Raw genomic sequence first — 1,153,433 nt, 5'->3', positions numbered from 1 at the left:
AGTACGTGGACACCTTGGTAAACGTCTCAGTGAGGCCGGTATGGTACGCGGAGTGTCGTGCCCGGTGTGCGATCTGGTCCCATTCCTTGTGGCTGAGTGTTCTGCCCAGCTCCCTGTGCCATCGTTCCCTCCCCGGATTATAATAGTGGAACGGCGGGGGTTGTAAATGCTTGTAAAGATCAGTGATCAATTTGGCATCGGAGGTGCGGGTTACCAGCCACTGCTCATACGGTGTAATTTGACGGTCGGCGGTGTCCCGCACCTGGGGCTGGAGGGCCCAATGCCGGACCTGCATGTAACGCAGCCTATCCAACTTCGTCAGGCCGAAGTCGTGCCGCAGCTGCTGAAAGGGAACCACGCCGTCAGACCCGTAAACCTGAAAGAGCGCCCTGCAGCCCGCCGTTCTCCAATGGGAGAAAGCACCGGGCTCCATCCCTGGGGAGAAATCAGGATTACCCACTATGGGTGTAAACGGTGAGGGGAAGGAGGAAAGGCCCCGAGCCTCACAAACTGCATCCCACACCCTCAGGGGGACCCGCGTGACAAAGGAAGCGTATAAGTTGGGGGGACGATGAGCACGGCGTAAAAATGGAACCTCCTACAGAGTGCGGCCAGCCACCGCCTGGTCCTGAAAGAGCCAGTGCTTGTCGGACTCCCACCTGCTCCACTCTACAAGGTATCGTAGCTGCGCCGCCTGAAAGTACCTACGGAGGTCCGGAATGCCGAGGCCTCCTGCTTCCGGGGCAAGCGTGGAGAGGACCCTCTTCATCCGCGGCTTGCGGCCTTGCCAAACAAAGCGGGAGATGTCGGCCTGCGTTTGTCGAATCCAGCCCACTGGAGGCTGGAGAGGGAGGGCACGAAAAAGATATAATATCTGAGGCAAGACCGTCATCTTAACCGCCGCTATCCGTCCTAGCCAGGACAGCAGGCCCTTACTCCAGCGGCCAAGCTCCTCCCTGATCTTCTTACTAAGAGAAGTGTAATTGGCCGCCACCATCTCCGGCAACGTGGGTGCTAGTAGGATCCCTAGATATGGTACCAGGGACGAAGACCACTGCATGGGGAATAGTCGCTGAAGGTCCCTCCTAGTGTCTGCAGCCAAAGACACATCTAGAGCCACCGATTTGCTCATGTTCATTTTAAAGCCGGCCACCCGTGCAAAGGCATCCAACTCCTGGATGCAGGCTGGTAAGGACCTCCTGGGGTCGTCCAGGGTCAGCAGGACATCGTCCACATAGAGGCTGACAGTGTGGACGTACTGGCCCATCCTAATCCCAATAGCATCCGGGTTGAGGCGGATCCTTTGGGCGAACGGCTCCATGTAGAGAGCGAACAAAAGCGGAGAGAGGGGACAGCCCTGCCTCGTGCCGCGCTCGATAGCGAAACCACGGGAGCTACACCCGTTGACTCGCACAGACGCCGAAGGGTACTTATAGCAGTTGAAGACCATAGTGCGGAATTTATCACCAATTCCCAGTTTCCTGAGAACTAGCTCGAGATACGGCCAATGAACCCTATCAAAGGCCTTCTCCGCATCAACTGCCAGCAACATCCGCTCCCCGGGGATCCGCGAGGCCTTCTCCAAAACGTGCGTCACCCTCTTGGTGTTGTCGACCGTCTGCCTGCCGGGCACAAAGCCAGCCTGGTCCACCTCAACCAGACCGGGGAGGTGCAGGGCCAGCCTGGACGCCAAAATCCCCGTGTACAGCTTGAGGTCGACATTCAAGAGCGAGATAGGCCTATACGAGCCGCATAGAGCCCGGTCTTTTCCAGGTTTCGGGATCACCGATACCGTCGCCCTCAAGAGATCCGGTGGGATAGCTCCCGGGTCGGCGAAGGAATTAAATAGCCGAGTTAAGACAGGGGCTACAATCGGGCAAAAGGTCTTATAGAACAAGGACGTGTAGCCGTCCGGGCCCGGAGCCTTCCCGTGCTTTAGCCGAGCTATAGCGGAAATCACCTTCTCAACGTGAATATCCCGCTCCAGGTATTCCGCCTGAGCGGGGTCCAGTGCCGGAAGGGGCACCGACTCCAGATAGTCCTCGGCGACCCGTGGCGAGGAGGGCTCCGCAGCGTACAGCGTTTCGTAGAAGCTGCAGAAAGTTTCCGCCACCTCCGCGTCCCCGGAAACCGCCACTCCGTCTGTACTCACAAGTTCCTTCACGACGTTACGCTGTTGCGCGACCCGAAGTCGATTCGCCAGGAGCTTGCCGCACCTGTCCCCCCCAGTGTAGTAGGCATGTTTCAAGCGCAGGGCGGCGTATTCGGCTCTATCCAGGTCCAACGCCGACAGGAGCTTCCTAGCCGCTTTCAGCTGCCTCCAAACCCTCGGAGCACCCGTACGGCGGTGGACCTGCTCAAGCTCCCGGACCTGTACAGTCAGCTCATCCCTCTTCCGTTGCCGCTCTCTATTTTCCGCCGAGGAGATGGAGATGAACTCCCCCCGAAGAACCGCCTTCAATGCAGCCCACTGTGTCGCTAGTGAAGTGTCGGTATTGCTATTGTGTGTCTGAAAATCCCGTATGACCTCTTCTATACGTTTCACGACCGTCTTCTTGTGTAGAAGGGTGTCCCTAAGGCGCCACATCCCCCGAGAGGGGGAGGCCGCCGGCCAAGCAAACGCGCCTGAAACCGGCGCATGGTCGGACAGTGATAGGACCCCAATGTCCGCTGTCGTAGCGGCGGTACGCATCGGCCCACTAACCAGAAGATAATCCAACCGTGCATAGGTTCGGTGTGCTTGCGAAAAGTAGGAGTAGTCCCTGTCTGTGGGGTGCATGGAGCGCCAGAGGTCGTGTAAGTCCATATCCGCAATTCGGGCCTTCACAGCCTGGGAAAGTTCTCCAGTCTGCGGAAACCGCTGTGCTGACCTATCCAGTATCGAATCAAAGACGATATTAAGGTCCCCCCTTAGAATAACATGGCGATCGGGAGAGGCAGTGACATCCACCAGTACCGAGTCCAAAAAACGTTCCTGATGGTCATTTGGGCTATAAACGGAGCCAACCGTAAACGCTATGCCTCCCAAACGGAGGCGATAGGCCAAAAGCCTCCCCTTCTGCTCAGCATATTTATACAGCACCTCCCCCCTAAAGGAGCTCGCTATGAGGATGGCCACCCCTGCGGTCTTGGTCGCTGCAGAGGAAAAAAACTGGGTAGGGAACTTAGCAGAACGCAATCTATGGCAGTCGCGGGACAACAAGTGGGTCTCCTGCAAAAGGCAAATGTCAGCCTGCGTCCCCTCAAGCAGGGACAAAATCGCCCTGCGCTTAACAGGATTATTCAGTCCCTTAACATTAAGGGTCACCACCTTCAGGGACGACATGACTCCCAGGGACCAGGAACGCTCTGCCGCGGGCAAGGAACCAGAGGGCGGGGGCGCGGGGCGGCAGCGCGGGACAGGCCAGAGCAGGCCAAGCGCGGACAAGGATAGCATTGGACGGGACTCCCTCAACTTCAAAACAACACTCAACCCCACCCAAAACACACCCATGGCAACTAGCCAAATGTAAACTCAAACAATCCATTGTCTCAGTCAAGCCCCAAAACGGGCAAGTCCGTAGAAAATAGAAAAGTGGACGTCCAGCCACTCACCTCGACCCGCCCCCTCCCATCCCCCCCCAGCCCCAAACCTGGCATCGAAGAAGCTATGTTCATCTCCCCCCGGAGTGAGTCTAGGCCGTCAAGGCCACGCCGTTGGAGTCGGCCAAGTTCTCGGCTGCCGCCCTCAGGGCACCGGCCATGTCCGCCCTGATAGTAGGGGAGTCAGGACGCCCAGCGCTCGCTGTCGATCTTCTCCTCGCCGATCTCCGCTGGCCCCTTCTCTCTGATCGCCTCCACGACGGTGTAGCTCCATCCTCCTCCGTAGCCGTGAGTCCCAGGACACCGCAAACGTCTTGCAAGGAGCGCAGTTGATGCAGCACTCCGTTCCAGCGAAAGATCAAGCGGAAGGGGTGCCCCCAGGAGTATGGTGTCTCCTGGTCACGCAAGAAGTCGGTAGCAATCCTGAAAGACCTGCGTTTCTGCAGTGTGATGGCGGACAGGTCCTGGTAGAGCGCAACAGGCCGTTACCGGAAAGTGAGCGGCTGTTTCCTGCGGGCTTCAGACATGATGCGCTCCTTCAGCGGGAAGTCGGGCAAAAAAGCTAAGATGTCCGGCGGGGGCGCCGATGACTGGCATTGACGGCCAACTCTATGGGCCCTATCGATGCGAATAGGAAAGTCTGCGGCCTCCCCCAGGATCTCCCGGAACAGGTCCTGCAGATAGCCCACCAAATCAGTCCCTTCGTCTGCAGATGGCACGCCCCGCACTCGAATGTTGTTCCTCCTGGACCTGTTCTCAAGGTTCTCGGAGTGAGCCTGGAGCTCAACGCACTGCTCCCGGAGGCGGAGAACGTCCTGTTGCAAGTGGACAATCTCATCGTCCCGGCGTTGAGAGGCCGTCTCCACCGTCTCAACCCGTTTACCAAGGCCCTCCACCTCTCTGCGGACCTCCCGGACCTCGCTAGCCACTTCCCGCTTCAGCGTCTGGAAGTCTTCTTTGAGGGAATTGAACAGCTCCTCCATGAAGGATCTCGTGACAGGGGGTTCTCCTCCAGACGCGTCCGCCGAGGCCCTGGAAGACCCCGGCGACGGCTGTGTCCTGTTCCGTAGCTGCTGGGCCCTGCCGAGCATGTCCGGCAGGGTACGGTCCCCCTTTCTCGAGCCCCCTCTTCCAGTCATTCCTGGGGCTCTAACTGCAAAGTTGGCACAGGCCCGCCGCTCCGGGGAATGCTCAGTCACCAGCGAGCACTCGATGTGGGGAGCTCCCGTCGGGTCCGGGGGACTGCGTCACAGACGACAAAATGGCGGGCCAGTCCGTGCGCTACCAGCCGTGGGCGCCCAGTCGGGACGGTGGCCGGAATCTGAACTGGGGGGCCTCGACCAACACACACCACAGGGAAAGAGCTGTGCAGGGGCGGTGGGCGCAGAAATCCGCCTTCGAGAGGCTCCGGGGAAGGACAACGACACCGACTCCTCGGGGACAAAATGGCGGCAGGGTGGGGCCAAGCAGATCACCCGAGCCCGGTGACAATACCGGGGCACCCCAGAAAGCAGGCAACCGGAAAAGTAACACAGCCAAGGCCACACTGTCACTCAGAAAGGTCCGGAGATCGGGTCCCCCAGTAGGCAGGGCGCCACCACCTCAAGTCCAAGCGCCAAGTCGCGCAGCCAAAGTCCTCCGCGTAGCGTAGTGGATCCTCCAGTCCGCAGCTCTCTTTCGACTCCGCCGAGCTCCGGGACTGCCGCTGGTCAGATCGCCAACTTTCAGCACTAGGCCCAGCCGAGGCGCATGGACAGCACTCCGATACGCTCCACCTCCCGGGCGCTCCGTCGTCCCTCGATCTTCGATCGGTCTTTTGAGGCGCTTCCACCGAAGCGATTAGGGTCAAAGCGGCATCAATGTGTGCGCCCGGTGCTTCGCCAAACTCCTCTCGTCCGCTGAGCCTCAGCGGGGGGAGAAAAGCAGAAGTAAAGGGCTCGAGCCTAGTTGGGCCGGAGGAGCTGCGGGAGGAAGCGTCCGCTCACCCCGCCATCTTGGCCACGCCCCTCAGAAGCGTCTTTTTAAAGGCAAATAGGACCACTATCTATTAATTATTACATTATACATGTCAGTTTAGACTGTATAAATGATATAAGTATAGAAAATCAACAGTGGCCTTTTTGCAGAATTGACTGGATTTTTTACAGTTTTTTGTTCTCCAAACTCATTTTCAATAACCTTTTATCACTTTTCTGTTGAGGCTTACACCCCTTTTCTTTCAATCACCATTTCTTCCTTTTCTGACACTTTCTTTACAGAAGCATTTTGCTTTCCTTTTTACCGTTAGTATTGAAGATGGACAAATATGTATATAATGAACCTTATTGTGGTGGAGTAATATATTAAAACTCCTTTTGAATAAATTTATGTTTGTCAGGTAGTTGCTTTTTCCATGTATAAATTGTTTTCCACTGATTAATTCTATAGGGTAGAGCAATTGAATACCCATTTAAAAATGAACAATGAGTAACTAAGAGCTCATCATTTGTTGATAAAAAACTACTTCGGTTTGGACCACTGTTCTTTTGACATTATTGATTACCCAGGTCCACGAACCGTTTTGGGTTACCCCATTCTTGTAATGGCCATCTAGATGGTCTTGAGCAGCCCAGCATATTTTGATTTCATTAAGGAGACCATTAATCTACCACTGGTCTCGTGCCTTTTACCTCCTTCTATCTCTGTCATTGGTACGTGGCGCACACAATTGTGGCACACTATGTTGCATTAAGCTAGTCTAGTGCACATCCTCTGAACTCTCCATTTTCATTTCTGTCATAGGTCTTGATATGGAGCAGCACAATGGCATGCCCTGACAAGCATTATGGGTACTTACTTTTATTTTTATTTATGTCTTCATGTGCACTTCACTATATATATTTTTTAATCCTGGTCCTGAAGAAGTGCCAATGACCTCTATGGCAGCAGACACGCAAAACATGTTGATCACGTTACATTATTTAGGTACATTGTGCCTTTTGGGATTATACCCTTTCTATGGGCTTGTGTTATGTGAAGGGGGTTACCAGATGGAACTACCTTTTTAGGCCACCTTCACAATTTTTAAACCACTATGCACATATCTGGTTACCCTTATAAAGATCCAAACCTTCCCGCCACACACACACACCCGCATGCACCATCCGGCATACCTTAAAAGCACTCTGGTAAAGAGACCCTTCGGGGGACCCGTTGGGAACTGCGGAATTCCAATTTCCGAAAATAGGCGCTTTTTAAAAAGAATTTGCACTGTTTTCATTTTAAATAAAGTAGCTAAGATTTCCTCAACAAACTCTTGCCTTCTTCCTGAAATAATTGCATTTGTCTCTCGAAATAACATTTTCATTTTTGGTAGATAAATGTTTCATTCCCAAACATGTTTTGACATTGCCATCAAACACTCAAATGCACTGCTCTGACACTGCTGTGACATATGGAACGTTCATTACATGTCAGCGATTTCATGATATTGCCAGATGTAGGCAAAATTGTAGCACGATATGCCAGAATAGCTCAAGAATGACAATCAAGACGCAAATGGCATGCAGAAGCGCACGGCGGGCAGCAAAGGAAGATGGCAGCTCGCTAGACTATCTCGGACGCACCGGAGATTTCATGCGCTCGGAGGAGGTATTTTCTTCAGGGTGCCAGCATCTTGTCACGGCGGTGAGTGGCGGAGGCCATCAGGAGCGGTAGGGTACGTCTATAGACCTTGTAATGGTCTGTTTGCCCTAATTTAGGTGCTCATTAGGATGGCGGACGGACCTGCGTCCGTCCACCACCCCAGAGTAGCAGGGGCCGTCCGCAGGGGCATCGGCGGTCCCTCCGTGCAGATTAGGATGTGACTGCCACCCTGGCGGTCACATCCTCAATATTTAACATTGTGGCAGGTGCTGCTTGAAGCAGCACCCGCCGCAAGGTTAAATATGCATGCATCGCATTTGCATGCACAAAGCGTCAGGCACCGCGATGTGCCTGCTGCTTTGTGCACGCAAATGCAGGGGGTACTATGGTACCCCCATGTGCACCTCCCACACCCCCATCACCCTGGGGGCCCGCAACGGGCCCCCAAAGAAATCTCCATATCCCTTTCCACGGCGGAGAAGCCGCCGCGGAAAGGCATCAGTGTTCCCCCATCCTAATATGGCAGGCGGTGTCTGTTAGACACCGCCTCCATATTAGAGCTTTTCCGCCGTGGTTGTAAGGCGACCGCGGTGGAAAAGCGGCGGACGGTCTTCCTGACCCCCCCAGCCATCCTAATCTGGCGGGGGGGTCTTTGAAGTCTCCGCAGCGGTTTTTCCGCATCCTCCGGGCCGGCGGACACTTCTGCCGGCCCGGAGGATGCGGAAAAACCGCAATCCTAATGAGGGCCTTAGTCTTTTCCCTTGCCACCCCCAGTGCGCCCTGTCTTCCACCCGCCATTTTGAGAGCTTTCATCCAAATTTCCTCAGATGCTGGTGCCCCTACGGTCTTCCTCCTCACTCAATCATCACTGGAGACTGAAAACTAATGGGAACATTTCCCGATTTGAGGAGTTTGCTTTGCCTCTCTCCCCTCACGGTCTAAGCACTTGGTGGGTATTGTACACGGGCTGAATAGCTGTATTAGATTGTACAGTCGCATTCTGTGGTCCTAACAGGAACATATTCTTTTAAACAGCCATATTGGTGAGGGGCTCTTACAACTTCTTCCTGTCATCTTATTGGTCTGCCTCACTATTTTTTCAACTGAAGTCCTTATTTTTCTGTCTTCGTGAATCTTGAAGGAATATATACGCCGTCTCACCAGCGCTCTGCAGCTCACTAAAGTATGGAGATGGCGCAATTACCTAAATCTCCTCCTATCGGCAATTCTAATACTTATACCCACAAAGAACTTGGAGGAAACGCGATAAAAATAGGAAAAAAAGATCCAATCTCTCCTAACAAATCACCTTTGCCTTTGACTCTGGAAGACATTACGGACAAATTGGAAAACATAAATCCTTTTATGGCAGATACTCATGTGGCACTTCAGAGAATTGAAAATAAATGGTCTCATTTGGATTCTCGGCTTACAGAGGTTGAACAAAGGGTTTGTGATGGCCAAGATGTGACTACAAAGGTAGATACCCAATCCAAAGAAGTGACTCAATTAAAGAAATTAACTGAGGATCTCAAGAACCGAAATCGGCGCAATAATCTACGTATCTATGGCATATACGTAGGGTTCCGAAGGTTCTGACATGATCATCTTCTTAAAGATCCACATATCAAAAATAGTTGGTATACTGACTCCTGATGACCTTAACATCCAAAAGGCTCACAGGATTGGTCCAATGGGAGCTTTAACCTCACAAAGACCACGAGGGATCATTGCCTTTTTTCTTCAATATACAGATTTTATGTCAATTCTATCTGTGGCTAAACAACGCAAACAAATGCTGTAGTTCGGCCAAATACATTTCTTCAGTCAGGATGATTCTTGAGCAAAGGCACAAAGTCACAAGGAATTCTTGGATCTCAGACGCACGTTGAGATCCATGAATGCACGCTACGGTCTTATTCATCCTTGTTTTTTCAGGATCAACTAAAAGGACAGGATCATCACTTTCGCAGATCCCACAGAACTAAAAAAAAAAATTCATACATATGCACAATTCATCAAATTTAGTAATCCCTGAAATGCTACCTCTCAAACTCTTTTCTCTTTCGCAGGTCCCTGGATCCTTCTTCTTTTATGATTGGTATCTGTGTTTAATATTGATAATTAGTCTGCTGTCTGCGTCCTATTTAGTTATGCAGTTTAACCTACTGTTCGGTAAGTCACAGTGGCACTGTGATTGTCTTGTTCGTCTTATATATTTTCCCTCCTCACTGGGTGACATTATGTTTACCTAATGCTGGTGTTTTCTTCTCTTTGAGTGGTATCTTTCTTCCCTTTGGTTCCCCCCTCAGTCTCATTTAGGCTTATTTTTTTATTTTAAATAATTTTTATGCTTTTTCCCATGAGTAACTTAAGTATTGTGACATGGAACCTTAAAGGTCTTCGTAATCCGGTTAAAAAACAAAGGGTTTTGTCTCATTTATCAAAATTGAAATATAAAATAGCTTTATTACAAGAAACTCATCATAAAGAACAAGACTTAAATTATGTTATAAATGTGTAAATGTACAGGAATTTATATAGCGCAAAACACCGAGCGGTTTCTAAGCGCTTGCTTAGGGAACCCGTCCTGGTATTCCCCTGTGAGATAACCCCGGCAGGGTATCCGCAAGGTGAAAGCCAGGCATCCCGCCGCGAGGGGCAGTTGTGGAGATTAAGCAAGCTATTGCCCAGAGTCGCAGAGTGTGAACCCGTGAATCGAGTAGGCACCGGAGCGAGAATTGTCGAGTCCATGGACATTTTAGGACTCAAGACCCCGCCAAGCCGGGAATTGAACCCTGGTCCCGGGCTGACTTCTGCTTCCAGGTCTGCCTCCTCTAACCAGTGAGCCACACTTCTCCATAAGCAACAGGTAGGAAATGTTTTCAGTTCCCCTGTGGTAAATAACAAAAATGGTGTGCTTCTATTGTTTCATAAGTAGTTAAACGTTCAATTCTTAAATGAATTTAAGGATGATGCCGGAAGATGGCTTTTAATAGATGTTAAGATTCTTAATACACAATTTTCAATTTGTAATGTGTATGGTCCAAATGGGGTGGATTTTTATTCTGGAAAAAAAATTCTACTATGTTATCCTCACATTCCTCTGAAAACCTTTTTGGACCGCAGATCCCAAACCAGATTCATTCCCATCAAAATGCAAAGAACCTTTCAGAAAGCCATATCTGCTAGAGGATTGGTTAATGTTTTGGAATTCACCTTTTTTCTCCTGTTCATAGTTCCCATTCTAGATTAGGTTATGTACTTTTACTCAACACGGAAATAGGTTCAATTCCTATTTCGGATCACGCTCCCGTTATTGCAGACCTCGATTATCCCAGCTCTACTTCTCCCACTTGTAGAAGGAGATTTAATAATTTTCTTCTATTGGATCAACAATTCACAGAACAATTTTCATTTTTCCTACAAGAGTTTTTCACAATTAATCTTCCCTCAGATTCACAGATGAATATTGTTTGGGATGCTTTTAAAGCAACCGCAAGAGGATTTATGATTAACTTTGTAGCTAAAAAAAGAAAAGGGCTCTTAAAAATTCCTCACAGCTCTTAGATCAGATTGAGACTTTGGAACAAAAATACTTCTCTTCTAAAGGTAACGACACGTTAACTAAACGTATTAATGCCAAGTTGCAATACAAAAAGCAATCCTGGGACAATGCTTGTGATACCTTACTTCATTTTAATGCAAACATGTATAAGGGTCGAAACAAAGCTGGTAGATCTTTGGCAACCTACCTTAAAATAAAAAAAACAGAAATCCAAGATTGTTGCCATAACAGATTCAACTGGGGTTCACCATGTTAGCAACTCAAAAATCTTACAATGCTTTTCGGAATATTACACCAATCTATATACTCCTGAAACATCTCCCCCTACAGATCAACTGGATAATTTTTTTCAATCAATCCCTAAAAACCCCAACAATATTGTTGACTTATCCTCCCTAGATACTCCTATATCTGAACAAAAATTGTTAACTGCTATTAATCAACTTCCCAAAGATAAAACTCCTGGGCCTGATGGCTTTATTGAACGCTTTTATTTACATTTTAGACAGCTTTTAATTCCCAAATTACTGCTTCTTGTTGGTCATTTTATGAACTCAGGACAGACTCAAGCTGCGTTCTCCCAGGCCATGCTTTGTTTACTCCCTAAGAAAGATAAGGACATCTCTCAATGTAACAAATCCAGGCCTATTTCTTCCATTAACACTGATTGCAAGATCTTTGCTAAATTACCAGCTCTTCGTATTAATTTGATTATTCCTGATTTAGTTGATATGCATCAATCAGGTTTTGTGAATTGAAGATCTATTTCAGATAACTCCAGAACTTTCCTTAACATCATTCAATTAGTTGCTAAACTGACTTTTCCCCTAGTTGCCATAACGCTCGATGCCGAGAAGGTTTTAATTGAGTGAATTGGGAATTAATGTTCGGTGCACTGAAGTGGCACGGTTTTAGCCCCCATTTTATTCAATATATTAAGCTATTATACTTTGAACCCTCTACCTCTATTTGAGTTAATGGCAAACAATCCCATTACTTCTCCATACATAGAGGTACTAGGCAGGGTTGCCCTTTATCACCATTCTATTCATCTAAGCATTAGAACCCATCCTGGAAACAATTTGCTGATCCCCTATTTTTTCTGGTTTTCAAATAAAAAATCTGAATATTAAATATACAGCATATGCTGATGATATTTTATTATATATCTCCAATCCCTCTAAATCTTTACCAGAGTTGTTCTCACTATTAAACACATATTCAGCTGTTTCAGGTTATAAACTTAATATAGATAAATCGGAAGTTTTACAATTGAATAAATACTGTCTTCCTGATATGTTCAAAGCTTCTGGTTTCAAATGGAACTCAAAGGGTCATCTATTACAACAACATTAAAGAAATTATTGAAATAAATCCTAAAGCGATTATGACTAAAGTTAATGCACTTATAGAAAGCTGGTCTCCTTTATTTTTGTCCTGGTGGGGCAGAATGGCTACAATTGAAATGATGTTGTTCCCAATTGTTAATTTTTATTTGTCAATGCTTCCAATATCCCTTCCTCACACTTTCTTTAAAACCATTAATCGTGCGTTGAGTCAATATTTATGGAACAAACGTAAACCCAGAATTGCTTTGACACTCCTTCAACAACCCAAAGATTCAAGTGGGATGAATTTCCCTAACCTCAGAGCATAGCATTCAGCTTTCACATTAAAACATATTTGGGTCTCCATTTCCGATGCTCATACAGACTCATCAACAGTCTGGGGGCAACTTGAACATGCACAATTTTTACCCTATGCCTTCAAGGATGCGAACCTTATCACCCAACCTCCAAAAGGTTTTATATCTCCTATACTCACCCATTCGAAAGCTATGTAAATGTGTTGTATTTGTATAGCGCGAACAGTAACCCGTAAGCATCCCGGCGCTTGTACTCCTACCACAAGGGAACCCCTCCTGGCTTTTCCTTGTGAGGTGTCCACTCCTGGGCATCCCATGGTGAAACCAGGCATCCCTTGTGTATCGGGGGCCACTGTGAAGACTAAGCAAGCTATTGCCCAGAGTTGCAGCGTGGGACCCATGCTTAGATTCGGCACTGAGGCGAGAATATCCGGTCAGAGGAATTTAAGCCCGATCCCGCCGAGGCGGGAATCGAACCCTGGTCCCTGGCCAGCGCTCTGCATCAAGGTCTGCCGCTCTAACCATTGAGCCACACTTCTCCACTATCTCCAAACCGCTGATTATTTTCCCCCAACTTCCCTTCTGAAAACATTTGACAAACTCTAATTTGTTATACCTCACACATTAAATTAAATAATAGAATTCTTGTTTGGAAAAAATGGATCAATAAGGGTATTATAGTTGTTATACAGTTATTCTCTAAAGCAGGGGTCTCCAACCGGTCGATCGCGAGCTACCGGTAGCTCGCCGAGACCCTGCGAGTAGCTCGCGCTGCCTGGTGCTCAATTTAGTATCCCTTTAGTGTTATTTGAGCAATTAGGTCGTTTTCAGGGTCCGATTCCCGCCCTCACCCAATCCAGCTGCTCAGATTGGCTCGAGCTTAGCTGGGGAGGGGCGGGCCGAAGAGGATGACGTTCCTCTAAACACTGCCCAGCTTGATGTACAGATACACTGGCTGGCTGTAGACACGGCACTGCATGTAGCACTCAGTGCACCCGGACAGAAAAACAGGCTGTAAAGCAACAGTGACTTGATTATACCACACCGTGCTTGGGTAGACAGTCAAGCTCTACAATGGACTGCTTATCTCCCGTGCTTAGAAAAGGGAGACACACAGCAGCCATGGAAGAGACCTATAGCTCAGGATTTACTGTTGTGCGAAATGTTTCCTTTCAGAGGCCCTGAGAGGCGCTTGTTCTGGGATTATCAATGAAGACGGTGGGCAGAGAGGGGCGGCCTGCCATGGAGGAGAGCCCATTCAGCTCCCTGGGGCCCCCGGCCAGGCCAAGGACAGAGGTACTGAAGCTGCTTTTATGCGGCGTCAGGGACGGGGCTCTGGGCGCTGCGTGTAACAATATGCGCTTTATGCGGCGTGGGGAGGAGGATACCTTTGCAGACACTTGTCCCTCTGGCTGGAAGCCCAAGACCATGGCGCTGAAGGTCAGGCCGGGTCTGGACGGGACAGCAACCCACCCCAGCGTGCAATGGAAGAAGCCTCTGAGTGACGCATCTGCCACTTGCAAGGAGCCCTAACACCATAGCACCTCCAGTGAGGGTGGGGCAGATTCGTAACGATGGCCCACGGAGCCAGGCCCGGACCCTCTTTTTATTCTATCGTGTATTCTGTTTCCCCGCTGGTCTGGAGCCCTTGGTGGCCGGTGTTGAAGGCACAGGGCCTCTCTGGTGCCTCTGTCACCTTTCCCTGCTTTCCGAGATGAACTGCAGCAGGCAGAGGAGGCTTCAAGAGAGACAGCAAGAGAGGGAGGGAGGTGGAGAGAAAGCTATCAGAGAGGGATAGAGGAGAAAATAAGAGAGGGAGAGCGGATGGATGGTTGGAAAGTGGGAGGTTGCACAGTAAAACGAAGGGAACCAGGCAGGTTTGAGCATTTTTGCCAGGGCTGTTTTTGTTTCCCCCACTTTGGCCCTGCATGCAGCCCCCACGATGCAACGGGAAGTCCAGCCTCCAGAGCCCCCAAACGCGTGGGGTGGGGGGGGGAGGAGCAGTTAGTTGAAGGCCATTGAACCTAAGCCTCTCATCACATTCTGTGGGGGGACATAATTTTACACGGTTACCCCAGTGGGACAGGGGCTTCCCTCCTGCACGAGGACACTCCCTGCATGAAGTGAAGGAAGCCATCACTCTATAAGAAAATACCTTCCTGGAAGCTGCAACGCCGCAACCCCGTGTCTTAAGTGAACGGTACGTTTTCTCTGCCCCTTTCACAGAAAATCAAGCGCCTTCTTTCTCATGTTTTACTGGTCCTGCTTTGCCTGGGTCTATCTCTCCCTATCTCGCATGCCTGGCAGTAGTCTGGGCCTGTCCCAGCTTATCGTGCATGTCTAACTGTGCTCTTGGGCTTTCCCAGACCACCTGCCCTGATTAGATGTGATCTGGGGCTCTCTCCGCTCAAGTCGCTTATCTGTGCTCTGGGCGGTTTCAGGCGATCTCCCATGCCAGACAGTAGTCTAGGGCGCTTTCAGTCCGTCTCACCTGCGTGGCTCTGCCCTGGGGCCTTTTCAGCCCACGCAGCTTGTCTCTGACTGGCTCATCACATGCCCCTCGGTGTGGTCTCCCTGCCTCTCCCACCCTTCTCGAGCACCTCACTTTAATATTAGAGCGCCGCTTCAGCCCATCTTATCTCTCAGTGGTCGGCGCTGTCTTGGACCGTCTCATGTGCCTCATTATGGACTTCTTGCCGCCTCCATTTCTCTCGAGCACCCCACATTGTTAAGAGCGCTACCTTAGCCCGTTTCCTCTCTCTGTGGAATCAGCGCTGCCCCTGTGGCACCGATGTGCTTGGAGGGGTCTGTTTCTCTCGTGGCGCTCAGTTGTGTATGAAATTACTTTTAGGTCTAGCTAGGACGAGGCCTGATATTCCATAATCTAATGTTAAGGCAAGAAGAAAGGACTAAAAAAAAGGACCACTCACGTGACTGGAAGCCCTGTGCCTAACAAAGGCCTGACTGTTCCAGAGGACACCAGGGGGTGCCCCCCGCCCATTTCTGATCATTATGACAAATGTGTTGTAATCTTTTATGGAAGGTAACTGTAAAGAAGCAAAGTGTGATGTACGTCTGTGCAATCTTGAGATCTGGCTTGGGTGCAGAGTTGCCTTCACATTATTGCCTTGTGGCAGGCAATCACCATACCCTCAATTAGGCTAAAACCTCCTGGAAGTCACTCTGATTATCCATCTTCCCATCAAAACCACCAAAGGCTAGAGTAGACTAGGAGGCCATCATTTTCTTCAGTGTCTCTTTCTTAAGCTTTTACGCTCCAGTAATGAAATGTTCAAACTCTTCGAATGACATTTTGCTGCGGTCTCCTTCCTTGCCAGCGTATGGCTGAAAAGTGGTGATCGGGTATTCCATGTAGCGCTCCATTTCTGAAGCTCCATTCGGATCTGTACACATCTGTGCCATTGTGAAAGTCTGGAAAGGGCTGGCCATTTGTGTCCGAACTGTCTCTGGACTAGGAGCAACGAGCATCAGGCAAGCAGAAAGCTTTCCAGCTTTATTGAGCCACACAGCCAACCTACATCTACCTCTGATGACCTCGAGGCAGGTCCAGAGCGATTCAGGCGGTATTCCTCCTCCCCAAAACCTGTCCTCTGGTGTCTACAAAAAGTGTGCCTACACAAGCATACTCAGTAGTTATGCATGGACTCTGGAGTTTATCAGCACAGACCTGAGGGACTCAGGAGGTACTGGCACTTGCTGCAAGACTGTGTGACACACCAGCCGGGCGAGGCCTCTGTTTGGTAAGGCAAACTTAGCCTTCAACCTTCCTGAAGTTGATAAAAGGGTAACGCAGAGTTCTGACATATTAGCAGTACAAAGCCACTGTACAGTACCAGTAAGAACTATAAAAACATAATATTTGGGAACTCTCTAGTATTGTGTTCAAACCACAGTATGGGCTCTGAAGAAATTAGGTTTAACACCAATGAAATGGGGCGCGGGAGGTCTCTCGGAAAAATGCGCGAGTTGCTTGGGGTTTAGTAGCTCACGACAATTTTCACTGACCAGAAGTAGCTCTCACTACATAGAAGGTTGGAGACCCCTGCTCTAAAGGCTCTCTGTCATATTTCACTGAGATACAAGGAAAATATAATATATATATATTAAATATGCCTCTCATGTTCAGCAACTCAAACCTCTTCTTCTCTCCTACATATCTCAACAATCTGATATATCTCCAAACATGCAAACTCCTTCCTTGATGGATTTTTTTTCACAAATAAAAGCTTTTAGCATATACAGATTATTGCTTGGTGCATCTAAATTAACCACCAAATCTAAAAATAGAGCTCTTGTGGGAATCTGATTTACATCAGGAATTTTCAACTCACACTTGGAAATTAACATGGGCTAAAATTCATACTTTGTCTTGTTTGGCAAGCACAACACAAACACTATATTATTTCGACTGCAGATTATATATCATTCCAAGGAATTTATATAGGTTTAAATTCTCTCCTAATACTAAGGGGGTCATTAGGATGTAGGGCGGATCGCCACCACCCGCATGGCGGTGGTGATCCGCCCTATATTCTTCCCCGCCCGCCACCCATTTATCCCCACCATATTAGTATGGCGGGGGTACCACGGCGGACGGGAAGACTGTCCGCCGCTTTTCCACCCGGTCGACAAGTTGACCAGGCGGAAAAGGGCTTAATATGGTGGCGGTGTCTGTTAGACACCACCATCCATATTAGTATGGGGGTGGAAACATGCCTTTCCGTGGCGGCGTTGCCGCCAAGGATAGGCATGCGGATTCTGCTTTGGGGGGCCCATTTAGGGCCCCTAGGGTATTGGGGGGTGGGGGGTGCACATGGGGGGTACCTATGGTACCCCCTGCATTGTCATTGACATTGTGGTAGGCACCCCGCTGTGCCTGTCAATGCACGCAGTGCATTCCCAGCATTGTGGCGGGCGGTGCTGTGAGCACTGCCCACCACAATGCTGGGTATGGAAGATGCCACCGCCATTGTGGCGGTGGCATCCTAATCGCCGGGGCAGGACCGCCGCACCACTGGCGGCCGGTCCCAGCAACGCTAGGGTGGCGAGCAGGCGGAAGTCCGCCCGACATCCTAATGGACCCCTAAGTGTTGGTCCTGTGCTCATGATAACAGTGATCTTATACATATGTTTTTCAACTGTCCTCTTATCCAAAAATTCGGGACACATGTATGGGATAAACTGACCAAAATATGTCCACAAATTTTACTTTTGATGTTGTGCACATTTTCTTGGGGGGTGTTTCCCTCTGTGGATTTCTCAGCGTATGGTTAGGAAATTTGTTGATTTGATGTTTGCTTTAGTATTTCAAATAATCACATCTAATTGGAAAATCTCAAATTTGGCATAGTGGAATTTGTTGTGCCATCATCACCGTCTGAATCAAGTGCATGCTATTTCTCTTCCTTCAAAGATTAAAAAAGATTTATTTTGATCATCTCTTACAACATTCTTATCTGGAGACATGGCTCGACCCGTATCTATGGTCCGCATTACATTATTTCTATCCCATTCTTTCCTACTTCTCAATTTTCTTTATCTTTGCTTTGTCTCTTTCCTTACCTACTTTCCTTTACTGTTTCTTCTCTCTCATTCTCAAAAATTGCTTAAAATGCACTTGTTTTTCTGCATTACAGTTATGTATCTCAGTGCAACTTTATTTGGTTTATAATCTATCACTATTGCATTCAATTAAAAATTTTCAGTATCTTGTTTATTTTTGTTTTTACAATCTTTTATTAAAAGATATTGAATTTTCTTTATTGCTTGGACTCACCTTACGATGTTTATCTTTATCCACTTTAATTGCCTTTTGTTTTCTATTTCTTTAATAAAGCATTTTTAAACTTTAAGATGCATATGCCACAATTATGCAATGAAAAGCTACAAGAATGCCCAAAATATCTCAAGGATATGATATGCTAAGTATAACTCAAAATGCAGTGAAGAAGGTACACAATTCCATGAATGGATCACTTATAAGCACAATATATTCAGTCAGATTGTCACTGAGACAATCAATATGCCAATGATGGGCCACCATTATTTGAGGGATAACCACAATGTCACCAGGAAGTGCCACATGATATGAAGGACGGGCAAATAATATGACAGAGATAGTCAGAACACCATCAAGAAATTCTGGCCATAAGTCAAATATGTATCAGTAAAATGCCAGGGATAGCCCCAAGGACATCACAAATGCCATCAGTATTTCAGGGATGGGTCACAATTACTCCACATATACCATCAAGAATGTCTACAGTATTCTAAGGATTGATCCCTAGCATACCAGGGTGTGTGGTTGGGCGCCTTTTAGGCGCAACATTAAAGGTTTTCCAGAGGTCCAGATTTAAAGAACAGTGAAAAGAGCTCTTTCAACATGGTTGATGTCAAAGAATAACAAGGTTATGAAAGGTACGGCAAGGGTGGTTAGCGCCATGTATGTTTAGGGTAATACAAGAATAGGATACAGACTTCCAGAATCTCCCAGTACAAGAAGGAACTTTGGAAAAAAGTCAATGTCTGGCAATTGTGTTTGTTTGCCAATGTTTCCCATTGACTATTGATGAAGTGAAATATTTTAAAACATCTTACTTGACACTTTTACTGATTTTGACACAAAAACCTGAATGTGCACATTGCACAAGATGAACTAAAACTACATTAATAGAGGAAAAGTAAGGTATGCAGGTGGTGTTTAGATAGTGTTAGAAGCACCTAATCCATTTCTCACACCGAGCATCCTTCATTTGAGAGTCAGAGAAATCAAAGAGCAGAGGGCGCTGGAAAATCGAAATCTGTATTGTATTCTCATTGCGTTTGTCAGTCATGACAGTCGTAAGTGGTTCTCAAGCACATGCTGCAGTGTGTAGTGCTTGTTGCTGATATGCTTGTTGATATCCTTGAAGAAAAGTGCAAAGCAGTGCCACTTAACGTATTATTTGTAATACTGCAAATCAGCTTCAGTATTAATCGTGGTGCCTGACTTTAAAATGGTCGTTGGGTCTCCTGCAAAGCACATAGGCCTATTTGCCTGACCTCAAGATTGCCGTCGAGGTGGTCAAGCTCTTGTGAGATCTCGCAATGCAGTGAGATCACCCCACGGCAGGCTAGAACAAAGCAAGGAGTGCTGCACGGCTTGCCGCATGGATCCAGCAGTGGGCTCACTCAAACGTGGTCAGGGTGGGCTCCTGAGGCCACGCTTTGTAGTAGTCTGTGACACGCGACCAGGGTGGGCTCCCGGCGTTGTAGTAGCCGAGCAGCTGCAATTCACTCTGGGCCATAGGGCACTAGGGTGATCTCCTGGCACCGCTCAGATGCAGATGAAAGTCGCAGAACACAGGAATCGTTGTCACTTGGGTCCAGTTACCACCTTCATCACCAGATGACGGGTCTCATAGCCCAAGTCCTGAAATAATGATACTGCAAGGTTGGCAAGTGAGTGTGGGGGTTTCTTTATACGGGGCTCATGCAGCCACTTCTTCCCTACCCATGTTCGACCCTGTGTGTGTGTAGCTGCTGCCTCTCTCCTTTCTTGAACTGAAGCGGCGTCTGGTGTTCAGTCCCCTGCAGGCATGTTTTTTTCTCTGCTCTCTTTTGTAATATAGTATGTCTCTTTCTTTCTCCTTCTCTCTCACTCTAGTTCTTTTTTTCACTCTTTATTTCTTTTTATCTGCCAGTCTCTTCATTTTTACCCTAGCAGCTTCTCATCATTACATTTTACCCTTTAACTACAAGCCTTGATTGAACTCTGTTATAAAAAAAGCATCCTTAGAGCAGATTCAGGGAAATATCTAAACAAGAATTATGCATGACTTTGTCAGTTAATGTACAATATTTGGCAGGATATCTTGGCATTTTTATTGATTATTTATCTGGCTGTTTAACTCCTTTTAAGAGACATGGGTGTCTAACGCCTGAATGTACCTTATTGTTTCCACTGTAGTCCAGCTGGCACATCAATTGTGCAATATATTGCCTCTCTACTTTTCAAATGTATTGTAAGTAATGGCGATCTTCTGTAAGAATGCCAAGCAGTGAGACAGTAGTATCAATATTTAAATAAATTGAGAAATGCTTCAGTAATTGAAATGGCAAATAGAAGTAGATGCTGTATGAGGGTTCTTCCTCCAAGAAGATGAAAGGTTTGGACTGCTTCCCAGCCTCGTCAAAAGAAATATAAACACTGCTGCTGCAGTACAGCAGGCAGTGACTGCCATATTCTTTGCTACCCAGAGCCCTGGTACATCATGGCCTATCTCGGACCAGTAAAGGGAGTCCAATGACGAAAGGAGTATGACTTATGAGTAACTTGTGCCAATGCTGTCGTCTGGGCTGTCAAGAATGTCCCCCTGAAGTGGTTCCCAGTTGAAGCCAAGTGGCTCAGGAAAGATCCAGGCAGGGGCGACTATCACATCTCTAAGCCACACATTCCTCCTTTCGAGTTTCCCATTAATTCCAAAGGAGATAACGGTGCTGGAATTACCGTTTCTAATGGGTAACCCCAGGAAGTTAACAAAGATCACAAATTAAACTCATCAGAACATCTGGAACAATCAAGTCCTTTAGTGCAGGCTATCGCCATTTAAGGGCAGTTTAGCTCTGGTGTTTACCACCTGCGCTGAACATGTGGTAAATATCTGAGGAAGCTGGTGCAGGTCAGAGGATATACAGGGAGGAGCTGTGTACTCTTTGGGAGGGGCATTGTTTGCTTCCAACCTGGTGGTACAGGGTGCCAGCCCCGGCCCCTCTCCTACAATGGATTTATCAGGTGTGGATCAGGACTCTGTAAAATAGGGTCCGTTGTTTCCAGACAAGTTAATTTTGGGTCCAGAATCACTGGACCACTTTTAGTTGCCTTTAACAGTATTCTGTAACACCCCCATCCAATACAACTCTTCCCATCTTGTAACAGGAGTCATAGAGTCCACTTACACCTCACTAGTTGCAACTGAAAAAGTTGTCCAAAAGTGTTTTGGCTTAGTTGGAACTTTCTTCAGGGGAAGTAGCCTTTTGTGGGTGCTTAGCTGTAGCTTTTTGTGGGTGCTTAACTCTGAACCTCTGCAATGGAGTCCCTGAGGATGACAGAAGAGTATGGCACCTCTGCAGAGTGAGGCATCAGAGTCCAGCGCTCCATTGGAGACAGGAACTGACAGCCCAGACCCTCCCCTTCCTTTTCACAATGGGATGTGTCTTTGCCCATGTGTACTATTATTGGGATTGAACAGCTGCTGTTTTTACTGTATGAAGACAGAATAGGCCAGATGAGGCATTTAGACGTTGGGACAATTGAAAGAGGCGGACAGTCAAAATTTCCCACCCCTTGCCCTGATGAGAGCCATTGACGTTTACCTAAATGGCCAAACACATGTTTTTGACAAGAGCAATAGAAATCACAAAATGGTAATTTGATGCCAAGACATTTTATACAGCCATACCAGGTTTTTATACTTGTCACATCACCTCACCTTTTACTGCACATGACATAAAATTGTGTGTCATACGGTGGCATCAGCAAGTATGCTTGCTTACAGATATCCTCATCTAAAACTCTAAATAAGAAAAAAATATTTCAATATAAAAACCACTTTGTATAACTGAAAACAGTGCATGGTTCCAATTTTCCCCTTTTCTGCTCCTCTATCACCAAGTGACTGTGGTGTGGTATTTTGAATAGGATTCTATGCAATTGTGCAGTCATAATGATAATGACATGATCATGAATGAAATAATAATACCTAACTAAATTAGAGGCATATCAACAAGGGCATTATCGCCGCTTTAGCGGCACTTTTTGCCACTAAAGCGGCAATATTCCTATCCCCCTATAAACAAGGCGGCGCTAACATGCATTAGCGCATGTTAGCTGCCGAATTCCCAACGCATGGCATCTCAGCGATAAACATAGCTAATTAGATGCAAAGTAGACGTGGCTGGGTAAACAAAATGGGAAATTATCGCTAAGGCAGCTTTGCGATATCAGTAAAGAGCCTTAACGATAATAATCATCACGTTAACTATGCCTTAACGCAGGAATTTAACGTCTGTTAAAATCCTGACTGAGGCATACCTAACAAGGGAGGTGGATTATGGTGATACAACCACAGGGTCGAATCACCAAGGATATCTCTGTTTTGAGGACAACATCACTGGTTTTCCAGCATTTTGGCCCATTTACCAGAATATAACTGGAATATTCTCGCCCTGGAGGAAAGCGTTGTTGATAACGCGCTAACAGGGCAAAAAAATTCCAGCGATAGACGACAATAAATATGAAAGCGCTAAGCGCGCTTTGTGATATTTATCGCCGTCTGTTGCTGATATGCCCCTTATTTCTTGGGGAACCACTGTTATATTTTCCTGTAGAGAAGGGCAGCATATCAGCCTGGCATCTCTGGTGATGGGCTGCAACAGAGCCTATGGCTGTAGGAGATAGGCAGTACATGGCTTCCCGGAGAAGCGACAGTAGATAATTTGCACCCCTATTGACGAAGATAGCTGAGCATGGCGGCACAGTGAAGGGCAGTGCAGCCAGTCAATTAATAATGTTGGTTGTTTTGAACCGAATACCTATGGCACATAATTTAGGGAATTAAATCAATTTTCAACTCCAGATGTTTTCACATTTAATACATTCTGCATTCAAATCAAAATCATCACACAGTGACGTTCTTTTGGCAGGACCACCTTTTTACTGACTTTGTGCAATTTTTTATTACAATTGATTCTACCATTTTTTTATTCTGTATAACTGCTTAATTTTCTATGAACTGAAATACATTTTGATTGGGAGAATACATGTTCTTGTTAAGACTTTTTCGTTTTAGTCAGGATCACTTGCTAACCAGCCATACATGCCTTCTTCCTCCTGAGAAATCCTTAAGAGCAGAACTTCCCTTTATTTTACTGTGTGGTCAGGTTGGTAGCAGAGCCTGAGAGTGTATAAGACAGGGGGAAGTAGAGCTGTCATCCAAGACTAAGGCAACTGATTCGAAAAACTCTATTGAAAAGAGTATGTAGACACTACCACTCAGTATTACATGTACATCAGGGTCTGAGGCTCTAATGGACAAGCGCAATAAAGGCTACTGCATTCAGGGAGAGAGGCAGTGAACTACCACTCAAGATCATAGAAGCAGTAGACTATGAAATATTTAGTGCAAGGGAACAGTAGAACCTGCCACCCAGGTATGAAGGTATGCAGTCATAATATCGATTTTTTATTATCGACCTACAGTAATATCGAGTTTTAAATATCGTAGGGACAGAATATCGAAGTACAGAATATCGGTGACCAGAATATCGGCCTTAAGGTAAGTAATATTGTTTGTTTTATATTAAAGTAAGTAATATCGAAGTAAGTAATTTTGTTAGCAAAAATATCGTTGTTAATAATATCGATATTCATATTAGTGTTATGTATTCTAGCATGTATTTTATATATATGTGTTTAAAAAATGTTGTACTATTTTTAATTTATTTTTAAATATATGTGTTAAATGTTAAGAAATTAGTAAAAGAAATGTAAGTAAATTTTGCGTTTTAGTATCAGAGCGGGTTGTGGGTTTCTAGGGGAATAGGGTGGGAAGTAATTTAATTATAATTAATATATTTGTATTTAATTTCATTGAATAATAATTTATTGTTAATTAAATAATAATTGGTAATTAATTTGTATTTATTGATTAATTGATAATTAAATTAAATGTTTTATTTTTTATGTGTAGCGGTTTGTAAGTTTATAGGGGATTAGGGTGGGAAGTAATTTATTATAATTAAGTACATTTTTTATTTTTATTCATTTGTATTGATTATTATTGTTTTGTTATTTAATCATGAATTGGTCATTTATTTGTATTAATTGATTAATTAATAATGTAATTATTTATGTTATTTATTATGTGTAGCGGGTTGTGCATTTATAGGGGAATAGGGTGGGAAGTAATTTAAGGTTATTTGAGTAAATATTTGTTTATTTGGATTGGTATTTATTATTAATATTTGTGTTAATGAATTATTAATATGTTATTTTTTAACGAAAGGTATTTAATTAATACGTTTGTTCATTTCACCCCTATGCTATCCTGCATTTTCCACACTGTTATACTCACTGGAGTTGAAATAGTAATTTTAAACCTAACGCTATCCAACACTTTCCCTACTGATGCACTCACTGGAGTGGGAATAGTAATTTGTACCCTAGAGAGACATGTTAATAAGATCTTAGTGGATTATTTAGAGTCCAATAATCTACTTCGTGTCTCCCAGACGGGGTTTCGCCCTCAGCATGGCACTGAAACTGCCCTTCTGGCAGTGACGGAGGCAGCTAAAGCAATAATGGACCAGGGAGGAAAAACAGCCATTATACTTCTCGATCTCAGTGCCGCGTTCGACACAGTTAACCATGCCACATTATTACATCGCCTGAAGGGCATGGGTGTGTCGGGCGCGGCCTTGGCTTAGCTGACTTCCTTCCTGGATGAGCGATTCTTCCAGGTGTTGAGGGCGAGGTTGTATCATCTAAGCATCCGCTCAGCTGTGGGGTTCCTCAGGGCTCCTTCCTGAGCCCAACCCTTTTTAACGTTTATATGCAACCTCTGGAGAAGATAGTCCTCCCTTTTGGTGTGCGGATTGTCACCTACGCAGACGATACCCAATTGGTGGTCTCCCTGGACCATGCTGAGGGTTCGTCTAACACCTTGGGCCCTTGTCTAGAGGCTGTTGCTAAGTGGATGCAATCCTCCCACCTCAAACTTAACGGGGAGAAGACCAAGATCATGTTATTGGGCAACCCCTCCTTGACCACCTTGGTTTCTATCTGGCCTCCATGTCTAGGTGCCCCCCCCCCCCTAAAGTTCAGATAAAGAGTTTGGGAATTTGGCTTGACAAAGCGCTGGATTTTTCAGTCCAAGCCACCAAAACCGCCTCCACATGCGTTGGGCTAATGAAAATGCTCCGCAAAGTGCTCCCTCTGCTTCCATTCCAGGCGAGAAGGGTCATGGTGCAAGCCCTGATACTCTCTCGCCTGGATTATGGAAATGTTCTATATCTAGGAGCCCCGGCGGCAGTGACTAACAGGCTCCAAGTCACTCAAAATTGTGCCGCCCGATTATTATTCAACATCCCTCGCTGGCAATCAGCAAGGAATGCTCTAAAAGAACTCCACTGGCTCCCTGTGGCTGCCAGAACGCAGTTTAAGGCCATGTGCATTTTGCACAAATCCTTCCATCGAACAGGCCCGGCAGTTCTGTACCCCCTAGTGTTACCTTATACACCGTCCAGAGCTCTTCGCTCCGCTACACTGCATCTGGCAACCACGTCAAAAATCAATAAAGCCCGATGGGGTGGTCGCTCTTTTACTCACACAGCGGCAAGGCTCTGGAACTCTCTGCCTCTAACCCTCAGACAAAATAACAACCGAATGTCATTCAGGAAAGCTCTGAAAACTTACTTGTTTAGAAAAGCGTGTTACGGTACCCGGTAGCCCGACACAGTAATCAGTCTAGAGCGCTGCGAGGCCTCCGGGTAGTTATGCGCTATACAAGTGCAATTTTTCATTTCATTTCATTTCATTTCTAATGCTATCCAACACTTTCCCTACTGTTGCACTTACTGGAGTGGGAAGAGTCATTTTTACCCCTATGCTATCCAACACTTTCTCTACTGTTGCACTCACTGGAGTGAGAATAGTAAAGTTTACTTCTACACTATCCAACACTTTCCCTACTGTTGCACTCAGTGGAGTGGGAATAGTCATTTTTACCCCTAGGCTATCCAACACTTTCCCTACTGTTGCACTCACTGGAATAGTAATTTTTACCCCTACGCTATCCAACACTTTCCCTACTGTTGCACTCACTGGAGTGGGAATAGTAGTTTTTACCCCTACGCTATCCAACACTTTCCCTACTGTTGTACTCACTGGAGTGGAAATAGTATTTCTTTACACCTACGCTATCCAGCACTTTCCCTACAGTTGCACTCATTGGAGTGGGAACAGTAATTTTTACTCCCACGCTATCCAACATTTCCTCTACTGTTGCACTGTTTGGAGTTGGAATAGTAATTTTATTCCCTCCGCTATCTAATATTTTTTGTATTATTTTAGTTAATGTAGTATATAATTATTTTTTAAAATGTTAGAAATAATTGTAATGTTTTAAATTTGGTATATATTTTTATTTAATGTTATTTATGTTATTGTTTTATGTGTAGAGTTGTAGTTGTAATTTATAAGATATTTTTTAACAATGCATAAGTTATTAAAATAATTAATAAAAATTATTATTAAGTAAGTATATATATATATATTATATATTATATGTATATGTTTAATTAAGTTTTACATTGTATATATTAGTTATACATTTTAAACATTTTAAACTATTTTTAACAATTTTAATTATATGTGATATTTACTTTATTTGACATTATTTTTGTAAGTAAAAAAAAACGATATTTTTAACAACAATATTTTTGACATCGATATTATTTTTCCGATATTTTTGTTCTTTACATAATGTAAATAGAATGTTGATATTCTTGATTTCGATATTTTTGCGTCAATATTTCTGTAGGTCAATTTTCTGTCTCTCGATATTCTGTCAGTAAATTGGCGTGAAGAGAAAGAGGGGCAATAGAGAATGTTGCTTGTAAGGAGATGGGCATTAGTGCCTGTCACTCAGGAATAGAGGTTTAACAGAGGTTGGTGCCCACAGAGGGGGAGTATAGACTGCCATTCAAGGGTAGAGAAGCAGTAGAATTTGCCGCACTGCAGGAGAGGAATAGGGGCTGAGCTTGGCACCCAGGGCATAGGGAGATGCCACTGGGGGAGCCTTGAAGTCTATGCAGAATTTTCTGATAGACATAAAAAGGGCAATACCTTTCTAATCTCAAACTGGGATGTCTTTAATCAACAGTGGGAGGGGAATGCATTGCTCTGTCTACAAAAGCTCAACGGAAAAGGCGGCTAGTTGAGGAACAACTAGCTATTACATTATCTACAGCAAGCCGAAAAGAACAACCACTTGTAAAGACAGAGACTCATTATTTCTGCTAGGAAACAATAAGGCTGACATTGCATTGCTGAAACTTCAAGTTTTCATGAGAAAGGGCAGATAAGCTACTGTCACTGAAACTAAGGGGAAGGCATTTCAAGGCCTGTGTCTCTTGAGGCATGTTCAGGGGAGCTGTTACGTCTTTTGAACGAGGTCCACAATGCTTCTGAATTACTGAGCATAGGCATATGCCTCTCTGGATTGGGAGGGTCAATGAGGTTGAATTCTTCTAGGAGTTGAGTGAGTTGCTTGTAGATCACTTTCTCAAGGGCTTTTGCTGGGATGGGAGCAAAAAGATCGGCCGGTAGTTCTTCAAATTGTCTGGGTCGGTGGATGGAGTTTGTAGGAGGGGCCTCACTTCAGCATGTTTCCAGTCATCATGGAAGAAGGCCACAGAGATGGTGGTGTTCAGGACCTTCCTGAGCTAGTTGCCGATTGACTTGCTTCAGAGGTTGAAGACATGGTGGGGGCATGGGTCCGTGGGTGTGTCAGGGTGCACGGAGTTCATGATGGAGATAGTGTCTTGCATGGCGAGGAGTTCCCAGTAGGTGTGAAAGTGTTTGGGATTTGTGTTCATGGGTGTGAGCTGGTTGATGCTATCTGTTGCTCAAGGTTGATGTTCTAAGTTTTCGTAGATGGTTGAGATCTTATTGTGGAAGAAGTCCACCAGGTTGTCGCACAGCTTGTGTGATTAGTGATGTCATTATCGAAGGCTGCGGGATTGGTGAACTTCTTAATGATGACAAAGAGTTCTTTACTGTGGTTTGCGCTGGCTTTGATGTAGTCTGCTAGGGTGTTCTTCTTGGTTTCTTTCAGGAGGCAAAAGTACTGGTTGAGAGTGGTCCTGTAGGTGGTCCGGTCTTCTGTTTTTTTTGCTGATGTGCCACTTCCTTTCAATTTGTAGGCAGTTGCATTTGATGGAGTGCAGTTTCTTGGTGAACCAGCTTGCTCTTTTGCTTTGTTCTTTGACCTTGGCTGTCTTGGCGGGGGTGACTGCGTCAGTGCATTTTGTGATCCACTGGGTGAAGTTCTAAGCTGCTTCTTCGGGGTTGTGTGTAGAGTCTGGGAGGTGGGAGCAGAGCTTGTTATTCCACTGGTCGTATGGTACCTTTTTCCAGTCTCTTCGCATGGATTAGATGGAACCCACCCCGAGGTAGTTGGGTCCAGAGATGTTGACATGTACGCTGTGGTGGTCTGACCAGGTGAGTGGTGTAGTGTGGATGTACCTGAGTCCTTCGCTGGAGGTGAAGATATTGTCGAGCATGTGTCCTGCGGTGTGGATGGGGTTGGTGACAAGCTACTTGAGTCTGATGTTGCTCATGCTTTCCAGAAGGTTGACAGAGTTGGTGTCACTGGGGTCGTCGAGGTGGAATTTGAGGTCCCCTAGTAAGATGTGCTCAGAATCGAGTGCAAGCGGAACAATGATTGCCAGCTAAGAGTTGCAGAAGCTGGGGCGTGGTCCTGGTGGTCTGTAGGCAAGGGTACCTTTGATGGTTCTTTTCCCGTCTGTATGGAGTTGGAAGATGAGGTGTTTTTTATTACCAGTGTTGAGTCCTCGGGGGATGTTGTGCAGCGCATGGTGTCCCTGTAGATGATAGCGGTTTCGCCACCATGCTGTTGGTTCAGTCCCGGTTCGTTAACTTGTAACCTTTGGGGATGGTGGTGGTGATGTCTGGTGCCTAGGCAGGGTAAAGCCAGACTTCTGTGAAGAATATGACGTGAAAAATATGTACATAACATTTTTGTCAAGGATGGATAATATGCCCTGTGTTCTCACAATTGCAGGAGAAAGAGAGGAGATAGGTTTTCCTTCACACTAATTTAGAATCCAACCCATCCAGATTTATTTGGGGGCAGGGGAAATCATAATATGCTCTATGTTTCTGTACCTTTATTTCACAATATTCCATCGTATAATTCGAAAATTGTGAGTCAGAATATTGTATGCATATCCTGTAAAAATATTGTAGCAAGAATGTTGACTACCACAATATAGTGAAGACACATATATATGTAGGTAAGTATAGATTTACATTTCTTTAACTCCACATCTATGTACCTTGAAAATAAATAGTGTTGTGTGCTACATATATGTGAAATTATGGATAGCAAATGTATACTTATTCTTAAGTACTTAACCTTATGATGTTGCGATAGTAGAAATTTAAGAAACAATATTTTAGTAGAATAACTAATTCTAATGTAAAGGTTGCTTTTCTCATGTTACTGGTATATGTTATGGTGAGATAGGTAATAAAATGACTTTAAAAATACGAGTCATCTTTCTTTACTTTTTTTCCATTATGTCCTTCCAAGTAGATTCTCTGTTATATGTTGCTAATGAGATCCTGGGGAAAGGGCTCGGTAGACAAATCAAGAGATATACATACCTGACTATCAATAATCGTTGGCAGCAGAGCTAGACAAATCTTACAGGTTCCTCTAGCAACACTACTGCTTACTAGCAAAGAATTTACAGGTACCTATGTTAGAAAGGTTACAACAAACCTATATCCTTAGGCCCCAAAGAGCAGTAGCTTTAATATCATAAATAGCTGATAATTAAATGCCTCATAGAATTTATGTAAGAAGAAACATAAAAATAAATAGAAACAATAACATTTCCAAAATCAGCTTTCATTTTCACTCAAATATCAGCTTTAAATATATGTAAAAATACAGTCATTTAGTCATACACTTCATTGTGCCGATTTCCAAAATAGGCGCTTTTTAAAAGGAATTTCAAAGTTTTCATTTTGAATAAATTAGCTACGATTTCCACAACAGACTCTTGCTATTTTCCTGAAAAAAATTACATATGTCTCATGAAATAACTTTTTTCATTTTTGATAGATAAATGTGTCATCCCCAAACATGATGCTGATATCTCCACCAAGCACTCAAATGCACCATTGTGACATATGGAGCTCCATTACATGTCAGGTGTAGGCAATGTTGTAGCAAGATATGCCAGAATAGCTCAAGAATGATAATCAAGACGCTAATGCCACAATTATGTAATGGATAGCTACAAGAACGCCCTCAATATCTAAAGGATATCATATGCTAAGTATAACTAGAAATGTAGTTCCATGGATGGATCACTAATATACACAATATGCTTATTCAGATTGTTACTGAGACAGCTAAAATGCCAGTGATGGGCCACTATTATGCCAATGATAACCACAATGTCATCAGGAAGTACCATGATCCAGCGCTCCAACAAAAATTCTTTATAAATGATGTCACAATCCACTACCACACTTACCAATCAATACCAGGCCCATAAGAAACAACAGAGCAGCTGAATCATGAGGCAAATGGATCTAATATGTTGATTTGATGCTAACTACAATAAACAAGACCAGCTTGTCATTTTAAAAGTTTATTTAAAATTCATAATTGGATAATCTTTATTAACTCTCTTTATTAGAATCAAACATTTAGTTTTATTAATTCAGTTTAATGCATTAAACATTGGCTCAAAGATAACTGTCAATTCAGCATTGCTCAAAATAATGAATCAAGAAAAACATAAATCTTATTCCCTAAGTTAGCTTTCTGACCTGAAAGGGAAACAAATTAATAAACAGTTGGAATGCTTACAATCCAAAGGAAATCGGACAGCACTTCGCCCTCAGGAAACAGTCAGCCCCAATCCCTTCAAGAGGGCCAATTTTTTATATCATTTTTGCTCTCAAATTTAACTAAATGTATTTCTTTTTAAAAGTTCAACACTCTGATTGGTTGATGGCTGTCTGACCACCAAAATCACTCCTTCCAGGGAGAAAACGTCAATGCATTATTGTTCATTCTCATGGAGTGACAACAACTTCCGAGCGAATCGCAACATTTTAAAAGTTGCCTTTCTGACTTCCACCAAAACTCGGCAAAATCATGCCTGTCACTTCCTCGGCCTTGTAAAAAGAACATCAGAGCAGTTCGTGAATAAGTCTCTTTTGTTAGAGCCACAGTCTTTTTCAAAGGTTATGCAAAAGCAAAGTTCCATGGAAAGTTTCCAAGATGACTGCACTTGGCTCCAACTCTGCTCACGTACAGGCCGACCAACTTTTCTTCAGAAACAGAGGCTAGGGCTAATATTTAAACAAACACAAAAAGAGTGATTAATTCAGGTAAAGCAAACCCTTCTGTACCACCCAACCCTTACTAATTATTAATTAACCCACTTATAAAAAACATCTAGCAAAAGCAAACAAATAAAGCAACACATAAAATATCTACCATTCTTCATGTAATCCAGCTTTATGTTTCTGAAAGAGTAAAAAGATGATTAAATAATACACAGACAGACAAACACAACATAGGACAAACATGTAAGCACATATAAAAAGCACATGCCATGAATAATCTTCCGCATATTAATAGTGACAAAGACAAAAGGACAAACATGACAAACAAAACAATATTAATCCTGTGTTACAAAACAGACTTGCAAATGCAACAAGAGCACATGTTATTATTTCCCGCGTGTTCATGTGTGCTGCAAACTTAATCTAGGTTGAATTAATTAAACAAATCATGCAACAATTCATTAATTAATTCGTTCATGTTATGGGAGATTAAATCCACGAGTCAGAATAAAATATTTTCTGAAGCTCGCTTCATCAACTCCCTCATCTGGTGATTTTAAAATCACCAAACAATACCCAAAAATTTCAGAATTTTTCACCCATTTTGGAGACAACACACACTGGATTCTCTCGATATTAGTCTCCCTAAACCCCTGTTTCAGCTGTCTGATCATCTCTTTCAAACTGAACCCTTCGCATTTCCTCTAACTCATATTCCTTTTCTTGTTCCTTTCTGAGTTTATAAATCCTTCTTTCTTTCTGATGCTTCCTCCTCTTGTCGATCAAACAACTAATTTTTAGCAGCATTATCACTATAATAATGACAATTACTGGATAGAGCACTTTGCCAATAATTGAACTACTGAGTTCAGAAAACCATTCTTTGATAGCCTCCATTCTCTTTCCAATTTTTTCGGTAAAACTTTCTTCCTCCATGGGTTCTATTTCTTCATGAAAATGTGTAATGTTTTTAACAAGTAACTCTATATCCCGACTTTTGTCAGGTATATAAGTACAGCAATGTTGGACATGCAAGACCCCACAGACTCCACCCTCTTTTGCAAGCAGAATGTCTAATGCAAGACGATTCTGCATAACCATACTTATGGTAGCAACAAGTTCTGTGCTAACCAATTGAAAACCACTTGCAGTATCAGTTGACAACCTATCTACAATTGTGGAAACTTTTCTGATTTTAATTGAATTCATTGTAATTCCCACCATAAGAATAACAGCACCAAAGATGTCTCCCAAAATTTCTGAGAAACTTTCTCTTTTGTACCTGTTCAGATTCAAATGTTCACCAAATTCAAAAGTACCCTTTTCATTTCTATCAACATGAAAAAATTTTGGAAAGACTAGGCCGAGATAACATGTCCCGTACCAGTGGTCTGGAAGGCTAAAATATGCTTTATTGACACAGATAAAATAAATCCCAGGAAAAATTGGATCCTTCCCACCTTTAAATCCCCATCCCCCTATGATACGATATGTATCCTCACATTGACTAGCACCTACAAAAAAGTTATCACATAAAGTATTATCTCTCCTGATACAAAATTTACCACTAACTGGTTCATCAATATGAATAGCTGCATTAGTATTAACACCATTTAGTTTTGCATCCTCCATCTGCCAGTATTTGGATTTAGCATGTTTAAGCATTTCATTTCTCTTGTACACAGCCCTTCTCTCCTCAACCATGTTTAGGAAAGTCTTTTCTTCAGCTCTCATTTTGCACGTTAAATTATAGCTATAAGCGTACTTGTAATTGAGTTCATTAGTAACTAAAAAGAATTCCCTCATCTGCTTCGCAGGCCTAACTTTGTTTAAGCTATTTACAACTTTGAGATTTGCAAAAACCTCATCAAAGTCTGAGTAATAATACTCCAGACGACCAGTTTCATAAAACAGGCTAGCAATCACACTACAAGTAATGCCATATGTGAGAGGTCACATATTATAAGTCACCCCCTCTGAAACAGAAGCAGGTAATTTTACGCAGACATAGCAATCCTTAACATTCATTACTTTGACATATTCAGACAAAAGCCTTGAAAATGAATTGCTTGAGAAATCTCAAATAGATCTATCTTGATGAGACTCTGGATCATGATTAATAACTCTGCTAGTCTTGCCAGCATGTTTCTCATGTTTAGGCTCTACTTTACTTGTTATATTAGTCTTGGATTTTTGCTTATTAACATCAAAAGGATAGACCACAGCTAAAATTAACCAAAGTAAAATTAATAATATCACACAAATAGAAGTCATTTTACAGCATCTCTTAAAAATGGAACACCTAGAAGTATCTGATCTAGGCATTTCTAAATTCAAAAACAAAAAATGTAAATTCAAGTGTAAATAACTAACTAACAAAAATTATATCCCCCCTTTTAAAATTTTTTTTTTTTTTAGAATAAAACCCTAAACAACTTTTCTTCGACCTTGTGTCACATAAATATGTGCTCTCCAACTAAACACAATTTCTTCGACCTAAAGTCACCTAACAATTTTTCTTCAGCCTTATGCCAGGAAACAAAAAGTTACCTGACAAATTTTCTTCAGCCTTATGCCAGGAAATAAATCCTCATCTAATTTCTAACAATTTCAATCCTTGTCACTGATTTCTAAATCTTCCTGATTGCTACTTTCCACCTCAACAATTGGTGGAATAATGATATAGGTCCACTCTGGGGACTTATATTTCTGATTTGGCCTAATTACTCTTTTTGTCTTTCGAGAGATAACCTCTATTTTCTTGTTTTCGTTCTCGTTTTTCTTTTCAAGTTCACTTCCCTGACTAGAAACCTCGTTGATTTGATCTTTTGATTTCTTCACTAGTTTGAATTTCAAATTGTCTTCAGGCCAAATGTCTCCTTTTCTCAAGACTTTTTTCTTTGGCACACATTCATTACATTCAGATTTCCAAGCTCTTTTTCTGAATTTTCTTATTTCAGATTCTTCATCACTTTCATCAGTATATGTATCAGAGACTTCAAATCTGTACCTAGGAATTTCTTTACTCGGCAGCTTCACTCCATTTGAAACAATACCTTTACTGGTACTTGGTAATTCTTCTTCTTCTTCAGGAATCACCTTCAGCTTCCCAGTCTCAGGCTTTTTGCCCTTGATCACAGAGTTACTTTTTTGCCTTTCAATACTCTGGCTCAGATTTTCGTCTCGCTCAGAATTTTCTGCTTCTTCTGAATCTCTCTTTTCTTTTAGAGACTCTTCTTCAAGCAGATCATCATCATCAACACCTCGATCTCCAGTTTCGATATTCAGATCTTCTTCATTCAAGTTCTGATTCTCATCTAGATTCTCTTGATGTTGATTTTCTTGTTGATTATCAGAATCAGGATCTTCTGGGTCTCCTTCTGAATCTGAATCAGCTGTTGTGTCACTGTCTTCATCAGGATTTTCAGGAGGTGGCACACAAATTGTGTGGCTTGGATGAATTCACCTTTTCAGCCCTTTGCATTTGATTGCATTTGTTGTAACTAAAATAACTTGTCTTGCTTTCTGCCACCTTGGGACTAAACAGTTTCTTCTTCGATGAACTTTGCTTCTTACCCAGTCTCCAGGTAACAAATCATGGGCTTGTACTTTCTCCTTTGAGATTACATCTGTCCCCACCTGATGAAATACAGAATTCACTACATCAGACAGGTTTTGGCAATATTCAATGATTGCACTATCATTAATACTCATTAGTTTGACAACTGGAACAAATGCTTGTCTCATTACTCTACCCATCACAATATCGTGTGGGCTAAGACCTGTCTTTTTGTCTGGAATGCTTCTCATTGACATTAGAACAAGTGGAAGTGCATCTGTCCACTTTACTCCTGTAGCATCACACATTTTTGAAATTCTATTTTTAATAGTTCCATTTATTTGTTCAACAACACCTGATGCTTCTGGTCGGTATGCACAATGCAGCTTCTGTTGAATATTCAAAGCCTCACAAACCAATTTCATCAATCTCTTTTCAAAATGAGTTCCACGATCACTTTCAATGGTGACTGGAAATCTGTACCTAGGTATGATCTCCCTAAGAAGTAATTTTGCCACAGTAACTGAGTCACTGTGACGAGTTGGGAAAGCTTCCACCCATCTTGAAAACAGACAAACAAATACCAAAACATATCTTAGTCTGTTGTGCATTGGCATCTCAATGAAATCCATTTGTAATCTGGTAAAAGGACCACCCTCCCGTCCTATGGTTCCCAGGCTTACAACAATTTTTCTGTTGGGATTCATCTGTTGGCAGGTCAAGCATCTTTGGCAAAGTGACTCCGCAATTGTTCTAAACTTTGTATTAAACCATGTTTCTCTGAATAATCTAATCATGGAATCTCTTCCTAAATGTCCTGGACCATGACACATCCGTGCCCAGCAATCATGCTGTCCGGCATTACAGGCCTTCCATCTTTGTGAACCCAAATTCCATCTTCCTCTCTTTGTCTGCAATCATTTTTTAACCATGTGTTTTTCTCTTCCTCACTTGCCTCATCTTGTAAGTCTTTTACTTCCTGCCATGTTTCAACTACAGAAATTAGCATGAGAGAATTCATTGTGTGACTTTCATCTTTTTCCCGATTGATTGAGTAATTGTTTTTAGCACAGTACTTTGCCATCTCATCTGCGTATGCGTTTCCTTTGGTGATGTAATCATCACCTTTTTTATGAGCTGCACACTTTACTACAGCAATTTGTTCTGGTAGCTGAATGCCATCAATCAATCTCTTGATCAATTTCGCATTTCTGATCGGTGTTCCTGCAGAAGTCAAATAACCTCTTTGGGACCACAGTTGTCCATAATCATGAACAACACCATAACCATATTGACTATCAGTCACTATGGTTACTCTTTTGCCTGATGCTTTTTCACATGCTCGAATTAAGCCAATCAGCTCTGCAATTTGTGCAGAACGAATTCCATTCAGAGGTGAACCTTCAACAACATCTGAGACTGTGCACACTGAGTATGCTGCTCTCAGAATCCCTTCATCATTTCTCAAACAAGATCCATCCACAAAATCGCTTATGTCTGATTCAGGTAAAGGAACATCTTTTATGTCCTGTCTTGGTTTTGTGCAGTAATCTACAACATCCAGGCATTCATGATCAATGTCATTTTCATTACTTACCTCAGTAATAACTCCATCAGGTAATAATGTGGGAGGGTTTAAGTTCACACACCTTACAATTGACACATTGTCTGAACCCAGAATTGTTTTTTCATATTTTGTCAGTCTGCTACTTGTCAGATGTTGAGTCCTGCTTCTGGTAAGGAGAATCTCAACTGAATGAGGTACATATACTTTTACAGGAAATCCCATAATGATACCCTCACTTTGCTCAAGACTTACACTTGTTGCGGCCACTGCTTTTAAGCAACCTGGCAAAGCTTTTGCAACAGGATCCAAAACAGCTGAGAAATATGCAATTGGTTTTCTCAACTTCCCATGCCTCTGAATTAGCACTGACAATGCACAACCTTTTCTTTCACTGCAGTAGAGTTCAAATTCTTTCTCATAATCTGGCATTCCCAGAGCAGGAGCTTCACATAAGCTCTTTTTTAACTGCTCAAAAGCTTCCAGTTCAATTTTTGACAGATTAATTGGATCTTTTATGTCTGCTTTTGTTAGTCTCTGAAGTGGTTTTGCAATTACTGAAAACCCACTAATCCATTGTCGACAGTAACCAACCATTCCCAGAAACATTCTCACCTGTCTTTGTGTTGTCGGTGGTTGTATTGCTCGAATCATTTTGATTCTCTCAACTGTCACTTTTCTCGTTCCCTTTGCAATTCTGTGACCAAGATATTTCACTTCTTGTTTACAAAACAGCAATTTTGCTGGTGACACTTTATGTCCCTCATCTGCCAAACGATTTAACAGGGTAATGGTATCAGTAACACAATTTTCTCGTGTTTTGGCTGCCACAAGCAAATCGTCAATTTACTGCACCAATGTGGAATTACCAGGCAATACTAGATCTTCCAGGGATTTCTTTAACAATTGATTAAAGATAGATGGACTCCCAGTATACCCTGGAGGGATACGACACCATGCTAGGATCCTATTTTGGAACCTGAAAGCAAAAATTTGCTGGCTTTCTGGGTGTAAGGGAACAGTAAAGAAGGCGTTGCACAGGTCTATGACCGTGTACCATTCTGCATCATGTGGAATCTGGTCAAGAATTACTGCAGGGTTTGGAACAATGGGACAACATGGAACAACAATCTGGTTAATTTTTTTCAAATCCTGAACAATTCTGTATGTTCCATTCGGCTTTTTAATACCCATAATCGGTGAATTACATGGGCTGCTTTCAATTTCCTTTAACACACCTTGACTTATGATTTTTTCAATCACCGGAATGACACCCTCAATTGTCTCAGCTTTCATTTTATATTGAGGAACATTTGGAAAATCTATTCCTTGCTTAACAGTGATTTTTACTGGATCTATGTTTTTCATGAGACCCATATCATTACCTGTTAGGTCCCAAATTGCTGGATTAACTGGCTTTTTGAGTTCTTCTGGCATGTCATTTTTATCAAACACCGGAAACAGTAATGTTTTTTCCTCATCAACCATTAGCATAGTAAATTTATAAAGCCCATCTTCTTCTGCAGTTTGCATTTCAATGCCATCTCGTGAGCAATATATCTTGCAATTCATTTTGCACAGTATATCACGACCCAACAGATTTACAGGACTGCTGTCACAAACTAGAAATCTGTGTTTATCTTTGTAGTTGCCAATTTCTACTTTTACTGGTTCTGTTAAACTTGTTTTAATTTGCTGGTTAGCTACACCTACAACTTGGATGGACTCACCAGAGAGAGGAAGGTTTACTATTTCTGCTGATCTAACAGTAGAACGGGTAGCACCTGTATCCACAAGGAAGGTAACATCTACATCATTAACTTTACCATTCACAAATGGACCAGACTGATCTACCTCAAGAGTGGGTCCAAGCACACACTCTTCTTCCTCTCTCAGGCACCGTCATGAGTAATCCTCTGATGAATCACTCTCCTCTTTGTCTTTTAACCAAAATTGAGAAGCATTTGACATGTTAACTTTTGACACATTTTTAACCGAATTACTTCCACAGAAACCCGTTTCAGGAGAAAATCTCTGTGTGTTAGCACTACCAGGGAATGGTGCTTGAGGTATCTGACTCTGCTGAATTTGATTCTGCTGTACCTGATTCTGCTGCTGAAACTGGCTTTGCTGTGTCTGGCTCTGCTGATTCGCTATCTGTCGCTGTAGCTGTTGCTGCTGACTTAACTCATTCAGCTGCTGTTGTAGCTGTTGCTGTTGCTGCGGATTTAACTCACACTGCACCTGTGGATTCAATGAATTATTTTTAAAATTTCTGGACGGGTTTTTACACTCTCGTTTCCAGTGTCCAATTTCGCCGCAATTAAAACATGGGAGATTTTGTTTCAGCTCTTCAACATTTACATTAAATTTTGGCTTATTGTTATTAAAATTACCCTTGAACTTTCACTGTTGCATAGAGGCTAACTGTTGTTGTTGTTGCTGCTCAGCTACTTTCACTTGTGCCCACATCGCTTCTCCTTGAGATTCTTTTGCCTTGTGTCTATCTCATCACTGCAATATTTTGCTTTTCTCAGGATGTCATCAACTGAAAGTGCTTGCCAACAAACAATTCCATTTCTAATCATGTCACCAATTTCAGGTCTCAGGCCATATACAAATCTGTATATAAAATGACTCATGTCTTTTTCACTTAATTTTTCATAGCCACTGTACTGTTTAAAAACTAACAGTAACCTTTCATAAAATTAATGAACTGATTCTTTTGGTTCCTGGTTTGTTCTGTCTATTTTAACCAAGTCCACTTCTTTTGGGGGAATTTTTGCTTTCAGCCAATAAATTACTTTATTATAAATGTCCATGACATCTTTTGCTGGGGCACCTGTAACCGGGTCTCGGGGAGGTTCTTCTTTAGGCCAATCTATAGAAATTTTGCATTCTGTCCAAAGATCTGATGGGACAACAATGTCAAAGAATCCATCCAAATCAATCCACAGAACTTTTGACACTTTTATAAATCTGTCTACCTGTCGATACCACTCAACTGGTTTTTCCCTCAAACGTGGAAAATCATTAGTAAACAGGAGAATATCCTGTCTGGACCAAGGAACATGCACATACCCTCCTCCAGCTATTTCTCTCATTGGAAATTCAGAAACTACATCATTTCTTAGTCTTTTATCCTGTTCTTTCTTTGACCATTTTATTCTCCATTTACCTAATTCACCTAATTTTCTGAGAAAACTTATTAATTCTTTTATATGTGTCATTCTTCCAGCAGCATTCAAATTGTCAATGTCCTTCTCAGAGAAATTCACCCTGTAATGTTTCTGTAAATGTTTCTGTTTGCTCAAATCAATTTCTAACTCAGCAGCCATTTCTTCCAGTTGTTCATACCTGTTTTTAGTTTTCCATTGAATACTTTTGCAAATAAATAGCAATTCATCATCCTGATACAATTTCAAATTGTCAGTACCAATTGTGCCAATGATTAATTTCTCCAGGTCAGCTTTTAATTTAGCTACATCAAGCTTTTTATAATCAGGAGCTTCAGGGGACAATCCATTTTGAGATAATTCTGTTCTGTTTAAGCTTTTCTCTGACAAACCTGAATCTGAATCTGCCACAGTTGGTGTTTGCGAACTCGACAAACTTCCATTTAATGTTACATTTGGCATCATAGATTTTTCTCTATGAACCTCTGAAAGTTCTGAATAAAATTTTTCAGCAACCTTTTGAATTTCTGCATTTAATGGAACTGTTAAAGCTGTTGGTCTATTATCTCCTTGATCAAAAACTGGTACAACAGGACCAATAGTTACCGGTACTGTCACTGCTTCCATACCTTTTGTCAATTGTTGAATTAAATCTTGCTTTGCTTTATTGTAACTAGAAATTTCTTGATCAGCAGGTAATCTTTCTTGATTTCTCACAAAATTATTTTCTTGTTGAGGATCTCTGCTTTCTCTAGGTGTACTACAATTATTTACTGAGCCTACTCTTTCAGGTAATTTCAAAAATCTAGGAGAACCTTCTTCAGCTTCTCTAGGAGGTGCACTTGGAGAAGAAGTTCCTGTAGAAACTCTCGGGATAGACTGAGAACCTGCTTGATAAGGTGGCGGTTTGCGTTTAGTTGCATAAATGTCTTCTAAAACTGCATCATCTAATTCCTCATCAATTCTCCTACCAGCTGTCTTTTGTTCTAAATCCTCAGTAATCATTATTCTTACTGGATACAGACCATCATACATGTTTGCCTTTCTCCAGCGTTTTACCTTTTCCTCATGTGTTTCTTTATTTACAACATATTTTGAATATTTAGGTGCTGAACACTTGCTTTCGCGTTCAAGTTCTATCATCTCAATCTCCCATTCAACTAAAGCTTCAAATTGTGTAGGTCTTGGCCTTGGCACAAGATCCATCATTTTTCCTCTCAGATTTTGTAAAACTTTCAAATTAAATGACCCATCTTCTGGCCAGGCTAGTACGCCATCATTTCTGGTATAATGCATCCAGTTATCAAACCAAATTACAGTATGATAACCATATTTGCCTTCCATATAGGCTGCAGGTGTTTTGTACTTATGAAGTAATTTACCACCACGCGTTTCAATTTTCTTGTCAGGTTTAAAATAATTTTTCACTTTCTGAAACCATGAAGGCTTTTTCTCATAATCATTCCAATAACTCATGTTTGTGATACAATGCTGTTGAGGATACTTTGGTAGCCTTTCTTTCTAGTGTACAGTGCGGGTTGATGCTATGACTGTTGTTGCTGCTATAACTTTATCTTTATTTGCAGTTCTAATGGCAGCTGCTAGTTATCTGCTTTTACCCAGTATTTTAATAGCCAAACCAGTATTCTTGTCACCTTTGCTGTTGTTGTCCTAACCAGGGTGGCTGCTGTGATATTCACTAACTTTACAGCAAGTCCCAACTTCCCAATATCGTGGTCAATTTCAAAACGAAGCTCTGGGCACTAGCGCTCGGAAAATCAAAGCCCTAATACTCTCGGCAGAAGTAAACAACACCTCGGCCAATCACAGCGTCACAAATGCCTCAGCCAATCAGAGTACGGCGCTCCAACCAATCAGAGCGCTGCTTTCGCGAGCTTAGCCAATCACAGCTCCGTTGTGACACTACGGCCCTTCAACCAATCAGTGCGCGACCCTTCTATGATGCTGCGGCACCCTGACCAATGAGAGCGCGGCGGCTGTGACGTAGACAGCCGCTGCAGCTGCCAGCTCTCCCCTCGCGCTTCAAGCAGCACAATGCTCGTTACACGCATTAGCTATAACACGCTTCGTTTTGAAACATTAGCGCACTTAGCAATTAAACCAAAATGGGGACATTCACAACTATAACCTGACGAGCTCACAACACTTTATTTTAAGATAGTGCAACGCTCGCTGGCTAGTATACACAAATCGGCTGTGACATGAAATTAATCAGCTGTGTAACGCGCATCAGTCAATTACTGCGCGACCACTTCTAACCTAATGAAACACTACCAGCGAATCACAGCGCGGCTTTGCCGCGACGCCCCAAACACCTCAGCCAATCAGAGCGCGGCAGCTCTGACGTATACAGCCGCTGCGGCTGCAGGCTCTCCTCACACTCTCTCGCTCCTAAAAATAGCCCCTCCTTCACAATATTCGATCGGGCACTTTAAAATTTTTTAAACAGCGCGCAATGCTTTCAAATGGATTTAAATAGCGCGGAGCACTTTACAATACTTTAAAATAGCGCATTCTTTACCCTGAAGGTTCCAAAAACGCTTTCCAATTACTTTTTAAACGCAATTAATAACTACATTAAACAAACCATTTGCCTGCTTCTCTAAACAAAGAGATAGTTTAACACATTCATTCAAGTATTCTCAGCGTGGAATAGACGACACTATTCTCATAGAATAGTCTCAATGGCCAATAGAGCAATTCTTACCCTACCCTTCTAACAGGTAATAACCAATCGTGTCTCTAATTGAATGCAAATACATTTAGCAATTCAAAATTTAACCCAATTGATATTACAAATCATTCACACACTTTCAAACAGAAAACCCTGATCATACCCACACGAATTCTTGGCAGGACTTGAACCAACCACAGAAAACGTCAAGCGTTGATAAGAATAGACAACACTATCTCACCCTTCTCTCAAGCTTGGATAAATCCCACTACTCTCTTCACAGAAAGTTTTAAAACAGGCTCACCCGGTCCCTCTGCTTAATGCTACAATTTCATAGGCAATCCTCACTTTACATTCAACCATGCACATCTAAGGTCCCTAAACTTGTGTTGTACGTCCACAACACGTGATATATTCTATACCACAATTTTGAAACAGACAAATGCACTGTGTAACTCTTCTAGTCACACTACCTTGCCGGCAATTAACCAGGAATTTTTTACACTGCTGGAAAAAAAATCCTTTAGACTACATATAACAATCTGACAAAAATCAAAAACTCAACATTTGTTAAACATCAATCCTATGACTATACCAGCATATATGTAACATACATGTCAAAAACAACATATAACCGTACGAATGCTACCAAAAATTGATCCAGCGCTCCAACTAAAATTCTTTATAAATGATGTCACAATCCACTACCACACTTACCAATCAATACCAGGCCCATAAGAAACAACAGAACAGCTGAATCATGAGGCAAATGGATCTAATATGTTGATTTGATGCTAACTACAATAAACAAGACCAGCTTGTCATTTTAAAAGTTTATTTAAAATTCATAATTGGATAATCTTTATTAACTCTCTTTATTAGAATCAAACATTTAGTTTTATTAATTCAGTTTAATGCATTAAACATTGGCTCAAAGATAACTGTCAATTCAGCATTGCTCAAAATAATGAATCAAGAAAAACATAAATCTTATTCCCTAAGTTAGCTTTCTGACCTGAAAGGGAAACAAATTAATAAACAGTTGGAATGCTTACAATCCAAAGGAAATCGGACAGCACTTCGCCCTCAGGAAACAGTCAGCCCCAATCCCTTCAAGAGGGCCAATTTTTATATCATTTTTGCTCTCAAATTTAACTAAATGTATTTCTTTTTAAAAGTTCAGCACTCTGATTGGTTGATGGCTGTCTGACCACCAAAATCACTCCTTCCAGGGAGAAAACGTCAATGCATTATTGTTCATTCTCATGGAGTGACAACAACTTCCGAGCGAATCGCAACATTTTAAAAGTTGCCTTTCTGACTTCCACCAAAGCTCGGCAAAATCATGCCTGTCACTTCCTCGGCCTTGTAAAAAGAACATCCAGAGCAGTTCGTGAATAAGTCTCTTTTGTTAGAGCCACAGTCTTTTTCAAAGGTTATGCAAAAGCAAAGTTCCATGGAAAGTTTCCAAGATGACTGCACTTGGCTCCAACTCTGCTCACGTACAGGCCGACCAACTTTTCTTCAGAAACAGAGGCTAGGCCTCAAACCACTCTTGGGCTAATATTTAAACAAACACAAAAAGAGTGATTAATTCAGGTAAAGCAAACCCTTCTGTACCACCCAACCCTTACTAATTATTAATTAACCCACTAATAAAAAACATCTAGCAAAAGCAAACAAATAAAGCAACACATAAAATATCTACCATTCTTCATGTAATCCAGCTTTATGTTTCTGAAAGAGTAAAAAGATGATTAAATAATACACAGACAGACAAACACAACATAGGACAAACATGTAAGCACATATAAAAAGCACATGCCATGAATAATCTGCCACATATTAATAGTGACAAAGATAAAAGGACAAACATGACAAACAAAACAATATTAATCATGTGTTACAAAACAGACTTGCAAATGCAACAAGAGCACATGTTATTATTTCCCGCGTGTTCATGTGTGGTGCAAACTTAATCTAGGTTGAATTAATTAAACAAATCATGCAACAATTCATTAATTAATTAGTTCATGTTATGGGAGATTAAATCCACAAGTCAGAATAAAATATTTTCTGAAGCTCGCTTCATCAGCCACATTATAGCAAGGATGGGCAAATATTATCACAGAGATAGTCAGAACACCATCAAGGAATTCTGGCAATATGTCAAATATTAATAAGTAATATGCCAGGGATAGCCCCAAGGACATCACAAATCCCATCAGTAGTTCAAGGATGGGCCACTATTACTCCAAATATGTCACCAAGAATGTCTACAGTATTTTAAGGATTGATCCCTTGCATACCAGGGTGTGTGGCTGGGCACCATTTAGGCACAACATGAAAGGGTTTCCTGAGGTCCAGATTTGCAGGACAGTGAAAAGAGCCATTTCCTCATGGCTGATGTCTATGGATAACAGGGTTATGAAAGGTGCGACATGGGTGGGTAGTGCCATGTATGTTTAGGGTAATACAAGAATAGGATACACACTTCCAGGATCTTCCTATACAAGAAGGAACTTTGGGAAAATGTCAATGCCTGGCAACTGTGTTTATTTGCTGATGATTTCCATTGACTGTTGATGAAGTGAAATATTTTAAAACATCTTACTAGACACTTTTCCTGCTTAAGACACAAAAGAATGAACGTGCACATTGCACAAGATGAACTAAATAATACAGGAATAGCGACAAATTTAGTAAACAGCACAGTAAAAGTGTGCTTGAAAGAGTTAGAAAAGGAGAAAATACATTTCTGAATGGTTATAACACTTATTATTATATTTTCATAACAAGAACACTCGTGAAATTATGTTTCACTATTCATGTACTGATGAAAATTAATTAATCTAATGATGAGGTCTAACAGATCTATTGCCTTGCATTGCAAACGTATTCGGAATAGATTGAGGTGCAACTATGCAATATAGTTAGTTAGGAATTGAAACCTACAGTTGTGATAGTAGATATCCTAATCATTATAACAATTAAGAAACAATTTTATTAAAGTGGTTTTTAAGAATATTTTACATGTATGGTTGTTAGAAATTTGTCGCGGTAGGCCATAGCTAACACTTATCCATTTGGCACTATAATACATTGGTGACACATTTATTATAATTTATTTAATATGAAATAATGATTTGATGCAATATATTTTATGCTGATTAAGTTGAATTCATTTAATTCTGATGTGTGCATTTTAAGGTTTAAACATGGTCTTTCTTGAGCTGCAATTTTCCCTTTGAAGCAAAATAGTTCATTGGCAATTCTGCAAGTGTTGCACCATTTGTTATGGGCATATTTCATTTTTACATATAAATGACATTCTTTCGAAATTCATTGTGAGATTACTCAGTGGAAAGTCAACTCCAACACAATGCCAGAGACTGTTACATTGTATATTTCTTACAGTTGACAAACCTGTGAGGCATGGGAAGCCAAGTCATTCACATGAATTGCTTGGGAAAGAATGCATGAGTAACTTAATGTATTTGGGGACTACATACGTAAACTAATCATATGATGGACTAGTGGAGTGACACCACATCATTAAGGTGTCATAAGGATAGTATAAGAAGAAACGCCAAAGGAGGGGTGACACCATTATTTTTATTTTCCTCTTAATGAGAGGATGCCCGCATCACAATGCAAATGCTAACTTTTCTTTCTATGGGCCACAAATTATCCCACTTTTGATTTTATCCTCTTATTGCAATGCCCTAATTGTCCCTATCTTGGACCGCCTTTTTGCGAATGCTGCTGCCTTTATGCAGTAGACATGGATTCCTTCTTTGCCCAACTAATTGAATTTTGCCTCATATTTCCATTTTGCAAATGCTCATAGTTTCACCCTTAGAGGACTTCAAAATTGATTTGTTTACCCTTTTGCTTTAAATCTTTAGATGCTGCTAAAAGGGAATGAACTACCCTTCTGCCTTTAACAATAATAGAATTCTATAACCTCGTAACTGGTGTTTGTTTTAAACCATCCTCTTTGGATTTGGACCTCTGGCTAAATGTGTAGTTTTGCACTACCTGCTTTAATTCTTGACTGAAATTTTTAAGAAATTGCTTATCTGTATCGATTTTGGAATATTAATACAATAACTAAACTATCTAAAGTTGCCTGGGTCTATTATTGCATCCTGATTTTCTTTATTTGTAACTGAGCTATTTTTCTTTTTTGATCTAATTTGTTGCTGGGAGAATCTGCAAATCTTTTCAGAAGATCAAGTTCTCCATAGGTTGTGTAATACATTTGTACTTTTTCTTTGCATTTTTCAAACCCTTAACAGAGAAGAGAGCTAGAACCTACAAAGTACTTCAGTAGTTACAGAAATTATTTTACAAACATGAAAAAATGTAAATACACTTATGTACACTATATTAGTACAATGTAGTGTAATACAGTTTATTTATAATTTTTTAACAAATATATTTAAAAAAATATTTTTAAGTACCACAGTAAAAAAAAAAACAAGCTTTATTCGGTTAGTAAACAACCATAAAAGCATTCTATAAAACATCAAGTATAAAAACGTTAAAACATTCATCATAAATCATCACAATGGGATTTAAATAATTTATCACGGTGGGAAATAGTAAAAATTAATGTAAAGTTCAATTACAAGCTAGGTTATCATTATACATAAAGTGCTAAGTGCATTTTGAGGAGAAGACAATATTTATCTTTGAAGCCAAAAAGAGAAAAAAAAATCGCCTGGGAATTTAAAACACTAATTATTCTAAGAACATTATAATTTCCATAGACTAAAATCATTTCATTTCCCTACCCGATTCAATTAATACATTCCATATCGTGTCCTAATACCCAGTGCTACTTTCATGAAACTCATCATTACAGAACAAACAGTAGAATTTTCCAATAGTTGCAAACACTCATATCCCTCTAGGTATGTACATGGAGAGACGTGTTTTAGTATTCGTCTCAAAAACCTCCTTCTCGGATCATCATAGAGTGTGCAAAAGAGTGTAAGGTGCATAGTGCTCTGTGGAGTACTGTTATCACAGGGACAGCAACTAAGGGTTTCCACCCACCCGGTTTGTCTAGGAAAAGCAAGCAAAAAGTGCAATGTGCCAAGGCGAAATCTGGGTAAATAAAAACGCATCTGACAATTTGTAGAAAAGGATAGATAATACTGCTGGTTAGATAAAAAGGCACATTTTGGGCCACGCGCCTCTTGCTTCAAATGTTGCACATGTGCCCAGTCCCGGTATCGCTTCTTGAATATGCCTTTGGCATTTACAGGGATATGTGTCGGGTTTTCATACAACTGACCCAACCCAATATCATAAAAACTTTCCTTCACATACCGAAACCAGGGAATAGTCATCACCTTATCAAGGTTAGGGCAGTCTTCCATCATGTCCCTAGTAAACTGTAGTTCTTCTGTCATCCAAATTTTAGACCATAAAAGCAAAGGGGCAGAGCTAATACGATCCTCCTGGTAATCCAACCCTATCTCTTGATGAGAGGAAGAGGTGGCCTTACTTATTGGGATCATCAATAAACATTTTATGAATTTATTTTCTACCACTTGTAACAAGAGGCTTTTTTGATGACCCCAAACCCCTGCCCCGTATGATCCCACCAATGCACATTTTGCATTATACAGAGTAACAAGCTGTGCCACTGGTCTATGACCTAGCTTACGAGCAAACCTAAAAAAAAACTCCACAACTCTATTAGTTTGTTGGGCCCTCTTTTGTAATTAAAAAGTCCCATTTAAGATCCCCTCTGAACGTATTACCTAAATATGTAAAGTTTTCCACCCTTTCCACCGGTTTGCCTCTGACATTACAAAAACCTGGATTTTTCATGTTTTGGACGGTAAACAGACAAAATATTGACTACAAAATATCGAATGGACATAATATCTAGTTCAAAATATAGGCTGGACAGAATATCGAATAGACAGAATATAGACATCAAAAATATCCTCCGGGAGTCGAATCTAGCGCGGTACAAACCTGCAAATAAATAAATAAATAAGTAATGTAATATCGAAATTTAAAATATAGATAGTCAAAATATCGAAGTACATAATATAGGTTAATAAAAATATCGAAAATTTAATAATATCAAATTTTTTATAGTGTATTTTATGTGTTAAAAGTGTTTATTTATGTTATAATGTATTTTAATTAATGAATTAAATGTTATTTAAATTTTGCGTAATTTAATTCTGTAGCGGGTTGTGGGTTTATAGGGGAATAGGGTGGGAAGTAATTTATTTATAATTAATTAAATATGTAAATTTATTTATTGGTATTTGTTTATAATTAATTGTTAATTTTTATTTTGTAATTAATTACATTTTAATTGCCAATTAATTGTATTTAATTGATTAATTGATAATTATGGTAATTTAATTAATGTAATTTTTGTAGCGGTGTGGGTTTATAGGGAAATAGGGTGGGAAGTAATTTAATTATAAATAATTAAATATATACATTTATTTATTGGTATTTGTTTATAATTAATTGTTAATTAATTTTTATTTTGTAATTAGTTACATTTTAATTGTCAATTAATTTTATTTAATTGATTAATTGATAATTATGTTAATTTAATTAATGTCATTTTTGTAGCGGGTTGTGGGTTTATAGGGGAATAGGGTGGGAAGTAATTTAATTATAATTAATTAAATATGTACATTTATTGGTATTTGTTTATAATTAATTGTTAATTAATTTTTATTTTGTAATTAATTACATTTAATTGCCAATTAATTTTATTTAATTGATTAATTGATAATTATGTTAATTTAATTAATTTTATTTTTGTGGCGGGTTGTGGGTTTATAGGGGAGTAGGGTGGGAAGTAATTTAATTATAATTAATCAAAATATGTAAATGTATTTATTGGTATTTGTTGCACTCTTTCGAGTGGGAATAGTAATTTTAACCCTACGCTATCCAACGCTTTCCCTACTGTTGCACTCTCTGGAGTGGGAATAGTAATTTTTACCCATACGGTATCCAACGTTTTCCCTACTGTTGCACTCTCTGGAGTGGGAATAGTAATTTTTACCCCTACGCTATCCAACCCTTTCCCTACTGTTGCACTCTCTGGAGTGGGAATAGTAATTTTTACCCCTACGCTATCCAATGCCTTATCTACTGTTGCACTCTTTGGAGTGGGAATAGTAATTTTACACTTCCGCTATCCTACAGTAATAATATTGGATATTTTTTTAATTATATTATGTTACTATATATGTATGTTTTAACAAATATGATTGTACAATTTTTTTTTATAACTTTCATTAATTATTTAATTATTATAAGTTAATTTAAGTATTTTTAAGTATATTTTAGAAAATAATTTTTAATATTAATTTAATTTAACATTGTTTTTACTAAAGTCGATATTTTTACAAACTGTATTTTAGTAAACGATATTTTTTACTCAATATTTTTGTACTTACCTGTTTGTAGATACAAAGTCGATATTCTGTCTGTCGATATTTTGTCGCCGATATTTTAGGTAGTCGATATTCAGGGGCAGTGGGTGACATTTGAAAGCGGTGGGGCGCAAAGTGATTTGCATACAACACGTAGCGAGCGAGCGCAGCGAGCGATCCCGAAACCCCAAAGGGGGGTTGGGGGCACATGTTGAAAAAAAAGAAGAAAAATCGTGCATTTTCAAGCAAATTTGAGAAAGCAGGAAGGTTAATAAAGCAATTGTGAAAGTGCAGTTATTAAATTAATAGATGGCATAACATAGGTAGCTGCCACTGGTTGCTTAATAGAGTCATATAGTGTGCCCATAAATCAAAACAGTGTGTGGTGCTGATATACAGGACCACAGGGGATTAAGAGTCATCTGTAAGAGATTCACTGTCAGCAATGAAGATTAAGGTGAAGCCCGACATATTATTTCCATGAAAAACAGCCATCCTGTGCGTGTCATGGTTCCAAAAAATGATCTTATAGTCTGGAGGGCTTGCTTTATATAAGATTGGGTGGGTTGTCGTCTATCAGACAGACTTTTCTCAACTTTTCTATCAGGTTAACTAGTCGGTTCAAGCCATAGATAACTGAAGTAAATGTTAAAAGCAGGAGCAATGGTCAGTCTGGCCCATACACACAATGAGCGCAGTGGATTCCAAAATGACTTTTCAATACACCAATCTACATTTACAATACAAATAATTTCTGTTTCAATATCTTGTTTTGAGTCTTGAGGTATTACTAATATTATCTTGCAAATAAACTGAAGTTGCACTGTATTGTAACCGAATACTGCCATTTAAATCCCTGATGATTTTGCAAAGAAACCAGAATGTATTATATCATTTCACGGGCTTCCCAGCTGTTCCATTAGATGGGTTTTGCAAGCACTCTCAATTCATAAATAACTTTTTTTTATTTAACATACAGTTCATCATCACACTCTAAACTGCAATTCCAAGCTCTGAGAAACCAATACTTCAAGAGCAACAGTGCATCTTTCTTCATCCATATTTAGAAAAGTATTAAGGGGCACATTATGATGGCGGACGGAAGTGCGACCGCAGCCCTGGAGTATGCGGAAAAAGCTGTTTCTGTGTCCGCCTGCCGTGGTCACTCAGTCCGCCATATCAGGATAGGAAAGAGTGTCAAAATTCCGTCCGCGACGGAAGAGCACGCACCGCCGCCCACCTACACCCGACCACGCGGCGGACGTAACCAATCCATAGACTCCGCCGTACGGACTGACGTCTACGACCGTCCCCCAAATCAAGATGGCGGAAAATACACATAAACCCGCTGCGGAAAAACAACCTGCCTGAACACTGCGGATTCCCCACAGCGAAGATACCATACATAGCAGAGATACCCACCACAAGCTGCTCGCCGTCATGGACCCAGCGCTACACGCTTACCCGATACTCTTCGCGATCCACCACGTCCAAGTCTTGGCCCACTATCGACGACGACGCAGGTACGCTACAAACCATTCGCTGTCTGGAGGGGAGTACCTGCAAGGGTCGTGACGTTGGGAGGGGGAGTGTCATGTTTCAGAACCCACTGATTTGAAGCAAATACAAATACACAACTTTAGCACACAAGCAGGAATGACTACGACAAACCACAACACATGATTGACTTGCTTTATTACACATAATCGGGGTATAATCACAGTGTATGCTTGAGCATGGGCATTGTGGGCACCACAGCAGGTATATCAGAGGCAGCACATGAGGTCAGACAGCAGTATCAGAACAGCAACAGGGCATTGTGGCCAACAGAGCAGGGACATCAGAGGCAGCACATGAGAGGGGCTAAGTGCATCAACAGTCCATTGCATCGAACAGGTATATCAGAGGCAGCACATGAGAGGGGCCAAGTGCATCAACAGTCTATTGCACTGAACAGGTACATCAGAGGCAGCACATGAGGTCAGACAGCAGTATCAGAACAGCAACAGGGCAGTGTACGTAACAGAGCAGGTACATCAGAGGCAGCACATTAGAGGGGCCAAGTGCATCAACAGTCCATTGCACTGAACAGGTACATCAGAGGCAGCACATGAGGTCTGACAGCAGTATCAGAACAGCAACAGGGCGTTGTGGCCAACAGAGCAGGGACATCAGAGGCAGCACATGAGAGGGCACAATGCAGTATCAGAACAGCAAAAGGGCAGTGTTCGTAACAGAGCAGGGACATCAGAGGCAGCACATGAGAGGGGCCAAGTGCATCAACAGTCCATTGCACTGAACAGGTACATCAGAGGCAGCACATGAGGTCAGACAGCAGTATCAGAACAGCAACAGGGCATTGTGGCCAACAGAGCAGGGACATCAGATGCAGCACATGAGAGGGCACAATGCAGTATCAGAACAGCAACAGGGCAGTGTTCGTAACAGAGCAGGGACATCAGAGGCAGCACATGAGAGGAGCTAAATGCATCAAAAGTCCATTGCATTGCACAGGTACATCAGATGCAGCACATGAGAGGGGCCAAGTGCATCAACAGTCCATTGCACTGAACAGGTACATCAGAGGCAGCACATGAGGTCAGACAGCAGTATCAGAACAGCAACAGGGCATTGTGGCCAACAGAGCAGGGACATCAGAGGCAGCACATGAGAGGGGCTAAGTGCATCAACCGTCCATTGCATCGAACAGGTACATCAGAGGCAGCACATGAGAGGGGCCAAGTGCATCAACAGTCGATTGCACTGAACAGGTACATCAGAGGCAGCACATGAGAGGACACAATGCAGTATCAGAACAGCAACAGGGCATTGTGGCCAACAGAGCAGGGACATCAGAGTCAGCACATGAGAGGGGCCAAGTGCATCAACAGTCCATTGCACTGAATAGGTACATCAGAGGCAGCACATGAGGTCAGACAGCAGTATCAGAACAGCAACAGGGCATTGTGGCCAACAGAGCAGGGACATCAGAGGCAGCACATAAGAGGCACAATGCAGTATCAGAACAGCAACAGGGCAGTTTTCGTAACAGAGCAGGTACATCAGAGGCAGCACATGAGAGGGGCCAAGTGCATCAACAGTCCATTGCACTGAACAGGTACATCAGAGGCAGCACATGAGGTCAGACAGCAGTATCAGAACAGCAACAGGGCAGTGTACGTAACGGAGCAGGTACATCAGAGGCAGCACATGAGAGGGGCCAAGTGTATCAACAGTCCATTGCACTGAACAGGTACATCAGAGGCAGCACATGAGAGGGCACAATGCAGTATCAGAACAGCAACAGGGCATTTTGGCCAACAGAGCAGGGACATCAGAGGCAGCACATGAGAGGGCACAATGCAGTATCAGAACAGCAACAGGGCAGTGTTCGTAACAGAGCAGGGACATCATAGGCAGCACATGAGAGGGGCTAAGTGCATCAACAGTCCATTGCATCGAACAGGTACTTCAGAGGCAGCACATGAGAGGGGCCAAGTGCATCAACAGTCCATTGCACTGAACAGGTACATCAGAGGCAGCACATGACGTCAGACAGCAGTATCAGAACAGCAACAGGGCATTGTGGCCAACAGAGCAGGGACATCAGAGGCAGCACATGAGAGAGGCTAAGTGCATCAACAGTCCATGGCATCCAACAGGTACATTAGAGGCCGCACAAGTACGTGGTGCAAGGTACCCCTCACAAGGACAAGGACAATGCCAAAGTCTTTTACATGGACACTATACACACCAACTCCAAATAGATGTGAGTGAAGGTAAACACACCGCACATCACGGAGCACTGCCTGAAGTACCTGCCCCTGAGACACTGGTAGCACCAGAAACTGGAGTGTGAGACACAGCCACAGCCCTAGTGACTGACACATGAGCCGCAGACCCAGACACAATGCCAGCACCAGAACCAGGAGTGTGACACACAGCCACAGATGTAGTGACTGACACATGAGCCATAGACCCAGACAGACTGCCAGCACCAGACATAGGAGTGTGTGACACAGCCACAGCTCTAGTGACTGACCCATGTGCCATCGACCCAGACAGACTGCCAGCACCAGAACCAGGAGTGTGACACACAGCCCCAGCTCTAGTGACTGACACATGTACCACAGACCCAGACACACTGCCAGCACCAGAAACAGGAGAGGGCACAACTGAGACAGTGCCACAACATGATGCATGACAGCAGACAACAGAAACAGTGCCACTATCTGACAACTGAGAATGAACCTCTGATGCGCCACTGAGAACACCGGATTGATGAGCCACAGGGCTGTACGGGCCAGGTGGCAGGGTGGCTCTGGGAGCTGGGGATAGCTGGACTTGAGCCACGTCGGTGTGGTCATGTGTCAATGGTGTGTGTCTACGTTTCTTTGGGATATGTGAGGGCACCCTGGACATGACAGGACTGGCAAGTGGTGCGGACTCCAATGAAACATCACCCACCAAAGGTGGAGCGTCTGCTGCTGGGGCTCTGCTCTCTGGGGACGCGCTGGACCCTGCTTGTCGTTTGCTGTGTGCCTGCTGCCTGGACTCAGCATCATGTGTAATGGGGGATGCAGCAACAGGTGACTCCTTCCTCAGCTTCTGACGGGCCAGGATGGGAGTGGAGGTATGGGGGTACTCCGCCGCGGAGACATCTGTTTTCCTTTCCTTCAACAACATCAGCCTCAGTGCAGCCAGGGGTGATGTATGCCTTTCCTTGATTGCGCCAGTGTCTATGTGAGAAGCCTTGTCCCCTGGATGTGCCTTGTCCGTAGGAGGAGTGTTGTCTCTGTACTTTCCCTGTTCCCTGTACGGTGCCCTGTTCTTGGCAGCAGACTTGTCGTCTGTGGTGTACCTGTCTCCAGAACACACCTTCTCCCTGTGTGCGTTCCTGCCCTTGGGAGTGGCCCCTTCCTTAGTACTGTGCCTGTCCTTGGGAGTGTCCCTGCTCTTTTGCTGTGCCTTTGTCTTTGGACAGTCCTTGTCCCTGCCCTTGGGATTGGCCCCTTCCTTAGTACTGTCCCTGTCCTTGGGAGTGTCCCTGCTCTTTTGCTGTGCCTTTGTCTTTGGAATGTCCTTGTCCCTGCCCTTGGGAGTGGCCCCTTCCTTAGTACTGTCCCTGCCCTTGGGAGTGGCCCCTTCCTTAGTAGTGTCCCTGTCCTTGTGAGTGTCCCTGCTCTTTTGCTGTGCCTTTGTCTTTGGACTGTCCTTGTCCCTGCCCTTGGGAGTGGCCCCTTCCTTAGTACTGTCCCTGTCCTTGGGAGTGTCCCTGCTCTTCAGAGGTGTCTTCGTCTTTGGACTGACCTTGTCCAAGGGAGTGTCCATGGACTTGTGAGTATCACTTGCCTTGGGAGTACCTTTTGTGTGGGATGCCTGTGTAGCATGTGAAGGCATTTCCCTCAACACCACTTGTGGATCCTGTGTTTGAACTCCAGTGTATGTGACGTTGTCTTTGTGAACAGATTTTGCTGACCTAGGGGATGGTGTCTGTGCCCTCCGTGCCCTGACGTGCTGTCTGTGGCTGCTTCTAGTGCAATAACCTGTATTAGAGTCCTGGTCAGAATATTCACTCCCCCCTGAGACATCCAGTGGTGTAGATGTGGGAACAGAAGTAGCACCCTGTCCATGCGACTGTACAATGGCAGACGACACACTGCTTGCCAATGACTGAACTGTCCTGTGTAGACCAGCAACATTGCCATGCATCCCTTCCATGAATGCCACCACCTGCCCCAACTTCCTATCGTGGTCTCCGAAAGCATTGATCATATTGATCTGACCCACACACAGCTGTCGCAGCAGATCAACAGCCTCATCACAAAGTGCATTTTGGGTCACCGGGGCAGGGGCAGCGGTGCCTGCACCGAAGGCCACTCTGCTCCCCCTACTTCTGCGTGCACGAGCAGTACTTGGTACAGGTGGCGGCAGTGTGGGCCCTGTGTGCTGTATCCCGACCGAAGGTGTTGATTGCCCACTCCCAGTCTGTGACAACAGTGCTGACTCACCGACACTGTCGGAAGATGAGAACGATGGTGTCTCGACATGCGAGTCCTCAGGGACGGTCCTGTCCCCCTGTCCGGGGCTGCCCTCTTCTGTGTCAGTCTGCGTATGCGTGAAGTCAGATCCGGATGCATTGCCACCACTTATCTCCGCCGTCTGTGGCTGAGTGCCCTCTGCCAAAGCTGAAATGCACAGAAAAGAGGTGTAAGTCATGGCCACACTCACGTACAGAAGGACAAGAAATCCCTAATTCCATTGGTGACAGAACACATCTAGCCATCATCCTGCACACGGCCCACCCCTACCAGTCATCCTCACATGAAATTACTGGTGGTGGCCGTGAAACAAGTACAGCATGCGGACAGAGCAGGAGCATGTAGTTATGCACACATGTCTTCCCATGGGGCCACAGACCTCTACGGCATGTGCTTCAGCACTCAACTACTAAGCAAGTGGCGTGTCAACATGCCGGACCTGGATGTCAAATTACACTCCGCCAATGGCACCAACATGGCATTGCTGCGATACATACGCACCACGGAAGTCACTACTGTGTCTGAGCACCAATACATGCATTGCACTCCCAAGTAACATACACAGACAGTTTGCTTACCGCTAGTTTGCTTTTGATCAACACTCAGCCGGTCGGACAGGTCAGGATGCGTCACAGCAATGATACGGTGCATGAGAGGGGTCATGGAGCGTCGGGCCAGACGTGGCGTTCTTGGAATCATCCCCAGTGTCATCTCCGCTACATTCTTGCTCAGCCTGGAAATGTTGTCCCAGCGTTTGTGGCAGTGTGTGTGTCGTCTATTGCACACCCCCACTGCCCGTACATCACGTGTAGGCTGTCCGGAATTCGGTTAAAACTGAATGTACTCGAAAATACCCTACCGGCTAAAAATCAGCTGACCCGGTTTAAACCGAGTGTCACTGATTTTCTTATTTGTTGCACAATTTGTTGAACCTTTTGGCCACTTGGTGGCGCCAAAGCAGTACAATGGCCGCCCGATTGAAGTTCACATGGCCGCAGCAGTGGAGTTATGTGCAGGGGAGGAGGTAACGACGTGTGATAATGGTAGGGCGGAACTGTTGTCTGGGGCTGGCTTGATGGGGGTTATAAATGGGCAGAGAAGTGGGAAGGGCACAGCGGGGATTCAAGTGCCATTCATAGGTGTGGGATGGGTACTTAGGTCCTAACAAGCTGCAACACGTAAGATATAAAGGGAGAGCAGAGGATACGGATAATTCAAAGTGGTGAATTGCTCGTGGATAGCTGGGCGGGGGAGGGACGTCCAGGCACTAATATGGATATGGTGGGGGAGCGGGGGGGGGGGGGGTAATGGTCGGTACTTAATACGGCAGGGGGGCGAGAAACGCTTGGGGTAGGTGTAACGCTCGTGAGGGCGAATATTTCTCTGGAAGCTTAGTGCAGATCAATGGGGCCCACAGGACAACAGCAGGCAATAGCGGAGTGTAAGATTAGGAGACTGGTAGTTTAAGTAAAATAAGATTTATTGGTCTCCGTGTTGACCAAGGGGAAAAGCGATGCGGCCCTATGCGCAGAGCGGCTCAACATAGTGATCCTGGGTAGATAGGTTAATGTCCTCAGGCGATCGCAAACGAGGTCTTTGGCCTGGGGGTCAAGCACTGACTGGTGGGGGGAGAGCTTCAGTGTGGAGTCGATTTACAATTTCGGTATCGAATTGATGGGCTGACAGAGCGGGTGCGAATGAGAGCAGCGAGAGGGGATGCAGGAGGTCCATTTAAGGAGTTGTGCACATCGTAATTGGGCGCAGGAGCACAAGGTTGTTACGCAAGGCAATAGTTGTAAATGAAGGAGGCGAGGGGGGCCGGGGCTCGGACCTGCTGACTCAGGAGCAGGTGAATTAAGTTTGAATCTCGATGTAGCTCAACATCCTGTGAGCCTGGGGGGATGATATATGTCCCAGAATACTGCAAAGAATGTATTTGCAATGGGGTGACGCAACAGGGGCAGCAAAACACTTCAATATCAGAGGCGGGTTGGAGGGAGACAAAGCGTGTACGTGGGGTTGGCGAGAAGGGAGGTGCATAGGGGGCTCTCGTTTCACCAGGGTAAGACAGGGCAGATAGGGGTCTAATTACTAAGTTAATGCAGGGAACCAGGCTGCCACGGGGAGGTTTTTGTAAGGTAAGAATGGAGTCTGGCCGGTTCGGATCCATTACACGTACAATGAGCCAGGGCTATTGGCTTAGTCAAATGGTTGTCAGTAGCAAAAGATAAATAAGCAGCAACCACGGCTTTGTTTATATAATATTGAAAATGCTTCCATGCTAAATTGATGAGACACTGAAGTTACATTAAATGCTTTGAGCAGTGGCACTGCTGCAGAGATAAAAAAAATCGCCATGAGGGTGAGAGCCCAATAGAGAGGCGTCTGAGCACCTGCTTTAAGAATTGCCTGTGCCCTCTGGATGTAGCCCTCTGGCAGTGTTATCTACTTGCAGGGCATTGGGAGGTCATGGGGAGGTCATAAATTGCCATGTTGAAAGCAATGAAGTGCAAACTTCCCACATTGCTCTTCACTGTGCGTTAAAGCTGATTTGTAGGGCAGATTGAGTGCTTGGGTGTTTTTTCTCAGATTTCCAAAAAATGTTATCACTGAGAAGAGAAGATAGGCTCCTGTTTTCAAATAAAAAGGGCATGTCGTGCTGACATGGCCATTCAGAATATATCTCGAAGGAGCTGCGCAATCCTCTCACGCTGGCCACAGCTGTGCTTGCATACCTGCTAAGGAAGGTAAAGGTGAGCATGTACCCATGGCCTTTTTCTTTGTTACTCCAGATTTTCTGGGAATTCACTTTACAAAAATATCAAATATCCCCCATCGTTTTCAAACTCGGAAAGGTAAAAAATACTTTTCAGGGTGCATTTATTTTTGTTCCAGAAGAATTAGATTACATTTTTAACCACACTCCTGACAGGAGCAGATTTCTCAATTAATCGCCAAAGGCCACCTATATAGGGCAAGGTTGTCTGTTCTCCGCCCTCGAATCTAATGCTGGGCTGGCTCCAACTTGGATGCAGGGTGGATTCAAGGAGCCACTGGTTTCCTTGGATAGCGGTTTCGGGCCCAGTCTTTATTCCCCAGCTTTCATCCTTCTGAGACTAATTATATAAGTTACAACTCGTTGCCAATAACCACAGTGCCTACGGTGGTGCTCAAGGGGACTTGTCTGGGGTGGGATGAAGGGGCGCACTACAGGGAGAAATGCAAGGGAGGCTGTAAGTAGTTTGCGCAGGTGGTGGGGGAGCGGGTGATCACCTTCATGAAAGGGGGGGTCTCATGGCACGAGGCAGTAAGGACACAGGGGGATGATGCTGGAGATGGAAGGAACAGTCGGTGGTACGCTGGTGGGCACACAGGTGGCGGAGCGTGCAATAATTTGAGTGTCTGGCATGGCAGCAGCAAAAAGATTACAGATGGCTAATTGTGTCCCCTCTGTTGACAGACAAGGAGCAAGGAAGATTGTCTGGGTGGTGCCAGTGCTACACTGGGATGGTGGGGGTGTAATGTTGGGCTGCATAAGAGGCTAATTTGGCCTATTGGTGGCACCAATCATTGGGGGTACACGTACGAGGACACCAGCAGTTAGGTCAGGGTCCACGATAACGTAGATAGTTCTCCTCCCGCAATAAATCAAAGGTTGCACACACCCCAAAAAAAATATATATGCTGCAAAAAGCAACTGTTAAACCTTACTCTGGTTATGCAGAAGTTGCCTTAATGAAGCGCCAAAGTGTTAGACATTCCAAATTATATTTGATATTTTATAAAATATTTGAACTCTAAACATTTCTGCTCTAGTGTCAACCCCAATCCCCATGCGTTTTCAAATGCAGCAGGCTGCTAATACATGTAGGACTACTGTGGTGGTTTTGTTAGACCTGCATTTGTTAGGTAAAATGCACCTCATCACCGTTGTTGATGGGAAAACAAGTAGCTTCTGGACTCCTTGTTGTGGCAGAAATTGTATGATCACATTTTTCAATTCAGTTTGCTCTTGTCTTTCATTATTGTGAATCGTCTGTTTTCCAAAGATTGACTGAAGAAGTATTGCATAGTGTACTACAATAAGTTCGACTTATAAAAATATATTTGAGCCTCATATACACTGTACGTACACTGTCTACATACCATGCATCAGTGAAGAAAGCAAGCAATAATAAAAGCAAAGCGTTCCATAAACACCGGTAAAACACTGTTTCTGCTGTTTTTTATGGCGCGAAAATGGGTAACCACTGAAAAGCACTGTTTTTGAAAGGTATTGAAATCACTGGAAAACACTGAAAAAACACCACCAGAATTTGCCAAAAATAGAAACTGAAAACAGGAAAGCCTAATCACGTGCTATGCTCCTCCACACGGCCTTGCGAAGGTGCGGCTTCACCTACCATGATGGGAGACAAAAGGATAACGTTAGTGGACAGTATGACATGCACATACTATGTAGATAGACATATCTACATCCAGCCATGCCCAGCACAACACATGTTAAGGTCCCAGAACACACCGGCAGCCCGACAGAAGACAGGAGCCACTGACCACCTCAGGGCCAACGACATGTACACCACTGCACTTACCACCTGTCCGTGTGCACCGTACAGCTGTTCTTCAGCACTCAACTACTAAGCAAGTGGCGTGTCAACATGCCGGACCTGGATGTCAAATTACACTCCGCCAATGGCACCAACATGGCATTGCTGCGATACATACGCACCACGGAAGTCACTACTGTGTCTGAGCACCAATACATGCATTGCACTCCCAAGTAACATACACAGACAGTTTGCTTACCGCTAGTTTGCTTTTGATCAACACTCAGCCGGTCGGACAGGTCAGGATGCGTCACAGCAATGATACGGTGCATGAGAGGGGTCATGGAGCGTCGGGCCAGACGTGGCGTTCTTGGAATCATCCCCAGTGTCATCTCCGCTACATTCTTGCTCAGCCTGGAAATGTCGTCCCAGCGTTTGTGGCAGTGTGTGTGTCGTCTATTGCACACCCCCACTGCCCGTACATCACGTGTAGGCTGTCCGGAATTCGGTTAAAACTGAATGTACTCGAAAATACCCTACCGGCTAAAAATCAGCTGACCCGGTTTAAACCGAGTGTCACTGATTTTCTTATTTGTTGCACAATTTGTTGAACCTTTTGGCCACTTGGTGGCGCCAAAGCAGTACAATGGCCGCCCGATTGAAGTTCACATGGCCGCAGCAGTGGAGTTATGTGCAGGGGAGGAGGTAACGACGTGTGATAATGGTAGGGCGGAACTGTTGTCTGGGGCTGGCTTGATGGGGGTTATAAATGGGCAGAGAAGTGGGAAGGGCACAGCGGGGATTCAAGTGCCATTCATAGGTGTGGGATGGGTACTTAGGTCCTAACAAGCTGCAACACGTAAGATATAAAGGGAGAGCAGAGGATACGGATAATTCAAAGTGGTGAATTGCTCGTGGATAGCTGGGCGGGGGAGGGACGTCCAGGCACTAATATGGATATGGTGGGGGAGCGGGGGGGGGGGGTAATGGTCGGTACTTAATACGGCAGGGGGGCGAGAAACGCTTGGGGTAGGTGTAACGCTCGTGAGGGCGAATATTTCTCTGGAAGCTTAGTGCAGATCAATGGGGCCCGCTGGACAACAGCAGGCAATAGCGGAGTGTAAGATTAGGAGACTGGTAGTTTAAGTAAAATAAGATTTATTGGTCTCCGTGTTGACCAACGGGAAAAGCGATGCGGCCCTATGCGCAGAGCGGCTCAACATAGTGATCCTGGGTAGATAGGTTAATGTCCTCAGGCGATCGCAAACGAGGTCTTTGGCCTGGGGGTCAAGCACTGACTGGTGGGGGGAGAGCTTCAGTGTGGAGTCGATTTACAATTTCGGTATCGAATTGATGGGCTGACAGAGCGGGTGCGAATGAGAGCAGCGAGAGGGGATGCAGGAGGTCCATTTAAGGAGTTGTGCACATTGTAATTGGGCGCAGGAGCACAAGGTTGTTACGCAAGGCAATAGTTGTAAATGAAGGAGGCGAGGGGGGCCGGGGCTCGGACCTGCTGACTCAGGAGCAGGTGAATTAAGTTTGAATCTCGATGTAGCTCAACATCCTGTGAGCCTGGGGGGATGATATATGTCCCAGAATACTGCAAAGAATGTATTTGCAATGGGGTGACGCAACAGGGGCAGCAAAACACTTCAATATCAGAGGCGGGTTGGAGGGAGACAAAGCGTGTACGTGGGGTTGGCGAGAAGGGAGGTGCATAGGGGGCTCTCGTTTCACCAGGGTAAGACAGGGCAGATAGGGGTCTAATTACTAAGTTAATGCAGGGAACCAGGCTGCCACGGGGAGGTTTTTGTAAGGTAAGAATGGAGTCTGGCCGGTTCGGATCCATTACACGTACAATGAGCCAGGGCTATTGGCTTAGTCAAATGGTTGTCAGTAGCAAAAGATAAATAAGCAGCAACCACGGCTTTGTTTATATAATATTGAAAATGCTTCCATGCTAAATTGATGAGACACTGAAGTTACATTAAATGCTTTGAGCAGTGGCACTGCTGCAGAGATAAAAAAAATCGCCATGAGGGTGAGAGCCCAATAGAGAGGCGTCTGAGCACCTGCTTTAAGAATTGCCTGTGCCCTCTGGATGTAGCCCTCTGGCAGTGTTATCTACTTGCAGGGCATTGGGAGGTCATGGGGAGGTCATAAATTGCCATGTTGAAAGCAATGAAGTGCAAACTTCCCACATTGCTCTTCACTGTGCGTTAAAGCTGATTTGTAGGGCAGATTGAGTGCTTGGGTGTTTTTTCTCAGATTTCCAAAAAATGTTATCACTGAGAAGAGAAGATAGGCTCCTGTTTTCAAATAAAAAGGGCATGTCGTGCTGACATGGCCATTCAGAATATATCTCGAAGGAGCTGCGCAATCCTCTCACGCTGGCCACAGCTGTGCTTGCATACCTGCTAAGGAAGGTAAAGGTGAGCATGTACCCATGGCCTTTTTCTTTGTTACTCCAGATTTTCTGGGAATTCACTTTACAAAAATATCAAATATCCCCCATCGTTTTCAAACTCGGAAAGGTAAAAAATACTTTTCAGGGTGCATTTATTTTTGTTCCAGAAGAATTAGATTACATTTTTAACCACACTCCTGACAGGAGCAGATTTCTCAATTAATCGCCAAAGGCCACCTATATAGGGCAAGGTTGTCTGTTCTCCGCCCTCGAATCTAATGCTGGGCTGGCTCCAACTTGGATGCAGGGTGGATTCAAGGAGCCACTGGTTTCCTTGGATAGCGGTTTCGGGCCCAGTCTTTATTCCCCAGCTTTCATCCTTCTGAGACTAATTATATAAGTTACAACTCGTTGCCAATAACCACAGTGCCTACGGTGGTGCTCAAGGGGACTTGTCTGGGGTGGGATGAAGGGGCGCACTACAGGGAGAAATGCAAGGGAGGCTGTAAGTAGTTTGCGCAGGTGGTGGGGGAGCGGGTGATCACCTTCATGAAAGGGGGGGTCTCATGGCACGAGGCAGTAAGGACACAGGGGGATGATGCTGGAGATGGAAGGAACAGTCGGTGGTACGCTGGTGGGCACACAGGTGGCGGAGCGTGCAATAATTTGAGTGTCTGGCATGGCAGCAGCAAAAAGATTACAGATGGCTAATTGTGTCCCCTCTGTTGACAGACAAGGAGCAAGGAAGATTGTCTGGGTGGTGCCAGTGCTACACTGGGATGGTGGGGGTGTAATGTTGGGCTGCATAAGAGGCTAATTTGGCCTATTGGTGGCACCAATCATTGGGGGTACACGTACGAGGACACCAGCAGTTAGGTCAGGGTCCACGATAACGTAGATAGTTCTCCTCCCGCAATAAATCAAAGGTTGCACACACCCCAAAAAAAATATATATGCTGCAAAAAGCAACTGTTAAACCTTACTCTGGTTATGCAGAAGTTGCCTTAATGAAGCGCCAAAGTGTTAGACATTCCAAATTATATTTGATATTTTATAAAATATTTGAACTCTAAACATTTCTGCTCTAGTGTCAACCCCAATCCCCATGCGTTTTCAAATGCAGCAGGCTGCTAATACATGTAGGACTACTGTGGTGGTTTTGTTAGACCTGCATTTGTTAGGTAAAATGCACCTCATCACCGTTGTTGATGGGAAAACAAGTAGCTTCTGGACTCCTTGTTGTGGCAGAAATTGTATGATCACATTTTTCAATTCAGTTTGCTCTTGTCTTTCATTATTGTGAATCGTCTGTTTTCCAAAGATTGACTGAAGAAGTATTGCATAGTGTACTACAATAAGTTCGACTTATAAAAATATATTTGAGCCTCATATACACTGTACGTACACTGTCTACATACCATGCATCAGTGAAGAAAGCAAGCAATAATAAAAGCAAAGCGTTCCATAAACACCGGTAAAACACTGTTTCTGCTGTTTTTTATGGCGCGAAAATGGGTAACCACTGAAAAGCACTGTTTTTGAAAGGTATTGAAATCACTGGAAAACACTGAAAAAACACCACCAGAATTTGCCAAAAATAGAAACTGAAAACAGGAAAGCCTAATCACGTGCTATGCTCCTCCACACGGCCTTGCGAAGGTGCGGCTTCACCTACCATGATGGGAGACAAAAGGATAACGTTAGTGGACAGTACGACATGCACATACTATGTAGATAGACATATCTACATCCAGCCATGCCCAGCACAACACATGTTAAGGTCCCAGAACACACCGGCAGCCCGACAGAAGACAGGAGCCACTGACCACCTCAGGGCCAACGACATGTACACCACTGCACTTACCACCTGTCCGGGTGCACCGTACAGCTGTTCGTAGTGGCTGAGCACACCGCCCACGAGAACATCTAGTTCTGTGGTGGTGAAGGGAGGAGACCGCATCTCTCGCACTCTCTGCATGGCAAGGTCCTGGACTGTGGCACTACAGCAGCAGTCGGTGGTCAGCTCAGCAGCAGGAGGTCGAGGTGATGGTCACAGGCAGCAGTTGGTGGTCAGCTCAGCAGCAGGAGGTCGAGGTGATGGTCACAGGCAGCAGTCGGTAGTCAGCTCAGCAGCAGGAGGTCGAGGTGATGGTCACAGGCAGCAGTCGGTGGTCAGCTCAGCAGCAGGAGGACGAGATGATGGTCACAGGCAGCAGTCGGTGGTCAGCTCAGCAGCAGGAGGTCGAGGTGATGGTCACAGGCAGCACTGGTTCACAGCGTTGAATGTGTCCTTTTGGAAATCACACATATATAGGGCCCTGAGCCCATGTCAGTGGCATACGTCGGCAGCAATTGGTCACCCCTGGATGCGTGTTTGTAAAAGGGCCAATGACTGGCCCTGGTGTTGCGGTGCACTGCTTCCGCTACTTTCGATTCGGCATACGCGGGCCGCGTTCCCACTTCCCATTGGCTGCATGTGCACGGACCGTCACGGTCACACGTCGGCAACCACATGTGCAAGCTTCCGGGACGGATGCTTCTTTTGCAACAAGGTTCAATCACTGGCGCCACCATGGCGGTGCACGTATTCCGCGGGGGAGGTGCAGGCCAACACATCCTTCAGATGATGTCAATGGACATGGCAGTTCATGACCCCCCTTACAGTCACATTGCATCATCCACCGTACACCGGCCGGCCAAGCCCGGCCCAGAATCGCCGTGCCAGACCCCGTCCACAACCGCCAGTCCAGGACCGCCGTGCCAGGCCCGGTCCAGGACCGCGGTGCCAAGCATGTCACCCACGGCCTGCACAGCCCCGTCCACAACCGCCGGTCCAGGACCGCCGTGCCAGGCCCGGTCCAGGACCAACGGTCCGGCCATGTCAACCACCGCCGTGCCAGGCGAGTTAACACCCGTCGGTGGGTGACATGCCTGGCACGCCGGTCCTGGACCCGGCCTGGCACGGCGGTTGTGGACGTGGCCTGGCACGGCGGACCTGGACCGGGCTGGGCCGGCCGGTGTACGGTGGATGATGCAATGTGACTATAAGGGGGGTCATGAACTGTCATTTCCATTGACATCATCTGAAAGATGTGTTGGCCTGCACCTCCCCCGCGGAATACGTGCACCGCCATGGTGGCGCCAGTGATTGAACATTGTTGCAAAAGGAGCATCCGTCCCGGAAGCTTGCACATGCGGTTGCCGATGTGTGACCGTGATCGCCCGTGCACATGCAGACAATGGGAAGAGGGAACGCGGCCCGCGTATGCCAATTAAAAAATAGCGGAAGCAGTGCACCGCCATGGCGGCGCCAATGATTGTATATTTTCAGACGCTGCACAGTGGTGTGTAGTCTGCAGTTGCGTCATGAGGGTTGTGAGCATGATAGCAAAACTTCATATGTCATGCTCTATTTCATGTGTGTTCATACGATGCCCATCGGTGTGCACACAATGTGCAACACATATGCATGTCGACGTGTTGACGTCGGGTATTTCCATACAGACATTTCTACTTCGTCACATCTACACTGTACATCACAGCTGTCTCCCCACATTCTGCATCTGTTGTCAGTGTGTGGTTAATGTGTGGTAATAACAATGGTGGGGGTACACATGCATTCCGTGTATGTGTGTAGCCTGTAGTGTCACCATGCATGTAATGTCCGTATGCTCACCATTTTTGGAGTTGTCATTGGTGCATGATGACATGGTGTGTGTGTATCATTATCGTTTGTGTGCTTGCACGTGCATGTGTGTCTGTTATGAGGCTTCTACACATGTGGGTCATGACACATGTCATGTTGGCAGTCATGTTGGCATGAGACTAAGTTGCATTGCACATGTTGACACACATCATGTTGTTAGTGGCTGCACGTTGTTCATACGGCACTCCGTGTTGTTGTGACAATCAGAGATGTCACACATATGACAATTGACAACAACAATGTTCAAGTTGGTAGAGTTGGATGACATGTGATTGAGTTGCTATGCCATGCGTTGTTTGTGAATTGACTTCCATTTCATCTACTCCCACACAGGAGAGCTCCAAATGTCCATCGCCCATACACTGTGCTGGAAGATATGGTTGACGAGGAGGTGATCAGGAAATTCCGGCTGGATCGACGTCGATTGATGGAGCTTGTAGACCAATTGTCTCCTCACCTGCAGCCACAAAGAACCTATCCAGGTTCCATTTCACCCACAGCAAAGGTGATGGCGGCACTACACTTCTTTGCAACTGGCACCTTTCAGTACACAGTTGGACATGCCGGGGGATGTCACAGTCCATGTTCAGCATGGTACTTCAGGATGTTCCAAAAGCCATGATGCTGTACAAGGATGACTACATCCATTTCCCACGGCCGGCAGAGTTGGCAGCAGTCAAAGCAGACTTCTATGCACTGGGCCAGATACCACACGTAGTGGGTTACATTGATGGCACACATATCGCTCTCATTCCACCACGGGCACGTAAGCAGGTGTATAGGAATCGAAAGCACTTCCATTCCCTCAACGTGCAGGTAGTGTGCCTGGCCGACAACATCATATCCCATGTGTGTGCAAGGTTTCCAGGCTCTGCACATGACTCCAACATCATGCGGAGCAGCATTGTCCCCCAACTGATGGCAAATCTGCGTCCAGAACGTGTGTGGCTTGTTGGTGAGTATGCTGTGGGGACAGTTGTGATATCTGTGTGGCATGGGGTACCCACCAATTCTGGTTGTGATATTTCTGTCTCTCATCCCACTACATAGGCGACTCGGCTTACCCAAACAGGCCTTGGCTGCTGAGTCCCATACGTAATCCAACTACAGCGGGTGAAATGCGATACAATGATGCCCTTGGAAGGACACGTAGAGTGGTTGAACGTACTTTTGGACTGCTGAAGTCTAGGTTTCGGTGCCTGGATAAGACCGGAGGGGCCCTGCCTTACTCACCAGGCAAAGTATGCAGGATCGTGATTGCCTGTTGCATGCTCCACAACCTGGCCTTGCGCAATAACATTGAACTGCTCTTGGACCCTGAAGACCAACAAGTTCCTCGGCCTCCCATCCCACCCATGTCGACTGATGAGGATAGTGGTGAGGAGGAAGGTGTGGACCAGAGGCGCCAGCTCATTGATCGCTACTTCCCTTGAATGTGAGTGACTACCTCTTGTGCCGGTTGACAATGCCTTATGTATGTTTGCTGGTCTTGTGTGGATGTGGTGTGCATCAGCTGGGTGTTGTGCTATGTGATGTTTGCATGTGTGTGTGTTTATTTCTTTGGACATGCAAGTCTCCATGATGTGTGTCCTCTCATCCAATTATTTCATGATGAGTGTGGTTTGTTTAATGTTGCACTGCAGTGTGTTGTAATGGGTGTGATTCAGTTTGCTGACGTGTATTTGCTGTCTCTGATTTATCCTAGGTCACTCCCACAGCGGCACGATTATGTACGACTTGGATCCATGCACCTGGTAACGTCTGTTTCTGAGACAATCATGTGAATAAACATGGAGGCAACACATCATTGAGTGTGTAAGTGCTATTTATTTACAGGTTGTGCATTGGTGCTGGTGAATATTTACAAGTAAGTGTGGGGTGGGGGGATTGTGAGTTGAAGGTCATGGCAGATGAAAAGTCCGTGCTGACACCACATTGGTGATGTCCGGCTAGTCCAGCAGACCTGTGCCAATGATTAGCTATGTGGGACAGTATAGTTGGCAGGGTAAATGGCTGGCTCAGGCAGTGTCAGAGTAATTGTCGGCCCCTCTTGGAGCGGGTGGATGGAGCATCCCCACTGCTCTCGCCCACTTCCAGCCTTGGACGGCCCCTCCGTCTTGGAGCCGGAACGGAGTCAGCTTGTGGGGCAGGTTTCTCAGGGGCCACATCCGTCACCAGGGGCACAGGTGGCGGTGGCAGTGGTGTTGCTGCCCGTGGCGTCTGGACACTTGGTTGAGGGGGGTGGGGGTGTTGCGGGCTATCCATTCCCTCCACATAGTTGTCTGCTGGCCCATGATGTCCACTATTTGGGCAAGGCGGCTGTCAATTGCCCGCAACATGTTTGTGTTGTCCACCGAGTCCTGGTGGGCACGATCTGCCTGTTCCTGGCCACGCTCGTAGGAAGCTTGGACCCTGGCTAGGGCTTCCAGTGACTCAGCGAAGGATGGGGTGGGTGTCCTTTCCCTGCCCGACGGTGTGTGGAACTCCTGCTTGGCTGATGTGGCCTTGGCACACTCCTGTCACGCCCACTCTCCCTGCTTGGCTGTGATGTCGATGGCCCTGCGTCGCGCGGTGGGTTAGGCAGGGTGGCACAGGCAGGAGTGGTGGTACTGGTGGTGGTGGAGGTGGTGGTGGTGGCTCTGCAGCTCACTGTGGCCGGTGTTGCAGGAGTTACACAGGCGACGGTTGTCGGGGCTGGGATTTCCTGTGAGCCAAATGGCCCTGGCTGACTGCTTGGGCCGGCTCCATCCTCCGCACCGGAGCTGGCTGTGGCATCGCCCCCAGAGAGTCCTGGATGTGTGTGAGGCGAGTCTTGCGGCCCGTTGCTGGTTTCACCAGTCAGATTACGATCACCTGAGGGACAAGATTGTGCTGATCAGTACTGTGGACATTACATGTTTATTTCACAAAGATAACATTTCAGTGTCCTGTCGTACACACCCCACCCACCTCTCGACACACACCAACACCACCGCCCTCCCTGTGGACATGGGGGCCTGTTGGGAGTTGTAGTAGTGACCTCTCACACACCCCACCCACCACCACCGCCCTCCCTGTGGACATGGGGGCCTGTTGGGAGTTGTAGTAGTGTCCTCCCACACACCACCACCGCCCTCCCTGTGGACATGGGGGCCTGTTGGGAGTTGTAGTAGTGACCTCTCACACACCACCACCGCCCTCCCTGTGGACATGGGGGCCTGTTGGGAGTTGTAGTAGGGACCTCTCACACACCCCACCACCCTCCCTGTGGACATGGGGGCCTGTTGGGAGTTGTAGTAGTGACCTCTCACACATCCCACCCACTACCACCGCCCTCCCTGTGGACATGGGGTCCTGTTGGGAGTTGTAGTAGTGACCTCTCACACACCCCACCCACCACCACCGCCCTCCCTGTGGACATGGGGGCCTGTTCGGAGTTGTAGTAGTGACCTCCCACCCACCACCACCGCCCTCCCTGTGGACATGGGGGCCTGTTGGGAGTTGTAGTAGTGACCTCTCACACACCACCACCGCCCTCCCTGTGGACATGGGGGCCTGTTGGGAGTTGTAGTAGTGACCTCTCACACACCCCACCACCCTCCCTGTGGACATGGGGGCCTGTTGGGAGTTGTAGTAGTGACCTCTCACACATCCCACCCACTACCACCGCCCTCCCTGTGGACATGGGGGCCTGTTGGGAGTTGTAGTAGTGACCTCCCACCCACCACCACCGCCCTCCCTGTGGACATGGGGGCCTGTTGAGAGTTGTAGTAGTGACCTCTCACACACCCCACCCACCACCGCCCTCCCTGTGGACATGGGGGCCTGTTGGGAGTTCTAGTAGTGTCCTCCCACACACCACCACCGCCCTCCCTGTGGACATGGGGGCCTGTTGGGAGTTGTAGTAGTGACCTCTCACACACCACCACCGCCCTCCCTGTGGACATGGGGGCCTGTTGGGAGTTGTAGTAGTGTCCTCCCACACACCACCACCGCCCTCCCTGTGGACATGGGGGCCTGTTGGGAGTTGTAGTAGTGACCTCTCACACACCCCACCCACCACCACCGCCCTCCCTGTGGACATGGGGGCCTGTTGAGAGCTGTAGTAGTGACCTCTCACACACCCCACCCACCACCACCGCCCTCCCTGTGGACATGGGGGCCTGTTGGGAGTTGTAGTAGTGACCTCTCACACACCCCACCCACCACCACCGCCCTCCCTGTGGACATGGGGAGTCGTTTACATTTTGGTGAGTATGTGGACCACATGCATGGGTTGGGGCCTGGGAGATGTGTCTTCAGAGTTGTGTGAGGCAGACCATGTCAGTGTGCTGGTGGTGCTTGGTTTGTACTTACCAGCCTCTTCTCCGTCCTCAATTCCTTCCAGGCTCTCTGGGTGCAGTATGCCCAACACCTTTTCCTCCCAATCAGTGTAGGGTATGGGCTCCGGGGGTGTGCCGCCGCCAGTGTGCTGTGCTCGTAGATGGTTTTTGGCACGGATCCCTTTGACCCGGGTTTTCAGGTCATGCCACCGCCTCTGTATCTCGTGCTTTGTCCTTGGCACGGTCCCTGACGCATTCACCCTACTTACGATCCTGTCCCACATGTGATTTTTGTGAGCCACGGTGGTCTGCTGGACTAGTGCCCCGAATATGTAGGGTTCAACACGGATGATTTCATCTACCATTACCTTCAACTCGGTCTCCGTGAATTTTGGGTTTTTCCTGGGTGCCATGGTGTGTGGTGCTCAGGGTGTGGGTTGAGTGAGTTGGGAGGTGCAGGTGTGTGGTGTGTAGGAATGGTATGGTGGGTGTTTGTGTGGTGGGTGTGTTTGGGTGGTGGTTGTATGTCTTCAATTGGTGTGTGCTGTCGGTCATCTTGGGCCTCTTGCTAGCAGCTATGTTGTGATGCAAAGGATTGTGGTAGTGGGTGGGAGTCATTTTATAGTCTGTGTCGTGGTCGTGTCCCAATGGTTGATGGCAGTCAGGTGCTAGGTGGGTGTGTTGACTAGTGTGCATTAGTAGGTACTTGGGGGGGTGTCATTGTGGCTTGTGATTGGTGTTGGTGTTTCAGGTGGGTGGTAGTCCTGTTTCGTGTGTTTGCTATTTACTTCCGTGACACTTTTTGTCATTGGTTTGACGGTAGGGATGTTGTTCGTGTTGGCCTTCCGCTGAGATGCACCGTTTCTCGTTGCATTGTTTCCGCAGCGGCCGTGGATTGTGGTGCATACCGGGGTACAGGCGGCGTTATCCTAATCCCGGACACGGAGCCTCCGCAGGTATAGCGGTAGATGTGGCTGTTCCCGCGGTCATGTGCGTCCGCGGCGGGCGGTGTTTCATCGGTTCCGTCCGCGTGCGGCGGTCTCAAGTGTACTCCGTTCGCCGCGGACGGTGTTTGCTGAGGTCCGTCCGCTGCGGTCGTACTTTCGTCCCATTTGTATCCTAATTGCAACTGAAGTTTATCCGCGGTGCAGTCTGGAATAACTTGGCCGCTTCCTTGGCGGACGAAACACATTTCCGTCCGCGATCCTAATCGGCTCCCAAATATTGAGCCTGGCAGGCTCAGCAGATTTCCTCAGGAACATCTTATGTACATACCCTGTAAGAGTAGCCAATTTGGATTGGAGCACAAACTTGGCATTGTATAAAATCTCACAGAGATTTGTGTCCTCCCCCACTACCACCTGACCAAGCACACAGCACGGATGATGATGCTTAGGTCATATTGGTAGACTCATCACAAAATAGGAGGTCCGTCCATGGCCAGAAATAGACCAACCATGTAACACACTTTCTGCTCATATAAGGCCACCAAAATCCATGGGCCTCATTTATGAAAAGTGACGCATCCTTGCGGAAACGCAAGGGTGCATCACTTTTCCGTACGACACGCTACGTCAGAAACTTGCGGCGCGGATGCGTCATATCTACGGAATGACGCACCGTGCCGCAAGCGGAGGCGCAAGGCGGGGAAAAGTCACGCAGACGCGGCCGTCCTGACATAGCGAAAAGACACGCAAGTGCGGTAAAAATGCCGTAAGTCGCATTTGCGGAACGGCGCACGTGTACGCATCGCTGCGTCACTATTACGTTGCGTCAGAATCCGGAAAACGCCAAAAACACGCGCATCTATCACCTAATTCTCCCGCAAATGGAAAAAATTGCCACCATGGAGCCTGAAGGACAGAGCAGCAGCCAAGGAAACCTGCCACATGGCAGCCAGGATGCCCAGCCTGCAACACAGGGAGAAACTCTTGGAAAGAGGAAGCGCAAAACAAATTTCAGTGCTGAGGAGAACGATACACTGATAAGTGAGGTAACAGACCACCAGCACCAGCTGTTTGCCAGTTCCAAATTGCCACTAGCCAAAAAAGAGGCCATTTGGCTGGACATATTGACCGAGGTGAACAGTGTGGGCCAATCTAGGCGGACAGTCATTGACCTAAAAAAACGGTGGAATGATATCAAGCGCCGCACTAAAGAAAAAATGGCCAAAAACCGGAAAGACTCTGGGCTTACAGGAGGAGGCAGCCCATCACAACAAGAAGAGCTGGATGACCTTGAGGAGCGTGTTGCAGCGGTCATCCCAGAGGAGTTGGTCGTTGGAATCCCAGGGCAGGACAGTGCACTGCATGAGGAACTGGAAGAGACACAGGAAGACACACAGGGTAAGTCCCTACAAGGGGAAATGTGCAAATAAGGTAATGTTGTGCTGTGCAGAAAGTAAGGTGGGTGGTTCAATTACTGACGTGTTGTGGAAAGCAGGGTCTACAAAATGTATTGTACCACGGACATGCACATGTTACATTTGGGAAACAGCTACCCCTGTGCAAGTAAACATATATGTCCAAAGTGAAGTCCCAGCCCACTGCTGCACCTGACAAGTGCCACACGCAGGTGCAAAGATATAACTACCCTCCTGAAAAGAAAATCACACAACATCCTGCAACAGACCGAGTGTCACACTTGTATGACTTGGACTGCTACCACTGTGCTGGCAGGATGTAATTTTGTTCATGTAGTGGTGCCACAATGTGCCACACCCACAATAATAGGCCACAGACAGCCATCTAACATAGTACAACATATCATGTCATTGCATCATTCCCACATTAAAGTGTCAGAAAGCGCACTTCCAGGGCTGTTGCTGAGGGTATACCCAGAAACATCTATGTCCAATTGACAATGTACAATAGGAACATCAAAATGTAACTATCATGCTGCGCAACAAAGATATGCATACACAGGGTCTGTGTAAGGCATGCAAACCTGAATTAAAACGTAATCTCCCCTCCATGATAAAACCAACATATCTCTTTTGCATTCAAGTGGACACATAGAAAGGTTAAAAATCTGTTCATGACTGCATCATGCACAAATGTGTCCTTTCCATGCACACAAACACTGATCCCCTGCAGAGCTGGACCCCCTGCAACATGGTGCAAGTCTGCCTGGGTTGGCGCATGCCAAGCATTGTGTACCTGTGTTGTTGTGAAGGACAGGTGTGCTGCTGAGTATGGCCATGGGCCTGGTCACGATAATGTAGTTGTCGTAGTACATGGTCAACCTTGGCACATTAGAGTGCCTGCTCATTCTGAGTGTACCAGTGTATGGGTTAACAATGCCTCTTTGATGATTGTCGTGCTGCCACATGCAGGTGACACAGAAGTTGTCAGTGACAGTGATGGTGATGTCTGTAGCAGAGTTATGTCCTGGCAGGTGAGGTGGCATACAGGGTTGAAGGTGAGGAGGTACCTGACATTGTATACTTGCAGTGTTCAAGAGGAATAAACCTTTGTTCACAGTGTGTACCTGAGGCAGTCAAATGCAAACAGCGTACAGTATGGTAGCCGTTGTGTCATGCGATGACCATTTCAATGTATGCTGCACAATGTCAACTATGCAATGCATGTGTTCAAAAATAATATATACAAATTCTACTTCTTTGTGACACAATTATGTTGTGATTGAAGTCATACATGTGGTAATGTGTGTCACTATGTGAAAAAAATAAATATTTACAAATGTGAAAGAGTAATAAAAATGTTGTGCATTTATGTGTCAAACAATAACAATTGGTAGTGTCATGGGGGATATATGTCTGAACTATTATTTGGATAGGTGTACATCATGAGAAATATGGGGTAACATCACGGATTATGAACCAATGCTGTGTACTTAATTTTTGGCTATGATAAATGGTGTGTGCAGCACTCACAAATCTGACTCCATTGTGTGTGTTGTGGTTGTTCATAAAGGTATTGAATGCTTCAGGTCTGGGTGTGTGGTGACAAGGAAACTCAATCCATGTACTCACTGAACTTTGAACAGTGTATTTAAAGTCTCCGCTGTGAAACACCTACTCTACAGTTGCAACATGCCAAGTATGAACAATGAATGAAATGGAATGTCATGACACGGCATGTTTTGGTATAATGTATGTGCCTTTTTGTACAAGAGTGTCACACCTGTTGTCCATGGGGGCACAATGTCAAACATTGGCAATTGTGGAGGGAGAGCTGTGAGTTAACAAATGCAGGACAGAACAATCAATGTCTCATGGTTGCAGGGATGTGTGTGTGAGTGTGTGCAGCAAAACATATAGAGGCCCATTCACAGAATGAACTTAAGACTCAATTCTAATCTTACTACTATATAGTAATTCACAGCATGCACTTACTACTTTTTCACATTCACACAATGAACTTAATACTTTTGGCATTCACAGAAGTAACGATTTTGCCTAAAGTGTCTCTGAAGACAGACTTAAGATAGAGTAAAGGCAAAATCCTAACTCCTGTGAATACCAAAAGTACTAAGTTCATTATGTGAATGCCCAAAGTACTAAGGGCCTTATTTATGAAGGCCTTGCGCCGCCGGTGCGTCACTTTTTCCCATGTTAAAAGTGACGCACCGGCGGCGCAAGGCCTTCATAAATAAGGCCCTAAGTGTATTCTATCAACACCAAAAAAGTATCAAGTTTACTATTGAGTTTCAAGTTTGTTTTGCAAATCTGGAACACATTGAGGGAAGTCACACCTCAAAGATGTGTCCCAGTTCTCTGCAGCCTATGCAACCCTGCCTTTGTGTCACGTGAAAGGAATCCGCCAGCCAGGCTCACTACTCTGAGTCAATCACAATGCTGTGAAGTGTTGGTGTCACTTGTAATAGTAAGTGGGACAATACATGCTGGAATGTTGGCCATGTTTGCCATGGATCCAGAAATGCAGCCTGTATACCTAACATGGAAGTGGGTATTACTGCTCTGGTCATCATGGGTGGTACCTGAGTCACCTTGGCAATATGCACATGAGCCACATTATGTACGATGGCCCCTACCCACCCTCCCATGCCATGATGACACATAGCATTATCACATCAGTCACTCATCCCTTCGGTCTCCATAATAAGTCATTTCAGTTCTCTCATCTGAGCCCACAATCCACATATGGTCTATGAACTACCACTAAGGCCACCACCCCTGTGTTCATGTGTTCCGTCATCACTGAATATTGTAAGTCGCAATTAGCCTACTCCATGTCAGCCGCTGTGCAAGCCCACAGCAGACGGATGTACATGGTGTGCTGAAGCCACGCCTATGGGAAGTCCAAATGTGCCCATCTGGGTCTCAAATGCAATCATTTCCAGCAGCAACTGATATACAGTCATTCACTGATGCAGCTCAGCCAGCCTCCATGCACTCATACATGGAAAACATTTGAGAATGACAACAGGCCTTTCCAAACATGACCCACAGACATTGCACATGCCTACACTGCTGACAAACCTCTAACACCACCCTGGTGTCAAACACAGCCTACACCAACGTTACTGCAAGTGAAAGTCACACCTGGATACACAACTGTGCATACCACACCTCCACACTCTGCAAGCCTAACAAACAGCACTACAGGGACACGGCATGATAGAGCACTGATCTCTAAGAAGCAAGAGGCACCAGCAGATACCTTTGGAAGAAATGTATAAACACCAAGACACCTGGGGCCTTATTTATGAAGGACTTGCGCCGCCGGTGCGTCACTTTTAACATGGGAAAAAGTGACGCATCGGCGGCGCAAGTCCTTCATGAATAAGGCCCCTGAAATGTAAAACACATACATGGCCCCAATGAGGGAGAACCACAAAAAAACAATCCTACATAATGGAAATTCCTGCCAACTAGGCAAGGTCCTGCATTTATACAAGAACCTATGCTGCAAAGCCACAGACATCACCCTGGCACTACAGACCTGTGATAAGTGTCCAACAAAGTTCACCATAAACAACAACAATTTCACTACAATAACTTTCCCGTACACATGAGATGCCACAGGCAGCACCACCCACACCTCTCACAACACAACAGCCATACTACCATACCCACCGGGACACCAGTCACAGCTCAATGCACACCCTCAAACATGAGATACAGCCACCTGTGGGATCAGTACAGCCCTGTCCTCATTATATCAACAACAGCACCAAGATCACCATATTCACAGCCACAGGTGACATCTCCACCCTCCGGGACCAGGAGCTGTGAGTGTGCTCCAACACAGACTAACAGCACACAGATTTGCCACACTACATGATGCAGGATTCTAAGGAACATTGCTTAACTGGGTCACTCACCCCACCAAGAGTTTCAAGGATCAGACTGACAACCTTCGCCTTCAAATGCACTTAATTCCAATGCTGAATGCAAGAGGGACCATCTATGTGTCTGACCCCTGTCAACATCAACAGGGCTGCCTCAGCACCATTTGAAACCAAACACAGCCTCAACATTGTATCCATTGCTGATGACAGACTACTCATACTCTCTCACACCTAAGACTACACCAACTAAACACATGAAAAACAGTGAGGAATGCAGTACGTCCCAGTCTGCATCAACCACAGCTGCATGTAATCAAAATCAGAGAATACCGAATTCTGTGTACTTGGAACAACTCCTTCAGCATGTGAAAACACATGTTGCATCTACCACTCTGATGGGAAGGGGCTGCCACTAACACTCAAAGAGATACGTCTTGATGAGTCCTCTGAATGGGAGTAGGTCCTGGGTGTGCCGTAGATGGCCTGGGAGTGCAAGGTCTTGGCGGTGAGGTAGGACAGGGAACTGCTGCTGGAGGTTGGTCATCAGATGCGGTGGACAGCGGTGAGGGGGAGGCTGGTGGAGTGGACGTGGCGTGTGGGGGTGTAGAAGGTGAGTCTGCTGCACATGTAGGGTTGCCCGGCCTAATGGAGTGCATTGTGTGTCTGGTTGTGGAGCTTCAAGCTGATCTACTTGCTGATGGGGAACCAGTGTAGGTCTCACATTTGGGGGATGATGTTGCTGCGGTGGGGGACGTTGACAATCAATGAGCCGTAAGTGCATTGGATGTGTTGCAGTAGTAGTAGGTCTATTTCAGGGAATCCTGCCTACAGTGCATTGCAGTAGTCCAGTCTGCTGGTGCTCAGGGCCTGTGTCACAGTTATTTTTGTCTGGGGTGGGGATCCACTTGTGGATCCTGCATAGCATGTGGAGGCAGTTGTAGCATGAGGGGAAGATGGCGTTGACCTGCTCAGACATGGAGAGGGAGGAGTACTGGAAGTATTGTAAGTTGCGTGTATGGTCAGTGAGTGTTGTTGCTGTTCCCAGTGTGGTTGCCCGACAGGAGTAGTCCCAGGCTCAGGGTGTGGGTCCGAGGATGATGACCTGTGTCATCTCCAAGTACAGTTTCACACTGCTGCTCCTCATCCAGTTGGTGAGGGACTTCATTTCCACGTGGAGGTTTGTTCATGGTGTGTGTGGGTCCCTGGTGATGGAGTGCAAAATGCCACATGCACTTCCTACTGTGCTGGAATGTGTCCCCAATACACACCAACTAAACAGACATCAGGACATGCACTCAAGTAGAATGTTGCAAGTGTGCAAGCACTGTCTGCCCATGTGCCATGTTTTTTTGTAAAGTTCGTATCCATCAAATGATTAATGCCATGTCACTTTTTGTACACATGAGTGATGATGTGTCGCTTGAGCTTTGACATGTTGAAACACAGCAAAGTCAAAAATGGTAGATGACTCTAAATTGTGCATTTGTACACCACATGTCAGACATGATCATAAACCTACATCTATTTTTGATTTCAGGCCATGGTACACCTAATCTGGAGCTGGAAGCCATGTTTGAAACGGACAATGAGGGTGGTGAAAGTGTAACAAGTATGGGCCCAGAAATCATCCAGGACATAATACAATCACTACAAACTCCCCCTCCACCCACAAGAAGGCAAAGCAGCCCAGTGGGATCTCCGGTTGGCCAACAGGGAAGCACTCCTATGCCACCTCCCACAACATCTGTGCCTCACCAGTCGCCAAACACACTAAATACATTTGAACAGCGTGTAGTGGATGTGCAGAGTCAGTTGGCACAGGAGGTGCGTAAGGGCATTGAGAGCATGGCAGGGACCCTAGAGGGAGTGCTCCGGTGCCTAACCTCAAATCCTGCCAGTGCGGAAACTGGTAGCACCACTGAAGCACCACCACGCACTTTGTTTGACGCCATGACAGAAATTTCTGAAGTCATGCAGCAGAGACACAGACTAATGCCCACCACAAGTGCCAGCTCTGAGGTGGCCAACACTCTGAAGGAAATACAGGACACCCTCAAACAAATGACAGCCAAACAGGATGAATACCTCACTAAATTGGCTGACTATCAACGAGATGTGACAGCTGTGCTTGAGAGCCAGCAAATAATGCTGAATGCATTTATGCGGTACCTGATGGGCATTGAACATGTTCCAGGTCCAACACCATCAACATCTGCAGTCCATGAAGTGGCTATGCCTACTGTGTTGACTGCCCCACTGGTCACACCATCAGCTGTGACAAACCCATCTGATGAAGATGAATCTGAAGATTTCCCAGTCCTCCGCAGAACAATGCGTTAGAAGCACATATTGTCAGTGTTATATCTTTGTAATGATGTAATGTTCTATGGTCTCTGTGCTCACAGGATTCCAGAGTGTGGAATCCAGGGGGCAGTACACAGATAAACAGTTACTGTGAGAGTTGGTCCTTGGATCTCCCTGTGGTTGTTACTTTGAATAAACTACATTTTCTTCTACAATCCACTGTACTTCAAGTCATTACAGTCAGGAGTCGGATTTTCCTTCACGAGCAATTGTTGTCATCACAAACTACATGTTCCACAAACCCTGTGATCTGGGTGGAGTACATAAGGGTGGAACCTACGGAGAAAGACGTAGGATTAATTTTGTACCTGACCCGTAGGTGGAGTAGGAGGTTCATCCTTGGGAGTGCGTGTTCCTTGTGTTTCCTTGTCTTGGTCCTCTCTCCTGCTCCATGACAAACAGCATCAAGAGGTCCCTCCTAGACGCCACAGCAAAATCCACACAATCCTCAAAGTCGGTCACACTGCCAATCCATAGACAATATACATTGCTTCATTTCCAGAAACAATGTTCCACAACACACTAGCTGCCACACTCCACTATGGCATGCGGCAAGGTAATACACCACACTGGATTGTCTCCTCCCTTGCAGACCAGAGCAGATGATTCTGCATAACACATTTCACTGTACAACACACAGAGTACTGATGCTGAGTCCCTCAGTGACTGTCCATCAGTACCTTTGTCTACTATGTGTACATGGCCCCACTTGCTGAGAACATCAGTGGACATGGACTCTGCATATTACCCTACGCCTAATACACCCAGCTCTGCCTCTCCCTCACCAAGGTACACAACATCACAGGACACAACTAACCACAATGGATGCAAGATGTGCCAACAAGTATGTGCCTCAGCTGGACAAATCTCCATTTGTTGTCAAAAGAGGACATCACCCTCACAACAACCACTACCACATGGGACTATACCTGGGGGTACCCTGGGCTGGATAAACAGTTCACCACTCATATGTCTAACACAAACTATACATTGTACAGAACACATCCCTCACCCTGTCAGTACGGATAATAGTAGTATCCTCACCATAGTACTTCACCCTCTGCAAACTGTGCAAGAGCATCAAAATTATTTTCAACTGATGCATTGATTAGACCTGCCACACATCCATCTTCATCATCCGGTTCTATGTTAATGGCCTCAATATCAGTATCAAAAATACCCTCCGGACAAAATTGATTAACGTCCAGACAACCGTAGGTAGACGTTCCCAGTGGCTCCCATGATTATACCACTACCGCCAGCACATACAGGAGCACTACTGCATCCACACCCATACAGATATACTGACACTAAAGGAGTTCACACACGCCTACACAGTCAGCCACAACCCTGGGCAAGCAAACCTCTACCAATGAATCTGCTTCTAGGCCCACAAGACATACGTCTGCAATACAGACCTAGCCATGGTCACATTTCCCTGCATCTACATAGCCAGCTTGTTAACCAGCTTTCTTTTCCACTTGCAGGAAAGACGTGGGTCATACTGGCCCTCAGCATTGTGAAACACTGCAAACATTGAGCTACAGTCTCAATACCAGGTGGCCCAATTAATGACGGCCATTGTGCCATCTGACCCTCACTTGTTGTGACGTTGTGTGACGCCTAACCCTGCCTAATAGTCATCATCCATCACCAAGGCACATGGTCATGCGATAATGCAGCATGCATCAAATCTGACCCTTACACGCCTTGTTCTGCGTTACAGGCACGTGCAATGGGTGTTGCTGGGTGCCTTGCCAACAACATCCATTTGCTGTTCACACTGGCCCAGATGTAATAGGAACATGAAATGGTAAGCTTTGTCCAGAAATACACTGACCCAAGGCAGGCTTGACGAAGGCTCAATGTTGAGAATTATGAAGAAGTCTACTTGTCTCACCTTTATCACACAATGCAGTACATATTGTAAGAGGAGGAGCCCGTTGTGATGATTGATTAACTGAGAGGTGTCCGTTCATGTACAAGTCTGATGGTCCCCGCAAGGCAGACACACTTGCCCCATTGTGCAAAGGTGACTGCGTTAGCGAAGAACAGGACATTGTACAACAGTGATGGTGAGAACAACAGGACTGCGCTGTATCTTGCAGACATGGCACGGTCCTGCCCTCCCTCCTGCAAAAGGGTAGCGCAACTGGAAGGGCTGCTGTGCTCCACTATGGCGAAACGTAATGAAAGACGTCCCACAATCTTTACACATGATTGTTGTTCACATGGGCTCACCTGAGACGCATTAGCTAAAGTCCCTCAAGGGTGAGTATTGGCCTGTATGAATTAGTGATAGTGTAAGAACAACTGGCTTAGAATAGCCAACACGTAATGGTAATCTCAGATATGAGATCATTGTTGACATTCCTTGTCCAGCAAGGATAACGCTCACCCAGAACTTATTTCACAACTTCATATGCCTACAAGTCAGAGTCATTGTGAAAGATAAATATGATTTATTTGCAAAAAAAGTTCACACTAAATAAAATCTATGCTAAACTACACTACACTTATCAAAACTATAAATCACATCCTAAACTAAGCTAATCTAAGGCGCTAACATCTACACTTATCTTGTCTAACTTATCCTATACCTACCTCACACATACTACACAGCACACAGATGACCCCCCACCCCCTATTCAACAATCACACATCAGGCACACATACACTTAATCTAAACACATACTAATTAACCTATCTAACTAAACAAATATATATTTTTCTTTTTATTTTTTTAATTTTTTTAAACATTTAACATACACTATACATCAACCCCCCACCCACTCCTAATAACTTAACACTTATCCTAACACTATTCCTAAGTACTAAAACTATCCTAAAAAATATCTGACTACTTTAACATTTAAACAAGAACAAGGTCCGTAACTTGACAGGTGGTACACCATGTCATCAACAACCACAGTTCTGCAATGTCGTTATTCCTGCTCGTCCATTTGAGCAATGGTGGCCTTCAGGTCAGCAACCATGGACAGCAGGGTGGCCAGCTGCAGCTGCATGCCCGCAACCTGCAAAGTCAACTCCTTTTGGCCCTTTTCAAAAGTGTCCATCTTGGCCTCTATTTTGTCTATCTTGGCCATCAGGAGCACACCGTCAATATCAGCCTGCGCACAAGCCTGTTTAGGTGGGGCTACTGCAGCTCCACCTGTCATTGTCCCAAGGGCCTGTGCAATGTTGGTTCCTGATTTAGGATGAGTGCTTGTCACTGGGCTCAGATTAGAGGCATGTCCAGATGTGGAACAACCTGCTGATCCTGCAGATTGACTGTCCATTTGGGGGTCTACATCTACATGTGAGCCAGTTGCTGGTCCAGACTCAATGTGTGACCTTTTCCCCTTTAGCTTCCTGCTCCGCATTTTGCATGGGGAAGTGGGAGTTGGTGATCTCCAGGCCCCTTCAGCACGTAAAGCATCATGTCGGCGTCCCATCTGTCGGAATGCACGACCAACATTGCGTATGTGTCTGTATCTTTCCAGACGGATGCGATACAGCCTCTCCTCATCTTGTGACATGTTGTCTGTAATGGAGCAATGACATCCACATCAGTCTGCACTTACACATTGACACCTGTACACATGCACATTATGCGATCTTCAGAACATTTTGGCAAGGGCCTATCGTTAACAGGGCATCTATTTCAAAGCATGGGGTCATCATCATCGATTGTCATACACAGGGATGCTAAGTGATGTTGCGTAATACCTAAGATGATAATCACTGTAGATGACATGTAAGGCATCAATACATATGAGATGGTACATTCAAATGCATTTGTCCTGGGCATGAACCCAATGCCCCCCATTCACATATGCAAGCTCCTTCTCAACATGATGCAAGAGCATCTGTGTGCAGGCAAGTTATCTCTCGGCATTGTAATTTGACACTTCATACGCAGATACAAAGCAAGGTATAGGGACCATCAGCCCTGTATGCTGCACAAGGCAACACACATGTGAAAAGCACCATGTAAACAAAACATGGGCACATTAGCATTGTATTGGAAGGAGAAACACAGGTGTGCACTGCAATAGATTTGGGGACTGACTCCTATCATGTGACTCTTGTACATGGGGTGCTGCTTGGGAGTAAATATGTGGTGTGTTTTCACACAAGGCAACACACACTGCACAACACTTCCATGGTAGACGCTTCTTGACAGGGGACAACATATAGACAGCATCAAGGGCTGGTATGTGGATTGACTATGCATGATCATTGATGCAATGCACATTTAAGCACATGTACATCATACCATATCAACTACTGATGTCAATAGGGAATTGTGCCGGTGACCCTTTCAGTAGCATAGGTAAGTGCATGACTGTTGTGCTAATTAATGATGGACTTGCAGCACTGTTCCATCCCTATTACAATGGCAAGTACTGACACACGTGGGGCACAAGCAAGTTGAACTTGTAGGAGGAATATCTATGTACTACTACAATGAGCATGTCTCATGTAGCCATGGTATGAATACACTGACTGTCACGTACCCCAAGGGTCCTTGCTCAGCACAACAGTCTTCGACATCTCCATAAGCACACTTGCCACCATTGCATGCACACACCACCACAACATAATATCCAATGCCAATGACACCCATCTGGTACTGTGCCTCACCCAAGACCCAGCCACAACCAAACACAACCAACATGAAGGAAAGATAGCCACTGCAGAATGGAAGAAGGTCAGTCAGCAGATACTGTAGACACACAATACAGAGGTTCTCAGCCTTGGCTAATCAACTAGCGCCAGGGACGCCGCCTATTGGTCCACAACAATGGTCACTGCAACAACACCCACGGACCATACACCCCACTTGGGATTTTTCCAGGTCTACTCACTCACAACTAACAAACAAGTGGACATCATGTCATCCTTCTGAATTTTCACCCTGCGCATGGTCCAATAGATATTCAGGTGGATCACCATGGGAACGTGTGAGACGGTCACCCAGGCCATCATCGACACCCAACTGTACAAGGGGAATGCCCCATACACAGGAATCAATGCCAGACTTCACTTAGAACTACTACCCATAGTGAAAGCATCGGCACAACTCTTCTACGACATCCTTCATCACTGCAGCATTTCTACAGGCCAAAATGACCAACACTGGATCACCGTCAACACAAGGATCACGTTGAGGCTCCTCACCCACACACACACACACACACACACATGACATGGGCCCAGAATGATTCCTCAAGGGGCTCTTGTTCTCTGATCCTACCGGCCACCTCTGCTCCACCAGCCTCCCACTAGCCACCATACCAAGGATTGACTGCTCCACCACTGGAGGTAGATCACCCTCCTACCTGGCCACAAAGACATGAAACACCCTTGGGGCACAACTACGACAGACCAGGACCATCTTACCTTCATTTAATAACTGAAGACCTAACTATTTCATGAGTAGCAGCACACCCCCTCCCTTCAGTGACTTGAGACCCTCACACCTGAGTATGGTGCTCTATGGAGGGCTAGATGTATTTTTTGAATGTGGTCTATTTTTGTGTGATGTATACTTACAGCAGCACAATTAGTGTTACTGTGTACCATGCACACTGTAACACCTCATACATGTGACCCTAATATTTGTGTTCATGCATTTCCACATGGTGCCATTGAGTCATTGACACTTCCATGCACATGTGATGTGTAAACAGGATGCATGCAAGAATGATGCATTTCGACTGTCTGCATACATGTCATGCATGAGGAGACATTGTAAGCATACAGACAAAGATAGTAATGATTTCACACTCACCAGTGGCCTTAGGATCCTTGAAGGACTCCACCTCTTCCCTTGTGTATGGTGGTGGCCCACCTACAAGTGAAAGACAATATACCAGAATGTCAGCGTATGCAGCATATTTCCACACAGTACAGACATTACATGAGAGTCAGTTGTATCCTCAAGATTGGTTTACGTGCGTCCCATGAGTCAACGTAAATCAGACAACAGTCTATGGCTAACTGCTTCACATGTGAAGCACACTCTTGCACTGCATGTATTACACACATGTGATCCCTTGTTTGTGTTGTCACATTGAGATGGCATTTGCTAAAAATCTGCACACTAGGTCCATTGAGAAAATATGTCATTGTCATGTAGATGTATGTGATTGTGCTTTGAAGAATGTATTTCAACCGTATGGGATACCTTCCTGTACGTCAATGGTCAAACTGCATACACATGTGTTGTTGTGTGCTGCACAATGCAGCTGCACACAGGGAAATATGACATACATGGATACATTTATACTTCACTCCCTGTGGCGCCTCACTTACACCTCCCCAGGGCAGGCATGTGCTTTTTGCGCTGCCTCACACTCGTACATCTCTGGCCTTATCTTCATAGGTCTTGCGCCGCCAGAGCGTTACTTTGACACATGTTAATGAGTGTTGCTGCGGCGCCAGAAGGCCTTCATTACAGAGGGCCCTGGTGCATTGACTAAGGTCCATGGATGTTGGTGTGAAGATGGCAAAGAACACACATTGCACGCCCTTTTGACACATAACAATGCATTGAAAGTGCTGACCTTTATCATGCATCATTATGCCTCAATGAGCGGCATAGTCCAGCATGGTGAAGATCAATCTTGCTTGTGCGTTACCACTACGTCAGTAGAGGCCATGTGTATCATGACTTTTGTGAATTGCTAAGTCTGACAATTGCAGGATTTTGCCGTTGGAGCATTTCAAACTGACTACGTCCATGGCTTAGGATGTATGACCCATTTTGCATTTACGGAATTTGAACATTTTTGTGAACAACAATTTGCCATAGCATGTTGGTACTTGCAAATTTGCTATTAGTTAAGTGCTATGGGCCTCATTTATGACTTTTTGCCGTAGGGAAGCGTAGCAGGCCTTCCAGCTGCGCTTCCCTATGGCAAAAGAAAAGGGCAGAAATGCGCCATATCTATTAGATACGGCGCATTCCTGTCCTTTTTCCCTGCGCTGGTGCACAATGTGCTGCCTGCGCCAGCACAGGCAACCTTGCACAATGGTGCAAGGGTGGCTGCGTTGCGGGGAAGATCATTTTTGTACAGGAAGGTAAACCTTTCAGTACAAAAATAAGCACAAGAGCCTTTTCCTCTTTCTATGTGTGCTGCAGAATGCAGCACACATGGAAAAAGGAAATACGAGGAGAAATAATGACATTTCTCCCAGTTGCGCATCCCTTACGCCTCCCCTGGGGAGGCGTAAGCTTTTGGCACTGCTTCAGAGTTACGATTTCTGGTACATGTGGGGCAGTGTCAAAAGGGCATGGTTGTTGCTGGGAACGCCCCCAGCAACACCCATTGCACGCCCCTTTAACGCAGAACACTGCGTTACAGGGACTGATATTTATCAGGCAGCAGTACGCCACCAAGACTGGCGTACTGCTGCCTGATAAATACCACGCAGGCTTCTGCGCCACAGAACATCATGAAAAGTGATTTTTCGATGGCGCAAGGGGCCGCATTAATGATGGCCTATGTATGTGTTATTTTTGTGTATCAAATCATGTTTCAGATGTCGCTAATTGACAACAACCTGTATTTGATGGTAAGTAGCTATTTTAGGTAAATATGCTCCATTGCACATTTTTGAAGGTGCCAGGTGATGCACACACATGGCCATAGTGCATGTATGTGCACCATATGCACACACATCATTATGATGGGTCCAGCAGGGTTTTTTTGAGAAACACCTGCACCCTTTGGAGAAATCACAATGGCTGATTTGCTATTACAGTATTTATTGAAAAGTGATTCCTATGTCCCTCCTGGGCCATGGGAATGAATTTTGATTGATCCCTTACTTACATATTAGACAATGCAAAGTAGCAACTATGGGAGATTATCGTATTCCTACAAAGTAGTGATTTTTCTTTATACATACCATTTTGCAAAGAAAAAAAAGCAATTACATTAGAACCTACATTTATTTGTTTAGAAAGGGTTTGTTGATAGATATGGCCCTATGTCTGACTTTACAGGGGCACAAGGGGATCATCAGTGAGGCCCCTGTGGTTTGACATTTGGTTTGCTTTACCTTAGGATACCGTTGTGAATACATGAAATAAATATATATTGACTTACCAATTGTTCCATCAACCTCAATGCCAAGGTGGTCCAGGAGATCCTGCTCACGGTTTATGAGGTCTGCCCACCGGTGTTTGTACTGTCTGAGGGTCCGGTCCACTCCAAACATTCTCAACATCTGGTACCGGACCCTCTCCCACCTGAGCTTCCTTTCTTGGGTTGGGTAACCCTGCACTACCCTGCCTCCACTCCCAATCATATTTGGGAGGTAGTGGAGTATCAGCCACAGTAGCCCCCCATACTCCTTCTCACTGAGGTTCCTAGACCTGGGTGGCATTGTGACAAAGCACAAGCCACGCTGTGTAAATGCCACAAATAAAATTTTGCTGGCACAGAAATACAAAAAATACACAATTTCTCCACTTAACAGTACACTACTCCCCCTATTCCTAACTATGTAACAACCCCTAAACAGAACAGTAATCCCCCTATGAAAAAAGTTTTAAAACCCCTAAACAGACAGACACCCCTTGACACACAAGACACAGTTAGACAATACACAACACTACAGCCACTATTTGGACACACTTACCAAGACACACACTGTAAAACAACTGCAGGACAGGACAAAACTCTCAAGCACTTTCCAAACACACTCCTACACCTCTCAGAGACTACAAAGGAGTGAAATAGAAAGTGAAAGTATCATATAACTTCCTGTTTGTGAGCAGGGCAGGCTGGGAGGCTAGGTACATCATTTCCTGTTGCGATGCGACTCGTTTCCGCAAATGCGACATTTTTTGACATGCGAACATTACCGATTTCTGTTGCATCGTTATTTTAAGCATGGTACACTGATAATACATTTTCCCTTACGGTGCGACCTGTTATCGTGGGAGCGTCATTATTGTGATGCGACCAAATCATTATTGTGTCGCATCGTTATTTGAAGCATGGGTGACTGATGCCATATATTTCCATTACGGTGCGACCTGTTATCGTGGGAGCGTCATTATTGTGATGCGACCAAATCATTATTGTGTCGCATAGTTATTTGAAGCATGGGTGACTGATGCCATATATTTCCATGAAGGTGCGACCAGTTGCAGTAGAAGCGTCACTATTGGCATGCGACTGAAACCTATTTATGTCGCATCGCTGATTAGACGCCGGGTACACTGATGACATATTTTCCATTACGGTGCGACCTGTTATCGTGGGAGCGTCATTATTGTGATGCGACCAAATCATTATTGTGTCGCATCGTTATTTGAAGCATGGGTGACTGATGCCATATATTTCCATTACGGTGCGACCTGTTATCGTGGGAGCGTCATTATTGTGATGCGACCAAATCATTATTGTGTCGCATCGTTATTTGAAGCATGGGTGACTGATGCCATATATTTCCATGAAGGTGCGACCAGTTGCAGTAGAAGCGTCACTATTGGCATGCGACTGAAACCTATTTATGTCGCATCGCTGATTAGACGCCGGGTACACTGATGACATTTTCCATTACGGTGCGACCTGTTATCGTGGGAGCGTCATTATTGTGATGCGACCAAATCATTATTGTGTCGCATCGTTATTTGAAGCATGGGTGACTGATGCCATATATTTCCATTACGGTGCGACCTGTTATCGTGGGAGCGTCATTATTGTGATGCGACCAAATCATTATTGTGTCGCATAGTTATTTGAAGCATGGGTGACTGATGCCATATATTTCCATGAAGGTGCGACCAGTTGCAGTAGAAGCGTCACTATTGGCATGCGACTGAAACCTATTTATGTCGCATCGCTGATTAGACGCCGGGTACACTGATGACATATTTTCCATTACGGTGCGACCTGTTATCGTGGGAGCGTCATTATTGTGATGCGACCAAATCATTATTGTGTCGCATCGTTATTTGAAGCATGGGTGACTGATGCCATATATTTCCATTACGGTGCGACCTGTTATCGTGGGAGCGTCATTATTGTGATGCGACCAAATCATTATTGTGTCGCATCGTTATTTGAAGCATGGGTGACTGATGCCATATATTTCCATGAAGGTGCGACCAGTTGCAGTAGAAGCGTCACTATTGGCATGCGACTGAAACCTATTTATGTCGCATCGCTGATTAGACGCCGGGTACACTGATGACATTTTCCATTACGGTGCGACCTGTTATCGTGGGAGCGTCATTATTGTGATGCGACCAAATCATTATTGTGTCGCATCGTTATTTGAAGCATGGGTGACTGATGCCATATATTTCCATTACGGTGCGACCTGTTATCGTGGGAGCGTCATTATTGTGATGCGACCAAATCATTATTGTGTCGCATAGTTATTTGAAGCATGGGTGACTGATGCCATATATTTCCATGAAGGTGCGACCAGTTGCAGTAGAAGCGTCACTATTGGCATGCGACTGAAACCTATTTATGTCGCATCGCTGATTAGACGCCGGGTACACTGATGACATATTTTCCATTACGGTGCGACCGGTTATCGTGGGAGCGTCATTATTGTGATGCGACCAAATCATTATTGTGTCGCATCGTTATTTGAAGCATGGGTGACTGATGCCATATATTTCCATTACGGTGCGACCTGTTATCGTGGGAGCGTCATTATTGTGATGCGACCAAATCATTATTGTGTCGCATCGTTATTTGAAGCATGGGTGACTGATGCCATATATTTCCATGAAGGTGCGACCAGTTGCAGTAGAAGCGTCACTATTGGCATGCGACTGAAACCTATTTATGTCGCATCGCTGATTAGACGCCGGGTACACTGATGACATATTTTCCATTACGGTGCGACCTGTTATCGTGGGAGCGTCATTATTGTGATGCGACCAAATCATTATTGTGTCGCATCGTTATTTGAAGCATGGGTGACTGATGCCATATATTTCCATTACGGTGCGACCTGTTATCGTGGGAGCGTCATTATTGTGATGCGACCAAATCATTATTGTGTCGCATCGTTATTTGAAGCATGGGTGACTGATGCCATATATTTCCATGAAGGTGCGACCAGTTGCAGTAGAAGCGTCACTATTGGCATGCGACTGAAACCTATTTATGTCGCATCGCTGATTAGACGCCGGGTACACTGATGACATATTTTCCATTACTGTGCGACCTGTTATCGTCAAAGCCGCATTATTGTCATGAGACCAAATCATTATTACGTGGCATTGTAAATTTGAAGCATGGCTGAGTGATGATATATTTTCTCCTCAAGGTGTGACCACTTTGACTAGATGCAACATTATTGTCATGTGTCACAATATTCAGTAATGGGGCATTGAATTTTTTAATCTGTCAATGTTGTTGCATATATTAGCTGCTGTTTTTTTGATGTTGGGCAAAAGATGCATGTTTACGCTTAGCATGGAAGTGTCTCAACAGGGACAAACCATGTTAGCCTGCAGAAAATGTGTGTTTCAATATTTAGCTGAGTCAGACTAAGACATATATTGACCATAGTCACTTTTGGGCCTTGTGTTATGTCACTTTTGTGCCTAGAGTCAGCAAAGCATGGGTCAGTTTCAGACTTATGCAGACCTAACGTCTCCCATCTCCCTCCTTTCTCAACATTAATGTAGGATCATGTTACCCGATGTCTATCACACTACATCGAATCCTCCTGTCACATGGAGCCCAATCAATGCGGCTTCAGACCTGCCCACTCAACAGAAGCAGTTATCTTGCCACTCTTGTACACACTCAGGGGCAACGCAGACGCAGGGTCCCCCCAAGCCCTCTTACTCCTGGACCTGTCGTCCGCATTCAACACGGTGGACCATTACATCCTTCTCCACCTTGGAAGACATGCAGGCATCCAGGGACCCACTCTTGAGTGTGTCGAGTCCTTCCTAACTGGAAGGACTGAAATGGTCCGCCTGGGACCCTATAGTGTAACAAATACCCCCACGTCCTGTGGAGTCCCACAGGGCTCCTCCCATTCAACACTCCAGTTCAATCTATACCTTTGGGCGCTGATCCATTCTGTACAGAAATGGGACCTTATTGTGTATTACTACGCTGACGACTTACAGATCATCCTCCCGCTCAATTCACCTCCTGCCATCAAGACGTTCCACGCTGTCATGATCCACATCCAATTATGGATGTACCAGTACCTATTGCAGCTTGACCCCGTTAAGACAGAGCTCCTCCTCCGTGGACTCAGTCATGGCCACTGTGGCCCTCAGTTCTGACCTCAGAGCTAGGTTCCCCCCCAGCCCTGGTAAAATCAGTCAAGGGTCTGGGAGTCATCATTGAGGCTGAACTCTCCCTCAGGCCACAAGTGGGTGCTCTACTTTCTTCCTCTATGTACCAGGTCTGGCAGATCGTTACAGTCAGTCACTTACTCCCTCCCACCGCACTTACCCAAGTGGTGTTCTCACTCATGCTCTCACGCCTGGACTTCTGTGAGTCCATCATGTACGGTCTCCCACGATCCCTGCCACACCGCCTCCAAGTTGTCCAGATTCAAGCAGGCCGTCTAATTCACATTACACCCAGATGGCAATCAGCCAAACCTCTACTCCACAGTCTTCACTGGCTCACAATAGATCAGAGGGCATCTTTTAAGGTGACGTGTCTCACATTCTAAGCCCTCCAGTGGTCCCGCTCCACGTTTCTCAATTATCTTATCTGCCCTCACTGCACAACACAAACACTCATATCAGCTCACCGTCATCTGGTAGTCACGCCCAATACCAAAACCCAGAATTTTGGTGGTTGCACATTTTGTCATCTGCCTCCTGGGCTTTGGGATCTCCTTTCTCTCTCCTTCAAATCCTCCCCTTCCCTTCTGGACTTGTGGTAATCGCTTCCAACACACATTTTCCCTTCCATGTGCTAACTCTCGGCCACTCACGCTTCCTTCCTCACTCACTCTGTCTTATGGCGGCAGCAAGCCTATGGTCTCTGTGCACTCTATGAATTTCACCTATGAGAAGGTTACATCAGATAACGTTGCTTTTCTGCTTTGAGTCAGGAATGCATGTCTCAGATTCTGACGTTGTCAGACCTATCGTCACTTATGTGCGTGGAGTCAGGAATGCATGGGTCAGATACTGAGGTAGGCAGACCCAACGTCACTTTTGTGTGTTGAATCATGAATGAGGTTCTGAAGTATGATACACTAACTTCATTTATGTGCCTACCACATTTGTTTATTTGTGCAAACTGGTGTGAGCACTGAAGGCTACTTTTTGATGGATGGTCAGATTGTGACGCACACCCACTGTGTAACATGTTGATGATAGAAATTTTTAACATATTACTTATTTACTTTCATCATGACTTTACAACATACAAGTTCTTTGTTGTTATTTTTCCTGCTGTGTGATTTCATTATGTGGACTCCTCTTCACCAGTGCTTTATTAAATGTCTGCACCACAACATATGGATGCTAAATGTTGCTTTTTGACAATTGTGAATGTACAACCTAATTTATGACGTATTAGCGTATAATATTACTGCATGCATTCCTGCGGCACTTCCCTACAGCAAGCAAATAGGGTGTGAAGGTGGTGTGTCTATGACATATGGGAGATTCATGTGCTTTTGATGTGTGCTGACGCGCAATGGGCGGCCTGCATACCTGCAGTATGTTTGCTGTGTTGCATGGAGGAATACTTTTGTACAGGAAGGGTCACCTTCATACACATGTGCATTCATACCCTGCACACCGAGACACATGCACTATGGTGCCAGGGTACCTGTGTCAGCCAGACACTGGTGAGTGTCCACATTGCAGGTGAAATTGCAAGCCAGTACAATGTAAATGGATGTGTGGGCTGATGTATGTCTGATGTCAGCCTCCAGACATGAGAGTTAGTGTAATGTATGAACTCCACATATGAGATTGTCATGCAAATTGCAGTGTGAATTATTGTCAAATAATCATGCACAAGGTACATAAGGTTGTGTGAAGTATTTTTATTTGTGCAAACACAAATGTAGATGCATGATGCGGATGTTATTAGTGACATTCTTAGAAAAAATTGCGCACTATCTGAGCACGTCTCCGGATGCCTGCTGCTGTGCTTGTATTTACAGGAGCATGGCCATCCTCCTGGTCATCCTGTGGCATTTCTGCATTCAAATCTGGATCATCGTCCCAGGGAACATGTGTGAGTACACAAATATTGTGCAGTATTGCACAGGCCAAAATAATTTTGCACACTGTCTCTGGTGAATAGAGCATGCGTCCACCAGACTTGTCCAGGCGCCGAAACCTGGCCTTGAGCAGGCCAAATGTTCTTTCCACAATGTTCCTGGTCCGGCTATGTGCTTGATTGTATGCAACTTCCTGTGGTGTCTGCGGATTTCCATACGGTGTCATCACCCACGGCTGAATGCCATACCCCTGGTCAGCTGTAATAAAATAAATGAGAAGGTACAATGAAAAGTTTGATATGGTTGGGGTAAAGTAGAGGCCATATGTTGTGGGTAATATTTCATTTGTCAGTGTCCATTGGGCATGGATGTTGCAGATAACACACCCAGGGACTCACATGCAAGACACCTTTGCAACATAGTTCTGCTGTGCAATGGACACATATTTGGAATTGACAGGTAGTGTAGGCAAACCACTGATTTTAACTGCATATCATTCCATAACATATATTTATTTATTGAAGTAGATGAGTATGTAGTCCTCCTATGCATTTTGGCCAGGAGGCCCTTTGTCATGGAGCGTTCATATCCACGCATTGCAAGGACCGTTACGCGGCTGTTCTGAGACCGGTGTTCTGTTATGCTGGTCTTGGAACAGCCAAGTAGCAGTCCTAGCTACGCGTTGCTATGAACGCTCCTTGACAAAGAGGCTTGTAGAAAAGTATTTTTGCTATGGATTGATATGCTGTTGATATCATCGATAACCCAATCACTTGAATACTTGTGAATTAAAAACAGAACTTGTATTACAACTTCTTTGATTTTTTTTCATGATCATGTACGGAGTGCCTCGCCAAGGGAATGTATTTGCAGTGGTTTGTGTACACTGCCTGTCTTGCACTTTTGTTGCTTTGACGGAAGCACCACCCTTGGGAGCACCCTCAGCTGAACAAGATTCTATATACTTCTTTTACTACCGCTGTGCACCACCCACATCCTTTTGTATTTTCTCAAATTTGGAAGGACATGCATTGACTCCCTATTTGCCTCTACATGACCGTGGGCCTCATTTATGAGGGACTTGCACCACTGGTGCGTGACCTTTTGCCATTTTGGTTTTGAGGCACCAGCAGTGCATGACCGTCATTAATTATGGCCCTTCTATTAATGTCTATGTATATGCTATTACATGGGTACTCACAAACTTTATATCGGGGCCAAATTTACAGTGTGGCTTGTGGCCGAGGGCCGCAGTGGTGGGGCCGGGGTCAGTGGGGGAGTGGCCGGGGCTAGAGCCACAAATACAAACTGACCATGAGGTTGGACACAGGCCGCAGCGACAGACGCCTTTGTCTACTGAGTGACCAGACCTGGCATACACATCTCTCACACTCACTCTCTCCCACTCTGTCTGTCTGTCTGTCTCCCTCCCTCCTCTCTCTCCATCTGTCTCACTGTCTGTCTCTCTCCCTCCCTCTCTCGACCTCTGTGTCTCTCCCTCTGTCTGCCTCCCTCTCTGTCACTCTCCCTCTCTGTCTCTCTCTGTCTCCTTCCCTTTCTGTCTCCCTCCCTCTATGTCTCTCTCTGTCTCATCCTCTCTGTCTCCTTCTCTCTGTCTGTCCCTGTCTGTGTCTGGGCCTGTCTCTGTCTGGCCCTCCTCCCCCTCCCTCTGTCTCTCTGTCCTTGTGTCTATCTCTGTCTGTCTCTGCCGCTATCTGTCTATGTATGTCTGTTTCTTCCCCCATATGTCTCTGCCCCCATCTGTCTCTGCCCCCTTCTGTCTCTGCCCCCTTCTGTCTCTGCCCCAATATGTCTCTGCACCCATGTGTCTCTGCACCCATGTGTCTCTGCCCCCATGTGTCTCTGCCCCTATCTGTCTCTGCCCCTATCTGTCTCTGCCTCTGTCAGTCTGTCCCTGTCTCTGCCTTTCTCTAGCCCTGCCCTTATCTGTCTCTCACACTATCTGTCTCTGACACTCTGCCCCTATCTGCCCCTCCCTCTATCTGCCTCTGCCTCTATCTGTCTCTGACACTCTGCCCCTGTCTGCCCCTGTCTGCCCCTGCCCCTGTCTGCCCCTGCCCCTGTCTGCCTCTGCCCCTGTCTGTCTCTGCCCCTTCTGTCTCTCGGGTAGTGCACACATACTGTGTGTACACGTCCCCGTCACCAGCCCAGAGACAGCCTCCCCCCCTGTAATGTACAAGCCAGCTAGTTTTCTTTCAGAATTTGCTGCTTTGTAGGGTCTGTGTCCCACCACTTGTCACATCATGGCACCCCCAGCAGTGAGGCCAACGCCCCCTTGGCGCCAGTCAGCGGAGTATTTCACGGCTCTTTGCAAGACCATTTAATTGTTAATGAGGCCTTGTTGATTTTGATCTCTTCTTAGCGCCCCTGCATCTCCACCCTATGCCTGAAATCACCCGGCCCCCATAAATCAACAACCGGTGGTGTTTGCAGACACTTTTGAATGAATTTAAATTTAACAGAGGTACATGTCTGCAAGGTCCGCGGGCCGCACAGGAAGGCTTGCCGGACCGCAGTGAAAGGCTTGCTGGGCTGCTGACGGCCCGCCGGCCGTACTATGGGTACCTGTGTGCTAGTACAACATTATTACATCCTGAACCTCATTTATGCATCATTACAGCAATATTAGCAGCATGGTAGCATGGATGGTGCATTGTATCATAGTCTTTTGCTTACCTACAAGTAGTCCATTTCCATACTGGCCATTCTTGAAACGATCATTTATGATGCAGTTCCTGAAGATGAACGCATCATGGACACTGCCAGGGTATTTTGCCAGCACATTAGTAAATAGTCCACGGTGATCCACGATGGCCTGTACATTAATTGAATAGGTGTGTTTCCGATTGATGTACAAATGTGAAGTTGCTGCCGGGGGAACTAATTGCACATGCGTACAGTCCATGGCACCCAGCACATGGGGTAAGCCTGCTATGGCATAAAATCCTTGCTTTATCTCCATCTGCTCTTGTGCATTGTTGGGAAAATGGAGGTAGCGGGGTGTGAGATGGATGATGGCATCCAGGACAGTTGGCAGGAATGATGAAAAAGCTGGCTGGGATATTCCTGCCAGTTTGGCGACTGTTGTCTGAAAGGAGCCCGACGCCAGCATGTGCAACACAGCCAGGAGCTTTGCCTGTGGCGGTATGTTTGTAGGCCTGTTGCTTCCTACCTCTAGCCTTGGTCCAATGAGTCCCAGTAGATGCTCAATGGTCTCCTTCTTCAGGCGGAATAGAGTAATGACCTCCTCATCCCTGATGCCTCTCAGGACGCTCCTTGGACGGAATAACCGCTCCTTTCTGCGGCGTTGCCTTGGGGGTGGATTTTGTGGTGCAGGGGGTTGTGGTGGTATTCCTGCAGCTAGTTGTCTCCGTCTGGCAGCTACTCTCAGCATAACGACCTCCATGGTGTGGGTATGGTTGCAGCAAAGTTCAATGGCCTCCTCTCCTCTCTCCTCTCCTCTCGCTATGTGCCGATGCGTCATTTCCTGCGCGTCCGTTTTGTAGGCGCACCAATTCCGACGCATCCGCAACGCTGCGCCATTTCCGTCGCGGATGCGTCATAAGCGGGAAAGTTAGTACATGCGGATGCGTCACTTTTGCGCAAACTTTTCCGCGGTTACGCCCACATTGCATACATTATTTTTTGCGCGTCGCAGGGCATTCTGACGCAGTGGGGTTTGTGGCGCAGTGAGGTAAAAGTGACGCATCGCTGGAGATGCGTCACTTCATTAATATGGCGCATGCGGTGCGCCGAAGATGCGTCATTATTTTTGACGCATCTTCGGCGCAAGCTGTTCATAAATAAGGGCCCATGTACTAATTTTTGACACACCTTTTGGTCAATGTCCTTCCATTCCCAACTACCATAGGCCACATTTCCCCAAAAATGTATTCCAGAAATAAGGTGAATATTGAGTCTCAGTCCACCATTAAAGTAATGTCCCTGACATTAATGCAGAAGTCTGACTTGGGCAGTTCCTTCCTCATTATGCCCCAACTCATCCCTCAGACATAGTACCCATTTGGGGCTATTGTCTACATCCTCAACTGAACTCACTCTGCTCTTGCCACCATCTTGCAATCCTGCTCCTGCACATAAAAGTGCACTAAGCAAATGACGGAATAAGGCAGTCCCAAGCACCCTGAAGCATGTGCTCCACAAAGACAGGTTCATGCCTCCTGTAGTCAGTACTGCATAAGCACATACCCATCCATCCTGAAGTAATTAGTGCACAAGGGTAGGCCCACATAGCTTGATCCAAGACTTAGGCCCCGTTTATGAGTGGCCCAAAGTTTTTCAGCCCTTGGAAGTTGTAAAGAGTTTACTGCATCCGGCAATTACTGGGACAATGAAGTCAGCACTCTTTGTTACATTCCCATATTTCAAACCTACCGGAATTTTCCAGGGGAAAATATTACAGTATTTACAGTGATGTCTTTTTGGAGCAGTAATAGCCAATAGCTTAATATTTTCCGGAACAATTTGGAATAGAAACAGTTTAATCTATTACCCTAATACTATAGGCTATTTGGGTAAATCCTTCCACCTCCACTCACGAGCTTGCATTAAACTGCATGAAGGACTACTGTACAACTATTGCCTTCTCTGTCCACTCCTGGGGCATGCCTAATGTACGTACCATGTCGCCATTAGCCCATTAAATCCAGCTCTATAGGTTTACCTATGCTTGTTTACAATACAACCTCCTATTTTTGTGGGTTGGCTTCAGGCACTGTTTACCCTCACCTCCAATCTCCCCATCAGCCTCCACACGCTAACTGTATGGTGATGAGAAGGAGTTCCTCTCACCACAATCACTGTAGGGTACATGTTGATGTGCCAGAGCATAGGTCAACACTCGTGTAGCTCCAGCTCTGTTCAATGGCTTCATGGAATAAAAAAACTGAAAACGCACCTTAACCCTGACCGAAATCTCATGCATGTATTTGGATCCACACACAACTTGGCAGACGCACTTACATTTTCACTTGAATATTCCAATTATTCAATTTCTTGGATCCAAACAATTTTGATGCTTGTCATCCTAAGAGCATCCCTTGATTTCTTCCTATGAAGACTTAGACACTGCTTTACCAACACATCCTACTCTTGACATTCAGTATTTGCTGTTGCAGAATAGGGACCTATACACACACAACTCTCCAAGGCGCCTCGGGTGTGACTTACACTGACGCCTTTATTCACTGGATCTTACATCTCTGCTAAAGCTCCCAACCCTGACCTGCATTACCTTATGACGTACCCCACTTTATTTCAGTTCTATCAATATCTCATTCCCCCTATTCTCTTCCAGTACTGAGGCTGCTACTGGGACCCGCAAACAGCCCTTGCAAGGCCCCTCAACCATAACTTAGAGCACCTCTGACTTTCCAGTACTGAGATGAGGACACAGAAGGTGTACTGATGCATCTCGGGGTTATGATATTCAACCTCCAATGGAAATCTTTACGTCCAAATAGCTGTTCCATAGCACCCCAGCCCTCATCTGGTTGCAACAGAAGTGTTATTAAACAGCAGTGAGTGCACACACCTCTACCCACTTACCGCAGTGGGTGCAAGCACTTGGGTCGGTTCACACAGTGCAACTCGTACCTTAAACACAGCCTATTCCACTCTACAGCTGGAAATCACTCACCCATGGCAGGCAGCTAAGTCCTGGTCTCTGCTTTCACTTGGGCCACATATGGCACTGACAATGTGCCTCAGCTCTGGCCTGTCGTATCCACGACTTTTAGTTCTGGCACAGACACAATGTAGTCACAATTCCAGTCAATGCAAGGAAAATCAATATCGACCTGCAGCCACCCCTGCCATTCCAGGAGTGAGACCCACACACAGCAAAGTCTCTCTGACGGTTGTGTTTCTTAAAGCTTTTTCCTGTTAATTGCACAATGTATGGTGATAGCCAGACCCTAAAAGTACATCACAAAAGTATTGAAACCCATTCAATATTGTGCTTAGTAAGGGTCCCAGGATGTTTGTTTCCAGACCAGGAAGGACCTAACTTGGTAGTTCGGACTGGGCTGCTCCCATGGAGAATAAGGTCAAGACTGATTTGCATATGGCTGGTTCCAAACTGCGGTGATGTGGCGAGCAAAAGAATAATGGATTACACCCAGATAAGTGACTGGGATGAGTGTTTGAAAAGTTTCAACACTCTTTTCAACATTTTATTTTGTGATGTTGCTTACAAATGCAATATATAGCACAATACATTAAATTAAGTACATTGAGGCGTCAAGAATAATGCAAGGAGTTATTTCATGCGTTGTGAGGTACTGGTGATTATCCAAAAGCTGTGAAGTGTTTTTTTTTTTTTTTACCCGACGAGTGTAACGAACCGTAAGTACTGAGTCACACATCATTATGCCGTGTCACATGCGACATGCAGCCTAGCCCCAGTCAGTGGTGGTGTGTCGGGCACCGGGGTAGTTAGTAGGTGCGGCAGTCCGGCTCCATTCGATGACACACTGTTCCTGACCTTGCCCCGGCCCATGGTACACACACATGTATTTAATCCATCATTTATTTCACACAGTTTTTGACGATGATGCATGCTCCTGATTCCTGCCTGGGTTCAGCTCGGCTGGCTTGGCCAAGTAGCGGCCGCTGGCGGTACGTACATCTTATAGCCACGGCCGCCGACGGTACGCATACGCATTCATTCATATATCACAATAGGGCCGTCGCCAGCCGGGGTTCCATTTTTAAAGAAGGCCCTGCCTGCTCCAGCTCCAAGTATCTTCAGCATTCGATGTATGCACTGCACTCTGCCTGAGCTGGCCTGCTTTGGCTTAGTTGCTGCTGCCACAGACCCCGTAGTCAGGTCCACTGACCACATTATCACGATCGGGCCGGGCCAGGCAGGCCGGTGTTAAAGTTCAATCCCTGCCCTGCCTTTGAAGTGAGTAGTATCCGCCGCGCCTCCCTTCCTAAACACTTTACTGACTGCTCAACAGTGATTTCGTCCGTAGTCAGTGGCTATCTCGGGGCGGAGCCGGCGCAGAGAGTGGTTCTGGCCTGGATCTCCTGAGTCCCTGCGGCAACAGCTGTGCTTTCCAAGCAGCAAAAACACATATCGATACAAAGTATTATCAATCATCAATAGTTTCCAAGTGCCAGTGGTCCTGTTAATGTCAGCTTACCTTGAGAGGCTCCTCACAAGCACGCTCCGCCTCCGGAGGCCCTTGGTGGTATCCCTGTGTGGTGACCGGGGCCCTCTGCGGCTGCCTGTGTGCACGTGTGGAGAGTCACTCTAGAAGTGCTGTGCGAGTCCAACACCAGGACAACGTCACGGCCCACGCGCCGTCCAGAATGACCAATCACTGCATGGCTTCACAATGAAGTCACACAGTGATTGGCCATGCAGTGCTGAGCCTGAGCCAGTGTGCCACCAGCCAATCCTGGCATTGCATGCAGCGCCAGGATTGGCTAGGGGGGCACACTGACTCCTCGCCCTGGCGCCTTCCATACCACGGGCCCGGCTACAGCAGCACTCCTCCCCCGGCCCCTTCATTCCCAGCGAGCATCTCTGGCCAGCGCGCATGCTCGGGCTAGGTGCAGCCCCAAGTTTCATATGCGCACACCGTACTGCTGCTGGCCTGCTGACGTCTGCACTCTGCAGACTGTCACTCAGCAGACCAGCCAGCCCCACCCCCTGCGCACTGACTCCCTATTCAATCGGGTGGGTCCCGCCAAAACCCGATTGAAGCGCTGCTCAAAATTAAATTCAATATTAATTTATTTGTGTATGCTATGCGGTGCGTCCAGGCTTAGTGGGGCTACACCCCTACGCCCCTATGGACGCACCGCGGCTGTCGATATTATGTCCATCGATATTATGTCAGTGATCCGTTTTGGACCACAGACCAATATATAAGACTTCAATTTTTCAATTCATCAGCTTTATTCGAGTTGTATAAACAAGTTCATAAAAGCGTACAAGGATAAAAACAGAACAATAAAAACCATTTCACGTTTTAAAAGTTCAATAGAATTAAAAACAAGATAAAAACAATACAGTACTCGAGAGACCTGCTCATAAGGAAAGAATAGCCAATATGAGACAAATAATAGCATTTGCTGCTCCAGTTATCTAACATTTATGCTAGAGCTGCATCAAGGCCCTAAGCCTAACAACTGCTACAAGGTAAGTTGATACAGTTTTAGTCGCTAAAGGATTTTCTAAAGTTTTCAATCTATTGAAGGCTGCTCTACGGTACCTATACCCCACGATCTCAATAGGGGTTTCAAAAAGCTTTCCCTCGGGTGCCCATAAAACTTGCAGAATAATAAACAATGGATGTTAGACTGGGGGGAGATGTTATTACATGGGCAATTCGCCAAATTTCTAGACCAGTTATTGGGATTAAGGAAAGTTACTAGTCTATAGAATGTATCAGTTCGAAATCGGGTCAAGAGCATGCGGGTATAGGGGAAGGTTCTATAGTTAAGTATCGTTGTATCCCTTCGCTGTTAGTGATCCCTTGATGTTCTGTAACCATACTCTTGCCCATTTCTACAGAGCGTCTTTGACTGTCCAGGTGCCGGAACACCATTTTTCTAAGAGTGACTCTGGGCAAGGTGTTCATGTTTTCTGGTTTGCTGAAAAGTTCTGGGTGCCCAATGTAATTCAGCATATTTCTGACGTATTTTAGCCACCTGATGTTATCTGCGCTGGCCAGACCAAGACAGTCTCTTATGACTTCCCTATTCAAACTGGTATCCTGTTTTGCCCAAACATTGTGCCACAGTAAGATAGGTGCAGTGTAGATGGTGTCCAAGATATAAGTAAGGCCTAATTCGCTGTGGAGCACAAATATAAGACTTTGAAAAGGTAACCTTTAAGTCTAACGTGGCCATATAATTTGTAAAAGTGTCCAGGGAAATTTGTAAGCTGTTTGCTGTCAGCGACATAAGAACCGTGTCATCTACGTACGAAAGTAATGCAGCCGGTTGCCCCTTGACTTGGGGTAAATCAATTTTCTGCCTGAACAGGAAATCCTCCAAACCATTTGTGTATACTAAAAAGAGAAAAGGGGCTAAAATGCACCCTTGGCGCACTCCTTCTGTTGAAGCAATAGGTTTTGTTCTTTCCCCGTGAGTGCCAAATCTTTTTTGAGACAGAGGTGTTCAAATGTAATCTTTTTAAGAGCTGAATTAATGTTATATGTTATAAAGGTATTTATATATCGCGCACTGCTACTCGAGAGTGTCCTGGCGCGTAGGGGAAACAGTAGACATGGGAGGCAGGAGGGACTAAATGGACTGTTTAAACAGATGAGTTTTTAGCCTTTTTTTAAATGTAGACAGTTCCTTGATATGCGAAGATCAACAGGGAGCGCATTCCAGAGAGTGGAGGCCTTGACTGTAAAGGACATCCCCCCAGACGAGCTCTCCTAAATCTAGGGACCACCAGCCGTCTTTGCATAGCTGAACGCAGGGGATGATAGGGAATGTAGAGGGAGAGCCTGGAACTGATATAGGCAGGGCCCTGACCATGAAGTGCCTTATGAGTCATAGTAAGTGCTTTAAAATGCACACGCTGGGCAACAGGTAACCAGTGCAGATTGCTCAGCTGTTTACGCACGCTAAGGCATCTGGGGATGTTAAAAACAAGCCTAACTGCCGCGTTCTGGATGACCTGTAATTTTCCCAGACGGTACCCTGGAATGCCAAGGTAAAGGGCATTGGCATAATCCAGGCGTGCCAGTACTAGTGCCCTGACCACCGTCTCCCTGGCAGCGCGGGGAAGCAAGGGAAAAAATCTTCTCAGGTCTTTCAGTGTGCCAAAGCACACCCCTGACAGACGCATGATTTGTTCATGGAAGCCTAAGTCGCCCCCAAACCAAATTCCCAGGTTTTTTGCTACACCGCAATCTCCTGAGGGGCAAGGAAATCCGGGAGGCCAGAGAGACTCTCTAAAAGCAGGTGGAAAATGACCATAGAGGAGCACCTCTGATTTCTCTTCATTACATTTCAGGCAGGCCTGGGCCAGCCATGAAAAGACCGCTGACAAGCAGCGATGGGCCACCTCCGTTTGCAGATCATCCCCCTTCCAGGTAAAGAGAAGCTGGGTGTCGTCAGCATAAGCCATAATTTTGGCACCCAGCTTCTCCGCCAGACCGATCAGGGGGGTAAGGTAGACATTGAACAAAAGGGGGCTCAATGTAGACCCTTGAGGGACACCTGTGGCTACCATGGTATCTGATGAAGAGAAAGGTGGCATCCACACCTGTTGGGAGCGGTTATCCAAAAAGGATCTAACACATTCCCTGGCCGTGCCATTAATACCGATGTCAGACAGGCGGGAGAGGAGCTGGAGGTGAGGTACCGTATCGAAGGCGGCAGAGAGGTCGAGTAAGATCAGAGCCGCCCTGCCGCCTGCATCCAGACACTCCCTAATAGCCTACGAAATTTCCACAAGAGCAGTTTCTGTGCTGAATGCTGTTCTAAATCCGGATTGAGCCGGATGTAAAGCTCCTGTGGACTCCACAAATCTCTCCAGTTGTTTAAAGGCCACCTTCTCGCACACCTTAGCTAAGGCTGGAAGGAGGGAAATGGGGCGATAATTAGAGAGAAGTGAGGGATCGGCAGAAGGTTTCTTAAGGAGGGGGAGGAGTTTAGCATGTTTCCATTGCATAGGCACCCTTCCAGATTAAAGTGAGTTATTCACCAGCTTCACAACCTCTGGAGCGACTGTCTCTGCCACCCCACTCAGGACCCTAGCATGACAGGGGTCTGCCGGCGAGCCTGATTTTAATGATTTGAGTATGGCTAGGACGTCTTTCTCCTCGGCAATGGTAAAATGCGAAAAGAGTTGGTTGGGTACAGTAGGACAGTCAAGTCAAGTCAAGTCATAAAATTTGTATAGCGCACTACATACCCAGAGGGTTTCAAGGCGCTTAGGAAGAGGAGGAGGATTATTTGTCAAATATCCACGTTTTAAGCTGCTTTCTGAACGCTAGGTGGTTCTGGGTGAGGCGGAGGTAAGCGGGGAGTGAGTTCCATGTTTTAGCAGCCAGGTAAGAAAAGGATCTGCCTCCCATGGTGGTCTTGTTGATGCGAGGTACAGTGGCTAGGGCTTGGTCGGAAGAGCGTAGTTGGCGGGAGGGGGTGTAGAAGGACAGTCGGGAGTTGAGGCAGTCTGGTCCGATGTCGTAAAGTGATTTGTGTGCGTGGGTGAGCAGTCGGAAAGTGATCCTCTTATTGATGGGTAGCCAGTGTAGGTCTTTAAGGTGACCAGAGATGTGTTCGTTGCGTGGGATGTCTAATATGAGCCTGGCTGAGGCGTTTTGGATTCGTTGGAGTTTCTTCTGGAGTTTAGCGGTAGTGCCTGCGTAGAGGGTGTTTCCGTAGTCCAGTCGGCTCGTGACCAGGGCGTGGGTGACTGTTTTCCTAGTTTCGGAGGGGATCCAGCGGAATGTTTTTCTGAGCATGTGAAGAATGTTGAAGCAGGAAGAGGATACGGCGCTGACTTGTTTGTTCATTGAGAGTGAAGAGTCCAGAATGACGCCAAGGTTCCGTGCGTGGTCTGTCGGGATGGGTGCTTTTCCGAGGGCTTCCGGCCACCAGGAGTCGTCCCAAGCAGAGGGGGATGTGCCTAGGATGAGGACTTCTGTTTTGTCTGAGTTCAGTTTCAGACTGCTTTGTTTCATCCATTCGGCGACTTCTTTCATTCCTTCGTGCAGGTTAGCTTTGGCGGCGCCGGGGTCATTGGTGAGAGAAAGGATCAGTTGAGTGTCGTCCGCGTAAGAGATGATGTTGAGGTTGTGTTGGCGTGCGATGGCCGCGAGGGGGCTCATGTATACGTTGAAGAGGGTGGGACTGAGTGAGGATCCTTGAGGTACGCCGCAGATGACTTCGGAGGCCTCGGACTTGAATGGAGGAAGGCGGAATGGATAGAGGAGACAGCCCTAATGGGATAGTCCTTAGGCTGTCTTGTATTTTTTGTATCTTGACGGTGAAAAAGTTAGATAGGTCCTCATACCTTTGGAGTGAATTCAGAGAGGGGGGGAGTTCCGCAGTGGGGGATAGAAAGCTGCGGACGATGGCGAAAATTTCCTTGCCTTTGGCTTCTTTGATAGCAGCATAGTACTCCCTCTGAGCGGCAAATCCCATCTCTGCCATCAGCACCCACAGTTTTCCTCTGTTGACAGTGTCAAAGGCACTTGACAAGTCCATGAAGGCAAGGTGAACAGAGCCACTCTTTGCCTTCATGTACTTGCCCGTGATCAAGGACAAATTCAGACACTCCTCTGTAGTTCCCAATCCTTTACGAAATCCATATTGCGTTTTGGACACAGTAATTTGTATGTATTACCAACGTACTCCAAAGACTTTTTGTAAAGAATTAAATATGTAAGAAATACACAGTAGAACACTATATTTGTAAAATATAGTGTAGTAGATTGTATGTTTCATTTACAATTTCAAGTACAGCTGTATTTCCTAAGAGGTACCGTGGTACTATGCACATTTTTTTTTAAAGTATATGGAAAATGTATAAATAATTTTCCCTTCTTATTACCACTTTAATACATTCCAAAACCCATTCCCTGCCTTGGAGCGTAACACTCTGCCCACTGCCATGCCCCTGGGGCACAATGTCCATGCACACTCCTGCCTGGAACAGGACAAAGGAAAAGGAGGGAAAGGTGCATTACCTAATGGAGGAAGGTTCTGGCCTACTCCCTCTCCGTCTGAGAGGTAGAATGGTGACACGAGAAGGCTAACTGGCTACATACCCCCCCCCCCCCCCCCGGCTTCTACTACGCCCTCCCTATGCTATTGTTCATGTTCCAGGCGTATTTCACTGGCTTCGCTGCCACTCTCTGGGTCGACCAACAACCTACCTCAATCATTTTATGCAGGTGAATGACAGCTTCCTGCAGTCCTCGCCTGATAACATCTACTGGAAATTGAAAATGTTCAGCTGAGACAAAGATATCACCCTTGCGTCAGGTCTGATTCTACAACGAGCCAGAGATAGGGAAGCTGTGTGCAGGAAAAGAACGATATAACATAGTACTGCATGAAATATAGCAGGGGTAAGTTACTGAGCCATATTATGAAGAAATTAGTCTTTGGGTCTTCCTAATGCTTATTGTTTCCTATTGCATCTATTTCATAGTTTAAATTTGTTTCATACACATAAAAACGTTTTAACAGAAATCCCGATAATCTAGTCATGTGTCTGCTTATCTCACTTGCATTTCCATTGTAATTTTTAGTTGATGCAGGCTGTATTATATTTATATGTGGCTTCAAAGGCTGACTTTATTTCTTAAATGTCATTTAGATGAGCACAAAATCTATGCTTGACTGAGATAATTGATAGATTTTTCAAAACATTCACACCTCAGTGCTCTAAGATTCTTCCAATGCCACTCGCCTAAAGCATTTCAGAAGGCTACTTTACGTGAAATAGAAAGAGTACTTTTTTACAGTATCTCAACAGTGCTTTGTGCTGTTTACTATGTTACACAGTAGCCACAAGTATTCTGGATTTAAGGCATGCATCTTTAATGTAGCGAATACTTTTACTGAGTGCTGATTTGAAGGAGCTCTATGTAGGGAGTAGATCAAACTCGACCTCACTGTAAAAAGGACACCCCATTCCAAAAGCCACTCTTCCTGTCACAAAAAATAATACAGGTAACAGACGAATGCCCCTCGAAAATAGGGCCAGAAATATTCAGGAGGATAAATCTACTAAAGGAATTAAAACATTCTGAGTGTTGTTTCATTTCAATCACTTAGAGGATGATTACAAATATGGCGGTCCATTGGACCGACGTACTCGCAGTAGCAGTCCACCCATCACCACCACTGCAGAACCGCTCACAGTATTATGAGTGTGGTGGTCGGACCACCACAAGGCTGATGCGTCTGCCGGGATCCAGGATCCTGCAGCTATGGCGCAGTGGTCAGGAGCAGGAATATGCTGGCAGTGCTGCTGCAGCAACGCTAAGCATGTACTGAGTTGCCCATTTTGGTCACCCTGCCATGAAAAGGGTGTTGGGGAGGCAACTAAGGGAGCCCTAACAGAGCCCTCTGCTGTTCCAGGGAGTGTGCAGGGGGGCACATATTGTGCCCCCTTGGAATTGCACCCCTGTTCCTGCACAATGTGGCATGCACAACATGCTGCATGCCACATCCTGCAGTAACGTGCTGCAGGCGCTCTCATGGCAGAGGTTTGCATGTTAGTCTCTCCTATGAGCCTAACAGACCACCTCCATAAAACCGCCACAGCACTGCCCACCTGACCTGGATTCCAGTTGTAATCTGGTGGGCGGGCGCACTACAGGCTTGATGGCCCTCTTGCCTGCGTGGGACTTAGTTCTTAGGGTTATCGCTTCAGACAGAAATTTGCAAGTCAGGCGTAACCACCGGAGCTGGAGATGGAGTGGTAGTCACTGACTGAAAGGTGTGGCCTCGAATGCAAAGCGAATAATGAACCAAAATCGAAGGCCTCAAAAAAGCAATATAACTAAAAACTCCTCCACAATGCTTCAAGTAGTAAAAAGAAAGGAGAACGGGCATGCTGTTTAGAACTGCCATGATATGCAGGGGTTGCTCCTTTCAAAGAACCTCACTTATTTCCAATACCGACTGGGGATAATTGCAGGAGCTTTTTGAGGAAACAATTACACTCTATGCCCAAATGCTTCTTTGACAAAACTGGATCTTGCCAGCAGTCCCAAGTACTGCTGCCTCTACCACCAGTGCCAGTGGCCCAAATATGGACAACCAGAACACCCAGCTAATTGGTCGCAGTGAAAAACAACGCTCCAGAAAACAACACAAGGACCCAGCGAAGAAAAACAAATTCTGTCTGGCTGAGGTTATTCCCAGTGTGTCTTGGCTGCATTTTTGGTGTGTGCAAGCTACAAAGTGAATGATTGGAGAACACACAGTTAACTACTGGATTGTGATTGAGCTTGTGCATTCAGATCCCCTTTTTTATATTTTCTCTACAGGTGCATGCATGCGTGTGACGTATGTGCATAAGTGCCAGGTGGCACATTACATCACTTCCTATTTTAGATCAAAACTGGACCAGCATGACCAATAACCAAAAATTAAAAACATTATTCTCTGCTTGCCATCCATAGTCCTTCAATCCATGAGATGGCTGAAGTTGAGGTAGTAGGTGATAGTGGCTAACCCCTCACCGAAGAACATAGTTGTCTGGGGACTTTGTTAGATCTCCCGATTACGATAGTTCTCTGGCAAAATTCTTTGACAGAGGAGATAAAAGGTTAATAGGCTGTTGGTTCATGGCTTCCCCCCACTCATTGGCTTATTCCTTATTTTGGTTGCTTGTGTTCTTGGTCATTTGTGTGTCATCATTCTCTTGACTACCTAATCATAATCTTTTGAAACACTTATTCACCTTCCTCAGGATATGGTATGCTTCCCTGGTAAATGTGATCATGGTGGACAAATATTAGACGCCATTCATGACCCACATTCAAACAAGGTTCCGATTTGTTGTCCTGGATGCCTATCCCCGATAATGAGCTAGTCTCCAACTTGCACCTCCACTGGTTTTGCTGTACTTGTTTTATTGGCATTATCCTGAGATTGTTGGCACTGACTTGCCTGTTCATCCAAAATAAGTGGTTCTATCTAGGTGCAACCAGTGTAGTGTCTTTGAGTATTCTACCAGACATCAACAATGCAGTACGGGTACAGTGTGGGGTGTGATAAGATCTATTGCGATAGATGTGTGGAAATTATGAACAGCCCATTCCATCACTCGCTGGTAGCTCTCGATTGTGACAGTGTCCAGAGTGTACATCTCCAGGTTTGACACACATTCCTCACATGGTGCTACGGTCTCAAAGGTACTTGTAGTCGGCTGCAACCTGGTTGTTTCCTTTAAACGGCTGGCCACTCCAACACTTCCACTTACGGGTATTTTTTATTTCAAGCCCATTGAGCATGTTGTCTCTCTTGTTCTGGACAGGCTATGAATATGTACATACCATACAATTACATCTCCGGGTCTTGTCATAAAATGGAGATTTTCCAAGCTTGTACCGTGGAAATCATATTTTAACTAAAAACTAGGAGGTAGAAATGATATCCTGCCCATCCACCCTGGAATTTTTCCTTCAGTGCTTTCTGGTGTTATGGCCTTTCCTTCTTTAACATGCAACCTTGCAGGTGGTACTTCATTCTATCGTGCTATGTAATACCTTTCCTTACAGTTTTTGGTGTCTATGCTGTTTTATGCCTTTTGCCCATATGCTACTTATTGGTCCCCTTATCTTTTTTCCTTGGGCTCCTAACATAAAAACACTTAGAGCATTAATATGTTTTTAGCTTACCTTCCTCTAGATGCTGCTGTCTCAAAGTGGACAGGGGTGTCCCAAGAGTCGTGGGAGAGTGGGTTACACAGGAATGGCTAGCAGGAGGGAGAAATCACAAGGGCCTGAGTGGAGCGAGGAATAGAACCAATAAGAGAACATGTGTAAAGGAGGAATAGTGAGGAGGCCTGAGTGCATGAGGGGAAATAAGGCAGTTAGAAAAGGTAAGATAGAGGCTATCAAGTGTGCTCTGGTGACCAGGGGAAAAAGCTGTAATGACGCTTCCCCTGCCAGCAGAGGGATTCCTTTTTTTTTTAACAGTCGGGTTTATTGGTATTTTCCAAGTATGATACGTTGAAAAATGCTTTGAACCCGTAATATCAAGGCATCTATCACAAGCATGCCATTGGTATTTGTGGGTCTGATTCACAAAGGTAAATGTACACTTTTGTGTAAGTTTAATATTTTTTGGGTAGTCTCAAAAGTAAGTCTACGACCTGCAGGATGGAGAACTTCACAGTCATAACTTTACTATTAACTCCTACTTTCTGAGTAGCAGCCCTCCCAAAACCTAAAGGAAACAAGAAAGCACCGTTCATAATTAAACATTGATTTTAAAACCTCTAGCATCACATCACAGATGTACAAAGACAAATGTTTACCAAACAAGCATGCCTGGGGTATATACTGGTGTTCCTCTTATGCTTACACCCTCACATATTCTTGAGCAATTTTCAGATTCAATAATTAAATATTTTTAGGGAATCAAACATGTAGGGCAAGAGGCCATGGGAATCCCCTGGAATAGAAATTCCAAAAAGGCCTGCCAGATCATTTCAGCATTATCATAAGGAGCACTGAGTGCACTCGTGAGCCTTTTCTATTAGCCAGCATGTTACACAGTAGTAAATACCAAAATGCTATACGGAACGCCACAGGCAGGCTTGTCCTCGACCTTCCAAGATGAACCTGCAGCACCCCCACCTCAGGGAACTCCACTGACTCCCTATTCAGAAAAGACACCAGTTCAAGCTCCTGGCTCAAGCATTCAAGGGGTCACACAACTGCAGACCCACTTACATGAACCACCACTTTAATTTTTACCAGACCACCAGTCACCTCTGCTCTGACTCCCTCTCACTAGTCCACACGCCCCACAGCCGACAAAGCAGGAGTGGAGGATGCTCCATCTCCTATTAGGCAACAAAGACAGGGAAAGAATAGCCCTACATCTCCGGACCTCTCCATCTCTTCCAGAGTTCCAGAAGGCTCTGAAGACCTGGCTCTTCAGCTGATCACCTGAACCCTGCCAGCGCCTGGATACCCTCATGGGTGACAAGCTGCGCTCTACAAATAGACTGATTGATTGATTGATTATAGGTGGAGTCTCTGTTGTCTTCCAACAATTTGCTGATGTGACTGTAATACATTAACATCTGATCAGTCTTGATCAGATATGTTACTGCAGATGATCTCAAGCCTAGTGTGGTTTTTATCGCAGCCAAAGTCTCGACCCAGAGGGGTTTATTCCATGGGTAATCCTACCCTGTGTTCTTACCATATCTTGGCCCTCCTCATCCCCTCCAGCAAATGTCTTTATTTTGCTGGCAGTATTTATGTAATTTGGTCAGGTAGAGGTGCCAGTCAAATACCACTTTACAGTAGGCTTCCCTCCCAAGAGAACAGTGTCCTGTTTCAAATATATCTTGCTACAAAGTCTCCCTCTATGTGCCAACTATCTTAGACCAGTGGATCCTATGTGGCTGAGGTGCCAGTGCAGAAACAAATATTAGTATAATATAAACCTGGTAATTCATCTTTCAGTTTCCCCAGTTAATTTTACGAATTTGTCCTGTATGGTTAGTTACGGGTAGCTGCTATCTTAACATATGGGCGCATAAACCAGTATTTCAATTGTGCATAATCAAAGCGCTCACACTTGGCAAGGAGGTGCAACTTCTGTTTGCATGGCTGGAAGGATAATATGTATTGCCTAGTAAAATTAATCTGATGTGGTGAAGCCTTCTCCCAGTTTTCACATCTCAATGCAGCCAGGGTGCAAATCCGGCATGAATATTGGGTTGTAGTGGATTGCCATGTGAGAAGTCGAAGTGGTATTTGTATGGTTAGTAAGAAAGTTCCAAACCCCCAGGGAAGTGTGTATATTGGTACTGCAGTAACATTTAAGGAACCGTATACTTTTGGCTTCCGCACCAAGTCCCAGATTGTCCTGCCTACTATGGCTCTTTCCATATTTACCTAATGTTTATCAGTTACTCTAAGGGACCAGGTAGCTATCACCCAGAGTTGAGCTGCTCTGTAGTATACTAGAAAATTGGGTAGAGCCAAGCCCCTATTTCACATTGGCAGCCACATCAATCTGCACCCTATTCAAAACCTTAGCATTGCTGATTTGTGTTCATGAATGAATTTCTGAGCACTGTAATGGGAGTCTTGAAATAAGTACACAGCATGTGGTAGACTATATTACAATCGTATTGATCCTCCCGCACATGACAGAAAGTGCAGGGGCCATCTATGAAAGTCTTCATGTAATGATTTTAATAGCTGTGAGTAACTAACTTCATAGAGGTCCTCAGAGTTTGTTATGATATGAGTATGGAGGTATTTTATAGACCTACAAATTTGGTGGAATGGGTTTGGGCTGACAAAGTTGTTCACCACCATTGGAGACAGCATGAGTTTTAATGTATATGATTTATTGATATTAATGTTGACCAGAAACTGCTTCAAAATCTCTGAGTTGATTGTGTAACTGTTTGAGAAAGGTGACCGATTATGTCGATGGCAATAAAATATCGTCAGTAAAGTGGGTGATTTTAAGCTCCGGCCAGGCCAAAGTTATGCCCTTTATCCCTCCATCTGTCCTTACCCTAGTTGCAAAGGGTACTATGCTAGGAGCAAAGATCAGCGCGGATGAGAGGGTACCCTGTATAGACCTATCCTCAGAGAAAATGTTTATAAGAGTGTACCAGTTACATTGATTTTAGACGTATTGGACTGATAATCTGCCTTCACCATTTTAATGAAGATGAGGTAGCACCCAAAGTGTTACAAGGTCTTTCTGAGGTAACCCAGTCCACCCGGTCAGAAGCCTTTTCTGTGTCAAGGGTGGGTAGGGGCACATGCTTTGGATTATGCTTATGGTGTAGATTTCTGCTTATCTTTCTCAGACAACTAGACTGGCCTCCTGATATTATCACTTGTCTGCCTGCCCAATGTAAATCCAGATTGATTTGGAGAAATAAGCATGGGAAGCAGAGGTTCCAGCCCAAGTGCCAGTATTTCGGTACACAGTTTAGCAGCTACCTTAAGTAGTGCTATCGTTATATAGGCAATACGCTGCATCAATAGTTTCCTTCTTTTAATATACAGGCTTCTGAAAAGGAGGGAGTCAGCTTCCTCTCCTGCCTTATGGAGTTAACCAGGTCACTCATATGAGATGCAAGCATGCTTGGAATGCTTTCTAGAAATTGGCTGTATAGCCTCCTCAACCGGAGGCTTTATGAAGGTAGAACAATTGGAAGGCGCCAACCCCCATCGGGGAATGGCGTCGTTAGTGGCAGCCAAAGGGCCGACCCGGAGCCGGGTCACTTCCGGTTTGCGTGACCCGGAAGTGAGCGTCGCGTCAGGACCAATGGGAACAAAGGACGAGGTACGCCCCGGAAGTGTTAGTAGGGCGCGAGGCTTAAAAGCCCGCGACCAGCCTGGAGGCCCCCTCTTTGTCCGCTGATCATCCAGGAGTCGGACGTCTCCAAGAGAAGACATCGTGGGAGCATCGCGTTGGAAGTATACAGCGAGAGTTACCCCGACTCGTGGTTTAGGTTAGCGGGCCTTGCAGTGTGTGCTAGATTTCCTTACTTTTACAGCGTTTCGTGCTTAGTTCTGGATTTAAATGTTGTTGGCAGGGGGGGGGGGGTTTGCCGCGGTAAATCCTCGTGTCCGGTGTGGAGGGCGAGCGTTGGCGCTCGATCATCCGATTGCCTGGGGCCCGGGCCCATCCGTGGCGCGGTGGGCCTAAAAAGCCGTTTGCGTCTCTCGATAAGTTTTAACGTTGTTTTCTTTAAGTGCAGGATGCCGTCGAAGAAGGTACCAAAGGGTAAACAACCCGCAGCCAAGAAGGAGGAATTCCTTGCCTTTACGGAGCTGCTGGAGTTCACAAGAGAGAAGGGCATGGATTGGGTACTTAAGAATATGAGAGATGGGGCTAAAGCAGATGCGAACTCTCAGGAGGAGAGGGGGAGAAGCAAAAGAACGAAGCAGACCCCAGAAAAGCTTAGAAGCTCGACAAGAGGCAAGCGGTCTAGGCCAACGGAGTCACGACCAGTATCACCAGGTGAGGAGGAGGCGCCAGAGACAATTGATTCGAACTCAGGCGCAGAAAACGACCCAGATGACGCCGATGGGCAGTACGAGGCAACTAGGCCTACGCTGATAGGAGGGTTCCCCGTCACTTCTGTGGGGGGGTCCGGTCCGCACGGTATGTTACCGCCAGTAGTGGCACAGCCGGGTAGCGGAGTGTCGCAAGTTTGGGTTCAGCCCGGGGGGGTCGCTCAGTTACCAGGGATGCAATTATATGGGTCGCATGGTCAGGCGATAGGTAACAGCCCGGTAAGCTCAATGATCCCTGCTTACTCAGCTCACGGGTCCCCCTTAGCGATGACCGCTTTCTCTAATCTAGGGTGTCCAAGTCAGGGCTCAAGGGTGAATGCAGTGGGGGAGGTTGCGGGTCCCTTTAATGGCCAGATGCATGGAGTGTTTGGGGGGCAGCCAGCTGGTTCCCCATTATTAGCTTTCAGCCCTCTAATGTTTGGTTCTTCCTCGATGACCTTATCGCCATCCGCGGGGATAACTTGGCATGTACCAGCAGATATGAAGGACAGGATACTCAGAGGCGAATACATAGAAGTGTTCGACCTTATCAACGCGGGGGTGGCGGCCGGAAAGCCCAAAGCCGGAAAGGAGGGAGATTACAATCAGAAGAAATCATGGGTAGAATGGTCCATGAAGAATTGGATCACGGGATTTGCAATATATGCCGCTGTTATGCTTGAGAAATATCCTGTTTTAGGCCCACAAATGATGAGTTATATATCATTGATACATGGAGCGGCAACGGAGTTTCCAGGCCAGGGGTGGCTGAAATACGATAAAATGTTCAGGCAGATGAAGGCAGTGCACCCGGGTATAGCATGGGACCAACGGGAGATTAATTTGTGACATACAGTCTTTTATTCCACCCCTTCAACGCCTACCCCAGTGCCCTCAACTCAGAGCCAGTCCTTTCGGACTGACAAAGGGGTCGGTGAGAAAAAACAGGCCTGCTGGCAGTTTAATAGAAATGAGTGTACCAGGGGGGTCTCGTGTAAATTCAAACACTGCTGTTCCTACTGCGGGGGTACCTCTCATCCCGAGATTAGGTGTTTTAAGAAAACCGGTAACCCCAAAGAACAAGCCAGCCACAGTGCCCCAAAAGGAAAGCCAGCTAAGACCTCTGACAAAACTACCAACTCCAATTAAACGGCATGTCCTGACACACCTCCTCATTAAATATGATAATCTTGGGGAGGCTCAATTCCTACGGCAGGGTTTTACAATTGGCTTTCGCATCCCGTCTTCAGCCCCACCTTCCAATGTCCCACCTCGCAATCAGAGCTCAGTGTTACAGAATATGGAGGCAGCCCGAGAAAAGATCATGAAGGAGGTAGCGTTGGGGCGGGTTGGGGGTCCTTTCACAGAACCACCTACCCATAATCTGGTTTGCTCCCCTTTGGGTCTAGTTCCGAAAAAGGAGGAGGGTAAATTCCGTCTGATCCATAATCTGTCGAGTCCCCCAGGGCTTTCAGTCAACGATAAGTTAGACCCGGATCTGTGCTCAGTGAAGTATACCAAATTCGACACGGCTGTTGAGAAATTGCAGGCATTAGGGGAGGGAGCTCTAATGGCTAAAGCCGATATTGAATCAGCCTTTCGATTACTGCCCGTGCACCCGGACGACACCAGGTTCTTGGGCTTCACATTTGACGGTAACTATTTTCTGGATTTGTGCATGCCTATGGGGTGTTCTATTGCCTGTGCAGTTTTTGAAACTTTCGCAAGGTTCCTAGAATGGGCGGTCGAGCAGTTTCTGGCCTCAGACAACTCACATGCTGTAGTCCACTACCTGGACGATTTTCTGTTCATGGGTCCCGAGGGTTCCCAGTCGTGCAGGAAGGCCCTGCTGGGCTTCCAGCGCTTGGCTGAGGCGCTCGGAGTACCTTTGGCGGCGGAAAAAACCGAAGGCCCGACCACGTGTTTGACCTTCCTGGGCATAGAGATTGATACGACAGCAGGAGTGTGCAGGCTGCCAAAAGTCAAGGTCGATGCCTTTAGGGCCGCTATTGATGGCTGCCTGGGGGCAAGGAAGGTAACCTTACATCAGCTACAAGTTCTTCTGGGTCAACTAAACTTTGCTCTGCGGGTCATTCCTATGGGCAGGGCCTTCTCCAGGAGTATAGCGAGGGCGATGTCTGGATTGCGGGCCAAACACCACAGAGTGAGGCTCTCAGCCACAGTTAGAGAGGATCTTATGATTTGGAGAAGTTTTTTGAGGGACTTCAATGGCACGGTATTGTGGCGAGCAGCCTGTTCTTCTAATACGGATCTTGAGCTGTTCACCGACGCTGCAGGTAGTATTGGTTTCGGAGCTATGTTCGGTCAAAAATGGTGTATGCAGTGCTGGCCAGATGACTGGATTGAGCGAGGCTTGACTACTAACATTTCCTTCCTTGAACTTTTCCCCATAGTGGTGGCTTTGCACTTGTGGGGAGATCTGCTGGCAAACAAAAGTATAGTGTTCTGGTCAGACAATATGTCCGTAGTCATGGTGATTAATAGCCAGAGGGCCACCTGTACTTGGGTACTCAGGTTGTTGAAGGAATTGGTTTTGCAATGATTGAGCCATAATGTCCAATTCACTGCTAAACATGTTCCAGGTGTCGAAAACAAAGCGGCTGATGCATTGTCTCGTTTTAAGTTAACAGAGTTCCGGGAGCTTTGGCCCCAGGCGGAGACGTCAATGTCAGCCTTCCCAGCGGAGCTATGGAAGTTTGGTGCCCCACAGCCCCCGAGTTGATATCTGCATCCTTGGCTCCAAGGACTATGAGTATGTATCAGAGGTCATGGGAGTCGTATATGGCATACCTGAGGGGTGGGGGTGTAGCGGACATCTTTGCCCCCCAGAGTGTATTAGGCTTCATCGTGCAGCAGAAAGAGCAAGCGAAGTCGGTAGCATTCATGAAAAGGCAGTTGTCGGCTTTAGCATTTTATGCAGGTCTACGGGGGGGGGTCGGATCCGACTAAAGACCAGAGAGTTAGAAGAGCAATGAGAGGTTGGGAGCGCCTAGCGCCCGGGGAGAAAGATTGTAGGAGGCCGATAGACGTAGAAAAACTGATAAAAATCTTAGGAGCTCTCCCTTTCGTTTGTTTCTCCCAGTATGAGACACAATTGTTCCGGGTGGCCTATACCTTAGCCTTTTGTGGGGCGCTGCGAATTTCAGAATTACTCCCGGCGTCTAAATCAGATAGGGAAGGGGGTCTGAGGTGCTCTGATATAATCGAGTCCAAAGGCGTCCTACGGCTAAGGGTGCGGAGATCGAAGACGGATCCGCTGGGTAGAGGTACCTGGTTACAACTGGGTAGAGTAGAGGGTGAGCCCTTCTGTCCGGTCAATTTGCTGAGGGTATTTCTCCAAGTCAGGCCCCAGGGAACTGATGATAGACTCTTGATTCATGAGAATGGGTTACCCCTTACCAGGTTCCAGTTCACTCGGGTAGTAAAAATGGCCTTGGCACGGATCGGAGTGGATCCGGCCGAATTTACATCACATTCATTTAGAATTGGAGCAGCGACAACGGCTGCTGGCCTCGGCCTACCCGAACAGGTAATCAAAAGGTTGGGTCGCTGGAAATCATCTTGTTATGAACGTTATATCCGCCCGCAACTAGTCTGACGTATCTTTCGTTTGCGTTCCTTTTTGTGAGAATCGACTGCCTGTATCTCTTCACATTTACTCTTCATACTTTAGGTACCTCCTCTAAGAGAACCCAAATCTGTTGGTGCGGCCACTCCTTCATTCGCAGGGCCGGGGCGCACTTCGAAAAGACACTCAGGGACAGGGTGACTATGATGCGAGGTTGTGACCATCATTGGGTGGGAATAGGCGGGCAGCGCCTAGCGGACGTCCCGAGGGATGTAAAAGCGGCTCTGGCAAAAGGCATGCCTTCGCCAGACGTATTCGTGTTGCACTGCGGAGGCAACAACATGATTCCAGGCGGGAGGAGAGAAGTGAAGGAATCCCTATTCTCTACCCTAGCAGCAATCAAAAACATTTTCCCAGAAGCTATAGTACTGTGGTCGGAAGTCATCCCGAGACTCGCGTGGGCTCGGGGCGCACCCATGAAGGCAATAAACAGATCTGTCAAAAGACTGAACCAATCGGTGGCGGAAATCCTGAAACAATCGAGTATTAAAGCGATTCGCCATAAATTAATTCAGGCAGAAAGGCCGGAGTTATATGCAAAGGACGGAGTCCACCTGTCGGAGACGGGTATGGAGATATTTATAGAAACAGTCCTAGGAGCCGTCTCCGAAGCTCTTGAGCGCAGGGGGGGGAGGTCGAGTCCGCCAGTAAGCTCCTCGTCCTGTGGCGGGGTTCCGGACAAGAATACCACGGGAACTTCTTGTCTAGAGACAGTTAACTGAACAGGTTTGCTAAATCAGTATGGACTCTGGGCTGGCGGGAGAGTTGGAGCCGACCTGCTGGTGGCCTTGGCTTTTCAGCCCTACCCCAGAGGCCGCTGGTTGCCCAAGTGGGCGCTTTCCTCACCTGCGGCTCTGTTGACCAGAAGGGGGTTAACGTTATGGGGCAGGTGATCTGGATTGTGGCCTGCTGGCGCAACCCTGAAGTCAAATAAAAGGCCCAGTGGAATGGGCGGTGAATGTATATATTGTATTATAAGTGCAAGTTTATGCTTAAATACTGTTTTGGAATATGTACGAATAAATAAAGAGATTGGTGGGTCAATGAGGTAATTGACCAGAGAACTTAATTTTTAATAAACAAGCAGCACACTGCAGAAAATCAAGTACGACTCCAGAGTTTGATGTGGGGTTGGGTCCTTGTAAAGCATGCAGTGTGGCGGGGGGAGAATGCACTTTGTCTGCCATCTATGGAAGGCGCCAACCCCCATCGGGGAATGGCGTCGTTAGTGGCAGCCAAAGGGCCGACCCGGAGCCGGGTCACTTCCGGTTTGCGTGACCCGGAAGTGAGCGTCGCGTCAGGACCAATGGGAACAAAGGACGAGGTACGCCCCGGAAGTGTTAGTAGGGCGCGAGGCTTAAAAGCCCGCGACCAGCCTGGAGGCCCCCTCTTTGTCCGCTGATCATCCAGGAGTCGGACGTCTCCAAGAGAAGACACCCACCCACCCATCCCTATTAATAAGGATTCGATTAGGGCAATAGCGGGGTTCCGGACAAGAATACCACGGGAACTTCTTGTCTAGAGACAGTTAACTGAACAGGTTTGCTAAATCAGTATGGACTCTGGGCTGGCGGGAGAGTTGGGGCCGACCTGCTGGTGGCCTTGGCTTTTCAGCCCTACCCCAGAGGCCGCTGGTTGCCCAAGTGGGCGCTTTCCTCACCTGCGGCTCTGTTGACCAGAAGGGGGTTAACGTTATGGGGCAGGTGATCTGGATTGTGGCCTGCTGGCGCAACCCTGAAGTCAAATAAAAGGCCCAGTGGAATGGGCGGTGAATGTATATATTGTATTATAAGTGCAAGTTTATGCTTAAATACTGTTTTGGAATATGTACGAATAAATAAAGAGATTGGTGGGTCAATGAGGTAATTGACCAGAGAACTTAATTTTTAATAAACAAGCAGCACACTGCAGAAAATCAAGTACGACTCCAGAGTTTGATGTGGGGTTGGGTCCTTGTAAAGCATGCAGTGTGGCGGGGGGAGAATGCACTTTGTCTGCCATCTATTACTATCCAACATCACCTCATCGCACACGCCCACCGTGACTCATGACAGCCGGGGCCGTCAGGAGCACGGAAGAGGTTAAAAGTAAAAACAACAGACGGAAAAATAAACAATTACCCAAAATACATATCAAATACTTAATAATAATTAACAATTATAAATTAATTATTTAACTGCAAATTAATTCCCACCCTTTACTCCTATAAACACCAAAACATACACCTAAAATTAATTACACAATTTCCATAATTAATTACCAATTAATAAATTAAAATGTATTAACTTCCAATTATTAATCAATCAATTAAAAATATATTTCTTCCAACCCTTAACACCTATAAACACCACAACACACCTAAAATTAATTACACAATTACCATAATTAATTCCCAATGAATTAATTTGAATTAATTAACAACCAATCAATAATTAATTAATAATACATTATTTTACACATTTAACACTATAAAATCTCAATTAAACAAATATTATTAAATTTAAAAAAATCAATGAATTAATATAACTAAATTACTTTCCACCCTATTCCCCTATAAACCCACCTCCCACTACAGAACGAAAAACGCTAAATTAAAATAAAATAAAAATTCACAACTACTAAAAATGTTTTCACATATATTAAAAATACAACCAATTCTTATACAAAAAACATACAACACATACATATCAAATATATATACAAAAATACATAACAGTAATAAACGATATTTTAACAATAATATTTTCACAAATGATATTAAACACTTTGATATTTTTAAAAAACAATATTACTTACCTTCAGTCGATATTCTTGACCACAATAGTCTTGCTGTTGTGTGCAACTCAAAATTTGTGATTCGATATTCTGTCTCTGCACCAAATTCATCTTGGTCAGTATTTGGAGACTGCAACATATCTGCCCTCTTGATCTGCCTTAAGGTAATGTTATTTAAATTCAATGACCCCGTTATGTTTAGTTAATTGCTGGGGAATAAAATTCCAATGCAATGTTCATCTAGTTTCTTTAGATGTGTTTCCTGAAGAGCTAAACTGTCATAGCAGCCCTCAGGTAAGAATTGCCATAATTTAGTTCTCTTATGCGCAGAACTGAGCCATTTACCATTCAAGGATATTATCCTTATTGTCATGTCACCCTACAATAAAGTTCTTCAATATGCTTGTGGGGATGCCTCATGCACATTACCCCTTATCATAGGAAGTCCTTCTGAATACTTGTAACGTTGTTGTTGATGCATTCAACCTTCCTCCATTGATAACCCCAACTAACATATAGAATCTTAAGAACTAAACGTATTACACTATGTAATGATATGTGTTCAGGAAGTGAAAAGCAGTGCTTTGGGAAGGATATGCCACCAGGAGTCCGGGGTCATAGGCTAAAATAAATACGCCTTTATGTCCCAATGCTGGTCATGCTGTTCCCTAGGGACCACCAGGGCCCGATATTTAATGTGGCATGGAGGTCCTCCCATGGGCTTTAGAGTGTAAGAGCTATATATTTGGCCTTAACAGCTCTTCTTTTCTTCTGGCACCAGTCTGTGCGCTCTCTCTATTCCGATTTAGATTTTCATCACATCATCCAAATTGTATGAGAACAGGCATGCAAGAAAGGGCTCAAGGTTAGTGCATTTTGCCCTTTCTTTAGGTCTTTCACCCCAATGCTATCTTGCTTTGACTTCTTTTGAAGGTTTTTGCACTTCAAACTCACATCCTCCAGTTGAGTATTCAATAGAGAGATTACAGATCCCACATTGCTTTTTGTGCTCCACCAATCTCCACAAAGCACTTACGTAGACAATAATGTTCCACCACATTTAGGGGCCGATTATGATGGCGGACGGACCTGAGTCCGTCCGCCACCATAGAGTAGGAGGGACCGTCCTCAGGGGCTGCGGAGGTTCCTCCATGCAGATTAGGATGTGACCACCAGAGTGGCGGTCACATCCTCAATCTTTAACATTGCGGCGGGTGCAGCTTCAAGCTGCACCCGCCACAATGTTAAAAATGCATGCAAGGCATTTGCGTGCACAAAGCAGCAGGCACCGCGCGGTGCCTGCCGCTTTGCCCATGCAAATGCAGGGGGGTACCATAGGTACCTCCCATGTGCACCCCCACATGGGAGGTACATGTGGGGGTGCACACATGTACCCCCACATGTACATGTGTGCACCCCCACACACCACAGGTCAGGAAAAACAAGAGAGGAAGAAGCAAAAAGTTTGGGGATAACCCTGCAAAATGGGCCATTTTCAACACAACCCCCTTCCAGCCTAAAGCCAGGGTAGACCAAATGATACCTCGATGGGATTCCCTGCCTAAGGCTATAGAAAACAGACTGGCCCAAACAGCAGGGCACTATTCCTGTTCTACTCCGTCCTGAACCCAGTTGGATCACTCTATCCATACTCTAAAGGTCCACCACGCCAATCCATGTGGAACCCTTCTCCTCACCTGTGGACACCATCTGTGCAGCACCTAAACTTAACTTCCTCACAGGTGAGTCCCAATAGACAGACAGCAAGCCACAGTGGCCACCGACAGTGGTCAGGGATGAGACCCATGCCTTATGCCTCTCAGGGCTCCCAAACCCCTGTGGTGTCAGAGGATGGGGGCAGTAGCCCCAGGTGCTTGGCACCCTTTGTCCACTCTCCCTCCTGTCAGGTCAGGTCTGACATCCTGGCACTGACCCACCAGTCCCGGACCTGTATTCGGCGGTTGGACAGGAGGCTGGGGTGGGCTTCCCCACGCCCGGTCCTCCTCTTCCTTGGGGCTCTGAACCCTCCCACCTGGAGCGGTACCCCCTTCGAGAATAGTCAGGGCACCTGTAGCAGGTGTCCTGCACATTCACCCACCAGTTCAGGGGTTCTATCCTGCAACTGGGATTCCAGGTCAGGGGGGACACCCCGGGCCTGGCCCTCAAACCTAGGCTCCAAAGCCTCCAGGTCAGGCAACACCTGAATTTGGCTTCCCCACCCAGGGACCAACCCCTGCAGTGGAACACTTGCCTGACACCCCAGGACTTCACTCACAGATGTGCCCACACTGGTAGACAGTACCCACCTGGCCAACACAACCGTGTGGCCCCGTCCACCCCCAGGGTGAGACTCCTGCCCACCTTCCAGGGGCAGCCCTGTCTACCAGGACAACCAGCCACAGGGGCCACTGACAGCGGTTAGTGATGAGAGCGAGGCCACATGCCTGTCAGGCCTCTCTAACCTCTGTGGCGTCAGGGAGTGGGGGCAGTAGCCCCAGGTGCCTGGCACCTTTACTCCATTCTCCCTCTTGCCAAGTCAGGTAGGGCACCCTGACACTGACCCGCCAGCCCTGGGCCTGTACCCTCAGACTGACCAGAGGTCACAGGCGAGGTTCTCCTCCCCCTACCTCTCCTTCTGGGGTCCTGCCTGCTCCTCCCAGGAGAGTCACCCCAGAACACAAATCTCCCACCATTTCAGGACATCTCTCGAGCAACTGGTCTCCCAACCTAGGGTCTAAACCCTCGGGTTGCACCTGGTCAGAGGCGAGGACTCCCTCCCTCGGCACCCCCTTCCAGAGCGATGTACCCTCCCTACTGCAGGGGAAGCCAAACTGGTCAGGACACTGGTTACAGTTGTCCTTCCTTCCAGGTCTGGCATATTCTGAACCTGGTCTCCCAACCCAGGGACCAATACCTGGGGTTGTGCACTTGCCTGGCATGCCAGGACTTTTAGGGCCTCACATAGTACCCCCCTGAGGGTGACACATGACTCATGTGTCCTGTGACAGTCTGCCTGGTGCAGATCTCCCAACCCCTGTCCACCTGACAGTGCGTGAAGATCCCCCAGGACAGAAGTGGTGTTACCATGGTCACTTCTGGGGGACTCAGCCCTTCTAGCTGGCCCCTGGCCCACTTGTTCTCCCACTGGGGACTCCTTCCCCCTCTCACCCCTCAGTCTGGACTTTTGCACCCTCCCAACTGGAGTGGCACTGCCAGACACCAGAACTGATGGAGGCCTGGTTACAGGCACTCCCCATTCACCAGACACTAAGAGATCCTCCTCAAATGGCCTACTAGCACCTTGTAGGCCTCCAACCCGGTGTTCCCTTAAGGAACCCTCCAGGCCCTAAGACTGGGTTTCGCGCACTGTGAGACACACCTTCCCACACTCAATCCTTCTCCACTGAGACCGGACATGAGCCCCTACACCCCTCCCACTACACTTGGACCTAACTGGGTTACACTGAACCTCTTCCACCTCACAGGTCTGGACAATATCTGTGCCACTCCTTTTGGGCTCACTCCCAAATGCCTCCTCAGACTCTATGGAATCCACCAAGAGGTCTGCCTCCAAAGCAAGCTCTCTGGGATCAGAGAACTCCCACTCCACTGGGTGTTGTCATTGCTCTGGCAAACAGGGACTTAAAATATGCTCTCCAACAAATGAATCACACAGCCCTCCACAGTTGTTAACCAAGCTACCCTTTGCCTCACCCTCCAGTGCCTCACACAAGTACCCCATACCACTCTCCTGAGATTGGCAAGACAGTGTACTACTGTCTCTGTCACACAACCCACACTCTTCTGGCTGGTCTTCACACTCACACACCAAGGTTTCTACCATGGGGAACCCCTCTCCCTGCACCTCCCATCTAGAGTCAGTAGAGTGTCCCTCCCACCTCTAGGAATATGGTCCCTTGTGCCAGTCCCCCAATCTACTTCAGGGACACTGCACTCCACTGGAACTACATCATAAACCTGAACCCCTTGGTGTATGTTAACCCCCTCCCTCAAGTCAGGCGCCACTTCCCTGGGTGTTTGTACCTTTCTCTCAGCACTGGAAACTATAATCTTGCTGCCACCATCTCAGCTGGACTCCACCTCCAACTCAGCAAAGCTCACCTCTGGAGCTGCCAATGTTTCTTCATCAGCTGAGATACTCATGCCCTCAAGCCTCTCTAGCTCCAAATCAAGCTCCCTCATTCTCAATTCATGGGCCAAGGTCAATTTCAATTCTTCCAGGGCACGGTCATTTTTGCTCTCCTCCGCCACCCTTTCTCTCTCTTCCTCTATTTGCCTCATCTTCAATTCAAGCCTTAACATTTCTAACTTATGATCTCTAGCCCTTTGTTTTTCCTCCAGCTCCTCTGGGGAAAACATTCAGCTGAATGGTTGCTGCCAGCCCTAGAGGCTGCTCTGGACACAAGCAGATCCTGTGACCTGTAACCATCCCTTTCTGTATCCTCCTCCACTTCTGCACCATCTGTCTCCCCAGCCTCTTTGGTCTCCCACTAGGCCCTTACGGCCTTCTGTAGCTCCTCCTTCTTGGAGTGATGCTTCATGGGGCATCCAAAGTTCCTGCAGAACTGCTTGAGTTGACCTACTTTGTAATCACATAACATTTCAATATCAAACTCCAGTCCTGCAACCTCACTTGCTGATTTACCATTCTGAGACATGATGCTTGGATTATTTCAGGGTTACGATAAAAAATAGAACCAACAAAAAAACTCAACCGTAGTATGCGGTGACATAGTGGTCTGCACTCACTAGTGATGTACACCAGTCACTGTGGGTCTAGTACAAATACAAGTTCAAGATCCCACCGCTGCCCACCAATGTTAGAACTGGGGGTCTCTAGTTGGCAGAAGTGGGTACCACTGTCCAAATAGGGACACTTGCTTCTAGTCAGGGTAAGAAAGATACACTCTTCAGATAACCCCTGCTCAGCCCCTTAGTAGCTTGGCACGAGCAGTCAGGCTTACTGAAGGCAATGTGCAAAGTATTTGTACCAACACTCACAGTAATGCAGTGTAAACACCACAAACTGATTCCACAACAGTTTAGAAAAATAAAGGTATTTAATCTAAACTACACAAGACCAAAACAACAAAAATCCAACATACACAGTTCAAGAATATGGTTTCAAAAGTGTTCTTAAGGTTGCGTTAAGATAATCTATAGTTGGGTCATGTTTTAGCGAACAGTACCTTTAGATGGGACAAAAGTTCCAAGTGAAAGCTGTAGCATTGAAAAGCAAGCGATGCGTCACTCTTGAGACCCTGGGGAGGCGATGCGACAACCCGGCTGGACGTAGCGGGCGTGTTGCGGGGACTCCTGTCTGTATGGGGAGGGATGCAATACCTTGCGTGGATTCCGGTGCACAGGTTTCGGTGGAAGCGGCTCCCAAAAGGTACGATGCGACGATCTTTAGGACGGCGACGATCTCAGGTGCGGCGGCGATGCGCGGCGAAGCGTCGATCTTCTCCTCTCGCGGCCCCTTGATGCGATGGCTCTGCGACGACACTCGCAGCGATGTGATGCGGTCCGCAAGCAAGCGGTGCGACAATCTCACCCAGTGACGACAGGCTCTGCGAGGATACTCACAGCGATGGTAATCTTCCCGCACCGGACTGGTGCGTCCCGCAAGCGAAAAATGCGACGACTCTGGCAGCGGCAACAGGCGCTGCAATGATCTCAACCTTCGAGGCGGCTGGTATTTCCTCGCACTGATGGGGATGCGCTCCGCAAGCAAGCAATGCATTAAAACTTGCAGAAAGTCTTTAAAATCTTGGTTTCCAGCTTCCCAACACAGGTAGAACTTCCAGAGGCACCACAACTGGCCCAAGCACTCTAGGAAGGACAGAACTCTCTCAGCAGAGCTCAGGGAAGCTGGGGGTGAAGTCCTTTTTTTATCCGGGGACTTCTTAACAGAGAGCCAGCTCTTCTCAGGCCCTTGGAGATTCCTTCAAGCAAGTGGACACAGCGCAAAGCAAAGTCCTTCCCCTCTCCTTTGCAGTAAAGCAACTGCAGGTCAGCCCAGCAAAGCAACAGCAGGACAATCTTCCTTCTTCAGTCTTCCAGCTTTCTCCTTGACAGAGGTTCCTTCTTGATTCCAGGATGATCTAAAGTTCAGTGGTCTGGGGTCCTGTACTTATACCCCTAAAAGTCTGTGTTCCCTTTGTGCAGGAGGGCCCTGAGCCTGGTCTGAACCAGTTCTGGGTGTTCCCTGAGCACTTTGTTTTCCTGGCTTCTCTTTTCCTTTCAGAGAGAGGGGCAGGGTCGTCAGCCACCCAGCAGGAGGTGGAGCCAGCATTGTGGGAGGCAGGCAGGCACAGCCCTATTCAGGACCAGGTGCTATCCCCTCCCACCACTCAAGATGCAGATGCAGTCATTCAGCCTAGGGCTGACCCAGCCAGCCTCCTGGGGGCTCGCCAGCCCCTGTCACTCTCAAACCTGACAGTCAATTCACAAACAGGCCAAGGCACACAGAAAGGTCAGACAAGAGAACAGCAACTTTCTAAAAAGTGCTGTTCTCAAACACAGGATATAAAAACCACATTTCCTAAAAGCTGTGTTATTCAATTCTGAGTTCAGGGATACCAGACGTTTATATCCTACCTTGCTCCTATGGGAAGATATGCTGCTAGCCACTGTAGCTACCATTCCCCGTGATAGCCTAAGGGCAAGGTAGCCTTATAATAGTGAAAAACGAAAATGGCTGTCATTCAGTACCAGAGCATGTCACCAGCACTAGTGCATGCTCTACCTTTTACATACACTGTACCCTGCCCAAGGGGGTACCTTGGACCTTCCATGGGGGGTGACTAATGGGCACAGAAAGGGAAGGGTTAGGTCTGGTCAGTGGGGACACTGACCAGGAGGACATGGCAGTTCACAGACTGCACACAGGCACTGCGGTAGCAGGCCCGAGGCACCATTTTAGGGCTACCCTTGTGGGTGGCACAATCAGTGCTGCAGGCCCACTAGTAGCATTTGTATCACCAGCCCTTGCACACTCAGTGCACTTTACTAGGGACTTCTTGGTGATACAAATATGCCAATCATGAACAACCAATTATAATAACAATTTACAAAGAGAGCATATGCACTTTAGCACTGATCAGCAGTGGTAAAGTGCCCAGAGTCCTATTGCCAACAACCACAGGTCAGGAAAAACAAGGGAGGAAGAAGCAAAAAGTTTGGGGATAACCCTGCAAAAAGGGCCATTTCCAACACTCATACCCTCCAACAGCTTCTAAATAAGTTTAAAAACCCTCTCACCAATCTTCCCATGGCATAATAGGGTTACTTGGAGTGGCAAGGAATGTAGGTGGAGGTGAAATTGATTGCATGGAAGTGTATCAGCACAGTAAAAATAATCTAATAATCTGGAACAAGTAATAGTACCAACCAACAAGAAGAGTACCAATTCTTCTCTAAAACAGTAAAGTTCTAGTACATAACATAAAAGATTAACAAAATAAAAGTAGTCACCGTTGTCTGGAGATATAAAATAATACACTCATATAGGAAAAGTAGTCACTGATGTCCGATTGCAACTCCAACAGTATTAACCGATTAACATGAATTAAACTTCTTCGAATCAGATTGCATCAAGTGAACCAATAACCATGTGCAATGTTTGTTCTCCATTCAGGTTTCTATATCTATCACATGGTGTATTAATTGACGAGGGTGATGAAGACCATCCAAGGTAACACTTGTTGTCTTAAACATTTGCACCCAAAGTGTACATCAATGTTCTTTCTCTGCTGGTATTCAGCGTGCGGTGCAACTTGTAGAATCAAGTGCATGCTCGTTTCTTGACGTTGTGCTCTGTCTCTGTTCAGTGTGCGGTGCAGAAATCAGATGTGCGCCCCAAATAACTACCGCTTTAAATACTTGAGTTCTCTGTCCGTCAATCACACCACCTAATATAAGATCCAAAAAGATCCCGGGTACATGCAGACATTCTTGTATAAACAAAGAGATTCTATCAAAGTGTGATGGTTTTTTATTTTATTTTAATGTATTTCAGTGGGAAAACTCTCTCTTATACAGTGGAAAGATGAGAGCATTTATGTGCTTTTTAAAATACCCCTCACACACTAAAAAAATCCAATAGTGTCATGCTTCATCATGGGGGTCTTCCCATCCCTCTACGGGGCGGGGCGTGCTACGACCTACGGACTACGCGGGAGCACTAGATATTAGTGACAAAGGCTATGTGATAGTGCAGAAGTGTCAGTGAAGTGTAGGGACCTAACTAGTGAAAAGAGATAAAAAAGAAACATTAAAAAGAAAAATTAAAAATTCCCTGGCTAGTAGAAAAAATAATTTATTCACTTCTCTGGCTGGGAATATTAAGAAGGGGGTTTTTGTGGTAGAGCAATTAGCTTGCTAACTGGTCAACATGTTTCATAGGCAGTCCCCTACGGCCTACTCATCAGGACCTTCTAATGGTCCCTACTGGAAAATGCTCGGTTGTAAATTGGTAAGCCTATTGTCCTACAAACAGGCAGCAAAAATAGGCTGCTAGTTTGGACTATGGGGCATGAGCTGGCCCCGTTGAAAACATAGTAGTTTCTCAATTTTAGTCAAAAATATTAGTAAAAAATATTGACCTATAGCGGTCTCTGTAAAAGAAAATGGAAAAAGAAACAAAGCACAGTGAATACACTTGTATTGGATACGTATGCACATGATTTAGTATCCAAAATGCCACTATTTGTTGGCAAAATTACACATAGGAAGCACGCACTACAGGCTTCATATGTGAGGGGGTGGAATAATGTCACTCCCCTGATTCTTCAGGTCGTTAGCCTCATTGATATGAGGGCTATGTCATCTCCAAATACACACACACACGTCACTCAATGCAGACAGGTAGCATCCTTAAAAAGGAAAGGGTCCTATGAAACCGAATACACTCTCAGTTAAAAAACATCTTAGCTTTGTGCAACATCACCCGGCTAAAGTAAAGATGTTAATACATACTCGTTGAACACAATTTTCGTCCCCATGAGTCGGCAGACAAAGGGTTTTTCTTTCGGTGAACTGAAAAAGAAAACCGCACCCTTTCGTGAAGCACCGATCCCTACGTAAATAGTTTGTTGCCTCCAAGACCAAACTTGTTAGAGACTCGTGGTCAGAGTCTATTACTTACATATACCGCCCGAGTTCAATGCCTCGTTCCTACCCTTGTGCCGCTCCGTGGATTACTGCCATCTCACTGTCCGCGGTTTTTGTAAAACCAAACAATTAGTGTTGTCATCCGGTGTGTCTCGTGTCAGCAAGACGCTGAACCGCTAACCCAAGATGGCCGCCGTCTTCCCCTTTTGTTTTGGAACATGCAGACATTCACCAGATGTCCCCTAAGCCTTTGCGTGGTTCCACATGTACTCTCAGGCCACCACGCAACTTCAGTCGCGCACGCAGTCATGTGAAAGTACACACTTGTTTGAAATGTACTGCTAAAAGTAGTACCTTGAATTTACTTCATGCAGATTTTGAACAAGCTAGTGCTGAATGAAGTTACTCATACTTTCTTTGATCCTGGATCATGTGAGATAGATGTATCCCCACAAATCAACATAAAGTCTCGTCTACGAGGTGTTCGAGTAGGGTCGCGGTCTTCGCTCATCACCACTGCCAAATTGTCAAACTCCCACACACAACGTAGTTTATAAAAGCAAAACGTTATTGAATATTCAGGGTAAAGACCAGCCCGGGCAGCCGCATTCAACAATTGGCATAGAAACATTCCTACCAGTACAAAAGATTTCCATTCTAAAATAAAACTGCTACCTGGATAAATACAACAATCTAAACCCTCTTCAAAATCTACATAATTTCTACTTTAGAGCCAATTTCTGCTTTGAGATTTGCCAAGCTTTTCACTATATACATCTTGTGTTCTTCCCTTAGTTCACCTTTGAAGGATTGGAGGTTTTTTGAAAGGCTTTCTTCTATAAGCAGATCTGTACTTCCCTGCATGGTGGGTGGGCAAAGTTGCTTTATGGAAGGGATGCATTCTCTTCAACAGGAGTATGGGCCCAGCACAGCTATGACATTTCTGATCAGAGGTAGAGAGGAGTCTCAGTCAGATCTATTGATTCAGTTAGCTGTTTTCAAGGAATGGCATACATCCCAAATAATTCTTTACACTCCATCATTGCCGTTCGCCAAGCATGGCAACAGAGCAATGCATGCTGGTCGAGCAATATTTCTCTGTGACAGGGGCTATGCTGGTGACCAGGGAGCATTGCAGCTGGGCCCTGTATGGGGATGTGCCTCTTTTCACCCCCTCCCCCCATCTTCCCACCTTCCCCACTCCTGCTTCCTGATTGATCAAACGGCAGCTCTCTGTGATACTTACGGGATGTTCCACTTCCATTTTTTCAGGAATACACCTGGGTCGATGTGCAATAGGGTGTTAAACTTAAATGCTCAGCTTGGGTACAGAAACCCGCCTTGGAGGCAACTTCCTCAAGAAGCCAATTTTTCTGCTGTTACTATATCAGTCTTCAATTTATGCTGCCACATGCCCCAGGTCCCAGCATAAGTGGCCCTGGAGCATCCCATAGGTCCTGGCAGGTACATGTGCCGCCACATAGTTCTTTGTCCTGTCTCAGATCTTAGAGTCGTGGGCATCTCCCCAAGCCCCGCAACCTCAACCGCTGGCCCAGGTGAAGCCTACCCCCAATGCAACCCAAGGTGAGCCAGCCTCCTCTTGGTGTCCACGAACACTTGATTCTGCCGATTGTTGAGCTCTGTGGCTCTGGGTCCGGGGAGTGCTTGCGCGAAATTAAGGGACAGCCTCGGGTGGTGCCTTGTGGCTCTTTCAGCAGCTTCTCTCTTCCCACAGCATCTGTTGGCGCCTTTTATTTCTCTGATCACACAAATACTCAGCAGAAGGCTGCACTTGCTAATGCTGTGTCCTTGGTGGTAAATGTATCATCAGCGGGGTCTCATTGTCGCTGGATTTGGTTGATACTGTTGAGGCGCAGCTCCAGGACAGCACATCTTACATGGCCACCCCACTCAGGGATTTATTATTTTAGGGGTTGAGCCCCTTGCTAGAAAGACCACTAGGGGAACTCTTTATTTTCTTATTTTGCATTGCAGCTGAAAAGCATCTTCCACCTGTTTTTACCTTGGCAGGGTGCGAGAAGTCATTCTTGGAAAACAGCCACAATAGATTTGCCCCAAATCCCACCAGGAGGCACCATTAAGGTGAAATAAAACACACATACCTGGCTTCCTGATACCCTTTCCCATCATTCCCTGCCCTCTCCATTCTCCAATAACTGTGACATCACACAAGGAAGAAATTGGCTTAGTTACTCTTTAGTGTGACTTCCTCACAACGGACAACAGCTGCAGAAATGTGCTGTTTGATGTAAAAACTTTCTATAGGAGCATTAAGGAACAGGTCAATATTTCTTTAGAGAAATAAAAGCCATATCAGAGCAACGTTGCTCTGTCTCCAGCAGCGTTTGAGTAAAGCCAGAAAAATGTAATCTAGCAGCTGCTCTATAATCATTTTCTGAGCAAGCTAATTATTTGAAATGCAATTTTAATCATATCAAAAGCAATTTGCTGCATGGAGTTCATTGCTTAAAGCCTTAAAAGACCTTTAATAAAGTAAATACGAGAGACATTGGCGCTAGGAATAATACTCCAGGGACTTTATATTTGTACATCTTTCATGCTTACATGAGAACAGCCAATATTATCACAAAAATATGCGATGTGTTAAATGTCATAATTTCTGCTGCAATAATCTAGGAGCAACTGGCCTGCAGAAAACGACATCACTAGGGATGCAGACGTTTAGTGAGGATGCAAATTGTTCGAAAGATGCATTTATGATGAAGGCCGCGAAAAAAGGAGCGTGTGGAATTAATTCTGTGGCATTATGGCAACTATATTTTAAAGATTACAAAGGATAAAAATAATAATGCATATATATTACTGAAAACGCATAAGTGGGAGAGTCGCGCTTAGATTTTGTCCTTCAATTCACGGATTTCAGAAAGAAATTTGTAAACGCTGACATCAACTTTAGGAAACAGGTTGGTACATGTATGCCAAGTGACAAATCTACCATTGTCTGATTAGAGATTGCAGCGGGTGGTGGTGGCTTAAACTGATGAGCATAATTCAAATTATAACTCTTCATTCATGCAGTATTCATTGAATGGAGCTCAGTGAAGTCACTGTGAGAGCTACCTGTCAAAAACAGTGTTACAGTTTTCTGAGAACATTGTTGGTCCTATCGGTAATTCAAGGAAAGAGGAGGGTTGTACGATTCACCTTCAATAGATACATTTTTTTTTGTGTATATTTTTATTAGCAAAACATAAAAAGGGGAGCAGTAATACATACAGATGAAATAATATGCATTGTATGGACCATGAGAGCAAAGCAGGCTTATCCGTTATACAAGTTATCTATACAGAAGCACAATTCAATACATATATAGTGTGACAAGGTCGACGACGTTTCGAACCTATAACTTATTAAAGGTTCATCTTCAGGACATCAGATATATGCCTTCTTTTTTGAGAAAAGTCACAATTAACTATTGAATTGTGCTATTTGATTCCAGCAATAGTGTGCAATCAATATTGTCTGACTGTGAATTGTACTACACAGACTGTTCAAATTGCCTCCAAACTCTTTGTTTGTCCCCTTTCTAAGTGTGTTAGTTGGACATCGGCTGGTGTCCTGCTGTTATCACACTAGATTTTTTTGTAAAAATTGTTTATCAGAAAATAAAACTGTCCGGCTGGACAAAGAATTTACGGTGACATGCATCAATAAAACGTTTTGCGATTCCTTATTAGCGATTTTTAAGGAATCGCAAATAAGGAATCGCAAAACGGGATGCATGATTTAAATTGCATAATATTTGCGTATCGGCAAAAATCGCAATTTTTACCGAATCGCAAATATTATGCGAATTTCAATTTGCGATTTCGTAATTCCCATTGATTCCTATGGGCCAAAAGGCCCATAGGAATCAATGGGAATTGCGAATTCGCAAATTGGAATTCGCAAACTGTTGATGCATTCCATGGGTGCAGGGGAGGGGTCCTTTGGACCCCCCCTGCACCCCTGAAATGTATTTTGGAGTGCATGTTTCAAACATACATGTCCTAAGGACATGTGTGTCTGTAACATGACAGTGTTTTTAAATGCAAATTAGAGCATTTTAACACATTTTCGCAAATTACCACGAGGTTCAACCTCGTGGTAATTTGCACCCCCTATTTGCGAATTCGCAATTTTAAAATTAATCATGCATTGCTTTTAAGGAATCGCAAATTTGCGATTCCTTAAAAGCAATCGCATTTTTGGAATTCGCTAAAAATAGCGATTTTCCCAAAAATGCATGATGCATCTCAAAACATGATTTTGCATTCGCAAACGGCCGATTTTAGCGAATCGCACCGTTTGCGCATGCAAAAATCGTTGATGCATGTGCCCAATAGTGCCTATTTAGTCTATATTTATCTTCTAAAAATTCCTTTTGCCTAGGGACCACTGTCCTGTATAAAGATACAATTCCCTAAGGTCCCTAGCATATTGCTTCCTTGGGTTCCCTTGTGTAACAAAAATGATCATTTTGTATAGCGCCGCCTTACCCAGAAGTGTAAGAGGGAGAGTCCGCCATACCTTAACGTCACGCTTAAAGCGCTCTAACTGGGGACAAAGATTTAAAGCCAAAAATTTGTTTGGGTCTGATGTAATATAGATACCCAGGTATTTAAATGCCGTCGTGGTAGTGCGCAGGAGGCAACTCGCGGGTAGAATGGGAGGAGGGCCGGTCAGGACATGGAGAACGGACTTGGACCAATTGATTGATAACCAGACACACTTCCAAACTTCTCACACACGTTCAGTAATTCTAGGATGGATTTCTTTGGGGAGGGGAGGTATAGCAAGATATCATCCGCATATAGGGATATGCGGTCTTCCCACGTGCTGGTCCAGGAAAGGCCCTTGATGGAGGGTTCCCATCTGATCCAAATTGCAAGTGGCTCCAGAATCAGCGCGAAGAGCAGCGGGGACAACGGGCATCCCTGCTTCGTACACCTGCCAAGAGGAAAGTCACAGGAGACATGTCCATTGGCCGGAACATGTGCCAAGGGCTTATTGTAAAGAAGGCGAACCCAGGCACAGAATTTTGGACCGAAGCCCATGTGGCGAAGCACGGCAAACAAGTAAGGCCATTCCACAGTATCAATCGCCATAGTGGCGTCCAAGGAGAGAATGACCGCAGGTTCCCAGATATACGACTGACGTGCCAGGACCGCGTAGATCCTGCGCAAATTAAGTGCCGTGCTTCGGTGTGGGATAAAGCCAGACTGGTCCGGGTGCACTAAAGAGGAGAGGTGAGGCGTCAGCCGTAGTGCCAGAAGTTTGGCCAGGATCTTTGGTTCTGCGTTTATCAGGGAGATGGGGCGATAGGACGTACAGTCCGTCACTGGTCTGCCAGGTTTATGGATCGCGACGATTGTGGCGAGTCGCTGGTCTCTCGGCAGTTTTCCTGTTTCGAGACTGTCAAGAAACATCTCAAGCAAGAAGGGAGCAGAGGTCTGTGCTGTCTTTTTATACAGTTCCACTGGGAACTGCCTTCCCAGACGCGAGTGGAAAGGGTGCAGCCTGTAACTCCTCTGTGGTGATGTCTGCCTCTAACAGGAGTATTGCCTCAGGGGAAAGTCGGGGAATAGATAGATCTTTGATATAGTCATATGCCTCCTCAGACGTGAAGGACGCCCAGGGGCTTATAATTGCTCATAATGATCGACCAGTATGTCCACTATACCATCTGGCTCAGAGGTCACGGAACCAGTGGGGGAAAGCAGTTGCGCTATGACCCTGTTCCCTCTTTCCTTCCTATCCAGCCAAGCCAGCATCTTTCCCGCTTTATCTCCCAGTTCGTATACCCTATGTCTAGTTGCTTGGAGGTGAGCCATCACATTCTCCCTTTGATACGCCACACACGCCGCCTGTTTAAGTTGAACCTCAAGGGTGGCTGCAAGGGACGGGTGCGTCGCCTGCTCTGTCATTGCTGCGGCTAATTCCTCCTCAAGGTTGTCTAACTCCGCCCTCTGCGCCCGCTTGTGACCTGTAATTGAGGCTATTGCTTGCCCACGCAGGACTACCTTATAGGCCTCCCAGAGCGTGCTAGGGGAGTCCACTGTGCCCGCATTCTCTTGAAAGAATAGTTTGGTAGTGGCTATGAGGTGCTTCATAATGGGGCGCACATGTAGAAATCCTGCATAAATCGGGAACATACGCTTTCTGGGAGCTTGATGATGTGTGTACTTGAGCAGCAACGGGAGTGGTCCGATATACCCCTTGGGCGAATAAGTACCTCTTCTATTCCCGGCAGGCCGTCAGCTGAGGCTAGGAAATAGTCAATGCGGGTGTGGCAGTTGTGGACCCCGGAGTAAAAAGTGTACTGCCGCTCGCCAGGGTGTTTGTATCGCCAACTATCCGTAAGTCCCATAGCTTCCGTGAAACCAAGGAGACGTCGTCCACCCTGTTTCCCTGATCTAGTGGGAAATCTGTCCATCGTATCATCCATTATATCATTAAAGTCGCCCCCTATGAGCAGTGTTGCAGCTGGTAGTGCTAGTAGGAATGTTGTGAGGGCAGAGTGGGCTTGTGCGTGTAGGGCTGGAGGGATATAGACAGAGACCAAATTAAATAAACGCCCTGCCCATTGACATGTCAGTGCTGCGAAGCGGCCCAGGTCGTCAGTTCGCTTCTGTTGTATTATCAGCGGGAAATTATTTCTGATAAGTATCCCCGTACCTCTAGAACCCGAGGAAAACTCAGCATGCGCCACCATTTGGTATCCCCATCTATCCATGGCCTTGACAGACGAACCCATTAAGTGCGTTTCTTGTAGGAGCGCCACTGCGGGGCCACAACGCTTCAAATGCTGGAGTACCAAATCCCTCTTCACTTTGTCTCCTAACCCTCGGACATTCCATGACATTACCGTTAAGGCTGATTGGGGAGACTTAGACTCCTGTGAAACATGTTCCGCCATCAGTCGTTTCAAAGTGTGTCAAGTATGTAAAGCCACATATGCTACACATAGATCCATCATGAAAGTATTGCCCCAAAAACATTGCATTTAACCAAAAACAAAACATGTGTTCCCTTACCCAAACTCCCACTTCCCCTCCCTGCCTCCCTGCCTAGCAAGCCTAGAACTGCCCGCCACCCCAACTCAGCAGAGTGCTTTGACCCACCCAAAACTGCAATACTTGCGTATCAGGGGTAATGAGTTCTGTAAGGCTCCAGCCCTTCTAAGACTCAAGGCCTGCCTCAGTCCATAACCCTAGAATGGCGCAGTCCGGAAAAGGTCACAGTGCCACCCAATGTGGCCTGGAATGCCGGTGCATCTGCAGAGTCTATTCTTCCTCCAGTGGTGTCACGTGGCTCGATCCACGGCTACTGGGACCTTGTTTCTCCGAATCTTCTTCCTCTTCTCTGCGGCGACGGGAGCCATTTCCTCGCTCCGCATGGCCCACTGGACGCCACCCCTCGATCCAGTCCATAGTCACCTCTGGCGTATCAAAGAACTAGGTACGGTCTCCAGCCACCACTCTGAGCTTTGCAGGGAAAAGCATTAAATATGGTAGTTCTTTTTCACAAAGAAGTTTTTTGACGTCAAAGAAGCTTCGCCTACACCTTGAAACAGCTGCAGTGTAATCAGGGAAGAAGTTAACAGTAGAGTTCAAAATGCGCATTGGAGGTGAAATGCGTGCCGCTTGTAAAATTGTGTCTCTGTCTCTAAAATTGAAGAGCCTGGCCAGTACCGGCCGAGGGGTTGCCCCCGGCTTTGGTCTTCCTCCCGGTACCCTGTGGGCACGCTCCACTGAGAAGAAATGTGAGAGTCCCTTAGGTTGTAGTTTAGATTTAATCAGCTCCTCTACGTATAAGTCCATCGCCTGGGCGCCTTCCGATTCTAGAATACCTATAATTCGGATGTTGTTCCGTCTTACGCGTCCTTCTTGATCATCGAGATTGTCAGCGAGCAGTTTGTTCTCTTTTTCAAGGTGAGCAACCGCAACCTGGAGCTCTGAAGTATCCACTACCAACGATTTAGCCACCACCTCTACCTCTTTCACCCTATCTGCCATTTTGTGGAGGTCCGCACGTAACAGGGATGCATCGGTGGATATTGTGCCAACAGTAGTCTGGACGTTTGCAAGAGCTCGCATGACGTCCTCGAGCGTGATTTTTGAGGTTCCCTCTGTATCTGGCGTCTTATGTTGTGTGGAGCGTCCCTCCGGCGTGGTGGGGGAGTTCTTACCATATGCATATTTGTCCAATTTTTGTTGCGCGGTCTGGTTTTTGGGACCCCTTCCCGCCATGGCTCAATCGATCGGGGGTAGTTCCTGGGGCCCAAGACCGCCCGCAGTGGGAGGTGCAGGTGGGCTGCTTCCAAGGTGACCAGTGGGCCGGAGGGAATTAAAGGAGGACGTATCGTCCTGTAAAAGTATGGCGATGTGGCTTTGCGCCCCTCCTCAGGAAACAAAAGCTGGTAAGGGTATGGCGTTGTTAAGGGATTGTACGCTGAAGATGGCAGTGTGGCAGCAGAGCCCCGTCCCCTGCCAGCGTAACTAAGACCCTCCTGGATAGGTCCCTGAGCAGCGTCAGTTCATGTAAGGGACCGAGTACTCCGAGTCAGCACCCACTTAGGCCCTTGCGCCAAAGATGGGGGGAGGGGGGCGCAAGTCCACTAAGACCCAATCCACGGTAGAAACGGGGAGTAGAATATGGCACTGCACCTCCCCAAGTTGTCTGGCCGAAACTGTGGGGGCACAAGGTAAGGCGGAGCCGCTGTGGGGCAGCGCGATCAATTCCTCGGCATTTGGTGGCGTTATTCCGAGAAGCGTGCAGCAGCTGCGACCTGGTCCGGCTCTCAAAATGGCTCCTTTCCGGCTGGTAGCTAAGTCGGGTGGCCCCAGGCAGCAGGGGCATCGCGGATTGTAGGGCCCGTGAAGAGGACCTAGAGGCGGGATGTCTTTAGGGGGAACAGGAGGTGTGTCCAGAGTTCATAGTGCGGGTTTGTGCTCGGATCGCAGCCGCGCACCGCAGCGCGTCACGGTGATCTCCGCGCCGTACGCCCGCAGCACTACAGTCCCCGGTCTGGCCGCCGTACTCAGGCCGCTCCTCTTCAAATGGCGATTTCAGCCGCTGGCAAGAACGGATTTTCACGAGAGTGCTTCCGGGCGCCGCCGCTCAGGCTCGGACATCAGCTGTAGCCGTCGGAGCCCTGCAATTGCTGGATATGTATGCGGATTGCTGTGAAGGGCAAGGATAACCCCGGAGCTCTAAAACTAAGCGGCCATCAAATCGGCCGTCAGTCACGCCCCCCCAATAGATACATTTTCATGCATTAAAGTTACCTGGAACACCATGTATGTGTGTGTGTGTGTGTGTGTGAGAGAGTGAGAGAGTGTGTGTGTGTGCGTGTGTGTGTGTGTGCGGGTGCATGCGTGCATGTGTGTGTGCGTGTGTGTGATATGCCTCAGTGTTCGTCTGTGTGTGTGTGTTTGCTGCAGAGTTACCACTATGTAGGGATAGCCTAGACCAGGTTTCCTTTGGAAAAATGATTATTTGGTTTACTAATAACCTTTCCACCGTTTGATGAACCTTCACAAAACTTTCCACAAAAAAAGGTTTATCCACCTGTTAGAACTGGGAGTCTCTAGTTGGCAGAGGTGGGTACCATTGTCCAAATAGCGACCCTTGTTTCTAGTCGGGGCAGTGGCGTAACGAAATTTGAGGGGGCCCCCCTTCAAAGTACACGGAGGGGGCCCAACCCCTACCACTTTTGCTGAGGGGGCCACCTGGCGCTCTGCACCCCCGCACTGCGGGGGTTATGCAACATCTCTGCTGAAGAAAAATAATCACTGAAGTATTGCCTAATGTACATACAAACGTTGTAGAAAAAAGAAATAGGGGCATGCACAATTAACTCCGAATGTGTGGATGCGAAGCACGATTGGGAGTTTTCAACACAATGAAAAATTAACATAACCATATTAACAGAACACCGCTCCTCCAGAGGAAGCATGGGATTTAAGACATTTGGGCCTTGCCGTTTCTCTACTTTCATAGTTCCCAGCAGGCTGTAAAAGAGAATAGCTGTTGAATAAGCCATTTGTCAAGTTTTCATGTGCGGCACCCCATATGGAGACACAGGAACCTCCAATAAAGAAGTATCAATAAATCAAATACCCTTGCAGGGCCGCAGGCTGACATCTGCAAAATTTCGCGAAAGTAAGGCTTATTTTATGATGGGTGTAGGCTCGTGGTGGCTAGAGTCTCCCTAAATAAAAGCAGACTCAACTTCAGATAATTGAAGAGAGAACATAACTGAACTCAACCAGTGGTAAAAGTGGGGGTAAAAAAGTTGGGGAACTGTGGGCGGAGAATCAGAGGGTGGGGATAACCCGTGGATTGGATCAGTGGGCGGAGTCAGAGGTGTGGCCTGAAAGAGGACATCCCAATTTCTAGTATTTATTTAGCATTTCACTGACCAGTTACAGCTTATTACATATTATATTTCAACTAATGGATGCAAGTTTATTAAACGTTTAATATGAGTTACTGACATTAAAATACATTCACAAAGTGGGATACATTTCCAATTACAGAATGTCCCACATATGCTCAAAAGTGGAATCACAAACTATCTGTCTCCGACCCATGCAGTTTCTGTCATCAGAACTTCTCTTGCCCTTTTCCACAAGAGCAGTTCAAACACAAATGGCGAAATATCCTAGTTTGCAAATGTATTCCACATAATTATGGCTCTGCCATGTTGGTCACCTAATACATCATCTGCTGTATAATTTGACGACTATAACTAATACATTGTTTGTAGCTCAAACGATCAAAGGTTACTAAAAATTGTGACTTGTGTTGCTGCAAAGTGGAGGGACCTTTGCAAAGGTTGACTTGTCACCTTTCTCACTGCTTCATTTGTATGTTACACTGGTACTAATGTGGCAAAATCTTTTCAAAGACAGTATGTGTAAAAGTCAAAATAATAAAGTATCATAAAATATACGGCATTACCCTGCAGCCGTTTTTTTGCTGCATAATTTAGTAAACACTGCAGCATAATTTTGTCCCCATAGCTGTATAATTCCAATGGCCCCAAAGCAGACAGCACATGGTAAAAGTGCTCATGCATGCAGCAGAGAGACAGTTAAGTTTGCAAACTAAGTTTAATGTGTGTGCAAACCCTGCATTGCCGATCCTGGTGAGTTGCACTACTACTGCTGTAACAAAGCCAATGGAGGTACCAATGCGTGAGGCGGACTGATTTCAAGGGTCCTGTGACCTCAGTGACAGAGTCACTGTCGCTCTAGGGGGCCCTGCTTTGTAGGCCTGCCTGCAAGACTGAAGGTGAACTTCAGTATGGATTGTGGTGGATAGGCCTTCAAAGTTAACACACACTTGTCAGCACTAGGGTCGACCTGCTGGTGCTAAGACACCAGGGCTTCTAAGGTCTTGTGGTGCCTCCTTAGGTCTAGCGTGGAAATGTGCTCCCTCCGGAGAGTGATCTGGTGTACTGATCATGAAGGCTGTACCTGGTTCCCCAGTGCCATAATCGGCAGCTGTGGCCATAGTGCCACGTCCTCTCCCCCAATGAATCAATCAATCAGGGTCCGGTAAAGCGCGCCACTCGCCCGTGAGGGTTTCAAAACGCTAGGGGCGGGGGGCGGGGCAGCTCCGGATCAGTGGAAAAGCCAGGTCTTGAGCTCCTTTCTGAATATGTGCAGGGTCGGGGAGCATCTGATGTTCACCGGGAGCTCGTTCCAGGTCCTGGCTGCGATGTGGGAAAAGGCTTTCCCACCTGTTCCTATTTCTGTGGATGCGGGGGACCTCTGCCAGGGCAAGGTCAGCGAAGTCTGAACACCAGACTGCTCCACTGAGAAAAACTTGCACTGTCTCCGCGACAACCAAATCGTGCCATGCTATAATCACCTAGATGCGACTCAATTCGAATAATGCACTAGACAATAGTAATATGCTGCCTGAAAAAAAAAGTAACAACATCCTGGTTCGTCATCACTAGGGCTGATACCTCTGCACTCCGAAACAGCAACTCTAAAGTCGCCTACGCCTGCGGTGACATGAAATCCACGTGAACCTATTAGAGCCCGCCACTTCGGCACCTTCCGTGGGCCCATTTTGTATTGAAATGAGGTTTTAGTGCCATAAGAGGAAATCTGTTTGTGTTTAGCTAAGAGCCAACGGTCACATAGGCACCACTCCCAGTTCTTCGGTCAACCTATGCTGTCTCTCTCATCAGCTAGGTAGCCCTGTCAGCAGTGCTTTAAATGGAAAAAAATAAGTGCAGGTACTCCCCAAAAGGAGCAGTGGGCGGAGTTTAGGGCGGGGCAAAGGGGAACAAGGGGCGGGGTTAGCTTTTTGACCGTGCCAAGGTTGTATGTACGAAATCTGCATGCATTTTATCAACCGCCTAAGGATTACATGCTGCTTCAGCCTGCCTTAAATTGAACCGGTGGCCTACAACCCACTGAGCCATCTTTCCAGTACTGGTACTCTTTTGTAACATGCACACGTCACTTTTCTCTTGTAACATACTGTTTGCTACCTCTTACATTTTGTTTGCTTTAGATACTTGCGCAAGTGCCACCATTGCCTCATGTAACGTTTGTTCTTGTGCTGGAGTGTCTGCCATTTATTGCAGTACTATACCTCTACTTGTACTTTGTATGCTTTTGTAACCTGCACACATATCACTTTTTCCTCCTGTAATGTATCGTTTGCTACCTCTTGTATTTTGTTTGCTCACAATAGTCACTTTTGCCTCATGTAACTTAACGTTTGCTTTTGTAATTTGTTCACTTGTAATTTTCTCCTCATGTATCATTACTGTTCCTATTGTGAAGCGCTCTGACACCTTCGGGTAAAGTCAGCGCTATATAAAACGCATAAAATAAATAAACAAGTCTCTCCTGGAACATTTGTAAACCGGAGTTAGGGTCAGAGCTGACAACGTCTGTACTTTGGAACCAGGTGCCAATCTTCACATTTTTGATTGGTCTTAAGGTCTGTCCAAGGTCGATGAAATAGGAATCAGCAAGTGTGGAAGTGGAAGTGTGCAAGAAAGCTATTCAGATGCGTGGCGACTGTAAAAGCCTTCCCATACATTCTTTTGTTATGTATCATCTGTCATCAGTACTTGTGGCGCCCCTGAATCCCACTTGAAGGTCTGACAAGATGTTATTATCCTCGACCCAATTTTGGGTCCTAGTCAAGATTATTTTGCAGACATTTTTTTGAGCGACATCTATAAGGCTGATCGTTCTATAATTGCAGGGCAACCCTTTATCTCCCTTTTTGTGATTGGGAATAATCGCGGCACCTCTCCAGGTTGCCGGGATTTCGCCACCTGAAAAGAAGGCGTTAAAAACTGCTTGTAATAGGGGGCCCCAGATTAAGGGTTCAGCCTTGTACAGGTCTCCTGGAAGCTTGTCTAGGCCCGGGCTTTCCCTCTCTGTAGTGCATTTATAGCTGTGATGGTTTCCTCTACAGTGATGACTGTCTCCTCAGTTAAAACTGTGTTTGGTAATTCGAGTTGCGAGCCCAGATCAGTGGCAGCATCCTGTCCTGCATATAACTCTTGAAATACTCCTCCCACACTTGGGGCTGAATATGAAAATCAGTTTCTATTTTTGAGTTTGAGGAACCTTTGGCAAGAAGATGCCCAAACAGCTGGCTATTCTTTAGCTTTGCTGCCTCAATGAGCTTGGCCCAGTATCCTGCCTCCCATTCTTTTTTGGCCTTGGCTTGGACCGATTTATATAGCTTCCTGCATCTCTTTACTTCTATGGGAAGTTTTGATTTAACTGCCATGATTAATTCAGCTTTGGCTTTGCCACATGCCATATTATACCAAGGGGCTATGTTCTGTTTTGCATGTTGGCTGTTCTGTAATTTGCAAAAGACTGGTCCAATTACGGCAGTCAAATGAAGGAATAAAACCAGGGTGTCATTTATGCTCGTAGCAGTGGTACTCAGCTCAACAAGAGTCTGTTCAAGAGCAGAATATATTTTGGAAAGGGTAGTTGGATCAGCCTGTATCATTGGCCATTTGACTCTTTTGTTGTTATTACTAGTAATTACCGGGCCACTTTTGGTTCCGGAGATGCCAATCAGTAGAGCTGAGCCCATGAGTGTAAGGGCGAAGGCATTATGATCGCTATCTTCCCGTATTAATGCGGCCAAAACTTTTACACTAGACCAAAATTCAATATCAACCAGGATGTCATCAATCCTGGTTTTGGTTATCCCCCTCTTAAACGTGTGGCATGCTTCTCTATCAGAGTCAGTCCTACCGTTGCAAGCACGAAGCCCATGGGAGATGGTAAAAGATAAAACCTGTTGCCCTACCCTAGTGTGTTTCTTAATCAGAGGTATCTGGAGCTTGGCAATCCCTTTAGCTTTGTCACCATCTAGTATTAGTTCTTGTACATAGACTACAGGTTCGAAAGTTGTGTTAAAATCGCCTGCAACTATGAGTCGATGATTCCCTTTGGCAGTCTCAAGGTAATTAGTTAGTGTTGTTAGTGGTCCAGATGGTTTGTGAGGAGTCTTAAAGCGATTGTAGATATTAAATAACCTGACTTGAGTATTCCCTTTAAGAGAGGAGAGTTTTATCCCAAGTATTTCATCAGAGCTAAGATTGAGAGCCTTGATTTTACAGGTCAAGGTATTTTTGACCCAGATTAGATGGCCACCAGCTGGACGACCAACATTAGACTACTTAGCTTCAATGCTGAAAGTTGTAAAACCTACCCTGTGGATGCGTTTAACTGCCCATGTTTCCTGTAATAGGCATAGGTGGCAGTCGTCCACTAGCTGACACCAATCAGGGTCCAGTAGCTTGGACCTTATGCCTGCCACATTCCAGGATAAAAGTTTAATTTCCTGGAGTTCAATTATTGATTCCTGGGAGAGGCCTGTAATAATAGAAACCCCATTGTCCTCGATTTGTTGGTGAGGATGGCTACTCACATTGGCTTGGCTACATGGGGCGAAATTATTGTTGAGGATCACTAGGGAGTCATCCGGCTGTGAGATGGAAATTTACTCAGTAACGCTTTTTAGGGGAGGAGCAAATACAGGTAGTCAATCTTGGGAGTCTAAGCCACTTAAGGTTTGGAATCTATTTCTAGTTTCCAAGGGTGTACCTTCCAAATATATAGAGTGTGGCCTACGGGTGGCCCATTGGCTGATGGATTCCCCCCTCTGTTATCTAGGTGCCTATAAAAGTACCCAAGTGGTAGGATATCAATCACCTGGGACAACCTCTGGTTACCTAAAGAAAAGTCCCCATTGAGCAACTGACTAGCTAAGGTTGGAGATTTGCAATGAATCACAATACAATCACCAGTGTGGGATTTGGATAGAGGGCCCACCCAACTTACCCTCCTAAGAAACAGAATCTCATGGTAATGTCTGTTTGTAAAGTTTGTGTTTTTTAGCAACCAGTAACATACTTTATGTTTTAGCTGTGTCTGTGATTCATATTGGGGGAACATTAGTGAGAATTGCCACATAAGGGCAACACTCTGGTGGAAGGTGGAGAATCACCCTATCATCTCGATTTGCTTGTATAGCTAATTCATTTGTACGCGGCGGATTAGGTGAGGTTTGTGGTTGCTTGGAGCCTACCTGGGTCGTCTTGGTGGATGCAGGGGGTGGACTGGGCCTAATCTTACTGGGGGTTGAGCATGCTAAGCCCCAGTGCCTGGGGCTCGAGGACCCCAGTTGTTTTTGTTGTGCCACTCCATCAGTATTTTTGGGGTAGATATTAGCAGCGGGACAAGATGATGAATTGGCACACTGAGAAGAATTACCCTCTTCAGGCTTAGTATTCCCCGCATAAGTAGCCCCCCTGTCCCGCTCTTTCCCTTTCACTCCAACCCTTTTAATCAGATCAGTGAGCAATGTGTGCATTTGAGTCACTGTGGTTCTAGTTTGTCCAGTCTTTCCATGATAGGTAAAATGCTCTTTAAAATTATTTCCTCAAGGAGGGGTGCAAAAGCCGCCATAGTTTGTGGGAGATTAGCATCAGGATGGGCCGGCAGGATAGAGTTTGGGCCATCCGGGGTGGAGGGACTTCGTGAAGGTTCAGCTTGGTGTATTGAATTCGGAGGCAGAGGTTTTTTCCTGGATCTAGTTTGCATATGTTGCGTGGGTTCTAAGTGTTTGGTCTTTTTCCTCCTTTTACTTGCCAAATCTCCTACTGAAGGGTCTTGGGGTGTTTTGTCATGTATTGGGGCCGGTGAAAAGGTTCCAATAGATACACAATTTACTTGACTATTGTCATCAATTTCAATATTTAGGGCCGCATGAGCGGTGTTTGCGACAGAAGGATCGCCCCCCCGCCCCACAGAGAGCCGTCGTTACGCTACTTGGATCTCCATATCAATGGCCTTAGCTGCCCGGAGAAGGAAGTAATCAAGTGTAGAGTTGGACATAGTTTTAGGAGTTGCCACCTTACCCCCTCGTGTTTTTGTTGCAGTCGCCATACTAGTGTTAATCATGATGTATATATAAAACAACTTACTTGGGCAGAAGGAAGGAACCAGCAATGTTCGTTTACTTGTCTTCGGTGTCTCAGGGTCAAGGGACCTGGCCCCGCCCCACTTCTGCCTGCCGCTGACGGGCGCAGACTGGCCCGTCCTTGGCCCGGGCTTGGCCCGCGCGCATCCCGAGCTGCGGGAGCCCTGCTGGAATTTAAAGCGCCTCCAGGTGCGTGATGTGGGCATCGGCGGCGGATTCGGCCACAGGGGAGCCTGGGACCTGCAGTCCTGTCCCACTCCTGCTCTCCCCCCTTGGTTAGCGCTGTTGCTGGCAAAAAGGGCATCCCAGCTAGGTAGCTTTGTGGGTTGAACACTTGCTGTCCTCTGCCCAGTTCAATTTCATCCGCCCCTTCGCAGTGAGGTGTAGCGCCAAGTGTGTTGAGCTTTCCATAGAGATGCTGCGGACCTCAGGGCTTAAGAGCCATCACCTGCAGCCTGGGAGGGAGCGTTCTGGCATGTGGTCCGCGGCTCCGACACGGGAACTGCGGCTTCGGCCTGAGGGGAGGGGGCCTCAGTCTAGTCGGGTGGAGGCTCAAGTTTGGGAAGGGTTAGTTTACCCCTTCGCCGCAGGGCTAATTACCCCACGCCGCTGAGAGGAGGGGGGCACGCGCAGCGCCACGGTGCTTGTGACGAGCTCGGCTCATCACGCTGCACGGTGGAGCTGTGCTCATGACGAGCTGAGCTCAAGTAAGCAATTGACTGAGCTCGTCATGACCATGCCCGTTTCCGTGGAACGCTCAGCACAAAAGGGGAATTAGCCCCGCGTGCGAGCGCCGCGGTGGTCATGACGAGCTCAGCTCGTCATGAGCACAGCGCCACCGTGCCTCATGACAAGCTGAGGTCGTCATGAACACACAAGGTGTTAAAAATGACTAACAGCTGCCGCTCAAAGTATTCTAATAGTTTGTTGGCCTAGACTTTATACACTTGTAAGTGTGTGATGGTTATTAGTTGTGTTGGTACTGTCACTTGCAGCGCTAGTAAGGGCAATTGGTGGTGCAAGCTGCAGTGGCCTGGAACTTCTTTTTTTACAAATTAAGCACTGTAAAAACCGTTAATGATGATGGGGTTGTTGTGATCTGCCATGCAGCAAAGCCACCCAGCTAGGAATGTAGAAGAACAGCCAGATGTAAGTGGGTGTCTTGATAATGCTATCTGCACTTCTTTACACTTAGCCATTATTTTATTTAAAAGCAATTTAATCAACGTTTTATAAAATATTATATAACTTATCAATTAAACCTTTCATAAGCAAAATTAGGTTATCATCTGCATCTTTAAATTATGTTTATTCTCCGTGTTTTTAAATGTTCCATTCCAGGATTTAACAACACTTTCCTAAAAGAAACACTGCCATGATTTTGCATCAGTTTTCTTGTATCGTTTATGTGTATTCATTTGTTCCTTGTAAACAAATAAATATTCATTATGAACTCCAATATATGTATGGCAATTAAAAAGAAAAGAAAGTGTATACCTCTTTAGGTTAGGGCGTAGCATTTACCTGCATGACTTAGGACCTGATAACGAGTTTGGGAAGAAACTGGATGCATTAATACCAGAGCCTGAATTATTCATTTGTTCTATGCGTGGCAGTATTGGAAATACCGGGCCACATCAAAGCACCAGTTTCTTTGTACAGACAATTTTAAGGTAGTGCTATTGGCTGGTATTACTGTCCGATAATTCCACACCCACACAGTGCCATTGATTTATCCGCAAATGACAAAAAAAGGAAATATGTGACTGATGTCACCACCTCCCGGCTATATTCCTCATTTCAGGAAGCCCCCTTCGTGGAACAGACTATTTATTGACAGCATATGTTTTTGTCAAACTTTCTTTATAGGGTTTTGCCAGCGATTAATTTGAGTCGGTGGTTTCAGGTGCTCAGCACCAACACCAGCGCTTTTCATGAGCACCAGTTGAGGACACATTCATTTATGGTAGGCACAGGAAGATTAAGGGCCAGATGTAGGTAAATCCGATTTACCGACTCTTAAATACCGACTCATACCGATTCGGTATTTAAGAGTCGGTAAATTGGAAGGAGGCAGATGTAGGTAAATAATTACCGATTCTGTAAGAGTCGGTATTCACCGAATCGGTAAATACTGATTCTGTATTTCCCATTGATTCCTATGGGCTTTGAAGCCCATAGGAATCAATGGGAAATGCAGAATCAGTATTTACCGATTCGGTAAATACCGATTCCTGCAAGGGTGCAGGGGGTGTCACTTTGACACCCTCTAGCACCCCAATTCCGGACTTGTGTGCCATGTGGCACACAGACATGCCCTAAGGGCATGTCTGTGTGTCACATTGCACAGGTGTGCATGCACAGATGTGCATGCACACCTGAATTCGGTATTTTACCACCCACTAGGACTGGGTGGTAAAATACCGATTCTGAAGGGCCTGTGGCACTCTTAGGAGTGCCACCTATATGTCGATATTCCGATTCGGTAAATATACCGATTCGGTATTTTACTGATTCTGTAAATTTACCGATTCAGTAAATTTACAGAATCGGTAAAATATAGGCCCCCTACATCTAGAAACCCTAATACTGGTCGGTAACGGCCGAATTCAGCCGTTACCGCCCGGTATTAGGGCTCCTACATCTGGCACTAAGTGATTTACCCAGAATCAGAGGCTGTTGAGCAGACGCGGAGGCTAGGTTCCCCAGCCCTGAAGTCAGCAGCTCTGGCCATTATGCCACACCCTCTCCCCACTCACAAAGTAAGAAGTTGGTTCTGTTTTAGACAGCGCTAACAGGAGAAATGGGCTTGTGCAAGCTGCATCCTGATGAGAGCTCTGACACTTATGTTTTTTTTACAAATTAACCACTGATCAGAGGTCACCTTTCTTAGATGAAGAATAAAGAGTAGTTTTGATACTGACATTACATGATAATCCTGTGGTTGAAGCATGAAAAGGTATTATAAATTAAGAAATGCTATGAGCTTGTCTTTCGCTTCTGTCTTGCTTTCGATCTAATTGATTAAGTAAGCAATTGACTAGCTTGATCAATCACAGATGCAGTCTATTCTTTGCACAGTTGTTTCTCATGCATTGATTTGGTATGTAAATACTCTGCGCAGCTGATGATGCAGTGTGAGCAAATGTATCTTTGGAGACAGTGCTAGGGAGGGCAGGCTCTAAATTTCCTGCAATGGTCAGGAGCCATTTTAGTTAGAGCAGACGTCGCTATTATTTCTGTTTTATGATCCATCATAAATCGCATAATTCAATAGACCTTTCTCCGAATAAGATGTTTTCTGCTGCAGGGCATGCTAATGGCCAGCTAGCGTCTAAATCTTATCAGTTAATATACAGCATCTTGCATCTACAGTAGACACCCCTGTTGTAATCTCATTTAAGTGTATCTATACTTCAGATACTTCCAACAAGAATAGCTGCCGGCAGGGGTTATGTTACACACAGGATCTGGCCTCCTCCTTCAGTGCATGTACTCACTGGTCCTCATTTTCAGTTCCCCCTTCTGCAAGGTAATCTGCAGTTCTTGCTTCTGCCTCCAATGTCAGGCGAACATCAGCTGATTCAGCATCTGTGGTTTCACACTTGGGTGTTTCTAGTGAAAGCCCTCCTGTAGCCTCGCGCAGGAGCATGGGAAGGATGCTGGTTCAGTCTCGGTCCTAAACTCTCGTATAAGTGAGATCATGAAGTATTGCATATAGTGAAAACACAGCTCAGAGGCAACGCTGTGCTCTACGAATTTCCATTAGCCACATTTGGGCAGGATGACGCCTCCTTGTCTGAGTCTACACCAAAAATATCCGTCCTGGAATATGGCAGAAGTTGGCGAAGGTCTTATCCTCTCTCTCACACATACTATCTCTTTTTTCGCTGAGAATCACAACCTCAAAAAAACATGGCGGAGCTACAACTCAGGGTTCCCCTCTAGTTTGTAAGGCTGCTATTCAAACTTTAATCTCAGTACCCTGTCTACTCTCACGGCCTCTCGGTCTTCTGCACATTCTGTGCCTTAGAAACAGCGAACTCATCCCTTCTTAGTACACTTCGCAGGGGCCGTTCTCTCAGCTTCCACACCCAATGTCAGCAGTGGTCGCCACCTAGTCTTGGTTTCCTCATTCTGCGGCACCCACCCTCTTGGGTGGCTCGCTTGAGCGGAGTTAAATATACCTGATTTCTCCATCAAATAGGACTCAGTCAAATGGAGTGGTTATCAAGATTCAGGAACCCTAAGCACAGGTACTGTCTCTATCGTCATTAGAAAGTCACACACAGATGCCTGTATGCCATAGTCATAGGTATGTTTAGAGTACATTATTGGTGCACGTCGCTGAAGGGCGTAATCAGTTTCAACGGTGTACCAAAGCCATCCAGAACAGTTGTGCCGATCTGTAATTGCTTCTCATCCCACTCTAGAAAACAGATAGCACACACATACACACACAAACCACACAATCACGCTCTCTCTCTTTCTCTCTCATATATTTCTGGCCTTACCGGCTCATTTACTTCCATACATGCTGAGGTATGTTGGCAGCTCGCCATCACTAGGGCTGATACCTCTGCACTCCGTAACAGCAACTCTTGAAGTCGCCTACACCTGCAAACACCTTAAATCCACCTGAACCTATTAGAATCCACCACTGCCGCACCTCCTTAGGCCCCTTTTCTGTTGAAAGGAGGTTTTAGTGCCATAAGAAGAAACTAGTTTGTGTATAGCTAAGAGCCAATGGTAACGCAGACACCACTCCCTCGCCTGGAGTGCTTCGGTTAAACCCACGCTGTCTCTCTCATCGAGTAGGTAGTAGCCCTGTCAATGGGGATCAGCAGCATGTCTCTACTCTCTTCCACTTGTCTATGTCTCCTCCGCCTCATACCTTTTGAGCATAGGCTTAGGACCATGATGCCTCTCGGGAATCCTGCACTCCCATGCCTCAGACCACACAGGCGGATTCCCCAGGAATCTCGAGACCTGGGCTTCCCCTCAGGGGACCCTCTCTCTACTGCCCTCATGCCTGGGCTGAAGGGCCAACTGGACATCACTCACTTTAAAGAGAAACTAAATCTATTTCTGGAGTCCTTCCCTATACATATCACACATACACTGCATTGTTGGGACAATTCCAGGATGTTCATTGCAGGAAATGTCAGCCACCCAGACTCAGCCCTGGAAACCGAGCTACTGCTTTCTTCCACACCTGACCTTGCTACATTGTTCAGGCATTCCTGGGCTCACACACTGCGCCTGCGCAGAGGCGGGCGAAACACTGCACCTGCTACAAACTCGCCTTCTTGACGCATATCGCATGACCCAGCGCCCTACATCTATATGACCATTGGCTTCAAAGCAAGATAGTTTACCATCAAATCATAAAACCCAGATGGGATTGACGGGAGGGGTCGTCCACGAGCTCCATGCTGCAACCAAACAAACATTCTTCTGAGCAGAAATATTACGGAAGCTGCCAAGCGAGCACAGAGCAGCTTCAAAAGAACAAACATAAAAATGTGATGAGAACAAAATGCAAAAATGTGCTCATAAAAGCATTCACGAGGCAGCCACACCAAGACATCTAAACCACACTTCCATACAAAAAGAGAAATGCTGTCCTGCCTTGGTGCATGAAATATGAGCTAAAGTGCTGTTATTGTACAAAATAAAGACAAGTCACCACGGAGTTCAGAGGTCATACAGAGGCTCGAGCCTGCATATGTTACCATACTAGTTTGTGGAACTTAAAGGTGACTTATAATAGTCTCATTACATACAGTTAGGGAGATATTTCCATTGAACTACATGATCGCTCAAATATAACATACTTAAATACAAAAAGCAATAAAACATGGAATTTCCTTGTCTGCAATTCTCTTAGAAACCCTAACATAACATTTGTACAAATGTGCTCGGATTTTGTGGACACCATTTAACATGTCGCTGATGAAGTTGGAACAATTTCAAAATGGAACACCTTTCATCTTCCAACCAAAGTGACCATTACAATCTCAGGTCACATTCAAACTGTGGAGTTCTTTTAAAGATTTAAAAGGCAGAAGCATAGCCGTTCGTTTTCCATGTTTATACACTGGACTTGGGGAGGCCACTTTCATTCAAATCTTGTAGGAACAGATTGAAAATAGGCAGCTAGCCCTGACACCACCCCCTCTGCTCTTTAATGTGTTAGAGAATGACCTTGTAGTTCTGAGGTGTCATTTACAAATATATGTAGGGCAGGTTCAAGGTGCCGGGGTGCTGCAGGAGAGGGTCGCTGAGCATGACAAAGTGTGCACATTACAATATTTTTTTTTTCTGTGTCAAAGACTTCAAGATGAAACATTGCTTAGGCCCTGATTGTAAACTGTGAGGAATTCTATACAGAAATTACGGGCGGCCAGAATTTCTGATACTGGCCAAAATATCAGCATACAATTCTTGGAATTATGAGTAATACCCTTCAAAATTAGGTATAACAATGTGGGCCCAGAATTCCGTATGGAATTTCCCACTACAGGACATTTACGCAAGCATTTACCACCTGCAGTTGGCATAATTAAAAGTATGCAGGAGTCCGTGCGGGTGGGCACAGCAAATGGGGAAAAGCAGAGAATGTCGCCTTGCATGGGGCCTTGTGATTTTGCTGTAGGTTGAGCGGCGGCCACTGAACACCTCCGAGTTGCAATGCAGTGCTTTTCTTATGCAATTTTGCTGACTGGAATTCCTGGCCTGTAAAAACTGGGTCTGATGTTCCCACGTGTGGAAAATCCAGGTGTTAGCATACAGGACCACTTACAATTGTGCAGAACCGAATTCTTCTTAAAAAAAACTCGCAATCAGGGTCTTACTCTCGGGGGAAAAGACAGTAAATGCATCCGTTTTTGCTGTGTGCCTTTTCACTTCCAGTATGCGAGGTCAGGAGATTGAAGGAGCTGTATGCAGAACGTGCCTGTAGGGGGCAATGTGGCAACACTAATCACCTATATTAAATGTTTATGGGGTCAAGTGTTGTTTTTGGCGTGGACGGACGTTTGTGGCACTAGGGCAAAATGTTTTGCCATTGGAATGGACCAAGTAGATTTCGACTATGAGATGTATACATTTTCTGAGGGTGGCTATGCTAGTTGGCCTTTGTGTACAAAGATGGCGCACAACCACTTCCGTAAGAAGCCCGAAGTATCCTCACTGTGATTGCCTACTATACTTCTCTCAAATAAACAGCTGTGTTGGGAATAACACTTATAATGTCAGGATCAGCATAAACCATTTCCTGAAATTATTTTAATCCACATTTGTAGTGAGCATCGAGAGAGCATGTGGCACAGAGATGCTCACAAAAGTCAGTTAATTGGAATATTTTGCTACTGGTTGATATTAGCATCCAAGCATTATCCTGTGTGACGCCATTATTGTGGAAAGTCTTCTAAGAAGATGTCAGCTTCCCAACATCTTCTCATAACTTTTATAAAGGCCATGAAAACTCATCCCTCTGAGTTACACCGTGTATATGCTCAAGCACTGTAGATTACAACCTTCCCCTGTCCTCCCCTGACGAACCATTATATTTCCCTGGTGCTGGTCCTTTCTGTCCGCTGGTGCTCTACCATTCAAATCTCATTCTGTTTCTAAGATGATCCTCACAAGACTTTTGACATCTATGGTGCTGAAATGCAGACATCATTTGCTAACCCTGAGCACTATATGAGACCCACACGTAGTCCTATACAATCCATTAAGGAAAAGGTTCTGGGGGTCACCAAAAGGGCCAAAAATGATGGTTTCCTCAGCCAAAAGGATTTGGATTTCTAAATCAGGAACATACTAGGGTACATGTTCTAAATACACTCTCCACAGTTCATAAGAACCTAGAGCACATCCCCCCTCCCTGACCCCTCCCTCTAGCAGTCCTATATTATTAGGGTGCGGGTCCATTTGGTCAGTACATTACTGTCTTCATCAAGGATGTGGTCCCAACTTTAGAGATTAATGTCAGAGACAGTACCTATATGATAAACCTGATAGAGGGCTTGACATTTGATTCAAACACCAAATTATTGGTGAAATTACTTCATTATACATTAATATACCACAGCAAAAGAGTATCTTTATCTTTGAGCAGATACTTGAAGCATGTCCTAGACCATTCACAATTCCAACTGAATAAATCACTCTGATAAGCGTGGCTCAAATCCACCCGAGTGACCTACCGCACTCACCTATAGTAACTATATAGAAAGTCAGCCGGACAGTGGAGAAGAATAAACAAGAGTCTTTATTAGGCCAAACAACACTCATATGAGAGGGCCCTGTCCGACCTCACTCCTAGGAGTGCGAACGAGAGGACTGACTCTCTGCATCACAGCAATACATTATAATGCAACACAGTTCATTGGGGTACGCCCCTTCTGGAAAATTACTGAAACCCAGACCAGCGAACAATGTCATCATACAGCAGGCATCTGCACCTGCAAAAGATACATCGCTATCTCTACTCAAGGCCACGGAGCTAGGCTTCAGCGTCTCTGGCGCATGAGAACATTACTGATAAAGAGACTTGTTAGTTTCGGCCACAGCAAGCCGAGAAACGAAAACTGCTGTCTTAGAGAAATTCTCTATTCCTGCGGGAGGGGCAGATGAGCGAGTGAGGCTCGCGGACACAGAGGGATACACAAAATGGTGGCACACAGGCTAAGCTAAGGAACTAATATAGTCACACGTGCATTTGAATAATAAAGTAGCAAGCGAAATAATTCAACATAGGTGCATATACGAACTTCATCAGTTAGCCATATGATGCTAACTTACATACGAGAAGGGGTAGTTGGGGCATCAAAAGTGAATTCTATCAGACCCTCTTTTTAGCATCATTGGCTAACTGTGGCCACATTTATTTGCCAAAAGGTAGTGCCGGCATATCCATTCTAGGGGCAGAACACATTTATTTTTTAATCTAAAACGTCCTCTGAAATAAACATCAACCAACTTGCATCAGCAGGAATTTCAGTAATCATTGAAGTAGCATATTGCCCCGACACCTTCTTTTGTGGACGCAAATTCGTAGCACACATTGAGCAGCATGGAGGGAGGCAATATACACAAAGGCAACATGTCAGTATTACGCTCACCACACCAACCAAACCCATCAATATTTTCCAACCCCAGGAGGAGAAGGCACCCCAGAGCCACCCCTGTAAAGACCATGTCCCATTATCCTGATGTAGTTCAGTCGCTAATCTATGTAATTTCTGTACTGCCAAGTTAACAGTCGGAGCTGAGTCTGGAATATACACACAACAAGACGTCCCGATGACGCGACAGGCCCCGCCCCAATCTGCCAGGATGACGTCAAGCACCATCCTATTTTGAATCGTGAATAATCTCATAGCCTGAATCTCAACGGACATGTTAGTCGCAATGTCAGCTTCAGTAAGGACTACCTTTTCCATTACCCTGGACAGTCGTTGAATGGCCCTACTGTTAAATATCGGACCCCAGAAAGGTAGCAAACCCTTAGAAAAATCAGTCCATTGCTGGTACGAGGTGTCTGTCTGGTCAACGTCATCTACCTGAAGCTCCCTCCTTTTACGCTGCTCTTGTGGGCTGGGAAATCTACGATGAGTTCTGTGGTAATCAGAAGGTGCCACATATACAGGAGGAATCATATAGGCTAAATAACACACCCCACCCCAACCCTCGGGCAACCATAAGTATCCATTATCTCCACACACAAAATAGATGCTTGGGGGTGTAACCAAAGAGGGGCTGAGAGGCAAACGTATCGATGCAGTCACATTACAGGAGCTATTACCAACCTTGATGGGGCCCCTTCCCTCTATACAGAAAAATGGTGAAGGACCCACCACAGCCAGGGGTATCAGAGTCTTGACACTGTTATTTCCTTTTGGGGGGTGTCTGTAAGATAGTGAGGAATTCAATTTCAGGAAACTTTCCCTAACTTTGTCAGTATCATTTGGTATCAGAAACCGGCCCAACTTTTTCTCACACGTCTCTATAAAAGTCTGGTCAAAACGCCCGTCAGTATATATACGTCCAAGGGAAGATGGAGGCAGAGGTCGCACTCGCATTATCATTGTTGACCCCCTATTCTGTAGTCTAGGAGTCAGAAAATCTGGCTGCTGAAAATACTTAACAAGACCTATGAGAGTATACCACCCCACGCAACTGTTCACAGGAGTCAGAGGAAGTGCTAGGAATCTATTTTTCTTGTAGGCAGCAGAAGGGAGGAGCCCACAGACCCAGCAATCAGTCAGATTGGTGGTGGCATGTGCATGGTGCAAAGTCTTAATAAAAACATTTTCTTTATAAACCTTCCTCAACATTCTTTCACCATAATCCACAGTAATCATGTTATGTTCAGGAACGGCAGTAGGTGTGGGTGCAAAAACATGAACGGGGTAGGCTTTATCCAGGAAAAACAATATACCAAGAGTCACTATAAAAGCAATTAGGACAACAATGATGACCACAATTTTTCCTTTCCAAGGAAGGGCCAACCAGGGGGAATCAGGCACAGGTCTCGGAGGAGCCGCAAAAGGCTGCTCCTCATCAGGGATGGGGCGGCCAAAAGGATGCATTCTCAAGAGCGTTCAAAATATATATCAAAAATGTAAAAAAGAAAAAACACTTCTACTAAAAAATAGTCCCAGACAATCCGCAAAACCGGCCAGAGGGGTTCTTCAACCCTAAAAAGGGATCTTCTCCCTGTGTCCTTCAAAGCCTCACAGGCAGGCTTTTACCGTCCATACCTTACTCCAACGTCGCTTAACACACAGCAATTGAAAACAGAGGAGCACTTAATCTGGGCCCGCACCACTCTATAGTCTCATAGAACACAATCTTCGGCTAAACACCAGGGCTCTTACAAGTCCATCCCTACCACTAAATCTTCGTATTCAGAAAGTCCACTAAGCCCTTCTTCCAGTGTTTAGTCCATCACATTTGTCACTCTTATTTTTTTTTTTTTCCGGGGCCGCAGATTGTAGCGAGTGCTCCCTGGCACTTCGGGATCAATGAACAAAACGGGTGTATCTATGGCAGATGCTGGGCTCTCTGATGGCTCTTCACTAGTAGCAACAGGAGTAGCAGAGCTCACTGAATTCTCTATTTCCCTTTGCTCTTCTCCAATCAGTGAAGCATCCGAGAAGGGAACATATCTGGGTATTTGCTCATGTTCCTCGTCAGCAATGCCTTCCTTTATCCATTGGTCATAGGGCAACGTCAGCGGGACTTTCTTCACGTGTGAGGCGTGGGTCCACGCCTTCCTGCCTTCCACACGAAGCGCCGTGCGCGTTGTTAGGAGCACCTGACGCGGCTCCGACCACCTGGGCTCCAGACAGGACTTCCGCTGATATCTTCGGACGACGACCCAGTCCCCTGGGTTGATGGAGTGTCCAGGCCCCTCCGGCAACGGCTTCAGGGTGTCTGCTACCTGCTGATGAATAGAACGGAGATCTTTAGTCAAGGCATACAGATAGTCTGTCAACAAAGGATACAGTATTTCTGAGAAGCACTTAGGCCTGGGCACTCCCCAGATATTGGCCGGGCGGCCGAATATCACTTCATAGGGGGAGAGGCCCGTTTTCGAATTCACTGTTACTCTCGTAGAAAGTAAGGCTAAAGGAAGGGCGTCTGGCCAACGGAGACCTGTACTCTCCTGTATTTTGGCCATCTTCAGTTTGAGCGTTCCATTAAACCGCTCCACAAGTCCCGCTGCCTGAGGGTGCAGGGCCGAGTGGAATTTTTGGGAAATCTGTAAGCCTTTACATATTTGCTTGACTAATTCTGCATTAAAGGACGTACCGTTATCACTCCAGATCACCCTAGGTAATCCAAAGCGAGAAAAATACTCCTTAATCAACATTTTTGCAGTAGAAATGGCCGTGCAGTCTTTAGTTGGAAAAGCCTCCACCCACCTGCTAAAAGCACATACAACCACGAGAACATATTTTAAGTTGTTGACCCTCTCCATCTCAATATAGTCCATCTGAATCACCTCAAAAGGGAAAGAGGGAGGTGCAAAATTTCCAGCTGGGACAGGGGTACCCTTTCCAGGATTGTGCCTCAAACACACCATGCACTGTCGGACCAAGTGAGTCGCTACTTTGGAGATATTCTTATTGCTCCACACTGGGTCCAACAATTTGCATATTCCTTTCGCACTAATATGTGCGGGCCCATGAGCCATCGTCACTACTGGAAGAACATATGCATTTGGAAGTAACCATCGTCTCTTATCGGTCACATCTGTCCAACATTCATCCGCATCCAATCGCCCCTGCCCATCCTTCCATGCCCTCAATTCATCTTCAGTCACTTTTCCTTGTATATTTTTCACACTCTGTACAGTATCTGAGAACATATTAACATCTGGGACCCATCTAGCTGGTCCTGCCACAAACATCCGTGGTAATTTTGTCCGAGCAGTCTCTTTTGCTGTTTCGTCCGCGAAGGCGTTGCCTTGTCCCACATCGTCCACTATTGTCTTATGTGCGCTACACTTTATCACAGCCAACCTTTTAGGTAACGTCAGTGCCGCTAGCAGTCGTAATATCAGTGGACCATGCTGTATGCGTTGTCCATGTGAAGTCAGAAATCCCCGTTCTGCCCACAGTCGCCCATAATTATGAGCCATGCCAAAGGCGTATTGGCTGTCAGTATAAATGTTCACGTCTAGCCCCTCACTCAATTCACATGCTCTCAGTAAGGCTATTATCTCAGCAGCTTGGGCCGAATTGTAAGGTATCCTAGAGGTCTCCACTACCGTCTGTAATGTCGTTATTGCATATGCTGCTGTCGATGTACCATCTGGCAGCTTGAAACAAGACCCATCCACATACAACTCCCCGTCCGGTCCGTCCAAGGGCCTGTCTGTCAGATCCACCCTCCCCTTTGTCTCCTCTTCTGTCCTGAACAGACAGTCATGTATGTCATCGTCCTTTGTATCTGTGGGGATAGGTAACAATGTGGCAGGATTCAGTGTAGCACACCTTTTGATCGTCACATGAGGTGCAAAGAGAGTCATCTCGTAACCGGTAAGACGAGCACTAGTTAAGTGCTGCGTCTGTGTTCTGTTGAGCAAAATGTCCACAGCATGCGGTACCATTACTGTGAGATCTGACCCCAATACGAGCCCTGCCGATTGTCTTATAGAGACCGCAGCAGCCGCAGTGGCTCTCAGACAACTCGGCAGTGCTCTTGCCACATTGTCGAGCATTGCAGAAAAATAGGCGCAGGGCCTCTGTTTCCCCCCAAAACACTGAGTTAGAACAGACAACGCGCAACCTTCCGCCTCATGTACGTAAAGAACAAAAGGCTTCTGGTAATCATGTGTTCCAAGAACAGGCGCAGAACATAAAGCATCTTTTAGTAAATTAAACGCTTCTTGACATGCAGGGGTCCAGGGTAGGGGTTTGCGCACTTCTTTGGTAGTCAGATACAATAGGGGTTTTGTTAGTAACGCATAGTTAGGTATCCACTGGCGACAATACGATGTTATGCCCAGAAATGCGCGCACCTCTCGCTGCGTGTTAGGTACCTTCATGTTAGTAATAGCCTTTATGCGCTCTGGCGTCAATCTCCTCCCCACTTTCGAAAGGAGGTGACCGAGGTCGGTTACCTCCGTTCGACAGTATTGAAACTTTGGAAGGGACACTTTATGCCCCCTTTTTGCCAAATGGTGCAGTAATTTGACAGTAGCATCCCGACAACCCGTCTCGTCGTCCGACGCTATTAGGATATCATCCACATACTGCAACATGACGTTGCCTGGTGGAAGTTCCAATTCATCCAATTGTGCCTTCAGAGCCTGACTATATATGCTCGGACTTTCAGTGTACCCCTGGGGAATTCTCTTAAACCGGAAGCTTCGGCCAGCCAATGAGAATCCGAATAGATAACGGCTGTCTTCATGTACAGGAATACTGAAGAAAGCATTTTTCAAATCCAGGACAGAAAAATATTTAGCAGAAGGGGGGATCATCGTCAATATCGTAGTGATGTCCGAGACCACTGGGTATTGTGGCTCCACTACTCTATTCACGTGGCGCAGATCGATCACAAACCTATAGACATCAGGAGTATTATCAGTAGCTTTGGGTGACCTTCTTTTAAGGATAGGTAAAATAGGGCTGTTACATATTTTCGAATCCGTCTCTTCCACTACACCAGACCGAATCAAATCTTGTATTATTTGTAACAGGGCCTTTTCTCCCTCCCTAGGAATCCTGTACTGTGGGACCTGGGGCAATTTCGCTCCCACCTTCACCCTTATTGCCACCGGGGCGATATCCATTTTACCTACATCTGTATCATTGACAGCCCACAAACTGTCGGGAATCCCTTGAAATTCAGGTGGTAATGGGTCATCCTTAGAAAAACACTGTAATGGGCGAGCGACATTCGGGCCCAACGTAAGGTACACGCCAGCCGGGGAACAATAAATGGTGGCGTGCAACCTTTTCAATAAATCTAAGCCCAACAAATTTTCTCCACAATTCGATGTTAATAAGAACGGTGAATCAACAGTGAAAGGACCAATCGTCAACGTGAGGGGTTTAGAAATGGGGCTAATCACCGGGGTACCTGCAAAACCCACAGAGATGTTATTCTTGCCAGACAGAGCCGCCCCAGGGACCCGGGAATGAGCCACTGAAGTTTTCATTGCACCCGTATCCACTAGAAATTTTTGTTGAGAACCCAATAAGTCTGCCTCGACATAGGGTCCCCTTTGATCAACTTCCACAGGCACTGGTCCCTCGCTCTGTCCTACGCTGTCCTAGTTGTGGGAGAACCCTGTCAGATCGTCCACTGAATAATCATCATTATAGTACTGACCACCGCCCCTCTGCAACTGTTGCCTGTCCGCACTGTTGTCAAAGTAATTACCTCCCGGTCTCCCGCCTCCTTCTGACCGTGCAGCCTGTCTCCCAAAATCACCACTACCTCGTCCACGTCCTCGCCCTGGACCGGCATTCGACTGAAGCAGTGGGCAATCCCTCCACCAATGCCCCTCCTGCTTGCACCTCGCGCACTGGTTCGGTCCCAGTCTTTCCCTGCTTTCACCTCTCCCAAAACCGCCACCACGACCCGGCGCCGTACCTCTTCCCCTGCCCCTAGACACTTGCTGCAACAAAACCCTAGTCTTCAAATCCTTAGCCTTCTTTTTCTGCTTGTCCTTACTCTCATTTTCTCTGTGCTCATAATACTGTGCCATACTGAGGATACCAGAAGGAGAGGACGTTGTCCACGTGCTCTCCGATGCTTGCAATCTCGCTGAAATTTCGGGCAATAAGTTCATGACAAACCTATTGACAAAAAGTTGCAACCCTCCGTCCTGTGACACATCTTGCCCACTAAAATCTATGAACGTTTCTTCGAACCTCGTAAAGAAGTCCGAGACTGCCTCATCCTTCTTCTGCTTACAAGCCGTCAACTTATCCCAATCTACCTTCTTCGGGGGAATGAGTGAATGCATGTATTTTATTATGCGCCCCGGCAAGGCCAAAATCTCAGCTTTCGGCTTCTCTCCTGGCTTACGTTCTTTATCCCAATCCTGCAACTCCTGCCACGTACCTCCTAACTCTTCCGAATGATCTGTACCTTTTACTTGCCGCCACACATCAACTGGGACCAAAAGCCCAAAAAACAATTCAACATCAGCCAAAGTCATTACAGTGGAAGACGCCGCTTCCGTTAGCTCTTTGTAGTAGGCAGTCGGGTTCTTCCTAGAATCTGGGAGCTGAGCCTTCAATGATAATACCTCACTTCTCTTCCATGGCGTATACACCCATTGCTCCTGAAAATGTGCATCTATCCTGTTCCTGGTGACAGCGTTCGTGACTGGATCTATCATTTCTGTGACCTCGGGATGGAAAATAGGGTGCACTTCACGCATTGGATGTATACCGGGAAAATGGGGCATACCTGCAGAGGGCAATTCATTTCTATACTGTAATAGAGCACGTAAACTACGCATCACCTCCTTCACCCCAGTATTCGTTCTGAAAGCTCCGCTCTGTATATCTCGCAAAGTCGCCGGAGCCATACCTCCATACCCCTGTTCCCATAGCGGTATCAATACATTCGTCATATGCCACAAAGCGTGCTGTTGCATCAAGGGCTCAAAATCTTTCATGGTGGACCAAATATCTTCGAACGAGTAAATATTATTCCTTGCCCACTGGCATGCCTGATTAGCCACTATACTCTTCTCATCCAAACCAACTGTAGAACGCGTAAGCAACTTCCGTACTTGTGTGAGTAGTCCGCTCCCTGCGCCTCGGCTCGGCGTTAACATCTCCTGACTGGGGGTGGTACTGGCTGAAACAGTAGGGAGTGCTAAAGAGAATTGAGAGGGTGCAGGTGAAGTGGGCTGGAGTAAAGAAACGAGTTGTGTCTGGGATTGTTGGGGAGCACTGGCTGATGGACCCGGAACCCCACTACTGGAGTCCGGAACTGGCAAGGAGGGGTACAAGGGCTGCGGGGCATAAGGGGGAGGGGGTCGGGTATTCAAAATATCTTCCATCTCATCTGGGTCATCCTCTCGTACTACATAACTTTTATTTTCTTTCAACCTGCAAAGCCTATCTGTGCGCTCCAAACGCAGCGCGTTTTCATTCCCAATATGTTCTCTCGCTTTCTGTGCCATAGTCTGCGCGGACTTTTTAAAAGCCTCTTTCTCTTCTCTCAACTTACGCTTCCGGGCTTCTTTCTGCCACACTCTTAAGGAATCAAACATGCTTTGACGGCTACGCCTGGCAAACAATTTGTCCTGCAAATAATCCAATTTATCTTCATCGAAAGAACCCGTCAAGGGCCATTGTAAATCCACATTGTCAGCGGCGAACCGGTGCCACAAAGTACCAAACAAAATCGGGGTCAATCCATGCTTGACGTACATATCAAAGCTTGGAGTGCCCTCAGGGGGTGCGGGTTGGCTCTCGGACAGTCTAGTATCTGAGGGTCGACAACAACATCCAAAACATCGTAACTTACTAAAACACGGCATTTTCAAAACACTTCTCTGTCAACAAACTTCGTTACATTGAATCACTAGCTCGAGCTCATTCGCACACACATATAATTATACGTTGGGAAATCACACCTACACATATACAATACCTCCGAACACGTGTTACCAAATGGGACAAGGCCCGTCGACCAAGTCCTGGGGAACCTGGACCCTACCGCAGACCGAACAGTACACTAACTGTTCTGAGGCGGGGGTACAAATCCGCTCCCCGTGCGGCACTACGGATCACTGCGCACTTTACCACGGGAGACCCAGGACTCACCTCCACTGAACCGCCACTCTAGGAGTTCAGGGTAAGTACCGGAGTCCACCCGCGATGAGCCACGCCTTCACCACAGTACCACCCGGTCGGATCACTACAAACAATATATCTAGACGTTCCCCCCCAACCTCGTCAAGTCTGTCAGAGTGCCTGCTCGCACTCTGAGTTCCCCGGAGCACACTAGCCCCAGGAGCACACCGGCTCCTCAAACCACTGGAGACACCCTAGTCTCCCGGAACACTCCAGTTCCTGAAACAATCATAGGTGGACCACTCACCTTCCGTAGGCGGCACCGACCTCTACCGTTCTCCACCTCCGGCTGCCAGGACCAACACGGTCAGCTTCAAGTTCCGCCTTCTGGACCCCGGCGTAAGATCCGAACCGGGACCTCTCCCGATCAGCAGGGTGGGGCAGCGCTGCGAGAACCAAGCTCGGCATCAGATGGGTACCCGGGCCCACCGTGCCGACCAGCGGGTCCCCGGTCTTCTGCTACCCACTTACGGGTGAGAAAGATCTGTATCGCGGGGTCCCTATTCGGGCGCCATCTGATAAGCGTGGCTCAAATCCACCCGAGTGACCTACCGCACTCACCTATAGTAACTATATAGAAAGTCAGCCGGACAGTGGAGAAGAATAAACAAGAGTCTTTATTAGGCCAAACAACACTCATATGAGAGGGCCCTGTCCGACCTCACTCCTAGGAGTGCGAACGAGAGGGCTGACTCTCTGCATCACAGCAATACATTATAATGCAACACAGTTCATTGGGGTACGCCCCTTCTGGAAAATTACTGAAACCCAGACCAGCGAACAATGCCATCATACAGCAGGCATCTGCACCTGCAAAAGATACATCGCTATCTCTACTCAAGGCCACGGAGCTAGGCTTCAGCGTCTCTGGCGCATGAGAACATTACTGATAAAGAGACTTGTTAGTTTCGGCCACAGCAAGCCAAGAAACGAAAACTGCTGTCTTAGGGAAATTCTCTATTCCTGCGGGAGGGGCAGATGAGCGAGTGAGGCTCGCGGACACAGAGGGATACACAAAATGGTGGCACACAGGCTAAGCTAAGGAACTAATATAGTCACACGTGCATTTGAATAATAAAGTAGCAAGCGAAATAATTCAACATAGGTGCATATACGAACTTCATCAGTTAGCCATATGATGCTAACTTACATACGAGAAGGGGTAGTTGGGGCATCAAAAGTGAATTCTATCAACAGACAATTGCCTTGACCATGACATACTTTAAATATGGAAATCATTATTACCAACAATGTAGCGGCACTGATATGGGGGCTGTTTTCACCCCTGAATTTGGCAAATATTGATGTAGAAGTCTTTGAATATCAGTTTGTACTAGTAGATTTTAATCCTTTCAGAATCTCTATAAGAAAATGGAAGAGGTATATTGGTGATATCTTTATAGTCTTGAGTGATTCAGTATCAAGGGTAGAGGAATTTGTAATATACCTCAATCAAGCAGAAGCCAATCTTCAGTTTACGTCTAACTGGGATAATCAGCTGATTAATTTCCTAGATTTACTGATTAGGAATGATGATGGGAAATTGATAAGATGCCTCTATTATCGGATAGCCATTGACAGGAATACATTGTTAGCATACAAACGCTTCCACCCATGGCGCCGGAGAAATGACCTTCCATACGGAGGTTTGCATTGTAATTGTACCCACAAATTTGACTGTTTCAGGGAAGCACACACGCTCTAAAAAGACTGTTGGATATATCCGAGATATCTTGCTGTTTCTACTGGGGGCATTCGGTTATATGCTACTCCAGGCTAGTTCTAATATCACGGCCTTAGGACACTGGACTGTGTTTTTGACTGTATGTGTACAGCCTTGCGATTTCCCCCTACTGGGGGATCTGGTCACATACCACTCCAGGTTAGCTCAAACACTACCTTGGCCACGGCATGATGGCACTTTGCATGCACAACCGTCCCACAGTATATCCACATGGATATCGCTTCAGGCTATCTACTTATTGTCAGACTGCACCTTCCAGGATATGTGTGAGTCATTTCTCCCCATTCCTCTCCTGTGCTTAATCTTGTGACTGCTAACATCATGGACTGACATAAAATAGGCCTCTCCATTGCCTCTAAACATTTAGCACTGCTCACAGTTTCTTACATGTTGAGCCAATATCACACAGTTCGTTGGTTATTTCAGCTTTTCTTTGTACTGTTGCCTATTACAATACCTTATCTCCCTGTGCAATCATTTTTATCTGGTTTGCAACTAGATCATTCAACAGTTATTTGCTCCCCACCTGAAGCATGTATATTCAACTTCTGTTCAACAGTATTTTTATGTATAAGTATGACTGCACACCACTGTCAACTTTTTTTGCCCCCTCCTAATACAGGGTTTGGAAGCCACCTCGAGTGTGTGCGCCGAGGGTGAGGCGCCACTAGCTCCCTGAAAAAAACGGGTAAACATCACAAATTGACTATTTGTGATAACTGCGTAGCCACGTTTATACTGAGATTATATACATGTGGAACGTTTCTCAAGTAGTGCATGCGGAATGTGTAAAACTCCATGTTTTTAACACTTGTCCCTTTTCAGGGACGACGCTGACCAGCTGACCATTTAAATTGATTCAATAATCTACTAGCTGGCTGTATCCTTTTAAACCAACTACCAGATCTGGCATTGTGGTTAAACACACTTTATTTTTACACTTTACTGGTCCTGAAGAAAGCCATGTCACCTCTATGGAGGCCTTCAAGGCTGAAACATGTCGACCATCTAGAGACCATGACAGGTTGAATCTTCCTGCCATAGCCCCCACTCTTTTTAATCCTAACCCCTGGATATCCCACTAAAGATTGTTCTTGACATACCAGGTAGCTAGTTTAAACCTCACTTTCACTTCCCCACACACTTCCTCCATGCCTGGCTCATTTGAAGGTTTTAGAATACCTCTCAACGTGACAAATCATCCCTGAGCTCCTCCTCAGTGAGGGAGCTGTAGCCCGCACTGCGACTAGGTTCACAGTGCATGGAGGTTCCTGATGATGAAGCCTGCCACCCACGGGTGGGTGAGGGAAACCGTCCTTTAAAGAGGGACTCCCCCGCACTCCCCCTCTTCACTTCAGACCCAGGGGTGCTTGTTTGTGTTGCCATATTTAATACAAGGGGAGTCGCCCCCTGATGGTCTTTAAACCCCCTCAGGCCTCTTTTGTGTGTATTGAGGAATACATTGTTAGCATACAAAAGCTTCCTTCCATGGAGCTGGAGAAATTACCTTCCATACGCCAGTATACATTGTAATTGTACCCACAAATTTGACTGTTTCAGGGAAGCACACGCACTCCAAAAAGACTATTGGATATAGGCTATCCCACTTAAGATTGTAAGATCTCCATTGAAGAGAGCTTGGTACTGTAACAAAGAGGAGCTATTACAGACTAAACCCATGAGAGGTTTAAACAAATAGTTCGCATGACCATCTTTGGTCCCCACACAAACAAGATTGAAGCATCGATTAAAAAAGCACCGGCACATTATGCAGAACATAGATCCAACATTGGATTTGCGATTGTTTTCATATAAAAGAGGCAGAAATATGAAAGACAACTTAGTGCACTCAGCAGGATGCCGTAAATCTCCTTACAATACCTTACAAGACTTGTGGGGAGTCCCTCTAGTGAAAGGACACTATAAGTGTGGGGATTGTGTTGTAGACCAATTCACAGACAATGCAAAGAATTTTGAGCATGGGTCTATCAATATGGAACTGATACATTTCTCAAATTGCAATATGGTAAATGTTGTATATTGTATTCGGTGTCTATGTCCTTTGATTTATATAGACCAGAATGGAATGCAAATGGATTATTATACATGAATCCATTGAAAAGGGACTGAACTCTAATGAAGAGTTCCATGTGCTTGATTCTCTTCTCCAGGAATAAGCTTATGAGCAACATGATGAACTATGGGGCTGATTACAATTGCGAAAGGCCATATACCCCCAGCCATGCGGTGGCGGTCCTACCGTAATTGGACCGTGATGTTCCCCCGCCACATTACAATGACGGAGGGAATCGTGCTCGGACTGTGGCGGGCGCAAAGACCGTCCGCCACAGGACTGCCACAAGTAATCATACTGGCGGACGGTCCAGATAGCCTAAAATGGTGGCGGTGCCTAGCAGGCACCGTCCACCAAATTAGGATGCTGGCTACAGCCAGCCTTTCCATGGTGGCGATACGGCCATGGAAAGGAAAGTGGGGATTTGTTACGGGGCCCGTTGCAGGCCCCCCTTGTGTTGGTGGGAGGTTTGGGTGCACTGGGGGGTACCCATGGTACCCCCTACATTTCACAGACCTACGTGGCAGGCACTGTGCGGTGCCTGCCAAGTAGTGCAGTGAAATGCACATCCTGCCTTTTTGGCATCGCAGCAGGTCCTGCAGTCAGCAGCATCCGCCGCAATGTTAAATGGTGAAATGCGCATCCTGATATGATGTGCGGGACCGCCGCATGCATGGTGGACGGTCCCTGTCACCACCAGGATGGCGGACGGACTCCAGTCCATCCGCCTCCAGTCTTTAAAAGTGAAGTTAACATTAAAATAAATGCACTTCCATATTTAACATAATTGATGATCAATTAAAGACATTTTATTATTAAAAACAAATTAAAACACATACAAATTAATTACCTTCCCACCCTTTACTCATATAATCCCCACTACACACAGCTAAATTTAAACTGAAAATAAATTAATTACACTATTATAATTTATTTTCAAGTAAAAAAAAACTAATAGTATTTAACAACTAATTCTAAAGTAAGTAAAATCTATTTACTCCCCAACCTTTACCCATATAAAACCAACATCCAAACACAAACAAATTGAACAATTACCCAAATTAAGTATCAATTAATAGATATTAATCTTCAACTAATTAAAAATTAATTAAACATAAATTACTTCTCAAACTTTACCCCTATAAACCCCACAGCCCACACCTAAAATAATTGCACAGTTTCCATCTTTAATTTTTAATTAATTACTTAATATTATTTAACAACTAATTATTAATTAATTAAAAATAAATTGCTTCCCACACTCTACCCCTGTCAACCCCACAACCCGCACCTAAAACTAATTACACAATTTCCATATTTAATTTTCAATTAATGAATTAATATTATTTAACAAATAATTATTAAATAATTAAAAATAAATTACTTGCCACCTTTTACCCCTATAAACCCCACAACCCAAACCTAAAAATAACAATTTCCATATTTAATTTTCAATTAGTTTATTAATATTAATTAACAACTAATTAATAATTAGTTAAAAAATAAATTACTTCCCACAATTAACACTATAAAATCTCAATTAAATAAATAGTAATAAATAAAAAATAATCATTATTTTTATAATTAAATTACTTCCCACCTGATTCTCCTATAAACCCACAACCCACTATGGAACTAAACAATGCTAAAATTAATTAAAATAATATTGATAACTAATAAAAATGTAACACATATATTAAAAAACATTAACAATACTTGTACAAAAAACTACATCACAAACATTTAAAATATATACTAAAATACATAACACTAATTAAAAAATCGATATTTTAAAGAACTATATTCCTGCAAACGATATTAATGACTGCTATAGTTTTTAAAATTATATTTCTTATCTTATAATCGATATTCTTGACCACGATATTCTTGCTATCGATATTTCTGTGTCACGATATTTACAACTCAATATTTGTGTAAGTCAATCTTTTTTCTGAATACCATTCACCACATACATTAATCCAAACAATAGAAACTATTCATTGTTTGGACTATTCACCTGCACACATCCAGTCATCCATCCACATGCATGTATAAATTCAATACATATAGCCATGCCTCCATCCATCACCCAGACCCATGTGTTTATCCGTCCATTCACCTTTGTGTGACAATGTGTTTATTCTTAAACTGTGTGTGTTTGTTTAGGTGATAGTCAGACAAACGCCATGGATGTGAAGACTACGGTGCTATGTATACTGGTCCATGTAAAAAAATAAAAGCGCAGGAATATTTACTTTGGTCCACTTTATTACATATATCAGTATCAAAGCGTGCGTGGAGTTAGAACAGTAAATGCACACTTCATTATGGTCATTTGCTGGGTTGCATTTTTTTCACTTATGCCTATATGTTTCTGAATGTGTAATATATATTCAAAAGGAATCAAATTTGTCACTGCTTGTTTTCCTTTCATTCCTCTTCACTGCTGGCTTGTTTTTATTAGAACTAATGCTCCAGGTGACTGTTACCTTATCTCATACTCCTAGACTAGAAAGTGTCCAAGAGCCTCCAGCAGCCAGTTAATAGCACCTGATAAGCAAGCACTCTCATCCATAATGCATACTTCTGAATTCAAGATGGCTTCGCTTGGCAAGAACGATTTTCATCTTGTGTCAACGCACAACAACCCCAGATTCTCTCCTAGTTTTATTTTCTTAAGGACTGTGCTGGCTCAGCACCAAAAAGAAGGAAACAGAATTACCAGTGTTCTAAAATTAGGAAAGGTTACTGCTAAAGTAAAATTTAACATTCCTGTTCAAAGAGTCGTTTAATTAAGTGTTAGTCCATTCCAAAAATTAAACAATTATAGAGATGGTATAAGTTGTCCTGGAATGACCCAAAATTTTAACACTGTGAGGACTCGAAAGATTTTCAGTTTAGGCAATGTGTTTGTTTAGTCTCTCAAAATGTATCAAAAACCTGCAATTCTTGGTTTGTGTGATACGCCTTATACACAGTGGCATCAAGTTGCTGTGATGTGAGAGAGTGAATGAGTGAGTGAGAAAGAGTGACTGAACAATTGTATGAGTGAGTTAATGTTAAAATGTGAGCCTGAATACGTGTGAGCAACTGAGTAAAACATTTATTAGTGAACATTTATTTTAATAGATGAGTAAGTGGCAGAGTAGAAATGTGTATGAGTGGACGTTTGCGAGTGAACGTGTGAGTGATTGTGATTGGTAACGTGTAACACTAATGTTATATCCTGCTCTTCCTCTCTCTTTGTCCCTCCTTAGTGTTAGTGTCTGCTTGTCTATGTCATGTCTCTGTGATGTCATCCAGGATTCTACCTGTTGCTGTTCAAGGGATTTATCAGTTACCTGGAGGCTGAGCAGGAAGCTATCTGCTCCCGGTGGGGTTTCTTACCATATTACATTCCTACCTGAATGCTGTACCTTCTATCTAATCTCAAGAATAAATATACTACATGTACATTACAACAAGGACCCTTCATCTTAATTTTATTGAATTTAACACTGGCGACGAGGTAAAAAAGGACCCATTTAAAAGGAAAAGGACTACATTGAATTTAAAAAGGACATCATTGCAACCAAAGACAAGAAGAGAAACGTTTAAAGTTACTTTCCTGCGTCTGGGTGCCCCACCGGTGTCTGGTTCCAACGGACAGTCTCAACCCAGAGCATTGGAATAACCTTTGCTGAAGTAATACTACTACTATATCATCTGGCACTAGAGCAAACTTAAAGGACTCCCTGTTTTCATCTAGTGAGTCAGCGTTTTACGAATCTGCTGTTTGAAAGATTGCCAGCTCACTTTGTGACTTCAGTTTATTGCCTGCGCAACTTGTGCCAACCTGCTGTTTAAAGGTCTCCTGTTTACAAAAGCGCTACTTACTGGGACCGTTACAACCTGCAATTAAAATTAAAGTCTGCCTGCATCAATCTGTGTTAACTCCATGTTTCGGTACCTTGGAGGATGTGCACTGGCAGTTTGAGTGAAGAGACAGCTATACTTTTTTATTTGGCTTGCCGTGTGGCCTACGCTGAGACCTGATGCCTATTTCTTGCCAACCACGTCCTGCGCATACTCTGCAGCAGTACTGCGTGTACTTCTGGTGTGTACTTTTGTCAACTTCTCTGTCATGCAGCACTACAGCGTTTTCTTCTTTAACTTCCAATCTTCGATATTTATGCACTGTCGTCTGGAATTCACATGCCAGCGCTTGGCTCTACACCATTTAGGAGTCTGTCTACATTCCTGACTTCGAGAATTGTAACTTGATCTGCACACCATTAACTTCTGATATTACAATATGTTTGGATCTACAACTCGGGTGAGAGATCGCTCACCGGTGTTTGCTGCTTCATGATTTATTTATTTATTTTCCTTGAAAAAAAAGGGTGTTCTCCAGCAAGGTACTGTTTGATATTCTATACATTTTCCCATGGAGATTTCTACAGAGCTGTTTGTGTCTCCCTTCATTCAAATGACAACGGTGACTACTTTTATTATTTTGATTTGTTATGTTTAAGATGTAAACAATTTAGCATATTTCCTAAGTTATGCAATGTGTTGTTTGCGCTGTAATTTATCCTTGAGTGCATTATTCAAGTACTTTGCATGAAGGATTTGCCTGCTTTATTATTATTGTTTTAATTTACAGTGCGTGTGTCAGTCATGATGTTTCTTTTAAGTACTGTGTTGTGCTAAATATCGATTATATGCTCTATGCTTATAATTCTGGTTCTAGGTTACATATGATGTCCTCCATCCTTTAGCTGCTAGCGCCATGAGACCTTGCGGTGAACTGCGCGCTATATAAGAACGTATGACTATATGTATGCTGTTACATGTTCTTTTCTGTGTGGATTTGCAAGTGATACATTTTGAGATAATTTATTCTATTATTGCCTGCTTTACTGGAGCCACGTTTGTGCTCAACCTTTGTTGAGGTGCTCATTTGCTTTCATTTTGGTGATGATTTGTAGGCCTTATGCTTATTGGGGTCATTTATGTGCTCAACTATGTTGAGGTGCTCCAATTTGTTTTCATTCTTAGTGATGATGAGCTAGAGTGATGCTCAATTTTGATGTTTATTTCTGTTATGAACCACTTTATAGTGCTCTATTGTTAGAGGTGTTCATGCGCTTGCTATTAGAAGCCATAGGGGCTCAATTTTATTGTCATTTCAGATGAACCACTTATAGTGCTCTATGGTTAGAGGAGTTCATCTATTTACTGTCAGGAGCCGCAGGGCTCAGTTTTATTGCTGATTTTCTGTTACTTACTGTGAGGAGCTGCATGGGCTCAGTTTTATTGCTGATTTTCTGTTACCTACTGTGAGGAGCTGCAGGGTCTCAGTTTTATTCTATTGATAGAGAAGTCGTGCATTTTCTGTGAAGAGCCGTTTTGTCATGAACCACTTTTACTGTGCTCTATGTTTAGAGGAGTTTATGTATTTACTTTGAGGAGTTGGGCTCATTTTATTGTACTTTATTTTGGAGGAATCGAAAATATTCGAATTTTAGGAGTTGATATTTCATTTTCTATCTACGGTACTGAGACATACTGTACCTTTACTCATTTGTATTGAGATGTTCAGTTTTCATTTAAGCTTACATTCTTTTGTTAGCTTACGGTGCTTGTACAACCTTTGTGCCTGCGCCCCTTTGATATTACCTCTTCTTTCCATCTGTTGAAGAGGGTGTTTATTTCTGGTGCATATATGTTCTTTCTTCTGCCTTTCTGCTTCTGCCATCTGTTTCATCTTATCCATTTTTTTCAATCAAAGGAGGGAGGTGTGTTATATCCTGCTCTTCCTCTCTCTTTGTCCCTCCTTAGTGTTAGTGTCTGCTTGTCTATGTCATGTCTCTGTGATGTCATCCAGGATTCTACCTGTTGCTGTTCAAGGGATTTATCAGTTACCTGGAGGCTGAGCAGGAAGCTATCTGCTCCCGGTGGGGTTTCTTACCATATTACATTCCTACCTGAATGCTGTACCTTCTATCTAATCTCAAGAATAAATATACTACATGTACATTACAACAAGGACCCTTCATCTTAATTTTATTGAATTTAACAACTAATTTTCCACATTTCTTGTGAGCTATGTAAATAAATTAAGTATATTGCGCCAGTCCCTTCTACTATGTATTTTTGAAGTACTATATTTTGCAAAAGCTAACATAACTGAAATTGTGAATGGGGCTATACTGGCTAACTTCTAGATTTTTAACAACTGATGCAGAATCTCCCCATACAGTAACAAAGCAGAAAAGTACCCACTCAGCCCAGAATGTTGTAATAAAATACAAAAAATTGAATTATTAAATGCCTGCTGTTACCTTGCAGCGATTATTCATGCCATTCACCAAGAATCAGGTAAAGTAAATGTAGATAACAACCATTGCGTAAAAAACAACTACTGTGTTGCTTAACCCCTTGCATGCTTGTGGCGGCCGGGAGCCATCACGCGTCACACTGGGCATGTGCGGAGGACTGCACCCGGCCGTCCGAATCCCGCCCACTAATTAAAATGCCTGCACAGCGCGAAAATTCACGCCGCATGCAAGGGGTTAAGTAGTTCCCAGCAAAAAATTAAAAACACTATCAAAGATTAAGGAAGCACAAAATTACATTTCTAATGCGGACACTATGAGGTTTGCTGTCTGTATGCACACAGAGCACAATCCACAACAAATGTGTGCCTAAATGTTGAATATATTAACTATATCATTTGAATTTCCTACTCATTCTCAGAATCAGGAGTTGTAGATTTTTTTGTTTACTTTGCAATTCAGCATTAGAAATATTGGCCGACCAAATAATCCCTGTTTGCCACACACTAGCCTTAGAACATAAACTGAAAAGAAGGCTCTAATCATTGTACTGGCAATTTAAAAAAAGTATATTCTTGCCAACTTCTAAACACATTGCTCGAAAAAGTTGATACAACTGACAGTTAATTGGAAAAAAGAGCATTGCATTAATACCGCCTATCTTTTTCGGGAATCCCAGGGTGCGGATATTTGGTCATAATAACAAAACTCTTTCTCCATGCATCTGAGGACACAAACGGGGTAAGTGTATCACGTCTCTCAATTTATAATCACAAAGATGGCCACAATGTGGACACCAGCCAACTGTGGGGTGGATTTTTCTCAGCAGAAAGTGCATGTTTGGTGTGGAAAAAAGGGTGTTCTTAGGGTCAAGGGCATGAGTGCGGAAAAGTTTTAAATATTCGCAAAATTAGAATACAGTTTATATTCATAAACATTTTAAATGACAATTGCCATTCTGAAAATGCACGAAAAGTGTGTTTGCAGGTTGTGAAAGGGTACAGTATACCCCTTTATTAAATGGAGGTGCATCTGGTAAAACAACTTCCAAGAGAAAACGTGAAGGTGTGTGTGCAGACTCCTGTGGAGTGACCCACTCTTTTCATCTGAAAAATCATAGAGAATGCAGTCACCACCCAACCACAGCACAGTATCATCAAGAACAACCTATTATAGGTATACTATACATGCTGAACGAGGCAGCGACTACCCACGTAGTTGATGATTACCTTTACTGAACAACAACAATGACCCCAGTTCCTAATCCTGTGCAATTAAGCTGGTTTGAAAAAGTCCATCATCTACCACCAATCACCACCCTGGAAAAACATATGGATTTCTTTGACACAATGCTGCAACTGTTCACCTTTCGTCTCACCAACCATCCTCAGGTCACCAAGATGGGAACCATAAGAACCCAGAAACTCTTTGTTTCAGGTAGTATTCCACAGGCATTCATTCATCCCCCAATCATCTTCAATCTTCACATGAAACCCAAAGATTCACTATACACCAGTAGCAATATCAAACTTCATCAATATACCAACGACACCTAGCTCTGGGGCAGATTACGATCTCATAAGGAAGGCCTATAGACAGGTTCCGGAATGAGCAAATCCAATTCAGAGCCTATGTTTCTGACTGAATCTTCCCCCGTTTCAAACAACCAAGTACGATGCCAAGATCTCATCTGCATCAACCGATTCGTTTCCGAACCCGATCCTGTCAGTCCGACTCGTTCGCAGCTGAACCGAGTCCGTCACCATTCGGGTGCATCGGGAGCGCAAGTCTCTAGGAAAGCCGACTGGATCTGAGTCGTATGGAGGGCTTTCCTAGCGAGATCATACTTGGGCCCTATGTCTAAAACCTTTCTGTTGATGACTGTCAGAACCCATTCAGGAGACCACCAGGCAGACAAGGGCTACTGGGCCACAGCTGTGCTAGCGGGATCATTTGCCTCTGGTGTCCTGGAGACCTTCCTATTATTGCTCTGCAAACTGAGTCAAGTTCATCCTTTCCACACTTGACTGCATGGCACGCCAAAGGCAAGCCCATCTGTGCCCCTTCCGCGGATGGCCGGGGCCAGGGGCCAGTTATTATGCCCCTTTCTTCTCTTATTAAAGGAAAGACCTGATGGCTTTGAACCGGGTGACTCAAACTATACCTAGCATACTTACGATATCTCTAAAGGAAGAAGGGCTATTGATACAGCCCAGAAAGGGAGTCCAAGAGGGTGGTTGCCAGGTCAGCCCTCACCCAGATAATTTAATTACCAGTCTCATTCCTTCAGTGGAAGAGGGTGGTCTGGCCGATATTCAGGTTATTGATCTGAATACGCGCTCTTTGGCAAAGCACCAAGATGAAATTTTCCACCTCAGTCGACAAATTTGTTGCTATTAACAGAGATGTGGCTCACGGAGGACTTTTCCCCTGATATACTGTCAGCACTCCCTAGTGAGTTTTTTATATTGGCAGCTAATAGGGCAACAGGGAAGAAAGGGGGGGAGGTGTCGCAGCTATAATTAAAAAGACCCTCCGGTTTACTAAGCTGTCTCCGCTGGATTTATCAGTGGTGGAAACGTTAGTTATTCATTTGAAATCCGCAACCTCAGCCCTTGTGTGCATTCTTGTATATAGACCTCCTTATTATATGCAGGAGTTTGTTCCGGCCCTTGCTGAGGCCATTGCACTTCTAAGGGTAGATTATGCTAATGTTCTCCTGATTGGGGATTTAAACTATTTGGCAAATGATGAAAACAGGGGCCACCAACCCTCTGACCTCACAGCCGCCTTAATCAACATAAACCTGGAACAATTAGTGAATCTCCCGACCGACATCAAAGCCCACATATTGGATCAAATCTGGACTTTGAAATTCCCTGTGCGGAATATGAGTATAGTCCTTTGTGGGTAGTCAGACCATCATCTGATATCCTTTCTGTAGTTTGGCCAAGGGAGACAGGCTCACCCAGTGGCCCGGGTACTTCATCTAGGAACTGGGCACGGGCAACCTCATGGATTTCTGTGGGGATCCAGGGAAATCCTTACCTGTTCCAGAGGAGGACATTGAAGGTTACAAGCACAATGTCTCAAATTGCCTGAAAAGGGTCAGTAATGTCCAAGCACTCAGCCACAGTACCAGCAAAACGAGAAGCCATGAGGCCAATAAATGGTTCTCTGAAGATCTGAAAATGGCAAAACTCAACCTCCGAAGTACAGAAAAAAAATGGCGGTTGGAATATTTGCCAGATTTGAAAACCAGATATCTCCAACGACTCAAAGTATAAGTCTCTTGTAAGGCAAACTAAAGTAAACTACTTCAGGGGCAAAATCTTGAAGGCCCCAAATAAATCCAAGGAGATTTTCAAGAGCATTAATGAACTATCCAATCTAGACACGGTGCCTCTTCCGGTCACACCCTCACAGATTCTGTGTGATGCTCTCAATGCCTTTTTTGTGAACAAGATTGAGGCTATAAAAAAGAGCATTCCTGTTAGTCCCTCCGCTATTAATCCATCAGCAGGTGACATGAACAGCCACACAATCATGTGCTCCCCTAATATTTCCCAAGACAATCTAACGGAGTTGATGGCGAAAGTCAAGTCAGGATCACCCAACGATACTTGCCCCCCTAAGGTCCTAAGAGTGTTAGCTTCTTCTTGTGGAGACAGTCTTCTACAATTTCACAGCTACTCCATTGACTCAGGCCTGGTAGCCTGTACTATATTTTGCAAAGAGTAACATAACAGAAATTGTGAATGGGGCTATACTGGCTAACTTCTAGATTTTTAACAACTGATGCAGAATCTCCCCATACAGTAACAAAGCATAAAAGTACCCATACAACCCGGCATGTTGTAATAAAATACAATAAAATTTCATTATTAAATGCCTGCCGTCACCTTGCAGAGATTATTCATGCCATTCACCAAGAATCAGGTAAAGTAAATGTAGATAACCACCAATGCTTTAACAACCACTGTGTTGCTTAACCCCTTGCATGCTTGTGGCGGCCGGGAGCCATCACGCGTCACACTGGGCATGTGCGGAGAACGGCACCCGGCCGTCCGAATCCCGCCCACTAATTAAAATGCCTGCACAGCGCAAAAATTCACGCCGCATGCAAGGGGTTAAGTAGTTCCCAGCAAAAAATGAAAACACTATCAAAGATTAAGGCAGCACAAAATTACATTTCTAATGCGGACACTATGAGGTTTGCTGTCTGTATGCAAACAGAGCACAATCCACAACAAATGTGTGCCTAAATGTTGAATATATTAACTATATCATTTGAATTTCCTACACATTCTCAGAATCAGGAGTTGCAGATTTTTTTGTTTACTTTGCAATTCAGCATTAGAAACATTGGCCGTCCAAATAATCACTGTTTGCCACACACTAGCCTTAGAACATAAACGGAAAAGAAGGCTCTAATCATTGTACTGGCAATTTAAAAAAAGTATATTCTTGCCAACTTCTAAACACATTGCTCGAAAAAGTTGATACAACTGACAGTTAATTGGAAAAAAGAGCATTGTATTAATACCGCCTATCTTTTTCGGGAATCCCAGGGTGCGGATATTTGGTCATAATAACAAAACTCTTTCTCCATGCATCTGAGGACACAAACGGGGTAAGTGTATCACGTCTCTCAATTTATAATCACAAAGATGGCCACAATGTGGACATCAGCAGCCAACTGTGGGGTGGATTTTTCTCAGCAGAAAGTGCATGTTTGGAGTGGAAAAAAGGGTGTTCTTAGGGTAAAGGGCATGAGTGCGGAAAAGTTTTAAATATTCACAAAGTTACAATACAGTTTATATTCATAAACATTTTAAATGACAATTGCCATTTTGAAAATGCACGAAAAGTGTGCTTGCAGGTTGTGAAAGGGTACAGTATACCCCTTTATTAAATGGAGGTGCAGCTGGTAAAACAACTTCCAAGAGAAAACGTGAAGGTGTGTGTGCAGACCCCTGTGGATTGACCCACTCTTTTAATCTGAAAAATCATAGAGAATGCAGTCACCACCCAACCACAGCACAGTATCATCAAGAACAACCTATTATAGGTATACTATACATGCTGAACGAGGCAGCGACTACCCACGTAGTTGATGATTACCTTTACTGAACAACAACAATGACCCCAGTTCCTAATCCTGTGCAATTAAGCTGGTTTGAAGAAGTCCATCATCTACCACCAATCACCACCCTGGAAAAACATATGGATTTCTTTGACACAGTGCTGCAACTGTTCACCTATCGTCTCACCAACCATCCTCAGGTCACCGAGATGGGAACCATAAGAACCCAGAAACTCTTTGTTTCAGGTAGTATTCCACAGGCATTCATTCATCCCCCAATCATCTTCAATCTTCACATGAAACCCAAAGATTCACTATACACCAGCAGCAATATCAAGCTTCATCAATATACCAATGACACCTAGCTCTGGGGCAGATTACGATCTCATTAGGAAGGCCTATAGACAGGTTCCGGAATGAGCAAATACAATTCAGAGCCTATGTTTCTAACTGAATCTTCCCCCGTTTCAAACAACCAAGTACGATGCCAAGATGTCATCTGCATCAACCGATTTGTTTCCGAACCCGATCCTGTCAGTCCGACTCGTTCAAGCTGAACCGAGTCCGTCACCATTCGGGTGCGTCGGGAGCGCAAGTCTCTAGGAAAGCCCACTGGATCTGAGTCGTATGGAGGGCTTTCCTAGCAAGATCATACTTGGGCCCTATGTCTAAAACTTTTCTGTTGATGACTGTCAGAACCCATTCAAGAGACCACCAGGCAGACAAGGGCTACTGGGCCACAGCTGTGCTAGCAGGATCATTTGCCTCTGGTGTCCTGGAGACCTTCCTATTATTGCTCTGCAAACTGAGTCAAGTTCGTCCTTTCCACACTTGACTGCATGGCACGCCAAAGGCAAGCCCATCTGTGCGCCTTCCGCGGATGGCCGGGGCCAGGGGCCAGTTATTATGCCCCTTTCTTCTCTTATTAAAGGAAAGACCTGATGGCTTTGAACTGGGTGACTCAAACTATACCTAGCATACTTACGATATCTCTAAAGGAAGAAGGGCTATTGATACAGCCCAGAAAGGGAGTCCAAGAGGGTGGTTGCCAGGTCAGCCCTCACCCAGATAATTTAATTACCAGTCTCATCCCTTCAGTGGAAGAGGGTGGTCTGGCTGATATTCAGGTTATTGATCTGAATACGCGCTCTTTGGCAAAGCACCAAGATGAAATTTTCCACCTCAGTCGACAAATTTGTTGCTATTAACAGAGATGTGGCTCACGGAGGACTCTTCCCCTGATATACTGTCAGCACTCCCTAGTGAGTTTTTTATATTGGCAGCTAATAGGGCAACAGGGAAGAAAGGGGGGGAGGTGTCGCAGCTATAATTAAAAAGACCCTCCGGTTTACTAAGCTGTCTCTGTTGGATTTATCAGTGGTGGAAACTTTAGTTATTCATTTGAAATCCGCAACCTCAGCCCTTGTGTGCATTCTTGTATATAGACCTCCTTATTATATGCAGGAGTTTGTTCAGACCCTTGCTGAGGCCATAGCACTTCTAGGGGTAGATTATGCTAATGTTCTCCTGATTGGGGATTTAAACTATTTGGCAAATGATGAAAACAGGGGTCACCAACCCTCTGACCTCACAGCCGCCTTAATCAACATAAACCTGGAACAATTAGTGAATCTCCCGACCGACATCAAAGCCCACATATTGGATCAAATCTGGACTTTGAAATTCCCTGTGCGGAATATGAGTATAGTCCTTTGTGGGTAGTCAGACCATCATCTGATATCCTTTCTGTAGTTTGGCCAAGGGAGACAGGCTCACCCAGTGGCCCGGGTACTTCATCTAGGAACTGGGCACGGGCAACCTCATGGATTTCTGTGGGGATCCAGGGAAATCCTTACCTGTTCCAGAGGAGGACATTGAAGGTTACAAGCACAATGTCTCAAATTGCCTGAAAAGGGTCAGTAATGTCCAAGCACTCAGCCACAGTACCAGCAAAACGAGAAGCCATGAGGCCAATAAATGGTTCTCTGAAGATCTGAAAATGGCAAAACTCAACCTCCGAAGTACAGAAAAAAAATGGCGGTTGGAATATTTGCCAGATTTGAAAACCAGATATCTCCAACGACTCAAAGTATAAGTCTCTCGTAAGGCAAACTAAAGTAAACTACTTCAGGGGCAAAATCTTGAAGGCCCCAAATAAATCCAAGGAGATTTTCAAGAGCATTAATGAACTATCCAATCTAGACACGGTGCCTCTTCCGGTCACACCCTCACAGATTCTGTGTGATGCTCTCAATGCCTTTTTTGTGAACAAGATTGAGGCTATAAAAAAGAGCATTCCTGTTAGTCCCTCCACTATTAATCCATCAGCAGGTGACATGAACAGCCACACAATCATGTGCTCCCCTAATATTTCCCAAATCAATCTAACGGAGTTGATGGCGAAAGTCAAGTCAGGATCACCCAACGATACTTGCCCCCCTAAGGTCCTAAGAGTGTTAGCTTCTTCTTGTGGAGACAGTCTTCTACAATTTCACAGCTACTCCATTGACTCAGGCCTGGTAGCCTGTACTATATTTTGCAAAGAGTAACATAACAGAAATTGTGAATGGGGCTATACTGGCTAACTTCTAGATTTTTAACAACTGATGCAGAATCTCCCCATACAGTAAAAGTACCCATACAACCCGGCATGTTGTAATAAAATACAATAAAATTTCATTATTAAATGCCTGCCGTCACCTTGCAGAGATTATTCATGCCATTCACCAAGAATCAGGTAAAGTAAATGTAGATAACCACCAGTGCTTTAACAACCACTGTGTTGCTTAACCCCTTGCATGCTTGTGGCGGCCGGGAGCCATCACGCGTCACAGTGGGCATGTGCGGAGAACGGCACCCGGCCGTCCGAATCCCGCCCACTAATTAAAATGCCTGCACAGCGCGAAAATTCACGCCGCATGCAAGGGGTTAAGTAGTTCCCAGCAAAAAATTAAAAACACTATCAAAGATTAAGGAAGCACAAAATTACATTTCTAATGCGGACACTATGAGGTTTGCTGTCTGTATGCACACAGAGCACAATCCACAACAAATGTGTGCCTAAATGTTGAATATATTAACTATATCATTTGAATTTCCTACTCATTGTCAGAATCAGGAGTTGTAGATTTTTTTGTTTACTTTGCAATTCAGCATTAGAAACATTGGCCGTCCAAATAATCACTGTTTGCCACACACTAGCCTTAGAACATAAACGGAAAAGAAGGCTCTAATCATTGTACTGGCGATTTAAGAAAAGTATATTCTTGCCAACTTCTAAACACATTGCTCGAAAAAGTTGATATAACTGACAGTTAATTGGAAAAATGAGCATTGTATTAATACCGCCTATCTTTTTCGGGAATCCCAGGGTGCGGATATTTGGTCATAATAACAAAACTCTTTCTCCATGCATCTGAGGACACAAACGGGGTAAGTGTATCACGTCTCTCAATTTACAATCACAAAGATGGCCACAATGTGGACACCAGCCAACTGTGGGGTGGATTTTTCTCAGCAGAAAGTGCATGTTTGGTGTGGAAAAAAGGTTGTTCTTAGGGTCAAGGGCATGAGTGCGGAAAAGTTTTAAATATTCACAAAGTTAGAATACAGTTTATATTCATAAACATTTTAAATGACAATGGCCATTCTGAAAATGCACGAAAAGTGTGTTTGCAGGTTGTGAAAGGGTACAGTATACCCCTTTATTGAATGGAGGTGCAGCTGGTAAAACAACTTCCAAGAGAAAACGTGAAGGTGTGTGTGTAGACTCCTGTGGAGTGACCCACTCTTTTAATCTGAAAAATCATAGAGAAAGCAGTCACCACCCAACCACAGCACAGTATCATCAAGAACAACCTATTATAGGTCTACTATACATGCTGAAGTATTGAGGCAGCGACTACCCACGCAGTTGATGATTCCCTTTACTGAACAACAACAATGATCCCACTTCCTAATCCTGTGCAATTAAGCTGGTTTGAAAAAGTCCATCATCTATCACCAATCACCACCCTGGAAAAACATATGGATTTCTTTGACACAGTCCTGCAACTGTTCACCTTTCGTCTCACCAACCATCCTCAGGTCACCGAGATGGGAACCCTAAGATCCCAGAAACTCTTTGTTTCAGGTAGTATTCCACAGGCATTCATTCATCCCCCAATCATCTTCAATCTCCACATGAAACCCAAAGATTCACTATACACCAGCAGCAATATCAAGCTTCATCAATATACCAATGACACCTAGCTCTGGGGCAGATTACGATCTCATTAGGAAGGCCTATAGACAGGTTTCGGAATGAGAAAATCCAATTCAGAGCCTATGTTTCTGACTGAATCTTCCACCGTTCCGAACAACCAAGTACGATGCCAAGATCTCATCTGCATCAACCGATTTGTTTCCGAACCTGATCCTGTCAGTTCCGACTCGTTCGCAGCTGAACCGAGTCCGTCACCATTCGGATGCATCGGAATCGATCCCTCGGACTCATGGAGCGCAAGTCACTAGGAAAGCCCACTGGGCTCACTGGATCTGAGTCGTTTGGAGGGCTTTCATAGCGAGATCATACTTGGGCCCTATGTCTAAAACCTTTCTGTTGATGACTGTCAGAACCCATTCAGGAGACCACCAGGCAGACAAGGGCTACTGGGCCACAGCTGGTCTAGCAGGATCATTTGCCTCTGGTGTCCTGGAGACCTTCCTATTATTGCTCTGCAAACTGAGTCAAGTTCATCCTTTCCACACTTGACTGCATGGCACGCCAAAGGCAAGCCCATCTGTGCCCCTTCCGCGGATGGCCGGGGCCAGGGGCCAGTTATTATGCCCCTTTCTTCTCTTATTAAAGGAAAGACCTGATGGCTTTGAACCGGGTGACTCAAACTATACCTAGCATACTTACGATATCTCTAAAGGAAGAAGGGCTATTGATACAGCCCAGAAAGGGAGTCCAAGAGGGTGGTTGCCAGGTCAGCCCTCACCCAGATAATTTAATTACCAGTCTCATTCCTTCAGTGGAAGAGGGTGGTCTGGCCGATATTCAGGTTATTGATCTGAATACGCGCTCTTTGGCAAAGCACCAAGATGAAATTTTCCACCTCAGTCGACAAATTTGTTGCTATTAACAGAGATGTGGCTCACGGAGGACTTTTCCCCTGATATACTGTCAGCACTCCCTAGTGAGTTTTTTATATTGGCAGCTAATAGGGCAACAGGGAAGAAAGGGGGGGAGGTGTCGCAGCTATAATTAAAAAGACCCTCCGGTTTACTAAGCTGTCTCCGCTGGATTTATCAGTGGTGGAAACGTTAGTTATTCATTTGAAATCCGCAACCTCAGCCCTTGTGTGCATTCTTGTATATAGACCTCCTTATTATATGCAGGAGTTTGTTCCGGCCCTTGCTGAGGCCATTGCACTTCTAAGGGTAGATTATGCTAATGTTCTCCTGATTGGGGATTTAAACTATTTGGCAAATGATGAAAACAGGGGGCACCAACCCTCTGACCTCACAGCCGCCTTAATCAACATAAACCTGGAACAATTAGTGAATCTCCCGACCGACATCAAAGCCCACATATTGGATCAAATATGGACTTTGAAATTCCCTGTGCGGAATTTGAGTATAGTCCTTTGTGGGTAGTCAGACCATCATCTGATATCCTTTTCTGTAGTTTGGCCAAGGGAGACAGGCCCACCCAGTGGCCCGGGTACTTCATCTAGGAACTGGGCACGGGCAACCTCATGGATTTCTGTGGGGATCCAGGGAAATCCTTACCTGTTCCAGAGGAGGACATTGAAGGTTACAAGCACAATGTCTCAAATTGCCTGAAGGGGGTCAGTAATGTCCAAGCACTCAGCCACAGTACCAGCAAAACGAGAAGCCATGAGGCCAATAAATGGTTCTCCGAAGATCTGAAAATGGCGAAACTCAACCTCCGAAGTACAGAAAGAAAATGGCGGTTGGAATATTTGCCAGATTTGAAAACCAGATATCTCCAACGACTCAAATTATAAGTCTCTCGTAAGGCAAACTAAAGTATGCTACTTCAGGGGCCAAATCTTGAATGCCCCAAATAAATCCAAGGAGATTTTCAAGAGCATTAATGAACTATCCAATCTAGACAGGGTGACTCTTCCGGTCACACCCTCACAGATTCTGTGTGATGCTCTCAATGCCTTTTTTTGTGAACAAGATTGAGGCTATAAAAAAGAGCATTCCTGTTAGTCCCTCCGCTATTAATCCATCAGCAGGTGACATGAACAGCCACACAATCATGTGCTCCCCTAATATTTCCCAAGACAATCTAACGGAGTTGATGGCGAAAGTCAAGTCAGGATCACCCAACGATACTTGCCCCCTAAGGTCCTAAGAGTGGTAGCTACTTCTTGTGGAGACAGTCTTCTACAATTTCACAGCTACTCCATTGACTCTGGCCTGGTAGCCTGTACTATATTTTGCAAAGAGTAACATAACAGAAATTGTGAATGGGGCTATACTGGCTAACTTCTAGATTTTTAACAACTGATGCAGAATCTCCCCATACAGTAACAAAGCAGAAAAGTACCCATACAACCCAGCATGTTGTAATAAAATACAAAAAAAAAAATTATTAAATGCCTGCGGTCACCTTGCAGAGATTATTCATGCCATTCACCAAGAATCAGGTAAAGTAAATGTAGATAACCACCAGTGCTTTAACAACCACTGTGTTGCTTAACCCCTTGCATGCTTGTGGCGGCCGGGAGCCATCACGCGTCACACTGGGCATGTGCGGAGGACGGCACCCGGCCGTCCGAATCCCGCCCACTAATTAAAATGCCTGCACAGCGCGAAAATTCACGCCGCATGCAAGGGGTTAAGTAGTTCCCAGCAAAAAATTAAAAACACTATCAAAGATTAAGGAAGCACAAAATTACATTTCTAATGCGGACACTATGAGGTTTGCTGTCTGTATGCACACAGAGCACAATCCACAACAAATGTGTGCCTAAATGTTGAATATATTAACTATATCATTTGAATTTCCTACACATTCTCAGAATCAGGAGTTGCAGATTTTTTTGTTTACTTTGCAATTCAGCATTAGAAACATTGGCCGTCCAAATAATCACTGTTTGCCACACACTAGCCTTAGAACATAAACGGAAAAGAAGGCTCTAATCATTGTACTGGCGATTTAAGAAAAGTATATTCTTGCCAACTTCTAAACACATTGCTCGAAAAAGTTGATACAACTGACAGTTAATTGGAAAAAAGAGCATTGCATTAATACCGCCTATCTTTTTCGGGAATCCCAGGGTGGGGATATTTGGTCATAATAACAAAACTCTTTCTCCATGCATCTGAGGACACAAACGGGGTAAGTGTATCACGTCTCTCAATTTATAATCACAAAGATGGCCACAATGTGGACATCAGCCAACTGTGGGGTGCATTTTTCTCAGCAGAAAGTGCATGTTTGGAGTGGAAAAAAGGGTGTTCTTAGGGTAAAGGGTATGAGTGCGGAAAAGTTTTAAATATTCACAAAGTTACAATACAGTTTATATTCATAAACATTTTAAATGACAATTGCCATTTTGAAAATGCACGAAAAGTGTGCTTGCAGGTTGTGAAAGGGTACAGTATACCCCTTTATTAAATGGAGGTGCAGCTGGTAAAACAACTTCCAAGAGAAAACGTGAAGGTGTGTGTGCAGACTCCTGTGGAGTGACCCACTCTTTTCATCTGAAAAATCATAGAGAATGCAGTCACCACCCAACCACAGCACAGTATCATCAAGAACAACCTATTATAGGTATACTATACATGCTGAACGAGGCAGCGACTACCCACGTAGTTGATGATTACCTTTACTGAGCAACAACAATGACCCCAGTTCCTAATCCTGTGCAATTAAGCTGGTTTGAATAAGTCCATCATCTACCACCAATCACCGCCCTGGAAAAACATATGGATTTCTTTCACACAGTGCTGCAACTGTTCACCTTTCGTCTCACCAACCATCCTCAGGTCACCGAGACACAGTGGCGGGAACATCCTGCATTTTTATCATTGTGGCGGGCGGTGCTCTCAGCACCGACCAGCACAATGCTAAAAATGCATAAATGCATTTGCATAAACAAAACGGCAGGCACCGCGCGGTGCCTGCCGCTTTGTTTATGCAAATGCAGGGGGGTACCACAGGTACCCCCGTGTGCATCCCCCACCTCTCCTTCACTCTGGGGGCCCGCAGAGTGAAGACCGCATGCCTTTCCGTGCATCACCGCCGCGGAAAGGCATCTAAAGAAGCCTATCCTAATATGGCTGGCGGTGTCTATTAGACGCCGCCACCATATTAAACATTTTCCGTCCGCCGCGGTGCCCCCCGCCATCGTAATATGGGGGAGGGGAATTCAGGTGTGGATGGCGGGTGGATTGCCCCCGCCAGGCTAATTGGCCCCTTTGTTTTGAATTTTCTCAGTGGTGTTTTAGTGAAGTTTAATCTGTGATATATAAAAGAAAACATGTTGTAGTTCTAGTTAAATAGTTTTATTTTAAGCTTATTTTCTTTGTTTAGTTACAAAGTTTTGTTCTTACCTTTAATGAGAGTTTTTTAAATAGTTGATTGTGTAGTTCTTTTTCGTTCCTTTTTCTGTATCATAACGTTTTGTGCTGAGTGTTTGTCCATTTCAGGATACATTGTATGTTAATTAATTGATAGCTTTTATAGTGTTTATTTAATTAGTTAGAGTTTTCTTTTGGTTGGTGTTGGTGTACTTTAAATTTATTGGTCGAGATAGCTTTTGTGAATTTTTGGCAGTTACCATTTAGTTTGTTTAATATTAAATATGTTTTTTTAATGTTTGCTTTTATTTTGTTTATTTTTGTTATTAAAATATATGTGTAAAAAAGTTATATTGTTCATATATGAGATATATTTATGCTTGTTATATTTATTTAAGTTTATTGTTTATTTATCTGCCTTTGGGTTTTTAGTGTATTTGTTTTTTTTATTTTATTAATTTTGTAAATGGTTACATTTTTTTTATAATGTTTGGAATATGTTATTTAATTTTATTATTAAAAACAGTTTCTTTTTATGTTTAAATGTTATTTTTCGGTATAGTTTATATGTATTTTATCAATGTTTTTGTAGTGTTATATTTTTTTATGTTAGTGCTATTTTTGTGCTCTTTTTTTGTTGTCGATATTTTTTTATCAATTTATTTTATCAATGTTTGTGTTATTTTTGTGTTGTGTATTGGGTGTCGATATTTTTGTATACGATATTGGTAACTCAATATTTTTGTAGTTTGATGTTGTATCAGTGATCCTAAATACATACCACAATATTTTTCCCCAAAAAAAACCCACAACCAATTAAATACATAATCTAACAGTTTTACAGACAATCTAACTTTTTTTAAGCTGTGTATCACTTTCTGTGCAGGAACCAAATTAGATCCCTCAGATGATACATTATGATCTAATCCTCCTGATACAGAAGTACTGTCACTAAGATATGTTTCTAAAGAATCTGTGTGCACAGATTTGTGTATGCAAGAAGACTATGGCAAAACATCATCAACATGAGAATTATCAACAATTTATGACAGGATTTAGGGCCAGATTATGATCTCGTTAGTAAGGCCTCCTGATGGGTACTGGAACCTAATCCGGTCCGACGACACTTTCGCAGACGAATCGTGCCGCCCAATGGAGCCGGATTCCGACCGAGCGAGTACGATGCATGATTTGTTCAGCTGTATCGCCTCAGTCTCAGCGAGATGAAACGGCTGTCGGAATTGGACTTCGGGGCAGGAGCAGACCCTCTTCACACAGAGTCCTTTGAATCGTTCACGGGGGGTGCCCCTGGGTTCCCCGATCAATGCATGCACAGTGTGGCGGGCAACATGGGGTGCAATCCACAGGGTGTATGCTTTTCCCAACCCATCCCTTTTTGCTATGGGAGCCTGGTACACGGGCTCCTGTAGGGTTCAATGGGAGTCTGAGCGAACCGAGTCAGTCAGCACACAGCTGCATCATACTCATTCGGTCAGACTTGCACAGCACGATTCGCTAGGAAAGCCCTCCGGATCCGAGTCTTACGGAGAGCTTTCCTAACGAGATCGTAATCTGGCCCTGAGTATGTAATACCAGAGTTCTCCTCACTGGAAGTGACACAGGTGTGATGATAAATCTGAGCTTGTACATCTGAAAAGGGTATAAGAGTATTTTTATTCCAAATGCCTTTACCATGCAACAAAATGGAAACGTTACTTACTTTGTCAATCTTCTCCGGTTGAGTGAACTTGGAGTGGAACTTGAACCTTTGAGCAGTGGCGGCTCCTTAAGGGAGTGCTGCGGGGCGATAGGGCATGGAGGGGCAGGGTAGGGGATAGTAAACTCCGGCATATGGCCGGACGGAGTTAAGTAAATAAATAAATAAATAAAACAAATTATATTGCGTGCACTGCAATGCCAAATGGTGATGCAGCGCATTCAAATGTAATTCGTTTTATTTATTTATTTACTTAACTCAGTTCGGCCGTATGCTCGAGTTTACTACCCCCCGCCCTGCCCCTCCCCAGCCTCGCCCCGCAGCACACCGTCGAGGAGCCGCCACTGCCTTTGAGGATTTCCTAACCACCAATCTGCTCCTTGGTGGCTATCCTGCTCTCGAAATTCTGTTTCTGTTGTTTATCCCTCAATCAATCAAGAATGCAATAAGCATGGTCGTGCTTCACACTATGAGATCGATTTAAAGAATCTAAACAATGTGGTAGAATTCTAGACCTGGATTACTTACCCCTTAACAATTGAGGGCCTGATTCTGATGCGGTTAGGAAAGCTTTCCCACTTAGGGCCTGATTCTGATGCGGTTAGGAAGGCCTCCTAATGGCATTTGCTCCTTCCAAATCGGATCGGGAATGTGTCTTCCCGACCCAGGGCCCGAATATGATGTGGTTAGGAACATATGCTCCCATTGAAGTCAATGGGAGTCCAACCAAATTGTACCTGGAAGCATCCAGATGCATCGTACTCCATCGGTCTGACTCTCCCAATCCCAGTGGGTCAGAAACCATTTCTAAACCGATTCGGTCGGGAAGCTTTCCAACTCACATCAGAATCAGGCCTTTAAAAGGTGACACCCCAGTGATAGAATAGGGTATATTATGGTAAGCTCCAAGTTTCTGTTTGAGATAACTTCTAACATCCAAACCCGAAGAAAGAACAGTGTGAACACCCTTCTCTAGGAAACGGTTGGCTCTTTCACCTAAACCATTAGCAGAGGGACTACAGGGAAAGCTGAGGAATGTTATCAAAAACATTCTGCCCTGTATCCTTATTTCTCACTTGGGCTGCCAAAGGGAAACAGCGTGCAGGCCAATTAGAAGAGTGCTCGTCTTTTGCAGTTGTGGCTTCCAGGCCGTGGGAAGGCTTTCCACTTTTGACTGCGAAGATTGCTCCTCGTGGGAATGTTCCACAAGACAGCAGTGGCAGAAACATTACTTTGGGCATTCCACAGGGATGCCGGATGGCAGCACTGTTGTTTGCCATAAAGTTTTGGAAGACTGGAAAGCCCCTCAAAACTTAAATCAGTACAGGCGTTGATCCCATTGGCAGCTGGGCTTCTTCTACTGGAAAGTCTCTCCTCTTGCAGGGGCAGACAATCTGCTTCCCTCACTGAGTAGGCAGACAGACTTCTAGATGCTGGTCAGAGCCAAAGTTTGTCAAGCAATCTGTGCAAACAACAGGTAATGTCTTTTCAACTTTGGGTGATTGGTCGTCATGCAGACACCATCATGGGTGTCACAGCAACTCTTCAAGTATTCTACAGAGTACTCCTTTTCTTTAACAAGAAGAAATTGGAACCGGAACAAAGTGGGATAGTTTGGCTACCACCATTATACTCATTTTCGATACAGGGGATGTGGATCCACAGTTTAAGGTTCTGGAAAAAGTTTGTTCCAGGGGTGGTTTCCTTGAAAATTTCATTTTCTGGCTGCAGTGCAGACGCAGCCTTTGTACAAAGTGGTGACTCTCACAGCGGGTAGCCATGATTTTTGCTCTAAGCACAACACAATCAATTGCAAAGTCTCTGCACCTGGCTGCCTTCAGTCTTCCTGGAGCAGCACTGAGGGACAAACAAAAGGCCAGGCTCTGCCTTCAAACTTGTTCACCTTTAACAACTGAATCTTCTGTCTCACCCCCTTCCCATGCCATCCCCCAAATATCAATGTTCAGGAATTACTAATCAAGAACCATGTACTAAAAGGTCCACACAGACGTTCTAAGGGTAGTCCTTTCACCGTCAACTTCACTTCAGTGTCTGGATCGCCACCTTCATACACAGGTAATACACGCACCGTACACAGGTAATAAACGTCCATTGTCTGGGCGAGCTACATTCACCTAGCAACTTCTGCCATGATATACCAGAGACCATCCAGAATTGATCCAACTGGTCCCAGCAAACATGCTCACAGTGTCCAGAGTCTCACTATTTTTTTTGTCACAAAATCAACAAATTGCATGTGACATATATACACAGAATGTCAGCACAAGGATCCGGGTGTCGAATCGAAGCACAACTTTTATCCAAGTTGGGCTGGTATGCCACAGCCCTTTATGACATAGAAAAAAAGGTCTGTTCAGGAGTATTAATTTCACAAAAACCAATATGCTGCCCCAATCACCTAATGTGAGCAGCCCAGTACATTGAGAGTAGTTCTGTGTCGACAAAAGAGGCCATGCTTGGCACCATTCCCGCCCCCCCCCCCCTACAGATCACACAACCAGATCAGGACTTTGGGATTACCATGGACAGGTTGAAGCCATTGGGCACGACCTATAGTAGCATGTTAGCAATGTCAGGATGCCAGTTTCACATGCACATGGGTCAGCCAGGGCAGGGTGCATGCCAGTATGTCATTCTGAGGACATTCCTATCATAAAAATGACAGTAAGGAATGTTATACCTGCCTCAAGGAATTTCAGACCTAGATATCAAGCATTAACTTGAAAAACAACCTGATTCAAATGGAGGTCTTCTTCTTCTCCAATGGCACCAAACAACACAGATTCAAACATGTCAAGTCACAATGACTCTCTGCTCCCCAACCACCAGCTCACAGCAAATGTACTTTTGGATTCACCCAATTACAGGCCTTTTCTTCAAGGAACACATCAATAAGAAAACAAAGAGGGCATAGTATCAAAAGAACTTATTGAAAAGTTAAAATCTCCTTCCTCAAACGGACTACAGATCAACAGTACAACAGTGGTCCTCACACACTCTATTTTGACACTCCTGACATGTATTCTACATGGTGTGACTGTTTCCTATTAATGGCTTGAGATAACTCAACCACATCATGCCAATACTGAAGGAACTGCGCTTGCTTCTCCTACTAGCTTGAATCATCTTCAAAACCAGGAGCATCACATACAAAGCCCTCAGAAACAGCAACCCTGCATGTGCCGCTAAGAAACTTACCACTACGCAAGGGGCCAAGGCATCACTAAACTCAAAACTAAAGACTGTAGTTAAAAAAAGACTAAATGAAAACTGCCTCAGTCTACACGCCAAGGATCTGGAACATTATCATTTTTATTATAACTGTGCCTATTATCCTGCATTTTGGAAAGGAACTGAAGACTCCTCTCTGAGCACTTTCACCACACCTTTTAGGTTACTCACCACTCTCTCCTCTGTGTAAATGTTCTTGCAACTTCCATAGGCTCTCTCCTCTCTGTGCATGCTCTACAGTTCCATAGCTAAATGTGCACTTTACAAGTTCCCTTCCATGTTCAAGTTCAAGTTCAGAGATTTATATAGCGCGCTACTCACCCAGAGGGTCTCAAGGCGCTTGAGGGAGGGGGGGTGCTTTACTTATCGAATATCCAAGTTTTTAGTTGCTTTCTGAAGGAGAGATGGTTCTGTGTAAGGCGATGTGGGTGGGGAGAGAATTCCAGGTTTTGGCCGCTAGGTAGGAGAAGGATCTTTCCCCCATGGTGGATCTATGGATGCGCGGAATTGTGGCGAGGGCTTGATTGGACGATCGTAATTGGCGGGTAGGGGTGTAGAAGGACAGTCGCGTGTTGAGGCATTCGGGTCCTAGGTCGTAGAGGGCTTTGTGTGCGTGGGTGAGGAGACGGAACGTTATTCTCTTGTTGACGGGGAGCCAGTGGAGGTCTTTTAGGTGATCGGAGATGTGAGCTTGACGGGGGATGTCCAGTATGAGTCTGGCTGAGGCGTTTTGGATGCGTTGGAGTTTTTTCTGTAGTTTGGCTGTGGTTCCGGCGTAAAGGGTGTTTCAGTAATCTAGTCGGCTTGTAACCAGTGCGTGGGTGACCGTCTTCCTTGTTTTGGTGGAAATCCAACGGAAGATTTTTTTGAGCATGCGTAGGATGTTGAAGCATGATGATGAAACGGCGTTGACTTGTCTGGTCATCGAGAGGGAGGAGTCCAGGATGAAGCCCAAGTTGCCTGCGTGATCCGTAGGTATGGGTGCGGTTCCCAGGGCTGGAGGCCACCGTGAGTCGTCCCAGGCAGAGGGGGATGAACCTAAGATGAGGACTTCCGTTTTGTCCAAGTTTAGTTTTAAGCGGCTGTTCTTCATCCACTTGGCTACTTCTTTCATTCCTTCGTGTAAGTTGGTTTTGGCGGTGTTTGGGTCTTTGGTGAGGGAGAGGATCAGCTGGGTGTCATCAGCGTAGGAGATGATGTTAAGGTTGTGTTGGCGCGCAATGGATGCGAGGGGACTCATGTATATGTTGAAGAGGGTGGGACTGAGTGATGATCCTTGTGGTACGCCGCAGATGACTTCGGTGGCCTCTGATCTAAAAGGGGGGAGGCGGACTCTCTGAGTTCTTCCGGCGAGGAACGAGATGATCCAGTTCAATGCTTTTCCTTGTATTCCGACGTTGCTGAGGCGTTGTATGAGTGTGTTATGGCAGACTGTGTCAAAGGCTGCAGAGAGGTCAAGTAGGATGAGGGCCGCTGTTTCTCCGTTGTCTAGTAGAGTCCGAATGTCGTCTGTTGCTGCGATGAGGGCGGTTTCGGTGCTGTGTTTGGCTCGGTAGCCGGACTGTGAGGGGTCGAGGGATTTGTTGGATTCAAGGAAGGCGGCGAGCTGACTGTTGACGGCTTTCTCAATGACTTTGGCAGGGAATGGGAGGAGCGAGATGGGGAGGTAGTTCTTAAGTTCAGTGGGGTCTGCTGTGGGCTTCTTCAGAAGGGCGCTCAGTTCGGCATGTTTCCAGCTGTCCAGGAAGGTCGCAGAGTTGAAGGAGCAGTTGATGACGTCGTGTAGATGGGGTGCGATAATGGAGTCTGCTTTGTTGAAAATGTGGTGGGGACATGGGTCGGTTGGCGATCCTGAGTGGATGGAGTTCATCAGGTGGATGGTGTCTTCAGTGGTGATTGGGTTCCAGCCGCAAAGGTTGTTAGAGTGCGGTTTTGGTTCGAAGGTGGGTGGAGTGGACTGGTCTTCGGACTGGTTTTTAAAGCTGTTATGGATGTTGGCGATTTTGTTGTGGAAGAAAGAGGATAGAGAGTCGCAGAGGTCTTGGGAGGGAGTGATGTCGTTGGTGCCGGAGGTGGGGTTGGTAAATTCTTTGACGATGTTGAATAGTTCCTTGCTGTTTTGGGCGTTGTTGTCAAGGCGATCCTTGAATGCTGATTTCTTGGTGGATCGGATCAGTTGGTGGTGTTTGCGAATGGCGTTTTTGAAAGTGGCCAGGTTGTCCGTGGTTGGGTTTTTTCTCCAGGCTTTCTCAAGGGTACGACAGAGCTTCTTGGATTTCTTAAGGTCATCGTTGAACCAGGGGGCTTTTTTGCTACCTTGCTTGATTTGATGGTTTTTCAAGGGTGCTAGTTCGTCAGCGCTGTGGGTGATCCATTGTGTGAGGTTGGTGGCTGCTTGGTTTGGGTCCGAAGATTTGGTGGGAGGGTTTTGGTGAAGCGATGTGAAGAGCTGGTCGGTGGTAATTTTGTTCCAAATTGGTGACGAAATAGGACATTGAATATTTCTGTTTGAGCAATTATTTTCCCAGGAAGCAAAAACAACTTGCACTCACACACTTGTACAGACATTTTTGCATGCAATATTGTTCACATTGCAAAACTACACATGTGGAGAGCCTTTTGAAAAACCTATTGTAATTCTGTAGGGTTTTCCAGGAGTACTTTTGAAACCTGGGCACTGTTGTTAGTTTGCAGACCTACTCCTGAACCCCTTTCAGAATTCCCCAAATTCAGAAATCCGCACTCAAACTATGTAGTAAATCTGGATCACTGACATAATATCAACTACAAAAATATAGGCATTTAAAATATCGACTCCAAAATATCGACTACCAAAATATCGAAGTCCTATCTACAAACAGGTACGTACAAAAATATCGAATCAAAAATATAGTTTAAAAATATGTGCTTTGTAAAAATATTGAATTTATTAAAATTAATGTAAATTTAAAAAAAATAAAAAAATAAATAACTAAAATATACTTAAAAATACTTAAATAACCTTAAAATTATTAAATAATTAATTTAAGTTATAAAACAAAATACAATTTTATTTGTTAAAACATATATATATATAATAACATAATATTATAACTAAATATACAATATTATTACCGTAGCATAGCAAGAGTGTTAAAATTACTATTCCCACTCCAATGAGTGCAACAGTAGGGAAAGCGTTGGATAGCGTAGCGGTAAAAATTACTATTCCGATTCCAAAGAGTTCAACAGTAGGTAAAGCGTTGGATAGCGTAGGGGTAAAAATTACTATTCCCACTCCAAAGAGTGCAACAGTAGGGAAAGCGTTGGATAGCGTAGGGGTAAAAATTACTATTCCAACTCCAAAGAGTGCAACAGTATGGAAAGCGTTGGATAGCGTAGGGGTTACAATTACTATTCCCACTCCAAAGAGTGCAACAGTAGGGAAAGCGTGTATAGCGTAGGGGTAAAAATTACTATTCCCACTCCAGTGGGTGCAACAGTAGGTAAAGCGTTGGATAGCGTAGGGGTAAAAATTACTATTCCCACTCCAGTGAGTGCAACAGTAGGGAAAGCGTTGGATAGCGTAGAGGTAAAAATTACTATTCCCACTCCAGTGGGTGCAACAGTAGGGAAAGCGTTGGATAGCGTAGGGGTAAAAATTACTATTCCCACTCCAGTGAGTGCAACTGTAGGGAAAGCGTTGGATAGCGTAGGGGTTACAATTACTAATCCCACTCCAAAGAGTGCAACAGTAGGGAAAGCGTTGGATAGCGTAGGGTTAAGAATTACTATTCCCACTCCAGTGGGTGCAACAGTAGGGAAAGCGTTGGATAGCGTAGGGGTAAAAATTACTATTCCCACTCCAGTGAGTGCAACAGTAGGAAAAACGTTGGATAGCGTAGAGGTAAAAATTACTATTCCCACTCCAGTGGGTGCAACAGTAGGGAAAGTGTTGGATAGCGTAGTGGTAAAAATTACTATTCCCACTCCAGTGAGTGCAACAGTAGGGAAAGCTTTGGATAGCGTAGGGGTTAAAATTACTATTCCCACTCCAAAGAGTGCAACAGTAGGGAAAACATTGGATAGCGTAGGGGTTAAAATTACTATTCCCACTCCAAAGAGTGCAACAGTAGGGAACGCGTTGGCTAGCGTAGGGGTCAAAATTACTATTCCCACTCCAGAGAGTGCAACAGTAGGGAAAGTCAATACTTCATATATTATTTAAAAATATCTAAATTAATATATATAAAAAATTAATTAAAAGTAATTACCAATTTAATATAATATATTAATTAATCAATTAAAATTACAAATTCAAAATAATTATTACAATTAGTTACCTGTTAATACAAATTAATTACAAATTAACAATTAATTAATTAACAATTAAAAATTAATTAGCAATTAATTCAAAATAAATACAATTAAATACATTTATTTATTTAATTAATCATAAATAAATTACTTCTCACCCTATTCCCCTATTAACCCACAACCCGCTACAGAAAATAAATTAATAAAATGAATGTAATTAGCAATTAATCAATTAAATAACATTAATTGGCAATTAAAATTTTATGAATTACCCATGGAAAATTAATTAACAATTAATTCTAAATAAATACCAATAAATAATTTTACATATTAAATTATTTATAAATAAATTACTTCCCACCCAATTCCTCTATAAACCCACAACCCGCTACAGAAAATAAATTAGTAAAATCTACATAATTAGCAATTAATCAAGTAATTAAAATTAATTGCCAATTAAAATGTTATTAATTACCAAATATAAATTAATTAACTATTAATTAAAAATGAATACCAAAAAATAAATGTACATATTTAATTAATTATAATTAAATTACTTCCCACCCTATTCCCCTATAAACCCACAACCCGCTACAAAATTAAATTACGCAAAAATTAAAAAAACAAAATTCATCAATTAAAATAAATTATAACATAAATACACACTTTTCACACACATATAATAACATAAAAAACACTATAAAAAATTCGATATTAATAAAAATTCGATAATTTTAACAACCTATATTATATACTTCGATATTTTAACTTTCTATATTTTTAACATTCGATATTACATTACTTACCTTAAAAACGATATTTATGATGTCTATATTCTGTCCATTCAATATTTTGTCCATTCTATATTTTAAACTCGATATTATGTACATTCGATATTTTTTACTCGATATTTTGACTGTTTACTAGTAAATCTGCAGGGCCCTTTTTGTGAATTGGATACTATATGTAAATTTCTGGCTTTGAAAAAAATCTTCCTGAATCTGCATCTCAGGACTTAGATTCCCAACATTTCTCCTTGCTGACTTGACTCAAACCCTGAATCTTAGTTTTAGAGGAGTAAGCAACCAGAGGAAGAAAATTCTCTCTTTATCCTCATGTAAGTTGATTAAGAGTTACCAGATGTATCAGCTAGTATATTTGAATTGACCCTTGGTGCTACTGGCACTACTCTTCCTACCTGGTCTCAGGTGTCATGACTTAGCACCAGAAGAAGGAAATACATAGGGTTTCTCAAGTCCTCTTTGCTTTGTGTAGTTTCGACTTGTAGTGTAGTTCCTATTTTCCCTATAGGCCCTGCGCATTGGAATAACATAAACAGCAGTGTAGACGTAGGACTGCGGTCTTCTAGGTCTCTACTGACTATGTTAGACTTAATTTAGGTTTGCACCAGCTAGCTCAGAGGTCACTGGAAACTTTCTTGACTGAATAGGAAATGATCAGCTCCCTGGCTCAGACAAGAAGGGATTCAGCTTCCGACAACCGCATAAACATGACAACTTTGCTCCTCAGAATAAGAGTCAATCTCTAGAGTCGTGTGAAACAATAGACAGCTATTTCACTCAGTCAGTTGTGCAAATTTACTTTCACCAGAGTGCAGAGAATAGAGAGACGGGCGTTTTCAATAAAAGATATTATTTATTGAGCAGTCTTCCTTCTCATGCAAGAGAAATGAATTGCCACAATTGCAAGACTTGTTATTATGAAAAGTGCGTACAGTAAAAGGAGTATTACGAAATAATACTGTAAAAGCATTGATATGGTTTCTTAGCCATAAGATAGTTAAAATGAATAAAATATATACATTCATATATACATTGGCTAACGACCTCAACTGGTGCTTCTAACTACGCCTACTCCGGTGTACCTGACCTAAGCCTAATACATTGGAGCGAGTAAGTAAGTAGCAGGTTAAGTTAAGTTGGTTTTGCCAAGAGTTTGTTTCAAGAATTCTCTCTAAGGGTTTAGTCAGCACCGTACCTCTGGAATAGAATGCAGGAGGTCTGGTATCTCCTTCTTAGGACTCGATATCCCAGTCACCCGCAAGGGTAGGCTGGAAACGCCGGAGCTGGATTTTCTCGGCAGGAGAAAAGACAGCGTCTTTCTCAGCGCATCAAGGAGGAGGGGCAGCGTCCGTGGGCTTCTCGCATCTGCTGGGCTCTCTGCAAGGGGACAGCTGTTCGTCTCCAGTATTCACCACCACCGTGTGTTTGCTTAAGGCAACGTTGGTATATTTATACCTGAAAGGTGCCGAGTTTGACGTAAGTTTTTGGACATAAGACGTCAATCAAGATGTCACTAAGAACTGGTCGTTCTTACAGTGCTCGCAGGAGTTCCATTACTAATCAAAACAAAGCAAGCAGGGCTTTCCCAGGTTGCTGGGGGTTTGGTATGTCGAAAGAACTCGGTGTGCTATCTAGGAATCTAAGGAAGTGGCTTGTGCTGTGTCATGGATTGTCATGGACTGCAGAGGCGAGTTACTGAAATATGGCTCTGATTATTATGCCGTTTATAGGGATATGTATTGATTATAGCCGTATAAGGGCATGAGGTCACAATATTGATCGGGGTCCTAGGTAAAACACATCACCCACTTCACAAATTTATGTCCATCAAATTACTAAAAACTAAAGCAATAAGAAGCACGTGTATTCCTACCCACCCCAAAATACATTTTGCATTTGAAATGGTGTACATGAAATACTTGAAAAATGAATAGGTACTGTATGTCATCAAGCATAGTAATCATTCAAAAAATATTGCATATGCATTCAGTTGAACGATTTTGTGAAGAATTACACATGAAAAGTCAGTAAATACAGAAAAGAAGGGCAAGACTATTTCATCACATAGTAAATACAGTTGCTGTAAAATGTGCTAGAGGCTGAGGTAATATTTTATCTCTAGATCTACTAAAAATAGAAGCTCTGTTCTTTATGAATAGTTCTACTTTAAGCAAAGTACGTGTGCCAGAAAAAAGGTAAATATTTTGGAAATTTTGCAAAAAATAATTTCATGGTGAGCGGGGAAAAAATAGTTCAAATCGCTTTTCAGTAGCTTTTGTTTATTAAAGCTGAAGGCCGAATTCAGAGTTCATGGAAACGCTGTGTGTCGGATTGGTTTCCAAAAGTTATTGTTTCTGTTCAGGGGAGAACATCATTTCAGACAGGCTCGCAAAGAATTGGTCTACATATTCAGGTGACAGTTCGACCAAGTTCGATAATGCTGTAACTTGGCAGTTGTGAGAATGATTGCTATCATCGATTTCAGGATCAGCAATGCTCACAGAAGGTCGTACCTGGGTGATGTTGCTTTCATTTCTAGCTTCACTGCCACCACCTAGTCATAGCGCAGGAGTATCAACGAATGCCGTCATCAGGATTGGTAACCGCTGGGGACAACACGATGCGTGAGCCGTTACTGGACTTAGCAAAGTATTGACGTCCATTGGTATTGCTGATGGTAGTGCAAGACAGGTGTCTAACACGCATTCCTCTCCGCATAGCATACATCGAAGCACAGGTAAGATGCAGGTCTGCCATATAGGTCTGAATGAAAGAAACCAGGTCATATTCAGATCTCGTAGCCGGGCTATCCCAAGGACTTTAGTTATGCGGTCCCGGTAGCGTATTGCTAGGATTGTTTCTTCCATCCGTGCCGGAGTCATGTCAGCGTTTTGGTTTGCCATATCGGAGCAGGAGGATCAAAAATAAAATACCTGCTACAAGTCCCAAAAGTAGTGGTAGGCAGCCAAAGATCGAATGGACAAAATTTAGAAAGATACCCAGGACTGCTTCAAATGGTGTTAACAGTCCCGAAAAAATTGTCTTAAATACACTCAAGATACCACTGGCATTCAACATATTTAGGATTTGCCTGAGCATTTCTGTGAAATGCACCGGGCAATTTGTTGATAAAAGTGTATGTATCTCTGCCGCCGTCCTTGCAACTTGGACATCATACGTCTCTTTTGATGACGAGATGGGCACTGTTGTCTGCAAAAGCACAGACTTCATTCTGCTTAAAGTATCAATTCGTATAGAAGAGATATTCAAACTAAACTAGGCCAAATCGGAGCCACTGAGTCTCCAGGGCCATTTGGATACAATGCTTGCATACAGCAAGTGACCATGGAACTCACGCTTAAGAGATATGCTTTCCCTGGCACCAAGCCACAACAGCTGTGATCCGTTATTAGAACGTAACTCCCGTTAGAAAGTTGCCTAAAGAATGGCTCTATTTGTGCTGCAGGTGTGCCATGCTGGTGGCATGAAATGTTATTTGAAGTACCCTCACAGGCCCCATGTAAGTTTATACCTTGGCACAAAAGTATACCGCTTAGTGAATGTTTACACTCATTACCACTAAGAAATATATTTTTGTTGTTGTCACTATAACATGTGTGTGTATAAGGTAATTTCCATGATGACTTAATGTATCCTTTACCCAACTTTTCATACTGGTCTGCCGGTATATACTCAAGGCAATTTTTAAACTGGAAAGTCGTTATCGGAATTGTGATAATCCCGTGTATTATCCATTCAATGACAGGTCTTTCTGACATTGTCAATGGTAATCTCTCAAGTTTTTCGATGCTCAGGATTGTATAGTCTGCTCCTTTCTGTGCCAAACTGATTTGTTTATCAGTAAGGTTAAAGATGGAAAACAATGACGTTGTGTTGATTAAACGCCATGGCACATAGCCTGAATGAAGATTTTGCAACGTCCAGCCTAGCTGTACAATAGAACGTAATTGGGACTGGCCATGTTGTAACATTAACAAGTACTGGTCTATTATATCAATTGCAGATGATACAATACTGTTCGGTGAATATATTCTGGAGGACAGAGTCATTAACCCATAGTCCACAACAGAAAGTGATTTTTCCAAATTAATACGATCAATTTCTCGTATTTTCTCAGCTGTTTCAATTTGAGTTTCTTTCCATGCCTCGTTGTATGCAGCATATATGCTGGCCGCTATGAAACGTTTTTGACGCTGTTTGCGTGGTCCCATAATGAAATCTCGCAAGTCAGCACCATCTTTAAGTAAAGACAAGTGTTGCTTACTTTGTGCCAGTGTGGATGTTTGTAGCCATTCAAGACATAGTTTCCCAACACTGTACATTGTTACTATCCCTGTATGTTATCTCTGGGAGTATCTAGGGTCTGGTCTGGACATTTTTAACCCCTGTAATTTGTTCAGGAATCTATCTTGACAGTTATTCGTGTCTGTAGGCCAAATTAACCACTTTTTCCAATCAGGATGTGTTCTGTTTTCATTTATAATTTTGGATACGCCTATTTCAATATCTGTGGTTGCATTATCAGGTATTGGCTTTGGAATAGACGGTTTGTTAAGGTCTTTAATCTTGGCTAGGCCAAGACAGGTTGTTTGTTGAATTGTGTCATTCAAGAACATTATTTGTTCTGGGATCATGCAGGCTCGAAATAATGCTTCTAGGCCTTGTACCTGCCAATCTTTTGTACCCCAGATGTTTTTGTTTCAATTTTATTTTTCCAGAAATCAAAACCAAATGTAATCATTTTTTCATAAAATGCTTCTGAATATATCAATTTAGTATTTGTCAGCATGGTTTTTGTCCCTGTTTTATACAACAGTTTACAATAAAATGTTTCTGCATTACTTGTGTTAAACTCTGAGAAGTATTGGAATTTCTCATAGAATGTTTTTGAACTGCTTTTAGGTGGAGTAGCACAATGTTCCCATTGGTTATATTTAAAAACATTTCTAGGTTGAGCAGATTTATGTAAATAGTGGTCTGCGTAATGTGTAAAACAGTACATCTGTTCATAATTAGATGAACCTTGTAAATAATCATGTTCTGTAAATTTTGCTGACAACACTAAATCCGACATCATATCATTTATACTTTTAAAGTCCCAATCATCAGAGAATGTACTTGGTTTTACAAAGTCACTTAATGAAACCTTAAATTGGTGAGGATATTTCAAGAGCTCGACCGGGCCATATATTTCATAGTCTGTCTTGTCCCAAACTACTCCGCCGGGTATTGGAATGGCTGTGACATTTACTGATGATAGTTCTCTTTTCTCGATGTGAGATGATTTGTGAGGCTTCAGAACTAAGTTGATGTTCTGACTTGCTGTGTCCATTGAACTGTATTTTCCCTCAATGAATTTTCCCAAACAAAGTACCATGATGAGCCAAAGCAGGAGGAAAAATACACCTAGCCCAATCCAAAATTCTAACCATGGAGAAATAAGATAGGTTTCTTTGAGTTGATGAAAGAGTTCTGTTGCTTTTTCTTTAAAAGTCTTTGTTTCTGGCGTCACTTCAGGGTCGCTTTGATCTTCAGAAAAGTTGTTGAAATTGATGAAGTAGCCAGATGCAGTTCTGTCGATTGTTGGAATTGTTTTCTCAATTTGCCTTTCATTATCACATTCTAATGCTACATCATTGTAGACTGTTGTTTCATGACGAACTGTTTCAATTTGTGTTTCAAGAGGCACAAGTTCCATGGCATTTCTGCATAGTCCTTTTTTATTCACTGCAGGTTTATCAAATGTGATTAGTCTTTCAGTTTGAACCTCTTGGATACTAGCAAATTTGGGTATTCTGTTACTTCTTGGGAGTCAACTGGGCCTGCTATTGATTATAGGCCACATGATTGTGGTTTTACCAGGTCGATGGATACAACTCTGTTCTCCTTTTTACCAGCAAGGGGCGGTAGTATTACTGATCTTGTTCCGTTGATCGCTAAGACAGGTACTGCTTTTCTGTAAGAAGGCCCAAATTCCTTCTTCACCGCTATTTTCTCTCTGACCAGATCCCCAATCTTTGGAATCCAGACAGGTCTTGCTGGGACAGGTGGTGTGTCTTCAGTGGTGGTTGGCTGTTGTTTTAACTTTATGTTGCTCAGGGCTTTTCTTGTTTCATTTAAGTCCTGTAAAACAGCCAAACGATCTTTGATGTCAAAGTCTTTTTTCTTATCTTCTACCACTGAAGCAAGACTATCTAAGTCCTGAACATACATTCTAGTTCCGAACAATAGTTCGTACGGGCTGAAACCATTTAGAGAATTTCTTGGCAAGTTGTTAAGACTACGTTGGACACTTATTAAATGCTTGACCCACCCATCACCCGAACCTAATACCTTTACTGTTATAGATTGCTTTATGTCTCGGTTTTTTCTTTCCACCACCCCGTTTCCCTCAGGATGGAAGGGACAAGAGAATCGCAATCCAATGCCCATGCTGGTCATGGCCTCCTTATAAGCTCGAGAGCTAAAAGCAGGACCCTGATCAGAATGAAGCATGGCTATTGCGTATGTGCCGATAAAGACTCGCAAATCTTTTCTAACAGTTCTGGCGTCAGCCGAGCGCTGGGGCCACATTTTTTAAGTGAATGAAGTCTCAAACAATTAATAGGACGCTGGATTGCATGTGTAGATAGCTCTATGCTACATTCAGAAATGACCATGGCATTACTCCGCTTGACTCATTACTGCGGTCTCTGTCGCAGTCTGGACAGTTCTTTACAAATTTATAATGGTGCAGGCTCATCCCCGGCCACCAGTATGCTGATTGTAATTCAGTCAGAGATTCCTTCATCTGTTTGTGCTTTGGACCTTCACCCATGTGTCTGCTATTAATAAGAATCTCCGATTCGTGTTTGGAATTACCCTATCCCCCACTCCAGGGATTCGAGCAAAATGAATGGAGTTTGCATCAATTACGTACGTATAATTGAGTGGATAGTTCACAGGTAGTGCTGCACAGTTGCCTTTTGAAGAAGTTTTTACCGCCAGCATGGTTTCCCCGTCTATATATTTGTCTGAACGCTTTTTGTGGCTACGGAAGCCGGTTTAGTTGCTTCCGCTGTGGCTGAACTACCAATGAATTCCCTGCGACGTGAACGCCATCACGTTGATGACTCAGAGTGTGTATCCTGTGAGTCTTCTGTAGTTCTTTCTGAAAAAGAACTATGTGTTTCCAGAGCATTTTATGCTTGATTGTGGCACCTGTGTCGTCTTTGTAATCATTTTGAACCCAGTTCTGCAAATCATTATTGTAAGAATTGACGCAAAAATGCGAATCGCACACGATTAGTGTCGGGAATTCACGTTCGGCATTTTCAAGCGCCATCTTTAAAGATCTGATTTCAGCTCGTTGAGCCGAACATTTTCTCAGTGATTCAGTTTTTGTTATTTTCGGTCTGAATTTACCGCAGAGCCAGCGACCTTTAATAATCGCGCAGGCTGCATCGTAGGATTTATCTTCTACATTGTAATGCTGTACAAATCTGTCTTTATAGATTATACAGGAGTACTGTTCTAGAGGGAGAATTTCGATTGGCAGAGGACATTCTTTTTCATATTTTAAATCATTCAGTTTTTTCATGTGCGGGGCGAAATAGTATTTCACGTCTTCTGCAGCAAGAGAGTTTTCCCACTGTATCCATTTCGGATCTAGTGACACTGTAGGCAGGTTTACTGGGCTGAATAGTGCCTCGAAGGCTGATTCTGCTGTGAGAACAGTGATTCTTTTGCCTTGTGCTAGTGCTCGTTCTCTCGCTATAGCAGTTTGCACTGCTTTTACAGTATTTTCTGTGAGACTGAATGTTTTTTCTGCTTGTGTGTACAAATGTGATTTGTAAGCTATTGGTACCCTTTCTCCCTCATTAGAGGTCAGGTACGTGAATCCGCATCTTCCTGGGATGACCCGGATTACAAGGTTGCGTGTATTGTCACGTGTTTCTAATTTTGTTTTAGCTAACATGTCTGTTTGCAGTGATCTCAAAATTTCTGTGTGTTTTTGAGTCCAGTTGATTGGTTTAAAATCAGGTTTTATTAATTCGTAGAGAGGTTTAATCCTTTCTGCATAGTTTAAAATGTAAGTTCTTCCGAAATTCAGGAAGCCTAGAATCGATTGTAAGTTCTTCAGCATTTTCGGTGCTTGGAGTACAGCGCACTTCTCTAAGAAGTTGTCCGCTAGGCTTTTTCCTTCACTTGATAATTCGTATCCTAAGAATAAGACTGTCAGATGGGCAATTCTTGACTTTTTAAAGTTGAATTTGTAACCCTCTGCTGCGAACCCAAGTATTATGGTGTTCACTCTTTTCAAGTGAGTATCCAAGTCGTCGTCTGTGAGATAGATGTCATCGACATAAGATAATGCCTCATCATCATATATTTATAGTAACTCTGTTACTCTGGCTGAGAATAGTCCTGGGCTGTTCTTGAATCCCTGTGGGAGCCTACAGAAATGTTTCTGTGACCCCATTATTGAGAAAGCGGTCAAGTACCTGCTTTCTGGTGCAATATTTTGGCAAAAGAACCCATTAGATATGTCTAATGTTGTTTTGTACTTTTTACGAACTATGTTATTCATTAGTGCAGCACTATGCGAATTTTGTACTGCAAATGTTTTGCAACATGAGTTAAGGTGTCTGTAGTCCAAGACTAGACGGTATGATTCGTCCGGTTTGGAGACAGGAAACAAAGGATTGTTCATTTGAGAGGTGCATGTTTCAATTACCCCTTGGTATTCAAGTTGATCTAAAATCTCCCTGACTTGTTTTTTTGCTTCTTGCTTAATTGGGTACTGCCTTTGTGCAGTTGGTTGACTTTTTAACTGGATTTTGTGAGTAGGAGAGTCCTCATCCCATCCTACATGATTCTTATATAATGCTGGTGCCTGGGCTACTGCCCATTTCCTTGCATATATATATTTAGTGTGAATTGGAATGTGATTTGAGAAGGCAGGCATAATCATTTCTTCGCCGTGAGGGCACTCCCTGACAAACTCTGGGGGCCAATCTTTCTCAGCTAACAGGATGTCATAGCATTTTGAGAGGTTATCCCAAAATAGACCCCTTATTTTTCTAGTCTTATCTCCCTCTATACGCAGTGTTATTTTGTATATCTTATGAGGTGCGCTAACTCTGGTGTCTGCAGTTTCTACCTGAATGTATTCATTCGTGTCTACTGTCTCCAGCTGACTCATCAGGATCTTGCGAGTTATGCTGATTTCTGCTGTACTGTCTAGCATTGTCTGTGCCCACTCTCCGTTTTACAGCTGTGTCCTCAGTATTCTCAGCATGTTCGATTACTCTAATACTGGCTACCTTCTTTCTTGGAAATTGTAATTTTTTACTTTGAGCAGGTTCCTTGTCTTTGGACTTGGTGTGCTCTTCCCTTGGGTCTGACCATCCTCTTCTTTCCGATTTCTGCGAAAAAGATCGAGAGGGACGTGTATCAATACTTTGATATCTATCAGGCTTTTTCAAGTTATCCCTATTTCTAAGGTTATATATTTTCTCAGAGTGCTCCCTCTGGGGAGACTGGTGTTCTCGAGTCGGAGTTCTTTCCCTCCGCCGAGGAGACCTTCCTCTGGACTGGAAAACTTTTTCTTTGGGAGTGGATTGTTTGTTTCCATCGCAGCTATTTTTAGGAGTGTTTAGATTATTTTTAATAAATAATTTTTCTGGATTTTCAAGTAGTTGGGGTTTTACTGGTTTCCCACCCAAACTATCTCTACCTAATTCTTCATAGCATTTTTCTATTATTCTGGCAAGCTCAATTGGTTGATCTGTTATATCTGTTTCTTTCAATTTCTGTCGGATCGCCACAGATGCTGCTTCTCCTTTTATGTTGGCTAGTAATATAGCCGAGACCTGCTTGAAGTTGTTCAGTAATTTCATACCAAGAGTTAAAGCAGGTTCTGGACCGTATTCATTCTGAATTTGTTTGAACACATCTGGTATTACCGCCATGGACGGAACACCATGTGTTTTTGTGTAAACGGAAGCAAAGACTGTACCCCAAGTGTCACAGTCCTCCACATGTGGTGCGACCCCCATTGGAAGGCAGATAGTCAGAATTCTGTGTTTCTCAATAGGGGTAGTATTCGGGAATACTGCCTCTATTTGAGTTATTTTCTGTGCTAACCAGAAAGGAATTTGTTCCCGTTTTGCGGGAGTTTTTCCAAGACATGATTGTATGTTCTGTGGTGTAATTTTATTTGTGTTCCCCTGATGAGGGGTCAGCTGTGGAATATTAATAGCTGTTTGGACTGTTGCAGTCCGCATTACATATTGGACTAACTGTCTGTGTATTTTAATTAGTAATTTTAGCTGTGCTAAAAGTTCTTCTTTTGACATTTTATCAATGTCTGGATGTGGTGTGTAGCTGGCTAGAACCGGCCACGTTGCTTCTGGTCTACCTAGTGGACCGAGCCTGGTAATGTGATCAGTATGTTTTAGGGCACCTTTAAACCAGAGCAGGTGTTCTTGGTATTTTAATGGGATTTCAATCTCCTCGAAAGGAGCGTACTCTTCCGGTGGTTCCTCTATTTTGTAATAGTGGAACTCGTGTGTTGTAGCGTTTGCTGCTGGAAAGTTTATCCAAGAAAAGAATACCTCTGTCTGCCGATATTCGTGTGCCTCTATCACGAAAATGACTGTACCACCTCGCGATGTCAGTCCGTTTTCTATAAGTTTTGAAGTTATAGATTTTCTTATGTTTGCCGGGATGATAATCGCACCTGGTTCATTAATCCCTGTAATATCGGGACCCTGTTGATTCGCGTCTACTGCGACTTCATTGGTTCCATTGTTATTGCCATTTACTGACATTGTGTTAATGAAGGTTTGCAGAGCAGGTTTCCAAGGAAACAAAGATTAGGTGCACAATATTTTGGAACACTGTATCCTTCAACGTTGACTAAACCAATAACTCTACATAGGAATTTTTTCCTACTAAGTTCCGGCGGATTTTAACCTTTCAACCACTCCAGACGTCTATTGGAGTATTTATGGGAGAAAGGGTCTGTGTGAAAAAGGACGACTGAGTTACTCTAACGTCTTGCGTTAGTTTTATCGCCTTACCAAACGTTGGGCGCCATGTAGTGTAGTTCTTATTTTCCCTATAGGCCCTGCGCATTGGAATAACATAAACAGCAGTGTAGACGTAGACTGCGGTCTTCTAGGTCTCTACTGACTATGTTAGACTTAATTTAGGTTTGTGCCAGCTAGCTCAGAGGTCTCTGGAAACTTTCTTGACTGAATAGGAAGTGATCAGCTTCCCTGGCTCAGACAAGAAGAGATTCAGCTTCCGACAACCGCATAAACATGACAACTTTGCTCCTCAGAATAAGAGTCAATCTCTAGAGTCGTGTGAAACAATAGACAGCTATTTCACTCAGTCAGTTGTGCAAATTTACTTTCACCAGAGTGCAGAGAATAGAGAGATGGGCGTTTTCAATAAAAGATATTATTTATTGAGCAGTCTTCCTTCTCATGCAAGAGAAATGAATTGCCACAATTGCAAGACATGGTATTATGAAAAGTGCGTACAGTAAAAGGAGTATTACGAAATAATACTGTAAAAGCATTGATATGGTTTCTTAGCCATAAGATAGTTAAAATGAATAAAATATATACATTCATATATACATTGGCTAACAACCTCAACTGGTGCTTCTAACTACGCCTACCCCGGTGTACCCGACCTAAGCCTAATACATGGGAGGGAGTAAGTAAGTAGCAGGTTAAGTTAAGTTGGTTTTGCCAAGAGTTTGTTTCAAGAATTCTCTCTAAGGGTTTAGTCAGCACCGTACCTCTGGAATAGAATGCAGGAGGTCTGGTATCTCCCTCTTAGGACCCGATATCCCAGTCACCCGCAAGGGTAGGCTGGATTTTCTCGGCAGGAGAAAAGACAGCGTCTTTCTCAGCGCGTCAAGGGGGAGGGGCAGCGTCCGTGGGCTTCTCGCATCTGTTGGGCTCTCTGCAAGGGGACAGCTGTTCGTCTCCAGTATTCACCACCACCGTGTGTTTGCTTAAGGCAACGTCGGTATATTTATACCTGAAAGGTGCTGAGTTTGACGTAAGTTTTTGGACATAAGACGTCAATAAAGATGTCACTAAGAACTGGTCGTTCTTACAGTGCTCGCAGGAGTTCTATTACTAATCAAAACAAAGCAAGCGGGGCTTTCCCAGGTTGCTGGGGGTTTGGTATGTCGAAAAAACTCGGTGTGCTATCTAGGAATCTGATTATTATGCCGTTTATAGGGATATGTATTGATTATAGCCGTATAGGGGCATGAGGTCACAATATTGATCGGGGTCCTAGATAAAACACATCAGACTCCTTCACCTTTCTTTATCTCCAGAGCAGCGAATAGGAGTCAGAAGGGAGGCTAATATTGGGACATGGATCCTCGGGGTCATAGATTAAACATGCTTGGCCTGGCCCTGCCTACGTCAATTCCCTATGCTCTGTCCTCCAACCAGGCCTAGCGCTTTTGAACCCAGCTCCATCAATGTAGCCAGGCGCCCAGCTTTGCTCCTTCTGGTACTTCTCTTGATTCTTCTTCAACCCTTTACTCTCTCTCTCTCTCTCACTGGTATCCCTGCTTTCTCAATTGTTCTCTACTGTCCCCACTTTCTTTCCCTTTGATCTTATTTCCCTTGACTTTATCGCTCACCCTCGCTCTATCTTTGCTTCCTTGACATTTTGTCCTCTCACTCGTGCTTTGCCTCTTTGCCACGTGACCTTTTTGCTTTCTCACTCATTCTTTTCACTCTTTGCCACTTTTGACCTTTTGCTCTTTCACTCACTTTTGTTGCCACTTTGAGCTTTTGCCATATTTTAGGTGCTTTTACCTTTCTTTATCTGCTTTTTCCTTTCTCTAGTCATGTGCCTCTGACTTGCCTGCTTTTGATTTTTGCAGCCCCTACTACCTCATTCTTTTTTTCTACCTTCTCTTGTGCCTTGACTTGCAAGCCTTCTTTAGCTGCTTTTTTCCCACTCTTTCTCCCCCTTTGCACCCTCCCCCACCAATGGTAGCCTTTCCCACCTCTTCTCCTGTGCTTTGCTCGTTCTTGCTTCCCGTTTCTGTCTCCTACTTAATGGCGGCCATAGCAAGCCCATCTGCGGCCATCCATGCACCCCCTCACCCAGTACCATTATCCCAGGTCCTCCCCTATCCTGTCGCTCCTACAGATGCTACTGCACCACAGCCCTCTTCACCCTGAATGCCAGGCACACCTCCCAGCACTGCCCGACAACACCAAAAGTTCTTTCTCCTGCTCCATCTGCCACTTCATCTGTACCCCTCAATGACCCTGCATGTACCCACCACTCTGTCAACATCCTATTTACGCAACACACATGAGTGAGCTCACCCCCATGCCACCGGCCCATTCTACCGTCATCCTTCCTGTCGGCAATTCTCCTCAATGCACTTGCCCTTGCCACACATGCCACAGAAGTCCAAGACCTCCTGCACAACCTCTCATTGGACCTACTTTTAGTGACTGGCCCAACTTTGGCCTCCAACATCACCATGGATAGTGAACTGCCCCACCCATGCCACCGGACATCTACTGGGCCCTCATCTTCACGAACGTCAACATCACAGTGAACAAACGCACACCCCTCCCCTGGACCGATCACACCTTCTTCCTCTTCAACATATTCATCTCTAAAATTCTTAAAGACCTCAGGACCAGAAAAGCTGGTACCTCAGTGGTAGCCTCCACGACCTTATGCGACGAATCGGCAAATTCTTTTGTCAATAAGGTGTGCTCTATTTACCTATCTTTTCCTGCGTCTGCACCCTCAACCTATGTTAGACCCACAGTGGAACCTAGGGTCTCCCTGACATCCATCCCGCCCCTTTCGGAGAATGAACTCACCCGGCTTAGTGGACAAATTAAGTCAGGCTCCTCCTTAGACCCCTTACAACCATCTCAATTTAAGAACTCCCTTTCAGTCTTCAAGGGGCCTCTCTGTAACATAATAACAGTTCCCTATCAACTGGAACTGTACCGACCCCCTGGAAGCATGCTTGGGTGTCTCCAATTCTAAAAAAAAACAATGCAGACCCCAACAAACCGGAAAATTTCCGACCGATATCCCTTCTGCCCTGGGTGGCAAAGATTACGGAGGCTCATGTTAACAATGTACTGACCCAATTTGTGAATAAAAACTATATCCTAGACCCTTCTAAGAATGGATTCCGAACGGGTCATAGTACAGAAACGGCCCTTCTGGCCACTACGGAGCTGATCAGGTCTCTTGTGGACAAAGGTCACAGTGCAGCGCTGATTTTATTAGATCTCAGCGCCGCCTTTGACACGGTGTCCCACGAGATTTTACTCCAGAGACTCGAGGAAACAGGGATTTAAGGCTTAGCCTTAGACTGGCTTCGCTCATTCCTGACTAATAGATCATTCCGAGTCTCATTACCCCCATATACATCTCAGACCCATGCCATTGGTCAAGGGGTACCCCAGGGCTCGGCCTTGAGCCCACTGCTCTTCAACATATACGTCCAGCCTCTAGCTGCGGTCGCCAAGCTGTGGGACCTTACGATCGTCTCTTATGCCGACAATATGCAGCTAGTGGTCACCTTGGCGGACGATGCCTCAACCTCGGCCTCCAAATTCAAAGACGGCATGACGGCAGTGGCCAATTGGATGGCAGCCAATTTTCTACAGCTAAATGCCGGGAAAACGGAGGTTCTGTTGGTGGGTAAGAACGTCAATCTAACGAACCATCAGTGGTGGCCGGCAGCCCTGGGATCAATTCCCACCCCAAAAAACGTAGTGAAGAACCTGGGGGTTATGATGGACTCTTCACTTTCCTTTCAGGCCCATAACAAGCAATTAGCCGCATCGTGTTTTGGCATCTTGCGAAGCTTAAGACCCATTCTAAAATATTTTGCCCCCTCAGTCCGCAACTCATCGTGCAAGCTACCATCATCTCACGTCTGGACTATTCAAACTCTCTTCTCCTGGGGGTCAACAAAGTAGAAATAACAAGAATGCAACGCATTCAAAATGCGGCGGCCAGAGCCTTGGTGGGTCTGCCACGTTTCTGCGCAGCTTCCAGCACTATCCGTAGATTGCATTGGCTCCCCATTGACAGACGCATTCACTATAAAACACTTTGCATCTCTGTTAAAATTCTGAAAAGCGCTAGCCCAGCTCTGCTGAGCAACTTGATCTCGCACTATGTTCCTTCGCGCCCCCTTCGCTCAGCAGTGCTACACTTAGCAACAGTGCCTAGAATTAAGCTTTCCAGGACAGGTGGTCGGGTTTTCTGATATCTTGCGCCCAAGTTATGGAATTCTCTTCCGGTTCACATCCGCGCTATTGACTGTTTGACATCCTTCAGAAAGGCTATCAAGACCTTTTTGTTCCCATCACCTTAGTCTCTTCTGGTAATTCCTTTAGGCTGGCCCTCACTGTTATCATTTCCTCTTGTGCTAGCGCCAGGACGCCCCTTAGCTGGGGCAGCTGTGCGCTTTACAAAACGGATAGCACAGCATAGCATAGCATAACCGCTGCAGAACTGCTCCCTCAAAATCAGCACAGTGAAACTGAAATAGGATTCCAGAAGAAACTTGGTTCTCGGAGCTCCTAGCCCAACCACGAAACCATGAGGACCTCTCAAAATCTATCACCAACTTTGATGACAGATCAACTCCTGCATTTTACATCTTAGCCCCACTCAAGGCCAACAAGGCCATGAGGGCTAGGCTACAAGCAAGGTGGTATATAAAAGAAGTCAAACTCACAAAACACCACTGCAATCAACTGAAATGCACATTGAGGCAAAACCATGATGACACAGACAAAAGCACTACAGGTCATTCCTAATACTGTACCATAAACAAATTAGAGCCACCAAATGTTCAGCTCTCATCCAATGCACCAAAAACAGCACAAAGAGTACTAAGGAAATCTTTGCCATCATGAAGTATTTTGCCACTCCCACTGCTAACTCCATTAGCATCATGCCATCACAGGACGCACCTAGCTCTCCCTTTTTTCAGGAGCAAGATCAGCAATATGTATATTTTCCTGCCCCAGCAGGACCCATCCCCTGTTGCAGCCCTCCTACTCATCGGGACAAAACCCTCTGAAATGGACCATGACTTCTTTGCTAACCATCACCACACAGGAACTGCAACAACCATATCTACCATGCATCCTTGAGCATGTTTGGTCCCCTGCCCTCACCACATCTTCATGAAAGGACTGAGCCCCATCAGCTCAGCCCTAGCCTCAATACTGAACAACACCATCTGCATAGCCACCATACCAGATGCCTGGAGGTATGCCAAGATACTCCCTTTCCTAAAAAGATCTCTCAGCAGATGTGGATGCTGTACAACAATTGCCTGATATCCCCGCTACCCTGGCCAGCCTTAGTCCTGGAGAACATCATCAGCAAGTGTTTCATCACCCTCTTCAATGACAAACACCTCCTTGACCCCACTCAATGCAGATTAACCCATTCCTCGCAGGGCTAATTCCCCCGTGGTGCGGGGCGGGGAGCATGGCGCCGCGGTGCCCGTGACGAGCTGAGCTCCTCACGCTGCACTGTGGAGCTGTGCTCATGACGAGCTGAGCTCGTCATGACTCAACCCACTCAATGGAATGCCCCGCACAGGAGGGGAATGATCCCCGCATGGGCGTTCCGTGGCTGTTATGACGAGCTCAGCTCGTCATGAGTACAGCTCCACATTGCCTCATGACGAGCTGACCTCGTCATGAGAGTTGAATGGGTTAAGGCCCAACCACAGCACTGAGGCCACACTCATCACCACCACAGAATACATCCGATTGATCATGGACAGAGAAGGTACTACATCCCTCATCATTCTATTTGCTGCCTTCGACACTATCTCCCAACCCATCCTCACTCAATGCCTCTGCAAAGCCGGCATACAAGGGCCTACACTCTGCTGGATCTGCTCCTTCCTCACAGACCGCACCAAGTCAGTCAGCCTCGCTCTCTACACCTCATCCACCACCAACCTCATCTGCGGAATACCCCCGGGATCTCCTCTCAGGCCCACACTTTTCAGCACCTACCGGGTCCCATTCACAAACACCTTCCAAATTCACAGAATCAACATAATTTCGTGCAACAGCGACATCCAACTCATCCTCTCCTCCGGCGAAACATTGAGCACCCAGACCAGCATCTCCTCCTGCATGTCCAAACAAACCAGGTGGATCAAACTCAACTGTCTAAAACTCAACACAGATAAAACAGAAGTGGTACTCTTCAGCAGAGATACCTTACAATAGAACTCCACCAAGTGGGCTGCATATCTCGGATTCACATTGTGTCTGACATCCCCAGCCAAGAACCTTTGAAGAGTGGAGGACAATTACCCCAGCCAAGTCAATGCAGCTGTGGCCGCCTGCTTCCACACCCTTAAAATCCTCAAGAAAAGCTTCAAATGCACCCTGGTCAACACATGCACAGCCATCACCTAAAAACTGGATTACAGAAATGCACTGTATATCGGCATCACCGCCCAACTGACCAGGAGGCTTCATGTCATGCAAAACACAGCAGTCAGACTCAAACTCACACTTCTTCCCCTCACTCACATCACCCAACACTGAATACCCATCCACAAACATGCACTTTTCAAATTCCTCTCACACACATACAAAGCCCTGCAAACCCTTGGCGCTGCCTTCCTCACTGGGCACATCAACTTCCACAAACCAACCAGACACCTCTGCTCGTCCGAACTCCTGCTCGCACAGATAGCCTCCATACGCAGCACAAGAACCAGCAGTCGTGCCTTCTCCTACCTCACTCCCAAAGCCTGAAATGACCTGACCCTACAGATTGGAGCCTCTTACACAGTACTTGGGTTGGAAACTGAAGACCTGGCTCTTCACCTAGCTCTGCCCTGCTCTTCTGTGCCAGGATACACTCATTTCCATGCTCCCTGGTAAATTTCTCAATCTACATTCAACTATTCCCTGTCTCCCTGCCTCTGGAAGACCTGTGTTAGCTATAAAGCTCCTAATTCTACCAGCAATCATGCACAAAATGATTGGTCCTGCAAGACATTTGTATTTTGTTTTTTTACTGAAAGAACCTGATTAAAAAAGCTACTGCCGGATATGATGTTTCCTTCAGCCACTGTCCTCCTTCCTGGTCCCTTTCTCAAGTCTATTCTAGGCTCCCTCCCAGCGCCCACACATTAATCAAACTACTGGCAGCTCAGTATGTTTATGCGTTTTTATTTTATCGCTCAATATTCTCGTTGAAGAATAAAAAATATCCAGAGTGCACAATGAGCTCCTAAGTAGCTGTAAGAAAGCTGGAGCAGTGTCATGTCCATGTTTCACAGGTGCAGTTTTTCCCTGTTAGGTAAGGACGCTGTGCAAGTCAACTGAGAAAGTAGCCAATTTACTTTGAATTGCAGCAGCCATATGATGTGGAAAATATATCCGCGCAGTAATATTGGATTTGTCGTCTGAGCGAACTGGTACTTGCATTGCCTGTAACTCCAGTCGAGAGGCAGCATGAGTGACAGCCATGGTACTGAGAGGCAGGCCTTGTTTTCAGTGAGTAGAGGCAGGCGGGCTCATTGACAGATGTGTTTTGTTTGCGAATAGAAAAGAAAGTTCTTGATGCCCCGGTATGCCTCCAACATTTAAATCCGTAATGCGTGAAACTGAGGGCCATATGTATCAAGCAAAATTACATTCGCAAACTCCAAAATTCGCAGAAATTCGGCGTTTGCGAATGCAATTTTGCCAAATGGTATGTATTGAGGCAAAATAAGGAATCGCAAAATTTGCGATTCCTTATTTTGCGATTGCATTTAAGGAATCGCAAATTTTGCGATTTAAATGCAATGTAAGAAGCATTAAAAAAAATGAAAATTGGCCTTAAGGAATCGCAAATTACCACCAACTTCAAGTTGGTGGTAATTTGCGAATTCCTTGAAAAATTCACTTTTTTGCATTTTTCAAAGTGCAATGTGAAGCACATACATGCCCTTAGGGCATGTATGTTTGCCACATGTGCACCCATGCTAATTTCAGGGGTGTAACAGGGTGTCCTATAGACACCCCTGCACCCTTGAAATTATTCTCAATTTGCTATTCTCAAATTGCGAATCGCACATTGAGAATAACTTCCCATTCATTTCTAAGGGCCTCCTGGCCCATAGAAATGAATGGGAAAGTATTCCTTGATTGCGATTCGCAATTTGCTAATCGCAATAAAGGAATACTAAGAAATCGCCAAAAAATTGCGATTTTGTACGTACATCCCTATTTGCAATTCTCAAATAGCGATTTCTTAAAAATCGCTATTTGAGAATCGCAAATCAGGTTGTTGATACATATGGCCCTGAGTGACTCTTACTGTAGGATTGGTTCAGAATTGGGAAAAAGAAAACCTGGGAGGAAAGGTATAGAAAGAAAAATACTTCTCTGTATTTTATTTAACTGCTTGCAGGATCAGAGTTGTATCTAATCAGTTCTATAGAAGAATAGTGTTACTTCAAGGATAGATTGTGCGAATAGCTAAACTGCACACCTGGCCTGCATATCACAGTATTGTGCTTTTAAAAATAGGCCACGTAAAGACACTCTGCATGTCTTTTCATGACCTTGTAAATAAAGTGTGAGGTGTTCCATGGGTGTTACAGTGGATGTTGCCATGTAACCCCCATGGAATTTGACACTTTCCCAGATTTACAACGTTCTGTAAACATGAGAATGCTTCAAAAGCCTACACTTCCCCATGAGAGGCGTACTGGAGGTGCAACGAGGAGAAATAGCTTTATTTCTCCCCATTTTTTCCACTTTCAATGTGTGCTGCATTCAGCAGCACACATAGAAGAAGCAAATCACCTCCATTGATTGTTTTTTGTGCAGGAAGGGGTCGCTTCCTGCACAAAAACAATCATTACCACAAGGCAAACACCTTGCACCATTGCACCATGACATTCCTCATGGCAGCCAATTGTGCACCAGCACTGGGAAAGAGTCCACGAATGCACCATATCTGATAGATACAGCACTTCATGTCCTTTTCTTTTGCCATAGGAGGAAGGCTTGCACCCCTGCCCTACGACAAAAGTTTGTAAATGAGGCCCTTTGTCTTTAAGAAACAAACATTCATAAATACAACAGATTTGACATTTTAAAATCTATATCTTTAAGAATAACCACCATCCTGCCAGAGTCAGCATTATGCCAGCAGTAGGCTTCATAATGTCATTGAACATTACAATATGTGAAAGAAAGTCATCAAAATCCCATGTGTGGGCTCCATCTTGGCAACAATGCAACAATATGCTAAGAAGAACCATCATCATTCTAGGAGTGAGACCCAAAAAGCACGAGACTGGCTTTGTACAGTGGTGATGGGCCACTAGATATTATCTGTAGCCCAAAATGCCAGTATTCAGATGATTGCCATGAAGGGACACAGAGCGACATGTGGTTTATCACACCAGAGACAATATCATTCCTGACCAAAGACGGCGATATTGCGAGGAGTATAAGTTTACTACAATTCCCAATCAGATATATACACACACAAATGCATCCCCTGTGTCCCTTTCCACCTCCTCAGCTCCAGCAGTTCCAGATTAATAGATATTGTTGACTTTAAGAAATAAAAACATCCAACAACATAAAAGTCTGCATCTTATCAAACTGTCTGGACACTTCCATGAGGCCTTTCACTCGTGTTGTCACCAACTTGATCAACCTCCTCATCTCTGATGGATAAGACCCAACCAGGACAGCTCATCTTTCAGCAGGAATTGGATCCAGAACCTTAGAGGAATGCTTCTACCCCACCATGTTTGGCTGTGAATTTTACAAAACTACCCAATATGATATGCTGACCTCCAATCATTTGAGGAGAAAAGTCTTCCACCATTCATCCTTCTCATCCTGGGTGTCTTTGTGCTGTGGTGTAACATGTTGGTGCTACCGAAAACATAAGTAATTTATTCACAAGCTCTCTTCAAAACAATAGTATTAATTATTCCTCAGCTGGAGAAGACCAGAGCAATGAAACCACTACTGAGGCAGCATCCATCAGGTCCTACACATGAAGCGATTCATAGGTAGTTGCCGCCTGCTTGGTCAGCAAACATCACAGTTGATGCTGAAGCCTATTCATCCTGAACACCACTCCTGGCCTCACCTGAAACCTGGTCCGGATAAACATTGACATCTGAGATTGTTTTCCAGATGATCAAGAAGCCCTTCTAAACCAGAGTCCCAACCTCCCAGGAGTCTAGTTCTGCCTTGTATAAGAAAGGGGTGCCAATTAACCAGTCATCCAGATCTACATCTTGTCCATCTTCGACAAGCCTAGTGCTGGTGTGAATACCTTGATAAATATTCAAGAAGATGACTAAAGCTTGAAAAGTGAAACAGGACTGGCACTGGCAATGTGTGACTACAAAAATCAAGAAATGCTCTTTGGCTGGGTGAATAGGGATGTGCCAGTAAGCATCCTGTGAATCCAGAGCAGCGAACAATCACCAGCAATGATAAAATGTAGTTAGAATTGCAAAGTCACTGCCCTTGGAAAGAAAGTATTTCACAAACCTGTTGATTTGCTTCACAGCCAGCCAAGGTCTTTATTTTCCAGAAGGATTTGGAATCTAGACTAAGCATAAACATCGTGGGCTCATTTATGAGCTTGTGACGCAGCGCAGTGCAGCGCAGCGCAGCGCGTCTCCTTGCTGCACTGCACTGCGTGAGATGGAAAGGGCAGGAATGCACTGTATTTAATGGAATACAGCGCATTCCTGTCCTTTCCCATGCACTGGCGCACAATGGGCTGCCAAGCACCAACGCAGGCATCCTTGCACCATGGTGCAAGGGTGAATGCATTGTAAACAGGACTGTTTCTATGCCGGAACAGACACAATCCTGTACAAAAACAATCCTGGGAGGCATATTCCTCTTCCTATGTATGCTGTAGAATGCAGCACACATAGAAAGAGGAAGAAACATGAAGAAACAGAGACATTTCTCAGTGGTACGCCTCCACTAGGAAGGTGTAAGATTTGGACGCATGCCCAAGTTCTTGTAAATCTCGGTATGGGTCAAAATCAGTAGGAGTTTCATGGGAACACCGATGCAACTCCCATAGAACGCCTTCCCATGGCAGAGTAATGCAACACAGCATTTTGCACTGAATTCAGTTAGTTCATATTTTTAAAGCCACTAAAAACCACACAAAGTGGCTTTGCGTGGCTTCAAAAAACCTGCTTACGTTTTAATTTACTCTTGCACCATGTTGCGTGATGTAAGAGCGACACAAAACGGGTCATAAATAAGCCCCCAAGTCGATTTTGAGCAGTGAACTCAACACTAAGGCTTGAATGTCATTGTGCACGCATGCTGCATGGTTAATCACCTTAATTGTAGTTGGGGATAAAACCGGGTTTAACTGGAAGAGAAAGACTCCTTAGTATAACCATTGTGGGGTGTTCAACCAAAATGTCGACCTGCACTTAAATGGACTCCACAGTATGGACAACCATCATATCATACCAAAGTAAGTACATGTGGATTTAAGAATAGTAAATCGATTGTTTGCTCATTTGCTTTCATCGACTATAAGTTGGTAGTCGAGATTTTACAGTCAATACATTTGCAGTCCAATATTTTATTGACCTTGATGTTTTTACATACAACCTACTGTGCATAAGTCGTAGTAATGATGCTTGAAAATAATACCATGAATAAGGACCACCTTATACCATCAATCATAAAATGTATTTCTGAAAGAAAAACACAGGTTAGTTGTGGTTCCCTCTCAATACAAAGCATTTACTCTGAATAACTGATGCATGACAAAAAATGGGTTCTTACCTTCAGTGTTTTGAACAGTTTTCTTCCAGAAGGGAAATTGGGTGTTTTGCAGAGTTAAGTACAAAAGAAAAAAAAGAAAACAATGTAAAAAAAACAACAATAATCCGTTGTTCCAATATTAAACCATCACAGTCGGACATTAAAACATATGTAACAAATTTCAGTGACACACAAACATTCTCAGCCTTTCAATATTTAATAACATGTATATAGTAATGTGAACGCATAGTACCTTGACTGCATACACCCATTTGCTAGTATTTGCATTTACATCTGGTGCAATACCCTATACAATTCATACAAGTATTTCCAACATCTTCCCACCACTCAGTTAGCGTTACAGGTACTACTTGAAGTTCTCAGCGGTTAAAGTATTTGCAGTGACTTTCGACCCTTATTCAACCTTATTGCGGACATGTCCTCAGGACAGGTGTCCCAATGGGGGCAATGGACTTGGAATTTCTTGTTAGTGATTATCACATGTCTGTGTGAAATATCTGTAGCAGGCCACTGTGGAAGTGAGCAATGGAAAGCAGTGGAAAGTATATGTGATAATGTTCAAACATGGTGACACATCTGGATGCATCATGGGCATGCTGATGTTTGTTACCTAGAACAAACTTCCTGTGGGTCTTTTAGGAAGTTTGTAATATTTTATTCATTGTGCTGCATGTTTCACGTCACTGACAGATATAACATGGGAAATATGGCTTTAAATCAGAGCTTCAGTAGATGAAAAGGGTTTTCTTAGTCCACCACTTCTTATACAAAAGTGAGGGGTGAATACTCAATAATTTCTTCTTGATCGTGGATGAGGTTCCTTACAAAAGATTATATTCATTGGTATGACATATAACATGATGGTACAAGCTTCCCTGGCGTCTGCCTGTTGATTCAAATTGTAGTGCATACATCTAAGCAAAGTAGTTCAGTAGTAGAGTAGAACACTTTGATGCAACTTCAGTGCAGGTCAGCAGTGAGACAAATCAGATAGTGAGGAGGGCTTCCATAGCTTCCTGCTGCCTACAGCTTCAGTAAATCGTGATGTTGAAACAATTAGCCAAGTTTAAGAGACACAACGCACATCCACTTGATTCTCTAGTGAATCAGCATGTGATGATGGCAGATGTCTCCAGTATGCTGGAAGTGGCAATTCAGCTCATCCTAGCTCCTGGAAATTTAATTAGGTGCCTATTCCTGGTATAATAATTGGATTTGTTAGCCCACTGGGCCCACCTAGATGTGGTGACTAAGGACCTCATTTGGAGTTTGGCAGACAGATAATGCCTGTCAGGGTGTTGGAGTACTTTACTTCCTCGCCCTGATGGACACCCCATTCGCCAAATTTAGATATGTCAGCAGACCCCAGGACATCTCTTTACAATGAAATGAACAGCCATCCTAGTGGTTCCTGTCAATGTAGGAACATTTTGACTGATGGCACTGTCAGCCATTACGACGGGTAGTGAAACCTTTCAAAAGATTTTTGTTGGGAGTGGGAGTTAGTTTGTGAAAAACAAAAAAAATGAATGCCCACACACACCCTGGGAGCTTTCTCCCAGAGCGTGGAGGTCATCATTGATTTTTTTTGTGTCCCTCACCACCAGATCTTTACTGGTGATCATGTACAAAAACAAAAAGGCATTACATCACCCTTCCTAAATAGGGCCGGCAGTCTAATGTTCTTCCTCTGATGACCCGTGCTCCATCGGGCCTTCGGAGAAAGTATTGCATGGTCAGAGTCAACGGGGGTTCCATCAACAAAATGCTTAAAGGCAGGCCCCCTCTAATGAGGCAGGCAGGCGGAGGTTCTGGTGGGCGGGGTACAGGGTACATACACTCTCGCTTTTGCAATGGAATACCCTGTCCAACAAACTCTAAATCACACCCTACATGGAAAATTTCCAGCAATGACTGCAACGCCTTATTCAAAACTCCACTTGGGCTAGTTACTATGACATCAAGGATTGTGACTATGCAGTAAAAGCCTGAAGGGATTGACGCATCTTATTTACGTTTATGGTATGCGCACTGAGGTAATTCAATGTGACTCAAAAATCTTGGACCTAGGAACAGGCAGCCGCGGTGCGTCCATTGGGGCGTAGGGGCGTAGCCCCAATAAGCCCTGGACGCACCATGGCACTGCAGCTGAGTTACACCAGGAATTCTGTAATTCTTCAACAGCGCAGCGCGGGACTCGGGAGTGAAACGGATCGTGATTATTCATGTCAGGTCGGAGTGCGCAGGGGGTGGGGGGAGCGGGGCTGCTGGTCTGCTGCAGCTGCTTGATTGACAGTCTGCAGCAGGCCAGCACTGTGCCCATGAGACTGCCGGGGCTGAGACTTGCCCGCGCACGCGCCGATGCCAGCAAAACACTTTCGGCATGGAGATGGGGCCGGGGGTGCGGCTTCAGCTGGGCCGGGTTTGAAAGGCTGCCCAGGGCGAGTACACAGTGTGCCCCCCTAGCCAATTCTGGTGCTGCATGCAGCGCCAGGATTGGCTGGTCCACCGCGCAACATCCATTATTGGATGCCGCGCGTGGGTGGGCGGGGGCAGAGTGGTGCGACCCCGGGCAGGAGCCAGGAGGAGAAGCAAGCAGAAGCAGTCTGTCAGCAGACCCCTACTAGAGACCCCCAGGCCCGGTGTGTGACCCTCCCCCCCCGCAGTCTCCCGGTGCCAGTCGTCCCTGGAGGGGCTGCGAGAGGAGCAGCAGGAGCCGCTGGCAGAAGTTGTGGAAAGTTTACGATGCCGAAGAAAGACCGTGAGTGCCCTCGGCCTCTGTGATGTTTTACATAAAACTCTCGTTAGGGTAACTCGGTGCCGCATCCGCACAGAGAGCAAAGATCACACGTGTGCCGGCCCTAGCTGGAGTGGTGGGGGTGCAAGGAGCTGGCTGCACAATGCACGCCACTCTGCTGCCTAGTAAACTCCTACTGCCTGGCCGTTTCTGCATTTCTCAATCCTGCTAAAACCTGCCAAACAAATTGGTGACTATTGACTAAGCAGGCAACAGTTCACTTAGCACTGTGTCACGGAGATCTGACTAGGGCCTAGTCAGGGTGATAAATGTCATTTTGGCTACTTCAGCAACACTTGGCTAACTGTACTGAGCGCGCCTCCGCTGGGGAGATTCTGGGCTACCTCTGATGTGTATCCTGGAACGTCATGACGTAATTTTCAGCCTGTAAAAATGCGAAAAAGCCACCGCCCGGCTTGAAAAACAGACAACACTTTCATGCAGAAGGGCTACAGAGTTTACATAAAGCGCCAGAAGAAAAGCCAAGCAAAGTCACCTGGGAGAAACTAGGTAAATGGCAGTGACGTCAATCAGGGCCTCAGGCCTCTTCTTTGAGGGAGGGGTACTGCCGGGGGGCGGAGAGTTCGTTCATCATGACTGGCATTGATATGTGTCGCAATATGGCGGTGCCTCCTCGCCGCGCTAGAGAGCCTGGCAACCACATGCACGTGGTATGCTTCCCGTGTGGGTTCTCTATTGCGTGCTGCCCTGGCACTGCCAGGTGTTCAGTTTGGGCAAATAGCTCCCCGGAGGATGGTGTAATATAATATTCACGCGGGCAATTGACACGGCATGCAAACCTGAAGGACCTGGAGTGAGAAAAATGCAGTTCTCACCACACCACACAGGTTTGGGCGCAGCAAGTTGGAGTCAGTGAGCGAAAATAAAGTGCTAAAAATCAAGAGGATGGCTGTGATGAAGGTAGCACAGAAAGTGTTTGCTTGCAAGTCCCTTGGCAGTAGAGACAGAGCAGTTTCATATTTAAGTCGTACTGGGTAGACTAGTGCAAGAAATTGAAAGTCTGCGTCTGGAGGTGCCAGTGAAAGACACATTCCTTTCACAAAAGCATTTGTGGTTAATTCTGTAAACGTATTGCTAAATGTAATGACAAGTACCTGGAAACCGATGGCAGCACAGATTTTTAATGCTATCACTTTAAAGTAAATGGAGTTGGGGTTCTTGCAGACGTTTTCAAAACCCTCGTTTCCTTAAAGGCTTTAGGTTTTTGGACTGTTTTACAAACGGCTGCCTTGACTTTATTTTTTCTAAGATTATCTTTACTAGTTTCTAGATGTAGGTCGAGTTGGGACAGTTCATTTATTGCTGCGAAGAATTTAGCAAAGTGAAACTACAAATTGAATTGTACATTTTAAATGTTTTTAAAGCACAATAGAGACCCAACGATGGCAGACAGGTACTACATTGGCAGCTGTGCTGTGGTGTGGCCAGAAACAGCCAACTGAGGGGGCAACACATGTCTTTTTGCTAGGGGAGGTGGGTCCCCCATATGGTTGTTGCAATGGAAGGCATCAGAGCACTATACACGAGAAAAGTGACACTATATCATCCAGATTACATGTCATGCAGAGTGGTACTCCTGGGTAGGGATCCGCACTGCAAGATCTCCAGTTGTAGAAACGCTATCCCGATGTTTCCAGATTGCTTAAAATATGTGCAGGTTGAGCAGCTGATCTAACCCAGTCCCCAGGCTCTCCAGACCCCCTGCTGCGGCACAGAGCAACATGCTATGCTCTCCTCTTCCAGGCCAGGCTGGAATGGGACCCACCTCTTTGCCAATGGAGGGGTGTCCAACCAACAACCTTACTCGCCCACCACATCGGTACCGGAACAAGTGGTGACTTGCGGAAAGTGGTCCACTCACTGCCACTAAACGTTGTTCAGCTGGGCTTAGTTGAACTCTGCTTCATCTTCTGTACTTGCATACTTCCAGAAGATGCACTGTGGAAGAGGATGGTCCAAGGGAATCTGCCCATTGGTTGCTTGACACTTGCCTTGTGCTAGCCTGCACCCTGCTGTAATGCCCACTGCACTGCTGCAGACTGCTCCACTGGCCAGATGCAGCCCACACTGCTCTGATGCTGTGATTCTTGCTCCTTGTTCACAGCTTCCCCCCCAGTCTTCTGAGGTGTAGTGATATCACAGGAGTGCTGTTGAGAGCTCATCCCAGTGATGCTGGTGGCATCCACAGTGCTGGTGTTTGTAGGTGTTAGGGAAGTTTGGACTGTGGCTCTTCTTTGTACTGCACCTGCTTGTGAGGGAATCCGGTTCTATGAATACCTGCACCTGTGTGTGAGAGACGCTTTCTCAGCAGACGCCTGAATTGTATCTGCTGTGAGCGTTATGGCACCTTTTACTGTAATTTTTTAAGTATTATAAACAGTCTGATAACTGGAATCATCCCATCCGGGCCCGGTTCTGTGTGTGGGAAGCTTGCAGTGCAGATCTGTATCTCGTGGAAACAAATAATTAGTGTGTGTGTGTGTGTGTGTGCGTGTGTACGTGTGTGTGTGTGCGTGTGTGTGTGTGTGCGTGTGTACGTGTGTGTGAGGAAATCTTACGAATGCTCCTGCTTTTTGTGTTAGGGCAGCTTGCGCTACTGGTCCCTTAGCTGTTCCTGCTGTGTGTGTGTGTGTGTGTGAGAAGCTCGAAGTGCCAGCTTCTTGCCCTCTGTGTGTGCTACAGGGAGCTTGCACTGTGGATGAGTGTATTTGTCCTACTCTTGCTATGAGGAAAGTGGCAATGGTATACAAAGTGTATACAGTGGTGTACATAATATGATATCTTGAAGCAGGTCTTTTTTGTGGCTGATTCACCTAAGGACAAGAATCTGTTTCCTGTATCTGTGTGGAGAGAAACATGTTTGCATAGCCAGTCAGTGTGCTAGGGATGCTTACATCATGGATGCCTTTCGTATGCCGGCTGTACGTTTGAGGGAAGCCCGAAGTACGGATGCCTGTACTGTACCTGCTCTGGGTGGAAAGAACACTTGCACTGACTAAAATATACTCAAATTGTCACGCATAGTGATTGTGTCTGCCCAGGCCCTGTGAATTGTACTCCTTCTTAGGTATTTTGTGAAAGTGTTTTATTTTTTTAATAGCGCATACTACCTATATTGAGTCTTTTTGAAGCTGCCTACATATTTCAATACAACTCGAACATGGCGGTAGTAGATCTATCTACTACCACCATGTTCTAGATAGTGAGACCTTTTCTTTTGGACCTGGGACATTAGGTGGTTACTGGGCACTATATGTGGTGGGCACTGCTAAGGACGGCAGGACGGCACTGTTCAGGACGGCATTTGTTTTAGCACTTTGTGAAAGCTGATAATCTAAATCATTGCAACTGACATGCCTTTATTTAATTGCCTCAAGCTGTGCATGGTGCGAGTGTGAGCCACACTGTTAAAACATGGTATTTCAAGCTGGTATTTATTTAAAGTCTTATAGTCTGAATTCAGCACCTGAGCATAATAGGACGGAATGTATGAAGCTCTGTGGTTATACTGAATAAGCAGCTACCTATGTTATGCCATCTATTAATGTAATAACTGCACTTTCACAATTGCTTTATTAACCTTCCTGCTTTCTCAAATTTGCTTGGAAATGCACGATTTTTCTTCTTTTTTTTCAAAATTTTCTTGGGGGGGGGTAATCCGCCCGAAACCCCCTTTTGGAGTTCGGGCTCACTCGCTGCGCTCGCTTGCTACGGGGCTGTATGCAAATCACTTTGCGCCCCACCACTTTCAAATGTCACCCACCGCCCCTGGGAACAGGAGATAGGTCTGTAAGGCCATCAGTTTCACCAATATCTTTATCCATAGGCGTCTTCTAGCTGCAAATAATGCAGGAAAAGCTAAAGACTGATCCACATTGGCGGTATTGAAAACAATACCAATAAGTCTGTGTTATCCTCACCTCTTTGCAAAGTATTAAAGGGGTTTAGAAGTCATTTACCAATGATTTGTTACCAGGTGGTGTTTATGTACTCGCCTTAAAGATGGCCATAAAGTTAACAATGAGGTGGAACCTGTCATCCTAGTCAGTACGGAAATCCCCGTGTTCCTCTGGTAAAACTCTACTTCAAAGGTTTCTAGTAGACAACAGGTTAGCAGGAGACTAAGGAAACACATCTTGTCCGCTGTCTTTTACTGGTTCAACAAAATGTCGTCTAGCGCTTAGTGCAGCAGAAATCCTTCTTCTCTTTCATGTGGGGTATACGTTCCACCAGCCGGGCCACCTGTGCATATCTTAGACAATAAGACCGCAGCACCCACAAGAGGATCCTGGTCACCAGCCACAACTAAGCATTTTGCCAATGGTTTGTTCATCTGCAGCAGTGAAGCCTCTATTCGAAAAGAAAGAGCGGCTGACCAAGGTTATGCACAAAGAATTTCAAGGTATGATGCGTAAGTCCATATATTGTACACAATACGTCCAGAGTATGCCGCACCAATACTCTCCTGTGAAGCAGATCCCAAAGTTCATGTAAATAAGGACGGTGCACAAAAGGGAGTGCTCGAAAGCTCCAATTCTTATTTCAAAATTCCTTTATTCAATTCCAATTAAAACAAACTCCTCAGCCAACGCGTTTAGTTCACAATGAACTTCGTCAGGGCTATCGGGCGAAGGGAGTATCAAGTAGATTTTAACTCATCGCCGGGATGTAATGAAAGTGTGACACACAATAAATCCACGGGGGACCAATAAGATAGTTAGCCACTGGACAAACGATATAATAGTCGTTCGTTCTAAATAAAGTTGCCGATTACGTTCCCGCGGTATGATAACGTTGGGATGGTCCGACCTAGATCTTGGCCGCCAGTTCGGGTGGTCAGCAGTGTTGCAAGTGAGTTTTTTTTTGGGACTAACTCATAGAAGTGAGTATTTGGCTGAACAATGATTCATTGCTGCTGCTGCATGCATTTTGAGTTGTGAACCCGTGTTCACTACCATGTATCCCCCTTCCCCTGAGGAAGCCTTGGGCTGCTCAACAACGTTACAACTGAGAGTCAAGTGCAGAAGGGGAACTTCACCCAGTTGTTCATGATCCATAGTAGGTTGGGCCCCGGGACATCAGGAGTAAAAGGCTTTCACTCCCACGGTTGGGCCCAGTAGCTCCTGCATGCCCCATGGCCCTCTGAAAGAGATATAAAAGTGTTAAATTGGGTTTGCTCTGTGGTAAAACACACTCCATAGAGCAATGACATCTTTAAAATAGGTAAATCTGGCCCTTGTAGTCTTGCTAGCCTATTCATTTTTAGGTGTCGGCCTGATCCAGCGCATGCGCTGGTCTGGCCGAGACATTTAGTAGCTAGCTTTTGAAAATGCTGCCAGAGGCCACCAGCGTGCGGTTAAGCACGTGTGCGAGAGCCGCCATCTGTCTTTCCTCCGTCGTCACGGGTCATTAAAACGCGGTGCTCTCACTTTGCCACGGCGCACTCACTTTCGCCAAGGCGGGAGCTCGCGTGTGCACCACTTTTGAGGTCGGGCTTGTTGCACATGTTACAACACTGATAGGCTGCTGGGGGCAGTCAGCTGCTTGTGAGATGTCCGTGTGATCTTGCACACCAAAAGTGTCAGGAGCTGCAGCAGTCATTCTCACAGCAGCACTGCTGCTGGTGTGTCCTGAAAATGCAGCCCGCCTCTGTGTGCTGCTGAAAGATGACACCGAGCCCTCCTCGCTGTGGCTGGGTAAAGTGAAGTTTTCTTATCTGTCCAAAGCCCTTAATAGCTTGCATTTATGGTATGTTCGGTGATAAAGGCATGCCCCCACCTCTGTTTCATCTGCGCATGTGCTTAAGTAGCAGAGGAGTCTTTGGAGGCGGCTCTGTCTAGCAATGCATGCCTTTTGTGCAAATCATACACTGTTGGTGAACAATAAGTCGTTTATTTCAAATGTCATGTTAACTACAATTAAGTCACCGTGACACCGCCCAGGAAATGCCATACTAGAAAACAAAAGTCAGCTGAATGAAACAGGTAGGGGATGTAGCTCAGTGGTAGAGTGCAAGCTTTGCATTTATGAGACCCCGGGTTCAATCCCTGGCATCTCCACTCTTTTTGTTTTGTATTTATTTTGTGTGTGTTGCTTTCTAAAATAACACCACATATACAATGTTTCCTTTCTCTGGATTTTATCGACTTTTTTTCAATATAGAATCCCATGGCATTAACACAAATAAACATATTTATAGGTGTGTGAATAGCTCAGATCCTTGCAAAACTCTTCCATAAACAAACAGACGCCCTGAGGGCAGGAGCAGAAACATACACATAAAATAGATTTTACTGAGAGCATCGTGAGACATAAATCGGCATGTAATGGTCTGCATTCTATGCAGACTGATATAGTCTTTCTCCAAGTTCTATCTTCCTGGGTAGACAGGTAATAATGCTTTTCTTAAATCTGTATCAGGCAGGAAACTCATTGGGTACCTTATCACACTTCACTCTTTTCAGCCTCATGGCTTACCTTCGGTGTACTTTAAATTAATTGGAATCATTTTATTTCCAAACAATGAATTACAAATATATGACATATTCATGAGACATTCATGACAAGTGTATATAAACCAAGCATTGGCATAGCCAATAGGTCTCGCATTTGGGAACTTATAAGTGTTTAGCCATGCAACAGGTGGTGTTGTTGCACCAAGGATATTGTGCTGGATAACTAAACACTTATAAGGTCCCAAAGGAGAGACCTATTGGCTATGCCAATGCTTGTTTAAGTGTTGACATTGCTGAGAATGTAAAGACCCTGCAGTGTCTCCTTATTTCACAAGCTCTCATGACCTCATGTCATTTATTTAAGAAGCAAAGGGTGATTTTTTGTGAGATTTAAGTCTGCTGTAGGTCTTTCATTAATGGTACAACAGAGCCCTAACACTCAGTATGAGCAAGCCACCACTGGATTTTACAGAGGAAGAAAATCGACATCTAAAGAAATACATTGAGAAGAATGTACATAACAAATGTGTTCACAATTCAAAATAACTGGATCACACTTTTCTAACACTCAAAAGAATCCTCCTGCGTGAGTGCCTCTAAGAGAAGATCCAATCTTTCTCTCTACTGTCCTGTCCTCAATATTCAGGATTCAATTTCTGTATTTTGCTATGCATCCGGAATATTGTAGTCAATGGTTTATGACTAAAATTCTGGTAACAAACTATTGATACAGAGATCAAGAATCGCAATTTAGAAGAAATACCCCCTTCACATCCCTCCCAAATTGTGATTCAGTATCAGTTGCAGAACCACTTTTAGGAGTAGGAAAACATATTTGGATTTACAAAATTGGTTTTGTAATTAAAGAAAGGAATTTTGTGGTTGCAACCCCAGTTATTTTGTATTTTTGTTTCTTTTTTTCTTTAGTGCAAACATTTTCTCCTCATATATAAACCCTTTCTCCTAGACCACCACCCATGTTGTGCATCAAGGGGGGTTCCTTTCCCCTTCACAACCTGAAAATAAAGTTACTTGTGGTTTTGACAGGAGTAAATCTCCAACCATTTCTAGACTGGAAAGGGGTAAGAGAGAAGTGTTTGAATACCCACACATTTGCCTCTGTGTGGTTGTTCACAAACTTTAAAGTCAAACTATGCCTTGGAATGCCAGCTCCCCACCCCTTCGGTGAGATTTACTCAAATCAATCAATCAAATATACTTTATTCGGCTTTTGAGATACAAAACCATAAAAGTTCATAATAAATACAATTTACAATTCAGATATTAATAAAAACATTTTAAGAGACCAAGATACAGTAAGGTAGGGTCCCAGACGTAGAAATTATTTTCCACTCCAAGGTTAATGCAGTATCAGATGAGTTTGTGGTTAGTCGTATGAATTCATAGTTGGTCATTGTTACATGTCCAGATATTCAGGGAGGAAAAGACGGGATTATGGGGTAGAAGTAATGTAAGTCCCATATTGATATTGGGCCGTCTCTTACTTGGGGCGGCCAAGTTTTTAAATAGGGGACAATATTTCGGTCTCTAAATCTCACGAGTACCAGGTCCCCCGCAACATCTTTGGGAAGAGAGCCAAACCAACCCACCCTTATAACGCTCCTTATTGCTCCGTATAGATTACGAGGCAGTGGCCTATTTTTTGACAGCCAGAATTTGGTTTTATTAAGTAAGTCATATTGTCTCTCAATTTTTCCAGATGGAAGGGCAGGTACACCCGCAAGGATGCATACGTATGGAGCCGCTTCCGGAGGTAAATGAATAGAATTAACTTTATTAAGACCTACTCTAGCTGCGGTCGGCTGGGGAAGGGAAACTTTAGCAGGGTATTTAGCTGTTTTATGCCCTAGAGCACTAGGGCCAGCAAGTTGTGTTTGACGCCTTTTATCCTGTACAAGTGGTTTTGAGCCTAGGTGGGTAGGAGGTGACTTAGGGCAATTGGATGTGTCACTGCATTTGTCAACCAGCGAGGTGGCTTTCTCTATCCCAGAAAGCCTATCCCCTAACATATTAATTTTTTCTAACAATGGAGCTATCATAGAGCTAACCAATTGTTCGATAAGGGGTAGTATGTACAAGTGGGGAGGGGGTGTTATGGCTTCTGGAAACTCAGCAATCAGTGGGATCATTGGGGAATTAGCAGTGGATGGGCTTCGGCACAATTTTGGGGTTTTGGGGTTATTTCCACCTTGATTAACATCGTTATGTTTCCTTTTCGCAGATGGGACCTGAGGGAGTTCAATACTTAGTGTGTTCGGGCTGCAGGTTTTGTTAAAAAATATGGGGGAATCTAAAAGAGTAGCCTTGTCTGAAAGTGTACTAACACTTTTGGGCAGGGGGGAGTTTCCAATGTAGCGTATTTGGTTTTGCATAGAAGGTTTAACTCTTCTAGCAGGGAGAACGTTTGCCCAATACCAGCTTCGCTGGTTGAATGGTCCCCCTTGGAGGTCATGGCGGGAAAGGGATATAGGGCCGTGATATATGAAAGAGTCCACAAATATGGAAACAGAACAATTAGGGGGGTCTTTACCTTCTATATAGTAGGCCTTCAATATGTCAGCCAAAGGGGGTGGCCCGTCCCGTCCTTATCCGGCCTTTGAGGGCTGTAGAGGGCCCGCCCTTTGCCCGGGCTATGTCCCGTGCTCGGCCCGCGTCGCGGGATTAGGAGCGAGATTTAAACACTGCAGCCGGGGGGGGGGCGGGAACGCCGAGGAAAGAGGCAGCAGCTGGGGAGCAGAGAGCCTGCTGGTCCTCGCAGTCCCTCGGCGTCTGGTGCAGTCTCAGTCCTTTCCCCTCAGCTCGCCCCACACAGAGTCATAAGCGCTAGCAAAGCGCACGGGTCCCACGTCGTCCTTCCCAGCCAGCAACACACCATGAGCGGCACCCGCGGAGCGGGGGCCTCAATAAGTTAATATAATGTCCAGGCGGAGGGGTGGGAACGCCGAGGGAAGAGGCAGCAGCTGGGAAGCAGAGAGCCTGCTGGGCCTCGCAGTCCCTCGGCGTCTGGTGCAGTCTCAGTCCTTTCCCCTCAGCTTGCCCCACACAGAGTCATAAGCGCTAGCAAAGCGCACGGGTCCCACGTCGTCCTTCCCGGCCAGTAACACACCATGAGCGGCTCCCGCGGAGCGGGGGCCGCGATAAGTTAATATAATGTCCAGGCGGGGGGGCGGGAACGCCGAGGGAAGAGGCAGCAGCTGGGGAGCAGAGAGCCTGCTGGTCCTCGCAGTCCCTCGGCATCTGGTGCAGTCTCAGTCCTTTCCCCTCAGCTCGCCCCACACAGAGTCATAAGCGCTAGCAAAGCGCACGGGTCCCACGTCGTCCTTCCCGGCCAGCAACACACCATGAGCGGCTCCCGCGGAGCGGGGGCCGCGATAAGTTAATATAATGTCCAGGCGGGGGGGCGGGAACGCCGAGGGAAGAGGCAGCAGCTGGGGAGCAGAGAGCCTGCTGGTCCTCGCAGTCCCTCGGCGTCTGGTGCAGTCTCAGTCCTTTCCCCTCAGCTCGCCCCACACAGAGTCATAAGCGCTAGCAAAGCGCACGGGTCCCACGTCGTCCTTCCCAGCCAGCAACACACCATGAGCGGCTCTCGCGGAGCGGGGGCCGCGCTAAGTTAATATAATGTCCAGGCGGGGGGCGGGAACGCCGAGGGAAGAGGCAGCAGCTGGGAAGCAGAGAGCCTGCTGGTCCTCACAGTCCCTCGGCGTCTGGTGCAGTCTCAGTCCTTTCCCCTCAGCTCGCCCCACACAGAGTCATAAGCGCTAGCAAAGCGCACGGGTCCCACGTCGTCCTTCCCGGCCAGCAACACACCATGAGCGGCTCCCGCGGAGCGGGGGCCGCGATAAGTTAATATAATGTCCAGGTGGGGGGGGCGGGAACGCCGAGGGAAGAGGCAGCAGCTGGGGAGCAGAGAGCCTGCTGGTCCTCGCAGTCCCTCGGCGTCTGGTGCAGTCTCAGTCCTTTCCCCTCAGCTCGCCCCACACAGAGTCATAAGCGCTAGCAAAGCGCACGGGTCCCACGTCGTCCTTCCCGGCCAGCAACACACCATGAGCGGCTCCCGCGGAGCGGGGGTCGCGATAAGTTAATATAATGTCCAGGCGGGGGGGCGGGAATGCCGAGGGAAGAGGCAGCAGCTGGGGAGCAGAGAGCCTGCTGGTCCTCACAGTCCCTCGGCGTCTGGTGCAGTCTCAGTCCTTTCCCCTCAGCTCGCCCCACACAGAGTCATAAGCGCTAGCAAAGCGCACGGGTCCCACGTCGTCCTTCCCGGCCAGCAACACACCATGAGCGGCTCCCGTGGAGCGGGGGCCGTGATAAGTTAATATAATGTCCAGGCGGGGGGGCAGGAACGCCGAGGGAAGAGGCAGCAGCTGGGGAGCAGAGAGCCTGCTGGTCCTCGCAGTCCCTCGGCGTCTGGTGCAGTCTCAGTCCTTTCCCCTCAGCTCGCCCCACACAGAGTCATAAGCGCTAGCAAAGCGCACGGGTCCCACGTCGTCCTTCCCGGCCAGCAACACACCATGAGCGGCACCATGAGATTTACTCATGCACAATATTACAACATCCCATGAAAATATTGCGCTTGAGAAAATTGATTTATGATTGTAGGGCACATTTACAGACTTCCTTGCAGTTGTAAATAGAGTCGCTTACACTGTTAAGTTAGGCTTGCACGTTCGAATGTCTTAGTAAATTGGGCTGTCAAGTTAGTTTTTCTAGCAAGTAAACCGTGGGGTCTGACAGCAATCCAATTCCATCTGTTTTCATGTTTCCTTCCTTTCAGTCAGACCTCTAGCTGACATTAATCATGCTGCCAGATCCACTAGATGTGGCAAGCTCAGGATTTCGCTGCAAGGAGCTGTCTGAGCAAGGTAAAACAACAATGTATCTGTAGCATGGTCAGCCGAAGAATGCTTTCTGAAATAAGCAGGCTCAGCCTGTGGTCACCACACTGGATGTGCAATGGCGTTGGTGGGAGGTGGAGTCAGAAGGCTATAACGACCAGTGCCGTCTTAATGCATGGGCACGCTGAGCAGTTGCCCGGGCGCCCTAATAGCACAGGGCCCCATGCAGACCAGAATTTAACACAAATTTTCCATTAAACATTTTTATTCCTGTGAGTGGTTGTGTAGGCAGGGCCCAGTTCACTGCTTTGCCCGGGGGCCTATAATGCTGTTAAGATGGCCCTGCTAAGGACTATCTGGTATTCACAACAGAAGCTTCCAATGAAAGCCATACACAACAAATTAATGAAGTGCGATAAAATATACTTTAGTATAAATTGCTTACAACAGGAGAATGATTTTTAGATAGAGTGCCATTTTTTTCTTTAGTTTGCCAATAGGAGAAATACATATTTTTTCTTTCTTTAAATGCCTACTTATCGCATCAACATGTTTCATTTTCATATTATTTTTAAATTTCTTGAGGAAAAAAAGATACACAACACGTGATTCACACTGGATATTTTCTAGCTTGACAGAGCCTCAATTCTTCTTCATTTTGGATATGCACTTTAAATAGTTGAGTGGCATACAGTGTCGGAATGGGACACAAAATAGGAGGGTATCAAAATAAAAGTGGCCTCCATTAGCAAAAAAAATAATAACAAAGTGGTCCACATTTGACAATCAGGGCAGTTTTTAGCTTGTAAGTATGACTGTGTGCGTCTATCCTTACTGCAGACAATGTTTGTGAATGTATCAGGGAAATCATTAGTGAAAATAGTCCACCCGATCACAAAACAGGCCACAATCAGTCAAATAAACAGCCTAACTACTGACCTGTCAGACTAGTGTTTATGCCAGGTAGCCCTCTCCTTCCTATTTGCAGGTATAATAGGCTCGTAGGCAATTCTGAAATATTGTTTCTATTGTTTCATTGAATGTCCACTCTCAGAGCCTCTAGAGTATTTCTTCGCTTTTTGTTGTTGCTCTGCTTGCAGACAATGTCATGCATGTCCATAAATATCCCTTAGAATCTAAGAAAGCTCTTCCAAGAGAGATACAGATTCAGCCTTTGCTGTAAAGGGAGCTTTACAAATGCTTTTCATTTCATCACATTTCTAGTCCCAGGGTGTGCTTTCAAAAGCTTTTTTCTTTATTTATGCTATCAATTTCATTATCAATACTTTGACTGCTATTCTCACACTTTCTCGGTACGTTTTCTTCTTTTGTCACTTTATTATGGTAGATTTCAAGGAAATGTAATGTGAATTCTTAATTATTTCCATAACGCTCGATATTTATATCAGTTGCTTTGATCATATATTCCACTCCTAATCTTTAAATGTTTGGTAAAATACGTGTTTTAATTTAAGTTTGGTAAAATACGTGTTTTAATTTAACTATAGGACTTAAATGCACTTTTTGTTGGATGTAATAGAGTTAAGCTGTCTGTGGCAATGGGATTTCAGTGTGCAGCCGTCTCTAGCCAATGTGTCAATTAGTAATTCAGCAATATTGCAATTTCTGGACACCTTGCCAGACCTCCCTCATGGATATAGCCGTGACCTCCTCTTTATGTTTCCTCCTTGTAGTCTCTTCCTAATTTTTAGGTCTCGCCTGTCGATGCGCATGCGCATCGAGCTTGCGAGACTATGGGGGCTTATCCACTCTTTAACCAACTTGCAAGGAATCGTGGCGATTCCTTGCAGTGCACGAGAAATTTAAGCTCAATGCGCATGCGCATTGAGCTTAAAAGCGCGTGCACATGCCCCCAGCCGCCTGCCTTGCCTACTCTCTCTCTCACAGCCTCCCCCAGCTCCGCCCCCTCACTTCTTGATTGCACGGCCGCTAGGCCGTGCCTCCCCTACTCTCCTCCCCCCTCCTCCTCCTACTCTCTTCCCCCCTCCTCCTCCTACTCTCCCCCCCTGCCTGCCGTGTCGCACCTCTCAAAGAAGAAACATGAACATTCGGGAAGTTAGAGCAAAATGAAAATTTGGGCCCATTTAAATACTCCGGTATTTTATTTTCTACGTATTGAGATGTAGTCATTACCTCGTAGGTCATTCTTATTTGAAGCAGCCCAGCCGTAGATTAAGTAACAATAGCCTACACAGGGCACAGGCAGACAGTCGCCAACCTTCGTCAAAATGTATTTGATTGCACACGCACGAGGTGCTGATCGACCCAGCCAAGGTGCTGATCGACCCAGCCAAAGTGCTGTACATGTTTAAAATGTTGAGGGCTGCCAGTGATCTGTAGCGTATACAATCGGGTTTGGCATGCGTGCTTCTTTAGTCACGGGAATACACCATGACAGTCTTGCTTCTACGAACAGTCACCCAGCAACACCTCACCGCACGCTCGTACGTAGCCTCTTTTCAGCGACTATAAAATTTACCTTTAGTAAGATGGCCGCTCCAGCTGCCGGGAAACCGCTGACCCTCCCCTTCTCCCATCTGCCCCCGAGCTGCTCTGATTGGCGGCACCGCTCTGGCACTTCCGGTGTGCTCGCTGGTTGCAGTTGGGAAGGTCCAGAAGTTTCCTGGCAGTAGAGATGGCAGACGAGGCTTCCAGGTCAGTGTAAGCCAAGTACTTCCCAGATGGACCTTCTTTCTGTTCCCCCAAGAGACACCATCTCAGGCCCCGTAGCGTCGCTTACGTAATATACGGGTGTCGGTGAAACCTGCATCTCATGCTAGCTAGCAGTCAACTTGACCACTAACTAACCCCAGCACCATGTATGTGCATTAAGTAGCACTTAACTAACAAAAGATGCCGGTGAGTAGTCCCCATTATCTAAATAAAAAAGTTAGCACAAACGAAACAGCATCGCAAGCAGAAGCATTGCCAGGCTCCCGTTGCTATCCTTTCCTAGCAACAAACAGCCCACTGTTGACAGCACCAGCAACGTACCACATTTCCTCGTCAACAAGCCATTAGAATTTGTGTGTTATGCATGCTTTGGGCATATTTGTCGTGCCAACCACCACTGTTGTTGAAAATGAATTGTTGTTTCACTTTTGTTATTTAATTATGTATATCTATGAGAATATCGATATTTTAACACACAATTAACTGATGTTTTATCAACACATATTGCATTACAAATGCTATAGGTGTCACATTTGCTAAAGTTAAAACTATTGACATTGTAACTGACAAAGCTATTAATTTTGCTACTTTCAAAACCAACACATAAATAAAAAAAGTGTCATTTACAATACCAATAGCTCAAACTTTCCTAATGCGAGACCTATTGCATTTCCAATGCTTGTTTGTTTTGTGTTTACCACTACCCACTAATGCAGTCATGTTCATCATATGGCCTGCGGGGCGACACGCGACCCACAGACACCTTTCACCCAGGCCAAGTCCACCACCCATGTGCCCAGACACTGCCACAGTCAGCAGCAGTCAACAGAATTGCTGCTACTTCAAAATTACTGGCTCGTAAGATGGATGAGCCAGACTGTGGGTGCCAATGCATCATGCAAAAACTGTGGGTATCGCATATTTGTTAGATTGGGTCACAGTCAATGGTGGCTCCTCCGCAATGGTGGAGGAGCGTCGCCCCACTGCCTGGCTTAGAGCCAGCAAACGTAAAATAAAACAATGCTCTAGCATCGTTTTATTTTACATTTGCCGGCTCTGCCAGTGGCGTTAGGAGGGGCGAAGCCAAGGCATGGGAGCGGGAAGGAGGAGTGCTACCAGAACTCCACTACCTAAGTGCTCATGTGTGTTCGACCGGCCATCTCAGGGTGATGAAAACACACATGCACACTTAGCTTTTCTCCTGCCCAGCTGCATTGAGCAGCCAGGCTGGAGAAACCCCACAGACTACCTGGTCTGAGCTAGGCATCTTTCCTGCCCGCTCAGACCAATTGGACAGGGAGTCTGTCCTAGGGCTGCTGGGACCAAGCAGGAAGAGGAGAGGCGGCGCGACGAGACGTGATGCTGGAGCGGGCAGTGGTAAAAGGTACAGTTAAAAAAAATATATCGCATTTCTACCGCCTCCGTGCAATGCCTCCCGCATGACCTCACCCACCCCACCACCCTTTGTTTATGGCGACAACCAGCGACAGCCCTTGTAGGGCATTACACCGGGCGGTGACGTGGGGCTGGGGAGGGGCAGGGTGGGGGGGTGTAAAATATGGGAAACGGACGATTACAGGTAAGTAACGTAAAAAATAAATAAAACAAATTTTGTTGCGTGCGCTGCATTGCATTTGGCGATGCAGCGCGCGCAACAAAATTCGTTTTATTTATTTTTTACGTTACTTACCTGTAATCGTCCGTTTTCCATATTTTACACCCCCCCCCCCCACCCTGCCTCTCCCCCGCCCCACGTCACCGCCCGGTGTAACGCCCTACACGAGCCGTCGCTGGCGACAACCACTGGTCACTGTAACCACTGCTGTGGAACATGCCAAGCCCTGTACTCTGAATCATGCTCCAGTATTGCATGCTGCACCTCTGACTGACTGAGCCTGGGTGTGCTCTGGCCCGCATGGAAATTATGGGAAGTAGTTTCCCAGAATTCTCATCAGCAACCATGTGCTCACTTGCACCTCTAAAGACTCTCTTGCCTTGCACGATTCCGAGCACCAATTGAGAAGCAATAAACATTTGCTGGCATCGTGGCAGTGACCAGGGCGACTGCCCAAGTAGCCAATACAATTGTAGCAAGCAATTCTGTGGCTACACGTGTCCCTTAAATAAAAAATATGACATTGCCATGTGGGGTTCCCCAAGGCTCATCGCTTGGGCCCTTATTGTTCAATGCATATGTGTCTGATCTTGCGAAATTGATATAGCAGTTTGGTTTTAGTCTGACATCCTACGTTGACGACACTCAGATTGTCATCGGAGCATACAAAAATATGCAGGCCCCGATACTGCAATTTCAGCACTGTATGAGGGAAATTAGTCTTTGGATGGGAAGACACTCTCTAAAGCTAAACTCGGATAAAACCGGTTATAATCTTTGGTAACCTCCAACCCAACTGGGACAGACTGTGGTGGCCAACTGAACTAGGACAGACTCCTGAACCAGTAATAAAGGCCAAAAACCTTGGAGTGCTGATAGATAACAAACTTAACTATGCACAACAAACTAATGCTACAGTCTCAGCCTCTTTCTATTTACTGAAGAAACTTAAAAAGGTCTTACCATATATTCCAGATGATCTTAGGAAAACAATTGTGACTACCTTGGTGCTGCCCAAACTTGATTACTGTAAGAGCTTATACATCGGTTTACAGAAGCAACACCTAAGGAAATTGCAGATGGTGCAAAATGCAGCGGCAAGGCTCCTACTGAATATATCAAGGCATCAATCTGTTACTGAAGTAATCCGTAAGCTACATTGGCTGCCTGTGGTGCAACGTGTTAAATTTAAGGTACTCTGTCTTGCCTATAAATCTTGAATGGGACAGGACAGGTACCATTGAAACAATTTTTTTCATGGTATCGCCCAAGCAGACAATTAAGGTCTACAAATACCAAACTTATGTCAATCCCCAGAATTCGAACTGTTTGCTGGGGAGGTCGAAGCACCACTCATTGTGCTGCTAAACTATGGAATACTCTCCCCGCTGACATGAGAGATGCTAATTCTCTACTTGCTATTAGAAAAAAGCTAAAGACCTGGGGCCATATGTAGGTAGCGAAATACCGGTCGGTAACGGCCGATTTCGGCCGTTACCGACCGGTATTTGTACTTCCAGATGTAGGGGGGCAGAAAATTACCGATTCTGTATATTTACCGAATCGGTAATTTTACCGAATCGGTAAATTACCGAATCGGAAAATGTACAGAATCGGTAATTTGGGATGTAGGTGGCACTGGAAACAGCGCCACAGGCCCTTAGAAATTCGTTATTTACCATGAAATACAATGGCATGGTAAATAACGAATTTCTGTGTACATGCACATATGTGCATGTACACCTGTGCCATGTGGCACACTTACATGCCCTAAGGGCAAGTATGTGTGCCACATGGCACACAAGCCAGAATCAGGGGTGCAACAGGGTGTCAAAGTGACACCCTGTCCCCCTTGACAAATCGGTAAATTTACCGAATCGGTAATTACCGATTCAGTAATTGGCATTGTTTCCTATGGGCCTCAAGGCCCATAGGAATCAATGGTAATTACCGAATCAGTAAATACCGATTCGGTAATTACCGAATATTGCCGATTCGGTAATTGTTAAGGAATATTTACCTACATGGCATTTACCGAATTGTAAATACCGAATCGGTAAAATTCGGTATTTACGATTCGGTAAATGCCATTTACCTACATATGGCCCCTGGTTGTTTTCATGATAATTTCCTCCTTCTCTACGTTCAATAGGTCTTGCTACAGTTCAGCGCCAAGACACCGTAAGGTATTCGTGCGCTTTAAACGTTTTTTTAACATTAACATTAACATATTCCTAAACTATGAACTTTGCAATCACTGTAAAGTATTTGCATCATAATGTTCAATTACTTGAACACTGAGCCACATAGAGTTGCCCCTATTTATAACCAATATGCATCATATATTTAGGTTTGCTGCCTGGAACATTATGGATTACAGTGCCTTTTTTAGTAAAATACACTGGCCATTTTTTTCATGTTTTGAGATCAATTGATTTTGATTCTGGATCTGTAATTTGGAGATCGGCAAACAAGTAAGTTAATATGTAGTGCAGAGCCAAATCTCTGGTTTGGTCCTAAACCACAACACGTGTCAAGTCATTCAAATATTTAATGAGTAAATTGTGCTATGAATGAAATGTAAAATGTGATAAACACGCTTCCAAATTAAAAAAAGTGTATTTGGAGTGTATTTGGAATTGTTTCAGCTTAGTACATTAGATTATAGCACATCATTAGTGACCATTTATTTAAAGTCATAGGCCTCATCAGGTGCCAGATGTAGGAGCCCACATACCGGTCGGTAACGGCCGATTTCGGCCGTTATTCGGCCGTTACCGACCGGTATTTGGTGATTGGGATGTAGGGGCATCATTGTACAGATTCAGTAAATTTACCGAATCGGTAAATTTACCGATTCTGTAAAATACTGAATCAGTAATTTTACCGATTCGGTAAAAACCCAGATGTAGGTGGGACTCTTCTGAGTCCCAAAGGCCTTTCAGATTCGGTATTTTACCACCCAATCCAATTGGGTGGTAAAATACCGAATTCTGGTGTGCATGCACATGTGTGCATGCACACCTATGCCATGTGACACACATGCCTGTATTTGGGGTGCTAGAGGGTGTCAAAGTGGCACCCCCTGCACCCTTGCTGGAATCAGTATTTACCAAATGAGTAAATACCGATTCGGTAATGCCCATTGATTCCTATGCGCTTCAATGCCCATAGGAATCAATGGGCATTACCGAATTGGTATTTACAGAATCGGTAAATACCGAATCTTAACGATTCGGTATTTACAGAATCTGCAATACCTACATCCCCCCCCCCCTCTATTTTACCACTTCTTAAATAACGAATCGGTAAAATTCGGTATTTAAGAAGTGGTAAAATAGAATTACCTACATCTAGGCCTTAGAGTTTTGCAGATAGAGTATGTACCATCAGCATGGTGGAGTACTTTACTCCCATCATTCCAGTGTACTCTGCCTAGTGAATGTATTGATCTCTGCAAGCACAGATGACGTCACTTGTATTGGCAGGAACTGCCGTCATGGCGGTGACAGACAATGAATACTGGCTATTTGACTGGCCACTCTAAATCAGGTGGGCTGTCAAATGGGCAAACCTCCGATGGCCCTTACTTTGTTGGGCCATCTTAGGTGGAGACGTAGAAGACTCTCAATCTGACATTCTTCAGTTCTGCCTCAACTCTAAATGAGGGAGACAGAACTTCACTTTGACAGAGATGGTACTCCTTTGCAACAGAGTACCTCCCTGCCAAACTCTAAATCAGGCCCACAGTTTGTTAACCTGAATAAACATTATCTCTTGCTTGCTCATGTTGATGAGAGACATATGCTTCTCAAATAGTCTAACCCTCACTTGCATAGAGTTGTTTCCCTCTCTTGGTGTATTATTATTTGGGCTCATTGTCACCCTCCAGTCAAATGAGATCTGCCTCTCATGTGCTTGAAAGGGCTCACCTGCCCACAAACCCTTGCTCAACCTCCATATTTTTTCATCTCCATTGGTATCAGGCTCATCATCCAAAACCACCATCTTTAGAGACACAAAATATTAAGGGTATGTGATGCGGTGGAATAGTTGCCTACAAGCGCTTGTTTTTCCCACTTGTGCTTTGTTTAGGTTGAGGTGCTGGCCAAACCATCATTCAATGAAGAGTGGAGATTTTCATTCATACAGATCATCTTTACATGGTCAGTGATTTTGAATTGCATTTTGCATGCAACTCCGTTGCATGTGATATTGAAGTGTCATATATTTATTAGGTAGTAGGCTTACTTGAAAATTGAGCCACTGCAAATGACAATGATTCGCGATCTGGGAGGGGCGTCCGTTGAGCTGGGAATGACACCTGCTTGGTGCATTGTCAAGTTCCCTTGCCCTGGGTGCCCAGCTGCATGTATCTGGTATCCTGGTATTTGAAGCTGAAACTGATGTCACATTAAGCTAGCATGCATGTAGAGTCCTAGGCCTGTTCAATGACATGATCAGGGCCCTGGACTTCTCCTGTGACCTGAAGGACAAGTCCAGGACTGTGACCTGGAGGGCTGCCTGAAGCAACTGACTGACAGAGGACTACTCACTCTGTCATGAATTTATCACATAGAGAGGCAGTGGCATCATACCATGTTTTGTGAATCAATAGTCGTGGCCATAACGTTTTATCCATGTCAGTGTAGTTCCACTTAAATACACTTTCCCATTTCCTAGCACCGGCAATCTAAGTGTATGATGTACATGTTTGTGTATGTAGCTGGTGTGGAAGATGTGGTGTGTATGTGAGTTAGCCTGAGGAATAGAAGCCCGTGGGATCAATTTAGGATACCCCTGACAAGGCCAATGCCCAAGATGGAGGTGAGATTGTTTTCCCACACAGTGGAAGCGTATTTTTGACATTCCTGAAGTTGAATGGAGGAGATCTAGATAGTAAAGTGTGAGGAGTTGAGGCAGAGCTCCTTTTAGAAATTCGATTAGTGCACTTGATAGCAAAGAGCTTCTGATTGCCTTTCCTGAATACTGTGGAAGGGTGAGATTTCGATCAATACCTTATCACTATCGATCTAAAACCCCGGTCTGGTCGACTGAACCTTTATTGCCTGTCTTTGAGGAAAGAAAGTGCATCTCTTACCAAGTTAGTTCTCCCAATAAAGGACTCTGCTCAAAGGATCACAAACAACTTCTAGCTTTCAAAGGTTTATTATAAAGTCAAGATAAGTTGCAGATACAAGCATCTCAAAATGAGATTAACCAGATACACAGGCCCAACTACGTACATGTGTTCTCTGAAAGCCCTCAGACGAACAACGGAAACTACCAATACCAGTTCTAAAAACAATAGTGCTATTAGCATAGACACATATTGAAATCTATCGGTCATTACAGGCGGAGGGAAAATACAGGTTAGGCTGACCCTACCCTGCTCTAGATGGTATCCCTACTTAACCAGGTCTCAACCTATCAAAGGTGTCAGCAGTGAATGACTCCCGAGGGAAGTCACCCACCCTCAATTCTTGGTGAAAACCTAAAGTCCTCCAGTCATGGCCCCTCTCTGCCTACCCATCCGCTCTCTAAAGGGTCCTCAGGCTTCTGCTCTAACTCCACCCAGGGGTGCTGTCCCTAATACAAAAATCCAACAACATTTAGGACGCCCCTCGTGAGACGCCCCTCACGTGGTGTAGCTTCTGGCTTTTTCCATGATGAGGCCTTGTGGTTAGAGTCGACCTTGCTTCTCAGACTCTTCTCCGGCCCGCTGATACCCCTTAAACATTCCGGAACCCTCCTCCATGTCTGGTCCATTTCTTGAACAGGCTTCTATTCATTATATTAATAATTGAATACCCCCTTTCTCTTCCAGACAGACATTTGGAGCCAAATCCCGATTCTCATGGCTTTCCAACCGCGTTGCAACATTCCCCGGCCCAAACTAATATGTGTAAATCAACGTTTAAGGCTTTCCAGCTCTACAACAATTTTATAGTATTCAACTTCTTCTTTAATTATTAGCATGTTAATACTCTTATTCTACTGATTTAGTAAACACATCTATAAATCAAACCTACTCATTATTACTAAACATTTAGTGCAATCCATATTGTGCAATTTAATCTTCGTCCCCCTCCCTCCTAGCTCTGGCCCTGAGGCCTACCACGTTCAACGTTTCCGTATGCCATCTTACATTTTAGCAGCTACACAACATGGATTCAGGAATAATCACGTTTAATAAACCTTATTACTTCACACATTTCTGTATTAGTTCCACTTCTATTTAAACTTCTTTATTAACTACACATCAGAATATAACTGTGGCTACTATCAGCACTCATGGCATTTCTCTTCATGATTTGTGCTTACTATGGGTAAGTGTGATGCATTTCTACATTTTGGTCAGTTTGCGCTCTCTCAGTTCCCCCCTTTGATGACCTCTCGGGGTCATCACTAAATATTTAAACTGCGGTGATTGCTAGCATAACTCGTTTCTGTGTTTCCAGAGCCCTCAGACTCCGGTACTGACTATCTTGTATGGCAGCCAATCTCTGCAGCTGTTTTCTCTGAGCCCTCGCTGACCTTCTGGCTCTGTTCCATTTGAATACCCTCACCAAACCCCATAACACGATCCCACAGATCAATATTATGATGATAGGTTTTAGTATTTTCCACACAAAGCTTTTGCCTAAGGCGGTGAGCCAACTTCCAGCTTCACTCATTCCTTGGCCCACCTTTTCCCAGACATTTTCTCTGCTCAGGTCTTCGATCTCTTTGTGAATATCAGTTATGTTTCTAATAACTTTCTCCAGGGGCTTCGAATTGTCTGGAATGTATGTGCAACATTCTTGGACCTTCAAAGCCTTACAGACTCCGCCCTCTTTTGCTAATAGGACATCTAACGCAAGGCGGTTTTGAAGAACCATAGCCCTTATCGATTGCATCTCTCCTTCTACTAGCATTAAGGACTGAGCAGTGCTGGCAGACAACCTGTCTACGACTGTTGCTAGTCGTCTAATTTTAACATCATTAAGAGCTAATCCCAGAAGTGGGAACACAGCTCCAAAGACATCTCCAACCATTTCTGCACCCACATCTCTCCTTCCCCTCGATGATGTCTTGCCCTCAATGATCTCTAAGTCTTGGGCATGATATATTTTAGGGAAGATAATTGCCAAGTAACATGAGCCATACCAATTATCGGGTAGCCTCACGTAGGCATTTCTCCCACATACAAAATATACGTTAGGAATCACTTGCATTCCCTTCAGGAAGTCTTTGGTGTAGTACTCTAAATTGAAAGCATGTTCACAGCTAACCTCTCCCACGTATACATTTTCATAATACGTTTTGGCTCTATGAAGACATAACTTTCCTCTCTGCGTTCTATCTAAAGCTATTGGACCACTACTACCCTTTCTCTTGTGTGCCTTTTCTTCCTCGGTCCAATCTGTTTTCCATTGTCCTGAATTTTTCAAAATCCTTTGTCTCCTATTTCGATCATCCACCTGCCCTATGAACTTTTTCTCGACTTCTGACACCTTGCATGTCAGGTTATTTCTGCGGGCATGTGAAGTATCTAAAGTAATCCACGGAATGAAAAACTTTGCCAACCTGTCTTCACTCTTCCAGTAGTCCCATTTATTCATTTGTTTATAATTTGGGACTTCTGGTAACACTGCATCATAATTGGAGAAATAATAGTCAAAACTATCTCTCCCATAAAATATACTAAGCAACAAGCTACATGTAATGCCATAGGTCAGCGGGAGGTGATGATATCGAATGCCTTCATCTACCGACGCCGGCAACTGCATGCAGACGTAACAGTCCTTGACCTCCATGGCATCCACGTATTCATATAATAATTTGGCATAAGCATTTGACCTAAAGTCGCCTTGGGACTCATCCACGTGTAACCTGCGGGCTTCTGCAGCCAATAACGCTTTCTCGTGTGTGTCTTCCCTTTTCTCACCAGTAATGGTGGGTGTAAGCGCCTCTACAGATGCCACATCAGTTACCTTTGCCTCTTCCTCACGTCCCTTTACATAAGAGACTGTCACTACTAAAGCTATTAGTATTATCACTCCTACTATTAGTGTACCTATTATACATTTCGCTCTGCGGTTCTGGGTACCGGCCTCCATTTCATCAGATAGTGTGGCTCTCTCGTAACTCAGCACAAAGTTCCTTTCTTTTTTGTTCCTTTACAGTCTCTTTTACTCCTCTGGTCTTGAGAACCACGCAACTGGAAGCTGACAACCCTTTCCGCAAAAGTTCTTTTTAGTTCGAATACAGACAACCCTAGCCCTTCTCCATCAACTCAGGGAAAAGTCCCTAAAATTCTCTGCTTCCTAGGCGCTAGGTAATCTTCTTTTCTTCACGCTTATTTACAAAGTCTTTTAAGCATCCACTATCAGGCGCTCGCCTGCAGCTTCGATAGCAAAATTCAATATTTCCATACGAAGATTGTGCTCTTCTGCGGCTGATATCTTTGTACCAAAATCGGGGAATTGCAATTCTGTGAAAAACATGTCCTTTATCTTGCTGAGGCGGGGAGGACGGGGGAGCATAAATGTCAGTGACCCTTCTTGTTCGACACCGGGTACTAACAGTCGTATCTCCACTGTTACGATGGGCTCAGAACTGGACACTACCACCGCTCGGATCCTCCCTGTCACTGGCTTCGAAGCCATCTGTCGCCAGATATGTCCACTCAGGGGTGGAGTATCTTCTGTTAGGCACACGCACTCTTCTTGACCTCCTCAACTCCGGTGCTTCAGCGCCCTGAGCACCTTCTTCTGGGTCTGAGTCTTCTGATATCGGAGGAAGGGTTCTCTCCGGAGTTGACCTTAGGCTAGAGCTCCTTCTTTGCGGCCAATCAGCTTCTCCACGTACCCTTCTACTCCGTCTTCTTCTTGTTCTTTCACGCTCTCTGTCAGACCTGTCAGCGTCTGACTCGTACTCCCAGCTACTTTCTCCTTCAGTAGCGTCGTCTGTCTCGCTGCTGTACTGACCGTCCTCAGCTTGGTCAGACTCGTTCCTTGCTTCCGCTGGCACCTCTACAGCTTGGCTAGCCCCCTCTATGGCTTCTCGGTCCGCAGCCGGACGTCTATCCGAGAGAGGAGCTGTTTCTTCCAGAGGTGCTGGAACCCTTCGCGTGTGCGACGCGTGGATCCAGTTGGGCAGGCTTCCCACCTTCACTGCCGTATTGGTGGTCAGGATGATCTGGAAAGGCCCACGCCAACGAACATCCAGGCAGCTGTTTCTCACGTGCTTTTTCACCAGGACCCAGTCCCCAGGAAGCAAGTCGTGACAAGGGTCCTGGCACGATGGTACCTCGGCAGCCTGCACCTGAAGGGACACAGAATGAATGGCGTCAGACAGCCCCTTACAATAGTCCAGGATCATATCATCTGTGATGCTAATCAGTGCAGCAGTTGGGACAGAAGGTAACCTCATTGCTCTCCCCATTAACACCTCATGTGGTGACAGCCCCGTTCTTCTGTCTGGGGTACTACGGAGGCTCATAAGAACCAATGGCAACGCATCGGGCCAACTCAAGGATGTTGATGAACACACCTTTGCAATTCTGGCCTTGATGGTGCCATTTATTTGCTCCACAATTCCTGAAGCTTCTGGTCGATAACTGCAATGTAGTTTTTGGTCTATATTCAAAGCGGCACAAATCATTTTCACAAGCGAGCTGTTGAAATGCGTTCCCCTATCTGATTCCAAAGAGGCCGGCACCCCGAAGCGCGGTATAAGCTCCCTAAGCAGTAACTTAGCCACTGTGAGGGTGTCGCACCTGCGTGTAGGATATGCCTCAACCCATCTGGAGAAAACGCAGACAACCACCAGGATATAACGGAGGCTGCTGCACCTTGGCATTTCGATAAAATCTATCTGCATTCTATTGAATGGACCTCCTGACCTCCCTATGTGGCTCAGTGCAACTGGTGTCTTCTTCCCTACATTCAACTGCTGGCACGTCACACAACGCTGGCACACTGCTTCGGCTGCTACTCTGAACTTGGGGTTGTACCAGGTCTGTCTAAACACTCTCAGCATAGCATCTCTTCCTAAGTGGACAGGACCATGTATGTGTCGGGCCATTGGGCTCACCATCTCATTGGGCAACACTGCTCTGCCATCTGCTGAGACCCAGAAATGGGCCTCACCCACCACACATCCTGCCTTTTGCCATGTTTCTTTTTCACAGTCAGGAGCATTCTCTTGCATCTCCTTCAGTTCGTCCCAAGTATCAACAGTTTCCAATATCATAGCTAATTCAGTCCTTACATTTATTCCACCCACTTCCACCTCTGTGAAAGAGTATCCTGTTTCCGCACAATACCGTGCGACTTCGTCGGCATATCTATTGCCTTGTGACACAAAGTCCATATTTCTGGTATGTGCGGTACACTTCACAACTGCGATACCTGCTGGACATTGCAACGCCTCTAACAACAGGCGCACAAACTCTCCATTGCGAATGGGAGAGCCTGAAGAGGTCATGAAACCTCTTTGAGACCATAACTGCCCGTAATCATGAACTACCCCGTAACCATATTGACTATCAGTGTATATGGTGACTCGGATTTGATTGCTTGCCAGGCAGGCACGCGTCAGGGCAATAATCTCGGCTACCTGAGCGGAGTGTACTCCTTCCAGGCATCCAGCTTCCACTACTCCAGTAATTGTACAAACAGCGTAAGCTGCTCTCAACTGCCCAACTTCGTCTCTTACACATGAGCCATCGACAAAGAAAATTTCATCTGGGTCGGTCAGTGGCTCATCTACGATGTCGGGTCTTGGTTTGGTGCATAGTTCAGTCACATCGAGGCAGTCATGGTCTGTACATTCATCACCATCTTCAATATCGTTTGGAAGTGGCATCAAGGTAGCAGGATTTAAAACAGAGCATCTCCTGAGGGTCACGTTCTCTGCAGCAAGAATGACTTGCTCATAGCGCGTGAGCCTGCTGTTTGTCAGATGCTGTGTTTTGGTCCTGGTCATCAACAATTCAACAGAGTGGGGCACATGTACCTCTAACGGGTGCCCCATAACAATATTCTCACATCTCTCAATGCTGACACCTGTTGCGGCAACGGATTTGAGACATCCGGGCAACGCTGCGGCTACTGGGTCTAAAGTAGCCGAGAAATATGCGACTGGTCTACGGGCATTCCCATGGATTTGGACTAACACAGACAGCGCGCATCCCTCTCTCTCACAGCAGTAGAGCAAGAATGGTTTATCGTAATCTGGCATTCCCAGAGCCGGAGCACGACACAAGTCCTCTCTCAGCTGCAGGAACGCCATCAAACAGTCTTTGTCCCATGGTACCGGATCACTCACTTCCTTGTGCGTCAGTTTTTGCAAGGGCTTTGCTTTCAGTGAAAAGTTTGCAATCCACTGTCGGCAATATCCCACCATTCCTAGGAACATTCTAACTTCTCTCTGTGTTTTAGGCGCATTCATTTTCATGATGGCCTCTATCCTGTCTGGTGACACCTTTCGCTTACCTTTCTCAATTCTGTGTCCCAAGTACTGTACCTCTGTCAGGCAGTACTGCAATTTCCCCGGGGACACCTTATGCCCATTTTCAGCTAGGTGATTTAACAAAGCAATAGAGTCTTCCCTGCAAGCTTCTTCTGTTTCTGACGCCACAAGGAGGTCGTCTATGTACTGGACCAGAACTGACCTCTGGGGCAGCACTAGACTTTCAAGATTTTTCTTTAGGAGCTGGTTGAAGATCGATGGGCTTTCTGTATACCCCTGAGGAATACGACACCATGTTAGGACGCGACCTTCCAGCTTAAATGCGAAAAGAAAATGGCTTTCTTCGTCCAAAGGGATCGAAAAGAAAGCCTGGCAAAGATCAATCACAGTGAACCATTCTGCTTGGAACGGTATCTGAAACAGTATCACTGATGGATTCGGTACCACTGGACAACACGAAACGACTATGTTATTAATCTTTCTGAGGTCCTGCACTATCCGAAATTTCCCATTTGGTTTCTGCAAACCCATAATCGGGGAGTTGCATGGACTACCCACGATTTCCTTCAGTATTCCCTGCTTAATCATGGACTCAATCACGGGTTTTATGCCTGCAATCGTTTCTGGAGTCAATTTATACTGAGGGGTTCTTGGGAACTCAGCATGTGGTTTCACTACAATTTTCACTGGGTCCACCCCTTTCACCAACCCAATCTCTTCCCCAGTGAAATCCCACACTTCTGGAGCAACTGTCTCTCTCAAATCCCAGGGGAGCTCGTCTACCGTCAGAGTGGGATACAGTTCCACACATATTCTGGAATTCGCGACTTTAAAGTCTGCATCATCATCATTTGTCAGTACCTCCACTCCTTGCGGTGTACAGTATATAGTGCAGTTCAATTTGCACAAAAGGTCTCTTCCTAGCAGACATACAGGACTAGAATCGCAAACCACAAACTGGTGCTCCTCACTGTACTTCCCTATTTTCACCTGCACGGGCTCAGTCAAAGGACTGGTCATTCTCTTGTTAGCGACCCCCACCACTTGTATGGTCTCCCCCGACATGGGCAGGCCTGGAACTGCGGCTGATCTGATCGTGGATCGAGTGGCTCCTGTGTCCACTAGAAATGTCGTGGGGAACCCTGCCACTTCGGCCTCAACATAGGGTCCCCTTTGGTCTACCTCCAGAGCTGCCCCGAGGATGCAGTCATCTCTTTCCACTCTCTGTCCAGTTAGTGGGTCCACATAATAGCATTCCTCTCCTCCTACAAACAGGGGCATCTGTCTATACGTCTTACCCATAGTCCCTACTCTGGGTGCCTGCGGGAACTGGGCTCGGGGAGGAGGCCCCCCTTTGAGCACCTTTCCCTGGTATTGCGTCATCCCTCTTGTAGGCGCACTCTGGGTCTCTTCCTCTTCTACTTCTTGGTCTCCTATCTCAACATTATAGGGACACTCGCGTTTCCAATGCCCCACCTCGCTACACTGGTGGCACCTAGTTGTTTTCTTTAAGGCAGCTATATCTATCCTGGGTCTAAAGGTGGAGTTCTCCTCATTGCCCTTGTTCTGGCTGTACTGTTTCTTTCCTCCAGTACCTGTTCCTTGTTGCTGTTGCTGCTGTCCCCCCTTCCCTGCTGCCTGCATCTGTACCACCATCAGCTTCTCCTTTAGTTTCTTAGCTTTAGAATCTATCTCATCACAGCAGTACCTGGCATACCTCAGTATTTCGTCTAGGGGTTTATTTTGCCAACAAATCAAGTGTTGCTGAATCATTAAACTAATATCCGGTCTCAGGCCTAGGACAAATTTGGACACAAATTGCCCTATGTCCCTCGGATCCATGACATCCAGACCGCTATACTGTTTAAACGCCTTCAGCAATCTCTCATAGTATTCGTGTACTGTCTCTTTGGGTTCCTGTCTCGTTCTGTCAATTTTTACCCAATCTATGTCTTGCATTGGCACTTTCTCTTTCAGCCACGTCATTACTCTTTCGAATTTTGCCATCACACTCTCGGACGGCCCATTAGTCCTAGCATCTCTCTCGGGCTCTATGGTGGGCCACTCAGCGCTAACCTTGCATGCAGTCCACAAATCTCCTGGCACCACTATGTCAAACAGCGTGTTCAAATCTATCCATAGGACCTTTGAGATTTTTACGAATCTCTCAACTTGCTTATACCACTCCACAGGGTTTTCCCGCAGTTTGGGGAAAGAGTTGGTAAAAGCAGCTAAATCCCCCCTACTCCAAGGGACGTGGACATAGGTCCCATTTGCGACTTCCCTCAAAGGGTACGTCTCTACTCCCTGCTGTCCTCCCGGTGTCATCCCAAGTGTACTTCTCCTAACGGTCCCTCTCTTTGACCACCTCTCTTCCCACTTATCTAGGGCCCTCCATGTCCTTATTCCAGTGATCAGTTCCCTTATGTGTGTTTTCAATCCGATGGTTCTCCTCTCATCTAGATCTCGGTCTGTGTAATGTAGCCTGTGGTTGCCCTGTAACGCTTTGGTTCTTGACAAGTCTACCCTATATTTGCCTGCTAGTTCGACTAATTTCTCATGGATTGCTCTCGCCTTTCGAGTTACGTCCTTTGCCATGAACAGAATTTCATCCTGCTCATACATGTCCATTCTTTCTAAGGGCAGGGTACCGTCTACCATGTCATCCAGATCTGACTTTAAGCTGTAGACATCGAGTCTTTTGGCTTTTATTTCTGCTCGCAATAACTCCTTCGAGGGAGGTTCACAGGTTTCTCTCCCATCCCAACTCCGGGCCCTACGTTTGGGTTCGGGAGAGTTGGGGAGTGCTCTCTCTTGCTCCCATCTCTCCAGATCCCATGCTCGGCCATCCGATCTTGGAAGGTGGTGGAACACGGGCCTGTTACCCCCCATCTCACCTTGCCCATTCTCTCCTCTCTTCCCACAGTAGGTCTCTCTGCTATTCTCCCTTCGGTCTCCATTCCCCCTTGGCCTCGTATCACTCAGTATCTGATACGATCCTTCCTGGTTTCCCGTATTCCCTGGGCTGCGCTCATGTCCGTCGTCACAAAGACTATGGTGTGGTCTCACGCAACCCCCACTCTGTTCTCTCCTGCCGGGCACACAGTGGATACACTTAAAGCTGTCCCTGTACTCCCGAGCCCTCCTGTCTTCTTCATTATGTATCGGGCGAGACACCCCCCCGTTCTCTGGGCCCCCATTTTCCAGGTCTGATCTATCTCCACTCCGGGCCCAATGGGTGAATCTCCTACTGTCCTTCTCCCTCCCGTCCCACTCCGGACTGCTCTCTTCAGCCCCGCAGTGAGTCCGGGCTCTGCTGTCCTGACTTTCCCTTTCGGCTTCTGCCACTATGATGCTCTTTTGAGCCTCGACTGCCTCATCCCATTTCTTCATGTACTCGTTGAACTCTTGAAAAGATTTCCGTCCTGGTCCCCTCATATCCTCTGGCATTCTAATGTCCCCCAGATCTCCTGTTGTGTGTACTGGGGTGCTCCAATCTCTTGGTATCGGCAACTGACTTGGGGAGTTGATCGTATCTTTCCTTCTTGCCATCTCTGCTCTTTCTCTGTCCCTTCGTACCCGTTCTTCCCCTCTAGCCCTGTCTGGGTCATATACCGACACTATAGGACCTATGGTAACAGGTACCTGTAGTGCATCAGGTAATGCGTATGATGTGGCACACGCCGTTTCTGGCGCTCTTTGCACCACAAACCTCCCGACCACCTGTTGCACTTGGCTAGGCTGGGACAGTTCTTTCTTTGCAGCGGGATCCCAATCGGAACTGGGAAGCGGCCCATGCTCTCCTGCATTGCCCCCCCCTTTCTCGCCGTTCTCGGCATCTCCCCCTGCTCTGTTATACGGAGGTGGCCTGTCTGTCAATAATCTGTTTATCAGGCTGTCCTCTGTCTCGCTCTCGTCATCCTCTTCTAGGGGGCTTTTGTTCCCGGGCATCTCTAACACTGGATATAATTTATTTACTTCCATGTTATGCACCCTCCATCTTTTAGCATCCTCATCCCACTTGGCATCCTGTACTGCCCTTACCGAACGTTTCACTCTTTCTTGCCGTCTGTTCATGTTCTTTTCATGCGCTGCCCTAATCCATGCATTAAGGGCTTCAAACTGAGTTGGTCTAGGCAAGGGTCTAGTTGCGGTCATAATTGCTTTTAATCTGTGTAACACCTCTAATCTGAACGTCCCGTATTTCGGGAACGTGAGTTCCTCATTTCCATCTGTCATCCTACTCCACTCTGAGATCCACAGAATCGTGTGCAGCCCAACATTTGTCCCCATGAAACGCGCTGGCGTACCCTCCGGCTGGGCTTCTTCCCCTTCATACGATCCCCTTCGCTCTCTTTTAAACAGCGCTCTTAACCATTTAAAACACTTCATAATTATGCGCAAAATTTCCAGCTTGAATACTTTGTTTACTTCCTGATGACAATCCACCAATCCTAGCGCGGCTTTGCTAGCTGGCCTATCGCAGCGCGGTCTTTCGCCGGCCGGCCAATCCCAGCGCGGCACTTCCTGACGTCACTAGTCTCCGCTTCGCAGCAGCACCCCTCCTTTCTCAGCTCTCCTCGCGGTCATGCATGCGTCCCAATCATACACCGAAAAATGACTACTTCCGACCAAGCGGTCACTTCCCTCGACTGTACGTCCACAGTCTATCTGTAATTGTCAACACAACTGACGAGATGTCTATCGTCTCTCTGATAGGTTTCTTTACACACACAGTAACTTCCGACCAGCGTCCGTTACTCACGCACTCACTCTTACGTTCCCCCTATCTGATTTTTCGGGTGATCAATGGTACCTCATGACCCCCTTCACACTAGTTAACAATTACTCTGGGTGTCCGATACACCCGAACCACTTAAGCTCTCTTTGAACTTAAGATTTCCTCCGGTTGCGCGCGCTCACAACCTGTTCCTCAGTCACTCTACAGGCATTCAACTCCGCCAGACATTACAACATAGATACAATACAAAACACCGCAATCTTAACACGCATGACCCTTTATACTCACTCTCGACCGATACTGCTGCTTTTCTGTCTCACGTCATCCGGTCCTTCTTCCGCGGGCGGTTCTTCCGATCATCGATCTCTAGGGGCCTGGGGGTAATCTAACCTGGCCTAGATCACCTTCCTCAAGAAGGCAACCATCCTCTGCTACCAACTGGAAGGGTGAGATTTCGATCAATACCTTATCACTATCGATCTAAAACCCCGGTCTGGTCGACTGAACCTTTATTGCCTGTCTTTGAGGAAAGAAAGTGCATCTCTTACCAAGTTAGTTCTCCCAATAAAGGACTCTGCTCAAAGGATCACAAACAACTTCTAGCTTTCAAAGGTTTATTATAAAGTCAAGATAAGTTGCAGATACAAGCATCTCAAAATGAGATTAACCAGATACACAGGCCCAACTACGTACATGTGTTCTCTGAAAGCCCTCAGACGAACAACGGAAACTACCAATACCAGTTCTAAAAACAATAGTGCTATTAGCATAGACACATATTGAAATCTATCGGTCATTACAGGCGGAGGGAAAATACAGGTTAGGCTGACCCTACCCTGCTCTAGATGGTATCCCTACTTAACCAGGTCTCAACCTATCAAAGGTGTCAGCAGTGAATGACTCCCGAGGGAAGTCACCCACCCTCAATTCTTGGTGAAAACCTAAAGTCCTCCAGTCATAGCCCCTCTCTGCCTACCCATCCGCTCTCTAAAGGGTCCTCAGGCTTCTGCTCTAACTCCACCCAGGGGTGCTGTCCCTAATACAAAAATCCAACAACATTTAGGACGCCCCTCGTGAGACGCCCCTCACGTGGTGTAGCTTCTGGCTTTTTCCATGATGAGGCCTTGTGGTTAGAGTCGACCTTGCTTCTCAGACTCTTCTCCGGCCCGCTGATACCCCTTAAACATTCCGGAACCCTCCTCCATGTCTGGTCCATTTCTTGAACAGGCTTCTATTCATTATATTAATAATTGAATACCCCCTTTCTCTTCCAGACAGACATTTGGAGCCAAATCCCGATTCTCATGGCTTTCCAACCGCGTTGCAACATTCCCCGGCCCAAACTAATATGTGTAAATCAACGTTTAAGGCTTTCCAGCTCTACAACAATTTTATAGTATTCAACTTCTTCTTTAATTATTAGCATGTTAATACTCTTATTCTACTGATTTAGTAAACACATCTATAAATCAAACCTACTCATTATTACTAAACATTTAGTGCAATCCATATTGTGCAATTTAATCTTCGTCCCCCTCCCTCCTAGCTCTGGCCCTGAGGCCTACCACGTTCAACGTTTCCGTATGCCATCTTACATTTTAGCAGCTACACAACATGGATTCAGGAATAATCACGTTTAATAAACCTTATTACTTCACACATTTCTGTATTAGTTCCACTTCTATTTAAACTTCTTTATTAACTACACATCAGAATATAACTGTGGCTACTATCAGCACTCATGGCATTTCTCTTCATGATTTGTGCTTACTATGGGTAAGTGTGATGCATTTCTACATTTTGGTCAGTTTGCGCTCTCTCAACTGCCATTAGGTATATGGTAGGAGAGTGGGTGGGATTGTTGTCTCTTTTGTGCAGAGGTGAGGAAACCTTAAGGTAAGACTTGTCCTTTTGCCTTTCTGTGATTACTCCTTCAGTTGGCTCATGATAGCAGCTTCAGAAACCTCACACCTCTTCGTGCCTCTGTTGTGAGTGTCCCAGGTTGGAGACTGCCCTGCTGTGAAAAGTATCACTCTACGCAAAGGCTGTGTCTGGAAAGCAGCTCAGAAAGTACACTTGAAAGGAGAACCATCCCAAACTGTTTCTACAGTTGTAGACATTTGGAAACGTGACCCTCATTTGCTTGGTATTCCCCCAGATTTGTGTCTGTACTGTTTTTATTGACTTTGGAAGTCTGCGCATGCAGTGCTTTAATTGGAAAATAATATGTGCTGGCGCTCAAAGCACTGCTCAGACACCCTCAGCTGGCGCTATAAAATGTAAGAATGTGAATAGCAAGGGTCCTGAATCCACCTCAGGCATCTTTAATTCACTGCCAGTCATTCCCTGCCACATTATCTCACTTCTAAAAGTGTCTGCTTTCTATCTTGGCAACAGAGGTTGTGTGTTTCTTTTCCTCTGTCTTTTCATGTTGTTTGTTTTTTCCTCTGCTGGCCACAGGAAATCTCTGTGGCTAAATAAGTGCTGGTCCCCAAAAATAAGTGCTGGTGCCCCCACCAGCAACCACCGGCCCAAATTAAGCACTGTGCTCATGTTACTGATGATAACTAGTAGTAAAGTGCCATGCTCTGCCTTAAAATGCGCTGAAATTGGCATACACATGCTTGGTACATTTACTTTACTTGCAAGTCCTCAGTACATGGTACTACATGTACCCTTGGCCGGAAAATTAAAGCTACTAGTGGGCTGAACCACACATTGTGCCACCCACAACGTAGCACTATAAAGCATGTCTTAAGGCCTGCCATTGCAGCCTCACTGTGCTGTTTTTAAACGGACAATTCGACCTGTCAAAATCGCCCTTTTGATATGCCTGAACCTACATTGAAATATTTATAAGTCACACCTAAGGTAGGCCTTATTGCTCAATAAGGCAGAGTGACTGGTGTTTAAAAGTAGGACATTTAGAAATTAGCAGTATACATGTCCTGACAGTGAAAAGGACCCACAAATCTCTTTCACACCGGCAAGGTGAGCTGCCCCATAGGAAAACACTGGATTAAATTATAAATCATAATGATGGGTTTGAGACAGCTAAATACTTAATTCAAGGACTCCTTTTAATAGTTAATTGAAATCCAGCGTAATTGTAAAATTGAATTTTGACTATGTTGAAAAAAAGGTAATTTTAGAAAACTTTCTTTTCACTGCCTAAACCTCTATAGGCCTTTTTGCCAGTATTTAACTGTCACCTGACTGCTGATGGCTCCCTTGTGGCGAGATGAGGATTGCTCCCAGCCAGAGGACAAAGGCATTGGGTGTGGGGATGTGTTGGCCTTCCCTTGACACCCAGCAGCACCCCATAGACCACTTCTCCAGACTCGATGTCTTGCAGCACCCAATGGAAGGTTATACCAGACTCGACACTGAGCAGCATTTGGGCAACGCTAAAAACCTTCATCGACCGCTTCAACAAGCCTGACGCCGAGCAGCCTCCAATCAACTCTGTGACTGTGTGCATTTGCTACCTGTCGTCATTGAGACCTCTCTAAGTCATTTGCCTGGTCCCGTGGCAGACCTTTTACCTCCATAAGAGTTTCTAAGTGAGAAGGTAAATTAGTGCCCGGGAAGAACCTGATCCTTGTATCAAATCCACACTCCATCACTGTTGGCCTTAAATCTTACAAAACAAATTAGGGTATCCCACCAAAAAGCACTAAGCGACAACTAGTAGCACTAGACTGGCACAAGCCTAACAGTTAGCCTTTCTTCAAACAACTGTATGGGAGGCCGTGTGATGGGGAGAACATTTGAAGGGATCTTTTTTGCATGTTCATTTTCTGAACTCAAGCACAGTTGTTCTGGGGGTGCTAGAGCACACACCTGCATCCCTGTTTCCAGCCCAAGTCATGCATACATGACTTGGGAATGGAACTGTGAGGTAACACTCATAAACGCCAAACTCAGACATGAGATGTGTAATGTAAGAAATCAGAGTATTAGTTGAGGGTATGAACCCCATTCAAAATATCGTGAGAGTGAATCACAAAAGTCACTAAATAAACCTGTGCTCAACCCCCTGATAGCGATGGAAGAGAGTGGCCAGGCTTATTTTAGCGGAAATGTGTAAAGAATGTATGCAGCACTCAAACAGTAATAAATGAAAACACAATACAAGAAAAATCACAGACCAATTTTGAAAACTAGAGAATATTTTGATAAATGAAATGACACCAAACAACAACAATTCAATTGGTAGACCCAAAGTATGAATTTTTAAGGTTTGTATTTAAAAATAGCACCTACTGCAGTAAATGGTACCGCTTGACCGGGACAAGGGTACGATTTAAGGCCTTTTTCAAATAAGGGTATGGGAGACTATGGACAATGTCAAGGATTATACTGTGATTGGCAGACTGCTGGATGAATTCAAGCAAGGATTTGCAGATTTCAGGAAGCGCATTCCTGAGCTGAATTTATTGCCATGTTTATCTGGAAGGGATGTTGCTGATGTGCCTGACATTTTCCAAATGGAATTAATCGACCTCTAAGGTAACTCTCCCATGAAGAGAGCATTTGCAGAGAATGGTCTATTACCACTTCATAGACAATATGTTGCATCACATTTTCCAAGTATTTCAAAACATACACTTTGGTCAATTATGCTGTTTGGCCGCAGGCATTGCCTTGAACAGCTTTTTTCAAGAAAGGAGAATATCAAAGCGAAATTGCAATAATTTTAACAGATGGCCATATCACCAATATACTCCACATTGCCACATCAAGTTCTCGACTAGACATTAACAAAATGTGAAAGGGAGGGAGAAGCCAAGCTCAACAATGAGATGGCCGCACGTTAGCTCGGCTCCGCCGTCCTACATGCCTAAACTCCAATATCCTGTCGCTCATCCTGCCCAAAACGGACAACAACTTATATGCAGAGCTTTGCAGTCACTTCACATCCATCCTTGTGGGTCCGGTGCTCGGTGGATCCACAGCGGCGTCCTTCCGGAAAGTGCGGCCTCCCCGGGGTTGAGACCGGGGCCTCGCCCTTAGCAAGTTGCCGGCGAGACGGTGTTGGCGGCGGCCTCGGGTGGTGGTTTGGGGCCGGCCGAAAGAAGCCGATGTGCGAAGAGCCCGGAGGCAAATGAACGAGCCTGTGACAACCGTCCGGTGCTCCAGAGGTGGTGTGCGGCAAGTTGTGGGTTGGGGACGCCGAGTTTGGTGGCTCCCCCTTTGTTGCCCCCCGGCCGTACCGGGCTCCTTTGCTCGGTGGCGAAGAGGGATTTTGGCGGAGTGGTGTCGCCGGCGGGTCCCCCTCTTTTGTGGTTACCATTTCAGTGCTGTGGGTGCTGCTTGTGCGCTTGAGGGGGGTCCCGCCGGGGTTCTGCTGTTGAGCTCACCCCTGGAGATGAGTCCGGAGAGACGGCGCAATTGTCGCAAAATAGCGGCTGTTGCCATGTCCTGTGCGGGGTCCCGGGATGCCGATTTCTTGCCCTTGTGCCCCGCTTGGGCCTACACTGGTGAGCTCGAACCCACGATTGGGGACGTCCTGCAAGCTTTGAAGACCTGGAGGTCGACCATGGTCCGGGACTCCTGTGCGCAGGGGGACATGATGGCCGCCATTGCTCCCAGGCCCGCTCTTGAGGACGCGGATTGGCCCGGTGAGGTCGTTGATTGTTCCCCGCTTTCTGGTTGGGGTAGCAATGATCCGATACAAGAGCGGGTGGAAACGCTTGTGTTCATTGACACTGGTATACATGGATGCTGTGAACAGTTTCTGCATTGCCCTCGGGAGAGGGGGTTCTATTGTCTGCTTTTGTTGAAAGTCCAGCAACTTTTCCACGGCCTTTCTTCATCGCCATGTCCTATGCCCACTGGATCTATGCACATTGCGACGTTGTCGAAGAAAGGACTAGGATGAACCCGTTTCTTACTTCGGAGGACAACTAATCGGTGAATGGAGTTGTGGACTGCCCTACATTGTGATACTTTGTTGATTCTTTCGTATTTACGTATAACTGAACACTTGCTAGTTTCGTTTTGGGCCACACTCATGGCATGTGTGGGCGGGGGGCGGGGGCCGTACCATTGGCTAAATGGTTCCTCTCCCCAGGCTTTTCCTTTTTCTCTCTTCTTTTTCTGTTTCTCTATATTATCTTTCCTATATTTCGGGTTCATAATTAGGGCGACAGGCACGCTGCTGGGGGGGTAGGCCATAGTCTTCTGCAGGGGTGCAGGGTGGGATGGGTGGTTTAGGGTCTATTAGGTAGTTCTTTGTTTCTATGGCTCTTTTGTGTCCTTTTCTTGGATCTCCACGACTGTGCGTAACCCAGCGGGGTGAGTTACTGTGAGGGGAGGGATAGGTGTTTTGGGTAGTATGGTGCCCATAGTACTGTTTCTCCTGAATTGCTCGATCCGCCCCCAAGCACGTTCGCTAGTTGTACTGTTGCTCGCTATTACTACTGGGGGGCGGGTACAGTAACGTGGAGTCCCCCCTACTTCCCTTTCTCTTTAGTATTCTTGTTTTCTTACTTCTTGGGTTGGGATGTATAATGATAGCAACTTATCAGTCTCCCTGATGGTTTTTATTACTGCGGAATCGCTGTTCAGTTTGTTTCTGGGTACATGTGGTCGGGCGTGGATACTACCACTGAGGAACTATAAGCGAACCTATGTTTTGCATGCTATGGACCTTTCTGATTATTGCTTTTTGTCTGTACTGCAATGAACCAGTTGGATTATTCCCCGCCACGTACACCATGTTGCTACCTATACAACCGATCCTTTCTTCTTTAATATATAAAATTAACCTCCTTTGATCCTATGTCGAGTGGTTCCAGTTAGTTAATAACATTGACTTACAGCTATAGGTAATATCATCTAACCACTCCGTGCCTTTAATTGATGATGGTGCTTTCCAGTTTTGTTCCGTGGCCGGACCCCGGGTTGTAGGCCCGTATTTGTATGCATCCATTTCCTCAAATAAAGGTTTTCACCAAAAAAAAAAAAAAAAAAAAATGTGAAAGGACAAACACCACACATCTCATTACATATTTCATGTTTTAATGGGTTATTAGCAGTAGTGGTAGGAGAATTCTTTAGGACACTATTTTTTTTAATATTTGAACTTTGTGACACATTTTGCTCTCACTTAGGGGGTATGTACAATAGAAGTGGTGGAGCATGTCCTTAACCTCTTGGGCTTAACGACACACTCTGCCACTTCGGTAACGCAAAGCTGCACCATATTTACAAGAATGTGGTGCAGCCTTGTTTCCCCCTGCGATAGCGCTAATTTTCACAATTTAGCACCAACGCAGCCTTGCACCTTGCACCAGAGTGCAAGGGTGTCTGTGTGCAGGGGAGGATTGGTTATGTGTAGGAAGGCGTCCCTTCAGCTCATAAACTATCCTAAAATGCCATTTTGTAACTTTCATGTGTGCTGCTTCATACAGCACACATGAAAGTTACAAAATGGCATTTTTTTAAAAAGGTTTGCTCATGTACAGGAAGGGACACCTTTTCTGTACATAAACAAATCATGGCATTTTGCTTTTTCCATGTGTGCTGCACAAGGCAGCACACATGGAAAAAGCAAAAACGAGGAGAAATAATGCATTTCTCTCCGTTTTGCCAACTTAAGACCAGGGTTTTCCTAGTCTTAATTTTTGCGCTGCCTCCTATGTACGCCACCCTTGTACATAGGGGGCAGCATCAAATAGAATGGGTGTTTCGGTGGAACCCCTTCACAACACCCACTGCACGCCCCTTTTACGCTAAATATAGTGTGAAAGGGTGCCTTATGTACAAGGCAGCGTTAAGCCACGTTAATTGGCTTAACGCTGCCTTGTACATAAGGCAAGGCCCCTATCGCCATGGGAACATCACAAAAAGTGACGTTCCCGTGGCGATAGGGGCTTGTACATATGCCTCTTAGTGTGATGTCATTTCTTGTAACAACACTTACTGTTATGTTCTGTCCAGCCTGGTAGCTGATAAACGTTTTTTACTTGGCCCATAAAACGTTTGCGCCCCCAACTCTGAACTGACTTTTGTTCTTTCTCTCTCTTTAGATTTAATAATGTTGATAATATTCTTCCAAGCTGAAAAATCCCCTAGTCTGATTTTGTAAAGCATAAACTATACTATAACAATGGCCAATAGAATCATTCACCTATGTAGGACCAAAAAATATTGTATGTTTAGCTAAGTTTTGTGAGACAAAAAGGTAAATTATGGGGCATAATGTAGCACCCTCTGTGGCAATATTATTTCACTATTTTGTCATTGTAGCACATCAATACAGTCTGGGTAAAAGGTTTTCCTTATCAAGACTAGTTTAATACCTGAATACAGCAATAAATGAATAAAAGAAAATGAACCACTTAGCCTTTGCGAAGGGTCAGCCACTGCAGCACCACAAGTGGTATATTTTTGGATACTTTTTTTCTAGAGAATAATATTGTATTAAAATCTGCACATTATGCAACAGATTGTGGATTATCTGTCAAGTGTAACCTCTGAGTCCCAACATTTGAGTGGCCCTCACTACAACCAGGGTCACTGAAATTATGTGGCAGGATAGGGTCAAATTGTGCAGCAGGGTTGAGTAAATTATGCGTCAAGGTAAGGCGGACAATGTGGCATAATGTGCCACATTTGGTAATAGTATTGATTCATTACTTTGTAATTGAAATTTTGTAACACCAAAATATAGCAAGAAACAATGGAAAGGTGACCAGTCCAGATGTGTAATATGCCTTCCTCTGCGCAGCAACACGTGTCTGCATTCTTAGTAACTTTTGAACCGTTTGAGATTTTTTGGGTAAAATCTTCAGAATATGTGGCAGATGATGGATTATCTGGCAAATGCAGCAAATCTATATTAATGCGAAAATCACCACACAATCGCATAGTTCCAGTGGCCCTGACTATAACTCTCATAACGCTGCAACAATGGTTTGACCTATTTTTTCACAGACCCCATACGTCTGCCATGAAATACTGTTATAGTATGTGTACACATTTTATCACTTCACAGCCAATATCATGGGTTTAAATATGTTATTGCTTCACATCTAGATTCACAGTATCACATGGCAAATATGGATGACATTCCAGCAAAACATTCTGAAGCAAAGCTCTTAGTGACTCTGGAAATCATCAAGAACAATGCTCTGAGTGACTCTGGGAATCATCAACAACAAAGCTAAGAGTGACTCTAGGAATCATCAAGAACAAAGCTGTTAGTGACTCTGGAAATCATCAACAACAAAGCTAGCTTTGAGTGACTCTGGAAATCATCAAAAACAAAGCTATGAGTGACTCTAGGAATCATCAAGAACAAAGCTCTGAGTGACCCTGGAAATCAAACAAAGCTCTGAGTGGCTCTGGAAATCATCAAAAACAAAGCTATGAGTGACTTTAGGAATCATTAAGAACAAAGCTCTGAGTGACTCTGGAAAGGTAAAACTCCTTCATTCCGCATTTTTTACTCCGCATACCTTTACTCCTTATACTATTATAACGCAGGTACCGTTGCTTGCCAAAATTTTACAACGCATGCCATTATATATTATATGCTTTTACCACGCATGCTTTTACAACGAAATTCGTTGAAAAAGCATGAAAGGTAAAAGCATATGTTTTTTATATTTAAGTGTAAGGTAAGTGTATTGTTTTAGTTTGGGGGTGTTGGAGTATATGTTTTAGGGATTCAGGGGTATTTTAAGGGTGGGTTGGGGTTATGGGGTACAGGGGTATTTAAGGGTTAAGGGATAGGTTTGGGTATTGGGGTATAAGGGTATTTTTAGGCTTCAGGGCTATGTTTGGGTTTTGGGGTATAGGGGTATTTTTAGGGTTTAGAGCTAGGTTTGGGTTTTGGGGTACAGGGGTATTTTTAGGGTTTAGAGCTAGGTTTGGGTTTGGGGTACAGGGGTATTTTAGGGTTCAGGGGTATTTGGGGGTTTTGGGGTACAGGGGTATTTTTAGGGTTCAGGGCTAGGTTTGGGTTTTGGGGTACAGGGGTATTTTTAGGGTTCAGGGGTAGGTTTGGGTTTTGGGTTATAGGGGTATTTTTAGGGTTCAGGGGTAGGTTTGGGTTTTGGGGTACAGGGGTATTTTTAGGGTTCAGGGCTAGGTTTGGGTTTTGGGGTACAGGGGTATTTTAGGGTTCAGGGGTAGGTTTGGATTTTGGGGTATAGGGGTATTTTTAGGGTTCAGGGGTAGGTTTTGGGGTTTGGGGTACAGGGGTATTTTTAGGGTTCAGGGGTAGGTTTGGGTTTTGGGGTACAGGGGTATTTTTAGGGTTCAGGGCTAGGTTTGGGTTTTGGGGTACAGGGGTATTTTTAGGGTTCAGGGCTAGGTTTGGGTTTTGGGGTACAGGGGTATTTTTAAGGTTCAGGGCTAGGTTTGGGTTTTGGGGTACAGCAGTATTTTTAGGGTTCAGGGCTAGGTTTGGGTTTTGGGGTACATGGGTATTTTTAAGGTTCCGGGTAGGTTTGGGTTTTGGGGTACAGGGGTATTTTTAGGGTTCAGGGCTAGGTTTGGGTTTTTGGGTACAGGGGTAATTTTAGGGTTCAGGTCTAGGTTTGGGTTTTGGGGCACGGGTATATTTATAGGGTTAAGATGAGTTAGTGTTTAAGGTTGTTGGGGTATTTTAAGGAGTAAGGGTGGGTTCGGATTTTGGGGTGCTGGGGTATTTTAAGGGAGCAGGGTGGTATTAGTTTTTAGGGTGTTAAGTGTATTTTTTTTTAAATTATATATATATATATATTTTTTTTTTTAATTATTTAAAAAAATATATAAATGTAAAATAAATATATATTTATATACATATGCATTATTTGATATATATATATATATATATATTTATATATATTTGTATGTATATAGATATATATATGTATACACTATATATATATATATATATATATATATATATATATATATATATATATATATATATATATATATTTCGCCTCTCAAGTAGTAAAACCACAGGTGACGAGACTGTGTGTTGACCATAGAATTTTATTTCATACAGCCCTAGATGGCTGTATGAAATACAATTCTATGGTCAGCACACAGTCTCATCACCTGTGGTTTTACTACTTGAGAGGTGAAGTGTTGTCAGGACCCGACTTCGGAGGTCCTTTTCTTTGACGAGACACCCGCTGTTCAGGCAGGCGGCAGTTCCATTCTGAAGTGAGGAGGAGTAGAATATATATATATATATATATATATATATATATATATATATATATATATATATATATATATATATATATATATATATTACCTACTGGCGGTCGCCAGTAGGTAGTTATAGTTAGGATTATTTTCAATACAAAATCTCAACATTCTATTGTGAATAACTTTGGCGCCGGTTGAGGAATCTGCCTGAAAAGTTCCTCAAATTTGCCTCGTGGTGCCCCGGTCCTTCCCTGGAAGTTTGGGGGGGATTCGCGAAGCGGGGGCCGAGATAAAAGGGGAGTCCCAAAACGTGTTTTCCCCATGTTAATTTCCATAGGGCGGTCGACCTCACTTTTAGCCCGAACGGCTGAATGGATTTCCACCAAACTTGGCAAAATTGTAGGGACTGGTAGCCCGATGTGCCTTTGCTATGTCTCAAGATATGTGCTCCAGTGGATTTTGAGTAATTTAGGTTAAAAAAAAAATATATATCTATAAGCGCTCCCCGGTACACGCACCGGGGCGCTAACCAGCGCGCTACGCGAGTTCGCACGCGGAAAGCTGATTGGCTCTCGGGTGTCTGTCAACGTTCCAAACAGTCCGGAGCGGCCGCCATCTTGTGTCTCGGTAGGATCGAGACACAAGAGGTGGCAAAAACAAAGGGGGAAATTGCCATAAGGGGGCACAGTAGACCCCCCTTGACCCCCTAGGTTTGATGTGGGGGCTATAAAAGGGCCCGCGAGTAAAAAAAAAATGTTTTGGTTTTTTTGATTTGCGCGGGGGGAGCGCCCGGTACGCGCACCGCGGAGCGTACCGGGAAGCGTTCCATGGGGAAAAAAGAATGATAGAGTTTTTGAAAAATGTAGCCTTTTTTTATAAATTGGAGGTAGTTCTAAAAAGAACTGTTTTTTTTCTTCTTTTTGTTGTTTTATATTTTTTTAATGTTTTTTGAACATTTTGTACTTTTTTTGGCTTTTATGAACTATTTTATATATTTTTTGTTATTTTTATGGGGAGAAACAAAAAACAGGGAATTGAAAATGGCTCAACTGGAGCAAAAAAAAATCAGGAAAAAATTAGGGTTTTTTGGGGCAATTGTGGTTGTCACCAGCAAGGAGGGTGAGCTTTATGCTCTGATCACCATAGGAGATGGTCTTACCACAAAAAATACATGTGATCCTGAATGCACCAAACCGTAGTTGTATGCAAGGGATCGTCTCCCTTGTCTCTGGTCCCGATGGAGTGGGTTGCTTTCTTTTGGAGGTGCTGGTTGAAGATTGGGGAGGGTTACTGGCCAGTTCTCTCACCTCTGCAGCAGCAAAGTTGTTCGGATGCTTGCGCTGCATGTGCCTAATCATGGTATTACTACCAATTGAATATTTTTTGTTAGGGTTCCCCCTTGAAAGTTCAATGCCACAGATTTGGCAAGTCACCTTGGGCGCATTGACTTTCTTCTTGCCCTCTGGGATAGAAAAAAACTCCCATACAATGTGCTGCCTTGGCCTGTATGGGGTATTGTCTTCTGGCAGCCACCTTCTCCCCTCCTCCTCCTCCTCCTCCTCCTCCTCCTCCTCTTCTTCTTGACCACCAATGTGATGTTGTGGTGGTCCTCTTGGTGGTGGTGGTGGTGGTGCAGATGCTCCAGCTGCTGCTGCTACTGTAGCCATTTTAAAGTACAAAATATTTCTCTTATACCTCCAAACAGGTCCTTCTCAGTCAAAGGACAAAGTCAGAATAAGGAAATAAGGTGGGGGCTTTCATCATTTGGAAAAAAAAACTGTCCTGAACCAATGAAAAGTGTTATTTTCAGGTCACATGGCCCGGGCTTTCATCATTTGGAAACCAAAACTGTTCTGCACCAATAAAAAGTGTTATTTTCAGGTCACATGACCCGACGTGCTTACGCGACGCGCCCCCGGGCGCGCACCGGGAGCGCACCAGGGCAAAAAAAAAAAAAAAAGAATAAAAAAAAAAATTCTTTTATAAATATACAATATTGGATTCATTATAAAAAATATTACATTTCATAGGTTTGAGGCCTTATATATAGTTAGGAATAAGCATTTAAAAAACCTATGAAATTCACTGAAAAAACCATAGGTTTCACACCAGTTATAGTTAGGAATTAGAATTTAAAAAAACCTATTAAATTCACTTAAAAAAACCATAGGTTTCACACCAGTTATAGTTAGCTGGAAATTTTACTGACATAAAACCATAGAAATTCCAACGTTATAGTCAGTTGAACTCACTATAACAAGCGCGCCTGCAATGCACTGCTGATGACGTTACATATTACATCACTCATGACATCGTCAGTGACATCACTCATGACATCACTTATGACACCATCCTTGTGACAGAGTGACAGACCTCCTTTTAGTGTAATGTAACCCTTGAAATAAATATTCAAAAATAGAAACTAACATTTTCAAAAAAATTGAGATACCCATACCAGTTACAACAACCAATTCAGTAATTCCACCATCTATATACACATCCACTCATTTACCAACAGTTCTATATAGTCACTCATACATATACTCACTCATCATATGTAGTGATACATCTATACATCCTGTTATACACCGACAGTCATCCAAAAGTTACTCACACACATACTCACACATGCAAATAAATTATTGAACATCCATTTATTTGCATATAAAACTATACACACACTACCTCTTTACTTCTAAGGAAACTTACACATACTTACTCTCTTAAGCAATCATTTATATAAACATATACTTATTTAAACAGGAACTCTTACAATCTCTTAGTCTCACATATACTCACTTATATACATCAAAACTCACATACACTAGAATAAAAATGTATGTCGTTACTAAAAGACACAATAGTGAGACAGTCATTCACTCACTAACACACACATATACACACTCATCCACCCATACAGTCCTGCACATATGCTGTCTTCAAAACACATACAAACAGTGAGTCAGTCACCAAACCATGCAGCTACTTATACACAAAGTGAAACACTGACACATATATTTCAATATTTAAAAGTTACTCGCTAATATATCTATTCAATAAAATACACTTAATAAAGCAGTTAACCAATCTTTTTTTTTAAAGAACATCCATTTACACACTTATTTAACCATTTATTCTTCCATCAACCTTTACAAATACAAATATTAAACATATTAATTTTAAAGAAAGACACACATTCACTGGCTGGTGTAATCAGTGATGTCATGAGTGATGTCACTGACGATGTCATGAGTGATGTAATATGTGACGTCATCAGCAGTGCATTGCAGGCGCGCTTGTTATAGTGAGTCCAACTAACTATAACGTTGACATTTCTATGGTTTTATGTCAGTAAAATTTCCAGCTAACTATAACTGGTGGTACTGTTTTTTTCAGTGAATTTAATAGGTTTTTTAAATGCTAATTTCTAACTATAACTGGTGTGAAACCTATGGTTTTTTCAGTGAATATATATATATATATATACATATTTATATATAGTGTACGTACATTTTCTAAGTTTACCCCACATATAACTTCACCACACATGCCTTTTTGTTGTAAAGGCATGCGTTGTAAAGTTATATGCGGGGTTACATTTTGCGGAGTGATTGTACTGCGGAGTAATGGCTCAACGTTGTAATTATTCGCGGAGTCATGGTATGCGGGATTTTTGCATGCGGAATTTTGTCACATATTCCTCCGGAAATCATCAAGAACAAAGATATGAATCAGTTTGTCTGCTTTAATAAGCTCTAAACAAACAAAAGCATCGTTTTCACATATTTTTAAGAAGATCCTGAATGGATGTGCCTTGATGGATGAGCTGCAGAATAGCATGTCCTTGACTGACAGTGCGAAAACTGATAGCAGGGACAGTGACAACATTATTTGCTGTTAGAGACATCACTGATTTCAGTAGATTGAAACAATTGCTGCAAGAGGCTGTGTTTTTCACAAATATTGATATAGATGCACAGATCACACTTTAAGTCCTTTCGAAGATAATAGAGTCAGTACCAATCAACTTAAGCTACATTATTCAAATCACCAAGAGACAATTCAGTTTGTTTTGTGAGGCCTACGAAGGATGAATAAACCTCACTTCTTTTCCACTGACTAAATTAACCGGATGCTTAGGTCTGCAGGCAACCTGAAGGTCACAGGTTCCAGTAAGGGAGGAAAGTACTCAGTATCTCTTCCTTCTCTGTAGAATAAATGGACAACGACGAGTTTGGAAGTATCAGTACCTACTGTGCAAAGAGCCAAGGGGCAATTCATTATTTTTCTGATGTGTGATTTATGAAAGGTAAACGCGTCGCCAAGCCAAGCCTATGACTGTCTGTAGATAACATAGTTCACCAGATTAAATGGTTTATAGCAAAGAAAACTGATGTGACTGCAAGTCACAGTTCGAACCTAGGCAAGACCAGATCACACTTTCATCCTTCGAAAGTAGACGCAGATGTAGCAGTCAGATAGTACCTCTTATTATTACAAGCAGTGACTTACAATGAGGTTGGCCTATTGACAGGCAAACATATGCAGGTAACACATACATGTATGTAGTGTCTGTTCCACCCATACAACTATCTCAAAGGCTTCACTTTTTTGCAAAGTAAAAGTAAAGGATAAGCTTCTTGGACAGAATTGTGAGCAGACAAGAATAGGTAAGTTTACTATGACTTTCTTCCAAGCCCTGAAACTGAAACCATGTTTCTTTTGGTAGCTTTAAGGCAGGGAGGCAGTAGGCTCACAAACATTTCTAGAGTTCCAAGTCACAGGTTCCCAGTGGTTTATTCTGAAACCTTTATGAAACTGATTGATCTACTGAATATCAAAGATATGAATACTGTGATATAAAAATAACGTGGATAAAATATTGAAGGACAAATTATTCTAAGGTAAGTGCATAAAGAGGAAGTATAGATTTACTATTTCTAACTCCACATCTACATACCCTGAAGATATATATTGTCCTGGTGCATATATGTGTAGCTAGGTATGGAGAATCTATAATTACTTGTGTTCCAATATTTTGGATTCAATATTTTGTCCTCATTATTCTGATACATCACTATTCCATCTACAATCTCGTAGGTCCCCCCACCCCCTTATACGTATTTTCTTTTACGCATGTGTGAATTACTCAATCATGGATTAATCAGCACTATTTCTATCTCAACTGGAGATTTGTTCATTACCCCCAGGTCCCTTATGTCCTCGTCCCATTCATAACTATGTGGAGATAACTATCTCCCGACAGAAAAAAAGATCAAAAGAATGCTGGGACACTAACCCCGCCCCTCCCACCGGGAGTACATAAGGGGTACTTACCCAGCAGTCTCCCTGTTCTTTTTTTCTGTCTGTCGACAGTTTGGTCTGGATGCTGGTGCTGCTCTTGCTCCTGCTGAGCTGGGGTGGCGTGCACTTCTTCTCATCTCCCCCCTGCCTGGCTGCCTGGCTTCGCGGGCGGGGGGGGGGGGGTTAGTTGGTCTGCCACCTGGCCTGACGGGCTTGCTGGGTGTCAGGCCTGTTCCTGGCTGGAAATCCTGTTGGCCGGCCCTTTGCGGCTGGTGCGCCGCCTCCTGAGGGCTCCTTCCGGGTCGCTGTGTGCGTCTTCCTGTGGCCTGGCCGAGTGGAAGACACGCTGCGCTTTCTCTCTTGGATTTCCGGAGCGGGATGATTGGAATGAGGGCCTTGTTCCTGGGGGTGTTCCGGCCCCGCTCCAGGTGAGTCCCGCGTAGCGGAGGTTTTGTGGTCTCCCTGCCTGTATTTGTCCTGCTGCCTGCCTTGTTTTTGTCCTCTTGCAGCTCGGACGTGTGTTCCTCTGCCTCCACCGACGCCCCTGTTGGGTGTCTGAGGTCCCTGTGCCTTCACTCCTCTGGGACGGCGAGAGGCCTTCGCATGCAGGTTCACAGGCCCTTGTTAGGTCCGCCTCTCTGGCAGCGCTGACTGGTTGTGGCTTATGGGATGGTATGGCAGAATCTCGAGCCGAAGCGGAGAGCTGGAACGATGCGTTTCACATGCTAACTGCAAAATCCGAAATGCATTACCTTTCCACGCCATTGGTGTTTTATATTAAACTCCTACATGCAGAGTGTAATGGCTGATCAGTTACCTCACGATGCTGCTTGTACAGTTTGAGTGGCTGAGAAAATGATTTTTTTCACGCGTTTCACCTTCACCGTGCTTATTTATCACTTTGTGGGGTGCCCGGTTCATGTCAGGCGGAAGGCTCATTCGTCTTGTGGTTTTGGGCTCTCTCGTCTGGTGCGGGCTTCAAGCGGCTTGTCCCTGTGTTCTACCACGTAAGGGGGGTCTCCTCCTGTTATGGTACTTGTTCCTGTCTTCTGATACTTGACTTGTGCTACTGGGAGCTTGCTGCTGCTGAGGCATACTGCGTGTCGGGGGGGCCTCGGATCTTACCTGCAGTTGGGTGTCTGTCGTACACTTTGGGGCTTCACAGTGGCGCTGGTGGTCGGCGCTCTTCGGTTTGTGCGAGTGGATGGGCTCTGCACTGGGGGTTCGCAGGCTCCATTGCTGTTTTTCTTTGCTGCCTTTGTTTTTGGCAGTATTCTGGCTCGGGTTACTGGTGCAGGTTCGGTCTCCCGCTGCTGCTCTCTGCTTTTTGTGCCTCTTTGTGGTATGTGCGTGGTATTGGTCTTGGGTGCCGGGGCTTGGCCCCGGGGTCTCCTGGGTGCCTTTCCTGCTCTAGGCTGGTGCTGCACTTACGACGTGGCCTCATGTGCGGCTTTGTTGTCGCTGTGTTCTGGCCGCTCCGTTGGGGTTGTAGTTCTTGTTGTTGTCGGTTTTTGGTGCTTGGAGTCCCTTGTTGTTCTCCCCGCCTTTGCAATGGTCGTCTCTTGTGTTTCTGCCTTGCGGTATGGTGTGCTGTGTCTTCCTGTGCTCCCTTCCGATGATGGCTCCCACTTTTGCTCCGTTGCGCTCTTCAGTGCTTCTTGGGTGCCGTGTGTGCTGGCCTGGTGGATTGCACTTTTGGTGCGGACTCTCTTGGTTCCCTGGTCGTGTTTGCGACTCTGGTCCTGGTTTCTGCCTTCATTGTGCCTTTTTGCCTGGGGTACTGTTGCTTGGTGGATTTGCAATGCGATCTTCTCCTCGTGCTTCGGGGCTGTGCTCTTTCTTCTCGGCTCTGGCGCTGCCTTCTTGGCTGCCTGGGGCTGTCTGTCGGGTGGGGGTCTTGTTCTTGGTGGTGGCCCATCCTGCCCTCTGGGTTTCGGGGGCTGTGGCCTTCTTGCTCCGGTGGGTGCTGCTCTGTATTTCCCCCTTTGCTGGATTGTGGGGCCTGGAGCGGCGGTGCCAGGTTGTTGTTTTGGTCTTCCTGCTGCTGTTCTGCCTCTTCTGGTCCCTTTCCATGTTGTCTTGCCTGCGCATCTGCGTGGTGCTTCCAGTGACGCTTGTTTGTGCTGCTTTTTGCCCTGTTTGTCCTCTGGCCCTGTCGTTCGGGCTTGGTGCGGGTGCTCCTTGGCCTTGCCCTGGGCCTGGTAGTGCAGTCCTGGCTTCCGGGGGTTTGTTGCCTTTGGCCTTTCCTCCCTGTGGTTGGCATATTTCCTCTGTGGGGTCTCCCACTTGGACTTCCGGTTGGACTTGTTCCTTCCCCGGGCTCCTCTGGCCCTGCATTGCTGTTCTGGCCTCCTTTCGAGGTCTGTCTCCCTTGCTGGTGTGCTGGTGCGCTCCTCTCTGATCCTCGCTGCTGCGTGGTGTTCTGGGGGGCTCGTCTGCTCTGGTGCCTTGGTGGATTTTGGCTTCCTCTGGGGTGTCTTGTGTTGGCTTCTTGGCTTTTGGCTGGGCTTCTGCCTGTGGCCTTTCCTCCCTGCTTCTTCGGGTCTCGTCTGGGGTCCGTGTTGCTGCTGGGTGGGCCTTGTTTGCTGCCTGGTTGGATTCCCCTGGTTCAGTTGGCCTCCGCTGGGTCTCTTTGGCCTGGGGTGTTTTTTTCTCTGGCTTGTCTCACTGTGCTTGGGGCGGGTGTTGTCCCTTCCCTTTCTGGTGGTCCTTTTTGCCGGAGTTGTGCCTCCGTTTTCCCTGTAGTCCTGTTCCGGGGGCCGTGTTTCGGTCTTCCTGGTCTGCGGGCTTGCGGTTGCTTCTGCTCCCTGTTGGCTCTTGTTCTTGGCTGGTCTGCGGGGAGGCCTGCTTGGGGTTGCCTGGTTGCGCTTTCTGCTGTCCTGGCCTACCTGTCTGGCCTTCGGGTCCTTCGGGTCCTGCGGGTTGCTTGGTCTTGGCATTGGCTTCTGGGCTGTGTCCTGGGTTGCCGTTTTTTGCCCTGGGGGTTAGTCCCCTGCACGTGCCCTGCCTTGGGTCCTGCTGGGCTTCCTCGCTGGCTTTGGTTTGCTTCTGTGTTCCCTCTCCTCTGTTGAGTTGGGGTTCCGTGCTGTGCTGTTTGGCCCTGTCCCGCTCCTTTGGGACCTCTGGGGGTTGTTGGCCCTCAGTCTCGCTGCCCTCTGTGTTTTTTGCCCCGGCCCTCTGCTTCGGCTGTTTGGAATCTCCTCTGCCTGCTCTGTCTTTTGTTGGGCTTGGCTGTGGTTGGTGTTGGCCCCCTTTGGGTTCCCTTGCTTGGTCTTGGGTTCACTGGGTCTTTTGTCTGTGTGGTTGCTCCCCTTCTCTATTGTTCGGGGTGTGCCTTCTTCGGGCTGTTGCTTCTTGCTCCTGTTTCCTCCGGTTTGGCTGGTTCTGTGTTCTGGGGTTCCTGTGGTTCCTCCTGTTCGCGTTTCCTCCTTGGTGTTCCGGGTCTCTTCGTCCTGGTTGGTTGCCCTTGTTGTTTTTTGCTGCTCGGGTTCCCTGGGGGTGCTGGGTCCTTTGAGGCCTTGGGTTTGTCTCTTTTCCTGTCCGTGGGCTCTGTCTCGCCTTCCCGGTTGGTTGCTGGTGGTCTGGCTGCTGTTGCTGTCCCTTTTCGGTTCGGCCTGCTGCTCTTTGGGAGTTTCCGTTTTCTTTTTCCTCTGGTCTCTCTGGGGTCGTGTCTTGTGCTTCCCTTCTCTTCTGGTTTGGTCCTTCCCTTGGTGGGCTTCTCGGCCCCCTCTTTCCCGGGCCGACTTTGTTGTTGTTGGTTGGGTCTTTGCGTTCCTCTGGCCCTCTTGTCCCCTGGGTGTTTCTTTTTCTTTCCGGGGCCGGGTTTTAGCTGGCTTGGGCTCTCTGTGCCTGGGTTTGGCTTCTGTTGCCTGGTTCTGGCTTCCTGGCCTGGTGGTTCTTGGCCTGTTTCTTCTTTGGGTGGCCTCCTCGCTGTTGTTTCTTCTTGCTTCGGATGGCTGGTGTGTCCGTCCTCTCCCCTTCTCTGGTTGGTGGTGGGGTGTTCCTGCTTGGCCTGGTTACCCTCTGTGGTGGTAGTTCTGGTTCTCTGGTTGCTCCTCCGTTGTTTTAGTTGGGTGCATCCTGGTTTGGTGGGGCTCCTCCTTGTCGGGGGCCCTGCTTGAGTTTTCTCCTGTTCTGCCTCTTGCTTCCTGCGGTTGATGCCATGGGGTGTTTTCCTGAGTTGGCTTCTGTTTGGTTTGGGAAGGCCGGCTTTTCTGCTTTGGTATTCTCCACATAGTTATGAATAGGACGAGAACATAAGGGACCTGGGGGTAATGCTCTATTAGTTACCGGTAATCTTCATTACTCAGGGTCCCGTTGTCCTCGTCCCATTCACACGCCCCGCCCTCCCTCCCGAACGGCCGGCCTTCCTGTTTTGGGCTTGGTTATTCAAGGAGACTCCTGGGTAAGTACCCGTTATGTACTGCTGGTGGGAGAGGCGGGTTAGTGTCCCAGCATTCTTTTGATTTTTTTTTTGTTGGTAGATTGTTATCTCCACATAGTTATGAATGGGACGAGGACAACGGGACACGGAGTAATGAAGATTACCGGTAAGTAATAGAGCATTTGCATGCTGTGATCTCAACTGGAGGTTTGTTCATTTACTTTTTGCTGTAGTCAGAAACTGGGCCCATCTTGTGGATATTATGTAAAAATGCACAGCAGCAAAATGATTTTATGCAGGTTGATTTATATAAAATAATAAAATGATGGTGGCTCTAAAACCACGCCTGCCCCCTTTCAATTGCATTGACCTGGCAACGTTTGTAATGCTCCTTTATTTATGATAAATTATCCTCTGCTGGAATTTTCGTTGTGTTGTAAAATGTCTCCCAGGCTTAAATTATTGTAAGTACTTGCATAGGTGCCAACGGTCTAAAATTGCAACAGCGGTTGTTTTCAGACGCCAGTGTGGAGATATGTCACAGCAGATATATTAAGAAAAGTGGCACCAGTAATTGAATGGAAACAAAGAAGCCGAAAGCCAGGAAGTCAGACATTAAGATTGTCAGACAACAGCCACAATTGAGAAGATACACGATCGTAACCAGAGGGCAACTGATTTCTGCTCTTGATAGAAATGCTAGAGAAAGGCAATTATATTTTATATTCTAAAGTGCACACAAGAAATGAGTGGGTACTTAAGTATTCTTCAAAGGTAACCATTGTTATTTCTCTTTAAAAAATTAAAATATATTTTCAAGTTTTAGTCAGTATAAACTTTGCTAAAAATGGCTGTAAACACACGTGAGGGACAAGTGAGCTGCAATAAAAGGGTTGGATTTTGGGTTGCATTTCCCAAATTCAGATTCACAATATGAGTATATCAGTGATTTTCTTACACTAAATCCTACTTATGACTGCTGTAAACCAGCCAGTGTGACCGTTTCTCCTCTAGCAACACCTCAACTTCAAAGGTGGGAACTAGGAAAAGGCAGGGATTTGTGGGTTGAAAATGTGGAGAGCGCTCGCAAAGTCGTAACTCTGTGGGTATTCACAAACATTTAGAAATATTTTTTACACCCAGTATCCGCACTTAACTGTAGCACTAAAACCTTTGAAGGGAGGCCCTCCTTCTGATTTGTATGGTAATTTCATATTCGGGTTCAAAGGGTGGGATTGCAGGTTGTGCTGTAACTTTGCACACCACAGTTTTGCTCCACACAGATTTCTACAGGTGAGGTGTTACCTGGAGGAATTTGCAGTAGAAAATGGTTGCAAACAGGGAAAATCTGTGGAACGGGAATGTGGTAAATCCGATTCGTCGTGATATTCCTCACTCTAACCTGGAACACTGATAATGGGGCAGTGATATTGGCCTGGGGAAAAAAACACGAAGTGAGTTGACTTTTTTACCCTGAGGCTATTTTACAGCCTAGTGATGCTGAATTACTTGACCTACGGCCTTCAAGCCAAGTAACCTGGAATTAGTGAACAGTAAAATACATCATTAAGATAAAGAGGAAATTAATTGGGCAGGAGGCAGCATTGCGGTGACCTATGAGGTTGACCACCATTTTCAACTTTTCAGGCTGCCTCCATACATCCACATGGAGACAAGCATGTCAAGTAGCAGGAGCACACCAACATAGTGAATGCCATGGGGTTGGTAATACCAGTGCTTCAATTTGCAAAAAAATAAAATGTGCCGGAGCTCTCCTCAGAAGTCTACTGCAGCTTGCACCACATATTGCCCCTGTCATGCTGCCAATGATAGAAACAGCACAATTACTAACCATCAGACTCCCACAAATGTAACAATTCGGACTATTTCAGGCCCCTAAAACTATAAGACTGGCTTGGGAGGTAGGTACTAGTATTTTTTTTAAGTATATTGAAGTAATCATTAACTGTTGTTGTGTTCATCTCTGAATTAGTCAGACAGCGCCACTTTCTGGCAGACTATCACAAACACTGATGTTGACAATTAAGACCCAGTGCTGAGCGCCGGAAACCACCTGCTCAAATTAAGCACTGGGTAATACACATATTTAGAGAGAACAATAAGAATTGGGAGAACAACAATGAGCATATGAAGGATAAGTACATCAAGATACAGGCTGCAGTTTAAATGTCTGGTGATGGACCTGGAGCATGTCTCTGATTAATCACAGCAGAGCAACGCATTCTCAAAATTATGCGCCCTCACCAGTTGCATGACCTGTTTGTTCCAGAGACCACAGTCACCAGGTAAGGTAAGGAGCTCAAAATAAATGCATGGCTTCACATATTCCTGCCTAGCATCTCTGACACATCATCTAAGCAGTGTGTCTCTTCATCAGACACAATAGTCAAGTGACACTCACACACCTCAACAGATGTAATTGTATAAAGGTAGTTTGAAGACTCTTTGTAAAGGCACACAATGACACACATGACCAACACCAAGACCTCTCCAATTGTGTCATTGAATTTTCCAGGCCTATTATGAGCACCGTGACCAACCACAACACCAGGCAACATCATTGGTGAGGCAAAGTTACAACAAACTGAAAGCACATCCCTCTCTTGTTGCCGAGCCTGGGAGGTGTGCAGGATTCATGGCATTAGTCAAACTCCATAGACCAGTGGCGGCTCCTCCGCTAAGGAGGAGGAACGTCCACCACTTCTCAAAAGGAAAAATAAAATGCTAATAACGTATCATTATTAGCATTTTATTTTTCCTATTAAAGTGAGTGGCTCTCGGGTCAGGGCGGGCAGGGCTGGCCAGAGCAGGGAGAGAAGTGGTTTGCACACCTTAAGAGCGCATGAGTGAATTTAGCAAAAAAGTGAAGGGTACAGGCAAATTGTGTGGGGGTGACAATGCAGAGGAGCTGGTCTAACAATGAGATACATTTTATTATTATTGGTTGTGTTTTAAATAACCTGCTAGCTACACATACAAACATTCATTCACGCAAAAGCATACACAAAGTATCACAGAATCATATTGTAGTACTTGTGAGCACAGTAAGAAATCACATGGAGTTTTACTGAAATGAATAATAATTGTTTTTTTTTAAAACCTTTATTTTTGGTCTTTCAACACATATGAAACAATACCCCTCCAAATTTGGCATCAATCATCAGAAATGAATAATAATTAACATAGCCACATCTACTGAATACATTTACACTTTAATGATGATCGTTCGATTTGCTAATGATTTATAATACTGTAATGTGTTTAAATTTCGATTCTTGAGTTTATTTAGCTTGATGTTAGGCCTTAGTTGAGCATTGCACACTTTAAACTACCAGTACAGTGTTTTCTCTCCTCTGCAGGTGTTTTATTGGGTTCCTCATTAGTTAGGGAGAAAGTTTGTTGTTATGTATTAGACTGATAGTGAGGCATGAGAATGGAAAGTTGGCAGAAGGCATGTAGGGATGACAGTGAAAGAAGCCTCCTGTTTTCAGTATGCTGAGAATATGCAACTCTCAAGAACAAGCAGATGAGTACCTAACTGGCTGATGATGGGAAGTTAGGGGATTTACCGACTTCCAGCAAATGCCACCATGGGATTGGTTCAGGATTGTGGGAGCGAGATATGGATGTTCTGGAACCTTCGAGGTTGCTTTTAATTAGTGTTCCATAGTTAGTTAGAGCATACTTTTACCCTGGTTTGGTGGGAAGCAATTCGCTCTGCTGGGTTTACCCTGAGTGGAAAGCCTTGTGCTAGACACTCTTTAGTTTCCTTTGAACTTCTATTGAGGTTTGCTTTATGCTGACACCTTCTTTCCTTCTCGTTAGAAATCCCCGACTTTCTTTCATTTCTTAATTTAGACAGGTAAAGTTTCTTTATGGAATTTTTAATTTGGATTTTTTGCATCCTTTAAGTATGAATCGTTATTGTTCTGTTTTTCATAATACTTAAATACAGAGTACTTCAGCATCTCAATATTTTTACAATGTTGATATATTTCCTTAATCATTGCAAATTTCGTTGATTGTGATTTGACAAATAATTGGGTAATAAACTTTCTAGATGAATGCCATCCTCTCTGTCGTTATTGGGAAGCCACATTGGTTTTACAGAAATTGAAATGTATTTTCAATGTTATTTCCCGCTCAATGCTTCAAGTCGACAATCAAAGGTCCATACAACCAGTGGGGGATTCTGTTTGATGATTTTAACAAGAGAGTGAGATTTAATTATCCCCTCTTCATTAAGATGTTAACATTAGAGCTCCTACACAGACGCCCAAGGGTGCTATGCCAACGCCCGCCTCCACCGGACAGGGTACTGACATAACGATATACACCAGAATATGTTAACGAGTCACACCATTGTTTGACACAACCCTGCTGTTCTCATGTATTAAAGCGCTGCAACATCAGCAAATTCTTTGTAGCACCCTCCATTTTCTGAACTTTTGCTATCAATTTTCATTATAGTTTTTGCTAACCCAGCAGATAGTGTCAGATTGTCCAATAATGTTCTTTGAAATACTTTCTTCAACTGATGGCGGTATAAATGATTCAATTCAATGAATTAAAGGTTCAAGTCTTGCCTGTGCTGGCCTTCGAGCCATAGATGTCTTTACAATCAATCAGGAAGAACCATTGTTCATTCAAAACTGTATAGATGAGAAACCTCAGCTCAGTCAAAAGTGTACACTTCAGCAGCTGGCACTTGCACAAAATGATCCACTGTCCCATGCCAAGTGTAGTTCTTCAGATCCTCATACAGCGGAACATAAAAACTACCATTATCATAATCCAAAGAAAGAAACAGGGTTGGCTGAGGCATCCGCTCTTGACATTGCTCATTGTATGAAATGTTAAAGTCTAGGAGATGGGGCTTTGTTAAGCCTGCAAAAACTATGGGGAGGTTGGCTTGACGTCTAACTTTTAACGGTGCAGTAACCTGAGCCACATTTCATGAATAGAAAAGCTGAGATCCGATGGAAACAAAAAGAGGCAAACATGAGTGAGGAGGGTGTTTTTTTTACTCTGTAGACAAATTACTGGTCATTTAAAAATATATTCTGTTTCAGTGGTACACATTTTACTCTAGATTTATCTTTGAGAATTATTTTTTTGCCATACATTCTGTGTTTTTATGACTCTTCCAGATTTGATACGCTTTCTTTTGGATTTTTGATTGTTACTGGGTTTTGTTTTATTCAGAATTTTTCATTATACCAATTTATTCTTCACTCCAGATTTCCACTTAATGCTTTGTACAGTGTTTTGAAATACCATAAGGACAACGTCATGTATTATAAAACTTCATAAGTACATAGATAAACAGGCAAATACATAAATAAACAGTGTATGGGTGAACTTCGTGTCTCAACCTATCAAACATCTCCGGGGAATTAGTAGGCATTGGTCATTAGACTACTGTCTCTTGTTAACCAATGTTTGCATGGTGGCCACCAGCCAACACAAAATGCTATGCTACTATGTTTAAAAAACAATAGTCCTGTTTGAGACACTCTGTGGTGATCACCCACATCAACTGCCCATGAAATCAAGTGTGGCTAGAGGGTATTTGAGTCCTTTGGTTTGCAATGGCGGTAGCCTAAAGGAAAGCTTTTGGCTTTAAGCTTTCTTTGCTTGTTTGTTGGCCTTTTCATCTGGCTATGAACTATATGCAGGTGTTTCATGTCCCTGTTAAATGCCACGATCTGTGCTCTATCGGAACTTTCAATTTTCCGGATTTCATGCCACAGCAGTTCATTAAATCCAGGTTTTCAAGTACATTCCGGAACTTGCAACATTCAGAGTGAGTGAAGGAAAGAGGAATACATGTGTCCCTATCTAACGACACATTGACTGGCAAAACTTGAGAGCTATGGTATACTTTATGGGGTTGGTTACTAGGTCCCAAATATTCTAAATAGAGCAGGTAATAAGTTTACTAACCGTACCAGGAGTTTCAATACCACTGGTAAAGCAATCTATACCTGGCACCAGAAGCTGTTAACAACTTTGGGGATGTGTCTGGTCTGTGGATTAGCTAGTCTGAGCTCATATGTTTGCCATGCCAAACTAGATACACTGCCCCAATCAATCTTCATTCATTGTTAGTCCTATTTGAGAGGAAAATAGACAGATGGATTAGGCCCTGCTGATAGCTTCCAGGATTCCTCTTTTCAAGACGAATGTTGTACTAAACTTCCTTTACGCCTTCTGCAATGTTTTACTTAATCCCAAAAAGGAAAGAAACCAAAATGCCATGGGCAGGGTTTAATCCCATGATGGGTATGGGGGCAAGTGGTGGAGGCAGGTTTTGAAGGTGTGGGGGGGGGGGGCTAACGTTTCCTTATGCTGCACCGGTTTAGCCCTTCTGTTTGACAAATGTATATATTTATATAAATATATAAATGAAAACCTTGATGAAGGCTTGTGTGAGAGCTGAAGTTAGTAGATCTTTGCAGTTTGACAAATTAATCAATGCAGATAACCTGGATGGCCTGTCTCCTTTGCTTCACCACTATGTAGTCATAGTTAGTTTAGAGTTTCCATAGGAAGAGTTTTTTTTGTTTTACTAATAACTTTGGCGCCATTTGAAGAACCTGCACAAAAGTTTCCAAAAGAAAAGTTCATCTACCTCAGCTCCTTCCTGGAAAGTTCGCACCATTCGGTCAAGTGGTGGGCTGAGAAAATGGGTGGTCCCAAAACATTGATTTCCCATGTTAATTTCCATAGGAAAATTTGCTCTCCAGTAGAGAAAAAATGGCAGAATTGAACACATTAGGCAAAACGTTGAACCATTATTCAGAAAGCGTTTTCCATCAACACATCTTTCAGAACAATTGGAAAAATGTTGAAAAAGTACATTCAAATGTAGGTAATGATAACAATGAAGACAGAGGATCTCAAGGCAAACATCAACTCCTTAGGCTTGCAAGTTAAAACCATTCTCGATGCCTTCATAGAAGACAAAAATTACGAAAAGTTTTCAGCTACATTGGTACCACATGCTGAAGACATTGGATGGCCTTGGGTATTGACTTGGTTCCAGAACACTACAAAAAATTATTAGAGGAAGTCAGTGAGCTAAAACAACACATCTCAGAATCCATATCTGCACTCATAAATTTGAAATAACATTGTTGAATTTAATCGCTTAGAGCTGGAAAATAAAGCGTATAAAGTCAAGAATCAAGAAAGACATCCAGAATTATAAAATCGAATGAACCTATTGTTATCTCATTCAGGATTATTACGTAACCAGCACTCTATCAGTCACTAATTATAACTAGGTATGTTACAACAAGCAATACAAATGTGCTACATTTTCTGAAACACTATAGGACTCAAGTGGCAGCACTGATGTAGGTGAAGCAAATAGTGGGTCCTCCATATTAAGTGGACAACAAGAGTTTTTAGACAGAGGCCAAACACAACAGCCCAGAAGAGCCAAAGCACAGGGAAGTAACAGAGGTGGTACAGCAACACCACAGGAAACAGTCAATCAGCTACCAAGTATTACCAATTGGGAAAACTGCAGAAATAGAACATCCACAACCCATCCAGACCTTCTTTAACCTCTCCTGGCATGTGGCATCATTTACTGTGACCATATTGTCGAGTTGCAGACCAAACACGTTCAATTGTTTGGAAAAATCCAACTAAGAAGTTTTTTTGTCAAATATCTTTATCCCCAGTTCGGACGTCAATGGATAAGGTCCACCTTCACCCACCATATTAGTAGCATTCCCACACTTTTAAAATATTGGTACTCAAAAAGATTAACGCACAGTAACAAAAAATAGGTTTAAACCATATAATAGCACTCTACAAGAATACTTGCCATTAAACCATTCAAAAGAAAACAAATCTCTTAATATCAAACTTGCTGACGAAATTGGAGGGATATATCTAAAAGAGAGAGGCACATACAAATCTGGAATTGACCGACAACTATCCAATCATGAGCACTATGTGAAAATTAACAGGGGTACGACAAGGGAGATTCAAGCAGAAATTGTAAAACGTCCCTTTTGAAGCCAAAGATACAGGTTTTCTGAGTAAAAATAAGTGCAGATGCCTCATTGGTAAGAACCGAAGAAACCCAGTCATATATACAATCCCCCTAAATCCATAAAAACACAAGACCCCACCAGGGTCACCGATTGTATCTGGACCCAGGTCCATTCCTGAATCCATAGGACAGTAGGTAGATTTCTTCATTGAAACCATTCCCCACACAGACACAATGGGGCACATGCATCATTGTAAGAATTTGCATTTCCTAAATTGCGAAAATTAAGGAATCGCAATTTAGGAATTGCAAAATCCTATGCATCAAGAAATCCTAAATAATTTTAGGATTTCTTAATTTTCGGAATTTGCGATTCCTTAATTGCGAATCGCAATTAAGGAATGGCATTACATTGATTCCTATGGGCCTAGAGGCCCATAGGAATCAATGCCGTTTTGCATTTCTTTTTTTTGAAATTCGCAATTTGTTGATGCATTGCAAGGGTGCAGAGGGGGGTCCAAAGGACCCCCCCCCTGCACCCCTGAAATGTATTTTAAAGTGCATGTTTCACACACACATGTCCTAAGGACATGTGTGTGTGTAACATGACACTTTCCAAAATGCATTTTTGTGCTTTTTTAAAGAATTTGGCAAATTAACACGAGGGTCAACCTCGTGTTAATTTGCACTTCCTATTCAAAATTTGCATTTTTCTTTTAATTGATGCATTGCATTTAAGGAATCGCACAAATGTGATTCCTTAAATGCATTCGCATTTTTAGGAAATGCAAAAAAAAGTGAATTTTGAAAAATTGTTTCATGCATCCCAAAAACGTATTTAGGAAGCGCAAACGGCCGAATTTACCGATTCGCACCGTTCGCACTTCCTAAATAGGTTGATGCATGTGCCCCTAAGTTACATACAAGATGCTTCATAAACTTAATTAAGAACATCCCTTTTGATCAGTCCACATGTTTACTCTGCAAATTTGATGCTGAAGCACCCTACAACTGCATCTCAAATTTTATTTATTTATTTTATTTATTTATTTATGCAATTTTATATAGCGCAGACTTTACCCGAAGGCGTCAGAGCGCTTCACAATAGGAACAGAAATGATACAAACTGAGAACATTACACGAACAACAGATTGCAAAAACAAACGTTACGTTACATACGGTAAAGTGATAATTGTGAGCAAACAAAAATACATGAGGTAGTAAAAAGTGCACAGGAGGAAAAAGTGACAAGTGTGCAGGCTACAGGAGAAAATAGAGTATAATTTGAGGTATAATACTGCAATATATGCTAGACACTCAGGCACAAGAACAAACGTTACGTAGGCAAAGGTGGCACTTGTGCAAGTATCAAAGGTAAAAAACATGTGAGAGGAAGCAAACCGAGTGTTACAGGGGCAAAGTGGTGAGTGCAAGTTGCAAGAGGGTACCAAACCCAAGTACATGGATAATACTGCAATAAAAGGCAAACACTCTAACCACAAGAACACACTGGGAAGGCACTTCCATGGTCATGGAAAGTAGAAATTTTCAGTAGTGGGAGGTCTTCCTTCAGATAAAAGAGAGGACGTGAGTTACTTTTGGAGGTGTCTCTGGAGGAGGAGAACTTTGAGGTCCCTTTTAAAGGCATGGGAGGAGGCGGTGGTCTGAAGCTGAGGCGGGAATGAGTTCCAGATTCTCACTGCGTTGCCTGAAAAGGATTGGGCCATCGTTCTTTCCTTCTTGAAAGTGGGAGGTTCAAGCAGTAGATTCTCCGCATTGCGTGAAGGTCTAGAGCCTCCATAGAGTTTCAGTTTATTCGCCAGGTAGCGAGGAGAGGAGGAGTGCAGGGCTTTGTGGGTGATACAAGCGGTCTTGTAGATAGCTCTAGCCTCAAAGCGAAGCCAGCGGAGGGTAGATAACATCGGTGTGATGTGATCGCTTCTTTTGGCCCCATAAATGAAACGAGCTGCTGAGTGGAAAACAGACTTAAGTGGGGACAAGTGGGATTTGGGGAGGCCAGTAAGAAGAGAATTGCAGTAGTCGAGTCTGGAGAGGACCAGTGCTTGCACCAGGGTTATAAGGTCCCGCTCCGGGAAGAAGCGACGGATTCCCCAAAGAAGGTGCAGTTGGTATCGAGCAGGTTTTGCAATGGAATTGATGTGGGGAATTAGATTGAGTTTTATGTCTAGTATGACACCAAGGGATTTGGCGCTGTCGACAATGATAAGGTTTATTGTTTAGTAGATTCATCTGATCCATCCATGATTGAACCGGGGGAGGAGAGAGTGAGGAGGAGAAGAGGAGGAATTCGGTTTTGGAGGGATTCAGAATCAGTTGATGAGTTGACATCCAGTTTTGAATGGAGTCAAGAGTGGAGCTTAGGATGGAGAGATCGTGAGTAGAGGCAATCTTGAGGTAGAGTTGAGTGTCGTCAGCATAGAGATGATAGTGAATCCCGGATTTACTTAGGAGATTTCCCAGTGGTTCTAAATAGAGATTGAACAATGTGGGAGCAAGTATCGAGCCTTGGGGAACACCTTGACCTACCGCCACAAGAGGTGAAAGACTGTTCGCTATTTTGATCATTTGGGATCTGCCAGAAAGGAAGGATGCAAACCATTTAAGCACAGTGCCCTCCATGCCCATTCTCTGTTGAAGAATATTGAGGAGGGTGTTGTGATTGACAGTGTCAAAGGCTGCGGAAAGGTCAAGGAGAATTAGAAGACAGGACCCCCCTGAATCGAGTATCCTCAACGCGTCAAAGACTGATAGCACTACTGGGATCCATGATCTCTTGAACATTAGGCTCAGGTCCCATCAAGTACCCACCTTGTTTATTGTTTCGTTACAGAACTTAGCACTGACTAAAATTTTCTTATGTTTCAGGAGTTACTTTTTTACTCCGAACCAAAGGGACATCAGTGGGAGCCAGTTTTGCCCTTGCCCCCAATTTCGCCATGTTGTACATGGACTGCCTTGAGACCTCTGCCATCTTGGCACATTTAACTCCCTTCAGGGACTGGAACTATTTTTGGAAACAGTTAACAAAAGCAACGGGTTTTAAGTATACAAGAATTCTTGGCGCTCAAGCTATATTGACGTAATATTTAGTGCTTAATGACTAAATCAGATTGTGGTGCTAGCAGGCGAGGGGAGACACTTAAAACCCCTCGAATTTCGTGTGACACTAGTCACACACACAAGTAAAACACAAACTCCTGCGCACTCAAGACAAAATATACACATGATGTGTTAAGTAAATGCAAAAAGAATAGGTCCCACGTAGGTTCTGGAGTTAGTTTGCTCCTTTTTAATAGGTCATGAAGGTGAGAGATAATACACAGCCAGCCGACACGTGTTTCGTTGTAGACATACAAAGGTTTTCCTACAACTCTTCAGGGCTCAATGGCTGAATCCAAGGTGCGTAAGGCCCAGTTCCGGTGATAATTCCAACTCGGAAGGGTAACCAAGTTCAGTTTCAGTGATAGGTAAAAGAATGTAGGTAGAGGCCCAATATAAGACCGATAGGTGCTATCTACTATAATCGTAGGGGAACGCCAGATAATATGAGCAATTAGGAAAGGCGAGGGTATCGTGCCTGTGCCTTACGTATCGTATAGAAAGGAGTCGAATGAAAATCCGGGGGGTATCCGGAAAAGACACGGGTGCATGTCAATTTTAAATTCAGCGGCTGAATCGCCCTCGCTGCTCTGGCGTTCTGGTCCGGAACCACTCTAATACCCCCCATATTAATGAGATAATTTTGTTGGGGAGGTGACCCCAGCTTTCTTTAAAGGTACTTGCTATTGCACCCTATTTTTCATTACTTCTGGTAACATTGGGATATTTGTCTCATGCTTTCCTTTTTTGAATAATAAGTTATACCCCTGCCACCCTCTGGATTCATTCCTTATATACTGTCTGGCCCTTTCCTTGTTGAGCCTTTTAACATCTCTATGCTTTAATCTCTTCTACACCTTGGAGCACAGCATTATATGCAGTCAACTTTCAAGGGCCTATGTAATACTATAAATCATGTTCATGCTGTATAATTTGTATCATGTCTATGTTCTAGTTTTTCTCTTTTCCTAACTTTAAATTTTTAGCTGTGTCCTCTTATTCTAGCTCCTCCATGGGCACCTCATATTAAGAGTCCTGATGATGATCCCAAATTTTGCACGGAATCAAAATACCGTTGGGCTATAGCACGGACCATATATTCATTGCTCAGAATAAAATAAAGCACCAAGGTCAGTACAGTAGTGATTTATGTTTCTATACCTATGTGAGCAGCAAATAACTGTCTATGGTGTTTTTCATATCCTGGCACGTATTGCATATACATGTATAGTGTATATACATATACTAACAAAACATATATACAACAGTTATTCTAATGATTGAGGGTCCAATTTACATGTCAGGGAGAGGGAATTCCGTCACAATGGCGACAGAGTCCACGCCCCACCAACACAGTGGTCTGCCCACCCAATTTAAATGCAGGTGAAACACAGGTTTGGCTACGGCAGTGACAGCACCATCACCGCCATAGCCAAACTTTGCAGACAGACCACTGGAGTAAGGGCTGTCAGAGAATTCGCTATATGTACATCCGCAAAATTAGAATGGATATACAGATAGTAGCTTTTTTACTGCCTGTCACCGCCAGGCATACCCTGGTGGTAAGGGACTGTAAAAAACAAAAAATGCTCCCCTTGCCAAGGGAGATCATTCCCAAATTGTGGGGGGGGGGGGGCATTATCATTTTTATTTTTGCAAAAGAAAATCCTGCTACAGGATTTTCTTTTTGAAAATACAGAGGAAAAAATGTGGTTGTACCAAACTGGGCAATGTTGGTGGTTCCTGGCAATGCTTTAGAAATGACCACCTGCATGATGGTCATTTCTAAATGTGCCTGGTGGCACCCCCATTAGGGCAATGGAATTATTTACACCGTGCCAGAGAAACAGCCAACCCAGCTGAATATAAATCTGGCCCCTTAGTTGCCTTATTTCACACATAGTTGGTGAAAGCTCCACATTTATCGGAATATTAATGTCCTCTTAGATAAACAATTCATAGAGGGTAACAGTGTAAGTGTGATAAATACCTGTGTTTACGTTGAAGATAATTAATTGATGAAGTGGTTCAATACATTGCTGCTAATAACAAGCGTTGAAAATGCAATAGTTCTTGCTTTTGATTAAGTTAAAGCCATTTGTTTTGCTAATGGTATTGTATAGCAAAGCAAATGGCTTTAACTTAATGAAAGGCAAGACCTATTGCATTTTTAATGTTTGTTTTAAATTCCATTGAATGGAATAAAGGAAAATATAATTTGGTAGGAGAAGATAAGAGGATCAGATGTAACACCAAATAAAGGTCGATCCAGAGAAGGCAAAAGTAATTTTGGGTAGGGGGTGCCCCTTTTCCTGTAGGCAAGGCTCTGTTTGCCCTGCCTGCACTGTTTCTTTCTACATGCATCAGATATACAAGAATCCACACTTCACGTGTGCATGACTAGGAGAGAAAAACATGTTTTCTCCGTCGGAATGTCAGCCAGGCCCCCGCCTTGTTTGATTCTAAGTGCAGTGTGGCCAGCGGTGCCCACCCGGCAGGCGTGCCCAGCAGAGAAAAAGGCACAAGCTCTTACCTCTGCTTCTCTTGATAAGATCATGTTTACTCTAAAGCATTTTCCCAAAAATGGAGAGAAAGCGAGGAGGCTAAAATCCTGTATCATCATCCCTACTAAATTTGGCTTTCATTGTTCTCTTTCCAAATCTCCGAAGAAAAAAAGGATGACTAAAAATAAAGGGAACGAAGCAGAAAAATTTAATGGACACGGTGTATTCCAAAGGCTTGTGCACGCAGAGCTGGTTAATCCACGCTTAGTTTACCCCAGAGGCCAGGGGGTTTAGCCCTTTGCTTCCTGTAGAAGACTTGGGATGATTAAGAGAAGTGAAAATTTACTTATTTTTTATGCTGACACAGAGTGTTTTTACAGACTCGGACATATTGTCAAATTCCTACCATTGTAATATGTGACAGTTGGAAATTAATATGCCATAAATGGTAATGGCAGCAAAAGACACACAATTGTTCTTTTTGCAGTAAACAGTAATGGCGGTGCAAGTTACCATTACCACCGCTGAGCTGAGGGGCGAGCATGTGCACAAACGCTTTTCACAGCATCAGTAAATAAAGTGTTTCAAACACTCTTCAATTGCATGGACGGCTCACTAGTACCACGTTCAAAGTACCCGCCCTTGAATCAAGTGTAATCCAACACCGTACGTGCACATCTTCTGTCCGTCCATGTGCACGCTTTGGAATCCGTATTGATTCCAAAAGGCCCTCGCATGGCGAGGGCAGCGCATACGCGCTGCTAATGCCAGGCAAGACCTAAAAAAAGAGACATTTACGTCAGAACTGCCATACTATCCAGAAAATGAGCAAACAATGCACATTACGTTGGAACAAAGTTTATGTTTTATCTGCACATTGTTTTTATGAACTATGGGCCTGATTTAGAGGTTGACCAAACGTGAGAGAAATTCTGTCTTCCATATTACAAGTGCTTTAGAATATACAAGACTTGCAATACAAGGACAGGATATCTGTCACGTTTGTGACGGAGTACTCCGTCTGTCAAACTCTAAATCAGACCTCATGTGATTTACAGGCATTTACCATACAGTAGAGTCTTTTTAGAATGGTTGTCATAATAAGCTTTAAGCTTATGGTTAAATCCTTTGTCCACTTTCTTCAATCACCTCACGAAAAAGAAATGAAATAAATACATTCTGAGACCACAACCATACCAACAAAACTCACGTTGTCTGACAACTGTACATCTATAATCTGATATTGATAAACATTAAATGAATGAATCAACAACCTACCTGGGCCATGATGTTGGCTGCATCTGACCTGTAGGATACTTTCCTACACATGCTCTGGAAGTAAGGTTCCGCTGGGGGTGGGGAGAGGGGGGTTGCAGCCCTTTAAAAAAATAACATGCTGGAGCTCAGATGGTGAATGAGCAAAAAAAACCTTCTTGTCATTTATGTCAAATGCCAGACTCTGTCTTCTGACAAATTGTTGCTTGTTCTTGTAACATGGAGATTGGTTGTATCTAAGACCACAAAGTGAGAAGATTTTGTAATCAGTATATGACCATAAAATACAAGTATAGTGAAACAAAAATAAATACAATACAATATATCATCATAAATGTAAAATACATTAACATGATTTACTAAAAACACGTAGCAAGTAGTAAAAAGTAGCACCTATCTAAATTCCAGTAAACATTGAGCATTTGCATTCGTAGACTTTAATGCTAGACTAGGGTATCTAGGCATTTTAAGTAAAAATAGAAGCTAATTCATTAATAAAATGCAAGAGCCTATAGCAACAACAAAATTACTTGTGATGAACCAGTGTACAGAGCATTTATATATATATATATATATATATATATATATATATATATATATATATATATATATATATATATATATATATATATATATATATATATATTCACAGAAAAAACCATAGGTTATAGTGGATATATAGTTAGGAATTTGCATTTACAAAACCTTGAAAATTCAATGAAAAAACCATTGGTTTTAGGCCATATAGAGTTAGGGATTTGCATTTAGAAAACCTTATTTTACTCGCATAAAACCATTGAAATTCCATATATAGTTAGAAGCGCTAACTATATATCGCGCACCCGCAATCCACTGCTGATGATGTCACATATTACATCATTCATGACATGGTTAGTGACATCACTGATGACATCACTGATGACATCACTGATTACAACATCCAGTGACTGTATGTTTCTGTAAAGTTAAAATATGTTTTACATATTGAAGAATGAGTGGATATATAAGTGTCTGGATGAAGGATTTACTAGGTGCATGACTGACTGATTGAGTGAGTGATTAAATGTGTCTCACTGAGTGCATGGGTTAGTGACTAAACTGTTTTAATTTGTGCATCATTATATCTGTTGTTCTACAAACTGCTGCATATGTTGATCAGTAGCTATATGAGTAACTGTATGGGTTATTGATTGGTTGTCCAAGTATTTGTATGGGAAACTGAGTGTGTGTGTATGGGTGGCTGGGAGGTGTGTGACTCTGTACATAGATGTGTGAGTAGTTGATTCACTATATGTATGGATTCAAAAGTGCATGTGGAAACAGCTGTATGGGCGGTTGACTGTGCATGAGTGTATTAGTGAGTGAATGGATATCTCAGTGCTACATGTCAAATTAAGTACATATGTAAAACACAGTACATGTGAGAGTTGACATCTATAAATAACTGTGCATAAGAGCCAGTGAATGTGTGAGTGGCTGTATGGATCATTGTGAACATGTATCAGAGATTGTATAAGAGAGTAAAGTAAATATGTGTTAGTATATGTTTGAATAAGTAAGGTGTGTATAACTGTATAGTTGAGAAAATGGAGGTGTGATTGATTTTTGGCATAACTGACTAGGTGTGTGAGTAACTCCATGGATGAGTGACAGTCTGTGACTGTCTGTTTACACTGATTGTATCTAAGGTTATATTAGAGTCTGAAGAGGTTCATGGTATTATCACATGAATGATATCATCAGTGATGTGATCAGTCATGTCAAATGAGATGTTATCAGTGATTTTATCAGTGATGTCATTTGAGATGTCATCAGTGATGTCACTAACCATGTCATGAATGATGTAATATGTGACATCATCAGCAGTGGATTGCGGGTGCGCGATATATAGTTAGCGCTTCTAACTATATATGGAATTTCAATGGTTTTATGCGAGTAAAATAAGGTTTTCTAAATGCAAATCCCTAACTATATATGGCCTAAAACCAATGGTTTTTTCATTGAATTTTCAAGGTTTTGTAAATGCAAATTCCTAACTATATATCCACTATAACCTATGGTTTTTTCTGTGAATTTCATTGGTTTTTTAATAGCAAATATGAAAAGCTTTAAAATGTCAAGTACGTGATAGATAAAAACATTTTCGTATTTATGCACGCTGATGTGCTTTGAACGCTGCACCCCCCCCTCCCCTCTTTTCTCTTAGTAGTACTCTCTCTTTGCAGATAGTGAACGGTAGTTAACGCAGGCCTTTGCCCCCGTTGTAATCCGTCGTGCCTGCTTGTCTCTCCATTTGATTGATTGTTATCCAAGCATTTACTGTTTTAGAATTGGTTCTCTTTGGTTCATTCTCTATTTACAAACAAGCACAAAGTCGCAATACTCTGTTTAGTCTTTGCAGATAGTGAAAAATCGTGTAAAAAAATAAAAGTAATCGAGCAAAATCAGTAGGCCACTAATTGGATCTCTTTTTGACCTCGCTAAAATAGAAATATTAGGAACAACCCTTCATGAGAAATACGAAAATAGTGAGATGAACTGAGCTCCACACCATGAGGGCTGCAAGACAGCTCGACTCCGTCACCCACCCCGCCCAAAATAACGACAAACCCTATGCAAATATTAAAAATATAGACAACACACCAGCAAAGAAACAGGGTAAAACATTTTATTAAATAACTATTTACATAACTATTTTATACTTTTTATTGCCCGATCCGGCTAGCTCAATCGATCGAGCATGAAACTCATGCACTCTGATAGCAAGCGTTGCTGCTGATGCTATGCAGACCAAAACTGGTTTTCAGTTTGTACATTTTTCTAGATTTTTCAATCCAAGGTTGGTTGACTTTGTAGAACGATGGCTTCAGATTTTCAACATACGGTGTGGTGGCGCGGACTGGGAGGGGGCGCTTCGCTCCTGCCCCCTCCCCAAGTAAGATTTTCATACGTGAAAGTACGTTAATGGTTTTGGTCCCTGAGTTGCTTCAATGTCACTGCCATTCTCAAATGGCATAAGTTCTGGATGTTGGGTGCCATAGTTAAGAGTTCTGAGCAGTGCTTGTAACACTGTCTGAAGCTTATTTCCACCTACTGCAGCTTCACTATTCTCAAAGTAAGTGAGTGTTGTTTGTGGACCTGACTGCATTAGAAAACAATGTGATATGTTACCTTCCTAAACAGCTTGACGGAGGCCCCTGAGGGGCGGTGTGATGGCCATGGACTCGGAGAAGACGCTTGGCTCCGACACCCTCCCCAAGTCTTATAGCACTGGTGTAGCCTGAGATCGCCCCCGACATAGGCGGCCGGCTCCCGGGGTCCGGCGGAACTTTTTGCCTTTTGATGACTCTTCAATTCTGGACCTTGTCCCACAATCCGTTTGACCTGAAGACACGCTGTAGTGGGGCGCCCCTTTACCGTTTCAGTTGCCATTCCGCCCGCTTTTGCTACACTGTGCCTCTTCCACCATTCAGCTGTTTACCGCCCGCTCTTGCGACTACAGCGTCTCGCTCATCATGTAGTTCAGTTGCTCCCGCTCTTGCGGTGCAGCGATAGGCGGCTGCCACAGGACTCTCAAAATGGCAGCCGGCTCTTCAGTTTTGGGCCTGGTCCACTAAAATGGCCCTGGGACACCTTGGAACTCGGACGCTTCCCTGATAGGGCTTGGGTCCCATTCTCGAAAGCGTCCCCTCAGCCTTGAAGATTCTACAAAAGTCTTGGGGGCCTCCGACTCCCGCAGGCTTCTGGTGGGGAGCGGCTGCCATGATTGCTCGTGGAATGGCCACGACGGAGCTACGAGATGGTAGTGCTCTCATGCTGACGCCAGCTTTAGTCTGAAACATCCAGAAACACTGTAGACTACCAATTCGATCAGTTCCGGTAGCGCCCCAACATGACCCGGAAGAGAAGAACTTGCCCTCCCCTCTTTGACTGATGGTTCTTGTTGCCTGTCCCCTCTGTTGTCATTTAACAGAACTTTTTGGACTGCTGAAAGGGGTTGTGTTCCGAACGCTGGTTGGTGGAGACATTTTGACTATATTCTTGACCTACGTTGTCGCGTAATGCGTTATATGACACGCCGCGTTAGCGCACCCGGAAGTGATCCGAGGCGCGGCGCGCAGCGCGTAACGTAAGCATAACAGGTCATGTGACTTGTTAATAAAACTTTTCATTGGTTCATTTTACTTTTGTTATTTTAATGATGAAAAGCTTGGTCATATGACCTAAAAATTACGCTTTTTATTGTTTTCGAACATTATTTTTTTTTAAACATATGTTATAATATTCCAGGCTAATGTACTTTCCCGGAAAATTTACAACTGTCCTGCAAGTAAAATATATTCCTTTTTCGAGAAAAAGGGCGTTTCTTCCTTCCATGACGGAGCCGTTGAGTAAAAGAGATTCGGCCTGCTGTCTTAGTCGCCGATACGCCTGATTATCAGATTCTTATCGATCACTTTATGTTGCAGAAATGAAAAACACAACTGCCCTTGACCATTTATCTTTACTGCGTTCCTACATATTATACCTTTTATCCGTCATGTAATTGGACTGCTTTATTTCACTTGCCTTTTACTGATTCGAAAACAGTGACTAAAAGTAAAAACTTTACCAATGTAAATACTACTACCGTGTTTTGTTTTAAAAACCTTTATTGTGAAAATGTCAGTATACAAATACGGGCCTATAACCACGTGGGCCGGCCACGGAGCAAACTGAAATCGTATATGATGAGGAGACATTTACACTGTAGAGGAACGTAACGAGCGGGCCATTAGGTTGCAAGAACAAAGGTGTCTAACAGTTGCGGAATCGGTGGACGTACATTTTGTAATTAAAATAAGACAGGGCCACTTACAATAACATTTTCTAGATATACATTTGCGGGCAAGGAGTTACGAGTCCCATTTATACCGGCGCCATTTTGGGCGAGGCCGGGCAGGTCCAAGATATAGTCAAAATGTCTCCACCAACCATCGGCCAGACCAGAACCCCTTTCGGCCCTTTATGCTACAAGATGGTGTCTTCCATTCAGAAAATATTGTTGGCAGCATTTTGAAAGGAAACAGAAACAGCCATTCTCCTAGTGAGTTTCACATTGTTACATTTAGGAAGAATGTTGAAGAGTAGTATGTGGAAAATCTGAAGCCATTTTTCTACAAACACTCAATCAGACTTGGATGGAAAAAAAAATCCTGAAGAATGTACAAACTGAAAACCAATTTTTGTCTGTATAGCATCAACAGCAACGCTTGAGTCAGCTTTGTGTCAAGCCGCCATTTTCATTCAATCAATAGCGTCCCCCTGCACACATTCAGGAATCTGGTCGTGTCTTCAGATGAAACGGATTGTAGGAAAAGAAGCAGAAAGGAAAAGGAAAAAAGTTCCGCCGGACCTCGGGAGCCGGCCGCCTATGTCATGTGCGACCTTTGGCCACACCAGAGCAATAGTGAAGCTGCAGCAGGTGCAAATAAGCTTCAGACAGTCTTACAAGCACTGCTCAGAACTCTCAACTGAGGCACTCAACATCCAGGACTTGCCATTCGGATCTTGGCGCCTTGTGCTGGTTCCGACCTATTCACACATCGGTCCACTACTGACATCACCTCATAAGCCAACGGGGCACCCCACGCCGACTTTCGGCGCAGCATTGTAGGATGGCCACACCAGTGCGGCAACTTGCTGGACACCACCTCGGTGCCATCCGGATCTCGGCGTGTTCGAGTCACTGTGCCGGAAGAGTGACCGGAACTCAGCTGAACACGCCGTCTTTCGGCGCAGCATTGTAGGATGGCCACACCAGTGCGGCAATTTGCTGGACACCACCTCGGTGCCATCCGGATCTCGTCGCGTTCGAGTCACTGTACCACAAGAGTGACCGCAACTCAGCTGGACACGCCGTCTTTCGGCGCAGCATTGTAGGATGGCCACACCAGTGCGGCAATTTGCTGGACACCACCTCGGTGCCATCCGGATCTCGGCGCGTTCGAGTCACTGTACCGCAAGAGTGACCGCAACTCAGCTGGACACGCTGTCTTTCGGCGCAGCATTGTAGGATGGCCACACCAGTGCGGCAATTTGCTGGACACCACCTCGGTGCCATCCGGATCTCGGTGCGTTGTGCTGCCTTCGGCCTATTCGCACATCGGTCCGCTACTGACGCCGCCTCACGTGCCAACGGATTTTTTACGCTTTTTGTAGCCCTATGCCGCATAACAGGTCATGTGACTTGTTTATAAAACTTTTCATTGGTTCATTTTACTTTTGGTTTCCTAAAGATGGAAGGCTTGGTCATATGACCTAAAAATAACACTTTTCATTGGTTTAGAACATTTTTTTTTCCCAAACGATGAAAGCCCCACCTTGTTTCTGGATCATTCAGACTGAAGCTGGCGTCAGCATGAGAGCACCACCATCTCGTGGCTCCGTCGTGGTCATTCCGCGAGCAATCATGGCAGCCGCTCCCCACCGGAAGCCTGCGGGAGTCGGGGGCCCCCAAGACTTTTGTAGAATCTTCACGGCTGAGGGGACGCTTTTCAAGAATGGAGCCCAAGCCCTAGCAGGCAAGCGTCCGAGTTCCAAGGTGTCCCAGGGCCATTTTAGTGGACCAGGCCCAAAACCGAAGAGCCGGCCGCCATTTTAAGAGTCCTGTGGCAGCCGCCTATCGCTGCACTGCAAGAGTGGGAGCAACTCAACAACATGGTGAGCGAGACGCTGTAGCCGCAAGAGCGGGCGCAACTCAGCTGGATGGCCGCCACCTGGGGAGGCCCGTTCACGCCGCCTCCCCCACGCCCCCCCCCCCCCCCCCCCGGGCCGCCGCACGCCAATTTTCGGAGCAGCATTGTAGGATACCAAAACCAGTGCGGCAGTTTACTGGACATCACCTGGGTGCCATCAACATCTCAGCGCGTTCTGCTGCCTTGGGACTATTCGCACAACAGACCGCTACTGACGAGGCCTCCCCCTGCACCACCCGGGACGCCCCACGCCAATTTTCGGAGCAGCATTGTAGGATCCCAAAACCAGTGCGGCACCCAGGCGACATCACCTGGGTGCCGTCCAGAACTCTGCACGTTGTGCTGTCTTGGGACTATTCGCACAAAAGACAGCTTCTGACCATTGTTGCTTTTTTGGGTGAAAAATGTTTAAATGTTTTTACAGTTTTTGTTCAGTTCATTATAGTTAAAAGTTAATAAAGTTTTAAAATCTAACTTTGTTGGAGTGCTATATATGTTTAAAAAATCGGGTGAATGGGGCCTTGAATCGGGTTATTGTCATGTGTGGGCTTTGCAAGTGTACTGCTACAAGATCGGACATTTCAAACTCAAATGCACGTTCTTTTTCTTACCTTTCCGAAGCATGGAACGCAATAGCAGGCAGAGAAAGGGCGATGCACGTGTTGAACACTGCCTGGCCTGGCAAGTTGCTGGCAGTGCCCCCCCCGCCCGCTCCTGAAAGAGGGCACACACACACCGCCGCCCAGAGTACTTCACAAATCTTTAAAAGACCATGCGCTTGTTCATTCTAGAACCCCTGCATCGACCCTCTGACGTTTCCTGGAAGAATTAGCACGTAACACAATACCAAGCCCTGTCAGCTAAAACCCCCGAGAAATCATGGGGCATATTATCAAGGGGGTTTATTTCCGCTTTTTTGGCTTTAAAAGCCAAAAAAAAAGAGATAAAATTATCTCCCTATTACCAAGCTGTCGCTAACACCAGTTAGTGACAGCTAAAAGGAGATAGTGACCATCTTGGGCCCCGCTTTGCATATCAATGATATTTATCACTAATGACATGCAAAGTGGGCGTGCCAAGATTTTAGCGACTGGAAACAGTCCCTAACCATCGCTATCTCCTATTACCAACTTTTGGAGATATTCGCGCTAAGCGCGAATATCTCCAAAACCTAACACCTGCCCTGAGCAGTTTTAGCCATGTTATCCAATAGGAAGTGGATAACATGGCTAAGAGCATTTGCTGGATAATGCATGAATATCGCTGACTTTTCAACGATATTCATGCATTGCGGCCGTTTTTTATCGCATTTGCGATACACCTTGCTAATAGCAAGGTTTATGTGCGATAAAATTCGCCGATGTGCGGCGATAATTTTTGTCTCTAAACAAGTTAGAGACAAAAAGTATCGCTAGTTGTTGGTAATATGCCCCCGGGTTTTTCCTTGCAGGAATCGGGAAGCGAAAGACTAGCACTGAAATCAGTAGTCTCACGCCTGAATCGGGAGGGTTGGCATGTCTGGATACTCTACAGCTGGGGCCATAAACTACATCCGCAGGGCTAGGTGATAGCCTAGGTCCGGCCTGGACAATCGGACACAGAGGAAGAGGAGTGTCAGAGGGTGCGGTAGTGAATAGGGTGAAAGGGAGGTGTCGGGCGGGCACAAGGTGTGATTCTCAGAGAAGAGCAGCGCAGATGGGGGGAAGTATATGGCCCATGCATGAGAGAAAGAGCGGGGGTGACCAGTGCGTGGGGGAGATGCTTGCGAGGGTGGGGAGCCATGCTGAGGATCGGCGGCGTGCAGAGAGTGGCCCTGGTCAAGGCATCTAAAATGGCTGCCGTGCACGACAAAATTGTGGCATTGGACAAAAACGCAAGATGGCGCAGACAATGTTTATCAATAAGGATTCATTTATAACAAAATATTTACTCGCAGTGACAAAATGGTGGTCAACACTTCCTGATTTCCATCGAATCGAACGTTAACAAACGTCACGCAGCAAAAAAAAAAAAAAAAGCTCACGCACAGAGCAGTTTTTAGCCATGTTATCCAATGGGAGGTGGATAACATGGCTAAGAGCATTTGCTCGATAATACATGAATATCGCTGACTTTTCTGCGATAATAGCAAGGTTTATCTGCGATAAAAATCGCCGATGTGCGGCGATAATTTTTGTCTCTAAACAAGTTAGAGACAAAAATTATCGCTAGTTGTTCGTAATATGCCCCCGGGTTTTTGCTTGCAGAAATCGGGAGGCGGGAGACTAGCACTGAAATCAGTAGTCTCACGCCTGAATCGGGAGGGTTGGCATGTCTGAATTCTCTACAGCTGGGGCCATAAACTACATCCGCAGGGGTAGGTGATAGCCTGGGACCAGCCTGGCATCTAAAATGGCTGCCGTGCACGACAAAATTGTGGCATTGGAAAAAAGGCAAGATGGCGCAGCCGCTGGAAGAGATGTATCAACATATATGAGCCTCCTCAGCCACCCTCAGGAAACATAGGGGATTAGGATACGTCTCCCGCACCCCCTTATACCTAGTAATTTAATTACCGAAGCACAAAATGGCGAATTCCCGTTTCGCTACCAGTTTGCGGCCCAGTTCGCGGCCCGTGAAGCGCTTCTACCGTGAAAAATCATTTTTTTTTTATTTTCCCCACGGGACCCTTTAATAACCCCAACAACATTCCTAGGGGTCAAGAGGGGTATACCTTGCCCCCTTTCATTAAATTCCCCCTTCGTTTTTCACCTCTTCTTCTCTCTCGATCCTACCGAGAGATAAGATGGCGGCCGCTCCGGACTGTCACGCAGCAAAAAAAAAAAAAGCTCACGCACAGCCGCTGGAAGAGATGTATCAACATATATGAGCCTCCTCAGCCACCCTCAGGAAACATAGGGGATTAGGATACGTCTCCCGCACCCCCTTATACCTAGTAATTTAATTAACGAAGCACAAAATGGCGAATTCCCGTTTCGCTACCAGTTTGCGGCCCAGTTCGCGGCCCGTGAAGCGCTTCTACCGTGAAAAATCATTTTTTTTTTATTTTCCCCACGGGACCCTTTAATAACCCCAACAACATTCCTAGGGGGTCAAGAAGGGTATACCTTGCCCCCTTTCAATAAATTCCCCCTTCGTTTTTCACCTCTTCTTCTCTCTCGATCCTACCGAGAGATAAGATGGCGGCCGCTCCGGACTGTTTAGAATGTTGACAGACACCGGGGAGCCAATCAGCTTTCTGCGCGCAAAGTTCCGTTTCGCGAAAAGTAAGCGGACCGGATCGCTGCCCGGAGCGCTGTTACAGATATATATCTTGTTTTGAACGTTAATTTCTCAAAAACTACTGGAGCACATATATTGAGACCTAGCAAAGGCACATCGGGCTAACAGTCCCTACAATTTTGCCAAGTTTCGTGCAAATCCATTCAGCCGTTCGAGCTAAAAGTGAGTCCAACCGCCCTATGGAAAAATGAATGGGAAAAACGCGTTTTGGGACCCCCCTTTTTTCTCGCCCCCCCCTTGACGAAACCCCCCCAAATTTTCAGGGGCTGCTCAGAAACAAAATGTGCCATTTTCCTGAAAATTTCAGCCGATTCCGTCCACAAACGCCAAAGTTATTAGACATAGAATTTTCAAAAATCCCATAGACAGATAATCCTAACTATATATACCTACTGGCGATAGCCAGTAGGTAATATATATATATATATATATATATATATGACACAACCACTGTCTCCTCCCGCAATCGCTCTCACCACGATCACGCTGTGCACACAGACACGGACCAAAATTTCGGATGCTGGTTAGATTTTATTCAGCTGTCGCCATAACGTTTCGGCACAGAGCCTTGATCACATGACAGCGTAACCACATTTTTCGGGAATTTTTAAAGTGCACAGTGCTGCTTCATGATTGGCCAATTACAAACATGAAAATAAAGGAAAGACTCATTGTTGTTTCCAGGCATATCGTTCCCTAAATTGCAGGTACGAGTTACTAATACATATAAAAACATTGTTATAGTACATAGTTATGCCATAATACGTTATTGTATATACATTTGTGATAAAAAATCATGGGTTAAATCCCGGTACGATTTTCCAACATATTAATAGAAATTCAAAATTGTGGGTATATATATATATATATACACCCCAATCCACCCAATGGGGTTTAACATTGTTTCCACGGACTTTCAAAGGCATCCACTTGGGTTTTGATTTATTGCACTACCGAGTTCAGGACAGTGGACTACGAAGACCAAAATGCTACTTTGCCCACGCCCACTGGGGAGGAACTTATCTATTGTGAATAAATTTGTGCAAGTAACTAAGCCTTTGTGATTCGTCGCCAGCCAGTGATCAAGGGCGGGAAGCCGCCCGGAACGCGTTTGGCAGCTAAGAGAGAGGAGCGTGCAAGACCGGAAAGCTGCTACCGGTGACGGTTGTGTGTTTATCTCCTTGCGTGTGGCACACCCTAGAGAGCAATTCTTGTGGCGATATATATATATACATATATATAAAATCAAACAGCAAGTTAAAAAAATTGGGTTTTATCTGTGTTTTGCAGCTAATGCACCAGGCATTTATTAAGTACCTGAACTTACAGAAATATAATATATAAAAATACATCTTCATGAAAATGATTAAGTTATCAGATATTGGGAAAAAGCCATAACAGCTAGAATAATTGCAACTATCTACATGTCCACAACCATTGGACAACATTTTTATAATAAGCCTTTTGGAATGTATTAATCAGTAAAGTCCAAGTGGGTACTGCAGCAATCTAGATTTAACTTAAGTGAACCAGCATACAAAACACATATGAATAAAACCAGTTTGTATTGTAAGATATTAGATTGCATCCAATATTAAACATCAAATGCACTATACATATATTAAATACCTTGCCACTGAGAAAATGACCCACTAAGTATCTTCAAAGCTTAAGATACGGATAACCTCTGTTCGTCATGATATCGAGAGTAATCGGTAAACTGGAACTATCCATCTCCTCCTAGTTTTCACATAGAGAGGGCAAAGGAACATAAAGTGCTCCACAGACTCAGAACTAGCTTTACCCGTCGGACAAAAAGATGTAGTAGGGCTCAGATTCCACTTGCTTTTTTACTGGCATGATCTCCTATCTGAATTTTAAAACCACAGATCTTGCTAATGGGGGTTCTGTTTGATCCATATATGATTCAACGGACAAAGTGCAGTTGATATCAATAAAATGATTTGCTTAAGTGCCACATGCTTTTAGAAATACTCAATTGCCCAAGATATTATCCCAATCTCTCATCTTCATTTGCCTACCATTCCTTTATTCACTTTTTCTGGATTATACCATACTTTTTTTAGGCCAAATGTATACAGCCGCATCTTAAAATTCGAAAACCAAGGGCTTAGGCCCAATTTATCCAGCGCATTGGCCACTGACACAGCTTGATGCATGGGAATCTGGAACTTACCCGTCCAAAGCTTAATCTAAAAAGACAGGGTTTTAAATGCTGCAAGATGTGTTACATCTTAATTCCTAGGTCGAGGAGTATCGGTACAAGTGGGGTTCTCTGTGGTATAACCAATATTACTCTGATAATCTTATTCTCTATATTTTCCAACACTTTTGTCTGGTCAAAGCCCCACAATTCTGCTCCATAGAGGGCAGCACCAAATCCCATAGTTAAGTATATTTCTTATGCGAGGGAGATTGGTCGGAAATTGGATCTATTTAGTTTCCTTACAATTGCCAACTCAATATGTTGTAGGATCATTTGACTTTTAAGAACCTGGGCAGACCAAGATACATTACATGTCACCCTTTCTCCTAAAAATGTCCCGGGTTCCTGGATCCAAGCAACAATTTCCCTTTAAAAGACTTATATGGACAAAAAGTCATAAATTTCGTTTTGATGCCATTCTCTTCTAATCCAAAAATATCACAGACCTCTGAGAAGCGGTTCAGGATGTTTTGTAGACCCACCCGTGATATGAGCCATGTATCTTCAGCAAAGAGGAGGGTAGGGATGTGCTCGCCTGCTAATTTCGGAGGCGTCACCCATCGTAAATCATAACGCATGTTTGTTTGCCCATTCATATATAGTGTAAACAATGTTGGGGCTAGGACGCAACCCTGGTGGACACCATGGGAAACTTCAATACGTTCAGTAAGTTTGCCCTTCCTGCCCCACCTCACTTGAGCATAGTTCCCATTAAGCTGGCGAATTATTAGATGTAGTAGTTCCATTGGCATCCCCATCTCATTTAATGCAGCTCACAATTTCTCCAGGGGGATTAAGTCAAAAGCAGATTTTAGGTCCACAGACCTACATATAACTGCCCCTTGCTAATCAAAACCCATTTCCATAAAATCAGTAAAAAAACAAAATACCCGATCTATATTGCTCGTGTGAACCCTGAAACCTGCCTGTTAATGAGATAAAACCTGTTTCTTCTCTATCCAGGTATGTATCTTCAGCTGTACCTGTTTATTGAAGATTTTTTGGGCTTTCTCCATCAGGCTAATAGGCCTGGTGTTGCAGTCGAGGCTTGTGCATTTACGCGCTGTGGGGCAGCACGGGAGTGGGGGGCTGTCAGTGACAAACGACGGAACAACAACAAAATAATGAAATAAATAAATAATAGCACTTACCTTGCGCACGCTCAGACTCAGCGATGTGATGAGCGCAAGGTAAGGGGTTTTATTTATTTATAGGTAAGGGGTTTTATTTATTTATTTATTTAATCAAGATATTTTCACTATTCTGTTGTTTGTCCCTTCCACCCCCCCCCCACGCGCTTACCTCCATGAGCTGCGACTGTGTAGTTTTCTGGATCCTATTGCTCCCTTTTTTATATATAGGGACAATTTCAGCCCCTTTCCATGTGCCCGGGATTTCTGCCTCCCTTGCTATAACATTGGATATTCTATTTGATACATAGCCCCACATAATTGGCTCTGAGCTGTACAGTTCACCCGGTTTTTTATCCAATTCTGGCGCATTCCCCTTTTTCATACTTTGAATCACTTAAATGGTTTCCACCATAGTAAAGGGGACAGGCAGACATGTACCTCAGTCTTGGGCTTCAGTTTGACCATTCCATCTAATCTATTGAGTTCGACACATTTGTAAACAGAATAGAGTTTGGAGAAGTGCTGTTCCCATAGGTGTGGCTATATGAAGAAATCATCTTCATTTACAATGTACTCCCCTTTCGCAAAAAGGTTCCAAAAAGACCAACTGTCTTTCAATGTGGCAACCCTAACCAGTCCTTGCCAGTTTTCCTCAACTCACCTTTCTTAGCTAGTGCCTATGGTTTATTATATAGCCTCCTCCCTTCTACTATAGCCGTCCTATTTCAGTCTTTCACTGCAGACACCAACTTCACTTTAGCTAACTTGCAATCCTCATTGACCCATTCTGTTATGTTATGTTATGAGGTATTTGTAAAGCGTGCAGCTACTCCAAGGAGTGTTCCAGCGCTGCCTCCTGTATTCTATTAAAGAACTTCCTAACCGAGGTAAACGGGTTGTTGAGTATTTGCATAACAGCTGGCTCATGTTGCACTCGGTTCCCAAGAAAATTTGGGCATGTGTGACTTCAGTATATAAACACGCAAGCATATCTTTATTCAATTGAACTTGAGGCCATTTTACCCTCCTTCCCTCATTAGAAGTTACAATTGGTAAATCTAACATACTCTGGTTTTTATTATAGGGTAAGTCCAGGGTATTCTTCAACTCAAGGACCTAAGTGTTGTGGTCACTATCATTTCTATTAATGACCACCAAGCCCTGCAAGTTAGACCACAGGTCTAAGTCAATTAATATATAATTAGGGCTCCCAGTTTTATGGTATTTCTTTTTTTGCCATTTCCCTCTGTATTTATCCATTTTTATTTTTTGCTACTTTTATCTGTATTTATCAATATTTATTTTGGGTTTTGTGGAAAAATTAAGCTTAAATTAGTACATTTCCACATTTATTTAACCAACAAATATGCACTCATGCTTGACTGCCTGCCAGGTTTCAGTGCTGTGAACACCCGCAGATGATAAATCGTGCACTTATATGAAAATATGCAAATTTCAGTATCAACCTTGTGCATATCTACTCTTGTTAAAGCATCTTTACTAAAAATTTCCTTTCTTTTTTAACCCCCTTATCTATCAATCCACACATCCATTGGTCTGGCAGTCATGGAAGACAGTATTTAAAATTACTCAAAAAGCAACCAAATTACATCCACATTTAAAAATAAATACAGAGAAGAAAAGTAATGTTTTATGTCTGTATTTATCTGTAAAAACCAGTCAAAATGGAAAACAGGGAGCCTTATATATAATCTATTCTGCTTCTGCTTTGCCCTTTTAAAGGTATACTTTGCTCCTCTATCCAGAAATTTTTGGTCTGTTGTCAGGTCAGTCCGTTTTTCCCTCAATAATAATGGGTTCTACTTTATCAATGAAGTTATTGATCTTATCTATCATGCACTTTCATGAAGCATGTTAGGCAGCACTTTTGCTCTTTTTACAGTACCCTTTCCAATAGTTCCACAAGCTCGGCAAAAAAAAGAGAGCGGGATAGAGCCTGCGGTGGAGAGCAATTTAAGAAGGGGACTGGATCGAGGAATACCACTCAGCACCAGCACCAGCCACTAGGCCCACACTCTCCCATAACCTCCCAATGAATCCAGTGCTTAGTTCAAGAGGCACAGAATCCTCTCTTCTCACAGGCCCAGGATAGGAAAGAGAAATAATGTTAGAAAGTTCGCGCAAGCAACTAAGGGCTAGGTGTAGGTAATTTGGATTTACCAATTCATAAATACCGAATTTTACCGATTCGGTATTTATGAATCGGTAAATCCAATGTAGGTAATAATTGGGTAAAAAATACCGAATCGGTAGGATTCGGTATTTACCGAATCGCTATTTACCGATTCGGTATTTGCCATTGATTCCTATGGGCCTGGAGGCCCATAGGAATGAATGTCAATTACCGAATCGGTAATTACCGATTCGGTAAATACCGAAAAATTCAAGGGTGGCATGGTGTCACTTTGACAACCTGTTGCACCCCTGATTAGTGCTTGTGTGCAATGTGGCACACATACATGCCCTAAGGGCATGTATGTGTGCCACATGGCACAGGTGTAAATGCACATATTTGAATTTACATAGGAATTTGGTATTTACCACCAACTAATAGTTGGTGGTAAATAACGAATCCTTAAATCCCTGTAGCACTGTTTACAGTGCTACCTACATTACAAAATACAGATTCGGTAATTTTACCGAATCTGTAAAATTACTGATTCGGTAAAATTACCAGTTCAGTGAAATTACCGATTCTGTATTTTTTCATTCACTACATCTCAGTATCCAAATACCGGTCGGTAATGGCCGAAAATCAGTATTTTCGGCCGTTACCGACCGGTATTTGGATACCTACATCTGGCCCTAAGTGCTCTTACCAAAGGTGTCAGAACAAATCTGACGGTGGAGCCAAAGAGGGTGGCCCTGCCTCTTCCTGTCTCTGATGGGCCAGTCCTTGGCCTGACCTTTGCCTGGAGCGGTCCGTGCCGCAGTAGCGCAGTGAAATCGCCGGCAGCCCCTCCTCCTTTGGTAGCAATGGGCTCAGAGGCAGTAAGTCCCCCGGGGCAAAAACAACAGCAGCCGAACACCAAACGTCCCAGGTGAGGCAGTAGATATCCTTCTCGGGTTCAACTTTTTAGTGTTTTCAGTTTGTGTCTTTAAGGGATGCTGGGACCTGAATTAGACCCACGGAGGAACAATTATATTGTTTTTGTGATAGGGAGGTTATCTTGCTAGAATTGGAGAAACGTGGTTAATTTGAAAACAGTTTGAGATGCCATGACCAATCCCTCCAGTGTTTTTAGGCAAACTGGGATAAATGATATCCAACTGTTTGGGGGAAAAAAACTTAAAAGGTTGTGGTTGATAGCACCTAAGTTTGGCGGATACAATGTTGTCATTATTTCCTCTCTAACTTTGAGTATTTTATCGAAGAGAACATTGGTTAGTTTGGTTCACCTTTCATTTGGTTATATAGATTTGTTCTATATGGAAGATGTTGGACTTGACAAAAGTCAATATTGGTTTTCACTTTTTGCTAATTTTATATGGTCTTCTAGAAATATGGATTTTGGTTTTGTGAGCTTAATTTACAGTTTTCACTGATTCTCTTCAAGGCATCTAGGTAGGCAATCAGATGGAGATTTTCTCACAGCTGTACAAAGGAATGTAGGCTTTGTCTCTCACAGTCTAAGCTAAGAGAGAAACGTTTTTTGGGAGTTTTTGCTTTGATTCTCTTATTTACGTGGTGCAGTCATCCAAAATGGTGGACAGTGTATCTTTGTAGGAATCACCAACTTAGGTCATGTTATTAGGTATATTTTCCATTTCCATGTCTGAAGAGATCATGATTTGGAGAGAAGTGTGGGCATATGTGGGTTAAGCCCGGGTTTTGAGTGACATTGTCTAGATGTGTGACGTAGAATGGGATGATGAGGTATTTTGACCAGCTGGTGGAAATGCTTCTTAAATGTCATATGATGAGTATGTGCAATGATAACATGAAGTGAGGAAATATTTGCAACAAGTCACTCCTGCTTTTGACAGTAAAAATGACTTTGATGGTGTTGTCATTATTGCTCCAGTTCAGGTTGACATCACCTAGCTATAGGATATCTTTGGATGACATGTAATCGAGTTGGTCTTTCATAAATGCTTGATCCTTATCAGAACGGTAGATGAGGATAGTATCACGAAGCGATTTTTGGATGATTGCATGTTAGCTCGTGGCACTGAAAGGGGAGTGTTTCTATGCCTTCTGTTTGGTTATAATCGACAAGATCTTTTTGTCAGCTACTGCCTCTGGACCACCAGTTCTATTTCTCCCCTCCTCCCATGTGAAACAATGACCTAGAGGTACCACAATACCCACAAGAGGATAAGCAGAGTGGGAGCACCACCTTACCATTAGGGACATCATCTTTGGCCTGAATTCAAATAATGTTGTAGCAAGTGAGGAAACATTGGCTGCCTTTGATTGCCAATTGGTTAGAAAACATTTTAGATTATAAGTGTTAGGGTTCTATACTTTAGCATATACATCATAAAGGTGGATGGGGTAAAGTTCCTTAATCAGACTGCCCTGGATCTGGGGATTACAGTTAGTGAGTTTTTGGGAGGGTAGGCAGTAGGGCTACAGTCAGGGCCGGACTGGCTGTAGCAGGCATCGGCCATTTTTCCTGGGGGCTGGTTTGCAGCAATGGGGGTCATTTGTGTTGTTATTGGGGGCCAGTTTTGCTGCAGTGCTGCAATATCATCCCCAAAAGCAGCAGTGCTTCACATTTGCACCCCCCTCGCCAAGGGGCTGGTCCTACAAAATTACCAGGGCTGCTTTGGGTTCTCAGTCCAGCCCTGCCTACAGCTGTGCATCTAACACTTGCCCCTTTTTACAAGTAGTTTTACTGGGTAAATTCCAAGTGCAGGAACATCATGCCACTCAAAACCTTCCAGAGTAGTATCACCCATGGCACTACCGCTGCAGCCAACTCGTTCCAAGTGCCTGGTTGAGCTTTCTCCCCTGCTCCTATCTCTCTCTTGCTTGAAACCTGGTGCACTATTTTGCTCATTACTTCAAAGGTCCATACGTAAAATCTGTAAAGTGCATTTAGTGGAGCGAGGAGAGCCTTGTTGTAGTCACACCATGAAAACAAATAGCCAGACCTCTATCCAAGATCAGTATCGGACTGGTCTTTAGGGCAATCCAATGGCGTACCAAAACTTGAATGGGCTCCCCTGCAAGGTACTTGGAGGGGCCCCCCTCCAGCCTCAGTCAGGAGCTCTGGTGCCGGCGACTGTGCGGTGGCCTATGTTAAACCACTGGGGCAATCAGGCAGTGCCCGAAAGGCTGGTCTGTCAGATTAATATCTTTGCTGTTTTTTTAGCAGTTTATGGGTCTGTTTAATGGACAGGTGGGACATGTTTTCAATGTTGATTTCCCTCATATTACCACACGCATTGCCAGCAGAAAACACAAATGCATGCAAATTCACATGCCTTCCAAGATACCCTTACAGTGTGTCTTTACAATTACAAGCTCAAAACTGGCCTAATCTTCAACTGTAGGCTGCTTTTTCGGCTATCTCGTTCGCTAATGGGGGCCACTTTTATTTCTGTGCCGGGGCCTATTTTGTCCAGTCCGACCCTGTCCAAGATGGCAGGTCCTTGGGTTTTGCCAGTGAGCCCTGGTCTCAGTCCACAATGGCCACTAAGGAACGAGCAAGATCAGACTCCGGTGTGGCTGCCTGGATTTTTTCTTTTCCTGACACACAAAGAACCTAGGGGCTTATTATCAAGAACAGGCGATAAAATTATCGCCGCTTTATCGGCAGGAAACTGCCGCTAAAGCTGCGATAATGGGCTTGATAATATGCCTTTTTGAATTCCCATAGCAGCCTAGGTTAACACCAGAACTTGGGCTGCTATGGGAATTCACAAGGACATATTATCAAGCCCTTATCGCCGCTTTAGCGGCAGTTTCCTGCCGATAAAGCGGCGATAATTTTATCGCCTGTTCTTGATAATTTGCCCCCTACTTTCCTCTCTCCCTTTTGCCTCTTTTATAAATCAAATAATATAATTGCATGATTTTCTTTACTCGTAGAAATGCTTTCCAACTAATTTACAAGATATTCTCCCGGAAAAAAAGGCTGTGTAATTTAGAAAGCTTAATCATTGTACCACATTAGCATTTTGTTCTGAGTTCATCTTAAAAAGCAGCTCGATTCCAAGCCACAATGATCATTTTCCATTAGGCAGCTTCCTTTACTCTCAACAAGCCAATTTTAAAGGCAGCCAGTTGAGACATGGTGCACTCTAGTGGTAATTTGTCCTTACGCTGGAAGGTAGCTGACTACGGTCACCGTAATGTATCACAGCTCTGAAAATATGCACTGTGAAATAATGGATTTATAAAGAATTCCAGGAGTATCGTGGTAATAACTGACGGATGCGGAGTCTCAGGAGTACTCACATGCATAATACTGCGTCGCTTTTTTATTCTCCCCGGAGAAAAAAAATCCCCACTTTGAAACTTTCCTTACTCTATCAATTTTAGGTGTTCATGACGTAAAAAAAAAAGATCCACTTGACAGGAGTTAATCATAAAATATTTTTAGGGTAAAAAACTTGTGGTGGCTGCCACGAATATGGGGTGGTGGAGCAGTAGGGGTAGCACGGGAGGGGTCGCATGGGAGGGGGGAGGTGGATAGGGAGGGGGGTTTAGAAATAATATATTATTTTAAAAATAAAATCTTACCTTCAGCCACCAGGTGCCTCCAACATTGCGCTGCTTCTCCTTTGCTTCCTGGGTTCCAGTAGCCACTTGGATTGACTCCCATCCAATTCCCGTGCTGCAGAGCAGGAATTGGCCTGTGAAATTAAGTTAGTGTCCTAAGGTTAATTAGTGGGAGCAGTGCATAAACATTAAACAGAATATAGTACAGATGGCCGGTGGGCTCAATAGAATTCGGAAAAGCTCTAACCTTTCCATTAAAATTAAAATTTAGATTTTTATTTTATATATGTTTGGGTATTATATAAAATATTTCACCAATTGTGTATTTGTTTGATGAATGCTTGGTTCTGTATTTTGGTGTATTGTTTTGCGCTTCAAATCATCAAAATTGCTTAGGCTGGGGTCCGTGACTCAGTGGGGGTCCCCGGATTCCAATAATTAGGCAGTGAATTTCATCAGAATCCAGTAATGATTAAGTGGGGATCCGGAGAAGTCAAAAGGTTAAGAATCCCTGGTCTAATCAGGGCTTTAAGTGGGCCGGGTTCGCCGGTGTTCAGCACCGGTTCTAAGAAGCAGGTGTAGAGACGGGTCCCTATCAGGCTCTCCATTTTTGCCCTCACCCGTAGGGTTCTTAATATAAAAACCTGACAGTGCCCATATGAAGGTCTGCCTGCTGCCTCCTGGTATTAACATAAAAAAATCACCTATCAGAATGCAGAAATTGTGATTCAAGCTAATAAAAAATAAGGCTGGAAAGTGGGCAGAGCTTCCCCCACTATACTGTATACACCATCTCTCAACGAGACAGTGCACGCGCTGCCTAGTCGACTCGAGACCTAAAAAGAGAACAGACAGCATTCCAAAATACGTGTTTATATAGTGATGAGAGGTTTATTCCAGTTGCAACAACCGAAGACTCATGTGTACGAATTGTGAAATGACGGGGGAATAGATATAAATGTAGAGCTCATGTGTATAATCATACACTTTCAATGACATAAAAAATGGCGTTTTTACAAAGATTCTTGCCCTACAAAGTGGTTTTTGCTCATGGAAATACTGAAATTCCAGATTTACGTGGTTAGAGAAGAAAAGGGAGCAAGGCTCCACGCACACGTGCGTAGTACAATTTAATAAAATAATATAACAGTCTGAGAAATATATGTGAATATCTATGACCATCAATAAGGAATATTAGAATTGACACAAAAGAAAATGCATTGAAATGATAATGTCCATTTTACATCATGTTCGTGACGAGTTAAAAAAGAAGCATATAGGTAAATAATATTACATCACAAGACAACTTTTCATGGCGCATCTCCAAGCTGTATTTCGGGTTCAATCTCCTGATGCAGTATGCTTTATATTCATTTATTTTGGGCATTTAAAAGACGCAGAGCTTGTTGTCAGGTGGCCACTTTAGAGAGTGAGCATTTTAATGTTAATTGTTGTATTATATATCTGGATGCAATGACTGAAACAGCAAAATACCAGCCGGGCGGCAAACTATGCTAAGCACAGATTTTACGTTTATGTGTTTTTAAGCCCCGCCCTTAATTCCATCGGCCACGCCCCTTTATTATTATTATGTTTCTTATATAGCGCCAGAATCGACCCCCGAAGGGGTATCTCCGCGCTTGCCTTGGGAACCCGTCCTGGCTTTTCCCTGTGAGATAGCCCCTACAGGGCATCCCCAAGGTGAAAGCCAGGCATCCTGCTGCGGGGGGGGGCCGCTGTGGAGATTAAGCAAGCTTAATGTCCAGAGTTGCAGAGTGTGAACCCATGATTAGGTCAGGCACCGAAGCGAGAATTATCGAGTCCATGGACATTTGAGCTCAAGACCCTACCGCGTCGGGAATTGAACCCTGGTCCCGGGTCTGACCTCTGCTTCAGGGTCTGCCTGCTCTAACCAGTGAGCCACACTTCTTCACTTCTTTGAGAGACCCAGCAGTTTTTTAATCTCACTTAAATTCCCAGGGTCTAATATATATTTAATGATTTTTGTTTACTTAGTTTATAGTCTGCCTGACCTCTGTCGATATAATGGCTTGGCTTTGCATGCCTATACGAGGCTATTACGCCACCACTACAATATTTTTATAATCTGTTCCTGAGTGCAATGCTGCGCCAATTTTTCACATCTCTACTCTTTTGCTTTTTGCACAATATTAGTTTGCAATTATTCATGTTACAAAGTTGAGAGACCATTTCCTTCTAGACGTTAATCAGGTCCGCTGCAAATGACAGAACGAAACGGATTCGATTCTCAATGTTATACTCTGAATAACAGATCCAAATGTTTTTTTTTACGAATGCCAAATTAACTTTACAATTTTCTTACGATGGTTTATACCTGCAAAAAGATTTATGTACTCAAGGTTTCCCTTTGAGTAAATCTACGAGCAGAGATGGGGTTGGTTGGGCAGTGGGTGGTATAGGGTAGAAATGCCCTCTAGGTTTGTGAACACACATTACCTCCTCGTCTGTGGATATTCACAGCTGAGCCCTTTCCACCCTGGTAAAGTTCAGACATTTACTCTTTTAGTGGAAGGGGGTTCTCCACCTGAAAAGATACCAAGCGCACGCACATTCCCTCAGGCTGCCTCATATGGCATGGGGTGATTTTTCAGGAGTAGGCCTAAATCTATACCCGGTATTTCTAAAGCGCGAACTACTCACCCCTAAGGGTCTCAAGGGCGCTAGGGGCCGTCTGGGATTTTAAGGGGCTTATGTACAAGCCCCTTGACATGCTGGTGCATCACAGTTTCCCATATTAAAAGTGACGCACATGCGGCGCAAGGGGCTTGTAAATAAGTGAGCTACATGCAAAGAGTCACATGATGCTGAGATTAGCTACTGCCAGCGCCAGGGAGTCATTCATGAGCCCTGCGGTCAGCCGTACTGGCCACTGCGCCACATCTCTCTCACTAGGCCTAGAAACCCATAACTGTTTCAGGTTTCTCTGTGTTTCTGGAAACCTTTGAGGATTCAATAAAGCAAAAAATCTGCACCCATGCGAAGTTTTAATGACCCGATTTACATTTCTCACTAACTTTTGGGAACAGCCAAGTGCCAAAGAACTCAGGAGAGCACATGAGCCAGGAATATCCTTAAATAAGGCCACTTAATAGTTGTCTCTGCTCCAGATTTTCAGACGCTGCAGCAGGATATAACTCTTCTGATATATCTGGGGAATTTGAAAGGAGTATAAAAAAGCCACCGCTCCTGAATAAGTGCCTTTACTGTTAAAAATAAGTGCCCATAAAAGCCAGTGATGGTCTCAGATATTGGCATCCCTTGTCTGACTAGTAGACCTACTTTCCTCTCTGCACTTTCAGGATAGATCATTTTTCGAAACAGCAATTTTAGGGGTCTGAGAAAAAAATCCTTTCCGTTTGCAACCTTTTTCTTGCTTTAATGAACGGGATGCAGAGAATGAAGCTCTGAGGCATGTAGCTGGGTCAGGAAGTCGCTCAGTCAGAGGAAGCTAGGCGGTAGCAGGGCTGGGACATAAAGACAGACAAAAAATAAAGAATATTTTTTTTCCCGGAATTTTATATAGCACGAACTTGACTCGAAGGTATCAGAGCGCTTTACATGACCACCAGTTGCGTTACACAAGGACACATTCATTTTTGTTAGGCACGGGGATATTACGTTATTTGCCCAGACCGTCCTCTGCTCTCGGGTCTGCCGCCTCTAACCGGTGAGCCACACTCTTCTGATATATCTGGGGAATTTGAAAGGAGTATAAAAAAGCCACCGCTCCTGAATAAGTGCCTTTACTGTTAAAAATAAGTGCCCATAAAAGAGACTTGAACCCGGTTCCCCACATTTGAGATCGACCGCCCTAGCCGTTAGGCCATATCCTCTACCCTATATTTCCTGGAGAGGCTACCAAACCATAACTAAAAAAAGAACAGGGATTTGACACTGAACAGTAAATTGAACAAATACAAGGAAAGGACCATAATAAGTCTTATTACAGAAGCCGCAAGCCATGAAAGATAGCAGGGCCGCACTGGGGATGCTGAAACCAGCTGCCTCCCTTCATCTCATTGCACAATCTCTCTCTTTCCATCCATCCATTCTCTCTCTCTCTCCTTCTCCCCTTTCCTTCTCTGATTGCTTTTGCTCTGCTTCTCCACCCTCCTCCTCTATCTTTCTCTCTCTCTTGAAGTCTCCTGTGCCTGCTTCAATTAACCACAGGTTGCTGGGGAAAGTGAAAGAGACCCCCTGCCCTATAAACCTGCCTCCAAGTGCTCCAGCCCACTAGGAAAATGCCCAGTGGAAGAAAAGGCCTGTCCAGCCCTGAAGGGCATCTCAGTGCGGATGTACCATGTTACAACGCATACCATTACAACTACCTACCATTACAACGCGACCATTACAACGCATACCATTACAACGCATAGCGCTTAGAGGTGCTGGATAGTGGTAAGTATAATTTACTATTCCAACTCCAGTCCCCGTGGACACTAGGGAAGGTGTTGGATAGTAAATTAAACTTATTCCCTATCCTAGAGCGCCCCCCAGCGCAATGCGTTGTAATGGTATGCGTTGTAAAAGTTGCGTTGTAATAGTAGGTAGTTGTAAAAGTTGCGTTGTAACAGGTGTATACCCTCAGTGCAGGCCAGAAGCAGTAGAAGTGTAGCTGAAGGGAGAGAGAGGTTGAGAATGAATGCCAGATTAAAACAAAGCAGGGATTCTATTATATGGTAAGCCTGGGAGACAGAGAGACAGAACAGAGTGGGGGAGAGAGAGAGAGGGGCAATGGGAAAGGGAGACAGACCAAGAGTAAGAGGGAAGAAATAGGTAAAAGTAAGGGAGAACATGCATAACAGAGAGCGAGAGATAGAGGGAGAAGGGAGGCAAGAAGAAAAGAGTGAGTAAGTGTGGGTGCATGAGAGAGACGTGACAGAGAGAGAAAAAGTGGACGGAGAGAGAGAGAGCCAGAGAGAGAGATGAGATAATGAGGGAGAGTGTAGAGTTGAAAGTCCATGCGCATTTGGGCAGCTGTACTGCCCCCACCATTTTAACATTTGTACTTAAGTTCTCCTACAGGTTTTATTTTTTACAACAAGATCATGAGGAAAATCTGGAGCTATGGCGTGACTCAGGGACAAACTTGGTTTGCTCAGAGACTTTCCATTAGTCTCTGCATTTTTTGCACAATCCCTAGCTCTGAGATCCAGTGGCTGCACCGAGGCCTGAGGCCTGAGGCCTTCTGGACTCCACTTCTGTATTACATCCAGTGGCCGGGGACAGATAAGTGCAACTTCTTGTTAATTTACAAATTTTTGTATGAGTGGAAATATTTGCTAACATTATGTGCATGAGGTTTTTCATGATGATTTGAATACTGGAAAGAGTGTACATTTGCAATGCATGTTTTGTTTATGAGGGGTGATTGGCAGATTGGGGATGAATGATGACCACAGGTATCTTCTGTTTCTCCTTTTCCTTTGTCTGCAGGACCGGTCTGGAAGGGGGGTAGGTGGAGTGGGCGGGACACACACGTTTTTGCACTAGGGCAGATCTCCTAAAAGTTGTACATGTCCACGTGTATGTAAGCATTGGCCAAATTTGTGTATTCTAGGAGTAGGGAGAGGGTTGCCTTTCGCAGAGGTTACTCTGAGGAGGGAATTAAGCTAACTTGGTTGGCTGGATTTCTGACATGTGAGTGATGTATTAAATTTAAGTGGCAGGGGATTGTTGTCCAATCTTGGAGGATTTGGACATGTAAGCTGGAATGCCATTTCATCTTACCGACCACCTTCTTTGAGACAGACCTGCATGCACCCTGTTTCCAAAATATGGATCTGATGCTTTAATTTCTTTAACTCTAGGTGACTGCTGACCAGTCCTATTGCTGCTGCTGACCTCAACTGTGTTATAGTCCCTTTCTACCCAGAAGCTTAGAGACTCAGACACAGCGCCTGAAAGCTATTGGGAGATGAGGAGGGCTGCCTCAAGAATCAAAGGCTACAAGTACAGCAGAGATAAGCAACCATCCCACCTTATGGAATGGAGGGTAGATTCCTAATTTAGATTAGAACATTAGAATGTTGAGCGCTCCATTGAAAACCATTGAGTGTTCCGAGCTTCTAATGGTTGGTCGAAGCCCAGGGCATCAAAATTGCCTTACTGGCCTTAGGATCGGGCCTTTAATGCTGGAGCGGGCCTTTAAAGGCCTGTAGAGGCCACTCCGGTGGGCTCTAAGGCTATATTAGAACATTCAGTGCAGTTGGTGTCCTGGCAGCATACGAGCTGGTTATGATGTTGGGATTCTGCCAATAAAGTCTTATCCTCACTAATTGTGTGGACATTCCCTACAGTTATAAGTACCTTGGAAGGAGCGTGAAGACCACCTGAGGCACCAGCTCCTGGTAATCATACTTGTCAGGAGGCATAAAGGACATTTTTCCAGCTTGGACTTAACTTTGAATTCAGCAATGTTCAATCAATGCGGTCAAGAATAGACTAGGGAAAAGTGTGAGGAAAGTTACTCTGACAACAATTCCACAATGAGCATACACAACTTTTACTCTCAACAGCCCGTAGCCATTTCTTGCCTCACTTGTAGCACCCTCAATGGGATGGAAAGAATGGAGCATTTTTTTAATCGCATAACTATATGTGAAGATGAGGTGTTTAGTCCAGAGAAAAAATGTGAGGGTACTACTGCATTACCTTGGCACCGAGGGCCAACTAATTTAAAGACCAATTTCGAAAGGAGAAAGAGTAAAAGGAGACAGGAATGTTTTTTTAATTCTATTTTTGGTTTAATACTGAGAGACATTTTTCCACCAGAAACTCGGTTTAGGGGTTATCTTTTGATGACTTTGTAACTGGTGTACAGAAGTTGTCTTTATACTGTAGCTTTGGCAACTTAAATGAGAAATGTATCCCTCATTTAAGACTTTGGGCCTCATTTAGATTTTGGTGGACGGGTTACTCCATCACAATGGATAACCTGTCTGCCAAAATATAAATCTCATAACATCCTACAGGATTTATATTTATGCGAACAAGACATCTGTCACCGTTGTGACAGAGTAACCCGTCCGCCGAAATCCGAAGTATGAGATTGTTATTCTCTCACCTGCACTTTCCTGCCCTGTCCTGCCAACTGCACCCCAGTCCACCACGAGTTTTCCCGATTGTTGTGGAGGGTGCAGGCTGACACAGGCAGCAGTACCTTTTCCGTGGCAGTTGAGGGTGGAGCTCCGCGACTAGCTCTGGGCTCGCAGCCTATATCTCCCTATGTGCTACCCGTCGCGCAGCGGACGCGCGCAGCGGGCGCGTCGCTGGCGCGCCGAAGGCGCACCAAAGACATGCCCGTCTGAGCCCGTCCGCTACCGGCCGGGGCCAGGGGCCACGCACCCTGCCCAAATCCCCTGCCATTATTCTCGAGCCAAGCTACTCTCACTTTGGTCCTCCCAGACCATCCCCCCTGACACCAGGAAAGCCCTGCTGGAACATGGGATACTATCGCCTAAAACCACGGTTGGGGAAACCACCCCCTTCCACTGGATCTCTCCTCACGCCTCAAGCCCCGCAGGGATACCCCCCTCACTCCCCTCCTCTTTGAGAACACAGACCCATAACAGCTTGTCCATCTGTTACCTTAATACCCGATCAATGGTCAAGCATCAATTAGAGATCTTCTATCTTTTAGACACCCATAAGCCCGACATCCTGCTCCTTACCGAAACTTGGTTGGCTGAGGAATCATCCCCAGATATGTTGGCAGCCATTCCAAATAACTACTACGCTCTTCAGGACAATAGATCTGAATCGAAGGCAGGAGGGTGGAGTGGGCGCCATCATTTCACAACCCCACGAATTTACCTCCCTCTCTACCTCTAAACTCCCTTTGGTAGACTGCCTTCTCTGTAAACTTGACTCCTCCGCCTCCCCTCTGGTGTGTGCGTTAGTCTATAGACCTCCCAGTCATTTGCCCACTTTTCCCCAAGTCAGGGGTGTAGCTAGAGCTTGTAGCGCCCGGGGCTATCTTTCAGATTGCCGCCCCCCTCGGGGGGTGCTGGGAAAAAGGACGGCGAGCACCTGAAAGAGGTCCGAGAGACATGTATTATCATCGCTAATAGTTACCTCGATCATGCAAGTTACATACACATACATGACACGGTCCAGGGCTAAGGTACGACTATTGACACTGGTATGATTGTGCAAGAGTGAGACTAACAAAAGACTATCAACTGTAGCTGATTAAGTCCTATCAGCCCACCCAATGGCGGAACCTCATCATGTAGGACTCCAATACCGAGGTAAGTATGCAGTCGCCCAGTTGTGTTTTAGCGACGCAGTACTAAACCATGGTATGGTCACCACAGTTGTTAGACTGGAGAGTGAGGCTGATATGTGCAGTGCAAGAAAATAAAATAAAGTGATGTGTGCTAAAATGGCTATCAAGGCAAACAAAGACCTTTATTAGCGTTTGCCTGGACGTCAGGTTAAAAATAGTGAAAAAACAGTGTGAAAAAATCACTGTTTGACTTGCTTGGAAGAAAACTAAGTAAGATATAAGAGGGCCAACATGTTTCTGCCTTAAATGTGAAGGATCACTGGCATTCGTCAGGGCCGAATTAATATCTGCTACTGCAAGGCACTATGATATGTGCTGGACAAAACAAAGTATGAAGAAGTGAACAAAACAAAACCATCCTACCACATCTTCTCAGTGTTGTTCTGGTGATGCGGTAGGTCTTTCCTGTAAAGGCACAAGAAGATGAGGGAGAACAATGTAAACATTGCATTCCGACCTTGCTCGAAAAATTACATGTACACCAACTATGCTCTGGTGGATGATGTACCATGCCAAACCCAGTGACAACTCTCATGCCTCAGACAAGGACCATCACTCGTTAGTAATAGTCACGTATAAAGTGCATTATAATACGTCACCCAATAGTTGAAAATAATGTACACAAATTTTAACACTTACCCAGCTGTGTGTGGGAAGTGGACCTCACCTCACCCGGCAACTGCTCGGACGGATAAGGCACCGCTCTAAATATACAAAGACAATGTCTATGAAAGATACATGTCTAGAGGATACGACCTCTGTATATTATTCATAAAACCCACATACTCTCTCAACTGTCTGTCACATGTCCCCCACCAGTGTCTAAGGTGGCCACATCTAACGACTGAGTCAACTGTTCCTCCAGTGTATTCAAGGGGATGCTCAACAGTTGCACTAATGCAACTGTTATTGGATAATAAGGTTTAATGCTACTGCTTATAACCAGTGGGGAAATATCCCCCTCAACTTTACCTACACAAATTCTTCTCAACAGCATAGTAATGGTGTTAATTAATGCTGTTCTGGACTTAGTAAAAAGTAAGCTCTCCTGTTCTTCTCTATTAACTGAGTGAAGGAATCAGAAATGATACTGAGCTCCTTGATGTACCCAGTGTAAGTAACCCAGTCCCTGCTTACCTGTCCGTCGGTACCTTGAGGCTGAATGGCGAGCCGAAGGGGAGGCACCGAACGGACAGGCTAACGTCTATTTATAGCGCTACTCAATTAATCATTAGGTTCAGCTGAGTAACGATGTGTTCGCGCTGCCATTGCGCGATACACATCTCACTTAACCCGCGCGCATGCGCACACCAACGTAAACAGATCACGCGCATGCGCGAGCCCAAGTACGCTTATTAATGTGTACCGCGCATGCGCGAACACAATCACGCTTGTTCATGCGTCCCGCGCATGCGCGTTGGTGAAGCGCTGCCTCGATCTATCACGGCGAAGTAGCGAGACGCTGATTACAAGCAGCCGTCTCGCGCTTGCATTTTTGCGGCCCCTAACCAGCTCTATTTATAGCGTGTTTGTAAGAAAAAAGTGGGGAGGGGATTATGCTACAAGAAATACCACGTCTCGTCATTTAACCTAGCGGACGGGAGCCAGTTAAAAGGATCTTGATAAGCCATGTTACAAGTTTAAGGCCTCATTGGTTGATAGCTTCGCCCATGGAGCATAATTGAGCGTTGTTTTGCTAGACAATGGCACTAATGTGTATGACTGAGGGATTAGCAAATTACTGGGCCAACTTACTAGGAGACCTAACCCTACCAGTGAACATCCTTTCTTGATGGGTGTAGGTTGATGGTGAATGTATAGTTAGGGGTCTATTAAAAAAGTACAAACAGTAGACCAGAAAACTGCATTAAACTTCAGAACCTGAAAATGGTCAACGAAGAGCCAGGTGTCATTAACGCCACAAATAAGTAGTGGTTGATCGCACTGAACACGGCTCGTTGTGACCATCAAGAGCACAAAAGGCAAGTGGTCCATTCAGATGGATAACCATGGAATATTGTTGTTCAATCCATTCACATCAGATTGCAATCTGTGAATCCACCGTTGCTCCTTCACAAAAAGAAAATGGGAGACATTGGTGATGTGTGGTGGGATGTATGGTTGTTCCAGCACTAACCAACTCATATCTTCAGGTTTATGTTTCGCTTCCAAGAAGTGATTGGTAAGGCCTGTGGATTGCTTCCTGCACCGGATAGTGCTTTTGTGTTCGCTAATGCGAGCCTTAATCATCCGCGTAGTATGGCCCACATATTGTTTTTTGCATGGGCAGATGATCAAATAAATCAGTTTTTCGGAATTGCAGTTAGTGTGCCTTGTCAATTTCCAGGGTCTGTTGGTTCCAATATCTACTGTTAAGGTTTTGCGCGTCTGTGGGCAGGCAGCACAATTCCCGCACGGGTAATGGCCTTGAACTGGATTGCTGTTCCAGATGGTATTGATGGTTTGTCTCGTCTCGGTACGAGGTCTGGTATGTACCAGGTTATCCCGAATTGAGGGCCCTCTTCTGAACACAAACAAGGGGCGAGGTATTGTACCTGTTGCTGTATTCAGGATCTTCCAATGTTTGAGTATGGTTTTCTTCACCTGGTTGGAAGATGTGGTGAAGGTTTGGACCATGGTCATCTGGTCTCTTGTGGACTCTGGCCTCTTGTGTTGCAGAAGTGCCTCTCGATTGTTGTTGAAGGCTCTCTTACGAGCACGGCGTATTAGATGATCTGGATAGTGCCGGTTTTTTAGATTAAGCGCTAGTTCCTTCGCATGTTGTTCGTATAGGGTGTTAGACGAACAGTTCCTTCTCACCCTGAGAAATTGTCCTACAGGTAAGTTCTCGCGAAGAGACTGGGGGTGAAAACTCTGATAGGACAAAAGCGAGTTCCGTGCCATTGGTTTCTTAAAGAGCTCACTCTGTAGACCTCCTTCTGCCGGAAAAATCTGGAGATCCAGATACGCCAATTTCTCTTTGCTGCTCTCCATGGTAAACTTAAGGAACGGATTCCTGGAATTCAACCATGCATGAAAGGACGAAACCTCCTTTGACGTCCCTCTCCAAATCACCAAAATATCGTCGATATAGCGTTTCCACAGTACCACCTGGTGGATAAAGGGGTTACTGTGGTTTAATACATGATCTTGTTCGAATTGATGCATGTATAGGTTTGCCAGGCTCGGCGCAAATACACTACCCATTGAAGTCCCTGAGACCTGGATGTAGAGATCATTTTGGTATTGGAAAAAATTCTCCATCATGGCGATTCTCGCGCATTCCATAATGAAAGGGACGGGTGTGATCGTGTCCATTTGTTTCGACTCTAAGAGGTTCCTAATGCAGTCCAAAGTTTCTTGTTGAGGGATTGACGTGTACAACGATTCGACGTCGAAGCTCACCAGTAGATCTGTCTCAACATTGAATTCAACATCGGCCAGGAGTCTAAGCACATCACCAGTGTCTTGGAGATATGTGGGTGTTTCCTGCACCATCGGTTTTAGGAAGAAGTCTACAAACGTAGATAGAGGCTCGAGTAACGAACCTTTACCCGAAATAATGGGCCTCCCAGGAGGCGGTCTTTGTGCCTTATGAATTTTAGGAAGGCAGTAAAAATAGGGAGTGACCGGATGCGTAGTAATTAGATATCTTGCTTCATGAGAAGTGATCCAGCCTTCTGCCATTCCTTCCTCTACCAGACTCTTGATTTCATTGGAGATTCTCGGGGTTGGATCTTCATCGAGGAGACGGTAGGATTTAGTGTCATCAAGTTGTCGCTGACATTCTTGTTGGTAAGTTGTTGTGTCCTGTAACACTATCGCTCCGCCCTTATCAGCCGGCTTGATTGTAAGGGATCTGTCATTTGACAGAGTAGCCAGTGCTGTTTTCTCCAAATTGGACATGTTGTGAAAGGTCTTGCGTCGTTGTTCCATGTTCATGACGTCATGAGTCACTGCTTGTTCAAAAGCTAGGACATTCGCTGGTATTTGTTGGTTCAAAGGAGTGAACGTTGACTTAGGTCTAAGGCCCGTGTTCCGTTCACCTTGGTCAGTCATGTTAGGCTCGTTCAGATTGGAACTGGATGACTTGAAAAAGAAATGCAGGCGTATTTTCCTATAAAAACTTTCAAGCTCGCATCTCAATTTGAACAGGTCACCTGTATTTGTAGGGACAAAACCTAGCCCTTTGTTGAGGACAATATTTTCAATTGGTGTAATGGTCCTCGAACTCAGGTTTACAACTAGGTCGCCGCTCCTGTTGTTGGGCCTGTCTTGTTGGATTGTGGAGCCCAGTTCACAGTCTGTTGGTTTCTCCTTTTGCCGCGGTTCCTGCCTCGGCCCTGCCATAAAAAAGACTGGTCATAATAAAATGACGGATTTGGAGGGTACATCGGCATGGGGTGACCCATTGGTGGGGGGCCCATTGCCCCTGGATTGTAGTTCCATGGGCCCGGAGGCCACCACTGTCCTGGGTTAGAGTACTGTTGTCCACCCCGACCTCTGTAGGGTCTACGCTGGAAACCTCCACCTCGTGAGCCGGTGTTAGGGCCTGTGTTGGAGTTCCCTTGGTCACTGGAGCCAGAATCTGATCCCGACGATGAGTAATTTGGACAGTGGTGGCCTCCGGGCCATGGAACTACAATCCAGGGGCAATGGGCCCCCCACCAATGGGTCACCCCATGCCGATGTACCCTCCAAATCCGTCATTTTATTATGACCAGTCTTTTTTATGGCAGGGCCGAGGCAGGAACCGCGGCAAAAGGAGAAACCAACAGACTGTGAACTGGGCTCCACAATCCAACAAGACAGGCCCAACAACAGGAGCGGCGACCTAGTTGTAAACCTGAGTTCGAGGACCATTACACCAATTGAAAATATTGTCCTCAACAAAGGGCTAGGTTTTGTCCCTACAAATACAGGTGACCTGTTCAAATTGAGATGCGAGCTTGAAAGTTTTTATAGGAAAATACGCCTGCATTTCTTTTTCAAGTCATCCAGTTCCAATCTGAACGAGCCTAACATGACTGACCAAGGTGAACGGAACACGGGCCTTAGACCTAAGTCAACGTTCACTCCTTTGAACCAACAAATACCAGCGAATGTCCTAGCTTTTGAACAAGCAGTGACTCATGACGTCATGAACATGGAACAACGACGCAAGACCTTTCACAACATGTCCAATTTGGAGAAAACAGCACTGGCTACTCTGTCAAATGACAGATCCCTTACAATCAAGCCGGCTGATAAGGGCGGAGCGATAGTGTTACAGGACACAACAACTTACCAACAAGAATGTCAGCGACAACTTGATGACACTAAATCCTACCGTCTCCTCGATGAAGATCCAACCCCGAGAATCTCCAATGAAATCAAGAGTCTGGTAGAGGAAGGAATGGCAGAAGGCTGGATCACTTCTCATGAAGCAAGATATCTAATTACTACGCATCCGGTCACTCCCTATTTTTACTGCCTTCCTAAAATTCATAAGGCACAAAGACCGCCTCCTGGGAGGCCCATTATTTCGGGTATAGGTTCGTTACTCGAGCCTCTATCTACGTTTGTAGACTTCTTCCTAAAACCGATGGTGCGGGAAACACCCACATATCTCCAAGACACTGGTGATGTGCTTAGACTCCTGGCCGATGTTGAATTCAATGTTGAGACAGATCTACTGGTGAGCTTCGACGTCGAATCGTTGTACACGTCAATCCCTCAACAAGAAACTTTGGACTGCATTAGGAACCTCTTAGAGTCGAAACAAATGGACACGATCACACCCGTCCCTTTCATTATGGAATGCGCGAGAATCGCCATGATGGAGAATTTTTTCCAATACCAAAATGATCTCTACATCCAGGTCTCAGGGACTTCAATGGGTAGTGTATTTGCGCCGAGCCTGGCAAACCTATACATGCATCAATTCGAACAAGATCATGTATTAAACCACAGTAACCCCTTTATCCACCAGGTGGTACTGTGGAAACGCTATATCGACGATATTTTGGTGATTTGGAGAGGGACGTCAACGGAGGTTTCGTCCTTTCATGCATGGTTGAATTCCAGGAATCCGTTCCTTAAGTTTACCATGGAGAGCAGCAAAGAGAAATTGGCGTATCTGGATCTCCAGATTTTTCCGGCAGAAGGAGGTCTACAGAGTGAGCTCTTTAAGAAACCAATGGCACGGAACTCGCTTTTGTCCTATCAGAGTTTTCACCCCCAGTCTCTTCGCGAGAACTTACCTGTAGGACAATTTCTCAGGGTGAGAAGGAACTGTTCGTCTAACACCCTATACGAACAACATGCGAAGGAACTAGCGCTTAATCTAAAAAACCGGCACTATCCAGATCATCTAATACGCCGTGCTCGTAAGAGAGCCTTCAACAACAATCGAGAGGCACTTCTGCAACACAAGAGGCCAGAGTCCACAAGAGACCAGATGACCATGGTCCAAACCTTCACCACATCTTCCAACCAGGTGAAGAAAACCATACTCAAACATTGGAAGATCCTGAATACAGCAACAGGTACAATACCTCGCCCCTTGTTTGCGTTCAGAAGAGGGCCCTCAATTCGGGATAACCTGGTACATACCAGACCTCGTACCGAGACGAGACAAACCATCAATACCATCTGGAACAGCAATCCAGTTCAAGGCCATTACCCGTGCGGGAATTGTGCTGCCTGCCCACAGACGCGCAAAACCTTAACAGTAGATATTGGAACCAACAGACCCTGGAAATTGACAAGGCACACTAACTGCAATTCCGAAAAACTGATTTATTTGATCATCTGCCCATGCAAAAAACAATATGTGGGCCATACTACGCGGATGATTAAGGCTCGCATTAGCGAACACAAAAACACTATCCGGTGCAGGAAGCAATCCACAGGCCTTACCAATCACTTCTTGGAAGCGAAACATAAACCTGAAGATATGAGTTGGTTAGTGCTGGAACAACCATACATCCCACCACACATCACCAATGTCTCCCATTTTCTTTTTGTGAAGGAGCAACGGTGGATTCACAGATTGCAATCTGATGTGAATGGATTGAACGACAATATTCCATGGTTATCCATCTGAATGGACCACTTGCCTTTTGTGCTCTTGATGGTCACAACGAGCCGTGTTCAGTGCGATCAACCACTACTTATTTGTGGCGTTAATGACACCTGGCTCTTCGTTGACCATTTTCAGGTTCTGAAGTTTAATGCAGTTTTCTGGTCTACTGTTTGTACTTTTTTAATAGACCCCTAACTATACATTCACCATCAACCTACACCCATCAAGAAAGGATGTTCACTGGTAGGGTTAGGTCTCCTAGTAAGTTGGCCCAGTAATTTGCTAATCCCTCAGTCATACACATTAGTGCCATTGTCTAGCAAAACAACGCTCAATTATGCTCCATGGGCGAAGCTATCAACCAATGAGGCCTTAAACTTGTAACATGGCTTATCAAGATCCTTTTAACTGGCTCCCGTCCGCTAGGTTAAATGACGAGACGTGGTATTTCTTGTAGCATAATCCCCTCCCCACTTTTTTCTTACAAACACGCTATAAATAGAGCTGGTTAGGGGCCGCAAAAACGCAAGCGCGAGACGGCTGCTTGTAATCAGCGTCTCGCTACTTCGCCGTGATAGATCGAGGCAGCGCTTCACCAACGCGCATGCGCGGGACGCATGAACAAGCGTGATTGTGTTCGCGCATGCGCGGTACACATTAATAAGCGTACTTGGGCTCGCGCATGCGCGTGATCTGTTTACGTTGGTGTGCGCATGCGCGCGGGTTAAGTGAGATGTGTATCGCGCAATGGCAGCGCGAACACATCGTTACTCAGCTGAACCTAATGATTAATTGAGTAGCGCTATAAATAGACGTTAGCCTGTCCGTTCGGTGCCTCCCCTTCGGCTCGCCATTCAGCCTCAAGGTACCGACGGACAGGTAAGCAGGGACTGGGTTACTTACACTGGGTACATCAAGGAGCTCAGTATCATTTCTGATTCCTTCACTCAGTTAATAGAGAAGAACAGGAGAGCTTACTTTTTACTAAGTCCAGAACAGCATTAATTAACACCATTACTATGCTGTTGAGAAGAATTTGTGTAGGTAAAGTTGAGGGGGATATTTCCCCACTGGTTATAAGCAGTAGCATTAAACCTTATTATCCAATAACAGTTGCATTAGTGCAACTGTTGAGCATCCCCTTGAATACACTGGAGGAACAGTTGACTCAGTCGTTAGATGTGGCCACCTTAGACACTGGTGCGGGACATGTGACAGACAGTTGAGAGAGTATGTGGGTTTTATGAATAATATACAGAGGTCGTATCCTCTAGACATGTATCTTTCATAGACATTGTCTTTGTATATTTAGAGCGGTGCCTTATCCGTCCGAGCAGTTGCCGGGTGAGGTGAGGTCCACTTCCCACACACAGCTGGGTAAGTGTTAAAATTTGTGTACATTATTTTCAACCATTGGGTGACGTATTATAATGCACTTTATACGTGACTATTACTAACGAGTGATGGTCCTTGTCTGAGGCATGAGAGTTGTCACTGGGTTTGGCATGGTACATCATCCACCAGAGCATAGTTGGTGTACATGTAATTTTTCGAGCAAGGTCGGAATGCAATGTTTACATTGTTCTCCCTCATCTTCTTGTGCCTTTACAGGAAAGACCTACCGCATCACCAGAACAACACTGAGAAGATGTGGTAGGATGGTTTTGTTTTGTTCACTTCTTCATACTTTGTTTTGTCCAGCACATATCATAGTGCCTTGCAGTAGCAGATATTAATTCGGCCCTGACAAATGCCAGTGATCCTTCACATTTAAGGCAGAAACATGTTGTCCCTCTTATATCTTACTTAGTTTTCTTCCAAGCAAGTCAAACAGTGATTTTTTCACACTGTTTTTTCACTATTTTTAACCTGACGTCCAGGCAAACGCTAATAAAGGTCTTTGTTTGCCTTGATAGCCATTTTAGCACACATCACTTTATTTTATTTTCTTGCACTGCACATATCAGCCTCACTCTCCAGTCTAACAACTGTGGTGACCATACCATGGTTTAGTACTGCGTCGCTAAAACACAACTGGGCGACTGCATACTTACCTCGGTATTGGAGTCCTACATGATGAGGTTCCGCCATTGGGTGGGCTGATAGGACTTAATCAGCTACAGTTGATAGTCTTTTGTTAGTCTCACTCTTGCACAATCATACCAGTGTCAATAGTCGTACCTCAGCACCATTTTGACTTACAGGCTTTGTTGTTATTTAGGTAGTCTTACAGGGGGTAATAGCCTGGTTTGTCATTAAACACTTCCCTCGGACCCTCTCTTACGATTTGTTTAGGTACGGTCCAGGGCTAGACAGCGCCCGTCCCCAACCAAAATAGTGCTGCCTGGGGCAGACCGCCCCCACCTAACTACGCTGCTGAAGGAAAAGCAAACGGAAACCCAAAACTTACATCAGTTCTACATACCCATCACACCACCAAAGCTGACTCGAACCCGAGCTGCTTTGTCGGGTTGTAGACAGCAGGCACATTCTCTCTGTCTCCTTGGGAGTGCAAATTGAGGGTGCTGAGGCCAATCCTGACGCTGTGAGAGCAGCATAGGGATTGGCGGCAGTGCAGTCTGGGAGCCTGTGCCTGTAGTAGAGACAGAAGAGCGGTAATGGGGAGGGATTCAGGTACTTTAAAAAAAATGGTATTGTTCCCCTCCTGCCTGCTACTTTGCCCAGACACCAGCACCCGACTAAGTGATTTGGACAGGCAGAGATTTGGGGGGGTGGGGGTAGGGACAGGTATCGCTAGAGCAGTGCCTAATTTGTAAAAATAAAAAGTCAGTAGCATGGCCCTTCACGGGGGGCCCTGCAGCTTGCACCACCCATTGCCCCACCAGTGCTGCCAGTGACAGCACCAGTGACAGTACCAGCACAACAAATAACCCTCTCACTTCTACAAGCGTGAAAATTCTGAATATGCCAGGCCACCCAAAGGTATACGAATGGCACTAGTGGCAGACATTATCCATTTTCAATATATGTTCAACTATTAAACACTGTTTGCTTATCTCAAAATTTGATAAACAGCACCACCACTGTCAGAGCCAGTATTGAGAATAAAGTGTGGTGCAGTGCGCTGGAAATCTCCATCTCAAATTAAGCACTGTGGTAGACAAGAATGAATGACGGGCAGAGGGGAGAAACAGGGATGGTGAGGTGGGGGTGGAGGAGGAGGAGCAGACAGGCAGGGAAACAGGGAGAATGAGGCATACAGATATGGGGAGAGGGACAGAGATGGGGAGAGACAGATGGAGGTTGAAAGACAGACATTAGAAAAGAAAAGCAAAGAGGGTGCAGACTGGCAGGGAGAGGCAAACAGTGGAATCAGATAAAGTCGGATAGAGGTGGAAGATATATACCGGGGACATGTACAGATAAACTGAGAGGCAGGCAGAGTAGATAAAGACAGACAGGTGGAAGACAGAAAGAGTGGGCAGAGTGGAGGCAAAGAGAGTGAAGCGAACGACAGACAGAGGGGAAGAGGCAGAGAGAGATTAGGAAGTCAGGTTTAAGTTCAAGTAGGAAGATAGAAATAAAAGGCAGATAGAAAGACAAAAGAAGAACTCAGGCATAAACAGGGAGAGAAAAATAAAAAGTGTTAAAGAAAGTAAGACAGGCTGTAGAGGAGACACAGACAAAGAAAGGTAGAGAAAAGACAGTGAGGGATAGAGGCAGTCAGCTATGGGGAGAGATAGATGGAGGGAGAGAAACACGATGGTGCAGATGGGGCAACACATGCAGACATGGAGAATGGTGGAGTGGACAGGCAGAGAGACAGACAAAGAAGACTGACAGTGCGAATGAGAATGGAATGAAAGACAGAAAGAGATAAACACATTTAGAGGAAAAGAGATGGACAGAAAGACAATCAGAGACAGTGACAGACAGAACTAGAGAGGGGGAGACAGGCAGAAAGGAAGTCAAAAACAAAGGGGCAGAAACAAAGACAGATAGGGAGTCAGACAGGTAGAAAGTAAGCAGAAAGAGGGAAAGAGATAGGCAGGTACTTATATCAGCGGAGATGGCAGACACAGGCAGTCAACAGTAGAAGAAGAAGAAAGGCAACTAGGAAAAAATTACAAAGAGTGAGACAGAGATGAAAGATAGACAGAAAGGGGGGGAAGGGAGAAGCATAGAGGTGGGCTGGCATCAAGACAGAAAAAGATAGCTTGGGACAGATGTCAAGGGATAGGCAGGTGGGAAATGATGCTGTCAGGAGAGATACACATACTTGCCAACCATACTGATTTAGGAGGCATGCCACTGCCCTCAATTCAACTACAGCCTGCTTGCTTGTTGGAGCCATTTTATATAGCTTTTGGGGAATCTGTAAATTACACCCCACGAAGGCAAAACAGGCTGCCAGTGCCAAGAAAAGAAAATGATTTGCAAGTTTCGGAATATAGGGCTTGGGAATGTAAGCAGAATGACTGGGGTTACTGATTGATAACATCACACCACTTTGACATGCTTGTGAGTGATTTGTATTAAAGAGATCAGTGTTGGCGCTGTTTTTAAAAAAAGCCAATCTTTTATTCCTCGTAATATTCTCTGGTCTAGATGACCGTACTGCCAGTCATGCTGATCGTGGTCCAGGATCACGTGATGATGTCATTTTGGGCCTACAATCTTATAAACATCATTAATTTACCTCCATGGTCTTCGGAATCCAGTTTGCCCCTGCCCGCGCTCCTTTCACAGTCACACACACCCTACATTTTCCACAGCTTTGACCTCCGGTTCTGACGTTCTGCTTCCTGCAGTGATCCCACCCCCTCTGTTTCCTGGAAGACAATAATGAAAGCCACAGCCTGTCCTGGCAATGCTTCAGATCATGATGGTAGGCATGCACTTCAAACGGGCGGGCGGCCGCGCTGCACTGATCTGTTGCTGCGGCCTTTATATTTTATTTGGGTACACTGACTGACAGTAGTGTCAGTGAGTGGCCCCAAATAAATTATAAAGGCCGCAGCAACGGGCTAGTGCAGCGCGGCAGCCGCCCGCAACATCGTGCCGCCTGGGGCGGACCGCCCCCCCCCCCCCTAGCTACGCGGGTGCCCCAAGTTTTTGGTAACACGATCGCAGAACTTGCCATAAATCATGCCTGATTACTAGTCATTGGCGACTTCAATTACTGGCCAGGTGATGCACGCGAGTGCCCTTCCTCAGTGGCCTTTACGGAGCTATTGATCGGGATGAACCACACACAACACATCAAGGTAGCCACTCACATCAAAGGGCACACGCTAGACCAGGTATGGTCATCCAATCAGGAGATCTTAGATATACAGATCACCCCTTGTACCTGGTCAGATCACCATCTCATTTCCTTTTCCCTCCTGATCCCCTCCCCTGTGAAAACCCTTCTCCCAGGGACCGGTCAGGCAAGGAACTGGAGCAGGGTTGACATTGCCGAGCTCTGCTCCCTCTTAGCTACCTCTAAGCCTCCCAGCCCCTCGCCCAATGATTCCCAACCATCCCTCCATTACCAGGCAGACAACATCAATGCCTGGCTGGCCGCAGGCAGAGATAGACTGGCTCCACTCAAGAAGATAAACTGTAGGAGACCACATGACGCTCAACGCTGGTTCACAAACAACCTAAAAGAGATAAAACTGACCCTGCGTCAATCAGAGCGCAAGTGGAGACAGAGTTATTGCCCCATAAAAAAATCCTTGTTTATGATGGCTCTTCAGGAATACAAAGCTGCCATTCTGAAAGCTAAATCAAATTATTTCTCATTAAAAGTCCTTAACTCAGACAACAAAGCGAAATACATTTTTTCAATCGTCGACAAGCTCGTCAAGCCTGACCAGATCAACACCAAACCAGTCCCTTCACAAAAGCTCTCTCAACTCTTACTTTGACAAAATTGCCACAATCAAAGCCAGCATTCCCAAGAACGTATCTCCCACGGAATCTGTTCAGACATATCAGAATCCGTCCCTATTTGAATTCTTTCCACCCATCACGCAAGATACTTTCTTCTCCCTCCTCAAAAAAGTCAGTTCCGGTTCCCCCACAGATAGCTGCCCCCCTCACATTGCCCGTGAGATCTTTCTCCAGCTCCCCGAAATTCCATTGTCCCTCCACAACAACTCCCTGTCCACAGGCATTGTTCCTAACTGTTTTAAAATGGTAGAAGTAAGACCCATTCTCAAAAAAGCAGGGGCCGACCCTACTGTACCCAGCAATTTCCGACCCATCTTGCTTTTACCCTTCCTGGGGAAAATCCTGGAAACTTACGTCACAATATGCCTTAGTGCATTTGTGGAACACTCGCACTACTTGGACCCACACCAAGCGGGTTTCAGACCCGAACACTCCACCGAATCCATCATGTTGGCAGTACATGATGAACTAAGAAAGGGGGCGTACCAAAATATCTCGCATGCTCTCGTTCTCCTGGATTTGTCAGCGGCCTTCGACACAGTCGACCACAAGCTCTTGGTTGAACGAGTCGAGGGCGCCGGCATCCAGGGCATCCCCCTAAAATGGATCAACTCTTTTCTTAGCAACCGCCACCAAGCCGTCCGCCTCTTTGACTTCACCTCGGAGAAAAAGAAACTCCCTTGTGGGGTCCCCCAGGGCTCTTCCCTCTCCCCGCTTCTATTCAATCTGTATATCCTGCCACTGATAGCAGATTTTCGGAGGAGAGATATAGCTATTTTTAATTACGCCAACGACATCCAGCTCGTCTTTACCATTGATCCCTCCCCATCTTTAATTGAAACCTTACAGTCCACGATGACGTCCATCAGAAATTGGATGAACATAAGCCAACTAAAATTAAACCCAGACAAGACGGAGCTGGTACTCACTAGGCCCTCACTTAATCCTTGGAATCATAACTTTTGACCACCTGCCCTGGGCCCTCCACCCGTCCCAGTCAGTGCGGTCAAAAGTCTTGGGGTCACAATCAGTAGCGATCTCTCTCTAAAGACCCCGGTTAACTCTGTGGTTTCTTCCTGCTTCTTCCACTTATGCATGGTTTGAAAAATCAGTAGATTTCTTTCCTTTGAGGCCCTTGTCCAGGTCATTCTGGCCTTAGTCATGTCACGAATAGACTATTCCAACTCCCTATATGCCGGTATCCCTGCCTATCAGCTACAGCGGCTTCAACTGGTGCAGAACCAAGTGGCCAGACTCGTACCCGGCCAATTTAGGTCACACCACGTAAAACCCCTTCTGAAAGTCTTCACTGGCTTCCAGTTGCCCAACGCTGCCTCTTTCAACTAGGCTGTCTGATCCACAGAGCTCTCACATCCCATGGGCAAGTCTTTATAGCTAACAGAATTCAGCGCTACATCCCCCGCCGCACCCTTCGCTCTGCCAGCTCCAATCTCCTGATTCCCCAGTCCTTCAAGCGTAAGAAACACAGTGGACTTTGATTCACGTTCCTGGCACCTCAGTTCTGGAACACACTACCACCTGCACTACGTCAAATCGAGTCTTACCCTATGTTCAGGAAAGCTCTTAAAACATGGCTGTTCTCCCAGGCCTACGACCAATAACTTACACGCTCTGCCTGTCCACGCTTCCCCATACTTAGCGCCAAAAAACCGTTGGTGAACGAGCGCTCTATAAAATCCTATTATCATATCATTATGGTAGTGGTTCTTAGAGTAGAAATGATAGGGAGGTATGAAGGTGGATATTCAAAAGAATTACAGTCGGGTGTTGGTAAAATTAATTGTAGTAGTAAAGAAAAGAAACGACATGATAAATGGTAAAAGGACAAAAAAGGGACGGAATGGAAAACAACACAGAAAAATGAGCAGGTGAAATGCCACAGATGTAAATAGTCAGACACATGGCCTTTTATATAAATTTACCCAGCAAACAAGTGGAAATGTAATACTTGTGGTATTTCTGGCAGACAAGGCCCATGCAGGTTAGAGCAGTGGGGCAGTAGGGCTGTGTGTGGGGGATTTCGATAGATGACAAGGGAAAATTAATTATTCATTCAATTTTCACTCATGGTTGTCTGTTCAATCCCCACCCAACCCGGCCTCACCGCCCCACCGCTCTTACCTGCATGGGCTGCGGGTGATTTCTGGTAATTTCGTATAAACATTTAATGGGTTAATATGTTTTAAATACAAAGAGGAGAGAGAAAATGGTAGTGGAAACTGTGAAGAGGAAGATATTGTCCTTAACATGACTAGCAAAAATAATGTGAGTAATCCATTTTGTTTCATGACTATTGTGGCTGAAAGAGTTACAGTAACAGACTAAGGATTTATGTACACCATCATAGCAGAGAGTATGTGGAAAGGCAAATGTGTGCAGAAACAGGATAAAATGTTGGAACCCGGATGATTATGGAGGACAACCAACGGCCATCACTGGGATTTACACATTGACTTTTAAATTTAAGAATATGGTCATGTTGGTGAAATTGACTGTGGTAAAAAAAAGTTCCCTGTTTTAGTATTGAGAGATCAGAAGCGACAGAATATTATACTGGACATCAATAGGGAGAAACTGGTACTTTGCTAAAGAGAGCAAGCGGGGAAAGTCTTGCATTAGGAATTTTCAGCTGCAACATTGGTAAATTAAAATAATTCCATCATAAAATACATCTGAAGGAAAATGCAGTAGCAAAAGTCACAAGGTGAGGTACATACTTATAGTGGTTAGAGAAGAAGAGTCTGCAGAGTGAAGGAGGTTGAATTATCTTGGCAGTATTGTGCCAATTGAGTCTGCAGAATGGTTGGAAACCTTGGTGGTGATGTGATGTGACAGTGGCCTGGTGAGTTAATGTGCTGACCTGAGTGACTTGAGTAAAAATATTCTCATCAACAGATTTCTTCCCAATATTGGGGAAATGTGGAGATTGATCAATTGAGCTAGCTCGTTTAGCAAATTTCTGTAGCGTACCAGCTTCAAAAACAAACTAAATCGCTAACTTAATTTATCAAATGAAAGGGTATTTTTCGAATTTGGAGGATGACGTTTGGAATGCCTTCACTTCTAGCTGCATTTCAGCGCTTAATATAAAAGCTGTTCTCTACTTTTAATATGGCATTCTAATTTGTAAAAAAAAAATTAAAAAAAACATGATTTTTGCTTGAAGAAAGTGCAGAGATTTTTGGCAAAGACAGAGTGATTGTGGTCCACTGCACATGAACGTTTGTGGAGTCATGGTCAGAAAATCAGCAAAGGAGGGGAGTCAACTCAGAGGAGAAATTGTTGCACATGGTCAGAGATGCTCTTCCACCATTAAACAAAGTGGTTCTAAAATATGCTTGATTTTTAATGATAAATGTGAAGTTGCCTTTCGAGGTATAAACAGAGCTTGTGGTTTTGTGACTTGATGGAGGAAAATACATTAATGCACACACAACCTAACACTATGCACACAACTACACATTTTTAAAAGATGAGAGCTGGAATTACAATTTGGAACCCATCAAAAAAGGGGCTATACACAATAAACAGGGGGCAAATCTCATACTCTAGAGATATCACATGGGGCAAATTAATTTAACTCTTAGGGGGTGATTAGGATGGCATAACAATCGCCACCGCCGTGCCAGCGGTGGCGACCGTCACGCCATTGTACCCTGATTTACCCACCGCCAGATTACAATGGCGGTTTTTCCGCCGGTCGTCAATCGTTACAATTGCTGGCCGGGCGGAGCTGGGGCACATATATGGTAGCAGGCACCGCCATCCATATTATGATGTGTGGTGTTCCAGGCCTTTCCATGGGGGCGATGCCGCCATGGAAAGTCTGGCGGGGATTTGCTTTGGGGGCCTGTTGCGGGCCCCCGGGACGGGCTGCACTTGGGGGTACCTCTGGTAACCCCTACATTGCCATGCACAAGGTGGCAGGCACTGCGCAATGCCTGCCACGTTGTTCATGGCAATGCACAACATGGCATTTTACCATTGGGGCGGGTGCTGGAGTCAGCAGCACCTGCCGCAATGTTAAAATGCCGGTGGCGGTCACATCATAATTGGGGTGGTGGGACCACCGCATGGCACCACCGCCGCATGTCGCCATCCTAATCACCCCTTAGTCATTTGCCATCCTCTGAATCAGCAAAGTAATACCTGATTAAAAAATCCTTCAACGCCTCGATATAGACCTACTTCAGGCATAAAGCTTCTTATAATCAAATCGGTTACACCTGCATGCCTTGTTAAGTCATTAACCATGTAACTGCCTTTGTCACTAGATTTAATAATCAATGAAGCAAGCCTATTGACTTAAACATGAACAGTGCAACATGGCCTTTGCCTAGAAAACCAATCAATCATTGTAGGCTGACCCAAAGAATACATTTGCATGAACATTATTTCTCCTCTTAAACATCATTCACCGTTGCAAGACTGAAAAAGGGACTATTCTATTTGGCACAACGTTCACCATGTAAAACCCATGTTATTGTATTTGTCAGACAGTCTAGATCATGTAAAGCCCCATTGTATACTGTTTGTCAGAGAGTTCACAAAGTAATACCCATTCCTATTTTATTTGTCAGAGAGTTTATAATGGAAGGTCCCTTTCTATGGTGTTTGTCATGAAATTCACAAAACAGAACCGGTTTACATTGTATTGTAAGAAAGTCCACAATATACAAGGTTCCTATTATATCTGCCAGAGTTAAATATGTAAAAGTCTTTCCTACTGCATTTGTAAGAGAGTTCACACTGTAAAACTCCTTCTTTGTTTAATTGTCAGACATTTCACAATCTGAAACCTCTTGCAGTTATATATTTTCTAGGAGTTCTCCACTTAAAGCCCATTCTTGTGGGTTTTGGCAAGGATTTCAAAATGTACAACACCTTCCTATTGTATTTGTCAGACAATTTCCATAAGAAAACCCATTCCTATTGTATGTGAAAACCTGGTTCAGGATGTGTCAGGGTAGTTATAAGTTAATGGACCTCAATTGTGCCAATAGAGGTCTTTAACCTATGGTGTCCTGGCACCTTCGTATCCCAGACCCTGAAGCTTGAGATAAGGTACTCATTTTAGCACATGATTCTCAAGGTTACAAGGTAGGACATCTTAAAACTGACCCATGGACCTAATAAATGCATACATGTTATCAAACCTACATGGTATGTTGCAGAAGTCCAGAAAGGGTTTATGGTCTGTGCTCTTCTTTTCCAGGCTGCTGTTTGCTGCAATGTCTCTGTATCTATTGTCCTTTCTGAAAAGTCTTGGGAGTGATTTACAGTAGCTAGACTAACGTTGTAACGCTACAGGCGAGATATTGTTGCATAATGCTTATCTCTGAAACCAGAAGCATTGCTGCATTCGTTTTATTATAAACCTGAATGTTTACTGATAAGCAGAGCCGCCATTCTGTTCTTTGGAGCAAGAGCGGACAGGTCCCTTTGTAGAGCGATGTTTCCGTGAAGAGTAAAAAGCTTACATCTAAAATGGTGCTGGCGGTCAGCCAGTACCTAGTTTGAGCTCTTGGTAGCAGGTGGTGCTCACCCGCACTCACTTTTGGGGGCTGGAACATTTTGTTTCTGCTCAGACTTTGACCCAGAGCAAGAGAGAGAAAAACACAAAAGGGAGAAAGGAGGAGGGCATGGGGTGTCTGGTGGTGGATTAGAGACATGAGGTGGAAATAAGACTATGCAGCCTTGGTATTCAGCATCCCTGGCATTCAATAGCTCCAGCCGTGGGCTTCTAAGCAAAACTATGGGCACCAGAACGTATTGCTTTATAAAAAAGCACCGCAGTCGGTTATGTGTTCAGATAATGCTCTATGAATGATGGCATGCTAAGAGCAACGGCTCAGGGGATGGTTTTTAGTCTCAAATCAATCCATGTTTTACACATATCTTTCTATGAAGGAACATACTCTCTGGCAAGCTTTTCAGCTTCACCTAAATTCATCAGGTCAAGCTAGACACTTCCTGCTGTTTACCCTCCTGTGTCGTTGATTAAAACATTTCAAAGTGAATTGTCGCACAGTCCTGTGGCCTCAAATATGACTAGGCCTCCAAACTTGGTCTTTGCAGTGTCACAGATACATAGGAGAAGCTGGTATTGTTTGGCAATTGATGAAGAAAATTCATATAGGTGGAGTATTAATGATTCTCAGGCAGAGGCTGTGTAGCCGCAAATGTATTTTCAACAGCCCAGGGCTCCCAGCTTCTTAGCAATTTAGACATTAACTGTCTTTACATTACCAAACCATATCTTTCACAAGTAAACATTCTAAGATCATACAGCATACAGAAGCTTAGGTGAACAGACATTTCACAACTAAGGTACAAACTATAAATTTCTAGGTCCTTTATCACAATAGAAACAATATCAGTACAAATGAATACTGTGAGAAATGGGGTTATTGGTTGACTGGGGTGGAAGCCCTGGTCAAGCAACAGCCAGAATTCCTGGCAAGGTGAACCACAAAAAGCCACTAAATTAACCTGTGCTTAATCCTGGGTAGCTTGGCAAAAAACAGTAAGGGTTAACTTGGAGGCAATGTGTAGACCGACCATGATGGAGCATGGACCAGATACAGAGACAAGGTTGGTTTTCATAAAGAATTCCATTTGAGGCGGAAGGGGCAATGAGAGGTAGGGAGAGCATCCCGAATGACGTCTGAAGTAGCACAAAGAGCAGGCTAGGTGTCACAAAGATCCTGTTGGCCTCACAGGTTGCGGCTTGGCGAGCTAGGCATTTGCGGTTTCCACACTCAGATGATGCTGTAGCACAAAGAGCTGTTTTGACAGTACTTCATGTTGGTGTTTAGGCTCAGGTGCCAAGGTTTTGACGCCAACTGGCCCATTTGCGTTCGCAAAGAGTGTGAATACTTAGCGAACCGAAATGAGGCCACACCAAGGGTAAATAACCAGAGGGACACCACTTGGGTGTCAGGAACTCACTTCAGTTGGGTGCAGGCTCTGGGTCAGGATGGTTGGAGCCTGTTATGTCCTCGTGGCTCAGAACAGGAGACCAGCAAACTAGCACTAAGAGTCACTCTGGTGGTCCTGTGTTCAGTAGAAGATGCAGGGGTCAAACAGCAGGGCCAGCCTCTGAGGGTACAAGGCAAGCACCAAGCAGCATACCAGTCCTTCAAGTTGCAGCAAGGTAGTCTTGTGGAGTACACAGCAGGCCACAGCCGCAGGAAGTTCTCTGAGAGTCCTTCTACAAGTCCAGAAGTGAGCTGAAGAGTGGGTCTTAGGAATTTTTTTTCATAGCTGGTGCCTCCTTTTAAGTTGGGGGAAGTTTCTTGAGGTTTCTCTTTGAAGTGCTTGGAATTTCCTGAACTCTGCCCTGGCTCTAAGCTAGCTACAGAGACTATGTGGAGGTGACTATCACTTTGTGTGAAGGGAGAGCATAGCCTATTCAGTTGCAAGTGGGACTGGGAATATTAGCAAAAATCAATAAAGGCACTGAAAGGTATCATTTCACACGGCATTAACAATGTATTGGGCTAATAGCCCTTAGAAATAAATGCTACAGTCCGCTATTAAAAAATCCGCCCACCTCACTATTTATATTCATTTTTATCAAATTTGTTCATAATGATCAGGGCCAGTTATCTTATCTGGGTCGAAACGTCGTTGACTCATTAAAACAAACAAGCATATGATAACGATTGGCCCTGTAATGGCAAATTTACTTTTTTATAACATGTGTTTGATTGCTAAAGGAAATCCATGTTTACTAGTAGGATATATATGTTGGTGGTACTTCAATCCACTGGGGACACAGTGTACAATCTTTCATTTCCTATGAAATGACAAAAAAATAATGTTGTTGATCATTACGGACAAATTTGATAAAAATGAATACAAATAGTACGGTGGTCATTTATTGCTGAGAGCTATTAGCCCAATACATTGTTATTGTGTGAAATTATACCTTTGGTTGCCATTGTTTATTTGTGCAACTTTCTGGCCTGTTCAAAATTGTAATTTTAAATCCAACATTACCATTAAAGCAGATTTTCCAATACCAATTTCATAGATACCAAACATGAAAAGCCTAATTGGTCCCATTAAAAAATGAGTACCTATTAAATGTAACAAGGCAACCCAATGTTATCCTATGGGACAGGTGGGCCTCACAGTAGTGAAAAACAAATGTAGGAGTTTTTCACTACCAGGACAGATAAAACTTAAAAGTGCATATCCAACATTTAAATTGAAATGCACCCTGCCCTTTGAGGTGACTAGGAACTAACTTGGAGGATGATTATATGCAATACAAATGGAGTGGCAAGCCTGTTATATTGGCAAGTCGAATTGCAAGTTTAAAACTGTATTTAGGCTGTATTGGCAGACCTGGGGCAAGTTTTGAGGGGCTACTTAAGTGGGTGGCACAATATGTGCAGCAGACCCACTAGTAGCATTTAATTTACAGGCCCTGGGTATATGGTATAACAATCTACAATGGGCTTAAATATAAATAAAATATGCCAATCAGATGTAAACCAATTTAATCATGTTTTATAAGGTGAGCACAATTACTTTAGCACTGGTCAGCAGTGCACAGAGTCCTAATGTCAACAAAAACAAATTTCAGCAGAACAATGGACGTAAGTAGGCAAAAGTTTGGGGGGAGACTACCCTAATGCAGTCATGTCTAACACGTGTCCCCCCCTAGCTGAAAGTGGGGAGATCTACATACCCTCTTGCGAGTCTCATCACTAAGGTGGAAGAAACTGGATAGACCATCAGCATTGGAGTGGTCTGACCCAGGATGGTGTTCCACCGTAAAGTAGAACTAGGAAAGTGCTTACCTGTGCACACCCTATTCAATGCTAAATAAACTGTGTTTAGTACCGTTTAACAAAGCGTGCGTGCTGTTTGGTGGAATGGCAGCCAGCCTAATTCAATGAGCAACAGCTAGTGGAAAAACCACTGGTATACCAAACGCACTGCATAAATCATTTAAGAGTATAACAATGAAATCACGTAAAACTAAGATTGTTGATCACACATTAACCAATGAAAAGAATCAAATTTAGATCATGAATAAATCAATTTCTGTATTCATTTTCATTGTTGTAAATTGCACAAAGAAAAATATTTTTGATTTGCGGAAACATTTCCTTGTGTTGTGAAAAACACTATACATTCTACAACTATTAACAAAACAGTGTAAACATTGCTGTCAATAATGCAAAAAACAAGTAATTATGAACTCATTATTTTGACTACACAACCAAAACCAAATTTGTGAAGGCCCAATGCATTTCGGGTAGATCCCTTCTTTAGGGGCACTGAAAGAAATGACATACGAGAACAAAGTAAATCAACAATAGACATCTTGTCAGAGATACGTATATGCTTACTGTTACATGAAAGTTTAGAAGATGCAAGTAATTCAATATCCAGAAAGTGTTACAGCTATGTTCAGCAGTGAAAGCCTTATGTATCAATTCAAGGTCAAAAAATCAAGATGAAGAAATGAGTAAGGAAACTGCCACCAAGGGTATCTGCATGCATAAAAGTGTTCTATAACTGTGCGCCTGTGTTCAGCTCAATTCTAATAAGTAACATAATCATGAGATGTGACTGGCATCACCACCACCGACCCATCCTAATCATATGAAACTCACTGCGTGTTCTAGTTGTGTAAAGCTCGTCTATTCTGGAAGCCTCACGGAATGTATAAATTGCCATGTTCTGAATGAATGACAGGATAAAAATTGTGAATATAATGTGATGCTAAAATAACTGGACAAAGAGAAACGTCTGATACTGTCCCGTGTAGTACACTCGTACTGCCACTTACTGTAGTATATGATGCATCAGCTATCTTCTTGATGGAAAATGAAACAGCTATCCCAGGGTACTGCGTTACGTCAAAGATCTACAACGGGTCAAGAAAACACATCTTCCCTCAGTCTAATGTCATGCAGCAATGACCTGAACCTATACTAAGCCTTTGTGACACACATGTGGTGCGCCACATTGAAGAGAACTCACCAGATACAATAATGCCCGCAAGTGTAGAGGCCGAGACGCTGAAAATGAAGCACAGCCTGCGGGTAAAAGAGGTGGTCCTCCCGGTAAGCAGCACTTAAGCCTCCATACCAGCCAAGACCTGATAGAGCCTCTGGGGTAGAAAAGGTCAACCTCTCTGTAGCCTTCTCAGGGCAATCTCCAGTACCCTAAAGTCAAATCAAATGTACTTGGGAACTTGGCAGGCCCCAATCTGTCAATGAGCTCATCAGCTGTGGTGAATGGGTAAGCAACCAGAGTTATTCATTTTTAAAGATTGAACTGAAAATAGCTCCAAAAAGAACAAACCACCATTCGGGGCTATCTGGTTGTGTGAGACTGGGTAAAAGTCGCAAGTTCAGGCCGACCATGATGGAGCTCGGGCCGGATACAGAGACCAGGTTAGTCCTGCAGAAAGAGTTACCTTCACAGCCCAGCACAAAGAGTCTTGTTCGTGGTGGAAGGGGCACAATGAGCAGTGAGAGTGTTGTGGATGGCCTTCGAAGTGGCGCAAAGAGCAGGCCAGGTCATTGCTGTAGTATGAAGAGCCTGTTGGGGTCATGGATAGTTGTGGTTGGAGCGTCCCTTTGGCAGTCACCGTGAGCAGATGATGCTCTAGTGCAAAGACGTGGTTAGCCGGAACTTTGGTAATTGTCGCAAGAGGCTAGGGTTTGGCACCAGTGGGCCCGTTTGCATTTAGGATGAGCCCAGACCTAAAACATTAGGAGACCTCAACTTAGGCCGCACTAAGGGTCCAGGACCTGAAGGGCACCACTTGGGGGAGGCGGCACGAACCCACTCTAGCTGGGTCCGGGTTCTTGTTCAAGCTGGTTGAAGCCTGTTATGTCTCTGTAGCTCAGAACAGGAGGCCAGCAAACTAGCCCTTGGAGTCACTCTGGCAGTGCTGGGTTCAGGTGAAGATGCAGGGTGCAACTAGATGGACTGGCCTCTAAGGGTTCAAGGCAGGCTCCAGGAAGCGAATCAGTCCTCCCATGTGCAGCAAGGCGGTCTTGAGGAGTTCACAGCAAACTATAGCAGCAGGCAGTCCTCTGAGCGTCCTTCCGCATGTCCAGAAAGTTAACTGAAGAGTGGGTCTCAGGGACCTATTTTTATACCTGGTGCCTCCTTTGAAGTGTGGAGATGTTTCTATAGGTTTCTCTTTGAAGTGCTTGGAATTTCCTGACTCCCCTGCCCTGACCCCAAGCTGGCTGCAGAGATAATGTGGAGGTGACAAGCTCTTTGTGTGAAGGCAGAGCACAGCCAATTCAGTTGCAATTGGGGCTGCGTATATCCACACTCCCCCCCATCCTGCAAGCAGATGCCCATTTGGGCACACCTAAACCCTCTATTGTGTGACTATCTAGGAGGAATTCTCAAAGTCGAGCTGTCAGTTACACCCAGTTATGTGACCTTAGACAAGCTGCTGACACCAAGAGGTTAAGGGCAGGCGGAAAATGACAACTCTTCAAAAGTAGAAAAACAAACAATATCCCAACAGGTAATATTTCTTAGGCAATTAAGTATGTATGCAGTAAGCATTACAAGAACAGAAAATAAGGAGACCACTTTTCAATGGATTTAAGAATGTTATTCATCTAATATTTATATCAAAAACATTCTTTCATGGTCAAGTATATACAGTTATTGCAGCACTGTATAGAAGAAATCATGTGACAACCAAAAAGCACTTGGTACACAAGTACGTGTGAGTGAGGAACGTGGCGATGCAAGTGACTGGGTGAACAGCGTGGACGGCGCACAGTGAACAATAGTGCAAAAAATATACAGGGAGTGGCTCAAGAATAGTGACAAAATGACATGACTGTATAGGATAATTTTGCAATTTGAATTGAGCCACAGTATAGAAATGCGCCTAGTATCGCTCTGTAGAGTTGACGGCGTTTCGATCCTCTTGAATTGGGATCGTCTTCAGGACAGGGTTGTCAGAATTGTGAAGTGCTGGCAGGAAAGGCGAAATGAATCGTCTCACGAAGACGGCGGAGCGTCTTCAAGGATGGCCGTGTCTGCTTGTAAAAACCGGGACAGGAATGAACTTACGGGAAGTTCATTCCTGTCCCGGTTACCGCTGCCACCAGTCAGCCCTTGGATTCACTCCCTCGTAGTTTCCTGGATTTACACAGGATCTACAGTGCCCCGATCGAGACGTCCTTCCGTGATCTCCCTTTTTACAAGCAGACATGGCCATCCTTGAAGAGGCTCCGCTGTCTTCGTGAGACGATTAATTTCGCCTTTCCTGCCAGCACTTCACAATTCAGACCAGCCTGTCTTGAAGAGGGTCCCAATTCAAGAGGATCGAAACGCCGTCGAATCTACAGCGCGATACTAGGCGCATTTGTATACCGTGGCTCAACACAAATTGCAAAATTATCCTATACAGTCATGAAGGTGTTACTAGACCATGATAATTTTATGCAAGTAACGGGCGCACCAGCCCATCTATATCTCTTGCATGCAGCATTGCTGCAATATGTCCGATAGTATTGGGCCCCACAACGGCAAGAGCCCCCCACTAATGACCTGGTGAAGACACTGTATTATATGGGTAGGGGCCGACATCTCATTAGGTGGTTGTATGTAGGGCTGCGCTCCCACACACAAGTTGACCTGACACCACTATGTAATACCTGGGAGGGGGACATAGACAGGGCCCCTGGGGACAAGGAGTGGGAGAAAGTGGTGGAACACCCTAAAAAGGTATCACGGAATACCTGTTTTAAGCATATCCAAACTATGATCTTACGTAAGGCGTACCTTACACCACGTAAGCTAGATAAGATGTACCCTGCAGCCCGACACCACTGCCCCAGATGCAAATTGGAGGGAGCGGACCTAGTCCATATGATATGGTCTTATCAGTAGATCCGAGAGTACTGGGACTCGGTCAGAAGACACAGAGCGGATATCACAAGCAGAGAGATACCTGTTACAGTTGAGGGCTGTATCCTAGGGCTACGAAAAGGAGCTTCCAAATATAAGGTGCAATGTAGATTTGAGAATCTGGCGCTCCTACTAGCAGTACGGGCGATCACCATGCGGTGGAAGTCAAAAACACCGCCCACCACACATGCATGGCACAGCGAACTGGTGCGATGGGGGGAATAGAAAGTGATGCATTGAGGCGGGAAGAGGCGCAAGGGTTACGAAAGACCCCGATCGCGATGGAAACGTGTAGCTCCTTGGACATAGCCTTTGATACTATTGCTAACAGCACACAAGGAGGTGATTAAAGCCACGGCCCGGAATGGCATGCATCTAGGCATAAGCAAAATTGCATGGTGTAGGATGTAGAAAGCAATTATGTCTGTGCCACTGTACGAATTTGGAGAAGCGGATGTATTTACGCAGGATCTTAGGGAGAGGGGAGGGAAAAGTACAGTTGTGGGTTTGTATATCATTTGTTGTGGGGAGACAGTAATTTAACCGCATACAGGGGCATGGTAAAGATGTGGAACAGATAACATGATGCAGCTGCATTGGTGATTTGAGCTGTCAGTAGTTCGGTTGCGGAGGAATGGAGAAACAGTGATAACATGGAAAAGACAATCACATTGTTCCTTGCAGAACATCACATATGCACTGTTATAACGTTACCTGCACTGTCTCAAGTTAAATATTGAACAGCTATGTATTGCTATGCCACTGTATGTTACAAAGAAAATTTGAAAATCAATAAAATTATGTTTTTAAAAAAAAGGCTGCAATGGCAGGCCTTGGACATATTTTAAGGGGCTTCTTAAGTGGGTGGCACAATATGCAAAACAGGCCCACTAGTAGCATTTAAAGACCCTGGGTATATGGTATACCCCTTTAGAAGGGGCTTATAAGTAAATCAAATTTGTCAATCCGATGTAAACCAATTTAGCCCATGTTTAAGGGAATGAGCACAAGTACTTTAGCACTGGTCAGCAGTGGCAATGTGCATAGAGTCCTATGGCCAACAAAAACGAATTTCAGCAGAAACATGGAGGTAAGTAGGCAAAACGTTTGAGGTTAGACCACTCTAAGGCTGACAGGTCTAACAAATACCCAACAAATTTTAAATACATCACATCTTTCTTTCGCTATATCATTGTTAACCCTCAAACTGCACTCTATTTGACCTGATAGCTGAGTTTGAGTTTACTATGAATGTACCCTTGAAGACTCTGTAAAACTCAACTTGATTCTAGCTCTCTTCAAAACAAAAAATCAAAGGTCAGAGGTTCGCAGGCTGGAAAATCAAGTATGTGAAATGAAGCAACCGTTTTAGGCCATGAACAAATATTAGATTCTGCTAATTTTTTGGGGACCCAACATGGATTCATTGGTACATGAATGTGCATTAGAGTTCACCAATACTGACAGACATCCCACATGAGTCCAAAAGTTCATTAGTCCATGGACTCAGCTCGAAGTTTGCTAACTTTGAGGTGAGCTTGCAAACATTTTGCACTGTCAGTGTTTGCAAACTCTGAGCAGAGCTTGCAAACACAACAACTCTAACCAAATAAATAAAACTGCACGCCTAATGATCAGGGTGTGCTAGATGTGCTCACGCTGCCTCCTTGTGTGGCTTTTCATTTTATTTTCAGTACATATTCTGTGTCCTGTAATGGTAGGTATAACTGAATAACTAATTCCATCTCAATTCATGGTACAGTTAATGGAAGATGTCGTCGGGAACACATTGGTGTGAATCATGTGTTAACCTGAAAAAACTGCCCCCTACCCACTCTGCATTAAGCAGTGAACACAAAATCTGATTTGGTATTTGTTGAAAACAAAGAGAGCATATTGTGTAACAAAAATTCTAAAATATAGAAAGAATGAATATTTCCACCATTCTGCCAAAATATCAATTGTGGTGGTTCTGGAAATCAACATGAGACTTTCATTTTGGGTCTATTCAGCAACCTGCATATCTAGTTGACAGCCACAAAGAGAATTTGGAGTGACCCACACTGGCCAATAACTTCAGCATAAGGTCATAATTCAGGCTTTTGAAATGAGCTGTGCCCTAAAAGTTTCCTTTTTTTATGTCGAGCCTAGGCAGCAATTGAGTGGTCTCTACGAGACATGCTGTATTCAATCTGTGGGCTTGCAGCCCGCCCATTGCCTAATTATTCGGCCCTTTCAAAAATGCTTGCTTGCTAGTGGTTAATCCTTCCTCTTTATCCCTCCTTTTTAGGACAAGCTGAGACAGCACCTGTCCTGTTTTTTATAGACATGCTGTTTTCACTCTGTGGGTTAAAAGCCCACCCATTGCCTTTTTATTTGTCCCTTCGATTGTCGTTTGCTTGCTAGTGGTTAATCCTTCCTCTTTGTCCCTCCTTTTTGTGTTTGGTTTCCTCCCACAGAGCATTGCCCAATTACTGTTAACAGTACACTTCTGTGTTTATGTGTTCAATAGGGGGACTATGTTTTCTTTGTTTCCTGCTTCTGTCACTATTTGCCCGTTTGTAGATCTTGGGGTCTCTAGTTGGCAATGGTATTCACCTTTGTCCAAATAGGGACCCTTACTTCTAAGTCAGGATAAGGGGATTACACTCCTTAATAACCCCTGCTCACCCCCTTGGTAGCTTGGCAGTTCATTAAGCATTTGTAAATATACAAGTAATACAGTGAAAACACTACAGAAGGACACAACACAGGTTTTATAAAAATAAGTATTCTTTATATAGACTTAACACAATACCAAAATCCACAATACTATACTAAAAGTTGACTTAAAGATGATAAACGTTGCTTAGTTCAAGTTGATGGTAAATGCGACAAAGTTCTCAACAAAGTACCTGGATGCGTAACGCAAAGTAAACAAAAGGCTCACAAAAGGGGAGATGTGTCAGTTCCGTGAGCCGGGGGAATGGTTGCGTCCTGCCTCAATGCTTGCGCAGAGTAGGGGACTCATCGTGAGCCTTACTGATGCGGAGGTGATGCTTAGATTCTTGGCCTGCGGGCCCGTTGCGGTGAGCAAGATGGTGTTTTGATGCGATGCGATGATCCGGTTGGGATGCGAGAAGATGGCGCCCTTGACGCATCGATGCAATGGCACCCTGGCAGCCCTGCGACGACTCTGTACTTTGGAGCCGCGACAGGCCCTGCGACACGATTCTCCGGTGATGCGATGGCGACTCTCACGATGGCGTCACCCTTTTCCGGTGATGCGACAGCAGGTAGCTTCGATGAACACTTCCAGGGAGATGCGGCAAAGGCTCGCTTCTCCGGCGATGTGACGATTTCAGCTGAGGTGGCGACACGCTTCTTCTCGATGCGTCGCGCTTCCAGCTCCCAGCGGCAAGCAAGTGTCTGGAGTCAGAATTCCCAGCAAGGAAATTCAGGGGGGAGCTGGAGGTGAAGTCTTTTGTCCCTGAGACTTCAGCAGGAGGCAAGCACAGTTCAAGCCCTTGGAGAATATTCTGTAGATGAAAGTCCTTACAAAGTTCCTTCTCCTTTCCCTTGGCAATAAAGCAACCACTTCAGGCCAACCCGGCAAACAGCACAGTGGCAGAGGGGGCAGTCCAAACTCCTGCAGCTTCCTTGGTTCTTCTGCTTGGCAGAAAGGTTTCTTGTTCCAGAAGTGATCTAATTTCTTGGGATCAGGGTCCCAATATTTATACCCCAAAATCCTTTGTTCTCTGAAGGCAGAGAGGCCTCTGCCTAGTCCAAACCAGTTCCTGAGCACTTTGTTTACATGACTCTCTTCTTCCTTTCACTGTGCAGGGCAGAGACATCAGCCGCCCCACAGGAGGTGGAGGCAGCACAGGGGAGGGAAGATACAGCTCTGGAGCCCTTTGTTGACAAGATTCCTTCTCTCCTTTCACAGTGCAGGGCAGAGACATCAGGCAAGCCACGGGGGGGAGCCAGTATTGTAGAGGGAAGGCCCAGCCCTATTCAGGTCCCAGGTGCAACTCCTCCCTCCCATCTAGATGCAGATCTCTCTATTCACCCCTGGGCTGCCCCAGTCTGTCTCCTGGAATCCCCCAGCCCTGTCCCTCACAAACCCAGACAAGGAATACACAACCCAGCAGAGGCAGGCCTGGACAGTTATGCAAGAAAATACCTACTTTCTAAAAGTGGTATTTTCAAACACAGAATATTAAAACAAACTTTACCAAAAGAGGTATTTTATTATTCTGAGTTCAGGCATACTAAATTTGAATTTCTACCATTTTCCCTGAGTCAGTTAGGATTATAAGAATGTAATAATCTAACTGCTCATTCTGGCCTATGGAGAACAGGTAGCCTTCAATAGTGAAAAAATAAAAAAGGCTGGTATTCACTATTAGGACATGCTACACACATCAGGGCATATCCTACCTTATACTTACATTGCACCCTGCCCTTGGGCCTACCATAGAGGTGTCTAATATAAAGCAAAGGGAAGGTTTAGGGACTGGCAAGTGGGTGCACTGGCGAAGTCGACATGGCAGTCACAGACTGAACACAGGCCTTGCAATGGCAGGCCTGAGACACACTTTACAAGCTGCTTCTGTTGGTGGAACAACCGGTACTGCAAGCCCACCAGCAGCATTTGACTCACAAGCCCTGGGCACACATGGTGCACTGTACTAGGGTCTGACAGCAAACCAAATAACCCAATCATGGAATCACTAATTAGTACATCAATTTAACATAGGGAGCACTTGCACTGTGGCACTGATTAGCAATGGCCCAGTGCCCAAAACATATAACCAGCAAAAAAATATCAAAACAGAGGAGGTAATCCGTCCAAAAGTGGAAGGGAGATTCACACCAATGATGTCAGGTGTAACACCCGTCTTCAGTCGTTCAGCTTCGGCACCCATCACTTAATCCCAGCCCCATTCAAATACGGAGATGAAGTGTCAGTTGCTTCAGACACTGTTTTCAAAATCGCCTCTATCATTTTCTCTGACTTCAAAGTGCAAGGATTTTCCCCAAACCCCTGCCACTTTGCTGTGTTGATTTAGCAAGCCTTTGGTCGCTGGACCTTCAGCAGCCCAAACTTGCAGCACAGTTAAGGGCAAGGTCTGGGCAACTCCCGTTGCATTTTCTCAGATGCTTATTTATGTAATGTGAATTCAAGCAACCCAGAGGTATAGGAGAACTTTACATAAGCACTAGTTACATTACACAATGTCAGATTAATTTTGGGGGGCATTTTTATAAAGCGTGAAGTCGACTGACCCACAGATATTGAAGTACTTTACAAAAGCACCAGTTACATTACACACAGTCAGGTTAATTTATTTGGTTTTAGGTATCCGGAGATTAAGTGATGCCAACACCACCTCTGTTTATTCATTATTTCTCCTCTACCTGACAAATGGGAGCAGCATTCATCCCTCCCAGATCACTGCATATCCTGCCACTGCCTTTTCCTATTGTCCTCCTCCTCTCAGAGCTCTAATTTCAAAGGCTATTCACAGCAGCTTCCCAGGGACTGAGAGACATTTTTTATTATATAATGTGAACTCAAGTGACCTGAAGGTGTTGAAGCGCTTTACATGAGCACTAGTTACATTACACAATGTCAGAATAATTTTGGGGGGCATTTTTATAGAGTGCGAACTCTATTCACCAGAAGGTATTGGAGCACTTTACAAAAGTGCCATTTACAATATACAAGGTCAGGTTAATTGTTTGTTTTTATGTGTGCGGAGATTAAGTGATGCTGACGTCGTCCCTATTAGTTCATTATTTACAACTCCCTACCTGACAAATGGAGAGAATTTTGTTGCTGTTTCTATGTCTAGTGCTCTTATACCCAGGGGTCTGAGAAAGATGGTGGGCCGGGGGCTTGCTGGTAAACGAATGCTGCGAGCAATGTTTTCAATAGAAAACTCAGGAGAAGGGTGCCTGGAAAATAGAGGCATAGGGAAGGAGGGATGTGACATCTCTACCACTGGAAAGTACTTCACTGCTTTTTTCATAGGCTGTTCAATACACTACTAATGCAGTTGCATACAGAATGTTATAGTGCTGTTGACTTGCATCGAGGCACTTTCTTTCTGACTGTCTGCGTTAGAAAAGCATTGGATTGTGTCCATACATGTTTCCTGAGGCAAGCATGTATTCCTGAATCACACTTCATAACCCAGTATGTAGTAATTGCATAGATCTTCAATCCCTGGATGCACAGCACCCAGGATAATGTGCTGCATGGCTAAACACTTATAAGGTCCCAAAGGTGAGACCTATTGGCTTTGCTAATGCGTGTTGTATTTAGTTAAACACTGCAAAACCTTACCACATCCTTTTTTTAGAGTTAGTGAATTTGAGATGTCAAAATTCTTCAAAGGAACATGATATGTTTTTGAAAACTGTCCCCTGACAGAATAAGGATTTTAAAAAATACTGAGGCCAAAGCAAATGCTGTAAATCCAGTGAACAAGCTTGGTGTTCATTACCATGCAGTAAAACGTGTAATAAATCTGCAATTGTATCCCTAAGCCAAAAACCGTCTGCCTAGCATTTGCTCTAACTGTCCTTAAACGGCGTAAGACTGATTGACATTTTCAAAGGTAGTGAGAACATGAGACAATTCCAATAGAAACAAAATTATGTTTTATGGGCTCGGTTTAACCCGTTAAGCGTGCCGAAAATTCCGCCCCAGTGGGGACGTTCGATTGCGCTAACGGGATCGGAACGTTCAGCGGACGTGCGCAGCACTAGCGAGGTAGTGCACGCGACGACCACTAAACGTTCCCCGCACTTAAGGGGTTAAATAGTGTCGTACAGCATCAGACACAGCAAGTTCTTCATTAAAGTTTCAGTCCTGTAAGCACATGTCAATGTGGATCAGTCACAGAAATGTGAAATGAACACATCCGCAAATAACAGTACAGCCTTTGGGCACCATTTACAATATTTTGATGCACTGGCGCGCTGCAAGCCTTCCTGCTGCGCTGCTGTGCGTCAAAATAAAAGGGCAGTTATGCACTGTATCTAAAAGATACGGTGCATTCCTGTCCTTCTCCCCTGCACCAGCGCACAAACAAGGTTGTATGACAAAACAACGCAGGGAAAAACTCTGCAAGTCTTTGCCAGGCATTTACTATCCCGCATTTTTTAGAACGCATATGCTTTTACAACGTATGCCTTTACCACGCATTGCTTATATATATATACATTTATATATATAAATAATGTTGTAAGGGGTGACCCCCCACACCCCTGTACTTACCCTAAATGCGTGGTAAAGGCATACTTTGTAAAAGCCTATGCATTCTAAAAACATGCGTGGTAAAGTTACAATGTGATAAAAACCTCTTAAAGGCTGCTTCCGACAAACAGCAGCTGTGCACCAGCACCAACACCTTTGCATCATTTTGCAAGGGTGCCTGCACTGAGGGGATGATTTTTTTTGTGCAGGAAGGGACCCCCTTCCTGCACATAAACAGTCATTAAAGGCATTTTCCTACAGCAGGCATAGCAAGAGGAAAAAAAAGAGGAGAAATTAAAGCATTTCTCCTCGTTGCTCCTCATAACGCCTCCCAAGAAAAGCATATGATTCTGACACATTCTCAGGTTTACAAAATGTTGTAAATCTGGGAATATGTCGGCGGGGCGTGGCTTGCGCGCCGCTGCAGCATGGCGTGTTGCGCTTGAGCTCCGAGGCGAGAGTGTCCCGTAGGATTAATTTCTCCGCTTCCTGACTGCCCCGGTGTGTGGAAACGGCATACTTCAGCAGCGGAATATGCAGTGAATGGTTTGACGACGTTTTTGGAATTTCTGCCATCAGCTGAATGCCTCTTCTGTCGGACGCCTGTTCAGCTCGCTTCCCTCACGGGCGGCCGCCATTTTCCCGCTCCTGACGCACCTGGCATTTCTCTTCAGAAGTGCCGCCTTGGATACTTTATTGCTGATTGGGGTGGCTGTCCGGGTCATTTCTTCTACGATGGCTAATGTTGGTAACATTTCTTTCTTTTTTCTACGATTTGTTTGTTGCTTGGCTGGATATTAAGTTGCTATTGCGCTGTTTTTGTTTCTCAGTGCAGCTATTTTTATTGATGTACGTCTTTTTAGTACAAAGTCATTGCTGAGCCCTTCTGCTATATTTGAGACGCTATCATTACTTTGGTACCTGCCTGCCTGCATATAAGTCCGCCGATATTATTTCATTTGCGCCCATTGTGCTCAGTGAGTTGTATCTCTCCTTTTGGTGTCACACAGCGCAGTTTTTGCTCTCTACTTTTCCTCAAGTGTCTGTGTTTTTTTCTTGAGGGCTGTTCCTTCATGGCTGCAAATATGGGTCGTTCCTCGAACAACAAGGACTCAAAAGATGTTGGCACTTCGCTTAAGAGACTTAAGTCTTTGTCTCCTACGCCTGACTCTGCTCAGTCAGACACTAATTCCACTCTTGACACAATCTTAACGCGCCTTAATGAGGTACATGATATTGCGCAGTCAACAAAAACTAATACAGACTTATTGCAAGTGGAGGTGTCTGCTATCAGAAATGACTTTAAAGCCCTCTCTCTTCGTGTGTCTGCTACAGAATCACAAATTAGTTGTGCAGAGGATGGTATGCAGAAACAATCTAGGTCCCTCACCCACTTGGAGCGCTCAATGGCGGCATTGCGTAGAGATCTCACTGAGCAGGAGGACCGTAATCGTAGATCTAATCTACGCATTTTTGGTCTTCCGGAAGATACAGAGAAGTCAGCCTCATCTATGATTGAGTTCTTATCTCATTGGCTTCCGGATACCTTGCAAATCTCATTCCAGAGAGAATTTGAGATAGAAAGAGCACATCGTGTTCCAACGTTTCGGTCAAAATCAGCAACCCAGCCAAGAGCAATCATTTTTAAGCCACTGCGACACCAACATACCGAACAGATTCTTTCTCACATGCGCAAAGCTAAACAGGTTGTTTGGGAAGGTCACCGAATCTCAATTTCTCAAGACTTTGCCAGAGATACGGTCATCAGAAGAAAGGGCTTCCTTAATCTTCGGAAACGTCTTTCTGATATGAACATTCCTTTTTCGTTTTCTGGTCCGTCGAAGTTCCGCATTACTTACAAAGGACGTTCCAGAATTTTCGATGAGCCGGCTGACTTAGCTACGTTCCTGGACAATCAGTTGGAGATAGAGATGGAGATTCAAAGAGCGGCGTCACAAGAACCTGGTGCCTCGGGCACTTCAACTGTCTCCTTGGGTTTTCTTGATTGAGTTTTTCTACATGCCTGTTTCTCTCCTGTCTCCTGGTGAACTTATATTTCGGTCTTAACCTGTAACTCAGATACTGGAATTGCTCTATTCTCCTGGTGTCCGCACTGCATTCTTTTCGTATCCTTCTTTCTTGGATTTATCCTTTCTAGATCTCTCTCTGTTTCTCTTTCCATTGTCATCCTGTTTTTTTCTCTATAGTTTTCCTGACCTTTTATTGTACTCCTCTTCTTACCATTTCTCTTTCCTCTAGTCTTTCTTTCTTTCAAACTCATGTCGCTTACTTTATTTCTACATGTCATTTTCTTTTCTCTTTTTCTTGTCTCCAGTCCTTGTAGTATATGTTTCGTGTCTAGGCGTATTTCAAGTAAGTTTCTATTTTCTGGTTTCTTCTCTATTATTACTAGTTACCTTGTTTTCTCTGTTATGAGTCCTGTCTATACTTCTTCTTTCTTTCTATCCTTCTTCCTTTCTTTTCTTTATGTTCATATGTTCCTCCATTTTTAATTTCAATTATATACTGCTAATTGTATACTGTTCTGGGTTGTTCTTTAAATACATATTTATTTCTAGGATGTACATAATTATCTTCATGCATTCGTCTTTTGCTCATGCTCTACCACATAGTTTGGTTTCTTTATCAGAATGTTGAGCTTTGTTACTTAGTATAGATATAACTTTTTAATATTGCAATATTAATGCGTTGTGACTGTATGAATTTCTTGCTTAGATTATGATTATTTATATTATTACGCTGTTTTCGATGCTACTTTTGATTATTCTCAGTTTTTATTTTACTGCCATCAGCTAGTTATATTTTTTGGGGCTATTGATTCCGATTATTTGTCCTCCTCGTACGGGTCCCTTGCTCGCCTTTCCACGTTCTCCCTAGTATGAATTTGGTCTTTTTTAGGCCTTCCCTTCTGATTCCTCTCTCCCTTCTTTCTCTTCTCCTCTCTTTTTTTCTTTCTTTCTTTCTATTTCGGATTCCCCACATTGATTCTCCCTATTCGTTTCCTCTGTTTCCTGGTTGGTTCCTTGTCTCTGTGAGGTTGGTTGTTTCTATGTCATTCATGGTGTCTTTTTTCTTTTTTTATGTACTTCCATGTCAGGTTTAAATGTATTGTCCCTTAATGTTAAGGGTTTGAATCACCCAGTGAAGAGGTCAAAAATTTTAGATTATTGTAAGTCTTTGTCTTCTGACCTGGTCCTTTTTCAGGAAACGAACGTCACTGCCCGAGAGGCGTTGTTTTTGAAGAAAGAGTGGGTTTCGGATGTATGTTGTTCTGATGCCTCTGGCAAGCGAAATGGGGTTGTGACAAATAATTTCGAAGAATTCTGGTTTGTCTATACTTTCTTCTGAGCATGATTCTGAGATGTTCCCTTTGAATGCCTATTGTTTCCCTTCTCATATGGGCTCTGCGGGCTTTAAGTGGCAGTCTACACACTTGAAATACTTAGGGATTTATTTCTGCTCTACTCTGTTTGCCACCACTGCCTATAATGAATCCCAGACTCTCCTTAATGTGCGTCGTCTATTAGATACATGGTCTCCGAAACACATTTCTTGGTGGGGGCGCCTTCAGACTCTCAAAATGATGATCACACCGATTATTAATTTTGTTTCCTCCATGCTTCCGGTTAAACTGTCAGATTCCTTTTTTCGCGAAATTGATGTGCTGACATCTAAATTCCTGTGGAATGACAAACGTGCTAGGATTGCCTACAAATTTTTGCGCCGTCCTTGCGATATGGGAGGTTGTCATTTTCCTGATTGGGAAAAATACCAAACTGCCTTTTTGGCCTCTCAAGGTGCTTTGTGGTTTTCTCCCCCGTCTCTGCATGTTCCTTCTTGGTTACTCATAGAGCAGGACTTAGCATCTCCTTTGCCTACTGCTTCTTTTTGCACTGCATCCACTTTGCATATCCTGTTTTCTCGTTCTATAATCCTTGACACAATTGCTGCGGTCAGGAAAATAGATAAAAAAGTGGCAATTCCTTTACATAAAACTAGGTGGGTGTCTATTTGGCGAAATTCTAAAATTAAACTCAACATTACTCCCACCCTCATGTCATATTGGGCAACTAAAGGAATCTCTCTTGTTAAGCACCTTTATGGTGCTGCGGATGAACCCTTACCTTTTTCCACCTTGGCTCAGAAACATTCTTTAACAAATCTTGATTTTTATACTTTTCTTAAAATTAAAGTGGCCCTCGCTAAGGTACGTCTTCATCCTACCTCTTCTACCATCTCCCTTTTTCATATTTGGATTAAATCTGGTCACGTGGCTTCCAAAATTTATAAATTTTTATCGTCTGCCTCACTACCGACACAGACGGTTGCTCAACAAAAATGGTTACAACATTTTGATCATGACATTACGGATCACATTTCCTCAGATACTTGGCAACTAATTGGTAAACTCTCTCTCCGCAACAAAATTGCCCCATCTTTAATGCAGTCTAAATTCTTCTCTATTAATCTCCTTCATTGGACGCCTGTTCGCCTGCATTCGCTCAATCTTAAAGATGACAATCTATGTTGGAGTTGTGGATTGGAGGTGGGTGATTTTCAACATATGTTTTTTGGTTGGTCCCTGCTTCAGCCTTTTTGGAACCTCATACATAAACATCTCACACTTATCTTTGATATTGAGTTCCAACTCTCTTTCCCCTTAATTTTATTGGGTCCACTGGCTGCCCCTACTCCTCTCCCTTTAGATCCAATGGAAATGAATCTAACGGACCTTCTTCTGTCTGTTGCGGTGAAAATCATTCTTATGGAGTGGAAATCCTTCTCTTCGGTTTCCTACCATACATGGTGGGCTTGGGTCTCCTTTCTGCGCAGCGCTCACACTTCAATTGACCAGGCTCATCTCTCTCCTTCTATTTCTAGTGGAGTTTGGAAACCTTTGGATGATTATATGGATTTGTCTTCAAAAGGGTTGGTTGCTCAGTTTCCTTTTGATTTGTCTGTATAATTGGTGTCTTATGTATTCTTTTTGGCTTTATTTGGGATTAGTCATGTGGGAATCCTTCTGTTTCCTTCTTCTTTTCTCTTCATCTTTTTTCTCTTTCCTGTCCTCTATCCCCTTTTCCTCTTTCCTATCGCTCTCTCTTTCTTTCCTCTTTCTTTACTCTATTTCCTCCCCTACCCTTACCTCAAATTTGATAGTGATACTTTTGTTTTACTGCTTTGTTGGTAGCCCTCAACAAATCGGATTCTGTAATCTATAATAGGCTACTCTTTACTTGTATATGCATTTCTTTTACTTACCCCGCTATTTTAGCCCCTGATGGTATATTGATCCTGTTGCAATTGTATCACTTCTATTGTATTTTGTTCCTAACATTCTTTGTAATTTCTTCTAAATAAAAATCTTTTTGAAATCAAAAAATCTGGGAATATGTCAAGTTCCATGGATGTTGCGTGGAAACACCCACAGCAACACCCATGGAACGCCCCTTTCATGAAGAGTTATGCGTGAAAGGAAAACATATTTACAAGACCATGAAAAGTCATGGAGGGTGACTTTACATGGCCTTGTAAATATGGGGAAGCTCATTGAGCTGCAAGTGCATCAATTAAACAGACGCACCTGCGGCGCATTAGGCTTTTAAATAGGCCTCCTAATTTGTAGCTTAGAGAGGTATAGTCAACCTTTGGCCTCAAACCCTCTCACTAGCTGTGGCGTTATATGGAATAATTTAGTATAGGAAAACTTATCAAACGATGGAAGATCCCAAAGCTAAACCGGATCAGAACAAATCTATTGTAACCGCTTAAAATGATTTTTAGATATGGCTGAATGCCAAAGGTGGTCAGTATCATTTGATTCGATTGTACCGATGATCTTGATGCCTCCACAACAAATCTAATTGCATTGAGATGCATCATACAATTTATTTTAAAATCCTTTCTTGAGATGGAGTTTATGGAACCTGGGTCATCGTAGTATTCAGGGTAGAAGAGATCGTTCCTAAAGTTTTTTTATGTATTTTAGCCAAGGGGTCTCAAGTGCCCGGTCCAGCTTGAGGCTGTCTTTTATGATATGGCGATTAAAAGTAATTTTTGTGGAAGTCCAAACCCTGTGCCACAGAAGGACAGGTTGGGCTTTTATTAAGTCTGAAATAAACGAAATCCCCAGTTCAGCAAGGCAGATGTAGGTGAAAGTGCTCCCTGGAACTGCAAGAAGAAATTTTAAAAAGGCATTCTCAACCTGCTGTATGGATTTAGTGTCACAATAGTCCCACACACCTGCGCCATATATGGCCATGCTGACGCATTTTGCCTGGTATATGTGCAGTAGCTCGACTGGAGGCCTTCTGCCTAGTTTCTTTGCAAAGTTAGCTAAAGCTGCAGTGGCTTTCATGAAAAGTAATTTCCTAGTTTTAACCGCCTGGGACAATGTCCCCTTTTGGTCAAATTGAATGTATAAGTATGGAAATGTCTTAGTGGTTTCCACCTTTTTGTTATCTGAAAATATCCCTACATTTCTCACTGCTTTTCCCACACTTCATAATGAACCTTTTTTGTGGTCTTCACTCTCAGGCCCAAGTAATCCATATCATCAGTATAAATTGTAAAAGCCTTTTGTAATCCCAATTGCGTTCTGGCCATCAACACAGCATCGTCCGCGTATTTGAGGGCAGGTAGTGGGTAGTTGTTTGTTTGTGGCATGTCCTGGCACTTCTTCACCATTGCTTGTCCCAGGCCATTGGTGTAGAGTGTAAATAAAAATGGTGCCAGGACACAGCCCTGTCTAACCCCGCTCTCCACGTTGAATGGTGCCGTGCATTCGCCCTTGACTCCGTACCAAACCTTTGCTTTCGTGTTACTATAGAGCTGCCTCAAAAACTGAATTAGTGAAGCTTCCACCCCCATCTCTGGTAGAATATTCCATAATTTCCCATGAACTACACCGTTGAAGGCTGCCGTAAGATCCACAAATGCCAAATATAGTTTTCCTTGTTTAGACTGTGTGTACTTCCCCAATAAAATGTTAAGATTTAGTCCTTCTTCCACAGTGCCTAATCCCTGCCAGAAACAAAATTGTAAATCTGATATGATGTTCTCATCTTCTGCCCAATCCTGGAAACAGTTGAACACGATCAGGCGTGCCACCTTAATCAACGAGTCCAGCAATGATACTGGGCAGTCACACGCTGTATTCTGTTGGTCACCTTTTTTATATATTAGTAGCAGTATTGAATCCGACCATGTCTCAATGAATCCAGTAGAGGAACAGGCTGCTAGTACCTGTGTTAGAAGGGGATCCCATTAAGATAAATTAGACTTAAAAAGATCTACTGGGTCACCGTCTGGGCCAGGCGACTTCCCTCCCTTGCTCTCCCTTATTGCACTATTGATTTCGTCTAGTGTAAAACGGAGATCTATAGGGAATTTTACTGGTGAAGTTATACCCTGCGGCGTATATGCGTCATTTATGATGCTCACTTCCAGTGTATGTTTGTATACTTTTGAGAAATAATCTACCCATTGATGTTCCTCTATGGCAATCTCTAGGGTTGGCATGTCTTGAGCTATAAGAAATGGGGCCTTTACCGCTCGCCAAAATGCTGTACTATCTCTATTCAGAGTAACTTCATGGAGACTAGCACATACATTGTCTTTTAGTTTGACCTTGCGGGCTTTCAGGGCTTGATTATATTCCTTTCTACACTCCTTTATTTTGTTGCTATTTTTTACTGGTTTATGTGGTACGTGTTTTAATTTTGTGTAAGCTTTTGTGCATGTAGAGTCAAACCACCCTTGGATATTCACATGTACTTTTTTACTCTCAACCCTCAGGATGTTTTTTATTTTGCAAGTAATCTGTGCATAGGATTCTAAAATGTAGGCATGGGGGGTTGACTCATCAAGACAAATTAAAAGTGAGTTATAACAATTTGCCACAATTTTCTAAGTAAACTCGATTAGTTCTACCTTGGACCACCGTAAAGAGTAACCATTTATTTTGTCCACAGCTATATCTTGTACTGAGTGAGGTGGATTACACCAGGGGTTGTGCACATTGTTATGTAGGGATAAGGTCACACTCAATGGGAAGTGATCGCCCAAGGCATTCTTATGTAAACTGTCATTTTTGAGTCTTGTTGAATACCTATTGGGTAAAACTATGAAGTCAATAATTGAATTCATACCTCTTCTATTAAACGTCTGTCTAAAGGGAACTGGAGGAGAGCATAAATTGTTAGCGAATCCTAAGTCAAATGAGAATAGAAGAACCTTTCTTCCTAGAGAGGTTGAAGACGTCACAGTCCAACCAGCAACCACAGTTCAACAGCAGGGTAGCAAGGAGGGACATTTTGATGGCAGTTCACACAGGGGGAATCCACTGTCCAGGCTGGTGTAAAGAAGGCCAACTCACGGAATGAGAGACACAGGAGCAGCGCCCATCTCGAAATTAATTAACACCTTTGTGCTCATGACGAGCTCAGCTGAAGCACAGTGGCACTGTGCTCATGACGAGCTCAGCTCGTCATGACCACTGCGGCGCTCCCACACAGGGATAATTCCCCTGCTGTGCTTAGCGTTCTATGGAAATGGGCATGGTCCTGACGAGCTCAGCTCGTCATGAGCACAGCGCCACCGTGCAGCGTGATGAGCCGAGCTCGTCACAAGCACCGCAGCGCCGCGCGCCACCCCCTACCCCCGCACCGCGGGGGAATTAGCCCCACGGCGAAGGGGTTAAGACAATCCAACTTGAGGCTAACAAGAAAAAATGAAGCACCTTTTTATTGAGGTTCAGAAATGACTGCTGAACACAGGCTGAATCTCACTGCATCTTGACAGCAACCACCTACATTCACCTTTCTTCAAAAGCGGTATCTCCAGAAGTGGCACTTGTCGTTCACTCATGAGTTAACTGATATTGATTGGATAGGGAGGTCTACTCCAGAAGAAACATGAGCACACCCACAACTAAATGAAAACAAACCGTAAGAAAGACACAAGCACCTAGGGATTAAAGGCGGAACATAGAAGTAGACATCAAAAGTAGCACACCACCTTTGATTACATTTTAGAAAACAAGGTCTGAAATGTAGTAATGTCAAATAAAATCCATAAAATAAGTGGTTTTGCACACAATCAATTTAAAGAATGGCTTGGATAACAATAAAGTATTAAATCTATTTAAACTTCAATGTGATCTATATTAATAATGTAATACACACAACAACAATGAAGACTGCAATGATTTATAGTATCAGCTTTATTTTAAATGTATGGTTCGGTATAATACTATAATTTTAAGATTTGCACTCATCAGTGGATATTTGTGGTAACATCTTCATCAATTGTACAGAATGACAGTAAAGAACAATACATTCTTTAGAAACATAGTCCATGTAACATGTATGTGTATGTTAATTTTAGACCATACATACAAACATGATGTATTGTTGAAGTATTTTGATTGAGTTGGTTCGGGGCAGATCAATATATTTTACATGGCATCAGCACATTATTAAGAAAGACATATCAAAAGTATCTCATTCTTATAAGACAACAGTGCCTTTTGTAGAATGGTTGAATGTTATGTTTTTGAGACTTAGGAAAATATAAATTCATGGAAAATGGAAATCATTAACCTCATAGCTGCGTCGAACGTTCAGCGCCCAGTGCTGAACGTTCGAAGAACGAATGCTGGCCCGTTGGCCAACGGTCGTGCGCAGCACTGGCAAGGTAGTGCTCGTGACGACCGTTGGCCGACGGCAGCACTTAAGGGGTTAATCCGACAACAGCCGTAGGAGTCGAGGGACTTAAAGGCCACGATTACAAATGCAAAGGAGCTCGAGACAACATGGTCACCACGTGGATGGTTCCTGTGTAAAATTACCACTCCAGATCTATAACAAGACATGATGCTTAGACTGCTGATTACCTGATGCTTCGGCTGGCAGCCATTAAGGCTGTCACTTGAAGGTATGCAACTCCAGGTATTGTTGGGTTAACACTGGGGGTTGCTGACACTGGTAGTTTGCATGCATTCAGTATTAAACTTTATTAAAGCATGGCATGATTTTGGTGAGCTCGCAAGTTTTCATCAGGGGTGGCTCCTCTGCTAAGGCGAAAAATAAGGAAAAACTAAAATGATAATAACAAGGTTATTTATTATTCTATTTTTCATTGCTGTGGGGCTGAGTTAGGGCGGGGCAGGGCTGGTAGCACAGGAAGGAGGAGTGGTTCATGCACACTAAGGCACTAATTAGGATGTCGGTTGGTAAGGCTCCGACCGACACAGCCTAGTGAGGAACATGCACAGGTTCCCTGTCCCCATCTGAGCACCAAACTACGACACTCAGACTAACCACAACATTGCAATGCAGCAATGTGATTGTCTTAGGGGAGCCTGTGTTCTTCCAGGACTCATCAGCAACAACGGAGGAGAGACGGAGGCGACCGTGAGGAGGTGTTTTAAAAAAAAATATTTTGTTCCCCCTTACTCCCGCCCCCTTCCCTGCCAGCGCCACTGGTTTTGATGTTTACAATTTTCTATTTTTGGTTGTTCACCATCACCGTTCTAATTGAGACGGTCACCAGTGGTTTTTAAGTGGTCTAGTTGGTTGCTTTTTACTTGCTTGATGTTTAAGATACCATACTATTCATGCCCGTTGTATTATCAGACACATACGTTTCATACACATGGTTCCATACACTGCACCGGATTAATTTGTCAAGTGCATCGTATTGCGTTGATTGTCATGAAGGGGTGTATACCGGTTCTCATTATGTTTCTGTACTGAAGATAGCATGTATCACTTTGTTTGCAATTTACCCCTGAAGAATGGTTCTACAACCCGAAACGCAGGAAGCTTAGTAAAAGAGGAATCATGCTCTTGATGGTTAGGATCATGATAAGGTTTAGATTGTTTTGAATCCATAAGAATTAGAATATTCAAAAACCTGGCGGAAAGTTTGGTATTAAATTGATCATTCAGTGACAAATTGTTTGAGCCCTCAGGTCCACTGAATTTGTGCATCTTGTGACTGACCAGGGAGGTGGCTCACTGAGAGCAAGTTTCTCGTTGCTTTTGATGTAATTCAGGACAGGGCATACACCCAGACAGCACCACGATTGTGATTAATCTTATCTTGAATATTACTCCAGATTATTCATTTGATGACATTCAATGGTTTATTTTTCATTGAACCATCAGTACACTTAACATCTATACAGGAAATAACATCAGCAAAACATATTCACTAAAAAACACAGGTTATAGTGGTTAGTTTTGGTTATTACCCATCAACATGTGTTTAAAACATCTCAGAAATTCCCATAAAAACACAGTTAAAGTGCAGTTAAGTGTGCGAGTAATGGTTTGCAAAGGTGATGTATAAGTTATTGCTTGTGCTTTTAATCTTGACCTGGGTATTTCGTGGTTTATCCAGTTTTAATTTGTAATCATAAATGCACTTTAACTGTATTTGTAGGTTAATATCAGTTCTTTTAAACAAACGAAGGTGACCATAATTTCACATTAACCTTTGGTTTTTTTTCCAGTGATGTTTTAAATCTTGTTCGACATCGAATGCAAGGCCCATTACCAACCATGCATGGCAGCCTTCAGCCATGCATATCAGGATGGTTGCAAGGCCTGGCCACCAGGCTATGCGCCCAACCCTCCTCAGGCGGGCAACCCATACAGCTCATAGCCTTCAGCCGTAAGGCCTGAACGCCAACCAGGCCCTTCACCCAACCATCAGGCCTTCTGTTGTGTGCAGTGGGGGTTTGCCTGAACTGCAAACAGGTTCTGCTCCCACACAGCAGCATGCAGCAAACCCTCACATGTGGCCATTGGTCAAGTGCAGTAATAGGGCACTGAAAACTGTTTTCCAGTATAATTTCCAGGATCTGCAAATTCATGCTGGATTCCTAAAGAATCAAGACAGAAGACCCAACATTTAGCAAATTCAGAAAAGGATGCGCCAAACCCATGATAAGAAAAAAAAATGATAACGGTTTCATTGCAGAGGGTTTCTTGGCACCCTTCCCTCCACATGAGTCTGGAGGTCAGGGAACATTCACCATACTTGAGTATGTCTTTTCTTTAATTTCTCCCAAAACAATGCTCAATGCTCTGTGTAATGGTGATTGTAACACAAAATTGCCTGTGGTGGTCAGCCAATCAGAGCATGGAGGGTTTGCAAATGTGCAGCCAAATGTGTGAACCTGCAATGCACAATGGTGGAGAATGCTCCTTGGTCCAATAGTGTGACTTTATTTGTTGAATCTGCAGTGGAACTGCAGCCAAACGGTCCTGATAGCTCTAAACTTTAACCTTTGTATGCCCAGATTAGCACACTTTGCAAATGCTCATTTCTTAGAAACTAATGAATTTGTATTTTTTAGCCCCACGCTTGACACATCTGCATTAAACTTCCCACGAAGATCCAATGATGTGTGTTGAATACTATGCTTTTAGGGTTTTTCAGAGTTTGTTTTCGCTGACCCATTACTAAGCTCTGTTTGTTCAGTAAATTTCATGTTTTTTAATGATGTGCCTCATTCACATGCCATGTACCCATTCTGTAACCTAGTATACATTCAGAATGACATATGAAATGTTTGTGCTTTCTAATGGACTCTGGTGCAGGGGAAAATGAGGGGTCTCATATGCTATATGTTATATGGGGTTTTATAGCCCGCTCAATTACTACTGGATTATCCTGGCTCGAAGGTAAGAAAGGGGGAAAGAGGTAATCCTTCTAAACTCCAGTAGTATTTCAGATCTCTGGAATAGTTCTTGATCAGATAGTAGGCACTTTCGATGGGTCTCCACCAACTTAATATTCCTCTGCTCTTTATTCAGATTTAGATAAAATAATACCCCAGATTTCTTCAAACACTTCCATCCGATCTGTGATTTTGTATATGACTTATTTACAGTATGTAGTCTTCGTCAGTTCAGTGAGCAATTTATCTACTGTGTGTACTTTAATCTCCCCATTGGATCGACATGAAATCTTTAATACCTGCACTGGGTGAAACTTGCTAACTGCCTGCCACATTTAATGCAGATTTATCAGAAAGGGTAAAGCTACAAGCAAAGTAGAATTTTATTGCCTCTGTCCCACTTTAACTTTGCACCCTCTTGATGGAGTGGCACAACCAATAGAAAACCAACCCTTCCAAACATTTGTCAAATGTTGTGCAAAATTGTCAGTGCCAATGTTACTAGAAAAGGAACACTGCCCCCCTTATCTGCCCTCCACAGTGGATCTGCACAGTTTTGAAAATACCATGAATAAGATAAAAGTCTCTGTCAAATTGCTTGCAGGCCCATCAAACCGTGCCAATGGTAGCAAATGAAAATTGTTATGACCCCTCTTTAGCTTTGCCCCACACTGGATTTCCGTGAAACATAAGATGCCTACACTGGTTGCAAAGTAACTTGAAAACTGCCTGCCATGTTTTGTGCAGTTCTTTACAAGCCTCCACCCGTTAGATAAAGGAGTGGAAACTATTATGACTAAAATTACAATAGTAAAGTTACTACTGGTAACTTTACAACTGGAGTTTAGGCATACACCTGTACTGGAGATCTACTCAGCAGAGATCTACACTATGGCCTCCAGCTGAGTGTGAAGGGTCGGTCAACCTCTCCTGAAGGCCTTCTTTGAAGTGGGGATAGGCTGGGCTGCCGCATGGAAGGCTGCGAAGACACCGCCATCCTCTGCCTTCAGCCTTACCCAACACCAGAAGTTCTCTCAGTAGGCATGTCACTCTCCGGCTCTTCAAGTGTGAAGATCCACTGCACTGCAGTGGTTGGAGGTGCCCTGTCAGATCTCATTCAGACGTCTTTTGCCCAGTTAGGTGTGAGGTTCCCCGTAGAGCTCGGATATTTCTGGAGGTCACCTTCCCTGATAATCTCCAATTTCTCATGAGAGAACCTGACGGCACTCTCTTCCCAATTCTCAGCCTTGTGGGGGATGTCCAGATCAAAAGGAGGACTGTTTGGTGGTCCTTGAATGATGCAAGAATGGATTGCTTCCTGTATGTTATATACTATTTGTTGGGGTTGGTGGAATACTCCACCTAAGCTATTTAGTTCTCCATCTCTGCCATGGAGTTTTCCACCTACATAGCAGATGCATCGACATCTTTCACATAGGTGGAATACACAGGTATGTAAAGAAAGTAAAGAGGAAATCATGTCTAAAGTTCTAAAGGTCTCTCTAATGGGAAAGCAATCTAGGTCAAATATTTTGGTATATAGAAGTAGATGAATGTGAATATTAACATATGTGGCCATGCTCCTACAGGAGTTCTGTTTATTCTCCACACACTATATGTGTTTGATGTAATATTGTGAGTTGAAATCACATGTGTGAGTGACACATTTATGTAGTTTTAAAAACGAATATTTGGACTATTTCTGTAATTCTGTATTTGACTGAGGGCCTCATCAGGATGTCTGGCAGACCGCCACTGACATTGGCCATTGGCGTTGCTCCACCTGACATCCAGTGAAACGGTCCAACCCCGAGATTAAGATACCAGCAGTTGGAGCAAACGGGGGAAAACCATGTCACCTCCCACAGGCTCAAGGAGACTGTCGGGGTGGCGATCGTACAGGATTGTAATCCCGACAATGAAGGCGGTGCCTGCGCAGTCACCGGCGTAGAGATTACGTTGTCCATTTCCCACAGCCTTTTCATGATGGTCCCACCACCATGGAAAGGCTGTTGGAAATGGATTTGGGGGGCCTGTAGCAGGGCCCCCCGTGGGCCTCCACTATATGGCATGGGGGGCATTTGTGGTGCCCCCCAAACATCCATGGCTGGCACATGGTGCATGGATGTTTAAAAACATGCCTTTTACTACTATGGCTTGTGCTGACGCCCTATTCCAGGACACTTGCAAAAACAACAAGTGATGGACTGAATGTGGATCAATGTCACACACTCCCCCAGTCAAAAGATCTGGCCCCAAATCCATCGTTTTTTTGCACTCCACACCACCCTGGGTTAGACAATGGCGATATGCAAATCAGCTCTGACCCTGTTGCCCCATGGGAACAGTCCAGTCCGAACTACAAAAGCCATGTCCTTCCCAGAACGGAATCAAGCATCCGAGGACCGGACCGGTTTCGAGGTAACACCTCTCATCAGCCCGGCTAGCTTGACTCCAAGTGGTGTGGAGTGCCTGGGACCCACGTCTGGGCATCCCCAGCGCACTTAGGGCGGCAATTGCAAAAACAACAAGTGATGGACTGAATGTGGATCAATGTCACACACTCCCCCAGTCAAAAGATCTGGGCCCAAATCCATCGTTTTTTTGCACTCCACACCACCCTGGGTTAGACAATGGCGATATGCAAATCAGCTCTGACCCTGTTGCCCCATGGGAACAGTCCAGTCCGAACTACAAAAGCCATGTCCTTCCCAGGACAGAATCAAGCATCCGAGGACCGGACCGGTTTCGAGGTAACACCTCTCATCAGCCCGGCTAGCTTGACTCCAAGTGGTGTGGAGTGCCTGGGACCCACGTCTGGGCATCCCCAGCGCACTTAGGGCGGCAATTGCAAAAACAACAAGTGATGGACTGAATGTGGATCAATGTCACACACTCCCCCAGTCAAAAGATCTGGGCCCAAATCCATCGTTTTTTTGCACTCCACACCACCCTGGGTTAGACAATGGCGATATGCAAATCAGCTCTGACCCTGTTGCCCCATGGGAACAGTCCAGTCCGAACTACAAAAGCCATGTCCTTCCCAGAACGGAATCAAGCATCCGAGGACCGGACCGGTTTCGAGGTAACACCTCTCATCAGCCCGGCTAGCTTGACTCCAAGTGGTGTGGAGTGCCTGGGACCCACGTCTGGGCATCCCCAGCGCACTTAGGGCGGCAATTGCAAAAACAACAAGTGATGGACTGAATGTGGATCAATGTCACACACTCCCCCAGTCAAAAGATCTGGGCCCAAATCCATCGTTTTTTTGCACTCCACACCACCCTGGGTTAGACAATGGCGATATGCAAATCAGCTCTGACCCTGTTGCCCCATGGGAACAGTCCAGTCCGAACTACAAAAGCCATGTCCTTCCCAGAACGGAATCAAGCATCCGAGGACCGGACCGGTTTCGAGGTAACACCTCTCATCAGGCAATGGTGTGTGTTGTGTGTCTTGTCGATAGTCACATTAAGTTCTGTGTCTTCTGTGTGAAATCACTAAACCACTTTATTCACAGTTCTTTTATTTTGCACACCGGTTTGAAAACCAGCACGCACCAATATGGTGCCCAGGGCACACTCACGCCCTAGATGAAGTGAGCTACGTGTGTGATCCCCTCCTTCTTGAAGGGGGATGTTTGCCACTAATCAATGTCTTTCTCTTTTACAGAAATACGAGTAGAATACAAATCGTATGTATATGAAAAACGCATGTTTTATTATTAACAGCGTATAGCATAACAACTACTATCTTTTTTATAAAACCTATTTATTAGAATATAGGAGTGGAAATACAGGGCTGGACCCTGTATGGTCCTGATGAAAAGCTTAGGGGAGCTTGAAACATGTCGACCAGAACACTGATCTAGCTCAATTTTAAAGTTAGAACACAGTGTTACCCCTTTTTTAAATTATACCACACTAGGAGCAAAATAAATTGTTGAGGCCCACTAGCACGGTATTTTTAATTACACACCCACTCCACCATCACTACACTTTACACCACACATAGCCATTTCACAAACAAGTGCTCCTGCGTAGTCCGCTTGTCGCAGCACGCCCCTTTTCGTAGAGAACTGGGATGGCCCCAATGATGAAGCATGTCACCGTGGGGCAACCCCGGTGAGTGAGGGGACTCTAGAAAGAAATTTTTCTTTCTCACATTTTTGGTACACACTGACTAAATTAGCAGTAACCATAAAACACCAACTAGGTCTCTGAACCCTACACAGGGGGTTCCTGTATTTCCTACCTTTGAAAACATATATATAATATAATTAATAAAAATATTCACCTTAAATTATATTACTGTCGGGGGCATGGCTTACCGTGCCAAGATGGTGGACGCACCTTCAGTGTGCTCTTGGACCCTTCCGCCATCCGCTCAAAATCCTCTCGTCCTGCGGGCCATCCTGCCCTGAAATCCATCGCCCCCTCAGCGCAGCACCTCTGACTATATCCACGGTTGTGAGGAGTCCCGCACTTCAATGCCCCACTGCTGTTGATCGTCCGTCCGGGACCCGTGGCTAAAATCGTGGCTCCCTTGCCCTGATCTGCGGTGCCTACAGCCTTTGGACTGCATTGCCTGGCCTCTTGCCTGCATGTCTGAAGGGGCCGAGAGGCCCTCCTGCAGCGGGAATATCCAGGGGAGAATCGTGGGCTCCGGGGAGGTGCCTGTGTCTTTCCACCCTCGCCTGGCTGGGTTCAAGCGAGCGTGGCCACGATTTCCTGGTTCCACCCGCCGGTACTGGAGGGAGCGAGCCCAGTGCGCGGCAGTCCAGCTGCTCGTGTCTGCAGTGACAGCTGTGGCTGCGCCCCGACCACACCCAGCGGCGCTCCTGCGGCATCGGCTGCCATATTGGGCGGCGGGGGCTGGAGGTCGGCGGCGATTGATCCCCGCCTGCCGTGAGGCGACTCCTGGGACTCTGGGGCTAACACCTGTTGGGCCTTCGGACGGGAGAGTCCCGGCGGCAGAGGGGGTCCAGGGATATCTGTCGGGGGGCCCCCGCGCGTGTAGGAGGCCGACTGGTGTGGGGGACCGGCCGCGGGTGGTATCACCAGTCGTTTGGCCCAGCTGAGTCCCCTCCCCTCCTGAACTCTGCAGCTTCTGGGCCTGCTCTCCTGGGCCCTGGCGGCATTTTGTGGTGGCGTCCTGAGGCCGGTATTGAACTCCTGGCTCGGGTAGCCTGATGGGTGGTACTGGCTGCATACATTGAGCGGCGAGGAGCCCATGGCTGGGGCCCTCAGCCGCTGCACTGCCCCCCCAGTCTATTACCGCCTGCCTTGAGGCGGACACTGGAGCTGTTGTGGAGGTGATCCCCCTGGTTTGGCCCTAGAGCCTTAGCTCCATCCCACCATCTCCGGAGACAGGGACAATGGCAGCGGGGGCGCTCGGTTGCACTCACCGAGCGGCATCCAGATCCAATTGAAGACCTCCCTCATTGGCCCCTCATCTTCTGCGTCTGCTGGGTCTCCGGGCCCGTCTTGCTGCGGCTGGGACTGGGGTTCTAGATTGGCCTCCCCCCAATTGCCTCTCATTGAGGTTGAGGCCTGAGGGGGGAGAACTGGCCACAGGTCTCGAGCGGCAGTGAACCTCACTACAGCCCTGGTCTGGAGCTCTCCCCATCTGCCATTGGGGACCATCCTGCCTGAGGTAGTGGAGTCGGCCGCACATCTCGAGCGGTGGTGGGTATGAGTGGGCCTCCTCCTTTGCTCTGGCTGCCCCCCTTTTTATCTATTCCCATCCAGGGAGGATCACTGGCCCCCTGCTGCAAAACCCTTCTGAGGCAGACTCTCATCGTCCACTGCCCTGTGGAGCGCTACCATGGGCAGAACGTACAGACTGACCAAGACCCCTGCCACCCAGACCAAAATGGACCATTTCACCACCACTGAATTGGGGACGACCGGGGGTACCACGGACACGGAACCTCCACCACCCGCAGACCTGTCCACCATCCTACAGGCCATCACACTTCAAAATACTTGGTGTAGGGCAAGATCGCGGAGGTGTGAGTGGATATGACCCTCATCCGAAATGCCACGGCCCAGATCAAAGAGACTGGATCCCGAATTTCCACCATGGAGGACGACGCCCAGCAACTTAAGGGGCAAGTGGCTCATCTCCAACCGCACACCCAGGAGTTGCACTGACGGGCGGAGGATGCGGAGAACAGGTCCCGGCGCAACATTCTCCGCCTGGTGGGCTTTCCGGAGGGAGAGGAAAAGGGCCGAACGGTGGACTTTCTGGAGAGGTGGCTGTGATCATGTGTCCCTGAGGGCTCTCTCTCCCCATGGTTCACAATCAAGCGGGCCCACTGTTCTCTTGCCCCTAAACCACCTCGGGGTGCGGCCCCCGACCGGTCATAATGCGGGTGCTCAATTTTAAGGACCGCAACTCTATCCTGGCTGAAGCCCGCAAACAGCAAAGGCTCCACTATGAAAATCATACAATCATGATCTTCCTGGACTATACTCGTGAGGTCCATGGTCAGCGCGGATCGTTAGGCGAAGTCCAACAAAAGCTAAGAGCACTCAACAGCCAATATAGGCTCTTCTTTCCGGCATGCCTGCGAGTGGTGTTCGCTAACAAGACTCTGTTCTATGACACTCCTACTGAGGTTGGGCAACGAAGAAGCATCCTCTATGAACTAGCGACCGGAATCTACCACCTGGGGAGGTGGATGGCGGGCCCGTCCAACCCGCGCCTTCCGCCCCCCCGGCTTCAGCTCAACCGCTCCCCCTAGCGATGTGGCCAGAGACAAGCCCGGTCAGACTCCCTGTTGGGCCCCTCTCGACAGCCAGCATTGCTTTCTGAAGACTCCTTGGTGATCCGGCCACCTGGGCCACGGGGGTACCTCGCCCCGGCCCTCATTGCTGTACCTCCCAGTCACGGGCCTTTCCGATAGCCCGACGCTTCTGGGGGACCCTGCTTGAACTTGTCTCTGCCTGCCGGAGACTGTGCTTTGACTCACATTGTTTCTTTCCCAACGGACTTGACTAAGTACATCCTGTCATGAGGAGGGGTCCTCCACGCTTCCCCATTCCCAAGCGTTCTAGTTTGGGCTTTATTTAAATTTGTTTATGGTTAGGGCAACAGATGCTTCCATTTCTGAAGTGTAGGGTGGGGGATGGGATAGGGTGGGGGACCGTTGTCCTGAGTACTATTTTTTGTTTGTTTTTGTAGTTTCTCAGTTTTGTTGCACCAGCACTCACATGGCAACCTGTTCCATACCCGGTGGGACGCAATGACTCCTCTTTGGACACCTAACCAGTCCTTCAGGCGACCCAGCTCAACCCCAGGCCTCCCTTTGGGATTTTGCCTCCTCACTGAAACCACCTGCCACTATGCACCTACACACCTTTGCTAGGGGCCTCCCTGCGCATCATGTCCTGGGCCATCAATGGCCTCCTGGACCGTTTCAAGCGCATGGCTGCATTACGTTACTCACAAAGCCTTGGGGTAGAAGTCCTACTGCTATAAGAGACGCACTTGTTGGGTAACCACTGCCCCTTTTTAGCATGCTACAGTTACGATAGGATTTAGTGATCCTGGTGAAAGGTTCTCTTCCGCTTGTGACTGCGTGTGTCATTTACGATGCCCAGGGCACCTTCGTGGCCCTTAGTGGCACACTGAACGGTAGCCCCCTCAATCTTGTGTCGCTCTACTCTCCTCCTTCAATGTTAACAACAACCCTAGCCAAATCCGCCAACCTCCGACCTCCTAGCGTCCCTGCCTTTGGGTCCCATTTTCCTCAGGCGACTTTACCGTGGCCTCCTCACCTGCCTTAGACACGACCGGCCCCCTTCCCCTGGTAGACTTGCGCAGACAAAACAGCTGATGACTTGGTCCGAATCGCTGGGTTTATGCGATGCGTGGTGTAATTGGCACCCACACTCTAGACAGTTCACGCACACCTCTCACACAATAAAAGTCCAACACCAATTTAAAAAAAATAGAAAATAATTTCATCTTTAAAATGACACCAAAATTAAAAGAATCCAATGTTGGAAGCTGATGATATGAATTTTTAAAGCTTTAGCACTATATAACACAAAGAAACCTAAAGTGCCTATTGGGACATCTGGTCGTGCTAGACTGGGACGAAGTCAAAGGTTGAGGCCAACCACAATGAAGCCCTTCACAGCTACATATCGCTGTAGGTCTCGGTCAAAGTTTTTACATTCTGACTTACAAACGATTCTGGAGCTTTTTCTCCCGGGGTCCCTCGAAGCTCTCCACAAGTCCAGATTCGGTGAGGGTTCGCGGCTTGCCTTGCGAGAAACTCCCGGTCAAACCTATAGAAGTTAGACTTCCGGAGCTTTTGAGTGGGACAAACAAGAGATCACAGTTGAAGGTGGGCTGCTTAACTTTCGCAGTTGGTCCCGGTCAAATCTTTTATCTTTGACTTTTACAATGTTTTTTCTTGCTGGGTCCCTCAATGCTCCTTACCAGGCCGGATTCGGTGTAGGTTCGCCGGTTTGGGTTTCGTCCAGCTCCCGGTCAAACTCTGGAAGTGAAACCTCTGGAGCTTTTCTGCAGGATGAACCTGGAGGGCGGGCCGGCTCGTGGTTGAGGGTCGCCAGCTTGGCTGGCCAGGTCGAGTCGATCTACTTATGGAGCTTTTTTTCAAAGTTGCTCCAAACTTCTTCAAACTTCTGGAACTTCTTCCTGAAGTTCCTTTGAGAGTCCCAAAGTGTTCAAAATGTAATCCAAGGCTCTGGAAGCTCCAAGATGGTGTTGAAAATTTGGGACTTCAATTCCCATAATCCACTGGGACAAAACCCTTACAAATCCACTGGAGTCACTCCAGGGAAGGGATTCTTGGTGGTGATGGTCTAGGTGAGCACTGATAAACTGTAGCTTACAGGGAGTTCTCTTGAAGCAGGATTGATCCACAGGACTGTAGTTCCAGATTGTGCAGCAGGCGCAGTCAGTCACAGTGCAGGGCCTGGTTAGTGCAAATCAAACTTCCAGCATAGACCCACCTTCGTCTGTAGTTTCAAGCATCAGATCTGAGAGGCTCTGCCCCTCTCAGATACTTATTCAGTGTTCTTTAGGGTCACACATGAAGGCACTCCTGTCCAATGAGGCGCAGGACAACCCCCCAGAGTATGACTATTTTCTCCAAAGTGTGCCACAATGGTCTCCTAAAAGGCACTATTTCTCAAAAATTCAATATGCCTGAAGTCTCAGCAGAAAGGCAAGAGATGGCTAAACCACCCTCCAGAATGGTTCATCTCCACAGTCTCCCTCCTCTGGCATCTGCAAATTCCTTCCTTATGCCTGCCATCTGGCTGGGTCCCTAGGGGTTGGGCAAGATGGACCTGGCTTTCTCTGGCTGTGCCCTTGGGCCTTTGAAGCTCATGGTTTATGACCCCCTCCCCCTTGCTCTGGCATGCCTATGCAGCAGAACCCTCTCCTCTCAGAATGGCTCTTCACCCCAGGTACCACTTATCACTTCATCAAAGCAGCCTGGCTAATATGCTTATCTCTGACCAATCAAATCAGACCACTAGTCGGCTGAATTATGCCTTACAGACAAGAACGTTTTATAACTTCTTTTCTGTACATTTTACGACAAACTCAACAATAGTATGTTGTTGGGTTTATCAATACCATTCTACTAAGTCCTTGATCAAGATTTTTCAACAACCCCTTGCATTAGTTATGAATTAATACCTGGATTCCATGTTAACATATGTGGCTTGGGATCTACCATGGGGAAATGAACTGGGCAATTCCTCCAACACCAGGGTTTATAAAACATATTTTATAAGGACCGTGACTATATCTACAAGACCCCCCACCCATGGAACACATAGGAGAGACTGTAGGGGTTCTGAATATGTAAAAATATTGCAGATCCTCATTCCACAGTGCTCCTAGCACAAAAGTCGATTTTAGGAAGCACTTTACTACACTTAGGGAATTGAAATGTGTAATTCCACTATCCCCAGGGCATAGAAAACCTATTTCATAAGGGTTGTACTTATGAGTACCCGACCTCTCACCCCAGGGACACCTAGGGGAGACCCTGGGGTTACCTAATATGCCAAAATGTTGTAGGTTATCAATTTATGTCAAGTTTGGGCACACTTTACATTTTAAAATGAGTCCTGCAACACAGGGTTGCTTTTAAACTGACCTCAGGTCTCAGCAGTGCACACATGCAAGTGCAGAAAGGGCTGCTGGCCACTAAACGGCCATGGCCTCTTATATACTAGGGAGTTAAAGGTATTTTTAATCCCCCTGCCGTATTACGTACTAGGGCCTTATAGAGGAGGTCATGCCAATCATAGGGGTACCCTACCCATAGTGTACCCTAGGGTATGTAGGTGTTTTCTCTGTATTTGAAATGTGTTTTCGGTAGAGCACTGGCCCTGGACCTGGTTAAGCAGAGCTAATGGACAGTCAGAGTCAGTTACCACCAGTACTAGTCAGCACAAAATGGGGGTGCCCGGGGCACAAGGATGACTTTGCAACAGCAAGCAAATAGATATCAGATGAAGATGCATGAAAGATGTCCCAGGGCATCATCTGTGGGTCTAAGTTGAAGGTTGGTGATTTAGTACAGGTGAAAATGGGTGGTGTATCTAATAGGAAGGTGGCCAAATAGTTGGACCCAGTGGAAGTTTTGAAAATATTTAGTAAAGCAGTGAGAGTAGAGGGTGGTAAAATAGAGAGCCAGTGCCAGCTTGGTGGAGGTTAAGCTGTCTTTCTACTGTATGAATAAATCTTCTGGAATCACCTGCGTTCTGTGTGGATTTCCCACATAGTGCAAACAACATACTGTACTAGATTAAACATATGTTTTTGCTAGAGAAAAGGACTGCTTTCCTTGCCCCCCTCTTTTAATACTCCCCTTTTCTCATTTCAAATCGCTCTCTCATTTATCAGATTTCTGTGTTGCATTTTTCTCTGCACTGCTCTACCTTCTCTCTTGTCCTGTCTTTGTTCTTTCCCTTGCTTACTATCTCATATTACCTCGCTCTATGGCCCTCTCTTCCTCTTTACCACCATTCTTCTCTTCACTCCTTCGTGTTGTTATCTTTCTGCTCACACTTTTGTAAATCATTTGAATCTTTCACCTCTCTACTTGTAAATGTAAATGTAATTTGTACTTGTAAAGCGCACTAATACCCCAACTGGGGTGTCCCGGCGCTGTAACGCATACCACTGGGAACCCTTCCTGGCTTTTCCCTGTGAAATGTCCACTCCTGGACACACCCAAGGTGAAGCCAGGCATCCCAGTGCTGTTGGGGCCGTTGTGGAGATTAAGCAAGCTATTGCCCAGAGTTGCAGAGTGGGACCATGATTAGAATAGGCACTGAGGCGAGAATTATCAGGTCCGAGGAAATTGAGCCCAAAACCCGCCGAGGCAGGAAATGAACCCTGGTCCCAGGCCAGACCTCTGCATCAGGGTCTGCCGCTCTAACCATTGAGCCACACTTCTCCACATGTCTTTCCCACCAGTTGCTGAATCTTTATCATCTATCCATTTTGTATCTGTCAGTCCCTATTTGGCATATGTTTCTCACCTCTCTGGCTCTTCAACTCCGATATGTCTCCACAGCCGTCTCAGCTAAATTCTTACTTACCTCTTCTTACGTTCACCTGTTTCCCACTTTTCTACTCACCTTTTGCTTTTCAACATCTCTGTATCACTTCTTTATGTCTCACCTGTTCTTCCTTCCCACCTCCCTTTCTCATCTGTTGCAGTATACCGTCTGATTCTCTTTATACCCTGTCCCACACCTATCTAATCCTTTCTGTTTCTTTTTCTCCTGTCTCTTATCTATCTGTCTCTTTATGTATCCCTATTAACTGCCTCCACCTATCTCCACAGTCTATTGTCTATCTTGCCCACCATTCCAGTCTCCCCAACCCTCTCAACCGTCTCTTTTTAGTCTTTCTCTTTTTCATTAGTCTCTCTCTCTCTCTTTTTCTGTATCCTCACCTCACTCTGAAGTGTGTCCCAACAGCCTGCTTCATTGTCACCTCTCTCTCTTGGCCTTGATAGATCAGAGATGTCTCCTAATAAATGTGTGACCACCAAGAGAAAACGATTTTGACAATACTTTACATAAAATGATGACAATAATGGGTGAGGTTTTCACATTTCTGGAAATGCCTCAAAGTGCATCTCTGATTCAGATACATCACCGTAAAAGCATGCAGAATGCTAGAATAAGCTCATGTTAAATGTTATGCTTACTTTAACAGATTAGGAATTTTAACACATTTAATGACATTGTTCTTATAGTTTGAATAAAGTGATATTAATAATAACAAAGAGATTCCATATGCAAAATTAATGTTTCATGTGTTAGAAAAAGCTAATTATTCCATGTTGCACTGAAATTGACAAAAAAGTAGATTCTGCACAGGTTTTAGACAAAGCTAGTTTGTGAAACTTACTCCAATGCACCTTTTTCATGTGCCTTAATAACATATGTAAATGTATATGTATTCATCCTATCTATATATGTGTAGCAGAAATATTTTCAAAAATGTTATGAGTACCCTATACTTACATGAATTAATTATGGCTTGATTGAAGTGTTCTTTACCGCATTATTTGTGAGATTTACATTAACTGTTATGCAAAACGAGATATATATTTCAGTATAATTCATCGTGAATGAGCTGCATTTCATTTAGGCCTAAAATCTTGTTTCTTTTCCAAATGTGAACTCATGAATTGCATAGTCTGAAGTCTGTGGGAACTTTTGGTAAGGTTACCACTTGTAGCCTAACTATTAATTGTTTCCTTTGACATCTCCAACACAGTTTAGCTGTATTTGCAACATAATCTGTTACATACTAGAACAGATGCTTGAGAAAGAACTGTTGACAATTCAAGAGCATGTTTCACTTACTCTCTGAATATCTCATTGTTCATATGACTGAACTTACAATGGTTTAAGGAAACTATGTAACTTGAATTACCTAATTCTTACAGATTGTGGGGTTTATCTATGATAATTGTTGCATCATCGCGACAAAACAGCAATGTACAGTTTTCACAGCGCCCTCCTTCCGAATCTATGGATGCGCCGTAATTATCTACGCCGCTCCAGGTCCCTATGAAAGACAGATAAGTCAGGAATCCTAACGTATCTGTCAGTGCAGAGGTCACGCATTGCTGGAGTTGTGTCGCAAGCATGACACAACTCCAAAAATGCGTGGGGGAGGCCTATCTTTAATGCACTGTATCACCCTTACGCCTGCTTTGAGGCAGGCTTAAGGTTTTGATGCAATGGCGTCCGAGAAGTAGCACACTGAAATCTTATAGAGGCTTTGATGCAGCGGAATGCCCACCCTGCATACATTATACCTGGTGCAGGTATATTGTGGCGCAGGGGTTTACAAAGTGACGAATCTGCCTAGGTATGTCATCTTGTAAATATTGCACAACGTGGCACATTGTTAACGCCGCCGCTGTGTTACAAAAAGTGATGCAACAGCGGCGCAAAAGTGTTGCGAGGAGCTCATAAATATACCCCTGTATACTTTTCTACCTAATAGATCATCCGCATCCTATTGAACACAACCAATGGGACAGAGTGGTTTGAAATTCCTACTGATGTCAAGGGGTGTCACCCAGGAATTTATGGAGTATAATTGCTTAGATTTTGAAACTGAATTTGGCTCACCCATTTTGCAGCATTGAGACGGACAGCTTAGATGTCTGAGGACAATACGAACTGTGGCGTAATAATGTGATCTGCTGCTGATTGGTATGTTAGCACAGTGGAACTTTTCGGCTGAAGAGTTCGCATCATGCAGCTGTGACTTTAGTAGTGCAGTGACAGATTAAGACAGATTATGCTTCTTGAGAAGTGCACACACTTCTGTGGATAGGGCTTATCTCACTCCCACTATTTCTTTTATCGTATGGAGAACTTTAGATAATTATATGGATTTGGCCTCAAGGGAGTTGTTGACCAATATCCCTTTGTGACGTCTGACTGACTGTTGTTTGTAGTGTTTTGTTTTGTTGCGCCATCAAGAGAGATCCTTCCTTTTCCTCTTTCTTCTTTCTTCTTTTCTTTTTCCTTCTGTCTTCTCTTCTGTCCTGTTCCCTTTTCTCTTTTTCTCCTATCTTTCTGTTTTGTAAATAATGATGCCGTTCATGGGTTCATATGATTTACTACTGCCACTCTGTTCCTTGACTTTTATTTTGTTTCAAGGTATGAGTTGTGGCAATTTATCTATTATTAATTATATATTCTGCCGAACTTGTGGATCTTTAATTATCTTTCATTTTGGTATCATTATGTACTGTACCTGACTGTTTTTATCTTTTTGAAATCCTAATAAAATTATTGAACTAAAAAAAAAGACAGATTACTATTTTAACAAACTGGTCACTTGGAACTTACTAACCTTTTCTAAGGGGTTGTATGAGGCTCAACTTACTTCCTATTGATCCATATGCTATAGATGTCCATAACCTCCCTCGGCTGAGGAAGATCTTTTTTCCTTCCTGTCATCCTTGAATCTCACAGAGATTGATATTACTTTATTAAACCTAGTATTAGTTTAATTCTTGGATTGTATGCTGTTTCATTTAATGTCCATTACTTCTTAATGAATAATTAAACTTTGAACTTAAATGAAGCTCTGCTGGTTCTGACTCATCATTTCCTTGTGGTAAATCGTTTAAATGTTCCTTTCCAAATGGTACATTTAGTTTCTAGACATTATGAATGTAGCAATTATCTTATTCCTGGTCATTTGATAATTGCTCATCCTCCGAATACCCAGTCCCTTTCAGCACAGAACAAGATCCATCGGAGGACCAATCAAGTTTCTTGACTACTCAGAGGGTAGATGAAATAATTAAATACAGATATAAAGTTTGGGCCCAGAACAAATGCTATATCAGCCTCCATCACCTCTGAATTGTCTTAACCTTTTCCCTGTTTTCCTGTCTCTTTCCCACTCGGTGTTGCTGTTACCCCTCTTATCTGTCTCACTTCTGTCATACATATCTTTCTCCCAAGTGTCTTCTGTCTGTATTATCTTTTACTCTCTCAAGCACACACAGATTCTTTGTCTTTTTGTCTACCATCTCCTCCTTTTTAGTGTCCTCGTTTTCTCTTCTCTTCTTTCAGTTGTCCCATTCTCCATCTCTGCTATTTTCTACAATTTCCTTTCCCTTCCGGTAACCAGGGACAGCCAGAGACATGTAAACGCCTGTTTGCCATTTTGTTACTTTTGGTTTTTATGTGTTTTTAATGTCTTAATGCACAGGCTGCAAATTAATCTGTAGGGTACCTCATAAGGAAGCCGCCAGGTCACAAGGTGTAAGATGGCAGCATTTTGTTTTAGTATATAAGCTTAATGCTATTACATTATTTTGAGAAACATAGATGTGCCCAAGTTCCCTGTGGGCTACAGAAAGTAAGCGAAGCTCACAGTGCCCTGTATAATTTCTGCTCCTTACAGTGCCTTTGTTACCTTTGAGACCAGGGGTCACAAAGGCAATGTTGGGGGTCACAAGGGCCCGCTGGCTCCCCATGAGGCACAGGGTCAGAGCTGATTTGCATATAGCCAGTGTCTAACCCAGGGTGGTGTGGAGTGCAAAAAAACGATGGATTTAGGCCCAGATCCTTGTACTGGGGTGAATGTATGACATTGTTCTACATTCTGTCCATCCACTGTGTTTTTTGCAATTTTCACCCCGAGTGTGCTGGGTATACTCAGACGTGAGTCCCAGGCTCTCCACACCACTGGAGTCAAGCTATCAAGGCTGATGAAGGCTGATAGCCAGAAACCGGTCCTTGGATGCTTGATTCCGGTCTGGGAAAGACATGGCTTGGTAGTTCGGACTGGACTGTTCCCATGAGGCACAGGGTCAGAGCTGATTTGCATATAGCCAGTGTCTAACCCAGGGTGGTGTGGAGTGCAAAAAAACGATGGATTTAGGCCCAGATCCTGGTACTGGGGTGAATGTATGACATTGTTCTACATTCTGTCCATCCACTGTGTTGTTTGCAATTTTCACCCCGAGTGTGCTGGGTATACTCAGACGTGAGTCCCAGGCTCTCCACACCACTGGAGTCAAGCTATCCAGGCTGATGAAGGCTGATAGCCAGAAACCGGTCCTTGGATGCTTTTGATTCCGGTCTGGGAAAGACATGGCTTGGTAGTTCGGACTGGACTGTTCCCATGAGGCACAGGGTCAGAGCTGATTTGCATATAGCCAGTGTCTAACCCAGGGTGGTGTGGAGTGCAAAAAAACGATGGATTTAGGCCCAGATCCTTGTACTGGGGTGAATGTATGACATTGTTCCACATTCTGTCCATCCACTGTGGTTTTTGCAATTTTCACCCCGAGTATGCTGGGTATACTCAGACGTGAGTCCCAGGCTCTCCACACCACTGGAGTCAAGCTATCCAGGCTGATGAAGGCTGATAGCCAGAAACCGGTCCTTGGATGCTTGATTCCGGTCTGGGAAAGACATGGCTTGGTAGTTCGGACTGGACTGTTCCCATGAGACACAGGGTCAGAGCTGATTTGCATATAGCCAGTGTCTAACCCAGGGTGGTGTAGAGTGCAAAAAAACATGGATTTAGGCCCAGATCCTTGTACTGGGGTGAATGTATGACATTGTTCTACATTATGTCCATCAACTGTGTTTTTTGCAATTTTCACCCCGAGTGTGCTGGGTATACTCAGACGTGAGTCCCAGGCTCTCCACACCACTGGAGTCAAGCTATCCAGACTGATGAAGGCTGATAGCCAGAAACCGGTCCTTGGATGCTTGATTCCGGTCTGGGAAAGACATGGCTTGGTAGTTCGGACTGGACTGTTCCCATGAGGCACAGTGTCAGAGCTGATTTGCATATAGCCAGTGTCTAACCCAGGGTGGTGTGGAGTGCAAAAAAACGATGGATTTAGGCCCAGATCCTTGTACTGGGGTGAATGTATGACATTGTTCTACATTCTGTCCATCAACTGTGTTTTTTGCAATTTTCACCCCAAGTGTGCTGGGTATACTCAGATGTGAGTCCCAGGCTCTCCACACCACTGGAGTCAAGCTATCCAGGCTGATGAAGGCTGATAGCCAGAAACCGGTCCTTGGATGCTTGATTCTGGTCTGGGAAAGGCATGGCTTGGTAGTTCGGACTGGACTGTTCCCATGAGGCACAGGGTCAGAGCTGATTTGCATATAGCCAGTGTCTAACCCAGGGTGGTGTGGAGTGCAAAAAAACATTGGATTAGGCCCAGATCCTTGTACTGGGGTAAATGTATGACATTGTTCTACATTCTGTCCATCAACTGTGTTTTTTGCAATTTTCACCCCGAGTGTGCTGGGTATACTCAGACGTGAGTCCCAGGCTCTCCACACCACTGGAGTCAAGCTATCCAGGCTGATGAAGGCTGATAGCCAGAAACCGGTCCTTGGATGCTTGATTCCGGTCTGGGAAAGACATGGCTTGGTAGTTCGGACTGGACTGTTCCCATGAGGCACAGGGTCAGAGCTGATTTGCATATAGCCAGTGTCTAACCCAGGGTGGTGTGGAGTGCAAAAAAACGATGGATTTAGGCCCAGATCCTTGTACTGGGGTGAATGTATGACATTGTTCTACATTCTGTCCATCAACTGTGTTTTTTGCAATTTTCACCCCAAGTGTGCTGGGTATACTCAGACGTGAGTCCCAGGCTCTCCACACCACTGTTCCCATCATGCACTGGGACAGGAACAGACTAATTTGCATACAGCCAGGTTCTGAAACTGGGATGGTGCAGTGAGCTAAAAAACAGTGTTGGATCTAGCCCTGATCTTTTGACTGGGTGAGAGCTTTCTGCTTAATTCAGAGACTCTGTCCCTCACCACCCCTTTTTGTAAATATTTTTGTCCACCCTAAGCGTGGAAGGGTATTCTCAGATGTGAGACCCTTGCTCATTGCACCATCAGGATTCAAGCAAACCGGGCCGAAGACGGCTGTAATGCCAGAAACCGGTCCCCGGGAGCTTGTTTCCTTCCCAGTGTAAGAATTGGCTTCTGTAGTTTGGTTTGTCCTGTTCCCATCATGCACTGGGACAGGAACAGACTAATTTGCATACAGCCAGGTTCTGAAACTGGGATGGTGCAGGGAGCTAAAAAACGGTGTTGGATCTAGCCCTGATCTTTTGACTGGGTGAGAGCTTTCTGCTTAATTCAGAGACTCTGTCCCTCACCACCCCTTTTTGTAAATATTTTTGTCCACCCTAAGCGTGGAAGGGTATTCTCAGATGTGAGACCCTTGCTCATTGCACCATCAGGATTCAAGCAAACCGGGCCGAAGACGGCTGTAATGCCAGAAACCGGTCCCCGGGAGCTTGTTTCCTTCCCAGTGTAAGAATTGGCTTCTGTAGTTTGGTTTGTCCTGTTCCCATCATGCACTGGGACAGGAACAGACTAATTTGCATACAGCCAGGTTCTGAAACTGGGATGGTGCAGTGAGCTAAAAAACGGTGTTGGATCTAGCCCTGATCTTTTGACTGGGTGAGAGCTTTCTGCTTAATTCAGAGACTCTGTCCCTCACCACCCCTTTTTGTAAATATTTTTGTCCACCCTAAGCGTGGAAGGGTATTCTCAGATGTGAGACCCTTGCTCATTGCACCATCAGGATTCAAGCAAACCGGGCCGAAGACGGCTGTAATGCCAGAAACCGGTCCCCGGGAGCTTGTTTCCTTCCCAGTGTAAGAATTGGCTTCTGTAGTTTGGTTTGTCCTGTTCCCATCATGCACTGGGACAGGAACAGACTAATTTGCATACAGCCAGGTTCTGAAACTGGGATGGTGCAGTGAGCTAAAAAACGGTGTTGGATCTAGCCCTGATCTTTTGACTGGGTGAGAGCTTTCTGCTTAATTCAGAGACTCTGTCCCTCACCACCCCTTTTTGTAAATATTTTTGTCCACCCTAAGCGTGGAAGGGTATTCTCAGATGTGAGACCCTTGCTCATTGCACCATCAGGATTCAAGCAAACCGGGCCGAAGACGGCTGTAATGCCAGAAACCGGTCCCCGGGAGCTTGTTTCCTTCCCAGTGTAAGAATTGGCTTCTGTAGTTTGGTTTGTCCTGTTCCCATCATGCACTGGGACAGGAACAGACTAATTTGCATACAGCCAGGTTCTGAAACTGGGATGGTGCAGTGAGCTAAAAAACGGTGTTGGATCTAGCCCTGATCTTTTGACTGGGTGAGAGCTTTCTGCTTAATTCAGAGACTCTGTCCCTCACCACCCCTTTTTGTAAATATTTTTGTCCACCCTAAGCGTGGAAGGGTATTCTCAGATGTGAGACCCTTGCTCATTGCACCATCAGGATTCAAGCAAACCGGGCCGAAGACGGCTGTAATGCCAGAAACCGGTCCCCGGGAGCTTGTTTCCTTCCCAGTGTAAGAATTGGCTTCTGTAGTTTGGTTTGTCCTGTTCCCATCATGCACTGGGACAGGAACAGACTAATTTGCATACAGCCAGGTTCTGAAACTGGGATGGTGCAGTGAGCTAAAAAACGGTGTTGGATCTAGCCCTGATCTTTTGACTGGGTGAGAGCTTTCTGCTTAATTCAGAGACTCTGTCCCTCACCACCCCTTTTTGTAAATATTTTTGTCCACCCTAAGCGTGGAAGGGTATTCTCAGATGTGAGACCCTTGCTCATTGCACCATCAGGATTCAAGCAAACCGGGCCGAAGACGGCTGTAATGCCAGAAACCGGTCCCCGGGAGCTTGTTTCCTTCCCAGTGTAAGAATTGGCTTCTGTAGTTTGGTTTGTCCTGTTCCCATCATGCACTGGGACAGGAACACACTAATTTGCATACAGCCAGGTTCTGAAACTGGGATGGTGCAGTGAGCTAAAAAACGGTGTTGGGTCTAGCCCTGATCTTTTGACTGGGTGAGAGCTTTCTGCTTAATTCAGAGACTCTGTCCCTCACCACCCCTTTTTGTAAATATTTTTGTCCACCCTAAGCGTGGAAGGGTATTCTCAGATGTGAGACCCTTGCTCATTGCACCATCAGGATTCAAGCAAACCGGGCCGAAGACGGCTGTAATGCCAGAAACCGGTCCCCGGGAGCTTGTTTCCTTCCCAGTGTAAGAATTGGCTTCTGTAGTTTGGTTTGTCCTGTTCCCATCATGCACTGGGACAGGAACAGACTAATTTGCATACAGCCAGGTTCTGAAACTGGGATGGTGCAGTGAGCTAAAAAACGGTGTTGGATCTAGCCCTGATCTTTTGACTGGGTGAGAGCTTTCTGCTTAATTCAGAGACTCTGTCCCTCACCACCCCTTTTTGTAAATATTTTTGTCCACCCTAAGCGTGGAAGGGTATTCTCAGATGTGAGACCCTTGCTCATTGCACCATCAGGATTCAAGCAAACCGGGCCGAAGACGGCTGTAATGCCAGAAACCGGTCCCCGGGAGCTTGTTTCCTTCCCAGTGTAAGAATTGGCTTCTGTAGTTTGGTTTGTCCTGTTCCCATCATGCACTGGGACAGGAACAGACTAATTTGCATACAGCCAGGTTCTGAAACTGGGATGGTGCAGTGAGCTAAAAAACGGTGTTGGATCTAGCCCTGATCTTTTGACTGGGTGAGAGCTTTCTGCTTAATTCAGAGACTCTGTCCCTCACCACCCCTTTTTGTAAATATTTTTGTCCACCCTAAGCGTGGAAGGGTATTCTCAGATGTGAGACCCTTGCTCATTGCACCATCAGGATTCAAGCAAACCGGGCCGAAGACGGCTGTAATGCCAGAAACCGGTCCCCGGGAGCTTGTTTCCTTCCCAGTGTAAGAATTGGCTTCTGTAGTTTGGTTTGTCCTGTTCCCATCATGCACTGGGACAGGAACAGACTAATTTGCATACAGCCAGGTTCTGAAACTGGGATGGTGCAGTGAGCTAAAAAACGGTGTTGGATCTAGCCCTGATCTTTTGACTGGGTGAGAGCTTTCTGCTTAATTCAGAGACTCTGTCCCTCACCACCCCTTTTTGTAAATATTTTTGTCCACCCTAAGCGTGGAAGGGTATTCTCAGATGTGAGACCCTTGCTCATTGCACCATCAGGATTCAAGCAAACCGGGCCGAAGACGGCTGTAATGCCAGAAACCGGTCCCCGGGAGCTTGTTTCCTTCCCAGTGTAAGAATTGGCTTCTGTAGTTTGGTTTGTCCTGTTCCCATCATGCACTGGGACAGGAACAGACTAATTTGCATACAGCCAGGTTCTGAAACTGGGATGGTGCAGTGAGCTAAAAAACGGTGTTGGATCTAGCCCTGATCTTTTGACTGGGAGAGAGCTTTCTGCTTAATTCAGAGACTCTGTCCCTCACCACCCCTTTTTGTAAATATACCCATGAGGCACATGGTCAGAGCTGATTTGCATATTGCCAGTGTCTAACCCAGGGTGGTGTGGAGTGCAAAAAAACGATGGATTTAGGCCCAGATCCTTGTACTGGGGTGAATGTATGACATTGTTCTACATTCTGTCCATCAACTGTGTTTTTTGCATTTTTCACCTCAAGTGTGCTGGGTATACTCAGATGTGAGTCCCAGGCTCTCCACAGCACTGGAGTCAAGCTATCCAGGCTGATGAAGGCTGATAGCCAGAAACCGGTCCTTGGATGCTTGATTCCGGTCTGGGAAAGACATGGCTTGGTAGTTCGGACTGGACTGTTCCCATGAGGCACAGGGTCAGAGCTGATTTGCATATAGCCAGTGTCTAACCCAGGGTGGTGTGGAGTGCAAAAAAACGATGGATTTGGGCCCAGATCCTTGTACTGGTGTGAATGTATGACATTGTTCTACATTCTGTCCATCAACTGTGTTTTTTGCAATTTTCACCCCGAGTGTGCTGGGTATACTCAGACGTGAGTCCCAGGCTCTCCACACCACTGGAGTCAAGCTATCCAGGCTGATGAAGACTGATAGCCAGAAACCGGTCCTTGGATGCTTGATTCCGGTCTGGGAAAGACATGGCTTGGTAGTTCGGACTGGACTGTTCCCATGAGGCACAGGGTCAGAGCTGATTTGCATATAGCCAGTGTCTAACCCAGGGTGGTGTGGAGTGCAAAAAAACGATGGATTTGGGCCCAGATCCTTGTACTGGGGTGAATGTATGACATTGTTCTACATTCTGTCCATCAAATGTGTTTTTTGCAATTTTCACCCATAAATGATGTCTATGTTTACAAAGAATAATAAGTGAACAGTCATACAGTCCAAGACCCTTGTTAACTGTTCTCCACACCAGCCTCTCTGCATTCCCACTCATATTTGACTTTTATATACTCTTTTCTCCAGCTACCCTTGACTTTTTCCTGCATGTCTGTCTTTTGTTCAATCTGATGAATTCAGTCTTCCTTGAATATTGTCTCTAATTTTTGTCTTCTACCATGAATCCACCCATTTGCTTTTCTTCCACTCTATCCACCTGTCCACCTTTAGTTCAAGCATCCATCTAGTTTTTTAATTCTTCCTCCATTCCCTCTTCAACTACTTTCCTCCCTTGTCTTTTGAGTACTTTTTTCAAATGCCCACCTCAACTCTCTCCCCTAGTCCTCCTGAACTGTCAATGTACATTGCTTTCTTCCCTCCACCTTTAAAACTCTCCCCTAGTGTGAAGTTTTCCTTCTCCTCAGCCCCTTTTAACTCTGTCCGGGTGATTGAGTCTTTTCTCTCTCCTCTCCAGCTTTCCTTGACACTCCCCACCCATGGCTTTTTGTTTCCTATACCCTTAAGCCCTCCTCATCTCACCCCCTCACACTTTTCGTCTACACTCATTTAAGCTCACCTGCCTGAAGGGTTGCTTGAGTGGACAGTAGAACCAGAAGCAGAGTACCTGAGGCACACAGTGTGATAACTCTGCTGTCCCACAAAGGATGACGCTGCAGAACATTTCATGAATTACACTGAGACTCGTCCTCATACTGAGCACCAAGTGCTGAGGTGATACTTGGAAGCAGGGACAGAACACTGCACTCCATTTATATACTACCAGCCTCTTCTACATAGTGCCTGTAACACAACACCCTAGAAACTAAGCTTAGGCAGAGTTATAGAAGTGATGAAAAATCATAATATCAATGTAATCATTAGTTAGGGAGAACTCTGAAATAAACCTAATGTGTTTGCATAAAATGATATTTTGTTATTTTGAATACTAAATGAAAATTAGTTCTGTTTGATATGAAGATGGTTATTTGGCTCAATATTCTTTCAGTTTATGTAACAATCTATATTTGTCTCTGTGCGTGGTAGACCCAGACAAATTTTGGGTCATATTATCGAGAACGGCGATAACAATATTGCCGCTTTAGCGGCAGGAAACTGACTCTAAAGCGGCGATAAGGGGCTTTATAATATGCCCTTGAGAATTCCCATAGAAGCCCAGGTTCTGGTGTGAAGGACATCAAACCATGGCTTCTATGGGAATTCTCAAGGGCATATTATCAAGCCCCTTATTGCTGCTTTAGAGGCAGTTACCTGCAGCTAAAGCGGCGATAATGTTATCGACGTTCTTGATAATATGGCCCTAAGTTCCTCCAGCACTACAGCAAAGGCCTTTCCTGAGGCCATTTTGCTGCAGTCTGCCTCCCTCTTGTACCTTTTGATGGTGCTGCTCTAAAACAGCTGCCTGTAGCGACCTCAGTGAATCACTGACCCTGTCTAGACCTCAGGTTCCATAACATCCAGATGGAGCTATGACAAACAGAGGAAAAGCAAGTGCTCAGGAAGGAACCCTTGCGCCTTCTCCCACAGATACCCTAACCAAGCGCAAGGCTTAAGCCTGCAAAAGATCCTGCAGGTTTCTAGAAACAGCAACAACTGAATGTCTGATGTTACAACGTATACATTAACAATGCATGCCTTTACAACATAGTTTTTACATCGCAACATCCTTTACAACGCATTCTTTTACATAGCATGCCAAACATCTCTTTTTCAGAAACTACCTTTACAACGCATTCCAATTCATCACATTATACCTTTACAACTTATACCATTACAATGCATACAATTACATTGCATTTAAGGTAAGTGTTGGATAGTATAGGGGTACAAATTACTATTCTAACTCCAGGGAGTGCAACAGTAGGGTAAGTGTCGGATAGTGTAAGGGTACTATGCTTTGTAATGGTATGCGTTGTACTGACTTGCGATGTAACGCCTGCGTTGTAGTGACATGCAATGTAATGGCTGCGCTGTAATGACATGTGATGTAGAGGATGTTGTGATGTAATGACTGCTATGTAAAGGTAGGGCAATGTAATGACTGCGTTGCAAAGGTTGTTTCCCGCAACAACCTCAATACAATCCATTTAAGAGATGATGGGCGAGCCCCTCAGAAGGAGACTCGTTGGTCACAGTAACGGCTATGTTGTCACTTTGCAGAGTAGTGAAGAGAGTGGGTCTGGCTCTGACTACTGCTGTAGTCAGTCGGATCACCTGCACAACTCCTTGTCTGTCTTCATGAGCACCTCTGATCCTCAAAGTTCCTAGCCTGACTCTGGCATAATCAGTAGGATTCTTTGTTTCGTTTTACAAAAGTTCCACCGGGTAGATCCTGCCCCAAGCTCTACTTCTCTACAGCCCTGAGCATGCCAGGCTGGCTTGGGAAACTAGGAGTTTTCTGAATTATTTTCAGTCTTTCTTTTTATCTTGAACTGTGGCTCACCGATGATTAGAGCATATTTAAAGTATGAGTTATTTCAATAGACTCTTTCTTTAGGCCCTGAGTCCATCAACCTCTTACAGCAAAGTGGAAGTTGATGGTCAGATGGCTTTGGATCTTCTATGTTATATCTTGGGTAATCAAAATAGTTGTCCAGTGCCTTTCTAAGGCAGAAATATTTGCATGAGCAGTTACAGTAATCCCACTCACCAACCTGGCACCTTATTCTTAATTCCCTGCAGACAAAATACATGATCTCACTTGATCTCTCGGAGAGCACAGGACGTAGTTTGTTGGGTAATCAATCAATATTCTTCAAATTAGTGCTGAATAGAAATCCCAACAGATCAATAGCCTAGATCTGGAACAGTAACCAAGTGGGTGAATAATATAATACGTTCCTCCTTCCAATGCCACTTCAGTCCAAATACAATCATCAGAAACAGGTCCTACAATACCCCACATCATATACCATTCTCTAGGAGATACTTTAATATTCATCGAACTGCCTAGGAATGTATAGCAGAAAGGACCAGTTGTGCCTCAAATAGCAATTTTGGGGAGGACACCAGTCTTCATTGGGGAGACACAGATAACACAGTGGTACCACAACTGTCTCTGTTTTGACTCAGTCACAAACTTCAACAACTTTGTTCAACATCCACCGATGTTAGGGGCGCAACTGTTGATATTGTAATTTCCACTTTTGTTTGTGGTACGATAGCCTGGTGAGGTCCTCTCAGGATTCAGTCTGAGTCTTGTGTCGTATCACTGACACAGCACACACCAAAGTTATAATTGTACCCAGCACTGCGCTTAGGGCCTGAATATGAGTATGGACACCCCTACCCAAGGTGGCGGTCCAACAATTGATATTCTGGAGGACGGCCAGCAGTATTACGACTGTGGCAGTCGAACTGCCACAAGACCACTGGCTCCGCTGGATTCAAGGATCCTGCTGAGCTGGCGGTTTTTCACCTGCAGGAAGATGCTGGTGGTGCTGCAACCGGCACTGCGAGCATATTCTGAGTTGCCATTTTGATGCCCTTTTCATGAACCCGCCATGAAAAGCATGATGGAATGGCAACAAAGGGGGCCCTAACAGGACCCCCTGATGAATTTATGCCTGGGGTGCCTGTGGAGGGGGCACATATAGTGCCTCCCTGGATTTGCACCCCTCTTCCTGCACAGTGTGGCATAAAGCTACACATGCAGGAAGGTGCAGTTGGCGCTCTGACTGCAGTGCTCTGCATGATAGGCTCTTCAGTGAGCCTAGTGGACTGCCGCCATCAGACTGTCGCAGGACACCGTCCGCCAGACAAGGATTTGATCTCGAATCTGGCAGAGCGTTACACCAGGGCTTAGGTAGTTCTCCAGTGGACAGCGCTGTAGGACCGCCAATGTTGTAATAAGGCACTTGCAGCCACATGCATCAAGCAAAAAACTGCTTGCAAAAATAGCAAATAGCTATTTGCAAGCGCTTTTGAGCATTTTCCAATGCATCAACCAAAAAACCCAAAATCGCAAAATACTGAGTCGCAAAAATAGGGAAACAAGAAATTGCGATTCCATAATAGCGAGAAAACAAAAATGCGATAGCAAATAAGGTATCACTAAAATAAATCGAAATACTATGCATGAAAAATCGTAAATAGCAATTTCCCTGAAAATCGCTATTTAGCAAGTGCAGATTAAGGAGAATCACAATCAGGTGGTAAAAAAAAAACTTTACTCAGCTGCAAATCATCAGAAGGCTATTTAAACTGACCCATGAGGCCATAGAGGCCTTTCACAATGGCAGCACTCTACGTGTTTGCGAGGAGGATGAGGATCCATGCAGCAGGCCAGGCCAGAAGGAGAATATGGGAGAGGATATTCTGACTGTGCATCACTTTGTTGGGACAAACAGCAGAGCAAATATATGATAAGTACAGGCTGAATGCTACAATGATTCATTTCTTAATAGCTGAATTGGAACCACTAATGCAGCGCCAGACACTTAGGACCCATGCCATCCCAACTCATGTCCAGGTGCTATGTTGCCTGCTCCTGCTTGCGTCAGGCAGTTTCCAGGTGGTAGTGGCAGAAGCAGGAGGGGTATCACAAAGTTCCCTTTCACAGTTCTTCAAATCCTTCCTGGCCGCCATGATGGCTATGATCCACAACCACATCACCTTCCCCACAACCCAACAGGAATTGACCCAAACGAAACTCGACTTCTACCAAGTTGCACAGTTTCCACATGTGATCGGATGCATAGATTGCACCCATGTAGCCATATGTCCCCCAGCAGACTATGAGTATATCTTCCTGAACCGGAAATCGTATCACTCCATCAATGTTCAAGCAGTGTGCAATGTGAAAAACATCATAACTGACATTGTAGCTCAATACCCTGGGAGCACCCATGATTCATACATCTTTCGACGTAGTGGCATTCATACATGTCTGCTATGGGGAGAATTTGGCGAAGGACACCTGCTAGGTAACATTAAATACATATACTCATTACTGAAGTATGAAATGGCAATGCATACCTGACACTAACACTTTGCTTAATACCCTGTAGGTGACAGTGCATACACCGTGAGGAACTATATCATTACTCCATACTTGAACCCAGCCACCCCACAAGAACAGAGGTACAACGCAGCTCACATCAGGACACGTTATGTAATCAAACGGACATTTGGATTGCTCAAAAGTCGCTTCTGCATCATGCATAAAACTGGAGGAGCAATGCTGTACCAGCCAGAAATATGCTGTAGGATAGTGGCTGCATATGCAGCGTTGCACAACATAGCAACAAGGAGACGTATCCCCATAGAGGTGCCCATCACTGAGGACAACCAGCCCCTGGCACATCCACGACGGGCGCATTTGGCTGGTTCAGAGGAGGGGCAAAGGAAACGTACAGACATCACCCAGCATTATTATTTCTGAGGTATGTAATGTTGAGACACAACACTTAACTTCAGGAAAGGAAAAGTATTTACTAGTACGTGAACCGGTAGTGGTGTTTAGATAAATATAGCTGGTGGCTATAAGCACAATAACTGCATGCACTAAATGACAAATGAGACACACAATGGACTTTATACTCAGCCACAATGAATGTCTTGGACCTGGTTACGTCAACATGGTAAAATCCAGGAGTCTAGATCTGTTTAGCGTTTCCTCCCTCGCACACCCAAACGTCTTTCACCTGCATCTGCATCATCACTCCTGGATGCAGCGGTAGGTGTTGATCTATGGGTACTGCACCTCCTGCCAGTGCTGACTTGTGCAGACATGCTGCTAAGGCTGGATGCCTCACTACCCTCTTCCCCTGTAATAGTGCTGGGCTCACCAGTACCTGCCTGCATTAGTTCTACGGCAGTGGTTATTTGGCCAAGTGCTTTGGCCACATCCCTACAACAATGGCCCATATCTATTTGCATTGCCACCGACCTACGTGACAGCAGTGCAATGCTGTTGCATATCTTCTTGTTAAATCTGGTATAGCCAGCCGTGCACATCATGAACTGGCGATGCCTCCTTCTCTGTGTGTTGTGTCCCTCCTGAATCACACGACCCAGCTCCTGCAGTGTGTTGTTTGTCTGTCTGTTTCCTTCGACAACTGCTGTAGTCAGTTCCCTCACACACTCGGCCATGACTGATATGTTCTTATTCATTTTTGTCATTTGCAGATTGATGGCTCCCATATGCCTCGCTTGCAGGCGCTGCACCCTCATAATCTGTGTTACCACATTTTCCACCCGCAGCAATGACATCAAGAAAATCATCAATAAACATTGGCGGCTAGTAGCAGATGACATTGGACAACAAGCACCACCATTACATTCCTTTAAAAGAGCGCGCAGTATCAGGGACCAGGTTGTACAATCATTCCTTTCGGTACCAACGAATCCTACCATTCAATCACTATGGCATCTTCCTCCCATTGCTGGACACACTAGGTGTGGGTCATGCACAGCATGTGCAACTACAATTCAGACCAAAGATTTGACATATAGAGGAAAAACCTACACACTGAAATCACACACCAACTGCAACACCTCGAATGTAATTTACTGGATCAAGTGTCCTTGTGACTTAGCATATGTAGGCCAGACCCAGCAAAAGGTCAAAGCCTGTATTCTACAACATGGCAGTAGAATAAGATGCAGAGTACAAGGTGCCCCTCTAGTAGATCACTGCACTTTGAAAGGCCACACCCCAGAAACCTTACAATGGCTGGTACTAGAGAAAATCAATCTGGGCCCCAGGGGTGGGGACATTGCTCGAATCCTAACCTTAAGAGAATCCAAATGGATGACAATCCTGGATACGATTCAAAATGGGTTAAATGAGTCAGAGAGCAGTCATGCCCAGTTAGCCAGCTTTGGTCGCTGACGTGCCCGATCTGTACTGTCATATCTGATATCTGGAGTTTACTAACATGCTATCGTTCACGAAATGGCACTTTAGAAGACAGCAGTAATAACTCGCTTTTGACCCTCCTGCGAGAGAGGTCCTGAGCCAAGGATAATCACACTTTTAAAATGTTTTAATATATAAGGTATCGAATTTGAGTACTATAGAATGTTAACAGATGATAACAGTTGTTGATTGTCCCCCTGTGTGAAAAGGCACCTATATCTCAAATTTTAGACCTTTCCACATGTATGCATTGAAAGAGATTTTCACCCTCATGTCTGAGAGGTGCATCGATTCATGAATGCTTATTGTTATTTGTACTGAGAATACAATGAATCTGTATGCTACCACATAACTCCCTCCCTTCTAATACCTTGGCCGTTGTGCTCATGCAATACCCTATCCGAACAAATGCAACGCCCCTCTCCGCGGCGTTGCGGAGGTTTACCAGTATTGTTCTGACTAACCCGGAAAAGACCTTAGAGCGTCAGGTTGCCAACAGCAACGATCCGGATTCGTTGTCCTTCCTCAGTTTTCATATACTCCCCAACATTACACGCCCACTTGCCGGCATTCAGCAAGCTTGAGAAGGCTGCCACCCAGAGCTCCGTGTATTTCACAGTGAAGGTAAGAGCTGACTCCCCAACGGTGCCCCCGCACGCACTCGTGGCATCTATGTGGTTTTAATGACAACTTCTCACCATTCATAGATGAGGCGCGATTCATGCGACCCTCGGCGATGCACCGCCGTTTGACCGAAGTGTGCTAAATACGAGGTATCAAGATTTAAGAAACTGGATACAGCTATCCCACACAGGTTGTTTAGGTAAGCCCTAATCCATAAACGATGTCTGAACCCTTGTCTTTATAAATCGTGTCGGTTTAATTAACACCCGTCCCCCTGCCCACAGATACAGGCTCTGGACAAACGGGACTAAATTGAACACAGTCACGCACCTCTGGTATTTAGGTGTTTTTTCACAACTTCGACCCAAGTGTGTAGAAACGAGGTACTAGGACTAAAAGAAATTGGATACAGCCAATCCAGACGGGCTGTTTAGGTAAGCCCGAACTCACACACGATGTCAAAATTTTTTGTTAAAATCGTGGTTATGTTACTAATACTCGTCCCCCTGCCCACAGATACAGTCTTTTGGATACACGTGGATACAGTCACGCACCCCGGGCATCTAGGTGGTTTTAATTACAACCTCGATCAAAGTGTGTAAAAACGAGGTATTTAGAACCAAGAAATTGGATACAGCCAACCCAGACGGGTTGCTTAGGTAAGCCCGAACCCCCACACGATGTCTGAATTGTTGATTTAAAATCAGGTTTATTCAATTATTATTCGTCCCCCCACCCATGTATATAGCCTTCTGGACACACGAGACTGTTCTGGATACAGTCATGCCCTTTGCTCCTTCTGAGTAGGTATGCGCTGTCTGTTACAATTTAGTTAGAGATTCATCCTTTAGAAAAGTAGGGCCACCCTTCTTGGTCTACATCTAATCTAATTCAATCTATATACCATACAGTTGTTTTTTTTGTAAATTCCCTCTAGTTTTTTGCCAATCGTTTCGATATGTTATTTCAAATAAAGCATCCCCTCAAAGGTCAACTTCTCATTGGCTTTCTACTAAATAAGTATTGGACCGCTTGGTTTCCCCTGGCCGAGTCAGGTATCTGGCGTTTGTGTTTGTCAGCTTAGATACGACAAAGTGAGATACCAATTATAGGTAGCGTGTAAATTGTTAGAAATTGTTCAATTTGTACCAATGTCTTGATTTATCTCTCTGGTTTAAAGGTGTAATACTTATGATAGGCACACGATTTGCATTTTTGCCTCTAAGCAGCCATGGTAACAGTAATAGTAATGTGGTTACCGCTCACTACGGTAACTTGACATTTATTGTTTGTCCCTTAATTTATACTCTAATGTTTTTACATTTTTAGATACTGTAGTGCACCCCTGTTTGTTTACCCTGTCCTGATGAAGACCCCGATGTAAGGCAACAAATACGCCTACCAATGTAGGGTGGGGTCGAAACGTCGACGGCTACTTCATTTCTTGTTCAGTTGACACGCCCACATTAAGTTGAATACTTCTGTGTCAACAGAAATTGTTTAAAAATATTTGGGATATGTTATGATCCTTTGTTTCGGCTCAGGGACCTGAAGCCTTGAAACTATACGTCATTTGGAATTGATTTCGAAATATATAAGTTGTCACCAACTTTATTCCCTCACTGTCCTTTTCCTTCACAGCATCACGCTATCCCACTCCCATTTCCTTTCTTGGGGCACTTTGATTTACCAAATACTATGGTTCATTCATTGTGATTAATTGACAGTGTTTGTGTATATACTAATTTGGTTTTTTCTATAATAAAATCAGCAAACTTATAAAATTCCACAGGGACCCTTCTTTTTATACACCATGCATTAGTTCTACGGCAGTGGTTATTTGGCCAAGTGCTTTGGCCACATCCCTACAACAATGGCCCATATCTATTTGCATTGCCACCGACCTACGTGACAGCAGTGCAATGCTGTTGCATATCTTCTTGTTAAATCTGGTATAGCCAGCCGTGCACATCATGAACTGGCGATGCCTCCTTCTCTGTGTGTTGTGTCCCTCCTGAATCACACGACCCAGCTCCTGCAGTGTGTTGTTTGTCTGTCTGTTTCCTTCGACAACTGCTGTAGTCAGTTCCCTCACACACTCGGCCATGACTGATATGTTCTTATTCATTTTTGTCATTTGCAGATTGATGGCTCCCATATGCCTCGCTTGCAGGCGCTGCACCCTCATAATCTGTGTTACCACATTTTCCACCCGCAGCAATGACATCAAGAAAATCATCAATAAACATTGGCGGCTAGTAGCAGATGACATTGGACAACAAGCACCACCATTACATTCCTTTAAAAGAGCGCGCAGTATCAGGGACCAGGTTGTACAATCATTCCTTTCGGTACCAACGAATCCTACCATTCAATCACTATGGCATCTTCCTCCCATTGCTGGACACACTAGGTGTGGGTCATGCACAGCATGTGCAACTACAATTCAGACCAAAGATTTGACATATAGAGGAAAAACCTACACACTGAAATCACACACCAACTGCAACACCTCGAATGTAATTTACTGGATCAAGTGTCCTTGTGACTTAGCATATGTAGGCCAGACCCAGCAAAAGGTCAAAGCCTGTATTCTACAACATGGCAGTAGAATAAGATGCAGAGTACAAGGTGCCCCTCTAGTAGATCACTGCACTTTGAAAGGCCACACCCCAGAAACCTTACAATGGCTGGTACTAGAGAAAATCAATCTGGGCCCCAGGGGTGGGGACATTGCTCGAATCCTAACCTTAAGAGAATCCAAATGGATGACAATCCTGGATACGATTCAAAATGGGTTAAATGAGTCAGAGAGCAGTCATGCCCAGTTAGCCAGCTTTGGTCGCTGACGTGCCCGATCTGTACTGTCATATCTGATATCTGGAGTTTACTAACATGCTATCGTTCACGAAATGGCACTTTAGAAGACAGCAGTAATAACTCGCTTTTGACCCTCCTGCGAGAGAGGTCCTGAGCCAAGGATAATCACACTTTTAAAATGTTTTAATATATAAGGTATCGAATTTGAGTACTATAGAATGTTAACAGATGATAACAGTTGTTGATTGTCCCCCTGTGTGAAAAGGCACCTATATCTCAAATTTTAGACCTTTCCACATGTATGCATTGAAAGAGATTTTCACCCTCATGTCTGAGAGGTGCATCGATTCATGAATGCTTATTGTTATTTGTACTGAGAATACAATGAATCTGTATGCTACCACATAACTCCCTCCCTTCTAATACCTTGGCCGTTGTGCTCATGCAATACCCTATCCGAACAAATGCAACGCCCCTCTCCGCGGCGTTGCGGAGGTTTACCAGTATTGTTCTGACTAACCCGGAAAAGACCTTAGAGCGTCAGGTTGCCAACAGCAACGATCCGGATTCGTTGTCCTTCCTCAGTTTTCATATACTCCCCAACATTACACGCCCACTTGCCGGCATTCAGCAAGCTTGAGAAGGCTGCCACCCAGAGCTCCGTGTATTTCACAGTGAAGGTAAGAGCTGACTCCCCAACGGTGCCCCCGCACGCACTCGTGGCATCTATGTGGTTTTAATGACAACTTCTCACCATTCATAGATGAGGCGCGATTCATGCGACCCTCGGCGATGCACCGCCGTTTGACCGAAGTGTGCTAAATACGAGGTATCAAGATTTAAGAAACTGGATACAGCTATCCCACACAGGTTGTTTAGGTAAGCCCTAATCCATAAACGATGTCTGAACCCTTGTCTTTATAAATCGTGTCGGTTTAATTAACACCCGTCCCCCTGCCCACAGATACAGGCTCTGGACAAACGGGACTAAATTGAACACAGTCACGCACCTCTGGTATTTAGGTGTTTTTTCACAACTTCGACCCAAGTGTGTAGAAACGAGGTACTAGGACTAAAAGAAATTGGATACAGCCAATCCAGACGGGCTGTTTAGGTAAGCCCGAACTCACACACGATGTCAAAATTTTTTGTTAAAATCGTGGTTATGTTACTAATACTCGTCCCCCTGCCCACAGATACAGTCTTTTGGATACACGTGGATACAGTCACGCACCCCGGGCATCTAGGTGGTTTTAATTACAACCTCGATCAAAGTGTGTAAAAACGAGGTATTTAGAACCAAGAAATTGGATACAGCCAACCCAGACGGGTTGCTTAGGTAAGCCCGAACCCCCACACGATGTCTGAATTGTTGATTTAAAATCAGGTTTATTCAATTATTATTCATCCCCCCACCCATGTATATAGCCTTCTGGACACACGAGACTGTTCTGGATACAGTCATGCCCTTTGCTCCTTCTGAGTAGGTATGCGCTGTCTGTTACAATTTAGTTAGAGATTCATCCTTTAGAAAAGTAGGGCCACCCTTCTTGGTCTACATCTAATCTAATTCAATCTATATACCATACAGTTGTTTTTTTTGTAAATTCCCTCTAGTTTTTTGCCAATCGTTTCGATATGTTATTTCAAATAAAGCATCCCCTCAAAGGTCAACTTCTCATTGGCTTTCTACTAAATAAGTATTGGACCGCTTGGTTTCCCCTGGCCGAGTCAGGTATCTGGCGTTTGTGTTTGTCAGCTTAGATACGACAAAGTGAGATACCAATTATAGGTAGCGTGTAAATTGTTAGAAATTGTTCAATTTGTACCAATGTCTTGATTTATCTCTCTGGTTTAAAGGTGTAATACTTATGATAGGCACACGATTTGCATTTTTGCCTCTAAGCAGCCATGGTAACAGTAATAGTAATGTGGTTACCGCTCACTACGGTAACTTGACATTTATTGTTTGTCCCTTAATTTATACTCTAATGTTTTTACATTTTTAGATACTGTAGTGCACCCCTGTTTGTTTACCCTGTCCTGATGAAGACCCCGATGTAAGGCAACAAATACGCCTACCAATGTAGGGTGGGGTCGAAACGTCGACGGCTACTTCATTTCTTGTTCAGTTGACACGCCCACATTAAGTTGAATACTTCTGTGTCAACAGAAATTGTTTAAAAATATTTGGGATATGTTATGATCCTTTGTTTCGGCTCAGGGACCTGAAGCCTTGAAACTATACGTCATTTGGAATTGATTTCGAAATATATAAGTTGTCACCAACTTTATTCCCTCACTGTCCTTTTCCTTCACAGCATCACGCTATCCCACTCCCATTTCCTTTCTTGGGGCACTTTGATTTACCAAATACTATGGTTCATTCATTGTGATTAATTGACAGTGTTTGTGTATATACTAATTTGGTTTTTTCTATAATAAAATCAGCAAACTTATAAAATTCCACAGGGACCCTTCTTTTTATACACCATGCATTAGTTCTACGGCAGTGGTTATTTGGCCAAGTGCTTTGGCCACATCCCTACAACAATGGCCCATATCTATTTGCATTGCCACCGACCTACGTGACAGCAGTGCAATGCTGTTGCATATCTTCTTGTTAAATCTGGTATAGCCAGCCGTGCACATCATGAACTGGCGATGCCTCCTTCTCTGTGTGTTGTGTCCCTCCTGAATCACACGACCCAGCTCCTGCAGTGTGTTGTTTGTCTGTCTGTTTCCTTCGACAACCGCTGTAGTCAGTTCCCTCACACACTCGGCCATGACTGATATGTTCTTATTCATTTTTGTCATTTGCAGATTGATGGCTCCCATATGCCTCGCTTGCAGGCGCTGCACCCTCATCATCTGGGACTCCTCGCCACCCCACACATTGGGAGTTTCTGCCCCCTGTGCCCCGATGCGGACCCTTCAACTCATCCGGACATGTGCCTGAGGTGTAGCTGTGGGGCTCACACTAGGCTAGCTTCTCTCAGGAGCTGTTTCATGATCCTGATCTGTCTCCATTGGCTGCAGAGGTTTGACTGTGACCCTGCGTCTTGTCAGTGGCTGGGGTATGGTTTGAGGTGTCACAGGTGTCGACACGGCAGCCTCTTCGGTAGCCTGTGTGCTGTCTCCACATTCACTGTCATCAGTGTCTACTTCTGCAGCATCTGTGATGTGAAACAGTGCAAAATTATTTTGTGTTGGTGCTAATGCTGTGCCACATTAAATTACTTTACATTTAAGCTCTCACTGTCTCTAATCACTGACTGTAATGCCTTTTTGTGGCATTTAGGCTTACAATGTTGTATTTTGACTAACGATTTAGTTCTGCAGCCTACAAGTCCCATAATGCATTTGGGTCCCTATGTAAAATGTGGACTGGACTTTATTACTGTGATTTTGGTGGTAAATTACAGATTGGGCTCAATTAGTATGTACATTGATATGTTAATTTTCATGCATCTTACCTTGTGTACTACTGGCCGCCCCGGATGTATCCAGCTGCGTTACTCCCACCACTGCTTCTGGCTGGATTGTGCCCTCAACCAGGTCCTCCAGGGTTGTGTTGTCTGGGACTGTTGAAGTTCCTCCTCCGGTCCCCTTAGCCTCCTTCAGCCTTTGGGCAAGCCGGTCCTTGGCACGGCTGCGCAGGCCATACCATCTTTTCTTTAAGTCTTCTATGCTGCGGTGTGTCACCCCCACAGCATTAACCTTGTTCTTGATCCTGTTCCATATTCTTCGTTTTTCTGCTTCAGGTACTTTTAGTGAGAGCTTCCCAAGAGCTTATCATGGCTCTTTGTCACCTCCTCAATGAGGTACTCAAATTCCCTCTCACTGAACTTTAACTTTCACTTCCTGGCTGTATTCAGCTGTTTGCAAACCACAGTTTGTATTTTTCACTCTCTCCCCCAGCACTCTGCTTCTGGCTCTCACTTCCTCTGTGCACAGAAAGCAGCATGGGCTGATTGACTTCCTGGTTGTGACGTCAACAGCCTGCTCCCAATGCGACTCTGTAGTTTTGCGATCTCGCAATTAGCGATCTAACAATTTGGGATCTCGTAATTAGCGATCTCGCAATTTGCGAATTCGCTAATTGCGATAATATTGTTTTTTTACATTTGCGGTTCTTTATTTCAGAATTGCTAATGTATTTAGCGATTTTTCGCTTTCTGCATCATGCATAGGTAATAGTGAGTCCTTATTTGCGATTCCCTAAAAATCGCAAATAAGGATTCTCCATTTCTTTGCTTGATGCATATGCCTGTAGGTATTGATTTCTCAACTCATCCAAAACATGTGAGTGCCATTAGCCACTCATATTGAGTCAAACAGCTTTAAAGTGTGATATCTGCTAACTGCACTCACCAGCAACCACAACGTGCACTGACTGACTGTACATGGACCAACATCTAAAATGAATCGTGGTACTGCGTATACATAACTCCACCTAAAGTGGATTAAGTCACTTAGCTTAACCCTTAGGATTAGGCAAATGTCTGAAGCATCAAGAACAGATACTAACCATATGATAGTGTTTGCTGTGTCTAAACTTCTCCATGAAGCTTGGTTTATTAGATCAAAACAGCCTAGCATCAAGATTGATCTGTACTTTTCAATTAACATCTGCATTAGTCACCTTATTTATTTGCCTACTTGTTTGGCCAAGCTGCTAGTATGTATCCAAAGCTTTGAGGAATTCTCTGAGAAAATTGAATGCAAATGTTTTTAATCTCTTGATTTAATTGTTTTAACATTTTTTATCTTTGTTACGTCTTTAGTGTGTTTTATATATTGTTGATGAATTTAATGAATTCGGACTGACAAATAAATAAAAATAATGAATTTTGGTACTCAGCACCAGTAAAAAACAGCAGAAATTAAGCACTGCTTGGGATTCTCCACATGTATGTGCACTGATACAGCAAAAATAAACAAGCACTGAAAAGTCGAAAGGTCTTGCCTACATGTTGAGTCACGACTAAGGTCCCGAATTAGCGCTAGGCAGACTGGGTCCTTTGTTGCAAATATGATGGAGTACTCTATCCACCAAACACTTGGTCTACCAGCCTCATTTAGAGATGGGTAGACCTTAAATAGTCTGTTACTGGAGTCCCCGCTGGCCCCTTTGACAGAATACATCTTCACATGCCCCCATTGACTAGAGGTTGTCGGAGGAAGACAGTTCACCATCCGCCCTATTTTGGGTGGACAGTGAAATGCTTTTTTGTCCTGTATGTCACCGCCATGAATAACCTAGCGGTGAAGGACAGTTAAAAAGCAGTCTTGTACCCCAATCTTCGGAAGAAAACTCCCAAGGTGTGGGCGTCATCAGTTTTAAATTTTTCAGAAAAAAACACCGCTTTGGGAGGTTTTTTTTCTGAAAAAAATAAACGTCAAAAGTTTAGAGGACGTCTATAAACACTAGCCACAGCTGTCTACCAAACTTTTAGTACATTGAAAGGAACCACTGTGATAGCTTTGTTCCCTTCAATGCATGAAGATGACCGTTGGGCCAGCGGTCATCTCTAAATTTGCCAGGCAGTGCACTGTCAAGATGGCAGAGATTATGTCCTCCACCATCCGATTGACACTACTCAGTCTGTCAAACTTTAAATCAAGACCTAAAACCTGTTGCAGTGAAACACAAAAACAAAACTCATTGCTCTATCAATACAGCAGATTTATGAACTAAATTCAGTGTACTTTTAGGATGTAAAACAACCCCTCATGTATTAGAGTGCAATCAAGCCATAAGAGGAGAATTGATAGACCAAAGAGTCAACAGCATGTAAAATTTGAATAATTGGTAACAATAGTACTAAAGACAGCTGTGCTGCCAAGCCAAAAATAGTACTAAAGACAGCTGTGCTGCCAAGCCATGCTTAAAAAGAACTCAAGGTCACTCTTACCTTGCAGCCTGATAGTGACTGACTGCAGCCATTGTGGGTTTACTGTTACAGCAGGCTTCAGGCTTATGGAACACTATCATTTGACTGTACATATGTGTATATGGTCAAAAAAACAAAAGTTTGAGTCCTCATCAAGGGCCAATAATCATGGACAAAGAAAATAAGTGTGGCATGCATTTTGGGTCCTTACTAATTAATAAAAAAGTCTGCTGCAGTGAAAAACATTACAATGATTATTTTAGATATGAGATAAAGAATTTTATGTGCAATAATTCAGTTTTCTTTTGTGTCGTAAAATAGTCCTACGATGCAATGCAAGCAGTCCACATGAGGCGAAATAATACACTGACGAGCCAAAAGCCTGAGGTGAGGGAACTACTTCCCCCTCATGGGTTTAAAGCCTACCCTGTTTATATTTTAGCAACTTGGTAATGTCTGTGGACAGCTGCATTGTTAAGTGAGGCGTAAAATTGGTATTGCCAGGGTTAACGTGTCTGGGTACAGCTGGGCAGGTGAGGTTCCTAATCATAGACAGATTTTGGCTATTAGTCATTGATTCGCCAAAAGCTCTGAGACGTTTTGGTAAACATAGAAATACTAGGAGGCAGATTTAGTAGTTCTGACGCATCTCTGCAAATCAGCAGGGATGCGTCAGAAAAGATGGGACATGCAAATCCCTCCCTGCGCCACCACGAACGCGTCACATTTACAATGCGGTGAACCGTGGCGCAAGGAGAGGGCGTTGCATGTCTCATCTCATACTGTGGCATAAGGGCGGCGCATTGCTAGAGTCGTGTCGCAAGCGTGACGCGGCTCCAGCAATGCTCTGGGGTGCCCTATGCCTAACATGCTGCGTCATTCCTTAAGCCTGCTTCAAGCAGGTGCAGGGTTTTGACATAGCATGGACGTAAAATTGACTCAGTGAAATCTTGTAGAATTCAATGCATCACTTTTACGAGGCATTCCTGCAATGGAACGCCCACCCTGCACCGGAACTCCCACATAAAACCTAACGCAGGTTTCAAGTGGCGCAGGGTTTTACAACGTGACGGTTCTCCCTAGATGTGTCACATTGTAAATAAGGCACAACGTGGCACATGGTTTGCGCCGCTGCTGCGTCACAGAAGTGACGCAACGGTGGCGTAAATGTGGCGCCTGGAGCTTGTAAATCTGCCCCTAGGTAAGGTGGTAAAATGCAATCTGCAGACGAACAATAATTCACCTGCTTATACAGAGGCACCTGCAGACCGCAACATAGATCCCTTGCTGCCTACAACAATATAAATGCTAATGCAATTTTAACGCGAAGCATTGCTTAAGGCCATGCTGCAGGATAACCTAAGAGCATGAATCCAATGTTTATAGAGGCTCTGCTGAGCCACCGTGCAGTTGTTTACTCTTGCTAAGGATACTTGGAAAATGCTGTGCGTTTTAAAAGTCTCCTTTCTTAGCAGGAAATGTTCAAGGTCGTGTTGGTGCCATTTTGCCTGATAGGACCACGATTATAAAGCGGGTAATATTTAAGTAAATATTTAAGTATATAAACACATAATATTATGAATGTTAATAGCAATACAAATTGATATTATTATTATTCATAACTTCTCAATGGGGTTCAGAGATGATCTTGCGAAATTACTGTTGGTTCTGCCGTTGCAGAATACCTAGGGTGTCCAGTCTGGATTGCATTTCAGACCTGCCTTCCTCCACTGCACACTTTCTGTCTCTTCAACAGAGTCTTACGGGTTCTTTTTGTTCCTGACGTCTTCTTTTGTCATTTTTCTTTCTTTCTTTCTTTCTTTCTTTCTTTCTTTCTTTCTTTCTTTCTTTCTTTCTTTCTTTCCTTCTTTCTTTCTTTCTTTCTTTCTCCTTTTTTCTGCCTTTGTCTCTCACGCTTGCTGTGGGTCTAATGATGAAGTCACAGTCCCCAAACAGAGCTGTGACCCACCAAATGCAATCACCAGCACAAATGAAGCCCTGGAGGCGTAATGTTCTACAGTCAACTGTCTGGCTGCAGGGCTGAAATATTAATGCAGTTTTTCTGCGTTCTAAACTAAAATACATTTCTCCACATCTGCTGCAACACTGCAGCGAATTGCCTTGAGTACAGGGGCGTAGGGAACACCCCGCTTTGGGAGCTTAAGCGGGGGCTCCCACTGGGCCTCATAAGCTGGTGTCCACATACACATTAATTACTTATGAGCCCTTATGGCTGCAGGTTTGCAGACAAAATGCTGATAAATAACCCTCCTACCAAATACCATGATAGAGGATTGTGAGCTGTCAGCTGGCATGCACAGGGATGGAAACACATAAAGAAAAAAGTTAAAAAATAGAAAACGCAGAGAGAGGAATAATTAGAAAACTATGAGTGATATGAGTGGTAAGATATGAAAAAAGTAAGTATGACAGGAAAAGATGGGTAGACACAACAGGAAAAAAGAACGGAAGGAAAAAGAAGGGGTGACAGGAAGGAAGGAAGCGTGAAGTGAAAGATGGAAGAAAATTAGGATGAAAGGGTGAATGAATGACTTGATGGAAGAGGGAAAGGATTGACTGGTGGAAGTGTGAATGGATGGGAGTATAGGAGAGTGATTTGGAATTCGTTCAGTGTAGCGCACTCCGTAGTTTTATACACAGATGGCTATTAATGGTAATTCGGTAGGTGGTGCAGTCAGGTTGATCCTCCTGAGTATGAGGATAAAATCTAGAATGTGGGTTAATGCAGATCTCTGTCCCAGAGGTGCGTGCGTACCTTTATGCACTCAATAACATTGTAAATCATGTAAATACTCTTTAATCCGTTTGTTCAGAAAATTCTTTCTTTATTCAGTAGTTCAATTTCTCAATCCTTTTGGTAACTTTCATCCAATGGATGAATCCTATGTTATTGCATCATAACACTAATCATTCATGACTGAACATTTGACTCTGCCCAATGCATTTCGGGCTGGTGGCCCTTCATCAGGGGCTCCGTAGTATAGAAGAATGCACAGACGAAGAAGAAAGAATGAATGGATGGGTAAAAGATTGATGGATACATGAACCTATTGATGGGTGGGTGGTTGAAAAGATGGATGGGGCACTGGGTAGATATCTGTAAAGGTGAAAGTAGGAACAGATGGTTGGATGAATAGATGGAAGGATAAATGGATGGATAAATGAAAAGAGAGTGAAACAAACTCTTGTTAAGAAGCATGCATTTGTTCGCTATGCACGCTCAGTCTGATCAGAGGTATGTGTCAAGTTGGGGGTATTTTAATTTTCTGGCTAGTCCCTTCTTTGACCATGTTCAATGAACTCTTTCTTCCCCTGGCATACTTTTGCGATTTCTGTGAGTGCAGCTTGCATATCTTATGCGGCTATAGAAAGTGGGCCAATGGTGGTGGTAGGAGACCTCAGCGGGGGTTGGGTGAGTTAGGGAGAGCGCAAAACTGGTTCTCAGGTGTATGCCATTGATTGAGATTTTGTCTGGTTTGCTGCCTGGGTGCAGGCAACATGGCGGGAAATTATTTAAATCATAATTAGTGTTATTTTGAGGCGCTGTCGTGAGGCAAGTTAACTAGTCTTTAATGCTTTGCAGGAAAGGGATAACGTATCCATTTAATGCTTTCTTAATGACTTCGGGCCCATTTTCATGCTAAAATGCGTTCTGAGTCGCTGTTCCAATTTACTGTACTGCCCTAGGTTAATCAGAAGAAATACAAGGAGTTCATCCTAATTATGAGTTTATAATGACCCTAAAACAGTACAATTAGCAATGATACATTTTTGATCACAAGCATTCTGTCAAAACTTTATAGGTCCTGAAGCCACGCAATGTTTAGCTTTGAGAAACCCTTGTATTAATCTTGCTGACACTGCAGTTCTATCCCCTTTTCCTTGATTGAACAGTAGCAAAGGAATTTGTCATCGCTGTCGTTACACTTGCTTAAAGAAGCTTTTTATGTTTTGCCTACAGTGATAAAAACTATACTTAACAAGGAAAAGTTAAAACCCCAACAGTGCACCTGCACTGTCAGCAAAAGCTATTCTTAACCAAAAAATCTTAGAAACGGGCTTAGAGCTAGCCCATTACTTACCATTACTTACTACTGGTTGGCTTCCACGTCAATCTTGTTTCCTTGCTTCTTACTGGTCACACCTTCTGTTTTCTGCTGGCTGCTGCTCACCTCCTCCTGCATCTTCCAGGGGTGTCTGCGCCTCGCCATGGAGCATGGACCTATCACAGCTTCCTGTTTTCTGAAAGTGTTCTCCCACTAGCTGCGCGCTGATCCAGGTTCTTTTCTTTTTTACTTTTTGTCATGCACTCTTTAAGAGTGCATAGCACTGTATGGTCTCCTTTCCACAGCAGCTGTTCACCTCATAAGGGCACAAGACGGCAGGGGTGGCTATATTATTCTCACACACAGTATGAGGCTCAATTGGCCCCAAACTGATGGAACTTAAAGGCCGTCTCCTGGTTTACCAAATACAGCTGGGTTCACAGGCGCTAACACTAGGCACCCTCTAAGCACCTAACGAAGGGCAGGAGCGCTTTATGCGGGAGGCTTTAGCGGGGACCTTAACATCGCAGGACCGAATGGTCCTGATAGGGGGTGACCTTAATATAGTCCTTGATAAGAATAAGGGCCGCTCTGTACATAGGGAGGGGGGAACCGGGTCACTGTCAACGGACGGCCACGCCTGGTTTAAGGAGGACGTGCTAATAGACTTGTGGAGAGCATCCCACCCCGGCACCCGGGACTTTACATTTTTCTCACATGCTCGTAAATCTTACACCCGCTTAGAATATTTTCTGGGTACCCAAGACTTACGCCAACTCCTCCGAACGGTCGAGATCGAGCCGAGAGCCCTGTCCGAACACTCTGCGCTGTTGCTGGAGATACACAATCCCCAACAGCAGTATGTTTTTTTTTTTAATGCAGATTTATGTAGTGCAAACTCGACCCGAAAGTATTGGAGCACTTTACATGAGCACTGGTCACCTTACACAAGGAAACATTCAGGCACGGGGAGATTTAGTGACATGAATAGAATTATAGGATGTGGATGCGACCCGAGGCTCGAACCTTGGTTTCCAGCACCAAAGTCGTCAGACCACATCCTCTCCCCAATGTGCGACGAAACTGGTAGCTCAGGGAGTCGCTGCTGCAGAAACCTGAGGTGATAGCCGGGCATAAGAAGACTAATGGTGACTACTTGGAAGCTACTGACATTCTGGAAGTGCCGCTTCCGGTCATTTGGGACGCACTAAAGGTGGTGGTAAGAGGGGGGGTTGGTATCCCTTTCGGCCACCAAGAATAGATGGAGGAGGCTTAAGCGGGCCAAGCTGCAGGATAAGGTTAGGGAGCTGGAGTTTATTCACCACCATACCAGTGCCCCCAGGGTCTGGTGCCAAAACCCACAGGTGATGGACAGAATGCAGAACAATGTCATACATTCACCCCAGTACAGAGATCTGGGCTTAAATCCATCGTTTCTTTGCACTCCACACCACCCCAGTTCAGACATGGCCATATGCAAATCAGTCTGACCCTGTGCCTCATGGGAACAGTCCAGCCCGAACTGCCAAGCCATGCCTTCCCTGGACCGGAAACAAGCTTCCGAGGACTGGTTTCTGGCATTCCAGCCGTCTTCAGCCCGGCTTGCTTGAATCCAGTGGTGTGGAGTGCATCAGACTCACGTCTGAGCATACCCATCCCACTCGGGGTGGAGGCTGCTCAGAAACAACTGGCTGGCCTGGACCTTGACAGAACCGAATTCGCCCTGTTGCGCCTCAAACACTCATTTGTCCTGAATGGGAACAAGAGCGGCAGACTCTTGGGCACGAAGCTCAAAGCCCAACGACAAGCCAATACAGTCCATTACCTCCTGACAGAGAATGGAGAGGAAGTGGTAGGCGACACTTCCATAGCAGCCCGGTGTAAGGACTTATGCTCTAATCGGATCAACCCGTCACCCCTGAGGCCATAGTGCACAGCTTTCTCATGACCAAACTGACTGACTCCCAAGCGTCCTCCCTTGATGAGCCAATACGAGTGAATGAAGTTATCTCCTCCATCTTGAGGCAGAAGCCGTTGAAGGCCCCCCTGCCCAGGCGGCTTTTCCTCTGGGTTCTACAAAGCCTTCTGTGAGGAGCTTGTCCCAGTCTTCACCCAGCTGTTTAACCCTATTGAGGACTCGGGCTCTCTCCCGGCTTCTATGCTTGAGGCGACCGTCGTTTTCATCCCTAAGCCTGGAAAGGACAAGCGGTCCTGCGCCCCATATCGCAATTAAATGCACACTCGAAATTTTTCACAGGTATCCTCGTAGCTCGCCTCAACCCCTTGATGCTAGGTTTTATTCACCCCTATCAAACAGGATTTGTTCCACAGAGGCAATGCGCAAACAACACCAAAAGACTCCTGCACATTATAGACAAGGCACATCGCAGGTATGGCTCCAGCATGTTACTCTCAGTGGACGCCGAGAAAGCCTTCGATCTGGTCCACTGGCCCTTCCTTCAGGCGACACTGGCGCATTTTGGATTCAGGGAGAAATTTTGATCTTGGGTTTACAGTGGCTGCGGGGCTTTGTCGGCTTCGGTGAGAGTCAATGGGTTGGGCTCAGAGAGCTTCCCCACACGCAGAGGCACGGGATTGGGCTGCGCACTTTCCCCTCTTTTATTTGCTCCTGAAATGGAGCCTTTTTCCTAGCGGGTGCAAAACCATTCCCTAATTAGTGGGATTCCCTTGGGAGGGGAAGAACACTGTATTAGCCTGTATGCAGACGATATTATGGTTATGCTAGACAACCCAGTGAGGAGCCTGCCCCCCTTTCTAACTGAATTAACAGAGTTCGGACAGGTGTCCGAATTCCACATGAACCTCCACAAGTCTCAGGCCCTCAACCTCACATTCCCCCATCTTGAGTTGGAGACACTAATGTGAGCACACGCGATCTGTCCAGCTATGCCAGACATTAGAGAAGACAAACGTCCTAAATTATGGAGCATTGACAGGTCGAATTAGAACTGAACTGGAACAAAGGCGACACTACCCGCTTCCTCTATTGCGCCATGTTGCAGCCTTAAAAATTACTACTCTCCCCAGGATCCTCTTTTTATTTCAGGCCCTACCACTGGCCCCCACGGTGGGTACGATTACAACCCTTCAGACAGCACTGAGCCACTTCATATGGGCGGGTTAACGGCCCAGAATGAGTAGAAAGCGGAGCTGGCTCCTACCGGCGGAGGGGGGCCTAAGGGCGCCTTGCCTTCTTTGGTATTACCAGACCGCCCAGCTTTGATATTTAGTGGAATGGGCCAGGGCTGAGTCCGAGATTCACTGGCTATTTATGGACAGAGCCCTGGCCAGAACATCACTGGCGAAGGTCCTGTTTCTGCCACAAGACCAACGAGCTCCTAGAGGGAAACATCATTAACAACGAAGGCATTACTACGCGTAACGTTTACTACGGGGCACTTACCACGTCAATGTCTTTTCCACGCGTATGCCTTCCACAATCGTCTTTACCACGCAATAATCATTCCGGTCGGGAAAATAAAAAAAAAGGGCAGGATTAAAAAAGGGGGGTTGGGGGGGTCTCCCCCCCATAAAAAAACGAACCTGCTGTGACGAAGAAATCAGTGTCGTTAGAGAGGAAGCTGGAATAAACTTCCGCTTCCTCTTTATGACGTACGAGCGACGTGGTAAAGGTGATGCGGGGAAAACGAATTCCGTTGTAACGCATGCGTGGAAAAGGCATGCGTTGCAACGGAATACGTAGTAACGACATACAACCGTTCCTAGACTATACATCTCCCTGATAACTCATTCTCTACTACAGGTGTGGGACGGATGTGTGCGCAAAGGGAGGCTGACCTCCCTGCCGTCCCCCTTGACTCCAATTGCTGACAACCTTGACTTTACAACTGGATTGGGAGCATCATTCTAGGTATGGTGGGAGGCGCCCTGTAGGGCAATAAGCCATTTTTTTGATCACTAAGCGCTGGTCCCATTTGACACCCTAAGAACAGATTGTGCTTTCCCCGAATCTGAAGGCTTTCAATACTTCCAAATAAGACACTGGGTAGCACATCTGTTGATACATCAGGGAGCAGTGAAGATGCTGACACCTTACGAGAAATGGCTCCTGGGCAAACATACGGACAAATGCTTCATTTCGGAGTTATATGTTTTGCTCCAGCCCACTCTGACCGAAGACAAATCCCCTTCCCAGAAGCGTTGGGTATCTGAAATAGGCTGCCCACTCTCCCCTAAGGAATGGGGCGACATATACCACCGATCCAGACACACCACCTACAACATAGCAAGCACCTAAACGTCCATTAAACTTACCTCCTATTGGTATTGTACTCCGGTGCGACTTCATAGGGGGAATCCGGCCCGCTGTGACGCATGCTGGCGTGTGGGGCAAAAGGCACACTCACTCATATTCTTTGGGATTGCCTGGGGTCACAGCGTTCTGGGCCTCAGTATTAGATGACATTGACACTCACTTCTCTACTCAGCTTCCCAGATTTCCATCATACACACTGCTAGGCCTCCCTAACCCTCTCTCATCCCATAGAGGGTGCCATATTAGCATAACCCTGGGGGCCGCCCATCAGACTATCCTGGCCCTATGGGGCACTCCTACTGCTCCGACCCACGTGGCTTGACTCAGACGCCCATGGGACATATTGGGGATGGAAAAACTCACCCTTACATTGACATCACGGTGCGAGACACATAGAACCGTTTGGCACCCTTTCTTGCTTCACTAACTAAGGAATTTAGAGAAATGACCTGCCCCCATTATTTGCGGCTACTGCGTCTGTCCGACATAGAGGTAACCTAGATCACGGAGAACACACATGAACATCTTTCAACTCCCCTTACAGCTAGTGGTACTGGGGTTGGGTGGGGGGAGGTACAAGGGTGGGCTGGGTGGGGGATTGGAGTTTTGTTCTTTTGCTCTTTCTGTCCTTCCCTCTTTTCTCCTTAAAGGGATTTCAAAGTTGCATTATTATTCTGTGATGCGGAGACACCTTTCTCTCGAAGTGTACTGTTATCTTGGCATGACAAACAATGCGACAATAAAACAGATTTAAACCTAAAGGTAATAAGTGGGTTCTGACTCATTTTTTCACAGGTCAATAAAATGTGATTTCCTCTTGGGTACTGTTTCAGCGTACACAGCTCCTACAAAACGTTTTTGGAAGCAGCCTGTTAGACGGACCGGGAGGGTCGGCCGAGAATAAGGGGAGAGGTCTCCGGGGAGAGCCGTCTCCAGCGATCGTACAGACGAGTAACTTCCCCCCCACAGATGTACACCACACAAGGATAAGGTTTAACGTTCTTTATAAGCAATTCTTTAAGTACGGTGAAATGGTACAAGGAGGTCTGGACTCAGGGGTCCCCTCGGTTCTAGTCTCTTGATTGGGAAAAGGGTAGCGGGACAGTCTTGTTACCAATCTGGTAGATGAAATAGCTCGCAATCCTCGAGCTCGGCATTCTAGATGATCGGGCCGCGGCGGAGCCAGCAGGTCCCGGGATGGTTGAAGGTAGCGACGGTCCGCGGCGGAGCCAGCAGGTCCCGATGAAGGTGGTGGTTACAAACGGTCCGCGGCCACGCCAGCAGGTCCCGACGATGATGAAGGTTTCAGAAGGTTGCGGCAGCGCCAGCAGGCAGGACGATAGTTCGCAAGGCAGGACTACGGCAGCGCCAGTAGTCCGTCAAGGATGAGTTCTTCACTGCGTCTCTCGACTCCAGGATACAACTGCCTTCCTGCTCTGGAGCTGCCCCAGTTATAGGTCTGGTCCCCTTTGATGTCCGGACCCTCGCACTTGGAGGTCAGGAGGTCCGGGATGAGGGAGTCCAGACACCCAGCAGGGGGGTGGAGCCAGTGCCCGGGGGAGCCGGGGGCGATCGGCACCTGGCGGGGGAGAGCCATCGACACCTCTTTCTCCCATTGACCTGCCAAGTAGTCCGCTCACCTCCTGGGTGGATGGTGGTGCCGGGATGTCGGGGCCTGGCCAGGCCCAGGGTTATGGTCGATCGGAGGCCACGCGGCCTTGTGGTGCTGTGTCCAAGATGGCACCCAAGCTGGGCGAGGGGGCCGGTAGTGATTCGGGTCCATGATGTGGAGATGTCCAGGGGCAGGGGTCCCATATGAGACGGGAAACGGGTGGTTGTTGCGTGTCACACCTGAGGAGCCTGGCTCGGTCGTGCGGGGAGGGAGCAAGCCCTTCACGTGGCCTGTCCAACATGCGTCCCCCCCAGCTGAAGGCGGGGAGAGTCACCCATCCTCTTGGGGACTCCCCTCGTCGAGGCGGAAAAAGCGGGACAGGCCATCTGCGTTGGCGTGATCCTGTCCGGGCCGATGTTCCACGGTGAAGTCCATCCCCTGCAGGGAGATGGACCAACGCAATAGTTTTGGGTTTTCCCCCGCATCTGCATTAGCCATTGCAGGGGCCGATGATCGGTTTGTACCCGGAAGTGGGTACCGAAGAGATAAGGCCGGAGCTTTTTGAGGGCCCACACCACTGCGAAGGCCTCCCTCTCGATGGTGCTCCAGCGTTGCTCTCGGGCCAGGAGACGTCTGCTGATGAAGGCCACTGGTTGGTCAAGTCCTTCGGTGTTCAGCTGGGACAGGACTGCCCCAATGCCATGGTCGGAGGCGTCCGTTTTGGGGACCAGTACCACTGGGCTGGCCCAGGGGCTGTCTGAGGGCTCGATGACCCCGAGCGTGAGCATCTTGGACACCTCCTCTTGGATGCAGGCCCGTACCCGATCTGGTACGCGGTTGTCCCGATGTCGGATAGGGGGACTGTCTCCAGTGTCTACATCGTGTGAGCACCAGGGGGTGACCCCTGGGGTGAGGGAGAACAGAGCGGCGAACTGCAGTAGGAGGTCTCGGCAGCCTTGACGCTGTTCCAGGGTGAGGGCCTCCGAGAGTCGGACCCCGTCCACGGAGCCGTCCTTCTCTCGAGTCCGTAGGAGATCAGGGAGGGGCTCGGACTCCTCTTCGGCTCCGCTGTCTGTTGCCATCAGGAGGCTGAGCTCCGAGCGCACAAAGTGGGGCTTTAGTCTATTGGCGTGGAGGACCCGGAGGGGGTTCCGTGAAGATTCCATATCGATGAGATAGGTGACAGGGCTCTTGCGCTCGACCACTTTGAAGGGCCCTGTCCATTTGTCTTGCAGGGCGCATGGTTCGGTGGGAGACATCACCCATACCTGTTGGCCGGGTTCAAATTCGATGGAGGAGGCATTTTGATCGTACCACCTTTTCATGTCTTCCTGACTGGCCTCCAAGTTTGCTTTAGCCATTTCTCTGAACCGTCTGGTCTGGTTGCGTAGGGTCAGGAGATACTTGAAGGCATCTGGAGGGTTCTTCAGAGGGGGCATTTCCCAACCTTCTTTGACTAGGCTGAGCGGCCCTCGCACCAGGTGTCCATATAAGAGTTCGAACGGGCTGAAGCCGAGGGACTTCTGGGGGACTTCTCGATAGGCAAAGAGGAGGCACGGTAGTAGCACATCCCACTGGCGACGGAGGGGCTCTTCCAACCCCCCAATCAACCCTTTGAGCGTGCGGTTGAACCGCTCAACTAGTCCATTTCCTTGAGGGTGATAGGGGGTCGTGAATCGGTAGGTGACCCCACACTGTTGCCAGAGGGATTTCATGTATTTTGAAATAAAGTTTGTGCCTCTGTCGCTGACGACTTCTCGGGGGAAGCCCACCCGGGAGAAGATCCCCATCAAGGCCCGGCCAACCACCGGGGCTGTCACAGTTCGCAGGGGAACAGCCTCGGGGTAGCGGGTGGCGTGGTCCACCAGTACCAGGATGAACCGATGTCCTTGTGCTGTACGGGGGTCCAGGGGCCCCACAATGTCTATTCCCACCCTCTCGAACGGGGTGGTGACCACTGGGAAAGGTTGCAGAGGTGCTTTAAGCTTGCGGCCGCTCTTCCCGCTAGCCTGGCACGTGGGGCAAGACCGGCAGTGCTGGAGTACGTCGTTCCTCATCTTGGGCCAGAAAAAGTGGGTCACCAGGCGACTGTAGGTTTTGTCCTGACCCAGGTGACCAGCCAGGGGGACATCGTGGGCCAGGTTTAGCAAAAAGTCTCTAAAGCGGAGGGGCACCACTAGCACTCGACTGGCCCCTAACTCCGCGATTCTCTGTTCGCTGTACAACAGGTCATTGTCCCAATAGACCCAATGGGTTCCGGCGGTATCCCCTGCGCTCTGGGCGAGGGCTTGTTGGCGGAGTCCCTCGAGGGAGGGACAGGTCTTCTGCTCTTGACGAAACTGTTCTTGGGTGGGCCCCCCTTCCTGACGCCACTGAGCCAGGTCGGGAAGGTCCTGGAGCTGGGCGAGCCCTTCGGGGGTTTGCTCTGGGGGGTCGGCACGGTCGGTGTCTTCTACTGGAGCGACCGGGGGAGGAGGTGCCGGCCATTCAGGTTCTTCGGGTCGGGGGATGGCACGGGCGGCCATGGACCGGGTGGTTACGCACGCCCAGTCCGGGAGGCCCAACATCCCCAGGTGCTGTCTTCTCTCTACGGCGGCCCATGGGGAACTCTCCAGATCATTTCCCAGGAGACAGTCTACGGGGGCATCATCTCGGACCGTCACCTTCAACATGCCGGAGACTCCTCCCCACTCGAAGGGGACGCAGGCCATCCAACATAGACTCTCTGAATTGTCGGCTGAACGGACAGGGCAGAGAACGTTCGGCAGGATCTGTTCTGGGGTCACCAGGTGACAGCGGACGGCTGTCACACTGGCCCCGGTGTCACATAGGGCTTCGGCCCTGCGTCCATTAATGTTCACCCACTGACTGTACTTCCGGGTGTTGGCGGGTAGGGGGGCCCGCGGGACCATGTCTTTTCCCCCTAGGCACGCTAGAACCATGGCGGCTGGTTCCCATTCTTGGTGTTCTTGCTCACGTTCCTCGTGTTCTTCGGAGATTTGTTCTTCCCCCAGGGCGGCGGCAGCCATCTGGCGGGGTCTCGGAGTCTGGCTCTGTGGACAATTCGGGTCATTTGCGTAGTGGCCGACTCGCTGGCATCGGTGACACGTGACATTGGCTCTGTACCCCGGGCGCGCCGGGGTGTTGCCCCGGTTGGCCGGGGGTGGTGTGTTGGCAGCGGAAGCGGCCGGGGCGTTGTCTCTTCCTCGTCCCTGGCCCCCTCCTCCTCCTCGGGGACGGTGCTGACCTGGGTGGTTCCGGTTCTGTTCCTGCAACCCATTTCGGCCCACTCGGGTGATTTCCCACCGGTCAGCCTCGGCGGCGAGCTGTCGTGGATCAGTCAATTTACTGTCGAGGAGGTGCTGCCTGAGCTCGACGAAGCAGTTGTTAGATAGATGCTCCCATACCATGAGATTGAAGAGTTGCTCGTAGGTCGTTACATTGCTCCCCTTGATCCAACCCTCGAAGGCTCGGCTGAAATAGTTCACGTACTCCACCCAAGTTGTACCCGGGATCCGGGTGCAGTCTCGGAACCTCTGGCGGTACATTTCGGGTGTGAGCCCATAGCGGGTGAGGAGGGTAGCTTTCATGTGGTCATAGGAGGTCATCAGATGGTCTGGGAGCTGTAACAGGGCATCGCGGCCCTCATTGACGAACCTCCCCCATAGACCGGCTCCCCAGTCGCTTCGATCGATCCGGTGGGAGGTCATAGCGATCTCGTAGGCCTTGAACCACTGCTGTATGTCGTCATCTCGGAAATATTCTCGAACGACATCCTTGGGGATGTGTACTTTCTTTTCTGTTGCTCCCGGGGTGCGCGGTTGCTCGGGCACCCCTAATTCTTTGTTCTGCTTACGTAATTCTATCTCTGCTAGTTTGCGCTCGTGTTCATACGCCAGTCTCTTCTCTTCGAGCTCTCTTTGTCTCTGTTTTTCTTCCCTTTCTTCTCGGAGCCGTAGATGTTCTAGGTTCAGTTTTTGTTCGGCTAATTTGAGTTCGCCATCCATTTTGAGCCGGGCCATTTCTAGTTCATGTAGTCTGTTTCTCTCTCGTTCTTGGATTTCGTTTTGCGAAAGACCCGTCTTCGCTCCTCGGGAGCCGTGGTGTTTTTCTCTGCTGCTGCGACATTTTGGTCCGGGGGTCTGACGGCCCCGGTTTCCGCCCATGACTCAATGGCGTGCTTGAAATCGTACTTAGTACTCAGACCGGTGGTAGCGATACCTAGTTCAATGCAGAATTGTTTCAACTCACGATGGCTGTACTCTTCCAATTTCTCCATCTGGAATTTCTCGGTGGATCCGCTCTCTTTGGTTGTCATTGTGGTTCCGTCGTGGGGTGAGCTACTCTCTGTACGATTACGCGTTGATTCGGATCGCGCCGCTGGCCACCAATGTTAGACGGACCGGGAGGGTCGGCCGAGAATAAGGGGGGAGGTCTCCGGGGAGAGCCGTCTCCAGCGATCGTACAGACGAGTAACTTCCCCCCCACAGATGTACACCACACAAGGATAAGGTTTAACGTTCTTTATAAGCAATTCTTTAAGTACGGGGAAATGGTACAAGGAGGTCTGGACTCAGGGGTCCCCTCGGTTCTAGTCTCTTGATTGGGAAAAGGGTAGCGGGACAGTCTTGTTACCAATCTGGTAGATGAAATAGCTCGCAATCCTCGAGCTCGGCGTTCTAGATGATCGGGCCGCGGCGGAGCCAGCAGGTCCCGGGATGGTTGAAGGTAGCGACGGTCCGCGGCGGAGCCAGCAGGTCCCGATGAAGGTGGTGGTTACAAACGGTCCGCGGCCACGCCAGCAGGTCCCGACGATGATGAAGGTTTCAGAAGGTTGCGGCAGCGCCAGCAGGCAGGACGATAGTTCGCAAGGCAGGACTACGGCAGCGCCAGTAGTCCGTCAAGGATGAGTTCTTCACTGCGTCTCTCGACTCCAGGATACAACTGCCTTCCTGCTCTGGAGCTGCCCCAGTTATAGGTCTGGTCCCCTTTGATGTCTGGACCCTCGCACTTGGAGGTCGGGAGGTCCGGGATGAGGGAGTCCAGACACCCAGCAGGGGGGTGGAGCCAGTGCCCGGGGGAGCCGGGGGCGATCGGCACCTGGCGGAGGAGAGCCATCGACACCTCTTTCTCCCATTGACCTGCCAAGTAGTCCGCTCACCTCCTGGGTGGATGGTGGTGCCGGGATGTCGGGGCCTGGCCAGGCCCAGGGTTAGGGTCGATCGGAGGCCACGCGGCCTTGTGGTGCTGTGTCCAAGATGGCACCCAAGCTGGGCGAGGGGGCCGGTAGTGATTCGGGTCCATGATGTGGAGATGTCCAGGGGCAGGGGTCCCATATGAGACGGGAAACGGGTGGTTGTTGCGTGTCACACCTGAGGAGCCGGGCTCGGGCTCGGTCGTGCGGGGAGGGAGCAAGCCCTTCACGTGGCCTGTCCAACACAGCCTTTCCGTTGCACAGCAGTTTTGGAACTATGAGGCAAAATGTGAGTGTCCTGTGTCCATGTCGAAAGTTGTATATTTTTCAAATTGTTTGAAAACTCATTGATCACAGACAGTAAGAACGTAATGCACAACCACAGCACTCCCGTCTTTTCCTCTCAATATTCACAAACACTGAGTGGGAAAAAAGAAAATAAGGAAATCAAAAAGGAAGCAGCATGGTGGGAGAGGAGAGGCTGCACTACTGTCAGTCAGTCAAGCAAGCTTTATTCGACAAATGTCATAAAAGCATAAAACAAATAAAATTCATCCTTGGAGTTAAAAAAAGCATGAAATTCATAGAAAAGAAAATGAAAATACAATTTATCTCAACTATTAAAAAGGACTAAAATTCATGACCAAAGTAATTATAATACACTATATACAACAGGTTATCACAAATACACGTACGGATAAATCACCCCTTCATTACTTTGCTCCTAATATTCCAGGACCATCCTAGGAACTTAGCCACTGCGATGTATACAGGAGGGTTAGTACTTGTAGGAATAATTCTAGTAGCTACCACTCCACTCCTTGTGCCCAATAATTTGCACATTGGGCGAAGCCAGACTCTGCGCGGAGCAGAGTACGCAGGGCACCCAAATAGCACATGACTAATTGTTTCCAAGGGGGCCGAACAACAGGGACATGAGGCGTTTCCACCACTTGACCACCTGGATGTGAATGCTCTTATGGGTAAACGACCAATTCTTAGTTGAAAATAGAGCTATCCATCTAGTGGCTTTGTTATGTCGTCCCAGAATGTCTCAAAGAAAATCTCATCTTTGAATTCCAGGAAGACCCCAGTGAGTGAAAGTGGAGCTGTAGTTCTAAAAACTCTTGAAGCTACCATCCCCCAGTATAAGCCTTTTAGTGCCTTTTTTGATGGGAACGTAGCGTTGAGTGGGTCCTCCCATAACTCTAACAATCCCAACTCTGTGAGAATCCCACCAATGCCAGAAATCCATTTGATTCTGTGGAAGGTGTCACTTTTAATTATATCCAGGAGTCCTGAGGCAAATATTTTTAGTTCGGGAGTTGACCATAAGCACCTCCAATACAATACAGGTTGCAAATTAACAATATGAAGATCAATTGGTCTCATACCCAAATCATAAAAAACAGGAACCATAGGGGTGCTCTGGGGTAAGTTAACAAGATTGCGTAGAAACCTATTTTCAGATCCTACCATCTTACTTAGGTTCCCAAACCCCCAGATCTCTAGACCATAGAGTGCTGCGCTCACTGCCTTTGCGTTATAAACGCAAAGGGCCGGGGCCAATGGTTTTGTCAGTGACTTGGCGTGCTCTTTGCTCAATGCCCCAGCCAATTGCCTAGGCTTGAGCGTTGCCAAATCTATCTGTTCATTCCATCGCAAATCATGTTGTATGGTAACACCCACGTAGCAAAATGATTTAACTTGCTCCAGGGGTAGTTCATTCATAAATATATTGCCCTTGTATGATTTGTGTTGATTAAAAGACAAGAATTTAGATTTTAAAACATTTACTTCCAGACCACGGTTGGTGCAAAAATCATCAAAAATACCTAATGCTTTTTGCAATCCACTTGGGGATAATAAGACAATCGTCGGCGAACATTAAAATAGGTACTTTCGCACCTGCTAGGGTTGGGGCATCAACGATTGCTTCAATCAGTACTTTGGCGCCATAATTGATATATAAAGAAAACAGGGTCAGGCTAGCATGCAGCCTTGTCGTACCCCTCTTTCTACTGGAAACTGGCTGGTAACACTTCCAGGTGAACCCCATCTAATATGAGCAAAGTTATCTTCATGGAGTTTCATAATTAGTGAAAGGAGGGCAGAAGGCATACCCATATTATTTAAAACAAACCACACGTTCGAGCGTGGAATAAGATCAAAAGCTGCCCTCAAATCAATAAAGGCAGCATATAAACTACCCCCTCCTAATTTGCACAGTCTTCCAGTAAAGCATAGCAAAATTTAGTACTTGGTCGACTGTGCTAATACAAGCTCTAAATCCTGCTTGAAGGTGTGATGGAATATTCATTTTACGCTCCCAGTCCTGTACTTTGTTTAAAACCAGTCTGCCAAAGATCTTCTGAATGGTGTCAATCAGACTGATTTGGTGGTAATTACCAGGGAGTGACTTATCGCCCTTCTTAAAAACTGATATAATTTCCGCACCATTCCACGATTCGGGTATAGGTGCTCCTTTTGCTATTATGTTTGCCAACAAGAGTATGTACCTCCACCAGGATTCTCTATCGTACAAAAAGATATCTGCTGGAATGCCATCTATACCTGGCGCCCTCCCAGTTATTACAGAATCTAGGGCACATTTTACATCCCCAATATTAAACGCATCTTCCAAGCAGGGGGTATATATAACCTCTACTCTGGGTTCTATACTTAGTTCCATGCTTTTAGCGTATTGGGGCTTGAAATAAGCCACCCATTCATCTTGAGCTACCCAGTTTTGCGGCTTTTCATGCTGGCCCTCGCATCCCCATCTGGGTATCTTCCAAAAACGTTTAGAATTCTTTGCGGCACTAGAATATTTGAGCTCGTGCCACCTCTTCTCATCCCAAACACGAGTTGAGTTTGATATTACAGATTTGTAGGCTACCCTTGCAAGGCGTACAGTGATGCTAGATCCAGATTTTATGAAAAACCAAAGGAAATGATGGACGGAGCGTTGACAATACAAACACTCACCCCCAGTCAACTGATCTGGGTTTAATCCATCACCGTTCTTTAGCCCACTCTGCCACCCCAGTTCAGACATGGCCATATGCAAATCAGTCTGACCCTGTGCCTCATGGGAACAGTCCAGCCCGAACTGCCAAGCCATGCCTTCCCTGGACCGGAAACAAGCTTCCGAGGACCAGTTTCTGGCATTTCAGCCTTCTTCAGCCCGGCTTGCTTGAATCCAGTGGCAAAGTGAGCAAGGGATCACGCCTGAGCACACCCTGCCAACTTATGGCGAACAAAGAAAAACCAAAGGAAATGATGGACGGAGCGTTGACAATACAAGCACTCACCCCCGTCAACTGATCTGGGTTTAATACATCACCGTTCTTTAGCCCACTCTGCCACCCCAGTTCAGACATGGCCATATGCAAATCAGTCTGACCCTATGCCTCATGGGAACAGTCCAGCCCGAACTGTCAAGCCATGCCTTCCCTGGTCCGGAAACAAGCAACAGAGGACCGGTCTGGCATTTCAGCCTTCTTCAGCCCGGCTTGCTTGAATCCAGTGGCAAAGTGAGCAAGGGACTTACGTCTGAGCATACCCTGCCAACTTATGGCTAACAAAGAAAAACCAAAGGAAATGATGGACGGAGCATTGACAATACAAGCACTCACCCCCAGTCAACTGATCTGGGTTTAATCCATCACTTTTCTTTAGCCCACTCTGCCACCCCAGTTCAGACATGGCCATATGCAAATCAGTCTGACGCTGTGCCTCATGGGAACAGTCCAGCCCGAACTGCCAAGCCATGCCTTCCCTGGACCGGAAACAAGCTACCGAGGACCGGTTTCTGGCATTTCAGCCTTCTTCAGCCCGGCTTGCTTGAATCCAGTGGCAAAGTGAGCAAGGGATCACGTCTGAGCACACCCTGCCAACTTATGGCGAACAAAGAAAAACCAAAGGAAATGATGGACAGAGCGTTGACAATACAAGCACTCACCCCCGTCAACTGATCTGGGTTTAATACATCACCGTTCTTTAGCCCACTCTGCCACCCCAGTTCAGACATGGCCATATGCAAATCAGTCTGACCCTATGCCTCATGGGAACAGTCCAGCCCGAACTGCCAAGCCATGCCTTCCCTGGACCGGAAACAAGCAACAGAGGACCGGTTTCTGGCATTTCAGCCTTCTTCAGCCCGGCTTGCTTGAATCCAGTGGCAAAGTGAGCAAGGGACTCACGTCTGAGCATACCCTGCCAACTTATGGCAAACAAAGAAAAACCAAAGGAAATGATGGACGGAGCATTGAAAATACAAGCACTCACCCCCAGTCAACTGATCTGGGTTTAATCCATCACCTTTCTTTAGCCCACTCTGCCACCCCAGTTCAGACATGGCCATATGCAAATCAGTCTGACCCTGTGCCTCATGGGAACAGTCCAGCCCAAACTGCCAAGCCATGCCTTCCCTGGACCGGAAACAAGGTACAGAGGACCGGTTTCTGGCATTTCAGCCTTCTTCAGCCCGGCTTGCTTGAATCAAGTGGTAAAGTGAGCAAGGGACTCACGTCTGAGCATACCCTGCCAACTTATGACCAACAAAGAAAAACCAAAGGAAATGATGGGCGGAGCGTTGACAATACAAGCACTCACCCCCAGTCAACTGATCTGGGTTTAATCATTCACCGTTCTTTAGCCCACTCTGCCACCCCAGTTCAGACATGGCCATATGCAAATCAGTCTGACCCCGTGCCTCATGGGAACAGTCCAGCCCGAACTGCCAAGCCATGCCTTCCCTGGACCGGAAACAAGCTACCGAGGACCGGTTTCTGGCATTTCAGCCTTCTTCAGCCCGGCTTGCTTGAATCCAGTGGCAAAGTGAGCAAGGGACTCACGTCTGAGCAAACCCTGCCAACTTATGGCGAACAAAGAAAAACCAAAGGAAATGATGGACGGAGCGTTGACAATACAAGCACTCACCCCCAGTCAACTGATCTGGGTTTAATCCATCACGTTCCTTAGCCCACTCTGCCACCCCAGTTCAGATATGGCCATATGCAAATCAGTCTGACCCTGTGCCTGAAGTGAGAAAGGGACTCACGTCTGAGCATACCCTGCCAACTTATGGCGAACAAAGAAAAACCAAAGGAAATGATGCACGGAGCACAGGGTCAAGGCTGATTTGCATATGGCCATGTCTGAACTGGGGTGGTGTAGAGTGCAAAAAAACGATGGATTTAGGCCCAGATCTCTGTACTGGGGTGAATGTATGACATTGTTCTGCATTCTGTCCATCAATTGTTGTTTTTGCATTTGTCACCCGGAGTGGGATGGGTATGCTCAGACGTGAGTCCCGTGCTCTCTACACCACTGGAGTCAAGCTATCCTGGCTGAAGACGGCTGATAGCCAGAAACCGTTCCTAGGATACATGATTCCCGTCCAGGAAAGACATGGCTTGGCAGTTCGGGCTGGACTGTTCCCATGAGGCACAGGGTCAAGGCTGATTTGCACATGGCCATGTCTGAACTGGGGTGGTGTAGAGTGCAAAAAAACGATGGATTTAGGCCCAGATCTCTGAACTGGGTGAATGTATGACATTGTTCTGCATTCTGTCCATCAATTGTTGTTTTTGCATTTGTCACCCCGAGTGGGATGGGTATGCTCAGACGTGAGTCCCATGCTCTCTACACCACTGGAGCCAAGCTATCCTGGCTGAAGACGGCTGATAGCCAGAAACCGGTCCTGGGATGCATGATTCCGGTCCAGGAAAGACATGGCTTGGCAGTTTGGGCTGGACTGTTCCCATGAGGCACAGGGTCAAGGCTGATTTGCATATGGCCATGTCTGAACTGGGGTGGTGTAGAGTGCAAAAAAACAATGGATTTAGGCCCAGATCTCTGTACTGGGGTGAATGTATGACATTGTTCTGCATTCTGTCCATCAATTGTTGTTTTTGCATTTGTCACCCCGAGTGGGATGGGTATGCTCAGACGTGAGTCCCATGCTCTCTACACCACTGGAGTCAAGCTATCCTGGCTGAAGACGGCTGATAGCCAGAAACCGGTCCTAGGATGCATGATTCCGGTCCAGGAAAGACATGGCTTGGCAGTTCGGGCTGGACTGTTCCCATGAGGCACAGGGTCAAGGCTGATTTGCATATGGCCATGTCTGAACTGGGGTGGTGTAGAGTGCAAAAAAACGATGGATTTAGGCCCAGATCTCTGTACTGGGGTGAATGTATGACATTTTTCTGCATTCTGTCCATCAATTGTTGTTTTTGCATTTGTCAGCCCGAGTGGGATGGGTATGCTCAGACGTGAGTCCCATGCTCTCTACACCACTGGAGTCAAGTTATCCAGACTGAAGATAGCTGATAGCCAGAAACCGGTCCTAGGATGCATGATTCCGGTCCAAGAAAGACATGGCGTGGCAGTTTGGGCTGGACTGTTCCCATGAGGCACAGGGTCAAGGCTAATTTGCATATGGCCATGTCTGAACTGGGGTGGTGTAGAGTGCAAAAAAACGATGGATTTAGGCCCAGATCTCTGTACTGGGGTGAATGTATGACATTGTTCTGCATTCTGTCCATCAATTGTTGTTTCTGCATTTGTCACCCCGAGTGGGATGGGTATGCTCAGACGTGAGTCCCATGCTCTCTACACCACTGGAGTCAAGCTATCCTGGCTGAAGACGGCTGATAGCGGTCCAGGAAAGACATGCTTGGCAGTTCGGGAGAGTCTGAAAATTCCTCCTAAATCCCCCCCATCCGGCTGTGGGGCAGGGTAGAGAGGTGTAAATGAAAGTGATTTCTCTAGCTTGCCTCCTCCGTCCCTTGAAGAGCATTATTTACTACCCCTCCCCCTGGTTCTGGCATTCCCATGCCCAGCAACCTTTGCTTCCCGAAAGGCTTCCTAACTCCTGGGGTCATTTATCACCTCTTCAAACAGCCAGGCAACTCCACTTACCTCTGACCAATCAAGGCAGAGCACTAGAGGGCTGATTTGTGGCTTATAGACAAGAAAGTCTTATAACTTCTTGTCTGTACATTTTCGAATACATTCAACAATACCACATTGCTGCATTTATCATTAACATTCTTTGGAGTCCTTTAATCCTAGTTTTATGGCTTTCCTTTCTCCAGCTATTCATTAATAACCTCTTGCAATGTTCACCTGTGGGCTGGGGATCTGCAATGGAAAAATGAACTGGCCAATTTCTCCAATACCAGGGCTGTATAAGGACCCTGCTTATCGCTACAGTACCCCCACCCCTGGAATACCCAGGAAAGACTTTAGGGGTTCTGATTATATCAAAATATTGCAGATCCTCACTTCACAGTGCTCCTAGCAAAAACATCGATTTTGGGAAGCACTTTACTACAATGTAGGACGTGAAATGTGCAATTTCACTAAACCCAGGGACATAAAACTCATTTTATAAGGTTCCGCCTTGTAGATACCTCAGCCCACACCCCTGGGACACCGAGGGGAAACCCTGGGGATACCTAATATGCCCCAACATTATAGTTTATCAATTTGTAAGTGCCCCAAACCCAAAGTCAAGTTTGAGCACAATTTGCATTTTAATAGCAGTCCTGGAACACAGGCCTGCTTTTAAACTGACCTCAGGCTTCAGCAGTGCACACATGCAAGTGCAGGAAGGGATGCTGGCCTCTAAACTGCCATGCCCTAATATATACTAGGGACTTAAAGGTAGTTTCAGTCCCCATGCCCTATTATGTACTAGGGCCTTATAGGAGTGGTCATACAAATCATAGGGGAACCCTAACCCATAGTGCACCTCAGTGTATGTAGGTGTTTTCACTGTATTTTTAAGTGTCTCTTTCAGCATAGCACTGGCCCTGTGTAGAAAAAGGGTAGGGCCGATGTCGACCAAGAACCTTCTTCAGTATTGCCCGGCGCTAACCGCCTCTCATACCACTCGAATCTATCAAACAAAGAGGCAGGCGCTGGAGACTGGAAGGCAGGAAACATGAGTTTATTCCGACGGAGCAGAACACATCAAATCAGAAAACAGGGTATCTTCTCGAGGTGCTCTCTCCGCATCTCTGAGGCCTTGCCTCTTATACAATGGTTTATGATCTTTATTACAGTAACACATTCCTGCAAACACTTTGAAGTAAGGAAAAGGCATCCTCGGTATCCCTGCTTCATGCCCGTTCTCACACACATTTACAGTAGAAGTCCCCACCCCGGTCTCAACAGGTGATGACTGTCGCGCAGCTGGACATTCCGCCGATTCCCGGAATGTGTTCGGCTGATCGGATCTCATGGGGTGGGGGCTTTGATCGGTTGCGGATCCTTTGATGAGAGAAGCTTCCTACTGTATGGGGGCAATAAACTGCATCCGCAGGGCCAAGTGGCGGCCTGGGAATGAGCAGGACAATCAGGCACAGAGGAAAGTGGGGTTTATCAAAGGATACAAGATCATGAAAGGGATGGAGGGAGGTGTTTAGCTGGGAACGGGATGTGGCTCCGAGGCAGGGTTGCGCTGAAGGGGAGTTTATGGCCCAAGCATGTGAGAGCGGGGGCTGTCAGCGTGCGGGGGATGCTTGCGAGGTTAGAGGGAGAGAGAGAGAGACGCGCTGGCTATCGGCAGTGGGTAGAGGAGCCATGGCCTTCAAAATGGCTGCTACTTACGCGCACATATGAGCCTGAAAAGGGACAAGATGATGCCGATAATGTTGATGTCGCAAACTTGATTTTAACAGTCCTCCCTTTTCAACATATCTAGCCAGCTTGTTAGTCAATGTCTATTCTCATTATATTTCTAACCTCGACATCGTACAATGCTTTCATGCGTTCGGTTTCAAAGTCCAAAGTCTTAGGGCAGATACAGTTTGCACATAGTGAATACAGAGGTGGCAAGCATTGGATACCCAGGCAGAATCCACATATTACGACAATCGGTATCAGTATGATCATAAATAACCTCCACCCCCAGTTCTTCACGGTACTCCAGAACCAACCACCAAGCGACCATTCTTCTTGTTCCTGGTGAACTTCTGAGGAAAGTCTGTGGAGGTGTTCGATGGCTTTGTACACTGAGGGTGAATTGTCCGGTATGTAGGTGCAACAGCTGGACCCAATGATACGGCATGCTCCTCCACGACCTGCTAATACCACATATAGAACAAGGCGGTTCTGAAGAGCCACCAGGCGCACCGCCTGAAGCTCGGCTGTATTGTTCGTGAGGATGCCAGCTGTAATGTTCATTGCCGTTTCAACTGCCTGGGTCAAATGTCGGATGGCACGGCTGTTCGCCAGAGTGGAACAAGTCCCTTCATTGCGTCCAGGAACTGTGCTCCGGTGGAGTCGGCTTGCTCAATGTCTTTTGCTCGCCTTTGTCAGTGATGGTTTGCTGGAGCCACATAGGTCGGAGGAAGGATGAAGGCAATGTAACAGGTACCCCCCCAGCCTTTGGGGAGCCAGGTGTAAGCTTTTGTACCACAAACAAAGTACATATTAGGAGAAGTGACAAAAGAGGGTGGATCTGTTGAGTCCAAAGTTCTGGTGATGCGGCAAGCGCTGTGGCCTACCAGCTGTGTCCCCAGCCCTTCGATGCACATAAGGCCTGAGACATTGACGACAGATAGGGCCACAGTCAGGGTGGCAGCTGTTCATTTCCGGAGGTAGGAGAAGGTGGGTCTGGTTGGGTTGTTGAACACCTGCATTTCAATCCGTTCTTTGACAGGGATGTCCATATGAACAGAGTCGTTGGATGTCAGAGGGCAAAAGTGTGCAGCAGTTCTCCCTGTTTTGTTCTGCCAGACCCCATAAAAGAAATGTGTCATAGTTCTGCTGGAAGTGGTATTATCCCTGTAGCTTTCTTGCAAGAGGATCAGCCAAGCAAGGCAGGAGCCGTGAACCGAGAAAGGTGAAGGGATGAAGGGGATGGAATGTCCAGTGGCGTGGGGTAACAACTCACAGATCCAGCAGTTGGTGGCATTGGTGGCAAGATTGTGCTGGTGCAGCAATTGCACGAAGGAGTTGTTCCAAAACTTTCTCGGAGTTGAGGTGAAAGAGAGACAAGGTAATGTTCTTTCATTGTGGTAGGCTGTGCAGTGGTCAGGAATGTCTTATGAGCTGGTGCGCTCTCTTCCACGATCCAGAGGGTGGTCATGAGGAGGAGGCAAAAGAGAAGGGTGATAAAGAGAGCAATAGTCTTTGAGCTGTGGATTTTGTCAGTCTTTGGGTTTCTGTAGTGTGTTTTCGGATATCTGGTTGCTTCCATCATCTTCGTGTCGGGGGCTTCCATCATCTTCATAACGGGCGCTTCCATCATCTTCAAGGGGCTCGGTAGCGGGCAGAACCACAAACTTTGTTTGGCTTCTTTCCTGGCAGCCTTAGTATTTTTTTTTTTTTTTTATTTAGTCTTTATTTCTGCTCTTTTTGGCCATAAAAGATACATTATAACACAATACATTATACATAGTGAATACACATATCAATTGGAAGTAGAAACTATACATTCCAACAATTAAAACTTGAAAAATCATCCCCGTTAAAATAGGCATAGTAATTAAAAATCAAGTATATTTACAGTTTTCATCTCCAGCATATCTTATGGCAACCTAGCCTGCATCTAATGTACACATGTATGCTATCTATAGATCAAGAGCCATGTTTTTCCGTGTATACCCAACATTCAATAGGAATCTGCTAACGCAAAACACTATAAGGCGTCTAGTGTCGGTTTTAACAATCCTATATGCTTCCTGGTATGAGCGAATACCTAAGGCTTTACACAGGGGTTTGATCTATCTTTTCCTAGCATGTTCATAGGCAGTACAAAAAAACAATATGTGAGTATCATTTTCTCTTAAATTTAAATCACAACATGTACAGTTTGTACTTTTTGATTGCCCTAGGATCTTATCTCATTTCGCTAGTACTACTTTTGTTTTAATATACCATATCTAAATTTTAAGTACAGGCTTTTTGCTAAGGCTGGTTGTATCTCATTTAAAAATTCCTCAAACAGTGGAACATCCTTAAATTCAAGAAAATTGCGTGTAATGGACCCACATGGATGATTATTTTGGTAATTGTGTGTTGTATAAAACCAAAATCGATTCTTAACTGAATCTTACATCTTTGTGTCAAACATGCTGGGTCATCCCAGTAATGAGCAAGGCCTATTCGATGCAACCAATTATTAACATGTTTAAGCCAGGGGTTTGTATTATAAACATCCAGACTCTTGACTTCTGTGATACCTTGTCTATAGTCTGTGAGTTCTGGAGTACTCCAGAGTCTGACCCAAAACAACAGTGGCCTAAGTAGTGCAATATGATCCGTTCTTTTCATGTTTAAATCCAAAAACATTAGTACAAGTGGGGTACATTTGGGCATTTTCAATAGCCTTCTAAAAAAATTATTTTCACAAGTCGTAAAGATGTTACATGCTTTTATGCCCCAGATTTCTGCTCCATATAAAGCACCAGATTGAGCCTTAAATTTGTAAACTTCTAGTGCTTGTGAAATGGACTTACTTAAACTTCCCCCATGGTGCTTTATAATTGGTAAAGAGCCCTGATTATATATAGTTTTACTCTTTTCGATTTGTGTACTCCATGAGGTTTTTGAATCTAGGGAAACACCCAAATACGAAAAATTTGTGACCAGATCAAGCCTTTGATTATTTAAAAAGAATTGCCCATTAAAGGTTTTATGTGGATTTATAGACATACATTTGTTTTTTTTCGCATTTATTTCAAGACCTTTTGAGTCACAGTATGTTTTAAAAGTGTTCAAAAGGGTTTGGAGGCCCATGGGCGTTTGCGAGATCAGGATTGTATCGTCCGCAAATAAAAGGGATGGGACCCTCACACCATTCAGTTTTGGGGAGTCATTACCACACCTGTCTAAAATTTCTGGCAGCCTTAGTAGTGTTAGGGCACCGCTCTGTGAATTGTAACTTAGTCAGTGGTCTGCTTAGCCGAAGCTCCCTCCTTTCGTCGCAGGTTATACCCTTCTCTGGATGGCACAGTGGGATCGGGAAATTCTGTCAGCTCAAGCGTCTCTTTATCAGGGTAACAGCTCAGGGATGGTCGATCTTTGTTCAGGAGTTCTTCCTGAGTGTTCACGTCTTCGGTCGTTGTCAGGGTTGAGGAGATCTTTTTGCAGTGGTGTGCGTGCAGCCAGTTGCGCTTCCCCTCCACTCGAAGAGCTGTTCGGGTGGTGATCAAGACTTGCCAGGGGCCCGTCCACCGAGGTTCCAGACTCTTTGCACGCTGGAAATTGCGGACCAGCACAAAGTCGCCGGGTTGGATGTTGTGTCCGGAGCCCCTGGAAGCATCAGGAATGGCATGCAGCACCTGTTGATGGATAACAGACAGTGTCTTCGTCAGGTTATACAAGTAATCAGACATTAGGACGTCCAGGACGTCGTGAATGGAAGTCGGTTTTGGTGCAGACCAGATGCTCATGGCCCGGCCGAAAACGACCTCGTAAGGTGTCAAATGGTGTTTGGTGGGGGTGGAACACATTGAAAGCAATGCCAGTGGGAGGGCGTCTGGCCATTTCAGTCCTGTGGTAGCCACTATCTTAGCAAGTTTGAGCTTCAGTGTGGCATTATGCCGCTCAACTAGTCCAGCAGATTGGGGGTGGAAGACTGCGTGGAATTTTTGTTTTACACCCAACCCCTTCAAGATGAGTTGGATAACTTCGGCTACGAAGTGGGGGCCATTGTCGCTCCACAAAATTCGACAAAGGCCATAACGAGGGAAGAATTCTTTCAGTAGTACCTTTGCAGTGGCAATGGCAGTGTTGTCGCGAGTTGGATAGGCTTCCACCCACTTGCTAAATGCGCACACGACAACAAGCACATACTTCAGACCTTGGCATCTTTCTAGTTGGATGTAGTCCATCTGCAGGACTTCAAATGGATGATTGGGAACCCCAAACCCTCCCCGGGGTACTACAGTTCCTTTCCCAGGGTTATGTTGCAGGCATATCAGACATTGTTGGACCAGACGTTTAGCAGAGTCTGCGATTTTGTCATTGTGCCAAACTTTGGAGACAAGTTCCGTCATAGGGGCAGATCCTATGTGTACAGGAGAGTGTGCCATGGTCAGTATGGGGATCAGGTATGAATTGGGTAGCAACCATTTGTTTGTGTCTTTTGTCCGCCAGCAGCCTTCATCATCTTTCAATCCCACCCGTGCCCATTCAGTCAATTCGTGTTGCGAGCTGGCCATTTGGATGTCTCTAATAGTTTCCCTAGCGTCCGTCCATTTTTCTGCTTGTGACCTGGTCACGTACATGCACGTCGTTGTCTGATTTTCAGCTGTGGTTCGGGCAGTGATGTCGGCCAGTGCATTTCCCTGCCCAATGATGTCTGTCACCTTTTTGTGTGCCTGGCATTTGATTACTGCAAGTTGTTTGGGAAGCAGGACTGCTTCAGTCAGAGCAGAGACTAGATCTCCGTGTAAGATCGGTGTGCTGTGCGAGGTCAGGAATCTCCTCCCTTCCATAGGAGCCCAAAATGATGAACCACCCCGAAGGCATACTGGCTGTCGGTGTTAATGTTTGCTGTGGTTCCTGCTGCTAGGATACATGCTCGTGTGAAAGCAATCAGTTCTGCTGCCTGTGCAGATCGTTGTGTGATGTGGGCTGTCTCTACTACAGTTCGGGCGGTGGTAACTGCATAAGCAGCTGAGGTGGTGCCGTCGGGGAGTTTGATGCAAGAGCCATCCACCCACAGCTCTCCGTCAGGGTCTGGGAAGGCTGTGTCTCTGAGGTCAACCCTACTCCTAGTCTGTTCGTCCGTGAGGGTCACACAGTCATGTACAGGGGATACATTGGGGTCGTTCTCAGGTAGGGGCAACAAAGTTGTCGGATTCAGTGTGGTGCATCTTTTCAGGGTGATGTGGGGGCAAGCAGAGTCAGTTCGTACCCAGTCAGTCGTGCACTAGTCAGGTGTTGCGTCTTAGTCTGGTTCAGGAGGGTGTCGACCGGATGGGGTACTAACACCGTGAGGGAGTTCGAGAGCACGATCCCCTCACTCTGTCAGATGGAGATAGCAGCGGCAGCTACAGTTCGAAGGCAGGCAGGCAAAGCTCTGGCTACGGGGTCAAGAGTGGCAGAGAAGTAGGCACATGGGCGTTGTTTTGGGCCAATGGACTGGGTCAAGACAGACAAAGCGCATCCCTCCCTTTCATGGGTGTAGAGGGAGAAGGGTTTCGTGTAATCGGGGGTTCCTAGGACAGGGGCTGAGCAAAGGGCGTCTCGTAGTTCTATGAATGAGGACTGGCACTCAGGGGTCCAAGGGAGTGGGAAGGGGACATCTTTAGCCAGCAGGGAAAGCAGTGGTTTCACAATGAGGCTGAAATTTGGCAACCAGTGTCGGCAGAAAGAGGTGAGGCCTAGCAGGGAGCGGACTTGTTTCTGGGTTTTAGGGACAGGGGTCTCTAGAATGGTCTGAATCCGGTCGGGGGTAAGCTTTCTCCCATCTTTGGACAAGAGGTGGCCTAGGTAAGTGACCTGGGGTTGGCAGAATTGCAACTTCTTCTTGGAGACCTTGTGGCCATTTTCCGCAAGGAAGTGCAGGAGTTGGATGGTGGCTGTGACTGCAAGTGGAGTGGTGTCGGCCGCCAAAAGGATATCATCAACGTACTGTATCAACACCACTCCATCGGGTAACTGGACTGTGTCTAGTTGTCTCTTGAGGGCCTGGCTGTAGATGCTGGGACTTTCAGTGTAGCCTTGGGGTGCTCGACAGAATCTATACGAGCGGGCTTTTAGGGTGAAGCCGAAGAGGTATCGGCTGTCTGGGTGGATGGGGATAGAGAAGAAAGCGTTCTTGAGGTCAATGACAGTGAAGGTGGTGGCAGTGGAAGGAATCAGAGTCAGAATAGTGGTGATATCTGAGACTACGGTGTAATGAGGTACAACTACTTTGTTAACCTCTCGTAGGTCGATGATGAAGCGGTACGCTTTCTCATCTCCTCCACCTTGCTTCTTTTTAATGGGTAGGATAGGGCTGTTGCAAACATTGCTAACTACTTCCTCTACCACTCCTGCATCTATCAGGGACTGGATAATCTTTACCAATGCCTTCTCGCCCTCGGGCGATATCCGATATTGTTGAAGTTTTGGGAGTATTGCGTCCTGTCGAACAGTTATATGCACTGGATCGATCATCATGCGTCCTACATCCGAGACAGTCTTGGCCCACAGATATGGAGGTAGAGTGTCAAGTAGGGACGAGTCAGCGTCAGAGATGGAAAACATGCGTCGGGAAGGACAAAGTCTGAGCAGAGCCGGGTTATCGTACAGAAAGACCCGAACTCCATCTTGTGAACACCTAATGGTAGCTCGGAAATGTTTCAATAAGTCAAGTCCCATAATGGCATCAGGGGTGTTGGATGAAAGCAAAAACGTTGTGTCAGTGATGTTATTTTCTAAGTCAAAGGAGATCGGTGTGGACAAGGGGTTAGTGGAGGGCGTTCCATCGAAATCTATCGATGTTACAAGTGAGCCAGACAAGGGTGCCCTTGGAATCAGTCGTTTAGATAATGCACTACGTGTTGCGCCAGTGTCTACCAAAGATGGAGACTTCGTACCCAGGACCTTAGCGGTGACATAAGGACCTTGCTGGTCAACATAGAGCTCGACTGGATCCCTCCCTTGCCCTAGGCAGTCCTATGCGAAGTCGTGGGCGTCGTCGCAGTCAGACTGTTGGTACTGATTCTGTCGGGGACGGTCAAATGTGTTCAGTCTGCTTGGTCTGTCGTTATTTGTGTCATTCGTGGACCCTCGTCCCTGTCCTCTATTTCTTGGTCCACCTGCTACATCTCTGGTGTCCCTATTCTTATTCATCTCTAACAGGACCGGACACTGGGATTTCGAATGGCCGAATCCCTTGCAAAATGCACACTGGTCCTTACCAATATCTTTTCGTCCAACATAGGGTGCGGGTGAACATTCTTTAGGGGGTGGGTTTCTAGGGGTATTCGGCTGGTAATTTCCCTTGTACTGCTCTCGTCCTATAGTCACCCCTTGCAACTGTGCGATCATCACCCTTTCCTTCAGGTCCTTTTTCTTTTTCTCTGTCGCTCTATCGTTTTCATTCTTCTGATGCTCGTAATACTGGGCCATCTGAAGGATAGCTGCAGGCTTGGAGGCCGCCCAACTACTCTCGCTAGCCTGTAGTTTCTGAGAGACCTCCTGTGACAGACCTTTAACATAGTTCTGGACGAACAGATGATGTCCGGTTGCAGTGGTCATGTCCTGGCCGCTGTAATCGGAAAACACCGTTTCGAACCGGGAGAAGTATTCTGACACGTCTTCCTGGGGTTTCTGGCGGCAGGCCGTCACTATCGACCAGTCCACCTTCTTTTCTGGGATCAGGGTTTTCAGTTTCTGCACAATTTTGTCTGGGAGTTCTAAAATGGATTTCAAAGGTTTCTGTCCAGGTTCTCGTTGTCTATCTTTGCCATTGAGTAGGGACCAAGTATGTCCGAACAGCTCAAGGTGGTCGACTTTCCGGATTTGCTTCCACACATCAGCTGGCAGACATAACCCGAAAAACAAATCGATGTCAGCTAAGGTCATAATCGTTGAACCTAAGGCTGTACCTAGTCTATACTACTATTATAAAGAGAGAACTTGCACCTTTTGGCAAGGTAATCTCAGGAACCACAGCGCCAATCTACACACCCGATACATCTTTGAAAATGTCAGGGTGTGTAGATGGACATAGGCTATATACATTTTTAAAAAAAAGCAAAATAAAAAAATTAATTTACAAAACAAAGTAGTCCCCTGAAAGTAGCGCCGGCCGGGACCTAGCGATGGCCGCGACGCGACATGCGTCATGACGAAGGAGGAGCGGCAGCGTCATGGAGGAGAGGCGGCTTCATGGAGGAGCGGCGGGGCGGTGGTGCAGTGGGTAGCAGCGGCGACGACATGAAGAGGCGGCGGTGCAGTGGTGGCGACATGAAGAGGAGGAGCGGCGGGTCAGGTATGAAAAGTAAATAGTCGGGGTGGGAGGGAGTCGGACGGTACTCGGGAGGTTGGAGGCGGGGGGGTGGGAGGCTGGAGGCGGGGGGGCAGGAGGGAGTCGGCGGGTGCACCGCTCGACAACATGCTGCCCCAGCCACCTTCTGGCCCCGGTCTAAAAATGCAGCCTCCAGCCCCCTTCTGCCCCAGGCAACGCTGGGGCGGGCTGCTAGTTCAGTATAAAAGGCAGTGGGGTTTTTCCGTAGATCGGGCAGGGATTTTCAGAACGTCAGAATATCTTGCCGATCCCATGGTTGGTAGACCCAGTTATACACTACCCTCCCTTTCGCATCTTGATGGTTAACATCATCGTGTGTTCCCTGACCTCGTGGGGGAACCCAGTAGGGAGCAGCCTCCCTTATAGGCATCATGGTGTCAGCTTGTTCTATTCGAGGTTCGGTCGCTACAGGAGTCGTAGGTTTAGCTTCCAACCCCTGTTCAGTGAGGTGGAGGTAAACTTCAAGCGTACGAGTGAGGAGGTCCGTCACGTCACACTCGCCCTCATACCCGATGTCAACCCTTCTATATAGAGTCGTTAGGCTCTCGGGACCTTTGTCTCGGTATCGGTCCTCATAAGCATTTAGAGCATGGTAGCATAATCATACAACAAAGTGCCGTCTATGGCTCCCAGCATATGAGTTGAACATATCCATTATGTACTCCTCACTCTCCTTCCGTTCCACTAGTGTCTTTACTATCTTGTCGATCCCTGCTCGCTCATCCTTGCTCAACCTGTTTATTCTAGTGGAATCTTTCTTCCAGGTCTCAGGGTTGTCTAATGCTGCTGCGGGGGGTTTGGCCGGCGCGGAGGCCGTGAGGATCGAGGCCCTGGCACTATTCTCATCTGTGGTTAGGGGCTGCGGATGCTGTGCTAAGGGTCGGGAAGGGGCATATGGAGGAGGCATGTAGATGATCGGAGGACCTAGTAATAGATCATCGTTTGCTCGCTGTTTCATGGGTAGCTCGGGGTAGAGCATAGAGGGTGTTCTGACGGGACACTGACTCGATGTTTCGGACTCTTGCTTCTGTTTGGTTTCCTCTCTCTCCTTTATCTCTTCCTCTAACTTTCTGGCAGCTAGGTGAGCTGCTTTTCGCAGTTCTTTCTCTAATCTGACTTTGTTTCTCTTTTTACGTTGTTCTGTTTCTTTGCGCCACATGCCGAGACTATCAAGCATAGTGGGCGTTGTCTTATTGTTACGAAGGGCTGTTTCCAGCGCGTTTATTTTATCTTCATCAAAGGATCCTATCAGTGGCCACTGACTTTCCTGATCCTTTCTTGTATATTTATGCCATAGCTTGCGATAGGCTATAGCGATTAGTCCATGCTTCATGAACATGTCCTTATTAGGGGTGCCTTCCAGTGGTGCTGGATGGTTCATCTCTAATAAGCGGTCCGGGCTGAACCAACTACCAATCAGTGGGGAGAAGATAGTCATGACAGATTACAACGGGGGACAAAGGTCCGCACTACCTATCCTTCACTACTTGCAAAGACTGGACAGAATATTTCTATTCTACGTTATTTGCAAACAGAGAATACCTCAAAGAACCAACTTCGAACAGTCAGTGTTCGGACAATCAATCAAATCAATCAGTGGGGAGAAAAAAATAGGCACGACAGATTACAACGGGGGACAAAGGTCCGCGTTACCTACCCCTCACTATCTGCAAAGGAAGAGAGAATATTTCTATTCTTCCCCGTTTGCGGACAGAGAGTATCTCAAAAGGACAAACTTTGAACAATCAATGTTCGGACAATCAATCAATCAGTGGGGAGAAAGATAGGCACGACGGATTACAACGGGGACAAAAGTCTGCGTTACCTATCCTTCACTATCTGCAAAGGAAGAGAGAATATTTCTATTCTTCCCCGTTTGCAGACAGAGAATATCTCAAAAGAACAAACAACCGAAGAGTAATACTAGTATTTTCCAAATAATCAAACAATCGTTTCGCAATTTGTCGTGTTACACGACCTTACCCGGACCGCATGGACAGTTTCTCGTCTTCCGCATCCAGCGACCGATCGTCCTCTATTCTCCGTAACTGTCGCGGCACTACTGATGGTTCCCAGTCAGGACCGTAGATAACTCGAGAGAGGTCTGTTCGGAACCGCTGATGTTCGGATGATCGGCTGTCAGACGAGGGTCTATCGGACAGGAGCTCTCCCGATCGTTGCAGTCGTTCACTCAGTCGTCAGGACCTCTCCCACTGGATCCACGTGTCACTGATGGGCCCCACGTTTGGGACGCCAATTGTAGAAAAAGGGTAGGGCCGATGTGGACCAAGAACCTTCTTCAGTATTGCCCGGCGCTAACCGCCTCTCATACCACTCGAATCTATCAAACAAAGAGGCAGGCGCTGGAGACTGGAAGGCAGGAAACAGGAGTTTATTCCGACGGAGCAGAACACATCAAATCAGACAACAGGGTATCTTCTCGAGGTGCTCTCTCCGCATCTCTGAGGCCTTGCCTCTTATACACTGGTTTATGATCTTTATTACAGTAACACATTCCTGCAAACACTTTGAAGTACGGAAAAGGCATCCTAGGAATCCCCGCTTCATGCCCGTTCTCACACACATTTACAGTAGAAGTCCCCACCCCGGTCTCAACAGGTGATGACTGTCGCGCAGCTGGACATTCCGCCGATTCCCGGAATGTGTGTGGCTGATCGGATCTCATGGGGTGGGGGCTTTGATCGGTTGCGGATCCATTGATGAGAGAAGCTTCATACTGTATGGGGGCAATAAAATGCATCCGCAGGGCCAGGTGGCGGCCTGGGAACGAGCAGGACAATCGGGCGCAGAGGAAAGTGGGGTTTATCAAAGGATACAAGATCATGAAAGGGATGGAGGGAGGTGTTTAGCTGGGAACGGGATGTGGCTCTGAGGCAGGGTTGCGCTGAAGGGGGGTTTATGGCCCAAGCATGTGAGAGGGGGGGCTGTCAGCGTGTGGGGGATGCTTGCGAGGTTAGAGGGAGAGAGAGAGAGACGCGCTGGCTATCGGCAGTGGGCAGAGGAGCCATGGCTTCAAAATGGCTGCTACTTACGCGCACATATGAGCCTGAAAAGGGACAAGATGGCGCTGATAATGTTGATGTCGCAAACTAGATTTTAACACCTGGGCCTGGTTAGGCAGAGCCCAGGGTCAGTCAGAGTCGGGTACCACCAGTACCAGTCTGCAAAAAGTTGGGGAGTGCCCAGGGCATAGGATAGCTTTGCAACACTAGAGAAGCACAGACTCAGAATGTAAAACATTACACCATGGTTGGGGGTTCTCTTTAATAATCAGAATTGATTTCCATCCTAATTAACCAATTTTCCAAAATTAGGATAATGAAAGACTGGGGAAAAATCATAACGTTCTAATCTATACTTTGCAGTTTTCATGCAGCTGTTTGATGACGGTTAATAGCTCACTGTTCAATGTTAGGATTTTAACTTATAAACTGCAAATAGCAAAAGAATCTCTCAGAAAAAAGCAGTAACTCACTGACCTATTTACATAATATGCATTTTGTGATCTGCGTGGTACACGTTTTTTGCAGCAGACATATTAACACACTGTGGCCACCTTACCATGAGTCAAAACTTCCACTAGTCAAACCTCTGATCTCTCTCAATAAAGAACATTAATCCCCGAAGTTATCTTCACATTTTTATTGTTGCCTTAAAATGGCTGATGACTAAAAATGCAGCAGCAGGTACTTTTCAAACCATAATGCACTTGCAAACACAACACCCTCACCCGAAGTCAGCCATCTTTGTTTGCTTGGTGCATGAAGATGCAAGATTCATATACATGTTTTCTCAACATTTGGTCTGATTACTATGTGAATATAAATAACAATAAAGCATAAATGCAAACTGTGACTACATGCCTGCTTTTCTCAATATTTCACTTCAAAACTATGCCATTGTATTTGTTTAATGGGCGTTGATTTGTATAGGGTCCCTGTCCCCCCCAGAATTTTTGTGTCTCCTACGCCCCTGATGACAGATGCAGATTCAGATGCTGATCCCTTGTATTGAAGGAAAAATATTGATGCGTGCAGATGACAGATGCGCATTGAACACTTGCATTGTATTACAATTATTATGATGGGCATTATGACTGATGCAAGATGCGTGTGCTGCGATGACATGGGAGATGGAATATGACATTATGCGGTGACGTCATACCATGCCCACCGGCCAGAGGGATGATATCTTAGCAAAGGCTGGCTAATGTGTGCAGATGACAGATGCGAATTATGACTGATGCAAGATGGGGGGGAGGGGCAGGAACACGGGAGATTACAGACGCACATATGGTTACACTATGAAACAAGCATTGGAAATGCAATAGGTCTCGCATTAGAAAAGTTTGATCTATTGGTGTTGTGGAAATGTAATTATTGTTTGAGTTATGTTTATGTTTTTCCAATAATAAAGGTATTAATTTTGTTATTTGAAATGGCAATAGTTATAAAAGTAGCAAATGTGACACCTATAGCATTAGTAAAAGTACAAGTTTAGTTTTTCCCTGTCTTACATGTATTGATCTGACAATTCCCAATGGCGTAGAATTTTTCTAAATAATTAATACTGACATAATATTTGTTGTAATTTATAATGGTACTAGATTTAACGTGACTATCAACGGCAGAAAGGGGCGTCGAAAGATGGGAAGGGGAGTTGGTATCCTTGGTTTGCTTGTGCTGGACGGTAGGGGTCAGACATGGTGCGATTGGGGGTTGGTTCTGGGCAGTCGAGGTGCGGGGGTGGGTTGAATGGTGGTGCAGTCTGAGAAGAGAGGGCTGCTGATACAGGTTGTGTGGTGGGGTGGGGTGGGGTGTCAGCCACATGGGCCGCTCTGGAGCATAGCGTTGTAATATAGAACGTTACGGCCATTAAGGGGCTCCCGATGGCTCTGGGGATGGTGCAGTGCAAGGCGAGCAAGAGGTGGGCGAGGTAAAGGGGAGTGGGGGGATTGTGGCACCAACGCAGTGCCCTCTTGCGCAGGACGTGGGGGGGTTGGCAGGCATCCAGGGGTGAGTGAAAATAAATGATTAAATAAAGTTTTCCATGTCACAGAACAGGCGGGTTGCAGGCGGTGCTGAGATGGGGTGGGCGGAGATCGGAATTAAGTGAGGAGATGGACGGGGCAGCGGGGGCGACTCTAGGAGAGTCAAAGGGCTGCGTCTGGGGGGGGGCATGTGGTGTGTCCATTGGTGGGTGGTTGGAGTTGCAGTTCAGCTTTGGGAGGGGCAGTGCTAAGGGAGCAAGTTGGAGGGAGGCAAAGGGCGCCACGTGAGCACCAACACAGGGCAGCCAAGGTGGAAATGCACAACTCGCTGTGAAGTATGTCAATGGTTTCATTGTACTGAACCACTGCTCCCTTATGTGGTGGGAAGAAACAAAATGAAATGTGAATGACACTTTAGCATGCCATAGGATGACGATGCAGACGAAAAGCATATATTATGCGTTGGAAACCTGTTGAAGCTTGTGAGAAATCTAAAGCCATCTGTAGACGAGACCTAAAATAGCCTTTGTGGACAGAGATGATTTTAACAACTTTCGTTTTATATTGCGACTCCCTGTCCTCTTTATGGTCTTAGAGAAACAAGCGTGCCCATCGAATCCAAGAAATACCCCTTATGAAAACCTTCGGAATAACCTGTAATCTGAGATCATAACAGTTTTCAGAAAAGAGATGTGGGTGTACATGTTTTTATTGCATGGCTCAGCTTTGGGCTGGCCTTAGGATCAAGTAAAAACAAGTAAAGCTGGTGGCAATGAAGCAGGGGCGGGGCAGCAGAACCCTTTGATGTAGCTCCCGTGAAAGTGCAAGCAATTAGGGAGAGGAGAAGTGAGGCACAGATGGCTGGCTTTCATGTGCATGCGCTTTTTAGTTTTCACGGGCACAGCATGAAATCGTCCGATGGTTAAGCTCTCGTTAAGCCCCAATATCTCTCGCAAGCTCAATGCGCAAGCGCATTGACAGACGAGACCTAAAAAACGTTAGTTTTGAACACGGGAGAGGACGGATGCCTGCAATGATCAGGAGAGGTGAGGGATGCCTGCAATGATCAGTTGTATTGGATATGATTTATTTTACACACATATGGTTACACTTTGAGAAAAAAGTTACTTTTAAACTAAAGATAATTATTACTTGCTCAAATAAAAACGCGTTCTTAATGGAGGCTGATGCAAGATGACATGGCAGATTGAAAATAAAATTTCTTGGGGTCACGAACACTCAGAAGCTTGGATATTTTATGCTATGCTGCAACAGAGGCGGCTCTAGGCTCATGGCGGCCCTGGGCAGGGAGCGTAGGTAGGGGGCCCCGGAAGAGGGCATCCAGGCGGGGCGGAGCGCGGAGGCCAATGAAGAGGGGGGGTCAGGGTGTTTTGAAGTGGAACAGGGGCCGCAGGCCGCCAAATCCCTGGCAGGGGCCACCACGCAAATATGTATCCATCCTCAGAGGATTAATGTAGTAAGCATAGTAAGCATATATATTGGCGTGGTGGCCCCTGGGGTTTGGTGGCACTGTGCAGGTGCACAGCTTGCACATGCCTAAGGCCGCCCCTGGCTGCAACATGATCTCATAACGTAGCCACGGAAGCTGACAGATGCAACGAAAAGTTGACGATCCAACACGTGCTGCGGTGACAGATGGCATGGACAAAGAGCAGGTCACGTCCTGGTAGGTCAATACAAATCGCCCCAGATACTATAATAAACAGTTTCGGAAAAAACGATTTTATAGCATGCGATGTGATGAACTGCGATGTATTTGCATAAAGCGGCAGACACACTACAATAGCGTGGTGACAGCATGCGCACTGAATGCGTGCGATGTGATGCCTTTTGCGATGTAAAAACGGCGTGGTCATTGCTGGCATTGTGGCGGTTAGCGATGTATCGTCATACATCCTCCTAAATTGACCCTTTTGCATTTGCATAATTTAATGCATTTTTACACCGATTTGAATTTGACCAATTAACTACTGTTTGCCTTCTTTAATGATTCTTACATTTGAATAAACCACTATGGATTTGGCTATGAATTTTGTCCCATGATGGTTTCTTTTATTTGCACAAGAGCTCTGTTCTGAATCACAACCCTTTTAATTTATTAATTAAAAGTGTTTACAGGTGTTTTGGTGTTCCACTGAGAAGTGCGTTATTTGTTTTAAGTTTTTTTCTGGTGGATTTTTGGATGATGTGAATTGTCTATTCTCTTTATGGCAAGTCCTTCCTATCAATGTGGCATTCTTTATTCTGGAGTAGTGCACCAGTTTTCAATGCTTGTCACCTTTGTGTTGAGGGTTATTGTGGAAATCGAGAAGTCAAAGGACTCTGATAGTGGTTGCCATCCTTATCACATTAACTGATCGGTGGCATAATGGTAGGTGGTGGCAGTCATGGTGTTTTTTTCTCCAGTGCTGGAGTTGATGGTGCAGGAAGCTATTTGACCGGTAGCCTACATTCTGGTGCAAAGTTTTCACTTGATTGCGTTTCCACTCTAATGAAAGATGTTTAGGTAGGGTGTGGTTTTCTTGTGTTGCAACTTGTTGGTTTGTTTTTCACGTTATAGTGCCATTGGTTATTTGGCCTTTTCATTGTAGATTAAAGTGGGATATGTTAATTGTGTGGTTGGTATGTTCCTTTTGTGTTATGGCGAATAGGCGGTCTGGGCATGTGTTCATTTGTCAATTGTTGAGAGCCTGCCCAATACAGTATGTTTGTTGATCTTTTGCCTATTGATGTTCGACTAGAGGGAGGGGATGTGGCCTAACGGCTAGAGAGGTCGACCTCGAAGCTGGGGAACCGGGTTCGAGTCTCGGCAGGGATGCTCAACATCTTATGATACTGGACAAATCACTTAATCTTCCTGTGCCTAAAAAAATTAATGTGTCCATCTGTAACGCAACTGGCGCTCATTTAAAGCACTCGGAAACCTTTGGGTCGAGTTTGCGCTATATAAAAATCACCCCAAAAAAAATCTGTTCATGTTTTATAAAGTTGTGTAGTGTTCTTACCAGGTCTATCTTGCATGTTATCAAATGTTCTCTTGCAATGCCCTGTTTGTGTCTATGGGATCAAGGATTCTATTGCTGAGTTTCTTCTGCTGACAGTATGGTCCAGATGTGTCAGTAGGGCTGCAAATATATGTTAAACCTACAGAAAAAATATTGCTGTCTTAACATGCCCGCCTACAGTATCCCATCTATGTGACTTAGAGACTTCATAATGCACTCAACCTTGAGTTTGGATCAAGAGTTCATGCTTCTGAAGAAAATATCAGAAGGAGACGGATGAAAGGTGAAGGAACGCCAAACTGCAAACCTTGAAGGCATTACATTGGGTGGATTTTTGCACCCTAGCAAAAGCCGACAGTCTAATGCTTGGGGCAGTTCGTACCCAAAGAAATCATTGTACAGTCAGAGAGGAGCCCAGTGAACAGAAAGAAGATCCAAAGCATGTTTGACTCCTGTTCCCAGTATGTATCCATGGACATCACGTATGGTCTCTCCGGGGGACCTTTTTTAAAACTTGTTGTATTGATGTTTAATTTTTAGTGAGCTAGCCATTGATTCTTGATTCCATCCTCTTCGGCTGAGGTTTTACACCACCTTTGTTGATTCTGAATATTAGATCAATGCAAAAAGTTAAATCAGTTGACAACATAAAAACAATATCATGTTCCAGATTTAATCAGGAATAAACTAGAATTATCTTCATGGCTGCTTATTTCACATCTAAAAAGAAATGCACAAAAACTGCACGCACAAGAAACCATTTGAAGCTAGTCAGCTGCCATTTCCTGCACCTCTGGAAAATTTGATATTTCAGCTAGTCTACAGAAAAAAAAGATGATTTCCAATTGTAACAAGCATTTACAATGCAATGGTTTCGCCTTTGGAAAAGTTAGAGTTATTGGCATTGTAAATGACAAAATTTGTATTTATGTGTTGGTTTTGAAAACAGATAAATAAATGGCATTGTCATTTACATTGCCATAAGCTTAATCTCTGCAGTCACTCTGCACTCTCTAGCACTCCCTAGAACTCCATACTAACTCTGCACTCTCTAGCACTCCCTAGCACTCCCTACTCACTCTGCACTCCCTAGCACTCCCTACTAACTCTGCACTCTCTATGCACTCTGCACTCCCTATACACTCCCTATGCACTCTGCACTCCCTATGCACTCTGCACTCCCTATGCACTCTGCACTCCCTATGCACTCTGCACACCCTATGCGCTCTGCGCTCCCTATGCACTCTGCACTCCCTATGTACTCTGCACTCCCTATGCACTTTGCACTCTGCACTCCCTATGCACTCTGCACTCCCTATGCACTCTGCACTCCCTATGCACTCTGCACTCCCTATGCACTCTGCACTCCCTATGCAGTCTGCACTCCCTATGCACTCTGCACTCCCTATGCACTCTGCACTCCCTATGCACTCTGCACTCCCTATGCACTCTACACTCCCTATGCACTCTGCACTCCCTATGCACTCTGCACTCCCTATGCCCTATGCACTCTGCACTCCCTATGCACTCTGCACTCCCTATGCACTCTGCACTCCCTATGCACTCTGCACTCCCTATGCACTCTGCACTCCCTATGCACTCTGCATCTGAACTCCCTATGCACTCTGCACTCCCTATGCACTCTGCACTCCATATGCACTCTGCACTCCCTATGCACTCTGCACTCCCTATGCACTCTGCACTCCCTATGCACTCTGCACTCCCTATGCACTCTGCATCTGAACTCCCTATGCACTCTGCACTCCCTATGCACTCTGCACTCCCTATGCACTCACTCTGCACTCCCTATGCACTCTGCACTCCCTATGCACTCTGCACTCCCTATGCCCTATGCACTCTGCACTCCCTATGCACTCTGAACTCCCTATGCACTCTGCACTCCCTATGCACTCTGCACTCCCTATGCACTCTGCACTCCCTATGCACTCTGCACTCCCTATGCACTCTGCACTCCCTAGTCACTCTGCACTCCCTAGCACTCTCTAGTCACTCTGCACTCCCTAGCACTCTGCAGTCACTCTACACTCCCTAGTCACTCTGCACTCCCTAGCACTCTGCAGTCATTCTACACTCCCTAGTCACTCTGCACTCCCTAGCACTCTACACTCCCTAGTCACTCTGCACTCCCTAGCACTCTGCAGTCACTCTACACTCCCTCGTCACTCTGCACTCCCTAGCACTCTGCAGTCACTCTACACTCCCTAGTCACTCTGCACTCACTACTCTGCACTCACCACTCTGCACTCTCTACTCTGCACATTCACTACTCTGCACACTCACTTTGCACTCTGCACTCACACTCTGCACTCACTAGTCTGCACATTCACTACTGTGCACTCACTAGTCTGCACACTCACTACTGTGCACTCACTACTCTGCACACTCACTACTCTCCACTCTGCACTCACTACTCTGCACTCTGCCCTCACTACTCTGCACACTCACCCTATGCACTCTGCACTCCCTATGCACTCTGCACTCCCTATGCACTCTGCACTCTGCACTCCCTATGCACTCTGCACTCTGCACTCCCTATACACTCTGCACTCCCTATGCACTCTGCACTCCCTATGCACTCTGCACTCCCTATGCACTCTGCACTCCCTATGCACTCTGCACTCCCTATGCACTCTCTGCACTCCCTATGCACTCTGCACTCCCTATGCACTCTGCACTCCCTATGCACTCTGCACTCCCTATGCACTCTGCACTCCCTATGCACTCTGCACTCCCTATGCACTCTGCACTCCCTATGCACTCTGCACTCCCTATGCACTTTGCACTCTGCACTCCCTATGCACTCTGCACTCCCTATGCACTCTGCACTCCCTATGCACACTGCACTCCCAATGCACTCTGCACTCCTTATGCACTCTGCACTCCCTATGCACACTGCACTCCCAATGCACTCTGCACTCCCTATGCACTCTGCACTCCCTATGCACTCTGCACTCCCTATGCACTCTGCACTCCCTATGCCCTATGCACTCTGAACTCCCTATGCACTCTGCACTCCCTATGCACTCTGCACTCCCTATGCACTCTGCACTCCCTATGCACTCTGCACTCCCTGTGCACTCTGCACTCCCTGTGCACTCTGCACTCCCTATGCACTCTGCACTCCCTATGCACTCCCTAGCACTCCCTAGTCACTCTGCACTCCCTAGCACTCTCTAGTCACTCTGCACTCCCTAGCACTCTGCAGTCACTCTACACTCCCTAGTCACTCTGCACTCCCTAGCACTCTGCAGTCATTCTACACTCCCTAGTCACTCTGCACTCCCTAGCACTCCCTAGCACTCTGCAGTCACTCTACACTCCCTAGTCACTCTGCACTCCCTAGCACTCTGCAGTCACTCTACACTCCCTCGTCACTCTGCACTCCCTAGCACTCTGCAGTCTCTCTACACTCCCTAGTCACTCTGCACTCACTACTCTGCACTCTGCACTCACCACTCTGCACTCTCTACTCTGCACACTCACTACTCTGCACACTCACTACTCTGCACACTCACTAGTCTGCACATTCACTACTGTGCACTCACTAGTCTGCACACTCACTACTGTGCACTCACTACTCTGCACACTCACTACTCTGCACTCTGCACTCACTACTCTGCACTCTGCCCTCACTACTCTGCACACTCACTCTACACACTCACTCTGCACTCTGCACTCACTACTCTGCACACTCACTCTGCACTCACACTCTGCACATTCACTCTGCACTCTGCACACTCACTCTGCACTCACACTCTACACACTCACTCTGCACACTCACTCTGCATAATATCACTAACTGGCTGTCCGCGGTTAACATTTTTTAAATTACACTAAATGTCATTTAATCTTATTTTTCCACCCTGCCTGTGAATGAAACATTACTTCTGAGTCCATCAAGTAACTGATTATCGTTTACTTTTCATTGCACTTCACAAACTCATGTATAATCCCTGGAGAACCACTGGTAGCAACATAAAGACTATTTGACCCGAATTTCTAGCAAGAGTGCTCCCTTGCAGAGGCTCGGTGGGTTGAGAGCGCGCTTCGGAGGGCAGTGTGCAATCCTCAGAGCACAGAATCGTGGCCCAGCAGGGCCGATGCTGCCGTTCATCCTTCTAAGGGTTAAAGAAAGGCGTTGCACAGCCGATAGAAAATATCTATAACTTAGTGTCATACTGGCATTTCTGCTAAAACAAAACATTCAGATAAAAAGGAAGTTGAGTGTTTGAAAAAGCCTTTCCACTGAGCACTCATTCCGGCAAGTGCAGAGCATTAATATCACGATATCTGTAAAAAAACGGAAAGACATGGTGCATATTTAAAATATCAGTAGATTTAAAGGATATAGAATTTGTAACCCCCCCCCACACACAAAAATAAACAAAACGGTACCCGCAAATACTGCATTATATGCGCAGTGGCTTTTCCAAACCCTGTAATGACGCTTGCACCGATAAAGATCGGGCACTGGTTGTGGCGCAGCGACCAGAGCTGCCGTCTCAGGAGCCGGGTCCCGGTTCGAATCTCGCAACGGCCTGAGAGTCATGTACCGCGCCTGGGTGCCCTCACTGGGGTTAAGCTGCGCTGTATAAATCTTCAAATTAAAATAGCTCATGTCCTTAAACCCAGCCTCGATGGTGTCTGACACGCTGCGGAGGAATGCCAGCTAATCACGGGGTGTTAATTGGGGCCAGCCAGACACTTGGCTTCCCATTAAACCCCGCCAGCAGTTTCTGCAGGGAGCAGGCTGCGGGGTTTTAAAGACAGATAAATACCAGTTCAGGCGGGGTCTTCGGAAGATGCGAAGGATGGACACACCTTGTCAGAAACTGACAAAGAAATACACATTTCACGCTTTTTGCCAGGAAACAGCATGGCTAACGAGGGGTCATGTTGTATGATTAGATTTTGACAACTATGCCACAAAAAGACCAAACATAACCAGTATTTTCACCGATTGCTCCACATTGTTTTGATTAAGCTTGTTAGTGGAAAAATATAGCGCCTAAAAAAAAAGCACGACTTTTAAGAGCTATGGGTGGCGGGCAGGCACACGGACAGCGGGAGGGGGGCGGGCAGGCACACGGACAGTGGGAGGGGGGCGGGAACAGGGACACGACCAGCGGGAGGGGGGGGGGCCTGTATGAGTGATGTACGTTCCTCTCAGTGCAGACAAGTTGTCTTGCAAACTGTGCATCCAGTGGCATTCGGTGCAGGCGGCCAGGGCCCGTAGAATACACGCTAATGTGCGCTCTGAGAGCCCTTCAGGCTCCGTCTGTATTGATCCTCCTGGCCGCAGAAAAAACATGAAGCACACGGACAGGGGGGGGGCGGGAACGGACAGCGGGAGGGGGGTCGGGAAGGCTTCCTCCGTTGGCGGTCAGCCGCAGAACGGGCAAAACAAACCTGAACAACAACAAAAAATAAACCCCGCCCACGGCCGCAATGACGATGCGAAAAGGGTGGAGGGGGAAGAAATCGCGGGAACGCTCACGAATCTGGTCCGGCCATGACGGACAGATCTCTGTTCAAATGGCTAGCCTCCATTTATGGAGCTAGAAAATGGAACAGAGGGCGTATTCACAAGCCACACTGTTCTAACATTAGATTTCGCCTGCGCCGAAAATCTGCGCAGTGCGCAGCTCTCGACGAGGCGAAACCTAAAAACCGGAGATATCCTTGATGTAATCAATAAAATGCATTGCAAAAATCATTTTCAAAAAAGCATGCATAAATGATTGCTCTCTTCTTTATATAATAAGAAAATGTGGAGTATTTAAACAGCACAGGAGCCTGATGTTGGAGTGTAGGGGTGCTGCAGCACCCCTAAAATAACCATTCTGGAGTTCAGGAAGTGAATGAACAATAAACATGCCTGTAAATGTTGTTTTTATCTTGTTTCATTAGCTGTGGTTCAAAGACAGAGGTCGCATGTCAGGCTACTTCATCTGACAAAATGCTGCTTATTGTTTTAGCAAAGAGATGGTATTTACTCGTTGACAGCAAAGTGAGCGGATTTTGTCAACTAGTGTCAATCTTGCTGATGCACAAGGAGTATGGAATGAAAGGCTGTACAATGTCATTTTTTAACACACACCAAAATGTAAGTACCTTTAACAGAGCTGTACAAATATTCCAAAATATATTGGCAGTTAGAAAGTCACAAATCAAAGGCATTTTTAATCCTCAAGTGTGATGGAAGCAAAGATTTTAATAGGATCAAAACAAACCAATACATTTTACTTGGTAATGTGCAAATGATACGTATTTGCTGAAACTCCGTTTCCATTCATTATAGTTTGTATATACATTTACCGACAAAAATGTATGTTAGTGCAAATTGAGAGGCCATTTCAATGGACAATGAGCTTTTTGTAAATGACAGTGCGATAGCACATCCTGTTTTAGTAACATATTTGCTAACAGTGCGCTCCAAAATGCACCACCAACTGCATACTACAACCTTATAACTCTTGCTGAATGGGCATGGCTGATTTGCTGCACTTTGTGTAACACTTGGATTATTCACAATCTCTGTGACTTTAGTGGTGCAATAATTATGGAAGCACCCCCACTCTGAAAATGGTTTCAGCACCACTGCTCAAGACGTTGGCAGATTTAGAATGTGGTTTATACTGATTTGTGTTGTCAATGCTAGCAAGAACTGTGTAGCTGACTAGGTTGTTTCCCCTGTTAAGTAAGCATTTAGGATGGGGAAAACCTCAGTCTCTTAGAACAAAGGCTTTTGTGTAATTGTGTTTGTTTTAAAGGAAGACGACATGTTGTGATCGATTTACAATGTTTAAGTCTGTTAGTTTGTCTTTTTATTTGGCTGTTCTTTCGTTTGGGCTCACGACTCTCTTTCTGGCTTGTGCTCCTTGATTGTGCCTCTCTCAGCATTCTTTCCGCTGTTTTATTGCTGCTTTATTTGTATCCGCGTCCATTACTGACAGCTGAAATGAAGTCTGTGCCTGCCGCACCATCGCTTCTCCGCATGACGAGCTTCACATCCACTCTTCAAATAATTTAATTAAGTTTAACCAGCTGAGCATAAAACATAGTCACGATGCAAAAAGGTCTAAAGGTTTACCAGGTTCCAAAAAAAACTCAGAATTTTCAGCATATCCTCATGGCATATATTTTACCCATTCAACAAACAATCTGTATCAGAAGTCAAGCCTGCAGATATAGCTAACTCAGGGCCTCAGCAGCCCTTATGGGATACCATCTTGCAGTGGTTAATTTGTATTAAAAAATACGTGCTGGGTCTCTCGTCAGGAGGCAGCTTGCATAGCCCATTTCTCCTGTTAGCGACTAAAACAGAACCAACTACTAACCATGAAAGTGGGGAGAGTATGTGGCGCAATGGCCAGAGCTATCTACTTCGGAACTGGGAAACCAGGTTCGAGTCTCAGGGTGGGCACAACATCCTGTGATTCTGGGAAAATCACCTAATCTCCCTGTGCCTACCATAGATGAATGTGTCCTTAGCGGGTGCTCATTAAAAAGTGCCTGTGTTGGTGCTGTCACCGGGAACCACCGGCTCAAATTAAGCACTGACTGAAAGCATAGTTGCAGGAGGGGTAAAGAAGGTGGTGGCGGTTGGTTAACGTAAGGTATTTGTTCACATTTGGGACAGGGAGGAAACATCTTTTTATGTATGGCTCACCCATTAGTCCGTGCCGCAGCCTAGCAGTTATAAGCAGAGGCAGATGATTTGATGGGCAAATGTGAGTTACAGGAATGTTTTTCACGTTGTGGTTATGAGTGCCATTGTTGTCTATTTGATGTCACTCAGAACCCTTCGGTAAAAAAAATCCACATAAAATACAGTTACCCATCTATAATTGTCTATATGTACTATAACTTTCATACTAGTTCCAGTCAGGATGGTTCATGCCGCAGTTCTTGGTATTTTGTTTCTTGAGGGATTCACATAAGGCAGTTCACCCGGTTCTTCTTTCTGATTTGTTTTTTTATGTATTTTGTTTATGTTGGAATTGCATATTATTGTAGCTCCGAGAGGTCTTGTATACTTCTCATATGAGTTTACTTAACACCTTTGTTTTGGTGCAGCTTCTCATCATCCCACGACTCTTTATGTCTGTACTTCCTATATTGCCTTTGAAACTGAGACTGGTCCATCAGGTTACTCTTTGTTATATACATACCAGACCTTTTACAAATAGCACATCTTCCATGCTTTCAATTTGCCAAAACATAATCCTGGAGGTCAAACCTCTGGCTGATATTTTTGTTCAGTGGTATACTCACCTGTTGATGTTACATTCACCAGTGGCACACTTTAAGGAATGGTAAGTCATTCAACGATACTATTACAATCTTTCTTACTTTCATTACCGAAGGATCTATACATAAGTAAATAACATACATACCTATTTACTTTGCTATTTTTTTACACCAATGTTCAATCTCTGGGATTTCTTATTTAACTCATTCCCCCTCTTATCACGTTTCTTAATGCAAGGTTCAACAAGCATGCAGCCCCATATGTTGCCTAACAAATACATTTCAGAATGTACTTCATAAATTTCCTCCAATATCATCACATCTCTTTTGCATCAACATTGCGTATAGTATTTAATGTGTTTAATACATTATATTAGATGTTCCAAAAGAAAATTGAAATGTGGCCTTGGATAATTTATTTATTTATTTATTTTTGCATATTCATCACTTTGCACTATATTATAGAGTAAAGTGTGTCCTTGAATCAATTTTTTTTTTAATTTATTTTTTATTGATTTTCACAAAGTCGGAGTCTTAACACATTACAAAAGAAAGATAATTCATGACCCCCCCCCACCCGCCTCCCACCTTCCATCTTCGTTACAAACCAGTGGCACAGATACTTATAAACAAAGATGAGAAAAAAAAATAGGATAAAGCTAGAAAAAATGTGACAAGAGAATATGTCTGTAAAAGAAAGAAAAACAAAAAGAAGAAGGAAAGAAGACAAAAAAGAAGTAAAAGGAAACAAGGTTTTGTGGATTTCTGGTGGCCCTTCTATGTCTCTATATCCGCCTGCCCTTGTTGTTCAATCCATTTGGAGAATGCCCCCCAAACTTCAATACCCATCTTCCTTTTTCTTCGTCCCTTCTTAGCATATACAGATTTTTCAAGATGGTATGTGGCAACTAATCTAGCCAACCATTGTGCATAGGAGGGGGACTCTGGGTCTAACCATCCAGAAGAAATGCATATCCTCCATACTGCCATTGCAACAAATATCAGCCCTTCTTCTTTAACTCTCAAGGAGTCAGATTGTGTTCCCAAGAGAATAGTAGTAGGGTTCAGAAGGATTGATTGATTTGTTATTTTACTCAGTAAGTTCTGTATTCTGAGTAGGGTGGAACTAATAATTGGGCATGTTGCAAATATATGTATAGAGTCAGCCCCTATCTCAGAGCAGCGTGGGCATAATGTTCCTCTCCCAGATCCCCATTTAATGATTTTGCTAGGTGTCATATACAAAAAAAATATAGTTTTAAAATGTTGTGCTTGTAGTTTAGCCGAAATAAGGATTTGCTGTGATAAACACAGGGAGTTGAAAAATATGCTTTGAGGGGAATCAAGTTTAGTGTGCCATTTGGAAGCAATAATTTCTAGATCATCAGGGGTTTCCTTGTTGATTAATTGGTATATACTTCCAATGCGAGTAGAGGTGATATTCCGGAGAGTGTTCATAAGCTCAACCTCGGCAAATCCGTTGGCTCCTCCCACTTTCCTGGCAAGGTAATCGTAATTAGCCGTATATTTAAATAGGTCTTGACTTTTTAATTTGAATCTAGTCTGCAAAGTTGAGAAGGTCTCAATTCCCCTAGTTGTTATATGGTCCCCTAATTTTGTAACCCCTGCTCTATGCCATTCGGATAGATAAGATGAACTAAATATAGCAGGTAGGTTGTTGTTATTAATTATAGGGGAATAATAATTATATCTACCCATTCCAAACGTTTTCCGAACATGGCGAAAAACTTTATAAGAATTCATTAGCGTCTTAAATTTAACGCGATTGTAATATCCATAGGCTGTTTCTCGGACTAAACAGCCCCATTGTTGTTCCCCTAGCAAGGACCGGAAGGGTGAGGGCAAAGACGGATCAACTCCACAGGAGGATTCTCTTAACAAAACTGAGCTGTATTGAAGGACTGCCGCCCAGTAATATAGGATGATGTTGGGAAAAGCCCATCCCCCTCTGTCTTTCGGTAACGTAAGATGTTTTAATGCACGTCTAGGTTGAGCGTATGACCAAATGAACTGGGTAAAAATTTGTTGAAATTTAAGTAGATCTTATTTGCTAAACTCAAGAGGGATACAGCGAAAAAAGTAAAGTAATTTAGGAAAATAGGTCATTTTAATGACATTGCACCTACCAACCAGCGTTAGATGTAGATTATCTATTTGTTTTAGTGCCTTCTTAGTCTGAACAGCAAGGGGAGCCAGATTAGCTGCAACTATTTCCTCCAGTCTAGGTGTTACTAGTACGCCCAGGTATTTGGCCTTTAGTACCACTCTAGCATCGGCCCAGATGATTTTGTTATTTACTAATATCTGTGTTTTGCTTTTGTTTAAGGCATACCCAGATAATATCCCAAATTTGTGGGCCTCCCTTTCTAGTGCCTGTATAGAATTGGCAGGGTCTGGAGTAGTGATGGCGAGATCGTCAGCATAGGCCAGGATTTTACAGCTGTTGTAAAAATATGTTACTGGAGAAATGTTGTGATTCTTCTCTATTTGTTTAATGAGAGGGTCTAAGTAGAGCGCAAACAGTAACGGGGAGCAGGGGCAGCCCTGCCTGGTACCTCGTGAGATTTTAAAGGGCTGCGTCAGATGTCCATTTATGACGACGCTAGCGGTTGGGTTGTGATAGAGTGCCTGCGCCGCCTGTATGAACCTACCCCCGAATCCCATGCTGTCCATTACTCTCCAAAGAAATTGCCAAGAGACCCGGTCAAAGGCCTTTTCGGCGTCGAGTAGTATTAATGACATCGGATCTCCAGCGACTTTCTTGGAGATCTTTGACCTGGGCTTTTTCTGCTCTATTTTTTTGAACTGAGAACCTAAGGGTCTCACCTCTAATCCCTGCCTTTAAAGTGTCCCATACTGTCATCTGGGAGGCGGAGCCAGTATTAATCCCCAGGAACTCTGGGATCCATCCTCGCATATGATTGATGTAACTTGGATCATAAAGTAACGCTTTCTCAAAGCTCCATCTAGAAGCCTCTCTAGGTTGCCCAAACTCTCTTATAGTAAGAATAATGGGATTATGATCGTACATAAATCGGGGTGCTATATCTATAGTAAAACTAGTAGCTAATGATGCGGAAACAAAAAAATAGTTCAACCTAACCAATACTTGGTGCGGAGCCGAATAAAAGGTATATCCAGGTAGTGAAGGATTTTTGCTCGCCCAACTGTCTATCAGTCCATGAGTTTGTAAAAGGTTGGTTAGGGCTTGGAAGACTTGGGGTTTCCTTCCTTTGTATTTCCAGGTTGTGTTGACATCCCAATTACCTGGTAGGTGTATGTTAAAATCCCCGCATAACACTATTGGGGTGGGCCAGTGTGCTAATTAGTTTGAGACCTGAATACTAACCCCGGGATCATCAGCATTGCTCCCGTATAGTGAGCAAAGAGTAAAAGAGATATTATTAGGGAGTTGAATCTGGGTGATAGCCCACCTTCCTGATGGATCTGATTTAGTTCGTGGGTTGCTAATAGCAAATTTTCTATCGGTTAAGATTCCAACCCCCTTTGTTTTAGCTCCTTGTGTGGTGGCGCCCACTACTTTGAACCCTAATGTGTTTAGCAGATGTTTTTGGGATTGTTCTACATGGGTTTCCTGTAAACATATTATATTTCCCCCAAGTGTTCGCAAACCCATAGCCACCTTTTGTCTCTTTGATGTATCATTCAGGCCACAGACATTGACTGAGACAATTCGTAGTGGATCTAACCTAGCCATCTAAAGGGTGTTGGAATGGTCATCTGGATTCCATAAAAAATTTGGTGTGTGTATGTGTGTGTACAGTGAGTATCTCTGTGTGCCTGCAACAACCCTACCCTCCCCTCCCACCCCACCCCCCAAGGACCCCCTCCACCCACCCACCCTCCCTCTTATGTGAGCAATCAGGCTGAGCCTGAATGATGGAGGTCAGTCATGAACCATGGCCGCCAGCCACGCCAATCACCTGCGAAAAAGTGGCCAATGCTAGACAAAATACTCAAGTGATCCATCCTTTAAAGTTACAGTCATCCCCAGTTCCTTTCGTCCTCTTCTTCCCGCCCTTTCCCCATCAAAGGAGGAGTCAGGTTCTAGGAAAAGATATGGGGTACGAGAGAGAAGAAAAAAAAAAACAAAGGAGAAGAAATAAACTAATCTAAGGGGAAAAAGGAAAAAGTAGTATTGTTATGTACATAGAGTATATGCGTACGCAGTCCAGAATGTATGTCAATATTTTTCTTTTCTATTCTATCCCTCTATAGAGTGGGAGATAGCGTCAGGTTAACATCAAGTAGCCAATTAGGTCGTTTGTTAGTTTGCCTCTTTTTGTCCTTTCTTTCGTTTAATCTCTTCCAGATACTCTTTGGCTTTGATCTCTGATGTAAAGACCTTGGTAGTACCATACAGGATAACTTTCAGTCTTGCCGGGTTCATAAGGTATACCTCTGCACCTAATTGTTGTAAGGGAGAGATCAGCTGTCGCAGGTGCCATCTACGCTCAACAGTCTGATGGCAAAAATCCGGCTTAGAGAAGAAGGTAATCCCATGAGCTCCTTTTTTTGAATTGGGTCGAGCCTTGTCGTATACCAATTGTCTCAGGAGAAAGTTGCCAAAGTATACAATGAATACCCGGGGCTGACCTTCAGTCACATTACCATTCTTATATTGCTTCTTCAAAAAAAAGGGGAACCTATGTGCTCGCTGCACTTCACGGTCCCAGTCCCATTCTGAGTGTTCTGGGAATGAATCTTGCAGCAGTTTGACAATGAACAGTCTGGGGTCTTCCCCCTCCTTTCCTTCAGGAATCCCCAGCAGGCGCAGGTTGTTCCGGCGTTGCCTATTTTCATTTTCTTCCATTTCCACCATTAGATCTGTAAGACAAGCAGAGTTGGAATCAGTGACTTGTTTGGTTGCCACTGCTTCTGTCTCCAAGTGTTCAGTCCTAGCCTCGACCATGCCCACTCTCTCGCTGATGTCTATGCAGGTCTTGTTCAGCCGTCTGAGACCACCCTGTAGTTTCTTCGCTGCTTTTTTGGCTGCCCGATTTTCACCTCTCACCTCTTCCTGGAAATCTTTGATCGAGGTAAGTATGGGGCGAGTGAGGGTTCCGGTACCTCATTTGTTTTAGCTTGTAATCTTCTCGGGCTACGCCCCTGTAATAGTGAGTGTGATGTGGTCGGCTCATCTTCTTCTAGGTGATAAGACATCTGTGAGTCAGAGTAATCCTATTTGAGCTGACTCCTTCGTTTAATCTTATTCCTTGGTTTTTTGGGACGGACGATTGTACCAGTGTTGTCACGGGAGGCCTCGCTTTCCTCTTCACTGGTACTGTTAGTATTGCCTTCGCTTTCTTCTTCTGTCTCGCTTTCCCCTGACGAGCTCGGAGTGCTGTCTGATACTGAATAAAAGGCCTCCTGACCAATTTCTGGGGTCCATGGGGCAGCAGAGCCAGGAGGAACTTCCAAGCTTCAAATAACAGTTTCCGTCTTTGTGGGGTGATCTTTGGTGTTCAGTTTCTCAAAGGGAGTACAAAGGGAGTTAGCATTATTTCCTTCGTCTAGCTCTGGATGTTCACCTTCCGTTGGAAGTGGGGTTAAGAGGGGATCAGGCTGATTAAGGGGACCAAGTGTATGATCATGTTCTTCAGTTGAGGGTTGCAGTGATAGAGAGGTTTGCTGAATGTCAATCAGATTGGGGAGGACTTCTAGGTTTGAAGAGGCGTTATTGTAGTCCAACCTGACAGCAGGTGTTTGATCAATATCACCATGATCGCTATTCTGGTTAGAGGAGTCATCAATTCTGATGGGGCACTGCGTATTTTTTATGCTACTTTTAGTCGTGGTAGCCTGGTTTTTAGCCGCTAGAAATATTTTAGCTGGGGGAGGAGAGGGATGCGCCAAACTGGCATCTTTATTGTCTCTGAGGTCTCTGCTAGTAGCCCCAGCCCCTACCCCTGCCAGGCCAGCATTCTTTTTTGTTCCAATAGCCCCACTGACCTGTTTGGACTTATTCTTGCCAGTGTCGTCTCCCGTTAAAGACTCCTTCCCTGCAATAGGTGTCTTCGCCTTTAAGCTTTTTTTGCTCCCACGAGAGTTCATCTTTCTGGCTTTGTTGGCTTTGTTGTCAAAATCTGCTCCCTCCAATGCTCTGATCTGCCCCCAAGATCAGGCCCGACTGTGCACCGGGACTGTTGACTGCGGTTCCACTGTGAACCTGAGGAGCCTAATTACTCGGCATCCTGGCCAAGACCCTCTCTTAGGCGAGCAGACTATCTACCCCGACATCGGCTAATTAACCGGTTGTATCCCTGACCCACCAATTGTCTTCTTGGGTTAAGACCTAAAATTAGACGTATACTGCAGACATCAACCACTGCCCGCAAATATCCTTCCTACCCTTATCTCCAGTCGGGACATTCTCCAGGCTTTCTACATTCAGGCTAACATTGGAAGTCCTGATGATGGTCCATTAATACAATTGGATCAAAACGCCGTCGACACAATATGTGGGTTAAACAATAAGTGTACTATTATGTGCCAAAAATGTATGTTTCCCGCATATGTGAAGCAAATGTACGCTAAATACTCTCTTTGCTCACGCCCTCTAATTGCCTGAAATACCACTGTTATTGTATGTTTTGAATGTATGTGTAGCATCGAGGAAGCAGGACTGTGTCCCACTGCTTTATTGTTTGTTCGTCTGATTAAGCACATTTTCAATACATTGAATTAAATTCTAAGTCCGGCTGGACTTTCTTCTTGTTATAGAGTTCATTGTGGCCTATAATTATTACAAAGTCATATTCCCTGTTGTCAAGGACCAATTGTTCATAGTTTAAGTCAGTCCTCCTCAAAGCAGCTCCATCGGAACAGCAGGTCGACCCTGTCCCTTCGTCTCCCTTGGCCCTCGTTTCCTGTGCCACAACATCCACGTCAAACACCCAAGACCACAGCACAGGATCTGCGGCACCGCCCCTGCCCCATTCTCGGAAGGCGCAAAGCCCATGAATGCTGCAGTAACAAAAGATACCTCCCTATGGCTGGCCCAAGTCCACAAGCACCTGCGCTCTGAATCAGGAGAGCACCAGGAAGGCCACCAGTCCCGACCACACTCCTATTGCCCCAGGATTCCCCAAAGTAATCCAATATACCCAGCAGTATCACCTTTGGGGTCAGTTGGATTGCAGTATTAAGGATGGCTGAGAGGGTGGCGCTAATCCGAGATCAATACCGAGTAACCGCCTGGCTCTGCCAAAACCATGTGAAAGAAATTAGCTGTCGGAGATTGACAGCAGGCACATCTGGGGTCTGAAAGGATACCTGCATAACCCAGTCATTTGGGAGTCATGTGGTTCTGTTGTAGGTAATGTAATTGGATTAAACTTATGTGGAATGAAATCGCTAGCTCTTTAGGAGCGATACACACTTCCTCCAGTTGCCCGATCCATCCTCCAATTTCTGCCCAAGCTGTTCCAGTTTCTCCTGGGTGTTTACTATAAGGGCACGAAATATTTGGGATGTACCCCCTCATCCCAGTTTCCCCATCAGTGTTCTAGCCTCTGGCGGGCTAAATTCTGGGAGTTCTTGTAGGCGTTCGTTGTAGCATCCTAGGGCATGACGCACCTGTATGTATTTATGGAATTGGGGACGAGAGAGAAAACTGGGTTTGAAGATCGACAACGGAGTACATGGTGGATCCATGCCCCACATCAGCCAGTGAGGTAACCATTTTGAATAATGCACTGCTGCCATCCGCCCCCTGTCTTGACGACAATGACGTTACTAAACAAAGAGGTAAGCTAAGTGTCATGTGCACCCTATATGTTAACGAGATTCTTATTACTATAGGTAGCAGTGAAGGCTGGCTTGTACCAAGGGTAGTGGAGTGGGGGGCACAAAAAAATTATTTAAATTGTCTTACCTTGGTGACTTGCAGCTCGATGTCTTTCTCCCTCGAGTGTCTTCACAAGAAGCTTCGACGCAGGTACCGGCACTACCAAATCCTGGTGCTGCTTTCACAGCACTGGAGGCCTCCGAGTTCTCTAACACAGCTGTCTAAAACAGCTGGGTTAGAGAATATTAAAATGCGTGTCTGACTGGCCGGCCAAAGATGGCCGCCCAAAAAGACATGCGCATTTTGAAGCGCATAGCTTTCTGCTGCTGCCATTCGGCAGCGCTGGTGCCGCCCCGCCAGACACTTGCTGACATTTTTTTTTAAATCCGCTCTGGGGTTCCTGCGCTCAAATGGAGGAGCTGCTTCTGATAGGTTGAGAAACATTATAGTCTATTAAATCAAACACAAGAGGTTTTTTGACAACACACATCCATCGTGAACTCACATATTGGAAGGTGCTTTCGTATGTGGTTATGAAGAAAAAGCAGTCTGATGAAATAATATATTTTCCTAAGATCATGCAATTTTAAAAAACCCGGTAAGCTGGGATTGATGTTATGTTTTTTACTTTTACTTTGTGTAATTCAGCCACCAAATAATAATATCTTTCTCTTTCATTTTGAAATCAAACGATAGGGTGTTTTTCTTTAATTCTTGGTACATGATGTTAGAGCGTGGAAGGCTGGAAGAAGCCACAAGATTACCTTGAACTGAGCCAGAGCCAAGCATCTCAGGCGTTTCAAGGCTGGGATGTGCAACACGGAAGTGAGAAGCATTAAATCACCTAAACCTCATTTTTTTTGTTTTCTTAAACGCATTGTGCCCAATTAGGCCATAACCTCTTCTATGTTTTCCCTATTGTCTTGTGTTTCCGGACAGTGGGACAGGCTGGTCTGGGACTCTTTGTAACCCTTAGTCCACATCAAGTATTTTTCAAACTGTGAAGGACTATTATCCACAGTTCCCACATGCTAATTTTTGTTTTATTTAAATTGGGCTTTGGTTTAAAGGTTCATAACAGTCCAATTAAAACCTTCAACCTTTCCCAGAGGTTAAAAGAACTCAAATATATTTAGACTCTATTTTAAGAGATTTCTCATACACACCTGTAGGACACTACCCAAGTTCATCCGCTCCCAGCAAATTTACATTAATAGAAATGCAACAAAGGATTGAGAAAAGACAAAAAAATAACATACTATTAAAGTTAGAGACAAGATCACACGAATTAGGGCCACATATAGCGAGAATGCAATCGGACGCGTTTCAATTTCCTTAGAAAAACAATCTGTGTGATGGTGCAATGTTTAATGTTTAAAATGTGATCTGTAGAGCTGCTTACCAGTCCATCATGTTTTTCCACTGTGCCACACTACACAGAGACCAGTCGTACAAATAGTCCATACTGCTGCACCAATAGACACCGTCTAGCCCAAACTGCCATTCCAGGTTTACAGTTTACTGCACACCTTAAAACAACTCCAGACAGGTTATAGAACAACCAATTAAGTTCGGTGATACTTGTTGAACAGCCCCCAGGCAGAAGTGGAGGGTGGACACAAGGGAGTTCATGCAGTGCTCACAACCTGCAGTAACTTGGAATTTGAAGACCCACCAATGGTCTACCCAGTGTTTTAAGCACAATTGAGGGATATGAGGCGTGCAAAGAATAGAAACAATGTAGCGTCAACCATATTGGTTAAGTGCGACCTGGAATGAGACGTGGAAACAATTGGGACTATAACAGTAAAAATTCCCTCTGAATGTGCACCACTCCCTATATTTTCAATGTGGACCAGAGCACAGACCACAAGGAGGGTAAAGTTGAACCTACCAAAGAGTTTCAGCAAATTGTGACAAGTGACTGACCGATTTTAGCCACAAAACCCAAATGTTGTACAATTTCTGGAATCCTGACACAGCGCTGGAGTTACTGAAACCATGTTTCAAAGAAAATCAATCAAACAAACATAGGGGAGGAAAGTCATGATGTGGTGAAAGAGAGGGAGAAAGAATCAGGGGAAGAGAGAGTAGTGTTATCTCCAGGTTTGGTTTTGGTCTGCTGCCCTTCGCGGCACTGTGATGATAGGACAGTCAAAGAAACTCAATATCCACAACTTCAGTACAAGCGGCTTTAGACATACTGGATCCGGAATCCAAAAAGCCCACAAATAATGAACGGGGAACCAAGCCTTCCTCACCCATATGACGAGATTGTGTAATGTCGCCCCATACAATTTAGACTCCCTTTTGAAGGCATAGGGTTAACTGATATGGGCAAGTTTATGTATTTGGTTCATAGCCCTAGTAATTAGGGGAATTGAGACGAGAAATAATAGCATGGTGTCAAAGGTATGCTTAAGGGGGATACGAGAAGCATAGATACCCCCTCTGACAGCACAAAATTGGTTTACTGAGGTAGAGATAAGAGAGATGGTAAAATGGAAAGAAAGAGAAGAGATGGAGGGAGAGAGAGAGAGAGAGATGAGAAACAAAGAGAGAGTGTGGCAGAGTGCATAGCAGTAATGCACAAGCAAGAGTCATATTTTCTACAAAACTGAAACTAGCTGCAACGCATCCAAATAACAGAAATTAAATGTAGCGAAAATCAGTGGTACATTATCCGTCAGAGAAAGGGCACTTGGAGAGTAGACAGGCAATACAAGAATGGCTTCAAGTGATTTATAGAAATAGGCGTTTTATTTGCTGCTCTGCCTTGATCTGATTATATTGATTTACTTGATCTGGTTATATTGATTTATTCTGTGTGCAGAAAATTATTTGTTTAAGATTAATTGTACTGATTTGAGTTTGTAACTGCTAATTTGCTCATAAACCTTTAGCGGTTGTAAATGTACTCCTCTCTGTCATTCTAGGGGGGGAGGGGGCTTTACTATTACTGATATGTCATTGACATACCAGGGTCTACTCCTTTAACTCATATCCGCACGGCATACATGTCCGCATAGATCATTTGGTTGGCACTCCAGACATTATTCCTCTCATAATTCACGTTGATTACTTGGTGCGCACCCACTCAGACCACAAAGCTAAGCCCTTACAGCTGAACTGGGATGACGTCCCCCTCCCCCATCCCAACATGGAGGCTGCAGCCAGCACCATTGGATGACCCTCCATTTCGCCCCTCGCTGTGGACCTACATTGCAGATTACTTTGATATTAATGCCAATGCAGCCTCGACCCGCCTGAGTGACCTGCTAGGCTACAAATGCAAAAAGAACAATTGATGGACAGAATGCAGAACAATGTCATACATTCACCCCAGTACAGAGATCTGGGCCTAAATCCATCGTTTTATTGCTCACCATGCCATTCCAGTTTGGACCCAGCCATATGCAAATCAGTCCTGACCCTCCGCCCAATGGGAACAGTCCAGCCCGAACTGCCAGGCCAGGTCTTCCCTGAACTGGAAACAAGCATCCTAGGACCAGTTTCAGGCTTTTAGCCCTCATTAGCCAGGATAGCTTGACTCCAGTGGCATGGAGAGCATGGGACCCACGTCTGGGCATACCTGTCCCACTCAAGGTTACAAAAGAAAAAAGAACAATTGATGGACAGATTGCAGAAACAATGTCATACATTCACCTCAGTACAGAGAATTGGGCCTAAATCCATCATTTTTTTGCTCACCATGCCATTCCAGTTTGGACCCAGCCATATGTAAATCAGTCTTGTCCCTGCGCCCAATGGGAACAGTCCAGCCCGAACTCCCAGGATGCTTGTTTACTGTCCAGGGAGGATCTGACTCTGCAGTTCGGGCAGGACTGTTCCCACAAGGAACTGGGTCAAGACTGATTTGCATATGGCTGGGTCCAAACTGGGGTGGGGTAAAGCAAAGCCTATCCTCCGCTTCTAGACCCTCATTTGCAGACAATATACAATAAGGCCCGATAGGCTGCCTGTTTACCGAACACAATCAGCGAGGCACTGCTTGTCTCCCTTCCCAAACCGGACCGTGACACTACTGCCCTGGAGTCATATTGGGCACTGGCACTTCTACAGACTATAATATTCTGGCCAAGATCCTCGCCACATGCCTGGCCCCTTTGGTTCTGGCACTGGTACACCCAGACCAAAATGGCTTAGTCCCTGCCTGCAATACCTCTCTTAAGTAGCAGAGATTGTTCAGGGTCCTAGAACAGCCCCCCAACCTAGCCAAGAGCAGGCCGTCGCTTGCTGGATCTGCAAAAGGCCTTTGACTCTTTGGAGTGGGCCTTCCTCTTCTTGGTCATCTCCCACTATGGACTAGGGAGTGGATTCCTTCTGCTGGCCAGAGAAAAAACAGGTGCCCTCATAGAGGTACCCGTAAGGGATGCCCGCTGTCTCCTTTGCTCTTCTCCGCCACTATCAAGCCTCTGGCAGCGCCACCCTCCGAATACATGGGCGGACCTTGGGGATTCCACTTGGCGATAGCTAACACTCAGTCCACTTTACGCGGATGACCTACTCCTGTACCTTAGGGATGTGCATGCAATACCCTGGTGTAGCATATTTTTTACAAATTTGCAACGTTTTCAGGCCTCATGGTCAATTTGGCAAAGTCGTGCTTATTTTCCTTTAGTGACATGACACCTAACCCTGCCTACAATCTCAATGTTGTCGAGCTGGCGTGGGAGCCTCCGACGTTCCATTACTTGGGCATTCCTGTCTATCACAAACCTGCCAACCTGTTTAACAGAAATCTCACCAGAGCAGTGTCCTCTCTACAGGCACAGATGAAGTTGTGGAGATCGCTCCCTCTCTTAGTGGCAGGATGGATAGCACTTAGCAAGATGGTAAGCCACCCTGCCTGTTATATTATTTTACTAATCTCCCTCTGTATGTAACAAAATCCTTTTTTCATTCACTTGAGAAGCTCAGGAGGGAGCGCTTTGGCATAATACAAGCTCCAGGGAGGTGCTACATAAACTATACCAACCAGCAACCGCTGGCAGGTTTGCTGTCCCAAACTTGGAGCTTTATTACCAGTTGAAATGGGTGGCCCATGGGTGGCGGGCCTTTCGACCGCGATATTGCCACGATCTCCCCCACTTAGAGTCTACCTCGCATATTGCACCTTTCACCCTGGCTCTAGAGCACCGTCACCCAGCCCCAATCTGTTGTGCATAGCTCACCTCTCCTATAAAAGGAGCCTAGTGACTAGCCATATGCTCCGGATATACCACTCCTGGACACGCCCCGGGGTGGACGAGCTACCTTCTTGGTGGAGCTAGGCCTTTGGCACGTGGAAAGTCTGCACACCGTGGGAGATCTTTACCGCAATGGCTCCCTCATCCCCCTTGAGTCTTTGGTTGAGGACAGGGGTTTTCCCCTTGGCCACTTCTTGCTTTATAACTCTCTCCTTGGGGTGTTGGTTGGGAACTGGTGGGATAGGCACCAGGAACACCCAATGAACCACACACTTTAATATATTCAAAATATGGTGGTGGGACGCCATCTGACATGCTGGCTCGCTAAATCTTTGTGCACACATACAGCGATCCAGCTTACCCCTTTGTACCGACACTGGGAGACGATTTGGGCCACCAGTGCACAGACCAGGAATGGGCTGCCATACAGGAATACCCAGCTCTCATCTCACGCAATGCCTGCTTTCACCTTATTCAATCTTATATACTTCATAGAGCTCATCTCACCCCAGATAAGATAAACCGATATTACCACTGCACAGATGCCACCTGTCTCCGCTGTAGCCTGCCAGATGCCAATATTCTACATATGCTTTGGGCATGCCCGTCCCTTCACCGTTACTGGCTATGCGTGACCACACACTTGTCAAATTGCACAAGGCACCCCACTCTACACACATGGGCGGTGTGTCTCCTAGGCCTGTGCCACAGGGATAAGATTCACAAAGCCACTTCCCGCTTCATTGCTCTGGGACTCCTCCTAGTCAAATGCTTGCTCACCCATAGATGGAAGTCGCCTAGCCCTCTTGCGGTCACTACCTGGGAACATTCCATGAGAGTGTGGCCTCAGGCAGAAGGCACTGCCTTGCACAGGGAATATACAGGGGGTTTACACAAATACCCACTTGCAGCATGTTTGGAAACCATCCTAGTTGACTTCCAAACTGCCCTGCTACCAGGAGGACCATTACAAAAATAGATGTGCAAAACACCAGTCACTCATCTTCCGTCGGATACCTCGCCATGACTGCTTCTCTCCGCACTAAATTTGTTATTCCAAAGTCTGTTACTCTGTGGCTATGCATATTCTCATGATACAGGAACTTTTACCAAGTTTGGAGTTTAAGGTTTTATTTTATACACTGGCTGAATCTAAAGCAAGATCTTCTAACATTACAGTTGGCAACATGTGCACGTCATGTACAATCATATGCAAGTCCTGTACAATCTGTACAATTTGGAAAATGCTCAATAAACAGGTTCAAACAAAAAAATTGAGCATGTCATAGAACATGTCATGACTAATGTAATATGTGAGTTCATAAGCAGTGCATGGCGGGGGCGCAAGTTACAGTTAGCTCTGCTAACAATAACTGGTGAATTTCAGTAGATTTTTTAAAAAAATCTAAACGTTAAGATTGTCACTGACCTATTCACCTAAATATAATGTTAGACCTAGCTGTCCACCCGCTCACCTGCCACAAATTCTTAAGGATTTAGAGAGCCAACGTTTGGCCTATAGAGGTAAATTGGACCAAAAAATCAAAGCTCAATGGGCAGTCCATAAAATGGAAAATTACGAATATGGCGAAAAGGCAGGAACCACTTTGGCATGGAAGATTAAAACCGACAGAGTGAGGAACAACATCAATAAGTTGAGGGTAGATGAGACTGGCACAACTTCGTGTGACCAGGAGGATATGCAGAGGCGCCTCTTGTCTCTGTTCTCAAAGCTTTTTAAAGAAGAGAGGATACCTTCTACTGATTTAATTCAAGACTGGCTAAAAAGTAAAGCTTTACCTAGTCTGTCAAGAGAGGGCTGGGACTTACTAGAAGGCCCCATCTCAGTAGAAGAAATTAGAAGCAGTTTAAAAAAGATAAAAAATAACAAAGCTGCAGGGGCGGATGCCCTTCTGGGCGAGGTGTAAAAGCGCTTGAAAGACGTCATAGTGCCGAGACTCAGTGAGCTGTTTAACTTTATCTACAGCCCTGAAGGCAGGATCCCTCCTTCATGGAAGGAAGCAATGATAGTGCTAATCTTGAAGCCTGGAAAAGACCCGCTTAGTGCTGACTCTTATAGACCAATCTCCCTGTTGAATGCGGATTATAAGATCTTTAATAGCATTCTGGCAGGGAGGTTGGTCAGGGTTGCTCCCCAACTGATTAATGAAGACCAAAAGGGTTTTCTGCCGGGGAGATACATTCTGGAGCAAATCTTACAACTAGATGGATGTATTGACCTGGCAGTGGCACGGTCGGAACCATTGGCGGTGGCCGCTTATGACGCCACCAAGGCATTTGATCGGGACAACTCGACATATCTTTGGGAGACCTTAAAGGTAATGGGGTTTGGTCCATCATTTGTAGGTACCCTTACTAGGTGCTATGAGGGGGCGTCTGCCGTCATTCTACTCAATGGTTTATTGACATCGAGCTTTAGTATTCAAAGGGGAACACGACAGGGGTGTCCTATTTCACCCCTGTTATTTAATATCTACATCGAACCCCTGGCTCAAGCCCTGAGACTTGATGCGCTGATTACACCATTTCAGGTATCTGATTACAATTGTAAGCTGGCCCTGTATGCAGATGACCTGCTGGTATATACCAACAACCCAGCAGAGGTGCTACCCAGGGTGGAGGATACTGTGGACGAGTTTGGCCTGTACTCTGGATACTCAGTCAATTCCTCCAAGACTGAAGTAATGTGCTGGGTGTCAAGGGGTGGACCGGGAGGTGCTGTGGGGAGTTCAGGTATCTGGGGATTACCATAACACAAGACAGAGGATATCCCCATGATTAACCTGGGGAAAGTGTCCAAGGAAATTGACCATCTTTTCTTGAAATGGGAGAACTTTTCCCTTACCATTTTTGGCAGGGTAAACCTGGTTAAAATGGTTATCCTGCTGAAGCTGACGTACTTGTTTGGTGCTGTTCCTCTAGGTTTCCCTGGGAATATCTTGGGTAAAATCCAAAGCAAAATAGGGAGTTTCATATGGGCTAATAAAAACTCCAGGTTATTCTGGAAGAAGCTAAAACGGAGGCTACTAAAGGGAGGCCTCGCCCTTCCAGATATATTTCTGTACTCCCTCGCCTTTGTTTAAAAACATCCGTAGCTTACTCTCTAGCCCTGTTAGATCCAACTGGGGAAAGATTTTGAACGCCATGGCCCATCTCGAGGGAGGTGAAACTGGGTTTTTATACAAATTTGGGGCTCCCAGATTTTTTAAAAAGGTATGATTAAAAGTAATAAGGTCTGCTCTCAATGTATGGCAAAGCATTAAAGCGAGATGGGGAATACGATATTATTCTGATTTTGCCCCAATTTGGGACTCTCCGGGGCTTCCCGTCTGCCTAAATGATAACCTGGCTACTTCTATTAAGAGGGCGGGAATTTCTATCTGGTCGGACTTAATATCTCCAGATGGAGTCCATCCGTGGGATGTGCTAAGGGCTAAAATAGGTGAATCCTTCTCTCACGTTAAATTTTTACAAATATGTTCTTGGTATGCGTCTGAGAAGGACATTATAGGCGGAAACTGGGAGATTGAAAACACACTTCAAAACGTAAACCCCAGAAAGAAGGAGGTAGGGCTATGGTATAGGTATCTTCTCGATGCGGAGGATGCAGCTCTCCCTCCCCCATATATTGAATGGAATTCTTCAGTCCTGGAAGATGCATCAGTTGATTGTTACTTTCTTTCCCTTCAAAACCTATACAAGTATGTCAAGTCAGCCTCTTCAAAGAAGAACCACTTCTTTGTTTTAAATAGGTTATATTATACGCCTACAAAAATTGCAAGGTTTGCCCCAAACTCCTCTCCTAAGTGCCCAAGATGTGGAGTAGTGGAGGTTGACGACCTACATACTTTTGATTGTGTTCACTTGTTTTTTTGGGGGGAGAATGTGGAGAGGGCATTGAAGGGAATTTTTAAAATCAAATTAAATCTTAATTTTTCATTGGTTTTTTTCAGTACCGACAACAACCTTACAAACCTCCTACCTAATAAATTAATGGGTTTATTCCTTTGTTTGATATTAATGGCCCGTAGAGAGATCTGTAGGTTGTGGAAACACCCCAGACCACCGCAGTACGAGAGCTGGTTGGGAGCAGCATTAAGCATTGCGAGATTGGACCAAGGGGGGGGGGGGGGGGGGGGGGGAGGGGGGGGGAATATTTGGTTACCATTAATCACCTGCGGTACAGAAATGAGGTTGGTCTAAGCTCCCTATGGTCCAATGATTACACCAAGCCTCGCACAAAAGAAGCTGGCCTGGTGGACCTAAAAGCGAATGCAAGAGCATGGACCCAGGGCGCCCAGGAATAGGGTCTTCAATGCGAAAATTGTAGACGCCTATGGTGAAATGAGGACAAAAAAATAAATTAATAAAGATTGTGACTGTATGTGTTTTAGTATCACCCTGACAACTTGAGCACTTACTCGCACTCACCAGGGACTTTCATCAATCACCTGAGGGTTGTTCTCGCTCTGTTTGAAGGCAACCGGCACTCCAGCCAATCGCGGTTGTGGAGGGCGGGACAGGGGCGGCACCTTACGGAGCGTCGAGCGGTCAACGCTCTAGACCTCCGCTTCCTGGAGGGTATTTAGCCACTCGTCGGCCCCAGCGCGCAGCGATGGCGCGCAGGGTAGGCGCCTCTGACTGCGCCAAAGACGAGCCTAAGACCAGCCCGTCTGTGCCCGTCCAGGCCAAGCCGGGTCACGGGGCAGGAAACGCTGCTACAGGTATGATCTCTGCGGATCAGCTAAGGGCTCTTCGCCCTAGTAGCAACGGGAAATGTTCCGTCTTAAAACCTTCCCTAACGGGTACACAAGCATGTCCCCAATGTGATTTTACCTTATCTAATGTTCAGCCCCATCCAGAGGTTACACGTATTCGCAAGCTACCTACTCAATCCTCTGATCAAAACCCCTGTGTTTTCACTTTTTATACCGTTAATTGTAGATCTTTACCCCAGCATAAATCAGATATTTTCCATCTCTTAGCCGAGGAAAAACCATGTGCGGTGTTTTTAACGGAGACCTGGCTGCATGAAAGTGCAGGTCCCGATGTAGCCGCCGCCTTGCCCTCTACCTATGCCATTGCTAGAGTAGATAGAGTGAGACATGTTGGAGGTGGTATTGCCATGATTTTCGAACAGGGAGTTTAAATGTGACCTTGAAATGGTTAATATTCCTGGATGTGAAGCAGCATTTTTTAAAATTTCACTAAACCCAATTTTTATGTTCTCTGGTTTTTTAATTTATCGCCCACCTGGAAATAGTAATGCTTGGGCTGCGAACTTGGCTAACTTCATTTCGCCTTATTTTCTTAACGCCCAAAACCTAACTATACTGGGTGATTTAAATCTCCACTTGGAGGACAAGTCAAATAGTATAGCTATGAACCTCCTGGAGGATTTTACTGCTCTGAATATGACACTGCGAAATGAGGGCCCTACCCACAAAGCAGGACATTTGTTGGACCCCATTATATCAAACATACAGGAGTTAAAATGGCTTAAAACTGACCCCATTTGTTGGTCTGACCATTTTCTAACTCTCTTTAGTATTACCCTTAGAGAACCCACGCAGCTATGCTCCACCCGGCCTCCGATCCTCATGAGAAATTGGAAAAGGCTGGACCTGACCGAGCTGCAGAATGCACTGAAGAAATCCCCCCTGTCTTGGGTTGTGATATGGATAAAAACGCGTTGGAAACCCATACATGGTTGGAAAGGGCAGTTGACACTTGTCTACCTATTGTCAGGTGTAGAGGGAATGTACATCGCCTACCGGCTCCCTGGTACACTGAGGATCTTAAATTAGAAAAGACTAAGTGTAAGGCACTTGAACGGAAATGGCGCAAACACTATGACCCTCTAAAAAAAGAGATCTACCGTAAGGCCAGAAACCTTTATCACTCGGCTTGTACGAGAGCCAAAGCCTGTTATGTAACAGAGACCATTAACACTGCTGCTAATAAAGCACGGACTCTCTTTAATACAGTTAAAGAACTAGCTGGAGCAAATTCTATGGCTGCTGCATGCCCCCTCACCACCCAAAAATGTCAAGACCTTGCCACCTATTTTGTGGAAAAGATTGAGACCATCATTGCCAATATCAACCCTCCTTTGAGGGACGGCAGAGAAGATCCGCCTCCAGTTAGGTCAGTAGGATGCCGGCTTGATTCCTGGCCACCCATTACTTTGGAAACTTTGAAATCCCTAGCTACCTCTATTAAGTCAGGCTCTCCTTGTGACCCTCTCCCTATTAGCATTTTAAGCCAACTGGATGACTCTGCTCTGAAGATCATTTCTGAGACATTAAATGCCTCTATTCATCTGGCAAAAGTTCCAGCGTCCTGGAAACACGCCATGGTTAGCCCTCTGCTGAAGAAGCCTTCTGCTGATCCTGGGGTGTTGGCCAACTACCGCCCCATCTCCCTGCTGCCTGCTTTTTCAAAAATTCTGGAGAAACACATTCACGGTGTACTTACCACATTTACGGAGAATAACAACCTGCTCCATTTCTCCCAGTCAGGTTTCAGGGCTGGCCATTCCACCGAATCCGCCCTCCTGGGAGTCACCGAGAAGATTAGGGGGGTCATGGACGATGGGCAAACGGTTGCGCTTTTCCTGCTCGATCTAAGTGCAGCCTTCGACACCATCTCACACGACAGACTGCTTACCAGGCTGAGTGAGGATGGTGTCGGAGGGGCAGCGCTGGACTGGATTGAATCCTATTTGTGCAACCGGACGTTTCAGATCTCGTCTTCACAGGCCCAGTCAGACACCTTTTGTTCGCCCCATGGCGTGCCTCAGGGCTCAATTTTGAGTCCGCTATTTTTTAATCTGTATCTCCGCCCTCTCGCCGATCTAGCGGAGCGAGTTGGTCTAGAACTAATGACCTATGCAGACGATTCGCAGATTATTTTTTCTCTCACCAATTCGGATCCTTCATCCCCTTCTGCGCTGAAACTAGGTCTTCATGAAGTCTTCAGCTGGATGTCAACGAACCAGCTGAAGCTCAATGGGGAGAAGACGGAGATCCTTCTCTTAGGTAAAAACAGAGACCTTTGGCAGGATACTCACTGGCCGCCATCCCTGGGCGCTTTCCCTATTCCAGCTACCCAGGTCAGAAACTTAGGGGTGCACATCGATGGCACACTATCGATGAAACTACAGGTCAACAAAGTGGCCGGTACTTGCTTTACTATCCTCAAATGGCTGCAGAAGATTATCTGGATGTTGCCTGTTGATACCCAGAAGACCGTAGTCAATGCCCTCATTACATCACGGCTTGACTACGGTAACATCCTTTACCTGGGTTCCAACTTAGCCGTGATCAGACGGCTTCAGCTTGTCCAGAACTCCGCAGCCAGGTTGCTGTGTAAAATCCCCAGGACAGCGAGGATTTCTAAGTACCTTAAGGACCTGCATTGGCTCAGGGTGGAGAACCGGGTTCGGTTCAAAGCCCTGAGCTATATGTTTAAAATAAAGGCAGGAACTGCACCAAAGTATCTGGAAAAATTAGTTAGGCCCTACTTTCCTGCACGTAATCTCCGCTCTTTAAATGCAGCAAACTTTGTGGTACCCAGATTTAAACTGGCCAGAATGGGAGGGAGATCCTTTTCCTATCTGGGACCAGTCCTCTGGAACTCCCTTCCCCCAGCTTTACGAAAGGAGGAAAACTTTGCCTGCTTTAAGAAAAGCGTTAAAACCTGGCTTTTCAATAAATAATTGTGGTCTCTGGCCGTCTTGATTTCTGTGCTGTTGGGTTCTTAGTCCTGGCGCCGGGAAACCCTTTGTGGGTATCTGCGCGCATTACAAATGCAAAAATAAATAAATAAATAAAATATAAATTGTCACTGACCTATTCACCTAAATATAATGTTACTTTAACCACTGGATCCAGAGAGCAAAGTTAGTACTTTCTGATACTTTTCCCATTAATCATGATCAGAGCAACCATTTGTGTAGGGCCAGGGACCAAGTGAGCTGTTAGGAATAGACGGGGAAACAGTCAGAAAGCAAGAAGGGAAAGTTAGCAGAGGATGGACACTGATGACCATGTGGAAAGGGTAAGCATATGAGGAGAGGAGAGCAATAATGAAGAGCAATTACAATGTGAAGGGAAATTAAGTGAGGAGAGGGGCAGGGACAATAACGAGGAGCACTTATGCTGCAGAGACGGAAAGCAAGTGCGGATGATGCAGGCAAAATAATAGTAAGGGAGCAATGACATTGTGGCAAGGGAAAGTAAGTGAAGTAAAGGGGAGACAGGAGTTATGAGGATGCCGAGAGATAAACGAAAAAGTGACGGACTAGATGCCTTAATTAATCTCTGGTAATTACTCGGGCCACATCCCAGTCCATCATTACTTTGCACACAATGTCCCCTCAGATTAGGCCCTGCCATATGCCAACCAGTCTCCATCCTGCTGCAACAGGAACAGTCTGGTCTGAACTGCCAAGCCAGGTCCTCTGTGAACTGGAAGTTAAGTAAGCCAAGACCAGTTTCACCCTACTTTGGGTTCTTCATTTGGGTGCTACTGGGTTCCAGTGGCACAGTGAGCATGGGTCTGGGCATATCCATCTCACTTAGGAGATCAATAGGAGTAAACAAAAAGGTGATGGGTGGGATGCAAATACAATAAGATTATGGATGGAAATCTGAAACTTTTTAGACACCACGAGTCACTATTGTCTCTGGGTTGAATCCATTATCGTTCTTTTGCTCACTGCACCATCCCAGTTCAGACCCAGCCATATGGAAATCAATCTTGACCCTGTACCTCATGGGAACAGTCCAGCTCGAACTGCCAAGCCAGGTTTTCCCTGCACCGCAAACAAGCTTCCTAGGACTGGTTTCGGGGTTACACCCCTCATCAGCAGGCTAGCTTGAATCCAGTGGCATAGTGACCAAGAGATCCATGTCTGGGCATACCCTACCAACTTAGGACCATCAAAGCAAACACAATAAGATGATGGATGGAGCGCTCAAACTTTACAGACACTCACCGACCGTCACTATTAGATCTGGGTTGAATCCATCATTGTTCTTTTGCTCACTTCACCACCCCAGTTCAGACCCCGCCATATGCAATTCAATCTCGAACCTGTTCCCCATGGGAACAGTCCAGCCCAAACTGCCAAGCTAGGTCTTCCCTGGACCAAAAACAATAATCCTGGGACGAACTGGGATGACTCCAGTGAGTACTGTGAGCAGGGGAACTCCATATTGGCATACCCATCGCATTTAGGGCATTACACTGAAGTAAACCAAAGAGTGATGGTTCAGAAAGTATCTGGGCTGGCAGTTTGGGGTAGAGCAGGGTCAAGACAGATTTGTATATGATTGGATCTGCGCTGAGGCGCCATAATACGCAAAATAACAAACAACTGGGATTTGCTTTCGTGTAAATACCAATGTCTGAGATTAAGTCAAGCATTCCACCTACCACTTTTATGAATACCTCAATATGATGCCCTAAGTGCGACGAGTATGGCCAGACATTGGTCCTATGCTCACTGTTCCATTGGAATGGGGCTTCAGCTGACTGAGAGCCCCAACCAGGGGTAACCAATCTGGGGTTACTTGTGTTCCGGTTCAAGGAGGTCCTCATCAGGCAGTCTGGGCTGCATTCTTCCTGTTCGAGCAGAGTCGAGAAAGATTTTGCATATTACTGGGTCCATGGTGAGGTGGTATAGTGTGCGAAATGGCGATGGACTGGGATGCAGCCCAAATAATTACCAGTGCCTGAAATTACTTTAAACATTTTATGACATGAAGTCTCTCAGACTGCTAAACCTGTCTGTAGTGAGACCTGAAATACAAACAGCTTTCAACGCAGCAAAATCAACAAAAATTCACAATGCCAATAGGTCTGGCTATAAAGGAATGTTGTATGGTAATGTGCAGCATTACAAGTAAATCGTATGGGAATGGATATGTGCTTATATGGAAGCAAAGAAATGCAAAATTATATTGATGTAGGTTGAAAGGTCAGTTGACAGTTTCACTGTCATGCAAGACCTAAAAATTCATATAAGTTAATGACTGTCTTTGTCCCGTCTGTGCTACTACCAGAGTCAAGCATTTACAGTGCAACGGTCTCGCCTTTGCAAAAGTTAGAGCTATTGGCATTGTAAATGACAAACTTTTTATTTATGTGTTGGTTTTGAAAACAGAGAAATAAATGGCATTATCATTTACAATGGCAATAGCTTAATTTCTTGCAAATGCGAGACCTATTGCATTTGCACACACACACACACACAGAGCCACACACACACACACACACACACAGAGCCACACACACACACACACACACAGAGCCACACACACACAGAGACACACATACACAGAGCCACACACACATACACAGAGCCACACATACATACACAGAGCCACACACACACACAGAGCCACAAACCACGCGGCTCTTGGTGTGTCCTATCTGCGTTGGCAATTATCACCCCGCTCTCGGTATTCTTCCCCCGGGTGTTGTTTACTTTGCAGCAAGTTCGGAAGTAGACGCAGGAAGTGACTGTAGCCCTTATACTCCTCTTCACTTCCCTCGTACATATGTGCAGCTACTTTTACCACGTTTGGAACACCCCTCTAAACCTCTCATAACACCAAAAGTCTTCCCTCATAGACCACTGCCTAGAATAAAGTGGCCTCCTACTCGTTCTACCAAAAGTGCTTTGAGGTCATGCTGGGGTATGAGGTGCTATGCAAATGTTACAATTCAATACATCATACCAAACGAGAAGGGTTACACAGAAGAAGATATAATGAAGAGGGGATGAACAGTGAAGGATAAAAGCAAGAAAGTACAAAATGGAGCGAGATAAGTAAGGATGGTGAGAAACAAGGACAGGAACCACGGGTGCAGACAAAAAAGTAAGAAATCGAGAAAAAAAGTGAGAAAGAAAAATAAACACTCGAAAGATATATTGAAGAGGGTTGGGTAATTTTTTAAAAAAAAGTCGTGATCAGGGTGATAGAGGAGCTGAGAGGCCGCAGAGTGGGATTAAGGAAGGGAGCTGGGGCAGCTGTATAAAGCTTGGGCATGATGGTGGAGTCAGGATCATTTCATCTCAACTAAGCAGTCACAACGGTAGGGTCCAAGTTGTTCACTCGCCTAGTTTGAAAATAGGGAAACAGCCTTCCGAGTCTTCTCTGCGCTCTATCTCTGTCACTCTCTGGATTTATTGGTACTGAATAAAAGACATATCTTAGTTTCCTTGCAGCCTGTGGGGAGGCTGAGCCTGTAGTTACTATTACATCGCATTACAAAGGACAACCCCCCCCTCCCCCTCTGGGAATCCTGGTAACAGATCTCCTGGCACTGCAGAGGGCAAGTAGCGCTTCAAGGCTACTCCGTGGTTCTTCAATGAAAGCAGGGCACTGCACGTGCTCCCCAAGATTGAAATACGAGTTCTCTTCCGTGTAATCTTTATGCTGATAGTTTGAGGTCGGTGGATGCTTTGATAAGCAGTTACAGAGGCTGCGGTGATGTTTCTATGAAGGGGAAGTTCCCACAGATTGAATCATACATGCACGTGTATCCCTCCAATCAAGTAGTGCCTTACCTCTTACTGGAGTGCTGCCAATGCTTATTTAAAGCTCCTGTTAATGCTGCAAGAGGCTCAGCACTGATATTTTTTATCGTATTAGCGGCGCTCTAAAATCGGTCTGGACCCGGAAGCTTTCTTCTCTGCTTTGTTACATGATTAGCAAGGATTGTTCAAGAAGAGCAAGTATGCGTCCCTTCCTTCCGGTTAAGTGTGGTGTACTTAACTTTCTTTCCCAGTCGCTCAGTGATCTTTCTTACAGTTGTGCTAAAGATAGGCCGACTTCACCGTATCCCTGCTTCACTCTGAACTTGAGGTGCATTGGCAGATGGCATCAGCAATGTGACTGGTCTAATGTCCGCATTCCACAGAAAGTGCTAATAAAGCATTTAAGCTCTCTGTAAAGTTGAATGAAAGCCCGTCCTTCCACGGCAGCAGAGCCTGCTAACCCATATGGAAAATTATGTACTGAGCACCGCGACCTGGTGCGAAAGCGAACTGAGGACACGAATAAAATGTTATCTCTAAGTTAACCACAGCACTGAAGCTGTACTGTACACAAACTATGAAAGGACTCGCCACTACTATTTTCACTGCAAATAGTAGGGTAGTAGTAATGCGGAGTCTTTCACATACTGTACAGAAGCAACCCTAAACACCTCGAGACCATATTCTTATTAAATGAGCAGCAGCACAGCACCCTTGAGAACCGTAAAGGAACACGGGCGGTGATGGGGCCAAGCAACCACAGCTGCCGATTTTGGGGGACCGAGTTAGAGTCTCAACATTGGCTCAGCATCCTGTGATTCTGGGCAAATCCCTTAATCTCCCTGTGCCTAAAAAACGTACACAGAAAACGAATCTGGTCGTGTGTAATGAATATGGTGTTCATGTAAGGCTCTCTAATACCTTCGGACCACGTTTACGCTATATATTAAAAGAAATGTTTTCCTAATCCTACCTCTCATCCCTAGCCCTTGGATCTGCTCTCGAGGGCAAGGTGCAAACCTAGCGGTGCAAGATTAATAATTAGACTGCTCGTGGCCCTATATTGCTTCTATTTCTTCTAGGTTGTTTTTTTTTTTTTATCTTTGGGTTTGTTTTTCAGCACCAAGACGCCTATTGGTACTTTTTGAGCTTTATAAGCAGTGAAATAAAAATTAAATTGCTGAGTAGAGACCCATATTAGAGCACTACAAAAGTGACCGGTTTCTAATAGTAAAGCAGTACTGAAGCCACTATCTCCTTTCTAAAGCGATACTGACTTCCAGCTGACCCACCGACAGCAACACTGAACTCTGTCTAGTCAGCGCTTTGGAAAGGCAAGGCATGGCACAAGTGCTATACGCGTGAACAGGGCAACCCCTGAAAAAAGTCAGTTCTACACTCGCACGGTACTAGGAGAAACCATCACGCAAGCCTTCGATTCATGCTCTGCGGCGCTTCTAAAGCACCAAAATTAGCGGCGAATGAAACATTGTAGTAACATCAGAATTTGAGTCCATGAAGCAGCCCACGTCTCCAATCGGTTCTTACCCTGTTCTGTGATCAAATCATTTCTAGATTGGCGAGCGCGAGAGCATTTTCTTCCACTTTTCTTCTAGATTTACAGTCTTGAACTGTGGTTCGTGAACAGGTGTTTAATATTTTGACGCAGTGTGGTGTATATGCATTTCTCCTCTTTAAATACAGCCGTTTTCGTTAGCTGTATATGATTAAAAAACAGGCATGCAGAAGGGGTGCGCTTGCATTCGACTTACTCTTTTCGAAATTGGATGAGCCAAACATTTTAACAATACTGGTTACCGTGTTGCTGGAGCTGCGCGAATGATTGCAGCTTGTGCAAGATACCTAGTAATACACTGTGTTACTACTAATCACCTGTATTATACGTGATTAAGTAACATGCTCACTGACAATCGCCTTAGTGTACTCCGAGACGCCTTGCTATTCCAGAGATGCACGGATTGTGTACATAGCTCCGTAGACCGGCTCTCCTAATGCCGTGAGTGGAGTTCTTGCTTCTGTGTGCCGCTGGGATCTGATGTCTGATGTTTGCCCCTGTTTGTGGCTACGGGAGGCACCGGGAGAGAGCACGCCAACCACGACCTGTTCTATACTGGCTGCATGGCTGTATCGCATTAATGTACGCACAGCTCCTACATATGAAAATGGGCTCGAGGGGGAGGGAGCCATGCCTTGCTGTGCGTGGACACTGCAGCTGTGCGGCCCTCGAGCTTCCAGGAAGCCCTCGCAGCGCTGCTGCAGCTGGGGAGCCTCAGACGAACCTGGTCCAGAAAGAAGCCGCAAACAAACACGTTCCTCAGACCGACGGCGTGCAGCTGTTAGATAAAATGTGTGGGTTCTGCCTGAAACTTTTCCATTACATAGTGAGTTGTAGTAGTGACACCTTACAAGATTATGTGGCAGTTGTTTGGACACGAAGCTTTAGCTGAATATAGTTTAAGGACTCTTGCACACACGCATGCACACTTAGTTATTCCCACGCAGCGAAACTGAAAACCTGGTTTACAGCTGGCAGAGAAAGTGAGCAAGAAATGCTACGAGCTCACGAAACTGCTCGGCTCATTACTGCCGTCGCGTATCAAACATGTCTAACAAATACTTGTTTTTTAGGGTTGTGGCAACCCAATTGCTGTAGGCAACCCAGTGTTGTAAAAACAAGTGCTCGCCATTTGTCTCTAAGCCCCGTCCTTTAGACTGAGCGCCCGGACTGCTGACTTAAAACGTTCTTATCTTCTTTATGGGGCCATCTGGATCCATAAAGAAGATAAGAAACCTTTTACTTCAGCAGTAAGTCAAGGAACCCAATCTGAAAAGGACGGCGCTTAGAGAGAAAGAAGAACGTCACTAGGACCTCTTCTCCAATGGCTGGCCACCGTTTAGGAGGCCAGCCAATGGAGAAGAGGGGCAGGGCTTAACCCTTGCTTGTGAAGTTCACTCTGAGATATATAATCTCGCGAGCTCGACTGCGCCTGTGCGCAGTACGCCACGCGAGACCTAAATTATTTAGCTACCTAAGACGCTTTAATACCATTACAATGTCAAATGTGTGACCCTAGAACTTCAAGCTCGCGCAGAACAATAAACAAAATGATTCCATCTGCGTGAAAGGCAAAAACTTTTTTATGGAAACACACAACTTCTGCCCAATAAAACCATGTACTCCTGCCTCCCAGCATGTGGACTCAGCCATAGCTCCTCTCCTGGTGATTCTCACGTTTGCCTGGCGGCAGCTGTGTGGTCAAACCAGAGCACAAAAACTGGAACGACAAATCTGCTTTTATGATTCAGCCAACAATGGGACAGAACACAGCACTGTCAACAATTGCACCTTCACTTGGTCAAGATGGGCAGGGCTGAGTTACCATTGTGCCCCAAGGGGTGTGGTCAGGAGGGTAAATATTTCCACATGCTGTGGGACTGCCCGGTACTTCAGGCATACTGGGTTGCAGTGGCATCCTTCATTATGGAGATATGTGGAGGGGACATGGCGGCTTCGGCAAAGTGGTGCCTTTTGAATGTGTGAGAGGCAACAGACCTAACAACTACAAATAGGCTCTGGGTTACACTAGGCTTTATCATGGCCAAACGATACATAGCTAAGATGTGGAGGGCGGTTGGGGCAATGGAAGGCAGATATCAATTGGTGCATGCAGGCAGAAAGGGTGGTGTATGAGGGCAGAAGATGTCCACACAAATGGACGAAAGTCTGGGGAAGGTGGAATAAAAGCAGGGGAATGTTGTGCACACCTGCCACTAGAGTTGCTCCGAGTGAACTGGATTGAGGGCTGCTACACAGAGGGTCCTGCCAATGTGGTATTGGTGCAGAGGCCAGATAAATTGAATTGTATGAGTAATGTATAGAACTCGTCTACTTGTATAATGTATTTTAACATCTTATATAATAAAAGACGCTTAATCGCTGTTATATGGTTATTCACTGCAATAGAGTTGTGTAAAAAAAAATTAAAAATTGTACCTTTACTGACCTAGCTTTAGAAGTGCAGATGTTTAATTCCAGACACCTCAAATAGTTATCTTCAAACATGAACACCCAAGTTAGCGTTTAAAATTAACCCATTTTTTGTGGTTGAGAGTCCTGTAATGCATCCTTGAAAATGAATTCGCTTGAAAGCAGGGGCCTCAGTTTTCTTCCCTACTGGGCATGTTTTGCATTATTTGCAATGAAACAAACTGGTTTCTGAACTATGAAACCTTTCCCCTAACTTGCTTCATTCCACTTCTCTCGTTGCCACAAACCTCTGCAACCCTTGGATCTAGCCAGCTGTGAAATGGAGTAAGAAAAAATGAAAGAGCGAGAAATGAAAGATTTGATGCCTGCAGTTTGAAATGGCGCTGCTTCCTTTTTGTGTGCAACCATGTTGATGCTGGTAAATTGAATGCAAAAACCACAGCTGATGGACAGAATGCAGAACAATGTCATACATTCACCCCAGTACAGAGATCTGGGCCTAAATCCATTGTTTTTTTTGCACTCCACACCACCCCAGTTCAGACATGGCGATATGCAAATCAGTCTGACCCTGTGCCTCATGGGAACAGTCCAGCCCAAACTGCCAAGCCATGCCTTCCCTGGACCGGAAACAAGCTTCCGAGGACCGGTTTCTGGCATTCCAGCCATCTTCAGCCCACCTTGCTTGAATCCAGTGGTGTGGAGAGCATGGGACTCACGTCTGAGCATACCCATCCCATTGTCTGACCCAGGGTGGTGTGGAGTGCAAAAAAACGATGGATTTAGGCCCAGATCTTTGTACTTGGGTGAATGTAAGACATTGTTCTGCATTCTGTTCATCAACTGTGTTTTTTGCAATTTTCACCCTGAGTGGGCTGGGTATGCTCAGACTTGAGTCCCAGGCTCTCCACATCACTGGAGTCAAGCTATCCAGGCTGAAGAAGGCTGATAGCCAGAAACCAGTCCTTTGATGCTTTATTCCGGTCTAGGAAAGACATGGCTTGGTAGTTCGAGCTGGACTGTTCCCATGAGGCACAGGGTCAAGGCTGATTTGCATATAGCCATTGTCTGACCTAGGGTGGTGTGGAGTGCAAAAAAACGATGGATTTAGGCCCAGATCATTGTACTGGGGTGAATGTAAGACATTGTTCTGCATTCTGTCCATCAACTGTGTTTTTTGCAATTTTCACCCCGAGTGGGCTGGGTATGCTCAGACGTGAGTCCCAGGCTCTCCACATCACTGGAGTCAAGCTATCCAGGCTGAAGAAGGCTGATGGCCAGAAACCGGTCCTTGGATGCTTGATTCCGGTCTAGGAAAGACATGGCTTGGTAGTTCGGGCTGGACTGTTCCCATGAGGCACAGGGTCAAGGCTGATTTGCATATAGCCATTGTCTGACCTAGGGTGGTGTGGAGTGCAAAAAAACGATGGATTTAGGCCCAGATCTTTGTACTGGGGTGAATGTAAGACATTGTTCTGCATTCTGTCCATCAACTGTGTTTTTTGCAATTTTCACCCCGAGTGAGCTGGGTATGCTCAGACGTGAGTCCCAGGCTCTCCACATCACTGGAGTCAAGCTATCCAGGCTGAAGAAGGCTGATAGCCAGAAACCAGTCCTTGGATGCTTGATTCCGGTCTAGGAAAGACATGGCTTGGTATTTCGGGCTGGACTGTTCCCAAGAGGCACAGGGTCAAGGCTGATTTGCATATAGCCATTGTCTGACCTAGGGTGGTGTGGAGTGCAAAAAAAACGATGGATTTAGGCCCAGATCTTTGTACTGGGGTGAATGTAAGACATTGTTCTGCATTCTGTCCATAAACTGTGTTTTTTGCAATTTTCACCCCGAGTGGGCTGGGTATGCTCAGACGTGAGTCCCAGGCTCTCCACATCACTGGAGTCAAGCTATCCAGGCTGAAGAAGGCTGATAGACAGAAACCGGTCCTTGGATGCTTGATTCCGGTCTAGGAAAGACATGGCTTGGTAGTTCGGGCTGGACTGTTCCCATGAGGCACAGGGTCAAGGCTGATTTGCATATAGCCATTGTCTGACCTAGCGTGGTGTGGAGTGCAAAAAAACGATGGATTTAGGCCCAGATCTTTGTACTGGGGTGAATGTAAGACATTGTTCTGCATTCTGTCCATCAACTGTGTTTTTTGCTGGTAAATTGAAGGCAGCGACAGAATGATAACAGGAACTGAGGGCCCTGAATCTGGCAAGTCTTGTAAGCACTTATATCTGAATGATGTGTACCACCTAGAAGTACCCAGGGGCATATTATCAAGAATGGCGTTAAGAATTATTGCCGGTTTAGCGGCAGAAAACTGCTGCTAAAGCAGCGATAATAGGCTTGATAATATGCCCTTGAGAATTCCAATAGAAGTCCATGTTCTGGTGTGAACATGGACTTCTATTGGAATTCTCCAGGGTATATTATCAAGCCCATTATCGCCGTTTTTGCGCCAGCAATAATTTTAACGCGTTCTTGATAATATGCCCCCAGTTAATAAAAGTGTGTTGCCAATAACAATGGAAGGGATGGTAAAAGGACAGAATATGCACCCCTATTGGACAGTCAATATCCATCACATATCTTCATGCATTTACAGACACCTGTTTTCCCCATAATCTAAGGGAGACTTTTTTAGTCAATAAATGAAAACAAGTTTCATGCACACACAGTTGTCACGATCTGAAATACAACTATGGCCAGGGTGACCTCCAAGAGAAATACATTATGGGTGCTGAATACACTTAGGGATCTGCCTAATTCTGAGAAACTTACACTGTGAATAGCAGCATGATTTGCAAAAAAGGATCTCAAACCTGTGTTCAGTTGATTTATTTTTGTATTTTTTGTCTTTATGCCTGCACAGTTATTGCATATCTGTGAGCCATAGCCTCCCCCCCATTCCTTGGCTCTCAAACTGCTAGAAGATACATAGGTTTCTCTGGGACCCTTCTTCCAGGGCATTCCAGCTACTGTGTTCAAGTAAAAGGCAGCGGGATTAACCGTATATTGCATCGCCATCTTACGACACGGCTTGGAATGACCTAGGGCCAGATTCCTTGCCTCTCCATGATCACCACTGATTACCTTGTAAGAAGTGTTACCCCACACCTCTCCAGTATGCCTGGCTCCTTAGTCACTTAAGTCTCTTGGTGGGTTTTGAAAGTAGTGCCTTTCGGAGGCGAACCTTAGTTACTTCCGGATGGCTCCTTAGTCTTTTACATTTCACATGCCTCTCCCGCCCAGCCAGACAAAAGCTTTGCATCTCATCTTAGCGCCCCTGACACAATAGACAATCCTGCGACAGTTGTTTTTCACCCATCTTCCTAAACACACTAAAAACGGGTGCATCCCTGCACTTACAAGAGATACTACACCTTTGACTATAACAGACCTGCTTTCCTCAACCTTCACACCTCTTACACTCTCCAATTTCAGCCAGAGCTCGTATGCTTCCTTCTGGTCGGTCTCCCACAATAACAAGACTCCCTCCGTCTTTCCACCCTCTTCCAATTGTTTACCCTTCTTTAATACCCATTACTAGCCTCTGCCCTCCTCCGCATACATTCACATGTTGCACCCTAACCATTGTGAACCACTCCTCCTTTTCCCTCTGCCTCATCTCCCTTACCTGACCAACCTATCTCTTCCACCCGCCCTTTGCATCCAACACCGTTGCTCTCCTCCTTATCCTCACACCTATCACTGGTCTCCTTCCTAATTCTCAACCTCAAACACATGGTCTCATCCCACCTTTCCGTCTGCCACATCTGCCTCCCATCTCGTACCTCATCCCCACCTCTCAGCCTTTAACACTCTTCCTCCCTACACTACCTCTCTTTACTTGCATCCTTCTCATACTATACACCCTAACGCCTTTCTGCTGTTCTATAACCCAATCACTACACCTTCTCTCCTGCCTCCTCACCACCTCTTAGTCTCGAACACCCTAGTCTCTACCCTGCCCACATCTGCTCTTATCAATCTGTTCTACTCCTGGACCAACTATCAACTTAACAACACGTCAATTTACTATCAATGTCTATATACCCTATCATGTTCCTCCTATCATCTCATCTTGTCCACAATCACGCATCATCTACTTTATTGTCACAATCTGCTTTCGCCTAAACCTTTCACAATCTCTTACTCCACCTCTCAATGTCTAACAACATTTCTCAATATAAAACAGAGATTCCCTTGAACAAGGTCATGTACATAAGCACCAAAAGTGGAAAAAAGCAATAACTATAACAAGTAAATCTAGAGTAAAAAACTGACAAATTTATTGGTCAGAACCCCATTTCCCTTGACTTCAGTTAAGGGGTACCTCTCCTTTTTCACTAACAACATTTCTCTCCTCCTGCCCAAGTCCCCTCTAATCGATCTGTCTTGTCTAACCCCGGATCCTCTAGCACATAACACCCTAGACTATTGTCACTTTCTACCTTAACATGTTCCTCCTACCCCTTCATCAGAGACAACTCCTCTCCTGCCTTATCCACATGTCTCAGCTCCTGGCACTGTGCCTACCCACCTAAAACCAGGCCCCCCAAATCAAGGAACATCTTTGAGGAGGAATACGTGCCCATCACTGCCTCTTCTTCAACCCCAACCTCCACTTACTGCTAGCTACCAGCTATTCCAATCACAGTCATGCCAGTCCTATTTCCCGTTATCTACACTAGTTGCACAAGTTACTACTTGTGTAACGATATATCTGTAAGAGACATTAGTTAGTGATAGATTTCTTACCTTAGAATAGCCCCAGGCGTCAGACTGGATCCGGAAACTTTTGCGTAGCAATACCCCTGCGCGTCGGTAGGCGTCGTCCGCGGCTCCGCGTCCGTCGTCGGAGTCGATTGCGCCGGAATGACGTCGCCAGAGTACTTAGACATCGCCCTCGCGCGCTGACGTCAGTTCTTTTACACAGCTTTTCCGCGCCAGATACGCAGAGCCATGATAGAACCAACACTGGTGCCATGAAACTAGGGCCCTGAAAGGGGGTGACCTTAACCCTAGATATCGGTTCGCAGAACGCGGAGGATGGGTGGGGCGGTAAGGAATCTAATACTAACTACTGTTTCTTACAGATATATCGTTACCGAAGGTAAGTAACTAGTGCATCTGAAAGAAACAGGTTAGAATTACATTCTTTACCTTAGAATAGATACCCCAGCTATACCAACCCCGGTAGTGGGCCTGCGAACCAATGATCACACCAGAAATTCCTGGAGAATGGAACGGCCAAAAAAGCCATCTCTCCGGACTTGGCTGTCCAGGCAGCAGTGTCTTGCGAACGTGTGCAGCGAGGCCCACATAGCTGCCTGACAGATGTCCTGCAAGGGGACTCCCCGACCCAGGGCAGCAGTAGCCGCCATGGCCCGAGTGGAATGGGCATGTAGCCCCACAGGAGGCTCCTTTTTATCCAGTGAATAACAAGCCTTGATGCACAAGAAGACCCAATGGGAAATGGTCCGTTTGTGCATCGCCCGTCCCTTCTTAGCGCCCACGTAACCAACAAAAAGTTGGTAATTCACCCGGAACTGGCGCGTGCGATCCAGATAGTATCAGAGCGCACGTTTTGGGTCCAGACGGTGGAGCCTCTCTTCCTCTTTCGAGGGATGCGGAGGCGGAAAGAAGGTGGGCAAGGTGATGGACTGCCCGATGTGGAAGGCTGTGACTACCTTGGGCAGGAAAGAGGGTCGTGTCCACAACACAACTTTGTCCGGATGGACAGAAAGGAAAGGAGGTTGTCAAGAAAGGGCCTGGAGCTCACTCACTCTCCTGGCAGAGGTGATGGCAAACAGGAATGCAGTCTTAAGGGTAAGAAGACGAAGAGGACAGTTATGAAGTGGCTCAAGGGGAGCGCACTTCAGATAAGTCAAAACAAGGTTCAAGTCCCACTGAGGCATCACGAAAGGAACAGGGGGAAACATATGAGTGATGCCCTTCAAGAACCTATTTACAACTGGGGACTTGACCAAAGAGGGCTGATCAGGGAGCCTTAAGAAGGCGGAAATGGCAGAGCGGTAGCCCTTGATAGTGCCCTGAGCAGAGCCCTGCTGGGCAAGAGAAAGAAGAAAGAGGAGCACCTCAGAAAGAGGGGCAGAGAGTGGATCCACAGCCTTTGCTGTGCACCATGCCACAAATTTGTTCCACCTGCAGGCGTATACCGATTTTGTGGAGGGACGTCTGGCTGCCAGAATAACATTACAGACTTCAGGAGGCAAGTCTAATGGCCTCAGCTGACGCCGCTCAATCTCCACGCAAGGAGGTGGAGACTGGACAGTTTCGGGTGGAGGACCGTTCTCTGCTGCTGCGACAAAAGGTCCTCCTGAAGAGGCAGACGAATCCGGGGATCAACTGACATGCTGAGTAGCTCGAGATACCAGTATCTTCGTGCCCAGTCCGGAGTCACAAGGATGACTTGGGCCCGGTCGCGTCTGATCCTCTTCAGCACTCTGGGCAGAAGTGGTATAGGCGTCTCCGAGCGAGTGCCGCCTTGGAAATTCCAATGCGCAGAACTGATGACATTGCGCGTTCTCTTCGGTGGCGAATAGATCTAACCAAGGCTCTCCCCACTGCTGAAACAGACCTTGCGCCACGTCCAAGTTCAGATGCCATTTGTGATTCATCATGCACAGACGGCTGAGTTCGTCCGCCCTGGCCTTCAGGGAACCTGCCAGGTGTTGAACCACCAGGGTCACACCCTGATGTTCCAGCCACTGCCAGAGGCCCAGAGCCTCCTTGCATAGGGTCCACAACCCCACCACGCCCTGTTTGTTGGAGTACCACATGGCGGTGGTGTTGTCCGTGAACACCTGCACTACACTCCCCCGGACAGAGGGGAGGAATGCCTTCAGTGCAAGCCGGATCGCCCGCAGCTCCAGAAGGTTAATGTGGAGCTGGGACTCCGCCGGAGACCAGAGGCCTCTGATCTCCGCCTCTCCCATATGGCCCCCCCCAGCCCTGGAGGGACGCGTCCGTCACAACTACATGCTCGGTTGGGGTAGGGAGAGGGATCTGCCGCTGACCCAATCGCGGTCCGCGAGCCACCACTGCAACTGTCTTGCAGTGCCCTCCGAGATCAAGACATGGTCGGACAAGTTGCCCTGATGCTGGGCCCACTGAAACTTCAGATCCCATTGCAGAGCCCGCATCCGTCACCTGGCGTGATGCACCAGAAGGATGCAGGAGGCCATCAGCCCCAGCGCCAACCTGACCGAGACTCTGGATAACGGCTGAGAGATCGGAATGAGAGCCTGAATATCCCGAACCCGCTGTTCGGGAGGATAAACCCAAAACTGTGCCGAGTCTAGAACGGCTCCGATGAAAAGGAGCTTCTGAGAGGGACAGAGGTGCGACTTCGAAACATTGATGGAGAACCCCAGCAGGTGCAGGAGGTCGGCCGTAGTCTGGAGGTGGCTGACGACTGTCTGGGGCGAGCCCGCCTTCAACAACCAGTCGTCGAGGTAGGGGAAGACTGAAACCCCTAACCTGCGCAGATGAGCAGCGACCACCGCCATCACTTTCGTGAACACCCTGAGGTTCCGTGACGATCGTAAGTGGTGTTTTTGACTCGCACGAATATGGTCGAGTCTGGTATCTATGAACCGCAAATGACGAGTTTAGTGGGTGTAAGCGTTTTCGCGGTGCTAGCCTAAACCGTTCGTTTGTTTCGTGGGTTTCTACATCCGAGCCCACGGGTTCCATCTTAGATGCGGCATCCATTTTGTCTCTTGCCCTCAAGGAGCCAGCGAACGGACGCTGTCCGCTTCGCGACCCTGGGATTCCCAAGACTTTTGCGGAAGACACGTTTCCTTTGAAAGTGTCTTTATGATGAGGAGGATGACACTGTAAGGCAGATGGCCCCGCTAGAGGTTCATCTTGCCGCTCCGGTCTATTGTCTTAGTTGTGCATCTCATTAGGCACGTCCCTTTGATGCCTGCAGCTCGTGTTTCCCGATACCACCCCTTTTACACCCTTTCCGATCTCCCCACTGTTTCTGTCTTCCTCTGCACCTGTTTCTGTTCCTTCTTCGATCTGTTTACTGCTGATTGGAATGTACTAATGGTGGGAAGATGGGTTTTTACAGTTGGGAACCACCAAACGTTTCCGTACTTATGTTCCGGGCCTTGAATACATGAAAGCAACCCCTTATGGTTTTTATGATGGGAACCAAGTCGTAAACCTTTGTGTACCATGTTAACCTATGAGGAAAAACTGTATAAGAAGGAGCGACCCACAGTAGCAATTCGAATCAGACTCCACGACTTACACATGTTGTACTTCTTGTGACTTCTGTGTTCCCTGCAGTAATAAACCTCGAATCTTTGACGCCGAAGGAAGTGTCCTGTGTCTCTGTTATTTGTACGCCGGAACAGGTTACCCACGAAGGTTTTAGGTGTTATCCCTGGCACCGCTGGGTCTTAGCAGAACCCAGTCCTTCAGTTGGCGCCCAACGTGGGACTGCATCAGTGGTACCGGTCCAAGCCCGACGATCGTGAGGAACTTCGTGTGAAATCTCCTAGGGAAGGTGCACCCCGCTTCATCGATCCTGTTGTCGAACCAAGTGGCCCGACGACTTTTCCCGCGAAGATTCCCGCCTCCTGACGGCTGCGACGGACTGCTGCCCTGACTGTAGACCTGTTTTGGCGCCAGGCGTAGACCTTGGTACAGCGAGACGATAGACGGGCCTTCCTGGTGACGCCATCGATCTTTGAGTTAAGTGTTTGTCGGTCGCTCCCAGAGTCCTTAGTTGTGGGTGCTTAGTTGTTGCATGGTTCCATTGCATTTGTGGTTCTTAGTACTTGGTTCTTTGTTGTGATATTTGACGTCTGCAGTCGCCAAAAACCGAGGGTTTTTGCTCTTTGCAGGGACATTGTTAATCCTATAACCCTTGAAGTTTGTGAAACTCGGTTAGTGTGCAGGATGCCTAGCCGTAGTACTTTGTTCAGTTGCTTTGGTCGTTGTGGTGCGGATTCCCGATTGGAGGACTCGCGTCCGATACCTCCGATTGGAACTCCAAATTATGAATTGTATAGCAAGCACGGGTTAGGTACGATTACATTCAATGAGTGTTGGGTTCGCTATACTAAAAAGGATGGTGAGCTTAGTTGGCCACCTCATGGTAGTTTTGAGACCCCGATTCTAGATAATCTTGAAGCCAAATTGTTTCAGAAAAAATCAAGGCCGGCCATGTTTGATTCCTTTCGGTTGTGGCGTAAAGAAGCCAAACAGAAAGAAATCAAAGAAATTAAACGTAATAAGAGAGAAGGAATTATTACTACGGTAAGAAACGCAGAGCAGTTTCAGCGAGATAAGGACCGTCTACTGGACGACGTGTCCCTTCTGTTGCTGCTAACTTCTTCAATTCTCTTGGACCGATTCTTGAGACCGCTGGTACCGATGGTCCTCAGAGACGAAGTCAGCTTCCCGGTAGTCGGGAACGTGACTGTCTATACGATATGGCGATGGCTTGGATGAAATATCCCCTTAGGAATCCTCCACGTGTGGTACTTGATACGTTCTCTCAGTTCAACGTACCGACACAGAGGTTCGTGTTTGAGGAGATGTGCAAGGTTTTGCGTGACCAAATATCGGTCGATGCGTCTGATGATACATTGACTGCTCTAACTAATCTTCAGCTTCAGTTTGCGAACGGAATGATAGTGGGTAGCAATGTTCGACGTGCTGTCGAGCAGTTGCTGTCTTTTCGTCCTTCTATCATGCCTAGAGCATTGTTCGTAGAAGATATTGAGGGGTCGTCAGCAGTGCCTGGTCAGTATCCCATGCGCGAGGTTCCACCAGTGTGGATGCCAGGTAACCCTGGTGCTAACCCTCCAATCTTACCATTCTTTCAGAGAGTGTGGATACACCTCCCATGGAAACGATCGGAAGTTTTACAGGTAAAACAATCTTTGCCTGACCCTCGCAAAAATCCTGCAGGGTATTATAAAGAATTATCGCAGCTTGTGGATGCTACGGTAATGAATCTTGCCGATATCGATATGCTGTTTGGTAATGTCGTACCGCAGCCGGTATGGGCAAAGATCAGTCAAGAAAACCATGTGGCAGAATTAGGTGGTGATTGGGCTGCTCTTATAGCGGCTGATGCCTTACAAGTTGGTGGGGCTAAACCTGAGCAGCTAATTACAGCTTTGCCTCAGAGAATTATCACTCTTATGAAAACGCTTATGCCAGCCATGAAGGTGAATTGGGACAAACTGTCCGCTTGCAAACAAAAGAAGGACGAGAGTGTCTCCGACTTCTTTACGAGATTTGAAGAGGCATTCATTGATCATAGTGGTCAAGATATGGGTACTGAGGGTGGTCAGCGATTGTTTGTGGATAAGTTTGTTTCAAATTTGCTGCCTGACTTAAGCAACAAATTGCGTAATTCTGAAAGTGCGTGGGCTGTTTCTACTTCTGCTCAAATATTGGCTACAGCACAATATTATGAGAACCGAGAGAAAGAAGAGAATGATCGTGCTGATAAGAAAACGAAAGAACTCAAAACGAAAGTGCTGTTGCAGCAAGCGTATACTCCACGTTCGAATCAGAACGATTCGCAACAGCGGAATAGATCGCAGTCTCAGTCGAATAGATCGCAATCTCGAAATGACTCCTCTTTTGACAGATCTTCATTGGGGTACAATCAGTGTGCCTATTGTAGGAACGAGGGTCATCTGAAATTCGATTGTCCAGTCTTGCGCGATCGAAACAGCGGTAATTCATCTAGAGGAGGTCGTAGCGGCCCCCAACAAGCATCACACGGTAGAGGCCGTGGTGTTCAGACTGATCGTTCCAATAATTCTTCCGATTCTAACAACTGTTTTGATCAGCGTGGATCATCACAAAGCAGATCTGCTCAGTATAATGTAGACGATTATTACATTGATCAGAACACTGACGATGGTAATTACTAGGACAGCCATGGACAAAGAGAGGGAGTAGTATCAGTTCCGGTCGATCAGAGTGGGCCTTACGTCGCAGTTGCCACCTCGGGCGTCGTTGAGCCTTTTCTGTTGGACACTGGTGCAGCGAAAAGTTCCATCATGCATTCGAAACTCCCTGGCGCACCTTTGTCTGGCTTAACAAATGTTTCCGTTGGATTCTCTGGCCCCCCTGTTAGTAATCCGGTTTCGTGCCCTTTGCCCCTTACAATTGGGCCTCGTGAGCTGAAAGCTCCTTTGATTTTGACTACTGGTTGTGGTGAGAATCTTTTGGGCCTGGATTTGCTGAAACGTCTGTATGCGACTTTGTATTGTTCTCCTGCGGGAGTAAAGCTTACATTGGGGGAGAGAGTCATCTCTCCTATGTACTTATCCATCGATAAGCTTCCACCGGAATGGAGTTCTCTTCCTGCATCTTTGTGGGCAACAGGTCCCAATGACGTGGGCCTGCTTGACATATCCCCTAATGTTGTTCATCTGAAATCTAATGTGCGTTTGCCACGTATTCCCCAGTATCGTATCTCCCTTGATGGCGAGCGAGCACTGTTAGCTATCATCTACGATTTGATCGAGAAAGACGTTATCGAAGAGACTCGGGGAAATGTGTGCAATAGCCCTGTGCTGCCCATTCTGAAACGCACTGATCCATCGAAACCCCCTGTTTATCGTTTTGTTATCGATTTACGGGAGGTGAATAAAATTGTGATTCCTCAGTTCCCTGTGGTGCCTGACATTACGGCTCTACTAACTCTGATTCCAGCCTCTGCATCTTGGTTCTCAGTGATCGATCTGAAAAATGTGTTTTTCAGTATTCCGATTGCTGAAGAGAGTAGGGACCTTTTTGGTTTCTCTCTTGGTGGCCGCAGTTTCAGGTTTAAACGTGCTCCTCAGGGCTACTGTGAGAGTCCATCGATATACAGCCAAGCCTTGAAGAGTCAACTTGATGCGTTTATGTTGCCGGCTGGTGCGGCCTTAATCCAATATGTCGATGACTTATTGGTGGCTGCAGACACTCAGGACATTTGCAGAATCGCTACGGTATCGTTGTTGCAACATCTCTGTGACTTACATCACAAGGTGTCTCCTTCTAAACTTCAATATTGTTGTCAAGAAGTAACCTATCTAGGTCACTTATTGTCAAAGGAGGGAAGAAGGTTGACCCCAGAGAGAATTGCAGCGATTGCTCGTATGACTGTGCCAACAACTCAGAAAGATGTGCGTGCCTTTTTAGGTATCACGTCGTACTGCAGGCAATGGATTCCAAATTTTTCATTGCTAGCGAAACCATTGGTGGCTCTTACATGCAAGGATGTTCCAACTCCTTTGCCATGGACGGAAGAATGTCAGAAAAGTTTTTCTGAACTGCGTGACGCGTTGTGTTCGGCTCCTGTGTTAGGTACCCCTGACTACAGTAAGCCGTTTACACTATACGTTCACGAGAGGGAAGGTTGTGCGTTGAGTGTTTTGACGCAACAATTCGGCGGTAAGCAGCGTCCATGTGCATATTTTTCCTCGACCTTGGACCCAGTAGCAAGAGCATTGCCGAGTTGTCTGAGGGCAACAGCGGCAGCTGCGGTGTCCATTCGACAATCTGCAGGATTGGTCATGGATAATATGCTTACGGTGATGGTTCCGCATGCAGTTGACACTCTCTTGAATCGTACGAAAACTCAGCACTTGACGAGTGCAAGGTTGTCCGGTTATGAGTTGACGCTTTTGGCAAGTCACATTCAAATAAAACGCTGTAATGTCCTGAAACCGGCGACTTTGTTGCCAATCAGTATGGAATCAGATGAAGTAGCACCTCATGACTGTTACTTACGAACTGAGGAGGAAACGAAGGGTCGTGTGGACCTGAAAAATACTCCTTTGAAAAATCCTGACGGGACTCTGTATGTGGATGGGTCGTGTTTTAAGTTGCCGAATGGTGATGTAACGACTGCGTATGCTGTAGTGACATTGAGTACGGTTGTGGAAGCTGCGAGATTGAATCAGAATTCTGCCCAGGCGGCAGAACTGATTGCCTTGACTAGAGCGTGTGTGTTGTCAAAAGGGAAACGGGTGAATGTGTTTACCGACAGCCAATATGCTTTTGGCGTCGCCCATAGTTTTGGACGATTGTGGCGAGAGAGAGGTTTTATGACGTCGCATGGCACTAAGATTCAGCATGGACAGCTTGTGAATGATCTTTTGGATGCCCTTACTTTGCCTAAGCAGGTGGCGATTGTTAAATGTAGTGCGCACCAAAAGGTGATAGATGATGTTGGTCGTGGGAATGCGTTTGCGGACGAGACTGCCCGGAACCTTAGCACGAGAATGTATGTGACGAGTACGGTAAGGTGGCCTGCAGAAACTGGTATGTGTGAGGACACTATTGAGAGTGTGAGAGCGATACAGAACGAGGCCACTGAGACTGAAAAGACGAAGTGGAAAGAGAGTACGGGAAAGTTGGATGCGAATGGTTGTTGGATTGATTTGTCGGAGCATAAGAGATGGATGTTGCCGGATGCGTATGTGCTGGCTGTTGTGACGATGGCACACGGCTTGGCACATATCAGTGCGAAAGGTATCTGCAAGTTGTTGTCCCCTGTATGGAAGAATGACGGTATTACTAAATGTGCTGAGAGATTGGTTAAGAATTGTATGATATGTATGATGTACAACCCTGGAAAAGGAACCCCTACACCTCCTGGCCATTTTGCTCCCCCTTCATGTCCCTTTGAAGTAATTCAGCTAGACTTCATCCATATGGAGCGATGCAATAACCTGAAGTACGTTTTAGTTGTGGTTTGCGCATTCTCCCGATGGATTGAAGCCTACCCTCTCAAAGATAACACTGCTTTGTCCACTGCGAAAATCCTACTGAAGGAATACTTTCCTCGGTATGGAATGCCACGGATTGTATGGTCTGATAACGGAAGTGAGTTTGTGGGGAATGTGATGAAGAGTGTGTGTAAGGGCCTTGGAATTACTCAAAAATTCCACAGCGCCAATCATCCTCGGTCAGCGGGTTTGGTTGAAGGGTACAATGGCACGCTCAAATTGAAGTTGGCGAAGATTCAGGCTACGACTGGTCTTTCGTGGCCTGACGCTTTGCCTCTAGCTCTTCTGTCAACTAGGGCGACTGTACACTCCCGAGTAGGGCTCAGCCCCTACGAAATAGTGTTCGGCCGTCCTGCAAATGTTTGGGGGGTCCCTAGACTGAGTGTGTTTTCTGATCTTGAGTACCCAATGTTGATCGATTATCTTCATGATCTGACTGCTAAACTGAGGTTAATTCATCAACAGGTCTTTGAAGCACTGCCGACGCAGACGGAGGGTCCAGGCCACCAGCTCCAGCCCGGAGATTGGGTGGTAACCCGAAATTTCGGAAGAAAACGAAATCTTGAACCTCGCTTTACTGGACCCTACCAGGTATTACTCGCCACGAGGACTGCTGTTCGTTTGGAAGGTCGTAAGCATTGGGTGCATGCCACCCACACCAAAAAGGTACCTATACCTTTATCAGCAGACTCGTGGGTGAGGAAAGGCATTGCTTCATCGGAAACAGAAACGACACAGACATTTGTCCCTTTCAGCGACGCCCGGCCTGTTGGAGAGCCCTCAGTGCAGCAGAACGACATTGTTGAACCCTTACCATCGAGAAACTCAAGAACTGAACAATTGACTGATCAGCAGAACTCTGTCCCACCATCGGATCAGTTGTTTGATGAACAGACACGTCCCGGGAGAAGCCGATACTTTTTGAGATCCAATCCCAAGGACTAATAAAAGAAAGCTTTTGCTTTCCCCCTTTTGACATCCGCATTACCCCATTGATACCATTCAGTCTGAAAACACTCGTATGATTTTGGTTTTTGTAAATATTGTGAGTTTGTTTCCACATACGTGTTTTGCTTCCACAGCTAGGAGATTTCGTATATATTTGTAAATAAATACCTTACATCCGGGTGAACCGTAAGGCCGCGCGTGTACTTCCTTCTGGTTAGTAGGTCTTGACACTAGGTCGAAGGCCGTCGGTTCCTGGGAACTCCTGGGGATTGACTACTGCTACACAGAACGAAGTGCGTCAAGAGACGTTGCGGACGGTTTTAGAGGATGCCGTTCTCTAAGCTAGTGGATTTGGAAAAAGCTCAGGCGCAAAGATTCAAGTTGCAGCAAATTACTCGTACCAAATGCTTCATGTTTCAAGTGTTCCTTCTGTTCCTAACTGTTTCTTCGCTATTGGTGGGTGGGGTGTATTATCTGATATTGACGTTCTTGCCTTCTACCTCACCTACCCCTTCTCCCGAACCTAAAACTACCTCCACTGTTTCTCCTCATTCCTTCCACATCTTACCCCAACACGAGCAGGTTAGACGTGCGGAATTTATGAACAATTCCTTCATTCAGCTCCTTCATCAACATCAGTTGGTGGTTAACACTACCAATTGTTGGGTGTGTGGGTTGATGCCACATACCACCGATAAGGGAATTCCGTACTTGGTCCTTCCTTATAGTTCCCAGGGTTCAGCTCGAGCATTCCAAACAATGTTTCGAAGTGCACTAGATTCCTACCCCAATCGAGAGCCACGTCCACCGCACTTTGGTCCCGGTCCGTACCACAAGCCTTTGGCTATAGCGATCGCTGATTTAGATAGGGATATCTATGAGCCGTCGCTCATCCCAGAGGACGAGGTGCGAGCCTATAGGGATCTGAGTGAGGCTGAGTATAGTGCGCTCGTGGGTGAAAGACAGCTTAAAAGCTCGTCTCCAATATGGATCGTACCCCACCTTGGTAATTTCTGTCTGAAAGGTCGTGGCCGAAGTCCGAGAGCACATCTTGGAGAGAGTGCTTGCTCCGAGACGTATGTCTTGCCGATGCTCTCTTCCCCTGTGTTTCTGACTGCCAAGGGTACGTACTTTGTTTGTCATGATCGTGCATATACGTGGTTGCCCTCTGACTTTGCGGGCACATGTTACATTGCAAATTTGTTGCCCCCGACTTTTACAGTCGCCTCCGATTACCACAAGACTCGAATTGTGAGGGGCGTGATTAGCGAAGAGGACACTGCCGGTCAAGAGGCAGGAGACTTTTTCAAGGGTTTCTTTCCGTTTTGGGGACCTATGGTCAATAGTAGGAACCTGAGACAGTTGACCCGAGTAGTGGAATCGACAGCTAATATCACTGCCAGTGCCCTTGGTAACATTACAGCAGAACTTCAGGCGGATAGGCTTATGACGTTACAAAACCGTATGGTTTTAGACGTTGTCTTAGCAGATCGAGGTGGAGTATGTAAGGTGATCCATTCGAGCTGCTGTATTTTCATTCCAGATAACGCTCCGACTGTCTATCAAGCCATTTCAAAGTTGCATAAGATCTCCGAGTCCATACACGTGGACGTAGGGGATTGGACGCTACTTGGGTGGTTTTGGGGCCTAATGTCGACTTGGGGTTGGAAAATTCTGATGATCATCGGGGCTGTTGTGGCATTCCTGTTCACGTGTTGTCTTTGTGTGCAGTGTGGTCCTGCCTTATGTGGCCTCTGTGCTACGACGTGTATAAGACAGCCGCCTGTTACCAAAGGAACTCTGATGGATAGAATTATGTTACAGCAGCATCTGGATGGTCTGATGAATATCGAGTATGATTCCGACTAGTGCTTGCCTACATGAGGGCAAAAGGAGCGTCTGAGGTTCCGTGACGATCGTAAGTGGTGTTTTTGACTCGCACGAATATGGTCGAGTCTGGTATCTATGAACCGCAAATGACGAGTTTAGTGGGTGTACGCGTTTTCGCTGTGCTAGCCTAAACCGTTCGTTTGTTTCGTGGGTTTCTACATCCGAGCCCACGGGTTCCATCTTAGATGCGGCATCCATTTTGTCTCTTGCCCTCAAGTAGCCAGCGAACGGACGCTGTCCGCTTCGCGACCCTGGGATTCCCAAGACTTTTGCGGAAGACACGTTTCCTTTGAAAGTGTCTTTATGATGAGGAGGATGACACTGTAAGGCAGATGGCCCCGCTCGAGGCTCATCTTGCCGTGCCGGTCTATTGTCTTAGTTGTGCATCTCATTAGGCACGTCCCTTTGATGCCTGCAGCTCGTGTTTCCCGATACCACCCCTTTTACACCCTTTCCGATCTCCCCACTGTTTCTGTCTTCCTCTGCACCTGTTTCTGTTCCTTCTTCGATCTGTTTACTGCTGATTGGAATGTACTAATGGTGGGAAGATGGGTTTTTACAGTTGGGAACCACCAAACGTTTCCGTACTTATGTTCCGGGCCTTGAATACATGAAAGCAACCCCTTATGGTTTTTATGATGGGAACCAAGTCGTAAACCTTTGTGTACCATGTTAACCTATGAGGAAAAACTGTATAAGAAGGAGCGACCCACAGTAGCAATTCGAATCAGACTCCACGACTTACACATGTTGTACTTCTTGTGACTTCTGTGTTCCCTGCAGTAATAAACCTCGAATCTTTGACGCCGAAGGAAGTGTCCCGTGTCTCTGTTATTTGTACGCCGGAACAGGTTACCCACGAAGGTTTTAGGTGTTATCCCTGGCACCGCTGGGTCTTAGCAGAACCCAGTCCTTCAACCCGTGGGGGGCTGGTAAGGCCGAAGGGGAGCACGGTAATCTGAAAGGGCTTGTGGCCTACCGTGAACCGCAGGTAGCGCCGGTGGGCTGGCAGGACAGGAATGTGAAAATAGGTGTCCTGCAAGTCCAACGCTACCATCCACTCTCCCAGGTCTAGGGCAGCTAAGACCTGAGCCACAGTCAGCATCTTGAACTTCTCCTTCCGGAGGAAGCCGTTGACATTCCGCAGGTCCAAGATCGGCCGTAGGCCCCCTTTGCCCTTTTTGGAAACCAGAAAGTAGTGGGAGTAACAACCACACCCTACTTCTGGCCCAGGAAGACGCTCGATGGCCCCTTTGGCCAAGAGGGCCGTAACTTCCTCTTGCAGAAGTTGCAAGTGATCCCCCGACACAAGGTGGTACTGCGGTGGCATGGCTGGAGGGGTCGCCTCGAAGGGGAGGGAGTAGCCCCTTCGGATGATTTGCAGCACCCATCCGTCCGATGTGATGAAGCACCAGTGGAGGAGGTGATGGCGAACCCTGCCCCCCACTGGCATCAAATGGGCCTGAAAGCTCGGACTAGGAAGGCTTTGAGGCGGATGCTGCGGGGTAGATGTGGACTGGCGGTGCCGTTGTCTCCTGTTACCGCCGCGACGGTAACCACGCCCGCCACAGCGCTGGATGTTAGTCTGCGGCCCGTGGCTGGCAGGACATATGGGGGCGCCCCTTCCGTGGCCACGAAAGGAGTGCTGGGCAGAATTTTGCTGGTGCGGGCCGACAGGCCCAAGGACTTGGCCGTAGCAATGGAGTCCTTAAAGCGTTCCAGCACACTATCCGCCTTGCCACCGAAGAGGTGGCAGCCATCGAACAGCATGTCCATAAGGGTGTTCTGGACATCGGCCGAGAAGTTGGCGGACCTCAGCCAGGCGTGGCGGCGAACCGTCACAGACGTGGAAATCGCTCTTCCCAGCGAGTCTGTGGTGTCCAGTCCACATCGTATTTAATACCGCCCTGCGTCTCTTCCCTCCGCGATGGCTTGAGCGAGCTTCACCCGGGCTCCCTCCGCGCACTCAGGCAGCACTTCCGCGACCGTATCCCACAGAGAGTGGGTGTAACGGCCCAAGAGGGACACGGTGTTGACGGATCGCAATCCCAAACTAAGGGAGGAGAACATCTTCTTGCCGAATTGTTCATACTTCTTGGATTCCCGATCTGGTAGTGCAGTCGGGAATGCGGACTGGGAAGTAGAGGCCTGGATAACCAGGCTCTCAGGGGTGGAATGGGTGGACAAGAAACTAGGGTCGCCCGGAGCAGGGCGGTGGCGCCTAGCGACATTCCTATCTACAGGGGGACCTGTAGCGGGCTTGGACCAGGTGCCCACAGGACATCCGTGAGAGCCTCATTAAACGGCAGCAGAGGCTCTGGGGAGCTTATCTGCGTTTTAAGGACCTCTGTGAGGATGTTAGACCTCACCTTTGCGACGAGGAGCTCAAGAGCCAAGGCCTTGGCCGCCCTCGTCAGCACCACACTATAAGCAGCCCCCTCCTCCGTAGCCATGGTAGGAGGGGAGACAAAACCAGAGTCTGGGGAGGTATCCAGGCCACTGGCTTCCCCTAGTTCCTGTGTCCAGTCCTGATATCACTGGCACTCACGTGCAAGAGGGTTCTCAGACCCCCCCCGCAGTCTTCCTCGTCGTCCATGTCCTGAAATTCAGGGGTAAAGGATGGACCCAGATCCGCGAAGAATTCCTCTTCGGCCGGCGCCGAGCGAAGCCGCTCCGACGCCGGGTCTGGACCGAGGCGTGGACAAGTGACGGCATCGTGTGGGGACGACGCCGGGGATGACACCCTAGGGCCCGACGCCGGCGGGGTCGTAAGGTCGACCAGCGGCGACCCGGAAGTCGCCGGGCCTAAGCACCCGACGCGCCGAAGCACCCGGCCCGCTTGGACTCCCAGTCGGGGCCGCTTGGCCCGAAGGCGCCGCGGAACCCGACGGAGGAGAGAGCGACCTCATGGCCACGAGGAAGGCTTCGCTCTCCTCCGGCGTCGCGTTCTGCCCAGGGACCAGCGGGTATGGAGCAGGCCGCGACGCTTGCAGCTCAGTCGGAGCCGCGTGGGCGGTGTCACCCGAACCCCTGGCTGCGTCGCGCGAGCGTCGGGGGGAGTCGGAAGTCAGTCTGCCTGCAATGATTACAGCCAACAGACTGACCGAGAATCGCTCACTCGCCTTCTCGAGTGAACCCGGCTGGGTTCACTGTGAGTAACCTTCCCTTCTCCGCACAGTTTGCACACCACACACATATGTGCTGCGATTTTTGAAGTCAGATGTCCCGAATACCATAGGTCTTGAGGAGACCCAACATTTCAAGTGGGTCGAAACGCCGTCGACACGATTGATGAAAGCGAACCACTTATACAGCACTTATCATTGAATAAAGTTGCTGTTTATATTGTACACCAAAAATCTAGAACGGTCGCTTTCCTGGAGATATCACCTTTGAAACCTTGTATATATGGTCACCACATGTCACTCAACTGTTCAGTTCATATTACACTTGGGACACCGAGCGCTGCTAGAAATTACATTTTTGTATAATATGTATGATATGTTTTCATGATTAATACAAACCGTATATGTCAAACAACCCATGGTGTTTCTGTCTCTCTCTCTCTTTGCCATCCCTCCAACCCTTACAAAATATTGTGATTAAGCTTTTTTGTGACTAATGCATTCCATAGTATTACTCAACTGTAACCATTATTTTCTTGTATAAATTACGTACCCTGGTTCCTCAGTGAGTAGGGTTCCCTTGTTCTCCCCTCCCGATCCCTCACACAATGACCTAGCTGGGGAAACCTGAATACATGCACGGATAGACGTCCTCAGGGGCCTGATCCATGCCAGATAATTTGGGTACCATAAAGGATTATATTTTGATTATTTTTTGTAGACAGATTCCTCATGGGTAGCCACAATATTTAGGCCTCGTTGGCCTTTAATGATCCCTCATGCCATAGGGGAATCTTGGTTTTATTGGGTGGCCTCAATTCGCCATTTCCTACTTAGCAGGATGAAGGAGCATCGCCGATTCTTAAAAAAAGAGCTCGCCTCTAAGAAGGGAAATCCCCGAAACACAACCTTTCCCTTTAGGATGTAGACGTAGAAACAGGAACAAAAGTCCACTGTTTAAATTGTTTTAGGGTTAGCCTTACAGTGACTTAGTGCTGATCCACTTACTGTACAAGAACATGAATCAGAAATACAAGTGTCTTAAATCAACTTCTGCAAACCCAAATAAGCATGATCATTTTAGTTATGAATGATTTAATCAGAAATTTGCTAAAGGAAATCCGATCCTGATATCTACTTTTTTATACGAAATTGTAGGCGAGTTAAAGGGGAGAAGTCATAAGTTACAGGAGCACACTTGACCCCTGTGCTATCAGCCAGTATCCACTCCCACATAGCTGCTGACAGCAACTGTCGTGTGGAATCAAAACACAGAACATTGCATATTGGGCACACCTCTAGGTGAAGAGCTTGAGATGCAGTATGAGGCCCACAATGAGTAATAAAAACATATTCAATACATTCTAAATGATGATACAATATCAGATTATACCTACCCTCCCACAACAAAATAAAACCATAAACCACAATAACTTGCACTTTATAAACTATTTTTTTTTAAAATCAGGCGATCTTACGACTTCTGGTACAAGTAACTCTTACAACATTGGCATCATTGTTATCACAAACAGCAGAATTCACTCAGGGTATTTTCAGCAAGCTCTTTGTGAGAGCCCGAAATATGAAAAGAAAGTTGATAGCTTCATTCCTCACATCACCTGAACCAACATCTTTCACTGCAACCTCAACCTCAACACAAACAACATATGACTTCATTCATAGAGCTCTATTCTAAAGCTCTTCTTTGAAAGTCTCTCAACACCACAAAGTTGCGAATAGCTCCCCACCAACAGCCAAATCTGTCGACAACTAAAGGTATCATGAAAATGAACTCTGACTTGCGAGCATGTCCTCCCACTGTCTCTAACATGACCCAGGATCCACACTTCTTTTTACATTGTCACACAACACACCTTTTGCCAAACTTCTTCATCCACTTTCAAAGAGGAATACCTTCTTCCATCCCAGCTGGTAAACCCACAATTTCTTTCTCAAAGAAGTCTCTACATCCACACAAAGTCTAAACGACTTCCTTCAAAATACGATTAGAGCATTCAACTGCACCACTTTCCTAGGGACTACACAAAGCTGTGGTGAAATTCCTGATACCTCGCTCCTTTAAAAATGCTGTCATTTCTTCAAAACCAAGTTGTTTTTCTATTGTCTCTTACCATTTCTTCAGGCACACCTTGTAGTGGCAACAGTCTCTCCAGGAATTCAATAGCCACTTTAGTACCAATATTATACCGACTGTGAAAAGTTAAGACTATTGAACGTCTTCGGTCTAGCCTCATATCTCTAAGTGGGTCAGAAACATCCAAAGCTATTTTACTCCACACTTTCTCGAAATTGTGCAGGAATCAAATGTGTATCCTTCAACTTCATGCCACATCTCGCCAAAAACGTATCTAACGGACCATTCTCTCGTATCAGTGAAACGATGTTTGCAAAATATTCTTGGTAGCATTACAACCCTTGTTTCCCTCATGTGCTACACTAATGTTTCTGTTCCTAAAATCATCGTGTGGAACAAACTTCCCATTCCGGAGCAACAAATCAGACTTCATGTACAACTCAGGGATAATCTGTCCAAAACTATGCAAATGGTCACTTGCATTTGATCCATAGGTCATCCATCTTATAAATACTTCCAAACGTCTGTATCGTCCCATCCCCCTCGAAATCTTCTCTATATTTATTTTGACTGATAACACCCTCACAACACTCTTCCATGTCCACAGCAGCTATCATACATTCTTCCTCTATGATATCTTTCTCCTGGGCACACAAAGGATGTCTTGACACACAATCTGCTCCGACATTCACTCCACGACCTGAACGGCTTTTAACAACCAAACATATTGTTGGTATTGGTGCCTAGCTTGAACAAGAACCAGTGTAGCATAGGTCACTAGCCTACCCTTTGAGTATTTTCGCACTAAGCAAAAAGGAACCTCCAATAGACCTATCAGCAGGTGAAAAACAGGGCTCACAACGACAGATTTGTTTGAGGAAAGTATGCTGAGACCATTTGATGAAATCAGACCTTTGAAATGTATCAATTTGACATCAATTATGGAAACATGTCAGGCGTCAAAGTAAATTGGAAGTCATGCTGAGGAAAGTGAGAATGGTAGTCTGGAGACAGTGACAGACACAGAATCGGAAACGGAAAGTTCAGGTGGCGAAACAGTGAGTACTGATATGGAAGGTAAAGAGGTTGAATTAGGGACTGATTCCGAAACCACCTCAATCTCTGTCAATAGCGATACAGAACTTATGGTGTCAGCCCAAGAAATAGTACAAAAGAACGCCTCCACAAGGTCCAAAACAAACACTGAGGGCAGTATTAAAGCTGTGGAAAATGTCAAAGCCAAGAGTAAAAAGAAATCAAGTAAACGGAATAGTAAATCTAGACAAAGAGACTGTTAAAGGAGCGCAGAGGTAACACGAAAACAGTGGTAAAAAGGCTAAATTGGGATAACGTGACGGAGAATTCTGCACTGCCTATGGAGGAGCTTGAAAATGGTGAAACAGGTCTTCTTGATTCTACATCTCGGGGATCAGACGGAGGCACATCTAATTTTGAAGTTTTATTTACAACTTTAAAACAAATACAGAGTGAGGCTCGCATCGAGAGCCAAAGGGCAAAGAGGAGGGCCAAACGTGCGAATAAGAAAATGCAATCTTCTCTGCACAAGATCGGCAAGCTGTATGAAGAGATGGTTGGGAGAGTTTCTGAAGTGGAGACTAGAACGGGGAAATTGGAAGATGATATGGTTAAAGTACAGGATGCCAGGAAAGAACAAGATAAGACAACAGATGACATGTTATGGAAGTTAGAGGAATTTGAAAATAGACAAAGACGCAACAATGTACGATTGATTGGAATACAGGAAGGGAAAGAGGGGAGTGATGTTCGGGGGTATGTCGTTGAACTATTAAAGTGTGCCCTTCCAGAGCTGTCTTCATGGGACCTGGATCATGAGGTACAAAGGGCACATCGTTTTCCTATGACTCGGAAGGCAACACAGGGTAAACCTCGTGCAATACTTCTGTATGTTGGGAACTTCCTATTACGGGAAGAGATAATCAGTAAGGCAAAGCCCCAATCCAAATGCAAGTACAATGATGTAGAGTTTTTCGCACGCCCCGATTTTTGCCACACCACTGTGGAAAGAAGGTGGAGAATGAGGCAGCTCATTACTCCCTTTCAGACCATAGGCTGTGAGGCATACCTCTTGTTCCCTGCACGCTTGAAGATTGGACTAAATGGGAACTTTAAAAATTTTTACTCCGAGATACTTGCACAAGAATACCTTAACTATTTGAAGGAAAACAGGGATCAACAAAAAACACGCCACATGGAGAATGTAGAATATGACGATCGTACAGTTGCCCTTAGGGATATTTCCCGTAAGAAACAATGATAAATACAAATGTAAAAGAGAGACTGTATATATTAATACTTGGGGATGAAATGTTACATACGAGGATTTATCGAAAGTAAGAGATGAAAAAATGCTTCTCCAATGTTTATGATTTTTTCTCTCATTTTCCGTTTACTTAGGGTTATGTTTTGAAGATATGTTGCTTTCTTAGTAATTGATTGGTATTAGCATATTAAGAATAGCGGTAGAGGTTGGGCACAAAACAAGGGTGGAATATGGTGGAATATGGTGGGCACATACTGAGCACAAGAAGTTGGGAGGGAAAGTCAGGGGGGTTGATGGGCTCGGCATCCTGGAGGCATAAGACGGCCAGACATAGGTCCCTTGGACCTATTTGCCTGTAGGGGGGTAGGGAGTCTGAGGGTGGGCAGTCTGGGGTGGGGGAGGGCAGGGAAATGGACAGGGCACAAGGGGACTAGAAGCTTAATTGGACCTGATCAATATAATTTGAACCAATTGTATGACGTGGTTGGCGATTCTGAAGATATTGAAGATATTATGGAAATTAATAGAGAAACTTATTCAGTTAGTGTGCTAGAATTAGTGATGTATAAATCTTTGAGAGCGATAAACAAAAGCAAGCAGATAGCGGGGGAAAAGGGGGGAAAAGGAAACAAAAAATGTCTCTTAGATTAGTGACATGGAATGTGTGCGGCCTAAATGATGCTCAGAAAAGACAGAAGATAGGAACTCGGTTACAACAAATGAATGTAGATTTTGTGTTTCTTCAAGAGACACATATAATGAGTACTCAGGAGCTATGTCTCAATCAGCTGGGGTTTCATTTAATAGTTAGTTCTAAACAAGGAGTAAAACAAAGAGGAGTAGCCATTTTATCAAGGGATAAAAATGTAGTAATAAGAAGAAAGTTAGAAGATAAATGGGGGAGATGGGCTATGGTCGAGGTCCTATTAGAAGGAGTGTGGACAACACTGGTTGCGGTGTATGGCTCTACCCAGGATGATCCAGAAATTCTACACTTTCTGGATTCTGAGTTGGCGGATTGGGCCCCTCGGGTCATTATAGGAGGAGATCTAAATATCAATGGAGCAGAAGGTCTGGGATCAGGCACAATTAGACAGTATAATGGTAGGAAGAAAAAGGTTTATAAGGCCCTTATTGATCTTTTAGAAAACAACACACTGCGAGATGTCTGGGGGACAATTAGACCAGAGCAATTGGGTTATACATACTATTCTGCACCGCACCAGGTATGCGTTAGGCTGGATTATTTCTTGATATCCAATGATTTAATTAACATAGTAGAAATTGACAGACTCCCCCGGATACTTAGTGACCACAACCCCCTAATCCTAACGATAAAGCAAGGTGTGAACTATAACAAGGAGGGAGTGGACATTTGAAAGGGGACTGCTTCTAGATGATGACTATATAAAACATATGTCTAAATGGATTAATGAATTCTTTGAATATAATAGAGGAAGCGCAGCAGTTGGTATAGTATGGGATGCCTTTAAGGCAGGAGCTCGAGGTGAAACATGTAGCTATAGTGCCTATAAGAGGAAAACAGAACGATTGCGATATAGAGAGAGAGAGGAAAAAGTATTGGAGGCAGAAGAACAGCTTATTAAATGTGTAATAAGGGGAGAACCGACTGAACAATTTGTAATAGATCTAATGAAAGTGAAAAGTGAAGCAGAGGAAGAACTCGCAAATAGAGCAGCAAAGCAATATACAGTCAGAAGGGAGAGATGTTATGAGTTCAGTGAGGAAGTAGGTCGGGTTCTCGCTATACGTACTAGGCAGATAGCGGCGATAGGGATGATTAAGGAAATAAAGGATGAAAAAGGACATCTACATTCAGATCCGGAAGAAATTCGGGAAGTATTCAGGACGTTTTATCAGTCTTTATATGATGAGAAAAATCCCAGCAGCAACGAAAGAATAAACGAATATCTCCAGAATATTGAGGTTAACACCTTAGCTGCGTGTAAACATTTCTCCCCAGTGCTGCGCTGTCCATTAGAACTAGTGCTGAATGGACGTTCAATGGTCGTGCGCAGCACTGGGGAGGTAGCGCTGCTGACGACCATTGGCCGTCAGCAGCACTTAAGGGGTTAAAACTATCTCTCCTGAAGATGCAGATGATTTAGAGACTGTGTTGGATGGCATAGAGATTAAAGAGGCTATGTCTGCTTTACCCTCAGGCAAGGCTGCTGGCCCTGATCAGCTACCGATTGAGTTTTATAAAACTTTTTGGGGATGCTTAGGACGTGATTTAATTCAAACGTTTCAAGCTGCACAGACTGGCGAGTCCATTCCCAAATCCTGGAGCGGTGCGGATATAGTGTTAATCTTAAAAAAAGAGAAATCCCCGACTGAACCAGGGTCATATCGCCCAATAACCTTGATGAACAACGACACCAACATTTACTCAAAGGCACTGGCTGTAAGATTTGCTAGAATAATAAGTACCCTGGTTAGCGATAATCAACATGGTTTTATTCCCGGTAGAGGGACGACTCACCATATCAGAAAAGTGATAACTCTATTTGATGCGGCCGAGGTAACAGGAGACCCGATGGCAGTAATGCTTTTGGATGCGGAAAAGGCATTTGATCGGGTCTCCTGGTACTATTTGTGGCAGATTTTAGTCAGAGTTGGGATTGGGGGAGGTTATTTGAAAGCACTTCAGACTCTGTATAAGGAACCGGTTGCAGCATTAAGGATAAACGGGGGTATTACAGGACAATTTAAAATCAAGAGAGGAACTCGGCAGGGCTGCCCATGCTCTCCCCTGTTATTCGCCATGTATATGGATCCATTAATACGCAAGATATAATCAGCACCAGAGATCACCCCATTTTGTACAGCTCTTGGGCCATGTAAGATATTAGCTTATGCTGATGATGTTGCGGTGATAACACCTTGCCCTACGGAAGCAACTACATTTGTAGAGGCTGAGGCCTTAAGATTTGGTCAAGTCTCAGGGTACTCATTGAATGCGTCTAAAACTCAAATTATTAAAAATTCGTGGACATTCTGTGATGATAGCCGAGTGGTATCGACAGGGAAGTATTTGGGAATTAATATTATGTCTAATTTAGTTTAGAAAAAGGGCAACGGTGGAGGATTCCCAACAGAACAGCACCTAGTCAAGTATTCTCCCAAAATTACTTTAGACCCACACTATAATACATGGGACAATGTGTGTGCACACTTCAAACTGCCGGTACCTGACGGAGGAGGACGTTGTATTGCAAGCTGAAGTAGGAACCAGGGGATGCTTTTACTTACTTTATCAAGAATGCCCAAGTAGGAGGATTAAAATATATCTCACCTACAACAAGCAAATAATAATAGATAGACAGAACCGTCATTCCATGCTTAATACCCTGGTTCCAGCACTTTTTGGACTATCATCCTTTCTTTGATGAAACTTGTATGCACAATTTTGAAATTCCTTTCAATTCACCGCCTTTTAACAAGAACGGCACTGCCACAACAGATTCCTCCATTGAGAATTGTTTGTTAAACAGGATGCCCCGTTCATTACAATAGAACGTCACGGATATACCTACGCACACAATTACCACGGGATAAGACCTAAGAACATTACCTTATGATCAATTTTGCCCTGAAGAAGTCCCAAGAGGACGAAACGCGTCGGCTGTAGCTCCTGTATATACCTTTCACTTTCAACAGAACTGAATAAAAGAACTCTTAAAGAACACAAGTAATAGCTGATGTGATTATTTTTTGTTAACTCTATCAAAGTTAACATCCTCTGCAAACATTGAAGTGGTGCACCTTGACCTTGTTTAAAATTATGTCTAATTTAGATAGTTTGGTGGAGAATAATATTGTCCCAGTAATCGATAAAGCAAGAAAAGATTTGGATTGTTATGAGAACTTACATTTGTCACTAGTTGGACGAGTCAATATTATTAAAATGATGATTTTACCCAAATTAATATATCTCTTTAGGGCAATAACACTTTTTATTGATAATAAATGGTTTAAAACTTGCGAACACATGATCAATCGGTTTATCTGGGCAAGAGGTAAAACTCGGAGGGCATTGAGGTATATGTCGCTACCCAGGGAGAAAGGGGGGTGGTCACTGCCGGACCTAAAGTTACATTATTGGGCTGCAGCATTGCAAGGAATGGTTGGACTAATTGGAGGGGCAGAAAAGGATGGATGGGATAAGACAGGTTCGCTTGCTATATATGGATTAGTCTTGGGCACAAATGCTGAAAATATTTTTTTGAGATTCACCGATGGAAGTTACTTTAAAAGAACACGTTTTAAGATAATTATGGCGGCCTACAGTATATGGAAAGGATTTTCCAAAAAGGTTGGAATAGGGAAATACAACGCATACACTAGATTTAAAAATAACCCTTCACTACCTAGGGCAGTGTTTTCAGGAATGGTATATCAAGAGTGGGAAGGTCGAGGGATAGGTATGATCGGGGACATGTTGGATGACAATGGTATGATACAATTTATAGATTTGAAAAATAAGTATATGTTAAATACAAATCACTTTTTTAAATATCTTCAAATAAGGAGTTGCATACTAAATAAAAGAGGGGGAGCACTAGGTTTTGGGAGGAGTATAATGATGGATCTCATACAAAAAGGCCATGATTGTACTATAAAGAGATTTTATTCAGAAATGACAAAGTTAAAAAAAGATGACCTTGAGAAATGGATACTCAAATGGTCTTCAGATTTAGATATAGACAGAGAAAGGGATGTTTTTTCTGAATCACTTGAGATGGGAAGTAAACTATTGTGTTCATCGTCCCTTCAGGCTCAGCATTACAAGACTTTGTATCATCTGTATTACACGCCATGGAAAATTGCTCAATGGGGGGGCCTATCCGGCACTACGTGTTTTAGATGTGGCAGTATGGAGGCTAATTTGATACATGTTTTTTCTACCTGTCCACACCTAGACAAGATAAAATATGATATTGGGAATTTTTTCCGAAGTGCCTTAGACACAACAATAGAATTAGATCCAGTAACCATCTTACTGGGAGTATCCCCCAATGGGCAAATAAATTGTAAATACTTTGTGTTTGTAGCTATGGCGATTTTTAGATTACTAGTGGCCTCAGCTTGGCTTGATCCAAATCCTCCTACGTACCATCAATTGCTTGGTAAAACCCTATCAATACAAAAATTGGAAACAGCTATTTATGCTAGGAAGGGAAGAAAGGGTAAAAAGCTGGGCACGCAAATCTGGGGTCCCCCGATTAAGTGGAAGTGTGGAACTGAATAGGGCAACGGGAAGAATATATGTATTATTGAAAGTCGACATATATGATTTTGTATGTATATGTTATGATAGGATCTGTATGTATTAAGTATATTGTAATATTTTTTCCCTTTTCCTTTTTTATATGGTTGCTTTATGTAACTTATTGTGCCTTGTCCATGTAAATCCAAGGGGAAAGGGGGGGGGGGGTCTGGGGGGGAATGAGGGAATTTTTTTTTCTCCAATAAAAATATTAAAAAAAAAAAAAAAAAGGAAGTCATGCCTCTACCCACCGCATCCAATTAACTAGACAAGGAGATACAACTCCCCAAATCTCACCCCCAATGGGATACAGAGTCATTTAAATACCTGGTAGTACAGGTTTATAACGCTAGTGTAAAAAACAATGGATCGAAACATCTGCAAAACAGAGAGAGAGCTGCTTCCTTCTATTTTAATGTTCCTACGTGTTTCAAGCAAACGCCACTCCATTTATCTCATATCTGCCACAATGAGTAATATTAATGTGATTTTTAACACTATTTACAGATCCAAGAGCTGGTAATCCTGGTGGAATGATGTTCTTGGGTAGGCATCTGTCTGGCAGTAAAGTTAGAAAATAAGGGCTGATCTCAGGGATCTGCTGTATGTGCCACCAATGAATGTGACAATGAGTAAAAGGGGTCTCCTGAAACAAGCCTGTATAACCTAAATACCAAAGTTATGATTTTTAAAAGCATGTGGATTAAATGAGCATCTTGAAAGTCATGTATGGGTTGCACATGAATATTTCGTATATCTCTCAATTTTATCATAGAAGCATATGCATCTGTCTGCAATGTGTGGCTCTTTTGAGGGTCAACTATTTTGTTCCCTTCAAGTTTATTCAGTCTCTTTGCTTGTTGATCCTTAATTAATGCCCAGGCAGAATGCTTTCAATAGCTTCAGCATCGCAAATCTCATATGCAGTGCTATAAAATCCTTGACATTGCCAGCTGTCTTGATGGCATAGTAACTACAGTTGTCAGTGCTGAAGCTCTCCCTGCAACAGGAGGGCAGGCAGATTAGGCCTTAAACGTCTGCTTAGAATTCAGGTAAAGGAAAATTCTCAATTTTCTGGAGGAGAATCCATCACCTGAATTCCTTCACCATACTATCCTGACAGAAGAAATTAGACTGGTCGAGTTGCCTCTACATTTAGCATCACCTCTAAAACTGGTGGAATTTACATTAGTATCAGCCTCTGAATATGGCTCCAAATCTTGGAAAGCACACCTGTCTGGCAGCACTAAACTATTAAAAGCCCCAGATTGTTGTATAAAATGTACTGTTAAAGGTCAAAGAGGTTTTTAAGAAGCCATTTTCTACTGCATTTTAAATTTCGTTCCAAATCGTCAGTGCTAAAGACAGTGAAATCTACACCTTTTATGGTACTGCCAGTGTTGTTAAACAAGCAGTTTCAATAACGGTATCCTTCTCCAGCCCAATGCCAGCACCTCGTCTTCCAGGTGAGTTGACCAAGGATTCCCAGAGCTGGTGCCAGAGCCACAAACGGGTTGGAGGAATATATTTTTTTTCCTTAGATTATAAGTGTTCTTGTTGTGATTCTTCACCTGTGGTTCTGTCCATTAGTGGGAATCTAAAACCCATGAGAATAGGGAACACAGCAGTTCCCAAAAGATATTCAGACTTTTGCGACTGTTGGGATGATTGCCTGACTTTGCAACGGGAATAAGAGTCCCAACCCCTATGGCGCAGAGGAGATTGAAATGCAGCAAATAAAGAAGGCCACACTTCTAGGCAATCTTCATTTACACTTCTTTGTTGAGGCATTTGCGCCCACCCCTGGAAAAGCAGTCACAGACCCCCAGGCAGGCGTGCCCCACAGTTTGAAGACCTTTTCTCTAGGGCCTCGCTACCTGTAACACGCATTTTAAACCAGGTGCCTAGCCTCGATTTGTGTGGGTGTGCAGTACACCTACAAGATGGCCACAAGATGTCCTTGTTTCCCAAAAGTTGGGAATATAAGGGACAACAAATCTGTAAATGTTTTCACGGGCCTTTGTCAGCCTCGGGGACAACAAATCTTATCAGATCGCATGTTCTCCAAATTTCGCGAGCAGTTTTGTAAAAAGCGCTGCCTTTTTACAAAACTGCTGATTTCGTGTTTTTTTTGTTGCAAATCTCAAAATTGCAAAATCCTGTAGGGTCTGACCTATGAAAAGTTTGGCAGCAGAGTTCACGGTAGCCTGTAAAGGGGCCAGTCTAGCTTTGAGAAGGCCAGCCAGGGTCACAATTCCTTAATCTAAGTGGGAGATAACAATGGACTGGAATGCTAGCTGCACGTCGTCAGGAGGCAGGAACGGGCTGATTTTCCTTAGTGTTAAGTTGGTGATTGGCTCCACTAGTTGCATTGATGTGGTCTTACATGCTCAGGTGCTTGTCCAGCGTTACACCTAATGATCTCATAGAATCCACAAGTGGAGCGCTATTGAAGGCCATTAGTTGTTTGAGCCAATCTTGAATGGTGGTAGGATGATTGTGGAGAGCAATCAGGAGGAATTCCTTTTTTAGGGTATTTAGCATAAGGTGATTGCGCGTTAGCTAATGTTGAGTTTTCACAAGTGCAGAGTTAAGAGTTTTGATATCGTCAGGTAAAGAGATTTTTAGGTACATTTGAGTGTCATCTGCATACGTGTGAATGTATGTTCGAGCGGTTCAGAATTTTGATGAGCGGTTCCATGAACAAGTTGAAGAGCGAGGGTGATAGTGCCGATCCTTGAGGCACCCCAATTGAGACCAGGTGTTAGAAAGAGAATAGTTGCCTTCGATTTTCTATGATCCATTGCGCAGAAACGAGGCAAACCAATTTGAAACAGGGTCTAATAACCCCATCCTTTTTTCGAGAAGATCAATCAGGCTATCATGTTTGACAGTGTCGAACGTGAAGAAAAATCAAGGAGAATAAGTAGGCAGCTTTTATTCTGGTCAAGTAGTCTCAGAGCATCATCAACAATGTGTGTCAGAGCAGATTCAGTACTATGACCCACTCAGAAGCCTGAATGGAATTGGTCAAGGAGTTGAAACAGATCGATGTGTTTACACAGTTGCGTGTGCATGCATTTCTCAAGTAGTTTGGCTAAAGTCATGATAGAGGAAAAAGGTCTGACGTTGTTAGGATCATTTAAGTCTGCATTTGGTTTTTTAGGTATGGGGGTGACTTGACCAGTCTTGAGGCAGTCAGGAATCATGCCTTGAAGGAGGGATTCATGGACAATCTTAGATCAGCGTGGGAGTATGGAGGGTATAAGTTCTTTGAAAAGCTTGGCAGGCAGAGGATCCTTGAAATGATTTGAAGGTTTTAATGAGTTTATAGTTTTGAGTAGATCGGCACCGTCTGGTAGACTAAAGGAATTCCACAATGCCTGATTTTTTGGCGAGTAAACCATGGAGCCAGAAAGAGAGGAACGGCAGGCAATGGACTGGGTCAAGCAAAGTGTATTTGGTGAGGTGCGCTGTAATTCTCGTTCGATCTTTCTTGTCTTTTCAAAGTGTGCAGAAAAAAATCTTCATTGCTAGGGATTAAGTCATTGAGTGTAGAGTGTTGATTAGTTGAGTGATTAGCTTGTTGTTTGACAATTTCAAACAGTTTTTTCCGCCTGTTATTGACGTGGTCGAGCGGAGACCTGAAGTGAGCAGTTTTGCCACTACGGATGTTTGTTATAGGTGCTTCTTAACGTCCTACGCTGCTTAAAGTTTGTTATTGAGGGAGAGTTTCTATATAACCTCCCCGCCAACCTAAGTTTGCGTCTTTCCTCATTAATGGAGAAGTTGAACCAGGGTTTGGAGGGTTTGCTTCGTATTCTTTTGAGTTGCTTCGGAGCAAATGAGTCAGTATATCATTCATGGATTCATCCAGATCTGTCAAGTTAGGGGACGGGGTAAGTAGATTATTTCTAATGGTGGTTAGATCATAAATATTGATGTTCCTTAAGTTTCGTGACCATTGTTTGGCCTTACAAGGGTGTCCTTGTCTGGTCAGCACCCTTTCCAAGATGAGAAATGAGATTAGGTAATGATCCGACCAGTCACATAGAGTAATGGCATCCATTTTAATGACTTTGTCTTTAGCAATGATTAGGTTGAGGGTGAATCCATTGATGTGGGTAGGTTCATTGCAGGCCTGTGTGTGGTTTTGCAAGATCTTGCAAGATTATGAGGTTGGCTATATCCGCAGCATGCCTTACCGCTGAACTGCAATTCAGAAGCACCGACTTGATGTAGGATTTGGTAACTACAGATTCTTGGAGAGATGTGGTGACCAGTAGTAAATTATCAATGTTCATACTTTTGAGTGTGACACTGGATTCTCTAAACAGGTTAGAGGAAATAGTTTGCATATTGGATAATGAGTGAAGATTTATTACGGGTGACATGGAGATAAAGTAGAAGGGAGTGAATGTCAGCATCCAACATACGATCAGTGATCCTATGTAGTCTGGTGTGATGGTCAACAAGAGGTCTTGATATCCAGGTAAATTTTGCCTTGTTTTCGAAGGATGAGCCTTTACCTTGGCAGTGTTAGGCTGTAGTGGAGTGGCTCGATTGATTGGTCTTGAAGGACAGGTAGAGATCTCAGCGTTTCTCCATCATCGTAGAGAGGTGTAGTAGGTTCAGAAGTCCCTCTTTAACTAGTTGGAGGTCATGCTCGATGTCTTTCAGTTCATCCTCAATAATGGGGGTATAAGGAGTGGTTAGTTGGTCTGGGGGTAGATAGAGAGAGATGCCTCCTCGAGAAGGGAGCAGTGGTAGGCAATGTAGGTTCCTCATAGTTTTGGGTGTAAGTAGATGTGGGGGTTTTAGGAGGTTGGGGGCTAGTGATTGATGTCCTGGAGGTGGCACAATGAAGATAGGAGTGAAGTGGTTTTCTACACATTTCGTCAACGGGTCTTTTATGCTGTTGGGCAGTTGAGTGCCAGGTGCTGGACAACACAGTGGGTGAGTGGAGTGCTCCTTGAAGTGAGGGTGATGTAGAGGAGGGGTGGTTAGTAGACGTCGTTATCTACAATGCTGTTATTTATTGTTACAGGGGGGTGAGCACAGTGTAACTATGATATCTGAGTAGCAGGAGAAGGCAAGTTTACTCCTAGGTGAAAGGGTAGTCATCAATGGGCTTCCTGTGTTGAGGGGCAGTAGAGCTCCAATGGTTAGGGGGCATGGTGGATGGGTTGGGTGCCCCACAAGGCGAGGGTGGGGAGGAAGGATAGCGAGTGTAACTCAGGATCGCTACATTGTTAATGCTGGACGTTTTACAGGGGTGAGGATTAGGTATTAGTGACATGGGGGTATTAGTTGAGCGCAGGTCCATTACATGGGAATTAGGGCAGACTTTTATTGAGGTCCAAGGCCTAGGCCCGTCTACACTGGTTTCATTGTTAGTGCTAGGGGACTGGTCATTTTGAGTCCAAAGTAAGTGAGATAGAGGTGGAGGAGGTGGTGGGTGAGGCAAGGGATTTCTGCGTGGTTGAGTGACTCTGATTTGTTGGGGCGAGTGATCTAGTGTTAGCCAAATTACTTTTTTTATTCATAAAGAGTTTGTAAAATTGATCCAGAATTTGGTCCGAAGCTTGTAAGAGGATATTCCGGTTGTTGTAAATAGAAACTGAGAAATCAGCATTTATGTCTGATGAGGGAATTATGGTTATTCTGCAGCTGTGTGTTTTTTTCTTACCGGATTGGAGCAGACCATGTTAGTTAGGACTCTCCTCCTCAGGCTCTTCTGTTAGTATAGAAGATTAGGTTGTTAACCACAATGCCTTTAGAGGTGCAAAGTAGGCATCAGAGACAAGTGTTTTGGGGTAGCGATTGAGAATATAATGTTTGAAGTTCTTAGCCGAGTATCTGGATAGGTTAGGAGGTTAAACAGTCTTGAATAAGTAATGACCGCTAGTGACAACCTGTAGTCGTTGGGGAGGGTGTTCTTTGGAAACATGGAGGCAGGGAAGCAAAGGTGAGAAGGGTGTAGGTTTTTAAGTAGGGAAGAGGGAGGATTGAAATGGGACAAATAATTGTGTGTAAATATATACGTAGCCTTGCTAGTCAGATTTCCATTCAGCATCAATATGTAATTGACGTCCTGTTACGAACAGAGAGCACTACTAATCCAAGGAGTGGACAAGTTGGAATAGGACCTGATAGTCATGCACATCTTCAAGGAGACAGTACAGGATCGGAGAAACTTACTAGTCAATGTTAGGCAACACAGAAAACAACATTACAATATGGCCGTTCATTCGGAGGATCCAAAAAGAATAATCCTACCTTTCTTTTAATGCAGTATCAGGTTGGACAGTGAAAAGTCCAGCCTTTCTTTTGACTGCCATGTGAGGATGCACAAAGTCCTCCTTTCCTTTCAATGCAGGACTAGATCCATAGTCTTATGTCAGTATCAGTTAATCTGCGAGATGGGCACCATACTTCAGAGGTCTTCAAGGTAGGCATGGAACGAGAGAGCCTTAAGATGGAGGATGGCTCTTGTTAAGCTAAGCCACCACACTTGAAAACGGCAAACAAAAGGACAAATCAGCCAGAGTTACAGTCCTCAAGCGCTGACATCAACCGTATGAGCACACACGTAATAACATGATAAAATCAACCAACTGTTGGGGGCACAGACCTTTCAATCAGGAAAATATTCCTTTTGAGTGTTGTGGTCAACATGCCTTAAAACATTGCACAGATCTGGGAGGCCGTTTCCAAAGGGGGTCAAAGCAAGAGAAGGAAACAGACTCACCCTTTGATCCGTGGCAAGGGTTCTGCAATAATGCTTCTCCGTGAGCAGCAGACAAGAGTCCCACAGTGCTCCTCGCAATCGTAGGCAAAGAGCAATCCGACAATGGCGGGGCTCCACCACAAAGGCGGACGGGCAGGACAGCAGAAATGCTGCCACTTTGTTCCACGGGAGCCCGATCAATCCGTCGACACCCAGCAGACTGGAAGTGCGCGGCTGATACTGCGGCCCTCGCTAACTGCTGCACCCAAAGGGACGTCCAAAAGGATCCAGACTATCTCTGTCAGGCAGCTGCAGCGCAACTGGGTTCACAAGAAACTGTGCGAAACGCTCCAGCCACGCACAGAAACTCCGGGAATGCACAAGACCAGTGCGTTTGTTGTAGTGCCCAGCAATGTAGCAGGTGATGGCTATTATTAGGTAAAAATCACTTTTAGAAAGTTATCCTTTACCTTCTTGAACTGCAAAAAAGGTTCAATGGCATACGCCCCTGCCAGCTTTCAACCTGTGTCCAATGCCAGACACAGGCGTGAAAGAGGTAAGAAATGCCCCCCCAGGAGCAAACAATACGCTGACCTGAATGGGCAGAAAGGACTCGTTGGAACGCCACTGAATATTCAGAGTGGTGGTTGCGGACATCCTTTTTGCCACTACAGTGTCAAATACTATTCGACTGGTCTGTTGAGCCAAATGTAACACCTGGGGTGCACTTAAAAAAGACAGAAAAGCATGCCAAGAATATTCTTGGGTAGTCTATGTATGGTTGCTGAAGCACCCAGTGTTGGGGCAACCTGACTTCTATCTCTGGGTCTGTTATGAGTACAGTGCCTGTTTTAAAAGAAGCACAACTGATAGTGCTGGGATGACCCTGGTGATCTCTTATATTACTATCACTCACATCCCCAGCCCTAACAGCCCAAGTTTAGTGTGGTCGAAGACTTTTGCCAATGTGAAAACAGCCTGGCACATGGTCATTTTGGGCCACTTTGCAGTAAGGCAAACAGAAACCATTTAAAAAGTGGCTAGCGTTGCCACTGGCAACTTTTACCGTATTGGGTAGGGAGTGCCCAGGAGTCACCCCCACCCACCCAACCATAAATGTGGCACCCCAAAGCACCTTCAAAAGGACACTGCTGGACTTGCAAAAGTACACCAGGCAGACTAAACCTTCATCGCTTTGCAGCTATAACCGGTGAGAAGGATGTGAGGACATTGGAACCCTTCCACTTGAAATTCAAGGTCAGAAAGATCTCCATGGATCATAAGGCTGATCCTCTGGATGGCTCCAGGAACATAAAAAGTCTGAAGACATAATTTTTAAATCCCAGCAGAACAGTAGTAACTGGATGTGGACTGTCACCCCCTGCCTGACACCCTGAGAGTCTCTAAGTACTTCCTCTGAGATCTAGAGGCCTTAGAAGTTTACTCCTGTGGTTGTGCACCTTCAGAAGTTGGGGAACGTTTTAAAAAACGTTTAGTCCTGAGTTTCAAGGGGACTAACCATGAAAAGTATCTGGATGGTGTGATACTGAATTTCAGGTTTGTCCCACGTGGACAAAGGTTTCTCCTCAGAAATATGACATAGTCCCCTTTCAAATTTAGACTTAAAACTTTTTTTTCAACTTCCTTACTTCCAGGCTCTAAAGGGGCTAATCAACTTGTTATATTCAACCCATGCTCCATCACGGTCCTGGTCTACCGCAACCATTGACTACCATAGGCGGTTTTTGTTTTTTTAGCTATTTTCACTTGTCATTTTGTTAATTTAATTTTACTCTTTTTTATAAATTGGAGGAGATTTTTATCATGTTGTGTTTTTGACTTGTTTCTTCTAAATATTTTACACGTTTTCGTTATGTTAAGCCGGACTGTGCCACAGCTACTAGTGATTGAGCTTAGGTTTAAAGTACTGAAACTGTTGACTGTACCCAACAGAAGAGTGACTATTACTTAAGGTGAACACCATTCTATCTCAACTAATAAACCATATTTTCACTGGGACACAAGAGGGATTTTCACTAATGCATTTATGAACATATTGGACATCAAAGCAGTTCAAGTACTAGGGCATTGCAGATTCCAGTGGATTTAATGCTAGAAAAACATATAAAGTCAACATAAGTATAAAACACTTTGGATTTCTACTTTCTATTTATGATGGAAAACAATTAAGTAAAACGAAAATGCACAGCAGATTATACATCTTTTTAACTGGTTCCATTATCCATATCAATAAGTGACTTTGAAGTGATCTATATGAAAATGACAAATACCATAATAAAGAATATTCCAACTACCCATTAGTCAAGAAACTACAGCAACAATTGTTCGATTTTATATTAGGTTAATCTAAAACTTGTCTGATGTAAACTCCTAGTTTTAACCATTGCTTATTTCCAGATCCGCAATTCCATCTCTAGCCCTAATTCTACCTCTTTTCCTAACCTTTACACTATTCATAATTTACCTGTAAAGTCCTTTATGATCAATGTTGAATTGCTCTAGTGATAAAAAATGCCAAATTATATTAACTTTATATTCTATTATTTTCTTCAATATTACCTTTGTTCATTTGGGATTCATGTTTACGGATATCAGAGAAAAACTAGGCTAGATTCATTAATAAAGCCTATTACTAGCATTTCTCGATTCTTTAAACTACCAACTACCAACATTACCTTTCTACAAATTCAATTCAGGATAACATCTTGGAAATATTAAGATTTCAAAAGGGTGGATAAGGCTGTTAAACAATGACACCTGAGCACATATCCCAACAAGAAACATTATTTGAAGGGAACACAAGAGAGCTAAACCAAGCTTGGAATGGTGTAATGCCAACAATGTTTGTATTTCACAAGTATAGGAAAGACTAAAACTAAGAAAACAACGCTTGCTCATTAACCAAAGAATAATTGTAGATCATACATGAGAACAATTAATGTGTACACACTAAAAAGTGCGAAAAAATAAAATGTGCATACATTCTGTCCACAGCCTTGATATCCAACTTGTCTAGAACCTCTTTTTGTGCCAAACAAGGGTCCCCTTTCTATGTACCCTCAGGGACAGCATATGAAGCTCCGATTCAAGAGGATTTCAGATTTTTCAATAAGTCTGTTTTGATCCTACATCAAATACTATAGAAAGCATAGGCATGAAAAATCCACAGAGAAAGAACCTTAAGACTGGCTGTGTAGCATTGTACAAAGTATCACAATCTCTTTGTTTAGCGTGGTACTAATAGAGTATGCTTTTAAAGTGACATAAATGAGAGAGCGAGAAATAAAAAAAATGCCAGATTTTTTCTTTTGTTTGTCTTTGGTCAGAGTGGGAGAGCACAGTGTAGAAGTAAATAAGAAACCTCAAAGTAAAATGGATGGGTTAGAAAGCTCCATATTGGGAAAGGAATGATGATGATTGCAAATCAATTTTCAGCTCTCATTTGTCGGCTAGATGGACACGTAACTTGACTTCACTAGGCATTTGAAGTATTACAAAAATGAAAGCAATCCTGTTTTTAAAAGTCACATCATACATAAACAGTTTATGAATGAACCACAATGTGGCAACTGCTCTGATTTCAAGGCTTTGGATACCTTTTCATGCTTTCGTTATATTTGTACAACACTCAAATGTGGTATTTGTTGGGGGGCATGCATGTCATACACCATTATAAAATAAAAAGTAAACAAAATGCTAAGAAGAAATGTGTTCCAATACAAAAATGTAGGCATGCACATTTTCATTTAAGGTTCTGGAAAGTGTCTTTAGAAATGGAGCTGATAATATGCACGTCAAAAAACATTAAAAAAAATAAAAGGATAATGGTGTTTTAAACAGTGTAACACAAATTGGTCCAAATAGTGATTGCAAAAGAGGGCCCAGTATTCACCTGACAGCAAGATACAATGACAAGAGTGCAAGGATGACCAGAATGTGGTGGGGCAGGACATTGAGTGTAGTGGGAAAATAGTACCAACCATGTACTTCTTTCCGTAATGAACAATGTCTTAAAAAATGAGTTTACAAAACTACCATAAAGTGTACACTATCCACAAGTGAGTTCGTTTTCTGATATTTATCATCCTTTCATTTTGTGTGTGTACCAATGCAGGTTGTGCTATACAGTATATGTTACAAAAAATGATACAATTTAAAAAAAAGCATAACAAAAACTATATTTATAGGAAAAAGGTAGCATACACATTGCTTATTAAGTTCCAGAAATTTTATTTAGAAATGGAGCTGAAAATGCACGTAACAAAAGAAACGTATAAAACAAAATATAACAAAAATAAATAAAGGATAATAATGTTTTCATATAAAACAAAGAGGGCATAACATAAATGCAAAATGTTTATTCTACAACACGTGTATGAAATCGAGAACAAACATTTATTTTCATAACTTCTGAATGTCAAATCCCAGTGGCAGAGAAATACCTCAAATCAATGCAAAAGGAGTTTTTTTAATTTTAATAATGCTATTCATTTTCTAACAAATCGACTTTTTATTTAACAAACTTTTTATTTTTTTGCTTAGTGAGCTTTTAAAGCTCATATTAACAACAACTCCTCCAAGTGGCACATTTCAGGTTTCTGGTGCTCAAGTAGTGAGCATTTTTTAAGACTTCTCATTACATTTTATTTAACTTTCAGCAAAAATAAGATCCATAATACATTTTTCTTTACAGCATTTATTAACTGGTCAAAGTTATAAAATTAAATATGTTCAATGACTTCTGAAATTCTGTACAGTTTAAACATTGAAAAAAGATGCTGAAAACAAAATAATTATAGGATTATTGCTGAACCTTTACAGAAAGTAACATATGCCAAATTGTATTTCTCTCCTCTAAGACAGACAATGAAAAAAGGAAAATTCCAGTTTATTGTTATATATTAAACACAAATACATTTCCTCCATATTACAATGCTTTAGTAACAAGAGGTCATTTGCTAGTCTTGCTTGTTCAGCATCTAACTTTTTCTTATCCGGGATAATACATGAGGATTAGTTAGTGTACTCTAGAATAAATCACTTATCAGAGTCTTTATCGCATAACTTAGAGGAAGGGGGCTTTAGTATACAAGGTCCAAAAAATTTACATAAATTACTCCTTTGCTTGGGAGTGTTACTTTTTTGCCACCATCAAATCACTTTACAGCATGACTAATACACCCAATTATCTGAATGACCGTTCCCAAATCAACTACTAATTAGCTCAGGAAAGTGTTTTTAACGGTATATGCAAATAAATTGCAGATATAATCTTGGTGTAGGAATTATGAAACTTGGGTTTATGTTTGTTTACTACATCTATACAGTGTCCCATGACCCTGCAAGGAAATAATTTTATTTTACATTTTAACAAATATTTGAACACAGAATATTTATGTATGTATAAACAGCAACACAGTTATGAACCTAACTTAGGCATCATTGAAACATTCAAAAGTGTTTTTTTATCTTAAAACAAGTTTAACTGATACTATCTTATGTACATGAAATGATTGTTAGCTTGTTAATCATGTACAGGTATGCTTGTCTATTGTACCAATCATGGCAAGAGTTTAGTGCAAACATAGCTCATACTTGGTAACCCCCATGCCAACCTACCGCACAACAACTTTATATAATTTACAGAAGAGATCTTAAATGTTAACAAACATGACTGAGTTGTTAATGAAGACTATCTAACCTTGTATATTAAGTGTCAATGCACCTCCAAGGAGACCTGTCCGCAAAATACAACAGATAAATGGCTAAGACAAAAACACCAGCAAATATTTTCCTAGATCTATACAAATGTGTGTTACATAGGTACATATTAGAGCACGTAGTGTGGGAACATCTGATTTCTTTTTTTTGGAGAAAAATTGGGATCATAAATGGCTACTACAAGGTTGTCTACAAAGCAGAACATTCCTGCTTAGAAAATCTGTAAAGTGTCAATTCTGCAAAGGACACTGTAAGCATTTGCATCCATATATAACTTTTAAAAGATCAAAGTTATGAATCAACAGGAAATGTTTGTGAATTAGAAATATGAAACCAGTGTTCATTAGTTTGACATTTTCCATTTCAAATAAAACATCAAAAATATATTATACACCAGACCACAGATGTGTAAATTTACCTGTATTGTTAGTCTGTCCCAGCTTTCATTTGTAATTTCTTTTGTCATCAGTCATTTATTTTTAAATAACATTTTGAGACGTGGAGATCACATGAGAGGCAGTCACAATTAGATGAATTCACAGGGAGACAGCCTTGATTTTCCATTATATGTGTTATTCAAGAACACAAGGAAGATACATAAATTATTTGAAAATTGTTAACTGTCAAAATATATATTTTTTTCCAGCTGAGCTATTGGCTCTTATCGTTTTACATGTTATAAGCTCTTAAAAACAAGGCAAGAAGATGAACGACATAGCTGCAGTGGACCAAGTGGTAGTAGTACCCATGGGGTCAACACTGGTGTATGAGTTATTCACAACCATTAGGTAATAAAAGTTCTACAGATATATTTAATATTATCCATGTAAAGTGGTATCCTCTTCCTCCCCATCAGGGTTAAATCGATTGAAGTGAATGCTGAAGTCAGTTTCAGATTCAATACTTCCAAATTCCGATGACGTGGATATCATGGCAGGCCGGATAACTGTGGTTTCTGTTTGACAGTGAGTTTGTGCTGGTGCACGGACAGAATGAGCTTTAGGACTGGACCGCTGCTTAGGCTGGCATGGAAGAATAGAGCTGCTAAATCCCAAACTGTTCAGAGCGTCCAATGTACCATCAGGGTCAATCATTGCATTGATCACTTAAAAAAAAATGGATATACTGATTATGATTCAAAGTTGCAATTCAACATGCTTGAGTTATAAAGAAGAATGCATTTAGTTGTAAAGAACCAAATACTAAAAACAGCAAACACTGACAAGTGTGGACAGCAAGCCAAGAAGTGTTGAAATATGATTTTGCCTTTGCAAAACATTACGTCTTATACGTATGTATATGGTGCTTCTAACTTCTACCGATAATTACAACATAGGCACATCATCAAAAACATGTACTTTTTGAGAATTCATTTATTTTTTGTACAGTGTCAGGTTAGCTTCAAAGTATGTTTGACTGTTAATTGCTTAGTGTTTTATCAATTTAAAATTAAATTACTTATTTTTTTCAAAATATATCTATTAGGGTCCAATATAGGTGCATAAACAATTGAGATTAACGGCCAAAGAAGCTTGAAGACTGTATACTATTTTGAAACTGCATTTAAAAAAAAAACTACAACTACTTGGCTATATCAAACAATCCTAGGCACAAAAGTATGTTTTATTGAAAAGAAACACACTGAGGATTGAGAGGTAGTGAAAAAGAAACAGACACAACCACAAAATATAAGCTGATACACTTAATGGCTAACAACAAGTTATCAAATTTCTCATTGCATTTCATCTTTTGATAGACCAATTTCATCTTTTAAGATCACATTAATGTGTACAATCCTATCATTTACATTACCTAACTTCCAAGCCATCACGATTACTTACTTCCAATCACTAATGCATGAGCAGGCATATTTTATGATTAAAAGGAAACTCTATGAATGTTATTCATATAAATAAATATGGCCATGAGTAGTAACCTTTTCAGTTTGAGCAAATAATCTAAATACAATGAAACACTTCATTACAAAATGCGAACACGTTCCTGCACCCCCAAAACATGTGACCTGTAACCTGGTATGAACTCATTTCTTGCTACAGACATTACACCTAATTTAAACCCTTAAATGTCTATGTTCTTTTCTTTATACATCACATCATCATATTGAATGATTTATAAACGTAAATTGTGGTGATCACAGTATTCATGTTAGACTGTCTCCACATCCTTTCAGTGCACAAAACAGACATTGTGTTATAATCCTATCACAAACACAAAACTGTATGAGGGAGATGAAAACCATATCAAAGCATCAGCTGCTAAGGGGTGAGTGTATTTCCACTCTGCTCGTTCTACCACTCATACTGGCTTCATCTCAATATAGTAATAGTAAACTTTGAAGAACTACTCATAGAAATCTGGCATTATCTGATGAACAAGTTACTTACCTTCAGTAATGCCTTATCTGGTAGAGACTATATCTAGCCGTACATTCCTTACCTTAGATTAATCCACAGGCATCAGACTGGATCTGGAAATGTTTTGTGAACAGTACCCCTGCGTGCCGGTAGTTGGTATCATTTGGCTCTGCATGGCATCATCCTTGACAGAAGGGACGCGCACGGTGCCTATATAGGCGCCACCCCAGGCCGCTGACGTCAGTTTTTTGCGGCCTTCCATGCCTGGAGCGTGGTGTTACGCAAAACACTGACCACTGGAGTGTGAAACTAGGGCCCTGAAAAGAAAACAGCCCTGTACCTAAAATTCTGTTTGCAGAGCAGGGATGATGGGTGGGTTGGTAAGGAATATGTAGCTAGAAAGAGTATTAGTCAGTTGTGTGATAATGTTATCACTAAGGGCGCGCTCCTTTAACATGAAACTAGATGGTTTCTTCACTGGCTTTTCAAGAGTGAATTCAACAATCATCAGGGTCAACCATTTAGTGTTTGAATCATTCTTTCCTTATTCGATTGGTTGGAATTCACCAATTCAAAGATTTACGTTATTCATTCAAATCATGAATTCTTAAAGGGCGTTTCATTATACCCAATACATTTCGGGTTAACCAACTAACCCTTCGTCAGGGGTCTGTAGGAAAAAACATACAGGACCTTAGCATTCAGATCATCACATATAAATATTATACGTAGCTGCAGTGAGTTTAACTGAAAACAGTATAATTCTTATGGGTCCAATACATGACATGTCTAGTCATATTGTAGCAAAATCAGTTCATAATATATCTAGTCATATTGCAGCAAAATCGAAAGTTCTATTGAATGTGCACACGTGATATGATGGTCTACATAAGTGAAATGCTGTGTCTGATGTTGGCGTCTATTCGCAAGTGATGTGAATGGGTACACGGAGATAGTCTTGGACGATGGCGTTTTAACGAGTGAGCGTAAGGTTAAAGTGAGGACAGTAGGAGAAAAGTAAAGTCAAGCCTCAGTCGAAATTAGATGCTCACAGGGGTTTCTTACATCAATCGCCAGTTTAAACCAAGTTAAAAACGGAGCAACACAAGGGAAACTTACTTTGTGAAACGCGCTGGTCGCTTCCGGGTATGAAATCAGCTGCTTTAACGAGAAGCCTATGGCGATGCTTCTTCTAGAGTGATCAGAAGTCACGTGATACGGCGGCATGCAATGGGATTAGAAATATATGCGGGATCGGGACCCTGTTCATCTATATAGGCACATATAAAGTGAGCGTTAAAGGCTTGAAACAATATTTGCGATGCAAGTATATTGCATCGTAACGTAGTGATATAAAACTCTGCAAGCGATGCTGGCAAGCTGCGTTACCTCGGTTACTAAAACGCCTCGTTGTGATTGGTTAAAGGTGTTGGGGCTCCGATCACGTGATGTCGCGTGTCGGTAGCCGGTGGAATAATAAAGATTTCAACACGATCTATCTCAGATAAGGTCCCATCTGTGGGGGCTCATGTGACTCTGCAAAATGCGATGAATTGTATATAGTGAGGCATGTGTGTGTTCACATTGCGAGTTCTGGCAACCATTCAACAGTTGCAACAAATGATAATACGAGCATCAAATGGTGAAAGCTAAACAATAAAAGTAAATCATACATGATATAAAAAATGATATAAAAAAGATAATATCATGTTCTCAGTCTCTTGAGTAGATCCAACAGTTTGTGTGCTGTGCCAAGAAGGGCCTGTGGCCTTAGCTGTGCTGAATTGTGGTGTATTTTTTAATCATAGGAAACATGAAAATTCAATACGATCGTTCATCCATTTGAAGCTCGTATTATCATTTGTTGCATCTGTTGAATGGTTGCCAGAACTCGCGATGTGAACACACACATGCCTCACTATATACAATTCATCGCATTTTGCAGAGTCACATGAGCCCCCCACAGATGGGACCTTATCTGAGCTAGATTGTGTTGAAATCTTTATTATTCCACCGGCTACCAACACGCGACATCACGTGATGGGAGCCCCAACACCTTTAACCAATCAGAATGAGGCTTTTTAGTAACCGGGGTAACACAGCTTGCCAGCATCGCTTGCCGAGTTTTATATCACTACGTTACGATGCACTATACTTGCATCGCAAATATTGTTTCAAGCCTTTAACGCTCACTTTTTTATGTGCCTATATAGAGGAACAGGGTCCCGAACCTGCATATATTTCTCATCTCATTGCATGCCACCGCATCATGTGACTTCTGATCACTCTAGAAGAAGCATCGCCATAGGCTTCTCGTTAAACCAGCTGATTTCATACCCGGAAGCGACCAGTGAGTTTCACAAAGTAAGTTTCCCTTGTGTTGCTCCGTTTTTAACTTGATTTAAACTGCCGATTGATGTAAGAAACCCCTGTGAGCATCTAATTTCGACTGAGGCTTGACTTTACTTTTCTCCTACAGTCCTCACTTTAACCTTACGCTCACTCGTTAAAACGCCATCGTCCAAGACTATCTCCGTGTACCCATTCACATCACTCGCGAATAGACGCCAACATCAGACGCAGCATTTCACTTATGTAGACCATCATATCACGTGTGCAGATTCAATAGAACTTTCGATTTTGCTGCAATATGACTAGATATATTATGAACTGATTTTGCCACAATATGACTAGACATGTCATGTATTGAACCCATAAGAATTATATTGTTTTCAGTTAAACTCACTGCAGCTATGTATAATATTTATATGTGATGATATGAATGCTAAGGTCCTGTATGTTTTTTCCTACAGACCCCTGACGAAGGGTTAGTTGGTTAACCCGAAATGCATTGGGTATAATGAAACGCCCTTTAAGAATTCATGATTTGAATGAATAACGTAAATCTTTGAATTGGTGAATTCCAACCAATCGAATAAAGAAAGAATGATTCAAACACTAAATGGTTGACCCTGATGATTGTTGAATTCCCTCTTGAAAAGCAAGTGAAGAAACCATCTAGTTTCATGTTAAAGGAGCGCGCCCTTAGTGATAACATTATCACGCAACTGACTACTCGAAGGCACTGAGAGACACAGTGCGTCAAGGACAGCGCCACAAGTAACTGATCACCATACCGCCAAGCTAAAATCAGGTGTGCACGGAGACAACAAATTCATGTACATAGAAAGAGTCTATACCAGATAAGGTAAAACCGAAGGTAAGTATCTTGTTCATCTGATGGACACTTCTAGATGCAGATTCCTTACCTTAGTCTAGACACCCCAGCAATATTCCCCAGTAGGTGGGTCTGCGAACCTGCTTTAGACTAGCAAGTCCTGCAGGACCGATGGGGCAAAGTGCCCATCCAGATGGATGTGACTGTCCAGGCAGTAGTCATTGGTGAACATGAGCAACGAAGCCCACGTTGCAGCCTGACAGATGTCCATGACCAAAACTCTGCATGCTAATGCGGTGGTTGCAGCCTTTGTTCTGGTCGAATGAGCACGCAAGCCCTCCGGGGGTTGCTTCTTGGCCAATGGTTAATAGATCTTAATGCAGAACACAATCAATTGGGAGATGTTTTTTTTCTGCACGCCAATCCCTTTTTTAGCTTCGACATATCCCATGAAATGTTGATTGTCCAGAACAACAACACTCTTTTTGGGTCCAGCCGGAGAGGGGTGTGGCGGAGCATAAAAGGTAGGCATGGTGATGGACTGGTAATTGTGGAACGAGTTGACTACCTTTGGCAAGAAGGGTGCCCAAGTCCGAAGGACCAGTTTGTCTGGGTAAAAATAAATTTACGGAGGCAGAAATGACAGCACTTGCAGTCCACTGACCCTTCGGGCAGATGTAACTGCCACCAGAAGGTCCATATTGATGGTGAAGAGCTTAAGAAGACAGTAATGAAGTGTCTCAAAGGGCGCGTGCACATCAGAAAAATAAGAACCAAAGTTTGGCCTCATTGAGGCATAACGAAGGGAGCTGGAGGAAACATGTGCTGAAGACCTTTAAAGTACCTATTACAAAAGGTGACTTGAAAAGGGAAGGCTGATCTAGCAGCTTCAGAAAAGCGGAGATAGAAGACAAATAAACCTTTAAAGTCCCAATGCAGAGCCATGCTGGGCCAGGGTAAGAATAAACAAAGGAACTTGGGAAAGGGGTACAGATAAAGGGTCAACCTGTTTGTCTGTGCACCATGCCACAAACTTGCTCCAGCAGGCGGAGTATACCGTCTTGGTGAAGGAATGCAGAGCTGTCAAAATAAAATTACAGACTTCAGGTGGAAGGTCAAAAGCTGTCAACTCTCCCAGCTCAATCTCCACAAAAGAAGCGCTGACAGGTAGGTTGGAGAACCCCCCTCTGCTGCTGCGACAGGAAAGCTTCTTAAAGTGGCAGCCTGGGATACCAGAGCCTCCAAGCCTAGTCCAGAGCCCCATGGATGGCTTGGGCCCTGGTTGTGTCTGAGAACTCTGGCAGGAGTTGTACTGGTGGAAAGGCATACAGGTGGCCGGAAAACCACTTGAGAAGAAAAGCGTCTCTGAGTGAGAGCCGCCTTAGAAACTCCAGAACGCCGAACTGCTGACATTGCGCGTTCGCAGCATTGGGGAATAGATCTAACCAAGGCTCTCCCCACTGCTGAAAGAGACCTTGCACCATGTCTGGGTGGAGACGCAATGCGTGACTTGCTAGTCAACTTTGGTTGAGTCGTCTACTATGGCGTTCAGAGAGCCTGCCAGGAGTTAAACCACCAAGAAAATGCCCTGATGCTCCAGCCATGTACAAAGGTACAACCCCACCCGCCTTGTTTGCTGCATTTTGACATGGCAGTGGTGTTGTCCGTGAACACCTGTTCTAGCTTTTCCCTAATGGACGGTAGAAAGGCTTTCAGGCTGAAACATCGGTATCAAGTCTGAATATCCTGGACTCGTTGGTCAAGAGTGTAACCCCTACACTGCAAAATGTCTATACAAGCTCCGGATCAGATGTGACTTCAGCACATTGTTCGTGAACCCCAGCGAGTGCAAAAGGTTTGCTGTAGTCTGGAGGTGGTAGACCCGTCTTCAACAGCCAGTCGTCGAGAAAGGGGAAAACTGGAATCCATAATCTCCGCAGATGAGCTGCAATCACCGCTATCACCTTGGTGAACAACAAAGAGGTACTGGTAAGGCCAAAAGGAAGCATGGCAAACAAAGTGCTTGTGGACCACCGTGAACTGCACATAATGTCTGTGGACAGGCAGAACAGGAATATGGAAGTAAGAGTCCTGCAAGTCCAATGCTACTATCCAGTCTCACTGGTACAGGGCAGACAGGACTTGAACAAGCATGAGCATTTTGAATTTTTTCTTTTTCAGAAAGAAATTGAGAGAGCGTAAGTCTAGGATAGGAGGAAGGGCTCTGTTCTTTTTGAGCATGAGACAGTAGTGAGAATAACAACCACAACCTATTTCTGATATGCCGGCACCCTCTCTATGGCTCCCTTGGCCAAGAGAGTCTGCACTTCCTAGCGCAGTATTGAGATGTGGTCCTCCATTAGTCTGTCGCAAGTAGGTTACATGGGTGGAGGGGTAATCACAAAGGGGAGGATTCACCTTTGGACAATGTAGAGAACCCAGCGGTCGGATGTTATCGACCTCCAGTAGTGTAGGTGATGGCATATCCTGCCTATCACAGGGTGCCAATGATGGATAAGTAGCAATCTAAAGGGACTTGGAGGCTGCCAGGTGGGGAGACTGGAAATACCACTCGCTCTCTGACCCACGAGGCCTGTGGGTGCTACGTCCTCGTCCACGCAAAATATGTGAAGTCTGCTGGCTGTGGTGGCTGAGCTGGGAGATGTGGCTGGAAGCCCCTTCCATGGCTACGAAAGGAGTGGAAGGCGGACAGTGGTTGGCGAGGGTCCAAGGAAAGGCCCAAGGACCTGGCTGTAGCCCTTCTGTCCTTGTGGCACTCCAGCACTAAGTCTGCCTCGTCTCTAAACAGACAGGAGTCATCAAAGGGCATGTCAATGAGTGAAGCCAGGACAACCCTAGGAAAGGCAGTCGTCCTCAGCCAGACATGACGTTGTTAAGTCCACGATGATTAAATCATTCTGCCTAGTGAGTATGTCTCAGGCTTCCTCAGAGACCATAGGCAGCACCTGTACAACAGAGTCCCAGAGTAAGTAGGAGCGTCAAACTAAAGGCATGTGGTGTTCACCCGCAATGCCAGGATGACGGAAGAGTACGTCATCTATCCCAAAGTATCCATCCTCTTGGATTACCTGTCCGGGGGATTGAAAGGGAATGTACCAGGATTTAATTTGGAAGTGAAGGCTTCGACTAACAAGCTCTCCAGCGTGGGGTGTGTTATGAGGAAACAGGTGTTCCTCGGGGTGGAGCGATTACCTATTCACAGAAGCTTGTGTGCAGGACTTGGACCAAACCCTGAGTAGGACCTCCATGAAGGCTTTATTAAACGGGAGAAGCAGTTTGGATGGGGTGACTGCAGGCTGAAGCACTTAACTCAAAACATTTGTCTTGACAGCCACAGTGGGTAGCTGAAGGTCTAGCACGTTAGCCGCCCTCCTCACAACCACGGTCAATGAGGCTTCTTTTTCCGTAGCCATGGTAGTAGGAGATACCAAGCCAGTATCTGGGGAAGTAACCAGTCCACTGGCATCTGCCAAATCCTCACACCAGGTATCTTCAATGGCATCTAGAGGATGGTATTCATCAGGGTCCAGTGGCCCTTCCCAATCATCCTCCAGTGCTAACCCAAAGGAATAGGGCACGGACGCCGGCCTGGGTGGTGTGCCATGTCAGAGCCGGCGTCGGACGACACCCATCCGGCTCTGCATTGGAGTCAGGGATGCAGGAATGATTAAAGGGATTGTGACGCCAGTGGGCACCAGGGACATCGGCAGTCGAGCCGGCGCCAGTGAAAGTCAAGGTGGCTCGACCAGTGCTGATCCGAATCCATCCATGGATCCAAAAGGCCCGACTGGTGCCGGGGGAGAACCCACCAGAGGAAGACCAGTAGGGGCCCCACTTGAGCCCACAGGGTTTAAAGGCACTCCAGCCGGAACAGGCCACCCAAATATGAGGTGCATGGCCTCATAACATTTCCAAAGTTGGGTGGGGATCGCGTCAGCCCTTGGAAACTCGTGGAGATGCGGAGATAGTTTAGGCACAAGCTCAACCACGGAGCCAGGCATCGAATGCTGATGCTCCCTCATCTTGTTGGGTGACTTCAACAGACTGGGGGACGTCGAAGGCCTGTTTAACTCCTTGCTCTTCTTCTGTTGACTGGTGACTTTGACTGTGGCAACGAGCACTTGGAGTGGCTCTGCAACCAAACCCGGGACCTTACTCTCCAACAGGATCGAGACCGTCGTGGTGTCGCACATTGAGCACCAAGGAGTTTGAGGGACCGCTCCCTCAAGGCCTTGAGGTACATGGCGTGACAATCAAAGCAGGTCTTGGCTCAAGGCACCATAGACAGACAAGGTGTGGATCCGTTACCAATATTTGTCGGTGATAGCAGCAAGAGAGATGAAACCAGCCTTCCTTATGAACATTCCTGCCACACCAGGCAGGCCTTTGACATAAGGGTCAAAAAGTGACTGAGGGTAGCTCTTCCCTGGATCTGCGCTGGCTGGCGCGAAAAAAAAGAATCCACATCAGCGCGTCGGGGTGGTGCCTATACAGGCACATCACTTCCGGCACGATGACGCCACATGGAGCTGAACAACGCCACCTACCTTGCTTAGGGGTACTACTCACAAATACAATCTGACACCTGGGCATTATTGTAAGATAAGGAATCTGCAGCTAGAAGGCTTTATCAGATATGAAAATCGATACTTTGTGTCAGATTAACAAAGATACGGAATTGGGTGTGAGAACTATTTCATATGACTACATATCTGTATAGTTTATAACGGTCTTAACTATTCACCTATATGACTGCTATGCTTGAGCGAAGTTCTCATGGTATAATATACTTGGATCCTTCCGTATAAAGCACATGAAATTCATGACTTTCATAATATTCAAACTCAACCTACACGCATTATATACACTCTGTAAAATATGCATGGATGGGGTCAAAATTTGTCTCTTACCTTTACAGCATTTTCTGTGTATAAATAACTTTTTTTCCTTTACATTTTTCAACTTTATAATTAAGAAATAAAGTAGAATTCTATGTGTGCATTATATACAGAAGGGCAATGTACACGTTCACACCTGTTTTCACATACATGGTCAAACTTTACATCTTTTTTTATCATGTGCGATGTGGGAATACATACACAAACTAAGATTAACTTTATTAAATTCATGCTTCTTTGGAGAACCAGCTCAAGGTAAATAAACATCTGGCCCAGCTCTGAATCAATATAGATGTGTCAACACAGGGTTTCTAGAACCATACAAGCCTTATTGCTACTAGCTTTCTTGACCAACACAATGCCAGGACATCAGAAGAGATAACAAAAAACAGACCAAATGAATCCAACATTTCTAGTAAATACTGACCACGACCTCACGTGGAGTAGAACTGAGAACAAAGATTACCTCCTACAGAATGCTGCAGCATCATTTACTCTCAGGGATGCTCTATCTTGTGACAGATTTTTATTGAATAATGGCACACAAATAAATGCACAGTAAATTGTGCTTTGGAGCTAAAGATTACACAAACAAAGCATATTTCCATCAAAGCTAAGAATCAACAATTTCCCTGACACCCAGCTCGTTGCTATGATATGCTACAAAGTATTGGTGTTGTCTTTAGGAAGTAACTGAGAAAAGGTATGCAGTGAGGAAAACTAGTCTTGTTGAAGTGTCCAATAGGTTCCATTTTTAATTATTATTGAAAAAAGTACAGTCCTCAATCTGAGATGTTTAATTGCTAAATTGGAGCTAAATTCCCTTACTGTTCGTAAGGTTAAGCAAACTAATGTTTTATTCGTTTTTTCACGACCGCGCATTCTTTTATTTGAATGCCAATATATGCACCAATGTATTCTTTGTGGACCAAACCGGTAATGTCTGTAATATTTTAGAGAATTATTCGAGTCCTATTTTTTATTCTTGTGCTGTGATTCGGAGTAGAGTTTATTGGAGGAATTCCAATATTGGAAAAGTCTTCTGGGTCGCATTCAATCCAATACAAATTGTTTTAAATAGTTTGTCATATCCTTTGATTTATTTTTGCCTCTGAGGTCTCAATCTGTATTTGCATGTGTGAAAATATTAGGTTACGGTATCACATATTTTATAATCCATAATTACGGATTTTTATTTTGTTTATATGCATTTATTGCGTATAGGAATAGTTACTTATAGTTCGGCTGTGTGTATTTAAATTATGTTATATGTATTCATGAACAGTTTTAGATTGTGAGACGAAATTCCTACACTTTATTCACACCCTGCATCATATATCACAGGATTATATTTTCACAAATTCATCTTGAAAACATTTATATAAAGCCACTTCAAGAGGTTCTCGTAGAGAGAGGAGTTTCAGACCTCCCAGAAGGAGAATCTAGGACAACAAGTCTGCTAAAGTCGCATTGCTTGCTATCTAGTTCTCTTGAGAACAGCAAGAAAACAGAGACGAAGCCTGGCCTTGCCTACGGGCAGTCAAGAAACTGGAAAACGTGAATATGGTGAGTAGGTAAGACCTTTGGGTCCAACACATAGTGGATACATTCGCGATAAAACCATTGGAGCTCCAGGCCACGATGACAACAACAACACCTGAAACTACAAGAACTAGGGTTAAGGAAACCAAATCCTCCTCCAGTCCCAGAGCCATATCTAATGGCAAGGAGGGCTTGGACCAACCAATCTGGTTAATTGATGATCAACAAATATGCTCTATAATAAAGAAAGGCAAGCAAGAGAGTGCACCGGGGCCAAATGGCATCCCGCAGGCGATCTATAAAGAGGATCCTGAATTCTGGGCACGGAAATTTAATCTTCTATTCCAGTCCATTTGCAACTCTGGTCGGGTGCCTGAAAGTTGGAGGGGTGCCATCATCAACCCCATCTATAAAAGCGGAGATCGCAAAAATCCATCAAACTACCGCTTAATTGCCCTGATTGATGCAGAGGCAAAATACTATGGATCCCTGGTGCTAGCCGATCTGGTACAGTGGTCTGATACGAATAGCAAGGTCCCGTTAAACCAGACAGGGTTTCGTCGCGGAACTGGCACAATGGCAAATGCAATGGCGCTGTGCATGATTGGCGAAAGCAGTCTACTTAACCATTGGGAACTATATACCTGCTTTGTCGACTTTAAAGCGGCATTCGACCGTGTTAATAGGAATTTGCTATGGGCCAAACTGAAAAAGCAGGGCCTGCCGGAGTCAATCCTAACGCCGATTATTGACCTGTATAGCAACACCTGGATGCAGGTAAAAATCAACAATGGGCAAAGGCTAACCAGGAAGATACACACCTTTGATGGGTTGAAGCAAGGTTGTGTGTTGGCTCCCCACCTCTTCAATTTATTTATGGCTGATTTAACACCAAGGCTCGATTTGGTCAATGCCCACCCCCCTCGGCTGGGGACGCTTTGTGTAACTCACCTATCTTACGCCGATGATGTGGTCCTGTTAAGCCAGACTCGAATAGGCCTGCATCGGCTACTACTTGAGCTGACCCGCTACACAAAACAGAATATGATAGAAATAAACTGCGCGAAAACAAAAATCATGGTCATAACCCGACGCCACAAACCGCCACAAACATTTACTATAGACAATGTCAAACTTGAATCGGTGGGAAGTTACAAGTATCTCGGGATACTGCTGGATAAGCGTCTTAACTTCCAGGCACAATCCAACAGCATGGAAAAGAAGGGCATGGCCCTAATGCACGCCTTCACGAGCTTAGCTACCGAACTCAAAGGTCCTTTGGTCTCGCCATTGCTAACAATAATGAAAGCTAAACTTATTCCAACGATAGCTTACGGGAGCATATTGCACCATGGCAAGAGTGCACAACTTTTGGATAATGTGCAAATGAGAATTTACAAACGCATCTTTGCGCTACCAAGTAAAGCATCCCCGGCCCAGGTAAGACTGGAACTGGGCCTAAAATCTCAAGTGCTACTGAGGAAGTATGATACCATAAAATTCTGGTATAATGTCTGGATGCACCAAAAGATCATGCTCTATCGTGCTATGTGGGAAACCATCATCAAATGTCCAAATTCAAACTATGCCAAGTACCTCAAAATCTCATTGGAATCAACAAATCTGGTTGGACTCTGGGAAACCAAGCTCCAAGTACCTTTATTCAAACAGGTGGTCAGGAAGGCAGCCATCAAACACTCATTTTTGGATGACAAAATAGCTTTCAGTCTCAGGTCACATGCTTGGATGACTATCCAATCATACAAAAAACTAGTGCCGGCGCACTACCTGGACCTGACCTTTTCGCCTTATATCAAACATAAATATCTTAATATAAGGCTGGGTAGCTTGCCAACCAACACTGAGCGTCCGAAGTGGAAGCCCCAAGAAAGTGAAGGGTGCGGGCTATGTGGTGCGGCAAGGCAAGATTTTACCCACCTGATTTGCATCTGCCCGGCTCTCATACAGGAACGTCGGAATTGGTTGAAAGCCAAGTTCAAGCAGTTTGGAACACGTACCTGTAGGTCTGCGATTATACAAACATTATGTACCACAGACCCCCAATTCATTTGCAGATCAATCAAATTTATCGAACATTTTGAGAAAAAGCAAAGATTATTGGCAAAATCTTGACCATGGACATTGTTTTACCCCAGAAAGACATTTGTTTTTTTACTACCAATTTTAAATTCTATTACTCTCACATCAGTGTGTTTTTAGTATATTATCATACCTGTATTTTTGTAATGGTTTTAATTAACTATACAATAAAGTTTCTTCATGTCATGTTGTAAGAGTGTTCTATTTAGGAAAGCCCTACTTTTGACAAGATTTTTATGCTAATGTAGACATTATCTAGGACTAGGGAATAAGGTATTCCTTCAAAACTGTTAACTAATATGCTGTCAATTTTCATTATTATTTACCTGATTGATCTTCATTTTACTCACAGTTTTGCTTATATTTGCAATTACACCTTTTCATACATTCTGCGCTAAACCAGGCTTAACTACATTACAAAAGGCTTTTAAATTAACGGTGTAGATTTCCTGTGTGCGCAATGTTTGTTTGAAATAATACCAGAAACACATTATTTTAAAATGTATTCATTACAGTTTGTGGCAGGATCTGTTAGTTGCCCAATAGCCATTATATATAGCAGTAAGCCATGGGAGATGCATGGGTCTCAACCAGTTTTTCCAGCTCAAGCTGGTAAATTGGTACAAACCTCTAGCCGCCTGGGGCCCAAGGAGAATCTACTGGGCTGTGGTTACAACAGAAGCTGCAAAAAGTATTAAGTTTCATGAGGTCTGTTTACAGATAGGCTATGCGGGAGCAGCAGTAGTAGAATTTAGGGCTTCTGGGAGTTCTTTTACTACTCTTGGGCCAGGTTCAGATGGGGGTGATTTTAAAAACATTCTGCCCTGCTGTACTGAAGATTAAAGGATTATGCAAGCTGGAGCGGAGATACATTTTGACATTCTGTGGCTAAGGGGCACATTAGGATGGCGGGCGGGCACCCTAGCGGAACTCGGGACCGCCCGCCTGAAGGGCGGGTGTCCCGACATTGCCAATAGGATGCGCCCGCCACTGTGGCGGGCGCATTCCTCAATTTAACATTGTGGCGGGCGGTGCTCACTGCTCCGCCCGCCACAATGTTAAAAACAGAAGCACGCATTTGCATATTCGAAGCGGCAGGCACCGCGCGGTGCCTGCCTCTTCGAGTACCCCCCCGTGTGCCACCCCCCTTTGGCCTTCACTCTGGGGGCCCACAGGGGGCCCCCAGAGTGAACACGGCATGCCTTTCCGTGGCGGCATTGCGCCACGGAAAGGCATTGACAAATGCCTATTCTAATATGGCTGGCGGTGTCTGATAGACACCGCCACCATGTTCTCCCTTTTCCGCCCCAGCCGCTATGCGACCGGGCGGAAAACAGGCGGGCGGTCTTTCTCACCGCTGCGGTCCCCTTCGCCATCGTAATATGGCGGGGGGAATGCAGGGAAGGATGGCGGTCGGATGGCCACCGCCACCCTGGCGGAGGCAATCTGCCCGCCATCCTAATGGGCCCCTTAGTCTGTAAAAGTGATAAGTGTTCCTCTACAGTGGTAATTTTTATTCTTAAACTATATAGAAAGGGTCAACCTTGTTTCAATAAAATTACATTAGCTATCCACTAGGGTAGAGAACGTTCCCACCTCATAAACCTTAACTTCATTTGGAGAAAAATAACAATAAATAGCCAAATTTCATTCTCCCTCAGGTCATCAAAAAAGTAAAACCCCAAGGCGTGAAAATAATTCACTTGAGGTAAAATATATTCCTTCGACTAACTGCCCACCAGATTACCTTCAAAGAGCATTTCTCATCAATGAACATTTTACTATTAAACCAATTCAGTAGGCCCAGGTTCCAGAAGATTGTATAATGACCCTATGCACCACAGTACACACTTTAAAACAATTCTATCGTTTTCATGGCTCCAAGGACTCAGGATCTAAAGTTGGAGCCTGCCAATCGAGTTTGCCCTATATTTTCTTTTACCTGAATAAGAGATTACTAAGTTTAAATTCTCTTCCCTCAGTTTTGGGTATTTAGTAGATTAAGGCCCCTATTTACAAGATGGGTTGATTTATATATGTGAGGATACAGTGTGGTCGGAAATAAAATGTTTCTGAAGGGTATTTGTGCACATAAATATGGCGTTCACAAGTATTTGCCCCTAAAAAGGGGAATAACATGTGGACGGATATTTACTGGGTTCAAATCCGAATGCAGAGTCACTATTCCAGAGACAAATACACTACAGCAGGTGGACTAAGGTGAGTGGCAAGTGGTAGTAATAGAGAAGGCACCAAGGCACAAGACGGGATGTGGCTGGTGAAGGGGATTTGAGCGCTCTATGCTCCTCATGTAATGGAAGCATCTAACAGGGGCAGGACCTGGCTGTGTTTGCAGCAAAACCTCAAGTGATTTTAATTGCAGGATTTCCTGACTGGTAAAAAAATGACGACTGGAGTAGGTGTGTGCACACCTGGACAGTTGCAATTGACTACAGCTGTATCCTAACCGGAAACACTGTTCCACTCAACTTATAATTAGGCCCTATGTGAGGCCTCCGCTCTCATTATTAAGCATGTTGACAGAACTACTCTTCCTTTTTCAGAAGGCTGCTACCTTGGCAATAGGGAGCCGGGTAATTCCTGGGATAACGCAGCAGTGCGAAGATCTGCCTAGATATATAGGATTTGTTCACAATTTCAAGATGGCAACTTCATGTAGTGGAGAGGCATGGTGCAGCTGGCTTTGGAGCACAGGGCTCACGTTTGATCCCCGGCTCTGGCGGCAGCTCAGCTCAGCACCATGTGACTCTGGGCAATAGCTCACTTGGGGCTCGATGCAGGTAAATCATATTTACCGACTCTTAAATACCGAATTTTACCGATTCGGTATTTAAGAGTCGGTAAATATGAAGGGGGGAGATGTAGGTAATTCGATTTTCAGAATTACCGAATCGGTAGGATTCGGTATTTACCGATTCGGTAAATACCAAATCGGTATTGCCCATTGATTCCTATGGGCCATGAACCCCATAGGAATCAATGGCCAATACCGATTCGGTATTTACCGAATCGGTAAATACCGAATCCTGCAAGGGTGCAGGGGGTGTCACTTTGACACCCTCTAGCACCCAAATTCCGGACTTGTGTGCCATGTGGCACACAGACATGCCCTAAGGGCATGTCTGTGTGTCACATTGCACAGGTGTGCATGCACATATGTGCATGCACACCTGAATTCGGTATTTTACCACCCAATTGGATTGGGTGGTAAAATACCGATTCTTAAGGGCCTGTGACACTCTTAAGAGTGTCACCTACATGTGAATTTACCGAATCGGTAAAAAAAACGATTCAGTATTTTACAGAATCGGTAAATGTACCGAATCGGTAAATTTACCCGATTCTGTAAAATGATGGCCCCTACATGCCAAATCCTAAATACCGGTCGGTAACGGCCGAAATCGGCCGTTACCGACCGGTATTTTCTCTCCTACATCTGGCCCTTAATTTCCACAACGGCCCCCAGCGCTTTGAGACCCGTAAGGGTGAGTAGTTCGCGCATTACAAATACGGATTTACATTTACATTTTATGTCAGAAAAGGCAAGGCCACCTAATTTGGCACCATATTGTATTGTTGCTCAAGGCTGTGAATGCAGTTGAGGAGCAGGAAATACATGGCCTGTGACCCAGTTAGCAAGGTTCGACACTGTCACAAGAACTTCTAGTTCAAATGACCGAATCAACAACATAAAGATAAATGAACAGCTGCCAGATAATCATAGAACTTGCACAACTCATTGAAAACACATCCTGATGGGTCCTTTTTATGTCTAGTCTTTATATTGTCATACACAATGTAAATACCTTTATAGCTGTCAAAGGGCAAATGCCAAGGCTCTCAACTACTAAAGCCAAAAATAAATTACAAGGTCTTAGTATCTTCAAAGATGTGGTCTTAATTACATGTGGAAGCAAACATTCTGAGGTCAAGAGTGCACAACAAAAGATTTAAAAACCTGAGGAATAAACATAATTTGTCAAACAGTGGATACTAAAAGAGAACAGACAAAAGTAACTTTAAGGGTGGGTACAATGTAGCAAAGGAAAAAAACATGCATAGCCAGTCTGCCACAGTACTGTGCTGTAAAAAAACACGATAATAAAAAAAAGAAAAATCAACAGGCATAGAACTCATTTTCCAAAAGCAAAAATAAGCCAAGACTACATGCTTTGGAAGAGGCTGCTGTAGAGTAATACCTTTCATAAGATCGTCCCCTTTCACCCCGCGCTGGAAGGAGGCAGAGCGTCTGAGTTGTGAACTTTCACCAGGAAGTCATGCAGGACAGGGCTAGCAAAACGGCCTTACCCATAGACGTAATTGTTGAAACGGTAATCTAGGAAGGAATGATGGTGTGAATAGATGCCCATGTTGCAACCTGTAGGTAATCTAACACCGGGACACCTCTAGAAAATGGCATTGTGGCAGCCTTGGCCATGGTGGAATTAGTCCCAAAGCTGTCTGGAGGCTTCTATCTAGCCACAGCATAGCATGCCTTTGTACACAGGATGATCTACCTGGGTAAGGTTTGCTTTTGGACTGCCTTTCACTTCTTAGCACCGGAAGAACCAATAAAAATAGCTGATCATCCACCCAGTGCTGTTTTGTGCACTGAATGTTATAACAGTATAACCATAAGGGATGTTTGCATGTCACTGGAAAATCTGCATCCAGGCATGACAGGTAATCAGGACACTGGTGACAATGGCTCGACTCACACAGTCCGCCATGCCCAGGCTGGCTCTCAGGGCATATGTAGCTGTGTCCTGTCTGTCTTGGATGGTCAGACCTAAGGCTCCTGAATTTGTCAAGATGGTCACTAACATCTCACTGACCATATCCCACAAGGCATGTGTAGCTTCCTAAAAGGCAGGCGGGATTCAGGGTCCTCAGCGCCAAACTGGTGGAAGAAAAGTCTCTTGCCGAGCACATCAAAGAGCTTCGATTCGGTCTAGATGCCTGCTGGGATCTACATTGCTGGGGGAGGCTTGAGCCAACAAGCTCTTGGGATGCCTAGTGACCAGACGGCTTACAAGGGGTGCTGAGCACGATTTGGGCGAGGCTGCCATCAATGTGTCTTTCAAAGTCTCATTAAAGGGCAGCAAAGGTTCTTAGGCCAGGAAGCAAAACTTTTGTCAGCAGGTTTTCCATAGTCTCTGTAGTACTCAACTGAAGATGCAAATCCTCAGCTACTCCAGTCCTCGGACTACTGCCACAAAGAAGGCACTCTATTTGGGGGGTCCCCGTAGACAGGGCAGAACGCACTAGAGAAAGTCCAATTGGAGGCCAATGCTCGAGAGAGAGCCAGAGTAATTCTAAAACGTTACAGCATAGTCTCTCTGAAAGCCTCCACCTGTTGTGGCATTAAAGGCAGCCAGTGAAACTGACAGCACATCTTCTGGATGGATTTTAAATCAGATATTGGAAGCTTAGTTGGGTCCTCTGAGTGTCGACAACACATGATTTTTTTTCAGAGTAGGAGTGATGAGATGGGGACAAGTCTCTCTTGGACTTCTTGCATTTGTGGCAAGACTTGTCCTTTGACTTACCCGGGGACAGCATCTTCGAGCAGGAGTGGGAGTGGATCCATGGCTTGGAGTGGGAGCATGTTCACTGCTTGATATGGGACCTATCCCCTTTCTTATACTTGGCGATGTATAGCTTGCCTGCATATTCCCGGTGGCCTTTGGGTCAATCAGGGAACATTTGTTGCACAACTTATAGAGGTGCCTAGACCTTAGACACCACAGACAACGGTTTGAATCTGTTACATACATCTACTTCCTGCAGTGATGGCACAGCTTGAAGCCCCTGGTCTTCTGGGGAAGATATTTTCCCCTGCACACTGTCTTTGGAATCCACATTCTTAAATCAATAGACACCGACAATGTAGGGAGCAGAGCTTGGGATCACCTTCAAAAAGCACAGAAAGAAAGGAACTTACATAAGTGTGCCAGTATGGTACCTACATACCACACTTCCTGGTGCAAGCCGAAGTCACAGCAGAGACAATGGTGTCAGCATGTAGTAGCCACGGCTATGAAAAGTTACAGATCCAGTCCAGTGCCTGGGTGAATTCAAAAGAACAGGAGTCTGTGGTTAGAGGTATCCATCAGATCTACTGATGTAATGAAACCGCATTCTACATTTATTTTTGTATTCCCCTGTTTTTAATTCTCAGGTCTGAATTTTTGGCTAACACCTCTCATGAAATACCTTGAAGTATACCACTTTGAGCCAATGGCAATATTTCAACATCGTTTTTTACTTGAAGAGAAATTAATGCCAGGACAGTACTGGAAACTAAAAGGAGCACTGCCAAAAATGTCCAAACCTGCCCTCCATCCCTTCCACCTCTCTCCATCTCCCTTTATCTCCCCTGACTCTTGCCTTCTCTAATTATCTGGAAGCGCTGGAACAAATGGCACAGGCACCAGTATGGGCCTTCTAAAACTGGCCCCCAGTGGCTCCAGCCCACTGGGGAAATGCCTGGTGGAATAAAAGGGCAGTCCGGACCTGATTAATGCCGACTGAAGATGTTCCAGGTGATGAAGGCTTGACTTCATAGGTTTCATGGCAGATGGGAAAGGTTTCAGTCTCAGAGCGCAGTAATTCTTCACCGTTGAGATCCCAAGTGTTGCTTGTGATGTCTTTCCACTCAGCCATGTGTTGTGGGAAGTTATTGCCTATTGGAGTGTGTAACGGCAAACGTAGAGTAGGGAAATAGGGAGTAGACAAGTCATTGACTTGTGTTTCACTGGGACCATCCTATCTCTGCTGAGGGCTGTTGATTTCCTACCTTGCAACGGTCTTCTCTGTGTATACTCGGAGCACCCATGGATTCTCTTTGTCTTTAGGACTGGATGCCCAGCTGGTGTTAGGACCATTGAACTCAATAATATCAGTGTATCTGTAACAACAGCAATAATTTATTTTCTTTTTTTTTCATGCCCTACTGCCTTCAGGGTATTCTTCTCTGCTTTCATGTTGTGCATCTCATCGTCATGTGAGATCTAAAAAGAGATTACCTACAGAAAGGTAGACTGATAATCTTGTGCTGGGCAACTGATTGAAGACTAATTAGCCTCATCATGAGGCACACCTCATATACAGCCCATAACAATATTTGTTCGCCACAAGATAAGCCACATGAAACAAAGCAAAACATGGCTTGACACAGGTTTCCCTTTATTCACTACTTCCTGGAATTCATACTGGTGGTCTATCTGCAAACTTATTTTTTTATACAACAACTATCTTATCTTCTCAGATAAGCCTGCTCCCTTAAGAGTTGTAGCGGACATTCTACAAATCTTCTTGCCAGCTGTTTTCATAAGGCATCTTTATCTGGTGAAGATTTAGCACACAACATATTGTGAAATCTTTTCTGCAAATATCACATGACTCTGGAACTGGCACAGAAAGAGTGGGTCCTGATCCACAGTCATATTATTCTCAGCACTCTTTGCATTCCGGTTTAGACATGTATGGAGTCTCAAAGATTACTGAAGAGTTAGTGTGTAGACTCATATATGGGACACTCAGCTTTGTGGCACGGCTTGCCACTACTTGATGGAATGTAAGGAATGCCATTCAAAAGAGACTGTTTAGAGATGTGGGAGCGGTACAGGAACATCTTCAACTCTGAAAAGTATAGTCAGAATTGGATCAATGCTAATGTGAGTGCCTTGTAGATTTAGATCTGTGGCTCTTACTTTTGCTATCCTCTCTATGCCTTGCAAAAGGTGAAAAGCTTTAGGCCTTCTTATCGGAATATCAGTTCAAGGAGCTTCTTGAAGAGGTTTGCACTTGAATGGTCAAAGACAAGCATAAAGTGAACAAATAAGAAGAAAGGAGGCAGGGTTGTTGACCGTTAAAGTATTGTGATATAGTGTTCTTTAAAGAGGGGAGTGTTCAACTCTTTCTTAACGTGGAGCGGTGTAGGGGTGGTTCTGATGGATGTGGGGGATGTTGTTCTAGATCTTGGATGCATTGAGGGAAAAGGCCTGCCATCTTGTTTTTTCTTTTTTACATTTCTTGGTCTGCAGTCTGATAATATCCTGGCTACGAATGTGACAAGATCCACCAGAAATGGTGAGCTTGTCCGCAAGATAGCCGTGATAGCTTTCTAAATTATGCAGCCGATTTTGAAGGCTAGTAGAGCCAAGGCAGTTCCATAAGGAGGAAGGTGATGAGATCTAATATCTTCATGGTGGAGATGTACTGTAAATGTACGATACCCCTTAGGGTGCCAGTGTGGGTATGGGTGGCCTTGGAGTAGGGCATTACCACCATCCAGATGCAAAAATATGAGGGCTTGTGGGACGCAGCCAAAGCTGTTATAAGATGAGAACTGACTGACAAGACATTGAAAACAAGCTGTTGCAGGCAGAAACACGCCACACGCAGAATGGTTCAAATGCCATCATGAGGGAGCTTTGTAATCTCAGAGATGCACTAGAACAGTTAGAAACCTAAAATCCTGCCAAAAATCTCCTATACCTCAAACAAACATACGAGCAGGAGGAAAAAGCTGATAAGTTACTGGCCTATACGCTACCTTTAGTCAGTACCACAAACTACAATCCACGTATTACAGATAGTCACGGTCACACAACATTCGAAACACCTGAGACCCTAGCCATTTTCTATCAATACTACTTATCCTTATTCAATCATCAACACGATGATGAAGCAGTACAAGATACTAACCTACATGACTAGTCCCCTCAAACCTAGAGGACAACCTGGACTTCATAGAGGATGATATCACTACAGATGAGGTGCGCAAGACATTTGGCAGCCTTCCTCTCCGGAAATCCCCAGGACCTGGATGGCTTTTCAGCTTCTTTCTATAACACCTACACATCCCAAGTAGTCGAGACCAACACCAAAGTGTTTAATTACTTCTTGAATTTTCGCATAGTCACTGAAACTATGTTAGAATCTCATATTACACTGCATCTTACAAAGATTCAACGCTGTGCACATCATATTGCCCTATTGCTTTATTCAATTGTGGTCAAATTGTTCACATCCAGATTGGTCTGGAAACTCCATAATATTTGACCATCATTAATCTCCCCCCAACAATCTAGCTGCATCAAAAAATATGCAGGTGACTAACACTAGACTAGCAGTGGCTCTGATAGAGATAGCTTAAAGAGTCTTTCTCTCACTGGATGTGGAGAAGGCCGTCAACACAGTTGATTGGCCCTATCTTACATAGATAATTGAAAAACCTGATTACGCCCCAAAATGGGAGCCTTTATCCAGGAAAACTACAAACACCCCTCAGCCAAGATCAGGATCAAAGGGACAAGGGTGCCCCCTCACCCCCTCGCTCTAGTTATAGAGCCATTAATAGCAATATTACTGAACAATCCAGATCTCAGCAAAGTGAAAGTGGGAGTGATGGAGCAGGAATTGGCTCTATTCATTGATGATATTATCAGCTTCATAACCAGCCCAGAAGGTTCCCGTCCGGACCTACTAGCAGAACTGGACCACTTTGCAGCGGTCTCTAGCTTCAGAATAAATTATTCAAACATCAAGGCTTGGGCAAAGTAGACTCCCAAAGGGAACTGTGAGATATAATCCAAATGATTTTCTTGGGCAGGGAATTCAATCCAATATTTAGAAATTCATCTTCCAGCACACACTCACTCCCTCTATGACTGTACCATTCTCCCTCCCCTAAGGATCTCATTCAAGGATCTTTGCCACTGGCAGAAGTTAGAAATCTGGGACGGCTAAATAGCTTGAAAATAAACTTCATGTCCCGCCCAGTATATACACTACAAACGCTCCCCTTGACCACTTCTAAATCAACCCTACTGCACATTTGTCAGAAAATGTTCCACTTTGTGTGGCAGAGCAAAACAGTTAAAGTAGCATGATCAATGCTCCACCGCCCGCTAAACGAAGAGGGACTAGGCTTTCCTGACAATATCATTTACACTTGGGTAGCCCAGATACGACCAGCCAAGGATTGGAACTACAATCCAGATAACAAACCGTGGTTGTAAGTAGAGCAGACCTTCTAGAAAAATCCCACTAAAATAGTTCCTTTGCATACCACCTAAATACTTTTGTGATAACTGAGCCCTTCTCCTAATTACAGCAACAATAAGAGACTATTAGAATATTCTAACATGTAAGAAGACATACCCCAGATATCCACAATCCAGATCTCACTCCAGGGGTCTCCAATCCAGGATTCACCAACTGGAATGCAGGAGACCCGTTCCATGTAAAAGATTGTTGTGATGATGGCGACAAACATCCGAGAAACACTAATAGAGAAATGGACCCTGATTGAAACTGTCTCACACAGGCATTACACTGGGTGGGAGGAAGAACACTCCACACTCAGATCTGCAGAGACTAAACACATTTGGAACTCCTTTTCAGCACCAATGTGTGCCAAAGGGTATTTCTTCTTGGTTCTATAAAAATATCCTTGACTTTAGCCCCCACCTGTAACTTATGCATGTTACACTATGAGAATGCGATTTAGGTGAAGACATCCCTAATGAAGCTTGCAGGGGGATCTGAAGAAGATCGGCAGTCCATGTGCATACACTGCAGAGCTAGCGTCTACAAGCAGCTAACTAGATAGTCCTTCACCCTCAAAAGGCTACATGCTATGTCTGGCAGTTCAGATACCAGTTGAAAGGGCTGTGGGTAACGGGGCAAGCTGATTCACACTTGGTAAACCTGTTCACACATTCAAAGCTTCTAGCGTCAAACACTAGCACAAATACAATTGATAATGCACAGTGCTCTTCCCCATGATCCTACTAGGATGGTCTTTCGCAGCTACCTGGGAGCTCAGGGAATTTACCCACTGACCTTCCCAACAGAAAAACTGATATCCCATTTTCTACTCTACTGGCCTCATGACATTGCATAGCCCAGCTGTGGAAACGCCCTCTGTCGATGTGTGGCTGGGCGAATGCAAACGAATGGCTAGCATCATTAGTTCATGACCATACAAATAAATTAGGGCAAACCTGGCACCTTTTTATTACATATGTAAAAAGAGAGCAAGCAGCGGAGGAAACCCCAGTTTCTAAGCCAATACTTAACCTTTTTGACATTTGTGAGCTCTACTGATCAGGAGACGAGAGCACCTGAATAATCTAGACATCCTTTTTTTTTTTTTAAAGTTTTTTTTTATTACAAGCCGTAGGTAAAGACAATATAATGGTACATTAAATTTCTTCACAATTAGACACACATTAGCCAAACATTTATAAAATCCAAGAGACAACCCTAGACAATAGAATACCAGAGTAAAAATAATACATATTTTAAGATTATCCAATCAATAAACAACTGGTGATAAAAGGGCAACATCAAGAATAATATTGCTATTATTATACCGAACATAGAGTGCAAATACAAAAGAGTAGAATGACCAACGCTTGAAGGTGTTATTATGTGCAACATGTAGCCATAATAAAGTGACTAATGCATTAAAGTGCCAATATATAATTACACGAAATATTTCGTTCATAAAGTGCTAATGCAAAAATAGAAGAACCGGCACTTGACAGTGCTAATGTTGTTGTGTGCAAAAAAAAAAATTCCTTTCCCCCCCCCCTTTTTTTTCTCCCTCCTTTCTCAGCCTGTATAAAGTGACTAGTGCAATAAAGTACTGATATATAGAAACAGAACTGATAACATGATAAAAGTACTTAGCAATTAGATATAGCATAGCATACGAATACTTAAATTTCCTCAGATATAAATGTAATGCCGTCTTTCAATTAGCTAGGATATGACAATCACCTTCCTTTTAATAGTTCAAGCTGGTCAAGATATTTCCAATTCCTTTTGAATCTTGCAGTTGCACCCACTCTACCTGCATAGGCTCTCTCAAAATTATAAGTTCTCTTCATTTTATTAACCCACTTAACATGGCAAGGACACACCGTGGATTTCCAATTTTGCAGAATCAGAGACCTTGCTACGACAGAGGAAATAAAGATAAACACTTCTTCTGATTCATTGAACTTACTCCTGTCTTTACTAATGCCAAAAAGGGCAACTTCCACTTCTGGAGGAAGAATTTTCCCTATTGCCATCTCCAGATCTGTGAAAATCTCCCTCCAGAAGGGTTCTAACTTTGGGCATGAGAAGAAAATGTGATGCCAGCCACCCTGTCCCCTAGTTTTGCATCTAAAACATTTATTTTCGTATTCGGGGAACATTCTTTGAAGAGCTTCCGGGGTATAATATGCCAACCAGCGACAAAGAAAAGACATCCTCTTATAATTGGCTGCTCGGAGTGCCCTATTTCCTAAGTAGCTTATTGTCTCCCAATCTTTGTCAGACACCACACACTGTATTGTGAGACTTATTTTCTCCAAATGGTTGCCTATTATATTGGTTGAACCAGGAAAAGGTAACTTTTTATACCAAAATCCAATACCCTTATGTTTCTCCCCATATAACGCTGTTAACAAAGCATTAGGTGTTCTATCAAAATTTCCTATAACTTTTTTTATAAAATAACTCAATTGTAAATATTGAAAAAACATGAGCCGGGTGCCGTGTCACGGTGGGAGGATGTCCGCAGAGCTCCACGCCTCTGCCTAGGCTCCCGTGATCCTTGACCCATGGCCCCGCCTCTGTAATGGCGAACGCAGTGCTGGAAATGCCGAGACACTGACGCTACCGCTGCTGGCGCCGGGAGCTCAAAGTGAAAAGGAGAATTAATCCTACGGGTGAAGTGAGGCGCTGAGCGGAGGAGTTCCGAAGAAACGCTGGAGTGTGCCAAGGGAGACGATGCTGCCTCGCCGCTGTAGAAGCTGCTTTCGACCTGTCAGTCAGACAGTCAGACAGGGGCCCGGGAAAGCCTGATTAACGTAAAGACACGCCGCTCATCTGCTTTCTTCCCGAGGTGAGCAAGTGCGTGTCATCAATAGCGGGCCAGTTAAGGAGTTTTTCTTCGATCCTGCTGGAACTGCATCTTTGAAGTTGTGGGGTGCAGGCTAAATACGGTCGAAATACAGGACAGCTACGGTGTAGTACTTTGATAGGCTGTGTCAGGCTGAGCTAATTCTCCACGGAGGAGTAACTACATTGAAGTACATTGAAGGGAAGTGTTTGCACACCAAAAATAAAAAACTTGCTGGGTGTTCCTGAATTCATTGGAAGCATAAAGAAACATAAAAAAAAATCTCATTTCTATCCAAAAAAAAAAAAAGGGGGAGTATACTTCCTCTTCCTCTTCCTACCTCCTCTAAAATAAAAAAGAAAAACATTAAAAAAAAATGGGCAAACTTTTAAAAGATGAGGACACGGTAAAACTCAGTAAAGTGGAAGCGGCTGCCCGTCAGAAAGCTAAGACTCGCCTCGCCCTGGCTCTTGCTAAAAAAGCTGCATGAAAAGCGGCTTGTGGAAAAAATAAAGACACCAATAGGGAGGAGGTGGGGTGCCCTATAACAGATGATACAACACCTGAATCCTCAGATAATGAGTCGCCCTCCTCTTCTACTTCCATACAGCACAACGATCAGCAAGAAGTGACAGCAGAGGGAGATAAGATGAAGGATATCATACTTGCAGATGTACTTGCACAGCCACAAGTGGAAGTAGAAATCCATCCTCTAACCCTTAATTCCACACCAGCACTGGCAACAACAGCGCCTCAGGTGGTAGAAGAGAGGAGAAACAGTGGAACGGGAGAAAAGGAGATGAGAGATTACCCTCTGTTTATGAAAAGAACTACTCCGAAATCTTCCCTCTCTAATTCATCACAGCCCTCTCTGGTCTCTCTTACTTTGGATCCCCCATCCTCTAAGGAGTTATCTAAAGGCCCTGACATGACAGCATCTCCATCTCCATCTCAAACTCAGCCTTCTTCAGTAAACGCAACAAATGGAGCGATTCAAGATGGGGGGTGTATACAAGAGATGACTCCCGGGATTGAAGAAATTCAAGGACTCGATTCTAGTCTTTTCGACAAGGAAGCGAGATCGGAGGTAAAATTCCAGCTAGATATTCGCGAGATGCTCAATTTAATCCTCGATGAGATCCGTGAAATCAAAAACAATCAGCGAACGGAACTTGCTGCTATTCACGCTAGAATAGATAAGCTGGAAGAATTAACATTGGCGCTCCCCAACAGGGTCCTGGAAGCTGAGTCAAGGATAGCAGTCCTTGAAGACCAGATGAATCTGGTTTCAGGAGATACTAAAGAGGCCGCAAAAAAAAAGGATTTCTATGGAGAACAAACTCGAGGAGTTGGAAAACCACTCCCGTCGATCTAACCTGAGGATCGTAGGGGTTCCGGAAGGAACGGAAGGATCCGATACAGTGCAATGGGTTAACTCTTTTATTCAGAAAGTAGTTCTGCCAGATTTTGAAGGAGACTTGACAATAACAAGAGCCCACAGAGTTCCGGCTCAGCGTTTTGCGAATTCTCCATTTCCTAGAACTATTCTATTAAATTTTGCGGATTTTAGAAATAATCTAGACATCCTGTTGAATGCTGTTTTTGCAATAACAGATTTGGATTAGTACATGTATGCTTTCCAGTGGTGAACATTTGAATTATATACCTTACAATATCTGCAATGCAATTTTTGAATCTAAAACCGTTGATTTTTATTTTTCTAATGCCATATAGTTCACTGGACTGTTTTTCCCACTCGTGTGTTATGTCCTTTACGTTTGTTATTTTTTCCTAATGTTTGTATTGTTTTCAGACTCTTTTTCAAAAATCTAAATAAAGTGGTAAAAGAAAGGGAGTATGAGGGCTTGAACAGAAGTTCTGAAGTTGCTTTTCAGAAAAAATGGTTTGACTTTCTTTAGAATAGAGAGCTGGAACCATACAGTCTTTCCTTTTTGGCAATGTGTTCCTTGAGAGTGAGGTTTATGTGCAGGGTGAATCTAATCTACTTGTCATTCCGAAAAAGCTGGGGGTCCAATGCGGTCAAGGTTCATGGTAATGAGTCAGGTTTGTACTGTATTATGTTGATTTTTCTAAACAAATGACAGGAATACTGTCTTGGTTGGATTGAGCTTCAGGTAGGCACTGGACATCCAGGTCTGGATGATGTGCAACTAGTGCTTGAGCCGTTGGCTGTCTGAAGCAGAGGAGGCTTTCAGGTGTACTAACAGCATATTGGTGGATCGTGATACTGTTATCTGTGAGTAGGGCATCACGCAGCTCCATGAAAAGGCTGGCAATGAGAGGAGACAGTATTAAGCCCTAGGAAAATCCACAGGTGATAAGGATTTTTTATGACCTGGAGGAGCTAATTTAAAAAATGGGTGTTAGTTGGAAAGGTAGGAGTAGAACCAGTGGAAGATATTGCCAGCGACTCGCATTCAAGACTCCAGGGTAAGTATGATGGTGGGACGCTGGACTGTGCTGAGAGCAGCTGAGAGGTCCAGCAATATCAGGAGGCAGCGGTCATCCTCATTTGTGGTCAAGAGAACATGGTCTGCCATGTGTATGTCTGTGGTCTCTGTGCTGCAGGGCAATCTGAAGTTAGACTGGTAGTTGTGCAGGAGATAGTTAACACTGTTATGATCTTGGAGCTGAACAAAGACTCCTTTTACAATGATATTGCTAATAAATGGTAGGTGAGTGATAAGCCAGTAGTTGGAGACGTCATCGGAGTATAGAGTAGGTTTCTTTAGAAGTGGGATCATCTGGCTTGACTTCAGAGACTCTGGAAAGATGCCTTGAGTGTGAGAGGCAATGACAATGGTAAGAAAGGGTAAGAGAGCATTCATATGGAAAGCTTTGATTAAGGATGATGGAAAGACATCAGAGTTTTATTGGTTCCTTATTGTTTGTTGGAATTTTTGGGGTTTGTTTTTCATGTTATTGGATTATATGTTCCAGTCCAACTGGTTGCGTGCAAAATGTATTGGGGCACTGCCCGATCCAGGTAAAGAGTCAGAGTTGCCCACTGAGGCAGAGCGTGGAAGTAGAGATAGGCAGGGTGCAAGTTAGTCCATACATGGGGTGATGGGACAATGGTGCGCAAGGATAAGCCGGCACTAGGCTTATATAGGAATTTCATGTTGTTGTGTCCTACCCAAGCATTACAATTGAAATATATAACACGCTGCTTAATATGTTACATAAGAGCTTCACTGAAACTCTGAAGTTGTAAACATTTTGTTGTGAAATTGTGGAAACAAAAACCATATGCTAATAAAAATATGGTTAAAAAAAAGGATGATGGTAAGACATTTTCATAAGAAATGGTTTTGAGATTGGTACGTCAGCATGATCTAGGAGAGCTAGGGCTTTGAAGGGTGACTATTGCAGGAGTCTACAGGAAGAGGTGGAGGAAGAAATGAAGCAGACTGGATGTTCTTGATGTGATCTCTATTTTATCACTGAAAAAGAGGTGGATCAGACTGCACTTTTCTATGGAGTGAGGAATAGGAATAGGGTTTGGCAGGGTTTTGATGCAGTGCCTGACTGCCTCGAACAGCATCTACTTCTGTTGGTGGCTTCTTTGATGATGGTATAGTACTTTGCTACATGGCTGACGGTTTGTGTGTGTGATGTAGCAGTCTGTGCGTTGAGTGGAGGGACTCCGGTTTATTGTCAGCAAGGTCCTTCGAGTAGGTGGTTGCTGAAGGCTTTGGCTTGCACTTGTGGGTCGTAACTGGGGTGTGGATTTTCACATACTTTTCCAAAAAAAAATTGAATTTATTTAGAAAGTTGTAGCTGTCGGACGTGGGGTTGAAAGGGTCAAAGAGAGGAATTAAAGGAAAACAAGTTACTTACCTTAGATATCGCCTTATCTAGTAGAGACTCCATTTAGCCGCAGATACCTTACCTTAGAATTTTCCCAGGCGTCAGACTGGATCTGCAAGATTTTTCGTGAGCAGTACCCCTGCGCACTGGTAGGTGGAGTTGATGGGCTCAGTCGTCTGCGTTGCCCGCACTGGAAATTACGTTGTAGTACCTATATAGGCACCACTCAGGCGCGCGGACATCAGTTATTTTTCACAACTTATTGCGCCAGAAGCGTGGAGTCAAGAACACTGACCATAGGTGTGTAAAAACTAGGGACCTGAAAGGGGCCATCCCTGCCATTATAAATCCGTTCATAAAGCAGGGAGGATGGGGTGGGTCGGTGAGGAATCTGAGGCTAAATATAGTCTCCACCACATAAGATGTTACCAAAGGTAAGTAACTTGTTCATCTGATAGAGACTTATAGCCGCAGATTCCTTACCTTAGAATAGATACCCAAGTAATACAATCCCCAGAGGTAGGTCTGTGAAACAATTTCAAATGCAGAAAGTCCTGCAGGACCAAACTGGCAATGTGCCCATACCCGCGGACCTGACTGTCCAGACACTAATATGTGGTGCACGTGTGCAGGGAAGCCCATATTGCTGCCTGCCAGATATCCAGGCCCGATACTTTGCATGCTAAAGCAGTGGTGGATGCTCTATCTCTGGTGGAAGGAGCCCGCAAACCTTCAGGAGATTACTTCTTGGCCAATGTGTAGCAGATTTTGATGAAGAGCACGACCCATCTGGAGATGGTTCACTTCTGCACAACCCGATCTTTCTTTGCACCAACATACCCAATGAAGCGTTGGTCGTCCACCCGGAACTCTCATGTGCGGTCAAGGTAGAACAAAAACATTATTTTATTTTTTGGGTTGAGGGAGTGGACTCGCTCCTCTTCCTTAGAGGGATGTGGAGGAGCATAAAAGGTATGCAAGGGTATTGATTGGCCTATATGATAAGAGGTGTCCACTTTTGGCAATAAGGAGGCCCTTGTGTGAAGCACCACTTTGTCAGGATAGACTGAGAGGTAAGGCGGCTTAGAATACTTACTCTTCAGTTCACTTACTCTGCTGCCAAATTGCCAGAAGGAAGGCTGTTTTCAAGGTCAGAAATCTGAGGGGACAATTGTGTGGAGGCTCAAAAGGAGGGTACAAAAAGTTACAATTAAGTTAAGGTCCCACTGAGCCATAATAAATGGTGAAGGAGGGAAGAGATTAGTAAGACACCTGAGGAATCTATGTACAGTAAGGGACTTGAACGAAGTGGGTGGATCAGGCAACCCAATAAAAGCAGAAATGACAGAGAGATAGCCCTTAAGAGCGCACAAAGCAGAGCCCTTCTGGGCAAGAGAAAGAATAAAAACCAGAACATCAGAAAGATGGGCAGAAAGGGGATCAACAGATTTTTCTGGACACCATGCCACAAACTTTTTCCAATGGCAGGCTTACACAGTCTTGGTAGAGGGACGCCTAGCGGCCAAGATGACATTACAGATTTTGGGAGGAAGGTTGAAAGCTGTCAAATGTTGCTGCTCAATCTCCATGCAAGAAGGCGGAGAGTTAACAGGTTCAGATGGAGAACGCTCCCTTGCTCCTGCGACAGAAGATACTCAAGAAGGAGCAGCCTGGTCACAAGGATGACTTGGGCCCAGTCATTCTTGATCGTCTTGAGAACTCTGGGAAGGAGTGGTATGTGCGGAAAGGGGAACTGGACGCCTGAGCTCCACTTAAGACGAATAGCATTCTCCGAGAGAGTGCAGCCTCGGAAACTTCAGTGCGCAAAACTGCTGACATTGCACAGTCTCTGCAGTGGCGAACCGATCTAACCAAGGCTCTCCTCACTGCTGTAAGAGACCTTGCACCACCTCCGGATGGAAACGCCATTTGTGGTCCGCTAAGCATCTTCAACTGAGTTAGTCCACTCTGACATTCAGAGCCCCGGCCAGATGTTGAACCACTAGAGAAATGTCCTGGTTTTCCAGCCGTGTTCAGGGGCGCAGGGCCTCTTGGCAAAGGGTCCAGAACTCCACCCTTTCTTGTTTGTTGCAGTACCACATGGCAGTGGAGTTGTCCATGAAGATTTGTACCAGCCTTGCCTTGATGGAGGCTTTCAATGCCAGTCGGTTCGCCTGGAGTTCTAGCATGTTTATGCGGCCGCTCCATCCCAAGAGTGATGCATCTGTCACAACTGAGACCTAGTTGAGGAGGGGAGAGCGGTTGGCCAATGACCCAATTGCGGTTAGTGAGACACCAATGCAGATCATTTGCATTTCCCTCCGAGATCTGCACTAGGTCAGAGATAATCCCCTGATGTTTTACCCACTGCAGAGCCCGCATATGCCATCTGGCATGGGTCACTAGCAGGATGCCATGAGGCCCAGCAGCCTCAGAGTGAGTCTCACAGAATCCCAGGATAGCGGCTGAAATATAAATATTATAGCCGGAATACCCTGGACTTGCCACTCGGGAGGATAAGCCAGAAACTGCACTGTATCTTGAAAGGATGCGTCTGCGAGGGAGTCAGGTCTGACTTTGGCATGTTGATAGTGAACCCCGGCGAATGCAGGAGTTTCATCATAGTCTGGAGGTGGGAGACAGACAGCCTAGGGCGAGCCTACATTCAGCAGCCAGTTGTCGAGTTAGAGGAAGACTGGCAACCCTGTCCTCCAAAGATGAGCCACAACCACCGCATCATCTTGATGAACACCTGAGGGGCGCTGGTAAGGCCACAAGAAAGCACAGTCAACTAAAAGTGCTTGTGGTCTACCGTAAACCGCAGATAGTGCCGGTGGGCAGACAGGATGGGAATATGAAAATAAGCATCCTGCAAGTCCAACAATACTACCATCCAGTCTCCTGGGTCCAGGGCAGACAAGACCTGAGCTAACATGAGCATTTTGAATTTCTCCTTTTTCAGGAAGAGGTTGAGAGTTAGGAGATCGAGACTAGAGCAAAGGCCCTTGTCCTTTTTGGGAACCAGAAAGTAGAAGGAATAACAACCACAGCCTACTTCTGGCACCGGAACCATCTCTATGGCTCCCTAGGCAAAGAGAACCGAGACCTCTTCGCTGAGAAGGGACAGATGATCCTCCGTCAGCCGTTCGAGAGATGGTGGCATATGGGAAGGGGAGGGAGAAGACCCTTAAGGCAATCTGCAAAACCCATCAGTCCGATGTTATGAACTGTCAGTGGGGTAGGCGATAGTGAATCCTTGCGAAAACTGGGTGCCCGTGGTGGTAAAGGGCAGACTAGGGGGGTTTGGAGGCTGTTGCAGCAGGTGGTGGCACATTGACCAGACTGCTGGCCACCTAACCCACAAGGTCTGTGAGTACTGTGCCTTCGGCCACACAGAGGCTGGGATCCTGCGCGGCGCTGTGGTTGGCAGGCATTGGCACGGCTGGGAACCCCTTCTGTAGCCACGAAAGGAGGAAAGGCAGAATGAGGTGGATGTGGGGCAGCAGAGAGGCATAAGGACTTGGACGCAACACGAGAATCCTTAAGGCACTTGAGCTCTGAATCTGCCTTCTCTCCAAAGAGACGGATACCATCGAAGGGCATGTCCATAAGGGAAGTTGGAAATCCCCTGAAAAGCCAGTCAGTCTCAGACAGGCATGGCTCCTAAGGGCTGCTGACGTGTAAACTGCTCTGCCCAGCAAGTCAGATGTGTCGAATCCACATTGAATAATGAACTTTGCCACATCTTTCCCGTCGGGGACAGCTTGAAAGAGTACAGTCTGGGCCTCCACCAGGACCTTTGCTCAACCGTTTCCCACAAAGTGTGAGAATAACGGTCCAAAAGGCATGCAGAATTCATGGACCGCAATGCCAGGCTGGCGGAAGAAAACATCTTTTTACCAAATGAATCCAGCATTTTGGATTTCTAAACCGGGGGAGCGGCAGGGAAAGCACATTGGGAGGTGAAGGCTTGGACAACCAAGCTCTCACAGGTAGGTTGTTGCGTGAGGAAGTTTAGGTACCCAGGACCGGGATGTGGCAGCAGACAATCGTCGTATTGACAGGAGGCCCAGTGCTGGGTTTGGACCAGGTACCCAACAGGACATCAGTGAGGGAGTCATTGAATGGGAGTAAGGGTTCCGACATGGAGACTCCTGGTTGCAGCACCTGCCACCGTGAGTAGCTGAAAGTTAAGGACCTTAGCACCACCATCGTGTAAGAAGTTTCCTCCTCTGTAGCCATGGTAGGGGGAGTAAGCAGGCCAGCATCTGGAGATATATCCAGGCCGCTGGCCGAACCCAGAGCCTAACACCAGTCCATACTCTGTTCTTCCTCGTAGAGCCACCACATATTCTAAAAGGTCGAGCGACCCCTCCCATTCTTCCCCCAGGCCAGGCTACTAAAAATTAGGCTCAGGCCCGATCTAGGAGGCAAGGCTCCTGCTGACGTCAGAGTCTAGCGACACCCCCTGGCTCAATGTCAGTTGGGGATGACAATGGGGATTGCTCTGCCTGGAGTATCGGCATCTGGACTGATGCCGGGGAAAGTCGAGATGGCATGACCGGGGTTGGTCCGGATCCAGGAATGGATACCTGGGGGACCCACCAGAGCCGGGTCTGGAGAAGCCAGTGAGGAACCAGATGGGACCTCTTCTGACCCCGCGGGGCCCAATGGCGCGTCGAAGTGGTTAGGTCGCCCAAATATGAGGTGCATGGTTTCATAGAACTCTTTGAATTGAGCGGGGAGTCTCTCAGGCCTTCGGATTTGGGGGCGGCACGGAGTCGGCCCAGGTGCCGGTTCCGGAGAATGAGGCCTGGATTGCCGAATCTACCTCGTCTCGTCGGCTGAAGACTTCTTGCTTCTCCTACCTGAGTGTCCCGATGACTTAGAATGGGAAGAGGAGGATTTTGGGCTCCACAAACTATTCCGAGACCTTCCCCTTGACTGGGATTTCATCTTCCGCAGAGTCTCATCCCGAGCCTCTTGCAGCTTCCGACAACGTTCCCTCAAAGACTTCAAAGCCATGTGCAAATCTGGTGCAAATATGCACCTTTGAACTTCAGCTGGAGACAGGAATTTATGTATTAGAGATACAGCCCAGCAGTTTGGGCAGGATACTCCCTTTTGGCGCCTGCCTGTAATGGTGTAACTCAGTATGCAACAAGGTGGAATACAAATGAATTACCAGTGGTTATGATTAGTTTCAGTATCTTCTTCGTTTTATGTGTTACATAAATAGTGGCTACTGCATGTGCTGATATCAGACTGGCCTGCATTGCATGTTTTTATTTAGCCATAATGGGGTAAGATTTAATTTACTGCTGTAATGTTAAGCATCTATTGTTGCAAACTGTTTCTCTTCTTCTCTAGATTTTGGTTTCTCTGGAGGGAACTGATAATTCTGTGACATGCTAAAAATGTTATTAAATGTGGAGTAGTTTTAAGGTAAACGAACAAGTTACTTACCTTCGGTAACGCTTTTTCTGGTAGATACTATATCTGCCTGTGGATTCCTCACCTTGTGCAGCAGCAGAGGAAACAACAATAAAAGGAGTAGGAGGGAACTTATTTGTGAGGCCCTTCAAAAACCTTAAAACCACAGGAGACTTAAAAAGAGAGGGCTGGTCAGGCAAACAAAGAAAAGCCGACAGCGCCGAAAGATAGCCCTTAACCGTGGCAACAGCAAGCCCTTGCTGCGCCAAAGAAAGAGCAAACCGGAGAACATCAGACAAACGGGCTCTCAAAGGGTCAATATCATTCTCACCACACCAAGAGACAAATCTCGACCATCTATATGAATAGACAGTCTTAGTGGAGTCACGCCTGGCTGACAAGATGACATCCACCACGTCAGGCGTGAGAGAAAAGGAAATCAGGTTGCCCCGCTCAATCTCCAGGCATGAAGGTGCAATGTCTGGAGGTGGGGGTGTAGAACCTGCCCCTCCATCTGAGAGAGGAGGTCTGCCCTGAGAGGGAGACGGAGCGGCGGGTGAGAGGAGAGGTGGAGTAGATCTGTATACCACACCCTTCTTGGCCAGTCCGGGGCGACCAATATAACTTGGGCCCGGTCTTGGCGAACCTTCCTCAGAACCCGAGGAATCAAGGGTATGGGAGGAAACGCGTAAAGGAGTTGATTTCCCCAACTCAACTGAAACGCGTCCCCCAAGGCTCCTTGCAACGAATACTGGAGACTGCAGAATGACGGGCAGTGAGCATTCTCGCGAGTGGCAAACAGGTCCACCCGAGGAGTCCCCCACGTCCGAAAGACGTGACGAACCACCTCCGGGTGAAGCCTCCACTCGTGGTCGGCGGAGAACTGCCGACAGACTGTCTGCACGCATGTTCAGAACTCCGGCCAGATGATTTGCCATCAGACAAATCTGGTGGCCTGAGCCCAGGACCAGAGACGCAGAGCCTCTCTGCAGAGACACTGCGACCCCACTCCTCCCTGCATGTTGATGTACCACATCGCGGTCGTGTTGTCCGTCAGGACTTGGATCGACCGACCGCGAAGGGAGGGGAGGAAGGCCTTGAGCGCCAGACGTATCGCCCGCAACTCTAGAAGGTTGATGTGAAGCAACCTTCCCTCTGGAGACCAAAGACCCTTGACCTCCAGATCCCCCAGATGAGCACCCCACCCTAGAGTGGATGCATTCGATATCACCGTGGACACCGATGGAGGTAGTTGAAAAGGCTTTCCTTGTGACAGATTGCCTTCCACGCTCCACCAAGACAGATCCGCTGCAGTTTCTCTGGAGATCCTCACTGACTCCCCGAGATCTCCGTTGTGCTGAAACCACTGCCTGCGGAGACACCACTGGAGTGCCCTCATGTGCCAGCGTGCATGGTTGACCAACAGAATGCAAGAAGCCATCAGACCGAGCAGGCGAAGGACCTTCAGGACTGGAACGACCGCTCCATTGAAAAATAAAGGAATCATTTCCTGAATGTCGCGAATCCTTTGAGGAGGAGGGAATGCACAACAAACAGTAGTGTCCAGTACAGCACCTATGAACAGGTTGCGCTGGGAGGGCACCAGGTGAGACTTGGGTACATTTATCGAAAAACCCAACCTGAACAACAACTGAGTTGTCTCTTGCAGATGATGGAGCACCTTCTCTGACGACTCCGCTTTGATCAGCCAGTCGTCCAAATAAGGGAACACAGGTATCCCCGACCTCCTGAGATGAGCTGCCACCACTGCCATCACCTTGGTGAAGACTCGAGGCGCAGTAGTAAGACCAAACGGAAGGACCGCAAACTGGTAGTGTTGCGATCCCACCGTAAAACGGAGATACTTCCTGTGCGACTTCAGGATTGGGATGTGGAAATACGCATCCTGCAAGTCGAGCGACACCATCCAGTCTCCTTCCAGCAGCGCTTGAAGAACCTGAACAAGGGTGAGCATCTTGAATTTCTCCTGCTTCAGATAGAGATTCAAGATCCTGAGATCCAGGATTGGACGTAGTCTGCCATCCTTCTTGGGAATCAGGAAATACCGGGAGTAGCATCCCTGACCCCTTTCCTGCTCTGGGACCACCTCTATCGCACCCTTTCGTAACAGAGTTAGCACCTCCTCCTGCAGAAGAGACAGATCTTCCTCGGCGCAATAGCCTTGACAAGGAGGGTAATTGGGAGGGAATTGCCGAAAGGGAAGGGCATACCCATTTTCTACAAGATTGAGAACCCAAAGATCTGATGTAACCGATTCCCAATCCTGTAGAAAATGGATAAGCCGACCCCCAACCGGACCCACATGATTCTGAACAGCGGATCAAAATAGGCCAACAGTAAAAACGCAAGCGCCAGTAAGTTCACTAAGGGTAAAGAACTAAGCTACCTATCTATCATCACAGCCACCCACTCCATACCCCGCCCACTCATATACATCAGGATGAAACCGAAAGTTATCGCGACCGGACCCTGCGAGAAAAAGAAAAAGAAAAGGGGCCATAGAACACAACAAAGGCAAGATAACAAACCCCGCTCACACCCCCCACCCTGCTGCCCCGCAATGGCTACGGCCTACCCCACTAGCAGCGCGCCTGTCGCCCAGAGGAATACCCGAAAGAGAGAAGAGAAGAAAAGAGGGGCCATAGAACAAAACAAAGGCAAAATAACAAACCCCCCCACCACCCTGCACCCCTGCAATGGCTACGGCCTAACCCACTAGCAGCGTGCCTGTCGCCCAGAAGCATCCCTAAAAGAAGGAAGCAGCGGAGGAGGAGAAACAAAAACACACACTCCCGGACTCCCCTCCCCCCCACCAGATGCGACCCCCCGGAATCAAATTCAAAAGAAAGGGCAGCGAAATACACAATCAATCCGGGGAAGTACCAAACATACCACCCGACTCCCGCAGTTCACAGGTCACAATCCCAGCAACCGATTACATTATTGTCCCGTGTCCTGAGAAGCCCCACAAGTTATCCTGGCTAGTAAGAGTGTTCACTAGAGCAATTGTAACCCAGGCCACAGCAGCAGTGAGAGCGGTAAAGCTTTCATGGAAATTCAAGTCAGTACGAACAAGCCAATGAAAGGATAAAAGTTCACAGTCTACACAAAGCAAGCGAGGAAAAGCGTGACAGGCTGATAAAACTCTCCAATAGTCACAGGTGATCTTGTTGAGGCAGTCAAGGTTGGCCACAGGGATGTTCGGCGAGATAGGGCTCAAGCAGGGAACGCTGACAATGTTCACGGGCGCGCAATCTGTATTATAGGAATCCGCAGCGCCAAAGAAATCCGGCTCCAGCACAGGGACCTCGAAGTCGGATATACGATGTTCCGTTGGTAGCACCGCTGGCTGCGATGATGGCAAAAAGCCACTGTCCGGTCTCCGGTAAAGATGGTCCATCGTTACCGAAAGTGCCCGGTAGTTGACGATGATCTGTGAGTGGAGCGCTCTAATGGCCGCCATTACGGCGTGCAGCGGTGGCGTGTCTTTTGTCCCCTCCATCTCCTCTCGCAAGCAACAGATCAGGATGCAGACCCCCGGAGGCCGGCTTCTCCGGGGTAGCAGGCAAATCTGGAGCGGACACCAACAACGGGCGCTCTCACCTCACGATGTTGCTCCTTCACCGCTGATCAGGGCTCCCGTCCGCACCCCCACGGCAAGCTTACTATGTCTCCAGGCTTCGGATACGGGGCCAGCAAACGATGTGACACGCCGTGGCGTGTGTGTTGCAGGCAGGATACGAAGTCGCCGTCAAAAACCAGGAAGATTATATCTCCGTTCGGGAGACCGGACAAAGCCCAAGGTTCCAGCCGATGTTGTTCAATTCCAGCCCGGATGGGTCGGAAATCGAGGCCCCGCCTTCAGCTACGGGGTAGGCCAAGAATGAAACACGGCATATCTCTGTCACCCGGTATGATAAAAAGTTCGGGATTGCGCCTTCAGAGTCAGCTACTCCTCACACATACGGGAGTCCGGTGTGAAATCAGGGTGACTTGCAGGATATACGAGCTGCTGGCAGAGGTCGGCGGAGCTGGGAGCTTAAGCGGCCATCTTGCTTGCTAGCGTAGCTCCTCCTCCGCATAAGTCAGTGTTTTTGGATTCAAATTGTGTCCCCAAGACAAAGTGTACATTAGAGATGGGGTGGTTCTTGAAGCTGCAGTGCACCTTGGTGTGAGAGTCTGATAATTTTTTTAAACATCTGGTTGGTTTGCTATGTAGGGCTTGGTGTCCTAACAGAACTGAAATCCATTTTAGCACTAACAGACAGTGCATATGTGATGACATGAAGAAAGAAGGCATATTGCATTAAAACCCCTTTAAACCCCCTTTTTTGAATGGCTAAACCTGTTTCACATCAAAACATGATACATCCCAGGTTTTACATGGTCATTAACAATCTAATAAATATATTGACTTTGCTATAAAAAGAACATGTTAAGTGAATTTACATACATTGAAGGCAGAGAGATCAAATGTAAAAACAATGTCTACCTTGCAATTGCTTTTCAACTCGTTTCAGCTCTTGTAAGATTGATAAAATCTCCTGAGGAAAAACAAATAATGAGTTAATTTTATTAGCATTATCGGCAAAATTGAATTTCTATTTGACGATGAAACTGGTGATGCAAACACTAAACAATCTCATTCTGCCCTCAGGCTACGTCCAATTTTGCTTAAGTACACAAAGTTATTGATTACAATAGAATAAGAATGTATATATATCACAGTATACTGTTTGTATAAATAATATATTTCACACAGACCTTTCCTATTCCATAGACACCCACAGCTAGACTTGTGCGAAACAATTTCTACTTGTGTATGATTTTAGATTTTTTACAAGCAGAAATATTCTGCTGAAGTTAATAATAATTTATTCATAAGCAAGGTCAGATCATAAATTGCAAAAGGGCCCTACAATCTACAGCTCATCCAGTGTCAATCTATTTACATACTTGATTTGAGCAATCTTTGTAAATCTATGTATGTTTTACCCATAATACAACAACGGCTTGTCTCTTAAGCCGAGTGACTATTGTTTTTAATTTTATCATTTCCCCTGTGCCCTGTGTGTCAAAATAAATTGACCCACTGATTCTGGTAGGCTTACACCCAGAGAATCCATAGATGTGTAATGTACAGAGCTCATGATCACTAAGGTAGGAAGGAACGGCCACACATATATGGTTCAACACAAGTGGCCTTGCACACGAAAAACACAAATAACCAATGTATGTTTTAATTTGATTGTAGAAGATGATATCTTTATGGAATAAAGAATAAAGATATCGTCTTCTAGAATCAAAAATAACACCTTTTTCGTCTTAGAGTTTGGGAAGTTATCCAAATACAGTTTGAATTGCTTTAAATTATGGACAATAATTCCTTTCATACATTGTTTATTTGTGTTTTTCGGGTGCAAAGCCACTTGTGTTGAATTGTATGTGGTGGTTTGCAAACCGCCTTTATGGGATGCATGTAGGTCACATCCCAGGCCTACTGCACAGAGTGATCATTACAATCCCGAAGTCACAATACGTAGCAACAACTGGTGCTGGACTGTTGGCTCGGACCTTAGATTTGTGAACTTACACATATATGGTGTCATTAACAAAATGTATCCACTGGGAGGTGCTACTCTGCTAGAACTGACCCTCCTACCCAGTTTGTATAAACATACTTGTAAATAGCAGTTTGCTAGCACTTTCCATTTGGTAGTCAAGAAAACTGGTTTATTTTGTCTTGCTATTACTTTAATGTGATACACATCAATAATTACTGCCTGCCTCTGGACATGTAATTACAAGCAATCAGCCAACACATGTTTTGTTTTAGATTTGCTTCCCTCAGCTTTTTCGAGGCGTTTCTTGGTTTTCACAGTTAGCTTTAAAACGATCTTTCATCTAAGGAGTAATCTCACAGATCGGTCATTGTTAAAGTCACTTTCGTCTTGCTGTCCCTTTTATTGTCACAATTAGATTTCCTGTCTGATCTGTGCAAGAACTGCAATTAATGGACTAATGCACATAACATAAATTAAATAAAAAAATGTATGTGCAAACAATTTAGTTCCTTAACTCTCAAAACAATGACTTGGAAGATGCATTCTCCAGTCTATTCTACATCTGGAGAAACCAAACTCTTCCCTGCACATAACAAATGTTAGATAATCAAATACAGTTATTACTAGGATGCTTTCTTTGCCACAACAAGAAACATAATGAGGATATACCCCAATAGTAACCGTGATAAATAATCACTAGTAGCTCAGAGACAAACAATGGCTAAGTGAAATCAAAGCCAAACCAAGACAATCATCTTGGTGCAGAAAGTATAGTCAATGATGGCATGCTGTATGAACCTGCTGGCCAGCACCATACCAGCAAAGTATTTAGGTTGAGGTAAGTAGAAATGGCATATGTGGCCACTAAAGCTTAAAATAATACCATGACTCATTCTTAGCACGGAAAGGCATCGTACTTAAGTGTCAATGTAAGACCTTGGGAAAATTTGGGCTCATTCACAATGGTAAACTTACACATGAGTAAAACTACATATGTAAGTTTACTCTTACACTTTTTGAGTAACTCACTACCTTTGGCTACTCACCATTTATAAGCGTAAAGTTACTGAAAAATGTAGACCTACAAGTCTCTACCTCCTCAAACAGGGGGTGGGGGAGGGCAAATTTAAGTGTGTAAGTTACTACAGCTAAAAAAGGAAAAAAGGAGCAGTGGTAAGACCAGCACAACAGATGCTAACCACTAATTCTGCTATACCCTCTCATCAAAAATTAGAAAATAATAGAGGCAGGGAGTTAAAATAGAGTGCCTTAGGAAATAATGTTAAATTAAAATAACGTAATTTGACTTTTTATGCAAATATTTATGTAAAATTGAATGTTAAAAAATTATATATTTTTAATTAGTATTGAATGAAAAACAAATGTTACTTTTTTAATTTAACAAATATTTTTTATTACAACAAAACTCAAGTATATTTTATACGTAACTTTTGAAATTTGTAATACATAATTTTAAAAAATTCAATTTATGTGGAACTTTTTAAATAAAACTTCGAAAATGATTTGTATTTAGTTTAAAATATTTATATTAATTTAATAAGTATGTAAAAGAAAGAGGTTAATAGTTTAAAATTTCTGCTAGTAACTTTTCACATGTAGGTGGAGCTCTCCATATGGTGAAGTATAAGAAAAAGTGTATATTTAATTGAAACTCTTCATGTTAAAAAATGTTATAGATTTATTTTAATTTTAGAACAATATAAAACATTTCAGCATTAGTAACAATTAAATGTAAATATAATTATTTCGAAAATATGAAATTAAATTAAAAGTATTTCTTTGAAGTTTAAATTATAAAAAAATTCCACCAATAAAAATATATTTTTATTATGCATTACAAATTATTTAAAATAATGCATCAAATTAAAAGCATTTTAATGATAATTTAATAAAATGCATGGTAAATTATTCTTTACATTTTAAAAAGGTTATTAAATTATGTTAGATTTAATATGGTGTTTGAATAATTTAACATTATTTCCTACATAGTTTTATTTTCAGTCCATACCTTCCTTATTTATGAGAGGTTGTTGCAGTATCAGTGGTAAAAATATAGGCTGTGAATAGGAATGGGCTTACTCTTTGTAGGTGTGAGGGAGGGAGTTTGATGGGACAAGGAAAGCCATTGAAGAAGAAGCAAGCACACGAGTGACAATGCTGCCAACCAATAGTAAGCAAAGGGCGTGTTATAAACCCTTGTAAGTTCTTGATAACGCCACAATAGGTCTTTTGCAACTAGACAGCTAACAATGTCTGGTAGGATTGACTTAAAAAGATATTCTCCTTCATCAACTTCTTTCCCTTTTTATGTATCTGGTAAGACTATGTAGCAACATGGGCTTGCCAGCAGCAGTGGGTGCCAGATTTCCCTTAAGATCAAAAAAATGCTTCCCTAGGGCCAAATCACCGGAGGTAAAGCATGATGAATTGGTGTAACAATGGCCGTTGAAAGATCCTTGCAGCATCGCTTCAATTTTCCCTAATCAGTCATAGTTAGAAGGAGTAAAGAACTGCTAAAAAAAAGCCCACTGCAAGAAACAAAAAAACTCCTAGGTACACTCAGAATATTAAAAACGAGTCTTGATTTAATAAAATGAACATAAAACAATGGTGATGCAAAAATTGACAGTGAAACCCTTCAGCAGCTAGCACCCAACCTATTATCCCCAAGATTATCAAAAAGAGGGAAAATACCCTAAGCTGTGTGCACACAATCTAAGCACCCACTGTCAAGGTGCAGTCCTACTGGCCCCAACAATATTCAACATAAAGACAATCGGTGCACCAACACATCAATGATATCACAATTAAGAAATTCTTATCCGAAGTTTGTTCTTTAAGTTCTCTTTTTTTATTGGAAAAACATATTTAGTAACTTGAAGGGTAGACCAGCCAACGCGTTTCATCCAATACGATGAACTTCTTCAGGGCCAAAGCGAATTCGTCTCAGAAGCAGATGACCGGAAACCGGACTGTTCAATACTTCCGATTGAAGTATAAATGAGTTACAAGCAGCTGTGACCCGGGATCAAATGCCAGGAAAATGCGGTACTTCCCGAACAGATAAAAACCTGCAATGAAATTTTGATGGAGACGGTCCAAAGCAGCAATCTCAAACAGCTGCGCACCATGTTAGGTGCCAAAGCCAAATACACGGGGAAGTCCTCTTTCTATCCTGGGTATGGAGGAAAGTGGAATCCTCAAACTTCCCAGATTATAAGGCTTGCAATTGAAAACAACGAAACAAGCAAACCGCCGTTTCCGGAGTCGATAAAAGCGGTGAAGAATAGATTTATGAAACATCTCAGCATCCTGATGCACAAGTTACTTACCTTCGGTAACGATATATCTGTAAGAAACAGTAGTTAGTATTAGATTCCTTACCTTAGAATATCCCCAGGCGTTAGACTGGATCCGGAAACTTTTGCGTAGCAGTACCCTTGCGCGTCGGTAGGCGTCGTCTGCAGCTCGCGTCCATCGTCGGCGTCGTTGGCACCGGGATGACGTCGCCGGAGTACTTAGACGCCGCCCTCACACGCTGACGTCAGTTCTTATACACAGCTTTTCCGCGCCAGAAACTCAGAGCCATGATAAAAACCAACACTGGTGCCATGAAACTAGGGCCCTGAAAGGGGATGACCTTAACCCTAGATATCGGTTCGAAGAATGGGGTATGATGGGTGGGGCGGTAAGGAATCTAATACTAACTACTGTTTCTTACTGATGGAATATGCTACTTACCAGTATGCATCTGTTCTTGGCATGTAGGGCTGCTGACATTCATATCTGGGCATAGATCGCCGCCTAGTGTTGGGTCCGGATGACTGCACATTGTTGTCCTGGAAGAGTCTTCGAAGTATCACGAGATAGGTGGCTCCTCCCCTGGACTACAGTGTGCATGGGCATGCTCTCCATCCTTAGATTGTTTTTCGCCATTGTGACAGAGATGGAGTGTTGTACAGTAAGAGATGTCCATGCAAGCAAGTGTGAGTTAGAATGAATGCTACAGCTGCGACAGGCACCGGGGAGGAGGGTGAACGATATGAATGTCAGCAGCCCTACATGCCAAGAACAGATGCATACTGGTAAGTAGCATATTCCGTTCGAGGCATGTGGGCTGCTGAATTCATATCTGTGCATAGAATGTATAGCAGTCTCTCCCTTAGCGGTGGCTACCTGTGCCAGCTGCAGCAGTCTGAAACAAAGTTTTTAGAACAGCCTGTCCTACAGCAGCTTGCTGTTTGGAATGTACATCAACACAATAGTGTTTTGTGAAAGTATGTATGGTTGTCCATGTGGCTGCTTTACATATTTCTTCTAGAGGAATGTTTCCTAGGAAAGCCATGGATGCCCCCATTTTGCGTGTAGAATGCGCTCTTGGGGGAACTGTTAAAGTGTGTTTTGCTTTAAGATAACATATTTGAATGCACTTAACTATCCATCTGGCTAGTCCAGATTTAGAAATGGGGTTTCCTTTGTGTTGTGGTGAAAAAGCAACAAACAACTGTTTTGTTTTCCTGAAATCCTTTGTCCTGTCTATGTAATATAGGAGAGCCCTCTTAACATCTAGTGTGTGTAGAGCCCTTTCAGGAACTGACTGTGGGTTTGGGAAGAACACTGGAAGTTCTATTGTTTGATTGATGTGGAAGTGGGATACCACTTTTGCCATGAATTTAGGGTTTGTCCTAAGTACGACCCTATTTGCGTGGATTTGGAAGAATGGTTCTTGAATAGTTAGGGCTTGCAGCTCGCTAACTCTTCTAAGTGAAGTAATCGCTACGAGAAAAGCCACCTTCCATGTTAAAAATTGTACCTCACAAGAGTGTAAAGGTTCAATAGGTGCTCCCATTAGTCTGGTTAAAACAACGTTTAGGTTCCAGACAGGTGAAGGTGGGTGTCTTGGGGTGATCACTCGTTTGAGCCCCTCCATGAATGCTTTAATTGCAGGCACTCTGAATAGGGAAAGGTGTTGCCTGTTTTGAAGGTAAGCTGCTATGGCAGCTAAGTGTATCCTAATGGATGTATAAGCTAGATTGCAGCGGTGCAGGTGCAAAAGATAGCATATGATATTTTGAGTTGATGCGTCTAGTGGGTTTATGTCATTGTTGTTACAGTAAATGACAAAAGGTTTCCACTTTGCTGCATAGCATGCTCTTGTGGTAGGTCTTCTTGCCTCTTTGATAATGTTCATGCAGTCAGGAGGTAAGTTTAGGTAGCCAAACTCTATGACTTCAGGAGCCAGATTGCAAGGTTCAGTTGCTGCGGATCTGGGTGCTGAATGTCTCCATGGCTCTGCGTTAAGAGACTGGGTGTTAGTTTTAGTCTTTGATGAGGCACCACAGAAAGTTCTAGGAACGTGGTGTACCACGGTTGTCTCTCCCATGTTGGAGCAACTAGGATTAGCGTCATGGAGTGCTGGCGCAGTTTGCGTGCCACTAGCGGTATCAACGGTACTGGTGGAAAAGCGTAGGCAAATTTGCCTGACCAGTTCATCCATATCGCATTGCCCTGAGACTGCAGGTGTGGGAACCTTGCGGCGAAGTACTGGCATTTTGCGTTTTCTTTTGTGGCGAACAGGTCTATCTCTGGTTGTCCCTACTGTTGGAAGTATGGTTGAAGCACTGTGGGATGAATCTCCCACTCGTGCATCTGTTGGCTGTGTCTGCTGAGCAGATCCGCTGTTTGATTGTCCTTGCCTGGGAGGTGTTCTGCCATGAGACATTTTATTTTTGAATGGCCCACTTCCACATGCTTTGAGCTAGATGTGACAGCTGTGGAGAGTGTGTTCCTCCCTGTTTCTGTATGTAGTACATAGCAGTCATGTTGTCCGTCCGGATCAACACGGTCTTGTTGCAGAGATGTACTTTGAAAGCTTTCATTGCCATAAAAATTGCCATCAGCTCCAGTAGGTTGATGCGCATTTTCTTTTGCTGCATGGTCCATAAGCCCTGCACTGTGTGGTGGAGGACATGGGCTCCCCACCCTATCAGGGATGCGTCCGTTGTTAAGACTATTTGTGGTACAGGCTCTTGGAACAGTCTTCCCTTGCAAAGGTTTTGTGGATTCCACCAATGCAGAGAGTTGTATGCACGACTGGTCACCAACACTAGGTCGCTTAATTGTCCTTGAGCCTGGTTCCACTGACGTGCTAGGCACTCCTGCAGCGGACGCATGTGTAGTCTTGCGTGAGGGACTATGAAAATGCATGAGGCCATCATGCCTATTAGTTGCATAAACACTCGGGGTGGGAGCGAGTGTTGGGGCCTGAACCTTTGGATTAGCGTCTGAATGCTGTTTATTCTGACAGAATTTGGTTGTGCCTTCCCTGCTAGAGTGTCTATAGTCTCTCCCAGGTATTGTTGTACATGGGACGGCTGGAGATGGGACTTTGGGTAGTTCAGCGAGAAACCTAAACTGTGCAGGAGGTGAATAGTGCGTGACATGTGGCTGGCACATTGCTGGGCTGACTGTGCTTGTATCAGCCAGTCGTCCAGATACGGATAGACATGAATATGCGGTCTTCTCAGATGTGCAGCTACTGTCGCTAGGCACTTGGTGAAAACTCTTGGGGCTGTTGTCACCCCAAAAGGAAGGACTTTGAATTGATAGTGCTGATTTTGTATTGTAAACCTGAGATATTTCCTGTGTGCTGGGTGTACTGGTATATGGAAATATGCGTCTATGAGGTCTAGTGTTGCGAGGAAGTCTCCATGATGCAACAGTGGTAACACCTGCTGTAGAGTGAGCATGTGGAAATGCTCTGATAAAATGTATTGGTTTAGGGGCCTGAGGTCCAGAATTGGTCTGAGAGACCCGTCCTTTTTGGGGATTAGAAAGTACAGTGAGTACACCCCTGTACCGTGGTGTTCTAAGGGTACCAGTTCTATGGCCCCTTTTTGTAGCATGCTGATGACTTCCTGCTGCAATAAGTGTAGGTGTTCTGCGGACATAGGACGGTGTCTTGGAGGTGTGTTGGGTGGTGTGGAGATTAATTCTAGGCAATAGCCCTGGTGGATAATTTGCCTCACCCACCTGTCTGTAGTTATGTTTTCCCAGACATGCACGAACTGATGTAATCTTCCCCCGACCGGTGTTACATGGTCTGGGGGTAGTGACAAGAAGTCACTGTTTGGTATTGGTAGAGGATCTGGTGGTGTTATTCCCTCGTCCTCTACCCTTGCTGTTATTGCCACGGTATCCACCTCTACTGTTCTTGTTGTAGGTGTTTTGCGTGTTCCCTTTGTTGTATGAGGTTTGCTGTGATGAGCCTGCTCTTGCAGTTCCTCTGTTGCCGGAGCGACGAAAGGAGCCACCTCTGTATTGTTGGGACTGCAAGGCTCCCATAGACTTTGCAGTCTCGGTATCCTTCTTCATTTTGTCTAGTATTGTGTCCACATTAGGGCCAAACAAATAATCAGGCTTTACAGGTTGATTGAGTAAAGTGTTCTGAACCTCATTTTTAAATCCAGATATGCGGAGCCATGCATGTCGTCTAAGCAGGACACTGGTGTTGATAGCCCTGGCTGCTGTGTCTGCCGCATCTAGCGCACACTTGATGGAGGCGTTAGATATGAGCTTTCCCTCTTGTATCAGGAATTCTGCCTGTTCCTTATAAAGGTCAGGCAGATGCTGGAGAATCTGCTCTAGTGTGTCGTAATGGGCCCTGTCATACCTGGCTAACAGGGCTTGTGTGTTAGAAATTCTCCATATGTTCGCTGCATGAGCAGCTACCCTTTTGCCCAAGGCCTCCAGAATTTTAGACTCCTTGTCTGGAGGTGGAGCCTCGCCAGTAGTTTGCGAATTTGCACGTTTGTGTGCATTTGATACTACCAAAGAGTCTAAAGGTAGCTGTCCCTTAATGTAGGTAGGGTCCACTGGTGCTGGCCTATATCTCTTTTCTATCCTGGGTTAATGACTTGTGCCCTGGTTGTTTCCTTCAATATGTCCCCTGCGTGTTTAAGCACCCCTTTTAACATTGGCAATGTTTTCACTGATCTTTCAGAGGTGTTGAAAGTATCAAAAAGGAAGTCTTCCTCAATGGGGTCTGTATGCATTTCCACGTGGTGGTTGTATGCTGCTCTTTCTAGCAATGCATTGAAACCAGCAGTGTCCTCTGTAGGCGTAGTTTTTATAGGGTATGCAGTATTGTCTTGCATGGGCTGAGAGTCTACAGCATCTACAGGGTCAGACCATCTTTGAGTTTGGTCGTCCTGGTCATTGTCCACAAATAATTATAAATTTCATTATCCTCATATTCCGCATCCTCATCTGTGTGTGTGGGAGATTAGAGGCGGCAGACCCGGAAGCTGAGATTGGCCCTGGACCAGGGTTCAATTCCCCGCCTCGGCGGGTCTTGGGCTCAAAAATTCCACGGACTCGATAATTCTCGCTCCTGTGCCTTCTCGACTCACGGGTTCACACTCTGCGACTCTGGGCAATAGCTTGCTTAATCTCCACAACGGCCCCTCGCGGCGGGATGCCTGGCTTTCACCTTGTGGATACCCTGCCGGGGTTATCTCACAGGGGAATACCAGGACGGGTTCCCTAAGCAAGCGCCGGGAAACCCTTTGTGGGTAGCTGTGCGCTATATAAGCTCAAATACATTTACATTTACATAAGTCTCTTGCACATGTGGTCTGATAGGCTCAAAGAGAGTAGGAGATGTTGAAGAGTCTCTTTTTTTCTTTAATGGTATTTTATAGGTTTCAGAGTAAGTGTCTGGTCTGATTTTCCAGTATCGGGGTCGACGTACAGTTTTGATTGTTCTTCTGTCGAGGGCTCTTGCTCTTCATAAGCCTGAGCTCCTTTACCAGTTATATCCTTTTTTGTTGGCTTCGGGTCGATTTCCTTTGTTGGTTCGACCGTTTTATGCCGTATGTGCGTTGGAAGTCCAAATTTTATCGGTCCGAGGGACTTTTGTGCCTCCACAGTCTTTTTGGGCTGGGTGAACTTCTTCGGTTCCGATATTGTTATCGATCCGACAGTTTTCTTTGGTTCGATAACCACTTTTTGGTTTTGTGTCGTCTTCGAAGCCTGCTGCTTCGGAGCGATGATTTGTTGCCTCGGCTCGACGGATCCCTTCGCTTCGATCCTTGCCTTCGGGTCGAGTGTCTTTCTTTGCACCGTCTTCGGCTTGTCGACCTGCTTCGGTTCGACAACGATCTTCTGCGGGAGTCCTTTATTGATGTTGCCTGGCGTCGACTTCGATCGGTTCGACGGCCTACAGCTTAGGCATGTCTCTGGGTGTACTGGCTCTCGGCTCGACAACCCTCATATGCGACCCAGCCGGGTCGACGGCCATTTTGTTTTTGGTCGGCGCCGATGGATCCGCACCTCTCGGTCTGAAGACTGTAAAGTCTATTAGTTTCGGGTTTTGTTTTGCTTCCTTCACTTTCTGTTTCGATATTACCAAGGAATGGTAACGTTGCAGTGATGGCTCTTGTCTTATATTCTTAGCCGGGCTGAATTGCGGGGCTATAGAATCGAAGTAAGGATCTTGGCTAAGGCCTTCCGGCGATGCCTCGACCTGAGCCTCTGAAAGCGTATCAGTAACAGTACTGGGCTCCGTACTCACGGTTGGCCCCGTGTCCTCGCTGGAGTCGTCCTCGACGGCTCCTATGCCTGGATCGTCGTCCCCTACCTCGACGATGTCGACTTCTTTGTCGAGGTAGTAGTCTGAGTCATGTTCCGATTCCTGCTCCGACTGTTGGTCTGAGTCCTCAGCTTCGACGACTTCTTCGTCGTCTTCAAAGATGTTCTCCGGCTCAGGCGCTGGCTTCTGCATAGTCTGCCTCGCTGCTCTTCGAAGCAGAAGTGTCTTCTTCAATCGAAACTGCGCACAAGCTAAGCAGTCGGCTTCATTGTGTTCCGGAGATAAACACTTGTTACACACAGGGTGTTTATCTATGTGTGGAAATTCTGAGTTACAGTTGGGGCATCTTTTGAATGGACTTCGGCCCTTTGGTGTCAAAAAGGCCACGCGGCCCGACTCGACGTTCTGAGTAGAAAGAAAGTTGTTGGTACCGATCGCAATAACAATACCGACGCCCCCGAAGGCCTTTTGGCCTTTAAGAAAAGTTTTTTATCGATTCCGAACTCCGAGTTGGAAGTCACATCCGAACCCAATGGCGGAAAAAAACAATCTAAGGATGGAGAGGATGCCCATGCGCACTGTAGTCCAGGGGAGGAGCCACCTATCTTGTGATACTTCGAAGACTCTTCCAGGACAACAATGTGCAATCATCCGGACCCAACACTAGGCGGCGATCTATGCACAGATATGAATTCAGCAGCCCACATGCCTCGAACATATCGTTACCGAAGGCAAGTAACTTGTGCATCTGAAAGAAACAGGTTAGTATTAGATTCCTTACCTTAGAATAGATACCCCAGCAATACCAACCCCGGTGGTGGGTCTGCGAACCAATGATCACACCAGAAAGTCCTGGAGAACGGAATGGCCAAAGAAGCCATCTCTCCGGACTTGGCTGTCCAGACAGTGCTGTCTTGTAAACGTGTGCAGCGAGGCCGACGTAGCTGCCTGACGGATGTCCTGCAAGGGGACTCCCCGACCCATGGCAGTAGTAGCTGCCGTGGCCCGAGTGGAATGGGCCCTCAGCCCAACAGGAGGCTCCTTTTTAGCCAAGGAGTAGCATACCTCGATGCACAACACGACCCACCGACAGATGGTCCGCTTGTGCACCGCCGGACCTTTCTTTGCGCCCATGTAATCAACAAAGAGGTGGTCATCCACCCGGAACTGGTGTGTGCGATCCAAATAGAATGAGAGCACACGTTTTGGGTCCAGACGGTGAGAGCCTCTCTTCCTCTTTCGAGGGATGCGGAGGCGGAAAGAAGGTGGGCAAGGTGATGGACTGCCCGATGTGGAAGGCTGTGACTACCTTGGGCAGGAAAGAGGGTCACGTCAGCAACACAACTTTGTCCAGATGGACAGAAAGGAAGGGAGGTTTAGAGGAAAGAGCCTGGAGCTCACTCACCCTCCTGGCAGAGGTGATGGCAACCAGGAATGCAGTCTTCAGAGTAAGGAGACGAAGAGGACAGTTATGAAGTGGCTCGAAAGGAGCGCACATCAGATAGGTCAGAACAAGATTCAAGTCCCACTGAGGCATCACGAAAGGAACAGGAGGAAACATATGAGTGATGCCCTTCAAAAACCTATTTACAACTGGGGACTTGAACAAATAGGGCTGATCAGGGAGCCTAAACAAGGCGAAAAGAGCAGAGAGGTAGCCCTTGATAGTGCCCAGAGCAGAGTCCTGCTGGGCAAGAGAGAGAAGAAAGACAAGAACCTCTGAAAGAGGGGCAGAAAGGGGATCCACAGCCTTTGCTGTGCACCATGCCACAAATTTGTTCCACCTGCAGGCGTATACAGATTTTGTGGAGGGACGCCTGGCTGCCAGAATCACATTACAGACTTCAGGAGGCCAGTCAAATGGCCTCAACTGCCGCCGCTCAATCTCCACGCATGTAAGTGGAGACTGGACAGGTTCGGGTGGAGGACCGTCCCCTGCTGCTGCGACAGAAGGTCCTCCTGAAGAGGCAGACGAATCGGGGGATCGACAGACATGCTGAGTAGCTCGGGATACCAGTATCTTCGTGCCCAGTCCGGAGCCACAAGGATAACTTGGGCCCGGTCGCGTCTGATCTTCTTCAGCACTCTGGGCAGAAGTGGTATAGGCGGAAAGGCGTACAACAGACCGCAGCTCCACTCGCGACGAAAAGCGTCTCTGAGCAAGTGCCGCCTTAGAAATTCCAGAGTGCAGAACTGATGACATTGTGCGTTCTCTTCTGTGGCGAATAGATCTAACCAAGGCTCTCCCCACTGCTGAAAGAGGCCTTGTGCCACGTCCGAGTTCAGACGCCATTCGTGATCCATCATGAACCGACGGCTGAGTTCATCCGCCCTGGCATTCAGGGAACCTGCCAGGTGTTGAACCACCAGGGTCACGCCCTGATGTTCCAGCCACTGCCAGAGGCGCAGAGCCTCCTGGCATAGGGTCCACGACCCCACCCTGCCCTGTTTGTTGCAGTACCACATGGCGGTGGTGTTGTCCGTCAACACCTGCACTACACTCCCCCGGACAGAGAGGAGGAATGCCTTCAGTGCAAGCGGGATCGCCCGCAGCTCCAGAAGGCAGATATTGAGCCGGGACTCCGCCGGAGACCAGAGGCCTCTGATCTCCGCCTCTCCCATGTGGCCCCCCCAGCCCTGGAGGAACGCGTCCATCACAACTACGTGCTCCGGTTGGGGTAGGGAGAGGGATCTGCCGCTGACCCAATCACGGTCCGTGAGCCACCACTGCAACTTTCTTGCAGTGCCCTCCGAGATCAAGACATGGTCGGATAAAGTTGCTCTGATGCTGGGCCCACTGAAACTTCAGGTCCCACTGCAGAGCCCGCATCCGCCACCGGGCGTGATGCACCAGAAGCATGCAGGAGGCCATCAGCCCCAGAAGCTGCAGCGTCAACCTGACCGAGACTCGGGATAACGGCTAAAAGATCGGAATCAGAGCCTGAATATCCCGATCCCGCTGTTCGGGAGGATTAACCCGAAACTGAGTCTAGAACCGCTCCGATGAACAGGAGCTTCTGAGAGGGACACAGGTGTGACTTCGGCACATTGATGGAGAACCCCAGCAGGTGCAGGAGGTCGGCCGTAGTCTGATGACTGTCTGGGGCGAGCCCGCCTTCAACAACCAGTCGTCGAGGTAGGGGAAGATTGAAACCCCTAACCTGCGCAGATGAGCTGCGACCACCGCCATCACTTTCATGAACACCCGTGGGGCGCTGGTATGGCCGAGGGGGAGCATGGTAAAGTGAAAGCGCTCATGGCCTACCGTGAACCGCAGGTAACGCCGGTGGGCCGGCAGGACGGGGATGTGAAAATAAGCGTCCTGCAAGTCCAACGCTACCATCCAGTCTCCCGGGTCCAGGGCAGCTAAGACCTGAGCCAAAGACAGCATCTTGAACTTCTCCTCCTGGAGGAAGCTGTTGATGTTCCGCAGGTCCAAGATAGGGCGTAGGCCCCCTTTGCCCTTCTTGGGAACCAGAAAGTAGTGGGAGTACCAACTACACCCTACTTCTGGCCCAGGAACGCGCTCGATGGCCCCCTTGGCCAAGAGGGCCGTAACTTCCTCTTGCAGAAGACTCAAGTGATACCCTGACACGCGGTGGTACTGCGGTGGCATGGCTGGAGGGGTCGCCTCGAAGGGGAGGGAGTAGCCCCTTCGGACGATGTGCAGCACCCACTTGTCCGATGTGACAGTGCGCCAGTGGAGGAGGTGATGGCGAACCCTGCCCCCACTGGCGTCACATGGGCCTGAAAGCTCGGACTAGGAGGGTTTTGAGGCGGATGCTGCAGGGGTAGGTGTGGACTAACCTCGCCGTTGTCCCCGACCGCCACCATGGCGGTTACTACATCCGCCACCGCGCTGGATGTTAGTCTGCGGGCCGTGGCTGGCAGGACGTGTGGGGGCTCCCCTTCCTTGGCCACGAAAGGAGCGAAAGGCAACAGTTTGCTGGTGCGGGGCAGAGGGGCCCAAGGACTTGGCCGTAGCCCTGGAGTCCTTAAAGAGCTCAAGCGCACTGTCTGCCTTGTAGCCAAAGAGGCGACGGCCATCAAACAGCATGTCCATAAGGGTGCTTTGGACATCAGCCGAAAAGTTGGCGGACCTCAGCCAGGCGTGGCGACGAATCGCCACCGTCGTTGCCATCGCCCGGTCCAGCGAGTCTGTGGTATCCAGCCCACACCAGATGGAATACCGTGCCGCATCTCGACCCTCCACAAGGGCTTGGGTGAGTTTAGTCCGGACCCACTCCGGACATTGTGGCAGCACGTCCGCGACCGTGTCCCACAGAGAGTGGGTGTAACGGCCCAAGAGGCACGCAGTGTTGACTGACCGCAACCCCAAACTAAGTGAGGAGAACATCTTTTTACCATACTGTTCGTACCTCTTGGATTCCCGATTGGGGGGGAGCAGTCAGGAATGCGGTCAGGGAGTTAGAGGCCTGGATGACCAGGCTCTCGGGGGTGGGGTGGGTGGACAGGAAAGAAGGGTCGTCCGGAGCCGGGCGGTGGCGCCTGGCCACGTTCCTATTTACAGACGGACCTGTAGTGGGCTTGGACCAAGTGCCCAGAAGAACGTCTGACAAGGCCTCATTAAACGGTAGCAGATGCTCAGCCGAGCTTGCCTGCGGTTTAAGGACCTCAGTGAGGAGGATAGTCCTCACGGCCGCGATGGGGAGCTCATGGCCGAAGGCCTTGGCAGCCCGCGTCAGCACCACACTATAGGCAGCCCCCTCCTCCTTAGCCACAGTAGGAGGGGAGACAAAACCAGCGTCGGGCGAAGTGTCCAGACCACTGGCCTCCCCTAGCTCACCTGCCCAGTCCTGAGAAGACTGGCACTCACATACCAGAGGGTCCTCGGACCCCTCCCAATCCTCCTCGCCACCCATCGCCTGGTACTCAGGTTCAAAGGATGGGGCCGGGTCGTAGAAGTAGAAATCTCCTAGGTGCATCTAATACGACGCCAGACCCGAATCAAGGGTAGGATGGGGATGGCGTCGTCCTTGGACGGAGCCGGGGGTGACTTCTGGGGGCCGGCGCCGGCGAGGTAATGAGGTCGACCGGCAACGACCCGGATCAGGAGCCGGATCCGGCAGGGCCCTGCGGCGTCGGGACCTAAGTCGCCGACGGCGCCGGGGCCGTAGCACCCGATGGTGCCGGGGTCGAAGCACCCGATGGCGCCCGGGCCGAAGCACCCGGCCCGCTTGGGGACCCAGTCGGGGCCGCTTGGCCCGAAGGCGCAGCGGAACCCGAAGGAGGAGTGAGCGACCTCATGGTCATGAGGAAGGCCTCGATCTCCTCCGGCGTCGCGTTCTGCCCAGGGACCGGCTGGTATGGAGCAGGCCGCGACGCCTGCGGCTCCGGCGGAGCCGCGGGGGCGGTGTCTCCCGAACACCTGGCCACATCGCGCGAGAGTCGGGGGGAGTCAGAAGAGCGATGTTGCCTCTTCGACTTCTTGTGCCTCTTACCTGAGGACTTTGAGCCCGAAAACTGATGACGATTCCCGGAACTGTGGTGACTCCGGCCCTGCGACCAGTCCCTCGACCTCCTTCCGGACCTGGACCTCGAGCGGCGCGGGGCTGACTGCCGGAGCTCGAGTCACTTGCGGGACCGCTTTGGACGTCAGGGCAAGGCAGTCGGAGCAGCACTTGTCGTCGTGGTCGAGGCCCAGACAGTGAAGGCACCGGCGATGAGGGTTGGTAACCGACTTCAGTCGGCTACAATCGACGCAGGGTTTGAACCCGGGCATCCCTACCGGCACCGTCGGAGTCGAGAGACTTCGAAAGATGATCAAAAAGGATCGAAAAAGTTAGTCAAAAATTGACTAAGGGTACAAATTTTCCGGATCTGCGCTTGCTGGCCGCGGAAAAAAGAAGAACTGACGTCAGCGCACGAGGGTGGCGTCTAAGTACTCCGGCGACGTCATCCCGGCGCCAACGATCGCCGGAGTCGCACAAGGGTACTGCTAAGCAAACGTTTCCGGATCCAGTCTGACGCCTGGGGATATTTTAAGGTAAGGAATCTAATACTAACCTGTTTCTTTCAGATAAGCACTGCAGCCAAAGGTACACAGAAATCTAACACTCCTCCAAACACAGGACGGAGAATTGATTCTGTGTACCTTTGGCTGCAGCGCTTATCAGGGTACTGAGCTGTTTGATATATGACGTATAAAATCAGCAAAAGAAAAATCGGTGACTGCAGTAAAAGTATAACTAGCAGTGTAGGAAATTGGTAACGATGTATGTATAAAGACAATAAAAAAATGTTTATCCACCATATCATTTGCAAAACACATGTGTGAATACAATCAAATTAATAAGCAAAGCAACAAATTGAGATTTTGCAGCATTTCTAGCAAAGCTGCATCTTGTAGTCAGTCATCAGTAAATGCTGTTAATTTTAGTGCATATAAACTATGAAACATTTTTTTTAACCGTAAGGAATTTTAACAACAGAAGCCGTTCTTGCCAGCATTTTGTAAATACTTTTTAAGAAATAAAATGTTTGGCTTGAAATATGTCCTCATACCATGCTTGATGTTTTTAGAACAGGAATTTCGCTTTCTGCTCGCAGTTTGTTTTCAATTTCATCCCAATTTCGGTCTTGGTCCTTAAATAATATTCTACCAAAGTAAAACAAATACATTTCATTATAATACAATACTATACACTTGAATACTTTTCTTAGCCAATGCACAATAAATACAAAACCCCGTAAAACTCCCAGAAGATAATCAGAAATTTAACTTTAGCATATTAAACTTCACTCAGCAGCAGAAGCAAGACGTGTCACATATCTCTTTCATAGCTAAACTGTGTGTTGCGCTTCCACCGTGAGTGCAGGCCTGCCAAAAGGTCTGTGATCCCTAAATGAAAATGTACTATGTGTTCCAGTGTGACTACTGTGACGTCCCCATGCTCAATGGCATTTTGGGCCAGATGTACAAAGCTTTTTAGTGGCGGCAAACCCTGTGATTTGCATAATTAGTAGCTTTGCAACCTTCAAAATGATTTTGCCTATGTACTAAATCAGTTTACCGAATAGCAAAACTATTTCTCAGTCAGTAAAAGGGTATACTAATCACTACTAGGAAGGGGCTTGTTGTGGGAATCCCTTCCAAATAGCAATTTGTTACCTTGTGAACCATTGGTTTGCAATAGCAATTCCGGTCGCAAACTATAAACGAGTGATGTGGTGGTGTCCCTGAGTGATGTGGTTGTGTCCCCGAGTGATGTGGTGGTGTCCCCGAGTGATGTGCTGGTGTCCCCGAGTGATGTGCTGGTGTCCCCGAGTGATGTGCTGGTGTCCCCGAGTGATGTGCTGGTGTCCCCGAGTGATGTGCTGGTGTCCCCGAGTGATGTGCTGGTGTCCCCGAGTGATGTGGTGGTGTCCCCGAGTGATGTGGTGGTGCCCCCGAGTGATGTGGTGGTGCCCCCGAGTGATGTGGTGGTGCCCCCGAGTGATGTGGTGGTGCCCCCGAGTGATGTGGTGGTGCCCCCGAGTGATGTGGTGGTGCCCCGAGTGATGTGGTGGTGCCCCCGAGTGATGTGGTGGTGCCCCCGAGTGATGTGGTGGTGCCCCTGAGTGATGTGCTGGTGTCCCCGAGTGATGTGGTGGTGTCCCCGAGTGATGTGGTGGTGTCCCCGAGTGATGTGGTGGTGTCCCCGAGTGATGTGGTGGTGTCCCCGAGTGATGTGGTGGTGTCCCCGAGTGATGTGGTGGTGTCCCCGAGTGATGTGGTGGTGCCCCCGAGTGATGTGGTGGTGCCCCCGAGTGATGTGGTGGTGCCCCCGAGTGATGTGGTGGTGCCCCCGAGTGATGTGGTGGTGCCCCCGAGTGATGTGGTGGTGCCCCCGAGTGATGTGGTGGTGCTCCCGAGTGATGTGGTGGTGCTCCCGAGTGATGTGGTGGTGCTCCCGAGTGATGTGGTGGTGCTCCCGAGTGATGTGGTGGTGTTCCTGAGTGATGTGGTGGTGTTCTTGAGTTATGTGGTGGTGTCCCCGAGTGATGTGGTGGTGTCCCGAGTGATGTGGTGGTGTCCCCAAGTGATGTGGTGGTGTCCCGAGTGATGTGGTGGTGTCCCCGAGTGATGTGGTAGTGTCCCCGAGTGATGTGGTAGTGTCCCCGAGTGATGTGGTAGTGTCCCCGAGTGATGTGGTGGTGTCCCCGAGTGATGTGGTGGTGTCCCCGAGTGATGTGGTGGTGTCCCCGAGTGATGTGGTGGTGTCCCTGAGTGATGTGGTGGTGTTCCTGAGTGATGTGGTGGTGCCCCTGAGTGATGTGGTGGTGTCCCTGAGTGATGTGGTGGTGTCCCTGAGTGATGTGGTGGTGTCCCTGAGTGATGTGGTGGTGTTCCTGAGTGATGTGGTGTGTGAGGGTGAGGGTGTGAGGGGGTGAGGGTGCGTAAGGGTGAGAGGGTGGTGAGGTGTTTGAGGGTGTGAGGGTGAGGGAGGGTGAGGGTGATGGGGTGAGGGTGTGTGATGGTGAGGAGGTGTGAGGGTGAGAGTGAGGGGGTGTGAGGGTGAGGAGGTGTGAGGGTGAGTGTCCGAACTAAATGGTGGCAGGGCAGACATCATAAGACAGAGAGAAGAGACTGCGTGGTGACTGCGTTGGTCAGTTTCAGAATCAGGAGGGGCCGAGTCAGCACAGTCTGCGAGGGATCTACGTGTCTAAAGGCAAAGCATAGCGGATGTAGCATTGCAGCTAGCAAGTCAAGTGTTTTCAAGCTGAGTGTCCATAGAGAGATGGCAACACAGCAACAGCATTTGAGGAGCAAGGCTACTGTAAACAAGCACGGTAGGCTTTCACTTTCGTCAAGAAACAAGTTCTCGGCATTGCTGTGGCAGGGGGGTGGGCGGGGGAGCGGCAGCCTTTGAAGTCTGATGCAGAGGCACAGACAAATGGTGGTGTGTTATGTGGCTGGCATTATGTGTGCACGCGCATAGATCACATGAACTGTATGCGATACGCAGCCGTTTTGGTAGACTGTTCTTTACCGCTTACTATAATCTCGCCGGAGCAATGCGCAAGCGCATTGGATCAGGCGAGACCTAAAAAGTTACCACCCACTTGAAAGGAAGTGTTAATTCATTTGCAAACGCCTCCTTTGTGAATGTTTAAAAAAGGACTGTTGGGGAGTAGGAAGTGGTCCACAGGACCAAGCTGTAACAAAAACAAGCATTGGCATAGCCAATAGGTCTCGCTTTTGAGACCTTATAAGTGATTAGCCATGCAACACTTGATGTTGTTTAATCAACGATATAGTGCTGGCTAACTAAACACTTATAATGTCCCAAAGGCAAGACCTATTGGCTGTGCATTGAGGGGCCTTATAAGTCTTTAGGTAGAGCTATTGACTGTGCTAATGTTTCTAAGCTGTGCTGTAGAGAAGTGTGGCTGCTGTGCAGCATGCTGAGAAGTTGTAATTAAAAAGTGTAAGAAGCACTGAGTGATGCTGTGGTGTTGGTGAGTGATGCTGTGCTGGCCTGAGTGATGCTGTGCTGGCCCGAGTGATGCTGTGGTGGCCCAGAGTGATGCTGTGGTGGCCCGAGTCATGCTGTGGTGGCCCCGAGTGATGCTGTGGTGGCCCCGAGTGATGCTGTGGTGGCCCGAGTGATGCTGTGGTGATGCTGATTGAGGCTGTTGCGCTGCAGAGTGATGCTGTGGTAGCGCATAGTGATGCTGTGGTGGTTCTGAGTGATGTTGTGGTGTTCCTGAGTGATGCTGTGGTGAAGGTGAGTGATCCTGTGGTGGCCCTCAGTGATGCTGTGGTGGTGCTGAGTGATGCTGTGGTGGTGCTGAGTGATGATATGGTGGTGCTGAGTGATGCTGTGGGGGTGTTGAATGATGCTGTGGGGGTGCTGAGTGAGGCTGTGGTGGTGCTGAGTGAGGCTGTGGTGGTGCTGAGTGAGGCTGTGGTGGTGCTGAGTGATGCTTTGGTGGTTCTGACTGATGCTGTGGTGGCGTTGAGTGATCCTGTGCTGGCCCTGAGTGATGCTGCTGTGGTGTTCCCAAGTGATGATGCTGCGGTGTTCCCGAGTGATGATGCTGTGGTGTTCCCGAGTGATGATGCTGTGGTGTTCCCGAGTGATGATGCTGTGGTGTTCCAGAGTGATGATGCTGTGGTTTTCCCGAGTGATGATGCTGTGGTGTTCCTGAGTGATAATGCTGTGGTGTTCCCGAGTGATGATGCTGTGGTGGTCCCGAGTGATGTTGCGGTGGTGCTGAGTGATGTTGCGGTGGTGCTGAGTGATGTGGTGAAGGTGAGTGATGCTGTGGTTGTGCTGAGTGATGATGTGGTGGTGCTGACTGAGGCTGTGGTGGTGCTAAGCGATGCTGTGCTACCCTGAGTGATGCTGTGGTGGTGCTGAGCGACACTGTGGTGGTGCTGAGTGATGTTGTGATGGTGCTGAGTGTTGTTGCTGAATGATGCTGTGGTGGTGCTGAGTGATCTTGTGGTGTTGTTGAGTGATGCAGTGTTGGCCCGAGTGATGATGTGGTGTCGCTGAGTGATGCTGTGGTTTTGCTGAGTGATGCTGTGGAGGTGCTGAGTGTTGCTGGGGTTGAGTAGAGCGATGCTGTGGTTGAGTAGAGCAATGCTGTAGTAGCGCTGAGAGATGCTGTGGTGGCGCTGAGTGATGCTGTGGTGGCGCTGAGTGATGCTGTGGTGGCGCTGAGTGATGCTGTGGTGGCGCTGAGTGATGCTGTGTTGGCTCTGATTGATGCTCTGGTTGCACTGAGTGATGCCGTGCTGATGCTGAGTGATGCTGTGGGTTTGCTAGTTACAGTGGTAAATAACTCCCTCCAAATGTGCACGGGTGAACAATTAATGCAGATATTTAATTTGAAAGTGTTTTAGCAATACGTAAATAGCAACACAATACTAGTAACACCATAAATTGAACTTGATACAGGCTTATATGAATAATAGCTTTTGTAGTAGTAGTAGAAAACATATTTGAATAGCAAATATACAAGATACACTGTGCCAACTGGCACTGGGTACTTTTTACAGGTTGCAAGACTCAGTTACTTATGTATATATATAGTTATTGCAAGTTATTGGATTTAGTAGGAGAGTGAGTTATTGAGTTAGATAGATATGGAGATAGTAAAGCGCTATTGTGTGGTAATGGGGTTAAAACTATATTACCAAGAATAAAAAAAAGTGTGAAAAGTGTCTGAGGTGTAAGAGAGTAAGGCCCGATGTTATACTGATAGGAATGAATTTGTAAAAAAAAAAAAAAAAGGACTCGCATTTATGTGTTTAGCTTGCAAAAACTGTATCGTGAGAAAATGCTAAATAGCATGGACTGTTTTATTAAAAGCATTATGTAAAGTGTAGTAAGGTCTGAGCAAATTTGTAGTATATTACGTATTGGAGGAATGGTGTGTTAGTACGTTGTTTGTGACACCTTTAACAAAACTGCAAAATGTGTATTTTTTAAGATTGGCTTGAAACCACTACGGCATTTGTGTGAATGCAAAACATCAAATGGAACAGGCAGATGCACCGAAGGTGCCTTTGTCTGTTTTTTTTTTTTCTGTTTGCAATTGTAAAGAAAGCTTTTAATGGAACGGGTAAAAGCGTAAAATGTGGTATATGAACCACAACAAGCTGCTTTTATTGGGTAATTGACAACGCAGAATAGATGGTGAGGTAGATTAGGTTAAGGAAGTGGGCTCCTAATATGTATAATTAAGGGTAAAAGGGCTGTACTAGGAACAGGCTGTTTGAGGGGAAGAATTGAGCAAGTGCGTAGATGAAACGTGTGGTGGGGGCGATAACATTTCAAAATGGAGCTGGCTGAATTTATTATGCAGATTATTCCAACTGGAGACGTGGTCGAGAAGAAGGTGTGTTGTGGGGGGGAATAGTTTTTGTGAAGGGAACAACATGAGAAGAGGAGGAGCCGTGAGCACCAAGGAGAGGCGGCGCCTGAGATAATGAAGCTTAAATCAAAGACGCGCTCTGTGGTGGTGGAGGGGGAAGAACGTAGAAGCGCGCGAGAATAAAAGCCAGATGGCGCCTGATAGAGCGATGCGGGGAATGCGTATTACTGTGCGCCTAACCGCACGCTCTAGGCACACAAAAAGCTGTATTCAGCTTTTTAAAGCCCACTCACTAAATGTCTCGCCAGGGCAGTACATGCGCTGGCTCAGGCGAGACCTAAAAAGGTACTTTTTTCTCTCAGGTGACCACCCCAAATCAGGAGGGACACTCCGGTCACCACCATCAACTCGGGGTGGGGAAGGATTGCAGTCGAGCAGCCACCGCTACATAGGCCAGGGGTGAGTAGCCGTAACCAAGGCAACGGATTACCAAGGCTTGAACCAAGGTTTTCCTTGAGGAAAGTGGTAAAAGAGGGGAGACTTTTCTCAAAAGACGTAGCATATGGAAGCAGGACCCTGAGGTGACCGAAGTGTGTTCTTTCATAGAAATAGACTTATCTACGCAGACTCCAAGGTTTTTTACTAGCAAATTTTTCTACTAATTGGGTGAAGTCATCGAGTAGTGAAAAACTGATATCCGCAACCTCCAAAGGTGCAACTCAACATTCACCATCACTTTCGGGAACACCAGAGTGGTGCTGGTAAGCCCAAAGGGGAGCACTGTAAATTGAAAATGCACATTAACTACTTTGAAATTCAGGTAGCATCTGTGGGACTGCATGATGGGGACATGAAAATATGCATCCTACAGGTCCATGGCAACAATCATGTCGCCTGGATAAACAGTGGTCAAACCGAAGTGTCGGTGAAATACGTTAAACCAGTATGGCAATATTTCCGTGTGGCACAACAGCGTCTGATTCTGTAGGATACCGGCCCACAATCCTCCTTATTAGATGGGAAATATAGACCCCTCAAAATATATAACCAAATAATAACAAGCCAGTGGCGCGGCAGGTCAATTTTTATCACAGTCAGCGTAAGGTTCAAATTCAGAGTACCAGACGCTATTGTGCCACACGGAAATATTGCCATACTGGTTCATCGTATTTCAATGACACTTCGGTTTGACCACTGTTTATCAATTGCGGAAGTTTGTGGGAGGCAAACTTTAGACCATAAGACACGATTTTGCCCAGGGGGTCTACTGCTGCAACATCACAGCTACTGATGCCCACTGAGAATCCGGGCAGATCGTGACTTGGACTTTCTTGCACAGGACCACTTTTAGACCTATATTGAGACTATTTAGCCCTGACGAAGTTCCAATGAAACGAAACGCGTTGGCTGTGGTTGGATTTTAAAAGATTGAAAAAAAATAAAGAATTCATGTGGATATATTGGAAGCTCTTTTGATATTATTTTTTGGTGCACAGTCTTTGTCTTCAACAATTTTGGTATCTGATCCTCAGTGGAGCGAAAGTGCGGCGAGCTCCGGACGTGTTTGCATAGACTAAGGACTTATATTTTACTTTGAAATTGAGGTGCTGAACCATGGTCAGCCGCAATGTTAGTCTTTGACAACAGATATGAATTAATTTTGGTCTCTTTCAACAATAAACATAGGTACAAAAATGTTGGCGAAACTAGCAGCCAGCAGACCCCTACCCTTGCTTCCTATAATTGTCCGGTCAGACCAGTTTGGCTATATCACAGGTCGGTCCACATTTCATAACCTATGCACCATTTCTGCATTGCTACGTAAATTTAATCCAGATTTGAACATTGCAGCAGTTGTTTGGGATGCAGCTAAAGCATTCGATTTAGTCCAGTGGGAAAATCTATTTTCAATACTGTGCATTATGGGGAATCCCATGATACTTCTTGGCCTGGATTAAATTACTGTACATGGACTCTACTGCTAGGATTTGTCTGAATCGTTAGGTTTCAGACCCCAAACATATCACCAGGGGTACTTGCCAAGGATGCCCCAATCCCCTATTTTATTTGAACTGACGACTGAGCCACTAGCAACTGTAACCTAGGGCAACAACGCTCAAACAGAGGTTTGTATTTTAGAAAGCGAGGAATTCTAATATCTTTATATTCAGATGACATGGTTCTCTTAGTCAACAGGCATGTCTATTAGGGATGCATGCACATCCCCAGAATAGCCAGTGGATTTCATTCATGCATGGCAACAGAGCACCATGCTAATGCCAGTCATATGTCCCAAGCACTCAGTAGTGCCCAGGCCAACCCAGGTGACATATTTGGCAACGTCCTAGGCACTCTGAAAGGTATGAGACTTGGAACTCCAGAGGAACTACCAGCAATGTCTCACTGGCCTTGAGCCAAAGGGTGAGAGTTGTAGGCAGACTGCATTGACTCAAATCAAGGCCAAACTTTCAAAAGAACATCCATTCTCCAAACCCTTCTGTCCTTTTCAACTGTGTTAAATGGAAGTAAGGGCTCAGATGAAAACGCTGTCAGGTGCAAACCTTAAGTTAGTACATAGGTAGGTCCAGGACTTCCGCCTTCAAAAAGGAAGCAAAAATGTTTCTCATCAACAAATTAACATCCTAAACCTTTAACTCTCTGAAGCCTACTTGCCACCGCTTTTAATCAAACAGCAATGTCTACCTCATTTGTATTATATGCGATTCCCGATTGTATGTATAACATGTGATAATTATGTACTATAAAGCGCTCTGATAGCCCTGTGGGTCATGTCCGCGCTATATAAAACTTTATAAATAAATGAAATAAATAAATAGTAAAAGATGCAGTCTCTTCCATTGGGGGTCCAAGAGGCGACAGCAACCCTGTGTTAAAGGCAGTATCCAGCACATTGGCCTCTTGCAAGTCTATGTACATGTTATCATCATCATAGTGGAGGTTTATCATTCCCATCATCTTTGCCAGGTTGATCAGGATCTAATACAAAAAGATGATGAAACCTCTGGGGCTGGCTTCTCTGAAGAGTTTGGTCTGAATCTGAGGGTGCTGTGACCAGATGCACTGGAGTGGACCTTAGTCGAGGTCAAAGAGGATTCAGCTCTAGGTAAGATACCAGTGGTGAAAGAGACTCAACCTTCGGTGCCAGAGAGGTGGGAATGAACATCAGTGGAGAAGGACCCAGTGGAACCTTGGAGCCAGAGTGGAAGGCGAGAGTGGACCAGCTGGCAGTAACCGGACTAGAGGCTCCCAAGGAACCTAAGGGCTAGAAGAAGCACCAGAGGGAGCCAGAAGAGTGCCAAAAAATATGAAACATGGCCTCTTTTAGGGTCTGGACTTCTTGTGGTGTCACCAACGGCCCAGAGAAGTTGGCGCAACATGACCACAAGATTAATTGGCACCTTGCCGCTCTCTGATTTCTCTTTGGACAGAGAGTGGCAGAAAGGGGTTAAGTTCTGTTTCTTCTTTGACATTCCCAACTACCTTGACCATAAAGAAGATCTGTCAGAGGTGCAGCCTCAAGTATGAGTAAACAGCCTCGATTTTGGGCGAGAGCAGAATTTATGCAAGGTCTGAGACCTCTTTCAATGTTCAGGGATGTCCAGCTTAGCTTCATGTCCCAGATCGCTTTCAGGTGCATAAGGGCACATTCTTTGCACGTCTTGGAGTCGTTTCCTGAACCTAAGCTCCAAAGGCTGACCTCGAGCAGGTCAGTCTTTCTCATCTGTATCCAACAATCACAACATGGTTTGAACCCTGTAATCTACAGTGGAGACGAACAAGTTACTTACCTTCGGTAACGCTTTTTCTGGTGGATACAGTATCTGCATGTGGATTCTTCACCTTGTGAATATCCCCCTGCGTCAGCAACGTTCAGAAAATTCTTTTGTAGCAGGCCGGCTTGGACGACGTCACAGATGCACGGCATCGCGAGCGACTGACTGACGTCACCGACTCCTTATTAGGCCTACGTCGGCGTGATGACATCAGTTCCGCCCTTTTTTCCGTGCCTTCGAGGCACCCGGATGGACCAATGACAGTAGACATATACATATACAATGTACCCAGCACAAAATATTCAAAAATACACACTAAGGGGCTCATTATGATCGCGGACGGACTTGAGTCCGTCCGCGACCATAGAGGAGGAGGGAACCTCCGCATGGCCTGCGGAGTTCCCTCCTGTCAAATTAGGATGTGACCGCCACCCTGGCGGTCACATCCTCTATATTTACCATTGCTGCGGGTGCGGCTTCAAGCTGCACCCGCCGCAATGGTAAAATGCATACATTTCATTTGTATGCAGAAAGCGGCAGGCACCGTGCGGTGCCTGCCGATTACTGCATACAAATGCAGGGGGGTACCATAGGCACCCCCCATGTGCACCCCCCACCGCCCCTTCACCAAGGGGGCCCGCAACGGGCCCCCACAGTGAAGTTACACATGCTTTTCCACGGCGGAAAAGCCGCCGTGGAAAGGCATCTGTTTTACACCACCCTAATGTGGCTGGCGGTGTCTGATAGACACCGCCAGCCACGTTACAGCTTTTCCGCCGCGGTTGTAAGTCAACCACGGCAGAAATGCGGCGGACTGAAACCAGGACCCACCAGCCATCCTAATGTGGCGGTGGGTCTTTGGTGGGTCCGCAGAGGATTTTCCGCATCCTCCGGGCCGGCGGTGGCTTCAAACCCGCCCGGAGGATGCGGAAAATCGTCCATCATAATCAGCCCCATAGTGTGTAGACCATGCATGAAAAATACCATATATAACAAATATAAATATATATAAACACATAAATGCATTTAAATATTGTTATAAACTCAGGTATAGAAGAGTGGACAACGGGGTAGCGGGTGGGCATGTGAGGAATCCACAGGCAGATACTGTATCCACCAGAAAAAGCGTTACCGAAGGTAAGTAACTTGTTCTTCTGATGGATACATCTGCCAGTGGATTCCTCACCTTGTGAATAGATTTCCACAGCAGTCCCCACTCCCGGAGGAGGGTGTCCACTCTTCTATACCAGAAAATCTTAAAGGACAGAGCGCGAAAATGGCCGTCCCTCCTCATCTCGCTATCCAAGCAGTAATGCTTTGCAAAAGTGTGGAGGGAGGCCCATGTCGTTGCTTTACAAATGTCCTCTACAGGAACACCCCTAGACAAAGCAGATGTTGAAGACTTTGCTCTAGTAGAGTGAGCTCTTATACCTTCTGGAGGCTCCTTACCCGCAAGGGAGTAGCAGATCTTGATGCATAGTATAATCCATCTTGAAAGTGTGCGCTTGTGCACAGCTCTTCCTTTCTTGCAGCCAGCAAATCCAACGAAGAGCTGGTCATCCACTCGATAGTCTTGTTCTATCAAGATAAAAGCTCACCGCTCTCTTTGGGTCCAGACGGTGAAGACGCTCCTCCTCCTTGGAAGGTTGAGGGGGAGGATAGAAGGTAGGAAGGGTAATGGACTGTCCTAAATGGAATGGAGTAACCACCTTCGGCAGAAAAGCAGCTCTGGTCCTAAGAACCATTTGTTCAGCATGAATGGTCAAGAATGGGGGCTTTGGGCTAAGAGCTTGAAGCTCACTTAACAGTCTTAAAAGACAAAAGTTTCAAAGGACACCTGTGCAAAGGTTCAAATGGAGAACCCATTAAATATGTAAGAACTAGGTTCAAGTCCCATTGAGGTAAAATAAAGGGAGTAGGAGGAAACTTATTTGTTAAACCCTTTAAAATTCTCAATACAACAGGAGATTTAAACAAAGATGGTTGATCCGGTAAACAGATAAAAGCCGATAAAGCTGATAGATAACCTTTTACCATAGCTACAGCAAAACCTTGCTGCGCCAATCGAGCTCTCAAAGGATCAACAGAATTCTCCCCACACCAGGGTACAAATTTAGACCACCTAGATGGATAGATGGACTTGGTGGAGTCACGCCTGGCTGATTAAATGACATCCAACACATCAGGTGGGAGAGAAAAGGAATTCAGGTTGCCACGTTCAATCTCCAGGCATGAAGGTGCAAGGTCTGGAGGTGGGGGTGTAGAACCTGCCCCTCCATCTGAGAGAGGAGGTCTGCCCTGAGAGGGAGACGGAGCGGAGGGCACGAGGAGAGGTGGAGAAGATCTGTGTACCACACCCTTCTTAGCCAATCCGGGGTGATTAATATGAATTGTGCCCGGTCTTGACGTATCTTCTTCAAAACCCGAGGAATCAAGGGTATGGGAGGAAATGCGTAAAAGAGTTGTGAACCCCAACTCAACTGAAACGCATCCCCCAATGCTCCTTGCATCGGAAACGGGAGACTGCAAAATGACGGGCAGTGAGCATTCTCGTGAGGGGCAAACAGGTCCATCTGAGGAGTTCCCCATGTCCGAAAGACATGATGAACTACCTCTGGATGAAGCCTCCACTCGTGGACGGCTGAGAACTGCCGACAGACTGTCTGCACGAACGTTCAGTACTCCGGCCAGATGATTTGCCACTAAACAAATCTGATGGTCCTGAACCCAGGACCAGAGACGCAGAGCCTCTCTGCAGAGACACTGCGACCCCACTCCTCCCTGTTTGTTGACATAGCACATCGCGGTGGTGTTGTCCGTCAGGACCTGAACCGACCGACCGCCAAGGGAGGGGAGGAAAGCCTTGAGCGCCAGACGTATTGCCCGCAATTCCAAAAGGTTTATGTGAAGAGACCTTTCCTCTGGAGACCAAAGACCCTTGACCTCCAGATCCCCCAGATGAGCACCCCACCCTAGAGTGGATGCATCCGTTATCACTGTGGCCACCGATGGAGGAGTTTGAAAAGGCTTTCCTTGAGACAGATTGCCTTCCACTCCCCACCAAGACAGATCCGCCGCAGCTTCTCTGGAGACCCTCACTGACTCCCTGAGATCCCCTTGGTGTTGATACCACTGCCTGCGGAGGCACCACTGGAGTGCTCTCATGTGCCAGCGTGCATGGCTGACCAACAGAATGCAAGAAGCCATCAGACCGAGCAGACAAATGACCTTCAGGACTGGAACGATCGCTCCATTGTAAAATAAAGGAATCATTTCCTGTATGTCGTGAATCCTTTGAGGTGGAGGGAATGCACGACACACAGTTGTGTCCAGTACCGCACCTATGAACAGGCTGCACTGGAAGGGCACCAGGTGAGATTTGGGTACATTTATCGAAAAACCCAACCTGTGCAACAACTGAGTTGTCTCTTGAGGATGATGGAGTACTATCTCTGGAGATTCTGCTTTGATCAGCCAATCGTCTAGATAAGGGAATACTGGAATCCCTGACCTTCTGAGATGTGCTGCCACCACAGCCATCACCTTGGTGAAGACTAGAGGCGCAGTAGTAAGACCAAACAGTAGGACCGCAAACTGGTAGTGCTGCGATCCCACCGTTGTCCTACCCCAGCCGAGAAGGTCAGAAACCTCGGATTCTTACTGGACAAAAACCTCTCCTGCACAGCGCAGGTGAACCAAGTCACTTCAGCTTGTTTTCATATGATGAAGGTACTTAGAAAGATCTTGCCCTTTGTTCCGCCCACCTTAAAAAAGACTGTCATTGCTGCCCTTGTAATGTCTCGGGTTGATTATTGCAACTCTCTCTATCTTGGTACGGGAGAGAAGCAATTGATCAAGCTGCAGGCTATCCAGAACGCGGCCGGCAGGGTTCTCCTGAACCTGCCAAAGCGTCACCCAACCTCCCAGGCCATTCGAGAGCTGCACTGGCTGCCAATTAAGCGCAGAGTCCAGTTTAAAGCCCTCTGCTTGGCCCACAAAGCCGTTCACGGAAAAGGATCAGATGATCTGGCCAAACTCCTCCCGCGCTATGAGCCCAACCGAACTCTAAGATCGGCCAATCAAGACCTGGTCTGCGGGCCTAGAATCCGGAAAGTGCGTTGGGGTGGAAAATCATTTTCTAATCAGGCCTCCAAACTCTGGAACTCATTGCCTGTCGAACTTCGCTCACAAGCCTCCAAACTGAGATTCAGAAAATCCCTGAAAACATGGCTGTTCTCCCTGCGGTGATCTGTCTCACATCACCTTCTATTCTACAGCGCCAAGACGCCGCGGCATTCGAGCGCTTAATAAAAACTTCAGTCAGTCAGTCAGTCAGTCAGTGAAGCGGAGATACTTTCTGTGCGACTTCAGAATGGGTATATGGAAATGAGCATACTGTAAGTCGATCGACACCATCCAGTCTTCTTCCATCAGCGCTTGAAGAACCTGCGCAAGAGTGAGCATCTTGAACTTCTCCTGATTTAGGTAAAAGTTCAAGATCCTGAGATCCAGGATCAGACGAAGTCTGCCATCCTTCTTGGGGATCAGGAAATACCGGGAGTAGCACCCCTGACCCCTCTCCTGCTCCGGAACCACCTCTATCGCACCCTTTTTGAACAGTGCCTTAACTTCTTCCTGAAGGAGCAACATGTGGTCCTCCGAGCAAAAACATTAGCAAGGAGGGTAATTTGGGGGAAACTCCCGAAAGGGAAGAGCATACCCATTCTCTACGAGATTGAGAATCCAAAGATCTGATGTAACCGATTCCCAATCTCGTAGAAAATAAGCAAGCCGACCCCCCCACAGGACCCGCATGATCCGGAATGGCGGATATAGGGCTGCTTTGCTGGTGTAGGTGGGGAGTGGGTAGTAGAGGAGGAAGTGGAGGAGGAGGAGGAGGCTTGACGTCCACGAGAACGACCCCTTTGTCTGCCTCTGTAGGACCTGTATAAAGGATTCTGTTGCTGCTGGGTCTGCTTAAAGGAACGAAAAGTAGACCTTCCAAAACCCTTGTACCTTTTGGAGACAGAGCCTCTAGTCTGCAAACTCAAAGATCTTGCCGTTGCTCTGCTATCCTTAAACCTTTCCAAAGCAGCATCAGCTTTCTTTCCAAAAAGGCCAGAGTCATCAAAAGGCAAATCCATCAGAGCAGCTTGAACATCCGCAGAAAACTCGGAAGTCTTTAGCCAAGCAGCTCTTCTAGTGGCGATCGAAGACCCCATGATCCTAGCCACCGAATCTGCTGTGTCCATACCACTTTGTATGACCTGCCGAGCTGCCGCCTGCGTGTCAGATATTACTTCATTAAAGTTCTTTCTATCCTCCTAAGGAAGCTTAGGCAATAGCTGCTTCAATGTATCCATCAAAGCATGGACATATCTGCCTAGCAAACAAGTAGCATTAGTAGACTTTAGGGCCATACTGCCCGACGAAAACACCTTCTTAGCATTCTGATCCTGCTTCTTCAAGTCTTTATCTCCAGGAACCTGGGGAAAAGCATCTGCAGATCTTTTCGAGCAAGCAGCCTGAACCATCAAACTCTCTGGAAAAGGATGAGTGGACAAGAATTCAGGATCTCCAGGCGCCACTCTATAACGCCTTGCTACTGTCTTTGACACTGCAGGAGCAGTAAGTGGTCTACTCCATACCTCCAATATGGGATCAGTAAGAGCCTCAGTAAATGGAAGAGTTGGCTCAACCACAGAGGATGGAGAATGAAGAACTTCAGTAAGGATGTTCGACTTGTGGATGGCAAAGTCAAATTCAAGAGCTCCGCAGCCTTCTTAATTACCACATGGTAAGGCGTCACATCCTTAAAAGGAGCATCAGATACCGTGGGCAACTCCCATTCTGGTGAAAGTTCCAGTCCACTTGCATCATGCAACTCCTCAAAATAATCCTCCTGATCCTGAAGCTCGCCTTCTTCAATCTCAGCTTCTCCAAAATTTCTTTCCTCCAAAAGGCGCTGCGCTCTACGCCTCGACCACTCTATTCGAACCGGCGTCGTCGGTTCCGGTAACTACTTCGATGGAGCCGGAGCCGGCGTCGAATGAGGAGCCTGAGCCGCCTTCGAATGAGAAGCTGGAACCGGCGTCTAACTTCGAATTGGATCACGAGGTCGCTCCGGAGCCAGTGAAGCCGTGTACGGAGTCGATGACCTCGGTGGCGCAGAGAGATGCCATGGTGGAGTCGGCGTCGGCATAAACGGCAGGAAAGGAGCCGGAGCATATGTCTGTGGCACACCTAGATTATAAGCCAATGGACCCATGGGACCAGCAGGTGCACCAGAGGGGAACATTGCTCTCGCATAAACGCCATACACAGCGTTTAGAAAATGCGATGGGTCCTGACCAGGACCAGGAAATTGAGGGTACGAACCTACCGTCTGCTCCCGAGGAGGCTGCACCGGATTCGACTCCTGTTCCACTTGTTCCTCGGGACGTCGTACCGGAGTCATCGATCCCTGAGGAACTTCTTCACCTTCATCATGCGCCGAAGACTGATATGGAGACAGATTCAATACCGGAGCCGGTGTAGGCTCCCGAGACTGTAAAGGCGCGGCCTCACCTTCAGGAGTACGAACTGGAGAGGGAGATATCATGTCCTTATGATGTCTTTGAGAAGATGACTTCTTTTTCGAGTCAGACTCCCTGCCGGAATGGTGTCTCGAACTGTGCTTATTTCTCTTGTGCTTCTTTTTAGATGAACCAGAAGCATGACCCGAAGCTGACTTTGACGCCGACCTCGATCTGGACCTCGACCTCGAACGTCTCGATCTTGACCTCAAAGTCCTCTTGGTGTCCTTACCCTTCATTTTGGCAACTAGAAGTTTCGCCTCCCGTTCCCGAATAGCCTTTCGGTTCATTTATGAACAGGATCGACAACCCTTGACGTCGTGATACGAACCCAGGCACCATAGACAGTCACCATGAGGATCGGTGATGGACATCATCCTCCCACATGAATCGCATAGTTTAAATCGTTGACATCTCCACGGAAGACAGCTAAACCAAACAGATACAAAACAAAAATCCACAATAGTAACAAAGTAACAATCCGTAAAACAGAAGATCCCAAGAAACCGTTAGCGTCGACGACGCGGAAAAAAGGGAACTGATGTCATCATGCTGACGTAGGCCTAATAAGGAGTCGGTGACGTCAGTCGGAGTCGAGCGCGATGACGTGCTCCTGTGACGTCGTCCACGCCGGCGTGCTACAAAAGAATTTTCTGAACGTTGCGGACGCAGGGGGATATTCACAAGGTGAGGAATCCACTGGCAGATGTATCCATCAGAAATTACTCCTCTGTACACTGGAATGAACGGTTGATGAATTTGTTAACAGAGGAAAGGGAGTGGTGTTCCAGATCCACATACAAAGGCACAGAAAGAAAAGGACTGGACTCATCAAACAGGGATGGCGTTTGTATACAGCTCTGGCACATCATTTCCAGAATGGAAACCAATCAATGTGGAGCTGCCCAGCGCCACCTAGAAGCACATGGGAGCACTGCTATGAACATTTTTTCAATCTAGTTTGGTGCCTGGGGAACATTCTTAAGGTCAGGAATCTGTGGTTAGAAGTATCCATCAGAAATATGTTTCACACTGTCACATTTATGTAGTCTGACAAAGTCAAGCTCTCTATGCCTGAGTCTGTAAGGCTTCTGAAACCTGAGCTTCAGCCCTTTTATTTAAAAGCCAAAGCCTGCAAGATCTAAGGGATACTGGGCCACAACAAAAGTGTTATGGAGTTCAGGAGGGCCTGCACACAAGTCTCCAGTTTAAACTACACGTTTATACTGGACATATTTTTCTAATGGGGACTTTTTGACGTGCCTTGCACTTATACAATAATATACTTAGAAATTATATTGCATGCAGCACATTTCTTAGTCAGCATTTTATCATGTTGCCTGTACTCTCTCTCCAAGGATAGGAACAATTAAAAGGAAGCCCTTGCATTTAGTTGTCGAGTTGGAGACAGCTATGTGTCTCAAGACAAACAATCACATTGGCACTGCACCTTTGACAAAGTGCGATTGGAAAAGTGCTTTTATTATATAAACCGCCTCTCAGACAAATTTGTCAGAGGAGCACTGCTGCGGATTATCTTGGAACACTGAGCTCTTTGACTGAGATGCAGCACTGCTGACTCTAGCCTTCATCCTGCAAAGGATGGAAGCCTGCTTTACCCCAGATTGACTTCCTGACACATCATACATAGGTATGGTGTTGCCCCAAGAGATTTAGCAGAGGGTACTCCGAATGCATTCTTGTTAGTGTCAGTAGTATTAGATAGGAGTATAAGCTTAAATATAATTATATAATCACGCAACAATGTTATAATGGTTGAACTGTCAATCTTTTTCACCATTCTTGTAATGCTGGTTACAATGCTAAGTTTCATTCTCCTAATAATTACAGCTCGTGCTTTTTACACAAGAATACAATTGTTTCAATAAATGTTTGAAAATCCAGTTTGTATCATCTTTGTGTCTCCTGGGCATGCCTGAGTAACAACAAACGGGTAGATCTGCTTCCACGATTTCCTTGGGGAATTATAGTGGTCATGTTCTAAGGTTGCAGACACCATCAGGCACCCTGGAAGGGTAGGGGTTCAGATGGCGCACTGTGAGCTAACTAGGAATTAGGCCAACATACTGTGATGGGAGAGGTGTGGCGCAGTGGCCAGAGTGGCTAACTCCGGAGCATTGGGCTCACGGTTCGATCCCCGGTGGCAGCTCAGTTCAGCACCATGAAACTCTCTCTGGGCAACAGCTTACTTAATCTCCCCGACGGCCCCCAGCGTCTTAATACCTTAAGGGGTGATATGTTTGCACTTTACAAATATGGATTATTATTACGATGTTTGGTGACTCAGTCCCCTTATTCCGACGGTTACGTTGTTCAGATACAGTTTCTACGAATTAAGTAGGACTGTGTATGACAAAGGCTGCTGAGGCCATTTACCTCTGCTGTCTTGCAACCAGAAACACTATGACAGTGAAAACTTTCAGAAACCTATTTACAAAAAGGAAGCAGTGCCATTTCAAACTGCAGGCATCAAATCTTTAATTTCTCAATCTTTCATTTTTTCTTATTCCATTTCACAGCTCGCTAGAGCCAAGGGTTGCAGAGGGTTGTGGCGACGAGAGGCAGAATAAAGCAAGATAGGAGGAAGGTTTCATAGTTCAGAAACCATTTTGTTTCCTAGCAAAACATGACAGTAGGGAAGAAAACTGAGGCCCCTGCTTTCAAGCAAATTCATTTTCAAGGATGCATTACAGGACTCTCAACCTCAAAAAATGGGTCAACTTTAAATGCCAACTTGGGTGTTCTTCACGTTAGAAGATAACTATTTGAGGTGCCTGGAATTTTACATCCACACTTCTAAAACTAGGTCAGTGAAGGAACCATTGTTGTTGTTTTTTTACACAACTCTTTATTGCAGTGATTAACCATATAACAGAGATGAAGCGTCTTTTATTATACAAGATGAACAAGTTACTTACCTTCGGTAACGATATATCTGTAAGAAACATTAGTTAGTGTTAGATTCCTTACCTTAGAATATCCCCAGGCGTCAGTCTGGATCCGGAAACTTTTGCGTAGCAGTACCCCTGCGCGTCGGTAGGCGTCGTCTGCAGGCGTCCCCTGCGGCTCCGCGTCCGTCGTCGGCGTCGTGCGCCGTGATGACGTCGCTGGAGTATATAGACGCCACCTCCGCGCGCTGACGTCAGTTCTTTGTACACAGCTTTTCCGCGCCAGAAAACGCAGAGCCATGAGAGAACCAACACTGGTGCCATTTGAAACTAGGGCCCTGAAAGGGATGTCCTTAACCCTAGGTATCAGTTCGCAGAACGGGGAGGATGGGTGGGTTCAGTAAGGAATCTAACACTAACTAATGTTTCTTACAGATATATCGTTACCGAAGGTAAGTAACTTGTTCATCTGAAAGAAACACGTTAGTGTTAGATTCCTTACCTTAGAATAGATACCCCAGCAATACCAACCCCGGTGGTGGGTCTGCGAACAGATACATTCCTACACCAGAAAGTCCTGGAGGACAGAACGGCCAAAGAAGCCATCCCTCCGGACTTGACTGTCCAGGCAGTAGTGCCTCGCAAAGGTGTGCAGCGAGGCCCACGTAGCTGCCTGGCAAATGTTCTGCAAAGGGACTCCCCGGCCCAGGGTAGTAGTAGCTGCCGTGGCCCGAGTGGAATGGTCAAACAGTTGGTCATCCACCCGGAACTGGCGTGTGCGATCCATATAAAATGAAAGCGCACGTTTTGGGTCCAGCCGATGGAGCCGCTCTTCATCCTTTGAGGGATGCGGAGGCGGGAAGAAGGAGGGGAGGGTGATGGACTGCCCGATGTGAAAAGCAGAAACTACTTTGGGCAGGAAAGAAGGTCTAGTCCTGAGAACCACCTTGTCAGGATGAATAGACAGGAAAGGAGGTTGGACAGAAAGAGCCTGGAGCTCACTTACTCTCCTGGCAGAGGTGATGGCAACCAGGAAAGCCGTCTTTAAAGTCAGGAGACGGAGAGGACAAGAATGAAGGGGCTCAAAGGGAGCACACATCAAAAAGGTCAGAACCAGGTTCAAGTCCCACTGAGGCATCACAAACGGAACAGGCGGATACATGTGTGTGATGCCCGTCAAGAATCTGGTCACAATGGGGGACTTGAACAAAGAAGGCTGATCAGGAAGCCATAGAAAGGCAGAAAGGGCCGAAAGGTAGCCCTTGATAGTGCACAGAGCAGAGCCCTGCTGGGCAAGAGAGAGAAGAAACAGAAGAACCTCGGAAAGAGGGGCAGAAAGAGGATCCACAGCCTTTGCTGTGCACCATGCCACAAATCTGTTCCACCGACAGGCGTATACCGACTTTGTGGAGGGACGCCTGGCTGCCAGAATTACATCACAGACTTCAGGAGGCAAGTCAAATGGCCTCAACTGCCGCCGCTCAATCTCCAAGCATGGAGGTGGAGACTGGACAGGTTCGGGTGGAGGACCGTCCCCTGCTGCTGCGACAGAAGGTCCTCCTGAAGGGGCAGGCGGATCGGGGGACCGACTGACATGCTGAGTAGCTCGGGATACCAGTACCTTCGAGCCCAGTCCGGAGCCACAAGGATAACTTGGGCCCGGTCGCGCCTGATCTTCTTCAGCACTCTGGGCAGAAGTGGTATAGGCGGAAAGGCGTATAACAGACCGCAACTCCACTCGCGCCGAAAGGCGTCGCCGTGCGAGTGCCGTCTTGGAAACTCCAACGCCCAGAACTGATGACATTGTGCGTTCTCTTCTGTGGCGAATAGATCTAACCAAGGCTCTCCCCATCGCAGAAAGAGGCCTTGCGCCACGTCCGAGTTCAGACGCCATTCGTGATCCATCGAGCACCGACGGCTGAGTTCGTCCGCCCTGGCGTTCAGAGAACCTGCCAGGTGTTGAACCGTCAAAGTCACGCCCTGACGTTCCAGCCACTGCCAGAGGCGCAGAGCCTCCTGACAAAGGGTCCACGACCCCACTCCGCCCTGTTTGTTGCAGTACCACATGGCGGTAGTGTTGTCGGTGAACACCTGCACCACACTCCCGTTGACAAAGGGGAGGAATGCCTTCAGTGCTAGACGAATCGCCCGTAGCTCCAACAGGTTGATATGGAGCCGGGACTCCGCCGGAGACCAGATGCCTCTGATCTCTGCCTCTCCCAAGTGGCCACCCCAGCCCTGGAGGGACGCGTCCGTCACGACAACGTGCTCCGGTTGGGGAAGGGAGAGGGATCTGCCACTGACCCAATCGCGGTCCGTAAGCCACCACTGCAGTTGTCTCGCAGTGCCCTCCGAGATCAAGACGTGGTCGGACAAGTTGCCCTGATGCTGGGCCCACTGAAACTTCAGGTCCCACTGCAGAGCCCGCATCCGCCACCGGGCGTGATGCACCAGAAGGATGCAGGAAGCCATCAGCCCCAGTAGCCGCAGCGTCAACCTGACCGAAACCCGGGATAGCGGCTGAAAGATGGGAATCAAAGCCTGTATATCCCGGACCCGCCGTTCCGGAGGATAAACCCGAAACTGCGCCGAATCCAGAACCGCTCCGATGAAAAGGAGCTTTTGAGAGGGACACAGGTGTGATTTCGGCACATTGATGGAGAACCCCAGGTCGTGCAAGAGGTCTGCCGTCATCTGAAGGTGGTGGACGACTGTCTGGGGCGAGCCCGCCTTCAACAACCAGTCGTCTAGGTAGGGGAAGACTGAAACCCCTAACCTGCGCAGATGGGCTGCGACCACCGCCATCACCTTTGTGAACACCCGTGGGGCGCTGGTAAGGCCGAAGGGGAGCACGATAAACTGAAAGTGCTCCTGGCCTACCGTGAACCGCAGGTAACGCCGGTGGGCCGGCAGGACGGGGATGTGAAAATACGCATCCTGCAAGTCCAACGCTACGATCCAGTCTTGCGGGTCCAGAGCAGCCAAGAGCTGAGCCAATGTCAACAACTTGAACTTCTCCTTCCGGAGGAAGCCGTTGACGTTCCGTAGATCCAAGATAGGACGTAGGCCCCCCTTGTCCTTCTTGGGTACCAGAAAGTAGTGGGAATAGCAACCACGCCCTACTTCTGGCCCAGGAACGCGCTCGATGGCCCCCTTTGCCAAGAGGGCCGTAACTTCCTCCTGCAGAAGTGTCAAGTGGTCCCCCGACACACGGTGGTTCTGCGGTGGCATGGCTGGAGGAGTGGTCTCGAAGGGGAGGGAGTAGCCCCTTCGGACGAGCTGCAGCACCCACCTGTCCGACGTAATTGTGCGCCAGTGAGCGTGGTGATGGCGAACCCTGCCACCCACTGGCGTCACATGGGGCCGTAAGCACGAACTAGGAGGATTTGGAGGCAGATGCTGCGGGGGGAGATGTGGCCTGACCCCGCCGTTGACCCCGACCGCCGCCACAGCGGTTTCCACGGCCGCCACCGCGTTGAAAGGATTGTTGCGGCGCGTGGCTGGCAGCACGTGTGGGGATCGCCCCTTCCTTGGCCATGAAAGGAGCGAAACGAACCCGTCTGCTGGCGCTGGGTCGAGAGACCCAAGGACTTGGCCGTGACCCTGGAGTCCTTGAAGCGTTCCAGCGCGTGGTCCGCCTTGTCACCAAAGAGGCGACAGCCATCGAACGTCATGTCCATCAGAGCATTTTGGACATCTGCCGAAAAGTTGGCGGATCTCAGCCAGGCGTGGCGACGAATCGCCACCGTCGTTGACATAGCTCTGCCCAGCGAGTCGGTCGTATCAAGACCACACCTTATGGAATATTTAGCTGCGTCTCGGCCCTCAGCCACAGCCTTGCTGAGCTTCGCCCGCACCTCCATGGGGCCTTCTGGCAGCAGGTCCGCGACCGTGTCCCACACAGAGTGGGTGTAGCGGCCCAAGAGGCATGCGGTGTTGCAAGACCGCAGTCCCAGACTCAGGGACGAGAAGACCTTCTTACCATACTGGTCATACCTCTTGGATTCCCGATCGGGCGGGGCCGACGGGAATGCGGTCTGGGAGGTAGAGGCCTGGATCACCAGACTCTCGGGGGTGGGATGGGTGGACAGGAATTTGGGGTCGTCCGGACAAGGACGGTGGCGTCTGGCCACGTTCCGATCAACAGGCGAACCTGAAGCGGGCCTGGACCACGTGCCCAACAGAACGTCTGACAAGGCTTTGTTAAACGGCAGCAGAGGCTCCTGTGGGCATGACTGCGGTTTGAAGACCTCAGTGAGGATGTTAGGCCTCACGGCCGCGACGGGGAGCTCAAGGTGTAAGGCCTTGGCAGCCCTCATCAGCACCACTGAATATGCAGCTCCCTCCTCCTACGCCACGGAAGGAGGAGAGACAAAGCCAGGGTTAGGAGAGTCGTCCAGACCACTGGCGTCCCCCAAATCACCTGTCCAGTCCGGGTCATACTGGCACTCACGTGACAGAGGGTCCTCAGACCCCTCCCAACCTTCCCCGTACTCTTCATCTTCTCCATACTCGGAGTCAACGATGTAGACCGGCTCCTCGGGGTTCACAGGTCCCATCGGCGTCGAGCCCGGCGTCGATCGACGTCGGTCCGACTCTGCGTCCGGATTCGGGGAGGGTATGGGGACGACGCCGCCCGGAGCCGGCGCCGGCCGAAGCCGGCACCGGAGAACCGGCGCCGCGCAGGGACGGCGTCGGGGGTAACCCCGATGGAATCGGCGCCGGACCGGCCGGCAGGCCAGCCGGCGCCGACCCCGAAGGCCCATGCGGCGCCGGGGTCGGAGCCGTCGGCGGCACCGGGGCCGGAGCACCCGATGGCGTCGAGTCAGGGACACCCGACCCGCTAGGACCCCCAGACGGAAGCACTGGGCCCGAAGGCGCCGTAGGCTTCGTCGGAGGACTGAGCGCCCTCATGGCCATGAGGAACGCCTCAACCTCCTCAGGCGTCGCACCGTGCCCAGGGACCAGAGGGTATGGGGCAGGCCGCGCCGGCGACTCTCGCGGAGCCGCGGGGTTGGGGTCACCCGAACCCCCGGCCGCGCGTCGGGGGGAGTCGGGGGTACGATGACGACGCCCCGACTTCTTGTGTTTCTTACCTGAAGAGCCCGACGAATGATGACGACTTCCGGAGAGCTCGGCGCGGCTCCGCGACCGCTCCCTCGAACGCTCCCTGGACCTCCGGCCGGACCGGGACCGCTCCCGACGTGGGGCCGACACCAGGAGCTCAAGCAGCTTGCGGGACCGCTCCCGTCTAGCCTTGTTAGTGAGGGCCCGGCAGTCGACGCAGGCGTCCACGTCGTGGTCGGGGCCCAGACACCGGAGACAGAGTCGGTGATGGTCCGTCACAATTCTTGAAACCGGGCATCCTACCAGGCACCAAAAAGAGATAGAAAGTTGAACAAAGTTGGTCAAAAGACCGGAGTACTGCTCTTCGGATCTGCGCTTACTGGCGCGGAAAAAAGAAGAACTGACGTCAGCGCGCGGAGGCGGCGTCTATATACTCCAGCGACGTCATCACGGCGCACAACGCCGACGACGGACGCGGAGCCGCAGGGGACGCCTGCAGACGACGCCTACCGACGCGCAGGGGTACTGCTACGCAAAAGTTTCCGGATCCAGACTGACGCCTGGGGATATTCTAAGGTAAGGAATCTAACACTAACGTGTTTCTTTCAGATGTTAAAATACATTATACAAGTAGACAAGTTCTATATATGACTCATACTGTAGTGTAGTTCCTATTTCCCTTATAGGATCTGCGCATTGGAATAATATACACTATAGTTTTAGCATAGGACTGAGGTCAGTATGCTCCTATCTAGTATATTAAACTTAATTACTTGTGTGTGCCAGCTAACTCAGAGGTCACTAGAAACTTCTTGAATGAACAAGAAGTGATTTGTTTCTGACAACCGCATAAACATGACGACTTTGTTTTCCTGTAGAATCGGAACAGTTCTCAGAATCGTGGTAACAATAGATAACAGTTTCACTCAGTCAACCATGCATGCTTCGTTTCTGCAGAGTTACACAGAAAGAATAGACGGGCGTTTCAATAAAAGGAGTTATTGAACAGTCTTATTTCTCGTGCAAGAGATATAAGATGTTACAATCGTTAGACAGTATGCAAGATATAAAATGTACAGAGTGAGCAGTACGAAGAAATAATAAAGCAATAGCATGGTCTTTTAGCTATGACATATTCATATACATACACATACACATAAATAACACCGGCTAAAATGTGAATACTCGTCGGGTGCTTCTAAATAGTTCTACCCCAGTGTACCTAACTTAAGTGTAGTACGAGGTAAGAAGTAGGTGCTGTTTTCTATAGTAGGGTATGCTATAGTTATTATGCCAAGAGTCCCTCTAGGTTCTAGTCAGCTACGTACCTTAGAATGAGAGAGGTGGGAATCTCTTTCCGGATCTCAGACTCAAACATCCTGCGAAGGGAGTCAGAACACAGGAAGCTGGAATCTCTGCGAGCAGGGAGGACAGCCTCTGGTCAGTGTGTTAGGCAGGGACTTGAATTCCTTCCGAACTTGCAGTGGTGAGCCGCGTCGTGCAAGTATGCAGCCGGTAGTTAGCCGTGCAGCCGAGCCATGGTTTGCCATGGTAAGTGAAGGTATATTTATACCTGGAAGGTGCTTAGGAATGCTAGCATTGACGTAACGTCGGGCAGAGGAAGACGTCATGAATGAACCCTTAGGGTATAGCAGATCATGCATAATAAATGAGTTCTTGGAGAAATCAATAATCCAAGCAGGGAATGTCCCAATGACTTAAGGGTCTGGTTTTCTAAGAACTCATTCTGACGTGGGATGACGGATGTAGGTGACCATGCCTGTATTGGATTGCATGGCCAATGCCTAAATAAGGACTGGGATTCTATGCCTAAATAAGGGCAATGCGAATTGTGCCTATATAAGGACATGATTAGGGAAACCTATGTACGGGTATGTAAATCGACACACAACAATACAATTCAATTTGTCCGGCCTCTGCACCAATACCACGTTGGCAGGACCCTCTGTGTAGCAGCCCTCAATCCAGTTCACTCGGAGCGACTCTAGTGGCAGGTGTGTACAACATTCCCTGCTTTTATTCCACCTTCCCCAGACTTTCGTCCATTTGTGTGGACATCTTCTGCCCTCATAGACACCCATTCTGCGTGCATGCACCAATCCATATCTGCTTTCCATTCTCCCAACAGTCCTCCACATCTTAGCTATGTTACGTTTGGCCACGCTAAAGCCTAGTGTAACCCAGAGCCTATTTGTAGTTGTTAGGTCAGTTGCCTCCCACACGTTCAACAGGCACCACTTTGCCGATGCCGCCATGTCCCCTCCACATATCTCCATAATGAAGGATGCCACTGCAACCAAGTATGCCTGTAGTACCAGGCAGTCCCACGGCCTGTGGAAATATTTACCCTCCTGATCACACCCCTAGGGGCACAATGGTAACTCAGCCCTGCCCATATTGACCAAGTGAAGGTGCAATTGTTGACAGTGTTGCGTTCTGTCCCATTGTTGGCTGAATCATAAAAGCCAGGCAAACGTGAGATTCACCAGGAGAGGAGCTATGGCTGCGTCCACATACTGGAAGGCAGGAGTACATGTTTTTATTGGGCAGAAGTTGTGTGTTTCCATAAAAAGGTTTTTGCCTTTCAAGCAGATGGGATCATTTTGTTCATTTATTGATCTGCGTGAGCTTTAAGTTCTAGGGTCTCACATTTGACATTGTAATGGTATTAAAGCGTCTTAGGTAGCTAGATAATTTATTTTGTTTTTCTCTGGTAGTAGCACAGACGGAACAAGGGCAGTCATGAACTTATATGGAATTTTAGGTCTAGCATGACAGTGAAACTGCCAACTGACCTTTCAACCTACATCAATATAATTTTGCTTTTCCTTACTTCCACATAAGCACATATCCACTCGCATATGATTTACTTGTAATGCTTTACATTTCCATACAACATTTCTTTATAGCCAGACCTATTGGCATTGTGAATTTTTGTTGATTTTGTTGCTTTGAAAGCTGTTTGTATTTCAGGTCTCACTACAGACAGGTTTAGCAGAGAAACATCATGTCATGAAATGCTTGAATTAATTTCAGGCACTGGTAATTATTTGGGCTGCGTCCAGAAGGACGAGGCCCTCTAGGCCACGCGGGTTCTTAACCATCCATGCAAGCATATCCATAGAATTCTGAAGTACAAGAGCCTCATTTTTATTCTTCACCTGAGCTTTAACGCATGCATGTGAGGCATAAAAGAGTATAAGAATATAAACAGAAGCATGATGCTAGGAAACTCTTGGCTTTATTTTTTAAGATTGATATGACATTTAATCCTGTCAAAAGAAGGTATGGTTTATGAATGAAGAGTAACAGATGGGAGTAGGGTGTATGGAGTAGCTATGTTTTGTCCAAAATTCCAAATGCATACTAGCAAAAAAATCATCACCACAGTGGAAACCTGCGTAGGTTTTTTCCATTAACAGCCGCGTTGCTTGTTTTTCTTTCCTGCAGATGCCACCGCAAACACTGCATTTACTTCACTTTTTTTTTTAAGATTTCCAATAGAAAATCATGCAAGAATAATCCATCAAATAATGACTCACTTTTAATTTACAAATGTTAATCAAAATACTATATCTTTACAGTATATGAAGGCCAAGTTATAAAAATGATTGCCTTACTCTGCAAAACCCATCAAAACCTTGGCAAGGAGCCCGTCATCCATTACTTTACTATACAAGAAAAAGATTTACAATTTGAATGCTACAGCTGAATTTGATGAAGGTCCATCCAGTGGTTAAATACATTATAAATTGTGTATCGAAGATTCTGAAGCAAAGGATCGAATAAAAACTTCGGCACACGGTTACATATCTGTGACTCTTCTTACATCAATTCTAAACAGAATATAATACTTCATCGTTAGTAGGAAATGAACACGAAGCATTCTGTCAATTTAGCTATCTGCAAAATATATTTTCAAAACAAAAATGGGATAGAAATATGGAATATTTACATTCATTCAGAACAAAACAGGTTGCCTTTATCTAAATATTAAACAAACTCATTAAATTTATCCCAGCAAAATGTACTCCTGCCCTTAAGCCAACTGTCATGTTTAAGTATGGTGGAAGAGGAGTATGAATGTGAATCTACGATTTGCAAAGATATCAATGATTACCTCCGGAAATTTTAGTCAATCTCTTAAAAAACACAGAAACCAATGCAAAGGGGGAATAGGAAAACACAATCTGTAGATTTTTCAGACTTTAAAAAAGGTGTGTGAATGAACCCCTTGATAACCGGGGCGTCATTCAAACAAGCATTCCGGTAGACTATGCTCAAGAGACTGGATACTTTTTTTTTTTTTACAATCGGCATATTGTTATCCTTTATGCTCTTGGCAATGTGGTTACAGAAAACTCGCTGATCTCTCAAAATTGAGTTATAAGCTGAATAAAACAGTGCTTCATTCTAGTTTCACCAGAAGTGCAACAGCTAGGGCGTCTCAAGACATAATGCTCAATGTCACAAACAAAAATTGGAAGATCTGATTTATACCCAGAGAAATCTCATGTTACTAGAAAGAGTTGACGCAGATTGGTACACAAGATAGAAAGGGTAGGTATGTAAGTAGCAGTAAAACGTCTTCTCTGGTTAGGTGTGTAGAATCACAACCTGTAACACTGGGTTTGCAGATTGTACCGCTCTAGATCATATGCTGTGGAAGATCATATGCTGCACACACTCCTGCCATCTAGTGTTACGCTCTGAACATTACAAGCTTTTTATTTCGAGGAAAGTGTTTCGGTTTCAAGGTGACTCATTGTACATCCCTGAAACCCACAATGCATAAGGAGACATAACACATCTAAGATTGCCTCCCCCCCCCCTACGTTTAAGTGTATACGTGGTGAAGCAAAATTAAATCTAATCTATGGACTAGAGAAAGAATTATAAATAGTATCATGAATGTGCATTTAGAATATATCCAGAAGTGTTATGTTATATTCTCACCAGGAAGGTGAGTAGAGTGTGTGTGAGCCTACAGTACTACAAGTGACAAACAGAGTTTTACAGGTAATGTTTTTTGTTTGCAGCATGGGTATCTCAAGATCTCTGCATAGACTAAAATGGAGTAACCAAACCTCTAAGTTTGTGGCTTATAAGCAGACATGTAAAAACCGTGGAAGAGAGATTTTAGTACAGCGTTGTCCAACTAAACCTTCTTGCCCGGTGTAAATAACCAAATATTAGTGCTTAGTAAATTTGTGAATACCAGACAATGTGGCAGCTTTACAAATACCTGCCAATTAAATATTTCATAGGAATACCATTGTGGGCTGAATGTGCACAGAACAGAATTTCTGAATTGTGTGTGTTCGGTTGGTTTTCTTGGGTGACAGTGGACCATGGGCCCAAAATACTGCAGCTACCCACATCTCCAGAATCAGTCAATTTGTAAGGCAACATTTTGATGTCTCCATGTTGTGCTTTGGGGCTTTTCCTATTACAGGCACTAGGCCTAGCCACACAGGTGAGATTCTGTTTTTATCTAGAGAAGTGGGGGAACAAAAAATTGTCTAATATTAGCAATTAGCAGTTGAAAGTGCATACTGGCATAAGCCAGTATGCAAGAAAGAACACACTTTACACAATGCCCTCTGGAACACATGATAGGAAGTTTTACTCCAAATTCAGAGTAATACCAATAATCACTATTCATAAACTCACAATCGTGGGTACATTTAAAACATGCCAGAGTTTCCTTTATGGACATTTTTCATTCTTTAGATTTTACCATATAAATTGATGCATGGTCGATACACAATGAAAAAGCTGTATAAGCATCAGCTCAGCTCTTGGCTCTGGGTATCGCATTCTTTTGAGCAATTAACGAACAGGCGACCAGAAGGGTCTGATTGAAGTAACTGTATATTACTTTTGTAAATTGGCCTTTGGGCAAAGAAGCACAGATAAAAGTTTTCACCTATTTCTATTTCTTGATTTCAATGATTAGCTCCTTCAGGAAATCCTTGAGCGTTTCACATAATAAACACCCTTGCTGAATACCGAATTTTGCCTACTTTTCAGAAATGTGTAACTTTCCGTATTTACCCTTGGGTTTCACACCTGTTTCCACCGCAAACTAAGTTAAAAAAAAGCTTTTTTTAAACAACTTTATCAGTACGCTGGAAATGTGGGATCTTAGCACAGCAAATCTTTTGTTGCTTACATTCTTGGAAAAAGAAACCTTACTAATTATTGCTTAGCTAATTTCTAGGTTCTCTCAAGGATAATTCAAAAATCCTTAGAATCCTCAACATGTGTAGAAAATAATGATGCAAATTTGGCCTGAATACCTTTTACGGAAAATCGTTATGAAGGGTTAAGTGTGAAATGTCCCCAAAACATATACAAGACAAGCAGTGAAGGGGTTAAAAATGCATGATTGTATTGCATTTTGAAAGTAAACATTCTTGGGGTTACTTCTCCCATCTCTTTAACAAATATTACCTGTTGTGATAATTATTCTTGATTAGATCTTATAGTAAACAAATGTAGGCCTCGGGTGTGAACTGAACAAAATTCTGTAAGCATCACACTGAACCAGATCAAACCATTTTGAAAATTTCCCATGATTTGCCTCAGCCCCTCAAATTAGTGTTTGTAAAAGTTTGCTTTTGACCCCCCCCCCCCCCCCCCCCCCCCCCCACAGCAAGGGTTCTAATGAGGGAACAACTCAATTGATTTGCCAGTATTAAAAGTCAGTCACTTGCCTCTGATCTTTAAGAGAGATAATGTGGAAAACTAGCTCACCATTCAAACAGAATGTCCAAGTGCTTATAAGTAGGTACAGGTTTGATTTTCTTCCTATAATATTTATGTACTACAAACCAGAATCTAAAAAATCCTTTGTACCGTAACCACCACCTCAGTTTTGTGTAAGGTTATTTCCATATAGTTATTTGAACAACTGAGTTCTAGAACATAGATGAGTTTCTGAAAGATAACCAAAGATTTGCTAAGTAAGACTATATCATCAGCATATTGAAGAGATTCATTAGTTTGCCTCCGATTTTAGTGGCATGAGAAATTACATTATTGATACCGTTATTTAAGTCTTCTTTATACAAGTTAAATTCACGTACAATTTAGATACAAGAATATCGAATTACATTTTGAGAAATTCCAAATTTCTCGAGCGAACTTTGACAATTGGGTAGAACATGTTCTTCAGTTTCAGAAGATAACAATACATTGTAATTGTACTGTCTGTGTAAATTAGGACAATTTTCTGTTGACTTAGTGTTAGAAAGGCTGGAAGCTAGTTCCTCTGCCATGAGCTCCGACACTACATGAGGTCTCCAAATGTTGAGTGGTAATGGGCTCCAAAAGTAGATCTTCCCATTTACCAGTAATCTGTGACCATTTTCGGGCTAGACATTCTTATAAATGCCTCCTATACAACCTTATATTGGATACTAGTGCAAATTGTGATGTTAACTTACAGCAATTTCATCATCATTCTCATTGTCAGACGACATGACGTTAAATGTCAAGTAGGGTTTAAAATGCCATCACTCTCTCTTTGCAGGTGTAAGCTTTATCTATGGCTGAATTGAGTACTGCTCCCAGAAAATCTTGGGCCTGCTCCAGGCAGAGGAGGGTTTTATGTGGTACTGACTGTGAAGCCCTATCACCCCTGCATGAGAATACATTAATTTTGTTGCCCCTCAAGTGAGCCAGAAACACACTAAGCTATTTGTACATGCTCTTGGATCTGTTGTTACTCTGAATGGTAGAACAGTGCCAGGAATCTCCTGCAGGTAAAAGTGTGCTTTACAAATACACATAACATAAAATAAAGTAGAATATGCAATATGTGTTCCACTTACTACAACCTTAGGGGCTGCGGGTGCGACTAATGATAAGGAGGAGGAAGTATCTGTGTTTTAGAGAGGGTTGGAACACAGTTCTCATTGTTATTAGGAGAGGATGTCTTGCAGAGTATCTTGAAATGTTTATGCAGTGACTAAGTAATTTCAAATCAAAGATTTCTCCTAATCCATTCAGGGGATTGGGAAGTACAAAGAGTCGAATCCTTGCTCTTGCTGACAAGACAGCACCATTTCAATAGCCACTTTTTGAAGAAGTGCCAGCATCTCTTTTATTAACCGTATGAGATGATCCTGGTTTATTTTGTGTGGGCATGTGGGCATGATGGTATGAAACTCTAAACAGTAACAGGGTTATCGTGGATGCTACCAACTAATTGGACGTTATGTCCTTCTAATTTGAGAGGCTTACAACCATACTCCCAACAAGTGTTAAATGAACGGGAGAATGCAGGGAAGGTAACTGCCCGGTGGCACAGATGCCTCTTCCTTTGCACCACTTGCCCTAGTTCATCCATTGCCACAAAATACTCTTCATGTCTAACTTGCTGCTACGTTTCTGGAAAAGACTGGGATGATTGTCTGCTCCAGTCTTTTCCAGCTTTTGCTGTAGGGAATGTTTGTGCTTTCCGAAAATATGCCCTATGCTAGTTATGTTAAAGGATGCCCACTGCTTTAGTTGTGTCAATGTCTTTTTTTTAATCTTCTCTAACAGTTCATCGATTGGAGGGCCAAAGAATATTGTATTTCGAACGACTGACCAATTAAGTCCTGTTGGACCTCTGGGCAGAACCCTGAAATTCTAAGCCAGGCACATCTACTCCCAGGTTTCTGGTATTCACTTACTTTGAGGATGAGTCTGCTGCATACCTATTTGCTGTCTTTATCAGAGGAGTCAGCCAACACATATCCCAGGATATACGAATTTTGTGCCATAGGTTTAAATTATTCTCCATTATTAGAGTCACAACTATAGCCTTCACAGATTCTTTATCAGCGAAGCACTCTTAAATAGTGACTGATTCACATAAGTTTACCTCTTGTAGTTTTTCATAAACTCCAAGTGTAAATTACTACCAAACAATAACATTAATTGTTACATTATTTTTTTTTAAGTTAAAATTAGGTTATTGAATTATGTTAGAGAGGCTATTTTTTTGTAATGGTAACTTACAATCGCGGTTAGTGAATACCAAAAAGTAATAAACTTACTCAAAAGTATTTGCAACCTTTGTAAATCAGGCCCATGGTCTTTAAGGAGTAGTTTCTTTTCTGTAACTCCAGTTCTGTAGTAGGGGTATCTCTGTTATAGTCATAATCTAGTGAATAGTCCCGCCCATGTGCGTGGACCCCGGAGCAATCAAAAATAATATCTTAAAGTGTCGAAAAAATGCAGAACTGCATAGACACTGAAGAGAGAATTTAAAGACATATAATGCAGCCTATAAACCGGCTACACTGTCCAGTACTTCAACTAGAAATTCCAACAAAAATCCACAAACCAGCAAAGCCTGTCCAGATTTCCCTTGCCTTCAGCAAAAAAAACCCTCTGGAATGATAGAGAGGAGACATGGACAGACAAGCCCCATAGGCTGCCATTATGTGGCTCAGAACAGGATACTGTGCCTTTAAGAGAACTTTCCAGAACCTCACAGTATCCCAGAATGCCCTGCAGGTCCCTCTTACTTTCAGTTCTTTTTGAAGGCGTAACACGCCAGACCTGTAGCATTCCTTACATGAATATCTCTCCACTGGGGAGGAGGGCGGGCGCTTATGACTATAACAGAGATACCCCTACTACAGAACTGGAGTTACAGAAAAGAAACTACTCCTTCTGTAGTAGGGGATCTCTGTGTATAGTCATAATCTAGTGAATAGAATGGCAAGCCCATCCCCACACCAAAGCGGCGGTGGAGAAAAGAAATCAACACCACTATTGTGCGAACAAATTCCGCAGCGAAGCCTGTCCAACCTGAGCATCCGCCCTGGCATCAGTGTCCAGTAATGCTTAGCAAAGGTATGAACCGACTTCCAAGTGGCGGCCTTGCAAATTTCTGCAATCGGCACATTACGGAGCAAGGCTGTCGTGGCAGCCTTGCCCCTGGTGGAATGAGCCTTAGGCTTACCTCCTAAGGTCTTATTAGCTTTCTGGTAACACAGTTGTATGCAGGATACAATCCACCTAGAGATGGACTGCTTAGAGGTCGCAAGACCCGTCCTGACCGATCCATAATTGATAAACAATTGGTCTGACCTACGAATACCTTTGGTCTTATCCAGATGAAATTTCAACACCCTCCTAACATCCAGGGAATGTAAAGACCTCTCCGCTGGAGATGAAGGGTTCTGAAAAAACGTAGGCAAAGTTATAGTCTGGTTGACATGAAAATCAGAAATAACCTTGGGAAGAAATTTAGGGTGAGTAGGCATAACAACCTTAGCAGCATGAAATACAGTATAAGGTTCATTACAACACAACGCCTGAATTTCACTCACCCTGCGGGCCGATGTAATGGCCACGAGGAACGCCGCTTTCCAGGACAGGTGCTGCAATGAAGCCTTATGAATGGGTTCAAAAGGCTCCTTCATCAAACTGGACAGAACCACATTCAATTCCCATGAAGGCGAAGGAAGCCTGACAGGAGGGAACACTTTCTTCAAGCCTTCCAAAAAGTCTTTGATCACAGGGATCTGGAAGAAGGAAGTCTGTGAAGGGCTTTTCCTGGGCAGTCAATGCAGCGAGATGAACCTTAATGGAATGAACATTAAGGCCAGACCGCGCCAAATGCAGAAGGTAAGGAAGGATGACATCTTCCTTGCACGTCGTTGGGTCAAAGTTCCTGGACACACACCAGATACAAAACCTCTTCCACTTGTAAGCATAAGAAGTCCGAGTGGAAGGTCTCTTAGACTCCTTCAGTATGTCCATGCAATCGTCGGGCAGATTCAAATGGCCATATTGCACTATCTCAGGAGCCATGCCGCCAAACTCAAGGACGAGAGGTTGGGGTGCAACATCTGCCCCCCGAACTTCGTGAGAAGGTCCGGCCTGCACGGCAGCCGTATGTGTGGAAGGAGAGACCGGTGTAGAAGGTCCGTGAACCACCACTGTCTGGGCCAATACGGGGCAATCAGGATCATCCGTGCCCTGGACCGGGACAGCTTGATGAGCACCGCTGGAATCAGGGTAATGGGCGGAAAAGCGTAAACAAAGCTGTTCGACCAGTTGATCCAGAGTGCATTCCCCAGCGTCCCTTGCTGGTAGTACCTGGAGGCGAAGTCTCGGCATTTGCTGTTTTCGGCGGTGGCGAACAGATCTACGTCTGGAGTCCCCCACCTTTCGAAGACTTCTCCTAGTACGTCGTTGTTTATGACCCATTCGTGCTTTTCCTGAATCAGTCTGCTCAGTGCATCTGCCTGAACATTCTGCACACCTGGTAGATGGGTAGCCGTTATCGTCAATCCTCTGGCCAGAAGCCAGTGCCAGATCGTCTGCGCCTCCCGAGACAGGGTGCGCGATCTCGACCCCCCCCTGCTTGTTGAAGTAATACATTGTGGTCGTATTGTCCGTCTGTACAAGCAGAGAGTTGGTCTGGAAGGACGGATGAAAGGCTTTCAATGCCAAGTGAACAGCTCTGAGTTCCAGGAAATTGATGTGATGCGTGGACTCCATCTGAGACCACGTTCCCTGAATCTGTAAGTCCCCCGAATGCGCTCCCCAGCCTTGGAGAGAAGCATCCGTCACGATCGTCTGAGTAGGAATGTCCTTGTGGAAGGGAACCCCTCTGAGGAGATTCTCAGCTGAACACCACCACTTCAGAGACTGAAGAGCATGCAGAGACAGTCGTATCTTGTCGTACCAAGATCCTTTCCTCTGGTCCCATTGGTCCTCCAAGCACTCCTGCAGAGGTCTCATGTGTAGTCGTGCATGAGGAGTGAGGAAGATACAAGAGGCCATCAACCCCAGTAGAGAAGACACCGTCCTCACTGTTGTAGATGGAGCGGTCATAAGAGCCTGAGCCTTCCGAAGGATCGATCGGCTCCCAAGTATTGAATGCACTGGACCGGGATCGGGACAGACTTGGACATGTTGATGTGCAACCCCAACTTGTTCAAGAGAACGCACGTCTTCTGGAAGTCTGCCTGAGCTTCCGAGAAGGAGGAGGCCTTGATCAACCAATCGTCCAGGTACGGGTAGACAAACACCTTGTTCTTCCTGAGGTGTGCCGCTACCACTGCCATGCACTTCGAGAATGTCCTGGGCGCAGATTTCAACCCGAATGGCAGCACTGTGTATTGATAATGGTTGGTGCCGACTTGAAATCGCAGAAACTTCCTGTGTTTGTACGCGATGGGCACGTGGAAGTACGCATCCTGTAGGTCTATGGCACAAAGCCAGTCCCCCTGTTGCAACTGAGGAAAAATCTGATGCAACGACAGCATGCAAAACTTTTCTCTGCGAATCCACTTGTTTGCCTGCCGCAAGTCCAGAATGGGCCTGAACTCGTTCTTGTCCTTCTTGCGAACCAGGAAGAACCGGGAGTACAGACCTCTTCCTCTTTGAGACAGAGGTACGTCTTCTATCGCCCTTTTCCTTAACAGGATATCGGCCTCCGCCTGGAGCTCGCGCAGTTGATACTGCGAGCTGACCAGAGGGATCGCTGGAGGAGGGCTGATGAACCGAAGACTGTATCCATTGCAAACAATATTCAGCACCCACTTGTCCGGAGTAATTTTTCTCCACTCTGCCAGAAAAAAGTGAACGCTTCCCCCCACCGGAGCGGGTAACGGATGAAGGGGAAGTAACCGCTCAGGGTCGAGACCCGGCCGGGCCCTTCTTCGCGGTAGAGGACTGTTGACCCCCTCTACCCTTCTGACGTTTCTGAAAGGGTCTCCGGAACTGCTGCTGTTGTTGCTGCTGCTGTCCCGAAGACTGCCCCCGTCCTCTTCCTTGTGCGCCGTAGTGCCTCTGGAAAGGCCTGAAGGATTTCTTCTCTTTGGGCTTCCCCAAGCCCACGGCCGTCAGGGTCTCCGCCTCCGCCTTCATGCGGGCCATCTCATCATCTGGGTGTTTTCCGAATAGGGTCTCCCCGGAAAAGGGCAGATTGGCCACCCACTGCTGGGCCTCCGGCTTGAGGGACGTGAGCCGTAGCCACGCATGCCGCCGCTGATTGATTCCATGGCAGTAACCATGTGCGGCCAACAGGGAGGCGTCCGCCGCTGCACTGATCACCTGGTTTGATACCAGCATCCCTTCCTTGAGGATCTCCTGGAAGTCCTCCCTCTTGTCTCTCGGTAGCAGTTCCACGAACTGTTGTAGGGAGTCCCACAGCGCCCGGTCGTAACGGCCCAGCAGAGCTGTATCGCTGGCAGCCTTCATGGCTGCTGAAGCGGTCCCACACGCTTTCCTACCCGCCGAGTCGATCCATCGACTCTCTTTATCTGGCGGCACTGTGGATGACGGGGAGGTAGAATGCAATTTTTTGGCCGCCGTCACTATCACTAAATCCGGTACCGGATCCACTCTCAGAAAGGCAGGGTCCGAGTCCGGGGCCCTGTACTTCTTTAGAAGCCAGGACGGAGCGGCCTTCACCACCGCTGGCGTGAGGAACAGCTCCTCCACAGGTTCCTTCAATCCAGGTACCAGAGGCAGAAGAGGGCGAGACAAGTGCTTCTTGTGAAGCGTCTCGAATATCACGGACGTCGTAGGTGTTGGAGCCGTCACCGTGATACCTAGCTTCGCAGCTCCCCTCAGGAGAACGTCCTGGAATGTGGCAATGATGTCCACTGGAGAGATCCTGGTCTCAGGAGAGTCCGATAAGGTCGGCGAGTAGGAATGGGTCCTGTAAGAGTCCATGCGGGACCTAGACTCCCGCCTTCTATGGCGACGCCTTAATCTGGTGGAGGATCTATGTCGACTCCTTGATCTTCCTCTCCATCCGGAGCGTGAACGGGACCTCCTTGGCTGACATGGGTTTGGACGGAGCCTTCGATCTAGGTGTACCCTTGGGAGGCGTCGGAAACTTAGGCAACGAAGTCGACATCGGTGGAACCGGAGGTGACTTCTCAGGCAACCCTGACCCAGGTTGCGGTGGAGGCAACGGAGGCGGAGTAGGCGTCCTCGGAGGGGACCCTTCGGTAACGGAGGAGGGGGAGTCACCTTCCCCGACGGGGTATACACCTCGGAATACACCGAGTGCGGCGAATCCCCTTCCCCAGCCTGGGACGTAGGTGAACCTCCCACGGCGTCAGGTCTCCTTCCACCTCTCTTCGGCGTCGAAGAACGGCGACCATACGGCGAGCTTCGGCCCCTGGACGTCGAGCGTCTTTTCCTCGGCGTCGAACGCCTCCTGCGCTTCGACGGCGACCTTCTGTGCCTCGAAGACGACCTTTTGCGCCTCGACAGCGAACCTCGGTGCCTCGAAGGCGATCCTCGGCGCCTCGACGGCGACCTCCTGTGCCTCGACGGTGACCTCCTGTGCCTCGACGGCGACCTTGGCGGCGAGGACCTCAACGACGACGTCCGCCTCCTCTTCGCCGATGGCGAACGGCGGTATCGCCTCGATGGCGAGCGCCGACGCCTGGCTCGTCGACGTCGATCGCTCGACGTCGACGAGGATGACGATGAAACAGTCACCGGAGACTTCGAAGGTCTAAGGATATCCCTCGACGTCGAGCCTCGACGTCGTTTCGCCTCCGACCATGGGGAACAGACCGCAGTCATTCCTCTCGACGCCGTAGTGGGCGCAATGGACCCAGGCGGAGAATGGTGACGCTTGCCGGTCTTCCTGCCCCTGGGGAGCCCCCCAGGGGCCTCAGCATGGGCAGAAGAAGCCCCTTCAGACCCACCTTGAGCCTTCAGTCTTCTTTCTTCGAGACCCTGAAGTCTGATCTTCTTCCTTTCCCTCAGGGTCCTTCCAGAGAAGCCTTGGCAGATAACACATTCCTCTGGAACATGAGAAGCTGGAAGGCAGAGGATACACACCTCATGGTGGTCCGACCTGGCCTTTTTCCTGGAGCACTCCGGGCATTTGTTGAATAATGCAGGCATATTCGACAAAAAACAGAGTGAGAAACCAAGAAGAGAAGCCCCACAGCACAATAAAGAACTAAAACTTCGAAAATTAGTGAAAAAACACCAAATAAGTCTGAAAAAAGGGAGAGCTCAATGCTCCAGGGTCCTGCTAGCAGGAGCCGGAAAAAAGAACTGAAAGTAAGAGGGACCTGCAGGGCATTCTGGGATACTGTGAGGTTCTGGAAAGTTCTCTTAAAGGCACAGTATCCTGTTCTGAGCCACATAATGGCAGCCTATGGGGCTTGTCTGTCCATGTCTCCTCTCTATCATTCCAGAGTTTTTTTTTGCTGAAGGCAAGGGAAATCTGGACAGGCTTTGCTGTTTTGTGGATTTTTGGTGGAATTTCTAGTTGAAGTACTGGACAGTGTAGCCGGTTTATAGGCTGCATTATATGTCTTTAAATTCTCTCTTCAGTGTCTATGCAGTTCTGCATTTTTTCGACACTTTAAGAGATTATTTTTGATTGGTCCGGGGTCCACGCACATGGGCGGGACTATTCACTAGATTATGACTATACACAGAGATCCCCTACTACAGAACATACGTATTACCTGGATGGTCTATAGATAGGTTTATAAACATCTCGATGAGGAAGTCATCATCTGCCTCTCTACATCTATGGGAAAGTAGTGGTGCGCTGCTGCCCCTCAGATAAAGCATTATAGTAGAGATGTCATTTAGGAGACGCCCTAAATGGATATGGATATATATGTGCAAGGTTGTACTATCTTGACTGTCTACCCTGTAGTCATTCAATGCATCAGTCTGTTGCATTAGGGTGATTATCAAAACGAAGCCCCTCATCAGCAGCTGAAAGTATGAACCGAAGTGGCACAGGTGGAGCTAAGGCAGTTGCAGTATCTGCATTCCTTTTGTTCAAGACTGGAAAACATCTGATCTCTGAAATGGACTCTTCAAATGTGAGACTGAGCTTTTACAGAAAGGCAGGTGTGTATTGCAGTTGCCATGCAACAAGATCGTCTGTGCCTGGATCAATGTATATATTTTTCTCTCTTTCTTTTACATCTGACATTTCAGACACTTCCCTTTAACGATGAGGGTTGGACGCCTTTGACGTGCTTGACTTTGAGGAGTTCCACACCCAACTCAGCTTCGATAATCTCTTCAGCTTAGACATTCTTCTTCTGGAGGTCAGACTTCCTCCAGCATTAAGGGTTCTTTTCAAGACCAACTGGTCTCTAGCAGAGTAAGCAGCACAGACTATTGAACCATCTTCAGAACTTGTTCTTTGCTCAAGAAAAGGCACTCTCAGGGCTTGGAGTTGAGAGTTTTTCAAGGTCAATCCACAGAGGGAGGATTTTGAGGGTGTTGAGACCAGTCCTTGGAGTGACACACAAGGTGTGGTCTTAGTCCTGGATTTGAGTTTGGGGGGAGGAGGTCATGGAAGATTTGGAGAGTCAGCTTCTCTGAAATCAGAGTCTTCCAGCAATACAAAAATGGTACTTTGTTCCTAAGATGTAGCGTATGGTTTTCCCTATTGTCCTCAGATTCGAAGGTATCAAAGTTCTGGGATAATTCTCCAGAAGTGGACTCAATAGAGTTCAGGAACTGGATCTCAGAATAGAGTACCCAATGCCTGTCCCATCAGTGCTGGGTAGTTTTCTTGGACCATAAAGTGATACACACAACAGGCAGTTGCACTATAGTAACTCGGAAAGAAGCGGTTATAGACCCTTCTTTAAGATGAATAACTTGCGATTGCAAGAGAGGCAGAACCTAAATGGAAAAAATGTATTATCTATATCTTTTCCTTAAATTAGTCATTTTGTTACAATTTGCTCTTTGGTGTTCCGCTAGACAAATATCATGTGTTTTTTCTCCTCTGACACTGTCAGTCTTACTTTTCGGAGTAGTCTGGCATCAAATTCTGTCAGTTTTTGATCACAATGGTGACAAAGCACTCAAAGCAGGTCAAAGACCGATGGTGGACGCCATAACTTATATCTTTGTTTTTCCTGTTACTATTGGGTATTGTGGCTCATGCTATTGACACTCGCTTTTCTTTCTTCTCCCACTTGCTACATGAGCACTGCTCTGACTTAACGTTTTATCAATAATGTGCAAAATGTTAATAAAAACGATTTAAACAAAGACCGATGGTGGAAAAAACTATTTGAGGTGCGGGTTGCATCCTGGTGCATTTTAGGTTTCGGATGATGTACCATAAGTCACCTCGAAATTGAGACACCCTTTTCAAAGAAAAACAACTTGCAACTTTCTGAGCCCAACACTAAAGAGTCTACGCAGCACGTGATCTACAGCTACATAAGTTGCAAATAGACTTTACCAATGTTTATGGATAGTCCTGAAATTTAGCCCTACATTTTTTTTTCCAGTTATGACTATACACAATTATAGCTGACTGGGCAGTTTTCTAATAGTGAAGTCGTTTTAAATTATTTAATTCCAGAGAGGAGAAACCCATTTGAGGCATTAGGGTGCAACACAAACTACACAAATAATACACTGTAAGAATATTGCAATTAAAGACCATTTAACTGGAACAGTTACATATACATACAAACATGTTTGAATGTTCCTAACACAAAAAAATTAACAACTATGTCTCAATTCAACATCATAGCCACTTGGTATTTGGTTCCTTTCTCAAAGTAAAAAATTGCCTTCAGACCACAGCTATTTTTCAAATAGAAACTGAAATGCATGAAAATGTATATGGTATAAAATATATATATATATATATATATATATATATATATATATATATATATATATATATATATATATATATATATATATATATTTAACCCCTTACCTGATTTTACCAGCTGTTTTGTCTATGGCTTGCCTAATCTTCCGAGAGAACTGGAAAACTGACGACAGCAACAAGGTGTCTCCCATCGCCTAGGAAAATATTAACAGTTGTTAATAAACGTAAGACAGAAATATTCATGGGGCAACTTTCATACCTTCTTACCTAAAGTTAACAATACTAAGGTGGTGTAACCACCAAGCAATTAAAACAATGCCTCCATGCTTATTTTTGAGGAATTATTTCAACAAGCTTTTATATCACTAAGAGAGGAAGTCCCCTTTACAGATTTACAAAGCTTGTAGACACGAGAAAGAAGAGCCTAAGTCAAAAGTTGGAACAGTTTCTTCAACAAATATTGGAAACCTTAAGCTGTCTGCCGATTTCACATGCATTATATAAAGAGTATGCCCCAATGTTAACCCCTTCCGTGCGGGGCGTATTTTCCGCCTGTGCTGACTCCGCCTTGCGCGGGCGGAGTCATGACGGAACGGTTCCGTCATCAGCACAGCTCAACCGATGCTGATGACGGAACCGTTCTGTCATCAGCATGGAAGGGGTTAAGATTGAAATGCCCTTCAATTTATATATTGCTGATATGTCTAAGCTCCTTGACGAAGAAAACTGTGACCCACACAAACTGGGAGGTCAACAATTGACCCACCTGCTATGTGCAGACAGCCTCATGCTCCTCAGCCAGACATGCCTTGATAAGCATGCAAGGTGGTATAAGCATGCAAGATTGATAGTTGCCTTCAGCGGCAACTATCAATCTTGCATGCTTATACCACCAGAAATGGGCTGTAAATCAATCAAAGAAAAACTTTGATCGTTACATTTGAACCTAAACCAATCGGACATGGCAGGTGACAGCTCAATGGAGTCTGGCTCCACGATAGCAACTACTACAAATATTTGGGCGTTTATCGCAACATTAAAGGGACATTCAGATCTCACTTTAGTTATATGAACGGCAAAGGCTCTAGCTTAATGTTTGCTCTTACAGCTATTGCTCAGAACATGCTAGGACCAAGTCTTGACCCCCTTCTCCAGGTGATAAAAGCATAGGTCGTTAACTTACAAAAGCGAAATTGCCCTGGCCAGGGAGGCTACCATGACAGATAAACTCATCATCAGAATTTACAAAGCGGTTCTCCACATACCAAAAAGAGCATCACCAGCGCAAATAAGACTGGAGTTCAGCATAAAAAAACAGCACTAGGTCAGAGGCAGTGACTTTCTAAACTTCTGTCACTGGCTTAGGCCTACACAGCAAGACTCCATGCATGGCCTTATCTGGCGCGAATTAGAGGATGCCGGTCCAACTTCGTCCAACATGCAACACCTCAAAGTCAAACTAAAAGAATTTTCACTTATCACCAGGTCTTTAAAAAACGAATGGCAACCACAGCAAAAAAAACGTTTCAAACAGGAGGACATGGTGGCACTGAGCAAGCGCTCCCACTCATGGTCAGTAATCAATTCTACTATCTAATTCTAATCTACTCTAGTCTACAACGTATCAAATCTTCTGCACCACCAGTACCCCCAGAGTACTTTTATTTCAAATGATTCTTGCACTCACAATCTAAGAACCGACACCCTTGCTATTAGGCCAAGACTAAGGGACTCATTTAAAGAAGGATGGGCAGCTTTAAAGCCTGGGGAAGGCCCTTCCACTTCGGCCCACTATATTTAGAAATCCAAAAGCAAGACAGGAGAGATTATTTTGCAAAAATGGTTTTATTCAAAACTCTAAAGCTGGCCAGTCACAACATCATGGCAGCTGGCATGTTGTTTTGTTTTGCAGAAACAAATCCCCAGAATGGGTGTATGGGTCTGTAAAACAAAGTACCAATGTTCTTGACAAGTAGGGACTTTTCCTCCTGCACGTTGGGCCATTGATCATTTTTCTCCTAGTACAACGCTCTATCAGAGCAGCAGCCAACAGAGAAAGGTGGGAGATTTACCAACAACCTAGCAGCCACTGCTTGTTGCCCCTGTCCCCCACCCGACCCCTACAAAAGCAATACAGCTTATTTTTTCTGATGGAGCGAGAAAACAGTAGGTGTCACACGGGAGCCAGGAGGGGAGCTTGCATTGTAGACATATTCTACCGTTTATGACTCCCTGAAAAAAACTCATTATGGAGAAAGTCAAGTTCCTGTTTAGTCCAGGAGGTGATGCCACATTGCTTAACAGAGTATGAAGTCATAAGATGGAAGTAGACGACAAGACATTGCTATACAACAATAGAATGTAGCGGTGACTATGCCTGTTTGAGACATATGCCCCATTTTCTTGTCAAGACTATACTATTTTTTCAGTTCTATGGCAAATTAGTGGGAAGAAACACACCTTCAAAGAAAACTCTGAAAAGGAACACACATGATTCTATGATATACCAAAGTTCTAAACCCAGATGAAGCTACACACACTAGTAGGGCACCTGTGCAAGAGGTCATACTGACAGTCTGTTATGCCTTCATAAGGATTCAGAGAGGAAGCAGTCACTCAAATGTGTTTGATCATGCCATACTTGTTGTGGCGGAATGCACAAAGGCTAGACGGGGAAGGAAAATAGATGCAATGAAGTGCAAAGAAGTATGGGTGACTAGCTCCAATCGGACTGGGCTGCTATTGTGCAACGTGCATGAGAGTAATGGAGCTGGTGTACTCAACATTTCCCATCAGACTTCTCCCCTCTTTTAACCGGGAGCCTTTCTACTTCAGTCTCTGTTCAATTCCCTGAACCACATGAATGCAGGCGAAATGAATACATTAGATGGGGGCTCGACATACACCAATCTGGGTACACTTTGTGCTGTGCTTCACCTCTTGAAACTCATCCAAACCCATGGACATAGCTGCCTCGAAATATTGTCAATTAACACCTCTATATCCAAGCCAGTAGCTCTATTAATGTGATTTCTACACTTGAGTATCCTCTATTTTTGTCGGGATACTCAAATGTGTATCCCCTGCAAAAGGGAGTATCCCCTTTTCTGTAAAGTCATCTTTATTTTTTAATGAAAGAAAACCTACCCAGTTGTTTAATAACTTCAATTAGAGGCTATTATAAAACTAATTTGCCAATTGTAACATCAAAAATGCCCACGCTGCAATTCTTTATGGTCTGTACTTACTTCATCCCTGCTCCATGTTTTCCTCCTAGTGATAGTTTGGGGTGGGTCAGGCGTCTCTTTTGTCTGAGGTTTCACATCACCCACCCGTCCATTAGCCTCTGGTGGTTTGGCGTGTACCACTGGAGGGATTTTTCTGAAGTTCAGACTCTCATCAAATACACGCTCAACCAGCTGCAGGGTAAAAAAAAATGAGAGAATTGCAGGTAGGGTAAAAATGGGGTTTGAAATTTAGACAAAGAATTTTACCCCTAAGCCACTGGCATTAAATTTCTCACAGAACACGTTAAACATTTAATTTCATATATTGCACCACTGTAGCAGAACTTTAGAGACTGTGAAGGAAAGTTAATTTTCACGTATGCATACACTCGCTCCTAGCAGCTTACTTCAAACGTTAGTCCAACTCAATTAATTCAGGTAAACATTTAGACATTTATTTTTTAAAGCCTTGTTAAAGCATTGCGACTTTGGTCTGACATTGTGATAGTTTCAGCTAGAAGTACAGTTTTTCGTCTCAAAGGAGATTTCAGCAAGCTCTAGCACTCAGAATAATCATTTGGGATTTTAAATCATTGGAAAGAATCAATATATACACCACAGGATGAACAGTGTAAAGTGGCAAAATATTCCTGTACCACTAAAGTCAACGTCTGCTATATTTGTGGTGGTGGAACACTTTAGTAACAAGAGACTTTAAGAAAAGCGATATTGTGTACTCTTGCTGATTGTGGATTTTATGACCCTATCACAATGCCAGTGAAGTTACCGTTAGTGATGATAGGCATACACAGGTAATACATCTGGAAGTAATGGGTCAATCTTTGCCCTTCATTCTAGATGAAGACATTACATTACGCGTGCTGAAATTACCTAAACTGTCTTCACTTCACCAAGAGCTTAGGTTTAGCGAGCGGACATTGTGCCAGGGGTACGAAGGCAAATGTGGTTAAAAAAAAGGAATTTTTTTTAGTAGCTATCAAAACACTACACAAAGAGTACCACTTAAGGCATGTGTTGATACCAGAACTTAATTTCTAAAGACATAAGTGCCAGGGCCCTTGTCAGGGGACCACAGCAGCTTGCACCACAAAGACAATTCAGACTTTTTATACATTAAAAATGACTAATACCTGCCACCAAGCTATTTTTACAGTTCCGACTGAGAGGTATTACTTATTTTGTATGTGCATTGAATTATTAAACAAATGTTGCAAACATGTGCCTGGCTGTCATACGACAATTAAGTGCCGGTGCCAAGCACTGGAAACCACCGGCTCTAATTAAGCATTGGTTGATTCGAATTAAAGTGCGAAAAAAACAGGGCTCAGGACTTGAGCACGACTGGTGTAGGTTTAAGCAACCCTGAACACACTTCAAAAAGAAGAAAAAAAACATTTGGTCTTTCATATTCTAACATACATGGTAAGTAGCAGAGTAAATATTTAATAGGTAATGTCAAACAAAAATTCAAGTAAGCATTTTTATTTTATTTCCATAAAAAGCAGGAGGCCAATTCATGTACATGATTGAGGAAAGTTCAAGTTATGAGTAAAAAATTTAATTTAAATGACCTCCTCATTCCACTTCCAACATTTAGAGGTCAGACCAACTCACAAGACATGCTTTCGGTTACTAAGTTAAACTTCCATAACAGTCTTTCCCTTTATCAAGGCCCACTTTAAATCAGGGAGTACGTATGTAGGAAGATTTCCCTCACTCCTTTCTGCGTACCTACAACAGCACATCAAGAGACTAGGACAAGGAAGAGCGATGCCAGGCGTGAACAAGAAAGCGTCTCCGTGAATTGCTACTGTGCCTGGGGACTCAATGGGCTGATCCCTCTCACAAATGGGGGCCTGCACTGTGATCACCGACTGCCGATAGGGGGCAGAGCGGCCCCCGCTGCATGCTATAAATAAAGAGCCTCTACTGAGACTTGGAGTTGACGAGAGAGCTCAGACGAGACCTCCCTACCCCTGCCACAAGGAAACTAACCGAAGCATTGTAATATCGACACTCCCGGCTGGCAGGACCTTGACTGAGGGACCCCCTGCAGGAGCATAGGGAGGCCATCTGAAACCCAGGGGGGGAGCTAGTCACACATCCAGAGAACATCTAGGAAGCTTTTGCCTTGTACTATGAGTCCCTCTACTTTGCCTCAAGCTTGGTTAATCACAAGAGGAAGGACAGTTTCTTCAATTCCCTTGATTTACACTTTCGAAAGGTCTTGCTTTCCTACACAGCGAGATCACACCAGAGGAGATGAGTGAAGCTATTTCCAATATGCCCACTTGTAAATCCCTGGGCAGGGACAGATTTTCTGGAGAATTTTATAAAACCTGTAAGCCCCTGAAAGTTCTGATGCTCCACGTGGCCTTCAAGGAAGCAGGAAACTCCCTGGGCACATTTCCAAAATGGCCATTATTATTGTGCTGCCGACGAAAAAGACCCACTAGATTGTGGGAGTAACAGGCCCATATCTGTTATCAATATGGAAGTCAAAGTCCTGGCAAACAGTTTTGCAACAAAGCTGGGCAAGGTCATTTGGACCCTTATACGTCCCTCACAGGTCAAGCTTGTACCAGAGCGCTCAACAAGGTATCACTGTAGTTCTCTTGCACACCCACTATGGGCCTCAGTCGAATCAAATCAAGAGAACCTAGCCATCTCCTTGGTATGGAGTAAGTCTACGACGGCATGGAGTGGTCGTTTTTCTTTAATGGGCTCCATAGGTTCGGCCTGGGGCAACAGTACATCAAAATGGTCAGGTGGTTATACCAAACACCTGAGGTGCAACTAAATTGTGGTGGTTTTCGTTTGAGTAGCTTCCCAGTTAGAAGAGGAACACAACAGGGATGCACCATGTCTCTGCTGCTGTTTTTGTGAGGCCTAAAAGCACTGGCCCTAAAAATTAGAAGCTTGCAACCGATCAATGGTGTCACTGTTTGCAGTACCACATTAAAGGCACTCCTCTATGCAGACAACATTCTTATGACCGTTACATGTCTGGGACATACACTCCATGATCTCATCCACCTTTTGGACACCTTCTCTCAGTTCTCTGGTTACAAAGTTAAGTGGGGCAAGTGTGAGGTGATGCCTGTGTCTCTAGAGCTAGAGCTTGCACTGAAGGATACCATTTCTGATGTGTGCCAAAGGGAAGAAATACCCCAGGGTGTGCATTAACAAGGGCCTGTCTCATATGGTAGAGGACAATTTGTCCCTACTCGCCAAATCCCAAACCAACTGTGGCAGATTGACCAACACCAACATTTTTTCTGGGGATAGGTACAGACCGAGAAAATGGTCATAGCCCCCCCATTCAACTATGTGTTTGGAATGCTCCCCTTCCTAATCCCCAAAGCTCTATTACAGCCGATTGATTGGTATATAGGTTTTAGGGAACAGCAGTATTAATCGGTAGATAGGGTTTCTAGGATTTGTGATGGGTAGCATTAAAGAAAATTTAGGATTCAGGGAAGGGTACAACTTAGGGTAGTTAGGGGTTTTTAGGGTTTGGGGAAGCATTAAGCAGTAGGAATGTGTTTTTAAGTGTTCAGGGATGGATATCATTAAGCAGTAATAAGTGTTTTTAGGGTTTCGTGATTGGTAACATTAAGGGTTAGTAAGTCTTATTATGGTTCAGGGACAGTTAAGCGTTATGGGGTAGTATAGCCCGAAGGAAATCTCCAAATTTGGTTGTTTGGACCACTGCCAGGAATATGGAGTAATTTACTCCTTCTTGCTGGCAGAGACCAGCCCGACTGGCAACTTATAAATCAGACCATTTGCATCAATATACGTGGGTTTACATGAACGCCAAAGTAAAAGCAGAAATGTCTCATGGAGGTACACGTGAACACTTCACATTAAAGGGTAATACATTCATTAAAAAAATGAACATACTGTAAGCTATGGCTTCTAGCTTTATGCTATATTCAGATGGTAGCCTTCGTAAAACAAGTGTTTTACTGGTGATTAAATGGGACTAAGGAATAATGGAAAATGTAAAGCTAATATTGCAGTTTCACGGCCAGGCTAAAGATGCACCCAGAAGACATTTTCTTGTTAGATTCACAAACCGTCAACTGTGGAATGGTACCCAAAAGCATAAACACTTTGCAGAGCAAGACTTCATCACAATGTCTTTATTTTCTGATTGGCCGTAGTACAACAAATTAATGATGCCACTGGCCCCTAAAAATTCAGGTTATCTAGAGAGCAGGAACCACATCATCGAGGGAGAGTATTTTAATTTGGAACGTTTTATACCCCCAAAACAGGCCAACTTGGGTTTCTCACCTAATTCATATTTCCGTTTTCAAGCTCTTTTAAAACATCCCACTATATCCTCAAACAGTTCATTTTTTGTAAATAGAATTAAGAATTTGAGAGAATTTGTGCTACAACCACCATGCCTGTTCCATAAGCTACTTGTGACATGCCTGCTGGGAAGTAGTGATTGATTCAGACATTGTTAATGACAGAAATGAAAGTAATCATTTACATTGATGGATATGCTATGGAAAACGTCATGCAAGCCTGTCAGAAAACAAACTAAATGAGCAACGTAAAAAATAAGGAAAAGAAAGAACCTTATTCACTTCTCCGTGAAGATCTCCTACCTCTTCTTTTGTGTCAATGGCAGAACCAGGGGTGGTGGCCGCAGTGCTTACTGTGGTACTTGGTGCAGTCCCCGATGAAGTCACTGAATCAATTTCCCCCGCAACGTCATTGATCTCCCGTGCAATGAGGGCCAAGTCTTGGCTTATCCTGACAAAAGATAAAACAGAGCACTTCAGTCTGTAGGGGGTAAAAAGAGCACAATTACCTACCACTGGTGCAGGATCTCCATCACAGAACTTTGGCATCGTCTATTCCTTCCACAATCTGTCGATGAGCTCAAGAAATTTGGCAATCATCACATAATAGCTCAGCAGAGTATGCGTTACCTCAAACTCCAAAAGATTAAAAATATGTTCCAGCTTAATGAACTTTAAACCTCACCTCACATGGTCTAACGCCCTCCAAGTTTCTGCACCCGAATCATAAAGTAAAGCATTTGCTTGCTCGGATTTAAGCAATTTTTAGATTTGTGTACTTATTATTGGAAATTTTGGGAGTAATGTATTCATAAGTTATATACAAAGTAACAATATGGGATGGGATGGGATGGAATGGAATGGTAGTTACAAAGAAGTTGGATATTTAAACAATCTGAGTGATAGGACATGTGTGATGAAACAAGTACAGTTCAAGCATACAAGTTTACATTTGCATGTTATTGGAGCTAGGTATCCAGATGTTGTGAAAGAAGAAGGGCGAGTCTATTCAGCAGATCACTTTTTCGAGACTTTGAATGTAGCTCTTTAGCACCAGATTATTCTCTGGAAGGAAGCAGGGAGCTCAGGGTGGACCAGAGTGAACATTATATAAAAAGGAAACGGGTAGGAATTTGCAGCGTGGCTTTGGGATGAGGAGAGTGTTTTGGTGAATGATGGGGCTAGGGATCTGGTGTGGTGTGGTGTGGTGTACTAAAATCTCAGGAATTTAAGAGCAAGAAGTACCATTCAACATTTTGATTACAACAGTGAGTACTTTGTACTGGGCTCTGTGCTTCACTAACAGATAGCCTACTTGAATATTGAACAGTGAAGTGATTGCATATTTAGGGAGAGTGAATAGTGCTCTTGTGAACAACTGGATGATTAAGTCAAGGGGGAGAACTTCAACGTGAGTCAAAATGCAACACTGCTACAGTACTCCAGCTTAGTCGTGTTTTTTGAGAAATGCACCAACGTTTCGACACCTGTGGCAGACTAGGCCGTGGTCATCTTTCTCCTAATGATTGGACCATCAAACAATTTACTGATGCATAGTAAAGCATAGGCTCTGTCCAGTATGTTGGAAAGCCATTTTATACTTGTATCAACTGTTTTTACACAATATCGACTGTAATGGGCACTGCCCTGTTCACTTTATTTAGTACAGTGGCACCTTATCTTGCCAGTCATATTTACTAACGATATATGTATTGCATGTTTATTTTTTTAAAAAGCATACATTAATTACCATACATACAGTGGTCACTAAATTGAAGTGTCTCTTGTATTATACATACTCATTATCGATTGGTATCAAATCTCTCAATACTTCGTCAATTACCGTATTTGTGTATGGTAGGGTCCTGAAGGAACCACTGTTCTTTTCATTCCGATTAAGGTTGCTATCAGTGCAGAATTGCATCCACTTAAACCTTTAGAATTGCTAATTAACAACTGTAGACCCACTTGCACCTTTTTTTTTTTTAAACTTTATTTTCAGTTTTGCAAAAGAACACAAGAAACAATCCCCTCCCTCCCTCCCCCCAGCAAGACATCATATACGACTTTTGTACACAGGTCGACGGACTCATTATGGCACCTAATGGAGTAGAAGAGCATCTGAAAGCTCATCCGGTCTCGATACAACGAGGATAGCCCTTTACATTTACATGGAATACCGTGAAGAAAGATAACCCCCCCCCTGTCCAACCCTACTACATTCACATGTCAAGGACCCATAAGTTGGCCCCTCCCCTTCCCTGATCCGATTCATCCGCAGAGTACAACTCACCGCTCGTCCCTTCAGAGTCACTGGGTGACGAGCCTCCCTCCACTGCCAAGCCCGCCATACACATGGCTCGCCACGCTAGCAAGTCCTCCTCCAATTTCTCATCCCTCCTATTCTGTTGCATGTGTGTTTCCTCAGCGAGTGTCCATTCCCGCACATCCCTGAGCCATGCATCCACATCCGGAGCCCGCTGTCCCATCCATGTAATGGCGACCCTGCGCCTAGCCAGCACTAGCATCACTTGCAACAATTTATAGGACAACTTCCGTTTCCGAGGCGGCAGGACCAATGCCAACAAGCAATGCACTGGTGTGAGCTTGATCCGAAGGCTCGTGGTAGCCTTCATCCGGGCCACAACTAAGGACCAAAAATGTCCCACCAATGGGCACTCCCAGGCCAGGTGTAAGAACCCCGCACCCCCTGCATTTCACCTGGGGCAAGTACCTCCGCCACTCCCTGAGAACCGGCTGATCGACTTCGGTGTAAGGTAGGTGCGATGCAAGAAATTAAAATGTATAAGCTTAAAGCGTGCATTACAGGAAACCCTTCGCGAGAGGGCCCCTATACACGTCCGCTGACTATGATCCAGCAGCACCCCCAGATCCGTCTCCCAGGCCGCCCACGCCGGCAGCACTAGAGGAACCGAATCCTGTCTCATAGCTGTATACAGCAAAGTTATCAACCTACGTCCTCTGCCACAGGACAGTATGATATGTAGGGTGTGTGTCATTGGGGGGATTTCCAGGCACCTAGGCCAGACCGATCGTACCACAGACCGCAGACCCTGATAATGTATATATTGACCACCGCTAAGGCCAAAGGACTCCACTGCTTGTTCGTATGACAAAGCAATCCAAGGGAAATAGATCCGCAAAAACTTCACAGCCCCCAGCTCTCCACTCCCGGAAGGACATCTGAGTATCCAGCTCCACCATTGGGGCCAGGATCCAGAGCGGCAATTCTCTGTGGAAGGGGGCCGACCGTAGGACCCTTTCTATAAAACGTTGCCAGACGCCCACCGTGTGCCTGACTACATAGGACAGCGCGGCAGCAGCTCCAGCCCCGCGCATCAGTGCCCAAGCGAAGCTCTTGTACCATTGCCCTCCCAGCTAGCAACCGCGTCTCCCATACATCCGCATCAGCGAACCATCGGGCCACCGGAAGGAGCTGCGCCGCATAATAACAAAGATCGAAATGTGGGGCCTCCAGACCCCCCTCCTCAAAAGTGCGCACCAGAGTACGGAGGGCCACTCTGCTCCGCCGCCCTGTCCAGAGCAGAGACGTAAGGAGCAAGTTGAGAGTCCTAAAGACCCTAGGCGGAAGTGGGCACAACGTGTTCTGCAGGACGTATAGCGTCCTTGGCAGCATCACCATCTTCGATATGGCCAGCCTCCCCATCAAGGACAGCGGAAGAGTATTCCAGAAGGACACAGAGTGTTTGAGCGACGTAATCACTCGGTCTATGTTCACTTTCACCTTTAGAAATTTTAAATATGAACCATTCAACCTATCAAGCACTGGACATATTGTTACTGAAGATTTCCTCATGTAGACTGATAAGTGCTAATGCAGCATACATTTCAATCAAAAACCGAAATGAATGGTGCAGCTGCACACACAAAAATACCTAGAAATCAATCTAGCATCCCTATCCATTGTTATTACCATGTGGGCACACTGTTCCTGTCTGTTGCACTGGTATGCACCATTATTGAGTGTCCAGTGATGTTTGGCTGAGCAACAGGGCAGACTAGCAATGTACAGAAAACCCAGAAAAAAGTGCGCAGATTTGTGGCCATAGGCTTGTTGCTAGCTAAACGAGAATTGACGCTGCGGTGGGGCAGTAGACTGATCCCAACAACTGAAACTTGGATGAATAGCCTTATATATTGCAACACCAACTCCCTGATTTGTTTGCTACCATGTCGGACCCGACGGCTAAGCCTAAAGATATATGGTGTCCATTAAATAATTATTTGCTGGGGAAAACCCTAGCTGAATCCTCACAGTCACACGAGGTGATTGTCCCTACCGGAGACGTATGAATGATTATGATATTAAGTATGTACTTGGGAACATGTGCAGGTTGTGTGGTTCGTTGGACTTTGTATCAGGATGTTTCCCTAGATGTGTGCCTTCTCGCTGACTGGGCATGCAGATTTTATATGACTGCTCTTAACGAATGCTGTATAAGTGTAAGATCGCCTTTCTACCTTGTAATGACGGTACTGCTACATTGAGTGACTGTTGTGTGTGTACGTTTTACGAAATTTGAAAATGGTTAATAAAGTTTTAAAAAAAAGAGCAATCCTTCCAACAGACATTTCTTAAGAGAAAAGCCTGTGCAAAACAGGCCAAACTTCGTGAAATTTCCAGATCACCAGCTGAGACGCATGACAAAGATAACAAAATCACACTGTTACTTAAAAGTTTTTTTTTTTCAATTTTAAGACAATATTTAATTCCGACCAAAACACAATTTAATTGCAAACCCCCGAATTCAACGGGTGTCAAACACAGGTGAAACCAAAAACGGGATATTAATATTTCATGAGAATATAGTTTTCTTATACAAAGCCTGGGAAACCAAAGCAGTAAAAAATACTGTATTGGAAGGAGTATCTATGGTTGCAAAAAAAGACAATTGCATTACAGGAGAAACAGGGCCATCTAGTGGTAGTTTAAGGAATAGCAACTGTTCTGCTTTAATGCTGTAAAAGTAAATCACGCTGGGAGGTTACGAGTGGCTAAAGAAACATTTACAATATAGGAACAATATTATATATTTGATAAAAAGGTAGAAAAAACATTGTCCACTTATGATGGAAAATATAAACGACCCAACATTAGAAATGGTCAGAACCGAAACTGAGAAGATAATCCTGACCACGTTTAAAAAAAAAAATATTTGGGGTAATAGGTTCTATAGTACTTATTCAGATTATTTTACGGAACACGGCTGCTGGGGAGGGAAGGTATATTTGCTAAATAATTCTTGAGCGACAGAAGTAAAGCTTAAGATTTGCATGGCCAAAACATGAAATTAATTTCATTCTGAATCCAGGCAGTAAAAATTCGCAAAGCCGATTGTGAGCTGTCCGAAATCTATTGGCAACGGTCCATCAATTTCAAATAATTCGGACACCAACATGGGCATCAATTAAAAAAAAAAAAACGAAATGGGTAATAGTGGGGATAATTAAGTGATGAATGTACCTGCAAGAAACTTACCAGTTCTCCATTTTAATGGGCAATCTAATAAGAAGTCACTTTCAGGGTCAACATTTTGTAAAGAAAAATACAAACCCCTCCTCATCCCACCTATAGTTTTTGGGCCACCATTGAATCCCAGTTTAGACCCAGCCATATGCAAATCAGTCTTAACGCTGCTCCTCATGAGAACAATCCAGCCCGAACTGCCAAGCCTGATCCTCCAGGAAAGCCAGGCCAGATCCTACCTGAACCGAAACACAAGCAACCGAAGACCAGTTTCACCCTAGTTAGGGCTCATAAGCCAGGTAAGCTTGGTTCCAGTGGCAAAAACGTTGGACCCGTGCACAGTCTGTCACTGAACTAAGCTGTACCCGACTGATGAGTGAATAACTAGGGTGTAACCGGTCCTGGGTTGCTTGTGGAAGGACCTGTTTTGGCAGTTTGGGCTGGACTTTTCCCAATGGAGCAGGGTCAAAAGTTATTTGCATATAGAGAGGTCCAAGCTAAGGTGACAGTGAGCAAAATAACGATGGATTGGGATGCAGCCCTGAATAATTACCAGTGGCCGAGAATAATTAAAGCATTCCATTCATAATTGTTTTGTGCACTTTATGTGTTGCTCCTACTGGGACCGGTAAGCCCAGATATGGGTCCCATGCACAGTGTCTCACTGGAACCAAGCTGTACCTGGCTGATGAGCCCACAACTAGGGCGAAAACGGTCCTGGGTTCAGGGAGAACTTGGCTTGGCAGTCCAGGCTGGACTGTTCCCATTGGAGCAGGATCAAGACTGATTTGCATATAGCTGGGTCCGAAATGAAGTGACACGGTGTGCAAATAAAGGAGGATTGGCTGAGATTAATTCAAGCATTCCATCTATCACTTTTTGTGCACTTTTTGTAACAGTTGATTCAAGAATTTCTTTGAATCAGGTAAGGTTGTACAGGTGGCCTACTGCAGTGCAAAGGAAACCACACTCTTTACTGGAGGCCTTGCCTTCTTTTACTTTTGAGGCTGGGTCTGGTGGCTCAGTGAACTAATGCATCCACTGTAGGGGTCTGTGATCGACCTCATGGTCACAGGTTCTAATCTCAGTGGGCCACTCAGCCTTACATACTTTGGAGGTCAATAAAATAAGTACCATTGAGTTGTGTAACAAACATCTGTTATTCAGCGCCAGGATACCCTTAGGTGAATGTGCGCTTTACAAATACAAGTTATGTTTTGCTGGTAGTGCAATGCAGGGAACTTAACACATGCTCTTGAGGCCGCTGCAGCATGCACAGACGCAACCCTTTGGGGGGCGCTCATTTAGTCGAAGGGCAAGAAATATCTGTGAGATATGGGAGACTCTGGGCACTCATCACATTCTGTGGGGGGAGGGGAGCATCATTTTGCAGTACGCCACTGATGCAATGGTAGTAGGTGCTCCTACTTTTCTGACGCCATCAGTCTTGCTTGCGGCTCTCTTCTGCTTTGGCCTTCGTGAGATAGTGACATCACTAGTCATGGCATCTGCAGTTATAGTTCACCTTTCAGCTGTACAGTGAACACATGCAATGCAATGGAGGGACTGTTTCTGCTTTTTTCAGCTCTTTGGTTCCAGGTATGGTGTTGGAAAGCAAGTAGGTTGAAGCAATGAAGAACCGGTCATGGCGCATACAGCTCTTGGCCGAGCTCCTAGTCCTAGTCCTCAGGTGTCTTGCTGATCACAACGCAGTTGCCACTAAAGTGCTTACACACATCAGCACTCCGGTTCTGGTAAAGGCCCAAAAATACTGAACAGTTTCCAAGTGCTTCACTCACCACCATTTCTCTGCAATGGCTGCTCACGGGACCATCCTGCTCGTCTACATTTCTTCTGGTCACAGAGTCTGCTATACGTAGTGGGGATTAGTGACTTATGATACGTATCTGAACATGCGCTAGTGATTGATGAGTGATGGTGCACATCCGTACAAGCACCAAAGAATACTAAAGGATGAGGCAAATCCAGGCATGCACTATGAATTTTTGAGTAATGCTCCTAATTCTAACAAGCTTTAAGGTTTAGTGAGGGATGCTGCAATCTGAACATGCAATGAGGTTCACTGAGTGATGGGTGAAACCAAACATGCATTTATCATTAGTGGGTTTAGTACAAATGCAAAAGTTACTTACTCGTAACCATAGTTGTCCAGGGAGGGTATCCTCCACCAATTCATAACCTTAGAATAATTCCCAGCTGCCAGGCAGGACCTGTGAAACACTCACATTTTACTTTTAAATCCCATTTCTTTAGCAAATATGTTTTCCCTTTCACCTTTTGGGGGAATACTTTTGAATATGATAAATGAATCAAAAAATAGTTATGAAAATTGAGGCACCGTTAGAAAAGAAGATATTGCTGCTTTTTTGCTTTGGCTCAGCAGTCCATGGAACCTTGCTCTTCAAAATAGAGAACTCTTCTTGTTAGAGGCTGTTTTACGCAGTTAATTTTTCTGATTCTAACAGACGGGACTGTGGAAAACTATTTTCTTACAATATTTTTGTTTTTTAGCCATTCTTGTCCTACACCTCTGAGTCCGGTTTGGCGCCTCAACTAAGTCCTCACTTTTGTGAATAATTTTTTCAAATATACTTTTTATTTTTTCTCACATAAGACCGTTTTCTTATTGCACTTTCCATGTGGGTACCAAACGTTTTTTTTTTTTTTTTATACTAAACAGACAGAAATAGGCTGCAATGATTTTTGTTTCTTTCTATGGTAGACTGGCTTTTTTTTGTGGTTTAAAAAAAAAAAACTTTGTGGATGCCACAATTTTCAGTCCCGTAGTACGTTATATGACTATGTTCTTTCTGTGGGTTCTATGAGAAATTCGGACTAGACAAACAGAAAGCAAAATCGGAACAGGTGCACAAGAAATGGACTTAAAAACAATTAGACACTGGGTGTGTCAGATCCAGCCTGGTACCCAAAAACATCCTAAGATTAAGAATATGGGGAGGATCCTTTGATGGAAAACTGAACATCACATGCACAAATGGATATTGAGTGATGGTGCAAAGCACACTCTGGGCTGCAAGGGGGAATCAAAAGACAACTGACTCACCTAGCAATTCACTCATTTAGGCACTTAAACATTCATCCAGCCGGTCGATAACTCAAGCAGCATTCATTCATGTCTTCATCCCCTTCCCTTCTTCCATTCATTCAGCCATCCATCCAAGCAACTGACCATTCTTATATCCATTCACTCACTCGTCTTTCCAGCCATGAGTCCTCCATTCAGCCATCCAAGTGTCTGTATACACAAACTTGCCAATCAATGAAGAATCACTTTTGCTTATTCAATATATACGAATTGACTGTGTAGATGCATGCTTTGATAGTAACTCACTCCAAGTCTGAAAGCAAACGATTATTTGTTCCAGATGCAAGTTGTTGTCTTATACGTTTCTCTTGCCGTGACACTGATATGTAGGAGGCAAACCCTGTTCTCCATCATGTCAGACAGTTATGCACTACTCTATAAAAGATGCTGTCACTGTAAATTTACTGGCGAAAAACCCAGTGAAAGTATTCATCTAAATATGCTGCAGTGAGCACATCACACGTAACCACTCCTGGTGCACCAAGTGACATTTTGGAGCTCGAAAACCAAGGCCTGGCGAGAGGCTCTAGGCCAACTCAGAGCGTTAGGACTAGGATACATTTGCACTCTACTTTGAGACGGCAAGGTGGGGCAACTAAGAGAAAGGGTTGAGCTCAACAGAACAGAGTGTATAAAGTGTCTTAGATAAAGAGAGCATTTATGGTGGTTTTCCTCTGGCAGTAGCACAGATGGAATGAGGGCTGTCAATGTGGGGAGAGGATGTGACCTTAAGGCTAGGGTGGTCGACCTCAAAGCTGAGGAACCGGGTTTGAGTCTCAGCAGGGACGCTCAACATCCTGTGATTCTGGGCAAATTAATTAATCACCCCATGCCCAACAAAAATGAATGTGTCCATCTGTGATGCAACTGATGCTCATGTAAAGTACGCTGATACTTTCAGGTCAAGTTTGCGCTATATAAAATTCAGAAAGAAAGAGAGGAAAAAATCAAACCCCCGAGATAAGTCCCTGATAAGCCCTCAGGGTCCAACTCCAGCTGAAGCAAAGAAGGCCCCTATAAAGCAATGGCGTTGGAGGTGCTAGTTGGAATTTGGGATTACAGGGCAGCACGAATTGGGGCAAGTTTCCTGAACTGGTGAACAAAACCTACAAGAGAGTTCTGTTGGATCCCAACCATCAACAAAACAGTGCAGTACAGGTCCTTGCACAATGCACAAATGGAAAAAGCAGTCAGCCCAGTGGTGGTGGAGAGCAGATCAAATGTACTAAGACGCTCATGCTAGATCAGTGAGACACTGCAACTCAAAAGTACTGAGCCACATTGGCATGTGGACACAAGCTGAGGCTCCTTCACTTGGATTGAGAAACAGTAAGCCTGGCAAACACACATGGGGGAGATTGGCAGAGCAAGCAGAAAATCTTGGGCGCAACAGTCCTAGGAGGAAGACTTGGAGTCTTTCTCCTAGGAGACTTGGAGGGCGCCCCCAAGCACACAGATGAGTGGGTGAAAAAGAGGCGGGGACACCCTACAACATTGCAGAAGAAGCCAAGATTGGCCATCGAGGCACACAGCATGAAAGTAGCGGAAGTGAACAATTTACTTACCTTCAGTAATGCCTTATCTGGTAAAGACTCTATCTAGCCACAGATTCCTTACTGTAGAATTATCCTCCAGCGTCAGACTGGATCCGGCAATTTATCATGGGCAATACCCCTGCATGACTAAGGGGCATCATTCAGCCTCCGCATGGCATCATCGGCAGCGTCCGCACTGGAAGTGACACGTGCAGTGCCTATATAGGTACTACCCCAGGGTGCTGACATCAGTTTCTTTTTGTGACTTTCCATGCCAGGAGCATGGAGCCACGAAGAATACTGGCCAGTGGTGTATAAATCTAGGGCCCTGAAACAGGAACAGCCCTGTCACTAGAAATTCATTCACAGAGAGAGAAGGCTAGGTGGGTCAGTAAGTGAATTGTTCATCAGATAGAGACTTCTAGCCCCAAGATTCTGTACCTTGGACTATATATCCAAGCAATACCTACCCGGAGGTGTGTTTGCAAAACAATTTCACACCAAAAAGTCCTGCAGGATCAAACGGGCAAAGTGCCTGTCACCCGACTTTCCAGGCAGCAGTGCTTTGTGAATGTGTGCAGAGAGGCCCCAGCTGCTGCCTGCCAAATGTCCAGTACCGGGACTCTACGTGGTAATGCAGTGGTCGCAGCCTTTGCTCTTGTCGAATGAACACACAAACCTTTTGTGGGTTGCTTCTTGGCCAATGCATAGCAGATTTTAATGCAGAGCATGATCCATCGGGAGATGGTCCATTTCTACACGGCCTTCCCTTTCTTGGCCCCAACATACCTTAGAAAGAGTTGATTGTCCATCCGGAAAAGTTTAGTGCAGTCAAGGTAGAACGACAAAGCTCTTTTTAGGTCCAGCCGGTGAAGTCTCTCCTCTTCCTTAGAAGAATGAGGAGGATCGTAAAAGGTATCAAAGTGAAGGACTCACCTATGACTACCTTCAGCAAGAAGGATGTTCATGTCAGAAGGAACAGCTTGTCGAGGAAAAACACAATTTAAGAAGGCTGAGAGGCCAGTGCCTGTAGACCCTGACCCTCCAAGCAGATGTACGTACCACCAGAAAGGCAGTCTTCATGGTGAGGAGCCTAAGAGGTCAAGAATGAAGTGTCTCAAAGAAAGTGCCCATTAAGAAAGTAAGAACCAAGTAAAGTCTCCATTGAGGCATAACAAATGGAGCTGGGGACACATGTGCTGTAGACCTTTAAGGAACCAATTTACAATAGAGGACTTGATGAAAAAAAGCGAATTTGGCAGATTAATAACCCCTCAAAGTGCCCAATGTAGAACCCTGCAGAGTCAGGTTTAGGATAAACAAAAGAACCTGGGAAGGGGAAGCAGATAAGGAATCAACCAGTTTCCCAAACACCATGCCACAAATGTATTCCAATGTCTGGCGTTTGCAGTGGAGGGATGTTGAGGTGCCAAGATAACATAATAGACTTCGGGCAGAAGGTCGAAAGCTGTCAACTTTTGCTGCTCAATCTCCGGGCGTGAAGGCGGAGAGTTGACAGGTTTGGGTCGAGAATCCTCTCCTGTTACTGCGCACAAGATCCTCCTGAAGGGGCAATCTGATCAGAAAATTGACTGCCATGCTCAACAGCTCAGGAAACCAAACTCTCAGAGCCCAGTCCAAAGACACAAGGATAACTTGGGCCCAGTCGCTCCTAATCTTCTTGAGAACTCTAGGCAGAAGTAGTATGGGTGGAAAAGTGTACAGGAGGCCTGAAATCCACTCCGAGAAGAAAGCCGCCTTGGACAGACATTGCACGTTCTCGGATTTGGCGAACAGAGTGAACCAAGGCTCTCCCAACTGCTGAAAGAGACCTTGCACCACCTCCGAGTGGAGATGCCATTCGTGATCTGCTAGACATCTGCGGCTGAGTTTGTCTACCCTAGCGTGCGGAGAGCCCGCCAGGTGTTGAACCACCAGGGATATGCCCTGATATTCCAGATGTGCCCAGAGGCGCAGGGTCTCCTGACAAAAGGTCCATGACCCCGCCCAGTTTGTTGCAGTACCACATGGCGGTATTGTCCTTGAACACCTGCACTAGCCTTCCCTTGATGAAGGATAGAAAGCTTTCAATGACAGCTGGATCGCACGGAGTTCCAATAGGTTGATGTGGAGTCTGAATTCCACAAGATACCAGAAGCCTCAGATCTCTACCTCTCCCAGATGGCTACCCCATCCCAGGAGTGACACTTCTGTCCTTACTGTCAGAGCTGGTTGGAGAAAAGAGCGAGGTCTGCAACTGACCCAAACGCAGTTTGTTAACCAACTTTGAAGATCTTTTACAGTGCCCTCCGAGATCTTGACCACGTGGGAGAGATCTCCCGATTTTGCAGCCACTGGAATTTCAGGCCCCACTTCAGAACCCACATATGCCAGTGGGTATGCGTCTCAAGCAGAATGCAGGAGGCCTTGATGCCCAGCAGCCTCAGAGTCAGTCTCACCAAAATCCAGATTGGAGGCTGAAACATCGGTATCATAGTCTTACTATCCTGGACGCGCCCTTCAGGAGGATAAGCCCAAAACCGCATTGAGTCCAGAACAGCTCTGATGAAAGTGAGGGTCTTAGAAGGGGTCAGGTGTGACTTCGGCAAATTTATACTGATTCCCAGTGAGCACAGGAAGTCTGCCGTAGTCTTGAGGTGGGAGACGACCACCTGGGACAAACACGCCTTCAACAGCCAGTCATCGAGACAGAGGAATATCAGCACCCCTGCTCTCTATAGATGATCTGCAACCACAGTCATCACCTGCACACCTGAGAGGCGCTGGTAAGGCCAAAGGTGAGATTGGTAAACTGAAAGTGCCTGTGAGCTACTGTGAAAAGCAGGTAAAGTCTGTGGGCAGGCAGGACAGCAATGTGGAAATATGCGTCCTGCAAGTCCAACGCTACCATCCAGCCTCCCGGGTCCTGGGAGGACAGGACTTGTGCGAGTTTGAGCAGTTTGAATTTCTCTTCTTTCTGGAAAAAACTGAGGGTGCAAGTCTAGGATAGGACGAAAACCTTTGCCCTTCATAGCCACCACAAAGCAGTGGCAATAGCAACCACAAGACCTACTCCTGCTGCTGATGCACTATTTGGCTCTCTTGGCCACGCCACCTGTCACTTTCTGGCAGAGTAAGAAAAGATGGTCTTCCGTCAGCCTGTTGCAAGTGGGTTGCATGAATGGCGGTGCGGTCATTAAGGCGAGGAGGAATCCCCTGGACAATCTGGAGAACCTGGCGTTTGGATGTTAGTGACCTCTAGTGGTGCAGGTGAAGGCGTATCCTGCCTCCGAAGATGGCCACAGGGAAAACTAAAGAGGATTCAAAGCTGCACCAGCCAGGGGAGTGCTGGAGTGGCATGACCTCTTGCTGCCTGACCCACAAGGTCTGTGGGCAGTGCATCCTCTGCCACATAGGGGCTGAGAAGCCAGCGTGGCATTGTGGCTAGGCGGGTAGAGATGCGGCTATAAGCCACTTCCGTGGCAATAAAAGGAGCAAAAGGGATACTGTGGTTCGCGAGGGGCCTTGAAAAGGCCTAAGGATGGCCTGCAGCTCTGCTATCTTCAAAGCGCTACGGCTGCGAGTCCACCTTGTTTCCGAAGAGATGGGAGCCATCAAAGGGCATGTCTATAAACCAAGAGAGTATAAAGGTTATTAAGATATTAACTCCTTCCGCGCGGATGACAAAGCCAGCTCGTCATGGGTGTTACCTGCGCTACGCGCATGACGAGCTGGCTTTGTCACGTAACCCGCGATTTTTGAAAATCGAGCGCACAGCGGGAAAACGCGGTAGCGCGGAAGCGGTTAAAGGTATGTTCATTTTATCCATACATGGGGGCAAATAAATGTAACGTAGGATCTGTAGAACTCCTTTAAGAAATATAAAGGTGCAATGTGTATTAATTATTAGAACACTGAAGATATTAAAAATTATGGAAGTATTAGAAATATGATATGATAACATTAGTTATGGTAAATTTTTGTTAAGTATTGTATAATTCTGTAACTAGCCTCATTGATGTATTCTTCTCTTCTGTGTTTATCCATTTTAAAGAGATACAGGATAGCAATAGAGCAGGTCCCCTTCTATGGCGGGGTTTTCTTTCACACTAGTTCCTATAGTCATTTTATTCTGTGATTTTGGATTTAATGTGTTGCGATTATTGTCTTTTCATATACTATTTTACGTTATGATCTTTTTACTGTATGACTTGTTTGCTTTTACAAGTATTGTACTGTATTGTTGGTTGTACAAATTTATGTTAGTGTGTGGTTTCTTATTTGTGTTCTTTGTATATTATTTACAGCCCTGACGAACTTCAAATGGTTGTTTAAACGAAACGCATTGGCTTGATGCCTGTTTAAATGGGAATATTATAAGTATGAAATGAAGGAAAAATAAAAAAAATATTTTTAAAACACAACTCAGGATTTGTGGACTGCTATATTTCCGGGTGCACCACTCCACTTCTTTGTAAAGACAAAATAGATTATTCTCCAGTCATAATGGCTGCAATAGCTAGATCTGCATCCAGTCTGCTTTTTGGCTTGCCAGCAGGTGCCATGATCTTTACACCTTGAGGTGTGGATCATCAGAACAGCTGCCTTCAGGAATAGTGTTTTTCAGCGTAGATTTGGTTTTACAGGAGAAAGGCACTTAGCGACGTTAGGGTACATTTGAAAACCGATTGCATCTTGTTGGCCTCTAGTTAGAAACCGCAAAGACTTAAATTGCTCTACAAAGCCCCATAAAAGGTGGGGTGCAAACTTGTCAGCAGGGCTATTTGTAAAGATAAACTATCTACATAAAATAGCCCAAGTGTCAGAGGATAGCAAAAATGAGTAGATACTACTAGGACTCAAATTCTGGGTGTTTTGTATGCTCAATACATTCTTACTGTCTACGAAAGGGTGGCCTCAAACTCCAGTGCAAAGCATGCAAACAATGTGTTTCCCAATAATATTTCTGTGGGGTGAAATCCCAGTACAAAGATGCTTAGGAAACCTTTCACATATACTGTGACTCCATGTTTTTTAGGTCACTTTTTACACTTGATAACCAAAGTTTTATAGAGATGAGCCGTTTGTAGCATTGGTAGGTAAACTGGAGGGCTCCAGATTTCATAGCATTTGAATCAGTGGTTCATTGCCTATGAAGAGATAAATATGACTGACCAGGGACATTCTATCTTTTATGAAGCTCTGAAATAATCTGTTGAAGACATAAGTGAGCTCACAAGTGGATTTAAAAAAACATGAATAGCATGAAACTTGTCATTGCTTCAGCCAAGTGACATGCACCATAAGACCTATTTTAAGAACACACATTTGCAAAGCCAATCGGTATGTCTTTTGAATAGCGGACACCCACACAAAAAGGACAAGCACGCATTGAATACATGAATGAATGGGTTGACAAATCAACACACGTATACGCATACACGTATTAGCATAGATACAGGCGCACGGTCTCACAAAATACCAAGCATAGTGACACTGATGCAGATGATGGCCGCCATGCACAACACACAGACCAACAATCATGCAGGAACATATCATTCCTGCAAGAATGTAGCACATGCAGCCAAACAAGCACACAGACCAACAGGAAGCCATAAACATGCCAGAAACATACACACATCAATAGACACCTACGAACACAGACAACTGGCAAAATGACAACCAGGCATACAGACCAATTGTATAAAGACACCTCATGCACACAGATCACTGGGATGGTGGAACGAGGAAAGTGCATCTAAGGGAAGAAGTGGGATGAATGGAAGGAGGTTGTGAGGCAACGTGGGATCAACAGTTTAGAAAACACTCACTTAGTCAGGGTTACTGTTCTAAAAAAAAAATTAAAAACATACATTTGGTGTTCGTGTGGTTGTTAAATTGCTTCGTCAAACTTGACAAAATATATAACGAACTAAAGTAAACTGTTTATGTCTTTTCTGTGCTCTAAATTCCTCATGTGTGTTCACTCTCGTTTGAAAGTATGCAACAGTGCAAACATTCTTTACATGGTCTTTCAAACACTATCGGACAAAAAAAAATCGACAGCCTAGGAGACAACCAGTAAACCACTTTGAAATAAACTTCTGCAGTGATGGTAAATACCTGAAACCAGTGTGAAACTCCAAGCATCATGCATTTCATTTTTGGACAAATAGCAATGACAAGGCCTGTAATCTAATATTCCAGCACCAACATCTTTCTTTTTGATTAAACAAGGCATTTAGCACTATCGGTCCCATTAAAATTAAACTATGCAGAAAGACTCCTTGTATTGTATGTAATTTGCAGAGGTATTAAAAAAAAGGCACGTGAGAGAAAACACCCCATGCAATGCTCTGTTTGTGCTCTCACAATAGACAAGAGCACAGACAGGATAGAAAACGTGCTACTTAAAGTATACATATTTTATACATTATGCTTGTAATATATACCTTGCTATTTCTTCGCGATGAGCAGTCCAGTCCCGAATGTAATCTTCTTGCTCCTTCATGCGATGTTTGAGGGCTGCGGCTGGTGGGTTGACAGGGGTGGCTAGTTTGGTTGTCACTGGGCTGGGCGTGCTCTGCAACCGAGGGCTTTTCACAGCTGGTGACGTTCGTAGGCGTGCATGTTTTGGGGAGTTACGATTAGAAGCAAATTCATCTTCTGAAGTGGAAGCACACTCGGAAGGTAGGCGTCGCCATCTTGAGTTTGCTATACATGTATTGAAAAGGGAAACATATACGCAATTAGCCCTTCAAAGAAAATAATCTTTATACAAAAATGACAAGCAGCTTATTTCCTTAAGGTGTTTCTTATTGTTACCATCTTCCTTCAGATTAGGACTTTAAAAACATCCACAGGTGTCAAATGAGAGTGGAAAACAAACAATGCAGGCATCATCAACTAACACGACTTCGCTGCATAGTCCACTAATTTAGGTTTTTTGGTCACCCATGCAACTGCGCATGCGCCACTTGTGCTCTCACTTGCGAGAAATATTGTATACAAGGGGCTTGCTGCCCGTGCACTGCTTAACATTCATTAGCTTCATTGCCACTCTTATTTGCTACCTTCTAATTCGCCAGTGCATGCTTGTTTCACTTCTGCTTCTTTAGGCTGGAGCGCGGACCAAGTACTGATTGCTTCAGCCTGATTGCTGTCCCGACACTTCAAGCGCTATGATTGAGGTACTACTTTTATTTTTTTACTTGTTCCCTGCCACCCTTGTTAAAGCACTTGACATTTGCAGCTATGTTATCTATGCCACACACACCTCAAAAGAGCATATTTTTCCTTTGAAATAGATGTTTAGTGTGACAACAGATGTTATCTTCTTCTAATTTTTTTCCCTACATTTGCAAGACTAGGGCACAATTGCATTTTTTATGTGACAAGATTTTTTGCCAACTGTCATATTTCCTTTCTTTTTCACGCATGTTGAGATTAACTAATTGGCTCTGAATCACAGGAGTGTTGTGCGAAGACCTAATAAGCATTGGCAAAGCCAACAGATAATGCTTTTAGGGTTATTAGCTTAGCCAGTGCCTTTTTTTTCTTGCAATACAGCATGTGCACTGCTGACTTTGACAACAAATTGTAGCCCTGCTCTATAGCAGAGTGGCTATAAATAATAAAAAAATGGACAATGATACATCCAGAGCTACCAAACATAAAAAAGCGTATTAGCCCTGGCTGCGTCATAGCACTTATTAAAATTAATTTTTGTTACACTGTAAAGAATCCATGCTGGTGTACCATGGCTACAAAACATGCCCAAAGCCAAAAGCTCTTATAGGCAAGACCTACTGGCTTTGCTAATGCGTGTTACTGAATGAGTTAGTATCAGGGAAGAAACTACCACAAAAAGTCTAAACATAGAGGATCCCAGATCCAGTGCAACACTGACTGTCGCCCAAGATGTAGTGCGCAGACCTGATTTTGTGGTGAAGCCATGTCTCCAGTCAGTCTATCCTCACAAAAGGGTTGGATCAGGGCAAAAAAGAAAGCACTTACTTTTTTTTATTTATTAAATCGAGGGAAGCAACAGGGCGTTAGTAGGTGGGAAGGAACACAGGGGGTGAGGGGTTAAAGCAACGTGAAGGTGGGTTTTTAAAGCAAATAGAAGAAGGGAGGTCTCCTTATTGATCCACTTCGGGACAAGGAGAATAGCAATGAAGAACTTAACAAATGATTTCCGGATTGAGATTTCGAGGAGCGGTGAGGGGTGCAGGGAGGCCGATTCAAGATATCCAGGTCAATTGAATGAGAGACTGAAAATACAGCACTGGTAGAAGTTAAAAGAATCCAGTCACGCTGCTTTGAAGGCTCCATATCCCTGTTTCAGGTGATATATTCTAAAAAATACGGTGGCCCCCCTCCGGTCCTATCCTCACTACAGAGTTCCTGAAACTTACAGAAAGGAACCTCGCACATTAATTGTCAGAACAGAGCCCTTATCCCTTGAGGCATCACGAACAAACAACCTCCAATTAAAACGAAAGGCAGAATAAATTATCGTAGATTTTTTTGTCCTGATGAAGGTGATATCGCAATAACACCGAAACGCTGCGTCGACAACTTTGAGCTTTGTAATTTTAATATGTCTTTCATGTGTATTGGCACATTTTTTAAATTTACACAATTTTAAATGTATGGCACCGTACTGATGTTATTTAACATCTATTTAAATGATTTGTAATAAATTGTTAAATTTTTTTTTTTAAAACACACTTTTTTTGTGCATTCATTGTTTTTATTGTATGCTTACAATTGTATATCTTTCTTTGTGGTTGGTATTTTGAGTTATGAGGGGTATATGCAAGAGTGCTTTTCGGGTTTTTAAAGCAGCTATCGGAAGAAACATGGGGGCGAAAGTAAGAAAGGGGCTGTGGGTAGTAGCAACACAGGGACAAAGCAGAAACAACACGGGGCAAGATTGGGGAAGTAACAGGGTGAAATGGGTGAGAGGATCAAATGGGTGAAACAGAGCTGGTGGGGAGAAAGCACATCGGCAAGAAAACAAAGCAGGGTAGTGGGGAAGAAGCACACAGGGGGCAAGCAAGTGGAACGTAGAGCAGCAGAGGGGTTAAAAAGCACATAATGGAACCCACGGGAAAATACTAACGCAATTGTAGAGTACTTAAACAAGAAGAAAAAGTAGCATCTGAAAAAGCGAGCAGTAGAAGGTCATAGTAATGGGTCCTTGCTCCAAGGTGGGAAAAACACAAGAAGAGAAGTAAAATCCACACAGCTAACAAATAAGAAGCAATTGAGAGGGACAATGAAGCCATGGAAAGCAATGGATGGGATTTGAGTCCGCTGCAAGATAACAACATGTCTTGCACCAGACAGTGTATATGCTGTCTTAGGCGAGACCTAAAAAGTTGCAGTGTCTGTGAGCCTGGAACACCCCTATTTGGAGCAAACAGTAATCATTTTGCTACAGTCGTTGCTGTGAAAATTAAAAAGTGTATCCTTAAAACAGAGAGGCATCCAGCCATAATCCTAAATTGTGAACCTGGGTTGATTACTTATCCACAAACAAGTGAATTTCCCTCAAAAACCCTATGCAGAATATTCTGAGCACATGCCTAGTATATGAGAGTTGTAGCCATGAAATTACATTTTTATCCTACCATCCATTTATGAACTTACTAAACCATTGAATGTATTGATATAAAGGCACATTTACAAAAGCTGATTTTTAGGAAGGTTACCAGAAGAAGCCTCAAATGAAAGTGCACAATTTTGAAAATAACCTCTTGAATTCCTTTAAGCAACTCTATTAGGAAGAGTTATCAAGCAAGAGGAACAGAATACGTCCATTCCTGGTTACCTATTTAAAGAAGGTGCATGCTCTCTTGTGAATATTCTCGGTTATCAGATGGCAATCCATTTATTGTCACAAAAATTAGTTTGATATGCCTCTTCCATTGCTTCAATACAATAACTGCTTATTGAGAAGAGCTCTCTTAAATAATGGATCTCAACCCTACTAATATATTTCATTTTCTAGAAAAATTCTAAACCAACTTGGGCAACAAAGTTTGGTGTGAAGGCAGGCTAACATCTTTACATGTAATGGCATCATTTAGATATGGCAGTAATGGACTGGCTGCCATATATTGTAAGTGGTCCTATATGTCCATCTCTCACAAGCCTCACTTCATTTAGAGTGCGGCACACAGGGGATTCCTAGAAAATAGAAAAAAGCCTGAAGCGTAATGGAAAACCCATTGTGGTGGACCCAACACTGGCACAAATGGCATAACCGGTTTCTACTCTTTTTATGGCAGCCACTCTAACAAAGTACCCTGGCACACATTGGATATTGCCTGAACCAAAGGCCTTCTTTTGAGGAGTCTGTCTTCAGAAAAAAGAAAGGTGCTAAAAGATCAGCCATGCTTCCGTAAACCTACCGGCATTGTTACACCCTCCCCAACCAGACCACTAAAGTGGCCCCAACCAATAGACTAAAGCCTCTTTAAAGAAAAAGGGACCCTATTTGAAGATTTTGTGTAGATTTTTGTGCCAGTGTTAATGCAAACTAAAGACCAATATGATTTACACCAGGTAACAACAACCTTATGCTTCTTCTATTCACTGTTAAACTTTAGTTGAATAAGAAGAAGTTGATAATCCCACATTGAAATCTATTGAAATAGAATAAGTATGTTTAAAGGGCTAAATACCTAGTAAAGGTTTTACATATCTCCAGCAGTGGACCATCATGATCTGCTGTACTATTATTCCCACAGTTGGATACTACCCGATTTGCCTCTATTCTCAATTAGTGCCCCCAATAGGCTTTATTCTTAATACATTCATGTTTCAAAGATGTATGCTTATTTGTATAGCATGAACTAAAGGTGTAGAGAATCTCCATAACCTCTTTTACAAGTGAATGTGTTTGGGATCAATTGTAGTAATCAATGTCAAAGTTGTATATTTTGCAGTTGTATTGTTATGCCTGTAAAAGCCAGTGCAACTTTAGTCCCAACAAGTATAGCCTTTCTCTATTATGAATGCCAATGATTAATTCTTAGACTAGGCCATGGCCATTGCACACTCTGAAGAACACTTTGCCCGCCTTAATATCGGCCACATGAATCATCCACACATCACTCAGAATTTCCTGTACCGCCTTATGGAGGCATTAACACCAAGAGGCAGTGGATTAGGGATACCCTATTTGTAAGGCTCAGATATTTTCCAGGCTCCAAGCAGTTGGTCTTTCCCACTTGGAGGGTGATACAACTAGACGTGGAAGTAGTAATAACGAGCAACAGTTACTTTATCTGTGAGGCAAGCAATTCTATGTCAGGACCCGAGGCGAGGATTATGCTTTTCTCTCTTCACTTTAATCAATAACATATAACACTGCAACCATTAAAGCCAGCAAAAACGAATTTTCCCAGAACACTTAGGGAAAGGCCTAACATTGCTCATGTTCGCCCAGCTGTCTCGGCTTACACTCAGCAGAGTGCTGAGTCAGTGTCACTCTGCCCCGTTTTTCCGCAGCTTTGCTGTGTGAAGCCCTGTGGGGTCGGTTGTGGTGCAGTGCACAGTGTAAACTCCCTGTCAGGCCAGTATTGGTTTTTATGATTCAGAAAAGGGGGTGGTGATGAACAGAGTGTCTGAATTAATCAGACCACTCTTACCCAGTCCAAAGATCAGGGCTTGATCCATCACCGTTTTTTAGCTCACTGCACCATCCCAGCTCAGAACTTGGCTATATGCAAGTATTGGTTTTTAGGCCTAAGAGGCCTTAATGGACACCCGCGCAGGACAACCTTTTACCCTCTGGAACTAAAGGTGTTTTTGGTGTCCCTGGGCAAGCGCCCTTTGAATTGTGCGTCCTCCTGGAGCACCCATACCTGCCTGGGTTTCCCTCCGCTTTTCATCTAGTCACGCTTGTGTGCAGTAACTCCCCAACACATTAGTGGGGACTTATTGCCAGCATTAATGGGTCATAAGCTTTATTATCAGTCCATCCCTGCCTGGAATACTATTTACAAGTGTTCCTCATAACAGCATAAAATGGCGCAAGAAAACTAAAAGGAGGAGGACTCCCTGGCCTACCACCAATGGGACAAAGACTTTTATGAGGTAATTGGCACCTCCATCTACAGGACAGTCACTGATGTAATGGCCCCCATGGAAGGAAGGTTGTCAGAGAGGATTGCGCAAGACCGTGCACAGTTTGCCCAGGCCCCAGTTCCCAGTTGCACCCCCAGCAGGACGCATCCAGAGACACCCCAAGGAAGGTTCCCCCCCCCCCCCTGAAGAAGAAGTGTGAGGAAGGGTCAATAAGGACGCCTTTGCACGCCTCAAACAAGCGTTTTTGGCCAAGACCTCCCTGCCTGAGGGTTCTGAGGGCCCATCCGATGCCCCTCCTCCCCCCAGCATCAACAGCTGGCTCAGACATCTAACGCCCCCAGGAGGGAGACTCCCCGGAATAGTCAGACGATGAAGCAAGCTCTACTAAATTGTGGCGCCCATCCTCTACTTCCACCCCAGCTCAGGGGGACGTTTCCAATATACTGGACCCGGATGACATTATTCATCCTTAGGTGGCAGCTCGCCTCACTAAGCCGTTGGAGAACAAGGCCCGCAGCCGTCTGAGAGCGAAGTGCTCCTGGCCCACCCTCGATGGGAAGGTAGCCCTAACACCTGATTTTGATGCGAAGATGGCAACGTTTCTGGCCAAGATTGTTAAAGATCCTAAATAGGGGATTGATAGATCTTGGCGCTCCTGTCAAGATAAGCTCTTGGATGCCATTGACCCGATCACCAAGATCTTAGATATGGCAGAGGAGGCCAAGGTTTTCGGGCTGTCTCATTGATCCTGATGTCCTGGGCATTACGCGCAGTTTGCTTTATGGGGAATGCCAACTGCCCCTAGTCTACAGAGCGTCGCCACTCCTTGCTCATCATGGTCGACCAGAAGCTGGGGGACATGGTCTCCTCTGAGGCAGGTGCGGTGGCACGAGGCAGCTTGTTGGCGAGGCGTTCGTTAAAGAGTTGGGGAAGCTTGTGGTGACCTTCACATCACTAGACAGGGCCCAAATTAATATAAAGCGTTTTTACAGCCGGGTTTTCCACGGGGCTCGTCATGGGAGGAGCTGATTTACCAGCCCCATCTCCTCTTCGTCCTCATCTAGGGGACAAGGCTCCAGGCGTGGGCAATATCAGGCCAATCCGCGCTTTAACAACTTCTACCCCACCAGAGGGCAGCAGTTCCGGGGCCGCGGAGGATACAAAGGAGGCAACAACAATACAAACAGTGAGTGTTTACACTTCTGCCCTGCTGAAGGTGGTAGGATGGCTAGCACACTTCCTCCCATCTTAGGCCGCCATTACCTCAGACGCATGGGTTCTCCAGACAGTGCAGGTGTTCCAAAAAGAATTTTACAGTCCCCCTCCCAAGATGTGCATCCGCGCTCCATCTGTTTTTCCACCCACAACAGAGCTCTGATGGACCATGAGGTGGTAACCCTACTTCGGAAGGGAGCGATCTGTTGTTCAGCGTTACACCCCGAGGCTTTTCATCAGAAACCTGTTCCTGGTCCACAAAGCAGACGGGGCACAGGCCAGTTATAAATCTCAAAGATTTCAACGAGTGGTTGGTATATCGCCACTTCAAGATGGAGGGTATTCACCTCCTCAGAGACGTGTTACTCCAGCTCGATTGGATGGTCCGCCTGGACCTGAAGAATGTGTATCTGGCGGTTCTGATTTTTTCGCCACATCTTTGCTTCCTTCAGTACATGTGGAGCTCCCAGACTTTGCCACTTTCCTGTTCATGTGGGGCTCCCAGACTTTTCTCACCTTGCCCTTCAGTCTCACGTCCACAGCTTGGTGTTTCACCAAGGTGCTTAAACCCGCAGTGGCGTTCCTGTGAGCTCAGGAGATTCAGCGGCACCGACAACATCTCCGCTAAGACCACACCACAGATTCACGACCCCAACCACCTACAATGCATCCTTCTCAACACCCGTTCCATCCACAGGCACGCCATTGACCTATGGAATCTACTAGACACCATTTCCCCGGACATCGCCTTCCTTACGGAAACATGGATGAACGCCTCCTCCGCACCAGACATCACCATTGCCATCCCTGAAGACTATAAGATCACCCGCAAAGACCGTACCAGCCACACAGGAGGAGGAATCGCTATCGTCCATAAGAAATCTATCCACATCTCAACCAGCTCTGACGCCAACCTCGCCAACTCCGAACACCTTCACTTCCAGATCCACATCGACCCCAAAACAACACTCAGAGGCACCCTCCTCTACAGACCACCAGGACCCCGCGCTAAATTCAGTGAAGACATCACGGACTTCATCTCTCCACACGCGCTCCCCTCCATAGACTACATCCTTCTGGGAGACCTCAACTTTCACCTTGAAAAGATAAACGACCACAACACCGCCACCCTCTTGGACAACCTCGCCAACCTCGGACTTAAACAACTAGTCACTTCCCCCACCCACATCGCAGGTCACACACTCGACCCCATCTTCACATCCAGCAACCACGTATCCTTCAGCCACACTACGGACCTCCTCTGGACCGACCACAGCTGCGTTCACTTCACCTACAACAAGCCGAAACCCATCAACCACTCCCAACCTACCCTGCAAAGAAACTGGAACAAAATCACCACGGACCAAATCTCCGCATCGCTCCTTCGAAACTCCCCAGCCCTCTCTTCTAACGCCAACGAAGCCGCCGCCAACCTCACCCTATGGTTATCCAACACCGCCGACACATTAGCACCACTGAAAAAACGTCAAAGCAAACCTGGCAGCAAGAAAGCCTCATGGTTCAACGATGATCTCAAGAAGTCCAAGAAACTCTGCCGCTCCCTTGAAAAGGCCTGGAAAAAAGACCCAACCACCAGCACCAAGGACGCCTTCAAAAACGCCACCCGCACTCACCACCAACTGATCCGAAAAGCCAAGAAAACAGCATTCAAGGATCGACTTGACAACAACGCCCACAACAGCAAGGAACTTTTCAACATCGTCAGGGAATTTTCCAATCCCTCGGCCAACTCCAACGACATCACCCCCTCTCAAACCCTCTGCGACTCCCTAGCCTCTTTTTTCCACAACAAGATTGCAGACATCCACAACAGCTTTGACAACCAACCCGGAAACCAACCCAACCTACCACCCGCTGACCATCCTCCCCCCGTGAACACCCTTAACGCCTGGAACCCAATCTCCACCGAGGACACCATCCGCCTGATGAATTCCATCCACTCAGGATCCCCCACAGACCCATGCCCTCACCACATCTTCAACAAAGCAGACTCCGTCATAGCACCGCACCTCCGAGACGTCATCAACTGCTCCCTCAACTCCGCTACATTCCCAGAAGACTGGAAACACGCTGAACTCACCGCCCTTCTGAAAAAACCAACAGCGGACCCCACCGAACTCAAAAATTACCGCCCCATCTCGCTTCTTCCATTCCCGGCCAAAGTCATCGAGAAAGCCGTCAACAACCAGCTCGCCGCCTTCCTCGAAGCCAACAAATCCCTCGACCCCTCACAATCTGGCTTCCGAGCAAAACACAGCACTGAGACCGCCCTCATCGCAGCAACAGACGACATTCGAACTCTACTGGACAATGGAGACACAGTCGCCCTCATCCTCCTCGACCTCTCTGCAGCATTCGATACAGTCTGCCACAGCACCCTTCTACAACGCCTCAATAACATCGGAATCCAAGGAAAAGCACTTGAATGGATCACCTCGTTCCTCACCGGAAGAACCCAGAGAGTCCGCCTTCCTCCATTCAAGTCCGAGGCCTCTGAAGTCATCTGCGGCGTACCTCAAGGATCCTCACTCAGTCCCACCCTCTTCAACGTATACATGAGCCCCCTCGCGGCCATCGCACGCCAACATAACCTCAACATCATCTCTTACGCGGACGACACTCAACTGATCCTTTCTCTCACCAATGACCCCAGCACCGCCAAAACTAACCTTCACGAAGGAATGAAAGAAGTTGCCGAATGGATGAAACAAAGCCGTCTGAAACTGAACTCAGACAAAACAGAAGTCCTCATCTTAGGTACCTCCCCCTCTGCATGGGACGACTCCTGGTGGCCGGAAGCCCTCGGAAAAGCACCCATCCCGACAGACCACGCACGGAACCTAGGCGTTATCCTGGATTCTTCACTTTCAATGAACAAACAAGTCAGCGCCGTTTCCTCTTCTTGCTTCAACATTCTTCGCATGCTCAGAAAAACATTTCGCTGGATCCCCTCCGAAACAAGGAAAACAGTCACCCACGCTCTGGTCACGAGCCGACTGGACTACGGAAACACCCTCTACGCGGGTACTACCGCAAAACTCCAGAAGAAACTCCAACGAATCCAAAACGCCTCAGCCAGGCTCATATTAGACATCCCACGCAACGAACACATCTCTGGTCACCTTAAAGACCTCCACTGGCTACCCGTCAATAAGAGGATCACTTTCCGACTGCTTACCCACGCACACAAATCACTCTACGACATCGGACCAGATTGCCTCAACTCCCGACTGTCCTTCTACACCCCCTCCCGCCAACTACGTTCTTCCAGCCAAGCCCTCGCCACTGTACCTCGCATCAACAAGACCACCATGGGAGGCAGATCCTTTTCATACCTAGCTGCTAAAACATGGAACTCACTCCCCGCTTACCTTCGCCTCACCCAGAACCACCTAGCGTTCAGAAAACAGCTTAAGACGTGGATATTTGACAAATAATCCCCCTCCCCTTCCTAAGCGCCTTGAAACCCTCTGGGTATGTAGTGCGCTATACAAATCTTATGACTTGACTTGACTTGACCGGTCGTCTATCTGGACGATATCCTCATCATGGCGCAATGCCCCAAGAGACTAATGGCGCATCTCCAGTCAGTAGTAACTCTGTTGCAGGGGCTGTGGTTCGTGATAAACGAGACAAAGTCTTTCCTGATGCCAACACAAAAGGCGGTTTCATGGGTTTTGTCATAGACTCCACCTCTTCTTCTCGGAGTCTTCTCTCCAGGAAGGTTGAGAAAATAAGACACAAGCTCTGCCAGACGCTAGCCAAACGATACACATCGCTCAGACACTTGGTAGACCTCCTCTCCTCTTCGATTCAAGCGATTTTTCCAGGCCTGTTGCACTACTGGGCCTCATCACATCTCAAGGTGTTCCATCTCAAAAAAGGCCTCACCTATTCGCAGGTAGTTCCCCTGACTGACTAGGTCAGGGAGGAGATGGAGTGGTGGCTCTCCCACATGGAGGCTTGGAACAGAAGAGCTATCTTCATTCCCGTCCCGCCCTGGTAATAGAGTCGGACGCCAGCAGGTGAGGGTGAGGCGCACGCTGTGGAGATTTCTCCACAGGCGGAAGTTGGTTACTTCTAAAACAATATTTGCACATAAACTGCCTGGAGCTCCAGCGGGTTCGTTCACGGTCCGCTGCTGGACGAAGGATCGAGTCCAATACTCAGTCCTATTAAAGCTGGACAATGTCTAAGCAGTAAGATACATAAATCACTTGGGGGGCACCAGGTCTCGAACCCTCGCCAATTTGGCAAAAGAGTTTTGAAACATCTGCCTGGACAATCAGGTATTTGTGACAGCAGAGTATCTTCCAGGTCGGGAGAATTAGGTGGCGGACTGGCACTCCCGATACCTGAGGACTCCAGAGTTTGGAAGCTGGACCCTCCGATTTCTTGGCATCTGTCCAACCGGTAGGGTACGATCTCAGTGGATCTCTTTGCTTGCCGCCTCGACCACCAGCTGGAGACTAGACCCCCTGGCAGAGGCAACGGACACGTTTCTCCAGGATTGGAGTCAGGAGAAGGGTTATGCTTTTCCCCCTTCTCCATGATCACCAGGACAGCAGCTAAGGTGCGCAGTCAGGAAGTCCTGATAACACCTGTCTGGAGATTTCAAGTTTGGTTTTCAGTTCTTCTGGAACTTTCTTGGGCTTCCCCAATGAGACTCCCCCACTTTCCTCTAATTGGGCGGAATCCAGACAACGAACCACATTGACTGGTGGCGGAATGTTTGTTACATCTCATTGCGTGGCGTATTACAGGCAAAGATGGTCGCACCCGGGCCTTTTGAGCCACGCTGAATTCCTCTTATCCAGAGAATGGCCAGACAGCACAGCTAAGCATTACTGCTCAGCCTGGTCGAGCTTGGTACGTTGGTGTCTGCGAAGGTAAGTGGATCCTGTGGGAGCTGATGTAATCCATATTCTCAATTTTCTTTCGAGCTTGCCGGAGGAAGTGATGGCATATCAGTCAATCAATGCCATCCGCTCTGCTGTGGCGTCAGGCCACGCCCCTATAGATGGAGCACCGGTCGGCGAACATCCGTTTGTTTGTAGGCTGCTTAGGGGGATTCGGTTATCCCTTCCCCCAGAACACCACTATGCGGCACTCTTGGATGTTAATTTGGTTTTCAACCTCTTTTTGACATGGCAACAGAATCGATTCTTGTTCCGGAAGGAGATTTCTGCAAAATTAGCAATGATGTTGTGCCTTATTTCATGCTGAAGGGTCTCTGATGGGTGGGCTTTGGACACAGCGGCCAGGGTTTTTTCCCCTGACGGGGAAATTTTTACCCTGAGTAGGGGTACCAAGTCAAACACTCACACAATTTCATATCCTGCCTTCATGGACTCTCCCAAGTTATGTGTGGTGAAATGTCTTTAAGCATACGAGGCGATGACAGAGGAAGTCCGTCCCCGGCTGAAAGTAAGCTCCTTATTGCTCTCAGGAAACCGTATGGCTGTTTATTCTCCCACAATAGCCGGCTGGGTTAGATGGGTGATGCAAGAGGCAGGTATTGATTAACAGTTTTTTGTAAGCACATTAAACTAGAGGGGCAATGGACTCTAAGGCTTTTAGCCTTGGAGCACGCCTGGAGGATCTTCTACGTGCAGCCAAATGGTTGTTGGAATCGACATTTAAGAGATTTTACTTCAAACCTGTAGTGAACGTGTCTCAGGTGGTGGTGAGTAAGCTTTGAAATAGCATAATCCTCGCCTCCAGTCCTGATCGAGAATGAAAATTTACCTAGCTTCAGTGAAGGTGAGTTTCAATTCTATTAAGGGCACAGAGGCGAGGATTATCCCACCTGCCACTTGAATCAGTTGCAAGCCCGCCCGCACTGGTGTAAGTAGTCTGTTTTACATTCTATATGCATGGTGATGATATGACATTATTTGATCTGTCTTATTTGGTCAAACGGTTAGCCTACTATGATTGTCTGAGTATATTTGTTGGTCAGACATTGGATGGTTTGGTTTTTACGCAATGTGTCTTTTCAGGGGCAAAACGAGACGAATAAAGAAACCGGTGGGCGTGATTCGTGCGAAGAAAGAGGCTGAACAGACAATGACAGAGGACTTTGTGGAGCATGATCAAGGAAACTGTAAAAGGGCTATGGATTTGTTCTCTGGTGTCGTTTTTTCCATAAGTGTTCTGTGAAAAGTTGTTTTTTTGGCTTTAATGGTTGCTGTGTTATATATGGTATTGATTAAAGCAAAGAAAGAAAAGCATAATCCTCGCCTCCATGTTCATAATGTCCATAATAGAATTGAAACTCACATTCACTTAAGCTAGGCAAATTTTTATTCACCCAGAGTTAACAACGCCTTCAAATGCCTTTAAAGCCTTCTTGGGCACAGAACTTAGCTTGGAGGAAAGCACTGACTTCTATAGATACACTGACAAACCTTCTTTCTGAATCATGCCTCAAGCACAATTGGAACTTTTCGTCCATGAAAAGGCATTGACTCGAACATGAAGCCTAGTTAAGTGCTTTTCTTCGAGACAGGTAAAGGAACAGCTTCAATATCACCACAGGATACTCCAGAAACTACTGGACTATCTGAGATACAAATGGAAACCATGAATCTGGAGTAGGTTCTACAGAAGGCAGCGTATCCAGCATCCCATAAAGATCTAGAGAAACTGCACAAGAAGGGTGGTATCTTCCAAGTGACCTAATCTGAGCAGAGCACAAACACCAGAGACCCCTGTAATTTCACCCACAGCTGTGGCAGATCCTTCTCCAAGGGGTATGCAAAATGATCAGAATAAAATGGAAACAGAAGGACCAAGAGACACTGTCTCAGCAGACCTGAAACGGGATGATGATAAACCTTTCTGGCTCCAGCCCTGCATCTCAGGGATTGATTCATCCAGTAGGAAGTTAGTGTCAACAGAATAATTAGGCATACAATTAAAAGAATTACATCTCAAAATCCTTTCAGTGGCAGACGAAAAAAACTGCGACTGCAATCTCAAAAGACTGCTCTAGGAAAAGGCTGATCCTTCTCTGGCACAGATTTAATACCTGGTGAGGACTTTGCAGTCCGAAATTAAGGACGTACACAAAGTGAGTCCAAACAATCATTGCAATCACACAAGAATAAAATGTGGTTGATGTTCTTGAGACTTCCAGAGTTGACTGATTGAGTGTCAATATAAGGATAGATGAGATACTGAAGCCCTAACGATTAGTTAAATCTTTCGCCAAATAGATCATATTATCTACTAAATTGTGTTGACAGAAACAAAGTGATTGAAGAGGACTGTAAATGCTGCTGCAAGTTATGACAGTCTGAAGCAGAAACCTCAGACTTCACTGTGCCCTTATTTTCAATACTCGTAACAAAAACATGTTTACCTGCTGTGAGAACCACCAGCACTATGTACAAAAGGCCATGTCAGAGGAACAGCAAGAAATGCCATTTGTAGGAGAACCAAGCTAGGCCAGTGCTGAAGCCTTACACAGTGGAACCACATCCTGTGTCTGAAAAATGCATATGCAATGGGATTAAAACCACACCACTTTGTTCCAGGTTCGACTTGGCTACAGAAAGCAGTGCTCCACAGAGCACTTGAGAACCTTGTTACCTGCTGAGAGAGAGGAAAGTCGAATCCCTGGCCCTGGAGAAGGAGTGAGTGATCAAGAGAAGCCCAGCGTGTTCGCGGCATGAGGAACACCCTAGAGAAAGCAGACCACTACAGAGAGGAGCGACTTGCACTGTGTGTGGGGTCACCAGTCTATTTGAGCAGTTTGCATGTAAAATACACCAAGCGTTTTAAAAAGCAAGCATCACTGACAATGTGCTGTGAGACTGAGAACCTGAGTGATGTGAGCCTGAGAGTCAGGAAGAGGAACTGTGCAACAGCTGAAGAAGCCAACCCGATTGGCCTGGAGGCTGCAACAACCAAAGACACACCATCTCAAAGAATACGCCTGAAGTTCATAACTGCAGTCCCCAAGTACCTGTATCCACCTGGAAAGCGAGGTGGCCACTGCTAAAAAAATAGAGTGCCACTTTGCAGGCCTGTTGTGCTTACTCTGTCCAGCAGTCCCTGTATCAAGACAAGATCACCATCAAGGTACCAACAGTAGTGAAACTGCTACAGCAAGAGAAGATACACGAAACACACCTTCCACACAATTAGAAGACCAACCAGCAGGTAAAAGTGGGACTTCATCTACAACCAAAATGAGGGACTTGAAAACGAAGAAGAGTTTGCCACATGGGCTTCAGACTTTGTGCCAGAGTGAAAACAAAAGGATGAAAGACAATAAACACAGCAGATCATTTGATCAGTAGGATTACTGAAAAGATCTGCATCTGTGTCCAATTAATGATTTGGTCTAAAATGCAGTGGTAATCTGAACAGAAAGAGGATCCCAGAAGGGATGTTTAGCACCTTACTGAAAATCTTAACTGAGAATATAGCCCTGGAACTAAAAGTGCTAATGAACTAAAATATAAGCACTGGGTTGAAGAATGGATTATTGTGCCTACTGGTTGACTCTTGACTTCTGAGCTCTTCTGTGCCCCACACTCTAGCCTTTAACTGCTGCACTCGCTACCCGTATGAGTTAGATGCAGAAATAGTTGTACTGGCTGAGATTGCAAAGCCATAGTAGGACAGGCCACAGAACGCCAGTAGCAAATGACAATGGTGGTGGGGCAGTACCCATGTCTGGCCTGTGCCAAACGGTGGTCTAACACTGGTACTTGGGTTGTACAGAATGCCTGTATTTCTGCATATACAGCTTCAACTTAGTTCCCATGCGTTCACCCAAGATACAAAGGATGGTGTAGCACACCAATCTCAGGAGTCTGAACTTTATAGTCTTGTTTTAAACTTCCAGAAGTATGGGCATCAAAATTTTCCGCAAGGCTTTAAGGATGTACTAACAAAGACGGAAAGTCTTCTACCAGACAAATCCATGCATTGAAAGTTAAGTGGATATCCCTACCTAATGTACGAGAAAGAGGGCTGTCTCTCTCTATCCTTCGTACCAAAAAGAAAACAAGTTACTTACCTGTAACTTTGGTTCCCCAGTATTGGCACTTTCATAGATTCCTATGCTTTGTATCATTCCCCGTCGTCGGAATGGGAGCCTCGGTAAAAATAAAATACCATAGCAGTAAGTACAAAAGAGAAACCTAGGCCTAGGCCTCATCTCATTTTGTAGCCTATCCACCTCTTTTTGTAAAAGAGACCAAAAAAGTTGCAACAACCAATCAGAATAGCCTCACCCCATAGTACCCTCCTGAGAGAGCCTCAGATTTTCGTAGCCGTTGTGTAACAGTAACCACTTTTGCTGAAGGCTGAGCTTTCCCAGGGGAGAAGGGTAGGTGCATGGGAATCTATGAACGTACCAATACTGGGGAACCAAAGTTACAGGTAAGTAACTTGTTTTCTTGCCCCAGTATTGGACTTTCATAGATTCCCATGCTTTGTATCAGAGTAGCTAGCAGTAAACAACAAATGCACATGTTGTCCTATGCATACCAGCATAAAACAGTACAAGTATTCTCATAGATAGTCAAAACTCTTTGCAACAATAGATAGGCAATATTATCAAATACAAAATGTGCAATAAAGGAAGGAGGGATAGAAGGGAAAGCTCACCGCTCACTGGAATAAATTCCTCAGGACCGCTTGTCCGACTACTGTGTCACTCTTCGTGGAAGAATCCAAACAGTAGTGTTTCGTTAATGAATGGGCACTGCTCCACGTCGCTGCCCTACAAATGTCCTTGATAGGGACACCAGAGACAGAGCCGTAGATGACGACACTGATCTCGTAGAATGAGCTTTGATCCGTCCTTTCAGCAGCTTCCCTGCCTCTTGATGACAGAAAAGAATTGTGCTGGCAATCCAACGTGATATCCCCTGCTTTGACAGGCGCAAACCTTTTCTTGGGGCGCCAAAAGTGACAAAAAGCTGCGATGTCTTCCTGAATTTTTTTGCACGTTGAAGATAGAACTTTAAGCATCTTTGGACATCCAAAGTGTGGAGAGATCTCTCCGCCAGAGATGAAGGTCGAGGAAAGTAAGACTTTAGCACTATAGGCTTGTTTAGATGAAAATCCGAAGGGACTTATGGGATACATTTTGGGTTTGTCCGTAAAATCAAAGTTTCCTTTTTGAACTGTAAGAAAGGTTCAACAATCGTGAGAGCTTGAAGTTCCCCAACCCTTCTAGCTGAGGTTATCGCCAGAAGAAAAGCAATTTTCTATGACACAAACTTCATGTCAGCTTTATGGATTGGTTCAAATGGAGCCCTCATGAGGTGGGCTAGGACCAGGTTGAGTTGCCAAATCGGAGGAGGAGCTCCCACCGGAGGAAAAGCTCTGAATAGACCTTTCAGGAATTGCTTGATCACTCTCGCTGACCAAAGAGAAGGACCAGAGGTTGTTCGTCTCAACCTCGAGATCGCTGCCAGATGCACTTTAATGGAAGAGTGTTGAATACCTGACTTGGCCAAAGACAATATGCACGGTAAGATCATATGAGGAGCCGAAGTAAAAGGGTGAAGATTTTCCTTTTGGCACCATGTACAAAAAGCGCTTCCATTTTGCTCGATAAGTCCGGTTTGTACTAGGAGCCTGAGCTTGGGCTAAAATGTCCTTGCAATCTTGAGGAATATCTAAAGCACTGAACTCCCGGTGTTCAGGAGCCAAGCTGTCAATTGCAGAGAGCTCGGGTCCGGATGCATCACTTGGCCCTGGGACATCGTCAGGAGGGTAGGAATGGGACGTAGGAGAACCTGCTGACCTTGAAACAGAAGGAGGAGCTCTGTGAACCAAAATTGGCGGGGCCAAGCTGGGGCTATTAAAATCACGGTGCAGGGTTCTGTCTTGAGTTTCCTCAGTATCCTTGGTATCAAAGGAATCGGTGGAAAGGCGTAAAGAAATGCGCCTGACCAGGCTATCAAAAGGGCATTCCCCAATGACCCTCGATGGAGATACCTGCTTGCGTAGAGTTGGCATTTCTTGTTCTCTGGGTTCGCGAACAGGTCTATAAGAGGAGTGCCCCAACGAGAGAATATCTTTTCGAGAGTTCTCTGATCCAATTCCCATTCGTTGGAGACCGACCTTAGGCGGCTCAATGAATCAGCTTCCACATTGAGGGAACCTGGAAGATGTTCTGCTGAGAGAGAAATCTGGTGACTGATAGCCCATTCCCAGATTTCCTGCGCCTCCCTTGAAAGAAGTTTGGATTTTGTTCCGCCCTGCTTGTTCACATAGTGCATGGACCTTGTGTTGTCTGTACGCACCAGGACTGTAGAACCCCGAATCTTTGGAAGGAAAGCTTGTAGAGCCAAACGAATTGCTCGCAGCTGCAGTAGGTTGATGTGAAATATGCAAAGCTCTGGAGACCAGTGATCGCTCACTTGAAGATCCTGTAATGTCGCTCCCCAGCCTTCCAGAGAGGCGTCTGTGGTAAGAACTAACGGAGAGGGAGGAACCGTGAAGGAGAGACCTTCCTCGATATTGCTTGCTATAGTCCACCACCTGACTGCTTTCTTCATGATAGGAGTAATCTTTATCCTGTCTTCAAAGGACCCCTCTGCTTGACACCATTGCATGTCCAGTTGCTCCTGCAGAGGACGCATGTGAAGCCTGCAGTGCGGAATCAATGCAATGCAAGATGACATCGACCCTAGAAGGGACTTGTACTGACGGACTGAAATAATTCGTTTCCTTTGAAATCGGTTGGCAGAAAGTATCAGTTTGTTCTTTCTCTCTGAAGGGAAAGCTTTGCAATGAGTAGTATCCAGAATGACACCCAGAAATCTTGCCGACTTGGACGGACGAAGGACAGACTTGCTTCTGTTTAGACCTAGACCCAGATGATTGAAAAGTTTAATACAATCCTCGACTGCTTTTGAAGCTGTTTGAGAGGATGGAGCTTTTATCAGCCAGTCGTCCAGGTAGGGAAACACCTGCAGAGACTGTCTTCTGAGAAAAGCTGTCACTGGTGCCAATACCTTTGTAAATATCCGCAGTGCAGATCTTAGTCCGAAAGGTAGGACTCTGAACTGAAAATGGCTCTTGGCTACTGTGAAGCGAAGATACCTCCTGTAGGCTGGATGAACAGGAACTCAAGGTCCAGAGTTGCCATATAATCGCCAGGATTTAGGAGACGCAATATATCCTGGAGAGAAACCAGCCGAAAAGACAGTTTTATGAGGTAGGTGTTGAGCTCTCTCAGGTCTAGAATTGGGCGGCACTTTTCTTCTATCTTGCGGACCAGGAAAAACTTGGAATAGAATCCTTTCCCGTGTTGGGTCTGAGGAACGGATTCTATTGCTCCTTTGATGAGCAGTTGTTGAACTTCGAAATGTAGAAGATTTAGATGTTTTGTCTCTGTGGCGCGAGGAGCTCTTATTGGTGGCAATTTCTGAAACTCCAGTGTGTGGCCGAATTGAATGATACTGAGGACCCACCGATCTGATGTAATAATTTTCCAGTTGTGGAGATAATCTGATATCCTGCCCCCCACTGAGGTTACTAGAGGGGAAGGAACAGTAGACCGAGCCATGAAGCCGCTATTGTCTTTTAGAAGTATCTCTTCCCTGACGTCCCTGTCGCCCTCTTGATGGTTGGCAAGAGAAAGACGCCGATTGACCTTGGCGCTGTGAGTATTGGGGCTTGTATGACAGAGGACTGTGAGTACGAAGAGAAGCGTTGTTGATTGCCACCTCTGTACGATGAAAAACCTCTCCCTTTCGCACACCTGAAAGGAACTGTTCGGTAATGCAATGTCCCCAAGGACCTTGCCGTGTCCGTGCCCTTCTTGATGTCCTGAAGGGCATCATCTATATGCTTTCCAAAACGCATTTCTCCGTCATAAGGTAAGTCCAAGATCTTATTTTGAACCTCTTGGCGAAACCAGGTTGCCCGAAGCCAGCCTTCATGCCTTAAAACTGCTGAACCCGCTAGAGCTCAGAAAGCGGTAGTTGCTATGTCCAAAGCACAATTTATGACCTCTGAAGATGAACGACCTCCTTCCACCAGTATCTTTCTGGCCTCTTCTCTTGCACTATCCGGAAGTTGGTCAACAAACGGGGATACATCGCACCACATCTGGCGATCATATCCACCCAAGATAGCAAGAGCATTAGCAGCTCGAACCAGAAGGCTAGACATAGAGGAGAACCTTTTCCCCACATTGTCCAGGCGTCCCCCTTTTTTGTCTGGTGGTGTTGTAAGGGGCGCTGATGGATTTTTGGACTTACTTTGCACTGCCTGGGAAATAACTGAGTCCGGCTTCGGTTGACCAGTCAGGCAAGCGAGACTGCTTTCTGGCGCTTTATATTTCTTCTCCAGCCGAGGAAGAACAGGGATGACTGTAGCTGGATTCTGCATCACCTTAGTACCTTCCAACCACACATGTTCAATTATTGGTATTGAACGGATAGATTTTCTATAAGGTTCCTTGAAATCGTAAAGGAAACAGTCTGACTGCACCGTTGTAATAGGCAGGCCAAACCTCCTGGACGCCCTCTCCATAAGATTATGGAAACCTCCAATGTCTGCTGGAGGGGAGGTAGCAGTATCCGGCACTGGTGAAGCTGGATCTTGAATAACATCCTCGTCCCAATATTTATCCAGGTCATGGGACGGATCCACTTGAGGATCTTCATCAGATGAGTCATTATCATCCTGGATAGTCACAACCTCCTGATTGCTTTCTCTTGGTTCTGGATCTGAAACTCGAGAAATCTGAGGTGTCACTGCAACTGGAAAAGTAGAAGAAATAGATGGTGGAGGAGGCTGCTCTTGCTTGTCCGAAGCTTGTGACGGAAACCTTTACCAGTAGTCTTGTAGCATCATCTGCAAGTCCGTTATAAGAGAGGACGGCATTGCCACCATATCCTGACGAGATTGTTGTGGAGGCCTCTCTTGCTGAACAAAATGGCTTTCTTCCGTATAGTATTCATCAGAGTCTGAATCCTGATATTTCACTTGGAGTTCGGAGGGGCTGTAAGCATCCCCATTAGGACCATCCTCATCATCATCAGATTCCTCCTCAAGAAGCAAAGTTGGAGGTAAGGGTGTTACACTGCGAGGGGATGTCATCTCTGGAGTGATTTGCTGCCTCTTTATAGAGATGCGGACCCTTTGAATCGTCGTCAAGGACGGACTCGTCGTCGACGGAAATGTCGTCGAAATCGTCGTCGACGAGCTCGTCATCAGAATCATCATAGCTGTCGTCAACGACGTAGTCGTCCTCGTCGCTGCCGTCGACGCTATCTTCGATGTCATTATCGTCGACGTCGAAGATGTAAACACCATCGTCGACGAGCAGGGAACAGGTACCTTAAACGTCGATGAAGATATCAATGCAGCCGCTGTCGACGAAGCTGCCCTCGACGGAGCTGTAACTGAACCCAAGTCCTTTTTAGGTCGAAGGCCTAAAAGGCTGCGCTTGCGCAGTCTTAGGCCGGAGATTTAATGAGTCTGAGTAGCGGGGAATGTCCCGCCTCCGTGCCCCCTCTCTCCTTCATTGGCTGGCTTCCTAAACGGAGGCCAGCCATTGGAGGAGAGATGCGTCACTCCAAACAAGCTCCGTCCTTTTCGGATTTGGGGGCGTAATTTTTGATGTTCTTTAGACAGTGACGTTGTCCGTCACTCAGAACATCAAAACCACGCCCCCAAATCAGAAAAAATCTCGGAGCTTGTGTCCGCCATTTTCGATCCTTCGCAGTGAAGGTAAGATCGTGGCTGTTTCCCTCCGTGCCTTCTTCCCCCTGTCTGGTCTGTTTCCCGCCCCCCTCCCGCTCTCCGTGTATTTTCGCTGTCCGTGTGTGTGTTTCCCGCCCCCTGTTTGTTTCCCGCCCCCTCCCGCTCTCCGTGTATTTTTGCTGTCCGTGTGTGTGTGTTTCCCGCCCCCTCCCGCTCGTGTGTGCATTTCAGAGCGTCTGTTACCCCCCCCCCCTCCCGCTCGCCGTGTATTGTCGCTGTCCGTGTGTGTGTTTCCCGCCCCCTGTTTGTTTCCCGCCCCCTCCCGCTCTCCGTGTATTTTTGCTGTCCGTGTGTGTGTTTCCCGCCCCCTCCCGCTCGTGTGTGCATTTCAGAGCGAGATTACAAAGCTGCTGCGTTTCTACCGTAAGAGTCAATATAGCAATCCATACCCCCACCTCCGAAACCTCCTTCGGCTCTCCATGTCACTGCAGCCAATCGCAGCGAGAGGCACATTCGAAAAATCCCTCAAGGTCTTACATCCGTAACCTCTGCCATTCGCAGCGCCATTGGATAATAGTAGCGTCCACAGGAGGAAATAGCAGCCGTTGGTGCCTTCCACTTGAAGCGCCCGGAACTACGGTGTGATTACACAGCAGCACAGCTTTCGCAGGCTAAGAAGCCATGAAGGTGCAGCGGCTCCGTTCTCCGTATCACTGAAGCATGTTGGGTGCACCATGCAACACTAGACGTAAAAGCTAGGGACATTCAGTTTCGGAAAAGAAAAAAACCCCAGAGACTTTTGGTAAGTTGTATTTTATATACCTGTCGTGCTGAATTGGAAGTTGTATCTTCAGGTTCCACCTCCGTGTATGTACCCACCTGACTAGATGTGCCCGGGCTTCCACAGGCGTGACCAACAGCGCAGAGATTCCCCGAAATGAAAATCTGGGACAGACCATAATCCTAGAGGTAGGACTAGACATAAGCAGTGATCGCAGTCCACAGAAGTCCACTCGTTAACAGAAACGGGTGAAGGAGACTAATGTTCTAACATGGGAGCTTGTGTGGTAAATAAAGTCTCCCCTGGAGTGGGATTGTTTCCATGGCATAGAGCACCCGGGAGCTGCACTGCAGAACCCCGAATAGAGGCGCCTTTAAAATGTAGGGTCGAACCATTCTGAACGTGTGTTGCGGTGAACCCGGTGGAATTGAGAGCTGAACCCACACTCCAAATACTCGAGTATCACTCTTAATGTGTGAGACTTGAGGTCTGCGTTTCTCTGGTGTACCCCAGCACCCGTCACACTGTTTTTAAAGAGCCATGCCGCCACCATCTGCGAGAGGGATCGATGCAGAAGCCTTATATATATACTATACTATAGTGAATACTGTTTCAAAACTCTGTGGAAATAAAACAGGACACATATATAATTAGCGGGATTTCCCGGTTCTGACGTCTATGATTCGGACTCCTAAATGACCGTTTACCGAACATTACGTTTGTAAAGGGAAACTATTCGGATTTAGACTCATTTGCACCTCTTGTGCCGAGTTGTTACTATTTTTTTCTGTTTCACGCCATAATTTAGGTGTGCAGAAAACTAACCCTGAGTTTCCAGTTCTGCAAACATTTACATTTTCAAAGTCACTATTTCATCCGACTTGCTCGCTCGCTCTTGTGGCCTTTAAAGAAAGGCACCTGCTGGACACCGGAAAAAAACCTCGCTTTTTAATCATTCGTCAATACACCCATATTTCTTGAGCAGCATGACGTATTTATTGTGCTTTACTACACAGCCAAACTCCGCTACAACCTTATTGCTGCGCCCAGGGTCGGCTAAAAATAAAGCAAACCAGCCCCGCACTGCCGAACGCTGTGACTAGAAATTCACACTGGCGGAATTGTTGGCTTATTTCAGCCCCTATCTTGTTGCCTCTAACTTAGCCAGCAGCCTACGAGGACCCCCTGAACCCCCCCTATTTGAGTTAGCCTCCGTAACCCAGGGAACCTGGAGCTTGAGCGTTTTTAATTCGATTCAGAGATATTCGTCTGCCTTGTCGTATTTTCATTTAATCCTACTTGACATTTGTGCTACTTCTTCGAGGTATTTGTGGCTGTTTTTGTGACGTAACGCTGTTAAAGTTTCGCCGCTTTTGGGAAAAGGAATAGTTCAGTCAGTTTAATTGTGTTTTTAAAACTGACAACGCAACATTTTCTCGTACTCTAGAGGGGTAACTTGACTGTCTACTACACCTTCTGATTCAGTCATTAATTAACTCCAAATGTGCCTGTGGAGTGGATACAAATAGTTCAAGGTAATTTAGTTCAATTCTGTTTATTCACTGACTTGCTCCTTGTATTTAGGTTCTTTTGTGCCCCGTGACTGCACTTTTTCCACATCCAGTATTTCTGATTCATCACCGGTGCGCTGGAATAAAAGAATGGGATGCAACCTTTCTTGTATCTCACATTTGTAAATTCAGTCTCATACCTTTACCATTAGCAGTGCCCCCACAAACTGAAGTGTAAAATGGCATCGACTTTTTAGGTCTGGTATTAGTCAAGGCCTTTTAATTTTTCTAAATTGTGTAGTATACTTATAGGGGGCTTTCAGCCAGCCTTCTTCATCCATTGGTCTGTTATTGTCATTCTGATTTTTCTGCTGCCCAACCCAGCATTCAGTAGTGCGGCTCTGTGTGGGTGTAAATGCAATAGGTCATGCACATGTGAGCGATTAAGCTATTGGCATTGTAAATGACACTGCCATTTAACGATGAAACTATTGGCAATGTAAATGACTATGCTATTTATTTATGATTTAAAAAAAAAATGTCATAAGCAATGCCAATAGCTCTACCTTTAATGATGCCGAGACCATTGCATTGTAAATGCTTGTTAGAAGTTGTTGTCGACGTACCAGATGTTTTCGCCGTCGACGGACGTGGTTTCTTGTCCGATTTTCCTTCCTGAGGGACAGCAGAAGGATTCTTGAATCCCTTCTCCTTTTCAGAAGGTGGGGAAGCAATAGAAAGGCTTTTCTGAACCTTCATAGACGACTGTGTCTCCTCAGTCTGTCCCAGCCTCTCCTTTACACCTTGGTGAGGAGATTGTTTGGGACTGGGCCTTTCAGACCTATCAGAGGTCTTTTGTAAGGCTTTAACAGGGGGCTCAGTAGATGTTGGTGGGGAGGACCTACCCCTTTTCTTGGATCTTCTGGAGGACGCAGCTGAGGAAGAATCCTCACTGTCGGATGACAGAACCTCCTTACGTGATTTCATTTTCGGCAACCAAGTCAACAAGCGGTCTTCCCTGTCTCTCAAGGTCTTCGTAGAGAATGTTCTGCAGATCTTACAATCTGTGCCCTTGTGATCTGGGTACAAGCAGTAAATACAGTCTTTATGCTTGTCCTCAACAAACAGCCTCTTCTTTGACAGGTAGCACAAGCTCTAAATAACGCCTTCTTCTCCTCATCAGACATAGTAGAGTTGAAGAAATGGAAAAAATTCCAAAACTGAAGAGAAATCTGAGCAGAGCTCAGTGGATACTCCCCAAGCACAACGTGCGGTAGAAAATCAGAGGCTCTGAGGCTCTCAAAGGAGGCTTCTATGGGGTGAGGCTATTCTGATTGGTTGTTGCAACTTTTTTGGTCTCTTTTACAAAAAGAGGCGGATAGGCTACAAAATGAGATGAGGCCTAGGCTTCTCTTTTGTACCTACTGGTATGGTATTTTCTTTTTACCGAGGCTCCCATTCTGACGACGGGGAATGATACAAAGCATGGGAATCTATGAAAGTCCAATAATGGGGCAAGATTGTCTTGCCAATTATTTGCGAAATCTAGCAGAGACAGATTTATCCCGTCCTTAATTGAGGGCTTATTCAAGGATCTAGAGAGCTGCAAGCCTTCTCTTTAATTCTGGATAGGTTGGCCGGACAGCAAACTCAAGCATCATCTGTAAGGTGGTCCGAAACTTCCACGTAAAACTGTTTGTCAATTTACAAATGTACTTGCCTAATTTGAAAACTTCAGCCAACATAGTCTACGGTTTGCATATATGCAGACCCTTTTCAAATGTTATTTGGTTTAAAAAATATATATAAAATACATTTGGTTGATGAAACAAAATAGCTCTGTAAAGGGTGAGCACCTAAATGGATTTCCATGGCCCAAATATCTCACCAAAGGTCAGAAAAAGTAGTTGCCTGCTCTCCATCAGAGAAAACGGAGTTACAGCAGACTGAGCGGTAATTTGCCGCTTGCTGATATTTATGGGGCTGATGCGTGGAGAGAAATGCTAATTTTTTTTGAAAGCATAATTACCTAGTTCAGATGTATGATTTAATATAAGATTTGAAGCAAAGTTTATGGACATCAGTTCCTGTGGAAAAACTCCACACCACAATTAAGGTACCTAAAATATTCCCTGTGCGTAAAGTAATGGTGGTACACGGGGGTGTTGAACGAAAACCAATAATATTTATTTTAATTTTGCAGAGCCAAAATAGCAAGTCCAAGTCCTGAAGAGAATCCCGGATTTGTTAGGGATTCGAAACGCGTTGGCTTTGAGTATGGGGGCTGTTGATGGGGTGCTATGAGGAATGTTACATAATATTTCCCTCAGCAGCTTTTGACAACACCCACCAGTAGGTTAGGTATCCCCATCCTCGCACAGGCAGGCCAGGAAACATGTGTTGCGAAAATGAGTAACTGTTCATCTGGTGTTAATTTGAATGTAAGACTGGTTTAATTTCAGGCTGGCATACATGAGTTATTTCTGTTTTTCTTGTGATTATTGATTTGTTGTTATATGTTTGCAAAAACATTCCATATATTTTTTCTCACTATGTAAATGTTGTATATAGTTCTATTTCAAAAGTTTTTGAATTGTGCGATTTACTAATGTTTTTTTTTAGAGGACATGCTCTATTGATTTATGAACGTCTTTGTTGAAATATCAAAAATAAGCGAAATAAAGCTTGAAAACTCTGGAATTAATGGTCTAAGGTTTATCACAACTCTAATCAAAATAACCCCCCCAGACATCCTGTTTGCTTATTTCAACTTTCTAAAAGTGCCATTTTCAGAATTGCAATTTATTGACCAACTTTCACTATGAGTTGTGTTTTTAAATTGTGAGTCCAGAGACACCAAATTTGGGGTTCCCCTCTCTTCTGAACTGGAAACTATAACATGAATAAGGAAATCCTAGTGTTATACTATGGGAGGGATAGGCTTTGCAGTAGTGGAAAACAAATGTAAGAGTATTTCAATGCCAGGACATGTACATTTTTATGTTAAAAATGTTAATGTTAAAAATGATTTGTAGAGCGCACTTACACCGATTGGTTTCATGGTGCTGAATACACTGCACCCTGCCATGGGTTGTCCAGGGCCTACCTTAGGGGTGACCTATATGTAATAAATAAAAGAAGGTTTGGGCCTGACAAGTAGGTTAACTTCTTAGGTCGACATGGCAGTTTAAAATGGCACATGAAGGCTCTGCAGTGGCCGGCCTGATATATGTTTAAAGGGCTTCTTCAGGGTATGGCACAATCAGTGTTGCAGGCCCACTAGTAGCATTTGATTTATATGCCCTGGGTACATTTAGCACACTTTACTAGGGACTTAGAAGTAAATCAAATATGCCAATTGTGGATAAACCAATGTTGCAATGTTTCACGTAAAGAGCAGATGCACTTTAGCACTGGTTAGCAGAGTGCCCAGCTTCCTAAGGCCAGCAGAAACAAAATCAGCAAAAAAAGTCAGAAGGTGAAAAGTCACGGGAAACCATGCTAAGGATGCCAGGTACAACACTCTTAGATCAAGAATGCAGTATAATACAGCTTCCTGGAGATGGAAAAAGAAATTGGTATGACAACACTGCTTTCACTGGTTACAAATGATACTGCTTAGAATACAGGAAAAGAAAATCAAGAGACTGCTCACATAAAGGTAATGCAATGACAGTTATCCATAGTTCGACAATATTATAAGTTGGCTTTCAAAAATGGATGCTCATGTTGTGCAAAATCATGTTGCAGAAATCATTTGAAAGGAAACTGAAGTACTGAAGAACACTAACCTGGAGGAGAGCTGTGAGTGGAGATTACATTTTTTGTTTTTGAGTCAGACAAGCGAGAAATGCTGTTTGCTCTGGCTCTCGGAGTATACTTCATATCAGCTGGTGGTGCTGTTCGAAGACCACTTCTAAGAAGAGATTCTTGTATTCGAGCGGCTGTAGAGCTTCTTGTTATTATTGCTTCAGAGTCACTACGTGCTGATATAGATCCAAGTCGAGTTCTGCGTGGCTGTGCAAGTAAATCAAGTCTTGAGATCACTTTCTTTCCTAAGGGTGGTTTTGATGTTGAGCTGGTGGTGGATACTTCAGATGCCACAGATCCTTTGTCAACATCAGTAGGTTCAGTATCTGAGGTTTCACCAAGGCGTGCTCTTCGTAAGAGTGAAGTCCTGGTAGGTCGAGGCCTTGGAAGGGTGACCGACTTACTGGCCGTCCCTGATTGACCCGGACCTGTTTTTACCCTGGCAGATTTGCCATTATCTAATTGGGAATGTGTTACTTGATCGGTTGACGAAAATGGCGCCCTTCCATGTGGTCTGCCAGAATAGGTTTCCTGATCAGATGATAAAATATCAGAAATTGCAGAATGCGGTACACTAGATGTTTGGTCGTCATCTGTTAAATCCAGTGACGGTTGCCGTATTCTTGCACTCGTAGTCAATGTCTTGCGGGTCTCGGTTCTTGTGCTACCATCAGAGCCTCGACTTTTGACTTTTTTTTCCACTCTGTCTCTGGTACTTGATGCTGAAGACTTTGCTACATCTTTGGATTGGGAACCTGTGGTTGATCTTTCTTTGTAGAGACTTGTGAAACTCTTTTTTTTTTGGCAAGATTTCCGGTCACCATCACCAGTTACTAAACTGATTGTGCTGGCTGTGTCCACATCAGATTCAGGAGAGATTGAATTATCTTGGGTATAGCTGGGAGTTTTCGGCCCATCATCCCCTCTGTTCTCCTCCCTCAATTTAGCTTCAAGGAATGCCATCACTGCTTCAGTATCCTTTAAAAGGAGTGTTGTGTCCATGCAAGAATCTGCTTCAAGTGAATCCCTTCTCTCTCGCACCCGATTGGTGGATGTAGAAGTGAATGATGGAGAGGATGATCCAGTCTTTTTGTCAATATGAGGAATGAGTTCTATAGGTACATTAGTGCTTGGTTTGTCTATCGTAAAACTACCTTGTCTTACTAAGGGTTTTGATGGTTCTTTCTTCTCTGTTTCAACTATTTTTGGAAACTGGCCAGCATGTGTGTCTTCACCTTTTTTCCTTTTTTCATCTTTTAATTCTGCTTTCTTTTTAGAATGCCCTGTAGTTGTTTCTTGAGGTTTCTGTGAAAAACCTGGTCCAGACTTAGGAGTTTGTTCCCTAACTTTGTTGGTTTGATTTGTAGCCTGCTTGGCAGAAGACAATTTGGAGGATGTCCACTGTGATTTCTCTTTATGGTCTTGCTGCTGTATTTTGGATAAAGCTTGTTTTACTGTTGAACTTTCCCTGACAATGTCTCCTATTTCATTTCCACTAGCATAACTGCTATTTGAGTGAGAAAACTGAGTGCCAGCCACGCCAACTTTTAAAGTATGGCCTGGAGCATGCCTGCTTGTTTTTGCAGCATCTTTTGAGTCCTGCTGTATATGCCTTTCTCTTTTGGGTCCAGATGTTGGTGTTTCTTTTTCCTGCAATTCAGTATCCTGCTTTTCTCCAATTTCTGATCTAGTTTTAAGCTTTGAAATTGACTCGGCAGCTGTCTTTTCCTCTGTTGGAAGTTGTGGAAGAGTTCTCCTCTTTCTTTCACTTTGGCTAGCCACAGACGCAGTCGATCCACTACTTTTAACTGAAATACCAGATTCACTGATGTCTGCATCTGAAAAAAAGGATAGATAATTTGAGACCTTAAAAGGGTGATATGAATACTAGGCTATTCTAAATCACAATGGAAATTGGGGAAAGCTCTTCATAACTGCACAACTGGAGAAATTTCTGTCTCTCCATTTTCATAACGGGACCAAAAGGAACGAGGGAGGTATCTTTGGTTCTATGTGGCAATTCTAGTGATTGAGATTTCGTTAAGACCGCAATAATAAAAACCTTGACTTCTATTAATCTTTTTTGTTCTTAAATAACAAGAAAAACACTTTTAACTGGTGAAAACCATACAAATAAATTACCTCCTCAGATTGGAAAATTGACGGTTATGATATTGAAGGAATGTGTGCTTTGATATAACACAAAAGGGACCTGAAACAAAGTTTGAAATATGAATATTTGCTGAATATTTGATTAAGTTAAAAAATATACAAATAAATAGCAGCTCACATAAAATACCTTTAAAGATATTGGTTCGTCATAGTCATCCCCTAGCGTTGTATAGCGTTTTAGAATCCTAGCGTAATTTACCGATTCATGCCCTAATATAGGTATAATTCGCCTTGCCCTTATATTGGCATAGAAATCATAACCATATTTAGACATAGCCCAAATACAGCCATGGCTACTTCCACTGGTTCCAAAAAGCCACAACGATTTCTTGAAAAACTCAGTTACAGCAGTCAGGCGCATCCCCTTTCTTGAATATTGATTTGTCCTATAAATCATGGCGTTTTCAAAGAACTACCATTCCCTTGGGGTTCTTTGGTGACGTTATTACGTACCGACTTTACATCAAACCAGGCACCTTCAAGGTATAAATATGCCTACACTTGCCCTAGCAAGGACACAGTGGTTTGGAGTAGCTCGACTATCTACTTGCCCGACGCAGGTCGCTACAGCAAGTGTCGAAGGAAGCCGACCCTCCAACTGACGCTCTGACAAAGAGGCTGCCTTTCTCTCGCTGAGAATCCAGCTCCAGTGTTTCCAAGCTCCCCTTGCGGGGTGTTGGGAAATCGAGTCCGAGACAGAGATACCAGACCTCCTTCATTCTAAAACCAAGTTACGGAGCTGATTAGACCCTAAGAGAAATCTTTGATAGATTCTTGGCAAATAAACTAAACCTATGCTACACAACACTTACTTCTTCCCTCGTACTAGACTTAGGTTAGGTACATTGGGGTAGGCGTATTTTAGAAGCACCATTTGAGTATTTTTAGTCTTTGTTATTTATGTATGTATTTTATGGCTTAGAAACCAAACCATGCTTTTACAGTATTATTTTATAATACTCTTCTTGCTGTACGCATTATACTTATACCAGTATACCAGTATTACGATTGTAGCAGTTCATTTCTTTTGCATGAGAAAGAAGACTGTTCAATAAATACTTTTATTGAAAACGCCCATCTCTCTATTTCTCTGCACCTCTGTAGAAACGAAGCATGCACTATTGACTGAGTAAAATATCTATCTATTGTTTCCACAACTCTGAAGATACGGTTTTATTCTTGGGGAAACAAAGTTGTCACGTGTATGCAGTTGTCAGAAACTAATCCCTTCTTGTGAATGCGAGAAAGTTTCTAGTGACCTCTGAGCTAGTTGGCACTCACAATTAAGTCTAATATATTCGATAGAGACCTAGTCGACCTTGGCCCTACGTCAAACCTATAGGATATATTATTCAAATGCGCAAAGCCTATTGGGAATATAGGATCTACACTACATGGCGCCCAACGTTTGGTAAGGCACTAATTTAACGCTAGATACTAGAGTAACTCAGCCGTGCTTTTCACAGAGACCCCTTTTTCCCGCAAAATACTCCAATAGACGTCTGGAGTGGGTAAAAGGATAAAATATCCGCCATTACTGAGTAGGACGAAAAATCCTATGTATTTTATTTTTTGATTAGTTCAACGTTGAAGGATACAGTGTTCCAAAATATTGGGCACCTTATCTTTGTTTCCTTGAAACTTGCTCTACAAACTTTCAGTCAACAAAATGACTGAGAACGAGAGCGGTGGGGCTGCAGCCCGACCGGGCTTTGACATTACACGTTTTAACCCCTTGCGTCCGGAAGCGATTCTGTGCCTGTGCGGCGCTTTTAAAGAGTGGGCGGGTTCATGACGGCCTCCAGCCGTCATCAGCACACGAGCACCGTGCTGCATGACGGACGGGGGCCATCATCAGCATACAAGGGGTTAATGAAGACGACGCGGATGCTATAATCCCGGAAAATTTAAGGAAAACCATCACTATAAAGCTTAGAACAAATGGCCTATCATCGAGAGGTGGTAGGGTAATTTTTGTGATAGAGGCACACGAATATCAGCTGACAGAGGCATTCTATTCATGGATTATCTTCCCAGAAGCAAATCCATTAACACATGTGTTCCACTTCTACAAAGAAGAGGAACCTCCAGCGGATACACTCCTTTAGAGGATATTGAAATTCCATTAACATACCAAGAGCATGCGCTCTGGTTTAAAGGCGCCCTTCAACATCAAAATTACATTACCAGGCTCGGTCCACTAGGTAAACCAGGAGCAACATGGCCAGTATTAGCCAGCTATACACCACATCCTGCCACTGAAGGAATGACCGGTCCAGAACTATTAGTTCAACTAAAACAATTAATCAAAATACATAGACAATTGGTTCAATATGTCATGCGGACTCTAACAGCCCAACCTACTATAAGGATTCCACAGCACACCCCTCACCAGGGGAACACAAATAAAATCACACCACAGACTATACAATCAGTCACTGGTAAATTGCCTGCAAAAAGGGAACAAATTCCATTCTGGATAGCTCAGAAAATCACTCAAATAGAGGCAGTATTTCCAGATAGTACACCTCATGAGAAGCATAGGATTCTAACAATCTGCTTACGAATGGGGATCGCACCACACCTGGAGGACTGAGACACTTTGGGTACAGTCTTTGCTGAAACCTACACAAAAAAACATAGTGTTCCGTCTATGGCGGTAATACCAGATGTCCTGAAACAGATTCAAAATTAATACGGGGCAGAGCCTGCTTAAAATCTGGGTATGGAATTACTTACAGAGTTCAAACAGGTCTCAGCTATAATATTAGCTAATATTAAAGGTGAAGCAGCATCCGTGACGATCTGCCAAAAACTAAAAGAACTTGATGTAACTGAGCAACCATATGAACTGGCCAGAATAATAGAAAAATCCTATGAAGAACTAGGTTCTTGGGTGGGAAACCAGTCAAGCCCCAACTAACAGAAAGTCCTGAAAAGGTCTTTATTAAAAACAATCTCACTACTCCTAAAAAGAAGTGGGAGAATACTAAACAGTCCCTTCCTAAAGAGAAACGTTCTCAATCCAGAGGTAGGTCTCCTCAAAAGGAGCCCTCTGAAACGAGGTATAACCTGAGGAACAGGGATAATTTGAGAAAACCTGATAGATATCAAGATACTGATACACGTTCCTCTCGTACCTTTCAGACTTCCTCACAGAAATCGGAAAGAAGAGGCCGATCAGAACACAAGGAAGAACGCGTGAAGTCCAAAGACGATCAACACGTTCCAGATAATAAGTAAACCCAATTCACCAAGAAGAAGGTAGCAGGTCTAAAAATCAGACATGCCGAGGATCTTGAGGCCACAACTCAAGAAAGAGGAGTGGGCTCAGACAATGCTGGATAGCGCAGCAGACGTCACCATAGCTCGCAAGATCTTGAAGGATCATCTGGAGACAATGGACATGAATGAGTACATTCAAGTTGAAACAGCCGATACAGGGTTAGTGTACCCCATAAGAATAACAATAACAATAGAAGGAGTTTGTTGTACCTTCTTTGATAGTTTTACCTTCGCAATGTGTCCCTCCCTCTCCTTTACACCTCGGTAAGGAGATTTTTTGGGACTGGGCCTTTCAGACCTATCAGAGGTCTTTTGAGAGGCTTTCACAGGGGGTTCAGATGAAGTTTAAAACCAACCCCTTTTCCTGGATCTCCTGGAGGACGTAGCTGAGGAAGAATCCTCACTGTCAGATGGTAGAACCTCCTTCCGAGACTTCATCTTCTGCAACCAGGTTAACAAACGACCTTCCCTGTCTCTCAAAGTCTTGGTGGAGAAGGTCCTGGAGATCTTACAATCCGTGGCCTTATGATCAGGGTACAAGCTGAGTATACAGTCTTTATGCTTGTCCTCAATGTAAAAATATTTACAACAAGGGGTGGTGAGGGACAGAGTCTCTGAATTAAGCAGAAAGCTCTCACCCAGTCAAGAGATCAGGGCTAGATCCAACACCGTTTTTTAGCTCACTGCACCATCCCAGTTTCAGAACCTGGCTGTATGCAAATTAGTCTGTTCCTGTCCCAGTGCATGATGGGAACAGGGCAAACCAAACTACAAAAGCCAATTCTTACACTGGGAAGGAAACAAGCTCCCGGGGACCGGTTACTGGGTAAGAGTGGTCTGCTCAATTCAGACACTCTGTTCATCACCACCCCCTTTTGTAAATCGATTTTGTCCTCAATGTAAAGCCTTTTCTTTGAACAAGTAGCACAGGCTTTAAATAAAGCTTTCTTCTCCTTATCAGAAATTGTAGAGTAGAAAAAGAAAAAGAAAAAATCCAAAGCTGAAGAGAAAAACTGATCAGAGCTCAGAGGAGACTCCCTTAGCACAACGTGCGGTAGAAAATCTGAGGGTCTGAGGCTCTCTCAGGAGGGTTCTATGGGGTGAGGCCTCTCCTCACCATAAAATCCAGTTAAAAAATCAACTGACTGCTCAGAGGCAGTATCCAGTTAAGCAAGAAGCTAAAACACAGGTCAGGGAGATCTTAGATCAACTTGAATACCAAGGGGTGATTGAAACATGCACCTCGTCCATTAACAATCCTTTGTTTCCTGTCTCCAAACCAGACAATACATATCGTCTAGTTTTGGACTATAGACATTTAAACTCTTGTTGCAAAATATTTGCAGTACAAAATGCACACAGTGCAGCACTGATGAATAATGTGCGTAAAAAATATAAAAAGACATTAGATATTTCTAACGGTTTCTTCTGTCGAAACATTGCACCTGAAAGCAGGAATTTGACCGCTTTCTAAATCATGGGGACCCAGCATCACTTCTGTCGTCTCCCTAAAGGATTCAAGAATAGTCTGGGGTTATTTTCAGCCAGAGTAACAGAGTTACTACAAAAGTATGATGATGCAGCATTATCTTATGTCGATGACATATATCTAACAGACGATGACTTGAACAGGAACTTGAACAGAGTGAATACCATAATACTTGGCTTTGCATCTGAAGGGTATCAATTGAACTTTGAGAAATCACGAATTACCCACCTCAACGTCCTTTTTCTAGGATATGAGTTATCAAGTGAAGGCAAAAGCCTGGCAGCCAACTTTTTAGAAAGTGTGCGCTGCTCCAACCTCCAAAAACGCTGAAAAGCATAGTCAATTCTAGGTTTCCTAAATTTCAGAAGAACTTACATTCTAAATTACGCGGAAAGGGTTAAACCTCTCTACGAATTAATCAAACCTGATTTCAAAACTACTAATTGGACTCAAACACACACAGAAATTTTGAGTTCAGTGCAAACAGACATGTTAGCAACATCACATTTACAGACACAAATAAACGTACGCAACCTTGTAATCAGAATAATCACAGGAAGATGCAGATTTACGCACTTAACCTTTAATGAAGGTGAAAAAGTACCAATTGCTTATAAATCTCACTTTTACACACAAGCTGAAATGAAATTCACTTCAACAGAAAAAAGTCTGACAGCGGTTCAAACTGCAGAAGCAAAAGAGAGCCCTCGCACAGGGAAAACGCATAATGGTCGTTACTCCTGTACCTGCCCTAGAGGCAGTGACGAAAGCAAGCATTCCAAATGCAAAGGCTTTACATAAGAGATGGATACAATGGGTTCATTCTCTTGCTGCAACAGACGCTGAATACGTTTTTGACCCATACTTGAAAACACAAGAATTTCTCCAATACGAACAAAAATGTCCTCTGCCCACTGGGATTCTGCTTCTAGAACAATACAAATGTATAATATGTACAGACGGATCAGCACAACCCGCAATTGGGGGTAAAGAACAAGTTACTTACCTTCGGTAATGATATATCTGTAAGAAAGAGTAGTTAGTATTAGATTCCTTACCTTAGAATACCCCCAGGCGTCAGACTGGATCCGGAAACTTTTCCATAGCAGTACCCTTGCGCGTCTGTAGGCGTCGCCTGAGGCTCCGCGTCCGTCGTCGGCGCCGGGATGACGTCGCCAGAGTACTTATACGCCGCCCTCGCGCGCTGACGTCAGTTATTATACACAGCTTTTCCGCGCCAAAAACGCAGAGCCATGCTAAAAACCAACACTGGTGCCATTGAAACTAGGGCCCTGAAAGGGGATGACCTTAACCCTAGATATCGGTTCGCAGAACGGGGAGGATGGGTGGGGCGGTAAGGAATCTAACACTAACTACTGTTTCTTACAGATATATCGTTACCGAAGGTAAGTAACCTGTTCATCTGAAAGAAACAGGTTAGTATTAGATTCCTTACCTTAGAATAGATACCCCAGCAATACCAACCCCGGTGGTGGGTCTCCGAACCAATAATCACACCAGAAAGTCCGGGAGGACGGAACAGCCAAAGAAGCCATCCCTCTGGACTTTGCTGTCTAGTTAGTAGTGTCTTGCGAACGTGTGCAGCGAGGCCAACGTAATTGCCTGACAGATGTCCTGCAAAGGGACTCCCTGGCCGAGGGCAGTGGTAGCCGCCGTGGCCAGAGTGGAATGGGCCCTCAGCCCAACATGAGGCTCCTTCTTCGCCAAGGAGTAACAAGCCTTGATACACAAGACGGACCCACCGAGAGATGGTCCGCTTGTGCACCGCCCATCCCTTCTTAGCGTCCACGTAACCAACAAAGAGTTGGTCATCAACCCGGAACTGGCGTGTGCGATCTAGATAGAAGGAAAGCGCACGATTTGGGTCCAGACGGTGTAGCCGCTCTTCCTCTTTTGAGGGATGCGGTGGCGGAAAGAAGGTGGGCAAGGTGATAGACTGCCCGATGTGGAAGGCCGTGACAACCTTGGGCAGGAAAGAGGGCCTATCCGCAACACAATATTGTCCGGATGGACAGAAAGGAAAGGAGGTTTGGATGAAAGAGCCTGGAGCTCATTCACTCTCCTGGCAGAAGTGATGGCAACCAGGAAAGCAGTCTTCAGAGTAAGAAGGCGGAGAGGACAGTTGTGAAGTGGCTCAAAGGGAGAGCACATCAGATAGGTAAGAACAAGGTTCAAGTCCCACTGAGGCATCACAAACGGAACAGGGGGAAACATATGTGTAATGCCTTTCAGAAACCGAGTTACAATGGGGGACTTGGACAAAGACGGTTGATCAGGCAGCCATAGAAAGGCTGAAAGGGCAGAAAGGTAGCCTTTGATAGTGCCCAGAGCAAAGCCCTGCTGGGCAAGAGAAAGAAGGAAGAGAAGAGCCTCAGAAAGAGGGGCAGAGAGAGAGGATCCACAGCCTTTGCTGTGCACCATGCCACAAATCTGTTCCACCTGCAGGCGTATACCGACTTTGTGGAGGGTCGCCTGGCTGCCAGAATTACATTACAGACTTCAGGAGGCAAGTCAAATGGCCTCAACTGTCGCAGCTCAATCTCCAAGCATGGAGGTGGAGACTGGACAGGTTCGGGTGGAGGACCGTCCCCTGCTGCTGCGACAGAAGGTCCTCCTGAAGAGGCTGACGAACCGGCGGATCGACTGACATACTGAGTAGCTCAGGATACCAGTACCTTCGTGCCCAGTCCGGAGCCACAAGGATGACTTGGGCCCGGTCGCGTTTGATCTTCTTCAGCACTCTGGGCATAAGTGGTATAGGCGGAAAGGCGTACAACAGACCGCAAATCCACTCGCGACGAAAAGTGTCTCCGAGCGAGTGCCGCCTTGATAATTCAAACGTGCAGAAGTGATGACATTGCGCGTTCTCTTCGGTGGCAAATAGATCTAACCAAGGCTCTCCCCACTGCAGAGAGAGACCTTGCGCCACGTCAGAGTTCAGACGCCATTCGTGATCCATCATGCAACGTCGGCTGACCTCATCCGCCCTGGCGTTCAGAGAACCTGCCAGGTGTTGAACCACCAGGGTCACGCCCTGATGTCCCAGCCCCTGCCAGAGGCGCAGAGCCTCCTGGCAGAGGGTCCACGACCCCACCCTGCCCTGTTTGTTGCAGTACCACATGGCGGTGGTGTTGTCCGTAAACACCTGCACTACACTCCCCCGAACAGAGGGGAGGAATGCCTTCAGTGCTAGACGAATCGCCCGCAGCTCCAAAAGGTTGATATGGAGCCGGGACTCCGCCAGAGACCAGAGGCCTCTGATCTCCGCCTCTCCCATGTGGCCACCCCAGCCCTGGAGGGACGCGTCCGTCACAACGACGTGCTCCGGCTGGGGAAGGGAGAGGGATCTGCCGCTGACCCAATGGCGGTCCGTGAGCCACCACTGCAACTGTCTTGCAGTGTCCTCCGAGATCAGGACATGGTCGGACAGGTTGCCCTGATGCTGGGCCCACTGAAACTTTAGGTCCCACTGCAGAACCCACATCCGCCATCCGGCGTGATGCACCAGAAGGATGCAGGAGGCCATCAGCCCCAGAAGGTGCAGCGTCAACCTGACCGAGACTCGGGATAAAGGCTGAAAGATCGGAATCAGAGCCTGAATATCCCGAACCCGGTGTTCGGGAGAATAAACCCAAAACTGCGCCGAGTCGAGAACCGCTCCATTGAAGAGGAGCTTCTGGGAGGGGCACGGGTGTGACTTTGGCACATTGATGGAGAACCCCAGCTGGTGCAGGAGGTCTGCCGTCTTCTGGAGGTGGCTGACGACTGTCTGGGGCGAGCCCGCCTTCAACAACCAGTCGTCGAGGTAGGGAAAGACTGAAACCCCTAACCTGCGGAGATGAGCTGCAACCACCGCCATCACCTTCGTGAATACCCGTGGGGCGCTGGTAAGGCCGAAGGGGAGCACGATAATCTGAAAGTGCTCGTGGCCTACCGTGAACCGCAGGTAGCGCCGGTGGGCCGGCAGGACGGGAATGTAGAAATAAGCGTCCTGCAAGTCCAACGCTACCAGCCAGTCTCCTGGGTCCAGGGCAGCTAAGACCTGAGCTAGTGTCAGCATTTTGAACTTCTCCTTCCGGAGGAAGCCGTTGACGTTCCGTAGATCCAAGATATGGTGTAGGCCCCCTTTGCCCTTCTCGGGTACCAGAAAGTAGTGGGAGTAGAAACCACACCCTACTTCTGGCCCAGGAACGCGCTCGATGGCCCCCTTGGCCAAGAGGGCCGTAACATCCTCTTGCAGAAGTCGCAAGTGATCCCCCGACACACGGTGGTATTGCGGTGGCATGGCTGAAGGGGTCACCTCGAAGGGGAGGAAGTAGCCCCTTCGGACGATTTGCAGCACCCACCTGTCCGAAGTGACAGTGCGCCAGTGGAAGTGTTGATGGCGAACCCTGCACCCCACTGGCGTCACGTGGGCCTGAAAGCACGGACTAGGAGGCTTTAGAGGCAGATGCTGCGGGAGAAGGTGTGGACTGACCTCGCCGTTGTCCCCGACCGCCGCCACGGCGGTTTCCACGGCCACCACCGTGTTGGAAATTACTCTGCGGTGCGTGGTTGACAGCACGTGTGGGGGCGCCCCTTCCTTGGCCACGAAAGGAGCGAAAGGCACCCGTTTCCTGGCGCGGGCCGAAAGGCCCAAGGACTTGGCCGCAGCCCTGGAGTCCTTAACACCTTGGCTGCTAAGGGGTTTTCCCGCTGGGTGCTGGATTTTCAGATTTACCATTGTTCATGACGAGGTCAACTCGTCATAAGCACAGGGCAGGTAAAACCCATGACGAGTTGACCTTGTCATGAACATGGAAGTGGTTAAAGCGCTCAAGCGCATGGTTTGCCTTGTCGCCAAAAAGGCGACGGCCATCAAACGGCATGTCCATGAGTGTATTCTGGACATCGGCCGAAAAGTTGGCGACCTCAACTAGGCGTGGTGACGAATCGCCACCGTTGTTGCCATCGCTCTATTCAGTGAGTCGGTGGTATCCAGCCCACACCGGATGGAAAAACGTGCTGCATCTCGACCCTCCGCAAGGGCTTGGGTGAGTTTAGCCCTGACCTACGCCGGGCATTATGGCAGCACGTCCGCGACCGTGTCCCACAGAAAGTGGGTGTAGCCGCCCAAGAAGCATGCGGTGTTGGAAGACCGCAGTCCCAAACTCAGGGAGGAGAATACCTTCTTGCCGTATTGCTCGTACCTCTTGGATTCCCGATCGGGGGGAGCCGCCGGGAATGCGGTCTGGGAGTTGGAGGCCTGGATGACCAGGCTCTCGGGGGTGGGATGGGTGGACAGGAAACAAGGGTCGCCCGGGGCCGGGTAGTGGCGTCTGGCCACGTTCCTATCTACAGGCGGACCTGTAGCGGGCCTGGACCAAGTGCCCAAAAAAACGTCAGTCAAGGCCTCATTAAACGGCAGCAGAGGCTCAGCCGAGCTTGACTGCGGTTTAAGGACCTCAGTGAGGAGGTTAGTCCTCACGGCCGCGATGGGGAGCTCAAGGCCCAAGGCCTTTGCCGTCCGCGTCGGCACCACACTGTAGTTGCCCCCTCCTCCGAAGCCACGGTAGGAGGTGAGACAAATCCAGTGTCCAGCAAAGTGTCCAGACCACTGGCATCCCCAAGCTCCCCTGTCCAGTCCTGCTGGGACTGACAATCACGTGTCAGAGAGTCCTCAGCCCCCTCCCAATACACCTCATCACCCATCTCCTGATAATCAGGGTTGTCAAAGAATGGGGCCGGTTCGTTGAAGTAAAAATCTCCAATCAGCGTCGAATATGGCGCCGCTCCGACGCCGGAACCGGATCGAAGGAGGCATCGGGGACGGCGTCGCCCGAAGGCGGTGTCGGAGGTGACACCATAGGGATCAGCGCCGGTGAGGTCATCAGGTCAACCAGCGATGACCCGGATCCAGAAGCGAATCCAGCGGGGCCCTGTGGCGCCGAAGCACCCGACCCGCTGGGGCCCCCAGACGAGTCCGCTGGGCCCGAAGGCGCTGTGGAGCCCATCGGAGGAGAGAGCGACCTGATGGCCATGATGAAACTCTCGATCTCCTCCGGCGTCGCGTCCTGCCCAGGGACCGGAGGGTATGAAGCAGGCCGCGACGCCCGCGACTCCGACGGAGCGGCGTGGGCAGTGTCACCCGAACCCCCGGCCGCGTCGTGCGAGCGTCGGGGGGAGTCGGAAGAGCGATGACGTCTCTTCGACTTCTTGTGCTGACCTGACGACTACGAGCCCGAAGACCGATGGTCACTCCCGGAGCTATGATTGCTCCGATCCCACGACTGGTCCCTCGACCTCCGTCCGGACCGGGACCTCTCGCGGCGCGGGCCGACTGCCGGAGCTCGAGCCGCTTGCGGGACCACTCCCGCCTAGCTTTCGACGTCAGGGCTCGGCAGTCTGGGCAGGCCTTGTCGTCGTGGTTGAAACCGAGACAGTGAAGGCACCGGCAGTGAGGGTCGGTAATCCCTACCGGCACCGTTCGGAGTCGAGAAGACTTCGAAAAATGATCAAAAAGGATCAAAAAAGTTAGTCAAAAATTGACTATGGGTACCACTTTTTCCGGATCTGCGCTGCTGGCGCGGAAAAAAGAAGAACTGACGTCAGTGCGCAAGGGCGGCGTCTAAGTACTCCGGCGACGTCATCCCGGCGCCAACGACGGACGCAGAGCCGCAGACGATGCCTACCGACGCGCAAGGGTACTGCTACGCAAAAGTTTTCGGATCCAGTCTGACGCCTGGGGATATTCTAAGGTAAGGAATCTAATACTAACCTGTTGCTTTCAGATCAAGCTTATAGTGCGCGTTTGTTAAAGGTCGCTGGCGCGATGGCAAATTCCGATCTATGGTCACAAAAACACAATCTCTCAGAGACTGTACAGCTCAGTGAGCTGAACTACAGGCTTTCAAGATGTTGCTTGAAAATACAGATCGTGAATTCCCCACACTCATTGTGTGCCATTCGTATTACTGTGTTTAATCTTACAATGCATACTTGCAGAACTGGGTTCAAAACGGTTTCAAAGACGCAAAAGGTGGCACAATCAAGCATAAGTTGCTTTGGGAATAAGTAGTTCAATTACAGAAAGAACTACAAAAGACTCACGTGACCCATACACTGAGTCATCAGCGTGATGGCGTTCACGTTGCAGGGAATTCATTGGCTGATGAAGCGGCTAAGGCAGCTGTGCAAACTGCTTCCGTAACTGCAATCACTCGTTCTAAAACAAAAATAGACTGCAAAATAATGCTAGCTGTCATTGCCACAAGCAAAGGCAGAGATGCAGCGTTACCTCTAAAATATCCACGCGAATATTCATACATAATTGACGCCAACCCCGTTCCTTTTGCTCTAATGCCTGGAGTGGGGGATAGGGTAATTCCAAACAGGAGACGGAGAGGTGCTTTGATACAAGAAGGACATATGGGAGAAGGTCTGATACATCAAGGGATCTCTAAATCTATTCTAGAATTAAAAGAGACGTACTGGTGGCCAGGGATGAATGCCCACATTCACAATTTGCAATTAATTGCCCTGACTGCAACAGAGATCGCAGCAAAGAATGCCGCCAGATATCTGACTACAGTGTAGCCAGTCCAGTACAGACACCATTGTTAGATAGCATTAGACTATCTATACGCAGACGTCCCTATAGACTAATGCGGTCCCACAACTATTAGGAAAGATTCATTTGGATGTGGCCTCATCACTCAGCTGACGCCCGAACTGTTAATAAAGATTTGCGAGTCTTTATCGGCACATACGCAATCAGCACGCTAAATTCTGACCAGGGTCCTGCGTTTAGCTCTCGAGCTTACAAGGAGGCCTTGGCCAATCTGTGCGTTGCATTGCGGTATTCAAGTCCATTTCATCCTGAGGGAAATCCTGTAGTGGAAAGAAAAAACCGGGACATAAAGCAATCTATAACAGCTAGGGTATTAGGTTCGGGTGACTGGTGGGTCAAACATCTAATAAGTGTCCAACGTAGTTTAAACAATCTGCCAAGAAATTCTCTGGGTTGAATCATTCCACATGAAATCCTTTTTGGTACTAGAATGCTTATCGAGGACCTCGATCATCACACTTCAGTGGTAGAACAAAAACCCTTTGATATCAAAGACTGTTTGGCTGTTTTGCAGGACTTAAATGAAACAAGAAGAAGTCTAAGCAGCACATTGCAGAAGCCAACGACCACTGAAGAAAAAACACCTGTCCCAGCAAGGCCTGTCTGGATTCCAAAGATTGGGAATCTAGTCAGAGAAAAGATCGCAGATAAGAAGGAATTTGGGCCTTCTTACAGAAAACCAGTACCAGTGCTAGCAATCCACAGATCAAGAACAGTGTTACTGCCGCCCCTTGCTGGAAGAAAGGAGAACCGGCTCGTGTCCATCGATCTGGTAAAACCACATCATGTGGCCAATAATAAGTAGTAGGTCCAGTGGACTCCAAAGATGTAGCAGACAACCAAATCTTGCTACTATCCAAGAGGTCCAAACTGAGAGACTCATCACCTTTGAAGAATCTGCAGTAAGAAAAGAAGGACTATGCAACAAAGCCATAGAACTTGTGCCTCTTGAAACCCAAATAACAGTTTGTCAAGACACTCCTTTCTACAATGATACAGCATCTGACTATACTAATATGACAAGGGATCAAGTAGCTCCAGCGATTTCAAATAATCCTGATGCTATACCAACAATTGACAGAACTGCCTCTGGCTATTTCATCAACTTTGATACGTTTTCTGAGGATCCCAGTGAGCCCGAAACAACGCCAGCAAATAAAACTTTTAAAGACCAAGGGCCAGATGTAGGTAATCCCAGTTTACCTACTCTTAAATACCGAATCATACCGATTCAGTATTTAAGAACAGGTAAATGGGATGTAGGTAATTTTTCTGTAAAAATTACCGAATCGGTAAGTGTCGGTAATTACTGAATCGGTATTTACCGATTCGGTAATTGCCATTCATTCCTATGGGCCTGGAGGAGGCCCATCAGAATGAATGTCAATTACCGAATCTGTAAATACCGATTCGGTAAAAGGGGGAAACATTGAAGGGTGGCAGGGTGTCACTTTGACACCCTGTTGCACCCCTCAATTGGGCATGGGTGCACATGTTGCAGACATACATGCCCTAAGGGCATGTATGTCTGCAACATGGCACTGTTGGAAAAGCAAAAAAATGCTTTTTCAAAGGTTTTCATTATTTACCACCAACTTCTAGTTGGTGGTAAATAACGAATACTTAACTGAGGAATGCACTAACATGAGTGCTCCCTACATCCTCGATTTGGTAATTTACCGAATCGGTATGTTAAGAATTCGGTATTTTACCGAATCCTTAAATTACAGATTCAGTAAAATACTGAATGCTTAAAAAATGCCACCTACATCTAAAAAGCCCAATACCGGTCGGTAACGGCCGAAATACAGTAGTTTTGGCCTTTATCGACCGGTATTGGACGACCTAGATCTGGCCCTAAATAACAGAACTTTTTCAGCAACTTGAAAAGGCTTATCTTATTTCACCATGGGTTGAATTTTGTATTGTGCTAGGCATACATTTTCTCCTAGTTTGGCTAATCCTTGTATTATCTTTGGGAATGCTGATAAATGGAAGATAAAGTAAAATGGACATAGCAAATAAGAACATCAACTTGCTCCTGAAGCCACACAAATCATCTCATCGTGAACGAAGAGACTTGACATCAGTGAACATCACAGCCATTCCTATATCTGGTGGTATAGCATGGGACAGAACTGATTATGACATTTATGGTCCGGCAGAGCTGTTGAAGATTCCACATCAATTCAAGGCTTCCTTGAGTGACTTTGTTTCACCCAGCACATTTTCTGATGATTGGGTCTTTAAGACTGTTAATAATATGATGTCAGATTTAGAGATGTCTGCAAAATTTACAAAACATGAATACTTAGAAGGTTCCTTGGAAACACTGAAGAATTATTGGATAGATGCACAGCTGATGTTGTTATGATACTTGTAGAAGAGTTTGACTCTTGTTTTTATTTTTTGGTGCTCCTAAAGGTGACGTCGAGGGTCCAACGGCGTCTTGGAACATAGGGTGAAAGTGAAACTAGAGGCCCTCTAGCTTCACTTTCACCCTACTTAGAAGGTTCATCAGATTATGAACAAATGTACTGTTATTATTATGGTCACCATTATTTGCACAAATCAGCAAACCCTAGAAATGTTTATACTTTAAATCAATGGGAACATTGTCCAACGCCACCAAAGGGTAGCTCAAAAACATTCTATGAAAAATGTCCATACTTTTCAGATTTTAATGTCTCAAATGCCGAAACATTTTACTTTAGAAATGTTAATAAGACAGGAATGAAAAGTATGTTAACTAATACAAAGCAAATGTATTCTGCGGCCTTTTATGCTCAGTTGTCTACTTTAGGCTTTGACTTTTGGAAAAACAACATTGAGACAAAAACTGTCTGGGGCACAAAAGACTGGCAGGTGCAGGTAATAGAAGCTTTATTTAGAGCATGCATCATCCCTGAACAAATAATATTTTTGAACGACACTGTGCAACAGACATCCTGCCTTGGCCAAGCCAAGATAAAAGATTTAAACAAAAATACCATACCTACACCTACACCTACACCGGATAGTAAAAACACTTCAGAGGGAGGGGTCGACGTAAAATCACTTTTACTTAAAAACAGAACTGATTCTGATTGGAAAAATGGTTAATCTGGCCCACAGACACAAACAACTGTCAAGATAGATTCCTGAACAGGACACAAGGGTTTACAGTAATTAGGCCAGACCCAAGATATGTCCAGATACAACATCCAGGGATAGTAACAACATACAGTGTAGGAAAACTGTGCCTTGAGTGGCTGCAAAAATCTACACTTACAGAAGTAAAACAACACTTATCTTTACTTAAAGATGGTGTTGATTTAAGGGACTTCTTACAAGGTCCTGCAAAACAATGTTATAAACGTTTCATATACGCAGGTATTTGTGCCATTTATAATGAAGCTTGGAAAGCGACACAAGCAGAGACTGCAGAACAAATACAAGAAATTGATTGTATTAATTTAGAGAAAACTCTCTGTAGTTGACAATGGGTTAACGACTCTGTCATCCAGAATTTATTCTTTGGACAGCATTGTATCCTCTGCAATTGACATAATGGACCAGGACTTGCTCATGTTACAACATGGACAGTCACAATTGCGTTCAATAATTCTTTTAGGATGGACGTTACAAAATCTTAGTTCTGGATACGTGCCATGGCGTCTAATCAACCCCACGTCATTTGTTCTGTATTTAACTTTACAGATAAACAAATCACTCTGGCTCAAAAAGGAGCAGTCTATACGGTGCTAAGCATTGAAAAACTGGAAAGATTACTATTGACTCTTTCTGAGAAACTGGCAACGGAATGGATAATACATGGGCCAATCACTCTGCCTGTCACGATTTTCCACTTTTCATATTGTTTGCAACACTTACCAGTGGGCGTGTATGAAAGGTTGGGTAAGGAATACATAAAGTCGACCTGCGAATTACCATACACACACAAATGTTGGAGTGGGGGAAAAGAAGTATTTCTCAGTGGTACACACTGCAAAAGCGCACTGAGCGGTACACTTTAATGTCAGGGTATTAATTTACATAGAGCCTGCAATGGTTCTTCACCCAACTTATCCTGCCACGTGCAAGGTTCGCCGGCAGCGGTGATAGATCAAATTTTTAGGCAGCTTTCCAATGGGAGCTACATAATGTTGAATGATCACAGCTGTTGTGGAATGAAGCCAGGAATAGCCTATCTCGTAACTGTCAGCCAGGGTCCCTTGTTGTATTCAAGTATTGTTTCCTAACGCTAAGACAGACAGGGAGTCGCCGCTATGGCCTTCACTGAACATCTCTCATATTCAAATTGATACTTTAAGCAGAATGAAAGCCATTCTTTTACAAAAAACTGTGCCACTGACCTCGTACAAAGAGACGTATGATCTGCAAGTCGCAAGGTCCTCTGCAGAGATACATGCCCTTTTATACACAAACTGTCCAATACATTTCGCAGAAATGTTAGGTTGTATCTTAAACATGTCTGATACCAGTGGTATTGTACATGTATTTAAGATGATTTTTTCAGGAGTGTTAGCACCCTTTGAAACAGTCCTAGGCATTTTTCCAAACTCCGTGCACCCTGTGTTTGGCGGCCTGCCTCTCATTTTGGGACTCGTAGCAGGAATACTATTCTTGTTTCTTCTGCTCCGATATGGCAAGTCCAGTCACCAGCGACGCCCAGATTACCGTAGAGAACACTCTTCCGGCAATGACGTGTTGTGAGCACATGATACAGATTCTTGGCTTGGCTCGTTTGAGAGATCTGAATACCACTTGGTTCCTATCATTCAGACCAATCTGGCAAAATTATATCTTACCTGTTCTACGATGCCTGCTATGTGAAGAAGAATGCGTGCTAGACATCTGTCTAACACTTCCATCAGCACTGCCAACGGATGTTGATACTTTGCTTGGTTCGGAAAGGGCTCATGCATTGTGTTGTTCCCAACGGCTACCAATACTGATGAAGGCATTCATTGAGGTCTCACAGACGCAATCAGCGGTCGGTGAGATACATGGATCAACAGGCACACAGGTACCATCACCATCTACTGCGAACATTGCTAACGCAGCTGACACTGGCGGCGATGCTTCACATTTTTGTGCAATCGATTTACTTGAGTAGTCCAACTTTCACCTACTGTGGTAGACAATTTCTTTGCCAGCTTAGAAGATTTGATGTTTTCTCCAAACAACGAGAATGACTTTTGAAGTATGCACACAGCGTTCCACTGGACTTTGTATTCGACCTTCACTTATCGAAACAAAAACCTCCGACTTAACAACTCTATTTTTATGAGATTTGACTTTTTCCAAATTTGGGGGGGGGGGGGGGGGTGGTACAAAGTAATCTGCTTAAAGTAGAACTATTCTTAGAGAACAAGAATTCTTTGAAACACTTCTAAATGACAATATTTGACCTTGTCCACAACCTAAACAGTATATATATTCGGTCATGGAATGGTCTCGATGGGGGCGTGGCTACGCGCGCAGCGAGACTGGCTGCACCCTAGCGGAGCTCCAGCGTGATCCCACACTCAGGGGTCAATTTATCCGTGAAATTCACCGCCTGGCCGGCCAGGACTTGCAGCGAGTGACCAAAGGGTGCCCACGCAGCGTTGGTCCGAGAATCGGAGTTCGGCGAGCTCCGAGACCGCATCGGCGCCAGCGAGGCCGGCGCAGCCGAAGAGGCGACCACGGCGCCGGCGAGACCCAACAGGAAAGTCCGGTGCTGCAACCGGAAGTGAGGGCCACACGAACGGGTCCCTTGGGAGACGCGACCAAACGGCAGCGACGCCAGGACACACAGTCGGTGATTGACCCCCCCGACAAGCCACAGAAGACGGAGGCGTACTGACGGAGAAGTGCTGCAGAGGGACCGTGACCGCCGTCCGGGCTGCCGTGATCGGCCGGGGAGCGGAGAGGTGCCCATCCCCCATCGCCCACTGTCACAGGTGCGGACCGGCGTTGGAGACAGCGGACCCGGGTGCGCTCGGACTCCCGAGGGGCTGCACCCCCCTGGCTCCGACAGGGCAGTGACCAGAAGCCCCGAACACCCCCCAGGTTAGAGGCCAGCCCAGCACGCAGAGATCACAGCGCCCGCCTGAGCGCAGATCCGCCACTCACGGCAGCGCGGAGCACACGGACCTGATCCCGTGCGGCGCCACAAACCGGGCCCAGAGACCAGGCAGCAGCGAAACGTCCAGGGGGGGCACCGCAGGCAGTACCAGAAGCCCCGAACACCCCCCCAGGTTAGAGGCCAGCCCAGCACGCAGAGAACACAGCGCCCGCCTGGGCGCAGATCCGCCACTCACGGCAGCGCGGAACACACGGACCTGATCCCGTGCGGCGCCACAAACCGGGCCCAGTGACCAGGCAGCAGCGAAACACCCAGGGGGGGCACCGCAGGCAGTCTCTACAGCACGCACCGCGAGACACTGGTGGAGCGGAGCCGGCGGAAGCCGCGGACCACTTGGGAGACCTGGGACCCGACAGCCCACCCCACCCGCCATTGCTAACGGCAGCCAGGCCACGTGCACGGGTCCACAGGGACTATCAGGGGTGGCGGACGCCACAGGAGGACACTACCTACTGCACACCACACGCGCTACAGCTGAACGTCACAGAATCTCGGCGCCCTCTAGGCCGCGACATAGCGAGACGCCCACCATAACGAGGAGTCGGCGAGGAGCTTAAATTACGTTTCGCCACAGGAGCGACAAGGAGCTGCACGCTGCCTGGGCAGGAATCCGATCCGCGCAGTCCAACCTCACGGGAGACTCCAAGGTGGACATACCCTGCACTCCCTGACCTAGGACCATTGCCGGAACCCCAGCCAGCGGCTCTGGCAAGTACCGCGACCACAAACCGACACCTCGCTGGGGTCCCCCGAGGGCCAGCGCCCGCCCATGTCCGGGGGTGCCGGAAAGCGCACAGGAACGGGGACCACGTCCCAAAAGGGCAAAATGGATAAGACGCAGAAGCATACGGACGCGGATCCGGTGGCAACTAAACTGGACTCGGTGCTGGCAGCCATGGAACGATTGGAAAGCTCCATCCAGTCTACCCGGACGTCCCTGGAGGCGAAAATAGACGGAGTCGCCATTGACCTAACGCACCTGAAGGAAGATCACAAGAAACTGGCTGAACGCACCAAAACCCTGGAAACCACGGTGACGGGCATAGAACCTCGGGTCGCCCAGTCAGACAAGCAGATTAAAGATCTCCTCAATAGGGTGGAGTTCCTGGAGGACAGGGCGGAGGATGCAGAAGGGCGGGCGAGACGCAACAACGTCCGCATCGTGGGTTTGCCCGAAAAATGGGAAGGCAAGGATCCGACCACCCACGTAGAAGAATGGTTACGCACCCTGCTGCCGGAAGGCACCCTCTCACCGCACTTCGTGGTGGAACGGGCGCACAGAGTCCCGTCAAGGCCACTACACACCGGCTCCAACCCGCGCCCATTCCTACTCCGTATCCTGAATTACAGGGACCGGGATGCTGTCCTGCGAGAGACTCGGAAACTGGGCACCATACAGGTCGAGAACGCGAATATAATGTTCTTCCCGGACTACACGATCCAGGTGCAACGCCAACGACAATCATTCCTAATGGTGAAGCGGAGACTACGACAGCTGGGACTTACGTACTCCCTCCTCTTCCCAGCAAAACTCAGGGTGGTAGCGAACGAGAAAACGCACTTCTTTGACTCCTCGGAAGATGTGGAAGCCTGGCTCGACAATGGGACGGATAAGAACACTGGAAGGTCGGGACGCCCGGACAGGCCAAGGAAACGCAGGAGGTCTAACAGGAGACGTGGAGCACGGTCACCCTCTCCAGCGGCCAGCAGCACCCAACACAGTGCGAGCCCACCAGAGGAGGAGGTGCGCAGGGAACAACAGGAAGCTCTGCGAATGGTCTCGGAGCTCAGCGGCTCCCCTTCACAACGCTCCCCGCCCGCCCACAGCCCCAGAGCATCGCCAAGCGACGATGAAGCGATCTATGGACTCCCGGACTCGCAGCTCTCGAATGGGCTGCCCGACATCACCCCACAGACATCGGACCTGTTTGGCTAATGGAGGAGTGCCATGCCACGGAGCCACCAGTGATAGAGGTAAAGACACAACGAGGCCTGGTGGTGACGGACACGGAACACGCAGTAAGTTGAGACAATGTCATATTTGCAGTAACTTGTTACGGAGCAACTGCCCGGTGGCACCCTTGCCACGAGGGCCGCTCATTAGCGGGGTCCCTATAGGTGGGCGATAGTTAACGTCTCCAGGCTCAGCCGGGGCAGACACCCCATGACTTTCTGGACATGTTACTACCCAGGCAGTGGGCCGGCCTGATGGCCGATCGGGCCTACACTACACACCCCCCTGGGAGGGCACTCACGCTCAACGAACTCTCACTGGGCACTTGGACTGCGCGATGGGCAGCAACCCCCCAGCATGGACTGTTCGTACTTGTTGCGAAAAGTTTGGACGGCTGCCCGTTTGGCAACCGACCCGATGGTATTCCCCCCAGTTAATGTTTACCCCCCCTTTCCCTACTGTGCAACGCTGCATACATGACCTATGGGGGTGCTCACTGGGTTCTCCTGGGTGCTGCTCGAAAAAAGCTGGAGATGCTCTGACGCTGGGTGGTGGGGGGCCCCTTGGGGAGGTGCTTGGTGTGGGGGGGAGAGTGGGTGTGACTGACTTGTTATATGCTGATGGCTGAAGTAGTAATGTGTACCTGGAATGTACGCGGAATACACACACCTGCACGCAGATACATGATTTACTCCTACTTAAAGAGACACAAGGTACAGATAGCGCTCCTCCAGGAGACACACCTAACAGCCCCTGAGGTACACACCCTGCGCAGGCGATGGCGCGGACAGGTTTACGCCACTGGGTTCTCCTCTTACGCTAGGGGGGCACTGATATGGATCAGGCCGGGGCTCCCGTTTGAGGTAGAGGACTCCCACATAGACAAGGAGGGGAGGTTTGTGGCAGTGAAGGGGCGCTTAGACGGGCGACCGCTGGTGGTGGCGTCGCTCTATGCCCCTAACACGGACCAACAGGGCTTCCTCGAGACGGTCTCCGCGACATTGGCACATTGGCATGGGGTCCCCTGGGTGCTGGGAGGGGATTATAATAGTGTACTGGACACCACACTGGACCGCTCATTCCCACCACTACCCAATGCGCCGGCAGTGGGCGCCATGAAAGCTCTTATAGCCTGGGCCTCACACTGGAACTTGCATGATGTGTGGCGCCATCGAAACCCCACGGCCAGGGTATACTCGTACTACTCGGGAGCCCACACTCTACACACCCGATTGGACAGATTCATGCTCACGGATGATCTACTCCCGCTAGCGACGGACGCGCATTACATGGGTAGGACACACTCGGACCACAACCCACATATGTTAACCATCACTAGGGAGAGTGCCCGCCCCCCTGTCCCCACTTGGAAGCTGCAACCAGACCTCCTGCTAGACGCGCCCTTCCGGGATTCACTGTTTGCACATATAGTACATTACTTTGAGGATAACGCAGGCTCAGCCACCTCTCTGCAAATGGAATGGGAGGCGTTTAAGGTGGTCATTAGGGGGCAGTGTTTAGGTGCACAGGGGAATCTCAAACGTCAGGTGGAGAGGGACCTACAGAGGGTGGAGGAGGAACTGAGTCGACATGAGCGGGACTCGACGGGAGGAAATATCGCTGGCCTTCGACATGCGCAGGCGACCTATGAACGACTATTGGAGAGGCTCCGATGCCTGAATTTCGCGGCTCATGCGGCACACACACATGATAGGGGGGATAAGCCCGGAAAGTTGCTGTCGTGGCTCATCGCCAGTGAAGACCGAACGAAACCGGTCACAAAGGTGCTAGATGCGACTGGGACGCCCCTACACACACAGTCAGGGATTCATAGAGCATTCACCACACATTACGGAGCACTGTATCGCTCTTGCCTGCCCACACCCGCCCCAGACACGGAGGAGTATCTCCGTCGGTTGACGTTGCCGACACTCACCGACGCCCAACGAGCTATCCTCGCGGCACCCATCGCCCCTGAGGAGCTCCGGGAGACCATAGCGGCGCTCTCAAACGGCAAGTCCCCTGGCCCCGACGGACTCCCAGCGGAGTTTTATAAAGCCTACCAGGATCTCCTGATTCCTGAACTCGTTAAATTGTATGAGACGGCTCTAGAAGATTCCTCCCTGCCCCCTTCACTGAGCGAAGCTACACTGATCTCCCTCTTGAAACCGGGCAAGGAGGGGACGCTTATGGGCTCATACAGGCCACTCGCCCTCCTAAACACAGACTATAAAATACTAGCCTCCACTCTAGCGAGGAGACTGGCCCAATATACGCCCCTACTGGTCCACCCTGACCAGAACGGGTTCGTACCCACACGCAGCACATCGCTCAATATCCGCCGGTTATTCAGGGTGCAGGAGTACGCGAGAGACCCCTGGCCACGGTCGGGTTGCATAGTATTAGACCTGGAAAAGGCGTTTGATTCAGTGGAGTGGCCGTACCTTAGAACGGTTATGCAAAAATTTGGTCTGGGAGACGACTATCTAGAAATGGTGGGACTACTATACCAGACGCCCACCGTCCGGGTCCGGATAGGGAGCCTGATTTCGGATGCTATACAGGTGCGGCGGGGCACGCGACAAGGCTGCCCGTTATCGCCCCTACTCTTCTCACTGGCCATGGAACCGCTGGCAGAGATACTGAGGATGCAGGGCGCCCAGTGGGGCATCCCATTGACAGACGGGGAGCACGCGGTTTCCTTGTATGCCGATGATTTACTCCTCTACGTCCGGGACCTGACACGGATACCCCCGGAACTCACCGGTGCCCTCAGCGAATTCGCGACGCACTCGGGTCTAAGGGTCAACTGGGGTAAGTCTGGGGTCTTCCCCTTTCACCCAGACATGCAAGAATGCGTAGTACGGCTCGGGGACACGACGCTGACGTGGTATGCCGGCACCTTTAGGTACCTGGGCATACACATTTACAGGAACGCGGCGGATATACTGGATGGCAACCTGGTTCGAGTCATAAACTCCTTGCGGGCACAAATCCGATTCTGGGGCACGCTCCCGCTTAATGTCCCGGCCAGGATCACCCTGTCCAAAATGATAGTCTTGCCCAGACTTCTGTACTACTATTCGAACCTGCCGGTATATGTCCCAGCCCGGGTCTTCAAAGACCTGGAGGCCTTAATGCGAACCCTCATATGGAACACGGGGAGACCGAGGGTGGCCCTGAACAAACTATATGCCCCGACGACCTCGGGGGGACTAGCGGTCCCGAACCACGAGCATTACTACCTCGCCACACAGCTTCAATGGGTGGTGGCATGGCTCGCGGGCAGAAACTTAAGCGATACGGCCTCAACAACCCCAGCACTGACCCATGCGGAGGCTCTCGCACTGTTCCACCCCCTCAGAGGCGTGACACGTGAGACGCAACTACATGTAGCGGTGGCACTGAGATGCTACAAGCGTGCACTGACATTAACCAGGGAAACTACACCCTACGCCCCAGCATTACCGCTGGAGGGGCTACCCAGACCGGGAGGAGTGGTGACGGCAGCGCGCCTGCAAGACTGGGCACAGGTGGGACTTGAAACGATGGCGGACCTCTATAACGACGGGGCCCTGATGCAGTTCGAGGGGCTAGTGGAGAACCCCGGACTGCCAGCGGGTCAATTCCTGACGCATGCATCAATGATACGGGTCCTAACGGAACATTGGGGAGACATGTCGGCGGAACCTGAGACACACCTCTTAATACAGTACCTGCACGTAATGGGGACGGGCACGCACGTCGTACACTGGCTAACGCAGGCGCTGAGGTCCCACACTACATGCTCCCTGCGGTCGCTCAGGGACAGGTGGACCACTGACAGGGGGGAGGACTGGTCGGATAAGGAATGGGAAAGGATTTTAGAGGGACCACAACACATTCCCCGCAATTCGAGATTCAGAATCATACAGTTCTACATAACACACAGGGCATATCTGTCCCCGGACAAGATTAATCGTTACTTTGGCCTGGACACGTCCAAATGCCCACGTTGCGCGCTACTGAACGCGGATCTCCTACACATGCTATGGGCATGTCCCAAGCTACAGACGTATTGGCACGATGTCACCACGCTGTTGGCGAAAGGGACGGGGCTCGGCGCTCGACACGACTGGGACACCTGTGTATTGGGCCTTCTCACCAGGACGAAGCACAACAAACCGCACATGAGGTTCTGGGATTTAGGGCTGATAACCGCCAAAAGACTCATAACCCGCCACTGGAAAGCAGCAACACCACCGCTGACAAAACACTGGAGTGCCTCCCTCACCTACTGGGCGACTGCAGAGGGCACGGTACTAAGCAGGGAGGAGACAGCGGGGCGGAGGGCCATACCGATAGCCCAGATGTGGGAGGGTTTCCTTCGAGCTTTCGCCAGGGCCTGCCATGATAAAGGGGTGATGTAGAGAGAGAATAGTGGGAAAGGGGAGTAATGAAGGCTGCGCGCAGATGAATGAGAAACGCCGCCCCCGTGATCCACCGCCCTCCCCCTTCCGCCCCCCCCCCCGCGCCCGACCCCTCCCACCCCCCTGGTCCCCCCCCTCCCCCGCTTCCCCGCCCGCTCCGCCCCTTGCGCCCCCCCCCACCCCCCCTTGCCTGTCAGTGGGAGCTACACACACTGGCGACTACGCTAATGCACTCCCACCCCGGAATTCAGAGTTATCACACACCACTTGTAATACCCTCCCGCGAGCACCACGGGGCAGCACCCTATGAAGCTACTCGCCCGAAACCAACGAGACAAGGCCCACACTGCAGCACCCCCCCCCCAAGCTTAGGTTCGTTGCACCCACACCTTCTTTCCTGTTCTCCCCTAGATCGGAATAGCGACACCCACGGCAGAGGTCGCCCCCCAGTTGACCGCACCAGACCTGCCTTTCCTACTTGCACCCTCACTACTAGCATACAGAGACTACACACAGGAGTGCAGCACATAGGCAAGCCACTGCCGAGACCTTCCACCCCACGGTGCCGACATCCTGACCAATCTGGTCGCCCACAGTACTCGTACATGCCGCCCGGAGTCGGGCCTGGATGACTACTCATACTGAAGGGAGTCACCACACTTCACTACCGACCAAAAGGCTGCGAACACCGGGGGGACGGCTGATCACCAAGCTACCCATCTGGGCGGGCAAGACTGGTTGTCCTGGTGGGAACGGCACTGCGAGACACATCGGGACAAGACAATGGAATGAATGGTCTGATGCATGCAGTGCCCACCCATGAGGCGATAAGTGGTGATTTCTATATATATGTGCATTTATTGGACCTTCAACCATCGACTGTATTTGCTTTGATACTGTACGAACCACTCCGATTGTTGATTCCCCTTTGAATTATGCACCTAACGAACTGTACTTGTATACCAAGAGTTTCAATAAAACAGATTTAAAAAAAAAATAATGGAATGGTCTCGATTTTTTTTCTTCTGCATTTAAGTGCCATTTCATTAATGTTATTTCAGGACTCATTCTGATAGGCATTGTTTTCTACGTTTCACAATACATGCTTTAAATGAAAATATTGCTTTTAAAATGCGTACAGCACAAATGCTCATTTTTGTGTACAACCATTTCGAATGCATTTTATGTATTTTGGGAGGGATTTTTTTCCACATCATGCTTTAGATATGTTTTAAATACTTAGAAATTAAGTAATATCGAACATAATAAAGTGGAGTGGATGTTGTATAGCGTTTTAGAAATATCTATCTATTGTTTACACGACTCTGAAGATACGTTTTTATTCTTGGGGAAACAAAGATGTCATGTTTATGCGGCAGTCAGAAACTAATCCCTTCTTGTGAATTCGAGAAAGTTTCTAGTGACCTCTGAGCTAGATGGCACTCACAATTAAGTCTAATATATTCAATAGAGACCTAGTCGACCTCAGTCCTACGTCAAACGTATAGGATATATTATTCCAATGCGCAGAGCCTATTGGGAATATAGGAACTACACTACACTAGATCACAGTTGCTTAGATCAAAGTTAGCGATCAAAACAAGCTGCAACTGAGGGTTGAATAGTAAATTAGCTTACTTTTAATCATGATGCTAAGTCAAAGCAAGAGCACTATTAGAAGTAAAATTGGGGAAAATACGAACAAAAGTATGAGTTACTTACCTTCTGTAACAATGTATCTGGTAGAGACAATTATAGCCACAGATTCCTGCACATAGAATTATCCCCAGGCGCGAGACTGGATCCCGAAAACGTTTTGCCACAGCATCCCTGCGCGCCGCGGGACGACATCACGCGACTCCGCGTACGTGACGTCAGCGAGGTCATATAAGTCCCACCCCGGCACGCCTACGTCAGTTTTCTTCGAAGAACTTTACCGCGCCACAACACGGAGCCAGCAGAGAAATTGTCGAAGCATGAGAACAGTGTGCAAAAAAGAAAAAGGGAAAGGAATGGTGATGAAGAACACCATAAGGAGCAGCGCCAACACGGTAGTACTCAAAAGCAGGGAAAGGAGAAAGAACAGAGCACAGCCCGGCGCAGCCACCCTGCCAGTCATGAAAACAGTACCCCCCTTAAGACAAGGAACATATGCAAAATGTCATGACAACAGGCATCGGGACTACAACCCCAACCAAGACCCATGAAGGTAAACCAGTTCCAAGACAAACAGGGAATGACAGACCTCCCAGGCAACCCTAGCACAGACTGCGACACCACCCCCCCCAAGGGAGCCAGGGCAGGACACGGCCCAATGACCCAAGCCCAGAGGAGCCAGGACCTTCAGAAACAAGAGGGAGGGAAAAGGGAGGGACAAGGGAAGGTCAGCCGCAATCCTGGAGCAATCAGAGCAAAGGAGCCCAGGAGTACCTATAGATCCAGCCTCAACAGTGCCAAAGAAGAGGAAGGAACAAAAAACAAGACAACGTCTCGCCAGAGAGCGAAAAAATACATGCACTCAACAAGCCATCCACCAGAAGGCGAATGCAGAAGGGCAAGCCAAAGGGTCCTCGCAGAACGGGGAGGAAGGGCGGGCCGTGAAAGAATCTGCGGCTAGAATCATCTCTACCAGATACATTGTTACCGAAGTAAGTAACACGTACATCTGATAGAGACTACTAGCCGCAGATTCCTTCAAGTAGAATAGATACCCTAGCCATACCCACGGGGAAGGAGGGCCTGCAGAAGGACCCCACCAGCCTCGACATAACAGGGAGGCCCACAGGGGACTAGTCCAATGGACAGGGCAAAGAGCCCCGTCCCCCAGACAAGGGGGGGACCCCCACAAGCAGAACACCACCGACCCCCAAAGGGGTGTGGGAAGAAGAAAGGAGTTGAAGGAGCCCGTTCACTCACAACAGAGGAACAAGGACAAGGGCAGGGAGGCCGAAGCATCCCACACCCTTACAAGGCAACAGAGCTTCCATCCAATTACAGGATAAGGAAAAGGAAGAAGAAAGCCTAGAGGGCCCAAGGAAACAAGGGAAAAAAGGCTAGCCCACCATAGACGTAAGGCAACAGAACAGATAGAGCTGCACCGGCAGCAATAAACCGCCAGAAGCAAAAAGACAAAGCAGGCGACGCCTGACAAAGGGAAAAACACACAGAATCATCCCAGCCTCCAGGACAAGAGCAGGGAGGCGAGAAAGTGCCCAGACACACTACTAGGAGGTGTATGCGCACACGACCTAAAGAATCAGTAGCAACATACATAAACGCCATAGAGAGCAGGGGCCCGAAGGCGACCAGAACTCCCTAGCAGAGCGCAAGCTATATAACAGTCCTAGCCAACACACATAAGGTGTTAAGGACCTGCAGGGCAGCGCTGGTCGAGGCAAAAATGTTGCGTCACCAAGAGTCCAGCCAGCGGGCCTCGAGGGACGGTGGAGACAGCAGTGGCGACAGGGAGGGAAAAGCAGTCCGTAAAAGTGGACTGGGGGTGGAGGGAAAGACACGACGGGTCATGCGGTGTGGGAAGGTGCAGGTGCAGAAGGTGCTGATGCACAGGATCCCCTCAGGCGGGGCTCCTCCAAGCCCCCATCAGGGAAGAAAGTAGCGAACCCTCAAAGGGAAGCAATAGCTCCCTCCCACCAGAGCCCTGGTGGAGAACCTCCAAAAGATGGTCCGCCTGGAAATGAGCAACCGAGTCACCCATGCGCAGAATACCCACAGCCGTGGACACTGCGTGAGCGAAGGCCGCACCTGCCTCCATAGGGCCCTGCGGTGGAGAAAGCAGCTCCTCTGTGGGCGACGGCTGTAAACTAAGGCGGCCGTCCCCAAAGTCTAGTGGGGCGGGCAAAGGCCAGACCTGGAAATTCAAAGGAACCGAAGAGTGGGGGACCTGTTGCTCTTCCAGCGAACACCTTGTCTTTGGGAATGACGGGTAGCCGTCCTTCGATGGCGCTGGTGAAAAAGCCACCACGTGGCGGCCTGTCTTCGGGGAGGATGACGCCAGTAGGCACCCAACCTCCGGAGAAGAGGGAGCGTCCGAAGACGAATCTGCGACTCGGCGCCTGTCTGGTGCCGTAGAGTCCGCCGGCCGATGCAGGGCGTCATCACCATCCAGCACCGAAGGAGACGCTGGATAGGGCTCCTCCAAGTCACACCGTGCCGGGGGACCGGAGCCGAAGTGGCCAAGGGGCGCTGCCGAAACGGCGCCGACTCTACCTCAGACGAGGCAGCCGCCTGCGTGGAGGAACGAGAGGGACCAGGGGAGTAACACAAAGCCCTCCACCAGCCTCGGCCCAAAATGTGACGGAGTTGGCCTGCCTACCCATGTGGTGCCGCCAGGGCCGATTCAACCTCCAACTCACCCTCTGACGAGGCAGCCGCCTTCGCGGAGGGATGAGATGGGCCCGGAGGAGGACGAGGGGTCCCTGTCCAGCCTCGACCCATAGCAGGACGAGGAGGGGTCACCGACCCCTGTGGCACCGCCCGGTCCAGCAGGTGCCGGCGCCGTGACGGTATCAGCTCAAACCTGGACAAGGCAGCCGCCTGTCCAGAGGGCCCAGCGGGGCTCGGGGATGCAACCCGAGCCCCGGCGACCTCCCGCAACACCACAGGGATTCCCGCGGAGTTTCGCCGATGCAGAGGCGCCGTGGTCCGAAGGAGGGACCCCCCAAAGGGCTGCCCCCTAACAGCACCTCAGTCGGCGCCGACCGGCCGGCAACGCCAAGGAGGGCCCCGCGCAATGCAAGGAATCCGCTGGCGCCCCAGGAGGTGAATGAGGAGGAGGAGATGCCAGCGAGGCCTGCAAAGCCACTGCGTACGTCTCCATCTGGACTCTCGACGCCCTTTCACCGGGAAACAGTGGATAGAAGGACGACACGTGGGGCTGCATCACCAACGGAGAGCCCACGCCCCCGGCAGGCCGAACACCAGCCGCCGTGGACAACTGTGACTCTTACCAACCGGGGAGCGACGCTCTCGCAACATCGGAGAGGGATGAGGATGCCGACGACGGGTGCTTCTGAAACCGTCTGCCGAGGCTGATCGAGGGGATAAAGCCGACCTTGAAAGACGCTCCGAGAGCAGTTACCTCCGGCGTTCCCGCCACGACTTTGGCTTCAGCTGTTGGCACGCCTCACAATCAGTGGTGCTGTGATCATCCCCCAAACACCACATGCAAATGAGGTGAGGGTCCGTCGTCGACATAATACGCCCACACGACGTGCAAGTCTTGAAGCCAGAAGGCATTTGCACACTGTTCTGCCAAATATATCACAATGAGGAAAGAAAAAGGGGGCCCCAAACAGGCCCGAACAGAGACCGGATCCGCATGGAACGCGGAAAAGGAAAAAACTGACGTAGGCGCGCCGGGGTGGGACTTATGTGATCTCATTGACGTCACGTTCGCGGACGATGCTTGGGCGGAGTCGCATGATGCAGTCCCCCCTGCGCGCAGGGATGTTGTGGCAAAAAGTTTTCCAGATCCAGTCTCGCGCCTGGGGATAATTCTACGTGGAGGAATCTGCGGTTAGTAGTCTCTATCAGATCAATATTTATAAAAAGAGAGGGGCAGTAACCTTGGCAAAAACAGATGTCAGCACATTTTCTTAAATGCAAAGGTCCTTAGTTACTTTCTGATGCTTAAAGTTGGCTGCTCTCAAAAAGAGAGTTAAAGCAAGAAAGTACGAAAGCTGCTGGAATGTGTCTGCAGCCCTGCCCTTAAGAACAATAAGGAAAAACAAAACAGGAATACACATTGTATGAAGATAATAGAAAATTAAAACCACATGTTCCTCTTTTTTTCCAAGCAGCAAGCCTTTCTAGTGGTTTTTGAGACTAACGTGGAGAAGTGTGGCTCAATGGTTAGAGCGGCAGACCCTGATGCAGAGGTCTAGCCCGGGACCAGGGTTCAATTCCCCGCTTCGGCGGGTCTTGGGCTCAAAATTCCACGGACCTGATAATTCTCACCTCGGTGCCTATTCCAATCATGGAGTCCCACTCTGCAACTGTGGGCAATAGCTTGCTTAATCTCCACAACGGCCCCCACAACGCTAAGGATGCCTGGCCTCCACCTTGGGGGTGCCCAGGAGTGGACGCCTCACAGGGAAAGCCAGGATGGGTTCCACAGCGGTATTCGTACAAGCGCCTTGAGACCCTTGCGGGTGAGTAGTGCGCTATACAAGTATCAATTTACATTTACAACGTGTCATTTATATATGGATTTGTCAACTTTTTCGAATTTTCCGACCAAAGTATTCGATCACAGTGATTTTCAAATAACTTAGTTTGATTTATTCATCTACATTCAGAAAAGCTACTACACAGAATTATTTACCAGCCTACTGTCCAGCTTGTAGGTACTAGCATAGCTACTTAGTTCAAATTGAACTTTGATGATTAGCCACAAGCACAATTGCCCCATGACAAGTCCAAACCAAAGCTATATCTGTACTTTGACTTCTAACTTTTCACTCTAGCATATCATACTCCTGAAGATATGAGAACTATGAGGTAAGCACAAGTGTATGGCCGCTTGCAACACAGCACAGGACTATGCGCCAAAAGCTACACTGAGAGGAATAAAGGTTCACAAGTATTGCATACCATTATATTAGACCCGTTTACTTCTCAGGTACAGGCATAATTCTACAAAGCCACCACATCTCTTGCAACAAAGCCAGCTCGTTTCAGACTGGCCCATAGCAGAGTCTGTTCTTCTTGCTGTTCAAGGTGACCCGAGATTAAAGAGGATCTTGGCAAAACCGGAATTCCATCAATTAGATGAATTTACATAATGAAGAAAGTCAGCCTGATGAAATCAGACCAAAGCAATTTCTATAAGGAGATAAGTAAAAATTACAAAAATACCTTTCCATGAAAATAGTATGCTTTCAAGGAAGAGGAATATGTCTATCTGAATAAAGAAGAGTGGAAAGCACTAGTGGTAGACAGGTAAGTGGGTAAAGGAAACAGGTGGGAAGAGGAGTGGTTAGGAGTGGTTTATGGGGGTAGAAGTGGGTCTTCCTTGAAAGAGAGAGAACATTAAACATGAAAAACATATGTTGCTTAAAAAACTGTTTTCTTCAGGTTGGTTTCACCAAACTGACTAAAAACATTCAGAAAGAAAAATCTGCAGTTACGTTTTTCACAACCATTTTCTTCTTGTTTCCGTTTCGTCTAAAACACATACATCCAGTAAAACCAACGTCGTAATCCAGTCTGATCTATTGGCAAAATTCAAAACAGAATATCCTACGCCATCCTACTGCAACAGGTACTGAAAGTATTGCCTTCAAATAGTTCAAATCCTTTTTAAGTGACTGATGTGAATTTGTCAGGTTACCTCCTTTAACAGCCGAAAATCTAATAAAATAAAGCCTGCAGATCATTGAGAATAATGCAGCATTCTTGACACCTGGAGCTTCTGGAATGGGGTGGGGCCGAAACTTCTTCTCATTGCTGCCAGGGAACAGGGGAAGCAAGCAGACGGGGTAAGGGGCAGTTGAGAATGCTCATACAGCATATAATACGGTTCCTTCATCCGCTTAAGACCCTTAAGCAGGTGTCACCAATGTTTCCCAACTTCATTGGTTTCCAATAAAAGAGCAGGAAAAATTCAAGATGTTAAGCGATGTACATCGATTTCCACACAGCTGGGCCTTGCCGTAGACTTGAAAAGTACTTGCAATCTGTGGTATTGATTCGTATGTGTCGTGTTTTGCGCGTGGATCGTCTCGTGTGTATGATAGTGTATGATAGCGCGTGTCTGTGTGTGGAGTGTGTAGAATGCATGGGTTGTGAGAATGTTGATGTCGTAGGGAAGGCAGTTGCTGAAAGAGGAGGGTTGGAGGTTGGAGTCGTGTTCGGTGCCGCTGTGTTTATACTTCATGAAATAAAGAAGTAAGGCATTGGATTTGACTACGTTCTTCCTTTCAACACATGGCGACGAGCGGGATTCAGCGGCACTGAGCATATTTTCCTTGTGGATTTATTTTTTTTTCAAAATTTTTTTTTACCACTTTCGATTGAATAATACTGATTATATACTGCAAATCTGCAAACTCTGCTATTTCCTTAAGGCGCTCCTTAAGGTTCAACTTTAAAGAAACTCTGAAGTGGCAAAATTTTGCTCGGAACCTTTACCTTCAGTAACGTGTTCGCTTTGCCGTTACATCTTGCATTTTTTCAAGAGGCCGACTTGACTTCTTCAACGCGTGAGTAGATTGTCATCAAGGATGCGTGAGCGTACTATGACGCACGTTCATATTACATCCTAGCAACTGGATGATGCGAAGGACACACCGGCTTCCGTAGACTGTCATCAACGTCGTGCATCACCACGCACTACTACGCAACGTGGCGGCCATTTTAAGTTTTGTTTAAAGGTATCCTAGCAACAAGTGCCGAGCGTCGAGCATTTTATTAACTTTCACATCGTGCGTAGTAAGGAGCTTTTATCATCTAGTGCTTAGTATATGGAAGTACGCGCTTATTTTTTTTTATTGACTTTTCCTTGACTATTGAACACAACGTTTAATACTATTGGATTATTTGGATCTACAAGCAATTTTTTTGGGGGAAGGTTTGAAATAAAAACTGTGGTGAACTTTTTGCCCAAGTTGATGTAGAACAAAGAATATAACTGGAACTTTGGTGAACTTTTTGGGCAAGATTTGGATTTTTTTTTTCTTTTTTTAAAATATTTATTTTGAAGCATTTACATTGCATTTCTTTTACGTATTTAAGATGTCTTCGATTCATCAACTGCCATTTTTTTTAGCAGAATCTGGTGAACCTCCTATTGCGTGGGATTTATGGGTTGACATGTTTGAAGCTTATGTAGAGGTTTTAGATGAATGTTCACAGGGAAGGAAAGTGTCTTTACTTAAACACAGACTAGGTGCAGTGGGTTTAAGGGAGATTAAGAATTTACCTAAAATTGAGAATGCTGGCGATATGGGTGTTTATCAATGCGCAGTTAAACTTACATCTTCTGTTGGTGGGTCCTCTTGGTTTTCCAAGATAGATTTGACAAGTGCGTATCACCAAATTGATTTAGATGAAGACTATAAGCATTGTACTGCATTCATTACCACAGAGGGAATGTTTAGATACAAACGTATGCCGTTTGGCCTTGCAAGCGCGTCTGCAGTATTTCAAAGAGAAATGTGTAGAATATTGCAAGGGATTAAAAATGCAAAGGTATTTCAAGATGATATCTTAATATATGGAAGGAATAAGGAATGTCATGATGAAAGTTTATATGCTGTCCTAGAAGCATTGAGGAGTAGTGGATTAACTATCAAAAATGAAAAGTGTGTTTTTGGAAAACCGGAAGTGGAGTATTTAGGACATGTCATATCCAAGGATGGTATTCGACCAAAAATTGGTCATGTGGATGCAATTCTAGCTGTTCCTGAGCCTACAAATAAGGAACAATTAATGTCGTTCTTAGGATTAACAGAGTTTTACTCACGTTTTATTGAAAATTATGCATCTAAAGTTGAACCATTAAGGTTATTGTTAACAAGGGGTGTAGCATTTGCATGGGAAGAGCAACAAAAAATGTGTTTTGAAAGGGTGAAGAAAGAGATTCTTACAATACCGTGTTTGAAACCCTTCTTGCCAACTGCTGAATGTGTATTGTCTGTGGATGCGTCTGGGTATGGCATTGGTGCTGTGTTCTCTCAGCATATTAAATCAGAGAAGTGGGTAGTTGCGTATGCTTCACGCACGTTAACAAACTCAGAACGCAATTATTCTGTAATAGAGAAGGAGTTGTTGGCTGCTTCATGGGCTGCTGAGAGATTTAGGATGTATGTGTGGGGGAGGAAGTTCAAAATTTGTACTGATCATAAACCCTTGGTGAATATTTTCAGACCTGAAGGTGGGAAGAATTTAACTCCTAGGTTAGGTCGTTTAGCTTCAAAGTTGCAAATGTTCAGTTTTGACATAGAATATATTCCTGGTAAGGATAACGTGGTTGCGGATGGTCTTTCAAGATTACCAAATGTAGATTCGACAGGAACTGAAATCAACAGTGATTGCGAAATAGCTTTTACCATCAAGGATATATTTTTGATTGATGAAAAGGATGTTTATAACATGTTATCCGAAGCGTCATGGATGTGCGAGATGGACAAGGATATTGTTTTGAAAGAGGTTAAACAATTCATAACAAATGGTTGGCCAAGAGAGTCTAACTTACGGGGTGAATGTGCTGCGTTTTGGAAAGTTAAAGAGGAATTGTGTGTTGTTAAAGATATTGTTTTAAGAGGGGACAGAATTGTGCCTCCATTTAGTTTAAGAGAGAATATTGTTGAGAAGAGTCACATGGGGCATGGTGGTATGTCCAGTACAAAAAGGAAAATTAAAGAGTGGTTTTGGTGGCCAGGAGTTGATTCTATGGTGGATCGTTTGGTGAGAAATTGTAAAGTTTGTTGTACCAGCGATAAGGTGGCGAAGCCGTTGAGTGTGCCTTTAACTATGGTGGAGTTACCTGAGTAGCCATGGCAGAAGGTTGCTATTGATTTTATGGGTCCATTTTCAGCTTTATCGGTAAAGGATTGTTATGCCATTGTATTAGTCGATTATTATTCGAAGTGGCCTGAGGTGAGAATGGTAAATGGGATGACTACTGATGTGGTCATTGAGTTTTTAGAAGATGTGTTTTCAAGGGAAGGAGTTCCGGAAGTTCTTGTTTCGAATAATGGGCCTCAGTTTGTGTCACAAAAAATGGAAGAATTTTTAATGGTGATGGGCATCAAGCACATTAAATCATCACTATATCATCCCGAGGGTAATGGTCAAGTTGAGCGCGTCAATAGGGTGGTCAAGGAAGTGATTGAATTAGCATTGAGTGCAGGGTTACCCTGGAGGAAAGCTCTACAAGAAAGGTTGACAGCATACCGTGTCACCCCGCATTCTGCCACAGGAAAAACACCTTTTGAGGTTTTGAGAGGTAGAAAACCATTCACTGGGTTAGTTCCATGGTGGTTGAGGAAAAGGAATGGTAAAGTGCAGTGCAATAACAACAATATAGATAAAGAAATTAGGTCTGAGGTCAAGAAGTATCAGGATCGTAGTCAGCTGTATCATGGAGGTAGGTGTAGTTGGCCGTTGGTTAAGATAGGTCAAATGGTTCGGGTAAAGAATCCTAGAATTGTGTTGAAGGGTGAAAGTCTATGGTCGAAACCCCTGAAAGTAATGAAGGGGTTTGGTAGTGCTGTAGAGTTGGAGGATGGTAGGAGATGGAATTTTCGCCAATTGAGTCTTTGCAATGGGAAGGATGGCGGGTTAGGTACACGTTCTGGTTATGATGAAGGAGTGTGTAGCGGATATATGTTAGGTGATGATTTTGGACTAATGAAGGAAGTGGTGTCAACTGGAAGTACGGGTAGTGGTAGTGTCGGATGTGACACGTCTGGTCGTGATGAAATCAGGAGTAGGAGTGGTGTTAGTGATGTTATTGAATCTGGTTCCACTTGTACTAATATTGGTGTTGAAGGTGAGGCTTTACGCCGTGGTAATAGAACGAGGAAGTTGCCTGTCCGGTTTACTGATTTTAAGTTAGGGTAACTTTTTAGTTAGTGTCTTGTAAGTTGTGGAGGAGGAGGGTGTGTGGAATTGGTTCGTATGTGTCGTGTTGTGCGCGTGGATCGTCTCGTGTGTATGATAGTGTATGATAGCGCGTGTCTGTGTGTGCACGTGTGGAGTGTGTGGAATGCATTGGTTGTGAGAATGTTAATGTCGTAGGGAAGGCAGTTGCTGAAGGAGGAGGGTTGGAGGTTGGAGTCGTGTTCGGTGCCGCTGTGTTCATACTTCATGAAATAAAGAAGTAAGGAATTGGATTTGCCTATGTTCTTCCTTTCAACACAATCTCTATGATCCAGTACGGCAAACCTGCTAAAGGTCCCTTAATTTTACAAAGTAAGAAAGGAAGCCATAATGTTTTAATTCACTCAGCTAAACTTTGGAATTCCATGTCTAACAAATGTTGTGTCATAACCATCTTAAGCCAGATTGGACGAATACAAAAGATTTGTCTTTTCGCTGAACTATTATACATTGTCCGAATTTAGCACAAAAAACCATTGATGATAATGCACTGTAACAGTACACATAACATAACAGACACGAACTGTGAAACTTGAGTCAGCCACTGTGAAAGGACGGAGAACAGATATGCATGTAAAGAGATCACTGGTGTGTTCACTGATTGTAATGCTGTGGTGTCCTTGCTTTAGGCAAGTGAACTGTTACAATGCATCCAGTCGATGCACACCTGGCAGCTACTCGAGGGAAACATGCCCAAAATTAACTTCACATAGAGTAAGGCGTATATCATAAAAGGTATGAACTCTAGAGACTAACCTCCCCAGCAGAGTAAAATAAAGAACAAAACAGCTATGCAGATGCAAATACCATCCAGTGATCAAACATAGTCAAAACCGGAGGTAAACTCTCTCCCAAAAGCAAAGTAATAGTGATTAACAGTTCAACATCACAAGCACAACAACAGCTGAGGCAGGAAGGAATATGCTACTTACCAGTATGCATCTGTTCTTGGCATGAAGGGCTGCTGACATTCATATCTGTGCATAGATCGCCGCCTAGTGTTGGGTCCGGATGATTGCACATTGTTGTCCTGGAAGAGTCTTCGAAATATCACGAGATAGGTGGCTCCTACCCTGGACTACAGTGCGCATGGGCATCCTCTCCATCCCCAGATTGTTTTTCGCCATTGTGGCAGAGATGGAGTGTAATACTGAAAGTGATGACCATGCCTGAAAATGATTCTGAGAGCTGCAGCTGCGACAGGGAGGAGGGCGGGCGATATGAATGTCAGCAGCCCTTCATGCCAAGAACAGATGCATACTGGTAAGTAGCATATTCCGTTCGAGGCATGAGGGCTGTTGAATTCATATCTGTGCATAGAATAAATAGCAGTTTCCTCCTTACCGGCGGGTGCCCATGCCAGCTGCAGCAGTCTGAAAGAGAGTTCTGAGAACAGCCTGTCCGACAGCAGCTTGCTGCTTGGAGTGTACATCTACGCAGTAGTGTTTGGTAAATGTATGTATGGTGGTCCATGTGGCTGCTCTACATATGTCCTCTAGAGGAATATTACCCAGGAAAGCCATGGAGGACCCCAACTTGCGTGTGGAATGCGCTCTAGGGGGAACTGTTAATGTGCGCTTAGCTTTCTGATAACAGACCTGGATACATTTAACAATCCACCTGGCTATACCTGACTTGGAGATAGGGTTGCCTTTATGTTGTGGAGAGAATGCAACGAACAGCTGTTTAGTCTTTCGAAAGTCTTTTGTCCTGTCGATGTAATACAGGAGAGCTCTTTTGACATCTAAGGTGTGCAGTGCTCTGTCTGCCACTGAATCTGGGTTAGGAAAGAAAACTGGCAGTTCTATATTCTGGTGGAACTGCGAAACTACCTTTGGCATGAATTTAGGGTTGGTGCGAAGCACCACTCTATTCGCATGGATTTGCAGGTAGGGTTCCTGAATTGTGAGGGCTTGCAGTTTACTGACCCTCCGCAGCGATGTAATAGCTATTAGGAAGGCTACCTTCCAGGTGAGGAACTGTATTTCACAGGAATGGAGTGGCTCAAAGGGCGGCCCCATGAGTCTGGTGAGAACGATATTTAAGTTCCAGACTGGTGAAGGGGGGTGTCTGGGAGGGATTACTCTCTTAAGTCCTTCTAAAAAGGCTTTAATGGCAGGTACCCTGAAAACGGAAAGGTGCTGCCTGTTTTGAAGGTAAGCGGCTATGGCCGCCAGATGGATCCTGATGGAACTGTATGCCAGGTTGCATTGGTACAGATGCAATAAGTAACATATGATGTTTTGCGTAGATGCGTCCAACGGATTAATGTTATTGTTGTAGCAGTAAATAACAAACCGCTTCCATTTGGCTGCATAGCAGGCCATGGTAGTCGGTCGTCTTGCCTCCTTGATGATGTTCATGCACTCAGGAGGCAAGTTCAGGTATCCAAACTCTATGACCTCAGGAGCCAAATCGCAAGGTTCAACTGTTGGGGATCTGGGTGCTGAATGTCGCCATGGCTCTGAGTGAGGAGGCTGGGAGTGAGGCGCAGCCGTTGGTGAGGCACCACTGAAAGTTCCAGGAACGTGGTGTACCAAGCTTGCCGTGCCCACATTGGGGCAACCAGGATGAGTGTCATGGAGTGCTGTCGCAGTTTGCGCGCCACCAGAGGTATGAGGGGGGCTGGCGGAAAAGCGTACGCAAATCTGCCTGACCAGTTCATCCATATCGCATTGCCCTGAGACTGCGGGTGTGGGAACCTGGCGGCGAAGTTTGGGCATTTTGCGTTCTCGCTTGTGGCGAAGAGGTCGATGTCTGGATGACCCCACTGTTGGAAGTACGGATGGAGAACCGACGGGTGGATCTCCCACTCGTGCATCTGATGACTGTGCCTGCTGAGCAGGTCCGCCATTTGGTTGTCGACACCCGGGAGATGCTCCGCCATGAGGAAGATGTTCCTCTGAATGGCCCACTTCCACATGCTCTGGGCTAGGTGAGACAGCTGCGGGGAGTGCGTGCCTCCCTGCTTCTGGATGTAATACATGGCGGTCATGTTGTCCATCCGGACTAACACGACCTTGTTGCACAGGTGCAACTTGAATGCCTTCAGTGCCATGAAGATCGCCATCAGTTCCAACACATTGATATGCATCCTCTGCTGTTGTGCTGTCCATATTCCCTGCACTGTGTAGTGGAGGACATGCGCTCCCCAACCCTGGAGAGATGCGTCCGTCGTTAGCACTATCTGTGGGACAGGCTCTTGGAACGGTCGTCCCCTGCAAAGGTTTTGTGGGTTCCACCAATGCAGAGAGTTGTAAGCACGACCGGTCACCAACACTAGGTCTTTTAGATGGCCATGAGCCTGGTTCCACTGACGGGCTAAGCATTCTTGAAGGGGTCGCATGTGCAGCCTCGCGTGCGGGACTATGAATATGCAGGATGCCATCATGCCGATCAGTTGCATGAAAACCTGCGCTGGGAGGGATCGCTGAGGTTGGAACCTCCGGATGAGCGCTTGCATGCTGTTGACCCTGGCTGGGTTCGGCTGCACCGTGGCCGACTGGGTGTTTAGTGTTGCCCCCAGGTACTGTTGCACATGGGCTGGCTGCAGGTGAGACTTTGCGTAGTTGAGAGAGAACCCCAGACTGTGAAGGAGGTGAATGGTCCGCGACATGTCGCGGCCGCACTGCATGGCAGATTTGGCCTGCACGAGCCAGTCGTCCAGGTAGGGATACACGTGAACACCTTCCATGCGAAGGTGCGCTGCCACAGTCGCCAAGCACTTGGTGAAAACCCTGGGAGCAGTAGTGACCCCGAACGGCAGAACCTTGAATTGGTAATGCTGACTGTTGATTGTGAACCTGAGATATTTTTTGTGACTTGGGTGAATGGGAATGTGGAAATACGCATCCTTGAGGTCCAGGGTGGCTAGGAAGTCGCCCTGACGGAGCAGCGGCAGGACTTGTTGTAAGGTTAGCATGTGAAAGTGCTCCGAAAGGATGTATTGGTTGAGGGGTCTGAGGTCTAGAATGGGCCGCAGGGACACGTCCTTTTTTGGAATCAAGAAGTACAGGGAGTACACCCCTGCACCCCTTTCTTCGGCAGGCACGAGTTCTATGGCTCCTTTTTGCAGCATGGAGAGTACTTCTTGCTGCAATAAGAGCGAGTGCTCTGAGGACATAGGACGGTTTCTTGGGGGTATGTTGGGGGGGGTGGAGATTAGTTCTAGACAATAGCCGTAACGGATAAGTTGTCTCACCCACCTGTCTGTTGTGATGTTTTCCCAGAGTGGCAGGAACTGCTGGAGTCTCCCCCCGACAGGTGTTAGATGGTCGGGGGGCAGTGACAAGAAGTCACTGTTTGTTGGGAGTGGAGGACCTGGCGTTGTTATTGCCGCGGCCTCTCCCTTTGGCGCTGTTCCCACGGTATCCACCTCTGGTGTTTTTAGTGTAGGCAGATTGCCTGTTGCCCTTGGCGTACTGGGAATGCTGTGGAGCCTGTCCTCTTGTTGCTCCCCTGTTACCGGAGCGACGAAAGGAACTGCCCCGAAACTGCTGTGACTGGAGAGCTCCCATGGATTTCGCTGTCTCAGTGTCTTTTTTCATTTTCTCAAGTGTTGTGTCAACTTCGGGTCCAAACAGGAAGTCCGGATTAACCGGCTGATTGAGAAGAGTAGTTTGGATCTCGGATTTAAACCCTGAGATGCGCAGCCATGCATGGCGTCACAGCATCACGCTAGTATTGACTGCCCTCGCTGCAGTGTCTGCTGCATCCAGTGCGCATTTGATTGACGCATTGGAGATCAGTTTTCCCTCTTGTATAACCATTTCCGCTGTCTCTCTGTACATATCAGGCATGTGCTGCATTAATTGTTCTAGGGTGTCGTAGTGCGCCCTGTCGTAACTAGCCAACAGGGCCTGTGTATTGGCTATTCTCCAAATGTTAGCGGCTTGCGCTGCCACACGCTTCCCAGACGCTTCAAAGATTTTGGACTCTTTGTCCGGAGGGGGAGCGTCACCAGTTGATTGAGAGTTAGCCCTTTTGCGTGCATTAGCCACCACGAGGGAGTCCAAGGGGAGCTGGCCTTTGATATAGGTGGGGTCCACTGGAGCAGGCCTGTATTTCTTGTCGATCCGGGGATTGATAACCCTGGCTTTGGTTGGTTCCTTGAAAATGGCTGTGGCATGCTTGAGGACCCCCTTAAGCATGGGCAGAGTCTTGGTGGAGCGTTCAGATGTGGAGTAGGTGTCAAATAAGAAATCTTCATCCACTGGCTCAGCATGCATTTCGACGTCATGGTTGAGGGCTGCCCGCTCTATTAATGCATTGAATGCTGCAGTGTCCTCAGTTGGAGATGGTTTCACATTGTAGGACTGAGAGTCTGGAGCGGTATGGGGGTTATCAGGGTCATCGCCTTGATCTCCTGCTCCTGACCATTGATTTGAGACAACCTGATCAGTGTCAGTATTGTAAGAGAAGGCCATTTGGCCATAGTCCGCATTCAAGTCCTCCTCACTCTGTGTTGGAGAATGAACAGTATGGTGCGAGTATTCCTGAAGAGGTTCAACAAGAACCGGAGAGGTGGTGGAGACCATCTTCTTTTTGAGGGGAATCCTGTAACCTTCCAAAGGATGTTCAGGCGCGATCTTCCGCTTCTGGACAGTAAGCCTGCCCGACTCCGAGTCAATAAACAGTTTTGCCTGGTTGTCGTAAGAAGGCTCATGATAGACGACCTGTGCATGTAAGGACACTTTCGCCATCTTAGAAGCCTCGAGATGCTTTGGACGTGCCGTGGGCGGAAGGCCAAACTTAAGTGGCGTCGATTCCGCATGCTTCGAACCTGAAGCGCCTGTTTCGGGTTTCTTCGACGCTTGGGTAGGCCGCTCGCTTGACCGCGTCGAATCGAGCTCCCGGCGCGGTGCGCCTCCATCCTTGGACGTAGACGACAATTTTGGGGCGTCCTTGGCCGTGGCTTCGACCCTCTTCGCCAGCCCAGCCTTGAGTCCTGAGAGGGGTGGCTGGAGACCTTTTCCCAACGGAAGTCCTTTGCCCTTCTCGCCATGTTTGGTCGTCGACGCAGGCACTGACGCCGAGGCCTTCGAGGCGACGTTCTTGGTGGCCGAGCCCTGCTTCGAAGTCCCAGTCTTAGCGCCGACGGGTATCTTCGGCGTCGAAGGATCGTCGACAACCTTCGAGGTGGTCGTCGACGTCGAACCGACCACCATCTTGAGTAGTTTCGGTTTCGATTTCGGCTCCGTCTGTTTCGGTTTCGATTTCGCAGAATCGACCGATGGCTCCTTTGAAAGGGTCTTAGCCTGGCTATGTCGCGGGGCTGTAGACCGAGAGGATGGATCTTGGCTAAGGCCTTTCGGCGATGCCTCGACCGGAGCCGGAGAGGGCTGAATGTTAATGATAGGGCCCGGAACTGCGGGCAGACTCGGTTCTCCACCGGAGTCGTCATCAACGGCCGCAAGGGCCTGATCGTTGTCCCCTACCTCGACGACGTCTTGGTCGTGGACGAACTCCTGATCTGGCTCGTCCACCTCGAAATTGGAGTCCTGCTCCGACGCCGGTTCCGACATTTCTTCGGGAACGTCTTCTTCCGCCTCTTCCTCATCTTGGAAGAGTTCCTCGTCCCCGGCATCGAAGATGTTTGCAGGTGCTGGAGCCGACTGCTGGGCCGACTGCCTCGCTGCGCGTCGAAGTTTAATAGTCTTCTTTGAGCGGAACCTTGAGCAGGCGAAACATTTTGACTCGTCGTGGTCGGGGGACAAACAGGTATTGCACACTGGGTGCACATCTAAGTTCGAATATTTTGAATTACACACGGGGCACCGCTTAAACGGGGTCCGTTCCATCGTCGATGTAGTCTGGGCCTGTGTTGTCGAGAGAATCTTCTTTCGACGCCGATCGAAGAACCGAAAGGGCCAGGCACCGAACGATACAATACCGACGCTATGAAGGCCTTTTGGCCTTAGGAATAGAAAGAGTACAAGTTATTTAACTGGAGTTGAGATTAGACATCCGAACCCAATGGCGGAAAAAAACAATCTGGGGATGGAGAGGATGCCCATGCGCACTGTAGTCCAGGGGAGGAGCCACCTATCTCGTGATACTTCGAAGACTCTTCCAGGACAACAATGTGCAATCATCCGGACCCAACACTAGGCGGCGATCTATGCACAGATATGAATTCAGCAGCCCTCATGCCTCGAACATAAAACTTTACCCAACTCAAATATCCACGACCAGGGCTGTAAAAAAAGGAAGCAAAAGACCCGGAAGGGCCATATTAGAAGTGCATCAATGGTCATACCGATCTGAACAGACTTGAGGAAACTCAACCCCCGAAACAAGGCGTGTCCGTATAGAGCTGCAAAACAAGACATTGCCCACCACTTGTATCGGTGGCGTACAAATCATACATACTAAGTCCACTCAGGCAAAAAGGAGGGAAGCTCGCAGAATCAGGTACCCCCATCCACACAAATTAAATAAGGGAAGGAGGAGACAAGCTAAGGATCTGACCCCCCTAGATTAGCTTGAAACCTGCGTTAAGCCACATCCGCGGGGGTCCAAAGAGATTAGCCCTATCAAATGGCATGTCGATCAGGAACGACTGGACTGGACAGCTTCTGAAAATCCATACCCGGGGCCATGTGTGCCGGCGCAATGCTACAGCAGATTCCATGGCCTATCCAATGGAGTCAGTAGAATCCATTCCATACTTGATGAGCAGTCTGGCTGCAGGACGGCCATCTGAAGTCAACTGATGCAACTCACCCCTATAAGCTTCAGGAAACAAGGGTAAAAGTTGGCTCAAAAACTCCCACAAAGGAAGCATCCGAGAACACACACTGTATTAGTGGAGCGTAAAGCCGCACTAGTTGAGGAAAATATCCGCCTCACACAAGAATCCTGTACCCTGGACTCCTTATCAAGGGGGGGGATGAGGGAGGTCCCCCATTTCAGGGGACGGGGTAATGGTCTGGACCACGAAGCTGAGGTGGGTCGGCTGTCTAACAAGGCAATCGGGGTCCCCAGGGGCAGGGTGGTATGTGTGGGCAATGATGCTGTCCACTGGCACACTCGATTAAGGTTTTGCTCATGCCCCCAACAAAATGTCAGTAAGAGCCTCACAAAAAGGGAGGACCGACTCAATCCCCGATTTGCCAGAATGACGGACCTCAATAAGAGGATCTATAGCCTTTTCCACAGTAGGTAGTGTAAAATGCAAGACATCAGCCACTCTCCTCAAAACCTCTGTCAAAGAGGAACTGCCTATCGAGGCAAGGCCAGACGGTGATAAAAGGGAAGAAGGAGGGGACAAATCTAGCCCACTCGCTTCACCCAGCTCCGCAATCCAGCTGTCCAATCCAGAAGGGGCCACTGGCTGCTCCAAGGGGGTCATCTCCTCACAACCTTCCCTTAACAGGCCTTGTGGATCCTCCCAAGAAATGACCGGAGCCACTAACATCTTCATAAACTATGTCGAGCGGAGTAGAGACGATGTCCAACTGCGTCAACACCGACGGAGATTTCTGTGTGATGTCGACGGAGACTGGGAACATTACAGTTGATCACGGGGTGAAGAGCGATGCTCCTGGGAACAACCTCTGGGCCGAGAGGAAGACCGACAACGTGAGGTGGAAGTCCTCGACAACCACGCCATCAGAAGCTTCATGTGTTGTTCCCCCAGAGCTTTTGGCTTCATCCATTAACAGGCATCACACTCAGTGGCATTGCGGTGCTCGCTCAGGCACCACAAACAGATAAGAGTGTGGGTCCGTACCAGACATTGTGCGAGCACAGGACCCACAAGACTTGAACCCAGAGGGCATAGATCACACTGTTCCAGCCGAAAAAAGATTGTCACCGCCAGCCACAGATATGCTTCTCTGGATCAGCATTGCAACACGGAAATGAAGAAACTTAAGTCGGCGTGCCGGAGGGGACTAATATGGCTCTATTGACGCCTTCCCCCAGCGTGCAGAGATACTGCTGAAAAATGTACGGATCCAGACTGGAGCCTGGGGAGAATTCAAAAGTTAAGGAAAATGCAGCTAGATGTCTCATAATAAAAATAAAAACGAAAGAAATCTCTCAAAAGATCAGATTGGATCTAAAAATGGTTTAGGCAGTACCTTTCACAAGAATTGGGCAGCACAAGAGTCACTTTGACCATGGAGTGAAATACTCCACAGAGCTAATGCACAAGGTAATGAGGTCAGCATAAAACTATTTTCCATTCCAGTCCACAGACACCAGGACAAAAACAAGCAAAAAGAAAGTTATCAAAAAATAAAATCCTTCTCAGAAGAGAAGTGGTTACAATGCAATGAGTAATATGTGCAAAGTTCAATAGGCATTAGAAGAAATGGTGAATTACTTAGTCCTGCATGAAAAAGTTACTTACCTTCAGTAATGTTCTTTCTGATGGATACTTTCTCTATTCACAGGTTCCTCGCCGAATTCCCACAGGCACACCACAGGGTATGGAACCGTTTCCAGTGTGGCCTGTACATTTAGCTGCCACCACTGTGTGATTAAGTCAATTACTAAGCGAAACAAAAGGGAATGATGGACGGAGCGTTTGAGCAAATCAAACACTCACCCCCAGTCAACTTATCTGGGTTTAATCCATCACCATTCTTTAGCTCACTCAGCCACCCCAGTTCAGACATGGCCATATGCAAATCAGTCTGACCCTGTGCCTCATGGGAACAGTCCAGCCCGAACTGCCAAGCCATGTCTTCCCTGGACCGGAAACAAGCATCCTGGGACCGGTTTTGGATTCATAATCCTCATCAGCCAGGCTATCTTGAATCCAGTGGCCAAGTGAGCAAGGGACTCACGTCTGAGCATACCCTGCCAACTTAGGGCGAACCAAGCGAAACAAAAGGGGATGATGAACGGAGCGTTTGAGCAAATCAAACACTCACCCCCAGTCAACTGATCTGGGTTTAATCCATCACCATTCTTTAGCTCACTCAGCCACCCCAGTTCAGACATGGCCATATGCAAATCAGTCTGACCCTGTGCCTCATGGGAACAGTCCAGCCCGAATTGCCAAGCCATGTCTTCCCTGGACCAATTACTAAAACATTCCACACCCTTAAAGGCAGAGCATCAGTAACAGATTGCAAACTGTGACAATAAACAAACTATATCAACGAATATTTCTAAAACCTAGAAATACACTCAATAGAACGAGGAGGAGGAAGGGTGGCAAGGAGTCTGCAGTAGAAAGAGTATCCACCAGAAAGAGTGTTAATGAAGGTACATAACTTGTTCATCTTATAAAAACTTCTAGCTGCAGATTCCTCCCCTTCGCCATAGATATCAAATCAGTGCCTACCAAAAGCTATAGGGTCCGAGGAGTGGACGTCACACCAGGAAACTCTGCAAGACCAAGCAGGCAAAATGGCCCTTGATGCAGACCTGTGAATCGAGGTAGGAATGCCTGGTGAACGTGTGAACAAACAACCTTCTAGTCGTCTGGCAGATGTGCAGCAGTCCAGCACTCCTAAGCCCAAAGTGGCGGACTAAGCTCTAGTAGAATGAGCTTAAACACCTTGAGGAGGCCTCTTCTTGGTCAAGGCATAGCACATTTTAATGCAGAGAACAATCCACCTGAATAAGGTCCATTTCTGGCCTGCCCATCTTCGCACCAGATAACCCGTCCACAAACAGCGGGTCTTCCATTTGGTGCTCCTTAGTTGAAGAGAGCTAAGGGCTCTTTTAGAGTCCAACCCTCAAAGCCTCTCTTTTTCCTTAGAGGGATGTGACAGACAGAACAAAGCGGGGAGCATAAAAGAAGACTGCGTCACACATAAGAATGACACCAGCTTTGGTAGAAAGAATGATCTAGTCCGAAGCACCAACTTCTCTAGAAAGAAGGTGGTATTTGGTGGTTGTACTGAGAGCGCCTGCGGAAGCAATTGCAATTAGTTTTAAGGTTCTGAGGTCTCAATGAACAGCTGTAAATAGACTTAAAAGGTTGTACAGTGGCACAACAAAAGGCGCAGGAGCCACATATATAAGCCCTAACAAAATTAATCATCACAACTGGTGACTTAAACAGGAAGAACTGACCAGGGAAATGTAAAATGGCTGACAAATACATTTTAAAAGTGCCCAAGGCAAGGCCTTGCTGGCCCAATGATACAACAAACAGAAGTATGTCAGAAAGGCTAGCCTACAATGGATCGCCTTGATAGTCTTCGTACCAGGACATAAATTGCCTAACGTCCAGAGAACATCGACTCTACGGACAGATAGTGCCTCCCTACAGTAACATGGACCAGGTCAAAACCACTCAACTGCCTCCGTTTGATCTCCCTACTTGGAAGTGTAGGTTGTGCAGTTTCAGATGAAAACCCTGCCCTGTTGCTGGTAGAGCAAGGTATCCGACAGAGGTAGACGGATGAGGAGCACCACACTCTCCAAGCCAGTCTAGGGCTACCAGAATGATCTGATACCATCTCTTCTGACATTTTTCAGAACTCAATGACGTTGCGACAAAACTGTGAAAGTGTAGAGGAGACCAGAGTCCAACTGAAGGTAAAACGTGTCTTCCAGGGAGCCTTGAGGTGGAAAATGCTCAACAGTGATTGTTCCTTGATTAAAGGTAGAAAGGCAACGGAGATAGCCTGCTGGCACGCAGTTCCTGAAGAATGGTGTGGGGCAGCTGCCTCAACAGAGATCAGAGGCTCTCATCTTCACCGCAGCCAGTTGACCTCCCCAGCCCAGAGTCAATGCATTAGTCACCAACATGATTTATTCTCCTCTGCCTCAGACCAAAGATTTGGAAGTGCTCTTCCAGGTTCAGACCAGCAGGTCCCCTGTAGTTCCAGGGACATGCATGACAGCATGCCAGTGAAAAGTATGATGGCAGCTGGAGCTCTGCCTGAAGGGTGTAGGGGACGCTCGCTCCTGCACACTGGTCTTCTGGAAGCTGTACCTTGCAGTTTAGGACCTTAAGTAGTGAGCAAGAGCAACTAAGAGAAAAGGGCAGAGAAGTCTAATTCTCCTGAAATGTGTGACCTGGGTTTACCATAGGAGCACTTGGAGTTTAGGAGAATCTGAATGCGCCATCCTGCAAGTAAGATGACCCTGCATCTATTTTCCAAAACATGTGGTATGCTAAGTAAAAGGTGAAAGCGGATGAAATAAATACAAAGCATCCCTTTTAAGGGCTTCTGTTAAAAAAAAAACAGTTACGGGCACATTGTTCTTGTTGCTCCCAACTGCCTACCCGATTTTGTGTGTGCTCTTCTAAATGGCAATCTGGACTCATAGTAGGGAGCGCATTGCCTTCCTAGATCCTTTTCTATTATTCAGAACTTGAATCACGTACAAAGGTACGGCAGTGCTTTCTAGTAAAAGATGTGAATGACTAAAGAATGAAAGCTTTACATTAACATTCCAGTGCACCAGTATGTTTGTGCAAATCCTGCATGCGCAAGACACAATTACTGATTTAGCAGTAGGGATAAATAATGCATAACCGACCTTTGAAACCAACAGATCTATTACCGGCTATGGTTTCAGATGAAGGTTATTTTAGGTCCTGCTTGCTCCATCAAATATTGAATCCTGCTAATAGAATTTGTAAGCCAACTCTGTGGTTACAAATTCTTCATTACCTTTGTTGTGTTTAAAAGAAGAGGTAACAGCTAAAATAATGATTTTAATGACCCCAAAACATAAGTGAATGATTACAGGTTAACTACCATTTTCTAGGGAAGTCGGCATACGGAACTCCATTCTGTCATCATCCTCTTCATGACTGGTATGGTTAGCAGCCAAACTGGCCCACTGCGACACCCAACGTTTACTGCCAGAAGTTGCAGAACTTTCCTACAAGAAACAAAAACAGGTGTTTTCAGAAGAAAGTAAACTTGACAACATACAAATGTAAAATAGTGCTATGTTAAAACCATTGCCAATGACCCTTATACACCTGGTATTCAAACCCCAAATTATGCCCAAATCCCTTTTTCATCTACTTGCACTTTTGCCTTCGATTAAATGATGAAGTATGATTGTGATAACCAAAACGCTTTTGGCTAAAAAATTTTAACTGGATCTAACTTTTTTTGTATGGGGACCTACTAAAGGATGTACTTACACAAGAATGTTTTTTTCTTCCTTACCTAAGTATCCTGATATTTTCTCCTGAACGGGGTCCCTCCCTGTTGTAATCAATAACTGGTAAAATCACATAACTCCAAGATTACAAAGAAACAGCCTTCAAAAAACCTAATATGTCTGGCTTTTTACTATATACATGTGGAATGGCATAACAGTACACAGTGTTTTTTAAGAGGGGACTTACACTAGTTGGACTCTCACCAGAGAGAGCAACAAATTGAGGCATGGTGCTGAAACGTCTTCTGGTTGCTGCCAGGTAACAGGGGAAACGAGCAGGCAGGGTAAGAGGCAGTTGAGAATGCTTATAAGGCACATAATATAGTTCCTTCATCAGCTTAAGGCCTTTAAACAGGTGTCACCACGTGCAGGGACCCATTCTTTTGCCACACAATGCAAGACCCGCTTTTGCGTAGGGAGATGCATAAAACCACTAATGACATGTAGTAATTCCCTCAAACACCTACGAAAAAAGATACACTCATCTTTGTTAAAATGTAACAGTCATTTAGCCCTCCTGAGACCTTTTTGTGCACTGCGGTTCCTCTGGTTCAGAGCACCCCACCTACGTTTGCTCACTGTACCCTGCAGATGCTGAACAGATGTTCAATGATTATAGAAGACTCCTAGCTCCTTGTGAGGATGCCTTTCCCTATGGAAGAACGCCTTAATCTCTTGGGTGTTATTAACGTGACCTCAAGATCAATAATGCTCAAAACTGGGTGCTATTGATGGGGAGGTCACATCAAAAAGCCTGGCACTAGAGCAGATGTTGTGCAGTTCCGGTGCCCTGCTCCCTTAACGCAACCCTGGGTCGGAGCAGGAGATTCTCTCGCCCCAGGTGGGTGGGACAGTCCTGTAACCAACACTATTGCATCACAATGATGCAATCATGCCTGTTGCAGGACGAGAAAGCTTCCTGGCTTCACTGCGAGCACAGAGGGGCTACAAACAGACCCTTAGCCTGACCAGGAAGGGAACTATGCCAAAAGAGAATTATTGCTGGAAAGCTGAGAAACTGTGTTCCAGGAATACCTCTCATAAGAACCAGCCAGTCACATTAGAATGCTATTACCTGGCAGTTCCACTAGACAACACCAATTTTCTAACTGAGAGAGCAGCCCTTGGGGAAGGGCCCGCACTCCACACATGCCCTGGAATTTTCAGACTTTCTGACCACGAGAAATGGAAGGGGAGGTTTAAAACTAACACATTTTTCTTACTTAAATAGCCACATAAAACCTTCCTTACGTCCACTGGGTGTATAGAACGTTCAGCTGGAGTATATGGATTGCTTGGGAAAAAAGGACTGGAAGTGTGATGTTTTATCGAATGTGAAATTCTGAAACCATATTAAGAAGAAAGGAAAGATGGGTTCTCATCACTAGTACATCCACAGTCCCAAAGTTAGTCCGTCCGTATGTCCGGCCAAACTCCAATTGAAGTTTGGCCGGACATACGGACTAACGGTGTCCCACATACAGGCATTATCATACCTCTGAAAACGCCAACGGTCTCCAGCGCAATATACTGGAGAAAATTACTAATGAGCCTCCATACTTCATGACATACACTGATGAAATTATAAGCCCTGATGAAGTTCCCCTAGAGGGAATGAAACGCTTTGGCTGAGCGTTGTTTGCTATTTGATCTTTTGAAAAAGTATTTGAAATAAAGGATTTTTTTGATACTACACTAAGTCTACTGGACTTCATTGCCTGACGCAACCCCACTTGTATTTATGGGTTCTCATCCCTACCCTTTTTGTAAGGCAGTTGGTTTGAGGTTTAACAGCAGAAACACACTCGGGGTGCTAAAGTAATAGCAACTAAAATGCTGTCTCCGAGGACAGACATTGCAATGAAGCCTTGTGGATAGGTTCAAATGGAGGAATCCTTAAATTTGAAAGTACTAAATTTACCTTCCAAAAAGGTGAAGGTGTTTTAAAAAGAGGAAAGATTTTCTTGATGCTTTCCAGGATGCCTTTAACAACAGTATTATACTTAAAGAAAGCTGATCAGGACATTTTCTGTGAACATATTTCCAGCAAGATTCACTTTGAGGAGAACTGTAACTTAGAATGAGCAAGATGTAGCAAGTATAGAAGGATTACTTTCTCTGAAACATGTTGCTGCTGGCACCACAAGAAGCATCTTTTCCATTTACAGGGGTAAGCAGTCCTAGTTGAAGGCCGCTGTGCCTCCTTTTTTGTAATGCCAATGTATGAATGAGGCTAGCTTAAATGACCATACTGACTAATTTCTGGAGCCATCCTGCCAAACTTAACAACATGTAGTTCAGGTAGAAGAGCCGGCCTTGTAATCTAAAAAGCAGGTTCAGTTTGATGTTGGTGTTATTTCGCTCATGAAACTGGTCTCTAGTTTTCTAAATTGGTTTATGAATGTTACTGGGCTCTTTACTTTAATCTGTGGTACTGCTTGAATCTAGAATGCACACTTCACTAAGGATTGCCTGCTGCTTGTGCCCTAACTACTAGCTTTTGACCTAACTACCAGGCGTTGAACATAGAGTCATTGTTTTGACCTAATTAGAGTGGAATTATGAAGTTGATAGGGGTACCACCCTCCTAAATTATTAACTCCATTCCTGGCATTCTCCTTTGAGTGAATGGTCCTCTAGACATTGCTGTAGGGGTCTTATGTAGAGTCTTGCTTTTGGATCTATCACATGGCATAATGGGCAAGAACATACAAGACACACAATAGCCCTAATGTAAAATAAAAGGGAATACAACTACTTTAGTTCCTTTTCCAACATGGTTGACACACTACTGCCGGTGAAGGCTCTATTTGCATACTGCACGATATGCCTGCTGGAAAACAAGTTAAAGGAGATATGTTACTCCTAACTGGACTTGACATTTTTCAACAGTTTCTGCCCTGAATCCAAAGGGAAAGCCTCCTCTTGCAGAGCACCACTAACGCAATAGCAGTTAGAAAACCTAAATCCCATCCAAACTCCAACTCCCCTCAGATCTTAAGTTAAAACGTGAATTTTCTGATGCCACGAAGAGTGAGTTAGGAAAAGTGTGACAAAGCTGGAATGAAAACCTTATGAATAAACAATAACTATTGAGTATTTTGAACACACTCAGCACTTGTGTTTTGCAGGACGTTTCAGTCATTTTTAAAGCGCAAAATTACAGAGCTACCCACTGGATGCTAGATGCTTATCCTGTTGCATTCACAGGGGTCTTACCACTCAAAAGTCGTTTATCTTCTATTTTGTTTATGACTGTATTGTATTGTCTTTGCATTTATATAGCGCTTACTAACCCTGACGAGGCATTATAGTGCTTTTTCAGCGAGTAGCACGCTACTCCAGAATCCATAAAGGATTAGTGTTAAAATAGTGCAGTGAAATATGCAAGTAATTTGAGTAGTGGAGAGCGTAGTCAGTTATTTGGATTCAGAAGGATAGCTGAGGGGTAGAAGAGGGTAAAAAGGTTTCCATTTATGTAGCGCTTCTTGCCGCTGATAGGGTGTTAAGCGCTTTTTTGGCGAGCATCATGCTATTCCGGAACCCATAAAGGATTAGTGTTGAATTAGTATAGTGAAATATGAAAGTAATTTGAGTGGTGGATAGGTTAGTCAGTTATTTGGATTCAGAAGGATAGTGGAGGGGTAGAAGAGGGAAAAAGGTTTGCATTTATATAGTGCGTGTTACCCCTGATGGGGTGTTGAGGCACTGTTTTTGGCAAGTAGCACGCTACTCCTGAACCCATAAAGAAATAGTGTTGAATTAGTAAAGTGAAATATGAAAGTAACTTGAGTGGTGGATATTAGTCAGTTATTTGGATTGAGAAGGATAGCGGACGGATAAAAGAGGGAAAAAAGGTCTGCCTTTATATAGCGCTTGTTGCCTCTGATGAGGGGTGTTGTGCTGCTTGTTTGGCAAGTAGCACGCTACTCTGGGACCCATAGAGGATTAGTGGCGAATTAGTATAGTCAAATATGAAATTTGAGAAGTGGACATGTTAATCTCTTATTTTGATTGAAAAGGATAGTGGAGGGTTAGAAGAGTGAAGGATTTAGTTTTTTTTTTTTTGGGAGGTCATAGTGGTAGGAGGAGGCTTGTGATGAGTAAAAAGGGATGTGGAGGGGAAGAGCCAGAGGGAAGAGTTTAGAAAGGCTTATTTTGGGGATCAGTATAGAAAAAAGAGGTGTCAAATGATGCAAAGAGGGGTAGAGTAAGGGAGAGTCTAGAAAGGGTTATTTTGGGGATCACAGAAGCGATATGGGGTTTGGGATGGTGACAGAGTGGATTTAGAAGATATATTGATAGAGGTATATGGTGAGAAATAGGGTAGTGCATTGGAAAAAGAAGTAGAAAGAGGTTTGAGATGTGTCAGAGTTGAGGTAGAAGATATATTGAGAGAGGTATAGAGTGAGAATAGGTTAGTGCATTGAATATGCTGAATTAGAAGAAAGTAATAAATATATAGACTCATAAGTACATTGAAAGTATATGGATGCATAGAGGAAGGTGTATATGTAGATTAAAGATACTGATAGAGGTATAGGGTGAGAAATAGTGTAGTGCATTGCAAAGAGTAGTAGATAAAGGTTTGAGATGAGTCGGAGAGTTAAGGTAGAGGATTTACTGAGAGAGGTACAGGGTGAGAAATAGGGTATCACATTGTATGCTTTTTTCAGGAGAAAGGAAATAAAAATATAGATCCACATACACTGAAAGTGTATAGGTGCATAAAGTAGGTAAGTATATGTAGCTTAAAGATGCATTAGATAAACTCTGGTTTTCAAGTGTTGTACTTCAATTTCCCTTTTAAAAAAAAAATTATTCAACATGTTTATACAAAGCAATACACATATATAGGTACATATCTATAATACAATTAAATGCTTATATACAGAGTGATATGTTGTGTATTTCTGTTTGTGTATGGTACTTATGTGGGGAAGAGCCAATTCTTTAGTAGTTTCTGAAGATAAGGTGGTTGTCTGTGGATCTTAGGTTGGGGGGTAAAGAGTTCCATAGTTAGGCTGCTTGAAAAGAAGAGGATAAGCCACCCATGGATTTTTTCTTGTATCTTGGGATTTTGAGGCGAGGTGCCACTCTAGATTGGAGGTTTCTTTGTTGAATGTGTTTGGTGATTTTATTCCTGATGAAGAGCGGCCCCATTCCATGTATCGCTTAGAGATTGATACAAAGCAGCTTGAAAGTGGATCTTCTGGCAACCAAAAACCAATGCAGGGCTTTCAAGGCAGGGGAGACGTGGTCTCGAAGATTGATATGCAAGAGTAGTCTGGCTGCTGAGTTCTGAATCCGTTGTAGGATTGAACAGGGTCACAGAAGTATTTGAAAAGAAAACCCACCGAAGTACTACCATCAAGGACAGGAACAGAAAAAGTCACAGAATACTACTGCCAGATGTATGGCAACTAGCACAAATGTATTAACCATACATTGAGGATATTGAAACCTACAGCACAAAGGCCATCTTTAAGCTCAACCATTTGCCATAAAATGTTCATGTTTCAGTTAATCTAAGAGTATGCCCTCTCTGTCTGAAGGCATACACTTTTTGACCAGGTGGTGTGCCCACATCAAGCGATCCAGCACAAATGTCCAAGGTCCTTAGTCACTGAACACATCCAGTTGCTGCTATTTAAAAAGAGCACTGTAAACAGCAATCCTTTGGAAATGAAACTAACAGAACTAAGAAAAGCTGTTGAACGTGTTAAAACAAAAGAGCTAAGACATCTGCCGAAATCAACAATGCAACAGTAAGGCGGCATTTGAAAGCCAAGTAGAAACATCCCACTCTGCAATTTTCAATAAACAGTGGAAGCTGGTGGAATTGTTAAGGTTTTGTTTTCAAACAGAAGCAAGGATGTAAACCCACATTAAACACTTGTCTCAATTCCATGCTCATTTACATTAAACACGTGTCTCAATCCCAATGCTCAATCAGTGAATAATTATGAAGACAGACCGTTCAAATGCCCGTTCCGACTGACCCACAAAGCCCAATTCAGCTAATGAACAAGTTACTTACCTTCAGTAACGCCTTACCTGGTGGAAACTATCTAGCAGCAGATTCCTTACTTTAGAATTATCCTTAGGCGTCATACTGGATCTGGAAACATTTTCGTGAGCAGAACGCCTGTGCGCGCTTAAGTGGTGGTGTTCGGCTCAACGTGGCATTGTTCGCGCTGGTAGTGATGTGCGTGGTACTGGTATAGTCACCACCACGGCGCGCTGACATGAGTTTCTTGTCTTAAGTTTCCACGCCAGATGCGTGGAACCACAAAGAAATCTGACCACTGGTGTGTGAAAACTAGGGCTCTGATAGGGGGGAAAAACCCAAGTCTATAAATTTGTTTGCAGAACAGGGAGGATGGATGGGACGGTAAGGAATCCGCAGCTAGATAGATTATCTAGCAGATAGAAGTTAATGAAGAAAATTAACTTGTCAACCTGTTTTTCTGCACACCATACCACAATCTTGCACAAATGGTTGGCTTATACCAGCTTGGATGAGGGATGCCTGGCGGCCAAGAGGACATTACAGACTTCAGGAGGGAGGTCCAAAGATGTCAACTGTTACTGCTCTATCCCCATGAATGAAGGGAGAGCGTTGACATGTTTGGGTGGAGAACCCTCCCCTGCTCCTGGGACAGAAGATTTTCCCAAAGGGAAAACCTGATCAGCGGAACAATGCCATTCTCAACAGTTTGGGATACCAGGCTCTCCAAGCCCAGTCCATAGCAATGAGGATGACTTGGGCCCGGTCACTCCTGATCGTCTTGAGAACTCTGGACAGAAGTGATATGCGCAGAAAGGCATAAAGGAGACCTGAGCTCCACTCGAGTTGAAAATGGGCTCCGAGCAAGAGCTGCGTTGGAAACACCAGTGTGCAGAACTGTTGACATTGCGCGTTCTTGGCAGTGGTTTACAGCTCTAACCAAGGTCCTCCCCACTGCTGAAAGAGACCTTACACCTCCTCCGGATGGACATACCATGCATGATCCACTAGGCCCTTTGGACGAATTTGTTTGCTCTGGCGTTACGAGATCCTGCCAGGTGTTGAACAGCCAGGTAAACGCCCTAGCCATGTCCAGAGACGCAGGGCCTCTTGACAAAGGTTCAATGACCCCACCTGCTCTTTTTTTTCATTACCACATGGATATGGTGTTATCCATGAACACCTGCACTCGCCTTCCATTGAGTAAGGGTAAAAGGAGTTCAATGCTAATCTAATTGCTCGGAGCTCTAACAGGTTTATGTGGAGTCTGGAATTCGCCAGAGACCAGAGTACTCCGATTTCCACCTCTCCCAGATGGCCACTCCAGCCTAGGAGTGTCACATCTATTACTGCTGTTAGCTCTGGTTGTGGAAGAGAGGGGGGTCTGCCGCTGACCCAATTGTAGTTTGTTAACCATCACTGAAGATCTTTTGCAGTGCCATCTGAGATCTGGACCATGTCTGAGAGATTCCCCTGACGCTGCGCCCACTGGAATTTCACGTCCTATTGCAGAGCCCTCATATGACAGCAGGCATGTGTCACAAGCAGGATGCAAGAGGCCAGAGGCTCAGAGTCGGGCTCACGAAATCTAGGCTAGAGGCTGAAACATAAGTAACATAACCTGAATATCCTGGACTGCCATTCTGGAGAATAGGCCCGAAACTGCACTGTGTCCAGAACAGCTCCAATCAAAGGGAGAATCTGAGACGGGGTCAGGTATGATCTGGCACATTGATGGTGAACCCCAGTGACTGCATGAGGCCCGCCGTAGTATAAAGGTGCACAAGAGTGTCTGGTCCAAGCCCGCCTTTAACAGGTAGTAGTCGTCATAGGGGAAAAGTTGCACCCCTGTTCCCAGCAGATGAGCTGCAACCACTGCCATCTACTTTGTAAACACCTGAGGGGTGCCGGTAAGGCCAAAGGGGAGCATGGGAGACAAAGTTCTCGTGACCTGCCGTGAACCGCAGTTAATGTCTGTGGGCAGGCAGGACGGGGAAGTATGCGTTTTGCAAGTGCAACGCTACCATGCAGTCTCCTGGGTCCAGGGCAGACACACCTTGAGCATGGGTGATATAATAAAGGTCTCCTTTTTCAGGACGAAATTCAGATGGCGCAGGCCTCCGTCCTTCTTGGGCACCAGAAAGTAGCAATCACAACCTACTTCTGATGCCGGCAGACTCTATATGGCTCCCTTGGCCAAAAGATCCGCCCCTTCCTGGCAGAGTATGGAGATATGATCTTTATCAGCCTGTCGTAAGTGGGAGGAGGAATAATCATGAAGGGAAGAGAGTAGTCCCTTTGGACAATCTGGAGAATCAAAAGTTTGGATGTTATCGACCTCCTGTGGCACAAGTGGTGGCATATCCTGACTCCCACTGGGTGCCCATGATGGTCAGAGGGAAAACAAAAGAGGCTTTATTGTCACTGACATTTGGGTGAGTGGTGGACTGGCCCGACCACTGGCTTCTTGAACCACAGTGTCTGTGGGTACCACGTCTTCGGCCACGCAGGGACTGGGTAGCTTGTTTGCTGTGGTGGCTGGGCAGGTAGAGACGCGGCTGGAAGATTCTTCTGTGGTCACGAATGGAGCAAAAGGCAGACTGGGGTTGCCAGAGACCATGGAAAGTCCCAAGGACCTGGCTGTAGCTATGCTGTCCACCTTGTCTCCGAAGAGACGGAAGCTATCAAAGGGCATGTCCATGAACGAGAACTGGACATCCTCCTAAAATCCAGACGTTCTTAAGTAGGAGTGGTGCCTAAGGACCACCGACAATGAAACTGCTCTGCCTAGTGAGTTAGTTGTATCCAGGCCACAGCATATGGTAACCTAGCAACAGCTTGGGAGAGTATGGCTCGAGCTACTACGAGACCATAGGCAGAACTTGCCCAACAGAGTCCTCAGCGAGTGGACGTATCGGCCCAAAAGTTACGTGGTGTTAAACGACCAAAATGCCAGGGTGGTGGAAGAAAACTTCTTCATTCCCAAGGTATATAGCCTCTTGCATTCCCAGGCCAGTGGAGTGGTAGGGAAGGCGCCAGGATTTAATTTGGAAGTGGAGGCTTGCCAACAAAGCTCTCCAGGTTGGGGTGAGGAAGTTGGGGTGCACTGGGATGGGGCGATGGCAGCGGGTAATTGTCAATGGGCAATTGTCTAATTTACAGGAGCCCCTGTGCAGGGCTTGGACCAGGACCCAAGTAGGACGTCCGTGAGGGCTACCTTAAAAAGGAGAAGCCGTTCGGAAGGGGTGACTACCGGCTGAAGCACCTCAGTCAAGACGTTCATCTTGACAGCAATGGAGGGAAGCTAAAGGTCCAAGACCTCGGCCAGCCTCCTCACCATCATTGCAAGTGAGGCTGCTCCCTCCTCAGTAACTGTGGTAAGAGAAGAGACCAAGTCTGTATCTGGGGAGAAGACCAGTTCACTGGCATCTGCCAAATCCTCACACAAGTTGTCCCCATTGGGGTCTGAGGGCTTGTATTCTAAAGGTTATAGGGACCCCTACCCCGTTGGAATAGGTCTCAAGCTCTGGTATGGATGGAATGCCTCCAGTCGGTGCTGGTGATGGCGTCAGATGACGCTAGGGACTCAGGCAGTGGGGCCGGTGCCAAGAAAGGTTGAGGTGTCCACGGATCCAAGGGGCCCAACTAGTACCAACACCGAATATGCAGGCGGAAAACCGTGTGGCCCTCTCCGAAACCTGCAGGGCCCAAGGGCATGCCAGCGGGGACAGGCCACCTAAATTCAGGGATGCGTAGAGACAGCTTAGACGCAGGGTCAACCGCTAAGCCAGGCCGCGAACACTGACGTTCCCTCGGCTCGTCGGATGACTTTGTCTGGCGGGGCGAAGTTGAAGACCTCTTCGCTTTCTTCTTGTTTTTTGTGGGCCTGACCCGGACGGCTTCGACTGAGACTATGATCGATGGCTCATTGACCAATCCCAAGACCTTCTTCTTGAGCGGGATTGAGACCATCTTGATGGTGAAAGTCGACCAGCATGTAGCTTGAGGGACAGCTTACTCAAGGCTTTGGGGTGTATGGCACAACATTCAACACAGGCCTTGCTGTTGTGGTCGCGTTCGAGACACCAGAGGCAGATACGGTGTTTATACGTCATCAACATTTGCCAATGACAGGCGCTTGAGGGCTTAAAATGGGCCCCCCTTGCAGACTTCTCTGCCACGTCAGGAGACACGGTCTTAAAAAAATCTTCAACAAAAGATCGAAAATGGTCAGTCAAAAAGTGATCTGCGCTGACTGGCATGGAAAGAAAAGAACTGACGTCAGCATGGGTTGGCGCCTATATAGGCACTGCGCACGTCATTTCCGGGGTCGGCGACTCCAGGTAGAGCCAAATGATGTCACCTATCGGCGTGCAGGGGTACTGCTCATGAAAACATTTCAGGATCCAGTCTGATGCCTGGGAATAATTCTAGGGTAAGGAATCTGCAGCTAGAAGTCTTTATCAGATATCAGAAGTTACCAGGCAAACTGAGATTACAAATAATGCAGAAATAGCACACCAGCGCCATTTTGTCCCTCCATCCAGACATTTCAGTTAAAAATGTTGTCAAAATGTGGAAAATTTGCTGAAAAAGAATAAAAAAGTGTAGCGCATTAAGACCAATTCCTTTGGTTATTCCCCATTCCACAACTTGCATTAGCTCTGTATTTCTGCATTCTGCAATTACTAATACCCCTATAGTAATCAGTAAATTCTGGGTGCCAAATTACCACATTGGTAAAACCTGATGCGTGTGTAACGAGTAATTACTGTTTTCGTCTTTAAAGGAATCTACTCGCAACAGCAAGAACTATAAAAGCGAGCATCTAGGTTCAGTGGGGAAAATCAAAAGTTGAGAAACTATGCAAACCAGCACTGCTAAAGGAAACAGGTTTGATATTCCTCTAGTGCAAACACTCATCTAGGCACACATTCAAATTGATCACACACTTAAACATGCGCAAATTCATACAGATCATGTGCTCAGTTTAGCACAGCAATAGACACCCATTGCACAGACTCCCAGACATATCTCCATTCATGTACAAAGAGCATCAGATTTACAAATACATACTTCAAAAGCAGAACAAGGCTCAAAGCTATAGAGTTGCCTAAGCATTTGCCACATTTGGCAACAACACATCCATGTCATAGTATTCACATATCTTGCTCTACAACAAAACACTAGGCAACTCTGACACCTTCATGCATACAAAAAGCATCCAAGCCTTATAGTGGGCAGCGCTAGTTACCTCGAAGGTATATTCAATCAGGTTAGACAACAAATTCCGCCGTACACACCACCCAGATATAGTGGTCTTTCCCGCTTAGCAACAGTTATAAACTATCAGCACTCGAAATATCAGCTACCATTAAGTTAATCCAAATGTATCTCAATCATATGTGTCAAAAAAGACTTCCACATAATGGGAAAATATGACTCGAAACATAACAGCGATCTGTAGCAGAGCAATGGATAACCGCATAACCCAGAAAAATGAAACAAAAGGCAAGTAATGTGGCACACACATCTATAACCATAATGCTCCAACACATCTATATCAAGATCTATCTGGCCACAATACAATATAATCCATCAATAAACAATACATTAATCTAGTCTAACCTCATCAACACATATTCAATACCACTGCTCTCTAAACAATAGGAAACACGCCTGGAATGCAACATGTATCTCAGAATCATAATAGGAGCCCTGATACTAATAGCACTGAGGGCCTATTTAAGAAAAAGCATTTGCAATGCAATTGGTCTAGCATTTGAGAGAATCAGAGCTAAAAGCGTTTTAAATCTCATTGTCTTTTACCCACTTGTTTTGATTTGGAATGGAGTGGATGTATGTGGTTTAGAGTGGAATTAAGTGGGCTGATTTAGAATTGTTAGTAGTGGAATTGTGTAGTGTATTTGTGTAGTGTAATTATGTGGCATGGTGAACAGATAAGAGTGATAGCTGCACAGAATGGGTGGAAAGGAAGATAGAGAGGGATAGGTCATTTGTGCACAAAGTGGTGAATGAACTACGGGCAGATCATCAAACAGAGTGTGTGAGAAAGAGGAGGAGAGTAGGATACAGATACATAAAGACTATGTATGCAGAAGACACCCCAAAAATTGGAGCATGCGTTTGAGGGACAGAATCTTGAAAAAGCACAAGAAAAAAACTTTGCTGGAAGAGTTGAAGTGAACCAATATGAGAGAGGTGAGAGGAGTGCTTCAGAAAGCAAGATAGGGGTGTGAGAGAGAATGCGACAGAGAGAGGAACGAGTGGGAGGGACACCCAGACGAGTGGGGAAGAGGCGAGAGGTGAAACCGTGCATAGTTTGAGAAGGCACAGGAAGGTAGCAGTATAGCAGGCAATATAGATAGGAGAAAGTGAGTGTGAGGAAGGATGAGAGAGGGCAGTGGAAGTGCAAGTTGAACGGGAGCAGTGGGAGTGTGAGGGAGAAATGAGGAGAGCAGTGGGTGTGTGGGAAAGAGTTGATAGGGCTAGTGGAAGTGCGATGCAGAGATGGGTTGCATTGGAATTGTTTATTGTGTCGTGTGGAGTTGTGTAGTGGAAATATGTGAAATGATGTTATGTGGAATTATGTGAAAAGTAATTAAATGGTATTAATTGTAGTGGAATTATGTAGAGTGAGATTGTATGTTATGGAGTTAATTATTGTGTGTTGTGGAGTGGCATGTTGTGGAGTTGAATATTGTGGTGTGCAGTGAAATTTTGTAGCATGTTTTTGAGATCTGTGGTGTGTATTGGAGGTATTTGGTGTGTTGCGGAATTGTGTTGCGCAGTTGAAATATGCAGTTTAGTGTAGAATTATGTGGTGTGTATTGGATTGCCTCTGTGATTCATTGTTCCTTCTCCTTAAACATAAATTGTGTTGAAAGGGCCGCATTTTACATTACAGCCCCTTGTTTGTGCGGAAGAACAAATTAAAAGAATGCATTTATTGCCAGCCATATTTGCGCGTACCTTGTTTCTAAAGGTAGTTGCTTCAACTTTCCAGAGCCAAGCTTGAAATTAGGCTTTTTTTGTTTTTGGTTTTATGCCTTTCTCGTAATATGTTTCCACGGGTGAAGTGGTTGCTTTCGTTGATGAGTGCATGTGGTATATGTGCATGTGGGATTTGTTTTTGGATGTGTGGTATGTGGTCAGTTGGTGTGGTAACTTTGTGTACAGTGGATGGTGGTGAGGGATTTAGTACATTATAAGTATGGAGAGTGATGTGCCGCAGATAGGGGAGGATGCCCCAGTGTGCCAGTCTGTGTTTGTGGTGGATCTGTGCACTTTCCTGTGGTTGGTGTTTTGAGGGTTGGCAAAGATCAGAGTGTAGTACTGTATGTTAGACAGTTTATTGACTATCCCATGAGAGGAGAACCCATAGAGTGAGGGCTCCCAGTCCCCCTAAGAACTAGGCCAGCCTCTGAGGCCCAAGGAGGGTAGGCTAGGGGGCTGGTCCCTCGTATATTACCTTGTCCCCTTATGGAGCTCTTGTCATTCACTCCTCCTGCCTTTCATGGCCCTTGTCACAAGCTAAAGCATGAAATGATCAGAGGAGTTGTACGGGGTCAGGACAGGCTTTGATGTGGTAATGGCGCAGCTGATGACACATCTGTGAGAGACGATGGACCTTAAAGAGCTGTTCACAGCCCATTAAATGCTTGTTTGTTGGTCACGAGCAGTATGTGGAAACGGGCAGCTGGTTTCTGCCCATCTTGTGCTACCACACCTCCAGACCAATCTGCTCCTTTTGTTTGCCTCCTGCCTGAAAGATGACAGGTGGGAGGTTTACATGAGCGCCGGGGATATTACAGCCATTTCCCTTCCTGTCCTCCCTGCTGGTAGTGCTGCTGCACCACCAGCGCTATCCAGACTCCCCACTGTCCCCCTTTCTTCCCCTTGAGACAGGCCTCAGCACATAGAGCACCAAGAAACACCATAAAGGGGCAAAAAGGCAAAAGGAACAATCAATGCCACATAATGGCGTCATTAACAGCCAATTCATAGCACAGAGCTTTATTGGCATGACAAATCTAAACTTTAATGTCTGGGACAACAGCGAAGCACTCTTGCTGCTTGTCTGCATAGGTCCAGTTGGGCACATGCTGCTGCAGTGCCAAAGGACGAAATGAGGCCTAATGGTCAGAAGCTCGGTCTCTGGAATGGAGAGATCTGGGCTGTAATCGGGACGTCCTCACTAATAGAACATGTGATTCTGGGTAGATCCATTTATCTACCTGTACTTTATTTCCCCTACCTAGTAAACTGAGTCAGATCTGTTAACTAGTGACATATTAATCCCCTGTATAAACAATCCTCTCCATTCCCTTCTGCATTGCCTGTCTTTCTAAAGAAGCCAACAAGATACCTCAGTGAGTTAAGTGCTTGCTCATTAGATCTGCGTGTGCTGTACAATCACCTGCTCAATATTCAACAGGTATGGCTCAGCCTATAGTCATTCAGAGCATGATATACCGAATGCCATTTATACGTGCAATTCAATCACTTGATAGTTACAGTACTGTGACACTGTTAACTGAAGTGTAGAGCTCTAATTATAACAAAATCAATGTTGTAAGGTGCACTTTCTCTCATTCATTTTCAAACACACACAATGTCAAATAAAATGTATAGAACTGACCTACAGGCACGGTTGGCAGAGTTGAGGCCTCTGTGTGGCTGAAGCAGGGCTGGGAAGCAGGCTCTGCCCCGAAGTTCGCTTCAGGCAAGAGGCCGTCTACTCCCTCCCACTCTGCCAAGATTGACAGCCCTGTTTACAAGGCATCTAAAAACAAGAGCTTGTCAGTCTGGAAGTTAGCGCAGTAATAAAATGCACTCTCCTGGAGTCCTCAGTAGGGGGGATGTGGGGTAACATATAGAGCTGCCAACTTGGGGAACTGGGGAAAAGGGTTAGAGTTCAGACCGTCTCTCCGGTGTCTACTATATATAAAAAAGTAGCAATAGTGATTTGAAACAGAATTCAACAAAATTTCAAATATCTAAATGCTGATCCAGCAATGGTTGAACTCCTTTCAAATTACGTGTACAGGAAGTGTACAGGATCGGGTGAATGTACCATCGGTGAAAAGAAAAGCCCACATTAAAAAACAAGCATGGCAAATGAAGTGACCGGGAACCTTTCAGCATGCAACAAATCAACAAAACTCGAACAAGCAGAGGCAGGCCGAGAAACAGTGCTCAAAGTACCCTTAAAATAACATGAAGAGTAAGAGCACATGTAACAGGGGCAGTTCTCATGGAAGGTTACAAGAGTAGAAAAGGAAGGACTACTATGCATATTAACCAGCAAAAGCAGTCGTTTAGGAAGGACAGTAAAAGGAGCCCATTAAAAATAGGGGTGGTGCTTAACCTCTTCAGTGCGGCGCGAATTTTCGCGCTGTGCTGAAGGTTCTATTGAGCGGGCGGGGCCATGACGGAGTGGTTCCGTCATTAGCACAGCTCAACCGGCGTTCATGACGGAACCACTCCGTCATGAGCACCGAAGGGGTTAAGGGCCATCTTTTAGATACAGCAGTCTCGAAGAGACAGAGCATGCGCTGCCTAGGGAGACCTAAAAACATTGGAAGTGTTACATAAATGGCCAAAACATACCATTTCACAGGCACAAGGAGTCTCATGAAATACGTTTTTCAATGATTCATCAAGAAGAAATTATGAACTTTACTGAAACGTAATACTTGCTGCAGTTAGTCAGTGAATAAAACTGAAATGCACTAAGACTTCCATGGGTTAAGGTCTTACTTCAATGATTTTGTCAGGGTGCTATTTCTACCATCACCACCAATAAAAACAGCAGATGCACATCAGTTTGGTTACTTATCTAAAGACAAGATCTGAATGTCTTCCAAGTGCCTCAGAAGTCACAGGGTTTGCGGTCTTTCGGATGAATAAAACATCTTCCACTTTGAAGGGAAAAAAGTTAAAGTGAACCATACTCTAATATAGAAATCCCACACTATTAGTGTTACTCATATGCATCGAAATATGCAATTTTAACACATTAAAAAAGGACTTCATGTCAATCTCTGAAATGAGTACCTTTGTGAAAGTCAATTTTACTTTTCACAATGGGCCTACAGTCACTTCAACTATTCCTTAGCGGTTACAGAAGATTTCACCAGCTGACCTGGAATGGTACCAAAAATGCTGATTGGGATGACACTTCGACTTGAACACAGGCACAATATCTTGAAGTATAATTCTCAGTTATGATAACTTGTAGAAATTCCATCAGTCAGAGTAAGAACGGCGTTTGTATGTTTTGCCCACTACTCAGAATTCATGAAACACAGACAACCACAAGTGTCATTTCTCAGGACTAGGATTTTTCTGTTCATCCCAAATAAATGAGTTTCTAAGCAATTTAAGGAAAAGAACACAGGTTTTAGTGCTACGCAAACCATATAGACTGACAAAGTCAAAACAAAAAGGCCAAACATTTCTATAACCACTTGAAACAAATCTCTCTCGTCATGATTTTTCTATTCAGATGCACTACAGTCAACCAACAAATAGTCAGGCTACCAAAACTATCAACAAACTAACAGAAGTACAATCTTTCAAAACACCATTGGCATCACCTTAAAGCTTTTGGCCCTCAAAACACTTGCGATTGTGGCATATGCCATGGAGATAAAGAATACTCAACTTGATTATAAGTTTGCGTAAATATTGACGAGTTATGTAAACCCATGTTTAAATGTTTTTCAAATGTTTGTTATGTGCTCAGCTCGTATGCCGTCTGCTTTCAAACAAAAAAAGTTGTAATTTTTGGGAAAGATGACAACTTCAGGATGTTTATTTTGCTAAGTTTATTGCCTATCAAACAGCTGATTTAGAAACAAAGTTTTTTCAGACTGGCCCCATTAATGTGGACCTTGTTAGGATGACAATGTTCACAATTAAATGACTGTCTTTGAAGAGACTGCTGTTTCCAGCCAGCAGTTTGTTTTAGACTAGGGGTCCTGCAATACCACTTTCTATAGAAAAATCATGCATAGGTTCAATATAGTGTGTGAGATAAAAGTATTCTCCTCCTCTTTGACATGCTTTCTTCCAACCCATCGGAGCTGTTCATTTGGCAGCAATGCACCAAGATTCAAGCGTCCCATCACAATTTAGGAGTTGCCGTTAATTTAAAGAAGACTGTATGCGGCACTGGTTAAGAGGTTTGCATTTTCTCTTGTTTAATAAGAGTGGAAGATGAAGGAGTCAAATGACATAGCATTACAGAAAATATTACCTAGGTTTTAAGAGCAAACACAATAGTCCTTAACACGAATGATCACTTAAGACTTAAATATGTGTTTGGTTTGTGAGCATTCAACACACAGAAAAACACAATTTTATATATAGTGCTTAAGAGAAATCTGTACTGTACTTCAGTGATACTGTAAGAGAAACAGAACTTGTGTTTTCGTTTTGAGGTCTGATCAGACAAAGCAACATCCCCACTCTTCAACTCGCATTTTTGTCACTATAGACACACCATCCACTAATTTATATCAGAAGCTATCAACTTAGATGCATGTCTCTAATAAGGTCAAATGGAAACCTCCTCAATTTACTGAACAGATAGGATCAGCTTTATTTAAAATAAACAGGAGTTTATTAGGCTAGGTAAGTCTCGTAGACGCAGAGGTTCATCATTGGTTTTTTCATAATAAAAATAAAACATTATATCCATCAAATAAAGTCTACCTCTGAGTCAAGATATCCAGCTGTACCCTGCTGTAGCCTGTCCCCTTCAAACAATGCTGAAGAGGAATTTACAGTCCAATCTTTAAACACTTGGTTTTGATCTTCCTTCATAACAGGATTACAATAATTGCGGCTGCTGTCCACGCCAAAGACCTGAAAACATAGCAAATCATCATAAAAATTAACCTGATTCCTTCCAGGAAAAAATATCATTCATGTAATAATTTGAAGCATCTGCACTATCAAAATACTACAAAAAGACAGCCCCATGTAGCTTTCTCCAAGTGGTCTCAATCAGGGCACCACTTTGTCTAATACATTATGGTTTTTGCAAAGTACCCTTTAAGTAGTAAATACAACTGAGGACAGTTTAGAAAACCATTTAAGAATTTCTCTGAAATCTAAACCAGAGAACTGATCATTTACAAAGTTTTAATTAAGGCCATTAATACGTGAGCCTTGAGATTAATAAAATCTGAAACTGTTGTAATTCCAGGAATCGGTGCAGGTGCCAAGTTCAGGCATGCTTTTCCCAGGAATGCCCCATTTCACAAAAATGGCAGGCTATCTGTGGACATAAATGCACTTTGCAGGGTAAAATCCTACGAATCCTTAGTCTGTGAATCAGTGTGTGAAATCTTCATTGCAAACTGTGTTATGTGAACCTGAGGTACCAAAAACTTCGTGAATCAGATATTCTAAAATGTTTACTCTAACTCTCATGCAAAATGAAATTTTGTTGCACCCTGCAACGGACAGATAAACTAATGAGCTAATAATGTGACAAATTATACTGTAATTTAAAGAAAATAATCACAACCGTAATAATAAATCCATCCAGCCACACACCCTGCATAAATAGAAAAGTTATTTTTTTTATAGCTGGCTTTGGTAGAGACAGGTTAGAACCAGCTTTTTCATATAGTACACATCTCACAATATAGTGATTTATTACCTTCCATAAGAAGAGAATAGACCAAAATTAAAGATATTAAATAAAAATATTTACTATCATTACAGCAGCATACACCTAACAAAATAAAAACAAAATTCGACCTTGTTGTGACTTTACTTAAAAAACGTTTGGCAGTAGAGTTCCTAAAACCAGGTATGTAAAGTTTTCATGTCTGATCATTTGTGACAAAGACTTCCTCTTCTGTGGTAGACGACTTCAACTATTCACTTCATAAGTCAATCACTATTTAATACACTATTAGAATCTTTTTCTATGAATATTTTATGTGGAAATGTAACTGACCGGGTTATGGATTCAGCTACTATGTTGTTATTTTAGTGGACATTATTGTGCTGCATTGGCTATAGAGAGGCAAGATTTTTAGATTGTGTGCTGTGATAAACAATATAATGTTTACTTTCTATAAGTTACGAGAGCATGAAACCAGACAAATTACTGGTCACTTAAATTACCTTCTTTCTAATGGATTTACAGCTCTACCTAGAAATACAACAGTTTTACAATGATACCAATAATGTTGCAACCGATTGCAAATACTGATATTATTCATATCAAGTACAGTTTCAAAGACCAAGTAACCATGTACATTCAACTCGATTTAAACTAAATTAGTACTTTATAAATCAAACTGTGATTAAGGATGTCTCTTGCAGGCACTTTCTTTACTTTACTGATATTAATGTAACTCTCTTCCCTAGTGCTCTCAGTTGGTTCAGCCCATCTCTTCTGTCTCATACACTCTATTTCAGTGACACCCTTATCAGTTTGTCATAACACCTTTACAGGGATGTGGAATTCCTATAGCCCGACGCCCAGGACATATTGTTTGGGGTCAAGGGCAACACACTTTTATGTGCATTTTGTCCTTGGGACAAGAAGGCTCAACCCCCTGCAGCACAAACCCTTGGCTGTCAGTTTGCAGTACCATTATGGATTAGGGAAGGGCACTGTCTACAGTTAATGTAATGTTTTTGTTCATATGTTAATGCTGTTCAAACCTGTATTTATGGTTCATTAATTGACAGCCTTTATTATTAGGGTGAGCGCTCTAAATAAACATTGTAAGCTCTCACTGCACTACTGACAGTGGTTCAGGTATAAAAATGCGTTCACATGTTTTCAAAGTTTGGCACTATGAGGCTATGTAGAATGCTTGCAGAATGCTCTCTGATTTGATGCAATAATTTGCGGAAGCTTGAAAGCAAGATTCCCCTAGGGGATTATATTTCACAAACATGTGCTGATGGTTTTCTAAGACGGGTTCGTATAGCCTCTTGCACACCAAGCACAACCGATTTACATATCAAGCACATACAGTGGAACCACACGTATATTCACATAAAGCAAGACAAGAGAGATAAAAATATTGACTACTTGAGGTAATAGACAATGTATCATAAAGGCTAGTGACTGGTAGGGGCAAATTGGTACTCTAAGATCAATCCACTCTTTAGTATCCAAGACAGCAAATCTACTCTCATGAGTTTTATACTCAATTCCAAGAAAGCATGAACAGAAGCTAATCATCTGAACAAAGAGAAGCTCTTACTGATATCAGGTTAATTATTGTGCATTTTTATACACTTCTGGTTAAAATTGTAAAGGCCACGCCAGTGATGAATTTGCTTCTTAACGGGAAGCCCATGGGTGCTTCTACGATATCCAGATTGGTACTTCTGAAGGAGATATAAATATTCTTCACTTTCTGTATTCGGTCTAATATTTGTTAGGAGATGAATTTATACAACGCATTACTAAATCAAGCCCTGAAATAACCACCACATGGCAGCTTTCCTTAGATAAGAAATATAACACCTTTTTTATAGAGTTGCCTCTGAAACAGAGGCAATTTTAAAATAGGACCAAACCATGGGTTCAAACTCATTTAGAAACAAAAACACACACACAAGATCCAAAGGCATTTTTACCTACTTTTCTTCAGGTAAGTAGAACCAAAATAACGGGAGCCAAAGAAGTGAAACAAGTGAAGTCAGAAGAAATCACATATGAATGTTAAAAAAAGAGCAACAATGAACAATAATGGGAAAACCCCTCTTCGGCTTAGTAATCTTCACCTTTCAACTTTTTGTATTAATTTAGCTATGCTAAAAGAGAAGCATTTACGACAAGCATTAACAAATATAATGGGTAAGGTTGCATTATACTTCTGTACTTTAGAGCCGCAAGTTTGTGGTAAGCCTGTGAGAACAACTGACAGCAAGAATACATTTACTGTGGAAATCAGGATACACATGTTGCACTGTGGATTTATAATACTTCTGACGCACTGTTGAGCAGTATTGGTACAGTACTGATGCTTTGATCTGGTAGCCACAGGTGGTGTAGGACTGTAGTATAATAGTACTAAATTGTAACTAGGGCAGTGTTGTGATATGGCTTGGGTTCTATACCGCAAAATGTGTCAATTCGAACTGATAGTATTTTATTTGTAGCGTTGTTGCAATGTCATATCGTAAATGTAGTTTTGTTGTTGTGGTGTTTGATCATGATGTAGTAGTGTTTGAGTTGTGAAGTTGTCAAAGTGTAAATTTTGTAGTTGCAATACTATTGTAATAGAGTTACAGCGGTGTAGAGTTTTCGTGGTGCAGTTTCAGTATTGTTGCATCATTGATTTAGTGTAGTTGCATTTTTTTAATATATATATTTTTATTTGCATTTTTAACCAATAAAAAAACAACTGGCATGTCACAAGTAGTCATCCACGCGCCCGAATACGCCCACCCCCCCACCCACAACCCACATTATCATCTCCATGTCAAACAACCAAACGAAATCCAGCTCTGTCATAAGTGAGGCTTTTGATAGTCCTCTTTCTCCCCTGCAGAAGCTCCCCCATGGTCTAAGGCACATGTCCACCCACACACCATCACGGAGCACCGCATAATTCAAGAGGACCCACATTGTGTTAATCAGTTCCCAGACCCCCATCCAGACCATGGTACCTTCTCCATTTCCCCCATACTCTACGGAATTTCCGGGGGCACCCTCTCGCTTTGTATGTAACCCTTTCTGCCGCCCTCTACATATCCATAACCCTCTTCCATTCTCCTAATTGAGGGGGAGATGACGCCCCCCGCCCGTGCCACGTCTCTCTTTGCTACCCTTAAGGCCAACAGTGCGAAGATCAGGTGTGGGTGGCTCAGGTCTATATCATTGGTTATCCCCAGTAGTATGAATTTAGTTTCCAGAGGAAGTGTGGCCTCTAGCACCTTACTCATCTCTCCCAATACTTGTGTCCAGTAAGTGTGGATGGTGGGGCAGTCCCAGATGATATGATAGAAGTCCCCCTGCGGGTGTCTACAACGGAGACAATTTGAATCACTGGCCCGGCCCATTCGGTGTAGTGAAACCCTATCACAACACATCCTGTGTAGTATCTTGTATCGGATGATTCGGAGGCGGGATTTAATCGCCACTTCTCTATGGTGCATCAGGGCAGCCTCCCAATCTACTGTGTCCATCGTGCCCAGGTTCTGTTCCCAAGTTTCTCTCAGTTTCTTAAGTCTATCTGGCATGTTATTGTTCAGATTCCTATACGTAAAAGATACTATGAATAAATGAATGAAATTATTTGTAGAGCGCACGATGGCCAAAACGGCTTCCTGGCGCTGAGAGCTCTAAAGAACAGAACAGACAGGGCCAGGAGGATTAGCGGGGGTAGGCCAGGGCAAACAGAAAAGTTTTGAGCGCTTTATGGAAGTGTGAAAAAATAGGGATGGAACGCATAGAGAGAGGAAGGGAGTTCCAGAACCGGGGTGCAAGAACAGCGATAGACAGAGGTTGCACACCTCGTGTAGGTCCTTGTGTGGGAACTTAGCACCACACTTTGGACATTTTTTGAATGGAGTCCTTTCCATGGACCCCGGGCTTGACTGCGTCGAAAAAGGCCTCCTGTTCTTCGACGTAGATTCAAGTTTTTCTCTTCGATCTTTTATTTGCAACGCGTCGGAATGGAAAATGAACGCGTTCGATAACAATACCGTCGAATTGGAAAGGGAATACGCGTCGATAAATCACTTTCTTCTGAAGTTGATCTGGAGCATCTCGATCCTCATCCGAACCCGATGGCGGAAAAAAACAATCTAAGGATGGAGCCGATGCCCATGCGCACTACCAACCAAGGGAGGAGTCACCAAGATACAAAAGACTCTCCAAGAGAAAAACAAAGTGCAATCATCCGAGCCCAACACCAGATGGCGATCTATTCATAATGTACCATCTGCAGCCCATATGCCTCGAACATCTAGTTCCACCAGTGCGAGATTTGTGGAAACGGGGGACAGTGAAGAGGGCCGAAGAAGATGAACGGAGAGTGCGGGCAGGGGTGTGAAGGGAAATCAGAGAATTGATAAAAGCTGGTGCAGAGTGATCAAGGGCCCGATAAACAAGGCACCCTAGCTTGAACAAAGATCTCTGCAAAATGGGTAACCAGTGGAGGGATTTGAGGACAGGAGTGATGTGATGAGTTTTGGGCAAGTGAAAAATGAGACGGGCAGCCTGATTTTGGATAGCTTGAAGGCGGCGGGTTTCGTAGGCAGGAATGCCTGCGAACAAGCTATTGCCATAATCAAGGCGGGAAGTGATGAGGGCAGAAATAATGATTTTGAGAGAGTCAAGAGAAAAGAAGCGGGAGATTTTCCGGATCATCCGGAGGGAAAGGAAGCAGGAGGACACCACGGCACTGACCTGGCCGTGCATGGACAGGTCCTGACTGACCTTAATGCCCAGTGTTTTGACGGAGGGAACCGGGGTGGGAGGGGGGCCAAGAATAGGGGGCCAGAAAGCAGGGGACCAAGGGCTGGATGAGCCGCCAGTCAGGACAAGCACAGTCTTATCTGGATTGAGCTTGAGGTGGTTGGCGCTCATCCACCCAGAAATGAAGACCATGGTGGAGTGGAAGAAAGATAGGGAGTGAGAAGAGGAAGAAAGATCAAAGACGAGCTGGAGGTCATCTGCGTAGTTATACACAGAGACCCCCAGCTCAAGGAGGGAAGAGATAAGTGGATGGATGTAGAGATTGAAGAGGAGGGGAGAAAGGGAGGAACCTTGGGGAACCCCACAGGGCACCGGGAGGGTGAGAGCGGAAAAGCCAGGGAGGTGAACAGCTTGAGAACGTCCTGTCAAAAAGGACGTGATCCAAGAAAGGGCAGGGCCTCGTATGCCCGCTGCGCTGACACGGTCCAAAAGAATGTTATGGTCGACCGTGTCAAACGCAGCGGACAGGTCGAGGAGAATCAAAGCTTGGGGAGAGTTGACGTCGGCCTTGGCTTTGAGCTCGTCAAGGACGGCTAGCACCACGGTTTCGGTCGAATGACCCGAGCGGAAACCTGCTTGGTGAGAAGCAAGGAGTTGGTTCTGTTCAACATAAGCAGAGAGACAGGAGGTGACGTAAGATTCCAGAATTTTAGCAAGATAGGGAAGAAGAGAGATAGGTCTGAAGTTAGAAGGGAGAGAGGGATCAAGACCAGGTTTATTAAGAATGGGGGAAACAATAGCAGATTTAAATGAAGAAGGGACCAATCCGGTGGAAAGAGAGGCATTGAGGAAGGAAAGAGGGGTAGCAGGGCAGGAAGAAAAGAGAGTTTTAAGAATGCGGGCAGGGGCACAATCAGTGGGAGAGCCAGACTTGGTTTTAGTGAGCAGAGCTAGAAAAGAGTCCAAGGAGAGGGGCGGAAAAGAGGAAAAGGAAGATTTAGGTGCAGAGGGGACAGAGTGAGGTGGAGTAAAAGGAGTAACGGAAATGTTGGATTTAATTTTTACAATCTTCTCGATAAAGAAGTTGTTTAATGAAGAGCAGAGGGCCTGGAAGGGAGTCTTGTTAGATATCTGTTCTTGCAGTAGGCGACCCTCCAGCGGGGCATATTCTGGCAGGGGAGAGGAGAGCGAACTCTCAGCTCTCCATGCATGTCGCAATTGTGCGAATTTAAAAATTTGGGTGAGGTGCAACCCATACTCTGTTGCCAGAGTCCTAAAGGGTTTAAGATCCCCCTTCACCACCACATCCCCCAAAGTAGAGATTCCGAGTCATCCCACCTTCCAAAGACCCTGAGTTTGTGAAACTCCTTCAACTAGGTACAGCTCCATATCGGCGTCTGTTATGTTGGCTGCGTGTCCATCCCAGTACCTTTGTCGCCCTATCCCATACCTCTATGGTTATTTGCGTGGCCGAGAGTAGTCGTCTCCTACCTGTGCCTCCATATAAATAAAATAAACAGGAGCGACGTGCCATGGTGTCCCTTTCTAACCTGTAGGTGGGGTGATCAGCTGGGGCATGGAACCATTCATTTATCGGTGCCAAATGCTCTGCCCAGTAGTACGCCTCAATGTCTGGCAGGGAAATCCCTCCATTATACTGGTTTCTCTGTAACGTACTTAGGGCTATCCTTGGTTGCTTCCCCAACCACAACAGGGAGCGCACTTCTGCATCTATCACCCTAAACATCTGTCTAGGAAGAGGGAAATATTTATTTTGGAGGGCATGCAAGAAGCGGGACAATGTAATCATTTTAAACATTGCAGCACGGCCAAGTATCGTGAGAGGGAGGGCTTTCCATCGTACAGAATCAGCTGCAAAGTTTGTTATGACTCGCTGAATGTTTCTTTGGCAGGAGAGGTTTCTATCCGTGGTTAAGTAGATCCCCAAGTACGTGAATCTCGTCTGCGTTGCCTGGAGAGCCGGAGGGAGAGGGGGACACGTCTCAGTTTATGGGCTATACAGGATCGATTTATGCCAGTTTATCGCATAGCTCGAGAAGGAGCCATACCTGCCCAGAAGTCAGAACAGTGCAGGGACCATAGTAGCCCGCTGAGCAACGTATAACAGGATATCGTCCGCATAGAGCGAGATCTTTTGTTCCTTTGAGTCAGTCTGTGATATTTGGAACCTCCGTATCCTTCTGTCTGTCTGACCTCACAAACCACTATTTCAATGGTGAGGGCGAATAATAGTGGGGACAGAGGGCATCCCTGTCGGGTCTCCCTTCTAATGGGGAAGTCCTCAGATAATATCCCATCTACTTTAACCCGTGCCCTGGGGTCCGCATATAGGAGTCCCACCCATTGTCTGAATTTGGGGCCGATGCCGAACTTGACCACCAAAGTCGCCTCCAAAAGAGGCCAATGTACAGCGTCCAACGCTTTTTCGGCATCTAGGGAGAGGAACATGTGTGGGTCCTCCCGTCCCTGTACCGCCATAAGCCCGTTATGGGTCCGCCGAAGATTCTGTCTGGTCGCCCTGTCTGGTAAGAAGCCTGTCTGGTCTTGATACACCAGGCCTGAGATTACTTGGCGCAAGCGGAGGATCAATATCGTTGCCAGTAGCTTAACCTCCACATTGAGGAGAGAGATTGGGTGATAGGATGCGCAATCCTCGTGTGGCTTTCCCAGTTTGTAGATGGGAATGATCGTGGCCAGCCTAAGATCTAGCAGGAGGGTACCCTCTTGGGCCGCATCCCTAAACAGCGCTAACAAGTGCACCGTCAGGAGGTCTGCCCCTTTTTTTTTTTATTCGGCTGGGAGTCCATTCGGGCCTTGGGACTTCCCAGGGCATATTCTAGTTATTGCCTCTTTAATTTCAGTGACAGATATGTCGGCTTCAAGGGCCTCCTTATCTTCACCCGCTAAAATCGGGGTTTGAATAGTAGGGAGATAAGCCAGAATCTCCTCCGGGTCACCCAAATCCCTGGCCTCATAGAAATCCTTAAAATAGGAGGCAAATGTCTGAACTATCTGTGTGTCTCCCTTCTGCGACTGTCCCTGTTGGTTCACTATGCTTTCTATCCATCGGGTGTCCATTTCCTTACGGCTGAGCCAGGCTAAGAGTTTACCAGATGTATCTCGAACATCATATAATCTATGTAGGGTCGCCTGTGCCTGCGTTATAGCCTCGTCCGTTACTAGGGCTCGATAGCGCTGTTGTGTGTCATTCAGGCGTCGGAGGACCTGTGGGTCACGCCCCGCCAGATAGCATTGTTCTAGCTCTAACATTTTGGATTTCCAAAGCATTAAGCTCCTCTTGTGCTTTCCGCTTCTCCCACGATATTCGATTTTGGGCCCTATCACAGAGCACTGTCTTGTAAGCTTCCCACACTGTAACTCCTGATTGCACTGATCCTACATTTCCACAATATACACTGTCATGTCAGCCCTAAGACCTCGCAATATCTTGGTGTTCTGCAGGTCCCAAGCAGTCAACCTCCAGTTTCCTCCTTTCGCCCTAGGCCTCCCTCCTGACCTAACCAGAAGGGGAGAATGGTCAGAGATCCCCCGTGCCAGGTATTCGCCTCACAGTCAGTCCCTGCGGCCCGCCGCGGGAGAAAGATGTAGTCCAGTCGAGAGTGCACCTTATGTGCATCCGAATAGTAAGAATAGCTTCTGGTGTCCGGGTGAAGAAGCCGCCACACGTCCATCAGACGCAATGTGTCCATAACCCTGGCCAATTGCGTAGTTGGGGAGTGGTCAATACGGTTCCCTAAGCTGTCCATGGGGACGGACATGGCGTTGTTGAAGTCACCCCCTATAATGTTTAATGTGTCTGGTGTATCTAGCAGGATATCAGCCAGTCCATGGAGATTCCTGGCCTGTAGCTTCGGGGGAGCATAGACCGAGACTATTGTGACCCTCCGTCTACCCCATGTCCCTGACACTCCCATGTATGTCCATTGGGGGTCTGTCCATGCCCGAGTCACCTTAAAAGGGGGGGGGATTTTTTAAACAGGATAGTCACCCCCCGGGAGCCCTCTGTGTATCCCGCGTGTGCTAGTACTGTATATGGTCCTCTCGCCAGAAACCCACACTTTGTACCCTGGAGGTGGGTCTCCTGCAATAGGAAACCAGCCCTCTCTTAATTTTATCTCCTAGCCCATTTACATTTCATGTGAGTATCTTATAGGGGTCTGTTACCATTCCGTCTGTGTGGGGTCTATGTTCATTCAATGGAGCCATAAGGCCATGTGGTCTGAGTATATCCCGGGAGGGGGGCAACAGGTGAGCGCGTGTATTTGAGTGACCATGTGACCGTTATGCCAATCTAACGTAAAAAAAACCCAACTATAGAACTGTTGTAACTTCCCCAACCCCTTCCTCCCCACCCCAACTCCCTCCCCCCCATGTCTAATTCCCGGCCAGTCGCTGGGGAGTGAACCCTAGGGTGGTGGAGGTTTATCGCCCTCCCTGTCCAAACTCATACCACAAGTTCCAAATCTCGCAGCAGTCCCAAAGTCTTTGAGAAAGAATTAAAAAGAGAATAAGAAGCAGAGTGAAGAGCAAAGTAGTGTAGGTGCAATGTTGAGTTTGTTAGGTATAGTGTTGTCCTCAGCCGGGAGCAAGTACTACATCAGAGAGAGCAAAGCGAGGAGACAGCGAGTCGTTCCAAAAGATACACTTTCTCACTGCACACTTCAAGGCTGCTGCAGATGCACAGTGTCAGAGGTAACAAGAAGGCATAAGAAACCTTCCACAGCTTGTGACTTAATTACATTACCTCACATATGCACAATTACTAAATATTTTGACGAATGAAAATGAAACTAGAGGCAAACCAACAATAACAAAGCTAATCCTTTTGTCTTTTGTTCCGTGAAAGTGATTCTTTTCAGTATAACTACTATACATACAACAGTTACATTATGGGGAATAGGCCCAAGTTTTCTTCACACTCAAAACAAGCAACAGAAGTGCAGGATTTCTATTTATTTATTCATCAGCACTACGAGCATCCTTACACATAGGTAATGGGCACAGATCAAACAGTAAGGACAGGCTTCTTTTCTACACACAGCAGACACAAAAGCAACGTACTAAGAGAAGTACAGGCAAAACACCGACACACACCCCGCCTCCTCTCGACCCAATAGGTACGAACTTGCACTCCAGCTCTAACACCATATACGTACAGTGCAAACAGACTCAACAGCTCCCTGATTTCAATCCATGCTACATATGAACCTTGTTTGTTACTATATTCAGCACTCCTTCCTTTTTCCACTTCAATTACTCCCCTCTGTGTTTCTTTTTAAGCCTGCCCCTTTCCTAGTCACATCATGGCATACTGTGTATTGAGCTGTGGGAGGAGGAGAAGGGGAATGCTGTAAAAGGACTCTTTAATTGCATGCCCTACTGTACCACAACAAAAAGTGCTCAGATTTTACTAGAGACAACCCCTGCAGAAAGACATTACAGACCACCCTTACTAGACACAACAGTCTCACCTCAGCACAAAGTGCTGTGGCACTTCAGGAGAAAAGGAACTTAAATGATGCACTTCTAAATCTGAGCGTCAAAATGATAATGCTCCTTTCTTACAAAAAACATGCATGTTTGTTAGAGAAAATATAAAACATAAAATATTTTGCTTACAGAGACAGAGCAGTCGTACTGTCGTAACTAACTCACAGATCAAGCAAGTTCCATTGTGCAGCCCTTCAAGGTAGATACAACCTTCTTGGTGTCAGAGGCGAAACTTCCAAGACCTAGATCAGTGGTTCTCAACCTTTTGACTTCTGGGGACTCCCGATTAATCATTACTGGAACATCACCCCCTCCCCTATCATTATTGGAGTATGAGGAGCCCCCACTGAGTCATGACTTCTTCCTGAAGCCCCAGCTTAAACATTGTCATTGAATTAAAACGCAAAACTACACCCAAAAATACTGAAAAATACATTCGAACAAATACACAATTAATGACATTTTATTTAATTTGCTAATTTCATATAAATAAAAAAAATGTAAATTGTAACTTTAGTATTAAGGTTGGAGCCTTTCTAAATTCAATTGAGGCCACTATATTCTGATGCAAGTACACTGCTCCTACAAATCAATCTGAGGATACAAATTTAATTTTTAGTCTCCAATTTCAAATTCCTTCACATTTACAGTACATTTTACAATTTTCAATTGTACATTTAGCTTCTTTTTTTATATACACGTTATTAATCTGTTAATATTATTTAATTTTCTAGTCCTCGGTCCACAGGTTGGGAGCAACTGAGCTAGGTGGTCAATTAACACTTGTTTCTTCGCTTTCAAAAGTTCCTCTTACTTCCCATCAACACTGCCCAGCCATTGTGTCCTTCCTTCCTTTATTCACTCCTTCCCGACTCACACGTTCTGAAGCAATTGTTTTCCGATGTATGGCTGAGGGCGCTACAAACAAGGTTTCCACCTATAGCCCTTATCAGCAAGGGCTGAAAAATATCTAGCTCTGCCGCAACAGAAAGGATCTAAACAGCAAAACATCCCCAAAAATATTATTTTATGTGTCAATTCTTGAATCCATTTCCTTCTGAAAAGGATTTAATGCAGTGTAAGCGTGCTTACAAAATATTTTTATTTATTTTCTACTTCCTTGATCTCCTCTCATATTACTCCTCTAACAGTACTGGGGGCCCTAGACCATTAGACAATCAGTTCACTTTATGTCACCACAGAGGCAATAATCCTCTGATAAACCTTTCTCCACCGATAGGGATTGGGGGGGGGGGGGGTGCAGGAGTTGAATTAGGATGGCTAAAACGCACTGTTAGCGGTCCAATGAAGACAATTAATTGATAGCCACTCACAGCTTCGGTATCAAATTTATATACGCCACTCTCAAGACCATATTGTAAATATAAAGAATAGCAACCGGAAGTCACAACCTCCTAAACAAGCATTTGCAATGCAATAGGTCTCGCATTAATTACATTTGAGCTATTGGCATTGCGAAATATTGCAACACCAATTGCAACAAAAGCCTATAAATTGTAGGCCAAAAAAAAATGTGTATTTATTTTTGTAGCAATGGTGGCATGCTGCGCTTTAGATGAATGTTTAAAAGTAAAGTGTGCCATACTGCGATTGCTACAATAGTTAATTGTGGATGCATTAAAAATTGATGTGTAGGAATTGTGCCCACATGGCTGGTGGTGTGTGTGCCTGGTGGAAGTGTGCACTGCAGGCTGGTGGTGTGTGTGCCTGGTAGAAGCGTGCACTGACGGCTGGTGGTGTGTGTGCCTCGTGAAAGCGTGCACTAACGGCTGGTGGTGTGTGCCTGGTGAAAGCGTGCACTGACGGTTGGTGGTGTGTGTGTGCCTGGTGAAAGCGTTCACTGACGGCTGGTGGTGTGTGTGTGCCTGGTGAAAGAATGCACTAACGTCTGGTGGTGTGTGCCTGGTGGAACCGTGCACTGACGACTGGTGGTGTTTGTGCCCGGTGAAAGCGTGCACTTACGGCTGGTGGTGTTTGTGCCCGGTGAAAGCATGCACTGACGACTGATGGTGTCTGTGCCTGGTGAAAGTGTGCACTGACGGCCGGTGGTGTGTATGCCTGGTGAAAGTGTGCACGGATGGCTGGTGGTGTGTGTGTGCCTGTTGAAAGCGTGCACTGACGGCTGGTGGTGTGTGTGCATGGTGGCAAAGAGTGCACTGACGGCTGGTGGTGTGTGTGTCTTGAAGCGTGCACTGAAGGCTGGTGATGTGTGTGCCTGGTGGAAGGGTGCACTGACAGCTGGTGGCGTGTGTGCCTGGTGAAAGCATGCACTGATGGCTGGTGGTGTGTGTGCCTGGTGGCAAAGCGTGCACTGACGACTGGTGGTGTGTGTGTGTCTGGTGGAAAAGCGTGCACTGACATGTTTAAAAGTTAGGTGCGCCATACTGCGATTGCTACAACAGTTAATTGTGCACTGATGGCTGGTGGTGTATGTGCCTGGTGGAAGTGTGCACTGCAGGCAGGTGGTGTGTGTGCCTAGTGGAAGCGTGCACTGATGGCTGGTGGTGTGTGTGCCTGGTGGAAGCGTCCACTCACGGCTGGTGGTGTGTGCCTGTTGAAAGCGTGCACTGACAGCTGGTGGTGGGTGTGTGTGTGTGCGCCTGGTGGAAGCATGCACTGATGTCTGGTGGTGTGTGTGTGTGTGGAAGCATGCACTGACGGCTGGTGGTGTGTGTGCCTGGTAGAAGCGTGCATTAATGGCTGGTGGTGTGTGTGCCGGTTGAAAGTGTGCACTGACAGCTGGTGGTGTATGCCTGGTGAAAGCGTGCACTGACGGCTGGTGGTGGGTGTGCCTGTAGAAATTGTGCACTGATGGCTGGTGGTGTGTGTGCCTGGTGAGTGTGCACTGACGGCTGGTGGTGTGTATGCCTGGTGAAAGCGTGCACTGACGGCTGGTGCAGTTTGTGTGCCTGTTGAAAGCGTGCACTGACGGCTGGTGGTGTGTGCGCCTGGGGGCAAAGCGTGCACTGACGGCTAGTGGTGTGTGTGTCTGGAAGGGCGCACTGAAGGCTGGTGGTGTGTTTGCCTGGTGGAAAAGCGTGCACTGACATTTGTTGGAAGGCAGATATATAGACACAAACAATGCCCAATTGAGTCTCGAGGTAGGCGCATTTTATGAAGGAAACAGAGCTGAGGCTCCAATTAACGTCAGTTGCGAAGGTGCTTTCAGTGATGTGAACTTTGGTGTGCTGGTAACTGAGCTGAGACTGAGTTACTTATTCAGCACAGGACAGTGCACAGCGGTCTGCTTGGGAATGGCATCGGGTTATGAAAAATCAGAGTTTGGCTCCTTTTTCTTTAGAAACCTTTATTAAAAAGTTGCAACTAAGCCATGATTTGAACACTGCCTCAGAGGTCATGTGCCAAAATTCGCACATGCAAAACATCCTGTGATGTGAAGGAAAAAGAGCAGCAGTTGCATAGAAATATTTTGCGGACACAAATTAAAAACAGCATTTCCTTGATCACGGAATGTTTTATCTTACGCCATGGGAAGCTGCAACACAGGTAGATGCTGAGAAGCATACCTAACAACCATTGGTAAATACAATAGGTCACAAATGAAAGACGTATTGGCTTTCCCAGTGCTTGTTTGGACATGCTTTAATCAGTACTTGACTTTGGTGCATTTACTTTTTTGATTAATGTACATACAATCCTGCTGTTTCTACATACAAAAATTAAACATAAGGGCATGAAGAGGAGCATATGGTTCTATTTATACGGATTTACTTTGTATCTCATGATCTGCATTAACAAATAGCACTGGCCCGATCGATTTAGATGTTTCTTCTCCAAATAGAGAGCTAAACAGACTCTTCGCCGAGTGACATTTATTAAAATTGCATTGGAGATAATAAGCAATATAAATTAGAAAATATATTCCAAGATGTCAACCCACGTCTATAGACCAAAAGATGCAGTTCTCCACATTGTGATTTCCTTGTCTTTTCTTAAATCATTTAACACAAAAAAAGTTTTTATTTCCTTCTACAAAATATACTTATTTTCAAGCTCAGCTTATGTTTAGTGCACAGGCATTTATTACTAGATCAACCACAGAACCCACAGTGTGTCCATAAAGTAGCTAATTGCGTTTTCTAAAAACAAAACAATCAGTCAAGCTACATTTACAATTACGAATACTAGAACTTTTCAAAACATGCAAACACTGCATGGGAAGCACCTGTAATAATGTCATACCCATAGTACCACAATGTAAGAACTTTATCTGACTTTTTTTAATCATTGGATGGCATGATTGTAAATGGACACATTTTAGTTTCACTAAAAAAAAGGTGTGCCTTAGTCTCGAAAAACGACTTGATTTGTGATCCTGACAAAGATGTAAGCTATTGCACAAAGCCAAAAACATTTTCAGAAAAAAGATCTAGGTTGGGTGGTCTACATTTTACCCTCTGCATTTGTAAAACTGCCTTCTGGGGCCTTGAAGCACGCATCTTGAAGCCAAGCTAAAGACTGTCACTTGAAAGCATCCATACACTGCGCATCTGCAAACCAGGTTAATAGACGGCATCCATGTTGTCTCCTCGGCCGGCAGTGTGCATGCTTCCATGCATCTCAGATCTCACGTCACAACACAAGCTAAGCAATGGCTGCGGATTACAGTCCTTGGAGTGTTTGACAACTCATTTTCCACTTCAAAGCAACATGGCGAAGTGCAAATCAAACTTTGACTGGAACCGACTCAAGCCACTGTAGTAATGCGAAGTAAACACTCTTTGGGTACCAGAAATGCATGTCTGTATACTTGTCGTGAATGAATCAGTGTAACTTATCAAATATGGGCATTTGTTTACAGTAACGTTTTGTTTCTATACATGTTTTAAATGTTTATTTACAATAAGATTGTGCAATACATTTTTGAAAGGAATGATATCACGTGTAAGGATACAGACATAAAATGCATCTAATTGATGGTAATTCGGTCAGTGTAAGCACTGAGCTGGGACGGACATATTGGATGGAGAACATAAGTCTTTGTGCCGCTCTTGTCGCGGTGATAATTATACGGTTAAAACGACCAATGAAAAGAACGAAAAGATTCAACTATAAAATGAAAAATAAAGGGCTCTGTTAAGGACATACATTGAGGAATACTTTTAAGGGACAACCCAGAAAAATACAAGTCAGTGGAATATGCAACCACGGCAAACGGAGTAAACAAAGCGCGCTCCAAAACTGTGCTTGGCTGCGGGCTGGCCAGCCGAACTGATAGCCTTTGTTGTTGGAGCCCATAAGCTTTTTCGTGCACCGAATCAGCATTTTCCAGGTCTCTAATATTTGGCATATGGCAAATGGTGATCACTTTCACGGCCGCTTTGATGTTCTCAGTGGCCACGCAACTCACCGAGAACATCAAAGCGGCCGCAAAGGTGCTCCCAAAGGCTACAGGCGGACAAATGGTGCGCGCGCCCAGTGCACATGCACTGTACCCGATCCTCCTGCAGCCTTTGGGAGCACTTTTAAAAGACCCACTAAATATCTCGCAGAGCATCGCTTACGCGATGGCTAGGCGAGACAAAAAAGTTAGGACGTTTCAGGATTATACAATAACTCTACAGTCACTACACAAAATAAAAGAAGCAACGCCTGATGTTCTCTCACCGATTGCTGATTCTTCCTACAATGCATTTAAAGCCTTAACCACGATCAAATGATGAATCAACAAGACTTGATAATAGGCTCAGACAAATTAGAATAAAGTGATTATTGTATTAGAGATGCAAAATTCATCATAAAATTGTTTAAGTAGCTCAGTTATAAATTGACCAATTTTAATAATAGTGTTAAGCATTTAAGCGGGCATTCCTATCAACCATAGCCACAAAATTCAGTGTCCAACCACCAAATAGGCAGAAGGATAATTTGTAGATTAACATTTCAAATTCTAAGTGGATAGAAAGTGTCAATTAGAGTCTATTAAGGATGAGTCCATTAGCACTGTCAGAATTTAAGGAAATAATTAAAGTTTGGCAAAGAGGCTTAGTCCGTAAGCCGCCAACTGGAGTATAGACCAGGCAGTCCAAAGTTAGTTAAAAAAATCAAATAGCATCCAAGTCCGCAATACAATGTACAGCACTTCAAAAAGCATCTAAAAGAGTGTGAGAATGCATGTGTGCATCGGTCTTATTAGTTGTGTCTCAGTATTTGTGCGCTGCCCTGCCTTTGGGGCTTCTTTTTTTGTAAGTTCTTTGGTAAAGTCCTAGTGGCGTAGCATCACACCACCATCGATAGACCATCACATGGCTAGTGTTACATCATGTCACCTAAAATGATTGAAACATCAAGCTGGCTTCCCATGCCTATCATGAGAAACAAAACTTTGCAAGTCCACACAGGCCTACCGTTGCTAGGAAAGAAATACAAAGTTGCAGCTTACGGTCATAGCTAAAATTATATTCCCACAGAAAAATGTTGTGAACATTTGAAAAAATGATGAAATATGTCAAGAGACAGTAGTGTTCAAAACAAACAAGTTATATTACATTTTGCAACCAACAGTCCATTGTATTAAATCAGGGTAAAGGTCAACACCAGAGAAAAAACATCTAGAATAGAAGGCCTTTCCGTTTGCATTCCACAGAAATGAATAACCTCTTTAACTTTACCTCAATTATAATTAAATTAAATATTTCACATGAAATGTATAAACTTCACAAATTATGACATGGAAATAACTATTGTTAGAAATATCCTACTACCACAAATACATTTTCACATCATTCATATTAATTAATGTTTTTCCAAAAACATATTTCTATTATCTTTTTTTTGTATGTTTTGCTTGGCACTTTGTTCTTTCTTTTATCGGTGTTATATTATTTTGTCGCAGCCTTCCTTTTCCAATAAAGCGCCGGGACACTCTTTTTGAGTAGCCGTGCGCTATACAAAAGAATAAATAACATAACATAACATCTTTTGAAGGTTTTCATATACCATAATACCTCTAATATTCTGTAGAATAATGAGTTTATACTTCATTATTTACACAATTTTGCCTCGTCTTTTCTAACTGGAGCATATTAGCAAAAAGCATCAAAACACTAGGCCACTTTATTTAGCATAAACACCATTAATAAGCATATGTATCATAAGTGTAACTTTGTTTATATGCATTAATATTACCCAATATTTGTTTTCTTCATCTCACATTTTAACCCCTTGACTGCTGGGGCTATTCCCCTGCTGTGCTGGGGGGGCGCGCACAGCGCCCCCATGCTCATGACGAGCTCAGCTCATTATGAGCCACGGTGCTCCAGTGCTCATGACAAGCTCAGCTCGTCACGACCACGCCCGTTTAATGGAACGCTCAGCACAGCAGGGGAATTAGCCCAGCGTGCGTGCGTTCCACGTGCCATGACGAGCTCAGCTCGTCATGAGCACCGGAGCACTGTGGCTCATGACGAGCTAAACTCGTCATGAGCATGGGAGGGGTTAAAAACACGTACACAGTGCTTCTACAACAATTGTCTCTGTTTCATGCATCACTGCATCTGTCATGTGCAACATATACTGTCAACTGTTCGTGTTTGTTTATTATGATTTTCAAAATCTTACTGTATCAGTATTTTAGAACATTTTCATAACAATCATATAAATACCAATAGAATGCAAACCATAACACCTTAAGGAAACTAATTTCCCATGCAAAAAAGAGAATGTCAAGGGTCGACAATTTTATCACGGCGAATCTCATGCAGTGTAGTGCAACTGGAGGGCCTGCCTTTGAAGGCGTGAATGCGTGTGGCAACTCAAATGCATTTGTATTAACATATAAGCATACACCAAGCATACACCAAAATGCAATGTGGCATGCATACAGATACAGAAAATTCAATATTATAGCACTTTGGGTGAAAGGGTGAAAAGCGCTCTGATGGCAGTTGTTAGAGTATCCAGGTGATTTTTTTGAACAAGTGAGAAATCAAAAATCTAGAACAGAAACAGCAGGAAGAGCCAAAATATAGGATGCTGAAGGTACCATGGTTATCAAATGAGTCACTATAGAAAGTTTATAGGTAACTAATATCACGAACGAGGCAGTAAAGCAGCAGAGATCTAGCCACTACTGCTTTTCCACAACTGATCTGACAATAAGGGATATCTCACAATGTTGCCTTAGTATTGACGCAAAGATAAATACTGGCAATAAAAGAGGTGTAATGACTGACCAAAAGAGAAGAGGTGGACCTTCATGCTTGATTATCACGATGGACGTTTAGAGCTTGCCTAGCCTCAGTTGGGCCTCCTTCAGAACACTAAATTGAACATTATCAACCCATGGCACTTTTCGGGCAGAATAGTGACTGCCACTCAATAAAAAGATCAAATCAAGTATCCACATATACCATCATTTGAATGAGGGAAAAGGGTAGTAGCATTAAAGGTTCCAATTATTCTGGGGAGAAGGGAGTGTTTTTGGATATTTAACTAGTTCATCTACATGCCATCAACATGTCAGATATGACTTTTACCGCCCTCTGTGACATCTGTAAAAAACAGATATGAGGAACTACATCATGGTTTAAACCCAGCCTCTAAGGCAATGTCACCATTCAAAACTATATCCGTATTAGATCTTTTTAAACAAATGAACACCTATAATTAGGCACCTGGAAACAGGACAAAGGAGACAATAAAGTGGCAAGATTAAGGAAAAGCGAGTATAAGAAAAGAATCAGGAATCAGACTTATTAAAAGAAACAGAGGCAAGTGTGGTCATCCGGTTTTATCATGGTATGACTAGAGTCTTATCTAAGTTGAAAGGAATTAGAAGAAAGTAAAAGGTGAAGCAGCGCGAGTGCTCATGGTGACTAAACAACTTTAAAGAATTTGTCTTCACACTCCCATAGAGATGCAGGTCTAGATCTCTCTAGCGATTTGTTAGCCATTATAATTTTATCTGATTTACCAATATGAGTAAAGAGGCATAAAGACCCGATCTGAGCATCCTGAGCATCCTATAGTGTGTCTAGATTGTCCTATGTACTGTCATAAAACAAGTTTATGGTACCACTGGTTTGAATTTAGAGGTGGAGAAATCTAGACAAATTAGTGGCATGTCATCTGTAACAGAGGACTTTTAGCCTATTGCCCAAACACATTTTTTATTTTAGGTGAATCTTAAATTTTTAAGAACTAATAATGTGTAGGCTACTTTCCTCAGTTAATAGTATTTCCTTGATGGGTCTAACTATATTGGGCGACTCAATCAGTTTACCTTTTTATGTTTTAGCAACCCTCTGCTTCAAAAAGATATAGAATTTGCGATTCCGAATTTTAAATTCCTGCTAGATCTGTGCAAAATATTTGGTGTAAGTCATACCCCAAAAGTCTTTCGACTGCCTCAAATAATATGATTTCCCTCTAATTTGTGTTTTTTTTTGTTTACCGAAAAGAAGAGCAGTTTGGATTTTGAATAGATTTTCTAAACTGCTTTAATACCTTTCGTCATCATCATGGATTTAGATCTTTGAGAATACTACTGACTTCTGGGATTAGGGCTGTTTGAGGTGTAAAATGACAGATTTCTTGTTCGGCTACAGGGCACTAGGGTATTTCAATAAGAAGAGAGTGATCTAGAAACCTTAGCACAGTTTGTCAATTAAGAAATGAAGTTTGTTTGTTGTGGACGTCAATAAGTCTAAAACCTAGTTTTGTTCTGCAGCATTAGCTGATAAGAAATTCCAAGCTTTTACTGATTACAAATATACTGAGGGAGTGTTTGATCAAGGTTGACGAAGAACTGATCTGATGGTAGGAGGATAAACAGCTGAAGAAGGTAAACTGACACAGAGTGCCACAGTTGTCTTGATGGTCTGGCTCCTCCTCTACCAAGGTATTTATTTTGGAGATCAGTGATGTCTTTAATCACCTGGAGTATATTTTCCCATTTGTGACTCCCTTTTGTCAAGATTAATTGTGAACAGTAAACCAAAGTATTTGGTATGTTTGTTTCATCTGAGAACACCAGAATAGATTGCCATGTGTGCAGTACAATATAGATTTAAAAGTCTGATTTTGGCTCATTTAGGAGTAATCTGACACATCGGAATATTCGCTGACAGACTTTACAATTGATGGAAGGGTTTGTTATACGTTCAAAATAAAAATACTAAAATTTTCTGTCTATGCAGTCATTTTAAAGGGTATAATGACAATATGTATCTCTTCCATGTTAGTATTATTTCCTACATTAAGTAAGGAATGTTTCAGGGACAAAATAAAAAGCAAAGAGGACAAGGGGGCAACTTTGTTTAAGTCCCCAGCAACATGGAAGTAAGGAAAGATAATCCCATTCCCTCTGACTGCAGCCTTTTGAAGTTAAACACAGACTTGTAGTTTCTCAAGGGTTTTAATGTATTCTACATGGGTGTCATATTTGAAGGTGGTGGCTATCTGTTAGGTGATGACTTTAAAAAAGAAACAAACGAACACTCCCTAGAAATTAATAAAATTAATAAACAACTATTCAGTTGTCACCTGCCTGTATCTCTTACGCAGAGAGCAGTACCCTGTGCTTCTAAGAAGTATCCTGCCATTTTAAAACTTAGTTTAAGAGATTTGGCATATTTGTTTTCAAAATAGGTGTTTGTCCTCAAAATGACGATTCGATAGTCTTAAATAATGTCAAGTCAAGTCAAGTCAGAAAATTTATATAGCGCACTACATACCCAGAGGGTCTCAAGGCGCTAAGGAGGGGGGGGAGGATTACTTGTCAAATATCCACGTTTTAAGTTGCTTTCTGAAAGCTAGGTGGTTCTGGGTAAGGCGAAGGTAAGTGGGGAGTGAGTTCCATGTTTTAGCAGCCAGGTAAGCGAAGGATCTGCCTCCCATGGTGGTCTTGTTGATGCGAGGTACAGTGGCGAGGGCTTGGCTGGAGGAGCGTAGTTGGCGGGAGGGGGTGTAGAAGGACAGTCTTGAGTTGAGGCATTCCGGTCCGATGTCGTAGAGTGATTTGTGTGCGTGGGTTAGCAGTCGGAAAGTGATTCTCTTATTGACGGGTAGCCAGTGGAGGTCTTTCAGGTGACCAGAGATGTGTTCGTTGCGTGGGATGTCTAATATGATTCTGGCTGAGGCGTTTTGGATTCGTTGGAGTTTCTTTTGGAGTTTAGCGGTAGTGCCTGCGTAGAGGGTGTTTCCGTAGTCCAGTCGGCTCGTGATCAGAGCGTGGGTGACTGTTTTCCTGGTTTCGGTGGGGATCCATCGAAATGTTTTTTTGAGCATGCGAAGAATGTTGAAGCAGGATGAGGATACGGCGCTGACTTGTCTGTTCATTGAAAGTGAAGAATCCAGGATAACGCCTAGGTTCCGTGCGTGGTCTGTCGGGATGGGTGCTTTTCCAAGGGCTTCCGGCCACCAAGAGTCGTCCCATGCGGAGGGGGATGTGCCTAGGATGAGGACTTCTGTTTTATCTGAGTTCAGTTTCAGACGGCTGTGTTTCATCCATTCAGCAACTTCTTTCATTCCTTCGTGTAGGTTAGTTTTGGCGGTGCTGGGGTCCTTGGTGAGAGAAAGGATCAGTTGAGTGTCATCTGCGTAAGAGATGATGTTGAGGTTGTGTTGGCGGGCGATGGTCGCGAGGGGGCTCATGTATACGTTGAAGAGGGTGGGGCTGAGAGAGGATCCTTGTGGTACGCCACAGATGACTTCGGTGGCCTCGGACTTGAATGGTGGAAGGCGGACTCTCTGGGTTCTTCCGGTGAGGAACGAGGTGATCCATTCAAGTGCTTTTCCATGTATTCCGATGTTGCTGAGGCGTTGTAAAAGGGTGCTGTGGCAGACTGTGTCGAATGCTGCAGAGAGGTCGAGGAGGATGAGGGCGACTGTGTCTCCATTGTCCAGTAGAGTTCGAATGTCGTCTGTTGCTGCGATGAGGGCGGTCTCAGTGCTGTGTTTAGCTCGGAAGCCAGATTGTGTGGAGTCGAGGGATTTGTTGGCTTCGAGGAAAGCGGCGAGCTGGTTGTTGACAGCTTTCTCGATTACTTTGGCCGGGAATGGAAGGAGCGAGATGGGGCGGTAATTTTTGAGTTTGGTGGGGTCCGCTGTGGGTTTTTTCAGAAGGGCGGTGAGTTCAGCGTGTTTCCAGTTTTCCGGAAAGGTGGCGGAGTTGAAGGAGCAGTTGATGACGTCTCGGAGGTTGGGGTGCTATGACGGAGTCTGCTTTGTTGAAGATGTGGTGAGGGCATGGGTCTGTGGGGGATCCTGAGTGGATGGAGTTCATCAGGCGGATGGTGTCCTCAGTTGAGATTGGGTTCCAGTCGTTAAGGGTGTTCGCGGGGGAAGAGTGTTCAGCATGAGGTTGGGTGGGTTGGGCTCCGGGTTGGTTGTCAAAGCTGTTGTGGATGTCTACAATCTTGTTGTGGAAGAATGAGGCTAGGGAGTCGCAGAGGGCTTGAGAAGGGGTGATGTCGTTGGAGTTGGCCGAGGGATTGGAAAACTCCTTGACGATGTTGAAAAGTTCCTTGCTGTTGTGGGCGTTGTTGTCAAGTCGATCCTTGAATGCTGTTTTCTTGGCCTTTCGGATTAGTTGGTGGTGAGTGCGGGTGGCGATTTTGAAGGCGTCCTTGGTGCTGGTGGTTGGGTCTTTTTTCCAAGCTTTTTCCAGGGTGCGGCAGAGTTTCTTGGACTTCTTAAGATCATCGTTGAACCAAGAGGCCTTCTTGTTGCCAGGTTTGCTTTGACGTTTTTTCAGTGGTGCTAAGGTGTCGGCGGTGTTGGATAACCATAGGGTGAAGTTGGCGGTGGCTAGGTTTGGGTCCGAGGAGTGGGCTGGGGTGTTTAGAAGGAGCGATGAGGAGATCTGGTCGGTGGTGATTTTGTTCCAGTTTCTTTGCAGAGTTGGTTGGAGGTGGTTGGTGGGTTTGGGCTTGTTGTAGGTGAAGTGAACGCAGCTGTGGTCAGTCCAGAGGAGATCCGTAGTGTGGCTGAAGGAGACATGATTGCTGGAGGTGAAGATGGGGTCGAGTGTGTGACCTGCGATGTGGGTGGGGGAAGTGACCAGTTGTTTAAGTCCAAGGTTGGCGAGGTTGTCCAGGAGGGTGGTGGTGTTGCGGTCGTTGATCTTTTCAAGGTGAAAGTTGAGGTCTCCCAGAAGGATGTATTCTTTGGAGGGGAGCGCGTGTGGAGTGATGAAGTCCGTGATGTCTTCACTGAATTTTGCGCGGGGTCCTGGTGGTCTGTAGAGGAGGGTGCCTCTGAGTGTGGTTTTGGGGTCGGTGTGGATCTGGAAGTGAAGGTGTTCGGAGTTGGCGAGGTTGGCGTCCGAGCTGGTCGAGATGCGGATTGATTTCTTATGGACGATAGCGATTCCTCCTCCTGTGTGGCTGGTACGGTCTTTGCGAGTGATCTTATAGTCTTCAGGGATGGCAATGGTGATGTCTGGTGCGGAGGAAGCATTCATCCATGTTTCCGTTAGGAAGGCGATGTCTGGAGAAATGGTGTCTAGTAGATTCCATAGGTCAATGGCGTGCCTGTGGACCGAACGGGTGTTGAGAAGGATGCATTGTAGGTGGTTGGGGTCGGGAGTCAGTGGTGTGGTCGTAGCGGAGGAGTTGTCGGTGCCGCTGAATTTGCAGGAGTAGCAGGAGAAAGGTCCATGGGTTTGTCCAGGGGTGGCTTGGATGCAGGTGGGGGCGCGACCGGGGTTAAGGGCTAGGAGGGTGGCGGCAGCGTAGGTAATGCAGGAGGGCTGGGAAGCGCGAGGGGCAGGGGGTCTGGCGCTGGGCGCGGTCCAGGCGCGGACGGGCGTAGACGGGCTTACCTTTGGCGCACCTTACCTTTGGCGCACCTTCGGCGTGTACGTAGCGCGTGGACGCTGCGCGTGGGGGCATTTGGCCATAAATGGATAGTGGAGGGGGAGGGGCGAGGGCGCTTCAGCTGGGAGGCGGGGCGGGCTCAGTAAGCACAACAACAACAACAGGGACAAAATGGAGGGGGGAGCAGGGCAGGGCGCCGGGGGTATATCGCGCAGAAATGCACTTACAAAGCTGAAATGATACAGGCAGGCGAGGCAAGCACAAAATCGATAGCAGGCGACAGAATAAACAATGGCAGAGTAATAGCGCTAGTCAGCACAGTTTCTACGATACCGTGTCTCGGCAGCCTCGGCAGTGAGACAGGGGAGCGAACCACTCAGGGCAGAGGCGATGAGGGGTCACAGCGCTGCGAGGATCGAGGGCGCCGTAAATAGGTAGTGGGAGGGCGCTTCAGCTGGGAGGCGGGGCGGGCTCAGTAAGCACAACAACAACAACAGGGACAAAATGGAGGGGGGAGCAGGGCAGGGCGCCGGGGGTATATCGCGCAGAAATGCACTTACAAAGCTGAAATGATACAGGCAGGCGAGGCAAGCACAAAATCGATAGCAGGCGACAGAATAAACAATGGCAGAGTAATAGCGCTAGTCAGCACAGTTTCTACGATACCGTGTCTCGGCAGCCTCGGCAGTGAGACAGGGGAGCGAACCACTCAGGGCAGAGGCGATGAGGGGTCACAAATGGAATGGAACAAACCTACTTTCTTCAGGTATCAATCAATCAGATCACTGGTTTTAGTGAATCCGGCATAGTGACTAATAACCAATCTCTGGGTTTTAGTGAATATTGCAAAGTCGCATACTGTTGATTAAAGGTCTATAATCGAACAAATGCACATAAATTGTGAAATGAACGGTGACTGGGAACTTGGGAAAGGTTGCGACTGTAGGGTGCAATTAATAAACGTGAGCTGATTACTATTGGCTTTGAGATACAGAACGGGACACATTTCAAAAAGGCAGGTCCAGTACCAAGAATGTGTAGACTCCACTAAGTGGTCAATTAACACTTCTTTTTTCCACTTACACAAGCTCCTGTTACTTACCCTCAGCACTGCCCACCCATTGTGTCCTTTACTCATTCCTTTCCAACTCACATATTCTGAAGCAATTGTTTTCCATTGTATGACTCAGGGTGCTACAAAGGAGACTTCCGCCTACCGCCGTTATCGGCAAGGGCTGGAAAATATCCAGTTCTGCCCCAAGTAAAAGGATTAAAACAGCAACACATAAAACAAGCATTAGAAATGCAATAGGTCTCGCAGCATTAGAGTTAGTGCTTTTAGAATTGTTTATGGGTTTTTTTGTAAATCTTTAGCATGAGGTTGAGGGTGAGTGAGGGTGAGTGAGGGTGAGTGAGGGGTTGAGGGTGAGGGTGAGTGAGGGTGAGTGAGGGGTTGAGGGTGAGTGAGGGGTTGAGGGTGAGTGAGGGGTTGAGGGTGAGGGTGAGTGAGGGTGAGTGAGGGGTTGAGGGTGAGTGAGGGGTTGAGGGTGAGTGAGGGGTTGAGGGTGAGTGAGGGTGAGTGAGGGGTTGAGGGTGAGTGAGGGTGAGGGGTTGAGGGTGAGTGAGGGTGAGGGGTTGAGGGTGGGTGAGGGGTTGAGGGTGGGTGAGGGGTTGAGGGTGGGTGAGGGGTTGAGGGTGAGTGAGGGTGAGGGTGAGTGAGGGTGAGTGAGGGGTTGAGGGTGAGGGTGAGTGAGGGTGAGGGTGAGTGAGGGGTTGAGGGTGAGTGAGGGTGAGTGAGGGGTTGAGGGTGAGTGAGGGTGAGTGAGGGGTTGAGGGTGAGTGAGGGTGAGGGGTTGAGGGTGGGTGAGGAGTTGAGGGTGAGTGAGGGTGAGTGAGGGGTTGAGGGTGAGTGAGGGGTTGAGGGTGAGTGAGGGTGAGGGGTTGAGGGTGGGTGAGGGGTTGAGGGTGGGTGAGGGTGAGGGGTTGAGGGTGGGTGAGGGTGAGGGGTTGAGGGTGAGTGAGGGTGAGGGTGAGTGAGGGGTTGAGGGTGAGGGTGAGTGAGGGTGAGTGAGGGTGAGTGAGGGGTTGAGGGTGAGTGAGGGTGAGTGAGGGGTTGAGGGTGAGTGAGGGTGAGTGAGGGGTTGAGGGTGAGTGAGAGGTTGAGGGTGAGTGAGGGTGAAGGGTTGAGGGTGGGTGAGGGGTTGAGGGTGGGTGAGGGTGAGGGGTTGAGGGTGAGGGGTTGAGGGTGAGTGAGTGTGAGTGAGGGTGAGTGAGGGTGAGTGAGGGTGAGTGAGGGGTTGAGGGTCAGTGAGGGTGAGTGAGGGGTTGAGGGTGAGTGAGGGTGAGTGAGGGGTTGAGGGTGAGTGAGGGTGAGTGAGGGGTTGAGGGTGAGTGAGGGTGAGGGGTTGAGGGTGGGTGAGGGGTTGAGGGTGAGTGAGGGTGAGTGAGGGGTTGAGGGTGAGTGAGGGTGAGTGAGGGGTTGAGGGTGAGTGAGGGTGAGTGAGGGGTTGAGGGTGAGTGAGGGTGAGTGAGGGGTTGAGGGTGAGTGAGGGTGAGGGGTTGAGGGTGGGTGAGGGGTTGAGGGTGGGTGAGGGTGAGGGGTTGAGGGTGAGTGAGGGTGAGTGAGGGGTTGAGGGGGAGGGTGAGTGAGGGTGAGTGAGGGTGAGTGAGGGTGAGTGAGGGGTTGAGGGTGAGTGAGGGGTTGAGGGTGAGTGAGGGGTTGAGGGTGAGTGAGGGTGAGTGAGGGGTTGAGGGTGAGTGAGGGGTTGAGGGTGAGTGAGGGTGAGGGGTTGAGGGTGGGTGAGGGGTTGAGGGTGGGTGAGGGTGAGGGGTTGAGGGTGAGTGAGGGTGAGTGAGGGTGAGTGAGGGGCTGAGGGTGAGGGTGAGTGAGGGTGAGTGAGGGTGAGGGTGAGTGAGGGTGAGTGAGGGTGGGTGAGGGTGGGTGAGGGTGGGTGAGGGTGAGTGTGGGTGAGGGATTGAGGGTGAGGGGTTGAGGGTGAGGGGTTGAGGGTGAGTGAGGGTGAGGGGTTGAGGGTGGGTGAGGGGTTGAGGGTGGGTGAGGGTGAGGGGTTGAGGGTGGGTGAGGGGTTGAGGGTGAGTGAGGGTGAGGGTGAGTGAGGGGTTGAGGGTGAGGGTGAGTGAGGGTGAGTGAGGGTGAGTGAGGGGTTGAGGGTGAGTGAGGGTGAGTGAGGGGTTGAGGGTGAGTGAGGGTGAGTGAGGGGTTGAGGGTGAGTGAGGGGTTGAGGGTGAGTGAGGGTGAGGGGTTGAGGGTGGGTGAGGGGTTGAGGGTGGGTGAGGGTGAGGGGTTGAGGGTGAGGGGTTGAGGGTGAGTGAGTGTGAGTGAGGGTGAGTGAGGGTGAGTGAGGGTGAGTGAGGGGTTGAGGGTCAGTGAGGGTGAGTGAGGGGTTGAGGGTGAGTGAGGGTGAGTGAGGGGTTGAGGGTGAGTGAGGGTGAGTGAGGGGTTGAGGGTGAGTGAGGGTGAGGGGTTGAGGGTGGGTGAGGGGTTGAGGGTGAGTGAGGGTGAGTGAGGGGTTGAGGGTGAGTGAGGGTGAGTGAGGGGTTGAGGGTGAGTGAGGGTGAGTGAGGGGTTGAGGGTGAGTGAGGGTGAGTGAGGGGTTGAGGGTGAGTGAGGGTGAGGGGTTGAGGGTGGGTGAGGGGTTGAGGGTGGGTGAGGGTGAGGGGTTGAGGGTGAGTGAGGGTGAGTGAGGGGTTGAGGGGGAGGGTGAGTGAGGGTGAGTGAGGGTGAGTGAGGGGTTGAGGGTGAGTGAGGGGTTGAGGGTGAGTGAGGGGTTGAGGGTGAGTGAGGGTGAGTGAGGGGTTGAGGGTGAGTGAGGGGTTGAGGGTGAGTGAGGGTGAGGGGTTGAGGGTGGGTGAGGGGTTGAGGGTGGGTGAGGGTGAGGGGTTGAGGGTGAGTGAGGGTGAGTGAGGGTGAGTGAGGGTGAGTGAGGGGTTGAGGGTGAGGGTGAGTGAGGGTGAGTGAGGGTGAGGGTGAGTGAGGGTGAGTGAGGGTGGGTGAGGGTGGGTGAGGGTGAGTGTGGGTGAGGGATTGAGGGTGAGGGGTTGAGGTTCTGTCATCAGACTTTGACCCAGAGCAGGAGTCAGAAATGCAGAAAACAAAGAAAGCAAAAATGGCAAACCCTGCACGATTGAGATCGTCACAGGAGTGGAAGGAAGAGGCGTGAGGTAGAATCCAGAGTAAGCAGCCTTGGTATTAAGCAGCGATCTCTTAAGAAAAACTTTTGGAGTTACACTTTCAATTTTTATAATCGAATTAAGCACTGGGGTTAGATAGATGTGTGTGTGGGCCGAAGGGCGTTATGTTGCGATGGCCTTGCATGACGTGCAGATAAATCAGTTGTGTTTAATCATCTGTGGGCTGTCTGACGTGTTCTGGCGTTTGTTTGATGTTGGGCTGCTGATGTGTCACATGGGCGGGCAGGCCAGTGTCTCACAGTGGATTCTGCTTGTATATCCGGGTTTTCCTTTGTGTTGTTGGGGGTGGCTTTACATGGCACTGGGAGGTGTTTGCATTGAGCGGCTGCCTGGACGGACAAAAGGTGGTGCTTAGCGGGACAACGAATGCTGCCTTCTCTTTTGTTTTGGTGCTGTCATGTATGATGGGGTCCGCCTGAAATGACGTTGTTAGGGACGTGTGTACAGCATCGGTGAATCGACTACCATGGTTGAAGATCTGGAAGGCTTTCCTTCTCTGACGCTGGTTCTGGTCTCTGTGGCGGCTCCCTGTCCCTCGGAGCGAAACAAACAAGGCATCTTTGTGCTTTTTCCCTTGACCCAGTAAGCGCAGCACGGCTTATTATGGCGGACTTAAATGGCGCTCTGGATTGAGGTATTGAGAGCAGAGGGGGAGGGGCGGGGGGACCTTATGCAAGATCCGGATTCGTTGTAGGTGCAATTGGCGTTGGAAGCAGAAAGGAAAGATTGTTGATGCCTTCTGGTTAAGGGCCCCATCAGGATGTGTTTGGGTGGTGAACATGGAGGAAGTGCCGCCCGAGCATGAATACGTGTTACTGGGTATTCTGTTTACCACTGTGCCATGCCGTTCTGAATCTGTCCCTAATCTGTCGTCAAATGTTCTAACAGGGGGTTATACTGGGGGTTGAATAACAAGACGGACGGACGGAAGAGAGGGGAGGGGGGAGGAGAAATGCGACACGGAGGGAAGGGGAGGGGGCGGAGCGGGGAGGGGGCGGAGAGGGGAGAGGTGCGGGGAGGAGAAATGCGACACGGAAATGCAGAAAACAAAGAAAGCAACAAGAAGCACAGTCATGCTCTTGGAGTGGGTTGGGGGAGGGGAGACAGCCTCTCCCGGTCGCACACAGGCTCTCACCATAAGGCCATTAATCTACCCCTGTGTATTGATGCATCAGCTGCAATGAACTGTGTAAAACTTCCAGATCTTGGCAGGGTTGGCTGAGAACTTCAGCGTTTCGTTGCTGATGGGGGTGCTCGGTCTTTTAGATGGACGACAGCAGAATAGGTATCTATCTCTGATCACACACACCAAGCCGTAAAATAGTCAAACATATATGCGAAATATTAACTGCAGCAGTATTCTTGAAATAAGAGCCTGTGGCTGAATCATCGAAAGCGGGACTTGAATGTACCTAGCCAGACAGCGCTTCAAGATCATAATAATGGTAATATAGCGCTATAGTATTCTCAAGTAACATAACACCACTGAGAAGCAGATTCAGTTTGTGCAAAGCAAGCATACTACATCTGGGAAAACAAGCACAGCCTAGAGCTGTGATCTGCTGGACTCACATGACAAATATCTGCAGACAGACACAAACGCACCACATCAGAGGAAAGTAAACGCAAAGGCAGCATCGAGACAGTGAGCTTGAGGGAGAGATTTGATACAGCTTTAACGGTTAGAACCATGATCACGGTATTTCCCACGTCCTGTGAGTGCAATTAATCCAGTATGGCTTTCTATGCAATCTCCTACATTTCCTATTCCAATTAAAACTGTTTGAATCAAAGTATCAGACACACATAAACAGCAGAACCGGATGGACTTACGCCATGCAAGAAAAGCGTCAGTCTTGCTGTAGGCTGCGACACGGCGGGAAGGGGAGGGGGCGGAGCGGGTGAGCTGCGCGAGGGACGCAAACCGCGTGGAGTGTTACCGGGGGAGGGGGGGGTGGGCTTGGAGGACGGAGGGTTAGCCTTAGTGTTAGGAAAGACGAGTGATGTGACCGTTGCGGCGATGTTACACGGAAGGAAAGTTAGACGGAAGGAAGAGAGGGGAGGGGGAGGAGGTTACACGGAAGGAAGTTAGACGGAAGGAAGAGAGGGGAGGGGGAGGAGAAATGCGACACGGCGGGAAGGGGAGGGGGCGGAACGGGGGCGGAGAGGGGAGAGAGAGAGTAGGCAAGGGTAAACAAACACGGGCGTGCACGCGCCCGTGACTTTTAAGGTCAATGCGCATGCGCATAAGCTTAATGCGCATGCGCATTGACCTTAAAAGTCACGGGCACTGCAAGGAATCGCCACGATTCCTTGCAGTTAGATAAAGAGTGGATGAGCCCCTATAGTCTCGCTTGCTCGATGCGCATGCGCATCGACAGGCGAGACCTAAAAAATATATATTATTTGGGGTAGCAACTGTCTAATCCCTATGCTTCTGAAAATGTATTTTAGAACTTTCTCTTAACTGAATCATATAAATTATACCAATAGAGTGCAAAGCGTCTTCAAAATTAACCTCTGGTAATCAATACTGTGCAGCTACGGAAAAAAATCAAATGTATTAAATAGAGTGCCCCGAAATCAACCTTGGAGGCTACTGTAAAACGTCTCAGCAGACACTAGAATCATGCTTAAAATACTCTGAACAGCCTGCAAAGCCTTCTGTGACAAGGTAATTGCAAAGACCTACATCCCATTTCATAGCTAAGAAGATTTATACAGTCACATACCTAATTGCCCAAAGAGTGTTCAAATGCATCAAACACAGAGGCAGGGACCTAAACGTTCAGGGTTCCATACTGGAGAAAACACACAACCCAAGGGTTAGTGTTAAACAACATGCTATTAAGGCAGGGCCTGAACACTGACCTATTACCTACGCTTTCAAATACATTTTTTGTACATAAAGATAATGATGATTATTATTTGACTAGACCTACCAGAACTGATCGGAGACTAACTCATATTTGTTTCACTATACAGCGGTTCTATTACATACCACAGGGGAAGGTAAGGGCAAATGACAAAATGCTGGGCCTGGCATACTAGAGAAGATTTTTGAAATAAGGGCCATTATGCTATATAGACAGCACTAATTACAAAATTCTGGCATGGTACATCTTATGTAATTTTTGACTGTGGGGGCACCCGTGAAAAACTGCTGGCGCAGGCACAATGAAGGTAATTTTGTTATATTGTGGCACATATTGAAAAAAATATAGTCAACTTATAAAGAGCGCCCTGTTTCATTGGCCTGGTTCATCAAGAAAGAGCTAAATATTTCATGAGTGCACTTTCAGGGACTATTTGTGTTTTTAGTAAATTTATGTGAAAATTGTTCTTTTAATTGCACTACTTGGCTCAATTCCTTCAACATTTTCTATTGGGTGGGGGGAGAACCTCTCTCCTCCTCAAACACTTCCTAGAAAATGTTGGACACGCTGGCTACCACTTAGGGCAAGTGTCATCATGGTTAAGGTCAAGTGACATAACTTACTGGGATGTTTCGGGGTCAAAGGTCACACCATGTCACTTCTTGTGCTGCAATTAAGTTCAAAGGGTGTGTCGATGTCATTTCCACTACCCTGGCATACTGGTGAATTGACATCCATACAGAGGGTGGAGGTGGGGGGAAGGGTCATCGTTTTGCGTTTCCCCACTGATGTATAGAGTCTCTCCATCATAAAATAGCAACCCTAAGCTGTATGAAGTTCTCTATTCCTGCTTCTTAGGCCATTCACAAAAGTTTTTCTGTGTTAACACGATGCTGCTACTCGCAGATTGCCAACAGCAGATGAACATCCCAGATTCCGAGAATGCACAACTTGCCTCCTGGGTCCTAAGCAGCTTTCCTGAAATCAGTCTCTGGAGTTAAAGTATGGCCACGGAGGGCAGAGGGCTGCCAGGGAAGACTAAGGACAGGAGGGATAGGATTAATTCCCACACAGTGGTCAAGCTGCCATTCACGAGCCTCTAGTGCACAGTTGTGCACCTAAAAAAATAGTCAAATGGGTTTTACTTCTTCAGCTGCATCACAAGGAGGGGTGGCTGCTGCGTGAGGTTTATCATAGGTCTGGGAAAGGGGTCTCTGTACGTGTGAGGAAGCCTGAAGAGGAGACGGAGGGAGGGAGCAAGGGTGAGAGGTGACCAAGGAGAAAACGTCGGTATGGGGAAGCGAGTTGGATAAGGGGGAGGAGGTGAGGAAGAGAGGAAAGAGGGAGGCGGCCATAGAGAGAGTGGGAAGGAGGATATTGGGAGGGAGAGGGTAAGAGCCCGGAGTTGCCGGAAGTGTATGAGCGGACGGCAGCATGCGAAGTAAGGCGCCCGTGCCGGTGGGTGCTGGGTGAGGGGCGGGCCGGTGGGTGTTGGGTGAGGGGCGGGCCGGTGGGTGTTGGGGGAGGGGGGGCCGGTGGGTGGGCTGCAAGCATTCTTTTCTTTGAATGGATCCAGGGACGTGCTCCTCTGCTAGAGACAAGCAGCAAAACAAAACAAGTTTATTCGGAATCCTCCCCTCTTCGTCTGGACTCTCCACACTGGGGGCTTGTGTGTTGGCTGGCTGGGGGGGATTGGGGGGTAGTTCTGCTGCATAAAAAAATTCAACTTTCTTTGCTGCACATTTTTTAAAACACCGATATTGTTGAAACGTGCTTCAAATAATCTCTCTTTAATGAACTTGAAATAACATAAAACTAGACTACTGAATTTGGGACGTGCACGAGTCCTGTGTTGATAGCGCTGCAAACCAAGGAGCCTTGAAGGCTTGAAAGGTGTGGGGGTTAATCATCAGCTGTGCAGCACATCTGGTTTTACGTATGAGGTGCAAGACCTGAAAACCTAGCACGTTCCAGCTCGCATTCCAGGGCACGTGATAGGCAAATGAAGAGCACATCAGTTAATACCAACTTTCCTTTACAAACAAGTCACAGTCATGCATGGATATTTAAACAAGAAAGGGTGTACAACATGCAAGTTGTGGGAGAGTGGAAAGCTTGCGAAGAGGTGCCATCAGTTGACTGAATGAGTATTTTTCGTGTTAGGTGAATGCATCAACTTCATTGATTTGTGGGTGAGTGTGCTTGGTGTAAGCACTGTGTGTGAAATGAATGGCTACCTTTGTTTTATATTCGTTCCGTTCTTCGCATGGTTGTGCATGTATAAGTAAAACATGTTATACAAAAACCTTAGCGGAAAATGTGCGCCAGCACTGACGGACGTTGCTCATTCTTTAAAAACGCCTTTTACAGTCTGCAAGCTTCCCTTCCTCCTGGCAGCAAAGGCTTTGCATCAATGAACTAGTCCAATTATGTGCGCCATTTCCCCCGGCATGCCATTATGCCTCACAGTCATGGCGGCGGGCCTTGGCAGAACACTACGCAGGTTACACCGGGCCGCAGTGTGATGTTTTGAGCGGAACTGAATTTTTGGAAACATTCAACTCCTGCTCTGAAGTGCGGTTTTGAGTTCTCATTGGAAACGACGCGGCACACAGAAATTGTCAGAATGACTTCCGATGTTGCATAAATGAAAAAAGCGTCCACCTAACTCAAAATGCAGCATCCTGGAACTGTTCAGGCCTTTCCACAACCACGTTTTAGCACAATAAAGGGCGTACAAAATGCAAGTTGTGGGAGAGTGGAAATGAAGCATACGAGAAAGGAAACAATAAAGAGGGTGGTAGGCGAAGCACACGAGGGACACAGGGTCAAGGAGAGAAGCATACTAACAAGAGAAAACATGGAGGGGAGTAAGAGAAGCAAAAAAAACCAACAAAAAAAAGGAAAGTCATCGCGATCACGATCGCTGCGAAAGTGATCGCGATGACGCGCTAAAACACGGCAAGTGATGCGTGTGCAGCAGCGTGCGTGCGTGTGCACATTCTAGTGAGCTGGTCGCCACTTTGGGAGCATTTCCCAAAGCTGCCTTACTAAATGTCTCGCTGACAGCGCATGCACAATGGCTCAGCGAGACCTAAATAGGGCTTTAGATCACTCCTGAGTTAGTCATAGCAACCAACATATGCTTTAGATTCTGCTTTATAGGTTAGGAGTAGAAACTTATGTAGCATGGGTAGTTGAACATTTTAGTATATAAATCCTTATATCTCTTTTTTTCTTCGATTAAATAACTGCTATAGAAAAAGTTACATACCTTCAGTGACATTTATTATGATAAATACCATATACTCTCATTGTCTATTTATCTTTGGAATATCCAATCCACAAGCAAGGATCTGCAATTTATACAGCTTTAGTGGTCAGGGATAGTGATTCTTATGTTAAAAGTACCTCAATGGAGAAACTGGCAAGACGTGAAAACAGAGTAAATTCATGTAACCACGTCTCTGACCCATTCCCTTACATGAATGTGCAAGAATGTTCTAGTTCACTGGGTATCAGAAAAACTCAAAGACTGAGAGGAAAGGTTAGTGAGCAATGACAAACCTGCAGGCAAAAATACAGTATACATCAGAACCAGTGTTCCCACCAAAGCTTAGTAATGTTCGTAAAATTAATGCTGCACCCTGTGCAGATTCTTTTTCTTTAAGGATTACCCAGCAATGCATAGCATATGCAGGTAGAGAGGCCTCATTTGCAAAAACAGAAGCAAGGTTACTAGAAAATGTACGCAAGCAGCAATATTTCAAACACAGCTTCGTTACGGACATTCGAAAGAAGGAGTAGTTTCTTTTCTGTAACTCCAGTTCTGTAGTAGGGGTAACTCTGTTAAAGTCAATCTAGTGAATAGTCCCGCCCATGTGCGTGGATCCCGGAGCAATCAAAAATAATCTCTTAAGAGGTCTTCTTTGCAGTCCTGCATAGACACTTAAGAGAAAATCAAGACAAATAATGCAGCATAACACTTCCAAGGCTACCATGGCCACCATTTCATGTAAGCAATGAAAAGGATAGCCAACAATGTCAGATTTTACACATTTTACCAAGTTTTCTTCAAAGAGAAAACTCCCCTTCACCAAAATCCTTGAGATGATAGAGATGAAGAGTTGGACAGACAAGCCCCCATAGGCTGCCATTATGTGTCTGGAAAAGGGATACAGTGTTTTTAAGGAACTCTACAGAGACCCTTGGTATCCCAGGATGCACAGCCAAAGTCCTTTTACTTTCAGTTCTTTTTGAAGGTGTATAAAGCAAGGCCTGTAGCATACATTACAGTACCATTTTCTCCACCGGGGAGGAGGGCGGGCGCTTATGACTATAACAGAGATACCCCTACTACAGAACTGGAGTTACAGAAAAGAAACTACTCCTTCCTGTAGCAGGGGATCGTCATAATCTAGTGATTAGAATGGCAAGCCCATCCCAAACAACCAACCCAGCGGTGGAGAAAAAACAGACAACACCTCTATTGTTCAAATAGATTTCTCAATGAAGCCTGCCCAACCTGAGCATCTGCTCTGGCATCAGAGTCCAGACAGTAATGCTGAGCAAAGGTGTGGACCGACTTCCAAGTGGCAGGCCTTCAGATCTCTGCTATGGGAACATTATGAAGCAAAGCTGTTGTAGTGCTTTGCCTCTGGTAGAATGAGCCTTAGGCTTACCCCCTAAGGTTTTGTTGGCCTTCTGATAACATAACTGGATACAGGACACATTCCACCTCGAGATGGACTGTTTCGAGGTGGCAAGACCAGTCCTGACCGACCCATAATTGACAAACAATTGGTCTGACATACGAATGTCCTTGGTCTTATCCAAGTAAAATTTCAACACTCTCCTGACATCCAGGGAATGAAGAGACCTCTCCGCTGGAGTGTAAGGGTTCTGAAAGAACGTAGGCAACGTTATAGTCTAATTGACATGGAAATCAGAAATCACCTTAGGAAGGAACTTAGGGTGAGTACGCATCACAACCTTAGCAGCATGACATACAGTATAAGGTTCTTGGCAACACAATGCCTGAATTTCACTCACCCTGCGTGCCGATGTAATGGCCACAAGGAAGGCCGCCTTCCATGACAAGTACTGCAAAGAAGCCTTATGGATAGGTTCAAAAGCCTTCTTCATCAACCGGGACAGCACCACATTCAGCTCCCATGATGGCGAAGGACGCAGAACAGGAGGAAACACTTTCTTCAATCCTCTCAGGAGCCATGCCGCCAAACTCAACGATGAGAGGTTGGGGTGCACCATCTGTCCCCTGAACTTCGTGAGAAGGTCTGGCCGACACGGCAGCCGCAGGTGGGGCAGGAGAGATCGGTGAAGCAGGTCCGTGAACCACCACTGTCGGGGCCACTCCGGAGCAATGAGGATCATCCGTGCTCTGGACTGAGACAGATTGATGAGCACCGCCAGAATCAGGGGAATGGGTGGAAAAGCATATAGAAAGCTGTTCCATAGCGCGTTCCCCAGAGTCCCCGGTTGGTAATACCTGGAGGCGAAGTCTCGGCATTTTCTGTTTTCGGTGGTGGCGAACAGATCTACGATCGGAGTGCCCCACCTGTCGAAAATGTTTCTTAGCACTTCGTCGTTTAGAACCCACTTGTGGTTTTCTTGTACCAGCCTGCTGAGTGCGTCCGCCTGCGCATTCTGCACATCTGGCAGATGGGTAGCCGTTATCGTCAGTCCTCTGGGTAGCAGCCAGTGCCAGATCGCCTGCGCTTCTAGTGACAGTGTGCGCGATCTCGAGCCCACCCTGCTTGTTGAGGTAATACATTGTGGTCGTATTGTCCGTCTGTACAAGCACGGAGTTGGTCTGGAAGGACGGATGAAAGGCTGTCAGTGCCAAGTGGACAGCTCTGAGTTCCAGGAAATTTATGTGATATGTGGATTCTGCCGGGGACCACGTTCCTGGATCTGTAGATGGTCTGAATGCGCCTCCCAGCCTTGGAGAGAAGCATCCGTGACGATAGTTTGAACGGGAATGTCCTTGTGGAATGGAACCCCTTTGAGGAGATTCTCTGCTGAGCACCACCATTTCAGGGACTGTTGAGCGGGAAGGGACAGCCGGATCCTGTCATCCCAGCTCCCCTGCTTCTGGTCCCACTGGTCCTCCAGACATTCCTGCAGCGGCCTCATGTGGAGGCGTGCGTGTGGTGTGAGGAAGATGCAAGAGGCCATCGACCCCAGTAGAGAAGACACCGTCCTCACTGTTGTAGATGGAACCGCCATGAGAGCCTTCCAAAGGATTGATAAGCGTCGCTCTTCCGAAGGAGACACGCTTGCTGAAAGAGTATCAATGGAGGCTCCCAAGTACTGTAGGCACTGGACAGGAGTCAGAACAGACTTGGACATGTTTATGTGCAACCCCAGCTGGCTCAACAGAACGGCCGTCCTGTTGAAGTGCAATTGCGCTTCCTGGAAGGTGGAGGCTTTGATCAACCAGTCGTCCAGGTACGGGTAGCCAAACACCTTGTTCTTTCTCAGGTGAGCCGCCACCACTGCCATGCACTTTGAAAAAGTCCTGGGCGCAGACTTCAGTCCAAACGGTAGTACGGTGTACTGATAGTGATTTGTGCCGACCAGAAATCGCAGGAACTTCCAATGTTTCCGTACAATGGGCACATGGAAGTACGCATCTTGCAGATCTATTGCGCAAAACCAGTCTCCTCTTTGCAGCTGAGGATAAATCTGGTACAGAGACAGCATGCAAAACTTCTCCCTCCGAATCCATTTTTGGGTTTGTCGCAAATCCAGAATTGGCCTGAACTCGTTCTTGTCCTTCTTGAGCACCAGAAAGAACCAGGAGTAAAGACCCTTTCCCCTTTGAGACAAAGGGACGTCTTCTATCGCCCTTTTTCTTAACAGGGTATCGGCCTCCGCTTGGAACTCGAGCAGCTGGAACTGTGAGCAAACCGGTGGAATCGCTGGAGGAGGGCTGACGAAACGAAGACTGTATCCATTGCAAACAATATTCAGCACCCACTTGTCCTGAGTCATTTTTCTCCAGTCTGCCAAGTAATTCTGTATGCTTCCCCCCACCGTAGCGGGTAACGGAAGAGGGGGAAGTAGCACCTCAGGGCTTAGACCCGGCCGGGCCCTTATTCGCCAAGGAGGGCTGCGGTTCGCCTCTGCCCCTCTGACGCTTCTGGAAAGGCTGCCGCTGGTACTGCTGCTGTTGTTGCTGTTGACCATCTTGACGATCTTGCCCTCGTCTTTGAGAACCATACCGGCTCTGGAATGGGCAGAAGGACTTCCTCTGCTCTTTTGGTTTCTCCAAACCAACGGCTTTAAGTGTCTCTACCTCAGCCTTCATGCGGGCCATCTCCTCGTCCGCATGTGACCCAAAGAGTCGATCCAGAGAATGGTAAATTAGCGACTCCCTGTTGCACCTCCGGTTTGAGAGATGTAAGGTGCAACCAGGCATGTCGTCGTAAATTGATGCCATGGCAGTAACCATGAGCCGCCAGGAGAGAGGCGTGCGCCGCAGTGCTGATTAGAGACCATCATGCCCTCATTCAAAATCTCCTGGAAGTCTTCTCTCCTATCCCTCGGGAGTAGCTCCAGGAATTGCTGCAGGGACTCCCACAAGGAGCGGTCATAGCGACCCAAGAGCGCCAAGGCACTCGCCGCTTTCATGGAGGTTGCCGTCGTCCTGCAGACTTTCCGTCCAGCTGAGTCCATCTGACGACTTTCCTTATCTGGCGGCACCGTAGAAGACGGGGCAGTAGCATGTTGCTTCTTGGCCGCAGTTACGATAACAGAATCCAGTACCGGATCTCATCTCAGGAAAGCCGGATCGGACTCCGGGGTTCTGTACTTCTTCTGCAGCCGGGACGGAGCTGACTTGACTGTGGCCGGAGTCAGAAAAAGCACCATAGCCGGTTCCTCCAGTCCTGGCACCAAGGGCAACAAGGGGCAAGACAAATGCCGCTTGTGTAAGGTTTCAGATATCACCGATGTAGAAGGTGTGGTTACTATTAAAGTGATCCCCAACTTCGCTGCCCCTCTCAATAGCACCTCCTGAAATGTAACGATGTCATCCACCGGTGACAACCTCGTATGGGGAGAATCCGATAAGGTGGGAGAATATCTCCGGCCACTGGAAGAGTCCGTATGATGGGAACGTGACCTATCGTTCTGGTGACGATGACGGGACCGTGTCGAAGACCGACGGTCACTCCGTGATCGATGTCTCCCTCTGGGCCATGATCTAGACCTCCTAGGCCTCGGGCGATCCACTGCCCGTACAGGAGGCGGGAGCTGCGGAGGCAGAACCAGAGTCCTAGGCTGTGGAGACCTCGTAGGTGGGGACGGAAGGTGCAGCAGAGATGGAGGAGGCAGTTGCGGAAGCGGTGGAGGAGGCGGAGAAGTCGGAGGAGGAGGCAAATGAGTTAGCGGAGGAGGCTTCCTCAGAGGCAATGGCGGAGCCACTGGTGGAGGCGTAGGCGTCCTGGGCCTAGAAGGCGAATAAGTCCGAGAATATTCGGATTCCGAAGACCTAACCACTCTCCTCTTCTTCTGTGCAGGACTTGAAGAGGATGCCGTGGAGGCATACTTTTTTTCAGCAAAGCGCCGGTGCCGCCGCGACCGGGGACTCGTCGACGCAGAAGGCAGGCTGACTACTGAGGCAGAGGACACCGTCATGGCCCTTGAACGCCTCCTTGACGTTGACTTTTCCTTCCTCGACGTCGAACTCTTTGTCTTTCTGCTTATCGACGTCGAACCTCTTCTCTTCGACGTCGACTTGTCTTTCCTTGACGTCGAGTCGACCTCAACGGCGAACGGCGGTGTCGCCTCGACGGCGAGCGCCGGTGCCTCCTGGACTCATCTCGACGTCGATGATATGTCGACGCCGGTGAAGTCCTCGACTTCGACCTCGTCCGAGGTCTCGACGTCCTTTCCCTCAACATCGAACGTCGACGACGCTTCGACCCAGAGCCCTGGGTCGACGGGCAACAGATAGTGGTCATGCCTCTCGACGCCGAAGCCATTGACGTCGACCGGGACCGGTGCCTTTTCTGGGCCTTTTCTTGACTGGGGGGCCCCCCAGAGGCCGAAGCACGGGCAGAGGACGATGACTGAGTCACTCAATGCCCAGATTCACCTGGTTCCTGATGTCTCCTCTGCTCCAGGCCTTGGAGACGAATCTTCTCCCTGTCACGCAGGGTCCTCCTGGAGAAGGATTGACAAATCTCACAGGCTTCAGGGACATGGGAGGAAGGGAGACATAGTATGCATACTCTGTGGGGGTCAGATTTAGCCTTCTTCCTGGCACACTCAGGGCACTTGTCGAATAAAGCTGGCATATTCGACAGAAAGAGTGTGCAAAACTGGCTAAAAACACAGCAAAAGGAAGAGGAAGACCCCAGACGTTGAGTGAAACACTCAAAACACTTGAAAAGGGCCAAAAATTGAAGAAATACCCCAAAAGGGAGAGCTCAATGCTCCAGGGTCCTGCTAGCAGGAGCCGGAAAAAAGAAGTGAAAGTAAAAGGACTTTGGCTGTGCATCCTGGGATACCGAGGGTCTCTGGAGAGTTCCTTAGAGGCACGGTATCCCTTTTCCAGACACATAATGGCAGCCTATGGGGGCTTCTGTCCAACTCTTCATCTCTATCATCTCAAGGATTTTGGTGAAGGGGAGTTTTCTCTTTGAAGGAAACTTGGTAAAATGTGTAAAATCTGACATTGTTGGCTATCCTTTTCACTGTTTAGATGAAGTGGTGGCCTTGGTAGCCTTGGAAGTGTTAGGCTGCATTATTTGTCTTGATTTTCTCTTAAGTGTCTATGCAGGACTGCCAAGAAGACATCTTAAGAGTTTATTTTTGATTGCTCCGGGGTCCACGCACATGGCGGGACTATTCACTAGATTAGGACTATACATAGAGATCCCCTACTACAGACGGCAGTATTTTACAAATAATGAAGAGCACACCAAGTGGCTGCCTTGCAGATGCCCTGCACAGCTCATGGGCAATATGTGATTATTCCTGGTGGAAGAGTCAAATTATTATGGGTGATACGTCACTATGCATTGCGAAATTGCACTCTTGTTATAGCCGCATCTTTGGAAGCAAGGTGGAAAAACCTATTTTGTACGCTTCAGACCTAGACTGCTGTAACAAGAGGAATTTTAGATCTCTGTAGTCTTCTAATGAAAGTTAGAAAATGAATAAGTTAGCTAAGCTGAAATTCCACCATCATAGTATGAAAGAAATACTACTTTAGCCTCACATTTAAATTTTTTTTGGGGGGGAAATGCATATAACAATTCCACCAATCTGTAACACAGTAGCTCACATTCCTTGCTGACATTATTGACACCAAGAAAACAGTCTTAAGGCTATGGTAATCACACATCACTAGAGCGTAAAGACTCTGATTAATTGAACCAAAACCAAGTTACAGTCTCACTTTGTAGTAATGTAATGATTTCATCCAAGGTCCTGACAATCTATCCAAAGCTAAGCCAAGACCCATGTACCATAATTTTGTGGGCCAATTTACAAACACCAGGGTCAATGACACATGAACTTCCTATCTCTGATGACAAGAAGGAATCAACCAGTTTGTAGCTTCACATCTGCATCAGCACCCCTCCCCTAGAACACTAGAGAACAGAAATATTGGCACTTGATTTTCTCAAGATGATGTCCATAAACATTGAAATTTTGCGACATCTGAATTAATTTGTAAAGGACTTACTAATAACACTTAAATTTAATATTGAAGAGACAAACCCCTGAACCATCAACAAATTTACTTGGTGCAACCAGTGTTCTGGTACACCAACAGATGACCACCACCCTGATGTTGCAACCATTAAATCTCGTGAGGTACCAATAAAATGAACAATGCATAATGACATGAGGCCTATCAAGGTCAGAAGCTGAACTGTATGAGCATATTAACTTGTAAAAATGATGTAAATTATGTGACAGAATCTGACTAGCTATTGACACCCTTCAAGTAAGTATCCATCTCAGTTTCCACAAACTGAAGTCTTCAGGTTAGTAAGAGAGTTTATTTTTGGAGGTAGAAGATACATCTTAGTACAGACAATTTTAGAACTGTTAAAAATAGGGTATATGAAGCAGTGGAAGTTTCAACTCCAAATGGCACCCTAGGCCAGCTCTAAGATAATGAAACTTCGTCTCTCACATGGCTCCTGACATTGACTCCATTGCATCAGGTATATCTTCACCTTCTTATTTATAGTAGTAATCCTATGCACTGCTGCAGATCCATCCAACACCTGTACCACTGCCCCTTGGTCAATACTGTGGATCAAGCCGAGTGAGATGCTTAGAAGCAAGCTGGCCAATAAATTTGAACACAAGGCAGAATCTTGCAATTACTATAGGCTCAAACTGAACCACTGAGGGTGTCCTGACTCGCAGCAGGCCTAAATACAAGCTAATTCTCAGGTTTACTTTACAAACTTGTGCTCACATTAGTTACCAGAGTAAATCCTGGAGTCTGGAAGAAGAGGATTCACTCCAAGACCGCAAACTCTTTTTTAAACTTTTTCATAACACCACTGCTGAAAGGATACAATGTGGGTCAACGGCCTGGTTCATGTTCCTGCAGAGACTTCATTGCTGGAGTGATCTTTCCCAAGCCATAAACCTTTTTCTTAGAACAGTAGGCCTTTCAGATTGTCAAAATGGATTTATTGTTCTTTCAACGGTCAAGTATGGCAGCTTGACATTAGCTTAAAGCATTTGCATAAGCAATTGAAAGCAGAAACACTTTGCTCATGTTGAGAACAGTGAAATATAAAACAAACAAACTAGTTTAACAACTATAAACTTGCATGACCGTTAGACACAGCTCCAATTCTACTGCAGAGTCCAACATGCGAGAATAGAAAAGTGAAGCAAAGTTGCAGACAAGACAGATTCAGTAAGTATTCTGTGTCGTAACATCAGATAAGCATTGTCTGATGACACTGAAACACCTGGCCATAACTGGGCCCAACCAGCACAGTGTGTAAAATGGATTGGACATATAAAAATTAAGAGGGAATAGTACTCATTAGAACTTGTTTGAAGTTCTGGCTTAAGTGGCTGGATGTACTGTAAATCCTAACTCAGGGCTAACAAACAAAATAAAGGTCATGCTAAACGTCATGTGAAACGATCATGAGGATGATAGGGGTCACCATCATCTATCTCATAAGCACTTACCTTGCTTCAAAGCTGTGATGGAGTTGTGGACTTTTCACGTAAGTATGTAATCATAACAACATTTCAAAATAAAGGAATCCCTTCCCTATGATAAAAGGCAATATTGTGGAGGCAAGTTCCACATCTAACGACTCACTGGCGCCAATGCCACCAGCCGGCGTCAGAGAGCTATAGAAAACGTTTTTTGGGATGTAGTCTGCGACTGTGAATATTCAAAGGTGAGGAATCTGCAAGCAGAAGTGTCCTTCAGAACCTTCAAATAAAATATTACTTCATCTGTACTTTTGTATTATACTTATTTTGTCAGGATCTGGTGGCTCAGTGGACTAATGTGTCCACTACAGAGGCCTGTGTTCGACCTCATGGTCACAGGTTCAAATCTCGGCGGGTCCACTCAGCCTTTCATCCAAGTGAGGTTGATAAAATGAGTACCATTGAGTGAGTAACAACAAACATCAGTTATTCAGCACCAAGATGCCTACGGGTGAACGTGTGCTTTACAAATAAACAGGTTATCTTATGTTTAGGTAACTATGTCATAAACATGATCACCGGTACTTAACCATATTGAGATACTAGAATAAGGATTAAAAGGAAGTTGTTCAGGGAACTTAAAAGTATTCAGGGCTACTCTTACATGCAGAAACGACTGGCTCACATGAATGATTGGTGCACTTCAGGTAAAAACTGCCTATACAAAAAAGTGGAAATTTCTAACATGTATTTTCGAAATAAACGTCTTAAAGGAAGAAAGCACGCTTCTAGCAAGGACAAAGAACAATTTTCTCTATCAGAAATGATATATGTTATGCATAAATTTCCTAAATGGACCATACAAAAGGTACCTGTATGGGAAGCGGATGAAAAAACAGGAAGCTAAAGAAAATTAGGAGGCGGAGCTTGCCTGGACCAAAGATGGCCGCTCATTGAGTGAGCTCCATGAGCCGTCGGAACAATCCGTCAGCAATTAGCAGCATCCAGATGGGAAAATAAACCAACTGCATTGCAAAATTTCACTCAAAGCAAGGGCTCACCACAGAGGTATCCGGCGACCCTGTAGCGGCTCCCAGCACAAGGATCTCGGTGGGTGAGGATTCCGGCCTAGGACTGCGGAGTGATGCAGTTGGACTTGTCGAGGAGTCTGCCTAGCCTGGTACTAGGCGACTGTCATGAGCCCTTCGCTAAACAAAGCGCATCGCCTGGACCCTGTTTTGCGGAGAGGCCGGTGTGTGCTGTGGGGTCGGAGTTGAGCCGAAAGGGCTGACAGTGGGGGAATCGAGAGGCCGCTGCGGTGAAGACGGGAGCGCAGCGCAGGCGGCCTTTCATAGAGCTGTGGCCCGGCTGTGGCTGCACACTGGCAAAGTGAGCAGCTCGGTCGCCGATGGCCCCGGAGTGCGGAACAGCAAGGGTGAGTGACCTGCGGAACTGTTGGGTCCGTAGGACAAAACTATTGTCAGTGCTGTGAGGAGTGAAATACTCTGTGGCTGCATCTAGCGAGGCCTGCAACTTAACTCTCCCACAACAGTTGTGCTTTGACAGTCAGGTACCTTCAGTGTGCCTGGTCAGCTAACATTGGCACACGAGAGTGGGACACATTTTGGTGCTTCCCCCTCCACTAAAGAACATATAAAATACAGGGACTTACCCGTCCTATTAAGCTCTGAAACTACGCTATGCGATTTCATCCCCATGGAGCACTTGCAACACACGCTCAACAGAAGTGTGTAATATCCTGTCCCGTGGAAGAGTTGGAATCTTGCAGCGTACGACTGCAGCATCAGGCTGAGCCCAAGGGACACCCACATAACAACTTCATGGCTTGGATCTCGCTGACTGTGACACTATGGGTAAGGTAGACAAGTCCCAACCCAAACTTCAATTTGAACAACGTAAATCCAGACACCTTGAAGAGGGGAGTGAGATAGCGGCGGCTGGACAGGTTGAAGATACCGAATATGCGAGTGGAGATCTATGGCAAATCTTAACAGCCATGTAGAAGAGCCTCACCTCAATTGAAGGAAGATAGACTCTCTGTCCTACAGAATGGACCACATGTTGGAGCGGTTGGACAAGACCGCATAACGGCTGGATATGACAGAAAACGTGTTTCAGAAGTTGAGGATGCCCAAACAGCAACGGACACTGCTCAGAAGCAAATGGAGAGGCTCCTGACGACGCTTCAGGAGAAAGCAGAGGACCTGGAATCTAGGTCCAGGCGCAGTAATATACGCATCGTGGGCTTGCCTGAGACTACGTTGACGGAGAACATGGAGACCTTTGTGGAGAAGCTCCTGGTGACGTTAATTGGAAGGGACACTTTCTCCACAATTGTTGTAGAACGTGCGCACCTCTCTTTGGGTCCTAGACCTCCTCCTGGGACCCCTCTAGACCTGTGATAGCCAAACTACTAAACTACAGAGACAGGGATTCTGCCCCGAAAAAAGCTAGGGAGCTGGGTAGACTTAATTACAAGGGTTCAGCTATTTCACGGTTTCCGGATTTTAGCTTAAAAGTGCAAGAGGCACGACGCCAGTTTATTCCAATAAAACGTAAACTACAAGAGCAAAAGCTCGAATATGCTATGTTATACACAGCCAAACTAAGGGTTATGATAGACGGCAGAGCAAGAATCTTCACGGACCTCAAGGCACTGCAGAAGGCCCTAAAGGATCTTGCCAAGTCGAACAAACGGGACCCGCAACCAGAGTCGACAGAAAGCATCGACGGTCAAGCGGGAAGCCTAGATGAAAATTATTAATGTGATTTATAAAGGAACTTTGCCCCAGCATATCGGATAAACTTGAATTGCCATATGCAGGATATATATTTCTGACCACCAACGTATCGCTCTGAATGTGGGACTAACAGGTCTGACATGCTGTAGTGATGTAGCAAATAATGGAAACTAGCTGGTAACGTATGCTTATAACCAAATGTACTGCCATTAATCCTAGCATTCTAGAGAAGCTGTTTCGGGAATGGTGCACAAGTCTACATAACGTTGCCAGAGTGTAAGGTGGCGGCACCTCCCACTGGTCTACGATACACTTTAGACGGACGGCATGGAGGCTCTGGTCCATTAAGTAGAGCTGTTGGTAACATCCGCCCTAAGTGTTAATCACTAAACGATGGAATGCCAATCTTACTGTTTCATTGCTATAGTAACTTTGGAAGTAACAGCTTGTTCTCGTGGGTATTCCATGTACCGACTATGCCCAGAATTCACTTTATAACCTGGAATGTGAGGGGCCTAAATGACTTCCGGAAGCTGCGTAAAATTCTTGTAAACATGACAAGGCATAATGTAGATGTTGCATTGCTCCAAGAGACAAACCTGTCACCTAGTAGCAATATATTATCTTATAAGAAACTAATCAATAATTTTCATGCTACGGGGTTTCCTTCTCATGCTAGGGGGTACTAACTTGGGTTAATCCCAGATCAGGGATTTCGCCAGAAGCAAGAGAGACTAACCCTAATGGCAGATACGCACTCACTAGGTGTTTTGGTAAAGGCCTGGACCTGCTGCTAGTTAACATTCATGGCCCCAATTTTGACAATCTACAATTTTATAATTCTCTTTTCTCCAGGTTGCACAGGGACACTGCTTTGCCACAGCTATGCGGTGGCAATCTCAACGGTGTCCTAGACCCACGTCTGGACCGCTCTGGGGGCCCTACACAACGTACTTATGTGACTGCAAGAACTATATGCAACATTGCCACGCAATTAGACCTGATGGATGTTTGGTGATCCAGAGTTCCCAGCCTGGGAGAGTTCACACACTATTCAGCACAACATGATTTGCACACTAGAATCGATTACTGGCTAATTTCGCCGATGGTACTAGATGTAGGGGTTCCACCTGTGGGATCTGCTCCCTTTACATGGCGATTCCCTCCATACTCTCTTTTAGATGCAGCATTTAAGCCTGACCTGTACACAGCAATAGAGGACTTTTTCAACATAAATATAGGCTTGGATAGCTCTTTTCTACGTTGTGGGAAACATTCAAAGTGTATATAAGGGGGGTGGCCCTTCCAAACACTCAGGTGTCCTTTGCGCTATCAGAAATAGACTGTTGATGCTTGAGAAACAACTAGGTAGGCTGGAACAAGAGGCTCCGACTAGTAGAGGCGCCCAATTCGAGGAGAAACTCGAGAAAACTCTCAAGGAGTATCACGAGGTAGCAGATAGTGAGCTAAAGCATATGGGTAAATATGCGGTCACTAAAACCTATGGGGAAGGGGAGAGACCGGGATCAGTGCTTGCTGCAGTTGCTCGCTGCCAGAGAGAAGCTGGCTTAGTAACCGAAATACGATATTCAGGAGGCGTATTGCTAAAAACATCCTGAGGAGATAGCCAGCAGGTTTAGCAGATATTACTCTGACCTATACAGCTCTAAAGTGGTGTCGGATGACAGAGCTATTCAGGAATACCTGAACATATACAACTTCCGTGGCTCACCAATGGGCAAAGGAATATCTCATGAGACCGCTGGACCCCTCCAAGATACTGGCCACCCTCAACTCAATGTGAGACGGGAGCGCAACAGGACAAAATGGGCTAACAGCCGGCTTCTACAAAGCGTTTAAGGATACATCGATCCCACATTTGTGCACTCTGTTTGAAGAGATGGGGGAAGCTGGGGCAATGCCTCAATCACTGAGGGAGGCCCTAATAGTCACCTTATGGAAGCCAGGGAAGACCCCTGACCAATGCTCATCCTATAGGCCCTTATCACTCCTAAATGTGGATACTAAAAAATAAGCCACAGTTCTGGCGAATAGGCTTGCCACCCTGGTCCCAATAGCGGTGGGACCGGAGCAGGCAGGGTTTGTTCTAGGCCGAATAGTAGCATACAATTTGAGAACAGTATTTGGTACTATCCAACATGTAAAGCCCGAGATCGAGGCAGCTGCTGTCTTCTTAGACGCAGAGAAGGCATTTCACTTTGTCGAATGTGCCTTCATGATGCCGGTATTGCGATGAATCGGAGTGGGTGAGAATTTCCTCAAGCTTGTGTCGGTTCTCCATCATAGACTAGAAGCCAGGGTTCGGGTGGGGGATGTGATTACTCAACCAAGTACAATATCAAGAGGCATGCGGAAGGGCTGCAATCTGTCCCCGCTGTTGTATAACATGGTAGCAGAACCACTGGTGTGCGCGCTGCATGAATACCGTGGGGACAGAGGGATTCACTTCTCAACTACAACCTCATAGTATTTGCTTAAGCAGATGACATGCTGCTGTATGTCAGAGATGAGAGCCGCGATCTAACCTAACACCGATAATTAATGAAGTGATGAGACTTGGGGGTGTTTCTGGCCTTAAAATTAATTGGGCTAAATCTACTGTATTCCTGCTGACCAGGTCTACAAAGCAAGCCGCTCAGGACTTCCCCTTGGGGTGGTCCGCAGAACCGGGAGGGTGACCAACTGTCCGTAAATTTCACGGACCGCCCGTTATTTGGACCTCTTGTCCATTGTCGGTGAGGAATTCGTTCACAGACACCTTTTGTCCGTAATTTCGGCCATTAGAGAGGGCTGTCAACCTGCAAGCAGCTGAAGATTTCTTTAACTCTCACTGCAGGGGCCAGCTTGCGCACCCACTGTGATCTTAATGCCTGCAGCAGCCCCACCCTGAGTCGGTGCAACCAAATCTCTTCCCTCACAGCAGGGTCAGAATGGGACTCACCCTCTCTTAACTATATGTTATTTAGGTAGTACAGTGCCACATTTCAGATAATGTAGACAGGGCATTTTACGGCAGACTGGGACAGCAGAAATTAGGAAAATTGCATATAATTTTAAAAGGGATCTTTACATGAATATGAAGGTTTTTCTACCAAAGATTTTGGGACATGATTGGCAAATCGCTTGTTTTAAAACACGTTCAGCCTATATCATTGGTGAATACAAAGGAATGGCAGACAATTCAATATCAAGCTGGAGGGATGGGCATTCTCCTCCAAAACATTGGTGATAAATAGTGCATTTGAACGTACACCCGACTGTTAATTACATAAACTTGATAGGATTTAACAAGACAATTTGATAGAGGGTTGGGTAGGGCTAAGGGTTCACTTTATGCTAGAAATAAGGTAAACGTGTAATGAATAGTCCAACTTATTGGATGAATTTTGGTCCGGAATTTTGACCTTCTGTCCTGAATTTTGACCCTTTGTCCAGAATTTTTACACTCACCGTCCTGAATTTGCATCCAGGCCAGTCGGTCACCCTAGGACCCGGTGCGCTATCTTGAGATACAAATCCACACCAACTCAGAACTTGTAATCAGTGAAAATTATAGCAGATCTATTGTGAAACTGGAAAAGGATATTGACCGCTGGATCAGTCTGGGGCCTGTTCCTACATTTTTGGAATGGTCCAAAGATATGTTGTACTGCAATACACAGACTGAGTTGTAGAATAAATTGTTGCCCCCTCAGAGTTGTCCTAAGAGCTTTTGAGGACTGTATAAACAATTTCTCACTAAAAAAAAGAAGCAGGGGCATTAGAGGAGGTGCATTAAGATTCCACGCATGCTGTAGGGGGCTTGGGTCCCTGTCACCTAGAGCAGGAGTTGCACTGAAGGAGGTATACACATATACTGGAGGTATACACATATACACATGAGAACACACCTTTAATCAGATTGTGACATGTATCTTCTATGCCGCTAGTCATAGAGCTCCAGCATTGTCTCTTCCTACTACTCGATGTAGAATTCAAGAGGTTTTTTTTTTGTCTTCTTTACTACATGTGAGATCTACTCTTGTAAAGGGTATTGCTTGTTGCAAATATGTAATGTTTTACTGTGAAAAGTTTAAATAAAATAATATTAATTTTTTTTTTTTTTTTAAAAGGAAGCTAAAGCAAATTTAGAGACGAAGAAATGTGGTCTCTATATTTCAGACGACAAAGAAATCAATCTGGTGTGTTCTGCAATCTCTGACAAATCACAGCAAGATAAACAAGAGAGTTCTAGTAAAACTATTTATGTAGCATCCAGTACAACTATAATATTATACAGGGGAAATGCATTTAAGAATGAGATGTGGGAAAATAGTCTCATTCATTGCTGCAACTTTAGGAGCAAAGGAGTGACTGATGTCAAATAACACAATCAGAATCTTTTATACAGATATATAAGGAAGGCACTCTAATACGTCTGCCGGACATATTTCCTGAGAACAAGTACTAAAGAATCAAACATCTAAAATTTCAGATTTTCTCAAATTTATTTTTAGAGTACTATGTTACAACTAGGCACGCCAAGAGTGCAGGATACCAGCAATGGATTCTTTGGAAGAAAATGGACCAGGAGACAAGTGGGACCAGCAGAACTATAAAATAAGCATTGGCAAACATGATAGGCTTGGCTTGCGATTTGTGGCTTAACTAAAACAGCCTGCTGTAGTACAAAAAAAAAGGCTAAACAGAAGATTGCTTTCGGTGTACAATATATCTACAAGATCAAGTTTTTCATGTGTGATGATTCACTTAATTTAGAGTTTATTAATCAGAAATATTAGGTCAGAAAACTTCAAATGGTACAATCTAAGGATATCAGTTTGATGGGAAATTCATGTTACTCAAAGAGCGGAATACTAAGTTGTTGGTTTAACTTTTGTTTTGCGTTTGATTACACACCAAAATAGGTTTTCCTTGTCAATCATGTTGACTGCATTCTTGACCCACACACTAGTCAATATTAATCTTCTCTTACTACAATTTGTTGGGAGAGATGTAATGAAACACAATTCTAATCTAAACTATTGTCAAGGTATTTCGTTCAATACTCTTTATTCTGAGCTAAATGGGCACCATTTTTAATTATGCACTGTGTCACACAATCCAAAGATGTCAAAAGGAACTATTAAACAGATCACCTTAAAATGCAAAACAAAGAGGAAATAAGCAATGCAATGTATATGAATCAGAATAATATGCAAGTACAAAGCTTTTCTGTGTGAAAGATCACTTCAAGATAAGGCTAAACACATTTGCAGCCCATTAAAAGGATAAACTGACCAAATTACATGTATTTTTCTTCTTTAAATAAGAAACCACTTGTAGCTAAAGTCACTAACGTAAGAAAAAGTGCAGAGAAACATCTTTCACAAAAAATGCTTTATAAAGAAAAGCAGGGCAATGTACGCAGACAGGCTGCAACATATACAGACTGAAAAATTGACAATGCACCTTTAAGGAATCTCCTTCCTTCAGTATCTCATCATGCTCCGCAGGTGACAGGGTAGATAGTTTTAACCAAACGAGGGAAACCTGGGTGTGACAAATAAAGGGCTTCCTCACATTTGTCTGGGGTGGTGGTAGGAATGTTGATGACTTTGATGAGCATTCTTCGGGCAGAAAAGAGGATTGCTGGCAAGTAACTTGTCCTTCTCCTCTAAGGAGACTCGTAAATAGCCATAAACAATAGCAAGCCCATTCTACATAAAAAGCTGGAGGAATGAATGAACAAAATACTGAAAAAGCGGAATAATAAGTTGCTATATACTACTGCAATTCATAGTGAATCACAATTTGCGGCCTATCTCCTTAATTTTCATGAGGCAGGTTCAATTGCCACTGACTAGGAATAATTTTCTGCAAACTGTCCTTTTAGTACAGAGGTTGGTTAAAAAAATTACAATGAATTTGGTGAAAGTCGGTGCACGATTTCCCACCCTTTTATCAAATACTTTCTTAGTACTACTGCCCACTTCTTTGTTCATACAAGGATATACATGCATGCATATACATGCATGTGCACAATTACATTCATATCTCAGATAAATATACCTTATTTTGCTGCTAAATCATTCCCCTATGATACCCTTCGGAGTTTATTTCGCACATACGTCCTGCAGGTAATGAAGTGTAGGTTCTGTGAGCTGGCCTAATGATACCAAAGGTGTACAAGTGTGTATAGTATTAACCCCCTTTTATTCACATTATTAATACTTATGACATACAATTATTGGTCAGCAAAACCCGAAGAAGTGTATCTCAGGGGCATTAGAGGCAGCATCACATTGAGGGAGAGAATCGGGGTGACAGAACAAGTAAAACTAATTTTCTCTTCACTCCGTACACCTCGATCAGCAAACTGCGCTCATTCAATCTTCCTTTTTTATGAGTATACTCCTGAGATCAATAGGAGGCTGCAAGCCTACGTACAAATACCTTAAAAGGAAAAATTCTAGTGCATCATGTTTTATAAAGAGGGGGCTTCTCTAGTGTCACTTTCTGGAAAAGAAACAAGTCGGCTTCTTCAAGGAAAAGCTGACAGGCTATTGGATCTACTCGAGATACGGTAGAAATGTCAACAAGAATCTGTCACTGATTGCAACAGTGTTTAATATTCTCATAACCACTGTGATTTTTGCTCAGCAGGGAAACAACATCTGCATACGCCCTTCCGTAGAGACGTTAAGAGGGAGAGGTTATTTCAGAGAGTCACTGTTTGTTTCACAACTGTCTCGCATGCACCTTCTATAGCTACATCAACTGAACCACATCTGACAGCTGGCTTGCTGATGCCACTGACTAGCATTCATCGCAAGTACTCAGAGAATTTAATTCACTTTTGAAAGACATCTGTGGGAAATAGTCACCTGACCTCATACACTGAGAAATTCAGTAAATACTTTTACATTTTGTTTAACACAATAATGGAAATGTAGCAGGTAATTCAAAAAATGAGCCTACATTTCTGAATGCTCTCCTATGTCTTAATTTCTTACCTTGTCAATCATCTTTCTCGCCTTCACTTCTTCAGGATTGGGATAGTCCGATTCGATAGTGTACGTCCCTTTGTCACTTAGGTCATCATCATTGCCCTTGTCAACAACAGTGGTACGAACGTCTAGTGTTCTTTTGTCAAACCCGTTGTTTGTACTTGGTCGATGTCCAAGACTCCCAGAGCTTCTAAGCAATGATTGAGACAAGACATATGTAGAAGATGGCTCATCTGATTTTTGTTTCAGTAAATGTTTTATATGCTGTGCGTTATGCATAACTCTATTAGAAACAGGAGCAGCCTGAAAAGCAGAGGAAAGACCCTTGACTTCTCCTGAAGCAGGTTTCGCTTTCTCAGATTTTACGTGAGGACCAGGAAAAGGCGCTTCTGGACACGACACACCTGCAGTCTGAGAGAAAGAATAGGCACGTCTCTTTCGTGAGTGACCTTCATCAAAGAATTCAATCATGAAAGCAGTCTGGCTCTCTGACTCATCTTCGTTTTCCGTAGGCTTAGCCTTCAAGTGCAACACTTTTTGTTCAACGTGACGATGTCGCAAGTGCTCGTCAAGATTAGCACTCTTCATGAAACGCTTGTGACCCCCAGAATGCTCTGTATCACTTTGCGTACCATCATCATGCTTGTTCCCTGGTAAAAAAAAGATTAAAAAAGCACTGTGAGGCTGTAGAACAACACGTAAAGAGAAGACTACTACACTCAAGTCAAGAAAGCAATCTGTATTGAACCCAAGTTTTGTTAGAAACAGACCCTGAAAAATTCAATATGTATCAGCCAGCCCACTTTGCCTGAACTATCAAACAACTAAGATACTTTTTAATGTAATTCTGCAGCAAAAGTTGGCAAATTTTTTAACAATTTCAACAACCCCCTTGTGCCAAATCTTGAATGCCTATCAAACAAGCATTTGCAATGCAATAGGTCTCGCATTAGGCAAGTTTGAGCTATTGGTATTGTAAATGACACATTTTGTATTTCTGTGTTGGTTTTAAAAATAGCTAAATTAATAGCTTTGTCATTTACAATGCCAATAGTTTTAACTTTCGCAAATGTGACACCTATAGCATTTGTAATGCAATATGTGTTGTATTTACGTGACTTAGATGTATTGATATTACAAATACCAATGGCTTTTATTTTATTTTAATAATTAATACTTAAATAAAAGTTATTGTAATTTATAGTGGCAATAGCTTGAACTTTTGTAAATAACTATTGTGAAGATTAAGATCAGTGTATTTTATTGTGACGAAAATCCAAGAACAGAAGTGAAATATTAACATCTTTTTGTGACATTTGTAATAAAGCTTGAAACATTGAGAGAACATATTTGAACCAGTTGTTGTTGAATGGTTGCACAGATTGATGCTGTAGTGACGACGAGGTATGCTGTGGCGTTCAGTGATGCTCTGGTAGCGCATAGTGATGTTGTGGTGCTCCTGAGTGATGCTGCAGTGGTGCTGAGTGATGCTGCGGTGATGCGATAGACAGAGTGAGTGCGATAGATAGAGTGAGTGCGATAGATAGAGGGAGGGTGATAGATAGAGAGAGGGCGATAGATAGAGAGAGGGCGATAGATAGAGTGAGGGCGATAGATAGAGTGAGGGCGATAGATAGAGTGAGGGCGATAGATAGAGTGAGGGCGATAGATAGAGTGAGGGCGATAGATAGTGTGAGGGCGATAGATAGAGTGAGAGCGATAGCATGAGGGCGATAGCGTGAGGGCGATAGATAGATAGATAGATAGATAGATAGATAGATAGATAGATAGATAGATAGATAGATAGATAGATAGATAGATAGATAGAGTGAGGGTGATAGATAGATAGATAGAGTGGGGGTGATAGATATATAGAGACAGATAGATAGAGCGATAGATAGAGCGATAGATAGAGCGATAGATAGATAGAGTGAGGGCGATAGAAAGACAGAGCGATAGAGCGATAGATAGATAGATAGATAGATAGATAGATAGATAGATAGATAGATAGATAGATAGATAGATAGATAGATAGAGTGAGGGTGATAGATAGCTAGATAGATAGAGTGAGGGAGATAGAGTGCGGGTGATAGATAGATTGATAGAGAGGGCGATAGATAGATAGCTAGATAGAGTGAGGGGCGATAGAGTGAGGGCGATAGCTAGATAGAGTGAGGGTGATAGAGTGAGGGCGATAGAGTGAGGGCGATAGAGTGAGGGTGATAGAGTGAGGGTGATAGAGTGAGGGCGATAGAGTGAGGGCGATAGAGTGAGGGCGATAGATATATAGCTAGATAGAGTGAGGGGCGAGAGAGTGAGGGCGATCGCTAGATAGAGTGAGGGGGATAATTCGATAGATAGATATATAGTGTAATTATGTGGGATGTAATTATGTGGCACTGAGTGGTATTTGGAGTGTATGTTGCGTTGAGCGCAGTGGAAAGATGTAGCATATAAGTATGTGGCACTGAGTGGTATTTGGAGTGAATGTTGCATTGAGTGCAGTGTAATTATGTGGCATGTAATTATGTGGCACTGAGTGGTATTTGGAGTGTATGTTGCGTTGAGCACAGTGTAATTATGTAGCATATAATTATGTGGCACTGAGTGGTATTATGATGAGTGTATGTTGTATTCAGTAGAGTGTAATTGTGTGGTCTGTAATTATGTGGCACTGAGTGGTATTTGGAGTGTATTTTTCATTGAGCGCAGTGTAATTATGCATCATATAATTATGTGGCACTGAGTGTTATTGTGTGGAGTGTGTTGCATTCAGTAGAGTGTAATTATGTAGCATATAAATAGTTGGCACTGAGTGGTATTGTGTGGAGTGTGTGTTGCATTCAGTAGAGTAATTATGTGGCGTGTAATTATGTGGCACTGAGTGGTATTTGGAGTGGTGGTGGAGGTGGTTGTGGACGTGGTGGTGGAGGTGGTGGTGGGTGTGGTGGTGGATGTGGAGGTGTTGGTGGTGAACGTGGTGGTGGACGTGGTGGTGGTGGATGTGGTGGTGGACGTGGTGGTGGACGTGGTGGTGGTGGACGTGGTGGTGGTGGTGGACGTGGTGGTGGTGGTGGACGTGGTGGTGGTGGACGTGGTGGTGGTGGTGGACGTGGTGGTGGTGGTGGACGTGGTGGTGGTGGTGGACGTGGTGGTGGTGGTTGACGTGGTGGTGGTGGACGTGGTGGTGGTGGACGTGGTGGTGGTTGACGTGGTGGTGGTGGACGTGGTGGTGGTGGACGTGGTGGTGGATGTAAAGGTGGACATGGTGGTGGACGTGGTGGTGGATGTAAAGGTGGACGTGGTGTTGATGGACATGGTGGTGGTGGACGTGGTGGTAGGGGACGTAGTGGTGGTGATTGTGGTGGTGGTGGACGTGGTGGTGGTGGACGTGGTGGTGGTGGTGGTGGATGTGGTGGTGGGGGTGGTGGTGGTGGTGGTGGGGGTGGTGGATGTGGTGGTGGGTGTGGTGGTGGTGGACGTGGTGGTGGTGGACGTGGTGGTGGTGGACGTGGTGGTGGTGGACGTGGTGGTGGTGGACGTGGTGGTGGTGGACGTGGTGGTGGTGGACGTGGTGGTGGTGGACGTGGTGGTGGTGGACGTGGTGGTGGTGGTGGATGTGGTGGTGGTGGATGTGGTGGTGGTGGATGTGGAGGTGGTGGATGTGGTGATGGTGGGTGTGGTGGTGGTGGTGGGTGTGGTGGACGTGGTGGTGGGTGTGGTGGACGTGGTGGTGGGTGTGGTGGTGGTGGTGTACGTAGTGGTGGTGGACGTAGTGACGGTGGATGTAGTGGTGATTGTGAACGTGGTGATTGTGAACATGGTGGTGGTGGACGTGTTGGTGGTGGATGTTGTGGTGGTGGTGGATGTTGTGGTGGTGGTGGATGTTGTGGTGGCGGTGGATGTTGTGGTGGCGGTGGATGTTGTGGTGGCGGTGGATGTTGTGGTGGTGGTGGATGTTGTGGTGGCGGTGGATGTTGTGGTGGCGGTGGATGTTGTGGTGGCGGTGGATGTTGTGGTGGCGGTAGATGTTGTGGTGGCGGTGGACGTGGTGGTCGTGGTGGACGTGGTGGTGGTGGACGTGGTGGTGGTGGACGTGGTGGTGGTGGACGTGGTGGTGGACGGGGTGCTGGTGGACGGGGTGGTGGTGGACGTGGTGGTGGTGGACGTGGTGGTGGTGGACGTGGTGGTGGTGGACGTGGTGGTGGTGGACGTGGTGGTGGTGGACGTGGTGGTGGTGGACGTGGTGGTGGTGGACGTGGTGGTGGTGGACGTGGTGGTGGTGGACATGGTTGTTGTGGAAATGGTGGTGATGGACGTGGTGGTGATGGACATTGTTGGTGGTGGAGTGATGGACATGGTGGTAGTAGACATGGTGGTGGTGGACATGGTGTTGGTGGACGTGGTGTTGGTGGGCGTGGTGGTGGTGGTGGTGGGTGTGATGGTGGGGGTCGACATGGTGGTAGTAGATGTAGTGGTGGTGGACGTGGTGGTGGTGGACGTGGTGGTGGTGGACGTAGTGGTGGTGGTGGTGGATGGGGTGGTGGACGTGGTGGTGATGGAGGTGGGTGTGGTAGTGGTGGTGGTGGACGTGGTGGTGTTGGACGTGGTGGTGGTGGACGTGGTGGTGGTGGACGTGGTGGTGGTGGACGTAGTGGTGGTGGACGTAGTGGTGGTGGACGTAGTGGTGGTGGAGGTGTGGATGTGGAGGTGTGGATGTGGTGGTGGACGACGTGGTGGTGGTGAACGTGGTGGTGGTGGTGGTGGTGGACATGGTGGTGGTGGTGGATGTTGTGGTGGATGTTGTGGTGGTGTTGATGGACGTGGTGGTGGTGGACGTGGTGGTGGACATGGTGGTGGTGGATGTGGTGGTGATGGACGTGGTGGTGATGGACGTGGTGGTGGTGGACGTGGTGGTGATGGACATGGTGGTGGTGGACATGGTGGTGGTGGATGTGGTGGTGGATGTTGTGGTGGCGGTTGACGTGGTGGTGGTTGACGTGGTGGTGGTGGACGTGGTGGTGGTGGATGTGGTGGTGGTGGTGGACGTGGTGGTGGTGGATTTGGTGGTGGTGGTGGTGGACATGGTTGTTGTGGAAATGGTGGTGATGGACGAGGTGGTGATGGACGTGGTGGTGATGGACATTGGTGGTGATGGACATTGGTGGTGGTGGTGGATGTGATGGGACATGGTAGTGGTAGACATGGTGATGGTGGACATGGTGTTGGTGGACGTGGTGGTGGTGGACGTTGTGGTGGTAGTGGTGGTAGTGGTAGTAGTGGTGGTGGTGGTGGTGGACGTGGTGGTGGTAGTGGTGGTAGTGGTAGTAGTGGTGGTGGTGGACGTGGTGGTGGGGGGTGGGGGGCGGCGGTGGTGGTGGTGGGTGCGATGGTGGGGGTGAACATGGTGGTAGTAGATGTAGTGGTGGTGGATGTAGTGGTGGTGGACGTAGTGGTGGTGGACGTAGTGGTGGTGGACGTAGTGGTGGTGGACGTAGTGGTGGTGGACGTAGTGGTGGTGGACGTAGTGGTGGTGGACGTAGTGGTGGTGGTCGTGGATGTGGTGGTGGTGGATGTGGTGGTGGATGGGGTGGTGGATGGGGTGGTGGATGGGGTGGTGGATGGGGTGGTGGATGGGGTGGCGGACGTGGTGGTGGCGGACGTGGTGGTGGTGGACGTGGTGGTGGTGGACGTGGTGGTGGTGGACGTGGTGGTGGTGGACGTGGTGGTGGTGGACGTGGTGGTGATGGACGTGGTGGTGGTGATGGACGTGGTGGTGGTGATGGACGTGGTGGTGGTGATGGACGTGGTGGTGGTGATGGACGTGGTGGTGGTGATGGACGTGGTGGTGGTGATGGACGTGGTGGTGGTGATGGACGTGGTGGTGGTGATGGACGTGGTGGTGGTGATGGACGTGGTGGTGGTGATGGACGTGGTGGTGGTGATGGACGTGGTGGTGGTGATGAACGTGGTGGTGGTGATGGACGTGGTGGTGGTGGACGTAGTGGTGGTGGACGTAGTGGTGGTGGACGTAGTGGTGGTGGACGTAGTGGTGGTGGTGGTGGATGGGGTGGTGGATGGGGTGGTGGATGGGGTGGTGGATGGGGTGGTGGATGGGGTGGTGGATGGGGTGGTGGATGGGGTGGTGGATGGGGTGGTGGATGGGGTGGTGGATGGGGTGGTGGTGGTGGACGTGGTGGTGGTGGACGTGGTGGTGGTGGACGTGGTGGTGGTGGACGTGGTGGTGGTGGACGTGGTGGTGGTGGACGTGGTGGTGGTGGACGTGGTGGTGGTGGACGTGGTGGTGGTGGACGTGGTGGTGATGGACGTGGTGGTGGTGATGGACGTGGTGGTGGTGATGGACGTGGTGGTGGTGATGGACGTGGTGGTGGTGATGGACGTGGTGGTGGTGATGGACGTGGTGGTGGTGATGAACGTGGTGGTGGTGATGGACGTGGTGGTGGTGATGGACGTGGTGGTGGTGATGGACGTGGTGGTGGTGATGGACGTGGTGGTGGTGATGGACGTGGTGGTGGTGATGGACGTGGTGGTGGTGATGGACGTGGTGGTGGTGATGGACGTGGTGGTGGTGATGGACGTGGTGGTGGTGATGGACGTGGTGGTGGTGATGGACGTGGTGGTGGTGATGGACGTGCTGGTGGTGGACGTGGTGGTGGTGGACGTGGTGGTGGTGGACGTGGTGGTGGTGGACGTGGTGGTGGTGGACGTGGTGGTGGTGGACGTGTTGGTGGTGGACATGTTGGTGGTGGACATGTTGGTGGTGGACATGTTGGTGGTGGACATGGTGGTGGTGGACATGGTGGTGGTGGACGTGGTGGTGATGGACGTGGTGGTGGTGATGGACGTGGTGGTGGTGATGGACGTGGTGGTGGTGATGGACGTGGTGGTGGTGATGGACGTGGTGGTGGTGGTGGTGGTGGTGGACGTGGTGGTGGACGTGGTGGTGGTGGACATGGTGGTGGTGGACGTGTTGGTGGTGGACGTGTTGGTGGTGGACGTGTTGGTGGTGGACGTGTTGGTGGTGGACGTGTTGGTGGTGGACGTGTTGGTGGTGGACATGGTGGTGGTGGACATGGTGGTGGTGGACATGGTGGTGGTGGACATGGTGGTGGTGGACATGGTGGTGGTGGACATGGTGGTGGTGGACGTGGTGGTGGTGGACGTGGTGGTGGTGGACGTGGTGGTGGTGGACGTGGTGGTGGTGGACGTGGTGGTGGTGGACGTGGTGGTGATGGACGTGGTGGTGATGGACGTGGTGGTGGTGGACGTGGTGGTGGTGGACGTGGTGGTGGACGTGGTGGTGGTGGTGGACGTGGTGGTGGTGGACGTGTTGGTGGACATGGTGGTGGTGGTGGACATGGTGGTGGTGGATGTTGTGGTGGATGTTGTGGTGGTGTTGATGGACGTGGTGGTGGTGGACGTGGTGGTGGTGGACGTGGTGGTGGTGGACGTGGTGGTGATGGACGTGGTGGTGATGAACGTGGTGGTGATGAACGTGGTGGTGATGGACGTGGTGGTGGACGTGGTGGTGGTGGACGTGGTGGTGGTGGTGGACGTGGTGGTGGTGGTGGACGTGGTGGACGTGGTGGTGGTGGACGTGGTGGTGGACATGGTGGTGGTGGTGGACATGGTGGTGGTGGATGTTGTGGTGGTGTTGATGGACTTGGTGGTGGTGGACGTGGTGGTGGTGGACGTGGTGGTGGACATGGTGGTGGTGGATGTGGTGGTGGACGTGGTGGTGATGGACGTGGTGGTGGTGGACGTGGTGGTGATGGACATGGTGGTGGTGGACATGGTGGTGGTGGATGTTGTGGTGGAGGTTGACGTGGTGGTGGTGGACGTGGTGGTGGTGGATGTGGTGGTGGTGGTGGACGTGGTGGTGGTGGTGGACGTGGTGGTGGTGGTGGACATGGTTGTTGTGGAAATGGTGGTGATGGACGAGGTGGTGATGGACGTGGTGGTGATGGACATTGGTGGTGGTGGTGGTGGTGGATGTGATGGACATGGTAGTGGTAGACATGGTGGTGCTGGACATGGTGTTGGTGGACGTGGTGGTGGTGGATGTTGTGGTGGTAGTGGTGGTAGTGGTAGTAGTGGTGGTGGTGGTGGACGTGGTGGTGGGGGGCGGCGGTGGTGGTGGTGGGTGTGATGGTGGGGGTGGACATGGTGGTAGTAGATGTAGTGGTGGTGGACATGGTGGTGGTGATGGACGTGGTGGTGGTGGTGGACGTGGTGGTGGTGGTGGACGTGGTGGTGGTGGACATGGTGGTGGTGGACATGGTGGTGGTGGACATGGTGGTGGTGATGGACGTGGTGGTGGTGATGGACGTGGTGGTGGTGATGGACGTGGTGGTGGTGATGGACGTGGTGGTGGTGATGGACGTGGTGGTGGTGATGGACGTGGTGGTGGTGATGGACGTGGTGGTGGTGGACGTGGTGGTGGACGTGGTGGTGGTGGACGTGGTGGTGGTGGTGGACGTGTTGGTGGTGGACGTGGTGGTGATGGACGTGGTGGTGATGGACGTGGTGGTGATGGACGGGGTGGTGATGGACGTGGTGGTGGTGGACGTGGTGGTGGTGGGGTGGTGGACGTGGTGGTGGTGGTGGACGTGGTGGTGGTGGACGTGGTGGTGGACATGGTGGTGGTGGTGGACATGGTGGTGGTGGATGTTGTGGTGGATGTTGTGGTGGTGTTGATGGATGTGGTGGTGGTGGACGTGGTGGTGATGGACGTGGTGGTGATGGACGTGGTGGTGATGGACGTGGTGGTGATGGACGTGGTGGTGATGGACGTGGTGGTGATGGACGTGGTGGTGGACGTGGTGGTGGTGGTGGACGTGGTGGTGGTGGTGGACGTGGTGGTGGACGTGGTGGTGGTGGTGGACGTGGTGGTGGTGGACGTGGTGGTGGACATGGTGGTGGTGGTGGACATGGTGGTGGTGGATGTTGTGGTGGTGTTGATGGACTTGGTGGTGGTGGACGTGGTGGTGGACATGGTGGTGGTGGATGTGGTGGTGATGGACGTGGTGGTGGTGGACGTGGTGGTGATGAACATGGTGGTGGTGGACATGGTGGTGGTGGATGTTGTGGTGGAGGTTGACGTGGTGGTGGTGGACGTGGTGGATGTGGTGGTGGTGGACGTGGTGGTGGTGGTGGACATGGTTGTTGTGGAAATGGTGGTGATGGACGAGGTGGTGATGGACGTGGTGGTGATGGACATTGGTGGTGGTGGTGGTGGTGGATGTGATGGACATGGTAGTGGTAGACATGGTGGTGGTAGACATGGTGGTGGTGGACATATGGTTGGTGGACGTGGTGGTGGTGGATGTTGTGGTGGTAGTGGTGGTAGTGGTAGTAGTGGTGGTGGTGGTGGTGGACGTGGTGGTGGGGGGCGGTGGTGGTGGTGGGTGTGATGGTGGGGGTGGACATGGTGGTAGTAGATGTAGTGGTGGTGGACATGGTGGTGGTGGATGTAGTGGTGGTGGACGTAGTGGTGGTGGACGTAGTGGTGGTGGACGTGGTGGTGGTGGACGTGGTGGTGGTGGACGTGGTGGTGGTGGACGTGGTGGTGGTGGTGGACGTGGTGGTGGTGGTGGACGTGGTGGTGGTGGACGTGGTGGTGGTGGACATGTTGGTGGTGGACATGGTGGTGGTGGACATGGTGGTGGTGGACGTGTTGGTGGTGGACGTGGTGGTGGTGGACGTGGTGGTGGTGGACGTGGTGGTGGTGGACGTGGTGGTGGTGATGGACGTGGTGGTGGTGATGGACGTGGTGGTGGTGATGGACGTGGTGGTGGTGATGGACGTGGTAGTGGTGATGGACGTGGTGGTGGTGGACGTGGTGGTGGTGGACGTGGTGGTGGTGGACGTGGTGGTGGTGGACATGGTGGTGGTGGACGTGTTGGTGGTGGACGTGGTGGTGGTGGACGTGGTGGTGGTGGACGTGGTGGTGGTGGACGTGGTGGTGATGGACGTGGTGGTGATGGACGTGGTGGTGGTGGACGTGGTGGTGGACATGGTGGTGGTGGATGTGGTGGTGGACGTGGTGGTGATGGACATGGTGGTGGTGGATGTTGTGGTGGAGGTTGACGTGGTGGTGGTGGACGTGGTGGGGGTGGATGTGGTGGTGGTGGTGGACGTGGTGGTGGTGGTGGACATGGTTGTTGTGGAAATGGTGGTGATGGACGAGGTGGTGATGGACGTGGTGGTGATGGACATTGGTGGTGGTGGTGGTGGTGGATGTGATGGACATGGTAGTGGTAGACGTGGTGGTGGTGGACGTGGTGGTGGTGGACGTGGTGGTGGTGGACATGGTGGTGGTGGACGTGTTGGTGGTGGACGTGGTGGTGGTGGACGTGGTGGTGGTGGACGTGGTGGTGATGGACGTGGTGGTGATGGACGTGGTGGTGGTGGACGTGGTGGTGGACATGGTGGTGGTGGATGTGGTGGTGGACGTGGTGGTGATGGACATGGTGGTGGTGGATGTTGTGGTGGAGGTTGACGTGGTGGTGGTGGACGTGGTGGTGGTGGATGTTGTGGTGGTAGTGGTGGTAGTGGTAGTAGTGGTGGTGGTGGTGGACGTGGTGGTGGGGGGCGGCGGTGGTGGTGGTGGGTGTGATGGTGGGGGTGGACATGGTGGTAGTAGATGTAGTGGTGGTGGACATGGTGGTGGTGATGGACGTGGTGGTGGTGGTGGACGTGGTGGTGGTGGTGGACGTGGTGGTGGTGGACATGGTGGTGGTGGACATGGTGGTGGTGGACGTGGTGGTGGTGATGGACGTGGTGGTGGTGATGGACGTGGTGGTGGTGATGGACGTGGTGGTGGTGATGGACGTGGTGGTGGTGATGGACGTGGTGGTGGTGATGGACGTGGTGGTGGTGATGGACGTGGTGGTGGTGGACGTGGTGGTGGTGGACGTGGTGGTGGTGGTGGACGTGTTGGTGGTGGTGGACGTGGTGGTGGTGGACGTGGTGGTGGTGGACGTGGTGGTGATGGACGTGGTGGTGATGGACGTGGTGGTGGTGGACGTGGTGGTGGTGGGGTGGTGGACGTGGTGGTGGTGGTGGACGTGGTGGTGGTGGACGTGGTGGTGGACATGGTGGTGGTGGTGGACATGGTGGTGGTGGATGTTGTGGTGGATGTTGTGGTGGTGTTGATGGATGTGGTGGTGGTGGACGTGGTGGTGATGGACGTGGTGGTGATGGACGTGGTGGTGATGGACGTGGTGGTGATGGACGTGGTGGTGATGGACGTGGTGGTGATGGACGTGGTGGTGGACGTGGTGGTGGTGGTGAACGTGGTGGTGGTGGTGGACGTGGTGGTGGTGGACGTGGTGGTGGACATGGTGGTGGTGGTGGACATGGTGGTGGTGGATGTTGTGGTGGTGTTGATGGACTTGGTGGTGGTGGACGTGGTGGTGGACATGGTGGTGGTGGATGTGGTGGTGATGGACGTGGTGGTGGTGGACGTGGTGGTGATGAACATGGTGGTGGTGGACATGGTGGTGGTGGATGTTGTGGTGGAGGTTGACGTGGTGGTGGTGGACGTGGTGGATGTGGTGGTGGTGGTGGACATGGTTGTTGTGGAAATGGTGGTGATGGACGAGGTGGTGATGGACGTGGTGGTGATGGACATTGGTGGTGGTGGTGGTGGGGGATGTGATAGACATGGTAGTGGTAGACATGGTGGTGGTAGACATGGTGGTGGTGGACATATGGTTGGTGGACGTGGTGGTGGTGGATGTTGTGGTGGTAGTGGTGGTAGTGGTAGTAGTGGTGGTGGTGGTGGACGTGGTGGTGGGGGGCGGCGGTGGTGGTGGTGGGTGTGATGGTGGGGGTGGACATGGTGGTAGTAGATGTAGTGGTGGTGGACATGGTGGTGGTGGATGTAGTGGTGGTGGACGTAGTGGTGGTGGACGTAGTGGTGGTGGACGTGGTGGTGGTGGACGTGGTGGTGGTGGACGTGGTGGTGGTGGACGTGGTGGTGGTGGACATGTTGGTGGTGGACATGGTGGTGGTGGACATGGTGGTGGTGGACATGGTGGTGGTGGACGTGGTGGTGGTGATGGACGTGGTGGTGGTGATGGACGTGGTGGTGGTGATGGACGTGGTGGTGGTGATGGACGTGGTGGTGGTGATGGACGTGGTGGTGGTGATGGACGTGGTGGTGGTGATGGACGTGGTGGTGGTGATGGACGTGGTGGTGGTGATGGACGTGGTGGTGGTGATGGACGTGGTGGTGGTGGACGTGGTGGTGATGGACGTGGTGGTGATGGACGTGGTAGTGATGAACGTGGTGGTGATGAACGTGGTGGTGATGAACGTGGTAGTGATGGACGTGGTGGTGGTGGTGGACGTGGTGGTGGTGGTGGACGTGGTGGTGGTGGACGTGGTGGTGGTGGACGTGGTGGTGGTGGATGTTGTGGTGGTGTTGATGGACTTGGTGGTGGTGGACGTGGTGGTGGTGGACGTGGTGGTGGACATGGTGGTGGTGGATGTGGTGGTGGATGTGGTGGTGATGGACGTGGTGGTGGTGGACGTGGTGGTGATGGACATGGTGGTGGTGGACATGGTGGTGGTGGATGTTGTGGTGGAGGTTGACGAGGTGGTGGTGGACGTGGTGGATGTGGTGGTGGTGGACGTGGTGGTGGCGGTGGACATGGTTGTTGTGGAAATGGTGGTGATGGACGAGGTGGTGATGGACGTGGTGGTGATCGACATTGGTGGTGGTGGTGGATGTGATGGACATGGTAGTGGTAGACATGGTGGTGGTAGACATGGTGGTGGTGGACATGGTGTTGGTGGACGTGGTGGTGGTGGATGTTGTGGTGGTAGTGGTGGTAGTGGTAGTAGTGGTGGTGGTGGTGGACGTGGTGGTGGGGGGCGGCGGTGGTGGTGGTGGGTGTGATGGTGGGGGTGGACATGGTGGTAGTAGATGTAGTGGTGGTGGACATGGTGGTGGTGGATGTAGTGGTGGTGGACGTAGTGGTGGTGGACGTAGTGGTGGTGGACGTAGTGGTGGTGGACGTAGTGGTGGTGGACGTAGTGGTGGTGGACGTAGTGGTGGTGGACGTAGTGGTGGTGGTCGTGGATGTGGTGCTCGTGGATGTGGTGGTGGTGGATGTGGTGGTGGTGGATGTGGTGGTGGATGGGGTGGTGGATGGGGTGGTGGATGGGGTGGTGGATGGGGTGGTGGATGGGGTGGTGGATGTGGTGGTGATGGAGGTGGGTGTGGTAGTGGTGGTGGTGGACGTGGTGGTGGTGGACGTGGTGGTGGTGGACGTGGTGGTGGTGGACGTGGTGGTGGACGTGGTGGTGGACGTGGTGGTGGTGGACGTGGTGGTGGTGGTGGACGTGGTGGTGGTGGTGGACGTGGTGGTGGTGGTGGTGGACGTGGTGGTGGTGGTGGACGTGGTGGTGGTGGTGGACGTGGTGGTGGTGGACGTGGTGGTGATGGACGTGGTGGTGATGGACGTGGTGGTGATGGACGTGGTGGTGGTGGACGTGGTGGTGGTGGACGTGGTGGTGATGGACGTGGTGGTGATGGACGTGGTGGTGATGGACGTGGTGGTGATGGACGTGGTGGTGATGGACGTGGTGGTGATGGACGTGATGGTGATGGACGTGGTGGTGATGGACGTGGTGGTGATGGACGTGGTGGTGATGGACGTGGTGGTGATGGACGTGGTGGTGGTGATGGACGTGGTGGTGGTGATGGACGTGGTGGTGGTGGACGTGGTGGTGGTGGTGGACGTAGTGGTGGTGGACGTAGTGGTGGTGGACGTAGTGGTGGTGGACGTAGTGGTGGTGGATGTAGTGGTGGTGGACGTAGTGGTGGTGGACGTAGTAGTGGTGGTGGACGTGGTGGTGGTGGTGGACGTGGTGGTGGTGGACGTGGTGGTGGTGGACGTGGTGGTGATGGACGTGGTGGTGATGAACGTGGTGGTGATGGAGGTGGTGGTGGACGTGGTGGTGGACGTGGTGGTGGTGGAGGTGGTGATTGTGGACGTGGTGGTGGACGATGTGGTGGTGGTGGACGTGGTGGTGGATGATGTGGTGGTGGTGGACGTGGTGGTGGACGTGGTGGTGGTGGACATGGTGGTGGTGGACATGGTGGTGGTGGACATGGTGGTGGTGGACATGGTGGTGGTGGACATGGTGGTGGTGGACGTTGTGGTGGTGGACATGGTGGTGATGGACGTGGTGGTGGACATGGTGGTGATGGACGTGGTGGTGATGGACGTGGTGGTGGTGGACGTGGTGGTGGTGGATGTGGTGGTGGTGGACGTGGTGGTGGTGGACGTGGTGGTGGTGGACGTGGTGGTGGTGGTGGACGTGGTGGTGGTGGTGATGGACGTGGTGGTGGTGATGGACGTGGTGGTGGTGGTGGATGTGGTGGTGGTGGTGGTGGACGTGGTGGTGGTGGACGTGGTGGTGGTGGTGGACGTGGTGGTGGTGGACGTGGTGGTGGTGGTGGACGTGGTGGTGGTGGAGGTGGTGATTGTGGACGTGGTGGTGGACGATGTGGTGGTGGTGGACATGGTGGTGGATGATGTGGTGGTGGTGGACGTGGTGGTGGACATGGTGGTGGTGGACATGGTGGTGGTGGACATGGTGGTGGTGGACATGGTGGTGGTGGACGTTGTGGTGGTGGACGTGGTGGTGATGGACGTGGTGGTGATGGACGTGGTGGTGATGGACGTGGTGGTGATGGACGTGGTGGTGATGGACGTGGTGGTGATGGACGTGGTGGTGGTGGACGTGGTGGTGGTGGACGTGGTGGTGGTGGACGTGGTGGTGGTGGACGTGGTGGTGGTGGACGTGGTGGTGGTGGACGTGGTGGTGGTGGACGTGGTGGGGATGGACGTGGTGGTGATGGACGTGGTGGTGATGGACGTGGTGGTGGTGATGGACGTGGTGGTGGTGATGGACGTGGTGGTGGTGATGGACGTGGTGGTGGTGATGGACGTGGTGGTGGTGGTGATGGACGTGGTGGTGGTGATGGACGTGGTGGTGGTGTTGGACGTGGTGGTGGTGTTGGACGTGGTGGTGGTGTTGGACGTAGTGGTGTTGGACGTGGTGGTGGTGTTGGACGTAGTGGTGGTGGACGTAGTGGTGGTGGACGTAGTGGTGGTGGACGTGGTGGTGGTGGACGTGGTGGTGGTGGACGTGGTGGTGGTGGACGTGGTGGTGGTGGACGTGGTGGTGGTGGACGTGGTGGTGATGGACGTGGTGGTGATGGACGTGGTGGTGATGGACGTGGTGGTGATGGACGTGGTGGTGATGGACGTGGTGGTGATGGACGTGGTGGTGATGGACGTGGTGGTGATGGACGTGGTGGTGATGGACGTGGTGGTGATGGACGTGGTGGTGATGGACGTGGTGGTGGTGGACGTGGTGGTGATGGACGTGGTGGTGGTGGACATGGTGGTGGTGGACGTGGTGGTGGTGGACGTGGTGGTGGTGGACGTGGTGGTGGTGGACGTGGTGGTGATGGACGTGGTGGTGATGGACGTGGTGGTGATGGACGTGGTGGTGATGGACGTGGTGGTGATGGACGTGGTGGTGGTGATGGACGTGGTGGTGGTGGTGGACGTGGTGGTGGTGGACGTGGTGGTGGTGGACGTGGTGGTGGTGGTGGACGTGGTGGTGGTGGACGTGGTGGTGGTGGACGTGGTGGTGGTGGACGTGGTGGTGGTGGACGTGGTGGTGGTGGACGTGGTGGACATGGTGGTGGTGGACGTGGTGGACATGGTGGTGGTGGACATGGTGGTGGTGGACGTGGTGGTGATGGACGTGGTGGTGATGGAAGTGGTGGTGGTGGACTTGGTGGTGGTGGACGTGGTGGTGGATGTGGTGGACGTGGTGGTGGATGTGGTGGACGTGGTGGTGGATGTGGTGGACATGGTGGTGGTGGACGTGGTGGTGGTGAACGTGGTGGTGGTGGAGGACGTGGTGGATGTGATGGTGAAGGATGTGGTGGTGTAAGATGTGGTGGAAGATGTGGTGGTGGAGGATGGGGTGGTGGTGGTGGACGTGGTGGTGCTGTGTGTGGTGGTGGTGGACGTGGTGGTGGTGGAGGACGTGGTGGTGGATGTGGTGGTGATGATGGTGGTAGTAGTGGTGGTGGTGGTGGTGGACATGGTGGTGGTGGTGGATGGTGGACATGGTGGTGGTGGTGGATGGTGGACGTGGTGGTGGTGGAGGTGGGTGTGGTGGTAATCCTGCAGGAGTCTGCCAGCAGGCTGTGAAAAATCAGCAGCGCCTCTAGGCGTTTGTTGCAATGCACGGACTTCACACAGAATTTGGCATCACGGTAAAGTACACAATAAAACATTTCTTAGCACATAATTAAATAAGAAGCTCAAGAGAGCTCTTTCGGCATCTCTGGCAAGTGTGAATGAACAGCACCATAAACCTCTAAGAAATGAGACGAGAACGGGTAGGAATGCGTACAGTGTAGTTTCTGTAAGACTTTCCGAAAGTGGCCCTAATCAGGACATAACTAAACCTTTCATGTCTATTTTACAACATCTAGATAGCCAAAGACTGGGATCCAATGATGAAAGCGGAGGGGACACCAAAGTAGCAGGAAGCAACAATATAATTTATGGGCGCATTACCTCGGCTGTTTAATCAGGTGTGATCTTGGGTATGACAGCCTTCAGCGAGCAGAGCCAGAAACTGCGGGGGAGCGGATTCCTTTGAAGTCCGATGCTGACTGCAAGCAAACCAGCATGAGAGAGGAGAGAGGCAAATGATGTGCACGCGCCCGCACACATGCACTGTAGGCAATCCGCCTTTGGATGCATTTTTGAGAGCACTTAAGTCTCACTGAGAACGCATCCGCGTTCGCTCAGCAAGACCTAAAAATTAGCATTAGTCACATCGTCGACATCCTTAAACAGCAAGCTTCCAAACAGGTAGGACATGTTTCGTGTATGGTACAACCAAACAGTGGAATGCCCTACCCCTCCACTTAAAGACCAGTCAATCCTTTCAGTTTTTGAGAAAGAATCTTAAAACCTCGCTTTTTAATTCATAGCTCCGTAACCAGGTGTCCTAATCCCCTTTCCGTTGTGCTAACAGGGCCAAGACGCCCTTAGGCAATCGAGTACTTTACAAAACATATTTTTATTTCATTTTCATGTTATACTTCCCTAGGTTAGAAGATACACATTAGTTAGCAATTTGTAGACAAACAAGGATATACAGAAAGAATTTGCCTAAAGGGGAAAAAGGGTACTTACTTTCGGTTATACTTTTTCCGGTCCTCGTCAACATGCTGACACCAGTTTCCACCCATTTTTTCATGCCTTCGAGGCGAACGGTTGAAACCAAAATCACAAATGCAATTACAGATACTAAACTTTAAATCAACACGAAACAGGGTATCAAGGAATTAAATCCACGAGCCCACTCAATCCGGTATGCAGAAGTTAATTTTCTCGTGACAAAAGAAAACAAGTTATTTACCTGTAGCTTCGGTTCTCCAGTATTGGAAACCTTCATAGATTTTCATGCTTGTATCATTCCCCGTCGTCGGAATGGGAGTCCCCGGTATACATAAACAAGCATTTGCAATGCAATAGGTCTCGCATTATTGAAGTTTGAGCTATTGGTATTGCTAAATAATGCAACACCAATAGCTCAAACTGTAGCAGGGTTTCCGTTCTCCCACAGAACTGTGCATAGAGATCTAGAACCTCGGTGAATTTGGATGACCCAAAACCCACCTTAGTATCCAAAACCCCTTACCGAACTAGCTACAGTGTCTCATTGGTCATAACAAACTCCCAATGACTTAGACAAACCAGAACATGAACTTGGGTTACCTCAGGTATCGTGGAACACATGAACACTCTTTCGCTCTATAATCATTTCAAACCAGAACGGGGAGTAAAAGAAGACACGTGCAAGTTTGAAATATTTATTTTTCAATGCAAGGTTCTTAAACGCAGTATCTTATATAATACCAGAATACATATTATAAAAATCAGAGTTATCAGCATAGTCACTAATCCATAGTAAGCGAACAGTGATAGCATATTATAATGCAAAAATCAATAGAAATCTGTATCACCTATATTTCGCGCACCCTATTTAGCATACTATATTATATATCTAAGAAGGTCTCATTTGGGATTTAGCAGGGCGGGCCCATACCTCTAAATGTCAGTAGGAGAAGATCACATCATCAGCTACCAGCTCTCTGCATGCAAGGCACCATCAAGTGTGTTTTTGCATTCTCAGTAACTCTATCTTAAACCCGCTTAGAGCCCAATGTTGGCAGCAACTTTATTTGTGTTATGTCTAATGTGGTGCGAGGATCAGGCCTCCCAGCAACCTTGTGTTAGGTTATTCTTAGAGGGTTCAGTTCTCAGTGTGCAGACAATGTACCAAGTGTACCAAGCACAACTGATATCAGAGCAATAACATATTATTCTCAAATAAATCACATCTTTCGTCTAGGTTGAAAGCTACAATAACAATTGTGTTGTGTGCAAACTGAAGCCGAAGGAAAATATGTCGTTTAAACATTTAATAAACTCATGCTAACTTAACGCAATATATAGAAAAGCAGTAACTATAAGACACCCCCCCAATGATCCGAGGACGGTCAAAAAAACAAGCCAATACTATAATAAAGGCATAACATGAAAGCAGAGTTGAACAATATTGAGCCAAGCTAAATGTATGTAGATGTATATAAAAAATAACAATACAAAAATATGTATTAATGCCTATAGTGGCCAAACAAAATGTAATAAAAGTCTCGAACTTGAGGCCAAATATAAAATCATAGGCCTAGAACATATAAAGTCGAATGTCCGTAAGAGAAAGGGCACCATTCAGAATTACTAAAAAGTCACGTGCCAGTATAGTGAAAGTCTCCAAAGCCACTCATGGGTGGATAGAATATGCAAAATAGGTAGCCACAGCTTCCAACATGAAATCACTGTCATCATCCGAAAACAGTTCAGCCACCCAATTAAGCAATGGGAAAGAACATACGTGCTCCTCCAGCACCGGACCCTCTAGCAACATCAGAGGACAACTCGGTGGGTTCTCAAGAACGCTATGTGCCAGAAACTCATGCGCCGCTGCGGGGATGTCCCACTGACCCATTAGTCCATTCATCGCTGCCAAGGCCATAATCCTTTCGCCAGAACAAACCAACTCGTGAGCAACTACGGGGCCCATCAGGTGATTAAAATCGACTTCAGGAGATAACGGCAAGCAGAGACACAAATCAATGGCCCCGTCAAAATCGCAGCTCAGGCAACGAAACACAGGCTGGACACATGTGAAATAGGAAAATCGAAACGATAATCCAAAGGCCGTGCTTAAGGTCGCAAGCGGCAGGGTGCCATAGTAATCAAGCATCCGGTTGCGAAACAGTGTCAGAAGGGGCTGAGCGGCTTCTTGCGCAGGATGGGCATCCATGTTTTAGGAAGCAGAATAATATCAAAACGCCTGCAGCTAAAGCCAGCAAAACAGGGAATCCGCCAAACAAACTCGAAAATATTGAATGGAAGAAAGCGGGACTGACACCAAAAATCTTTTCAAATGTAGTCACGAGACCACTGCTAACCAATTTAAAAAAATGAGCTAAGCCAGACGTGGAGGAGGCATTAAAGATTTGATGAACTAATTCGCAGAAATGAAACGGCAAGTCAGTATTTAAAAGTGCCTGCAACTCTGTGCGTGTGATAGCTATGTGAAGGAAATAAGTTTCACGGGCCGAGCTCAGGGCCACTTCCTTTTGAGACAAAAGAGCCCTTATTCTGCTCATACCATTGAACTCCGCTTTCAAGGTTGGGATGCGCGGCCAGGTGGAAACATCTGAATTCCCATGCGTGGGTGGATATAACACGTTCTTGCAACACACCACACGTTCTGATACAGTAACCACATAGGCAATACCGACCATTAACCCACAACACTCCTCGTTATTCAAAAGTAAATAACTACCGTTTGTCAACAAAGTGAATGAGGGAACTATTGCAGGAACTGGTGTGCCTTTTAAAACACAGGCTAAATTAGGCCGGTCCTGATTACAAGAACCATGCAACTGGATGTGTCTGCATATCAGTGAACGGTCAGGCGACTGTGTGCATTCTTCACTATTCAGATTCACTTCCTTTCCATCCTTCAGGCATCTGTACGTGTATGGTAAAGACCATGCCTCATGGAAGAAAGCACTGCCTAGTGGTTCATATCGCCCTATTGCAATATATCGCATACAATTAGTAAACTTGTACAAAGCAAATGGTAACGTAATAACACCATGGATAAGCCATGTAGCAGCAGCTGCCTCAGCTACAGAAAAGGGCAAAGATTCTAATTTTTCAATGTGTAACATAGAAAATGATGCATCTCGCATGGAAAGCATGCGCTGCTTGTCAGTCAAAATAAATGGGGCAAATAGGGATGACACGTTCATGTAACTCCAGGGCACGCGACCCGCTTTAAGAGTCTGTAGTGTCCATGCAAACTGCATCACAGAACGCAATTGATTTTGTCCATGGTACAATACAGACACCTCATCATTCACAATGTCAACTACAGAGGAGACAATATTGTTCAACGTGTAAATTCGGGAAGAAAGCATGTTAATACTGTTATCGACAACTGCAAGCACTTTTTCCAAATTTGCTTGGTCAATCACCCTTAGGCGCTTAGCAGCCTCAATTTGCGAAAATTTCCAAATTTCATTGTAAACTGCATAAATCCACCGTTTAGACCTACCCTTAGCCGGTCCTTTTATAAAATAATTTAAATCCACATTATCAGTCAACTGAGACAGATGTAGTTTAACAGCAGCTAAAGTGGAATATTGTAACCAATTCTGACACAGTTTCCCCACAGAGTAAGTGGTGACAGTATAATCAGTCTCAAAACGGGGATCAGGTCTGACTTGTGTGAACCCTTCAGCCAAACCCAGAAAACGATGTTGGCAAGAATCAGCACTTCTTTGCCACATCAGCCAACCCTTCGGATCCAAACTGGATACATTAAAGGATGAATTGTGTAATAGAGTTTGTAACTCACGAATAGACAATTCAGTAAAATTACCCCAACCTGAATATTCTTCCAATTCGGGGATAATTGGTGTATTTAATTTTTTAGAAGTAGCCAATCCAAAGCATGTTGTTTGGGAAATAGTAGAATTTAGAAACAACATGTGATTCGGGATGAGACATGCACGGTGCAAAGCCTCAGTGCCTTGTACCTGCCAATCTTGGTTACCCCAAACCGATTTAAGGTCAATTGTTCCTTTCCAGAACTCGTAGTCATCTACAGCTAATTTGTCTAGAAAGGACTTCGAATACAGCAATTTTGTATCGGTAAGTCTAACTTTGGACATGGGCTTTTGTGTCATTTTGAAATAAAATGACTCAGGATTTGATTGATTAAAGTCTGTAAAATAAGTGTATTTTTTCAGAAATGTACTGGAGCTGCCTCCTATTGGAGCTGGGCAGTGTTCCCACTGTGTGTAATTTACAGCAACCCTCCTGGAATTCGTCTTATGCAGAAAATGATTACCATAATGTTGGAAGCAAAACAAATCACAATAATTAACAGAATCTAAATATAAATCCTCAGCATCAAAAGCTGCATAATACTTTAAATCAGAGAATAATGCTTCTACGGCCTGAATATCCCAAACATCAGAACGTATATTTTGTTTAATCACATCCCCCATGTTTACTCTAAGCACATTCGGAACATTAATCACTTCAGTGGGCCCATGTATCTGAAATCTAACCGCATCCCACACAATCCCATCAAGGACAGGCCAAGCAGTAATGTTGACTGTATTCAAGTCTCGTTTCAGTCTGTGTGCTGAATGTGAAGAGGATAGAGGGGCCAATGTTCCATTAAGGTACCGAATTCCTGTTCTTTCTTTGACATAGTGGCCATCGATCAGGCGGAAAAAATAAAACACAAAACCAATTGACATAAAAAGGTAAAATGAAAATAGAATCAACCAAATGTATGTCCAAGGGGGAATTAAAAAATGTTTTTTAAATAGAGTGGCATATTTTGCAATAGTTTAGGGTTTCTTTGAAAGTTCCGAAACAGAGTCAAAAGAGAATCTGGACTGGTCGGCCAAACGAGTCTGCAAATCTGGCATTGATAAATCAGCAGGATAGGTGTAGTTCAGCTCATCAATGTTAGTAACAGGAATAGTATTTAATAAAGGACTGGATATAGCAGGCATCTCGAGGGACACCTCCTGTTCTGCACCAGAAGTAATAGCCAGCACAGAATGCCTCACCATGGAAGGACAGGATACAGCCGGTGTCATGCTATGAAGAATCGGTGACCCTGTGTGTCTTGACATTGTCAATAGAGATAAATCTGTTTTCCTTACGACCTGGAAGTGGTGGTAATATGACTGTTCTTGTGCCCTTCACTCCAAGAACTCGAACCGGTGCACGATATGAGGGACCAAACTATTTCTTGTTATCGATCTTCTCTCGAACCAGTTCTCCAACTTGGGGTAGCCAGCCAACTACCGGGATCTGCAACGCATCATCCGATGTGGAGGGCAAATGTTCCTTTGCTAGACTGTCTCTGGTCTTTTATAGCTCCTGTAAAACATTGAAATGTTCATCTACATCAAAGGCCGCGGCCTGGGCCTTGCAGTCTAGACCGTCGAGGTCAGGGACGTACATCTTGATACCAAAGAGCATTTCATATGGGGTCCGCCCACCCAGAGACCTTCTAGGGAGGTTATTAAGCGCACGCTGCACGCCATTGAGGTGGGCTAACCAGTTTCTGCCAGTGCCTATAACTCGAGCTGTCAAAGATTGCTTTAAGTCACGGTTCATTCGTTCCACTACACTGTTTCCCTCCATGTAGCAGGGTTTCCCTCGGGTCTGTACGGAGACGAAAACTTGACTTGGACCCCCAACAAAACCATAGCATCCATTTACGCCTTAGAGGCGAAAGCCGGACCCTGATCCGAATGGAAGTTACCACAGGCAAAAATCCCTACAAAGACTCGCAAATCCTTAATGACAGTCCGTGAATCAGCGCTCCGATGTGGCCAGACCCACACAAAGCGTGTGCATGAATCAACTGCTACTAAGATGTACTTATATGCAGTATCAGAAGAAAAAGGACCACAGTGATCTAAATAAACGCACCCCAGTCGTTTATTAGAAATGTACAACTGTGTCTGAGGTGGACGCGCAGCAGTTGAAGGCTTAATTTGCTGGCAAATGTCACATTGAAGGACATAATCGCACGTCTCTTTGTACAGTCCCCGCCACCAGAACCTCTGTTGTAGCTGAGTTACAGTGGCTGAGACGCCCCCATGCGCAGACGCCACACCTTCATGAGCCGCTGTAATCAAAGAAGCTCTGCGATCCGAGTTGGGAATTAAACGTTCGCCAACATCAGGAATTTTCACATAAGGAACCTTATCGGGACTTAAGTGGTATGTGTACTTCGAAGGGAACCCCGCAGGATATTTACCTCCCTTCTCAGTGGCAGCAACAGCTGCCAAGATGTCATCATCTATCTTACTTTTGGACCTCGTGACTGCTGCAACTAAGTATTTTGATACTGCTGACTTTGCTGCTTCATCAGCAAGCGAATTACCGACAGCGTGGACTCCCACGCGCTGATGGCCAAGAGTATGAATCACAAACACGAGTGGCAACTTTTCTTTGAGTTCCGCCACTCGGACCCAGATCATTTTATGTTTTATTGTGCTACCTTTGGAATCACGAAATTCATTCTGAATCCAAAAGAACAAGTTCTCATTGTAAGACTGGACACAGTAGTAAGAGTCACTTACGATCAAAGTCGTCACACTAGGATCCGCGTACTCCAATGCAAGCATCAGAGCACGAAGCTCTGCCAATTGTGCGGTGCAGTCCCCAAGCGTCTGCGTGTGCACGACACTGGACTTGAACTCATCGTCCACCATGGCACCGACCACAATGGCGCAAGCGGAAACGTAGGCATGTTTAGAGCCATGCGCAACCTGCGCCGAACCATCAGTGTAAATGATGCAATGGAAATCCTCCAACGGCCGCATCGCTAAAGGAGCAGGATGAACAAATTCATACTGTAAGTACTCCTGCGACCGTAAAGTGGCGTCAAAAATAAACGTGACATCCTGGGATGACAAGGATGTAGCCCATTGAATCCACCGAGGGTGCAAAGCTTTAGAATTTGGTACACTGGCTTTCGTAACTGCCTCCAAGGCAGGACACGGGGTAACAACCAACATGCGTTTTCCCTGTGACAGGGCACGTTCCTTGAGAATTGCCATCTGCACAGCCGTCAAAACTTTCTCCACAGTGGAAAAGCGCATTTCAGCCAAAGTGTACAAGTGTGACTTGTAAGCCATAGGTACTGTATCTCCCTCATTAAAAGTTAGGTACGTGAAACCCAACGTCCCCGGGACAATTCTTATCACCAGGTTGGTCTGGTTATCACGAGTCTGTAAGTATTCAGAAGCGAGCAAATCAGCTTGCAAAGACTGCAGAATAGCTGAATGCTCAGGCAGCCAGCGTGATTTGGAAAAAGATGGTTGTATCAAAGCATACAAAGGCTTGATACGCTGGGCATACTCCGGAATGTATGTTCTTCCGAAATTCAAAAAGCCCAGTAAAGACTGTAATTTCTTCAGTATTGTCGGAGAGCGCAGCTGTGCGCATTTCTCCAGGAAGTGAGGAGCCAAGCCTTTTACTTCATTGGTTAGTTCATAGCCTAGAAACAACACTGTGTACTCTGCAATGTGCGATTTTGCAAAATTAAACTTGTAACCCATGTCTGCAAAGTTACAAATAATACTGTTCACTCGACACAGATGCTCCCAAAGTTCGTCGTCTGTGAGATAGATATCATCCACATAGGAACAAGCATCTGGGTCGACTCTCTCCAACAGAGAGACTATGCGGGCGGAAAATACTGCAGGACTATTCTTATAGCCCATCGGGAGACGCCAAAACATTTTTTGGACACCGCCGCATGTGAAAGAAGTCCATTGGGAACTTAGACTGTCCAATGAATGGGCATAAAAACCATTGGAAATGTCAAGCGTGGTTTTGAACCGCTTACGCACAAGACTATTTACAAGGGCTGAGCCGTGAGTTTTTTGTACTGCACAGTTACGGCAATGCGAGTTTAAATGCCGGTAATCCAAAACCAAACGGTAAGAGCCGTCAGGCTTGTTTACAGTAAAAAGGGGGTTATTCATCGGTGACACACACATTTCAATTACACCTTGATATTCCAATTGTTCAAGGATCGCTGCGACTGAAGCTTTGGCTTCACGTCGTATGGGATATTGAGGTTGAGGCTGCGGCTGAAACCGTAAAGGAATCTCGTGGTTTGGGGACAATTTATCCCAGCCACATTGATTGCGGTACACAGCCGGTGCAAGCGCCAGAGCCCACTCTTCTGCAAAGTGCAGCGCTTCCACTCTCGAAACAGTGTTCGCGAAACTGGGGAAGATTACCTCCTCCCCTCTCGGAGCTGCGAGCACAAAAGGTGGGGGCCAGTCAGCCTCCTAAAGCAAAATGTCATACGTAGACGAAAGATTTTCCCAAAATACCCCTTTAATGGTACGCTGTATGTCACCTTCAATTAACAGGACAATTTCAAAAAGTCTATCAGGGGGAGCAACTCTTGTATCAGCTGTTTCAATCACAACATAAGAGTCAGTCGCTGTCACCTTCAGTAGTGGACGGAGGGCCTCTCTCACTATGGTAATCTCCGCCGCGCTGTCCAGCAAGGTCAGAGCCCAAGTCAGATTCCGAAGCCGTGTTCTCACAATGTAAATGTAAATGTAAATGTATAGGCATTTATATAGCGCACTACTTACCCGGAGGGTCCCAAGGCGCTTCGACCGCTGCGAAACCCTTCCTGGCTTCCCTGAGAGATGGTCCCTTAATGGGTATCTCCAGGGTGAGACCAGGCATCCCCGGCGGTCTGGTGGGGCCGTTAGTGAAGATGAGGCAAGCTAATGCCCAGAGTTGCCGAGTGTGATCGCTGATCAGAGTGGGCACGGGGCATATCGATGCGCGGTTAAGGCTGCGACTTTCTTCTTGGCAAGCTGCGGTCTCTGAGGCGTAGAGCCCTCCTGCTTGTCTGCACCGTTGCGCGGGCGGGGCTGACCACGTCCTTGCTGGCCACCCCGGCCCCTGCCGCCCCCTCCACCACCGGTTGACGGAGCCGATGAGTCCTGAAAGGAACGAGGAGAGCGTTGGTCAGAAGCCTGAAAACGTTCAGGTGATTTAATCATCGCGCGGTCGCGCAAATCATAAACTCGTTCCGACTGCGCAGGCAACGGAGACGCAGGACGCGAAACCTGTGTTTGTTGTTGTTGCTGTTGCTTACCCTGATTCTGTTTTTTAGGCCAATTTTGTTTCTTGGACTTGGGTTGAACGTCAGTTTCCGAAGCTTGTCCCTGGGGCTGCTTCTTCTCCTTTGTAGAAAAAGGCTTATTACCCTTACTATTGCGACCAACTGTTTTATAAGCCGCCACAATTATCCTCGCTAACTGTCGGGGTTTCTCGGCATTGGGAACCAGAGCCAAAGCGTTAGCCACCTGAAAGTTCACAGCATCCCCCTTGACATTCGCAAGGATCAGATCGCAAACCACATCAAAGGAGCCACACAGGCGCATACCCAACTCAACAGCCGATTCCGGCCCGTGATCATCTTGAACACGTTTAAGGACCGTAGACAGATTGGACACAGACGGGGAGCCAAAGCACCTCGAATAGACAGCAGCAAAAGTCTTACCCCAGGTCTCACAGTCAACAAGTTCAGGGGCCAAATCTTTCGGCAAACTAAGCGTAAGAATCCGGTGTTTTTCACCAGGAGTCGTATTAGGAAACACCGCCTCCAGCTGGTCAAATTTCTCGGCAAGCCAAAAAGGAAAATCATCCTTATCTAGGGGCTTCTTGCCCATAACGGAATTCACCATGACAGGACTGATTTTCAAACCAGCCTGCCCTGCCGGAAGGGCCGCACCTCTGGGGGCACCCCCGTGAACATTACGACTCGTGTAATGCACAAGGGCTCTAATCACGGCAATGGCGACTACATGAAGTCGCCTAAGGTCTGCTAAGTTACAAGTGGCGTGATTAGGGTGAGGAGTAAATCCAGCCAAAGCGGGCCAATTTGTGCCCGGAATGGACAATGGACCTAAACTCGGAGCGGTTAAAGAGTGTGGTAGGGCGCCACCAAACCAAACTCCATGCTGCCAAACATCAATAGGTACTTCCTGTGCTCTGTACGGAGCATATTCAGCAGGTACAGGGGACGCAGTGTACGAGTGGAACACACCAGAATTTGCGTCCACTGCCGGAAATGTCACCCACGAATAGAACAGTTCGTACGGGTAAGCATGTTCCGCACTCACCACCAGAACCACAGCCAAGCCTTCCAAAGGTACATCATAAGTCCGCAAATGATCACGCACCGCAATGCGACTATGCTGCGGGATGTCCACGGCTTGTGCCATGACTGCACAAGAACGTGAAAAAACAAAGATTAAACTGGGTAGCAATTCAAGGAAACCGTTTTAGATAGATTCAAGCTTGAAAAGACCTATTTAAAAAATAGGTAGGTTTTTCCGACACCGCCGTTTTCCGGAAACGGGAATGAAGGGGTTAAGGTTTGAATGATATACTACTCGAGTGTCATGATATAAGGCCAACAACGTATGGGCGCCATGTAGCAGGGTTTCCGTTCTCCCACAGAACTGTGCATAGAGATCTAGAACCTCGGTGAACTAGGATGACCCAAAACCCACCTTAGTATCCAAAATCCCCTTACCGAACTAGCTACAGTGTCTCATTGGTCATAACAAACTCCCAATGACTTAGACAAACCAGAACATTAACTTGGGTTACCTCAGGTATCGTGGAACACATGAACACTCTTTCGCTCTATAATCATTTCAAACCAGAACGGGGAGTAAAAGAAGACACGTGCAAGTTTGAAATATTTATTTTTCAATGCAAGGTTCTTAAACGCAGTATCTTATATAATACCAGAATACATATTATAAAAATCAGAGTTATCAGCATAGTCACTAATCCATAGTAAGCGAACGGTGATAGCATATTATAATGCAAAAATCAATAGAAATCTGTATCACCTATATTTCGCGCACCCTATTTAGCATACTATATTATATCTAAGAAGGTCTCATTTGGGTTTTAGCAGGGCGGGCCCATACCTCTAAATGTCAGTAGGAGAAGATCACATCATCAGCTACCAGCTCTCTGCATGCGAAGCACCATCAAGTGTGTTTTTGCATTCTCAGTAACTATCTTAAACCCGCTTAGAGCCCAATGTTGGCAGCAACTTTATTTGTGTTATGTCTAATGTGGGGCGAGGATCAGGCCTCCCAGCAACGTTGTGTTAGGTTATTCGGTTCAGTTCTCAGTGTGCAGACAATGTACCAAGTGTACCAATCACAACTGATATCAGAGCAATAACATATTACTCTCAAATAAATCACATCTTTCGTCTAGGTTGAAAGCTACAATAACAATTGTGTTGTGTGCAAACTGAAGCCGAAGGAAAATATGTTGTTTAAACATTTAATAAACTCATGCTAACTTAACGCAATATATAGAAAAGCAGTAACTATATGAAGTAACTATATGACAAAACTTTAATAATGCGAGACATATTGCATTGCAAATGCTTGTTTATATATACATACACTATATGAATCGGATTATTGTTTTTAAATTTCTAAAGAGTTTCAGTCTACATGTGTGGAGGCTGCGGACCTGGGATAAGAACCGCTGCTCTGAGGTGTGTTCCGTCAGAGGGCAGACAACATTAGAACTGCTGTTGCTGTACAGCGCAGGGTTGATCCTGGCATATCAGAAGAGCCGCTGAGAGTAGCACGCGCTCTGTGCAGTACACCACAGGTCGCTGCACAGCATTCGGGCAGCTCCTGGTTAGGACTGGCGCATGGGAGCCAACGGGGCACGTGGGCAGACTAACTGACTTCTACTGTTACGTCTACTGATAGCACCCTGGGGCGATAAAACGTAAAGGGTGGGGAGGTGCAGGCGATGTGCAGAGTTCAAAAACACACAGGTACATAAACCAGCAAAAAGACCACCGACCGAGGCCAGAGAGGAGAGACTGTTCGTTTGGTACCATGCTTCCATGTATCCAGAATCGTTCAAAACACATTGGGGAAGTGGTGGCAGCACAATGATGTGCAGAAAGGGTGAACGAATGCATTCAGAGAAAGGTCGACAGGCCAAGTGAGAGAGGAAGGGGAGGGAAGAGAAGAGAAGCCGTGTGCATGGGATGGGGAAGAGAGAGCGAGAGATCGGAGCACGCGGTGAGCAATACCCAGAAAGGATTGGCAGTTAGTAAAAGGCACTGCATGACAAAAAGTGAGTGGGAGCCAACAAGAAAAGTCAGGGGAACGAGCACAAGGGATTGGCACAGGCAGATGTGGGAGATACGAACAAGCTAGAGCGATAGAAATAAACAGATAGCGGTGTGAGGAGAGGTAGAGGCGAGGATAAACGGAAGCGTGGGGAGTAAAGAGAACGTGTGAGAAATAATGTGGGGGGATGAAGGGAGAGAGAAAGAAGAGAAAATGAGAAAGGAAAATATTGGGCAAATGGGACGAATAAAAAGAGGATGCGTGAGAAACAGAGAGGGAAGAGAATGAAAAGGAGAAATAGAAGCAGAAGGAGGGTGAATAGATGAAGGGCTGGGAAAAAGAAGAAAGGGAAGAGAAATAAAACCAACAAGTTGGGGAATGAGAACAAGTGAAACGGATGAGAAAGGAATATGGAGAGAAATAAGAAGGACTGCTGAGAAAGAGAGGAGGGTGGAAGCTGAGTTAAGTGCGAGAAAATACATAGGATGAGGAAATGCACAGGAGATAAACGAAGAGAGACAGGGCTAACAAAATGCAAAGTAAAGGAGGGCGAGCAGGAAAGATGGGAGGCAGTGCTGCAAAATTGTGATAAAGAATGACAGGGAGGCAGGCAAAGGTGAGAGGTGTTCATTCAGCGGTCGCAGATCGCGCGGGCTCCGCGCCTTCTGAAGACGCTATTAATAGTCGAGAGCACTTCAAACCTCTCAGCCCATCATCCCACTCTGAACCTGTCCCCGTCTCTTACCCGTCTGGGAGGTCGCCGTCTTCTTCTGGCTGGGTCAATGGGTCGCCGTGGTTGGCGGGCAGAGGCGGGCTTGCCTGGAGGGGAAGTGCTTCCCAGGGGGTCCCTGGGTTTTTGGCCCAGGGACAGATGGGCTGCCCGGAGGAGAAGGTCTATCCGGCGGAGAAGGGCTGTCCGGAGGAGAAGGGCTGTCCGGAGGAGAAGGGCTCCGGGGGGAGGGAGGGAGGGAGGGAGGTTGGACCCCAGGCTCGGGCAGCAGCTCCATGAGGGCTCTCCAACACTGACCCTCGGCGGGAGGAGGCGCAGGCACCGCACTTCCGGGGGTTGCCACAGTATCGGAGGTAGGGATGCTGCCCCTGCGACAGAGATTTCTTCATGTGCCGGGAGGGGAGTACCTCCCAACTAGAGGGAGAGAGAGTATTGGAGGGGAGCACAAACTACGGCAGGTATACAGGGGCAACGAACCTGCGACCAGCGCATGGGAGGGGAGGGTGTGAGAGTGCACACGGAGAGAAAGAAGAGGTGAAGGGACCGAATAAACTGAGTAGGCGATGGAGTAACAGGCGAGAGACGAAAAGGAGATACGCCGATTCAGGGCAGATTAAAAGGGAAGGGTTACAAGAAATGCATAAGCAAAACAAACGAGTGATGGCCATATTGTGGTCTGGCAAAACGTCACGGTATACATCGAATTTTATGCCACTGGTGCTTTAATCATTGACAACATGACGTCCGATCACACCCGCGCCCCTAAAAACATGGACCCTGTTCGATACTGTGCTTACTTGACAAAGAGGGTCCTATTAAGGAATCAAAGTTAACTTGCGCTTCTCGCCTGACCAATATTCCTGTTACCAAGAATTGGCATTGAGGCAGGCCAGCCCGTTCTTAGTTACAAAATAGCTCCTCCTTCTCCTCAGAAACATTGTAAACATGTCATCAAGACAAGAGTACTGCGTTGATGAGAAAGGAAGGCGGCTGAGGACGGGGTTGAGTATTGTAGATATATTTCATATGATGTGCTAAGAAAATGTGTTATGTTACCTCAGTCAGCCACGCTGTTGAATTCGGCGAGACCTGACCTGTGAACCCAAAATACAAATCCCAACTGACCTGAAAAAGGAGTCTTATCAAGGACACTGATAGCCTTGGCCTTCCGTTGCATACCTAACGCATGCTGGAAGTTACTTACAATCTGGGTTCGTTTTTATGTGAACCAATTTGTTTGGAAAACTGAAAGCTCACCAGGATAGAAAGCTGGTAGAGCCTGGATCATCTGCTAATTTTACTTACGGCATATCCAGTGATTCAGTTTTAATGGCCCTACGATTTAAGGCAGTCTTTGTCATATCCTTGCCGCACTGCACATAGGCGCTCCAAAGGCATGTAAACTCCATTCAAATCAAAGTATGCATCTTCCCATCCAGTGACCGTTTAGTGAGCAACCAACCTTTCCAACTAGTGGTGGGTGCGCACCACAGAGGAGCGGGGGGAGGGAACGCGGCAGTAGCAGCAAGGCGAACGCGCGCTGCTGCGTGTGCTAGCCACCACGGGAATGGGCAGAGCAGAGGCGGGACATGCGCCCGCCTTTGCCCAATTGCGTACTGGCTTTTTTTTAAAAAAGCATGCGAAAGCCAATGGCAGCCGCAGAAAGCTGCTTACCCGCACGAACGTGAGCAGCTTTCAAAACCCCATACAAAAGGGCTCTCACTGCGCGAGCAATGCTGCACACTGCAACGCAGGGCCGAGCCCTAAAAAGCAATAGAAACCATCACTAAAAAAGAACCCAGGCCGAGGCCCATTTCTGTTTTGCATCCTAACTACCTCTTTTTGTAAAAGAGACCAAAAAAATTACCAGCCAATCAGCTTGGCCTCACCCCTTGGGACACTCCTGAGAGAAGCTCAGAATCTCAGAGTTTTCGTAGCCGTTGTGTAGCCAAACCACTGAATATGGAGAGGCTGAGCTTTCCCAGGGGAGGTGGGTGGGTCGCATGGGAATCTATAAAAGCTTCCAATACTAGAGAACCAAAGTTACAGGTAAGTAACTTGTTTTCTAACTCCAGTATTTTTCATAGATTCCCATGCTTGTATCAGTGTAGCTAGCAGTTATCAGCACATTTTTGGAACCATAACTATTATAAAATTAAGAACAAATCAATAGCATCATCACCATAAAGACATTATTAGTCAATAACATACTTAGAAAACGTACAAAAACACAACACATGAGGTTCAAAAATGTGCAAAAGCTGATAAAACAGTAACATGGAAGGAGGGATGAAAGGGAAAGCTAACCACTACTGAAAAAGGTTCTTCAGGACTGCTTGGCGACCGCTGCGTCACTCTGCGTCGTCGCATCCAGGCAGTAATGTCTCTTAAATGTATGTGTTCTGCTCCAGGTCACTGCACAGCAGATCTCTTGGGGAGGAACAGCAGCAAAGAGGGCTGTAGAAGAGGAAATCGCCCTAGTGGAATGAGCCCCACGGACTCGACCGTCCAAGGGCTTGCCCGCTGCCTTGTGACAATATTGGATAGCATTAGTAATCCAATATGCAATCCCCTGTTTGGATAGGGGAAAACCCCTACGAGGATTGCTGAAAGATACAAATAGTTGAGAAGACTTTCTGAAGTCTTTAGTCCTTTGGAGATAGAATTTTAAGCACCTCTGTACATCCAGAGAGTGAAGTGCTTTCTCTGTAGGAGTAGCCGGTTGAGGGAAAAGAGTCTTGAGAATTACCGGCTCATTGAAATTAAGTCCGAAGGAACTTTAGGTATGAATTTTGGGTTAGTCCGTAAAATTACTGTTCCTTTTTTGAACTGGAGAAAAGGTTCTTGATTGGTGAAAGCCTGCAATTCACCCACACGCCTCGCAGAAGTCAAGGCCAAAAGAAGAGCTACTTTCAAGGAGAGAAATTTCAGCTCTGCCTTGTGGATAGGTTTAAAAGGCTTCATAATCTGGGCCAGAAACAAGTTCAGATGCCACAGGGGAGGAGGAGGCTTGACCGGAGGGAAGACTCTGAAAAGTCCCTTGAGAAACTGTTTAACAATTCTTGCTGACCAGAGTGAGGGGCCTGAAGACGTGCGTCTGAAACGAGAATTCGCCACCAGGTGAACCTTGATAGAAGAGTGAGCCAGACCCGCCTTTGCTAATGACAGAATGTACGGAAGAACTTCATGTGGCTCCCAATCAAAAGGATGGAGTCCAATGCGCTAACACCAAATTCAGAAACGCTTCCATTTTAATTTGTAAGTCTTGTTTGTACTTTAGGCTCTTGCTTGGGAGAGAACTTCCCAACATTCCGCTGAGAGATTCAGCCCACGAAATGCTCGCTGCTAAGGAGCCATGCTGAGAGAATGAGGATCCGGATGTAAGACTTGGCCCTGGGACATCGTCAGCAGCGAAGGAATCGGCTGCAAATAAAGAGGAAGGTCCAGGGAGAGACGGTGAAGTTATGTGAACCAAAATTGTCTGGGCCATGCTGGAGCTATCAGAATCATCTTGCACGGTTCTGCTTTGAGCTTTCTGAGAATCCTGGGGATCAGAGGAATGGGGGGGGGGGCGTAAACAAATGCGCCTGACCAGGCCATCGAAAGCGCATTCCCCAACGATCCCGGATGGTGACCCTGCTTGCATAGAACCAGCATTTCTTGTTCTGTGGAGTGGCAAAGAGATCTATTGCAGGTGGGCCCCACCTGTGAAACACTTCCTGTAGAGTAACGTTGTCCAGTTCCCACTCGTGGCTGACAGACTTTTGTCTGCTGAGCTTGTCCACTGCTTTGTTGAGGACACCTGGAAGATGTTCCGCTCGGAGTGAAACCTCTTGCTGAATTGCCCATTCCCAGATTTCTTGGGCTTCTTGTGACAACAGACGAGATCCGATGCCTTCTTCCTTGTTTATATAATGCATGGCCGTCATGTTGTCCGTACGTATAAGGACTGAAGACTGTTGTATTCTTGGAAGAAAAGTTTGTAACACTAGGCGAATCGCCCTGAGTTCTAACAGATTGATATGCAATATCTGATGCTGAGGCCTCCATCGCCCGCTTACGTGTAGGTCCTGTAACACTGCTCCCCATCCTTCGAGAGAGGCGTCTGTAATTATAATGTGAGGAGCCCGGGATAGTCTGGAAGACAGCCCTTGAGAAATGTTTTCCTTGGTCATCCACCGAGATGCGGCGTCTCTCGTGGTCTTGGTAACTGAGATCTTGTTGTCGAAGGATCCGTCGACTTGGCGCCACTGCAAATTCAATCCTCCTGAAGAGGACGCATTCTCAGCCTGCAATACGGAATCAGGGGTATGCATGAGGAGATGGAACCCAGCAGGGACTTGTAGAGGCGAACTGAAAGTGACTTTCTTTTTAACAATAGGGAAGCCATTGACATTAGTTTATCTTGTCTCTCTAAGCAGACCCCCAGGATATTGCGGCATAGATTTGCAAACTTAGCGGCACAAAAATTTAAATTTAGCAGCACAAATATTGAAATTTAGATGCATTATTGCGGCACTTTACTTTACTCATAATCATTCTTTTTCAGTCTTAAATCAATGGAAACTGTTTTAGCAGAGTATTCCACTTTCAAATAGGCATGTTTAAAGTGTCTGAGAATATTTGTTTGCTATGCTAAGTCCCGAGACATGTAATGGCTGGCAGAATTTTTTTCCGCATCTCTTAAGTACCTGTGAAGAGATAACAAGCTGTGTTATTTTGTTTCCCCTAGGTTGTATTTGCATTTAAGTGAGGCTCCAGGCCAAGTCAAGTCAAGATTCTTGATCAAAAGGAGACGCCTGATCAGTGCTTAATTTGAGCTGGTGGTTTCCAGTGCTCGGCACCGGCACTGGCACTTAATTCCTTTTCCGGTAGTCGGCACAGCACCTAAGTTTCAACACCGCACTTATGACAGTCTGCCACATGGTGGGGCTACTCGTCTAATGTGGAGATGAGCAGAACAACGGCTGTTTATGATTGCAATATACATTAGAAATTACTAATTCCTGCCTCCCCAGCAGTTCCTTTATCTTTGGGGACCTGGAATGATCTGAACTGTCGCACTTGTAGGCGAGAGAAATGTTAGTAGTTGTTTTGGCAGCGATGGCAGGTGCGATGGGTGGTGCAAGTTGCAGTGGTCTCTTGGTCATGGCCCTGGCACTTATTATTTTACAAATTAAGCACTGCTTTGGATGGCCCCTTAAATTGGCCTTTATCCTTGACATGGCTGTAGGTGACAAAAAAACCTTGCTGCCTGCACATTGTTGCTGAGACATTGCACTGGAGGAGCTGAAGTGAAACCTAGACAGCACACTGGATCACTGCACTGGAGGAGCTGGAGTGAGGCCTAGTGAAGGCACACTGGATCACTGCACTGGAGAAGCTGGATTGAGACCTAGTGAAGACACACGTGGCTGCACTGGAAGAGCTAAAGTCAGACCTAGTGAAGGCACACTGGATCACTGCATTGGAGACTACTGTTTATTTATTTATTTGTGCGATTTTCTATAGCGCAAACTTTACCCGAAAGTGTCAGAGCGCTTTACATAAGCACCAGTTGAGAAACATAAGGACTTAGGATTACATGCGTTACAAAAAGGATACACACGGAAAAAAATTGCAAATGTACAAGATGTAAAGTCACACAAGGAGGCGATACACGTTGATATACTTTAAGATGGTATAAAGGTCTACTGTATATACTAGTGATTACTCTATATACATAGGGAAGGGATAGACATGGATATACTCTAGGAGTCACATAGAAATGGAAGAGAGCACAGCGGTCTACTGCATATACTGGTGATTAGAGTTATCTCTATATACATAGGGAGGGGATACACATGGATATACTCTAAGAGTCACATAGAAATGGAAGAGAGCACAACAGTCTACTGCATATACTAGCGATTAGAGTTATCTCTATATACATAGGGAAGGGATACACATGGATATACTCTAAGAGTCACATAGAAATGGAAGAGAGCACACCGATCTACTGCATATACTAGTAATTAGAGTTATCTCTATATACATAGGGAAGGGATATGACTGGATATACTCAAGGGTCACATAGGAACGGTAGATGGTACAAAGATCTACTGCAAATACTAGTGATAAGAGTTATCCCTATAAACAAAAATAAGCACACATAGTAGAGATCCTCAGGCAGAGTTCCCTTAAGTGGGGTTGTAGGGGGGACGAAGTCACAACACCAAGGTAGGGTGGGAGGAATCAAGGATAGGGAGAGAAGGTAATGCATAAAAGGGAGGAAACATTTGAGGAACATCAAGGGGGAAACGAGGGAAAAGGGTAAAAGACGAAGGAATGGGCAAGAAGACAAGCCGGGTACAAGAGAAAAACGGCAGAGAGCAGCAGCAAAATGGCGGGCAGGAAAAGTGAGGAGGTCCATGAGAGTCTGTGGTCCACCAATACAGTGCCTCAAGTGTTTCCCGTACCAGGGTGAGTAGTTAAGGTCATCCGACACTCCGATGCATCTTATAAGAGTGCCCCTGGCCAAAATGAAAGAGCCCTGTTCGGCCTGATGCCTGCTTGTAGACAGAGACGGTTGGTATGAAACATTGTCCCGCAAGGCTTCGATATTCCCTACCACAGTCATGGTGCAGGCATTTGGTATTCCTCAGCACGCTGTGTGGTAGGCTGGCACGCGCACACCACCATGAGCAGGTCCGTGGAAATCCAGATCAGTCTTGCGTGACCCCGGGGCAGTCTGGTGATGTCGACAGCCTCAGCGCTCCAAGTGGAGGAATCCAGCAATTCTTAAGATCAGGGGCAGCTTTTGGTGTGTGAGGGCAGTGAGAGTTGGGTTCAGAAGCTCAAAAGGGAGAGCCGATTGCCAGTTGCAGGTCGCCGCCAGCCGCCATTTTAAGGTCAGGCATGCGCCGGAAGGAATATCGTTATTAGGACTGCCTCCAGTGAAATGCCGCTAATGTAGCACCTGGGTTTTGTAAAGCTTGTGTCAGCGTCTGTGCTGCGACCTTCAACCATACCTTCTGTTTGGGATAGCAGCTGTCGGCGCTCTCGGCAAGGTTGCGACCGCCATTTTGTACGCCGCCGCCTTCTCCCCCGCACTGCAGATTTTCACCGCTCCCACGGCACCAGCAACGATCGGAGCAGCCCTGCAAGTGCCCCACACTCTCTGGTTCAGGTAGGGATTATCGGTGTCGAGGAGAATGCTCTCCAGTGGCCAGGAGCCGTGCCGGAGCAGAGCGTGGACCGGGAGCCGAGGCAGACCCCCGCCTGTTGCTCCGCCCCTCCGCTTAGCGCCCTCGCCCGCATCCCGCTCCCATCTCACTGCAGGCACCGGGTGTTCCGACGCAGAATGCAGTGCCGGGGGCCCAAATTAGAGATCGGGATTGGCAATTAGGTAGGGCAGCCGGGGAGGAGCTCCGGAGCTCCTGCTCCTCCGCGGCCAGAACCGGAAGTCGAGTTGAGCTGAAGAAAGCTGACCCACTGGATCAATGTACTGGAATCCACAGTTGAGCTGAAAAGAGCCCTAGTGAAGGCACACTGGATCACTGCATGGGAGACTACAGTTGAGCTGAAGAAAGCTGACCCATTGGATCAATGTACTGGAATCCAAAGTTGAGCTGAAGAGAGCCCTAGTGATGGCACACTGGATCACTGCCCTGGAGGGGCTGAAGTGAGACCTAGGGAAGGCAAACGAGATTCTCCTGCTCAGTCTTAATGAAAAAATTTGTCGCAGCTGGAAATCTCAACTTTCAGTTAGGAAGAGATTCATGAGTGCTGTTGAGGGTCAGGGTTAGCGAAGCAGAATGAGGGGAGAAATGTTGCCAGTTTAGCTTCAACTACCACGAAGAGAGGCACACAAAATTGGAGTCTGCAAGTCTGTATTGCCTACATGCCCAGACAGCAAAAACAATGAGGGCTTCTGGGCAGTTTCTCAGCGTAATTAAGCGCTCGTCTGACCTTGTTTTTCAAATTCTGCACACAAGTTCCAGAGGATAAAAATACAAATCAGCAATTGGTACAAGTGCGCAATTAAACAAACCATCCCATATATAGCACATTATTCAAGGAATAGGAAATAATAGGAGGGGGAGCAGACACATGTTTTGATGTATTAAGATAGTAATCCAGGTTGTTTTTCCTTATTTAGTATTCGGTATACTGTGCACATTCTTGCATATGTTTTCCTCTTCCCACAAATTCACATACTTTCTTTTATTGTGTGTGAATAACAATATTCACCTGTTCGTGCTGTCCCCAGATCCACACCCTCCAACCTCATTTGATTTTCTAGCTTTTTTAAATCCGTGGTTTTTAAATTCAGCATTGTTGAAAGGAAGGGTTTCCATTTTCTAGCATTTTACATCTCTCTGCAGTGTCAAATGGGCCATCCATCCATTCGCTGACTTTGATGGATTTGGGGAGGCAACAGAAGGCAAACAGTGAGTGGCATCTGGTTTCACCGGCGGCCGGCGGGGAAGTCCGACCTTTAACATACAGAGGAGAGGGACATAAACACTACCAGAGTAAAAAACAATGACATTTTCAATGTAATATATGTCATTTAACACCTTAATTTCTTTGCTGAATTCAGAGCTTCCTCCTCTTCTATCAAAAGCATCAGCGTTTTGTTTACATGTAAGGAAGAGGCCAGCGTTCTATTCTGACTGGCAGAATGGCTATTTTATGGCTGTACGGCAGCACAGCACATAGTGACGTGTGCGCACAGCCAATAAGAAGGCACAATCTTTTGGTGTGCACACAGCCAATAAGAAGGCACAATCTTTTGCTGTCTGCCAGAAGACCAAATTTCGCAGCCAAAACAGTAAATATTGTGGCCATCGTGGCAATCAGCTGATTTCGCGATTTTTCTGTGAATCGCGAAATACTGGAGGGTCTGTCTAAGAACAGGAAAGCCTTGTTTATTAAAGTGTCCAGAATGGCCCCTAGGTACCTGGCTGCCCTTGACGGAAGAAGAGAAGACTTCTGTTCGATGAGCGTCAGGCCAAGACAGGAAAACAGACGTGTACACCTTATGGCTGATTCTTTTGCTGCACGCTTGGTAGGAGCTTTTATCAACCAGTCGTCCAGCTAAGGGAAGACCTGGAGTTTCTGTCTACGTAGAAATGCTGCTACTGGAGCCAACACCTTTGTGAAGATCCGTGAAGCTGACCGCAGACTAAAAGGAAGAAGCTTGAATTGAAAATGGCTCTTGGCTACTGTAAAGCGAAGATACCTCCTGTGAGCTGGATGGATGGGTACGTGGAAAAAGCATCCTCTAAATCCAGAGTGGCCATGAAATCCCCTGAGTTCAGAAGACGAAAGATGTCTTGTAGAGAAACAATCCGAAAAGATTGTTTGATGAGATAGGAGTTGAGCTCCCTCAGATCTAGTATAGAGCGCCACTTTTCTAACGTCTTCCGGATTAGGAAGAACCGGGAGTAAAATCCCTTTCCCCTTTGAGAGATAGGGACCGGTTCTATAACTCCCATGACGAGCATTTGATGGACCTCTAATCGTAGCAGACTGAGATGCTTCGATACCATGGCGCGAGGGGGCTTGGATGGTGGTGGTTGTACAAACTCCAGGGTATGGGCATAAAGAATGATGTTCAATACCCACTGATTTGTTATTTGTTGCCAGTTCTGGAGGAAATGAGAAACTCTGCCTCCCACTGATGACACAGGAAGAGAGGGGGCAGTAGTCAGAGCCAGCAAGCCGCTATTGGGGCTTACTGTTGTCTCTGCCCTGGCGACCTTGTCTTCCTCGGTTGTTCGACCGAGAGAAAGACGACGAAGATTGGTTTTGCCGTTGACTGTAGTTAGGCCTTAATGATTGCGTTTGGGAACCATATGAGGAGTAAAGTTGCTGTAGATAACTTCCTCTATATGTCGAGTTACCTCTTCCTCTCGCTCCTCGGAATGGACTTGCTGTATTGCAGAGTCCCTAAGGATTTTGCGGTTTCCATATCCTTTTTGATATCTTGAAGCGCATCGTCGATATGTTTTCCAAATAGCGCTTCCCCATCAAAAGCCATATCCAAGATCTTGTTTTGGACTTCTGGTGGAACCACATGGCCCATAACAAGCCCTGTCGCCGCAAAACTGCTGCTCCATCTAAGGATCGAAAAGCTGCTGTTGCAATATCCATTGCACAATCTATGATTTCCGCTGATATAATCTCTCCTTCCTGAAGAATCCTTTTAGCCTCTTTCTTCCCTTCCTCTGGTAGCTGATCTAGATAGGGAAAGGGCCACCACATCTGGCGATCATATCGTCCAAGAATAGCCAAAGAATTAGCAGCTCTGTCTAACAGACTGGACATGCACGAAAATCTTTTACCTACATTGTTCAGACGAGTGGTAAGAGGAGCCAAAGGACTCCTAGACTTTCTTTGTGTGGCTTGCGAGATTACAGAGTCCGGCTTAGGTTGGCTGGTCAAAAAGACCAGTCTTCCCTCTGGAGCCTTACATTTTTTCTCCAGACGAGCTAGAGCTGAAATTACCGTGGCTGGATTCAGCATAACCTTTAAGCCTTCGTCCCAAACGTGGTCCACAATCGGAATTGGAAATGACCAACTTCTTTATAAGGCTCTTTAAAGTTATAAAGGAAACACTCCGATTCCACCTTAGTCATGGGCAGTGCAAACAGTTTGGCGGCCCTTTCCATTAAATTAAGGAAACCCCCTATATCTACCGGGGGAATCAATAGGTGCTGGCGCAGGGGAAGCTAGATCTGGAATCACATAGTTATCCCACTCTGCATCTGGAATTGTGACATTTCCTTGGTCCTCATCAGAAGTGTCATCTTGGACAGCAGGTGCAACAGGTTGAGGTTGTGGTACTTGAGTGACCACAGGGCGAGCTTGAGGAATAACAATACTCGGTCCTCCTACTGCCACAGGAGGTTGTGTTGCAAATCTTCTCCTGTAATCCACCAACATGGCTTGAAGTCCGATAGTAAGGAAGAGAGCATTTAAACCATCTCTTGATGATATTCTGGCTGAAATTGAGAGGGAGTACCAAATTGCTCATAATCCTCAGACTCTTCATCGGAAACCGTGTCCTGGCATTTTACATTAAGTTGAGAAGGGCTGTCAGCGTAGCCAAAAGGTCCCTCTTCTTCTTCCGATTCCTCTTCTTCCAGGTGAAGTGTAGGTGGCAAAAGAGTCACCCTCCTTGGTGAGGTCATCTCTGGCGTAATCTGCCATTTTAAAGCAGAATTGCCATTTTTTCCACCGACGGGGCAGTCAACGGGACCGTCGCCATTGAAAGAATCATCGACGAAGAAATCACCATTGTCGACGCAGCTGTCGTCGACGCGGTCGTCAAAGTTGTTGGTGTCGCTGCACTCGTCGTTAACATAGTCGTCGACATCCTCTTCGGCATCATCATCGTCAACACCATCGACGACAATACATCTCCCACCGGCGTTGACATCGTCGACACAGAGCCCTGTGCCAGAACCGGCGACGAGGAAACCCCCGTCGACGGGGTGAGAAATGAAGGTGAAGACTTTACCTTTGGAGTTTTCGTAGACGGCGTCGTCGACGAGAGAGTCTTCCTTGATGACTTTACCTCAGAAGGCAATGATGATGGCTTTCTGAAGGTTTCTGTAGATGCAGGAGGTGATTTTGGAGGAACAGAACAGAATGTCTTCTGGAGACTCTTTTCTTTTGTTAGTCCTTTCCTCTCCTTTACACCTTGGTGAGGAGATTCGACAGGACTAAGCCCTTTAGATCTATCAGAGGTCTTTTTTAGGGCCTTACCAGGGCGTTTCTCAGAAGGTGAAGAAGTCCTTCCCCTTTTCACAGACCTTCTGGAAGAGGTCGCAGAAGATGAGTCATCACTGTAGACACGGTCTCCTTCCTTAATTTGAGCTTCTGGAGCCAGGTCAAAAGACGCCCTTCACAATCCCATAAAGTCTTGGTTGAAAAAGTGCAGACAATCTTACAGTCTGCTGCCATGTGAACTGGGTACAGACAGTAAATGCAGTCCTTATGCTGATCTTCAATATACAACCTCTTTTTAGAACAGGTAGCATAAGCCTTTGAAGGGGAGGATGGGTCAGCACTTTAAGGTATAGTACCTTCATGTGTGCGACTTGCCTTTAGACCAATACAGCTTGGGCAATGATCTATATAACAGAAAATCCAAATGAAGCACACACTTGGGGAATGACATGTAGGGCAGGTTTATTTAGTCCAGCTGTGGGTTTTATGACCGGCAGGCTCTGCTGGCACAGCGCACCAACTTCCCACGGGCCAAGAGCTCTGGAAGGAGCACTTTGTTGTTTGGACATATAAAAAATCTTGCAAAACAGAACAAGCAAAGTGACAGTCACGCCTCACTTCGGAGTCTAAACAACAGTGCTTTGCAAAAGTGTGGAGGGATCCCAAGTTGCCGCCTTACAGGTGTCAACTACAGGGTCACCTCTGGCTTAAGAAGATAAAGATTTAGTTAGCTCTAGTGGAATGAGCTCGAATACCTTCTGGAGGTTCTTTGAATACTATGGTGGAGCAGATCTTAAAGCATAGGATGATCCATCTGGACAACGTCTTTTTGTGAACTGTTTTTCCTTTCATCTTGCCCAAGTGTCCTAAAAACAGCTGATCATCAGGCCGGATATCACATGCTCTGTCCAAATAAATGCCGACAGCCTTTGTGGAGTCCAACCGATAATGCCTTTCCTCCTCTTTAGATGGATTGGAGGAGGATAAAAGTAGGATGGGTGATGGACTAGCTCAAGTGAATGGGGGTAACCACCTTTTTCAGGAAAGCAGCCCTGGTTTAAACCAACTTATCAGAGTGGGAAGTCGTGAAGGGAGGTTTAACACTTAGGGCCTGCAACTTACTAACTTGTCTAGCAAATGTTATGGCAAAAAGAAATAATGAGAGTATTTGTTTGTAAGTTCCTTAATAAACCTTAACAGTATAGAGGACTTAAACAGAGAGGGTTGATCGGGTAAACAAATGCTGAAAGGGCAGACAAATAGCCCTTAACTTTTGCAACTGCATAGCCTTCCTGCACCAAACAAAGAGCTAAATTTGAAATACCTGACAAATGGGCCTTTAAAGGGACTATAGAATTCTCACGAAACCACTTAACAAAATTAGACCATCTGCCTGCATAAAATGATTTGGTGGAGTGTCCTCTGGCCAACAAAATAACACCAACCACATCAAGGGGAAGCAAAAAGGAACTCTGGTTGCCTTGTTCAATCTCCAGGCAAGTAGGAGCACACTCTGGAGGTGGGAATGTAGAACCCGCCCATGCGACTGCGAAAGGAGGTCTGCTCTGTGAGGAAGACGGAGCGGAGGGCCCAGAAAAAGGTAAAGAAGGCCTGTGTACCACACCCTTCGTGGCCAATGCAGGGCTATTAATCTGACTTGAGCCTGATTGATGCGAATCTTCCCCAGAACCTGCGGGTATGGGGATAATGTGCAAAATAGCGGTTAGCCCCCGTCTAATTGAAACATGCCCCCAATGTCCCCTGTATCGGATACTGGAGGCTGCAGCAATGTTTATTTTTTAGGGAGGGAATTTCATATAGCGCTAACTCGACCCAAAGGTATCAGCGCACTTTACATGAGCACCAGTTGCATTACAGATGGACACATTCATTTTTGTTAGGTACAGGGAGATTAAGTGATTTTCCCAGAATCTGTCAGGTTCTGGTTCTCTCGCGCCTACCTAATATGTAAACTACAACTCCCACGATTCCTTCCCGAAGGAGAGGTACTTAATGACGAAGTCGCGCTGGGACTAACGCGCGTAATTCTGACCTGTTTCCTGTGTTGCTGCCGAGTATGCAGCTTTCCTACTTGCCGTGCCTTGCTGTGCCTAATGTTCGGTCTCTCCGGCTGGAGAGTCATTGAGGACATCTTCCACTAGAGGATAGGACGCCGTTTCATTGTGGAGCGCTGTGTATCGGGCTGGCCACGCGCTGCCGTCTATTCCTTCCTTGTCTTGCGGAGCGCTGTGTGTTTGGTTGGCCAAGCGCTGCTGTATATTTCTCTTAGTTGCGGAGCGCTGTGTGTCAGGCTGGCCATGCGCTGCTGTATATTTCTCTCAGTTGCGGAGCGCTGTGTGTCGGGCTGGCCACGCGCTGCCGTACTTCCTTCCATACTCTCCTGCCTTTTTAGTTGGTTACATTCCAAGGGAGACGCGGTGGGGTCATTCCGACCACGCGCCTTCGCTGTTCCTTTTCATGGTCATTAAGGGGAGAGCTACGAGCAGCGGAGTGTAGTGGTGATTGGCACTACACATTACCATGTGCATTATTTGACAAGGATATCGCTACAAGGAGCGCCGTAGTACAATTCAAACTACGTGTTACCTTGTTAGCCTTCAACTAGTTTGTTGTGAAGCTACACTTGGTATTGCAGAGTGCAGTGGTGAGGATTAACCACACTCTCCTGTAACTCCTTCTTTGCTCAGTGTTATTTCAGTGGAACTGGTTTAGTAGGATTCCACTCGTGGTGTGCTATCTGTATGCCATTCTTTTCGAGACTGTGCAGGATGTCATGATTTCTCCTTCTCCAACATGATGGTGTTCCATGGAAAACTCAGTGTCTAATAAGTTATTCTTTGATTATAACACTTTTCTGCTGGCAGCCTTATCATTTATGGTATGAGAGAATGTGGTACACAAAATAAGTACTAGTAGTAAGAAGAAGGTCCTGGTTCAGAATACTTATGTGTGTTATGTATCCACAGATAATGTCCATAGGACACAACAGGTGCTGACTAATTTAGTGAGACCATAGGAGTGTAGCCATTAATGTTTGCTTTGCCTATAATATGTTATTTGTGTTGTTTCAGATCCTTTTCCCTGCAGTTCCCTTCCCTTTCCTTTCCCTCGCTTGATGGTTCGAAAACCCTGTGTTTATAATTCAGGGTGTTGGTAACGTCAGGAGGTGGACCCCTATTAGCAACGACTGGATCCTGCGGAGCACTTCTGACAGAATTACACGCCCAAGAATATTGCTCCGCCCGATCCAGTGGTTATGAGGTCATGGATTCCATGGAGGATGTCCTCCAAGCCTTGGTGTTAGTACAACAGGAGTTGGCTTCATCTAGGGCAGAAACTGCCACCATAAGAGATAAGGTGGATAAGTTAGCTAGGAATCCCTTTGATGTTTCTTCCGCCCCTTCACAGACTCAGGTCACGGTCCCTCCTCCCATTCCCTTGGCCAGTCCTGAAAGGTATTCAGGGATCCTGCACAAGTATTTTTGATGCAAATCCTGTTGCATTTTTCATGCAAGCCCTCTTCCTTTCCCAATAACCATTCCAGGGTGGCCTTTGCCATATCCTTTTTAAATGGGGATGCAGCCAATTGGGCTGTTCCCCTGGTAAGGGGTAACAATGCCATTCTCTCTGATTGGTCAGCTTTTAGGGCAGAGTTTGAGAGGGTTTTTGATCGACGGGCCACTACTTTCAGTGCTGACAGGGAACTGTTAGAACTCAAACAGGGGAGACACAATTTGGTCATCTATCTTACTACGCTTAATAGGCTGGTGGCCGAAACTGCCTGGCCCGAAGAGAAACGAATGTCATTATTTTATCAGGGCCTAAGAGATGGCTTGAAAGACATAATAGCCCAAATCGATCCCCAACCTACCAACTGTGCAGATATGATCGGTCTGTCACTCAGGTTAGATGGGAGATTAGCTGAACGGGGAGGAGAGAGACGAAGGAGGGACAGAGGGTATTACAGGTCAGATACCTCGTCCCGTAAATATGGTTCACCCACAGAATCGGGGAGCGAACCAATGGAGATAGGTGCTGTCAGAGCCCCATTAACTAGAGATGAACGTGAAAGTCGTAGGGTGTTAGGTCTGTGTATGTATTGCAGGAAAAAGGGACATTATGTAAAGGAATGCCCTTCCAAACTCTAAGAAAACAGGGAGTTGGTCTTGGAATAAAAAGGTGGCAGTGTCATCCAATATATCTACTGAATCCCACAAAGAGGGTGAAGAGGCTAAGATTTGGAAGTAATATGCTACTTACCAGTATGCATCTGTTCTTGGCATGTAGGGCTGCTGACATTCATATCTGTGCATAGATCGCCGCCTAGTGTTGGGTCCGGATGATTGCACTTTGTTGTCCTGGAAGAGTCTTCGAAGTATCACAAGATAGGTGACTCCTCCCCTGGACTACAGTACGCATGGGCATCTTCTCCATCCTCAGATTGTTTTTCGCCATTGTGGCAGAGATGGAGATAGTAAAGTAAGAGATGGCCATGCAAAAGATAATGCTGCAGCTGCGACAGGCACCGGGGAGGAGGGCGGGCGATATGAATGCCAGCAGCCCTACATGCCAAGAACAGATGCATACTGGTAAGTAGCATATTCCGTTCGAGGCATATGGGCTGCTGAATTCATATCTGTGCATAGACTGTATAGCAGTATCTCCTCTAGCGGTGGCTACCTGTGCCAGCTGCAGCAGTTTGAAAAAGAGTTTTGAGGACAGCCTGGCCTACAGCAGCTTGCTGTTTTGCTTGCACATCTACACAGTTGTGTTTTGTGAAAGTGTGTATGGTGGTCCATGTGGCTGCCTTACAGATGTCTTCAAGAGGAATATTTCCTAGGAAAGCCAAAGATGCCCCCATTTTCCTTGTAGAGTGTGCTCTTGGGGGGACGGTTAAAGTGTGTTTTGCCTTTTGATAACATATTTGAATGCAATTCAATTCAATTATCTTTATTCGGTTTCCATTATTACAAAAAACCATAAAAGTTCATAAAAATAGATCAATTACATTTCCATATAAAAACATATTGAATACACTATAAAAAGTTCATGACTTTGAACTTCGAATATTAAAAATACACATTTTTTACTTTTCCAGAATTTATATGCTTTTTTAAAAGAATTTTATCCCCTTATCATAAATTGGTGCGATGTCTGACACAAAATCTAAAAAAGTGAACTATGGACCTTGTTATAAGTTCATTGTCCAGAAACTGTAAGGCCAAATAGGCCGGTCGACACTGACGCAACTTCAAAGCCTTTAAAATTGGTAGTATCCAACGCCTGCGTGGTATAACATAAAATGTACAGAAAAAAAGAACGTGAATGGTTGATTGTAAAGAAATAAAATCACAGGGGCAGGGGGGAAGTTTTACAGACCAGTCATTTTGGGATGGAAAAGTAATCATACGATGGAATATGTTAAACCTAAAACGGGTCAACAGAAATGTAGCATAATAATTTAAATCAAGCTGTAGATATGGTTGGATAGTAGGGGCAACTTGTACGAGTAGACAATGCTGCACAGTTGTTTTCCTTTTTTCAATTAACAAGCGCTTTTGGGACAGGTACAACAAGCATGCGTTTTTTAAGTCTGTTTTTGAAAGTTCTGCTGCTGATGGAGGAATGCATTTAACTATCCATCTGGCTATTCCGGACTTTGAAATAGGATTTCCTTTGTGTTGTGGTGCAAAAGCAACAAATAGTTGTTTTGTTTTCCTAAATGATTTAGTTCTGTCCACATAATTGAGTAGAGCTCTTTTTACATCTAATGTGTGTAGGGCTCTTTCAGCTACTGACTGTGGGTTTTGAAAGAAAACCGGCACTTCTATTGATTGATTGATATGGAAATTGGATACAACCTTAGGCATGAACTTAGGGTTGGTTCTAACAACCACCCTGTTGGCATGTACCTGCATGAAAGGTTCTTGAATTGTTAGTGCTTGTAATTCGCTCACTCTTCTGAGTGAGGTAATGGCAACCAAGAATGCAACCTTCCACGTTAAGAATTGTAATTCCCATGAGTGTAGAGGTTCGAAAGGAGGGTCCATACGTCTGGCCAGTACTATATTTAGATTCCAGATTGGGGAAGGTGGGTGTCTTGGAGGGATCACCCTTTTTAAACCCTCCATGAAGGCTTTGATTGCTGGTACCCTAAACAGTGAAAGGTGTTGCCTGTTTTGAAGGTATGCTGCTATAGCAGCGAGGTGTAGTCGTATAGAAGAGTATGCTAAGTTACATCTTTGTAGATGCAGCAGGTAACATATAATGTTTTGTATGGAAGCGTCTAAAGGGTTGATTTGGTTATTGTTGCAGTAAATAACACATCTTTTCCATTTAGCTGCATAGTACGCTTGTGTGGTTGGTCGTCTTGCCTCCCTAATGATGTTCATGCAGTCTGGGGGCAAGTTAAGGTATCCAAACTCTAAGACCTCAGGAGCCAGATCGCTAGGTTCATCTGATTGGGATCTGGGTGTCTGATTTCTCCATGGTTCTGAGTTAGAAGATGGGGTGCAAGGCACAGTCTTTGATGAGGAACTACTGAAAGTTCTAGGAATGTGGTGTACTACGGTTGTCTCGCCCATGTGGGAGCAACTAGGATCAGCGTGAGTGAGTGTTGACACAGTTTGCATGCCACCAGCGGGATTAGCGGTGCTGGGGGAAAAGCGTACGCAAATCTGCCTGACCAGTTCATCCATATCGCATTGCCCTGTGACAACGGATGTGGGAATCTGGCGGCAAAGTACTGGCATTTGGAGTTTTCTTTTGTGGCAAACAGGTCTATTTCTGGGTGACCCCACTCTTTGAAGAATGGCTGGAGAACTTTGGGGTGAATATGCCATTCGTGTAGTTGTTGGCTGTGCCTGCTGAGCAAGTCGGCAATTTGATTGTCCTTCTTTGGGAGGTGTTCTGCTAGGAGAAAAATGTTTTTGGGAATCGCCCACTTCCATATGCTTTGTGCCTGATGGGACAGCTGTGGAGAGTGAGTTCCTGCCTGCTTCTGGATATAGTACATTGCGGTCATGTTGTCCGTCCGGATCAACACCGTCTTGCTGTACAAGTATTTCTGAAAAGCTTTGAGGGCTAGAAATATTGCTAGCAATTCCAGTTGGTTGATATGCAATTTTTTCGGTTTGGTTGTCCAGAGCCCTTGTACTGTATATTGGAGGAGATGGGCTCCCCAGCCTGTCAGTGATGCGTCCGCTGTTAGTACTAGTTGTGGAACCGGCTCTTGGAACAGTCGCCCCTTGGAAAGGTTTTGTGGGTTCCACCACTGCAGAGAGTTGTGAGCGCGACTGTCTACCAACACTAGGTCTTTTAGTTGTCCTTGAGCCTGGTTCCACTGCCGTGCTAGGCATTCTTGCAATGGGCGTATTTGAAGTCTGGCATGGGGGACAATGAATATGCAGGAGGCCATCATGCCTATGAGCTGCATAAAGTGTTGTGGCAGAAATCTGCGAATGAGCATCTGCATGCTGGCTATCCTTGCTGAGTTTGGGTATGCCTTTGCAACTGAGGTGTTTATAGTGGCTCCCAGGTATTGCTGTGCGTGGGATGGTTGCAGATGCGATTTTGTGTAGTTGATTGAAAAGCCTAGGCTGTGTAGCAACTGAAGTGTTTGAGACGTGTGTGCTGCACACTCTTGATATGATTTTGCTTGTATTAGCCAATCGTCCAGATAAGGGTACACATGGATGTGTTGTCTTCTGAGATGTGCTGCCACTGTCGCTAAGCATTTTGTAAACACTCTTGGAGCCGTGGTAACCCCGAAGGGCAAAACCTTGAATTGGTAGTGTTGACTTTCTATTGTGAACCAGAGGTATTTTCTGTGGGCTGGATGGATGGGTATGTGAAAATACGCATCTTTGAGGTCCAGTGTTGCTAGGAAATCTCCTTGTTGTAGAAACGGGAGCACTTGTTGTAGTGTGATCATATGGAAGTGCTCCGATAGTATATATTAGTTTAGGGGTCTGAGGTCCAATATTGGTCTGAGGGAACCGTCCTTCTTTGGAATAAGGAAGTATAGGGAGTATACTCCTATCCCTTGTTGGTGGAAAGGGACTTGCTCTATGGCCCCCTTTTCCAGCATGCATTTCACCTCTTGTTGTAGCAGGGTGATGTGTTCCATGGACATAGGACGATGTCTGGGTAGTATGTTTGGTGGTGTAGAAGTCTGTTCTAGGCAATAACCAGATTGGATAATTTCTCTCACCCACCTGTCCGTGGTAATTGCGTGCCAGACAGGTAGGAGCTGTTGGAGTCTGCCTCCGACCGGTGTTAAGTGGTCTGGAGGTAGCGTAATGAAGTCACTGTTTTGTGGCAGTAGAGGCTCTGGTGTTATTGCCTCCACGTCCTCTTTCCTTATTATATTTACCTCTGTAACCTCCTCTGGTTGTGTTCTTGTTGAAGGAACCTTGTGTGTTACTTTTGTATGAGGCAGATGTTTGCGCGGTATTTCCTTGCTCTGTATGAGGAGTGTCGAAAGGAGCCCCTATGTTGCAGAAATTGCAATGCACCCATTGACTTTGCGGTTTCTGTGTCTTTTTTCATTTTATCCAAAATGGTGTTGACAGTAGGGCCAAATAGAAAGTCCTGATTGACAGGTTGGTTAAGAACGGTGGACTGTACCTCATTCTTAAAACCGGAAATACGCTGCCATGCATGTCTGCGTAGTAAGACGCTAGTGTTAATTGACCTAGTTGCGGTGTCTGCTGCGTCAAGCGCACATTTGATGGAGGAGTTTGATATAAATTTTCCCTCCTGTCTGAGATCATCAGCTTGTGCTTTAACCCGTTGCATGCTGATGACGGAACCGCTCCGTCATCAGCTGCGGTGGCGCTGTGCTAATGACGGAGCGGTTCCGTCATGGCCCGCCCTATGCTCCTGCGCGGCGCGAATTCCGCGCCTGCGCTGAGCGTTCTATTGAGCGGGCGGGGCCATGACGGAACCGCTCCGTCATAAGCACAGCGCAACCGACGCTGGTGACGGAGCGGTTCCGTCACCAGCATGCGCCCGCCGCATTTCCACCCCGACCCCTTAGCACTGCGGCAGAATAGCCGCCGCAGTGAAGGGGTTAAAAGGCTCAGGTAGGTGTTGCATTAGGCTTTCGAGCTGATCATAGTGCGCCCTGTCGTAATGAGCCAATAGGGCTTGTGTATTAGCAATCATCTATGAGTTGGAGGCTTGTGCTGCTACCTTTTGACTTATGCCTCCAGTATTTTTGACTCTTTGTTAGGGGGAGGTGCTTCCCCTGTTGTTTGGGAGTTGGCTCTTTTACGTGTGTTAGCCACTACCAGTGAGTCTAGTGGCAACTGCCCTTTGATGTAAGTAGGGTCTGTAGGAGCTGCCTATACTTTTTTTCTATTCTGGGATTGATTACCCGTGCCCTGGCTGTATCCTTAAATATGTCCGGTGCATGTTTTAGAACTCCCATTAGCATGGGAAGTGTTCTGACACTTTTTTCTGCAGTAGGGAATGTGTCAAATAAGAAGTCTTCCTCCACAGGGTCATTATGCATGTCCACATTGTGGAATTGTGCTGCCCTGTCTATGAGTTGATTGAAGACTATGGTGTGATCAGTAGGTGACGGCTTAGTAGGATAAGTGGGTACATCAGGGATGGGATGGGATGGGTGTTGTAAGGGTCTGTTGGCTCATCCCAAGGTTCCTCTTGTGGTTCAGGATCCTGTGGGAAATCATATAGAGGCTGTGGCTAATCCCCTGTGTTCCCCTCATTGACCCCGTGGTGAGAAGGAGAGTAAGGAGCAAAAGGTGTAGTAGGCATGATAGGTTGAAAAGGGATGAAGGGTCTAGAGGGAGAAGTCCCAAAGTCCTTTTTCTTAAATGGAATAGGGGAATGAGGTTCAAAGTCCAAAGGCCTCTTTTTCCTGTGCAGGATGGTAACTTTACCAGTCTCTGGATTAATATACATTTTTGCTTGGTCGTCTGATGGATCTGGGTGGAAGAGTTCTTCCTCTACAGTCCTGGGTTGAGTGTTAGACTTCTTCGGGTCGACAACACCTGGTTTTCGACGACTTTTGGTGTTTTGTTGGTTTGGTTAGGCTCGGCCCCTTTTTTGGGGTCGACCGGTGTTTGAGTCGACCGGAACTTTCGGTTCAACACATTTTTGTGCTCCGTAGGCTTTTTTGGATGAGTGTCTTTGTCCGAGTCGATGTTGTTCTTTGGATCAACTGGTGTCTTTGGAGCAATTATTTGAGGGTCGACAGGTTTTTCCGGCCGTGCTACGGGCTTCGGCACGGCGCCCTTTGCCGGGCCGAAGTGTTTTGGAACAGTAGGCTTGTTCGGGTCGGCAGCCTTCTTTGGTTCGGCACACTTCGGCTGCGTGCCTTTGTTCAGTTCGACTACCTTTTTGGGGTCGACGGTTTTTGGCTGGGTGGCCTTTTTCGGGTTGACAGTCCTTTTTGGCTCGACGCTCTTTGGCAGTACGGCCTTTTTCGGTTCTACGCTTTTACGGTCGACTACCTTTTTTGGCTCTGGAACCTTCTTCGGGACGATGTTACTGGGCCCTGGGGTTTCTTAAGGTTTCGGTTTTGGAGCCGAGCCGGATGGCGGGGCTGGCGAAACTTTTTTATGATCTTGCTAAGGCCTTTTGGCAATGCCTCGACCGGAGCCTTTGGTACCGGATTAATGGGTGTCGGAGGCAGGGTACTCACGATTTGCCCCGTTGGGATCTCGTCATCGGAGTCTGAGTAGTCCTCAACAGTGACGATTTCTAGGTCCGAGTCTTGAGCTTCCTGTAGTTACTGGTCATCATCGAAGATGTTGTCCGGTTCCGGTGCCTGTCGCTGCATTTCTTGCCTAGCGGCCCGTCGGTTTCATATAGTTTTCTTCGATCGAAACTGGGCGCAGGCTGGGCAGGTCTCTTCCCTATGGTCTGGGGAAAGGCACTTGTTGCATACTAAGTGTTTGTCAGTATGTGGGAACTTAGAGTGGCATTGTGGGCACCTTTTAAACGGGCTTCTTTCCATCGACGTTCGGCTCACGTGGTGTCGAAAAGGCCCAACGGCCCGCTTCGACGACCGATTTGAGATGGAAGGCTGGATCCAGAAGAGAGGCACCGAACGAGAACAATACCGTCGAAGTCGAAGGCCTTTAGAAAAGTTTTGTTTTCGATTCCGAAGGTGGAGTATAGGAGTTAGCATCCGAACCCAATGGCGGAAAAAAACAATCTGAGGATGGAGAAGATGCCCACGCGCACTGTAGTCCAGGGGAGGAGTCACCTATCTCGTGATACTTCGAAGACTCTTCCAGGAAATCAAAGTGCAATCATCCGGACCCAACACTAGGCAACGATCAATGCATAGATATCAATTCAGCAGCCCACATGCCTCGAACACTTCCTTCCTTGTCTGCTATGGCGCTACAGGACAATGAATCACACATAGTGCTTCATATGACTCTTGAAAGCAAGCAACAGGTTAATCAGGTTCTGGTCATGATAGACTCTGGGGTCACTGGCAATTTTGTGGATAGTGGTATGGTGACGGATCTAGTGTTGCAGAGAGTAGTCAGAGGAGGTGTGGGCGGTGGATGGCAAACCTTTGAAATCAGGCCTTATAACGGAGCAGACAGATACAGTGGTATTGTCTGTCCCTGTCTTTAAAGGTACACACAGGGAGTAGATATCTCTAAACATCATAGAGGCCCTGCAGTATGAAGTTATACTAGGAATGCCATGGTTATGCCACCATAATCCCTCTATACAGTGGAAAACCAAGACGATACAATTCTTGGATCCAGAATGTCAGAGTCGCATAGTGCAGACCAAACACACACATGTGGTTGCCTTGTTGTCCTCTTTTAGGATAGCTACGGCAGTCGGAAAAGAGGTGGTTTTACCCATACGATATCAGAGTTATAATGATGTATTCAGTGAGGTCATGGCAGAACAGTTGCCCACTCACAGAGACTACGACTGCCGCATTGATCTGGTAGACGAGGCCACTGTTCCAACTTGTCGAGTCTGTGCACTATCAGTGCCTGAAACAAAACATTTGAAGGAATACTTGAAGCACTATCTAGAAATTGGGTTCATACGGCCTTCCCGTTCTCCTGCTGCCTCTCCTTTGTTTTTTTATCACAAAAGCGAATAGGGATTTGCGGTCTTGTGTTGATTATCGCATGTTGAACAAAAATACCATACCCAACAGATATCCCTTACCTCTTATTTCGGTCTTGCTGGATCAAGTAAGAAATGCCAAGATATACACTAGGCTGGACTTGAGAGGGGCATATCATTTGGTGCACGTTAGGTCAGGAGATGAATGGAAGACAGCCTTCAAAACTCACTATGGTCTTTACGAATACTTGGTGATGCCGTTCGGGCTTTGCAACGCCCCGGCGGCATTCCAGTATTTTCTAAATGACGTTTTGAAAGAATATGTGGACATCTGTGTAGTGGTGTACATAGATGACATCCTTATATATTCAGAGGAAATCGAGGAGCATACTTAACAGGTAGTCAGGATCCTACAGAGATTAAGGGAAAACAAGTTGTTTTGCAAGTTGAGCAAGTGCGAATTCGGGGTGACTGAAGTAGAATTCCTGGGGGTCATGCTTCATCCTGAAGGGTTTCGTACGTCTGAGCGTAAATTGTTGGCAGTACAGAAGTGGCCGATTCCCAAGAACCTGAGGGAAGTCCAGTGTTTTGGGGGTTCGCAAATTATTATTTAGTTGCTGTTCTGAGGTTAGGTGCTTGCTATACGTTATGCTTGTATGGATTTCTGACGCATGGCAAGGCTGTGGGGCTGTCTTGTTTCGTGTCGCTGGTTGTCATGACAGCGCTTTCTGCACGCAGGTGCATTTGCTATTATTATATTTTTTCTGGCCTCTGCGAGTCTCGGGCTCCTTAGAATGACGACTCAGCCAGCTGCGATGTTAATAGATGGCCGCCGGGTGGGAGCTCCTGATCAGAGCTCCGAGTGCGTGGGGTTCCAATTCTGGATTTAATCCCCGTTAGCACCCGCATCTTCGAGGATTCAACAACGAGTAACTGGAACAAGTAACTGGATGCAAAAGCTAGTTTTAATACCTGGTTTGGGGACGGCTGCTGCCCGGGCGCTGGACATCGCACGAGCTGCCTTGAGAGCGGCTGCTAAGCGGACGGCTGCTGCTCTGGCGCTGGACGCTGGAGGTGCTGGAGTCCGAGATCGCCCTAAGGTCGAAGGAAGGCGCCCGTTCTGCACCGGACCACTGAGGAGCTGCGCACCGCTGGACATCGTCAGGGATCACTTGGATCCGCGAGCCCTGTGCTGCCTGCGGGAGGGCGCCTGGCTGCGGGGATCTGCCTGCAACCACCGGAGCGGCTTCACAGGATTCACGGCGGCATTGGGAGTTGTGCACCGCTGGACATCGTTGGAGCTGCCTACGTCAGGGATCACTTGGATCCGCGAGCCCTGTGCTGCCTGCGGGAGGGCGCCTGGCTGCGGGGGTCTGCCTGCTACCACCGGAGCGGCTTCACAGGATTCACGGCGGCATCGGGGGCTGAGAGAGCCCCCCCCCCACCGCCCGCTCCACGGCAGTGACGCGGGCGGGTACACTGGTTGCTGCGATCAGAGGAGCAGAGCCGCCGGACCCGCAGCAGGGAGTCACGGCGTCATCGGAGGGCCGAGAGAGGCTGAGTGCTGGGGGCGATCTGAGGAGTGGCGCCGCCGCCCGAGGAGCTAGTGGAGAGGAGCCCTGAGGTAGGAGGGATCAGTGGGACGGAGGTCCGCCGCCGCACGAGGTCCTAGCAGAGAGGAGCCCTGAAGCAGGCGGGATCAGTGGGACGGAGGTCGGCGGGAGCCTGCCCTTGCCACGCCGGGAGCTGGAGGTGACGCCGCTCGGATGCCTGGGTGAGCTCTGGGGCGGACAGAGATGCACAGGGGAACTGCAAGATGGGGGAGACAGTCATCGGATAGCACACTGCAGCATTCATCGAGGAGATGGGGAGTGCTGATGCTCTGACCATACACATACACAAACATTGTCCAGCAACCTATAGATGCACACGGCAGCTGTGTACACTGGCTTGACCTTCGTTGAATAACCTCACTATCAACATCGGCGCACTTGATGAGCAGAGCTCACAAGGAAGATATTTATTTATCCCACTTGCCTATACACATACTTGAAAAACCTCCTTTGTTCAAAATGGCCGGGGTCATAAAACTGTAGTAATAAATCCCCTCCTTTACCTCTGGTGCTCACGAGGCTCCTCAACCTAACTCCCCCACACAAGTCCTCCACTACAGAGATAAGCCAGGAACTGGGCCGGCTCAAATAGAAACTGAACTGCACTTCCCTGTTCTCAAACCACCACAACAGACAGAGGACTACCGTCTCCATCTTCCCTACTGGACGGCCATTTTAGACTGGTTCCTCTCTCTCTTTGGTGGCCATCATGGACTAGTCATTCCCACTATCTGGTCATTCCCTAAGACCTAGCCTTTCTAGACAGCGCACTTTACATAGCTCTGTTTTCAAACCGTCGTGTGATTAAATGCCTACCTATTTTTGCAGTACTATGCCTCTACCTGTATTCTGTACATTTGTACTTACATTTACTTTGTGTATTTAAACACTCGTGTGATTAAGTGTTTGCCGTTATTGCAGTATTATACCTCCTACTTATTTTGTACATTTTTTGTAACCTGCACACATCTAATCTCACTTTTCTTCACTGGTAATGTACCGAGCGCTACCTCAAATTTTTTTATTGCCTTTACTGCTGTATTATACCTCTTTTATTGCCTTTATTGCAGTATTATTCCTCTACCTGTATTTTGTACATGTTTTTGTAACCTGCACACATCTCACTTTTCTTCACTGATAATGTACCGAGCAATACCTCAAATTTTTCGGGCGGATCACTAGTATCAATACTGCTTCATGCAGCTTTTTGGTGACACCGGTATTTTGTTTCAGTTTATCATTATTATTATCTTCTTGTATTTGGGTACTGTACATCTATGTAAGCTGCACTTATCTCACTTTTATTCTAGATATGCACAGTTTGATACCACTTATATTTTTGTATTTCTGTATATTTCGGTACATTGTGTGAGCGGTACCGTATGCTACCTCATATATCTTTGTCCATTTGTGTGCATTATGTAAGCTGCACCCATTCTCACTGTCTATTTTTGGTTTGCACAGATTGCTACCTCTATATTTTGGTTATCTTGTCACTCACTAGTGTCACACGGGTACCACGCAACCTACTGCCTGCATTTTGCTTTGCACAGATTGCTACCTCTATATGTTGGCTATTTTTGCTACTCACTATTGTCAAGTGTGTACCATGTAACTTACTGACTGCATTGTTTTTTGCACATGTGTATCACTATCCTCCACCCTCCCACACCCACTTTTAGCCCCACACCCACCTATACCGCCATCCCAACATGGAGCCCATCGGCAAGCACACATATAAAATCAACTACCCACCCGCACTCACCAAAAAGTCCGCTAAACGCTTTAAACACAACTTCCTGAGGTCCCACCCTGAAACCCCCTTTGTTGACACCTACTTCTCACCGGTCAATGGATCCCTGAACATCGATATCATCTTCCACACCTCTCGCAGAGCTCAATGGAGAAAAACATTCCTCACCTTACTCACTGTCTCCACCACCAGGAAATCCGCTCATGGCTTAACTCTCTCCATCACACCATCCCAACTCTTCCTAAGCAGAACCACCATTACGATCTACAATAACGGGATTGTCCTAATTCAATCCACAGACAGGAACTTGGAACTACTAGACAACCTGTTCCCCACTTTCAAAGAGAACCTCTCCAACCATCGGACTTCCACTCACATCCTCTCCAGTAACATCACCCTGGACTTCACAGCCCCCACCGACAACGCTTCTAACCTAGCTCAGCTCCAGAACGACATGCACATCACCACTTCCCCCACCACACCAGTAGATCACCCACCGGCTGTAACCACCCCACACTCCGCGATCACAGACACAATTAGCTCCCCATCTTACACCAGCCGCCCCCACACCTCGGTCCCGGGGACCCCCACCCATAACACTCCCACTCCTCCTCTCCCCCCTGATATCACAGACCCCGCCCACAACCCCCCTAACCTAGCTCAGCGCCAGAACGACACACATAGCGACAATTCCCACACTCTGTCCCCCCCCCTCTCTCAGCCCCCACTCCCACACGCTAACTAACCATGCAGACCACATCACCTCTACTATCTTAACTCCCCCTCCCCATGACAGGACCATCTCCAACCCTAGCTCCCCCCCCACTCTCAGCCCTCACTACCCTTCAGGCTCCCCCATCACCACCATCATACACTCCACTTCCACCCGCTCTCTCCGCCTACCACGAATTCCCTCCTCTACGCCACCAACCTCCTCCGTACTCCATCCACTCTCATCGCCCCCTTACCCCCCCTCCTCCCTAACACCAACCCGTACGACGACATCACGGAGCCCTGCATGAACACCAACCCTCCACCCCACCCGCACGATAAGTCCCAGGTCAGCCACTCACCCATGACTTCCACCCCCAGCACTAACACTTATCCCACGCTGGACAAGATTATGGCCTCCCTCCTACAACTCAAAGAAGAAATTCACACCATCAAAGAAGACATGCACACCATAAAAGAGCTACTCACCACACCCCCTAGACTCACCTCACTCACCACCACCCCCCCTCTCAACTTGCTCTCCTCCCGTCCTGACGACGAGCCTAAGCTACGCCCCTCACACAGGACCGCGAACCATGCCCACAATCGCAACAACCGCACCCGTCGTTCTCACTGGACCGCGATCCCTGCCCACAATCGCAACAACCGCCCCCGTCGCACATGCAACCCTATTTCAGATCTCGACACTCTCTCCCTCCTCCGCTCCTACGACCCTGCACCCCTAAACCTCACAACCACCTCGCACCACCCCATTCCCATAATACACTCAAATCCCCATAGACCCTCCACTCTAAACAACAGAATATCCGTCCCGAATAACCTTAGAAAAGTCCCCCTCTCTCTAGTTCCCTCTTCCTCCCCTGACACACCCCGTCTCAAATGCACTCTCCTAAACTGTAGGTCGGCTTCTAGACACTCCTCCGCCATCGCTGATCTCATCCTATCATTGGACCTTGACCTAATCTTCCTGACTGAAACCTGGCTAACCGAATCTTCTACACCTATAATGGACATTCTGGTTTTCCCCCCCCCAACTACCACATTATTAGGCTTGACAGGTTTGGCAAGATAGGCGGCGGAATCGCATGCATATACAGGAACAGCCTTTCTGTTCTGAAAGTCTCCGCGCCTTCCCTAACCTCTCTAACTTGCTACGAATACATCTGCCTCGATATCATCAGTGATGGCAAACCGATATGCTCTCTTCATGGCATTTACCACCCACCTAGAGACAACCTCCTCTTCGCCCAACAAATGATGGACTTGATTTCAACCAACGCCGGACGACAGCTCACCCAAATATACCTTGGTGACTTCAACCTCCATTGGAACGATCTCAATGATGCGGTGGTAAATAGTCTCAAAAGCTTCCTCAGCGCCCTGGATCTCACACAATTATGCAACAGCCCGACCCACGAGAAAGGTTCTATCCTCGACCTTATCATCGCCAAAGAGGACGCTACTCAACTTGAGTCTATCCAACCCTGTGACTGGTCAGACCATCATATTGTCACATTCCACATCAATGAAAAAGTCAAACTCAACCCGGTTCAACCCTCCAGACCTAAAGTCTGGAAAAGAGACCTGAAAAAACTCAACCCAGTCTCCTTACCCCCGAACAGACGCGACATCCTACTCCCGCCCACGGGCGCTACAGATGTACAATCCCTGACTGACCACTATCTCAACGCCATGACCTCAATAATCAATGAGGCTGCTCCTATGCAGCTAAAAAGAGTCTCCGCTAAAATCTCCAATCCATGGTACGACGGGAGTCTCAATGAAGGTAGACGAGCCATGCGACTGGCAGAGCGCACCTGGAGGGCAGCTCCCTCTGCACTGCACCTGAAAACCCTGAAGAAAAAGAGATACGCCTACTTCAGGAAAATAAAGCGCTCAAAAGCAAACTTCTTCAGCCTCCAGCTCGACCAAGCAAAAAACCGCCCAAGAAAACTGTTTGAGTTAATCAGAACACAAGCCAAGGAACAACCCCAACCTCTCCGTACCTTGCACGAAGCACCCTCCTGTGAAGACTTCGCCGCTTTCTTTACCCAAAAAACTGACAACATAAAGAATGATCTCCGCGCTGACGCAAGACTCCACACCACACTCAACTGCATAACACCCACCGGACCTAAAAACAATGCTACATGGTCAACCTTTGAAACCTACTCCGAAGAAGAAATAGGCAAACTGCTCAGCACCCTGAAACCTTCCAATCACCTCACGGATCCCCTCCCTGCTAACGCTGTCAAAGATTTCACCCCACTACTCCTTCCACTCTGGACTAAGATTATCAACAGCTCGCTCCAAGAAGGAACCATCCCTGACTCCCTTAAAGTTGGACAAGTCACACCTCTGCTAAAGAAACCTACTGCCGACCCATCCGACCTAAACAACTACCGTCCCATTACCAATATTCCCACTCTCGCCAAATTATTGGAAAAATGCGCTCAACTACAACTGACTAAACACATTGATCTGTTTGATCTCCTCAACCCTCATCAATCAGGCTTCCGAGCAGGTCACAGCACCGAAACTGCTATGACTCACATAATTGACGACGCCCTTCAAATCCTAGATCAAGGGGATACCTGCCTCCTCATCCTTCTTGATCTCTCTTCAGCATTCGACACTGTTAAACATGAGAAATTACTCGATCTGTTGAACACAAGAATGGGTCTTTCCAGGACTGTTCTCAAGTGGTTCACCTCCTTTCTACACAACAGGTCACAGAAATTCAAGAGTAACAACCTGATGTCCTCCCCAATACCTGTTTCGTTAGGTGTCCCCCAAGGATCCTCCCTTTCACCAACATTGTTCAACTTAGTTATGGAACCTCTCACCACCTTTCTTCAAGCATCCAATGTACTTTTTCACATGTACGCAGATGACACTCAACTATATCTCAAATTACAATCCCCCAATGACATCTTACTCCTGAACTCAACGATCAGAAGCACCCAATCCTGGCTTGCTGATAATCATCTCAATCTCAATGCTCTGAAAACAGAATTCCTGCTGATCTCACCTCCAGCGAAGATCTCTACCACTCAAACCTTGCTTAAACAGCTAACTGCACTCAATGTCCAACCCACCATAGTGGATTCAGCGAAATCCCTAGACATAACTCTCGACTCCAATCTCAACATGCAGCATCATATTAGCAAGGCTACTAAGGGAGCGAACTTCCAAATCAATACCCTAAGGAAACTCAAACCCTTCCTACCAGCCAAAGACTTCCAAACTGCAGTACAAGCACTAGTCATCCTGCGAATTGAATACGGCAGCACCGCCCTCTGCGGTCTCCCGTTAACCACTACTGCACCCCTAAGAGCCTCTCTAAACTCTGCAGCGAGACTCATCACTGGATCAAAAAAGCACTCGCATATCTCCCCTGACCTGAAATCACTAGACTGGCTGCCTTTTGAAGCCAGAATACATCTGAAAATCGCCTGCATGACACACAAGGCTCTACACCTGAGCTCTCCCGGATACCTCACTCAGAAGCTGTCAATCTCTGGCGGCTCTAGAAACACCAGAGGCACAAACAATCTTCTGCTAAAACCTCGAAGATTCCGGAAGGAAAAAACTTATAAACGCTCCTTCTCAGGAATGGCACCCAGGATCTGGAACTCACTCCCTCCTGAAACTAGGCTCATCTCCTCCACTACACTTTTTAAGAAAGAAGTGAAAGCTATTTTTATGGCCAAATACACTTGACCTATGAGCATGGATCTAGAAAGACTCTACACCGACCTGTATTATTATGTTCGAACTCTATGACTATGTATTTCACCTGTATTATTGACGCTACTGACTATCTATGCACACTTTTAACTGTAATATTTATATTATTGATTTGCTGTACTAATTTGCTCCCTCACGTACCTACCCTTCCCACTTATTATGTTTAAATTCATTCACTCTCTTGTTGGTATTCCCGGCTTTGTAAAGCGCTCTGATATCTGCAAAGATCTTGTTCGCGCTATATAAAACTTTCAAAATAAAGAAATAAATAAATTATAGGAGATTTATCCTACACTGCTCTCAGGTTGCGGTGCCTCTAACACGATTGCTCAGGAAAGGTGTATCCTTCCATTGGTCGGTGGAAGCAAATGAGGCCTTTGAATACCTCAAACAAGCCTTTACTTCAGCCCCTGTGCTTGCCCATCCTAAACTTGAAATGCCATTTGTAGTAGAAGCTGATGCATCGGATGATGCAATAGGTGCTATCTTGTCACAAAGGGATCAAACCTCAGGTCAATTACATCCTGTGGCTTATCTATCAAAGAAACTAAATTCAGCTGAAAGAAACTACACCATTTCCGAAAAAGAATTGCTAGCAATTAAGAAAGCTTTCCAAGAATGGAGACAATATCTATGGGGAGCTGTTTTTCCAGTAACTGTGTATTCGGACCATAGAAATCTCCAATACATGAAAACAGCTAGGCATCTCACACAAAGACAAATGAGGTGGATGCTGTTTTTTGCAGAATATGACTTTGTGGTCACCTTCAGACCAGGGGTGGACAACAGAGAGGCTGACTATCTAGACAAGAGGTTGCTGAAGAGTCCTATATTAGAACAGCTTTGGAATCTATAGTTGAACCATCCAAAGTGATTTGTGCCCTAAGTGCAGAGAACTTATTGAACAAGGTGAAGAATGCCAAGACTAAAACAAAACGGGAGTCTTGGGTTACTGAGGAAGAAGGTAGAGGCATAAAACAAGGGCTACATTTTGTTGGTAACAAACTGTTTTTGACCTCGGTGGGTTTGCGGAAAAGGGCCTTTGTCTGGTGTCATGACTCTCCAGTGGTGGGACATCAGGGGGTGCTGAAGTAAGTTCATCTGTTAGAGACATTTTGGTGGAAAACATTGAGACCTGATGTTTCATCTTGGGTAGCACAATGTGACATCTGTGCTCGATCAAAGAATGACCGTGGAAAGAGGAAAGGGAAATTGATACCCATGCCGACCCCACGTAAACCCAGGCAAAATATTAGTTTGGATTTTGTGACTGGGTTACCCCCAGATCAGGTTAAAACGGCGATCCTGGTTGTCATCGATAGCCTCACCAAATTAGGTCACTTTATACCCTGTGTCAACCTTCCTACTGCAGGGCATACAGCTCAATTGTTGTTCTCCAACGTCATACGTTTGCATGGCTTACCAGAAGTGATCGTGTCAGACAGAGGCCCTCAGTTGTAGCCAGGTTTTTGAAATTTTGGTGTCAGGCCTTACAAATCACTTCCTTGTTGTCCACGAGTTTTCATCCTCAGACAGATGGACAGACTGAAAGGCTAAATTAGACTCTGAAAAAATATCTTCGTTGTTATGCCGAGAAAGCTCAGGACTTGGGTTTCATTGTTGTGGATGGCGGAGTTGGCATATAACAACGCTTGGCATAGCTCTGTGGGTGTGTCTCCTTTTTATGCAACTTACGGATTCGATGCCTGCATACTTCCTATCCGTATTCCTGAGGGTTTATCTGAGCCACCTGCGGTTCTTAGTAGGATGAGAAGTTTACACATGGTCCATCGTCAAATCACCAAACACTTGATTAAAGCAAAACAGGAGTACAAACGGTGGGCGGATAAACATCGTGTTGCTGGACCTGACTATCAAGTGGGTGATAGGGTATGGCTGTCCACTAAGAACATTCATTTCAAATTGCGCAGTGTGTTCCATCCAAGGTACATAAGGCCTTATGTAATCGTGAAGAGAATTAACCCTGTAGCTTTCAAGTTGAAATGGTCTAATTCTCTCCGGATTCATCCGGTATTTCATTGTAGTCTGCTGAAGCCTTGTCCTTCGTCCTTCGGACGTCTGGCTCCTCCACCTGTTTTGAGTGATGGTGGTTTTGAATATGAAGTGAAGAGTATACGCGATTCTAAATGGAAGAGGGGTGTGCTGTGGTATCAGCTGAGGATGATTCCTGGGAACCTTGTGACAATGTTCATTCTCCTAGAGGCCTTTCATGTTCGTTATCCTGGTAAACCAGGACCTAGGAGGCGCTGAGAAGAGGGGCCTACTGTCAGGTTCTGGTTCTCTTGCGCCTACTTAATATGTAAACTACAAGTCCCATGATCCCTTCCCGAAGGGGAGGTACTTAATGACGAAGTCGCGCTGGGACTAACGCGCGTAATTCTGACCTGTTTCCTGTGTTGCTGCTGAGTAGGAGCTTTCCTACTTGCTGTGCCTTGCTGTGCCTAATGTTCGGTCTCTCCGGCTGGAGAATCATTGAGGACGTCTTCCACTAGAGGGTAGGAAGCCGTTTCATTGCGGAGCGCTGTGTGTCGGGCTGGCCACGCGCTTCCGTCTATTCCTTTCCTTATCTTGCGGAGTGCTGTGTGTTTGGTTTGCCACGCGCTGCCGTATATTTCTCTCAGTTGCGGAGCGCTATGTGTCGGGCTGGCCACGCACTGCCGTATATTTCTCTCAGTTGCGGAGCGCTGTGTGTCGGGCTGGCCAAGCGCTGCCGTACTTCCTTCCATACTCTCTTGCCTTTTTCGTTGGTTACATTCCAAGCGAGACGTGGTGGGGTCATTCCGACCACGCGTGTTCGCTGTTTCTTTTCATGGTCATTAAGGGGAGAGCTACGAGCAGCGGAGTGTAGTGGTGATTGGAACTACACATTACCGTGTGCATTATTTGACCAGGATATCTCTACAAGGAGCGCGGTAGTACAATTCAAACTATGCGTTACCTTGTTAGCCTTCAACTAATTTGTTGTGAAGCTACACTTCATATTACAGAGCGCAGCGGTGGGGATTAAACACACGCTCCTGTAACTCCTTCTTTGCTCAGTGTTATTTCAGTGGAACTTGTTTAGCAGAATTCCACTCGTGGTGTGCTATCTGGATGCCATTCTTTTCGAGACTGCGCAGGATGTCATGATTTCTCCTTCTCCAACATTATGGTGTTCCATGGAAAACCCAGTGCTTAATAAGTTATTCTTTGATTATAACACTTCTCTGCTGGCAGCCTTATCATTTATGGTTTGAGAGAATGTGGTACACAGAATAAGTACTAGTAGTAAGAAGGTCCTGGTTCAGAATACCTATGTGTTTTATGTATCCACAGATAATGTCCCAGGGACCCTGATGTTTAAGAGGTCCATAGGACACAACAGGTACTGACTAATTTAGTGCGACCATATGAGTGTAGCCATTAATGTTTGCTTTGCCTATAATATGTTATTTGTGTTGTTTCAGATCCTTTTCCCTGCAGTTCCCTTCCCTTTCCCTCGCTTGATGGTTCGAATACCCTGTGTTTATACTTCAGGGTGTTTGTAACGTCAGGAGGTGGACCCCTATTAGGATCCTGCGGAGCACTTCTGACAGAATCATAGGTTGTTGAGCATCCCTGCCAAGACAAGAACACGGTTCCCCATGCTTCGAGGTCGACTGCTCTAGCCGTTAGCAGTGGGTGCTCTCTTGGGTGGAAAAAAGGTCTATCTGAGAGGTCCCCTAGAACCAGAAAATGTGAAGAACCTCTGTTGCATGGAGATGCCATTCATGATCAGCTGAAAAATGGCGACTGGCATGGTCCAGTCAAACGTTTAGAACTCTGGCCAGGCGATTTGCCAAGAGACAAACCTGATGATCCCGAGCCCAGGACCAGAGTTGTAGAGCTTCTCTGCAGAGAGGATAGGACCCTACTCCTCCTTGTTTGTTTATGTACCACATTGCTATAGTATGGTCTATTAAGGCCTTCACTGACTGACCCGCAAGTGGAAGAGAGGAAGGCCTAGAGAGCTGGACGTATAGCCTGCAATTCCAACAGATTGATATGACACAATCGTACCTCTAGAGACCAAAGTCCTTTGGTCTCCAGACCCCCCCCAGACGAGCTCCCCACTGCAAAGTGGAGACATCCAATATAACTGTGGCCACTGGAGGAGGAGGATGAAACAGCTTCCCTCGAGACAGATTGCCGGACACAACCCTTCATTGACATTCCGCTTCGGTGTCTCTAGAGATCTTGACCAACTATTTGAGATCTCCATTGTGCTGAAACCACTGCCTGCTGAAGCACCACAGGAGGGCCCTCATATACCAGCAGCATGGGTGAGCAACAGAATGCAGGAGGCTATCAGACCTAGCAGGCGCAAGATCTTCAGGACAGGTCCATTCTGAAACATCAAAATCATAGCTTGAATGTCCAGAATCCTCTGAGAAGGAGGGAAGGCTTGTTTCACCGTACTGTCTAGTACTGCCCCCTATAAGAAGGGTGCGCTGTGAGAGCTCTAGGTGAGATTTGGGCTTGTTGGTGGAAAAGCCCAGGTTGAACTACAACTGAGTGTTAGCTGCAAGTGATACAACACCAACTGTAGAAACTTGGCTTTGATCAGCCAATCATCCAGGTAAGGGAATACTAGACCTCCCCACCTCCTGAGATATGCTGCGACCACTACCATCTCCTTCGTGAAGACTCGAGGTGTGGAAGTAAGACCAAATGGGAGGCCCTCAAACTGATAGCGTGAAAACCCACTATGAAGCGGAGATACTTGCTCTGTGACTGTAGAATGCAGATATGAAAATACGCATCCTGCAACTCAATCAATACCATCCAGTAAGCTTTCTCCAGCGCAAGAAGCCCCTGTGCGAGGGTCAGCATTTTTTTACTTTTCCTGCTTGAGGAACCAATTCAAAATCCTGAGGTCTAGAAACAGATGCAGACGACCGTCCTTTTTGTGAATCAGGAGATACTGGGAATAGCATCCCGGACGCCACTCCTGCTTTGAAACCAACTCCACTGCAGCCTTCCGAAGCAATGATTGGACCTTCTGTTGGAGTAGCAGAAGATGGTCTTCAGAAAAGAAACCTTTTTGGGGGGGAAAGGGTGAGAGAAATTCCTGGAAGGGTAGGGTGTACCCCTTTCCTATAATATTTGGCAGAGGAGGGAGAGGAGGAGGAGGAAGATGGCGGAAGAGCGGTTCCTCACTGTCCACCCCTGCCTGCCTCCTATAATTTTAATAGAGGCAAGGGATGGTTGCTGCTACTGGCATTGCTGCCTTCCACAAAAGAAGTTCCTGCCAAAACCACAGAACCTCCTAAACTAACTGTAATCCTTGGGCTGAGAAAGATCTAGTGGCTGCCTTGCTACCTGTAAATCTTTCCAAAGCAGAATCTGCTTTGGCGCCTAAGAGTCTGGAACCATCAAAGAGCAAACCCATAAGCACATTTTGAACATTCGTCAAGAAACAAGATCCTCTCAGCCATGCCAGCCTCCTTGTAGCAACTGAAGTCCCCACCACTCTTGCAACGAAATCAGCGGTAATCAACGCAGACTGTAGAACCTGCCGATCAACAGCCAGACCATTGTTTATAGCTCGGTTAAGTGTCCCTGAACATCCTCAGGCAGTTTTGGAATCACCGATTTAGCAGAGTACATCAGGGAATGTATATATCATCCCAACAAGAAGGTTGCATTACCGGACTTCAATGCCATGCTGCCTAAGGAGAACAATTTCTTCGCCGACTGCTCTATTTTTTAACATTCCCTATCTGCTGGGGATGACGGACGATACTCAGTATTTAGTTTTTAGTTTTGAAGAACAGGACGCTTGTACTACCAGGACAAAAAGAGTGAGTCTCCCAGGGCCTGCTTATATCGTCTAGCAATTGGTCTAGAGATCATAGAGGACAACATAGGCTTCTGCCAGATCTCTAAAATTGATTCAGTCAATTCCTCATTGAAAGGCAACAATGGCTCCAATGCTGAATAAGTAGAATGAAGCACCTTCGTCTTTTGGAGACAATAACTTCGGTGTCAGGGAAGTGTCTAAACCACCTGGCTCTGCTAAACCCTCAAAGTCCAGATCCAGAGACACAATTTCTACTTCTTCCAGATCAGGGTCTCTTTCACCAAAAAAGCACCGCTCTTCCTCAAGAAGCCTCTGAACCTTCCTTCGACATCAATGCCACGACTTCAATTATGACATTGATTATGCCAGTACTGGTGCCTGCAACATCGGTAACAGCACCAGTGACTTTGGTACCTGTGCTGGAGAGGCCACTGGAACCAGAGTCGAGTCATGTGACGCCAGAGCAGATCCAGCCGATGTCGCAGAGGGCGCAACCGGCACTGGTGACACCTGCGGAACTTCACATGGAGAAGGAGTTGCCTTCCTCAGTGCCGGCACCTGCTGATAATGTGCCAGAAATCTTTCAAAGGAGTAAGATAGTGGACCCATTGGGCCTGCAGGCTCACCAGATGGAGACATCGCCCTGCTAAAAATGCTGAACTTAGCATTAAAAAAAGCTGGAAACTGCTCCTGCTGAGGAACCGGATCTACCTCTGGCACCGGATAACGACGTCCAGGTGAAGTCGGTGGCAGCCTCAGACTCGAAGGCGAAATCGGGAAGGCCACTGGAGACGGGGTCGGAGTAAACTCACCTCGATCTTCATATCATAATGGGCGTGGCAATACTGACTTTGGAAACACGTCTCGTAAATAACGAAGTCAGGAACTATGACGCCATTTCTGCTTCCTTTATGCTGACTTCGAAGAATGGGGAGACGACTACTCCAAACGATGAAGAGAATTTCTATGCCCTCTCTTCTACGGTCTTGCCTTAGCCATGTAGGGTTTCGCCTCTCTCTCCTTCAGCACTTTGGGGTTCTTCTTCTACCATGATGAACTAGCGTCAGCGTCATGGCTCGAGCTCAAACACTAAAGACAATCATCTTTAAGATCAGTGAAAGACATCTGACCCTAACACTCTGCAAGGCATTTTTTTCTGCAAAGTTACAATTCCAGTAAAATACTCCTTTCTCTATAGAAAGCCTATCAAAAACATTTAATGCGTCGAAGGTGCTGAAAAAAGGGTACTGACGTCAGTGCGCTGACGAGGGCTTCTTACGGCTCCAGGGACATCACACGGTGCAGCGGCCCTTTTCCCCATTAAAATTACTGCAGCCCCCTCCCTTATTTCAGAGAGAAAAAAGGGCAGAAAAACAAGCCAAAAAGGCAAAACAGAGTGCAGAAAAATGAGCAGAAAAGGCAAAACAAAAGGCAGAAAACGAGCAGGAAAGGCAAAACAGAGCAAAAGAGGGCAAAACAGAGGGCAGAAAAAGAAGTAGAAAAGGCAAAACAGAGCAGAAGAGGGCAAAACAAGAGAGCATTCACACATCCACTCACAGACCCAGTCAGAGACACACACCCACACACAGACACAATTACACACCTGTATACCAACTCAGAAACTCACGCACTAACTCAAAGGACTCCTCAGACTCATGCACCCACTGAGACACTCAGACACCCACTCATGGACCCACTTAGACACTCAGGCACCCACTCACAAACTCATGCACTCATTCACTGGCCCAATCAGAGACCCATGCATTCACTCACAGACCAACTCAGAGATTCATTCAATCACTCAAAGACCCACTCAGAGACTCATGTACTTACTCACAGCCCACTTACAGATTCAGACACCCACTCACAGTCTCACTTAGAGACTCACGCACCCACTTACAGACCCACTCACTCATGCACTCACTCACAGACGGACACACACTTATGGAGGCCGTTGCAAGCTCACTCTGACACTCACTCACAGACCTACTCAGACACTTGTGCACCCACTCAGTCACCCACTCGGAGACTCATGCACCCACTCACTCATGCATCCACTCACAGACCTACTCAGATATTCATGAACTCACTCACAGAAACGCACACTCATGGAGGCACTCGCAAATCTACCAGACACTCTCAAACCTACTCAGAAACTCGGACACTCATGCACCCACTCAAAGACTTTTGCTCCCATTCACAGACACACATACATACATACATACATACTCAACACTCATGCACTCACTCACAGACTGACACACTCATTGAGGCACTCACAAACCCACTGAGACCCACTCACACCTACTCACACACCCACTGAGATACTCACTTAGATACTCATGCATCCACTCAGAGACTCACCCACCCACATACCCACTCAGACACTCATGCATTCGTTCAGACTGACACACACTCAAGGAGGCACTCAATAAACCATTCAGAAGGATCGTGTGTTTGCTTGGCATTATCCTTTTCAGGATTTCCCACTACTTGTGGTTTCATATGTGTAGCTTCCAAATTATCTCTACCTAATTCAGTGTATGTATCTTCGATAATTCTTGGTAATTCTTGCTCCTGTTGTGTAGGAGTAGACTCTCTCAGGCATTGGCGTATGGCCACCGCTGCTGCCTCCCCTTTTATGTTTGCTAACATAACTGTAGAGGCCTGGGCAAATTTGCCTAACAAATTCATCCCTAAGTGTAGAGCAGGTTCTGCTCATTACTCATTCTGTATTTGTTTTAATAACTCTTGTATCACTGCTATTGAAGGTATACCATGAGTTCTGGTAAAGATGGCAGCGAAAACTGTACCCCAAGTGGCACAATCCTATTTCGGGGGAGCTAACCCCATTGGCAAACAAATTGTCAGTATCCTGTGTTTTTCTTGTGGTCCTTTGTGTGGAAACACTGACTCTAATTGTGCTATTTTCCGTACTATCCAGAAGGGCATTTGCTCAAGTTTAGTGGGCCTTCTTCCCATAACTGTGTTCAGTGTTTGTGGTGTAATTTTAGTTGCAGTTCCTTGAAGTTGACCTGCTGGAGTAATTTTAGTTGGATGAAGTGTGACTGTTCTCATAATGAACAAGGTCATATCTGTAACGTTTTATTATTTCTTTGTGAAGTGGCGTATGTCTGCTATTAGCAAAGTGTCAATGTCTGGAAGCGGTGTGAAAGCCGCTAGGACCGGCCAAGTCGCTTCATCTCTGCTGAGCGGACGTAGTCTCACTTTTTCTGTGGTGTGTGGGAGGGCGCCTTTAAACAAGTTTATATGCTCCTGGTAACTGAGCAGAACTTCAATGTCCTCATATGTACAATATTCTTCTGGTATTTCATCCGGGGTGCAGGAATTAAATATATTTGTGCGTGCATCTGCAAGTGGAAATTTAACCCATGAATAGAATTCCTCTGTCCTAAATTACTTGTGTGCCTCAACGAATACTACAGTCCCACCTAATGCCGAGACTCCAAACTCTGCTAGTATTTAAGTAAGCATATTTCTGACATTCTCAGAAGTATTTATAGCACCTTCCTGTTCCCCTTCTCCTGCTGCATTTGCATGTAATGCTGTCGCAACGTTCTCTTCGAAGGGAGTGTTACAATGGGGGTCTCTAGTTGGCAGAGGTAGGTACCTTTGTCCGAATAGGGGCCCTTACTTCTAGTCCGGGTAAGGGGGATACACACTTTAGATAACCCCTGCTCATTCCCTTGGTAGCTTGCCACGAGCAGACAGGCTTATCCCAAAGGAAATGTGTAAAGTATTTGTACCAACACTCACAGTAACACAGTGAAAACACCACAAATGAACACCACACCAGTTTATGAATGTGTCGCTTCAATACACTTTAGGTAACGGCCGGACACATCCTCCCAAATAAAGTGTATTAAAGCGACACATTCGCTCTAACCACCTTTTGCAGAAGAGTTCCTCGCAACACTAGTGGCTTATCAATGCTGCAGTGTTCCATCCTCCTATCCTTATATCAACAATATTCAATACTGCCAGCCCTTCCCCTACTCACAGCTGGGTACCCGGCTGGGTCCCATTGTGAGTATTCTTTTCTTTCCATTCTCTCACTTGTGGCACACACCCGTGACACGGCTGCGCATCCCTTCCATCAGATGTCCCTACAATCTTAGCTCCTGATAAGACTTCACATCCCTGAGTGGGTCGAAACGTCATCGACATAGAGAAAAAGCGAACCATTACTCAGTACATATTATTTCGTATAGTTGCTGTTCATTTTGTATTTATTTGTTAATGGTCGACTTGATTGCAACTATGGAAACTTTCTGAAAAATGTCACAACTTCCACTACCCTTTTAGGTTCCTATTTTTACTTGGGACACCACGCACAAATGTTTTTTATTTCTTCTTTCATTGTACATATCCTTGTTTGAAATATATAAATATTACTATGCCATATTGAATCATTGGTGTATGTGGTCTCTTCCCCCTCTGATATCACTCAAGCCCTGCATTGTGATTGTGCATACCATTTTTAAATATTAATAGTATCATTTCACAGGAACCACTGTCCTTTTGAATTTTACACTTAACCTGGTTCCTTTGTGAGTAGGGTTCCCCTGTTCTGTTTCTCGACCTGTAAAATGTTACAGAGCATTCCCTATTTTGTCCCATGGGCAAGATAGCCTTTCAATAGTGAAAAACTAAATTGGCAGTATTTCACTATCAGGACATGTTACGCACACCAGTACATGTCCTACCTTTCACATACACTGCACCCTGCCCAGGGGGGTACCTTGAGCCTACTATAGGGGTGTCCTATGTGCAAGGAAAGGGTAGGGCCTGGCAAGTGGGTGCACTTGCCTGGTCGACATTGCAGTTAACAAACTGTGCACAGGCACTGAGGTGGCAGGCCTGGGACATCATTTCCAGGCTACTCATGGGGGTGGCACAATCAGCGCTGCAAGCCCACTAGTAGCATTTGATTCACCAGCCCTGGCCCACTTAGTGCACTTTACTAGGGACCTACGGGTAAAACAAATATGCCAATCAGGGAGAACCAATCACAATATCAATTTACGCAGGGAGCACTTGCACTTTGACACTGATCAGCAGTGGCAAAGTGCCCAAAGCATCTAAGCCAGAAAAAATGAAATCCAGCACAGCATCAGAAACACAGGCGGTAGAGGCAACAAATCAGGAAAAACCATGCCAAGGAAGTCAGGTCTAACAGGGAGTGTTAAGGAAAATGAGAAAACCATGTTATGCAAAATGTGGGGAACTACAATCTTTCAAGCTTGAATAAACCTACAGCCTATTCAGCTGTGGCGGATTTTTCCCTTCCCACCCCAGCCGTCTCTGGGTACGTGTTAGTAGGGGTCTCTGAGAAATAACGACTAAACTACCCAGATTTTACCTTTAAATAAGAACCAAACCAATGTTGGTGGCACCATGTCGTGTTGCTCCTACAAATCAATATAGGATCTTCGCGCTTAGACAACATAAACTAAGGGATTGGTAACCAGACTGATTCCAGGAACCCCCAAAGGATATGTTAGTCTTTAGCCCAGCTAGCTCACAGTGCAACTATGAGCTCCTCATACCAAGGAACTAATAGCTTCTGGCAACTATTGACCATGACAACTCTGATCCCTCAGGGCTCATGGAAACAATACAGTACTTTTGGCTCAGTCACTCGTGCTCACTTTGTCTCAGAGAGATACACAGAATAAACGGTGGGGACGTTTTCAATAAGTATTTATTGAACCAGCGTCATTCTAGTGTAAAATATGTGTCCCGCAACAACCATTAGACAAAAACAGATATATACGATTATGAGCACTAGCAGAGTAAAGAAAAGGTAGAATTCTACCATAGTGCTAAAACAATATGTATATGCAGGCATATAAATGCATAACAGTAAAAATGCGTACTCCTACGATGCAAACCCTAACTAGATGTACCTAAGTGTACCTGGCATGTATGTAGGTGTTTAGCCAAGAATCCCTTTAGGATAGAGTCAACCCCATTACCTGATGTGGGAGAGCGAAGGACCCCATCTTGGTCTTGAGATAAACACCCCATAAGGGATGTCAGATTACTGCGTGCTAGAGGGTCTGTGTGCAGGGAATTCAGAGTCTTGTGTCTGCATGAAAGTCTTTTTCTTCTGTCTCCACAGTGAAGATGTAGAGCTTATATATCCGAAATGTACCCTCAGGGGTTCAACCTAGAAGTGTACTATGGGCATGTCGGGCAAGGATGACGACAGAGGTGACCCTTATTCAGAGTTATTATGCAGAAGATGGTAGCCCTGCTGTGATACTGAGAATCCTCATGCATAATACATGAGGCTAGCTTTCGGAGAAAACCACACAACAGTCATGTACCACCTAACTAGGTAAAAGGTCAGCGTCAGACCCGTTATGTAGAACAATGGTAGAACAGATGTAGGTAAAAGGTTGTATAAATACCTAGGCCTATATTGGGGTACAAAAACACTATCTCTCGCACAAGCTAAATAATATATACTACACTAAAGTATCAAAGTAAGGGCAATCTTAATCTGTAGCTTGATCGTGTAACAGAAGATCATTTATTCTTCATGTAATCTAACAAAATACAATCTTAGCCAAGGCTAAGACCCTGTAATCCTCCACTATCTGCTGAACCTGTGGTGGGTGAGGGCCATCTGAGGTAATATTTGGAGTGCTTCAAGAGTATAGGCAACTCAGGAGGGGCCTGGGGACACCTGATACTTGCTGCTCGGCGATCTCGGAGGCTATGGCGGTACGGCTCCAGCAGCGAGACCTCTGGGCTCATCGCAGTAGATGGAGGTGGAGGAGGGGTAATACGGGTGCAGACCGGAGCACCCCTGTGTACCTGAATTCCTCTGGAGGGGCCATGAGCTTGGTTCAGAGATCTGAGCGGCCCAGAGAGGCCTGAGGGTTCCCATTCCTGCACACACACAATCCTGAGGGCTGTGGCAGTGCGGAGTTGGTGGTGGGGCCTGTGGGCCCATCGGGCCGACAAGACCTCGCCTAGGAGTACGGAGTAGGTGACCCACTTTGAATCGGAGAGAGAGACAGTGAGACCTGCAGGGGTGGCGCAGGCCTGGTTGGGGAAGCGTTTGGGTCTGAGACGCAGCTGAGGGAAAAGCAGGTACCTGGGCTGGAAAATTTCCAGCTGTGGGGGATCTCCCTGTTTATTTTACCTGAACTTTGTTCTCCTTTATCTCCCCCTCCCACTGATAACTATGAACCAGGCCTGGTGGCTGACTTGCACCGCTGCCCCTCTGGATTTCTGCCTCGCCTAGGGGTGCCTAGACTGAGTTACTGCCGGGCCCTGTGAAGCGGGATGCTCCTCCTCTCCTGCAAGGAATCAGCAGCATAAGAGGACCGGCACCAGTCGCTAGACCTGGAAAGCGGTGCAGGGGGACGGAGGGTCTGAATACCATTTTGCCTTCCCCGCTCCCCGAGAGGGGGATGATGGATGCGATGGAAGGATGATGGCATGGAGGGAGGGGTAGTCTCAAAGGGGAGTGAGTAGCCCCTTCAAACTATCTGCAAAACCCACCTGTCCGATGTGATGGTCTGCCAGTGGGGGAGGGGATGGCAAATTCTATCGCCTACTGCGATTGGTGGCCCTGAAAGGTCGGACTAAGAGGGTTTGGAGGATGCTAAGGAGGGGGCCGTGGATGACTGGCCTGCCCGCTGACACCCATAACCATGGCGGGGGTTCCCATGTCCCTGGCCTCGCAGGGGCTGGACAGCATGTGTTGGCCTATGGCTGTGGGCGGGAAACCCTTCCGTAGCCATGAAAGGGGTGAAAAGCAGACTACGCAGGGCGGGTAGTGGAGAGACCCAAGGACCTGTCTGTGGCCCAAGAGTCCTTCAAGCGCTCTAGCTCGTTGTCTGCTTTGTCGCCGAAAAGGCGACCGCCATCAAAGGGCATGTCCATAAGGGTAGATTGGACAACACCCGAAAAACCTGTCGACCTCAACCAGGTGTAGTGTCGTAGGGCTACCGACGTGGAAATCGTCCTGCCTAGTGAGTCGGCGGTATCCAGCCCACAGCTGATAAACTTTGCTGCGTCTCTCCCTTTGGCAACTGCCCGAGAGAGTACGGCCCGGGCCTCCTCCGGGCACTGAGGCAGCACTTGCGCACCCGTGTCCAACAGGGAATGGGTGTAACGGCCCAATAGACATGCAGTGTTTACCAACCGCAGTCCCAAGCTGGAGGAAGAAAACATCTTCTTTGCAAGATGGTCCAGCTTTCTGGATTCCCTATCAGTTGCAGTGGTATGGAATGCGCCCTTGGAAGTGGAGGCTTGGACCACCAAGCTCTCAGGGGTGGGGTGTTGGGAGAGGAAAGTGGGGTCGCCAGGGGCCCGGCTGTGGCGTCGGGCAATCATCCTATCTACAGGAGCCCCTGTGTTGGGCCTGGACCAGGTGCCCAAAGGATGTATGTTAGGGCTTCACTGAAAAGCAGCAGGGGCACCGAAGAGCTCGCTGCCGGTTGAAGAACCTCTGTCAGGAGGTTAGTCCTGAGTGCCAGCGTAGGTAGCTCAAGGCTGAGAGCCGAGAGCTACCTAAGACTGAGAGCTACCTACGACAGAGAGCCTCGGCTGCCCTACACAACACCACAGCGTAAGACGCTCCCTCCTCCGTAGCCACGGTAGGAGGAGACAACATGCAACGGTCTGGTGAAGTATTCAGACCACTGGCTTCCCCCAGTTCCTCTTTCCAGTCCAGTTCATAACCTAACTGGACAGTTAAAGGGTCTCCAGACCCATCCCAGTCCTCCTCACCCTCTTCTGGTTGCCAATCTGGTCTCAAAGAGCCAGGGTAGAACAGGAGCACAAAAGTACCCATCGATGAAGGCTAGAAGCATTATAAACCATTTTTTGGGGGGGCCCGTGTGATTTTGGTATCCCTACCATGCCTTTGACATTGTTTTGTAGAGAAATCTGAGAACAGGAGACTAAGTTCCCCAGTCAAGTAATGGCTGCTGCAACATTTTCTTTCTGTTGCGTCCATCCAAGCAGAGCACTCACTCCTGAAGGCGCGAGGAGCCCCAAATGAAAAAAAGACCCATAGGACAATCAAAATGCTCTATTTTTTTCAAGCTGAGTTTGAGGGACTTTCACATAAATCCCTCAAACCAAACTGTCCAGACATAAAAATATTTTTGAACCTTAAGTTATCAAAAGCTACCGAAAAGATTTACACAAAATCATAAAAAGCACTCTCTCTGGACCAACATGAAATGAAAAGAAATTGGGTATTTATATGGTGCGCGGATACTCACAGAGAGTGTCCCAGCACTAATCTCAAAACTGAAACAGAAAGAGCCCTGCCCCGACAACCATAGTGTTATTGTTTGAACAACCAGGTTTTAAGTTGTTTCCTAAAAAACAACAAGTCCTGTGTCAGTCTCAGGTAAAGGGGCAATTCGTTCCACAGACTAGCAGCTTGAACCTGAAATGACTGTCCTCCTATCCGAGATCTCGTGATCTTGGGAATCACCATGAGGGATTGTCATTGTTGGATAAGATACAGTATCCTGTAAATTTAGTGGACTTCTGTTAAGCAGTTTTTACGGTAGCACTGTTCAAAAAAGTCAATGGACCACTGGGTGAAAGATAGATCAGAATGAATGAGTGGTTTGTATTGATATCTAGGGACACCAGACTTTGTCCAAATACATGAAATTGTTTTGTAATGTTGTGCAATGATTGACAAAAGAGATATTGCTCAATGGTGGTAGTGCCGGGAAGGGGGCAGCCCCTTTGGTTATGAAATGAGCCCAGAAAATGGACTGGTGCATGCTGGTGGACGAAGCAGTCTACAAAGCGTGAGGATGCCCTCAGAAATGTATGAACATGTGGGGCCTCTGACAAAAGGTCTGTAAACAAGAAAACTAATACACAAGTTCCTACTGGTATAACAATATATCTGTCACGGGCACCTTGTTGGTGTATTCATGAAGCCCTCACCCACCAACCTAGTTGGTGGCATGCTTCATCATCGGGCCCACCCAGTGACACCTAGTATGTCCCGGGTGTGCTACGACGCCTGATTACAGCGGAGCTAGTGTATTGCTGAGAGTGCAGTGAGGTTGGGAGAGTTGTGATTTAAAACGGCTTGGTGGTGGTCCCAGTACCCGAGGGTAAATTAAATTGTAATAACTGGGCCGTCACCAGCGGTTAAAAGTAAGGCTACAGGGCGCGTGAGGGTGGCGAGTTACTGCCCCCTGCGTCCTTCAGATGGTCGACATGTTTCAGCCAGTGCCTTAAAGTATTCTGGCTTTCCTCAGGACCGTTTTTTTTGGGGGGGGGGCGCCCACGTAGTCAACAAAAAGTCGATCAACCAACCGGAACTATCGTGTAAGCTGCAGGTAGAACGAGAGCGCCAGTTTCGGGCCCAGCCGGCGGACCTTCTCTTCCTCCTTTGAAGGATGAGGAGGCGGAAAGAAGGTGGGCAAAGCGATAGTCTGCCCGATGTGGAAGGGCATGACAACCTTCGGCAAAAAAGAAGGGCGGGTCCTTAAAATCACCTTGTCCGGATGAACAGAAAGGAAAGGAGGTTTGGAAGAAAGAGCCTGGAGATCACTCACTCTCCTGGCAGAGGTGATAGCCACCAGAAAGACCGACTTGAGAGTAAGAAGACACAAAGGACATGAATAAGGGGCTCAAAGGGAGCACACCTCAGGAACGACAAGTCAAGGTTTAAGTCCCACTGAGGCATTATGAACGGCACGGGAGGGAACGTGTGCGTAATGCCCATGAGGAAGTGGTTAACAACAGGGAACTTAAAAAGAGAAGGCTGGTCAGGAAGCCGTAAAAAGGCGGAAATGGGCGAAAGATAACCTTTTTCTAGTGCCCAGAGCAGAGCCCTGCTGGGCCAAAGAAAGGAGGAACAAAAGAACTTCAGAAAGCAGAGCAGAAAGAGGAGCCACAGCCTTAGCTGTGCACTATGCCACAAATGTGTTCCACCTGCAAGCGTACACCGCGTTAGTAGAGGGACACCTGGCTGCCAGAATGACATCACAGACTTCGGGAAGAAGAAGGTCGAAGGGTATCAACTATCACCGCTCGATCTCCATGCATGGAGGTGGAGGCTGGACAGGTGCGGGTAGAGGACCGTCCCCTGCTACTGCGACAGAGGATCCTCCCGGAGAGGCAGTCGGATCGGGGGATTGATCACTATGGTGAGTAGCTCGAATACCAGTATCTTCGTGCCCAAACTGGAGCCACAAGGATGACCTGGGCTCGGACGCGCCGAATCTTCATTAGCACTCTGGGCAGAATCGGAAAGGCGTACAACAGATCACAACTCCACTCGCGAGGAAAAGCGTCACTGAGCAACTGCCGCCTCGTAAAGTCCAACGCGCAGAACTGAGGACATTGCGCGTTCTCGTCAGTGGTGAATAGATCTAACCAAGGCTCTCCCCACTGCAGAAAGAGACCTTGCGCCACGTCCGAGGTCAGACGCCATTTGTGATCCATCAGACACCGGTGGCTGAGTTTGTCCGCCCTGGCGTTCAGAGAACCCACCAGGTGTTGAACCACCAAGGTAATGCTGTAAGGTGCTAGCCACGTCTAGAGGCGCAGAGCCTCTTGACATAGGGTCCACGACCCCACCCCGCCCTGCTTGTTTCAATACCACATCGCGGTGGTGTTGTCAGTGATAAATTGCACTACACTTCTCCGGACAGAGGGAAGGAATGTTTTCCGCGCAAGTAGTATCTCCCTTAGCTCCGAAAGATGGATATTGAGTTTGGACTCCGCCGGAGACCAGAGGCCTCTGATCTCCGCCCGTGATATACGGCCGTCCTAACCCAGGAGTGACGCATCCGTCAGTACTGTATGCACTGGTTGGGGAAGGGAGAGGGGGCTGCACTGACCCAATACTGGTCCGTGAGCCACCACTGCAAGTACTGTGCAGTGCCCTCCGAGATCAAAACCCAGAATGAGGGCTGAAAGATGGGAAGCTTAGCCCAAATGCCATGGACTCGCTGTTCGGGAGGATAACCCCGAAACTGCACAGCATCCAGAATTGTTCCAATGAAGAGGAGCCTCTGAGAGGGAAGCAGATGTGACTTGTGCGCGTTGATGGGGAACCCTAGCAAATGCAGGAGGTCAGCCATAGTGTAGGTAAAGCCAGAGGGCGTGCATAACGGGAAGTGCAAAGGAGGCGTCCAGCAGGCATACTGTACCATCCAGACTTGTGCAGACAAGAACTGAGGCAGTGTGAGCAACTTGAACTTCTCCCTTCAGATGGTGGCGCATCGTCCCCTTAGGCAGTTGCCTAGGAGAGCACCGTCCGAGCCTCTGCAGTACACTGAGGCAGCACTTGTGCCACAGTGTCCTACACAGAGCGTTAATAATGGTGCAAAGGCCATTTAGAGAGGCAGAGACCTGGGCAACCGGACACTCTGGCTATGGGTGTTGTGTGACGTAACCGGGGTTGCCTAGAATGAACAGGAGCCCCTTAAGATGGGCTAGGCGTTGAACAGAACGGCTGTGAGTGTGCCATTAAAGTGCAGCAGTGGCTGTGTGGAGGAAGCAACCGGCTGAAGCACTTCAGGAAGTAGAGTGTCCTGATAGGCACTGAGGGTAAGAACCACCCCTAGGCAACACCACAAAAAATGAACCAACCACTTCCATAGGCACAGAAGAAGGGGACAGTGGCCCAGAGTTTGGAGGCAAGTCCAGCTGTACTGGACGCTCCAGATCATTAAGCCAGTGTGGTACATCCTCACACTGAGCTTCAAGAGGGTCTTCAGATACTTCACAGTACTCCCCACCGTCTACTGGCCAGTAGAGAGGCCGAGCTCGATATTGATTGGCTCTGGAGGTAGCGCCGAGGGTGGCGTCAAGGACGGAGCCAGCGGAGTTGCCGAGGCCGGATCCAAAGGCGATGATGGGGCCAGAGCCAACAGCGGTCCGAGGCCGGAGCCAACAGAGGTGCTGAGGCTGGAACCAATGGCGGTGCCGAGGCCTGAGCCAACGTCTGCGCCGAGGCCGCAGCCCACAGCGGTGCCGAGGCCGGAGCCAACGTTGGTGCCGAGGCCGGTGCCAACGTTGGTGCCGAGGCCGGTGCCAACGTTGGTGCAGAGGCCGGTGCTAACGTTGGTGCTGAGGCCGGTGCCAACATTGGAGCCGAGGCCGGAGCCAACAGCGGTGCCGAGGCCGGAGCCAACAGCGATGCCGAGGCCGGAGCCAACATCGGTGACGACGAGGCGGGAGCCAACGGTGCCATAGGGCATCTTGCCGACGTAACCGGGGCCAAAGGCGGCAGCATGGGGGCAGAACCACCCAAGGGGTCCGCGGGGCCCAAAGGCACTCTGGAGGGACCCGATGGGACAATTAAACGGCCCATGGCCGACTGAAGTACGTGTACTTCTGCCGGAGTCGCGTACGGACCCTAAAAAGGCAGGTGGGCCGCAGGCGACAACGGAGGCCCCAAAGGAGCCACGGAGGAGCGACCACCCGCACCCTCTACCGAGTCCCGGGACCAGTGAGGGGCAGACGAAGAGCGAAGCCGCTTCTTCGACCTTAAATGGTGAATTAACTAACCTGTCCCCGATGAACGATGGTGTCGGCGGAGCCAGCCATCCCTCGACCTCTTACGGAAGCGGGACCTTGAGTGGCACGGTACCGGGTTCCAGGCCTCCAACAACTTCTGGGAACGCACCCGCCATGGTCCGACCATTGGGGCACGTCTCGGGGTGACGGCGTGCCCTAAGCAGAATAGAAACACTCCGCGCGGGTCCGTCACAGATATGGTCCGACGGCAGTCCCAACCGGACTTAACCCAGGCATCCCTACTGCACCAAAAGTCAATTTCTCGACAAAAAGAAGAGACAAGTCTCAGAAACAGTCACATTTATTGACATGGGGTACTGCTCTCTCTCGGATCTGTGCTTGCTGGCACGGAAAAGGAAAGAACTGACGCCATTGTGTATGTATGGCGCCTAAGTAGTCTCCGTGACATCATCTCGGCTCTTACGACGCTAGTGACGGGCACGGAGCCGCAGGACGCCACCTACTGACGCGCATGGATACTGCTAAGCAAAACTTTCCGGATCCAGTCTGACGCTTGGGTATATTCTAAGGTAAGGAATCTATCACTAACGTGTCTCTTCTTTCAGATACTCAATTATTGGAATCAACTGAGAGTGTGAAAGTGATGGTATCCGATAACAATATAAGAACATTTTTCCCAGTGGTGATTACTATGTGACTTACTCTACGACTGCATGTACAAGTAATACAGTTACGACATGGCCTCTACGACTTGCACTGTACAAACTAGTACATTAAGTTTTTATGCTATTTGAACGATGTCTTCACGAAATGCTAAAAAGTTGATGAGCTATGTATATATGTTTGTTTCATTCATGTACGTGAATAATAAAAATTAATAACAATATATATTTTTTACAGGTAGTACGTTGCATGATTATGGACTTGAAATCGCTTACTGAGAGACAAAGTTTTTTCTTTGACACACTAAAAGACTCCAGTCAAAAGTAATGCATTTGCTTTTGTACTACATTCTACTTAAACGATGCACACCCTTGACACTGATTGTCACCACCACAAAAAATTACATCCTATTTTGATTCAACACGAACAGCAGTTTCCAAAAAGTCACTTGACAAAGGACCATCCAATCTACGGCACCCCCGCCTGGTGCCTGTCAGTGTTTAAGAGCCTTTGAAATCTAGGAAAGAGCTTGGGGTGGAAACCCCTGCTTAAAATGTTGGCTTCCGTCTGCAGAGGAGTAGGTGGAATCTGAATGTTTAGAAATATATTTATGTACTGCTCAGGTTGCCAGCCTTGATTGCTCTTAAATCTTCCTTCCTGGTTAAATGGGCGTATTGGTTCAGTAGTAGACGGTATCCTTTTCTTTTTTTTCTTTTTTAAAACAAAATAGCGACTGCTCAAGTCACAGTTCTCCAGTCCCAACTCTTTTGCATTCTATGTCTATGCATTCTATGTCTCGCTAGATAACCTCTTGGGCACATGTTGCTATAAAGATTATTTGACCTTCCCTAAGTAACCCTCTCTTTGGTGCACACAGCATACTGCTGTCACTATGGCTTGGCTGCTGCCAAAATCTTTTAATCCTTATTACAATAAAAAGGTGGGTTTCTATCTCTCACATACCTTCACCCATCACACTGCCAACTGCTGCACCCAATTATATGATAATCGCACCTTGATGGTCATCACACACGAGAAGAAAGTACTTCTTACACAAGCTTAAAACATAAAAAACACCCTTCCAACCACACAATACAAAGTATTGCTTACTATCCATCTGAGTAACAGCTTCAGCGCCCAAAATAGGGGAAAAGAGTGCTACACAAATTCTACAATACAATTCATTACAATAATTCTCATTCAATCTAAAAGGGAAGCTACGCTTCAATCTGAAAATACTACACTTAAATCAAATCAACATGCCTCATTGATGTAAAAAGACGATAAGTTGCTGTAGTAAAGGGATCTGTTATAACCACAGACATTACAATTGCAAGGCTTTATGTCTCTTTAGAAATAATAACTTTGTATGTCTTTACACAAGCAATGTAACACAATCTTTTATTGCATTATTGGGTGGGGGGTCAATTTCAACATACAACTTATCCTGGGTTTCAGCAGATTTCACAAACTTGGAGGTAGGCTATCTGGTGTGCCCATGTATTAAATTATTTTTTGGGTTGCATGGCTATGCTAGACTTTTGGTGTCAACTAAACACTAAAAGAAAAGATGATACTTTCTGATCCCTTCCACCCAAGAACCAATCAAGATTAAACAAAAAGGGCATTAATAATTAGTTATGAAAATGATGAATGGAAGCAACTCTACACCCTTTCAAATATACTTTACACGCAAAAGCCATTGATATTTTTGAAAGAAACATTAAAATGAAGCATAGCTGCTGTTACTGACATGGTATTATTGTAGCACTTTCGACTGAGTTTCTTTTTTACATATATTAATATTGGATTTTATATTTCAAAGAAGTAAAAGGACAGAGCAAATAAATGCAAAAATCAATCATGAATAATCTTGGTTTGCAGAGTTATGCTCTTAGTGAGTTCGGAGTTCGGAGTTTAGGAGGCGTTCCACACTAGATTAATTGTTCTCCAATAAGTAAATAGTTACAAGACTACTGAACATATACTTATATCAAGAAAGCGCTACACTAATGAAAAGCACATCACTGTCTTTATGCAATGGGTAAATGTCTTGCAAGTATAAATGCTGTTGGGATTTACTATGAACACTTTACTTACAGTTCAGTTAAAGTTTATAAATACTATACACTACCTTTCAACCTTTTCAGGAAAATTGGAACATCACTCTTAATACTTTTGGATTCTTCTTCAGCATGTTCTCTTGTCATTCGTGGGGGATCATTTTGAGCTAGCCAATCAGCAACCTTGTTTTCTGCAGCCAGCATCTCGGTCTGAAGCCCAGCTAGCTCTTTTGGACCAGGAGGAGATGGCTTTTTAGATTTGTGCCGGTGATCCGGAGTGAATTTAGTAACATGGTCCTTTATAGTTACTTTTCCTGGGGCGTGATCATCAAATTCAATGGTGAAAGAAGCATGACCAGCACCAAGAGCTTGGGAACTTTGTGTCTCTTTGGTTGGAGCGTCATGAACATAGTTTTCCGTCAAAGGGGGTGACTGAAGGAATTCTTTCGTAGGGATTTCAAAGTAGCTTGGCTCCCTACTCAACGTTAAAAGTGCTTCTTCTTTTGTTGCCGATTGCTCATCATTGCTTTTCATCTCTCTACTGCATCCTAAAAGAAAGCAGTTTGTCATGTCAAACGAGAAATGTTATAGGACTATTCAAAAACGGTTGTTTGGAAATTTGTGTCACAGTTCAACTAGTATTTCTTAAAGCCACAAAAGATGGTTGTGCATATAGTTCTATATATGAAAGAAAACATTTTTAATACTTTACAAATCGCAGAACTTACAGTACAAAGGACTGGTACAAGACTTGCAATCTCAATGTAACAACACAGACACTTCCTGAAAACCTAATTACATGTGAGCATTAGGTTTATGTGCGTTAAGCAAATGTTCCAAAATAAGCAAAGCTTATATTGTCCTCTGAAGGTTGTAGTGCTTTTTATATCTACATTTTACATTAGAGAATAAGTTTCTACAGATGTTCAGTCCAATACTAAATATAACCATTGAGAAATCGGTGACCTCCTTACATTATACTTACCAAGATACACCATGTGCCTTGCTACCAAATGTAATAATTAGTTGATGTGTTGTCGGTTTGTATCAACAACCAAACTTTTTCCCCTTTAGTCACACAACACTAAATGGACTCTGACCATTTTGCAACAGAAAACTTAGTGAAGCACCATTTTAATCTCTGATGATCAAAGCTTCCCATTCGTAGAGGCATTCCATTACAATACCAACTTTCTCTGGAGGTATATACCATAAGATGGGTCCCAGCAAAATGAAATTTCTTTGTCTTCTCAAAAGCATTAACTCATACATGCTAAATCAAACATTGACCCAATTGATTTGCAAACTTGGGCCCTAATTTAAAACTTAAGAAGTATCAGACTACAGGAGGTAGCCCTTAACCTCATGGAGCCTGGGGCAGTAATGTGTAACAAACTACAATGTCTCAAGCAAGGGTGTTATTTGGCGAACAAGTATACTGGGTACAATTAATTTACCATGGAATAAATCAAGCAGAAAGGAAGCCAGGGAGACAAATAGTATCAGCAACTCAATGTATTTCAAATGTTGATCATGATAGACATATTGCAAATCATATGTACAATCACATGAGGAGGAAGCACTGTTACATTAAATGACATGTAACCGAACATATACTGTGTACAAGTGCTCGTGACGTTTTTGTGACGATGCAAGTGACAAGTGAGTGGGTATATACAGCGATAGTGGTGGCTGCAACAAAAAGGTAAGTGAACATGAAAGGTCTTTACACAATTTGAGATACTCAAACAATTAATGTTACATGGATTTAAAAAGTAGGGTGGGGTATCCACAATGAAAAGGCTCCAGGAATTCCGCTGTGGAAGTCCAAGGCATTTCAAGCCAGTAGACAAGTTAGACCATCATCAGGACTCGGTTACATAAATACGTTAGCAGTGTCAAGGATTCAATCTGGGATATATCCTACGGGACACGGAATGTCCGAAGTATGTATGGCAAAGCAGAATGTGGTGTGGGATACCACAGGTTCTTATTTTCCATCAGTAGACTGCGTAGGAAGCGGTAAAAAAAAAAAATTGCACGCCCCGGCATCAGTCAAATCTTATCCATTTGTTCACTTTTTTGAGATCCAGAATATTTGAATTCTTGTGTTGGTTCCTTTTCTCGGACTAGAAAGTAAAGCAAATAACTCCCTTTCCTTTGGGGTGAAGAGGGACTACCTCCACAGCCCATTTGACCAACAGGATTCCCTTCAGTGCACCCCTTGATAGCAGCCCTCTGGAAGGGGCCAATGGAGTCCAATGGACCCCACAGACATCCCCTTGCAGGTGGGTGCCGTCACTCGCTGCACCCGCCAGCAAGGTGATCTCTATTCCCCCTTAAAAGTGCAGGCAGTTTTCTGCCTGTACAGTGAAACACAGAGCGGATGATTCAAAGCTGCTCGGTATTTCACTAGAATGTGCTAATCCCAGGGCAGCATGACTTGGTGGCTGCCATAGGTGCATCGCATTCAATATAATACGGCACACTTTTCTTGTTTGCGCAGAGCGCACCTTTTGAAAGGTGCGCCGGCATAAACAAAAAGAGCACACCATTTTCTGTAATATGGCACCTGTACAATAATGCCAGAACAAAGCAGGTTTGTACTACACTGCTTTCAGGAGGTCACAAGGGGTGTTAGGTTCAACTGGTCTTCTTTCTGGAGCTATGCCAAAGTAACTCAGACTCTAACATGTATTAGGAAGTGATATCACTTCTGTTTCCTAGATAGAAGCTTCTGAGAAACTGTCTCCTTTCCAGAGGTCACTTCTCTAACCCCCAAGAGACAGGACAGGGTCTGAAAAGACAAACGGCATTGAGAAGTTTGACTTAAAGACAAAATCAAGGTTTGTCTTAGGAACTTCTGACCTGAAGAGCTCCATCAACGATAATGTGAGATCCTTACGAGGAAAGCAAAGAAGAGCGGCAACTCTGATGATTGCTAGATAGTAGCAGCAGGCAAACATTTGATAGGAGATGCAGGGGTCTGAACCCAACAGGTGCTCATGTTCATAAAGGAAGAGACCTGCTTTTTAGAAGAAACCCCCATAAAACAGCAGTAACAAGATCAACTAAAGGCAAATACATTCCCTGAAAAGATAAGGTTTGTAAAAGCACACATGCTTGAGGTCTGCAATGCATATCATTCCCCTTGCATAGAAAAGGAGATTGAAGCAGTGAAGATAAAGGCCTACACCTACTCCAAGAAGGCACACATTCATAGTAATAGCCTATAAGCAGGGCTCAGTCACTTGTTATGAATTAAATGTCTACATTTTGTTTTGCACACACTATTGTGAAACCAGAGGGTTCTTTTGCCTCAAAATGTATAACTACGGAGGTCACTACATGCATAGTGCAGGCAAAGGTATGTTACTGTACACTACAGCTTTACCTTGGAGAATTGTAATGGTGAAACAGCAAAAAACAAACATAAATGGGGAAAAGAATGATTGAAGGGATTATTGCACAACACTAAGGACAATTACTGTACATATTCTAGTTGAAGTAATGCAGAAACACATGTATGTTTGCAATGAAAGAGGACTGCATGTGGCGAAAGGATGACTAAACACATACCACAGCAGCTTTTGGAGGGGATTTAACAAAGAGTATCCATCAATTTACCTGAAAGACATCATATTTAGCAATATAAAAGTTTCAAACAAGTGAGAAAACAGAGAATACATTCAGAATTTAACATTTATTTTAAAACAAGAGTGAAAAAACACGAAAAATATACTGTTGTGCTGTCAGGAACAAAACGAAGGCACTATTAAAAAAACACTGTGTAAACAAAGGGGGTTTCAACAGGACCAGCATAGTGCTCGGAGAGAGAATATTATGATCCATTCCGACTAATGTTACATAGCGCATAAACTATGTGTACCCATAAGAAATCAAGATATATGTTCAGCTACTGAGGAGCTATAAGACATCACAGAGGATGAGGAAATATGCCAAGACCTGCATGGTGTAACAGATCTCTGATGCAACATTATGTTTGAAATCATGTACGGAATAATAGAACACGTTTGCAATCTTTAGAGCCTAAAAAATAGGACACCAAGAAAATTAGATCTTGAGCACAGAAATCATGGATTGGAACCTCTACAAGTATTTCAGGGACACTTCACCTCCAAAGAATGAGCTGAATTCCAAAGGATAAGTTCAATTTAATTTGCAATAGATTCTCACTCAATTGCAAGCAAGTTCTGATAACTAGTCTAAGTTGCACTCCATCATTTGTCTTGGCTGACATATCAGCTTCCTTACTGCAGTTCCCCCTTCCAGATTTAAATGTGATGCTTCAGAAACAAGAGTAAAGTTACAGACTCTCTAGTTTGGTCCAATGGATGCAATACCAATTTCTAAACTTGAGAAAGCATAAGTAGGATAAATCTTTATTTGGATATAAAATATCCATAAAAGAGCACATCGAAAATTCCAACAACAATACAGATTATTATAAAAGAAGCAAAACGTACAAACAGTAAGTAGATAAAAACTTCCAAGTTGAATTAGGGGACTTCAATAACATACATATGTTAAAAAGACATGATGTGCAAAACTACAATATCAACAATGGCATTTAAAACATAAAGAGTTTGTGACCCTAACAAATAGCAATATTATGCTAGTAGATGCAGTCAAATGTTCAGCAATTAGCAGCCAGTTATGGTAAAGTGCAATCGGATATAAACAGTTTTAGCAGCATAAAATAAAGTGCAATTTAGTATAGACTGTTTCTTTAATAAAAAAAATCATTGACAGGCCCTTCCGGTTACTGAGTGAAATTACGGTATGCATAGCGTATAAAAATTGTAAGGCCTATATTTAAAACTGTATTTTCAAGAGTCAGAGCTGCAATGATTGCCTGTCTACGGGTCCGGATTCCCAGCCTATTCCATTCAGTTTTCAGTTTGTCTGTGCTGTGGCGTAAGAGCAGGGCAAAGACTTACTACATGCTCCAAAGTTTCAGCCGTCTTGCCACACCCTCTGCACAATAAATCCTCTGACGTTCGACGCCAGGGGGGTAGATCTTTTAAAAATTACCAGTCACCCAGTCTAAGAGCCATAAAGCTAAGTTTTAAGTGCAAGGGATAAGTGCAGGACAGATAAGAAGAAGGAGAGGCCGGCCCATAAGGATTCATTATTGCCCATGCGTGTCTGCGTTTAGCGAAGTGAGCTTTATCAATGATTAGGGACCTCATTTGAGTGCGTTTCTTAATACTGATTTTAAATACTGCCTTGCTGGGGTTGAGGTCCCATAGGTCGCCCGCAGACATTTGCTGGATGGAGTCCTTGAAGAATCGGCCATAAGAACCGCTTGGGTTTTTCTGGTAGATGTCTAACCAAAGTAATGACTCCAATGACCCCAGATCTGCTTGCCTAAGTTTGTGGCACAGATGTAGATATGTGCCAGTGTTAGAGATTTCATAATTTAGTAGGCCCAATTCTAATCTGATCTGTGCGGCAGAAGCGGTTTTAGGCATGTGGAGAACTTTTTTATAAATTTTGGTCACGTTTTGGTTTAAATTGGCGTTTAGTTTTCCCCTAAACATTTCAATGCCATACGACAAAGTAGGCCCGATTTTTGCTCTCATGACTTCCAATAATTGGTGATAAACTCAGGCCAGATAGTTTTTTTGAGAGCTTGGAAAGATTCACCTGAAGGTTCATGGCTTTTACTGAAATTTTACTGCGTTGTTTGGCAAAAGTACACCTGGAGTCAAAGTTGACCCATAAATATTTATATGTTTTTCCTATTGTAAGGCTCATGTTGTTGTATAGCCATCCAACGCCGAGGTTACGTTTTCTACCGAAGATAACCACTTGGGTTTTCTTTAGGTTAACCTCTAAAGCAGTGTTCTCCAAACCGGTCCTGGAGGGCCGGATCCATGCCAGATTTTTTGGATATCCCCATTGAGATACATGTAGTTATTTTAAAAATCTGGCATGGATCCGGCCCTCCAGGACCGGTTTGGAGACCCCTGCTCTAAAGTATTCATGGTGGTATAGCTGTGTAATTTATTTAATAGCCTTTGCAACCCTACCCGGGTGAGACTAAAAAGGACCAAGTCAACGGCGTATAAAAGGTTACTTATTGACACACCTCCCATCTTAGGTGGGTGGCTGTTTATTTCTTCTAGGGTGTCTGGTAAGTCTGCTATAAATAAATTAAAAGCTAGTGGGGCCAGCACACATCCCTGTTTGACCCCTCTAGTTGTCATGATTTTCCGAGAGAGATGTGTGCCAGTCCCCAACTTCACTTATATCCATGTGCCTGAGTGCAGTTGGATAATCGCCTCCAAAAGTTTGGCTGGGATCCCCCATTTTTTTTGCGGTGCCCATAGAGCAGCACTGGGGACCCGGTCGAAAGTGGCTTTAAAATCTACAAAGCAGCAAAAATTAGCCCTAGATGTGATAAGTGCTTTATCAACAATTATAGACAATGTCAATAGGTTAGTCATGGTGCCAGAATTTGCAGTGAAGCCGGTTTGGTTCCTTCGGATCAAATTATTCTGCTCTGCCCAGGTTCTCAGCTCCTCCAGTAGAATACCTGCGTAGTGCTTTGCCTCAATGTCTAAAAGGGCAATTAATCTGTAATTGTTTGGGGACGCATGTGAACCTGACTTATAAATCAGATGGATTATTGCGCCTCGCCAAGAGTCCGGTATGGTAGAACTTCTTAATGCAAAATTTAAAAGATTAGTTAAGTATCCCGACCAAAGGTTTATGTTTGCTTTGAACAAGTACTGTGGTAGGCCGTTTGGGCCAGGCACTCCGTCTGATCTCGATTTTAATACTATGGTGACCATTTCTTGAGTGATCTGCAGATCTTCACTGGGAGATTCTAAAGATTCAGTAGGCCTGCTCCAGCTCTTACTCTGACTTATTTTCGTCGGGTTGAGAGCACATATGTCTGTAGGAGCTGTTCCCTCTGTGGCCCTAAAGTGGTCAGTCAGGAAGGCGAACCAGTCGGCTTCTGCAATGTTTGCGCTCCCAAAGGTGGGTGAACTAGAGTTTTGACGATGGATTAAGGCCCAAAAGTTTCTTGAGTTACGGTTTTTGCTCTCCCATAGCAATTTACACCAGAATTGGCCTAGGTATAGTTGTTTGTCTTTTTATTGAGCCTGCCTAAATGTTTTTTGGGCGGTTTTGTACACATTCAAGAGCTCACTGTTCCCTGGGGATTTCTTAACCTCTTGGATGCTAATGACAAGGGTAACTTGTCATGCACTGCCCATTCATTTCAATGGAAATCTCATTATATGAGTAGTCTACCCCTTAGCATCCAAGTGGTTAAGGGAGCGCAAAGCATTATTTCTAGACATCTTCAGTACCCTAGTTTGGCTGGAGATCAAAAACTGGGGACTAGAAAAAGCATTATGAGAATGCAGTTTGGATGGAAAGAGGCTTATCAAATGGGAACAGAAGATCGACCAGGAAACGGTGGGGGAGGCCGCCAAGTCAGTGCCTCCTGTTATAAAGGCTGAACATGCCTTCATAACGTTAATGCAGATGTCTTCGCTCCATTTTAGTCGTTTTAGATTTTCAGTGTAAGTTCCTTTAAATGATGTTGTGGCCAATTTATGGTACACTGGCTTTACATTGAGGGTGACTACTTGTGGGCGATGGTCACTTTCCGATCGGGAATGAATGCTGTAGTTACCCAAGTGTTGAAACAGGGCTGAATTACAGATGGTATAATCAAGGTAGGAATATTTGCGGCCATTTGTTCAAGACCACTTTGGTGGAATGTCTTTCGTGGATCTACCGTTCATTACAAAAAAAATGGCACTGTAAAATTGCAACACACAAAGCTCTCCTAGACCACAATATGCTTGGTTTGGTGGTTTGGACTGTGCCTCTACTTCTGTCGATGTGGATGGAAAAAGCCTTTCAAAGTCAGCAGGGTTTCCCTGAAAGAGATTAGTACTGAAGTCTCCGGTGATCATACAGTCTGAATGAGGGTGATCCGCAACCAGGTCACACACGATTTTCATTAGGCGTGTTAAATGCTCCTTCTTCGAACGCGTGCTCGGGTTAATGTAAACATTAAGAAGGAAAAGCGATCGCTGTTTGCTCCATGAACTGATTTTGACTCCGAGTAGCCAGTCCTCATCAAAATTCAATAGCTCGATCGGGCCTTTTAAATTGTTTGAGACGTAGATCGAAAGACCACCTTTGGTGTAGCCATAAAGACAGTCTCTAATTGCGGGTTTCAAGTATTCAATAAAGCCTATCACTGGACAATTTTGAGTGGCCCATGTTTCCTGAAGGGCTATTAGATCGTGCCCAAATGTGAAGTTGGGCGTCTCCAAATTGGTCATTTTCTGATGGAGACCACTAATGTTCCATGAGCACAATGTAAAAGAGGACTGTGACTGGGGGATTGGAGGGTTTATAAATGGTGATGACTGGAGTCTTGATTGGACCAAGTCATTGTAATTTGGGTCTGCAGAATGTTTTTCAAATGGTCAGTCTGATATTTTACAGGACAAGGCGGCCGGAAGCCATCCCCAATCCGGATTTTTTTCAGGGATGGGTGCTTTAGTCCATAAATTTTCAGTCAGTTGTGTTGTGCCTAAAGCATTTTTTAAAATTTAGTATGGCCTATTTTTAACTCCAGTCCTAGGGCATTGCGCACTTATCGGGGTAGCTGGTTGCTTTAATAGCACTGTGGGATAGCCTGGGGTAGAATAAGGATGGATTTTAATTCCCCACTGCTGAAAAATATCTTTTTGGGCTAAAAATGCTCTTGCCCAAATGGCGGATCTGAATGCCACCAGGGTTACCTCAGAGAGTTGTAGGCCTCTTGGTGGAAGGAATTCAATGGACTCAATTTCGTCCGATGTCAGAGCCTCAAAGACCCGGACACCATTCACTAATTTAATTATATTTGATCTGTTGGGAATGTTGTGCCGACCTTTTGATTTATATTCGGGAGCAAGAAGTATTTTGGAGTGCCGTGGGTCGCTTTTGGCACTTTTGGTGCTAGGGCTTAGGTTGGGCAGAATGGATTTATCGATTGAGAAACCTAGGTCTGATCCCAGATGGATTTGGGGGGGATCTCGTGAACCTTGCCTGGATGTCTGAGTGTCTTTGAGTGAAATTGATGTATTATTAAAGATTACTTTTAAGGGATTGGATCCAATGTTTGATTTTTCAGGGTGAGGTGCGCTTGAAGTGGAAGCTAGTTGAGGTTGAGTTAACGTGACTATCGACTTCCTTATAGATGATTCATTAGATTTGCCCCTTGTTTTATAAGTGCCAGGCTGTGGCTCTATTGCCACTGTTTCCGCGAATAAAGTATTTTGATCTTGACGAAATGCAGAAATTTGTTGTCTGGTACTTGAAGCTAAGTAGGCCATGAGGGGGCTTTGACGGAAACTTGTTGACGTTGGTGGCAGTTGTGAGGGACTTAAAGCTTTTTTATTAGCAGCGGTTGAAAACAATGGAAATAATTTAGGAAGATCGACTGTTGGATTTAGTCTTAATTTGTTTCTTTGTTTGCGCTGACGTTTACGCTCTCTCTTGCTACAGGCTGGCAAGGGAGCAGGAAATATTTCGAGGTTGGGCGCTGCAACAGCGACTAATTTTACAGAAGACCTTACCACGTTGTTACCAGTGGTCTGAGTTTGCCCACTCCCTGCCTGAGGGCTTAAGGCGGATGATGGGATCAATGCCACTGAGGGTAGAGGTCCTTGGTCTTGGTGGGGGTCTTGGAGGTGGTCGGTCTGTTTCGAGAAAGATTTTAGGTCCCCACTCACCGGAGTCCCAATTGCGGATGAGATCAGGGAATTATCTGATTCTAAGTTGAGTGTTGGGGGGTTTTGAGGTAACTGGTCGAAACATTCAGTTACTCTGCCTCCTTTCAACAGCTTAACTTCGTTTATGACATTGGTTAAAAAAGCTGGAAGCGAGGAGAGAGAATCAATAATGGGCGAGCAGCAGCAAACTGACTGTACTAATTTTGAGGTCGATTGCGCTCCTATTATTAGATTGTTCATTTTATCTAGCTTATTATCAATCCCTGCTGTAAACATAGCTAAGGTGTTCAATAGGTCAACCTGCGTGTCCAATTTGTCGGAATGATAATTTAAGGCAGTGACTGTCAGTTGGAAAGTTTGGAGTAATTGAGGCCAGATACTCATGTTTGTAGAGACCTCGGGGAGTGGCTCCGTTTTTAATCTGGGATTGGGTGAGTTTTCAGAGTTTTTAAGAAAAAGGACAGGTCCGTTAACAGTTGATCATTTGGATAGGTTTTTTGTGGGGACTTGGAAGAAATGAATATGCTACTTACCAGTATGCATCTGTTCTTGGCATGTAGGGCTGCTAACATTCATATCTTTGCATTAGATCGCCACCTAGTGTTGGGTCCGGATGATCGCACATTGTTGTCCTGGAAGAGTCTTCGAAGTATCCTGAGATGGGTGGCTCCTCCCCTGGACTACAGTGCGCATGGGCATCGGCTCCATCCCCAGATTGTTTTTCGCCATTGTGGCAGAGGATGGAGTGGCAAGTATAAAGGATGTCCATGCTAATGATTGAATACAATAGTATATCTGCAGCTGCGACAGGCACCGGGGAGGAGGGCGGGCGATATGAATGTTAGCAGCCCTACATGCCAAGAACAGATGCATACTGGAAAGTAGCATATTCAGTTCGAGGCATGTGGGCTGCTAAATTCATATCTTTGCATAGAATACATAGCAGTCCCTCCATCAGCGGCGGTTGCCCGTGCCAGCTGCAGAAACCTGAAAAAGTGTCTTGAGAACAGCCTGCCCTACAGCCGCTTGCTGTTTGGAATGTACATCAACACAGTAGTGTTTTGTAAAGGTATGTGGTGTAACCCACGTGGCTGCTCTGCAAATATCCTCTAGAGGAATGTTACCAAGGAAAGCCATGGATGCCCCCAACTTGCGTGTGGAGTGTGCCTTTGGGGGTATTGTTAAAGTGCGCTTGGCTTTATGATAACAGATTTGGATGCACTTAACAATCCATCTGGCTATTCCTGCTTTGGAAATTGGGTTGCCTTTGTGTTGTGGTGAGAAGGCAACAAAGAGTTGTTTCGTCTTCCTAAAGTGTTGTGTCCTGTCTATGTAGTACATCAATGCCCTCCGTACGTCCAAGGTATGGAGCATCCTTTCCGCCACTGTTTGTGGGTTCTGGAAGAATGCAGGCAAATCGATAGTTTGGTTGAGATGAAAATGTGACACCACCTTTGGAAGGAATTTGGGGTTAGTACGTAGTACCACCCTATTTGGATGAATTTGGATGAAAGGCTCTTGTATCGTGAGTGCTTGCAACTCACTTACGCGTCTTAGTGACGTAATGGCAATTAGGAAAGCAACTTTCCACGTTAGGAATTGCAGTTCGCACGAGTGCATTGGCTCAAACGGTGGTCCCATCAGCCTGGTGAGGACCACATTGAGGTTCCACACGGGAGCTGGCGGTGTTCTTGGTGGAATGACTCGTTTCAGTCCTTCAAGAAACGCTTTAATGGCAGGCACCCTGAAGACTGAGAGATGCTGCCTATTTTGAAGGTAAGCTGCGATGGCGGATAGATGTATCCGAATAGAAGTGTACGCTAGTTTGCACTTGTAAAGGTGTAACAGGTAGCAAATGATGTTAGGGATAGATGCATCTAGCGGGTTTATGTCATTGTTTGCACAGTAAATGACAAAACGCTTCCATTTTGCGGCATAGCATGCTCTGGTTGACGGCTTCCTCGCCTCCTTGATGATGTTCATGCATTCAGGAGGGAGGTTCAGGTATCCAAACTCTAAGACTTCAGGAGCCAGATCGCTAGGTTGAGCTGTTGCGGATCTGGATGCTGAATTTCTCCATGGTTCTGCGTCAGAAGTCTGGGCGTGAGGCGCAGTCTTTGATGCGGGACCACTGAGAGCTCGAGGAACGTGGTGTACCATGCTTGGCGCGCCCACGTTGGAGCAACTAGGATGAGTGTCATGGAGTGTTGCCGTAGTTTCCTCGCCACCAGTGGTATCAGGGGTGTCGGGGGAAAAGCGTAAGCAAATTTGCCTGACCAGTTCATCCATATCGCATTGCCCTGCGATTGGGGGTGTGGGAACCTGGCGGCGAAGCTTTGGCATTTTGCGTTTTCCCTTGTGGCGAACAGGTCTATGTCTGGACGCCCCCACCTTTGGAAGTACGGCTGGAGTACCGATGGATGTATCTCCCACTCGTGCATTTGATGACTGTATCTGCTGAGCAGATCCGCCATCTGATTGTCCTTCCCCGGGAGGTGTTCTGCCATGAGGAAGATGTTCCTCTGAATGGCCCACTTCCACATGCTCTGAGCCAGGTGAGACAGCTGTGGTGAGTGGGTGCCCCCCTGCTTTTGGAAGTAGTACATCGCGGTCATGTTGTCCGTCCGGACTAACACCACTTTGTTGCACAGATGTACAATGAAGGACTTGAGCGCCATGAAGATCGCCATCAGTTCCAGATAGTTGATGTGCATCTTCTGTTGCTGCGTCGTCCATAGTCCCTGCACTGTGTAAGTGAGCAGGTGTGCTCCCCATCCCTGGAGAGATGCGTCCGTTGTCAGGATAACCTGTGGCACTGGCTCCTGGAACAGTCGGCCCTTGCAAAGGTTGTGTGGAGTCCACCAATGCAGAGAGTTGTATGCCCGACTGGTAACCAACACTAGGTCTGTTAATTGCCCCTGAGCCTGTGTCCACTGATTTGCTAAGCACTCCTGGAGCGGGCGCATATGCAACCGTGCGTGAGGGACTATGAAGATGCAGGAGGCCATCATGCCTATCAACTGCATGAACACTCTTGCTGGAAGCGAGTGTCCCGGTCTGAACTTCTGGATTAAGGACTGCATGCCGTCTATCCTGACCTGGTTTGGTCGTGCCGAGGCCGTCAGGGTATTGATCGTCGCACCCAGAAACTGCCGGACGTGTGCCGGCTGAAGGTGTGACTTCGGGTAATTCAACGAGAAACCCAGGTCGTGAAGGAGGTGAATGGTAGTCGACATGTCCGCGGCGCACTGCTGTTCCGATCTGGCTTGAACGAGCCAGTCGTCGAGGTAGGGGTAGACATGGATGTTCTGCCTCCTGAGGTGCGCTGCTACAGTCGCCAGACACTTGGTAAAGACCCTTGGGGCAGTCGTGACTCCGAAGGGTAGGACTTTGAACTGATAATGCGCGCCCTGGATAGTGAACCTGAGGTACTTTCTGTGGGACGGATGTAATGGAATGTGGAAATAAGCATCCTTGAGATCTAAGGTTGCTAAGAAGTCTCCTTTGTTTAACATAGGAAGAATCTGCTGCAGTGTAAGCATGTGGAAATGCTCTGACAGTATGTACAGATTGAGGGGACGGAGATCCAGAATTGGTCTGAGAGATCCGTCCTTCTTTGGAATGAGGAAGTACAGAGAATAAACCCCTGTGCCTTCCTCCCCCACTGGCACGAGCTCGATTGCCCCCTTTTGCAGCATCACCAACACTTCCTGCTGCAATAAGTGCAAGTGCTCTGCGGACATAGGTCTTTGCCTTGGCGGAATGTTGGGTGGAGTGGACTGTAACTCTAGACAATAACCGTACTGTATAAGTTGTCGCACCCACCTGTCTGTGGTGATGTTGGTCCAGACGGGCAGGAACTGCTGTATTCTCCCCCCGACAGGTGTTAAATGGTCGGGGGGCAGTGACAGAGAGTCACTGGTTGCTTGGGGCAGAGGAGCGTGAATTATTGCCTCCTTTGCCACGTCCTTTGTTGCTGTTTCCCCTGTAGCCCCTCTTGTTTTGTTTGGGGTACGAGGACTGTGCTCCACCTCTAGGGAACTGTGACTGTTGACCCATCTGTCCTCTGGTGACTCCACGGGCACCTGAGCGACGAAAATTATTGCCCCGAAACTGCTGAGATTGTAGGGCCCCCATCGATTTAGCAGTTTCGGTGTCCTTTTTAATCTTTTCCAGGGTGGTGTCAACATCTGGACCAAACAGTCTATCTGGATTGACTGGTTGATTAAGTATGGTTGTTTGAATGTCAGGTTTGAACCCCGATATGCGGAGCCAAGCCTGTCTTCTGAGCATGACACTGGTGTTAACGGCCCTAGCGGCCGTGTCCGCGACATCAAGTGCGCACTTTATGGCCGCGTTGGAGATCAGTTGTCCCTCCTGTATAAGCATTTTGGTGCCCTCTTGAAACTGCGGAGGCAGGTGTTCTACAATTTGCTCTAGTGTGTCGTAATGTGATCGATCATAACGTGCCAGTAGTGCCTGTGTATTTGCAATACGCCAGAAATTGGCAGCCTGTGCAGCCACTCTTTTGCCTCCTGCCTCTAGCACTTTGGACTCCTTATCCGGGGGAGGAGCTTCACCCGTTGTTTGGGAGTTGGCCCTCTTGCGTGCGTTTGCTACCACCAAGGAGTCGAGCGGCAACTGTCCTCGAATGTATGCAGGGTCTGCAGGCGCTGGTCTGTACTTTTTTTCAATACGTGGGTTGACCACCCTTGCCCTGGTAGGCTCTTTAAAGATGTCCGCAGCGTGCTTGAGGACCCCTTTGAGCATAGGCAGTGTCTTTACATTTCTTTCTGAAACTGAAAAAGTGTCGAATAGAAAGTCTTCCTCAACTGGGTCAGCATGCATGTCCACGTCGTGATTAGCAGCTGCCCTCTCAATCAGTGCATGAAAACCTGCTGAATCCTCCGTAGGGGATGCACGTGTACTGAAGGACTGTGGGTCTTGCCCCACATCTTGGTTGCCTTGGTCCCCAATGCCATAATAAGAATCTGGCTGTGCATCAGGTTCATTTACTGGGAACGTGTATTGTTCATCTTCACCATAGTCCCCACTGTCAGAGTGGTCTGGAGACGGTGTTGGGCTCCTTCCCACAGGAGGTAGAATAGGTTCCATGAGGCCTGATGCGTCCTGTGGAACCTTCTTCTTCTTTAGGGGAATGACGTAGGATTCCACCGGCTGCGAAGTGATCTTCCTCTTATAAAGAGTTAACTTCCCCGTGTCCGCGTCTATAAAACACTCCGAATCCTCTTCGGGGTCGAGCACTTGACCCGAAGATGTCCCCGCCGTAGAGGAATCCGACTTCTTTGGCGTCGATTTCGAGGAAAAGGCCTTTGGCACCACTTTTGGCGGTAGAAGGAAAAGGAGCTTACTTGCCGGCTTGACCGGGACGTCTGCCGCCTTCTGCGTCGACGGCGTTGGCGTCGACGAGGAAAGAACCTTGTCCTTAATTCTTTGTAGTGAAGCAGCCACGAGAGATGCGTCGGTGACCGATGTCTTTGGCACCGATGAGGTGGCCTTGCCTTCGGATGCGACGTTCCGTTGGTCCTTTGGAGGGATGGACGGCGCCGACCCCGAGTCCCTGGATCGATGCGCAGATGTCCCCGATGGAGCCGGGGCAGTGTCGGTCGCCTTAGCTGGCTTCGCCGGCGCCGGCGCGCTTGTCTTGTGCGTGCCCCCCTTTTTAGAGGATCTCTCCTCCGGCGCCGATTTCGACCCCGTGGAATCGCCGTGCTTCTTCGACTTCTGCGGACCGGAGGTCGACGGAGTCGATAAGGCCGCCGGTTTATTTGTTTTCGCCGTTACGACCGCCATCTTAGGGACGTTCGAGTCCTTAACTTTCGGTTTCGGTTTCGGGTCGGCCATCTTAGGTGTAGTCGAGACCGTTGCTTTCAGTTTCGGTTTCGAAACCCTAGGCGCAGCAAGTATGTCCGTGGCCGGGCCGACAGGCGGGGCCGTGGCTTGCGCTACAGGGTCTTGGGTAAGGCCGACAGGCGATCCCGCGACCCCCTCCTGATGTTCTTCAACTTCGGGGCATAGCTCGTCCCCTGAGCTATCTTCCTCGGCCCCATAAACCATCACGTCGTCCCCTACCTCGTCGACGTATTCAAGGCCCTGACCCACGACTCCGTCGTCGTCATATTCCGGATCGGCCTCGACCTCCGTCTCAGGCGGGGAGATTTGAAGATGATGGCTCTGGTCTTCTTCTTCTTGGTCGACGAAGATGTTATCCGGATCCGGGGCCGTCTGTTTGGCCACAAGGCGCACCGCGCGCCGAATCGTTAGAGTTTTCTTCGACCTGAACTTCGCACAGGCCCGGCAACTTCCTTCATCATGGTCTGGAGAAAGGCACTTATTACAGACCGGGTGTACATCTACATGTGGGTATTTGGATCCACAGAGCGGACAGAGTTTAAACGGACTCCGCTCCATGTTGGGAACTTAGTGTCGAGTCGCGATGAGAAGGCCTCGATGTCCGAAGAATAGTTAGAAACTCCGGTGATTCCGGCTCCGAGAGACGGAAGAAACTCGAGACCGAACGCAAACAATACCGACGTAAAGAAACCCAAAGCCTTTTGGCCGTAAAAAATGATGTTTATTCGGTTCCGACGGAGAGACGTCGAGACCGCATCCGAACCCAATGGCGGAAAAAAACAATCTGGGGATGGAGCCGATGCCCATGCGCACTGTAGTCCAGGGGAGGAGCCACCCATCTCAGGATACTTCGAAGACTCTTCCAGGACAACAATGTGCGATCATCCGGACCCAACACTAGGTGGCGATCTAATGCAAAGATATGAATTTAGCAGCCCACATGCCTCGAACCTGTTATTACTGCTGGACGTGAGTGTGGTCGATGTTGGAGCTTAGTTGACTCTGAGCTCCCCTCGAGGAAGCTTGAGCCCTGTAATAAACAAGGACTAAATATGTCGGAGTTAGGTCCTAAATCTTTTTCTGTATAAATTTGTGGGAAATTTAAAAAGGTATTTTGTGGTAACGTAGTCGAAACATTCTCTGTTTGCAATGGTTGCAGTGCTTGGTGACTAGAGTTCTGAATAAGACTCACGGAAGATGGTTAGTTGGAGCAGGCCTCTTGCTTGCAGGTGTCATAGGGGGGAAGAAGCTGACTTGGTGAAAGTTGGAGACTTGGTGAAGAATTTTGAGTGGCCCTCATAAGGCACTCCGAAGCGGTTTTCTGATCATCAGCTAGAGACCCAAAAATAAAAACATCCGGTGCTAGAACAGGCTTGTTGGTTGATGTTTGAGACACTTGAAGCATGTGCACACTTGGCTCAGTGGGTTGATAAGGGTCACAAGACTTAGTTGCCTCGGAGGCTTGAGGGGAGGAAAAGTGCTGGACTCCACCAGGTGCTTTTTTAAAGTAATCGAAAAGAGAGAGATTTTGAAGCGTTCAGGGATGGTGCGTGAGAGGGATGCATATTGCTGTTTTTGTTGTTCTGCCAACCATTTGGTAGGGAATTTGAAACCTTCAATGTGACCGTAGAGGTCAGTGGATTCGTGAGGTTGACTGAGACACAATCCATGACTGTGTGCAGCCGTTTGGGTTTCTTTCATTTTAGTGTGGAGGGTGCTTTTCTTATTTTCCCGGATCTCATTGCTTCCGTTGTTGTGCGTAGTTGTGCATAGTTGTTCGGGGGCCTGTGGGTTAAAGAAAACTAGTTCAGATGGACCCTCAGCCGTTCGGTCTCTTGATTGCCAACCGTACCAGAATATGGTTCCGAAGGACGGGGGGGGACGTAGAGAACCAACTTGGCCCTGAATCCAGGAATGCTGAATCTGGTCTTATCCTGGGTGGCAGGATCAGTTGGCGATGGCCATGACGCGCAGGCACCCCCCGCTATCTTGGTCCAGACACAACCCCTCGCCATTCACTTCCTGCAGCCACCTGTCCGCTACCCCTAAGGCTACTCCAAAGGCCTGACACTAGGCCTGGCTCCTAGCCCCCTGATCCCAAGTGCAACGTCCACAGCTAGCGGACCAAGCCAAACCAGGTGGGGGCGCAGCATAGGGGGAACAGAGTGAACCACCGCGGGCCAGATCCCCTCTGGGCAGTAGAACAGTAGGGCCGGCAGTGATGGCAATGGGTAGGTGGGGGCGGGGGGAGCAGAACCAGGGCTGGCTGGACCGGACTGTCGAGCGCCCGAGGGAGACTGGCCGGCAGGAGGGGGGGGGGGTGGAGAAGGGAGCAGCGCTGAGACCAGCGGTGACTAGAGACAACTGGGATTAGGGCTGGGGCAGCTGGGAGGGGCGCTGGGTGGCTGCCCGGAGAGATGTTGTTACGGGCCGGGCGGCCAGATGAAAAACCAATCTGGCCGGAAACAATTCGGGGTCAGGCGGGGGCAGAGCAAAGGTCAGGGTTGGCGGGGGGACACAATGCGCCGAGTAGAGGGGCTGACTCAGTGCCTGACTGTCATTGAACCAGGCACGGAGGAGCACAACAGCACAACTGCACCGAGAGTCCGCGGTCCTAAAATCGACTCGGGACTCACCTTGGCTCACGGGACGGTGACAGCCGGACCTCGGCTACTCAGCTACCCCTCTCTCGGTCGACTTACTCGTCACCGCCGTCACCCTGTCTGCTTTCGCTGCATCTTCCGCCCTCACCACCGCCGCAGCTTGCACCCTCCTCTGCTCCACTCTGCTCCGCTCCGCCCACAGCCCGCGTCCTCGCCACAGTCCGCGTGCGTGCTCAGCAATCCTTCCTAACGCCCGTCCGTAGTTCGCGGCTTGCAAAAAAAGTTGTTTAAAATCGTATCCCTTAATTGTGTAAAAACACCTCTATTAAATTAACTTTGTTGTTTGTGTCCTTAGACAGTGACATGATTGTTACAAAAACAACCTTACCAGAGGCTCCACCTTCATTGGTTTTTCCTTCCTTCTCATCTAGTTTCTGAGAATCATCATCCTCTGCATCCTCATCTCCCCACCAAGAAGGCTGCCCATAAAGAGGTGTTCCGCGGGGCATAGCAGAAAGGTCTCCTGAAAGAGTACACAACAGAGAAAGTCAACATCATCAGTCGCGTTATATGTAGTTTATTCATCACTGAATTGGTACATCTACGCACGCGGTAGAAAAGAAATCTTAGAAAATAGAGAAATTATCCAGTTACGACTAGCTAGCCAGCCATAACTCACCCAAAGCATGGCTGATGGAAGTCCTACATGTATCACAGATATCACATATGACGAGAACCATGGTCATCATCTATTTGTTCTAACAGATTCCCTACAGAGAGGAGCAGCTGCAGTTCCACTAAACAGATCTCCTGATAGAGACTGCATGAAGAATAAAGATTGTAGTATCACTTTTAGCAACTGAATGCCCTTGAAAAGATTATGTACAGAGGAAATACTGTTGCAATAAAACTCAAAAGGAAAAGATATCCTCAAACACATGCGCGCTACGGGTTTTCCCGCTGTGCGCTGAAATTTAAAAATCGCGCGGTTTGTGACAAAGCCAGCTCGTCCTCCGCGTAGCGCAGGTAACGCCCATGACGAGCTGGCTTTGTCATCCGCAGCGAAGGGGTTAAAGTTAGATACATCACAGTCAGTAACCAGATGTTCCCATATAAAATAGAATGACATCAATGGATGCTCCTACGCTCCCAAGTTAGCAATAAATGATCTGAAACACATTAAAGGCATTTAAAAAGCCGCTATTCCACTGTCAAAATGTAAATGTCCTTGCAGAAATACAAGACAATATACCCGTGGGATGTGAACCCAAATGTTTGTTGACGTTTTGCAGGCATCTATTAGACACGACAGAGAAGAATAGCACAGTACTGAGATTGCAGTAACCAGAAGAAGAAAAATCATTAACAACTGCTGCACTTGCACTGATGTACCCCTTGGCAGGATCTCATTTGTGGTGTACCTTCTTTAGGCTAAGCAGATCTTACCCAACTCTTGCAGTCGTTTACAATGAATATGATCTGCTCAATGATCTGGTTCATGAAGTCAGAGGCTTAAATATTGCATGCCTAGACAAAGAATAATTCAACATCATGCCTATTAATGTACGTTAATCAAAACCTAAGTGACAAATAGCTCCCTTGTGAGGAACTACAGGATGTCCTATGACGTACAGAGGTGAAGTAAAAGACCTGGGCTTTTAAGCTGGTTGAGACTCCACAGCTGAGAAATCACAGTTTCTGGACTATTGAAGTCGTATTGCCAGTATGGCAGCTAGCCTGTACTTGAAAGGGGTCATCCAGTGAGGAGGGAAAAATAGCCCTATTTATTCCGACCTGCCCAACTAAAAATACCCAATAATAGGCATTACCTGGTATTCCCTTGTTTGATAATGTTTGCTTAGGTTTTGGGACATATAGTGACATCAGTTGTATTTAGTCAAGCATTTGCCACTAACAATGGCCATCAATAAACATTTCGGAATAATCCTTTGTTTGATGATGTCTGTTTGGGTTTTGAAGCACATTGTGACATTGTTCATAGTTTGGGGTTTAAAGACGAGGTAACATTTTTAGCAATAAGTACATTCATCCGTCATGTGGCTGTCGGGAAAGAATAAAAGGCAAATACCAGATGCCTTTCTAAGGCAGCATCCTACAGGATGACCAGTGTTCAAAAAGAGAACGAACTGTGGCATTCACAAAAAAGTAGGGCCAAAATCTGATCACGGCTGGAAAGGATCTTTGAAATTGGTAAATGCTGCCTTCACGTGCATCTTTAAAGTATGTTTTACTGATTAGATATATATGTATACACAGTTTCTTTATAACGTTGTCCATTGTTCCGTAAAATGACAGAGCTATTTAGTGGTTCCATGTTCAGGAATATCAGATGACCCCATCATGGAGAACCACCTGCATTATTTCCCACCGGTTTGGGGTTGTACCAAGTTAACATATGGCAACATGAGAAATTGGTTTATACAGAGCTTTTCTCGGCTACCAATGAACATGCGTATGCGGTCAGATTGTCCTCCCCTGTGCAGTTTCAGTATGGATGAGAATCTGCTTCTCTGACACTTATCAACTAATTAGCGCAGGGCACCCTTTATGTATCCATTTTGAAATGTCTTCTTGTTTTTTCTTGTCTCCTTTTTTGACTTACACTAAAAAGCTACAGGTTAAAGACACTGGATTTGCTCCCAAGCAGCATGCAGCACATTCTTAATGCCTCTATTGTCCGGCACAACAATCAATGCCTGTCTGAATTCCATGTGCAATAATCTGAATTCTGTTTCCAAAGAACCATCCAAAAACCATCTAGTGTGCACAAGATGCAATCAAAATACTGTATAGTAGGAGATGTTCACTTTATAAGATGAGGCATAAAATACAAATGTGATTCTTGGAGCCAAGAGATATACCAAGCACTTCTGCAGTTAATGAGAAAGGGAGACACACTATTTATGCAACCGCCCACTCCCACATCAAGTTTCTCCTCAAAGGCTAAATGCAAAATGTGTTAGCACTCGTCAGGAGAAAAAAACAAAATAGTCTTTCTCCCAGTAAATGATAACTTGTTCTAGTTATATTCAGGTGTCAAGGTCCTGGGCTGAGGCCTTATTGCCTAGGAACCAAATGCCACTCCAAGACCAAACCTTCAGTGGCAGCATCCGATTTAGAATGACTCACTACGGTGAGGCTCCGGTCCGGCAAGACTAAATTTACAAACACTTGGCAACCAATGATAGAGTATTTCTGCAAACTTGATCATGCACACTTTCAGCCCCCGAGGCTTCGGGCCTTACACCTTTTTAAGGACAATAGACTCCCCTCTAACGCGGAAAAATTTAGGGGCCCTAACAGGGATATTACGTAATCACTCATCTGCATGGTATTGGTCACCTGCGTCACCATGACCTCCCTCGGGTTCCTCTCCCTACTTGGTCCTTCCATCTGCAAGTGCTTTGTTCCTTATTGTGAAATGTTGTACCCTCACTGCTCGCACTCTCTGTAATGTCTCTCTCTCCCCTTGGTTCGACAACGCCTGCCCCATCTCATGTGTTTATTGAATCTTCTCCCAGAACACGGTCCCTCACTATGTCAAAGATTTGTGATGTGCAGCTGTTTTGTACCATCAATATTTTTGAGACTCCAATGACATCCAATCAACATCTCACTAGACTGCTTCATGCGTTCCTCAAAGAGGACAACTGAAAGGTGGACCCTAAATCTTGTAGACTCATGACAGGTGAGATAACTACTTCAACCAATGGCCTCTTGCAAAGTTGATTTCATGAAAAACAGTCACTCACAGGCCTTTAACACACATGCTAATCACGAGAGCTCAAGCCCCATGCGCCTTCTACAGTCTGGATTCAACGGTTCTTAGTATGCCACATGCCAATTTCTGGTTCCAAACCTTGGAAGGAGATTGTCTCAACCATTGATCACAGGCTTCACCAACTTTTACCTGTTCAAAGGAAGTACCAAAGACTGCTGCCCTTGCAAGTTAGACAACCCTCTTATTCCATGGATTCCCATCTTCTTGCCAAGATTACAAAGAGCATGGCGGAGTCACATGGTTAACAGCGGTTTTTTAGACTAAATCGTTTTTGTTGCTGACAGTAAAAGACTTATCATGCATGCAAGCTAGATCCTTGTCTCGCTCTGTGCCAGCTTCGAGTCTTCAAGCAGAATCTTCAAATGGTCAAGGAAATGAATACTCCACCTACAGAACATTATCAAAGAAGTTCTCCCCTTCAGATACCATTTCTCTCCAGCGTTGTAGAAGCTTTCAAATCAGGTCTGCATCTACTAGATATATTGCTCCTACTGTTCAGGTTTTTTTGGCAATACACAGAGCTCCAGTTTTCTTGCCTGTTATCTTACTTTAGCCATCAGTTCTCGTCTTCTGCCAGATTCTCACCTTCACTCCATTTATTTAATTCAACATTTAGCTCAAATCTTTCTGGGAAGTGCATTCGTAAACTTTACCCACCTGGCACAAAATTCCACTTCTGCTTGTTACTCCACTGTCTCAGTCAACTTTAAGTTCTGGCAAGCTGTTAATTCTCTTTTGACGGACTACTTTCTTGATAGCTCCTACAATTATTCTGTCACAACTGAAGAGGTGCTCTTGAGTTCGGTATGAAGTGAAGGCTACCACTCACCACTAGTCCTAGCTTCACAACCAGCCAGTGACCTCTCAGCCTTCTTAGTGGATCCACCTGAATTGACCGGTGTACCACCACAATTTCAGATCCACAATTTCAACCTATCATTCTTTCAAATCCAGAGGGGGGTGTGCGTGTGTGTGTGTATATTACATACATAGGTCCATGTTTACACTAACATATTATAAAATAAATTAAATATTTAATAAAAACAAAGATTCTGAGATTAAGAAAAAATCAAACAAAAAAATTAAATACAAACTCTTAGATAATTATGTAGGTTCTTAACGGACTGAAAATATGGCAGTCCGAAATGAAAGATGTGAAATGGTGGTGGTCGAAATAGTAACATACAAGTAAACTGACCACAGAGTTCTCTGATCCAGTTGGGATAGAGCAGAGATAGACACACTTTTCTGAAGTACATACACACCTTTTTCCACCATAAATCAAGCTTCTGGTTGCACTGATCATCAGGTCTTTCAAATTAGTGCTCTCCTTCAGAGAAGCACCCACAGGAGTTTGACACTTGAAGAATACACTTAATTAACTAAACCTAAGAATAAGTAGTCAACAATCACATTGGCAAAAACAGGTAATGTGACTCAATACCCGGGAATGGAATAGATTCCAACCAGAGTCAAAATTCATGCTCATCTTTGAATCAGATCCATGTTTTCCAAGGACCACAAGCATTTTCCCAATGATTCTGGCCAAACTGAAGCACAAAATCGCCGGAATAACTATGGATGCCAATACTCAGACACAAAACATGGACTCTAAATGGGAGCGCAACAAAGAGTGATCCTTCTCACCAAATGTGTTGTTTGAAGTTAAATGTCAATAGCATGCCCAGCAGAGGGACGCAAGGAATTTTTTCCCCAATGAAAATTAGGACCAACAAATAGTAAAGACTAAACTATGCAGCCTGCCCACATTCAGAATAACTTAAGTGGCAATACTTGTTGAAGCACCTCTGGGACCATGAACTGGACAAGAAGGGAAACACAAGCACTGTGATCAATTAAACATCTTATAAGTAAAAAACATCTCTCCTAGAGAAGCGTGTCTCTAACATGTAAGTGAAAGTACCCGGCAGACAATGTCAAACCAGCTGAGAAGGCACAATATCCGATAACAGTAAAGGACACAAAAAAGAAAACTCACCAAGCGTTTTCTCTTCCGATTTTAATGCCTCCATTGCTTTATGATGAACTTCTACTGTGCCTTCTGATGACTTCACTTCTGATGCTTTAAAGTTTGAGGATTTGGATCCGTCAGTCTCCAATTTCTGGGAGAACTGCAGCTGACTCGTAAATTTTTCATGCTAATAATAAAACAAAATATTAAATTCTGTAAAAAAGAGGCACTCTAAACTGACAGCTACTATAAGAACTACTTTAAAGTTATAAAAACAGTACTGTACCTTAAGTGCTTCTTCTGGTACCCTCATTTCACATCGAACCACGGTGAAGAGATTAGTATGTTCACTGTGCTAAGGAAAAGAGTAACGGCTACAACGTATGAATTATACAGCAACCGTGATCTGAACTTGAAACAAATTAACTTTCTCCCGTAACATGAAAATTATGAACGTGGGAAACAACTTGGACTGGTTGCAACTTACTGGTTTACTTAAACATTTAAAACCACTATGTTTAGCTATCAGTAAAATCTTCTAATCAAATAACATACAAGTTGCAGTGGCTTGCATGCATAGAGCTAAAATATCAGTTTACCTGTGCAAGCTGACGGTGGTTGAATAGTGGGAGCTAAACATGTAGATGTCCACAAATCCTCATCAATCAACATATGGTTGGAATACATTTTTCCTTTCTATCACACATTACTCCTCTGTCACGTTGCCAACAGATTAGCAAGATTAAGTGTTTCAAACACCCGACTGAATGGAGCAGGTTTCGAAAACCTTTTTGTCAATTGTGCCATACGGTAAAAATGTGTCATCTCGGCCAACCACCATGCACAGAACTTTCATCCGCCGTTTCTGTACAAAAGTATTTTTTTTACCACATCTCAATCTAGTTGTGTTCTCCTTTTACTCTCCCTGTCCACCAGTTCCAACATCACGTTTACCATTATGTAAGAGTCTTCCTGCCTGCTGGCTCCTCCTGCTCTACATTCACACTATCAAATCGTTCCTGTGCCTCCCAGACTCATTTACCATTGCGATTAACAAACAATACACAATTGTTTTTTCCCTCAAATGTATCTATCACCATCCTTTGTAAGCAGACACCATGTGTGTTGGAGCCCTTTTAGGAAGCGAGTCACAATAGGTAACATGAACAGGGAGGGTTATTCTGGCAACCAAAAGACAGGTGATATGGTTGAAAGATAACCCCTACAGTGCCCAGGGCAAAGCCTTGCAGCGCCGATGAGAGAACAAACAACAAAACCTTGGAGAGGGGTGCAGAAAGGGGATCAACATATATGGAAGCACACCAAGCCACAAATTTGTCCCAATGGCGGGCATATACTGTCTTGGCTGAGGGACTCCTGGCTGCCAGAATGACATCACAGACTTCCATTAATAACAGCCAACTGCCGCCGTTCTGCCCTCAATCATGAAGGCAAAGTATGTGCATGTTCGGATGCAGGTCCCTCCGCTGCAGTTGCAAGAGAAGATCCCTTCAAAGAGGCTGCCTGATCAGAGGACCGATGCTCATGCTCAGGAGTTCAGAATCCAAACTTTCTGTGCCCAATCAAGAGCTACAAGAATGTTTTGGGCCCTGTTGCACCTGATCCTATAGAGAACTCTGGCCAAGAGTGGTATTGGTAGGAAGCGTACAGGAGGGCTGAGCTCCATTCAAGAAGGCCTTGGAAACTCAAGTGTGCAGAATTGCTGACATTGTGAGCTGTTGGTAGCATCTAATAGATTTGTCCATGGTTCTCCCCAATCAGTGAAGAGACCTTTCACCACCTCCGAATGGAGACACCATTCGTATCCTGCTAGGCATCAACAGTCGCGTTCGTCCTCTCTACTGTTCAGAGAGGCCAGCAGATGTTGAACCACCAGAAAAATGCCATGACGTTCCAGCCATGTCTAGAGACGCAAGACTTCTTGAGACAGGGTCCACGACCCCTCTTCACCCTGTTTGTTGCAATACCACATGGCGGTGGTTTTGTCTGAACACCTGAACGAGCCTTCCCTCAATAGAAGGAGGAAAGGCTCAATGCTAGTCTGATCGCTCTCAGCTCCAGCCATTTTAATGTGGACCTTAGACTCTGTCCGAGATCACAGTCCTCTGAGTTCCACCTCTTCAGGATGTCTAACCCAGCCCAGAAGTGATGCACCTGTCACTACGGTCAGCACTGGTTGGGAAGGGAGAGGTGTCTGCCACCACTGCAGGTGTTTTGCAGTTACCTCAGAGATTATTTATTTACTTGTTAAGCGCGGCTGCCACCCAAAGGGTATCCTGGCGCTGAGACTGCGTCTATCCTGCAGGCATGCTACCATTACATTGCTCTGGGGAACAAAAAGGTCTTGAGGTCCTTTTTAAAAGGGATGAAATCTTGTCTACACCTCAGCGCCAGCGGGAGGGTGTTCCAGAGAGTGGCAGCCGTGAAACTAAAAGCACGGCCACCCATCCTCACTCTATTGATCCTGGGGACCGTCGCCAGAAACGCGGAGGAGGATCTTAGGGGTCTGGCAGCGCGGTACCAGGAAGAAAGGTTTTGGAGCGGTATCGGCCCCTGTCCGTGCAAGGCCTTAAAGACGAGACAGAGCGCCTTGAAGGAAATTCTCTCTTGGATGGGTAACCAACGGAGGTCTGCTAATGCGCCAGAGGAAGAGGCAGATCGAGGACGGGATAGAGCCAATTTAGCCGCCATATTTTGGATCCTCTGAAGCTTTAGAATCAAAGTTTTTGGTGCTCCCAGAAGTAGTGCATTGCAGTAGTCTAATCGACTAAGAACAGAACTGCGCACTACCTCTGCCCTTGCCTCCTTGGGAAGAAGCGGTAAGATCTTACGTAGGGCACGAAGTAAGCCCATACAGCCCGCTATAGTTCTGTTCACAGAGGCATCAAGCTGCAGATTGGATTCAAACAGAACTCCCAAATTACGGGCCGACTCAGCAGCCTCTACCGTGCCTGGAATAGATGTAGGCCAAAAATCGTCCGGAAGCGGACGAGGGGTACGGTCTAGGGAGCAATGGAGAACCTCCGTTTTGGATCCATTAAATTGAAGCGAGTTGGCTCGCAGCCACTCTGCTGTAGCCGCCATGCAGCAGTGGAAGGTGTCTCTCGATATTGCCCTGGTACCCTCAAATGAAAAAATCAATTGAGTGTCATCGGCATAATTGATGACAGATATGCCGAATGACTTTATCAGGGCGACCAGAGGTCGCAAGTACAGATTAAACAGGATCGGGCTGATCGCCGACCCCTGGGGGACACCCTGATCCACTTGCTGCATGGCGGAGCGAAAAGGTGGTAGTGCCACTGCCTGCTGTCTGTCACTGAGATAAGATGTTATCCATCTCAAGGCCAGGCCAGTTACTCCTGTACTCCGGAGACGGTCCAGTAGTACTGCATGGTCCACCGTGTCGAACGCGGCCGACATGTCAAGCAGCACTAAGAATGCTGACTTGCCCATGTCGACACGCGCTCGTAGATCGTCCAACACGGTGACCAAAGCAGCCTCCGTGCCGTGAGCCGGCCTGAAGCCGAACTGTGATGTATCCAGGCAGGAGTTCTTTTCCAGAAAGCTGGTTAGTGTTTTCGTGACCCACTTCTCTACAACCTTTATTATAAAAGGCAGAAGCGAAATAGGCCTGTAATTGGCCGGGCTTGAAGGGTCCAAGGAGGCCTTCTTCAGCAATGGTGTAACAATTGCCCTCTTCCAGCTATCTGGAACTACTGCTGTACTCAGTGACTGGCAGCAAATGGCGTGGAGCGGTGGAAACAGCTCAGTTTGAAATGCCTTCCAGATCTTATGGGGCATAGGATCAAGTGGTGATCCCGAAGACACACCATTCGCCAGAAGGCAGAATTCCTCCAGAGAAGGACTAGGAAAGCTGGACAACTGGGTCTCCGCGGGAGGAGGTTCTGCGAGGGGGGGCAAAGAAGATGTAGGCTGCCGGAGATCTGAAGTCCGCTCAGAATTTTCTTAATCTTCTCCTCAAACGCAGAGGCCACAGCGTCACACAATTTCTGGGAGACCGGGATAGCCGGAGCAGTACAAGGTGGATTGGCTAGATTGTCGACCACTTTAAACAATGCCTGCGATTTGTTAGGGGCCTTGGCCAACATGTCTGCCAAAAATTGAGCCTTGGCCTTCTTCAGCTGAATCTTGTATTCCTGCAAGGTCGCTTTATATGCTACCTTATCTGCCTCCCTATAGTCTCTCCTTCAAAGTCGTTCCGCCTGTTTACAGCGGAGTTTGTGCTGTCCAAGATCATCAGTGAACCAGGCATTAGTTCTTCTGGGTCTGTCCCTCACTTTCCTTAAAGATCTGGACTAGGTCGGAGAGATTCCCGATGCTGTGCGCACTGGGATTTCAGGTCCCACTGTAGGGTCCACATAAGCAAATGGGTATGTGTCACCAGCAGGATCCAGGAGGCAATGAGGACCAGCAGTTTCAGACAGTCTCACCAAAATCCAGGATAGAAACATCGGAATCATAGCCCAAATATCCTGGACTTGCTGTTCCGGGTGTGAGTTTGGCACTTCTATAGTAAACCCCAGTGAGTGCAGAAGGTTCACTGTTGTCTGGAAGTGGGAGACGACAGCCTGGGACAAGCCTGCCTTCAACAGCCAGTCTTCAAGGTAGGGGAAAACTGGAACCCCCCACCTCGGCAGATATGTTGCAACCATCACCGTTACACGGTGCTAAGTGAGGCCAAAGGGGAGCACAGCAAACTGATAATGCTCACTGCCTACCATGATCCAGAAGTTAACACTTGTGGGCAGGCAGGACGGGAATATGGAAGTAGGCATCTTACAAGTCCAGTGCTACCATCCAGTCTTCAGGATCAGGGCCAGACAGAACTTGAGCATATCTGAGCATCTTGAACTTTTTCTTCTGGAAGAAGTTGCGAAGGAGCAGGTCTAGAATAGCTCGGAGGCCTATGTCCTCTGCAATATCAACCACAACCTCTTTCTGATGCTGGCACCCTCTCAATGGTCCCTATATCTGTCAGATACAAAAAAACTGAAAAACTTCTGTCTGACCTATGGGAAGATCATCAATACACTATGACAAATGTGGGGTTTATTACCCAATTTGATGAAAGTTCTACTCGATACTTAAAATAGGAAAGAAGTCTGATGATACTAAATCACCACAATTATCTTCTACAATTTGAATATCAGAGAGGATCATGACCATTTTGGCCCCAGAAGGTAATTGCAAGGGTCCTAGAAATAAGTATTCCAAAAAAGGTTGAGATAATCTGGGAGACGTGTGAAATTGAGTGGCAAAGGAGGTGGGCTAAGCCTTTCAGTAATCTTGCTGATACAGTTAATTAAAATGTGTAGGAGAGAAGGGTCTGCTTCCTACGGTTACCCCCACTTTTTGCTGTGATTCTCTGGTTTATCGACTTTAGTGTGGCTGTGGGCCTGCCAATCAGACCCACAGCCCAGCTGTTCTCTCTCAAAATTGATACCATGTACTTTAACCTCTTCGATGCTAATGACAAGGGTAACTCGTCATGATGCACTGGTTGAGCTGTGCTGATGACAAGGGTAACTCGTCATGTATAATGGGAAACATCAAAGGTCAGCGCAGGAGGGGGAAAACCCATTAGCAGCCAAGGTGTTAAGTACATACCAGATTGGTTACTGGATCACCCCTGTGAGCCCTTGTATAGTGTACCATAGGTACCCAGGGCATATATGCACCCTAGGCTTACCAGGGGCTACAGCATGTATTGTGCCACCTCTGGTTTGCCTTCCAAACTGACACCACAGGTCTGTTCACACAGCCTGGGTAAGGTGGTGTAATCACCCCTTACTTATATATACTATACCTATATCTATATAAACATATAGACACATATACACCTATAAGTCACTCCTATGGCAGGCCTTAACAATCCTGGAGGAAGAGTACTTGGTTTTATGTGAGAGGGTGCCCTAGCGTGAGCTGAGCCCCCTGCAGCTTTCGGAACCATCTCCTTATAGCTGTTCTATGAGATAGCCATACCATATATTCTTTAGTGCATTATAATCCTCGCTGTTAATGCTAACTTTGGTTTGGCTTTATCAAAACATGTTGTGTAAGGTGTCAAACACTTTGGAATACTAGCCCCCCCCCCCCCCCCCCTGCCAGTCCTGGCGGCAGGGGTAGCATTCCACCCTTCTAGAGGGAGAAGACACTTAGTTACTGGTTTACCCGGTTAAAGTTAAACAGAGCCTCAGCATCACAAAATGGATGCTGCTGCCACAGACACGAGTCTGACCTCCTGTTGCTGGACGAAACTCCGGCAGGGGAGGCCTGGACAATAGGTTTCATCCCCAGACAGGCTTTAGTGTATTGGGGCAGGGAGGGCTGCATTCAGTGAATGCTTTCCAGACACTGCCTGGGGCACACAAGGTGCTCCATGCATTTCTCTGTTCAAACTGGTTGCTGGGGCACTCTGCCCCAGCTCTGGTGCGAAACTGGACAACGGGAAAGTGGTGTAACCACCCCCTTCCCAGGTCCACCCATAGGAGGGACCTTAAGGGTAGTCCAGCCCCTAAACTCAGTATAAGTATAGGAGCTGTGTCCCTAGGACTTTAGATTACCCTGGACAAAACTTTGAAACACAAATCCTGGACCTTCGACATTCCATATCGACTGGAAGACAGAAGACATCTCCCTTGTGGCCAAGGAGTGACCACCCTGTACAAACAGGCACCAACAGCAACTTTGCCGGTCTGCTTTGTCGAGGCTCCCGCCGGATTCCGAAGACTCTGCGACACAGAACACGGACTTCCAGACATCTTTGCGCTGCTCGACGTTCCCAGCTAAGCTGAGACCCGTGGCGGACACGAGAGACGTGGGACCGGAACTCCTGGACATCCTGCATTTTGCTAACTGCATCGACTCCCGAGGTATCTCGCAGTTGTGCATTGGGGTACGAGAAGCCTCAGACCGAGCACCATTTGCACCGAAGCTCAGGCCTCCACACTCCACGAGTGTCCCGTGGGGCCCTCTCTTGCATTTCAGCTAGACATGTCTTCCCGGTTCCTAGTCCGTTGGCTAGTGAGCCCCCTGAAGACTTCCTTTTAAATCTAACTTGCTATCCTGGTTGTTCCAAGCTTGCTCCAACTTCCCTAAAAAGGAGTAGTTCCTCAGAACTTGCTAGTCTGCACTGAAGCCAATCTCGACATCCTGCGTGGGTTGCGTTTGCCAAGGCTTGTTGGGTCCAGTCCGGATACTAACACCGCAGTCAACTAGATCCTTCGTGGGACAGCTCGAATCCAGCTCCTGGTCATCATCGACGCCTCCTGGCTGAAGAGACAAACTTCACATCTTAACCAGAAATCGCCCGACATTTGGTGGCATCTTCCTATCGCCGCCCTGGTCACTGGCAAGTGACCCAGACTCCGTCCCTTCTGCTTTCAGGTTCTTCAGATCTTCGATCCACCCTTGGATCCACCCAGACACTTTTGCTCTGGTCGCCTGCAGCACTTCTTTGCAGCTCTCCATTGAAAACGACGACGAAACCAGAGACGAAAAGACACCTATGCACCCGGCTTCCCTGGGTGAGGTAACACGAGTACTCCGGTGCTCCCGTGGGTCTTGACTCTCGAAGTGTCCTAGTTTAAAAGGGTTCCATCGTAGTCCATCCGGAAGTGTCCTTAAATTGTATATTTATAACTTCTACGATCTACATAGAAAGTCAATGGTAACCCGCGGCTGTGTTTAGACACTGCACTCATCTCCCGTGGGCCTCCTACTTCCTAACCTTTGGTTGTTTAGCATAGCCCCAGCGATTCCACAGGCCCCAGGCCTGCTTTCTAATTCTCTCCTGGTTCTTATACCACTATTTTAGTATATGGTTTGTGAGGCCCCTAGGGCATGACGTATACTGTGCAACTTATCGTATATTAACTCAGAGACTTGTATTGTATTTTTACCTCTGACCTCATAAAGAGTGCAGAGGGGTTGTGTTTAGAATAAATACATATATATTTGATATATACCTTGTGTGGTGTCCTTTCATTTGGTACTCAAGGGATTATAATTGGTAAAACAACTTGCTTAATACGTTCTCTGAAGTCTTAGCCTGATTTATGACATTTGTCATAATACTTCCAAGTGAGACGAGGAGTAACCGACTTAGCCCGAAGAGTATCAAGGCAGCATAATCATGGGACTCGGAAAAGAAAAAAAACTAATTTGTTAACTCTAAAATGAGTCTGAGCTGCAGCAAGTCCCAAAATGCTGTATTCTTTCCACTGCAAGATCTAGCAAGGTCTAACTTAGAGATCGACAACACTGAAGTCAGCCAATCTAAAAAAAAGGGAGGGGTGGATTTTGTCCATCTATTTCATATTTGTCTCCTGGCTAACAGGATAGCATAAAAAAGCAATGATCTGGATGGGCACTTAACTTGATGTGTGAAGCCAAAAATAATCAAGGGTAGGTCTATCTGAATTGGACAGCCCAAAGTGATCGCCAAAAATTTGCCAACACTGTCCCAAAAGGTAGTCAAGGTATTTCTTAAACATATATATGTCGGAAGCCTGGCCAGACCACATTTCTTGCAACTAACTGGTGGGCCTTTGACAATTTTAGAAAGCTTTTGTGGGGAGAAATAAGCCCTGTGGATGGTAAACAGGTGGTTCCTTTTCAACCATGCTGGTTTGACTACGTTGTGGAGGATCTTACAAGAGTTCTGCCATAGATAGTCACAGTGTTGGTCAGATAAAGATTTCCCCAGAGTTCCTCGGCCAGTTTGAATTCGCCGTCTGCAGACTCAGCTATGGCTTGATACCAAAAGGAAACCTCCTTCCTCCCAGGTGGCTTAGCCACAAGCTGGTGTTCTAAAACGTTGCCACTCCCTATAGGGTTCTTAAGGTTAAGTTGTGATTGGGCCCAACTTTTATCCTGAAGGTATTTAAACCTTGACAGGCCTCCTCCGATGTTATCCTTAGGTTGTTCCCATGAAACTAGAATGCCATCAGAGGCCAGGTCCCCCAGACCGCCAGCCCAGCTTCTCCGAGGGGTACTGTCAGTCTGTCTCTCAGGCACTCCGGGGTGCCAGGAGAGTCCCAGAGCGGGGTCAAGCTTGAAAAATAACTAGGCGCAACAGTGCTTTTAAGTTTAGACTAAGTTTTAGCAAAACCCTGAAGGACCTTCAGTTTAACCTTTATTTTAAACTTTGGGTCTCCGAATTTGAACAGATATCCCTCCTCAGGTAAGTTGGCTCCCCAAAGCATGGTGAGAAACATCCCGCCCGCTCCGGTGCTAAAAGACATTTTCAAAAGCATACATGAATGTGTAAGTTGAAAAGCCCAAGCATAAAACTGGAGATCCGGCAAAGCAAGGTCTCCTTTTTCTCTCCTGCACCTCAACTTTTTCCAAGCTATTCTTGTTGATTTATACGCCCAGACAAAGGAATTGATATGCCGCTGTTGCTGGTCTATAGACGATTTTTCAGAATGTAGAGGAATACAATTGAAGAGAAAGGTGACCTTGTGGAGAATCGACATCTTCACTAGATTGACCCTCCCAAGAATGGATAAAGGAAGTTGAGCTCAGGATTTCATCAGCTTCTGACACTCCCTAGCGACCATAGTTAGATTCGTCTCTGCTATCTTTGTTATATCTTTCACAATTTTGATCCCCAAGTATCTCATCTTAGAGCTGATCTGGTGCTGTTGCTGGGTCCCCCCAGGGTTCCAAAGCATGATTTCTGGCATTAATCTCGTAACCTGAGACAAGTCCAAACAAAATCTTGTGCCAGGCTAATTACTGCTGGAAGTGCTGTAGACAGCTTAGCCGAAAGGACTAAGATTTTGTCTGCGTACAGAGCGACCTTCCTCTCCCACTCCCCATTCTTGAAAGGCTGAATGTTAGAATCTTCCCTGAGCCGTTGGGAAAATGGCTCAGTATATAGGTCAAAGAGGAGACGGGAGAGTGGGCAGCCCCGCCTGGTCACCCTAGAGATCTTAAAGGATTCAGTGATATTACCATTAACAAAAAGTCTGGCTGTTGGTTCCTGATGTATCAACTGAACAGTTTAACAAAACTTTTTCCCTAGGTTAAATTTCCCCAAGACTTCCGTCGGGTAGATCCAGTTGACCCTGTTGAAAGCCTTGGTAACGTCTTAGGTCATGGCCGCTAATGGGAGTGAGCAAGTAGAGGCCAAATCAATCGCCCCTATAAGATCATAGGTAAGGTCAGATAGTTGCTTTCCCGATCCAGATGGAGAAGATCGCCCGCCACAAGTCCCAATCTGGCCGCTAAAATGAAAGCGAAGATTTCATAGTCCGCATTCGAAAGTGAAATGGGTCTATATGACCCACTACTTGATTGATTTTTCCCCGGTTTCAAGATCAAAATAATTGTGGTATCATTCCATGAGACTGGGAGCTTTAGGCCTTCCTGTAGTATCTGGTTAAAGAGCTTTGTCAAGGTAGGGACGATCATATCACTCATTGATTTATAGAGCTCTGCTGGGATCCCGTTGGGTCCTGCGGCCTTTCCGTTCTTACAAAGTAATGTAGCTCTTCTTGGGTAAATTCAGGATCTGAGCGATCCTGCTGTTCGAGTTTCAGGGAGGGGAGTGAGATTTTATCCAACTAACCTTTGACATTAGATTTATCTACCAATTTATCCTCTTGGTAGATATCTTGAAAAAAAAACACAAAAGCATCACGGATTTCCTCCCCACCTTCATTGGCGATTTCTTTGATCTGGTTTCTTGCACGGTACGATTTAGTTTTCCACGCAAGGAGCTTCCCTCCACCTTCTCCATACTCAAAATGGGCAACCTTGCTTGCATCCCATCTTCGGATGAGCCTACTATGCAGGATGGATATTTTCTAACGGAACTTTCAATTTATTGAAGTTAGTCTGACGTTCTTGCTGAATTTCAGGTGAAGCCTGGCTATTTAAAATCGGCCTCCATTTCCTTCAGTTTAGCTTCGATTGATGCAATCTCCTCTTTATATTTTTTATTTCTGTAGCTCGTCCTGCTTGTAATTTGACCCCTCAAGAAAGCCTTTAAAGAATCCCAAACAACTGATGTCGAAGCCTAATCTAAATTAATTCTCAAAAAACATTCAGTTTCCCGAGATAAAAAGGAAATCTCCTCTTCCTCCAAAAGTAAAGCTTGGTCGAAGGACCATGACCTGGTGGTAGCTAGGTAGTGGCCACTCTACATCTAATAAAATGCCAGAATGGTCTGAGAGATGATATGCCAAGTAGGAGACATTTTTAACTCTGCCTCTTCGAGATTGGTTGATCAAAACATAGTCTATTCTTGATTTATGCCAGTACTTGTAGTTTCTATAAGAAACTCCCAACTGGTGGCCTGATCTTTCTCTCCAAATATCAGAGAGGGCAAATTGCTTCATCATCTCTAATAAGAAATCCCGAGACTTAGAAGGGACCACGACTCTATTGTTAGGTGACTTATCTAATGAAGGATTTAATACAATATTAAAATCTCCTTCTAGGACTACCGGTTCAAGAAAGTCCAGCAACTGCGAAACAATAGTCGTAAGAAAAGAGGGATCATCTTGATTGGGTCCATAGTAGCCAACCCAGGTAAGCTGGAATCCCAAAATAATAACTTTCACAATGACCCATCTGCCACATGGGTTAACTAACTGTAATAGGATCCGGGACGTGGTGGATTGACATAAGAACCGACCCATCTTTTATTCTTAAGAAGTCTGACAGTATCTTCTTTAAGCAAGTGTGTTTCCTGGAGAACAATGACCTGCGCAGGGGAATCCCCAAGATATTGGAGAATCTTGTCTCTTCTTGGTCTTGCGCGCAGACCATTGACGTTTCAGGACAGGATCTGTATAGCACTCATGGCGGGTCGAATCGCCGGCCTGTTACCGAAAGAGGAGATTGAAAAAGCCATCACCTGCACCCCATCCATTGCAATTCCCTAGTTGTAACTCTTGGGATTGAGATTGATAAAAATAATGTAAGATGAATGAGGAAGTTTTTTGTTATTTTACCCCACTGCTCCCCACACCAACCCCTGTTCCCCCTCCACCTCTCCCGCCAACCCTGGAGAACCCTTACCCCAATTATCTGGACAGATGGAGTCCAGAGTTTGCATCCCAGAGCAACCCACCCCGCCCCACCTTTAAAAATGGGAAAAAAACCTCAAAACCATTGAAACCACTGAAGAGAAAAAGGGAGAGAGCTAATTAAATAATAAGATGTGTAGTTATTTTTATGTATTTTTTTTAGAAAATATATATAGATTTTTTTACCCTCCTCCCTTTTTTTTAAATGTTCCTACCCCCTCCTTTAACCTCTAATATATATCCTTTTTTTTTTTTTAAAAACTCCTGCTTTTTCTTACTCAAATTATCCAACCACCCACTACATGGGATTTTCCTATAACTCCAACCCAATCATCAATTATGTTGATAAATGGAAAAGAGTGAGAAGTGGAACGAGAGAAGGCTATCAACTGGTAAGAAGAAATACAGTTACCATTCCCAGGCCGAGTTTCCCTCTTAAGGGGCGCCCTTGCTAATCGTATCGAGCAGCTCATCCGCCTCCTGAACTGATCTTAACCCCTTCCATGCTGATGACGGAACGGTTCCGTCATCAGCGTCGGTTGAGCTGTGCTGATGACGGAACCGTTCCGTCATGACTTCACCCGCGCAAGGCGGAGTCAGCACAGGCGGGGAATACACCCCGCACGCAAGGGGTTAAGTTATGCATTTTATTGTTATCCATGACCTTCAGGAAGGCGAGAAACTTTAACTGAGCTACCGCACTATGCTTCTTAAAGTCGTTTAACTTCCTACCCAGCTCCCACTGCCTGTCCAGTGTGAACCTGAAATGGTCAGAACGAATTAAAAAAAAGAACTCTTTAGCCTTCAATGATTTCACTTTCAGTGCTAAGTTAAGAATCCTCTCTTTCAAAGCAAAGGTGAGAAAGTTGATTAATATCTTCCTGGGCTTAGATCTATCCGGATTACTTCGAAAGGGATCCCTATGCACCCTCTGTATATCGTGACTCAAAGATTCTTCTGAGTCCTTAAGCCGTAGGGAGACTTTGAATAGAGATACAATATAGGATCTAAGATTTGATCCTTCACTCCCTTCTGGGATATTCAAAAGACGCAGGTTATTTCTGCTAGCATTGTTTTCCAATACTTCCATCCTGTCACGGAGATCTGCCCCTTCTTTCCTTAACAGTAGAATGTCCGACTTTGCAGTCCCGAGATGTTCTTTCAATTCGCCAACGTTGATCTCTAAGGTCTCAGTCATGGAATTCATCAGGTCCACCTTCTTCTCCAAAGATTCAAAAAACCTTCTGATCTCTCCCTGGTTGGCAGCAGATACAGCAAAACCCTTTTTTATATCCTCAGATAGTGTGACAAAAAGAGCTTCCAAGGCTATAGGTGACAACCAGGCCACCACCTGTTCCTTAAAAGGATTGCTGCTGAAAGCCACTGCTGTCTACATCTGGGTTTGATCCACAGGGCTAGTGATAGAGCTGATTGCGGCCAAAACGGGTTCCAAAATTGTATTGGGATTACCATGCTGAGAAATCTGATTTATTTCAGGCTCCATGATTTTATTAGCTGCTGCAGCACGTGATGACGAAGAAGTTGCTAAAGTGGCTGGAGTATTCCTGAGGGTTTCGCCCTGAGTTATAATAGCCAGGACTTCTGGCTGAACCCTGAAGTACAAGCACAACGATGGAGTAACCCTAACTTTAGTGTTAGAGGGGTTGCTTTTTGACTTCCTAGGTTTAATAGATCTGCCTTTAGCTTGATACGTCTGAAAGGTTGAGCTGTTAGTCGAAAGGCTGAGCTGTAAGTCGAAACAGGGGCTAAAGGAGTATTAAGTGGCTCAGATATGCCTTTATCAGCGACCCAAGTGACATTTTTAGAGCTATTTTTTTATATCGGCTTGGTGGGTCCCAAAAAAACCAGCGCCCTTTTTATGCCTCTTAGTACCCACCTTAGAAGCGATGGTAAGTTGCAACTTCTTTTGAAAAGGGAACTGATCCTCCTGGAGTACGTGAAACTCTGGGACAGAAGCCTCCTGTGAGTGCTGCAGTTGTTGGTTATCGGGATCCTTTTCCACAATCGCTGTGCCTGACTCGAATGTTGAGATGGGGAGCTCCTGCTGCCCTTTCTGGTCTCCCTTCAGGAAAATACCACTGATGCAGTCTCTGCCGCTGCTCACCCAGAGGTGTCCGCGAGCAACCGCTCTGCGGCCCCTGCAGAGCTCCAGAACGGCCTCAAACCAACGAGACAAGACGGAGAAGCGTCTATCCACCTCTCCACGACACATCACCGGCTGAGTGACGGTGCAGGTGTAAGAATCTGCAACGGCAGCTCAAGAAGAGGCCCAGAAATACGGTAAGCGGGGGCCCGGGTGGCTAAGAAGGGTTAATCAAAAGCAAGCAGCGGGAGCTCCGAGAGAAAGCGGCTGCTTAGCGTGCAGATGCCATGTTCCCCACCATATATACTTACCTTGTCAATAATTTGGTTGTCACTATTTCTTGCTATGGTACTTTTGTAGTATATTTAGTGCACAATATACCAGACCCTTACTGTCATAGGTTTTGCAAGGTCTGGCTGGACTGATAAGAGGTTCATGAAGGGGAACACTAGCGGTCTTGCTTGGTTTTCTAGAAATGGTTTAAGAAAGTTACCCTTCTGTGTGGAGGTATTGAAGCAAATGATGCTGGAGCCGCATCTGCTAACTTTTGTTCGAACTGCCAATCTTCTCAACAGGCAAGAAAATAAGGATGCGGTTTATATCTTTGTTGGAAGTAGGCCACAACCCCAAAAATCGGTAACCAATTCCAAAGGTTTAGCTACACAAACAGATCAGGGTCAAGATGTACAATACCTGGACCTTAAGTTTTCTATAATGCTGAAATGTTTGATTCTCATGCAATGGGGTAGATTTGGCAAATTGCTTTGACTGTAAATAAAAGGAAACAGTTTTTACTCCAAAATTAGGATGTTGTTTTGCAAAAACCAAAACACTTAAGGGCCTATACACAAACTGCATTTTGTAGAAGGTTTAGCAGTACTACAATAGTGCTACTCACAAAATACAAAATGCTATTCACAAATCTACGAATGGAGGTCTCCGTCTCATATATCTTGTATGTGCGAAGATCTCGGCCCGACTACGGAGATCCCCACACATGTATGTATACATTATTTGAGTAAATGTGAGAAGGGGAGTAGCAGGAAAGTGAAGAATATTTGCAAATATTTACAAATATTTGTAGAGAAGTACGGAGGGATTTAGAGATGGCTGAGGAAGAGTTTAGGGAAGGATATGCATACACACTCAAAAGAGTATGCCTATTCTTATTCACAAACGCACTTCTAAAACTAATATGCCAAAAAGATCCCAGATCAGACCTGGAGTAAGACCAGCACCACACATGACCAACCACTGGTTCTGCAACACACTCCCATAAGAAAATAATGGAGGCAGGCACTTAAAATAACACCCAATAGGAAATAATGTTAAAATTAATTAAATGTATTATGACTTTTTAAAATATACATAATTTATATTATATATTTTAATAACCCTTTTTAATTTAAACATAAATGGAACTGTAAATAAAAAAACATTAATTTAAATAAATTAAACACAACAAATAATTATTACTACATAACATAAATATATGCATTTTACTTTAGGTCTTTTTTGATAAAATCTTTAAAAAATCTTTAATTTGATATATTTAAGGTAATTAAATATTTAATTCAAAATCAACTTCATTGTGCGGTCACATTTTCTATTCTATTCCACATTTAAAATACCCATATAAATGAATTTGCATAAATAGGTAACATAAAAATGTCTGTAGAATTTGTTTAAGTTTAATAAACTTTTTACAATGTTCCTATAATTTACCACAGGGATATTCGTGCCCCGGTGGAGGAACCCTCTGCCTATGTGTGAAAAGTTACCAATAATAATTTTACACTGGTACATTTGGTTCCACCCTCTTTCAGGGGAAGGAGCCACATAAGTCTACACTTTTTAGTAAATTATCACTCCAAAATGGTGGAAAGCCAAAAGTTGTAAATTGACTACAAAGTGTAAGTGTAAGAGCAGTTTTACCCAGTCAAAATATGGAAGAAAATGTTACTTATAGCCCTTGTTCTGCATTGCAGAAATCTTCATTAAAGTCACAAACTTAGGAATAATTCCCCACTGTGTATGAGGACTTTATATCACTTTTCCTAGATGTATTGTACATTGAAATATCACACAGTGTTGGAAGAAAAATTGAAAGTGGCCGAACATCCCCCTACCAGTCTATGCTATTCCATTAAAAGATTCCGATTTCGATAAAAAGCTAAATGCCATGATGATATTTGGCCCTATTTATTTCATTTAGCCCAAGCCAAGCTTCAATTTGCATTAAAAGGGGTTCATCTGGCCATTATCACAGCCACAGAAAATCTCCAGATCAAAAAATCATATTTTGAAATTCAAGTCATCAAAGAATTATTGGAAGAACTAAAGCGTTCCCTCCAATTAACATACTTCTCTACCATGAGAGTCGAACATAGTTCTTTTAAAGTTGACGGTCTCTCCTTCTGAGCTGATGTACAATTATTTTAGTTTTTATGATAATTAATGAAGAGCCTACAATGCACAATCCAATTTCCTTTGCTAAGGAAATATACATTTAACACCAGTCAATCTCATTTATATTTATACATGCATTTGCACTACATTCATCTATACAATCTGGAGCTGGTTGGGTTATTAAAAAGCAAATCAGACTAAAGGAAAAGATTGAAAAAAACAGAATCAAAGCCAGAAATCATCATGAACTAAAAGGACACACTGCACATGATTTTAAGAGAAAATACATTTTCAGAAAAGGATATCATATCCAAATCGTAGCTTGTCATCAAGTTTCAGAGTGATGTACGTCTGCTCCGGAATCCTCACATCATTCACAAATGTCTGGAAAAAACAATAGTCAAGATGAAGCAAAACTGAATTGTTGCATATTTCTAATCCATCCTAATTTTCCTTCGCAAGCATTTTCTTTGCATGTTACAGAGTAGAACAGCTCTGTTTTTTCAGTGAATCCAAAACACATTTAAAAAGATACATTATTAATTTTCTGAAATTATCTCTTAAAAGGATCACCCCTATGAGAGGCAACTTTTTCTGCCTTTGTTTCACAGCTCATTAGAATTACATTCAAGACACTATAAGTATATTCCTGAAAAAAACACTCAAGCTTCTGCCCCCCAGGGCCTGCCCACCAAACTGACTCTCTGTCCCAAAATATAAAGAGTCAGTTAAGTGCTTCACTTTTGACGGTCTCTCAGCAGACTCATTTCCAACTATACTCCTCGATTGCATAAGAATACAAAGAAAAACACCAATATTTAACGTTTTGTGTTTTTGGTAGTTTCAAACGGGAGGAAAGAACAGCAAGCCTGCACATCAAGAGAACACTGAGAGTGTAATGAGAACCACGGTCAACCCAGTACTGTTTGACTAAAGTATGGCCTGATGTACAGTTAGCCCTCTGAACATTTTTGTGATTTCCCACTCACCTCCCATCCATTTTCAGGAATGAACCATGAGCTTATCCAAAAAACATCTGGATAATAATCGAAAATAGTACACATCAAGCTACAGATTGCTTGGAGAATGCTAAACCATTGAGGATAGATTCAGAAATTGCTTTTCCTTTCATTTTGCTAAAAGGTTTTAAAGATGTTTTTTGTTTATGGTTTGATGCAACATATCTGGCAAAGTTCTCTGATTAGGGAAGAGTAAGAACAATTAAAGTTTTGTTTAATGTGTTAGTATGGTACTGATTTAAGAAGCAAGGGAAAGCAAGTTCCTAAGAACACTATGGGGACACAGAAGTTGAATCTCACTCAACCTCCTGGTTGATGTATTAGAAACTAGAAAATATATTTTCCAACACAACCCTTTTAGTTTTGACTAGTGCAGGGGTTTGAAAGAGAGTCCTATTAATCTGGATTAAACATTAAATCCAAACATGGGTGCAAGCAATCAATTTGGCAAGGCTAAATTACCCACTAGAAATAAATACTATATCATAGGGGTGCATAAAACCTGATGACATTTGAATAAATAAAAGGAGTGTAACATGGTTTCTTCATGGAACTCTCCATAATCACCAAAGACGCTCAGTTCAGTCATGGCAAGCTGCAGTTCAGGATAACAACTTTGATTGATATGTAAATCTTACCTGAACAAAAGCCTCACATACAGGTCCTGGGACAAAAAGAGATGATTTTTTAAAAACTTTATTCATCAGTTGTGGAGAAATAATTGGGGGAGAGGAGTTGGCATAACAGCTAGGGCGGTTGACCTCGAATCTCGAGTCTCGGCAAGGACGCTGAACATCCTGTGATTCTGGGCAAATCACGTAATCTCCCTGTGTCTAAGAAAAATGAATGTGTCCTCAAGTAACGTAACTGGTTCTATGTAAAGCGCTCTGATACCCAATAATAGCCAAGTTTGCCCTATATAAAACTCTGTTTAAAAAAAAAATCCAAACAAGCTACATAGTTTGAAACAGTAAAAGACATTCCTCGTATCAACGTTCCCAAAAAACAGGGGAGGAAAATGGAAAAATAGACCGTATCAAAAGAGAACAGTCAGAAGAACAGAAGACTGGTAATACAGACACTAAGAGACAGCAAACAATACAATTGCCTTACTTCGTACATACCATAAAGTAACCATGGGTAATAAGAAGTGTAGATCGGGGGAGGGCATACATTTATGCCAGATATCCCGTGGCCTGGACTTAAAGAGATGATTTAATACCAACAAATACATAGTCTGACAGAAGCAATTAATTTAGTGTTTTGATCCATGTTGCGTCAGCACCATGATCACCTTGCAAAGGAGAGACATTAAAGGAAAAGTAGTGACAAATGTAACTGATCATTCAATGAAAAGAATACTGAGCTAGGCTCTGGAATTCTAGATAAAAAAGTCTCTGCATACATAATTTCTTTGCTGGGGCAACCAAGTTAATATCTGCTATCCTTCAAATGAAGGAAAAATCTTTGAGTAATTGAAGTTCTGAATCCAGTTGTGTTCTTCTAAGAGATTTCCTCTTAGTTTGCCTCTATTTGTGCTCTGAAAGGCTCGCCTGTACTGAGTTGGATGATGCCACTGCAGAGAATAATGATTTGTTATCTCCTCAGGTTTACAAATGATGCTAAGAGATTGGGGACATCCAGTGGTAGGCCTGCTGCACATTCCCTCGAGATAGCACTTCAGAGCTAGGTAAACAGCGCTCAGCTATAACATGTTTAAGGGATATGATTTTGTTCCTTCGTCAGTCAACTTTCATGATCCCTCAAGTGATCACCTTAACCTTAGCTAGATGAAATCATACGATTTACTAGAGGAAGGAATGCCTGGAAAGGCACACTTATACTTACTTTTCAAGAGAAAGGTTGACGTATCACAAGGAAAAGAGTCACCCTGCCATCCAAATTGCGGAGTCTAAGTCCCACTGATTTTCTGACCATTCTTGCAGAGGCTTCATAAAAAGCACAAGAATCTGGACTTTGAAAATGCAAAGTGCAGTGGAGCCCAGATAAGTTATTCTGGCCACCAGATGCAACGTTTAAGGCTATTGAGAAGAACAGAAAAGTATTTCTTTCAAGGTTATACTTTTGTGACTAATGTCCACTACTGTTCCAAAATACTGAATGAATTTGACTGGAGTGCATATACATTTATAACTTGAAGTGTTCCTTGCCAATGTTTTGCCATCTGCTGACATTAGCGGGCTTGTACCAGCCTGCATTCTGAGTATGGCAAATAGCCCTTCATTTCATAGGAAGTTTGGTAGGTTGGTACTGTTAATATTGTCCAAACTTCTTCAAGCCTAGGAATTTTCTGCATTTAACTAGTGGTATATCAAAACAGACTACTAGACCAGAAAAAAGTATCTTGTAAACTTAAGGCAAACACCCAATCCATTTTAAGAGATTGTTGGTAATTGAAGAGTAGCACAAGCTGTCTAAACCTTTCTTTCTGGTCAGAGTATTTGTAATCACTAATTCCAGCATGCAGGCAAAAGCCCTCCACTTTGAACATTTCTGAACCACTATTAAGTAACAAGATTGGCACCAAATGTACCAGCTAGTCAAGGAGACACAGCCTCCAGACTATTGCTGGAATATGGACAAGAACGTCAGCTTTTAAAAGATTACTAATTATATCTACCTGCTTGATGAGCCCCAAAAAATAAATTATAGGCAAGGCAATACCATGACTGGAGCCAGTCCAAGGACTAACAATTACTACTTTTGAATCAGTCTGTTGGTGACTTGTAGTGTACCTGGCAAATGTGAAACAAAGTCAGCCAAAGGAATGCTTCAACAATGTAGTGTTTCTTTTGTTTATTTTTTTTTAATATGGTTTGGGTCCAATTATGTAGTCATTCGGAAAGGCTCCGAATCGATTTTGGTATTGCAGAATCCGATTTGGAAGCCTGATTTCCGACCGAATCGTGGACATTACAAACAACCAACTACGTTGCCCAGAAACCATTCGGGCTGTCCAAATCTGTTCCGAAAGGCATTCGGGCAGCCCAAATCTTTCTGAGATGACTCGTATAGCTCTATGGACACAATTTCCGAACAAACTATTATCATGACTGATTTGGACAGCTGTTCTGATTCGGTCGGCCCAACACAAAACGGCTGTCGGAATATGTCTTTAGGGGCCATGAGGCGTCCGGTTGGGGCCTGTAGGGGTACCCAAGGGAGCCCTCTTCCCAACCATGCACAATGTGGCAGGCACCATGGTGGGCTCGCAACAGCGTGCAAAGTTTTCCACAACAACCCCTTTTTTCAATGGGAGCCTGTTTTCTCGTTCGGAACACAGGCTCCCATTGAATTCAGGCTCCCATTGAATTCAATGCGATTCCAACCGAACGATGTTGGGAAGCATCGTAATCGGCCGGTCGGACTCACAGAACCTGATTCGGTCAGACATGATTCCAAGACCGATTGGATTGGAACATTTTTCGAAAGGCATTGTAATCGGGCCATATCTGTGAAACTAATATGAAAGGCAAGCCCCACAAACTAGGGCCTGGAATAGCCCTAATTTCCATTCAACACCGGAGTGAAAGTTAAAAGCCAGCACAATGACAGCTGAAGAGCAGTCCTTAGTAAAAAGTTGCTTCTGATGGACAATAGTTTTGAACATCAGGGTATAAAGAAAATAATAAAAGAAATTCAATTTCTTTAGTGAACAATACAACTAAAAGAGTCATTCATCATTTCAAATATCCTTGCTCAAAGCAATAAAATAGGACTACCTAAATACTTGTTCAGTGTAAAGTTGAGAATACTAACAAGGCACTGCCTAAATTCCCATAAGTGCAGGGTTTTTTGGGTATAGGTATTGTTCCCTGCTTTGATATTCCCTTTTGAATATGCTTGGTGTCTTTAAGGGGAATGTACTTTTTAGTGCATGAATTTAATTATAATTGGTTTTATTATCTTAATGAGACTATATTCAAACATAAATTAAGAAATTAGTTACTTGTCAGGTTGGGAATCGTCGGTATATTAAAATAGCAATATACAGTGATAAAATGGCCATAGAAGTGAAGCACACTGTTTGTTTAGTAGTACATCTACCTCATTTGAAAGAACTCAATCTTCAGCCAATGAGATGGAAGCCCTGGGTTGACAGAACGTAATGCAGGCTGAGAGACAAAGAGCTATCCCCTGTTTGAACAGAAGATGGCGTTTTGTAGCTGTCTAAAAGACACTAACAGTTGGTCCGCTGTGAGTATCCTATGTCTTCTCTATGTAAACCTGAGGCATCTACACAAAGCCAATGAATGCAATGATCTCTCTGCTGTCGTAGATGGATTTGGAAAGAAAGATAGGAGAATGACAGTTTTATTTAGGTGAAAAGTCAAGAGGAGCCTCCGGTATGAATCTAGCCTTGGTTCTCACAGTTACTTTTTATTTTTTTAATTGAAAGTTTTCTTGATGGCGAATGCTTGAACCGCTCCCACTCTCCTTACAGATGTCAAAGCCAAGTGAAGAGCTGTATTCAATGCGACAAATTTCAAATGTGCCTTATGTATTGGCTTAAAAGGGAGTAGCATCAACTGGCTCCGGGCAGTGTTAGGTTCTCATGGAACCAGAGGATGTGGAAGAGGTGAAAATGGTCTAAATGGCCTATTCATAAACTGCTACATTATCTGCTGGGAGAACAGAGTAGACGAGTGTAAGGAAATGCCTCTGCTTGCATGTCCAACCCACATGTTCGAACTGATGCTGCTGGTTTTTCGTCTCGGAGAGTGCATTGAGTACTGCTAACCAGACCTCAGTGCCAGTGTTCTGACCCAAGACAAAGTGTAATATGAATTAGCTACCGCTAATTGGCAGGACTGGCCCACTTACAAGTCCCTAGCATATGGTATCTAGGACATGTAAGGCAGAGTGTCCACCCAGAGCTTCAGCCCCGATTGTGCTACCCTGTGTCTGACAAACTACAAAATGGCTCTCAGCTGACCACTGCAGACTGGAAGGGAATTGCTAACACGGCTAGTTCGCTTTTGTAATTCAAACCAATGGCAAAGTCCCCACTTCCCTTAACAATATATGTAAGCCTCCCCTAAGGAAGGCCTGTCAAGCCCTAAGGCAGAGAGCTGTATATTATGAGGTGGGACGTATTTTTCAGATATGTCCTAACCGCAAGACTTCCAAATTATCGTTTTTGCTGTGGAAGAGTTAGTCGCCACATTAGTTAACAGAATTGCCTGCTGACTACTTAGCCCCGCTAACTTTTGAATAGGACTACTAAAATGGGTACTTCAAGCTATCAAATTAGTCGTGGCACTAAATACGACATGATGGTCAAAATAAATATACTGTCACTTTGACAGAAATGCAAGTTTTAGAAGTTGCCACTCTGTGACCCAGTTTGACCAATGGCCTCACACAGTCACTGGCCACCAGGCAACTTTCTGCCCTCCTAGGGAGTTGTGTTAACAACTCCCAGTCTTAGGCACAATAGTAACTTGCTACTGAGTGAGGTGTTACCTCCCCTTCGCAGGAAGCCACTCAGGGTGTTAGCCCAAAAGGCCAGCTTCAAAGGCAAAAACGCCTTTGGTGAGCAAATAGCAATCACAATCACATTCCTGGGGGGCATCCCTTTGTTCAGGTAGACAGGCTGGCAGCGGCCCAAACCGGTTTTCTCCATGGGTTGTAGCCCAGAGGTAGCCACACCTCTAGTAGTGCACTCTAGGATTGTTAGATGCTACACATAGCAGTAAAGTCATCAAAAAGTGGGAGGGGACCTAGTGGCCAATTCGTAAGTGACCGAATGATCCCACGGGCCACTTTCTGGGCTCCAATATAGCACCCTGAACTTCAGATCACGCCAGAACTGGAGAAAAGACCGAACAGAAGCACAGCCCCTGCTGACCTCTGGACTTGGCAGAGAGAGGCTGCACAATCTGCTGGGCTGCACCTTGTACTAGGTTTGCAAAGTCTTCAAAGATGTAAAACATCAACATCAACTTGGCCATTCAGCCCACACTAAGGATCAACGATTTAAGATTTGTAATAATTACTTTCACCAAACACAGGTAAGAGGAGAAGAGATCCTTTTATTCAACACAGCCTCTCAGCTCCCAGAAGTCCAACATAAAAAGAACTCCTGTGGAACATGAAAGGCAACGTTCCAAATAGAAGACAACATTTGCCAGAACATGCATTGTGAATAACACAACATCTCCCTACTTTTACAACCAAACATAGTTGAAAACATAATACATAATAAACAAATATGTCCTACCCCAAAAAGATATGAGCTAGAGAAAAACAAAAAGCATGAAATACCTAATAAGCATTAAATGTAATCACATAGTCCTGTATAACGAACGTGCGTAGGTAACAAAGCTCTACACATAAGATAAATGGATTACATTTGCCTTACCCCAGAAACAAAGCACAATACATATAAAGGAAAAGAAAATATCTACTGGAAATATAAGAAATCATTCCCATCTCAACCTTTGGGGAGATTTTACTCTCTTAGCACTCCTATGAAGTACAACAGGCTGAGCTTCCTAACAATCATCCACTCCTTGCGGCACGGGTCAATCAAGAATCACCTTACAAACTCTGGATATATTCCACTTATCATTCCCTTTGATTCTGACTGCATTGCCTCTGACACCATCAATCTCCATGGGTGGATCAAATTTAGAAACACCCTTGGGCACGCTTGCGGATGTCTACTCCTGAGAGGAACCCCAACCTGTACTTTGGGTATATTACTTTTGACATGGATCTTAAAATCTACATTTTCCTTCAAAACCTTCTGGTTTTCCTCCACCCTCGATCTGATCTCAACACCTGCATCCTTCTCATAACTGACCTGTAAGCCCCATTTATTCTTCCGAGCAGGACACATACCAAAAGAGGCAGTTCTCCCTCTCAAAATTTCAAAAGGACTTTTACCAGTCACACCTAGGCATGTTGTGATGTGCCCCATCATGCTTTCAATCGCCTCTCCAACATCCATCCTACCATTCACTGCCCATTGCACCTTCAATTAGTATATGGATCATTAAATCCACAAAACCCTCCGCTTGGGGATAATAAAGATCAATTCTGTGATGGTCAATGTTGGATTGTTTGAAATATTCAACCATTTCACTCTACACAAACTGTACCCCATTATGAGACACTAAGTCTCTGGGAAACCCTTCTCCGGCAAACATCTTCTAGAAAAACGTCATGATCCCTGCAGTTTTGGGATAGGCCATAAATTGAACTTCCCACCCTTTACTGGAATATTCTGCCAAAAACCACAGCACATTTGCATTTCCGAGGAAACATGTGAAAAGGCCCAACAAAATCAACTGCCAATTTGTTCCAAGGTCTATCAGGTAATGCAACAGGCTGACACGGAGAGATATAGTTCTCAAAGCATTTTCACTAGGTGCACATACCACACACACCCTAACCACTTCAGATATTTGGGTGTCCATAGATGGCCACCAAACGCCACTGCAAATTCTTCTTTTAGCAACAGTTTGACCCAGATGACCTAAATCAAATATCGGACCTTAAACCCTCTGGTGGGGTATATTTATCTCCAATCATCATCAGGCTGTTTTTCCAACAACAACTCAATAGATAATGTAAAACAAATGGTTGACCACCATATGAAAGATTTTTCTCTTTTGGCCACCCCCTACCTATATAGTCAGAAACTACACTCAAACTTCTCCCTTCTCCAGTTGAGCAAACTATTCCTCTTCTGAAAACCCTCTTGTGAAGCCTGCATCAACCACACCTATTAGTCACTCTTCATCATCATCATCTGCATCAAAATCAGCACGCACAACAGCAGGCAAAGGGGATCTCAACAGACAATCTGCTCTAACATTTGTACCACTAGGTATATGTTCAATGTACCCTGTGGAGGGTTTTTTCAGCAATGAGAGGACAGTTGTGTGTTTCCAAGCCTCTGGAAAGGTCACGGAAGAGGGTAGAGGCCTTCAGAATGGGTGTGAGCATGGCACTGATGGCATTTTCAGTCCTCTAGAGTAGGCGTGGTGGAGGCAGGGGCCCGATGAATCCCCAGCTGGATGGACTCCATGGTGGTGGGGTTTCTTCTGGGGTGATGACAAACAATTGGTTTTTGGACAAGATTGGGAGGTGTTTGGCAAGGTCTATCAAGCCTGGTTGCGAGCTGAAGTTGCTGTAAATGGTGGTGATTTTGATGCTGAAAAACTGAAAAAGTTGTTGCAGAGGTCCTGCAACGGGATGAACGAGTTGGATGCGAGCAATGGTGAGGTGAAATCTCCAATGGTGAAAAGACAGATCCCATTAAAACTGTAGTTGACAATATTACAGTTCAAGATATCGTCGTGTTGATGATGTCATCGTTGACAGTTAGGTTGTCATCAACTGTACTGTTCCTTTTGTTGACGGGGTCGTCATCAATGAGTTCACTGTTGACGGAGTCGCCATCTAACTGGATACTATCCAAACTGTAGACGCGACACAGCAGACGAACAAGCCGTAATTATTCGATGGTCTTGTCGTCAGCGGTCTATACACCGGCAGCTTCATCATCGGCACCAATGTTGTCTTCAGTGACGGTGTTAGTGACGTCAATTCGTCAACAAGATCTCCATGGTAGATGAATTGGGTCTTAAAGATGTTTTCTTTTTATACACAAACGGAAGCCTATAGTGAACTTCTTCCCCCATATAGCCGTCCGAAGTACTTTTGGAGCCTGTACACAAGTTACATCGAAGCAAAATCTCAGGAATATTCCACACCACTAACACCTACGCTTGAGGACCCATAGTCACGAAAGGCCCTATCTGTAATAGATCATACCCGCTGTCTACAGACCAACATGCGAGTCCTGGTGCAATGTAATTTTAAAAACCAATGTGATCGAAGTTATTGTTTTTCGTCGAACGTACTGCACTGACAAAATATCTTACTTTTGGTTCTGTGGCATTCGGACAATTTCACGATTGCACTCTTTGTTATGTTGTATCAATTATAATTGGTATTTTTTGATTTCTATTTGTGTTGTACTTGAAAAAATGTGAAAATAATAAAATTAAAAAAATATTTTAAAAAAAAAGATGTTTATTTCTTGATCACTGGTTGATCCTCCGTGAATTGAGATATGTGCACTAGTTTATGAGTGGACAATTAGTCTTTAATTAAATAATTTCATGTTCCATGCCAAGTATCTGAGGAGGTGGCTGCAAGCGCTGTACCAAACAAGTCAAGTTCAGGAAACTCTAAGTCTCCTCTTCTGAGCTGCCTTCGTGGAAGTGCTTGGAGGGGGCACTTTTCACAAAATTGTCTATTGGAAAGAGGGCATCTTCCTTAGAAGAGTGAAAATTCTCTTTCGCCATTAGATATGTCAATCCTCATCCTCTGTCCTTAAGAGTGTTAGCTATGAATGTCTTACATCACAGCATGATGTTTTATGAGTTAGATAAAGGCAATAAGTACACTAAGAATTAGAACAGTGTAAATGTTCATGTGTCCACAAAATGGACAAGGTTTGAAGATAGATGTCTTCTCTGTCAGCCATGGTGCCAGTTGGCTTTCAGGTAAAAAGATCTTCCTGCTCCAAATAAATGACAAACTCTTCCCTAAAAACCTACAGTACTACAGTGATGACGTTAGTGCTGTTTCAAAACCAGGGCAGATCAAGAATAGTTACAGATTGAGGTTCACTGAAAGCTTGGAGCAGAGTTCTGATACGGGACTCCCCTATACAAGACGTGATGTACAAATCTGAGCTATGGTGGCGTCTAGGGGAAGGAGAGCTCAAGTAACCACCTCATTGGCTGATATTTAGGTTATTTCAAATGAGGTGGATGAGCTACTGAACAAATAACATGCATAGGGCCAATGGCCATTTTAACACTATACACTGCTATTTTAAAGTACCGGGGATTCCCAACCTGACGACAGGAATGATTCAAGTATATGAATATATCAAAGAGTCCAATGTCGGAATTTTTTTATCTATTTAAAACAGGTTCCATGATCCCGCACACAGGCAGGGATGTTTTAAAGAATATCAGCCGATGGATAATGTTAATAATTTCCAGGTGAGCATACTTAAAAGAAATATATGCATGATAAATATACAATGATGTACAGTACTGGAAATTAACAGATATGAATCTGTGTGTACTTCTTAAAAAGGCAATGTTTGAAGGAGTATGTTTGCAATTTTCTATCCATTTCAAAAGGGATACAGAATTTACAATTACGTGGTTTCAACGATTTCCATTTTGAGGCATGTCAGAGTATTGCTAAGTATAAATGATAGCTTTCCTCTGTGAAAGAATATAACAACACTTTTAAGAACTATGTTTAATGTCAAGTGCATTCATTAAAATTTAACCAGTGAATTTTTTTGGTTTAAATGTTTTTTATTGAATTTTGCAATTAGAACAATAGCCGCCACCTACATCCAGTGGCGAGAATCATTAAAGGGTTGTTTAGAAAAGAATATGGTAAAGTGTAGTAGTGAATCGAGAGAAAGAAAGATGAGAGAAAAGTCTCAGAGATCTAATGATGGCCAAAAGATGGGGGGGGGAAACATGTTAACCTGTCAATTTAAGTAAGTTAATGTATAAATTTTCCATAATCAGTTTTCTACCCTCTCATGAAACCAAGTACCAATAATGAAACGGTGAGCTTGAAATCACGAGAAAAGAGTTGAAAGATTCCAGCTTTGGTCATCATGTTTTCCACATTTCCTCTTATCTTAATGTTCCAAATTCTGTAATAAAAAAATATGCAGTTTCTTCAAATGAATGCTAGCAATGCCAGTTTACAATTAGTAAGGGCAGGACTACTCAAGAACACCACAAAACAAATCGGACAAAACAAAAACTAAAAAGTACAAGGACTGACCATAGGGCATTATAAAAGCCTTATATAGGAGGTTCTCCCTAGTCTGTGGATGGGATATTAACAGAAGAAAATCCTTCTAAGTAAAATTTATAATATGTATACATGCTAAAATTTCATAACTCAACTTGTAATAATATCAAGCATTTTCTCAGGAATCTTGTCAATAGCTCCTGCAGTGGCCAAAATGGCTGAGTGCCCAACTACAGCTCCCTAGGCTCAAACCTCTGCTCAACATCTGGAAATTTGGAGGGGAGGGAGGGTGGGGGGTGAGAGGAATTGGAATTTAAGGAGAATGTATAAAAGTCAGGAAATATTCAGCATTACCTCACCCAGAAAAAAGTGAATGGATGCTTAATATTAAAAAATAATACACTGCATATGTTCATCTGTAGCAAGGGCACCTCAATTGCCCTCCCAGCAGTACTGGGGTTAGAAGCGAGTGTGCATGATGGAAATGGAATTGGCAATCATTACTGCCCTATACCCAAACAACAAAGTTCTAAAGAAAAGCTTTGCTTTCAAGGGAAGAAAGGTACTAACAAAAGATCCATTTAAGGAGTCTTAGAGGGTGTAAAAGACCCCAGAAACACATGGAGCTTTCGCCCTCCCAGCAGTACATTCTTGCAGTTAAGTAACTTGAACAGGGGACAAGCTACCAAAAAAAGAGAAAGAAAAAGAACAAGCGTAGTAACTGATAAAACATACAGACTGACTTGACCGAAACAAAAGTATAAATAAACTCAGATACAAATAATTAATAAAGAAACACCTAATAAAAACATAACAATCATAACTTCATGTTACCACGTGTTATCCTTTTTACAAGCATTTTATGGTAGTTTCTTGTTTTGTGATCTACTTACTCCCTCTATCAGTTTTGATTTTGTTTGTTAAAATTTGACCTTGGATTTTATCTTCCTGTAATTCATCACTGATGAAGAGAAGGCAAAGGAGGATCAGGGAAGGTGTAAATGAAAGAAAGAAGCCCCCCAGTGGAGGAGCAAATGATGCCAACTTTCAGAATGCGATGAGGGGCTCATGAGTCTCTCATATATCACAGATATGTATTGGTCTTGGTGTAAATGGGGGCCCATGAAAGGTGGGGAGCCCCATGTGCCACAGGGGTCTGCGCTATAAGCACCCCACTCTACACCAGGCCTGCTTCACACACTGTTCCACTTCCGCCCCACTCAAATCACCTGCTTCTCTCAACACACTCCACTAACAACCTCACTTCACCATCTCTCCTTAGCACACTTCAAATCAAACTGTTAAAATGCATTTCTAAATTGCTTTTTACACACTACATACTTACAAAGAGTAATAATTTATGGAGTTGTTTTAAGCAATTCTTTTAGTTCATTCCTTTTTTTCGATTTAGTTTTTATTTTTGGAATTGTAAAAGAAGAGAGAAGCAGGAGCTGAAGTTATGGCAACAGTAGAACATTAGAATGTTTCAGTCAAAGAAGCTGGCTCCACACCATGGAATAACTCTTGCTAATCGGTATTCACTAAAGCAAAGTTAGAAAGGGTTGGTTATGGGAAACTAATAAGTATGAACAATAGTAACCGATTACAAGGTCAGAACAAGCAAATCAAATTTTCAAGTTGTAGGAGTAACTTACCCCATTCAAGCTGCCCAAGTCCTTCACTAAGTGTTCATCAGTTGAGGTGTCATAGTTGACAACGGCGTGTTGCTTATCCACACTTCGAGACTTTAAAATACAGAAAAATAAATCTTGGTTAAAAAAAACTAAAGTGCATGGACAGTAATTAAGAAATCGGTTTTAAACGACATACTAAGTGGTTCTACATCAACCAGCAGCAGATTTCAGGGGATATAAATGTAGAACTCAAAAGTCCCCCGAGTGCAAGTAAACAATTTAAAGATTGATGAGTTTCTGTTTCAACAGCTCTATTTATATTAGGGGATTGCACTCCCGGGGCAATTGAAACCAGCAAACCTGGAACTGTTGTCATAGACATGTTCCAAATGAATATAAAAATAACAACACACAGGGGAACTGGGGAGGGTTTGAAAGAAGTTGTCATTGAAAGATGCATTACCTCCTTTCCCAAGATAAGATAATATACTGTAGGCTCATTGGTAGGAACATAAATTAGCCACAACACAGTACTGTGCATTAGGCAAATACTACGACATACGTCAAACACTATGGGCCAGATGTAGGTTAAATCAAATTTGCGAATCCTTAATAGCGAATTTTACCGATTCGCTATTAAGGACTCTCAAAATTTAATGTAGGTAGGAATCGCTAAAATATTAGCTTATTCTTAATATTCCTTAATAACAAATCGCTAATTGAGATTCACTTATAAGGAATACCTACCCATTCATTCCTATGGGCTAGGAGGCTCATAGGAATGAATGGGAAGATATTCATTATTTGTGTTTTGCTATTAACGAATCGCAAATAGCGGGAGCTATTTCAAGGGTGCCAGGGTGTCAAAACCCTGTTTAACCCCTGAAATGTGCATGTGTGCACATGTGCCGCACATACATGCCCTAAAGGCATGAATGTGTGCCACATGGCACTTTAAAACAAGTCAAAAAGTGCTTTTTTAATGGAAATCGCTAATTACCACCAACTTGAAATTGGCGTTAATTAGCGATTCATTAAGACTAAAGTGCACTTTCTTTTGTGCTTCTTACATTGCATTTAAGGAATCGCAATTACCGATTCCTTAAATGCAAGAGCAAAATAAGGAATCGCAATTTTGCGATTCCTTATTTTGCCAGTAGGTTTAAACTCACCTACATTGCTCGCAGCCAAATAGCAATCGCAAACGCTGACATTGTGCTATTTTCAGCGTTAGCAATCGGTATTTGGCACCTACAGCTGGCCCTAAGTAATTTGTGTTTAAACTGAGAAAGATGGCTGTTAACATAAAATTCACTGAAAAGAAACGCACAATTTAAATGGACATCCCCTAGAAACGAATAAGGGGGCATGAAGAGCAAGAAACTAAAAATGCAAAGAAATTCCTCTATAAAGTCAAAGGACAAAAGTGTAAACAAGTAAGGCAGATTTTTCTACAATGGTAGACATTAAAGCTGTTCAGCATTTGCGTACTATGCAGCGGTGCAATTATAATGGCCAATATGCTGGTTAGGCCCTTCACCCAACCCTGAGAGGTCTGATCTGATGAGGGGGCTCCGAAGAGGTTAAATTATTGACCGGTTGCTAACTCCAGGTGCGGATGACACCATTCATAATAGATTTGCCAAAGTATCAAAAGTATGGTGGAAAAAATATATATAGGCATGCAGACAACCACGACCACATGCTACGCAGTTGCCCTCTTCATCACTGCCCGCGATGAAAGACCTGGCAAGGGGACACAATATAAGGGTGTGGACTGGAGCGGTGGTGGAGTCAATGGGAAATGTATACATAGCTAAATTGCTGTACAAGTTTGCTGAACAATGTGAGACATATGGTACACCACTGGAAACATTTCTCACTGATAATGCTCTTGTAAGCCGATTACATCAAAGCTTGGGGCAGGTGATCTTTGAACCATGTAAAGTTTACTGACCCAGGGGCATGGTAAAATGGCGTATACCCAACTATACAATTTGCTGCTCATGTAACAAACGCCAAGGGCCCACAGAGTCAAATTAGGTGAGCGAGTGTCACGTGAAGGGGCTTGTCTGAAAAATTTGGATGACCGCCTGGAACATAACAAGAGTGGCAAGAAACCCACGTTTTAAATGTACTCAATTCAGCTATCTCCATCAGACTTATCTAACCCAAGATGCACACATCAAATGTTCAAGAGTACATCGTATGCCAACCAAGATGCTGGCAGTCGGATGCTGGCTTTTATCATAGGGTGTTGGGCTGTCTGACAATACAACGGGCATGGGGTGAGGTGATGGAAAATGTGAATTCACAGGAGGGAATTGCCACCTATGCCAGGTCCCTGCTTTCTTGGCAGCATAATGGTACAATCCCCCAAAAAATAAAAAATACCTGTGCCAATTTGTACACTTGGCCCTTATACTGTTCAAACACTGCAAAGCAATGTCCTAGAAACCTACTTGTGTTCCGGCTATCGGAAACTGGCTATAAGATCAACGTAAGTGGACCGTGGCTAAATCTGAAATACTCATATTGGCCAGGGAATGTACTGGTGGTGGGGCAATTAGGATTGTATGGGACACGTATGTAGCGAAAGTGGAAGCCACAAATGGTACAAGACCAATGTGAACATGACGACATCGACAGATGTGCAGAAAACAAGGGTATGGTTAAGAGGAGTCGAGAAGACATTTTCTTATTTTATCATTGTGGATCTCAGCAGACTTGAAGAAAGTGAAAATCCAAGCATTTCACATGAGAAATTAGAGTAAAGGAAGAGTCACCAATAGGGTAGGCCTGGTACAGCCCAGAGGGAAGGGTGCCATGTATTTAGAAAGAAGGACAGGTACTTTTAAGTTTTAACTGTCCTGGTAGTGAAAAACTCATAAGGATCACAGTGGTGTGAGTCCTGAGGAAAGCCAGGGTACTAATTTTGCAGGCTGAAACATGTCGACACTTTTGCAGAGTGGAGGGGTTGGCGTCTTATTATAAGCTCCTCACCCAGCATCCACATTTTTTGTTTTAAACCTGGACAGGGTACCTAATATTAAAACTATGATAAGGATTCCCTGATACCAGTCTTATATCACTTTTTCTGCATCTTTTCTCACCCGTGATCTTATACTGTATGTTGTATTGTCTTCCGCCCCTATCGCTCCACCTCCAGCATTGGGCTTGCGCTGAGGTGAGATAGCAGCCCTATGATGAAGCATGACACAGCTTGCTATGTGTGAGGGCAGTTTTACTAATTCGGTGCATTTCCCCTACACTCATCCACCCTCACGCAGTGTTATTTTCCCTCTTCTATTTGTGAGATTGAGTGAAAAACTATTACATTTGTTTGTCACTACTGTAAGTCTTATCTCTCCCATAGGATAACATTGGGTTTCCTTATTATTTTTTAAAGGTGTAATTTCCAAATGGGAAGAGATACTCACTTAAAGTTTGGTGGCTCTGGAATACCAATTTCAAATTCTAACTTATGGTGAAGTTGGATCGTGAATTACAATTCCTAAAATGCTACTTTTAGAAGGCAGACATGTTCTTGCTTTAGCCAATTGGTGCCTGCAGCCTGTCTCGGGTCACATGACTAGGTGTAGTTGGCAGCTGGGCTCTTGGGAGGGAAACTTTAATCTTCACTATCCTCTCCATGCTGCTGTCATCTCAACTGACCGATCCCACCCGCTGAAGAGTCAGGGTATGAAGCATCCATCAGACCGGTTTGAGGTGCTGAATGGCTTTTGGGCACCACGGAGATCCCCTGCCATGTGAGTCCGGCCTGGGAGCATAAGCAGAGCCCAGAACATCACATGGCTCACAAATAGGAACCAGCGTAGCCAATTCATTGTCAAGTGAAGTGGCAGTAGCATTTACCTTTTTGGGAAAGTCACTAAGTATCTTCTAGGATGCTCCAGTAAAAACTGAACAGTAGTAATCAAGTCTCGAGCATGTGATTGTTTTCACTATGGCAGTTGTATGTTTTTATTACACATTATGTCACAACCAGGCCAAGACATGGATGTAAAGGCAAGAGATCTTACCAAGTGAGTATTCTACTACAATGAAAACAACTCTAAATTGGATCACAAAACATTTTAGTTGGCACTATTACAAAACTTCGGTGGTAAGCAAGGCAATTCTTGGTGCAAATACAGTTTGCCACTTTGTTATGAGAGCAGATTTCAGGAGATGGTAGTGTATGACAAGAATTTTTGGGCATATCGGTTATGAAAATCTTGTTATAGTGGATGTGTGTTGTTTTGTTTCTTGTTTTATTTTGTGCTGCATTATTGCATTGTGTTGTTACGTTCTAGAGTGGCTGTTGTGCTGCATTCTGTTTTGGCTGTTGTGTTGTGTCCTGTTATGTTTAACTGTATTATGCTGATTTGTGTTATGTATGTTAGAGATGTCATTAAATGTTATTCAAGTTCCAACTAAAAACAGCACATGACTTTAAGTTACAATTACAAACAATCGTTTACCACTGTCAAGGGTGGTCAAATGCTATGTTCCAGCTCTTCCACCATTTAAGACATCAGTGAGCCGAAAGCTGTGGTAGGGACCTGTCTTAAAGTAGCAATTTCTGTGCTTACTTTACATGAAAAAGCCACTACAGTGTTGACCTTATTATGAGTACCACATCTGTGTTGTCTTCTCTACAGATATTATGGAAAGTAAAAAGATTTTTCACAAACCCCTACAGACCACCAGTAGCTTTTCAGTTTTCTTGACGTGTAGGGCACACCAGATCTCCCCGATGCAGTTCTGAATCTTATCCACCTAACTGAAGACACAGGTAAAATAGACTACACTCCCACTCAGGGGGAGCACCAGCTACATACTATCAGCATAAATTTGAAATCCTCTCCACCACCTCTGCAGTGCCACGAAGAGGTCATCTAAAGGCTTCACATAAATATAAAAAAGCAATGAGAAAACCAGAGGCCTAGTGGAACTCCACAGCAGGGTGCTTAAGTTGGCACACTCAGTCCACCCATTACAACCTGAAAAGGCTTCCTAGAATAAAAGTATTAAGGTCCAATTTAGACTTTGGCGGAAGGGATACTCCATATCACGTCCACCATATTATAACTGTCATAGGATATGATGTACTTGTAATAATGTAGACAGGTAACTGTCACATTATGACAGAGTAACCATCCGCCACAGTCTAAAGATGGCCCGAAGTCACTTCAGGAAGATGCAAAACATCCCTGTAATTTGCTATAGGCAAATAATAATCCTGTGATCTACGGAGTCAAGTGCCACTGTTCTCACAATCAGTCTCCAGTTATCCAGCCCTATAACATAAGGTGAAGGCTTCTTAAAGTAGAGTGGAACCCAGGACTTGTTCAGAAAGTTTGGGGCATAGTCCTTTATAAAAGAAATGGTTAAAACGCTCCGTGATGATCACATACATATTTGGGGCAATCGCTTTTATAAGAAAGGAAGAGCAAGGGGCACTGGGTGACATGCATCTTTTTAAGGATATTCTCCATTTATACTGGTGGGACTTTAAGCAAGGAGAATGTTGACGCTACAATGGGGGAAAGAGCATAGAAGGACAGGCAGGACAGACCCCACTAACACACTCCGTTTCACATCATCTCCTGGTGTGGTGTGACACACTCACAGGTTAGTGATACTTTAACCTAAAAATAATCTTGAAACTTTACTGCAGGAATAGTCTAAGGCTCACGATTGGAAAACTTAGTTAGGGGTTTAAAGACTATTAATCCCTTATGATTTCAAGTAGTTCCCTACTGCAGTTGTCTCCTCTACCCTCAAATTGAATTATTATTTTGCTGCTTCTATATTATTTCTAGAGAACCGCCTGAAATAGCCTTCTGCATAGGTTTGGTGAACAATGGACCATGATTTAGAAGCAGACAAGGAATCAATGTTCTCAAAATTCCTCAGTGCTGAGTGACTTGCTTCAATAAACGTTTATTACAAATGCACAGAGGTAATGTGGACCATTCTCCATTTTACCACTGAGAAATGTGTCAAATTCTTGTCACTGATGGTGTAAGCAGACTGCTGTGTGTGAGGTTAAATTGGGGAAAATTTGGGTCTTGAAAACTTTCTGCCTACCCCATGTGTAAATGATCTGCTGGTCAAGTGCTTCAGGACCGGTGTTGCTTGTTTGAGATCGAGCATGTTCAATTGAGCAGGCATCATGGAGTGCAGCTTCAGTATCCTTTCATGGTAGTTGTTATGTGACACTTGTTAAATAAACCCTGGGACACTACAACACACTGCTAGGAGCGGATAAGAGAATGAGGGGACATAAGAGAACAAAGGGGTCTTGAAAGTGGGATTCTGCTGTGCCTCTGCTTCTCCACATACAAATACTAGGAACCCTTGAGAAGATGTTAAGAATCAGAATCAAACGTTAGGTCTATGTATTTGAATGATGATCCCTATTGTTTATTTTTTTTAAATTAATAAAGAATTGATACAAAAAAAAAAAAAAAAAGAAGCGTACAGGGTTAAATGCTAAGATGTTTCCATTACAATGCCTGTCTGCTTTCTGTTCGATTTTTCCACAGACTGAGGCTCAATGGTGTATTATTTTAACATCAATAAGAGGTAATTGTAATGTGTAGCCGTCTGCGTCAGGGTGAATAATACATCCTTCAATTTCTCTCCCTGCCATTACTCACTGCCAAAAATGAATCGCTTGACAGCTATATTTGACACCCCTTTGCAGCTACGTATGTGTGGGGAAGTTGTATATTACAGCATATCATTTACATAATTGTGAAAATTAAAGTCTTCGGCATGATGACAGAGCAGCAGATAAGACATTTACCGAGATTACTATAACATACAGTGTGTTAAATCTGTTCCACAGAAACATGGAGGGCTGATGCAATTACCTGCAACATCAATTCACAGTCATCTCTCCCAACGAAAATCATCTCTCGGGGCAGCCGGTGGCGCGTGCCTCCACTGCTCACCAAAAACCATGATGTTAAGCTCATTTTCTGCTTAGCTTCTCAGTTCTTAGCAAATCGACGTCATTCTGCAGAGTGAGAGAAAAATGCGTTTGGATATTTTTAGCTGTAGCTAACCTTGAGCAGTACAGTGGGCAAGTGTTCAGCCGACAAGTGAAAAGCACAGTTATATCTACGTTTCTCTTCCAAGGTACCACAGCAAAACGACTGCACGCCGGTGTGCTGTGTTAAGTGTTTGCAGAATCACAGCACATGTTGAATTTTTAGAATATTAATTACAAATGTTCGTCAGGTCAATACTACACTAATAAAGTTCAGCAAACAGGAGAAAATTGGATTCTGTTTTTATAATGACCATATCTACAATCTTGCTGTTTAATATGTACGAAAATGTATTACAATTACCAAAATCAATGGGACTCGTTATTAACAGCGTACAACTCTGTTCTGTACCTTATCAAGCTTTAGACATAGGTGTAGGTGCAGGCTCGCGTCGTTAAAACAACAAAGTACTTTGTCTTTTATTAGCCGACCATTAATCCTATTCGGCTTAATTAAAAGTGCGTAAACAAATTAGCAGTGCCACTTCATTTATGTTGTCTGGAACCGCGGATTGCACATGAGCGCTTTCGCCACTCCGGCCACGTTCTGCATTGTTGGTGTAGATTAAGTAAAATGGTTTATTAAGTAGCTACAATTAAAAGCACCACCTGGAGCAGCCTCCCTGCTGCTCAGCCCATGCTCAGCCCATACTCCAACTGACACAGACTTCCAACAGTCCACTGCATCACCACGCACCAACATTCCATACCACACTCGTGCTGGCTGAGCAGTAAATATACCCTATCTCCCTTCTATACAAGGAAAAGGAACACAATGCAACTCCCCAATGGATGATTCGCTTTCGCAAATGCAACACAAAACAAACTACGATGCAATAATTAAAAGATGGACAATCTAGCGAATAATAAATGTAATATCGCTATCTGATGAAGAATGCATGTAACTAAATTAGATGCAATACATAAGGAACCATGCATATAGAAACACTAAATAAAATAAAGACAATTTAGCGAATAACAGATGGACATTTCACTATCAGATGAAGAAGGCAAGGAAACAAATCAGATGTAATACATAATAAGACATGCATGTAAAAACACTAAGTACCAGATGAATAAATAAAAGACCACACATATACCTGCACTAAAGAATAAAAGCGACATCACCACATCTCCCTTTCAAAACCACAGTAGATCACACCGCACAGCACCAAGACCCACATCTCATTCCAAATTCCATATGCCACAGAACTTGTCAGTTGGCCAGGCTAGCACGAAAGTCAGCAGACAGCAAAAAAAACAAAACAACAAAGCGGCGCAGCAGAGAACAATGAAGATCATAAATACACATCAAGTCATGAACAAACCAACACACCATCAAACAATACTACACTCATTTACCCACCAAAAGAAAAACTCTCACACTAATACATAAGAGCACAGGTGACTTATCCAGCATAGTCATCCCAACAATAAACACCTCTGGACAGGTGACTTATCCACGCACAGTCATCGCAACAAACCTCTGGACAGGTGACTTATCCACGCACAGACATCCCAACAATGAACACCCTGGACGGGTGACCTATCCACACACAGTCATCCCAACAACGAACACCTCTGAACAAGTGACTTATCCACATAGTCATCCCAACCACAACACCTAGAAATGAGTGACTTATCCATGGTAGTCCTCTCAACTACAACAAGCATTTACAATACAACGGTTTCGCCTTTGCAAAAGTTTGAGCTATTGGCATTGTAAATGACAAACTTTTTATTTATGTGTTGGTTTTGAAAAAAGATAAATAAATGGCATTGTCATTTACAATGGCAATAGCTTAATCTCTCGCAAATGCGAGACCTATTGCATTTTCAATGCAATAGGTCACGTATTTACGCAAGTTTGTGCTATTGACATTGCAAATAATTCGTTTTATTTATGTTTCAAAAACCAAAACATAAACAAAAGGTCTCACACTGCTGTTTCTCACACACTATGTCTTTCTTACACACACTGCTGTCTCTCCTACACACCGTCTCTCACACTGCAGGTGTGGGTTGTTTCCAGCTCATCCCGGCTCTCACAGGCACCGCCTCCGGGGATTGATAAACATGCATGGACGCGCCTGCTTCGTGGGAGAGCAGACCAGCGGGATGTGCTAGCGCTGAGAAGCCATGTGACGAAGGATGCGCCTACCATGTAATCAAAGGTCGAAGTGCATTCAAAAGTACGGGAAGCGTGGGGGGGGGGAGGGGGGAGTGGGTGCAGGGTCAAAGGCGTGGGTAAAAACACAAACTAGTGGGACCCTGGTGCAAAAAAAGGACAGTCTCGGCCTGGTGCCACTGAACCTGCCGCACATTAATAGCTTCGCTCCTGAACACAGGACTTGTGATGCTGGTATAAAACACATAGAAGGAAGTGGAGGCGAAAGCAGGCCGTGAGCTTGTATTTACGACAAATGGGGCCGTGATGGGTTTGCAGGGATGTGTCAGTGTCATTAACAACAAACAACCAGAACCCGGGGACTTTGAGATGGCTTCTTGGATTTGCGCCACTGAACCAATCCCTTGGATTCATCAAACGATCAGATGGGTGGAGATGCAGCTCATGGAAGTGTATTCAGTAAATATAGCTAAGGAAAAACAAAGTCCTGTAAGGTAGGACTGCCTTATCAGGTCTACTCACTGGAGCCTTGTGGCCTTTGTCTTTGAGTGACGGGACAAAACATGTAAAATAATCATTCTAATATAGACGGGTGAGCCATTTTGACACGGAAACCAGAGTGAAATTCCAAAATTAAACCTTGTTTGCTATAGTACAATTTTAGGTTAATGTGAAAGAAGCACTGAAAAACTTCACTAGAGTAAGGTAATAAAAGTCTAATAAAGATTCCAACCCCCCAGACATGCTAATGTTGCAATCTGTCCTACCTCCGTGGCTTCTCGGTAGAGCTGCTGTGCTCAGGAGCTTCCAGCACTGTTGCAGAATCTCTCGAGGTAACCCTGTGATTCTCGGCCCGTGCATGCACAACTTTCACGGTGCAGGCGACATGGCCGTACCCCGGGCCCTCCAGCTGCCCACCTGCGTGGGTCTGAGTGGTCACCCCACACATTGTGCGAGCCGCCTCTCACTCCAGCTCCCTGGGCGACTACCTCGCGTGCGTGCTCATCTCTTAAACTGAGTTTCTGCAGAGCCACCAACAGCTGGAACACCGTGCTTCAAAAGCAAGAGGCATGTAGCAAATGGAAGTTTACTACGTGCAGGTAGGTCTTCAATCAGAGGAAAACCCATAGAATTCCAAAAAACGTGCACTAGAACGGTAAAAAAAACTGCAACCAGTTACGTGCACAGACACGCTGATGGAGTGGCTGGCAGATGAGATCTAGAGCTAGAAAGTGACGTGGTGTATTGAACGTGCATAGCAGGCAAATGGGAGGACAGAGGCGTGAGACGGAGGTGAGGCGAGAAGGGGGTGGGACAGCAGGCGGTGAGGCGGGGACAGGTAGAGTCACTGGGGAGAAGGAGAGTTAAGAGGATGGAACGGGGGCAGAGAGCCAGGGAGAGGGCGGAGAAGGAGAAAAAGAGGCCAGGTTAGTTTCCCATTGATGAAGTGCCTCCACCAGCCAGGGCTGGTGGGGTTCTGGTACACAACCTAAAATGTCGCTGCCTTTCAGGGTGAGCAGTACCCATTGAGACAGAGTGTTAGTCCGAACAACACAAAGCTAAACAGCTCATTGTCATGCATAAAATGGCAATAGGCCTTCCAAACCTGCCACAATATGAGGTACACAAACACTACCGCCCCTCAGGTACGCCTCAGAGAGGTCATTTATTGAAATAACCTAACAGATCAGAAAGTAGCCCTGGTCGGGGGAGGAACGGGTAAATGGATGAGGACAGACAAGGTCTGTGGTGAGGACTGGTGAGAGACGAAGGTGGTCAGCGAGGAATTTCTGGTGTTTCATTCATCCCCCGCAGTGCAGACCTCTCCTGAGCTTCAGCTAAGTGCAGCATAAAAATAGGTAAGGTAGCACCCCTCTCACAGGCGGAGCAAAGAACAGCCTCTCACTTCCCATATCGCACCCTCTCATTTTTTGCAGAAAGGCTGCTCCTTTCCCATTGAAAAGCCTTTCACCCCCAACAAAGAGGCCTAATTTCCCACAAAGGCAACATATGTCACACTAGAGAAGTCTATCAATCCACAGTAACCTCACTGGACTCAGAAGCCTCTTACTACCTAGTCCTAAACATTACCTTAATCTCTTTTTCTTTTTATGTCACATTTCGTTTTTATTATCAGAAACTAAAACCTTAATGTATCCAGTGTTTTATTATAGGAAGTTTTCTTAGCATTTTATTATTTGTCATTTGCGTAAACCCTGATATATGCATACCCAGTGGGTGCACAGCTCTGCCAGGATACAAGAACCAGGATCTGCGTGCCACCTGAGCACATAGTGTATCAATGCACATCAACCCTCGCTTGCCCATGCCCTGTGCCTATACAGTTCTGCTAGGGTAATTAACAAACTGTTTAAACACTGCACACAGTGCTAGTGTGCTTCAACACTCACCTGCGCATACCTAGTGCATGCACAGCCCTGCCCCATAACACAACCATGACCTGCAGATAACATGCACACACATCTCTGGTGTCAGGGACACTGTACTGGGCCCTGAACCGGAAGTAGGCTGCTGATGCGGAGACAGTATGATACAAGGGACAGAAAATTCAGCTTGGAGCTCTCAGGAACCCAAAAGGGAAGCCCCCACTCCACACCGCCTGTCCCCAGACCAGTAATGATGAGGCAGCAAGGGGAGGGGTGATCCTGACCAGAAACAAAGGCTGGTGATAGGAGACGACAGGAGGACCGCGGGGGAGACTGACGCTGCAAAGCTTTCTTCACTCGGGCGACGGCCTCTCCTCATAATATGTAAATAGTGGCATCCCGCCTCCCCACGCTCCCACGCTGAAACCTTTCCTGCATGGGTCACATCACACTTCGCTGGACCTCTCGTCTTTTTTGCAGGCTGCTAATCTATTAGCTCATAGTTACCACGTCCTTCATGACGCACTTTTTTCAAAACAGTACACAAATAAACCAACACGAAAAAGACGAGCGCAGCTAGGGAAAACGCATACCTAGTGCAAGCACAGCCCTGCCCCATAACACAACCATGACCTGCACATAACATGCACACACAGCTCTGGTGTCAGGGATACTGTACTGGGCCCTGAACCGGAAGTAGACTGCCGATGCGGAGACAGTATGATACGAGGGACAGACAATTCAGCTTGGAGCTCTCAGGAACCCAAAAGGGAAGCCCCCACTCCACACCGCCTGTCCCCAGACCAGTAATGATGAGGCAGCAAGGGGAGGGGTGATCCTGACCAGAAACAAAGGCTGGTGATAGGAGACGACAGGAGGACCGCGGGGGAGACTGACGCTGCAAAGCTTTCTTCACTCGGGCGACGGCCTCTCCTCATAATATGTAAATAGTGGCATCCCGCCTCCCCACGCTCCCACGCTGAAACCTTTCCTGCATGGGTCACATCACACTTCGCTGGACCTCTCGTCTTTTTTGCAGGCTGCTAATCTATTAGCTCATAGTTACCACGTCCTTCATGACGCACTTTTTTCAAAACAGTACACAAATAAACCAACACGAAAAAGACGAGCGCAGCTAGGGAAAACACATACCTAGTGCAAGCACAGCCCTGCCCCATAACACAACCATGACCTGTACATAACATGCACACACAGCTCTGGTGTCAGGGATACTGTACTGGGCCCTGAACCGGAAGTAGACTGCCGATGCGGAGACAGTATGATACGAGGGACAGACAATTCAGCTTGGAGCTCTCAGGAACCCAAAAGGGAAGCCCCCACTCCACACCGCCTGTCCCCAGACCAGTAATGATGAGGCAGCAAGGGGAGGGGTGATCCTGACCAGAAACAAAGGCTGGTGATAGGAGACGACAGGAGGACAGCGGGGGAGACTGACGCTGCAAAGCTTTCTTCACTCGGGCGACGGCCTCTCCTCATAATATGTAAATAGTGGTATCCCGCCTCCCCACACTCCCACGCTGAAACCTTTCCTGCACGGGTCACATCACACTTCGCTGGACCTCTCGTCTTTTTTGCAGGCTGCTAATCTATTAGCTCATAGTTACCAGGTCCTTCATGACGCATTTTTCTCAAAACAGTACACAAATAAGCCAACACGAAAAAGACGAGCGCAGCTAGGGAAAACAAGCAACAGGGGGTGAGAAAACGAGCAACAGGGGGGCGGGTGAAAAAAACGCAAGCCCAGCAAGGAGAACGAGGCAACAATGATAAAACCGAACGCACCAAAAAAAAGACGGCACTGCAGAGCAGCTTCGCAAGTAAGCTACTGCCCGGGCGCCATCTTCGGAGAAATGACCAAATCAAACCTTTAAAAAATAAATAAAACCACCGCCCACCGCCGCATGACGTTCTAAAAGGGGCGGAATGAGAAAAAATCTACGGAACGCCCACGAATCTGGTCAGAGAATAATGGACAGATCTCTCTTCCAATGGCTAGCCTCCATTTATGGAGCTAGCCAATGGAAGAGAGAGGCGGGACAAAGCCCCGTACTGCTAAACAAAGGACCCTGCGCGAACACTGCTGCGCAGTGGACGCCAGGCGAAACCTAAAAAGAAAGGGGTGACTTGCCAACATGCACACCCACACCAGCAAGAATTTGTGACTTTTCCCCGGAACAGTCATCCTTAAAAAACAAACAAAGCATTTTAGGAGTATACGCGAGAATTCCTCTATCCTGAAAACTGTGCAGCTTCTGCACTGCAGAAATTTGACACTGACACTATATGTAATTTATCACAGGAACCTATGGGTGTGACTTACTCCCATCAGGTATCCCACACAGAAACAACATGACATCATAACATCAAGAAAAGCGTACTTGAATAAAACAAAAGCCACAGCAGCAGACTAGCAACAAAAATGCTAATGAAGAGGTAAAACTTGTAAAAACAACAAAATATCACTAGTAATTTTGGGCGCATCAAAACATTCAGTCTCACACTGGAGACCAGCGCTTCCTGTGGTGAGCGACTACTCCCCCAGATATACTGCCACACTGCACCACACTACCAGATGCATAAGTTCACCTCTGGCTTGGCTGCAGGCAACAATGGCAAGTAAAACATCACCCCTTCCAAGACCATAAGTTGACCCCGAAAGTTAATGGCAGTTGTAGTGCGTCATCCTACTCACAATACTGTCCATCGTGGTTCCACAAAACAGTGCAAAGTCGAGGAAATCCGCTATGCGTACTCCCGCATTCACCAGCACAGAGGCGTCATGGGATGAACCACAGAACATAGCCTGAACATTCCACTGCATCACCATGCACCAACATTTCACACCGCACTCGCACTGGCTGGGCAGCAGATATAACGTGTGTGTGTGTGCGTGTGTGTGAGGGGGGGTAAGGAGACGGGGTAGTCTTGCTTCAAGACTCAAAAGAGGGTGATTTCCAGTTAGTAAACTACTCAAGCCTTATTGCCTGCCTTTCATTGACTTCAGTTAGTGTCTGTGGATGTATTTTGGTGAAATACACATTTAGGATGAGGCAGTTGAAGAAAAGACTTTGTATTCACCTGATATGCTCCTAATACTCCCTACAGGAAAAAAGAAGCTTAGAGCAGACCAAGCAGAGAAAGGTATGGTATCTCCTCATATCACATAACTTTTTCTCTTCGAAGTTAGTCAACCATTTTCCCTAAACTGGACTGACCATTTTGCAGTCTCTATATGCATCACCATCCAAGCCTTCTCAGCTTTCCTTCGTAATGAGCTCTCTATGACCAGACAATGGTCTAAGCTTAACTCATTGGATTCAAGCTGCCTAAGCTTAACTCATTGGATTCAAGCTGCCTTTTTTTTTTTTAACCTTGTCTCTCCATACCTGTGGAGAAAGCAGAGTCGGAGGTGAAGAGATGGCTTTCAGGGTCCTTAGATCAACTGATCCCTTTTTCCAATGTTTATTGAAAAAAATGTAAAATTATGGAACGTAGCTGGTGTAAATCATATGATGTGGTTAAAAAGACTATTGACAGAGAAGTAATATGGATGTATCACAGGGTGATCAAGATGACATGGGTGTCATTCCTTGCTCAGAAAATGAAAATGCCCTCTAATTCCTCTAAGGAGGTCTTTGCTATTGTGCAGACATTTAAGGACTCTAGCTCTAAACCCCTCCACTACTACTTCCTAACCCCGCGAGATGCAATGAATTAGCTCAACATTTTTTAATAAAGTCAGCAATAGTTTATCCCTCCTTCCATGACAGAATACTTTCAGTCAGTAGCCAGAGCACCTTGGGTAACATTCTTACAGGTCAGACTGCTGTGAAGCTGTTGGCCAATTTCCATCTGTTCACCTTGGCTGATCTTGCTAAAGTAGCCATGTCAATTAAATCAGGCTTCCCACTACATCCTGTACAGCCTCATATTCTCTAAACTGTCTCAAAGATCACTTTACCAGCTATGCTTGGACTTCTAAATCTGTCCATCTCTACATCTAACAATCCTTCTGCCTGGAAACATGTGATAGCGAAACCTCTGCTGAACAAAGCCACCCTAAAGTTCCAAACTATTGGCTAATCTTCCTCTTTCCATTCTCCATGAAGGTGCTAGAAAAATGTATTAAATCAACAACTCTCTAGCTTTATGGAAGCCAATAATATCCTACACGCCTCCCAATCTGGCTTTTACCTCTTCACAGCACCAAGGCTGCCATATTGGCAGTCTCGGCAGAGCGCAATGGACCCTGGATCGGGGTGGCGCGGCTAGCGGCATCGTCTTTGATCGAAGTACAGCTTTTGTAACAGTCCCACTTGCTACTACACAGATACCTCCACAGCTGTGAGATAAGAGATATGGTTTTTAATTGGTCTGCATCTTTTTTATAAAATTCATTTTTTTCAAGTTGAGGGCGACCATTATCTATCAGACTCCTTATATATTGACTGTGGAAATCCTCAAGGATCATCCCGAAGCCCTTCTCTTTTTAATGATTACATCCATCAGCTTGCAGATCTAGTGTAATCTTCTGGCCTCTTTCAAAAGCCCAAGGCAACTTCCCTGACCAGCTGAAAAGATACCTGGGCTGTTGGCAGTATGCAATTGGATGGGACATAACTGCCTTTCATTAAGCAATGCCTTCCTAATAGAAAGCTAAGATCTTGTGGCAAAAGTCTGACCTTTGAGCCTAACTTTAGAAGAGCGAGAATGGGGAAGTTGCTCTTTCAAAACCATGCCGCCAGGCTGTGGAATGCTCTTCCTTCTCATCTTACCCACAGTATGAGTGGGTCAATATATAAGAAAATAGCCATAATGCTGGCTTTTCTAAGCTCAGTTAAGCTCTCTCTTGATGTTTCTGTCTGGTTCCTCGGTCCTGGTAAGCCCCCTGAGGCAGCCACGTCATGTGCTTTATAAATCCTAAGCATTAACATAACTAGACAAATTACAAACAACGTAGGGCAGAGTTTTCATAAGCATGAGACATTTCCTATCGTTTTGCGGAGATGATCTTTGTGTCCTATCAGGCTTGAATTCTGATGCTAAAATGTTTACTTTTAGACTCAGATTGTGTTCAATACTGAGCCTTTTCAGAAACCCAAGTGTTTGACAAGCGTTCAGGCATGCATGTATGTATGTTGACATACACTTTTATTTATTTACCACCCAATATGTAATAGAACTGGTTTTTTTCAGTCTGTACCAAAATTAATAATTTTACTATCCCAACTGCTTTTACATTTCTATGCCTAATTCCAAATATCTTTATCTACCATAGCCTTCAACTGCCACATTGACAGTAGATAGGTGCTGATGGAGAAGCAAATGAAAACAGTAACTGAAACACTGACAGCTTGGTTCTCATCTAAGGAGACTTATAGGTGCACATGTATCTGGTGGGAGCCAGGGGGCGGGAGGCAACACAACATTGGCAGTTGAACTATTTTGCTTCCCAAAGACAGTTGTGACTGACTATGTGAGCAACACATTTTAGAGTCTGCCGGGGAAACATAAGAGCGGAGTATACTCCAAAGGTAAAGCTTTTATTCACATTAGCCCCACCATCCAAAATTCCAAATAAAGAGTGGAAATTTGGTTTAAGTGGGTAAGCCATACATGTTTACTTACAACACCGGGTTTTGCAGCCTCAGGCCAGACAAGCAGTGACCAAGTCACTGCCTACTGTTCAGTCACTCTTTGACTATGGAGTAAAAAAGCACTAAACGTTCTCAAATATAGTAGTAGTAGTAGTAGTAGAAAAGCTTTATTCGATTACTATAAACGAGAATCATAAAAGCATATAATAAATAATACATTAATATACACAGTTAGTACAATTAAAAATAAATCACATTTTACCATAAAAAATTACTACTGTTTTATAGATCTTTCTAAATCACATTATTATGGATTTCCTACATTTTACCACGTTTTTCAAAACATTTACCAGGCACCATATGACAAATCATTATTTAAAAATTGCAATACTAAAAACGCCTGTCGGCATCTTTTAAAATCTAATTTCTTTAAAATTGGTAGTAGCCATTTTTTTCTTAGCAAGGTATAAAACGTACAGAAAAATACAGTATGGATTGTGGACTGTTCTGAAATGTCATCTCCGTGGCATAATTGCATCTCTCGCGTCCATTCCTTTACTTTTGGGAAACGTATCATACGATGGAAGGTGTCTAATCTAAATCTCACTGACCGTAGTCTTTCGTATTGGCTGGGTACAAGTATGAGGTAGGGTTTCATACTGTATAATCATTATCAATTGGTGGTGCACTACAGTGGGCTTTGCTAGTTCTTTAGATAACCGTTGTGACTCTGGTAGTGCCATACAATTTCTTTTCGGCTCTTTCCTAGATATCACTCTCATGGTACAGGGTTCATTATAAAAGTTAGGATAACCTAAATCATTCAGAAAATCCCAAACATATCTTAACCACTTCTGATTCATTACATCGGTCATTCCCATTAAATCCTTAAAAACATCTTGGTTTACATGGGTTTCCTCATTTTTCCACAGCCTGTGCCACAGCATCACTGGCTCTGTTTTAATTAAATCTGTTAAAAATGGGACACCCAATTCTGCATGTCAGACATATGATGATGTACTTCTAAGAGGAGCCAATTATATCTCAAGAATTGATTTTCTATCAGCTGGAGCGGTTGAACGTTACAATGCCCCCATAATCCAGAGCCTTACATGGCTGTAGATATTCATTTAGCCCTGTAAATTTGTAATAATATTTGCGGAGCCTTGTGCCTAGTTTCTTTGAGAAGTTAAATAGGGCAGCAGTTGTTTTTATAAAAGCAAGTCTTTTCATTTGCACTGCTTGAACCCATGTAGATTTGTGGTCAAATAGAATACCTAGGTAGCTAAAAGTATTAACAAAGTTAATTTTATGGTTATCTATGAAGATGTCTCTACATTTTTTACTCCCTATACCGCATCTCATAATAAAGGTTTTTGACGTATTAACCCTTAAACACAGCTCGTGCATAAATACCACATAACCATCTAGTAATCTTTGTAACCCCACTTGAGTTCGGCACATTAAGACAGCGTTATCCGCGTACATTAAAGATGGGATGGCCCGGCCACTAATTACTGGAAAATCTTGACCTGATTAAAGCAGAGCTTTTTCTAAGCCGTTTGTGTAAAGGTTAAAAGGACACAACCTTGCCTTGGAAAAAATCTTGTACATTCTCCATCATTGCCATAACGTACTTTAGCCTTGGCATTCTGGTAAGTATCTTTCAGAAAGTATATGACGGTGTCATTCACCCCTAGTTCATTGAGGATCCTCCACAGCCTCTCATGTACCACGCAGTCTAAGACTGCAGTTAGATGTACGAAGGCTAAAAATAGCCTTCCTTTTTTTAGGTTTACATACTTCCCAATTAGAATGCTCAAATTAAGGCTTTGCTCAACGGTTCCCAAACCTGTACGGAAACCGTATTGGAGATCAGCCAGGGTTTGTTTTTCCTCACCCCATTCTTGTAGCCTTCCTAATATAATACGTCCTACAATTTTCACCGAGGAATCCAATAAAGATATTGGGCGATAACATGCCGGGTCATGTCTATTACCCTTTTTAAAAATTGGGACTAAGATTGATTCAGTCCAGGTCTCAATGTACTTTGATAAGCAACTAGCCCTTAGTGTTTGTGTCAATATAGGGCTCCATAAGTCTACATTTGCCCTGAACAGATCTAGAGGAATCCCATCAGGGCAGGGTGCCTTGCCCCTTTGCTTGCCAATATTGCCATGGTAACCTCTTCTAAAGTAATTTGAAGATTGTTTATATGTGTTCGCTGTGAAGATTTAGTCTTATTGCCTCCCTTGTCTTTAATTTCTGTCAGATTTGTAGAATCGTGATTACTAAAGATTGTGGCGAGATGTTCTACCCACTGATCTTCCGTTATGGCTATTTCTTTATTAGGAATATCCACTTGGTTCAAAAAGGATGCCCGAATAGCCCTCCAGAAAGCCGCCCCATCCTTAGACTTAGCCGCTTCTTGTAGGGTTTGCCAGTGCTCCTCTTTGAGTGCCCTTTTGCGTTCTTTTATTACTTTCGTGTAGTCCTTCCTTGCCTCCTTTAATGTAATTGGGTTCCTAGGGATATTGTGGGTCTCTTTTTTCAATGTAGAATATGCTTTACTGCACGTTGTGAAAAAAGCCAAAGGCTGGTTTGACTCAGAGTTATTACTAGTTCTCCATAATGCTTCATTTATTACTCTGGTAACCTCTTGGAAGGATGCCAAGACTGTCTCATACGTTGCATTTTCCTTTAGTATGGCTTCTATTGATGAAATTCTTTTTACCACTACTTTTTGTGTTACTTCTAATGGATCTACCAACTGCCATTTTAATGCATATCCATTTTTCCTATTCATTATCAGTTGTTCAGGGGGGTAGACATTATTATGATCTTGATTTGCTTTACTAGTCAGCAGGTTCAACGATAGACTCAATGGGAAGTGATCACTCAATGGGGCCGATTCCGATCTCTGTCGGAAGGGAAACAAATCTGGTTCGGCATTTGCGGATTAGATTTGGAGGCTAAATTTCCGTCCGGTTCGTACACGGGTCCGGACGTCGAAGTACAATGCGAACAAGCGCAAATTCTCCGTCCGAATCGTTTCCGGGTCCGAACCGCTCTGTACGTCTCGGCTGTAAGCTAACCCTGGCGCGCAATGGAGACATATTGCGACGAGCCAGTACGATGCTAGATTCGGACAGCAAGATCGAATTGGAGCTTCCGGCGCAGAATAGCTCCAGGAGTTGGGCTTTGGGGGTCCGCATCAGACCCCCTGTTACCCGGAGCCTTACGACTCGGACACAGGGGTAGACCCATGGGTCGTCCCAACACAGGCATGTACGGTGCAGATGGTACCAACGCGTACCCACTGTGGGGGGGTGCACTTGTCCGCAACGTACCCATGCAGTCAATGGTAGCCCATGTATGCATCGTACGATCGGCTCCCATTGACTTCTATGGGAGTCCGACCGGACCGAGTCCGACAGCATACGGCCGCATCGTACTAGCTTGGTCGGACTGCAGGAGTCCGGCTCGGTCGGAAAACACCCCGGATCCGGCTCGGATTTCCAACCGAGATTGGAATCAGCCGCTAAGTGATATCATGAGTAACAAATTGGTTTGTTTTTGAAGCCAGAGGGAAAGAGAGGGAACGAGAGGGAAAGAGAGGGAAAGAGAGGGAAAGAGAGGGAAAGAGAGGTAAAGAGAGGTAAAGAGAGGGGGACCACATTTATGCCTCGGGATTTATTAAAAAGCTCCTTAGACGCTCCAATATTGTTTGTACTAAGTGTGTAGAGGCGAAGGTTAAGACTACACAGTCCCCTACTAAGTTTTTAGGGGTTTTCCCCACCCAAGCTATTCTTCTAGCCATTTTGAACTCAGAAAACAGCACTCTATCCAAGCCTGTCCTTGTATTTAGCCAGTGTAAGGATTTATTTCTCAGGGTCTCCCAAGATTCTCTTTCTTGACTAGTTAACTGCGGGACATTTGTTAAAATTATAGAGTATGGGGTTGCTTCTGGAGGGAGTTCTAGGTAGTCGGTATTTTGCCTGTTTTTGATCTGTATAGGGCATGGAAAAGGTTGGCTAGCTCGGGGGTTTCACTCATTTGGGTACTCTGCAGATTATTCCCATCATTTCCTTGTCTCGTGTTATACTGTGGCAGGAAATTTTGGCCAGTTGGAATTCTTGGGGCCTTAAAACCTAAGGGATTGTACTGCCGTTCAAATCCTAAATTGCCTCTTTCTCTCATGTCTGCATTATTCTCATTAACTAGGGCGCTTGATGTTGCTATCGAACTCGTTGTTGTTTTATGCAATCTCGGTCTCTTTACAGCCTCGTTTTTACGATTCTCCTGATCATTACATACCGTATTTTCTTCCTGAATCTTCTCTAGGATTATTTCGATATTTTTTAATCTATCTTCCATCTTACTCAGTGCTTCCTTGATCACCATTTCGAATTCCTTTATCAGGGATGGAATTTCGTTTGCCTCGCAATTGTTATAACATTGCTCCTTCTGTGTTGGTTTTTTCCCGGCCTGTCATAGTTGGGGCTGATTTGTTAACTTTTTCCGCTTTGGTGCTTTTTTCTGTTGCCTTGAGGACGTTGTATTAAAATCTTGAAACTCCCCTTTTTTTAGACCCATTCTCACCCTCAGGATTTCTCACGTTTTGAGGGAGGTTGATACCCTTCCGCGTCGTCTTCACTGACCCACACTTGATCTGTTATTAACTGAATGCAACAATTTCTAGGCGGTGATTTTGTTAAGGATTTATCTACTAGTCCCATTCCACCCTGGATAATTGATGTTTGTTTCTCTTCCCTGGCTTCTGCATTAAGTGTCTCTTCCACTGTACTTATTGACTCCACAGCGCTCGTCAAATAGTGCAGTAGTGAGGAACAGTTTTTCGGGTCCTTTCTTGGATCCGGCTGCTTCCCTTGCGCTTTGCCGGATTCTGAATTTTGTTTCCCCATATTAATAGAACGGCGGATATTTCCATAGCACTTTCGAAGGGTCACAAGCTTTGGATACACCAAATTGCCAAAGGAGCTTCTTAGGAATCAGCAACTCAAATCTTCAACGGGCTTCTCCGAACAAAGACTTCCAACTAATTATGCTGATTTGGTTTCAGGTACTCACCAAACCAGACCGTTCACAGCCTCGGGATGGTGCAACAGGACCAGGGGGGGGTGGCCCAGCCCGGCCTATTACGGTCACCGACGGGCACAGCCGGGCCCGTCCTTGGCCCGGGCTTCGTCCGGCACGCACCTGCGCGCGTCCCGCGAGTTGTTTTTGAAGGGCCAGGTGGTGTCAGGGACTTCTGGTTCCTGTAGTCTCTTGATGCCCCGTGATAACAAGTTGGCGGTCTCCCCGCCATCGTAAACAAGTTTACTGCCTGCTACATTTGAAGGGCAGGTGGCTGTGTGGCGGTCGGAAGGACCAACTGCCACGGATCAGACAGGCTTAATGCCTAAGATGGCGGCAGTGCCTATCAGGCACCGCCGGTGGCATTACGAAGTTCCTTTCATGGCGGTGAACCTGCATGAAAAGGCTGGCGGAAAGAGACATTGGGGGTCCCCGCCATCGTAATCAGGCCCATAGTATGGAATCAGGCGTTCTACCGCAAAATCCTCCATATGTGTACAAAAGAATGAAAACATCATAAAAGAAATGTACCTAATTTGAGAGAATGCTGAGGCAATGTGATCTTTCCACTGATATATTGCACATTTATAGAAAAACACAAAGTCCAGGAGTACAGGAAGACATTTTAAGCTATGTAAAATAAATTTCAGGTCCATGCTACCAATGCTTTGTGATATAATTTGCCTATAAAGTCTGAAACGGAGGACATCCCAAGCACAAGGAGAAAGCTGGAGTTGTCAGACAGTTCATACTGTAAATCCTCATACAATGTCATCTGACAGAGTTGACAATCCCATTCGTATTGCATTTGTCAGCTTCAAAATGTAAAACCCCCTTCTTACAGCACTTGTCAGTTCACAATATAAAACTCCTTCCTATGGTATTTGGCATTAATCTCATAAGTAAAATCACTTCCTATTATATTCATCAGAGAGATCACAATATAAAACATGTTCCTACTGTATTGAAGAAATATGGCTCAGGAAGTCCCAGTGCGGTCAGCAGCTGCTGGAACCAAATGTTGCCAATGGGAATCTTTCTCCTTTGGGGTCTCAGACCCTCATTACCTTGTTTCCGAAAACTGGCGACCAAGTATCCCTCTTAGCTATTGAATCTTATTAATAAGGCAAAGCAATCCACCAAGGATGACTTAGGGAGGTGATTTGAGTTTGAAACTCAAAACTCAGCAACACTCAAAAAAAAAATATATATATATATCTTTGTTCAATTAATGCTTCTCATAAAAGAAAAGGTACTGTAGTAAACATGCAACTAAATGCTATGCACAAAATTACAAATATTTACAAAATGTCCAGAGGAATTGCAAACTGAAACCACTCAAGCAACCTGACAGAATCACAGGGTGCAAATCAAATACCCCAAAGAAAAATCACAAGGGGAAACTTGACAGGAACATCTAGTCAGCCCCCTTTGTGGTTCAGTAGACAATTTGCACACTATGCTTAAACCCTAAAAACTAGAGATTGCCTCATATGGGTCTATTGCAATACATTTTACAATCATTAAAGTAAATATATTGGCTTCAACATTAACATAAACATGACCATGCTGTCTCTGCCTAAAGAGCCCAATCAAATATTTTAGGCAGACTCAAAATATAAATTGACAATCACAAAGTCTCCCTCTGCAAACACCAAACATTCACTGGAGTCAATCCTAACAGCCACTGACAAAGCCAATAGGTCTTACCTATGAGATCAATTGGCTTTGCCAGTGTTTCTTAGCTATGGTATGCAGAGCTGTGGCAGCTGCACAGCATGGCTTTAAAAAGAAAAGCACAACAAGCATTTGCAATGCAATAGGTCTCGCATTCACACGAGTTTGAGTTATTGGCATTGTAAATGACAATGCCTTTTACTTATGTTTTGGGTTTTAGGACATAAATAAAAGGCATTGTCATTTACACTACTAATAGCTTAAATCCTCGTAAATGCGAGGCCTATTACATTGAAATAACGGGTCTTCTCGACCGCTTGTTAGATTCTAAATATCAGAGAAAGATACCAACCTGGGATGCCTTCAAAGTAGTGATAAATAGTGACGGGAAGAAGTTGTGTACGTGTTGTAATTTACACAGACGCAAAGTGAATGTTACATATGATCCGAGCTATAAACACTAACAAAGCGCTCCAACTCCTATCGCTCTGTGATTAAACTGTCGCAGCTCAGGAGGAAGAGTGGGGGGCTATTTCCTGCCCTCTCAGTGATTTGGGTGTGCAGTGTGGCACTCAGTAATGTCATTGTTATCTTTGTCCTAATAAAAAACACTTCAGGTATAGTAGGGCCCTGGCTTCACCTGCTGGTGCAGGGCGGGCTGTGCTTTATGGCAGACATGGAGGGATGGTCTCGGCTGCAGCTCCGGCAACATACAGTGGCTTTGCTATTACAAGAGAGCGAGAGGCGCTGATGTGGTGGTATAGGTGGTGGTGGTGGTTGTGGTGATGGTGGTGGTGGTGGTATTGGTGGTGGTGGTGGAATTGGTGGTGTTACTGGTGGCGGTATTGGTGGTGATGGTACTGGTATTGGTTGTGGTGGTATTGGTGGTGGCGGCACTGGTATTGGTGGTGTGGTGGTATTGGTACTGGTGGTGGCGGTAGTGGTGTTGGTGGTGGTATTGGGGGTGATGGTATTGGCGGTGGTGGTAGCGGTGGTGGTATTGGCGATGGTCGTGATATTGATGATTGTATTGATGGTGGGGGTATTGGTGGTGGTGTTGGTATTGGTGGTGTTAATAAAACAGGCTTTTGAAAAGAGTCGGTCAGATGGCTTTAGTACAGATGTAACACGGATGTGCTCTTGTCAGCTTCAGCACATTAGCACAGTATTATGTGCTACCTGGAATTCACGACTTAATTCACTAATCATTTCTAAATCCATTTTACTTCGGGGGTTGAAACAGACAAGATAATGCTGGGTTAAAGAGATTGAAAGCAGGCACCCGTATTACGTCAGGGGAAATGGACGCATTCCAGGCACACATTTTTTAAGAGAGAGACACTACGGGAGGAAGACTGAAATATGCCATTGATAGTGGTAGACGCGGTTATCAAATAATAGATTACAAACCAGTGAAAAAGAAAAACAACAACTAGTGACAGTAAAAACAAATTCTGATGACGCTCTGCCAATGCTGGGACAGTGGCGGTCTCCTCAGCCAGTGTGTCGATGAAAGTGTCCCACATTGTGCATTGTAAGACAAAACAAAAGGATTTAAAACTGAGAATATTTCTAAAAGAATGCACTCTTGGCACTGTCAAGGAGAAAACAAAAATTCTGCAGAAGTTAGGTCCATGCAGATTGAAAAAACCGAGTTAACGTCAGGGTACTTGCTTATATGTTTGTCTGACAAGGTATGTGGCAGTAGATTTCATAACGTTAGAATAATTTATTTCCATCATACCTGCATGCCAGCACTTCTTCAAGATCTTACTGATGCACCTCTAAAAGGTGCCATTGAAACTGAGAACCTTTCAAGAGACATTTGAGATGAATACTCTGGGAGGCAACAGCACGAGGAAGGCCCACTACTGAACAGCACGCAGAGCAAAGCAAAAGACTTGGGGGCCTATTACGATTGCTGACGGACTTTGACCGCTTGCCACCGTACCAAGAAATAGGGCCCGCCATCGAAATTAGGATCCCGCCGGAGAGGTGGCGGTGGCATCCCGCATTTATAGCATTGTGGCGGGTGGTGCTGTAAGCAGCACCCGCACAATGCAATATATGCATGTCGCGCATTTGCCTGCACACCGTGGCAGGCACTGTGCGGTGCCCGACACATTGTGCATGTAAATGGAGGGGGCACAATGGGTACCCCCAAACCCCCTATACCTCTGGCGGCCCGCAACGGGTCCCCGTGAGTCATCCCTGCCTGGCTTTCCATGGCAGAGTCTCCGCCATGGAAAGCCCTGCACCGCTGCCCATCATAATATGGATGGCGGTGTTTTGCAGACACCGCCACCATACCTGAGCCCTTTTCCGCCAGGTCTCAGGGGTGGGGAATTCCTATCTCCCGACGCCCGAGACATCTAGATTTCTTAGGAGGGCAAGAGGTTTTAATTTGTATTTTGTCCAAAGGACAAGTAGACAGTTTTATGGTAATCCGATACACAGCTGTTCAACCCTGTAGGTCACAGCCAGTTAATAAGATGCTCTGAGCAGTTTATTGGCAGTGAAAGGGTGAATGCAAAAGCTGGGGCCTGCACTTTAATTTCCCCAGAACAGAACAACAAAATTATAAAGCAGAGCTCGAAGTTGGAAATAGCTCGTGCTGGTGTAGCTTCCAGGCCCCATGTAAGAGGCTGCCTTATCTGCCTCTTGGCCCCTTGCTCTGACTTGAACTGTATGACCCCTGCCTTGTGTTCTCTGCTCCACTCCTGGGCCTCATCTTTAACTCACTTTGCTTTCCCTTCTCATGCACCCCCTCCTTTGCACTTTGCCTTTCCTGTACACCTTATGTTACACCCGGTGCCTGAACCTGCTCTCCCCACCCCACCCCCCTTAGCGGCCCTCTCTGACATCTCTGACCCACTCCCCTTGGCCTCTCATATCTTACACATCAAGGGCTTACATTAAAGCTCATTCGTTTCCCCATGGGCTTTCATGCAGGCCTAAGGCCACCCCCAATTCTGTCCTTGCACTAGGCCTCTCATGTCACTTTGTGCCTGCACCAGGGGCATTGTGAACACACTGCTGTCAAAACTACAGCAGCTGTGAACTTTTTGATGGGCCTCTTCAGTCTGCTGGTCCGCAGACAAAGGCCCATAATGGACTTGAAAGGGTGGGTGGGTGAGTGAGCGAAAGGGTGGATGAATAGATGCATGTATGAATGAGTGAAAGGGTGGATATACAGATGCATGGATGAATACGTGCAAGAGTGGATGATAGATGCATAAATTAATGAGTGAAAGGGTGAATGGATAGATGCATGTATGAGTAACTGAAAGGGTGGATGTATAAATGCATGGATGAATACGTGCAAGAGTGGATGATAGATGCCTACATTAATGAGTGAATGGGTGAATGGATAGATGCATGAATGAATGAGTGAAAGGCTGGATGGATGGATGAATGAGTGGAGCGTAAGGGTGGATTTTTAAATACATAAATGGATGAATGAGTGACAGGGTGGATGGATAGGTGCATGGATGAATGAGTGGATGGATAGGTGCATGTATGAATACGTGAAAGGGTAGATGTATAGATGCATGGATGAATACGTGCAAGAGTGGATGATTGATGCATACATTAATGAGTGAAAGGGTGAATCGATGGATGCATGGATGAATGATTGAAAGGCTGGATGGATAGATGGATGAATGAGTGGAGTGAAATGGTGAATGGAAAGATGGATGAATGAGTGGATTGATGTAAGGATGGATGTGTGCGAATGGGAGGAAAAGAGCAAGGGTGAATGAAGGGATGCGTGAGTGAATGGATGGGTTGAAACTGGATTGATGAGTGAAAGGATGGACGACTTACTGAAAGGGTGGATTAATGGGTGAGAGAGTAGATGAATAGATAGCTGACTGGGTTGATGGATGGATGGATGGGTGGGTGGCTGGGTGGAAGTGTTGACGGATGGGTTGGTGGGTGGAGAGTGGAGTGTAAAGGTGGATGGAGGGATTAGTGAAAGGGTGGATGGATATATGAGCGAAACGGAAGATGGATGGGTGAAAGGGTGGATGGATGAGCGAAAGCATAAATGGATGAAGTGAAAGGGCAGGTGGATAGATGAGTGAAAAGGAGGATGGATGGGGTGGATGGATGGAGGGATGAGTGAAAGGATGGATGAATAGGAGTGAACAGGAGGATGTGTGGGGTGAAAGGATGTATGGATGAGTGAAAGGAAGGCGGGATGGATCAGTTGGATCGATAGGTTTGGAGATGGCAGGATAGGCTTTAGCAGCTACAGTAGAGGTGGTGGAGCTCTGATGGGCCTCTTCTGTCTGCAGCTCGGCAGACAAAGACTTGTAATTAATTTGAAAGGATGAATGGATGTGTGGGTGAAAGGATGAGTGAGTAGAAGTGTGGCTGGCTAGATGGATGGATGGATGCATGAATGAGTGACCGGGATGGTGGATGGACAAAGGATGTTATAATGAAGGAAAGGGTGAATGAGTGGATGGGTTACTGGGTGTAAGGATTAGAGAGCGAAAGGATGGGTGAATGTAAAGGATAAATGGATGGATTGATGGATGGGTCGAAGGGTGGGTGGAAGGATGAGTGAAAGGGAGGGTGGATATATGAAGTGAATGGAAGGGTATATAGATGGAGTGAAAGGGAGGGTGTATGGATGAGCGAAAGGATGGATGGATGGTTGAAATGGATAGGTTTGGAGATCAATGGCTAGGTTTGGATATGGATGAGTGGATTGAGAGACAGATGAACAGATTGATGAACAGATTAGTGAAAGGTAATGGATTAAAGAATGAATGGGTGCCAATGTAAAGGTGAAATGCTAGATATCAGTGGGTGAAAGGATGAATGGATAGATGCTTAGATGGAAGAGGCAAGAGAGCTATTGTGGAGAGGATTCCAATTACTTTTTTTCGCTTGCTTGGTGTCATAAGAACTTTGAATCAACGTGGGGGGTATTTAAATGTTCTGATTACTCACTTGGCCTACATTGTGCTCCTTTATCTACCTTGGGATTATCAGGTAGGCGTGGTGCTGTTTGCCAGTGAGTTCTTACTAGACAGCTAGTATTTGGTCTCATAAAGGCCACATTGCCATAGAAATTCCCGGCACTGAACAAAACTACTTTGTAAAAGAGCAGAATGCTGTCACACACAATGAAGCCAGCTCACAGATAGGAAGAGATAGCATTTCAATCAAAACAAAAGGTCTTGGCTAACTCAAATTTCATTAGGGGCTCAAAGGTTAAAGTCACGAAAGTGCACCCATGATATATGTCCTTGTATTAAAGGAGATTTACGTTTTTCATGAATCCACATGAATTCCTTAAGTAGGCCAGAAAACCGTAGTCCTAGAAAATATTTGTGAATTGCATCTTAGCATGAGAAAATATGAATATGCCCCAGCGGAAATCTGTTGAGTGTTTACAAGTTCACTTTTTCTCCAACCACATTTTTCCCAGCCCTGGAAGAAACTTTACTTCTGCCGTTGTCAGGGGTAAATTTCCGACCTTTCTCAGTATGGGAAAAGATTAGAGAAGAGCTGGTGAAAACCTCCAAAATTCAAATCCTTCTATAGTATTAGCCTGACATAACCAGAGAGGCTATTATCAGAGCTCTTATACAAAGAGATTGCAGCAATTATTTGACGGTGCACTACATGGCACCAAAGGGACAAGTGGATTTTGTTACAGGACAAGTAGATTTATGAAGGTACTTGTCCCATGGACAAGTACATATTTCAATAAATTCCACACCCCTGAGGTCTCCTGTTTGGCTGCCAGAAAACCAGCGGATGGTCTTTCCGTCCGCGGGGGTCCCCCACCGCCATCGTAATTTGGCGGGGGAGAATTGGTGAGCGGGCGGTTGGAAACGGCGGGCGGATTGTCACCGCTCCGGTCATACCTGACGCTAATTAGGAAAGGCATTGGTTTAAATTGGATTTGTACCCCCTAATAGAGGATTGATTTGATATTAGGAAATTGCTGGTGTTGTACAAGTACAGACAAAAGAGATTTGATAACAATATGATGCCCATTAGTGCAATTCACAATGGTACAGACATTGATGTGTTGCTATGTAAACTAAAGGAGCTAAATGTATATGAAAATATTATCATCCAATAACTAATGTGCAACCACATAAAGACATCTAAACTCCCTGTACATAAATTTGTAAAGGGGTTAGCAGGCAAGGTTGTATGTTTTCCTTTAGATCTGAAGATGAATAAAATTTACACACTAGCGACTGAAGATTCAATTTGCTGAACCAATTGTAGTAGTCTAGTGAAGTCAAATGATTTATTGTTTGATTATTCAAAATCAACAACCATACAAGAAATTAGAACACAATACAATATCAAAAGATAAAATATTACAATGATAAATACAGACCATCATCTTAAAACCACTTAAACTGCAGGTTACATGTACTAAAAGAGTCTCACAGGAGAGGCCTGTGTAGGCCCCAGAATGTAAAGAAAAACAAGCTTTTCCTAGTAAGGTAATTCCTATCTTGTGTCAACTGAATATTCTAATATTGTTTAAAGTCAAGTACTTTTGTTTTGCTTGCCAGATTTTTTTTTATACCGACAGCGAAAAATGTTGATGTCTGCAAGCATGGAGGGACACCACCATGATCTGAGTGATCTTAACTTTTTACTGAGCAATGTTTTCTGGGACCAGAGATCTTTCGTTAACCACATCTTTGAAAAGGTGGATCTGAAGGAACTTATTGTTAATTTGGCTTGTTGGCTGTTGATGAGATTGGCACAAGGAGATGTCTGTCATTGATTGTATTAATTGAAGGATAAGTCTGATCAGATAGATTTGCTTTCCAAGAGATATATTTTGCAGCGACTTCTGAACTCCACTTGATTCATTTCTAGTTACAGTGGATGCCATTTGATCCAATGGAACTTAGGATGCCAGTCGGCCTCAGCTTGCTGGTTTGCCCCGCTGCAGGAGACCTGGCTTCCAGAAAACTTTCTAAGTCCAAATGTAGAGGACTTTCCCAGGACCAACGCCAAGAAGAAGCTGATCAAAGCCAAGGCCATTGCAGGCATGGACTTCACCTGCTTGGATCTTTCCCTCCCTCACAGACAATTGCACCGGGACCTAGCTCTTCAACAATCCGCCATCATCAAGCCCCGCTTCGGATTCAGTTTGCAGCTTACCCAACCAATGACTCATCAAGGACTACTTTTCTCATCAACTACCACTTTTTCTCCAATAAAGTTTCAAAGAAGGTCACCTTGTCACCTTTCCACCAGGACCAACCTGGTCCTTGTATCTGACCTGTGATCCATTGCCACCAGCCTTAACTTTTCACTTTGACCCGGTCTAGCCCCACTGGATAACCACGTTGGTGCTTTGTGCTTTTTGGGCATTATATTTAATTCAAATGTTAAAAATTCATATTTACCGTTCTACTTATTGGAGTTTTTACATGTTGGTTTAATTTGATTTATTAATATATTCTCTATTTTATTTTGGAAATTAGTTTGGAAATTTTCTTGTGCTCTGTTTCACTTTCTTACTGTTTGAGTACTGCATAAACACTTTACACGTTGCTTCAGAGCTAGCCTGACTGCTCTGTGACAAGCTACCAGAGGGTTAAGCACAGGTATATTGAGGGGCTTTAGTGGTGCACCATCACAAGGACTGTAATTATTATTTGAGGTTCGGTTTCACCCTTTCTCAACTAATATTCCAGTTTCTTGCAAGAAGCTCCTGCGGAGGGAGTGGACCCTTTGTTTCCCTTGAGTGGCCTGTCCTGATGTGCTTATGAGAGCCTGGTGCAGAACTTTACACTTATTGTGCTTATGTTCTGGGTACCCCTGCTTGGAGCCATCATCTTCATTATCTACTGCAAGGAGTCATTACCTTCCACAAAGAATCTGAATGCACTGCAAAGGAAAACTTAATTATAAAAAGAAGCCAGGCCAAACTATTTAGTAAACACAGACAGTGGATCCACTTCCCCGGTCTAAAAATTCCATAATAGCAGGTCCCAAAGATACCCTCTTTGTTCCAGTTTGAGCCGCTTCACTGCCCGAGAAAAGCTGCTGTATTCCAGGACTGATGTCACTGATGGTCAGTCTCCTGAAGGTGAAGGTATATCTCCTGGTTTCAGCACGTTTTTCGGAAGCGGTCGGTCTGCTAGTGATCCAGGAGCTCTGCCTGCCTGTTACCAGAGGGAAGGAGGCCCTTGTCCTGCAACAGTCTGCATGCCCACGGAGGAGAGTCCAGCTTGTGTATGGGCGCAGTGTGCGGAGCAGTGCAGAGGAAAGAAAGGAAATGTGGAAGAGTGTTGAGAAGTTTTCGTCTCCTTGCCAAACAGCCGAGTTTTGTCAGACTAAAGGGAGGTTGTTTACAAATTGTCAGTCAACTGTAAAGTAAGGACTGCCAGATTCGGTCATCAATGTGGAGAAAGATGCAAATGTACTGTGCTGACTCCACCTTTGTTTCTCTTCAGTGATTATATAAGCACCCTGGAGGTTTCAGAAGGCCACTGTCCTATTGAGGCCTCAGACATTTCAGCCAGGGGATCATGGACAAAAGAAGGTTGGGCTACCTGAAAGAGCTCGGGGAGCACGATGACTTGCCCCAAGCCCCATCCAGCAAGCACATGGTAATAGAGAGTGTGTCCCACATCTGGAATTTCCAAATGCCTAAGAGACACCAACTGTGAACTTTGACTAACAGAGTTTGATGGCACAATTTAATGAACATTGCTATCCCCACACTCTTACGGGTCACAGAATGCTTATGAGCTGCTCCTCTGCAAGACGGCGAGCCTGCATTTGAGCTTTAATTGGATTTACTTACATGTTCCCATTCTTTAGAGAACTTGTCGCTCTCACAGTGTATCCCTGTAAACCTGCTTATTCCCTGTAAACTGTATTAATTTATGTTGTGGTTTAAATACTTATTTTATAGGAAGATAAGCACTGGTCACTGGTCTGTAAATTACACCATTGCTTCTACTGTGCGATTGTTCGAATTTTGAGTCTCTAGCCACGCTACCTCCCTGAGACACCTTGGACTACTCAACCTTACTACCCTGACAGTCAAGAGTGGAAAGGGTGTACTTGACAAAGTTTGGAGATCCCTAACATGATGTGTCCTAGGACACCAGTGGCAATTAACCTCAACCACCATGGCTCTACTCCAGTAGCCTCGCTCTGCCCTGTGGATGCCCAAATGGGGTCTGCCACTCCCCATCCAGAACAGTATGAGAGTCCAGTCAAAGCGTGCATAGGCACCATATGTCAAAGAAACTGATGTAAAATAATGAAAAGAAAAGAAGAAGATCTTGGGCTAGGAGCTGAAAAGTAAAAAAAAAAAATTTTTTAAAGAAATACTGGAAGAAAATGTGGGGTTTCGCCTTTCAAACAAAGTATGGCCTGTTACGAAAATGTAACTGTGAATCCACTCTTTGCGCCAGACCCACTGTGAATGCGTGCAAGAAGGGAGGCAAGTGCAAAAAAGTAAAGAGAAGAATTGGAGAAATTTAGACATGCAGTAAATGTACATACACCATGCATTCAGCAAGCAGTGTCTCCAGTCTGCCAGAAACAACACTACAACAGGATGTAGTCAAAAATTGCAGTTAAAAACATTTTGAAAACGAGAAACAAACATACTGTATAAAAGCAATGGCGCAGACATGTGCAAAAAATGCGCAATCAGTGTTTCAATAATCCCCATGGCTTTATTAACAAACTCCAAAATCCTTCCCACATTTGTGATATGTAATAAAACTAGATTATGTAAACGGCAATCCGATAAAATATACATGCCATTCATAAAACTTTAAAACGTGTAAAGGCGACACATTAATAAGCAGTGCGAAACCCTAACAGCCTCAAAATGGGCCCGTGCGTCTGCTGAGGAGCCTGTTGACGCTGTTTAATTGGACGCGTTACAGCTGAGGATTAAAGAGCGGTAATTTGTGTGTGCTATTTGTGAGACCAGATAAACCCGCTGCTTCTTAGTTTCGATAAGAAACACTGACTTTCATTAAGCTCCTGAAACACAGCGGAAAATTAAAAGCACTTAAGTACCCAGGGGATCAATACTGCCCATCAAACAACGATGTATTCACCCGTTTGGCTTGCAGTCACTCAGGAAAGCGTGAAGAGGCGACAAGCGGAGTTAAACACACCTTGACAGCGCCCTCGGCTTAGAACGCAACGCAAGCAGTGACGCCGGTGATCCAGTTCACGTGGATATCTTCCCTCGCTTGAACACGGATGCTTGTCACTCTCATCGCTTTCATAAATGTCTTACAAAGATAACGAGGCTCTCTAGCATCATTTTGACGTCATCATTATGGTACATTACAGACCTGACAACTTTAGAACAAGCGAAGGATAACGTCATGAGCGTGCGAGCATGCACCTCAGCTGTACGGGCGGGCGCACACTCAAAGTCACGCTGCGCGTCTCCATGTGCCGTGAGCGTGCACCTCGGACGTCTAGGAAACTCGTCATGGAGAGCCCCGCCTGCTGCCGAGCCTGAGCCGCTGACCCTACACACCTGAGGAGGAAAGACCGGCCTGGAGAACAGCGGGGGAGTCCCGAGTCAGCCCGGTGAGTAGGGGGACTGTTTTTTGGTGCATTAGGCTAGCGAGACAGGAGATGGGCACTTCGAGTGTGTGGATGCACGTGTGTGTGACTGTGTTTGTGTGTGCGCCCGTGAGTAGATTGGGGGGGGGTGTGTGTGTGAGCGTGTGTATGCAGTGTGTGTATGCAGTGTGTGTGTGTGTGCCTGCATGTGTGTGTGTGTGCGCGCGACAGAGAGGCATGGCTGACTCTGACTGAGATGTGCACGTCTGGGCGGGGCGTGCGCGTCCACGATGGGCAATCGGCGCTCGTCCCCCAGTATATGTCCCTTCAGACCCATCTCGGCAGCAAAAGGTCTCGAGCGAGACCTAAAAAAGGGGGTGGTGGGAGCAAAGTGATGCACTGCAGAGTCATTTTTTAGGCACCCATAGGCATTCAATATTCCTGCATGCACCTACAAAACTATAATTTTTTTCTTGTTTTCATTTACCTATCGGAGAGTAAATTTAAACAAGCATTGGCATAGCCAATAGTTCTCGCCTTTGGGAACTTATAAGTGTTTAGCCACAGCTATTGGCTTTGCCAGAGTCTTTCAACTATGCTGTAGAGCACTGCGGCTGTTGTGCAGCATGTTGAAAAGTAATACTAAACATGTGTAATAAGCATTTTTGTTACCTCATATATAACCAAAAAGACATTATGAACAACGGAATGACTATGAAAAAAATAATTAAAAAACAAAAAATGTCTTTTAGTTTTCTTGTCCTTTCAATGCTGCAAACTTCTTCCTGCCTGCTCTAATGCTGGTTTGTTGTAGCTTTTTTTTGTTTTGGGGGGGGGGACATAAACAACAGGAGGGTGGAGGTTGGGAAATAATATCCGAATTCGAACACAAGCAGCAGACGGACTCTAGGGGAGAATGAACAGATGCCAGAATTCAAGGGCTGACTGAGGTGGTGGTGTGCTGGTGAAGGAGGTGATGCTCAGGTGATGCAAAATGATATTAAGGTAGTGCTGCGTAATGCTGAAGTGGTGGTTATGTTCAGTTGATGCCGAGTGGTACTGAGGTGGTGCAGAGTGATGCTGTGGTGCAGATTCATGCTGAGGTGGTGGTGCTGCACTGGTGCTCAGGTGAAGCATAGTAGGTGCTGAACTTAACTGGTGCTGCTACACTGATGCTGAAGTGGTGCTGCACGGATGTTGAAGTGGTGCTGTGTTGGGGCTAAATTGGTGTTGAGGTGGGACTGTGCTGATGCTGAGGTGGGGCTGCACTGGTGGCGGGGCACTTATGCGGAGGTGGTGCTGTGCTGATGTTGAGGTGGTGGTGCTGCACTGGTACTGAGGTGGTGACCCAATCGATTACGAGGCAGAACGCACTTTAAATACGTTCGATACCAGCATTAGCAATCCCTGAGTAACAGCGAAAGCAAACAACGGCAGACAGACCATGTTAAACCTCTATACATACCATTTCATTTGAGCTCATGTTTGAATGGCGCCTTGGTATTTGCAGACTACTAACACAACAACAGATGACCGGCATTTTCTCTACTCAAGTTGGCAACCCTAAAAACGTCATCGGTGTTGTTCTTCTGCGCTACATCAATCACTAAGATATCATGCTATACAAGTATGCTAAATTGAATACCAATCTCTCCGGTCGTCTATCATTAACAAACTGGTCACTGCACAGTTCATCCTCTTGACCCCTGTGCCTTCCATGTGAAATAATCTGAAATACAATCGAGACATGACATTATTCATCCCGAAATCCGACAGAGAACAGCTTCCCAGACGGAGCTTTGTTGCCATAGCCACACAGTTTTAGTGTTCACTGTAACTCCTTCCGCCTTGTCCACATGACTGTCTCTTTTATTAATGGGCACCTAGAAAACGGAGTGTTTGGTGCTTTTTACTATCAGGAAGGCTAAACAGTGCACTTAAACAGTAGAGCATGCATTACGATTTCCGGGCCCACCGGGCCCTTCACTAATTGTTACCAATTTCGCAGGAGCCGAACCGATATGCCATTTACCGAGCTAATACACAACAGAATTGTCCCTTTATGCTCGCTCAGAAATCTATTCCCCCACAGTAATTTCCGATGCCATGAAACGTGCGTTTATAAAACTTTTTTTTATTTCTTTTTGGGAGCCTGGACGTTCCAGTTTATACTGCGAGTAAAATTACTTCTTTATTTTCTTTAAGAGCACTTTTGGTTTGCGTTTTGAACTACTTTTTTTGGTTGAGCCTAGAGTAAGCGTGCATGCACTTCGAGACACAGCATACCTACAATATGGGCTTTATCCAAACCCATCGCTTGCCATTGGTTCTTTGTTGTGCCATTCTGAAATGCTGGCTTTCTATTGGTCCCTTGCTTTCAGTTGTCTTTCCTTGGGGTGCTTGGTTAACGCCCAGGCGATTTCACTCATTGTTTATTTTGTTTGGCCATCTAACGTTCACGGTTCCTACTGGCCCAGCTTGAGATGGCATCTCCTTCCATCTTGGAATTTGTCAGCTAAAGCCCCGCCGTCTCCCCCTGGCTGCTTCACGCCAACCAGCATCGGCTATGGTTACAATCACGTTTCATGGCTCTCGGTCTGACTGCATTCCTTTGCGCCACATTTGAAAGCCATGACCCTGTATTTGAGGAAAATAAGGACTAGGTTGATTCCCTTACTGTGCTGTGGGAAATCTAAAATGCTGTCCTGCGAGACAATGTAAGAATATGCCCAAGTTGTGGAGTTCTCGGATAGGCTCCGAAATATGAAAAGCAGCATGGTAGCCAGCTTAGGGGATAACCTGCCTTGTTTATTCCACTTGCAATTTCCAATGAGGATTTTTGCTGGAGGAACTGTTGGCCATGAAGGGCAGCTACCCAGTATAGTCAGAAACCCCTCTCCTGAACAGAAATGTGGTAGTGCAACACTGCATCTCTGATCAGTGAACTCCACTTTGGGCATATTCTTACATTAGTCATTACACCAATTATCCACAAATGATGAGGACAGAACCTTATTTTCAAGTCATTTTCAGGTCATTACAATCCTGATGAGACCCTAGTATCAGGATTGGGATTGAAACGCAGTCAAGATACATAAAAACAGACCGTACTTTATACGGTTGACACACATATATTCTCTGTGGTCCATATTGTATTGAGTAGAATTGGCTGTCTTGAGAACACAATACCCAATATACCTGTAAATGGTCACCTTACTCTGTGTCTTTTTCTGATTGGGTTTTTTTTTTTTTCACTTGGGACTTACTATACTATAGATTGTCTTTATTTTTCTTTTTTTTTATTTCTCCTCACAAAAAATCCTTTATCATTCACATGATTGATGAATGCTTTGGATTACAAAACTGTTCTCTAAGTAAAATAAAACTTGGTTCGGCTGAATCAAAGTACACTATAAGAAACTTTCTCTTCCCCTCTTTTTTAAATTAGGTCTGTATTGGTTGAATCAAGACAATAACTGTAATTCAATTAGAGATTAAATCACCACAGAAAACTCTGTGCCACTACAAATCTCTTTTGCAAATGAGTTCCATGAAAACACCTGTAACTTAACCTACTTGATACCCATGTTCACATGGACATTTGGGTCGCTCTTGTTTTTGTTGAATTGTACTTGGCATCTATGCAAAGCAGGAAGACACAGGGACCCGATGGGTTTCCAGTAAAACTATTCAAGAGACTTGCGACATTGGTGGCCCCCATCGGCAGCTGATGTTTGGGACGCCAGTACTCTGGGGGTAGCTACCCCGGGATCTGCAGCACGCTCTAATCCCAGTGATCTCTAAAGGGAGTAAACCAAGATCTGAATGTGGGTCCTACCACCCAATCTCGCTCTTAAATATTAAGATCAAACAATTGGCTGCTATATTAGCCCACAAACTCAACAAAGTGATAATCTTGCTAATTCAGTATGATCATAAGGGGTTTATGCCCCACAGATCTACCGAACAGAACCTTCCACAAACAGTTGGACTCAGTGAAAGATGATGAGGCACTCTTCACTGTGGTGTCAATTGATGCAGAGAAAGTTTTTGTCTCAATACACTGGCCCTACCTCATCCTGGTATTTACAGGCTTTTTTGTAACCTTTGAGTCGATGGCTGGGTGGCCCTCCTATACCCAGAGCCAATGACTGTGATCCAGGCCAATGGGCTGACATCCGAGACATTCCCCTTCATTTTGGGTGGCTGGGAAATAAGACTCGGCAGGGTTGCACGCTTTCCCCATTTCAGTTCGTAATGTGTATAGAACCACTGGCCTGCTGGGTCAGGTTGGAAAGGGAGCTCGCCAGCAGAGGTCAACTGGCAGAAGGAGGAAAGATACAATCTCTCTCTAAGCTGACAATGCCTTATTTTATATCACGGACCCTGGGACAATGTTGCCTCTTTTGGCAATCTTTGAGGACTTTGAAGACTACCCAGGTTAGAGTGAATTCGAGCTTATCGGTGCTCTAATGGCTTGTCAACTGGGAACTGGAGGTGGAAGTTCCATCCCCTTTCAAGGTGGGATGGGCGGTTTCAAATACCTGGGTATATTTGTCACAACATACCCATCTAGGCAGGAAGGGAAGCAACACGACTGAGACCCCACTATGGGTGGATGCCATACTGAGACAGGTATTCGAGTTACAAGGATTTGCCTACTGGGATTTGATAAACATCTCTAGAATCGCAAATGTGGTAGAAGATGGATCGCCTAATTCTTTTGAGTGGCTCCAAGAAAAACATGAGCTCTCAAATACACAGTTCTAGAAATACACAAAACTCAAACACGCTCTTCATGCCGAAGCCGTTGATTGGAAGGACCGACTCGAATCGGCACCCCAAGAGAGACACGTATTGGGAGGCCCACTGGGAAAAGGGGCTGTCTCCTCCATATACAAAGTAAAAATGAATAACATCCCTGATAACCTTGGGAGCCTTAGACAGTGATGGGGATTAGATGAGACAGTGATGGGGATCAGATGAGGTACTTATGGAGGATGTGGATTGGGAGGCTACTTTGATGCACTCCTCTGAGGTGGGCATCAGAGCACGCTTTCGCCTGATTCCATTTAAGGTGCTTCACAGAACGTACATGAAAAGGGGCAAGCTACATAAGTTGGGGCAAGTCCCCACACAGTACCTGTTCTGCTAGTGTGTGACAGGTGCATTCTTCCACACGATCTGGGAATGTCTAGTAATTTGGGGATACTGGGATGTTATCTTGGGAGAGCTCAGAGACATGCTTGAGGAATCCATACCCCATAGTCCCCAATTTGTTCTACTGGGACTCCCGGAAGACATAGATCTCCATAGGAAAGGAAAATGCTACTTACCAGTGTGCATCTGCTCTTGGCATGTAGAGCTGCAGAGTTACACACTATGCATAGATGGCCACCTAGTGTTGGGCCCGGATGTTTGCAGTTTGTTTTGTTGTAGAAAGGTCTTTGGAAGTCACGGGATAGGTGACTCCTCCTTTAGATGATACTGCGCATGGGCATCGGCTTCATCCCCAGATTGTTTTTCGCCATTAGAGAAGTGATGGAGCTGTACAAGAGGTAGTGATGTCCATGTGATTTGTATCTAATTAAGATAATACTGGAACAGATAAAGGTAGCCGGGGAGGCGGGATGGAGAGTGTAACACTGCAGCTCTACATGCCAAGAACAGATGCACACTGGTAAGTAGCATTTTCCATTCGAGGCATATGAGCTGCAGATTACACAATGCATAGATTGTATAGCAGTACCCACACTTAGCGGCGACCACCAGTATCTGATGCAGTTGTTTGAAACAGTGTTTTTAGTACAGCCTGGCCCACAGTGGCTTGTTGTTTAGTTTGCACATCTACACAGCAATGCTTTGTGAATGTGTGCGGTATGAGCCATGTAGCTGCTCTGCATATGTCATCTAAGGGAATGTTCCCTAAGAATGCCATTGAAGCCCCTATCTTTCTTGTTGAGTGGGCTTTTGGAGGAATTGTTAACGTACGTTTTGATTTTTGGTAACATATTTGTATGCATTTAACAATCCATCTGGCGATCCCTGATTTTGATATGGGGTTGCCTTTATGTGGCGGTGAAAAAGACAAAAAGTTTGTGTCCTTTCGATATAGTACAGCAGTGCTCTTTTGACATCTAAGGTGTGTAGAGCTCTTTCTGCGACTGTTTGAGGCTGCGAGAAAAATACTGGCAGCTCAACTTAGATGGAATGGTGAAATGACTTTAGGAAGGAATTTAGGATTAGTACGAAGAGCCACTTTGTTATGATGCATTTGCAAAAAAGGTTCTTGAATGATAAATGCTTGTAGTTCACTAACCCTTCTGAGAGAAGTAATTGCTACTAGGAAAGCTACTTTCCAGGTTAGGAATTGCAATTCACATTTATGTAATGGTTCGAAGGGAGGACCCATTAACCTTATAAGAACAATGTTCAAGTTCCACACTGATGCTGGTGGCGTTGTGGGCGGAATTATTCTTTTGAGTCCTTCCATGAAAACTTTAATAGCTGGTACTCTAAAGAGAGATAGATGTTGTCTATTTTGTAAGTATGCTGCAATGGCAGCAAGGTGTAGTCTGATAGACGTATAGGCTAAATTACACTTTTGAAGGTGTAATAGATATCCTATGATGTGTTGAATAGACACGTCTAAGGGATTTATTTGGTTGTTTTGGCAGTATATGACAAAGCGTTTCCACTTAGCAGCATAACATGCTCTAGTAGTGGGACGTCTAGCTTCTTTAATGATGTTCATGCATTCTGGAGGAAGGTTGAGGTAACCAAACTCTGACCTCAGGAGCCAGATCGCTAGGTTGAGCTGAGCTGGGTCCGGGTGTCTGATCTCTCCATGGTTCTGTGTTAATAGGCGTGGAGATAGGTTTAGTTTTTGGTGTGGTACTACAGACATTTGCAACAGCGTGGTGTACCACGGTTCTCTGGCCCAAGTTGGAGAGACTAGAATGAGCGTCAGGGAATATTGTTGTAGTTTGCGTACCACTAACGGAAGTAGTGGGAGAGGAGGAAAAGCGTACGCAAATAGTTTTGACCAGTTCATCCATATCGCATTGCCTTTGGACAATGGGTGTGGGTATCTGGCGGCAAAGATTAGGCATTTTGCGTTTTTGTGGGTGGCAAAGAGGTCTGTCTGAGGTTGTCCCCACATTCGGAAGAACGGATGAAGAACTTACGGATGAAGTTCCCACTCGTGGATCTGCTGTGTTTGTCGACTTAGCAGATCTGCGATAGTGTTTTGTACTCCTGGGACATGTTGGGCTAAGAGGAGGATCTTTAGCGGTATAGCCCATCTCCATATCTGCTGTGCTAACAGAGAGCTGCAGAGAGTGTGTCCCCCCTTGTTTGCTTATGTGGTACATAGCTGTCATATTGTCTGTGCGGACTAAGACAGCTTTGCCTGACACTTGACTTTGAAATGCTTTCAGAGCTAGAACCACAGCTAGCAACTCTAAGTGGTTGATGTGGAGTAGCTTTTGTTGCGGTGTCCATCTGCCTTGCATGGTGTGATGCAGTAGATGGGCTCCCTAGCCAGAGAGCGATGCGTCCGCTGTCATGACTATTTGAGGAACTGGCTCTAGAAACGGTCGCCCTTTGGAAAGGTTTTTTGTGGTCCACCATTGCAGAGAACGAGGAGTCCGACCGCCTACCAACACTAGGTCTGTTAATTGACCTTGAGCCTGGTTCCATTGGCCTGCTAGGCACTCTTGAAGTGGACGCATTTGCAGTCGTGCGTGAGGTACTACAAATATGCAAGATGCCATCATCCCAATGAGAAGCATGAACACTCGAGCTGGTAGCGAGTGTTGCGGTTTGAATTTTGTTAGGAGAGTTTGTACACTTGTTATCCTTGCTGGAGAGGGATAAGCTAGTGTTAGTTGGGTGTTTATTGTAGCGCCGAGATACTGTTGTATGTGCGAGGGTTGCAGATGCGAATTGACGTGACTTACCGTGAATCCCAAGTCGTGAAGCAGTTGAATAGTAGTGTGAGTGTGTTGCACACACTGGCTGTATGAGCTGGCTTTTATGAGCCAGTCGTCCAGATATGGGAAGACATGAATATGTTGTCTTCTTAAGTGTGCTGCTACTACTGCTAGGCATTTGGTAAACACCCTTGGCGCTGTTGTGACTCCGAATGGGAGCACTTTGAACTGGTAGTGTTGCCCATCTAGCACAAATCTGAGATATTTTCTGTGCACTGAGTGGATGGGAATATGGAAGTAGGCGTCCTTGAGATCTAGAGTGACAAGGAAGTTGTTTAGTACCAGTAATGGGAGGACTTGTTGGAGTGTGACAAAAGAAAATGATCCGACTGTATGAAAATGTTTAGAGGTCTGAGGTCTAGGATGGGTCTTAGAGATCCGTCCTTCTTTGGTATTAGAAAAAATAGGGAATATACTTTGTTTTTCTGATGCTCTGGAACTATTTCTATTGCATTTTTCTGCAGGAGGGATATTACCTCCTGTCTGAGCAATGTTAAATGTTCCTGTGACATTGGACGCGGGGGCGGGGGGGTAGATGTTAGTTCCAGACAATCACCTAATTGAATTATTTGGAGCACCCACCTGTCTGATGGGATGTTTTCCCAGGCTGGCAGGTATTGTTGGAGTCTTCCCCCGACAGGAGTGGAATGGGACGGGGGAAGGGGAAGGGAGTCATTGGGCAGGGGTAGAGACAGAGCGGGAGTTGTTATTTTTGCCTCTGCCTTTGTTATTGTTACCCCTGTAACCACCCCTTTGGTACCCTTTGCTGTAAGTAGACTGTGTAGGGGCTTTGTACGATGTAGAAGCTGTGTCTGAAGTATATCCCATGGTGGCACCTCGATAGGATGAGCGACGAAATGAACGTCTGGGAACCTGCGACTGCAGAGCTCCTATAGATTTGGCGGTGTCTGTATCCTTTTTCATTTTCTCTAGTGATACATCTACTTCGGGTCCAAATAGGTATTGCTCATCAAAGGGTTGATTAAGAATGGCACTTTGTACCTCAGGTTTGAACCCTGATATACGTAGCCAGGTGTGTCTGCGTAGTAAAACGCTGGTGTTAACTGCCCAAGAGGCAGTAACTGCTGCATCGAGGGCACACCGAATAGAGGTTTTGTGATGTTTTTCCCCTCTTGGATAAGCTTAATGCATTATCCATGTGCCTGTCAGGGAGGTGCCTCATTAATAACTCTAGCTCATCGTAATGTGCCCTGTCATATCTGGCTAGTAATGCCTGTGTATTGGCGATACGCCACATGTTTGCTGCTTGAGACGCTGTTCTTTTCCCTGATGCGTCAAGTAGCTTAGACTCCTTATCGGTGGCGCAGCCTCACCTGATGTTTGTGAGTTTGCTCTCTTACGTGCATGGGAAACTACAAGTGAGTCTAGTGGTACTGGACCTTTAATATATGCTGGGTCTGAGGGGGCAGCTTTATATTTTTTCTCTATACGAGGGTTAATGACCCGAGTTCTGACTGGGTTCTTGAAGACTTCAGGGGCATGCTTGATCACTCCTTTAAGCATTGGTAAAATGGATGAGGACCTTTGTGCGTTATCAAATCTATCCATTAGGAAGTCTTCCTCAACAGGGTCTGTATGTATGTCTACCCCATGATATTGTGCAGCCCTGTGAATTAATTCATTAAACCCTTTAGTGTCTTCTGGTGGGGAAGGCCTTGAGGGGTATATGTCATCCTGAGGGACATTTGGGACATCTGGGGTGGTATAATCATCCCATGGGTCTGGGGATCCTGTGGGCGTGGCTGGATCAGGTATGTTACTCCCCATGTAATCAGAGCTATCATCCCTGTCTGGTATGATAGAGGATGCTGGGGAATGCTGTGGTATGGGAGGATGTGGTGATGGTACAGGTGAAAGAGAAGGGGAAGGCAGTCTTAAGGGAGAGGTAGCCATGTCCTTCTTCTTTGAATGAGGAGCTGGAGCTGGTGTGTCCAGTGGTCGCTTTTTTTAAGCCAAAATTAAGTGTCCAGTGATTGAATCCTTAGCTAGAGTCTTTTGAGCAGGGTCTGGATAGGGTAAATCCTTCTCAGGAGGTTGATCTTTTGGTGCAGAGTAAGGCTTGGGCACCGAAATGGCTTGTTCTGGTTTCTTGACAAAGTCTTTCACTGGGGAAGCAGCAGTCTTTTTCGGCTCCTAAGCTTTTTTCGGTTCCGAGGATTTTTTCGGTTCCGGTATGGTTTTGGGATTCAATGGTTTTTTCGGATCCGATGGCTTTTTCGGTTCCGGTGTTTTTTTTGGAATCCGAAGCGGGTTTGCTTGGTTCCGACCTGGGTTTCGGTGCCGAAGGAGTAGTGGTATGTTTCGGCGCTGATGGTTTGGATGGCGGTGCAGTTGTCTTTTTCAGTGCCGTTATATGTGCGTCGGCACCGTGTGAAGGTCGACTCAAGCTTGAGTCGCCTGAAGGTTTAATTGGCTTCTTAGCCGGGCCCGAAGGTGGGGCAGTAGAAGCAGAGTGACAGTGACTGGGACGTTGACACCTTCCTCGAAGATGTCGTCCGGAATCGGAGCTGAAGATCTTTGAGCCATTGTTCTCCTTGCTCTTCGGTCCCGGATAGTCTTTTCGGAGAGGAAAGAGGCACAAGCTGAACAGTCTTTCGCCTCGTGCTCCGGAGAGAGGCAGAGGTTACATACCTCATGAAGGTCGGTGTGGGGAAACTTCGACCCACATTGAGGACACTTTTTAAATGGCGTCCTTTCCATAAGCTGGAGTCGAGGCCTAGCTAGGCCCGAAGGCCGTCGACGACGACCGGAATCGAGATCCTCGATGTTGAAGAGTAGCGTCGACTGGAAAGCGTTCGAAAGTAAGTTTTGTAAGTTGGTGAGGATTGCGTGCCGAGGGAAATCGGTTCCAACACGGAGCGCTGGAAACACATCCGAGCCCGGTGGCGGAAAAAAAACAATATGGGGATGGAGCGGATGCCCATGCGCAGTATCATCCAAAGGAGGAGTCACCTATCCCGTGAAGACCAAAGACCTTTCTACAACAAACAAACTGCAAACATCCGGGCCCAACACTAGGTGGCCATCTATGCATAGTGTGTAATCTGCAGCTCATATGCCTCGAACAAACTGTTATTCTGTACACTCAGGACGGTAGTCTCAAAAAGGGATATTGCGCAGATGTGGGGGTCCTCGACTGTGCAGACCAAAACTAAATGGATAGCTGGGATGGACACTTATATGGGGACAGAAAAGGTGATATACTAAGCATGAGGATGTCCCAAGAAGTTTAAGTGATTTGGAGTAGGTGGTTGGAGTTTTATGGCCTGGAAACTGGTTGGGCACAATTATCTACGACTCAGGAGATGAGCATTAAATAATAGTTTGGAATGGTCTGGCTATGAATGGGATCTGTACAGGTGATCCAAGTGGGGATAGGCAAATGACAGGCCTCAGGAACTGAAGTGGGTGATACCTGGGTGCGGAAGGCCCACCCAAAGGGCTTCTCACTCACTAATGTGTCACCTTATCCAATTTTCCATCGAAGCTTCCCAGGAGTCTGGTTTGCTGAATTCTTCTTCGGGCAGAAACTACCCAAAATAAACTGGTATACAGAAGTTATTCAGATTCTTAAAATCTAACTAAAGGATCAGAGCAAGTGCCACAGGAGGGACATAAAAATGCTGACTGGACTTTTGAATAAAAGCTTTTTCTAAGATATTAACTACAGTCCTAATTCTAGAACCTAATTCTCCATAAATCTGTGAATCTGATGCCCTTTGTATACTTTATTACAGGATATGATTCTCATACTGTCATTTGCACTGTACACTAGCATACTTTTACTCTGTATGCAAATACTGTGAATTTCACTTAATTTTATTAAAATAAAAAAATATACAATAAAAATGTTTTTAAAAAAAGAGAAATACAACAATTACACAATAGGATTATTGCAAAAAGGGGCCCCTAATGAAGGGAAAGTGCATGCATATCTAATGCACTGGAATGACCTGTAAAAATATTTAAGATGGTTAGCTAGAAGCAAATCAAGGCAACGGAACAAAGTTGAACACAAAAATTCACCTACTAAAGTACAGTCTAAGTCAGGGACTGATGATGAAGGGGACAGCAAGCAACGCTACAGGTGAATTAAGTGTGTGCATTTTTCCCAGTTGGCTCAACAAGTGAATATTTATTACAGGGATAAACTTTAAACGGATAGTATGTTTCCGTGAACATAGATTGTGCAAGAACTCAAGAGTGGTCGACTGCTCAATGTAGACTGGGCCAAAATATCTGCAAAGAGACCCATTTACTTCAGATCCACCACCTATCGATTTGAAAGCAATGCTTAGGTGGAAAACATTCATGTCGGTTTGAAAAGTAATATTAAAATTAATAAGCAATTATACCAAAATACTGGATGCTCTTAAATGGTATATTTACCATCATGAGTGTGCAATCTCACTTCATAATGAGAACAAACTGCACCTGGGGGATTTAGAAACCCTGAGGGTCTGGAGGCAGGGGGGTGAGCAAGAGACATCCTGTAATGCCCCCGGATGGTAGCGATTAAGGCCCGATAGAGTTGATACAACTTAAGGTTCTACACCAGGGCCCTCTAGCACAAAATGGGAAGAGCTTCGGATGAGAAGTATCTGCGAGGTTGTGGACAGAGGGATAAGTTTTTACACATGCTCTGGGATTGTCCAAGTCTCCGCGAATACTGGGGAGAGTGACTCAGGTTAGAGGGAGCCAGTGACATTCAAGTAGATCCAGAAACGCCACTGTTATTGTTAGAGGTATGGAGTAGATCAGAAGTGTCTTCCTACCACTGGCTGTTATTCAATCTGGGCTTCCTTCTGGCTAAGAGAGAATGGCACACAAATGGGGCTCCTCCGGGGAACCACTGATGAGAGCTTGGGAACGTGAAATTAATATTTGCTATGTTTAGGAAAGGGTGATGTACAAGGGGAGAGGATGCCTCAAAAGGTTTGACAACATTTGGGATCACAATGCGGGCAGGTATTAGAAAAGTCTGATGGGACCCACGAAATAGGGAGAAATGGGAGGCCAGACTCATGGCCACACAGGAATGGGACAATGGGTATGCGAACCGTGGCTGACCATGAGGGAGTGGTGACCACCACCTCTAGGATGGGAGGCTGAGGGTGCACATTGCAGTTTGTTGAAAGGTAACCTTAGTGGGGGAGGGGTGCTGTGAGGTTGGAAAAAACAAGAAAAATATATTCGAAAAATAAAAAAAGGGAACAAACTAGTGAGTCAATAAACTGTTGGGGCAGAAGACCATGACACATGGTTTATCCATAATACACATACTTCTGAAAACTAACCATCAGTGCAAAAATATACCGAGCGATTCAAGTTCTTGAAACTCTTGACAGCACAAACCAATAAGAAAAAGCTATTAGTTCTGCTGATACAAATATATATATATATACATATGAATACTTTTGTCCGTATTTGAAACTTTACTTGCATAAGTGATCTTGTTGATGGCTACTGAATTTAAACCCTTTGGCAAATCATTTCCAGTTGGCCGAGTAACACTTACCTTACGGGTATACAGTTAGACTCAAAACGTCCATGCAATATTCAGGTAGTCGACCATGATCAAATGCTAGCACCACTAAGACGAGACTGGCTATGGGTGTGAAATCTTTTTTCACATTTTTTGCATTATTTAAACAAAATGTGAATGGGTTTCAATTTCTGAAATGTTACTACAGGCACTGTAATGAACTGAATGCTACACAGCTACACTGATGTCACCAGCATGAGCGTTAATTAAAATGTCATACAATTATTGATTACTTGCACCAGGCGCGAGTGAGAATTACGGAAAAGATATGCAATGATCCCATACCAACTCAAAGATATTGAATGTTGCCATGACAGGAGGTTTGGCTATCTGGACGCAAAGTCTCAGCATTCTGATTTTTCTCTTCTTGCAAATGCATCAATGAAACGCGATCCCTACAGAGTGAAAATATCTTTCATGAATGATAAATGCGCTTTTCATTCATATAACTCTCCTTGTCTGCTTATGGTGTGTTAGAATACAATTTTCGGTTGGAAGATGACATTTTAACAGGTAGATGTTGTGCAATACCTACAGACTGCAAATTTCCAGTGGCCATCTTGACATGGGTACAATTGTAACCCTCCTTGTTTAATTAAACAAGCATTGGAATAGCCAATAGGTCTCGCTTTTGGGACCTTATAAGTATTTAGTTATGCAGCACAATATCCTTGGTACAACAACATCAACTGTTGCATGGCGAAACATTTATAAGGTCCCAAAGGCGAGACCTATTGGCTATGCCAATGTTTGCTATTAGTACATGCCTGCATTTCCCAGGACTGCTGTGCCATAAATTGCATTACACTACCTATGTTTTTATACTTATAATGGTGACAACTTGTCTTCGGTACTGACTTTTGGTAGGAGCATAACAAAACCTCTTCATAGTGCTGCTATATTTAGCGACCATTGAATCAGAGCTCACCTCTTGCCCACCTGTTCAGGTATGTGATTCTCAGGTGAGTTGTACATATGGCCTCTTTTAAAGCCTTTCTCATACCGCATGTGAAGTGCAGTGACCCTGCCTTACCTGGTCTTCAGAAGTATCAGGATTGGGTTGGGAAGGAGTGGCTGTTATGCCCCTTCATATATCCTTAACCCTCAATAAAGATTTATTAAAGTATAGTCATATAGCATAGGTTAACGAGACTCTACAACTTAATCACCTACATGTGAGGAAGTCAAAAACCTATACATGCACTCTAGGAATTCTGTGGCGCGCCAGGATTGGTTACGGAAAGAAATAGAAACAAAAATCTATTTATTTACTTTGTTATAATCGGGGCACTCGGCCTTCACTTTTAACATTAAAAGTGAAGTAAAAAGCAAAAGTAAAGAAATAGATGCTTTTTCCTATTTCTTTACTTTTGCTATAATTGCGGCACCCGCGCTTTCCTTTTAATGTTAAAAGTAAAGCGTGGGTGCCGCGATTGTAGCAAAAGTAAAGAAATAGATTTTTTTTCTATTTTGTTACTTTTGCTACAATCGCGGCATCGGCGCTTTACCTTTAAGTAAAGCGCTCTTAAAGGTAAAGCACCGGTGCCGCATATGTAGCATAAGTAAAGAAATAGAAAAAACATCTATTTCTTTACTTTTGCTACAATCGCGGCACCCGCGCTTTACTTAAAGGTAAAGCGCTGGTGTCGCGATTGTCGCAAAAGTAAACAACAAGCAAATGGAGCAACAGATGACGGCTGCGCGCGTGCACGCAAGGCCAGACAAAGCAGCTTGTGGTAGCACTTTTTAAAGCCCCTACTAAATGTCTCTCCAAGAAACAACAAAGTTAAACACACACACACACACCCTCCCGCCATTCTCCCCACCCCGGAGGTGATGCTCGCTACCTGAGTTCAATACTTGCCTTGTCATGTTGTACTATGTATGGGAGCACTGCAAAAAAGGATTGGACAAAAAAGTCTCATTGTTAATTAAACCTAGAGTCTCAACTGGGAAGTAAGATTAATTTTATTCTTTCTCAAATTTTACTCCTTAAGTGTCTGCTGCTCCCTAGATGCCAGCTTGATAAATTCGGAGGTGACGGAAGCGTACTGTGTGTTTTCTGATCATATTTGGACAATTTGGACACCGAACCGCAAATTCTGCTTATTTCCCCTTCAAAATTCCCAGCATCCTCTTAAGTCTCTTCTTCAAGAGTAATTCACATATACTCCTGTTCCAATTCATCATACATAACATTTTGTCTGCATTGCTGTCTTTTTGATACCAACCAACTTTCCGTTTCCCGTAAAACATCTCAAAACCTACTTATAACTTTACATTTTAAACTTTGAAGCCCAAAATGCATCTAACCTGATGGCAGAATAAGAATTCTTGGTCATGGAAAGGTCATGGAGATAAACATTGTTGACATTAAGGTGTAGGTCGTAAGGAGCCAAGTACTCTAAACAAGCATTGGAAATGCAATAGGTCTCGCAATAGAAAAGTTTGTGTTTTTGGTGTTGCAAATGTTTGTTTATTTTTTTCTCAAATTTAAAGTACTATTTAATATTTTAGAAATGGCAATATTTTTAAATGTTGTACATGTTACATGTGTAGCATTAGTAAATGTAAAATATATAGTTTCCCACTGTCTTACATGTATTGACCTGACAAATTAAATTTATATTGTTCTGAAATTTTTAATACATTTTGAAACATTGTTAGTAAATATTTGAACAAGTTGTTGTTGAATTGTTGGACATATTGACGGTGTTGTTGCTGTGAGTAATGTTGTTTTGGCTAAAAGTTATGCTGTGGCGTTTGAATGATGCGGTTGTTGCGCATAGTGATGTGTGGTGCCCCTGAGTGATGCTGTGGTGATGCTGAATGATGCTATGTTGTTGCACTAGTTACAGTGAGTGCGATAGATAGATAGATAGATAGATAGATAGATAGATAGATAGATAGATAGATAGATAGATAGATAGATAGATAGATAGATAGATAGATAGATAGATAGATAGATAGATAGATAGATAGATAGATAGATGGAGTATGTTAGATAGAGGGAGGGCGATAGATGTTGGACTGTAGAGGGAGAGCGTTAGAGGGAGGGTGATAGAATGAGGGCGATAGAGTGAGGGAGGGCGATAGAGTGAGGGAGGGTGATAGAGTGATGGAGGTTGGTAGAGTGATGTTGGGCGACAGAGTGTTTGAGGGCAATGTAGTGAGACAGGGCAATATAGAGAGGAAGGGTGATTGAGTCATGGATGGGCGATAGAGTGTTTGAGTATGGTAGAGTGATGAAGGTTGATTGAGTGAGGGACGGCGATAGAGTGAGGGAGGGCGATAGAGTGAGTCAGTGAGATAGAGTGATTGATGTTCGTAGAGTGAGTGAGAGTTGTAGAGTGAGAGAGGGCAGTATAGTTAGTTATTGCGGTAGAGTTAGTGAGGGCGTTACAGTGAGTGTGCTAGAAAAAGGGGGATAGAGTAAGTGTTGTAGAGTGGGTGTTTTTGAGTGTTGGTTGTTGAGTGAGGGCGTTCGAGTGTTAGGGTGAGGGCGGTAGAGTGGTAGAGTAAGTGGGATAGAGTGATGGTGGTAGATTGGTACAGTGAGTGTGGTAGAGTGAGGGTGGCATAGTTGTAGAGTGTGTGAGGTAGAGTGTTGGAGTGAGGATGGTAGAGTGAAGGCCGTGAGGGTGGTAGAGTGAGTGTGTTAAAGTGGTAGAGTGAGAGCATTAGAGTGAGTGCGTGAGGGCGGTAGAGTGGTAAACTGAGGGTGGTAGAGTGTGGGAGGTAGAGTGATGGTAGTATATTGCAGGTGTAAGGGAGGTAGATTGATAGCGTGAGTGTGGTAGAGTGAGAGCGGTAGAGTGTTATAGTTAGGGTGGTAGAGTGAGGGTGATAAGAGTGGTAGAGGAAAAGCCTTTGAGTTGTAGAGTGATGTTGGATAGAGTGATGGTGTGAGGGCAGTCGAGTGATTGAGGTACAGTGAGGGCGTGCAAGCGGTAGAGTGAGTGCGGTCGAGTGGTAGATTGATGTTTGTACAGTGAGGGTAGTAGAGTAGTAGAGTGAGGGTGTTTCAGTGACAGCAAGATTGATAAAGTTTTTTTGTGTTTTTTTTAGTGATGTTGTGGTGTTGCAGTTGTTGTTTATATATTAAATGTTGCCATGGGTATTGTTAATGTTTTTTAGCAGATTTTTTCATGTATTTTGTGTATTGCTTAATTTAAATTTTTTTTGTGTGGTGCTGAATGATGTTGTGTTGGTGGTAAGTGTTGCTGGTGTTGCACAAAGTAATGTTGTTGTGTTGCAGAGTGATGCTGGGCTGGTGCTGAGTGTTGCTGTGGTGTTGTACAGTGGTGTTGTTTTTTTTACTGATGCATGTGTTTTGCTGAGTGTTGCTGTGGTGTAATTGAGTGTTGTTGTCGTTGTGCTTACTTATTTTTTTGATGGTGACTAATGCTGTATTAGTTGTTGTGCTTACTTATGTTTTTTTGATGGTGACTAATGCTGTATTAGTTGTGAGTGGTGCTGTGCTGTTGCAGACATGTCGATGTGGTGGTGCTGAGTGTTGTTTGAGTGTTGCAGAGTTGAGTTGGTGTGTACCTGCGATGGTGTCTATTAATGGTGTTGTGTATATGTTTGTTCTTTAGTGTATTATATGTTGTGGCGTTATGCTTTGTGTGTGATGTTTTATTGTAATTGTCAGATGTGATGTGTGAGTGTTAGTGTGTTGCATGTATTTTTTTATTGTAACGTGTGTGTATGTATATATTTTTTATGTATGTGTTGTGTGTGTTAATGTTTCGTGTTGTAACGTTGTATTTTAATAATTTTATTGTGAAAAATGGCGGACGCTATGTGTTTCCTTTACGTGATTTACGTTTACTGTTTAGCGTTCTAGTCTTTTAGTGTAGTGTGAATGTGTTTGAGGTATGACGTAATTTTTATCCAATCGCTGCGCTACGTTTGGTGACGTAGCGTTGCGTTTGACGTGCGTCAATTGGGAATTTCCCAGATCTTCGGGAACTTTCGTGGGGGGGGGGGGAAGGCGTGTTGTTGTTCCGGTCTATTTCCTGCGTCGTTTGACAGGTAAGTTTATATTTTAACATTATGTAGTGTATTATTTGAATGTATTATTGATTATTCTTTTTTATTTTTTATAATTAGGACTTGTTAATAGTAATCTTCGACATTTGTGTATCCCTAATTTTTTTTGCATAATCCTATATACTTAGTATATAGTTAAATATGTTTTGAACTTTCTAAATTGTGAATGTGCACTGTTTTAATGTACTTTTGTGTAATGTATAGCAATGTATTGATAGAAAGTTATTGTTAATGTGTAAATTTCATACATTTTTTGAATTTGCGTAATTTTTTCGTGTTTGTAAATTGTATTTTCCTTTGTTTATGAGCTGTCATGTATTAATAATTTAATGTATTAAAGTATTGGCATGCTTATATTTAATCTGTATGTATTCAGTAGGTGTTGGGTTATTATTTTAGGTATCGTATGTACAGTATTGGTCTTGAATTTTTAATAATATGAGTGTTTTACTTCCGTTCGTTTTCCCATTTTTTTTTGTGCAACTTGATTATTTTCTTCTGCGTATGTACAGGTTTGGCCATTTAATTAGAATTTTATGAGTTCTTTATTCGTTAGTAAGTTTTTAATGTGTGGCTTTTTTATTTTTGGCGTGTTAAGTACCAATGCATATAAATGTATGTTTAGTAACTTTTGTTTAGTTTACTTCGTTACGTAATATTTAGGCAATGTGATCGTTCCTTTTAGTGACGTAGCTTTGCGTTCGATGTGCGTTTACGTGTAATTATCCCGATGTTAGCGAATGTTGGCGTGCGAAAGGTGTTTAGTTCTTACGTAGTTGTAGATGATTTTTTGGACAGTAAAATGTAAATATTTCAATTATTGTACTAAAATTCTTTATGGATTATTGATTCTGATGTTTTCTATACGTGTGTGTATCGAGACTGTATTGTCTTTTGCCTATGTTCTTAGGTTATAGGTATGTTTGTTACGAAATTGTGGATCTACTTTGCCCCACCACAGCATCAGTACAACACCAGCATCACTCATCACAACACTAGCATTAGTCATCAACATATCTAGCATTACTCACCGCTACCAGAGCAACTGTCACCAACACACTAGCATCACTCACTAACACCATAGGATCACTTAGCATCACCACAGCATAATTCAGCACCACAACAGGAACACTTTGCACAACAACACCATCAAAGTACGGGTACGGTGCATAGTGTTAATGTGTTCGTTCTGAGTGATAATGTGTTGGTGTAGAGTAATGTTGTTGTGGTGTGTGGTGGTGCTTGTTGATGCTGGTGTTGTGTTGAGTGATGCTGGTGTGTCGATAATTGTGGGTGTGGTAGTGCTGTGGTGGTACTGAGTGGTGTTGTATTTGTGCAGTCTGTTGTTTGTGGTGTTGCAGGGTGATGTTGTGGTGTTGAGTGATACTGGAATGGTTCAGAGTGATGGTGTGTTTGGTTCTTAGTGATAATGTGGTGTTGTTTAGTGATAATGTTGTGCTGATGAGTGGTGCTGTGTTGGTGCTGAGTGGTGCTGTTGTGGTGCTGAGTGGTGCTGTTGTGGTGCTGAGTGGTGCTATGGTGATGCTGAGTGATGCTGTGCTGTTGTACCCTGGTACTGTGGTGGTGTACGTAGCCCCACCACAGCACCATTGCAACACTAGCATCACTCTGCATAACACTAGCATTAGTCAGCAACATATATAGCATCACTCACCGCCACCAGAGCAACTTTCCTCAACACAGTCGCATCACTCACTAACACCATTGGATCACCTAGCATCACCACAGCATCCTTCAGCACCACAACAGGAACACGTTGCACCACAACACCATCACTGAACATCACTACAGCATCATGTAGCACCAGAGCAGCATCACTCAGCAGCGCAACAGCACAACTTAGCATTTTTTTGTTGCACATACTTTTGTAGTGGTGCTGTTTGACGATGTTGTGCTGATTGTTACTGTGATAGTTGAATTTTATATTGTGTTGGTGTATAGTGTTAATGTGTTGGTGCTGGGTGATAATGTGTTGGTGTAGAGTAATGTTGTTGTGTTGTGTGGTGTGGTGGTGCTTGTTGATGCTGGTGTTGTGTTGAGTGATGCTGGTCTGTCGATAATTGTTGGTGTGGTAGTGCTGTGGTTGTACTTATTGTTGTATTGGTGCAGAGTGTTGTTTGTGGTGTTGCAGAGTGATGTTGTGGTGTTGAGTGATACTGGAATGGTTAAGAGTGATGGTGTGTCGGTTCTTAGTGATAATGTGGTGTTGTTTAGTGATAATGTTGTGCTGATGAGTGGTGCTGTGTTGGTGCTGAGTGCTGCTGTTGTGGTGCTGAGTGGTGCTATGGTGATGCTGTGCTGTTGTACCCTGGTACTGTGGTGGTTTACTTAGCCCCACCACAGCACCATTGCAACACTAGCATTACTGAGCACAACACTAGCATTACTCAGCAACATATATAGCATCACTCACCTCCACCAGAGCAACTTTCCTCAACGCAGTCGCATCACTCACTAACAACATAGGATCACCTAGCATCACCACAGCATCATTCAGCACCACAACAGGAACAGGTACTGAGCGGTGTTGTATTGGTGCAGAGTGTTGTTTGTGGTGTTGCAGAGTGATGTTGTGTTGTTGTTGAGTGATACTGGAATGGTGCAGAGTGATGGTGTGTTGGTGCTTAGTGTAATGTGGTGTTGTTTCGTGATAATGCTGTGCTGATGAGTGGTGTGACTACATTTTTTTTGTTCAGTTTTGTTGTACTAGTATTCTCTCACCCAAAACCAAGTCAGCATACAAGTTTAATTTTTTTATTTCACACATTTATTATTTTGTACACACAATAATTTTTTTTTAATTTACTCTGTTAAAAATGTATTAGCATGTGAACACTTAAGTCTTAGTCGGAACATATTTCTTCCTCTGCTTTCTCTTTTACAATTTTAATTATTGATGGTGTTCCTGCAGACCCCTCACTGAACCCATCCGTACCCAGAATGTGCCTGTGATGTGGCTTTAATGAATTGTTAAAGCGTGTGCTCAATAGGTATACTTCCTGTGCATTTCTTGTATGTGTCCGTAAAATATGTTGCAATCTCTCGCCTTCTGCTGTTGTATCATGCAATACAACGCTATCACTTTAATTAAACGCAGATGCGGATGCGTGCAATGAGGTCCTTGTTGTGTGTGTGTCTAGTGTAAAAGCATGCCATGGGTGTTGCTGCTGTGTGTGTACGTGTTGGAGTTATGCAGTAAGGGCTGTTGGTGTGTGCCTTCTGGAAGCATGTAGGAACAGCTGGTGTTGTGTGTGCCTGGTGTGTAAATGTGCCGGAACAGCATGTATTATGTGTGCAAAGCAAGTAATAACATTGAACGTGCACGTGTGAGGGCAAGTCATTAACAATGTAAAGGAATTGTTGTTGTAAGCACGCAAACATTGTTTAAAATGTAAATTTAATGTCTGAAGGCTGAATGTAAAATATCCACATTAAACGGCTGTGCGCTGGACAGTAAGGGGGTCGGTGTGTGAGTAGACAATTAACTGGACGATTTTTTTTTTGTGTCTGTAAAGTATACTTTTTATTATGTCATAAAAGTAAGATGCACTAGTGTAGATGTATTTAGGCTTTTTTTGCTGATCTGGAGGCTGAGTGTTTACAAATAAAAACATATGGAGAGCTATGCGCGCGCTACAGAGAGAGGGGGTGGTCTCATTAGCCAGCGGAATGTCATATAAGATGTGCCCTTTGTGCTTTTATAAATTAAAACGTATTCACCCTAACGAAAGCGAAGTAATAACATTTAATGTGAAGATATGGGTGCAGAGTGTCAAGTTTTCCAAGCAATGTTTTTGTATTTGCTCTAAAAATGTCATAACATTTGCAGTGCATGTTATCTTGTGACAGTGGGATTTGTGTTTCAGGGCATTTCTTTTTTGGGGGAGGGGTTTTGTAGAGATCACAAGAGCTTTGCATCCTGCTGTTCAAATTAGTATTTCGCAGATGCTGCCCGACAACAGATTACAATCTTTACGACGGTGCTTAAAGCTCTCCACTATTCTCTTGTAGTTTCGTTTCCCAAAGTCTGAAAGTCTGTGGCCTGAGTGTTTATGTTAATGAAATTGCAGAGCGGGGCGCGCGGTAGATAAGAAGTGAAGGGATGAAGGAATTAGTCAGCTGGATGGTAGAGAGGCTATGTGTTTTGCGTACTTTGAAATCAATTTTTTTTATGTTTTCAATTCAAGTTATAACATTTAACGTTCAAGTTTGTTTGCAAAACGTAAAATATATAAAGAAACCGTTATTTTAATAACATCTAATTTTTTTTTTTATTTACGTGCAAGTCATGAGTCTGCATGGTAAGTAATAGCATGAGCAGGCGTACGCTGGGGAGGGAGTGTTTAAATAAGTAGTCAACTAAATAAGAGAGAGTCTGTGTGTTTCGTCATATTGGATGGATGTAGTGTATAGTATTGTTGTGGGGGCTGCGAGCTTCATGTTGTCAGCGTGCACAAAGTAAACAGCCAACAATGAAAGGAGAGTCTGCCTGAGGGAGGGGGTGGTATGAGCGAGAGGCGTACGCAGGTAGAGTCTGCTGGTCAGCTGAATGCAGCATGCAAAAAGAGCCAATGGGAGAGAGGCTGTGGAATGAGTGTGGTGGCTGTAGGATGAATGATGGCGAGATCAGCTCGAGGCGCGCGAGTCAGCTGAAAAGAGCGTGGACTAAGTGGAGAGCCAATGGGAGAGAGGCTGTGAAGTGAAGAGCCCATGGGAAAGAGGCTGTGGACTGAGTGTGGTGGCTGTGGGATGCGTGATTGTGAAGTGAAGAGCCAATGGGAGAGAGGCTGTGGACTGAGTGTGGTGGAGCTCGAGGCGCGTGAGTCAGCTGAAAAGAGCGTGGACTAAGTAGAGAGCCAATGGGAGAGAGGCTGTGAAGTGAAGAGCCAATGGGAAAGAGGCTGTGGACTGAGTGTGGTGGCTGTGGGATGCGTGATTGTGAAGTGAAGAGCCAATGGGAGAGAGGCTGTGGACTGAGTGTGGTGGCTTTGGGATGTGTGCTAGCGTTCTCGCGAGCTAGGGGGTGTGATCCGCTTGAGGCGCGAGAGGGAGAGGGTGGGAGGGCTTAAAGTGACGAGCCAATGAAAGAACGTTAAAAAAGTGCACGGGTGTAATGAAAGTGAAGCGCGAGCTGGACAGGGAGAGGGTGAGAGGACTTAAAGTGACGAGCCAATGAAAGAGTTTAAAAAAAAAAACATTATGCGAGAATGCGCGTACTTGTGTTCACGTGCACTGCATCAAATCGCCAGTTTGGTTGAACTCTGGATAAGCCCCTATAGCTCTCGCCAGCTCGAATGCGCAAGCGCATCGGCAGGCGAGACCTAAAAATAAAATTATGAATAAGAACATTTACCCAACCACCAGATGGCGGAACAATACATAACGTGAACCTTGACTAGGTTAACTCTAAAAAACGAACACTCATGGAAGGCTCAGGCTGAGACACAGACACAACTCGGTACCACATTCCTGCAAAAGTTATCAATTGAGGAATAAAGAAGCAGTTAAAAAGGTTAAGATACGGATTGGCAGATACGGTACAGTAAGTCAGAAAAGTTAAGCTCCACTTCACAGGACTCGGCAGCCAAAATGGAAGCGTGTGTGTTGCATGCACGTGAAAGTAGAAGTGTGGTGCAAAAAAGACACACAGACCCGGACCAATTGTCTGACTTGCGTCACAATTTCAAAACAAAACATACTGTAACCGAGCCTACCCAGAAGTCGCCAGCTGGGTATTCATGAATGGTTACTTTTTGTATTGCTTTTAGTAGGGAGCAACAACTCGCAGATTACTAAAATGTCTTGAATGCAGGCGTGTAACGGCCATACACCCCCCCCCCTCCCCTCGTGTGTGTCAGCCTGGGCTGAGACAGCTTCTGTAGACTGACGTCCATCTAATTGCAGCCGCACACGAGTACTTCTCAGGTCTTTAAAAGACCATTTACTTGTTAACGAGGCTTTGTTGTTCTTTCACCCCTTCTGAGGGTTCATTCATCTCCACTCTGCCTTTTGCTTGAAAAATTAGCCCCCCCCCCCACAACCCCCCTGTAATTTTCATTAGCCAGCCCCCATCCCCCGAAATGTGGCTTAGTTGCGCCTCTGCTTGTATATGTAGATTATTATTTACATCCAGTGAGATTCAATCGTCCGGGCCTTTAAAAAAAACTATTGCATTCAAAATGCACGATGTTGTGCCAAGAGATGATGCAGCAGCTGTGAAACCAGTCACATCATCCATATAATTAGGTTCCAGGAACTGCAGCAGAGCACTCGAGTGCACGAGGTGGGCGTTGCCAAACCCGGAAGACTCTGACATCTGCCAGGCTGATCATTCTGACGGCTCAGGTTTCATTGTGACAGCCAAGAGATTATCAGCCACAATAAACCTATCGTAGGAAATTGAAAGAGTGGAAAGGAATAAATTGCAGCAGTGGCAGATAAGAGTAACAACTATTGTTCATTAGCTAGGGAATAAGTGCATTTATAGTGCCCTAACGGTTGCTGTTATTGGTAGGGCATAAAGGTTGCTTGGCAACCTCAGTTACTCCATGCCTACATTGTTTAAAATCCATCAGTAGGTTGGGCCGCTTCCCATCCTGGTTTTCAGCACCTTATGTAAGATGAGTGGTATGTTTAGCATGGTTCTGAAGTAGAACCTGAACCTTCGTTCTAAGTTCCAGCAGTCCGTCAAGGCTCAGGCGGTTGGGACAGTCTGCGGGAGTGGTCGTGTGTTGCGCGTATTTCCACAATAAGGGAATTTATATCCTTTCTACGTTTCATTGTGTTGTTCCATACAACACGTGTTGGTGACGAGGGGAACAGAACCGCGGGTGATACTACAACCTCTGACTTTACCGAACGACTCAGAGGTTTGAGGTTGTGTGGTGAGCAGGTGAGCAGCGCGCTTTGAACTTGAGCCTGTAGCATATTCCTGGAGCCCCGGAGCTAAATTGCACGTTGGGAGAAATGACCACATATTCAGAAAACACCATATTTTAGCACAATAAAAATGCAATTCAGAACGCAGTTTACCATAAGTGAAACGCATATTTAGGAATGCCTTAAAAATGTGTGAATATCTTATAGCAAAACAAGTCAATATAAACACAACATCTTTTACATCTGTTTTGTCACCCTACAATATGCTATTAGAAACGCTTCACTGAAAAGCATGTATTTTAAAATTTGCACCAAGCAACTACACGTTAGCCTGTGCAGCAACTAGGCATGAAGCTTTTTTTCGACCTTTGCTCAAAGTAAAACATTCTGTGCAACAGCTTAACATTGATGTCATTGTAGAAAATGCGGACTTTAGTATTATGTTCATTTAGTTCCTCCCACCCCATGTTAGATCATTTCCATTGAGAATAATAAGCTTATTCAAACTAAATAAAATAAATGGTGATGTACACTTATAATTTTGCTTAAATATTAACTAAATAAATGCTTTCACCTTTGCTGGTTAGTTTTTATTTATGCGCAGTGGCTCACAATGCATCTTTAGAGAGTTCTCATGGGAGATTTCCTTCATGTAACAATTGTACCAAAGGACTGTATAATTTTGCATGATGAGAGTTAAGACTGTGGGAATTGCAGAAGATGCATCGTATGACAGGCACCACCACCTAATGAACCGTTCTGATTGGACATCGGGGAAGGCGTTTATTTGAACAGATACATGTGTTAAAAGGTTATAATAACAAGTGTTTCTAGCTAGTTAGACACACACATCCCTACTTCTCCTCTTACCGGTCTGGTAGTCTTGCTGCTGGAAATTCTCATAGCTTGAGACTCTTCTTCATGGATAGTTAATTCCTTTAGACCTTTGAGGGGATTTATTTTATTAATTTCATGATCGATGCTACTGCACAGATCATTAGTCTATAAGTTGCTACTACAGCTTTAGATAACTCGGCTGAGTTTCCAGAACTACTCTTTAACAAGCATTTGCAATGCAATAGGTCTCGCATTAGGAAAGTTTGAGCTATTGGTATTGTAAATGGAAAAGTTTTTATTTGTTTTTTTTTTAAATACCTAAATTAATAGCTTTGTCATTTACAATGCCAATAGTTATAACTTTCGCAAATGTGATACCTATAGCATTTGTAATGCAATATGTTTTGTATTTGCATGACTTAGATGTATTGATATTACAAATAACAATGGCGTTTAATTTTTTTAAATAACTAATACTTAAATAAAAGTTATTGTAATTTATAATGGCAATAGCTTAAACTTTTCTAAAGAACTTTTGTGAAATTATGTTCAGTGTATCAGAGAGCGCAATAATACGAGATCAGTGTGAGATCCTGAACACACCTGCTGCCAAGATGGATACCGCCCAGGCTCTCTGTGACTCCATCCACAAATGTGTGAGGGGGGTCTCAGTGTGGGGAGCTCTAACCAGCTGAGGACAACCAGCAACAAGACTGGGCTAGTACCAGATATTCGGCCTCTCACACCATGTCCTATTCCCACAAAAACCTTACATTTAGATTTAATCTGAGGGTGGGAAAGGGGGTGCTCTTTCACTGTGCCTGGGCCAACCCTCAGTCTTTTTGCTGAGAAGAATTTGGGAGGTCTTGTCCTTTTTTAAAGCTTTGACAATCTAGCTCTTCACTGGGACCCCTTCTGGGGTGCCCCAGCATTTTACATAAAAGTAATGACATAACTTGGGGTTGCAACATCACTCACAGTTGTCAAAGCTTGGAGATTCCCTCCAAGTGGTTATTACAACTGCATTTGTTTATACATAATATACAACATAGCCACATTCTGTTTACACTGCTTAAGTGTTTAAGCTCTCGTTTCTGTAGCAGGATGAGAACTCAAGCTCAAACATGACAGCAAAAAGTAGGTACTTCAAAAGCAGAACATGTGGACTTCTAAAACAAGCATATCGTAGCGCATTAATAAAATACAATCCACAGTCATCTAGAAACATCCTCAAACTGAGTCTCGGCTGTCCATGCATACGAACAATTGATTCTTCCAACTCTCACATTTTGGGGCGCCTCCGGAGAAGCTTCAATAGGTTAAACTACCAACCTGCGGGCACCAATATGTTAATTTCTTAACCTCTATTAATAATTCACAACATTTTCTCCACACGCCCTTAAATATGAGGCTGATACTAACCTCGGGGCCAAGCATGACAGCAGGATCTGTGATTGTTGACATAACTTAAGCGCGTGCTGCAGTCCGCCGCCGGCTTGAGACCAGGAAGTCAGGCAGGCCGGGCGGGACAACCGGAAACAGGAAGTAGGAGGGCGGGAGCCTACCCCGCCTCCCACGGAAGAGCCGCGATTGTTTGGAGCACCGGAGCAGGCAGGAGCCTACCCTGCGCCCCGGTGCCGAAGAAGGGAGGAAGAGTCCTGCTGCCGGTGAGAGCCGCTGCACCAAGGAAGCCGGTGAGTGGGGCTTCGCCTTGTTGCTGGGCTGCGAGGGCAGGGGGCATGTGTGTGTGCGCGCGCGTGCGGCGGCGGGCTGTGTATGTGTGTGAGCGTGCGTATGTGTGTGTATGTGTCATGGAGTCTGTGTGTATGCGTGTATGTGTGTGACTGTAGGGGGGGGGGGAGGGGGTTGCCTGTCTGGGTGCCTGCGTGTCTGTGTCTGTGGAAGTGTAAGTGCGTGTACGCATGCATGCGTGTTAGGCTGACTTGCTGGGAGTATGGGAGGGAAGTACACGGCGCGGCGCAGGACGGAACGTGCGTGTTCGCGCACCCAAATCTGCCTTCAAAAGCTCGTAACAGTTTCTTGTCCTCATTCCCCCGAGTCAGCTAACTATAAGTCTCCAACCCTGGACGCATCCTTCGGATGCGAATTCCAGGGCGAGACCTAAAAAGGAGTTTGCCTTCCTATTCTTCACTCTTTTGCCAGCAGAACTCTTTATGGGTTCTATTTTAGATTAGGTCTTTTAGTTCGCTTATTGGGTTTCTTTATGGAACACTTGTTTTGATTGCTAATTCCTAACCTTCTTTTATATTTTGGTATGGTTATAAATGGAATAAAGATAATTACATTTTAACCATATTGATAAATAAAGCCTTTAAAACTGAACCTAACCCCTCATCACTGACTCAACGGAATCCTAAATGTACATGAATTTTGATGACTAACTTTTAGGTGGCTCTAATTCTTGACACGGTGGAAAAGATCCATCCGACCTTCCTGGAGCCTAAAGGATTCTCCCTGGTGCTATTTGTAAGTGGCTGTATTTAAGCTCTGAACCATTGAGGAGAGTCCCATTTGGGCTCCAGCAGGGGCAGCCCTGTAACATTTTATCTGCGCATATGGTTAGGTGTGAAGGCGGTCAAGTGAGGTCGCGTGCTGATGCGTTACCTCATCTCTTTGACCAGCATTGTTTAAATCAGAGCGTGTGCTTCGTGTCTCTCTCCCAGTGTTGGTTTTGCCAGAGCAATCGCACTCCACGTTTAGAAAACAAGCTTTAACCATCCATAGAAACCACGTTCTTCATGCTCTGCAGCCATCTTTTGGGGAAAAGGTTTAGCTTGCACTTGCACCTCGTGGGTGCTGTTGGCTATTTCGTTCAGCAACAGGCACGTCATATACTGGTGTTGATTGCCTGTCTCCCAGCGACAGGTAAGCTTTTCCCAGGTTTAGTTTGGTGGCCATTTTGAAGAGTTTTTGATTGGTAGAGTTATATTTTTACAGCAAGTTGCTTGGAATTTTAGCAGTTTGAGTCAGCGACAGGCACACTTTTGTTCCAGCATGGGTCGCCTGTTTACCAGCAACAAGCACACTCATTTGTGGCAGTTAACTACACACCACACATTTGACTGCATTTGTATTTATACTCATGGACGGAACACCTTGTGACAGCATAAGCCTCTCACATCACAAGAGCTTCCTGCACTTCACTGGTGCTGGCTGTATTTCACCTCTTGTGCGCGTTTACTGGTGCTGGCTACACCTTGATTGTTCTGTGTTTGCACTAGTGCCAGTTAGCTACCCGTTCAATTAATCTTTTGTGGTCCAATTTTAACCTGAGCTATATAAGGTACTTGTTATTTTATAGCTCTTCGACATGCAGAATGAGAATATCCCCACGCCTTTTATGGCTAAGCAAGGAGTACAAAAATGTAAGTGAACACAATTATTCAAAATATGAGTTAGCTACTTTATAGCCATTGATGGGGACACATTCAATGCAAGAAGGACATTTGCGTTACTTTATAACTGTATAGGTGCAGAAAGGCAACACATATTTGATCATCTACTTACTGCCATTCCACCTCCTGACACAGAGTGGGATACATACACTGAAGCTATAAATAGACTTAAGAATCATTTTAAGGACGACACCAGCATAATTGTAAAACAACATAGTTTGTTCACTAGGAGACGGTTACAATTTGAGTCCTTTAATGGTTTTCTTGCAGAATTTAAAATTTTGTCTTCGACTTGCGAGTTTGATGTCAATTCAGACAACTATTTTAGGGACCAAATTGTGGTCAATTGTTATGAAAAGTGAACTCAAGAGAAACTGCTGTGCTGTCATAACCCCGTCCTACATGAAACATTAGAAATAGTCAGGGGGATCGAAAGGTCAATTCAGGCTTCCAAAGAACTGAATAAAGGCAATGAGCAGGTTATGACCGAATAAGAACATACAATAAGAGCAAATCTCAAGTTAACATACAGTGCAATAAAGGACAATAGGAAAGGAAGTAAAACAGTTAATAACTCTAATGTGTGCTTCAGGTGTGGCTCCAGCACTCACTAAGCTAATGCGAAAGGTTGTCCTGCTGTTCGTAAAACTTATTTAAGCCACACCGACTTAGAGGAGGAGGATTTGGATAGCACGTTTGTTCTGTCTTCAAAATGCTTGAGACTAGTCAAATATCGTCTAAGGGAAGTGACCCTGTAAGTGGCATTGGAAAAGTCTAAATTGGAGTTACTATGAACTCAGGGCCACCAATCACCATCATCACTGATTTATTGGTTGAAATGGAAGTAAGTAACACTTTTGCCTCCGGACATACGCAATGTAGTGTTTGAGGGGCACAGCATCGTTTTAACGGGGTACTTTGTGCATTCACTTTCTTTTCAAGATTGGGTCATCTCCACAAAAACATATGTTGCAAAGAAAGGGCAAAACACTTTGGGGTGGTAAGACCATGGTGCATTAGGGGTGGTTTGAGGCTGGGCACCAACTGTCCCATTTCTTTAGTCGAACCGGTCACGCTGTTTTTACCGGTTTCCAAATTGTTGGATAAGCATAAAGCACTGTTCGAAGACCAACTAGGCTTAGTCAAGGGATTTAAACAAAGTTTGCTGACTGAAAATGCTGTACTGGTGGTACACAAGGTTAGCAATGTGTTACATCGCATGTATTTTCCTGGTCTTTTTTCTCATGTCACTTTCCCTTTAATTCTCTTGTGTTTTTTCAATTCTGGCACCTACCACTTACTGGGCAGTGATTCCACTTAGAATTGGAATCCATTCATTGTGTTCCTGCCTCCACTCTGGAAGGTACTGGCCGTATGGATTAAACGTACTTAATACTTTTCATGGATTTCTGCCTCTTTTTCTGGATTTTACACTGGCGACGAGTTTTACTAGAGTACCTGCTACTTCCCCAAGCACAGGAGCGGTACTACTTCTACTTTGGGATCATTTTCACATGTTTGGATTTTTTTTCCTCTAGATAAGTCTACTTTGCGTCTATATATGTGGGTTTGTTTTTCTTTACTATCCACCACCACTGTTTTCCTGTTTTTGTCTTATTACTGAGGCAAAGATACCAATTTTTCTCTATTTTTTCAATAATTTCAACTCACTGCATTTTTCGAATTGTCAACAGCTGATTTTTTGCACCCGTGCAAGGTGGAAGGAAGATTTCATGTCCGACACAAAGCGAGGAACGTCCAGGTGAAGTTCTCCCAGCAAGTCAATTTCTGCTGCCCACTCGAAGAAGAACTCCAGCCACCGAAAGAGGTCACGCTACACAGAAAGTCCAAGCTTTTCCTGACAACGACGCTGCACCTCTACGTCACGCAACGTGCACTGTGTCGTTGCGTGGCGTGCGGCCATATTGTTATTGGGACTTGCCTGATCTTGAACTACGTCTATGCGCACAAAGTCCCTTTTATTAACGAGAAGTTTTCAAGTACGCGTTGATACACACGACAGTGTATCATTAAGGATTTGCATATCACACATATGCACGGCGATAAAGGATTTTAACGGTATGTACATAGAAAATGTTGCATATCGCGCCGATGTGCACGGCTGTTAGTTACCTTCAACAGTTGCCTTGATTAACTTCAAAAGTCAAATGGTCCCATAGCACCACATTATGCTTTATGTTCTAATTATGCTATACTTGGAAGTCCTTGCTACTATTCTCTCCTAGTTATTTTACCCATTTCTACTAGCATTTGCTTGAGATTGTATATGTTGTGTATTTATTCTCTAGTTCCTTATAACTGTGTGTTATTGTTATCATAAAGGGGAACCATGCAGTTTGAACCCCCTGACAAGACTTTTCAAATGAACGGGTATCCCCCCGATTCCTTGGTCTAGATGAAAGGAGGAGTTTTTAATCTACGTGAAGGCCATCGATGGGGATAGGATGGGGAATGAAAGAAAAAAAAATATTCTTCTCAGTTGTTTGGGATCTGAAGGTCAAGATGTATTCAGGACTCTACCAGTTGTCCAAGGTGAATTGAGTACTTTTCATGAAGCGTTAATACGTATGGAGACTAGATTTAAGTCAACAACCAGTATAGCGCTCAATAGATAGACGTTATACACCTGATCACAAAAAAGAATCAGAATCTTTTGACAATTTTTTAACTGTCCTTTGATCACTTGTTGTTTTGTGTAATTTTGGAATTATATCAGACGAGATGATCAGAGATCAGAAAATTGTTAATGTTAGAAGCAAAAAACGCAAGAACAATTGTGGGTTTTAGGAAACCCCAACTTGCATTGTACTATCGCCTGATAATGCTTTTGAGCAGTCCGAAAGATGGATGAAAACCATTGAGGAAGGGAGTTCTAAGGGTGACACGGGTGACAAATGTATTGATGATGTGTGTGCTGTGACTGCCACTCACAAATTTCCTCAGCCAGGAAAAAACAATGAAAAAATATTGTGTGTTATAGATGTGGGAGTTTTGCTCATGTGGCTTCCTTTCAATTGTGCCCCGCTATAGGTAAAGAATGTATTAAATGTGGAAGAGTAGGACATTTTGCTAGAGCCTGTAATGATGATAAGAAGAGATTTTTCCCACAAGAAATAGTGAAGTCTCTCGTGTGTGAGATGTGCGAGCAATGGTGATGATGATTCTACGAAGGAAAATGGGATCGTTGTATCTATTACAGTTGTTTGTGCACTCGAGGGTGAAGTCTGAAATCTCTGAAATGCATTGTCCGATTCTTAAATGAAGAACTGGAACTTATAGCAGACTGAGGTTCTCCATGGTCGATTGTTACAGACTAGATGACTGTCATCCGTTGCCCAATATCAACGATCTTCTCTACTCTTGATCTTCGCTCTGCATACCGCCAAATTGATCTGGCCGGGAAGGCACGCCACATGACTCCTTTTATTACACCCCAGGGATTATTTCAGTTCAAAAGAATGCCTTTTGGGCTGGAGTCGGCGGCCTCCGTCTTCCAGAGGTCGATGTGTCATCTTTTCAAAGTAATGCAGTCATTAGTGAAGTGCTTCCAAGATCAAGATTCTGTTAATATTTAGGACACACCATATCTAAAGAGGGTGTTTCGCCCAAAAGGTCTCACATTGATACCATCTTGAAGGCACCAGCTCCTGACTGTAAGGACAAACGTCTTTCTTTTTCAGGTCTATGGGAGTATTCTAGTAAATTCATTATACATTTTGCCTCCAAAATGGAACCCTTTAGAGTACTCACTAGGAAAAATGTTGAATTGGTGTGGGGGTAGAGCAACAAAAGGCTTTTGAAAACACCAAGGCAGAGATGGTAGATGTTCACACGATAAAACCTTATTGCATGAATAAGTTGTGCATACTCACTTTTGATGCAAGTCTTTATGGCTTGGGAGGGGTTTTATCGCAGAGTGCTGGGATGGAAGAATGGAACGTAGCGTTTGCCTCCCGCACTTAATCTCACAGAGTGGCGTTATGCTGTAATCGAAAGGGAACTGTTAGCCTATATTTGGGGTGCACGTTTCGTTTTGAGGAGAGATCCCAAGCCCTTAGTGTCTATTTTGTCTCCCGAGAGGGGGTGGGGGGGGGGGGGGGGGTCTCAGTGCTACTGCCCACATAGCTAGACTTAAGTCTTGTGTACAGGAATACAGTTTTGCAGTGGAATATGTCCCTGGAAAAGTCAACGTTACTGCTGATTGTCTGTCCAGACACCCTTGTGGTTCGAATGATATGAGTGATGATGAGGATGTCATTGCCAACATTTGTGAAGTAGTGTCCGGTAAATTTAGTTCTATTTCTGAAACCATGTGAAGGAATGCCAAATGGCCTGAGGTTAAGCTTGTAAGGCATATTAATTCTGAGTGTTATTGTGTTTCTCAAGGAAGTTTTTGCTCGTGAAGGTTACCCAGAAGTCCTCATCACCGACAATGGAGTACAAATAAAATCTCGCAAAATGGCTGATTTCCTCTAATTTTTTAATATTCGTCATGTCACACTGCTTTGTACGAACCTCAGGGAAATGGCTAGGTGGAAAGATATATTAGGGTTTTGAAACAAAACATGTGGCCACGCAATTTTGGGGTACAGTGGAAGGACAAGTTAAGAGAGAAGTTATGGCTATACCGTATAACTTCTCATTCCACTACTGAGGTTTCTCCTTTCCAGTTATTAAAAGGGAGGGAGCCTGTTTCGAAGTTGAGCCCATGGTGGTTTAAGAAAAAGAATGCTAGGAAAGCTAACAATTCCGTTGTCGACAGATAGAATGTGGCCCTTAAGGTGAAAGAAAAGCAAGAGAGATGTAAACTATATTATGATGTAAGGATGAAAATGAAACAACCTCAATTGGTTGTTGGTGGCTGGGTCAGGATATGTAAACCAGGTATTTTGCTTATAGGTGAAACAAAATTTGGAAGACCCATCAAAGTTGTTAAGATCAAGCGCAACAGCGTTATCACCCAGATGGCAAGGTATGGAAGGTCAGGAGGGTAGCCAAATGTGTAAATGTTCCTTCTTGATTTTGCCACATGTGTAAACGTTCGTTATTGATTTTCCGGAGGGGGAAATGTGTTACATCGGATGTATTTTCCTTGTCTTTTTTCCCATGTCCCATTCCCTTTAATTCTCTAGTGTTCTTTCAAATTCCAGCACCTGCCATATACGGGGCAGTGATTCCACTTAGAATTGGAATCCATTTATTAGTTTCTGCCTCCACTCTGGACGGTACTGTACCTTATGGATTAAAACTACTTAATACTTTTCCTGGATTCCTGCATCTTTTTCTGGATTTTACAGACTGTTTCTCTGAGCATAAGAAGTCAGTTGAAAGATCAATTGGCTAGCCTGTGTTCATAAAAATGTATAGAACCGGTTGATTCCTCTCAATGGATATCCCCCATTGTTGTGGCCAAAAAGAAGAATAGGGCATGAGGCTCCATTGTGACCTCAGGTCACTGAATAAAATCATCTTAGTGGATAGTTTTCCTTCACCCAAGATTCAGGAGATGTTAGCACAATTGGGGGAATGCCAAGGTTTTTTCCACCATAGATCTGAGGGCAGCTTACCATAAGGGTGAATTAAGCACTGACTCCAAATCGTTAACTGCATTCAATACGCCCTTTGGAGCATATAGATTCCTGCGGTTAGCATTCGGTTTAGTGTCAGCCGCATCAGTCTTTCAGAAGTTAATGTTTTTGCTTTTTGGGGACTATAAGCAAGTATTGGCATATCAGGATGATATCCTGGTATTTCCTCAAAGTGAAGAGGAACACTTGAGGATTGTGGACGAGGTTCTGGACAAGTTAAGAGTCCAAGAGTTCACTGTGAAGGAGGAAAAATGTTGTTTCATGGTACCAGAGTTCGAGTACCTAGGGCATGTTCTCTCTGGGGGAGGCATCAAACCAAAAAAAAGTTGGTAGACCCAATGAAATGTAGTCCTGAGTCTGCAGACAAGGACCAACTAAGATCATTTCTGAGCTTTTGCAATACTATTCCAGGTTCCTAGAGAGCTTTGCTTTTCAAACAGAGCCACTCAAGAAACTTTTACGCAAAGGTGAAATCTTTGAATGGGGGGGTTGAGTACAGGAAGCATTTTTAGGTTTAACCACATCCGTGCGGGTAAGATTTACCGCCGGGTGCTGAGCCCTAGCGAAAACGGGCGTGGTCATGACGGAACGGTTCCGTCATGAGCACAGCTCAACCGATGCTCATGACGGAACCGTTCCGTCATGAGCATCGAAAAGGGTTAAAGAAATTAATTGTGGAGGCCCCTGAACTTTATACATTCAGAGATGATGTGATGCCTATTGTGACAGTAGATGCCAGTGGAGTTTGGTTGGGCATTGTTCTTTTCCAGATGCTCGATGAGAAGGAAAGTACTGTGGCATTTGCTTCAAGGTGCCTATCCACAGCGGAGCGCAACTACAGCACCATCGAAAGGGAGGCACTGGCATGTGGGCGGGCAACCAGGCATTTTGTGGTTTATTTGTGGGGACAGAAATGTTCGCTCATCACAGACCAGAACCCCTACTTTACCTATTGTCTGAAAAGAACTCGAACAAGGCCAGCCCTAGAAAAGTAAAACTTCTTGCTAGGATGTAAACATTTCACTTCCATGTCAAACACATTCCTGAGGCAAAGAACTCAAGGGTAGATTTCCTGTACAGTTGTCTGGTCAGCAGAAGTGATTGTGGGTCTGGTGATGAAAACATCGAATATGTTGTTGGGAAGGTGGTGGAATGGTGGCAGATGAGGGGGGTGGGGTGGGGGGGACAGTTGCCAACCAATGGATTGGCGACTGTTAAACATGACAAGAAATCCATCATTGGGAGGTGGCCCATGAACGGAATGTGAGAGTTTATTTCAAGCCTTATTATAAGATCAAGGATAAGTTGTCCATAGAGGGCGAGTTAGTGCTGCGTGGTAGTCTTTTGATTTCCGTGGTTACCCATAAAGCTCGGTTGGGGGAGAATGGTACATCTGGACCATATGGGTATGGCAGGCACAAAGAAAAGAGTATGTCATTTTTAGGTTTCGCCTGGGGCACGGAGCGTAAGCTCCGCCCCCAGGAGAAATCACTAGTCTTCAGTAAGGGACTCTTGAATACGCCTCTCTGTTCCATTGGCTAGCTCCATAAATGGAGGCTAGCCATTGGAACAGAGATCTGTCCGTCAAGGCTGGACTAGATTCGGGGGCGTTCCCGCAATTTTTTCCCTCTCCACCCACTTCTGTTCGTCATCACGGCGGTGGGTGGGTGTTATTTTTTTTTTTTCGAGTGGGCCTGTTTTGTTCCTTTTCAAAGTGTCTGTTGTTGGAGTTGGCTGCAAGATTCCACTTCCCACGAGGCAATCAGGTAAGGAGCATTTTGTTTAGAAATGTGCGTGTGCCGTGATCCTTCCCCCCCCCCTCGCTGTCCTGTGCACGTTTCCCGCCTCCCGTGTCCTCTCCCGCCGTTCGTGTCCTCTCCCGCCCCCCTCCCGCCGTCCGTGTCCTCTTCGGCCGTTCGTGTCCTCTCCCGCCCCCCTCCCGCCGTCCGTGTCCTCTCCCGCCCCCCTCCCGCCGTCCGTGTCCTCTCCCGCCGTTCGTGTCCTCTCCCGCCCCCCTCCTGCCGTCCGTGTCCTCTCCCGCCCCCCTCCCGCCGTCGTGTCCTCTCCCGCCCCCCGTGTCCTCGTAGGTGCTTGTTTTTTTTTTATTTAAAACTGTTAATGCAAATATTATGTCCCCTACATTATTTAGGCTGTTTCTTTTTTTTTATCTTTGTGACATATGCTGGCAAAAAAAATCTTTCAAAAACTTTTATTGCTTCTACTTACTCCTTTTCAAATTAGAAAAGTACAGGTACTCAATACGTGACAGAACCTACCAGTTAAGCGCAGTCAGAATGCACCTTGTAAAACTAAAACATGCTTCCCAAACTTTCTATGTACGGCGGAAGAGGGGGCGGGGCAGACAACTTCTGCTTTTCAGGGCTCCACGCTTATTTTCATAACTCTACTGCCATTACTGCGAGCGCTGCGCTGGTGACATTATTTCCCTGTGAGACCTGGCAGCGAAAGGTGCTGGAAAACAAAGAGATTACCAATATCAGGGCATAGCTGAAGGCAGCAGGCAGCCGTGCTAAGACAGGGCAAGATACCCTCAGCGCCTCGAGGAGGAAAGCGAAACCTCACAGTTTCGGCATACTCCCTTCAGTCGAAGGGGACGCACCGCTGCTCTGCGGCGAGTAGCTTGCAATGCCTTCCTACACTGTGACCGTGGCGACTGGAAGCCAGTGGTTTGCAGGCACCGATGACTACCTTTACATCACGCTCATCGGCACCGAGAGAATCAGCGAGAAAAACCTTCTCGATAAAGCGATGTACAACGATTTCGAAAGAGGAGCGGTAGGTCACTCAATTTACAGGCGCATATTTCTTCTTAGCAATGTCGGTTGTTTCTCCATGTTAATTTCCCACAAGGCGATCAGGTAAGGAGCATTTTGTTTATAAATGTGTTTTCACTTTGTAAGTTTATGCATTTTGTCCTGTGCCCGTTCCCGCCCCCCCCCCTGTCCGTGCGCCCGTTCCCACCCCCCTGTCCGTGCGCCGTTCCCGCCCTCCCCCCCCTCGCTGTCCTGTGCCCGTTCCCGCCCCCCTTGTCCGTGTGCCCGTAGGTGCTTTTATTTATTTCATTTCGCCTTGTTGGGAGCGCTGCCTACTCGACACAGTCGTTTTAAATATACCTTTTTTTTTTTATGTATTTATTTATTTATTTTTTAAACTCGCCGGCATGAACCTTTCTTTTTCTCTGATGAGAAAGAAGGTTCCAGTAAAATCTGGTGGCCAGATAATGAAGAATCCTAGAGGTGCTTGCGTGTTGTGCACGAGAATGTGCAATGCACTATCAAAGTGTCCATTCTATTCTTTGAACCGGAAACGTCCATGCTGCCCCCTTCACAAGCTCAAACATACAATGCAAGCTCACCCAGAACCTGCCCGGATTCTCTTATCGCACTTGTAGGATTTGCCTATCACAAATCATATGCGTGCGCAATGTCCGCTCGTGCAATGAAACCCACGCCAGAAGGAAACACGAAAAGGACGGACACAGTGTGCCTTGGAAATTTGCACAATGGAAGATGCACACCACTGTACTGGCTACAAGCTTCTATCATCACTTGCGGGGCCAGATGAAAGCCAATTATAAAATATTAAATTTGTTAAATCCACCTTTTCTTTGCACGTTTTTGAGCAAAACTGGGTGATTTCTTACTCATCATAAAGGTTCTGCCGAAACTCGGGATCGAACCCGAGATTTTTCAAAAATCCAAAAAGCAAACCAGTGCAAGATGGCTGTAAACATAGTTACTTTGCAAAAGAATCAGTGCTGTATCCTCCACTCTTAAAACATCACGAACAGTTGTGTAACCGGGTTCCCAGCGACAGCCCCTCAATAGGGCGCAAACTGACCTGTTGTGCCCCCCCCCTCTTATTTCCTCAGCAGGTGCCTACAACGAGATGGACAGGCATGGAGCGATACAGTTGCGAAGAGGAGGAAGACGGGCCCTTTAACTGGACTAAAGACCTGGAAGAGGAGGTGGAGCTAGAACATCCTTTAAAAGGTGGATCCGAGAAGACCCAGGTGTGTTATTTCATCGGAGGAGTGGTCAGTGAGGAGCAGGGAGGAGTGGCGGGAAGCAGCGTGGAGAACTGGAGGAGCGGAGGACGAGTGAGCGGAGAGGACGATTGAAGGAGCGGAGGACGAGTGAGCGGAGAGGACGATTGGAGGAGCGGAGGACGAGAGCACGACCACAGCTATACGTGGATCAGCGAAGACTGCCTCGCGGAAGAGCCAAGACCTCAGGAACAAGGAAGAGGACAAGACGAGAGAGCAGAGGAAGTACTGGAGACGCCCGGAGGCCAACACCACGATCCGCCCAGCCGTACGCCAGGAGGGGTACGGCTCACTGAGGTGCGTAATCGCTTCATAGGCTGGTTCAGAAAGCGAGCTAGTCGCAATACTTAGACCGCTTGTGTTATGCTTAAGACCCGGGGTCCCTACACTGACACCTACCCCCCCTCAGTCGTGTGTAAGCTAGATTTTCTGTATCTGTACTTCACTGGGTGTTCCCCTCACGGTCCCCCTCCCCGTGCTCTAGTAACGGCTTTTGCGGTCTCACTTATACCGGCCTCTCTCCTCTTTTCCCCTGTACGGTGTCGGCGAGGGTGGACAGCACGGAGCCTCCGGAGCCAAGCAGGAGGAGGAGCCCAGTACGAAGGAGAGAAGAGGGAGTTATCCGGAAGACAAGAAGGGAAAGGAGCAGATCGCCCCGCCGAGGAGCCGTTAGGAAAACCTGTACTGATTCCTTATACGAACGATTAAATCCTAGCATCACTAAAACAAGACTCTTGCCTTTTTCTAAGCCCGCCGTTACAGTGGTGGAGAATGCGGGCACAGTGAGCGTCTGCACCAAGACGATGGAAGGCGTTGTACAAGCCCTGGTGCAAGGCCAGGAGAGACTGGAGAGACTGGCTGAACAACAGCTCAGGGCCGCGGAAGCTGATAGGGAGTTGATTAAAACCGCCGTGGCGGCTCGAGCACTAGACCCCCCCCTTGCTTCGGGGCCAGTCACAGTGAGCAATATTCCACACACTATTGGAGGAGTGTCTTTACAGAAGTATCAACCCGGCGAAGATCCGGATGCGTTCCTAATGAACTTTGAGCGGGCTGCTAGGGCTTGTGGATGGCCTGGAGTAAAATGGCCCTTCTTTTTGGCCCCCTTACTAGTCGGCGAAGCACAAGCTGCCTATCAGGTAGCTAACACGAGGGGCGACACACCTTACGCCGACATTAAACGGATCATACTGGATCATCTGGGGCTGGACAGGGAAGCCTATAGGCTCAGATTCAGGAGAGAAAGAGGGGTAACAGGGGAGACACCGAAAACCCTATATGTCCGGTTAAAAATGGCAGCGGACAAATGGCTGAGCCCAACGGAAAGCACTAAAGAGGAAATTATGGACAGGATATACCTGGAACAATTTCTCGAGGCCCTGCCCTTCGCAACGCAAAGATGGCTAAAACAGCACCCTGACCTAACCACCATTCAAGCCGTCGAGATGGCTAATACTTTCTCCCGGGTGCAACAGAGACCCATGTTTCCAGTAGACCCAGAAAAACAGAAACCCTCCTTTAAATCAGAGAAAAAACCAGTACGTCTCCCTGAACCACCTAGACCCCGTACCTGGAGATCCGAACCCCTTCCTCACAGTGGACCTCAGTGTTTTGAGTGCGGCACTTGGGGTCATATTGCTAGATTTTGTCCCAGAAAAAAATCAACCGAGGAACCGATGGAGGTGGGATACTTACCCCGCACCGTGCTCTATTCCGCAGAAATGGGAAACGCATACAGAGTAAGTATGAGAATCAACGGTAACCCTGTACAAGCCCTCCTAGATTCAGGCTGCCGCCAGTCTGTAGTACAGGCCCACCATGTACTACCACAACAAGTCATACCCAAAGAACAGGTGTATATACGATGTGTCCACGGGGACGTGAAACCATACACCGTGGCTGTAATCACTTTGATATCTCAAGAAGGCCCCCCTTCACGAGTACGTGTTGGGGTATTAGACACCCTTCCCGAAGACTTGATCATCGGGACTGACAACCCAACCTTTCTGAAAATGTTTAAACAAAGTATGGGAGAAGGGACGAACGCCAGAAAGAACCCCGAAAATAGGAGTGTTGCCCCCACCTTGATTACACCAGACCCCTGGACATTGGACCGCAGCTTCCAATTCGCACAGTCCAATGATGCTACGTTGATTAACGCCTGGGAGAATGCGCATCAAAACGAGGGGGTGGTACCAGTTCGGTATCCTTGCATGTTCATCAAGAACGGACTCTTGTACAGACAAGGTAAAGAAGAAGACCCGGAACAGTTGTTAGTCCCAGTGTCCTTTAGAGAACAAGTGCTGTTTTTCTCACATTCTCACCTGGTAGCTGGTCACATAGGGCGGAAAAGACTACACAGAATCTCTTACAATGCTTCTATTGGCCTGGTATTTATAAGGATGCCATGACCTATTGCCAGGAATGTGACATTTGCCAAAAGCGAAATATGACGCGGCCACCAGCCGTGCCTCTGCAGCCCCTTCCTATCATGGAAGTTCCCTTCGAAAGGATAAGGATGGACATTATCGGTCCCCTACCGAAAACAAGAAAAGGATACCAATACGTCCTGGTTATTGTCGACTACTCAACTCGATTCCCGGAGGCATTTCCCCTTACCTCGACGACCACTAAAAATGTCGCGGACAAAATGTTGGAACTATTCTCTAGAGTGGGATTCCCGAAAGAGATATTGACAGACCAAGGAACTCCCTTCGTCTCCCGCCTCATGGGTGAGGTCTGCAAGATGCTACACATTCACCAAATACGCACTGCTGTATACCACCCACAAACAGATGGCCTCGTGGAGAGGTATAATCGCACGATTAAAACCACATTGAGAAAAATGTTGGAAATCAACAGTACGGAGTGGGATCAGGTACTGCCTCTCGCTTTATATGTGATCAGGGGGCAGAAACAGAGTAGTCTTGGAATTTCATCCTTTGAACTGCTATACGGTCGTCAACCCAGAACTTTGCTGGATATGACCAAAGAGGCCTGGGAGAAGGAAACCCCGGAAGAGACGGCCAGTACCCTAGAATATGCACGTACCCTCCGTTCCAAACTAGGCAAATTACGTGACCTGGCATTCGCCAATCTCGAAAAAAGCCAGGAGAAACAAAAAAAGGTTTATGACAAAGGAAAGAAATGGCGTAAGTTGGAGAAAGGGGATTGGGCGCTGGTGTTGTTACCCTCCTCCACGCAAAAGTTTAAAGCAGAGTGGAGCGGGCCATATCAGATCGTGGAAACGATCGGAAATACCAGTTACCGATTACAGATGACCCCCAGGAAACAACAAACGTATCACATAAACATGTTAAAAAAATGGCTGGGTAAAACTCCTGTGGGTGTACATATCGTGGAAAGAGATCTGCTTCCAGATCCCAGCACCATACCTCAATTGGTGATCAATGACGACCTACAACAAAAAGAAAGACAGGAATTGGCAGAAGTCCTTAGAAAACAAGAACATGTGTTTTCCGACCTTCCAGCAAAAACCACCCTAGCGGAACATTGCATCGAGACCAGCCCTGGAAAAATAGTGAAAATACGCCCCTATAGGATTCCTGAGGCCCGAAGACAAGATATAAAACGGGAAGTGGAGGAGATGCTGGAACTAGGTGTGATCCGTCCATCCCACAGTAACTGGTCAAGTCCTATCGTTTTAATACCTAAACCCGATGGCACAAGACGTTTTTGCATGGACTTTCGCGCCTTAAATGAAATATCCAAATTTGATGCATATCCCATCCCGCGTATTGATGAACTGATTGAGAAATTAGGAAAAGCCAAGTTTATCAGTACTATTGACCTTACAAAGGGGTACTGGCAGGTCCCACTGCGGGAAGAAGATCGACACAAAACAGCTTTTTCAACTACTGAGGGTCATTATGAGTTTACGGTGCTCCCGTTTGGATTACACGGAGCTCCCGCAACTTTCCAGAGGCTCATGAATAATGTGTTGAAAGACATATCCCCATTCACTTCCGCCTATCTGGATGACATTGTTGTGTTTAGTCCTGACTGGGAGACCCATCTAGTACATTTACAGAAGGTATTAGAAACCCTCGACCAAGCAGGATTACGGATAAACGCAAAAAAAATCCAGATTAGCCTTCCACAAAGTCAAATATCTAGGGTATGTTTTGGGACATGGCCTCATAGAGCCACAAACGGAAAAGGTGAGGGCTATAGCGGAAACTCCATTTCCCAGTACAAAGAAGGAACTGCGTGCCTTCCTAGGCCTCATTGGCTATTATCGGAGGTTCATACCGCAATTTGCACAGCTGGCCACCCCTCTCACGAATGCCCTCCAGTCACAGGTCAAACAGTCTGCCCTGAGGCATCCCTCCCCAGCCATGGTGGAGGCCTATTCGGCATTAAAAAGGACTATCACTTCAGCCCCTATTCTCACCTCGCCTGACTTCAAGAGACCCTTTTCGCTGCATACAGACGCCTCGGACTTCGGAATAGGAGCTGTACTGTCTCAAAAGGGTGGACAACAAGGGGGCCGATTTCCTGTCCCGTAATCCCCTTCCCGATCGGAAGGGTCCAGGGGGGGGAGGTGTGTAACCGGGTTCCCAGCGACAGCCCCTCAATAGGGCGCGAACTGACCTGTTGTGCCCCCCCCCTCTTATTTCCTCAGTAGGTGCCTACAACGAGATGGACAGGCATGGAGCGATACAGTTGCGACGAGGAGGAAGACGGGCCCTTTAACTGGACTAAAGACCTGGAAGAGGAGGTGGAGCTAGAACATCCTTTAAAAGGCGGATCCGAGAAGACCCAGGTGTGTTATTTCACCGGAGGAGTGGTCAGTGAGGAGCAGGGAGGAGTGGCGGGAAGCAGCGTGGAGAACTGGAGGAGCGGAGGACGAGTGAGCGGAGAGGACGATTGGAGGAGCGGAGGACGAGTGAGCGGAGAGGACGATTGGAGGAGCGGAGGACGAGTGAGCGGAGAGGACGATTGGAGGAGCGGAGGACGAGAGCACGACCACAGCTATACGTGGATCAGCGAAGACTGCCTCGCGGAAGAGCCAAGACCTCAGGAACAAGGAAGAGGACAAGACGAGAGAGCCGAGGAAGTACTGGAGACGCCCGGAGGCCAACACCACGATCCGCCCAGCCGTACGCCAGGAGGGGTACGGCTCACTGAGGTGCGTAATCGCTTCATAGGCTGGTTCAGAAAGCGAGCTAGTCGCAATACTTAGACCGCTTGTGTTATGCTTAAGACCCGGGGTCCCTACACTGACACCTACCCCCCCCTCAGTCGTGTGTAAGCTAGATTTTCTGTATCTGTACTTCACTGGGTGTTCCCCTCACGGTCCCCCTCCCCGTGCTCTAGTAACGGCTTTTGCGGTCTCACTTATACCGGCCTCTCTCCTCTTTTCCCCTGTACGGTGTCGGCGAGGGTGGACAGCACGGAGCCTCCGGAGCCAAGCAGGAGGAGGAGCCCAGTACGAAGGAGAGAAGAGGGAGTTATCCGGAAGACAAGAAGGGAAAGGAGCAGATCGCCCCGCCGAGGAGCCGTTAGGAAAACCTGTACAGATTCCTTATACGAACGATTAAATCCTAGCATCACTAAAACAAGACTCTTGCCTTTTTCTAAGCCCGCCGTTACAAGTTGCTTCCGTGATAAAAAAAAGCCTGAAAGAAGTCTCCGGGTTGGTTGTCTCCATTGGGTTGCCAGCAGTGCAGATGAGTAGTCACTAATTCCTCTCTGTGTATGCCTTTAAGAGCGCTTTGAGAGCCGCGCAGCTGCTGCACATGGACCCGGCTGCAGGGCAACTCGCAGAGCACCTTTAACTGTTTCCAGGGAAGAGAAGGGAGGCGTCCTCCCGCAATCCCCCAACAAGGTTCTTTATCGTATTGGGCTTCCAGAGGGCATAAAAATCTGCCAACCGGCCTTGCTTGGGATCTGGAGGGATTAGAAGTGGGGTGGGGGTGGGGTTTGGGAGGGGGCGGTCTGACAGCTGTGCAGCCTGTCTCATCCTTGCCATGTGTAAAAGTGTGTGTATACTGTGCAATACATCTTCAGGGGCCAGCTGCACTGTCATTGCCTGGAAGCAACGCCCAGAGGCACCAGGGGCAGCGTGGATGAACAGGAGAGGCAATGAAGATATGTAAATACCGCACACACTGCTGCTTCACACCCCATCTCTCACATATTGGCGCAAAACTAGAACCTCGAACAATGTAAGTACTACGTGTAGTCTATCCATTACCTCTAAAGTGTCTCAACCAGCGGCCTGTGGTGACGTACATTATATTATTCATTTACCGTTTGTATAGGGCCTATATGTCAAAAGGCTACTGCCGCAACTTGAAGGTGCTTCGTTACCGTAGCATTGAGTGACAGGGAATTGTGAAGCTAGCCACATGAAGGAAGGGGGTGACTCCATGGAGAGACTGAAGTATTGGGTGCTGGACACAGAGATACGAGGAGGGCAGCAGGCAGAGGTGGGAGAGAGTAGGAAAACTGAGTGTCCACTACAGCCGGGGAGATTTTTAATTCTACAGTGAAACGCTCTTCTAACTGAGCTGTTTCTGTCACTTCATCCTAGCTGAAGACGCAGGGAACACAAACCGTACTGAAGATCTAACAAAAGTTCAATACATTGAGGCCAGCAAACAAACTAAAGCAGAGACCGTCAAGTTCAACAGCGCGTCCATTTTTTTACATTTACTGCTCTACTCAGCCCGATTATTTTTGCAGGTGATTTTAATATAGTGTTAGATCCTTTTTTGGATAAATCTCCTAACAGTTGTGCGCAAATAGCCTCTAAAACTAGGTCTTTTCTAGTAGAAAGAATGAGACAGTATGGTTTTTTGGACATATGGGGGGTTAGGTCAGGTCAGCAGCTAGGCGTTTCATTTTACAATCATAGCACCACAAATCAAGGATTGATTTCATTTTGGTCAGTCAGTCTTGGAAGAATGTAAATGTAAATGTAAATGTAAATGTGGGATACTTGTATAGCGCACAGTTATGTAGTAAAATCGATTAACTATTCTCCTATACACTTATCAGATCACACTGCAGTTTGTTTAAGATTGGAAGGTTTGTCCAAGGTCTCTCCTAGGATGTGGTCATTTGACCGCTCCATTTTGTTGGAACTTGAAGAGAGTGCATAGGGAGTACAGAGTGCATAGGGAGTGCAGAGTGCATAGGGAGTGCAGAGTGCATAGGGAGTGCAGAGTGCATAGGGAGTGCAGAGTGCATAGGGAGTGCATAGGGAGTGCAGAGTGCATGGGGAGTGCAGAGTGCATGGGGAGTGCAGAGTGCATGGGGAGTGCAGAGTGCATAGGGAGTGCAGAGTGCATAGGGAGTGCAGAGTGCATAGGGAGTGCATAGGGAGTGCAGAGTGCATAGGGAGTGCAGAGTGCATAGGGAGTGCAGAGTGCAGAGTGAGTAGGGAGTGCTAGGGATTGCTAGAGAGTGCAGAGGGAGTAGGGAGTTCTAGGGAGTGCTAGAGAGTGCAGAGTGAGTAGGAAGTGCTAGGGAGTGCTAGAGAGTGCAGAGTGACTGCAGAGATTAAGCTAATGGCAATGTAAATGGCAATGCCATTTATTTATCTGTTTTCAAAACCAACACATAAATACAAATTTTGTCATTTACAATGCCAATAACTCTAACTTTTCCAAAGGCGAAACCATTGCATTGTAAATGCTTGTTACTGGTGGCCTGGCATGGAAAATGATGTTGACGTAATGGTAGGTAAGTGTAGTGGTAGTAATCAGGCTAACAAATCCTTGGGAGTTTATAAAACTCCCTTATGACTGGTCGAGTTTCCTAGTGGTCCATGGGAAAAGCAGGGTATGGACTACGAGGGACCTATGTACGATTTGCCAGCAAACAAGAGATACGCATTGGTGGTTGTGGACTATTTATCTAAATGGGCAGAAAGCAAGTTCATGAGGTAACCCAATACCATGGCTGTCATTGATTTTCCATCCTCACTATTCAGAAGAGAAGGTTTTCCCAAGCACTGGTCACTGATAATGGTGTGCAATTTAAGTCTAGCGTAATGCAAATGTTTATCAGTTGTCATGGTATCAAACATCTATCTGTTGGATCACTGGCAGAATATCGATGAGGAAAATATCGACCTGACAAAATATAGAATACAAAAATATTGAATTCCTATCTACAAACAGTTAAGTACAAAAATATTGAATCAAAAATATCGTTGTAAAAAATATAGTTAGTCAAAATATCGATTTTTTAAAAATGTCTTAAAAGTAATTTAAAATTAATGAAGTGATGAATATAATGAACTAAAACATACTTAAAATACTTACATAACCTTAAAACTAATAAATGAATGTAAGTTTAAAAAAACATATTTTAATACATATATATTAACGTAATATTAATAATAAAATATCCAATATTTTTACCGTAGGATAGCGTAGGGGTTAAAATTACTATTCCCACTCCAGAGAGTGCAACAGTAGGGAAAGCGTTGGATAGCGGGAGGGTAACAATTACTATTCCCATTCCACAGAGTGCAACAGTAGGGAAAGCGTTGGATAGCGGGCGCGTACAATTTACTATTCCCACTCCACGGAGTGCATCAGTAGGGAAAGCGTTGGATAGCGGGAGGGTAAAAATTACTAATCTCCCACTCCAATGAGTGCAACAGTAGGGAAAGCGTTGGATAGCGTAGGGGTTAAAATTACTATTCCCACTCCAGAGAGTGCAACAGTAGGGAAAGCGTTGGATAGCGGGAGGGTAAAAATTACTATTCCCACTCCAGAGAGTGTAACAGTAGGGAAAGCGTTGGATAGAGTAGGGGTAAAATTATTCCCATTCCACAGAGTGCAACAGTAGGGAAAGCGTTGGATAGCGGGCGTGTAAAATTTACTATTCCCACTCCACGGAGTGCAACAGTAGGGAAAGCGTTGGATAGCGTAGGGGCCAAAAATTACTATTCCCACTCCAGAGAGTCCAACAATAGGGAAAGCATTGGATAGCGGGAGGGTAAAATGTACTATTCCCACTCCAGAGAGTGCAACAGTAGGGCAAGCGTTGGATAGGGTAGGGGTAAAAATTACTATTCCCACTACAGAGAGTGCGACAGTAAGGAAAACGTTGGATAGCATAGGGGTAAAAATTACTATTCCCACTCCAGTGAGTGCAACAGTAGGGAAAGTAATGATTTAATATATTAATAAAAATAAATGTAATATCAATACCAAAAAAAATTAATAAAAATTCATTACCAATTACACACTATGTAATAATTAATCAATTATAAATACGAATACATATTAGTTATTAGAAATTAATTACCTATTCATAATTACTTAACTAATTAATTTTCAATAAAAATTAATAAATATGCCAATTAATCATTAACAGTACATTAATTATCAATACACACAAATAATTTTAGTATGTAATTAATTACAATTAAATTACTTCCCACCCTATTCCCCTATAAACTCACAACGGGAAAATAAATTAATAAAATTAACATAATTATCAATTAATAAAAATTAGTTACCAATTAATAAAAAATTAATTACCAATTAGAAATTAACAAAAAATAAAAAATCAATACCAATAAATAAAAAAATTATTTACTCAATTACAATTAAATGACTACCCACCTTATTCCCCTATAAACCCACAACCCGCTACAGAACTAAAATGCAAAATTAAATTAAAAATAATCAATTCCTAAAAATTTATATTTAATTTACTATAATTAAATTACTTCCCACTTTATTCCCCCATAAACCCACAGCCGGCTAAAGAATTAAAAATTAAATAACATAAAATCCATTATTTAAAAAAAATTAAAACATACATTACAAAAATTATAAACACTTACACATACTAACATACAAAACACTTAAAAAATTAAATATTATAAAAAATTCGATATATTTTAATGCCTATATTATATACTTCGATATTTTGACAATCGATATTACTTACCTTCAATTCAATATTTTTAACCACTATATTATGTCCATTCGATATTTTGTCCATTCTATATTTTGATTTCATTATTATGTCCATTCGATATTATTTTTAGGTCAAGCAGACCTTACTCTCAATGCGTGAGCATTGAGAGTGTCTGCTTCAGACCTTTTGTCGCCCGTTATTGGGAATGAGAGGGAATGAGGACACCAATCTGTTACGAGCGTTTTTCCTCGCAGTTTTCACCGCGGGAGCGCGCGTCTGACCCGCGCATGCGCAGAGTACCCGCGCAGGCGCAGAGTAACTCACAGCCCTTGCTCACACAGACGCAGGCAGGCAGCCCCCACCCCTCTGCATGCACGCACGCACACACAGGCGAGCGCATGCACACGCAGGCACACACATACAGGCACACAGACACTCGCTCACACACACACACACCCCCCTCCCCCACAGTCACACACACGCACGCACACATACATACAAAGCCCGCCCGCCCCCGCCCGCACTCGCGCACATGCTCCCCCCCCCCCCGCACTCGCGCACATGCTTCCCCCCCCCCGCACTCGCGCGCGCGCACATGCTCCCCCCCCCCCAGCAACCCACTCACCGGCTTCCTTCGTGCGGCGGCTCTCCTCAGCTGCAGGGCCCGGCAGCAGGACTCTTCTTCCCTCCTTCGGCACCGGGGCGCAGGGTAGGCTCCTGCCTGCTCCGGTGCTCCAAACACGGATCCATCCAATCGCGGCTCTTCCGTGGGAGGCGGGGTAGGCTCCCGCCCTCCTACTTCCTGTTTCCTGTTGTCGCGCCGGCCTGCCTGACTTGCTGGTCGCAGGCCGGCAGAGTGACGGCGGTGATTTGCGGTATGTATTTATTTAGTTATTTATGCATTTTTATATAGCGCGGACTTTACCCGATGGCGGTATTTATTTTTTTTTTTTTTTGGGACGCTGCGTGCTGTCCCGCACCACCTCCTGCTGCATTTCCTGCTAGTCGGCGCCCGTTGCCATTGACAATTCTTTTGCATGTCCTATGTGAAAGCTGCAGTATTTGTCTTTGGTCAGTATTTGACACTTACTGAACACTGTTTTTACGTCAAGAATCCACTTGATAACATTGCACACGTGTTTTGTATTTTAAATTTGCTTTCTCTAGCTGCATTCCTCGCAAACAGCATGCACGCATTTAAAACTAGTTATCAAACTATATTTCTTGAGAAATAATATTTTGTAAAAGAACAAGCCCGGTTGATACATGTTTTTTTATTCCCCATCATCAGCGCATCAGACCCGCCCCATCCTGACAGTGCGGAATCAACTGTTGCGTGTCTTATCTTGCACTCTTTCTGCCTGCAGTAATTGTCAGTGAAACTATCAGATTTTTTTCCAGCGTTTCCTTCTTGACGCTACTGAGTCAGAATTGCATTTGGACCTGCGATTGCATTATGTGAAAGTTGTCCTGTAAGTCCCTGTTTAGCCTAGCAGTGTACGTTTGTTTCAAGATGAGTTTGCATGTTATAGAGACAAATGCTATAGGAGTCACGTTTGCGAAAGTTAAAACTATTGGCATTGTAAATGACAAAGCTATTAATTTCGCAATTTTCAAAACCAACACATAAATAAAATATTTGTCATTTACAATACCAATAGCTCAAACTTTCCTAATGCGAGACCTATTGCATTGCAAATGCTTGTTTCGATATTATGTCTTGTTACGCTATCTGTTGCCCTTTAAAGCCCACAAGCAAACAGAATGGTGGAAAGTATCAACAGAATGTTGAAAGAAATCATTCAAGTGGCTTTGGCATCTGGGGATTAAGTGTGGAAGTCAGTACAGGATAACTTATGGAGCTACGTGAACACGCCACATGCCTCCACAGGTGTCTCCCCGTTAGTTTTGTTAAGAGGCAGTTTCTCCTCTTAGGATTTGTCTCCAGCATGACTAGGGCAGGTAAGAAAGTACCGGATATGGAGGAGGTGCTTTCCAAGGTGGAAGCGGGCCACAGTAAGAGCAAAGAAAGACATGATGCTTTAAACAAAGTAAAAGATATATTGTTTCGGGTGGGTGATGTGTTGAAAATCAAGTGGTCACAATGGCAGAAATAGAATGGCTCCAACTTCTTTCCAGCCATGCGGTTGGCAAAGGATTCTAGCCACGCTATATTGGGGGAGAATAGGAAGTTGTGGAGGAAGAGAAACACTGCTTTGGTTAAGAAGATGAGTGAGTGTGCAGAAAAGGCACCTTCGGTGATTGTGAGCATGGGCAGTGGATGGTGGCTGGGCAGTGAGCATGGAAGGACCGGTGAGACAGAGAGACAAGGGGTTAATTCAGGTTTAAGTGACCGGGGTGGCAGGGACTCCAGTGTCATTCACAGTGGGGTGTTTGATTACAATGTAGGAGTTGACTCCTCAGGAGAGTCTTCCAATGTTTGTCAAAGAGCAGTCACTGACACTGCCGATTTCGCGGGCTTCACAAGCGGGGAAGGGAGGAGGACTATCAATCATCCCAGATATTTAAGATAATATGTTTTAGATTGATTGGGACTGCTGTTTGCTTACAGTGGTCACCTTTGTAATCTTGATGTTCTTATAGACTGTAACTTGTTAAAGAACTGTGTTAAGAATTTGGAACGTTCCATCTTCTGTTTTTGTTCCAGTTAGATATAGTTTTGCTACTTACAATTCTGCTCGATTCTTATGGTGTATCCTTTTCTGTTGTTTATAGTTTCATTTCCTGTTTGTTTTATTGTTTTGTGTTTTCATTTGTGTGCAGAAAAGGCACCTTCGGTGATTGTGAGCATGGGCAGTGGATGGTGGCTGGGCAGTGAGCATGGAAGGACCGGTGAGACAGAGAGACAAGGGGTTAATTCAGGTTTAAGTGACTGGGGTGGCAGGGACTCCAGTGTCATTCACGGTGGGGTGTTGGATTACAATGTAGGAGTTGACTCCTCAGGAGAGTCTTCCAATGTTTGTCAAAGAGCAGTCACTGACACTGCCGATTTCGCGGGCTTCACAAGCGGGGAAGGGAGTAGGACTATCAATCATCACAGATATTTAAGATAATATGTTTTAGATTGATTGGGACTGCTGTTTGCTTACAGTGGTCACCTTTGTAAGCTTGATGTTCTTATAGACTGTAACTTGTTAAAGAACTGTGTTAAGAATTTGGAACGTTCCATCTTCTGTTTTTGTTCCAGTTAGATATAGTTTTGCTACTTACAATTCTGCTCGATTCTTATGGTGTATCCTTTTCTGTTGTTTATAGTTTCATTTTCTATTTTATTTCCTGTTTGTTTTATTGTTTTGTGTTTTCATTTGAGTGCAGAAAAGGCACCTTCGGTGATTGTGAGCATGGGCAGTGGATGGTGGCTGGGCAGTGAGCATGGAAGGACCGGTGAGACAGAGAGACAAGGGGTTAATTCAGGTTTAAGTGACCGGGGTGGCAGGGACTCCAGTGTCATTCACGGTGGGGTGTTGGATTACAATGTAGGAGTTGACTCCTCAGGAGAGTCTTCCAATGTTTGTCAAAGAGCAGTCACTGACACTGCCGATTTCGCGGGCTTCACAAGCGGGGAAGGGAGGAGGACTATCAATCATCCCAGATATTTAAGATAATATGTTTTAGATTGATTGGGACTGCTGTTTGCTTACAGTGGTCACCTTTGTAAGCTTGATGTTCTAATAGACTGTAACTTGTTAAAGAACTGTGTTAAGAATTTGGAACGTTCCATCTTCTGTTTTTGTTCCAGTTAGATATAGTTTTGCTACTTACAATTCTGCTCGATTCTTATGGTGTATCCTTTTCTGTTGTTCATAGTTTCATTTTCTATTTTATTTCCTGTTTGTTTTATTGTTTTGTGTTTTCATTTGTGTTTGTTGAGGGCGAAGATGGTGTTATGTTCGGCCTGATTCTGAAGTAGAACCCGAACCTTCAATCTCCACTCCAGCAGTCCGTCACGGCTCGGGCAGTTGACGAGAGCTAGAGTGGCTACATGCTGTCCGTATTTCCATAATAGAAGAATTTATATCCTTTACCCGTTTCTTTGTGTTGCTGCTTACAAAAATGAGGCAAAATCAGCAACTGAAGCTCATGGGATCATACCTCTCAGCAGCTTTTTTTTCCATTGAGGTCCAATAGCTACTAAAAGGGCTAGAAAGCACTTTTCGAGTAAACCAATCACAGTTCTTGAATTCAGCCGATCACTGGTTTGTATTCAATGCTTAGCCAGAAAGCAGAAGAGGGCAGCATTTAAGGCTGTGCTCTCCCTCTCTCACCCCCTCTGACACTCATCACCCTCACTGACAGTTACCCCTTCCTTACCATTCACCCCCCAGCCCCTCCCTCTCCCTGTCAAAGTAAACACCTAGGCACCAGGAATCATGCCCAGGAGGAGCGCATGGTCTTAAAGGAGGCGATGAGAGGGATTGGTGGCAGTGCAACCAGAGACAGGTAATCCCCTAGCTCTCATCCCCTACCTTCTTTTTAGCCTTGGCTCAGTGCAATATGTCAGGTGCAGGCCGCTAGCTTGTCTGACAAGCTCAGCACCCATTAAAACTCATGTTAATTTGGCTTTGATAGGAAAGCAGTCAAATTCAACAGCCCATTCGGGTTGTCTTCTGAATAGGCATGGGTATAGAAACCTACTGCCACTTAAGGCATTAAAGAAAAGAAAATCATAGAAACTTCGATGAATTGCCCTACATAGAGAAGACACACTGGGATTACGCAAGTATCCCTTGGCTAACAATTGAGACACAATACTTACGGACTTCCAGACAGATGCTCAACCAGCAGATGATTCTTAATGGTGTCCTCCGCATTAGCGGTGGAGTTGCCCCTGTGTGCTGGGTTAGCAATCCCTTAGTGGTGTGTGCCATGATACATTTTATGAAAGTGCTCAGAAAAAGTGGACATGGCTCTCTGTTTTAAATGTTTGATGTTTTATTGTGATGTTTCATGCCGTTAGTCTATAACCAAAGCATAATAAAGATGTGATATATAGAGTAAAGTTGTATTACCTTTTTGAGATGCTCATATAGTTACAAGTAACAAATACTGATTTGAGATTTTTTTTTTTATTTAAAACACAACGCTAAACTTCATCTCTTGAGACCTCACAGGTACTTCTTAAAACTACTTCTTAAAAACTTGTGCTTCTTAGGACATGCCAGCCAATTCCTACACCATGCCCCATATGCATACTGCTTTTCTGATGGTATAGAGCCACAGTTATTCCACCAACTATTACCAGACCCTCATAGGACAGAGCCATAACAAGCGTTATTTTGCAGGAACAAGAACAACGTGAAAATCATCCGATTACGGCAGGAACGTAACTAACCTTAAAAAAGCATTTGCAATGCAATAGTTCTCGCATTTGCAAGAGTTTAAGCTACTGGCCTTGTAACTGGCAATGCCTTTTATTTATCTGCTTTGATAATTAATACATAAATAAAAGGCATTGTCATACACAATGGAAATAGCTCAAACTCTTGCAAATGCGAGACCCATTTAATTTAAAAGAAGTGGCCGCCATTGTCCAGGGCTGCTTGGAAAGTGAAAGCGCGTATGGCGCCTGAATGTTGCAGGAAAGCATGCCGTGCCTGCAGTAGGAGAAACTCAAAATAGTGTTTACAGACTAAATAAGACATACCGTGTAACAACAGAAGTAAAAGGGCCAGTCCTCATGGGGGGTTATAAATGAAGACAAGACGGTACTAAGGAGGGACTAACAACCATATTAACGAATCAGAAGCCAGCATTTACACAGGACAACGACACAAGTCAATGTAAAATATGGGCACAGTGGGTGTGGCTTTTAGTCCATACTCAAATACAGCATGCCTCGTAGAGCAGCGCATGAACTGCCCAGGCTCGACCTAAAAAGGAGGGGTGGGCACTGAGACGCGTAGTCCAAAAACAGCTCTGTGTGATAGAGCGAAACAGGAAGCAAGGAACACTTATTTTAAATCCAAAAGGTCAAACTGATAACCTTTAAATGAGTACTTAGCTAATCTATCAAAACGTTTATAGCACGTAAAAAACAAACGTGCAAAAGTTTTGCACACCATGTAGATGAAGTCGCTGCATTTAAAAATGCATTATGAACTAGCGTCTAAAAGTTTCAGGAGCCAGATCAGAAGATAAAGGGGTGACTTTCTGCTGACAACCTTTTGTGTGGACACTGATGAAAGCTATACTGCACAACTTTTTTTCAGATTTTACAAGGAAACAGTATCACTTTCTGAGCAGTCAACATGATCCATTCTTTCAACAAACAATCCAAAGAAAAAAGCGGTAGGGGTGACCTATGCTGTGTGCCATTCACTGGCGTAACAAAAGTTGCAAGGTACTCGGAGGGGCCCCCGCTCCGGATTTAATACTGAGCTCTCAGGCCTGAGTATATGTGCTGAGGGGGCCCCAGCAGTTCAGGGGCCCCCACAACACTGCGGTGGATGCGGGGGCCTGTGCTAAGCCCCTGGTGCCATGCTTGCACTGATAACGCGAACACATTTTGCTTTTATGTATGTGCAACAGATACACACTTTACAATAATAAACACACAATGTCTAAAGAGTTTTAGGAACTACCACCAATCACTAATCTTTCATTCCTTCAAAGATTAACAAACAAATTGGCAAAGCCAATCGTTCTTGCCTAATGAAATCGAGTGGCGAGCTATATGCTTTGCCAGAGGTCAATGTTTTTTGCAGACATTGTTTAGCATCTGCAACAGAAAAGACGTCTAATAGTTTATTTTTTAAGAGTAAAAAAACAGGCTCAATGATGCACAAATGTACATGAATCATCACGTCTAAGCATGCATGTGTTATAATGCTACAGCAGCCCTAGAGGAATGACTAAGTTACTTACCTTCGTTAAAGATGGTAGAGAGCGGCGCTAGAGCAATGAACAAGTTACTTACCAGCGGTAAAGCTGGTAGAGACTATCTAGCCGCAGATTACTCATCCTTTTAATTTTCCCCAGGATTGAGACTGGATCTTGAAACTTTGAAGCATTACTTCAGCACACAGGTCGGTGATGCAGCTCAGCTCCACACTGACTCTGGTGCGCTCTGCTTCAGAAATGACGTGTGGAACCTATATAGGCACCACTCCTACACGCTGACATCAGTTGTTTTCATGGCTGTCCTCGCCCACAGACACAGAGGCCCAACATCAATTGGTTGTGCGTAGTGTGCAGATTCCTAGACTTGGGATCATGTTCATGGATAGTCCAATCACAAAAATGGGAGGATATATTATTCTATATTCTTATTCATATTATTCTATATGTTCCGAGTTTGGCTTTATACTTTTGCCCTTTTCTAACAACTACTTAGGGTTCTTTTTTTAATTATTTCATTCTTGCCTCCTTTACCCTCTCCCATCACCTCCAAATCCTTATTTTTCCTCGGAGAGACCTGCACGATATCTTCACCCTTCACATAGCTATCCAATGCTCCCTTCATCTTCTAAATGCGCTGACTGCACTGAGTGCCCTACTTCCAGCTTCCCCACACCCTCAGTAATTATATCAAAGAAGAAGAAAAACAGTGCTTCCCCCATCATGTATCATTAAAACTTTTCTAGCACTTAAATATCATAGACTATATTTCCAAGTATTCCAGGGCAGCACTTTCTGCCATTCAAAATAACTACTTTTCAACCATTCCTAAAAGTACTTGGGGAATGTATAACTTTCCCCAAAAATATTCCAGGACTGGAGTTGGAATACTAAAAATACCTCCTGGAATATTTAGGGGAAAGTTGCTCTTTCCCCAAATAGTCTAGGACTGGACTTAGAACAGTAAGTTTCACCTTCCAGTGTCCCCCACGCCCACTGCTGCCCTGAGGGCTCAGTTCTGGGCAGGAAACATGAACAAGCATACTTCCATGGCTTTTCTTTTTTCGAAGTTAACGGAGATATGCCTTCACCAGATCAACCTCCTGAAAAATCTTAAACATTCCATGTGTCAGCACTTTGTGTCTTGCCAGCTGCATTAATATGGCTTGTGCACTTTCTGCTTTAAACAAGGGTTTCAACAATTGAAATCTTTTCCTGCGCCTTGACGTCTCAAAAGACAAATCCGTGACAATCTCGAGAACAGAAAGTCTCTGAAGGCCAAAAAGAGTGCTGCTTAATTGCCTGTGTGAGAACAACCTCAGACAGTAAAGTCTTCAGAGTTTACCAATACCGTTCGGGGACATGTAGCATTTGCATACTCCATGAATGGTACACGGTGCGCCCTAGTGATAGTAGTAAGGTCCTCTTTGAATTCTGGAAGGATATGGGTCATAGTTAGGCTTTCATTAACTTCTGGTGGGGAGGAAATGGTCTCTTTTCTTTCAAATATTCTCACAAATCTCAAATTCAACCTCCTGAGTTGATTCTCCTGATTCGCCAACTGTGATTTGATTCGCGTAATCTCCTTCATCTACGAGGTGTTTGCAAATTTAAGCTCGCCCTCAGTATCTTGTAGAGCGGAGAGACACATGTTTCTACATCCTCCAACGGAGCTAAATACGTACCTATTTTCTTCTCTACTTCCAGCACTGTGCCACTCAGAGAAGATGCGAGAGAACTTTGATTTTGCTTTATCTCCTGTTTCTCCCCCAGTAAGGTAGTTAACAATGCCTCAAATTTAATGCTGGTGGATTGGACTCCTGCATTGAGGGCCAGAGTTTCACTGGGTCGACTAGATCAGCGTGCCCCTGCCCCTGCCTTGGCCAAGCCTGACATCAAGGTAGGAGCTTGAGGTGCTTGCAGTGATTGATGTAGTGGAGACACTTGTTATGGGTGAAATGCAGGTTGAGACACTGCAGTAACTGTTGCTAGGATTGTTCGGCCCCTTAAGACATCATACTAATGCCTTGTCTGGGGTGAGTTATGTTATTCCCGGCGTCATCCCTCAGCTCCAGCCCTAGTGATAGTAAGATGAGGGATATTCTAGTGTTCCCATCCCCCTCACATCCTCATTTGGGGTAAGGTTTGACACCCCCTTGTGCATGGGAATATTGCTCAGGCCCCTTATTGTGAACTACTGGTGTGATCCTTGGCGCCCTGTTGCTGAAGAATGAATACACACTAGTCCTTCCGCCTTTACCTTTGGTTACATTTTCCCAGGCTGGCATTTGGATATGAGCCCTGTCAGCCGTGGTACCAGCTCCAGAAATTATTGCACCCCTGTAGGTACTTATGCAGACCGCTCTCCCATGCCTACAATGTTCCCACATTCGGGGGGTGGGGAGCAAAAATTGACTCCTGTTCAACAGGGGTCTTCTTTTGCTGGTGTGTACAATTCTCGTCTACCAATAGCTCTCCCATGCCTTCCAGCACCACCATCTCCTCCCCCTGTGTCCGCAGTTTAGCAAGGAGGGATAACGTAGCTTTTTCCATGGGGGGCAATTCTTGACTGGGAGAGCTCTCTTCTTTTTTATCTCTTGTGTATAGCCTGGAACTCTTCTTGGGAGTGGGGACGCTTTTTCACTCTTCGGCATTTGCAACCCTTAAATTCAATTAATAGCTTACAGTCCGTCAGCTCAATAGCTTAGTCCTACTACAGATATGTGTGCCTCGCTTGCCTCCGGTCCTTTCCTCAGGCCACTCTCCACCTCTTAACAAGTGAATTCAGCCTGATCCTGCACTTAGTGGAGTGGTGTGGCTCACTGGTTAGAGGCGGCAGACCCGGAAGCAGGAATCGGCCCGGGACCAGGGTTCAATTCCCGATGCGGCAGGGTTGTGGACCAGGGTCAGCGGACTCGATAATTCTCGCCTCGGTGCCTACTCTAACCAGGGGTCCCACTCGACAACTCTGGGCATTAGCTTGCCTAATCTCCATCAACGCCGGGGATGCCTGGCTCCACCTTGGGGACTCCCAGTAGGGACCATCCCAAAGGGAAAGCCAGGACGGGTTCCCTAGCTGTATACCACGCCAGGATACTCCGGTAGTAGTTGTGCGCGTTACAAAACAGCATATAACATAACATAATTTATCGGTGTCCGTCTCAATCTCTTTCATTATTCACTACCCACCAGCCTGGCAAAAATGTCGATCATTGGGCTGAATGTTATAGAGTGGGGTGCATGATAAGTGTTTAGAGACATATACGCAGTTTGAAATGAAATGAATTTTGATTTATAAAGTGCATGGCTGCCCGGGAGCGTCCCAGCGCTATAGAACAGAGGACAACTGAGAAAGGGCCTAGGTCTTACACATCCTGAGGAAAGAGAAACGTTTTAAGGAGCTTTCGGAATTTCAAGTAACAAGGTTCGGTTCGCAGCCCAACCGGGAGGGCATTCCACAGGGTCGCCATATTGACCGAGAATCGACGCCCTACAGTCCGAACCTTCTTGACTCTTTGAACTATGGTCAAATTTCCATGGTCCAAACGCAAGGCCCTGACCAAGCTTCCTAGAATAGGGGGGCCCTTGTTCTGAAGAGTTTTATGGGCAATGCACAGGGACTTGAATTTAATCCTTTCCTGTATTGGCAGCCAGTGGAGGGTTTGGAGTGCAAGTTTGGCCGATACTCTACGAGATGTGCCAGTAAGCAGCCTAGCCGCCGAGCTCTGAACGTGTTGGAGGGTGTTAATGGTCGATTCTGGGGCGGCCAAAAACAGGGCATTGCTATAGTCTAATCTAGACAGAATTAGCCATTGAATAAGCAACTTCCTAGACTGAGCTGGTAATAAAGGGAGGATCTTATGGGCTGACCGGAGCAGGCCCACGCAAATACCAGCTGTCTTTTTAGCTTGTGTCCTTAAAGAAAGGTCTTGCTCAAGCCATACTCCCAAACTTTTAAGTTCGTTCTTAGGAGTGGGGGGGGGGGCCCCAAACATGAGGGCCAAATTGAAAACGGAAGAGATGTTACCTGATGGCCTAGAAGAATAAGCTCTGTTTTTGCCCCATTCAATTTAAGGCGCGAGCTGCTCATCCATGAATGAATTTCTGAAGGGCAGCCATACAAGTTTTCTGTGCAGACTTTCTCTTGGGAAAGCAAACGACAAGTTGGGTGTCGTCTGCGTAAGTAATAACTTTAATACCAAAGGGGGTGACCACATCCTCCAGTAGGGCCATGTACACATTAAACAAGGTAGGGCTCAGAGACGAGCCCTGTGGGACTCCACACTGGAGGGGGATTATTTTGGAGCGTGCACAGCCTTCCCAGACTTGAAAAGTTCTATTCCTCAGGAAGGAAGTGAACCACATCAGCGCTGTACCAGCTACTCCTAGATTAGACAGGCGTTGGATTAAGATCTTATGGTCCACAGTGTCAAAGGCTGCACTTAGATCCAGGAGGATCACCACCACTGATCCTCCTGAATCCAAGATGCACCTTGCCTCCTCGACCACTGCTATCATAGCGGACTCAGTGCCCTGACCTGGGCGAAAACCCGTTTGAGAGTTGCGGAGTAGCCTATTAGTTTCCAAGAAGGAGGAGAGCTGCTGATTAGCAATCTTCTCCGCAATCTTGCTGAGACCTGGCAGCAATGCAATTGGTCGAAAATTGGCCATCTCCACAGGGTCAAGTTCTGGCTTTTTTAATAGCTCTTTTACTATAGCCTGCGTCCAACTAGGGGGAACAGAACCCTGAGCGAAAGAGGCATTATCCAGGTCCGTGGCTAAGGGGGAGGTGGTGGGAGCCACGCGTTTTAAAATACGTATAGGCGCAGGGTCATTGGGAGATCCGCTTTTCATGGAGGACAGGGCATCTTGGAAGTCTTCCCTTGAGACCCGAGCTAAGGAGTCTAAAACAGGGCCACAAGTATGGGCAGTGAATTCCGCAGAGTCAAATGTTTGAGCACATTCTGGCAAGGATTTTAGTATGTTTCGTATTTTGCTATCAAAAAATACCGCCAATTGGTTGCATTTGGCTTCCGACGCATCCTGCACCATCGGAGGACTCTGGATTTTGAGGAGATCTTTCACAATCTTGAATGTCTCTCTGGATGAATTAGAGGACATTCAATTTTTTTCCTCAAAAAAGGCGGCCTGGGCCGTTTTCCGGGCTAATTTGTAGGTCCTCATGGCCGCTTTATATTCGGCTTTATTATGGGAGGCCCATTCTCTCCTCCAGGTTCGTTCCAATTTTTTACACGTTTTCCTTAGGTTTCTAAGCTCTTGGGAGTACCATGGAGATTTAAAAATCCTGCTCTTCTTTTCAATTTTTTTCTTAGGTAGGACAAAGTCGAGAGAACTATTCAACCAGTTGGTGAAATTTTTATCCGCCTCCCGTGGATCCGGGTCAGAAAAGGGAGCAGTCTGCTCCAGTCTGAGGGTCCAGTCATCGAGGGCTAGCTTAGACCATACTCTCTCTAAGTTCCGTGGCGCCTGTGACCGCGGTTGGTCAGTATTAGTTTGCCAGGTAAATGGGACCAGAAAATGGTCAGACCAGGGTAGAGGACTGGGGGGACTTGATTCTAAATGTAAAATGTTCGAAAATATCGGGTCAAGGAGATGCCCAATGATATGCGTACGTCCTTGTTTTTCAGACGTAGCTCAAACGATTTTAACTCCCATTTGAGGTCTGTTGCCACCTTATCGGATAAATCGTCAAAATGGAAATTTAAGTCCCCTAGTACCATAAAATTAGATGATACAGAGGTAAGAGCGATCGTAGTTTCTAATAGAGATCCCACAAATTGCCCTGGGCTGCCAGGAGGGCGATATATGAGAAGGCCAGATAAAGATTTGTTGGGGGTGATCTGCAAACTAAAATTAACACTTTCACAATCAGCGATTCCACCCTCAAGTATTCTGCAAACAAACCTATCCCTATACACTATGGCCAGCCCGCCTCCCTTCCCATGAGTTCTGTTGTGGTACTGCATAAGAAATCCCTGAGGCAGCGCACTGACAATATCTGCCTCTGAATTTGAGGACAGCCATGTTTCTGTTAGAAACAATATGTCCAGTTTAACGTCATGGATCAGTAGGTTAATTTCTACAGAGTGCTTCGGTACAGATCTGCAATTTAGCAGTGCCAAATTAAGGTGTCTCTTAGTCTGTTCAATGGTACTCTTGTCTGAGATAGATTTAACAGGACGATTACCTTTCGGGAGGGGGTCATCTGGGCTGAATATCAGTTGCTCTGAGGAGGTCGTTCTGGATCTTAATTGAAGAAGCATTTCCCGCGAGATGATTATCTTGAGCTCAGATGAAATGGCCAAGGTTTCTGGCCCTAGGCCCGGACCGTCCCTGACGGGCCCAGACGGGCTTGCCTCTGGCGCGCCCGCTGCGCGGACGGGAGGTGACGTGCATTCTATAGTGCCTAGGCCCCAAATCGGCCTGAGCACTAGACCGCTGACCTGGTCCTCCCGCAAGATGGCGCCCGAAGTCTGCGACGGGGGGAATAAGGCCGGTGGATGTCACAAGCCCAAACTCGGCTCGGTGCAGATGTAAGAGATCCCTGGGGGCAGTCACGACAGTGAGTGATGCGCAGTAAGTGCACAAGTAAAATAAACAAAAAAGCACAAAGAATGTTTATGGTTTCATTTTTATTTTGTAAAAGAATAGTACCGGCTACTTGGAAATTGGGATTAAAGTCAATGAAACTGGGAGTGAGGGTCTGGGGGAACAATGTGAGAGTTGCTTGGCCTTTAGTTTATTTATTTTTCAGCGACCAGTGGTTTTCAAATTGGCCATTACCTATCGTGGGAACACCCGTCAGAGCAACCACATAGTCGTTTGCCTCTGGGGGGAGGTCAATATAGCCACCTCTAAAGTTATCTTTAACTGGGGGGACTTGGGTTTCACTAGGAATCGGCCTGTTGGGTATTTCGTGTTTGGTGTTTTGCTGGTGTCGCAAAGAGCCCCGTGGAGGAGCCTTTGGTTTATTACGAGCTTGCTCCACCGTAACGGTCCTTGGTTTAGGGACGGGCTTTATTGTGGGTGATACTGAAGAGGGAGTTTGATTAGTTTGGGGTGCGGTAGGTTGTGGCGTTGGGTCAGCAACAATGATACCCTGGTTTTCAAGACTTTTCAACCCAAGAGTGGCCAGAGCAATGATGCTCTTCTCCATTTCTAACAAGTTATTTTCTATCCTTGATAGTCTTAAATCTAGGGGTGACAAAAGTTTTTTAAGTGTCTCCCAAACCACCTCTATAAATTCTTTGTTATTTTTAGTTAACCCGTCTACTTCAGGGTCCTCACCTGCTGGGGTATTAAGGAAGGGAATAGATGGATCCTTTTCCTGTCCCTCACTAGATGGCTGTACATTAAGGGTATGCTCTGCGCCAGCATTAGGTGCTGTGATGTTAGTCAGTGGCAGATCTTTGGGAACAGCAATTTTCGCTTTTTTGCGGAAATAAGCAGAGCGAGAATTGCGTTTCCTCTTTGGTTGCTTGCTACTAGAAGTAGTGTTAGGTAGATTTAACGGAAAGGATACAATGGGGACAGGGTTGGGCACACTAAATGGTGTCGGTGGAATTACCTCATCTTTACTTCCTAGGGCAGGTTGGGGAGTAGCCGGGGTCGGTGAATGATGAACATCGACCTGAGTGATTATACAATGCGGGCGGGCTGGGCGCTCAGGGGTGACAGAAGTGGCTATGTGGCCTAAGGAAGATTTCTTAGAAAGTGCAATTACTTGGGACACTCTTCTGGCAGCTTCTAATTCTAGCGAGACCCGGTTTTGGAGTTTGGATATCTCTTCGTCAATGGCTATGTTGGTGCGGGTAATAAAGTCATCCATGGGGCCACTGATCTGTGACCCACCTTTAGAAGTCTTACTACGAGTTACCCTTGAATTCATAGCGCTAAGAGCACAGTGACGAAGGTAGATCTTTTACCCCTCAGTTATTGTATTGGATCCCAAAAATAACGAGCGAAAAGGGGTGGGCCAGTCCAGTCCTCTCAGTCCTCGAACGGCCTCAAACGGCCCGCTCTTTGCCCGCTCTTTGCCCGGTCTTTGCCCCGGACGCTCCCGCGCGCTCCCGCGCGCTCCCGCGCAGCGTCACTCTCCGATATTTATGGGCCTGTGACCAATGGGCCGTGTTGTAGGAAGGTGGGGGCGGGGCCTTCAGGGAGAGCGGGGCCAGGTGACTCAGCCTCCGGGACCGGGACTCCTGGGAAGGTGAGTCCCGGTTCACGCTCGCAGCCCTGCAGCCTCACACGCCCCCACAGAAGCAGCCAGGCAGGAAGCCAGAAGCAGGTGGTGAAGGTGATGCAAATCCGAAGCGGGACCCGCGGAGCGGGTTCCGCGAGTCGTGGATGCAGGCAGCCCTTAAGTACAAACAGCACCGGCCAGGTCAGTGAAACAGCGTCCCACGAAGGAAGGGTCCAGGCGCCTTTTACGTTGCAGGAAGGTGGGGGCGGGGCCTTCAGGGAGAGCGGGGCCAGGTGACTCAGCCTCCGGGACCGGGACTCCTGGGAAGGTGAGTCCCGGTTCACGCTCGCAGCCCTGCAGCCTCACACGCCCCCACAGAAGCAGCCAGGCAGGAAGCCAGAAGCAGGTGGTGAAGGTGATGCAAATCCGAAGCGGGACCCGCGGAGCGGGTTCCGCGAGTCGTGGATGCAGGCAGCCCTTAAGTACAAACAGCACCGGCCAGGTCAGTGAAACAGCGTCCCACGAAGGAAGGGTCCAGGCGCCTTTTACGTTGCAGGAAGGTGGGGGCGGGGCCTTCAGGGAGAGCGGGGCCAGGTGACTCAGCCTCCGGGACCGGGACTCCTGGGAAGGTGAGTCCCGGTTCACGCTCGCAGCCCTGCAGCCTCACACGCCCCCACAGAAGCAGCCAGGCAGGAAGCCAGAAGCAGGTGGTGAAGGTGATGCAAATCCGAAGCGGGACCCGCGGAGCGGGTTCCGCGAGTCGTGGATGCAGGCAGCCCTTAAGTACAAACAGCACCGGCCAGGTCAGTGAAACAGCGTCCCACGAAGGAAGGGTCCAGGCGCCTTTTACGTTGCAGGAAGGTGGGGGCGGGGCCTTCAGGGAGAGCGGGGCCAGGTGACTCAGCCTCCGGGACCGGGACTCCTGGGAAGGTGAGTCCCGGTTCACGCTCGCAGCCCTGCAGCCTCACACGCCCCCACAGAAGCAGCCAGGCAGGAAGCCAGAAGCAGGTGGTGAAGGTGATGCAAATCCGAAGCGGGACCCGCGGAGCGGGTTCCGCGAGTCGTGGATGCAGGCAGCCCTTAAGTACAAACAGCACCGGCCAGGTCAGTGAAACAGCGTCCCCTTGGCCTTTAGTAGCGCACAATGATTTTCAATGATCAAAAGTAGATCACACTAAAGAAAAGGTTGGAGACCCCTGGTCTAGGGTTCTTGCCCACTACTGATCATGTAGGGACCTGCAAAGTTCTGTTTCCACCATTTCCCTCAAAGGTTGCAATGAGATCAGGGTTTGCTCGGTTAGGGCCCCATCAATCCAGCCTAGGGTGTGTAACATTTAAAGGAGCTGGTGTGTGTCCAGTTTATCATCCTGGCTCACCCAGAGGTCGCAGAGGCTACCTATCAGCGAGGCGAACAGGAGGAATTGCCACTAAGTAGGGGAAACTGTACCATTAAAGCCGGGAAGGAGAGAAGTTGGCCATTCTGGAAAAGATCTCCCACAGTACAAAGCCCAGCTTGACACCAGGGACTCCGCTCCTGACTGGTAATACTGCCTCACCTAGAATGCACGCCCACTAAGGGGATAGCAAGCAAATAAGGAGTGATGCGGCTAGTGAGCTTTAACGAACTACTGAGGCAAGTGAGTGCCGCCCAGAGCACATGTTTCATGATTTTTCTGACATTTAGTATTTTCAAAGTTACCATGCTAAGACGGAGGGCGCCCATCTTGTTGCAGCAAATTAAAAAGAACAAAACAGAATGCACTGAAAATCTGCAAATCACAGCTACTGGGCCTAAAAAGTTACAATAAATAAAGAAATGTATATGTTAAGTAAAAATGTTTTTAAAAATGGCTCAGAAAGGGCAGGAAAGTTACAAAGGAGTGGGGGCAGCAAATAAACATCACTAATATGTGTAAGCAGTGAGTAGGGTGAGGCACAGCAGCAAAAAGGGGAAAGAGTACGTTTTTTTTAAGCGGAGAGGACGGGGCAACACAGAGAACATGGCAGTAGGGATTTAAGGGGGGAAGTGGCACATAGTTGATAGAGGGAGACAGCAAGAAGTCACATGCACTTATATGGCGTGCTAAAAAAGTAGTTATCTGAAATGAAGCAGTGAAATGGTGAAGTCATCCTATCAGAACACAGTAAAGAAGAAATGCTCCAGTGGTGGGACAAACAAAGATGAGGGCGGAAACGAATCGAATAAGAAGCAAGGAAATTATGTAGACAAGAAAGCTATCCCATCAAGAGTAAGGGACTGACTCAAAGCCCCCTATGTGTATTTAGTTTAATGTATTGGAGACAAACGATTTACAACAACAGACAGCTAAAGCAACTGCTTCCAGATTTAATCATTGAAAAGGAAGATTACAGAAAAAATTGACAGTGATCCACAGTTTGAGGTGGAGCCGAATGCAATAGCATGGGGAGTGCTCATGTGAATTGTGAAAATGGGACTATGAAAAGAGCACAACAAAAAAGCATGGTTACCGCTATGAACAGGGAATTATGTTGGCATGGTCCCCAAATGATTCCAGCTATTAGGTGGTACTTCGGCGAGGCTGTGTAAAGCCAGATTATCAACGGGGCACTCTTAGATAATCACCAGACACTTTATACACAGTGAACAGAGAGAGGAGGCAGGGCACATGTTGAGAATGGCCTGCTAGTATTTTTATTCAGTATGTGTTCATACCTGGTTCGGTATTTGGTGGATGCATAAAAAAGGCTCTGAAACAAGGGTATATTAGATCAATTGTAAAAGCTACCAGAATTTTGGTTTTTAAGCCAAACAAACAGCCATACTTTTCAAAACCTTCCCTTGCATAGCTGCAACAGACTGAAAACAGAGAAAGAGCGACACGTACATGTACCCAAAGTCATGAAGGAGGAAAATCGTCCCTTTCTAGATGGTCGAAGGGAGTATAAATGAAAGGACATCTGGTACAATTTAAAATAGAGAGAAACAGGTAGGAGGGGAGGTACTTTCACTTCCATAAGCATAAACGTATACCAGGACATTGTAGGTTCAATGTGGACTAAAAACACAATGTATTAACTGGTTACCGCAACCTCATGCTTATGCAGTAAAACGTAACTTGCATCATTTTTGAAGTATGTTTCTGAACCACATTGAACATCTCCCATATAGTACAAACTATATCCAATATTCTTTCAATCATATATTCTAAAAAAACGCCTAGGAACATAGGGCCCGATGTAGGTAAACGCGATTTTCCGATTTCAAAATACCGAGGCGGGCCGAATCGGTATTCTGAAATCGGAAAACGAGATGTAGGAAAAAAATACCGATTGAAAACCGATTCGGTCGGCATCGGTAATGAGATTCGGTACGTTCCGATTCAGCTCGGTCCAAATCGGAAATTACCGAATCGGCCAACAACGAATCGGAAAACACCGAATCGGCTACCACCGAATCGGATATTTCCGAATCGGCGAATACCGATTCGGTAAAAGCCGATTCGGTAAAAACCGAATCGGCAATCCTAGACCCATGGCGAAAAAGCCCATAGGAATGCATTGCATGAACCGATTCGGCTTTTACCGAATCGGATAATACCGATTCGGATTTTACCGATTCGGTTTTTACCGAATCGGTAAAAGCCGACTCGGCAATAGGCGATTCAGCCAATGAGGTGGCTCCCCCTCCCCCACCCAAACAGGGAGTGGCAACCCTGGCAGGTGCAGCCAATTAAGAAGTTTCTAGAAGTTTCTGGAAAGCCTGCCTGAGCCCAACACACAGTTAGCAGCAGTGGGAGAAGGAGGTTGCAGACTGAGCAGGAGCAGGAGAAAATGGCAGATCAGGCAGGAAGCCAGAAGTCCTCCCAAAAGAGGAAGCCCAAATTCACCACCACAGAACTTCAGGTGCTGGTTGAGGAGGTGGTGAGGGTGCACCGCCAGCTCTTTGGCAAGCTGTCCCTCAACGTGCCAGACAGCACCAAGAGGAGATTGTGGGCCGACATCGCCCAGAAGGTCAATGCTGCTGGAGTCACCCCCAGGTCCATTGAGGAACTTAAGAAAAGGTTTTATGACCTCCGCAGCCTCACGAAGAGGAAGCTGGCCGACCTCCAAAGGCAGGCTGGACACACCGGAGGAGGCAAGAACCCGGCGCCACCCCTCACCGAGCTGGAGGAAATTGTCTCCAGCACCATCGAGAGGGAGAGCATCGTAGGGATCGGGACCCTGGACAGCACTGCGATGGCCACAGCTACAGGTAAGAAGCATGCGCATCATGACACACCCTACCAGACACCTCCCCATTAGACACAATGCATAAGCAAACACCAGCACTGTACTGTCACCAACATACAAGAGACAAGCATCATGGTACATGTAGTCAGCAGAAGTTAGCCAAATATGTCAGTGCAGAATCACAAGACAGGAAACAGTGTGACACGGTGTAAGGAGATGCAAGGACATGTGGAATGCCATAATTGTACTGACTGTAATACATCGGCACTCAGTTTACAAATGCTTCTTTGTACCTAGGGGCACCATCAGGCAGCACCACTGTGGCAGCAGAGGGAGCTTCGACTTCAAATACTGCAGTGGCAGGGCCGAGCACCAGCCAGCCTGGCCAGGAGGAGGAGGATGAGGATGAGGAAGGAGACACCCCAGGGCTTGGAATGGAGGGAGTCCTGGTGATTGATTTCCAGGCAGTGCACTCCCCAGTACTGCCCAGCTCACCCCCCTTGCAATTTTCACCATACAACTCCCCTACAAGGCAGACCATTCCGCCGACAACAGCTCCTGCCACAACCGTGGCCTTGCCACCCGTCCAACCGGTCGTGGGAGCAGGGGCTCCGGGACCGGCCAGCACCACACCACCACCAGTGGCACCCCAGCCCACTCAGCAGGCCGGAGGCAGCAGTGCCAGACGCCGTGCCACCACCACCACCACTGCTGCACCAGCACGGGAGGGCAGTGTGTTCCTGGGCCTGGAGGGCCAGATGGTAAAAATCCAGCGCCAACAGGCCAAATCCACCATGGCCTGCCAACGCCAGCTCCTGCAGCACAACCTGCAGATGGGGGAGTTGGTGAAGGGGTTCCAGGCTGTTGTGGACAGCAACAAGGAGGTGGCAGCAGGGCTGGGCAGGCTGACCACTGCCATCACCCACTCCTCTGCCAGGCAGGAGGAGCATGAGGTTGCGCGCAGGAGGGATGCCCGGGTGCTCAACCGGGCCATGGCCCGCCTTGCAGCGGCGACCGCACAGCTGTGCCATCGCAGCTCAAATCAGGAATCGGCACTCAGTCAGCATACAGCTGAGCTGACTAGGGGGATGGCCAGGATCACCACGGCCATGGAGGCCATGTTAATATCAAACGCCGCCTCCAATCCTGCCCTGGACCTGGGTGATGCTGGAGACAGCAGCAGCCGCAGCAGCCCGGCCAGCGCTGCTTCAGAGCCAAGGAGGAGCACCAGGCGATCCGCTGATGCTGCTGGCCATTCGGAGGGGGCCGAGGGACACCCCAGTGGGTCTGGAAAGCGGGCCAAAAAATAGGCTGGCAAGGGGGGATGAGCAGACCAGGACCCTGGACTTTATTTTCGTTAACAATCTCCATTATTTGATGCACATCAGTGCTGTAACTGTGGTGCATCATTATTAAAACTTTTTTTTTCCAAGCAACATTTAGCTGTCTTTGCATCTGTACTCAGTCAGAAATAGTTCTCAGTGATCTCCTCACGTCTGTATCTGCCATCACATGGCGTACACACCCCAGCTGGCTGTGTCAGTGGCACAGCTTCGTCGTCGTCATAGTCCTCGTAGTCAGACAACTCCACCTCAGTGCCCTTCTTGACCGCAAGGTTGTGTAACATTGCACATACAGCTATGATCTTGCAGCAGGTGATGGGGGTATACTGCCTTGCACCTCCACTCTTGTGCAGGCATCTGAATCTACTTTTCCAGATGCCAAAGGTCCGTTCAACAACATTCCTGGTGCGTATGTGGGCCCGGTTATACCTCCTTTGGCTGGGTGTGGAGGGGTTGAGGTAGGGGGTGAGTATGAATGAGCGGAGGGCATATGCACTGTCGCCTGGAAGAGAAAGGGGTCACATTAGACACATGCATACATGTATTACACCTACCTACTATGTGTTATGGGGGTCTGATGATGTGGCTCACCTAGGAGGTATCCTTCTCCAAAATCGCCAGCCATCAGCCGTGCATATATGCCGCTCTGTTGGAATATATATGAGTCATGGGTACTTCCTGGAAATTTTGCTACCAGGTCTGTGATGGTGCACTTGGCATTGCAGATCACCTGCACGTTGATGGTGTGTGTAGATTTCCGATTGCGGTATATGTATTCGGTGTCCGCTGGTGGGCAAATCGGAATATGCGTGCCATCTATGCAACCGATGACTTGGGGAAAGTGTGCCATCTGGTAGAAGTCCGCTTTGGTTTGTAGCAGTTCTGCGTGGGTTGCAGGGAATGAGATGTATTGGTCCATCCTGTCTATCATGGCGTCAAGGAATATGTGGAAGAACCTTGACAGGCTGCTCTGGCTCACCCCTCCTGCTGCTGCTACTCCACTTTGATAGCTGCCAGACGCTACCAGGTGTAGGCTGCATAGCACCTGGACGTGCGCAGGGATGGCGTGTGCCCTTGGGGTGTGGTGGTCCAAGTATGGCTTAAGGTCCCTGATGAGCTCAAGTATGGTGTCAGAGTCCAGCCTGTATCTCTGTAGGATCTCAGCCTCAGTGAGCATGAACAGGGTTATCCTCTGTCTGTAGACCTGTTCATTTCTTAGCCATTCCCTCTGTCCTTCCTGCTGTAGCCGTAGCCGCCTCGCAATGACATAGAAAGCTGCCATCCTGCAAGTTGCAATGCATTTTGGGACTGTTTATATGGGTTGGAGTTGGTTACCACCTGATTGCAATCCATGGTAAATACCGAGTGAATTCTACCGATTTTGAGCCGATTTCGGTGTTTCTGTGCCTCCCTACATCTCCCCAACTGTCGGAATCGGGGAATTTCCCGATCGGAGATTCATACGAATCGGCATGTTTTCCGATTCGGATCATGTCCGAATCGGTATTTTTTCCGATTCTGTACATGGACCGAATCGGTGAATTTCCGATTCGGTGTCACTAACGAATCGGTAGTAGGACCGAATCGGTGATTTTCCGATTCGGTGTCACTAACGAATCGGTAGTAGGACCGAATCGGTGATTTTCCGAATCGGTGTCACTAACGAATCGGTAGTAGGACCGAATCGGTGATTTTCCGATTCGGTGTCACTAACGAATCGGTACATGGACCGATTCGGTCTTTGTAACCGAATCGGTGTTTTTCCGATTCGTTACATATCTGATTTTCGGTATGTACGTATCGGATTCTTTCACATTCGGTACACATTCCGAATCGGTTTTCTATCCGATTCGTTCTGTTTTTGGGTCCCTACATCTCGATGGCTGTTTACCGATCGGTAAGGGCCAAAAATCGGTATTTTCGGCCGATACCGATCGGTAAAGCCCTACCTACATCGGGCCCCTAATGAATTACGATTTGTGGTCTCGTCAAAGGTATGAACCACTATTTAATTTCTACAATATAGTGTAAATGGGAAGAGGGGTCTCTTACACTGCTAGTCTAGCATATTCATACTTCTGGTAAAATGTACTGGCTGTCACATGCTTCTCTTTTTGTTGGAGGGGGTGGTGTGGTGGAGGGTTGAGAACTGTAGTTGTACTGTAATGTTCTATAACTGTTGAAACCAATACAATATTATATATATATATATATTATTATTATTATTTTTTAAATGAAGCACTGCTGTAGAAAACAACGGAACTTGAGACAAGCAAATGAAGCAGCTGAGCAGAGTGATTTTAAAGATATCGCTCAGCGGATTTAGGCAATGCAGCACTACAAACAAGGAGGAAGTGACTAAGGCGCGGACAAAAGACACCAGCTATATTGGGAGTAAGGAAATCTGAGTGGCAGTACAGGAAAAGCAATAACTTTGCAGAGTTCAGCAACTAGAATCAACCATGTTAACATCCTCCTATATGTTCTTCTGTAGATTATACAGCAATTAAAACCTACAAAATATACGGACTTTCCTAGAAGGCAACATAATAAGAATATATTACAGATAATGTAATGTAATGTAAGGAGTACTTATATAGCGCAGCTGCCACCCAACGGGTATCCTGGCAGTTGGATTACCAATAAAACACTTTGTGTATCTGATCAGGGTTAGGTACAGATTTAGTCTCTGGGAAAAAGTCTAGTTTTCAATTCCTTCCTGAAGAGTGACAGAGTGTTCATTTGTCTAAGGCAATACATTCCAAAGTCTGGATGCTGTAAAGCTAAATGATCTGCCACCTAGTCGGACTTTATTGATATGGGGGATACATACCAAGCTGGCAGAAGAGGAACGCATGCGTCTAGCAGGAGAATACCATAAAAATTTCTTCTGTCACAGCTTAGGCCCTGTTTTATGTGCTGCCCTGTAAACAATGCAGAATGCCTTAAACTGGGCTCATTGCGCAATGGGCAGCCAATGTAGATCTTTTAGGGCAAGTGAAGCTGAAGCTCTGCATGATCGATTTAACGCAAGCTAAGCCACCATAGTCTGTACCCCCTGCAATTTTTTTAATCATGGAGGCTGGGGCTCTTAGGAGAAGTGCATTGCAGTAATCTACTCTGCTCAGAATAATACTCCTTACCACTTGCGGTCTAGCTGAGGCAGGTAAAAAAGGGAGTATTTATCGAAGAGCTCGAAGCAAAGATAAACAAGTGTTCACAGTTTTATTTACTTGAGAGTCCAGTTGTAGATTACTATTAGCACTCATAGGTTACACACTGTCTTAACAGGCAGTGGGGGATTGTTAGCAGAGACTGGCCAGAAATCTACTGGGAGAGGTCGAGGGGTTTTACCTGAAGCACAGCAGAGTACTTCCGTCTTATCCACATTAAATTGCAATGAATTATCTCTCAACCGGTCCGCTGTTTTTCGCATACAGCTATGACATTTCTCCAGAGGAACTGCATTATTGCCCTCAAAGGAGAAGATGAGCTGAGTGTTGTCCGCATCATTTATGATATCAATGCCAAGGGATTTTATAAGTGAGATAAGTGGGCAAAGATAAAAATTTAAAAGGATTGGGCTGATCGCAGAGCCTTGTGGAACCCCATGCTCGACGCATCTATTCTGAGATGTAAATGGCGTCAAGGTTAGTGCCTGCTGCCTGTTTGAAAGATAAGACTGCAGCCAGTCCCGAGCCCTGCCCACAACACCCATCTCCTCCAGTCTCTTGATCAAAATCAGATGATTGACCGTATCGAATGTGGCCGACATGTCAAGCAGCACTAAAATGGCTGCTTAACGGATCAGCCCGCATTCTCAGGTCATCCAAAACTGCCACCAAGGCAGTCTCAGTGGCATGTCCTGGGCGAAACCCAAATTAGACTTTGTCCGGCAGATCATTATACTCTGCAAATTTAGAAAGAGATTTACTCACTACTCTTTCTAAGATCTTAATCGGATAGGGTAGCAGGGAAATAGGTCTATAGTTGGAAGGACAATGGGGGTCAAGTGTAGCCTTCTTTAATAAAAGGGAGACAACTGCCTTTTTCCAGCATTCTGGCACTGTGCCATTAGTTAGGAACTAGCAGCAAATTTGATAAAGTTATGGAAAGAGCTCGGTACCAAACAGTTTCCATAACTTATGTAGAGGTGGGTCCAGGGGAGAGCCTGAAGCTATGTCGGCTGCAATAGTATTAAACTGCTCTTGTGAGGGGACCTGGAAACGATCCATAAGGAAAGTGTGTTGCCTGGGAGATGAGTCATAGAGTGTTCTATTACAGGTAATACAGCCCCTAACAATTAAAGAAAACACGGATATGCTTTACAAATTAAAATCTGTTGTATTCACATTTTGGCCTGCAATCAGCCGTACATTGTCGTGCACCAAATAGGCATGATAGAAAACGCCAGGAGTCACAACTCGATGACGTATAGTTTGATAATATGTCTACTTATATAAGATGTATATATCACGCCCATGAAGAAAAGTATAAATGCTGGTGAAATATTTATTCATTTTATTTTTTTAATTTGGTATGCTCTTGGGTCTGGCGGATAGGGGGGAGTGACGGAGGGGGTGCGGGGAGACCGGAACATTTATGCATATTTTGTGGTACTGCCCTGAAATACAGGACTATTGGGTCAAAATCCACGATAAGATCCGAGAGGTTATGGGGGTGGAGTTGGCGCTGGAGACCCGAAGATGTGTCCTGAAAGTTTGAGAACCTACGGACCTGAACTCATGTGGGAGGCTGTGGGTGAACCTGGCGTGCATGATTGCTAAACGTAACATTGCTCAGTTGTGGGGCGCCAGTCAGGTGCCCAAGATTGGGAAGTGGATGGAGGACTTGGACTGGTGCATGCTCAGGGAGAGGTCGGTGTACATTGCCTGGGGCTGCCCCGGGAAATGTGGGAAGGTCTGGGGCGCTTGGAATGGATACAGAGGGGATATCTGTACACCTCCAAATGTTAGAGAAGTGGCAGCAGCGTTGGAGTCCTAGTGGTCCCTAAATATTATCCTATATGAATCATTTTGTAATACGGAAATGTATATACGATTAATGTGAAAGTAATATATGTCACCTGATGCTTTTTCTTTTGAATATGTTAATAAAAAGATTTTTTTTTTTTTATTTGGTATGCTCCACACGTGTTCAATTTGCCAATGATGAGCTACAGTCTGAGGTGGAAAAAAAGAAAGTGGATGGGAAACAATACCATTCTCAGAAAGGAATACATCACGTATTTACTAGCCAATTTAATTGTCAGGTCAGCTGCACTCACTGGACCACAATGCAAAACCCCAGAACAATCCAGTAATTCTATTGTAGGAATGACGTGTAAGGAGGATTGTGTGATTCATGGTGATCATACTGTACTTTATACATACTCTAAGGGGCTTTGGTTTAGTCTCTTTCAGCCACTGACTTCAAACACACATTATATCAGCCAACAACAGTATGTCAATCTCACCTTTTACTATTGGTTGTTTTAGTATGTCTTCTGCCATAATTGTAATGCAAGAGGGACTATTTTAGTCAGCAAGTACCACTGGAGAGCAGGCAATGTAAAACACTATCACAAACAGCGTGAACAGCTCACAAACAAGCACTGGTAAAGAAAATACCATGCCAATGCTTCTTCCCAATGTAACATTCATATTTTTCTGAATTAACAACTGAGCTTTAACCCTGGACAGCCACTATTTTTCTTTGTTCTTGTGATTTTCCAACACATTTCAAGTTAAAAAGAGGCGCATGTTACTTTAAATAGAGTATTAATGTCAAATAATTCACTTAATGTAACAAAGTATTATGTTCCACTTTTGCAATAGTAACCAGTCAGATAGCAGTAAGGAAGGATGTTACATTGCGGAAAAAGTGAAACTGGAAATAATAGGACTCAATGATTCTCAGATTTTACACTGCGCACCATATGCACTGCACGTAGCCCAGCAAAGAACTGCTGCCTAGGTATTCTGTGGTACACTAACATTTGAAAGTGTCCTCACTTAGGAGTCAGAATTCACGGTTCCTACAACCCTTTCTTGTATAGACAGGCATTCATACTTCGACCCAGGGAGCAGATGGCGCACGACAATAGGTTACCTGAACAACAGAAAGGACGGACTGAGCATGACAACGAGACAAGCGGCAGGCTCCCTTTCCAGCATAGAGAACGGGCAGAGCGCATCAAAGGCCCACCTTTCATAGTGTCACAGGGCAGGGGACGGACTGAAATCAGCAATGAAACTGGCAATGACGTAGTTCCTCAGCCGGGAATTGGGACGGAGCATTCCAAGGGTCCATCTCCCATAGTGTTGCAGAACATCTTACCATTGCTCAGGGTGTATCCACTCGTAAAAGAGCGAATGCTATTAGTGGACGGCTTTGTTGACGGCTTTAGAATTCCTTACAAAGGCCCCCTTGGCCCCAGGGACGCCTTGAATTTGAAATCGGCTAGGGATTTACCACAGGTGGTTAGTGACAAGATCAGGAAGGAGGTTGACCTGGGGAGGGTGGCAGGGCCATTTCCTTCACCCCCGTTACAGAATTTTTTAGTTTCTCCACTAGGTGTGGTTCCAAAAAAGCAGCACGGGACGGACAGGTTGATCCATCATCTGTCCTACCCAGAGGGCAATTCAGTCAATCATTGGTTGGAGGAAGGGGCGTGTTCGGTCTCCTATTGCTCGCTGGACATGGCTATTGATTTGATTAGGAGAACAGGCAAGGGAGCGTGGTTAGCCAAGGCAGACATCGAGTCAGCATTCCGCCTTCTACCTGTTCACCCGGACAGTCAACACTTGCTGGGTTTCAAGTGGGAGGGGGCATTCTTTTTCGATCGCTGCATGCCCATGGGTTGCGCGGTCCCATGCGCCTTCTTCGAGGCATTCAGTTCCTTCCTTCAGTGGGCCCTCACGGCCAGGCATGGTATTTCCCAAGTCACCCACTACTTGGACGATTTCCTCTTTTTTGGCAGGGACGGTTCCCAGGAATGCGCAGAGGCCTTGCAAGCCTTTGAAGTCCTGTCAGAACATTTAGGTGTTCCTTTAGCACCGGGAAAAACTGAAGGGCCTGCACAGATACTGACATTCCTGGGCATAGAACTTGATACCATTAGAGGAGAATCCAGACTCCCAGCGGACAAGGTGTGTGACCTGAGGCAGGACATTAGTGCAATGATTGGAAAGGGTAGTGCAACACTGGAGGTGGTACAGAGTCTGTTGGGCAAATTGAACTTCGCAGCGAGGGTCATATCGGCTGGTAAGGTTTTTTCCCGCAGGTTGGCAAAGGCTACGGCCAGCGTGAAGAAGAAGCATCACTTAGTACGTCTGGGACCGGGGTTGAGAGCAGACCTGCACATGTGGGACGAGTTTCTGAGGACTTTCAATGGCATAGTGATATGGAGGGCTCACTGGGAAAGCAGCCAAGGCTTATGTCTATTTTCAGATGCATCCGGTAGGGTAGGTTTTGGGGTGATCTTTGGAGAAAAGTGGTGTGCCATGAAGTGGCCGGATGCGTGGCGCAAGAAAGGGGTGACTGCAAATATAACTGTCCTGGAACTATTCCCCATTGTGGTGGCACTGCATTTATGGCCAGAAGGACTGGGCAACAAGAAGGTGGTGTTCTGGTCGGGCTACCTAGCTGTGGTCCAAGCCATCAATGGTCTGAGTGCTAACTGCCCGTTAGTTTTAAGTCTGCTGAGGGAATTAGTCAGGGCTGGGTTACGGAATAACATCGAGTTCAGGGCTAGGCATGTCGAGGGTGTCAAGAATGTGGCAGCTGACTCTCTCTCTCGCTTTCAGCTGTCACGATTCCGAGAGGCATGGCCGCAGGCGGGGGAGGAGATGACACCATTCCCGGCAACTCTATGGCGACTTCTTCAGTGGGGGAACGGTTGAAGAGGATGGGGCAACGTTCCCTGGCCCAGACAACAAGGAGAAGATATGCGGCCCAACTGACCACTTTCCATGCAGTGATTCTGTCCCTGGGAGCATCAGCCTTAAGTACAAGGGAACAAGTGGAGGTTTTCGTAGTATGGGCAAGGGAGACGGGCAAGTCACACTCCTGGGTGTGCAGCCACCTGGCAGCGCTTAAACAAGAGACCCAATTAAATGGAGAACAGGATCCAACGGGGGCCTTCAGGATTAGGGCAGCACTGAAAGGGTGGGCCAGGGTTGAAGTCAGGTTCCCCGACAGAAGGGCTGGAATCGAGTTCCCCGCTCTCCAGCGCATGTTGGACACGGTGCCGTCTGTCACAAATTCGGCATTCGAGGCGCAGCTCTTCTCAACAGCCTTCTGCTTGGCGTTCTTTGGTGCCTTTAGGGCCAGCGAGCTGGTGGCCAAATCCAAATCTGACAGATCAGGGAGAGCTTTAGACATGATGGACGTCTGCGCCAGGGATTCATTAGTGCTGTGGCTACGCAAATCCAAAACTGATCAGGCAGGGAAGGGCGTGGCCATCACGTTACATGCATTTGAGGATCCCAGGTATTGCCCGGTCACCTTGGTCAGGGAGTACCTGAAGATCAGGCCTCTGCTGGCGGGCACCTTCTTAATTCATGCTGACGGCACGCCATTGACCAAATTCCAGTTTGAGCGAGTGATGGCAACAGTGATGGCCAGGGCAGGCTTGTCAGATACCGAGGCAGGTCGTAAATTTTCCAGCCATTCATTTAGGATAGGGGCGGCTACCGCCGCATATAGGGCCGGGCTGGGCGAGGAAGGTGTCAAGAGGGTGGGGAGGTGGTCGTCCTCTTGCTATCAGCGTTACGTCCGCCCCTGAATAATTCTGGCCACAGGGGCCATGCTCATTCACGCAAAATAGGGATGATGAGCCATTTGAGCGGCAGGCCATGGTTCCCAGAAGCATGCCATTGTGTGTGTTGTTATGTAGTTCTGCAAAGCCAATTTTTCGTTTGAAGTGCAGACATTTATGTGTAGACGTGATGAGAGCAGTTTTTCGCTTGTGTGCAGTGTTCATTTGTAAAATAAAAACATTAATGTCAACGGTGTCTTTTCTTGCAGCTGACTGTTGCGTGTGGGTGATGGGCCATTCTTACGTTACCAGGCTGGAACAGTGGGCGTTATGCAGAAGATGGGACTTGGGCTTAGCAAGGACACAAATTCTATGGCTGGGTTTCCCGGGAATGAGATGGGGTCAGCTGAGGCGCAGGCTTGACAAATGCCTAGTAGCACGGGGCGGGCCCCCCAACATCCTCATTATCCATATGGGGGGGAATGATCTGGTCACAGTGGGGAGGAGAGCCTTAATAGAAGCCATGCAGAGGGATGTGACAGTTATAACTAACCAATTGGGAGCCACGGAGTTAATATGGTCGGAAATTGTCCCCCGCAAGGCCTGGAGGGGAGCACGGTCAACAGTTGCTATAGAACAAGGCCGGAAGAGGGTCAACAGGTCCATGCAGAAATTCATGGAGAGGAGGGGCCTGGGGTTCATTAGGCATGCGCTGATACAGGAAAGGACGGAGGGATATTATGAAAGTGACGGGGTGCACTTGTCTGGGCTGGGTATAGATGTCTTTCTCCTAGACTTACAGGAAGCCCTGTCAGTGGCAGGGTGCCAGGAAACGGGTAGGTGGGGGGCTCTGTCATCGACGGGGCCTCCTCCAGTGCTGTGGCGGAGTCACAGGGCGATCTGGAAGCAGATGCACAGTAGGGGTACCTCTGCGGCAGAAGGATACAGTCTAAATACCTCTGCCTGGCACAGTAAGGGTGCCTGAGCCAAGAACCTGGAGCCGAGGGGGTTCCAGGAAACAGCGTCGGCGCCCCGTTAGTCCTTCGGGCGGTCGGGGGGCCTGAACCGACCGGGGGTGTGCCTCATCGCTTCGCCCTGACAGGGGGGGGGCGGGAGTAAACGAAATAAAGTGATAATTTACTGCACCGTCTGAGCATCGACTCGCCGTGCAAGATGGCTCCTTAGGCATGCGGGTCAGCGAGGGGCTGCCGCATTGGATCGCCTGTAAGATGACGCACCTTATCAGCTACTTGTTGTACGAAATAAACCTGCACCACTGCTTTCCCACAAATATGTCTCATGAGTTTCCTTGGTATATAAGTGTTAACGTGCGCAGTGCGGAGCGAGCGCTGGCAGTGTGGGCACTATTCCCAATGTAACATTCAAATTTTTCTCAATTAACAACTGAGCTTTAACCCTGGACAGCCACTATTTTTCTCTGTTCTTGTGATTTTCCAACACATTTCAAGTTAAAAAGAGGCGCATGTTACTTTAAATAGAGTATTAATGTCAAATAATTCACTTAATGTAACAAAGTATTATGTTCTACTTTTGCAATAGTAACCTGTCAGATAGCAGTAAGGAAGGATGTTACATTGCGGAAAAAGTGAAACTGGAAATAATAGGACTCAATGATTCTCAGATTTTACACTGCGCACCATATGCACTGCACGTGGCCCAGCAAAGAACTGCTGCCTAGGTATTCTGTGGTACACTAACATTTGAAAGTGTCCTCACTTAGGAGTCAGAATTCACGGTTCCTACAACCCTTTCTTGTATAGACAGGCATTCTAGTACCAAAGGAAGGCAGAAAATAATGGCGCAGTTTTCACTGTTCGCTATAAGGCCACCCAAACCTGCTGCATTTTATTAAGGAGATAGGACAATATACTGTTTCCACTGTGTTTCCACTGCTCCCCAACTTTCGTACAAGGCTGTAAGTGAAGGAGGTAGTAAAATAATGCAAAAATAGAAATAGGAGCACAACTTTCTCACACTTCTATACGCCAAGAGACAGACATAGGAAACAGTCTCCGACATATCAAAGCATTAAGGGCTGGGCGGCCGGTCTGTCGTCCATCGTCGTCGTCGTCATCGTGCAGGACATTTCGTCTGTCATCCTGACTGACTACCACATGGCATATTGTGAGAGCAGAGCAGTGACTTCTGAACCTTGTCAGGAGTCGCATCCACAGCAGCTGCTGTGAAGGCACAGAAAGTTTGGTTAACGGCTTCCATATGGCAGGCCAAACATTTTTGTTTTTCCAAAACAAACTCCCAAAGCGGGAGTTTGTTTTTGAAAAATATAATACTAATGACCCGGACACACTGGGAGTTTTCTTCCATTGAGTAGGGGTCATTAGTACTTTTTTTCTATTCTGAATCACCAGATTTTCCCTAGTGGTCCTAAACAGGAAAAACAAAACATTAGATCAGTCACTCAGGGCAGGTGATCTGAAGTTCTTCCACTGACAGTCCCAACTCAGTGAAGCAGTCAGTGTAGGGTTTCCAAAAGCGGAGCCTTATTGTCGGAAACCTGACTTTCCGCCTGACTCAAAATAATTTCCGCCGGACTCAAAATAAAGGAGGACGGCCAACGGTTTGACTAACCGGGTATTTACTACGTTTGTGACAAACTTGTCTGCCAAACTCCTAATCAGGTCCTCAGATTAGAGCACATGAGAAGGATGGGTTTGGTACTGGGTGGGAAAGAGCCATCACCACAATGTTACTGGAGAATTGAGCAGCACCTCTAGGCACACTGGGCAGCAACCCATGGCAAAGTGTGCAGCAGTCGTTGCCACAATGATGTTTACAGTGGAGAAAATGCCCGCCCTTTATTGAAATGCTACCAGAGAAACCAATTAACAGAATCCCAGGAGAAAGTATTCACCACATAAAAGGGAGGTTTTGAGTCATGCTAGCCCAGTAACAAACACAGACTTTATTGTATTTTTGAGTTATACACATTCGCCAGCATCCAATAGATTTCGGTAGACCATAACAGTTTGCAAATTATGTGGGGCAATGGTTATAGAAGGCAGCTTTCGTCACAATGAAAGACGTGAAGTTTTACCTTGGAGACCTGCAACTATGAAGTTATCTTTACTGAGTAACCCACATACACCCTCCCTTGAGCTGGACATAGTCACCATGTAGGTCAAAGTAGGTCAAAACCTATAGACTTGTCATGTTGGTGTTGCGGGACTGGAACCAATGAGAGCCAGGAGTTTGTTAGGTACTAGTAGCAGCGTCAGTGTGCGGTAGGGATACTATCCTAGTCTTAGGGATATGGTGACAAAGAGTGCCTGCACGGTAGGGCTCTGGCATTTTTATGATGTAAGTAAACTAAAGAACTTATCTGAGGGGGGTAGATGGGCCAGTTTAAGTGTATGTGGTGCAGTATCTAAGGCCTTAAAGTATTCGAACAGCGCATCCCATTTCTGTGCTACGGGTTTCTTCCGTAGGCCCCGGTAGTCTTCTCAGCGCAGTGCACCACTCTCCACTAGTCCCCATTTCTCTTTTCACAACTCTGACCCAAAGGATTATTGTAGTATTGATAGCTACGCAGCTGAATAAAACAAGCTGTTCAACAAAAAGTTTTCATTTTAAATCAGGCACAGGTTAATTCATAAGCATAAAGCGAAGTCAGAGATAAAGGAAAAATGATTTGCCAAATTCTAACCGAATGTAATACTTAAGGGCAGGGTGATTATCTCGTCAGAATCACCAGACATTAAACAAGCGAGACTGGCGAGCCAGTAGTTGCACCACTACATATGCAAATGTAATTTTTAACTGTGTCCACATTTGAAAGAAACTGAAAAAAAAGAGTAACTGGCCTTCCCAACAGAACATAAAATATTAAGGCACAATTCACCTAAGGTGGGACAGTGTATGTTTGAGGTTAAAGACATCAAACATCTTACTTCACATCAAATCATAGCATATATTTTGTTATATTATATATAGTTGGGGGAAACCGGATGAGGTCCCACAACATAACCCAAGATGGACAGGCAAACATTTTTAGTTAATAGAGTTTGTCCTGAGGAATGTCAACATTTGCACACCAGATGAATCTGCTTTGTAATGGGATGGAGGGTGAAAAACGTTTTTTTTTAAAATAAATGTATTAGTATCTTATCACAAAATGATACAGTTGATCATCTCTAAGCCTAACAAACCAGTTTCAGATCATGTGACACTGGTCAGTAACACAAAACACATGTTAAGGAGGAAGATTGTAAGATTACAACACAGCACGTATCACAGCACGTATAACTGATTGCATACCTCAATCCCTATTAAGTCGTTTTCAGAAATAACTAGTTAAGAAAAGTACAGGGTGTTGCATTCACTTCACTCCTTGACAGAGCAGTTTAAAGTGTGTCCTTTATTCTAGTTAACACTGACTTTATTCATTGTCCGACTATGTGGTATGTCTTTTTCCTACTTCAGTCGGAACAGTAAATATATGGTACTATAAATTAATACTGAAGATCACCCATGTACAATTCCATGCAACTGCTTGCATCTGAAGAAGGCTCTTATGCGATTTCGAAAACTTATGTTACATTTTCTCTATTAGTCAGTACACCCTGGTCTCCCATATGGACAACAGCAAATCCAATACATCTGTAGTCCTGTGAACACCCACAGCAAATGACGCACTCTCCTCAGTAATGGGGGCTCAATGGCAAATCCAATTTTTTTCCAAGCGATGTGTCCAGACCACTTGCATTATGAAGATAGCTGAAGAAGCTAGCATCAGTGTAATGATGAGGGTATAAATTGTCTACTGCCTTAGCTTTGTTGCGGGGTCCCTGTTCAAGCTTCTGAACTGCTCTGGAATTGGAACAGTAAAATAGCTTTCAGGTTCCAATAATACTGGAGTTGAGTTGAGGCAAGGAAGAGTAGATAATCATCCAAAGGTACAGATTGCACTTTAGCAACCTAATATCATAACATTGGTCGAGAACTCGCTGTAGTTGGATCTGAAACCGACATTGATATCCAGGCGGAGTGGAGAACCAGCACTTCTGGAGGAGAGGGAAGTACAGAAGTAGGCACTACTTTCCAGGCCTGCAGCAGACATGTCAAGGCACAGCTCTGAGGTGGCCAGGCTGAGGACCAACAGATTAATCAGTACCAAGGCCATTTGTGCCAGTGGAAGTCAGACTGGAGGCCGTGACGTGTGTGGGACCCCAAAGTACCCTGCACAATAACTGCAACATTACCTCCCCAAAAGCCTCTATCTGCTGCAGAATTAACGATGGCCTGGAAAATTGGAGGCAAATCTGCTTTAATCTCAGAATCAGGTCTGTGCTGGACAATGACGCTGCAATTGGATATTTACAGTGCCAAATGTGAGGCTTCCACCTGGAGTGAGAACAGGAGGAAGAGGGTGGGAGGGAAAGTGTCGAGCCCAGTGTGGACGTCTTATGGTTTTCTGAAACATATCTTTCCGTTTTATCTTGGACTAACCCAATGACCGTGACACGGACTGTAAAACAAGCTTGAGCTCTTTAATAGGACTGACCTGCTTCTTATGCTTAGCTGCATAGAGCTTGGCTTTGTGCTTCCTGATGGCCTTCAGATGCACCAGGGAGCATCTGGCACAGACTGTGTTGTTTTTGGAACAAATCCACTAAAGGCAGACCAGTGGATCCACGGCGGACATCTGTTTTCTATAGGCACCGCAAGGCTTAAACCCTCTAATTTGAAGGGGAGACATTCCTAGACATTGTCAAGCATTTAGTTTTGCAAAATCAGTAAACTTAGAAAAACTTAGAAGGAGAGCTGCGCTTCACTTTCAAACAGTGCAGAAGAAGAGGAACGGACTACAGCACACAAGAAAGGAACTTATCTGCTGCTCCATGTCCTCACTTTGGGAACTGGGAGGTAGCTACCATGGAGTAAGATTGCCACTTGCTTGCGCACTGGAGTTACTGCAGGATAAACTTCCAGATCCAGTTTGGTGACTGAGAAGATGCTTAAGGTGAAGAATATTCACTCAGAAGTATCTATGAAGCTGTATGATCTATTACACTCATGCATGGATATTTTGTGCATTTGTGAAGACACTATACTTAAATCAAACCTATTGGCTTTGGTAATGTATGTTCCACTTCCAACGCCATCAAAATTAGCATCCATCTCCTGTGCAGTACTGTCTTTTAGAAAACACAAATACAAACAAAATATTAGAACAGGTGTGTTTTTAGTGATGCCAAGACAAACAAGCATTTGCAATGCAACAGGTCTCGCATTTGCGAGAGTCTATGCCATTGGCACCGTAAATGACAATGCCCTTTATTTATCTGTTTTGATAATTAACACATAAACATAAAGCATTGTAATCTACAACACTAATAGCGCAAACTTTCGCAAATGCAAGACCTATTTCATTTCAAAGAAGTGGCCTCCATTGTCCCGGGCTGCTTGGAAAGTGAAAGTGCGCTTGGCGTGCTAAATGTTGCAGGAAAGCACATAGGAGAAACTCTTTAAAGAAAATAGTGTTTACTGATTAAATAAGACATACCATGTAACTTCAGACGTAAAAGGGCCAGACAGTCCTCATGGGAGGCTACAAATGAAGACAAGGCGGCACTAAGGAGGGACTAACAAGCCTATTATAGTGGGGGCAGTGCTTTAAATGGGCCGGTACTCACCGGTACTGAGTACCGGCACTTCTAAATGTTCTGCCTTTGAGTACCGGAACTTTTTCTTGGCTCAAAGAGAGTACCGGTACTCGTGGGGCAGCAAGCCAACTCCGTGCAATTTGGCTTGAAAAGAAAGAAGTGTGACACAGCTGAGGAGTCGGGCCATTTTCGTGAAGCACTCGAGTGCTAATCTTGTACAATCTGCTAAGTGAGCAACGCCCATATGTATTCAAAATCAGAGCAGGCAGGGCGTGGAGACAATTTCACTGTAGGTGTGCGAGAATGCCTGCTAGGAGGCGCATCTCCTGACTCAAAACGAAGGGTAGGCTTCCTGCTGGCATAGCAGAGAAATGCAGCACTTGATTAGAGCCGGATCGAGGAGAAAGGTGGAGATGATGACGCTGTAGCACAGCTGTGGGGGAGGGCGGGAGGGGGAATCAAGCTGTTGTAATGTGGACATCAGAATATGCGATCCGAAAACACATGAACTAAATACCCTGCCTGCATGCAAGTGCTTCTATGTCCCTGTGTATGTTCTTCTTGTATGCGTGTTGTCTGCAGTGTGCATATCTGCAGACCAATTACACCAGTATTTTAAATGGAAAATAATAAGTGCGGTACTCACCTGAGATGTGGTTCTGTTTAGAGTTTACCGTTCATTACCTGCCTGGGCCCCCTAACTCCTTTATTGAAAGGCAAAAGGTAGCCCATGTGGACTGCGCTTGTGTCAAGCATAGGATCAGTACCCATGTTTCCTAGTGTGTGTATGATCGTGATAGAGGTTAGTATTCTATCTGCCCGGTTTCATGGAGCCAGGCCCACGTTTTCATGAAAGCCGCCACTCCTGTGCACGTATTGCACCATTCACCACATAAATTACGACACATCGTTTTTTTCTGTCGTGCCTTACGAAGACACCCATCTTTGAAAGGCTGGTGCGGTTTAGAAAACATGTTGAATGAATGATTGAAGAATGTACAAAGGCCACAGGTAATCGGCAGACTTTTCTCCAGCTAGTCCCATAGTAGGAAAGTTTGATAATTGTTTTGGTTGTCTTCAAAGGCAATACATTGTGGCAGATTTTTGTGTTGTGCATGCCTGTTTCGCCACTCCGGAATTTCGTTTCTTGTTGTGCTCAAAGTGACCAGCAGTATGTTGCAAATCTTTCTGGGAACATAAAGTACTGGGGGGCTCCAGTTTAGAAACCGTGTCAAGGCTTCTTTAGGACGGAAATAGTGCCGTGCAAATTGTGACTTCTGTTTTAGTGTCTTCTTGTAGACACAGAATCCAGGTTGTCTATACTAATTTAAAAGGTTACATTTTAACACAAACACAGTTTGCTTCAGTAATGAACATATCTGTTATCTTACTTGCATGCATGTACTGTGCTGTTTGTATGCACATGGGTCATTCGACAGCGGAGTGCACCATGTGCTGGTCGTGAGTGTGTGAGCGGCAGCAAGAGAACATCCCTCACACATGAACTAAATACCCTGTCTGCGTGCAAGTGCTTCTATGTCCCTGTGTATGTTCTTCTTGTATGTGTGTTGTCTGCAGTGTGCATATCTGCAGACCAATTACACCTCAAACAAATTAAATGTGTGCCTCTGGCCCCGTCCCTTCGCACTGCCCGTAGCCCCGCCCATGTAGCCCCACCCCGCCCCCTTATCCACATCTCAGGTGAGTACCTGCACTTGATTTTTTCCATTTAAAGCACTGAGTGGGGGTCTCCATCCATTATCCTTAGAATGCCCAGGTGGGCACATGGACAGTGGGCGAGACTCCTGTGGATCTGCACTCTTCACCTGCTCTTGCGACTCACTGGCCCAAGGCAAGGGAGGAGCCATGGGCACAGAAAGTGCTTCCTTTCCCTAGTCTCAAGAGTTACAGGACCAGTAACAGGAACTCAGTGACACAATCAGCACCACTTGCTGGTCGCTGTGTCATGATGGCGCTTATAGGAAGTCTGATTCCTGGCCTCCACCACTATGTTTGGGCATGCAACACCAATACTGGAAAGAGCACTCAGCATTCACCCACTCACCCAGGCCCTAGTTTGGTGACAAGCAAGACCGATGCCTCACTGAGATAAAAAAGTCTTTCTACACAATAATGCCTCCTTGGACAGCATTGAGGAAATGGAAAGCAATCCTTAGTTCTGCAAATGGACATCCTCACCGGTCTACAGGCATAGTTTCAGGTCCCCAGTCCAGAGTAAGGGGCTTTAGCCCGTGTTCTAACAACCTGTCAATTGGACAACTTGGTGTGCTGGGGGGGGCGTGACCATGGCAAGCAGTACAGAGCGCAAGGGAATGGGACTGCTACAGAGGGGTAGAGGTGGTTTCACCTGTGTGGTCCAGGCAATTGTAGAGAGGGATTATGCTATTCGGCCCCTTAGGGCTGTGGCACCACCAGGAATGACTCGCTTGTAAACAGATGCACGGTACAATCACTGCAGTTATTTGCACAATTTTCTTGGATTGACATTATTCACATTTTCCTTCTTAGCATTTTAACTATTTTTCATGACCCTCAAAATTATTTAAATGTATTATCTGAATTTTTATTGTTGGAAGTTTATGATTGTTATGCCTGTGGAGATAGTTAATAAACATGACATTTTATCCATGAAGAGTAGTAGTGTCTTGCCAACAACACGTTTAGGTTGGGGGGGGGGGGGGGGGGGGAGATTGTACAAATTGGGGGTTTCTGCCCACTAAGTAAAATAGGCCCAAAGTCAGATGTATGATGCAAAGGGTACAACAGGTGGTTTAAAAATGTGATGTTACCCATTTTTTAAACTTCTAGGTGCTTTCTAATCTACCTATTTTTTTTAAATATGTATTAACTTGCAGTAAAACTATAATAGCTACAATTGTTCTGGCACTTACAAATGGGTGAGTTAGAAGTACTATAATTTGAAGCTCCAAGGTACACCAAGTTATCAGCTTGGCTTGGGAAAAGGCAAAGTTTAATATATGAACGATCCCATACTCGCAGGGCTCGAGTCGGGGTACCACGTTGGTGGACGGCGTCCCCCCACTTATTTTACCGGGTGGACACCATCCCCCCTGCCAAACAGCTGGACTTCACTCCTTGGCCTCTCTGGGACGAGATCGGAGCGCACCTTACGTGACGTCACTTCCTGTCGTGACGTCATTTCCGGTGACCGTGTCCTCCAACTTCTCTTTTTAGGACTCGTGCCCTGCATACTCGGGTCTTTTTCTGGTAACTAAAGTCACTCCCTCACTTGCACAATGCACAATGTTGACTCCATATATATAATAACCACTGCCATCGTTCACTTTTTAGGTAAATCCCCTTCAATCTCTGCACAATGTCCTTCAGGACGCAGGGGTAGCTGTTTAAGAATCATTTTGTCTTTCCTTGTACGGTAAATAACCAATTATATAAATTTCAGATGCATGTCCTCTATGATAATCTTGCCCACCCTTTCTTTTTGCATCCTGTATTCTAATATTTCAAAGACTTCCTCTGTGCTACTTCAATGGTTTGGATTTCATTCTACACTACTTCTGAAACTTATGTTAGTTTTTCAGCCTCACCCAATCCCAAATAGCATATTGAACTGCCTCTCCAATCCGTGTTATGTGAATACATTTTTATTCAGCCCAACGTTACTTCTTCATGACAACATATTCCTTTAGTCAACAGATATTTCTCCCCCACTGTACAATTCTGTATAACCTCCTTATCTAAGTGTTTCCATTAGTTCATTAAATATATATCTGTGCTCGAAGATATGAAAATGAACACCTTAATCTCTTCTTCCTGTTAAGTCTCTTTACTCTTCTTATCCCTTTTATCTTAGGTACTGGAACATTAAGGCTTAATCACAGCTGTGGTTTCTCAAACATGGTTTCTCTTCTGGTAACTGTAGAGGACATGATCTGCTACCAATGACCTGAAATCAACTAAAAGTAATGCTCCGCAGCCATGCGTCTTGATCTCTTTACTCTCAACATAACAAATCACAATTTAGTAGCTCACTCTTGGGTCAAAATTCTACCTCCTCCATTTCAGAAATACTAAAACACAAACAAAACGAAGGGTCTTTAACTCTCCATTTGTGTAATTCATTTTAATATCATAACAAATTCTCTACGGGCCCAGACACCCCTTCTAGAAATGCCCAACAACTAAACGCATGACTGAGTAAGTTTAAGCTTAATAGCATGGCCTTGGGGCACTGATGCTTTCTCTTCCAAAGCAGCCATTAATAGATTTGGGGTCCAATGCAGTAGTTGTTGACAAACGCATTTAAAAGAATGCCAAAAACCATTGGTAGGTTTTGCAGAGTATGATTAAATCACGATCAAAGACTTGAGAAACAGTACGGAATGGTCTAGTCTGTCCTCTGAATAGAATAAAAGCTTAACAAGCAACACTTTCTGAAGAGTGTTGCTGAAAAGTAATCTTTTGTTAGCTCCCTGTCCCTCAAGAGTACACAAATGGACTGAAATAAAGCTGGATGTGAACTTCCCACCTCAGTATAGACATCTAACCCAATGTCATGTGAACCACCATAAGAAATCTGTATAAAATCCTAATTCTGACCCATTAAGCCTACAGAAAGTCCTAGCACAGGCACGGCAGAGGGCCTAGCGCCACAGCAACAGTGGTACTTGGGATTCCAAGAAATCTGGAGTAGGATATTTAAGACGTAGCCTTTACACCTCTATATGTGTGATCCTAAACAAATCACACAAAGTATTATTATATTGGTTTGTTTCGAAGCAATCAATAGTAGTCCTGAATGAAGCTGGAGCAGCTGTTGTGTTATGGGGTGGGCAGCTGTGAGACAATCCAATAGAAGAAATAAATAAAGCAAAGAACAAACCTATGAAAATGTCTGTCATAGCCATGGTTAGACACACAGCAGTAGAAAGAGTGACAAATAACTTGCCAAACCCACAATCTACGAAGTACAGCTTCCACAATTAATTGCCCAAATTAGGGTGTGAAATATTTAAATTCAAGAATTCGAATCATTCGAACAGGCAGACATTAAGTGTTGATGGTAGGGTAGTGGGAAGTAGCAGCTGCTACCAAACGGGGGTGAGGGGACACTTATCTGGATACGGCCAGTCACCACCTCTCCTCCGTCTTCTTCTCTTCTCCCGGGCAGCAGGAACCAGGAAGCACACAGCCTCCCAGACTCCAATGGCCAATCGCAACGCTGCCTTAGAGCAGCGTTGTCCTTGATCTGAGCATCCTGGTTCAGTGCTTAAACGGGGCTGGGAGGCTGTGCATATTCTCCACCCAAGCTGTGATGAAGCCAAGGTGGAGAACATGCAAAGTGTGCATGACTGTTTGGCCAGCCCGAGAGGGCCAGCCAAAAACCGGCCAAAAGTTCATGTACACTTAGGTAGTGCCTAAAACTTCTCCCCCAGCTCTAAACAGCCCAGCCCCGTACTGCCCCCTAACCAGTCCGTACGGTGAAACAAAATGATAACCTTGCATACTAATTTTATTTTTCCGTTTTGAATTGCCCAGTGGGGGGCGTTGCTCCCCCGCCTTAGGGGACGGGCCGCTACTGATAGTGGTGGTTGCAATATTGCAAGGTAAAAAATTGTTATGATACAACAATCTTATTACTGTAACCCCCTCTCACACAAGTGAAAGGGTAAATGGTATAACTTGGATGTGGTCTAATGCAGATTTCAACAAATTGGACAGTACCGTGCTTGCAGCAGGTGGTTTATTACAGTCAGTTCTGACACCTTTTTGAGCTAAACTGGTTTTATCTGTCAAGGGCACATTAGTGTGCAACTCATGGAAGATGTACAGTTTGGACAAATGGAACAAAGGCTCCTGTAACTGTTGGCATTTTGGAACCTAACGAACATCCTCAATATATCCTGTATTATAGTCTTGCTTCTACGGTATCACTATTTAAACTGCTATGATGTAAAATCCTCAATTAAGAGATTCCCCTTTCACACAGGAAAGATTGAGATGACCTAATTATGATGTGCACCACTTTAGACACTGAATAGGGTTAGATCACCCTTTTATGTTAGGCACTTGTTATTTACATGCCACACAGTCAGCCACTAATAGGGCCTCATGGTGTTACCTGCCACCAGGGAGTGTCTCAGCATGTGATTCGAGAGTTTCCATCTCAAATCATAGTCAGAGTAATTCAGTGATGTGTTTTGGGCACTGTGCGCTGGTTCGTTTATGCTAGAGTGGTAGTATTATATTCAATGAGGCGTGCGTGTGCGGTTTTGGTATTTGAGAGGTCTACTAGAGGATATCAACCACATGCTTATGCATCTCTTAGGTAAGCAACATGTTCTTTGCCCTGTGATTAGAGAATCTAGGCCTGATTGTGATGCTTTGGTGCATATTTATCCATCATGTGTCTTTGAGGCAAGAGAAGACCGTAGCAATGCAAAATCCACTACATACTATACAGACAACTCTACGCATCTACTTACTTCTTGGCTAGAGATAGCAACATTATGCTCTCAGAAGCACAAGGAAAAGGCTCCAAGGGAGCAGGCCAACAATCATCTTATGGCTGCCAATCAGTGCTACATTGATGTCTTGTCTAATATTAGCTGAAGATGTCAAAAAGAAGAATCACTAAGAAGTGACTACAGGAGACATAGCAAGCAGTATTAATTTATGTATTGAAGAGTGGTAATACCACACTTTGCAGGCGGTCAGTAACTCAATAAAGTAGCAATCAATTTCCTTCCCAACTGCTTACTTTGTGAGGAAAGATGACAGGCTTTTCTATTACTCAAACAGTCAGATGTTGCATTGAACTTTCGTTTCTGATAAAAATAAAACAAGAGAGGCTTTAGTCAACACAAGATCCTATTGCTTAGACAGGGCACATATTCTCTTCAAAAGCTCCAAAATAGTAATACAAAAGGATATGGTTCGTAGTTCAGTTCAGTTAAAAAAACTTTATTTTGATTCCACAGAGAAATCATAAAAGTATACATCAATATAAAAAACACCAGCTACAATAAAATCACGGTACATATTTACATGATTCTACAATAAAACCACGGTACATATTTACATGAATCTGATTTTCATAAACATTCAATATCGGTTTCTAATCACAAGAGCTGATCTACTAAAGCTCAGTACAGCATTACAGATGTTTGCAGTTGACAAAGATAACAGGTATTCATATCCTTCTTTATAATAGCACGACCCAAGGGATAATAGTAATGGTCTAATAAAAGTATTTCTTGGGACCTCATACAAAGTGCAAAAAAGAATAAGGTGCAGAGTGTTTTGCGAGACCTTATTATTACAGGGGCAACAAGGTAGCTTCTCACTCCATCCCCCCTGCTTTGGAAACGCAAAAAGGAAGTGTAGAGTACCAAGGCGAAACCTTGTCAGATCGAAACGCCATTGCGTATTCATAATATATGATAAATAAAAGGGTCGCACTTGTTTGCCCCGGACACGTAATACATAATCACTGTTCTTTAAGGAACCCAATTTAAAACTATAGGCATTCTTGATAGTTAACTTAGTATCCTTATTGATCATGCCAGGGTTTGTAAACATGTTGCCTAACCCAATCTTATAAAGGGTATCTCTGACATATCGAAGCCATGGGATTTCCCTATAGTACTCAAGTTTAAGGCAGTCTTGTAGGATATCTTTTGTCAGTTTCAATTCCTCAGATTGCCAAACTTTAGACCATAATACTAATGGTGCTACGTGTATAATGTCACTTGCAAACTCAATACCAACCTCCCCGTGGCAAAAAATGTTTGATGTGCCCGATGGGACAGATAGGAGACGTTTTATACATTTATTCTCCATAATCTGTAGCTTTTCACAATTTTGTGACCCCCAGACACCAGCGCCAAAGGTCATAGCAGAAACACATTTAGCTTTATACAAAGATATTATTTCTGCTATACGTTGTTGTCCTAATTTACTGGCAAAGCGAAAAAGAGCTTCAATTGACTGTGTAACCTTTTGAACCCGGGCTAATATCAAAGGTTCCCAGTTCAGTTTTTTATTAAAAAGGTTTCCCAAATAATTGAAGTTATCAACTTTCTCTATATTTGAATCCCTCACCCTGTATTTGCGGATTTTAACACTTTTCGGACCGCAAGTCATGGCAAAAGATTTAGTAAAATTGACCCCGAGATCTAAATTTCCCATAAACATATCAAAGGCATTCAGACAAATCTGCATGCTATTGGGAGTAAGGGTCATTAGGACAGTGTCATCAGCATATGACAACATTGGAATTCTTTTGCCATTAATCTGAGGAAAATCAGCACCGGATTCTAACAAAAAACCTTCTAGTCCGTTCGTATAAACCAGAATTAAAAAGGGGGCTAAAATACATCCCTGGCGGACACCTTCGGTAGATAATATAGGTCTAGTTTTCTCTCCCCCAGGGCCATATCTAATTCTCACCATTGTGGCAGCGTGAAGCCTGCGGAGCAGGGTAACCAAAGGCTCCTCAAACCCCATAGACTCCATCATCCGCCACAATTTACCCCTACATACTGTGTCGAAAGCACTGGACAAGTCCATGAATGCCAAATGAATAGAACTATTTTTGGCACCCATGTACTTGCCCATAATCAGTGCTAAATTTAAACACTGCTCGGTAGTTCCTTTCCCTCTCCTAAAACCATATTGGCATTCTACAATAACCCCCGCTGACTCTGCCCATATTTCAAGGCGAGCCAATATCACCCTACCCATTAGCTTACATGACGCGTCTATTAATGATATTGGCCTATAGCAGCGTGGGTCAGACTTGTCACCCTTTTTAAAAATAGGTACCACAACTGCCTCTTTCCAAGAGGTCGGAATGGGCCCCAGCACTACTGCCTTAAAAACATTCAAAAGTAATGGGGACCAGACCTCCAAATTATGTTTAAAAAGATCCAAGGGTACTGCATCAGGGCCTGGGGCCTTTAAAGTAGCCCCCTTGGTCAAAGCTAACTTTACCTCTGAAAGCGTTAATGAATCACTGAGTGACTTTGCTGACTCCATGTTAAAATTATAATCACCCTCTCCCATGGTAGCAGTCAGCAATATCTCATTTGGATTAAAGATTTTACTATAGTGGCAATATCTCATTTGGATTAAAGATTTTACTATAGTAGTTCCCCAGGCAGCCATATAGCTACAGTTGTACAGCTTTATCTGAAAACAGACCGAAACACACTATCCATGAAATCGGTTCTATGGGCCGTAACATAACAGAACATGCATTAGTAAAGCACACATTCACCCAAGGGTATCTTGGCGGTGAAACAGGTGTTTATTCTTACCCAACTCAATGGTACTCATTTTATCGATCTCAGAAGGATGACAGGCTGAGTGGACCCACCGGGATTTGAACCGGTGACCATGAGGTCAAACACAGGCCCCTACAGTGGACACATTAGTCCACTACGCCGCCAGAACACATAATTGTTCTTTCCAGAAGTAGAAATGTACCACTTCAAGGACTCTGCTTTTCCATACCAATACTCACAGCGCTCTGTGTTTTGAGGACCAGACCAGCTCCGGAATAATGGGGGGCGGGGGACTACACTGAGAATGTGCATTCACATCCAAGCACCACCAACAACAAGTATAATTCCGGATGACACTAAACAGCGCCACTCCACATCTGAAATCTGGGAAAGTTTTACAGACCTGATTTACAGGTGGGTGTCAACTGAAGATCCTTCAAACTCAGAAAAGAATGCATCGAGGAAAATGTCCTCTATTACACTGTCGGCGAGGAGGAGAAAATTACTCCTTACAATGTAGCACTTCCTCCAGAAATTCATCAACGAATCCACCAGTGAAATTTCTTCCACTATATTATACCTAAAGTGGATAAAATTATACCAGTGGGTTCTCTTCCATATTGATCACTTCCTCCATAAATCAGATTTTCGAATACTACCGAATTCTATAGCAGGCTCTCAATCAATCAATGATTTTATTTGATTAAGACCTCAACTGAGGTCTACAAATACGGTTGCAAAGAAATAGAGTATCTTAAATTATATATTTTTTAAGAGATTTTAAAAAGCTCTTTATAAAATGTAACAGGTTAAAATAGTTTATGGTCCACGAGAACAACATAAATTAATTAAAACTATTAGATTTGTGCACTTTAAAAAAAAAAAGTTTTAAGAAACTCTTTAAAAAAACAAGTTATAGCATACAAATTCAAGTTATAGCAGGCTCTAATTCATCTGGTCAAAAGTTCAAAATGACCTTCCAAAATAAAGCAGCTTCCTTATTTAAACTAACTGATTCCTCAAAACAATATTGTGTAACACCGGAGGGGGCGAGGGCAGAAAGATGATGAACACGTGCTACATCATGCTGTCCTGGCTTTGATGTTCTTTTTCCAGCAGCACTATCAATTAAATCATAATTTAACCAATAACACAAAACACTTTTATCGCTCGGAGCTTTATCTTCCACTGGTCAACAGTGTGCTTTTCCGCGACTGCCATCTGTTACATTTATCCTTGGAGTTGAAAACCACAACTGAAATGGCCAGCTGGGAAAGGAAGTGTGGCAATACTTTCCAGAGCGAAGCTTAGCATCTACAAGGCTACAGCAACTAGACCGCATATATCACTCTGAGCAGAATGCAATAAACGCAGATTTTCACTACGGTCAGCCCTGCCCTCCGGCACGCCAGACTTCCTGAAAAGCGGTAAGGGATGGTGAGTAAGAACAACGTTTCTCAATAAACCTGGGAAGGGGGGAAACAAAGTGATTCAGTGTTCACTGTCAGCCATGTGCCTGCAATATTGCTCGTGACAGCACAGCTTCGACGATCACATTCTCTCTTCATTCAGAAGCAGCCACTGATGCATCCGTTTATTCCCTCCCACACAAATGAGTCAAGATTGTCTGTCACACACACACTCTCACACACACACACACACACACACACGTACGTACGTTTGTGTCGATTCTACAGGAGCGTAATTTAGTACCATCGCCTTTGTGCCAAACACCGCTAAAAACACATGGCATTAATAAGAAAAGTTGGCAAAATTATGAGCGCACGAAACTACATCGTTTTAACCCAATCCACAATAAGAGGCTTCCAAACATCTGTAAACTTTCAACGTTAGAATTCAAAGGACACTGATGCAAAGAGACAGTGCTCGAAATGTGTTTATATATATATTTCATAATATCAGCTTATGGGGTGAAACCTGTAACCCTAAGAACCAGGGTAATTATATAATCAAAACACTAGGTTTGCTTGGATAACCTCAGCCGACAAGGAATAGGGCTATGAACATGAATGAGAACACATATTGGTTAAAAGATAAGTAAATCCAACATACAGGTGACCCAAAAGAGACCTAAATACATACATACAAAAAAACAAAAGAAATCCCAATACCTCCCTAGCACAACACCAATGACCACAACAGAATACAAATAATGGCATATAAAAAAAATGGGGCACAAGAGGATTTTAATTAAAAAGATATTTTTGAGAGCAACACAGATAATACTGATATAGATTATACGGAGCAATAGGCTGCTGTTGGTTCAACAAAAGGACATCATTCATTGAATCTAGCGTGTGGATAGAATTTAGAATACAACAAATCATTTGGCAGTCCATATTACAGGAGTACAGGTTTCTTTTGTGTTTTGTATAGTATATACATGTATAATATAGAACCATAGTGTTTTGATACATATATTTTATGCCATGCCAGTGAAACAACATGTGGCCCAATAACACAAAGATAGATGGATAGATAGATAGATAGATAGATAGATAGATAGATAGATAGATAGATAGATAGATAGATAGATAGATAGATAGATTGATTCCCAATTCAGCCACTTTCTGAGGGGCAACCCAACCACAGTGGGTGCTCGTGAAGTGCGCATGCATGACCTGTGTACAATTTCACAAACTGCAAAGCTCCGCCATATGCCTCCTCAGCGAAAGAACACCAGCATTCAAGCTTAATCTTGTTTAACCGAGCTCAGTTAAGCCATCATAAGCTTAGAAAAGAGAGACTTGCTGAAATAGAGCGCTGACATAATTAAAAGACAATGTGTTGTGCTTTATAAGACTATGTAAATAATATGCCAGACTTCTAATGTGGATTAATGACCTGTCTGGAACATTGAAAAATGATCTAAATCATTTTGCCAGTTTTAGAACACAGCAACACTCTTTTCTTTTGCTTTTTGAATTAGTTTTCTCCTCTTTCAATCTTTTTTTTTCCTAGAGATAACTTTGCACTTAATAAATCTAGATATCAGGTTCCCGCTTCCCTGGAAGGCACAGATGCTGAAAGACCCGGATCCTCCGCTGTGCAACTGAAGTAGACGAGCAGTGAGTGGTTGTGGCCCTTGCCCCAACTGATCACGTCTTCTCCATAATATTTGGAGCTGCAAAACTGCATGAGGTATTTGTCACTAAAATAAGCAGGGGCCAGTCAAAATCCCAAGGGTGCCACACTCCTCCCAGTTCTTTGTATTAATCCACCCTTTATTCTTCCTTTCCCCTAACGCCATGTAAAGAAGCTGCCCGCCTCACTTATGCCGGTTGTGGGGATGTACTCCCAGCCTACGCAAGCTCAACATATCTGTGTGGTCGAGCCAGCCCGACTATGGATCAAAGTCAGTGCTGGAATAATTCACGCCATGTAATGAGCAAATTGTTGCAATATGTTGACTATCATATATATGGCACTGGTACTCGCAATGGTGTACTCATCCCTCACGAAGGGGCCTGTCCACTCAAACGCCTGCATGCAACTGTGTAATAGCATACATAGTTGCACTCAAACAAACTGAGGGGAGGGACATATTGTACGTAGGGCGCGCTGAGGTTATGGTAAGCTTTTTCTTTCTTCTCCCCCAGTTCATCTGTTAATTGTTGGGTGCATAGGAGGCATCATTGCTGTGGGATAATGGATGTGAAGCACAGATTACCCCAACTGGTCATCTTAATAAGCACTCTTAAATATGCTTCCCTTTCCTTGCAGCTAACTGCTCAATGATGTGAGTTGCACATCATAGGACATCATAGGACTACGTTCTGTAATGCTGCCCTAACATGCACCATGTAATGAATAATATCAGTAAAAATTGCATAAATGTCTGTACCAAAAATCAATCAACAGAATTAAACAAAAAATAAATCTAGATATCAGGTTTAAATCTAGATATCAGTTTTAAATCTAGATATCAGATATATGATATTTTTGATTCACACTAATGTAAGTGACGTCTGAAATCTGTAACAAATAATCATTGTTTGAGTGTTGCTAGCACAAAAAGATAAATAAGCAAGACAGTATATTCTTGAGTCCAGACTATGCAATAAACTTTTACAAACAACTTCAGAGGTCAGCACTAGTCAGAGGCCATGAGAGTCTCCACTAAACGAAGGAGTTACATCCACCCAGCAACGCAGATCTCATTCTCTATAAACTATTTCAGCCAATTCTTTAAATAGGCAGTGGAAGCTTGACCCCTTCTAAGCAAATTACTTCTGATGCTTATCACTTGAAGGATTTTGAGTTGGAAAGATACACCTCAACTGAAACAAAACTGAAATGCTTATCAGCCAGCACAAGAGAACATCCATAACATTACAATGGACTTCAGAAATGTGTGCTCGGTCTACCAAAGTTCAATAAGTCTTCAATTTTGGGACAAAGTTACTATACAACCTTTCCCCAGTCATTAGTCCAGATCGGCAACTACAATCTCAACTTAAAACCAACTATGACTTCTCAGATCTTGTACAGTGGTCATCACCGTTACCAGAATAGAATAAACCAATTTCTTCTAAACTGGCTTACCCAATGTCCCTTCAATCTCACACCCACTCATACCAAAGCTGCTAGGTTTATTACTAATCTTTAAAACAGACAATCACACTCTGAAAGGTTTAAAATAGCTTTACTGACTCGCTATTTCATACGCCATCTTTTTCAAATCCTTCCACCACCCACAAAGCCATTCACAGCAACTGCCATACTACCCTCAAGTCTGGGTCAATAGGAACATCCCCTCAGGAACTCCAATCCATCAATGGTGGTGACAGTCGCTGTGTCAAAATTCTACATAATTATTTACATTTCACAGTCCACCCTTATGGAACTTCCTCCATCTGAAGAAGAAATAGTTGTTTCCTTGGCAACCTGAAAATATGCTTATCTGGTATTTAATTACTGTCGCTATTCTGCTTGCACGTTTTGAATTATTTGCTTCGTTACTTTATGTCTCGTTCCCTTCGCCCTCCCCTTGTGTTCTTCTCTTGGTCCGTATACACTTTTAAATACGCTAACTGTTCGACAATGTAAGCCACAGTTTACACGAGTGAATCAGAAAAAAACTAAGATTAAAGTTTCATAGCCACAAGCAAGGCACCAACTTGTATTATGATAGATTGAGAACCTTGACAAATAAAAGTAAGAAACACAATCTCCAAAAACTGATGAAAGGTAAGTCACAAATGTAATCCCTGCAGCATTATGACAATTCTTTCCCAACATAACTAATACACCATTATGACTATGCTGTCCCACCAGAACTAGAACAGGATCATACTTTGTGCCAAGTCCAAACATATCCCTGCTCAAGAAAACTTGTGAAGCTACAGTAACTTAAAGCATCAACAAATGGTGAATAAATTGGCTAGATCAACAAAAGTAAGGCTGTCAGCATTTTAATACAGCCAAACAAGCTCTTCAGTACCCAACTATCTTTTCAGCAAGGTCACCACCTTTTGTTTTTAAAGGTACGCAAGGCCCGCATTCCAAAAGACTGGCGAAGCAGCAAATAGTTCACACTTTACTGGCACCTTCTCACCCACTAAGACTAATATTTCCCAAATGTAACAGACAGAATCAACTCGCTGTACAAAATATATATTAACTGTCCATCTCACTCCTCCATCAGATGGCCACCTACTCATGCAGGTGGGGAAAAACTAGCTGTCAACGGATTAAGTACCATGCGCCACTAAGCATCAGCTCTAAGCAGCCACTATCTCATGGAAGGGCCACTTGATAAGAATTGTTTTGCCACCCAGTCAGTCCCCAGGCCCATATGTGCCCTTTATCACTCAGCTGCTTAACAAAAGACACAATTCGGGCAACTGCTTTAAATGCACGCTTACAAACGATACCAAAGACTGTGTCCCAAATATTGAAGTGGATGTCATTATGCATTATTTAAAGTTCTCAGTTTCATTTTGAAGTATTAGACACCATATGCCTATACCATGTATGACAAACACCTAAACTCGGCAACAAGTCTCTGCAAGACAACAGTCTCCGACGAGACAGCATGCTTGTCAAGTCAGCCTTACATGCCCAGGGATAGGCCTCCATGCCAATATTATAGAATACAATTGTGTATTTTGATACATCAAAGCATGGCACATGTCTCTATGCTGAAGACTGAGAGTTTGGTAATGAAAGGATTACCGTACTTCCATGTTGTTGTGGGAAACATTTCAAGGACCAATATTTTGTCTATGATATTATGGCCTAATAATATTTTGGAAACTATATTCTGATGAAAACTGTGAAAAGGCTTGCAAAATGTAAAGATGAATCGTGCTCATCTTGGGTGGGCATAACTTGCTGTATGCAAAGAAAGGTAGTATTTAAATCATTGTCAGAGGGCCTAGCTGATGTAACAGTCACAGAGGTGAACACAACTACTTACTGAATATCTACATTAAATATTACAAATATTAATTTACATTAATATCAGTTAGGGTTACGGCAGTCTGTCTAGAAATACAAGACCTGTTTAATGGACATATATTTGTATACTTCTACCATGTCTGTCAAAAAATGCTCGGTGTTTGCCCTCAAAAAGCGTGAAATACCTTGTTCTAATCAAACTGTAAGAGAATGATCATAGTAGAAATGGTAAATGATTATTTCTGATATAAACCTACAAGTCAGCCTTGGGGCACTGCATCAGTGTCAACCACCACAAAACAGGCATAATATCATTAACAGTGCCAGAGCCGAAGTATACATTTATAGCTGGGAAAATGAGGTGCTTGTAGTCGAGTGAGGGATAACAAGAGGAGAACTTAAGCAGGAAATTGAAGTACGGGTACAGAACTATCGAGCAATGTTAGGTTAGCATAGTACACATTTTATCATGTGTATGGCCTCATTGAAGTTCAGTTATATTCTTGCTTAAGTGGCTATTTCTTATTCCTTGAGTTAACGACATACGATTTTGGTATTTAAGGTTGGAAGTATTTGCCAAGGTTTACGAATTATCTTCTACATTAATAGACACGATTATTGTCTGGCAGACTGGAAGTGACAAAGCGTGTGTGCATGTTTTTAATTTATTTTACACCCAGCATTTAATCACAATAGGTCTAGTAAACCGGATGGTGAAGTGCAGAACCTTTTGAAATGTGCAGATTTCCCTTGCTCCTTCTGTGATGGAAGGGACCAATTTTGAGTAGAGGTATGCCTCTACAGCCCCTCCCATGTTCCTAGCAGCTCCCAAAGGTGGACAATTTCCAGTCGGTTGGCCCTAATTCATATCTCAATCCAATCAGAGTAAACCTATAGACAGACTGTCATTACGAACATGCGCGGCAGATACAATTGGTTGGTCACTGGCCTACTAGTACAAAAATGATCAGGTCACCCGACTAGTGAATTAGGCAAAATAAAATAAAGGAGGTTAAAACTGGCTAGAATTTTTATTTAAAAACGAACTCCGGGGGGGCATGGCTAGCAGCCGCGGAGAATGGTGGCAAGTTAGTGAGGCTCCTGCATCCCGCTAAATTATCCTGAGTCTTTTAGAGCAGTAAATGTACCTTGAGAGCGACAACAACACGGCGATCCAGTGCTGCGGAGAAAGTGACGGCTGGGCTCCTCTGTGGCGTGCCGACAGCGAAGCTCAGCCAAACTGCGGTGCAGGAGTTAATATGGCGGCGTGGGGATGCTCGATCGCTGGACAACGATCGCCATAGTAACGGAACACCAGAGGCAGTGCAGGCGACACAGCAATAGTGCTGAGTTAAGACCTCCGGAGCTCCGGTGGAAGAGTTGGGGGAATCGAGGAGTCTGGAGCGCCGGACCGGAGGAGGTAACGGGGCGATTGCCGTGGGGCAGAGTACGCAAATTAAGGCCCCGGCTTCGGCAGCCTGCGTGGCCTAGGCCTGATCTTAAGCGCGCACCCTGCCACTAAAGACACTGAGGCCTACCACATAAAGCCAGGGGGTGGATTGAACACAGAAGTACAACGACCACACTGCCCTGTTGCGGCTGCCCCCCGCCCCCTTCCCCTCCTGCTGTGGGGGACAGGAATCTGATTCTAGTAGCTGGTGACGGTCTAAGCGGCAGTACAAAGACTGAGACAGACCGGTGGTGTGCGCCCCCGGCTCCGCCCCCGCCGCCGTGCATCAAAGTGCTATCAGTCACCACCTGGGTGCAGGCTTGCTCCTGAGGCAGGAGAGTGGTACTACCTGCGGTGAAATTACTTAGGAGTTGTGGCTGGAAGACACACCTGACCCGGGGGACGGGTCGTAAATACGGCGCAAACGGACCTCCCCACTTACCAAACGAGCCGGCGGATACCCTGAAAGGGATACCCTGAAAGGGAGTGGAAAGCCCCCGCAGACGGACTGGGTACATCTGTAGAACACAGCTCAGACCAGCTAGGAGCCCCCGGGAACGCAAGGACACCGGTGCGCAGTGCATGTGACCCCGGAAAACAGGGGATGTCCGGATCATATCAGAGCCTTCTGTTGGAGAACTCACCTAAACACAGTTGGCGGTGGAGGGAGAGACCTAGGGAAACCTGACAGGCCGACAGCGAGAGCGAGTTCCTTGCTGGGTAGGCGGCAGGGATTACCGGGACTGCTCCTGTTTAGTGGCCGGCTTGCACACTAAGGCGCAAATATGGCAACGGGCAGAGTTCTGAAGGCAAATGCACAGAACAAGCTAGCTAAATACGCATGGGGCAAGTCCGGGGAGGAGCCTGAAACACAGCACTCGGAGTTGCCAGGAACACAGGGAGATCCCAAACAGGGCCGGAGCCCACACTTCATGATGTCATGGAAGCCATACGCGGCGTATGCACCTCCCTTGACTCAGTCATTGTGGAAGTGTCCCTTATAAGGGTGGATTTTCGCAAAATGGATTAGAGGGTGAAGAAACTTAAAATTGTTACTGCGTCGCTGCAAACTGACATGTCCCAACTTCAAACACAGGTGACTGAGTTGCATAACAGGCAGGAGAGAATGGCGCAACAGCTGGACGAATACAAAGGGCGGGCCCGGCGTAATAACATACGAATTCTGGGAGTTCCGGAGCGGGCTGAGGGGCCGGCAGCTGATCTCTATGTTGAAGACTTAATAACAAACTACCTGAAGCCCAAGAGTTTGTCACAATAGGTTTCAATAGAACGAGCACACCGGGTACCAGGAGGTAGGCCGAAGCCCGGGGCCTCCCCGAGGCCCATCATAGCCTGTGTCTTTAATTATAGAGACAGAGATATCATCTTACAGACAGCAAGATCTAGTCCTCCGCTCAAGGGTGAAAACAGCTACTTCATTTTCTTCCCGGACTTCGTGGCCAAAGTCCAGGCCCAGCGGCAGAGCTTTCAGGCGATTAAAAAAGAACTCCGAGACCGCGAAGTAAAATATGCCATGCTCTTCCCGGTGAGGTTTAGAGTGGAATCCGAGGGCAGGCCGTGGCTTTTTGCTTCGCCGGAGGAGGCATGGGACTGGCTGGAGGGATGGCGTAGAGTGGTGAGCCAGCGTCGCAACAACAGCGGTGGACACCGGGGCTCCGTCTGCCGAGAATCATGCTGCCCTGGCGGTTAAAGAGTCATCGCACAAGTAGTGCAAGTACCGGAGATCACAAAGACATGCTGTGTAAAGACAATGCAAGTACCGCAGCGATGGTGAGACTGTTCCTATGAACTACTTTCAACTGTGGGTTACCCAAGTCTTACTTGTATCATTGTTAGCCATGAACAAACTTAACTGTGAGGTGTGCATCCTAGCCACCTTTCTAGCCAATTCTTTCTAGGAATGGCAAAAACGAAGACGTACAATGCAGTCAGTGGAGATGGGGGCGCGCTAAACTTGCGCCTTTCAGCATTTGTGGGAGGGAGCGAGGCACTCTGCCTAGTTGGGGAGTGGGTAGTTTTAAATCCACGAGCAGGGGGGCAGGGATGTGGGGGGGTGGGGTGGAGGTTCATTTCTGAAAAGTTTGGTGGATTTACGCAATATTGATAGAGTATTGTCATGTACCGATTTTGTTGCTGAATTAGGGTATGAGGGGGATGTGAAGAGCAGTACTGCGTTAGTACAGCTCGTGCCAATTGTATCTCACACACCACTGTTGACCTGTCAGGCTATGCCTCTCCACGTGTTGGAGGATGGGCTATGAAAGGGATGTGTCACTCTCTATCCTTAACTGGAATGTGAATGGGATGGGAGATAAAATAAAGCGTGGAACTGTTCAGCAGTACTTAAAACGCCAGTCTCAGACGTGGTGCTGCTACAGGAGACGCATCTAGTTGGAAATAAAATTAAAGCCCTCACACGGTGGGGATATAAACTCCTAGTGCCTGCAGACTACACCACAGGCTCACGGGGAACCAGTATTTTAGTTAAGAAAAACTCGGCCCTTACTGCGCACCGTACCTGGGCAGACCCTGGGGAGTGATTCGCTGTTTTGGAGGCTCAATGGGAGGGAAGAGAGCTCAACATAATCTCACTGTACTTGCTACTGACACTTGGTAAAGAAGCCCTAACAGACCGTGGCAAAATACTAACGGACCTTCCAGTAGGCACATTAATCATGGGGGGTGACTATAACCAACCCATAGATGACAAATGATAGACACCCACAACGGCCGGGGGCGAGACCGAACGTGCTTATGGCAGAATTTATAATGGCTATGGGCCTAATAGATGTACGGCGCGCACTCCACCTAAAAGCACCGCAATTTACCTACTTTTCCAACGCACATAGGAGTTCATCTCACATTGGTTATTTCCTGACACATTCGGCTTTGTTAGGTAATTTTAAGAACCCCCAGGTTCTGCTGAGTGGGATCTCGGATCACTCCCCGGTTTGGATCGAATTCACACACTGGGAGCGACAGCCACGTACTACTATTGTATTAAACTCATGGTTGCTGAAAATACTGGATATTAAAGAGGAATTATGCACACAAATCGGGAACTACTTCGACGACAATTTGGGGTTGGTTAGTTCGGCGATCACTATCTGGGAAGCATTTAAAGTGGTTTTGAAGGGGCAGGCTCTGTCTCAAAAAACTGGCTACATACAGAACAAACGTTGCATACTACTCCAGCTGTAAGATGAGCTTAAGAAATTTGAATTAGATCACACAAATGGGCCAACGGACGACTCGCAGCACGGTCTCACACTCAAACAGGAAGAATACAAACTCGAAGCTAGGGAGCATACGATGGCCAAGCATTTCAATAGGCAGCACAGACTATATGAATTGGGAGATTGGGCGGGAAAGACATTGGCGTGGTTAGAGAATAGAGAACAAGGGGATCGATGGGTGCAAAAGCTAACACTACCGAATGGCGCAAAGGTTACGCATCCCAGAGATATAGCAGGGGCATTCGCAGATCACTTCGAGAAAATGTATTCTCCCTCTACCACCTATACTGCAGAAGATTCCCGCCAACTCCTCTCTGACAGTGTCCTAACCACACTCCCCAAATCAGAGAGAGACACTCATGATAGTGACTTATCAGATGATGAAATTCAGAAAGCCATTACTCAAATTCGATCTGGAAAAGCGATGGGACCTAACAGCACCCCCATTGAGTTCTTGAAAGTGACGGCCTCCCAGGTAGCCCCGCATTTACGAGCTATGTATAATGTGAGTTATGAGACCGGACAACTCCCAAAAGACCAGCGCTTAGCTACCATAGTAGTCATCCGCAAGCCAGGGAAACCCGGGGATAAATGCAGTTCATATAGACCAATCTCAATGATTAAGGTGGAGGCTAAGATATTGGCGAAGGTGCTTGCTACTAGGTTGGTTGCAGTTATTTCCTCCTTAGTTCACCAGGACCAGTCGGGCTTTATGCCCGGTAGAAATACGGCACTTAACATCCGTCGTTTACATAACGTACTTGCACGTAGAGACTATTTCGAGGAAGATGCAGTGGTCCTTTCATTGGATGCATCTATGGCATTTGATTCTATATAATGGCCATATCTATTTGCGGTCCTAACGAAGTTGGGATTTGGTTCGAAGTTTCTAGGTTGGGTGCAACTGCTTTATACAGGGTCAAATACAAGTTAACAACTACACGCCACGTGCCTTTACACTGAGAAGGGGTACCCGACAGGGCTGTCCACTATCGCCACTGATATTTTCCCTCATGCTGGAGCCACTCGCGGCGTGGATACGGCGAGATGTAATGATGCGAGGGCTGAAATGGACAATGGACCAGGAGGATAGAATATCATACGCGGATGAGATATTGCTCTATCTTAATAATAATAATAAAGTAGTTTGTAAAGCGCTTGGTTACGCCATCCCGGCGTGTCCCCGTGCTGTGGAGAACAGAAAAACCCGCCAGAAGCATTAGCAAACCACCCATCCGCACCTACGCGCCTATATAATGTACAGGTGAGTTTTGAGAAGACTCCTGAACTTGGCCTCCGACCTTTCCAGTCTAAGACCCACCGGGAGTTTATTCCAACTTTGAGCCACTATGACTCTGAAAGAGCGTCCTCCCATTCTGGCTTTCTTGATGCGGGGGATAGCAAGCCGCCCTGTCCCACCTGAGAGTAAGGCTCTACTTGGCTCATATCTTGCCTCCCCCTATAAATCCATCCTTGCTGTCCTGAACATTTTCACAAACTTTGGGAAATATTCCGGCTATGCAATTAACTGGAGCAAATCTGTACTGTGCTCCGGGGGCAGGTTCCTCGTCTTCCAGCGAACTGCATAATAGAGGTGGCTAGGGATGGTTTCCGATATTTAGGGATCTATGACACGGCAGATCCGGCCCTGTTTCATAGTCATAATCTGGCCCCTCCGCTGGCCCAGTTGCGAGCTGATGTGAAGCACTGGAGGTCTCTGCCGCTGTCCCTTGTGGGACGTGCAGCCCTCTTTAAGATACTGGCTCACCGCAGTTTTTTTTTTTCTTTTCAAAGTAATTTTTATTGTGGTTGCCAAAACACGACTCAAGGCACAATCCGCCCATATGCCCTCGCAGGGGCTCTCCAAATTGCAATATACAACAGTCACATCACAGGCAAACGGTAAGTCGAAGTGCCCCTTAGCTACAGTGCTCCCAAGCTTAGTTCATATCCTAATTAAAGGGGGTCAGTGTCGGGGTGAATGGGGAGCAGTCGTCACGCCCAATATAAGGGATCATCAGCGAGAGCAATGTCATGTCCCTGAGCGTCTCTTCGTGTGTTCCTCCTTCTATGCTCCCTCCTTCACCCAAGTGCCAGTATGTGCCTCCAGCACGTCATGGCCCCAAAGAGCTCGAGGAAGCTCGCCAGTGAGTAATGCCTTCAGAGTCAAATATTCGAAAAAGGCGATATACCTATATATATATAAAAAAAAAAGAGAAAGAACCCCAACTCGCCCCCTATCCCCCCCAACTCCACCCCCCCTACCCTCCCCAGTGGTGCTGTTGCGGCACAATAGAGTGTCTAACCGTAGAATGAATCTCAGATTTGGAATAGATGAAGGGCCCTGATCGTGGAAGGGCAAACCGCCGATGGCAGGCCCTTCGAAAGGAAGGATACCAAGGGACCCCACCGGTATTCAAAGTTTTTGAAATCCTCACGGGCTATGTCAGACATACGTTCCAAGCTCATCAATTGCCACAGGCGAGAGTACCACAGGGACATCGCCGGTGCCTCCTTCCTCTTCCACGCCGCCCCTATAGCCAGTTTAGCAGCCCCTAGACACAGCCACATAATTCTCTTGTCGGCCCTGGTTTGATGTTCTAGTGTGGGGTCTCGAATGCGAAGCAGGGCCTCAGTCATGGAGGTTGGGATGGGGTACCCCAGGATGGTTTTGATCTGTGCCAGGATCTCCTCCCAAAAGGGCCGAATGGAGGGGCAGTCCCACCAGATGTGTTGGAAATCCCCCAGGAGGCCACATCCCCTCCAGCATCGATCCGACGTGCCTGGAAAGATTTTGGCTAGTTTGGACGGGTACAAGTACCAATCCATCATTACTTTCAGATGGGCTTCTCTCAGTGCTATGGATTGATTAAACTTAAAGACATCTGTCCATAGGTGGTTCCAGTCTTCCTCCGAGATGTCGCGTTGGGTCATCCCCTCCCACCAGGCCATATATCGCGGGCGGGAGTTAGCCTCTGTGGAGAGAAGGAGCTTGTATAGTGCCGAAATAGCCCCCTTCATGGATTTGGTTTTAAGGAGGAATAATTCAAATTTAGTGAGAGATCTAGTGGCTCCCTCCCTGATCCGGGAGTCGAGGGCCCAGTGTAGCAACTGTGCATGATGGTATCGCTCACGCTCCCCCACCACATATTCTCTTGTGCAATTCTCAAAGGTAAGTGGGTCATAGTTGTGGAATAAGTGTATCAGTGCAAGGCACCCTCCCTCCCTCCTTCCAGGCGTCAAACTGCCCTTCTAAGAGCGCAGGGGGGAAGTGGGAGGAAAAGTGGAGAGGCGTAAGTGGTGAGGGGAAAAACGTCCAACCCTCCCTCGTTGCTACTGTGTCCCACACTTTAAGAGTAGTGCGTGTTGGAGTGCTGAGGTATGCGTTTGGGGGCCTATCCTTTTTCTCGCGCCAAATCAAGTCCCATATCGTTCTGCCTGCTACACTGTGGTCCATGTGGAGCCAATGCTTCTCCGACTCCATCTGCGCCCATTCGACCAAAACACGTAGTTGGGCCGCTTTATAATAGAGTTTGAGATCAGGAAGCCCTGCTCCCCCCTCTCTCTGCGGCCGTCGGAGTATGGAGAAGGCGAGACGGGCCCGCCCTCCCTGCCAAATGAAGCGCAGGATCATTGTTATCGTGCGTCTAAAAAAATCCTCGTCTAGCTCTATGCGGAGCGCCTGGAATAGGTATAGTAGTTTGGGGAGAAGTGTCATCTTTATAGCATGGATACGTCGCAGCCAGGAGAGGAAGAGCGGCTTCCATCTTGTCAGCTCCGTTTGAATGCGGGAGAGGATTAGGGGAAAATTGGCCGAATACAGTTTTTCCAATTTGGATGCGAGTTGCACCCCTAGGTATTGTATGGAGGAGGGCGCCCAAGCCAAAGGCGTTATAGATCGGAGCTGTAAGACTCCACGTGCGGGAGGGTAAGGTTGAGTATATAGGATTTCCCCAGGTTAACCTTGAAGCCCGCCGCCGCTTCGAAGGAGCTAAGTACTTCCTGTAGGCGTGGAAGTGAGCCTATCAGGTTAGACAAGGAGAGGAGGACGTCGTCCGCGAAGAGGGAAATCTTATGGGATTCCCCAGTGAAGGGAAGACACTCAATTCCCTGGTGCTCCCTAACTGCTGTAGCTAGGGGTTCTCTGCTAAGGGCGAACAACATAGGGGACAAGGGGCAGCCCTGTCTGGTCCCCCTGGAATGGCAGAATGAGGAAGTTTGCACTCCGTTGACAGAGACTTTGGATTTAGGATGTCTGTAATTGGCCTGGAGCATCGTTATAAACGTGGGGGAGAAGCCAAATCTCGCAAGTGTGGCCCATAGAAACCTCCAATCAACTCGGGGTTTCAGTGCTTTAATAGCTGTTTGTACTTCCTCAAGAGTGATAGGCGCAATGAGGGCCTCGTTCCACTCCGGGGAGACCTGTGGGATTGGCAGATCCTTGAGGAAGGCCTGCTGGTGTTCAGTGTCGAGGGCGTCAGCCGAGTACAGCGAGCTGTAAAAAGACTCAAAGAGTTCTGCCTTTTCTTCGTCCCTATGGTGTAGTGTCCCTGACCCGTCCTGAATACCCCCTATGTATTCCCTTTCTTGTTTGTCCTTCAGTTGTCTAGCTAGGTGTTTCCCTACTTTGTTGCCCTGAGTGTATGCTAGATTGCGCAACTTGAGAAGGGTGAATTCTGCCCTGTTATTATATATGGCCCGCAGCTTGCCTCTGAGTGCCGTGAGTGTGCGTAGTGTCTGCCTAGTGGGCGTAAGTTTGTGGGCCTGTTCAGCCGTCTCCAGCTCCTCCTCTAAGCCCTCCCTTTCTTTCGCCCGTTGCTTATTCAGGGAGGAGTTGAGCGATATGCATTTACCTCGCAGAACCGCCTTGAAGGCGTCACACGTGTTATATTCGGAGGTCTCATCTGGGCTATTGAGGGTGAAAAATTCGGCGATAGCCTCCCTCAGCTGTGCAATCGATTCCTTGTCCCTCGTCAAGGCTTCCAGGAAGTACCAACGTGCAGGTTTCGGGGCATTACCCAGCCATGAGAGACATACTGTGTACAGACCGTGGTCAGATACCGAGATGGGCAGGATCTTGGCATCTCGGAGACTACCTTGCAGGGATTGACTCAGAAAGATGTAATCCAGCAGAGAATACGACTGGTGTACATGTGAAAAGAAGGAGTAATCTTGTGTGAGTGGGTATAAGGTTCGCTAAGTGTCCAGGAGGCCCATGTCCCCAATTTGTGTCTGTAAGGACTCGGGAAAGATACCCGTGTCAGAGCGGCGTATGTGTGTGCTGTCAAGTGCTGGTTGCCAAACTAGGTTGAAATCCCCTAGAAGGAAAAGGGGGCCCTCTGCGAAGTCGATCACCTACCCCAACAGTAAGTGTAAAAGGTGCTTCTGCCCCGTGTTGGGGGCGTAGAGTGTTACAAATGTGCACAGCTTACCCTTTAAGCGGCCCTTAACCATAAGCCACCTTCTATCTTTGTCGCCCTGGGTGGCCAAGGGCTGAAATTGTACCCCCGGGCTAAAGAGGAGAGCCACCCCTTTCTGTTTAGTGGAAGCAGAGGCTTTATAGATGAGGGGATATCTTTTATGTTTGAGACTGTGATCTTCAGTTTTCAATAGGTGGGTTTCCTGCAGGGCCACTACATCTAAATGATGGTCTAGAATATATTTCCAGACCTTCTGGCGCTTCTGCGGGGAGTTAAGCCCCTTGACGTTCCAAGTTCCTATAGTAAGCGGCATATTAAGTCAAACCCTGTGTTTCCTCTACTACAGCTAATTTCAGTCCCGTTCTCCCTCGTGGAGAGCTACGCCCTCCCAAGTCCTCCCGCGATTGCCACCCCAGTCCCTCAGTGGTGGTAATGCGGCCTCCCATATCCCCACCCGTGACATCTCCCCCTCACTGGTGCCCTACACAAACGGTCCACTTCATGTCCTCCAAGAGGTCTACAGTGAAAATCAGTATGGCATCCACCCCACCCCTCCCCCCCTCCTCCAAATCCCCACAAGAACAAAATAAGCACAAGCCCAAACCAAGAACACCAACTATAGTACATTGTTCCAGGCCTATGAGAAGTCTGTACAGGCCTGCGGTACATTAAGAAATAGACGGGTTATGTGGCAGTGGCGGCTCGATGGCTCGAGACCCCCCCGCCCGACCCCAAATCGTGTCGCCATACTTAGCTAATCAGAACCGTAGCTTCAGATTTTCAAGAGTCTGCGCCAGTGTCTCTGAAAACTTCCTGAATCGCCGCAGCCTTTTCTTGCGCCATTGTTTCCAGATTTGGCTTGAGGTGTTTCCTGGAGGGGCGTCCTCTTCTCACCTTCTGCCAGCTGTTGCCCTGCGCCCGAAGGGATCCGGACCGGGCCTCCAGTGAATGTCCCCCCTCCTCTTCGTCTGTTCGGTCCTCCTCGTGCGGTATTCCCAATAGGTTACATGTGTCCCTCAGGGATTGCAGCTGGTGGAGTACCCCATTCCACTTTAAGATCAACCTAAAGGGGTGTCCCCATGAGTACGGGATCCCCTCATTGCGGAGGAAGGTGGTGGCCATTTTGAATGATCTCCGCTTTTGCAGGGTGATAGCCGAAAGGTCCTAGAAGAGTTCCACCTCGTGACCCTGGAAGCGGAGAGGTTGTTTGAGCCGCGCTGCCTTTAGTATACGTTCCCTGAGGGAGTAATCTGGCAGGAAAGCCAGAATGTCCGGTGGGGGACCTTGAGCACGGCGAGCTGGGCCCACCCGGTGGGCTCTGTCAATGCGGATTTCGAATTCCGCGCTCTCGTCGAGTACCGATCGGAACAGAGTTTTTAAGTATCCTGCCATATCGTCCCCCTCTGCTTTGGACGGCACATTCCGGACCCGGATGTTATTGCGCCTCGAGCGGTTTTCGAGGTCCTCCGTGTGGGATTGGAGGTCAGTTTGTTGGTCGTTGAGCCAGATAATTTCCTGTCTTAACAGTTCCACTTCCTCGCTCGTCGTTTGTCCCGCGAGTTCAGTGGCGGCCACCCTTTCCCCCTAATCCATCAACATCCCGACGCAGCTCCTTAAATTCCCCCGCCATGTCTTGTCTAAGGGTTTGGAAGTCCTCTTTGAGGGAGGCGAAGAGGGCCTCCATGAACGCCTTGGTCGCTGGGGCCTCTCCCTCGTCTTGATTCTTCCCTTTAGTCGAGGGAGCCTGAGCCGGTTTGTCAGGGCTTTTGTCGGCTTTAGGTGGGCCTTTGCCCAGCAGTTTGGTGATAGTGTGGTTCCCTTTAAGATTGGAGGCAGCCATCCTCTCTCCTCAGGGCGATCCTGCCTTATCCCCTCTGGAACTTGTCGTCGGGCGGGGACCCAGTCACTTTATGGCGGTTAAACAGGGGGGGGGGATGCTCCGCAGCACTTTATGCGTCTTTGTGGGTCGTGCTCTCCCCGAGGGCGGGAACCGGGCCTCGCTGGACTGTGGTGTGCTGTGGCTGTCCGCTCCCACGCGGTTCCGTGGACGCGCTTGCTCCCCCTTGTGATGCCCTCCGAGCCGCTTTTCCCAGCAGTCGGGCCTGGTCCTGGGCTGCGCTACCTCAAGGGTTCGCCAGCCACCCCAAGGTCGCTCCTCGACGCTGTAGTCTCTCCGAGGCCCCCCCCCCCCCGGGATCGCCGCAAGTGCCCCCTTCCGTGGGGTCTCCACGGGGGCCCGATCAGTGCCTCAGGCCGCCCTCCCCGGTCAGCTTCAGAGGCGGCCGGTGGCCCCGCAGCAGCAGGCCTTATAGCGGTGTCCCAAAGTCCGACCGCGTGACCCCGGGCCTCCGCTCCACTTGACCCGGACCCCGGGTGCCCGAGGTCCCGGCGGAAGCCTCCGGAGGTGCGCTCCCTGCTCGCGCTCTGCCTCGCCTCTCACCTCCGGACGCCGGCCGTGGCCGCCGTGTGCTGTCGAGTAGGCCCAAGCCGGGGCCTCGAGTGCCTCTCAGTGCCGGTCCTGTGGGCGCCTCCTTCCGCCAGTCGTCACCGCGGGTGCCGCAGACTAATCCCAGCGGGCGTCCCCTCCGGATCACCGCAGCAGTCGAGGTGGCCCCCGGTGCAGCCACACAACCTGGAGATCTCGTGGTGGGGGCTCGTTCGGCTCTCTCACCGAGGGCGCCGGATCACTGCTTCCCGCTTCCTCACCGGTCTCCGCCGGTGACTCCGCTCCGTAGGTCTCTGCTCCGCTCTCGAGGTTCGCCGGAGCCCCCGATCACCCCGGGGGAGTCGCGTTTGCCTTTAGGTGTCGGCACAGGTGCTGGAGGGTGAAGCGTTCAGCTTTTAGACCCGATTTGGGGAACGGGGACGGGGAGCCTCCGGAGAACACGTCTTGTTAAGCCGCCATCTTGGCCACGCCCCCTCACCGGCGGTTTTTATAGATTCTTCAGAACTGTCCGACCCGTGTTCCAGATACATATTTCGCAGCGGTGGAGAGTGAGGTCCGTACACTGCTGTGGGACCCTTCGTGTGTCACTGAAAAAGTTAACCAAGGGGTGGTACGAAGGGGGCATAGCCCTTCCAGACCGTAAACTATATTACTGGGCTTCGCTGGTGGTGGTGGTGAATCACTAGATATACCACCCTCGTAATGATCCGGCATATGTGCTGGACAGCTACCAAACTGGACGAGCCGGCTACCTGGGTGCACTATATAAACAGAGGTTTATTGGGCCTACATCTCACACAATAGGCATCTGGCACCAAGCGAACTCCTGTTTGGGTTGGGCAAACACACTTACAAAAGCGACACCATTGTGGCAAGCCCAGAGACTGGATACCCTATGGCAGCAACCAGGGTTCGATAAATGGGACATGATCGAAATCTCAAGAGTGGGGAATTTGATCAAAAAAAGTTCCATCCTTAGCTTCGAGGAACTTAAAGGGAGTTACCACATGGCTCAAGGGGAATTGTTCCGCTATTTGCAGATCAGACACGCCCTTCTGGCGGTTTTCACAGACCTTAAAGACATACCAGACTTGTCGACATTAGAGGACCGGTTGTTAGATGGGCCACTACACTCGAAGGCCATATCCCTAACCTATAAAAAATTATGTAATAACTTGCCTGACACTTTCGAGAAACAGAGAGAAGTGGCAATGCGACATAGGACCCATTGAGGAGGACTGGAGGGAGGCCCTGATGTCCCCTAGAGAGGCGGCTATCACCCTCCGCTTTCGACTGATCCAACTCAGGATCCTAAATCGGTCCTATATGACGAGGGCCGTCCTGGCCAAAATACGTGCTAGGGCGGATGCGCTCTGTCTTAGGGGGTGCAAACAGGTGGCCACCTTTTAGCACACTATCTGGGACTGCCCTGATGTGAAACCAATATGGGAGGGAGCCACAACAAGACTTCAGACTGCACTGGGGAAGAAGTTAGTTCTTACACCTCAGATGAGCTTACTTAATATATGGGTAGCCACAGACCTCACAGAAATTGAGCAACAGATGGCAACACTAGGATTTACCTTAGTTAAGAGAGAGATAGCAAGAAATTGGGGGGATGCAGATGCACCATCTGTCCGGGTATGGGTGAGGGAGTTAGATAGGTGTATGGTGGCAGAAAAATAAGTATTCACAACTCGTGGCTGCCCCAAACAGTGGGATAAGAAATGGAAGGCATGGAATGTATATCGGGGAAATATATGTATATCTCCAATGGTAGAATTGTAAATGAGAAGAAAAGAACTCAGAGATGTGCTGCAACTGTAACTGTAATTCACTATCCCCTACCTATGTATACTGTGGTCGACAACTATATTAATAAGAAAGGTAAAACGTATGTGATTATTGTCAAATTGAATACTTTTTTTTAACCAACTCCAATGGTTGTTAAATCCATATATTACCTTTCAGATGTTTTTGAAGAAACGACTGTCCAGTTTTTGTGAATATTTATTATTTGTGCATCACCAGGCAAAGTGTCTTGGTTTGTTCTGATGCTATTCAAATCTTTGTTTCCCATCATACTTCAAATTTGCAAAAATGTGTTTTTCATTTTTGCTTTGCAAACTGCTGCATGTGTACAGTTCACTTACAGGTTTTTACATTTTGTGTATTATGAAAAAAATTACATCTACAGTCTTTCCTATCACACTCCATATACCTCAGCAAGATGGTCACATAACTCACTTTACTTTCTCTGACTGCAAAGTGAGCATAGTTTGTTAACAACAGTCCCCATGTTAAAAAAAATAAGCAGCAGAAGATACAGTCTGACATTTGACCACTGTTTGAAGCGCAGCACACTTGACAAGATAAATGGAGGCATCTTAATTTATTGCTTGGACCATTGCAATTTACCAAAAATTGTTCGCAGCCCACCGTTTGGGAAACACTGATCGACAGACGAGCTTTTATATTGTAGAACAGCAAGTTACCATTGAAGGCTTATTGGTTTTAATATAGGTTTTTTCCCCAATAAAATGAGTCCGTTCTATTGTCTTTCTTGTAACTTGTTCTTAAGACATGAGGCATCTGACACAACTTTCCCTAATAAACCAATCACGGCTAGAGTATTTACAATTGGCGTGTCACCATAACTAATTCAGGGCTCCTGTATGAAGCATAAGCTTTCCACAAAGCAACAGTTATACAGGCCTAAACTAATTACAAACATACAACGACAACTCCTTGTAAGACGGCCTATTAAGGATTGTCACAGTGAAAATCTTTAAACTCAAGGGTTTGTCAGAGGGGGTAACCAACATCAAAACCCTGGTCTACTTCGATGATTTGTGAGATTCCCTGAACTAAAATATGCGTTTATAGGCTTTAGTACAGTGTAATAACAATGTACTCTTAAATGGCCAGTAATTTTAACATATGCTTTGCACAATAAATATTTCAGAGCTCTTTTTCAATGGAAGCACATAACTTCAGCCCAATTTAAAGCTGTGCTCAAAATAAATCACCATAACATCCCAATTAAGTACTTAATTCCCATCTACCACACAGTATGGTTTAACATCTAGTTGAAGAGTGCTAAGGACAGAACTATGTGACAGAGAATAGGCGATGAATCCACATGATCTTCAGATTACAAGAAAGGTTCAGATCAACTGGTCCGTCTGTGAAAGGGAGAACGAAGGTAACGAAATAAAGCAAAAAAAAATATCTTCAACAGATTGTCACCATGCAACACCCAATAGGAAGAATTCTGATGGATGGCCTGCATAGGAACACCCATAAAAGGTGTACCATACCGTAAATTGTTTTTGTTAAACATCAGAGTGCCAAGGTACAACTATTTTTTAACGCATGAAACAACCGGTTGACCTAGCATCCTTGGTAGTGGGATGTTCCTGATTCCTTGAAGGGCACCGTAATCTCGGAAATTGACACATTAGAAACAGATAAATAAGACGAAGTTATTTATAGAATTTGATGTGCGACTGTCGAAACCACCACTACCGCTATATATTATTGGTTTTATTGTGATCAATTGTACTAGGACTAGTTTCCTTAGGCCGTTGCTACTTCGCAACAATAATCGCTGCAGAATTTCCACAGAGCATGGCATCAGATCATGTGCTCTGGGTACTGCAGACAACGATACAGGGATTGGTTAAAAAGCATGCCCTGTGCCAAGAATGCATGAGTGTGGCCAATGGGATCAAAGCGGACTATGTGCTGCAGGAATGCAGCATGGATACTGTGCTAAAGGCATGTCAGAAGGCCAGGCTGTGTGCCCATTATGTAAAAGGCCTGGCTAAGACCAGCAGGGGCCATGGGTACAGTGTATCGTACCCTCATTTCACTGCCACAGTTTATACTCTGCCAGGATTACCATCATTGATAACGGGTACAACATGTCCTTGCCTTGAGCCATGCCTTGAGGGTAATCCAGGCAGAGGTAGTGTGCAGGGCATGACTGAAAGTAACAGCAATACTCTATGAACAGTATCATCAAGGCATAACACTGTTTATGCACTGAGAGTACTGTGACCACTGGATATATAAAAAAAACATGAGAAATCAATTTAAAAGCCATTGTGACTCTTCGCTGAGATCACATTCTAATGTTGTACATTACATTAAAAACGTTCAATTGAAGGGGACTGTGTTTCCAATTCACACAATAAAAATCTGTGATTTGCCAGTTAGGATTACTTATACAATCATAAATCCTACAATGCAATGCTCCTGAATTTGTGTGACATTAAAGATGACCTTGACAAAGCCTGCTCTTCCCTGTGTGTACTAGGGCACAGAATATAAAGTACACTTACAAAGTGGTTGGATGCATTAGTAATCCAAAATGTGATCAATACTTAAAAAGCAATGGGTCGATTCCCACACATTCAGTTCAAAGACTTGAGGCAATTTATGTCTCATTAGTAAATTTTCTATGGTGCTCAAAAACTGATTACACTGTACATCAAATATGAGTAAAGTTAAAAGTGAATATACAACAATACAGTGGACTTGAGGCTCATAGCTCTAAAGAAAAGAAAATGTTCTAGTAGTCTAACTGCATGCGAGTCGACCGCGTTCAGCCCCTTACATGAACTGAAGGTCACAATCATGACTGGCAAAAATATAAGCACCAACAGGAGAGGGCCAACTGGTCCCAGTGAAAATTGTTCCATTGAATTCAGGCAGTGCCACAAGTGAAAAACGCGTACTTGGAACAAGTACTACCCTGTGGTCCAAATTTAAAAACAGTCAAACAAGTCAAAAGTGTAGGATGAATCAAAACCAAGTGACTGGTAAGGGTAAAAACTCCAAAACAGCAGCACCAATAAAACAACGTAATAAAGCGGCTGCATCTTAATATATTGGGTGTAATTAGTAGCCAAGGTTGAAGGGGGAATCCGTATTTAGGACAGAAAAAAATAAAGTAAATGGCGGTCTGACAACTTGACTGAATCAGAATAAAAATAAACAAACATCCTGATTCAGTCAGGATAAAAATATGGAGTGAGCACTATCTCAAATTAACTAATAAGTAATACAGTGTTCTAAAAAATTCTTTAATTATTGTTGGAGAAGGCAGGGAAGGGTGCAGAGTTTGCGGAACTCTGGCGACCGTTCTTGACCCTACTCACAGAGGAGTTAAGGGAGCTGAGCTGCCCCCGCTACCTGCGATTGCTGCGACTGGCAGATACCCCACTTGCAGAGCCTAAAAAACAGTCACATAAGACGAAAGCCCGGAAGTGAGACACCCTCCAGGAAACCTCTTGAAGTGATGTTGGCCTCCTGCTGTTTGCTTACTCGATGGACAAGGAGAGGGGTGGGGCAGGTGGTGTTGGGAGGGGGGCTTGTTGTGGTTGTTTTTCTTCTGTTCTATGACATAATGCAACCAAAGATGGCTCCTGACCCTTTACTACGCGGCCGGCCCAGTTGGGTTGTAGGCGGCTTGCTGTGTATAAACGCAAATGTAAGGAGCTTGTTACAGACCTGCCTTGTAACGGCGTGGGTTCGCCGTATGAACTTGTTGATCATAAAGAGACTGTTCCCCAACCCTCATCTGCCTCCTCCCCCTCTTTCTGTTCCTTACAGAACACCGAAGCAGAATGGAAAGAGCAGGAATTCGGTAACTTGGACTGGCCCTTTAATTCTGAGCCCGCTGAGGAGTGGGCGGGGCTACAACCTGACGTGGAGACGTCTTATACGGACAAACGAGTGAACCAAGTGTGCTTGTTCACCCGGAGGGAGAGAGTGGAGGACGAGGAGCGACTGGACGGAGAAGACGAGGAGAAACGAAGGAGCGAGGAAGGAGCGGGAATCGAAGGACGAAGTGTGGAGGTCCTACCAGCTAAGCCAGGAGGCCAACGACACCACGCATCGCCCAGCCATACACCCGGGGGAGGTGTATGGCTTAACCAGGTACGACAGCGAATCAAGGGCTGGGTTGTACGTAAGGGCAGTTCCGACGTTTAAACCCGGGTTCCCCCTTGTCGGCAAAAACCTATTCCGAGCACTTACCCTCACTCCTACACGGTTTTTGTAAAGTATGAGCACCACTTGGGTTTGTCCTCACTCCCCTTCCCTGAACTAAAAGTACCGAAGTACACAGTAGTCCTGATACCGTGTTCTCTCTTCTTGTTTCACTCCGAGAGGCAAAACGGAAGTAGACGAAGTGAGACGCCGCCGGAGCAGGGAGAGACCTCGTCGAGACGAACTCCCCAAAACCCGGAGGTCCGACAGAAGCCGGTCCCCACGTCGAACTTTGACCAGAAAGAAAACTTGTACAGATTCTTTGTTCAGAACAATAAACACCACCTTAACCAAGACTCGTTGGTTGCCAATTCCTCCTGAGCCCATTACAGTGGTGGAGAATGCGGGCAATTTAACCATCTCTGCCGAAAAGATGGAAACCGTTGTTGATCAATTGGTAAAAGGCCAGGGGAGACTAGAGTGGGTGATAGAAAAACACCTAACTTCAGCAGAAGCGGATAGAGAAATATTGAAGAAAGCATTGGAAGGAAAGACGCAACCACTATGGGTAGACCCACTGGGCGGGTCAACCACATCTGAAAGACCCATAACTCAGGGTGCCCCCGGAATTTCACTACAAAAATATCAAGCAGGGGAAGATCCCGATTCGTTTTTGTTAAACTTTGAGAGAGCCGCTAGGGCATGCGGCTGGCCAGTAGCTAAATGGCCGTTTTTTTTGGCTCCCCTGCTAGGAGGCGAGGCGCAGGCTGCATACCAAGTAGCAAATCCTACCGGTGACACGCCGTATGCCGATATCAAAAGAATCATCCTAGATCATTTAGGATTAGACCCCGAAGCATACAGACTAAGGTTTCGGAGAGAAAAAGGTACTACTACAGAGAATCCAAAAACATTGTTTGTAAGATTAAAAATGGCCGCTGATAAATGGCTGACCCCTGCAACAAGCAGCAAAGAAGAAATCCTGGATCGGATATATCTGGAACAATTCCTAGAAGCCCTCCCCTTTGCTTCTCAAAAGTGGCTCCGGCAGCATCATAACCTAACCACAACTCAGGCCGTAGAAATGGCATCCTCTTTTGCTAGAGCTCAACCAAAGAATACTAACTGGGAAAATGAGAAACTTAAACTCCCACCCAGACCAGAAAAACATTTTTCTAAAGGGAAAGACCCGCCCCGACCCCACACCTGGAGGACCGAACATGGCGGAACGTCAGGACCGCAGTGCTTCGACTGTGGGACGTGGGGCCACATAGCTCGACTTTGCCCCAAAAGAAGAAATACAGAAGAACCTATGGAGGTCGGATACCTCCCAAAGGCAGTTCTTTATTCAGATGAGATGGGAAGCTCTTTTAGAGTAAGTGTAAAAGTAAATGGCTCTGATGTTAATGCACTATTAGATTCTGGCTGTCGTCAGTCTGTTATACAGTCACAACATATAAATTCCTCAATATATTTCCAAAGGGAAGGTTAATATTAGGTGTGTACACGGAGACGTGAAACCCTATCCTATTGCTAACGTCCCTATAGTACCTACCTCAGGAACGCCCCAATATATAAAGGTGGGAGTATTATCCTCACTACCAGAAGATCTCATTATAGGCACTGATAACCTTGGGTTCCTAAGTATGTTTAAAGAGTCAGTAGAGAATAAAGCACACAAAAAAATATCATACAAAACTCCCTCGGAGACGAATGGAGGGAGCTTTCAGACTTCGCTCGTAATGCGATTTTCCAAGCTTTCCGAACATGCCATGACTCCGACACGTGGCTCTACCAGAGCAGCAGGGTTCGATCTATACAGTGCGTATGGATACGAAATACCGGCAAAATGAAAGGTAATAATCAAGACGGACCTTCAGATAGCGATACCTAGAGGCTGCTACGGAAGAATAGCTCCCCGCTCTGGACTTGCCTCCAAACATTTCATTGATGTAGGAGCTGGCGTGATAGATGAAGATTATAGAGGCAACGTAGGGATACTCCTATTCAACTTAGGGGATGAACTTTTTGTTGTTCAGAAAGGTGACCGCGTAGCACAATTAATTTGCGAACAAATAGCTTACCCATCACTGAAAGAAGTGGAACACCTGGATGACACGGAACGCGGTTCGAAGGGGTTCGGGTCTTCGGACCGAACAAACAGACACGTGACAGCCTTACTCTCTCAAGACCCATGGGTACTGGACAGGAGTTTTAGATTTGCACAAGCAAACGACTCCACGTTATTCAATGCCTGGGAACAGGCCCAACAAGTGCCGGATAACGAGGTTAAATATCCTAGATTTCTTATACAAGGCGACTTACTCTACAGAGTGGGGAAACTACACGATTCGCCACAACTTCTCGTGCCTGTACCTTTTCGGGACCAAGTACTTTTTTTTGCACACAGCCATCTCATAGCTGGTCACGCTGGTGCGGAAAAAACTACCCAAAGTATTGTTAAACATTTTTTCTGGCCAGGTATATATAAAGACACTTCGGAGTACTGTAGAAAATGCGAAATCTATCAGAAGAAGAACATGACTAAACCACCTTCAGTGCCACTCCAGCCGCTACCCATTATTGGTAAGCCGTTTGAGAGGGTCGGCATGGATCTTATTGGGCCGCTACCGAGAACTAGAAAAGGGTTCCAACATGTCTTGGTAGTGGTTGATTATGCCACTAGATTTCCGGAAGCATTTCCCCTCACATCCGCTAACTCTAAACAAGTAGGTGAAAAAATGGTGGAATTGTTTAGTAGGGTGGGATTCCCTAAAGAAATCTTAAACGATCAAGGCACACCATTTGTATCGAAACTAATGAAAGACATTTGTAAAACACTCAATATTCACCAGATACGTACTTCCGTCTACCACCCGCAAACGGACGGTCTGGTAGAGCGTTATAACAGGACATTGAAAACAACTCTCAGAAAGATGATGGAGGTCAGTGGGGAGGACTGGGACAGAATGCTTCCATTAGCACTGTACGCCATTAGAGTGCAAAAACAAAGCAGTTTGGGAATATCACCATTTGAATTGCTATACGGGCGACAGCCCCACTCCCTACTAGAAATGACTAAGGACGCATGGGAGAATGAACTCCCGGAGGAAACAGCTGCAACTCTGGACTACGCCAAAAATCTCCGATCTAAAATTGGGAAATTGAGAGATCTAGCGTGTACACATCTAGAAACGAGTCAAATTCGTCAAACAGTGGCTTATAATCGGGGAAAAAAATGGAGACACCTCCAAGTTGATGAATGGGCCTTGGTCTTGTTGCCCTCGTCCACTCAAAAATTTAAAGCCGAATGGATGGGCCCCTATAAAGTATTGGCGAAGGTGGGTAATACCAGCTATACTCTCCAGATTGCTAATAACAAACAACAGACCTATCACATTAATATCCTAAAGAAATGGCTGGGCCCTGTACCATCCGATGTCCATCTAACGGACTCCCCCTCTACCACCTCTTCAACCAGAGACCAACTCCTTCTCAATGACGAATTGACTTCGCTACAGTTGCAAGATCTTCAGAAAACATTGCGAAGCCATGAAAAAAAAAATTCGAATCTGCCCGGCAGGACATCTATGGCTGAACACTGTATAGTGACCCCCCTCGGGAAGAAAGTGAGGATTCGACCTTATAGGGTCCCTGAGGCACGACGTTCAACCATCAATAAGGAGGTTCAGGAAATGCTCAGTCTGGGGGTGATTCAACCTTTATGCAGTGACTGGTCTAGTCCCATAGTTATGGTTCCTAAACCTGACGGCAGCCGCCGTTTTTGCATGGACTTTAGGGCTCTTAATGACATTTCTCTTTTTGACGCTTACCCAATCCCCAGGGTTGACGAACTTATTGAGAAGTTGGGTGAGGCAAAGTTCATTTCCACCCTTGACTTAACTAAAGGGTATTGGCAGGTTCCACTCAGGCCTGAGGACCGTAAAAAGACTGCTTTTTCAACTGCGGAGGGTCACTTCGAGTTTACTGTTCTACCCTTTGGGCTGCACGGGGCACCTGCTACTTTCCAGCGTTTGATGAACAATGTCTTAGCTGGGTTGTCGGACTTTACGTCCGCCTACCTTGACGACATCGTCATTTACAGCCCAGACTGGTCTACTCATCTGGCACACTTACGGGCTGTCTTTTCGGCCCTCGAATCAGCTGGTCTGACTGTGAACGCGAAGAAATCGAAAATTGCCTTCCATAAGGTAAAATACTTAGGATACATTCTGGGACACTGCCTCATTGAGCCCCATATTGAGAAAGTCTGGGCCATTGCTGATACCCCATTTCCCACCACCCGGAGGGAAATGCGTGCGTTCTTGGGGTTGGTCGGTTACTATCGACGGTTTATTCCTCAGTTTGCTCACCTGGCAGCTCCCCTAACTGACTCGCTGAAATCTGTGGGAAAATCATCTACGCCTGTCAAAGCAACGGGAAGTATGCTTGAGGCGTTCCGTCGCCTGACGTCTACCATCACATCAGCTCCGGTCCTTTCATCCCCTGACTTCTCCCGTTCTTTTTCATTGCACACTGACGCTTCTGACTACGGCATTGGAGCTGTCTTGTCACAAACCGGCCCTGATGGGCATGACCACCCTATCATTTATGTCAGTAGGAAGCTGTTCCCTCGGGAACTCAAGTACGCAACTGTGGAGAAGGAATGCCTAGAGATCAAGTGGGCTATTGATAAACTAGCGTACTATCTTGAGGGGAGACACTTTGAACTATACACTGACCATGCTCCCCTCCTATGGATGGCGCGAAACAGATCCAACAATGCAAGAGTCCTACGCTGGTTTTTGACTTTACAACCCTATATATTTACTGTTCATCATCGGAAGGGTTCCGAGAATGTGGGAGCAGATTTTTTGTCCCGCCATCCACTCACCGATCGTGAGTGTTCTGAGGGGGAGGTGTGTAACGGCGTGGGTTCGCCGTATGAACTTGTTGATCATAAAGAGACTGTTCCCCAACCCTCATCTGCCTCCTCCCCCTCTTTCTGTTCCTTACAGAGCACCGAAGCAGAATGGAAAGAGCAGGAATTCGGTAACTTGGACTGGCCCTTTAATTCTGAGCCCGCTGAGGAGTGGGCGGGGCTACAACCTGACGTGGAGACGTCTTATACGGACAAACGAGTGAACCAGGTGTGCTTGTTCACCCGGAGGGAGAGAGTGGAGGACGAGGAGCGACTGGACGGAGAAGACGAGGAGAAACGAAGGAGCGAGGAAGGAGCGGGAATCGAAGGACGAAGTGTGGAGGTCCTACCAGCTAAGCCAGGAGGCCAACGACACCACGCATCGCCCAGCCATACACCCGGGGGAGGTGTATGGCTTAACCAGGTACGACAGCGAATCAAGGGCTGGGTTGTACGTAAGGGCAGTTCCGACGTTTAAACCCGGGTTCCCCCTTGTCGGCAAAAACCTATTCCGAGCACTTACCCTCACTCCTACACGGTTTTTGTAAAGTATGAGCACCACTTGGGTTTGTCCTCACTCCCCTTCCCTGAACTAAAAGTACCGAAGTACACAGTAGTCCTGATACCGTGTTCTCTCTTCTTGTTTCACTCCGAGAGGCAAAACGGAAGTAGACGAAGTGAGACGCCGCCGGAGCAGGGAGAGACCTCGTCGAGACGAACTCCCCAAAACCCGGAGGTCCGACAGAAGCCGGTCCCCACGTCGAACTTTGACCAGAAAGAAAACTTGTACAGATTCTTTGTTCAGAACAATAAACACCACCTTAACCAAGACTCGTTGGTTGCCAATTCCTCCTGAGCCCATTACATGCCTACATACCTGTATTATCATTGATGGGCCCGTGCCACTTCGAACGCGAGCCGCTGTATCGCTTGTGATGTCTTTTCTCTCAATAAAAAGATTTAATACTAAAAAATTCTTTAACGCATTTTGCAATGTGCAAACAATGCAACACAAAACATCCCAGGTTAACACCCGTAACAATATCATAAAACATTTCCGCAGCATAGTAGTCACCCATCTTTCAGGGGTTCCCAAAAAATTTAATTCATTCCAACTTGAGATTAGACCATAAAGGGCGGGGGGCAACTAATAACTAGAAGGCTTCTTATTAACTAACAGTCGGAAAAGGGAGGGAAAGGGAACTCTGTGGACATCCATCATACATCATTTATACTTCTCATTCACACCCTTCTCTGACCCGCTGCAAAGCCAGGCCAACCTCCATTGGGGGTTTGGGGAGCCACCCAAAAGTATCTACTCCCAAAAGGGTCTCACCGCAAGTCCACGTGACATGGCGGGAGCCACGCTACAGCTCGTCTCAGTCCCCCACCATCATCTTAGGAGCCTCTACCACATCCACAGTCGGGACCGGACCGCAATCATCAACTGCCTCTCTTCGGTCCTCTCCCAGGTCTACCATTGTGCCCCATGTCTCCAGGTCCCTTTCCATATTTCCGCCTATGAAGACCTTTCAGAGCTTACTTTGTTCAGTAACTGCCCACTCTATAAAATCAGTTCTCTATTTGCCCTATGTCGTGGTATCAAACTGGCCCAGTCAATGGCGATACGCCGCCTGGCCAGCAACAGTCCCAGTTGGGCAAATCTATACCCCCTCTTCTGACCTTTAGAAAGTGGTAAAAGTCATAATAAGCAATGGCCTATGGTCAGTTCCACCCTAACTAAATTACCTGTTGTAACTCCCGAAGTATCTAGGTAAAGGCTGTGCCCGATACAAAAATGTATTTAAAAAAGCTTGGCCAACCGCTATGACCTTTATGCCTTATGTCACCCCACGGGTTGGCACATGGGATGGTTCAAAGCTATGCTGAATGTGGCCCACTTTTATCTCATTGCCACAGGAAAGTAATTGCCTTGTCTTCCATATATGAAGGCGAAATGGCATATGAAGGACAGCTTCAATTTGATTACATTAGTTAGGAATATCAGGACCAGTGCGGATCGGTAGGGGTGAGGGAAGAAGCAAGATGAATGCTAATTACCTAACAATAACGTATTACTTATTGTTTTTTTTATCATCACTGTAACATCCCTTAAATGTTTTTATTGTTTTTATATAACAGAGTTTAATTGGTGAGATTAATAACAAACCGAATGTCCTTGTTACAAAGTTTTTTCAGCTGATAAACGCATACATGTTCGCACTGTCCCCATCCATGAAACTACTCCTCGAGCTACCTTTAGCCTTTCACCATGGCCCAAATGCACAATGTTCTTACCAGTTTCAAGGCTGTGGCTGATAGTAAACTCGTAGACAAGGGCACTCTGTTCTCGCTGTGCAGCTGAGAGAGCAGTCAGAGCATATGAACATGGCATTGAATTAAGAGGGATTCTGGGATCCCGTGCAGCATCTTCATTGATTTGGGTACATACATGAACTAAGCAGAAGTCAATTAGGGGCTTTTCGTGGTATTTACCAAATTGGATCCTATCTCCAGAAAGAAGGATCATCCAAAGCGCATATTCTTGAACTGTTTCCAGCAGACAACAAATAATCCTACCCTTTTGTACAAAGCTTCGATAGAAGACACATTGAACGTAGAAACCGCAAAACAAAGCAGATTTTCCTTTACAAGGAAAGTGACAGCATGCTTCAATAGTTGGGAAAGAAGGCAGTTTATGAATGTACATTATTGCACCTTTGTCGCTCTGCATCTGAGTTGTTGTACTGTAGGAAGTGCTGAGGTGTGAAAGGAAAGCATTGTGTTATTTCTGGTAGTATATCGTTTCTGGGCTTGTAACTCGTCTTCTATAATGTAAATAGGCCAAGAGGTGTTTAACTTTCTGAAATGGTGTATAGAAACTGTGCTGATGAGGTGAGCAGTGATGCTACGAATGTGGTACGAGTGAACGGTCTATAAACCATACGATTGCTAGCTTTTGGAAGCGGAGGCTGGGAATAAGATGCCCGTCACTGGTTGGGCACCCTAATCCTTAAAATAGCATCGAGTTGAAGCCACAATGATGAAGCTCTTTAGATACTGCTTACAGCCAGAGGTCATTTCATTACACTATTTATTTCTAAAGTTTTATATAGTACGAACATGACCCAAGAGGGTAGCAAAGCGCTTTACAAGTGGTCAGGAAGGAAGAAACAGTAAAGCAAACAACACAATCAAGAGCGAATCAGGATGTGGTGGGTCCCAAAATGAGGCAGGAGGCTAGAAGCTCGATTGTAAGTTTTCTTTTTGCAGAATTTCTGTGGTTTCATCAATAAAGTGCTAGAGCTTCGACTAACTGTTACTTAAAGTGGCAGAGGAAGGTGGAGTCTGGTGTACTATGGACACTGTAGACATGCCACCATAAATTATAGGTTTGCAGAACCCAGAAGTGAAATAAAAAAAACACATTGTAATAAATATTGCCCTTCGGTCATCCCATGTTCCAAAGTTCTAGTTCAACAACTAGCACAGTCATTGTCAAAGCAGGATACCATCTGCCTGCCCAGGACTCTCTAAATGTTGGCCGCTGAACATGCCCCATTGACTTATGTTTGAAGATGGTGCTATGTACCGTTATGCCACCCCAAAGATGATAGTTTAATGTTCATTCATTTTTAAACCACGCCTGTGCTGAAACATGCTTTTCTACTCTGTTTTAGTTCTATTCCAAATGTGTTTAAAATAGTTGCATTCTCTCTATCACTTTAGACTATACAATTCCACATTTTGTATTTCACTTTATAAACTGCATGGTAAGTTTCTTATAATATCGTTCACGATTTGATCATGAACGCAGATCCAACGTGGTTTCCTTTGCAAGTGCCACATTTACGATCTTTCTTTAACCTGAAGGTACTTGAATACTTCAACCTATACCGTCCTGCAATGTAAGTCCCAGGCCCAACATATGGGGCAAAATAGATCTCTGAATTGCATATCAGACAGGCATTGGCTGTTAATAAACGTGCATAGTAAATCAGGGAGAATAAAAATTGGTAAAGCAGTCAAAGCATTACTATAGATTCAGATGTGAAACCTTATAAACCCATTTCAGAATGGTTAAGCTACAAACTTGTTGAAACTCACCACAAGTGACTTTCAAATGTATCTACATGAACACAGAAACAAGTCTTCTACAAATGGCACTTTTTTAAATTCACACTTCTGGTGCCAAAATATAAACCCTGTCTAGCTGGAAAGCAAGAGGTCCTACTTGTGTTTATTCTAAAAAGATGACTATGGCAGTTACACATGAAAAACATTAGCATAACTATATTTTTACAATGTTCACCCTTTTGTGGCTTGCACAACCCTTATTAGTTTTTTTTAAGTGCTAGATGGTGTGGAGTGGTGTGGCTCACTGGTTAGAGGCGGCAGACCCGGAAGCAGAGAACGGCCCGGGACCAGGGTTCAATTCCCGACGCGGCAGGGTCGTGGACCATGGTCAACGGACTCGATAATTCTCGCCTCGGTGCCTACTCTTTTTTTTTTAATTCAAATCTTTTTTATTGAAGAACAAAGCTGAAAATAAAAACAATACAATGACTCTTCCAAGGTACAAATGAATAGAATGATGGCACCAAGACACTTACAGTAATCAAATCAAGTCAAAGAGGAGAGAGAAGAAAAGGGGGAGAGAAAAGGAGAGGAGGAACGAGAGAGAAGAGAAGAGAGTAGAGAAGAGAGAGGACAGGTGTATCCATAGAGCGGTCACAACCAGTTTACCCAAACCTGGTTCGGTATGCATGTATTAGGAAATATACAGTAAGCATATATGGTTGAACACACTAAAATTCAATATCAATTCTATGGAACAAGTTGACCATTGAGATGTGCTTCATGGGGGTTCAAAGTGGCAGGATGACGCATCCAGGGATGACCAGAGTTTGTTGTTCGAAGGCTTCCAAGTGGCTGACTGTAGCGCAGGATTGTCCGCCCCTCTTAGAAAGGAAAGCCATTCCAGCCACATTTTAAAGTTGACTTCAGCAAAATTTTTCCACTTGTAAAGTATGACCTTGCACGCCAATGTTAACATGATATCAAGCAATTGTCTATCATGAATGTCTGGCAATTGTTCCTCCAGAGGGCCCAGAATGACATATATAAATTCTTGAGTAGGAGTTATTCCAAATATTTGTTGAATATATGAAAATACTTTATTCCAGAATGGACGCAGTAGGGAACAGTTAAAAAGCATGTGTGCCAAGTCACCTGGTGCTTCTTGGCAGTTCCAACAATTAGGCGTGTCCCTCAGTTTACATTTAAACAGTTTCTGAGGGGTCCAGAACACTCTGTTCAACAACATATATTTCGTTTGGCATAGGATCGGGGAAACCTTGTTTGTTAGTGCGGTGTTATGTATGACCTCCCAATCGATCACTATTCCTGTGGAGTTAGGCTCTGATTCCCACTTGGTTTCGGTCAACTTATGTGGCTTCTTGGGCAGGGGGAGGAGCAGTTTATATACTCTAGAAACAAAATGACCAGCATGGTACAGTAATCGGAGGCGGTTCACCAGCCAAGGCGAGTCTGTAGATAGGGGACGTTTGGAGAAAGCAGCTTTCAATTTCAGGAATTGGTCAAATTCTATGGGAGGCAAGTCAAATCTCTCTTGCAATATCGAAAAGGGTAGAGGCCTACCACTTTCATAGAGGTCATTCACTATATGTATACCCTTATTCGCCCACAGTTCCCAGTAAAGGGTCTTCCCCTCTATCCTGAGCATAGGGTTATGCCATAATGAGAGTAGAGTAGATCTCTTAATCACCGAAGCAGTCTTATGGGATTGGTCAAGTCGGAGGAGTGCTCTTCTAGTATTTAGTAGAATGTATTTAGAGTGAGGTATATGGGCCAAATCCATGGTGAGGAGCGCCGAGAGGTTAGTTAGCCACACGGTAGTTAGCCACACTGGAGTGTAGGATGTATCATCAACTAGCCAAAGGGCCCCTTGTTTACAGAGGAAGGCTGTTTGGTAGTTCCTGAACGAGGGCAGGCCCAGGCCGCCTTTGTCTTTTGCTAACTGCAGCTTTTTTAGTGATATCCTGGCTTTTTTCCCTCGCCACAGGAATTCTCCGAACAACCTGTCCACCTTCTTGATGAATTCTTCTGAAAAAGTCATAGGGAGCATGCAGGCTAGATAGTTAACTAGAGGCGTGCACATCATTTTAAGGGTCTCAGCCCTACCCCACCAGGATAAATATTTTGGTGACCAGCTATCTAGCAATGTGGATATCTTTTTTAATGTTAAGTCTTCATTTAACTTCAGAGTCGTAATCAAATCCCTTTCAAAATCTAAGCCCAGACATTTAAAAGCTTTCGGTTGCCAGGTAAGGCCAGAGGAGCCTAGAATGTCTTTACTCCCGATATTGTTTAACAATTTAACTTCTGTTTTGTCCTTATTCAGTTTATATCCTGAAACTCTAGAGAACCCCTCGATTGTGTCCATCAAGGCCGGGATAGCCTCGTCGGCTTTTTCCGTTAAGATCAGCACATCATCGGCGTAGGCCGTCAATTTTACAGTGCAGTCATCAAATGGGATACCAGCGATGGCTTCGTTATGTCTAATATGCCACAAAAAGGGTTCTATTGCCAGTAAGAACAGAGATGGTGATAATGGGCAACCTTGCCTCGTCCCTTGTTTCAGGCAGAAAGAGGATGAGAAGGAGCCACCTGCTCTGACTTTTGCAGTGTGGCCGGCATACAAAGCCATTACGAGTTTAGTGAACGTTTCTCCTAAGTTAAAATGGTGTAACACCGCCTTAAGGAAGGACCAATCCACCTTGTCGAATGCTTTTTCTGCATCCAGTGTGACAGCTACCGTGGGAGCATTCAGAAGTTTTGCTTTCTCTAGGGCATGGGCTAGCACCCTGGTGTTATCACTAGACAGTCTATGTTTTAGGAAACCCGCCTGAGATGGGTGTACGAGAGTAGGAAGGACCTTTTGTAAGCGAGCTGATAGAATCATGGCCAACAATTTACAGTCTAAATTAATCAGGGAAATCGGCCTATAGTTTTTTGGTAGCGACGGGTCTTTGCCGTCCTTTGGCAGAACTGCAATAGTCGCCTCTGCTAACGTACCCCTCACTTCCCCCGACTCAGTAAATTCGTGGAAGAGGGTCAACCAAGTCTGATTGAAAGGTTTTGTAAAATTTGGCAGTAAAGCCATCCGGGCCCGGTGCCTTCCCACATTTCAGTCCCCTGATCGCTTTTTCCACCTCAGTAGCCGAGATCGGCTCATTAAGACTGAGTTGTTCCTCAGGCTTTAACTTTGGTAATACACACTCCTGAAGATATTCTTGAATTTTGTCTTCAGCCACCAATTCGTTTTTGGCGTATAAGTCCTTATAGAAGTCTTTAAAGACTTCGGTTATTTTTTGGGGATCCGAGTGAGTAACTCCCGCCGAGTCCTTGATAACATTAATAGCATTCTTTTGGACCTTAAATTTCAAATATGCCGCCAGGCTCTTGCCGGCTTTATTAGATTCACATAGCTTAAACCTTCGCTTTCTGTCTAGCCACACCCCCGCCCTTTCGCTTACTAGCTTGTTATATTCGTATTTTTTGTTGGTCATGATATTGAATGTCTCCCGGTCTCTCGTCATTTGGTGTTTGTTCTCTAGGATGGCTATTTCCGTCTCTAACCCTTCTAGCTTTGCATTACAATCTCTGTTCATTGCTGAACGAATTTTGATGCACACCCCCCTAATTGTACTTTTCAAAGCCTCCCAACGCACTAGGTCCGAAGTGTCCCCTTTCGCATTAATCTCCAAATAAGACCTAATGGCTGATAGAATTTCAGTACTGTTTTGTTCTTTACTCAAGATTTCCTCATTGAGTCTCCAGGACGTTTGTTTAGGGGACGGTTTAATGTTAGTGATGGATAGAGATATGCAAGAGTGGTCTGATAGAACCCTAGGTTCAATTGAAGTATCCTCTATCCTTGCAACGCCATTTTGTGTAATGAATATGTAATCAATGCGGGAGAACGAATCGTGAGGGGAAGAGTAGAAAGTATAATCCCTATCAGTAGGGTTTTGTATTCTCCATGTGTCAATTAAGTGAAATTGTTGGCATAATTTGATAAAGGCATTATGTGATCTGCTTGGTTTGAATACACATTTTGAGTCCCTGTCTAAGGCCGGGTCAAATGGAAGATTGAAATCACCCCCAAGGATATGCACCGCCGTATCAGGTATCGTTGCAATCTGCTTGACTAAGTCTTGCCAAAATTCTAAGTCATTAGCGTTAGGTGCATAAACGTTAGTGACAAAGAATTCTGTGTTATCTTTGGAAAGTTTCACTGTGACCCAACGACCCTTTTCATCTGATGAGGAAGACAGTAATTCTACCTTGGACTTTCTTGACAATAGTACCAGAACACCATTCTTTCTGCCAACTGCACCAGAACCTACAACCTCTGAATAAAACTTATTGCGCAGAGTGTAAAATTGTTTAACATCTAGTTTGGTCTCTTGCAGCAGTACAATGTCTCCCTTCTGTCTGCGCACATAGTCTAATATCTTTTGTTTTTTAACGGGCTGATTTAAACCTTTAACATTCATAGACAGAATCTTTAATCGATCAAGTGAGGTTGTCCCAAGCGGAGTGGAAAGTGTTGTTAGTGACATTTATAACAGTGTAGGTATCATGAGTGCTCCACGAGAGCCATGGAAAGACATGTTACACAGCGCATTATGGAAGGAACACATTGCTTTGCCCACTATGGTGTAAAACAGGCGGAGACCATGGTCCATCATCTGGGCGCCCAGGGATGGGGCATGGCTGGTCTGAGTACCGGTATACAAATACAACATATGCATGATACAGCTTGTCCAGATAAGAGCAAAGAGACAGGTCAGAGGAGAAAGAAAAAGCAAGGAAAAGAGAAGAGGAAAGGAATAAGAGGGAGAGAGAAGGGAAAGTACAAAAAATGCAAACCATAGAACATAACACCCACCCCCCCCAATACCCCACATCCCCCCACCCCACCCTCCCCAACTGTAGTACAGAAGCATGGCGACGTGAGGAAAACCGCAGTAGCCCTCCCGTCTAAAACTAGTCATGTGTAAACATTGGAACAGCTATGCACAACGTAGAGTGCAGACAAACATTATGCAAACAGTGGAATATTGGAGTGATGTGGCAGAACTAACTTAGATATAGTAACACGTTCCCTCTGCACATTTTTGATAAATCAGAAACAAACCAATATACCTACAGTATATCTACCAAAGTGATGCTGTCGAGCAGAAATTTGACAATACAGCCACATAGCCTATTGGAAGGTATTATAGCTTCATACCCTCAACAAGGGCCCCTAATGGTTATTGGTATCTAGGTTTACGCATCAGTGGTGAAGAACCTAGTCAAAAACTAAAACCTGCCAGTAATCATTCCTTAAACAAAGAGCCCCAGCACGGCCAGTCTGAAAACCAGTCTATCCAGTCTATTCTGATTAATCCTGCCAATGCACCGGATTTTGGGTTCAGCCATACACGTCTTGACACATCTTACACCGGTATCTTCCTCAGTTTAATCAAACAGGGCAGACCAGCTCCAATCAAAAAGTTAAGATCACTAGCAACAGGCCATGTCAAGTACAACCTAGAGAAATAAAGTAAGGAGACTCCAGGACCTTAGTTCAGACCTTCAGGCAACGTAGAGTTCTCGGTGCAATGAGGTATCCGTCAACTTGAAACCTTACAGTGTGGTAGTCTTGCAATTGACAAGCTCGTTGGGCTTTGTGGAATTAACATAGCAGAGATATCCTAGTGAGAGCACTAAACCTCAGATGTGGTCATCTGTAACCTGACGCCGAAGCCGAGGCCGAGGCTGCTTGACTTTCTGGGTTATTAGTTTCCATATCGCGTTCCATGTCCCGTTCTTCCACGTCTTCAAGCATACGTTTGAGCTTCCTGGGGTCCGTGAAGTAGGAAGACGATCCACGTATTGTCACCCTGTACTTTGCTGGGCCCACAAAGCCATATTGATATCCCTTCGCTGACAGTTGTTGACGTAGCGCAAGGAAGGCCTTCCTTATTTCTACGGTTTCCTTACTGTAGTCTTGAGAAATGTAGACCTTGGTATCCTTCCACAGAATATGATTGTGCTTCCTCATGAAGGCCAGGATTTGCTCAACAGGCTGGTAGCGTAACGGTTTACATACGATGGGCCTTGGTCCTCTCTGTGTCTTAGTGATTCTCCCTGATACTCTGTGTGCCCTATCAAATTCAAGAGGGTTGGTAAAAGTCAGGTTCGTGGCTTTAGTGAACCATGATTCCAAAAACTGAATGCATGAACCTTCCGACTCCTCGGACCCTTCCGGAATTCCAAAAATGCGTAGGTTCCCCCTCCTATTCCTGTCTTCCAACTCGGCCAGACGTCTAGTTGTCTGGTCAGAGGAGATGTGTAGGTGTTTCAGAGCCTTGGTGGTTTCAACCTCTATGTCTTCCAGGCGACTGATTCGGGATTCTGTTTCTGTTAGGCGCGCATTAGTATCTCTGATATCTTGACGGATTGCTACCACTTCCTCCTTAGTGGCTTTGGCTAGGTCCTTCACTTCATCTAACCTATTCAATATCATGTCAAGTGCGTCCGGGGTAACTTTCTTTGGTTTGTTTGGTGATCCCGGGTTCGAGTGATCTGATTTAAGTCTCTTGAAGGTTCCTTGATCTTTGGTATCCATTGCGATCGTTAGCTCCTTCTCAGGGGTTGCTTAGAATTTTGGGCAGTGACCTGAAAGCTCCCCTTCTGCACTCACGTGGGGCAAAAGAACCAATACCGGCTTACCCAGGGGTTTGGTCAGCCAAAACACAGTTCACTGATGGTAATAACACTTCACAAGAGGCATTTGAGGAACAGGGCGTCCCATTTATTCAGTCAATATATGCACATGGCGCTTGTCGAGATTGGAGCATTAGGGAGCCCACTGTGTATTGGTATCAAGCAATCCAGGCGTTCATTTCCAGCAGGTTTAAGCTCTCACAAACATACTATCAGATACTGTGAGCTTGCCATGCACTGTGGCTGTAAATAATGCATTATGTACTAATGGCAGGCAATCCAGGCACACAGCGTAGTAATAACCATCTCCCCAGTCTAGCACAGGTGTGTGTGACTACTTTCTCACCAGTGCTCGATTGGCGTCAAAATTCGGCTTATTGTGCAGAGACAGTGAGGAGAGATGATTTGCCTCGGTTTTTCCAGCATTACCGAGTGGCGGCCGCCATCTTGGTAAAGGTTAGGGAAGTCTCTGCATGGCCGATCGCACTGCACTCACGCGATCGGTGAAGTCAGCTGTCCCCCCGGTGCGCTAAATTCTGTGAACGCGGTCACCTACTTCAGCTCCTTCATGCGCTGCCGGGCTTTCCGCTGTGCTCTGCAGGAGCTTGCTTCGCGCTCCGCTTTCCGTCCTTCCGTCGCGCTGCCGCCATAAACGCCTGGAGCCTCACTCGGTGCAGCTCTTGATCCGCTGCAGCCCCGGTCACGTAAATCAGCACATTACAGTCAGGGAGTGATCCGATGCTCGAATCTTCGGTCACATCCCAGCTGTAGGCACTTAAAGGTGTTCCAATTTCAGTTAAAGACGCTCGTGACGGGAGGAGAGACGATCTAACCCGCCATCTTCCTCGGCGTCCAAGCCACGCCCCCCTCCTCGGTGCCTACTCTAACCAGGGATCACACTCGGCAACTCTGGGCATTAAGCTTGCCTCATCTCTACAACGGCCCCCCACAGACGCCGGGGATGCCTGGTTTCACCTTGGAGATACCCAGAAGGGACCATCTCACAGGGAACGCCAGGACGGGTTCCCCAGCAGTCTTCAGCGCCAGGACACCCCGAGATGGGGTAACAGTGCGCTTTACAAGTATCATCATTAGATATTCTTCCCCTTGCCCTACCTCAATCAACTCATTGCATACGTTTATCCCTTCCACATTAGAAGAATTTGAATGGGATAGTAAAAGAGCAAGCGAGGAGAGAATATGAGTGACTGCCCATTAAGGCCCTCAATACAAGGAATTCTCATGAAACCAAGATTCAATAACTACATTCCTCAACTGTCCATCAGTCAGGTCATATAATTCAGAATTACTATCAACAGTATGCAGTTCCATTAGTTGACTACAAATGCCTTCAACGTGCTGATGAATTATTTTGGATTTATCTGGAATATACAGACAGAATTTAAATTAATTAAAGGAACAGACACCCCTCATTTTCTGCAAGGAAAAACTGGAGGGAAATTCGGTTATGCAAAGTGAAGGTTTTCTGACCAGTCAGTTAACTATTGATATTTTCTAGAAGCAGCTACTTCTAGAACAGTAGCCACTCTATCTCTTTTATTGAAAAGTCAGTCCCATAGATTGGAAATAATATTGCGAAAATCAGTGAAGTCTATGAAAATTCTCTTTTGCTTTTACTTTGGGGAAATTGTGAAGGGGGCTAGTAGTGGGAATCATAACAAGGATGGTGGGTCAGACCAGACTTTGGGCAGTCACCCGTATGTATTAACAGATATGATAAGCCCCAGTTTGGGCAAATATGGTTCTTCCGTGAAAAGGAAGCCCGAGTGAATAATGGTTCTTAGAAAATTCACATAGGAAGAAATCTGGAAAGTAAATGGCTCCTTTCCCTGGCTTATGGTGTGGCTACAGCTGTTGGTCCCATGTGGAGACTAATTTCCATCCTCACAAACCAGTCATTGGGCAGTAGAGCAACTAGATGAATAGTAAAGGGGTGTATGTCTTGTTTGGGAATGGACAGTTCTAAATCTTCATGAGTAATACGGGACTAGTTTATTTCATATTCTGTGATTTTAAAAAAAGTCATATAAATGCAAATTAGTACACTATCTTTTTTCCAGTGAAAAGGCCACAACCCCCCTCGAATTAGTGGGCACGTAAGAAATTTAGGTCTCGTGGCGTTAACCGCGCGAAAGCGCGGTCTCGCCAGAGACCTATTGTTACTGGCTTCGCTTTCCAGGAGACAAGACCTGGCCGCGCGCATCTGCCAGAATGGGATCGGAGCGGGTGGCGCGCACAACCACGCGCTCCGATTCCGGCAGGCTAGTCACACACACACACACACCCACACAGAGACGCGCGTGCACCCACACACACACACACACACACACACAGGCACACACGCAGAGACATACACGCACGCACACACGCACTAGCGCACATACACGCACGCATACACACACAGAGACACACACCACCACCCCCCGACGCACACACACAAGGGCGCGTGCACACACACATACACACGAGCGCAAACACACACTCCCCCTCCCCCGCTACAACTAAGCCCCACTCACCTCATCGGCGCAACTCCGGACTTCAGCCGCCACCGCGGGGCTCTCCATCGGACATGGGAGCCCCGCCTCACCACTGCTCCTCTCCTGACTGCTCCTCTCCTGGCCAGCCCCTCCGTGGGCACGAGCATCCAGCAGGAAACGGAAGTCCCGCCCCACTGTAGTTTTGCCGCGCGCACCATTAGGAAGCATGGCAGAGTCGGATTCCGACGTGCGCCTTGGGATTGGGTCGCGCGCATCGGAATCCGACTCTGCCATCCGCCGTATGTTTCAGTTTCGTTTTGACTTGTTTCCTGCTGCAGTTGTACGCGCCGAGCCAGGAACCACGCGGCTTTCACCGCAGCCTCTTCGTATTCTGCTGCCGCGATCAAGCATGCCACCTGGCCGGGAAGTCGCCACCCTTCCATGGTGAGGAGGAGTTCATGGGAGGGATACACGCACTTCAGAGGTTGGGCATGATCGTTGTACGTGAGGACAGGACGGCGCCTCCTACCAGGGGCAGTGCGCAAGCTGCCAGAGATCCGAGGCGGGTCGCAGGCACTCACTCGGTGCGTGGCCATTCGCATGGCCGTAGTAACAACACCCCACATTTGCTGGGAGCTGCGGCTGGATTGGGTGGGGGCGGTTTCTTCTTGAGTTTGAGCAATTTTTGGCAGCAGAAGCGTCCAAGCATTCGAAAACAGTCTTTTAGTTCAATGTACTGATTCCCTGTGGCATTTATTTATTTTTTTACTTTTAGCGCGAGGCGCGCGCACGTCCGCACCACTCGCATGCTTGTTTGGACTGTGCCTCGCGACAGAAGAGAAAATGCACTTGTCTGCATCAGACATGCACATCAAATATTTATACTCTGCTCAGCAGTCTCAATACATTTATTTTGTACAGCTTCTGTAACACCTGTTTTAATACTGCAATCAAAATGAAAATAAAACTGAACAGGACCGTAGATGACGTGTGACGTACACTGCACACAAACTGAGCATTCACGCGTGTATGTGTCTTTACACTCCGGCACCCGTGCACACATACAGTGGTACGCACACTAACACACGTATAGAAAGATACACGAACACAGTGGCTCACACACGCACACACACAGTAGGCCACATACACTAACTTGCTGTACACACACAGTACATCACGCTCCACATACACACGCACTCAAGGTTAAACGCACACGCATACAGTGGCACAGGCAGAGTGGGTCACATACAACAGCAAGGTTCGTAACTGTCCGGTACAAACCCACTCACAAACAGCGTGACTCACAAGCGCAGTAGTGTATACCCTCACACTGTTACATGCTTAAAGTAACACACAGTGTACGATGCAGTGACACATAGACAATTACTATGAAGCACGCACACTTAGACAGACACGAGCACGCCTGATTCCTGATGTAGACATAGCATTCTCTGCGTTCTGTAGTCTGAGCGGCATTTGACACAAAACCACCCGCCTTTAGCTCATACACACAGTACGTGCCAGCGCTGGCCTCCCTCCTATATCTGCCTTAATGCGCTCTTGTTCTGCCAATTACTCTCCAAGGGTGGGGGCGGTCGCACTTGTGATCCCCCTGCCCCGCCTGCCTGGAGGCTCGGGCACATTACACACGGAACAGCAGAGGACTCCAGCTGCCTAATAACAGAACTGCCTGCAGGCCGGCGGGGAACAAATGGGACCTGCCCCGCCGAGCTCGGCACCAACAGCTCCCTTAATCAGCAAGCCGCTCTTTAGTGGGCAGAAATATTGCATGCCCCACCTGTGTAAACTATACACCCCTGTTTTCAAGTGGAGGCTGGAGAGCATCTTACTCATCCTAGAGACTAATTACTACTCTGATCTCTAGCGGTGAGCCACCAGTGTACTCCACTCTCTCTGGTTAACCATTCATTCTTTCGCTACCCACTGGCGAAGCTTGAGACAGGGGCCCCTCAACCCTTAAAGGTGCCCCTATTAAGCCCAAGGAATATCCGTAAGATATGGGAGAGACGGGGTGGTGCCGGGGCTCATCACATTTTTGTAGAGGGAGGCATCGTTTTATTTTACACCACTGGCTTGGAGGCTACCTGTCGTATCCCACGCTTGTTCTGGAGCTGCTGGTGCCCTGTCTGAGAAGTACTACATAAGCCACAATTGTTCACCCGTGCATAAAAGGAGACACCTCACGGATTCAAGGGTGCAATGAACAAGTCATACAGTTCCCCGCGCTTTTCGTCATTGGAGTGTTCCTCTGTGTGAGGGTAAGCAGGCAAAAGGGGCAGGATATGTGCTAGTTAGGGAATGTTGTATATGAAGGAGTGTGAGTAAGTTGCTGTCTCCTAGTTTGTCAACTGTTGCATCAGTCAGTTTGCTGGATCTCACTACCTAAGATGGGATAAGGCTGCCCCTTTCGCTTGTGTACAGAAGGTAGGGCACCACCCACTACAATGAAATGAGCGGTGCATAAATGGGGCTAGTATTTATATACACTATGCGAGTGGAGGGTGCCCAGTTTATTTCTATCCTTAGATTCCTCTTTTTAATGCACACATTAATTCCATCCCCCCACTCCATCCACCCCCATCCATCCATCCATCCCCCCACTCCATCCATCCACTCCACTCCACTCCACTCCATCCATCCATCCCCTCCACTCCATCCATCCATCCATCCATCCATCCCCCACTCCATCGCTATCATCTTGCAAATCATCTTTATACACCAATACAGACTTTGCTAAAAATGTTATGCAACACATGGTCATATACAATGCCAATAACTCAAACTTTAATGCTACGAGACCTATTGCATTGCAAATGCTTGTTATATTAATCAAGGACAGGGAAGAAAACATTTTAAGCAGTATGAGGTCTACCCCTAAGGGCAGTTACACATTAGAATGTTAGCATAATATAGGTTTAGATAGGTCTACACAAGTATCACAAAGGCAGTTTTCCCATTCATTTAAAGTCAACAGAATATCAACTATTGAGATCTGTGTCCAATGATGGGCAAAGACAAAAAATAAAAGCCTACACCAAAAGTTTCTGCCGTATCAGAGTACAGTGAATGTAGATGTCGAAGAATAAGGTATGGTATACTTTTCTGAATTCAACCTGTCTATACTTCCAACCCTGAAAAGACCACCAAGACTGCATAATGTTCAGCTTGAGTAACCTCTATTACCAAAGCAACTGATTTACTAATACCTACTGCAGGACCAGTGTATGACTATATATTGTATACGTTTCTTTTTTTTTTAATCGAGATAATCAAATATTCTTATTATTATTATGACTGAGGGACTATTTTAAGATGCACTTACACTATTTTAAAAAGAACAATTGATGGACAGAATGCAGAACAATGTAATACATTCACCCAAGTACAGAGATCTGGGCCTAAATCCATTGTTTTTTTGCTCACCATGCCATTCAAGTTTGGACCCAGTCAAATGCAAAGCAATCTTGACCCTGTGCCCAATGGAAACAGTGCAGGCCGAACTGCCAGGACAGGTCCTCCCTGGACTGGAAACAAGCACCCTAGGACCAATTTCGGGGTTTCACCCCTCATCAGCCAGGATAGCTTGACTCCAGTGGCATGGAGAGCACGGGACCCACGTCTGGACATTCCCATCCCACTTGGGGTGACAAATGCAAAGAGAACAATTGTTGGACAGAATGCAGAACCACGTCATACATACACCCGAGTACAGAGATCTGGGCCTAAATCCATCGTTTTTTGCACACCATGCCATTCCAGTTTGGACCCAGCCATATGCAAATCAGTCTTGACCCTGTGCCTAATGGAAACAGTCCAGCCCGAACTGCCAGGCAAGGTCCACCCTGGACTGGAAACAAGCACCCTAGGACCAATTTCGGGGTTTCACCCCTCATCAGCCAGGATAGCTTGACTCCAGTGGCATGGAGAGCACGGGACCCACATCTGGGCAAACCCGTCCCACTCGGGTGACAAATGCAAAAAGAACAATTGATGGGCAGAATGCAGAACAATGTCATATATTCCCCCCAGTACAGAGATCTGGGCCTAAATCCATTGTTTGTTTGCTCACCATGCCTTTCCAGTTTGGACCCAGCCATATCTTTGTGTTTGATTTGTTTGCCCTAATTGGCAGGGTATGGCCAGACGAGGGGCCCTCGCTCACTTTGCCACTGGATTCAAGCTACCTTGGCTGATGAGGGCTGTTAGCCCGAAATCGGTCCCAGGATGCTTGTTTCTGGTCCAGGAAAGACATTGCTTGGCAGTTCAGGCTAGACTGTTCCCATGAGGCACAGGGTCAAGACTTATTTGCATATAGCTGTGTCTGAACTGGGGTGGCGAAGTGAGCTAAAGAACGATGATGGATTCAACCCAGATCTGTAACTGCAGGTGAGTGTCTGAAAAGTTTCAGCGCTCCGTCCATCATCTCCTTGAGTTTGCTTTCTTACACCATTTTAAGACACAACTTGTTTAACAACTACAAACTAAACACAATCAAGAAATGTAAGCTAATGAGACATTACAAGCTTATTATAACAAATCTCCTTATTAACCACAATTCTTGAAGACTGAAAACAATCAATATATGTTTTACTATACTTACAGCCTATGTGATGGATAAAGTTAAAGATGCCTGCATTTACGATGTTCTATTACCACATGTCCTACTGTCAAATACACTATTTGGCTATGTTTTTTTTCAGTCCGGCCTGCTCATAGTCAACAAACATACTGGTCCCTGTGGTATATTAACTGCCAGGAAAATGTCTGAACTTTTGACTTCATCTCATTTGTGAAGAAACACATGCAATACAGAACAGGGCTAGGAACCCATAGCCAGATTGGATGCCAGCTGTATCCATCTACACTAGGAAAAACAATTATTTGAAGGAAACCCTAAAAGAAGCAACTTGGTGTACAGTTGACAAGGTGAATCGTTTTTTTTACAAAAAATATGTCTTTTTAAAAACAAATAAAGATTGATATAAAACAGTTGAGTGTTCTGTATTATGTTCTACAGAATGAGGATTACATTTACATAAAACCACCAAGGTCAACAATATAAATAGAATAGCTAGCATAGATTCAACAAAGCACTTATGAGCCATACAGTCAGCTTTTACATCAAATCAACAGCACGTCCCACGAGATACCTCAAGCACAAACATCCAAGATAGCATGTCACGCAGAAAATATTGCATACACCATCATAGCAGAAAGATGCCACACCACCAGCAAACTCCATCCTACACTATCTCTAATCGCCAGACATGGGTGTGCTACCACCCTAAGAGTTTTTTAAGCAATTACTAAATGGATTCCACTACACCTCTCTGGTAAAAATCCTCCTGTAAAGCCCTCTGGTGTACTTCCCTGATAACATATCCCTTATAAAGGAAATCAGATCACATAACCCTGACCCTAAAGTAACTCCCCTGGCAACCACTAGCAGCACATATCATCTGGAAACATACAACATGGTATCCTCTGGGCGCCAATTCAACCTGCAAAAAAGACTCAACCCAAAAACACATAGAAATAAGACGGCGAAGCAGCTTTTTTACTGCGAGGCCCCCAGACTATGGAAATTGAACCCAGAATCCATTATAACAATTCCAAATCACCTTACTTTAGGAACAAATTTTGAAACGTGCCTTACGAGGCTCTTTCTACAGCTATATTTTAAGCCCGTTTATCTAGGTCCTAGCTACGCTGATTCCCCTAGAAGGCACTTGGAAGTTAAAATTCCAAATATATTCATTTGTAAATAAATTGTTATATATAAAGCACTCACAGCCCCAATGGCTAGGAAAGCGCTCTATAAATGCCATGAATACATTATAGCAACAGCCAGGTTCAAATTGACTTCTTGACCAGGTTCCAAGTTTGCTTTAATCACATCTTAAAAACATCCCATGCACTCACCTCAAAAACCGCAGTAAGTAAAAAAGTAAAGACTTTTTTGGTTGATCGTCCCGGTATCACATTTTTAGCGCTAACACGGAGTTCATTTTATACAGAGGATACCGTAATATTCTCCTTCCTCAACTCCATCGACTTGTACTCATTTTGCGTGGAACACACTGCGGTTTTTGAGGCAAGCACATGGGAACGCTATGTTCTTTGTTCTGTACGTTAATTTTCAACTTCTGGGTTCTTATGGCGAGTCATGTCCTTGTTTACACCTTTGTTGCCCATCTCCTGCTCCTTCTCATATATCATGTATATTCTATGGTGAGTCTTTTTCCATTGTAATAAATAGCACATTGTAGTGGTCAACTCCTGCACATGTTGGTGCTCTGGTTTTTATCATGATTAGCACAGTGTGACTTATTTCTGTGTTTTGGACCGCTAATTAAGTCCTGAGAAGTAGTACTTTATTTTCTCATCTAGTTCTCCACTTTTTCGTTGAATTTCTTTATGAGCACTCTATGGGTGACTTCACACAATATGGCTCACATATTTTTTTGTGACCTACTGACGCAAATATCAAGTGTTTTATACACTCATTTTGACTATGTTTTTACTGTTCATTTTTGTTGTGGTAATGTATTCCATCCACAATAGCTCCGCATGATGAGTAATTTCAGGCTGTTTGTTACAAGTTTGCCCATGAAGAAGGGACTTTTTAGTCCCGAAATGCATCAGGCCGTACGCAAAATACAGATGAAGTATTCTCTTTCAGCGTTCTCGAATCATCAAGATTGATATTTTGTTTTTTAGCATTATTAAGACTGCTTAATGTTATGCATTATTGTGTACAGAATATTGTTCTTGCACTTTCAATGAAATCATTGAACATGCATTGATTAATCTTTGAGCAAATTGAATACAATGACAGTCTGTACAAATGTTTAGCCTTGTTTATCTTTATTAACAAGTAGGGTTTGGGGGAAAAAACAGTGAACAGGGCATAGTACTATCAGGTGTTCCTGCTATTTTGATTGTTTCTGTAGCTTAGGTACCCGACTAGACAGCGGGTGTAGTACCGTAGCACCAATTATGAATTATCTAAATGTTTAAGTTAAAGAGATTTATATTAGAGTTCACCTTCGCTTTCCCTTCTCTCTAAGGGTGACACAATAAGTGCTGAAGCCCTTAGGGGCCTTCCCTGGCCACAGTGCCCTTGGTACCTATGGTACCATTTACAAGGGACTGCCCTGTGGCCAAAGATGGTTTTGTCTTTAATGCAGTTTAGGGAAAGAACATATGCCCTGGGTACCTGTTTGGCAGGTGCCGAGGGCACACTCAGTCAAAGTACATCAGCAGTTTAGCTAAAAGTGGGGGCAACCATGCAAAAAGGGGGCACTTTCTTACAAAGATGGCCTCGTCCTCTATGCTTTATTAACCCATACACTGTTACACCACTGATCTTATGGTACTTCTCTGTATTGCTTTCATTTACAAGATATGTTTCAGCAAACTTCTCTCACAATAATGTTATCCAATAATATACATCAATTTTACTTTGAACCTCTTCCCCCTCTCAGTTAATAATATACATGGGTGACCCACACTAGGAGATCAGGATTCTAAAACAATTATTTCACTGTAAGAAAACCTGGATTACCTGCTCAAAACAATCTGCTATTTTCATTTCCTTCAGCTCCTTCCCTTCCTTTCTGCAAGATAAGCGGTCTCCCTCCGAAACCCACAAAGTGTTTCATGTCGAAAAAAGGCTGGATTGCCTGTTAACAAGGAAGGTATTTACCAATAATTTCTTCATGTTTAGGTAAAACTGAAACAACAGGTCCCGGACTTGAAGGACTATTGTTAGAGCAGGTTCTTTGACTTCTATGAAGCAACTGAGGATATCCAACGATGGCCCGCTGCATGAAATAATGCATCAAGAAAATATCACGCAGTCGGGCAAAAAAACTAAAAATTCCTCCCTTTATCTCTATCAATTTGAAACTAGCAATGCTAAAGATACATGCATATATGTACATATATATTTCTGAATCTACAAAGTCAAGTAGAAAGAACATTCATTGAACACTGGAGTATATTGCAGAATTCAGTGTGTGTGTGTGCTGGTGGTCTGATTTGTGAGGGTATGATCAGGTTACTACAGACTAGCAAGACCAAACATAATGGAGAGATATTTAAGAGGGTCAGGCAGGTATCTGGACCAGAAGCATGTAAAAGGGACTGATGTTAATTTACAATTTAAAACCTTCATCACAATCAGTAAAAGATGAAGATGCATGTTTGAGCGCACCAACAGTGACTATGGAAAATAGCACATTACCTCATGCCCACATCACATAGATGTGCACAAACATGTCTTAGTGACATATGTTTCCATACCATCTGCTGCTTGATGCTTTTTTGCTAGATATACATGTTCGCTTGCTAGTATAATGGGGGAATGAAGAGAACTTCTGAATACAGCTATGTTTCTCCATGGGAATTATGGGATTACCAATCTGCGATTCAGAGGAAGATGTAAGCAGAGGAAGAAGCAAAGAGAACTAGCACCTTAGCCAAGACGTAACCTAGATTCTGAAGTACAATAGCCCACAGATTAAGTGGAGTAACAACATGATGCAAAATTCTCTGAAAGGTACAATTGTCTTGGATGGTATACAATACACTAGTTCCTCATGGGGAGAATTCCAAACCTCCTCACTTCTGAGCCTGCCTCTCCTGCTCTTCCTTTGGTGAAGCCTGAGAAGGCTGCTGTGTCCATATTCTCTCCTAGGCTGTAACATCTACAGCAGTGCCTTATCAAACCTTTTAAAACCACAACCCATTGTTTAGAATGGCAACCCAACTAGCTTTAACGAACATGAGATGCAGCGATTTTTTTATGCAATAATAGTAATTGTTAGTACACCTCATGACCCTGACCACGCCTTCCGATATCAGATATTGATCTCCCCATAAAGGTGGCAGATTGTGAACTGCACTGGAGTTCGAAGCCGGAACACTTTTCAGAGTGGGTTGCTGGAAACACTGCTCTACGGAGCTTGCGCATATATTTTTTAGAAACAAAACTCACTCAGTATCTCTTGTTCAGCTGGCGGGTCAAACAGCTGTGCTCTCAGAGGTCTTTAAAACAATGATCTATGAAGCACTGCAGAGTGGATAATAATATCCCTAATCAGATTATAGGCCATAAGTAGAGAAACTACATAATAGGTCATGTCTGTACTTCATTCACCACAACAATTATAAAGACCAAGCTTTCACTGACCTCAAACACAACACCAATCTAAAAAAAACTCCCACACTATCTACTATCTGATCAGATTCGACTGCATCACATACAGTGTATTCAAAGCTCAAACATTGCATTGTTCCTTTACCATACACACAAAACAAACCGATAAGAAACTACTTCCACAAACAAAAAATATTTATAACATGATAACCTGCACCAGTCTCCGTACATCTTTACTTACTCAAAACTCTGAGATAATGGCAATCAAAAGCAAAGTCCTAGAACGGGATACACCCCTCCCCAGACACCTATGCCATAATCAAAGATCTCAGTCTAAACAGCTGGGATAGTGCTCTCACACTGGACAGAGAGCTGGGTCCTGCTTGAGACTCATCTGAAGGGAACTTCACTTTTGATCAGAATGGACAAACTTGGTGATGAAACCCTATGTAAATCGCAGGGGGACACTCTCCCCAGAGTACAAATTATTGTCAAAGGTGGCCTGAATCTCTCAAACTGTGCAGATCAAAGTTAACACTTGATAAAATCCTTCAATCCACTTGAGAGTAGACAACATGCCAGCTGACTCCCAGAACAAATCTTCACCTCTTTCCTGGGTCTTTCGCTATATCAGGATTTGTTCCACCAAAATAGTGACCTAAGGCTCCTTGACTGGGCCGTCGTACCTCTAGAAACAACAACATGTTGTCAGTTTTCTGCTCTACAGAAAATATCTGAAAGTTTGGGATCTGAACTTCATAGCATTACCTTGAGTACAGATTTTTTTACTTCCTTACTCCCAAGGTTCTTCCGAAGATCATGAGGAAACGATTAGTGTTATTTTGATGGTGCTTTTTTCAGATTAACCAGTCCTGTGTTCCTCTGCTCCGTTCCATAGACGGAGAAGGGGAAACCTCTCCATCTTGTTCTGCTCTCCTGCCACCCATGTAATCCACACAGAACTCACAGCTCCTCCTGGCTTATTAAATAATTTCTTAATGTGCTGGGACCCTCTGCACTCCCCTTCGGTAGCTCAAGTTGTTTCACCTAGGGCATCTTACTTACAGGACCAGCTACAATGCAGCGCTGATGATGTCCACTGCCACAGCTGCTTAACTTCCAAACTCAAGCTCCAACATACAAGACGACCCTCTCACCTCTATGTCACAGCAGCTTTCTTTGATCTACTTAAACATTAATGTTAACGGCTTTTCCGAGTCAGTTTACTGCCTGTCCGTGAATAAACCCTCTCCTTCCATTTAACCAGAAAACAAAAACACTAACTTTCTCCAGAAAGAAAATACAGGCTCAGTGCCCCATCCCACACTATATCACAAAACAAGCGAGCAGAGTGATGTAGCAAAACACTGCTCTTTAAAACATAAGCCTCATCAATGGGTGCCCAAATGCAGTGGAAAGGGGGTAATGGGCATACAGGCATATAGTTGTATAGCTGGAGACTCAAGGAAACAAAACTGTGAGTGAAATTATTAGACAAAAAGAAACAAGAGGCAAGACGACATTAGATTGACTTTCCTATTTTAAGCCACGAATCATTAAATTGTCAGGTACATTACATTTGACATGTTGAGTAAAAGGGTAAGTGAAGATCTGTGAATATACATGGCGACTACACCTGCTTTTCTATGACATCTATCAATAAACACTACCAAGAAAGGTGTTTCATAAATAGGAAAGTAGGAGAAATTCAAAATTCTGAGGTATTTTAATCTGACACTCAAAAGTTAAGCAAAAAGTAAAGATCCGCATACAATAGAAAATAAGCCACACAACTGAAACTATTGTACTACCATACCAACAACAAGTGCCGAAAGCAGCAGGCATCTTACTTACACTATAAAATTTTTTACAAACCACGGCATGTCCACCTCTACAATTCTCTAGTAATAAGGATGAAAGAACACAGGGGACCTGCAGTGTATGAAGCGATTTGAACATTTTACACCGAATTAAATCAGTCAACATTTTTCCTGCAATATAATCTCATTGCTTGAAGGAATTCAGCAAAGCATCAGTTTGCTCTTTTGATTTTTTGGGAGACACATCAATAAAAACATATCCAAAAATGAAAAAATATGGCAAAATCACCATACGAAACAAGCGCAAGAAAAAAGGTAACTCAGGAAACCAAGCATCTGAATGTGGAGTTACTATTCGTATATGGAGTTACTATTTGAAGTGGACCAGCAGAGTGGAGAGATGGGTCTGTTAGTACTCATGTGCTGTCAATTTCTATTTATGACTGTCCAGTTCCTGTTTGGAAATAACCTTTCAGGCCCCTGATCCGCGCGAATATATGACGGCAGGGCACACGCACAGTGATGATGAAGTCTGAACAAGGGCTGGTTTCAATTAGGCTAGTATGTTAGAGGGTGGGACAGACGCCTGGAGGGTGCCTCCCTCCCCAAGCAGTACAGAGATGAGATCACAGGATGAGCATCGCCTGCTGAGCTGTCAGTGGCCTCTGAGGCAGCATGGCTCTCACTTCCTCCCTGAACCCTCTTATTCATTCATCTCCAGCAAATCGCCCTCAGTCATCTCGGAGCGCACAGCATGTGCTTTGTTTCCTTTCTCCGGCAGGAAAGAGCCCCTTCCCCCTTGGATATTTTGCTTTGTCCTTGAGTATGTGGGCTACATAGGTGCTCGAAGTTAGGTAGCGAAGATGGGGCCAGTACCCGAATTAAACTACTAGAGACGCGATTGTAGCTCCGCTGTTACAATGGCAACAATGGTACCTCGCACCTTGGACAGGGTCCTAAGAATATATTTTTGCTTCATCTGTGAAAAAGACTTTAGCAGTAGGCAGCCGATCTGGTGCAGATGTGTAGCTTATTTCGATAGGCATGAAAACTGCGGAACGCCATCTGCATTGTGGACATTGGCAGGGAAAGCAGAAAAAAAAAAGAAAAATGGATGACGTCTGCAGAGACCCTCTGGTGCTTGCTGCATCCCTTTCTTTGTATAATATTGTACACGGGATGATGTGGAAATGTGCGCCTTCCAGCAAGGGCAACTTGAAAACATCAGTATTTGGGTCACCGCCCTTAAAATCAAATCAAACTGGCTGAGTGGAGCTCGAGGAGGAACAAAGAAGAAAATTGACAACTGAGAATTTTGAGTCGAGGGGTGAACTAGGACTCAGACAGAACAACAACTGGGAAGTTGTTTTCTGCATCCTCGCCTGACCGAGGGGGCTCTAGTTCAGGGCAGCAGAGGAGGCCACTGAGGCCGCCAGACACAACTCCAGATGTGGAGATGAAGGGGCGTGTTCTCAGAAAGCGACAACCATACACAAGCCACATATGCATTATCCATATATATTATTTAAAAACGTACACATCTCATTATTACAACTCAATAATAAGGACAAAGCAATACACATTATGTACAAAATGCATATATATTCTAAGCCAAGCTTTATCGCGTTCATTTCAATGCCTTGTGATGGGGAGGATGTCAGAACCTAGCCCCTCCCATCACTCATCTAGGAGAGTCAATGACACGTTACACAGTATACTGGTGCACCCCTCTTCTCAGTGTTACTGCCATGCACCCCCTGATACGGCCAGCACTCACCCCCGCAGCAGACCCTGCTTCGGTCGTTCCTCCCGGATTCAAGAAGCTTCACATGGCTCCCTGGCAGGCGGGACTACAGCTGCTTTCCCAGTGCTCCACGCTCTGCTGCCGGTTGCCGGTGATACCGTTGTGCCTGGCGGCGGCGCTTGCTCGCCCCCACCGCTGGAAGACCCGGGCTAACGGCAACCCAGCACTGCGCATGCGCCAAGGCCTTCGCCGCTCAGTACCAGGAGTAGGGGGCGTGGCAAGACTGTCCGACCGGGGTGGGGGGAGGCGGGGTGAATAACTGTCTCTGTTTCTAAAGATAAATAAATCAGCGTTTAAAAATCTGCGCTCTGAGACGGAAGCGTTGCTGTCCTCTTGGCGCCACTTCTACTTTGAGCTTCCACAGTTTATGAAATTTCGTGTTTGATGGCGAGGACAGTAACAGTCGTTCTTTCTTCGCCTTCTATGAATAATTAATTGCGCCCCTCCACCCGTCATCGGTATATAAGCGCGCGCCTCACGTTAGGGAGCGGCATTCGGCAGCAGAGTGACGTCTGAGAGTGAAGGCCACGGGTCCTTGCTAGAGGGGAGCCACAACCTTTTCGCCGCCAGGCCTGGTTCGAAAGTATGCTGCTCGTTCCGCTTCTCGCAGGCACCACTGATGCCGTAAGGTCTTGGGTTGCTGATCACATGATAGTTCAAGTTCTCAACGAGCCAAAGTTGCAGAAGTTCCACTGATACGGACACCGAAATGCACCCCCAGAGCGAACCAGTAATTGGAATGACCCAGCTTGGATTAATTTTATTTAGATACCGACTGTTTTTTTCGTGAGGGTTATTTGAGATCTCCGCATCTCTGACTCAATGGATCATTCGTGATATGAGATCACCGCAGCCTTCCTTCCCTAGCACGCTTCTACATTTACAAACACGCACCCCCTCCATTAAATCGGCCTTAGTTACACATGGATGCTAAATTGGATAATTGTTGATTGCCAACGTCCAGATGAATTTGCCTTAAAGCGATAATAGAATACATTTTTTGTGGCATTTTTATAATCGCTCGAACTAGACCCGAATGGATTGGAACGTTTTACATGAGCACCAGTTAGATTACACAAGGTCAAATAAAAATTTTGTCACGGGACATTAAGTGATTTGCTCAGAATCACAGGGAGTATCTATCTCGTTTGCAACAGATATTTAAAATGTTCTGCCTTCCAGTCAGCCGTTTTGTAACCGTGCATGTTTGAATTTTGCTTCCCAGGGGGATATCTGAATTAGAAACCAACGATTCTTTCTGTAGTTTAATTGGTCTGCATTTCCAAATTAAGTTACCATTCAGAACTATTAGGCTACCGAAGTGCGGGTGAACATTTCATTTTCTTAAAAAAAACGTTTTATCGGTATCAACGACTAATACAGGGGCGCTGGTATTAAAGATACGATGTTAAGCAAATCTAAGATAGCCTCGGCTCAGCTCAGTTCAATAATTTCATTGTTTTTCAAATTGCATACACGTACATATCCAAAACACATTGCAGTTATAATGAAATAAACAAATTATAATGTTGCATGGTTTTACGAACTGACTATAGTAGTTGGTAATAATTCTTTTATTTCATCACCTCATCGGGTAGTATGCGCTATATACAAGCAAATACAAAATACAATACTGGTTGGTAATTACATTATTTTGAATCTACTTTCTTGTTCACAGTCCGAATGTCCTATGAAATGTCCATGCCTAAAAGAAATGCACCCCGCTGCCTACCTAAAAGAACAAGCAATTGCAATGCTATAGGTCTCGCATTTGGGACAGTTAAAGCTATTGGTGTTGTAAATGATAATGTTATTTATGTATGTGTTTTGGTTTGGATCCTTTGGAACCTTTTATAAGTGTTTAGTGATGCCTTATATTTTCCTGGGTTCTGTGCTACCAGGGATTGAATAGCTAATCACACACTCAGAAGGGGGGAGAGGCAAAATTCTACAACTCTGACTTCTCCAATCACATAACCATAACACTCACCGAGTAGTAGGGAATTGTAATCCAAAGGTGGCATGTGCTCTGTGAAAAAATTCTGCCCTCACTTAGAAAATTGTGACATGCTTCATCATTGGGCTTGCTTCAAAACACTCACCGCCGGTGTGTGAGTAGTGTGCGACCCTACCCCCATTTGTTGCTTCAAAACACCCCTGCACAGACCAACACCTGGGGTGGTGCAAAGGGAGGGAAAGACAATGCAAACATGAAAAAATATATACTTTGGGGTCACCGAAGGAAAAGTGCAGTGAAAGTTAAAACTATCTCACAATTAATAACTATACAACGCAGCATGCAGTTTGAATCGGGAATACATATTTTCCCCTGGAAACTGTTATGGGCACATTGCAAGGCTTTTTAAATAACAAACAGAAAGGCATATGGTATGATGATGCAAGTGAACAGCACTATAACATTTTGTGGGCGACTGCGTAACTAGAGTATTGCCCATCCTAAAGAATGTGTGAGGGGCAAGTTATGCTTAACACAACAAAATGAGAGATTTAACACAACTCGCACTGATAGCTATGCACTGAATTTAGAAGCACAATTGTTTGAGCAGTGCATGAACCGTGCTCTATTTGTGTTCATGGACTTACCCTCCTGGGCTAGGGGTTTTTTCCCGTCACGTGAGACAAGACACGAGCAGGCTGTGCGAGGAGTAAGCAGAGTCGCGGAGCGCAGCGAACCATGGGTCGTGAGCTGCCCCCCCCCCCCCCCAAGGTGTCGGGCGGCAACCAGCGAGCAACACGCCACGGCCGGGGAGCGTGCGAGCTGTGAAGAGCAGGAGCCGCAGCCGCTGCAGCTGAGCCGATCAGAGCCGGTGTGAGCAGAGAGCCACTGCAAGCATAGAGCTGGAGAGTGAGGGTGAGGTGCAGCGTGCAGCGTGTGGCGCGGTGTGACAAGTGGCAGGTGAGCGAGGGGGGGAGCGGACTCAAGCAGAGTCGCTGCTGTTTTGATTTCCCCCCCGAGCCACCGCTGCTTTGAGCTGCCAGACGCGTTTGGTGGGCGGAGCAAGTCAGCGCTAAAGCGGAGCCGCCGACATCCAAGATTACCGCCTCCGATCCCATCGGCGCTATTAGACCCGCCTAGACTTCCATGAGCCGCCTGTGCTGAGCCGCTTGAGCTGTTCGAGCCAATACTGATTAGGGAAGTGAGAGGTTGCAGTTTGTTGTGGGGCCATTTCCGCGGCGGGGGCCGCCCGGGCTCTGAACACCGCCCTGAACATCGCCCAAAAGCGGCAGGAGCCACGGAAAAGCCATTCTGTTGTGGCGAAAGCCTTTCTACAGTGGTTAGAGTTGCGAGAGCCGCGAAAGGCCATTTAGCAGTGGCCGGAGCATGAGCCGCATAAACCATTCTGCAGCCGGAGCCGCGAAAGGCATTTCACAAAGCGGCCGGAGCCGTGAAAAACTTTCCTTAACTTTCCTTAGCAGCAGGTGCTGTCATAAATTGTCCTGCAGCCGCAAAAGCCATGTAAAGGCCACAGAATCAGCCCGGCAGCCGAGAGGCTGAGAAATCTTCTTTAGCAGTGATAGGAGCCGTGAGAGCCTCCAGTAGCGGCGGGGGCGCCGAGCAGTTGGTGGCGACTGCAGACTGTACGGGAGATCAGAGTATCTGAAACCAGGCAAGTAGGCAGGTTGTTTGTAATATTGAATACTGTGAACTGCCGCCGCTGCCTCCTACAAACAAACAAATAAACAATAACTATCGCTGGAGGTATACGTTTGAACTTGGATTAACTTGAAGGATCACTGCCTGAGAGGAAAGGGAAAACTGCAGCCTTGGATTATAAGTCTTGTGTATATATAAATATACATATCAGCAGTGTTTTTTTCCAGCGTTTCTTGCCCACCTTTGCCCTTGTCTTCCAGTACTCCCTTTTGTATATCTTTTAAAACATAATGACAGCAAAAAAATTAAGGTCGGGGCGTTTATTGGTGGGAAGGACTCGTGCAAAAACAAAATTGAACCCCCCTACGAAACAAGGATGTCTCGGGCATACTGTCCAAAGGAAAAAATCAACTATTTCGTCTATGGGAAAGGGGAAAGGATACTAACTCCAAAGTTACATCAAATACTGTAATAATTGGAGACGAAGGGGAAAATGCGAGTGGGATTAGAAAAGAGTGTGAAAAGGTAAATACTGCTGAAGATTCCCATATTACTGGTAGTAATTCTAGAGGAGGAGAATCCAGAGAACCCAAAGAAACCCAGAGACATCCAGTGCGAAGTCCTAGGGATCAAATTAGTTCTTTAATTCATCAGGTAGCCTTGGGACCTGCTCTAATAACAGTAGATGTGACTGTACATAGAAAGCCTCACGCTCCCCATGGTTCCATAGAAGAACACCTTGGTCTGAATCCAGCCGAGGATGTTCAAAGTAATGATTTCACTCTTCCGGACCTAGATTAGATTTAGAACTCTGCAGGAGATATGTTTCTTGTGATTCCAGCAGGATTATAGAACTAGAAAATACTCCTACAAAAACAGTCCCTATAGGTCTAAAATTATTCAGCAGTACTCCATCAAATAGCTCCCTCACCTCTATGACCCCTGATCTAAATAGCCATCAAATCTATATTAAGCATGACGTTAGTTCTCAAGTTGATAAGCAAATGAATAAATTGATACAGCTAAATTATGATTTAAAAGACTCGGTAGACCCAGCAAAAAGGATAGATAGGGAAGTTTTCCCCATTTTTAGAACCCAGTCAACTGGTGAGAAACATGATGCGAAAGAAGATGCTTTAGGAATAGTACACCTGGGAAAAATGGAAAGAATAGAGGGAAAAAGATTAAATCAAAACGAAGAATCTCAAAAAAGAAACGACGGAGAATTCGTTTTAAAGAAAATATAGAAGCCCCTGTTAGTAAGGAATCTCGCGCAGAATCACTGCAAAATGCATCACAAGATATGACTCAGGAAAATGAAGCACGTTTTTTGAATCCAGAGATTAGAGATCTAGCTTTATGGCCAATAGTGGCCTATGAAGCGCCCATCTCAAACATCGCATATCCTACAACAGTATCGTATAACTTCACTATAGATGGGTCTTCATCCGTGATAACAGCAGAGCAGCGGAAGTCTGTTAGTCTTTCCTCTTCAGCACTTAATCCTTTGGCTAGCCCCTTTTACGACATTGTAAAAAGTAAAGTTAGATCGAAGGAAACTGAGGTTGATCACATCAGGGAAAGTATAGATACATTCCAATTAGATTTTATACCTCTGTTTGATACAGATTTAATACTGAATAGGTCTATGCTTCTTAAATGTTTCCAGGAGATTGAAAGTTTAAAACTTATTCAAAGTAGTGATATAAGCTTAGTCTCACTTTTAAAAACAGAAGTTGGCTATAAATCGAGGGTAAGATTAAATCCAAAATTGTTGTTAACCTTGTATTTCAATGGTCAGAAGACCTACAAAGTAGGGGGATCGATGTTACCCCTTTCTTTGAGAAACCTCGAATTAGAGCCCCCGTCAATAAGTTGAGGTCAACAAATGTAGTTTTATGTAGTAAAGACCGCCCGCATAATACGGAGGAATTAAAAATCTATATCACTAAAAATGGCAGACAAGTGAATTTTAAAGATTCTATTTCACCCTACTCTCAAGGGAACTGCAAAGAAGAGAGCTCTAACTGGAACTGGCTTCCTGGTGTTCTATCGATCAGATCTAATAATAAACTTCCACAACAGCCATCCCCTTAGCAATGAATTAAAAATAATATCTTGGAATGCTGCAGGAATAAAGAATAATAAGGAAAAGTTACAATACATATGTGCACTTGGTGCAAACGTGATCTGTCTACAAGAGACCTGGTGTACAGAGGAATTTCTATGTAAGGATTATTTTATCTTAGATTGTATGGCAGTTCCATCTAGGAGAGGACATGCAAAGGGAGGAGTGGCATGCATGTTGTCTAATAATATAAAATGGAACAATGACTACTATAAAGATCCTAGTAACCTTTTTATGGCAATAACACTGTATAACTCTGATAATGATGTAAAATGTAAACCATTGACTTTGATAAATGCTTATATACCTCCTGACGCTTGCCATGATGTACTTTTAAGGAAGGTTTTCTCTTATATTAGAAAACTCAATGAAGTAGAATCCTCCCCCCACATAGTTTTGGTAGGGGATCTGAATTGTAAAATTGCGAATTCCACTCTGGATATATTCCGAAATAAGGAAAAGGAAGAATCCTTACAGATCCCACAAGCACTTTTTCCACAAAACATTAGAACAAATAAGAGGCGGAAAATGCTTCTGGATGAGTTAACAAAAGTTGATGGCATTGTAGTAAATGGAAGACTCTCCTCTGATACACCGGCGAATTTTACTTGTAAATCAAATAACAGAGAATCTATTTTAGACTATGTGGCAGTGGGAAGTACATCCTTTTTCTTATTGAAGGATCTTGAGGTTTCCAATTCTTTCTATAGTGCCCATAAAATATTAACTCTCACTATAAGTTTAAATCTTCCAGAGTGTGACCCATGGGCACTAAACGGGGAAGCAGTTTGCTTTGCTAAGAATTCCGGGAAATGCTATTGGGATACTAAGGCTATTCTGGGTTTGGATAGTATCTTAGAGGCTACTGTAGAGAGCTTGACTAACTGGAATGGATCAGAAATTGCTAGTTTTACTGATTTTATGAAGAAATTAATAGCTATTGCTAGGAAGTCAAACCAAAAAAGAAGTATTAAAGTAGCCCCTAAACCCTTACATCTATTTAATCTTGTAATAAATAAGCTGATTAGAGAACAATACCTTCACTACTCCTCTGATAGATATCGTACAATATTGTTATTAAAGAGGAGGAGGACTAGGGCAAAGGTAAAGTTAAGAAAAGAGAGGGAAGACAAAATTTGGATACATTTGAGAGAAGCAGTGTCAAAATGCCAAGTAAGAAAGTATTGGTCTATAATTGGAGAGGGATGTGGAGCTAGATCATGTCCTCTCCCAATTGCTATTGAGGAGCATAAATGGGTTAGTTATATACAGGACCTATATGCGGGTAATGCAGCTACAATGGTATGCACTGCATTAAAGGAAGATCTATCATTATATGTATCGCCATCTGAAAAAGGTATTGAAATGGCAATTAATGGGATGCGGTCCTCCGGGGCGACGGGACCGGATGAGCTACCAATTACGGTTTTAAAACAAAACAGTAACGTGGAGTAAAATCCTCTATCCGGTATTTACCTACTGCTATGCAAACAAAACGGTCCTCCCATCTTGGAAAGGGAGTATAGTGGTCCCCCTTTTCAAGAAGGGAGACCGAGATGCCCCAAAAAATTATCGTCAAATTGCCCTCTTAGATGCAGTAGGTAAAGTTTTTGCTAAATGCCTCTTAAGGCAAATAAATGATTGGGTGAAGGGAGGTGAAATTTTACCTTTTGAACAAACAGGGTTTAGGTCAAAACATGGAACTATGGACAATTTAACGGCTCTACAGGTAATACATGAAAAATATGTTAAAGTCAGAGGTGGAAGAGTGTACACAGCGTTTATAGACTTCTCCACAGCATTTGATAAATTAGATTGATCATTGCTGTGGGGAAAATTGTCGAACCTGGGTATGCCAGCCATACTCTTGGAATTAGTCCGTGCTCTTTATACAGATACCTGGTGTAGAGTCTTATTGGGGGGGGAAGAGGTCTCTCCCAAATAATTCCCACTGTAAATGGCCTAAAACAGGGATGTTTGCTGGCCCCTCTACTTTTCTCTCTTTATATCTCTGACCTTCCCTATGTTCTGTCTCAAAGTGAAGGCATTGCTCCATTATTGGGGGGAAAATCAATTGTTTGTTTACTCTATGCGGACGACATTCTAATATTGGATTCGACGCCGAGGGGATTAAATAGTCTTCAGGTGCTTCATGAATATGCAGAGGCCCATTTTTTAAAGATAAATGTAACTAAAAGCAAAGTAATGTGCATGCATGGTAGAAAAAAGCTGAAGTATGGAAACTTCATTTGGTCAGTAGGTGGGCAAAAAATAGAACTTGTAAAACCCTATGTCTTCTTGGGAAAACGGTGTATAGCAATTTAAGTGATAAAGCACACATAGAAAATAATATTCTTAAAGCAATTACACAGGGGAAAAGTTTAGGTTCCCTCTATAGGTCAACTGGAGGAGACACTTTGGAATGCTATTGGAGGACTTTCGTGCTAAAATTCCTGCCTCTTTGTTATATGGTATGGAATTACTTGACCTAGGAAAATGGGGTTTCCTAAATATAACAGAAGGCAAAATTTTACGGAACCTAGCCTCAGTTAACTCTGCTTGTCCCGTGGCCGCTTTAAGGTTGGAATTTGGATTAAGAAGCACCTGGGTACAGGGACTTGCGGGGATAGTACGTTGGGTTATAAGTCTTGTAAAGGGTGAGGTAGGGACAATAAGATCTTTTATCCGGAAATAATTATTGGGAAGTTTAAATGAGCAATCTCTAATTGTTAAAAATTTTTAGAGCTGCGGTAGACTTACTTCAACTGGATAAAACCGTACTTTTCACCCTAACACCATATCAACTAAAAGCCACTCTGAAACAGGCTACCTGGAAATTGAGTTTTCCAAGGAATAGGGAAGCCCGCATTTTAAAGAGAGGCACCGACCCGTCTATTGACTCCTGTATGATAAACAAAGCACAGGCATATATTACTTGGAACCTGCCTCATGGAGTGCGCCGTTTTTGGTTATTAATGAGCAAGGTCTTCTCCCTTTAAACAACTTACTATGGTTCCTCCCCAGCCTGTAATTTGTGCAATGATCATGTACAGCACATTATGCATGTACTGTTTACTTGTCCTGCTTTATTATCTTGTCGTCGTAAATGGATAAGGGCTATTTGTTTATCTTTAGCTATTCTCTCTGCCCGGACTCTGACAGATTCCATTTATCTACCACCAAATACAATATTTTGTCATAGAATTTTTAACTTTTTTAAGTGCTTTTTGGATATATATTGAAAATTTATATGCTGGGTATTTTAGTTAAAATTGGTTTTAATCTGATGATTTTATATCTATAATCATTTGTATATCATTGCTGAATGTTTCAAAAAATGTAAATTTTAAATTGTATGTGGATCTCTTTGGAGTTCCAAGATCATAAATAAATAAATTGTCATTGTCCTGGGGACTGCCACCATCATTGTGAATGCACTACTGTCTCAGCAAATTGTGGTCGGTGCGAAGTAGCTCATGTATCAAATACCCCTGTAACCCTTGTGATTACTTTAGAAAAGGACTGCCCATTACAAAGGCATACTTTTTCCCTGTGGAAGACGATTGCAGAAGCATGTCTGCCTTTATTCTGACTCTGCATGATGAAATTGCTCAGATTTGAGTAATGAGCAAAAGGTTGACCCATACAAAATCCATGACTTCTTTAAACTGTGCTGACACATCCCTTAATTATGGCTCTTATGAAGTGAGAACATAGGCAGTTACACGTTAACTCCCAACTTCTTTCATGACTTCATTGATTTAATTTTGGAATTCACATTATTTAAGCGTTCCATCTTAAGTTATAGTGCGCGAATAGCCCCTTGAGTTTATAAGTCATCTTGTGGCATGGCACTTAGACTTTACCACTGCAAGTAAAGTGCCTGTCCATGGCTCCTTGGGATAAAAAACTCAATTTCATGGGAATCGTGTCTTTAACACACATTTTGTAATTATTTGCAGCGGGATTAGATTGTGCACACAGCCTTCCGGCTGCTCCAAGAACAGGAATGTACTCCGCCCAATTTGTCAAGGAATGTATACTGTTTGGCCTGCGAATGCAATGCAGAGACTTTGCTTTTTTTTTAAAGAGTAGAAGGAACCTTTTAGGTTGACTTGGAGAGTTAAATGGTTAGAAGGTAATACTTTACTGTCAGAAGCATGGATTTTGTGCAACTCATTTACCAAAGCAGATGTGCCTGCTGCTTTACTGCATAAGCCCCAGTGCGTGACTGAGTGGCAGCCGTTTTACTCACATTGTCCTCTTCCTGGCATTTCCTCTGCTGGTTGTTGGGAGCCTGTTTTCCTCCAAAACCCTTTCACAAACATTTCTCCATTGAAGATTTTACATTTTTATTTTTGTAATTCTCTCCATTCTCCCTTTCGAACGAGTGTTGCATAAACCCACATGTTCTGTGTAGGGCAGCCGCATATATACCGCTATTTCTTAAAGGAGATGCCACTAATATGTGTATACAGCGACCAAGTAGCCTCAACAACAGCCCCGGTTCCCTTTACTATGGCCACTCAGCTGGCGGCACAACATGTCCCTGTCCTGCTCTCACCCGTTGGTCCGCTGCAACGCCCATGGTTGTCCCTGTAGCTATGGGGTGGTATTGAACCCTCAGTCCTTCAGATGGCTTCAAGAGGATGTGGCCCTGAGAAAATCATTAAACATTGGGTTCACCTTGCAGAATCCCAATTAAGGAGCTCAGTCACTTCCAAGTTCACAGTGCTGAAAGCTGCGGTTTGGAAGAAGCCTCCAAGCTAGGTTCACCTTTAATATATTCTACAGACAGATAGCAGCATTTGGTTTGAGATTGCTACACGGTACAACCCTCAGATGGGGCATAAAACAGGCCTATCGCCCCCCTTCGGGGGCACTCGGTCAGTTCAAGGCCTAAGAGTATCTCTGAGCTATGGGAGACTCAGGGCCAACCACATTCTGCATTGTCCTCAACAATTTGTCTTATACCACCGGCCCCAGAAAAGGGATTCTGACATCAGACCAAGTTGCAAAAAGTAATGCTCAATTTCAATCATGTCTATCACTTACAAACAGGAAGATTTCTGTTTCCATTCTACAATGTTTTTACTGTTGCTTTTAGTTTATACTAAAACAACAAAAAGCAAAGAACCAAAAGTAAATTGACACACACCAGATCATTCCTACTTGGTTATACTTATGCTTACAGAATTGATGTCCAAAATGTTTCGTGATGCATGCCGTCTATGTCACCCACAAACTTTTTATTGGCTTGTTAAAAATGAGCAGACGATTAAATAATTAGAGTTAAAAAAAAGAAGGAAAATACACGTTTAATAAAAAAAAGCTGTATTTTTCCAGTATCCATTTTTATCTTGCACATTTCATTTTGTCCAGCGTGAACATGTGTAATGCACTTCCACCACTTTATTCTTGATCTGTTTAGAAATGCAGAATGTCTAATGTTAATAATAAATGTATAAAATGCCCAAAAACAAGAAAAACAGCACAGTTCAACATCCTTGAAGTGACGAGCAATCTGTGCTACTAAAAAATTAAGAATATTTGGGAAACAGGCACTGTACCACATTGCAAAATTGGATGAGGCAAAAGCTCAGATAAAAGCCAGCCTAGCAATGATCAAAACCCAAAATGCAATGTACAAAAATAGTACATTACAAATCCTTACAAGCCAATTTATTGAACCCACCACAGTTACCACTATTCCCCCTTCTTCATAGGCTATTTTATTGGGAAAATAGTCGTATTGCCAGTACCATGCAAACCTGCTTTTGTACTCCTAACAAATGAGCCCCTGCCTGCTCACAAGTGAAGCCGAAGGATCACAGGAAGTAGACGGTGGCGTACCAACTCCTTAGTGGTAGGTTTAGGTGTTGTACAGGGCTGAGGTCTGGGCTCAGTGGTGACAGGAAGTACGATGAAGTCAGCATAGGAATAATGCGACTGCCAGTAATAGATGTAGGCATGACCTGGTAGTTAGCACACAGGGAGGGGTGTGATCTTGGTTTAAAGCAAGAGGCAGCAAGGGAAGCCTTGCAGGGTGAGGTACTGGCACTGTAACGACCTGTAGAGGTGGTGAGGACTGAACCGTGTCGAAATGTTGCTTTTCGTAACTTAAGTTAAAGCTTCCTCCTCACGTCTTTAATGGGTGTAGGGAAAAGGAGGCAGCTGCAGCCCATGAGAGGCAGCAAAGAGCATCTGTTCAGAAAAGCTGCGAGGGGCGGGAGGTGTTGTTCTGGGAAGGGCAGGGGAGATGAGGTGAATGGGAGCAGCAGTGAGAAAGAGCAAAAGACAAAGTAGTTCACTGAAGGAAAACATATGGCCCATAGTGTGAGGATTCATGTAGTAGAGGCATTCTCCAGGGAAGTGGCATAACAAAAGTTGAGCCCCCCCCCCTGCAAGGTAAACGGAGGGGAACTTGTTGTCAAACCCCTTTATGTGGAGACATTGCTACTCCAGATGTTCAGGCCTATCATTCAGCCTCGCACATATTTGGTCCTTAATGACTGGTGGTATAGAGATCGCAGGGACCCAGCGTATGCAGTGGAGCGTGGCAAATGGGGGCCATTTCATTACACCAGATCTTATATTCGAGCCTAAGGCGTTACCACTGGCGACCAGGGGGGTCTTTGAGGTGTGGAAACAAGTGCTGCATTCGATGGGCTAGTGGGGTAAACTGATGAGGAAACCCCCCATAGTGCACAATGGTCAGCTATCCCAAGTGATGCAGCTATCCGGGTTTCGGGGTTGGGAGGCCATAGGTATTGATACAGTAGGGGCAGTCATGCATGGAGGTAGCCTCCACCAGGGGGAAGAGGAACCCGGAGTGGTTTGGCGAGCCCTGATGGTATTATTCCGCCTAGTACTGCAACTCCCGTTTGGTGCCACATCGCTCACCTTAGAATTTGCCACAGCGCAGAAATGCAGGAACAAGTCCCTGAGGATGGCTTCTATTAAGAGTCCCTATGCGCACGAAATACTATTAAAGATGTGCAGGGCCCTGCCACACGGGGGTAGATGGCAAAGATTGAAGACTTGGGAGCACCGGAGGCTGACTACCATGGGAGACTTCTATGAGGAGGGAACCCTGATCCCGTTTGATGATCTATTGGGACCACTACGACTTGCCAGGGGGCGATTTCTTACAATATATGGCCCTCACGACGGCCATCAGGTACCAGTGGGGCGGAGGACTAACAGACCCTCCCACTTCTATGGGGTGCCAGTATGTGGTGATGGCGGCGGGCACCTTTGGTACCAGTGGGGCGGAGGACTAACAGACCCTCCCACTTCTATGGGGTGCCAGTATGTGGTGATGGCGGCGGGCACCTTTAAGGCGGTGACATGTCTCATTAGACGTATGGTACTGGAATCCTTACCCCCCCCCCCCCCCCCCCCCTGACAGCCCAAAAGCTCAAATGGGAAACGGATGTAGGGGAGGGCATCCCAGACAGGACATGGAGAGAAATTGTGGAAAGGGCTTGGAAGAGTAGGAGGAACGCGAGGTTCCAGTTAGTTCACTTTCATATTCTACACAGAGCATACCTTATCCCGACGCGATTGCATGCATACTTCCCGGCCCAGTCAGCGTCCTGCCCGAGATGTTCTACAGACAATGCAGATTTTAAACATATGATATGGGACTGCCTGCTCCTTGACAGCTTTTCGGAGGAGGTGACAGCTTTACTGACAGATCTCACTGATAGGGACCTAGACCCCTCCATGGCTCACTGTATATGACATTGGTTTCCTCACACCTCAAAGAATAAAATCACTAGCAAATTTATAGATCTGGGATTCCTACTAGCCAAAAGAGTCATCACCACGCATTGGAAGGCGAAACAGGGCCCTAGCATCGCTAAGAGGAAAGCAGACTTTCTGAAATGGGCTGAGTGTGAGAGAGTGATTAGGTTACAAATTGCAAATCGCACGGGGAGTGAGAAGGCAATGGGGAGAGGCTTGTTGTGGCTCTCAAGTCCCCTGAGGATGATACGATTGATGCAGATGCGGACGACCCTGTGGAGGCCTTATTTTAATACATAATCAGTTCTGACCCCACCTTTTCTTGCCTCCCCACGTTTGATGGTGGCGCTTGGGAGATATGCCTGATCTCACGCAGCTCTCTCCCATACTGACTGGTTGACCCACTGTGACATTAGTTCTGTTGATCTTTTACTGACAGCACTTAAGTGACATGCCTGGGAGGGTGGTGAGGGAGGGGCATGGGGAGGATAGTTGGGGTTGGGCATTTGCAATGGTTGGAGAATGACTTTAGCAATGCAATCACTCATGGTTCAGGCCATGGCGGGAGGGATGAGTAGCCTGAAGAACCACTGACATGCCTTAATAACCTGAACTGCCATGTGTATCTACTGAAAACTGGGGTATGTAACCAAAGCCCTTATTGTCTTTGGCTTTTCTCTGATTACAGTATTGATTCACTGAAAATCAATAAAAAGTGTTGTGAAAAAAACATGCATGGAAGTAGCCTGATGTCTTTTCAAGAACTGCGGACAGAATTTAATATGCCCCACACACAATTTTACATATTTGGCGCAACAAGATTCCATACCTGAATTTAACCCCATTGAGGCCAATGTCTTTATGGGAGATCTAGGGGATCACAAAATAACTAAGATCTATCGTACACTCATAAATAACACCCCCACCACACTACATAAAACACGGGAGGCCTGGCAGTTGGACCTGGGGCCCCTTGACAAGGATGTCTGGGTGGAGGCGCTCGAATCCTCACGTGGCGCAGCAATAGCTGCCTGCTTGCAGCTGATCTAGTTCAAATACCTGCATTGGGTATACTTCACCAGATATAGGCTATGGCGGGCAGAGCTGATTGCGTCCCCTAGATGCCTGCAATGTGGGGAGGCTGAGGGCAACCTCTTCCACACAATATAGCAGTGTACCTCCTTATCGCGGTTCGGGAGAGGGGTTTGCTGCGTGCCTCTCGGAGGTCCTGGGATGGGATATTCAACCCTTGCCTCGATTGTTTATGCTTAATATAACTGAGGGACTGGGTGGCAATAGACATAAGCGCCACTTGCTGTTTCTAGGCTTCACGCTGGCTAAGATCGATGTTGCTAGGGTGTGGAAGAGTGAGTCTCCGCCGCTTGTTGCGACCTGGAAGAAAGGACCTGACTTTTGCATGGTCTAGAGATCCCGGTCTTTACAGCAAGAAGGTGCCCCCAGAAACATTATAAGATATGGAAGCGGTGGGCACATTACCGAGGACTAGACTTAGAACCTCCCTCCTCTGCCTCTCCTATCGAAGAACTGTTGGGGTAATTGTATTGTGCTGCACTAGGGATGTAGACCTAATCTACATGTGTACTAAATTGCTTCGACCTTCATGTCTTAGATCGCGGGGTGCCTTCATCGATATTATTACGGCACTATTGTTGTTAAATTTTTCTTTTTTCTTTAATGTGTTTCCTACATCAACACAGATATATTATAATGGAAAATGTTGAAATCAATGCTGCTTGTCATTATCTTTTCTACATGACGTTGAATCTGTATCGGCTTTCAACAATAAAATTGAGTTGTGAAAAAAAAACAGCTTACTAGATCAAATATTGAGATTCAACATGATATACTGGAAAACAGTAGTGCTTGTGAAAGGTCATCTTTATGTATCTTTTGTTTAAAAATCAGCATTTGACCTGGTTCCCTGCCGCTAACAATGGGAACTCCTAAACAGTATGGGGGTCCCTGGGCACATTTTAGACATTCTCATCAGATGTCAGATGGATAACCATGCATGTTGCAGATATAGAAACAACGGAGAGCAGACTAACTCTTTTAAAATTGAGAAAGAAGTGCACCAGGGATGCGTTTTAGCTCCGACCATATTTTCTTTGTTTATTGATGACTTAGTTGAGTTTCTTGATTTCCCCAACAAAGATGCTCCAAAAATAGGTGCAACTAAAACCCATACTATACTATTTGCGGACAATATCCTTTTCATATCCAAAACCCTTGCAGGCCTACAGGCTATAACAAACTGCAATTCTAAATTTATGGGGCTAAACCCTCATAGGGCAGTAAGACCAAGAATCTTACTCCTACGGAGGCGTGGCCTCCCCTTCCTGTGGCCCTCCAAGTAGCACAGATGTAATTTACGTATTTAGGGATCTATCTAAACACAGATAAAAACCTCTCATATCAAAATAATATTCAGCGGGTCATAACAAATTTTGCATCTGACGCGTTGAGGTGGAAAGCACTCTCCCTCACAATCCTTGGCCGTGCTGAGATGTTCAAAATGATCACCCTGCCCCGCTTCCTATATGCCGTCCAAAATGAGTACTTCACCATCCCCAGGCGGACATTCCGGGTGATTAACGCAGAAGTGCACTCCCTGCTGTGGCTTGGGAAGCAGCCTAGGATTGCCCTAAGTACGCCACAGCGGAACCAATATAATGGAGGGATATCATTGCCAGACATCGAGACCTATTATTGGGCGGAGCATTTGACGCCGGTGAATGAATGGATCCACGTCCCGGCTGATCACCCCTCCTATAGGCTAGAGGGGGACACCATGGCGCATCGTTCATGCCTATATTTTCTGTAGGGGGGGCCTACTCCCGGCCATGCTAATAACATTGGAAGTCTGGGACAGGGCGACCAAGGTAATGGGCTGGGCGTGCCAACCAAATAAACAGACACCGATCTGGCACTGCACCTGGTTGAGGGAACTCCACAAACTAAGGGGCTTTGGGGGTTGGGATGCCATTGGCATTTCCAATTTAGGCTACGTGGTGGCAAAGGGAGAACTCAAAACTTTCAGGACACTTGCAACGGAGTTTGGGCTGCACGCTACTCCAATTTTTAAATACGCGCAATTGAGACATGCCTGGGCAGCTGAAAGCTTGCTCTGCCCTTCCCTGTCAGAATATGCCCCGCTGGAGGGACGCCTATTGCAAGAGCAGATACCCAACAAGGCAGTCTCTCTAACGTACAGGACACTGAATAATAACATGCCTGACGGACTGGGAAAACTAAGGGAAGCATGGCAACAGAACCTGGGCACGCTAGAAACAGTGGACTGGTAGGCGGCCCTGATGCACCACAGGGAATTAGCAATAAAATCCAGCCTCCGACTCATCCAATACAAGATATTGCATAGGGTGTATTATGACAGGGTCCGGCTTCACCACATGGGCAGAGCTAGCAAACCGCACTGCCTACGTTGCAGACAGCCACAAGGGGACTTCTATCATACTATCTGGGACTGCCCCGTAATACACACATACTGAGTACATGCATTAGGAGAACTGAGTAAAGTGCTGGACTAAACACTACCTCTAGATCCTAAATTTGTACTTCTAGGCATACCCGGAGATGTTGACTTGGGTCGCCCGCAGCTTAGTTTTGCATTGGTGGTAGCGAAACGGGATGTGACCCGCACGTGGGGGCGTCGCTGCCTCTCCAATTAGGAGAATGGAGGAGGGGAATGTACATGTATATGGCGGCAGAGAGGGTTACATACAAAGCGAGAGGGTGCCCGTGGAAGTTCCATAAGGTGTGGGGGAAATGGAGAAAATATTATGGTCTGGATGGAGGGTTGGGAGCCGACTAGCATAATACGTTTTTTTGACCAAACCGGGCACTGGATGAAGGGGCCACTGGGTCTCTGTCTATGACTCCCACAGAAGACCAGGATGATAGGGAAGATTCTGCTGGAGCCGGGTTCCGGCGAGGAGATCGAATGTCTCCCTGGTTCATGGAATGCGGAGGATGAGGTATCTTTTGATATGGACAATATGTGGGTGCTCTGACGCGGTCGTGACTAAATGCGACATGCTGGCTGTTTTATATTGGTTGAAAATGTAAATAATAATATTTAAAAATTAAAAAAAAGAATCTTACTCCAAAATTCATCTCTTGAGCAAGTTCAAGACTTTGTCTATTTAGAGGTGAATCTGACACATAGCTTTAGCTGGAGGCCCCAGATTAGCAAGATTGCACTAAAACTGCAACAGGAAACAGTAGCGGTCCTCAAGATGGTGAAGAAAATGAAATATATAAATGTATCCCCAGTTACAGAAATCTATGAGGTCAAAGATATGGCACCAAACTCTGGGGTCATGCTGGCATTAATGTGCTTACATTAGTGTAAAATAGATTCCTTAGGCATTTAACTAACTTCCCACAAAGTATGCCTCGCCTCCATTTGCTTCAAAACATGGGATTATACCCGATCTCCTTTACTGTGCCTCGGAGAACATTGCTGTTGTGGCATACGCTCTGGTCTACTGAGGAGCTGAAGCCTTATAGGCTCCCCTTTAGGGAACTTCTAAGCACTAGGGGCCATCTAAGAATCCTATGGTTTGGCTACATAAAGAAAATGTTTCACTTTCTGGGCCTCCACTCACTCTGGGACTCCCCAGGCGAAGCCGACAAAATTCCTAAGCAAACTGATGAAGGATAGGTGTAGGGAATATTTTTCAGGTGGAGAGCTCAATAATTGTAAGCCAGGTTCTTTGACCAACTGATTCTTAGATCACAAACTCTTCCCAGCATATGAGGCTTCCCTTGGCATTGTCCAAGGTTCCCTGCCAAGACAGTTGTATCTAAAAAAAATCAGAAACAGGACCCTGCCTATTCATGGGTTTGTTGCTAGTTGGGGAAGCAGCACAGGGTTGAGCATTTTATGTCCAGTATGCAGATTAGTTCCTGAAACCTTGCACGACTTCCTACTATTCTGTGTACAAAAAGGTATCCCCCAGTTAAATTTAGGCCTAAGGGGAGAGGGAAAAGGAAACCCATATAATGCAAACAACCTCTTATCTAGCCTAACTAATTTGTACAATAGTGTTACTCCAAACTAGACATTTCCCCAAGAGAGACCAAATCTCAACACAGAGAATCAATTCTTTCCAGTTTTATTTATTTATTGTTTTCTGCATTTTCATATCCTTTTTTTATATAAATATAGACTTTTTTTCCTTTATAATCATATAACATTTACAAATGAAAAACAAAAGTTATCAGATTTCATTTGGAAAGAAGGCTAAATTGGAACCACTGCGTTTCAATACAATTTATAGTATCCCCCAAACAAAAGATTTTCACACCATCATCGTACCATTCTCACCTTGTATTCCTCTCACACATACCATCAATCATACCACACTCCTATATGATAGCTATTGGGGAAACATTCCTTCAGGAAATCCCTTCTCTGATGATCACGTATTGGACGTTTTTAACGGCGATTGAAATCAGAAATATCTGTGTTCTTATTCGCATATAGACCCCCAAACTGCTATACAGATGAAAATCATATTGTTCATGTGGCCCTGAAGAAGGTGATATTTAGCATTTTTTGTCACCAAAATGTGCGAAGGCCAGTCATCACACATCTGGGAGTCCTACCCAAGAACTAAAACAAGAGAAGATTCATTCGGAAAAGAAATGTGATGGATGTACAAACAACTAAACCGTGACTTTGAAAAATGTGATGGATAGGTCTATTGAGCAGGATTCATGTTCAGATGTGTTTTTATTGTGATTTTTTCAGTGTGGTATGATTGATGGTATGTGTGAGAGGAATGCAAGGTGAGAATGGTAGGATGATGGTATGAAAATCTTTTCTTTGGGGGATACTATAAATTGTATTGAAACACAGTGGTTCACAATTTTTTTCATTATGTTTATTGAAGATTACAACCATGCCAGAGAAAGTGAAAACAGTACAGTACATTTGTTATCACAACATGTATAATTGTTGCTTTTGGCTTCAATTGTGAGTATATATACTCAACTTGAATGGAGTAGTGGGGGCGTGGCCAAGAGGCAAATGGGGACGGACGCGTGAGCACAGAGCTCCGCGCCGACCCCGACCCCGACCCCGACCCCGACTCTGATCCTGCAGAGGGGCTGTGTAAGAAGCCCCCCATTGACCTCTGGAGAGTGGTGAAGGTGCCTGGAAGCTCCGGCACTGAATATTTGGCAGCCACAGGACGCCGGGGTGGGGAGATCGGCGGTGGGCTGCCCGAGCCGCGGGACAGACCCAAGATGGCGGCATGAGGGCTCCAGGCTTCGACTGGCTGTGGGAGCTGTGCAGCCCGTGGAGCTTTGCGGGGAGACTGACGCCGCGGGGCTAGCCTAGCACCGATGAGGATCGTGCCTGGCTGCAGGAGTGAAGAGACGGTGAAGCACGGAGGACCCGGGGTCCCGACGGCTCTGGTGGCCTGAGTAGATCGAAGTTTGTTGCTGCGAGGACCTGATGCGGACAGCGGTGCTGGAGTACTCTCATACCGCTGCGGCGCCCGGGCGGCTGGCAGGAAGCCTGCGTGGGAGGAACGGTCAAAGAAGCGAGGCGAGCTCGGCGGCAGGTGCCACCCCTCTTTCCTCTATGTATCGAGAACGGCAGTGGAGGCGCTGAAAGAGCCCGGGAGGCGCTGCGGCATGACCGGGTGCTGCCGGTGCACACAAGGGGCGGGTATCAGTGTGGGTCAAATCGCAGATCCCCCGCAGGACTCTGCCTGCATTGCGGTGGGGAGGATAGTAGTGGCCATTGGGGGGACTGCCTGGGGCCAGCGGCGGTGTTGGATGGTTGCAGGCATTGTGGGGGTTCCCTGCTCGCGGGGACACGGAGCGGCCAGGGGAGGCAGCTGAGTTGAAGCTGGGTGTGCCTGGCGACACCCCTGTGGAGTTGGGGGCCTGGGAAGGTGCATACCTGTGGAACCAACAGAGCGATATGGCCGCAGCGAGCAGGACCCGGGCGCAGCCTTGGCGCTAGGACACAAGGGTGGCGCCGACCCTGTGGAGAGTGCGGGGGCCTAATGGGCCGCATGTGATGAAGCCTGGAATTGTGGGGAATACAGTGACTGGAGAGCTGAGCGAAGTTGGCTGCTACTGCTGGAATATGCCCGTCCCCTCCCCATATTGGAGCCTCGACAGACAGCAGCATTGAGCAGGGCGAGAGGAGGGAGTGCAGGCACCTGGCAAGTCGGCGGGCACAGTGGAAGGGCGCAGCGGACCCGTAGCCTTGAGAAGGCGAGAAGGCGGCCATCAGTGAGATACTTTGGTGGGGAGTGGGCCTAGCGCGCCGCAGAAGAAGTCACTGGCTGGAGGAGGCAGTGAGAGGAATGACCTAGCGGCTCACGCAGGTGCGGGGTGACGCTGCATCTCTGGCTAGTGGGTACCACACAAGAGGGAAGAGCCCGACCACCACTTATAGATGAGGCGGAGCGTTACTGGACCCTGCCACGAAGGGGACGCAGTGGCTATCGACGGCAAGCCTTGAGTGAGCTGCACTTCTCGGAGGCCCGGCTGAAAACCAGACTGAACTGAGAGCTGGATCGGAGGCAGTAACGAAGACTGGCAGAGAGCAGAGTGCGACTCTGATTGTGGTGTCCCCCTGAAGGGGGCGCTGAGCGTCGAGGGAACGTGTGGATTGCCACGCTTGATTTGGCTGTGGAGTGGGGACTCGCTGAAAGGCCGCGACTTGTAGTCGCCCCCCCTGGGGATGTGCAGGATTAACGACCCGTGGGAACATGGGTAAGCCGAGAGGGAAGCAGGTCGGAGCGCCAACAGAGCAGGAGGAGGAGACAACATCTGGAGAGGCTTCCAAGGGAATGCAAGTGCAACCGGAGGGGATGCTCCAGCAACAGGTCGATCAAATACTAAAGGCCATAACGGATACCAGGCAGGCTCTGCAGTTGGACATTGCGCATGTGATGCAGGGATCGGGGCTGCTTTGGGTGGACCATGCCAAACTGGCGGATAGGGTAAAACAAACAGAAACGGCCGCTTAGAAATCGATGGAGGTGCAGATGACGGACTTTCGGACCCGGCTGCAGACGCTGGAGAGGCGGGCAGAGGACGGAGAAGGACGGAACAGAAGAAACAATATTTGTGTGGTGGGGCTGCCTGAAGGAACAGAAGGAACCAACATGTGGACTTCCTAGAGGAGTGGCTAAGGGGAACTGTTGTGCCGGAGGGTCTGTCATCTTTCTTTACATTGGAGAGGGCCCACAGAGTGCCGGTCAAGGCCTTGTCCCCTGGGAGACCGCCGCGGCCGGTGGTGGCCATACTGCTCCATTATAAAGACAGAGATCTCCTGCTGAACAGAGCAAGGACGGTGGGCCCCTATACCGTGGACAACAGCAAAGTGACACTGTTCCCGGACTATAAGCTCAAAGTTCAGCGCCAAAGGGTGTCGTTTGTGGCAGTTAAGAGAGCGTTGCGGGATGAAGGTATTCAATACTCTCTGATGTACCCAGCACGTTTGAAGATCATGGTGGATGGCAAGATGTCCTTTCATGACACCCCGGAGGGGGCCTGGGACTGGCTGGAGTTGTACAAAGCGGATATCGAAGAACCAGGAGCGGCATGGGAGCTGGGACGGAAGGACCTCGTCCTCGTAGACTAAGGCTCAACCGGAGAGTTCAGCCAGCATCCCAGAGGCCGACAAAGACACAAACGGAGAAGGAGAGGGCGGCGACGTTACAGCCATATCACAGATGGAAGGGGGCACCACCCCCGGCAAGGTCGGAGTCGGAGGAGGGTCTCTGGAGGAGGACAGTGAGAATTCGGAGGCTGGGAGCCTGAAGTTGCCACAAGTGACTGCTGGGATGGCAGATGAGATCGTAGATGGGTGATGTAGACTTTAGCTGGACATGGGAAGGGCTCCGGCCGGGGTGGAGGGGCAGGGAGGGGGGGCCTGTAGGGGAAGAGGTTGGCTCGAACTGGTTCGCTTAGGTCCGGTGCACATTGGGGGGCGGTGGAAAATGTGCTGTAAAAGACTAGAAGATGTGAGGTCCCCGGGGGGGGGCAGCATATTATACTGGGGGTTGAGCGCGTGCTGGAGGACTATTGGGCATCCGGTTCTCTGAAGCTGAGGACTCACCTCCCGTAAGTTTGGGTGGGAGTAGCTCCCTGAGAGTATCGGGGGAGTATTTTGTGTGGTAGTTTGGATGGGTTCTAATGTTGAGGACGGGTGCGGGGAGGGCCTACCTGACTCATGGGGACATTGCATTATCTAAAATGTATAACTTGGAATGTGCGGGGGCTTCACTCCATGCAGAAGCGCCACAAGGTGCTTGCCTATCCAGTAAGGCGGGGAGTGCAGGTGGCGCTCCTCCAAGAAACGCATATCAGCCGTTCCGAGGGGGCAGCATTAAGGAAGAGATGGAGAGTGCAGGTATTTTGTACGACTTACTTGGCATATGCTAGTGGCGCCCTGGTGTGGATAAGAGTGGGAATTCCGTTTCAGCCAATACAGCAACTGATTGACCCAGAGGGGAGGTTTGTGGCAGTGATGGGGAGGCTAAATGGAGTTGATGTGACCTTGTGCAGTGTGTATGCCCCGAATGTTGACCAACCGTCCTTTTTTGAGAATTTATCGGGGAACTTGGCACCCTACTTGACCAGGGCGACTATACTGGGGGGTGGGGGGGGGGGGTTTAACTCCATAGCAGATGTGGACAAAGACAGGTCCCACCCTCCGCTCTCAGGTGCCCCGGTACATCGGAATTCCAAGGCGAGGAGAACGAGGCAAACCAATTGGGGACTAATCGACACTTGGCGGGCACAGCACTTGGAGGAGAGGAACTACTCTTATTATTCTAGCATCCATGACCTGCATGTGCGATTGGACGACCTATTGTGCACCCCTGATGTCCATGCCAAGGTGACAGATAGTGAGTACTTAGCGAGAACAATTTCTGACCATAATCCGCTGTTAATGCGAATGCGATGGAGCCGAGAGAGATCACTTATACCGACCTGGCGGCTCCGACCGGAGGCGTTGGAAGATCCTGTCTTTAGTGGAGAGTTGGGGGTGGGTATTGCCCAATACTTTGAGGAGAACGAGGGGATGGCGACGTCGGCAGCAATAGAATGGGATGCGTTTAAGTCGTGGTCAGGGGCATTTGCATTAGCAAGGTGGCGGGATTAAGGAAAACGTTACTAGCGGACCTGGAAGCAGGGAGGGCAGACTAAGGGGAGCGGAAAGGGACCGACCGGGGAGGTCCGGGGCAGGCACTGAGGTGCTAGAAGCCAAGGAAGCAGTTGCAGTGCAGATGGAGAGATTGCGCTCATTCGATTACAAGAATTATAGAGCACGGATACATACGGAGGGGGACAAATCGATCGCTCTGTTGGCGTGGTTGGCCAACCCGCTACCAAGGGGTGAACCGATCTTAGGCTTGAGGGCGGCCACAGGGGAGTTGATACATACGCAGACATGGATTAATGGGCGGTTCATAGAGTATTATGCAGATCTACACCACATTCAGCTGGCCGTGGATGCAGAGGACATAAAGGATTATCTGGAAGGGTTTACAATGCCGAATTGAGCAAGGAGCAGGGAGATTCACTGGGCGGTGAGATCACAGTGGGTGAGATTAGATGTGCGATCAAGCACATGGCCGCAACAAGACACATTGGGTGGATGGCCTGCCTATTGAATTGTATTCCAAGTACGCGGACTCTCTGGCTCCGCGACTGCAAGTAGTCTATAAGGAGGCATACGCAGCGGGGAGGCTGCCAGGGACCACTAGGGTGGCTATTATCATTCCCCTCCTGAAGCCGGGTAGGGAAGCATCAGATGTGAGGGCCTACTGCCCACTCTCAATGTTGGCAACTGACTAAAAATTCCTGAGTAGGATCCTGGCGACACGCTTACTCCAGCACATGACGCAGTTAATGCACCGGGACCAATCGGTTTTTATCCCTAAACGCAGCACGGCTATCAATATAAGGCGCTTATTGAGAATCCTGGAAGACTGGCAGGAGCCGACACTGAAAGCCTTGATCTTATTGCTGGACATAGAGAAGGCATTTGATAGCCTGGAATGGCCATATCTTTTTCAGGTAATGCGCAAAGTAGGGTTGGGCGAGACGTTTGTGAGGTGGACCTGCATATTGTATGACTCGGCGACAGCCCAGGGGCGGACGGGGGGGACGGTATCACTGCCCTGCTCAGTGAGACAAGGGACGCAACAGGGCTGCCCGCTGTCTCCGCTCCTGTTTGCGTTGGCAATTGAGCCACTGGCGATGCAAGCCAGGTCGGGGAAGCATTATGCTGGGATAGAGGTCCGTGGGGAAGTACACTATATATCGCTTTACGCGTATGCCCTACTGATGTTTCTGGCTGAGCCTGATGAGGTAGATACGGGGGCGACGGAGCTGTTGCAGACGTTTGGGTAGGTGTCAGGGGTGGATCTATTGGTGGGTAATGTGAACAGGGCAGTGCGAGGGATCAAGGGAAGTGTGGCTTTCTGGGGCACTCTGCTGCTCTCCGTTGTGGGTAGTGTGGCACTACTGAAGATGGTAGCGCTGCTTAGACTTCTATATTACTTTAGGACGCTGCCGGTCGGGATTCCGGGCTCGGTATTCAGGGCGCTGCGGTCCATGATGGGGGGTTTTCTGTGGGGAAATGGTAGGCGGTGGGTGGCTCTGACCACGATGATGAGGCCTAGGGGCGCAGGAAGATGGGCGGTCCCGGACTTTGAAGGGTATTATTTGGCGGCTCAGCTGCAGTGGCTTATGCAGACAGTAGCTAGGGAATTTAGGGGGCCGGATGGACCAGAGGACAGGTGGCTGCTGAGGCATATTCTCTCATTTGTGGTACTTGGACAACGGCTGCGACTCGACTCCTTGAAGAGTGAGGAGAAAAAGCTCAGAGCAAGTTGGAACGGATACAAGCGTAGGAGTTGTGTTCCACGCCCATATGCGCCAGAGATTCCCCTTGGCATGTGCCCGGCCTTCCCGCACGGGGGGGGGACAGGTCTGCATTGGCGGAGTCGGAAGATTTAGGACTGCAGATGATTGGGGACTTATATGAGATGGGGGCCCTCCTGCCTTTCCAGGTACTGCAGGAAAGATATGGCCTGCTTAGAGGTGGCTATTTGCTGCATGCAGCCCTGATGGCTGCGATTCAGAAGTACTGGGGGACGGGGCTATTGGAGCCCCAGACGTCCTTGACGTGTCAATATGTTGTAATGGCAGCGGGGACGGTGAAAGCAGTGACATGCCTTTACAGGCGAATGGTGGAGGAGGGACTGACGCAGCTGCGCGAAAAATGTGAAGTGGACTTGGGAAAGGTTATACCTGAGATGGCATGGACCAAAATAGTGGAAAGGGCATGGAAAGGCACACAGAATGCCAGGTTTCAGCTCATTCACTTCTACATTGTAAATAGGGCCTACTTAACCCCTGGCCTGGAAAAAAGACCCAACCACCGGCACCAAGGACGCCTTCAAAAACGCCACCCGCATACACCACCAACTGATCCGAAAGGCCAAGAAAACCGCCTTCAAGGACCGACTAGATAACAACGCCCACAACAGCAAGGAACTTTTCAACATCGTCAAGGAATTTACCAATCCATCGGCCAACTCTAACGACATCACCCCCTCTCAAGCCCTCTGCGACTCCCTAGCTTCATTCTTCCACAACAAAATTGCAGACATCCACAACAGCTTCGACGACCAACCCGGAGACCAACCCACCCAACCATCTGCTGGACCTTCACCCCCCTCGAACATCCTTAATGACTGGAACCCAATCTCCACTGAGGACACCATCCGCCTGATGAACTCCATCCACTCAGGATCCCCCACAGACCCATGCCCTCACCACATCTTCAACAAAGCAGACTCCATCATAGCACCGCACCGCCGAGACGTCATCAACTGCTCCTTCAACTCCGCCACCTTCCCGGAAAGCTGGAAACACGCTGAACTCAGCGCCCTTCTGAAAAAACCCACAGCGGACACCACCGAACTCAAAAATTACCGCCCCATCGCGCTCCTTCCATTCCCGGCCAAAGTCATCGAGAAAGCTGTCAACAACCAGCTCGCCGCCTTCCTCGAAGCCAACAAATCCCTCGACTCCTCACAGTCCGGCTTCCGAGCAAAACACAGCACTGAGACCGCCCTAATCGCAGCAACAGACGACATTCGAACTCTATTGGACAATGGAGACACAGTCGCCCTCATCCTCCTCGACCTCTCCGCAGCCTTCGACACAGTCTGTCATAGCACCCTTCTACAGCGCCTCAGAAACATCGGAATCCAAGGAAAAGCACTAGAATGGATCACCTCGTTCCTCACCGGAAGAACCCAGAGAGTCCGCCTTCCACCATTCAAGTCAGAGGCCACTGAAGTCATCTGCGGCGTACCACAAGGATCCTCACTCAGCCCTACCCTTTTCAACGTATACATGAGCCCCCTCGCGGCCATCGCCCGCCAACACAACCTCAACATCATCTCCTACGCGGATGACACTCAACTGATCCTATCACTCACCAATGACCCTAGCACCGCCAAAACTAACCTACACGAAGGAATGAAAGAAGTAGCCGAATGGATGAAACACAGCCGTCTGAAACTGAACTCGGATAAAACAGAAGTCCTCATCTTAGGTACCTCCCCCTCCGCATGGGACGACTCTTGGTGGCCAGAAGCCCTTGGAAAAGCACCCATCCCGACAGACCACGCTCGTAACCTGGGCGTCATCCTGGATTCCTCACTTTCAATGAACAGACAAGTCAACGCCGTCTCCTCATCCTGCTTCAACATTCTTCGCATGCTCAAAAAAACATTTTGTTGGATCCCCACCGAAACTAGGAAAACGGTCACCCACGCTCTGGTCACGAGCCGACTGGACTATGGAAATACCCTCTACGCCGGTACTACCGCTAAACTCCAGAAAAAACTCCAACGGATCCAAAACGCCTCAGCCAGGCTCATATTAGACATCCCGCGTAAAGAACATATCTCTGGTCACCTGAAAAACCTCCACTGGCTTCCCGTCAATAAGAGGATCACTTTCCGGCTCCTAACCCACGCACACAAAGCACTCTACGAAATCGGACCAGAATGCCTCAACACACGACTGTCCTTCTACACCCCCCTCCCGCCAGCTACGATCATCCAACCAAGCCCTTGCCACTGTACCTCGCATCAACAAAACCACCATGGGAGGTAGATCCTTCTCCTACCTGGCAGCTAAAACTTGGAACTCACTTCCCACTTACCTTCGACTTACCCAGAACCACCTAGCATTCAGAAAGCAACTTAAAACGTGGATATTTGACAAGTAATTCCCCACCCCTTCTCAAGCGCCTTGAAACCCTATGGGTATGTAGTGCGCTATATAAATTCTCTGACTTGACTTGACTAAATATTTTCAAGTAGAGACGGCATGCTGCCCAGGTGCAACACGCGAGCGGCAGATTTCCAGCATATGATGTGGAGCTGCCCGCACCTCGGAACGTATTGGGAGTAAGTGATGGAGGTCCTGGGCGAGGTGATGGACAGACAGGTAGAACCCGACATGGGGGCATGTATACTGCACTGGTTTCCACACGCAAAGCGCACTAACTTAGATTATGAGCAAGTTCATGGATTTAGGTTTGTTGCTGGCTAAGCGAGAATTGACAAGGCAGTGGAAATCCAGGCAGGGCCCTAGTGTAGAACAATGGAGGGCGGAGTTTGCGAAATGGGCATCCAGTGAGAGCATGGTTAGAATCCAACTGTGGGGAGAGTAAATAACGAGAAAGGGATGGAAACCGCACAGGCATGGGAAGCATTGGTGGTGCTGTGGACGCGCCCGGAGGCGGATTCGGGCGCAGGCTCACTGGAGGGTTCTCAGGAAACTGTCGGACCACAAAACACGTAGATAGGTTTGAGTAGCCCACGGGAGAGTGGGAGTGGGGGCAGAACCTACTGAACTGGGAGTATAACTCAAGTTAGATCAGAGACCTACATTCCCTAGCACGGAAAGACATTTGGTTATTCTTGTTTATGTTGTGTGAGCACACCGGTGGGGGGAGTTAAGGGGAAGGGGAGGGCAGGGCAGGAGCATGCGGGAGGCACTAAGTTGGGGGGTCATTGCGCCATGGGATGACATCAAATGTATATATTGGAGAAGACCTTGATAAGTAAGGTGAAGGGGATGTAATATAAGGTGATATGGACTAAAGCAACTGATCTTGTCTCAACCATGGCTGCTGAATAATCATGCAATGTATTTCAAATTGTGCCTTCCATTGAAAATGTGCCATGCAAAGGTGGGTTGTGTGTGTTGAAAATCAATACAATCATTTAAAAAAAAAAAAACATTGACATTCCCACCAATTGAAACTTCTAGATTAGAGTTACATGGATATTGTCCTAGTCTTCTGGCCATCAAAGTACACATGAGGTGGAAGCCCATGTTCGACCTCCAGTGGGAGGATAAAGTCATCCTCTATCTGGGGCACCCAGAGACATTAGAGTCTGCAGTGCTAGGATGGTATGTATTAGGATAGATGTAGTATCAGCAGGTGGAACAGAACCCATGGATGGGCAAGGTAATCGAGTGGGTGCAATTCAGAGGAGCAATCTGCTTACCCATGAGTATCTGGGGGGTGAAAAGGGGGTTTTGGGAGTAAACCCAACAACCAGCACTGCATTGAATGGAAATCCTTGCGCCTCTTGACTTCCCTTACCTTCCTAGGAAGAGCTGCCCAGTATATCTATAGTCTGAGGCATGCCCACATCATGTTTAGAAAATCGGCGTGCAAATCCTGGCATTGAGGGCAGAATGCATTGGCACAAGGAAAGGCATGTGGAGTGAGATAAACCCTGTGTAGGAATCTGAACTGTATGAATTTGAAATGGGCGTTGTGTGAGACCCTGTGGGGGTATCCCAAGACAGTTCGCCATTCTTTATCGTGGAGGCTAGGACCTAGCATTGCACCCCATTATTCTCTGAGAGACTGTAGGTTTGCTCCGGTATATTCCAGCACAGCGTTAATTAGCCAAGTCGTCTTGCGATTTCCGTATACCGTCATATACGTTGTACTCGGGTGTGGGTGGGGGTTTTAGTGATTTCTGCTTGCCAGTGATGTTGTAGTGCAGTTCGTATCTTGCCATATAGTAAGAAATTGACCCTTTGGGAGTCCCAATTGTGCAACTCCCGGGGGGAAAGGCATTAATATGAATTCCATGTGTAGGTCACTGACCATATCAATGCCCACCACCTCCCACTCGTGCAGTTCCCATTGGGGAACCTTGAAGCGGAATCCCAGGGGCATAGGGGGGTCACATCTCGAGTACGGGACAGAGTCCTAACCGCCAATAGGTTCAGGGGTGGAAGCTGCCGCCATCCTGGAAAAAAACAGTTTAGGAGAGCATCCTCCCCGCTACTCTCCGAATGTATAGGCGAGTCTCCTCTATTTGCTTGCCCACCAGCCAGCAGGCCTGTCCAATTAACTGGCCCAGCAAAGCATCTAAGTCACGCAATATGCATGCCAGTAACATAAATGGGAGATTAGCAAAGTAGCATAGGAGGCGAGGAAGCAACACCATTTTGGATAAAGTTATATGTCCCACCACCAAAAACATAAGCCTGGTCCAAATGGATACCTGAGAGCACAGCTATCATATGACTGACAGCAGGTTGCCCTCCAGGGCGTCTAGCTCAGCCTGATATATATGAATTCCTAAATATTTGAAGGCGTGGGACTCCCACTTGAATGTCTCACCACCTAGAGTCATTGGGAGTTGGGGGTTGGAATTAGAAGAGCGGGAAAACACAGGTTTTTGTATAGTTGACTCTTAAGCCTGAGACGTCCCTGAAGTGTTTAAGTATTTTATCTATTTGTGTCAAGGGATAGTGGGAGTTCCGTATATAGAGTAACATGTCATCAACATGTAAGGAGAGTATGTGCGTCCTCCCATCTAATTTCATTCTGATTTTCTCACCCAGTGCCCTCAGTTGGACCGCGGGGGTTCAAGGGCCATTGCAAATTACATATGACACAGGGGGCATCCCTGCCTGGTGCCCCTGGCGATAATATATTTATCAGAAATGTGCCTTCTCATTCTGGCCCTCGCCGTAGGCTCGAAGAAGAGCAGTCTAACCCTCTTGATCAAGCCTAATGTGCAGTGATTCAGTACAGAATAAATGTATTCCCACCGTGGAGTCAAATGCTTGCTCAATGTCTATGGCTATACATACCGAATGAGGCCAGAAAGTGGGAGATCATGATAAAAACAATCCAGGTTTGAAGACGTGGTTCTAGAGGGGATAAACCCATTTTAGTTCGCAAGGACCAGTGTAGGCAGCAGTGGTTGCAACCTGTCTGCGAGCTTATAGTCCATGTTTAATATTGAGAGTGGTCAGTAAGAAGATAGACACAGGGTCTCTCGCTGGTTTTAAGATCGACGTGACTTGCGTCTCCCTGGTAGTGGTCGGAAGCCTCCTCACTTTATCAGTGGTGTTATATAATGTTAAAAATTTGGGGGCCAGAAGGGATTCATATGTGGTGTAGAATTTTGGTGGCAGGCCATCTGATCCCGGGGTCTTGCCTAAAGCTAACATTCATAGGGCCTGTGAGTACTTCTAAGAGAGGTCAAGTGTTACGTCTAATACACTGTTGAAGTCGCAACCAAGTATCCTTGAAATATCCACCCAGTCTGCCAACACCCTCAACAGGACATGAAGGATTAAGGCCTGGTCAACATTTGGGAAATGAAGGCCGCCCAGCATTAGCAGCTGGCAATTAAGCTGACCTGAAGCAAGACAAAGTGCCCCTCTGGAGTCTGCAAAAATCAGCAACTGCATATGGCGTAACCGGGCTCAGCCAGACAGAGGTGCCCCTGGCATATGCCGAGTAGGTTGTATAGTGGCGTTGCCCATTCATTTGTGCTTAATGTTAGCACCTTCAAACTCTGTAAGATACAATTTTTGTAGGAACGCTTTATTAATGCAATGCCGCTTTAACTGGGTGTGTATCTTGTTTCGTTTAGTTACATTGCCCATTCCTTTTAAGTTCCATGACGTAACAGTCAATTTTGAACCTTTTATAGCTTTTAAAACTGTATTGTGAATGATCGTCAATTTTAAGACTTTTAGGCTCAAAAAGTTTGTAATTTACGCACTGTGCATGCGCTCGAAAAACACTTACCTCAGACCCCTGCTGGACCCCCCGCAGCCGATTAAGGGGCTGCTAAGGGGCAGAAAAACCGAGCAAACAGCCGCCATCTTGGGGGAGGTGTAAGGGGAGCGCTGCTGCTGCCTGGCCACGCCCACCCTGTGGCGAATCCCATAAAAACATCACACGTGTAAGCGCTGGGTAAAATGCTAGCTCTCCACTCTTGAGGCAGAAGCCGGGAGGAAAGAGGCACGTAGTGTATTGCTGTTCAAAGCTAACTGTCGATTTTATGACTTTTTAGCTTGCATAAATTGTGTATTTCGGCTAACAGTAGATTTTAAACCTTTTATAGCTTTTAAAACTGTATTGTGACTGATCGTCGATTTTAAGACTTTTAGGCTCAAAAAGTTTGTAATTTACGCACTGTGCATGCGCTCGAAAAACACTTACCTCAGACCCCTGCTGGACCCCCCCGCAGCCGATTAAGGCACTGCTAAGGGGCAGAAAAACCGAGCAAACAGCCGCCATCTTGGGGGAGGTGTGAGGGGAGCGCTGCTGCTGCCTTGCCACGCCTATCCACGTCCACTCTGCCTTTAAATGTCCGGCCCTTACAGTGTCACATGATCTGAAACTGGTTTGTTAGGCTTAGAGATGATCAACTGTATCATTTTGTGATAAGATACTAATACATTTATTTTAAAAAAAAACGTTTTTCACCCTCCATCCCATTACAAAGCAGATTCATCTGGTGTGCTAACCAAAAGCAAATGTTGACATTCCCCATGGCAAACTCTATTAACTAAAAATGGTTGCCTGTCCATCTTGGGTTATGTTGTGGGACCTCATCCGGTTTCCCAGTAGTTGCACCACTACATATGCAAATGCACATTTTAAA

The 1,153,433-nt window shown here is 45.7% G+C and overlaps 1 protein-coding gene and 1 pseudogene across 3 annotated transcripts; both read right to left on the bottom strand.

Annotated features, from left to right (window-relative positions):
* Positions 1–15,534: 15,534 nt before the first annotated feature.
* On the bottom strand, positions 15,535–15,842 carry LOC147708045 (protein S100-A11-like; annotated as a pseudogene).
* A 507,175-nt stretch (positions 15,843–523,017) lies between these two features.
* Positions 523,018–1,121,118, bottom strand: CEP170 (centrosomal protein 170). Of its 3 annotated transcripts, none has more exons than XM_086926848.1 (19): positions 1,120,865–1,121,118; positions 942,569–942,714; positions 935,706–935,795; positions 922,501–922,579; positions 905,883–905,941; positions 905,624–905,783; positions 900,211–900,345; positions 881,641–882,117; positions 797,673–798,316; positions 743,601–743,753; positions 725,431–725,557; positions 674,038–675,894; positions 646,378–646,639; positions 630,028–630,205; positions 625,433–625,603; positions 622,290–622,378; positions 580,910–581,003; positions 563,700–563,751; positions 523,018–523,985 (listed from the first exon to the last, which is right to left on the bottom strand). In XM_086926848.1, exons 2-19 carry the CDS (start codon positions 942,671–942,673, stop codon positions 523,699–523,701), a joined length of 5,019 nt encoding a protein of 1,672 aa, XP_086782974.1. In that variant the 5' UTR covers positions 942,674–942,714; positions 1,120,865–1,121,118; the 3' UTR covers positions 523,018–523,698. The 3 variants fall into 3 exon arrangements, with proteins under 3 accessions (XP_086782974.1, XP_086782975.1, XP_086782976.1); XM_086926849.1 differs by having other exon boundaries at positions 630,058–630,205; XM_086926850.1 differs by lacking the exon at positions 743,601–743,753.
* Positions 1,121,119–1,153,433: the final 32,315 nt, after the last annotated feature.

The sequence above is a fragment of the Lissotriton vulgaris genome, chromosome 6, assembly GCF_964263255.1.
Source record: "Lissotriton vulgaris chromosome 6, aLisVul1.2, whole genome shotgun sequence".
Classification (NCBI taxonomy): domain Eukaryota; kingdom Metazoa; phylum Chordata; class Amphibia; order Caudata; family Salamandridae; genus Lissotriton; species Lissotriton vulgaris.
The sequence above is the reverse complement of the archived record's forward strand: the minus strand, read 5'-3'. Positions and strand labels throughout refer to the sequence as shown.

Bases quoted from the DNA above. Each gene is read 5' to 3' on its own strand.
- CEP170 (XM_086926848.1), bottom strand. From the start codon at position 942,673: ATGAGCTTAACATCATGGTTTTTGGTGAGCAGTGGAGGCACGCGCCAC. The intron at 905,784-905,882 runs GTACAGTACTGT...TTTTATTATTAG, and splicing joins TACCAGAAGAAGCACTTAAG to CATGAAAAATTTACGAGTCA. The intron at 882,118-900,210 runs GTAAGGTTGTTT...GCTTTCTTTTAG, and splicing joins CAATGAAGGTGGAGCCTCTG to GATGCAGTAGAGAGATGAAA.